Source organism: Phalacrocorax carbo, chromosome 17, assembly GCF_963921805.1.
Source record: "Phalacrocorax carbo chromosome 17, bPhaCar2.1, whole genome shotgun sequence".
Classification (NCBI taxonomy): domain Eukaryota; kingdom Metazoa; phylum Chordata; class Aves; order Suliformes; family Phalacrocoracidae; genus Phalacrocorax; species Phalacrocorax carbo.
The window spans coordinates 7509432-8616122 of record NC_087529.1 but is presented as its reverse complement, the minus strand read 5'-3'; the positions used below and the strand labels follow the sequence as shown (position 1 = coordinate 8616122).

At 47.9% G+C, this 1106691-nt stretch overlaps 32 protein-coding genes, 5 long non-coding RNA genes, 1 other non-coding gene and 1 pseudogene across 71 annotated transcripts; 22 read left to right on the top strand and 17 right to left on the bottom strand.

Annotated features, from left to right (window-relative positions):
• The first annotated feature begins 9232 nt into the window (after window positions 1-9232).
• On the top strand, window positions 9233-24056 carry SSC4D (scavenger receptor cysteine rich family member with 4 domains). Its single transcript, XM_064468219.1, has 9 exons — window positions 9233-9371; window positions 16741-16776; window positions 17583-17888; window positions 19957-20271; window positions 21208-21288; window positions 21396-21470; window positions 22236-22547; window positions 23030-23107; window positions 23740-24056. The coding sequence occupies exons 1-9, from the start codon at window positions 9233-9235 to the stop codon at window positions 24054-24056; spliced, it is 1659 nt and encodes a 552-aa protein (XP_064324289.1).
• Window positions 24057-35895: 11839 nt separating this feature from the next.
• On the top strand, window positions 35896-58749 carry YWHAG (tyrosine 3-monooxygenase/tryptophan 5-monooxygenase activation protein gamma). Its single transcript, XM_064467569.1, has 2 exons — window positions 35896-36148; window positions 55276-58749. Exons 1-2 carry the CDS (start codon window positions 36062-36064, stop codon window positions 55930-55932), a joined length of 744 nt encoding a protein of 247 aa, XP_064323639.1. The 5' UTR covers window positions 35896-36061; the 3' UTR covers window positions 55933-58749.
• Window positions 58750-61544: 2795 nt separating this feature from the next.
• On the bottom strand, window positions 61545-63761 carry HSPB1 (heat shock protein family B (small) member 1). The gene is made up of 3 exons (XM_064468347.1): window positions 63174-63761; window positions 62134-62197; window positions 61545-61891 (listed from the first exon to the last, which is right to left on the bottom strand). Exons 1-3 carry the CDS (start codon window positions 63532-63534, stop codon window positions 61732-61734), a joined length of 585 nt encoding a protein of 194 aa, XP_064324417.1. The 5' UTR covers window positions 63535-63761; the 3' UTR covers window positions 61545-61731.
• Window positions 63762-67552: 3791 nt separating this feature from the next.
• SRRM3 (serine/arginine repetitive matrix 3) lies at window positions 67553-87577 on the bottom strand. The gene is made up of 14 exons (XM_064467930.1): window positions 87328-87577; window positions 84054-84155; window positions 80148-80282; window positions 79910-79990; window positions 79472-79501; window positions 78996-79064; window positions 78665-78700; window positions 77824-77874; window positions 77615-77719; window positions 76840-77011; window positions 70791-71119; window positions 70043-70270; window positions 69654-69791; window positions 67553-67837 (listed from the first exon to the last, which is right to left on the bottom strand). Exons 1-14 carry the CDS (start codon window positions 87549-87551, stop codon window positions 67621-67623), a joined length of 1917 nt encoding a protein of 638 aa, XP_064324000.1. The 5' UTR covers window positions 87552-87577; the 3' UTR covers window positions 67553-67620.
• A 16673-nt stretch (window positions 87578-104250) lies between these two features.
• MDH2 (malate dehydrogenase 2) lies at window positions 104251-112793 on the bottom strand. Its single transcript, XM_064467683.1, has 9 exons — window positions 112648-112793; window positions 110780-110948; window positions 109909-109992; window positions 108807-108916; window positions 108163-108288; window positions 107414-107491; window positions 106165-106264; window positions 105568-105719; window positions 104251-104556 (listed from the first exon to the last, which is right to left on the bottom strand). The coding sequence occupies exons 1-9, from the start codon at window positions 112714-112716 to the stop codon at window positions 104425-104427; spliced, it is 1020 nt and encodes a 339-aa protein (XP_064323753.1). The 5' UTR covers window positions 112717-112793; the 3' UTR covers window positions 104251-104424.
• A 96-nt stretch (window positions 112794-112889) lies between these two features.
• Window positions 112890-126289, top strand: STYXL1 (serine/threonine/tyrosine interacting like 1). 2 transcript variants are annotated; one of them, XM_064468154.1, is made up of 9 exons: window positions 112890-113068; window positions 115639-115700; window positions 116583-116709; window positions 117042-117098; window positions 118008-118153; window positions 119541-119686; window positions 120778-120872; window positions 122956-123065; window positions 125178-126289. In XM_064468154.1, exons 1-9 carry the CDS (start codon window positions 112966-112968, stop codon window positions 125307-125309), a joined length of 978 nt encoding a protein of 325 aa, XP_064324224.1. In that variant the 5' UTR covers window positions 112890-112965; the 3' UTR covers window positions 125310-126289. The 2 variants fall into 2 exon arrangements, with proteins under 2 accessions (XP_064324224.1, XP_064324225.1); XM_064468155.1 differs by lacking the exon at window positions 117042-117098.
• Window positions 126290-126853: 564 nt separating this feature from the next.
• On the top strand, window positions 126854-136193 carry TMEM120A (transmembrane protein 120A). The gene is made up of 12 exons (XM_064468152.1): window positions 126854-127012; window positions 129330-129448; window positions 129968-130084; window positions 130572-130631; window positions 131360-131455; window positions 131757-131846; window positions 132250-132315; window positions 132717-132778; window positions 133037-133129; window positions 133836-133900; window positions 134512-134580; window positions 134669-136193. The coding sequence occupies exons 1-12, from the start codon at window positions 126938-126940 to the stop codon at window positions 134780-134782; spliced, it is 1026 nt and encodes a 341-aa protein (XP_064324222.1). The 5' UTR covers window positions 126854-126937; the 3' UTR covers window positions 134783-136193.
• Window positions 136068-166511, bottom strand: LOC104046690 (NADPH--cytochrome P450 reductase). 3 transcript variants are annotated; one of them, XM_064468149.1, is made up of 17 exons: window positions 166426-166511; window positions 164236-164369; window positions 153929-154121; window positions 146937-146985; window positions 145953-146081; window positions 145181-145330; window positions 144180-144304; window positions 143168-143257; window positions 142604-142702; window positions 141821-141937; window positions 140830-140948; window positions 139468-139649; window positions 139159-139308; window positions 138316-138583; window positions 137715-137860; window positions 137368-137453; window positions 136068-137118 (listed from the first exon to the last, which is right to left on the bottom strand). In XM_064468149.1, exons 3-17 carry the CDS (start codon window positions 154105-154107, stop codon window positions 136974-136976), a joined length of 2034 nt encoding a protein of 677 aa, XP_064324219.1. In that variant the 5' UTR covers window positions 154108-154121; window positions 164236-164369; window positions 166426-166511; the 3' UTR covers window positions 136068-136973. The 3 variants fall into 3 exon arrangements, with proteins under 3 accessions (XP_064324219.1, XP_064324220.1, XP_064324221.1); XM_064468150.1 differs by having other exon boundaries at window positions 164236-164366; window positions 166426-166484; XM_064468151.1 differs by lacking the exons at window positions 153929-154121; window positions 164236-164369; window positions 166426-166511 and adding an exon at window positions 149439-149630.
• A 3580-nt stretch (window positions 166512-170091) lies between these two features.
• RHBDD2 (rhomboid domain containing 2) lies at window positions 170092-177019 on the bottom strand. The gene is made up of 4 exons (XM_064467791.1): window positions 176825-177019; window positions 175301-175702; window positions 174759-174909; window positions 170092-172572 (listed from the first exon to the last, which is right to left on the bottom strand). Exons 1-4 carry the CDS (start codon window positions 176973-176975, stop codon window positions 172134-172136), a joined length of 1143 nt encoding a protein of 380 aa, XP_064323861.1. The 5' UTR covers window positions 176976-177019; the 3' UTR covers window positions 170092-172133.
• Window positions 177020-179358: 2339 nt separating this feature from the next.
• Window positions 179359-201683, top strand: TAF15 (TATA-box binding protein associated factor 15). Its single transcript, XM_064468335.1, has 16 exons — window positions 179359-179492; window positions 183253-183289; window positions 184412-184460; window positions 184657-184747; window positions 184826-184943; window positions 187657-187940; window positions 188749-188863; window positions 195762-195796; window positions 196383-196415; window positions 197005-197114; window positions 197649-197778; window positions 199091-199180; window positions 200536-200620; window positions 200710-200795; window positions 200900-201002; window positions 201313-201683. Exons 1-16 carry the CDS (start codon window positions 179483-179485, stop codon window positions 201350-201352), a joined length of 1416 nt encoding a protein of 471 aa, XP_064324405.1. The 5' UTR covers window positions 179359-179482; the 3' UTR covers window positions 201353-201683.
• A 6874-nt stretch (window positions 201684-208557) lies between these two features.
• On the top strand, window positions 208558-227494 carry MMP28 (matrix metallopeptidase 28). Its single transcript, XM_064467753.1, has 8 exons — window positions 208558-208787; window positions 216744-216823; window positions 217526-217689; window positions 221608-221829; window positions 222479-222724; window positions 223165-223314; window positions 223854-224021; window positions 225198-227494. Exons 1-8 carry the CDS (start codon window positions 208674-208676, stop codon window positions 225590-225592), a joined length of 1539 nt encoding a protein of 512 aa, XP_064323823.1. The 5' UTR covers window positions 208558-208673; the 3' UTR covers window positions 225593-227494.
• Window positions 227495-230158: 2664 nt separating this feature from the next.
• Window positions 230159-234577, top strand: GAS2L2 (growth arrest specific 2 like 2). The gene is made up of 6 exons (XM_064467667.1): window positions 230159-230516; window positions 231160-231398; window positions 231564-231671; window positions 232281-232377; window positions 232753-233026; window positions 233189-234577. The coding sequence occupies exons 1-6, from the start codon at window positions 230159-230161 to the stop codon at window positions 234405-234407; spliced, it is 2295 nt and encodes a 764-aa protein (XP_064323737.1). The 3' UTR covers window positions 234408-234577.
• Window positions 234578-235446: 869 nt separating this feature from the next.
• On the bottom strand, window positions 235447-244841 carry RASL10B (RAS like family 10 member B). 2 transcript variants are annotated; one of them, XM_064467668.1, is made up of 4 exons: window positions 244420-244841; window positions 241790-242122; window positions 238995-239039; window positions 235447-238587 (listed from the first exon to the last, which is right to left on the bottom strand). In XM_064467668.1, exons 2-4 carry the CDS (start codon window positions 242003-242005, stop codon window positions 238210-238212), a joined length of 639 nt encoding a protein of 212 aa, XP_064323738.1. In that variant the 5' UTR covers window positions 242006-242122; window positions 244420-244841; the 3' UTR covers window positions 235447-238209. The 2 variants fall into 2 exon arrangements, with proteins under 2 accessions (XP_064323738.1, XP_064323739.1); XM_064467669.1 differs by having other exon boundaries at window positions 238220-238587; window positions 238995-239119; window positions 244420-244821.
• A 3073-nt stretch (window positions 244842-247914) lies between these two features.
• On the bottom strand, window positions 247915-328554 carry AP2B1 (adaptor related protein complex 2 subunit beta 1). Of its 3 annotated transcripts, XM_064467974.1 has the most exons (23): window positions 328419-328554; window positions 326734-326826; window positions 324080-324137; window positions 321864-321969; window positions 320490-320625; window positions 318508-318753; window positions 305891-306081; window positions 303488-303709; window positions 302502-302622; window positions 300157-300252; window positions 295357-295472; window positions 294079-294244; window positions 293472-293570; window positions 290221-290480; window positions 285589-285781; window positions 275399-275440; window positions 273367-273513; window positions 271932-272077; window positions 269281-269410; window positions 260569-260653; window positions 259766-259852; window positions 251345-251499; window positions 247915-250251 (listed from the first exon to the last, which is right to left on the bottom strand). In XM_064467974.1, exons 3-23 carry the CDS (start codon window positions 324114-324116, stop codon window positions 250177-250179), a joined length of 2856 nt encoding a protein of 951 aa, XP_064324044.1. In that variant the 5' UTR covers window positions 324117-324137; window positions 326734-326826; window positions 328419-328554; the 3' UTR covers window positions 247915-250176. The 3 variants fall into 3 exon arrangements, with proteins under 3 accessions (XP_064324044.1, XP_064324042.1, XP_064324045.1); XM_064467972.1 differs by lacking the exon at window positions 326734-326826; XM_064467975.1 differs by lacking the exons at window positions 275399-275440; window positions 326734-326826.
• A 26-nt stretch (window positions 328555-328580) lies between these two features.
• Window positions 328581-334131, top strand: PEX12 (peroxisomal biogenesis factor 12). 2 transcript variants are annotated; one of them, XM_064467977.1, is made up of 3 exons: window positions 328581-328811; window positions 329898-330397; window positions 331071-334131. In XM_064467977.1, exons 1-3 carry the CDS (start codon window positions 328686-328688, stop codon window positions 331468-331470), a joined length of 1026 nt encoding a protein of 341 aa, XP_064324047.1. In that variant the 5' UTR covers window positions 328581-328685; the 3' UTR covers window positions 331471-334131. The 2 variants fall into 2 exon arrangements, with proteins under 2 accessions (XP_064324047.1, XP_064324046.1); XM_064467976.1 differs by having other exon boundaries at window positions 329853-330397.
• Window positions 334132-335056: 925 nt separating this feature from the next.
• Window positions 335057-335154, bottom strand: LOC135316157 (Z30 small nucleolar RNA). Its single transcript, XR_010375595.1, has one exon. It is a non-coding gene; the product is annotated as a Z30 small nucleolar RNA (small nucleolar RNA).
• A 3606-nt stretch (window positions 335155-338760) lies between these two features.
• LOC135316137 (schlafen family member 11-like) lies at window positions 338761-342039 on the top strand (annotated as a pseudogene).
• Window positions 342040-342324: 285 nt separating this feature from the next.
• UNC45B (unc-45 myosin chaperone B) lies at window positions 342325-357500 on the bottom strand. 4 transcript variants are annotated; one of them, XM_064467792.1, is made up of 23 exons: window positions 357190-357500; window positions 356208-356330; window positions 355379-355538; window positions 354428-354511; window positions 354123-354292; window positions 353349-353385; window positions 352831-353006; window positions 352181-352270; window positions 351510-351677; window positions 350188-350356; window positions 349740-349910; window positions 348728-348899; window positions 348074-348374; window positions 347581-347675; window positions 346773-346914; window positions 346187-346327; window positions 345875-346002; window positions 345367-345433; window positions 344862-344975; window positions 344624-344739; window positions 344179-344296; window positions 343916-344071; window positions 342325-343150 (listed from the first exon to the last, which is right to left on the bottom strand). In XM_064467792.1, exons 5-23 carry the CDS (start codon window positions 354282-354284, stop codon window positions 342884-342886), a joined length of 2790 nt encoding a protein of 929 aa, XP_064323862.1. In that variant the 5' UTR covers window positions 354285-354292; window positions 354428-354511; window positions 355379-355538; window positions 356208-356330; window positions 357190-357500; the 3' UTR covers window positions 342325-342883. The 4 variants fall into 4 exon arrangements, with proteins under 4 accessions (XP_064323862.1, XP_064323863.1, XP_064323864.1 ...); XM_064467793.1 differs by lacking the exon at window positions 356208-356330; XM_064467794.1 differs by lacking the exon at window positions 356208-356330 and having other exon boundaries at window positions 355459-355538.
• Window positions 357501-357579: 79 nt separating this feature from the next.
• RAD51D (RAD51 paralog D) lies at window positions 357580-364989 on the top strand. Of its 6 annotated transcripts, none has more exons than XM_064467756.1 (11): window positions 357580-357721; window positions 358071-358194; window positions 359420-359481; window positions 359640-359758; window positions 360571-360652; window positions 360767-360901; window positions 361345-361440; window positions 361627-361717; window positions 362572-362642; window positions 363552-363746; window positions 364457-364989. In XM_064467756.1, exons 1-11 carry the CDS (start codon window positions 357632-357634, stop codon window positions 364538-364540), a joined length of 1149 nt encoding a protein of 382 aa, XP_064323826.1. In that variant the 5' UTR covers window positions 357580-357631; the 3' UTR covers window positions 364541-364989. The 6 variants fall into 6 exon arrangements, with proteins under 6 accessions (XP_064323826.1, XP_064323824.1, XP_064323828.1 ...); XM_064467754.1 differs by having other exon boundaries at window positions 360767-360979; XM_064467757.1 differs by having other exon boundaries at window positions 357581-357721; window positions 363579-363746.
• Window positions 364990-368495: 3506 nt separating this feature from the next.
• On the top strand, window positions 368496-401480 carry RFFL (ring finger and FYVE like domain containing E3 ubiquitin protein ligase). 8 transcript variants are annotated; one of them, XM_064468036.1, is made up of 9 exons: window positions 368500-368649; window positions 372305-372383; window positions 374757-374848; window positions 388217-388407; window positions 393659-394063; window positions 396439-396522; window positions 396904-397111; window positions 398455-398478; window positions 398774-401480. In XM_064468036.1, the coding sequence occupies exons 2-9, from the start codon at window positions 372334-372336 to the stop codon at window positions 398953-398955; spliced, it is 1236 nt and encodes a 411-aa protein (XP_064324106.1). In that variant the 5' UTR covers window positions 368500-368649; window positions 372305-372333; the 3' UTR covers window positions 398956-401480. The 8 variants fall into 8 exon arrangements, with proteins under 8 accessions (XP_064324110.1, XP_064324106.1, XP_064324109.1 ...); XM_064468037.1 differs by having other exon boundaries at window positions 368506-368645; XM_064468039.1 differs by lacking the exon at window positions 374757-374848.
• An 831-nt stretch (window positions 401481-402311) lies between these two features.
• Window positions 402312-417752, bottom strand: LIG3 (DNA ligase 3). 2 transcript variants are annotated; one of them, XM_064468034.1, is made up of 20 exons: window positions 417596-417752; window positions 416654-417232; window positions 416029-416166; window positions 414895-415089; window positions 414340-414491; window positions 413378-413544; window positions 412642-412719; window positions 412358-412526; window positions 411522-411677; window positions 410917-411048; window positions 410057-410136; window positions 409511-409598; window positions 408454-408531; window positions 408060-408183; window positions 407522-407664; window positions 406607-406681; window positions 405866-406012; window positions 404626-404800; window positions 403680-403771; window positions 402312-402857 (listed from the first exon to the last, which is right to left on the bottom strand). In XM_064468034.1, exons 2-20 carry the CDS (start codon window positions 417210-417212, stop codon window positions 402624-402626), a joined length of 2982 nt encoding a protein of 993 aa, XP_064324104.1. In that variant the 5' UTR covers window positions 417213-417232; window positions 417596-417752; the 3' UTR covers window positions 402312-402623. The 2 variants fall into 2 exon arrangements, with proteins under 2 accessions (XP_064324104.1, XP_064324105.1); XM_064468035.1 differs by having other exon boundaries at window positions 416654-417028; window positions 417596-417750.
• Window positions 417753-417814: 62 nt separating this feature from the next.
• On the top strand, window positions 417815-699747 carry LOC135316119 (uncharacterized). The gene is made up of 5 exons (XR_010375570.1): window positions 417815-419373; window positions 652478-652582; window positions 682383-682446; window positions 696917-697147; window positions 699118-699747. It is a non-coding gene; the product is annotated as an uncharacterized LOC135316119 (long non-coding RNA).
• On the top strand, window positions 456025-603006 carry LOC135316044 (uncharacterized). The gene is made up of 3 exons (XR_010375500.1): window positions 456025-456168; window positions 595247-596864; window positions 601568-603006. It is a non-coding gene; the product is annotated as an uncharacterized LOC135316044 (long non-coding RNA).
• An 18300-nt stretch (window positions 699748-718047) lies between the features above and the next one.
• Window positions 718048-746773, bottom strand: TMEM132E (transmembrane protein 132E). Its single transcript, XM_064467687.1, has 9 exons — window positions 745636-746773; window positions 731903-732800; window positions 730828-730968; window positions 727353-727545; window positions 726965-727108; window positions 723015-723220; window positions 722165-722444; window positions 721889-722080; window positions 718048-721353 (listed from the first exon to the last, which is right to left on the bottom strand). The coding sequence occupies exons 1-9, from the start codon at window positions 745706-745708 to the stop codon at window positions 720325-720327; spliced, it is 3156 nt and encodes a 1051-aa protein (XP_064323757.1). The 5' UTR covers window positions 745709-746773; the 3' UTR covers window positions 718048-720324.
• Window positions 746774-766244: 19471 nt separating this feature from the next.
• On the bottom strand, window positions 766245-775340 carry LOC135316065 (uncharacterized). Its single transcript, XR_010375510.1, has 4 exons — window positions 773930-775340; window positions 769376-769542; window positions 767691-767788; window positions 766245-766438 (listed from the first exon to the last, which is right to left on the bottom strand). It is a non-coding gene; the product is annotated as an uncharacterized LOC135316065 (long non-coding RNA).
• On the top strand, window positions 770692-771888 carry LOC135316064 (C-C motif chemokine 13-like). The gene is made up of 3 exons (XM_064467740.1): window positions 770692-770885; window positions 771089-771203; window positions 771370-771888. The coding sequence occupies exons 1-3, from the start codon at window positions 770813-770815 to the stop codon at window positions 771473-771475; spliced, it is 294 nt and encodes a 97-aa protein (XP_064323810.1). The 5' UTR covers window positions 770692-770812; the 3' UTR covers window positions 771476-771888.
• LOC104050681 (regakine-1) lies at window positions 772609-773935 on the top strand. Its single transcript, XM_009511584.2, has 3 exons — window positions 772609-772847; window positions 773277-773394; window positions 773788-773935. Exons 1-3 carry the CDS (start codon window positions 772775-772777, stop codon window positions 773885-773887), a joined length of 291 nt encoding a protein of 96 aa, XP_009509879.1. The 5' UTR covers window positions 772609-772774; the 3' UTR covers window positions 773888-773935.
• On the top strand, window positions 775170-776277 carry LOC104050680 (C-C motif chemokine 3). Its single transcript, XM_009511583.2, has 3 exons — window positions 775170-775412; window positions 775731-775839; window positions 776015-776277. Exons 1-3 carry the CDS (start codon window positions 775340-775342, stop codon window positions 776103-776105), a joined length of 273 nt encoding a protein of 90 aa, XP_009509878.1. The 5' UTR covers window positions 775170-775339; the 3' UTR covers window positions 776106-776277.
• Window positions 776278-821350: 45073 nt separating this feature from the next.
• Window positions 821351-839979, top strand: SMTNL2 (smoothelin like 2). Its single transcript, XM_064467689.1, has 9 exons — window positions 821351-822096; window positions 828982-829069; window positions 829817-830050; window positions 830749-830802; window positions 832387-832462; window positions 833818-833988; window positions 834561-834678; window positions 836020-836171; window positions 838436-839979. Exons 1-9 carry the CDS (start codon window positions 821692-821694, stop codon window positions 838560-838562), a joined length of 1425 nt encoding a protein of 474 aa, XP_064323759.1. The 5' UTR covers window positions 821351-821691; the 3' UTR covers window positions 838563-839979.
• A 3097-nt stretch (window positions 839980-843076) lies between these two features.
• Window positions 843077-850205, top strand: TEKT1 (tektin 1). 2 transcript variants are annotated; one of them, XM_064468285.1, is made up of 9 exons: window positions 843077-843302; window positions 845003-845335; window positions 846113-846388; window positions 846779-846944; window positions 847228-847356; window positions 847793-847936; window positions 848509-848731; window positions 849358-849554; window positions 849825-850205. In XM_064468285.1, exons 3-9 carry the CDS (start codon window positions 846199-846201, stop codon window positions 849982-849984), a joined length of 1209 nt encoding a protein of 402 aa, XP_064324355.1. In that variant the 5' UTR covers window positions 843077-843302; window positions 845003-845335; window positions 846113-846198; the 3' UTR covers window positions 849985-850205. The 2 variants fall into 2 exon arrangements, with proteins under 2 accessions (XP_064324355.1, XP_009499356.2); XM_009501061.2 differs by lacking the exons at window positions 843077-843302; window positions 845003-845335 and having other exon boundaries at window positions 845369-846388.
• A 370-nt stretch (window positions 850206-850575) lies between these two features.
• FBXO39 (F-box protein 39) lies at window positions 850576-856953 on the bottom strand. Of its 3 annotated transcripts, XM_064468287.1 has the most exons (5): window positions 855879-856953; window positions 854531-854656; window positions 853002-854225; window positions 851738-851914; window positions 850936-851605 (listed from the first exon to the last, which is right to left on the bottom strand). In XM_064468287.1, the coding sequence occupies exons 3-5, from the start codon at window positions 854013-854015 to the stop codon at window positions 851387-851389; spliced, it is 1410 nt and encodes a 469-aa protein (XP_064324357.1). In that variant the 5' UTR covers window positions 854016-854225; window positions 854531-854656; window positions 855879-856953; the 3' UTR covers window positions 850936-851386. The 3 variants fall into 3 exon arrangements, with proteins under 3 accessions (XP_064324358.1, XP_064324357.1, XP_064324356.1); XM_064468288.1 differs by having other exon boundaries at window positions 850576-851025; window positions 854531-856953; XM_064468286.1 differs by having other exon boundaries at window positions 854531-856953.
• Window positions 856954-857016: 63 nt separating this feature from the next.
• On the top strand, window positions 857017-864764 carry PIMREG (PICALM interacting mitotic regulator). 2 transcript variants are annotated; one of them, XM_064468290.1, is made up of 6 exons: window positions 857017-857128; window positions 858530-858849; window positions 859717-860048; window positions 860875-860970; window positions 861801-861847; window positions 863179-863267. In XM_064468290.1, exons 1-5 carry the CDS (start codon window positions 857032-857034, stop codon window positions 861829-861831), a joined length of 876 nt encoding a protein of 291 aa, XP_064324360.1. In that variant the 5' UTR covers window positions 857017-857031; the 3' UTR covers window positions 861832-861847; window positions 863179-863267. The 2 variants fall into 2 exon arrangements, with proteins under 2 accessions (XP_064324360.1, XP_064324359.1); XM_064468289.1 differs by lacking the exon at window positions 861801-861847 and having other exon boundaries at window positions 863179-864764.
• A 2116-nt stretch (window positions 864765-866880) lies between these two features.
• PITPNM3 (PITPNM family member 3) lies at window positions 866881-1009942 on the bottom strand. Of its 3 annotated transcripts, XM_064468276.1 has the most exons (20): window positions 1009570-1009940; window positions 983228-983323; window positions 961519-961626; window positions 940512-940559; window positions 919585-919661; window positions 917189-917424; window positions 909323-909512; window positions 906357-906476; window positions 899493-899674; window positions 896681-896850; window positions 889271-889441; window positions 882890-883084; window positions 882100-882248; window positions 879329-879445; window positions 878526-878642; window positions 875610-875758; window positions 873446-873595; window positions 872403-872586; window positions 871875-872003; window positions 866881-871483 (listed from the first exon to the last, which is right to left on the bottom strand). In XM_064468276.1, exons 1-20 carry the CDS (start codon window positions 1009589-1009591, stop codon window positions 871175-871177), a joined length of 2919 nt encoding a protein of 972 aa, XP_064324346.1. In that variant the 5' UTR covers window positions 1009592-1009940; the 3' UTR covers window positions 866881-871174. The 3 variants fall into 3 exon arrangements, with proteins under 3 accessions (XP_064324346.1, XP_064324347.1, XP_064324348.1); XM_064468277.1 differs by lacking the exon at window positions 940512-940559 and having other exon boundaries at window positions 1009570-1009939; XM_064468278.1 differs by lacking the exons at window positions 899493-899674; window positions 909323-909512 and having other exon boundaries at window positions 1009570-1009942.
• Window positions 1009943-1034020: 24078 nt separating this feature from the next.
• On the bottom strand, window positions 1034021-1061978 carry KIAA0753 (KIAA0753 ortholog). 2 transcript variants are annotated; one of them, XM_064468279.1, is made up of 17 exons: window positions 1061859-1061978; window positions 1060040-1060183; window positions 1058128-1058740; window positions 1056719-1056825; window positions 1056362-1056424; window positions 1055310-1055525; window positions 1053917-1054127; window positions 1052314-1052513; window positions 1050667-1050836; window positions 1049794-1049883; window positions 1049543-1049630; window positions 1048035-1048208; window positions 1040531-1040612; window positions 1038457-1038577; window positions 1038061-1038285; window positions 1035392-1035774; window positions 1034021-1034127 (listed from the first exon to the last, which is right to left on the bottom strand). In XM_064468279.1, the coding sequence occupies exons 2-16, from the start codon at window positions 1060127-1060129 to the stop codon at window positions 1035657-1035659; spliced, it is 2568 nt and encodes an 855-aa protein (XP_064324349.1). In that variant the 5' UTR covers window positions 1060130-1060183; window positions 1061859-1061978; the 3' UTR covers window positions 1034021-1034127; window positions 1035392-1035656. The 2 variants fall into 2 exon arrangements, with proteins under 2 accessions (XP_064324349.1, XP_064324350.1); XM_064468280.1 differs by having other exon boundaries at window positions 1052314-1052510.
• LOC135316111 (uncharacterized) lies at window positions 1043977-1047403 on the top strand. Its single transcript, XR_010375559.1, has 2 exons — window positions 1043977-1044073; window positions 1047035-1047403. It is a non-coding gene; the product is annotated as an uncharacterized LOC135316111 (long non-coding RNA).
• A 16-nt stretch (window positions 1061979-1061994) lies between the features above and the next one.
• TXNDC17 (thioredoxin domain containing 17) lies at window positions 1061995-1064505 on the top strand. Of its 2 annotated transcripts, XM_064468292.1 has the most exons (4): window positions 1061995-1062136; window positions 1063117-1063198; window positions 1063517-1063592; window positions 1064223-1064505. In XM_064468292.1, the coding sequence occupies exons 1-4, from the start codon at window positions 1061995-1061997 to the stop codon at window positions 1064289-1064291; spliced, it is 369 nt and encodes a 122-aa protein (XP_064324362.1). In that variant the 3' UTR covers window positions 1064292-1064505. The 2 variants fall into 2 exon arrangements, with proteins under 2 accessions (XP_064324362.1, XP_064324364.1); XM_064468294.1 differs by lacking the exons at window positions 1063517-1063592; window positions 1064223-1064505 and adding an exon at window positions 1063347-1063505.
• A 1049-nt stretch (window positions 1064506-1065554) lies between these two features.
• Window positions 1065555-1070777, bottom strand: MED31 (mediator complex subunit 31). The gene is made up of 4 exons (XM_064468291.1): window positions 1070659-1070777; window positions 1067443-1067520; window positions 1066683-1066779; window positions 1065555-1065932 (listed from the first exon to the last, which is right to left on the bottom strand). Exons 1-4 carry the CDS (start codon window positions 1070666-1070668, stop codon window positions 1065740-1065742), a joined length of 378 nt encoding a protein of 125 aa, XP_064324361.1. The 5' UTR covers window positions 1070669-1070777; the 3' UTR covers window positions 1065555-1065739.
• A 149-nt stretch (window positions 1070778-1070926) lies between these two features.
• Window positions 1070927-1095880, top strand: LOC135316150 (uncharacterized). The gene is made up of 4 exons (XR_010375589.1): window positions 1070927-1071013; window positions 1075955-1076052; window positions 1094269-1094366; window positions 1095649-1095880. It is a non-coding gene; the product is annotated as an uncharacterized LOC135316150 (long non-coding RNA).
• Window positions 1087841-1105771, bottom strand: SLC13A5 (solute carrier family 13 member 5). Of its 3 annotated transcripts, none has more exons than XM_064468284.1 (13): window positions 1105670-1105771; window positions 1104091-1104198; window positions 1101170-1101298; window positions 1100164-1100300; window positions 1099520-1099734; window positions 1097365-1097536; window positions 1096633-1096755; window positions 1095877-1096089; window positions 1094982-1095103; window positions 1094586-1094704; window positions 1093063-1093224; window positions 1091740-1091877; window positions 1087841-1090402 (listed from the first exon to the last, which is right to left on the bottom strand). In XM_064468284.1, the coding sequence occupies exons 2-13, from the start codon at window positions 1104193-1104195 to the stop codon at window positions 1090274-1090276; spliced, it is 1764 nt and encodes a 587-aa protein (XP_064324354.1). In that variant the 5' UTR covers window positions 1104196-1104198; window positions 1105670-1105771; the 3' UTR covers window positions 1087841-1090273. The 3 variants fall into 3 exon arrangements, with proteins under 3 accessions (XP_064324354.1, XP_064324352.1, XP_064324353.1); XM_064468282.1 differs by lacking the exon at window positions 1105670-1105771 and adding an exon at window positions 1104711-1105080; XM_064468283.1 differs by lacking the exon at window positions 1105670-1105771 and adding an exon at window positions 1104711-1105080 and having other exon boundaries at window positions 1104091-1104195.
• Window positions 1105772-1106691: the final 920 nt, after the last annotated feature.

Here is a 1106691-nt window from a genome sequence, read left to right as displayed (position 1 = left end):
TGATGCTGCGCGTGAGAGCCGCTGCGTGTGTGCGAGCGTGAGCATCTGTGCGTGTGTGACAGGGGTTGTGTGAGATGCTGAGCGCATGTGTGATACTGTGAGTGCGTGCGCGTGCGGGCGCGTGCGGGGGCGCGATACTGGGCGTGTGACACTGTGCGAGCGTGACACCGTGTGAGCGCATGTGTGTGCGCGTGTGATACTGGGTGTGCGTGAGTGTGGTACTGTGAGTGAGGGCTACTGGGTGCGCGTGAGCACATGTGCATATTGTACTCTTGTGTGTGTGATACTCTTTTGAGTGTGTGCTGCCACGTGTGCAAGGTACTCTGTGCGTGTGATACCCTGTGTGTGTGATCCTGTGTGTGTATGATACTGCGCGTGCATGATTCTCTCTGGGTGTGTGTGTATGAGGTGCTGTATGTGTGTGACTGTGTGTGCTGAAGAGTGTGCGGGCGTGTGTGAGAGGCTGTGTGCTTATGTGTGAGAGGCTGTGTGCTTATGTGTGAGAGGCTGTGTGCTTATGTGTGAGAGCAGAAGCGTGTGTGAGACGGGGAGGGGGTGCATGTGAACCCCGTGAGCACGCCCCCGCTTCCCCCTGGAGCTGGGGGCAGAGCGGGGCCGGCTGTGCCCCTTGCACACCAAGTGTGCCCCCCACACACCGAGTGTGCCCCTGTGCGCCTCCCCATGCCCAGGGTGGGGTGGGTCAGAGCCGCTTTGCTTGGTGACACTGCGGGGACAGCATCACCCCTTGTCAGACAGACAGACAGACACCCCCGCCCTGGGTAGTCCCGGTGCCGTGGGGCCCGTCACCCCACGCCCTCGGGGGGACGCGTGGGTGCCCGTCACTCCTGTGTTGCCCTTCAAATCCTTAAATCCATGGCAGCCCGCCGGGCCCTGGCTGGAGGAGAAGCCTGGCTGCACAGGCAGTGCCCGGCGGCTGCCAGCCTGCCTGCGGGCGGTAGAGGCAGGGCTGGGAAAGCTGCGGACAAAGAATCGCCTGCTGGAATAAAGGACTTTAAAAACATATTTTTACTATAAAGGCGAGCAACAAAGATTTCTGGCTTTAAAAGGTCTGACAACAGGGAGAAGTGCAGGGAGGTTTTCATTTCTCGGCCAAAAATCCTGGGGCAACCTGAAGCACACACTGCAGCAATGACACAGGGTTAGAAGGAAAGAGCAGGAGCTAACATGGCCTTGCATTTCCCTGTTTCTGCAGCTTTGAAGATCTTTGTAACAAAAGGTAACAAAATCTTTTTTTTTTTTTTCTCACACCCAGTGAGGGAGAGGTGTTGGTGCTGGTGCTCAGTGACCGATACCCAGCCCCTGCTCTCCTCCATGCCCTGAACGGCTCTGATACCGCTCTGCTCCTGCTTTGGGTTTCTTCTGTCTTGCACTGCTCCTCTGCTGAGACTTTTGCACAGAGTGAGGCAGAGCAGAGCAGGGAGCAGCAAGCGTCCCCCTCTGGAGCAGAGTATGGGCCATGGGTTTCCCAGAACAGGTGGCACTGGGGTCTTCTCCTGCCACCGGTTCTGCAATATCTTGGGTCCAGGATACAGAATTTGCTCCTTGTACAGAAACATTAGACATATGTATGGTCCCAGTGACATTACCTCTATCCCTGCGGTTCACCAGAGCCTGTGACACCTACATCTCGTTAGAGGTGAGGCCTCTAACAAAGCTTAATGCTTCTGGACATCATCTGTGGGAGCTGCTTTCTAGACACTTACTCATCCTGTTGAAGGTAGCGTGTGACTCCTGGGGGAGCTGTGGCCACCTGGAGCCCGATTCAGCAGGAGACTGATCAGCTGCTCAGCTACGGCCTTGAGGAGAGTCATTTTCGGTTTCATTTACATTCATGTAAATCAGAAACAACTCCCTGGAGATTACTGCCGTATTCGTTGTTTGAGCACGGGATGAGGATCATTAAATATAAGGCATGCGTGCAGCAGATAACTCTGACAATAGACAACTGCTTCCTTCCAGCTGCCTCCTTCACCTCGATCAGACCGCTTGCAAGGTGTGTTTATTTAGAGATTACCTTAATTCTGGAACACCTTGCAGATAGGTGGATTGTTTCTTAATACAGTGTTAGAGGGAGGTCAGACCTCACCTGGGTTTCTCCCTCGATGGGAGCTTCAGCAGCAGAAGTCAAAACCACCACCAGATATTTCAAAATCAGGAAGCATTCACCAGTCCTTACCAAATGACTTTAAACTTCCCCGGACTTTACACCCAGCAGCACCGATTCACCTGTGATGTGCTGTGATACACCTGCTCAAGAGGTGCTCCAAAAGGCTTGTAATAATAAAGTATATTATTCTTGGAATCAATAATTATAGCAAAAATACCATATAGAACAACCATACACCACAGGCATGGAGGGGTATTATAAAACTCTGCTTCCTGGGCTAAAAACACGGGACTCATCTTTACAGAGCTTATATAGGGTCAGTCTTCTGCTTACAGAAAATGTATAGTGCCGAGCACATAACCATTGTGGCTGGGTAAAAATCCTCCGGAGCTGTATCTCCCTGCAGTTCAGCCTCGTATGCAAATGTCCATGGATTTATCTGTTCCAGGACGGATGAGACCGTCACATTCTCGAGTTCAAAATACTCACAAAGTACTAATAATTGCCAAATGTGATTGATAGCCTGCCTGTAATGTGTCCGTTTAAGCAATAAGTTTCACATTTACAACTTGGGTGCTTAGAATTCCCGTCTCCTGCGGCTGTAATAAGGAACCAAAGAGCAATGTGAAGATTTTTTTCCTTTCTACCTCGATACACACAAGCCTGAAAAATAGATAGGTATGCTTTATAAAGCAGTGATGGGTGCAGATTCTGATCTGTGTGGTTGTAACAGGTGGACAGGCATTAAATATCCTCTGATTCTAAACAGGAAAAGGTTTCAGAGAGAATCGAGGATGGTGAAGAATAGATTATATCGAGCCTGGCAGAGCTACATAGCATGGCTGGAAGATGAAGACATGCTGCAAGTGAGGACCAAGGACTCCTGGCTGATGAGGAAAGCCGGGCGAGGGCTTTGGATGATGCTACAGGGTCTGAAGGGCGTTTCAGGTAAGGGCTGCAGGGTGTCTACAGGGTTGTGGAAGAGCAGAGGTGCACTCGGTGTAGTTACCAGGGGAAGGGAAGGGCTGTACGACAGGGATAGACCATCCAGGTGGTGGCTGACTGTGGGAAGAATCTAGAAGTGCATTGCATTTACTTTCTTTTTATAGTTATATTTTATTATTTATTTTTGAGCAGGGATTAATGAACTGATCTGGTAGGACTTTTTGCATCAGGGTACATGGAAGGCTCTGCAAGGCACGGTAGATGGCTAAGGTATTTAATCTCAGGAATACAAGCGCTTTGCTGGGCCTCACTCATCCTCTTCTCATGCCTGTCCCTCATTTGTCCAAGCCACAGCTGTATGCCATGATGGTCCAACACCCTGCAAGGGGTTAGCAGAGCTGAGGCGCCACATACAACGTGAATCCTGAGCCTGATGAACAGCCGAGCCCACCAGACCCTGCTGCACAAATTCCTTCAACTATTTTGTGTGAGGACGGCTGCAAAGATGCTCAATGCTTTCTGAGCTTGAAAGGTGAATCTCAGTGTCCAGCTCTCCCTACAGACCCTGTTTACTATTTACAGGGATGCAGACCTCATAGTCCTCACTGCCTGCAAAAACATTTGGTATGATGCTTGATAGGATTTTTACTCTAATGATCCACAGAGTCTAACACAGTCATTTATGCTTTTCTTCAGCCGGATCCCTTATTTTCCACACTCACACACTGAAACAACCTTCTCTGCGTGCTCCCCAAATCAGTATGCAAGGCAGCGAGTCCTCCAACATGGGATCATCTTCTCTCTGAGCCATCCGCACACTGGGGTAACTAGCCAAATATTTGCCTTCTCCCTGTTTCTTGCCTTGCAGCGCGGCTGGAAGGCTGTCGAATTGATTTCCCCATGGCTGCTCCATCTCATGTTTTTGACTCAAGGTCCTACACTAGCGTATATAAAACCTGATGCTTGAGGCTCTGTTAAATTGCCAGGGTTAGCCTCGTGCTCTGGGGGATACCCTGGCCACTTAGAAAACTGTCTGTCCAAGCTATGCTGGGATTGCTGCAGCACTCTGAATTCACAGCCCACTTGATTTCAGATTAATTTCCCTGAGCAGACAAACCCAAAGTGTCAGGAATTAGGAAGAAATTCCTCTGCAGGCAGAGCATAATAGGTGAAATTTCATTTCATTTTCCTCTGCAGCAGCTGCTCCTGGTCCCTGCCAGGGACCAATTAGACAAAGCAGAGATGGGATCTGCTATGGCCATCGCACTCTTACTGGGTGACCTTGCTCTTTGACACCTGTACTTTGGCTGCTGAAGGGGACATGTCCCTGGTCCCTTGCTGGTGGTGGGAGATGCTCTGTGAACTCTGCTAACCTCCCTGTGCCCCACTGCCTGCCTTCTCCAGGGAAATCATGGAATCATGAGTGGTTTGCTTTGGAAGGGACCTTTGAAGACCATCTAGTCCAATCCCCAGTCACAGGCAGGGACATCTTCCACCAGGTCAGGTTGCTCAAGCCCCATCCAACCTGACCTTGAACATTTCCAGTGATGGGTCATCCACAGCTTCCCTGGATAACCCATTCCCATGTCTCACCACCCTTATTGTAAAATATTTCTTCCTTATGTCCACTCTAAATTCATACTCTCAGTTTAAAACCCTTCCCACTTGTACTGTCACTACAGACCCTGGTAAAAAGCCTCTTTCCATCCCTGCCTTTGCAAAATCCAGCCAAGAAACCACCGATGCTGAGTCCTCTGGGTCGTGTGCTCATCTCGCCTGCCCTGGCTGTCCTCGCCTCGCCATTAGTGCTAGTTATAGACCGCACTCTCCCTGCTCTGCCTTATTCCCGCTTTGCCCATTGTTCACCCCCCGGGAGCAGGCAGGTCCCTGGGGCTGGCACCTGCGGAGCTTTGCTCTCTGCCCAAACCCAACCCCTCTCTCAGCTGCCTCAAGCGTTTCTTCCTGAAAATGCGTGCCACCTAGTGCACACTCAGCCGTGTGGCAGCCGAAACTGTGATCCATCCCTCCGGAGGTCCTTCAGGTCGCCCCTGAAGCTGGAGGTTTTCTGGATCAGCCTGGAAGGAGCGTCAGGCTTGGACACGACATCTCCATCCCACACTGGTTCCTGCACTGGCAGGCAGCGACGTCCACCCCGTCTGCCTCCGCAGTCTGTCTGTCCCCATGCAGGGCACCACTTCTCGAACACACGCTTCAGCACGGTTCGAGCTAGCTGGCCTTTACTTAAAAGTGCTTAAGCTGAGGCTGCAGCAGTCCCACCTAACACCAGTAATGCTTCAGCAGAAGCAGGCTGCCTGTATTCCCCGGTGCTGGCAGACGCAGGCAGAGAAGCCACTGAGTGCTAGTCCCAAAGGACACATCATAGGTAAGCAGCTGTTATCCTGTCAGATCCCATTGCCAGGAGCCCAGTGTAGGGTGAGGTTTCACCCCACAGAGGTAACGTCATGAGAGGGGACACAGGAAAGGGAGGGAGTTACAGGTGTAGCCCAAAGTTAATGGTCCACAGCGAGTGCCTTTGCTGTGACCAACCGAAGGGACCCAGCTCCCTGTTTCCCATCCCCTTTTCCACCCCATGGTCCATGCCTGCTCCTCCGCAGCTCTGGATGCCGGTCCTAGTCCACGGCACAGACCGGCTGGCCCTCGCAGAGCCGCCTGTCAGCGCTGTGTCCTTGGGCTGCTCTTTCTCACCTGGCTGGGTGGTTTCTGCAGCACATTGGTCAGGAAGCAGATTACCAGGAAGAACAAAGGTGATTTTGTCCAGGGAGGGGATGGGTACCTCTCCCTCAGCTCCAGCTTGCCGTAGCCAACAGCAATGCTGAGCCTCTCTGGGGGCTGCAGCTGCCCTTTTCACAGCCCTGCCCTTCCTTCGGCACTTACCAGCTGCCATAAAATACATTAAAAGTAGCACTTGGGTTACCAAATAACATCGAGGTGTGCTAGGACCACAGCTCCAGCTGCATCGAGGCAGGGCTTGATGCCAGGACAGGGGAACCAAAATGTTCTCATACTGCACTTAAGTCTTTTCCTTCTCCTAAGGCTGCTGGACACTGGCTGGTTTGGGGTGTGAGAGCTCCTCTCCTGGGACCCCATGTTGCAGGGTCCCATCCACTGTCCATTCCCTGGAGTGGCAGGAGGAGCAGAGGAAGGCATGGAAGGAGGGGAGGCTCCATCCCACTGCAGGCACAGCATCCTTCATGCTCCCTAGAACGCAGGCAGCAGTGAGAAGGAAACCCGTAAATACCTGGCGATTTAGTTCAGCAATCAGCAGGGGAAACCTGTCATTTGTTATAAGCTGGCTAATGGATCACAACAGCAACTGGTGTCTTGAGGAACAGCTCAGCCCTGTCCTTTCCTCCTGTCAGCAAAAAGATGTCTTTTGTTTTAGCTTGTGGCTTTTTTATATTGCAGCAGGCTCTTCTTTTAAATCACCAATGTATTTCCTGACAATGGTGTAGTACGTACAAATGGGTTTCTCTCTCCTATCTGCATTTGCCCAGCTAATTGAAAAGGGAAGCCTTTTTTTTTTTTTTTTCCCTCCTTTTTCTGGAGGCTCTGTATTTTCTGCAGATTTGTGAGCCGCTATTTTTACCCAGCTTCCACCCATGACTGAGCTGCTTCCATAAAAGAGATTTGGTGACAAGTGCTGTAGATGCCATCTACCCCGCTGCCGTAGGAAGCTGTGGCAGATGCTGTTCATGGCACGTTTCAGATGCTGAGTGGACATAGGCATGGCCCTGCTCAGCCCTGGCCCCTCCAGAAGCTCCCATGAGCATCATGGATGTCCCTGAGTGACTGGGCAGCAGAACCATCACGAAGGACAAAAAGAGCTTTTTTTTTCCTGGCAAACAAGAGAACAGCCCTGCTGCCCCGTGGAATTTTATAATTAGCCTTTCTTACGTTGTGGCTGTGCCTTAAATAAGGCTGGCTGTGTTTTCTCTTCCTTGGAGCAGTGTAAGCCCGTAGCCTGATACTGCCAAGCCATCCAAAGAACATGCAGTAACAATGTAGACATGGAAAACGTCTGAGGTGCTGCTCAAATGGCCCGAGAAATCATGGACAGGGTGGAGAGCATTTTGGGGCTGCTGACCTTATCCCTGCATGTTTGCATTTAGGGAGGCTTATGTTCCTGGTGTTCAAAGTCTGGATGCAGACCGATGCCGAAGTTGATGATTTCCAGCCCCTGGGCCCTGGCAGCTAGCCAGGACAGCAGAGAGTTTGTCAAAGTTTAGGCAAAACAGACTTAAAAGGCACCTTTGAAACTCTCATTTGCAAGCTGGCTAATTAGAACTTTGCTGCTACTGGGAAATAAAAAGTAAATGCCTAATTGCTAATTACTGAATCCCTACAAGAAAGTAATGGCAGATGGGTAACCATGCAGTTAGGGACAGTTGCAGCCAGAGCCTGCTTTGTACTGAGTTAAAACACGAAGCCCAGGTGTTTAAGGGCATTTAAGGGTCTAGGCTTTATGTAGGAGCAAAGGAGTGATCCAGCAGCAAGAGCAATGAGGCAACTGCTGCCTACCGTGAAGGAGAGGGCAGGAATCCTGTTGATCATAAGATCAACTTATTCAAAGCCAAAAGCACTCCAGACTCCTAAAACTGTGGGGGACCTTAAGAATTCACAAGACTGGGAAATGCAGTACATATGGGGGTCCTCTTTCCATTGTATTCAAGGCTGCTGAGACCCAAGACTCTTGTATTGTTAGGCTTTTATTTGCAATTATGGTTAAAATGGTTAAAAGGCTAGAATGGTTAAAAATGGTTAATCACACACTTCCTTTTAAAACAGAGGTGCCCTGGTCAGGAGCTGAAGGAGGCAACATGAATGTGTAGCACACGAGGTGATGGAGGTGGATGGGAAACATTTCCCATGAAGGGAAGACTGGGGAACAACACAAATCTTTTGATTTTTGAGAGTCTGGAGAAGATCTCCTTGAGTTCACCGTTGGAAAGAGGAGCCCAGCTGCCATGGATGCCTTTAGTACCAGCTGACCTGCTGTACCAGCCAGGGACCTGCTGGCGATGCCCCAGCCCCAGGGTGTGAGCATCCTTCACTGGGGCTGAGATTGCTAGGAGGTGGCAGGTCTCTCATGTCCTCAGGAGAGCCGCCTTGGATGGCTGAGCAGGAAAAATCCTGAAAAAAAGCACTTCTGAAGGCAATTTCTTGCCCAGGAACAGTCAGGGAGGACCATGGTTTGCAGAAGGGGCAGGGCCCTGGCAAGTGGTCCCCAGGTCCCCTGGGCAGGGCAGGAAGCTTGAGACCATCCCCTCCTGCTGCAGCCCAGTGCTGGCTCAGGCATCGACAGAAATATTTCCAGCCAGGTGGTTATTGCTGGCTTCCTCTCCAGGTGGGCATTCAGAAACCCAAGGAGGGAGGTAGGAAGGAGCTGAAAAGCCCAAATCCTCCGAAATAGCTTCTCCCTTCCCCTGAGGCGTAACCCAGGCTCTGCCAGCACCCAATTTAAGGATGTGTCCCAGCCTGCCTTCCTGAAACCTGAGCCATTCCCTCCCCGCCATGTCTCCTTAGAGGTCTTCCCCCTCTTCCTCCCTCTCTCCTTCTTCCTCTTCTTATTCCCTCTCCTTCTCCTCCTCCCTCTCTTTCTCCTTTGCTTTTGGGGTGGTCTGACCCAGGATGGGATGCAGGGCTGCCGTCCTGCACTAGAGCTGTAACCCAGCTGACAGCAGCCACCTCCCGGCCCCAAAGGTGCAAAGAGATGACAGGCTGGAGCTGTTCAGTTGATGGATAAGATCCTTTTCCTCTTCTTTTTTTTTTTTTAATTTACTAAGCAAAGTCTCACCTAAAGAAAAATTCCTGCCTTTTCCCCATCACCTCTCTCCTGGGATAAGAGAGACTATTCATTTCAACAATATATTTTTTTAAAATTTTTAACTAATTAGCCAGCTTTTTTCTTTACTTCAAAAGAGAATATTTATTTCTTGGATTAAATATACCCATCTTTACACTGGAAGGAAAATACAGGTATGTGGATTTATGATGCTTTTTTTTAGGTCAGCGTGGTAATTACAAATAATGATCTGATGGGGTGGTGACGGCTGAAAGACTGCAATTTCTCATTAAGTTGTTTAAATAATTGAAAAATGGAAGAAGTGACAGATAGAGAGGAGGGGGGTCAGTCTAGCCATGGCGAAGGGGGACCAAAGGGCCCAAAGGCGTCCAAAGGACCTGCGGGGCCTCATGTCCACATTGGAGGAGGGAGTTTTCGCTGAGGACAAAGAGCTGCCTGGGCGCAATGTGTCTGCTGTGGTGTGTGTTATTTGGGGTAAAAGCAGGGACTTTCTGTGCCCTCCATTAAAGCCATGCTCCTACCCTGTATCTGTTGCATCGGACGTGGTGGCCAGTGCTTGTGCAGTGTCGAGGCTGAGACAGGGTACGCTGCTTCTCCCATCGGATGCATGGTTAGGGTTTGTTTTACAAGATACCTAATGCCTTGGAAGTCTTCAGTCTGAAGGCACTTTCAGAAACCTACATTCAGCAACCTTCTAAAAGGGATGCCGTGCTTTGCTATCACGCCACAATGACTTAGAAGCAGTTTTTAATCTATAGGCATTCCCAAAGGGCCCCCAACCTCCTGGGTGCAAGGAAAGGGGATTCAGTTTGCTGCCAAACCCCGGGGATTTGGATGAGGACAGAGAAGCAGGTGCAAAAGCACAGAATGAGAAGCAAAGCCGGGTTCTACCTTTTTGGGGTCAGCTACAGCACAGCATTGCAGTGGTTAATGCCTGCTGCCACCCTGCCAGGTGCTGGCTCCTGCACAAAAGTGGCCCATGATGACAACGTCCCCGAGAGCAGGACATGATGCAGGGGCTTGGCCAGGGCAGGGCAGCAGAGGGGCCGTCTGTCAGCCCTGCCCCACCAGAGAGCGGGGAGGGCCAGCGGCACAAAAGACGACATTATTTTGTGCTGCAGGAGGGATGAATGGAGTATTGAGAAACATCACCTTAGGGACTAGATTGATTTTCATCCCCCGGCAGTGAGCCGTCTGTCTGCTGGCGGGTCCCCTCCTGGGGCTTGGTCAGCAGGAAATGAGTGGTGAGAGCAGGGAGGTGTAATGGGGCCATACCCCATCCATGGTGGCTCCAACCTGCACCTCCAGCGCTGTGCTACCATCATCTCTTGCTGGGGCACACAAAAAGCTTTGGTCTACCATCACCTCTCGCTGCTGCAGGCAATGAAGCAAAAGGCTTGTTCTGGAGGCTTGGGAGCCCTCCCAACCTATGGTCTTGAGGGACCTTGGCTGGGTGGACATAGCACCGGCACATGGTCCCACCTGGGAGCTCTCCCCACCCCATGCCTCCATGTCATAAACCCAGGAATAACGAAAGGCTGGATGAGAGGTTTCCACAGGGTGGGTGTTTGGTCACCGATATGGTGGATTTCAACATCCTTTCCCAAGTTTCTAACCGTCAGTCGATGCTTCAAGCAGCAGCAGTCGGTGCTTATCCCTTCAGGAGATGTTGCACCCTGTGTAGGCTGGAGGGACTCATTTTGGGTTCCGCTAAGCTAAGACTTAACAGCGTGTGAAAGCATCCTCACGATGGCACTCCTCCACCAGCACACGCTGCTGTCCCAGTGCTGCTGTCAGGCCGACTGCTGGGACTGCTGGGGTGTTGCCATGGGTTCACAGAGGTGTAACGGAGCGCAGAATCAGCCCAAATCCCACTCCCCAACAGGGTGTGACTGAAACAGATCTAGAAATCCTCCACTTCGTCAGTAATTTCTGAAGGAAGCAGTAAATTAAGGGGAAATGGCATCTTATATTTAATCTTTTCCTTGGTTTCTGCCTGACGTTCCCCTGTTTGCTTTCCATCTCATCCCTGTCAAGTTTGTGTCTCCATCCCCCAGGTGAATGACGCTGTTGTATCAGACCCCAGAAATTTTGGTCTTCCCACAGAAATGCCTTTCCCTGCTTTTCCCATGGGATGATGAAGAGCAGAGACAATGGGGGCCAGTCGGTAAAGCCCCTGGGAACGTGCCAGCCGAGGTGGGGAGGTCTCATGTTGAGTGGTTAGCATGGATGTCTGAAGGGCCATCCCTGGCTAGGAATTAGAGCTGCACGGGAGACCTCTTGGTTGCATTAATTCATCACCGGGTGAAGAAGAAAGATGGGTGCAAGGCACCAGATGGGACGTTTTGGTAACTCAAGTGCCATATTTGACCACGTCGTGCCCTGCGGGACCCCATGGAGACCCCTGTGCAGTCTGGGTGCTGGGAAGGGCCCCTGGGAGTGGGAAGGCTGTGTCACCCACAGAACAGATCCCTTCTTCGTGTCAGGAGGAGGTGGGCATGGTCTCCAGGAGCCTGCTGGAGGAGAGCACCAGAGGGAGAGGAGCCAAGGCATAGCAGAAGGTTGGCCATGGCTGTGTCCAGGCGGGGCTTTAGCTGAGTGTTTGTCAGTGGCAGAGCCAGAGCAGCCTTGCAGGGGGAGACATGGGGCGGGCAGCCTAGCTGGGGGCAAAGTGAAGCACCATCCCTTTCCAAAGTGGGTTGTGTGACATGACTTGGTGGAGTAACAGGTACACTCCATGGTTTAGGAAGTGCCTTTCAGGCTTGTGTGGGTGGGGAGCTCCTTCCCAATTCTGCCTGGATTTAATGTGTGACTCAGTTTACCCATGTGTGGTATGGGATATATGGTATATATGTGCTATGGGGTTTGCTTGTAACCTCAAGTAGAAGTAAGAGAAGGGCAAGCTCCACGTGGATGCAAACAAGATGGTTCCCTGAATGTCTGGGGGCTGAAGACCCTGGGTGACAGCTCTGAGGCTCAGCATTCAGGTGTCCTGGTGGGTTTGAGGTCAATCCTTCTGTCTGTACAGCAGCTCAGCCCTGAGGCTCTCATTGCTTCCAGTTTTGTTTCACAGGTGGGATGTGGCCCTGTAGCTTCATCTTGTCACTCAAAAAAATATCTCTTGTTCTCAATAAATCCAACCTGAATTATTTTTCATGTGACTTCTGGTCACTGCTCTAGCAAGTGCCAGGGAGGGACTTGTTTGCAGATCTTGCATGGCCCTTGGTGGGGCAAAGGCTCTCCTGGCCATCACCGCTAACGCTGCTGTCTACAAGTTTCAGGGACAACCTCCTCTGGACGCCCATCTGTGGGAGGGCCACGGTGCAGCGATGAGACTTGGTCCCCAGCCAGCCAGCCAGCACAGCGTAGGGAAGCTGGACATTGGAGTGCTGCCTCCCTCCCTGATGCCAGCCGTGCTCCTCCTCCTCCTGCTTGTCCCCACCGGTGAGCTTCTGTGTGGTGCGGTGGGAGGGGGGGAGTTTGAGGCACCCACAATCTTCCTCCAGGCTTCAGCTTTGTGGGCAGGAGATTTTATTCATGGAGAACCATGAGCAGAAATATCATGATGTCCTCAATGGTGCTGAGCGCGCACAGGGATTGACGGAGCAAGTTCAGCTCTTATCTCCCACCATGACCTGTGTGATGGCAAGTTCAGCTTTCAGGACTCGCAAGCGGCTGGAGCAGGCAAGCGGCTGGAGCAGGCAGCTGCCAGCAACGGGGACGGTGCAGGTCTGAGCCCCAGCGCAGGCAGCGCCGCTGGGAGGATGTCAACAGCCAAGGGATGGGAGCTGTGGGACCTGTCCTGCCGAGGCAATGGGTAGGATGAGCACCCATCCCCTGAGGACAACGGTCCCGAGTCACTCCTGGCAGGCACTGTCCAGCCAGGCTGGGAAGCGTTCAAATCAAACTGGAAAAAGCCATTCCAGCTCCCGGAAGAGGGTCCGCAGAAGCACTGCAGCGGCGTAATTATCCTGGTGTGACTTTATCAGTGTAATTACAGCCAGGCGGTTGGTAACACCTTCCTGCCTCAACAAAGCCCTGCCAAGACAAAGCCAGCCAGCAAGCAGGCAATTAAGGTGTAGTCAGACACCATAATTGGATTAAATCAGGTTTTACAGTTTCCACCCCTTCAGCTGGAGCTTTCCGTTCCACCCCCCCACCACCACCCCCACCACCCCCCCACGCTCGAGCTGCTGGTGGCAACGCCTGCACCCACAGTCGGGGTGTGGGGACCCTGGGGGGACCCTGGTGGCTTTGCCGCTGTGTCCTGCACCGCCAGGCTCTCCCGGTTCTGTTCATTAATGGACACGGCTAAGTTGCTAATGAAGGGCGATTTGTCCTCCCATTTGGTGGTTTGATTTAGCACTGTGCCCTGAAAGGGACGGTGTTTACTTGAGCTAATCCCCCCTTTTCTTTTGGCTTTGTGAAGCTGGATCAGAGAAACGTGGAAAGTTCTCTCTCTTCTCAGAAAATACTTTTTTTCCCTCATTCCTCATTAATGTAGACATGCCAGGCATATTTTTTCAGGTCTCTCTTGACTTTGCTGGAGGATGCTCTTAAATGAGTATTTCAGAGCTTTGATTTTGACTTGAAGATGAATATTGAATATTTAACAGTGTCCTTTTTATCCACTGCTTTTTCAGCACTGGAGTGGACTAGGTGTTAAAAATCAATACAAATGAGGATCAAACACTCTTCTTAAAAAGCCTCACATCTCAACAGTTTCGGTGCAAAAATTACCTCTCTCCTGTTGTCCAGCCCATGGGGCTGCTGTGTCCTTCCCTGTCCTCCCTTTCGGCGAGCCAGCCTTTCTGCTCCCTGGGCCTCGCCTGTTTAATCCCCAGTTCTTGCTGCCGTTGCAGCATCACTTTCCAGCCTGCATGGGTCCGGCTGGGGTGGCTGGGAGGGCAGCAGCGCCCGACCGTGGCCGGAGCTCCCCGGCTGCTATTGTTCACCCCAGCCACGGGTGGTATCTCACTACTAGCTCCTGGGTGCTAAGTCATAGTTACAGCCAGACAGTTGCCTTACTCTCATTTTTCTTGGGAATTCTAGGTCTTTTTTTGACAGCCTTATTTTGTAGCTGACTTAACGGTCTCCTAGGCCGCGTCCTAGGAAGGCAAAAGGGAGGTGAGTTCATCTGCTTGACCGCCCCTCCAGGTTCATGCTGCTTCTCACGGCGGTGACATCTCTGGAGCAGCAGGAATTGATCTTCATGTTGTTGCTCATAGCCTGAGCATGAAGCAGGACAGGGCTGGTCCAAGGCAGGGGTAGAAAAAGAGGCCACAGAGCCACCATGGGCATTGATAAGCCCTTGGCTGCTGTAATGGGTGTGGAGGGATTATCTTTGCTTGCAAGGTGTCACTCGTGGGAGAGGGCTGTGCAGCCGGAGTCTCAGGCACGAGGTGCCCTGGATGCCCAAGGAGATCTGTGCTGCCCTTGCTGCAAGCTGGCCTCAAGCATCTGCCAAGGGTTTGCAAACTCCTGGTGCACTCGCAGGGGCAGTGACAGGGACATCCGTGAGGTCCAGCCACCTGTCCCCGTCCACCATCCCCTGGGGCATCATGATGATGTTGCAATGACCCCCTGGACAAGCCAGAGACCTCAGTGCCCCATGTTGGCAGCATCCTGGGGGACCCCACATCACTCTGAATTGGGGCTGACGGGGTTTTTGTACCCAAATAATGCCCAAACTGTGGGAGAAGGGCCCAGCCCAGCAGGAGGAGTGTGTTGCCGGGGGGGGGAGATTTGGCTCTGCCCATGGCCCCCCCGAGCATCCCTACCCCCAGGCGCAGGGCTGCTTGCAGGGTGCTTTCAGAGCCCTTATTTAAACCCAGCTGACTGGGATGGGGATGCATCGTGCAAGCATTCAGCTCCCTCCATTCACACTGGTCAGAGGGGGCTGAGACTTAAATAGGAATTAAAGCTGCACGGCAATACCATTTCTTGCATGGCTGGGCAGCTGAGCCCCAAGGCAGAAATCACCAGGGGTGCGTCTGTGCCCCCAGAGCTCTCACCCCATCACCCCCTTGGGTGGTGAATGACAGCCGGATTCCCTGAAGTGCTGAGGCTGGCTGGAAAACAGATGGAAAGAAATAGTATAAATGTAGGTACAGGACCAAAAGGAAAGCCCCAGCTATTGCATGACAGCACACTGCATATTACAAACCTGCTGCTGCCCTTCCGGAGCTGGCTGAAAGCAAAAGGCCCCATCCTGATTTTCCAACACCCCCAAATTACACCAGCCCTGGTGCTGCAGGAGACCAGCAGCTCTCCCCTGGATTTATCCCCACCACTACATGAAAGCAGTTTTTGTTTAATTGGGAAGGCAATGGAGGAGTCCCTCCTCTCCCAGCTCTTGCTCACTCTGCTCCACCAAGCTCCTTCCCAGCTGCAGGAGAACTTTTCTGCAGCAAACTCTTGTTAAGCCCTTGGCAGCATCTCCTGGGCTCCGGTTACTGGGAGGGCTTCGCTCCTGGCTGAGGAGCCGCGGCTGCAGCTGTGTTCCAGTCTCCTCTCCCTCTCCACTCCCTCCCAGTCTGTAATGCACCTTTTCTCCATGAGCAGTTGGTGCCACCAGCACCCAGTGCAAGGTGCCCCCAAAGGGTGGCAGGTGAGGGGACAGGCACCCACGCCTGTGTCCTCCCGCGCCAGTCCAGTGCAGCCAGACCCACTGGTGTTTTACGGGCTGCAGCCCCACACATGAGCTTCAGAGCAGAGCTCACCCTGGGCCCCATAGCAGTCAGGACATCACTGTGCCCACGCCAGAAGGGTTATCCTGCCTGGTGGCATGCAGCAGTGGCTGCCTGCAGTTCTCCTGTGCTGCCTGTTTCCACCCTGGAAGGTGGCTGTGCCCCATCAACAGGTGTGTAGGAACATGTGCATAAATATAGTGCTTGAAAAAGCAAACTTTATTGGGAAAAAAATATAAAAATCAATTAAAATGCACATAAGGATGCCCAATGCAGAGTTTTCCATCAGAAGATCTCCAGCAGGTTTCCCATGCCAGGAAGTATGGGCTTCCCTTGTTCCCACCTCACCCCCAGGTGTCCTGTGGGGAGATGGGGCATGGGCAAGAGGATGTGGGAGCTGCCCAGGGCCCCCAGCAAGTCAGCAACAGAGCCAGGGAGACACAAAGGTCCCTGAGACCTGACCCAAGGCATGACCCACCTGGGGCTGCTGCCAGCCACTGGCTTTGTCGGAGGAGCTGCTGGCCCAAGCCAAGGGGAAGGAAGGAGAGGGGGAAGGAAAGCAGCTCACTCTCAGGGAGCTGGTAATGGCAGCCCTTGGCAGCCCTTTGTCATGCATCATCTTGGGCAGTTGCACGAACCTGGATGACCCAGGACTTAGGGCAGGGGGACACACACATGTAACCCTGTGCTTAAAGCACTGTTCCACCACAGAGCCACATGCTGCTGCCTCAGTTTCCCCACCTGTGAAGCAGATGAAATGATGCCCTGGGCTAGGGTGTTTGTTTTTCCCCTACAAACCTCAGGTCTTTACAGAAAAGGGAAAGGACAAGTAATTTCTAGTAAAGTTTCAAGTTCTCAGAGCTCCCAGAATAAACCCAACTGTCCTTGCAAAAACCGTGGAGACAAGCCCTGCCCTGGCAGAGCGCACTGGCTCCAGCACTCCAGCTATTTAACTGGGTAGGGTGCGAGTGCTCCCAGGGCTGAGGGGGTGATTCCAGCAGAGCAGGTGGGGTGAGTCCGGGGGGCTGCTGGGTCCTGCCAGTCCCCACCATGCCCACCTGCATCCCTGCTGCCATCATCCTTTGAGCCACATCCCTCCTCTGCGCTCTGAGAGAACACTGGCGAGATGTGATTCCTTTTCTTTTCCCTTGCAGGCACCACCTCTGAGCCGGCGCTGTTGCCATTCCCAGGTGAGCTTCTTCTCTTAAAGTTGCTTTTCTCTAGAAGGTTTTGTAGTTGAAAATGGTTTGGTTTTTTATTTTTTTGTTAAAAATGGGGTTTGGGGAATTTCAAAGAGGAAGCACATCAGTTTGGAACAAAAAGTGGCAACAAAAAGCAAAACTTCTTTTACAGAAAGGAAATAGATATCCTTATTATCCCTATTCTGCTTATTATCCCAAGAGGGGAACTTTGCCACCTCCTGCTGAGTCCCTGTCCCTGTGCCATTCATCACACCCAAGCAAGGAATTCCCTTGATGTGGCAGGCCAGGGGCACCTACATGCCTGCTCCCCATCAGCAGCAGCTTGAGAGATTATCTCCATCCCACCAACTCCCACATGGGACCAGCTCCGGACGTGTTCATTGAGGCTAATAAGAATTTGCTAATCACATCTCATCATTTGTCAGCCATCATATGTCATGACATGATGTCATGTGTCCACTTTCCTCTTCTCCCATTGGGTTATTGCCAGGCCATTAGCAGGCAAGATGATGGGGTAATGATGCATCTCATTTGTGTATTGAGATGTATTGAGGCTTCATGTCTGCTGCTTCCAGCAGATGAAGAGAAACCCATGCCCCACCACCAGGTGGGCAGCAGCAAGCCAACAGCTGCTTTGTGCTACAGCGAAAGGTCACCATCTTCTTTAAGGGACAGAGATTTGGTGCAGAGAGGGCTCCTGCCCTTCCTGTGACACCCACTGAGTGTTTGCCACCTCCTGGCCCCAGGGTGGGCTCATTTCCTGCTGAGGGACCTCTCTCTGCCCATCCTTCCAGAGATACGGCTCGCCAATGGGCCCAGCCGGTGCCAGGGGCGAGTGGAGATCCTCTACAACGGTTCCTGGGGGACGGTCTGCGATGACGACTGGGACATTGTGGATGCCAACGTGGTGTGTCGCCAGCTGGGCTGCGGCTATGCCATCGTCCTCCCGGCCGCCATGACCTTCGGCCAAGGGAGCGGACCCATCTACCTGGACAACGTGGACTGCAAGGGCCAGGAGGCAGCCTTGAGTGAGTGCTGGAGCCATGGCTGGGGCATCCACAACTGCTACCACTATGAGGACGTGGCTGTCGTATGCAACGGTAATAAGGCTTGATTCCTTGGAGGCAAGGAGAGCAGGGAGGTGCCTGTGGTGCTGCAAGTCCTGGTGTCTGCAGACACCTTGGGGGAGCCCAAGAGTTGTATCTCAGAGCCTGTTCCTCTGAGCCTGGGTCAGCCAAACCTCCTCTGCATCCTTCCTCCACCCCTTTCTTCAATCCAGGTCATCTTCCAGCTCAGCATGCTGGTGCTCCATAGGGTGACCAGCCTGGTTTTTGTTCCCTGTCACTCCCAGCTCAGGGACTTTGCAACCTCTCCAGCACGATCCCTGGCAAAAGAGCACATGCCCACCCACGCTCCTGCCTCTGAGTCAGGCAGGACTCAGAAGTCCCCTTTTGACTTGCCCTTCTTTAAATTGCTGAGCTTTTCAGTAGGAAATGTTCCATAAATGTGAGAAAAGCAGTGGAAAATGTTTGAACTTGGCATGTGAAAGTGGAACGGCTCTGTGCTGACCCCTATATACCCTACACGTTCCTCCTGCATAGCTACGTAGGGTTTGCTCACCAGCCATGCACTAATGACCAGTAAACGCGAGGCTGTGCAGACCCAGAGCTCAGCCACAGATGCAACTGCTCAGTGAATCCATGTGTCCTGCAGAAGCAGGGTTTGGAACAGGGGGGCTGCTGGGCTGGCTGGTGGATTGGACCAGCAGCAACCAGAGAAAGGAGGTGTTGAACTGAGCAGGAACCCCAGTTCAAGGAGCTGCTGGAGAGGAGATGCAGGAGGACTGAAGGAGGAGGTTGGGAGATGGGTCTGAGGGCAGAGGAGGGACTTGAGCCCTCAGGTGTTTGTAGCTTAGTTGGCAAAGGAGAGCAGGAGATGCTCTGGGGTGGCCCCCAGATGAGATACAGGAGTTTGACCCAACCACTAGACCCCTAAGGAAGGTGCTCCTACCTGTGCTGTTTGGAAGCTTTCAAGAGCCAGCTTTCTGTTGGTTGTGGTTATGGAGGAAAGCATGGAGCCGGCCAGCTCTTCACCGTACCAGTGGGCTGGGTTTCCTGGGATGCTTCCCACAGCCCTCAGGCATGAGTGTGGCCAGCAATGAGACTGCTCGGCTCCTCTCCCATCCAGCTCCCTGCACAGCCCCAGATAATTTCACCAGCCCACTGAAGAGCTGGGACAAGATGGGCAATAGGGTAGCTTGAAAGAACATTATTAGCAAAAGAAATATAGGTAAAAACAGCAGGAAAATATTTTTTAAAATATATTTATGCCATGACATTGAATCCAAACCCCATCATCGGTGGGACCCTGATTCCCAACAGCTCAGTGCAGCATTATGATTTAGTCTGGGTCCACATGCCATTCTGCAGGGCACAACTTCCCACTGTGCCAGCGGCTGAGGTCCTGGCTCCATCCACCTCCCTGCATCTACAACCGGGCAGATAACTCTGGGCAGAGCAGTGCCTGCAAACCCATCTTTCTTTCCCCGTCAGGGCTGGTTTGGCGCAAACCCTCTTGCTTTCCGTGGCGTGTGTCTGCCAGGGTGTGTGTACGCTGGCGTCCGAGTTGGGGGAGCAGAGGGGTGGGCAGTGCGTAGGGGCACTGCTCACAGCCAGCTTCTGGATGGATTGCTGGGGCAGCGATGGATGCCATCTCTCCACTTCCCTTTTCAGAGCTCTCACCCACGCAAGCCAGCGAAGGACCGACGAGCAGGACCCTCACAGCCTCGGTACAGGATGGGGAAAGTAAGCTGCTCGGCCGTCACTTGCAGGGGCCCGTCCTGGCTTAGGGCTGCTAGGGAGCAGCGTCCCCCACCCGTCACCCACTGCCCCTCCATGAAGCACCCTGACTCTCTGGCTCCAAGGGGCAGAGCCCTGGGGACCCCGTTGTTGTGCCGGCCATGGCCAAACCCTATCCCAGAGGTTCACTGAGGCTCCCATCAGCCGGGCTGCCCTAAAGCATCGCCCCTTCTCCGCAGTTTCTCACCCAGTTTCTTTGCCATCATGGCCACTGCCAGATCCAGGTTTGGTGGCATTGCTGTGCCGTGGTGTGTGTGGTGACCTCCTGGGGAAAGCAATGTCCTTCTCACAGCGTGCTGCCACCCTCCAGGTGACGGCAGCATCCGTCTAGTGAGTGGGACCGACTCCTGCCAGGGCCGGGTGGAGATCTTCTACCGCGGGAACTGGGGCACCGTCTGTGATGACGACTGGGGCCTGAGCGATGCCAGCGTGGTGTGCAAGCAAGTGGGCTGCGGCCAAGCCCTGGATTACAAGAGCAATGCCTATTTTGGCTATGGCACGGGGCGCATCCTCCTGGACAATGTCAACTGCGATGGCAGCGAGCCCTTCCTCTCCGCCTGCTACAGCCTCGGCTGGGGCATCCATAACTGCGGCCACCACGAGGATGCAGGTGTCATCTGCACAGGTACCGGGGCAGAGCATCGCCTTCTGGGCTGTCCCCCGGGGTGGGGAAAAATCCAGGGACACCCTGGTCCCCAATGAGAAATGGCCTCAGGGAGATGCTGATGCGCCCAAGGTCAGGCAAGGACCTGGGCTCTGCGCTGCGGGAGCATCCTTTCTCCTTATCTGCTGTCATCCTGGCACTCCAGAGCAGGCAGTGACACCATGCAGAGCACCTGGGGCACAGCCTGAGCAGCAATTTGCAAGGGAAATGCATCTGCCTGCCTGCCATTTCTCTGCTCTGCCGGCTGGAAAACAAGCTGCCCGCGTCCGGAAGGAGCGAGTGGCTGCCAGGGGCCAGGCATGCCACCAGCCCCGGCCTGCCTCCTCTTCCCCTCCCTAAATGATGTATTTCTGCCATTCTTCACTGATTACCATTTATAATGTTAATAATCCCCCTGAATTCTCTCATTATCACAGCTAATGATGGGAGCACTGAGTGCCGGCGCTTCCCTTTCCCGCTATTACAGAACAAAGATGCTGATGCAGGAGAAGAGGGACAATTTTCTCTGGCTGGTCCTTTCCTCCCTAAATGTCCCCATCCCCTCTGGCACCTCGCCTGGGCACAGGGTGATGGCACCACCACACATGGCCCTTGCTCTCTGGGGCAGGGGAAAATGAAGCTTTAGAGCTAACGAACCCTGCCTGATAAACTTCCCGGGTATGTGGAGAAGCAAGGGACCCCTCGGCGCTGCAGGTGGGACCTTGGTGCTTGGGTTGGGGTGGAGAAGCACCATCTCCAGCACGTGGGCAGCAGGGCTGTGTGTGTGGACATGGGCCGTCTCCATGCCCATCACCCTGGAGCACCCAGATCAACCTGGGTCTGCCTCCCTGAGTCAGCAAGTTCATGGCTTTGCAGCTTCTCCCTGCATGTCACCTCTGTCCCTCTGTGTCACTGCAGGGCTGGACACGTCCACCATCACATCCTTCACCACTTCGGTGGCCCTGGACTACGAAGAGACGCTTACTGCCACGGCCACAGGTAGGAGGTTGGCAGCCACCCGGCTCACCCTTGTGCCGTAGCAGGGGCAGCGGGTGCTGGAGCTGGAGCCTCCCAATGCCCACGTGTCCCCACTCTTGTCCCAGCAGCGACAGACGGCAGGGACCAGCCCTCCCAGGCCACCAAGGTGGTCACCACTGCCCTCTTTACCGTCGAGCAGGAAAGTAAGTGTGCGGCCACTGCTAGTCCTGCACAGGGTCCAGCACATCCCCCCAAGCTCCATGTCCCTGCAGGGTTACCCCATATCCCCAGGGCTCACCCCACAGACCCAGGAGTTACCCCATGCTCCCAGGGGACCTTCCACATCCTCTGGGTTTACCTCGTTCTCCCAGGGCTCACCTCAAATTCCCAGGGGATCTCCAGCACCCCAGGGTTCACCCTATGCTCCCAGGGTTCACCCCATGGCACCAGGGAGTTGCCCCATGCCACCAGGATGTACCCTGCATCCCCAGGGCTCTCTTATGTCCCCTGAGTACCCCAGGACTCACCCTGCATGCTCAGGGCTCACCCCATGCCCCCAGGGCTCATTCCATATCCCCAGAGGTTACCCCACGTGCACAGTGCTCACCCCATGCCCCCAGGGAGTTACCCCACATCCCCAGGGCTCACCTTGTATCCCCAGGGTTCACTCCATGCCCCCCCAGGCATTCACCACACATCTTCAGGGATTAACCCATGCCCACAGTACTCACCCTGTGCTGCTTGGGAGTCACCTCATGTTCCCAGGGTCACCCCACATCTCCAGGACTCACCCTATGTCCCCAGAGGGTTGCTCCCACGCCCCCAGGGTTCATCCCATGCCTCCAGAGAGTTGCTCCCACACCCCCAGGGCTCATCCCATGCCCCTGGAGGGTCATCAGGGCACACCAGCCCCCTGGTGGAGGTCCAGCCCCCCTGGCAGCGTGCCTGTGCCCGGGTCCCCCATGCAGGTGGCGGCGTGCGGCTGGCAAACGGGAATGGGAGCTGCCGCGGGCGGGTGGAGGTGTGGCACCACGGCACCTGGGGCACCGTCTGCGACGACGACTGGGACTTCCTCGACGCCCAGGTGGTGTGCCGGCAGCTGGGCTGCGGTGCAGCCCTTGCCGCCACCATCCTCGGCTCCTTCGGCTACGGCAGTGGGCCCATCCTGCTGGATAACGTGGGCTGTGGCGGCGGCGAGGCTCGCCTGGCTGACTGCTTTCACCTGGGCTGGGGACAGCACAACTGCGGCCACCACGAGGATGCTGGGGTCATTTGCCGAGGTGAGAGCAGGAGTGAACCCCGTGGCCACCGGCTCCTGCCCAAGGGTCTTTCCTCACCAGCTGGGTGGGAGACAGGGGTGGGCGCAACTGCCTGGGGCTCCCCAGGTCTCTGCTGAAGCCCAGGTTTGTGCTGTGGAAATCCCATGAGATAACAGAATTTTAGCCACATGCATGCTGGCTGTGGGAAAGGGTGTCCCCAAAATGGGGTGATGGGTGAATGTAAGCCCCAAGACCCTGGGGTTCCTCCTGCCCACAGGGGGACAGCAGCAGCAGTCAGGTGCCACGGTGACTGGTGATGGCCCGAGTGTGGGTACCACCTCCAGTCTCCACTTGTGCACTTTCCTGGAAGTGCAGTGGCTGCACATCCCACCCCACATGTCCCTGCATCCATCCCCAGACATCCCCATGCTGCTGCTGGGGGGCTCTGACCCAGCCCTGGGGGGCACAGGGGTGCCCTGAGTCACTCTTCCCTGCTGCACCAGGTGCTGACGATGTTGGAGACCATTTCCAAGAAGCCACCACTAAAACCACCACATCGGCCCCGACTTATCCCAAGGATGGTAGGTATTGAGGTATCATGGCTCCTGGTGCTGGCCCTGGGGACGCTCCGCACCGGCAGAGGATGGAAACAGAGGCAGCTTTGGCAGATGCCTGAAGCACTGACCTGGAGCAGCCCACGGGAGGGGGAAAAGCCATGCTGGTGGCATGGTTAAACCGTGGCCTCTCCCAGTGCCCCCAAGGCTGGTCTGGGCAGAGGAGGTGATGGACCTCAGGTGATGGACCTTGGTGGGGGGGTGAGGCAATGGACCTCAGTGGGGAGATGTGATGGACCAATGGAGCTGAGCTGGGAAGAGAGATTATTGTCTGTTCCTTCAACCTGAACATCCACTGTGATGCTTTGGGGGTCAGCCCCAGCTCTGATGCTGGCAAGTGGTCACCCCCTCGTGCTCCTGCCTGTGCTGAGGCAGTGGTGGAGCTGTGGGGAGCAGCAAACATCTGCCCAGCCTTGGAGACACCAGGGTTCTTGCTCTGGGGCCACCTGGCTGGAAGGGCCTCTTCTCTGCCAGCCCTGGGGAGCCTGGCAGCTACCGCTGCCCCAGGGTGGTGGCAGGCAGGGATAGAGGGATGCAGTGCTGGTGGGGGCATGGGCAGGGGCTGCCCCTGGGGCTGCCTCACCCCATCCCCTCTGCAGGGTCCCTGCGCCTGGTGAACGGCAGCCACCGGTGTGAGGGGCGCGTGGAGATGTTCTACCTGTCCCAGTGGGGGACAGTGTGCGACGACGCCTGGGACCTGTGGGACGCCAAGGTGGTGTGCAGGCAGCTGGGCTGCGGGCATGCCACGGCAGCCTGGGGGGAGGCACGCTATGGCCAGGGCACTGGCTACATCTTCCTCGACAACCTCAAGTGCAAGGGCCATGAGCCCTCGCTGCTACGCTGCTCCCACATCCGCTGGGACGTCCACAACTGCGACCACTCCGAGGATGCTGGTGCTGCCTGCGGCATCCTATGACTGCCCACCCACCAGGATCCTCACGCAGGTATGGGGGGACAGGGATGGTGGCAATGCCCACGGAGAGGGGCTGAACCCTGGCTGCTGGTTGGGGACAGTCACTCTCTGCCTCAGTTTCCCCACGTGCACCACAGGGGCACTGGCTGGGCCACCCATGGGTGTTTGGGCTCTGAGGATGGGAAGGGCTGGGTGAAGACCCGGCTTTCCTCAGCTCCTAAGACACTGGCTGAAGCTTTCCTCCCCAAACTGCCCCTTGGAGAAACAAAACTGATTTTGGTGTTAAATCTGGTTGGTTTCAGCCATTTCATTTAAGAGTTGAAGAGAGAAAAATGGATTTTCTGCTTTGAAAATGACGTTAGATTATACTTGGAAAATGTAAAAAGGGCTGAAATCAAACCAGGATATTCCAGTGGCTCTGCAGTGAGTTGCTGCTGTTCTACAATTTGTTTTGCAATGCCCCCCACAATCTGAATACAAAGCTTTTCTTCCCATTTTGGCAGAAGAAATACCAAGTCCTCACCAATTTCCATGCAGCAGGAATGCAGGTGTTGGATCTCACACCATCTGCAACCCTGACCCCTTTCATGGCCACCCTGTACTTCTTCCCTGTGCCCACTTCACCTCCTGTTTCTTTCGCCAGTGCTGCTGGGTTTGTAGAGAGCTGAGCCAAGATTTCCCTTCCCTGGGGGCTTTGGCAGGGCCAGTCCCTGCCCATAAAAGCCCTTGGGGAGCGGGGAAGGACCAGGCTGCCTGCAGCCTCCCCATCCTTCCTCCATCCTGCGCGGCCCAGACCTGCTCTGGCTGCTCTTGTCCAGGAGGTCTGTGATGCTCTGTGCTCCGAGGTGTGCGAGGCAGGCAGGGAGCTGGCAGGCAGGGCAGGACCAGGTGGAAAACCATAGGGAAGACCCCAAATCCCTTCTCAGCGTGAGGGGAGGGTGGTGGCGCGGAAGCCGGGAGCCCAGTCACTCCCTGGTGCCATGCCTTTGGAGTAAAGGCTGTTTCCATCCCAGCTCAGGTGGAGGGACCCGTCCTGCAGCACCAGCCTTGGCCATCAACTGTTCTGATTTCTGACGGGACACCAGAAAAATGATCTTCGTGTTTTCATGGATGGGGTGCGAGGGTGGGGAAGGGCTTGTGCAGCGGCGCAGAGCACGTCCTACCTGCTCCCTCCGCTGCACTCGCTCCTCTATTTGTGCAATTTTTTGTTAATAATAGATTGTGCATATTCCTGTTTTTTCCCCATTTTTTCTTATAAGTGTTTGGGTTTGTTTTGTGAATAAATAAAAGCTCTTTGAAAGCGTGCTGAGACCTGACTTGCTTCCCTGCCACCCCCTCGAAGGCCAAGCAGGAGCAAACAGCTGGGGAACAGGCAATGCCCCAAGCCCAGAGGGAAGGGCTCAGCTCTTGCCGCCAAAAATTGGTGCAAATCCCTTGCTGGCCCCCAAGAAGCCCTCAGTTCCCACCCACCTAGAAGCCACACTCCAGGGGTACAGCCCTGACCCCCCACCAGGTTGGGTCCAATTCTGGGTTTGTTCCCAGTGGGATTTGGCAGCCCTGCGGGTTGTGGGGTCGCTGCTGAAGGGGGTGCGTTGCCATTGTGCAGCTGTACGGGCTCTGCAGTTCTGACAGCAGTAAATTTGGTGCTGCTTGCTAATGATGGAGGAGCAGATGGGAAGAGAGACTGTCCTGGGGGCTGCAGCTCCCGCTGCTGCCTGCTGCTGCCTGCAGGGAGAGGCTGTGACCACAGGTCTGGGGACTGGGAGAGAAGGGTCCCCAGTTTGGTGAGGCTTTTCCACACCCCAATTGCCAGTGGTGGTGGCCTGAGCAGCGGTGTGCCTTGGGACAGCACATCCCAGCCACCAGACCTCTGCAGACACCAGGGATGTGTCCCTGAGCAGCTCCCAGGCTGGTGCGGGTCCCCTCGGGTGGCCCTGGCCCTGTGCTCCTGCAGCCAGCATCAGGCTGACGTCGGCTGCCTCTCCTTCCCGTGGGCAGAGCTTTCCCTGCACTTTGTTCCCATTCCAGATTTCCACCAGTGGGGGAACTGAGGCATGAAACTATCTTCCATGGCAGCACATCTGGATGTGGGACCCTGTGAGAGGGCAAGGAGGTGGCGTGTGAATAAAGCCTCTCCTTTTACTGGGTCCCCAGGTCCTGCATGCTCGGCTGCCCACCCCACTGCCTCCTTGCTCCCCCACTGCCACCACCACCTCCCGTCTCGCCTCCTGCCTCAGGGGCAGCTGGGCGATGCCTGGGTCCTGCTGGGAACAGGTGGGGGACAGAGCTATCCCCAGCACCCCCCGCGCACCCACCGCAGCCCACGCCAGCTGGGGATGGGTCAGAGGGTGCTGTGGGCTCCACCAGCTTTGCCCCCCCCACCCCCCGCCATGGCTATGGGAGGTAGGGAGGGGGCTGGTGGCCAGGGGCTGCTCTGGAGGTTTCTGCCTCTTGGGGTGTCGCAGGGACGATGATGAGAAAGGCTGGCTGGGTTTTCTCTGTTTTCCCTGGGGACTGTTCCTTGAGCCGGCAAAGCCAGGCTGGTTTTTAGTGTTACCCTACACTCTACTCCTCTTCGCTTCGGGCTGGGAAGAGCAGGTCCTGCTCTCCATGGGCTCCTCCCTTCCACAACCTGCAATCCGGCAAGCAAAGGGTTTCCAGCCAGGAGAGACAGCAGCCTCCTCCCTTGTCTTCCAGCCTTTTCTCCCGCAGCCAGCTTGGGATGCGCTGGGATCCACAGGGATCCCCCCAGACACCCCATGCCAAAGCTGGGCATCATCTTCTTGGGGCAGGGGGTGACAGGCAGGGTGGGAGCAGGGGATGAGCACAGAGATGCTCCGGCCCTGGAGCAGGGGATGAGGACGGGGCGATGCCCTGGCCCTGAAGCACGGGACCAGCGTGGGGGGATGCCCTGGCTCTGGAGCAGGGGACCAGCATGGGGGGATGCCCTGGCTCTGGAGCAGGGGACCAGCATGGGTGGATGCTGGTGGCATGAGAGCTTCCCACCACAGGACCACAGCCAGGCCGCGGTGGTTGTGTGGGAGCTGGGAGAAGCTGCGGTGCCTGCCTGGCTCTTCTCTTGCCGATGTCAGCTGTTTCCCTGTGCCCAGAGCAGCTGTAGCTCCGCACCAGTCGATGCCATCGATTAGTTCCTCTCCCCGTCCCTGGAGAGGGGATGGTGTGGGGGGTGGCGGGGGGAGAGAATAAATATTTCAGCAGGTCCAGGCAAAAGCTGGGGTTATTTCGGGGCTGGGATTTATGGGCTATTAGGAATAAGGAATGAGTCTGTGCTGGGGAGAGGAGACCCATTAATCCAGGCTGAAGGAGCACAAATGAGCAAGGGGAAATGGAGGAGGCTTTAATTATTTCACCATGTTCCAGAATAATAAGCCGGCCCCCCGGCTGAGTGCTGGCATTGGGCTTGGGAGCTCTGCTTGCTGGGAACTGGGGCAGGTGAGGGGGCACTTGCAGTTAAATCCCCCCCAGCTGTGCTGGGAGGTATGGGGGTCTCATTCTGGGACCAGTATGAGACCAGCGTAAGTAGTGTTGCTGGCTGGGACATGGTATGGAGCATGCACTGCTTTTGGGGGGAGGCTGCAGAGAGCGGGGATGGCTGGAGGGGCCCGTGGGTTGGTGCCTGGTCCCAGGGATGCCCTTCCCAGGCTGGGCCAGCCCTGCCACCCAGCGTGCCCCATTAAGGCAATCCTGTCTGTGCCTGTAACCGGAGGAGCTGGACACTGGCGCAGGGGTGAGTCACTGCCGGAGGCAGCCCTGGCCTGGAGAGCATCCCTGGCTCTGCTGTGCCCAGCACCACCTGGGTGACCTTGGGCTGCGCTCTGCTCACTGGCTTGCTATACCCCCCCAGCTCTCCCTGCTGCCTCTGCAACCCCCTGTGTGCCTCAGTTTCCCCGGGGGCACCTGGGATGGTAGCCCTCGCTCTCCCCTTGGCACCCTCTGGGAGATGCAGAGACCTGGCTGCCCTGGCTGGGGGCACACCTTACCCCACGGGGGGCACCAAGGGGCAGATTTACCCCTGCTGGGGCAGCCTACCCCATCCCCTGCTGTAGGGGGTCCTGGGGATGTGGGCCGCCACGTGGTGGGGATGCAGGGCAGGGACAGCCTTGGACCACATTCTCCTCCGATGGGATGGAGCATCCCTGCTGCACAGCAAGTCTTGCTCCCTCAGGAGCACGGCCCAGGGTGCCGAGGTCACCCAACGGGGCCGCGGTGGGGTGCAGGAGCTGTCCACTGCGCCCCACACCAGGCAGCGTCCTCCTTCCCCGCTTCTGCCAGGCCTGCCGCCGCGGCTCCCACTGACGTCACCCCGCTGAAGCCAGGAGCTATTTTGGGAACTGCAAAGTCACTGGCGCAATTAGTCCGCTGGCAAAGGGAGCGGGGCGGCCGGGGGGGCCGCGGGGCTGGCTGCTCTCCACGCCGTGCCCCAGCCGTGCGGTGCCGGGGGGCTGCGTGGCCATGACCCATGGGCACCGACAGATCTGTGCCTGCAGGCTCAAGGGCTCCCTCCACCAGGGTAAACGGCCACGGCTGCAAATCCTCCCATCCATCATCTCCTCCTCTCTGCCTTCTTTTTTTTTTTTTCAAATTTTATTTCATTCCCCTGGCAGGAGCCGCCCCACGTGGGCTGCTGAATGCTGGCAAAAGCCAGCTCGCTGCCGCCTCGCTGCCATGGCTTGCATTTAGAGAGAGGCAGGAAAGCAATTAGCTGGCAGCGATGCCAGCAACCTGCTTCCCATGGCGATGCTGCCGGTGAGGGGCTGCCCTGCCGGGTGGGAGCGGGGATCCGGCTGTGCCTGGGCGCTCTCCCTCCGGCTATGCCTTTGGTTTAGTTCAGTCTGCATCTTCTCAGATGCAGCCATTGGTGTGCAGGATGGGTGCTCCTGGCTACATGGCCCTGACAGCCCCGTTGGCACCCGTCCCGGGGATGGGGACGCCCGTCCCCAGGGCATAGCTCAAGCAGACAGTGGGGTCCTGCCCTGCAAGTGCCTTCGTGCCTGGGGACATGGGGACAGTGAGAGGGGACAGTTAGGGTGCTCAACCCTCCTCCCCCAGTGCTGGCTGTTTCCTCTGGCCACCCTCCTCACCTCCTAGTAACCTCTGGGTCATGGCCAGAGGGGATGTGCGCGGAAATGCTGCGAGAAGCTGGCAGGCTCCGAACACCCTAAAAGTGGGGCTCAAAAAATCCCTTTGAAAATCCTGAGACTTTCCCATGTGACCCCAGTATCTCTTTCAGTCCCATTCCCCAGAAAAAAAGCCTTTATCCCAGTGCCTGGGGAGGGCCATAGAAGGAGCTGGTGTTCAGCTCCCCGAATCCTGAGCCAAGGCTTTGGGCAGGGGGACCCACAGGACTGGATTTGGCACACTACCCTGCCCGAGGGCATGGCAGAGATGCTTGGGTGCAGGCAGGCTGACACCCGCCGTTCCCCATCACTTGGAGCTCCAACTTGGCCCCGGAGGTGGGGGTCCCTGCCTACATTGGGGCTGGAGGAGCAGACGGTGGTCCTGGAGTGGGGATGGATGGGGCTGGGTGGGAACAGGGGTGTGTGGGGTGGCGCTGGGGGTGATGTGGCCATGGGATGGCAGTGGCAAGGTGGGGAGTGTGTGCCCCCCTCCATGGCTGGGGGAAGGGGCCGTGGCGGTGGGGTGGGAGCTGGGTGAGGCTGTGCTGAGTCACGCTGCAGAGCTGGCGAGCAGGACTGCAGCAAGCGGCTCGCTGCCGCCCGCCTGCAATGGGGACGATGTGACAGCCCCATCCTGCCTGCCTGCAGCATCCTCCAGCTCCTCACCTGCTCCTGGGGGTCCAGGATGCTGATGGGGGGTGATGCCTAGGCTGGGAGATCCCACTGCACTCCAAGTCGTGGCTGTCTCGGTGCTTCCAGCCCTTCTTGTGCCTTCCCAGCCCCCTCCCCTTCAGTAAGGATGGGGTGGCTCTGGGGAGGGGAACCCAGGGACCCCGGGCAGGGAGTAGGGAGGACTGAGCTCTCCTTGGAGAATGAGTGTCCCTGACCCCAGTGTGGGAGGGGTGTCCCCAGGTAGTAGTGACCGGGGGGGCAGCAGGGCTGTGGGGACACTCGCTGCCAGCACAGACACAGAAAGGCACTTGGCAGCCACTGGAACACAGGGTGGTTTTCCCTTTGGCACTGGGGAGGGGTTGGCAGAGACCCCCTCAGCTCCCACCCAGCACCACCAACCCAGGACACAGGGCTGAGCACCCAGCCCTGCACTGGGTCCCCAACACCCCTGCCACCACACTGGACAAAGGGCCGAGGCAGGTCCCTGCTGCAGAGGGAAACTGAGGCACAAGCGGGTACCCAGAGGATTGGTCCCAGATGCTTCCACCTCTCACGCTCAGAGCCCAGGGCAGCCCTGTCCCTGCAGGACGCTGGTGACCACCCTGCCTGGTGCTCCCCACTGGCCCTGCAGAGCTTGGAGCTGCTTCTGGAGGGGCTGAGACAGCCAGGGCTTTTTTTAGGTGCTCCATAAGTGCCGTCTGGGCGGTATTTATATCGGCTCCTTAAATAAGAGCTGCCATCTGAGCCCAACACGCCTGCTTAATTATTAATGCCCCATAGGGAGGCGGTGTGCCCAGCTGGCCCCAGCCCACCCTCCTGCCCTGTGTCCCCCCAGCTCCCCACCAGCACCTGGAGCAAGGGCTGACATCCTGGCCGTCCCAGGGCACCCTGGCTTGCCATGGGCATTCATCCTGCGTGGGTGCATCTTCCCTGGGGCTGGGAGGAAGGCTGGGGGCGGATTTTCAGAGTGGAGGGTGCCATGGCATTGGCATCGCTGCAGTTCTCAGCACCGTGGAGCTTGTGCAGGTATTAGGGTTAAGGGGAGGGTGGGAGGCACCACGCACTGCCCTCCCATCCTGTCTTGGTGGCTTGAGGTGGTCCCAGGGAAAATCATCCCTAGGAGCCCAGCTGTGTACCCTGAGGAGTACGGGCAACCCTGCTTCATGGCAGGGCTGATGCTAAACAGTGCAGGAGGGCAGCTGCTGCAGCAGAATTAATCTGGGCTTGGAAAGTGCTTTGAAACCCTGAGATGAAAGGCCAGGGCTGAGTACAAAGCACTGTGGCTCTGCAGACAAGGGGGAAGGAAGTTCCCTTCAAAGCACCAGTGGTCTGGAGGGCTTGTTGCCCACTGCCCCATCAGTCGTGGCCCCTCCATTGCCTCCTGCTGCAGGTGAGGCAGCATCCTGGCTCTGGGGCATTTTGGGGAGGGTTTGTGCACCCCTGAGATTACTCAGGTGTTGGGTGCAGGGTCCTTCCTCAGGGCTGGTGGGATCCCCCAGCTTTGGTGCATGGCAGGGTGGAGGGGTGCTGGGCTGGGACCAAGCCTGCACTGTGGCAGGCTGGGGAGTGCTGCTGGTGGGTGCGGGGGGAGAAGAGATGCCCTTGGCCTGGGGCAGTGAGGTGGAAAAGGGGCTGGGATGCTGGGGTGTTGGGGTATTGGGGTGCTGGGGCCAGGCAGTCTGGCCCAGCAAGGGCTCAGGAGGGAGGACATGAGGGCACTGCTGTCCTGCAGCCTGTGGGGAAGGGGACACAGAAGCCAGAGGTTTCCTCATCTTGTTTTTCACCAGCCCAACTACAAGAGCCGGAAAACTGCTCCCCTGGGCAGGCAGCACCTTCCTTGGGGCAACAGGAGCAGCAGCCATCCAAGCAGCAGGACTGGAGGGTGAGCACCCAGCCAGGGAGCCCCGGGACTGTGCAGAAGCCAGGGCAGCATCCCAGGAATGGGACCTATCCCAGCTCCATGCACCGGCCCCAGGGAATGCCACCTTGTGTCCCCTGCTCTGCCCGGCTTTGCCACCCACCAGCTGAAGACCCGCAGGACCCCAAGCACCGAGTCACTGCTCGCTGTTGATGTAAGGCGTCACAGGCGTGCCTGTGTACCAATGGTGACGACCCTTCCCTCGGCGTGGGGAGAGGCTGGGGCACCTGCTCCAAGCAAGCAAACACAGAGGGAGGGGGTGCACGACCACTGCTCTCCCGCAGCAGGCGAGGGGTGAGGATTTCTGGATCTGTTTTAGGAGCAGTCAGCAGCTAACCCAAGCAAACCTCCAAGTAAAAGAAAATTTACTGCCTTCCCTCATGGTGACACAAGGCAATGACAAGACGTAACAGGGAAGGCAAGAAAATGTGAAGAGAAGAACTCGTCCTCCAGGCCACAGGAATTAACAAAGTGGCACATTTGAACGTGCAGGAGTATTTTTAATACTGTAGGCAGAATCAGGGTTATTAGGTTTTTCTGGGACATCTGCAGAACAGACCCGCATCCTTTGGGTCTTAGTGATTTCCCAACCCAGCAGCCATCTGGGATCTTACTGAGGGTTGTCTACAGGTACCAGGCAGAGGTGGGAGAAGGGCATTTAATGACGCACCCAGATGACACCTCCAGCTGCCTGGGCTGCCCACCAGAAGCTTCTAACTCTGGTCAATCCTCCCACCGCTGCCCAGTCTCTATCACAGAAGAATTAAGTGGTGCAAGGGGAGTCGATTTATGCATCAAAGCCCAAAAAGGGGGCTGGATACACTGCAGATAAATATTATGGCCAGATAGCTACTGAAGAATTTATAGTGTTATGAATATCATGCTCTGACCCATGATGGGGAAGGAAATCATCTGCGCTGTGAAATGTATTCATTGCTATGGTCCTTTGACAGGAATAAATCAGTATTTGTTTGGTCTGGGACAAACACGCATCCACCGTAAATCGGCAGAGCTGCGGTGATTTGCACTAGCTGAGAACTCGCCATGTTTATGTAAATACTAGATAAGAGTCATAAGGTTTGTACAGAGAAGCAATATTTTTTATTAGGCCAATTGATATATTCAGAGAAACCAGATGAGCTTCCAGGCACTCAAGCACTTCTTCAGGTCCAGCCTTGTGTTCAATATGGCCCATGAGAATCCAGGAGTTGTACCCAAGCACTAGTATTATTTTTTCCAAGTTAGAGGAACCATACACCCAACCCAAACGTAGGAGCATCGGTCAAAAGGTGTCCAGGATGAGCAGGCAGCTCCGCTCTGGTCTGTACCCAGAGATCTGATAGTCCCGCTTGGTTTGGGAGATGCCCCATGGCAATTCTCCAGACTATTGACAAGAAATAGTAGCAACAGCTGAAAAAACAGTTTGAGACCCATGACCTACTTCAATATTCTCTTGCATTCTGCCCTTTTTTAATCAAATTCTCTCCCCAAAGCTGGTGTCATACAGAAAACAAGGCAAAAACCCGCTGCTGAGCTCTCCAGAGATGATGGCGAGCCTCCTCAGAAGAATGAATGTGCCATTATCAGAAAAGAAAGGAATAAACTGCCCTTGTCTATGGGCACTCTCCTTGGGATAGCCGTGGTGGTAAACAAAAGCCGGGCACAAAGGCTGTTCTCACACCAGAACCACGTGCGCCATGGGGTGTGAGGCCGGGGGTGCGAGAAAGGAGACAGTGTTTTACTTTATAGAGGAAATAAAGAGGATCTGGGCATATTTCTAATTCTATTTGTCAGAAGGCGGGATTTCTTCTGCTCTCAGAAGCTGTAAACAAGGAAGTATTTTGTGTAAAACAAATCCATTCAATACAATTCTCCATTATTTGTGAATCAGTGCTAAAACCACAATAAAGATGGAGATCTCACCCCAAAATGGTGTTGCTCATCATCATAAAGCACTGTCAACATTTCCAAAACAATTTGTCCCCATCTGCTCAGGTAAGACCATGGCCCATGGGCTTTAACAGGCTGTGGCCATGGTATCGCCCTGCAGAAGCCGGCATGTCCTGGTCCACCAAGGTTTCCTGCAGTGTTTCAGAAGAAAACCACAGAGCATGGGGATCGGCAAGCGGGACACCATGTCCTCTGAGATCATCCTCACACCTCCCAAGGCACCCATGTGGGACAGCGGCACCGGGAAGGGCCGGGGACGCGCGGCACCTGCACTGGGGCACAGCCAGCATGAGAGGGGGAGGATGGCGTTCGCCCACGCAGAGACATGTGTCAGCACCACGCGGCTCCCTCCGACCAGGGATAAAGCGTATCCGTCAGGATCAGCATGGCTCTGTTCATTAGACCCCTTTCCTTTCCCCCAGTGCAGCAGCATCCTCTCAGCACTGCTTTATCCATAGGCTTTTTAGGAAAACAGGATCTCTTATGACTCCTAATGGAGTTCCTAAAGTGCAGCAGAAGCTCTGCTAGGCCCAAGTGGATGTGCACTTTTATTCCATGTGTTATTGATGAGCACCATGCTCCCAATCTGGCCACTCATAAATTATCCAGCATCACTCCTTGGTGGGGCTGCTCTCCTCCGCAGGTGGACTGGGAGGACCCTGTCCCGTGGTGTGGGAGAGGGGTAACATCGGGGGTTGGCTGTTTGCCCCAAGCCGTGTCACTGCAGCCTGGCCCAGCACCATCACGGTGTCACGGACCCCACAGCCCTCCATGGGTGTGGAGGGTAATGTGGGCCCTGTGCACCACCTGCCCCGGGGTAGCCCCCCAGCACCAGGGGAGACCCCCAGCCACCCAGCAGCGTGACAGAGGCCACACCGGCAGGTGCCCTCTTGGTGAGGGCTGAGTGGGTCTGGGTTGTGAGAGTGCCTAGGCCATGAATGGGCCTGGGCTGTCAGTGGGTCTGCGTTCTGAGCGGGCCCAGGCTGCTAGTGGGTCCCAGCTGCAAATGGGTCTGGGCTGCGAGTGGGCCCGGGCTGTGTCAGAGCTGGGGCTGCAAGTGGGTCCCAGCTGCAAGTGGGCCTAGGTTGTGAGTGGGTCTGGGCTGTCAGTGGGTCTGGGCTACCAGTGCGTCTGGCTGTCAGTGGGTCTGGCTGTCAGTGTGTCTGGGCTGTCAGTGGGTCTGGGCTGTCAGTGGGTCTGGCTGTCAGTGGGTCTGGGCTGTCAGTGGGTCTGGCTGTCAGTGGGTCTGGGCTGTCAGTGGGTCTGGGCTGTCAGTGCGTCTGGCTGTCAGTGGGTCTGGCTGTCAGTGTGTCTGGGCTGTCAGTGTGTCTGGGCTGTCAGTGGGTCTGGGCTGTCAGTGCGTCTGGCTGTCAGTGGGTCTGGGCTGTCAGTGGGTCTGGGCTGTCAGTGCGTCTGGCTGTCAGTGGGTCTGGCTGTCAGTGTGTCTGGGCTGTCAGTGGGTCTGGCTGTCAGTGGGTCTGGGCTGTCAGTGCGTCTGGGCTGTCAGTGGGTCTGGGCTGTCAGTGGGTCTGGGCTACCAGTGCGTCTGGCTGTCAGTGTGTCTGGGCTGTCAGTGTGTCTGGGCTGTCGGTGCGTCTGGCTGTCAGTGGGTCTGGGCTGTCAGTGGGTCTGGCTGTCAGTGGGTCTGGGCTGTCAGTGGGTCTGGGTTGTGAGTCTAAGCCCATGCTGCGAGTAGGTCCCGGCTGCAAATGGGTCTGAGCTGGGAGTGGGCCCTGGCTGTGAGTGAGTCTGGGCTGTGAGTGGGCCCGTGTTTCGAGTGGGCCCAGGTCGCGCGTGACTCCCCGCGGCAGGAGCAACGGACCCACACGGATGCGGACAGCGGCCTCCCCCGCCGACCGAGGCCCACCCCGGGGAGGGGAGCCCCGTCCCCCCGCCCCCCAGGCCGCTCCCGGTGAATCAGCACCAGCGGCCGGCGGGACCCCGCGGGGCGGGGCGGGGCGGGGCGGGGCCGCCGGTCGGGGGCGGGGCCGGTCGGGTGCGGCGCGGCTCTGGAGCGCCGGGCACGACGGGAAATGGAGTCCTCGGAGGGGCGCGGCGGGAAGGGCCCCGCACCCCCGTGGACTCCATTTCCCATGGTGCCCCGCGCGCGGGGCGGTGAGCGGCGGGGTGGGGCGGGGGCGGGGCGTGCGCAGGGGGGTTGTGGTGGCCCGCGGCGCGCGCACAGCACCGGGTGCAGCCGCCGCCGCCGCCGCCGCCTCAGCCGCAGCAGCGCCAGGAGCCGCCGCCCGCCCTCCTCCTCCCGTCGCCGCCCTTCCTCATCCTCCTCCTCCTCCCGCAGCCTCCTTTACCCTTACCCCGGCCCCGCGAAGATGGTGGACCGCGAGCAGCTGGTGCAGAAGGCCCGGTTGGCCGAGCAAGCCGAGCGATACGACGACATGGCGGCCGCCATGAAGAACGTGAGTCCCGTCCCATGTCCCTCGTCCCTCGCCTTTCTCACCCCACCCCGTCGGGCTTGTGGGTGCGGGTCCGCGCTTCCCTTGCCCTTCCCGTGTTGCCCCCCTCGGTGGGCTCTGGGCTGGGGGGGCGGGGGCTGCGCCGCGGGGGTGTGCGGGCCCTCCGTGCGGCTCCGGTCCTTGTGCTGCCCCGACACCCCCCGCTGGGTCCCGCTCCCTTCGCTTTTCCCCGCCCCGGGATACCCTGCTCTCTCCCGACCCTCATCCCCTGCTCTAGAGCCCACCCACGCATCCTCTCCCCTCTTCTGGAGCCCCCACCAAGCCCCACGCATCTCTCTCCTCCGCCCTAGAGTCCCCCACCCTGCCCCACGCATCCTCTCCCTTTCCCTAGAGCCCCTGTGCATTGCCTCCCCTGTCCTGCTGCCCCCCACCCACCCTCTCCCCGCCCTGCTGCCCCCCACTCTGCCCCACGCGCCCCCTGCCCTGCCCCACGCATCACCTCCCCACCCCATCCCTTCTTTCCCCACACGCCAGGCCCCCCACGCATCCTCTGCTGCGCCCCCATCCCTGCCCTACCCTAGCGCAGGGGGCAGAGGAGCCAGCCTAGGGTGCGGTGCTCCCCAGGGAGGTCATGCCAGCTTCAGGGGGCTGCCAAGCCCTGTGGGGCGAGGCTGTGGGAAATCCTGCTTGGGGAGGGGGGGGCGTGGGGGTGCATGCACATCTCTCCCTGCTCTCGAAATATACCGCCATCGTTGCCGTGCATCCCTTCCTGCTCATGGTCAGTGAAGCTGGTGTGTGTTCGTGACCCCAAAGATCGGGAGCCCTTTTGCTGCCAAAGCTCTTACTTTTACTGCACTTGGTTGGAGATTTATGAATTGAGTCATGTTGTATTCATTTCACGCTCTTAAAATAAAGACTCTGCATATAGCAGGCTGATCTGATTTGTGACACCGAACGCTCCCCTTCAATACTGACATTTTGACAATATAAGAAGGGAAAAAAAAACATATCTCTGATCTGATCTTGCAAACAAAGCAATCGTGGGAGGCAGGATCAAGTCATTCCAGAAGATTCTGCATTTGTCATATTGCAGAGAGGCTAGACTGGGTGGAGGGAGGGAGGGGGTGCTTTAAAGGGGAAAACTGTGCTTTATGTTTGTCTTCTTAGTCAGGTCTGAACCTTTGCAAGGAGCTGGGGTGTCCTCCCTGGCTGATGAAAAGTGAATGCTGATCTAGGAATGTCGCAGTCTGCCGTGGGTGCAGCTCTGTTTGCCCATATTGCACCATTTTGTCAATAACCTTGCATTTATCAAACAGACAAAACTGTCACAGCCCGAGAATGGGGAGGGAGGAGATGTCTTATCAAGAAATGAAATACGGATAATTGGAACAAGATATTATCATATTAAACCAACCGGGCTATTCCTCTGCTGCACTATGGCTTTTATAGCATTTTCTGATAACGGCATCTATTCATTTTAAAGCAAAGCCTGCTGTGTGAGCAGATCCTACAGCTCATTTCCTACAGATAATACAGCCGCTATGACAAAGCCAACAGGGATATGCCTGGGGCACACAGCCGTGTTGCAGTATTCCGCCGGGTGAATTTCCCTAGTCTGCTTACCCAGGCTCGGTGTTTAAGCTGAAGGTGTTGTTAGAGATTATCTATACATTTTTTTCCTTTTAGTTCTTACTGGCCCTGGTGAAACAGTAACCCGGGCTAATGCTGCTTATCAGTTGCCGTGTAGTTTGGCTGTAAGAACATGATTCACAGCGGGAGCATTGACGCCTTCCGCGACAGCAAACAAAAGGCAGAGCTTTGTTCTTCATTTCTGCACGATGCTGCCCAAACTCCGGTGCGGCCGGTCCGGTGGTGATGGACATGTCACACTTGGTTATCCCTGTCACCGTCCTGTGTGCTGCCCATCCCCCAGCTCCGGTTGTGCGGGAGGCTGATGACCTCGCACTCATTTCCGTAGCAACGCCTAGTGATGTCATATGCGATGGTCCAAGCTGCAATGCACCCAGGTGGTAGCAGAGAGCATGCAGGCTGCGTCTAGCTAAGGTGATGCAGAAGCATTCCCGTGGTCGTTGCTGTTTTGTCTCCTGCCCTCTAAACCTAGCTGTCTCCTGGCTTCCTTAACACTGTGCTGAGAAATGCTGGACAGTTTCCCTTTAAAGCCTGGCGTGGTAATGATGTGCATAAAGGAGGTTCATTTTCTTGCAGCTTCATTTTGCTATTGCATTTTTTTTGGTGGTCGCCTCACGGGTGGCAGCAAGGCAGCTGGGCGCGTCGTTCAGCAAGCCTCAACCCTGCCTGGTTGAGAGCCTGCGCTGAATGGCAATTTTAATGGTTTAAAATGGAAATGGTGTACTGGGGTTCTTACTGTCTGCTGATTCACCCAGTGCTGTTTGCCACAGTGATGTACTGGATCACAATAGTTTCTTCCAAATAATATTGATATATATATATATATAAAATAAGTTATAGCTCCTTCCTTGCTGCAAGTGCCAGTAGCCAGTGCCCCTAGTTGGTATGTGTAGTCGCATTGTTGCTGCAGAAGCAGGACTGCTCCTTCAGCCCCGGAATGTGACATTTACCGGAGTGTCTTGGTAAAATGCAGTGGATGGTCCCCTCGCCTGCTGGAGGGAGCAGAAGGTGGTGCTGCAGCTGGGAAGGGTGATGGGGCTGGGCCCATTGGCCTGGGGAGTGGCTGTGTGACCTTGGTCATGTCCCTTGCCACCTCAACCATGCCTGGGGGTACAGTCAGCCCTATAGTGTGTTGCAGAGTAGGAAAGCTCCCCGCTTGTCCCCAGGGTGGTGGCTGTGCCTGCTGGCCATCGGGCAGGCATTAGCTTGGGCTTGCCCTCCTAAGCAGCATCAGTGGTTTCCTTCCTAGCGCCCTGCCCTCGCTGGAGTTTGCTGCCCGCAGTGCCTGCGGTTGAAGTGAGATGCCTTTTTGTCTGGTTCAGCTCCGTGAAGAGTTTACAGTCTGACCCAGCACCAGGGCTGTGGATCGATATCCATTAGCTGGGGTGCAGCAATGCTGCTAGAGGCTTTTTGGAGGTGGAGACCTGCTAAGCCCTCAGCAGGTGCTGCCTGGGGAGCAAAGCTCGTGCGTCCCTGTGGACCTTTTGGGGTGGGGGGGGGTGAGGAGTGCACAGGTGAACAAGCAAGATGATTGCAAGAACTTTGCAGAAAATAAGTTGCCCAAGAAGGGTGGGGGGAGGATTATTACATTGCATCTATGTATCATGTAGGTATGGGACCATATGGCAGAGTCCGTGAACTCACCTGAAGGTCCCCTGTGAGGGGAGCATCTGGCTACTTGACTTTGGGGACCCAACCTCTGCAGCAGGGCTGTGGCTGTGCCACACATGAGGACCATCAGCTGCAGTGCTGGTGGGTATGGAGGAGTGAACGTGGGCGATGCTGGAAAGCAGACGGCTGCTGCCCAAGCTTTAGACACAATTGGCTCTTGGTGCAGTAATGGCAGTTGTGGGTGGAGGAGAGCGAGCATGAGAACCGCAGGCCTTCCCTGGCACGGGGTTTGTGGGCTTCTGCCATGTTGCTCACCAGCCTGGCAGGCTATCATCCTCCATGTCTGGTGACCAGGGTTGTGCAGATAGTGAGGCTTCACGCAGCTAGCAGACTCACCCTTGGAAAGAGGGGGAGTAACGCAAGTTCCTCCTATCTGGAGAGTCCCAGGGGAGTGGAGCAGGGATGATTAGCTCCTTTCTGCTTCACAGCGTAGCCGAGACAAAAGGGTGAGGTGGAAAGGCTTCTCCAGGAAGAGTGCTGGGCAGGCCATCTGTGATGGCAGGAAGGGAACAAGGAGTGTGAGCTGCTGTAGTAGCACTTCCCAGGGGGCTGGGGAAGATTTTGAGAAACCATTTCCAGTGCCGAGGTGGAGAGGGTATGTTGGCATCTAATGACTGCATCAATGCTTTTGCCACCGCCCCTTGCGCAGGCGTCTTGAATGCTGCTCAGCCTTGTAGTGCCTTCTGGACCACTGCAGCACAGGGGCTGCATGGCTGCGTGCTTTCTGACCTGCTCTTACACACAGAGGAGCAGTCCCCTTGCCCTTTAGCAGCGATGGCTTGCTCAGACCTGAGTGATTGTGGTGGGGGTCTGAGACAGCGTGACTCAGAACAGGGAGCAGGGCTTCCTTCCCGGAGGTCTGCGGGGTCAGGGCAGGATGGCTGTGTCAGGAGCTGCCGTCCTGCCGTGCTTCCAACCTCGTAACGGTTCACGGTGTGGGTTGTCTCTGTGTAAATTGGCCTCAGGACCATACAGTGGTAGGCTGAGTCTCACATCTGTACTTAAGCCACAGACAGGTAGCAGCATGCCCTGTAGGTGAGTACAGTGGGCACTACACACATTAACTATATTGACTGGAGAGTCTTCAGCAGCCTATGCTCTTAAAAATTCCCCATTAAGCTCCTAGTAAGTCTTAATCTATGAACTTTAGGAAAAGCTACTGACTTGTGAGACCATGCTGGATTTCTCTCAGTTGGCCAAGTGTAACAGCCAGGTGTGGATTTGATTAGAAATAGTTCTTTTTGAACTAAATGAAAGTGATATTGAGACTGTGGTAGAGAATTTACTGTTGAATCCTCTGCAGATGTCTGGGGTACATAGAAACAGTCAAGCTCTTGGGCAAGGGCTCTCCAAGAGCCCTCAGATGTTTTGGGCTTAGCCAGTAGATCTTTTGGGTGGTGGCTAGCCCTGAAAGTGCAAAAAGGTTGGTGGGAGTTGTCTTGATTCCCTTCCACCCCTTCTTTCTTGCACTGCTGCTTGTGGTTAAAGATGGCTGGCTCACAGGAGACTTTTTTTTTCTTTTTGAACACCAAAAAAGCTTCATAATATGTATGGACAAGCTCTATCTGCCCAAGCTTTGTTCACCAGCTGATCCCAAAGTTGCTCTCTGGAATAGACTCTCTGGGCACTAGTGACATGAACTTGGGCTACAGGAACAGCAATTTAAGGGCAACCACAGAACTTCAGCTCCAAAAGTGTTTTCTGATTGAAAACTCATGCATCTCCTGAGCATATTCACTCTGTTCTTGGCTTGTCTTATTTGAACTAGTTGATGTCACTCAGCATCCTCTTAGCAGCTCTCATGATTGTGCTGGATGGTGCTTGCAAGAGAAGTGAGGGCTATCCATATAACTGTTGTATCGCTCTGCTTCCTACTGCTGGGTGATGGCTGGCGTAGTGGCTGTTTCCTGGGATCTGGATTGTGATAGGGGAGATAAGGAACATGTTTTTTCCTCACCTTCTGTTGCTGGTTGAAGGAAGTCTTTCCTTAATTTGAGGATCTCCGTCATATTTTTTTCCCTCTGCCCCATCTCTCCTTTACTGTGTATAATTGGACCATTTCATTTTAAGCTGTTTTCATTCTTGTGTCTGGGACAACAGCATTAGAGCTGGTCAGGAGCATGGTCAGCTTGGTTTTCTGGGTAGGAATATGAAGTCTCAGCCTTGTGGAACTTCAGATCAGGAAGTTGGAGTAAGTGTGACCCGGTGGTCCCCAGTAGCCCATGGGGAGGCCTGGGCTGGACTGGGGTTTTGTTCTCAGGCTGATGGGTGACCCCAAGCCCATTCACAATCATAAGTACAAGGATTTTCAGGGCCTGATATTTCACTGCACCACTCCATACTGAGTGTCGCATGCTTGGAAGAATCACAGTTAGAACTGAGATGGAGAAAGATGTCAGTGTGAACAGGATGGTGCATAGACAGAGGACTCCAGCTGTACCAGCAAGCTGCTCTTCTGCTTCCTGCTGAAATGCTGGGATGGGGTGGTTCTTGCCATTCAGGGTGGGTTTAAGCTGTGCTGATGAAAGGACTCTGCAAGGGCAAGATGTACGTGGTGGGAGTTTTGTCAGCTTGTGTGGTCAAAGGCCCCTGATATTGGTAAGCAGTCACTTAACCTTGGATGCAGTCTTCTGTCTTAAATCTCTAAATAATTTGTGCTCCCTTGGGTTCAGTAAATGCTCTGGGACAACATGAGTAAGCACAAGCCAGCCAGCCTGTCGGGTGTTGTGGAACCGCAGATTTGGGTAGGGTGAGGCATTGAGTGTGCGGATCTTTGCCTTATGAGGCATCAGAAAAGATGAGATGTGCTTGTCACATTTACTATTTTGATTGATGCATACCTGTAGTTAGGATCTACTAGTTGTGACTCTTGAGGATACACGGTGCAGCTGATGGAGCAGGGGCTGGAAGAGGAGAGTGGTAGCCGTGACTTTACATCTGGAGAAACCTCCCTGGATGGCGACACATCTGGCAGGGTATAATGCATGAACTCTTCAGCTTCTATTTTGAGCAGCTTCATGCCAAGTAAACCATGTGCAAATGAATGCATAGGAAGTTGTGTGCAAGGGTACATATTTAGGAAAAATACTATCCAAGCTTTTGTGTGTCCAACTGCCAATGCTTGAGAAAACGGCTTCTTGGGAGGTGGCTTTGTCTGGGCTTGGACATCTCCTTGGATGTGGAGCACTGCTGGACTGATTGGTACTGCTTCTCTCCCTTGGTAGAGGTGAGTAGAGCTCATATTGGGAGCTCAATACCAGTCTGGCAGGGAAGAGCAAAAAGGACTGTCAGACTAGAGCTAGCTGCTCAGTGTATCCCAGCCAGACATCTGGCTGTTCAGAGGCAGGTACAGGGGAAGAGGGGGCTGGAAAAAGCCTACAGTCTGACCCAGAGGAGCCTTTTCTCAGTAGGGTCAGTGTCCAGGACACTTAGGACTCTGCAGATCTGAAGCTGCCTTCTGCTTTTCCTGCCCAGCTTTACCTCCTGACCTGTGACTGACAGCGAAACATGAATGTATACTGGAATAGCTGCAGCGCAAAGCATGGTAAAACAGGATTTGCCTGGCTTCCCAAGCGTTTCTCCACTGACAGTCTTGATAGGTTACAGGCATCATCTTCCTCTTCACCGTGGCAAAACTGTGATATAGGGCTTCAGTTGTCTCTGGATAGCTGAGGCACCCTTGATGCTTCCAGGCATTTTTCTACACTTCAGTGCTCTGCAACTCAAGATAATTTTTTCCAAAGCTAATGTTGTTATGAGTATTTTTGTGCTAACTGGCTTGGAGCCAGCTTATACCTTCTTGCCTTTGTGGTCCAGGCCTTTATTATTTCTTTCTGGAAGGCTGAAAGCCTTAACCAGCCTCTGTTCTTTATTGGAAAGGTAACTGACCTAACTTGTCCTTGGCTGAAGTCTCCCTCCCTTCTATCATATTCACATGACTGAAGATAAATGGCAACCTGATGTCAGGAAACCAAAAATTTCATTAAAACAGTAGCAACTCTTTACTAGATTCGGTTCTGCAAGCGATGGTCACCACTGGAAAGCAGTAGCTTGGAAACCTGTTTTAGCATCTGCTGAAATGAAGGAGAAGTAGCTATGAATTTATCACTGTAATAGTGAAGATATGGTGGCTTTGTCTTTTGACTTCTGAAACCTTCGGCTTGACTTCAGGATGCAGTTCAGATAAATAGCCCCGGCTGGTTTAATGCTGGCAGTAGTTAGATAAAATGCACTGCCATGGCTGCCAGGCTCTGCCTGTGCTCCTGCCTTGTGCAGCTTTTGGTCTTTGCAGATGGGTGAACTCTTCTTCCCCCATAGAGACAAAATGGCTTTGTGGAAACCCAGCCCGCGGCTTGCACAGTGCTGTCTTAATGCACTGCATTTACACATGGGTGGTGGAGGACCCTGCAAGATGGGTAGGGCTGTGAGGGAGTGTGGCTGGGCTCTCCCGTGCAGGGTACAGGTGGTGCACTGGCATTGCTGAGGTCCCTCCTGGTTTCTGCCTCCTCCCACCTTCTTCCCTCCAAAGCAGAGCAACCTTTGAGCAGCTGGGGGGCACTTCACAAATCTGCACTCGGTCTGGAGCACTCAGGAAAGGGGAAGGATATGGACCCACAACCAGCTGGCTGTGGAGTTTGTGTAACTTGGTGGTGTGTCATCTCCTTGGCTGGGCACGGCCGGTGCTGTCATAGCCAGCTTTCTCTTGTTCATTCCCCTGGCTGCTTGATCTAACGAGAAGTCCCTCCTCCCACCCTAAAATGAAGGAAAATGGTGACAAAAGGACTTTCATTCTGCTCTTTAAATTTAATTTTTATTTTAAGTAAGAGGCCTGACTCCTCTCTCCAGAGTCCAGATGTCAAGATGTTGGATTCCTACCCATGGCTCTGGGTGGGGAGCCTGCCTTGGGGAGGAGCTCGGCAGTGGGATGGCTTTGTCTGGCCTCTCTGAGTATACAATGGCACCAAGCCTGAGCTGCTGTGAATTTCCAGTCCCTCCGGTGGGCCAGGGCCCTGGGAGCTGCTGGGGCTGGTGGAGCGCAGGGCTTGATGTTCAGCTGGGAGTCTCACCCTGGTTGCAGTGCTGGTTTGCTTGGTGGGGGCTGGAAACACTCAGGAATGGTAAAATTCTGGAAAAAGGAGCTGAAATGATGAGGCAGCAATCCTCGGGCTGCAGGAAATACTGATGAGACTGTCTCTCAAAAGCAATGCCCTCATGTAGCTGGTGAAACAAAAGCCTTTGTCTGCCTATTTAAGTACAAACTTCCCCCGGTCTCAGGTTTTTCTGTGCTAACCCAGATCTAGTCACGTCTCAGGAATGACCCAGCACATGCTCAATTTGGTATTAAACAAACCTGATTTTTGGCCCAAAACTAGTGATCTAGTGACCAAGGGCAGTGCATTAGTTAATAGCAGTAGGAGAACGTGTCACTGATGATGGCATGAGATTCCCTTAAAGTGATCCCCAGATTAGGGATTAGAGTACTTAATGTTTTTCTTCTATAAAGGCGATGTTAGAATTGAGTCAGTCTATGGGTGTTTTGAGGCAGCTGCACTTGGATGAACGCAGGTCTGCAGGGACTCAAGTAGAAAACATTCCTTAATTGTTTGCAAATTCTCTCTGATCTTACTGGACGGGTTGGCTTGCTTGGGATATATCTTTGCTTACGTACCCAGTATGCTTCTGATTCCTCTAAGATAGTTTCAGCAAGGGTGTAGAAAAACACCAGTGAGAAGTCTCAGCTTGAACATTAACAAGGCTGCTGATGGACACGTTGTTTGGACAGTTGTGGTTCTCTGCAGCGTAAAGTTTATTAATAGTAGTTGGAGAAGCTGTTGTTGTGCCTTATGCTAACAGATACACTCCAGAAGTGCTGTAGGAAATCTGCACTTGTAAAAGACTAATGCTCAGTATTCAGCAGTGAATGAGAACTTGGGGAAGATTAACAGCCTTTGATTTACACCCAGCCGAGGAAGGCACTGGAGCTTTGCCTGTTTATGCTGTTGAGCTTTATGTGGGATGAATATTTCATTACCTCAAAGTTGGGAGCTTGGCTTCTTGCATTTGTGGTGTCAAGACATCCCTGCCTGAGGGGCTCTGTCACCTGTGATGAACTGAGATCAAATCTGTGGAGGTAGTCCCTTGGGCTTCAAAAGAGGGTTGGGAGGAGATAGCTGGAGCCAGGCGAGGGTAGTTAAATCCACGGTTGGATCTAGAATAGTAAAGTGACCCTCCTTGTAATTCAAAATGGGCTGCAGTGCTCCAGAAAGCTGCCAGAGCAAAAACTTGACTTTCTGTTCTGTAAGTTCATTTAAGAAATGAAATAAAATTATCTGCTAGAGGTGTGTAAGATCAGCCCTGAAATCCCTGAAGCAGTGGGAGGGTAAAGTACATCTGGAGGGATAATCACCTTACTTCCTGATGCGGAAATTAAACCTGTCGTGGGGCTGGCATGCAGGAGTCCGCCTGGGTGTTCTGGAAAGTCTCTTGCTTAATCTGGTAAAACATATTACAGACACTGCAAGGAACTGCTGGTTCTGCACACCAGAAGACCTAGAGCAAAAATCTTGGGTTTGTTGTTTGGTTTTTTTTATTTCCAGAACCTTACTTTGATGTGAAACAAGCAGACTTTTCCAAAGCATTTGGGGTAATGACATGAAGCAGTTAAAAACTTATGTGCTAGCTGCAGGGAGTTGTTTGCATGGTTACAGCTTCTCCCGTTTCATCCTGCTGGAGCAGCAGCTTGCCAGCTGCCGTGGCAGCAATGGCTCTGCCGTGCAGGAGGAAGCCATGCAAGCAGCCAAGAATTGCCCAGTTCATCCTGCTCTGGCAGGCTTGCTCAGCAGCCAGAACTTGCTTTCAGCCTTTCCTGGGGTGCCTTGCCCATGGCACACTGTCTCTCCTCTCCCTACTCAGTTCAACTGAATACAGCTCATGGGTACAGCGTAACGCTGTCATTTTTTGAGCTGCTGATTAAGGACAAACATCTTGTGTTGGCCTGGCACTTGAAGCTCCAGGGAGGATTTGATGATCTGGTGGCAGGGTACTTGCCGCCCAGTAGTGGGGCTGGAGGTGAGCAGGAAAGCACTAATATCTGAGCCAGATTAGTACTCGTAGAAGCTGTGAGGTAAGTCTTTAAGCAGCTAATGCTCCCAGCAGCGCTAAGCACTCTCCCCACATGAAACTTGGTTCATCTTACATGCTAGAGTTCCTGAAGTCTGTCTAGCATGGTTTTGTTTTGCCATAAATAGGGGAAGACTGATGTTTTTTACTCCCTCCAATGTTGACTAAGTCTTAAGACTCTAGAAGTGATCTGTGGTCATCCCATGGATGGCTGCTTTGGCTAAACAGCCTGTGAGGGGATGGACTTCGCTGAAGAAGAATAATGCTTGAATGGGGGGCAGGGGGTGGAAATCAAGTCTTTAAACTTGTACAGAAATGCTGTTGAGGAAAGAGCTACCCTTCAAGAGCTTTTCAACTCGCACCTGGAGAAGTTCAGTTCAGCCCAGAAGAGCCTGTAGAAAACACTGAATTGTCATTTTCCTTTCAGAAGGATCTACTCTGAGCTTCTAAAACTCTTGGCATGCTCCAGGAGCGCATCTGAGCTCCTGTGGCAGTGGTGTGCTTTGGCACTGGTCTTCCATGCACTTCGCAGAAAGCTTGGAGAAGAGGCCTATCAGCAGAGAACAGACTGGATAATCCAAGGCAGGAGTGCTCCCCAGGCTGTTGGGTGACGGAGCCGGGTGCTGATCTTGGGCCGCTGTTAAGGCGCTTGCAGAAAGGCAAAAGTGGGCAGATGATGCTTCCCAGCTTGCCGCATCTCAGGGAAGGAATAGCTTGGCATCCCTTCTGTTGCTTTGTAGACAGCAGGCAAAGGTGCTGGTATCCCATCTGCCGGAGACTGTGTAATGAGCCCTGAGTGACAGTCCTCTTAAATGCTGGGACTGATGTGGTTTGACTTGCTGCTTTCTCCATCTGGTGGCAGGAAGGCACTAGACTGACAGAGATTGATTATTTTTCCCAAGAGTTTTTAATAGGTACAAGGCAGCTAGTAGCAGCAGGACAGTGAAACGAGTTGTCCTATGACCGGTTTTATCTTGTTTAATAGCCTGTCTTTTGGTAAGGCTAACAAGAATCAGGGTGTTAATAAGGAAGACAAGAACAACTTGGGCATAATTCCTTAATGGCTCAAAAAGCAGATACTAGCTATAGGAGCAGCTCCCTGCTACAAGACTGTGCAGTGCTAATTCAGAAATGGTTTGTATCTCTACACTGATGCACTTGAAGAGCATACACGATGCCCATGCTGGGGAGCTGGGATTGTTCCTCCCAGCTGGTTATTGTGACGTGTCTGGGTTGCCCTCTGTCAACTCCATAGCCATGGCACATTGCAAGGTCTATTAATGTGCCTGGAAGCCACGTATGGACAGCAGGCGGATGTTCCCTTGTGCTTGCCTTATCGCAAAAGCTGCAGAAGAAGCTGGTGAGACAAATCGATGGCACCCAGGTGTTCTGCAGCAGGAAGAACTTGGGCCGTTAGACCAAATGCTGGGGCTGCAGTGCTGCAGATAAGAGGTGGTACATGAACTGCTGCTACTAAATGCAGAATAGGAACAGCTCAGAGCTCTTCTGTTGTCGCTGCCTTTCTTGCCTTGGCTCCCTTATGACCTTTTACATGCAGGAATGACCCAAGTAGTTGAAACTTGCTTTTTCTCTAGGTGAAACTGATCAGAGCCAGACTGAAACTGGAATAGATCTGCAGGCTCCCAGGACTGATCAAACCTGTGTGTAGTATGATGAAATTCACTTTAGCTTAACTAGCTGTTAAGCTACAGAGGCCAATGAAATGAGTGCTTGGTTTTCACATCTCCCTTCCAGCTTGAAGGCTTTTGATTTGGGTGGTTCAAAGTTGCCTTAAACAATAAAGGCTACAGAGCGGGATGAAAGCAGCTGTTAAATATAGGACATGCAGAAATCTTGATCAGTGTATAGAGTGCCTAAGTAGCCTCTGAGGTCCAGTTACGCTACAAGCGATAAACAATCTTACTTTGCAGACACTGGTCCTTGATGCACTCAGAGCAATTTGAAACATAATGGCAGAGCCCATCCCATGTGCCTTCAGCCACTGCCCTGCAATGAGACCTGGCCTCACCAGCTTAAAAATGAGGAACTAGCATATGATTATTCATACTGAAACAGTCAAAGGAGACAGCAGTGGGGAACTAACTTCTGCCCACAGCCTGCTTGTGCTTTTTTGGTCTTGTCCGAGATGAGAGGAACGGCTCAACCTGTGGCCAGAAATCCCCCTGGCTATGCTGAGAGAAAACACAACCAGAGAGGACAGCAGAGGTCAGCAAGGAGAGAAGTATTAAAGGTATGACTTTTACTTTGGAAGTATGACGTGGGGGAGAAGGCTAGAGTACAAGGTGGAGGAAAGACCCAAACTGGTGAAATCTGGTAAGATTTTAGATTTAGGTCTAGCTTAACACACGCCTACTTTGTGTCGAAGTAGGACAGTGCTTAAGAAAAGCATCTTTCCAGCTGCTGCAATAGTGTCATAGGACAGCTCTCCCTGGAGCGCACAAGCAGAGGCTGTTCTTGACTAGCTTGTGAGACATCTAATCATGATTGTAATCAAGCCACCAGGTAAAGGTGACAATTTAATGTGCTTGAGGGCAGCCATTTCTTCAGAAGCTACATGTAGAGTGAGAAGGGGACAGAAAAACCAGGCAGTGTCTCTGGCATGTCACTTCCAAAATGACAGCTCTTGGGCTGCTGAAAGCGGTCTGGTGCTTGCAGACGGGTGATGGGGTCCCACCACAAGACAGCAGCTAGAGATGGGGGGAAGCTGGCATGGCTGCGGGTAGTTGTGAACATTTATCAGCTGCTTGAGCCTGAAGTGGTTGCGTGCTGGTTGCTCCCCTTGCCAGTGGCTTCAGACCAAGTCAGAATTTCAGTGGTGGGACTTCTGGCCAGAACATTCTTTCAAAAGCACATTTGCCTTTTAAAAATGAAACAAAAAAGGGGACCTTCAGGCCAGACCTCAGTGTGACTAACAAGCAGCATGAGAAGGAAAACAAAGCAATTGCTAGGGTTTCTGTTGAGAGATAATACTTAATTGCATGGTGCAGAAGCTGTAGATAAAACAGAGGAAACACAAGTGCTGAGGAGGAGCTGGCTGCTTTGTATCCTGATGGAAGAGGAGCCCTGGTGAAGTTCAAAAGCTGTTCTCGGTGCACAGTTTTTGGTTCTTGTGGTTCTCTCTCACTCTCTCTCCAGGAAAGCTTGGCTCCTTTGTAGATGTCTAGTGTCTTCAGGGACTGAGGATCTCCTCTAGGCAATCAGAAAAGCAAAAGTGTTGAGGCTTATAACATGGATTAAACTGTCAAATGTTGATGGTATTCCCCAGGGAAGAATCTCTCGGTCTGCTCAGCTTGCTCTGCTGTATGCTTTAAGATAAGACATCAAAGCTAGGTAGGAGCCATAAATGGGTGGGCACTTAGTTATAAAACTGAGTGAAAATCCATGTGTATAAGGGTAAACAGGTAAACCTAAGCCCTGTGGTGGACCTCCATTGCAGCTACTGAAGGGTTATTGAAAAAGATTTCATGATGTACTCAGAAATGATTAATTCAGACCTACTGATGCAAGGTGAGAAGTGGAGGATAAGAGTGCTGGAATAAGCCCCATCAGCAAACTTACCTGCTGCTGGCTGGGAGCAAACCTCCCCTGTAGCTCTCAAAAAGCCTGCTAATTAGGATGCTTCTGGAAAGAAGGTACAGTAGGACCAACCCTTGGGCTTTTGGAGGCCACAGACCCTGACATTAGGGGCAGGTAAAGTTTTGCATGCTCCTTGGCTCCTCTGCATGAGGCTGAACCTTCGCCTGGCTGCAATGTGATACTCGGGCATGCGAGGAGCCTGCCAGGTTTTGGACAGAGTGCTGAGTCAGAGCTCGCAGCTGTAGCAGAGAAATCGGGAGAACCTTCTCTGAGATTGTACTGCCTCTGAAGAGCTTTGTTGCAAATCAGAATGCTCTGATTTGTACAAACTTTTGGACTTTCAAGCAGTAGAAACCCTAAACTTCTGGTAGTTTTTGTTCAACGGGAATTATTGGACTGTTCCTGTGGCTTTAGGGCACTTGAGTCTTGTTGGTGCAGACACTGCACCCTCAAAGGCTGCAGGAACTGGTGAGACTGGAACTTGGCATCCTCAGGTTTGATGGAGCCCGCTTCCAAGCCAAAGCCTGTCAGTGTAGACTGCTCCATGCTCCCGGTATAGACCTGTACTCCCTGGCTAGGTGTCTTCTCCTCTGCTTCTGCCCTTAGGCAGGGCAGCTGCTGAGCACAGCTCTGCCTGCAGTGTGCAAAGGGTCTGGCTTCTGGCACATGTGTCATGTGCTGTGACAGGGCATGGGGGAAGCTCTTGAAAGTAAGACCATTGCCTGCAGACTAGCAGGGAAATAAGAGGCGCCACAGCTGAGGTCTCCTGCTGCTCTGCATCAATAAAGAACCAGTCTTGTGGCTGGGCTGGCAGGCTGGGCTTGTTTGGTGGGAGGAAGCAGAAAGGAAGGTGAAAAGCATGGTTAGTTTGTTGGTTTGGTTTTTTGTTGGTTTTTTTTTTTTCCAGAATAGCTAGAAGACTTGCATCTATCAAGTTTCCAGCTGCGTAAGCATGTGGACTGGCTCTCTGCTTGGCTGTTTGTGCCATATGCAAGGCTTGACTCCATTTCAGCCGCATGCGTCTCCTGCCCCCTGCCCCCTCTCTGACCTACAGGGGTACAAGGGTGAAACAAGGCTTGACAGTTACTGGGATTTGCAGTGGAAGTTCTGCTTTTCTCTGCTGTCGACCAGGGAAGTAAAACTCCAAAAATGGCTGAGCTTCCCAGAGAGGAGGTAGACTTCCAGCCAGAGGCTGATGGCTTTGTGTTCCTGCCAAGCCCTCTTAATGCCAAACGGAGGCTTTTCTTTGGATATTTGAAGTCTCTAACTCCATGTAACAGTGCTGGCAACGGTATCAGGTGACTGAATGCTCATAGGGTTGGTCTGTACGTGAGGGTGCTGCCCTTCTTAAGGGAGGTGAGACCACTCCAGGGTCCGAGTTAAGAAGTGGGAGGGTTCTAGTAATATCAATCTGGATGCTGGAAACAGACGTTTGCAAAAATTCTCCAAAAGGGCTTGTAACGTGACTGCTGCAGCCCAATCCAGGCCTGATGCAGGGTATTGCCTTATTGATGTTACATCAGAGGTGTTCAGTGCAATGCTATAAATTAAGTATATCAGAGCTTGCTGTTGAGGCTCAGGCTTGATAGAACTCACTCTGTGTTGGTATCCTGCAGTGTAAGGAAATATCAGCATTTGGTTAGCCAGCACAGGCTTACGGTGAAGGCACCGCATCCACCTGACAAGTTGCCGCAGCGGTTTCTGGATGGTCTGCTGGAGATGTTCACCCATACAGCGCTGCTGGCAAAAGCAGTGCGATGGTGACTGTGCGATCCCATGCTGCAGCGCCGCATGTATCGTGGCAGATAGTGCAAAGGCACCAGCCCATCCTCTGGTGCAGTGGGGCAGGCAAGCGGGCAGCAGCGTTTTAGCTGTAGTGCTGAGATGTGGCAGGCAGGTTCTGGGCAGACCAAGAGGCAGGGATGATGGCAGTTCTCAAAGGCAGCTTAACCTGGGATACGTCTTTTCCACCTTCCAGTGACTGATAAAGGCAGCTAAGCATACTCTTGCTGTCTGATATCTGGTGTCCTGGGCATCTTGCATTTTCTTCCTACTGGGAATGTCTAAGTGCCAGATGGTCTTGCTTTCTTCCTCTCTTGGCTCAGTTGCAAACTGGAATACGTGCAGGACTGCAGCCTCTTCCCTTCCCTCTCCTAGAGCTGAGGGATGCGGTCCCCGTCTCTGGCCGTGTTACACCTTTGCCATTGCTCTGCAATGCATCTCTGCAGTGCTCTACTTTACTGGGAGCCTGGGTACTGCTAGAAAGGAGTTACATAGTTAACGAGGTTCCCTTTCTGCTTTGATGAGTTCCCTGCCAGCTCCCTGGAGGAATCGGCTTTCTCTACAGATGTACCTTCCATCTGTCAGCAAGTTTATTGAGAGGATTTTGACAGGCAACTTTCTTCCATAATCCTTAATAGTTTTGAATTTAAAATGTTTGTGGCAAAGCTAATCCTACAAAACTTCCTGTAGTTTTAATAAATCTGTCTTCCAGCAAGACTCTTGGTGAGAGGAGGTAAATCCACTTTTCTGCAGTGATAAATATCTGCAGACTCAGCTGTGGGGCAGCTTTAAAATCACCTGCTTCGTCCACAATTAAAACTGGTATCTCTGCTCAGAAAGCGTCTCACTCATGTGATCATCAGCCCTTATAACTAGCGTCAGGACAGAAAACTGTTGGAATTGACGAGTCTCTTGTATGGCTGTTGATGCTGGACACGCCATTTACAGCTGGAAGGTAAGAGAGTAAGTCAGGCTGGGATTTCTGGATGCTTCTAGTCCCGGTTCCCTTACTCAAAGCAGGGCAACTTAGATGGGACAAGACCCTGAGTAACCTGATGAAGTTTTGAATATCTCCAAGGACAGACAACCCATAAGCTCTAGGGCAGGGAGACACCATCGTTGTGCTCTAGTATCTCAAAGCTGCCTTTAACCTTACCATGTCTTTAACTCATGTTTGTGCAGGTGTCACTCAGAGGGAAGAATGAATGGAGTAATCTCAAAAGTTGATAAGGCTTGTAAAAAATACAGAAAACTAGAGACCTCTGAACTTAGAGCACAAGTCAGCCTGGAAGCAGGCTTGTAGGGCTGAGGCTCTGCCCCAGCCTTTCTGTGGGAAGCAGCATATCACGCAAAACCCAGAGCCGTGTGGTTAATTAGCTGCCATTAGCCTGGCTGCGAGAGGTGGGACATGGATCAATCCCCGGGCATCACACACCCTACTTACCTTGAGGCGTGAAAGCTGGGAGCTGCCTTGGCATGCTGCCCTGTGCACCTTGTCCTGTATTGGTGGCGGCTGCTGATAGTCCCAGGAGACTCTGTCCTCTTTAACCCATTTCCCTGGTCCCTCAGCCATCTTTTGCCCTTGGCAGAGAAGGCAGTTGTGCCTGATTTACATAGTAAGACCCCCTTTGGTGTGGAGCTGGGCTGTTTGCTGCTTCCCCTGCCAGGCTGTAGAGCATCTCGTGGAGCAGCACAGATCCACATAGTAGTGGGAGCTGGGAGTGGAGGCTGCTCTTGCTGCCTCCGCCTTGAGGAAAGGAGTAGAGGGGGTCCGGATCAGAGACCAGAGTATTCTGTTTGCTGCGTGGGAAACTAAGGCTTAGCTGTAGCTTGATTTTTGGGAGAAGACATTAGCCAGACCGTGGCTGAACAGCTGTAAGGAGAGCTGCAGGCAGGAGTGGATGTTGCTGGAACGAACAGGTCAATATGGTATTAACAAGGGTGAGTCATTCTAGGCTGCTCAAATGAGATCCTGGGATAGACCATCCTACACCTTCCAGCATCAACCCTTGGCCTCCTGATCACCACCACAAATGTGGTTATCTAGGCCTAGAACAAACCTTGTCCTTGCAAACGCCTGTGAAAATGACTCAGTATTTGCACAGGCCTTTCACATCCAAACCATTACCTAATCCTTGTGAGAATGACTGCCGAGAGGGAGGCTTACAGGTTCCTGCTCTGCTGGCCTGCTTCCCACATGGCTGTACCTGGGGTGTGTATGTGGTGGGGTGGGGTGTGCCTGGGGGAAGGGGAGGCGACTGTGCAGGCTCACAGTGCCACTTGGCAGGTATAACTACCCCGGCTGAGCGGCTGTATGGAGCAGCCTGGCTGCCGCAGCATCCTGGGCTGCTGCACCCGCTCTGAGGGTGCAGAGACCCACGTATGCGGCAGAGCACGGAGACAAGGGGGATGTGAGCCCTTCCTGAGCCACCTGCTGCCCGTAAGGCAGGGCAGCTGGTGCAGCAGTTGGCTGGGTGCCTCGCTGTTGCCAGAGGTGCTGCCTGGGTGGCTTCAGCCAGCGATGGGGTTGCGGGAGCTGGAATGAGCTTGTTGCAATATCAAGCGTGGTGCTTCCCAGTAACTGAACCAGCCAAGGCAGCATTTGGCAGCCTGTTTGTGAGGTGGCTCTGTGCTCTATTGTCTCTTTAATCCCACTGTTGCCGCAACACGTGAGGCAGGTAGAAGTGATGCTGTGCATTAATGCTGTTATCCTCAATGAAGAAAATCCTGTGTGGGAAGAACATACTCTTACCATGTGAGCTTTTAAGGCCTTATCTGTGCAGCTGCCTTAGGCAGCTGCAATTTTAATATCTAACTTATTCTTTAGGCATCTCAGAAGCATGCCCTGTGTGTATGGGAATGGGAAAAGATGAACACCCTGTACCTATGGTATTGTTAATCTGTGCAGCTAGCTTGTAAACCTAGACCATCTCCACCCTCTTGCTTTGACTGTCCCTCTCGCCTGCATCACAAAGTCCAACTCTCATCCCTCAGGTGAAAGGTGTCTCTTTGCTAGAGGATTTTTCTCATTCTGGAAAACGATGATCTTCTAAGAAATGGAGAATACCTCGAATAAAACTCAGCCCACCCCTCTTGCTGGGAGACTGGACCATGGTGTGATTTCCCTGCCCCTCCCCTCCGCCCCCCATCGGCTCCCTCGGGGATGGAAGTGGATGCCACATGACTTGGCGAGCTGGCTGCCTTCTGCGGCTCACTAGAGATGTGCGGGAGCACCTGAACGTGTGATGGGAGTGTCAAGTGACTGGGGCTTAACCCAAGTATCTCTCTTCTCTCTCCCTCTCTCAATGCAGGTGACGGAGCTGAACGAGCCTCTGTCCAACGAAGAGAGGAACCTGTTGTCCGTTGCCTACAAAAACGTGGTGGGGGCGCGGCGCTCCTCTTGGCGAGTAATTAGCAGCATCGAGCAGAAGACCTCTGCTGATGGAAATGAGAAGAAGATAGAAATGGTCCGGGCCTACCGTGAGAAGATCGAGAAGGAGTTGGAAGCGGTGTGCCAGGATGTGCTGAGCCTGCTGGACAACTACCTGATCAAGAACTGCAGCGAGACGCAGTACGAGAGCAAAGTCTTCTACCTGAAGATGAAAGGGGACTATTACCGCTACCTGGCCGAAGTTGCCACTGGCGAGAAGAGGGCGACTGTGGTGGAGTCTTCGGAGAAAGCCTATAGCGAAGCCCATGAGATCAGCAAGGAGCACATGCAGCCGACCCATCCCATCCGGCTCGGTCTGGCGCTTAACTACTCAGTTTTCTACTACGAGATCCAGAACGCGCCGGAGCAGGCCTGCCACCTGGCCAAGACGGCCTTCGACGATGCCATTGCCGAGCTGGACACCCTCAACGAGGACTCCTACAAGGACTCAACGCTCATCATGCAGCTCCTCCGCGACAACCTAACGCTCTGGACGAGCGATCAGCAAGACGACGACGGCGGAGAAGGCAACAACTAGACCCCCCGATGGACTGGCAGCCGCACGCTGATGCTAACTACTGCAGTCTTTATTTTTTTCCCACGAGTGGGGGGGGGTCAGGGGTGGGGGAGGGAAAGGGAGGGGACACCTTCCCAGGGAGGCCCCCCACAACCTGTCTTTGATTGCCTCGTTGACATTTTTGCCAAAACACCACTAGTGGAAGTCAGGCTGGCTGTGCTGGTATGGAATAGCAGCCTCACTGGCATATGGACTGTTCTGTAGATTATTAATACAAGTGGAGCTGTCTTTAATTTAACTTTATCGCTAGAAATAAAAGGGTTTTAAGATGAATTCACGTGGATGGAATGGCCCTCATTTTTAAGGAAAGCAACGCAAAAAAAAAAGGGAGTTCTGTGGTTCCAGTAAGGCTTCATGCGTTTGTTTCTTCAGTCCAAGTGCCGTGTGTCCGTACCACGTCGCGGGGCGTCTCTCTGCAGCGCTCTGCCTGACAGGGCGTAGCTTAAAATCCCCAAATTGAAAAGGAATTAAAAAAAAAAAACAACTAAGGAATTTGGGGCTTGCAAAGCCCCAGGATTTAGGCCATCCAATCTTTTTTTTTTTTTTTTTGTTAAGATATTTATTAGGGTAGCTTACAGTATTAACACTAAATTGCAGTTTACAGTATTTCTACATTACAGCCATATGACATCAAGCCTTTGATTGTTTTTTCTTTTGCTAGTTCTTTTGGCTTGCCTTCCTGATCAGTCCTCGCCTGTGGACTGGCTTTAGCTATTCTGTGTCGCCCAAGGCAAGAAGACCGCCCGCCCGAGGAACATCAAAGCTGCTCTAGTTTTTTGGTCAACAGCTTAACAGGTGCTTGGCTAGCGGCTGTTTCAACTATTTTAAGTCCACAGCAAAAGGTTTAAGAGCTTAATTAGACAAGGGGGAAATGTTTAAACTTAAAATGCCACTTAAATAAAAAATTACAAAAAAAAAAAATAAAAAAAGAGCATTCAGGTCTGTATGTCATGTACTGTGTTTGGTATTTCAAAAGACCATCCTGATTTAAGGTGCCACAGCTGCTTCCTCAGGGATTGCACTGCCATTTCACTCTGCCTGACTTTCTCCCACTGTACCATGAGGTTTGTCAGCAGATCTCCAGCACCCAGGCTCCCTTGTTTGTCACCAGGGAAGCCCGGTGCATTTTCCTTTCTCCTGGGGAAGCTTGTGGTGTAATGAGTGAACTTCAGGAGTTTAGAAACTAATTTGGTAGAGAAATCCTCAAGGGAAGAGCTACAATCATAGACATTTCTATCAACCATCGGGAGCCCAGGAACTTAGTTCTCTTAGCAAAATCGTTTGAGTCTGTCTGATCTGGCTGGGGTGGGAGATGGGGCATCTGAGTTGCTTAGCAGGTAATATTTACCCCATTTTGAGTAAATTTATTATTCTTAATTTTTATTTTGACATCGTTGTTGGAAGTTCACTGCTGTTCTCTGGCTTGCAGAGTGCCGTGCCATGTAGCTTTTCACCTAAAGCTGCGCAGTAAGGAAAAACCGCACTCGTGCATTACTTTTTTTTTTTTCTTTTGGAAACAGGCTTTCGTTGTCCCTTTCGAGAGTCAGTCCGCAAACAGCGCGTCGTGGTGTTGCACACACGGTACAGCCGCTCCTGCTGCCGGGTTGCACGGGGAGGCATCGCTCCAGCTCCCTCCCCGCAGTCAAACGAAGCCGCTGCCCCGACTCCTCAGGGGGCGAGCGGAGCCAAGGCTGGTGCTCGGCCTCCAGATATTGCCCCGGCAATGCTGGCAAAGCTTTTTTTTCTTTTCCCTGACCGGGGTGCCTTCGCAGGCAGAGCCTCGCCCAGCCTCGCTGGGCAGCGAGTGGGCACATCCGCCGGTGTACGGTGTGCAGCACCCGCGGCGAGAGGCTCGCGCTGCCGCTACGTGCCGTGGACTGGGAGATCGCTTTAGGCTTCTTACCTTCCTTTGATTGACCCCCGTGTCCCATGAGCAGTGTTGTCCCAGCTGTATAATTTGGAAGTGATTTACTGGAATTACAAAACCTATCTTTTTTTCTTTTTTTTTTTTTCCTCTTCTTTTCGGCTTTTGCTCTGGCTGCTTTAGGAAACTTATGCAGGAGAGATGGCACAAGAGGGCTAAAAACGGGAGTGGGGGTCAGGGACTTGATTTTTAAGCAGCTTGAATCGTTTCTTTCTTTTTTTTTTTTAAGAGATGCACTTGCCTATGATACTGTCTCTCCAGTGAAATGATTACTGCTCCATTACTCTATTGATACAATATTGTGCATGCTAGTGTCGTATTTCTATACAGTAGCTTGAAATTTATTAACTTATACTGTAGATGTTATGTATTCCTATGACAAAATAGTCTTCAAAAATTTTTTAAAGTTTTTTAATTTATTTTTTTTTTCTTTTGGGGGTAAAGTTTGCTCTACCAAATAGTGATCGTAACAAACTGATCTGTTATGGATGTTGCTATAGTGACATGCAATTATATATGATTTTGTTTTTAAAAAGGAAAAAAAAGCAAAAGAAAACACCAGTGTTAGCTTAATCTTAATGTCTGGTGTTCGTCATGGTGAAATTATAACTATTACAGTGTAGGAGAACAATGACTGTGTTCTTTGAATGAGCCTTTGTTTGTGCTTTTTGTCATGTTATGCAGTGAACTATTTTTAAGGTCTAATCAGTGATTATTTTTCCAACTCCGTGTTTCTGTAAGGAATTATTTCACACACGGACCATTCTTAGCAGTTTTTCCTCAGTGATGGAATATCATGAATGTGAGTCATTATGTAGCCGTCGTACATTGAGCAAATAAACTTACAGATCTGACGTCAGCGCTGCTTAATTGTTATCGCCTGTGTCGAGTTTCTGGGGGGCTCTGTGGGATGGGGGGCTCCCCCTCGCCATCGGCGCTCGGGAGCCAGGGCAGGCAGCGGAGGCCAGGAGCGAACAGCCGTATTTCTGCTCCCCTGGGGCCCAGCTCCCTTCCGCCCGGGGAAGCCAAGACACCGTGCTCCGCATCCCTGCGGGTTAATGGTTCACCAGGCTCCCAGCCTTCCCGGGGCAGGGGTGAATGCGCTCCTGGGCCGGGGGAGCCATGGGGATGGTCCCCGGATGCTCCCACGGGACAAGGGGAGGGTGGGTGGGTGTCTGCCTGCCACCCTCCCCCATGCTTTTTCCACTCAAAGCCATGCGTGGTGACTCACGCTGTAAAAATACTCCCCTCCCTTGGAAACCATAAACCAAAAATGTGGCTTGACTCATGCACCCTGCAAGGGACCCCGGGGGGGTGCAGGACAGACACCCCCAGGGAAGGGGCTGGGAACAACCCCCAGGTGCTGGCAAAGAGGGGCTGGGGGCTCACTGAGCACCCCCGGGGGAGGGAAAGACACCCTGCAGGCAGCAGCCCACCCCAGCACCCTTGCACACTGACGGCCTCCTTGCTAAGGCTGGGGTGGCTTTTTGGGAGGTAAGAGCCACTGCAGGCTCTGCCCCGTGTGGCACCCGTGCCCACCCGCTCCGGCATGGCCATAGGAGAGGGGAGGGGGCCGGGGATGCCCCTCGGGGGACTTCTTCCCCTGGAGTCGCTTGGGCTGACAAATGCTGGCGATGGCCATTGTGCTGCCCGGGGACTGTTGTGGAAGCACGACCCGATCCAGCCCAGCTGAGCCTGGCCCAGCGCCCTCCTAAGCCCAGCTTAGCCACACACCTCCCATGTCCTGATCCCCTCCTCCCCTTGCTGTCAGGGCCTCAGTTCCCCTACCTGGAGAGGGAAATGGATCCCCTGGGCTGGAGCAGCACCCCTTGCCCATGTGGGTGGGAGTGTGGGTGTCAGTGTCCCCCAGAGATGCACCCGAGGGGCAGAGAGAGAGGGAAAGAGCATGAGCCGGCAGGCAGGAGTCTCCTCATGGCTTGCTGGGCAGGGTTTAGCCCTAAAACAGGGTGTTATGTGTGCCTGGGGCTGGGTCCTGCCTTGTGGTGTCTGGAGCAGCACAGCCAGAGGGGCTGGGGGGGCCCCGCCTGGAACCCCCAGTCGATCTCCTTCCCCTGCAGTCAGAGCGCCACATGGACCTCCCGCTTGCCCTGACGCTGGAGCCTGACGGATGGATGCCCGCAGGAGGCATGAGACCTGCCAAACTCATTGCACACACACCCCTCCAGGTGCTGCAGGGAGGTTGGTGTTCATCCCCCCCCACCCCCCCCACCCCCCCGCTCAGGCTGGGCTGCCAGTGGCTGCTGCTCACCGTGGCAACCATCTCCATCACTCTGGTTGCCATGGCCACCCGTCCCCAAAATGGCACACACATGGGGGGGCCCCAGGCCACCTGTCCCCAAAATGGCACACACATGGTGGGGGGGGTCCCCCCAAGCACATGCATTGCCCCCAGCAGCAAGAGCTGACACTGGCTCCATCCTGGACATCGCCCCTGAGACCTGCCAAATTCATTGCACCTGAGACTGCCAGGGCAGAGGGGTTGGGGTTCGGGTAGAGGGGGCAAGGGGGGCACACAGAGCCCCTCAGGCTCAGAGAGGAGCCTCGCAGCTGCAGGATTCCTCCCAGGTCACCGTCTGCCTCTGGGATGACTCAGGGGGGATTAGTGGGATTTGTCGGAGCGGGAACATCGCAGCCATGGCCCTGGCCTCGGCCATGTAGGGCTGGTCCTGCCCAGAGGCACGGAGGCACTGGGGGCACGGGGCCAGCTGGGGCCAACACGCATCGGGACAGCAACCCCTGCCAGGTCCAGCCCCCTGGCATGGCTGCAGCCCCTGGGCTGAACCCCCCAACCTGTCCAGTCCATTGCAATGGAGTGAAAAGACGGGTACGGTGGGGGGGCAGGTTGGGCCTGGAGGGGCACACTGCTGGGGATGGGGGTGTCTCCTGGCCAGAGCGTCTGCCCATGAAGCCCCTGTTTGCCCTTGGGCTCCCCTGCAACCCGGGGCGGGGGTCCTCTTGTTTTTCAGTGATGTAGAGACCCAGAGTATTGACACTGGGGAGCTGAGACCCAAAATATTCAGATCCAGGATGTTGAGACCCCGAGTTTTGGAGACCAGGGATGGTGAGACCCAGGGTGCTGAGATCTGGGGTTTTTAGAGACCTGGGTTATGGGAGACCCTGAATTTTGGAGAATGGATGCGTCAGAGACCCAAGACGTCAGACGCATGGGATGCTGGGGGCCTGGGATGTTGAGACCACCTGGGATGGCACAGACCTGGGATGTGGAAAACTGGGATGCTGAGCCCTGGATGATGGACACCTGGCATGTGGAGACCAGAGATTCTGGAGAACCAGAGATTTGCTGGAGGCTGAGATATGGAGACCTGAGATGTAGGAGACCTGGGATGTGGAATATCCAGGATGGGGAGACTCAGGATATGAAGACCCAGGATGTTGAGCAGGGTCTCTATGCTGAGCCTATGATGTGAAAACCTGGGAAGTGGGGCCCTGGGATGGTGCCCCCAGGCTGTTGAGCAGGGTTTGGTGGTCCTGCTGCTGGTCACGCTGGCCCCAGGCAGCCCGACCCCAGGCAGCCCTGCTGGAGCAGGTAGCGGTTCCCCCCGGCACACACAGCCGCGGTGCACCGGTGCCACCGGGGGTCCTGGGGGACAGACACAGAGCACGGGGACAGGTTTCTTTCACCGCTTTTTATTCCGGCTGATTCTATCAGTTCCTTCACATTTATTCAAGGCACTCGGTGACCTGGTGAGTACAAAATAGACAATAAAAAGGGGGCTGTGAGCAGGGGCGGCTGTGAGGATGCAGTGGGGACGGTGGCAGCTTCTCCTCCTCCTCCTCCTCCTCCTCGATGCCAACTACTTCTTGGCTGGCTCCTTGGCTTGGCTCTCGACGGTGACGGGGATGGTGATTTCGGCAGACTGGATGGCCGGCTTGGGCAGGGGCGCCTCCACCGTAAGCATGCCGTCGGGGGACAGCGAGGACCGCACGGCCGTGGCTTCAACACCGGGGGGGAGGCTGCAGGAAGAGAGGGGTGTCAGGGCCGCAGCACCCACCACCCGACCCTGCACCCCAGGGGGTGTCGTGCTGTGACCAGTGAGATGCTCAGCCCCAAATCACTGCCTCCCCCACTCCCAGTTTGGGCGAGAGACATCCCTAGTTTGGCCAGTGGGTACTGGAAGGGATGGTTGGGGGGGCAGAGGTCCCCAACAAGAGTGGGGTCTTCCAGGATCCCATCTCCCCTCCTCCCTGGTACTTACGTGTATTTTCGGGTGAAGCACCTGGAGATGAAGCCATGCTCATCCTGCTTCTCCTCGTGTTTGCCTGGAAGGAGAAAAACCCCAGGCTGGTTGGAAGGGGCCGGCTGGGTGGGCAGCGAGCCGGGAAGGTCTCTGTGTCCGGGGCATCGTCCGGTGCCAGGGAGGGACGGATCCTGCCTGACCTGGTTTTCTTTGCCTTAATATCAGCCTGGAGCAACCTGAGGGCACTGGGGGCACCGAGGGCCCCCTGGGAGCATCCCCCAAATTCAAGGAGAACAAAGTGTGGTGCCAGGAGCTGGTGGTGGCCAAGGGACCCAGCCACTGCCAGCTGGCCCCACAGCCTTCATTTTGGTTCCCCAGACCAGCAGGGCTGGAGACCAAGCACCTGCCTCTCCCTGGGGCTGCACCCCCAAATCCCGCTGGCTGGGGAATTGCCCCCACCCCGTGCACACACCCCTCGGTGGGCACGAATCATGCTGCTGGCCTTGTGCCACGGGGTCTGGGCTTCGTCACAGTGTCCCTGGCTGAGCTGCCAAGGGCACTGCAGGGCAGCACAGGGGGCTGCGGGGCTCAGGACACCCCGCTGCCACACCCCGGGTCCCTCTGTGGCTTGCAGCTGGGGGTGGGTCCCTCCCCCTCCCCGCGTCCTGGCTCCACCCTCCCCATGTCCTGGCTGGGACAGCAAGTGAGGCATCGATATATGGGGCTGGGGGATCTCTGAACCCTGTGCAACACCTGCAGGAGGAATGCACCCCCAAGGCTGAGCTTGTAATGCTGGGCCTTCCTCTTTGCCTTGATTTTCCTTTTCCCTTTTCCTTTGCAGTTTTCCTTTTCCCCTTTCCCCTTTCCTTTTTCCTCTCCTCTCCGCTCCTTCCCTCCCCTCCACCTCCTTTTGCTTTTTCTTCCCTTCCTTCCCATCACTTACTTTGCCCTCCTTTGCCTTTCTACCCCTTTTTTCTCCAGCGAGCTCCAGGCCAGCTGCCCCAGCCCGACACCCGGGGCGGGGGGGGAACCTACGGACCCCCACTCCCAGCACCCACCGGTTATCTCCACGATGTTATCCTTGGTCTTGACCACCAGCTCCTCGGGCGCGAAGTGGTTGACATCCAAGGTGACCTTCCAGCTGTCGGCGGTCTGGCGGATCTCGGAGATGCCGCTGCTGAGCTGCCGGCTCAGCGCCTGCCCGTAGGGCGAGCCAGGGGCCGGCACCAGCGCGCTCTCCCGGGGCAGCAGACGGAAATATCCTGGCCAGGCGCTGCCGCTCGGCCACTTGTACCAATCCTCGGGGATATGGGGCATCCCGAAGGACTGGTCGAAGAGGCGGCTGCCATGGTACCAGTCACGGAAGGGATCCCAGCTGGGGCTGCGCAGGAAGGTGAAGGGGACGCGGCGCTCAGCCATGGTGCGCAGGGCTGCCGGGGGGGGCCAGCAGCGACTTATGAAGAGGGCCGGTGGTTATTTTTAGCCGGGCGGTGCAGCTGGCTATTAATGGAAATTGCGGCAGGGCCCAGGGAAGGGACGAGAAACTTTCCCGGGGCCGAGGCGGCCGCACGCAGCCGCACTGGGTGGGCAGCACGGTGATGAGGCTGGCAGCTCCCCCAGTCCCTCCCGCCAGGGAAATGTCCGCCTGTCTCTCACCGCAGGAGGTTTGGCTGGTTGGGAGTGATGGATGGCCCTTGGAGCTGCTCCCAGCCTCACCCCCGCCTGCCTGCCTTTCTTTCCCGTAAAACCATCCCAGGGATGGGGAGGGGGCTGGGGCTGGGCCAGCGCCTCGTTGCAGAGGATGAGTCAGTGCAGGAGCCCGTGTGCAGCCCCACACCCGCTGTGTCACCGGCCATCCAGAAGCTTCTGGAGCACCCCAGGCCCCCAGCACCCCTGTGGCCCCCAGGGTCGATGTGGTGGTAGGGAACACCCAGCACCAAGTAGGGGTGAAGCTGCTCCAGCCCGAGGGTCCCTGGGGCCCGTGGGGCTGACAGGGCTCGTGGGTGCCAATGGGACCCATAGAGATTGATGGGGGCTTACAGGACATGGTTGGGGGCAACGGAGGCTGGTGGGGGCCAGGGGGGCTGATAGAGCTGATGGGCTTGGGGGTGCTAGAGGGGGCAGCACCCTCTCGGCTTGGGGGAAGGTGGTACCTTCCCTTAGTTCTTTGCCTTCACATCCAGATGCGTCTCTCCAGTGATGTCTTCCTAGCACCTGGGAAGGGATTCCCAGGCCCCCAGGCCCAAAGAAGGGCTGTTTTCCCAGCCCAGTGAGCCTGGCAGCCCGTGGGACCCCATCACCTCTGCCCCCTCCCAGCCCTGTGGAGTGGGACCAGCCAGTTTTGGGGGGACAGAGGCACCATGGTGAGATGTGCCTCCCAGGGCTGAGCTCTGCCTGCTTTGCTTTGAAGAAGTGTGTGACTGGCACCAGGAGACAGGTTGTAGCTGAGACCTGGCACACTCAGTGCAAGGATGTGTGACTCCAGGGAGCCCTCCCTATGGAGTGCAGGTAGCGGATGGGGACACAGTAAGGGGGGGGATGTTGCAGCAGGGGATTTGGGGGTGTCCTCCCACCCACAGCTGCAGTGGGTGCCAGCACCCCACCGGCCCCTGCCAAACCCCTTTGCCTGGGGCAGAGCCCAGCGTTGTCTCTGGGGCAGTGTGGGGCTGAAGGCAGCTGAGCCATGTGGGGCTGGAGGCGCGGGGCTGCATCCTGCGGGGGCTGGCACAGGCTGGAGGGGAGCCTGGGGGGACGGGGGGGGCCGAGGTGCTGCAGGACTGCAGAGGTGAGGGGGTGGGAGGGATGCAGGGAAATGGGAGGGATGCAGGGAGGGAGTGGAGAGAGGCAGGCGGGGATGCAGGGAAATGGGAGGGACGCAGGGATGCAGGGAAGGATGCAGGGAGGGATGGGAGGATGCTGGGAGAGGTGCAGGAGGGATGGGGTGGATGGGAGGGTTGCAGGAATATGGGAGGGATGCAGGAAAGGACGCAGGGAGCCAGAAGGGCTGCAGGGAGATGGGAAGGGTGCAAGAGGAGAACTCTGCCCAGCAGCGGGGCCTCCCCAGCGTGTTCCCCCACGCCACAGCAGGATGCTCTGGGGGATCAGACACACAACCAGTGCCCAGCACTGCTCTGCACGGAGCCAGAGGCCAGTGCGCCAGGGAAGAGTGAGCCATAGGTGGCCGCAGACAGGGAGCAGGGGAGGAGGATGGGAATGCAGGGAGCTGGACAAGACCGAGCCTGCACAGAGAGACCAGGTTAACCCCACTGTGCTGTCCCCCCTGTGAAGAAACCGCTCCATGCCCAGCAGGGTAATTTACAATATATACTGTATATTTTATTATAATTGAACCAGCTCACTGAATCTACAGCTGTACTCACAACCCAGAAAAAAAGAGAGAGCACACGTGCGAGAGGAAAATACTGAAGTATTTCTACAGAGTATTTGTTCCAGTTAGCTCCCTCCACGGCAGGAGACAGAGACTGTAAAAGAGGAAGACTGGAAATTTTCCCTGATGTGCTGGCTTGTCCGTGCCGGCGTTGCAGTCGGGTCTTGGGCTTTCGGGAGCCGCGGCTCAAGGAGGCTGCAGGGCTGGGGGCTGCAGCCACTGGTGAAATAACCCCTCACTGGTGGCTTGAATGCAGATGTTTTCAGGGGACACCCACCCTCATCCCAGTAGGGTTTTGGGGTGCCCACGGCCACTCTGAGCTTCCCCATGGGGTTATGGGGGACGGGGGCTGTGGGGTGACTGGGGGCTGCCATGGCAGTGGCTGGAGAGGAGTGGGATGGTTTTTGGAGCACATGGCTCAGGGGTTCATAGGGATCCTGGGGGCACTTGTGCCCTTCATCTCCCCAGGCTTGGGGGGACAGAACCCTTAGTCTCCTCCTCCTCCTCCTGCCAGACACATCCAGAGCTGCCACCATGCCTGGGGCTGGCACATGGGGACAAGCTGAGCCATGGGGAGCCGCGAGCGTGTCCCCTCCTTACCTGGTCACCCCATTTCTAACCGCTCCGCTTGCCCGGGCACCGCAGAGGGCAACTGGTGGCTTTGCCAGTGGAGCACGGGTGGGTGGCAAACCCAGGGGCTGGCACCCAACATGGCCCAGCTCCCAGAGATGGTTCTGCAAAGGCTGGTGAATCCTCAGCCTGCAGCTGAGCCTGGTTCCTTGACACGCCCAGTTTGGGAGACAACCCTGGAGCGTCCCTCCACTCGCAACGCTGCCCTCCCATAACTCTGGTTCATTACTGTCCGAGCTGGAGTCCAAAGGATCCCCCCTCCCTGATCCCAGCTGGCTGGAAACCAGTGTCAAGCGGGACTGCCAAAGCCCGGCTTTTCATCCAGGGGCAGCAGGTTAATCTGGGCAGCTGCTCTCCCACCCAGGGAGGCTCATCCCCATCGTCCCGCTCCAGCCGGCTGGAAAACATGGGGCCAGCGCAGATTAAACACCAACAGCCCCAGGGGGCCAGGACCGTCCTCAGTGTCTGGGGGGGCTTTTTTTTAGGAAATCAGTAAACTCCTGATTGCCTGCTGCCAGCAAAGCCCTGGACCCTCCTGACTCTCTCTTTGTGTAACTAAGTTTAAAAAGCTGCCGCTCAGCCCCAGAGTGGGAGGTGGCCGGGGGCTGCGAGCCCAAAGGTGGAGTCTGAAATGCCGAAGCCAGAGCATGGCTGGATGTGGCACCAGGGTTGGAAAATCCCCAGCCCAGCCCTCATCCCTGCATCTCCCTCCCCCTGGGGGTGACAGCTCACCCACCCCCAAAAGTGGGTGAGATGGATGGGTGCCGGGGCCAGCTCCTGAGCCGGGATGAGCAGCATTAACCCACAGAGGCGGCCCCCCCCCGCCCCGGAGCTCCCTGCTCGGGAAAGGATGTGCAGGGTGCTGCTGTGTGCTGGATTTTGTTCACCTGTGGCTCAGTGTGCGCTTGGGCTGGGGGGGCCCAAAATGGTTTGTGGTGCCCCTGTCCTCCAGGACACCGTGGGTACATGGTGATTCCTCCACCGGGGGAAAGCAGGGGCTTGCCTCTGCTGGCCAAGCCTGGGCTGGAGAAGCCCCCTCCAGTCCACTCGCCCCCCTCCCCAAGGATACACTTGTGCTAAAAAATGCCAAACCAACCCAAAAAAGCATGGGGGTGTCCCTGGGATCCCCAGCCACCCCTGCCCACTCACCGCAAGGTCTCTGCTGAGCAATTTGTTCCCTCGCTCTGTGCTCGCCCACCCCACCCCACCCCACCCCGGTGCTTGCAGAAATAAAAAGATATTCCCCCCACCCCACCCCGACACCCAAAACACCCCAGGGAGGGGAGAATCACCCCCTCCCAGGGCAATACAAGGACCCATTTGAGTTTTTGGCCCAATCTCCCCCGCCGCCAGGTCCATCCTTAGCAGCCCCCGGCTCTTTTCCGCCTCCCTGGTGGTCCCCGTTCCCCCCCGGGCGTGCAGGCGGCATCGGGGTGGGGGGGCATGGCCGGGATGGCAGGGGGCTGCGGCCGGGTGCCAGGGTGGGGTCAGAAGCCGGCACTCTCCGAGCTGCTGCGGCTGTTGTAGCTGGGGCTGCGGCTGGGGCTGCGGGAGCGGCTGTGGGGGCTGCGAGTCCGGCTGCGGCTGCGGCTGGTGCTGTAGCTGTCGTAGCTGCGGCTGCGGCTGCGGCTGTAGGAGTAGGTGCTCAGAGAGCTGGAGGATGAGGGGCTGGGGCGGTAGTAGGGGATGGGACGCTTGCGAGCACTGCAAATGGAAAAGGGAAACTGAGTCAGGACCCTGGTGGCAGCTCAGGGAGGGGGACCAGCACCAGCTCCCCGGCACGACTGAGCATCCCTGCAGGGCCGCCAGGCTTAGACCAACTGCATGGTGTCAGGATGTGGCCACCCAGCATCACCCCTCACCCTCCATCCCCTTCATCCTCCCCAGCCCCACCCCGGGGTGTTAGTCCTGGATTAGGCAGCACCGAGGGCAGAAAGTGAGCAGGTTAATGTGGCTTTTGTGTTTCCCAGACACCAAAGACTGAAAGCTGCTGAAAAAGAGATGTTCGGGATTAGTGGGAGGCGAGCACAGCCCGCCAGTGCCTGAGGATAAGGAGGGATGTGGGGAGCACGGGGGCAGCGGGTATGGGGGGGCATGGGGGGGGCAGCAACATCTGGAGCCGGTGTCAGAGCCGGCCCCTTTAACTCTTGCCCTGGCCCAGGGTTAGTGGGACCAAAGAGAGATATAGGCATGGCCCAGAGGCGGCTGGGTGCCGAAGGCATCCTAGGGTGTGAGGAGAGACAGAGGGGTCCAGGCGGAAGAGGAGGAGGAGGAAGGGGGGAGGTTACCCTGGGAGCCAGGCTGGCGGCGATGCTCTCCAAGAGGGACCTTCGGATGAAATGGAAAAGGAGAAGTTGGCATCACTGAGGCAGGACCACACGGTGACGGACCCCAGGGTGGTGGGGGGTGACGGGGACTGGGGACAGGGCAGGAGGGCAAGGAAAGGCCCTGCGGCTTCTCACTTGGCTACAGGGCAGGTGAGTGGGGCTGGGGGTGTTCCCTCCCCACAGCATCCTCCGAGTCTCACAGAAACAGCTCTTCTCCGAGCACGGCTGGGTCTGCCGTCCCCATCCATCCCAGGGCTGGGTGACAGGGATGGGGCACAGTCCCCACAGGGACCGTGGATTGTGTCCTCCAGCTGGGCCCTGCCACCTTCCTGGGGACATCCTGGCAAAATCCAGCTCAGGGATGGAGCAGGAGGGATGCAAAACCAGCCGGTGGTACCCAGGCTAGGAAACCTTCCTCTGGGCTGGGAGCAGCTTTCCCAGCCCATGTTCTTTATAGGACATCTATCAGGGAGGGCTGCAGGGAGCTCTAACCCACCATATGAGCAGTATTTCTCCTGTCCTCCCTCCTCACAACTTCAGTCCAGCCCAGACAAAACAAAACCCCCTCCCACAGTGAGCCAGAGCTGATTTCTGAAAATCCAGCCTCCTCCACTCCACGGTCCCAATCTCCCAGCTGATAACAGAAGAGACAAATAGGTCAGGAACGAGGTAATCTCAGCTCACCACTGGTACTGCGCCAGTGCTGCATGCTAACGAGGTACTATATATGCACACAGTGTTTCGTCTGGCACTAAATATTGCCTGTCTTACAGCCCAGGATCCTGAGTCAATAGGATGTCAAGGAGGAGAAACCGGCTTTTGGAGGGCAGGGGAGAGACACGCTCACGGCCGTATGTCTTGCTGGAATATACACAGGGAGATTAAAATGAATTCTTATTTTCATGCCTCAAAATAGGAAGAGATGAGAAGGTTGTAATATTGGAGGCAGTCTGGTTATCCATCTGTCTGGGCCAGCTGATTCACCCAGCTGGTCATCCTCACAGTTATCTATCCTCTGAGTTGCTCATCCGTCTGTCCATCCATCCATCCATCCATCCATCCATCCATCCATCCATCCATCCATCCATGTGGCCACGCAACCCACGCATCCCTTGGGGCTGGCTGGTGGCATTGCTCAGCCCCGGGCTGTGCCAGCGGCCACAGGAGAGGCTTTGCCCCATGCCGGGACCCACCTCGTGATCCTCCTGGGCTCCATGAAGCTGGGGGAGTCACGTCTCCTCTTCCTGATGGGGGAGTAGCTCCTGGAGCGGCGCCGGGCGCGGGCGGGATCGGGGTCACCGTGGCGTGTTCGAGGCTCGTTGTCCTTCTCTCTACACCACGAGCAGGAAGAGTGTCAGGGGTGCAGGCTGGGGGCCCGGGTGGGACGCAGGGACAGCCCACGCACAGCAGCTCCCCACAGGGGTGACACCCTCACCCGGAGATGGCACTTCCAGTGTCACTGGGGACAGCAACCCCCTCCTCACGCCCCGGGGGAGCTGGGACCACTCTGAGCCCCCGATGCTCTCTGAGCCCATCGCTGGTGCCTGCACCCCCCCACAATGAAGCCTCCCCAGGGTCTGACCTGCTGGCGGGTTTTTTCGGTGAGGGTGAGCGGGAGCGGCTGCGTCCCACTCTCTTTTCCCGGGAGCGGGAGCGGGACTTGGAGAGGGAGCCGCTGGAGCTCCAGGAGCTGCTGCGCTGGCCGGGGCTGGGTGACGGGCTCTTCCTCCGCTCTGAGGCGTGCCGGGAGTGCTTGGCCGACGACTCCGAGCTGCTGTTGGGCCGGCCCCGGTGGTGCCTCTCCTTCACCCTGCAAAGGCAGACCCCAGCACCTCCTCACATCTTGCCTGCCACAGCTGGCGGGGTGTCCCCACGGAAGCTGGGGACCCCAGGTTCCCATGGGGGAGCAGTGGGTGCACCTACATGACCCCAGTTTTTGGCTGGGCTGCGTCCCTCATTATAAAGCATGGGATGCTTGCCCGCTTGGGTTCCTGCACCCCGCAGGACACTGTAATCCCACGCAGCCGTTCAGGCACTGCCCTTTGTGCTGGGACAAGCCTTCACAGGGATCACCCTTCCCGCAGTGCCCCAGCATTGACCCACTGCAGCTCTTCCCCAACCCCAACCCCATCCTTGGTCCCTTCCCTATCCCCATCCCTATCCTTTGAGCATCCCAACCCCACCCTGCTCCCCAGCTTTGCCCCCAGAGCTTTGCATGGATGGAACTGGGGTGCCCGCATGGGGCTGCACCCCAAATATCAGAGGCCAGGCTTGGTCACCTCCCATGTCCCAGCAAGGACAGCATGACCCCATGCTGGGGACCCCCTTACTTCTTGGCATGGGCGCCATGGTTCCTGTCGGGGCCGAGCGGCGGGTGGTAGGGGTGGGAGCCCGCCGAGCCCTCCGAATCGCTGCTGTAGCCGGCGGGGCTGAGCAGCGGCGGCGGGGGCTCCCGAGGGGCCTGGGGCCATCCCTTGCTCTGGCCGCGGTGGCGGGGCGGCGGCGAGGCGCTGCGGGAGCGATGCCGGTGGCCGTGCTTGGCCCGCTCCGGCGTGGGCGACCGAGGGCTGCGGGCACCGTGTCGGCCCCCCCGGGCACGGGGGGACGGCGGCTCCGTCCTGCCGTGAGCCCGCGGAGAGGGTGACGCCGAGGCCGGCCTCTGGCAAGGGGGGAGAGAGAGAGAAGGGGGGAAAGGTGGAGTGGGGGGGAAGAAGAGAAGAAAGGAGAAAGGGGATTTTAATGGGGGGGCGCCGGGCCGGGGGCGCGGTTCACAACGTCAACGCACATCGCATAAGGCAGGCTACACAGACGCTACCCTGCACCTTCCTCTCGCCCTCAACAACGTGGGTCATGCAAACCTCCGCATGCAAAACGCCAAAAAAAAAATTAAATTAAAATTTTTAAAAAACCCAAAGGAAGGGGTGGGATGGGAGCAGAAGGAAAGAAAAAAAAAACAACCAAACAAGAAACCCCCGAGTCGTCAGGGAGGGAGAGCTCGAAGGAAAAGAAACAACCTCCCCCCAAAACACCTGGGAGTGGGGATAAAGCAAACCCCGGTGCCCCCCACCCCGCCTAAGAAAGGGGGAAGGAAAAGGGGGGGGGGGGTAAAACCCAAACGAAGGGAGGAAAATGGGGGGGGGAAAAGAAAAGATGAGAGGGGGGAAGGTGGGGAGGTGGGGAGGGTAAATCAGACTGAGCCGAGGAGAAGGAGTCAAACCAAAGAGGGCTGGAGGTGATGGGGGTGGGGGTGGGGTTCTGCTCACACAGAGGCATGCACATATAGAGAGAGATATATGTTCAGATATGTGTAGTTTTTATAGATAGTACAGCTTTCGGCTTAAAACAAATCAAGAAACGAGGAGGACGGCACAGAGCGACAATGGAGGGCAAGGCAGGGAGGTGGGGGGGGGCAGGGGCGAGAAGGCAAAAAGAAATCAAAAAAAGAAAGAAGAAAAACCATCCAAATAAAATAAAATAAAATTAAAAATACAAAGCAAAACTTCACAAATGTCCTCGTTACTGAGATAAACGAATGTCTCTGAGCTCTTCCTGGGACACGCATTGAGCTGTTAGCTGTGACTCTGCAGGGAACTGCTAAGTCCTCATCAGCACTCAACACAGACTTTGCTTTCTGCTTCCTTTTTTTTTTCCATTATATGCTTTTTTTTTTTTTTAAGTCCCTCTTGGTTAACATCCACTTACCAAAAAAGTGGCATTTCCTCCTTTAGTAGGTAAGGTATGAAGAGAAGGGAAAAGCGGGGCAATATAAGTGCATCATTAGATTCACAAAAATGCAAGAGAGAAAGAAAGAGCGAGAGAAGGAGGAGAGACAGAGACAGAGCCAGAGAGAAGAGAAATAAAACAAACCAACTCACTTCTCCTACGGGGGTGGGGGGCGACCCTGGGCCACCGCTGCAGCCAAGGCCCCATGCCGGGCTCTCACCGAGAGCCGGGGGGCTTTTGCCTGGCCCCGGGGTCCAGCATGCAGCGGCTTCCAAATATCTGCACTCTGAGCCACAGCCGCTCCCTGGGTTTTTCCCCCATCTTTACAAATACTACTGGACCAAAAAGATGGGTGGAAATGGCTCCTGCACCGCTGGCCACGACCAAGCCACCAAACCCCAGCTCGGGGGGCTTTGGGGGTCTCCTTCCCCCAGCTGCAGCCTTGCGTGGGTCCCTGAGCATCCCTGGAGGGGTAAATCCTGAGCAGGGCGGTGCTGAGCCCAGCCAAGGGGATCTAACAGGGTTCGGGGGGATTGGGGCACTGCCGGGATTGTGTCACCATGCCCAGGGCTAACCTGGGGGCTGGTGACCCCAATTCCCTGCCAGCCCATCACCCCAGATGCACCTCAGTTAATCCCGGAGGATGAGGTTCTCTCTGCCCACGTGCCATCTCCTAAATGCCACTTTTATCTCCCAAAAGAGAAGCCACCACAAAGGTGCTGCAAAAAGGACGCAAGGCCACCGCGTCCACGAGCATCCCGAGGCAGGGGGACCGCACACGCCGCTCCGCACCCAACCAGGGGCATGCTCCCCGTCACCTCCTTGTCCCCACGGATCAGCCAACCCCTCCAGCCGCGCACCAGCCTGCTGGAGCCAAAATAGGGGTATTTGGGGGTCTTTTTTTAACAGCCTGCTGCTGTTGCAATGGCTCCAGCGAGGGGGAGGCTGGCAGCGATGGCCAGTCCTGCCCATGGCACAAGCTGCCCCGCAGGCGCTGGGGGACACAGACCCCTCCAAGGGGACACAGCAGCCCTGGAAGTGGGGTTCAGCTGAGCCCATGCCCAGCCCCACATCCAGGAAGGGAAAAATAAAAGCAGAGATGAAGAGGAAGAAGAAGAAGAAGAAGAAGAAGAAGAGAGAGGGGTTTCCCCTTTCCCAGGGCAGCATTTCGGTGCCAGCTGGCCATGGCACGGGCTCAGGGTGCGGGGTTCCCACCCAAACCCTGGGGCAGGGGCGGAGGGGTCTCCTGCCCAGATGTGCAGGAAGGAAACAAAAGGAAAAGCATCCCAAATAAATCCAAATCAGCAAAGGCCCAGCCCAGAAGGGAAAACACACACTGGGGGCTTGCGGGGATGGGGCGGCCGGGGTTGGGACACTGTCCCCTGCCCCTCGGGGACCGTGACAGCCCGGACCTGCCTCTCTCCAGGGAGGCAGATTTCAAGCTTTCCCCATTGCAAGCCCCCAGTATTTTCCCGGGTTGGGCTTTTTTTCTCACCACCATGGCCGGAGGAGGGGCTAAACCCACACATCTCCCCAGATTTCTCATTTCTTGCCCCATCCATCCACCCTGAAACCCCCTGTGCCCAGGATCTGCTGCTGCTCCCACCCCTGGGCTCTGGCCACTGCCCCTATTTCTCACTAATTAATTATGTTCGCCTTCGTTACCCGGCCCTAAGGGGTGACTCAAATGGAGCAGCCGTGCTCGGCCCCTGGATGGAAACGAACACAAAGTTGGAGGGCTGAAAGACACAGAAATGCATTCTACCGACGGCACGAGGAGACGGGGAAGAGAAAAGGGGGGAAGAAAGAAAAAATATTACGTGGACAGGGCAAAAAAAAATAAATATAGAATGTAAGAGAAGAGCATGGCTTTGCAGCTAACTGGGGAAAACCATACAAATAAAAAAAATGATATATAGCCACCAAAAAGAGACAAAATGAAAGAGAGACAGAGAAGGAGAGCGAGAAAGAAAGAGAAAGAAAGTCAGAAAGAAAGAGAAAATAACATTAAATCAAGCTACGGTGCTTTTCAACAGGCTCATCTGCAGAAGTGAACGTGCAGAGGTGGACGAAATACCTACCTTCGCAATTGGCAGTGACAGGAATGCGATAATAAAAAAAGAAAACAATAATCTCCACATTTGGAGGGCAGAATGGGAAAAAGACAAGGACTCTTTAGTACGGCGATCCAGACCCCTCGGCTAATCCCGTTTGCTTTGCTTAGATTTTTCTTAATTATTTTAAAATTGGTCTCGTTAGCTTTTTTTTTTCTTTTTTAATTTTTCTTTTTTTAAATGGATAGGCTGTGGCCAGCCGCCGAGCGGGGCGGCCACGGGCAGGCTTTGCTGGCTGGTGTCTGTAACCCGGCTGCATTTCGGTCTTAAAAAGTCGCTATATAACATGGCAAAGTCCCGGATAACATGCAGGGAAGGCGATGGATGGAGGTGGGACACGGCGAGGGTTGTTGGGTTGTTTTGGCCCAAAGAGAATTGGAGAGAAAGAGGGGCCGGAGGGTGCGTGTGGGCGAGGAGGAGGCGAGACCTGGGAGGAAGGCTGGGGAAGGCAGCAGGGATGGATGGAGACAGGACCGGGTATTTAAAAGGGAAGGCAACGCCACGCAGCACCCTGGGGCACCCCTTCCTCCCTGCAGCTCTAGGGGTGCTGGGTGGGGGCACAGCTCACCCAGGGGATGGGCTAAGACCAGAGATTTTGGGGGGTCTGCAGGAGGCGGGGGGGGCGGGTACCAAGGATGCTCAGCAGCCACCCTGCCGGGATGCAGGAGGCGGGCACCCGGGTGCGGGATGGACACAAGGTGCTCGGTTCAGGGGGGTGGATCACCCAGCACCTGATGGCCTCATCCTGCACCGTGGAGGAGAACCACCCCCACAGCAGCAGGATCCGTCCGCCAGCCGAGGCAACGGGGCAGTAGCCAATTCAAGGAGGCAAAGGGCAATGTGCTCCACGATACGAAGTGAGCCTGCTACCTTTGCGGTGTAGAGCTGCTCGGGTATCTTCCCTTTTAAATTCCTTCTTCAAAATATAGAAAATGGAAATACAATGTTCAGCGGTTGTAAATATTTAGAAAACACATCTGCTTTTTTTTTTTTTCCTTCTCCACATTAACACACACAAAAGCAAAAAATTCTAGAACAACACGACGACGACGGGGTGGGGAAAAAAAGAGAAATATATATTGTTTGCATTTCTGTACATCACAAGGGAAAAGAAAAGAAATAATGAGAAAGGAAACCAAAACAAGGAGGGGGAAAAAAAGCACGTTTCATTGCCCTTCCCTCCCCCTCATCCCTGCTTCTGCTGAGCAAGAAATGGAAGTGTATATTACCGTTTGGGTTTTTTTCAAATGGGAGGCTAAAGAAAAACACAGATGGGATTAAAAAGAAAAAAAAATAAAAAATAGAAACCAGAGAGAGAAAGAAGAGAGAGAGAGAAAGAGAGAGAAAGTTGTCGGAGAAAAGTCCCACTGGTGCCGGGGAGCTGTGGGAGCTCGGCGGCCTGGGCGATGCTGGGTGCTGGGGGTGGTGGCAGGGGCAGAGCGGGGCAAGGCGGGTGCCTGGGTGGGTGCTCAGCACCCGAACCCCCCACGCCCCAGCTGAAACCACAGGAAAGAAGAAAGCAGAGAGTTGCCCCGAGAGGTGGGCAGGGTGCTGGGTGCTGCTGGGGGGTGCTGGGTTGGGGATGGGTAGCCAGGGAGGGCAAAGGGAACGTGAATATCAGGTGGGGGGCTCCTGGCCCCATTTCCTGGGGTCCCCCGGCCCTGCAAGTGCTGGGGTGGCAGCATTGGGTGCTGCCAGCCCGGGATCATCCCTGCAGCACCTTGCCCATGGGAATAAAGTCCCCTGGGGTGAGTGGGGACCTGTGTGCCTCTTAGCGGGGGGTCCCCCAGTGCGCTGCCTTTGCTCAGCCCTGTGTCCAACCCCTGCTAGCTGCAGCCGGCTCCTTGCCACCCTGGCACTGGTTAAACTGGGGCTGGCCCCCTGGTTCCACTGAATTAGAGCTTTGTCCCACTCAGTGTGGGAGCAGCCCCCCCAGGCTTCATCAGGACCCCGGGGATGCTGAGGCAGAGCTGGAGACACCTAGCTCTGATGTCACCCACTGTGGGGACCCTGAGTGCCTAAAGCCTGAGCACCCAGCACCAAACCCACTCCAAACCCTAGCCTAGACTAACCCCAGTCCCCAGACTGGGCACAAACTGGGTGCAGGGGTCCTGAGCGTTGGTGTCGGCACCTTGGCACTGGGGAGGGTTGGGGCTGGCATGGAAGCAAGAATTTTCCAGCTTTACCCATTTCTTGGCTGTTTGGGCTCAATCCTCTCCCAGGGAGGTGCTGAGCCCAGCAGTGATGCTGGCTTGCAGATTAATGTGTGGCTTTGCGGGGTGGGGGGGGGTGGCCCGTCGGCTGCCCCAATACCTGCCCCAAAGCGATGGGCTGGCTCCCCCAGGGAGAGTGCACACAGCCAGCAGAAGGCTGATGGGTGCTGGGGGATGCAGCCTGCACCCCACATCTCCCCGTGTGCCCCAGCTGGGCAAAGGGGCAGCCGAGTGAGTGGGGAAGGAGGGGAGAGGAGAGCCAGGGTGGGGGGTCCTGCAGAGGGAGGAGGGGAGGGAAGTGAACAGTGATCCAAGAAAAGCCTACGTACATCCGAGGGCTCCGGGAGCGGGGCGCCGTGGCTGTGGCGGCCATTCTGGGTGCTGCCCTTGTGCCCGTTCTGGTGCGGCGAGGCCGAGCGGCAGGGCGAGGGGGAGGACGGGCTGCGGCTGGAGCGGGCGCTGCTGCCCTTGGGGGCGTCCTGCCGGCGCTTGGGGCTTAGCCTGCGGGGCACCGCACCGTGAGCTGCTGGCATCCCCCTGTCCCAAGCCTGGCATGGCATTGCCCTTCGCCCAGCCTCAGCAGGGCTGCCGGCTGCAAGCCCGGGCTGAGATGGTGGGGCATGGTTTGCCAGCGCAGGGAACAGGGTGAAAATTGGTGTTTTGTGCTTTCTCTAGTTCAAAACTGAAAACCTGGCTGGGCACTGTGTTCCCAGTGCCCAGGAGCCACCACACCCAAGATGCTACAGCACCATCCTGCTCCCCTTCATCCCCCCCAAGGGTCCACATCCCAGGGACATCTCTGCCACCTGCCTCCCTCCCCTCCATTCCCAAGTGTTCCCCAACGTGTGGACAGCTCTGCCACCTACCTCCATGCCCTCCATCCCACAAGGGTCCCCATCCCAGGGACATCCCTGCCACCTGCCTCCCCACCTTCCACCCCCAAAGATCCCCATCATGGGGGACAGCTCTGCCACCCATCTCCCTGTCCTCCAGCCCATAAGGGTCCCCATCCCAGGGACATCTCTGCCACCTTCCTTCCTGCCCCCTGAAACGGAGGCTGGGGGGCTTCTGGCAGTGAGGGTAGGGGTCCCAGGCTGCTCCTACCTGCCAGGGGATTTTGAGCCACTGTCGTCGGAGGAGAGCGAGGCGCTGTGGGAGCTGCAGGAGCTGCGCCGGTGCGAGCGCCAGGCCGGGGACTCGCTGCGGGACCTGCAGAAAGGGTGACCAGGGGGCCGAGGGGCAGGCTGAGTGGCTGTGGGGATGCACACAGGGGGGCACACCACCCCACTTCCCCCACCATCCCAGCCCCTCACCTCTTGCGCTCTTTGTTTTTCTCCTTCCGTTTGTTCTTGGGGCTCCGAGACCTGCGGGAAGAGCCACAAGCTGAAGAGACTGGAGTGGGGGCAGTGCCTGGGGGGCGCTTCCCCGGCCCCTCCAGAGCCACCAAGGCTGCAGGAGGAGCAATGGGGAGGACCTGCCTGGAGCTGGGCTCCACCAAGCTTCAAACCACAGTGTGGGTCCTGGTTGGCTTTTGGGGGGACCGTGGGGGCCATGTGCTGGTCAGCAAGGCCAGGCGGGGTGGGTGGCAGTGGGAATGGGGGGGGGCCTGGGTCTGCTCAGCATCCACAGGGCTGGGGCCTGTTGTCACCCCTCCACTCGCCTCACCCTGCAATAGCCTCCTCTGAGCCCCTCTGCCTGCCTGGGCACCCTTTGCCTGTTTTTTGTTTCTTTCACCCTAAAATAGTGTTGCCAGCCAAGGGCATCCACAAAGCAGGGCACAGACAGGGCTTGCTTTGGCCATGGCTGCCTGGCATCACCCCTTCTCCCTCAGGGAACATTTGGGACTGTGTGGGACCCCGCAAGCGTCCAGAGTCGCCCTGTGCCACCTCCAAGAGTGGGAGATGCCCAGCGGTGCCCATCCATGGGACAAGGGGGACACTCACCAGGCGAGGGACGGATGGACAGACGGACGGACAGTGGGTGATGGCAGCCCATGCTCACACCCACCATGCCCGACAGGTCCAGCCCCTGCTCGGTGGCATGGGGTCCATCCCCATGGGCAGAGGGGACGGGGCAGCGGGAGGACAGGGGACAGGGGAAGCTGGCAGCCAGCGCTGGTGGCAGTGGGTGGCTCCCAGCAGCCGTCACTCTCACCTGTGTCTTCTCTTCTTCCGCGACCCTGACTCAGACCTGAGGGATGAAGAGGAGGCAGAGATGAAGGAGGCACGCTGAGCCAGCTGGCAGTGATGGCTGGGCAGCCCCAGGGGATGGGGACAAGGGCACAGGGGGCAGCCCCAAGATGGGCTGCTGGATGGTGCAGGCAACAGTGGCTGTCAGGAGGCAATGGCCCCATGAAGAGTCATCAGCATCCGTCCCTGTCCATGCCTCCATCCCGCCCCAGCCCAAGGGCCTGGGCAGCCCTCAACCAGCCTCACTGTCCCCAAACAGCCCCGCTGTCCCCAGCCCGATGTGGTGTCCATCCTACCTGTCACGTCTGTGTTTCTTTCCAGTCTTCTTTTTCTTCTCCTTACGGATGGGTGAAGAGCTATCACAGCTGGGGGGGGAAAGTGGGTGCCCTTGAGGGGGGAGCAAGGGATCTCCCAGCCCCATCCCTGTGGTCCAGGGGAGTCCCACCCTGCCGCCCCCCCAGCACCCTGCTTTCCCTGGACCACCCACGGCATCCACCAACATCGCACAGCAATTATTTCCTGGGTCACTTGGGTGCGGGATAGAAAGGGGCTATTAGCAGGAGGGCTCTGGCTGCCTTCGGTGCCAGAGTGCCCGAATCCGGCTGTGTCCCATTGCCACCTCGTGGGCTACACAGCCTCCAGCAGCAGACAGGGTAGCCAATTCCCACTGGGATTTCAGAGGGGGACAGTGGGTGGCAGAGGCCAGCCTGTGCCCAGTGGCCCTACATGCCTGGCGGGGCCCCGCAGCCCACCCAGCCCAGTGGGCACTCACCTGCGCTCCGAGCCAGGTTTCCTCTTTTTGCTGCCGTGGGAAAGGCAGAAAAGAAAGGGACATTAGGGACAGCATCCTGCCCAGCCAGCCAGCATTAACTGGGGAGGGGACCAGCGGGTGGACAGAGCCAGACCCTTCATGGAGCCAAATCCTGTTTGGTGCTGTGCCCTGCGGCAGCCAGCTCCTTCCCAGCACAGACCGGGCAAGGTCCCACCAGCGTGTGCGGCTGGGTGGGCTGACGGTGTGTCCCACGGTGCTGTGCGTGTGTGCACACACATGTGCATGTTGCACAGCTGGTGCGTGCAGATGCATTGCACCTCTTGAGGGCATGTTTGGGGGTGCACTGCCCCCAGAGTGGGGGGACTTGCCCCACCAGAGCCTTGGGAAGGGGTGAGACTCCTGGGAGAGGGGACAGTGCAGGGACAGCCAGGGACTCACCGGCTCCGGCGGTGACCCGATTTCTTTTTCTTTTTCTTCTTGGGCGGAGGAGAGGGGGAGCTGCTTGAGCGTCTTTTCAGCCTGCAAGGAGAAGGCAGACAGGGTCATGGGGAGAAGGGATGGTTGTCCAGGGTTCTCCTGGCCTCTGTGTCCCCCAGTGGAGACCTGGCAGGCAGGGAGACATCCCCTCCCTGTGCACACCCAACCCCCAAAATCCCTGCTGCAGTTCCGGCCGGACCTGTACTCGCGGTGGCCGCTGTCCTCGCGGTAGCACTCGGCCGAGCAGTCACACTGCAGCAGGCAGCCCTCGCCGTAGTCAGGGTACTCCACCACGTACTCCTCAGCATCTGCCCCATGATGGTTCTCTATCACGCTGTCAAAAGAGGCAGCACAGGATTAATTTGGGGCTTCCTGTTCCCCATTTCCCACTGGAGCTTCCTGGGGGAAGCCTGGGGTAGCCCCTGTGCGGCTGCAGGAGCTGGGGGACATCCCCTCCACCAAAGTATCCCCTGGGGACCTTGGTCACATCACCTGAGGTCCAAAAACCCCCGTGGTGTCACTGTATGGTGGGGGTCTTCTCAGGGTCTTCCTGGGGCTCCTGTCCCTGCAGTAAATCCCCGCCAGGCTGGCACTACCCAAGGGCCAGGGCTAAGCGAGGGGCTGGGGTCAGCCCAGGTAGGCGGCAGGGTGGGATTAGGGCACAAGGAGCTGGCAGGAGGCTCAGAGGATTATCCACCCACCAGCAGGAGCTGCCCAGGATGATCCGGGCTTTGAGGCTGGTGCTGCACTGTGCCGCTGGCTCGGCACCCGAGCTGCAGGCAGGTGATGGGTGATGTGCGCCCTGGACCAGCTAAGACAGAATGGGGGGACATCAGGCCTGAAGCCACTGGGGTCTCCTCTCCCTCCTGAGCGACTTTGTCAGCATTAATTTTTCCTGCTGCCATGGAAACCTGGCGGGAGGTTGCCATTGACTACCGGGGCTGCCAGCAGGGCTTGGCAGGGCCTGGCAGCTGGACCAGGAAGGCAGGAGGGACCCAGTAGCGGAGACTCTGCCCAGCCTCCCCCTGCCTCCCCCACCTCTCCAGTCCTCCTCGGCCATCAATCTCAGGAGCAGCATCAAACCCCCAGGGCCCTCTCATTTGTTCTTGGGGGATGTTGGACATCTCACCCCAGGAGGGACACGGCCATCCAGGTGATCTGGAGGGAACTGTAGCAGATGGGGCCATGCCTGGAGGGTGCCCAGCATCACACCAGCCCAGGTGCTTGCTTCCCAAGGGATATTTGCCTTTGGAAACCTGATGTGGGCTACTCCACCCTTCCTAGCCCAGAGGCATGAGGCCGGGGCTGCTCGTGAAGTGCAGCCCCCACAGCACTGGTCCCTTGACAGCCCTGTCAGCACCTCCGGCCAAGTGAAGGGATGCTCCCAGCCCCAGATAGCAGATCTGAGAGACGCATGTGCTGGCATTCTGAGCCACAGGCAGGCCCTGGGCTGTTTAACCCAATTAAAAATGGTTTGGACCAAAACTAGATGCAAGGCATCCTCCTCCTGACCATGGATGACCACTCAAGCGGATCATGGGCTCCTTTCTGCGCCGCAGCCATCGCTTTCTGGGTCCTCTCCAAGTGACTCCTGCCTTGGCCATGCCCCAAGGGCAGGAACGGCCTTTCAACCACCCACCCAACCATGGGAAGGGGGAGAAAGAGAAGAGAGGAGCGAGCAGGGATAATTCCCTGTTGGACTCTCTGCTCCACAAGAAGGCAGTGCTCCATGCCAGAGCCTGCTGCCAGCTTCTCACCCATTAGCTGTGCTCAGCGGCTCAAGACGGGCTTGTGCTGCTCCAATTATCCCTCCCTGTCCGGCACATGCTCACATTTGTTTTCAAACCCACCAGCCTGTCCATCAACCAGTTACTCCCTGGAGACCAGGCTGTATTGCTGGGTTTTGCATGCACAGAGACGGGAGCTGGAAGAGCACAGAGAGCGAGCCGGGGACTCAGGTGGTCACAGCTCTGCTTGGTGCCTCAGTTTCCCCTGGGGAGCTTTGCAGATGATGCTAAGCTTTTGCATCTGCTTTGAAATAAGAGCAGCTGGTTCAGATTCATAGTTCTGGCAGCAAAAGACAGAGCTGTAAAAGTCCAGAGAGGTGCTGGAGCAGGACCAACCCATGAGATGTTTCGCTTAGTATTCTCGCAGCCACTGCAAGGGCTGAGGCTCTTTATTTAAAGTTTATTTAACTCCCTTGTCCAGCCTCTTCAACCAGTGCAGACCTTTTGCACCCAGGACATCCTTTGGCAGGGACTTTGGCAGCTCAGGTTCCTGCTGCACAAGGAACCATGTCCTTTGGACCCAACTCCTACCAGCCTCCTCCAAGCACCTCAGGCTTTGCTATCCTCCAAGCAATGCTTTGCTTTGAGACTGGTCCTTCCAGCTCAGCACTATTATTTATAGTCCCTGGGCTAATCTTTAATGATTACCCTTCATATGGCAAAAACAAGCCCACAAAGGTGACAGCTAGGGCTGCTTGGGTAACCTTAACATACCTTTGTCTTCCCTATGTGCTTGTTACAGCACCATTCCTAACAAGCCTGCCTAGGAAGATGCCCTGGAGATGACTCGTGCCCCTATGGTCAAAGGCTACCTGTTAACATCTCGCCCTGATGCTCAGGGACCTGGGTATGCTGGGTTTTTTTCCCCCATGCTTTGTTTTTTCCTGCCTGGAGGACCCTGAATGCTCCGTGCTGCCCCAGGGCTGTGCGCCCCATCCCAGGCTGGGCACAGCCAAGCCACGTCCCTCCCTGCCCAGCATCGGCAGAGCGGTAGGAAGAAGGTTCTCCCCGCTGCTGTGGCTTCCCTGCCTCCCGCCTCGTCCTGATTTCCTGACCCTAATGAAGCATTAATATTCAGTGAACCTGCAGCATCTATTCCTGTCCCAAGTGACCTGGTTTCCAGGCTGATGGATGGTGTGCACTGGGCCAGCCATGCTGCCTGGGCCATTAAGCATCGCACAGATAAATCATCATTGAGCCAGGACAGGCCCTTGTGAGGCCAGGGACAGTCCTGCGTGGGGCAGAAGGAGGGAGTGGCATGTCCCCAGCAGGAGCTGGGCTGCCTTGGACAACTAACCTGAGCCCCAAGCCCTCCCAGGGCAGAAGCAGCCCCTGGGAACCAGGTAGCGTGAGGAGTGGTTAGGAGGCAGAGGCATGGGGCAGGAGCCCCTTGGAGAAGCTTCCTCCATGGGGCTCCTTGGGGTTATACCAGCCTGATGGAGATGCAAGCTCTGGGTCTACCCAGGTGAAAAGCAAGCTCGAGCCCTGCTTATGCAGCCTGGGCCCCTTGCAACACAACTTTTCATTACTATTATTAATGATGATTATTGCTAACACAAATATAACCAGGGTTACAGAACAGCAGCCAACCTCCCAAACTATCTCCAGCCAGGCTGAGTTAACCCAGCTTCACACCTGGAGACACAAGGACTATTCTGCACTATGGAGTTATGAGCAAGGACTGGAGATTGGTGCCCCTGCCTGGCTGGAGGCAGAAGCTGCAATTACAGCCCTAGTGAGAGCAGGAGAGGTGACCCAAAGAGGCAGGAGCAGGCAGAGGTGAGGCACAGCAAACATGCGGCTTGGTCACTGCCACGGGCTGGTGGGGTGAGTCAAGCATTGAGACCTTCTGTGCTTCAGTTTCACCATCTGTGACAGCAGCATTGCAATGCTGGCCTCTCTGTACAGTACGCTGAGGTCTCCAAAAGACCAGTGCAGGATAACCTCTAACCTCTCCAGAGGCAGGAACCTGCTTCAGTGAGGCAAACCCTGCCTCCAACCAACCAACCGACCAATGAATCAACCAACCAGCCATCCAACCAGCTGTCAACCAATCATCCAACCAACCACCCAACCAAACAACTAATGATCCACTCATCCATCCATCCATCCCTCTCTCAAACCCTATATAACCTCTCTATGTCCATCCATCTATCCAACCAACCATCCCTATATATACCCCTTCTCTGTATCAGTCCACCCACCCATTCACCCACCAACCCATCCATTGATACTCAGAGGCCATCTGGGATGTGCCTCTCTGGGATGAGGGGCAGACAGAATGCACAGACAGGCTGACTCGGAGCTGCCTCACTTACATTTGGCGCCCATGCTGGTCCTCCCTAGTGAGCACGCCTTCTTTCTCCATCAGCATTTGCCGAAAGGTCCCCACTTTCTGCCGGATCTCCTCTTCGGAGTACCTGAATGGGCAAAGACGCAGTCAGGGCTGCTGTGGCCAGAGACTGAGCTCCCCAGGGACCTGCTGAGGACCTCCATACCTTTGGGAGTGACATGTGGCCCCAGAGGCCGGTCAGAAGGAGAGGTGGCATGGTGACCATCATCAGGGCCTGGAGGAGAGCAGGTCCCTCCACTTGGACCCCTGCCACCACCCTCCATGCCCTCCTCTCTCCTGCCTGCCCCTTCCAGCAGTGCTTGGCAGAAAAATGGTCACCAGGAAGGGGTAAAGGAAGAGGATGACCATGAGGTTGCCATTCCCCCCCACTGCCTCAGGTTTTGGGGCACATTGCTGCCAAACCCCCTTGGCAGGGCAGCATGGCAGCTGGTGAGGCTGGGGTTCGTGCCGGGTGCCTCTGTCCCATTGCGAGCCTCCCTCACTTGTCCCTGCGCTGCGCTGGGGCCCCAGCAGCCAAGCCAGCTCTGCGCTAATGCCGAACGCTGACTCAGGCCACTGCAGGGTTATTAACGAGAGACACTAATCACTTTGTCCCTGGCATCTGAGAACAGCCGCGGCAAACCATAGCATACCAGCTGTCCCCGAAGCATCCCCGGGGAGGAATGGGTGACAGCCCTGTGCGGGCAGTCCTGTGCCGCATCCCGTGGCTGCACAAGGGCAGCTGATCATCCCCTTCGACTAAAAACATCAAAATGGAGGGATGCAGTGGAGGGACCCATGGTGATCTCTGCACCATCCCTGGGGACGCAGCAAAGGGAGAGAGACCCTGTGTCACCGCCACCCTGCTGCTCCAGGAAGGAAGGGGATGGGGTCCATGTGCATCCCTGTCCTCAGCCACATTGTCTACAGGGGCTGCTCGCAGCCCATCCTTGCCATCACGTCCCATCAGCATTGCCACTAATGAGCCCAGAAAACTGGGTGTCACAGCCTTTCTGAGCCCCACGGTACCTGAGGCTGGCACCTTGCAGAGCCTGTGTGGGGGATGGTGATGCCCTGCACAGCACCGTGGGTGCTCCTGGGTGCCCCTGGGTGCAGAGTGGCACGTGGCAGCACCCACATCCCCTGCAGTGCCCATGAAGGGGAGCAGCAAGAAGAGGGGTATTAATATTAACAAGCTCATTTGCACTGAAAGGCTCTCATTAGTTCCCCAGCCAGCCAGGGCTCCTGTGCAGGAGAAGGGCGGCTAACCGAGCGCAGAGGGAGCTCTGGCTGCTTCCCCCCTCACCTTGCACCCTGCCTGGGCACAGGAGGGCCCTGAAAACAGGGCAGCACCTCTAAATGCTGCTCTGCACCATACCCTCACCACCAGTGCAGCCAGCCAGGCAGAGCGTGGCCATCCCGTGAGGACAGAGCCGCTGGACCCAGCCACCCCATGGGCACCAGCCGGCCAGCAGCAGCAGGAAGATGTCCGCCCGAGGAGACAAGCATTTGATGCAGTGTATTACGGATGCAGCCGATGCTCTTGGAGAGGGGATGCAAGGCCAAACAGGAGGTGACAGATGGGCCACCGCAGCTGGGCTGTTAGCAAATCTGCGGGGAGCAAGGCCAACGTGAGGACCCCCCGCTTGCACATTGCGATCCTGTGATGGAGGCAGGAGCACCCCGCCAGCCCCTTCCCTCCTGCACCCCCAGCGTTGCTTATAACGCTGTTGGAGGGATTTTGGTTTTGCATTTAACACATAGAATGGGTTTGGGAAAGAAAGAACAATTGCTGACGCTTCTTTTCCGGAAAAGAAATCCAGGCTGCAGGCAGGGAATAACGGCACAGGCAGCCCTGAGCAAGCAGCAGCCGGGTACAGCGCAGGCGGGAGGAGCCATCCGCATTTAAGGAAGCAAGGGAGCACTTAAATCCCCGCAAAACCTCCTCTGCTGTCACACCCGTTCATCCCAGGGGCCCTGCCCTTGACAATAACTCTCCCCAGCCCAGGCAGGAACCTCAGGGGTGCAAAGCGCTTCTCATGCAACCCCGCCCCAGAGAGCCCTGTGCAGAGGGCAGGAGCAGGCAGAGGACTAACCAGGTTGACCAAGACTGTTACTGTAATTATATTATCATCTTGGTGTATCACCGTCATCATCGTTATTAATAGCCTTAATAATAGCAAAGGCAATTATAGCAATAACAACAATACCGATTGCAATATTGCTATTACCCATCGCAGTAATGATACTACTAGTAGTAAGATCCCTAGTAGGGCACGGGAACCCGACAGGAGGCTTTGGGTTCCCCAAGGCGCCAGGTCAGCCTTATTTATTTCCATAACGACAAATTAGGCACAATCATTATTCCAGTCTGTGTGAGACAATTTAATTCTAGGTCACGCTTGTGCTCTTAATGAAAGCCTTGGCGAAGCCTTCCCTCAATCCATTTTCCTTCTCCCCAGCTGATACCAGTCCCCGTCTACCCATGTGTGCCAAAGAATTTGCTCCATCCATCAGGTTTTAGCGAGCTGTCAGGGTGATCAGGCTGTTTGGCTGGTGCCAGAGCTATGGGGCAGCCGGCAGCAAGGCCACGGGTCCGGCAGGGATGGGGGTCTCCTCACTGGCCCCCCAGCCCTTCCTGCCAACTGGGGCAGGGATGGTCTCTGGCCCCTCAGGCTTTCCCCCAGCCCTTTTCCTCACCAGGGCAGAGCACACTTACCAGTACACAGCCAGGGGCATGGCATGATAGGGGGGATCCTCTCACCCCAAAACTGGGGGGAGAGAAGGAAGGCTGGACAAACTGAAGCACCAAAACAGCCTCACCTGGGACTAAACCCCAGCTCTCCTTCATCAACCAAACCTGAGAGACAGAGAAGGACCATCTGTCATCCCAGGCATGCAGGGCATGGGCCAGGCAGCGCTGATGGCTGCCTCATTCCTGCCTCCACTTTCTCGGCACAACAAGCTGGGACCCCGATTTCCGCATGGAGGGGCTGGAGCAAGCCTCCAACATGTGTGCAGATGCAGTCCTAGATCTGCATTTCTTGGAGGCGTTCAGCTTCACAAACCAACCCGCCAGTCCACCCCAAAGCTGTCTCATACACTCAAAAGTGGATTTACTTCCAACTGAGGACGTTTGTCATGTTAAGGGCAAATTTTTTTTAGGGAGGAAAAAGGGGGACAACGAGGGCCAAGTGGGTCAGAAGGATCCCAAGCCGCGAAGTCCATCTCCAGCCCAGCCCCAAGCCCCTGACACTCACCCCTGCTCCTCCATCATCTCCTGCAGCTCCATGCACTTCAGCTCCACCCGCCGCTTGCGCTCATGGTCCAGGATTTCCCGGTGAGCCTTCTTCACCAGGCTGGGCTCCACCAGCCGCACCTCCTCCTCGCCTTTGTGCCACGTACCTGAGGCACCAGGCTGCGAGAAGCCGTTGGAGGCTTCCTGGGGCGGAGGCACATCGGCCCCATTGTTGTAGAGAGCCATGCCAGCGTAGGTGGCCTCGCCGCCAGAGACACCTGTGAGAGAGAGAAAAAGTTGGGGATCAGTCCCTGCCCCAGCTTCTCTCTCACCCTGCGATGGTGAGGGAACCCCGCCAGGGCCTGAAGGCAAAATTTGTCTCAAAAGAGGTGCAGGCACACAGGTTGGTGAGGGCAGTGACTGAGATAGCTGGGTCTTCTGCCAGCGCCCCTCCTACCCCTTGCCTCATTTCCCCCATCTGCAAAGCAAGGCTGGGGCTATTCCCATTGCCATGCTGCGAGGGCTGGCTCATGGGAAGAGGAGGATGCTCTGCACCAGCCTCATACCGGGGAAAACCTGGCAAAGCACAGGTCTGTGGCACCCAGAGCCCTACAGTAACAGCAGGACAGATGGGCAGGGGTTCCTCCGAGCACCCCAGATCCCACTGTCAGCCAGTGCAGGTGCAGAGCTGGGACAGGCATCCACCCTCACAGCCCTCTGGGGACACCCCTGGGCACTGTCCCCAGCCAGCAAGGGGATGGACCCAAAGACCTTGGATACCCCACTGCACATGGACGTGGCCATGGGAGATCCCAATGTCCAGGCCAGCCAGCAAATGCCCACTGATGCCTTCCAGCAATGGCCTAGCACTGGCTGCAAGGGGAGGTGAGGCGCCCCACCAGCTGCTCCCCTGTCCAAGCAGCAGTGTTGCGCTGATGCCTGCCCGCCTTCTCCCTGCTCTTCACCTTCACATGTCCCTGCCTCCTTCCTCAGCCACCACAGTCAATGTGTCCTCACCTGGCTCCAAAAATAACCCCACGGAAGAGCACAACCATTGCCAAGCAGCACTGTCACGCTGAGGCTCTGGCTGATGGTCCCTGAGCCTGGGGGAGGAGGTGTTCCCAAATCTCCTGGATCAGCCAGACAGACACAACCCTGTCTCAGTGACCTCAGTGCACAGCTGAGCATTTGTTCCTTGGTCTCCCCATCCTGTGATGCTCCAGCTCCCCTGCCCAAAGCACCAGCCCTCTCCCCAGCACAAGATGCTCCCCCTGGAGATCCACTGCCTTAATTACCAGTGGCAGCCAGGCTGCCTGGGCTTTACTGGGAGCTCCTGCAAATGCTTCTCCTGCAAAGTCCTACACAAGGAGAAATGATCGGGGGTGAAGGCAGAGCACCCTCCTTTGCTCTCCAAGCTGGCTTTGGGCTCAGAGACGCAGCTTTTGTCAGCAGCCACTTTTCTGGGCTGTTCCCATCCTAGGTACCCTGCCGGAGAGGCTTTTCCAAGGATGGGTGTTGCCTGCACATCGTTGCCTATGTAGGAAGCAGTCAACCCTTGCCCGTGATGCCTGGGGTGTCTGACTTATGCTGCCCAAGGAGGACAGGGCCAAACACTGGCCCAGGGAAGGAGGGATCCCTCAGTCAAGCATGGGCATGAAAGCAGGGCAGACAGACCATGGACTAACACACCATTTCGAGCCCAGGGAGGGCTTGCCACTCCCATTGTGCCATTCCAGTGGGACACCAGGCAGTTCAGAGCTTTCCATGGCCATGCCAGGTGGGACAGAGCCAGGGTAGAGATTGCTCACAAGAGGCTTGAAGGGCATTTCTCTGCTGTTTGAGGAGAGGGAAAGCCTCAGATGGACCCCTCCCCAGGATGGTGGGGGTCCCAGCCTGGCAGGAAGGCATCTCCCGCCCTGCAGCATCCCCAAGGGACATTCCTGGCTTTCCCGCTGCCGCTGGCTGCCCCACGTACTCACTTATCTCCTGATGAGCCTGCCCGGGGACAACAGCAGCTGATTGCTTAATTACAAGGCTTTTTTTTTTCTTTTTCTTTTTTTTCCCCATTATTACCATGTAGAGAGAAGCCAGCAGCCTTTATTTCCCAGAGGCACACAGGAGCAGGCAGTGGGAGACGCTGCTGGAGCAGGACCCAGCTGGGGCTCTGCACCCCCTGGATACTCAGTCCTGTTAGAGCAACCGGAGGGTCCCTCAGTCTCCCCTTGCCTGCAGCAGGTTGGGCAGCACCCACATTTTGAGCCCCATGACACCCCAAAGCAATGAGCTGCCCTGCTCAGCCCTCCCTGACCGGAGGGGACCCTTGAGCCCAGCCCCCTCACCATGTCCCAGGGCCAGAGATGGGAGAGATGCTGCAGAAAAACCTGGTTTGGGTGCTCTTCTTCCTCTTTCTCCCATCAGGACATGGAACCAGAAACCAGGAAGGAAATTTGGGAATGGGGGAATCTCCCCATTGGGAAACCTTCACCCACCGAGAGGCTCCAGAAAGGAGAGGCTGCTTTCCACAGCAGCCTCTGCTTGCTTTTCCCCAGTGGGAATTAATTTTATCCTGAGCCTGGCAGTGGGTAAATTCATTGCTGTGAAACCTTGCAAGCATGGGGAATATACAGCCAGGCAGGTAGATGGAGGAACATGTGAGATTAACTGGCAGCTGGACGGTACCTGCAGGTAAGGGCTGCATGGTATGAGGGGCACGCAGATTCTGCCAGGAAACCCTCCATAAAAAGGATGAGGTTGGAGATGTCCCTCTTGCACCCAGGGCCAGGCAGGTGGAGCCGGCCTGGAGATGGACCCCACACTGCAACCTGATGTCCCCTCAGCCATCAGCAATATCCACCATGGGAGCTGATCCCAGCCACCCTGCCTCAGCCACAGCATGGGCAGGAAAACAAAGGAAGATAAAAAACACCCACAAATCCCCTCCCGCTATCCATAGGAAAGCCAGGCTACAGGCAAAAGCCTTGGGTGGAAAACGGAGCCAGTCGTACATCTCTGGTGACAATGGGGACAAGGCACTGGGACGGAAAGGGCCCACATCCCCCAGGCTGGGTCTGTGCCCTCCCTGTCCCCCAAGGAGACCCCCAGTGATGTCCTGCACAGGGGCAGCCCTGCACCAGCAAGGGACAGCTCAGGGACTGTGGCTGTCACCACCTCAACCTCCATCCATCAGCCACTACACAGGGACTGCTTGGCTCTGCCAGCTCATGCCAGGACCAAACCCACCAGCGAAGGCAGCATGGCCCTGCCCGAACGGCAGCAGCTTCCTGCCTGGCTCAGTGCTACCCCCGATAATAAAGATGATGGTTAAATATTTCATTATCTGCAGTAATTACCCACAAATCATCAAGCACTGGCAGCCCACCGCCCAGCCACCTCGCCAAGAGGGACGGGAGGTGACTTGGGGTGAGTGTTGTGCATTGTCACCACAGACTCCTAAAGGCTGCAGGATGAGGCCAGGGCCAGCTACTGGCATCTGTCCCCACCACCCTAATCCCCATAGTGCTACCCAGGAGGGTTTAAACTCCCCGGCACCAGGGCATGAGGGGTCCCCCTCCTGCTGGGGAAGTTCCTGAGCAAATCAGTCTCTTGCCATTTTGCCAAGCTATGATCCCAATCTCTCCTGCTGGTGCTCCACATGCCACCTTGGGGCTTGGGGAGGTCAAAACAGCTTTTTAGCTCGCATGTAGTTTCTGCTGCCTGGATTAGAGCTTTGGGAAATGTTCAGAGCTGTTCCATCCTCATTCTCCATCCCCATCTTCATTCTTACCCCCATCCTCCACATCCATCCTTCATACATATCTCCATGCTCCATCTCCATCCTCATCCCTACTCTCCATCCTCCATCCCCATCCATCTCCATCCTCTTCCTCATCCCCATCCATCTCCACCCTCATCCTCCACCTCCATCATCATCCCTATTCCCCATCCTCCATCTCCCCCCTCCATCCTCATCCTCCACCTCCACCCTCATCCTCTACCTCCATCCTCATCCAATCCTCCACTTCCATCCTCCATCCTCAGCCCCCTCCTCAACCCCATTCCCAATCTCCACCCTCCCCTTCCATCCCCATCCCGTGTTTTGCCTCAAGCCCAGGGACCAGCCCAGCATGCTGGGTCTCTCTCTCCCTTCCCAGCCATGCTGAAGCGCACCCAGGGTGTGGAGGACCCAGGCACCAGTGTTGCCAGGCCGATGGAGGCCAGGACAGACGGAAGGACAGACACACTGTGCTGTGGCCCCAACACACACCCAGGACAGGCCCTGCCAGCTCAGGGTGCAAGGACCAGCCTCGCCGTCCTGATGGGCTTTGGGGCTGCTGGTTTCCAGCCAAGCTTTGAACCGAGCTCCCTCCCTGCAGGCTAGACCCCTGGGTGCCTGGTGGGGTGGTCCCCAGACGCAGCTGTCCCCGTGTCCCAGCCTGGGGCTGTCCAGCCTGGGCTTTGAAGGGAAGCTCAGGGGTTTGGGAGCTCCAGCCCAACGGGAAGGAAGAAAACAAGGAAAATGAGCAAAAATAGTGTTATTTCACCAAACTGCTTTTACCCTTTTATTGTCCAGCACAGAAACAAACCCCTTACCAGCTGGATCTGTTCAAATGCCCCCGTGGGTGCCACTTGGCTCCCCGGCCATGCCCACAGCACCCCGGGCATGGGGCTGTGCTGGAGGCAGCTGCCCATCGCTCCTGCTCACTGCCGCCGCAGGGCCTTGCCACGCCGTAATGCGGATGAAGCCGCTTTCCCAGCGGGAGCGGGGACAGCAGCGGGGGGCTGGCCGTGCCTGGATGCTCTCCCGGCATCTCCCCCTTGGCAGGGAAAGGCAGCAGCGGTGCCTGGGTATCCTCCCCGCCCCGCCTCGGCGCTAATTAAAGCTGCCTCCGGCCGGTGCTCAATTAATTCTCGCCACATCCAGCTGCACCAGCCAGGGTGACGGCGAGCGGCCGCGTGCCGGGGATGAGGGCATGGGATGCAGGCGGCAAGCCCAGGGCACGGCTCCCTGGACCACTCATGCACTGAGTGTGCCAGAGCTCAGTCCCAAGAAGCACAGGACAAACCAACCGAGGCAGTGACCCTCCAGCCCCACCAGAGAGGGGTGACCCCCACTGTGGTTCCCCTGCCCGACTGGTTCTCATCAAGGCACACCACCACCTAGTGAAACCATAACCCTGTCCCCAAAGTGTTTACAGCCCCATCCCAGCTGCTCCCTGCCCACGCCATGGGGATGGACTGGGAGAAGGGCTCTTTTTGCTACACAAAAAATGCCAGAACATCACGGCAAGGCAGCTGGCCTCTTCTAAACACCTGGCCAGAATTACAAGGAGGAAAAGTCCATGGTTGCTGCTGTTAATTGGGCCAACCTTCTCCAAAGCTGCCTTTCACCAGCCCCTGTGTGCCAAAAATCATGAGTCAGACCTCCAAGAAGGAGAAAAAAAAGGCAAAATTGACTTTAAAAGTGTAGCTGGTCTGGGGCTTGTTAGCACTGCCTCCCAGCTCCGAGCCAGCAGGGATCCTGCCCATGGGAAAGGGCAGCAGGAAGGGGCTAGTTACACCCGTCCCAGCCCTTCCATCTGTATTTTCCCTACTCCAAGCCCAGAGCATCCTTTGCTCTAGCTGCCCAACCAAAATTTGATACCTCGCAGACTTTAAAGCAATTAATAAAGAATATAGAGATGCTTGCTTGGGGGGGGCCCTGAGCTGGGTGAGGGCTCGCTACTGCTTGTGCATACCTACATCTGTGCATATATATTTTTTTATTTATTTTTTTTTAAATAGATGAGGAGGCTGGTGGAGAAGCTAAAGAGTTGCTAAGCAACCAGGCTCCTTCCCAGCTTAGGGATGTAGGGATGGGGGAGCCAGGGGTGGGGATGGTTCCCCCCCACCAGACGGGCACTGTGCAGGGGTGTGGGCAGCAGAGATCCATCAGCTCCCCTGGGAGATGCTCTGGAGGAAAAGGGCCCAATGGAAGGTGAGGAGCTGGGCTTTGCTCCTGTCCCCAAAAGCCATGGCTGAAGCTCCCCCTGCCTGAAACCCATGGGCTGCCAGGGGGGGCCGAGCAATCCCAGTTCCCAGGTCTGGCTGGAGGAGAGCTGATGGGAAGGGGGTCACACCATGATGGGGAATCACCCCCAGGGGACCCCTGCAGTGATCCCATTCCAGAGCCAGGGATGAGGGAAATGAAGAGAAACACATCCAAGTGATGGCAGCAAACCCCCCTGTGCTGAGCAGAGAGGCAGAGGGTCCAGGCAATGGGTACCTCTATGGGACCCCCCAGCCCCACACCCCCCTGGCCATGGTCTCCCCAGCCCTTTGAGTCCACCGTGGCCACCAGCTGCTCCCTGCTGGTGGCCAGCAGGCCCACAGGCAACCCTGGCAGGCAGGGCTTGGGCACTTGCTGCCCTGCTAGACCTTGCCAAACCAGGGGGTGCTTAAATAATGTCATCTCCAGGTGAGGATGGAGTGGGGGAAAGAGCCAGCCCCCCAGCCTTTGCATCCTTGGAGCCATTTGCTTTGTTGGGCCAGGAGTCAGGCAGAGGCACAGGCAGCCCTGCAGCCCAACAACACTTCTGTAGCGGGGATAATAATAATAATAATAACAACAATAATAGTAAAGCAATTTTTGAGCCCATGGAGGTGTAGGGGGGATGACTGTCACAATGGGGTCACCTTCCCCTATGACAGAATCCCACTAAATGACCCCTGGGGCCAAGTGCTGCAGGTACGGGGGGTCATGGCTGGTGCAGGGGGAGCATCCAGCTGGGGATCCCCCCCCTGCACCCCCCGCCGTAGCTGGCTCGGTGGTTGTGTAACGGGAAGAGCTATTCCGGGGTTTGAGCACATTATATAACCCATGGGCCACCTGGCCGGGGAAAACGGGAGCTAGAAGACAAGAAGGAGGAGGAGGAGGAGGAAGGGCTTTTGGGATCAGGGAACCCCACAGCCGGCAGACCCCCATCAGCCAAGACTAAACACACAGGGTGACCTGCATCCCACAGACACCCCCTGCCCAGAGACATGGGATGGGCACCCTCTGCTCCCCACTCCAGCAGCCCCCGGGACCTGCTGCCACGCATCCACCTGCAGCTGGATCTGGTCCCCAAGGCAGGACATCCTTTGCCCAGGGAGAAAGCACCATTTCCTTGGCACCAGGGACAAAATCAACCAAGACCCCTGTGCCCCTCCACCTGCCTGGCAAAGCCCCTGCTCACCATCCCCTGCAGTGACCAAGGACCAAAGGCTCCCCTAAAAGCTGCTCAACTTGTGGCTCTGAAAGCCCCTGCCTCTCCCTGCACATGTTGCCAGGATGAGTCCCAGGGGCAGGGGGAGGCAGGTGGGATGCAGGGAGGGAGGCAAGCGGGATGCAGGGATGTCATTGCGTGGTGCCACACAGGCAGAGGGGGACAGAGCGAGGATGTTGCGTGTTTGGACACAAGTACCATGCACTTCTGTCCCCAAAATCCCCCCTGTTAGGGTGTCCCCATTCTCCTGCCAGAGATGAACCCACATGCCAGGGCAGGGAGACCAGCTGAGGCACAAGCGCCTGCACCCCATGAGATGGCCCTCAGCATTTACCATCAACCCCAAATTCTGTCAGCCCCCAAGTGACCCCCCCCTGCAGCATCAGGAGCACAGGCAAGCCAAGAAACATCTACAGCCTGAAATCTCTGCTCTGGAGGGAATGAATGAACACACATCCCCTGAAAGTTGCCTGCTCCCCCCAAGCCATGGCCCAACCACTTGCCACCAGCCCCCTACGTGGCACAGCCTGGGCATCCCTAGGGACAAACCTCCTAAACCTGGGAAGGAGAAGCACAAAATGCTCCCAAAAGACAAGCCAGAGAGCCACCCCTCAGCCTCCCCCGGCTGCCAAGCCTTGCCCCTCTCCTTTCCCCGCGCAACACCTGCAGGGTTTGAAATCTCATCAGCCAAAGCCAGAGCCGCAGAGCCCCCCTCCCTGGCACGGCCTGGGGGTCAGTGCAGCAGAGAGGCGCTTCAGGGCCGTTAGCTCGGCTTCATCTCCCACCTGCACCCCACAAGGCACCAGTGACTGCTGGGGGCTCATCACCATCCTGTCCTTCCCAGCCCCATGGTGGGAGCCGAAAAGGGGTGGCTCGCTGCCCCCATCCCAGCCAGTGTCCTCTCAGCACAGGGGAGAGGGACACAGGATGCACCCCTGCCAGCTCCCCCGCACTGGTGAGAACCTGACACATCCACGTCCCCACAGGGACCCCCTGAGCCCCAAAAAACATCTCACCTCCAGGCTCCTTGCCCCATCCACACCTCCAGGAGCATCAAACCCAGGGGATGCCCCTGCCACCCCTCACCACGTCCCCAAACGCCCCCAGCATCCACGAAGCGCTGCACCCCTCGCTCAGCCCTTTGGGGACCCCATTTCCCTGCCCCCCGAGGAGCCGCGGAACACCCCCTCACCCCCACCCCTTTAGAGTCCTCAGCCCTCTGTTCACCCAGGGAGCATCACAGCCTCCCCCGCCCCCGTCCCCCCTGGCCCTCGGGTGTCCCCAGCCCCCTTGTACCCCTGAGCCCCCACCACGGGTGTCCAGTGGGGACCCACCGCACCTCGAAACAACCTCTCCCCCTCCTTCCTGGGACCTGCCGCCCCCCCACCCCACCCCCCCGCCCGGTGCCGGCCCGCCAGCCAGGCCCGGGCTCGGCCGCGCCTCACCTCGCCCCGCCGGGCCCGGGCCGGCCCGGAGCCGTCGCCGCCGGCCGCTGCCTGCGCCGCCCCTCTAGGCCCGGCCCCGCTGGGCCCGGCTCGGCCCCGCTAGGCCTGGCTCGGCCCGGCCCGGCCTCTCCCGGAGCGGCTCCCGGCGCGGCGAGCGCGGCCCCTCCTGAAGTGCTGGACAGCTCCGCGACACAGAGCCGCCCGCTGTGCCAGCGCGCCGCCGCCCCCGCACAGCGCCTCCTGCCGGCCGGAGGGCGCGCCGGCACCCGCGGGGCCTCCAGCACCCCTCAGAGCCGCCCCGCACGCCCGACCCCCGCACTCCCCCGCATCCCCCAGAGACTCCCCACATCTCCCAGAGGCCCCCCCGCATCCCCCAGGCCCCCTCCACACCCCACAGACCCCACTCCTCAGAGCCCCCCACATCCCCAGGCAACACCCCCGCCACATCACCCCTGGGCCGTTGCCACCTACACCCCCCAACTCATAAAACAGCCCTCTGCCACCCACCTTCAGCACCTCGTAACTCTCCCCAGGGACCACCCCCTTCCTCCCCACATCTCAACATCCACCTGCAACCCAAAGCCCCCAAATCCCCCCAGCAGCCCACCCCCAGCCCCCAAAGCTTAACCTTGGGGTACAGTACCAAACAGCAGCCTCTGAGGCCCCTGCCCCGGCCAAACTGCCTACACCTGGGGGGTGCAATTGGCAGAAAATCCCCCACCCTGTACCCCATCCCGACACAGACCGTCCCACCCCATTCCATACCCCATCCCACACTTCACCGCCTCGCCATGATGCCCCACCTCACCCCCAGTGCCAGCTCAGCCCTGCCACACCCTCCCCATTCCCACCAGGTTTGCCAGTGCTGCCAGGCACCACGTGGGGCACACCCATCCTGGTGGGTGCAGGGGGATTTGGGCTGGCCAGGGGGGCTGGCGTAATATGGGATGGGCCAGCTCCCTGCCGGGGATAGTGCCCAGCACTGCAGCACAGGTGATAAGCCAGTGTTAATGAGTCCCCAATTAATTTGCATTTCCTCTGGTGATGCCAAGCACTTGTCCTCCTTGTGGGCCGGGAGCTGGTGAATCTGTGGGGGAAAGCTCCCAGTACAACAACTTCTGTTCCCAGTTAGCCTGGTGTGGTGTGGCAGCATGGCAGGATCAGGCCCAAGAAGGAGCATTCAGTCAGGATGGAGCAGGGGTGCCAGGAGGGAACGGGCTGACTGAAAAAAGAAGGTGCATTGATACTCCCTAAAAGGACCAAAAATAGAGAAAGCCCCTATGGCAGTGCTGAACCAGCCCTGCGAGGCTTGGGGTCATGCATCTGCTGTGCCTACAGCTCTCTACTCAATTTGGCTGCTCGTTTCCAAGCAGAGTGCTAACAAAGGCACCCTGGTGACACTTCACAGTGGGCTTGGCCTTGGAGCGGGGATTTGGGGAGGGAGCTGCAGCAGAGACGGGGATGGGGAGCCAGAGCTGGGGTCTAAGGGGAGCTTTTGGGAGCAGCCCAGACTGGAGAGACCTGTGCAGCTGCGGATGTCCTTGTGGGTGGCAGCTGGGTGATGCTCTGCTCCCTGCCATGCTCTGGGGAGGATCAGACCAGGGACCAAACCACTCCCTGCAGCACTGCTCATCTGCACCAGCCCAAAATCACTCACCATGGCCAGAGCTGCTGTCCCTCACCTTCCTCCCCATCAACATGCACAGGGAGTCCCCATAGGTCGAGGTGGCAGCAGGCCACAGGGAACGGGTCCGGCTGGGCGGGGAGACGGTGCCCAGTTACAACCGGGTGAAGGACACAAGCATCCTCTTTCCACAAGGATTAAACCCCCATTTGAGGTTGTTTCCTACTGGCTGCTCTGCAAAACCTGTGTCCCACATTCATTATCCGTCACCCTTTCCTGTAGTTAAACTTAGTGGCGTTACAAGGATAGACAAACAACCCATCTGCCGCGTGAGGAGGGGCTGGGCCAGCCTCCCCTAAATACCAGGGGGGTGGGACTGAGGTACAGCTCACCCCATATGCCCAGAGCCCCCACACCTCCCCAGCAGCACCACCCTGGACCAAGCAGCCTGCCTGGAGCAGAGTAGCAGGCAGATGGAAGCCACGGGTGGGTGAAAGCTATAAGTGGGAGCCCAGCCGAGGGTGGGGGGTTCTGCAGCCACAGCAGTGTTGGGCGAGCAGGGACACCCACCAGCAGCCAGTGCCCTGGGGACATGGAGACTTCTCAAAGAGCTGCTCCGCACCAGCACCAGCCATGTACCACCTGCAGCCACCCACAAGATGTCTGTGTCCTCCTGTGGCAGGGCTGCCTGAGCATGCACACACGCACACACACATGCATGCACCCGCTCAAGCAGATGCCACACACTGCTCTCCCCTCACCAGCTCCAGGGCAGCCTGCCCCTGCCTAAAACAGCTGCAGGAGCTAGGAAAGGGTATTTGCAGCTTGGCCATGCATTGGACTGGCTCTGTGAAACCCTGGCCAAGCAGCGGGGCTGGGTGTGGGAGCTGCGGTGCAGCCCCTGGAGCATCCTCAGGGCTGCTGCTCCCTCCCCCTGCTCCTGCCTTTGTCCCTGCCACACCCTCCTGGGGCAAGATCAGATACCACCTCCTAGGAGAAGCCTCCTGCGTGGTCAGGGCACCTCCTGGTTTAATGCTGGAGGGGGAAAACAGCCCTTGATGAGGAAAATCCAGCATCCCCAGGGTGAGCCCCTGCCCTTTGCACCGCCATTATCTTTCCAACACCTGCAGCATCCACAGCGCTGAATAATGCATCAGTCCCTGGGAAACAAAGAAGATGGGGGGATGTGGTCAGCCCCCCCTGCAGCACCAAAAGCAGCACAAGGAGACCCTGGCATGGCGGGCAGCAGCCCCATGGGGCTCCCCAGGCTTGGCTGGGCACTGCTGCGAGCCAGGGCTTTGCAGCAGGCCATGTCGGGCTTTGGGCAATAGCCTGGGAGACCAGCAATGGCAGAGCTAGTACAGCCCAGACCAGGGTGCAGAGATCTGGCACCAGTGGTAAACACAGCCAAAACCATGCCTGGAACAGGATGGAGAAAGGCAATAGCCATCCAGGGGAGAAAAATTGTGAAAAGCAGCAAGAAAAAGCTTCCAGGCAAGCACAGAGCTGGGGGTGCAGCTGGGAGAGATGAAGGGATGATCTGGTGGAGAAAAAAGGGGAGAGATGGAAAGACCGGGAGAAGGGACGGTAATTGCAAGCAAACAGGCAGAGCCAGCCGCGGCTAGGGGGAGAGGAAGAAAATAAGCACTTGAAAGAAACCGAGGATTTGGGAATGAGAAAAGAAAAAAAAAGAGAGCGATAAATAATTAAAGGAGATCAAACGAGGCAGGCAGCAGAACAGGGCTAATTGCAAGGATTCGTACTGAGGTTCGACATCTCCACCAGCCGCCTCCTGACGCAGAAGAAAGGGCAGCCGGGAGTGGCTCTGCTGCGGAGGGAGCGTGCTGTTGGCGCGGCACAGGCAATAGCCGCTGATCAAAGCCCGGCGCTCACTTTCTTGATGCTCAGCAACCCTGCCTGAGCTGGGGAGGGAGCAGGGAGGAAGGAAATGCCAGCAAACGGGGGGAACAAAGCAAAGACATGCAGGAAAAGGGGCTGCAGGGACCATTATCCTGTGAGAGCCTGGGATGTGATGGGGACCGGGCATCTGAACAGCTCTGTGTGTGCCCGGGGTGACCTTGGGCCATTCGATCATGGCCCGGCAGCTGGAGGCTCCCATCGATTTGGGCTTGACCCCATGGCCATGTGGCCCCACTTGGTGCTGGGGTGGGTTTGCTGGATCTTCTCCTGCTGCCCCATGGCTCCCTAAGCCTCCCTGCACTCAGCAGGGATTTTTCTTCCCCATGGATTTGTCCAGCCACTCTTTGAAGCCCTGGGAAACATTTTGTGCTCACACTGTGCCATGGCAAGGCAACCCCCACATCCTGGCATCCGCCTCTCCCAGCTCTTCCAGGAGCTACCGCATGCTGCTTTCCTTTGGCACCTCCTGACTTGGAGGACAAATGAGTATGGGAGGAAAAAAAGAGCCACCAGACCCCTTCCATCCTGAAAGGACCTCTAAGCCGTCACTTATCACTGGAGCCAGCCTTTGCTTTTACAAACGCAAAGTGCAGCCCTCCCAGAGCATCACCCAGCACAGGAGAAGCAGAGACCTGCTGCTGGCCACAAGTCCCCTGCTGCATCTTTCCCCATGACCAGCTCCCACAAACCTCCTCTGTGACACCATCTGATCTGTCCCAGGGTCCCCAAGGAGCCCCACAGGCAGCAGGTGCCAGAGACGGGCAGAGCAGTGGCAGAGCTCAGCTTGAGCACACTAACCTCTCCTAACAGGCAATCAAATCCCCGCCCCGGCAGGAGTCCCTGCATATTAATTGCACTGCGTTATCCAGCCATCTGTTCCCGCAGCCAGGAAAAGAGCAGTCCCTTTGGTCTCCTTTATTAACAGGTTTCCCTGTAAATGCAAACAAACCCTCCCGTCTCGGCGCCGCACTCCAGATCTGCTTTGAGGCACCCGGGAGGGAAGCAAGAGCTCACATGTATTTTAGTAAATCAAGAGCAGTGAATGCAAAGGTGGTGATTTAACACTGCCTGTGGCCAGGCAGGAGAGTGGGGGCTCGGGGGGAGAGGAGAGGCCTCTGCAAAGCTGAAACCACAGATCAGATTGTTTCTGATCCTCCTGGTCACATTAAAGCCTCTCGCCACGGCCCTGCAAAGGAAGGGGGAAGCTGAGCTGGCTGCAGGGGAGATCTGACCGTGCCCCCAGCTGTACCTGACCCACCTTGGGGGTGCATTTCCCCCTCTCCTTTCCCTATTCACCCATCATCTCCCTGGGCAGAGGATGCTCTGTGTACAGCACAGAGCCCAGGCTGGGCTGCTTCACTGCAGGGAGGTTTTACACCCCTCCAAGGGCTGACCCCGCCTGTAAGCCCCCGGAGAGGCTCTGCACAGCCAGACGTGGCGGGATGCCAGACCTGTCCTGGTGAAGCTGAGCGGGAGCTGGCTCTGCCAGCTGGCGAGGAACTCGCTACGCTTGCTGAGCAAAGCATGAAGCCTGCGAAAGGGTATCAGCCGCACAAAGCCTGCTGTGAACCACCAGCAAACTGAGGCTGAGCAGCAGTGACAGGGGGATACACACCAGCGTTTTTGTGAGGTACCTCCACAGCCCCTCGAGTTTTATTCCTTTCCTGGAGCTGGGAAGGCACAGCTTTGGCAAGGCAGAGGCTGCACTGAACTGCCATCTTCTCCTGCTTCTCCTAAATATCACCAAAATGCCAGTGATTGTCCCCAAGCCCAGCCACAAGTGCTGTAGGGGTACCAGCACTACCCAAAGGCAAGCTACTGCTGCCATCTCCCAGCTCCCACCAGCCCAAGCCCTCCTGGGGTGGCAGGTCTGTACCACCAACCCCAAAGCACCGACCCTTAAGCAGTCAGGAAAAGAAAACAGTTTTCCCAGGACTGAAAGACACCAGGCTGCCAGCCTGCACCCTGCTCCTGCGGTTATGCCACCTGAAGGTCTCCTGGGACACCAAGGTCATTCTGGATGGAAGACCTGAGCCATGATGTTCACCATTTGCTTTTCTCCTTGTTCTATCCTCTCCTGCACTTCATCATGTTGCCCCAGGAGCACAGGAGTGGCAGGTGGGATCAAGTGACCTGACATCTGGCCATCTGGAGTATCTTTATTTATTATTCTTAATACACATCTCCTCTGTGTCCTGGCACCTGGGCTCCAGCCCAGAGCTGGGCTGCCTGAGGAGGCGGTAGCTCTGTGCACATAAATGATGCTGCAATAGATGTCAGATGCTTAAAGACAAAAGTCTGCTCAGTAAACAGGATGAAACCCAAGAGCTCTGAGCAGGGCAGGCTTCTCACCTCCTCCAGACCTGGTCACAGCAGCCTCGTTACTCACCTCCACGGGAGGTAAAGATCAAAGGCTGCTGGCACAGAGCAAGCGCTGTGACTCAGCAAGGCAGCCATGACGCAGCAGCTCACAGGACAGAGGGTGAAGGTCGTGCATCTCAGAGACAGCACCAGGAAACAACTTCCAGGGCAAAGTGTCAGCTTATCTAGGCACACCCAGCTAATTCCTGCTTCTCCCAAGGAGGAGTATGCCCTGGTTCCTTTCCTCCTCTGGGGAACCTGTTCAGAGGGAAGGGAAGGGAAAGGGTGTCCCGCACTTACCTCTGCAAACCATCTTCAGCCTTCATAGCGAGTAGGTTATCCACCACAGCAGTGCACAGCCAGGGGGACAGCACTTTCAACCAAGCAAAGAACACCCACACATGCTCATTTTTCATCTTCATCCAAAGTCCTCCTGGTGCTGCAGAAAGCCACAAGGGTGTCTCATTTCCCTTCCCAAAAGGGGAGCAGATTTCCAGGCACAGGGAATGGCTGCAATTCCCAGCGTGAGGCATGGGAATAGGAAGAACAAACCCAAAAACCAAACAGTGCAGAAAGGGAATGGACGGAGTTATTATTCAGGGGAGATGACAGAGACCCTGAAGAATCTGCAAGTCAGCAGGTGCTGGGAAATAATCCTCTTCCACCTCAGCTTCGCTTACCCATCCTGTCCCTGAATCTCTACTGAGGGCTGAGAATAAGCGAAGCTTTCTGCTTATCCATGCAATTCCCCAGACTGTGCTGGACTGGGACTGCCAACACAAGAAAAAGACAGAACAATGTAAGCCACACTATGAACCTCAATTTCTAAAAATCTCCAACGCTCAGAAATGTGCTCTATCTGCTGCATTTAAAATAGCAGGACTAGAACAAGTGTACGTAATTTCCCTCCCAGTTGCAAGGCAAGGTCTTCCCTGCAGCCGTTACCTTCGTGCTGCAGTTCCCTGGACCACCTGGGCACACACGCCAGGGGTGCAGACCACTAGCTCTGGCAGATGGATAATACACCCTGGTTTTAAATAACCTGTGCTGCCTATTTCTGGATGCAAAATTGCTGGCAGGCCTGCAGGGCCCCTACGTCCAGCAGCCTCCTTCACTGCAGAGTCTGCCACGTGCTTTCCGTTTACTGTTTTGAACACAGTAACCAAGCTGCATTTGCTAGGCCTGGCCAGTCACTCCTCCTCTCAAGTGCCCCCAGTTCCAACATCCTCCCCTGCCCCACTCCAACATGATCTTTAATTCTTTCATCTTTAATTCTATTAATACCACCTAATAATTACTTTGTTCCAAGCCTGCTGAGTAATGACTGCTGACACGTCATTACTATTTCTGTGAAGAAACCAAGCTTTAATATATTGAATTTGTGCAGAGAGGAATGACAAGAACTGTACTTGCTGTCCTCTCTCTGCCTTCATGTTCCACAGGACAGTGAAAGAGCCAAGCACTTTATTCTCAAGGCATCTTCAGTGTCACAACTGTGATCCAGTTCAGAATGAACTAGGTTAAAACAAAAATAGATCAGAAGAAAGAATACAAGCAGTGGGAGGGGAAACAGCCAGTGACCAAAGAGCATCTACTACCTTTAGGTCTCTTCCTTAAGAGAAGCTTCTCCACTAGGTTCTCTCGCTCAAATACACCCCCCTCAATTCCTCCAGAGGTGCTGGGCTTTGGCATTTCCTTCATCTAATCAAAATAAAATCTGTTCAACTTAGAATTCAACTGACGTGGATTAAAGCAATTCAAAGCAGTAGGGTAAGCAGCCCACAGAGCACAGAGGAAGAGGGAATTAATAGCTTCCTCATTAAAGCTTACCTCTAAAGAAGTCAGCAACAGAACTCGTCATCACCATTTTCTTGCAGACATTTATTTTTATATTCAGAAGAGGATGAATGTAAATGAAATTTATGTAGATGCTAAATCAAGGCTTTTGTTCCTAACTAGGAAGAAGGCACTCTCAGCATTTTAATTATTGTCTTAGAGCAGGACTGATGTTTCAACCACTGCGCTCCTTGACTAACTCTTTTAAAATCAAATTACATACGAGATTAAGGCAACACAAGGTAATGCCGCCTCCTGAAAAAACATTTCTTGGATCACTTTACTCAGCTATCCCTTTCACAAACCTCTTCACCCCATCTTGATCTTATTTGACCACGCCTGGTCTCCCAGCTGCTGTGCTGAACAAGCAGCCCAAGCCAAAACCCAAGCAGCAGCAGAGTTGAGAGTAATCCACCCACTTTAAGAGACTTTCATCACTACAGAAACTGATAACCTTTCGGAGACCTACAGCTTCTACCTTCAAAAGACAAGCACATCAGGACAATTCCAGGTGGTACACTGAAAAAATGAGGCCGTTTTATTGATGATTAGATTCTGCACTGGCAACAATCATTAGGCTAATACAGACAGACTTCAATCAAAGCACGAGCTTTGAATGAGAAGTCGTAAAGTGACATGATGCCTTAATAAATTAAGGAAGTTGTTAATTCCTCTCCATCATCAACTCTTCACTTGAAGTTCTTCGCAAACTCCTCTCCTTTCTTAATAGAAGCCTTCAGCTCAGACATAGCCTCAGCAACCATCTTCTCTTCAAAGGGAGAGATCTTGCCAATGCCTAGGTTCTTCTCAATTCCATTTTTCTGAGGGAAAGAGGATTTAAGGATTAACCATTCATTGAATGACCTAGAGAGTAACTTAGCAGCTCTGCTTAAGCATTATCCAGCTGAGATGGAGACCCAGCCTGGGACCTCCGTCATCTCTAGTCTGCCAACCCTGTGCTTCCTGGCAAGGTTCACAAGTCTCTTATTATTTGTAGCAACTTCTACAGCCTTCACAAACTTTCATTCACTGTTCACAAGTGTGAAACTTGAAGCTAGCCCATCAGCTCCTTCAAGAGGAGACAGACACCAACTGTTCCTTCATGCCTCTTCCTATCTTCAAACCCACCATTTGGCAAGAGCATTTCTCTCTGGTGTGTGCCCCTCACTTGCCACTGGTTCGCAGTCTGAAATTGCTTCAGAGTTGCACTCCTAGGTTTTCAAGAGCTCCTGCCTACATCCAAACCCTTCCCCCTCAATGCCCCTCTACTTCCATTCCCTCCTCAGCCAGCACCTAAGAGAGCTTACACCATCCTTTGCATCCCAGCAGCTGCAACAGGGCTGCAGCATCCTTGTTTTTCACTCCACCCTGTACAGGGTAAGGGTGACAAAAGGGACACTTCTTTCAGAGTTCAGCAGAGGTCCTGAAAGTAATCTATTAATCCTAATCCATGCTGTAGTTCCCCATGCACCTCAATTTCTGAGGGATTTGCTTGTAGCAGATCAAGCTGAGGAGACAGGATTGCTGACTCTGGTTAATCACATGAAAGCCCTTCATAAACAGACACTGACTTGAGGCAAGCATGACCTTTTAAGACCAGTCTGAATCTCTGGTCACTCAGTGACCTGCAGTCTAAGAGTGCATAAAAACAGCATCATCTCTGTCAAGCATGAGGTATACGCCTAATACACAAATATTCAAGAACTCTTAAAAGTACACACAGCTGCTAACTTCAGCGATACCTAGCATTAGGCTAAATTGAAATCACTGAGTAAAAACCACAAAACAGTCAGTAGCTGCCATTTATAAGCCTCATCATTTATAGTACATACTCCGAGCAGCAGAGGTGTAGAGAAGTACGGGCTCTCTGTCTCTTCCGATCGAACGAAGGCACATTCAATAACCCCTTCCTTTCCATTCATTGCATCCACCAGAGAAAACACAAATCGAGCACCAGCATAGGCCATAGACAAGGTGGCAGATCCTGTAAAAGTTAAATCACTTTTAGAACAGAACCCATTGAAATTTGATGTCCTCTTTAGCATCAAAGGCTTCCACGCTGATATGTTTACAGAGCTGCAGTGTCATTGGCTTCAAGCTCACAGCCAGTTGGATAAAGCAGCAGCTTTTGGCCAGCTATGTGCTATTTAGTTGATCAGATTTTTAGGAAGAAACAGCTTAATATGACAGAGAATATTTTCTTTTAAAGCCATACATGGCATGGGACCAGTTAATGTTTAGTCTTACCTACATACTGAGCTGCTTCTAGTACCACAGTTCAAGCAGTCGCTGGCATGGCAGAGCAGCTAGATTTGTAATCAACAGTTCATAGTTCTGCACCACAGTTGTAAACAAGATTAAACCGAAAAGGACTGCATCCATTCAGCCGGCCAACAAGAATTACTTGGAAGCTGTAGTTAAGAACCAACCTGCTCCTGCTTTAGCTTTGACAACTTCAGTGCCAGCTTCTTGAATTCTCCCTGTAAGCTTTTCCAGCTGATCCTGAGGAAAGTCCACTTTTGGTGTGCACTAGATTAGAAAAAAAGAAGTTACTGTCAAACACCAGGACCCCTCCAGATTCAGCATACGGCCACCCACACAATGCTTTTTGTACCATTACAGTTGTTATTCACAGTTCTCAATTGGGAAAATCAGCTACCCCAGCTCGCAGATCGTGTGTCCCTGACCAGCTGCAAGCATTCACCAAGGCTACTGGTTATTGCACAGACTGTAACAGGAATGTAGCCATGCCTAGCTTGCTCAGCAGCTTGACAGCAAAACCAGGGCTTGCCATGGTTACTCACTACTGTGTAGTCCTTTGCACTAGACGGATGCCCTCCAAGCATGTAACAGGCCTTAGGAATTTCAAAAAGCCACCTTGTAAATATTTGGGTCACTGTGGCATTATAGAAGCCACGAGCTTTATGAAGGATCCAGTCTGCCAGCATTATTTAGGCAGTTACTGAACCTTCAGATACACCTAGGCAAGTATGTAAAGCACAGCTGCTGCCATCCCAGTGGACTGTCTAATGAAAGCACCCTCTCAGCATTCAGCTGCTCCAAAGCCCTTGCTCTTATTCCCTAAGAACATCCTTCTGTGAAGGATAGTTTATTCCCCTCTTAGAGCAAAGACTTTTCCCCTTTCTCACAGATTGCTCCTTGGTCAGACCCTAGCCATCTCCTCATGAAGCTGCAGCCTGCTTTAGAACTGCATTTCATTCTGGCTTAGATGCACAAAGGGAGGCTCTAGTCATGACTGAAGCAGGCCTCCCCACACAGCTTGAGCTATGCCTCCTCATTTCAATGCTGAGAGTTGAAGTGGTGTTTCTAGTCCACCACAGCAAAACCAATGAAATCCCCGTCACAAAAAATAAAAACCAAAACAGTGCCAAAACATCCGAACACCCACATCACCCCTCAGTTCTTATTCCCAAACTCCTTTAGAGGAAAAAGGCTGGAACTATTTAAACCACCCTTAGGAGTTTAGATTTAGCTCATTGCCTTCCAGTGTCTTGTACCTCATCTCAGAATGAAAGCAGCTGTAAGAGCAGGGAAGACTGTCTCTGCTCTAGTTTAGCACCTTACATGCCATCACAAAGGCACTTTACATCACCTCTAACGTATTGATGAGGAATACCATATAGTGTAATGCCACACATGTCAGTTACTGCAACTTACCTGAGAGATCAGAGGGATGATAGTCTTCCCAGCATGGCCACCAATAACTGGAACATTTACTCGAGCTGGATCTAAGCCCTAAGGGAAACATGAAACTTTCGAGTTTCTGAAGCATACGGGCAAGAAAATCCTTTAAAAATACTATGCTTCTTTTTCTGCCCTCAGTATCTGTACACATCTATAACCCAGCGCTACACAGGGCAGGAGCTTCAGAGGCAGCTATACTCCAGAGGCAAAGCCAGATCTACAGATTTGAACTCCAGGTTACTCCGAAAACTTCAGACAGTTACAGGATATTATTAATGCAAGTTCAGATAAATAGCAGCACAAGTACAAACTCTACCAGGGCTATTAAGAGCAGTAACCTGTTACACCTCCTGATACAAGATATTCTGCAAAGTAACACACAGCACAGATGGTTTGACTTGCAAATACATACTACAATTCTACTCTCCTCCAATTGCACCAGCAGGGATGAAAATGCCAACAGAATTAAGGCGAACACGTAGCTCACTCACAGGGGACAGCTATGAAAAGGAAAGGTCAAAGTCTCTTGAACCACATTTTGCAAGAAACCCAACCCCCAAGGCTCCTCTAGAGAATGGAAACAGGGAATCATTGCCTGCGCCTCTAGCTCCACAGAAGTCTGAGCTCCTTTGGCTCTCTGCGGTGATTTTAAAAGCATTTTTTATAGATCTGATGACCAAAGCACACCATATCCCTCCCCAGCATCTGTTACTATGACTTACCTTTAGTTCAGCCACAAACGTATTAGCTCTGACAATGTCCAATGTTGTAACGCCAAAGATTCTGTTGGGATTATACACACCATGCTTCTTGAAGACTTCTGAAGTTATTGGGATGGTTGAATTTACCTATAAGCAAGAATAGGCAAGCATTCACTAAAACCAGTATAATAATGAAGCTAATGCATGAACTGAAAAGGCCAGTAAACAACCCAAAGTGTACTTCCAACTTGAAGACAACTGTAGCCAATTACATTAATTCCTAAATTGAAGAGCAATTTACAGTCAGGCTGGAATCACCCATTTTAAACAACCGTTAGGCAATAAATTTGTTCATTCACATTACAAAGGCTCCTCCCTTAGTGAGCTAAGACTTCTATTCCAGCTAATACACCAGCATGTATTATAACCATAGTCATACAGAGGTCAAGATATTACGCACTTTTATATGTAATTTTTCTCTGACTTAAATATAGCCAAGAAAAATGGGTTAGTAGAACCAGGGTTTTAGCTCTTTTCTGCAAATACACTGCAGACCTTAATGACAGTGGTCAAAACTAATAGGAACTCAGATTACTCCAGTATTCCGAGTCTGGATTTTCCCCGCCGCCCCCTCTACATATTCAAGGTCTCCAGAAAATGCTTACCGGGTTAGAAATAATACAGATCATGGCTTCTGGACAGTGCTTTGCACAGGCAGATGTCAAAGTAGCGACAATGCTAGCATTGGTGTTGAACAGGTCATCACGGGTCATACCTAAAATGCATCCAGTACAATATTTTAAGGTACCCATACCCTACTCATTAATGGGCCAGCAACCCAATCAAAAAACAATATTCTACTCTGGACAGAGTTACCTCAACTTAGATCATGAGAAAACTCTGCAGGTACAGTAATGAATTGGCTCCAAAGGTAACTCCTCTGACTAATAAAAGATTCCTGTCCTGTCAGGTAGATCAGACCTTTTCAGGAGCAACCAGCCCAGCTGTCAAGTGTCAGAACATATTTCACCTGGGCAGCCTGAAGTACGGTGTGACCACACTGACCCACACCAGTAAATCAGTGGTGCTCAGAGCAGCGTAACTGCTCCAAAGATGAATTCTCCTCCCTCTCTGCAGTCACCTCCACAACTACAGTTCAAATGCCAACCGCTCTGTGCAAAACATTGCTAGTTGCATGACTGCCACCTCTCATTTCTGTTGCAGCAACTACTTGAACCATGAAAAATTAAGAATTAGGAAGAGCCAGGCATTAAAGTCTAGAGTTTTGTCACATTCCCAATAGGATACTGAAAAACAGAGTAAAAATGGAGCAGAGACATTCTAGTAAGGCTTAACAGCACTCATTCAGAGATGGTCCGAGAAGTTATCACACGATTAATGCAAAACAAACAGATTATTTCTATTCTGCTGAGAAATGAAACAAAGAGCCAGCTTTTTCACTGGAGCATTGCTCTGGGCAAGAAGCACTAAGGGAGGTTACGATCACTTGCATGAAAAGGCTTTGCACCTCACCCCTACACAGGAACTCCAGAAATCACTTCTGCCCGTTTCACAAGGAACAATCTAAGACAGGGGCTAAACAAGGTGCCTGATACCACAACAAGCTCTAGGTCAGTGTCATTAACAGATCACTCACATCCCAAGCCAACACTGCCATAAAGCACCAGATCCAGCTCTGTTTGAGTAACAGTACTGCAGAGATACACTTCAGTGAAGCCCTTGGGCTTTTCAACAAAGTGAACATACCTGGTTTTCTAGGGACTCCCGCAGGAATAACTACAACATCACAGCCCTTCAGACATTCTGGCAACTGCTCAGGTCCCAGGAAGCCTGAAATGGAAGACATTCAGGCATTATGTTTTCACCAGTTATTAAATATCTGACACCTGAAGTACAAAATTATACCCAGAGGTACCCAATTCCTTTTTTAATTTAACCTTCAATTCAGACTTATGCTGAAAAGCAATAAAATACAATTATGGATGGCTCCTATTTGATGTTTTTCCCTTGTTTCAAAACTTACAGAATGAGAGCGGTGGGAATCTCACATTCACCTGTTTTGAAAACCCTCAGTTCCTCCTGTTACATGTATTTATTCTCCCAAGGCACTAGCTGGGCCCTATAGTCGGTGCCCCTAAAGAACTGCAGATAGGCACATTCAAGTAAAATGTAGCCTCTTGGTGATCTTCAAAGAAAATGAAGATCAGCAGATTAGGTTTTGATTTCATTGGAACTTGACAGCTGTCTCTTCAGAAAAGAGGCACGCAGAATTCACACAGACACCCAGGGAGCGTTGAGTCTCTTTGTAGTCAAACTTTTTAATTCAACGCTCAAGCTTTTTTCCAAGATGATTTTACTGAGTGTTTCCTGCCAGTTATTACAAATTCCCCTTCAGCAGTGCAACCACAGACCATTCCCAGCTCCATACATATCAAATGTAATCAGCTAAACCTTAATTAGGTATGCACTGCTTGAGAAAAAGCTACTTAAACTGATATTGGGCTTCAGGGCCACGTGAAGATTCCCCTTCGCAAGTACAGTGACGGGCATCTCCAAGCGTCAGGCCCCCAAGAGGAGCCCCCTCAGAACACAGATTGTTTCCAGTGGCTCGCAGTACCTTTAACGTTCGCTCTTGTCTCGATGTGGCTGAGGTCAGCTGCAACACCTGGAGTGTGAGCGATATCGTAAAGGCTGAGCCTGCTCACCAGGGGGCTGTTCTTCAGGAGAAGGGAGAGAGGCTGGCCAATGCCTCCCGAGGCCCCCAGCACCGCTACCTTGGCATTGTTCTGAGGAAAAATAAAGACGACAAACACATCGAAGAGATGTTTTAGTAGTTACTGCAGCAGCGACCTTGGGGATTTCACCACACTTTCTTTACTTTTAGTTCTATTTCTCAACTTTTTTATCAAGCACTATGCAAACTTGATTGCCTAAGCCCACAGAAAGTGATCATCATGACAGCCTCCCAAAGATCTTGAGGTTTATTGTTAGGACAAGTCAAAGGAAAATCTTCATTTGCAATCTGAAGTTCAAAAGGGAAGTAAGGCCAGGCAAAGAAACCCAAAGGATCATCTTTCTTCAGATGGAAACATCTGCCTCAGGCTAATGCCTACTACCCTGTGGGCCTAGGTCTGACTTAGGGCAAAATCTATTATGCAGTTTTTCTAGTTTTCATTGACAGTACCAAAAAATATGCCTACCCGCTTGGCAAACCAATGCATTTAATGGACTACAGTAAAAGTAATAAACATTGTACCTACGTGAAGAAAATGCATATGCCTGGAATTCCAAATAGTACCTGCAGCTGCCTCAAGATTGAGGCCTGAGAACATTAAGTGACTATAATTTCCAGCTTTGATCAAATGTGCCTGAGAAGCAAGTAAAATCAACTCTGCTTTGTTGCCCTGGCAAACCAATTTTACTCTAACGTGCTGAATGGAAGAATATTATTTCTCTTTAAAATGTCTCTGCTCCTGTTTGTAGAGAAAGAGTCGCTAGATGAGAGAACAGCTAATTCAGAAGGCCAGAACAACCTTAAAATGCAAGGCTCTGCCACAGATATAGAGAACTAGAGCCTGCTGCAGAGGTGCAATGTGTTAATACAATTACCCCTGATAAGGATGTTCTCTATCACACTGTCTTACCAGACAAAGCCATAATAGCACAGGTCACTGCAAAAAGAGCTTAATTATTATACTATGTCTGGAAAGAATCTACCCAGAAGCTCAATCAGCCAAACCTCAGCTCTGTTTTCTTGCTACTGTAACAAGTGTAATTTAGCATAAAACCCTCCAAGAGGAAGCAAAGTCTAGCATTAGTCACTGTTATGACCCATATTTACAACTAAGCTGATACCATGAGGTCAAAACCTCATTGTAACTAATAAATATCATTCCTATCAAAACAATTACACAAACCTCTCTCATAAAGCATATCTTTATAGCTACAATAATCATACTGCTATATGCCACTGAGGACTACTTTCTTTAGAAGACGGGACTGTCTCTATCTACCCACCTCTCAAGAGTCCTCTCAAGAGTCCCACACAACGGATTTCAGCACGTTAAGGATTGCTGTTAAACCCCCGACCGCCAGCTTTAACTCTTCACAGATTTTGAAAGGAGAAGCATATATTTCAGTAGAGGAAGGAAGCAGGGAGCAAACTTGCATATCATCCACCGCACACCATCAGAAAGAGCCATTACTCTAGAACTAATTAGTTCTCCTGGAACTAACAGCCTCGGCCGGGAAGTTCACACCTGTCCGCAGAAAGGCACGAGCGCCCCCGCGGAGGGCCGCAGAGCGACGCCGAGGGGCAGGAACACAGCACCGACCCGCCGCCCCCAGAGCCGGCGCCCCCTCACAGCACCGCACCACCCCCCACCCCCCCCGCTGCCCCAGGGGGTGACAGCCCCGCCGCCCCCGGGAGGGCCGGGCCCCGCCGGCGGCCCCACAGGCCCCTCACGGAGGCGGACCGGGGCTCACCTGCGCGGTGGTGGCCAGGCCCCGGCGGAAGGCGGCGGCGGCGGCGGGACGGGCGAGGCGGGACAGCATGGCGCGGCGGCTCCGGTGACTCCAACGACCTCCACGGGCGACGCTTCTCGCGAGACTGCCGGCCGCCGGGGCGGGGAGTGCGGGGGGCGGGAGGTCTCGCGAGATCTGGAGGTGACGTCACCCCTAGTGACGGCCGGGCGCCCCTCCCTAGCAACCAACCGGGCCGCGCGCCGCCGTTGCCACGGTGACGGCGCGAGGCGGGTTGTAACGACAGTCGGCGACAATCGGCGAGTCGGGGGTTGTCGCGGGATGGCGGGGATGGCGCTCTGCGAGCCCCGCCACCTCTACAACATCCTCAACCAGCACCGGCGGTTCCCCCGGCTGGCGGAGCCCAACTACCTGTGCCTGCTCGGTGAGCCGGCGGCCCAGGGCCTGACCCTGCCTGCTGCCTGCCTGCACCCTGCGCCCTGCCTGCACCCTGCGCCCTGCCTGCTGCCTGCCTGCACCCTGCGCCCTGCCTGCCTGCGCCCTGCGCCCTGCCTGCTGCCTGCCTGCACCCTGCGCCCTGCCTGCTGCCTGCCTGCACCCTGCGCCCTGCCTGCCTGCGCCCTGCGCCCTGCCTGCTGCCTGCCTGCACCCTGCGCCCTGCCTGCTGCCTGCCTGCGCCCTGCCTGCTGCCTGCCTGCACCCTGCGCCCTGCCTGCTGCCTGCCTGCGCCCTGCCTGCTGCCTGCACCCTGCACCCTGCCTGCACCCTGCGCCCTGCCTGCTGCCTGCCTGCACCCTGCACCCTGCCTGCTGCCTGCCTGCGCCCTGCGCCCTGCCTGCTGCCTGCCTGCACCCTGCGCCCTGCCTGCTGCCTGCCTGCGCCCTGCCTGCTGCCTGCCTGCACCCTGCGCCCTGCCTGCTGCCTGCCTGCACCCTGCACCCTGCCTGCTGCCTGCCTGCGCCCTGCACCCTGCCTGCACCCTGCGCCCTGCCTGCACCCTGCGCCCTGCCTGCTGCCTGCCTGCGCCCTGCACCCTGCCTGCACCCTGCACCCTGCCTGTGCCCTGCCTGCACCCTGCGCCCTGCCTGCTGCCTGCCTGCGCCCTGCACCCTGCCTGCACCCTGCGCCCTGCCTGCACCCTGCACCCTGCCTGCTGCCTGCCTGCACCCTGCGCCCTGCCTGCTGCCTGCCTGCGCCCTGCGCCCTGCCTGCACCCTGCACCCTGCCTGCGCCCTGCCTGCACCCTGCACCCTGCCTGCACCCTGCGCCCTGCCTGTGCCCTGCCTGCACCCTGCACCCTGCCTGCTGCCTGCCTGCGCCCTGCACCCTGCCTGCTGCCTGCCTGCGCCCTGCGCCCTGCCTGCTGCCTGCCTGCGCCCTGCACCCTGCCTGCACCCTGCGCCCTGCCTGTGCCCTGCCTGCACCCTGCACCCTGCCTGCGCCCTGCCTGCACCCTGCACCCTGCCTGCTGCCTGCGCCCTGCCTGCTGCCTGCCTGCGCCCTGCACCCTGCCTGCTGCCTGCCTGCACCCTGCGCCCTGCCTGCTGCCTGCCTGCGCCCTGCGCCCTGCCTGCTGCCTGCCTGCACCCTGCGCCCTGCCTGCACCCTGCGCCCTGCCTGCTGCCTGCCTGCGCCCTGCACCCTGCCTGCACCCTGCACCCTGCCTGTGCCCTGCCTGCACCCTGCGCCCTGCCTGCTGCCTGCCTGCGCCCTGCACCCTGCCTGCACCCTGCACCCTGCCTGTGCCCTGCCTGACCCGCCTGCACCCTACCTGCCTGCACCCTGCGCCCTGCACCCTGCCTGCTGCCTGACCCGCCTGCACCCTGTCTGCACCCTGCACCCTGCACCCTGCCTGCCTGCACCCTGCCTGCCTGTGCCCTGCACCCTGCACCCTGCCTGCGGCCTGACCCGCCTGCACCCTGTCTGCGCCCTGCCTGCGCCCTGCACCCTGCCTGCACCCTTCCTGCTGCCTGCCTGCACTCTGCCTGACCCGCCTGCGCCCTGCCTGCGCCCTGCCTGCGCCCTGCCTGCTGCCTGACCCGCCTGCACCCTGCCTGCGTCCTGCCTGCTGCCTGACCCGCCTGCACCCTGCCTGCGTCCTGCCTGCTGCCTGATCCGCCTGCACCCTGCCTGCACCCTGCCTGCATCCTGCACCCTGCCTGCATCCTGCCTGCACACTGCCTGCACACTGCCTGCTGCCTACCTGCACCCTGCCTGTGGCCTGGCACTTCGTGCCATCCTGGGCAGGCTTCCTGGGGAAATGGGGTTTGCGGGCTCCACGCACAGGAAACAGCACACATTACTTCTTGTAATTACTGGGGCCTCACTCTTGGGGTGTTTCTCCCATCCCATTTCAGGTGCCATGACCCGGTACTGCTCCGGCTTTCATCACATCCAGCTCTTCCTTCTCTGATCTGTCCAGGGATACACACTCTCCCCTGCTGCTCCCGGAGATTTCAGAGGTGGACAAGATTTCTTGACCATTGCACAAAGATTGCTGATAAGCAATTGCATCTTGTGTAGTGGTAATACATAAAAAAATAGATGCCAGATATTGTGATACTGTTAAGTGTTTTGGCGAGGGAGTCAGCCAGTTTGGAGTGGGGTTGGGGTCTCTCCAGTGTCCCTCTCCCCATCTCTGGAGCAGCACGGAGGCAGAGGTGCTGGATGTCGGGAGGTCAGAGCAGTCCCAGCGAGTGCAGCCAGGCCAGGTCAGAGGGCAGAGCAGAACAGAGCACGGGACTGGCGCTGTGAGCGCTGCAGTACCACACCTGAGTCAGGTCTAAGGCTGCTGGCATCACTTGGTGTTACACATAGACTGATGTCAAGCACTGGGGCTCATTACAGTCACATCAGAAAGTCTCGGTTTCTAAGAAACTGAGTCTCTGTCTCTGGTTGACGTCGGTGCCTGAACTCCCACTGACTGAATTATGAACAGGAATCTACTTTTAAAGCATCAGATGAGCCATTGCTCTGTCTTGGTTGTTTTTTCAGATGCCCGTACCCAGCGTGAGTACGACGAAAGCCATATTATTACCGCACGCAGGATTGAACAGGTGAGGGGGGGTTACCGTTTGTGTGAACCATTCCTGAATTTAGCAATGAGCAGTAAGACAAAATGGGCTTAAAACCCAAGGGAATTGTCCCAGCCTCTCCCCTGCCTGTTCCAGCCATGTTCCGTTTCTGCCACTGGGGGGGTGTATTCTGTCACAAAGCAAAGGTGGCTTCAGTAGCCTGAAGGACTGGCACAGAGGAGCTGTGTATCAGGAATAATATTACACAAGAACTAACATATGGCAGACTTGCTCACAAAGGTCGGGGTTGGCACCTGAAGCAGCCTGGTGTAGTTTGTGTCATTTCTGAAATCTAACTGGATCTTTCAGAGTCACAGAATCACAGAAAGGCAGGAGTTGGAAGGGCCCTCTGGAGATCATCCCATCCAACCCCCTGCCTGAGCAGGGGGCACAGGACCACGTCCAGGCGGGGTGTGAATGTCCAGGGAAGGGACCCCACAGCCTCTCTGGGCAGCCTGTGCCCCTGCTCTGGCACCCACACAGGGAAGAAGTTTTTTCTCATATTTAGCTGGAACTTGCCGTGTTCCAGCTTGTGCCCATTGCCCCTTGGCCTGTCATTGGGCACCACTGAAAAGAGCCCAGGCCCATCCTCCTGACACCCACCCTTCAGATACTTATAAATATTGATGAGATCCCCCCTCAGTCTTCTCTTCTCCAGACTGAACAAACCCAGGTCTCTCAGCCTTTCCTCATCCCTGATCATCTTGGTAGCTCTCCGCTGGACTTGCTCAAGTCCAGTACAGACATAGCCCCAAACCCACCATGTAGCTATAGAGTAGTAACTTGCAAGATGTCGGTAGCACTGATGCCACAGGAGAAGTGTGGAGCTGTGCTCCTGATAGAATTCCTCTGTGATTTTTGTAGAGTCCTACAGGGGAGTACCTGGTACCAGACTCTGAGGAGTTGGGGTATGTCAGATACTGCGTGGTGTATGACTGCGAGACCAGCTCTTTGGACTGCTGTGACTATGAGGAAGAGGAGAAAGAAAAAGGTACCTGTGACTCACATCAGTCAAGACCTCACTGCAGAATAGATGTTCTTCCCATTCCTCTATTAATTTTATGAGCTTATTGGAAGATATGCAAATTTACCCAGTTTTATTTGAAAAGCTAACATCTGTGCTATGCCTCTCGTTTTTCACTGAGTTGCGTATGTTCTTAGGCTTCAAAAATCCAGATTTTATTTTAAAGCTTCCTGGCAGGTCTGGTTTCCTATCTGTGGACTGATCCTTCTGAAGTTCCTTGTTGCATGTGAGGAATGGATTTATTTTTTTTTTCTTCCACATTTCACTGAGATTGGGCTTGTTCAACAATTGCCTTTTAGGGAGCAGTGCTTCTTCAGGAATTGAAAACACTGACTCAGGTTCCATATGTTCACAGAGTGAGTACTTCCTTCTTTGGGGGTTATAAAAGGCTTTCACATTACCATATTTACAAAGACTTAGCTTTAATGGGGTTGATGAATTGATGGAGTTCACCGAGAAATGTGAGGAGCTGGAAACTTTTCCGTGTAATTGTTCAGTCTTCCTTGAACCATGAAAATGTTTAGCTTTCACGCATCCTTTGGCAAGGAGTTCTGCTGTATGCAGAACCGCTTCTGTATGTTTGTTTGGCTCCCATTACCTTTATAAAGGCTACTGTAGTTTTAGGAAAGATTTACATCATTTCTCTAAGAAAAGAATCTGGGAGCGTAAGGGGAATGAATAAAGCAAGCATGTTCATAAATGCAAGCAAGGGAAGGTGTGAAGAACCAGAAGCGGGTTTCTATTGTGCTGATCTGTTTCTCAGCTAAAGGCAAGTGGATGGGTGCCTCCGGAGAAGGAGAGGGAGCAGCCATCTCACATAATCTGCTTCACTGAGGGGAGTGTTTAAAACACTTGTGAAGAATTTATTCAAGATACCTCCCCCTTTGCCTAAAGCAGACTAAAGAAAAGAGCCTCCATAAAACATAAGATTATTGGAGTTAAATTAATAATACTTCCCTATTATGGTAACTTACTACAAGCATTTCCCAAAGAATAATGGGGAGGGAAAAAACACTTTACCTAGACCTAAAAAAGAAACCGGGAGAGGAATAAAAGATCAGGACGAGAGGTGGAAAGCAGCATGCCTTGTTACTGACCTGCAGCAACCATTAAAGAATGAGTCTAGCTTTTAACAAGGGTTTCTGCAGACCATTAGATGAAATGAAAAGGAGTTTGCTGGTGGTGTCAGTGGGCCAGGTTTATCCCCCGGTGCTGATGGAGGCACTCTAAACCTGCCCTGGCAAATAGCTTTTTGATCTCATTAGATGCTGAGGAAGGAACAGCCGTCCAACATGCCAGCCGCTTAGAGCAGTTCACCCGCCATCCTGTGCTCATCCTGAGGGGAGGATACAAGTGTTTTTCAGCTTGCTATCATTTTCTGAGGACTCAGAAGATATTGTGGATGCCTCAGGTGAGATGGCACTAATTTGCAAGTAGAAGACATTGGCATTCATATTCAGCTGATGATGGCTAATGAATTCAAGTGAAATGGTGTTGTAAACCTGGTATCAGAGTAATTTCAAAGGAATTAAATGTAATTTGAGTGACTGTGCTTGCCCTGAGTTTCACCACTAATTCTTTTACAGCCACGCTTTACCTTTTTTTTGACTTCTGCTATTGCATGAAAGAAAGCTCGTGAAAACCACTTGGGAGTGTTTCTCTGATAACCCTGAAACTGGCCTACTGGAGAGTACAGATAACTGAACAAACAGTAGCAAATGATGAAAGAAGCAGGTTCCTCTTTGACACGTGGTTACCTGGGATGTTACACAGTAAATGTTTTCAGACAGAAGTACAGTTCCTATCGAGCCTTGTGTTCCATGTCTATAAAGCTTTTCATCGGGAAGGATCACAGAGAAAGTGCTGCTGCATTGTTTCAACAGGCCCAGAAAGAAAAGAGCCATCCACTGGAACACTGGTATTTGTTTGGTTTCACCAACAAACATTGATCTGTTTAGCTTACGAGAAACAGTTACCCTTTTTTCACATCTAGGACAGGACCTGAGGCAGGGCAGGTTTAGAGGGCACTGGACAACAGAGAGCATCTCATTGCAACACGTCTTTTGTTTCTCTTGTTCCTGTTCACTTGTGATCCACATGAAATAGCCTGTGACATGGTGCTAACCTGTGGGATGCTACAGTGCAGGAGAGAAAATCAATTCACTTTGTGCTGCTTTGTGAAGGGTAGCAAACTGCTGAAATTCCCCATCAGATTCAACCGGAGACAGAGTACCTCCTTGCCTCTCAGTTTAAGCTGTTGTTCTCTGTTGCTTTGAATTGCTAGGCTGCTGCTTTGTTCTGCTGAGCATTAGCCGAGTATCGGTGCGGGACGTAGAGGCATGGTTGGCTGTTTGTGCATTTTTGTGCCCAGCCTTCACGCTGCAGACACCGAAGCGGCTGCGGACTCGTGTTGTGCCGCTACGTGGCACCTGGGGCCCTGCAGGTGGCAGATGATTTCATCTGGCCTCGCAAACAGTAACCGGGGAAAACATCGGATGAGTCTGTTATGCTGCAGTCCCTCCAGACAACGTTAAGAATACATGCCGCCTCCTGTTGAGTTAGGATTTGTTTCAAGTAACTCCATGATGACAGCGATGCTGTGAATTATTCTCACTAAATCTAGCAGACTTCAATATACAGAAAGTCCAGGTGACTGAATGAATCATTACACTAGAATGTGTCATGGGCTGTTGACTAAGCATGTGTTCAATTCTTCACATGGCTTCTGTTTAAGAACTTACCAAACTAATAGGAGCAAATATACTCTCTAAACTGAGCCTGTGGTTTCTCTCTGGCAGGAACTAGACAACTTCCAGCCGTACCCTGTAGAAATACTGCCTGCAAAGTTATATATGGGCAATTTCAAGCAGGCCTGTGACCGACAAATTCAGAAAGATCTGAAGATCAAAGCACAAGTCAACATCTCTGAACAACCTGTCACACTGTAAGTTAAATAGTTCAAGGTGTACCCTCAACAATGTCTGTGCCTCTGGAAAAAGTGCGGTGGCACAGACCAGAGCCCATTCGCAGAGGACTCAGCGCCTGTGAACATACAAGGAAACCTCTGGTTGGAGAAAAACTCGTGGAATTTGAGTGCTGTTTCATGCTCATTTTCCTGATCTCTACTCCAGGGTTAGCAGAGCAGCACAGCAGCCCTGCAGCCCCCCACCATGACATGGGTGTACTGGGTGAGAGGAGTACTGGGAGGCCCTTGGCATTTCCAGTCTGTCACATACCACCATCCTTTGGGAAGATCCCACATCTCTGAATAGCTTTCAGAGCAAAATCTTACAAATGCGTCAGTGTAAAAGTTGCACCACTGATGTTTCACATTGTTGGCCTTCCCTCCTCACCTACATCTGTCTGTGACCATTCGGCTCCGTCTGTAGGACCAAACGCTGGAAATGCCATTTCACACAGTGAAATATCCGGTGGCTTTTCTCAAGGTGGTGACCAAAACAAAGTAAGTAACAAAACCAGTTACCTACCCCAGTGCATGTATACCAGCAGACATTTCTCACGCCTTTGGCTCCAGTGGAACATATTCAAAGGTCTCTATACCACGGGTAATCTTCCCATGCCCTCTGCATGGCGTGCTTTCACATTTCAGAAATTCCTCACCAACATTTTGCTCCAGTAATTCTCCAAGTTGAGTCCTCTCAGCTTGTAGAAGGAGGAGGATGCTGTCATAGAAAATCGCATGAAGTTCACAAAACTGCCGGTGTGCACGCTGTGAAGGCACCCTTGCGTTCAGTTCATCTGTTTTCATTTAGCTCTCAGATAAAGGGGGCTGCAGGTTACGTTAAGACATCAATGCTGATACCATGTGGAATGGAAAATCAGTAAATAAACTGGTTCTATGTTACAAGCACCTCGGTGTCTTACCCTAACAAATCACTTATCATAATGTTAATGATGACAATGATGAAGAACGCACACACGTAACAGCAAACAAAATGATCAGCCTGCCTCCAACAAACACATTTTTCAAAGCTGCTTCTCTGGTCCACGTCACGCTGTGTGCTCTTTTTCCAGGTTTGCAGAAGGCGGCAAAAATCTCCACATATCTGTTCCAGATTCACTCGAAGCAAATCTTTTTTCTACCTTTGCCACAATTTGTCATTTTATAGGTGAGTTGTTCCTAATTTGGAATTCCGGAGATCTTGCTCACTCTATGATATTAGATGGGAGTGGCTGCGATTCACTTCAAACAGGAAGCTCAGACAGGAGGGTCATAATCTTCCAAGATCAGGATACTCCCAAGCAAGCCCACACCCTAATGGATACCAGAGCTGGCTTCCTAACCATCCTGATGGACAGAGAGGAGATTTTACAGGGCATCTCACTCTGACCTTCCTACTCATTTTGAAGAATACCTCGCGCTCTGATAATAGTGAGCTTTCCACCCAATCTGAAAAGGCTTTGCTGCAGTATGTCTACCAGGGCTTCATAGGATCCCCTCCTATTCCTTTATTCTTAAATACAACCCTTTGACTCTTACCAGCCCAAATCTTCAACAGGCAGGGCTGTATTTGAACAAGTGTGACACACATTGGAGAATTTACCACAAGACGCTGCTGATCTTTGTGATTTGCAGTGCACCCACCGTAGGACCTGGGAAGAGTTTCAGGTTGGACAGCACAAACCTGCCTTTAGCTGATTACATCAGAGAGGGCAAGAAAAAACATACTCTGCAGCTCAGTGCCTGCAGCAGCACAGCAGACGTAGCTCCTGCAGCTCCATCCTATGATGGCATCCAACCATGTCACCATCTTTTATCACACTTATGAAATAACGCCTGCCACAGACAAAGGCCCTGCTGAGCTGAGTGTTTACAGAACCAGAAGCAAAAGACCATCCTGTCCCCACAGACCTTATAATCCAAGCACAAAATAAGAAATGACAACTGGACACAAAGAAACAAGGAAACAATATTTGAGGATGTAATTTTGTAGTCCTGAACGGAATGTCATGATTTGCATGCATTGAAACCCAAGTATTGAAATCCAGTTACTTGCCTTTCATTTTGCCCCAGGTTTTTTCACAGTAGTATTTCAGAAGAAAGTTTCTTTCTCACATCAGTTTCTGGAACTTTCCAGAACAGACTGTAATAATCGATTAGCTGTAACTCTTGCAGAAGTGTATACTGTTTACTTGATAGTATAACTATTTACTTGATAGCCTAACTGTTTACTTGACAGTCCAGAGTAGATTTGTTAAACTGGAACAGTTCAGTGTTCTAGTGAACACTAGACTAAAGCTCTCCACGTACGCTGAGGAGTGTGAGTGACCTCTTGCCAGGCGTATGTTGAAGTGAGGCCATTTCTACCCAGGTCTTACTTAGAACAGAACTAGCATCTCATGATAAAAATAAGTCTGTTTTAGAGCTTGAATTAAAAAAACACAACCCCCCACAACCTCTCAACAGCATTAAAAAAAAGAGGCTTTGCCCTACGAGTTTTAGATTTTAGTTGTCGATATTCCAGAAACATGTCATGCTGTCTGCTCTGGAGAGGGAAGGAAAGAATTCAAAAAGTTATTAATAAAATATAGAACCTTTCAGGCATAGGTAGCAGAGTTGATGTGGTTAGGAGAGAGTGCCAGCATCACCAAGTGGGCTTAGCTTTTGTAGAAAACTAGTTTGATGTTAGCAATTTTCGCTGCAAAGTATCCATCCTGAAAACATCATAAAGCCAGTGCCTGAGCTGGCACGTACCTGCTTGCTGCTGGTGATCCCCATGGAGGGGTAAGGGATTTGAAGTCTAAGTCCCTCCAGTTTGAGAGCTAATTCCTCCAGCTTCAGTGGAGAACAGTTAGGCTTGCGTTCATCAGAAATCTCAGTACCTTTAAACCTTTCTGGGAAGAGTGTGAGTAGCTGATGTGATGCTGACCACAGCTGATCGGTCACGGTAGGCCACTTTTTCTTCAGTTATCTGATGTAAAGGCCACACTAATCTGTAATGAGGCATTGACCAGTCATTGTCATTCAGTTCTGGTCTTCAAAGCCACATTTTAACTCACTGGATTTTTAAGAAAGGCAAATGCTTTCAGAAATGGGGGCTGGCAGTGCCCATCTGCTGCTGTCAGGGTTTGTGAGAGTTCCTGTCGCTCAGGCTGCTTGCCAGTCAGCTGTCACTGAATTAGAGCTTGACTGTGCAATTGGAAGCTTGATTTCCCAGATCACTAATTTGTGATTGGCATTTCCTTACTCAGACACTCAGCTGGATCACGGAGCAGTGCTGGTGTTCTCCAGCCTGGGGATAAGCCGGAGCAGCACAGTAACCATGGCCTATCTTATGCATTCCTGCCAGTTTTCCCTGAAGGTACGTCACTGTCGTATTTCCCCCAGATACTGACTGGGTCTGCAGCTTATTTCTGTTTCTGAAGCCTCATTACTGTAGTAATGAGAAAGACACTATCTGTGCGTTCAGGCAGACTATCCACCTGATAAAGTAACAGATTCCGTTACAGCAGATTGTGTCTTCTTTATACCATTAAGGAGTGGCTTAGGGGTGATTTTGGATCTGTGAGTCCTTACCCATGGCACCTGTGATATCATATTCTTGCATTTCCCTACATAACTATGGGGCTATAAAAATAAAGCTTTGATTACAGAACTTAGTATTTCTGCTCTCCTGGATCTGGGAAAGAGAGTATCTGGACGCTACTGGAGTTAATCCCATCTCTTAATACCATGGGGTTACAGGGAAATTCAGAATTCAGTACTTGCGGGCATCTGATTTACCACTCGGCTCAGCAGCACTGGCTTCTTCCAAAATCTTGTTTTATTTCTCCAGAAGCAATCCCTTCCCACAGGTTGTGCTGTAGAGGAATCTGGAATGGGATAATACTAACCCAGGAGAGATGTCCAGGTTAAATGGCCAGTACACGCTCTTCTGTAGCTCTGAATAACTTAAGAAAAATCATAAATAATGGCTGAGAATGACCCGGTTGTGCAACAGCCTGGTTGCCTCTCCCCAGGTGCCAGAGCCTTCTTCCCTCTGCATACAGCTCACGGGCATCATGCTGAAAAATCCTGCCCTTGCTTGGAAAGTGTTTCCTCCTTTGGGAGCTTGAAAGGATTGATCCAAGCTTCACTGAAGCTGGGCCTGTATCTAATCATTTAATTGATTTTGTGCAAACATTTGCAAAATAAGAGGAAATCTCTTACCATTGCTGTGTGCCAACAGGTAATTTCAGGTTGAGTGTGCCAACAGGGCTGCAGAAACTGCTTTGTCTCTGCTACTAACACGGGTGTGATTGCTCCTGCATGCTGATAACCATTCCCTTGCACACTAAATTACAGGAGGTGCTTGCAATGGCAGTGCAAAAGTCAAAGGCTGATCCTTGCAGTTTCTCTCAGTTGGTATCAATGTGCTGGTCTCAGCATTTTACTAAGGGCTAAAAAAAAAAGAAGAAAAGGCTGACACGGCAGTGGTGTGCTGCGGCTGGCCTGAGCGGTGCTTTGGCCAGGCAAAGCTTTCCTGGGGGATTATCCTGGCAGACTCGCTTGTTTCTTGTAGACGAAAGCAGTGCAACAGAGTCCTGTGTGATCCTTCACCCAGTATAGGCAAAGATCTTTGTAAGCTTCGAAAGACATGGTATTGCAAAAGAAAGGCAGACGTGGGATGTACTAGTAATTGGTACGTGAGTAGATCTGTTGAGTTCAGGGGAACTGCAGACATCCACACCATGGGCCCAGAGGAGTAAATATTGGAAGATCAGCCTTGGAGCCGGCAGAATCACTGAGATTAGAAAAACAAACCAATGGAGCACTATCTTCTAACCCTGGGTCTCGCTACGCTTAAGCAATCCTCTGAATGCGGGGGGCAAGTCTATTTTAAAAGTGGGAAGATAAGCACTGCTGGATGCAGCTGGAGTAAAGCAGAGTAATGCCAGTGGATCCGCCCTCTGTGTGGCAGACTTCCTAGCTGATTACATGGAACTAACAAATAATTAAGATGGCTGTAATTAATGCAGTGGGATAACTGGAGCTTCATAGCTGCTCTGCCACAACAGGTCACACCAATCCAGAAACATGATAACCTTTGCTGCTTACCTGTGAATAGCTGATACATCACTGCTTCGCTTATCATCCGTGGAAGAATCAGCATTTTAGGGTAGGAAATCCAGGACTGCATTGCTCCACCGGTGTAAAATAATGCGAAATACCTGCTAGGTAGTGAAACCAGCCTGAGCTGTCCTTGTATCCAGGAGAGAAGAGTATGAAGGCAACAGACTTCTCTGAAGTTCACATCTTCACCCAGTTTGTCCCTGCTTTGGTAGCCAAAGTCTTATCTGCAGGTTCTTGCTGTCCAACACAGGGAGTAAATACAAAGCTGTGTCGTTCACAAGTGTAGCTGCTTCATGTAAATACCCGAGATTCACTTTCAGTTCAAATTCCCAACACTCCTTTGCTTTCCTTCTGTTTACAGAGAGCTTGGGACTACGTTCTGAAATGCAAAATGAACATGAGACCACACCGGGGCTTTGTGAAACAGCTCTCGGACTGGGAGACCCGAATCTACAGCACCACAATCACAGACATCTCTGAACCAAGTTACTGACAGGGAGCAAAGCGAGCACCCAGCGGGGAGAGGCGCTTCCCTGCCCATACCACTGTATCAGTAGAAAGTTACATGAACACTGTTCGGAAAAATATCTTAATGTAACAGAAAGGCTTTCCTCTTTAGCTCCATATTATTTGGGATCAAGTTTTGCAGCCATTAGGGGAATTCACCTGTGCTGTAGAAGGTGGCAGTTTGGGGAATGCAAGTCCTGCAGGATGGGCCTATCACACGCTGCTTGTCTCTTGTAAGTGAAGGGGTTTATAACCACCTCGTCAGGCATGCTCATTACCCCAGGTATGGGGAAGTCATCAGGGTTATCTCTGAAAATGTTCCTCAGTCCATAGCCTGGGATGGTAAATTTAGAGTTTGACTGTACCCGCTTCCAGCCCGGAGAGGCGACGACAGAATGTCCCCATTTCAGAAGCTCCTTCGCCTTGCATGTGCCTTCTTGGCTCCCCACAGGCACTGACACAGCCTCTTGCAGGCTCCCTGGTGCGATTGCCTAGCAAGACCACACTTCCCACTTGCCACCTTCTAATACAACAACCTAACCTCTTGGCATGGCTGCCGGCTTTGGAGCATTGATCCCGTTATGTGAAACCTAAACTCCGTAGTGTCCACTGTCTCACTGTAAATTCTTTCACAGAATCACAGAACGGCTTGGGTTGGAGGGACCTTTAGAGGGCATCTAGTCCAACCCCCCTGCAGTGAGCAGGGACATCTTCAGCTAGGTGAGGTTGCTCAGAGCCCCGTCCAACCTGACTTTGGATGTTTCCAGGGATGGGACCTCCACAACCTCTCGGGGCAACCTCTGCCAGGGTTTGACCACCGTCATCGTAAAAAATTCTTTCCTTCTATCCAGTCTAAATCCACCCTCCTTTAGTTTAAAACCATCACCCCTTGTCCTGTCACAGCAGGCCTTGCTAGAGATTGCCCCCATCCTTCCTATAGTCCCCCTTTAAGCACTGAAAGTCTCCCCGAAGCCTTCTCTTCTCCAGGCTGAACAACCCCCAGTCTCTCAGCCTGGCCTCGTAGGAGAGGTGCTCCAGCCCCGGCTCCCTTTTGTGGCCTCCTGTGCTGGGGGCTCCAGAGCTGGACGCAGCACTGCAGGTGGGGTCTCACCAGAGCAGTAAATCACTGTAAATTCTTTGCATTGACATCACAAAATAAGACATTACAGAGAACGCTGTGGGCTTTCCTTGCACTCTGTGCTGAGGATTTATGGGGGTTTTTCATTTTAGATCATCCCTTTTGGTTTGTAATTCAAATCCGGGCGGGCGCTCGCCAGCCCTCACCGTGCGCTGGCGGAGTTACACCAAGAACCGCCTGAGCTGGCGGCAGGGAGAGCCCTTTCAGCCTCCCGGAGCCCTGCGCGCCGGGGAAGGGCCGGCCGGTTTCCCTCCCTCCTCTTGCCCGGCCGGTACTTGCGAGGGAAAACAAGAGTACACATGGCCCCGCCCCCTTGTCCCCGCCCCACCATTGACCACGCCCCCCCGCCACGCCCCACCATTGGTCATACCCCTTTGGCCCCGCCCCCTTGGCCCCGCCCCCGAGGGGCGTGTCCGGAAGCGGGGCGGACGCCCAGCGCCGCGGGCCGGGGCCGCGCTCCCGCCGCCATCGCCGCCATGGCCTGCGGCGCCTCGGCTGCCGAGTGCCTGCGGGAGTGGGAGGAGCTGCAGGACGGCTACCAGAGCATCCAGGTACCGCCGCCGCCCCCAGCACACCCCGGCCCGGGGACGGCCACCTCGGGCACCCGCGGGGCGACCACCGGGGCTGGGAGGGACCGCCGTTACCTCAGGACTCGCCTCACCCACCAGGCGCCGGGGTCGATCGTTACCCGATGCCGGGCCTTGGGCGAGGGACCCCTCCCGCCCAGTCGGGGCACCCGCGGTAGCTGTTACCGGGGGCGGGGACGACGGATGCCCCGGCGGCATCCCCGAGGGGGGCCGGGGTCTCCCCGGTTTGGCTCCCGGCCGCCCTTCCCCGGCCGCCCCTGCCTCAGCCCTCGGCCGTGACTCACGAAGCAGCCCTTCTGCTGACGGGAAAAGGGTTCCCGGGGGGGGCTGGGCTGCGCCGGGGCACCTCCAAGGCCTGCCTAAAGCCTGGCCTGGACACGGGGTTTGGCGAGAGCGGGGCTTTGCCAAGGCTGGGCCGTCTCATTACCCAGCCCGCGATGGACGCGGCGCAGGGACGCGGGATCTCCGGGCTCCCAAAGGCTGGGAGCGCAGCGCGGCTGCGGACGAGGCGCGCAGATGCTGTTTCACGCTCCTCATTGCTCCTCCAAGCCCGGCTCCCAGGCCCGAAGCCAGCCTCGCAGCGGGGCAGAGGCAGGCAGGAGCCCAGTCCCCGCGCTGGGCACCCTCCCTCCGGCGCCCTGGCACCCGCCGGGGCTGGCCAGGGCTCTGTGCCAGGAAGGTGACTGCTGTCAGAGACGTTTCCACCTGCTTTGTGTAATCCCCAGGGCGCTCGCTGCCCCGGGAAGGAGTGGGCAGGGTTCAGCTCAGACAGGGGTCACCCAAGGAAAAAGTTGGCTAACTGTCCTCTGCTGCAGTTCAGGTCAATCAGCTGCATCTGCACCAGTTCCCTTTCCCCCTCCTTCCCCCCCGGGAGCGGGGCAAAGCAGATGTTGCAGACACACTGCAGCTGTGCCCAGATCTGGGGAAAGAGAGACTTTGAGAAACCTCCTCTTGCTCCATAGGGGTTGCGTGGATGTCCCGGGTCACCCGCTTTGAACCCTGCGCGCAGCCGCGCACTGCCAGCCCTCGCGGCATGATGGCCCTTTCCTTTGGAAACTCTCTCCTGGGGTGGCTCCTGATCCGGGCTGTGACTGAGCGTGGTGCTTGGATGGCGTACGGAGCAGCGAGACCCAGGCTGGCACCGCTAAAAGAGCTGTGACAAAAGCCACTTGCTCTCGGCTCCAGAGCAAGAGAAGGAGCTGACTCCAGACAGGAGCAGGACAGCCTGATGATAGAGCAGGGAATGCCCCGGGAGAGATCAAGGCCATAAATCACTGCTGGGGGAGCTGGAGCTGGGATCTGTTCCCACCCTAGCGCTGCTTGTCACCGGAGGGAGAAAGAGTTGTTTCCCGCCTCTGCGTCTCAGTTTCACCTTTCTGCTTTGGGAACAGCTTTGAGATCTGCTGATAAAGTGCTTGATAAGAGTTGCAGAGGCTAAAATGTGTCTGTGTCAAGGTCTAGTCCAAGGGTCGCCACAAGCGGCATTTAATTCCCTGGTGGAGGTGGCGTTGAGGCTGCCCATGGTTGAGGTGAGGCTGTTTTACAGCTGACCTGGACAAGAAGGAGCATTGATCCAGCAACACTCTCTTCTTTCCTTTCTAAATATAGCGGAAGAATGGCATCTAGCCTTACCCAGGTGCGGTTGGGTTACCGCTGCACGAGGAGCCGGGCAGCTGGCTGCAGCCCTGCTTCAAGTCCGTCCCCTTTGTCCGGCTCCTTCCAGCGTCCCTGGGGGGTGCTCGGGATGGAGCCCCAGAGCCAGGAGTCAGGGCAGCGGCAGGTGCAGCACGAGCCTCCAGGCAGCGAGAGCCGCTCACGGGTGGCTGTGGCCTCGGTTGCAGCCCTGGCCCCAGCAGTGTTTTTTCCCCTGAGCGTTTCTGATCCCCCATGCCACAATCAATGATTTCCCAACCACGGGAGCATCCCTGGAGTGAGGCAGTGTTGCCAGCTGGGCTTTCACAGCCCACAGCTGGAGCGGGGCCGGATGCAAGCTGCATGCAAGGGCAGGACCAGGCTGTGCCGTGGGGTGTGCACGCACCTGTAGATAACTTCTGTGGGATGTTCCCAGCGGGTGCTTCTGCCCCTACAGAAGCAGGGACGGCTGCAGGCTGTCCTCAAACATGCCTGGCCTTCTGCAACTACCTCGTCTGACCCAGCCTGCTGTGCAGGTGAAGTTAGGGACAATTTTTAACAGATATGTCAACAGATGCCCCCACAGGGGACCCAAGGACAGGGATGGCTGGGCAGGCAGCGGTAATGCATGCCGGTCTCTCCTTCCCAGGATAATCACAAGCTGTACAAGCAGAAACTTGAGGAGCTAACCAAGCTCCAGGATGGGATCTCCAGCTCCATCGCACGGCAGAAGAAGCGGCTGAAGGAGCTGTCATTGTCCCTCAAAAAGTAAGTTGGTGTCCTGCGATGGCATGGGGCCAGGCAGGAGAGGAGAGCAGCAAGGACAGGGCTGTTGAACTCATCTCATGGCTCTGTCTCCAACACAAACGTTACTGCAGCCTCACTGATAGCAAAGTTCTGTGGAGGTCTGGACTCACCCATGCAGATCTTCCACAGCTTCCCCTTCCTCTGCCCCAGTTTGAGCCTTGTTTGCAGTTCAGAGCTTGCAGGGGTTTTGCAGATAACTTGAACTGCCCCCCGTCCCGCACAAAGCGCTCTCCATCCTTCCTTGAGGTGAAGACCCATCTGGCCTCACCTCACCTCACACTCATTCTTGTTTCCTTTTCTTGAGCAACATCCCAGCCTGACAGAGGAGTTCACCCTGCAGATGGAATTGTGGACTTGCCTCCGCTCCATCTTCCCTGTCCTTGGGGTGTCCTTGTCTGAGACAGTCCCTATCAAGTGCCAGCACATGCTGATTGTGTTACGGGGGCTATCCTGATCCCAGCACCTGTGTTTCCTCCCCAGATGCAAAGCCTACATGAGTCCCGAACAGGAGGAGTCCATCCAAGAGACCCAGAGCCTAATAAAAGAGAGGCAGAATGTTTTCTTTGAGATGGAGGCCTATCTGCCAAAGAAGAACGGGTAAGAGGTGCCTGGGTGAAACACCAGGTCCTCCCTTCAGCTGTAGCGCTGCAAGGCACAAACCCGCTGTCACCCTGTTCCCAGTGGTGCCACAGCCACAGTGCCCTGCTCGGGCTCCCCAGAGGACGCCCTGGGCAGGAGCCAGGCTGAGCTTCAGCAGCACTGCCCTCATCCCCTCTGGTCTGCCTGCTTGTGCCCTTCACCCGCCCTTGAATGGTGGCCAGGTGCCGGGGAGAGCCCCAGCAAACACCCCGCTGCCTGCAGGAGGTGGGGTGTGTGCTCGGCCGCCTGTCCCCTGCCCTTGGGAGGAGATGCCAGAGCGTTTGTGCCAGTCACGCCGACTGGCAGCTCTGAGTGGAAAACAGCTGGGGCTGTTCCTGGCCCTGCAGCCTCAGCGGTGGCACAAGAGGGGATGTGCCTCACCTCCACAGCAGTGCTGCCAGCTCCCAGGCGGGCACCCGTCCTAACGCCTCTGCTCTCTCCCCAGGTTGTACCTGAGTCTGGTGCTCGGGAACGTGAACGTCACGCTGCTCAGCAAGCAGGCCAAGTACGGCCCTCTCGTCACTGCTGCCCTGTGCTTTGACTTGGGATCCCTTTGTCACCAGGAAACAACTCCTCCCGAGCTGAGCTGCCGCATGTGCAGACATGTGGCTGGCTTGATCCACCTGGTGCAGATTCCCTTCCTGGGCTGTCCCCTGCATCCTTTCCCAGAATCAGCTGAGTCCTTGACTCCCCCTTATGCTCCTGCCGCTGGGCTGGGCTGGACTGTTAGCTCTGACAAGCTAAATAAGATCCTCCAGCAAAGCTGCGTCCTGGTTTTCCCTGTGTTAAGGACTTCCAGGACAGACAGATTTGTACAGCCACTGGCAAGCCCTGTCCTCTTCCCTTGGGAATCACCAATGGCCGATTTTGGCCCACAAGAGCCCCACACGCTGGGACACTAATTCCAAAGGTGCCCAGCCAGGATCCCGTTCCCTCCTCAGTTCTCCAGGCTCCCCTTGAAAAGCTGAGCAGACACCAACCTGCCCAGCTTCCCAGAGCCCTCTGGGCCACCTGCCAGGTTGGCATGGTTGGGGGGTGACTTGAAGCTGTCCCACCTGTGTGAAAGCAGCCTGGTGTGCTCTCCTCTCAGAAATACCCAGGGGATGAGGTTTTTCCTGAGCATGTGCCACAGGTTCCCAACAGAGCATCACTTTTGTCCAGCCAGGTGGGATGGGAGGATGGAGACTTCCAGCAGCCCCCTTGCTCCAAGTCTGTCCTTGTGCTTCCCTGCAGGTTCGCATATAAAGATGAGTATGAGAAGTTCAAGCTCTACCTCACCATCATCTTACTCATCGTGTCCTTCTCCTGTCGGTTCCTCCTCAACTCCAGGTGAGTCTGGCTTGGATACTGGGCAGAGATGCCCTCCCAGGGCTCCTGTGTCCTCCTCTCCCATCCTGAAAGTCCGGAGCCGAACAGGAGATCCTGACAAAGGATCTGACAGCTGCCCTGGAGGTGGGGTGGCTTTTGTGGCTGCTGCGGTCTCTGGCCATGTTGGGTGGTGGAGAAGCAGGTCTCCCTGCCACCAGGGTGGGAGGGCATCCTGCACTGATGGCTGTCTCGGTGCCCGTGCCCCCAATGCACGGGCAGTGGCTCTGCTGCTGCCTTTACATCCTGCTTTGTTTCCCACCAGGGTGACCGACGCTGTCTTTAACTTCCTCCTGGTGTGGTATTACTGCACCCTCACCATCCGGGAGAGCATCTTGATCAACAATGGATCCAAGTGAGTCCCTTGGACGTGGGGAGGGGGGCATGCAGCAAGTCAGTCCTCCTCTGCAAGGCCTGGGAGTTTGGAAACACCTTCCCAAGGGAGCAGCTCCCTCCTACTCAGGGTGTGTAGCAAACCCTGGCAATGAGCTGTAGAAGCGGGGCAGGAGGAACTCCCCATGCAGAGGCGGTGTGGGAAGGTGGAGCCGTGGTTGGAGCGGCCCTGACCCCTGGGTGCAGCCTGGACCAGAGGCACTGGGTCCTGCTCCACGTGTGGCCTTTTGTAACCAGCCGGCTCCTCACCTTGCCCTGGGAGCTGGAGGGCGGCTGGCGCTGGGCTGCTGCTGCTGTCCTAGTATGTGTTTGGGCCTTGATTTGTGCTCAAGACCTGACACCCCTTCTCTGTGTCTGCCTTCCAGAATCAAAGGCTGGTGGGTTTTCCATCACTACATCTCCACCTTCCTCTCAGGTGTCATGCTGACGTGGTAAGTCTGCATCCCTCCCGTCCCATGGCAGTAGAGACCCTGGCCTGCTTGGGCTGCAGGCAGCTCAGATGAAGGGGCCTTCGCTGCCCTAACCTGTGGCTCTAGTCCTGCTCTGTGGATGTTGTGGTCTAGCAGTCAACTCGCATGTTCCTCTCCAGGCCTGAGCACCCTAAACAAAAGCAGCTGTCAGCACCTTTCTGCAACAGGCAGCACAGGCAGGGTCCCTGGGCTGGGAAACATGATCCCCTGCATTTTAATTCTTGTGGAAGGGCTATTGCAAACCCCTGTTTTGGTGGGAGCCGGGTCGAGTCAGGGTGCCGTTACCCCGGCTGTGTGGCTGGCAGGGCTGGCCGTGTCCGCTCGTAGCCCCACGTCCCCCAGCCACCATCATCTCTCCACAGGCCAGATGGGCTCATGTACCAGATGTTCAGGAATCAGTTCCTCTCCTTCTCCATGTACCAGAGTAAGTGCTGCCACATGTGCTGGGACAGGGCTGGGACCGCGGCTGGCCTCAGGTGCTGAGCATGTCTGCTGGGCTCTGCAACACATGGAGGCCCGGCTGTAGCTGCTCACAGCTCTCAGCTCACCTGGGTTTTCCCTTGGCCTCTTTCCACCATGCTGGCCAGTCTTTGTGCACAGCGTCATCTCGGAGCTGGGCTGATGTGGGGGCCAGGGAATGACACCTGGGCACCTGCTGATGGGAGCCATGCTCTCCTTGCAGGCTTTGTGCAGTTCCTCCAGTACTACTATCAGAGCGGGTGCTTGTACCGGCTGCGAGCACTGGGTGAGAGGCACAACATGGATCTGACTGTGGGTAAGCTGCACTCTTCCCTTACCAATTGTCCCAGTCCAACTGGACCTGCCGTTGCCGCAGGGCCCATGGCTGCTAGCAGCCTCCCTCCCAGCTCCAGACTGGTGCTCAGCTGTGGTTTCCGCTGGGAGCTGTGGTCTCTGTTAAAGGCAGTGGTGACAGTTATTCTTGTTTTGAGGTTAGTTTGACTGCCTTTTATCAGTGGTAGAAACAGTCAAAGCTACAAATACAGCCAAAGCTTTGAAAGCAGCATCTCCTGCGAGGCAGCAGTGTCCCACAGGCTGGATGCCCTACTCCTCCTGCTCTCCTGGGACCGCCGGCCCACAGCTGACTCCCTTGGGATGCAAGTTAGCAGCGGATGCGGCTCCTAGCATCTGAGCCTCCCCCAGGAAGCTATTTCACAGAGAGAACCTCCCTTCAACACCCCGCATACCCGTGGGCTGTGGCCTCCCGGGCCCTGTGACACTGAGTGCTCGGGCTGTGGGTGAGGGCAGCTCTATGAGAGCGGCTTCCTCCAGTGAGGCCCACGTTAGCCTAAGGCTAGGAATCCCTGCCATAGTCCTCCCTGCGAGTACGAGCGCCCGCAGCAAGGCTGCATCAGCCTGGCAGGACCTTCTCTGCCGGGTGTGGGGTGGCCACTGCACCTCCCTGCCCACAACCTCGGAGCTGGGCTCTGTTGGGTCCCCATGCAAACCTTCATCCTTTGCAGAGGGCTTCCAGTCCTGGATGTGGAGAGGCCTCACGTTCCTGCTTCCCTTCCTCTTCTTTGGACAGGTGAGTGTGCACCGATCCTTGCAGGGACTTGCCTTGTGTGGGAGCGGATCATGCCGCGTTCCCCGCTGTGCTTAGCAGACTGGACATCACGCAGCTCCCCGCAGGCTACTGCAGCCATGCAATACTGATGCCAGGGACAAGGAAAAACCCTTCAACAAATGTTGAGCCTTTTCTTTTCCTCCAAAGCACCCACCGCCTCCACAGCTTGGCTACTGAGATGGGGAGGACCTGGGATGGTTCTGCCAAGTGCTCAAGTGATGTGCAAAACACAGTAGAGGGGCTAGCTCTGAGAACCCTTCCAAAACATTTCTGAGCTTCAGCTCTGAGCTGCTGCTGCTAGTCCAGTTCCAGCTCAGTCAGATCATTCAAGCTGACAGCCAAAAGCAGTAGCAGGCTGGCCTGAGGCTTCCTCCTGGCCATTGGCCTCAAGGAAGTGACAAGAAAGGGGGAGATGTCCCAGCTGGGGTCCTCTGGGGATGAGCCCTAGATGGGGTTTCACTGCATGCTGGGGCAGGCTGGCCTCACGTGAGGTCTGCATGGGGTGTGTGCCCAGAAGAAGCAGCTGGATGAGCCTCTGAAAGCAGAAACTCCCCTACATCTCTCTCCTGCAGTTCTGGCAGCTCTACAATGCTGTCACCCTCTTCCGCATGCTCCAGCACCCAGAATGCAAGGAGTGGCAGGTAAGGGAGCCCCTGGGGAGCTGCCCTGGGGAGGGGGATGCCCCAGGCAGGTCCCTTGTGCTGACTTGTGCCTCTGTGGCTCCTGCAGGTCCTCATGTGTGGCCTCCCCTTCTTCATCCTCTTCCTGGGGAACTTTTTCACCACCCTCCGTGTTGTCCACCAGAAGTTTCAGAACAAGAACAAAGACAGGAAGCGGAATTGAAGGGGGGCAGCATGGGGGCCAGGACTGTTTCCCCCGACCGGCTCTGCTTCCCATCCCCATCTCCTCAATGCCGTCCGGACTCTGGTGTCGCACTGTTCCTTGGAAGCCTGGGTGTGGGACAGAGCTTGGGACCTGCACACAAATATACCATGTGCTGGATCTGTGCCCGAGTCACTCAGCTGGAGTGAGGAGCACCCTGGAACTCCAGTCCCCTCTGCCTTCATCCTCCAGGAGAGCAGGGTGCCTGGGGCAGCTGCTCCCCTTGCCTCTGCCCTGAAGACATTTACCAGGATGGTTCTCTGGGGTCAAGCCCAGCTCTGCCCCACTGTGGGCAGGGGCAGCCTGGGGTGCCTGGTTTGCATCACCTCCCTTGGGCCAAGGCAGGTTCCAGGGCTGATGGCTGTCTCTTACACAGCGCCTGGGGGGGGGTCAACACTCTTCCCTCATTCCTCCCCAGCCCTACAGCCAGGGCAGCCCCTGTGTGTTGAAGGCAGAGGTAAAGGGGCCCTCGCATTTCATAGTCGGGAAGCGATTGCTTCCCTGGCTGCCCTCTTTACTTTCAAGGGCAGCTGGAGGCCGTGCACAAGCACTGGCTTCTGGCATACTGTACGCAGTTCCTCCTTCACCTTCAAGGCACAGGGCTGAGGTGGAGGAGCTGTGGCCCTGGGGGGGGGCAGGAGCACCACAGGCCTGAACCAGGCTTCACACCAGAGCAGTGCAGACAGTACCCTGGTCTTGCATCTCTAGAGGATGCACATATGAAAATAAAGAGAAGGTGCTGCCAGGGTGGTATCAGAACAGCTTGCATGCTCTGCTCTGTGGTTTTGGCTCATCTGGTAGTAAGTCGTTGACACAAGGTGTTGGGAGAAGAAAAAAAGCCGCCTCCAAATGTCCCCACAGCAGCCCATGTGCAGTGGGAAGAGGACAGCAAGTGCTGTGAGCTCCCTGCCATGGTCCCCCCTGTCCTGCACAGCCCCATGCCACAGGCTCCGGCCAGAGCTTTGGCCACCCAACGAGCCAAGTGTCGCTGCAGGCTGGGGGAAGAGAAGCTGTACTACCACCAGGCACTCCTGAAGTGTCGGGAACCAAACGGCACATCCAGCACAGCCGTGCCTCAGAGATGAGCCATTTGTGCCCCGCTCAGCACCCCGGGGCAGGGTCTGCCCCAGCTCAGCCTAAACCCAGAGCTGGTGCCTGTTCTCCAGGTTTCCTCCTGGTTAGGAGCCATTGCTCCTCCTGCCTCCCTCTTCCCTCTGGCTGGGCAGAGAGAGGGCAGGAAGCAAACTACAGAAACAGTGTTTTTATTCCAAGGGCAAATGTATTTAAATAATTTACAGTCATTGGACAGCCTGAAAGTTTTTTCATGATTACATCACAAAGATGTTAAAGTAAAAACTATTTTAAAAATGACCATACACAGTGTGAGGGAGGGGCTGGGCACAGGGGAGCTGCAGGACCCCAGGGAGCAAGCAGGGCCCCTGTGGACTGAGAACCCCCAAGACCGGGTCTCTTCTAGAGGGGAGAGGAGCCAACCCCACCCCGCTGCATGGTGGAGCGAAGGCAAGCAGCGGGGGAAAGGAGCATGGTGCTGGTGGGGTCCTGGTGGCATGGGGCAGCTCTGTGCCCAGAGCCGGCTGCCAGCCCCACATCCTAGAGATGGCCAAAGGCAGCGGGAGGGAGGTGAGGACAGATCAGTGCCCCATGCCATGCCCCCACACCAAACCCGCAGTGCAGGGGGCTGCCGGCTCCCCCACCCCTCTGCCATCCCCAGGCTGCCTGTGCCAGCAGGTCAGGGTAGGCTCCAGCCCCAGGGGATAAGGCAAAACCTCATGATCAGGGAAAGACCCCTGAGCTCCCCTGGCACTGCCCGTCCCACATCAGCTGTTCCTGGCCTCAGAGCAAACGCTGGTGCCATGAGGTGCTCCCTGGGGTGCTGGGGGCACCACAGCTGCTAGACAACAGCCTGAGCTACCACCCCTTCCCCTCTCAACCCCTTCTACGCCCCACCCAGGGTACACAGCCTGCCCGGGGGGCTGCTGTGGCCCAGGAGGGGTTGGGAGTGACTCTGGGGTAGCTGTGGGCTGGGGACGACGCTGTCACCCACAGCAGCAGTGGGCAAGCAGGCACTTTCCACCTCCCGCAGGCCCACGCCTGGAGACCCATTCTCTCCCCGGCCCCGCCAGCCCTGCTCTTAGCTCCAGACATCCAAAGAGTACCGGCCCTTCGTCATCAGTTTCTTTACATAGTCCACAGCCTGGGGCTGGCTCATGTTCCCGTACTCGGCCACGATCTCGTAGAAGGTGTTCTGCACATCCCGGGCCATGTTGCGAGCATCGCTGGAAACAAGGGGACCATGAGCGAGGTAGTAATGCATCAGAGCCACAGAGCCCTGGTCACCTCTCAACCCCCACACACAGATCATCTGCTCACACCAGCCCATCGACCTGCCCGATTGCCCTCCCTGGGAACAAGGACAGCGTAACCCTCCCAGGGCTCGTAACACACAAGTGGGTAAATAGAGTCACACTCGTTTCCCTGAGAACTGGAATGTTTTCCCAAAGTCCCTTCCCTGCCACCAGACCTACCCGCACACGTAGATATGAGCGTTCCCCTCATTAATCAGCTTCCAGACATTCTCCTTGTTCTTCTTCAGTAAGTGCTGAACATAAACCTGACAGGAAACAAGGTGGGAGTAAGGCGAGAGGAGCAGAGCCCCCATGCCACAGGCCATGGCGAGGAAGGGGAAGCCAAGCCTATGCTCATGGCTCCCCAAGACCATGCTGGGTCCTCCTATAACTGCCATGGGCCTTCCCTAGCAGTGAGGCTCCAGGCTGCAAATCTCCAAGCCTTCAGGGCCTTTTCTTCCCCTGCTGCCACGGCCAGGAGCGATGATGGGCAGCATGAGCACATGGCTGGGGGACTAGAGCAGTACCTTCTCAGCCTGGTCCCTGGAGAAGGCGACGTTGAGCTGGGTGAGGACTCCCTCCTGATGGAAGTGGGCCAGCTCCTCACGGTACAGGTAGTCCTCACGCTCACGGCGGCAGCCGTAGTAAAGCACTGTCTCGCCCACCTCTTTGCCTGCAGAGTCACACAGCACCCATCAGCTGGCTCCCTGTGGCCCCCAACCCTGTCCTCCCCACCTCCCCTTGTCCTGCCAACCTGGGTGGGGAGCAAGGCCATGCAACTGCTTGTTTATAAGGGGAAGCGAGACTCATTCCCTGAAGTACCCATATGCTTTAGAAATGAGTCTAAGTGACTTGACTGTGGTTATTCAGAGACATGGTGGCAAGAGGTTGGAGAACTGGCTCAGGTCTATCTGCCCCCCAAGCATCCTCTGGCCAAGAGGAGGACACAGCATCTTTGTGCCAGGCAAAAACATTTAGCTGCTGTTCAACCTGCTCCACCGCCTCTGCTTCTTGCTAGACCTGTCAGCAATGTGAGCAGCATAAGCTGCACCTTGGAGGCACCAACCAGCCCCACAGAGCACCGTCCTGCAGCAGCTCCAGTCCCCACAGAAGTTTCTGGGTGCTCACCTTGCTGCTTCAGCCAGGCCCGCTCCTGAATGAAGCCAATGAAGGGGGCTATGCCAGTCCCTGGTCCGATCATGATGACAGGCGTGCTGGGTTTGAAGGGCAGGCGAAACTGCGACTTCCTGACATACATAGGCACCAGGGAGTTGCTCCCATTCTTGTCAGGCACCTTGTTCTTGAGCCAGCTGGTGGCCACACCTTTGTTCAGGCGTCCAGTCTTGGTCTCATACTCCACCGTCACGGCACAGATGTGGATGGCGTTGGGGTGAACCTGCAGGGGAGGGATGTCAGCGCCAGGCAGAGAGGGAGCCCCAGCAACCCACAGCTCAGGCCCTTGTGCTCAGGGATGGAGAGAAGATTAATCTAATGTTAACATTGGGACAGCTATTTCTCCCCTGGCAGATCAAACCTAGCATGGCCCCCATGGGGCTTCTGTCCTGCACCTGGAGCACCACCTGGTCTCACCTCAGGACCACTGAGCTTCCCTCAGTACTGCCAACAACCTCAGTGTTTCAGGCACAAAGAGTAAATTTTGACCACCCCTAAAGTGCCACCTCACTTCCAAGCCCTGAAAGCAAGGCCTACGGGCAAAGAGGAACAGGGCTGCAGGGAGGGTGGTGGTATCGGGGCGCAGCTGGCGGCAGTGTGGGACCCTCTGCAGACCCTGTGGAAGTTGGGATAACCCCCTTTTCTCATGCAGAGATAACTAAAGCTGCCCCCTCACAGAAAGTGTCACCAGGGCGAGTTCCCCACGCCCAGTCCCCAGCTGAGAGGGGTACCGTGGCACTGTGGAGCTGCAGTCGTAGGTGTCTCAGCAGCTTCAGTCCCTGCTGGAAGCATGCTCACCTTGGAGGAGGAGGCGATGGAGTAGTAGCGGGCCTGCAGGCGGGGCAAGAGCTCACACAAGTGGTCGATGGGGGGGCGCAGCGAGGGCATATCCTGCAGGATGGCCAGGATGTTCCTCCGAGCCTCCACCACCCAGCTGAGGTAGAGAGCCTGCGGGCAAGGAGGGCACACGTGTGACGGCTCCGCTACGTGTCTGGCAAACTCCCTCAGCTCTCTGCACATGGTGCCCAACAGCCCTGGATCCTTTTTGGGGATCCCCCAGCACCCAGTTCAACCCAGCAGCTTTCCTGGGAAGGCCACGGCTCCCACCTTCCCCTCAGCAGCAGACGATGCCATTTTGCGGAGGCGCTCCTGCTCGCCAGCATCCGTGGCGTACTGGGCCAGCTCGTAGAGGACATTGGTGCGGGGTGGGTTGGTGATGTCCAGGTAGTACGTCAGGGCTGTACGGTAGGATGTGGGGCAGGGGAAGGGATGTTTCTTATTGGATTCCTCTGGAGAAAAAGAGAAAATAGGAAATAAAAATCAGCGACCACATGCTGTTATGTTTAAGATTTTGTGCCAGCAGCTACATGCAGTGTATGAGAGCTGGAGACAGATCCGGGGAACAGGCTTCAGAGAGGAGAGAGCAGCCCTGGGGTTGAATCAGCCTGTTGGCCAAAGCCCCAGTCCCACACTGAAGCAGCTCCAGCACAAAGCTGCCTGGAGAGAAAGCTGCCACGTCTCTCAGTAGCCCATTTTGTGTCTCACAGATGCTGCCTAAACCCTCGTGCTCCCCAGTGAGGCTCTCTGCCCCAAGATATCCATGCACAGAGGCATCCAGCAAACTCCCAGACCAAGCAGGAGGGCTGATCTCCACAGCTAATTTGGCCTCATGTGCTTACACTTCCTTCAGATCTGGCCTCAGAAGTGTCCCTGGTCTCCCTCAGCCATGGGCAGTTGTGCTCAGAGCCCTCTTAGGAAAGGCAAGCACCAGCAGTCAAGGCTGGAGCCATTCAGTTCAGCCAACTGAGAGGTCCGTATGGGACAGGAATGACAGCGCGAGGTCGGACAACGTGGGACGCTGCACAGGGGACCACAGGCTCCAGCTGTGAGTTAAAGCCACTTGTCCTCTTGAAACCACAAGCTCTCTCAGGCTTGTGGGCCAGCACATCTGATGCCTCAGGTCAGGCGGCACTGCTTCAGGAGCTGCCATCTCCCTCCTGCCAGAGGCCAGCTCTGCTGGGAACACTGCCCAAGAATTCTTTATATTAGCACAAGTGCTCCCTCCTGGCAGTTCAATCCCCAAGCCCGTGCCTCCTCCAAGGACTGAATAACAGCATCTCAGACACTAAGGCCCCTGTTGAGCTCCAGGGCTTCTGCGGCAGAGGGATGCTCTGGCAGAGGGATGCTCTGGCGGGCTGGTGCTCTGTAATTAGGAGTGTGCTGTTACACAATTTCTTGTTGAATGGGCACACTTAAGTACGTTTCACAACTGACCCACTTCAGCTGGCTCTCAGCAAGTGGGCTCTGAGCCACTGCTAAAATGGCACAGCATTCGGAGCTGCCACAGGATCTCTGTCTGTCTGAGGTGCCCTACAGGACCTGAAGGTGATCTGGCTCCTGCTCTGGTGGGAAGGACAGAGGCTGTAGCCAAAGGAGAACTGCTGATGCTCAGGGGTGATCCATACTCACCATCCAAATTGTTTAGGGACATGATTGTGTCCAGATCTGTGCCCAGGATCTCGCCAATCTGATTCACCAGTGAAGAGTCGTTGGCTGGGTATACTGCCACGTGGTCCCCAGACTCATACCTGGCACGAGAGCAGGAGAGCAGATGAAACAGCAGCACCGCTTCTTGTCCACCCCAAGCCTGAGACGCTCAACTAGAAGACATGCGGGCTGGTGCAAGGGGCAGGAGGACAACACCAAGATCTGAACTGCTACGCAGTGCCTGTACAATTAGCAAGCCTGAAGAGCTGGCAGTAACATCAGAAAGGACCACTGTGGAACAAGGGTTTTAAGAACAAGGTTTTGGGTCATTTCTTTGGGTTTTGGGGTTTTTTTGTTTTTGGTTTTTTTTTTAACAAGGGACCTCCAAGATAACAGCAGTTTTTCCAGAGACTTCAACAAGGCCAGACTTCCAGCAAGGACAGGCCAACCCCCTGACAGGCAAGGAGCAAAGCTGCTCAAAATCTTTGTAGTATTTTGTTATGTTAAGCCACCTGGATTCGTGGCTTTCTCACAAGCGCACACAGAGAAATACCCTCTTGCTGGCTTAAATTCAAGAACAGGGCTTTATTCCCGCTATGTTGTACACCTAAGCCAGGCAAACCCAGGCATAAGCCATCCCCAGCTCTCCCCTCTCTCATAGCCCATCTGCCCCCTCGGTTTTTTAATGACTCCTAGAGAATTCCTGCAGCTGGGACTGTTCAGGTAGGGCAGGTATGCGCAGCCAGCTCCGGAGGGGCACGGGGCAGCCAGCTGGTACAGCCAGGCACAGTGCAAGAGCTGGGACAAAGTTCTGATGTGGTACAGAAGCCCAGAGGGGAAGCATTAAGTAATTATGAGAACAAGGTCCACTTCTGAAGTGCTGCATAAGGCCAGTGTGCCATATCCTTGTTCTCTGCTCCTGATGCAGACTGCTCCAGCCAAAATAGCGGAGCAGGCTCCCATGGGAAACTACCTGATTTTGGAATTGGAGATATCCAGCTCCAAGTGCATAAGGTGTCGCTCTCCACCCTCATTCAGCTTGCGGTTCTCTGTAACCTGGGCCAGGAAGGGGTTCTTGGCATCAAACGGTCTGGAAGGAAAGACAAGGATCCTCTGGGTTATTCTCCTGCACGCTCACAGTGCTGCTTGTATCCAGGCATGTTCCCTCTGCCTCCAAGGCAGGCTCCCATGATTTGAGCATGGGGCTGTCCTGGCTCATGTTTCAAAGCACACCACAGCACAAACCAAATTTTGATCCTGCTGCTACCCACACTGGCAGACAAAACCAATCATTTTCCTTCTAAACACAGGCCAGCAGTCAACAGCTTCTGTCCCATTAAGGACAAGTGATGCAAAAGTAGACTGGAGGTGATGTCACATCTCAAAGAGATATTTGAGTTCTGAAATAATTTATAAAGCCAATCTCCCCAAAGCAAAACTGCAAGCAACCATCAAGCATTAGTCACCATGGGTGAGGAAAGGCTCTGAGTGACCTCAAGAGAGATGCTGCAAAAGTACCAGCCAAACAGCATATGTGAACACAGCCACCTTCTCACATACTAATGATTCATTAACCAGGGAATCCCTGAGAGTCCCAGTGAAGACCCGAGCCCGTTTCTCTTGGGCAGACATCTGCCACACAGCTGTGTTGCAGAAATGACACTGCCTGCATAGAACGTCTTGTTAGAAACATCAAGGAGTCCGTCGGCTGCAGCCTGGCCCACCTACACCCTGCCTGGGGCGGTTTGGCACTTACGGCTTCTGGTTCTCGTAGCTCTTGAGACGACCCATCTCACCAGTGTAGACTTTGTTCATGTTCACATCTGTGTGCACCACCAACTCGTACTGGCGGATGCTGGCGGAAGAAGCAGGACAGAAAAGAGAAAAAAGTAAAATTGAAAAAAATCACAAGGTACAGTTGGAACCATCATCTGCTTTGCTGGACTTGCTACAGTTCAAAAACAAATGCAACTTCCACCCCTTTGCCCATCTCTGCCCATGGCAGACCATGCAGAAAGCCCAAACCAAGAGGAAACACCGGCTTCACTGGGAGCATTACAAGCCAGTAAAGCCACCCACAAAGGAACCAAACCCATCACATCCCCATTCAGAACCAAAATCCAGAGCTGGGTTCAAACTCGCACCAGGGCAGGCTCAGTCCAAACAGCCCCACTCATAGATCTACTTCGCATGTGCCCTCATATCTAGAAGGGGAGGCAGTGCACAGAAAAGGGGACAGCAGCTCAGGGCTGATGGCACAGCCACCAGCCAGAGGTGGCCACTCTCTCTGGCACCCAGAACCACCTGCTCCCACACCCACCTGGACTCTTCTCCTGTAGCCTCCACCCCAAAGTGCTCGCACACCGCTGGCCAGAACTGCTCTCTCCAGGTGATGAAGTCTTCTTCCAAGCTAGCCAGGGCAAAAGAGAGATTCAATAACCCTGTCCAAAGGGGAGCAAAGTGGTATTCCCAGAGAAACCATCTGAGATCCCTATGGACTTCCTCCTTCACCACAGGAAAAGACATTCGCCCTTGGGTCCAAGCAGTTTTAGTATGTCCACATGGCCATAGATCACCAGAAGCGCATCTTCAGATCACTAAGTGGGTGGGAGGGAAGTGTTGCTATACCAGCCACCCCTCCCTTCATCAGGTCTGCCATGGAAGGCTTTGTTATTCAGACTCAGTCTTTAACCAACTCATCTCCCCCTTGCCCACTCCTAGCATTAGGTCATCTTCCTAAAAGGCAGATTCCACCATGGCAATGCTTATTTTTCTGGGCTCAGATCCTCCCACACACAGCACATCCCTCTCGTCAGACCCTGCAGCCTTTAGAGGTAAAGCCAGGTTGATGTAACTTCCCAGGTTAAGCTGTGACCCACAGGGCACTTAGGTAGGCAGAGAGAGGTCCAAACAAAAAAAAAAAAAGTTGGAAAATTGCTGCCACCCACCATAAAACAAACAGTCCACAAGAAGACGGAGTTTGCCTCCTCCACAGGGATGGGTGAGTTTATCTATACAGACTGCGTAAGCAATGGAGCTGCAGCAGGGCAAAGGCAGAGGAGGCTGCAAAGCCTCCTCAAGTATATAACTATTGTCATTTAAAGTTGATGTGGGACTTCCCAGGGACAGGATCCCCTAGGACACTCTAAGGGTACTGGGATCTGATTGTGGGATCAGGAAGGAGCAAACAGGCACACACTCAAACACATGTCAGCTCCCACAGCTCCCTGTGGAGTTTATTTCTGTCTGAGTAGTAGGGCCAAACCCCTGCCAAGGTCTCTTCCATGATGCTTTAACCAGCTTTGACCAGCCCCTCAAGCCAAGCTACTCACTTGCCATCATCATCTCCCAGCCCAAGTTCAAAGACACGTTGGGCTCCAAGCTCCTCCAGTCTCTTGTCCACATACTTTCCCATGGCATTGAAGTGCTCATAAGTCTTGTTCCCCAGCCCAAAGACCTGGAAGGGAATGCTGATGAGTATGGAGAAGCAGGGGCTGGACTTCTCCCATCCAGTTGGCATCATCTGGCCAATATCACCCAGCAAAGGATGCTGAAGAAACGGAGCAAGACCTTCCCCAGCTCCCCATCAGCTATTTGTGGACCTCGAGTAAGAATCTACCACTGGAGCATGTCTGGTCAGTAGGCACCACTCCCTCCCCTGAGCCACGCCTCAGGCATGTCAAGAGGATGCACACACCAGAGCTGCTGTGCCATCTCCTCGAGGGACCAGTAAGAGCCTGGACTACCTAGAGACCAATTGCTGTCCCTCGCCTGCCACGAACAGCTCAGCACATGTTTGCTCACCGCTTTATACAGAGCAGCTTAGCATCCCTAGCAGTGAATTTTTTCCTCATTTGCAATTATTATGCTGCCTAAGGAATCTGGCCAGGGTTCAGGTGAGGTGGCTGTATCTCAGCCAGTTATGCAGTTCAGCACAGGAAGAGAGCTATGCGCTCCTCCAAGTGATTTAATTTGTGGGAGAAGAACTGGCCCAGGGCTGCTCAATTAGCTTCTGAACAGCAGCAGCAGACTAACTTATTTACAGATCTTTTATTCAATGCCTGCTGGGCTGTTTGTGGCAAGACATTCCCAGCAAACCCTTGCAGTTTAGTGACTGGAAAGAGTACTCTGACATCTGCATTTAAAGCCCCCAGGTATATGTTTGCAAGTATCCACAAAGCTGGGAGAGGAAGACAATAAGGACCACATCCAACACAGGCGTGCAAGGCACAGACATCACGTTGTGCCTTTACCCAAGCCATGTGCAGGCAACAGTGGAGGACTTTTGACTTCCCTGCCCAAATGCATCATAAACTGGAATTGAGCCACTTACTGCAAATCGGAGACCTGACAAGTCAGTGTCAGCCTCCTGCAGCCAGTCGTAGAAGTCTTGGGCATTGTCCGTGGGATCACCCTCACCGTAAGTGGCCATGCAGAACACAGCTAAGGACTTGTCGATCTCAGAGAGGCGACTCAGGTCCGACTACAACCAAAGGAAAGAACAAACCCTTAAGGATACCACAATGTGGTTATTGGGCAAGCCTATTCCTACAATACAGCTACCTCTGGTGTGCAGAACAGCACCACGTAATGTCAAACAGCTCATTACAAAAGGGGTTGGGGAAGGCCAAACACACCCAAAATGGCAGGGGAAATAAAGCTAACCACCCTCACTGGACTGCAAGTCAATAATTCTACCCTGCCAGAAAAGCAATGGGATTTTCTATATAAGGCTTTAAGAGACCAGGATTGTTGTTCACTCTGGAGAACAACACAACGTCAATGCCTCTGTCCAAGTCTGCAGCAGTATGGGACCAACACTAACCACAAAGGGAATACTGGGCAAGTTTAATGCTGCCAATGGATGACTCGCAACTCCCAAACACTCCAGGCTACCTTCCTCTTTCACTCATGTTGCAGTGTTCACTCCAAATCTGTAGAATGGCAAGGACCAAGTCCATCTCTGCATCTCTCAGGCTGACCTTTTCCTCCCCTAAATGACACTACTAAAAGGGCAAATGTCCCTTGGCCAGGCTCCTTCTGGGGTTTTTTAGGGGACGCTAAAAGGATGCTTCCTATCCTGAGGCTGTTCATGGCTAAATTACCAAGTCATACTCCTCTGGATCTGCTGCCATGCCCCGGAGGCCGTAGCGATGAGCATCTTTGGAGAGACGATTAGCAAACTCCTCTGCTGTACCCGTCTGGGAACCGTAGAAAACCACTATGTTTCGCCCCTGGAGAGAAAAAGAAATCCTGTTAAATGGTGGTTACTCATTTGGCAAATGCATGGATGAAGCCCATCTTGTCAGAAACAAAGGAAACGCCTGGGATCAGGAGCCCTGGACTGCAACCTAAAAGCAACTAGGAGTCTGCACTGGTACAGGACTCCATGCCATGTTTGCAGCAGAAGACTCAAGGCTAAGCTGTTAATAAGAACATGACACTTGTCAATCTCAGAAGGATGACTCAGATCAGACTAAGACCCAAAGCAAAGAGTAAAACCCATAAGATTTTTTCTCAGCCCCAAGGCTGCAGCGTGTCTGCTGGAAACCAGGAACTCCCTGGATGAGAAAGCAGACTTGCCTAAGCTTTGGGAAAGTGCCTAAGCACCAGGGCTCCTGCTCTGCCGCAAGCCAGCTACTCTGAAGTAAAACGGAAAATATATCCAGCCCTTGCTTCTTCCTCTGCTTCCTCTTGTGTCCAGTCCAGCGGAGTCAAAAGCCGCCAGCTCTGTGTACAACAGTTCCCATTCCAGAGTGAGCCAGTTTGGGAAACAACCACGCAGATAAACAACTGCCAGCCAATGACTTTAAAGCCTCTGCCATTTCCCTCCTGACTTTGATCTCATATTACACTTTTTTTTTCCCCTCACCAAATTTTGACTTCAATTTTTTCTAAGAACAACTCTCAAGCATAGACTGAGAGCTGCCCACACAGCCTTCCTCTGGATGCTCTTTGCAGCAGATATGTGCCTGTATCCAAACCAGTCCCCGCTGCTGACACAGCTAGACAGTCTCCAGAGAAAACTGGGACGGACACGAGCTCCCCCACCTTCCCAGCACCCCCAGCAGCAAGAGCAAGAAGCTTACCGTCTTCTTCATCTTCTCAATGAAGCTGCTGTCTCTCACTGGAGCTGCTCTGAAAGACAGGAAGAACCTCCTTTCAGATGGGCATGTTCATTCTTTAAGGTCAGGAATAAGCAAGTGGGGAAAAAATGGCCCCCAAACCACACCAGCTCTCAGAAAGCCACCCAAAGTGGTGAGTCCCCATCAACCACTCTTATTTACCCTGTCACAAGGATACCCATTCTTATCACGTCACAGGCAAAGCCCAGGAAGTCACCCCTGGGTGTCAGGAAACCTTCACTCTATCAATTGCTCCAAGAGGTTTCAGAGCTGAGCAGGCTACAAGGATCTCATAGAGTTATGATGCAAGAGTAAGCCTCCAGAAAAATCTCAAAGGCCAAGCCACAGTGGGAGAAAAGAGAACAGAGAGCTTCCTGCTTCCCCACCACAGTGGACAAGCAGTGGATTGGTCCTGAGCCATGACCCCCAGGGCAGATTCCCCAAGCCTGAAGTCAGACAGGGCTAAAACCCAGCTGTTCTGGCCTCAGAACAGCATGCCAGACAGAAGTCCCAGAGCTGGAGAGCCCTGCAGAGCAGAGGCAGCTGATCAGACCTACAGAGCCTCTGGCAAGACGACTGCTGCCTGATGAGGTCCTGCAGGGCTCGTGGCTCGTTCCCACGCTGGGGTTTCCATCCCCAGTGTGGATGTCCAGCACAGAGGGAGTTTGTGTTATCACAGGGAGGTGGCTTTCTCTCTCAAAAGAGGGAGAAACTGCAGCATCAGAAACATCAAGGCAGAGATTCACACCACTATGGCTACCCTATTAGGTAGGGAGCCAGAAGAGCTTTGCTATCCCTAAGCACACCTCTGGACTTCCAGTGTCACAGGGTAAAAATAACCCAGCCCTGGGGACCCTGGGAGCCTCACAAGCAGAGGTAGCTCTAGGTACAGATAGATTAGGTCCTGGAGTCTTTTCAAGGCAGGAGGACAAGTGCCAGGAGCACACTTTCTGTCTTCCCCACTGGGGCTTCAGTAGTGGGGAGGAGGAACATGAGACCCATTCCTGTTTCTCCTTCACAATGGAAGAATGCAAGGCTGGGTCTCCTGTGGGAAGAGAGAAGCCTCCAGGCAAAAAACAAATGGTTTTGGCTCCGGCCCATGTAAGAATGTGCAGAGCTCACTAACAGTTTCCTAAACTCTGTAGTCCGGAGGGAGGGATCTCTGCGGATGTGCTGTGACATTTGCAGAGCACACACACAGAGTGGCAGGGTGAGGGACATTCAGCAAAGCATGCCTTCAAGCACCCCTTTCTACTCACAGGTATCAAGGAGCTCCGCAACCTGGCCTGACAGCTCCAAGCACTGACACAGCCCCACACAGCATGCACTGAAGACGAGAGAACCCTACCCAAAAAAGGTACCCAAGGAGGCTGTGCTCCCAGGAGAGACCTGCTTTGCATCCCCGACTTTGCTCTCTCAGCAGTTAACAGTCTCCCCACGTTGTCATTTGTGCTTCGCTGGGAACAGGGATATCACAAGCATCTTAGAGAGCCCAGCTGGCTCACAAGACTCAGCTCCCACTTAGCTTTTGGCTCCCTGGTGTACCTCGTTGGTTACTGCCCTCTGCAGATGAGATCCAATTAAAATAGCTGTTGGGTCAACTGCTAAACAAAACGCTTTTACAGGAGAAAAAAAAAAGTTTAGATCCTTTCAGCAAGCTTCCTTTGGAAGAGAAAAGGGTGCAGCACATGGAGGTTGTCTAGTTTCAACGGAGGCAACCCTGCACTTAAGTGTTGTGGTGGAGAACAGTCTCTGGCTCAGACACAGAAGAAATAATTAGTCTGGCTTTTGAAAAAGGGCTACACAACGCCCTGAAATTGCTTCATCAGGGTGACTTGAAAATCTGAGCTGCAAAAACACACAGACGCTGAAAACTTAAATGACACTAATTTTTACCATTCAGCCAGGAAAACTTAGAAGAGAAAGCGTGTTTTCAGCAACGACTGCTCTTACAGCTTAAAGTCACTGCCCTGAGTTATCTAAGAGAGGTATAAGAGGTGACAGGTGGAGGAAAGGGGATTAACTCCATTGTTGGAGCAAATCTTTAGCTTGTACAGATTGCCCACCATTGGTGAGAGCCCACAGCGCAAGCGACTCCCAGGGCTGTCACTTTGATTTTAGGAGAAAGAAAGGAGGGGGGAGGAAGCTCCGGACAGCTCAGCAATGATACTGAAGTCCCCGTTCCAGCTAAACACCTCTCTTTTTCTGAAAGCTCCCATGCCTGTGGCTTTCCTCCTGAAAGCACATGCCCATCCAGAAGTGAGACCACAGCCTGGATGTTGCAGAGAAACTGAACACCAACAGCAGGGTCTCCTCTGGAGCAGCCTGCCTCCAAGCAGAGCCTCTCCCCTTCCTTCTCCTCCTGCCCCAGCAGGGAGAGGCACCCCACTCCACCCAGCTTGGGGGTGGCAGGAGCAACCCTCTAAGTCAGAGCGATCCCGCCTGCCCGTCGGCAGATTAACTCACCTCGCCACGGCCACCTCTTCTCGTGGGGCCGAGTACACGCAGCCCATGGTCGGGGCAGGGAAGAGGCAGACAAAGAGTCGCAGGGCAGCCGTGTCTGTCTGCAAGGGGAGGTGGGGGGGGACGGATCTAACTTAGCTCTGGAGCAACATGCACAGAGGCCTTTCCATTCTGCTCCTCCTGGGCATTAAAGCCAAGTGTCAGCCTTTTGTTAAGGAGAAGAGAGCCGGCACAAAAGGTCCGGGCACAGGTCATAGCAGGAGTGGTCCTGTCCGCTCAGATCCTCATGGCGGGGCTTTGGAAGTTACTGAGTGGATCCGCGCAGTCCTGAGAAACTGCAACATCTGGCAGCAGTGGCAGAAAGGAATTAGGAGTGGAGAATGAAGCCTCCCAGGATCCTCCGCAGCACACATCCCTCTCCCATCCGCGTGGAGCAGGGGGACGGGACACAAAACCCTCCCCCAGCCTTGTTACCTTGGAAACTGTTTATATCACAGCTGCTTTTATACATATTCTTTAAAAAAAGAAGTCGACACTGCAGCTGAATGAAATGATTCCAGACACTGCATGAGCAACGCTACGGGTAACTATGGCAGTGCCATTACGGAGGCAGCTGAAAGGAGTTTGTTCTCTTCAGGATCCTATTAAATTAAATTAGAGGTGGTCTCTCTCACACACACACACACACACACACGCAGGCGGCAAAGAGAGCTAATCAGGCTAAGGAGCTGGAGAAATTCCTGCCACAGGAAGCCCTACAAGCACCAGGGAATGGATTTCTCTATAGCTGCAAAATAGAGATAAGCCAATTTCTGCCCCAAACAATGTTAAAGATAGGGGAAGAAGGGAGGGGGTGACACCCAGTGTACCAATCAATGTCTCGCCTGCATCTCCCAGGGCAAAGGTCTGCACAACTCCAGAGCAGGGACACGAGAAAGGAAAGAAATCTGCGACTGTGAAATGAGCAGAGGAGGCGCAGCCGAAGAGTAAAAATAAATTAGCGCGTTCCCCAGCAATGCCACTGCAAGGAAGTGCGGTGGCCACGTCTGCGTGGCGATCGAGAGCCGTTCTCCCTAATGACATCTGCAGAGCAGGCCGTGGGGAAGGCTGCTCCAGTGGTTTCAATTAAGTCTGAAAACGGTCAAAACGCAAGCAATCCTCAGTCGGCGGTACGCTGGCCTGCCCAAAGCATGGGTGTTACACCACACAGGTACAGGGTGTCTTGTATGCAGCAAGCCTCTGCCCCTTCTCTGGGGGCTTCGGGCAGAACAGCTCTGCTTGGCTGTGAGGGTAAGGGATCAGCAAGCGCCTGAGTTGTAGCTGAACCCAAAGACGCATTGTCAGGGCAAGATTGTGACTGTTCCCAGGCCACGTGGGCTGATGGAGACACGCAGAGTGAACCCTGCCCAGATGCCATCCAGGGTGTTTTCACCATGCATCCATTCTTCCACAACCAAGGGCAGTTGCTGCAGCAGCAGCATTTCCTTTGGAGACCCTGCTGAGGTGACGTGGCTCAATCACAGCGTGCCGCTCAGCGGTGGCTCCCAAAAGCCCCAGGAGGGCACCAAGGTGCTGAACGCTGTGTCCAGGTTGGAGACTGTGCTTGCACTCTCCCACATTGCAGGTAAACCCAGTAAAGCAGCAGCCATCGTGATGCGTCTGAGTTGCTGTTCAGCACTTTCATCCTTCAGTCTTCCAAGGCTGAAGCTGAAGTTGGGGGCCAAAGTGACACAACAGAAACCATCACCCGGCACCATCAGATAAAGAAAATTCGGTGAGTCAAGGCAGAACTGCAGAGAATGTGCTGAAGAAAAGCAACAGCTCTTAAGGTCAAGGCTCTCCACTTCAACCAGAGACAGCCCCACTGAGGGCTCTCTGCCTTCACGGGTCCGAGACAGCTTCCCTGCCTGCAGACAGGCCTGCTCCTGCCTGCCCAGGGACCAGCTTGCTATCCAGCCTGCCACAGGCAGCAGCTGACAGGGTGATCCTGCGTCTCGCCGATTTGCTTGTTCATCAGAAAGGAAACTCCACCCCAGAATCAAGAATGACAGGAGGGAAGGAAACCCGAGGTTGAGCAAGCTTGTTTTCCCCACTCATTTCCCTCCAGGTTTCAAGTGTCCCATAAAATAATGCAGTGCAGGAAGTGGCTGTCTCTGTCCCAGAGGATGGATGTGCCACCAGCCACATCCTTGGCTTACGGGTCCATGCTGCCCTCAGACCAGCTTGCTGCAACGACCGCAGCAGGGCTCCAGCAGGCAATGGCAGGGTCAGGCTTAACGTACAGAAAAACTGCTTTAAAGCCTCGCCTTGTGCTTTTCATCTGCCTGGCTGTCACTTTTCCAAAACAAATTGTGTCAGACAAGGTCCGGAGCAACCTCACCCCTCCCTGGTTATCAGCAACAGGAGGTGCAATTGCACGCAGTGCTCCCTGCCAGCCATCCCCCGTGCAGACAGAGAAGGGAGCATGGATCCCACACAAGAAACACAGGCAAAATACCTGTGAGTCAGCTCAAAGCCAAAACCTCCAGCCAGTCTCAGACAGAAGCCCACAAGCTGAGTCCTGCAGCAGGACCAGGTGGTAACCCACACCCAGGGTGGCGAGCAAGTCCCTCTGCAGCGTGACTTCTCTACAGGGTCACGGCAGCCTCTGAAAGGGCTGCATGTGATGGGTGGTGGGTGGAAACAGTCACAAGGACTGCGAGCACAGGAGCTCTCCAAGTCAATCTGCGCCATGTCAGGATCTAATTTCAGATTGATAGTGCCATTTCTCCAGCCAGCTTAGCTCTCATCACAACGCAGCCATTCCTGTTACAATCTCCAGAGGCAACCGCATGTGCTGATACATGCAGCCCTCTTGCAGGCACGAGAGGGAAAGCATCCAACCAATCCAAGAAAATAAATTCCCAGGGTAAGGCTGAGCAGGCACAGATAGCTGGGCTGCTACCAGCCTTGCACATGCCTGTCTGCACAAGGTACTGCAGCCAGGGATATTTCTTCCTTTCAAACCCTTCCCAGCCATAAAAGACACTTTCCATCCTCCTGCAACATCAGTGCAGGTAGCCTGCCTTCAGGTTTGCTCTGAGCTGTGTGCTACTCTTCCCATTACCTGGGGATTTCACAACAGACCTGGCATCCCAGGCTTGCTTTCAGAGGGCTCTGCCACCAGAGGAGAGGATCATGATCTGACCAAAGCGGAAACGGTAAGACCAAACCTGCTCCTTTTCAATTATGACCTGAACTACAACACAAACACTGGATGACGAACCCTGAAAACTGAAAGTAGCATAACCTACTAAGGTAGACATGCAGATCTCATAACAGACCCACAACTGCTTGCTGTCTTTGATTTAGCTTTTAAACACAGGGTAACAGGAACATCATTCCCCTGCTGAAAAGCCTTCACTTGCCACCAAAGATCCTCATCTGAGCAGCCTACAGACAGGTCCTGCCACAGCTTCTTTCCACACCAGGCTGTAACACTTTGAAATGAAGGACTGACAAGTATTTCTTGCCAGAGAAACACTCACTAAGTGCCATGGGGAGAAACCCACTTCATGCAGGACACCGTGCTGGTGCAACTGTACGCGTTAAATCTCAAACTACTGCGAGCAGCCAGCCGTTGCTTTTCCCCTCCTCATGGCATGGCCTTGCAACCAACCACTCAGGACTGGGGAAGCCTACAGTGAATTTGCAGCCATCATTACAAACCCAGAGGATTCACCTGTGTTGTGTGGTCACCTTCTGCAAAGGCCTAATACTGGAAAGCACAGAGCTGGGCTAAGGCTGAGATAAAAAAACCCATTAGAAAACCGATGCTAAGTTTGGTATGTGACTCAGACAAGGAACTAAATGCACCCAGATCTCCACCAATGCAGCTCGCTCTTGGCCCTAAGCCCCTTGCAGAAGACAGGGTGGAACAAGGACCTCTCCCTCTCCAAATCCAGCCTCCTACTGCTGCCATAACCTGACCTCAAAGCCAAGCAAGCTTCACAAGAGCTGCCAAGCAGCTCATGCCCAGGAACTATCTCGCAGTTCCCCAAGACTATTTTTTCTCTTCAGAGCTAAGGGTAGATAAGATTTCTGATACAAAACCTGCTTAAGAGCAAGGGCACCTTTCTCCAGATTATCTAAATATGACTTTTATCAGAAAACACAGGGAATAGCCAAAGCAACCTTTAAGAGTTCTGAAGCACAGCCAGTGGCTTTTCTGCCTTGCCTTTTCTTGCCCTGCTTGGGAAAGGCAAATTACCGATTTAGGCCACACGGTGGGGTAAGGAAGAATTGCAGCCTGGCTCTTTCACGGGGATTTCCGCATTGCGAGGTGAACAGCTCAGAAAAAACTCCAGGGCAGAGAAATATACTTCAGGACTAAGTCCCCTCGCCTGGGGACCTCCCAGAATCCAGCTGAACTTCCCACACAGCCTCCAAGGACCAACTATAAGCAAGACTGAAAGCTACACTCAACCCCATGCTGCCTGAGAATTGTTACTTACACTGGTTGCATTTTGGGGAGGTCTGGGACTTCTTGCTTTTTCTTGCGAAAGAAGAACCAGTAAGTAAAAAGCCCGGTGATGAGCGAGATGAGAAACACATCCATCATGCTGAAAAGAGAGTCTTGCTGTGCAGCATTGTCAGCAGGGGAGATGTTCGGTTCCATGCCGGCATTCCCCATGACGGTCAGAGGCACTGTCAGCAAGGAAAAACAAACGAACATCAGTAGTCACACAGTGCCACAGGAGCATTAAGAGACCTTCAGAGCGTGCTTTTCCATTACACATTTATTCCTAGAAGCAAAAGGCAGCCCAACAACTCTCTGGAGAGAGGCTTTGCACCAAAATACTGCGAGATCATTTTACATCCCAAGGTATCTCACTGCCCCACCAAGTTTCTCCCTTCCCGTTGCATCCATGCTGATCCACCAGAAGTGATTTCTGCTCCCCCTCCACCAGCACCACCGGAGCAGCCCCACATTCCAGCCCAGGACCCCAACCTGGCTCCCACTAACACCCCAGCAAAACACAACAGGGACTCGTGGCCAGCCTTTACTAAAGCCCTTACTCACCACAGAGCCCATGGGGTGTTAGTGGGGGAAGACCCCACTCTTCCAGTCACCCCACAGATCTGGGGCTTTCTCCCTTCTTTGCACAAGGTGATACAATGTCCCAGACCTACTGCTGTGCTTATAAACCGCAGAGCAGGACTGTGGCATGGTGCTTCTGTGAGCATCCCCACGTTAGGCCGTTCCAACACAAATGACGAATACTTCTGATTTCCTATCCACCTCTGCATGCAGATTGGATTTACTATTAACCTATTTTGGGGCCTCTGGCTTCCCAGTTCCCTCCACTATCTTCCCCAGTTTAACTTCCACTTCCTTGAATTATGCCTTTCCCCTTGCCAAGGCAGAGTGTAAGTGACCCATGGCCATGCCCAGAGACCGCAGGAGTGCAAGGATGAGCACTCAGTCCTTAAGGCCCCGACTAGCCCTACAGCCCCTGTCCTCCTCCTGGGGAGCGACGCATTCCTCCCTTCCTCCCGCTGACCCTAGTCTAGATTGCAAGGTTACTCTCCCAACACAAGGACGTACTCTGTCCAAGCTAACAGATAATTAACTCAAAACTTGATTTGTAAGGGCAAAGTAACGCTCTTCTTGTACTTGGGCATCCTGCCAACCCAGGAGACCATGGACATTTCAACTTTCACACAGAAAAGTGACTCAGAGCCATGTGGGTGCTACCTGAGAGAAAGGACATTTCTCCATGAGGGGAGAGTTAACCTATTCTGCAAACCTGTGCCTGCCAGAGAAAAGATCCCAGACAGCTTTCCTTGGGGCTGAAAGAGAACAGCAAACTCCAGGTTGTGTCTGGGCTGAGAAATAAAACTGACTGAAGTTTAAGGTTACGTTAATGCATTCAGGAGCTGGAAAGAAAAGGGAAGGTGATGCTCAGGGAGCACTACCGAGGGAGACCAGGTAAGGTCTTCAGCAAATAAGAATGCCTTGTTCTTGCCCCACCAAGGAAAGGTCCAGCTCTGGAGAGCACAAAGCACTCTGCCACAGGCCACCAGCTATAAAAGGCAGCCCTGTGGAGTGCAGGGAGAAGTCCACGGCCACCTGGCAGTGATCATGGGTGGGCTCCTGGGTAGTTCTGCAGTCCAGCCAGCTCTCAGCCCCACAAGAAGTTTAATTCAGCGGAGAACTTGGCAAGTGACTGTAATATGAAGGTCACTAAAACACCACTGCAAAGCTTCCCGTTAGGTTCTCAGAGATGACACTAAGCAGGGGGGTGGAAGAAAAATGTTAGTCATGCAACTGCAGACAAGCAAATTGCCCATTCCTCTCTATCAGGCAGGTCACGCTGTCCTCCCTACCCCGCAGGCAGGCTTTCCATCACTGGATCTCAGAGCCAAACAAGAGCTGAGTGTTATTTCTGTACAACTGTAGACTAAACTGTTAAGTTAAAGCCTCCACAACCGGAGCTTAGCTGCCAACAAGGCACAGCTCCTGGCAGGGTCCCTCTCCTCTTCTGTGTTGGGTTCCAGTAAATCAGTGAGGAGCAGGTCCAGCAACTAACACCAAGGGAACACGCTGGTGAGGGGAAAACCGTTGCTGGTTTATTGCCTTCACAAGTCCTTTCCTATGGCACGTAAGGCAATAACAAACTTTTGCTCAAAGGAAGCCATGAAAAAAACCCAAGGCTGATGGAGACCACACTAAGCTAGTTTTGGGCAGGAGCTCCACCCTTGCCCTTCTGAGCACTAAAGCCAGCACTCGCAGCAGCCAAGCCCTAAGAAAGCCTCCTTGCACAGAGCACTGCAGCATCCCTCGTAACAAACCACACGTAGGGGCGAGTTTCAAGCTAGACATGTCTTTGGTGAGCGGCAGCCAGCAGGGGCAGAACGCACACAGGCTGCATACGCCTGGCCCCACAGCAACTTCCCTCCCAGCCCCAGATAGCTCAGATGCGGACATTCGCCAGCTGCCCTTACAGAGGGTGACAGAATGAGTTCCTGGGCTAATAAGCAAGGTGAGGGCTATGCCTCCAGCAGCAATTCATTGCTATGCCCAAAAATATCCAGCAGAGGATCTGGCCTCCCAGAGCAAAAGGGACAAGCAGCAGCCACGAGGGGTTTTGCTTTTTCAAGCCTCCGTAGGTGGTCTGCTCGCCCAAGCAGCAATGCCTTGGAGGAGGTGTCCTCAGGAGGGAAGCTCCTGCGAATGCAGGGTGGACAGATGCACGGGAGGAAGCCGTACTACCTCCTGGCCTACGCCACACTGCAGCTCTCCAGCACTTCACAGGGGAACCCTCCGGCTGCAGCTGGACCACCCACTCACTCCCCACACCCACAGCCAGAGGGAAAAGCACCATTTCTGGAGGCTTATGGGTCTGGTGCGTGGATGAGAGTCTTGGTTTGGTCTCTTTTCATTCACAAGTCTCCGCAGCATAAAAGTTATACACTGACCTCTAACCCTGGACGGAAACACAGTCATTCTCCAGTGATGGAACCAGAGACACAAGAACTGCTTTAGTTTTGATGACGGGCTCCATCTGGCCCTGGACATTTAGTTATTCAAGTCCTATATCCTAGCTACAGGTCTTTCTTTTTGCTCTCACTTCACCATCCCGACCCTTAGGAAAAGCTTTACTTAGATGTAGCAAGAGAAAGGCAAAGGATGTGGAATTAGACCTCACACTACTTTTTTTTTTAAAGGCTTGTCATAACTCGGGAACTATTTATTTAACTCACTTCACCGAGCACAGGAAGATGATTCCTAAATTTATCTCAGTCCTACATAGTAAGCTGTAGCAATTACTTTCCAGAAATTCACAGCAATTGATTTTCAAATATATGTCCTTTTCTAACTTCCAGTGAAAAGAAACATGACTCTTACGTGAAATTTAGCTGTCCTGGAAATCCTGCAGCCTCTGGAAGGAACCTGATAGAATCAGACAGTTCTTTAAAGGGAGCGGCATAGGGGAGGAATTTATGGTGCAGAAGTAAAAGCTCCCCTGACACCAGTTTCAAAGGCAGTTATTTTATCCCCAATGTTTATTATACCTTCAATCAAAACAGAACAGGCTTCCTTTTTTTTTTTAATGATGGCTCCTTTTCCTGATCCTTGTTTATGCACACAGTATCTGGTGTAAAGCAACCAGTCTCAGCCGAGATGTGAGGCATCTACATCGCACAGAAAAGTCACAACATTTTGAAAGACTGCAATCAAGCAATGCTATATTTTAGCACAGTTTTTAGCACAGCTTCTGAATGCAGCTTCCAAACCTGGGAATTTGCTTGCTACACAGCAGCTCACAATCATTCAAATCACCAGGGAACCCCTTTGCGCACCTCCATCCTGCCAAACAGATGCACTTCCTCCTCATATTAAAAAGGTGCATGGGTATTAGGAATACACACCTTTGAAGCAAAGGACTGGAAGCACTGTCAGTGCCAGGCATCTCCAAATCCCCCACAATTTCCACGTGGACTAAAGGTGCTATAATGTCACAGGATTAAAAACATTAAAATAAAAATAGCATTACAACAAACAAGATGGGATGGGGAATGCCCTAAAAGCCAAACAGTCAGCAACCCAAAGACATCTGTTCTTGCCCTGCTCTTGCACAGAGCCGATGGCAGCCTTAGGACGGGGTACAGCAGAAGTCCCCAAAAGCACGCTGGAGCCCCCCAATCCAACTGGCACGCACAGCATCGTGGTTGCGAAACACGGCTGGGAGGTCTCCCTTTCTGCCAAAAGGATGTTTCTGCAAGTCACACTGTATATCTTCTAGAGACCAAAAGGCCTCGTCTCTGAAGCTAAGCTATCAATTTGGGCAGGAAGTTGGCTCTTTGAGTTGAAGTAGCCTTTTATTTATATAATGGTTGTTATGACTTTCAGGTATCTCAGGACAATTTGGCTTCCCAGTCCCAGACTGCAGCCTGCAACTCTTACTCCAAAAATGAGTGGCCAAACTCTGTGCTTCACTCTCCTCTGACCTGTGCCATCATAACCACGCTGTGACCTGCAGCATCAGCTCTGCTCACATGAGAGGGAAAGGAGAAGGAAGACTGCTGACCAAGCACAGACCCAGGCTGCTCACCACTCCCACCCCTGATAACTGATCCCCAGGCTCCAGCTGGCCACCTGATCACAGCCTGTAGCACTAAGAAGCTCCTGAGTTCAGCATAACACAGCAGAGAGGGCTCCCCATGCCTATGCAGCAATAGACACGAGTCCTGCTCTGTCCTACGGACTCTGCCTGCCCTGGCACAGGGCAGCACCGAGGCTACACCCTCATCTCCCATGCCCCTGAGCTGATTGAAACAGCCAGAGTTTTCCCAATGGGAACCAAGGGGTATCAGTGTCCTTCGGACACCTGCAGATAAGCACAGGAGCTGCAGGCAGAAGCTCTATTTTGAAATATGCGCACGCTAAAATCTATGACAACCAAGGTAAAGGAGGAATTGAGTGACATAAATGCATGCAATGCCACCAGTCACCCTCCGCCCGACATTCACACCGCTGCCAGGCACCATTCAAAGGTTGCTCAGCAGGGCTTAGGCAGCCAAGCCTTCCCCAGCCTGCAGCAAGGTCTAGGCTGTCTCAGCTAATTGCTAGCAGGGACACCAGGTAACCAATTAAGTTAAATCACACCTGTAGGAAAGAGCTCGCCACATACCTCGCAGTAATACCATCACACTGCCAACATAAGCCCTGGAGCGAGGACACTTACCAAAGGACTACTTTCCGGTTTCTTGTAAACCAGAACCCATGCAAGCCACCACTCCCCTACCAGCAACACACACTCAAAAAGCCAACGGTTCTTCAGGCTTCTTGCTTTCTCCAGGTCAGACTTGCAGTAAAAACCCCACACAGCCACACCAGGGAAGGGGACAAAGGGGCACTGCTGGTAGAGCTGACTTGGTAGAGCACTTTTCTTGCTCTCTGCAGCCACATGATGACCACCCTCGTGTCACTGACTCAGCACATGCAATGCATTAGTGAACAAAGCAGAAGCACAGCTGTCACGATTCCTAGTGCTGAAATGCCAGCATTACCATGAGATCTGCAAGAGCCACCCTTCTCATCGAGGACCAACCCGAACTCCCTAGGTGCATGTCGGTGTGCGTGACCAGACGCTCCTCCCCACCATGTGCCTGGCGTGTCCCAGGGATCGCCCTTTCTCTTGTGCTGACCATTCTTGCATGGGACCAAGGCACAACACAGATCAGGGATGCGATCAGCCTCAAGAAGCAGCCCTAAACCCCACAATTTTAAACCAGAGATCAGTTATTTCCACTGGCATCATGGCACAGCCCCAAATGACAGCTTCAGGGCAGAGGGGAGGCACAGCATGGAACCGAGCAGCCAAAGGGAACGGGAACCCCTTCTCTTTGTACAGAGCTAATCTGCAGCCTGAGCTTTAGAAACAACAGCAAAATAAATACAAGCTAACTAAAAACCAACTAAAACACCTGGGAGGGGAAAAAGAAAACCACCCAGTGGCCCTCTCACAGGTCTCTATTCCCACGGCATCTGCAAAGCTTGTCAAGAGCTTGCACAGACAGCAGCAACAGGAGGAAGCTGTGGCGAGCCCACATCACTCCACACAGTGGTGGCGGTGGAGAAGGAAAAGAGTTGCTTACGACAGGAATGCAGTCTTGTGACCAATGGGTTTTCTTCTTTCACCCACTAAAGATGCAAGGCAGGCGCATTACTGATGTGTGTCCGAAAGAGGAGCCCTACAGACGTGAGCTCATGAGGAAGGAGGGGAGGCAGCAGCAGCAGAAAGAGAGCAGAGCTGTGGTGGAAATGGCATTTCTGCCCATAAACCCGTGCCTGGTCTCTTCTGAATTGCACTGCAGTGAAGACTTTCTGGCGTGCTAGTCTGTGGTATTAGGCCAGGAGACCCTTGGGGCAAAAATCCTCTCTCATTCCTCTTCAGGTATGAATGTAACCAATTAGAATAAGAAACTCTGTTTACACCAGCCTGTGCCAGTCTCAGCAACTCTCAAATTAGCTCTTTTTCCCATCCTTTTTAGTAAAGGGAGACCTGGCAAGAAAAGCAGTCCTTTCCAAAACAATAGCGGACCATTGAAGTTGGCGCTCGGATCCAAGTTATTTAACATTGCTTTCAACAGCCCTTGGATTAGCCTCTTCTCTGTAGCTCTGCCGCACAGAGATTGCATTTCACCTCAGTAAGTGGCCTTTGGTCTGGCCAGATGAGTGGCCGTGCCTGGCCTGGTCTGCACAGGCTCCCTGCTTTGGGAGGGCTCACCCTGCAGGTGAGTGCAGCCTCCGGGAGCCCAGGAATTTCGGAAAGAAGGCACGGTGGGAAACCTCACAGCTGCCTCACTCCATCAGCCTCAGCTTGAGCACCCGCGCTGGTGCTCGCTGTGAAACAGGGCAGCCCCGGCAAGCGGTGAGCCAAAGGTGTGCTTTCCTCATCACAGCAATAACGAGCAGTGAGCCAGGGCTGTCCTTCACCACTGCTGCCACAACGAGGTCTGGCCGCCACACACCTCCACTTCTGTATCACTTTCTTCCCACGTATTTAAAGAGAATCCCAACACATCCCACCACTTCCCATTAACCACCACCAGCTGAATAAAGAAGGGTGGAAAGCAGCAGAGCCTCTCTCACACAATACTAGGGAAAGTGACTCTCCATGGGCCTCTTGGCACTGCGTGCAACTCAGACACCCCAATCTAAACGGAGGACTTGGCTGCAGGAACACCTCCAGTATGGGCAAGATATATATCCAACTCAAAAGCAACAGAACAAATTACTCTCGCTGTGCAAGGTCTCTTCTAAGCAAACCTTGACACACTGGCTCAGACACCAGCAGAACTTCTATTTTAGTCATGAGACAGATGTGAAGCGTGCATCAGTCAGTCTGGAGCTTGAAATACTGCATATCTGAACTTTCACTGTCACACTTGGACTTTTTTTCTGGCCTGTAAGTCTTATTCAAGGACAGCAGAGCAGCTGTAAAAGCAAGAAAGAGAACAACAAGAGCTGTTTTACTGGGGCAGAAAGCAACTCTACACTACAGATATATCAAGGTGGGGCTATGCAGTAAGCCCAGTACACTGAACCAAACAACTTAGGGCATTATCCAACACCAAAACTAATTCAAACTTGCCAACCTGCCTCAAAAGAAAGCCCAGAATTACTGTGTTTGCACACTTCCTTTCACCAGGTAAAAGCCTGTTTCTCAACCTATAAACAAGGATGTAGGGCATCTCACCAGCTTAGGCACCTGAACACCTTCCTTCACGCAGATTAACATGAGCCAGCACTCAAAAACAAGTGTCGAGGATTACAGGTTAAACAAAACCTGAGAACAGCAGGTAAACCAAACCTCCCTGCTAACTAATACTGTTCCCCAGGCTCCCTTCCCAGGGAGGGACAAAAGCAGTGCATTGCGCTTCTGGCATTGTTTGAAAGCGGAATAGGGGTCTCAACACCACCAATATTCAGGAGCTGGGACAAGACTGCAGGTGTTTTAGACCACCCTTTTGCCAACTACCACAGCACTACTCAGTCAAACCAATTGCTCAGAGGGCTATGCTGCAAAACCTCAGGAGTGACCCATTCAGGCATGTATTTTGCATGGTTCAGGTCCTGCTGAAGATCTTTTTTTTTGAAGATCAAGAGGGGTATACAGTATTTTTTCAGCAGCTTTTTCTGCAAGTGTTGTACCCAATGCTGCCACAGGTGGAAGTTCAGTGAAAACCATTCTCCTCCAAACCAGCTGTTTGCCGACCCCCTGCCTGCCTTTGTTGAAGGTTCCTGTGAGCAGCTCTGATTTCGCCTGCAGCCACTACGGGGAGGGGAACACTACGGACTGGGTTGGGAGCCACAGACTTCGACCTCTTACCCCAGGAAGAGTTTGAACTGCAAAGCCTTCTAATACCGTTCTCATTTGGGAGGTTTCCTTTGAAACGAACAGCTGGAAAAGCAGAGGTTCATGGTTAAACAGATCCTGCAAAGGTTTAAGAACTGTAAAGACCTCTGGTTGAAACAGTATGCTTTGCAGATTTATTTATTTAAAGAACACCAAGCACTGTTTTTATGTATTTATAAGGCAGCTTTCCTCTGAGGATGTGAGACCTTTCCAGACATTACATGCCTGACTCCTATGTTGCCGTAAGGGAAGGAGGTGTTACTGCACAATCCTTACATCCCATGATAACCCAGCAAGAGAGCTGTCCTCCTGGTCCCAGACCCAGGCTTCACATCTGGCTGCTCTATTAGAAAGGTGTGCAGTCGCCCTATGAACACCTCTGTGCCTGCTGTGGGTAAGGCAATCTGAGCTGTATTTTACTTTTTTGAACACTTGTGAAATACAGACAACTACCCAGCCCAGTCCCCCGCAATCACGCACAACCACATGCACCAGCAGAACCCAGAACATCAATCCTGTACCCAAAGCGTGTATCCCTGTGCTGAGAAGGGACACAAGGCCACAGGACAGCAGACGAGTCAGGCAGGGAATAAGTAGCGCCACAGGCTGAAAGGGTGATCCCAGGTTACAAAATCTGCAGCTCTCCAACTCCACACTCCTGGTATGGTCAATATAAACAGAAGATACTTGACACAGGATTTTTCTCCCCCTTCCTAACACAAGCTGCTCCTCCTACCTCCAGCGGTTATGCATACAGCCCTGTTACACAACCAGGGCTTGCACAATCCTTGCAGGCATTTTATCAGCTTGCTCCTTCAAAGCTTGGAGCTTGCTAGAACCAAGAGATGCTAGCAAAGACCCGTAAAAGCAAGTCAATAGACGCATTTCACAGGCAACCACACAGCAAGACCCAGTGTACTTGCCAGCACCGCAAAGAAAGACCTACCAACTCCCTAAGCTGGTTACTAAACCTTTCCCAGCAGACTTGCACATGCACTTGCAGAGCCCCATCTTTAACCCCAAACCTCCCCATCTCCTACCCCACACCGCAAGAACGGAAAGGAAAATTTGTCAATAATCCCACGTAATCCTTGCAAAGGAATAACTGGAGGCCCAGAAGCGGCTGATAACTAAGCAAGAATACTATAATAATCCGCCACCACATGTCAATCTCAGCCTCTCTTTGGACTTGTGGCCCTAGAGAAGCCATCAGAGGTACAAATGCTCCTCTTCTGCTCTTTCTGAATTCCATGAGCAATCAGCAGCACACAATTGACTTGAGTGTTTACTTGGGGAGAAGCAGCAAGAGACTATAAGCAGCCTGTAATTATTTGTTCCGATATATAACATTTCAGACTCTATTAAAAAAACAATCTTGGCAGAGGTACACCTGTCATTGCAGGGCTCGTGACTCACTCTCAGCAACAGCGTGTATAAAGTAATCTCACTGCTCGGATCAAATGATCACATTGGGAAAGCAACTTATGCAAGTTCTACGAATTGTGTTTTTAGAGGTAGGAGAGCCCATGTCAGCAAATAGAACAAAGTTCAGTGTCAGCGGAGGAAACTGTTGGGTGGCTTTCTTTTATACCAGAGGAAAGGGATGGGGAAGAGATGGCAGGAACACAGACTTCAGCAGGGAAGCCTTCTTCCTAGTCCCTCAGGACTGATAAAGCACGGTATTTTGGCTGCGTCACAACAGCCAAAGGTGAGAGTAAAGATCAAACAAGATTTCAGTCCAGACAGTTCCACGTGCCGCTTCTGCGGCAAGTGAACTGGGTAAAGAAACCATCGCTCCCGGCCTGTCAGGTCTCACTGCCAGCTGACCTCCCCAAAGCCAGCTGTGCCCACAGACGCTCCACAACCTGGAATGCTCAAAAGAAAGAGGTTACCTTGCACCAACGGCTCTGCAATCAAGCGCTGATGGGGCCTGTGAGCCCCGGCACAGAGGGCAGCGAGCAGCAAAGAAAGCCTCCCTTGAGACAAGGAGTTTTGATCGTGTGGCCCCGTCGAGCTCGTCCACCTGCTTTGGAAGAAACAAAACAAAAGTTGCAGAAGGCACTTACTTGCTCAACCCTGGCTACCCAGAAGGCACCACCCCAGAGATTATTGACTGAACAAAAGGCAACTGCAAACCAATGACAAAGCAAGAGGTTTTACTCTGTCACAATTAGAACAGGACTAATTAATAGACAGTTAAGCTAGCTGTGTGACACTACCTCCTCCTTCCTGCCCACTCTTCACCTTACTCTCCAGGGCTTTTACACTAGATTAAAAGGGAAATGCTCAGTTGTGTCAGGTTTTTTTTTTTTCTTCCCTGTAGCACCAATATTCCTCCTGCTTCTTCCCCACTTTATGGGCAAGTGTTTTGCAAATATAGTTCTCATGCACCATCACATCCACGTGCAACACAGAGGACTCTCCGGATCCGGACACTCTACCATGTACATCCTCCTTCAGAGCAATCAACCATCATAAGATGCATCTGAAGGAAAACCCAAGAGCTGCACTGGGGCAAGTTCAGGTTCTCCACGAGGGGCCTGGCTCACCAGCCCTTCCTCAACAAAACACAGATTTCCTCACCTGCAGCAGATTAATCCGCAAGTTTGCTTTGCATGTACACAACAGCTCATCAGGATTTCTCAGAGAACTACAGAAATACCGAAAGAAAGCACATTCCCTTCTATCTAGCAAAGGGATGCATGCATCAGTGCATACCACTAAGCACAGCTCTGCCGGCTAACAACAAAATTAAATCCCATATCTCGTCACTACGGTCCACACGAAGCATAAAGCCCTACTGAAGGAGAGACGGCCCCACCAACACTGTTTCAGAATTTAGAAACAGAGACCTGATCCTTCCTTGTACTCTTCCAGCTTCTCAACCAGATATACATTTCTGCTTTTAAGAAAGAGCTGTAAAAGTACAAACCTATTTCAGTTCTCCAAATCTGTTCAGATTAGGCAGAAAACCTCAGCGATCCCTCTTCTCTACATGCATTCCACCAGGTATTACTATTCCTTTTCACGCTCTGAAAGCTAACCCATGGTCTAAACACTGGCAGACCAAAGCTTGCTCCAAGCTACGCCAGCTGTGCTTACTCCTGCAAATAAGATGACTTCCTAAGAATCAGTTCCACTTTGATGACTAACTCCCAACACCATGATCCAGGTGTCTTCACCCCCTCCAGCTTTAACATTTCCAAACAAGAGGTTTTCCATTGTTTCATTTGACAAGTACATTCCCTACAGGGATAACTTCACTCTCCAAAGCAGTTCCATCAGGAAAAGAGCGGGATAAAGAGTATTCCAACACCACAAAAGTTTATAAAGAGAACAGGCAGAACAGCAGCAAATCAGCCCAGCGTGCAGCAAAGGTGTCAGATGCCAGGAACAACTTTCTGCAGAGAAGGGCCAGAAAAATAAGTTCACTGAAGGCTTTTAACCAGCAACCACCCAGGGTGGGGTAAGCACAAGCGACCCTTCAGGGTGTGGCGGCGGCGAGGCGGGCGGACGCGGCCCTGCAGCAGCCCGGCTGCCGGCCCAGGGCTCGGCGGGGAGCAGCCTGCGGGGCCGGCAGGGCCCCGAGCACTGGCTCCCCCCGTGCCGTGCGCCCCCTCCTCAGCCCCACGGCACGGGCCCCACAGCCCCCGGGGAGCCAGGCATGATAGGGGCACCCCCTGCCCCCCAAATAATAGGGGGGCCCAGTCACACCAGACCCCCCAGCAACAGGGGGCTCTAGTCATCCCAGTCCCCCCATTTGGGGAGGGGTCAAGTCACATCAACCTCCCATAAATTAACAGGGGGACCATTCATACCACCCCCCACACCGGGGACCCTAGTCACCCCAGTCCTCCCAGTAACAGGTGGCCCCACACCACTCCCCCCATATAACGGGGGCGCACTCATCCCAGTCCCGTCCCGTCCCCCCCCAGTCAGGGGATGCCGGCCCCCCACTGTCCGTCACAGAGAACCCAGGGGGCCGAGCCCGGCCCACCCTCAGCCGCAGGGGACCGACCCAGGGCCGCAGCTGCCCCGGGAGCCGCCCGCGCTCCCCAGCCCCGGCCCCCCGCAGCACCCACCACGCCGGCCGTCGGACGCTGGCGGCGGCGCCCCGCAGTCCCGGCGCGGCCGGCACGTAGGGCGGATCGCACCATTCAGGCACACGCTCGGGGGGGAAGGGGGGAACACGCTCCGCCCCCACCGCCCGCCAATGGACTGCGGGCGCGCCCGCCGGATGAGATCCCCCCCTCTGCGGCGGCGCGGTTGGTACGACCCGTCCGCGACCGGCGTACGGGGGGGTCTTAAAGGGACAGGAGGAACTGGGGAGGGCGCGGGGTCGGGGTTAGGGGCAGGGTGCTGGGATCAAAGGTCAAAGCGGAGGTCAGGCAGCGTGCTCAGTAAGCGGTGAAGGGTGCCAAGGGTCAGAGGTTAGGGTGGGCTGGGGATGCAGGGGAGGAGACAAGGATTAAGGTACAATGCAGTAAAGGGTGGGGGTCAGGGTGCAGAGGGCTAGGGGTCAGAGGTCACAGTGGGGTGTAAGCAACAGGTCAAGGGTCAAAGTAGGAGGCAGGGTTGGGTCAAGGTGTGGGGTCAAGGTTGGGAAGTTAGGGTTGGGGCGGGTCAGGGTTAGGGCCAGCATTGGGGTCAAGGTGGGGCCAGGGGTTGGGGTCAGGGCTGCAAAACACCCCAGCCCCGGTTTGCTGGTTCCCCACTTGCCCCCAGATGTCCCAACTGCCCATTGCACCCCAGGTGGAGGCTGGCACCCAGCAGCAGGTGACCCCTCCCTGGGAAACGAGGGGCTGCTCTGCCTGGCCAGCTCACAGCCAGAGCAAGCAGATGCCCCTGATTTAACCACAAACCAGATAATGTGGATGTTTTGGGGAGGCCCTTCTCGTAACACTCGCACTGCCACCCACGGCGAGTTGCACAAGCAGCTCCGGAAACATCCCCAGCAGTCCCAGCAGGAAAGATTTTGCAACCCAGACCCCCAGACCCCGGCTCCCACAGGCAGAGGGACTGGTGCTCTCCGCAATCCTTTTTTTGTGATGCTGAGTCACGACTCTGCTAAGCCCAGTGCAGCCAAAGCCAGGAATGCAGCTTGCCCAACCTCCACCGAGCAGTCCAATGGCCATGCCCTGGCCCCTGGCATCATGTGTGGGGTCACCCCAGGGCTAGCTCCGCTCCCTCGGCCAGGCACTGGCACATCTGACGTCATGGTCCTGCTGCTATCACTGTGTTGATGCTCGCTTAGAGTCAATAAAACCCTAGGAGAAGGTGCAAAGTCCCCACCAGCTAAGCCAGCAGGCACCCAGAGGGCTGGGAGAGGTGGAAGGAAGGGGCACCAACGCAAGAAGCACCAGCTTTGGGGCAGTGATGCCCTGTGCTGCAGGGACACCCCCTTTCATGCCAGCATCCTAGCAGAGGGCTCAGGGGTGTGGGGCCCGCTAGGCACCACTGCTGCCCACAGCAGCTCTGGCATCAGCCCCGCAGAAGCTCCCCAGGGTGACTCTAGTCCATGACTGTCCCCCACAGGGTGAACAGCTGTGGGTTAAAGATTGCAGTGGCTGGAACACACCTGCATGGCCCAAGGGGATAGCAGGACAGGGCTGGTCCTTGGCTTGGGCCCGCTGGGTGCCTGGAGCAGGGACAGGCATTATGGCACAGCCCATCGCAGTCTGTTCCTGGCAGGGAAGGAGCTGGGCTCTCATCACACCCAACCCAAACCCCCTGGGGTGGATGAGTAAGCCCAGCCTGGCCAGCCCACAGGGTCCTGTTCAGTTGGTGCTTTTCCTCCACATGTATTTCTCCTACCTGCTGCAGGGTGTGTACGAGCTCACGCCTCCCCAGCTCTCCTCCATCCCCAGCACAGGCTGAGGCTTAACGTTTGGCCACAGAGCCTCCATGGTGCCGGCAGACAAGCTGGGACCCAGCAGGACAGCCACGCCGGTGGGGTTTGGTGGTGCCTTGCCCCAGCACAGCTACTGGGCCCCCAGTGCAGGATAACTGTCAGCACGTGTGTGCTTTGCCCCAAACGAATGGGCAACAGGAAAGCAAAGAAATACAGACCCGTATTTCTTTTGACATCGGTGTCTCTTGCCAGGCCTCCCCACACTGCAGGACCCCACTTGCTCCCGGCCAGGGTGGTAATGTAGGTCTGAGTCGGTTCTGCTTTCCTCATATACCCCCAACTACTTTTCTCTTGCACCACGGTGGGTGCAGAAGAGCAGTGGGGATGGAGCTGGGCTCTCCCAGAGCATCCTTCCTGCAGCAGAACCACTGCCCCGAGCACAGGGGAATGGCCGGCTCAGCTCCCAGAGCTTGTCCCCAGACTCCTGTAACCCTGCAGTGACCCCCTGAGGGCACAGGGGCAAGCCGAGGGGCTTTCTGGACTCACTGTGCACCCCGCCTCCAGGGCAGATGCCAGACTAACATTGAAAGAAGCAGCAGTTTTACTGGGAATGTACCAGAGGCACAAAATAACAAATCTTCAGGGACAGCATGTTCCCCAGGGACAGCTATCCCAGGATGAACTGGTTTTTGATTTACTAATTATTTTTTTTGCCCCACCCTCCCCACCCTGCTTTAGCAACTTCAATTCTCTGTCTCCCCTCCAAGGAAAAGATCTGGTACTGCAACGTGTGATCAGTAACCTTGCTGTGAGCTTAGGCAAATGCCAAAGCCCAACAAGCTGATGATTTTTTACCTCCTTCATACAAATTTAATATCTCCTTTCAGCGTTCAGACATGTTTGTAAACATCTCATCCTGACCCCTTCCTTCTCTCCCAGCAATCCGCCTTCCCTGAGTGAGGAGTTCCAAGTTTGCCACCAGCCCTGGGGACATGGGACTTGCTTGGACTCCGCTGCTAGAAAAGCAGAAGGTCCTCAGCTGATTTGTACAACAGCATTTCACTGTGAAACAGCTGCCCTCGGGAAAAACAGAGAACAGACACTTAACTGAAAAAAATAAAATCTTTGCAACCATCCATCTGAAAGACACTGACCACAGATACAACACATTGTAAGTGACAGGTAGGTGTCGTGGCAGTTGTACAGCTGGACTCGGAACAGCCCTGGGGACACGCTGGAAGCTGTAGAGATCAGAGAGACCAACTGAACTGCCAGGGTCATCAGGAAGCTCACAAAAGAGCTGGGAGCAGAAGGAAAAAACCCCTAACTGTGGTTTTGTGCCCATTCTGCTATGTCCCATCCCCAGGGCTCACCCATGGCCATTGCCTCGTCCCAGCAAGGAAAGGGTAGTTGTTGGTACCTGCTCCCTTGCACACGGGCAAGTCCCCCCGCTGCCGGCGCCAAGGGGCCCACTGTACCTCCTGGAAGGAGGGTTGCTGTCTGTTCCCCACACCGGCCAGGCTTGGGGCTGTTGTCGCTGCCAGCAGTGACGCTACAGTGACTCTTACAGGCCAGGCCTTTCTCTACCACTGTAAAGCCACGAAATTACTCACTTGAAACACACCATCCCTTTGAAAGCTCTGCAGGGAGAATGAATCTTTAGCAGATCAACTGATATGAGTCAGAAAGAGAAAATAACCAGTTTCCAGCCCCACGAGCGTTTTCTGATCTGCAGCACTGCCCATCCCCAGTGCACGTCCTTCGTCATTGGCCAGACCTGCAGCTAGCACCCATCAGACACCCACAGCCTGCCCCACAGTCCCCATCGCACCTGGCCCACCACCCAGAGGGGCACGTTCCAGCTCCCCACTTGAAAGCAAACCCAGAGATGCAGCAGTTTGTCTTTCAGATTGTGTTTAAAACTTACAATTTGAAGGTATACAATATTTGCAATTGCTACCAGTCATCATCACCCTTCTGCACGCTTCTGGAAAAATCAGTGATAAAATTCCTAGGCTTACAGGCAAGGATCTCACAGGGAGGAAAAACAAGGCACTAGCGAGAGTGCAGTATCAACATTTCCATGTTATCTCTAGTATTTCTTTCCTGGTATTAAAAACAGGTTTCTAAGTTCCAAACAAGCACCTTATCCTGTTCTTGCTCCACACTAAGCATGTAACAATGCAATTGCTGTCAGCAGGAAAAACAGGACTGTGAAGTCAAGTCCATTTGTGATCCCATGGAGCACTGAAGCAATCAGGGATGAGAGGGAGCTGGTCACCAACTCCAGGCTGGTTCCCAAATTGCTGCATCCACCTGCAGAAAGCCCCCATGCAGGAGTGCCCACCTTTGCGAGCAGAGCTTCTTACTAATGCGCAACTGAGGTCTAAGTCCTCAGCATTCACTTTGGTCTTCCCCCAGAGCAAGCCCCTGCGAGGCCACACATAACTGTGGCAGTCATCCCAGAAGGGCTGCTGGAGAAGTAAGCGGCTCTACGGCAACACCGGGCTTCTTCAGACACTGAGGAGGAGAAAAAAGGAAGAGGCACGTACGTGCTCTGGAGCATGCAGCTGCCGACGCTGCCTACGACCTTGGCTCGCTGATAGCACGGAGGAGCCCCGAGGCTGTTGCGGTTTCAGAGGGACAGGTTAGGCACTGCAAGAACATCTCCAAGTAATGGCACTTTGTGCTTCACGAAGCACTAGTTTTTGGGTTTGGGGTTTTTGTGTTTGGTTTGGGTTTTTTTTTTTTTTGAGCACAACAAAACTCTAAGCCAAGAGTCAAAGACAATAGTTGAGATCACGGATTTACAGAGACAGCAGATTCCTCCTGGCACAGTAAAGCAGCTACAGAGCTGGAAATAAGGCTCAAGTCCCACCAACTCGACCGAACTCCCACAGGCACCAAACACTGCATCCAGCTCTGAATCCCTTGCTGAAAACTCCCCTCTCCCACAGCCCTTTCCACCAGCTCTGAAGAAAACAGAGAGAGATTGTGGTAATATTGGTGGGTGAGACATCTAAAGCTGAGCAGTGTGAACACCCCCAATGGAATTGCTACATTCCAGTTAATTCTTCTAAACCACTGTTAAGGTCCTGCCCAGCTCCTTGGCTTTATATACATTTGCTCCATAAATGCGCAAAATCCTTTACTGAAAAGTCTTCCACTGCTTTGCACGCATCTGAGGTTGCCTTACCAATAAGGGCTGGCAACACAGGCTCAGCTAGAGCAGTGCTATCCGATAACGAAGGTAACATGTTGATATGTGCACAGACTGCAGCTAAGAAGGACCTTCAGCATTTTAGAGCTGTGTTTTGGGGGGCAGAAAAGGGTCTTCTGTATTCTATCCTCTTGCCTCAGCCCTGGTTTAACAAGCCTCCTTCAAGCCACACTCTTAGTGGAGAAGTCACTGGTAGCAGAGACATTTGTCCTCCTCCACTGAAATATTAAGTTATAAACTAAGGTTTTCATGATTTCTACCTCTTTTGGGTCCTAGTTACATCACACCTGTAAACAAGATAGGAGGCTAAAAGCCTCTGTGTAGCCCCTATGTGCTTATTGCTGCGGCCTGGTTAAAGCCCAGATTAGTCCAGTGTTTTGACAATTAGGTTCCTAGCTTGAGGTGCGGAGCTGATACACCATAACTCTAGTGGCAGTGTGGAAAAAGGCAGCTGTTAAATATGGCAATGAAAAGACTCCGAAAGGATGAGAAGTGCAGAGGCAATACAGTCCACATCCCCCAGCAATATAAAAAAGTAAAAAAAAAGTTATAAAAGGAAATATAATTAAAATAGTTTGTGCCAGGGAGCAGGGGAATGGCCTACAGTGGAGCTACCAACCCATTCCCCAGATACAGCAAAGCTGCCAGCAACGCACTGCTGTGTGAGCATCACACCATGGTCCTGCCACAGTATGAGCGTCCTGCTGCTTTCTGGAGGATCAGTACACCTGGACTTTCAAAAGTTCAGCTGAAACAGGAGCCACTGTGGCTGCTGGGTACCCTGACACTTGCTGAACCCCAGCCAGGGGGCCCACGCCTGTGGGTGTCTGTGGATCAGTCAGGCACGCATGCTGTGGGGGAGAGAACTTGCCCAGCTGGCAGCACTGTCCGGACGAGGCTCCAGCACCAGTGTGGGCCTGCACGTAACACTCTCCAAAGGCACCTCTGGCTTGGTAGGGGGAAAAAGGGAAGCTGTGTCCTGCAGCATGGCTGTGCTGAGAGTCCTTGTGTCCCAGAGTGTGGCCACATCCTGGAGCACAGCTGTGTTGAAACCCCTGGCTCTGAGCATTGGGGTGCTGCATCTGGAAAGCGGGAAGAGCTGGAGGCGAAGAGCAGTAGTAGCTTTGGGTGGGGTATGCGCCTGGTGCAGGGTTAATCCTGGGCGGGAAGAAAACAGAAGGTTATGCTGTGTTCAGAACTGGCATTGCCTAATTAGAGCTGGAAGTGTCCTGGGGGTAGATTTTCTCCTGACCAGTGCTCAGAAAGGTCACTGCAATCCATCAGAGAGATTCACTACAACAACAGAAGCTCGTATGATAAGCAGCACCTGAGTAAAAATAGGTTTACTGGCCTCCCAGGACAGATGTTCCCACTGCCAACCCACACCAATTCCACAGCCACTGAACGAGCGCGGTTCTTGCCCCCGAGTCTCTTTGTGCATAGAACACACAAGCCAAACTGCAATGTGCTTTAAGATTTCCATATGCATCCTCCCTGCCTTCCACTGAATGACACATCTGCTAGGTTATTAATCAGGATAAGTCACAGCTGCCAAGAGTTATTATCAAGAAGCCATAAAGGCCTTTGGTGTGAGGAAGAGCCCAGGGTATAGAGAGAAAAGGGAAGGAGGAGAGAGTTACAAATAAAATTAATCATTCAGAAGCAAGGTCTAGAAGCAGCCTTTGCCAACAGAAGGCATGACTCATCCCGCTGAAACGTATCAAGTGAGGCAATCTGCCTAGAAGCCAAAGCCTCTGGGACTTCAGGAGTACTGCTCAGCCCACGCACAACACTAAGATGTGTGCTGAGAATCAAGACAGTATTCACGAAGACTGTGATGCCCAGATTCCCAGCAAGAATAAGAGACTGGCTCATGCTGGGGTTTTGGGCTTGGACTTTTTTTTTTTAATATGGGGTGTGGTTTTGGTTTTGGTTTGTTTTATTTGTGGACTCAAACATGATGTCAAAGCCTCAGCCTTCTAGAAATGTCTCCTTTCTGGTGGCAAGTTGATGCCACAAGTCTTATGAAAAAAAAAATAAATAAACAAAGCACAAAAAAATCCCAACCAACCCAAAACCCCAACCATCAAGAGCATGTACTTGGGAATAAGAATCAAAATACTAAAAATTAAGCCCCAGAAGCACACATACAACTTGTGTCTAAGACACAGAGACATGCAAATTTAGCTGCTGAAATGGAAACATCCTAGAAACACCTTCCCACACTTTGCTTGATAGTCACATGTTCATGTAAATACCTTTGAGCCAGAACAGTCTAGTTATGTTAACTTTACCTAAAGAAAGCAGGTTTAGACACAGAGCTTAGATGATGTGCACAACAGTTATTAGCAGAAGCATTAGGCCGATGCAGATACAGGCTCAGTATGCAGCAAGACAGTCCCTCCTCCCAAAAGCAGCACTTGCACAGAAGGAAGAGAGTAAGAAAACGAATGCTACTGGATCTGCCTGGCCTCCCCTGCAAGCACTCACATGTTTGAGTGCCCTAATGGATCTGAGGTACACTCCTGCTGCAGGCAAGGGCTTCCTTTACTGTTTCCCTGGGGGTGAAGGTAGATGCAAACACTTGGGAATGTTTCCACTTCAAAGAATGCTTTACAGTGAGCTGATGGCTTAAATACATAGAATTTAACCCTTAATAGAAAACCATCCTTCCTCTGCGAAACGGAAATGACATCTTAGAACAGGGAAAAATTTGACCTAGATTTCCAAGCTTTTTAGAATGCAAGTGAGTTCTCATGGCTTGTAACATACACAAACTTAAAACCATTCCTGAACATCAGCCACAGGCCCCAAGGTTTCTTTTTGGTAAAGCAACCTTGCCTTCACACTGAAAACATGCATTGAAAGGTCCACATTGAACTTTGTAAGTGACGCCTTTAATTTATAATGCTCCTACATAAATTTGGACACAACTCACTTCACAGCATTCCTGGGAGGCAAGGTGGGGCAAAGAAATGTAAAGATCACACCCCAGGGAGCAATACAGCCACGAACAAACGCTGTAAGTCCTAATGTTAGGGCAGAACAGCATGATTTAGCCTTCAAGTCTGACAAGCTGCAAATGTACACACACTTGGAGCAAATGAGAGGTCTTTCACTTCGATTTAGCTTTCACTGAAAGACCTGGTTGAGTTAATGTGTGATAATGTATTAGTCATAGTCACGTCACCAGCGTAACATCAATGGGTCAGTACGTTCCCTTTCACACCCAGGATATGAACACGACAAGCACGATACGGCTTTTAAAATCTATTTAGTGCCTCCACTTATGTCTCCAAATTCCCCTATATCATAAGACCTTTCACAGGAAATCCTGTACTTACTTGCAACTTTCGGAGGCTCTTCTCTCTGCTAAGGACCCTGGGATATATTTCAGCCCTGGTATCCTCTTTAGCAGTCTGAAAGGGAAGACCCGGTCCAGTTTAGAGCTCACCGACTCTGGAAAATCCAAGCAGAAACAGTAGCCAAGACCATCTGAAGTCATCAGCGTGTTAAGGAGGACTGCAGACAAAACGCCCTTATTTCTAACACAGCCACACACAATCCTGCTCCACCCACAAACTACTTTCCCTAGAGAATTCTCCCAAGTCCTACCCAATGCCACCTTCGCAGACCATCACCCTTCCCAGCTCCATGTTCTCTGTGTGCATTAAAGACACAGGGGAAGCAGAAGCACAAGGTGAAAAATAAATGCAGAACCGGGTGTGATGAGGACTGGCAAAGCCAGCAAGAGTTTAATGCAGAGCAAGAGCCCAAGAAACACCATAAAGCCAGCGCACCTCGCCAATGAGAACCACAGCAGGTTCTCCGCCTCATGAACAAGCGATCCCGCTCCGTTTCAGCGCTTTGCACTTGGAAAGGATACAGGCTTCTCCAGCTAGGAGCCCACACAGGTTACTCAAGAGAGAAGAGTGGGGGATAAACCATGCTATGCAGAGCATAAACCATGGCACCAGTACCACTGGAACTCTAATGCCAAAAACCAGCGTCCTCTTCATCCGTGAGCGGGTAGTGGACACACCCAACGTAGCAAAAGCTACTGGCATGAATCCTTTGGCATCTTCCACCTCTGACACCTTTGAGACAACGGTCTCGAGTAAGAGGTACAGGAGGGCGGAGACGACGGCAAACATGACAGTGAGGAAGCAGTGCTTCACAGTGCCAACATTCTTCTCAAAGCTGCCAGCAAAATACCAGATGATAATGGCACCGCAGGTCAAGGATATGAGGTCTTCGTAGACAAAGATGTAGGTAACTAACCTGTGAACTGAGCACACCAGCACATTAGAAAGGCAGAGGCAGCAATAACTTTATTTTAAACCACTACAATGACATGCTTAAGCAGACAGAGAGTGAGACAACAGGATTAATTACTAGCTTTTGTTTCTGTTCTGGTGTAGAAGAAAAGGAACTTGAGGCCTTTAAAACCAAGCGTAAATAAGCAAATAGAGTTAAAACAAGTGCTATCTTGGGTATCGCTGACATATGGAGTGACTCTTGCTGCTTCCTGGGAAGCTGCCTGGAAAAAAGCAGCAGTATCTGTAGTAAATTTCAGTCTCATTAAAAGAGAAGACAGGAGACATAAAAATGACTGTTACAGTAACTATGATTTTGCTTAACAGATAAACACTTCTTGAACTGTTAGAAGGCTCATTTTTCTCACAAAAAATGCCTGGAGGTTATCAGGCCTCAGAAGTGCTCCTAGGCCCTCCAATCAACTGTTCTTCTAGGCACTCAGTGAGGACTGAGGCAAAGAGTTCTCCACCTCCCTCCCATCAGCCTAACCTATAGCAAGAAACACAGCAGTCGAGAGTATAACCTGATGCAACCTGACCGCCCCCCTGGAGTCAAGTGAGGAGATGGCTGAATTCATCCATGAGAGCACTGCATTGCTAAAACAAATCACTGCATGCTGGTAGCTAGAGACACAGTAATTAATAGCGCAATAAAAACAGTTGTGTGACCACCACAGGGGCTGAGGAAGCAAATCCCCTGAGCTCCTAGCAGCATGCTCCCACTCTGCAAGGGCCAGAGATGGGGGTGGAGGGGGAGCAGCCTGATAACGGGGGGCTGAGATGGATGCCTAGCAGGCTCGGTGCAGAGCTAGGGAAGAGCCTGGAGACCGAGGAGCGAGGAAGAGCAAGGGGGAGGGCCCCGAGAGGCGGGCCCCGGAGGGAGTCGCAGGCTCGGTGAAGGGTTCGAGGAAGTGCCTAGAAATGGGAGCTGAGGGGGGGTCCAAGGGGTCAAGGGGAGGATACAGGGAAGGCCCGGAGAAGACGGAAGCGAAGGCTTAGTGGGGGATTTGGGGAAGGCCTAGAACGGGGGACCGACGGGGGGGACGGAGCGGCGAGGAGGCAGCGGGTACTCCGCCCGGGCGGCCCCCGCTCACCTTCCCCCGCACGCAGGGCGGCGGGCCGCAGCGAGGCGGCGGAGCGGGCGGCGGCGGGGGTTCCCCGCAGCAGCCCAGGCGCGGAGGCACCGAGTGACAGCAGCAGCGTAACGGCGGCAGCGACCGACGGGCGCTCCCACCCCGCCGCCATACTGCTGCCCGCCGCCCCGCTTCCGGCCGCCGCCGGAAGGCCTGCACCGTTGCCCTGGCAACGCGAGGCGCTGAGGCGCCCCGTTACCATGGAGACAGGCGGGCGGGGTTTGGGGTTTTTTTGCTCCTCCTTCTTAGATATTTTTTATTATTTTTTTTCCGTTTTCCAGAAGGGAAAAACATCCCCGGGGAGAGGCGTGAGCTATTGCTGGAAGCCCTCCCTAGACTGGGGTCGTGCCGGCTCCCTGCCCACGCAGCAACCCCGGAGGTGGGGGTCCCTGCAGTCCCCCAAGCCAGGAAGGCCCTGGCTGTCGGCTATCTGCTGCCCTGTGGCGGGGTCAGGCTGCTTGGGAGGGCCAAGTGTTTCCCTTTAGGTGCGACGGACGGAGGTGGAGAGGAGGGTCTGGACCAGAACCGTATCTTCCCGTGCCACCTGCGCTAGCACCAATGGAGGGGTTGCCCAAAAACAGGCCTCCTCCATGTCAGTGTGTTACAAACCAGGCTAAACCTGCTGAAACAGCGTCAACTTCATTGTTTGTCTGCAGTGCTGTGCACGCACTGGCTGAACACACCACAGCCTGAAGGGAAGTAGCAGATGGAGTGGTGCTCTGGAGCGGGAGCCCCTCACCCTAAGAAGCCCCTGTGTGAGGAGAGGGACATGCAGGAAAAAAGGGAGAGACAGGGAGAAAGAGAGGCTTTGCTCCAAGGAGGGTGGGAGGCGCCCAGCAGTGAGCAAAGGATGTGGCTCCCACTGCCCAGTTCCTGGTGCTTGGACCTGCATCCGCTCACCACGAACAGCAACGTGGCAGAAACGCTTCCCCACACCAGTTCCTCCTCCAGACAAGACCCCAGTTGCTGGCTCAGGTCTAACAAGAGACCCATGAGGTCTCATCTACATGGGAAGGATCAGAAGAAACACACCTTCCCCCACTCCCTCTGATTTTGCAAAGCGGGAAAAGCATTTGAAGCAGCTGGAATCTCTTCCAGCTGAGGGGGTTGAGAGGCCGACATCTTTTCCCCACCCCAGCTTCAAGATTTTTTGAAAGCAATGGGAGCGCAGCACAGAGTTGTCAGCAGGCACACAGACACGTGAGCTTGTTGCTCTGTCTCAATTAATGCCATTTTCCACTTATGAGAATCCTTCAGTCTCTGAGGAACGTAAAGGCACGGAGAGCCTCTACACATTGTTTGGGATCTGCCCTAATCCCAACGGTGCATTGCAAAGGCAGCCTTTGTGAGAGGTCGTGAGAAGTTCCAGGTCGTCGCAGACAGAGGAAGGCTAATGGTACAGAAGAACTTGCAGCTGGAGGACATGAAGTTTTTCAAGGACAAACGAAATGATGGGGAGAGAGCTCAACCCCTTTTTTTTAAATTAATCATTCTAGTCACTGCTTGTTTTTCAGAAACTTATTTTAGGCTGTGGCAGTGGGATTTGCCTCCCGCTGCTACGCTTGGGGGAAAGAGACAGCCCAACTTGTTTGCAAATCTGCTTAATCCATTCAGCTTGAAATCAGAGAATACTCTTCACTGCCTTTAAAAACAAACAAAAAAAAAACCAACGGTAAAACCTTGCAGCGCTCACTGTTTCCCCAGCTGATGCACGCCTAGACTGTCACTAGTCAGAAGGCATGTAACTGTTAACCTTCCCCCTCCAACTCTTGCAGAAAGATAGCTTGACACCAAACAAGAAATAAGACTGCTAAAAAACAATCAGATTAAATAATCAGTGTTGCTTTTGCCGTCGTTTCAGTTTGTTCCTCGTTAACCTTCCCTTCTGAAGCAACATACCCTGTTTCATATATGTGCCTCTCAAAATCACTGTCTCTTTTTTCAGAAGACCATTCTGCAAGTCAATATTTGGCTTTTTAAGAGTCAGGCACTCTAGCAAACCTGTTTTCTTTATTCAGTGGGGCCTAGATTTTGGATGTTTTCTTTTAACTCCAGCTTCTTTTCTTGGACGTGCATGCCCAAAGCATACCGAGGACTTCCCCCCTAGGTGGCTGCTGTCAAATTTGGCATGGGGAATTCTTTTTTGGAAGGCTTTAAACATCCTCCGGCACAAATGGCGATGCACAGTCGGGGTGCTGGGAGAGAAATCGAGGGGGCTGCTGGTGCAGAAAGCCGGGCAGACGCACCAGAAGCCCCCTCCCCCGCCCCGTTTCCGTCCCTGCACCCCGACCATGCCCTGCGTGTTCATTAATTAAACTAATTTAATCTTTTAAACGATTCCCTGCACGGCCTCGTCCCACCCCGCACGCCCTTACAGCGCCGAGCACCCACCGCCCCCTCCCCCAGTACAACCCCCCCCTCCGGCCGCCGTCACTTGGTACGGCCCGCTCCCCCCCCACATCCCCACGCGGGTGGTAGGCGCCGCGGGCGCCGATTGGCTGCCCGGCCCCGCAGTCCGCGCGAGCTGCGGGTGCCTCAGTGTGCGCGCGGCCGGCGCGGCGCTCGGTGTCTCTGTCTCTCTCCCCCCCTTTCCCTCAGCCCGCTGAAGCCGCCGCCGCCATGGCTTCGGGTAGGTGCTTCCAGCCCCGCCGGGCTGAGGGGGCCTTGGTGGCGGCTCTGCTTCCCGTCGCCATCCGCGGGTGCGGCGGGGCGCGCGAGGGTGGGCGAGCGAGCGAGCGAGCGCCATGTGGCGCAGGTGGAAAAGGCCGCGGCCGTGTTATGGGGGAGGTGCGGCCCCTTCCCCCCACCACCACCCCCTCCCCCCATTATCGCCCGCTCCGCGCGCTCTGCCGATGGGGGGGAGGGAGCCACGCCCCCGTGGGCTACGCCCCCTTTTGATCGAGGCCACGCCCCTCCACTGGGACCCCGCCCCTTTACTGCCGGGGCGTGGTCAGTCCGGCCACGCCCCCCGGTGTCGCGATGGGGTGGGGGCAGGCTCCCATCGGGGCCGCCCCTCCCCATTTTGGGTCGAGGCCCCTCTTTGGGTTATGTTACACCCCCCCCCGGTGTGAGATGTGGGCCCACTCTTGGTTATTGTCCCCACCCCCCGCATGGGGCCCCCTAGGGGTTGTGTCCCCCCCTGGTGTGAGATGTAACCCCTCCTTTTGCCCTGGGTCATGCCTTTGGCATGGGACATGCCTTCCTGCCCCCCAGCATGGGACCCACCTTCCCATCCCAGTATCTGCTGCATCTGCTCTGCATTCTGCTCTAGGAGCCTCCCCGAGGGTGCCAGCATGGGGAAATGCTTCACAGCCCCCCTGATGGTGGCTTAAAAATGTCCTGGTTGTAATTCTTTTCCTAGTGGAGGCCTTTAGTTGAGTACGGAGACAGTGCGTCTGCTGTTCCAGATGACTTGACAGAGCCCAGCTTCTCCTGGGGCTTCTGCAAGCATGTCGTGTTGCTGTTTTCTCATGCCATTTGAAAATGGGATCCGTCCTACCGGCAGTGATGCCCCTGTGAAGCTGCGGATAGGTAGCGTACCCCAGAATGGGAGAAGGAATTCCAAGGCTATAAGTGCTTTGTGGAGTGAGCCATGTTTTGTTAGGGTTGAGCCATTTTAGTGTTGTCTCATGTTACATATAGGAATGTTAGAGAATACAAGCGAGGTATGTTAAAGGAATTCATTAATGTAAGGAACAGTTCTTTACTATGAGAAGAAAACATACCCAAAGGTACTGTAAAATGAGTTCAGAGCATGAATTCTTCTACTAAATGAGTGAAGTTTGGCAGCAAACTAAAACCACTTTTCTTCCCAGACCTCAAGTACTTACCCGTCAAGCAGCTGAGTATCTCCTCTGTTTTTACTCTATGGTGGTGCTCAAACATGAGATTCTTTTTCTGTTGAGAATACTACAGACGCAGTGCCGCTTCTTTATATGAATTACTTCATATGAGATCTTCAGTTTTCAAATATACATGGTAGATTCTTCTGTCTTAAGAGGAATATACTTCCTGAGCAGTGCAAGGTGACTAGTCTGCTGTGCCCCACTTCATTCACAGGAAAATTTTCCATAAACTTTTTAAATATTCAGAAAAAAAGTCTCTGTATCCAAGAATCTCCAGAATGAACTGTTATTTCCCAAAGTACTTACAGACTCTTGTCCCCACTGAGCCCACCAAAAGAAATCAATCAGAAGTCTGTAGACTGAGGTCCAAGAGGATGCAGAAAATTATATAAATAAAGGAAATTCCTCTGATTCTGTGTATTCATATTTTATGGGCTCCTTATCTGGTTGCTTTCAAACTTTTTCCAAAATTTTGTGGTTTGGCAGAAGCTTGTAAGGGAGAAACTAAGGAGATTAAATGTAGTCCTTCAATTTATAGCTCACTGCATCCTTAGTCAAGAATTCTTTCCGATAGAACCATTAATATTTGCTTTAATTAGCAGCATTAATGGCATATAAATTTTAGAGTTGAAGCATAGTATTAAAATGTGGTTCCCTTTGTAATAGTAATCTTTGTGATCATTTAAACTGAAATAATGTAAAAATTTTATCTTCATCTCATTAAAAATAATAAACATGTTTGAGTTGCACTTCTACATTGTTGTTTTTAGTTGCTTTTCATTATGAAAAGGCAATGAAATATTGGTGTAGCAGTGCAAAAGGAGAATATTTCACATCTGAGTGAAACTGCTTTATAGGATGGGTGAGATGAAATATTACTTCATCTCAGCTTTTGGTAAATGATTCTTTTATAGAATATGAAATTTGATGCTTTGTGTTGCTTTGAGGAGATACTTTACCAATAAAAATGTTGGTTTATGTCTGAATAGCTTAGGTGGTAGCCTCGTCTTGGAAGTATATGTGCTTGTGTTTAAGTATATGTGTAAGTACTGGCAGGATTGGATTTATAATGAGATGAGAGAGGTATAATGAACAGACTTTGAGCAATTTGATGTGTTTTATTCAGAAAATGATTATAGCTGTTGATAGTTTATGACATTTACCCTCATTGTAATTCACTCTCAGTTCCAGCTTTTTAGCCAGTTCTAGGTGTAGAGGTTAGAGAGAGTGAGTGGGGGAAAGACTGAAATCAGCAACAAAAACAGAGGGGTTCTGAATAGTTTTTATTAGACCACGTTACCACAATATTTGTACTAGTCCTTGAAGTGATTTGAAAGGAACAGGAAAATTGCAGGGCTGTTACCCAGAGTGACAGTACTTGGTGAGGCTGGTAGAGAAAGGAAGCAAACGTCTGGTTTTTGACAAGAAGATGGGAATTTCATGCAAAAAATGTCAAGAGGAATTGAGACTCCTGCATAGAAAAGCGAGGACGACAGAGTTCGTGCAGTTAGAAGGTGTTTGGGCATAGAGCAGCTTGCGGAGTGTGGGTGTCTCTGAAGAGGTGAAGCCTGCTTGTGTCCACCTGAATTCTGAAGGGTCTGAGGTTGATGGAGCAATGCGTGTTCTGTGTGTCTGCATCTGTTGCAGGCAGCTGGCTTGGGAAACGAAATCTTTCTCCTATATAGCAAGAGCTTTTAATACATAAAAATTTGTAATTTTGAAGAAGACAAGGAAATCCATCATTATGCAATTAACAAGATAAAATAATGTGATAAGCTAATTCAGGAAAGGCAAAGCACTCTAAGAACTCAATTCCAGCTAGCAGGTAGTAGCATTTCTCGTAATGTTGATAGCTTTTACAGATTAGATGCTCTACTTTAAATATAAGTGAATAATTCTTTTTTTAACTTGAGGTCATATTTTGAAATTCGCATTCTTCCAGGGTGTTTCACAGACTCAGTTTCTGTGATAACTGAGGTTTATGGCTTGAGCTATCAGTAATGTTTTTCTTTTTGCAATATGGGAGAAGAAGGGAGATGTCATGGTTTCTCCATCGCTGATTTTACACCTCCAGTTTCTGCCTCTGTCTGTGCCCTTTTGCTAGGCAGAGCTTTCTTTCATCTTAAAAAGGGATTCAGTAGGACTGACCTCCTTAGCTTCGCTCGAGTAATTAAGCTGCTGCATTCTGTTCATTGATAATGGGATGGGACTCTATTCAGTAGCCACTGGGGGGGGTGTGCAGTCCCGAATATTTGAAGAGGTGCCTCAAAAATGGAATTCAGATCCTTCAAAAGGGAAGTTCAAAGTGGCTACGCTTGTGTCTTGTGCCCTGCACCCTATGCACGTGAGCTCCTCTTCTCCCCAGTCTTAGCAGTCTCTGTTTTTGTTAATAAAGAGGAAGGCGTCTCATTCGATGGGGAAGGCAGCTGCATTATCCAGTGTACTTGAACCTTTCTCCGTCTCCCCAGATTTCTTCCTCTTATAGTAGGTAGAGGAATAAAATGTTAATTGGAAGTTCTCAACATGACTTACTTCTTTTTCTAGATTCTGGAAGTTACAGTCAGTCTGGGGGCCAGCAGAGGTATGTGTGGGGTTTTTTTGCTGTTAGCAATTAAATCTGCAAAATAAAAGACCGTTTAGGATTCCCAGCATGGTGTTTGAATCGTTGGGCATGATACAGTGTTGATACATTTTTGGAGTTACAGGTGCAGACAGCTTGGTGTGCCCTGGGCCTTTATTATGATGTCTTATAAAATGGGAAAAAAATGTATATTCCTGAAGGGAAGACAATAAGCAGGTTTAAATTGGAATTACATATTTTCAAAAGTTCTTACTATTAAATGTTATGAAAATAGAGAATTTTTTTCCTATGACTGCATTTAGCTGTTCATTAAGATTTTAGTCAAAAGTTATACAAGTATAAAGGTGATGGGCCTTATAGATGTAAAATTGTATTTTTCCATTTTATTTTCCCATTGGAAGGAAATTTTTGTTAAAACAACCCTCTGATAACTGTTCATAATTGTGAAATTTAAAAGACAGTTAATAAGATAGCTGCAAGTTTGGGAGGGGGATATTTTAATCAGTGAAACAAAAGTGGTTTTATGGAAGTATGAAAATCATGGCTAATACTGCTAATGAAAGTCACAAGGTTCTATGCACGTGGGACTGCATGAGTTTGAGTTTGTATCTGAGTATGACATGAGTTTCAGCACATGGGTCTTCTGTCAGTTCATGAAGTCTAAAAGTGGCAGAGTAACAAGTAAGTATAATCTAAAGCTAGTGTGTTTTTTTGATTATAATGTAATTGTTGAATAGTCCAACAAATACCAAATTGACAGTAATTGATTAAAATTAACTTTGTAAGAATTTACTGAAAAACTTAAAATGCCTTGGTTTCATGTGATAAAGTTTTCTGTGATTCTGAAGAATCCGTCAAATTACAGTAAGCCTAACTTTCATGTACTTAAATTTATACTTGAAACAGAGCAGAAATTAAAATAAGCTCTTCCAGCTTCTGACAGTCAACTACGGTAATCATTAGTTTATTGATGCAGTTCTAATATGCCCACAACTGCAGTACTTGGTTTAAACACCTACTTTGGAATGAAAAGAAACTTAAAATAACACCAGAAATACCTTTACTTTCCAACTCCTGTGGAGGGCGCTGTAAGCATTTACTAAATGCATTTTTCTCTTACAGCTATTCGTCCTATGGCAATCAGAGCAGTCAAAATTATGGACAAGCACAGGTAGGTTGAAAGCAACATTGTGTCTTTCAAAGCAGATGTTACTTGAGTAAAAATAATTGTTCCTGGGTGACCATATCTGGGCCAGGAAGCAGTCCATTCTCAGCTGTGCTTGGTGTCTGCAGTTGTCTAGTGAGGGAAAGCTGTAATTACCTGCTGTGGAAGTGAGCCTTGCTTGAGTATGTTCTTTAAATTACAGGGATATTCTGGTTATGGGCAGAGTGGAGACAATTCCTCCTATGGACAGAACTATGGAAGCTATCATGGGAACTATGGACAAAATCAAACAGGTTTGGCTAGCTTGTTACATTCATTAGCAGTAATTAAAATGTGAATATTTACTAAAAATTTTCTTCCTCAATTTCCAGGTTATGGACAAGATTCCCAGGGATACGATGATGAATCCAGTTATGAAAATCAGAATCAGAGCTCATACAACCAGCAGTCTTATGGCAGTCAGGGGCAGCAGAAAGGGTCATCTAGAGGGTAAGGAAGCTGAGATTAACAGTATCTATTTAAAGTACTGTCTAGTAGTTGTACATTCTTAGCTAAAGCTATAACAAATTTCCTGCTATCATTGCCAAAAAAAGGACAAACATCTGAAAATCCACATTTTTAAGATGTTTTGAATGCCTGAAAGAACAGGAGGTAAGGGAACAATATTTCTTTGTGTGAGAAGGATGGATACAGTTATTTTGAAGTCAAGCTGTAGGGGGAGATACACTCTTAAGTCTTTGGGTAGTGACTACAATGAAGAGTGGACTTGGTAGAGAGTATTTTTGATTAAGAAAAAGATCGAGTACCTCTGCAGTCACATTCTTTTGTATAAACTTACACTACTCTTTACTGACTTCAAATAAGCTGTTAGCAAGGGAATTCGTAGTCATTCTTACATTTGTAGACTTCTTACCTGACTTAGAATGCCTTTTTGTGGTAAAAGAAAAGGATTCAGAAAAGTTGTTTAAGTATCTCTTCTTTTTCCAAGTAAGTAGGATTCTCAAAACATCATGCTTTTATATCCTGATCAGTAACTGAAGTGCGCATGTGCATACTGCAATCTGATTCAGTACTTTACACTATTACACATGTATTTTACGTGTTCAGTGATGTTGTACTCAAATCAGTTTGAGTGGGTTTAATGATACAACTTTGAAAGTATGTCGGAAAATTTTAGCCAACTTACTGTAATGACTTTATGATCTAATTTAGAAGCTTCATGTACACACCCCAAGGTTACTGCACGCATTAGATCTTTATTGAAGATCGTGTGATCTCTTTAAAATACACCATCATGCACTAAACTTCATTCTTGTGTCCAAGGTCCAAATATTTTTTGTATTTTTTTGCAAGCTGATAGAAGAATCTGGACTTCAGCAAACCCGTACTTGGTTTCTGTTTTTACAGTTATTATTACAAAACATCTTCATATTAACAAGCAAGGTCTTAATCTGTCAGTGGTAGGTTGGTAGGTGCTGTCACTCACGAGTATCTTTTTGGTATCCCTAAAGAAGGCAGGAATGTGATTAAGTTTTGTTTTGCTTGCCTTTGTTTTCTGAGCATTTATTAGAGCGGTACAAAGTCATGGGACTAGGCAATAATGTAACTTCTTAACTCTCTAGGCATCTAGTGGGAAAAAACACAGTAGAGCATAGATTCTCCAACAAGCTGGTTTTGACCAAGAAAATGGGAAAAAAAAGATGTTGTAGGGATTTCAGTGTATGATTGTAACAAATAAGGAGAAATTGAGAAATTAAATTATAGCAACTTTGAAGAGGATGGCCACAAAATTGTATCTCTCACATCCTAAAGGAGGGAAGGGAGGAAAACCAGCAAATAGGGGATGCTGTCAACAATGCTTCTTTCGCTGGCGATGGTGCAAAGGCTAAAGTGGAGCTGACTTTTTTTGAAGTGAAGATATTAACAAAAATCTTCACAATCTGTTTGCCACTGGGATTATGTTAAAGCTAAGGTCTAGGCTAGAACTGGGATTGAGCAGGTCAGACAGTATTTACATGGATGGGATATTTTGAGATTGGTTGGACCCAATGGACTTCATCTTCAAGGGCTTTGAAAAAGCTGGTGGAAAGTTTCTGTAGGCTCTTAGATTTTTTTGTTTGTTTTTCTGAGGCATTTTGGCTAGCAAGTAAGATTGCCAAAGACTGAAGAGTGGCAAATACAGTGCCTCATCTCTTTAAAAAAGGGGTAGAAGCAGGGAGGAAGAAGAGAAGAAAAGGTGGCAGAGGTCAGCGATGAATTTCAATTACTGAAAGAATAATGCAGTTAAGCCGCAACTAGAAGTACCATGGGGAAAAACAAAGGTATGAGTAAGAGCCAGTGTTTCCTGGGTGCAATTTGTTTCTCATAAATCTATGTAATGTCTTGCTATGAAAGGGTAACCCAACTGGAACTATTCTCTCACATACCTAGATTTTTCATAATCCTTTGGATGCTGAAGTAGCCTAGGGAAGTACGGTGTAGGTGAGATTTCCTTGTGGTTGCTATAAAGTTGTTATTAGTCAGAGAAGAGTTATGACTCCCTCTTAGAACGAATCGCCACATTTTGTGTTGGAGTATCCTAGATGTGGTATTGGTCAATGTTCCTGGTGAAGTTGGTGGGATAGGATATGTAGATGGCACTAACATGGGAAGAACTGCAAGTATGTCAGAGAACATCACAGAGTTAGAAAAGTTCTTGGCCAAATGGTAGAACGCCCAGAAAAAGACAGATTGCAATTCAGTGAAAGCAGAATTTGGGGATTTTTTTTTTTTGTAGGTGGCAAGTATCAGCTGCACAATACAACATGAGCAGTGGCTATCTTCCTTTGCAGTTCTGTAGGGAAGGATTTGGTGTTAGCAGGTCACAGCCTATGCATCAGCTATTGTCATGCTACTGGGGAGCGGGGAGAAAGCAAGCATTGTACTGGGATATGTAAGGCATGTGATGCTCTTAAGTGACATTTGCAGTGGAAACTGAAGATGTCTTGGAAGCAATGGTAACACAGTTTTTTGCCTTGCTTTTCTTGGAAACCAGATGTATCCCAACAGAGATGAAACAGAGTATTTTCATATCCGTATGCTGGTAATGACTGGGAGGTAACTGGGACTAGGAAATTTTAGCCATGTCCTGAATTTTCAGCTATTGTTTTGCTCTCTGTTCTGCAAATATTTAGCTGTTAATACAAAGTCTGTTTATTTTAAGTGGAAGAGGCTCTTATGAACAAAAGTCAAACTATGGTCAGCACCAAAGCTCTTACGACCAGCAGTCAAGCTATGGACAAAACCAAGACTCCTACGACCAGCAGTCAAGCTCCTATGACCAGCAGTCGGGCTATGGCCACCAGGGCTCCTATGACCAGCAGTCGGGCTATGGCCACCAGAGCTCATATGACCAAAAGTCAAGCTACAACCAGCACCAAAGCTCATATGGCCATTCTCAGCAATCCTACCAGTCCCAGAAGGGAAGCTATAGCCACAACAGCCAAGGTAAAATTCACAGGTTGAGTTCAATATTGGCTAAGAAGATTGTGAAATAGTTGGATTTCCTTCCACAGACAGTTGATTTGAGGATTCCTCAAATAAAATAAAGCTCTTTGCCATGTTGGTATTCTTGGGGAATGTTTTATTTGTTAAGGCTTTCAAAACATTATGCAGAGATGAAAATCTGTCAGGGCCCCAGAATTGTTGCACTTGCATTTGTTGGAGGCAGCTTTGCAGAGTCCGTGTCCTTGAATTCTGCAAATTCTAGATAGAATTTTCTTCTAAGCTATTTTGAACCTTCTTCCCACATGAGGGTGACATGTCTTGATCAGTCATGAAGAGCTCTTGCATGTCGCATTCCAGCTTTATGCTGTGTAGGTGAATTCTGAGAAGGAAATTAAGTTTAAGATCAACCCTTTTTTCTCAGTAACTTCAAACAAGCATCACAGCCCACACTATCCTTGTTATGTCTTCAGCGATGTCTTTTGCAAACTGGGAAGGCTATATGGAAGTAGAATGAAAAGTACATTTTAGAAAATATATATTTAATGTTTGGAAAATAGAGTGTAATTAAGGTACAGAGTGTTTACATTCTGAGATACTTTGTGGCCCTGGAAGCCAAGAGAGGTAACTGGAACAAAGTCAAACTTCGCTTTGTTACTTTGTGGCATAGATAATGTAAGAGAGATTTAGGAGTTGATGCTTTCCAAATTTAAATGGCAGGCTTGAGGGGGGAAAAATAAACGTAGGGTGGAATTTTCACTGCACTGCAGTTTGCACTGCAATTTACTCATGTTTTTACTCATTCCTCCAGATGATCGTCGTGAAAAGAGTAGGTATGGAGAAGATAATAGAGGATATGGCGGGTCACAGGGAGGAGGTAGAGGGGGATATGACATGGATGGAAGAGGTCATATGTCTGGATATAGGTAAGTGATCTCATTTCAGTGCCTGCAGTTCCTTACCCTGGTTTTAGTTTTTGTTTACTATATGTCTATTCCTAACATGGTTCAGATTTAGGTTTCCAAAAATGGGAAGGTTTCTAAAATTAAACCTTTCTGCACTGCACAGAAATGCATTTTGCATTTGCCAAATTGTTAGGTTCAGATAGATTGAGACCAAGCATTTGATTGTTAGGATGGATAGCTGCATTTTATTTACATGAGTTAAAATACAAAAACTGCCTGAGCCCTTCCCTTGAAATAAGACATTTTAAAACCTGTAAAAGCTTGTTTTCAGTTACAGGAAAACCAATGGCCAGGGACTGAGAGAATTTTCTAAAATTCATAGCTAAGGTAGCTAACATTTTAGCAAGGAATTATTTTGACTTTACAGTAACAGGTAATTACACTGAAGTTGGTTAATTGTCTTTCTGCTTTCTAAATAATTTAAGAGTAATTTAGTAATAACATTCCTTGTTCTTTACCATTTCTTGCAGTTTTAATCTTCCATTATAATACAGTTTTTATTACTGGTTTAGCTGTCAGTCTAAACGTGTTTATTTTACGTAGATTTTAAATACTAACAATACTGTTACCCCTTCTGCCATTGCCTTAGGCCCTGTTCCTGTCAAGAAAATTTATGCACATATTTGATTTTGTGCTGGCAGATGATTTCATGCATAGGTCTGAGAGGTTGGGACCTTTGCTTTAAATCCATTGAATTAGGCCAGATGACATTATTATTTCGTAATAAACTATGACAATTGGCTACCTTTTGTGTACCTCCGTGAAATGGTTGTAGGGTGCTCACTGATGCAAACTAAGAACGTTGAAGCTTCCAGTGAGCTGTGGAGTGTTGCTTGCCAGCGCCACTTACCCTTAACAGGCTGCACGGTTCTGGGTTATTGCTAGAACTCCAGATGAAGAACTGTAATTATGCAGCACTGTTTGTTTGAACTGATCTAATTTAAATAAAATAATCCAACAGTGTGTTAAGACTGGGTGATTTTAAAAAGTATTTATTTTTAAACCATATTTAAAATTAGCCTGCTCCCCTAAGGAGGTCCCAAATTGTACTTCATGGCTTGCTCTTTTGATGACATAGGTGGACCCTATCTCTCCTAATTAGGTGTGGTGGCACAATTACAAAGCGTATTAATAGTTATTTTATGTTACAGTTTGCTGGGGATTTATATAATATAAACTTAACCAGAGAAGTGATTTCTAAGTTCATTTTCCATTAAAACAGAACAATTTTAAATTAGCTTTTTCTGTGTGGATGAGGGTTTTCCATTTCCTATGAGAAAATCTGGGTTTTAAAAAAATTTTTTATAGCTGAGCCTTTTCCAATAAGAGGAATGAATGTGAGCTTCAAAAAACATACTTTTGGTAGATTTTATCACTTTGAAACAATCTTCCATCTTTGCAAGATAAAGTAAGATAAATTAATGTCTGTGAAAATAAAGCCTCTTCCCATATTTTTCCAAAATGTAAGAAAAATTTTGTTCACACATCCCTGTAGATAATAGTGCGTCAGTGGACGTGAAAGGCAGAAGAAGAAAAAGAGTGGAGGTGAATGGGGAAGTGGGGGTAAATACATCAAAGTGGGAAGGCATTTGTTAGGAAGTCTGTCACTTCTGTTAAGCGATGCAGTCTTTAATGCTATTGGCAGTGAAATTTTTCTGAAACTACAGTGTCATACATGTTTATTCAGTCATTCTGCATAACTATGATGGAGGATTCCCCTTCTGACATATATATATTTTACCAAAGTCATGCTTATTAGAAAAGTGTAAACAGTTAAATTAAATAAAGTATATAATCAAGGGGAAAATTTCTTCTAATAAGGTAAGAAATCATGTTTAGCCCTGTGAAAATGGGGGGGGGGGGGGGGGGGGGGGCGGGTTTCAGGGTAGTGTTTTGGTTTTGTTTCCTTGGGTTTCTTTTTTTGCTGTTGTGTTTTTTTCCTAAAAGCAGCTTGCGTAGGAATGTCAAGTCTATCTCCAGTAACTAGTTACCATTTTCAGATTTTAAGACTTAACATTAAATTGTGGAAATTCCATAGCCATCAGGAAATAATCTGTCTAAAAATCTTGTCTATGCAGGTATTTGTAGTGCTGTAATAATGTAGGCTTTGATTTTTATAGTGGTTAGAAATATTGTGTAAATGAGTTCTATCAACACACGCACGAAAAATTGTTCCTTGACAGTAACAAAAAAATCAATAGCTAGCTTGGCACCACAGCGAATTAGTCTCTGCTGTGTCTTGACTGGCATTTAAAAGCGGGGAGAACTTGTTGCAGCTTGTTCATCGGTAAGAGCTTTACCCAGTCGTTGGTGTTCTTACAGCTGTGTTGCCTACTGTGCTCTCTAGTGCTGGGCTGCCAGTGCATCCTGTTCACAAGCATCATTGCTGGCTCGCTCCTGCCCTGTACTTGTGATACAGTGACTTTAGCTGCAACATCAGTTCTCCCGCAAGATCCTTGCAAGTTGCACTGGCCTGTATAAACTTACCCTGCATGTAAGACCTCTCAGAGCAGCCTGCAGTGCGAAAAATTATTCTGGAATACTTGGGGCAAAATCAAACTAGCGTTTTTAAATTTTGAGAGCTTTCATTTCTTTGAATAACCTTTATAAAAGTACTTCAAATCCTAGTTGGTAATGTTATGGTATGAACTGTTATTCTGAAAATTAGAATGACTTGAATATGTACTGTAAGAAATGCTTTCAAGCACTCATCTTTTGTGCCTGTGCAGAGTCATGCAGCACTGAGAAGAAGATATCTTTAGAGAAATTACTGTTCAGATTCCCTAGCTGATACTATTACGATAGGGAACAATCATTTTTTTATGCGTCAGGTGTTCCCTTTTTAATCTTAGTACCTTAGGGTTTCAGAATTATTCTTCAGATATTTTTTTAATGGTCTCGAATTACATCTTTTGGGATTTTAGTATAATTTTTCCACCCTTTCATTTTGAAGCTTGAAAAATTCATCTCACTAATTTGGATTCTGGCTAAGAAGCAAAATATCTTCATTTTTTAAAACGTGTAGTAGAAGAGTCTCATCTTCAAGCACTTTTGGTTAGAAAGCAGGTACACTAGGTCTTGAGAATGCAGTTTTACTCTAAGTTAGTCTTCAAGTTTCCTTGTAGAGTATTCACCTTTTTGTTAGAGCCTTCAGCCAACAAATAAGGAATTAATTGCTCATTGTCATTGTGGGACTGAATTGTTTTGGTTAAGTACGTAAGTGGGAAATACAGTAGCAATACAAAGCAGGTTTGTTTTCTTCTGTCTTGGGAGAGCCATTCAGGCAGTTGGGTAGCCATACCTGTGACACTGCCCTTCTTCAGAGTCTGGGGATTAAGTGGGAATAGCTTTGCCTTGGCATCTGCTCACGCAGTCTCTGTTGGTGGAACTATGTAGATGCAGTTTAGAAAAGGATTTACTATTGGGTTAGGATTTGTCATAGAAATCCTAACTTCACTCAGCTTAGATTGCTTCCCCCCCCACCCACTCCTCTTGTGCAGATTTGATGTTGATGTACTATATCAAGAGTTACCCATGCAGCTTAGTTGCTGTATTAGCTGTTATGAGTGGGAATTAGCTTATTGCGATATAAAGAAGCAACAGCTTAGTGCAAATGTTTTTTACAACAGTGCGGTTTGTGTTCAGAATTAATATTTTGACTTGTAATGTATATGCTTGAGCTTAGCCTTTATATAGACTTTGGAAAAACATGAACAGAGGCAATAAATATAGTCAGCAAAAAAAAAAGGGCAATCTGTCAGTGACTTTATTGGTGCACTAAGCATTCCTTTCTTGTTTTTAAAAATACATTCTTACATGTAACTCCCACAGGCTTGGCAAGACGTAGATGCATGTTGGAGGCTGAAACTTGGTTCCTGAATTCTTAGTGCTACCTCTCCCAATATCTGATCACTTGTTTTAAGTATATTTCTTGTATCTGTGACGTTCAGCTCTGCATGTAACTGTGCCTTTATATTAAAGAGTTATTCCCAGCTGAAGTAAGCAATGGTCAGATGAACTCTATTTACACACAAGTAGGTGACGTTTAAACATGTTATTGAGTATGGGGAGAAAAGAACATCTAAAGATGTTTCTTTCATAGCAGTAAGTTTTTGTCACTATGTTACCACGTACACGTTCTGGCTGCTTGCAGTTCAGTCTCATTTTATTATCTTTGTTGGTGGCATTGCTGAATTTTAGCTACCTGTTCGTGAGTCTAACACAGGATGTTAAAACCCCAAACTCCACCTGGTCACCCACCTATTTGGTTTGTGTGCAAGGCTGGTAAAGCAGTAGACTCTGAAACACTGCAATTATCTTTCCCACATGTTCTATGACAGTAGTGTGGGAACTGATTCAGTTGCAGAGATTGAGACTTACGTTTCGTGTCTCGGCAAGGGGTACGTCTGAGACTGTGCCATCAGCTGCTTGCAGCCAGTTTGTGTTTGACTTCACTTGCTGCAGCACATCTACGTGCCTCAGGGGATCTTGGGTAGCTTCGCCAGCAATCTCAGGAAGGTAACACACTGCAGCTTTATAAACCACATACGAAATGGGACTTAAAAATGGAGGAGAGCATTAATCTGTCATCAAAGGTATCTGTCACTGAATTGATGCAGGTTTTGGTTGGGTTGGTCATGTGAGACTAAGCAGAAGATAACATGCTGAAGCATACTTGGGCAAAAACATATTTCTACAGACATTAATTGAAAAAACTAAAAATTGTGGATTGCACTTCTTAGTGCGGGGTGCAAAATTACTGTATCACAAAGCTAGAAATCAGGCATTTGACTATGACTCCCTTTACGTTTTCTGTATCCAACTCTATCACTTTTCAGAATCATGGTGCACACATTTTACCCCAGCATCTTGGCAAAATCCTCACGTCCTGTAAAATCCGGGCTGGGTTGATGACAGACTTACTTTCTGTATGTTTTTAGATCCCTGGGTTTTCTAATTTATGTCTCTGCTGCTGTTTCAAATCAGAAAACATATATGTGCTGGATAATGCTGCCCTGACCAACTGGGACCATAATCTGGGGTTGGAAAACTGATATGGTTGGTGTATTCACTCTTGTTATTTATGAGTTAAAGTCCTAAAAGAGCAGGTATCCTACTGAAAATTGTTGTGTCATAATGAAGGGGTTTTTTAGCTGAAGTGAATTGGAGGTGGCAGGAAGATATTTACAGTAAATTTTATGATGGCCATTGTGTTTTTCTCATCAGACCTTGAAAATAGCCAGCCTTGAATAAAGACCGGCTCTGATGTTGCATGTAAAACTCATTCATTTTACCCCTTTAACGAGCAGAATGAATTACTTATGAGTAAATGACACTGCAGTTTAGCATTCGGATTTTTTTCTGTAGAGAAGTAATTTAAAATCTGCAGCAAACAATTATTTTAAGAAAAGTCCCAGTAAAAGTGATAGTTTGTTGTGACAAACATCTAATACTCTTTACATGTACTGTCACAGAACGTCAGTCACCCTTCAAAGAATGTCTCTCTTAGCCCAGTTTTTATAATGTCTGTTGGAACGGTATTTCTTTTTTGTCCCTCACTTTGGGCAGATTTTAGCTCATAAATGTTAACAGTACCTCCCATTCATGGCTTCGCACTTGCTGTAACAGAAAACAAATATACAGAGTGCCAAAGAAGTTACTCCCTAATTTTATTTCATTGCCTTTTGCTGGGGTGCTTGTGTCCCATGTTGAACTCTGATGTGTTGGCAGATATATTAAATTAACACCTGGACTGATGTCCAGTTGTAAAGCGCATTGGTGAAGAGGCTGCTCGTACTAGTACAGTAGTTCCAGAGCCTGGAGATAGCTCTCTGCATCAGGGTTTGAATTTATGCTGGCTTTATCTTAGCTGCCGAGTGTGAAAGCTACCAGGATTAGGTGAACCTGGCTAATTTTCAGGTGGCAGCTGTGTCCCCTACGCAAAGGAGGGCAAGCAGGCAGCTTTACATGGCAGTATGAGACAGTCCTCCTGACACGTGGTTATTGACTTCCTAAAAAATCCAGTGCTTGTATTTTTCCTGCAGGCTTTGAGTATTGATTATATTGTGTTCATAACATGGATGCAATTTAAAATGCTGTTGTGAAAAATCCTACTAGTGCGAACATTTACACAGAAAAGTGAGGGTTTATTTTCATGTACATAATTGGAGGCGTAACGTCCTGTTTAAAATCCCCTTCTAACCTTTGAAGATTAATGTGTGTGATCTCTTAACTTGGTCTACATTTTGTGCCACAGGTTTCAGAATGAATGAAATAAAACTTCACGGCCTCTGCTTTTGAAGCTCACATACACACGCCTTCTCTGTAATGTCAAGTGCTAATAGTGCAGTAGGTCCCCACAGACCCTTCCTCAGAGAATGGCTGATACTGCTAATTAGTCCCCCGTGTATAAATGCATAACGATGGAGGTTAATTAACTTTAGCTCTTCTTACTTCTAGGAAAGTACTAAAGTACTAATTATTCCAAAGTAGCAATTACGTCTGTAATTAAAGCCCATTAACCTTCATGAAAATAATGTTTCTGTTTTTAAACCCAGTTTTTAATAGCAGTCATGTTGGCTTATGGGATGGGAGAAAGTATTGAAACAACGACATGTGGATGGGTTAGTTTAAAATACTCTTTAGGGCTTCTCTTCTCCAGTGCAGCACCCTCTGCGATTATTCGCTTTCATGTAGTTTAATCTTTGAACATGAATGAGTAGTGAGGAGAACATAGAGATGGTGCTTTAGCTGCCAGACAGTAACTCTCAACTTGTGATCAGTTAACTGTAGATTGAGCCTTGGGCTCAGCACATAGAGACTTAAGGAAGAAATCATTTCTTCAATTTTTCCTCTGCAGTGGTGGTGACCGTGGTGGCTTCAAAAATTACGGTGGTAAGTGCCGAGTATCCAAAAATGTTTCAGTGGAAATTCTTTATAAATCTAAAAGCCACCAATATCTTGTTACTCTCTAGTAGAAGCATTATAGCGTTCTGGTGAGGCTGGTGTATTCATGAGTTTTAATAGCCAAACTTGTAACAATAAACTGGATTTCTACCTTGTCAAATTGCATGAAAGAATTTGTGGAGACAGTGACGTTCACTGGAATTTTTTTTTTTCCTTATTTTAAATTTTTGTTACAAATGCTTCTTAGAAAGGTACGAGAGGTTAAAAAAAAAAAAGTGGTAAACTGCTTGGTGATCTGACAACCAGCATTTGCAAGATAACACCAGCATAGCATCAGTGTGGTAACTGCCACATGCTGCAAGTTAAAGAACACGTTAACGTCCTACAGACACCTTCTGTTGAACGTTTTAATCTAAATATTCTCTAAATCTCTGGTTAATGTTTTAGATCATAGATGCATTACATACTTTAAATATTTTATTGTCTCTAAAAAAGTCACTTGAAAATGTTTTGCTAAAAATAGTATTTTTCTTTTTTTTTTATTTGTCTTTTTTTTTTTAAACCCGTTTCTTAGGTCAAAGGGATTATGGACCGAGATCAGATGCTGGTAAGAAATCAAGCAGTGGGTGGGAGTGGATTGTAGCGCTTAGGTCATTGCTTTTAAAATGTCTATCTAGAAAGATGGATGTGGCTGCAATTCCCGTGGCTCAAAAGAAATTCAGCTAAAGCTTGTCTTCCTTGAAAGCAATGGGTTTTACTAAAGTGCATGTGAATTTTTGGATGTCTTTTCATGCAGCAAGTAAGAATTTGCTGATAAACTTTGAATCTGCTTGAGCCAAGCAGCTGCTTTCACTCCTTAACACTTCTGCTAAACTTGTGTTACTTAAAACATTTATATGCTACTTGGATGGGTTTGGATGTCCTAGCTGCATGGATGAGTTGAGTGTGTGGCAGGCAGCTGGTCAACTGTTGAATGTATTTGGTCTCTGATGTACTGCAGCATCTGAAGGTGCTGCGCATACATTTTTGACATTGACGGTATTAACTTAAAAATTATGCTCTCTGCTCATCTCTTTTTTCATGCAAGATGTCTGGGGTTTAAGGGTCTGCTACCAGGCAGTATAGACCTGAGCTTAAAACGTTGCTTCTATTGCTACCACAAAAATGCATAGTAAATGTAGCTTATTTTTTCATAGATTCAGAGTCTGACAACTCTGATAACAACACTATCTTCGTGCAAGGACTTGGAGAGGATGTTTCAACAGATCAAGTGGCAGATTATTTCAAACAAATTGGTATTATAAAGGTATGTGAAATGAGAAATCGTTGGAAAGAAGGAAGAGAACTTGCAAAGCTAGCGTATTGGAAATGTACTGGTATCATTCAAGGCAGATGCTCTCTCCCCAGCAGCTGTACATAATATTTTTATCTGGGTTCCCAGATGACAGCTCATTTATAAGCTGGTGGCACTATCAGCTTTTTTCTAGTGACATTTAGATTGCTTCGCATCTCTTCTTTAGTCTTTATAACCCCTAACGCCGACACTCTGTCTGTTGTACTGCCCTCATGCTTTAGCAAGTATGCTTCTGTGTTCTATGGCTGTTTCTTCTGTTTCTGCAATTCTAAATTAGGGCACTTGACCTCCTTTTTTGTTAAAATTGGGCCCATCATTACTTCATGGAGAACAGCCAATCAGTATCCTTCAGTCAAAAGCAGCTGTTTCTGCAGGCTAGCCCCAAGAGAATCTTCTCTCTAATGATACTTTGCTGTTAACAGTTTATGCTCTGAACTGGCTTTATTACTATTCCTCCTATGCCAAGTGTACAACCTTTCTTTTCAGACGAACAAAAAGACTGGCAAACCTATGATAAATCTTTACACAGATAAGGATACTGGCAAACCAAAGGGAGAAGCAACGGTATCTTTTGATGACCCTCCTTCTGCTAAAGCAGCAATTGACTGGTTTGACGGTGGGTGAGAGTACCTGTTCTTTTGCTTATTTATGAATCTAACAAGAGTGGAGGAAGCAAATCAGTATCCTCACTGGGGACCCCGTGCTATGTCTTGTTTGGCTTTTGTTTTCTGGTTTGTGGTTTTTTTTTTACAAAGACCTCTGTTTCATGGTATTTTGTGTGTGCTGGCTTTCTCTCTCATTTGGTGAAAGAGTGGCTAGTGATTAAGACCAAAAATATGTAATGAAGCTGTTGGGGTTTGCTGCTGTACCTCAGTCATCCTGCACAAAGTATGAGGGATGGTGTTCATGTCACTCGGGAGAGTGTAACTCCTTGTTCAGACCAATGGAGCTGTAACCTGTGTTAGCAGCTGGAGGGATTACTTGCAGTGTTAGTGCTCATATTATTAGTGCTGTGGTAGCATTTTTGGAGTCCTGCAATGGTTATGGCAATCTTGTGCCAAGTGCTTTGGCACTACATATGCAGTGAAGAACGCGGGTTTTTTAAATTATGGGTTCAGTGGAGGAAGGGAGCAGATCCCTGAAATACATGGAAATAAAACTCTTCAGACTTGATGCAAGAAAGGCAGTGATACTCTTTTGTAGTAGTAAACTTGGGGGTGGGGGGGATATGCAGGGAGGGAAGTGCCTGCTCCTGTGACCTTGTGCATTCACAGGATTTTAATAATATTGGGCAGAAACAAAAGGACATGCTCTGCATCTGGTGTGAAATGATAGTGCGTAAAAAATCTGGCATGGCATGCTATTTGATGGTTTATATTTTGCTGATAAAATGCAAATCAACTTTTGTTCAGGAGAGTAAAGCAAATATGACTGCATTAGGCACACACAGAGTCCTGTTTGTTCTGTATTAAACCTTGTATCTATAAAGAACTGAGACTTTGTATTTAAAAAGTTAATGTTTTTCACTTATCTGGGAGTATTTAATTTTTGTGCTGGCTGTTGAATTGTACAAAAGCCTTGTTGCCTGACTTGGGGGAACAGAGTTCTAACATCCAAACTACTTATGCATGAAGGTGTCCAGATATCATTAAAATGTTTTTATGAGACTAGTTAAATTGCAACTTACAGATTGCATTTAAGGTAAGAGGAATGTCTGTGGATTTGTGAAGAACCTAGCAAGTACTTCAGTGTTTGGCATCTCACATTTGGACCAGTGTTTTCAAAAATAAGAGATTTACTCCTTACTCCTGGTGTCTTAAGAGCTTTGTATTCAGTCTGTACGTGCAAATCACTTCTGTTCTTTTGAACTCGCTGCTGTGTTGTTAGGAGCTGCGTTGACCGTTCTCACACTTTCCGTCTTTCCACAGGAAAAGAATTCAATGGCAATGTTATCAAAGTTTCATTTGCAACTAGAAGGCCCGAATTCATGAGAGGAGGTGGAGGTGGCGGGCGTCGAGGTAGGACTAAAATCTGTAGAATCCTTGTTTTTGCATAATGAAATGCTTTTTAACTATTATTGGTTTATAAAAGAGAAGTTGACTTTGAAGCAGCGATTCACCAAAGTATATGGGCCTTTGGGATTCTGCCATGAAAGGGAGTATTAAGGATTGAACTGAGTTAAGTAAACTGAAATCAGTAATCTCTTTTGCACAGCGTAGAATTTATGCTTTCCTTTTGAACTGGAAAGACTCCAAATCATGTCTCAGCATTGCTTTTAAAGAGGTAGTATAATAATGATGCTGAGGCTGTACAGGTTCCACGTAGATAGGTGTGAACTCCCAGTGAGTATTGGCTTATTACAGCAAAGCCTTGAGATACTCTGACGTTTCCAGATGGTATTGAGCAGGGTAAATTATTCAACTGCTACTGACTTAGAGCAGCATTTGGATGTCTGACTCTAATTAAATAGATGTTAATCTCCCTGATTCTCTGCATAATACAGTTTTGTCAGTAGTCCACTGAATCTTAATTACCATTTTACAGGAAGCATGCTTTGTGCATTGGCTGTCAACAAATTTTAGTTCTTAAATCAGTCAGTTTTGTAAGCTGATTAAAAAATGATACTTCACAAACTTCAATTGGATAAAAGTTCTTAATCTTGTTGATGCAGAAAGCAAGAACTGCGTTGTCCCTGTGTTTGTGTCAGATGCATCCTGGCATTAATCCAGACAGATTTTGTTGTTGTTGTTAAATTTTTGTTCTGTGACTAGGTCTGGCCTTATGTGATTGATATTATACATTGTTAAATCTTTATGAAGTTTTATTAGTGCACATAGTGGGTTTATATTTACCTGTTGGCAATTCAAGTGAATCAAGTTTCCTTTTACTCCTGAAAATGAATTTATAAAAAATATGTGGTGGAGCACATTTTTCTGGCCATCATGTGCTATCCTTGCTGCTTCTTTTTCCCCATCTGCCCAAGCTATAAATCTGCCCATATGAACACGTGTATGTCAGCTATGCAGATACATTACCTTCAGACCATCAAATGCTGTTGAGATTTGGCAGTGGCTGAAACTTCTGTTGTTATTTGCCCAAGCCTCGCAGCTAGTAGTAAATCAGCCAGTAGATGCTGAATTCTACAGTGGTACAATTTTTTGTCGTTGGCACTCCCTGCTTCTCTCAGAGTTCCTAATGTGGTTTCAGAGGCTTGCCTAGTGGGGGTATATTTACATTGAACAGTTACTCTTTCTTCCACACGAGAAGTCTGTCACCTGGGTTCTAAAGCCAGTGACAATCCTTAGTAAATGTTTCTCATGTATAGGTGATAGACACTTCCCCTCCTTTATTCTGATTATAATTTTGTCTACAGGTTCACGAGGTGGATATGGAAGAGGTGGGGGCTTCCAGGGTAGAAGTGGGGAACCCAAAAATGGTGATTGGGTTTGTCCTAACCCGTAAGTGTCATTTTAATTGGCAGTGGTGTTTCATGTATGCTCTCTGAGCTTCTTAGTAGCTAAGTCTGGGGAATCCTTGTCTTTTCTAGGGCCTGTGGTAATATGAACTTCGCTCGCAGGAATTCCTGCAACCAGTGTGGTGAGCCCAGACCAGAAGATTCACGTCCATCAGGAGGTGTGTAAAATCAGCTGCGTCTCTTCTGAAGTGTTAGAGGTGTTAATGGCATCTGCAGCTTTTTGAAAAACCTGGCTGATGTGTCGGTTTGCATTTTCCTCTAGATTTTCGTGGGAGAGGTGGCTATGGAGGAGAAAGAGGATATCGAGGGCGTGGTGGCAGAGGCGGTGATCGGGGAGGTGGCTATGGTGGTAAAATGGGAGGAAGGTAAGCAGTTTCTTTGTCCTTGCTAGGTTGCGTAGCATACAGACTGTGGAACTGATACGGAGTGTGGGAAAAGAGTGATGTTTATGTGTCCACGCACAACTGTGCTATGAAAACATTAACTACAGATAGGAGCTTCTGGAGAAAACAAGTCAGTTTGCCTGTTGAGTCTGTTTTGTGAGCATTTTTGGATGAGGCTGTCTAAACATAGAAAATTAAAGAATACACAGAAGTTGGTGTAGAGATGTTTGACTGAAGGGACTATTTGTTATTTACTTAAAGGATTCCTTGTAACTTCTTGTTTCCCTTCCAGAAATGATTTCAGAAATGATCAACGCAACAGACCATACTGAAGACCACTGTGAATGTTTTGTTTGTCTTGATGCGTTTGATAGTGAAATTGCCAGAGTTTTGCCTGCCGCTTCACCCATGGCCTCTTTGGATAGTGGAATTGAGTGAAACTAGATTTTTATTTTGGTTGGGAGGGACTGGGGCGGTTTGGGAGGATTTTTTTTAAGCAAGACATTGAAATTTAATCTTGGTTTCAACATTCCCCTCTTTTCTTCCCCACCCCCATACCTTTTCAACAGGCCCTAAGAAGGAGAAGGATAAACTGTAAAATATTGCCAAAATATGAAGTGTTTTGTAATACAACAATAAATGCTGATTGTTTTATTTGTGAAATCTTACTGTTTCACAGTAACTTCAGTTACGTGCGTTTCCTTACGTATTCCCTGTCTTCCTGTGGTATGACCTCAGTAGAAAATAGGGTCTTGCATGAAACAGCACTGCTGCTCTGACCCTAGGTCTGTGCTGTTTGCAAATATCTGCAGTTAAGTCAGCAGCGAGCCTGCTCGCTATCCATGCCTTATCTCAGACTTGCAGACTTGTCCCCTGCTCCTCCCTTATTTCCCTCTGAGACTGAAGCCCTGTGTTGCCCGTGTTTCCTGCTACGCGTGCTTTGGTGTGCAGCCTTCGTGAGGAGCAGGCAGATGGCAGTGTGTTCTCGTGCTGCCAAGGAGCGCATTGTGTCCAGGCCAGGGTAACTCAAACAAGATGGGATGGCTTCAAAAAAAAAAAGTAATTTGCTACATATCGCTGTACCTTTTAACTGCTGCTTTTGAAGTGTGGGTGATAGCAAACAAGCGTGTGCAGCCATTTCATCTTCGAGTTAAGATGCAGGCGAGGTTCAGCAGATGCATTGTAAGCATTTGGGATTCAGCACTGAAGCTGAGGTTTGAAGAAACAAGGGAGGTTAATTATCACTCCTCCTCAGACTAGGTCACTGCACGCTGCAGAGGGTTGGGGGGAACCTGTGAGAAGCCCGCGCTGCCAGTCAGCTTGTGTCCAGTGCTACCTTCTCATCACAAACCCGTAACAGAACGTCCGGTCGTCCAATACTCTGGTGGGCAGAATACTACAAATGCAAGTTCTCAGAGTCTGTAGTTAAAATCTTGATAATTGGACACACAGCTGCACGATATCCATGGGCTCTCACAAAGAAATGCACAAAAATAGCTATCGTTAATGTTTGTAAGCCAACTCCCTGGCTTGGTGTACATTCATGGTCATGGTAACAGTGACTTCAAATCGGCCATTACTCGCGGCTGTAAATGTAATGACTACGCTGTGCCTTTTTAAGATTTCTGCTGGAAAGCATGGGTATTCGTCACTGCTCTGTCAGAAAAAGCATTTGTCACAAATTCTGGGTAGCTTGTTCCTCTCAAAACAGTGGCATTTTAGGTATGTGTGTATTAGTGACATAAAATGTAATGTATGGGTGAGGCTTTAGAAAGGCAAACAGTAGACAAATAAATTATCTGTTGTTTTGCTTAAGATTTGAGATCTGAAGCCCGATACTCCTAACTTGGTTCTGTCAAAAACGAGCCAGGCTAGAAAAGTTTGAGTGTTTACTGTTTTTAAGCTGGTGTGATTATTCTGAGTGAAGCAGGCTAGAGGGTGCTCTTGCACATAGCTGCGTTGGCAGGTCTGAGGGAGAGGTGGCTGCTGGATGGGGTGAAAGAGGAAAGCAGTGATAAGCAGCTGAGAACAGAACGGGATGTGTCACTGCCTGAGGTTTCTTCCCCGGCACGGCTGCATCGGCACGTTGCTCTGCACAAACACCTCCTCGGAGTTGCGCCTTGAGCCCTCGAAGCTGTGCGAGGAGAGGTAGGAATGGCTGAGCCGAGCAAAACCCGGCTGCACGGAGGCAGGCGCAGTGTCGCCTGTCTGGTCCCACGGGTTCCTGGTGGGGCTCTTGCCTCTTAGACCCTCCTGGGGAAAAAAATGGTGGTCGAAAAAGCTGGCACTTCCAATATTGGGAGCAACAGTTCTAGCTCCCTTTAATGTTGACTCAACTTCCAACCCCGCTTTCTCCCCCAGGCTAAGAGCGCTTATGTCTTTAAACAGTCACTACTCAGCAGGATTAGTAAGTGGGCCAGTATTCAAGTCAGCCACAAAACTGCCGGAGCTGTCACCACCTTCGCAGCTTTTCCAGCCTGGCAACGATGCTAAACGTTTGTTTTGTTTATGCTCTACTCTGTATCGGGGCAATGTTCTTACATGTTTTTTAAGATGGTGAAGACATCTTCACCAGCTGTTTTGTCTTATAGAAAACTCGCAGGTCAGACGGAGGAAGGGTGGTACTTGTTTGATGGCACATAGGTTTTTTAGTTGCTTTTGGTGTTGAGAGGGTTAAATTCATTTAGAGAGGCCTGGGAAGTGATGTTTTGTAAAAGATGTAAACCCAAATGACAGTTTAACTGTGTCATTGCCCTCTAACTGTTTCTGGTAAGTCCTTTAGCACTGCAGTTTTTCTTAGCAACTGCCTGAAGTTCAGAAGGGTAAGCTTTAATGAGGTTAAGAGAAAAGTAAAAAGCTTCAGAGAAAAGAATTGGTAACTAGTATGTTAAGGACTGAATGAATTTTAGCTCTCTCTGACATGGTAACATTTGCTGTTAACTCCTCACACGCCGGTTAAGCAGGCTGCTCTAGGAAATAGAGGGCCTTGCGGTCGTGCTAGGAATATTCCTGCATTTAGTTAGGTGAACTGAGCAGGCTTCGTATTTAAGACAGCACTGCCGGCACTGCGAGTAAGCTGCTCCTGTTTCTAGGGATGTACTTGTAGTGCTGTGCAAATAAAGTGCTTTACTAATGGTCAGCACTGTTCATAAGAAGACTCAGGGTTTTACAGATACTAGAATTGCTGCTTTTTATTTTTTTCAACAGGTGAGGAAGGTGTCTGTCGGCAAGTAATCATTTACTTCTAACAGACCAACGGCTGAATCAAAAATAAAAGGCACATCTCATGGGTCCTGCTTTTACTTTATCTTCAGTAGGTGCTCTGTGAGAATTTGGTAGGGCTTCATATAATAAAATTGCAAACTAAGGAGAGACAGGACTGCAGATCTGTTAGGAGGCAGAAAACCAAGAGAGGCTATCCCAGCAGAAGGGACGCATTCAGGTTGTCGGAGCTGGGAGCAGCTATGCTCTGCTTCCTTCATCTCTTTTTATGATCTGTCCTCCAACACATTTTCTAAGTGGCAAGGTTTTAGTTTTGGAAATCAGTCCTGTATGGAATGCTGGTGGTTTATTTATAAAAACATATGTAGCACTTGCCAAGCTCAACAGTGACTTTAGGGAGAAAAGTGTAACAGAGGGATGCCGATATAGAAGAGGCATATGATCATTACAGAGCTGAAATGCGACAAAAATAGCTAAACAATTTAAGAGACAGCCAAATAATTTCTGGACTGGCTCTATACAGCCAAACCCACCTCACCCTAAGAAGTAATGCAGCTTAACAAGTTGCTCAAATACCACAGTCCTAGAGAGAAATATGGAAGCTGTGACTGAAGCCAATAGCACGAGTCTTTAGGGTTTTGAGGCCAGGATTCAGCCAGTGTGGCTTTGCCTTATCTAGAAATTATAATTCCCATTTCCAGGGTAACAAAGAGCTTGTGTGACGTTGCCCCAGCAGATGGTGATGTTAATGCTGCTGTAGAAATTCCTTGTAAAGCTGTCATAATAAAACACAGCTGTCAGAACGCACCCAAACTTGCAGAAGGGCTTAAAAGTCCACTTTTCCTACTAACATGATGATGTCTGCTGGAACTCAGGTGGCACCCTGGTCCTAGGAGGGGAGAGGCATGGGTTTAGCCGTCCTCTGAGCAAACACCGGGGAGATTCACTCAAACTGCTCCAGCAAATGCAGCACAATGTGTATTTGCAGAAGGGCTCATGAACTGGATGCAGCCTCTCTTGACCTCACTGACTTCCCGTGAACTCGGCACAAAAGGAAAAGCCAAGGAAAGTATGTACGGCTTCTGCATTTTCTTTTTCCCCCTTAAACACCTTTGTGATAAGTACCTGTTCCTGGCTCTGTTGAAGGCAGGCTACTGGACTAGACTTACCTAACACAGTAAGGACATGGGGAAGTCTGTTGACTTGTCAGAACTCACCGTGTATGGATGAAGTACACAAGAAAACAGAAGTCTAAGCAGAAAAGCTTTACCCTTGTGACAACTAGAGCCAGGGGACCGTAAGCTTCTCGTGCTGTTTTAAAGAATTTGACTCTTGCAGGCCAGGGCTGCTGCCCGTACTGGAGGGCAGGAGGGTCGGCTGGGTCTGTGACGGCGCCCGTCTGATCTGAACCGAAGTGGTGCCAGATCTGGGCACCTTTGAGCAGCAGGATGAGGATTTTTGGCATTGCCTGACATGGCACCCAGCGAGCCGTTCTCCTGCTCCCCAGCTGCTGCAACTGTTGTTGAGCAGCAAACATCTGAAGAATGACTGTTCTCCAGAGGCGGTGTCTCAAGTGGATGAAATGGAACAACTTGAACGTGTTCTTAGTGCAAAGCATTAGAAGATTTTAACTGGAAGTTCTTGTACATCACATCCGTCCTCAGTACAAACTGCCACAGAGGAGTAATGGCATTGCTATTTGCTTATCAGTTGTGGTAAACATTGAAAGCTGCTGCAAGAAATTTCATGTCACTAAAGCACTGTTTCATCATGTTGGTTTATAAACCCCTCTTGGAGCTCACCTCTGCCGGAAGCAGGCGGTGATTCACTGGCGTTCAGCTGTTTGCTCTGCAATGCTCAACTGCTCCCCGCTGCACCCCCATCAGCGAACACGGCTCTCTGATTCCAGGCTCCGCATCTGGGATAACAGCTTTTAGTTGTCCGCGACGTTTTCAGGTTGATATGTTAATGTTATTAAATTAGGAACTCTCTGGGTCTCCAAGATGTGGAGGCAGCTTAGGAAAGGGTTTTGAAACCAAGGTAGCTGACTGCATTGAGACCTTTTGCGTTAAATTTGGGGGAGATGGGATCTATGTATAGAAACCCGAGAAATCAGGAATGTTTAGGCAACCAGAACTCGTACAGTTCTATTTATCATGCTCTTCTGAGAACGTTGGGTTTTTTTTTAGTAAAACCTTTTCACCTATTTGCCATAGGCTTAGCTTCACAGGTTTCAGTTTTGGGGTAGAAGTTACAAGTATTCAAACTCTTTCTTCTCCCCCACTTCTGAGTTTTACCTAACGCTGAAAGAGTTGGAAATCTGTTCACGTTTCCGCAAGATAGCTTTTCTGTACCTGATACCATTCTGATTACAGCAGCTGTATAAGCTTCTTTATACTCCAAGCCAAAAGTCTGCAGGCCACTATGATTTGGCATCTCCAGGGCTGGACTGGATTCTCCATCTGAACGCCAAAAACCCCAAGGACTAATGCAGCAGCCCTGGGAAGCGCCAGGTCAGAAAGCTGGCTGCTCCGGGGGCTGCAGGTGCCCTCCCAGACGCTTCCCTGCATTACAATGAGCAGAAGAGGGAGTTTCCTGCTCCTGCTGGAGCCAAGCCAGTCACTTTCTCATCATCCATATTCTTAAGTGGAAGAGCAGATGGATCAGTTGCTTCCTAGATACTAACCAAACACGGATGCGTTTGCAGACAGAGCTCCTCTTGTTTTGAAAGGAAGCATTGGGCTGACCTGCCGAGGAGCAGCCAGCCCTTGCACCTCTGTAGTGAGGCCAAGTATTCCCCTCGCACCAGCCCCTTGCGGTGTGCCAGTTGCCCGCTCTCCTCCCCCGGCAGCCCATCGTTCAGTGCTTACAGGCCCAGCCGTGACCTTCTTCATTTCTCCCATCTGTATTTTTCTCCCCGTGGCTCAGCGACTTCCTTATTTTGCCATGGTATGCGGATCCCTTTCTCTTGCCTTCGAATCCCACTTGCCTTCCCTAAATGCTAATCCCTGTCCAGCTGAAAAGCAATGTGTTACAGGATCCCTATGGGTCTCTTCAAGCTGCGCTCAACAGATGCTCCTGTAACTTCAGATTTTGGCATGATTAAAAAGAAAAGGAAGAGCCCTGTGAGCTTTAAAATAGGTGTGTGGTTGAAGCTGGCACAAAAACAAAAGCAGATATAAGTCACATCCTATTTTTTTCCCCTGAACCAAAGCAGAATCAAAACATCCTTTTGCTTTAGTCAAATTAAAACAAAATAGTCAAACAAAATACTGCAGGGAGTAAACAGAGCTGTTAACTTGTCACCGGTAACCGCAATATCATCATCTGCGTATGAGCCGCAGGAGAGCTGCGATGCCGACATGCGTGCATCCTGTTGCTTTGGGGTGGTAAACAGCCCCTCGCTGTCCAGGGGTGACCAAGACCCGCGCCTAGGGAGGAAATTTAAGCATAGACAGCGCAAACTAACAACCCTGAGTGGGGGGTTATTTTGTAAAGGCCGAGCGTGCTGTTCCTACGTGTGGGGTCGTTTTTACCAGACCCCTGACAAGGGGTAGCATTGCTCATCCAGCCTCCTGCTCGTGTCGTGGCTGGTGCTGGCCACTGTCAGAGGGGGACCCCGGGGTCTGAGCCCTTGTCAGCTCTGCATCCGCGTGGTCTGGACCAACGGTGAACGCAGGGTTAGGAAAAGCTGGTCTGTCTTTCTCCTTGTCTTTCCCCCTGCTTCAACCGGGGCAGAGCTCAAGCCCTGCTGCCACAGCTGGCAGGAGGCTTCTCCCAGCACCCTCACCTGCCCGTGCCCCGCTCCCCAGCCAGCCCGGCGAGCTGGCACCCGCAGCGGGAGGCACCCTGACACGGCCACCGTGCGTGTCCCGCTCTGCAGTAGGTGGGGTGGGCTGGCGGTGCCCCGCAGGCCTGAGAGCGGAGCAGGGACGCTGCACGGGGGACGCCCGGAAGGATCCGCGCCCGGTGCTACGCTGGGGCGAGCCGGGTGCAGGCTGAGTCCCCGGGGCAGCTCTCCCGGCCTCCCCCCGAGGCGTGCAGCGGAGATGTGCTGCCGTGGCCAGATGCCAAGGGGAGTTTGTCCCCGTGGCACAGCTGCTCGCTTGCCCTAAGCTCAGCCGCCCCCTCGTTCCCAAGCTGTCCGTGTGTGCGTGGCGGAGGGGGATGCGGGGGGAAGGGGCACGGCCCTGCTGGGCAGGGGGACGGACACCGCGCCAGGGACGAGCTCCCCCGCGCAAGGCAGGGAGGGGGCGGCCCCGGGGCTGTGCGAGCGCAGGGCGGGTGCGCGGCAGCCCTCCGTGCGGGGGGGAGCCCAGCCCTCGGCCGGGCTGGGGCGGGCCGGGGCCGCCCCCCGGGGCCGGGGAGGGGCGAGCCGGGGCCGCGGCGGCCGGTGCCGGTCGGTGCGGAGCGGAGCGGAGCGGAGCCGGGATGGGAGCGGGAGCGGGAGCGGGGCCGGGAGGGGCGCTGCGGGCCGCCCTGGCGCTGGGGCTGCTGGCGGCGGCGCAGCCCGCACCGGCCGCTCGCCTGCGGCGGGAGGCGGAGGTAGGAACGGGACCGGGACTGGGATCGGGGCTGGGGCTGGGGGGCCGGGCGGGGTGTAGGAACGGGACCGGGGCTGGGGGGGGGGGGGGGGGGGGGGGGGCCGGGAGCTGCCACCCGCCCTCCTGGGCCCCGCTGTCGAGGGGTGTGTGTGTCCCGAGTGTGCCCGTGCTATAGGGGTGCCCGTGCTATAGGGGTGCCCGTGCCATAGGGGTGCCTGTGCCATAGGGGTGCCTGTGCCATAGGGGTGCCTGTGCCATAGGGGTGTGCCCGTGCCATAGGGGTGCCCATGCCATAGGGGTGTGCATGTCCTAGGGGTGCCTGTGCCATAGGGGTGTGCGTGCCATAGGGGTGTGCGTGCCATAGGGGTGTGCGTGCCATAGGGGTGTGCGTGCCATAGGGGTGCCTGTGCCATAGGGGTGCCCGTGCCATAGGGGTGCCCGTGCCATAGGGGTGTGCCCGTGCCATAGGGGTGCCCATGCCATAGGGGTGTGCATGTCCTAGGGGTGTCCGTGCCATAGGGGTGCCTGTGCCATAGGGGTGCCCGTGCCATAGGGGTGTGCATGTCCTAGGGGTGTCCGTGCCATAGGGGTGCCTGTGCCATAGGGGTGTGCCCGTGCCATAGGGGTGCCCATGCCATAGGGGTGTGCATGTCCTAGGGGTGTCCGTGCCATAGGGGTGTGCGTGCCATAGGGGTGTGCCCGTGCCATAGGGGTGTGCATGTCCTAGGGGTGTCCGTGCCATAGGGGTGCCTGTGCCATAGGGGTGTGCCCGTGCCATAGGGGTGTGTGTGCCATAGGGGTGCCCATGCCATAGGGGTGTGCCCGTGCTATAGGGGTGTGCATGCTATAGAGGTGTGCGTGCCATAGGGGTGCCCATGCCATAGGGGTGTGAGTGCTATAGGGGTGCGCATGCCACAGGTGTGTGTGTGCCCCATGTGTGCCCGTGCGATAGGGGTGTGTGTGCGTGTCCGAGGTGTGTTCACACCATAGGTGCACGCCCTTGAGTGCCCGACGCGTGCATCCATGCTACAGCTCTACTCCATGGATGCCCGACGCGTGCGCACGGCACAGGTGTGCGCCCATGGATGGCGAGGGTGAGCCCTGTGCGTGTGCGCCCCACCACGGCTTTGTGCCCGTGTGCGCTGGTGGGGTGTCCGTGCCAGAGGTGTGCGTGCGTGGCGCGGGCGTACGGCCGTGTCTGCTGGAGATGGGCTGTGCTATAGGTTTGCGCTTGGAGTGCCAGGGTATGTGCCCACGCACGCTGTATATGGCGGTGTGTCCCCACAGGTGATGTACATCTGCAAACCCCTCTCCCATATAGCTCTGACAACAAAGGAAGTTTTGCTCTAGGAAACCTTCCCATCTCCTGCAAATCAGCATGGGACAAAAGCCAGTCTTTCCCCTGCCCTGCCTCCCGCCAGGGCTGTCCCCGTCACCTCTGTTTGGTTTTCTTCTGTTTGTCCCCATATCATCGTCACACCATGCCACCATCCATTCCTGTTTGTTTTGGGAGGACGAGGTATGAGATTTGGCTGGTGAAGAAAGGTTAATGTTGGAGATTCTCTTTTCTTGTTCAGGCATCGATCCAGTGTACGTTTGCACAGATGCTTGATATTAAAACCTCAGCAAGTCTTGTTGGATTAATCGGGATTTCTCACATGCTCTAAGATGAAAAGTGCACATAAATGCTTGGAGCCTTGTTTTAATATGCAGGTTTCTCATTCTGGGACATGCTGTTTCAAAGATTTATATGTGTGCTTGTCCCAGTGCGCACAAACCTCAACCCGGCCCCTCATGCCACCTGGAGAAGAATAAATCTGAAAAGTTCTCAATGCTTAGAAAATCAATAATTTAAAATTCACTTAAAAAGCAAGAGATTTAAAAGGCCTAATCTGCCTTTGATTCCTCACTGGTGACTTCTGCGAACTTTTCCCTTGAAGCCTCAGAGGTCTCAGGGTCGTGGCAGATCCCAGGCGAGGGGTGCTGGGTAAGTGACTTTCCTGCCTCCCTGCGCCACCTTTCCCCAGTGCGATGAGCTGTGCTGGCCAGGGACCTTGGGACAATGTACACAATGGAAATGTATAGAGTCTGGGGCGAGAAAGTGTGTCTAACTAAACTGAGCAGTTAATTTTGCTTTTAAGAGGAAGCTGAAATTCTCACATAATATCAAATAGTTCTAGTTACTTGTGGCTTTCAGACCACGGCCAGGCTTTGCTTCTAGAACTTTTTTTATTGCTTTTAAAATACCCAAAGTTAGCAACAATGGTTTGTGTAAACTTAGATGCAAAAGTCTGAGAAAATGTCCAGTTGTGTTATTTTCCTGGCTTGTGCCCTTGTTTTTACTGCATTTGTATCAACTGCAGCTCCAAAAAAAAAAAAAAAAAAGAAAGTTAGTTTGGAATTTAATTTGAAACACTTGTATGTTAAATCATCTTCTTATCTGCAGGCCCCAGGTAGGAGAAGGTCCGACGCTAGATAGCACGTAGTTTGGCAGATGTGGTTTCTGGCTGGGTTGTGCTTAGGACAGCGGCTGGGTGTGTGGTGATGCCCGAGTCTCCCTGGTCCTGGGGGAATTGTGTAAAATACATGGCACATGAGAGCTCACCCCGTGTTGGGAGTGAGGAGCGTGGCCGCGTGCTGCCGGTGACGAGGACAAAGGACAATAAAGCCCCTGTAGTGATTTGCGTGAGAAGCTACATGTCTGTTGTGATGGGAAGAAAAAATTGGTTAGAAATTTGAGAAAAGCAGGGAATGGAAATGGAGAGCGAGACTAAGGGACCGAGACATTCTTATTTCAGATTTTTTTTTTAACTTTCTTTTTTCCATCCTGCCCTTTCTCTCCCTCTTGCAGTGGCATTTGGCCTCTGACTTTTCCCCCTCAGCAACCCAAGGACTCGCATGTAGCGTAGGCTCTGAGCTGTATTTGTGCTGAGAAATGCTCCCGTGTCTGGGTGAGCTCCTTTACGGAGCGGGCAGCCAGCTGGGACACTGAGCGCAGCATGGCCGGGGCGAGGGTCTCTGGGTACCACCCAGCATGTGGTGGGGCTCAGCATTTGGCTGGGACACCCGAAGGGGAAAGGGGCACCTCCACATTTTCCCTCTGAAATAAGGGGAAGAAAACCTTCCCAGGGAAAATTCCTGCGGTTCAGCCTCAGCAGGGCAATGCGAGGGGCAGAGAGGAGGAAGAATTACTCAGGTGCCGTCACCTCTGTGAGGCTCTGCTGGGCTCTGTGTGGCTGGGGAGACCCTGTAGAACCCATGAGATGATGGCTCGGGGTCGCTGCTGCTAGCGGGGATGTGGCAAGCGGTTCCAAGGCACCCAGCGGTCCCCCCGGTGTGATTAACAGCCCCGTGAGTCACCGCAGCGTGAACAGCCCCACTTTCTTCCCGGCTCTCCCCCGAACAATCCCTGCTTGTTAGGGCGAATAACGCCCGCCAGGCAAGGGGCCGGTGGCTGCTGGGAGCGGCGCGCTGCCTTCCCCCCGGTTCCCATCCTGATGGAGGGCGAAGCCCGAGTGTCTTGTTTCCTTTCTCTCCTTAGACATGAAAGCACAACCAGCCTGCGTGACCAAACTGGTTTGTCAGCTGCTCTGGTATTTTCAGGGGAAGGTTTGGCCAAGCACGGTGTTTTCCCCAAGTGCTTTGGGTCTCATTGGGGATAACTTCGGTGCTGCCAGAGCCGTGGCTGGGTGGTGCAGCCCGGCGCTACCCAGGGCGTGGGGTGCCTGGGGAGCCGGGGCAAAGCCGTGAGCTGGTTTCAAATGCAGGGGTGAATTGTAGTAAATGCTGATGCGATATTCCTGTATTTAACACACAAGCAAGCAGAGCAATCTGCCAGCCCCGCAGGCAGGTAACACCAAGCTCAGTGCATTTCATAGCATTTTGTTTCCTTTCAAACAATGCGATATTTATTGTTCCTGTCCCATAGCATCCCTCCTGTCCAGGCAGACAGGGAGGCAGGGAGCTTTCTCTGGTTCAGCATCCCGAAGATCTGGGTTACTGAAGCCAGGAGGGGTTTTAGTTAGACATGCTGCAGTCCTGGCATGCTGCTCCAGCTTCTCAGCTCCAGAAGATCAAGTGTGAAAACTAAAGGAGCTAAAAAGATGCCGGGCACAGTATTTCCCCAGCGCCATGTCTTCAGTGGCAAGTAGATCATTTGTTGCTAAAGTAGATTTTCAGGAGGGGTAGATGGGAGAGGAGATTGCTTCAGGATGGGATTAGGCACAGCGGGGGAGCATCAGAGCAATGAGATGGGGCTTGGGGGTTTAATCAGCCTCCATCATTAACATGCAGAATTAGCTGACGTTTCGCTGTCTTTTCAGCAGGACAACCAAGCTCTGTACTTGCTAATCTCCCCTCTTGTGTGTCTATATATAATATTTATGTAGATACTTATACACACACTTAAACAAAAGAGGCACAAGGACTCTGCCTAAGGGTTTGCAATTGCAGGCAGGAACGTGGCTTGGGTGAGCAGAAAGAAATGAATGGGCTTAAATGCTTTGACACCTTCCAAAAGCAGCGCTCCAACAGGCAGCGACCCGATGGGCAGGAGGAGCCGTTGCTCCTTCTGCGGCCGTGCCAAAATGTGCTTGTCCTGGGGGTCAGCTCTCCTTGTGTCTGTGCTGTGGGGAGAAACTGAGGCTGCAAAGCGGGAGCTGCGGCTTCCCCTGTGCCTGTCTCAGTGGTGAAAAGATGTGGGATGGAGCCTGGGGCTGCTGGCCAGCGGGGCTGAGGACACACCTGGGCTGGCTTGCCGGGCTGCTGTCGTCTCCCGCTTAAAAACAAAAAGACCTTGGAGGTGCAGCTCGTGGCTGGCATCTTCTGTAACTGTGGCACAAAACGCCTGCCCGCCCTTGGGCAGGATGGGATCACTTCCCTCTGCTGCCAGGGGACGGAGGGGAGGGATGGGGTTTGTGTCCAGGCAGAGCAGAAGGGACCGTGGTCAACGGGAGCCCAGCGTCAGGCTTCTCTGATACTTAACTGATGGAAGCGTGCCAGAAGCTGGGTGTCTGGAGGGGAGGGCAGGCAGGACCAGAGCCTGCTGTCTCTGCACTCTCGTTACCCTGGTTTCCAGGGAGGGAGGTCTGATTGTATTTGCTGTTGGCTGTCTTCCACCTGGGATGCCTGCGGTCGAGGGCAAGGTGTTTCCTTGGCTTTAGTTCTCTGCAGAGATGATTTCCAGCATTGTAACCAGCTCCCCATCAGAGCCTTGAGATGGAAGGGCCCATCCATCTCCCCCAAACTATCCTCCTGCTGTACCCCTGCTGCAGCCCTGAAGGCTTTTCTGCCCCAGCGCTCGCTCCCGGGCAGCCGGACCTTTCCTCTTCTCCCTCCCTCGTGTGGAGGGGGAGCCAGACATATTTCATATTAATTCTCAGCTCTTGGTTTCCTGCTGTTTTTCTTTTCCCATTGTATGGAAGAGAGCATTTCCCCATCTGGGGCAGGAGGGAGGGGGTTTTCCCAGCACAGCCAGGCTTTGTATTGCAGCCTCTGGAGAGGTTTAACAGGCTGGTGCCAGTTTCCACACAGACCTTCCAGAGCCTGGCTGGTCTCTGGGGATGTGCAGGGCATGGGCAGTGCTGGAGGGGGTCCTGAGCGTGGGTTGGGCACGGGACGCTGTGGCACGGGGCTCTTGGGTTCCTCTGTCTCCCTGAAAAGTCCCTGTTCCAGGGGATTTGATATGCTCTGCTGTCTAATATGCACAGTGGAGGGTCAGCACATCCCTCTCCTATAGCTCTGTGTTTCCAGGACTAACATCACCCAGAGCTCACCATAACCGCATCTACCAAATGTCATAAAATTTCTCCTGATGGTTTTGCAGCCCGAGAGCTGGTGCCTGTGTGCGAGAACCTCAGCATGACACAGGTCAGAAACTACAGGGAAAGTGCGGCTTTGGTTGGGCTTTCAAAGGTCAAGGAGATCTGGGCAGGAATAATAAAGCCAGTGGCCTGTGTACATTTTGGTGCCGTTCAAGAGCAGCTGCTGTGATAGCTGTTGCTTTTTTTGCCATTCACCCTGATTTGTCCAGATGGGGTTTCAAGCATTCGTGAGATCATGGTGGGGAAAAACCATTTTCATGCTTTAAGAATGGGATTGCATTAGGTTACAGGAGAAAAAAAAATAGCTTCAAGTTGTTTTAGATGCTAAGTGAAAGCAAAAATTGCGGTAGAGAAGGTTTAGACTGCGCCATGCTTTTGAGACACAGGACTTTCTGTCTCGGTGCTTTGTAGCTCACATTTATCTGTGGTGATGTAAGCACTGGGGATGTTGTGGCTTCACCTGGCAGAGACACAGATGCTCTCTCCTGCCGGTGTGGCTCTTACTCACACCTGATTTATTCTGACTCACTGGGATTGGGTCCACCGTGTCTGGGTAACTCTGGCCACGCTCAGGCTTTTACTGCTGCAGCCTGATGCTGCTACAAGATGCTGCTGCCTCCTGCTGAGGGTAGGCAGCTGGTAAATGTGTTCGGTGGGAAACGGGACAGATTTTTTGGCTGGGGCTGGGTGAAGCCATGTCCTGGCAGGAAGCTGTGCTGGTCCTTGCTGCTCCGCAGCCGAGGGGGATCCTCCATGTAGGGAGGGTGTAAAGGAGGAGATCAGTTTGGTGGCTGGAGGAGATGAGGGTGGGGAAGGAGGTAGGGAGGGCTTCCAAAGGGGTGAGCAGCAGGCAGAGAGCACATGGAAGGTGCCTGCCCTGCTTGCAGGGATTCGGCAGGCTTAGAGGATGATGTGTTTGGGGATGACGTGAAGATGACTGTTAATGGCAAGCGGAGGGTTTGGGCAGGAGGAGGAAGGGGAGAGGCCCTGGTGCACCCTGGGGCTGCCATATCCAGCAACTGTTCCCGCTGCCCATCAGGCAACCGGCAAGGTGCTGCCGGCTCGGTGCTGCTCGTGCCCAGGAGGGAAGCTGCCGCCTCCGCGGGGCGCGGTGGGGGATTGAATTGCCCGCCGGAGGTGGACAGTCAGGAGTAGCATCGAGTGCAGGTTAACATCGGCCCCCTTCTTCCCTCTGTCCTCTCACCCATCAGTAACCCCCCAGATGAGCAGGGAGGGAAGTGGCTTTAAAGGCACAAGGCTCTGCAGCGGGCAGCAGCCGTGCTGTCCCGGGGCAGTCCATGGTGGTCCTGCTGCTTGGCCCACCTCTCCTTCGGGATGGGGGAAACAAAGCATCCACTTTCACTTTTTATTCCTCATTACTTTAACTACGATTCCGTTGCACTAACAGGATGCTGGGCGGCTTGTTTGTCTCCTGCAGACATCCCCGGCGGCGGGGAAGGCGGGTGTGGAGCATTCCTGCGACGATGGCTATTAACTTCTCCGAAAGCTGTTGGTGCAGGCTGGGCAGAGGGAAGCTGTTTATTTTCTTTAACATGCAATTTATGTGCTGGAGCAAGTTCAGAGCGACAATATCTGTCCATGTAAATGGCCGATAAGAAGAAGAATGGTTTGGCAGAGCAGATTGCCCCTGGAGTAGCTCCACTTTACAGCAGGACCTCCTGTGTGGGGATGGGGGGAGGCTGCAGCCTGACCCCATCTCACCCCACCCTACTCATGTCCACAGCGCTGTAGCCCTTATTTTAACCACTGAATTGAGCCAAGGTGATTAGAGCTGTGGGTTTGGTAGCCTCTGGCTGCAGATACGCGGCAGCAGGGGTTTTTTGATCTGTTGATAGCAGTGTTTCCTCCTACGCCTCCATCATGTCATGGCCAAAAACCCAAGAGCCATCAAGAATGATGGGGAGGAGACACACACAAACCTGTATGAGTGCAGGAGGTGCAGCTGCTTGGGGTGCAGAGGTCTCAGGAAAAAAATAACTAGGCATTTCTGCACAGCCCTGGGTTTGCTGTACTGTTTCCCGTTGTGTCTCCTTCTTCCCCCCTGCTCTGAAGCCAACATGTGCAAACACCTGCCCGTGCTCTGAGCTGCGCCTCTCCCATGTCTCTTCTTGCAGCTGTTCCTGGAGAAATACGGCTACTTTGGCGAGCCAGGGGCCAGCACGCACAGCCCAGCTGAGTTCAAGGAGGCAGTGAGGTATGAACCTGTTATTTAAAACCACAGCAGAAATGCAGCAACTCCAGCTGCTTGGGAGCTGCCAGTGTTCGGGGGCCTTTTCACATCTGGGGGGGTCTTTTTGCAGCCAGGGGGACTTTTTGCAGCCAGGGGCTCTCTCTTGCACGGTCTGATAATAAAGCACAACTGGTCCTTTTTGGAAACGCCGATCCGTATCCAGCTCCCGCAGCTGGCTGCTGGCAGCCCAGCGCCTTGCTGCACTGCTTTATTTGCCTTTTATGGCCCGGTGCTCCCCTTACAATAATATGTGCGGTGAGGCCGAAGTTGGGGATGGCTGGGAGATGTCAGGGGGCTGAGCTGACAGCCCCTGCTTGGACTTCTCCTATCAAGATCACATTGGCTCTGGGAGCATCCCTGGCCTGACCCTGGGCAAAGTCAAGTACAAACTCAAACAACTGGGGTTAAAAACTGGGAAAGGCATTTTTAGGCTCCCCTGTCTAGTTCTGCCCTGCTAGGAGGTGGCTCACTGGTCAGCTGTGGTTGCAGAGGCAGATTCTTCTTGTTTTATCACCTGGATACGTTCCTGATGGCAGGACACAAAGGTCGCTGGGTGGAAGCCCTGGCTCAGGTCAAACACCTGGCACAAACACAACGGAAACCCCCTGGGGGGGGGGGGGCGGGCGGGTCCGGGCCTGGGTGTTGACATCTCCCTCCCTTTTCCAGGGACTTCCAGAGGGTTACCCACCTCCCGCTCAGCGGGGTCCTGGATGCCCCCACGCTCCATCAGATGGCTCTGCCACGGTGCGGCACGGGCGATGGGGAGAGCCGCGCTGCCTGGGCACGCCAGGCATCTGCCGCCCGGCGCCACAGGCGCACCACGCAGCCCGGTGAGTGTCTGCGCCAGGTGCCCTGGTGGGGTTTGGGTTTCTAGCGTGCTGGGAGTCCAACCCTTCCATCCTGGCTCCTGGAGATGCTGCCGTGGATGAGAGGTGCAGCCCTGCCGGCACAGCGTCCATCCCAGGACCCACCTGTGCTTTGCACCACTTTATTTTTAAATTTCTTTTTTTTTCTTTTATTTTCAGTTGTTCTGTATGGTTTAGTGTCAGCAATGATTAGAGAGATGCAACTCCCGCTTGTGGGGAAATTCAGCTCTCTGGGTTAGTTCTACTGCTGTCGAGGGAGCTGGGTCATCTCCCAAGGAGTTATCAGGTCACTATGGCCCTGGGCACAGCCGTGGTGGCATGACTGGGAGGGCAGAGGCTGGCACACAGTGAAGCTCCCTCCAGGCTCTGCTGAGCTTTGAGACTTCTAATGTGCGTTAGTCACCCAGCAGTAACCACAAAACCTGCTGGTGCTGGGCTGCCTGGCCACGGCGGGTTGTTTCACCCACATTAAGGCATTTAACTCTGCTCCAAGCAACCTCTCTTGCTCCTGGGTGTCCAGGATTGGGCCTCTTTTCTCTCATTAGCTGCCTTCTCGGCGTGTGGATGAGTAACTGGATTCCTAGAGAGCCAGAGTGCTGGGACCAGCTGTGCTTAGGACATGGGAAAAATGAAGGCGAGATTAAGAAAGGGCTCTGTGCCGTGTCAGACTGTCTCTGCATCTCATGATGGATGGCCCCAGGAGACAGCCCCATCATCCTCCTCCTGCCTCTGGCTTTCTTTCTGAAGCCCTGACATGCAGCATCGCCCTTGCAGGCTCCATTTCGGGCAGAGGGTCTGCTGTACCCCAGGCAGGAGGGCAACGAGGCAAAGCCGTGAAGGGCATGCAGCAGGAGATGGGCAAACAGAAGCAGCCTGTGCCCTGTGGCTCATGGGGCTCCTTTTTGGGAGCTGTGGATGGCAAGAGACACCCGGCAGCTCTGACCCCAGGTGGGATGGGGCTCTGTGTGCCACCGGTTATTGCTCCGGCGGCTTGGTGTTGGCAGATCCCCCGTGGCAGCAAGCTGGGGCGCAGCTGGCAGCAGCACCAGCAGGCAGCGGGGATGGGAACAGCGCTGTATCGGGGCCCACAGGCTGGAGGGGAGGGAGGGGGTGCCTGCATGGCTGGCGACACCATCCAGGAAGGCCGGAGGCTTTGTGCGAGGTTGGCTGTTTATCCTACTTGAGGCAGGAAGCTGCTGCAGCTGAGCCCACAAAGTGCTTTGTTATCCACCCGTCTCCCAGCAGGAGCTTCGCCGGGCAGCCTCCGTATCCGTCATCCCACTGGCTCCGGGCAATGCTTGCACCCCAGTGTGTGGGCAAACGCCAACGCCTTTGGCTTCCAGCCGGGTTAGCCTGGCAGCAGTGGCCAGCACGGGGCTGGGGAGGGCATCCATCCCTCCCACTGCTCCCGGGCTCCGTCCCAGCCCAGCAGTGGAGATTGGCTCCCTGTGCGGAATGGGGTCCAGCGCGTCCACCCCTCTGTGCTCCTCTAAACAAAACCCCCCCTCTGCAGTTGAAGCCCAAAGCTTTCTGCTCTTTGGGAAGGTTTGGGGACAGGTCCTGTTTGCTTCCATAAAGCGACTGGGTTTGAAATAGGGGTCTGCAGTGGAGGGTGCTGGGAAGAGGACTTTCTCTAGGTACCTTTTGCTGGGCTTTACCAGCCACTGGAGCTGGCCAGGAGCTCTGCTGACCAGCAGGCCCTTGGCCAGATGGCATGTTGGGCAGCGGTGTCCTGGATTTCCCCTCAGGAATCCTAGACTTCCCCTCCTTGCCTGTGATTGTCCCGGGCTCAATGGCTGCGTGCAGCACCCAGTCCTCCTCTTCCCAAGAGCCATTTGCCTTTGCCTCTCCCAGCCCTGCCCCTGGTGCCATCCATCCTTCTGCAATGGGGAGATGCTCTGCCTCTGTGGAGGGAAGGGCAGGATGCCGAGGCTTTATCTCAGGGCTGCAGCCATCCAGGCACATATTTAGTCTTTGCCACACAGGGTTTGCCCTGGGCACTGGAAAGCGCAGTTGTGTCCCATTTGAGTTAGAGGCTGTTGTGCACTGATGAGCAGCGGGGGCCAGTTCTGCCCCTGGGAAGGTAACCAACTGGCCCAGGGCCTCCCCTGTTGTGTGCTGCTCAGAAACCAGGGGGAAGGAAGCAGAGCTGGTGGGGCTTGTTGCCATGGCTGGGGTGGGTGAGCAGGATGGGACGTCTGCCAGCTTTGCTGAGCAGCTTGGCTCAGACCCACGACAGCGAGCCCCGGCGTGCTGCTGCCTCCGTTCCCCCTGTTTCCGCACACATCTGGAGCAGGCACGGTTGCTGGAGGTCTGTCGCTGCTCCCACGCCTCGGCACCAGCTCTGGCACCCTCATCTTTCTAGCACAGCCCCATGAATTTTCTCGCAGTCCCAGATGGCCCTGGCCAGGCATAATCACAGGGCTCTGGGGTCTCTGCAGCTGCCAAGGGCTGCTGGAGGAGGAGGAGGGGGCTGTGATGCTGTGCGGTGGCTCCACGAACACATATCTTTGCACCCCTGTGTGGTGGGAGGAGGGTGGGGATCTCATGGGCTTGTCCTCTTCATCGTCATCGTCACCATCTACCCCAGTAGCATCAGGGCTGTGTCTCCCCTGAAAGGACAGAGCTTTCAAGGAAGCCACGGGCAATAAGATCCTTGGCGATGGTAAAATGGTGCTTTCTAAAATGAATGGTGAACAGTGGTTTGTTCCCTCTGAGATATTCTCGGCTGGGCTTCCAGACAGCATCTTCTGCAGGTAGAAATGGTCAGGGTGCCCTCAAAAGCAGTAAAAACACAGCCCTGACCACTGGGGAGCTGGCCTCCTTTTCCTTGCCTTGGCTCAGTATGTACAAGGGATCGGAGGTGGGGAAGAAAATAGATCCCCTATTTAAAACACACAAGGCTAGGATTCAGGGAGGGAGTTCAGGGGAGAAAGGGAGGAGCCCCCTCTTGCCAAGGGAGCTTTGGGGGCTGGAGAGCCCCAGCCCCCCACACAACCCCCAGTTTCAGTGTCCCTGCAGCATCTGGGCCTGTTGCAGAGGGTGCAGAGGCACTGCAGGGACCAGCCGCAGGGACCAGCTGCAGGGCTCTGCTGCAGCTCCCCCTGGTAGAAACAGGCACTTTCCCTCCCCTCCTGTGCTCACTGGCCAGCTGGATGAAACTCTGGACATCTATGGGGCCTCTGGGCATGTGACAGAGATCAGCATCATGGTGGTAGGTGCTGTTTCTTCCTGGTGATGTGTTTCAAACCTGACTGCTTCTCCCCTTGAGGATCGGTTCTTTTTCCCCCCTGGCTGGTGCCCAGCAGTTGGCAAATCTGCCTTAACCTGGCTGCAATCTGCATCCCCATCCCTGCAGTACCATCATGCCCCAAAGGGACTGCTGAGAGCCCTTCCCATGCCTTTTGCCTTTGGGCCACTTGTTTTTGGAGGCGTCTTTGCTTTCTCTGAAAGCTAGTCCTTGGGCTGCATCTTCTTCTGGGCGTGAAGCTGGCTTCAGGCAGGAGACCTGCAGGTCAGGGACCCGTGCTGGACTTGGCCCTGGAAAGCATGACAAGGCAAGGTGGGAGTTCAAACTGGGTGCCATAGTTTCTCCTCTCCTTAGACAGGTTTTGGCCACACTCTTAGGGTTTGGTTGCAGCTCCAGCCTTGGAACCTTTGGGGTGGGATCTAGCAGTGGCACATTCAGAGGGATTTCATGGGTCCTGCTGCTGGTGCAGGGTGCCGAGGCTGCTGATGGGACACCTGGGTTGACTTTCAGCTTCAGCTTGGGAAAGCCATGGCTTTTCCCAGCACTGGGAAGCTTTCCTTCACCCAAGCAGCCCCCAGGCAGAAGGACAAGTCCAAGTCCCCATTGTCATGCTGAGCTTGCCCTTCTTGCAGGTGGGAGGTGGTACAAGCGGCACCTCACATACCGGGTGGTGAACTGGCCCTCCTACCTGCCACAGCACGAGGTGCGCCTGGCCGTGAAAGCTGCCTTCGAGCTCTGGAGCAATGTGTCCTCGCTGGTGTTTTGGGAGGCGCGGGACGGTCCGGCTGACATCCGCCTGACCTTCTTCCATGGGGACCACAATGATGGACTCAACAATGCCTTCGATGGACCAGGTGCTGGTTGCTTCCCCCTCGTAAGCTTCTCTTTTACAAGGTGGGCTCTTCCCCAGCAGGGAGGAGGTCTGGGGCAGCGATGGGCTGGGGGTAATGAAGACGAGGCTCTGCCCAGGCAGTCCCTCTAACCAAGAATACCTCCCAGTTTGCACCAGTTTGCTTTCTGATTTGGTGTCCTTGCTCTCAACTCTGCAGCTGGGGTCTGCCAGAGAGGCAGCTGAGATGCTCATTGTAGGCTCATGCTGATGGCCTTTGAGGAGCCCTCCCAACCTTGACAGCATCCTCCAAACCTCAGCTCGTTTCCTTCCAGCTGAGCCTTTCTGCGTGGCACTATCAGACACGCTCAGGTTTTCTCTCTTCTTGAGCTTTTGCCTGGCATGGGTCACTGTGGTGGCATCAGGCCAGGGCACGAAACCAAACTCATAAACCACAGAGCACACAAACGCCCCTTGTGCTCAGGAGCAGAAGGCAGAACTGGTTTGGGCTGCACCTGCTGTGGGAAGCTGCTGTTCTTTCTCAGCAGACCTCCCAAAGAGCTAAAATTGATGCATATTTAAGCAAACCAGAGCTGCATGTGTTCCCCTGCCCCTCCACTTGTGGCTGAGGTCCTTTCCTGCCCCGCGGCCCCTGATGGCTCTTGTGTCCCCAGGAGGTGCCCTGGCTCACGCCTTCTTCCCCCGGCGCGGAGAAGCCCACTTCGACAGCGCCGAGCGCTGGTCCCTGCACAGCGGCAAAGGGCGCAACCTCTTCGTTGTGGTGGCACACGAGGTCGGCCACACGCTGGGGCTGGAGCACTCCCCTGTCAAGAGTGCCCTGATGTCTCCCTACTACAAGAAGCTCAGCAAAGATTTTGTCCTCAGCTGGGATGACATCTTGGCCATCCAGAACCTGTATGGTGAGCCTGGCTTCCCCAAGCATCCCTCAGTTCCTGCAGGGCTGTTCCCTGGGATGGAGAGCGAGAAGCAGGGATAGGAGCAGGTATCTGCAAGGGCAGAGGACTACATGCAAGGGTCGTGGTGGGGATGGGCCCCATCCCTTTGCGGCTGGGGAGGAAGGTGTGGTAGAGCATGTGCACTGGGTACCAGGTCCTCCAGGGCAGGGAAGGCTGGATTTGCTTCCCACTTGTTTGCAACCAGGGAAACATTGGTGCATGTCTTTTGGGGGTACCAAGGGGTCTTTGACACCACCATATAGAGAGGGACAGGGGCCAGACAGTGGGACAAGGAGTGTTTGGAGCCATAGGGCAGATCCCCAGCTCTGTGCTCAGGCAGTGCTCTGGGAAATGCCGTTTCCCTTCCCCTTTTCTGTAACTCACCGCTCCCTGCTCCATCCCAGGGAAGCCGTCCAAGGGCTTGGCCGTCCAGCTGCCGGGAAAGGTCTTCACTCACTTCCAGGACTGGAGCGTGGACCTTTACGGCAGGGACCGGCATCAGGGGAGCCTCAGCGCCTATTACTGCCACTCCTTCTTCGACGCCATAACCGCTGGTGGGTGTTGGTCAGTGCAGCCCTCTCCCAAAACATGCACCCCTACACCTTGTCCCAGCACTGCAGCAGCCTGTTTCTGCCCTGATAAGCTCCAGCCATGGGAAAGGTGGGTTTGGCTTGTCCACAGCCCCATATGTGCTCCTGGGGCTGGTGGCATCTCTGACGCATGTTGCTGCCGCAGGGTGGAACATCTTGAGGACACAGCAATGGCTTGGTGTACCTGGGAGAGGGGAAGACATCCTAAAACTTGGCCCACGGCAAAGCTTATTTGCTGCAGGAGCTCAACTGTGAAAGACAAGCCTTAAGAGGGAGCTGTGGTCAGCTTTTATCCTCTCCAGGCTGGAGTGGAGGCAATGAATTATGAAAGCTGAGGGGGTGGCTGGAAAGGCAGAAGGGAGTCTCCGAAACCCAAGCATATCCCTGAAGCACCGCAGAGCTGCATGGGGAGGAGAGGGGAACTGGGGAGCGGTGGCTAGGAGGTGGGATGAGGCTTCTCACCTCTCACCCAGGACCCCCTTAATCCTCCCTCTGCCCCACAGATGCAGATCACAACCTCTACATCTTCAAAGGCAGCCACTACTGGGTGGTGTCGGCGAGCGGCAATGCCAGTGACCCGCAGCCCCTGCACACGCGCTGGCCTGGCCTCCCGACTGGCGTCGATGCCTGCGCCTGGTCCCAGCTCAGCGGCAAGTTTTACTTCTTCAAAGGTATGTGAGGCATGGGCAGGAGAGCTCCCCTTGGGGCTACCACCGCTCCTGCCTGCTGGTCTGGCTGTCCAGGTCTGGCTGGAGCATCCTCTTCTGCCCATGTCCCCTGTCCCCTCCTGCTGGTCCTGTTCTAGGGCTGAGCTGGGCCATTGAGGGATCCCACATGTGCAAAACCCCACAGGAGCTGTGGGCTTGATGCTTCCCATGGATTAACTGTATGGCCTTGGGTGTATTGCCCTGGCAGCCCGCATCACCCCCTCGTGCCTCAGTTTCCCCATTAGCCCATTCAGGAGAGCAGTGCTCACCTGTGTTTGAAAATGAAACCAGATGCATCAAACCCTTTGGGGTCCCTGGGAGAAAACACTCCCCGAAGACGTGTGGCCATAAGGGAGCTGATGAACGCAGCATTTTCATGGTGCATGTGGTTTCCTGCACCGTGCCAGGGGCTAGCTGCCAAGGGGAGCTGAAATGCCATCCACAAGCTGCCCGGCAGCATGCCGCAGCCGGAGGGGTAGGGGAAGGTCAAACCAGGCAGCCTGGCTGCCAGGGTCAGCCCCAATTTTTAATGGAAACCCAGTCACTGGCTCTCCAGAAAGGGGGCTTTGTTGCTCCAGCTGGGTGAAAGCCAAAAGCCCCTCTCCCTCCCCAGCCCTCAGGCACTCCCTCCCTCCCCAGGGCTGGGTCAGGCCAAGCAGAAAGGGGCTTTTGTCTGCCTGCTTTGTGGGGACAGGGTGCGGCAGGGACACGGCTCTGCGGGGACAGGGCTCTGCAGGGGTGGCCGAGCACTCGGTCCTGATTGCAATTCCTGCTGCTGCAGTGCTGGCCCCAGTTGTCCCACTCCAGAGGGGTCTGGGTCCATCTGGCCCATTCCGTCTACAGGAACAGGAGGGAGGTTTGCAAGGAAGCAGCATGGGCTGGTGGCCATGGATGATGTGGTGGCCTTACTCTGTCCATGGCAGTCCCTTTCCATGCCTTCAAGTCCCTGAGCTACTGTGCCTCAGTTTCCTCCCAGACTGGTCCATGGGGCAGCCCTGTGGTGGTGCCAGTTAGGTCACCAGTGGGATGAACGGCTGGCTGGCTGGCTCTGTGGCCAAGTCCTTCCACGTCTCCAGGAGGTAGTCCTGTCATGGACCCTGTTGGGGGTGGGCTCTAACCCCTCTCCCCGGCTTTTCCCAGGTGGCCGGTGCTGGCGCTACAGGGACTCCACCTTAGAAGCAGGTTTCCCCCAGAAATGCAGCGCCCGCGGCCTCCCACGGCACCCCGACACTGCACTCTACTTCCAGCAGCTCCGGCGCCTTGTCCTCTTCAAAGGACCCAAGTACTTCGTGGTGAGCGAGGAGACCCTCGGCGTGGAGCCCTACTACCCCCGCAGCCTGCAGGACTGGGAGGGCTTGCCTCCCGGCACGGCGGGTGCCCTCACCCACCACGATGGCTTCATCTATTTCTTTCGGGATGATCAGTACTGGCAATTCGACCGGGCGAAGCTGCAAGTGGTGGCCACCGGCAAATGGGCCACCCAGCTGCCCTGGATGGGCTGCTGGGATGCAAACAGTGGGCAGGTCCTCTTCTGAGCGGAGTGTGCCGGGATGAAATGGGGCGGGGGGGGGGGGGGCTAAACCCCACCTCGCTCACCGCTGCCCGGATCCCACTTTTTTTGACTCTGGATTCCTGTCTGGGGATGGTTCGGCAGGGACCAGCAGGCCAGGGCTGCCCACGGACGGCTGGAGCCGTGGTTCGGTGGAGCGGTGCCCCGGCGCAGCAGGGATGCAGCCGGGACAGGGCAGCCATCAGCTCAGGAGGGGCTGCCACGGCCAGGTGGGCTGGAAGCTTTGGGAGATAATACTTTTTTTTTAAAGACAACAGAAAAAGGTATAAGCCATGGAGACGGCAAACACACCCATTTCTGCAAACTTTCAGACTATCGTTACGCATTTCTCTCAAACCGGGACTGGGGTTTGTTGATACTTCAGCTGCTGTTTTCCCGCTCTCTGGCAGAGAATTGCCTCACCATTGCTGGGGCTCAGGTGGTTTTAGGGTATTTTGTGGTTAAAACAAAAAGAAAAGGGACATTTGGACAAAAATATAGGTCAATGTTGAGCTTTGCCCCTGCTGCATGTGCAGGGCCCCCTCCCCTGCATCCTCCTCTCCCTTGCCCCTGGGGTGGAGGGTCAGCACCTGGAGGACGAGCGGGTGCTTTGCTGGGCTGCGTTCACATCCCAGTTCTGTGGTGAGGCGCCAGCTGGAGACACCAGCACCGTGGGCTTTTTGGGGAGAAAGCAGAGGGTTTTGGTGTAGGAGCCTCTTTGGTGTGAAGAGGGAGGAGAGGTACAGCTGAGCTACTGACTGCGCTGCTGTACAGCTCAAAGGCAGCAGGAGCATTGCAGCTTGGCTTTCTGATGGCTTTGGGATTGCTGGGTGGATTCTCCATTGTCTAATATGGGTTGTGCTCACCTGGCAGTCTTTCTTGTGTGCAGAGAAAGTGTCTGTTCTCTGCTCTGTCTCCATAAGAGATGGGATCAACAGACTTTTGAGTCCTGCGCCCCTCTGCCACAGTTGGATGAACCGGGCTGAAAAATTACCGGGGGGAGGAGGGGAAAAGAAGAGGGTGAGCAGGACAGACGGACATGTCCATGCATGCAGGCTCATGAGGACAGCTCGGCTGCATATTCCTCATTCCTTTCCCAAAGCAGGCTCCCCACCTGGAAACGCCGCTGGCTCCTGTGCACCGAGACACCGGTCATGTCTGCAAAGCGCGATTATCTCCCGCAGCCGGTGGGGGAGCGTCGGGTCCCCGAGGCTTGAATTCAGTGGCAGCAAATGCCGGCGTCGGTGCTGACCGGGACAGGCTGCAACCTTCTTAAAATGTCCTTTCATTTGAGAGACTTGAGAATTTTCACCATGCTGGGGTCATACACGGGTCGGCTGCTGCTTTGCTGATGGTTCTCCCAGGACTCAGACCCTGGTGCTGGGTACCCTGCTTCAGGTCGGTGGCTTCAGCACCGGGCTGCAGCCGGTCGTGCCGAGCCGGGGTGCTGTGCCAGGGTGCTCTCCTGGTGCCGGCAGCCTCAAGGACGCTTGCCTATAACACAGCATCCTCCACTCACCCTCGCCCACCCTAGACCTTCCCTGCAGAGAAGGCAGGAGCCGGGCTTGCCCCAGGCAGGGTGCCAGGGCTGGTGCTTCCTGAGGGCTTTCAATGGTGCCAGATGCGACATGGATTTGGCAGGAGGGAAAGCCAACACGAGTGGTTTCTGTCCATTTTCCATGATATTTGTCAGTGAGCCCTTCCTGCGCAGACAAGGACTTGGGGGCTTCATCAGCTCATGGTCTAAAATCTCAGGGGATTTTCAACATTGCCAAAGAGACAGGGCCACAATATTTTTGCTTTGAATTAAGTGATAATAAGGTGACTTCGCTTGCAGGGAATCCCAAGGGCTTGGAGTCCTGAAGGCAAATAAAATTAACTTCTTGGATGTGCTGTGTTGGGATTTCTGCTTGTTTTTATGTCACACTTCTGTATTTTTTTTAAAGCCAATCTCCTGTTTCCTGAAAGGGCTCTATTTAAGATGCACGTGTGTGTTTGGGGCTGGAGTGGGTATTGCTGAATTTGGCTTCAGCTTTTGTACTTGCTGGATCAAACAAGGGATGGAGCCCACTGCAAACTTGCTGTATGAAGTACATGATACTAATGCAAACTCTCTTCCCTGCGTCATCGCAAATTACTGAGGATTTCTCCACACCTTGGGATGTGTTAATAGATTTTTTTCCCCAGTATGGAGGACAAATTCGTGTTGATGGGGGCCTTCGAGGTCTCCATCTTTGCCCCAGCCTATCATGGTGTGTGAATGCGGGTCCTTGCTTCCTGTGGGACAGGGAGCACTCTGAAACCTTCCTCGCTGCTCCTGTTTGCTTTGCTTCATGCTGCGCCACACCGGCGTGGCCTGCCTGCGTTGCCTGTGGAGTGGGCAGCATTTTGCCTGCTGGGGAGGGACCCGCCAGCCAGCGCAGGTGGCGTCACAGTGTTTGCAGAGATGGTCCTGCCCCTGTCCCTGCTCATGTCTCCTGCCCGGAGCTGTGTCTCTCCAGCCCCCTCGGCTGCCACCAGCCATGGGATCTGCAGCGTGATGGGGAGATCAATGGGGCTGATGAGGGGATTGATGGGGTTGGTGGGGGGATCGATGGGGGAGGCTGGCACTGGATGAGGTCTTGCTGTCGAGACATGCGCTGGGCTTCAAGAAGGGTCGGAAGAGCAGTGTGACTTCTCCATGTACAGCATTTTGGAGATGGGAGGATTTATGGGTCCCTCTGCACCCCAGGGGTACTCCACACCTGCAGCTCTGCAAAGAAGCAACAGACCGTTATCCCCTTTCACATCCCCTTAGGAAAGAGCCAAGCACCCCTTCTGCCATGGGAACAGAGTCCAAGGATGAGACAACCTTGAATCCTCTCCTGGTTTTGGTGTTTCCTTTTCCTCCTTTGCTTGCTGCTGTGTGTTTGCTGGGGCTGTGTGCTGTCAGGATGCCTTGGGGTCATGAGCGATGCTGCCAGGGCTGGGGCTGAGCGCAGCATTGCTGATAGAGATGGGGTGATTGTGCTGCATCACCTGCACCTCACAAGTTTGCGGGGGGTGTGTCTAGGGGAGGTGGACCCACACCCTGAGCCATGCAATTGGCCCCACTGGGTGTCCCGGCTGAAAATCTTGCATCACAAGGGTCCTTTTCTCCTGCTGGGCTCCCTGGCAGGGCATGCCAGGCACAGACTCCTCCAGCCAGCCTGCCACACATTCCCCAGCCTGGGGGAATAGCTGGGATTCTTGCATTTCCTCCCCCAAAATGACACTGGCTGATCTAGCTGTGATCTGCAGTGAGCATCAGCAGTTGGCTTCAGGGAGAGGATGGGGACCCCTGACACAGCAAGAAGCCCCCCAAGCTCGCAGGAGGCTCCGTTTCAGTCCCAGGGTGCAAGCATGTCCCTGGTAGATTGACTTTTTGCAGAAGTACCTGGGTGCTGGGGCAGCTCTGAAAGCCCTGGGTTAGGGAGGGAGTCTCTGACATTCTCAGCAATGCCCACTCACCCATGTAGTTGTTTTCTTAAAGCCCCAGCTCCTGGAGTCACGCCATCCCTGGGGGAGCTAGACTTCTGCTGAAGACCTAGCTGTCGTGGGCAGGTTGGGAAGAAGTTTGCAAGGGGGCATAGTGTAAAGACAACCCAAAGGTGGGCATGCAACTAAAACCCCCTCATGCTTTCTTTTTTTCTTTTTTTTTTTTCCCAGAAAGAGTTTTGGAGGAGAGGATTGATGGATTTGTGCTGTGATTTGCAGGTAGAGCTACTGCATTTCCTTGGAGCTTGGGCTGAGCCCTGACACACTGTACATTGCAGGGCTCCCCAGCTCCCACTGAGGGGTGGCATGAGCCCCCGAGCGAAGGGGGCGCCCAGGGAGGGTGGTCCTTGTGGGGACCTGCTCTGGCCCCCAACCTTTGCAGGTGACAAGACCCATCTGTTCCTAACAGCACACGATGGCATCTCAGCAGAGTGTCTGATCCTGTAAAATGGGAGCAAAAATGTGGTTGCCTCAGGGCTATCAATTCAGGTGTACCAAGCCCTGAAGATGATCTTGTAGGGCTCCCAGGTCACTCCAACTGCAGTGGAGGTGGGTGCAGGGGTGGTGGGGAGGGGGCAAATAGCCCCTCTTTTGGGACTGTGAGCAACTTGGGGTGCTGAAGAGCTGCTTTCTAACTCCCTCCTGCCCCTAGAGCCAGGGACCTTGGTGGAAAATCCACCCCTGGATCAGCTGCCGAAGAAGGAGACAGGCTCCTGGTGGAGGAGCAGGCATTGAACGGTTAATGGGGAGTGTTTGCAGCCAGTCCCTTGTCACCAAGGAGAAGGGTACAGCACTTGGGAAGGAAACAAAACACCCACTGCCCAGGAGGGTGATTTCCTTTCCCCAGCTGCATCACAGCTCTTGGACCCCGAGAAGGGCTCCCGGCACTGGGAGGACGGCGTCACCATCCCGTGTGGCAGAGAGCAAGTGGTACCGGGTGAGTGTGGCTGCTGGGGAGGTGGGCTGGGGACACCGGGGCAGCTCCCCATGTCCCCATCACCCCTTTCCCTTGGTGTTCTCTCAGTTTTATGGCAAAATGTGGGGGATGCCGGGTGCCGCGGTGCGGAGTATCCGCCCCTACAAGTCCAGCGAGCAGTACCTCTACGCTATGAAGGAGGACTTGGCTGAGTGGCTGAAGGAGTTGTACAACCTAGACATCGAGGTGGGCACCTTCGTGGAGGTGCTGGAAACAGGGGCTGTGCTCTGCTCCCACGCCAACAACATCACCCATGTGGCCAGGGAGTTCGCCCGTGCCTGCCCTGGCACGGCCTGCCACCTCCGCCTCCCCACCACTGGTGTCGCCTGCAACCTCACGGCACAGCCGGGCACCTTCCAGGCCAGGGACAATGTCTCCAACTTCATCCAGTGGTGCAGGAAGGAAATGGATATCAAAGGTAGGAAGCTCGTCACCAGCCACCCCATGTCCCTGTGTGCAATTCCCCTCCAGCTGCTCCCGGCAGCACCCCAGGTGCTCTCCCATGTGACCCCCCCCCAAGCTGCTGCCACCCTGGCATCGGGCAGCACCACAAACACAAGAAATCCCTGATCTGGGATTTCCTGCACAAGCTCCTCCAGGTTCAGCAGCAGCTTTGCAGGGTGCTGGCACAAGGCAGGTGTGTGTTCTTGGCTGCAGATACACACTGGGGGGGTGGCAATGGAAAGGGCATTCAATTGAAAGACATCAGGAGTGGTCTTGGCTCTGAGCAAAGGGTCTGTCACCCCATCCCCACCAGCAGCAGGTGCCTGGGAAGGGCATGGGATTGGAGTGACATGTCCCTAGAACGCCCAGCCTCTGAGTTTTGTGGCTTTGGGATGCCATGAACCAGCCGTAGTGCCTTTGCATGTACATGCCCAAAGGGAAGGCTCCTCCTCGTTAATTTATCCCAACTCTTGTTGGACCCAGCTATATTCCTAGTACAATGGCTCCAGGGAATAACATCCGTTTGGGTGGATTTTGACTCCACCTGTGCCCCCCATCCCCTTTGTCCCCATCCCTACATGCCTGCCCTGGCTCAGCCCAGCCCTGCCCTGTCCCAGATGTCCTCATGTTCGAGACAGAGGACCTGGTGCTGAGGAAGAATGAGAAGAACTTCGTGCTGTGCCTGCTGGAGCTGGCGCGCCATGCCGCCCGCTTTGGCATGCACGCCCCAACCCTCGTGCAGATGGAAGAGGAGATCGAGGAGGAGCTGCGCCAGGAGCTGGACCTGCCACCCGCAGACACCCCCTTGCCCCGGCCCCCCAGGAAACCACGGGACCTCCACAACCTTGACCAGATGGTATGGAGGGGCATGGAGTGGGACTGGGATGGGGATGGGGATGAGGATGGAGTTGGGATTGGGGCTGGGGATGGCGGTAGAGTGGGGATGGAGATGGAGGTGGGGATGGCCACCCCAGGATCTTTCCCAGGAGCCCTGGCGAGGACCCATCCCTGCTGCCTGCAGGTCCAGCACCTGGTGAGCCGCTGTACCTGCCCTGTCCAGTTTCCCATGATCAAGATATCTGAAGGGAAATACCGCGTGGGTGATTCTGACACCCTCATCTTTGTCCGGGTGAGTCTGCTTTGCCCCACGCTTTTGGGGCACAGGCACCAGGAATCCTGCCCTGCTGACATGAAGCTTCTTCCATAATCCATCCCCCAAATGGGGCCAATGTGGGATTTTTGACTGTTATCCCCAAAGCAGGGCGGCAGGGAAGCTTAGTCCTGCAGTATGTGATTGCGTGGCTGTAACATCCATGTGTATGGGCCAAAACCTGCCATCCCACGCCAAGTCAGAGCCAGGTCTTAACCAGCAATGGGAACACCGGAGTGCTTGGTCCCTGCCTGGATCCATCCCTAAGCCTGGTCTCCCCAAAGGGCTCAGCACATGATGGTGGAGAGGAGTTTTCCAAAGGCTCCCCAGGGTGATGAAATGTGCCTGTTGGGATGCCAGCAGGAGCTGAGATCCTCCTTGCCTCAGTGGTGCTCAGCTGGGGATGATGCTGTCCTTTGGGAGACCTGGTGGCACTCAGGGCAAGCCCACAGGTCTCAAGCTCCAGAGGACGAAGCCTGGATGAGTATGTCACCCCAGGCTGCCTGAAAAGGGGTGGGGGTGGGGTGGACAGGTCCTGGGTTCATCACACACCCCTCCAGGCCTCATGGCGTGTGGCATCCTGTGCAGATCCTGCGGGAGCACGTCATGGTGCGGGTCGGGGGCGGCTGGGACACACTGGAGCACTACCTGGACAAGCACGACCCGTGCCGCTGCACCTCGCTCTGTGAGTCCCCACATCCCCAAAACCCATGGCTCTGCCCCATGGCTGGAGTGGGGGCGGGGGGTGTCTGTCCTGGGTCTTGCTGCTTCTGGGGCCATTTGCAGGAGCCGGAGGCCTCCTTGCTGCGATGCCTCAGTGCTCTGCTGGGGAGTGTTTGGGTTTGGGGACTCTCTTTGGCTTTGGTGGCCACTAGAGGTCACGGCAGACTTTCGGATGGAGCCGGACCCCAAAAGCCCGTTTGCAGGGAGTGCAGATTTGCACCAGCGTCCCCAGGGTGGGCCTGGATGCTGAGCAACGACTGGGTGGGCTGCACCCGGGTGTAGGTGCAATGGGCAGGGGTGCTGAGCCGCGCCCCCCCCCCCCCCATTTTCCCTGCAGCTCACAAACAAGCCTGGAAAACCAGGAGCCCCCAGCAGCAAGTACAGCATGAGATCTGGCTGTGCCCAGCCTCGAAGGCAGCTGCCCGCAGCCAGCCCCAGCCCACGCTGCTGGTCAACCGCTCGCAGAGCCCCCTGCCCCCCGTCGCCTGGGGGTCCCGTGCTCCCCCCAGCCCCCGGCCTCCTGCCACCCCCTTGCCGGATGGCTCGGGTCGCCCGCTGGGTGTCAGCCCTTGCCGGGAGCCGGCACAGCCCCAGAGGGTCCCTTCAGGCAGGTAAGCAGTGCAGAGATGCTTCGTGCCCCAAACCACCTGGTTTCAGAGCAGTTTTTCCCACATATCTGAATTCATTTTCCCTCCCTTCCAGAATTGCCCAGCACCAGGCTGGATTGAGGGGGAAGCAGCAGCTCCCTGCCCCTCTCCTCTCTCTCCTTGCAGGACGCGGGAGCCACCGGCTGCCCCTTTGGGGAGGCAGCTGCCACCGTCCAGGTCACCCGCTCGACTCAGCTCCCCTGGGCATGGGGTGATGTGCCGGGCACCCACCCCTTCCCAGCTGGTCCCCGGCACACAGGACAGAGTGGGGGTCTCCAAGGAGCTGCGTGGGAGCACTCCAGGGAAAATCCCTGCAGCACCAGCACGGGGCAGGTCCACAGCACCCAGCACCCGGGTGACACCAGCACCTCGAAAAAGCACCCAGCAAAGAGGCAAATCATCTGTAGAGGCTGTCAGGCCACAAGAAGGGGGGGTCCCCACCAAGGTGACACCCCGTGGCCCCAGCCCCATCAAAGTCTGTGCTACTTCCCCACACCAGGATAGCCGGAGAGACTCACAGAACCAGAAAACCCCACGGGAAGGCAGCCGGGGAGCCCTTGGCCGGGGTCAACCGCCATCACCCCGAAATTCCTCCAGCCAGCCTCCAAAACAGGACTGCAGTGTTAAACCCTCCACCAAACCCAGCCCGGCCATCTGCCAGCCCCCCACTCCTCTGGCCCATTTTGCAGATGGGTGCAAGGTCTGTGCTGCTGGGGGAGATCCCCAGGGGACCCGGCAGTGCCATCCAGACACAAGCCCAAGGGCTGTGGGTGCTGAGGGCCCCGGAGTGCCGGCAGATGAGCTGGTGGGAGCCTGTGGCCCTGGTGGGGGGTGCAAGGAGCTCCAGGATTGCTGGGGGCACGGGCAGCCCCCCGGCTACAGCAGGGTGGTGGAGGAGCTCTCCCATGGGTGGCAGCCCCTGCGCCCCATGGGGCTGGGGAGCTGGGTCCCCAAAATGCACCCACGAGCCGCCCCGCAGCCCACCGCCCTCCTGACTGGTGGGGAGGTGGAGGGGCTGGAAGCAGGTGGCCAGACCCCACAGGGTCCCAGGGCCAGCAATGTCCCCAAGCCCCGGCGGTGCCTGAAGAAACCTGAGCGCGTGCCCTCCATCTACAAGCTGAAGCTGCGGCCCAAGGTGCGCCCCCGGAGGGACCACAGACCAGGCAAGCGCCCCTCGCGCATCCCCACCCCGCTGGGGCAGCGCCCACCCGCCCCCCGGAGCCAGCATCGCCCACCGGGGCCGCCCCAGCACCCCCAGCCCGGCAGCACCCGCCCGGGGGCCAAGCCCTTGCCAGCCGACAGCAGTGCCTGGCTGACCGAGGACGATGAGGAGGCATGGGTCTGACCCCCCCCCCCATCCTGAGCTTCAGTGGGGATGCACCCCTCACTCATTTGAAGGTGGGAGCGATGCTGAAGCTGGAGCCTGAGGTTGGCACGGGTAGTGCGATAGATTTGCTCCACGGCAACCCGGGGGCATCCCCCCATTGCTCTGTGGAGCTGCATGCCCTCCTTCCCCGTGAGGCTTTTTTTTTTTGGACTGGTAATTCTCCTCCTAAACAGGCACTTTTATACTGGTTTGGGTGGAAAAATCCAGCCCCAAATTGAGAAAACGGGGCACTTTCTGTAGGAAAGAGGGGTGTAGCCCGTCCCTATGGTGTCCCCCGAAAGCAGGGACACTCCGCACCTGGTATCCAAGTATCAAAACCATCTCATACCTCCATCTTCCCCGTCTGCACAACGGGATTAATGATCCTCATGTCTTACAGCACCGAGAGCCTTAATGAGTGTTTGAGTCACTCAGGTCGGGTCGGGGGGGTCACAGGAGATGACCCTTGCTGAGCCCCATGGGCTTTCTTAGGGGCGAAGGTGGGAGACCCAGGGCAGGGGGGCGGTGATGCTCAGGGTGATGGCTGTCACCAAGGCTCACTGCAGGCACCATCACTCTCCTGAGCCTGCAGCCATGGACCCGGCGATATTGTTTGTGCAATAGAGATATACCAAAGCTCTTCTGTTTCAGCATCTTTTCTGCGTGGGTGGGGAGGGAGAGAGGATAATCCTGTTGGAGGGGTCATGGCTGGTGAAGAGAATTCATGCTGCCAGTCTGCTGTCTGTGTGCACGGCAAACACCCCTCCCAAGAGCCCCCCAGGGACCAGGAGAGCCCACCTTCCAAGAGAGGTTGAAGCCGGACCCGTACCCCTGCAGAGGAGCAGCAAGGGAGAGAGCTGGGGCCCTGTGGATGCAAAACCTGCTTGCAGAAATACCCTTTTTGCAGGGGAGAAACAAATTCCCCCAGTCTGGATCATTAGCTCCTGCGGAAAGGCTGCGAGAGTGGCAGTGGGGCGGCGAACAATCTGGTGCCATGGGCAAAGAGCAGCGAGGCAGGTACAGAACAAGGGGGGACAGACCTGATTTTTAATTCAATTTCAAAGAAGGGGGTGCAGGGTATTACAGGTGGTGTAGACACCTCATGAGTCTCCAACAAGAAGTCCGGGGGGAAAGGAAAGCCAAGTCAAGGCAACCAGGACACTCACCGGGGCAGGAGGAGGAGAGGGAAGCATCCTCGCTAGGGCTGGACAGAACCCAGGCATCGCCTCCTGCGGCACCGTGCACAGGGGCAGAGACCCAGCACTGCCCTGGGGACAGCAGTGGGGACATCCTCAGCCTCTCCCAGGCTCAGGAGCAGGTTATCTTTAGCAGGACCAGGGTGGCATTGGGCGAGCGGTAACACTTTGTACTGAAGTTACGAGTAGGGGCAAGGCGTGGGTTGGATGTAGCTGCTGCTGTGCTCCTGGCTGCTCTGTTCCCCGCGAGTCTGGCCACGCACCGGACTCCCCTGCCCCAGTTTCCCTGCCTGTAACCAGCAGGTACCACCGCCTACCCCCTCCTGAGCTCTTGGGAAAGTAGCTTTTTGTAGCCCTCTTTTTTCTTGGGAGCTGGGAAAAGCTGTCGAAGCAGTGAGAGTTCTTATTACTAATATAACTTTCTCTGTCTATAAAGTACAATAGAATATAACAATATTTATAACATTTTTTTTTCCAAAATACTAAATAGATGCTATAAAAACCTGTAACTAATTGTGCTATAAACTGCAGGCTACAGGGTTATAACAAACAATGTATTGGCTTAGTTGTTGATATGTGTACATTGGAGCACTTTATAAATGCTTTATTGTTAGCATTTACCAAGGAGTTTCCTTCTCAAACAATTTGGAGGGATAAAGCTAGCCAGAGACCGATAACATGGACTTAAACGTGTTAATAAATCCTGATGAGATGGGGTTTGGGGCGGTGGGGCCGGTGGCAAAGCCCAGTAGGTTTGCCATGAAGGCCAGAGGTGGAGATGAGTGCCGCTGCCCTTCCCTGCCCAGGGCTCTTGCAGCCACCTGAGACAGACCCGTGTCCCCCCCCCACCTTTTCTCTTTTTTTCCTTCCCCCCCCCCCCCCCCCGTTGGGAGCAAGGGGAATGGGGCTTGGCTCCCAAAGCGGCTGCTGGGGGTGGGGGTGGAGGAGCAGGGTGACCCCCAGCCCCACGGCATTGGGGCTGCAGGGCAGCGCGTGGCCTGGCAGCGGGGACGGGGCAGCGGCACACACTGTGCCGGAGTTCAGCTGGACCTACTCTTAACAGAAAGTGTCACCAAGAGCACAGCGGTGCTTCTGTCAGATGGAAACCTGACCGCGGGGAAAGAGATGGGGCCGGCACCCTTTGCTTTATTGCCCAGAGCGGCGCTGAATACCTGCAACCCCTTGTTACACCAGAAATCACTGAGATGGTTTTGCTGGAGGATGGGCCAGCCTCAGATCCTGCCTTGGGGGGCAAAGACAGCCTTTCCCCGTGTCTCACAGGGAGCAGCCAAGAAGGAGGGAACCATGACCCCCCTCGGCCTCTTGCTCACCCTTTGCCGGCACACCACCCCAACGCCGTTCGCAATGCAGGCTGTGCTTTGCCACCCGCCCTGCAGGACAAGACACAGCTGAGCTGCAAGTCTGGTGCAAAAACAAGACCAAAGATCAAAAAAGAATTAAAAAAAAAAAGTGGGGGTCTCACTTTCCTATTAGGGATGTGCACAGAATTAAGAAAGAAACCGAATGCAACTGGAAATGCAACTCCAGCTCCTTGTTGCTTCAGAGGCTGTCTTCGCACCGTCACCATTTCACATGGATGGAGGCGAGCATCGCATGGGAAAGCCCAGGGCGGGTCAGACCTGCCCCACGGCTCCGCTGGCAGGGCGCAATGGCACGGGGGGGCTGCCTGCCTGCGGGATGCCAGAGGTTTGGGTCGGAGCCGTGCAAAGCTGGTCGCCCGCTGAGCCTAGGACAAGAGGTAGCAGAGGGGTGACCTGCCCGGCAAGGAGTGTTTTGCGATTATTTGGTGGTCAACAGGCTGGTGGGGGAGGACAAGCCTTCCTTGGCTGAACTGGAGCAGAACAGGGACTCAAAGCCCCGGGGAAGCAGCACCCAGCACCCCGTGGGGGGATGTAAGGGGCAGGATGAGAGCTTTGTTATTTTTTTTTTCCCCTTTCTTACTTTCATCCAGAAATTCTGCCTGGAAATCTGACCCAACCAAGCCAAAAGAAAGCCCGTGTAACCTGGCCTTTTGCCAGAGGCTGCTCTGCCCTCTGAGGGGAGAAGCCTCCGCTCTGTGGGGAAGAAAATGGGACATCTGGCTCCACCATGCCCCAGAGATGGAGCCACCCCCGGCACATCGGGCCACAGGCGCTGGGCAATTTTCTACCAGGGGGCAGGTGATGCCAGGCAGCAGCAAGCATTGCCCCTACGATGCCAGGGCAGGAGCTGGCAAGGATGGACCCGACAGCCAACCTCTGGGCATCATCTGAAGCATCTCCTCCACCCTCCCGGTGCCACACAGCCTTCCAGGAGTGGCAGAGACACCAACGCCCATGGACAGCTTTGGCCCTGAGCACCGGAGGCTTGGGGAGTGCTTGGGGGTTTAGCAGAGGTCCTCCCTCACCCCTCGCTACCTCCAGGCAGCCTGGCCGCCCGGCCACCCACTCTGAGCCACCGGTGGCCACTGCGTCACCCTGCCCAGCACCGCTCAAGGTGCAACGTCCCCACACCTCACCACAGGGTGCCAGCGCCGGTGGGGAAGCAAACCCCGAGGTGCCTCTGGCACAACTCCCTCCGCAGCATCACCTCCTCAGAAAGCGGTGACGCCAGCGCTCGCCGGGGAGCTGCAGTCCCCGAGGGTGGGTGGCCACGGGGACATGGCCGGGGGGGGTCTGTCGGGGCGGGGGGCTCACATGATGGTGCATCGGTTCCTGCGCAGGGCGCCCTGGAAGCGGATGGTGGTGTGGACGTGCTTGCAGCGGGCGCAGCCCACGCTCTTCAGGAGCTCGCTGAAGAGCAGCAGGATGTGCCAGTTGTACTTGGCCGAGCACTCGATGTAGCCACACTTCCACGTCTTCTTCACCAGGTTGGAAACGTTCCAGCGTGGGATCACCCGGCCCCGCTGCAGGTCCCGCTTGTTGCCCACGATGATGATGGGCGTCTCTGAAGTGCCGATGACCCTGATGAGGGCAGGCGGTGAGGGAGGACAGAAGGGGATGGGGCACAGCATGATGATGGACTGACCCACAGACACCAACCCATCCCAAACCAGCAGCTGGCTTTGGCTTGCCAAGAGGGACGTGCCTCCTCTTGGTCTGTCCCCTCGTCCCTCTTTGTGCCCAGCCACCTGGCTTGCCAGCCCGTTGCTTTCCCAGGGATGGCTGCCCTCCCCTACAGGGGTCCTGCTCCTTTCCCTGCCCTTGGGTCCAGTTTTGCTTTTGTTTATGGCTCCCAGCCATGCAAAGGGGCTTTGCCCCAGTCTCTAATGTCTCATCTCTGATATCAAGAGCAGGGGAGTGCTGGGGAGAGCCGTACCACCCCGCCAGGAGCTGTGGGGAGATGCATCCACTAGCAAAGTAGTCCCTACCTCGTTTCCAGGATCTGCTGGCGGATGGTTTTGATGTACTCGAAGCTGTCAAAGCAACAGATGTCATAGACCAGGATGTAGGCATGGACGCTCCGGAGCCCCCTGCAACACACGTCCGCCCACTCCTGCAAGGTGCACAGAGGGATCAATCCTGGCTCAGTCCCATCGCCATGCCCGGGGGATGCCCTGCACTGCTTTGGGTCCAGGCACACCAAGGAGACTGCATAGCAGCCGTGTAGCAAGGGGGCTGCATGCTCTCCCGTCCTGCCACCCAGCACCCAGCTCACCTCTGCTCTGCCCCGACCCATCCCTGCGATGGCTGCATCAAGCCCCCTGTAGCCCTTCAGCATTCCCCTCGAGTCTCTGGAGATCCCTTATCCCCCTTGTTAATCAAGAGGAGAGATAATGGGATCTGTCAGCCCCAGTTCCACTCTTGAGCAAGGATTACAGCCTGCCTAACATCTGTCTAATGCATGGTGATCTAGAGGTGAGCTAGGAGCAGGGCTGAATGCAGCCACCTGCCCTGGATTTAAAAGCTTCACCCTCCAGAGCTGCTAACTAGGTGTGTTAATTAGTGATGCACCCTGGTTTTCAGGCAGGGTGGGTGAGGAGGATGCTGAGGGTTGAGTAGAGCTGCCCCTGCCCCTGCCCCTGCCCCTGCCCCTGCCCCTGCCCGGGATGATGAACCAGCAGCAATGTGGGTCAGAGGGGGAAGGTGGTGGGGAGGACATGGGGATAAGAAAGGAGCAGTGGCTGTTTGGGAGAGGGGGGCTGCAAGAGTAAGACTGGGAGCTGAGTCAGAGGCTATCCAGGGTGGCCTCTCCACAGTCCAACCTTGGAGCTGTAAGGAATACATGTTGTTTGGAAAACTTTGGATTTCCAGGAATAACAGGAATTTTATTCCATCCTATAGAAGTGAATCTGCCCCACTTCCAGACACTTTCCCAGTCCTGCAGTGATACCAAGGCTGCAGTGACACTGGGGAATGGCAGCCCACGCAGGCAACACTGCAAACCCTCCTGAGAGCAACTGGAGAGGAGAAAGATGCACCAAAGAGGAAAGGCACCACTCCTCCCCGAGGAAAACTCTTCAGTACTGTGAATCATCCCTTTCTGAGTTTATCATCTGAATGAGGCAAAATGAGGAGACCTAGGACCAAAGGAAAATGGGAAAAGGAAAGTTTTGGGCGCGGGTTGGTCTCCGTTGTGGGCTGCAGCACAGGAAGGAGCTGGGAGCAAGCGGCATGACATAGCCCCTCTCCCGTCCTCGGAGGGGAGGTGATGATTTGTAGCTCTGCAGTATCGGGGAGATGCAGGTGGATGAAGCGGCAGTGTCTCAGGTTACTTTGAGTCCTGATACACCTGGGAGATCAATAAATTGCAGCTCTGTCACCATGCTGGGGTGCAGCTTGCTCTGGCACCGTGATGTCGGGATGGTTTTCCCTGCGTGGGGCAGGTTTCCCGGGATGCTTGGGGCTGGAGGAGGGCTGCATTGTGCATCCCGCCTGGCCCCATGTAGGAGTGGGACACCAGGGAGCCGCCAGCCCCAGCTCCTCTCCCAGGACATTGCCACAGGTGTGCTGCTCCCAGGCACGGAGCAGAGCCCAGTGATGCTTCCCAGCAGACAGAGTCGTATCCCCCACTGTGGTCCTCTCCGTTCCCCTCGGAGCCATCCCTCTGACCATCCTCTCTTCCCTGGAAACATCCATCTGTTCCCACTGGCCGCCTCCTCTTGAGCACAGCAAGGCAGGGAGTTAATCGAGTGTTAGCGGTGGCTACCGTGTCAGTAAATTACCCTTTGCTATTTTGGGCTGTCTCTCATGCCGACCTTTCGTTCCCTGCACACACAGATTAATTTTTAAACCTCCTCCTCACCCCCAGAGTGCTCGCTTCGCCTCCTGCCCAACAGCAACAGGGGAAACTTGGAGCACTACAAGGTCCCCGTCGGGCATGGGAGCAATATAAGTATATGATTAAAAATACAACAGAGCCTGGCTCCTGCGGAGGTGCCCCCAGCGGTGGCATTGCCCTCTGGCTGGCCTGTGCCCATGGCTGGGCACCTCCAGCTCCTTCCCCTGCAGCTGTGGCACAATTTGTGGCCCTGGGACGGGGTTACGGCATGAGCTTAAAATCCCCTCTTTCCCCATTAAACCTCCCCAGAGCAGTTGGCACTGGTGGCAATGCTTTCCAACCCCACACTGCCTTTTGGGGCTGTTTTGGTGGCACTTGAGAGGGCTGGGGGTTGAGGAAGAGCTGGTGGGCTCAGCACTCTGGGGACAAGCCCAGGCAATGCTGGAGGGGTGATGGCTACCCCAGGAGGGAATGAGCAGCCCTACACCTGCCTCAGGCAGTGGGTGCAGGTGGTCTGGCCCTCCAGGAACCCCTGTTTTTCACCTGAATGCTCTGGCCGTGCTCCCCCAGCCCTTTGCTGGCGCTGGCTCTGACAGCCATGGAACAGGGCCCCAGCGCTCTGGGATCCACCACCCAGCTGGGTGGGATTGTGGGCACCACCAAAGCCACGGTCCTCGGAGTGGGATGCCGTTCCTCCATCATTTGCTATCATTTTATGTGAAAAAGCTTTAAAAGACACTTTATCCTGGGCCCGCTCAGCCAGTAGCCATGAGGATGCAATCCCTGGCACTGGCTTTTAGCAAGCAAACCCTGACATGGAGGGAGAAGCATCCCCTGAAGAGGAGGAACCAGGACCCCACATGGTTTCACAGTTAAACACCACTGAGGTCACTGGAGACCCCACAATGTGGGGGTCCCATCGTACCAAGCCAGGTGCACCCCTACCTGCAGGGTGTTGACAGGGAAGGCAGTGATGGGGGGAAAGTCCATGATCTGCAGGTCGTGGACGTGGCCGTTCATGACGACAGCGGGCAGGTAGACGCGGCGGGCCGTGGTGGGCACGCAGACCTCGCTGAACTCGTTGTAGAGGAACTGCCGGACTATGGCACTCTTGCCCACGCCCTGGGCTCCCAGTACGGCGATCTTGAACGTTGCCACCATGCCGCCGTGCGCCGGCCACTGCCCTGGTACTGCCCCTGCGGTGCCGAGGCTGCATATTCCCGCGCAGGGGGCCTCAGCCCCATTCAGGATGCATTTCCCCTCTGGGACAGCCCGTCACTGCAAGGCCAAGGAGAAGCTAGTCAGATCCCGGAGACACCCAGGCAGACCCCACTTATTGCTTCAGACAATATTTTCCCAAGTAGAAGACCAGGGAAATGGGTTATGTCTGTCCTTGGGGAGCAGGAACAGCCCCCGGGGCTGGGTGATACCTCCAGCAGCAGCCTCAGCACTACGAGACCCCAGTGTCCCCCTCAGAGGCTCCACCCTGCAGAGCCAAGGAGAGCCAGGATTTGAGTGAACTTTGTCCCAGGAAGGTTCTTACAGGCACATTCAGCCCTTTTGGTACCAGAGCAAGGAATCCTCCAGGAAAGGGGCTGTCTGCAGCTCAGGGTTTGCCCAGCCCTGGCAGCACCGGGGTCCTGGGCTGTGCTGGGGACTTTTCCCATAGCACCCACAGGGACCGCCACCAGCTGCTGCATCCCAGCACTGCCCCAAGCCAGGGAATCCATCTTCCCTCCGCTTGGACAGCCAGAATTGCCTTTTGCTGGGGCGAGGGGGAGATTGCTCTGCGCCTGTGAGCGACAGCTTTAATGTTTAATTTCAGGCTTTGAGCGTTTTGGCAATTAACTTGATGGAGGCTAATTTCCGAGCCAGCTGACAGGGTGAGCCCACAAGCCGCTGGCACACGTGCTGAGGCTGGAGGGGCCTTGGGGCAGGGCCACATGTGTGGCGGAACATGGGGTGATAAACCATGCACGAGGTTGCAAGAGCTGAGACCGCAGAGTCCAAATGCCTGCTGGCACCAGGTTCCTGACCAGGAGCTGCAATGGAAACAGCAAGGGTGAGGGGCTGGGTCCCACTTCTGCTCGCTCCCGTCACTAGGAAGCTGCTTGTGCTTCATCCCAAAGCGCAGATGCTTTTACCAATTTGTGATGTTCTCGTCCATTTTGCTGAAAAACCATCCCCAAAGCACAGGGCAGCAGTCCCTGAGCTGGCAGAAAGCAGCAGATTCAAACCACCGTCCTGCATGTTTGATGGAGGTTATTTGCCCCAGGGAGAGCCCAGCTGTGGAGGTCCCCACTGCTGAGTGCCGGGGAGGCCCGGCTTCCCATGGTCCCTCAAGCGGAGCCGTAGCTTACACCATCCTCACCCTCCTCAGCACGGGGCTGGGGGCTGGCAGGGCCTGATCCAGCCCCAGGGCAGCAGGCGGGTTTGTGTCCCGGACTGGGGACCATGACACGCTATGCTGCTGGGACCATCCCCTGGGGTGCCGACTGCCCTCGGGGACCTGCTCGCCGCAGCCCCGGCAGCGGGAGCGTTTCTGTGCCACATGCGGGGAAATGGGGGGGTGCAGGACCCCCCACACGCGGCCCTGCCATGGCCTTTCTCGACCAGCAGAAAGCACTGTCATTGCAAGCCCTGGGGGGGCCACTCTGCCGCAGGGACAACCCTGTCCCCACAAACTCTTCCTCCTCGCAGAAGCAACCCCAGCTCCTCTGCGGGGCTGGAGGGTGATGGAGCAACACAGCCAGAGACCCAGCACCTGCAGGGCTGCCCTGACCTGCAGAGGGCTGAGCCCTGCTGTGCCACCCCAAAAACCCCGTCCCCCTCCCAGCTGGCACACAGGGACCGTGCATGGGGAAAGCTAGCTCATGGGCCCCAGAAAGCAGGCTTGCACCCTAAAGTGTCAGAGGCCGACCTGATGGCTCCCGGCCCCATGAGCATCTCACCCCAGCGTGCCACCGTGGGAAAGTGAGGCATGGAGGGGGGAATGCAGCAGGGCGGCCCCGCGGTGGAGTGGCAGAGTGGGGACCAGCCGGGGGGGGCCCCAGGAGCTCAGCACAAGGCCGAGCTTAGCGGGTTGCAGGGCCGGGTGGAGGCTGGCAGGGTCCCCCGGGAAGGATGCCCCGGGCCCCGGCGCGACCTTGGGCACCCCGCCGCCACCCGCAGCCGCCACCCCGCGACTCCGGGGGCAGCCGGGGAAGCAAGGCCTGACCCCCCGCCGCCCCCACCCCCCGCTGGGCGGGAGCAGCATCCCGCATCCCGGCATCCCGCATCCCTCCCCGATCCTCCCGGGGGGATGCTCTCGCCACGGCGGGCAGCGCAACATCCCCGGCACCGGCCCGCGGGGGGGTGCTGGGGCTGGACGAGGTCGGGGGGAGCCGGGGGGCAACGACACGCACCCCCCAGGCCGGCGGGGGGGTGGGGGGGTGGAGAGAGAAGCACCGGCGCTCAACTTTCGCTGGGGATCCCCCCCCCCCTGCCCCGTTGTCCCGGGGTGTGTGTCCCCAACCCGGCCCTGCCCAGCGGCAACTTTGCCCCCCGTCCCCCCCTTCCCGGCGAGGCCCCCCTACCTTGCAGCGGCGGCCCGGGCCGGCTGCGCCCCGGCGGGCGGCGGAGCCATGCGGCGAGCCCGGTGCGGGGCGGGCGGCCCCGCTGCAGAGCCCCGGCCCGGCCCGGCCCGGCCCCCGCCCGGCGCGGCGCTACCGAGGGGCCGGGCGGCGGCGGGGGGCGCCGGGCGGGGGGAGCCGGGCCGGGGCGCGGGGCGGGCGGTGGCCGGGAGTGACGGAGGCAGGCGGTGGCGGGGAGGGATGGAGGCAGGCACTGCTCAGGCAGGGAGGCAGCGCCCGCGGGGGGGAATGGAGGCAGTGCCCGGGGAGGGATGCAGGGAATGCCCGGGCGGGGAGGCAGGCAGCGCCTGGGGAGGGAGGCAGGCGCTGCTCAGGCAGGGAGGCAGGCAGTGGTGCCCGGGGAGGGATGCAGGCAGCGCCAGGGAGGGAAGCAGGCTCTGCCCGGGCGTGGATGCAGGGGATGCCCGGGGAGGGATGCACGCAGTGCCCGGGAGAGAAGGAGGCAGCGCTCGGGAAAGGAGGCAGGGAATGCCCAGACCGAGTCGCGGGAAGCCATGAGGGACACCGGCTTCTCTCGGGGCTCGAGGGGGTGGGGGGTGCCGATGGGAAAAGACCCTCCCATGTCCCCCCTGCAGTGTGCTGGGTGCAACACCGTCACCCCTTCCCTCCCCGCAGCCCAGCAGCGTCTGCGCCCTCATGCCCACCCCGTGGGAGCCCCATGAGGCCAGACGCCTTTAGGGAGGAGGGTAGAACCCCCCGAGGGAGCTTTTCCCTCCTCTGACACTGCTGCTCGGTATGCTCTCGGGCACATCACTTCACCTCCCTGCTGTGCCAGCCCCCTGGTCCAGCTGGCAGGGCTGGAGGTTTCTCAGTGCCCACTCTCAGTCCAGCGCGGTGCCAGGCCCCACCAAGGGAGGGACACTTCTGTTGCAGTGTCTGCGTTTTTGGGACACCCTGCACTGAGCATTTCCCCACACAGCAGATAGTGAAGATGCTGGTTGCACCGCCAGCGAGCGTGGTCCAGGCCTCTGTGACACACTGCCAAAGGACTCCCTGTTCCTCGAAGCAGACCCCGAACCCTGTTCCAGCTCACAGTGACTCCAGTGAGCACTGGGGGGTCTCTGTGGGTCTGGCTGCAATCACGCAGGCTTGACTGAGCCTGAACACTGGCCCCAGCCCAGCCAGGCTCCCCCAGCCTCGTCAGCACCTTTGGCTGAGAAAAACATAATCTCTGGGGACCCCTCTCCAGGGTGAGGAGTGGGTACAGGTGGAAACACATTGCCATATCCTTCCTGGGGGAAAAGGGGATGGCAGACACAAGCCCATGGCTCAGGGGGACACGGGCAGCTGGCAAAATATGGGACAGCCTTTGTGCCACTCTGCGCCAAGGCTGGGGCTGAGATCAGCACCAGGCAAAGGGACCAGAGCCCCTTTTCGGCGTCTCACATTACACCCAGGCTTTCAGAGGTTTGGGGCTTATTTCCCTGCAGAGCTGCCTGATGCTCGCAGCTAGGGAAATATTTAGGTGTCCCTGGGGGTTATTACCAGCCCTAAATGCTGCTCGTCTTCCACAGCCCCCCACCTCCCCTTCCCCACATCGCTATAAAGCAGCCCTGAGCCTTGGAATATTTCTGGGAGAGGGCAGGGACCGCGGTAGCACATGAACTCTCCCGAACAATTCAGGCTCCTGCCTCGGGGCTATTTTTAGCAGTTCCCTCTGAGATAAAACTTGCAGTTTTATTTGTGAAATTTAATATACGAGGGAAGGGGGAGGGGAGCTGGGCTGGATTCTGGCGCGTCCCCGCTGGCTGGGAGGCTTATCCCAGCCTCAGCAGCAGGAGACTGACACAAACCTAAAATCATCCATCCAAGAGCTCCTATGTCCTGGCACACAGTCGGCAGCAGGGGACGGGCAGAGCTGATGGCCCGGGTGGCTGCGGTGAGCCTCCACCTCTGCCACAGCCTCCAAAATCCTCAGGCGAGTCCCTGCCTCTCCCCATGCTGCACCGTGAGCTCAGAGACCCGCTCTCACCCGCTGCTGGCCCTTAGCACACGCACTAGCCCGTAGCAGGATGCGTGCGAGGCTGGCAGGAGCAGCAGGGATTTTGGGGAGCCCACCCAGCACAGCAGGGCTGGCCCCATCCCGAGCCAGAGCAACAAGGAGCAACCCGGGAGGCCCCTGCCCCACGGCCTGGCCCTCGGGAACAGGGGATGCTGTGGGGACCATCCACCCCCATGACAACTCCCAGCCCAGGGAGCATCACCCACGTCCCCTGAGCTCCCAGCACCAGAAGCTAATGATGCTAATGAAGCAAACCCAGTTTGCAAAGTACAGCATGGCCCAGGATTAGTGTGTCCCCGTTTATGAGCACGACTGTGCCTGCAAATCCAGAGCAGGAGGAAAGACCAATTTCTCCCCAAGGGAGCCCGGGCAGAACGGGGAGGGAGGGATAAACCTTTCCCTTTGCCACAGGGCATGAAGAGGACGGCAGCTGACACGGCAGAGCGCTAAGCATCTTGCAGCAGCTTTTGTTCCTGTTGGGCCAAATGCTGCCCCAGGCTTACCTGCAGCACCACGGCAGGAGCAGACCCACAGCAGGGAACGACCACCCCAGGGCATGCAGCCCATCCCAGGCACGCTGGGGATGCATGATGCGACGTGACAGCAACCTCAGTGACCCCAAACCAGTCTGTCACTGCTGCTGCTTGACACACACATCAGCTTCTAACGCAAAAACATCCCGGTGCAGAGCACTGTGGGCTGATACGGTACCTGCCAGCCCAGGTCCTCGGAGGGTGGAAGTTACCTAATGTCCAAGTTAAGACAAGGCTGGGCAGGGGCAAGGGAAGGAGTTGCTCTGCTTGAGAGCAGCACCTCCCAAACCTGCTTCTTGTCTTGTTGCATTGCTGGCCACTCCCAGGGCTGTGTTTTGGGCTGCCTGAGCTTGGCTCTGGCCTGGTACAGAGGTTTTGCAGCCCAAACCATCCTGCCCAAGACAGGACCAGCAACAGCAAAGCCCTCTGGAAAATGCCAGCACTGGCCCAGAGCAATACAAATGCATCACCAATGCACAGGAGTTTATCATTACACCACAGGGAAAGCATGTCACGTTACACGCAGCCCATCTGGGGCCCAGGAAGGGCTAAATAGGTACATCCATCTTCTGCTCCTCATCAGAGGCTGGCCATGCCGAGGTGCCGCTGCCCCCTGCAAGCCAGGGCCCTTTTCCTGCTGCCCTTTGAGATGAGAAGAAAGCAGTAGCCAGAGACAGAGGACCAAGGACTTGCTATCTCCTTGCCCTACAAGCCCTTATTTTGGAGAGGGGTCTCTGCTGTAGAAGAGAAGTGGCTGGTGAAGAGGACAAAAGGCTCCCAGTGAGCAAACAGCCTCCTTCCTACAAAATCCAGCCTTCAGCTCTGCCTGCTCCCATGGGCAGGGCCGAAAGCAGGGGAATGGGACCATCTCCCCAGCCCCACAGAGCCACACACAGCCACAGCATCGTGGAAATGAATTTATTGACACGGATGGCAGGTAAAGCCTGAAGAGCAACACAACTACGTGGCAAACACTCCAATGAGCGGCGTGGCGGGAGAGGAGGGTGAAACACCACCGACTGAGCCCAGGCTCTGCCCTGCAGCACAGACACACCCACGCACCCAAAAAACTGAGAAGAAATTTGGCAAGAGAAGGGGTGCTCAGCAACCCCTCCCCGTCTGAGCTAAACCAGCTGTTTAGCAAAGGAGGCTTAAGTGCTTGTTCCGGATCCTCTACCATCTCCTCCCTGCCCTGACACAGCATCGCATTCAGAGGCACTGGTGCTTCCTTAATTGCTCTATTAATGATTTTTGCAGTGCACCCGCAGGGCTTGGAGCAAATCACCTCCCAGCACACATGGGCAGGGCTCAAGGGCTGGATTGCTCCAGCTCTGCCCCACTTTTTCCCCAGCCAGAGCACAGAGGTTGCTACACAGGGACACCACCTCACTCGGGATCCTGCAGCTCCTGTGCCCTGCTGGAGCCTCTGCCAGGGCGTTGTGACCTTTTCCCAGCACTGGCTTCTTGGTTGCAGACAGCGCCAAAGCCCTGATGAACCATCTCCCACCGTAAAATATTTATCGACTTTGAATGTGGCATCTAAAAAGGCAAGATGTGGGTTGCTATGCACAAGAGCTTTGCTCGCTGGGGAGGAGATGGCGTCCAAGCATGCTGGGGAGGGCGAAGCCGTTCTGGTTAGCGGCTTGGTTTAAGCAGGACAAGCTATGGATGGAGCAAGGACATGCAAGAGGCTTTGCTTTCACTGCTGTTGCCGCAGTACTTAGTGGTTGCAATGTGGTGAGTCCACAGCCATGGACTGGAAACGGAAGCGGTCCTGGCCTTAGGGACAAGCCAGAAAAGAGGAGCCAGGGCATGGGGCTGCTCGGGATAGGGGGTGAGAGCAGAAAGCCGACTGGCCCTTGGTACTGTGTGCCTCTGGGCACAAAGAGCCAAGCTGCAAGCGGAAGAAATGCTTCCACAATCTGCTCAACTCAACCCAGCCGGGACGTGAAGCCCCCTGGCAGGCAGGGTGCAAACACCGCCAAGCCCAAACCATCTCCCATCACGCCACAGCCTGGGGTTTGGGGGATAGCACAGGAACAGGGAGAGCTGCTCCACTCCCCGCGTCACCCCGGGACACTGCCAGCAGCCGCCCGTCGCCGCAGGGGTACGGCTGAGGCCCGCAGCCCAGCGGGGAAGCGGCAATGCCATGTTTGGATTTACCACCATGAGCCTTGGGGATTGCCGGGGGGTAGCGCAGCACTGGGTGAAGGTGGCACAGCTCAGGGGATGGCTGGGAAGGCAGTTCGGCGATAGCAGGCATGGAAAGAACAAGAAGAGGGGCTGCAGATGGGTGAGGATGCAGAGACCATACCTGCAGCTCTGGCAAGAGCCTCTTGCTCTACGAGCGGGCTTGTTTCCTTCATTTTATCCACCGCTGTCCCGTTATCAATCTAGGTCTGCAGCTCCTCCCCACGCAAAAGCAGCCTCCCTTCTCAAATCAGCAGCTAATGAGCCAGGGAGATGGTTGGAGTGAAAACACACCATCAAAAGCAGAGCTGAGTCTGCCAGCACAAGTGTAATAAAAATCCCCCCTCCCTTTAGGGCTCCATCCGCCTCCACAGACCGAACTGATGGCTCTGTTCCTAGTTCCCCGAGGCCGTGCTCACCCTGCTAGAGCCCGACGTCCCTGCAGGGCTCCCAATACTTCCTTGGAATCGCCTTCCCTTTAGGCCAATTACAATAGAAAAACTCAAAAAAAAAAAAGGTATAAAAATATAAAGTGCAGTGTTACGTTTTTGACACTTTTGCCTTGTTTTAATGAGCTGACATGTGGTTTTTGCTTGTTTTTCTTCAATGAGCAGTAGTTTACAAAATCATAATTACGCCTAAAGCCATTTAGAAAACACTGAACATTGGCACAAAATGGAGAAGCCCACGAGAACGGACAACGAGAGAGGGGGCAAGGGGGACGTGGGAGTAGTCGAAGCAGTGGTTACAAACTCCATGGACGCTAAAAATATCAAAGGGGTTTGTTCCCTATCATCATTAGCACGTGGACACTAATTGCTACCTTGTTTAATCAGTGCCTTTGACTGAAATCCTACACATGAATACAGCTGCTTCCAGTTAAGAGTGCTCTTCCCCGTGCCAGTGGTGAAGGAGTATCTGGGGACCCCTTTCTTCCCCCTCCTTCTGCAGGGTGGGGCACAGGCTGATCTCCTGTTAGTTTTTCAAGATGGCATCGTAGGCCTGGTAGATGTACTGGGACACTTCAGGAGCTCGGCATTTCAGGGAGAGCTGCGGAGAGGAGAGGAGACGTTAGCGGTGGTGCAAAGGAAGGCAGGAGCTTTCTACCATCTCCACAAAGGCAACTGGAAATGTCTGACCTACAGCACAGGTTGGGCAGATCATGGACGTGGATGATGACAGTCACCCAGAGTATTTCTCCTGGGTACCATTTTCTTCGTCAGCAGCACCAAACCACCTTTTCAGATCTCGCTACAAGCAGGAGTCAGTGCATGAAAGCAAACTCCCACTGTGGGGTTCCCAAATTCCTTAACAAGTGTAGGTGCCTCTGCAGGCATGAAGGAAGGGGACGTTGCTCCGAACTCTGAGGCAAGGGACTTGCCCTCATGTTGTAAATCACAGCACTGAACCTGGGGGCCTCAAATGATTTTGCTGCTCAGCCCTGATGGACACAAACTTGGCTGTCACCCCTCTCTATAGGGAGGACTGGGCTGAGACCAGGCTTGTGGTGTCAACCATCGTGGAAACACTTTAAGTTACCTTCCAACGCTCCCTTTCACCCCATGGGTCCCCAGACAAGGGATTTTTCCTGAAACTCCTGGAACGGCTTCCAACAGATCATCAACCCTCTAATACCAGGATGCTCAGACACACAGGTCCTCAGAAGGGGAGCAAAGTCCAAGAGAATAGCTATAGGAGTGCCTGATGCAGGACAGAGTGCACCTTCCCACCAGCCACAGGCTGATGCCAGCACAAGGCCAAAGAGTCTCTGACATCCAGACAGCCAGTCTCTGCTGCAGGAGCGTGGCGGGGCATAAATTTGTCCTTGTTTATGAGAGGGGGAAGGGCATTCTGGCGATGCTTTCTCACTAATGTCTCTTGGCTTTATCTCTGGGTAACCTTGGCAAGTAACTGCTCATTGCTGAGTGGGCATTTTCCCAGCTCACTGGTAACAGAGCGGTAAAATTCTGTTGTTTCTCTCTTTCTTCCTGTTCAGTGGGCATTCCTAACCCCCCAGCCAAATTAGCAGGATCTCCCCCAAAACAAGCATGTTAGACAAAGCCAGGATAAATGGCTCTGCACGCAAGGCGAGTTAGAAGGCACCCAGCCTGCGCCACGTGCCCTCCACAGTACGACACCTCACCGTGTAGTTCGGGTTCCCCGGCTGAATGCGAAGCTCAGCCAAGATCCAGATGCCATTGGTGAGTTTCAGAGACTGGTAGAGCATGTCCTGGCCCTCCACGTTCCTCTTTGCAATGGTGTAGACATTGTTGTTCTGCAGTTTGCTGGAAACAGTGTCTTTGGAGAGAAGGAAGAAAAACACATCTGTTAATTCAGATTCATCATCTGCGGAGACAGGAGAGCCCAGAGGAGCATTCCCAGGATGCAAGCGCACAAGGAAATGCTGACTTCTGTCCCAGAGTTTTCCCTGGTGACAGGAGCAGACATGACACAAGGAGAAAAAAAATTCCAATTTGCTTCCATGGACCCACCTCGTTCCTTTCAGGCTCTGATCGCCTATGAAGTATTTGCCCATCTTGCAGGGCTTTCACTTACTGCTCATTGCCCTGGGTCACTCAGGACTTGCTGCCTTTATCAAGAGCCTGCAGTTCAGAGGGTAAGAGGACTCTATAACCCCAACCAAGCCTCAGGCAGGCTAACTGGGAGGCAGCCAAAAGTCAGAAGGTGAAGGCAGGGAAGAACTCATCCCTGCGTGAGGCTCGCTCAAGTGCCTGGTTCCGAGGTCCCATCCCAACAATGACAGCTCCCGGCTGCTTCCCCGCCTCACGTACAGACAGCTCTGGTCAAACCAGTGTCCCACAAGGTAGTAAAAATCCTTTCTTTTTTTTTTTTCCTTTTAAAGCAATCACTTGAAAGGGTAAAAACCCAGACATCTGACTCTAGACACCATAGGGCTGTGATACAGTTTTAACACACTCTATGACCTCAGCACTTGCAGAAGATGTGTGATTTCACCTGGAGACCTGTATGGATGCAACCATGACACATGTTAATTCTAAGAGACCTTTCAAAGAAACAAGAACAGAGACAAATACGCGGAACACTAAGACCCAAACCAGCGGCCTCTGGATGCCAAGGGGTTTCTCAGCACAGCACAGAGCAGAGCACATCTCAGTCTTTGGATGACAGTAAAACAGGTAAATTCACACTTCAGGTGGAAGGCTCAGGGATGACCACTCCACACCTGATAAAATCACTGGCAAATTCCCATTCCTGGTACCCAACAGGAGAAATTTAACTTGTTCAAGCTCTCTGCCAGGGCAGGGTGGAACACCCTCTCTACGGTGGTCCATTAGCAGCAGACTAAGCCAGGGAGAGAGGTGGCCTTAAACCAATTTGCGCTGAAAGCCAAGAGACTGGAAACGTGGGATCCATTTCAAGGAGCACAAGGAGCAGGACAGCAGTAGAGAAGCAGCACAAGGAGACCGTGCAACTCTAATCCATCCCTGCACCTACAAACACCGAGACCTGCCGGCACCAGCGCTGGATTTGAGAATGGACACAAGTCTGTGCTGGTGGTGCAGGGAGGGATTAGAGAGGGGACAGAGTCTGTTCATCCACCAGGGAATGGCAGAAGCAGGAAAGAAAGAGCCCCACACGAATCCATACGCTGATGCAGATGCTTGGACCCGCTGTCCCTCCCCAGGGCAGCATTGACAACCAAAGCCACGGAGCAGCTCCATGGGCAGCCTGGACCCTTCGCCTGTGGCTGGGCTGAACCCCTTCGCTCCCCAGGCGTCAGAGCAGCTGTGTGCAGGTTGGGGAGGGTTCAGGCATCCAGCTACCCAGACACACTCAGATTTAGGTTTCCTCTTTTCCCCAGTTACTATGGAAACTGGCAGATATAAGTAACTAATGAGATCCTTTGCTTAAAAACACTCATTCCCTCCGTCTCCTCCTCCCACCTCTACTCCTCCTTTACACAACAAACTCATCCAGATCAGGGAAATGGGCAGTGCAGAGCAGTCCCCTGCTCACACAGAGTGCTGCTGGGAGAGACCCACACTGGAGGGACATCACCCACTAGGGATGAAGCCCAAACCCCCACCTCCTTGTGCCCCCCCAGCCAGTGAGAGCAGCCTCTAGGGCTTTGGGAAGGCATGCTGTTCAACACAAGCACCAGCTCAGAGAGCGCATCCGTGTTTGCAAGGGATGTTGGTATTAAATGGGATTTTGTTTGCCCAGTTTTAACAGGCTATGGTTAAACCTCACCAGTCTGAAGCCCCTCTGGACATGTATCCTGGAAGTGGAACTGCTGGCAAGGGTTCGAGACTTTCTCCAGCACTCTTTATACCTGCCGGCAGCAGTCTCCCCCTCTGCCGGGGGATGCTGTCAGAGCAAAGACATTCCCTGGGGAGCGTGGGTGCAGGGTCAGAAGCAAGGCTGGAGGCAGGAAGCTGTAGTTTTGGCAGCTGTGGGGCTGCGCTCCCATCACGTGGTGTGACAGCAGAGGAGGGGAGCACTCCTGCTGCCCGGGGAGCTGCGCTTTGGGGGCAGAGCAGGCGAGATGGGGCTGCAGAGCAGCTGCTCTTACACCAAAGCCTTGAACTGTGCAATAGCACCTCTTGCAATTTAAACAGCCACTGCTTCTGCTGGGGGACAGGTTTCTGAGCAGGGAGGTGCTTGTTGGGGGGTACAGGGAGGGAAACTGAGGCAGGGCAACTCCTAGGAAAGCCTGTTTTCTGCCCCCTGTCTGACCTCAGTTACCCTCTGAAGAGTGCAAGAAGCCCTACCAAAACATACCCTGCCTCGGCCAGACACCCAGAGCAATCATGAGTAGGCTGGAGTGCTGATGCTTGGCTTGTCTGCCTCCTCCTGCCCCTCTCTCAGCACAGGTTTGGGGACTGGTGAAACCTACTCCCTCTCCCCCCAGGTAGCAGCTCCCATCCCTCCTGTGCTCCCCAGTGTCAGGATTTTAGAGATCGGGCAGAGTTGCTAAGCAACAGTGCCAGGCTGTGGCTGGCTGAAGGCAGGACCGCTAATGCCATGTGACAGCACAGCCTCTTAAAAAAAAAAATAAATTAAAAAAAGGCAGATATTTGCTGGGAGCAGAGAGCTGAGCCCAGCTCTGAACAGGGATGCTGGTTTCCGACCGAGAGCGCAGCACCCACCGAAGCCCTGGTTAGTGCCCAGCACAGGCAGGAGGAGGGCTGAGCCGTGCTGCCTGGGCACGCATCTCCCCGCACACGTGGGGTCTGGTGACTCTGCAAAGTCCTTCTGCAAGACAGCACAGTCTGCATCTGACCTTGCTAAGCAACTTTCTGCAGGGCTTTTTCTTTTGGTTCAATGCTTATTCTCAAAACCCTCTTGAAGCACAATGTAAGGATACAGAAAGATTTCCCCACCACCAAGGCCAGCACCATCAATCCATCTTTCAGGGTTGGGGTTTTTTTTTTGTTGCTGTTGTTTGTGGAGGTTTTTTTGTTTCTTTTCTTTTGTTTTTTAAACAGAATTCTTTGCCTCAGTCCAACAACTAAATAGCACATGTGGAAGGACAGGCATGCAAGAAAGAACAGCTGGACAAGGTCTCCTCCCTTGCACTGAAGTAATCCAATTCTTTTCAACAGCACTTCCCTTCTTGGTAAAGCAAAGAACATGCCTAAATCTTCTACCCATACAGCTTAAGAACTTCACTCTAAACTCGAACACCCGAGACGAGCGATTGACAGCAATGGGAGTTTTCACAAAGGACACACACAACTCAGAATCAACATAGAAAATATACCTTTTTTTGAACTTGGACCTTCGTGGCAGTTTGCAACAAGCACCGGGTATCAGGAGGTAAAATTTAATGACTACATTTTATGCTGTGGTAACTGAAAACATCCCCAAGCCATTTCTAGCAACACCGGAATGGTTCTGAGCATCCAGCCAAGAACTGCCTTCAAATACCAAACATCTGCAGACTGATCCAGCGGGGAGGCACTTTGGTCAATATTATGACATTCATTTCCAAGACATGTAACATGCATGGGTTCTATAATTTATTAAATGATCAGGTTACTAGATTTGCACATACAGGAAAAAAACCAACAACACACTAGGGAAGCTTGCATGTGATTGTCCCCAGGTTGTTCCAGCAAGAAAATCCAATTTCTTTTTGTTCTGCCATTAGCAAATTACTCAGCAGGGAAAAACAAAGTGACCACTGCATACCAATAAAGCCATATCCAACTCCCAACACTAAAGCTGTTGTTTCACACCAGATTGTGGGCCAGTAATAAGCAAGCAAAACCAAAGTTCCTAGAACTGCTGAACAGCACAGCAACTAATTGCCTCCTGTTTAATGGCATTCAATCTCCGTGTGCAAGTCAGCTTGTCTTCTTTCACTCTGTGAGTTTGGGTAAGCAGGATTTAAAAAAAGAAAAACATTTAGCTAATCTGATTTGCATATCTTAGCTTAATGTAGTGGTCCTTTAAAATTTAATCAAAACTTAGCATGTCAAAAAAGTGTGCAAAAGCTCAGTTTGCCTTGTTTACATGCTCAGTTGCAGGGGAAACCTCGGTTGGTATAGTTGCACCAACAGTACCCAGATTGAGCTCTAACAGCCTAGGAATCTATTTTCATGCACTAAATTCTTATATTTTCATTTAAAAAGCCCAATTCAATTAATTTAGCACTGGATTAATAAGAGATGAGAATGCTGGGGTATAATCATGACCTTGTGTTTTCATTACAAGTTGTATTTCTGAATATGGTTTTCTCCATGGAACTATCATAACCTCTTCCTAAGAGGCAGATGCATAAAATGACTCCAATGAATTCAAGATGTGCGGTGCATCCTAAGTACACCCTGGCCCCACGACATAACTCCAGAGAGACTCGCTCTTCCACGGCCATACGGCTCTGGCCCTAAAGAACGGCCTCAGGCCGGTGCCAGCTCTCACCGCCGGGAACCTGAGCCCCAAACCTCTCATCCAGAATTAAGCACTCATCTCTCACCAAGTCACTGGGAACTGTGGGAATACCTTCAAGGGTCCAGGATTTGCCTTTTTTTGGCATCAGAGTGATCATTTAAGGGTATCTGCTCCTCACCCCACAGCCTGGCACCTTATCCTAGGCTTCAGCTTGCGGTGCTGTGGGCTACCTGCAGCAGCCAAGATTTTCTGATTGTTCTGTGCCCTGTTATAGGGTGAGCTGCCAGGGACGGGAGCTTTTTCTGCCGTCCCCCTTGCAAACCTTCAAAGCTGAGTCAATCCTATTTGGCTTGCCTCATGGGCACAGGATGCATCTTTTACCTATGAAGGCCTGGGAGCACAGACTCACATAAAAACATCTCCACTAATGGACTGTGTTTATCTCCTTTTTGTTTGAAAGAACAAAAGAAATAACCCGGGGAAAAGCCTGCCGTTTATGCAGGAGGTGCTGTAAGGTGACTGTTGCACAGTGACAGACAGACAGCCCTGGAAGTACAAGAAATGCACAAGCTGCTTTCTTGACAGATAAAATTCCAGCCTCCTAAAAATCCTTGTACCAAGTCCATTTCACTTCGGTTTAAAGAAAAAGAAATTCAAACTACAGTTTCTCCATTGAAGAAAATCTGCATCCCTTGTTTAGCTGCTGGGTAGGGCCTCCTGCATGTCTGCACATGACTTCACCCCCACTTCTGACACGGTGCAGAAACAGTGCAGATCTGAGCGCTCACGAAAGCAAAGGCTCTTTCCAGCTAGAAGAAAATCCAGACACCGAGGGTGCAGGGACCACACTTCTGATCAGCCCTCTGCCCAGCAGCAGCCACACGCCATTCGGCATGCTCTGCTCCATCTGTCTGACGCCTGCTGCAGCCACACGGCTCTATTTAAGTGGCTGGTAGTGCTGCGATTAGGGCACATCAGCTGGGAGCAGAGGTATTTTTAGCTCACAGCTAAATTTGCATCACTGGGCTGGAATCGGTTAGACCAAAGCATGAATGGTGTGGTGCGTCCCTGAGCCTCAACGGCAACTCGCCACCAAGTGGGTGGCTCACGCTAGGCATGAATTACTTATCTGAGCAGATGCGAGAGGAGGGGTAACGATCCACATGGCGGCCGCACACCTCTGCGGAGCTGGTGGCGCTTAGAAGCTTTTCACCTGTGCTGAAGGGTTGCAAAACCCCAGCACCTCCTAAATTTTAGTTAGGAGCAGTTGAAATCTGCAGACTTTGCTCTGCACAGCTCTGCCACGGCAGCCATTGCGTACCTTATTTCATGCAGTGACATGAGAGCTGCACATGGCAGTATTTCATCGGTGAACAATAGAATCGCCAACAGCCCAAGTTGAAAGCTTTATTCCAGTTAGGCATCTCCTACAAGAGAGTCTTTTGAACACAAACCAGTCTTTCTTCCATAAGAACCAAGTTCCTAAAGATTTTATACCCAGAGCTGCTTTTTTTGGAAGAAAGGAGGTGTCTTAAAACGAGGCTATTTTCACTGGACTTAAATGATCAAGACTCTGAATCCTGAAAGACTCTCACCCTACTGCAGCACATGGCCAGACACACACCCTTGCTCTGGTATAAATTAGTAGCGAGATGGATTCAGCCGTCATCAGAGCTCACTCTGTTTATTCTGCCTCTGCCCCAGTGTGCACCACCAGCCACTTGCCACACTGTGAGAAGCCTCCATCCCTGAGGCTGCTGGAAACCCAGCCTTCCCTGGGGTGTGGGGCCCCGCTGATCCTTGTACAGACAGGTTTGATGCTCTTACAATGCTCTGTACTAGAGACGGCTGCTGCTTAGATGAAATCAAGGTGAGCAGCACACTGAGTCAGGGTTGCATTGCTAGTTAAAATACAAGGGACTAAGACAAGCACACAAGATTTCCCTAGTTTTCTCTTCTGCAAGCTATTGGCCTGCTCCTTGCCAAAGCCCAGGTGGTCACGGAAGGAAATGGCCGGTATAGTTGCAAGAGGGAGGAGGTGTCGGCAGCAGAAATAGAAAAACGGAAGCTTCCGTGGATGGAAGTGTTTGAAATCTGTCTATGAGACATGACCCACTTTCTCCCATACTTAAGCCAAAGAAGCTGGCAGGTCCTGCACACGCCTGAGCACCCCAAGTGGCAGATCGTGCTCGGGAGAGGCACTGCTTCCAGGGCTCTTGCTAAACCACCGAGAGAAGCCTCTTCTCATTTGAGCCCTGGCAATGGCTGTGGATACCACTTCAGAGAAACCGCCCGGCATTCCCATGCTCTCCCTGCGAGCTAGTAACATGTTCACTGAGCATCACCAGTTCGGGCAGGCCTGGGCAAGCAGTCTGGTGCAGGATAGCAAACCACTCCTGAATGAGGAGCATTGCCTGCCACTCCACTTTTTGTTCTGGAGGAAGCAGGGAGCACAGGCCAGTCTGCAGGGTCGCCAGTGCTCATCTTCCCAGCCACGCACACCCCCTCTCTCCCTCCTGACTACATCCTCTGCTAACCAGCGCCACAACACCCCAGCGCCAAACAGGAGAGCTTACCAACATTTCTGATTTGAGATGGAAAGAGCTCTGGACAGCATGGTTTTACTGGCAGCAGCACTGCAGTGCAGGGGGAGAGGCTATGCCAAGCTCGGTTGGGAGCAGAGGGAGGACTGGGGGAGGCGCAGAGGTTGTTCTCGTTTGAAACCCCAGAGTGAAATCGAGTCATAAGGTCCAACAGCTGCTATTTTTTCCCCTCTTGCGTGCTCCATCTTTTATATTCCAAAATAGTAATAATTACGAGTACAAAGAGACCCATGGTTTCTGTCAGCAATTGAAGCAAGAGGGTGTTCATTGTGTAAGAGCAGACATGAAAGAATAAAAAGGTTACAAGATTTGTAATCGATAGGAACACTTTTTTCCTCTAAGAAACATAGCAGCTTTCAGTAGAATCACTTGGCTCCTGCCCAGAACCTCTTGAACAGGAGCAAAGCTGCTATGCTGGCCCCATTCCACTTTTTTTGCACTCCCTTATCCTTCAGCAGTAGTAAGGTCATATGTACAAGTAGGATGTTTACAGAGGCAACTAGACGGCTAAACACAGAGCTGAGCAGGACAGAGTATGATCAAAATGCATCAATATAGCACTAACAACAGCAGTCCAAAACTCCTCTCACATGGCCTGTCTTCCATAGATGTCAAAACATTTTATAGTGGTGTGTAGGGTTACTCTTTCACAACAGAAAAAAAGAAAGCAGATGCTGAAAGGTGAAGTGACTGGCCCAGGATTATGCGGTAGGTTAAAGTCAAGGCTGGAACACCTTGCCTTAAACACACAGTAGCAGGATAGAATTGCTGAACAGCCCCAACACTGATTTCACCTCCACTTAAAAGAGCAGCTTTGCAGAGGAGCAAAGCATAAAAGAGAAAACAAGAATACAAGGTCCAGAATGAAAGGAAGAAACAGATAGGTAGAATCTAAGATCTAGGATTTTAGATGGGGACCCAGCTAAAGTTTTTGACTGAAGGAAGGCCTAGGATCCGAGGCTGTTCTGTTCATAAGCGCAATACCCATCTACCCACTAGCCATAGATAATACTATTACCAAGGTGATGCCTAGTGACCATACATCAGAAGTGGTCTCAGCATGGTAGAAATAAGCTACTCACCAGCATTCAGGTGACAGTCTTTAATCTGGAACTGAAGCTCATTTTCGTTTGGAATATCCTTCCATGTTGCAAGGAAGACCTGGCGCTCTAGAAACAAGACAGACAATCAGCACTCCTGGGTCCTCGCAGGACCGTAGCATTAATTAATTCACCGCAGAATGTGGCAAGGTAGACACACAAAACATCTTTTGGTCACATTTTGCCCTGCCGTGGACAGATCCAGGATTTGCTCCTATCACAACCTCAGTCTCGCTGTAAAAGCAGCAAAGCTTTGATGGATTCTGGAACCCCCAAACCAGAGAGAGTCTTTACCGTATGAGCTGTTTATAAACCAAGAACAGGTGGGATTTGACAAAAAGGAAGGAGATTGACACATTTAGCATTATGTTAGTGAAAGCTGCTTTTCAAGCAACTTCCCAGACAATTCAAACAAAAACTTAAGAAACATGACCAGGAATAAACAAATTACAGTAAGTGGTATGGGGGCAAATCCTAGACCCATTTGAGTGAACCAAACCCTCCAAAAACCCACCCCAAAATCAGCTTCAGAGAAAACAGATCCACCCCTTGTCTGGCAGAGTGAATCAGAGCAGAATACTTGGGTTCTGGTAACTACTGGAGTTGCAGGACAACAGGGACAGACTATCAAACCACTACAGGTCAATTCAGGCTGCTGAGATGCACTGGCATGAAGATCGTGGCCAAATCCATGTGAATCTCAGCCGTGGCACAAGTGCACCCAGCTGGGCGCTGTGAGCACAGGCAGGCTGAGGAAGGCTGACCACAGACCTAAAAGCACTCACCCATTTTGCCATCCTCTACGAAAAGCACGTTGAGAGGAATTAGGCAGCTGAAGTAAAAGACATCAATGTTGTTTTTCACAGCCACCTGTTACAGAAGAAACAGGGGTGGTTAAACTTTCTCTATGAGCTGGAAGTCCAGAGGGATCCCAAGACTTTGCAGTCTCTTCACCTGCCCGCACACCCTGGAGTGCTCTCTCCGAGCAGAGGCCAGCTCTGAACATGAGACTACCTGGAGAGATGCTGCTGAGCTTCTAGGTGGTTTCAGGCAAGGATCAGTCCCACCCCTCTGTGCTCACTCCATTTTTCACTAAAAGCTGCTCAATCTTCTCCTATAAGCATTTCACCATGCTGCTTCGGAGCCAGCGTCCTTGCTCTGTTCTGCTCTCATTCAGCCTCTCTCTCTCATCACTTCTTCCACCTCCAATGCACATTCAACCCTCTTGGCTGTGCACAGCTACCGTCACGTCTGTCCTATTGCACATGAGCTGCTTCATTCGCCCTCTTTACCATCTCGCTCTTGTAATTCCCCACCTCCAAACCCCTGTGTATTCTTTATTTTCATTCCCCGCTCTCAGTCACATCTGAACACAGACTCCTTGAGTAGTCATATCTCAGCCCAGATACATTCTAGAAAGCCTGAAGCTGGTCCACTGCCTGCACCTTCCTTGCAGCTTCTCCCAACTTTCCTGCCTTTACCTCTGTGAAAGCTAAATAGTGAACATGTGCCGGGTGTTGGTTCCTGGAAGAACAAAGCCCTGGTACACAGCAATCAGGGCAGGTATAAAAGAAGATCACTTGACAAGAGACTTAATTCTCAGTGTCATTAAACTCTGCCAGCCAGCACTGGATTGCCTTTTATCACACACACTTGCCACATTACCAGCTAATCTGTGCTAACAGTCAGCAATGTTGCTTTCAGGTTTCCCCAGGCTGAGAGCTGATGGTACAGCAGGAGAAAACTGGAGGTCTGAGAAAGTGCACTGTCATAATATAGCACAGAAAAAGGTAGCTCTGGGCTTTATTGCTTTATTTCTATGCCTCTCATGCTTTCCTCGTATCATCCCAAATAGCAATAGCCTGTCATGGGAGTACAGTTCAGACGACACCTGCCATTGCTTGCAATGAAGAAAACTTAGCCTGTAAGAGAGACCTAGAATTGAGGTTGTGTGGGGAACCCTGAATTTCAGAGCTGTTTGAGCTCCTACTTCCTTTGATAAATCCCAGGAGTCCTCCAATTTGTCACCCAGCTGAAACACAAACCAGACGATGCTAAATGCTGAGCCAAAGAAATAAATTTGCTGCTACAAAGATTTATGCCAAGACAAACTCCATTCACATTAATAATTACATACATTAAGTGTTCCACTGAGAAAATCTATTGTCCCATAGCGGCAGGTTTAGAAAGACACCCCCAAATGTCAGTAAAAACAGCTGCGGATAGACAAGGGAGGGGAATAAACCAGGGAATTCAAACATAAGTCAGCTGATTAGACATGCAGGCAAGCCAGAGGACAAGTGGTAGGAGATCAAGCTCCCAAATGAACTCTTCTAACAATTGGGAAGAAATGCACTGAGCAGCACAAAGGTAGATGTGACAGCCTGTGGGGTTTCTATTTTCAGCCATCACTAAAAGGTAGCAGCTTATATTTAATTCCCACAGTGCAAACCAGCTTAAGAAGGGATTAGTTCAAAGCTCACTAAAACCATGCAAATGATGGTGCAACCTAGAAAAAAAGAAGGAAATGGTACTCTGTAATAGGGGGCTGTCACATGCTTCTATTGCCAGCGTCATACTCGGGAGTTGGGGGTGCCTAGCATTTCAGCTGGAGGCACCAAAGCCAGAGGAGCAAAAGCAGATTAGTGGATGGACCTAAGTGATGCACGTCTGCAAAATCTGGTTGAACAGACAGTGTGAGCAGCCAAAAATGTACCTCTGAATCTGGGAGGGCTGGGGAAAGGACAGCAGTGTAGCCATTCCAGATGCTACGCTTGGATGTAAGTCATGGAAATGAGCCAAAAGAGGGAAAATTTAGGCTAAACAGGAATACTTGATAGTAAGAATTACTAAGCAGCACAAAATTCTCCTGAGGAAGAGAGAAGCTCCAGTGCTTGGAGTACTTAAAATCAGCCTTGACAGTGCTCTCAATAAGAGGGACTGTAGCAAAACAACAAAGCATAGCAGGGACTACTCTGTGTGACCTAAGATCTTTCCCAACTCTGATTTAATGATTAATTGCCTTGCCTTAGAACAACAGCGATTACTTAGCTTTTGTAGCTAATTGTTGTTGCCATACAACAGCAGTTTCTTACAAGAGGGGCTGGAAAGCAGCGCCTTTTCTCCAGTCACGGTTCTAGAGGCACGCTCCAAATTAATATGCTAACCCTGTCCCCGCAGTTATAAGAATGCTATAAAAAGGTATCTGCTGACCTGCTTCTCAACTCTGCAGAAACATACTGAGTAAGCTGCTTTGGCTATACTCTGGAGATCTACCCAATTAAGATGCTCTGAAGTGCAATTTCTTCCCAGCAAAGAAAAAAGCAAGCCACATGCCAGCCTTCCTCCTGAACTGCATCACGGGGTTCAGTAATGACATCACGTGTCACCTTGCAAGTATCTGTAATGACGCAGAAGCCTGCTGTTACAAATAACTTTTGCGAACAGGAAAGGAAAAAGCTACAGTCTCCTTAAACCTATAGCAATAGGACAAGACTGGTAAGCTTTTCAAGAGTAGATTCCACCGTTCAACACCACAAACTTGCCCCGAACAGCCAGGCATGCGCTGTTAGTGCTACGGTCCCCAAGATCTGGTCCATGAAAAGGCACCTGCAGATACCTAGATGGGGAAACTCACACCAAGAAGAGGCTGAAGCTGTACCAGTTGATAACAGCTTTCCAAGGTTTTTTTTTTCAGCCTTTACACTGCCACACCAGGAGCATCCAATGCCATCTGACAGGCTACAAAAGCCACCACAGGCAGAAAGCAGATCCACAGCAGCGCCTGTGAGAAGCTGAGCAGCTAATAACAGCGACTTGTGAAAAAAATCCAGTGCTCCTCAGGTGGGAACATCAGCCTGAGACAATCAATGACATCTAAAGGGATATCAGTAGCTGAGAAGTCTCTCCAGGTTTGACATGCTTGAAAGACACCTCCACTTGCATTCAGTAAATCCTCCAGTCCAGACTATGCCTGTGGCTCTGCAGCTTTAACCTGCTGACCTGGACATGAACTATTACATCTTTAACAAGACCTTCAGCTTCAGACATTTGAGAGTTGAAACAGAAGCATTTTAAATAAAAATGGCTTTCCATCTATGACCTTTTTGAAAGGAGGAAAAAAAAATATTACTACCATGTGAATTTAGTCAAGCAGACTACAAAGCTTCGGAGGGATAAAAGTCAAAATGTGCCAGATTTTCATGTGATGCTTCACTACTGAAAAGGTGTGAGCCCACTAAAAATTGGCACAGGGTTCCCAATCACATCTTGTTCATGATCTGACTAGCAGAAGCAGCACCTCTAGCAATAACCCCTCGCAGCATGAGCGCCCTTCTGACATCCCTTCTTGCAGTGCAACCCTCTGATAGCCAACACGTGGTATTCGGGGGAAGAGACACCTCGTAAGAACAATGCTAAGTTATTTTCTTGAATAGTGTAGATTTCTGATGCTTTAAATCCCAGACTTGAGCATAAGAACCGACTTTCAAAGTCAAGTCTGAAAGCAACACAGATGCTTTCCATCAGCAGCAAGTACACAACATACCCACTTGGAATCCCATTAGCACCTACACTAAATTAAGGATTTACTTCAAGTTGGGTTTTGCTTTAGAGCCTGGTAACAGCCGAACTGTTAAGGAGAGAACTCTCCTCTGCAGAGTCTTTTTTACCTCTGCCAGCACAAGGTCATGGTTTATTCTGTGACAGTCTGCTGCTCTGGCTGTCAGATGCCCTCAGGGAGCACTAGCTACTTCACTTCATTTTGTTTGACAGGTAGGGTTCTCAGGATCCTACGGGCACTTGGCAGCCGCTGCCAGCCGGATGCTCTACCTACAGGCACAAGCCTCGAGCCCGGGCAGCGGAGTTGTGTGCAGACAGCGAGGCTGGGTGCTGCGCCCCTGGCTGCGGCTGTCATCTCCAGGCACGCCACTTACGTCAATGGTCAGGGAACAGCGAGTTACTGGGAGGGTTATGCTCCCATGTGCGCCTGGCTGTACTTGAAGTTCAAAATGTACATTTTATCAAATGTGCTGTACCATGTGGCAGACCTGCCCTTAACCAGCACGCCAACAGCTTTCCACAGCTGAGCTAGGAACCGGTCACAGATGCCAAGCTGTGATCTGAGTCCTTAACTCAGGCAGCTCCCAGGAGGGTTCTCTGCTAGAATAAGACCCTCACTAATAGATGCTGTTAAAAAAAATAACCTAGGCAACAGACCTGAGAAATCACCTTCTACATCTAGCCATGCAAGGCTGTTCTGTGGTGGCTGGTCCAGTAATTCTGACGCAGCTCACATGCAGGCAGATATGGTGCCCTTTATCAAGCAGGCTCTGAAGGGAGAACATCTGCTGGCTGGTCTTGCTGCTCACGTCGATTCTCAGCCTTGTTTTTATGGAGGGGTGAACGTGTGAAATCTGTTTCCAAGTACCAAGAGCTCTGCATTTGTGACCCGAGATATATTAACACTTCTGATGAACAAGAGCTCCAGTAGTTCTGCATTGCAAGCAAGACACTGAAGAGTGGAGGAGCGTAGGTGATGAGTTACAGCAGAACTGAGCATGAAAGGATAAGTATGATCTAGTGCATTAGCAAGACCGATGTTCTCTCAATGAAGCTGCACCTTCATCTGCCTTTATAGAAATGTTTTGCCAAACTCATTGGAAGAAACAGAAATGTTCTGCACCTCACGCTGCTTAGCAGCAAGGGAGAGGTCGGTGTTTCCAAGTGTCACTTTTCAGGAAGAAATGCAGCTGGCAGATCCTTCCCTTTCAATACTCGCCAGATCATTTTACAGGCGTTTTTGAAAACTGAAGCTATGCTTCTTTCAGTTGCACGCTCAGTAGCTGCAACAAACAGCCCTGGCAGTCGACAGCAGGTAATGCAAGACAGTGATTGTCAATTTTGAATGTGGATCCCAAGAGAATGGCAACGCTCCACACTCAGGCAGACTCGCTATTGCTCCGGGAGTCCCTGCAGCTTGTTTTTGATTGTATTGTCACCGGTAAGTGGTTACCATCTCACAGAGGAGATTACCATATTCGTGTCATGACATGCCAGGCCTGAGCTCAAACTCTTGAAGCAGGCTGGATCCACTTCACCTGTTTCCAGGGTTAGGGGAGCAATTCTCACGTATCCAAACAAAAAAAAAAATCTAGTATTCTGATTTCACAGCATTTCAAGCCCTTGAAAGGCCATTTATTAGGAAGAATGGGTCTTTCTAGCACAGAAGGGCTCTTAGCTCAGGCATTTTCTTATTCCAAATTTGACTTGAAGCCACAGAAGTGTCTGGAAAGATCATTCCCCACCACTGCAAATCCTTATTTCAGAACCTATTTTCCTCTTTGAGAGCTCAAGGTCTCACACGTGGTGGCAAAGATACCCCATCCACTCAAGCTCTTTTAGCAGATATGACTCTGACAGCCTACATGTCATCAGAGGGGTTTCACTGCTTTGACTGTGAAAAGGTAACTACAGGACCCAAACAAGCCACCTCCCTGGTTGGCAAACGAGCCATGGCTATCAAATACTTGTGAAGCTCAACGCAGCCTCTCACGCACCTTTGGCCAAGAGCCTGTGATGGCTTCGGAGTGCCGTGCTCTGCAGAGGCAGCTCTGCGCAGGGGAACCACAGCGCCCACGAGGGCCAGGTAGCCTCTGAAAAGCTGACAAGGCACTGCAAGACTGTCCCCCAGCAGAAGTTAGCAGCGCACAAGTACCTAAGTCAGATTTTCTTTAGCAACAGGCACACTCCAAAGACATCCTGACAGCAGCTTTTTAATCTTTAAGAAGTAAAAAAGATGAAGCAGAGAGCAGGGATTGGAGTCTGTTCAGCCCTACAGTGCCCAGTCTAACTTTGGCTTTATCCTTTGAATAAATCACTGCTTGACCGGGGGTTGAATCCGAGTCAACAGGTCAAGAAAATTATCATCACTACTTTGGGACGGGATGGAGAAGCCTGTTATTCATTACCACAAGATGCAAGGTGACTGGCAAACAGAAGGCTGCAGTTGGGAACTATAGTTATATTTTACTTAAGTAAGCCTCTGAAAATATTTTAGTCTTCCTCATCTTCCCGTAAAAATGGCTTTTTTGTTAACCTGTCAATATTTTCATTTCTTTCCATGATTACAAATGTTAAGATTAAACCAGCTGTATTGGGCAAACGATTAGAAACGGTAATAAAAAATAACCTGAACAAGACTTAATTCATTACTTCTGAAATAGTTGCCTCAGGAATGTACAACTGGTCTTTGAAGTTTCTAATTAACATGACAAAAAGTTGAAAGCTACCAGTTTGGTTACTTCAGGACCTATTTTTCTTATTACTAAAACAAAAAAACCCCACCAGCATAGATGAACACAAGGTCCTCAGGTTCAAACCAGCCCTGCATCTACTTCAATGTTCCCCAGCTCAGCAAAACCGCATTAAGCAAATTCAACTTGATGAGTGTTTTGGTTCTTCAATGAATACAGGAATATTTGTATTCTCTACTCCTATATTGTGCTATAAATTGCTCCCTAAGTAGGTCACCAAAACGATTTCTGAATGTTTCAAGACAGATAATTTCGACATGAACTCACAAAACAAAACCAGAGCCTTGGCTGTCAGGGCAATGACAGATCTCCATCAAACCCACTGCTGTCAAAAAAGTAAGGAGAGTGCTCTTTTTAACTTGGCATCTGCTATCATGATTCAACTCTTTGCAGAGAAATATACTATTACTCCATATGGCAGCTTCCCCAATTGTAAAAGGGCAGCCAACTTCTATGGCAATGAGAGAGCTAGCAAATTAGCAGCTAAGTCTGGCGCTAATGAATGCTCCGCTGTCTCAGTATAAGGTAGCTGGAGGTTTCCTCGCATGTTTTCTCTTTGCTTTGTTCTAGCAGAAGATGCTATACGAAACAAACTGTGTTCCGATTCCTTTAGAGATTTAATAACCCAAATACTTCAGTTCCTTCCTGATCAAAGGAAGCAGCTACTTGAGGACGCCTCATTGAGAGAGTCCCCAGTGTTACGGAGGCAGATCAGGACTGTCACCTCCGAGGGGCTTCCAAATTTGCTTCAGAGCAGGAGGTTGCTTTTACCAGAGCTGACCCAAACGCAGTGATGCAACCACATCCTTGTGACCTGGATGCAGAGGGAATCCAGCTTTTCCTAAACTGGAAGGGCCCTCTGTGGAAGACAGGCACATGTAATTCATTCACTGTCCACATGCTCCCCCATCGCATGACTGAGCTCAGAGCTGGAGTGTAGGACTGCTCGTTTGAGCGCCAGAGAAGCTATTTCAAGCTGTTTGCCCAAAGACTCATCAATAAGTCATAAGCCCCAGAATGGAAGTCAAAAGAAGGGAAAAAACAGTTGCTCAGGCAGAATAAATAGTAACTTTCATTGCATTCTCTTAATCTAAAAAGAGAATGAGCTGCTTTAAAATATTCCCTCTATGGGCTGCTACGCTACACGAACCCAACCTAGTTCTATCTCCTGGAGACTTGAGGAAAGTGAGACACGCTACAGTACAAGTTAACTGCACTTTTGGGATACTGGGTAAACCACCCTGGAGGACCCAGCTACACAGAACAGAGAGGGGTCACTCACCGAGCTGCGCTCCACAGGGTAGCTGCACATGGCAGCGATAGGGTAGAGCCTCCTTCCAGAGAGAACTCTGCCTGATGAGCACTTCAAGACCAACGCCCCTCAGGCATGCCACGACCGATGGAGACAGTCTCTGGTCCAAACCATAGGGGAATGTCTGCCCAGCGCTGTCGTGCCTTTATCAGATTGGCAGCTCGATCTGATAAAAAGCCTCTTCTAGGGAGTGCTGTTCCCGACACGCACCAACAGCCTCGTTAAAGAAACATTGGCTACTTACGTCACTTCTCCCCTGCCTTTCCTGGAACACATCATCTTTGCGTTGGATTAAGCTATCTGGGACAGGGGTGTGACAATGCCTTTGTAAAGCACCCTGGAAGTTGAGAGCTCTAGAGAAATATTAATCACTCAGCAATTGCCATCTTTCCTGCAATTCATTTAATTGTCTCAATTCTTGCTGACAGCTCTCGCTGCCTGCTCCACCACAGGCGTGCACTTTCTCTGTTCAGACCAGCTCCAGTTCATAAGCACAACCAAACCTCGAGCCGAGCTTACAGAAGAGTGTTACCGGAGCAAAGACCTTAATCTACACAGATGCAAGCAGTGGGTTTGAGGTGTTTGAAAAGGCAAACTTACAAAATTCAAGAAATGTCTGCTTCAGTCCTCCTGGAAGAGACTAGAAAAGGGAATAGGAAGTGTTGGCCAGACTCATGGCCCACATCCATGAAGTCAGCCTGCTTACCCTATACACACGGTTTTGTCTTAGAATCATTAAGGTTGGAAAAGACTTCTAGGATCATGAAGTCCAACCATCAACTTACTGGAGTCTTACCACATTGTGCTGAGCCAACCAAACCGGGCTGAGCACCTGCTGATTTCCCTGCTGCCCAGAACAAGACCATCGTTACCTGAAGGTTGTTCAGAGGCTCCATTTTCATGACTGGTCCCAGAGTGTTGAGGGGCAGGGAGACATCAATACTTTGGTTTGGCATCAGAGGCGTGTGAATGGCCAGTGGGGTGCTCGGGATGACCCCAAAGCTGGGCAAGAGAAAAACAGAGGTGATGAGAGCAACACTGCATTGCCCAACACCTGTTCCCTTTTTGCCCAGCGTGAGCTGGCTCATCTTCCCATTACTCCCAGTCTGCCCCTTCTGTTACTCCAGGGGAGGAACACAGCTCAAAACGTGCACCATGGCAAAGACTCAGGGCAGGACAGGGCACAGGAAGCTATCATGTTGGTCTCCCTGACAACATGCACTACCCTGCCCAGGGGACCAGCATCTGGGAACTCTTCCGTTACCTGCACGGCACTGGTCTACGTGCTGAGCAGCAGCCTGTCCAGTGAGAAGGGGCACCTGGACTCAGGCCTGCGGGCTCTCTCTTACAGAGCTGCAGAGCACTAGGAGTATGTCGCACACTGTGTGTCTGTTATATCATTGAGGGCCATGGAAGAAGGAAGTGGAGCCAACACAGAACAAATACATAGCCAAGGAGGAGTACATGGTTTGCAATAGAGCACTGCAGAACAAATGAATCAACGCAGCCAGCTGTCTGGTCCCGAATGACAGCGTCTGGCTTTGTTCCTTGGTTTGAGGCTTCTTCAGCTGGGGACGTATACCACCACAGCAAAGCAAATGTTTACTTGCCCCTTCAGTCCAAGAGGCATTCAATTCCACAGGCACCTCTACTTAATGTGGAGAAGAGGAAAAGCAGCTAACATGTAACGTGACACTTCTGTACTATGCACCAGCTTCTTTTGGAAAGCAGGTGGAAGTTCAGATGCATAAGATAGTTTTGGTGTCTACTTGTGACTGCATTTCTCTTTAGTGCAATTCACATTAGCTCAGAGGTGATAGAGCACTTAGAGAAACAGGGATGTATGGTGTGTATTTTTATTTTATGCACTAAAAACCTGATACTGTCTCTGTACAGAGTCAGCCACGTGTACTGGGTATGTCACTCTTTCAGAAACCAGCAGATGCCCCATTCTTTGTTCTCCATAGTTTTCAGCTCTAGGGAACTGAACTAAGCATATTCTCAGCAAGGACCTAGCCATGTGATTTGCCTTCTGCAGCCATTTCACCTTGGGGAACATAAGCTGTAGTGTTTTCCCTTAGACTCATAGGGAAAAGAAAGTTGCATTTTGCTACTAAGTGGCTGTGGTATTACAGCACGCTAGAGCCCTAGCTTTCTTTTATTTTTTTTTTTCAATGCTTTATCCCAAAACTGCAGTGAATGAGATCAGTAGCAGCTGGAGAGGGGAGAAAGCAATAGAAACTTCCCAGTCACAAGCCTTAATATTTAAAGCTAAAGAGCCAGCCCAGTGCAGCTCTTTCCAACGCACCAGCCACAGTGGAAAGTGGTGACAGGAGAACAGTATTTGTACAAGAGTAAATAATAGTAGATTGAATATGGAGCACATGCTGACACACTGCAAAAGGAGAAACTGCTGTTCTGCTGTACAGTATTTAAACTTCTTACATCCTTGAGAAGTACCATGTAGGTTTGGCCTAAACACAGCTTGATGCATGGGGGGAAAAAGCATATGCAAACCAGCTTTTTTTCAGGCCAATTTGCATGAAAAATTTGCATACAGCAGCTTAGCAAAACTCTCCAGAAAGTATAACAGTCCAGAGAGAACATTTAAGACTTACTTAGCATAACGTCTTTTGTAAGTAAATATTATTTGTCCCAAGAAATCCCAAATTTGCAAGGATAACAGTGATATTAAAGAGATGGTTTCAGTAGATCTTTAGTATAGAGAATCCTTTTCCAGTGAAAGGATATTAAGAATATGGGGAACATTTCAGTCACAAGATATTATTTACAGTCTTGATAAAAACTAGCCCATTCCTTACTCAAGATAACACACAGCAAACCACACGATAAGCTCTCTGAGAAGGGTATTTGTAGGAAGGCACTGTGGCTGTACTGCCATGTCATGACTTTTGGCTGAGATGAGTTTCTAAGAACAACCTGCATGCTCTATATTCAAGTGGCCGCTCCTTCTGACAGAATTGTTCTGCTGCCAATTACAGGGAAAACATATGCCATAGGCTCTTACCTTGCAACTTCTTCACTGACAAATAGCTTTATTAATGAGACCCATACTTCCAGACAGTCTGAGGGGCAGCACAGCAATTAAGTCAGAAGGTAGAGGCATTACAGATTGATACTTGGGAAGCTCAAATGCTTGCCTGTTTATGCTCTTGCTTTCCTCAGGGCACTCACTGGCTATAAAACTACTAACCTGCCTAACAACTCATGTGGCTGCTTTAAAACTCTGCAGAGATGAAATGGGGCAGATGCTGTTTCAGAGCTAGGAGAACAACAGGCCTGTCTGCTGCCTGTTTCCTCACAGATTTATCAGTCTGTATTTTCAACCCTTTCACATAACTGGGGTGTGATGGAGAATTCAGGCTGTATCATCCAGCTGTTTCCATGACTGCATTATATACCTACGTAAAAGTCCTCCCTATAGCTAGCACTGTAGACAGACTCCTTTCATAAGAGCACACAATCTTTTTAACATGGTGGACAAAGTGTATTGATTTCTCACCTGTTCTTATTGAACTGAATGGCAAAGTCGGTCATGTGCTGCAAAGCCTTATTGGTAAAGTTCATCTCCATGTAGATGTGTCCCTGTCTGTGACTGAACGTGCCCGAGATCTCCAATCCTTTAGCCTTCACTGCAGGCAACCAAACCTTGAACACAAGAGGTGTCATTCAGCATGAGAAATCTGGCCTGAAGATAACAAAAAAGCGCAGTTGTCCAAACAACGGGAAAGTCTTGAGTTTGGAAACCCAGCTACATTGGCATATTAAGCCCACAAACACGAAAGAAATGCTAGAGGGAAGATACAACATGGGGTGTGGAAAGGATCAAGCTCACCAATGAGAAATAAGCTTGCTGCTCCTAATCCATATTTGCTCACAGCACTCACATAAGAATTCAAATATATGATAACATTAGTGTACGCAAGAAACAGTGAAACCTCGTGTCCATCACACTAACGCGAGACTTACCAAATCTGCTGATGGAAAGGCTTCTCCAGGGATTTGTTGGGCTATTAGAGGCAGGACAATACTAAAGTTTGAACCAAATAAAATCACAGGGCTGATACTATTAGCTGTTTGGGTTCTGGATTCCCAAATCATCTTTGTGGGAAAAACCAAGACTCAAATTTGAGGCGTGCAAAATGAAGTACTTGGCTCAGAATTACTGGGTTCTTTTGTACTTGGTCTTATGCACGGTGTAATACTTGCAAGCAGCTAAGGACCAAAAGCTGTGAGTATGCTCTGCAGTTCCTTGAGATCCTAGATTTCATAGGATGACTTTAGTTTATTCATCCCTTGACTATTTAACAAGAGTGGTAATTTTTGTTTATTCCCTTTCGGGCAAGAAAAACTAACCCTTAGCTCCCTGTGGCTGGTCCACAGCCTGTTACCAGACCCATGTGCTGCATCTCAAGAACCCTTCAGACTAAGCATGTTTCAGTCAGTGCTGTGATCTGTCACTAACAGAGCATTTATCCGCATTACGCTGCAGCATGCTCATCTCAATCAAGTGATTTTGTCTTCACTGTCACGTTTGATTCCTCCAAATACTTGAATCTTCTATGAAAGTTGTAGCAAATTGTATCCTGCCCTCAGTTTCCTGGGGAAACTTGCTAAGAAATAGGTCTCCAGAAAAGCTGCTCTGACAAAATTGAAACTCTCACCTCTTATATAAGCCATTCTTTAGAGTAATACTCTTACAGGCAAAATGAGGGAACTGCTAAAAAAACAGAAGTCTGTAACTAACAACTGACGTGGTCTCCAACACACTGTTACTCTGCCTGAGAAAAACCCAGAACATCCCTAATGGGACTGAGTTGAATTAAGGTGCCCTGATAGCTCCAGAGCCCAGCAATAAAGGGGACAAGTGAGCAATCTTAGACTTCTGTAGCCTAAGGTAAGGCAACATGTTGAGGACGTTCTTTTTCCTTACGTACAGACTTCGGAGCCACATATCCTCCAGGAGCCATGCCTATACCAGATGAGAGCTCGAAGAGATCGTTGAGTCCACTGCTCACCACCGCTGGGGTGGGTGAAGGGGCAAAGGTGGCTGGCACGGAAGAGGGAATGTAGGTCTGCCCCACCTGGAGGAGTTAGAAAGAACAGGCGCCGCTTAACGTCACATACGAAGAACACTACTTATTTAATAAAGCATGAACTCAGGCAATATCTTAAATAATTTAAAGCCATTTGCAGCTTCCCCGTGAATTATCAATAGTGCTAAATAATGCATCTGAATTCCAAAGCTCTTGGCAACTAATCCCTACACTCGGCTGTCGCCTCAACCATGCAATAGCTTTCACGTATTTTTTTTTTATAGCTCCAGTTATCTGTTCCCACTGTAGAGCAACCCCTCTTCTCCATCCCACCTTCTCATAAAGACAATATGCTTTGTGGATCTACACCACATAAACCCAGGGAAAAGAAAAACTGCTTCAAATCTTCCCCCAACTCTGACAGTCTCCAGGAATCTGCAACATTTTGCACATCCAGAGATAGCAGGGGAGTCCTGACCGTATTGCATACTCCCACCCAAAGCTAGAGCTCTGCATTCTCAGCACCGTGGCCCAAAAGGTTCATTACGTGAAGCAGAACTAGTTGTCTCTGCCTGCCAGAGGACAACCTTTCTGCAAGAAGGGCAATCCTTCCCTCTCAGGACTTAAATGAGGGCACCAAACCTAGAATATTAACTTTTAGGTGCCCAGCTCCAGGTGGGACAGTCACACTCGAGTTAGACTCCCAAGTTCTCTTCTTTACTGTAAGCAAGATGAACTACATGCTTGAGAACAGGATTCACCAGTCAGCAGCCCAGAAACAGGCAGAATGACTAAGGCAGGCAATAGGAAATATTGATGACAGGTCTGGGTGTGAAGTCTCACTGCTGTTCTGTGTTCAGGAACCCACCTGAACAGGGTGTTTCAATCAACTCTTTGGCCAGGGAAGACTAGTGGTTTTATGGGACTACTTGGTGGATTTATGCTGGCCCAGGAAGGCAGAGGCCTGGCTTTGTAGGTATGATCTCTACAGAGTAAGTATCTCCCATGTCCTGGTGTGTACTGCCTGGGGGCTACAGGTATACTGTACCACCAGCTCTCCTCTGCCCTCATGCTGAAGTTAGAAAGGAATGCAAGATTCACAGGGAAAGGAGGAGAGAGAATGACTGCAGCCAGAACAAGGGTTTCTGAAAAGCCCTCACTCCAGAACTGAGATACACGGTCCTGGGAAGAGGGACTGGAGCTTTCTCCAGAAGACTGCTTTTGGCTGTGGGTTGGAGGCACACTCCCTCCTGCCCACCACGTCTCCAAGTCATCTTGCATTCTTTCCCCATGCTTTCCTGGAAGAAGCTAGTATGCATTTGAAGCCAAGGGTGCTTTGGAAGCAGCCTGAAAGTCTCCCATGTCCTGGCAAGTGCTCTAGGTGCTAGGACACTCACAAAGCACAGGCACAGAGAAGGAGGCCAGTGGCACGCAGAGTTCAGCACCAACCACATGTAGTAGGAAAGCTCAGAGCACTTGATCCTGATGTCCAGGAAAAATCTCGTGTGGCATTTGGGAGGAGAAAAGCACTGAGTGCAGACAAGCCCATGGTGACACTGGGTTAGGATTACAACAGAACGGGCTTTTTGAGTAGAGAGGTAAGCATCCTTGGCCTTTCAGCTGCCAAAGCAGCTGTGCAAGGACTGGGGTACTGCCAGTGTTAACGCTGGTGCTCAAACTAAAAGCTCTGAGAAAGAAGAGCTAAGCAGATAGAGTCAACAGCTCTGGCCCTGGCAGCTCTTAGGAAAGCCCAGGTGACAGCTGGACTCAAAGCAACATAGGAGGGGACCTGTGTGTTTCAGCTGCAGTTGTCCATTTTCAAGCATCTTCAGGGATTTAAGCATCTTCCAGCACATAATGGGTGAGGCTGTATTTAAAAACCCAGAGCTCTGAGCAGCTTTTTAAATTGGGGAAAAAATGGAATGGCACTTACTGCCGGGCTTCCTCCAATGCCCCCGCCAAGGTCACTGCCAAGCTGAAAGAGAGAATGAGAGAGAGGAGAGAAAGACCGAGTTCATTTAAGCCAAGTGTCAGATAGCCGGAGCAGAGCTCAGTTGACTGCGCTTCTGCGAGCACGTCTCACCCGCTTGCTGCGCACAGGACAGACAGAAACGCAATGATGGGAAAGCACAGGGAACAGAGGGGCTTTTTTGCTGTTGCGTGTGAGCAGAGCTATTCGGAGAGCTACCCCACACACCTACTGCGGACAGGAGCGTTTTGCAGGTTAATAAGAAAACCTCATCTCCTCTTGCTCCTGTCATCTGTACCATAAACTCTGCACAATTCTTCATGTTTCATGCATCAGTGCTTTCCCTTCAACCCACCATGCTGGCTGCCAGCAGTCCTGAGCAGCTCCATAAAACCCAGTGGGGTAACTGTGAAATGGAATAAAAATAAAACTGACAGGAAGCTTGCTTTCTGAAAGCTTTAGTTTTCTAGGGAACAGGTACGAACTACAGGAAAACACAATACATCTTGGCTACATTCCTCTGACATGCAGCTCTTTTCAATAACCAGGAAGAAAGAGAATGGGATGTGTGCTGGCTATTACAACAGCTCAGATAGGTGGGTTTTGTCTTCCCTTTGAAGATGTCCCTCCCTTAGAGATGACAAAACCAGTTTAATGATCTAATGGGCCACTCAAATAGTAAAGAGCCCTTACAGCGTGCTAGGGTATTTCAGTAATGATCTTTGCCAAGCTACACAGCTACAGTTTGAAGTGACCGAAATAGCCATGGTATACCACCTTCACAACCTTCCATAGACACTAAATCCTCCCTGAAGCCCCTTTGTCAAACCATCCTGCAGCCCACCTAGGAACTGTCCTACCATGAACTCCCTTTACAAAGCACCCAGACCACTTTCTCTGTGATAAAGTGCCTTTTTTTTTTTTCTTTTCTTTTTTTGAAATATCGACACCATTCTACATGCTTGAGAGAATTCCGTGATCAGGACAGACTCCAAAGCTGGCTAGAAGTGCTCTTTGTGAGTACATCGTCACTCCTGTGAATATTTATACAGCATTTGACAGATGACTGATAGCCGGGAGGAAACAAGCACAGATCTGCAGCCGTTATTCACTACAGACACATCTCTAGGCTTATCTGTGTCCCAGGCCTTTGTTCAGAAGACCAGGGTAGTTTGCCTAGTGCAGGATTTTTATGTGTCACATTCAGACAAGGATCGTCCCCACCAATGCGCATGGAGGATGAAGCAAGTGTAATGGTGAGGTAGGAGCCAGCCCCATGAGGAAAAGGCTGGACCGGCAGACCAGAACAGCAGAGTTTGCCTCGTAGATGGCATTGCTCTTCCATTTCATCATGGTTTGGGGGGGGTGGGGGTGGTGTTTTTGCTTTAAAAGACCATTTGACAAACTGGGTTGACAAAGGCTCTAGGTAAGTTATTCAAACATATGCTGATGTGATAAGATATCAAAAAACCCACACCATATAGCTAAAGCAGAAGCTTCCAGGAGCGCATATGCTTAAAGCGAAAAAGGCTCCAAGCCTTTGCCTCTCACAGAAGACCTGGAAATTCAACTTTGTTCTGGTCCCCGCTAGCCTGCTCTCTGGGAGATCTCATGGCAATTGTATTTTACACTGGTCAAGAGGTTCCATAAAGCTTCATACTCCTCTCCCTCAGAGCACAGATAAAAAGGATAAAATGCCTTAGAAACAGCAGCAAAGTTGCAAGAGAGTGACTTACTAGATGATAACTAGCCTCCCAAAAACCTAAAATTTGACAAATCCCTGCGCTGTTCTGGATCCCCCTTCTATCCCCTGCCATCTCTCCCTCCCCTAGCACCCACAGGAGCCACCTGATGCAATATTAGCTACCATAAGTAGGTGTTAGAGGAGTACAAATCACACACAATTTGCCTTTTGTTAAGAAGCCTTAAGAGCTTTTTTCCCTGTGTGAGCCTCAGTTTATCCCTACTTAAAGTCATGGCAGAAATTTATAGGATGTCCCTCATCATCTGCAACAGTCACCTCTTCATACAGCAACCCATCCTCTTGCTGCCTACGGCAGGGCAGTGCACAAGTCCAGTTTTTCTTAGCTTACTTAAGAGAGAACAGATAGCGAGCGATTCCGAAGTCAAAAGAAGGATCAGTCACAGACCAAAGGGAGCCAGCCAGAGGATGAAAATCCAATTAATATTGAGCTTATAAAATAGGACTTATTACACTGTCAGCTCTCCCCCACTGAAACAGCCTGGCAGAGGAGAGGTTTGTTATACAGACTGCTTTTTAAGCCAAGCCATGTTTTAGATTAATGTATCAGATCATTTACAACTTGTTACTGGCTCACTGAGGAGTAATAAATGCAACTGTTACACCTCATCCCTATTCATAGCCTTGCAGGCAGATGAACTTCACACTTTATACTGACAGGAAGTGAAGTCCAGAGGAAAAGAGGAAAAGGTAAAGAATCCAGTTCATTTTGATATTGTATGCACAGAGGATTTCCGGTACTGTTGTCTGAAGCAGAAGAAAGAATGATTTATCAAGCAGCAAGCATTTTACAAAGGGTATTATGGAAATGACTGAATAATTCTGCATAATCAAGCCAGATGTTAACTATTCTACCATTTCCTACTACTCATCAGAAGAGGATGCAGGCTAGGAATCCAACCTCGAAGAAACCCGTACACTGGTATCTGCATACAGGCACTGTGAAGGAGAGAATGAATGATATACTGGGGTTCCTCAAGCTATCTGCAAGTCTTCCATTTTCCCTAGCTGTCAGGCCTTGGGGGAAAAGCAGAATTTAAATTTACTGCTTGTCTTGAGTTGAGACTCCAGCTCTCACCCGCCCCAAGCCAGAGGGGAAAAAAAAAAAATCTCACTGGCTCAGAGAATCCTCACATTTCTAGATTGCACCCAACAACTCCGCTCTGTGGTAGAAAAGATCTCTTTCTAATGCCAGGAGGCTCTAACTTGCCCCTCCTGAAGCCCCAGTTTACTCACAGGAGGGGTCTGCACACAGCAGCCTGCCAATCTCTTGGCTGCTATGCTTGGGACCATGCACTGCAGACGGGTACTGCAAAGCCACAGAGCAAGCTCCAAGGAGCTGGCAGCTTCACCAGGCCCCTACAGGCAGGGCTGGCTCTACCTATATAGTGAAGAGAGAAGTTGCAACATATGTACTTCAACAGAAATTAATGGGGAGAAAAGTTAATAAAGTACTAAGACAATGAGTTCCACATCAGACCTGGGGTGCGCTACCCATTGTAGCAGCACAGTAGTCCCGTACCACCAACGCTTTCTCCAATCAGAAACTACAGGTCTGGTTTACCCAATCCTCCGGCAAGATGCCCAAGATCTAACTTTATTCCAAACTCAAATTATGGAAGAGACCGTAACAGCGATGTGAGTAAGAGGGGAGGAGGAAGACAGAGGGAACAGGAACCAATTACCCACAAAGTCTCCTCTCCCATCTGGAGTGACAGGCAGAGTGCAGAAGGAAAGAAGCAGCTATTAGTCAGGCCTGAAGTGCCGCTGAAACAATTCCCCAGGGCTGGCAGCTCTAGTTAACCATTTCCATCTATCTCATGGGCGAGAAGAGACTCCTATCCGCAGGACAACATGAACCTGCCTTACATGGGAGCAGGCGACAGCCCCGCGGAGGAATGGATCATGATAACACAGCTGCCAGCCCTTCCCAGCTGAACTGCTCACTATGAAGGTGGGGTGGATGAGGGCTGCCACTTGGTCTCAGGACGGCCAAGGAGAACTTTTGGCTGGGAACTTGCGGCGCTGCAAAGCCCTGATCCTGAGCCCAAAGCTGGCAGGCTTGCCTCTTGCTGAACAGCGTGGAGCCTCTGTCCGGGACGAAGAGCTGCCAGCTTCAGGAGATGAGCAGGGGATCGACAGGGAGCCTTGGCCACCACACACACAGTTCTTCAAACAGGAATTTTCTTTACTCCCTCCAAACCCATCCTCCCAGAACAGCACTCAAGCAGCCACATGGGTTTAAAGAAGAGGCTGGGCTCAACCCTCTATCAACAAAAACAGTACTAACACATCTTCCTGAGCTGCATCAGCATCTTCACTTTGTATTAGTTGGCTCAGATGGCATTGCAGCTGCTCTGCAGTTGAAGAGCATTTGCCCTGTAATTTCAGCTCCGCGTAAGCAGTTATGCTGACTTATGAAGTGCAGCAGTGCTGGAGTTACTGCATTAGGAGGGTTTATTTGCATCTTAACAGCAGCTTGTAATGAAGTGACTCTGCTGAAGTGTTCATGTGATCCGGAGGTGTTACAATCTCTTCTGCAACATGACGTGAGGCATTTGGAGCTCCAAAAAAAACAACAGGGAGGGTGGAGCCAGGGACAGAAGCTGCAACAACCAGCTGCCCAGCAACTGCTTTGCCTAGTGCCCATAGCATAGCCAGGGCTTTCAGAGCAGCTATGCATTTCATGGGTTAACAGGGGACAATTGCTGACTCCTCCCTCCCTTGTACACCCCACACCAAGAATTAAGCATCACTGCTCAAGGAGCCAGATGAAAGCATGCACTGAGTAACACAGCAGCAAGGAACACAAGGCATTTGCCCAACAAGAATCAGGCTACGGGACTGACTGAAATGCTGAGAGCTCAGTTGCTAGCAGGCTACTTGATCTGGGCTAATCCTGTTAGAGACATCTTAACTGCAGAGCAGATCATGCATGGTCTGCATCTTCTGACCTCCTGATGGGCTGCAGATATCTCACTGCAGACTCCGCTGTGGCTCACACAGAGGCATTTTCAGTACCTCGTTTGCTGCCTGGTTTATGTGTCTGTTTTCATGCCACCAAGCCAGGCTTGCATAGCAGAAGGGCTACTATCCAAACCAAGGACAGCTGTGGCAAAGGTGGAGGAGAACAGGATTGCCAATACTACAGCCACCAGTTTCAGTAGCACTTACTGCTAATGCTTCACCTTGCTGAATAATTTCCATCAGCAAACGAAACTAAGTACTATCCATTTTCATTTTCTGAAGTGTAAAAAAGCAGCTCTACAAAGCTCTTAGCAGTCCCATTACTGTTACAGCAACAAGAGCCTTAAATGAGACATGAATGAATGACACACCAGAAGAGCTCCTTTTCCTTATCAGTACTGCTCCAGCAATGGACATGTGCCCTTCGTCAGAAATCCTAGCAGATGTCCTTTGTAGCATAAACCTGAACAGCCTAGCTGAAAGGAGATGCTCAGCTCCTTGTTGGAAGCTGGAGGAGCACCCTGGGGAAGCATCACATCCCCTGTAGAAATGGATGTTGGGGCTGACCTAGCATAGCCACTCTCACGCTGTAGTTCCAGGAAAAAGGCAATGAAGTAGCCTGTATCAGGCAGGCACTCAGGGCTGCTGGAGCAGGGATTTCCTCCCAGGCTGCCAAGCCTACAGGCACCCAGAGCCCAGGCCACCCCTCAGGAAAGGATGAGCCAGTGCTCAGGTCTCAGCCCTCCATCACACGTCAGAGCAAGCACAGTAGTGGGACAGCCCTGGACCAGGCAGGAGAGACCCCCCCTACATCCAACCTGATTACATAGAGGGGCAACAGCTCTACCTAGAACAGCCCAAACCAGTCCAGGTGTTACAGAAAACTGCCAATATCCAGTGTTCATCAAACAGCTTTACAATGCAGGACATAAATCAGGCTGACCAGCTGCCAGCCTTGAATCAATAATAATCTTGTAGATGAGTGGCTACAGTATTAAATAAAATCCTTACATAACAGACAATCCAAACCTGTCCATTCCTACAGATTTACTGCTCTGCCCCCAGGTTTAAAGCCAGCCTCCTTGGCTCCCGGCCACAGCGCCCTGCTCCCATTAATCGCACAGGCTCACAGTGAGCCGTACGATGAGCCAGGCAACACAGCGCTCTCGTGCCCAATGGATTTTCAGAGCAAATGAACACACAAACGGGTTTAAAGACAAAATTACCCTGGCTCATTACAGCATGGATAGACATCCTACGAAGTGCTGCATCAACAGTAAACCAAGAGTTTGAGGGCTGCCTCTAATCTGCATGAAGTTTAGCCACTTAAGAGCCGGATTTAAGGGGATAAAGCATCAAACTCCAGCTCTCAGCACGCACAACCCTGCGTCCGGCAGTGTGCTGTCCAAGCAAGTTTTGCTTCTCCCACATTAGTGACTGATATCACTACTTTACACTGTGGAGCTGGAGATTTCAGACAGCTTTGTAACAGTAGGCTTGGTCACCACTTTACAGAAGAGAAAGCAAAGCAGAGAAGAACAAGATCTGTCCAGAGTGGCAAACAGGGGCACAACCCAGAGCAGACTCAGTGCTGGCTCTGTTCACTAGAGAACAGCGCTCTGTAAGTCATACAGCCAGTCTGCTCTGGTTAAAAGCAAAGCGTATCTTGTTCTTATACTAAAGGCCCTTTTAATCTTTTTTTTCTTCAATTTTTAACGCACGCCCAGCATCTGTGCATGCAAAATATGCATATTACATTTAATACCAATTACAGGACGTGCTATGGAGATAAAATAAGAGTTACTCACTAAAGAAATTAACTTATCAAGCAGCTGGAGCCTCACTAGTCATGGGGATAAATATGTAGCAATGCTGAGCAAAATTCAAATGAACAATATTAATTTGGTGTTTATCCAGTTTTATACCATGCAGTCTCTATTTAAATACCTGGAATAAAAAAACCCCGCAGTTTAAGAAATGCAAGCGCAGAATGACATTTGCTGTGGAAGTCAATGCTGCTGTTGACTTTTCTGGGGTAGTCCTGTTGGGATTTTCACTGCAAGAGCATCCCTCTGAAGGCAGGCGCCCCCTCCAAAGAGGAGGCATTATCAAATACACAAGAGCTACAAGAAGTGTCTAAGGGGATCAACATGTGACAAACAGGCTGAGATCCTGCCAGCAGCCTTTTCCAGACCTTCAGCTGCCTTTGAGACACTCACAGTACTGACGCAATCTCACCATCACAGCAAGAGACCGTGATTTCACACGTCAACTCAAGCACATCCCAAACCATTTTCTTCCACTGTGAGAAAGGCTTATTTAGGCTTTTTTACATATCAAACAGTTGCCTAGAAAATGGAGTGTGGTTTGGGGTTGCTCTACTCTGACAGTAGAGCAACTTAGGTCCCTGCTTAGGCCAAGAGATAATGCCAGATGCAAAATGAGGATAACATGCTGCATTCAAATATCTCCTGTTCCCCTGCCTCCTCTCAGGTCACCCAAGATCCAGAAAAGATCTGCTAGTGATGTGCAGAAAACATGAATCAACAGTAGAGGTGGTACAAACTCCATCACTGGGAGCCTTAAAAAATTATACTAGACAAACTCCCGTTGGGAAAATGCATATTCAATCCTTCCTCAGATCAGACTCCAGCCACGCTTGGTTCCAGTACTCCCACTTAGACTCTTAAGACAACAGGAGGGATGGGAAAAGGAAAATCAAAGTGGCACACAGGAGTAAGACAACTGCCTCAGTGTTCACAACTAAACAGGGCTACTTTCTGGTAGCGCAAGGGCCCAAAGTGAAGTAAACCCTGCCTGGTTTGAGGAGGAGACAGGAACTGCTCACACCACTCCATGCTTCATGCAAGAGTACGGGAGCCTCAGTCTTCCCAACAAAGCAGGGGAAGAAAAGCATTAAAAAAGACTTTAGGAGTAATTGATAGGGAAACTTCAGAGAGGAATGAATCAGGCAGCAATATAACATAAAGAAAGTGTGTCTATAAGTTATCTGGAGGAGAAAGAGGAAGGGATTGCTACACCAACAGCTAGAATGCCTACTGATACACCGATAGGCAGACCACTGATAAGGACAGAGGAAGAAGATTTTATTGTAGTCTCCAACCCCACGAATTGACTGCACGAGCAGCCCAAGAGACCACCATCCCTGGGTCCCAGCTGGTTTTGATCCCTGGTGAAGGTGAAGAGCTCAGCCCTTCTTCAAGGGCACACCTTGGGACGCATCTCACCCCCTTACCATGTACAGAAATAAGGCATGTGCATACCTGCAGTTTGAGACTGTATTTCTGGCACTGCACAAATGTGGTTTAATATTAGCCCAAGATCCAAACACCAATCCCCTTGGCTAGCCATGCACCCAAGAGACTCTGCCTAGCAATTTAGCTAATACCAGGTTAGGGTTAACTCAGCTTGATACTTGTTAAACACATGCCCACAACAATAAACAAAGACACAGATCACATTTACTCACACACTAATTAGACTTATTAGGGAAGGAAAAGCCAGAGAAACAGAGATTTACCAGGAAAATATTCACTTATACATGGAGGGGTCAGAAGACAGGACATTTCAACAGCACTTCAATAGAAAGCATTCCAGGGGCAAAAAAAACCCCACCACTATTCAGATATTAGTGCTCACCTCATCTAGTAACTCAGCTAAGACAGTGCTGGCCCACACAGCCCGAGGCACAGCTACTCCCCATCCTGACATGTTTACTTTGTTAGATCACACTCCACAACCCCATGGATTTACTGAAGGCTTGAGAAAAATACTAAGTAAAAGCCTAGTACCATTTCAACTAACAGCTCTACTGCCAATGCGGGTCACTAAATTAAGCCCATTAATGCCAACTGTGAGACAACTCTTTACTAAGTTTTAGTCCTCCTGCTGTGTCCATTTATTTGTCTCTGACACTAATGAGAAACAAAGGGTTACTACAAGCGGCCTGGAAGACAGTATAGACAGGGGAATTTAACTCCTAGCCATTTTGAGCTGCCACAGATATCACCATTTTCTGCAATGCCTTACCACAATTAAAAATCCATTTCTTAGTGGCACGTCTTGCAATGCAGGACAAAGGCCACTGCTCTGGGCCCACTGTCTGCTTTCTCAGCGACTCCATCTTAAAGCACTTCCCTAATCCTCTATCTCCTCAGCATAAAAAGCAAGTCTCCCTGCTAAATAAGCAAACTGCTGTTTAGATGGCACAAAGGCTAAAGCACATCTGACCTCTGTGAACACCAATGCCATTAAGGGTTAGGTTGTTTCCAGTTCATTAGCTCACGAAGCACTGGAGCTGGAAATGTGTTTAATGTCTGCTTTAATAAGATTATGGCAGCTTAAAAAAAAACATCTTTGACAAATAAGGATTTGTTGCATTGGGGTTCATCCAGCTGCCTCCTACCTCTGTTATTCAGAGCTTGACTCAGAACTGAAAGCGCACCTAAACCAGGGCCACAGATAACCCAATCCAGCTCACTACAAGCCAAACATCGTACCAAAGCAAGACAAATCCACTCTAGGTCTGAAAAACACCCAACTATGTTCACTGGGGTAGTCTTACTTGGGTTACATGGTGCAAATATACCTAGACTGCTGCTTACCCCTGTAGGCAAGTCATCAGGGTGTTAGGGATCTGTGTGCTGTGCTCCACCCCAGGGGAACAACTCCCAGGCTGATGATTACGTTCACCATTTCTCCATGCCTGGCTGCCACCAGCGCAAGGCCACAGCACTGAGCTCTTCTCCAGTGCCACGGTCTCCGTGCTAAGTGATTCCCTCGATGCAACTTATTCCCAGCTCAGATCCCAGAGCAGAAGCAATGTGTGATTACTCATACTCTGGAGCCTGACCCTGTTAGTAGTAGATTACCTCCTCATGAGCAGCTGTGGCATGGAGAGGACTACAGAGTGCTTCCCTCTTGACCTAACTGCAATTAAAATGTCACTGATGTTAAGCCATGACATACTCTGGAGAACATACAAATGGGATGACACGGGGCTGTGGCCTGCAGCCCTGAGAGTTTTGCACTGAAATTCAGTAGGGTTGGGAATCGGGTGGAACAAACGCCCTCTTGAAAGGGAACCGGAATCAATTAAAGCAGTGGGACACTTTATATCCTTAAAACAAGTTTTTGATTTTCTTCTACAGACATAAAAACCATGGAACAAATATATCCATTAACCATGGGGATTCTACAGCATGCAGCAACATTCCTTTTATAGCAGGAAAAACCTGCTGAAAGTTGGTACAATAGCACTGGTTAAATCATGTTGGAGTTTTAGTACTCAACACTGGGAGCTCAGTGATCCAAGCATTACAAGCACAAACGATCAAGGCTTTGCAAAGATAAGCACAGCTCCAATTATTTTGCATCAGCTGAAGCTAAAGAGGATGCTGCTTACCAAGCTGTCCAGCCCTCCTCCCAGGAGGTCCACAGCACCCATCTGCATGGAGGACACTTGGGGAACATTCACTGGGGGTCCCAGGTCCAGGTTGAGAAGGTCACCCAGAAGGTCACCCTGCGATGGAATGACCTGTGGCTGCTCCAGGTTTGTAGTGGCCGTTGTGCCCACGGGGCTATCACCTGCATCAGTGCTATGGGTGGGAGGAACAAGAAGCAGAAGAGAGAAACATTAGTCACCTTCGGTCTCCAGCTTCAGATTCCCAGCATGGGGAAGCACAGCAAGAGGTGGCTCACGAGCAGAAGCCAGCTGAAAGCTTATCCTAGCAGCTGATCTGACCACTGCTGCGTACAAGGTGGAGTGTTACAGCAGGTGGTTCTTCAACACATGCTTTGAGCACAAAGACTTTCCATGCATCATGCATGGTTTTCAGCTCAGAAAAGGGAATCTTCATGTGTGAAAATCTGCCCACCTTGAGAACTGCAGACCCCTTCAAAACCATAAGCCATCAGTACTACATGGACTACAGCAATGAAAATAATTATTTCCCAGCCCAGAAGAAACCTATAGAGATGATTTTCAGGCCACTGGGCCTGGAGAACTACATGTAAACATGGAGAGAAAAAAAAAAACAACAAAAAACCCCCATCAGATTTCCTCAGAGACCTGACACTGATAAAACCCTTGAGCTCTCACTCTAACCAGTACAAACTCAACCACTCCCCACAGATCTGGATTAACCACCTGCTACTGACCAGCACCAAGCTCCACAACTCTTTTCTAATTAAAGACCTCAATCTAAAATTGATTTCTGCCTTCTTTCAATAATTTCCTTTTCTCTGAGTTACCAGGCATGCTAGTTACTAGTCTAGAAATGCTCATTATACAGCTTCCAAAATTTCTCATCATACGCAGTCTGGCTACCTTTTATATTCACTTGCCACTGAATTTTACAAGTGGGGGGAGGAGTAAGGCTGTAGCTCCTGGAGATCTCATTACAATGTATTTATTCTTTAAATCCAGAGATGCCAATACTTTAGATAACTTAAAATCTATTCTGTATGCTGTTGCCAGCAGTAACTGACAAAATTATTTCTATCTCATATTACTGCAGATGCAGCCAACAGGTAACTGCACACAAATGCCATGGGAATTAGCGCCCTGACAAGGTATTTAACACTGGGGCTCTTCTGTAAGGATTGCAGCTCCTGATTTTGAGTAGCCACGATTCTCTCCCTTGTCCTTACTCAGTTACCGAGGGGAAAGCTTTAGCAACAGAATATAAGCTGCTCCCAACTTCAGTGCCAAGAGGAGAAGTAGCAGCATAAGGACTGCAGAATGAATTAGTTACCAGGCAGCGACAAAAAGGGTTGAAAGCTTCTTTGCATTAAAAGCTTTAGACCCCTGATAGTACTAATATTAGTTGTCCTTTCTGCTTCTGCCTTCGGCAGGGAGACTTCTGAGTATGCCAAACAGCTAACTAAAACATTTTTGAAGAGCAAGTGGTTACCGTGATCTGCTCCCACCCCCAACCTGAGAACGGGGAAGAACAGCCTGTCTGAGCAGAGGCACATTACAAGCCGGTAGTGCACACACTTGGTTCGTTCCCAGTATATAATCCCTTTAACACTACACCTCTTCAGCACTTACTCATCCTTCTGATGGAGATGAAGCAATCCTTTGAGGTCTTGTGTAACTGCAGTTGCCCCAAAGCCCAAAAAGAAATTAGGAAAGGACAAAACTAAGTCAGTTTGTATGAAAGAACAGAAGACCAAGCCTTCCATTTCCTGCACAGAAAGGGCCTCTTTAAAGGGATTTGTATAAACAACTTTGCATTTTCTTTGAAAACAAAAACTTAATAAAGAACATGTGGGTTTTAAAGGGCAAAAAGACTTGATATAAGCTTTCTCCCTTCTAGTCTTGGGCGGCAGCTAGCAGCTGGGTTTGCCCATGTGAGCTGGAGATTTGGGCCTCCTCTGAGTTCAGCCTAGTTCAGCCTCCAGAATTTTCCCAGATGTTGGATGTCACAAGGGATGCACTGCCTGAAGCGGAATAAAAAATTTCCTGCAGCCACCTGTGTGGGAATGGGGACTCCTGCCAGAGTCTAACCAGACTCCTCCTCTCCCAGGAGCCCTGTAAACATCTCCCCAAATTTTCCAGCTGCATTATAGCTGAGCAGGAATGGTGAGAGCCACCACATGAGGAAACACTGCCAAGCAATCAGGAGATTTCTCCCCCACCTTTAGGATTCATCTGCAACTCTACGACACTTGGGCTCATTGAAGAGGCTGGAACATCTCACCATCTGTGAGCTGTTCAAATGGGTCTTCCTATAAGCCAAGAGCTGAAAGGAACCTGTCCTACACTGCTTTGAATGAAAATGAAATGAATCAAAATGCAATGCAGTGTATGTGTATTCTGCCAACCATAACTAACTCCTCCTAGGTTTATACCCAGGAAAGCACCACTCATCTAGCTACTTCTGCCCATCTACTCAAGGCAATGCTATCTTGACTCTCAAGCTACATTCATTGTGGACATCTCCACGCTTCTATGCTTCCACCTCTATCTCACTGTGCAATCTGAAAGAAAACCTCAGTGTCTAGCAGACACTCAGCCACCAGAATGGCAATTGCTTGAGTGCAGAAGTAATGAAGATAACTCCAGATAGCTAGGCAAGGAGGTTATCTTTCACTGGACACCCTTAACTTGCCTTAAACTGACCAATTTTCATATATCTTTTCATGCAGATTAGTACTAGAAAGAGGCAAGCCATTTTCTTAGTAATCAGTAAAATCATACTGGATGCACAAATTCAGGCTCCCCACAACCATGCTCCTGCAGAGCTGCTCACTGCCATTCTCACAGCTGAAAGCGGCAATTTGGAGTGCCGCGATATGGTACAAGGAGGCCTTGGCATCAGCTTGTAAAGTTTTACTGTTCTTTTGCTAACAATAAAGCAGAAAACCACAATATGGGGCCTCTTTATGAGCTGAGCTCACATCGGAGAAGCCTGGTGTGCCATTAAATAACACCACTTTTTTTTTTATTTTACCAGAGTAGAGTACTGCGTCACTCTGCAGCGTGCCCTGCCCAGCACCCTTCAGACATTTTCCCAGCTGTGGCTTCCTCAGCTTGCCACTGCCGATTGAGGCCTGAAGGTTTGATGTTGAAGTAATGGGTAATTTAGTCGTAAACACCACCAGGGCAACGTACAACACTGCTACAGTCAGAAAAGATTTGAGGTCAGCAGACTGTCTGAGCATGAGCTATGCGAGTCAGGCCACAAAGACAGTACACAAAAGGAGCTAATAAAAAGACCACTGAATTCCTTGAGCTGGCTAAAACCCCCTAAAATGTTAACTTCTGTAGTGACCTGAAATAACAGTGCATGGGAAGGCTGGTAACACTGGACACCAAAGCTACTCCCACCCCAGCTCATTTTGCTATTGAGGCAAATCTTTGACTAGGAGAGGTAGCTGCGGAAAGCGGCCACTGCTTTTCTTGTCCACCTGGTTTACTTGTGCTTGCTGGCCCTGGGTCAGTGCAGCCAGACTTGATTTCATAGGCAGGGAAAAAACAACTCGGTTCCCCAAAGCCAGTCATTACAGGAATAGCTTTAGTTGCTAAGAATAGCAGAGAAGTGGTGTCAGAAAATAGAAAAGGAGCAGCATCACACACTGATTTATCAGTGCAACAGCAAAAAAATAGCACTCCAAATGTCACTTTGGGAATATTATTAAGAGGTAAGCCCGGATACTCTGCCTCCTCTGTAAAGCACACATACATTTGTAATTAATATCATTAGTGCAAATAGCGCTGCTTACCTGAATGAGGAACCATAGGAACAGGCTCAACAACACTGCCACAGCCCAGGACTGCTGTACTGCCTGCTCTTGCAGATCTAACCCACTTCCAGAACTGTGATCATGGGGAAGCATTAAAGCTCCAGACAATAAGCCAAAGCATTTTTCCCCCACCTCCTAAAGGTTAGACAGAACCATGTCAGTCTAGCCATCTTCTCTTAAGCCCAGTCTTCATTGATGGGGCTTAGATGGCTTTTACATTCCACTTGCTTTATACACACCAAGCGAGAAAGGTAGTTTTACCAGTTCTTCCCCATTTCATATTCCAGCAGCAAAGGATCCCAGTACTTGCCAGTTTCCAGGAAACTGGTATTATTATACAAAAACAAGGCCTGTAAAGCTGTGCTGTTGCTGAAGCAAAAGCTCTTACAAAATCAAAGTGTATCCTTCTGTAAGATGCTTGGTTTTTACCACAGTTGTCCTCCTCCTGGAAGTATGCCCTTGTACCAGTTACCCAAAGCTTCTGCTTCTTTATTCAGACTCTCATGTCAAGAGGGCTTATAGCCAGTGTCTTTCCAAAAAACATTATAGCTTCTCTTCACACAAGAACTTTGATACTTCCTCTGTCTTCTGGCCCAGGATCTCAGAAACTACATACCCAGGATTAAATCCTACAATGAAATTGCTCCCTGAATGACTTGCAAGCCCCTACACAATTGATAAAAAAAACCCCTAGAGTGTTTTAAGAGATCCGTGCATCTTTTGTACTGTTTGCTAGAAAGAAATAGCCAATCCTGCCATTCTTACCACAGCTGCCTCAGCTTACCTTCCATGGTGAATTGGCAAGTGTTTGCGGTGGATCCCATGGCTCCCCTCCACAAAAGCGTTGGGTGGTTTGTGGTACACAGAAGCCAGAGACCCAATATGGCAGATCAGCTCATCTAGCAGAGTCGGCTCAATCAGATCGGTCTCTTCAGAAATAAGTGGCTTTTCTGAGAGGACCACTTCTTTGGCAGTCACTGGATCCGTGGAAAGAAGGCGCCAGTAGATATAGCCACGATCCCGCAGGTCTGGGTTGTCAGAATCCTGAGACACAGGTGTGTAAATCAGTCACAGGTTTGAAGGGGACCAACACCTGTAATCACTTAATTTTTCTAGCAGTGATTCTGCTGGTTTATAAAACCCCAACCATCCAGTAGCGACAGTCACCAATTTCAGAATGAGGTTTCAAACTGCTTTTTGTGATGAACATCCCAAAATCAAAGATGAGAACGGAAGTATTAACGCCTAGCTTCATGCCCAGCTGGTCAGGGAGCAAAAAGCCCAGGAATTTCATCCCACAATTGCCCCAACCTACAGAGCTATCAGCTGCTTTCCAAACTCTCCTGCCATTTAACATAACAGAAAGTGTAAGGAGAACTCCAAAGGGGTGTAGACGGGAGAAAAGAATGTGAGTCAGAATGACTGTCACATACTAAGAACAGACGTGCAGTACTGCATATTGTAACACAACGATCCAAGATTCCTGGAAATACATGACTTACCCAAGGGCACTGCTGGACAAAAAGACCCTGCAGAGCTACAGGGTGGATCTTAATAGGCCGTATTCTTCATACCAGGAGAGATCTTATTTATCCTGCCTTTTAGTTATCTAATGAAGTATGGAAAGATCCTAATGATACACAGTTGGGATACTTCATCAGTTCTCCAGCTGTCAATACCACCCTTGTTTTACTGCAGATACTTCTGCCTCTGCATGAAGCGCTAATTATTTCTCTCCTTTTTGAACAGCTCTGCCCAGAGCAGCAAAGGGAGTTGTGACAGTTTGCGGCTAATGTTCTAAGGAGAGGGAGGTGGTGTGGTTTTATTTTTCAGTGCAACATGTTTGAACTGTTCATGGAAACAAGAGCTGGGGTTTTTAATCCCCAGGGTAAATGTTTCTGAGGTTCCCCACCCCCAGTAAAATTCTGGCAACATATTATACACCTCATTAGCCTTCCTCCCTGGCATTTTTTTCCCCCCTCTTCTCTGATCTCATTCACACTGCTGCTGACCTGCTATAACCTGCCTCTCTGCCCTCTGTCTCAAGACATTCTCAGGCACACAGCAAAACATCTACCTGTAATGAGACAAAGCACGCTAAGCTCATTTTGCTTGTAAGGACCTAGATACAACGTCTAGGTCAACTGAGAGATTTCTCTGCAGTGCTGTTTTTCAGTTTGATGGTGGAGTCGTGAACTCTTTACACTCTTCACCCTTAACAATTCCTTCAAATATCTCCACATCCTGCCTGCAGCAGGCAGTTCAAGGTCAGGCAGGGCTTCTGCAAGGGCAGACATGAAAGACCACATGCTCCTATCTACTTGGAGGCACATACAGATTCAATACTGACTGCTTCTTTGCACAGCCAAATAAGCAGACTTGAAACTTTAGTAAATTTGGAACAAGAATTGGGACAAGATATCCCAGATCTTCCCTTTCCACATTTCTCCCAATTCTCCTCTCTCCAGGGTCTGCGTGCATTCCTGTGGTACATACCACTGAACCCATGCTAGCCTAGTCACCCACCATGCCAGACAGACAACAGCAATGGAGATGTAGAGGCTCAGTGCCGTCCACTAGGTTACGGGCTTGCCAGGGACCTTGATCACTGCTACACATCTGTGTCCCTCTCATCCCCAGCTGCTTCACTGCTATTTTTACCAGTGTTGGCTGGATTAAGCTGGCTCCTGCTACAATCACACCTGCAGTTCGCTGTGCAGATGTACCCTAAGAGACACTCGAAGCGCAACAATATCTAAGCTGGGGAAAGAAACACACGTGTAATTATTCTCCCACTCAAGAGGAAAACAGTGTTTCTACCTAGGAATCAGTCCTTGAAGCATAAGGCTTTTTAGTGTTTTACAGCCAGTTATCCTACATTGACTTATTATTCATATAAAATACAAGAAGCCAGACTGAATCAACATTTGTGACAAACAAAGAAAAAACAGACGCCTATTATATTCCTAGGGTGCCATTAAGTGTTTTATGACTCAGCATAGTGGGTTTTAACACTTAATACCTTTCTTCTGTTGACTTAGACAAATGATATAGCATGCCCTTGCCCACCCCTCTCTAAAGAGGAGCTTGGAGCCTGCCTAATAGCAGGCTTTGAAGCAAGAAAAACAGGCCACAGATTTCTTGCCACTGACCAATGCAACACCCCGAAAAGGATGAATAAAAGTTTTAAGTACTAAGTCATCCACAGCCATGACTTCTTGCAGCAGAGAGGACCAAAAAGGCCAACTGATGATTGACTCCAGGTTTTCTGCTCAGAAACAATCACAGCCCATTCACAACAGCTGCGAGACTATTTTCATCACTTGACACAGCAGGCCTGGCAAAGAGCTGCTCTTTTTGGACTACACCATCACACATTTACCCCAGTCATTACATCCAGGGAGTGTAGGAGGATTGGCTGAGGTCTTACCCACTCCTGCCACCAGGACATCTCCACTTCTGTCCTCCAAAACTACAGCACTTCTGTCTGTCAGCTCAAGCCCAGCCTGCAGTGATCTGAGCTCGTAACTCAGCACCTCATGCATAATGAAACTGGGATCTTAACCCACTGTTACAGCCTCCAGCAAAGCTGCCACACTGGTTGACAGCATCCAAGTACAAAGGAGGGAAAGAAAAAAAAAAACCCTCAGTTCTTATTTTTCATAGCATTGCTTAATCTTTGCTGTTCGCAGAATGAAGTCTTTGCCAGGCCCTTTTCCTCTCATAGGTCCCGACGTTTGAACTGCAAGCCACCTTCAAGGAGAAAGTATTTTGGTTTCTTCATAACTGTACCCTTTCCCTAACTTTTCATTTGGTGGGGGAATGGGGAAGGAATTCGGATGAAGCAAAAGCCAAGAAGGAGAGAGCAGATGCCAGATGGCATGGTACAGACACAGAGAAGCTCTTAAATGGAGTCTCTCTGGGAAGGAAGAGAACATGCTTGAATCCTATCTGCTGCAAAACTGGCAGCACACCACACAGCAGGCCAGCACAGTGCCTGGAAGGCTCCGGTTCACTCTGGATATCCTGGCTTACCTGTGTGGCCAGGCTGAGGACCTGCTGAACCAGCTCCTGTGTCTCCGAAGGCTTTTTTAAGAACAGCTTCACGATAGCAGTCAGTAGGGTGAGCTGCACCTAAGAGAAAGGGACACAGCAGAGATTAGAAAATTCATCCATGCTTTAGCAATGTCTCCCAAGTCTCAACATCCTTTCCTGATAGGAAACCCAAGTCCTATGCTTTGTAACAGCATTACACTATTCTTTGCCAGTGAAACTCAGTACAATGAGACTCAGACTCTTGCCTGTTGCAAAACACTTTTGCAGACAAGTCCCTGGTCGCACACCAAGATTTATGTCATCCTTTTGCGCATCTCATCACTATTCTTCTGTATGTTCTGGCTCCTAGTAGGGCTATTACCCAAGAAGTATGTAACATCTAGAGACCCCTCCTGTTCTGTCTTATCCTTCCAAGAAGAGAAGTTTGAGAAATACAGACAACAGGGCAAGTCTCCCAAGAGTTTTATTTTAGCCAAATATTGACATTTTCATTGGGAGGTATTTTCTGACCGCTGCACTATTTACTGTCTGTCCCATACATACATTGTATGAAACACTACAGATAAGATCCACAACACAATTTTACCTGAGTACTTTCGTCATGGAATCCCTCCAGAAAACTCTCCAACAGTTCATCTGCATTGTCAATTCTTTCTGCATATTCACCCACTATCCAGATCATGGCAGCTCTGGCATCTGGTTCATCCAGGGAATCCAGGTTCTCGCACAGGGTGGCAATGATGCTTTCATACCTGATTTGTCAGAGTACAGCTGGATTACTGGGGAGAACTCAACTTTTGTTACTCCATCTCTGCCCACATCATTCTGCAGAGAATCCTGCAGTGAATTACAATGTCTTGTATTTCTACATAACAAGCAGCATTTTTTACTCAACTATAGAAGATATTCCTAGGTATTTTCTTTTTCCAAGCTGAGCACTAAGATCTCACAGGGTCTTCAAGAGCTTTGCAGTTTCATTAATCAGCAAGACCACTCAGATGTGGAATTTGAGACAAAGCTGCCTCCTTCTCTGTTTTGTAAAGAGAACATTTGATCCAACAGTTCAAACCATGAGTGTATCAGATCCTGCAGCCTCGCTGGCATCTCCAGACTGGTAACTCTAAACTGGATATTACACTTCCCCAAAGGCTTTGCTGTAAAACAGACAATACCCCACACTAATTATTTAGCTTCCCCTATTCCCATGCGTGGGTATGCCTGTCATAAGGCGGCAATCTTTCTTGTAACTGACAACAGAAATTGCCAGAGAGACCTGCAGATGTCCCATATTACTTTTTAGGTGATCATGAAGTCTCTGCTGAAAGACATTGCTACTGTTCTGTAGCTGAAGAGACAAAACCTTATTGCAGAAACAGCTTAAAAGAAGGTGAGTACTGCCCAAGCCAGAGAGAACACGCAATAGAGAAAAAAGCAGTGTTTTGTTCAGCACGATTTGACTGGGATCTCAGACCACAAAGGCCATGAACTTTCATGGCCTTATATATGAACATTCCAGAAGAGGCAAGCAAAAGCAGAAGCCTGATGCTGTAAACTTGGTCGAATTTTCCTTCTGGCATTCTCTGTAAGAGCTTTACTAGCTTTTGATTAAGACTTGTATTCAGCATCAATATGGAGCAGTGGGGAAGGAAAAGCTTTCGATTCAAACTAATAATGTGTCAGGATGATACCTCACCTAAGGCCAACATCAGAATCCTACCATACTAGGAGCTAGAATCAGAATGGACATCAGAATGGCCACCTGCGCAGCAGAGCCCTGGTAAGATTTACTGAGTGAGTTTTACATTGCTCTATTCTGATTCTAACAGACAACGGCTTCCAAAAACCTTATACTACTCTCACATACTTGTTGGGGTACTTGCGAAAGATGTCTCTGATGACAACAATGGCTTCCTGGACCACATAGTTGACCTTGGTCTGGATGAGGTCTAGCAGCGTGCTCACGCAGCGCTCCGCAGATTGCTAGAGAGAAGAACAGAACAATACAATTAAAACAAGCTGAAGAAACACTCCTTCCCAGCCCACAGCACACGCTGAGGAACAAGGCACGCCTACGAGAAAAGGCCCAGAGGGGGAAAACAAAAGGAGGACAGCTACCAAGTCAGTATGTGTGTCCAAAAAAAACCACCTACAGGTTGACAAGTGCTTGTGTATTACAGTGGAAATACCAGCTGACTCCAGCTCCTGCAAGAGGTAACGGTTGAAGCAACCACGCCAGCTGGATCACCACATAACAGACCTTAAGAACATTATCTGCATTACTACTTAAATCACCCTCTTGCTGGCTAGCAGTTGAAACAGGCCACCGAATGACCTCTCTTGGACTTGCCCAAGCTGTGGCAACCAGAACTGGGAGAGTTTTGACAGGGACTGCTGAAGGTGTCTGGGGAATCTAGAAGGCAGGAGACCACCATGCTGTCAGTCATGCTGCAAGAACAGCAGCAAAAAGCAGCTCTCACCAGCAAGAGGTTCAGTATTTTTGGAGTGAGGTCACTAGCAACCTGTGAAGATACAGCTATAAACAGAAATCCAGCTGTTGCTAATGCAGATTTCACATTAATTAGTTCAAAATTCCCAGCCGCAGGCACTGTAAGATAACAAGGACTGGACACTGGCATGCTCCAGGAACCAGAACTGGAGTTAGAGGCAAACAGTTCAGGAAGGTCTATTCCCAAATAGCACGGTGAGGCAGGACATCACAGGAGCAACCAGCTAGTCTCAAATAAGGACAGTGATTTGGCTATTAGCAGAGCACATATGAAGCCTCATTACACAGCTGGTGATTAATGTGAGAAGCAGACTGCTCACGACACTGCCTAGGCAGTCACCATCAGAACACTCATAAAGCATTCACGATCAAGACAAACATCGTAGGGCACAAATAATAGTGTAGGTGGATTTTTCAATTCAAGTGAGATAATAGTCCCCTTCGCTTTCAGAGCACTTGAAGGCTGGGCAGAAGGAGGAGGAATGAAATGGCATTTAAGTCACAGGAACCCGTTTTTTGAGAATGGGCAAAAATCTCAAGGACAAACCTCAAGACATAGAGCTGAATTTGGGACAAGCAGAGACTAAAACCTCTTGGTGATTTCTTGCCCTCATGACTCTAGCTGTGGTATCTTACAAACACAGCCTACAAGTGCAAACAGTGGCAATGCTGGTCAGGATCAGCCAAGAGAGGAGACACTATAAACCAGCATTTGCTCTGTCTTTGCAAACCGGCACTAGAGGCCATGACTTTCCCCTGAAATACACACCAAACAAAGAAATCCAATACAAGTGGTATCAGAGTAAGGAGAGGTATCATATAAAATTATGTGATTGGTATATTTTTTTATGATACCTCTCCCTCCTCAGCACATCTTTACAGGTACTATGCCACTACAGAGGCAGTGAAATGGCTCTGATCTCTTCTCCTGCTCAGGAAGGTATTTGAGGCCTGTGACCCAGAAGAATCTTCCATTTCGTGGAGACTGGCCATGGACCTGGCTCCACAGACTGGCATCGCTCACAGTCAGAACCCCACTCAGTCCTTGCAAGACAGACGCTTCAGAACTTGCAATTTCATCTCTTACCAGCTTCTCGACAACTTTCACTAGACATTTTAACAAGTGGCCTTACGGGGCGCTTGGGGTAAATCTGCCTTAAGCCAACCCTACTTTATAGGACCTACAGCATCAGTCACTGTCTGCAACAAGCAGTCCAGACCTGTCAGAGTCTACAACTAGCAAAGCTTTAAGAGCTGCAGAATTCAAGGAAAAGCAAATTAAGGTTTATTTTTCTTTTCTTTAGACACTTCAAAGTGTGATTTCTCTGGGAAGAGCAAGACATCGGCTTTGAAATATGCAGTATTGATTTTTAGCCCAAGAGTCCCTTGGAAAGTGAGCAGTCACATGGGCACACGCACAGCAGAGCAGTCCCTCTAACAAAATTTCCCTGTAACAAAATACATCTCAGCTCACCCCACCCCTTGTAAACACATTGCTATTTGAAGGTGGACGTCCCTGGGGACTGCAGTGCTCTGCACACCGATGAAAGAGTGCCCCATCCAGAACAGCTCTCAAGTTGGAGTGAGGGAGGACAACCAACCAACATCAAAATTGCTTTGTTTTTCTGTAGAAACCAAATGAAAGTCTGCAAGATTACTGAAGTAGCACATACCACGCTCACAGCCATAAGCCTCACTGATTTCTAAGAACTGGGCTGCTGGCAGAATCTCCTGGAACAGAGACAAATCCCCCTCTAATATGTCTCCTTCTGTTTCTCCTTTGCTCCAGAGGAATCACTATTCTTACTGCATCCACTTCATTTCCTTTTCCCATAGGGGTGATGCTTTGCTTCCTTACAATCAAAGCATCAGATGACTTCTTCATCTAGTGCTGTCAATGGAGCAAACCTACGCACAAACCAGATACCTTCACCACATGCTGTCAAGTCTAGCTACACCACACGGTTCGCTCAGCTAACTCTTGAGCCCAGCTTGTCTATCCATGCAAAATGATGATGTTCTGACATCCCCCAGATCAAGACTACTTAAGCCTGGGCAAAATCCATCAGCCTTGCTATTCAGCAGGGGTATGGCTTACATTTCCAAAATGAGCGCTACCTCTGCCGTTAGCACCATGCACTGCTGCTCAGCGATGATAATGCCGCACTTGCTCTACAGCGCATGTCACAGCAGACAAATTTATTTACTGTCTTACTCTAGTAGAAGAGACAATTAGACAAAAGGGAGGATCCTTGAAGGCAGTGCTGAGGTTCCCTGTGAATACTCATTCATCAACAGCTCCCACCAGCTGTGCCCTATGTCAAAAAGCAGATTTCTAAGCCTTGGGAACTTGGACACTGATGGCTGAGAGAATGCTCTTGCATTAATCATAGCTCACAGTGCAAACAGCCTCTAGTAAACACAGAGGCACTGGGGACAGGGATTAACCTGGAGATGAGGGCACTGTAATGAGTTGTTCTATGTTTGCCCTCTTTAAATCTAGCTCTTGTCAGAGGAGTAAAGAGACCTCATCTTTAGCAGCAGTGTCTTCAAAGGAGCATTGCTAAAAATCAAGGTTAACGCTACTTATTGAAAGACACGCAATTACACAGTTAGAGGGTCACTGCAAATTTGCTGGGATATTATTATTAGTCTTTGCATGCTGAATATAACTGTCATGGTATCAGAGTTGGGAAGAAAGAATGTAGGGGATGAGGGTAAAAATTTCTAAAAACACCTTGGTACTGTAGGAATACACCACCTTTCATGTGAAACTAGGACAGACACACGGCCAAATCCTAGTGAGAAAGTCCCTACCGAGAACTAAAGCAAACTCCCACTCCCCGGCAGAAGCACTGCTACAAACAGGGCTGCCACCACCTTCTTTTAACTTCTCAGTAGCCCTCTTCTATGCTCAAGAGCATTTTCTACTGTCACTGCAGTGGTTCCCTCCAGACAGCCTCCCGCCTGCGCACGACATGGAAGGAGCACTCCGGTGTTTTGAACTGCAGACATGAAATAGAGGCAGCGATCACCCGCTCTACTGGGCTACACTTAAAAGAAAGCCCATGGCAGGGATAAGCCTTTAAGAGCTGAAGGAAGGAAGAGAAGGCTGCATGGGCAGTCGATTCACTCAAGAGGACAGAAGTGGGTGTCCTCTTTACACAGACTTACAGTAGTTTAGCTGAAACAAGGGAAACCTGTGCACTGACACTATAACTCAGCCAGGCATGATGAGGTTTTTATTTAAATCTGCTGTCAGGCAATGCTCATGGGAACACACTTTCGCAAAAGCTAAATGAGCTCAGCTGAAATTAGACCACTTATGTGACATTTTGCACCTGGTTATCAGTTTACTGAAAAGCACCAACATCACAGCATAAGTCGTCTCTCTCTCTTCACAGGCTTTCTGAGCTCCTGTCAGGCATACCAGATTCATTTACAGAGAAACTAACAGGGACATCAGTAAAACAAAATATTCTATTACGAGCATTTTGGTGGATGTTCAACCGACAGAGGACATTACAGATTGTTGCTAGGGACAACTGCAGAGGTTCTTGGGAACTTATTTGCGTAAGCATCTAGGCTAAAGAGAGCACACTCCAAATGAAGCTACAGGCTTTACCGACCTTTAACACTAGATAAGCAGATAGGGTCACTCTATGTTTGTGCAAATTGCACTTAAGTGCCCCAGATCTCTGTAATTCTATGCATGTGTTCTATTCAGCTGAAACAGGGTGAGGAGGGGGTGGGATGACAAAACATTTCATAATACTGAGTTCCTCTGCACCACCTCTTCTCTGTTCCCCCTTCAAAAGGTCAGGCCACAACTATTAAAGGAGGTCCTCGTGGACAAGTGGTCATTGTTCCGTTGGAGCCAGTACAGTAAAATATTCCATCAAGGACGATTTAGCTGCCTGCTCTGCCTGAACGCTGAGGTCTGAGAGGAGCACACCACCGTCCTGTGATGTATTCAGCTAGAGCTCACAAGCCCTTCTGTTCAGCTGGGACTTTGCCCATGCACGTGATGTAACCAGGCCACCCAACTGCCAACACGAGAGCAAAGAAAATTTGTGCAACATGGGAATGAGATGGCAAAGCCCATCATGGTTTTTGAAGACAGAGAGCCACAGAAAACCTCAAGTTTCAGATACTTGCCTCAACTTTGATGGCACAGCGCCCAATTGCTCGGACAGCCTTGCGCACAAAGTCAACATCCACCTCAGTAGCGTATTCCTTGAGCTCTGCCAGGACCTGCAGAGAAAGCACACCAACGTGAGTCCCTGGGATCACACAGAGAGGACATCCCACTCTGACAAGTGATGCTACTTGAATACCAGAACACCAGCAGGACGTATTCTTCCACACCTCGCCACACATTCAGAGCTAACACAGTCAAACTCTGCAATCAATCTCTGTCTCTGAAACCCACTTGATTTAGGCTGGCCAAAGCTAAAAGATGGCTCAGTCTAGATTATTTTCAAATCCCGTTGAATAAAAGCTGGGGGCAAAACCAGACCTGCCAAACTTAAGTGTTACTATTCCTTCTTACACTGAAAATACAGTGAAGTAGGGGTCACATACATAAACACAGATTTTATGTATGGTTTATTGTACTTATTGTTCTACATTCACTGTATGCAAAGCTCTCAGCAACCACCATTTTTGATCTCTCCTTTTCTGTGCTGAGATGAACCTCTGGGTCCCTACCGGATCCAAAAAGAAGATGCAGAGAATATCTGAGGACACCCTGGAACACCTATACAGATATTAAGATGTGACGATACTTCCCCTCTTAGGAATATGATCTACTATTTTGTCTCAGTTTTTTGCTAATGGAAACCGAACAGGGCCTTAAACCAGGACCTGCTGGGATCTTACACACCACTAACTAAAAAGCTACTTTATCTTAAACAAATCACTTAGCTTAGAAAAAATTATTTAAAAAAAAAAGACACTATGCAATTTATATTCCCTCAAAAGCTCATTTGTTTCAGTTTCTCATGTCAAACATGACATCAGGGATTTCATCACGATATCACAAATAGATTGCAAGGGAGAGGTGAACAGCACAAAGCGAGACAGTTGTTTGAAAAATCTCTAATCAATGCCAATTTGCTGAGAACAATGAGAAGATAAAGAGGCCTTGAAGGGCCAGACTGCAGACAAATAAATCTGCAAGGAGTAGATAGGACATCTGTGTTTTGAAGCTTTATTATTTCCTTGGATGATCTATGATGCACAGTACTTAGAGCACTCGGGTTTAGTAGCTTTTGCTTTTCAAATACTGCCCGAGTCTGAGTGCCTTAGATTCAACTAGTCTGCTGCCTTGGTCTAGAACAGGCATGGAGATGAAGAGTCCCAACAAGCTGCACAGGGAGGATGTGGATGGAAGCCTGCTCTCGCTGGGTCTCATTTCAGGATGTATTTCTGACAAAGCCTGGGTTGTTTTTAGGAATGCCTCTTTAGAACCAGGAAGAGATTCATTAGTCTGCAGATGCCAGTCCCAGACTCTGCCCTCCAGACATCACTGCCTTTCATCCAAACAACCTGCATTATCTAAACATTATGCATTAAAATTGGTATGGAGCCTACCCAGAGTAAATAGAAAATGCTGAATACATTCTCATGGAAACTGATTTTTAAAATGTTTTTCATGTCCCCAGCAGAAAAAGGGCATGAGTTACCTTGCTCCATTCCAAAAAAAAAAAAACAACCCAAAAAACAAAAACAACAACAAGAAAAAAACCAACAGGGAAAGAGCTGAAGAGAGCTCCTTAAAAATGTCATATTAAATGAAATTGCTTTGTCACAATTAGGATAGGACAATAATAGCACTAACCAGAGGCATTAATCATTCTGCAGTAGTGTCAGGTCTTGTGGCCAGGGTGGCACGTGAGAACACTTCCTTTAAGACAGGAATTTGCAATAAAACTTCATCAAATCCAAGGAGAATTTACATTGTAAAGTAGTCTCAATTCAGTTTAGCTTTAGCTTTGTGCAATTTCCACTCTAGAAGCAGGTTAAGGAAGTTTATTTTAGCTCTGAAGAGTGCCTGTGCAAGAGTTTAACAATTCAACTAATATACTTGAAATTCACACTTCAGTAATGTTCGGCCTTTCTGAATGCCTCCATTACAGGCACACCTCTCTCACTTGAAACAAGCCTCTTATTCCAACCTCAGCACTAGCAATGACTCATTTGACAGGAGATATCAGTTCTCTTCCTGGAACTGTAATCTGTAAAACAAGACCTACCTAATGGTCACAATACAAGACATACCATGCTATTAACATTTAAGTTAATATGTGATTCTGTGAAGTTATGGAGGAAACTCCAACACCTCCCATTAAGTAGCTGCAAAGAGCACTATACCAGGGACAGTGATGCCTAAAAGCCAGGACAACACCAGCAGTGGTAGCGGACATCCTCATGCAGGGACCATGAAAGGGTTTTCCATCCCCTGAACACATGCAGAACACATCAGAAGTTCCTCAGCTGACCTGGGCAATGTTTGCTTGAGAAGCTAGGCGAATCATGATGTCCAGTTTCTCCAGTTTGACATAGATGGGGTCGTTGTACTTCACAAAGAACACCTTGATTTCCTGCTTCAGGATTTCAGGCCTGGAGGGAACATAACAAAAGACACCTTCGGTTAGGATAGACCCATTGTTTTTACCAGTCTTGAGTGAAACAATGTTTAGAAATCTACCCAAACATTCACTGAGAAACAGAATGGTGTCATTTTGTGTCCAGGACATGCAAACAAGCATAAGAGAACAATTTTAATAAAGTTAGAAGGCTGGAGAAAAAGATTGTTTGAATACAAGATGCAGAATTCAAGTCTATGTCTACATCTCTACGTCCTCCATTTGAGCTGCTGAGCCAACCACTGCAGACAGTCAGTGGATGTCAGTGTTTTTAGTGAAAGAATAACATCCTCATCTCAATGCAAAAACCCACCTACAAACTCATTTTCTGCTTTCACTTGCAAGATGCCAGTGCACAGTAACTCTGCCCTGAACACAATCACAAAGTGCTACCCAACCTATCCCACCTTTCCAGCAAGGAAAAACAGTATTGGAACATGCACGTGGGAGTAAACTAGTGAAAAAAACAACCCACTGTACATCAATATGTCACCAGCCTGGTTCTCCTATGCTGAAGAGAATAGCATAGGCACATCGAGTTGCTACAGGTCACGATGAACTGTACAGTTACACCCTCCTTCCTGTTTGCAATCTGATTTACGGTCTAATGGGAATGCAGTTCTTACTGCTCTTAAAAAGGCTGTGATATACTGGTGATACTGGTATCACAAGTATGCCGTAAAGAAAATTAATTCAGGCTACCAGAGTCATGAGACTGTTTAATTCATCCCTCAAGGGATCTGAAGCTGGATTAAATGAAGCATGTGGAAATATCTGAAGGTCTGAGATAATCAGATGCCCTTTGGCAACCCAGGAATAACACCCCCCTGAGGCTTTACCTCTTCTGCACAATCAAGTTGATGTTCCTCAGGGCAACATACTGAACTTCAGGCTCTCCAGACAGCAGGGTCACCAGCGGAGGGGCAAGTTTCTTCAGCAGCATGTTGTAATAGTCAGACTCCTTAGGAAGAAGCTCCAGGAACTTCATCAAGACCTTCACTGCTGACAGGACCACTGCCGAGTTGGCATGAGACAGCCGAGGGGTCACCCGTTCACAAATACTGGAGACAGAGGAGCAAGAAAGGGTTCACATTTATTTCAGAATGTCAAATATTTCAGGTCTTATCTGAATTTAGGAGATTTAGCTGAAAACATCTTCCTCAGACACTTCTTTGATTTGGTTTTGTTCACAAAGAACAGGCAAAGTCCTGCTTTCCTGAACACAGCAGGAAGCAAACAAGAACGACTTCTCTCGCAGCTTCAAGTTTCTCTCCTGCCACAGTTAGCTCAGGAACTCTTCCAGCTCTCAGCATTACAGTCCCAATGCATGCTCAGTTATTAGCTTTTCCTGCCTTTGCCTGGTGGTATTCTCTATTTCTGTGATCTTGTCTGTCACTTACAAACACAACTTTAACAAAACAGCTATCAGAAAAACACCTTAGCCCCCATATAATCATTCAGAGGCGATACACGCTTCTGGCTTGCTTGGTGGGGGTTGCTGCCGTTTCAGCCATTTGTTTCTGGAAGAAAAAAGGTTTCTGCTACTCTGAAGATATAGGGAAAGAGTGACCTAAATACCCTCCCAAGTCACAGCTTCCCCGCTTCCCTCAGTGGATCCTATAATCAACAGCATCCTAAACAACCCATCCCAAGCAGAAAGGAAGTTTGGGTTCATATGGTCTTTCCTACAGCATCTGTCAAGTTTCTTCCCACCTCCTCCTGCATATTGCTAACCCAGAACAATCTTATTCCCATCTGTGCCTCAAAGTTTCTTTCCCTGAAAGATTTGCTGTCAGCCACGCCGGAAAGGAAGCAGCACGGCTAAGCGAAGAGCAGAGGAGTCTGTAAGTCAAAGCCAGGGGCAGTTCCCAGCTGCTGCTGCCCAAGGTCACCCAGCATGCCAAAGTGGTTTCATCCCTCCGTGCCTCAGCTTCTCCATGCACAGGGGTAACGACACCAGACTTGTGGTGAAGGAGAACACTATATAAAACTAGGTGCTGTCATTCTAGGTGCTGTCGTTCTCCTATCTGAAATAAGGCAGACTCTGAGAGTTAAACTCCACAAAAAGGAGCAAAAGTAGTTACTGCCCATCCGGTTTTACACACCACTCTTCAGAGGAATTATGGATGAGGAACTGGGACATGTTCACGGTTGTTCAAACTAGCAGTCCCTTTCTGACAAAGCTAGGATAATATTGGCCTAACGCCCTGGAGATCTCTGCAGGTTTCCAGCACTCATTAATAGCTGTTTCTGGCACAGAAACAGAGCACAAGGGGGAAGGAGGGACAAAAAAGAAAATAAGTCAGCCAGACTACTGGCAGGCTTTTTTAAAAAAGTGAATTATCTGTTGTGCCTCACAAAATAGTCACTGAAGAAACCCATCAAATTCAAAAAGGTCTGCCCAGGATTTTGCATGTGGGCTTGTGCCCCTTCCTCCCCCCTCCACCCCTCCCCGCCATCACCTACATTAAATAGAGCAAGTCTGAGAATTCCCCTGTTGCAAGTAATTTTCCTTGACGGTTCCTTGTTCTCTTGGGTACAGAATGAGACTTTTTGTGATTCTGGACACAGATGAGGAAAAGGCTTGAAGCGCACAAATAAACACCCCACTACCTAAACCCTACGGCCTTTGTATTTAGGTTTAATCATTGCAGCTGAAGGTAAAAGCACAAGGGTCAATTTGGAGCGATAAGAAAAGTAATTTCTTACCCTTATTTTCAGTTCTGTCATATCACAGACTAGTTTTTAGTTGGAAAAAATATTCCAGTCTCAGATCTGCAGTGCTTTGGAAGCCCCAAACCTATAAGGGCGTTTTGCTTCTCAAAGTAGCAAAACCAGATCCGAAAGCTCTGCTTTAAAACAGAAAATCCTCCAAACAATGCTCGCAGATAGATCAGCCACTGTTACAGGTTTGGTCTTGGGTTGATCCCTTCTCAGTAGTGCCAATTCCCATAAGAACTAGCCTTTTAAACAGAAAAAAGTGAAAAAGAAAAAAACGCTAACGATAAACAGAAAGTTCTGCTAAGGGCAGGGGCGGGTTTCCAGCATCAGCTCAGACCATCAAGAGTTGCCTCCCTTTCAAACCTCTTTATTCAGGTCTGTAACATCACATGTAAGACTTGAAGTAAGAGACCGCTGCTATTACAAGCCCTTTTGAGAGCTGCAACACTGCCAGAAGCCTGCAAGTGCCCGGCTACCGAACAACCTCAAACAGCCCGTGCAAAGAGGAGGAACAAGCATACCTCTGAGCTTCGCGATCATCCTTGGGGTTGTAGTTGGACAGACAGTCCAGGATGAAGATCTGGCCCCACTCCGTGCACTCATTTAAAGCTGTCAGCAGCTTGTTAATGTTCTGAGGGTTCAAATCCAGCAGGTTGCTGTTGGGATGCGATTCACTGATTTCCGACAAGGCAGCCACAGCATTTGCTACCACCTGGGAGAAGAGACAAGAAGATGTGCTCTTTGCTAGCGTGCCATCAGTGGCTTGGCAGGGATTAACTTGGGCTTAGCATGGGTTACACAGGGGAAACACACACAGAGATCCTGGTGTGTGCTCTCAGAGGCTCGGCAGCAGTCACCATATCAGTCATCTGAGCCTTCAGGGATGCAGCACCACCTCACAAACAACGTGGAGAGCCCAAAGCTTGACTGTAACCTTGCTCTTTGCCAAGATTTGGACAGTCTCTTGGGGAGGAAGTGAAAGAACAGCAGTACATGAGGGGGCTGCTGACACACACAGGAAACACGAAAAGACAGCATGGGTGCAAAGAGCATTTTGCTACAGAAATTACAACTTGAAAGTATTTTTGTTGAAGATAAACAAAAGTTAAAGTCACCTCTGGTCAGAATGGGGCCCTGGGACCAGGACCTCACAAGACAGTTTACTCTGGAGGGAGCTAGAGGTGGCATCAGAGAGTATCCACATGAAACAAGAACATTTTGCCTTCCTGCAGGCTCAGCTGCCACCGTGGCTTGCTTCAAGTAGGCATCACTTCCCCCCACTTCCAGGAGACGCTCAACTGATATAGTCAAGGTCTCAAAACCTCTAATCACCCTGCTCACTCAGGAATGGATGCCTCTTGCCTAACTTCCCCTTGGCAGTCCTGTGGCACATTGCTTAACGCAATCCAAGAAATGAGAACCACCGCCTTCTCGGGAAGAGGAGCTGTCAGGTGCCAGGCAGCCTTCAGTTCTGCAGCAATTCCGTCAGGTCACCCAGTTTGAAAGCAAACACACAATTTCCCTAGAATGGACAACTCCTACTAAATTTTTAATAACACATATTTCAATCCCAAATAGACAAATGGATGCTTGTGGAGACTGCTTTACAGAGTCCCCTTAAAGCAAGCACTCCAGTGCAACTCATCACTGAAAATATTCTTGCTGCATTTAAGGCTATATCAGGTCTTCTCTTTTCTAAGCATGGATGAAAGGGAAGAGAGAGGAGGTCCAGGGTCCAGCTTGACAAGGGCGAGAAGTGGGAGTACAACACAAATTTCTAATTCTTAGCTCCATACTCAAGTTCAACAGCTACTCTAACAGATGCCATGTGAAGATTTTTAAAATAGAAGGGTTGCAGAATATATAGACAAAAATAGAAAATTTGCAGACGAAGACAAAAGTCTTATTTTTAACTAGAAAAGGGATTTAAGCCTGAGTTTGACACACAAAACTGATACACCATATGAAAAGGCGTTTTCAGGATATTTTACAGTGTATATCATGTCCAGCCCACCCAACTCACAATTCCTACCTGCTAAAAATGAAGATTTATAGCATTGTATGGGATTAGGGCAAAGAAACATCTTATCTAAAATCATCTGATTCTTTGGATGACTAAAAGATGCTTTTGATGCAGTATACTGAAAACAAGAACAGCACGACCAGAAAATTCTCTGCATTGTTCCCATCACTGCTCGTCATTAAGCCAATATATTCCGAAGTCATTGCACAAGCACAGTAATGTTGATTGTTTTGCATTTCACACCTAGAGGTCAGAGATAGGATTTTGATCCAAGATTTTATGAATTTCATTAGTTGAATGAGCCTTCTGTCACCAAAATCATTAGCAATCAGAACTGCTGTCTTCTTGCACTGTAACGTACTAAACGAGTAACATATTAAGATGTGCTGCTTATTCTTCCCATTATTTAATTTGCCTAATTCCTGAATGGTTAATGTGACACAGCACAAAACAGAAGTAAAATACAGTTTTAATTTAATTATATTTTGGAAGTTTACAAGTGAAGACAAATCATAAAGGCAACTGAAAAGTTCAAAACCATTCTGAAAAAGCACTTATAAAATGAAATGAGGACTTCAGAAAAAAAATTGAAGTAATAAAAAAAGTGACAGAGCCAAAGCATCGCAGAAAGGTACCTGTCAGTTGTACTAAGGAACAGGGCTGAGCTTTGGCAAATGCACTCACGCTGCCAAGCACTGCCTTCATTGCAGTAATTGGGCCACGTGGACATCCTAAACCCTGGGGCAAGTACCAGTCAAAGCAGCTGGGCTTCTTCCCTTGCTGAGTAAGTAAAGTCTATCACTTCGAGTTTGCCACAGGCAAGGGACACACAGAAATGCTGTTACCACGGGCCGCCTGGTACACAATAGCTCCAACCCAGAGACCTGACTGTGAACGGGGTGTTCCTTTTAGAATCTTTTTATGCTCTTTTCAGGAACTAGCATGGCAACATAAATGCAAGTGTCCAAATCAAAGCTGAGGACAGGACACTACGCCGCAACCCACTAGATGTCAGGTTTCCAGTATGGGCTGTGGTCTCCTTAGGGGTTACAAAAGAAGGACTGTCAGGGGCTGTGAAACATTGGGTGGCAGCTCAGTTCTGCCAGACAGGCTGGGAGATACAATCGCATATTCCACAATTAGGGCTGGCCCTCACCTTCTACTTTAGCAGAACAGTGCTGCTGTCAACTTGGTGACAAGATGATAAATGAAGCAAAGGGGACAAGGGAAGGGATGGGGAATATCTTCAAACTTTAAGTAACATTTATTAAAAAAAAGTGCTTGCTGGCGATTCGCACTGAACATATTGATATGTTACGGTATGCCAACAAAAATAATTAGCATCTTCAAGGCTTTTTACACAGCCGCAGCACAGTTGAAATGAAAACAGATTTCAGGAACCAATCCAACATAAACACTGGTTCAAGTATGCACGCTCACCTCTCTTCATTGGCACTGCCATTGGCTTCATTACGAGACAGGAACATAGAGCAATACAAGCCAGCTCCGCATGGTTTCATTCCAGTACAAAGCAACTCCTACTTTGCTGACAGCTCTCACTAAGTGATAGCTCAGGCAACATGTAAACAAAGACTGACACGTTGTCCACAGTTTGGGATACTAACAGTTATCACTCAGGTACGGAAGAAGAGTCCATTAAGAAGCAGTCAACACCAATTCATGTATTACATCACCCGGTAACCTAGTATATCCTTTGGCAGTCACATAAGTGTCATTGGAAATATTTAGAAAGATGCTTTGGCCAAAGAAAATCTACAACATCAAAACTGGACCTTAAGACTTCAACTCCGTTGATACTTCTTCCTTAACAGAGCAACACAAGACAGTGAAGTCCAACTTCAACAGCAAGTACAAGGTACAAAGCAATAAAATAAGTTATACAACAGGTTAGGATTTTTACCTTGAAAATAAATAGCAATGATGATGTAATTGCTGGGGGACATATTAAAAGTAAAAGCTAAAGCTTTACAAGTGGTATAGGACAAAGTGCTCCATGGAACTGGAGAAGTTTCACAGCCAATGCCATACCTTGGGTGAGGGGAAAAAGCTGTAAGCTGCTTTAGCAAAGTATTCTCTGCTTTTCAAAACATGCAATAAGTTCATTTTGATGAGAAACCAACCACGAGTTGGATAACTTCTTTCAGAGGTTGGAAGAAGGAGGCTAAACGGACAAGAAATTAACATCTGTATAGTCTTTAGTTCTCAAAAATAATGAAAAAACTGAGGTCAACCCACTAGCCAAAGATATGCGAGCCCAAACAATTACTGAACAGGAAAAGCTTTTAAAAGCTTAAACTTATAAGTTAACTGCATGGCAAAATGCCTCACCTGACTCACAATTAAGACTATCATCTTTAAGCTAAGAGCTACCAATAAGAATCAGCCTAAAAAACACCTAGAGAGTATAAATGCAGAGCAGATTGAAGATTTAATAATAATAATAACAATAATAATAGGTCTGTGGCTTGCTGATTTAAATCAGTTCACCCTGGGTACACTTCAAGATTATTCAAATGCAGCCACAGCAACATCCCTTTAGAGCACAGTAGAGCCAAATGACAATAAACTTGCTTTTTGGCTGGAATTTCCCACCAAATATAGACTCTGAGAAGTGTCATTGGGATGAGGATAACTAAATCTCACTGGCTCTTATTAAAAAAAAAAAATAAACCCTGCACTTAAAACTACATTACAGAGTTAACAAGAACCCAACATTTTTAAAACCACCTACAGACAAACCCCCTCTGCAGCCAGAGAGACCAGATCCGACCTCCCAGAGAACTACAGTGGTAGGAACACTGATTTGCCAGTTATTCCTTCTGGCAGCTCAAACCTTTAGCTCAGAGCAAATGGTATAAAATACATCAACAAGGAGGAAAGGGGGTGGGTGAAAACCTGAGTGTCTGCCTATCAACCCACACGGAAACGCTTTGCAAGGGATGGGGGGGCAGTAGGGAAGCTAGGCAGATCTAGAACACCGAAGACTCAAATCTATCAGATTATTTTGCTAGCATCCCAGGCTAATTGGAAATTAAACCAAGTGTGCAATGGAGTTAATGAATTACAACTTTCTGCTGCTTAAAATAGGAACGTCTGGCTTACCATCCCATTAAAATGAGGAGAAAGTGAAGAAAAGGAGGAAAAATTAAGAGGCTCTGAAAAGACACTGAGGAAAGGCAGCCTTCCCCACATAGCTTGGAGGCTCCTACCCTCAAGAGAGCCAGGCTCCACGTGATGTTTTTGAGAACAGAGAGGTGCTGACATTTTCGAAGAGCATGCTGAGCTTGCATGGTATGTTCCTGTCATTAAGCACAGACTCCCAGATGGGATATCAGGGGCATCCGCATGGATGCGTGTTTCACAGGACCACTTGTTTTCACAGCTACAGACGATGCTGTGTGCCTGAAAGGTCCCCAACAAATACCAACACAGACAAGCTCTCTCTCCTCAGTACAGGACCCTACTTCCGCTCATGTTAATTATTTCCTTCATCTACAAGCCCCCTTTAATTTCCTTCCCTAGAAATGGTCTATGACAGCCCAAGCAGGCAAGTCAGAGAGCCTATACGAACCTCTCACACCATTAACGCGTGTAGTGTGTACGGCTTTAAATTAAAAGTCTGGGAGACTAACACATCCCCAGTCTAAGAATAGACTTGGAAGGTAACAGCTCACCTGTTCAGCCTTAAATGTGACAGATTTCCAGGGCTCTGGGCAAGTCATTCATCTTCCACTAATTCCACTGCAGGAGGTTGTGCTTTAGTGCCTAGAAGCCTGGAACCACACTGCTGGATAGGTGATCGGTTCCTCACCACGTCCCGAAAATTGCCTGGGTGGGGAAGACCTCCTGCTTGCTTTTTGCAAGTGGGATGAATTTTTCTGGAGGTGGCAATGGAAGGGAAGTCAGTGTTATGCTTCCTACGGCGTGCTTGCCCTAACTGGTTTTTGCACTTCCCTGCTCCTACTATGCACTGCAGAAAATGCCACTTTGTGGCAGACTAAAACATGACTCCTGCTCTCATGTCCTTGCAAAATCAGAATGTATTAGTAGTAATACAGGAAACCAGACTTCCCCCAACTGTTGAACCTCTTGCGGTAGGTGGGCAAGAAGCTGTTCAGGGATGGCTCCAACACTACAGGTTTCTCCTTAGTATGGCTGAGTCCCCCAGTGCAGGAAACTAAGCTCTATGATAAGCCACTGAGGGTCTGCAACCCCCTATGCTTCTTCCAGAAAGCACAGTGGTCTGATCCCAGCCTGGATCAGACACCTATCACACACCAGGAAGGTTTCTTTTGTGGGTTATTTTGTAAGGCCCTTTGCCTCCTTGCAGAGGTTCTCACTGGCACCGTCCAGTGGCAAACAGGGCTGTCTGTCATCCAAGCAGCTATTTAGAAGAGAGGCACCAACTAAGCATCAACAAAAACCTTATGTAGCTCTAAAAAGGGTGGGGGTGTGTGAAGTTACAAAACATCATATCCACAGCGTTTTGTGACAAATGGTGCTTGTCAATAGCTAGAAGTGTCTGTTCCAATTGAAAATGTAACATCTAGACATATGTCAACAAAATTCTCCAGTACTCCGATGAGTAGAGACCCTGGAATGATCTATTCGGCGAGACTAACGCTCTGGGAATTAGACACACATACAGTAATGGGACAGTAATTGGAAAGAGACAGGTCTCTGATGGATGAATTTGTCAACTAAGCTTTATAAATGAGCAGTCTGGGAGGACAGACTCTGTGGAGTCATGAAAATTCATGCATTATCATACAAACCCATTGCATCTCTCTGCCAGAATGCTAGTACTCAAAAGGCAGGGAGAAGTACAGCTTCTATGGAAAGTGCTTAAGACCAGCATCCCTCATCCACAACCATACAAAACCCAAACCAAAAAAGCAAGTCCCACATACAGGCTTGAAATTCCCTCAGACCTCTTTAGGATGACAACCTGGAGAAAAACAGCTACTCAGTAAGTCAGACTGCACCTTCCTCTGGAGAAGCAGCTGCAGGAGCTCAGCCCAAAGCCTAGACTGGGTTTCCACAGGCAGAGCAAGCAGAGTCACAGGGGCTAACCAGAAGCCACGCTTACAGATGGCAGCTCTCCTTTCTCCCCCAGTTTAAATCTTTGCAGCCTAACTGCTGCAACACAGACACACAAGCTGGCTTCCGAACTCCCCTGGTAATCTCCCACACTAACTCTTTCAAGCATTCCACCACATACCTTAACATAGCCACCGTATACAGTCTCCTCTGCAACATCTACCTATTTCATTTCCAGCTCGCTACTGTTAGCTTACTCTGCAAAAAATGTTGCTCTCCCTCCTGGGCAGCCTCATGTAAACAGCAGGAATGCCCTATAAAGAGCCCCAAAATGAAACCACCACTCTGCATCAGCCCCTAAGCAACAGTCTCATTCACTGTAACACATCCAACACTGGGTAAGTTCCCCCTGCTGATGCCTACAAATGCCATCAAGTACCTCCCAGAAGGAAATATTATCTCCACGTCCAGCACAAACAGATTAAAAAAAAAAAACCACACACAGGACCAACACAGACATGGTTGGGGGACTTCAAGATATAGCCTTCATTCTGCAACACCTAGACTGAAAAGGAGGAGGACATTTTATGGCTGGGAGGCAGCCAGAGTATCTCAGAGGCAGCCCCCAGCATGCTGCAGAGGCACTGCCCACAGCTCCCAGCAACATTCAGCTCCATACTAGGATGTGAATTTTCAAGTCCTTACAGCCTTCATGAACAGGAGTCATGAACTCACCCACCAGTGGTGGTTCACTCCTTGCACTAGATAAAACAACAGCTGCAGAGGGGAAAAACCACAGCTGTGAGAAGTCCAGGTTTCCCCATGAGGAACAAGTCCTTTCCCATGTCTATGAAGAAGCTGATGTTACACTCCCTGATGTATAAGAGAAGTCCCATGTCCCAGACTGCCTCCCACAAAGTCCTTTTGGGACTCAGAGGACCGCCAACAGTCTCTCAGCAAGGGGCTCATCTCTTGGCTTTATTATACAAACCAAGAGGGATACAATTCCTGCAAAGCGTGCAGCATAGGGCAGCCCAGGAGGCAAAAGCTTATGTCTCTAACAGGCTCATTCCTCGGGACATGGTCTCCAAACAACTTACTGCTTGCCAGCTAGTAGGGAAAAGAATAAAATGAGGACCTTCTTCCTCCATAAGGTCACCCAGGGAGCCCAAACCTACACCCTGAAGTTCTGGCTGGCAGAAAAGGAGCCTACACGGCTTGCAGGCACAGCAGGAGAGACAAGAAAGCATTGTGATTTATCTCAATAGCTTTTTAGTCTAGTCTGTGAACTATAGAAACTCAATACTGCTAGAGGGAATTCTGATTAGATCAAGATGGACCTTGCCACCTCTAGTTGTCAAAGCACAACAGATTCCCTTCTTAGGGCAGGTTATTAAATGCTAAAGAAAAAAAACCCAACCATCAAGAACCAGGCACAGCAAAAGAGTTTAATTATATTCCACATACTTAGTGCATTTACTCATCCACTTATTATGTGATCTCAGTTTATTCTGTATTGATTCACAACACTTTCTCCCAATAAACTGTGATGTGTAGATGGTATAAAATATGGCATATTTTTGGACAGCACATAAGTTCTGTGCCTATACAGCCCACAAAAACATGAGAGCAGAACAGCCACACCTGTGAAGGCTTTGATCCAGCCCATCTCAGTGACAACGAACAATGAGGAAGAAAAAATGCCACAAGAAAGAATTAAAAACCCAACAGCACCTAGAAAAGAACTGGGAGAAGGTGACATCAACCCAACTTAATCCATGTGGATAACAGGTAGATTGACATGAAAACTACCCCATGGGTTAAAGGTTACCCTAGAAGGTCAATCATTGAAAATATTTTGAGAGAAAAGTTGTGTTTTCCATTCAAATATTAGAAGACCAGTAAGGCTTACAATGGATTTCCTCTTATGTTTCTCTGCTAATATTTAAATTCCTGAAGAAAACCAGGAAGCGCAATGATAAAAGGCAGAAAGGAACTAGTTACAAAAATAAGGTGTCTAACCAGCAACAGCTTTGGTTTTGCTTTAAACTGCTGCCATCTCGTGGTCTTGCTCTGTGTCACCAGGGCTCAGCGACAAGCGCCCAGTCACGAGGTCTGATTCACAAATGTCAGAACAAGACAGTATTAAGGAAAAAAAAGTTTGCCCAAGATTTCAGAGAGCCTCTGGCCATCAGTAGGGGTATAACAGACCTAGCCCTCTCACCCCACTTATCTACTGCTGTTGCTGGGTGTGAATGGTGCTCTGCAGTGATCTGCCATCCCACGTACAAGTACACAAATATCCTGGGATGCCATACTGAAACCGTATTTTTTTAGAACATGAGGATTATGGGAGGACATGCTTTCCAAGTTGTGCTCTACCAAAGTTACTAGCAAGAAAGGCCCTTAGGACTGAATAAGTCCAGCAGCACACTGACAGCCCAAAGCAGCCAAGCCCCGGCTTTACATTGAGACCTGGTTCTGCTGAGCCTCATGTAGGGAAATGAACAGCAAAAAGGAGAAGGATTTGCCTTAAGACAGCTCTGGAAAGAAAAGAGAGTCTCCTTGATGGAGGGAAGCTCTTCAGCAGGATCCCAAGTCACAAAGGGCAGCCACAAGCACATTAGGCCCATCTGTAAAATGAGATTAAAGATTCCATCCACAATCAAACTTCTGCAGTGTAACAACCCGTAACTGAACCATGCCCCTGTATGCGTTATTGGCCCGTTGCCTGTGCAAGGCAACACATCTCAGATAACTCAGCTGAAAGGTAGCAAGCCACCAACCCATCTGATAACCTGCCATATATATCCATAACAATATATATGCAATTAGAAGTTTGAATTAATTCATCCAGGAGAAACTGCAAAGCTACCACAGAAATTTTTCTAGAAAAAGCTAGTGAACTACCAGACTCAGGTGTCAATCCTTTAATTACCACTACAGCCAGCTCATCTGGAAGGATGCAATCCTACACCTGTTCCAAAGATCACTGTATTATCGTATTCGAACGAAGGCCAGATCCTGACAACAAAAAGCCCAGGTAAATGGAGAAAGCACCTTGGCTGTGCACCTACAGCACCTCAACAGGACTTCAAAGCAATGCCCTGAACATCCCCAATTTCTGTTTGCATGATTCTATGATAATAAACTAATAGTCTAAAAATATAAAAAAGCCAAACCCAAAACATTTCTGACAAGGTCACCTCCAACTTAATCAGACATCATTATGATGAGGGTGATTTGAGCTGATAGAAACATGCACCCTGATCCCCGCACAATTACAAGGCAATTAGCAGGCCACAGATGGAGTTGTTACTCTACCCAGCACCCAGTTAGAATGCTTAGTGCTTGCTCATGTGCTAGAGGCAGCCAATTACAAAAACATAATAAAACCCTTGTTGAAGACTATTTTTCAACAGGAGTTTTTATCTCCTGCTCAAAATCCTCATTTTGCAGAAGAGAGAACAAGTGGGGATTTCCTGTCTACAAAATTCTGCTTCATTGAGTATTTAATGTTGCCTATTTCCACAAGTCATCAAAAGAGAAGAAACATTTATAATATAAATGTGAAGGAGCTTAGATACCAGGTTGCAATGATTGAGATGCACCATTTACAGAGGAACAGGCCATAAGGCTGGATCCATCTGTACCATTCTTTTCAGCAATCTTTCTTTTGATAGCCAATAGCAATACACACATTTTCCTTAAAAAGAGCTTCCAGGCAGGGCTGCATTCCACCTGATCATGCAGAAATACCTTAATAAATATCAGCTTGCACACAAATATAACTTATCTGGTAAACACAACTCCTGGTCATCAGGAACCCCCACTGGAGTTTCACATGGAGAAAGCAGCAATGAGCTGGACGCTTTGACTAGGAAGATGATCCTTAATTAGGGGTGGATAGCTCCTGTACTTTTGAGGGAATGCCTGTGCCACAAAGGCATGAATTTCAAAGGGGACCAAAGCCTCAAACTTAACTAGAAGGAATGTCTGTATCTACTAAAAATTGTAACCAGATTAAATATTGTATTAAGGCAGCAGTGGTAAGAGCCCCAAGCCTGATAAAAGCTCTCCCCATGCACCCTTAAAAAGCAAGAATGAAATGCCTTGTCTACAGTACAGCCTGGGAAACCAGTATACTGAATACCAGCCACAGGATCCTCTCAAAGCCTGCAGATCTGAAAACACACCACAGGCCTCTCCTCTTCATCGCTATCACTCCTCCAAATTGCATTCTCCTGCTGTGAATCCTCAGCTTGGGGAAGAGCAGGTGAGCACAACATGAGGCAGGTACTATGATCCTGCACAGCTTCAGCAGCTGTAGAGCTGCAATCAATTGCAGCAGCAGCTGCAAGGGTTTTGCTGTCCCAGCCCACCCTCATTACCACCAAGGAGCTCATCAGTTGTACTGATGTTTTATTAGGAATCCCTATGCTACTTTTGCTGGCTTATTTAGCAAATGGAGCATGCGCTGCCCTTTGGTATTTCTCCTCTCCATTCATTTAAGTCACTATTAAGTTAATGTACTTTTGAAATAGATACCAGTGCTCTCATAACAGCCAATGGTTCATTTACCAAAACAGTTTATTCCATAGAGATCAATGAGCAGAAAGGGCAAGCAAAACCTTATTAGTTTCTCCTGAAGTACCACATCTTTTCAGCCTGAGCTCCTCAACTCATATCCACGTGCCTGTAATCAGCAGAAGAAAATTAAAGAGTTGGAACCCAAGCCAGGAGAAGAGTAAGTTATACCCCTTTCCACAGCACACTCCATTGCTGCCTGTGAGCTAGTGAATGCCAGGGGCCAGCATTTAAATGAAACTAAAGCAGCCCAGTCAAGTACTTTCAAGGCAGCAAGACACAACCTCAACATTAAATAAAAAAAAGCAGGTGCTCCCATATATGCCCCAAAATTTCCTAGACACAGAGCACATTTTCAAGTAGTCAACATCCATGCAGAAGACTGGCATGAAAAAACAAATCAGGGAGGCATACAAAGAGAATAGGTTGTAAAAGAGCTGGATGCCAGAGGCAATAGTTGCCTCTCTCCTCTGATAGGCACCACCACTCACAGACTTGTGCCTATGAAAGCCAGACGCCTTTAATTTTACTGTCTTTAGAAAGCCATAAGAAATGCAATCTGCAGCCCTAACTGTCCTGCTAAATGGGATGCTACCTTACCAACCGCACTTGACTTACCCAGAGCTGCCCAAAGACAGCTATAACAAGTCAGCAATTTGCTTTATGTGGTTTCATTCATGCATCATAGAAAGAGCTGTTAGTCCTGCCCTTACAATGTGAAACTATGTCTTTAAGAAGACTCAATCAGATTCATGCTCTGAGAGAGCTAAAAAAGTAGCAGTTACATCCTTAAACTGAGTTAAATCAAGGTGCAGAAGTTTTCTTTCCTGACAGGAGTTACAATGATATCTGTATGCTCACTGGATTCTGGTGATTGCAGGAAAAAACACTGAATGAAAGGACTGTGCAATGGAGCACTTTAATCCATTGTCTACCACATTTTAATTACAAAGTAACAGTGGAAGAGGCCTGCTGTGGAAACGGACCCTTCATTAACCATGATGACATACTGGTTTAGTGGCAATTTACTCCTGTGAAATTCTTGATCTCCACCTCTGCTCTGGTGACTCATTTAGCTGTAGTAAAAACATAAGCATAGATTTTCCCCATTCATTACAGACCAGTGGATTTATCTACATTAGTGAACGAATGAATCCAACCTCTTACTCCAAGAGCGGCCAAAGCCTGTAGGAAGGCAACAGCTACAAGCTGTCACCAAGGTGGCAGCACCAAGTATTTCTTGCTCTTCTGACTTATCTGACCAGGAAGTCACACTTTTGCTACAGCACTCAAGACAGACAAAACCACAAACAGACCTAAGAATAGAAGGTATTTCCTATTTTCTGAGGCAACAAGTGTGCTATAACCAACGCATTCATCACGGTGCATCAATTGCAATTAAAAAGCCTTCATATTTCTGATTATCTGCATATTACAAACTCAAGCAACGCACTGAAAGAACATTACCATGGGATTGGAGTCTGCAATCAGGTCACGCAGAGAATCCAGAAATCCTTGGTCCTCCACCATCTGGGCATTGATGTCATGCAGCTTCGCCACACAGACAGCTGCGGTCTTTCGTACATAAGGGTCTTCATCCTTCAGACACTTGCGAAGAGGCTCACACAAATACTCTGTGATCTTGTCCACCCTGATGCATCCCATTGTACGGACAGCAAGAGCACGGATGAGAGGGTTTGGGTCTTCACAGTCCTGCAATGGGACAGAAAGTGCAGTAAACAAATCTGTATCTCTAGCCACTGCTATCTTCAGGCTGTTCTTATTTCAAACATTCTGATTACATGCTAAAAGGCAATTATTTCAGATCAGGGATAAAAGGTGGAACTTACTGATTCACAGAAACATTCTATACCATCTCAAGATGTTTTCAGGCTAGGACAGCTCGTAAAACAGTAAAACTGTGATCTCGGTGTCCCTTGGTTCTCTCCAGGCAAAGCTTCTTTCAGCATAATATAGCAGCTAAATCCAAAGTACAGCTAAGCTAGCTAGAGAGGCAGCTCTCACCACCCAAAAACGAGCCACAGGCAACTTTCAGAGAGAGTAAAACATTGGTTTCCAGCCTTACTGGTTTAAAGGAGAAAGAGAATATAATGGGAGTAGTCAACTATTAAACACAGTACAAAAGACATCAAGGGCTATTTCTCACAGGCCATCAGTTCTAGACACAAGCATCCCTTAAGTTTGCAGCTTATGAAACACTAGGCAAAGGCTACTCTTGAGCTGCTTTTTCTGATGAGGGGAAAAAAACCAAACAAACCAGAAGGGAGCCTAACACTTTATAGTTCAAGCCTACATAATTTTCCATACATCCAATCCATCTACATCGAGCAACACTCCTCCAAAATCAGCCTACAAAAGGATGGATGCAGGGTGACCTACAAAAGCATAAGGTACATTTACCTTTCACTGTTTAAATTTCCTACAGCTGAAAAAACACCTGAATGCATCACTTCTAACACACACAAGTGACATATCTCGCCAGTGCATTCAACACCTTGAACTGTGAACTGCGTGTGAAGTGCTGAGCTAGTGCAGACTAGCGTCAACACTTTCCCTTTACTAACACTTGTCCCTCAACTTGCCAAAAGGGACATCAAACATTACTTCCTTACATGGAAAAGCATGAAGTTGGAAAATATGATGTTTGTTAGTCCATTCTAACAGAATTCTTCTTTGGAGACATGACAGACAACAGTATTCTTTACAGAGAGGGAGGTAGAGACATCTCTGGCCAGAAGAGCAGACCTGCTCTCAGCCTAAGTCCTCTTACTTTTTCCAGCCTCAGGCACCATTCTGGAAACTTAAAACATGATCAGATTCCCCAGTGCCTCAGATTTTATAATGCTCTAGGAGAAATCTTAAACTTTAACCTATATAACAAGGGACTGAAATAACATTTCCTAGATAAGGAAAGGCAACCTGACAACAGAATTAAAGGCAATACAGCAATCAGACTGTTATTTTTCCAGTGAACCATCTTTCAGTTCCATCAGAGATAAAGGTTTTCCACAAAAAGACAGCTGAAACATTCAAACAAGAAGTAGATCTCTGTATGATGGAGGTACTAGAAAGGCTGGAAGATGAAAAATATGAATTCTGTTATCCTGTACCGGAAGTTGGTCTTTAATGACGATTAGTAAAATGACAGAAGCAGCTTTTTGTGGAGCAGGCTCTCTCATGACCTCTTACAGGGGCACTTAAGTCATCTCCTCTACAATAGCTCGCAGCAGCAAGTGAGAAAGGACCCAGACCTGTTGGATTCAGCGTGCCAACTCTTTATTTTCCTCTCGTCTACAAGCACCCCCAGCCCAGAGATTCAAGTACAAAAGCAGAGATAGACAACAGCTCAGAAAGGCTGACAGACAAAGGAGACATGGTGACAGCCATGGCGCTGAACTATTTTCTGATGAGCTGTGGGAGCAAGTTACCTTCACAAAGCTGTTGACAGCCATAATGGCCATATCTGGCTGACTTTTGGCATAGTTCATCAGGTACAGGTAGACCAGCTTCTTCAACTCCAAGTTGTCAGTCTGCATGCAGTTCACAACATCAGGAAAGAGTGAGCTGGACAGGCAACAGTGAGCAAGGAGAGAGAAAAAGCAGTGAGATAACCTGGTATGCAAAGGGGAGAGTAATAATATCAAGGAAGCCGGGAAAACTGGAGTTTCACTTTAAATACCCTGCTGCCTAAGGAGAGGTCAGCTTCCGTCCCAAAACAGTTTGCAATGGCTTTTTTAATAGCTTTATCATTTAAACTTTTCTAGGGCTTTGACATCAGTCAGTTCTGGAACAGGTGAAAGCTAATGCAATTTCCTAAAAGTGTTTTAATTGGGGATTTCACTGAACAAGAAAACTGCCATACCAGGCCTGGAAAATGAACCCAGAAGGAAAAAAGCTGCTTAAAAGCATTTTGGTAATGCAGGACATTTGCAAAGAACCTGCCAAATTTCAGACTAGTAAACTCTAGAGTCATTAGGAGCTTAAATGCTGACAAGCTGAGTTTCACTCAAATATCAAGTGGCAATCTGCAAACAGCACTGCAGTTGAACACAGGAAGTTACATGAGGGTATCTGCAGCTCTCAAGTACGTTGTAGAGATCTAAAGGTGAAGGGCACGTGCTGTTGGCCAAAAAGATTATTTTTTTCTTCCTTCCAGTTTATCTATTCCTTCATTCTACAATGAAGTCATGATGCTAAATTTGCAACCTTATATTAATTTCCGTGGCAACAGACCACACTGCCCTGAATCCAGGGCTACTGCGACTTTATGGTAGACTCTAGTAACAGGATTTGTTGGAAGAGAGAAAGCATTCACTCGAGCAAGTTTTTCTGGTTGCCTCAAAGACACAAAAAAATTATCGGGGCCTTACTATGAGGCAAAGGTTCAGTTTAAAAACCACCCATTTTGAAGTGTAGCTTAAATTTATGCTATGACAGTAAGGCTAAGAAAAACACTTGGAAATACCCTCCTAACACTAAAACCCAGGCTAGCAAGCAGTGAGAAAGCATAATCTAAAAACAACATATTAAATGGTTGTATTCTGGATGGATTTTTAAATAAAAAGAGCTAACAGGCACCTTGCTAAATGGGCACTAAAAAATGTTGTTTCTTCTGCTTCCAGTAACAGGAAGGAGCTTGAGAAACCTGTGACTCAGGCATAGCCTAGGCAAAGACACAGCCAGCCTCGCTGCCCAACCAAGACAACAAACTTGGAGCTGTTCCAGGGAGATGAGTGCCACTACACCCGACAGAGTCCCAGGAGAACCAGAGCTGCTACAGGTGCAAGAAAAGTTGCTTTTACCTGACATCCTTCCCCACGGTCATGGCTGCAATAACCTTCTTTACAGCTTCTTTCCTCTTCTCTTTCTTTTCATTATTGAGTTCAGCCTTCAGTTCAAAAATCTCTCCTGGCAGAGGACAAAACAGATTGAGCCTCTCGGGAGAAGAAAAGCATCTTGCTTTCAGGATAGTTTAAAAGTGACTAAGCAACTTTTTACTTTCCCGGCCTGTTGTTCCCATAAAACTGGTACAGCAACATGTGGAAGCTGACAGACCTTATGGAGAACATGGCTCAATGAGAAGCAAAGCTGCAACACTCTGAGAACGATATGGGCTATAACTCGCTAACGAAAAAGCAGTTAACAAGAACCACGCTGCATGTTGCAGCTCTCCCACTTCTAGAGCATTAAACCACATCACTGTAGCGTCTGTTTCTCAAAGGCAACTATTATATAACCAGGATGAAAAAGATATTTGGAGACACCAGATTAGTGCCTCCAAGAAAAAACTAACTTAGCTAGGAATTTTGCCCAGACTTTTTAACTTTTGCTCATCATCGCCTGCTTCCTGCGAACGCAATGAGAAAACAGCAGACTGCAGCGTAGCCAAAATGCATGATACTGATACACAGTGGCAGAAACAGGAAAGCACAAATTTAGTCCAGTGGAATCTATTCCTTCCAAGCTAGAAAGACAGAGCTACTACTAACAAACACAGCAAGTAACACAGCTCGCCTGGATTCTGAGGTTCCCGAAGCAGCCTTTTCCATGACACTGATTCTTCCAGATATTACTGCATGGAAAGTCGGTTCAGACTGGATCACAAAAGTGGTAAAGCAAGTTTGCAAAATAAAGCAACACATGCAAAAGACAGCTTATCAGGCCTGCTCCAGACAGAGCAAGTGCTGTGAGAAGGATAATTCTTCTGACTGACTGACAGCTTCCCCAGGAAGGAGAGCGAGCAATATTCCTACTGGAAGCCACAGGCTGAGGACACATTATAAATATCAAAATCTCTCTGACAAAATACCTTCTAGCCCCTAACCTTCAAGCCCCACACACCAACACCGCTTTGCCAGATCAGCAGCACTAATTACTGAAGAGCTTGGCAGAAAAAGACTAACAGGTACTTCAAAAAAAAGAAGAGAAGTTACTGTTCTGAAGAACGCAGTGCAGTCACCACTTGTAACGTGTCCTGCCTGAGAAGGAGACGCTCACACTACTCGCTCCGAGATGGAGCCCCGGCGCAGAGCTGAGCCAGCAGCAGCGTGCTCACTAGAGCGCAGACAGCGCAGGCTGGCCTCTCGCAGCCATCCCAGGAAAACCTGCCTGATACTTTAGGACTGAACTTACAGATACAGTTGTTTGTTAGAAAGATGCAAACTACCTTTGCTTAATTTATGAGCTCATTCTGAAGCTTAACAAAACATAAATAGATCAACACTATAGTTTTTTCACCGGTAAGCATTTATCAGAAACATTCAGCCATTCTGAAAAGGAGGGGTTAAAGCAAACCATTTTCCACATTTACTAAAGAGAGATGAGCGATATCAGGCTTAAACTGCAGCCTGCAAGAGTTGGGATAAACACTGTTTTGTTGAAGAACAGGTTAGAAAGATGAATCTGCCTGGGACAGTTTCAGCAGAACGTGTCCTCCACTGAAACAGATGAACAGGTAAAACGTCCCCAAAGATCCTGTTTTGCCTTTTTTTAACGGCAGCAGTTTTTCCTGAAGTGAGGTGACCACCACACCTACGGTAAAGCCACAGGGAGGTCCAACAGAGCACTGCCGCTTTGAAGGAAGCAGCAACAGGAAATACCATCATCTTTGCAACAGCTTGATGTAGAGGTAGACATTTATACCTTAAATATTAAATATCTCTCAATCAACTTAATCCTATGATGCCCAACGGAACAACCATCCTCAGTCTTGAACTTGCTAGTCCATAATTAAAACTTCATCTCTGACCAGATCTGCACTCAAATCCCGATGTTCTGTTCTCTGATCCTTGACACAGCAGCAATTTGGGTCATTTTGTGCATCACAAAACCATATAATACACCAGTTTTGTCTTTTGTCACCATGTGACCTACTTTACAAGTTTCTCCCTAGACGATTAAGACAAGAAACAGGGACAGAGCTAACAGCAAAGCACAAGTTCTTCTGTGTGCAGTTAAAAAAGCTGTGTAAAAATAGCCACCCACCACCTCCAATCCACTGCACCAGCTTAACACTAACCTTTTTTATTGGTCGTGAAGTATTTGGAGTCCGTCATGGTTCCAGTTCCTTAAAACACCTGAGAATAATAATAAAAAAAAGAACAAGAGATCAAACAGCATTTGGAGCTGACAACACCCAGTTTGCAAGGCAGGAACTCAGAGAACGGACAGTTGGCAAGTGCATAACACTGGGGAAGAAGCAAATGCTTTATGTCCACAGGCACAAGTTTCACAATCTTCATTCTGCACCTGCTGCTGATGTTACTTGGCAAACCCAGGCATTTAAAGGGCTCAGATGAACAATGTTGGTGAAAACACAACAGCCCAAGACAGACAGGCTAGGCAAGCAGTGGTGCTCAGCCCAGCTTCTTAAACTCTCAGTCTCAGAAGAGAAAAGGCAGGTTTTAACTCCTTATAATCAGCAGGTCTTGACATGCTCTGCAGCCATCTTTCCCCTGGGTACACAATTTCATTTTCCAAATAAAGCACCGCACATTTAATATCTCGACTGGAAACAAGAAGTCCATGTTTCATACAAAGGAAACTGTCAGCTCCCCCTAATGATACCTTCCTGTGTTGCATCTTGATGGAAGGAACAATTAACCCCACTTGCAATACCCACCCCGAGGCCCATTCATTTCTTTCCCTTCTTTTGTTCCCGGCAGATGCAAAGCAGCGTTTTTTGAAAAGAAAAGCCATTACTTTTCAGTTCTCTCAAGCTCAATATTGAAATATTTCTCTGCCAAGATCTGACATCCCACCTCTGACACACACACAAGCTTATTGTTTCAGCGCTACACTGCATTTTTTTATGGACAGGACTGAAAACCACTGCTGGGCCAGCAAGTGCTTAGCAGAGCCAAGAGAACGGTCTCACCAGCACTCTTCTTGCTCCACGGAACCAAATTATTAATACCTTAGAATATAGGGATTGCCCAAACATATGTGGATATCCATCATTTTATTCTTACAATTGCTAGCTCTGATGAACATGACCCAAACAATTTTCAAGTACTGGCTGAAAATCAAGCATAAGAGTGGGCAGTTTTACCGGTTTTGATTAAACAGACATCAGTGCTAAGAACCCATGACCCTAAAACCATCCCAAAAAAAGGGTTTTCCTACCCTTCCTCCTTTTTCTATTTTTTTTCCTCAATTCCCATTCTCTTATACATATTTCCATGACCTTAAATGCTACCAGCAAAGTACTAAGTCATCTGTTCCCTAAACACTGCCTGTTTTGCCTCTAAATCTCACAGGTCTTGCTGGCTCAGCAACAAAAGGGCAAGCTTAGCTTTGAACTTCAAGACGCTGCCCAGCAGCGCAGCCAGCTTGCTGTTTCTTAACACTTTCCTTCCTCATCCCTTAACCAACCCCAATCCCACTATCCACCTTGACTAATTTAATACATCAGCAGTTGAATTCCCAGCAGCAGCAGCTGAGGGGTAATGCCACAATTTCTACCCCCTTCGATGTGCTCTACAGCATAGCAATGCGGAGCAGTTGTAATCTTGTCCAACTGCCAAGCAACCAGATGAGAAACAACCTGTTGCTTAGCCCAGTTCCCTGGAGCTCCTGCCTGCCCTGTGCCTGCACGGTTACTGTCTCATCCCAGTTAGGTGGTATTACTGAGTTTGGTTTGATTTCTCTCCCCTACTGCTCCTGCCAAGCTGGAGAGCAAACTATACCTGGGGACAGCCCTGGAAGGATGTTCCTCCTGCAGGAGACGTTTGCCCTCCTTCCAAAACAGAGGCTGGGTTGGGAAAGCCACAGGAGCCACATTGCAATCGTTCCAGCAAAAAAATCCCAGCATCACAGAAGAAGCTGTGGGTCTGAGCATGTGAGGCCATGCTCAGCTGCAATGTTATTGCTGACAGTCCTTCAGATTTAAGCCTAGCTTAAAAGATGGCTTAAATGTTTTCCTCTATGAGAGTGTTTTGGCATTGTGCCACGCAAAAGGCATTGAACATAGCCTTGCTGTTCTTTGTTTGCATTATATGTGGATTTATCAGCCTGGGTCACACCTCCCAGCTGAGCTAGTCTGATATTGTTTTAACGGTGGCCAGAGCAGCAGATTATAGAGAAAATCCAGGAGAAAAAACCCCATGATGCACATTATCCCAGTTGCAGAAAGCTACACAGAGGAAGAAACCCTGATGAATTTCAGAGATGATATTTAAACCCAAAAGCAGGATATTTTGCTGTTTTTCTAACTTCAGATCACATACTTGAAAACACGAAGGATCCTAGAAACACTCAGATTCAGATAAGGCTAAGCACAGCACATGTATTTACAACCTGTTTTGATAGATGTAAACAAGACCTGACTTAGGTCAAAAGGCAAACTACCATTTCCCAAGTGCAACACAGGAGAAAGCTCTTTTTCTCATGACCACACAGATTTTTTGCTTCACGTATGCCACAGCTTGCTCTGCACATTGTTCAGAAGCAGCTTGCTAGCAGTACTGAGTATTATCTCATCCACTACGCAAACTCAGCACGGTTTATAGCAAGTCCCAGATGAAGGCCAAAAACAAAATAGCCCAGATATACAAATAGCAATGTTTTAAATAACTCAGGAAAATGCCAGCATCTTTACACAAATCTAAACTGAACACAGCCCAGATAAATTACCACATCACAAACATCCTTGAATTTTAGAAGATTATCTACCTCAGATTGCCCCCTTCTTACTATCGTTCTTCGTCCAGCAGTTGCTAATATGGAGACAGGTAAGAGGTGTTCAAGCTACACAGCAAAAGGCTCCTGTTCCAACCCCAGCAAACAAGAAGAGACAAAACAGAGGAATTTCTCCAGAAGCTCTGGCAATGTTTAATGCTATAAGCATTGGCTTGACATTTAAATGTAGACTAAAGCAAAAATATGATTAAATTAAAAGACTAAGGAAGCATCATAACCAGAAAGATAAGCCTCCTCAGCCCAAAACCCCACAGAAAACTGGATCCCGTGTCTGACCAACACCCGCTTTGCCCCACGCACAGCTCCAATGACAGCCTGACCAGCTCCTCACCACTGATTTCACATAGGGGTAAACAGGAAGGTGGCAGGTTTAAGGCCTCAGTATTGATCCAAGCTCCCTAGCATTGAAACAACCCAGCGCTGCACCCCTACATCTCTGAAGTGATCCGCAGTTTGACCTAGCTTACACCCCAGCTGGTGCTACCACCTCTTATCTGCACCCGTTCCACCCACAAAGCCTCTTGAGCAGCTGCACAATAGCCCAAGCATGGTTCAGGGCTGCTGGAGCATCAGGGAACTAAACAGAGTGGCCAAACACAGGATGGCAAAGGGAAAGCAGCATTGCAGCTTCAGAAACCCGCAGCCCTAACAGCACATGCAGGTAATCCGTTTCCATCCTGGGGAGCAAACAGCCCTTTTGGTGCTCCCCACCCCATTCCCAAATGCTTCTTATCACCTCCTCACTCCTCAGACGCCTGTCCCAGCTTTGCCACCAGCCCCTGACACACCACCTGTCCCCAACCCCCAGCAGGACTTGCAGCCCCTCCACCACCCGCAGCACCCACCCACTCTCCTTCCCAGCATCCCCAGCCCTCTCAAACCCCTCGCCCACCAGCCCTTCCCCCTCAGCAGCATCTTCCAGACCTCCCCCAGTATCCTCCAGTTGCAGGAGCATCCCCCACCAGTCCCATCATCCCTTTCCAGCATTCCCATCTCCAGCAGCTCCCCCAGTCCCTCTCAGCGCCCCAGCCCTCATCCCTGCCCAGTCCCACCAGTATCCCAGTAGCTTGCTCTGCATATTTCCATCCCACCTCCGTCCCCAGTCCCACCAAGCCCCAGCCCAGCCCACGTCCCAGCACCCCCGACCAGTGCCTTATCCCAGGGCCCAGCACTCACCCCGCCAGTGCCCGGTGACCCCACGGCCCAGTCCCACCTCGTCCCTCCAGTACCCCTCCCAGTACCTCTGTACCCACCTGCCCAGTCCTCCCAGTGACTCTCCACCCCCTCCCAGCGCCCCAGGAGCGCCCCTCCCCACCCTAACCCAGTTCCGCCCCCAGTGCCCCTCCCCACCCTATCCCAATCCCCCCCCGGTCTCCCTCCCAGCGCCCCACCAGCGACCGTCCCCACCCTATCCCTGCCCCACCCCTAGTGCCTCACCAGTGCCCCTCACGTCCTCCCACTGCCCTCCCAGGCCGCCACCAGTGACCCTCCCCACCCTATCCCAGTCCCCCCCCAGTACCTCACCAGCGCCCCTCACCTCCTCCCAGTGCCCTCCCAGTTCCCCTCCCCACCCTATCCCAGTGCCCCCTCCCAGGCCCCCGCCAGTGCCTCCCCCCTCCCAGTGACACACATCCCCCCGGGACCCCGGCCCCACTCACGGCGGCGGGACGGACAGACCGCTGTGGGACGGACACACCGCTGCGGGGGCGGCAGCGGAACCGGAAGCAGAACGGAGGGACCGGGAGGACTCGCGAGGAGCGAGAACAATCCCCCTCCCCCGCCTAGAGCGGCCGCGCCCCTGCCACCATTGAGGAGCGCGGGGGGAGACAGAGTGCCGCCCGCGCCGCGCTTCCGGGGGGCGGGGCAGGCGGGTGCCCTGAGGGGCGGTGGCTCCCCCTAGCGGCGGCTTGGGGCGCACCGGCGCCATGGCGGAGCTGGGAGCCCACCTTACGACAGCCTCCGCCGGCGACGACCGGCCCTCCATCTTCGAGGTGGTGGCCCAGGACAGCCTCATGGCCGCCGTGAGACCCGCCCTGCGGCACCTAGTCAAGGTAAGGGCGAGGCAGGCTGCAGGCCTGGGACGAGTGCGGGGTGCGGCGGAGTCCTCCCCGCTGCGGGCCGGGGGGCAGAGGGGCTGTGGGGAGCAGGGCTGTGGGGTGAACAGTGTCCTCAGGGCGGGGGGTCTGTGAGGAGCAGGGCTGTGGGGTGAACAGTGTCCTCAGGGCGGGGGCGGGGTCTGTGAGGAGCAGGGCTGTGGGGTGAACAGTGTCCTCAGGGCGGGAGGTCTGTGGGGTGAACAATGTCCTCAGGGCGGGGGCGGGGTGTCTGTGAGGAGCAGAGCTATGGGGTGAACAATGTCCTCAGGGCCGGGGGGTCTGTGAGGAGCAGGGCTGTGGGGTGAACAGTGTCCTCAGGGCCGGGGGGTCTGTGAGGAGCAGGGCTGTGGGGTGAACAGTGTCCTCAGGGCGGGAGGTCTGTGGGGTGAACAATGTCCTCAGGGCGGGGGGGCGGTCTGTGAGGAGCAGAGCTGTGGGGTGAACAGTGTCCTCAGGGTCGGGGGGTCTGTGAGGAGCAGGGCTGTGGGGTGAACAGTGTCCTCAGGGCCGGGGGGGGGTCTGTGGGGAGCAGGGCTGTGGGGTGAACAGTGTCCTCAGGGCCGGGGGTGGGGTCTGTGAGGAGCAGGGCTGTGGGGTGAACAGTGTCCTCAGGGCCGGGGGGTCTGTGAGGAGCAGGGCTGTGGGGTGAACAGTGTCCTCAGGGCCGGGGGGGGTGTCTGTGGGGAGCAGAGCTATGGGGTGAACAGTGTCCTCAGGGCCGGGGGGTCTGTGGGGAGCAGAGCTATGGGGTGAACAGTGTGCTCGGGGCAGGGGGATCTGTGGGGATAGTGCTGCAGAGAGGGACCCCGGAGAGGCCGCACACCTCTGTGCTGAGCCATTCATCCCCAGGGTTTACCTCTGGCCACACTCACAAGCAGCCAGAACAGTTTTGACCCACCCAGCTCGGTCTGTGAACTGGAAGCATAATTTATAGCTGCTGTAATGTAGCATGTTACTCCGCTTCCAGTTCCTTCCATTTGGTGTCCCTTTCAATAGGTCCTTGCTGAGTCTAATCCTGGCCGATATGGCTTCCTCTGGCAGTGGTTTGATGAAATCTATGTCCTTCTGGATCTTCTGCTCCAGCAGCACTATCTGGCCAGGTGCAGCGCCTCCTTTTCTGAAAACTTCTATAGCTTAAAGAGGATACCGATAGGAGATTGCCGACAGCAACCTCTGGCCACTGCTGGCCTGCCAAAGAGGCAGCACTGGAAGTCTCTCCTCTTGCTGGTTCTTGTTCCTTACCTAAAAGGAAAGCTGGAGAAATTGGTGTCCAGCCTGAGGGAAGAGGATGAGTATTCCATCCACCCTCCATCGTCATCCTGGAAGCGCTTTTACAGAGCCTTTCTAGCTGCCTACCCCTTTGTAAACATGACCTGGGAGGGCTGGTTTCTTATCCAGCAACTGTGCTATATCCTCGGGAAAGCTCAGCATCATTCACCCATCCTGCGGCTGGCTGGTGTTCGCCTGGTCAGACTGACCCTGGAGGATATCGAGGCCCTGGAGAAGAAATCGGCTGGAGCCATCTCAAGTCAGACACACAGGTATGTCAGAACACGGCTCAGCTGCTGCTCTCTAGGGGTCTGCAGGTGTGTTAATCTAGAGCTGATGCTGCAAGTAGAACTGTCTTGTTCCCCAGAAATTCTTCAGGATGAAGTTTACCTCTGAAAAAATGTGCTCCAAAAGGGTATATAGTTAGTATAAATAAGGACGAAGGCAGCAGGGATTAGCTTCACAGGATTTTGTGGTAATAAAATTGCTATGTTTGGGGATATTTTTGGCACTCCAGCCTTTATCATGTTCAGTCTTCACCTGCGCTTTTCTAACAGGGAAGTAGGCTGCAACAATATTGCTAAAAGGACTGAAACTCCGCTCTTCGGTTTTTCTGAGCAGAAGCTAGTCATCCCCATGCTTCATGTCCTGTAAAATGATGATCCATGAGTGAAACACTCTGTGGTCCAGGTCCCCTCAATCCAAATTCTTCAGTTTAGACTTCTGAACAAAACAGGACTTTAAGCTTTGTTAAAATACAAAGAATCTGGAAGAAACGTCCTAGCAGATGCCTCATTACAAACAAGGGATACGTTGACCAACTTTCTTAGCATTAAGCAGCTTTATAAAGCACTGACTTACTCCCCATGTCCTTTTTGCCATGGTTTGCAGACGGACAAATGGGCAGTAGTAACAATTTCTCCATACCTTCTCTCCCTGCTACAGCATTAAAGCACAAGTGCAGTCAGCAGTGAGGAAAGCTTTGGGTGGCATTGCTTTCTCCCTGTCCACCGGGCTGTCCATCAGCGTGTTCTTCCTCCAGTTCCTGGACTGGTGGTACTCCTCAGAAAACCAGGAGACCATCAAATCTCTGACAGCGCTCCCTACTCCTCCACCCCCCGTGCACCTCGACCACGGGGCTGGCTCAGTACTCTTACCCAAACTGAAGACCGTGTGCCCTCTGTGCCGCCGAATCCGCGTCAATGCCACGGCCCTCTCCACGTCTGGCTTTGTGTTTTGCTACCGCTGTGCGTACAGTTATGTCAAGACTCACCAGCGCTGCCCAATCACAGGCTACGCCACGGAGCTGCAGCACCTCGTCAAACTGTACTCTCCTGAGAGCTGAAAGGCCTGTGCTTTCGGGGAGATACGTCTCTGAGGCTAGCAGCTAGGCAGCAGGGAGCCTAAATTCACTCCTTACTTCCCATAGAAGACTTCTGACCACTACAGCTCATCAGTGAGCTCTAAATCTCCTTTGAACTTGGTGGTACATCAGAGCTTTGCTGCCATTGTGCATTCTGGTACGGCTCTCCCCTTCTGTTTCTTAGCTCTTCAAACACCCTGTGACAGTTTCAGAGGGATTGGACAGCCACAATCTGTCAGCCAGCACAGAAATACCTTCAAAGACCAACCGAAAGGGAAGAAACATCGATTTGGATAAGAAGAATGCAGATGTGAGGATCAAAGAGCATCCCTGGTAAAAGTCCTGCTCGAGGGCATGAGCCAGCAAATTAAAGAGATAGTGAAAATTCTCTAGGCAGCTTCCCAGGCACTCGTGCTGCCCGGGCCGAGCTCTGGCGCTAGTGCTCATCAAAGAGGTAGAGACAGGCTTAAACCTCTGCTCTGATCATGCTATTCTTAAAGAGTCTCCCTGTGTTTTCAGGCTAGTCACCTTTGACTTGAGAACATCACACCCCTAATTCCCATCAATTGTTCTAAATTAAGACGTTTGATTCTTTAAAGGAACAAGGGGCAATCTGTACAAGCAAGGATACAAGAGGGGGATTACATCTTCTGCACAAGAGAGAAATACAACAAACCAGATGAAAGAGCAACGGTGCCAAGTGATAAGAGTTGGTTTATGTTAAGTAAGTCTTTGAATCTATCATTATCTGCTTTTATAAAGCAAAATTCTTTCTCGATTGAGAATCTAACGTACTACTACTCTGAGGACTGGAAAAACAGGGCTTGCTCCTCCAGGGGCTCTATTTACGTAAGGTAGACTAGACCAAAGCTGCTTTCATCTTTGCAGACGTGTTTTGTAGGCTGGGAATCTTTAATGTCTATGTTTGAGTATTACATTGCAATTATTCCAGTCCCAGACACGTAGCACATTCATATCATAAGACAGCATCCTTTTGTTGAACGGAGGAGAAAAGAAAATGCGTGTGATGTTATGGCTGGTTCTTGCTTGACACCTGATTTTTCATGATGGAAGTTGTTCCCTGACTCGGCTCCAGGGAGCAGCAGTCAGCTACTCCAGCCATCATGGTGACTTTGCTTAGAGAATGTGAAGAGCAAAGTTTGCTGCACAAAGTACAAGATCTTTTTGGATTTAGAGATATGTTCTAACATTTAAGCCACTGAACCAGTCATCTCATTTTCCCCCCACTTTAGCTCTGCTTCAGAAGATAAAAATCTCTAATATCCTCCCTTACCTGCCAGCAAGATAGCAAGGTTATTGAATAACATGGAAGAATACAGTAATTTCCATCCTACCAAAGGTGCTCTGGAAAACACCCATTGTAACAAAGGAGATTTGTCCCCGGTGCTTGTCTTATTACCTCTATACAACCTCCAGACCCTTCTCCCTGTGCCACTATGGAATAATAGTAAAAAGAAACCCTCTCCTTTCTCTGGTAGTTATAGGATCCGTAGAGATACCTGTCTTCCTTTAGAAAGCCAGTAAGAGCACACACATCTTACTGGAAAAGAAATCACATCAAGGCACAAGATTTTTCCTGAGATTTCAAATCACTTCTAACATAGCTGGCTTTGGGCTGGCTATTAATTCACATTACTTGCTTCATCACATCAGTTTTGCTTCATACACAGAGATCATCATCTCTGTGAAAACCCCGCATCCAAGACACTTGTTCCACTGGTGCTGCACTGTCTTACCCAAACCTGCCTGGTTAGTCAGGCAGGGGCCCGATTGTCCTGTTGACTCTAGTGCAACCGCTCGTTTGAATAAGGGCTGAAGGATTTGACCGACGATTCAGTTTTAGCATAGGTTGATTTTCCTTTTATCCTTCTTATACTTTCCCAAATGATCCACCTGCTGCTCAGTGAGAAGCTGGGCAGACCTGGGACAGAAGGCCTGACTGATGCCAACTCACCCGCTGGCACTGCAGAGCTCCTGGGCAAGTTCCGCACCACCCTCCCCAGAATCCAGGATTCTCTAACTGCTGAACAGCACAAGTATGTCGCCTGCAGGCATGCTGCTCCAGGGCCTCTCGCCGCCTTCTCCCAGGGTTAATCTCCCTTCCTCTCTCCAGAGCAGCCACCAGATGCCCACCTGCCCACACCACGCAACACCCTGTCCCAGCCAGACTTAGATTTGGCCAACTCCGGGGCAGCTCCCAGACCTGCACAGAACCACCCACATCTAAGCCTCACCGTTCTGAACAGCTGTAGTTACTCTGTTGAACGTTAAAGTGCTCTTTAATGCCTAGCTGACTAACAGGCATTAAGCCCACAGTGGTGACAGGCTCAGCAGTTACCCAGATTTCAGTAGTGTTCCTGCAGATGGCTGTGGAATACCAACTTGGATTTGACCACTTCTTCTAACCCTCCTGCCCTTAGTACCCAAACACATGCCCATTTATTGGGTTTACTGCTCTAAAACAAAGATATGAAACTGATTCAGGTTATACAAATGTCCCCGTTTATCTGCTTCTTAACTGTCACAGTGTTATTAAAGCCACAATGGTCTAAAGATAGACAAGAGGTTTGTTTTTTTTTTTCAAGAAACACCAACTTTATTAAATCAACCTTTGGACTTACATACTAATTTGTGACTTCTATACAGTCATGCATCATATATGCATTCAGGGTGTTCATTCTGTTGCTTAATACAATTACATCAACATTAACAGCAGCTCTAGAGTTGCCTGGTACATTACTGTCAGGACTTTACTTTGCGAGTCTTTTAAAAAATGCTTTGTGAACCTAAGCCACGTTCCCCGCTCATCTAGACACTCTTAAGAGATTAGTCTATTAGCAACTGAGTTGCTTTCCCTACTTCCTTAACAGAAACCACGTGGCTTCTCCTGTTAAGAGAAAACTGCCATAACAGTACTCCCAGGTACATATTCCCCACAGAAGCTTCCTTCTCCACAGGAAGAGAGGAATGAATGTAAAGCTGTCACCAAGACCTGGAAGAGAATAAGAGCTAGATTAGAGAATAGCTCCATCCTTTCCTGTACTTGCTTGAGTAGCCCAGCCTTCCCCACCCACCCCTGAGAGGGCTGCACGTCATCCGGAGCAGAGCACCAGAGCCAAGCCCAACATCACAACTCGCTTCCAAAAATACTCCTGCCTTGGTGCTGGCAACCCTAGAAGATAATATAGCTGAACCAACAGCTCATGAAGCCTCTACACGACAGACAGCCCAAACTCCACTTTATGGAGCCCATGTTGCATTTACAAAGGGCAAAGATACCATAGCAGAATATCAGGAGTTTTGTAAGCCTCACATAGGAGGAAAAAAAAAAGAACCCCACCTCGCTGCAGGCTCAGTATTAAACCCAGCGTTGCAGCAAGAAACCCAAATCTAAACAAGTATTTGCACTACTCACTTTTCAAATCAAGGCTTTGTTTTTCTGATGATAAAAGAAATTGCTAAAAATTCTTAATTTTTCAATATTTTAAGGTGCATTAGAAAATTTCAAGAAGCAAAGCTGTTTACTCTAGATGAGCTTAGCCTAAATAAGCTCAGAGAGAAGATTACGTGATCATGCCCTGGTCAGAGCAAAGACACAAGGTCTCAGCAATACCAGTTCAGAGTATACTTCGCTCATCATTGCTTTGTACAAATTTATTTCCATTCAATACAGAGCTTGCTCCCAGGTCAGGAACTAGAACAGAACTAGGTTTTTATCTACAGGAAAAAGCAAACACACCCCCACCCCCAACAAACAAAGATTAACTTGGGTTCTGCGTTAATTCATTAATTCTTTTCAGGATTACAGGGTTTTCTTTTAGATTAGGAATTTCTACACGACAGTTTGCAGCTAGTTAACACTGACCCTTGAAAGATGAGATGGGAGTGACTGTTACAAGCCTGAAAAACCAAGCTCTGAGCTGCTATTTCTACCTTCCTGTACCCACCTCTGTCACACAGCAGTGCAGAGGAGGTGCTACTTTGCACCATCAGTACAGACGTAGTCTCTCCACACAGAGTTTTTGTTCAGCTGTGTGTATGACAAAGCCATGTTGGTAGAATAACACAGGCAAAACCTTTCCATTACCCCTTCCCAAACACCACTAGCTAAGCCAGCAAACCCCCTCTTTTTCCTCCTGACACACCTACACACATTGGTCCCTTTTACTGCCACTTCACAAGGCAGAAAAGACTCCAAATGGGCATTAAGGCTTTGGCTGATCTGCAAGCATGCGACAGATAAAGGGAGCTGATGCAAGTTTTACATTCATCCACGAACTAAGAGTTTGTTTTTCCTCCTTATCATCTCCTACTGTTACAGATAACAAGGGGATGAAGCACATTTAGCAGGGGAGCAAACGAAGGGAGGAGAGTGACATCTCTGATAGAACCAAGCTGGAGGTGGGGAAGATAAGTTGGGATTCCAAGGCCAAGGAGAGCCAGTACCAGGCAAAGCCGAGAGGAAAAAACCCGTCATACCTTAAATATTGCTTAAGTCCGTGGCTTTCCAAGGGTGCAGAGGCCTATTTTGATCAAGACCTTCCCTCGTGCCACCCGTTTGCACCCTATTTCTCCGATTCCTCCCCCGAGCCCCTTGCAGTCCCCAAACCCCTGTCCGCCCAACCCCCCTCAGCACCCAATGCCCTGCCCTGCTCAGCCCCCAGACATCCGCCGCGGCCTGCGCATCGCCTCCACACGCCTTCAGCCCCTGATGCCCCGCCTCAGCCAACCCCTCCGCACCCTTCAGCCTCTCTAGCCCTGGCCCCCCCGCGCCCTCAGCCGCCCTACCCTGGTCCCCTCCGGACCCTCCATCCCCTCAGCCGCCCCTCGGGGGCCTCCATCCCCTCAGCCCACCGCGCTCCCGCTCACACAGGGCCAGCTACGCTGGGGCGGAACTACCCGCCTTTGTCCCACCCCCGGTGGCCAACAGCCAATGGCAGCGCGCGGCACTGCCGGCTAGCCTGGGTGGGCGCCAATAGGAATGCGCTTTAGCGGAGCTCGGCGCGGCGTGAGCTGTTTCCGCTCTGAGGCGGCCTGAGGGGGCGGGAAGGCCCAGCCCGGCCCGGCCCGGCCCGGCCCGGCCCGGCCCGGCCCAGCCCAGCCCAGCCCAGCCCAGCCCCGCCCCAGCGGTAGGCCGCTGTCCTCCTGCGGCAGCCGGCGGCGGAGCTGCTTCGCTTTCTCTCTAACTTCTCTTCAGCCGCAGCCGCACGACTTGCTGGGCCGAGGCAGAGGGCAGTGATAAGTCAGTGCCTCAAACACCGTCCGGTCTCGAGGGCTCGCCAGCTCTCCCTGCTGTGGGTTGTGTGGTATCACCATGAAACCAACTAAGGCGGGGCGGAAAGAAGGAAGAAATGAAAAAAAATTGTGGGAGAAGTAAAAATATTCCAACAATTGAACAGAAAAGGTGCTTTGGAAGGAAAAGTATCATGATTTAATATAGAAGTTAAAATAAAATGCTTGGCTTTTTTGGTCACAAGTTGGGATTCCAACACCTGCCTGTTTTTTTGTAAGGCCAGATGGGTAAATACACCCTGTTATAAAGCAGTAAATCAGTTGCTGCTGATGGGCAGCCGTTTGCAAGAAATTCGCGCTTAACACACATGCCTGTTCAGATGTATTTCACGTGGTTTTCCTAGGGTTTCTGACCCTGCTGGGGCCCTGCCTCTGTGGGATCAAGAGGAAGATCTAATCTGAGGGGCAAAGACAGCCCCATGACACAGTAAGTACATAGGGAGACTCAGAGTTCAAGAAATAAAAGCTTTTTTAATGCACCCATAGACCTGTGGGTTTCATCCTGACTGCTCAGCCCACAGAGTGGAAGTCTGCAAGGAAGGTAAGGAAGTCTTCCTTAGCTGGTGGTGGGCACCATGAAAAATTCAACTGGGAAAAACTGCTTTGTAAGGAATAAAGAGAAGCCCCAGGCACCAGGATGGAGTCTAGAGGGAGTTGAAGAGGAAGGAGAAGACAAGGGGCAAAGCAAGGAAAGGGGTTATTACACCGGCTCCTGCCAAGGGGGTTAAGCAGAACACTCTCTTTTACATATTATGGAATCAAAAGCAAAAAGCATTTTCATTTAGTACATGAAGCTGTAATCCTGCCCACAATCAGAATATGTTTCTATTTCCTTCCTGTTCTGCAAGCAAGTTTCTGCAGTCTAGCACTAGCTTGCTCTTTTTCCACACTATTTCATCTTCTCTCATCTCCTTTCAAAAAAATACACAAGTTTGTTGAGCCAATACCCAGGGCACACTCATCCACTGCTGCGCAAGGCTTCTCAAGGCTTTGCAGTCAAGCACACAACCTTCCCTGTTCTCAGGCCTCTCACTATTGCCCCAATCTCAATGCCTTCGCTGGAATTTTTCCTCAAGGAGGGAGGTGACACTGAGGATGCTCCAAAGTTGCCCCCTGCATGGATCATTTTCACAAGGAAACCTTATGAGACAATTTTAATCCATAACTCTGATTATTTCAGCTGAAAGTTGTATGTGGGCATGATTTCAGTATAAAATTATAAGCTTTAGTGTGCTTTGTTGGTAAAAAAAGTTAGGAAAATTGAATCTCATATTGCAAATGTTGTAAAAGAAGATACATTGACTGCCTCTTCCACACGGGACTTTGATTTTGCAGCTCTGAAAGTTTAACGGAACACCAACTTTTCAGGCTGAACAAGCAATGCTGTATGTAAATGCCATAAGTTGTGGGATTTCTTCTAAAACTATTTTTTGTAATTGTCTCTTTCCTCTGATAGGCTTTGGCCACTGCAAAAGTGCCAGATGGAGGGAAGTAATAGCTCCGGAAGGCTGGGATCCTGGCAAAAGATGATTTTGAACTTCAGATAGAGCTAGAAAGATCCAGTGAAGTCTGTGGACACTGGTGCTTCATCCAGGGAACAGAGAAGAAGAAAACAAAACTGGCAGAGAAGTACAACCAGCAACAAAGTACGTTTCCTTTCTTGTATGTTTTTTTCCTTCTTGTCTTGTTGTTTTTTATAAAGAAGGTGGGAGAAGAAGGTCACTTGGAATCACCCGATGTAAATACATAAAGTGACTGGGGCTGGGACCAGAGCAGAGAGTCTGCTGCCAGTTACAGCCCGACGTTTCTGTGGCATGGCAAGATCAGCCAGGTGTCCAGGGGCTTTTGTATTGAGCTGTTTCTGTTTCTTTGTTTACTTACCAGCTCTTCTAAACAAGGCTGGCAACAGCTGGTCCTGTGTTGGCATTTTTAGCAAAGGGACTGAGACCTGGGTAGAAGATGAGGATTGAGTTCCCTGAGGAAGTAGTCCTTTCAAAAGAATGTGGAAACATAGAGTGGTTAGGGGAAATTCTGAAGAAGCAAAAGGGTATTTCAGGCAGCTGTGGTCTGCATTTTAGCCTTTCACCAATATTAATTCCCACAGGATCATTTCCGAGTGCTGGATTTGCATATCTTACACTAACACTAACCGGTTCGTCTTCTTTGCCTTGTTAGTGAGATCCCACAGCATAATGTATAGTCCAGACAAACTCATTAAGATCTCCTCCAAGAGCATCCAGGGTTGGGTATTCTAATGGAAGAACAATTGAAGCAGCTTTCTGAGGGAGTTCTGATATTTTCCAGAAGCTGGGCTGTTGAGGTCAGCCTGCCGGAAGACCAAGACATAGTTTGTGATGTTCTCCTAATAGCCAAGGATAGGTCACCTATCCTCTATATGATCTGAAAGCATAATATCTCAAAGGATTTGTTTGAATGCTCAGGACACATAGCCTGAAGGCTGAAGATGAAATTGGTCAACACTAGGGGCTATATTCACAAATTTTGTGTAATATCAAAGCTACTGACTTTGCCTCCCAAAAATAGCTGTGGAAAAGAACGGGATCTGAATATTCAAGAAATGTATCCCCAAAACTACAGCCTAATCCACAGTGACAGCTTGAAGGCCCTCTTGCGTGCTCTTGCAGTAGCCCTGCTGACTTTCCAGTCCTTTTTAAGATGTTGGTTCTGAGTTTTTGAACCTCTTGACCATCAAACAACACCAGCTGCTGTCAGAAAATCTTCACAAAAGTAAGAAGCTGTAGGTTTATGCTCTACCAGGAACAGGAAAAACTATAGTGGCCCTGAAGATCACAGAGAAAATAAGAATTATGCTGCAGTGCACACAAGAAGTTGTTCTTTGTGTGTGTGAGAACCAGCCTCTTGAGAGATTTTGTGTGGTATTTCCTGCAATTACTCATTTCAACATTATGTTATTTCACCAGTATTTTTAAATAGCTGAGTACTGATTAGTATACTTGGTATGCTATTTGGTCCATCACCATTGGAGTGTTTGAAGTATGTAGTTGGGATACATTTTTAGTAAGGCTCAAATTCTTTTCTTAACATCCTGAGCATCTACTAATAAATATTAATTCAGTATCATGGGCACTCACTTGGTTCTGATCAAGTATAACCAGTAGTTTGCAATGCAGAAATTGTTTTTAATCCACTTGTATCTCTTCTCTAGGCAGAAAAACATTTGCCAAGCTGTGACAAGGGTAGCCTTTTTGAAGGCAAGCTTTGATGATGTGAAGCACATAACAACTGATGAAGCACAGAATTTCCAAGATGGGGAAGGTGACTGGTATAATGAAGCCTTGACTCTAACCGCATCACCAGATCTTCCTGAGCCCAGCTTTTTCTGGATTTTCATGGACTCCTTAGAGACAAGTCATTGCTTCTCAACTGCCCTCCCAGAAGCAACATGGCATGATCCCATCCAGCCACTAGCCAGCGGTTCCTGATGCTAACAGTGCCTATAGCTATCTAAAGGAAAATATGGAAATGATTGTAAAGTACCCTACCCTAAATATTCCCAACTGATATTTGGAAAACTTATTATGTAGAGTCACATGTGCTCATGCTGTGCAAGGCCGGATTGAAATAGAACACAACCTAGACAGAAATGGAATAGCAAAGTCTGTAGCAGAACATTGTCATACGTATCTTAAAAAGGGTAGCTCTGAGAAAGAGATTGCTATTCTGTGCTACAGTGATGAAGAAGCAAAAGCACACTTTAGCATACTAACATCATAAATTAAGAAGTCCAAGTCAAATATATCATTAAAAAAGTGGAGGGAGGGCTAGAGGAGCAAGCTATTCTTGACAGTATCCGTCGTCTCTCTGGCTTAGAAAGAAGTATTGGTTTTGGTGTTATTCCTCAATCCTTTCTGTTTCAGAAAGAAGATGTAAGAACTATATTGGTCTGTGTAGCAAACAGAGCTAGTTTAAATCTACACCTGTTATGTGCTAAGTGAGAACAGGTACCCACACAGGATCCCAGCAAGGCCCTGATAGGTCAATGGTTATGCACGTTTGAAATGTTTTTGCTCTGAAGTAGGAGGATTTCCTTTGTAATGGCTGGCCCTCTCTAAAAGCCCAGATGTTCTTGGGAAGCCTCTACAGTCTGTTTTAAATCAAATGTAAGGTTTCAATAAGGCAGAGAGAAGAGACACTTTGAATATCAGTAGAATTACATCATTCCCTGAAGGCTCCTTTCAAGGACTTGCAAAACCTGACGCCCAGCCTCTGGCTGCACGCAGGTGCATTGCCCAGTGAAAGCCACTCTGCCAAGGCGGGATTTTAGAAGACTTTCTGGATTTCACCAGCTCACTCCCATACTCACGGTACTGCTTAGAAAAGTTACCAGCCAGCATAGGCATCCAGTGTTAAAAGACATTTTTTAAAAGACAGCCTCTATTCAGATATCTAGGAATGTAAAAATGAGGCTTTCTGCCCGTGTTTTAGCTAATGGCTTTTACAGAAGTAGTTTCCCCACTCAATTTCAGCAACAGTCAGTATGGGTTAGAACCACCCAGCTTCTGCAGAGAGGAGCTTTAGCAGGAGAAGGAAAACTTTGCATAACCACCCTTAGATACCAACAGCATTTTTTGTCTTGGTTTCAGACATGCTGGTTAGATGAAACTCTCTGTATAGAGTTAGATGCAAAGTACTTTTAAAAGACAGATCCGAACCATATTGTTCCCCACCACAGAAGGGCCTGCAGTTCATTTGGTTTGGAAGAACAGTCTGATATCCTCCTAGCATGATTATAAAGCACCAGTGATTTAACTGGATGTGGTTACAAGAAGAAGACATTGTACACAGCTGGAATCACCCTCCAAATAGATTTGCCTTTTAGCTTAAAAATTCTTGCATTTCTAACTTCAGGGAGCTAGAGGCACTTTTCATTTTTTTTTTTCTCCTTAATCAACATACAAGGAAAGACTATCCCCATGGTTCCTTTTGTAACCCCCAAACCTCAACAATTCGGCATGGCATGATGATCATGTGAGGATCACTGACATTCAGTATCATCAGAACTATTCTAATGCACTTGAATTCACATTTAAATCATTGCTGAGTAAGATTATATTTACTATATGCTTGTATTTTCTTCCTTTTTTTCCCCCACAGGGACTAAAGCAAGGGTCTGATTTTGTGTGTTGTCCATAGCACATATAAAGAATCTGTGCTTGAATGTAAGCATTTATATCATAAAGACTAATGTGATGGCCAGCTGGTGTTCTTATTCTGCTTCTTCCATAAATGAGGTATTTTCAACATTCCCTGATGAACCAAACACAGTGCCCTGGTGCGAACCTCAGCTTATTCACTAGTGCCGCCTCCTCGTACAGCCTTTCACGGTGACTTTGCACGTTTGTTTGAGCAGCAGCAGATAGTTTGCAAGGGGTGAAAATCGAACCTGTGCTACAGATTACTCCAGCTTCCTGGGTATGATCCCAGGCTGCAACTGGGAGTTGCCTTAGATCCTCTAATTGCTTAATAAAAGCAGAACAGGAATTCCACATGGAACAAAGTAGTGAATTTATTAAGAGTTCATTCACCATCCTCACACTTTGGCACACCACTTAAGGCTGTTTAAAATTACCACAAATGGACAAAAAAGCACAGCTAAAACCCAGCCTATTTGGGTGGGACTACAGGACAGAAGGCATTTAACCCTCCCTGTTCCACCACTGTTAGAAATTCCAGAAGTACCAGGGGCTGTAGATGGCTGCAGAATAGATTTCAGCTCAGCTGAGTTTCTTTCCGACAGCCCCCAGCACATTGCCAACACAACTGACTCTCACAGCTGGGCCTTGAAGCTTTCATCGTTATCAGCTGAATGGGGGCAAAGAAAGGATATACACCGTCTGGGAATTACTCAGACAGGCACTTGCCAAATTTCCCAGGTAAATGTCCCCCTTTTACTCATCCAGTTTCTGATCCTCCAAAGTTGTCCCCAAACTATTCCGTGCCTTGACAATGGCACTAGATTTTTCTCATGGCTCTCACTTTTCCACATTTCTCCATAGCTTTTTTCCCCCACATTCAGCCTTTTTTGGTGCTTCTCATTTCCTCATGCCTGAGAGAGAGGTTTGATCAGACCATAATCCATGCACCTTGTGAGGCAATCACGTGCTACATTAATGACGTGCTGCTTCTTGGGGTCATCTTCTTGCTTGCCAATGTATGTCAGGATCTCCAGGAGCTCTGACTCCACCAGCTTCTTCGCTAGCTCTTTTTCAGCACTGATTAAGTTGAAAGCTATGACCAGTCCTCGGTGCTGCACTTCCATGTTATCATGCAAGCAGAGCCTCTGAAGGATTTCAAGCCACTGGGTGGTCTTCAAGGGAAAGAGAGATGATTAGTATGGATCTGAAGAATACCTCAACCAAGAATGCGAGTTTGGCAAGGCATTTCTCAGCAGGAGGAAGCACAGGGACTCACCTCTCATGCCAGGTGAGGCTATTTGATTCTTTAACTCAGTAAACTTGAGCTCCAAACTTTTGAACCCAGTATTTGTTACACTAAAGTCAGACACTTTCATGGCACTGGCACCACATGAAACACGTTTCATGTTTAGGCTGCTGCACAATCTCTGTGCAAAGAATCTGGTCAGAGTATTGACACAGCTGAGATGACCACAGGCAGACCACCCACTTTTCTTCTAACAAGCCCCAGTGTCTAACATCAGCATGTATGCAACACAACAGGGTTCCTGAGTTCTCAGCGACAGCTCTTCACAGATATTCTCATTTCTGAGTGGAACAAGATTTGGTTTTCAGGTTATTTATCAAAAGCTTTAAGGGACTCTAGAATAATATTCTGCATTCCTCACCTTGCTTGAGCGTTAGCATTTTGGACTTAGCTCGAGGAATAGCTATATAAAAATGTTTTGGCTCTGAGATTAAGTCTAGTATAATGCAGGCTGGTTTACTTTGTGGAGGGGTGGACTAGGAACATGCACACCCAGGTGTCAGCTTCACCACCAAGTTCCTCACTATCAAACTGGTGGACTACATGTTCCTTCTGAGAGGCATTTTTATGCCCGAGCCAGGCTCCTTTGAGGGTACGTCTACACCGCCAGTAATCAGACTTATGGTCTTACCACTTCAGTCATCTTAGAGCAGAGTTTCTTTTGTGCTGCTGTTAGCATAGCCAGGGCTCCTGCTGCTGCAACCTGGACTTTCTCATCATCCTCACCACATAGCAACACCACCAACTTCAGCCGGTCATTTCCATCAGCCACAAACCGCTCTTGAACCTAAAAAACACCCCACAACGTTCAGAGATAACACATTTAGGGATGCCTCGTCACAGTGGCTCACAAACTAGTGCATGCAGTCAGGTCTGAGTTGCCCTGTGAGTTACCTCCTTGTTGACCACCAGGTTGCACATGCACTCTGTGGCTGCCTGTCGAAGTTGGTCGTGATTCTCAAACATATAGTTTTCAATATCTGGCAGGGCCCTCTCTTTGACTATCTTCATCCTGTGTTGAAAAGCAGTCAAATAAAATACGTCACGGGACAAGCAATAACCAATTATAAAATATTGACTGCAGACAAGAGAAGGCCTTGAAACAAATCAGTGTCCACAGCTCTGGAGCTCATGACGTGGTTCATTCTCTGTCTAATGCAGATTAAGTTCATCTCTCTCCTGTTCCTGGCTATATTATTAATCTTTTAGTTCTGAGACTGTAGCTCTGCCAAAAGTAGCTCGAACTGACTAATCTTCATAATCCTACAAGAAAAGTATTGAACTAAAATTCACATTTGCTCCTGTGGAGGAAAGCAAGTCAAAAAGCAGTTAAACTCACCTAAGTTTATCACTTCTTCCTGAAAAGTTAGTGAGACCTAACAAAGCCTCATAATTCTGGAGGCCATCTCTCTCTGTGTTCAGCAGGCTGACAAGGGGCCTCACCACCTCGTACACCTAAGAAGAGAAGGCATGTCACTGCTTTTCCAGCTCAAGGATCTTGGCAATTTGCATTTGCTAAAGGAATTATCAAGATTTTTTTAAAAAAATGGGTTGGTTTTTTTTTTTTTTAAGCTTACCCTCTCCCCCGGGAATGCCATGTCTGGATTGGAGATAGCAGCAATTTTTGCCAGAGCATGAGAAGCTTTTATCTTGCCAACTTCTGTGCCTTCCATAGCCAGAGGTATCAGGGCCTAGTGACACACAGGAAAGCATTCAGTGCCTCTGAGAAGATTTACAGGATGGCCTTAATATAAGTTATATGACTAAATATGGCTAAAATAAGTTAAAAATATTCTAAAGATGCGTCTGTTGAAGAAATGGATCTGGACTGTAGTCCACCATGATGTCTTATTTCTGTTCTCAAATAGGCACCACACCAGAGCTTGTAGCTCACACACAGTTGTTTCAAGAAGATTGCTTCACTGGAGGCTTGCAGACATAGGACTGGAGTGTCAGTCTGGGCCGCAGGGGCTACCAAGACAGCTCATACATTTATGCCACATTACCTCACTGTAGACACTTTGCAGGCTCCCAACAGACATTAACTGCACGACAGGTTGGGCTGCAAACAAAAGTAATTACCTTTCCACCTCCTTGAGCGACAATGGTCCCGCGATCCTTGGGGTCTTCACACAAGGCAAGAAACACCCTGCAGAAGCACAGCATCACTTAGTGAAACAGCCACGTGGGAAGGCAACAACCCATGTCCCTCATGGGAAGGGAGCAAAAGCTTTCAAGGGGTGCCAGATCCACCAGGTCAATTCCAGTGCCTACAGCACTGTAGGAGGCAGCAACAACTGGCCTAGGAAGAAGTTTCCTGGCCTGTAAGATGAACTCTTCCAGCAAAAACCTGTACAGAGGACTAGAAATTCAAAATGCACCCTAGCAAGGCAGCCCTGTAAGCCAGCTTCAAGGTCAGAATATGGATTTTTATGACATTGCTTAAGAAACACTTTGGTTTTAAATCCTTTCTCCCGTTCATCTCACCCCCGCAGGCAGAATGCACCACCCCACAAAGCAAGGAGCCAGCCCAGGCGCCCAGCTCAGTCGTGGCCAGCACTCCCAGCTCCTGTGACAGCAATGAAGGCACCTGGCAATGAGCTCCTTGCTCTGGTCCGTCAGTATGGCACTGTCCGCCTTCACCATGCAGGCCAAGGCAGAGACGACGCCTGCTTTCAGCAACCGCTTCACCCGCTTCACCACAAAGTCCTTCTTGTCCTGAGGGGGAACATTGGGCAGGGATTAGCCCCTTAGCAGATGCCATGCTGCTGACTACAGCCAAGCCTGGCTGGAGAGCAAACCAGTTAAAGCCTCAGAGACAGAAAACCTGAGGTCTGTGACAATGGATACACCAAGGAATCTTAGATCCAAGTCTTTGGCTCCCTGGCTGTAGACAACCTACCTTTGGATGCTCCTCAGGCACGTGCTGCTTGGAGAATTTTGCCAGTTGCACCAGCTCTGGGACCAGCTCCTTGGTATCATAGCTGTTGGTACAGTTCACCAGTGCAGAAGCCACAGAATACAAGATAGTCTTGTCACTTGTCTGCACAGAAAAAGAAAAGCTGACGTGAGGTGAGGAGGACACAGCAAGGGAACAGGTCCCTTAGGGCTGCCATTGTGGTGATTTGCATTAGCTGAAGCGTTCACAGGCTCGCCCCCAGCTTTATAGCCCAGGGCAGGGAACAACAAAAGTTTTTAAGGTCAAACAGGCTGTTTGACATCATCAGATGCCGTCAACACCTTGACAACGCCTTTGGTTTTCATGGAGTTGCTGACAGTAAAGGTAAGAGCAGTCTTCCTCAGCCCAGGGAGAAGAGCAGGATAACTTTGAGGTGTCTCTGTGGCACAGGGAAAACCAACATTTTGCTAAATTACAGGTGAGGGGTTGGGGTCACAGCTCCTCCTGCCTGGGAAGACAGTGTTGGGCTAGAGAACTGTGAGAACTTGATGCTACCAGAGGAACAAGGGAACAAGGTAAGGAGACAGACCTTGGCTAATTCAAACATAGCTTGCAGGGCTGGCTCATCTTCAACAAAGTCATCTTTCACATCTGCATCAAGGGTTAGATATGCCAGCCCTTCCACAGCCCATTTCCTGGTGCGGGCATCAATGCTGGTATTACACAACCATCTGGAAGAGAAAAAACAACATCCACATTTGTATCTCGGGAGCCAGGACTAATTTATCTGGGAGAAGAGGGAGAAAAAACAAGATATTGAGACGATTTCAGGCCTGAACATGCACTCAAGTTCTGCTGCAGCTCCTAAAGACTGTGGATGCTTCCCTTGAGACATGGCCTTCCTCCCATGGCCCAACTCAAGGGATCTAAATGCTGCAGGGAAAGACAGCCCAACTACTCAGCACTGCTTTGCCTTCACCATCACATGAAACACGTGATGCCCTGCTATCCAGTGCCAGCAGCAATGGTCACCCACTCAGCCACTTCCTAACTTCACCCCACCTCCTTGGTTAGTCCACCTGGTAAATTCACCTTCAAAAGGCACTTGTGCATATTCTAGATAGCACTTGATTAGGCTGTGCCATTCTGGCAAAGAGGGAGGCACCATGTTTGGTGTCTCTCATGGGAAATGAGCGAGGCAGAAGGCTTTTCTGGATATTGAGGCAGGAGGAACATATGGTTGTTTGAGGCACAGAAGAGCTCCAGGTGCCAGTGCAATGTTGCTGTCAGGCAGCAACAGTAAATGAAGGCAATGTGCGGGCAGGATCTTTGGGGAAAAGTCCATATTCTATTTTGCAAAGTATGGAACAATGAAACTAAAAAGTAAAATCACTCACTTTCGGCACTGCTTGGCCAACTTCTCAGTGGACCCCTCAGCAAACTGCCGTAGTCCATAATCTGTACCTCCTGCTGAGCCCAGCTTGCAGAGACCCTGAGGAGGATGAAGGGGATACACTGGTGAGAAAGGTCCATTAATCCCCTGGTATTGCTGACCCAAATCAGCCTAATTCCATATCTAAAGTTTGAGCAAAGAAGCAGAATTATAATACCCAGTAGATCATTCACCTTGTAGCACAGCAAAGTAAGGTTTCGTGCTCTTATTGGATGTCTTCAATGGAAGATTAACCAGTTTTGCCTTCTGAGTTACCAACAATCCATATGCTCTCCTGATCTGCCGTCTCCCCCTTCCTTGTAGGGGGAAGCACCATAAACCATTCCCTGGCTGAGGTGAGTGAACCCAACATGTTTCCAGGACCCTCCCCCTCTCCCAAGGCTGGGGTTAAGCTGGTGAGCATGGCAGGCGACAGAGAGAGGGGCTGCCATCCTTACCACCAGGGCTCGGATTTTTATCTTCTCATTCTTGGTCTTCTTGTAGATCTCCTTCAGGAGTGTCACCCCATTGGAGATGATGAAGGTAGCCCGGCTCAGCTTGGTGGAGGCATGGATGAGGGCTTCCACAGCCACCAGCTGGTCAATCTCCCTCTCGGACCCACACAGGGCAACCATCATCTCCATGATTCCCTTCATGCCAAGCAGCTTGTTGCCTAAGTCAAAGGGCCCTTGCAGTACTCCAGACACCATCTGGATGGCATGGAGTGTCTTATCCATGTCCTGTGGGTCGATTTTGCTCCTGCATGGGATAGAGGGAGTCAGCATGTGGAACAGTAGTTGCTTACAGTTCTCATTCCCTTGGGCAGGCAACGTTCTCCCTCAGATCAGGAACTGAGCTCTGCTGCTGAAATATATAGGTATTTGGGACACAGCTGAGCCCAAATTCATGGAGAGGCTGTGATCCAGCAGGTAGGAGTACAATGCAGGGATCTGAAGATCCCAGCTGAAGGATCCATCAGGATCTTATGCAAATCATATCCCCCAGGGCCTTATTTTGGCATCTAAGTGGATTTCAAGTGCCTCATCTCAGCCTTAAGACCTGTTCCTGTGCCTCTGAGCCAGCTCAGCCCCAGTAAGCCAGCCCCGACTCACTTGATATACTCCTCGCAGATCACCCGGTAGTTGTCACGCTCCGGGTCGCAGCGCAGGTCATCGTAGAGTTTATTTAGGAGGACTGAGGCAGTCAGCTGGGTGTTCTCTGTCAGCGGCAGGCAGTCAGGCATCTCAGGAATCTGGCCCGCCACTTTCAGTATCTTTTTTAAGCCTGGAAACAAAGGAGAGGTATGGCTGTTAGAGGGGAGAGGGTCAATACAAGACTCAAGATACTATTTGTTGGCTTTTTACAGTGAAATGGCCAGCTTGGATGGTTTTCAATTACTTTGCAGCATAATCACATAAGCCTTGAACAAAGAGGGCATTCAGATATTTACTGGGGAGGAGTTTCTGCTGGTGAGATTACAGGTTTGCAGCATCAGGCTTTTATCCAGCTCTGAGTGAGAGGAGGAAAACTATGCATTTGTTCCTTGGCTGGATCAGTTATTTTTGCCAGGAGGCATTAAATCTACTGACCTCCAAGGCTGGAGGCTCTGACTGAGGGAAAGTCAGCAACTTTCAAGTGATTTTGGATGTCTTAACCTTCCTTTTGCTGAAGTGTTATTAAATAGCTTCCACCAAAATGGTAACAAACATATGCATTGGAATTAGTATAAAACCACACCCCACACAAATTCCTCACCCCCTTCCAGTTTGACAAATGACCAGTTTAAGGATCCATCAAGCTCAGCAGGTGTTCATCATCCTGTCTAAGCTAGACAATTTATCCAAGCCAAATCCTCCTAACGTTAGGAAATTCATTGGAATAAACTAACCAAAGAAGTTAAGTCAGCCCTTCAGAAACTGAAAAATTCTTGTGCTTATACACAGGTTTTTTTCTTTTAATCTTAATACTGTTTCCTGCTAATAAGTTTAACTTTGCTTCCAGCTTGCATGCACCAAAAAAACCCAGAGAGGATTTATTTTAGAGGATCAGTTCTAGAGGTATTCAGGCAAGAATGCACAGCTCCGCATCTCCCAAGCCAAAACAGGGTGGAGGGAAAGGACTCACCATTGTCGATGACAAAGATGGTCCTGCTGTTGTCATGGTCTTTCAGGTCCTTCCTCGGTATATTCTTGTTGAGCAGGTTGAGAGCTCGGTCTCGCCCTTGCCCAGATACCTTCTTACTGACCAGCATATCCAGCAAACACATCGTGATCATCTTCAAATCTTTCTTAGTATCTACACAGAAGCCAGACAGTAGCAACCTGTTATAAAAAATCATCTCTGAAAGCAGGTGAACCCAGTGAAAACCATTCAAAGCCACTGTGTGGCTGGAACATCGGTATTTAACACCATGAGGATAAGAGCCACGTGCAGGTTGTGATCCTGGACAGCTGAAGGGTAAAGTCCCCACTTCACTAAGGAATAAGGGGGACATCCCAGGAGCAGAGCCCTCCCTGCTTACCCCGCTTCTCCTCCAGCAAGACTGAAGGACCACCAGGTCGTGCACCGTTACCTAGCACTACAGCCTCCGCCTTCCCGTGATGCTCCTCTTTCCCCTGGCCCAGCAAGCAGTCAGTGATGGCCTGCAGGAGGTTGCAGACAGCCAGGGAGATTTCTTCATTGTCTACTGACATCCACATACAGATGTTGTCAATGCCCAGGTAATGGAGAATGGCAGTGGCCTGGCCCCAGAAAGGAGAGAGCAGGGCCGATGTTAGCAAAGGGTACGAGCCTTTCCTTCCTGCATGTTTCACAACAGTCACGCTCAGCTTGTACAAATAAAGTATTTATCTGGATCTCGAGTCAATACAGGGCAGAGTTTTGCTTTTCATCCTTTTTTTCATTTGCAGTAAGACAACTCGAAAAAAAATCTCGAGTTGCCAGTAATGCAACAGACTATTTCCAACGAGGATGTTGAGATGAGCGTGGCTGGGTCTGGAAGAGGCCCTCACACAAGGTTGTTAACAGAGAGCCTGTTGGGCGCACAAACCCCACCCTGGCTGTGAGCAAGCCCAGTGCCATCCCACAGCCTGTCCCCATGCATGGTGGCACATCAGTAATCCACGAGAGGCATGTTCAGAAACACGTTGACCTGGTGAGCTTTGCAGAACGGCCTTCTTGCATATGACAACAATTAATGCTTCAGAAAAAGAAAACAGGTCTCCACTCCACTGGATTTTTATTCAGTAGAGGTTTTTTTTGTTGTGTTGTGGTTCCCCCTGCTCCTTTGCTCATTTACACTGACGTGCATATTAATTTTGTACATGTCCATCTCCTGCTTCCAACCACATAACACAGACAGGGCTTCTTAGGAGCCATTTTACACAACATACAAACTCTCTTGGTGTAGGGTAAGATATTAGCTGGCTCAGAGACCCCTTGGACTTGCCTTGGGACCCGTCCCAGGAATAGTAACATTCTTGTAGGTCCTCCCTGCTTTACTTCATCTAAGCCTTGGACAAAACTTTCCCAAAGTTGGTTATTTTTTCCTTTTCTGAGACCTGTGATGGAGGGTGTGGGTTTGACCCAGCCATGCTCACCACAACTTGTGTAATAACAACTCATTTTAAGTTTTACTTCACCAGCACACGCGAAGGCACCATAATGAACACATGGTTTGGATCCCGGAGATGAGGAGCACAGTAACAGGGGCGGTTTCAATAGTCTGTGCTAATCCCACTTGTTTATTTGTATTTTTTTTCCCCAGAATTAAAAATTTTATTTGTAGGATATTATTTTTTCCCACTGCTCACAAATATCATGGATTACTGCAATTTTCCACTCCCTCAGGTGCAAGGTGATAGCAGGGGAAGTCTCGAGCACCCCATTACTTACCCGAGCCTTATGTCCTGTGCACATGCCCGAAAGCGTCCTCACGGCTGCCAGGATTAGCTCAGCATTTTTGGTTTCAATCAGCTGCAGCAGCAAGCTGACCCCGTTGTTCTGGAAAATCCTCTCAGCACCTGCTTCCTCCCGTCCCAGGACTATGAGGTTGTTTGCAGCCTGGGTGGGAGACAGAAGAACCAGGGGTCAGCAGCATGGAGCCCCCGCTGGCAGCCTCTGAAACACCTCTGTTCAGCTCTGGGATGTCCCCGTGGGAGCTGTGGGGTGGCCACCTCCTGAGGGGCACAGTGGACCAGCTCTGACCCCACCAGGCAGTTTCTCCAGGTGCATCTGGGGACTGGCTTTGCTCTGCCCAAGAAAAGTGGGTCACTGCTTGGAGGGAAACATGGGAAGGTAGCAGAGAGGGGCCTGAGCAGAAGTCCAGTCTGATCCCACCTTTGGAATTTTGGGAGGTTCATCCACCTTCCCACAGCACAAGGGTGATGCCTCTTTGGGGCATTTGCCCTCTCCGTTGTCCCTCTGAGTGCGGTTCATCTCCCCGCTCCTTACCTTGTCCTCCATCTGAGGGAGGTGGGGAAGGGAATGCAGCCTTCTGCTCCTCAGTGCTGCCTCTGACATTAAGCAGCAGCAATTTGTCCTGTCAAGTCCAGGACAGTTCTCACCTTTTCTCGCTTTTCTTTCTCACTATTCTCATCCAGCAGGATTTCAAACATCTTCTGCACCCTCAAGTCCGTGGAGAACTGAATGCGCAGCTGTGCCAACAGAGAGCGCATGGAGCGTCAGAGGGAGAAAATCAAAGAGCAATTTTCCTTTATTGCTTTAAGACCGCAGAGCCTCAAACCACAGACAATCTAAGCTGAATAACAAAATAGGTGTCACTTCTCAGACAGCACCAACTGCCCATCTCAGGCTCATCAGTGTGGGCAGAGCCAGCCCTGGGCCATCATCTCTGAGACTTCACGGTACCTAGTAATGAAGGGACTTCTCCACAGCACCCATGTAAAGGTAAAACTAAGTCGATGTGGTGACTGCCAGACCCTGTCCGAAGCTGGTCCAGTTCCTTGCGAAAACCTTACCAAGACGTTCAGGACCAGGCCAGCCTCAGGAGTGAGCTGCCACACTTTTTAATTTAACCATTCAATCTGATCCTCAAATTCACATGTATCAAGTGTGAACTTCCAGTTAATGGACCCTATTTATCCCCCCATGTTGTTACAAGTTTCCAGTATGACCAACAATCCATCAGTGTAACCCAAAGCGGGGACTTCCCACACATGGTCTGTGAACCTGGGGCTGCTCCCCTGGCATTCACCTTCTCCTGGATGTCAGTCCCCAGTCGCCTCAGGGTCTCCTGGAAGTTTTTGTTGCGGGGTTCGATGGTGGCACATTTCTGAGCATCTTTGAATGCCTGGTCCAATTTCCCCAATTTTTCCAGAGCTTGGCTGCGCCGGTACAAGGCTTTGATATCCGAAGCATTGATGTCAATAGCTGGGAAAGTCATCAAAAACACCAGGCATCAGAGTTTGCTTTCTGGAAATCCTCTGCATAAACTGTGATTTGCTTTACAGTGACCATAGCTCCTACAATTACAGACGTAGTTGTTACATTGTGGGTGAATTGGTACCTGGTCAGCATCGATTACACTGACGCACCAAATTGGTGCACCTTCTTTTGTACCTTCTCCATTAACTCCCTTGTGGCCTCAGCACTTGGGTGTTAGGGGGTATCCAGGAATAAGACCACAGTGCCCCAAAAGCAGATGTGAGAGCAGGCTGGAGCAAGCACACCCAGCAACTCAGCTCTCCTTTCTCAAAACAGCCCCCTCCTTACCTCTAGACGCATCTGAGGCTGCCTTGGCGTATTCCTCCTGTTAAACCAGAAGGGAGTGATTCGTTAGCAGCGGAATAGCAGGGCACGTCCCCATTGCTGGTGCACACTGCGACCTCTCCGCTCCCACTAACTAACAAGACACCCCAGTAAAATCAGCATCCTACAGAAGGAAAGATGGGGGTTTAGGTACCTTTTCATCACTGACAGGGGGGAGGGGAAAAGGTCTGTGATGCAGGTGAGACAACACACGCTGATGACGATGCAGCGGCAGACTGCGGGCAGCGCTGGAAGAGGGGATACTCACAACAGCCTGTCTGCATTTTGTTCTGGGTTGGTGTCACTTCTTCTGGATTAGTGAAAATTCAGGAACATGCAAGCAATCTGCTAAAATCCCACAGCAGGTCGTTACAAGCTGACTGCACGGAGCTGAGACAATTTTGGTACAAAACCCAATAACTTTTTGTTTTGCTAAATACCTACGTCTGCTTCTCTCATGGTGGGACAGACAGCAGCTGCCAAAAGCTTTTGCTTCAAAGTGATCAAGCGGGACCACCTCCAGGCTGAGCAGGCACACTCAGCCCCACCAGGATTAAAGCAGGGGGGCAGCTTTACAGCCCCAGGACAAGGCCAGAACAAATAATTTCGGGCCAGTTTGCAAACACCCTATTCAATAAATGGACAAACCACACAGTCCATGGCTGGTGAGCACCCCTGACTGCCTCCTTGCTCTTCTCACCTTGAGCACTGCCATGGCAAGCCAGGAACTTTTCTCACCTTTTTGAGGAAACACGCTGCCCTGTTCCTGTACAGCACCGCCTGCAGCGCCTTGTCCTTGTTGAGCTTTATGGCTTGAGTGTAGCTGTGAACAGCTTTCTCGTAGTCGCTGGCCTGAAAATATTTATTGCCTTCCTCTTTAAGCTGGATGGGATCCTCCATCTGAAGAGCTTTAAAGAAAAACACCAATTTGTGTCCCATTTTCAGCTGCCTGTATCACCAGGGTCACCTGTCTACTCCACCAAGCTGAGCTTCACCATGAGACCGACATATAATTAACACACACATTAATAAAAGCAGCTTACCAGGCTGAAGAGTTTGGAAAACACAGACCTAAATTGCTTGTCAAGGCTGTGGCTCCTCAGAAGCTTTTCCCACAGCTGTAGATCCTTAGGAGTCAATAAAAGAAAGAAAAACAACCAAAAAAAAAAGAATTAAAGAAGTTCACTGGCACCACAAAGGGTCTGTGTGGCTCGGGAAAGAGCTCGCCTCCCGCTCCAAGTTTGGGCAGGACCTGGCAGCTCCTGCTGCCTGTCAGCATCACCTGTCACCACAGCCTGGCCCCCTCCTCGTCCCCCGCCCCGTGCTATATAGTGCCTGGGGAGGGCTGTGAGCCAGGGCCCCCGCAGCCAGCCCAGCTCAGGGGGGCACATGCATGCAAGTGGGCAGCACCTCTGCAGCAAGAGGGGATCCTCTCCCACCTGCTGGGGCAAATCCCAGCTTCCTTCTACCTGCAGAGCTGCACTGGGTGTGGGGAGCAAGAACAGGGAGATTTCATGCCAAAAAAAGCCCACAGCTGGGATGGCTGACCCCCATCACAGTGCTCAGACCCTGTTCCCTTTCTATTTAGGGAAGCATGAGACAGCTGAGCCTCAGGCACAAGCGGCCCCATGCCAGCAGCTGCAGCAGCACCCAGCACCTTCCAGAACGTCCTGGGACAGATAAGCCAACTCGCACCCAGCACCGCCTCCTCCTTGCAGGGCCTTTGGGAGCCCACCCCACGTGCCTGCCGCTGCCACCTCCCCTCATTTGGCAGCCTGCACTAACACAGATGTCTGTACTGGAGAATACTGGCCCGTTGCTGTGATGAGAGTCTCAGGTCTCGACTCAAGTGACACCAGTAGACAAAGCAGCACCAAGCTCCAAAAGAGCTGAGCCTTTCAAACCCCCCTATTTCCCAGGGGTCACAGTCATTCAGGAATTCTGCTTTGCAACTTATCTCCCCCAAAACACAGGCCTTGCCTTCCTGAGCGTACCTACAAGCATCCCAGCTGTAAAGCAAATGGGGGAACTGGCAGTAGGGATAGGAAAATGACCGAGGACAGCACGGGCTGACCGGTATCAGCGCAGTTGCTCCAATCAGGCTTATGCTGCAGGACTGAGCTACGGCAGACAATGCACTTCAACACCGAGTCACTGCCAAGAAAAAAAAAAAAAGATGAGTTTTCTGATACTGGTGACCTGTGTTGTGGGTCTTATGCAGCAAAAATTGGCACAAGACTGCCCTGTGCAGGTCTCCTATTTCATTCACCCTGCACTAACAGCGCTGTTCAGTCCCTGGTATCTGGGCAGGAGGTGATTGCAAAGCAGTTTGGAGATCCCTTTGCAGCACATCACCTGCACAGCACTTGCAGGCAGCTCAAACACATTCACCTGTTTGGGGGTAGGTCCAAGGCACAAGGACCACATCTGTGGAGGGTGTAAGAGGCCATCTCTGTCTTAGATAGACTCAGTACAGTGGCTTTCCTAGGACTCACATGCCAGAAACCCCTTCCCACTTTGCTTTAGGTACAGGGGAAGGGTCAGCTTGCTTCATTTCAGTACTTGTGGTGTACATAGCACAGCCTTCCTCAAGTGATCCAGAATAAAGTCTTCATTTTCACAAGCAGCAACGCTGCAGGTACTTCAGGTAAACTAAGTTACAAAATAAAATGGTGTTTGATGCTGCTAATGTTCAAGGTAGAGCTAAGAGCGACCTGAGCTCCCCTTGGTCTGTGTTTTTGGGACAGGGTATCAGTGATTACACTACAGCAGCCGGGAAGAGGAGCAGCTGCCCAGGACAGCTGTGCCAGCCCCGGGAGCTACCTTATCCCTGTCCCTTCCTGCAGCTGGAGCAGGTGTGTTAATGCACTCCGGGATAGTCCCCAGAGGGGGTGGCAGAGCGGGCAGTCCCAGCAGCGAGTGCGGGGGGCCCTCTTCAGGCCTCAGCTGAGAAAGCAGAGAAAAAAAAAAGCTTTTTCTGGGGAAATTGCCCCTTTTGGGGACAAAGCTTTCCCTGCCTGCAGGGCGGCAAAGAGACACACACACCCCCACACCCCCACCCCCAATGCACCTCCATTTTCCACCTTGCAACCCCAACTGCAAGCACTGGCTGATGAGTCTGGCCAAACCCAGGCCTGGGATCCCACCTTACCTTGCAGCTCCAAACCACCTTCTAATTCAGGACCTTGCAGAGAGCTGACAAGGTCTATAGTGAAATTACCCTCCAGAAAGTCCAGGATGAGCTCCATTAGCTCTAGAGCAGCAGCAAGGTTGCGGAGGTAGCTGTGCTCAGCACCCAGGGCTTGGGCTTTTCTCTAACACTGCATTAGAGACCTTCTCCTTGGGGTAAAGCTGTATGCAATCCCTTTTAGTGCCACCCCCCAAACCCCTAATGCAAGTTTAGGGCAGCTAAAGCGTGTGCATAGAGCTCAGGTTCATCTCTGAAATAACTTCAGAGGTTATAATTAAAGGTTTTTTCCTATTCACATCAGCTGCTCTCCCAGCAAGCACGCAGACCCCACCAGCCCTGCAGAGGACCACGGGTCTGCCCAGCCACAGCAGAGCCCAGCTCTGAACACAAGCTATGCTTGCAGAAGTGAAGCAAGCCCTACTCTGAAACACGCAGAGCTCCAGAAGGAAAGACTGGAGCAGCCTCACCTATACCCCTTCAGTCGGTCCCTATTTTAAAGCCAGCTTGCTTTATTACCCCAGCATTCCCCAACAGCAGCACGTCCCCCCACAAACCAGTCAGCCTAGCCTCTGGTTCTGTTATTCATAGAGCCCAGAGCCGCAGCGTTGCTGGCACCTGTGCGAACTGTCACTTGAAGACAGCTGGGGCGGGGGGCTGTTACCGCCGATACGGGGGGAGCTCCCGTTTGTTTCCTTTGCCGCAGCTCCGGAGCGGGCCCTGGTCCTGCCCGGTGCTTCCCCCCGTGTCCCTGCCGGTATCGGGCTGTGCTGTGAGCTGACACCCCTCCATTTGCCAGCCTGCGCTCCCAAAAGCACCCTCGGGTGTCGGCAGCTGCAGAAGGTTTTGCCTCGCTGGGGCCGGCGAGGAGGGAGCGGCGCCGGAGGGGCGTCTGCAGGCGGGGGCTGGCCCGCTGCCCCCGGCAGGGCCCGGCGGAGGGGCCGGGGGGGGGGGGGGGTGGCAAAGCCCGGGCCGGGGAGGGGGGCAAAGCCCGGGCCGGGGGGGGGGGGGCAAAGCCCGGGCCGGGGGGCCGCGGGGCCGCCGCTGGTGGCGGCCGCCGATGCGGGCCCTGCCCGGCTCTTCCGCTGCCCGCAGGAAGCAGGAAGGGGAGCGGGCGGGGGGACGGGACCCCGGGGCTCCCCGGCCTCGGGTGCATTTGGGGTGCAAAGGCAGGGCGGTGAGGGTGGGGTGGAAAGCTCGGGGTGGGGCTTTCTGCGTCCGCAGGGGTGAGCGTGCCCCGAAGGGCTCTGCTGAAGGCGGCCGCCGCGGGGATGCGCCGCTCCGTGCGCTGGGGCTGCCGGCTGAGGCACGGCGATGCCCGGGGCCAGCCGCTCCGCGGGGTTTGGGGCTGTTTGGGAGACTAACGTTCACCGTAACCGCCCCTCCCGGGCGCAGCCGCCGTGCCCGCAGCTCCGGGGACCGGCTGCGGCTTTGCCGCACGTGTGGGGTGCGGGCCGTGCCAGGACGGAGCCAAATCCGCTCTCCCGTCTCCTCCGCAGGTTTCCTCTCCTCTCCCGGCCCTGCGGTGGGTGGCCGGGGCCATGGTGGTCCTGCGGGCTGGGCTGTGCCCTGGGCTCACCGAAGAGATGATCCAGCTTCTCAGGGCGAACGGCATCAGGACGGGTAACGGGGCGGCGGTGGGGTCTCGGGGTGGGGAGTGTCATTCCCTGCACGTTTGGGCTGGCATCGTGTTCTCCTCCCGGGCAGGACCTATCTGCCAGGCTGGGCCTGGGTGGTCTGGGCTGCGGGGCAGCCCCTGGAATACACCTCCTGCCTCTGTGGCTTTGGCTGGCGGCCCAGGAGCTGCAGCCGGGAGTTTTCTTAGAACCCCATGGTGGAAAGGAAGGTGGGCACAGGTTGTCTGCCATGAGCACATCAGGCATCCCCTGCAGGAGCCTGGAGGGCTGCAGCTCCAGTCCCTGTGCCCGCATCATCCTGCACCCTGGAAGGGTGATGGTGCAACATCCCTCCCGTATCCTCCTTGCCGGATGTCTTCTGGGTCCCCCGGGGTGGATGTGATGAGTCAAGACTTCTCCATAGGAGCAGGAGAGCGTTAGGACATGGTAGCGGTCTCCACAGAGGCCTTTTGTGGGATGATCAATTACGGCTTTTAGAAAGTATTTCAGGACGGTTTGTGCATTTTTCCTTCTGAAAAATGCCTGTGCTCCTGGCACACTGCACCCTGGGCGAGGCCTGCTCTTTGGGGGGAAGGAAAAGACTTCAGGTGGATTCTTTACTTGCTCTGAGAAACTGGATTAGAACTGAGAGAAACACTATTCTAGTTAAATGAGATCTGTGAGATCCTGCGTGTGCTGGAGCCGTGAATATTGTAATCCTCGTCTTCCCTGTAAGAACTGCTTTTTACCACTTTTTTTTAACCAATAACATGCGCATCTATCTGAAAAAATGAATCTTGGAGCGGTTCCTGGGAGCAGAGACGGGGCCACTAGTTTTTCTGATTTCTGTGGCTTTAGCCCTTCCTGGCATGCCCAGTGCTGGCGTTCTGGGTCAGCTGCTGACAGAAGAGGACTCTCTTGGCTGGCCCAGCTTCCAACGGCCCCGGGCAGCTCTTGAGCAAACGGAGAGAATTTTTACCAGTTTCTCTCCCTGATCTGTTTTGCAAGAAACAATTTGTTTTGCAAAGGGCGGAAGGGCCATCTCAGAGGAAAAGCTCCAGTACTCTGTTTTGCGGGGCACCCTGCTCACCCACTGGAAGCGTTGGCAGAGGGGACAGACATTTTGCCTGTTGATGCCCACAGGCAGGTTCTGTCTAAGCTGGTCATCTCTCTGGTGTTCATGGCCTGTCCAGGTTTGGCTTCCAAATTCTTGTCCCTCCTGTTTTTTGCAGTGGTGGACTTTGTGTCATCAGACCTGGAGGATGTTTCCCAGAAGTGTTCCCTATCTTACAAGGTAAAGGGTGACTCCAAAGCCCTGGTACATTTATCAGGGAGCTCAGAAGCTGTTCAGCTCACAGCTTGGATAGGCTTGCCTGGGGGGACCTTCTGCAGTGGATGCTGTTGGCCCTGGCCTTCCTCAGTCCTGTTTCCAGATGTGTCTCTTCCCACCAGGCGCTCGTTGCAGTGAGACGTGTGCTCCTGGCCCAGTTCTCCGCCTTCCCTGCCAACGGCGCAGACCTCTATGAGGAGCTCAAGAGCTCCACGGCCATCCTGCCCACTGGGAACCGAAGGTGGGTACATCGCGTGGCAAACCAGCAGGTCTGCCCAGGGCTGGACGTGTGGCAAAAGGCTGTGGTTGCCCAACGCAGGCTTTGGTTTTCAATGTGGTGATGGCTTGAGCAGGGTCAGTGCTGTCCAAAACATCCCCAGCAGCGGTTTTAAAAACTTCCAGCCACAGCCTGTCCCTGCTTTTGGGAGCAGAGGTGATTCTTCCTCCTGTCCTGTAGCTGCAAAGCCAGACGGTCTGTGTCCCTTGAGGGAATGACATTGCCCTTGTCCTGGTGAGAGCCTGCACACCTTTTGGGAAGTGATTGTGTCTCACTTCTAGACCAGACAACATGCTGCCTCCAGCCTTTCCCTTGAGGGCTCCAGAGGAGAGGGTTATGGATCTGGGAGGGCTGTTCAGTGATGGTGGTCCAAACTGTCTAGATCAGGCATGGAAATGAGTTACCCTATGGCACGTCCTTATTTCTTCCCTTCCCCTGTCTCCTTGCTGAGTTGTTACAGTGGCTGTGCAGAGAAACGCTTGGTATTCAAACCTTGCTCCCAGGATCAAAGCTCTTCTCCAGCTCAGGACTGTCCTCTTAGGATCATAGTATTGTTAAGGTTGGAAAGGACCCTTAAGATCATAGAGTCCAACTGCTGTTGGATGCCCCCACACTGCAGATCTGCTGTTGCCCCCTATGTGGAGAGGGAAGATGGGAGGGAAGGAGCAGAGCCTGAGGCACTTGCGTGGACAGATGCTGGGGACTGCTGCTTTCTGATGCCCCTGCCATTCTGGCTGAAGGGGTGTTGATAATCCCACCTCCTGTTCAATCCATAGCCTGGACCAGCTGCTGGACTCTGGGCTGTACACGGGGGAAGTGACGGAGCTCATGGGAGCGCCGGGCAGTGGGAAGACACAGGTGAGTGGGATGGAGGAGAGGGTCGAGGACAGGTAGGGTGAAGGTGATGCCCTCAGGCATGTGAAGCAGAAGGACATGGGAGGGCTGGCTGATGCCTGGTCCCTGCCTCTCCAGGTGTGCCTGGGCATTGCAGCCAGTGTGTCTCTCAGCCTCCAGCAGCATGTTCTGTTCCTCGACTCCACGGGGGGGTTCACTGCCTCCCGTGTTTACCAGATGCTTCAAGGCCAGGCAAAAGACAAGGAAGAGCAGGCAAGTTCCCCTGGAGCTGGTCCCTCCACTAGCACTAAAACTGCCTTGGCTCTTGGCTGCAGACAACTCCCAGAGATGGTTTGTCTCTCCAGCTCTGCCTTTATTCCTGTGGGCTTTTTTGGGGTCCAAACTCTTCCTCCTGTGGCTGGGTGGGTGGTGTGCTCAGGGACAGACACTGCACTTCGGTTTTTTTTCTTGGAGAGAAGGGGAAGGCTTGCAGTAATTGCTCACACTTTTGCTCCCTGAGCTCAATCCGCATTGCTTCTTCCATCTGTGCAATGGAGACAACAGTGTTCATGGGGTGGAGGCAAATGTGCAAGAAGTAAGGGTCCCTGGCTCCATGGCATGGTGTGCATGCAAAGAGCGTGTAGCAGCTGGGGCAGGAGGAATATAATGAGTCCTAGAGGGGGTGAGGCTGTTGGTGATGCCACTTTGTGCTGCAGCTGGAGGCTTTGCAGCGGATCCAGGTGGTCCGTGTGTTTGACATCTATGAAATGCTGAGAGCCTTGCAGGAGCTGCGGGACCGCCTCTCCCAGCAGGTAGGAGCAAGGGTTGGAGCCCCTCTCCCTTCCCCAGAGCTGCAAGGAGGGCAGCAGGGCTTGTGTGCTTGACTAGTGACACCAGATCACCCTGTTCTGGGGACATTTGAGCCCCCGTGCAGCTCACGACCTCCAAAACTGCTGGATTTGTTACTGTACATTGCACATGGTGCCTCCTTCTTTCAGGTCGTGAGCTCCATGGGACCTCTGAAGATCGTGGTGATCGACTCTGTCTCGGCTGTGATTTACCCGCTGCTGGGCGGCAAGCAGTCAGAGGGTGAGCTGATTTGTTAGGATGCGCAATGAAGTTGCAGACCTCTCTGCTCATCCTGAAGAGCGTCTTCCTCCCATGGGTGCTGTGCCTGGATCTGGGGCAGGACGAATGTGGGTGCGACTGCCCCCAGCTCTTCCTTTGCAGCTGGATAAAGGGGGAGTCTGTTTGCAGTGTTATGGGCAAACGTTCCAGCTGCTGAGGCTGCGCAAGCCCATGCCAGTGGTCTGAAACTTGGCCAGGGGACAGAGGAGGCACTGAACTGTTTGACCACAGATTAAAACCTCTCCTCACAGTGTCACAGATACGTTGTGGTTGCTAGCACAGTTTGCAAAGCTCTCCTGAGGCTCCTCCTGCTAGAAAGGACCATAAATCAGGAGTGAGGGGCTTTCTGCTGGCTGAGATGCCAAGGAGGCCCCTCAAACACTTTCCAGAGGGTCTTGCACACCTGGGTGGCAGCCAGTGCTACCACAGGAGGTCCCCTTGCAGCCATGGGCTGTAGGAAATGAAGCTGTGAGCTGGGGAGAGGGGTCCTGCACCTGTTAAATCAACATGGCCAGCTTTGGCTGGAGCGCCTGGTGCTTCTGTAGGGTTTTTTGGCCTTAGGGCTTCTAAGATGGGAAAGGAGGGGGTGGAACAATTTAGGGATTGGTCTGTCCATGCCACATCCATTCGGCTGAAGTGCCCTGGAGTGTACAGGTGCAGTGGGTACATTGGGGTGCTGGTGATGGAAATAGGTTGGGGGTGTTCCTGAACACCAGCACCAAATCTAGTGTTCATGCAAATCTAGGTGTCACCTGCCTCCAAGATGCACTTCAGGGGTTGATCCCTGGACACCCATATGCTTTGTCCTCCCTCAGGTTTGGCCATCATGATGCAGCTAGCCAGGGAGCTGAAGACACTGGCCAGGGAGTTCAGCCTTGCTGTTGTGGTGAGTGTTGCTTCATCTTGTCCTTTGTGTGCTGGCGTGCACCATGGTGAGGAGCTGTGGAGGGGCTCTGGAGCTCCTGGGCGGGGGGACCCGACTCCCAGCTAAGCAGGAGCAAGAGGCCTGTATCCCATGTTGCTCTGCTCCCCAACATAACTCTGCTTCTCTGCAGCCTGCAGATGTCTTGTTCTAGTGAGTGTGGAGCAAGAACAGGGCTGAATTGCTGCCCCCATTTATTGCTGCCCTCAGCCAACACGGCATTCACTTGATTGAGCAAGGTAGAGTTAAGTACAGACAGATTGAAAGGTTGTTTGTATTTATTTCTGATATAACACCATTCATTTAAGGGGCTGGCCAGCATACTGAGTAACCTCTTGCTTAGTTACCTCGGGGGAACTGCAGGGCATTGCATCATCCAGAAGGAGCTGGGGACTGGAAGAGGCCCTGCTCCAGTCTTCCCCAGCTCTTGGCCAAGCAATTGCATTTGCTTCAATGCACCCAGACGGGTTGCTGGGACCACAATTAGTGTGTTTGAATTGGGAAGCCCACAACAGAAAATAGTGGTCTGCTGAACCCGGCACTGGAAGATGTCGAGACAGACCTGCCCTTTTCTCTGATTAGTGATAAAGTGACGCAGACAGAGTGCCTGGAAGGACGCTTGGAGGCTCCGAGTTAAAGTTCGCAGATGGCTTCAGCACCAGGAGTCACTGCAGCTTGCAGACAGGAGCGAGCTCCTGTCTGAGTACATATCTGGGACAGCTGTGTGGGCTGTGCTTAGAGGGGATGCCCTGGAGGTGCCACAAAGGAGGGCTTGGGATGGAGAAGAATAAACTTCATAGAAGTGGCAGACTGGCCATTATCTCCTGGTGATCTCGGCTGTTTCATTACACCAAGTGGCACTGCTTTTCCCAGAGACTGATAAGCCTGTTCGTGCTGCAGGTGACTAACCAGGTGACAAGGGACAGCAGCACTGGTCCACTGAAGCCAGCCCTTGGCCGCTCCTGGAGTTTTGTGCCCAGCACCCGGGTGCTGCTGGAGAGCAAAGAAGCCACCTGGGAGAAAGCCACCACGCAGCGTGTTGCTTCCTTGGCAAAGTCACCCCGACAGGTGAGGCTCCCTGGGCCAGTCCCTCTGGTGATGGAGAAGCAGCTATGTGATGTGGCCCTGGCTTCGGAGCAGAGGGAGGCTCCTTCTGAGGGTAGGGCAGGATCGGGCCTCACTGGGTGACCCACAGCGATGGGAGAGGAGCAAATGCAACCTGGTTGTGTGCTGTGGAAGAGAAGAGCATCTGTTCCCAACAGCCTGAGCTTGTATTTATAGGCACGTTAAATGAGCGGCGCCGCTTCCAATCCAGGTCGTCGTGTTCCTTGTGCTTGTCTCGCTCTCCTGATTGCGTGTGGGTAGTGAGGATCCCATGGAGCTGGCTCCAGCACCTGCAGAGGTGACTTTGGCTTTAATCCTGCCTATGTACAGGGCAGCACTGCCTGACCCTGCTGGCTCTGAGCCCACGCCGTGGCCTGATCCAAATGGGTTTGGATGTGGTGGCATGCTGGGCAGTGAAACACCTCCTGGATGTGCTAAATAATAGTGTGTCTGGGGATATCTCAGAGCAAGATGTTCTTTCTTTACTAAATTGCATTCTCTATTTGTATCTCTGTATTCAGCAGACCCAGTTAAAATGAGGGCACTAGCAGGAAGAAATCCTCAAGGGGATGTAATTGGGGATTTTTGGCTCTGGAGCAGGTGCAGTGATGTACAGGTTTGCCCTTAGAGTCCCAGCAGTGTAAGGTTAAGCTCCTCTCTGTTTCTTCTTGCAGCCGACGGGGATACAGGTAGAGCTGGATACTGGAAATGGTGTTGTGCAAGAGCTGAGCCCAGCAGCACCCACACAGGGGCTCTGATGCGGGTGGAAAAGCAAAAGTCAAGGTCCAAGAGAGCTGCAAAAAAAGCAGGCAAGCACACTGACAGTTTTACAGACTGCCTCTGAGTCCTGCAGCCCTGGGAAGGACCAACATGAAGCTCTTGTTTTTCTGCGCTGGGAAGAAAATGAGCATGAGGTTCCCTGGAGTTCTCCTTGCCTCAGCAGATGCTGCCTGCAGTGGCTGGGCTGTGTGGGCAGCATGACAACCAGGTCCTCTCCTCTGCTGCAGGCTTGTCTTCAACTGGCAGAGCCAGTCCTGTCCTCAGGTGTTGGCTTGGGACCAGCTGGCTTGTCCCTGCACAAACACATGACTCCTTGTGGTGGTTTTGTTCCCCCCATAACTCGCTGCCCTCTGGTCCTGGAGCTCTGATCATACTTGGGCAGCCCACAGTGGTCTTGGGTCAGAAATAAAAAAGATGTTGCACACTGCTGTGGTTCTTGAGAGCTAGAATTCAATTAATGGTAACTGCTGTTAATTAAAATTTTGATGTTTAGCCCCGAGCAGGGCTGGGGTGGGACAGGCTGTTGAGGAGCAGGGACATATAATCAGATGCTTAATCTGACCTTCTCCCTGGGGTAACACCCCTACCCTGTAGGGAGCTGCTGGTATCTTTGGGGCATGACTGTGCATAAGGAATTGCTGTTCCTTGATGAAGGTTAAGATCTGGATCAGCTGGGATGGATGAGTCCTGTCTGACACCAGCTGGGCCTGGATGGTGCTTAAAGACCTACTGCATTGCATGTGGTAAAGTTTAGAATACTCTCTCCTTGCTCCAGTGCTTTCCAGCTGCTCTCGCCTGCTCTGGGCAACCTCCTGGGGGCTCATGTGATGCTGGGGAGGAGATGGGAGGCTGGGATGCAGTGTGGCTGCTCCTCTTCATCACAGATGCCTTAGACACCCTCACCCTCTGCTTAATAAGAAACCTCCTTGGCAGAAGAGCTGAGCTGTGGCTTGCACTTCCAAGGCTGCTGATAACAGATTGTGGAGGCTGGGACTCATCAGGGCATGCTTGTTAAACTAACAACAGCAGTACGGCTTCTGGAGCCTTCCTAGGCTCTGCTGGGCAAAGAGAAGTCTGATTTAGCCAGAATTTGGGTGCTAATTTCTCCAGAGCAGGCATAACACTGTACAGCCTTTTATGCCTGAGAAAATAGCTGCTCTAGGGAAGGGGCAGCTAAAAGGGGTGTGTGAACACCTATTCTGCTTTCCCAAGAGGCAGTGCCAGGTGTCAGCACAGATTCTTGTTTTGCACATCTCTTAGAGCCATGCTTCCTGTGAAACCTAGCTCCTGGGGCTGTGATTTATGGGGCAGGTCCCACCTCCATCGTGGCCACCCCACCACTGCAGCCCCGAGCCCAAGGCTGTGGGAAAGGCCGTGCTCCCAGCAGGTCCTGCCCGAGAAGGGGAACGTGCCAAAGCAACCTGAGCCGTACATTAAACGCTTCTCAGTAAAAATAAATGTATCTTAAATTTGTGTATTTATTTGCATTTCTGGACTTTCCAAATGGGAGGGGAGGTTCGGCCGCAGGGATTGCAGCCCGGCTGGCTGGGGTGAGGAGGAGCATGGTTCTTCTGTCTGCTGGAGACCTGTGCTGATGTGGCTGGTCCTTACAAGCAGAAAATTTAGCTTGTTATGTGTCCTGAAGCTGTGAATAAAGAGCTGGTTGTATTGGATTTATGTTGCAAGGTTTTGATAGTGGGGGGTACGGGGTGGCATCTGTGAGAAGCTTCTAGAAGCCTCCCCCATGTCTGACAAAGCCAATGCCAGCTGGCTCCAAGACAGACCTGCTGCTGGCCAAGGCCGAGCCCATCAATGACAGTGGTAGCGCACTGGGATAATGTATTTAAGAAGACAGAAAAAACCCTGTGTAACAGCAATTGCAGCTGGAGAGAGGAGTGAGGATGTGTGAGAGGAGCAGCCCTGCAGGCACCGAGGCCAGTGAAGGAGGAGGGGAGGAGGTGCTCCAGGCACCAGAGCAGAGATTCCCCTGCAGCCCGTGGTGAAGACCATGGTGAGGCAGGCTGAGCCCCTGCAGCCCACGGAGGTTAGCGGTGCAGCAGATACCCACCTGCAGCCCGTGGAGGATCCCATGCCGGAGCAGGTGGATGCCCAAAGGAAGCGGTGACCCTGTAGGAAGCCTGCGCTGGAGCAGGCTCGTGGCAGGACCTCTGGGCCCGTGGAGAGGGGAGCCCACGCTGGAGCAGGTTTGCTGGCAGGACTGGTGACCCCGCGGGGGACCCACGCTGGAGCAGCCTGTTCCTGAAGGACTGCACCCCCTGGGAGGGACCCACACTGGAGCAAGTCCATGGAAGCCTGTCTCCTGTGGGAGGGACCCCACGCTGGAGCAGGGGAAGAGTGTGAGGAGTCCTCCCCCTGAGGAGGAAGGAGTGGCAGAGACAACGTGTGATGGACTGACCACAACCCCACTTCCCTGTCCCCCTGCCCCACTGAAGGGGGATTTTCTCTCCTCTGTACAGCTGAGGAGGGGAGCAATAGAGCAGCTTTGGGAGGCACCCGGTGTCCATCCAGGGTCAACCCACCCCTGGCTTGGTACCCCTGGTACACACAACTTTCAACCAAAACTGTGCGCTACTGTTTTATCTCTCTGCTGGAGGTTCTGTAGGGGAAGCAAAGCTCTCACAGGGGAGTGTGGAGCAGGGAAAGAGCCAAACAGAAACCTCTGGTTATAGATGAACCAATGGGGCTTTCTTACTGTCTCCTTGCCCTAACTAGCAGGAGGATAAGAAGGGGAATAGCTGGCTTTGAACCCTGCAGCAGCCTCAGCATGAGACCAGCCACGCACCCAGCGTACATCTTTGCCACGGCCCCCGGGAAATGACAGAAGAAACTCTGCTTTTGTACTTAGTCACTGGGGAACAGTCATGGGACGGTGATTCAACAGGGATGGGGCCAGTTGGTCAGGAAGAGACTGGGAAAAGGGAACGACACATGGGCTGCGCTCCTCCAGAGCTACCTACCCCAGGCTTTTGGGCATAGCTGTGACCTGGGAATATTTTCTCTCCTTGGCAATCAGCTAATTGCAGCTGTGAGAATTTTATGCCCTCTTGGGAAACAGCTGGATAGGTTGGGGAGGATGGTGTGATTTGGGGCATGGCTGAGCTTCGGCTGGCAGCTCCTCCGCTCCCGGGTTCACTGCCGAGGTAGGTAGCGTGTGTGTGAGGTGATGGCGATGTCCTGATTTTCTGGCTGCGTCACCCAGGGAAGGTGTTGCTGTGGGTGCTGGTTATTGCTTGGTCTGGGACAGCAGAAGGGTTCAGGCTACAGGAATCTATTACCCGTTCTGGAAAAACTTGACTTCTTACTCAAGCTGATTTGCCCTGAATTTGCATAGATAAATTAGGCTGAAAAGAGTTTCTGACCTAAATATCCTAATTCAGCCTTTCTCCGCTGCGCTCAGTCAGGCACTTCTGCAACCCTGTAAGACAGGGCCTGGCTGTGCCAGCACGCGTGGGGACGTTCCCTCTCCCTGCTCCTTCTCCTTGCCTAAATCAGCCGGAGGGGCCCGGAGCAGGGTGATAAAACCCATCCCAGGGCAGAGAGGGCACCCCTCACCCCAAGCAGCAGGGATGTCTTTTGGCACTGAGGGCTTGTTTACCCTTGATATGTGTAAAATACATCCGTGTGTGTGTGTTTATAGGCATTGTGTGCATATATGTATGTATGGGGATGTGTGTACATACCTATATACGGCTCTAGCTGTATGTATAGGCATGCGTCCCCTGCACGCAGCAGAACCTCTGGAGCACACAGGACCCCCACCTATGCCCCCCCTCCACGCTGCCCGGGCCGGGACTCGAACCCTCAGCCCTTGGAGCCGCCGCGCCCCATGGGCGGCGCTGCCCTCTCGGCCTCCTGAGGGCGCCAGAGAATCCTCTGCGCCGGCGGGGGCGGGCCGCCCGGTAGCGCCTATCTCGCTGCTCTGTGGCAGCCGCTCTGGCCGGTCTCTCTGTGACTGGCCGCCGCGGTGCGCAGTTGCCATAGCGCCGCCGCCGCCGAGCGGGGGCTCGGGCCGACCCGCAGCCCGGCCCCGCCGCCCTCTGCGAGACGGGGCCGCAGAAGGAGGCGGGTGAGGGGCTTGCGAGGGGCTACCGGGGCTTGGGGGTATAGGGGCATGGGGCTGGGGTGGAGGCTGCCGGGGGGGGGCCTTCGGGGGACTGCCGGGGGTGGTGTGAGGCAGGGAGGGGGCTGCCGCTTTGGGCGGGCTGAGGCTTTCGGGGGGTCTGACAGAGTAGGGAGGGTGCATGGGGTAAGGAGGGCGACAGGTAAATGTGGGGGCTGTGAGGAAGTGGAGTTGCTGTTGGGGGTTATGAAGGGGCTGTGGGGTGGGGGAACCGCTGTGGGTGGGGGGTATTGTTAATTGTGGGGGGACGTGGGGCAGGAGGGGGCTGCAGGGCTTGGGGGGCGCTGGGCAGCGAGGCTGGGGCTGCTGGGAGCAGGGCTGGATTCCAGGGACGGGCTGGATGGGGGCTGCGAGCACCAAGATTTTAGTTCTGGGGAGATGGGGTGAGGGGGATCCCCACAGGAAGCACTTGCAGGGCTGCCCTGGCAGGGCGAGTGGGACTCGGGGACAGCCTCCTTGCTCCTGGTTAGAACGCGGTGGTCAGAAACTCTTCCCTTCTCCACGTTCTGCTCCCAAAGGCGACCTGAGGTTCAGTGGGTTATTCTGCTCAAAATGCTCTGAGAACCGAGGCATTCTGGATAAGCGCCAGCCTTCAGTACAGCTCTTCGCTTAGATTGCTGTCTCTCTGCATTTTATCGTGTCCAAGTACTAACGTGTTGGGATGGTGGCAGCGCGCTTGGGGCGGGTGGTGCTTCCTTGGTGGCCAGGACCCAAGTTATTTTCTTAATAAGGAGCTCTGCCCCACTTCTGCTCCAAATAGGGGGTGTATGGCTAAGTGAAAGCTGTGAAGGTCTTTCCTTTGCCACAGAAGGCAAAAGGAGTTCAGAAAATTTAAGTCCTCGGTGTTCTTCAGAACAGTTTGTTCCTGTAAAGTGGTCAAGGTGTTTCCTGTGGAGAAAGTGTTGACGTATCGTCAAATCGGTTTCTTACCAGTGTCTCAGCATGTGATTGCAGGTTTATAAATGTAAATTCTCTGCAGTGAGGACGTGCACGCAGTCCAGTCTGAGCCTTTACAGATCAGGGACTCGGCAAAACAGCTAAGGATGAATGCTCTCAATGTTATGACTGTGTGATAAACAAGCTCTTACACTTGATCGTTTCACGTGTTTTCAAACACTGCAAGGATGGCCAGGCTTACTTAGATAGTGTAGAGGTAGTTATCATATTAAAGCATAGACAGGAATGTTGTAGTTTATTGGTTCTTTGATTAAGATATGTTCAGGGTAATGTTTAATTTGCTGAGACATAAACTGGTTTTGTTTATGTGTTTTCTTTGAGCTCGCTTCCTCCTCTCACACAGGACGTATCTTCCGTGGGTAGCGCAGGAGGAGGTCTCTGACATTGCTTTTGGAGAACTGTTTCAGGGCAGTGTAGGAACTTGTGGCAGTTTCCTGTTCTTTCCAACCTGATTATGGGAATTGTAAAGAACTTACTGGATTTCCAAAATGCTTTTTTAGTTCTCCATTTCATTGAGATGGTAAATGACAGGTGTGTTACAAGTTGGTGTTTTTGGTGTGTTTACATTGTAGTGGGTTGTCTTTCAAAAATTTGAAGCTCATATTTTAAGATAGATGTTCATTAAGGCAGACACATGATTACATCAAACAAACAGAGGATTTACCCTTTGTGATCATTTCCAGTGTTACCTTGTTTTTCCAGAGCCAAGAAGCAGAACACAAAGCTATGAGCTTCAAATGTTGTTTCTTATGTATTCCATGTCCCTGCATTTACGTACAGCCGCCCGTCAACTACTGTTCTCTTTAACACATTTTGTGTTCACAACCGTGGGGAGGGGGATCTTGTGTTCATTCTTTGTAAACAATTGCTTTTGGTGGAACAATTGGGTCTAATGAAAAAAAAAACCAATTTACTGGGCTATTGCTGTGTCTTCCATTAGGGGCAATTCTCTCTGCCTGTGTGAATCCTAGTGCAGAGTTACCTGGCTGCAGCGCTCTGTGGTTTGCGTGTCCCCTCAGCTGCTAGCAATTGAACACCAATGTCAAGGCAATCAGCTTTTAATTAGGTGATCATGGGTTAATGCTTAATTGCTCAAGTTTTTCCTGAATTTGATTAGTTTTAAAGCCATCATTTAAATGTTGTGTTTAATTGTAGGGTAGAAGAAGTAGGCTGACTTTCAGTGAGTCTCAGTCTTTCTCATTGGCAGGTACGTGTGACTGGGCTCTTGGGAGTCACCTTAAAATGAGAGCTGAATGCAATACTCTTACAATAAGAGTACAGAGCAATAATATATATATATGAATTATATTTTGGGGTTGGTTGGTGGTTACTAGTTTAGTTTTTGACTGAAGTCTGTCTAGCTTTTCTCCAGGACTTCAGTTTTTTCTTTATTGTGGTTGACTTCAGTATGGTTTTGTGTTGGGTTTTTTGTTTTGGTTTTTTTTAATTGTGTAATTTTCACTTGTTGTTATGCAGCTTTGTGCCATGGTTTGTTGTTTATAACAACTTAGACTGGAAATTCTTCAGTCTGGCTGGAGCACGATTTGAGTTGAATCTCCAGTGCTATATATAGGATTTTTAAAACTTGTGCTATAGACTTTGAACCAGCTTTTGCATGGTGGAAGGGGGTAAGCAGATTTTCACTCAGTCATCTGCTGTGGTGTTCCTATATCTGTGTGCCTGCCTCTGACTCCCTTAGACCTGCGTTGGAGGCAGGCTATAGAGCTAGACAGGCTGTGTGTCAGACCCAGGACTGCAGCTTTGTGTCCTCCCGTCTAGCCAGGTAAAATGCTGTCTTCATCTAGTGTGTGTTGGTTTCGCTGTAATACACATAGGAAAAGTTGTGTTTAATTTGTTTAGGCTACCCTCCCATCCCGTATAGGAAGGGTGCGTTTTCACATGTAGATAGGATATATCGGAGTGTCTCTTCTCGGAAGCCTTTGACTGGTCCTGAGGGATATAAAGCCTGATCCAAAGATGAGAAAATAGAAAGTATGTTGAACCAAGTATTTGGTGCTTAATAAAACACTTTGCTGGCAGAAGGATAACGTGAGATGCAGTTAATTATGTGCACCAGTCCCTTTTTTGGACACAACTGCACGTGAACTGCTGCTGATGGGGCAAAGAGGACCTGTTGGTCCATGGTACCGAAAACTGAGGGAACTCCGTACTTCTCTACAGTCTGAGCTCCACCAACAAGCACCACATGGCTTTAAATTACCTGAATATGCCCAGCAGTCCGGTGTGGGCTAAACACTTGAGTATTGATCTAACCTCTCGGGGAAGAGTTACGGTCAGTGCTGTGGGAAGGTCTGCGCTGCTGTGGTGGCGCAGCTGTTTACCTGCCAGTGCTTTGTGCTCTGCACTTGAACGTATTCACGTGATGCAAATGTTTTTCCAGCTCTCCCCTGATCGCCTGCTTCCATTGCAAAAGCCCAGCCAGGCCCTGCTCCCCGAAGTAATTCCAGTCATTAGTTTTGATAGTACCTATCTGCATCTCCCTGTATCACACCTGTTTTACTCTGCTTCCCAGGGATGGTCATGGCAAGAAGCCAGAAATGAGTACTTGCAACTCGCACCAACCAGCATTCAGGGAGCGTGGAACACTTTGCAGGGGTTAATAAGTGTAGTCTCTGTTTTACAGGTGGGGACAATTGCAGCACTGCTAAATTGATGTTAGAGACAGAACTTGTCTGCATGCCAAGTCTTCGAACCGCCTCATGGTATGTCCCTCTGAAGTCAGTTACTTGGTCTTCAAAGAACATTGCAAAAATTGCAGTTTTCTTTAAGAAACAGTATGACCATCAGATCCAGAATTCAAATTCTGTATTAGTTTCTCCCTTCTTTCTCAGCTGGTTTCATCAGAACTCAGAGATGGCTTATTCTAACCTCTGAGAGCCTTCTTTGGCTTTTAAAATTTACATTCCCATAAGGGGCTTTCTTTAAAAAGAATTGTGGCTTCCTGACACACTGTTTATTCTTCTCAGTGTCTCTAAAATCGACAAATTTTCTTCACATGAATTGCTCTTGAGGTTTTCACTTTACTCCGAAATATTAATTAGGCTTTTGTCCAATGCCCTCTGGCTTCTGTGCCAAATAGTCTCTGAATAGGAATTTTCACACTGTGCTTCAGTGTAGACTAAAATATTGAACATCAGCTTTCTTTTTTTTACGCTGCCACCTTTTTATTTATATTTGGAAGGTTGTGGGATGTACTTGTAAGAATATGTTCAAGCAGCATATGCTTTGAATCTTTGTTTAGCCTCTAGACTGATGTTAAGTGCGATTTTAGACAGGCAAATTTAAAATACTCTCTTTTGGGAGTAGCTTGTTGCATGGTTACCTCTGCTGCAGAAGGGTAGTTCCTTTGGGCATTATATAGTCTATATATACACGGATAACTTCAAATTGCAATGTCACAAGTGGCATCATTAAGTCAACGCCACTTACTATGCGCATGAGCTTGTACTGGTTTGGCTTGCTCCCCAAATGAGTCAGAGACCATAATACCGTATCCCTGGAAGTCCAGTCTGAAACTGGTGTGATGCTGCTTTTTGTTGATGTCAAAATACCTTGCTCAGGAAGCAGTGGCATCAGTGAATGCCTTCCACGTTTCATTCACCCAGCTACTTTGAGCTGTTAGAAACACTCAGATGAGTAATTTCTCCAGTGTTGTGTTTGGGGACATACTCCACGAGGTTGCATCATGTGTTGATAAATTTTGTTCTGTGAATGCGTTGGTGCTTCTTAGGGCTTTGCCTGAGCCACAGTTATTTGGAAACCTGCTAAGCAGTGGCGTTCCGGGGCTGGGAGGTTTGGTGAGCAGCAGGTTAATAATCTGCTGTAGTCTGATGTTACAGATGTAGTTTGGTGGGCTGGAACTGCAGCTGGTACTGCTGCTCTGTTGTGGTGAGGAATCCCTTCTCTGTAAGATTGCCTTTGAACATTTTATGCGTATTTTAAAATGGAGCTTTTATTCATCTGGTGGAATAGATTTCTTTATAGACACTTGGATTTGAGAATATGGAAGACAAGCAGGCCTGTGGTTTCCTGAATAGGTTTTCAAAATGGCAAATTAATCATTAAAAGAAGGGAAATATTTCTCTGTTTAGATTAACAAAATGACTTACTGAATCCTTGAACCTCTTCCTATATATGCCCTGTATTCTGGGCAAGCAGCAGAGACGGGTAAAATGTCAAGCTTGATAGATTGTTGGAGCTGTTTTTTGGTAGTTAAACAATAATGAAACTGTTACATGCTTGCAGGGAAACACTGCTCTCTGTGTGCGGACTTTGTCCTGGAGAAAGTTTCAATTGTTCCAAAGAAGGGCGATTTCTAAAATGCAGCTTCTGTGGCTGGTTGCACAGCTGTCTAAATTACTGGCTGTCTTGAGGCCATTACACAAGCATTACAAAATAGTTTGGAAACAGTTTATTTTTCAGATTCCAAATAAAGTGTAGATTTCAAAGTCCCTTTTGACTATATAATCAAAAAAGTAGAAATTGAAGCTGGTGTTTATATAGAGCGTCATTTGTGCTCTTGGAGCTTAGAACACAGATTTCTTCCATCAGAGGCTCATACTTGCATAATTCATACCTTATGTTTCTTGGATTGAAAGACTTATCAGTTGTTGCATGTGATCTTGTGTTACCTTGTTGGCTTAGTCAAATCTAGTCTTGTCGTGCTTTTTTTTTTTCCTGCAAAGGGCTCTTGGGTAAGAGGAGTAAGATCTTGTCTCATGCAGAAGAGAAGCGAGAGGGAGTTGATGCAGGCATTTAATAAAGTCTAAAACCTAACCTCCTTTTTGACAAACTTACTCTGTTTTTATTTATACTTCTTGCTTCTCTGACTTGAAAACAGATCACAATCGAAATAACTAAATAAAGAATGTAATTCTGAGTGAAGTAAGGAATTCCTGAAAATAATTGAAATATGTTGTTTAGCTTGCTGCTGGAGCTTTAGAAGTGAATTGCAATGCCTACAAAATGTGCATAGAGAATGCAGTTGGAATTCAAAGCACCAGTAAATGACTACTTGTATATAGCAAAGTAATGCACTTAAATGCTGCAAGTACTTTTTCTTTTTATCTGCCAAGGTCTACCTTCAGAGACATCTTAAACCTGCAGATAGCTGTGTCTGATAGTCATGAGTGGTGCTGTGGTGCTGATACTATCTCTGAACTCTTCTGTGGGTGAAAACTTAAAGATTTTCAAAATGTGTACGTTTTAGAGATAATACATAGCACTTTTAATACAGTTTTACGATATTAGTTTGTTCACCTTTTGCTGTGTTATGCCATTTGTATCACACTATTCAAACAATATGTTCAACTGCATATAATGAAGCCTTTTCATACAACAGAATATAGGCCAAACCCAAGTCTAACTCATGAAAAGCTTGACTTTGTCTAAGTGAAGTAAAATGATCGTTCTCAGAATGAGTCCTGTCTTTTTCGTCAGTGTTCTGCTCAAAACCTATGTAACTTGGTAAGATACTGCTACGGAGGCCTAGGCTTGTTTTTTTCTTACTTCTGGATGTGGCTCTTAATAACACAAGCTAAGTTTTTTTTTTGCTCTGCCTGGAATAACAGATGCAAGCTTGACATTAAATCTGGAATACGTGGTAGTATTTCCTAAAAACTCTCCTAATAAAAACAAATGTGAAGAAAAGGATATAAACTCTTACTGACTACTGTATACTTGACTGATCAGATTTAATCCTTGATTATGGAGGAAACAGTGTAAAAATATTTATTGAACCTTCTGAACTTTTAAATAAAAAGGAATTTTTACAACATCCACGAAAGATTTGAAATCTAAAATCCTAGATGTTTTTCTTAATGGCAATTTGATAGTGTGCTGCCTCCTTCTGATGCTATTCGAGGAATGTCTGGTTTTTTTGACAAAGCCACATTTATCAGTGAGACTTTTTTTTTTAAGTTAAAATGCCCCATTAAGTAAAAACAAACTTTCTGAGCAATACTTTATTCTGCACGTTACCATAATTTTCACTGTGAACTGGTAGAGTGAAAACAAACTCCAGGAAAAGAGACCAAAAAACTAACTGGACTTGGATTGTCTTCGCGCTTGTGTGAAACAAAGTTGGTCACCAAATCGTCTTTTTTTTTTAAAAAATATTTGTGTGGTGTTCTGATGTTAAATTGTTAGGATGCTCTGCAAAAGTGCAAGGAGGTTGTTCACTATAAGCATTTCTTCCCAGAATTGCCTTACTTCTGTGAGCTGTGATAGTTATTTATATCATATTAAATATTATGTTAAATATTTAACTCCATTATGAATACAGTCCTACTTTGAAGAAATTAAATAACTTGATTCCTTTTCCTGATGAGGTATTATCTGTATTTTATGTATGGGAAACTGAGGCACATAGAACGGAAGAGGCCCAGATGCACAGCGCGTCTGTAACAGCTACACCAAAAATCCTCAGCCCCAGTTGTTTCATAATAATTTGTCCCACTACTAATCTGAATGTAATTACCCAGTGGAATTTGTTGAACTTCAGGTTGGGTTTTTTTGTGGTGTGTGTTTTTTTTTTTAAATAGGAGTAAGTGGTATGTGATTTTGTGCGGGTAATCAAAAATGGGTCAGTTTCTGCTAAACTACTGAGCTGAGACATGTAGAACTCAAAATGGAAGAAGGTTCATGTTGAAGTTATCAGGTTATTGGTGGAAAAAAATTGTGTCGCAGGGAGCCTCTTAGCAGCAGAAGTCATGTTTGCTTGTGCTGAAATGCCAGATAAATTGCTATTTGTTTGGGATCCGAGAACAGAAGTGAAGATGTTTTGAGGTCTTATTTTAAAAATAAGTGTTCTTTGTTGTTCAAGGGCTGTGAAAGTACAAGACAGCATAGTATCTGTTCCCAACTTCCATGATAGTTGGTATGTTGGGGTTTTTTTCCCCTCAATGACCCAGTGCCAGGATTTAGTCCAATACAAAAATCTTGTCTGTCATTTTACAAAGCAAACAAACCCAGAATGGAAAAAAGTGCTTCTCCCACTGACAGAGAAGCAAAATTTAAATGTGTTGATGTCTGTGTGCTGCAAAGCTTGGGAAAAACCCCAACAAACCCAAGGCAAATTGGAAAAAAAAAAAAATTTATTGGTTTACAAAACCCAATGATTTCTGGAGCACTGACTCATGATGTCTGAATGCTTGGGCTTGCCAAAAGCCATGAACTGAAATGTGACCCTAGTCTGCTGGTCGGCTTGGGCCATATATGGGAAATTTCCTCTTCATGACAAAGGTAGGGCATCCAGAAGATGCAGGTCCTTAAAGGCCCTTTGAGGCTTTGATTACCTTGTATCCTCTCAGTCTCTGAGCCTCCTAGGGATGTTACCTTTCAACTCAGTAACCAAAAATACAGGACAAGATGGTTGTTGGGTTGATTGATGTTTCAGTTTGAATAAAGGCCAGTTTTCAGTCTGCATTGTTTTGGGGTTACTAGTCCGTAACGTTCTGCAGAGTCTGGGGCTGGAAGAAGAGGATAAGCTGGCAATTGAGCAAGGGCAGTGGTAAAGCAGCCAATTTAGAATCTTTCAGCTCTAGAAAAACACACTGTATATGGTTGGAAATGGACTTTTTCACAACTGTCCCATGAACGTTACAAGTAGTTCATGCCACTCCTACTGACAGACACTGGATGGTAAGGCCTAAACTCTCCCTCAGTTTTCAGGCTCTCAACCCGGGCTGCATGGAAGCGATTTTGAATTTCAAACCCTTCAGTTCTAAATGGAGATTGGCACAAAAATAATAATTAATATTCATGGAAATGCTTTAAGAGTGCAACTTCAAAGTATCTCTCCAACTTTCACCTTTACTTACTTCAAATGAGGGTGGGGTATTTTTCCTCATCCACAGATAAGGTAATTAAGCCATAAATAAACTTTTTTATCCCGATATCTTTTGTTGTCTCAGTAATAAAACTAGTATTCAGGTTTGTTGCTTTTTGGTGCTGTATTCAATATCCTGGACCTTCCTGACAAGTTTCTGACAAACTTGTAAGTATTTTTGCAGCCTGGGAGAAGAGAGCTTTCCACACCGTTTCAGATGTGATGTATGTGCTGGTATTTGTACATGTCTAGTGAAAGAGATGATACGCAGTTGCATTTTATTCTATTTCAGCACCTAGTTTGGATTTGAATTGAGATTAATTTGGAATAGGCATAGCTAAGAAATGAGTCTGCAGTGGTTTGTGCTTGTTATGATGTGCCTCAATTATATACATTCAGATCTTTTACAGTCTAGCCAAAATCCAATGATCTCTTTTCAGACTACAGTTAAATAGGTTAGAGGTTGCCTACCCGTCTACACAAATCTCTGTTGAGTGCAATTTTAGTGCAGCCTCATCGACCTGAACATGCACTTTCCACATGTATGAATTCCATGTGGTTTAGCTTGATTTTCTGCTAACATGTCCTGAAAAAGGATGGGGTGGGGGGGAAGAGTAGGCTTGGTGTGTGAGGAATTTTGAGGTTATCTTTTGGGTGGGGGTGGAAGATTTAGATATTTACTGTTTAAAAAAAAATAAACGTGAAGCTTGGCATGAACAGTAATTTATGGGATTTCCAACTGGTGTTATAGCTTATTGGCAAACGCTCTTGATTCTGGGTGCCTGAAAAATAGCACAGAGCCTTTAGAGCATTAGTGCCAACTGCAATCCCAACTTCAGACAAATTTAATGTAATTCTGACTGCTGATACTGCACCACCTCCAACCCAAGCTCAGCTGTTGGATGAACAACACTGCAAGACTTACGACTGTACTTAAAACTGTCTTCTATTTTGGGAAAAGCTGCTTTAGCGTACTTCATCTCTCTGAATCTTTGTATACCAGGTGGGATAGGGAGTTTCTGTGCACATCACTGCAGTTTGTGGTGAGACACCTCCTACCTTCTGTGTCCCTACCCTGCCTCTGTGGATGGTGGGTAAGGGTTTTATAAGCTGGAGGAGCTGTATCTGGGACACTGCCTCTCTTTTTCCTCTGTTCAACTGCCCCCGTATGCTTGTGCTTCATTCCAAAGATGAACTATGAATTTGTAGTTTATCCAGTTGGAGAGAAACCTCCTGTCACAATGAACCAGGACGTGCAGCTGTCGTTGTAGGCCTCTTGGGCCAAGGATTTCAACGGAAGGAGCTTGATCTCTTTTTATCTTAAGTGGGAACTCTAGTGGTATGATGAAAATACAACTTGACATCCTTTCTCCTCCCCTAGATTGTCCAGCTCCCTGCATGCTCACCTTTCAGAATAGTATCACTGAAGCCATCCAACAGTGGTTACCTTATTCCACGGTGAAAGCTGAGGTGATTTAAAGCTGTTCCCCTGATGTCCCTGGTTAAACTGTGGAATTGCTCCTGCTTCTTTGCAATATCTGAATGCTGAAGTCATTTAGTTCATACCAGTTTTCTGCAGCACAGCAGAAACTTTGAGTAACTTTCCCTTCTGGGCAATGTAAAATTTGCAAAGAGAGCAAGGTATTTGTAGGAATATGAGGAGGAAGCCTCCCTGAAAAGCTTACGTTGTGCCTTTGGAGACTGTTTCTGGCTTTCAGGGGGGCACAGGTCCAGCTAACCTTTCCAGCTATTGCTGCATGGCTGTCATAGCAGAGGGGTCAAGGTGGGATTTGAGATGAAGTCTGGAGAGCATGGAATGATTACCTCCCTTGAATAGAGCTGGTTAAGGAAGGTACACAGTTATTTAAATGTTCATGTTTTCATTTAGCGATTTATTGCTACATATTGCAATTACAATTTTAGCAGCAACCCTCTGCTTGGGGAAAAAAAACCAGCTGGCTGAAACTAAATCCAAGGAAGACTTGTGATGATGTGTATGAACAAAGAAAAAAAATTAAAAAATTCAGTGCCTGAGCCAGCATTGACCTTTTTCCCTGTAATGAAAAGGACTGATTGAAATGGTATGTGATGGTCTAGGATTCCTGGACTGCTCGTTGCTGAAGTTTTGACAGAGAGCTTCCACTTTGCCACTTCTGTGTGTGGGACAAGGGATAAAGACACGTGTACACCCATGCGGGAGGCTAGGAGGGAATGGTAATGAAATGGAGTAGTCTGTAATCTTCTAAGTTTTCTTTCTTTTCTTTCTGACTTGGTTCATGTTGTATGTTACAACTGACTTAATTTTGTCTTGCTGATGGACACCATACTAGTGTGAAAGAGTGCGCGGGATTTTTAAAATTGTTTTTCAGCATAGCAGAGTGGAAGGGAGGTAGTCTATTTGAAGTCAAAGGACGTTGCTTGGGAAGAGGTGTGGGACTAAGGAATTAAGATAGGCTGGGTAAGAGAAATACTTTTCTAAAACTAGGCCCACGATTGCATTAATCACTTTGTTTTGTGTTAACTTGCTGGAATAATTTCACTGATTTGCAAAGGAAAAAGGCTGTTGTTGAATTTCCATCCTGGCAGATGTCTAGAGACCTAATTACAGTTAATAGCAAGAAGAACTTTTTATCTAAATATTTTTCAATACATAAAATGCAATTTTGGGTCAAAATAAACTGTTTATATTGAAGTAATACACACCCCAGGTACCCAGATCTTTTTAAAACAAAACAGGATTTCCAGGCATCTCATGTTAAAATTGGGGAAAATAGTTTGGTTTTACTTGTTCTACAGAGGAGAGGGAACGTGGGCGAGTGGTGAGTTTGCAATTCGGGTGCAAGGCTGGGAGTCAAGTGAGAGGGTTTCTGTTTCTGCCTTTGGAATTAGCTTCCTGTGTAATGCTTTATAAATCACACAGCTTTCTAAAACCATTTTCTCAATTTTAAAATAAAAATTGCAGCTCTTCAATTTCGAATAGGTGCTTGAAGCTTAGATCCTCTGTGCTTCTGACAGTATCGGTGGGATTTGCTGATGGGTAAAGGCAATTTCCCTGAGGATCTGTAAATCTTCCAGCAAGCAACATCAGCAAGTGTCGCTGAGAGTAAGGTTGCAAATTACTTGTCATGTAGCATGCTTATAAACACTGATAAAGCTGCAAAATGTTCTTAGAATAGCCACTGTGGTTTTTTTCATGTATTTGAGAACTCTAATTCTTAATTTTCCTCTCTTTTAAGCAAATTTTCTAAGGGCTTACCTTGCAAACAATTCACTCCCCTGTAAACCAGGTTATAAGAGTATAAAAGGATATTTGTCTGTGTGACGGTTGCTCTGTACCATATAACTAGGAAGTTACCTTGGTACTTCTCGGAATCAGCAATAGTTTAAGGTGATAGCATTTCATTGCAGTTGTGTGTGGCTGTCTCTCTGCTGAACTACTGTGGCCCCGTTCCAGCTTTTTCCTGCGCTGCTTTGCACCCTGCCCCAATGGGCTGCGCTGTTTATGTTCTGCTCGGTGGTAAATGGATGTCACTTCCTTGATTAAAATGCTGGTGCACAGCCAAATCCTCTTCCTTTGGGTTCGCATGCTTGGAGAAGCAGCGCACCTAGTAAGCACGCACGCTGTTGAATCCCATTGTGTGCCACGCTGCTGGCTGGACGCGTTGGGATGTGCTGCATCTCCTGCCTTCTGAGACACCTGGCACCCACATGAAGAGGCTTTTGAAGGCACCTCTGAGGTGGAGAAGCACAGATGCAGCTGTGTCATGCTGTATTAAAGAGGGTCTGAAGATGGATTACCAGGAGGCACAAGCTGAACTACCAGCTGTGCACTGTCCACATCCAACCGGGAAAGTCTAGACAGTGTATGGGCATGGGTTGCCAGCATCAGCCTGCTCTGTCGAAAGCAGCCAGTGGATGTGAGCATGCAGATCTTGTTCAAGTGCAACTGCTAGCCCTGATGTGCCCAACAGCATAGGCACTCTCGGATGCACAGAAGCCTGTCCAAGGCATCACAGAAGGTAACCTGGATGCCCAGTTCTGACCATGCTCAGCACAGCTTGACCCAAATGCTCTGTCCTCTGCCTTTGTAGCTAGCTGGTTTCTCACCTGAAAAATTTTAGACTGACATCAAAGTTGCTGATCAGACTGGTGAGTGATCCTGTATTTGTCTTTCCAAAGATTATTGGTGTTGCATACTTGGATGACTAGGGATGTGAAGTGTCTTCAGACATTTTGAAGGCACAGAACAAACTGGACAAACATCTCCTCCCTCCATACCAAAATTTCAGTCTCTCTTCCCTCTGAACACCCGTGTTTCTAGCTGTACTGGTATTTACTTATGTATCTTTGCAAGATGTGCATGCTGTCACTTTAGGCACATGGGGACTAGTACCTTTACTCACAAATATATTTTTTTTTCTATCCCTAGGTGAAACTCTAATGTGTTCAAACCAGTCATTGTATATAGCGAATTAGATTTACATGCTTTGCGATAGCCGGGGCTGGTCCCCACCCTTCATTTTCTTATGCTTTGTACTGGTTAAGACACCACCTCTGTAAATGTCATGCAACCTGCCTCCTTCCCTTGTGCCTCCTCTGAATGACTAATAGTGGATAATAATTTGCTGACTCTTCCACGTGTCCCAACATATGGTTGCTCCCATTTATGATAATTCAGGTCTGTGCCTGTGACACAGGCTGATAAAAATATTTAATGCATAAATGTCACTTGAGCAGATTTTTCTATAGCTCTATTATCAAGTAAATACTAATTTTTGACCAAGCAAGCTGTGACTTCATTTGTAAGTGGTAGGCTATTAGTGAAACTATTTTAGCAAGGCATGCCGTATCAGTGCAGGTTTACTGAAGGGAAAAAGTAAATTGTGAAAGTGAGCAACTGTGCAATGCTAATAATGAAACACCAAGATAGTTAACTCATTAAATACTGAAATCACTGTAAAACAGCATTCATGAAAGTGGGATCTGATTAATTTTTCAGGGGATACAGCATGGAATAATAATGCAAAAATAATAAATTTAAATGTGCTTTAGCAAGACATTGGTATTTTAAAGCCACACTGCCCTGTTCTGGCTTCCTGAACAGATTTCAGTGATCTTGAAGCTACTAGAAATGGCAGAAACTCCTGCTTCTGTGAATAACATTAATCCCAGCCTTGGTGTGTTGCCTTGAAAGTGGTGTCTTGCCAGTGAATGTGGTTTTGCTGTTGTAGAGGCCACATGATGGACAACAGGTGGGATATGTGGTGATGTATAGCATCTGTAGTCTTTACTGGATTCTGCAGTTTGGCAGTTACCTGGTGTTTGGCAAAGAGGAGGTGAAGGTGGAGAGAGAAGACTGAGACACTCTGCAGTTAATCTGCTGGAAACTGCTGAGGAACAGGAAACGAGTTTGGGATCGTAGGGGGTTCTGAAAGGTAGTAAGAACGTAGCCAAGGAGAATGGCCTCCGATGAATGAGATGGAAAGAAGATTATGATGGTCCAGGGAGCTAATAGAAAAGAAGCTCATTGCGGTGAACAGTCTTCCTCTAATATAAACAGTATATAAACAGTGATCCCTGATACTCCAGCCAGCAAGGTTATGGCATTAATATTGCATATATAGTGAGAACCTGTGTTCAAACTTCAGTTTTTAATGAAGGTGGAATTGAAAACCCCGGCTTGCATTATGGATACGATCTTCAACAGTGTATGGGAGGAAAACTTTGACATCACTGGCATTTCCTTCAGAATTAAATCATGCTTGCAAATTTATACAAAACTCATGGTGATGTATAGAACACGTTAATGAACAGGTGGTGAAATGAATTTCACTCTTCTGCTTAAAATCAAAGGGAATCACAGCATTCACAGCTTCATACTGGCAGTCTGTCAGGGTGCGGTAGTGTGCTAGCACCGCTTTGCCCACAGACCATGGCAAGCAACTCCCTGCCTCGTCCAATATTTTTTGGATTTCTTATGTCTTTTCCTTAAAGAAACTCAAGAAAGAAGATAAAACAATCCCCCTTCCTAAAAACAGATGCAGCGTGATGATTGCCATGTGGTGGATGTGTTTGCAGGGCCAGGATAGAGCATTTAATCTTGCATCTCCACCCTTGGTGAAGCTCCTTCTTGCCTCGCCCTTGCAGATGCTCCAAGCACAACATGCAGTTAGGAGGTAGGGCAGGTACTTGTTGGCTGCCGGCAGCCATCTGTTGAGTGCCTGCCATATGGGTGTCAGTTCCCCCAAAATGCGCTCAGCTGTATAGTTAAAACATTTGTTTTCTGTGGCTCCCATTGGAGCATCATGTCCAAGAATAATGAGGACTGCTGATATGGGTAATGCCTGTAACATTAGTCATGCCAGTAAGTCAACATCTTTTATTCAAGAAGTTGCTTGACAATTCCTGAAATCTATGGTGCTGTTAACTTTTCCAAACTGACATGTTAATACTAGTCAGGTTACTAAGTGTTTACCAAGCCCTGGAGCACACCAAAGAAGTAGCTCTTTCTGCTGGTAAATTTTGTGGCTGGGCATTTATTTAGCACTTTGGTGTGACTGGGGACCTCCTTGCATGCAGAACAGCTGTTGATCTGCAAAAGATTGACGGGCTTTTCACAGAACAGTGCTTTCTAGTTATGATGCTCAAACTCTGCCACATCTGCGCCAACCACCCATCTGCAAAGCATTGCTTATGGAAATTACCAGTTTCTGGATGGTGCCGACCACGTTCCTCTAAATGGGTAACAAAATATAGAAGGGAATAATTAGGCTGTAGCAAATATTGTGGAGATCCCTAGGAGTTTGCCATCCTGAAGTTTCACCGTGAAATTCTGCTTGCTGCTACCAGTCGTCTCCCACTGGCAGTGCTTATTTCCTCAGGTCTAAAACTGATGCTGTACAGAGCAAAGGAGGAATCCCTCTTGAAGCAGTTGCTGAATCTTACCTGCATTTCTTCTTGTTGGAGTGCAGCTGTAGGCAGGTACTGAGATGTTTTAGCATCTTAAGCCTCAGTCATATCTGCTTGGTAGCGTAGCTGCCAGTTAGCAAAGCTTTGCCTAACTCGTGGCACCATTTTAAGCTCCTGTGTAGCATCTACTGCATGTTCCAGGTATCAACGGTGCAATTCTTGCTTTTCAGCCATTGTGTTCTCCTGGGGATTTGGAAATGGTAGCAGATATCTACAAAATTAGTTGGGTCAGTGTTGACTGAGATGCAGAGCGTGATGGCCACTGTATGGGCAGTGGTGGAAATGTTTGAGAGCTCCTTTTCTTGCACTTGGAGCGGTCTGTGCTGCAGCTGGAGCAGGATCCGGCATCGTCTGGGTGCTCTCCCTGACCTGTATGCTGTCTTGAGAGGTGATGGTTGCTGGCTGGCATCTCTGGGATGATCTGGATGAAAGACGTACCTCTCAGTGTGACTGAAGGAGAATCCTGCTTTGGGAAAGAGCTGGGTAGTGGTGCAAAAGAATCGTGGGACACCTGCTTTCAGTGCAGACCACGTGTGCGGCAGGAACCCACCAGCTCCCCGAAATGCCGATAGCGAAGGGAGGGCTGTCCGTTTCTGTGTGGCTATCTACCATCAGCACAAGGTGGTTTTCAGTGAAGCATCTTTGTCAATGTAAATGCTGCATGTAGACAAACCCTAACTTAAACTTACACCTACACATAGAGGTCCTTATATAATTAAAACCTGATGTACAGTGGTGCAGGCTGCAGTGCTGTGCCTGAGTTGTATGAATGGCTGTTGTGTTCCCATGTGCTCCTTTCTCTTAAAGATGGGAGATACCTTTGGAAAAATGTTACAGACCCAGAGGATGATCCTGGTGATTAGTTGTTTGTTTATGGACGTTTCCCTTCCCTGCTTTTGTAGTTGGGTGGGATTAAGGTTCTTCTAAAGCAACATCCGAGCCTTTTGTCAGCCTTTTCATTTCCTGGCAATTACACAAAACTACAGCTCCAGCTGAATGCTGAGTTCTGCCTTATTTTATCTCGGTTTCTGCGCTCCCTTGTGTTTTTCTTCCCAATGCTGGACATGTTGCAATGTTCCAGAGTGAACGAGTGGGCTGTCTTTTTATTTTTTTTATTCTTTTTTTGGAAAACAATGTTTTTGGGGCAGGCAGTAGTCCAATTGTGGGTGGCCTTCAGTTTGCAGGGGTCCTTGAATCAGGAAGGAAACTTGACTATAGACGCAGTTTTTCCGCTGCTGTGGAGGTTGTGAATACTCGTTTGTGCAGCTTTTGTGGTGTTTAGATTTGCAGTTCCTAGGAACAAATTAAACCTCCAAACAGCATAGTTCAGAACAGAAAATCTGTATTTTTGCAATAGAAAGGATGTGTTAACTTTGGAGTGGGACCAATAGCTTGAAAATTAATGTGCAGGAAGAAGGAGTCATTGTTCCTTTTATGTATGATATCTAAAGTATGTGCTTTGATTGCAGTGCAGAACTAATACGAGTGCATGATATGTTATTTCTGTTTGTGGAATGCTTCTCTCCATGTATTTATTGAGTGATAATTACCCCTGCTTATATGGGATGAGTGCCTTGGCATGTGAAACTAATCATTAGGCTAAGACACTGCAGTTATGCCATTAATGTTTTCAGGCTTCAGATCCCTGTGTGTCAGTAAGAACTCGCACTGTTTTTTGTTTATTCTTGTTTATGCTTATAAATAATAACTGTGTTCAAGCATATTATTTTCTGACACCAGGTTTTGTACACGGGGATGTAACAGGAATCAAAGCTGTTGGTGGCCTGTAGGATCTCATTTTGCTGCGTGGTGACTATCCCAAGTGATTTCTGTGCAGAACACACACGTTCCTGCCCGAGGTAGTTTGCTGTTCGAGGCTGCTGGGAGGCACGGCAGCTTGCTTGCTCTGAGAACAGCTCCAAATGATGTGGGAGGAGGATGGTCAAGGCACCTCCACAATTTTATGTCAGCACTCAGTGAGAGGGTTGTAGGGAATGGAGAACACACTGATGCCGCTTTAGCATTGTGATTTTTAGCATTGTGATTTTCAGCATTTGGTAGAATCAGCATTTGATGGCTTTGCTATCACAAGTATCTGCAGTAATAGTCTTGTGCCCTGTGTGTCTCTGCCATGCCTTTGGTCACCGCAGTCCTTCCAGCAACCAGCTGGGGCTCCTTTCTGTCGGTTACTGTTCTTTTATTAGAGACCTATTTGCAATTTACACTACAGCATTGTGCACATCAGTTAAACTAAGAATTGTTTCTGTCACGAATCTGTAGATTTTCACTTAAACATGATAATCTGCTGAGCCTGCAGGGTAGAGTTCATTGGTAAGCTCACCATTGTGGATTTTGAAAGGCATATGTCCACTGCAGTGACAGCGGTAACTTTGACGAGCCAAATTCAGCTAGATTTTGAAAAGATGAAAGATGCCGCTAAAGCTACAGATACTGGAACAGCACCAAGCTGCAAAAGCTTCCTGATTCAAGTACATCAACCCAAAAGACTTAACACAGCTTAAAAAAAAAAAATTAAACTGAACACTGTTAGTATATTATGCTAAATAACTTTTAGGACTCGCACCAGCCTCCTTCCCTTGGGAATCTGGAGTTTTACAGTGGCAATACTTACTGAGGCGAAACAAAGGAATTGGCCGTAGAACTGAGAGATGTCTTATTATTTCCCGAAGTTTATGAAATTGAGCAGTCCAACACTATCGGTGATGGGCCTGATTTTTAAGTCATAAAAGAAACACAGTCCAGGAACTACAGTGTGAATACAGAAATGCAGAGGAGGCAATTTGTATTCTGTTTACCAGTAAGTGATGACACATGGTGTATGCTCTAGAAACTGAATGCCCAGATGAATTCAGATTTCTTTGTAAACTCCCAAAAGCAAGTTTATAGCAGTGTGTTTCTGGAATCCTTCTGCATGGGTGGTCTTAGACTCCAAAACTGTGCATTTTGCACTGGACTGTTAAGATTTTAGGTAAGAGTGTGTGTGTATATATAAAATTAATTGGCTTGCAAAAAAAATAAACAAGCAATTATGTGTCTCAGATGCAATTGTTTTCCCAAGTAAGTTACTGGAAGCTAATGTTTGATTTTTTGTAAGTTACTGACATTTACTTGCTGTGTGATGATTTAGCCTTGTAATGCTGCAAATTCAGTTGAGAACTGGCATATGTTAAATCAGTGCCTCCGCTGTCCTTGTCTTTTATTTTGTCTGTTTAGATTTGTAGCTGTAAATCTGTAGAGGGATTTAGAATAAAAACAAAGAATAGTCATCCCTGATCTTGCTGCTGATTTTATTTAAATAATGTATGAGAACTTGAGCTTCTGTTTGCTTTTCCCAATGCACAAAAACCCAAAGTCTGTGTGTTACGGCTTACATGGAATAGAGACAGCCTGTTAGAGCAAACGTGATCAGAGAGTCTCGTACAGCCAACTGGAACATAAAACTTATCTTATCTTTGCTCTAATCTCTTAACTCTAAGGAATTCCAGTAATAAATATCCTGAACTTTAGTTGTCCTTTCTCACCAAAGGCGTACCATGCCGGACTGGGTGTGTGGTTTTCGCACGTGCTTGGAAGCTAGAGGAAAGAGCAAAACTTAAACACATTGTCAAAAATGAATCGCTGGTGGGAAATTTAAATATGCATTTTATGCTTTGTTCTCACTTTAGCTGACAGATTGCTTCCCGTGCCATTTCTAACGTGTATCTTCTCCGCTTTCAGTTACTATGTGGGCAAGCTGTTGTAATTGGCTTTGTCTGGATGGCTCATCTGAAGAGATGCAGCCGCAGCCGCAGCAGGGAGCCAGAGCCCAAGCCTATTCCAACCCTGGGTACAGCTCCTACCCGTCTCCCACGGCTTCTGAACAGAGCTGCAAAGCCTGTGGGGTGCGCTTCGACAGCTCCTCGAGGAAGGTGAGTCGCAAACATCATCTCTGGTGCTGCTGACTTAGGGGAGCGTTCAGTTTGACTGCAGTATGCCATCTGACTTCCATTTGATTACAAAAAGCCAATTTGAAGAGAAATGGGTGTGCATTAGAGGCCTTTGATTTGAGGACGTATCATATGGGAAAAGACAGCTTGCATTTGCTTCTGTGTCTTTAGTCATTCGTTCGCAATTAGCAGACGTAGTTAAAGATGACTGGAAATGTGGTAGTTAACCCTCAGTAGACTTGGCTTTCGCAGGCACTGCAAGAAGGCAGCCAAGCTGCTTATAGTCATTTAAAGGAGCATTAACTTGAACATGAGTTTTCAAATTTGTTATTTTAAAATGCTAATGCCCTTTTAAAAAAAAAAAAGCTGTGGCAAGAAGTTTAGTAATCTGCTTGTGCTCTCAGTAAAGGAAGATTTACACATCTCTTTTCCAAATGATTGTTGCTCCAATGGAAAAGCCATGTAAGTTTATTAAGGGTGTGTGTTAAATTGCTGAAGCTCAGTGCCAAAAAATAGAACACCTAAGCCATTTTATCTTGTTTGTAAACTTCATTTGTGACCGCATAGATGCCAAACTAATTGTTGCCACAAGGTTTTTAGTTAAACGGCAAACCCTGTCTGGGACACTATTTGGGCATGGTGGTTTCTATAATGCTGCTTGAAAAATGTTTTGGTAAGGAAAGTTGTTCAGAGTCCAAACTCTGTGGCTTGAGAATTGTCTTACATATAGCATGATGCTGAACTTAATAATGTGAGAACTTAAAAATTGCAGAGAATTTTGGCCACAGCCCTTTTAGATTAGATGGGGAAATACTAAATTAGTCTTTCCTGAAGCTTTTTATTCATGCATGCTGGCAGATACCAGAGAGGTGGTTGCTTGGCAGAGCTGTTGCTTTCTACTCAGAACAGGGATGTTTATGCATATTTGCACAGAGAAGTGTTACTGCTCCAGAAATCACTACAAATTTAAATTTTGGTAATATATTTTGGGGGTTGGATATATATATATTTAAGTATTTTGGGTACGTAAGTATGCTTAGACTTTTTCTGACAGTAGGCAGATTCTGGGTCAGGTGAGAATGGCGCAGTCACTCCATATGACTCAGCACAGTGTTGTCTTTAGCATTGTCCTCGTTAATGTGATGTATCTTTGCAAACACTTGTGCAAAGAATAATTCTGAATTCAGTGCTTATTCTTCTGCGTAGTGGCAGAGAGTGGATGTAGATATTTCAGCTCTTGAAATGCAAACAATTCATGCAGTTAAGTATGGATAATAACAGTAGCAGTGCTAAACCGTGGTCCCATTTTTCCTGGTATCTTCTAAAACATATGTTCTACTATAAACTGTTTTTACAGCAGTCTCTGGTGTAAGAGCCATCAGTACGGCTCCAGACAGCGGCAGCACACTGACTGATTGGGGCTGGGTAAAGCGCTGGTGTGCACGTTGTAGAGGGTCTGCTCAAGCAGTTTAAGGCCCATCTGCCCCCAGCAGACTTCCTGGGTTTTCTGCTGGGGCTGGCTGTCAGTGTCACCGGGGCAGCAGAGCACAAGGTGTGCTTGTGTCTCAGCTGCTCCTGTTCAGTGCAGACAATCAGTGAAAATGAGTTTGAGGTTTATATTCTGTATTGCGGATGGGGGGTCCTAAACCTTCCTTCCGCCCTCCTCCCGCCACCACAACTACTGAGCAGTAATCACTGGGACTGACTTGAGCTAGATGGCTGCAGGTGGCAAAGCTGCATCACCTGCAGGAAGGTCTGCTAGAACATCCAGCAGCCCTTGGTCTCGGTCTCCAGAAGAGAATTTGAGAAAAGGAACTGAGTACATAACTTGTAAAACACTGACATGTTTGTAAGCCATGTTAATTCTTTAATTCTGTTGATATGGACCAAGAAGTGTATGAAATCTCACTTGGCTGCAACGAGAGCACCAAAACCTCTGCGTTTTGTCCCAAGAGAGGCAGTACCTTTGAACTCTAGCAGTTAATGTTTACACTGAAGTACAACAGGTAAAAATTAATTCCTTCCACACTGACCATGAGATAACCTATACTGATTTCAAAAAAACCCAACCAACCAACTGATAACACCACCCCCACCACCCCACAAAACAAAAGCAGAACGATGATATGATGGTACCTTAGGTACTTCTATCATCATTGTATTTTAACTTTCATATAAGATTGCACCTACTCACAGGATTAGGGTAAGGGAAGGTTTGAATGGAGCATATATTTATAAGATGCTTTTAACTGTTGGAGCATCTTTGAAGGATGTGAAACTTAATCATGGTAGCAGAAATCTCTGAGATTTTTGGTGTTTTCCTTCTCTTAGATGACTTTTTTGATCTTTGTTTTCTGTAGCAAACTGATTCCACAAAATCTTTTAAATTTAAAACAAGCATTTTTCGTTTCCTTCTCTGCCAATAGAAAGCTGTGGTAGGCATTCTTGGTGGATGGGTCAGATTGTTATTCCTTCCACCCCCCTCTTGTGATTTTGGTGCCTTAAATTGGCTGACATTTTCAGGAAGACGCTTTTCTTTGCATGCTTACAGAAAAAGCTCCTGGCAAGCGAGAGTGTAAGATAAAAAAACCCAACTCCGAACAACAGTAGCCGTAGTGAAAGCTTGAATGTTGGTATTTCTTCATTTTATCCTGCATACAGGGAAGAGCCAAGTGTATCAAAGCCCCATCCTGGTATCTCTGGTAGACTTTGCTGTTAGAGCAAACAACCAGGAACAGCTTCCATTCTGGACAAGCTTCTGATTTAAAGTATTTCACTTCTGTTTGACCATCCTGTGATTGTGCTGCCAGTTCGTAAGCAGCATTCAGGAGTGGTCTGACCTTTTAGTGACAGGATTTAATTTACAACATCATTTGAAACTAATCTGAAGAGAACAGTGTATTCAATCATTGCCCTTTCAGTCCAAGGTCAACAAATATATCAAAGCTGTAAAAGCTGCTTAATACTGAGTTGCAGCAAACAGCTTCTGTGCGTGTTTAAATACTTGATGCTCAGAGACTTGATGTCTCTGCTCAGAGGCAGGCTGGGGAATTTTTTTTTGCTCTGGAGATGAATCCTAGTGGTGAACTGATAAGCCAGAGACATGCCTGGTTTTATTTTGACTTCTCAAATGTATCATTTGATAACTAAGGCAGACTTGTGTTATTACTGTTAATTGCTTGCAAAAAACATGTTGGATAATGCAGCCCTTGTACTGTGCCCGCTTACGTGGTACCTAAACACATAAGTACTCCAGTGAGGGTTTTCTGGCTGGAAGGCCCTTGGCCTTACAGCGATTCCCTTTGGAGCCAGTTTGGCGGTCTGCAGAGCATGGGGAGGCTTCCCCCTGCAGAGGAAAGCAGGGCTGTTTGGGGTTTCGTTTTTGGTTGGCTTTTTTCGCCTCAGTGCTTCTGATTACTCCCGTCAGAGACGGGTGATTGAGAGAGGGAGAGCGTTGTCAGCGGGGTTATTTTCCATTACTTGGCCTTTGTGGAGTGTTTGTTCCCCCACTCTAGGCACATGCACAACCAGTAGTTCCTGTCTCTGCCCTGAAAATTTCCCAAGAAACTGGATTGCTCCTGCAATTGTAGGGTCAAAAGCAGTCAGTTACATGCTAATGTATTTTATAGTGACCAAGTTAAGGAAATCTTCTCAGAACTGGATGGTATGTGGAGATTGCCCTTCCTGTCTTGCTTTGCGGTTGATGAAAGTCACTTTTCCTTGGCAGGCGCCCAAACAGCAATTTTCAGATGAGGTTTCATTTTTGCATGACCAGAGACTGACTCTGTGGTAGAAACTTCCATATCTTAAAATGCTTGGGCAGGAAATTGGGATTCTTTCCACTAATTGTCATTATAAGTCTATTACAGGGTCTAAATGAGAAGTCTGTCAGTTATAATTGTAAGGGGGTGTGTGGGGCAAGGAGGCTGCCAGGCTGTGAAGGGGATCAGAAGCAGCTTATATAAGCAAGTTATGTATTTACACCTTTTAAAACATGAGAAACATCTGCTTTCTTTGAACTGTGGAGTTAAAAAATGTACTTTAATCACTAGAAGCAATTAATGAAACAAATTTTTTTGTCTGAGTTTGTATTTGTTGCTTCTCCAACTCTGCATGTGTGTTTGTCCTTGCATAGCTCTGATGGGTCAGGATGTCAGGATTTCATAGAGATGCTTGTCTTCTCTGAGACTGTGAATTAGCATTTTTAACCAGCACTGAAACCAGTTCTTTCTTCCCTCAGGACTTTTTAAAAGGAGCATAATGTGGCTGTTCTGCTGCTATTCCTATTGGAAAATGTAGAATTTGACTTTCCAAAGTGTTGAACAGTCAAGTTTCTGCAGAAGTCAACATGGACTGTGAGTGCTTGGAACTTCTGAAAATCGAGCCCTGAGTGATGAGACCAGAACAGTATAAAATATAAATATTAAACAACATAATTTAATCTGTAAAGTTTTTAAACATCTGGGGCCTAATATTTCTGAAACTTCCAACACTTTCTGTCTAGCACCTACTGGCACACAGTGTGCGTATTATTTTCAAAATAAGCTGGCTATTTTTGTTGCATAAATAAACGTTGAATTCTTTGTCTGTCAGACACTGTAAACCATGCTGTTTCCTTTTCCTCGTATAGTGGAGAAAAAAAAAGATTCATTTAGTGATTGCAGCAGATTGGAAGGGAAAAAAAAAGAGGGGAGGGGAAGGTCACTCATAGCAAGCATTAAATATATGAAATACAGAAATATTTTGAAGTAGTTCCCTCCAGTGCTAGAGCTTTCTTAAGGCACAGAGGAATATTTCATTGTTTTATAAAGCAATGCACAATGAACTGTAATTTATTTGAAAGTCTGCTGCCTCATCGATATCTCCTGATTTCATCTGTGGCTTAAATTGGATTCACAGGTCCAGAATAAGGTGCGGAAAACTCCTGTCATTTGAGGGAGTTTTCTAAGAATACAATATTTCATTCTGGGTAAATGCAGTGTAAATAGTGCTTTTTCTAAGAACTGTGAGGAATCTAGGGATCTGCTCATGGGATCAATCCTTTTCCTCATCTAGGAACATGAGTAACATACTTGGCACCTTTTCATAAATTAGAAGGTTTTGACTATGCTTTAACACAGGCTACTACTTACTTTGGCTTCCAGGTGGTAGGGGAGCGCTGCCTGCGGTCGCTGTGCGCCTCAGTTGCAGGTCATGGTGGATCAGTTTGATTCTGTTCACTTCTCTTTACCAGCACATCTGCTTGGACTGTAAGAAGAATTTTTGTACGTCCTGCTCAAACCAGCCCGAAGGCGGTCCCCGTCTCTGCCATCTATGCCAGCGTTTCCGAGCCACAGCTTTTCAGCGGGAAGAATTGATAAAGATGAAAGTGAAGGATTTGCGAGACTATTTGGCACTCCGTGAGATTTCCACAGAGTTGTGTCGTGAAAAGGAGGACCTGGTATTTCTGATTCTTGGCCAGCAGCCTGTAATTACCCAGGAAGATCAGATAAGAACAAGTCCATTCCATACTAGTGCCTCTGGACAGCAAGACTTTGTGATTCTCCCACCAACCAGCATAGCATCTTCTACCTCACACGATGCGTCTCCCATGTCTGCAGATCCCATCTCAAGTTCATCAGCTCAGGAACATCAACAGGTACAGTCTCTAGCCAGAAGCGTCTTTGGCAAACTCAGACATCTCTAATTTTGGACTAACTACTAAGCCGTTGCCCGAGGTTTTCCAAGTAGGTCATGTGCCAAAGTAGTTTTACCCTAAAGATGCCTGCTTAAAAAGCAAGGAGGGCTTCTGTTTGGAACAGATGAAAAAATATTTCAGCTGCGTTTTATGCATGTCCTCAGGTTTGTTTTTAATTTTGAAGTGAGGACCTCACACTTTCTTACAGAACAATTAGGAAAGTAAGATGAGTTATTTTACACTGCCTTGCTGTGTAAAACTGTGACACTGTCACCAACTTTGATGTGCTATTCCTTTTCTGCACTAGTGGAATTTAATTTGGTGGGGAGTGCTGAATATATTGAGCGTTCACTCTGAGAACATCAGTTTTGTGATGCATTTTCTCTGGTGCTCTGGTCCACGCTTGCCTTTGCCACTAGATACTCCTGTGACTGGTTCCTTTGGTACTTGATGCCTGTTGGTGCCCAGATCTCTGTGTGTGTTCGTGTTGACAACTTCCTGCCCTAGTGAGACCTCATTTGGAGTGCTGTGTCCAGTTTGGGGGCCCGCAGTTTAAGAAGGATGTGGTACTGCTGGAGCAAGCCCAGCGCAGAGCTGCCAAGATGGTCAGGGACTGGAGCATCTCCCTTATGAGGAAAGGCTGAGAGACCTGGGTTTGTTCAGCCTGGAGAAGAGAAGGCTGAGGGGGGACTTCATAAATACCTATAAATATGTAAAGGGTGGGTGTCAGGATGATGGGCCTGGGCTCTTTTCAATAGTGCCCAATGACAGGCCAAGGGGCAACAGGCATAAACTGAAACACAGGAAGTTCCAGCTAAACATGAGAAAAAAATCTTCTTCCTTGTTTGGGTGCCAGAGCAGGGGCACAGGCTGCCCAGAGAGGCTGTGGGGTCCCTTCCCTGGAGACATTCAAAACCTGCATTCCTGTGCCCCCTGCTCTGGGTGTGCCTGCTCAAGCAGGGGGTTGGATGAGATGATCTCTGGAGGGCCCTTCCAACCCCTACCAAAAAAAAAAAAGAAAAGATGTAGGTGTTAGATGAAACAGTTATTATCGTTCTTTAATTCGTGCACAAGGCAGCAAGCACAGTTTAAAGTAATTTTGGAACTGAAACTGATGAGAGAGATGATTGTGAGATGGGTGAGGTTTTTGGTGTCTTTGCACTCAGGTCCATAGAAGACAAAACCTAAGTATGTTGTCTTCTGTTTATGATGAACCCTGCAGTTCTGATGAACCTTGGCAGGGATGTTTGAGCTTAATTTTTTTATTGACTTTGTTTTGTTTGTCTTTCTGCTATCTGGTATGGGAGGTTTACTCAGTGTTTGACATCTGCTCCTAGTCCTATTGTGAAGTTAACAGGTGTATGGACCAGAGCTGTGAAAGTGTGTGTGCCTTCTACTTCCTCAGCACATATATCTGGTACAAAAGGAGGTTTCCTGGGAGGACATTTTTTGCAGATCATTCTAAGTCCTTTTCTTTCTCTAGTTTTCTGGATATTGCCATTCCAATTGTTACCAGCAAATTCAGCCCTGCTGTCTTCCCTTACTGCCCCATGTCTCTATTTGTGTGACATCCTGCTACAGTTCAGGCTCTCTCATCGTTGTGCTTTGTGAATATTAACAAGTCACTGCTTAGATAAGTAGGATCATAACATTACAGTCTCCTTTGTCAGCAGGGAAACCACAGGGCACCAATAGCTGCTGAGGGCAACATGGCTAGAATTACACTGCAGTTCCTTTCATTTTATTAAGTGCTCAAAGCAACCACCCCTTCTCACTCTCCAGCTTTGTTGCTGCTGGTCCCTCGCTTAGTATCTCCTGTTTGTCCAGTCTGGAACCCACCTGAGGAGGTGTTTCTCTGTGGTTACTTTAAAGGTGATCTGTCAACTTTGAGCTGTGTTACAGATGAGTCTCATACAGAGCCTTGCACTGACAGCCAATGTGCCATCAGAGCTGCGGTGTCACACTGCAGCACTTCAGTGAAGCATTGCATATATATACGTATATATACACACGTACACACGTGTAGATTTGGTTGCCTGCTCGTCCATCCTCACAAGAACATCATGTGGGATCTTACTGTACAAGTACGCTACCAGGGTTTTGATAAAGTGGGTTTTAAAGGGTCAGATGCCGCACTTCACTTCCAAAAAGTTTAACTTGTTTGTTTCTGTAAGTGCTGCACAGGAAATACCTCCTGAGAGTGCGCTTCGCTTTTACCTTGTGCTGCAGTTTACCCTTCCAGTGGGCAGGGTTTGCAGTCATGCTGAACTATTGCGCTTATTTCCCTTTGGACACACAGAGATACACTGTGGTGAAAGCTTTGTTTCCTCTTCTAGGCAAATGGGTATGTGCCTCCAAGCCAAGTCGGTGTTGCAGGAGTTGAGAATGCAGCAGAAGCACCAACAGAGGAGGAGACACAGGTTTGTGTGTCCCGGAATTAGATGACAAAGAATACCAGGTTTTCTAGGCCGTATTTGACACCACAGAATCATTACTGCAGAAATGGGTGGCTAAACAGTAATTCAGACTGACCCCTGGCAGACCAAATCAGCCCCTTTCTTCAGCATCATCTTGTCCTCCACATACAGAAAGAGCTGGTGTCACGTGGACACTATAATAATAGAAATTAGTTAGTTCCATCCTAGGATTTGTGTTTCTGATAAATGAAGGAATTTACAAAGTAATCAGAGTTATATGTACATCCAAACAAGAATTCCTGCTAGTGTGCGTGCTGGAAGTTGATTTAAATTGTAGTGTTAGGTGTTGAGGGCAAGGCTCATTCCATCTTTGTTCACTTTCAGTCTACTGACTCAGAAGATAACCTGGTGCAGGGGAGGAAGGCTTCTCTCTCTGATCTAACAAGCATTGGAGACATCAATGCACTCTCTGTGCGACAGCTGAAGGAAATTCTTGCCCGCAACTTCGTCAACTACAAAGGCTGCTGTGAAAAGTGGGAGCTGCTAGAGAGGGTGACTCGTCTGTATAAAGAGAAAGACCTTCAACATCTAGGTAAGAAATGTAGCATGTGCCTGTTGTCCGGGTTTTCCCATTCTATGGACAGTTGCAGAAGGGACTAGAACTAATGTTACATTTCTGTTTTGTGCAAGTGGGGAGAATGGAGGGAGCGTTTCTGACAGGCACATTAGAGGGGAAGTAGCTAAACTCTGTTCACCACTACTAGTATTTGTTTAAGAGGAGTGTTACGGTAGCTCTGGAGAGTGACTTCCGTGTAGTAGCAACAACCATAGGCTGTGCACCCCTCATCTTGGGACTGTGTAGCTGCGGCAGATCGCGCTGGTTGCTGCGTCACCCAGAGCAGCTGACACACGACTGTAAGTGCTGGGGTGAGCCCTTATCTATTGACTCATGGTAGGTGGCAAAGCCAGCAGGAAAATGCCACCAAAAAGCAGCCAGGCAATTCAGAGCGGGCATGTGCTCGCTGACAGTGGCTCCAGCTGCTGAGCAGTTGTGGTTATGTGTGGTTTGACTCTGCCCTCTTGATCATGAGGGTTCCCCCGTGCACTGCCTGCTCCTGCTAGGCCTGTGCACCTGAGTGACGAGGGGATCGTGGTGTGATAGAAGTGCATAGGGAAGGTATCCAGCTTGACTTTCAGGTGCCAGTTTGCAACTGTAGGTGATTAGTTAAATACACATGCTTGTAAATTATTTACAAGATAAACGTATTTCAACACTTTGATTTCATAGATAGGTTTGTTTCTCAGTGTTGTCCAAAGTAATGTTGTTTTCTTAAACACATCTAAGATTTCACAGAATCACAGAATCCCAGGTTGGGAGGGACCTCAGGGATCATCTAGTCCAACCTTTCTGGGAAGAGCAGAGTCTAAACAAGATGGCCCAGCACCCTGTCAGATTTAAGACAACCGCTTTAGTTTTATATTCTTCTTTCATTGTATCTTGTGCTTTTGACAGAATTTATCCTTTTCTCTTAATCGCTGTTGCCCATGCATGTGTCCCAGCTGCGTTTAACAGTATGGGGGAGATTGTGTAACACCAAAGACACTGGCACAAGAGCCTACTGGAAGTGCAGTTCTAGGAAGCCAAACACTGCAAATTCTAAGACTGTCTTAAAAATCAAGAAATCACTTTAGTCGCTTATTTTTGTGAAGCATTAGCTATTGTGTAAGCTCAGTTAGAGTTTCTTGCTAGTGGAACAATGTATCCTAATGACAGGTTCAGCATGAGCCTCGGCATGGGGGTCAGCAAAAGCAGGTTTGCTTTAGTAGTCTCCTTTCAAGGCCTTCATCTCCTGCTTAATAGTACGGCTTGAGTAAATTTTTTTTTCCCCAGCTTCTCTTATTTTCACCAAATAACTTTCTTTTCTTATGTTGCAGTTTCCGACACTGATGATCAAACCGGTAAGTGACATTTTTAACATTGCTTCATTCGCCCCATTGCGATGAATCCCAGTGGTATTTGTTTTCATTATACAAAAAATACTGTGTAAAAGCTAGAACTTTCTGCTCCTTGCTGGCCGAGGGAGCAGAGGGATCCTGCCCACATCAATGTAGACGCAAGGGGAACTTTTTTTTTTCAGACCTTCGGTGTCTTAAAAGTACATTGGAAGCCCTTCGCTAAAGCCAACTCACACATTACACACACGTGACGTATCTTTCTTTGTCTCATGCAAACCGTGGTCTCTCGTTCACTCAGGTGGTGCTGGGCTCCCTGGCACAGAGGACAACCTCTGCAAAATCTGCATGGATGCGCCCATTGACTGCGTCCTGCTGGAATGCGGCCACATGGTCACTTGCACCAAGTGCGGGAAGCGGATGAGCGAATGTCCCATATGCAGGCAGTATGTGATAAGGGCCGTCCATGTCTTTAAGTCCTAAGTGCGTGTAGGGAAGAGTGGTGATGCCTTAAAGCCTCATCTATCGTTAGAGGAATGGTCAAAATTGCTACAAATAGTTAGGTTGGACATTATCATATGGACCCCTTCGATAGCTGGAAGTGATGGAAGGATGAAGCCTGGGGGAAAAATGCTCTTGCTCAAAGCCGTGCCTGGCTGTGCTCTTCCCACTATAGTGCTTTACACCACAGTGCCTGGACTCCTCGGAACTCCTTGCCAGCAGCAGACACAGAAATCATTAACCACCTCTGTTCTAGAATAACTTGACCCACGGGTTTTGGGGGCAGATGGATGCTTGGCTTTCCACCACAAAGATGAGACTGGGAGGCTTCGTATTTTCCCTTGAATAATAAACAAAAGTGGACCGGGATCTCAGAAAGTGACATTTGTTTTGCTGCTTAGGCTATACACCCAGCAACAACTTTATTTTCAAAGATTAAAAATGTTACTGTGCTCATTAGTTTTTTTTTTTTAATTTAATGTTAAATTCATATGCTTGCAGGACAGGCAGACTGCCTTAATTTTTTTCTATGTTCAGAGTAAGCATAATTCTAGCCTAGTGCAATTGTGGGGAAATGTATAATTTTATTTAAAGATGGACTTTGTGTTATTGAAAAATGTAAGGGGAGTGAGACTCCGAAACATACAGCCTTACCTTGTGTGGTGGTGGTTTTCTGTTTACATGCCAGTGATCCTAGTTTGACTGTTGTTGATTCCTTTGACTTCACAGGCTTCCTTACAGTATGCCAGCAATCGCTTTAAAACTAAACTGACTTCACTTGATTAAGGAGCTACAAATCTAAGGCTTGAGACCTTTAGAGGGTTTAGCAGGGAAAACACACAGCTGAAGAGCAGTAAGGACTCTGTTGCCACACAATCATACTTAAGTACAGGTGACTTTCTTTTTACAGGGGAGATGTGAAAGCAAGCAAACTTTATCTCCCTTGAATCAGTACGATGAGCAATCATCACTGCAGATGCTTGTTTACTAGCCAGCTTCTTCCCTCTCCTGCCCTTTGCTCCGTTTTACAGTCATGTCCAGACTGCTTATCAAAAGCAATTCATTTGGTTCTTTCTGCTTGTGAGGGTTCCGTGCTCTGATACGTGACAATTGTAAGCCCTTACGCTATCCTCACCAACAGCAGGTGCATTTGGAAGCCTTGCTGGAGAAAATTGTAACTGGTATACTTTTCCCCTCAGTGGCCTGCAAGCGTTCAGTCCGTTCGGCTGGTAACTCAGCTACGTTTCAGAATCTTGATGCCTTAAGTTTCCAGCCATGGTGGGATTGCGTATTCATTTCAAGTCATTTGTGAAGTTGAGTACATTCTGCTGCAGGTTTTTCTTGTCTAGTGTTCCCCTTTATGGGGGGGGCAGTGGGTGACTACAGTGTTCAAACTGAATCTGCACAGCTGCCAACAGCAGAACAGCATAAAAACCCAAGTGTCTGCTTACAGCTTCTGGAGCAGTGGAAGTGCAGTTACAGAACTGACCACCAAAGCCATCTACTTTTGCAATAAGTGGTAGTGTATGTTAACAGCAAATTAGGCTTGTGTAATCTTGAACATGGAATATTGCACGAGTGTCAACTCGCTTCTCTACTGGTGTGGAGTGTCTCTGCTCTGCAAGCTGGAATCAAAAAAGCACTTAAGAAATCTGTCACCCAGTAGGTAGCAGAGCCTTTGTGCTCCTGAGGTGGACTCTGAACTCCACAAAAATGCAACAGCTGCTGAGGTTTATTGAACTAAAAATGCTGAGATTTACCTTGTTCCCTGTTCAGGTTGTTCTCTAATCTTTGGCTTATGGTTTAACAGCTTCCAGCATGAGAGCACTGGTGCAAGTCAATGCATCGTATTAAAAAAAAAAAACCAAAACAAAACCTGCAGGTAAGCAGTAACTGTATTTACTCTTCCAGAGGTTCCCTGGGACCTCTCTGAGAGGTACAGGAATACAGAGTGTTCAACAGCCTCACTTAGTAAATTCACTGTGAAAATTCATGTTATCATTTTTCAATAAACTCAGGGCTGGGGGAATTTAGCAGGAAGATTATTCCCCTGTGGACAGATGTACTTTTACTTGTAGAGGGTAGGCTTATTTTCTACAGCAGCTAAACCAAGTTGATCAATGCCTGAAATTTTAGGAGTGAGATGATATACCCACCCTATGACTCTGAAACGGGCTTTCTGAAGGGACAACTCTCTTTTCCTGACTACAGTGTTTCTCTTGCAAAAGTGGATTCTCTAGTATGGATAAGATCAAGTTGTTTTTTGAAGGAGAAAACTGATTAATGATCCAAAGGAATATAATGATCTGAACTAATAAAATGGAAATATTTATGTGCTTTATGTACACTGTACATAGTTTAAATATTTTAAAAAGTTAATATTCTACTTGAAATGGCATGTTATTCGCTATTAAATCCTCTTGGTACTATGATGGTTAAACTTACTAGTTTTGGTACAGAACTTTGGTTTATAATTTTATAATAAAGTTGAAATATCAATTAGGTAACCTTGTTTTCTGGCTCTTAGCCTGTTAGCAACAGAGAAAGAGATCCTGCAGCTACTGCTGAACTTCAACCAGAAAAGGCTTAAATATCATTAGAGAGTGGGGTCCAAGTACAAAAAGAGGTGGAGGAAAAAAGTGAACTGAAAGCACTAAGTCTTCAGCAGTACAATCATAACTTTGTGAAGATTACAAAGGGGAGAGGATGCTCTGTACCCTTGAGACTAAGGGAACCAGTAAACCAGTCAATGTGCTTTTCCTTTCATAATGTACACATGCACGCTGAGCCTACGCCTTCAGGGATCACATGCAGCTTTAGTCAGCAAATGACAATGGCCATTTGCAAAACAGTTATGTCTTAGAAATAGGGGTTTATCTTCCCTATTTCTAAGACCTATCTCATTAATATTCAAGTACTTGCAACGTAGTTTTGAGCAGCTTCAAGGAAGGAAGTCGCTCAACTATCCTAGAAGATCGAGATGGTAGCGTTCCTTTCACAGCTTTTACTTGTTGAAACACGAATAGCAGAATATGAGCAACACACTCCTGAAAACAAACACCCCAGGAGGATGCCTGGATAATGCTACAGTGGCTGCTGTAAGGGAAGCTTAGTTGGCGTCCTTGTTTTATTATGAAGAGCTGTAAACTGCTACTGGATGCTGACTGTTCAAAGACAGGAAAGAAAAGTCAAACCAGGAGAACACGTGTCCATCGTGTAAGTTGTAGCCATGCAGCAAAATTAACCTGGCAATACAGCCAATAGTTTCACATATTGGATGGTCTTGTTTCCTGTCCAGGCCGAGAATAACCCTTGGAAAATAAGTCCTGACAGCAAAGGAGAAACTGCTTCAGTTTTATTTATCTATAAAAATACCCAAACTTTAAAAACCCAAGGAAGCTAAACCAGCACCTAGATAAGCGCATTGTTCTACATTATGGGCAGAAAAATGGATTCAGCAGTGATGTTTTTTCAGAGAGGTGTTTTAATTAATTCCATATGGTTGCTATGGATCTTAATAACTACCTCTGATGTACTTGGGGCATCTTATTGCTGTCCATGTCTCCACAGAGGAATCTCTCTGTTTCTTCCACCTACCTAGTTCTCAGCTGTTCCCCTCAGGCAATTCTTGTGGCAGCTGCCCCACACTGCTAGCATGGGGCTACCAGTCTCCGTTTCCGGATGCATTCCCAGATCCAGTTGGGAGACACGCGCTTAGCACCAGGATTCTCATCAATGTCCCCTATAACATGCGTTGCTGAGGCTGTGTCAAACTCCGCGACAAGATCCCCATCATACGCTATAAAGTACCGCCGGATTTTGTCGAAGTCCTTCACAGAGGGCGATAGGTACAGCTTCACACCAGTGAATATGTCTAGCAGTGTCTGCACATCGTGGAAGAGGATGAGAAGCACAGGTTGGTAAAAACATCAGATTGCTCTGGAAATTACACTAAATTCTTTGAGGCATGAACGAGTCCATTCACAGTTCCTGAGGTTATCATTCTAATCCCATGCCTAATAACTGTAAATTGCTCTTTGGACTGCCATTAAATCATACACAAGAGCAACACCCGCACAGTTCCTCTGAAAGCCAGATGTTACAGCTGAACACTGCTTCCCTGGCTAAGGGGAATTATTACCCCGTTAATTCCCCTTAGTGATGATGTGGCTGTGGTCCAGTAAACATGATCTTAATGTCTTTGTCTTTACAAGCTGATGCTTCAGTTAAACTAGGAGAACATAGCTGCACCGGGAGGGGACTTGCTTTTTACATCAAAATAGCTGCTCCAGGCTTATCAGGAAATTATAGCTCAGTGGTTCTCAATCCACTCCTACAGTTTGCTGCACAATGGGCTAGAAAGGTCAGTTCTCCCCTTTAACAGCTCCCAACTCTTTATGTGCTGCTGCTCAGCAATCACAGCGCTTTGTGGGGCAGGACATTGTGGTGGTTGAACCGGGTATTGGCCTTTAGCATGACAGACCCAGTTACGGCAGCTCTGCAGACCGGAAAGAGCTGCAGCCACCCGCTTCCTTTACAAGGGGGCTTGTGGCTGCTATTTCTGCCTTTACATTTCATTTTAACTTAGGGTGCTGCCGTAGGAAGATTTCAAAGGCTTTTCCAGGTGGAAGGCAAAAGTGAACAGACAACTGAAACCCCCTCTGCTTCCTCCCGCCCCAAAGTGCTTGCTGTCCAGCTGTCCGTACCTTTTTTCCATTGTCTTCCATCTCGGAGGCTTTTCGCTTCTCCCCTCGTTTCTCCTCTGATTTTTGAGGGGATCCAACGATAGCTTTGCTTTCTAAAAAAACCAAGAAACTTGTCTTATTTGTGCTGTTCCCCCACCCCCTTTCCAGAAAATCCATGAATTAGAATGTAACGAGTAAGATACATTTTTCTACCGCAAATAGTGCAGGCCTCCTCCCTGCCCTCATCTCCAGGATGCTGCTGTTCAACTTCCCCCCTTGCGACACCACGCTGCCTTTTCGAGACTGCTCAGAAACTTGCTTCAAGTTACTCCCCAGTGAAAAAGCGCTAGTGAAGCAAACTCATTTCACAGCTTTGCAGTTTAGTACCTGGAAATCCCCTCCATCCAGGTGGCCTATTATATGCATGAATTTCATCCAAATAAAATCAAATACTGGTTCATGGCCAAAAATGTCTAACCAAAGGGCACATGATCTGCAGGAACAGGAGCAGCAGGTTTGCACCTCTGACCAGTCTTACGCAGTCTGCTAAGCATATTTGTCTAATAAGATTAAAAGGGACTGCAGTCCCACAGAAATCCCTCCCAAGTAGTTTTGGTACTAACTATATGTGAGACTCTGCTAGGTTCAAGATACCTGTTCTACGCAGCCTATAATCTCAGAGAGCTTTTATTATCTAAATGAGCTGCCTAAGCACCAACATCATCAGCACTGTTTCCATCTTCTCTCAATCCCAGCACACCTCAGAGCTGTGGCTATTCAATCCATGCTGTGAACAATACAGGCCAAACCCAGGCTCTGAACGGCTTTGCCCATTAACCCTGATGTGCACATGAAAGCTGCCATGGGAAGTTCAAGCATCTGATGGAAGGCAAAGATCCAACACCAACCTGCCCCAAATGCTGTGAAGGCACCCTGAGGCTCCTCTCCCTGGAAAGCACCATCTTACCTTCTGGCTTCTGGGCTTTTACAGGTGACTTGCTTGGGGGAGTTTTGATAGTGCTGTGCGGTGTGGAAGACCTGGAATTTCCCTCATTCTCTCCACTGCTGCCAGCCGTGGACTCATCTTCCTCCCCAGCAACAACACTGAAATCGGCCTTTTCTTTGGAGAGCTGGTACAGCTCCTGTCCCAACAGAAACAAAGCACTGCCTTCAGCCGCAGTGGACCTGCAGACACTAGACACGAGCATAATGCACATGCTCCTCCTTTGTTCCCCCGCCGCCCCAAAGTGTTCCCTCAAATGGTTTTTCTTCCTGCATCTCTTTGTAGCCATTTTCCTGTCAACTTTGTTCAAGCTCCGTGTTCCACCCAGCTGCTTGATGTGAAGGGAAGCCACACCAGGAGGTACCAAAAGCCGTACTCACACGATCTGCTACAGAGCAAGACAGACTAACTCTTCAGAGCCTGGCTCCCTAGCCTGAAAGATGAACAACACCCATCGCTCACTCAGGGAAGGGTCTGTCTGAAGAGGGTATTTTACCTGTCTCTCCCCTACCTGCACAGAGAGCCAGGAAGACTGCTGAGCAGCAGGTGGACCGAATCACTCCTTGCTTCACTGGCATGACAAGCAGTTACATCTGCTGCCAGTATCCCTGTAGGCAGTGCGAAGACAGCCCAGACAACTACTAGACTGAGAACAGAGCTCAGCAACAGCTGACTTAAGCTGACTGCTGGGGATGGCAGCGAGCCAACCGGTTTTATCAGAAGCCGCGTGGGGTGGGTGTAGCCCAGGGGTCCTGGCAGGCCGCCATTTGGCCCCTGTGCCCTGGAACTGGGCCAGGCTGCCCTCAGCCACTTCCCAGATGCCTCCCCCAGTCTCAGCAATTAGCAGGAGATGGAATGACTGTAAACACTTAAGAAAATAAAGGTCACCTCTTTCAGGAAGGAAATTCCTCACCATGAAGGCTGTTACAAGAGCTGATACAACTAGCTGCCAGCACAGACTTCCCTGGAACTGCACAACAGCTCAAGAGGCTCTAGAGGCCCCGTGAAAGAATAAGATTTGCATCAAAATAATCCAGCAAGGAGCCTGAGCCTAGAATAAATGGAAAATGTAACACGCCATCATAGGTACCAGTCAGCAGATATCATTGCTACATACCCTGCTATCCAAATTTGTCTTTTTTTAATATAGATGGTTGTCAGAACTTATTCTGGAACGTGCTGCTGATGTGCTGTGTTAACTCACCTTAAGCTGCTGGAGGTTGGTGGCTGTCTTCCAGTCTTTGTCATCTCGAATGCGGGTGCAGCGAGGAAAGCGAATGGAGATCCCATCTGCAGTGTGGGCTTCAGCTTTAGAGAATTCAGCCCCTGTGATCTCCCACACTGGGGCTTTCTAAACACAGGAGTGAGAAAGTCGTATCACATTCCCGTGTTCTCTCATGAACCACCTCTAACCCATCTGTGCTCCTCTACCTCTGCAACAACACCCTGCCCCAGCACACAGAGTTCCGTACACACAAACTGACCTTCTTGGTCACCTTAGTTAGAAAAACTTCCATTTTTTTCAGCAAGTCAGAGGTCCTCAACTAACATATAATGCCAATCTCTAATAACACCTTTTCTATCAGACATACATGGCACACAAAGCATACTGATAGATTTCACAAAACAATAGCAACTTTTGGGTTATGGTTGTGCTTCAACCATTTAAAGTCAGATTTTTCATGCCTCAAATGTAAAGTAAGTTCACTTTAAGGGATTTAATACACAAGAGTATTTCCCAGAAGTGTTGCAGGTATGATTTCTTCATGAAGCTCTTAGGCTCAAATGCACCTGCAAGATTCAGAGATAAAAACCTGCGCTTAATTTCCTGTTGCAAGTATGAAGATTAATTTTGTAACAGACACAGCTTGTATACTTAAATGAAGTACAGTAGGATTGCTGTAACAGGGCTGGAAAACAGTGAAATGACTAGGACAGCACTTACCTTTGGATCTGGGACAATGAAGTCTGGGTAGTAGATTTTGTTAATTTTTAGCCACCTTGGAATTTTACTAGGATCCTATTAATTAAAAGCACAAAACCATAAATGATAGCACTTATGATCATATATGAACCTATTTCTACAGAAGAAGTTGCTGAAAGATAACCTACAAGTAGCTTAGCCTATAGGCATGACGTTGCCTTTGCATAGATAAAACTTGCTTTAGCCTGCACTACAAGGTGCACTGATCTGCAGCGGTTTCTCTTAGCTAAAGAATCACAAAAATTATCTGTAACACAGTTCTCAATTACTGTCATTCTATATGTAGAACAATAATACTGTTGCTCTGATTGTGACTCATATAAAACTAGACATTTTTAAAGATTCTATAACCTTGATGCAAACAGCCTTCAGGATATTGAGTAAATATTAAAATTCAGTTGTCTGTTTATATGTCAAGTCCTGAAAAATAAGATTTCTCACCTAAATAAGTCACTCACAAGAAGTCTTAACTCCAACACATCAGGTTATCTAGCCACAAGAAAATGGCATTTCTCACTTGCAGCCCCATCTAGTGACTGCCTGCTCCAACTGCAATATGCCCAAAAAATGATACTTCTGGGCCCTTCCCAATAAAACTTTGTCTTAGCAGGAAACAGACGGTGCCTGGCTTCCCAGTGTCTGAGCACCCATCCCAGGCAGCGACTAATCTTGGGAGCTGCTGGCTCCACCTACATCTCATTTGTGTCAGAGCCATTTATCTGCTTTAACTCCAGTTGAGCCTCTATTGATTCCCAGCAGAGCACTTAAGTTCTGCATTTAGCCACCACCTCAACTGCAGCTCAGCAGGAAGGCGGCTTTCACCAAGCCCTTCGCTGAGCATTCCTTTGCTCGCCTCCACGCCAGAACCCCTCTCACCTTGCTGATCTTCACCATGTCCAGCTCTGTTTGCAGACGCGCCAGGGTGGCATCATCATGGCCACCGGAACACTTGGTCACAGTGCACCACTTCTCACTCTTGGGGTCATAGCAGCCCATGAGGAAGATGGACATCATCCCACCTGCAGGAGGGGAGAGCAGGGTGGTTCACATCTTCTACAGGACAAGCCACAGCTTTTCAAAAAGCAAAGTAACAAACCAAAGCCCTTCTCCACCTTCAGGAGTCAAAGGGCCTCAGGCTTGTGATGGCTTCACAGCATCAGCTCCCACATACAAAGTGGACAGAGAGCCTCTACGCTGCACGAGAGCTCAGCCCAAGACCTAAGGCTTTGCTGTGCCAGCTAACCCACAGCAAACGCACAGCCTGGCACGTGATGGGCTGCAGTGCAGAGTCACTGGCTGCTGAGCCGGTCTCATTCTGGTAGGGGACCAAATGCTACAGGAGGCCTGGAACAGGTTAAAAACTTAGTTTTCTGAACTGACACACCCCTGACTTAAGCCAACTCCAGAGGCTTACCTTTACTGCCTTGTCCATAGAAAGCTCCCAGCACCACCAGGTCTGCTGTGTCAGCCATCGCACCCTGATTTAGGTAGTCCTTTTTCACTTTCAGCCAGTGTCGTTTTCCTGGTTCATAATTACTCTGTGCAAAACAGGGTAAGAACCTCCAGTCAGAAAGATCACCTGGTGGACAGTGATCTTCTCAAACAGCCCCTGCTTTTATCCAGCTTCGTGGTACAAAAGCACAGCAGTACTCAGATATGTTAGGAGCAGCTTGGGGTGGATTGTCAGCATGGACAAGAACCCAGAGATGTTTCAAGGATGCTCAGCCTTGTGTGCTTCATCCACAGACCTGTCTATTGTTGTTCCCCAACTCCCAGCATACACCAGTGAAGAGTGAATGTGAACTTGCCTTTATATCTTTCAACACCAGTCCTTCCAGCCCCTCACGGATGACTCGGGTGATCATATCTGCCAGATCTGAAGCTTTCTGAAAAGGAAAGGAATCATGGTTAGTTCAAGACTGTCAAAGCACTGTGGTCTTCAAGCTTTCTATTTGGAGCAGTGGTGCACTAAAACCAAAGCAACTGCAGAGATGAATGGGTTATTTCATAAAATAGTTTTCCAAGGAGAGTCCCATACACCTGTTCTCTTGGCTGCACATCCAGTGACTAAAAGCTGGGAATATAACCCAAGAAGTGTTCGTTAGTTAAAAATTACTCCTCAGAGATGAGGTAGCCACACTGATTGTGGCCTGAGTATGTCCTGTACCTACAAGATCAGCTTTTCCTCAGCCAGCAGTGCCTGCTTACTTCTCTATACAACTGCCTTGGGACCTATGCTCTTTTCTTCTTCCCAGAATGCTTTCTCTGCCCCAAATGTCCAAGTGTTCCCCACCAAAACAAGGTGCTATGGAAATCAGTAGCAGTGGGTAAAAATAATGGCACACAGGGCTTGTGCATAACAATGAAGGAAAAACTGAGCATGCTGCTGTCTAAACGCAGTTTTTAGCACTCAGGATGCTTCTGGGCTGCGTGGCACTTGAAGTTGCCAGTTTGGGAACTGGAAGCAGCCTCGCCTCCTTCAGTCGTACTTCAGTCTTCTCTACTACACAGCGCAGCATTGCACAGTACAGACTAAGCTGCAACAGGCTTTAGCTCCTCTTAATGATGTCAAAGTTACAACAGCTACAAAATCATTAAGGAGCAAAAAAAAAAAAGATGTGCTAGTTAAGACTATACTGAAGTGGCTGTAGCTGAGACAAGATGGGAGCACAGGCATGGCCCTCTTGAACAACGCCAGCTCAAGAAGTCTTGCACACAGACCAGAAGTAGAACCATTTAGACAGGCAGGGAATTGCTGGAATTACAGCCTTAATCATAAATAAGGCCATGAGGTAAAGGAAGAGTGAAGTGTCCAGAGCGCAATCTATGAGATCACCACACAAGGTATTTTAACACTGAACTCACTGTGACATGCTTCATCTCCGAGAACAGGATCCGGTTGGGGATTTCAACCATGTTATCGTGGAGAAACTTTCGACGTTCACACAGAGGCCTAAACCAGAGCACGGATAATTGAGGGCAGACAAGCAATTTCAGCATGAAGTACCAGTCACATGAACATTGAGAAAAGGTGTTTAAATAAACAATTTATCCTACGGAGTTCCAGAAAGGACAATAAATTCTTATTCCCTCCAGGAAGTTATAAATACAAGTCTTGGGTTAAAAATGCATTTAATTTCAGAGGACATAAGATGAGCTGGGTACTGAACCACACTGAGTTCAGCTGAAATGCAGTTAATCCTGACATTTTGGAACCGCAGAGCAAGATGGAGCTCTGTAGTGAAACTCCTTAGCACAGCAAGGATTGTCCCATGATGCCTGGATTTTACAGCAGTAAATGGCCAATCTTAACAGCCAACGTGAAATGCTCCCTCTGCAGCAGTAGTGTGTTCCGGAAAGCGCACGCTGGAAAACCTGTCAGGCTACTCTGACACTGTGCCAGATACATACCTGTCCATCAGGTTGATGTCATTGAAATAGATGCAGTCAAACACAAACAAGCAAACATTGGCGTCTTGGAAAGCAGCTTTCTGAGGGACAATTAAAATATCTGCTGTCATAGCAAGCAGCAACATGGAGTTTTAGAAAAATAACAGAAACAAAAGGATGTACTTTTATCTCCATTATCTTTTAGTTACAATAAGCTCAGACGTCTCGTAAAAGACAGAAACACCCCGAGAATTAAGATTTAAACTGAATGTGTCAAGGCACAACCTAAGAAAATAAAACATGCTAATTTCCTAGTGACAGGGAAATAAAGTGAAATAATGCCACAAATATTAATGACTTTGGGCAATGTAACATCCATCACTACTGCTGCAACAAAAAACCAAGTATTCCAGAGGCTTCAGACTAATGGCTACTTTAAGTTAAAACACTTACAATTTAATTTTTGTTTTACTGGCCTCTTCCTCACCACCATTTAGTCTAGACATAAGCACTACATAATATTTGCACGGACTAAATGCTCTCTGCATCATTCTGCTCTTCCAACCTGGCCTACACTGCTACAAGTGATGGTAAGCAGTGACAGAATTGCAAGATTTTCCAAGGCTTTTTAAAATATTTATCTTGAGCTGAAGTTTTCTTACTGTCCTGCTAGTGATCAGGTTGATATCAAACCTACTGTATTACAGCAGTACCTTTTCATTAAGATCGGCCTTCTCAGGGATCTTATTTTTTTCCCCAAATGCTCTAGGAAGCACCAGATCTCCTAAATTATCCTGTGGTAACCAATCACAGGCTACTGCGTTCATGTCAGCATACAAACAGCCTCCAAGCACAATAAAGGATCTGTTTTTTTTTTTTACCTTGTGCACACCAAGAGTCCCAAAAGGAAGTGGCTTGCCGGTTTTGTTGTCAATCAGAAGAACTTCTGAATCCAGGATCATACTCTGCCCACCAGGGAAAGCTTGGGGGATGAAGTCCTTAAAATGGGCTACCTTGGGAAAAAAAGAAAAGAAAAATATATGTCTACTGGCTGAAGAGATGGACTCAGTCCAATGCAGATATTTTCTCCAGAAGCGTGTCTGAGGGACGTGTAGGCATATCTACGCTAGCTTTATTTCCTACTGCGGTATAGACAGCACAGTCTGCAAATAGAAAAATGAGTCTTGACCAAATACAACCAAGTCATCCAACTGGCATCAAGCCTCCCCAAATGCTGTGCATAAAGAGGACTCCAAGAGAGACGGGTTAACCGTAGTTTCAAGCTCCTAATGTCCAGCAAAAGTAATTGACTACAAATCTATTAAGCATTGCTTTTCCAGACTCTGACTAGCTACACACATTAGACAAAAGTCTACAACAGATGGTATCCGCCCTGCGTACATAAACTGGTGTGGAATTCAGTCGTGTTTATAGAGGAGGAAGGTAAACGCTGGTGCAACAGACAAGACAGTTTATAGGTGCTTACTTTGTGAGGAAGGACAGGTTTGAGGCTTCTGCTGAAGTAGCTGAAATGATCTCCATTTTTATGGACCTGCACCCGCTCGCCATCATACTTGATCTCTGCATACATGCCATTCGGGCACTTCTTCATGGCATACTCAATTGACTTGCAGGCTTCGGCCTTAGAAAGGTGGAGAGAGAAGTTCCAAACAAACACAGTTGATATATTTAAAAATAAAGCTACTCTTACCTACTTTCATGAATTGACTATCAATTCCTTTTTAGATCTTTCTGTCCAGGGTCTCTAATACCCAGTCCAAGATTTTTTTCTTCTTAATTAGTTATCTACTTAGAATCATCTGCATATGCCCACATAATTATAGCTTTCCAGTGTTTCTCTCCTCCAAATACTTGAAGATGTATGTACCGTGCCTTTTGTAGGAGTGCACTCAGCCCATAATATTTAACTCTGATTTGTTCAAACAAAACCCCAATCTTATGTGAATCTCTAATTCAATGAAAAGCTTATGCTATTTCCAGACAAAGGATAAACTTCTGGAATGACAGCAAACAAACAAAACAGAAAGTCACTTCTGGATGGAAAGCAAGTCAAGATTTTAGCTTGTGCAGTGTCACTGAAGCTGCAAGCACTGAGTACATTGAATACTGGCCTCTTGGTATAAGACACCTTATAAGATGGCATTAAACTTAAAAATCAGCACTGCATGGTCTATTAGCTCATACTACATGCAGTCACTTACACATCTACTGATTCTTGAAGGTGAGGGTCCCTGACAGTACACATGAGGACTCCATCTCTTGCTTAGTTGAAGGTTACCATAGCAGCGGAGCAAACCTTACCAGCATGGGCTGCACCGGGGTCATCAGAGAGGCCTGCACACTGAGGGTTCGCTTCACACCTGGCACCTTCTCAGCCTCCTGCTGGTTCTCCAGGACTCGCTCTACCACATCATGGAGGTTGCGTGATGCTTTGAATGCCTCATAAGCATTGGGATCCAAAGCATCCAACCTTTAACGAATTGAGGAGAGGAGGGAAACATGGATCAACCTCAGGTCTGCTGCTCCTGACTTATGAGGCTAATGCCCACTTCTAGTTTTATCTCATAATGAAAGGTAAGACTTACACATGCTTTGCTCCAGCGTTCATTTTCAGGTCATGCTTAATCAGCCGGATAATGCATTTCAGGTCGTTGCCCGTACATCTGAAGTGCGAGAGAAGATTCAGATATGGTAGACATTTGACTGAACTACACTCCAGCTGAAAAAAAGAAACTGATACAGGCCTCTGTAAAAAACAGGTCCTCCCCTTCTGTCACGTTTAAACTCAAATGAGGACACGTTACTAGTGACATCGCAGGGGCACAAGAGAACACCCAAAAGGCTTTTTAAGCGTCTTTATGTTTGAATGCCAATATTAATTCTGCCTCAGTGTTGACATACCTTCCAAAATTCACTTACTGCATCAAGAGTAAATGATAGCAACATCCTCAGCCTTAGATCAACCCAAACTGAGCCAGACCAAGAATCTTCAACATGTCTAAATGGCTTGAAGGCTTTTCCCAACATACCTACGAATTAACAGCTAAGTACCATTAAGGTAGTTCTGCAAGCCACTTGTTTAGTACTGACTGAACAGTGTCTTGACAGGCAAGGATGAAATTCTCTGGTGTGAACAGGGGCCAAAAATCTTCTCCATTGCTGGTCAGCAGTCAAGATGTCTTAAACCACTAATTGTGCCTTACAGATGTTATGTTCAGGCTCTGTGGCTTACGCTTAGTCTTTCACCTATGCCAGCTTGTGATATATAGATAACCACTCCTAGTTTAGGGTAACCCTTCAGAAGCCGATTACTTTCCTTACCTGCGAGTGATGTGTTGCAGCACACTCTGCTGGTCATCCTCCTTAGTAAGCTTTGATAGCTGGATTAGGAATTCATCTACCTCTTGGATGGTCAGGAGACTTTTGGCTGCTGGAGGACAAGACTTGCTCTGTTCAAAGAAGAGGCGTATGGTCTCGGAAACATCTCCCTGTCTCCAAAAACAAAATGAGGGTTTGGGTCAGAGCTATGGCTGTAAAATGGGTGAGATGCCACTGGAGATTCAACATGGTTCCAATAAGCAGGCGAGAGCACAGGAATAATGCTGGGATTGCATGAAGAAATTGGAACCAAATATTAGAAAAAAGCTGCCACGACACAGAATTAATCTTTTCAGCTGTTTCATTTGCAAAAAAGGTAAAGAGTGCCACTATCATCTCATTGCTCTGTTTTTCACTGCTGTGGCATCACGGACCCTTTATTTCCTCAGGATGAATCCACTTGTAAATTCAAGGGTCTCAAACAGTCTAGTGATGTCACTAGAAGGCAGTATATACCAAGGCAATAAACAGAGGTGAAAGAATTAGCTTTGTTATCTAATTAACCCATTTTCTCCATCCTGCAATGAATCAGAAGCGTGCATAGTTGATGACCAACTCCCATGCACAGGAATTAAACGCACACATGTGAGCACTTGCATTTGTACGAGTGTCACTTAATTGTATGAACCAACTTAAGCTCACAGTAACAGACCTGTTAATTGAATCAGTTTTTGATATGTGATGCTACAAAAACTAATATACATCAGTTCCATAGGAATACGACAGACAAAGCGCTTTAGACAAAGCTGACGCAGCCCAACTTGCCTATTTTAATCTTGCTTTCTAAAGTTTTGCAGGTGAGTTCACAACTTGCTTTCAAATGGGATTTAAAAAAAATAAATCACAGAATACTCATACTAAAGGACTGAACAGCAGAAATTAAGAGAACTGCTGTCTGTACTCACCTGTTCCAGGTCCCGGACCATTTCTTCTTGGCTGCAGTTAAAAATCCTACTAAACAGCTTTACAATCTGCTTATCATTCAAGTTATAAACAATTTTAATGACTCCCGGTAACAGCAACTTAATGGTCAGGTATACGTCACCATGAAAACCATCTGGAAAAAAAAAATGCAGACCATTAGAAACTGTCACAATTTATTTTCACATCCAGGCTCTGGTTGTTTGGGGCTTCCTCTTTCCACCATGCTGCTCCGCTTTACATGAAACTAGATTTCTTGGGCGAAACAACCACAGTTGTCCTCCAAATCTGATCTCAGCACTACGTTTAGCAGCACAAGCAAACATTCTCCGCCATCGTTGCCTAAGACACCCTTACCTGAATTTGTTATTTAGAAGACAGTTCACGTTGCAGACATTATCTCCATAGTTCAGAAATCATCACAGCACACAACTTTGGGCTAGACAGCCATCACTTAATTTCACCCTTGCTTTTGAAATACTTCGAAGTTGATTTTGAGAGGGGTTTCATATGCTGAGAATGCCAAGCAGCAATCATACCTCCTTCGGATCCCTTCTTCAGAAAATCCTGGATGATCTGCGTTTTCACGTTATAGCTAGGCTTTTCAGCAACCATGGCACAGAGCTTCCTGAACTGTCGCAGCAAGCAGTCTTTGTGCTTCGGATCACATTTTTTTGCAGATAGGCTAGACTTGTGGGAAGAGTTTGCAGAGACATCTGAATTCTTTGGCTTGGCTGCATTAAAGACAGAAGTTGCTTTTTTAACAAGTACAATATGGCGCAAACTTTGCAGTTGAGGCCACCTCTGCTTGGCAAGCTGAAAAGAACAATCCTAGTATGCTGGCGAAGCTTCAGAATGAATAATGATGTGTGCTACACTGAAACTTGTGACTTCAGATTTTATTTACCATTAAAAAACCCAATTTTTTCATTAGCTTTGTTCTTCACAGTATAGAATTTTAATTTAGTTCTGCCAAACAAATATGGTTAAACCTTGGTGAAAATGAATCCCTGCTGGCAGATGCTTCTGCTTTATTTCTACTTTATAGGCCTTCGCCCTTCTTTGCAACATGTTTTTCCTAAGATAATTTCTAAAATGGGGGAAAACCACCCCCATCCTCTCTTGTCTCATAATACCAACAGCCCTACTCATCTCTTTGGCTGTGCATGTGGCAACACATGCTCTGGGTAGTTCGCAGCTACAGGTCTGTGTCAGGTCAGTCAGCGCTCACGCTGTCCTGCTGGCAGCTGCTTCTCAGGACAAGCTGCTGAGGACAATCTCAGGACAACCATTCTCCCTTCCATGAACACAGCAACCGGGAATCCCTCACATTTTTTTACAGATTTTGAGCTCAACATGGGATATTGCTACTCTACACCTTCACAGCTTGACTGAAATTGGCCAGCGGACTAAGGCAGTAGTGTAGTCAGTCTGACAATGGGGGTTACTGCATAAACCTTATTTCTTTGGGAATATTAGAAACTCAAACATCAGTTCTTTCAAAATTGACAGCCTAAGAAAGCAGTAACAATTTTTGGCAAATCAGATTTAAAAAAGTAATGAAAACTAAACCATCTTCTACAGATAAAAAGCTATTGATCGGAGCCAAGATAAAACACCTCTGATGCCGATATTAGGAGAGAATTATTTCCCAGAGTCAGTTTAAGTCCTACCTGTAAAGCCAGAGAACTTCTTTGGTGATGGAGAGGTGAGAGCCAGTGGATCTTTTGTGGTTAGTTGTCCTGTGGCAGTGAGCTTAGCTTGGACTATCACTTTTTTCTTCGGTGTACTTGCAGCCTTGGAATTAGCTTCTGTAAAACAGCGAGGTTCAAACCATCAGTCAGAAACAAACTCACACACCACCCAACATATTATGTAAGATACGGCAGCAAACAAGTCTTACAAGATCTGGGGATAGACAGGAAAAATGAAGGAACATTTTTCAGACAGCAGAAGTTAAATGACTACACAATTTACTAAAGATCATGAAAAAAGCTGAAAATGGAAAACAACTGATGCTTCCTCCTGGGATTTATCGGCACATGAATTAAACCACCTAGATATTCTCCACAGTCACGTTGTGACAAATGAAGTCAGAAGTGCTACTGTAGAAGTGACTTCTTCCCTTCCCTATAGGGCTGAGGCACAGATTTGAGCAGCACTACCCACTTTGTCACCAGGTCATATTAATACATCAGTGACGATTTTGCCACAAAGGCACAGCCGTGTGGCAATCAGTGGCATACCTTGAAAATTAATAAAGTAGAAAAGCGACCAAGGTGCTGCCTTGTGCCTCACCTGAGATGTGCTTGTTGATTAATTCTTTCTCCCCATCTTGTAGCTCTTCCCACCCTTCCAACTCAGTGATGTCTTCAATTTTCTTGGTGGTAGCCCGGGCCTTCTCTAGCTTCTCAAACATGCACTTTACATGGTACCACTCCTTCATGTCCCCACCAGACTCCGTGAAAGGATTGGGAACAATCTTTCCAATGCGCACCATTCCTTTCACGATCTTCTCCTTGCACTTCTTGCAGCCTGCCGTGCCACGCTTGGCGTAGTCTACGCAGTAGCGCTGCTCTGCCATGTCCCCTGCAGCTGTGCAGACTCGGCGAAGCCACGTGTGCAGGAGCAGGGAAAAATGGAAAGCCCCAGCACCACCACCCTGGTTTCTGCCTGCGGACCGGAGAGACACACTCCTTAACAGCAGCTGGCACCAGTAACCGGGGCCGGCCCCGGGGAGGCCAACAGAGCAAAGGAAGTGTCCTGGCAAGGAGACCCGTGTACGGGGAGAGAAGAGTCCTGCGCCCCAGCCGAGCACCCGGGCGGCCTGTGACAGTGCCCTGCTGCCTGCGGGCATCCAGCCTGCGCCGCTGCGTGCTGTAACCGAGAGAGGAGACACTAAGCCGGCCCCTGCCCGCCTGCGGGCCCGGTGGGGGCCCCTCGGAGCCCCTCGAGCCTTTCCCCCAGACCCCTCCCACCCGGGGCGCGCTCCCCACCCCTCTCAAGAGCCTCCACGGCCCCTCAAGCCCGCCCCGCGGGCCCCGATACTCCACACGCCGCACCACAGCCCACTCCCTCCACCTCAGGGCCCCCAACCCCTTCTCCCCTCACAGAGGAGCCCCCGTCCGTCCCACGGCCGCCTTCCCGCGCTGCCCGTCCCGGCCCAACCGCAGCCTCTCGCCGCTGCAGGTCCCAGCACCCCGCCGCGCCCATCGCCGACCGCCGAGGCGAAGGGCTCACCGAGCTCCTCACAGCGCGGCCGCCGCCATCTCTCCCTCACCCCCGGCCGGCAGCCGCGACACTCCCCCGGCCCTCGCTTTAGGCCGGAGCCGCCGCCGCCGCCGTGCCTTTAAACGCGGCTCGCAGGCTTCCGTAGAGCAGGGCGCATGCGCGCGGCGTCGCGCCCCACCTCTTCCGCCCGAAAGTGGCGCCCAGGCGGCGCGCATGCGTGAAGCGGCCGTCACGGCAGGTGGCCCCGCTCATGCGGCACTGGCCTCGCCCCCGAGCGCAGGCCCCGCCTCGCCACGCGCCGGTACTGAGGGATGGCGTTCCCGCCTCGGGCGCGGCTGAGGCGATGGTGGGGCTGAGGGGATGTTCCTGCTCCCGGCCGTGAGGGGATGGCCCGCCCTTGGGCCTGAGGCGGTGTCCTGCTGTGAGCTTCCACAACTGGCCCTCTGAGAGCACTGCACTGTGTTGGGACAGGTCTGAGGCAATGCCCCTATCCCCGGCTTTACCAAATCGGCCCTCCAGGGGTGCCACGCAGTGTTTGTGCAGGTCCGAGTCGCATTCCTATCCATGTATCCATGCAGTCCGTGAAATTTGCCCTCTTGAGAGTGCTACGCTGTGTTTGCACGGGCCTGGGGTGCTGCCATGTCACCTGGCCTTCCGAAGGGACACTTAGGGAGTGCTATGCCATGTTCATGCAGGCCTAAGGTGGTGCCGTGTCACTGGGCCTTCAAAAGGGTCTTCCAAGAGTGCTAGACTACACCTGCACTGATGCCTGAAGTGCTGCTCTATCACCCAACCTCCTGAAATGATCCCTACAAGAGCACTACACCGTGTTTGTGTGACCTTGAGGTGCTGCCCTATGTTTGGCCTCCCCACACAGGCCCTTCAAGAGCCCTCTTGGGTGTTTGTACAAGCCCTGAGGTGCTGCTGTATCAGCCCATCCCCTTGAAAACATCCCTTGATCCCAGTACAGATGGGCACATGCCTGCAGCCCAGCTGTTGGCTCTGTGGTGGTGGCAGCTGTCCCAGTTTCTCTGCTGGAAGCGCTGTTGCACTGTGCCAGGAGGCTGCTGAGGAGGCCGGAGTGGATGCCATACACACTACCAACAGGATGCCTGCCTTCACCCTGAAAAAGGATGCTGTGTACGTTATTGCTGCTGGGCTGTCCCTGACCTGCTTTGCTATACGTCAAAGGCAGAGTAGGAGGTGTAAGGTGCAGAATTTGCTTCACCAGACACCTGTCACGTCTTTTTACTGGCCTCCAGCTAGTTGCAAGGTGAGCTACAGGCAGTCTTCCTGTTTTTCTCAGTGCACCAAACTTCAGCTACCCAAACTGCACTGTTTGGCGCTGTGGATGAGCATAACAACTACGTCTGGTCACAGAACTGGGATGAAGTCCATGAGATAAGCATTTCTGATCAATAGGATCTGGCTATAAAGCAGTCTGCATTACTTCGTAGTACTTTACATTGCAATACTTCGCTCTTGGACAACGTGTTCAATCCGTGATCTCAGAAAAGAAACACACCCTCCTAACCCTTATGGGCCAGAAGTGGTGGAAACCCCAAAACAAAAGAACGAAACAAGCTCCCCTAACCAAATTCAACATGGGCTTTGAGTCACAGAAGAGGAATTGCAGAAGGATTCAGGGAGTTCACGAAGGACTTCTTGACTGGTATTGACTTTGCGTGGAAGGCATCCAGACTAGCACTATGCTCCAGTTTTAAAATGCTGAACCAAAAGGCTGTATGCATTCAGCTCCAAGACCACTTGACAGACTTGGATTAAATGTATGTGTATGAGTTTAATGTTACATCATTAATTGTTCAAATTGCTTTGAAAAAGATGTACCATTGAGAAATTACTTGCAGAACCAGCAGCGACTGGTGCAACAGTTTGCATTAACACCGACCTCTTAGAGAGGAAGAAAATGATAAAACTTAGGAAAAGATGTGGTGGGTACAGTGTTCAGAGTAAGCTTACAGAGAGCACAGAGCACAGCACAGTGTTCACAGCATCCCCGCTGGTGAGACCTCTTATTCATTGTGTGTTTGAGCTTGGTAAAAGAGGTGGAAAGATAAGACTCAAGGGCTGACAGTCACTGCAGTGCGTCATTATTGGATTTAAATAAGGCAGCTGAGCAATGTCTCAGCAGTAGGATTCGCTTCCCTAACTTTTGCTGTCCATAAGTCAGCAACTAGCCTTTGTTTATAATCGGTAGAGGAACCTGCAGAGGGCATTTCAGAGGCTTGAGTTAGGGTGAGATGAATTGCTTTCTGGCTCTTTTCAGTCTGGAGGGTGTTTAGATGGCAGCATGGACAGGTAAGTGAAGTAGGAGAGCTCCCCTCCAGAGAGCAGTGCTGAGAGTGGAGATGGATGACCTGACCCATGATGAAATGCAGTATGCACAGGCAGGTGGCAGAATGCTGCTGGGAGAAAGCATGAGTTTCAGATTAATTTCTTCAGTGGGAAACAGACTGATGTTTGGTTGCTTTTGAAAGGCCTGGGAATAAGAACAGCAAAGCTGGGGCACTCTTAATTCCAGCACTCTTTCTTTTGAGCAATGTAGCTGAAGACTCCAGAGCCTGGAGCATTAATTTTGCTGTTCTTCCACTGTGGCCACAAGGGAATGTGTGGAAAGTTGAAACTATGCATCTTCTGAGCTTTCTGTGGCTAACAGGTCTGAGATGACATTAGGAAGCAATAGGAAAGTTTCAACTGGCATGGGAGTGAAGGCCCCTGGTTTTGGCCACTGCTCATAAGTTTTCCACATAAGCACTTTCTTCCCCTGAAGTTGCAGTGTGCATCTACTGCTCTTACTCTGAGTGGGAAAGTATGTTTGCACAGAGAGGAATTAAAGTTACTTTGGGATTTACAGTCTTATTTGAATAAACTCCTCCAACTCCCACTTTGGCCAAGATGTACCTTTAAACAGCTGTGACTAGAGCAATATATCCAGTGAGCGTCTTTCCACAAAACTACAGGACACTGAGTTAGTTCACAGAAAGCTGAGAGAAAACTAGGAGACAAATCACTGCTGTTTCTCAAAGGATCAGCGACGAATCACTGCTGGTGTCTCTCTTGGTAGCTAATACTGGAATTGCTGAGATGAGCCTCTTAACATAATACTCTCTCTGTGTAAAAGTCATCAATGGCAGACTAGTAGAGAGACCCCTCGGAAAGTAGAACTCTGTTTTAAATAGTTTATTCCATTAATACAGGGAAGATAAAGCCCCAAAAGTCAGATTTAAAGGTTTAAATATGTCCTTGCTTAAGCAAAGTGGCCAGCAGGAGTCCTGTCAGGAATTAAAATATGCACAAAAGTGAAATAATGGTCTCAGGTTTTGTTTGTGGGTTTTTTCTCACTGTTAAGTAGCAAAAAACAATTTTAGTTTCATCTTAAACTAGTGTTGAAAACAGTTCATAAAAAAAGGTTTACCTTGTCCAAATCTTCTGGGAATACCTTAAATTGATGCGGTTTTGAACTGAAATGAAAGTTTTGATGCAAGACTTCTTTCCGAGTTAATTCCAATGAATCCAATCTTCTAGGTATTGAGAAAATGTCCAGAATCTCACTAAAATCAAATAAAGGGAGGGAGATGTTTAGAATTTTAATAACTGCAATGAACAAATATATCTCCCTCTCTGGCTGCTAAAGAAGATACTGAATCTGGACATGTGGTTTATTAAAATACAAGAGATAAGAGAAATGGAGATTATAGAAAACAGACATATATACATGAAATACTTTTGGAAAAAAAAGGGGGGAAGTGACGTCAGTTAAATAACAGATCAAGAAGCCATGTAAGGGAGTTACAAAGCTTAATATTACTCACTTATTTGCATATATATTTGTTGGTAAGACTTTGTTGGGGCTTTGAAAGGAAAAGCTACTAGAGGCTTAATGGTGAAATCAAACAGAGTGGTAGATGGCAGTTCAGTCTGAAAGGATTCACAGTGCTTTTGGTTTGAGAAGTGGCTTACAAGGCTTGCTGGCTTCTAAGGGTGTGAGCAGTTGAAGCTGGATATCACAGGAATGAAACCTTTCATAAGCCTTTTTCTGGCCCCCAGTTTGGTGGGGAAAGGGGAGAATATAATCAATGGTCACTTATTATGAATGAGTTTGCTTTTCTTCAGTTCACATTTTCTTCTTACGGACAGGAAGGATGTTTCCTGTGGGACTAAATATGATCTAAGGTGTAACGCTAAAAATTTGGATCTCAGAAGAATAGCCATTCCCTCTGTAGGACATGTTATCAGGTGTACCGTCGGTAGTTTGTAGTTCACCTTTCCTTTCCCTCCACGTTAGCGCTCTCCAAGGCGGTGCTTGTGATTCAGTGCATACAACACATGCAGCCATGTAACTCCTCTGCATCCCTCTTCCCATCGCAGTGACATGCCTGCCTAGGGCGGTGACAAAAAGATGACAATGAACGTGGTATTATCCTGAAATTGGGAGACAGTTTTGGAATGTGAACTTTGTCCTTTAATGCAAACACAGCAAAAGTCTGTCTCCCCTCTCCCTCTTACCACATCTCAGCTGTCTTTTTGAGGGAAGATCTTGACATTTGGTACATGGACATTGTGGATATCTGAGTACAGGGAAACACATGTGAAATTTGTCATTCCCAGTGCAGGTTGCCCAAAGAATCATTTAACAGCCACAAAAAATGTGCCAGAGATTTCTAAAGGTGTTTAGGAGATGCTCATGCCCGTTTGCTGTTAATACTAATGAGAAGTGAGTGTCCAAATCACTTGGATGGGTTTTGGGAAGGCTCAGCTAAATTCATGTCTTCCTGGAGGAAATTATATTTGACAGGAGGCTTCTGATGCAGAGAGAATAAGGGCATTGGAGGCCACCATTTGAATTTGTTGTATTTCAGTTCAGAAATCTGCCAAATGTGCAATATATACAGATGCTGATATCTACACCTCTATTCTGCTGTCAACTAATATAATATCCTTTATTTTTCTGCTTACTGCATATGCTGTTAAATTAGGTAGACGTATTTGCAAGGTGAATGACAAGTGTAATTGGCTATAAATGCTCCATTTAGAGAGATTGCAAACTATGTTTAAGTTACACCCAAGTGCACCTGTACTTGAGATGCAAAGTCATTCAGCTCCCACAGCACCTTCATTATAACCATACTTCATCCTCCCACACAAATAGATTCTGAGGAAAATAATTTCTCCCCAAATGTACATCTGCTGCAAATTATACCAGCATCATTACACATGCAAGTATAGTGAACACAAATCTCATACTATATGTTGGTGCTGATTGAAAGATGACACCTACTTCTGGAAAACAAAGGAAAGCTAAAACAAAAGCTTGACAATTTTTTTGTTTGTTTGTTTCAAAGCATTTCCCAAATTCATTTGTCATTTCTGCATCCTTGGAGAAGATTTCTTCATAATTTTAATTGAAAGTTTTAGCTTTGAATACTTCAGAATGGGATTGAAACCATGGCTGAAATTTTTTTAAATTGACCTTGTTAGGGAATCCCTGTTGCTAAAACCTAGAGATCATTTTGACACCATTCCTTGAGACATCTAAAATTAATTTCAGAAAAACATGAATATTTTCAAGACAGGCTATAAAAGTTTAAACTTTGTTGTCTTTTTTCGTTTGGGGAGTCTTTAAGGCTTCTGACAAAATGGCTATTTTGGAATGCAAACAGCTTGTTATTGAAACGCTTCTGACTAGTTCTCCTGTGAAGTAACACTTGTGACCAGAAAGAAAATGGTGCAATTTAATCGGTGCCTACCTTTCATTGTCCCCGTCAGATCTGCGGTTGGTTGTGTTAAAAGCATATGCGTGCAAAGCACTGCTTATTATCTTAACAGCCAGGAATCTTGCAGGTTTCAAATTCCCAATTTCTCTTCTCTGTTTCTTCATTATACTAAGTGGCAGTTGTATACCAATATAGGACAGGGCTGAGGCAGTTTTAACTTCTTGTGTCGCAGGTAATCTGTGTTCTCTGCTTTAATACAAAGTAGTCCCAAGGCTGCTGCGCACTTTCCTATGTTCTTTCAAGCCACATCTGTCAAATCTGTACTCAACAGCTGGTCCGTATGGGTTTCACACATTCAAAGTGAAGACAGTTGAATGAAAGAAACTCCTAAACAAATTCAATATAGATTGTGCCCTGCTGCCTTTGATGTGGGACTGAGGTATGCCTGGTTGCAGGTCTAATCTCACTCTGATGCCTGAGCAGCAATGACAGTCGCTCCATTTTGTCCTGCCCAGGGAGGCTGTGGGTGAGCTTTAGCTATATGAAGTACTAGCACTCTTTAGGCTTTCCACAGCCAAGACCATGTTTCAGAAGGCAGATGGAAATTCAGGTACAAGATGACTTCTGGAGGCCCCAGCTCCTGGCCTCTGCTGTTCAGCAAGCGTAGGAGTTGTTACCTCTGGGCTTTAGCACAGCCTCAGGATGCCACCTGCTAAGGAGGCATAGACAAACCTCTGCTTAGAGGGAAATTCTGCTGTTTAATGTTACAGGGAACGTTCTTACTTTAGTGCTAAACTACATTATTTCTCTTTGAATCTCTCCCCAAGTAGTATGCAGCATTACACATTGCTGTGCTAAGGGTTGTACGTGTAATTAGTGACTTGTATGACTCCCAAAAGCTGCAGTCTGAACCTTAAACCAACCTTGGTGTTGATCACTGTGCCACATCTCTTGAAAGCATTTTATGATCAGGGGACTGCAATTCTTAGAGCCAATTCCACATTGGAGATGACTTTTATTAGGGAGACAGGATGTTAAAAAAATATTAAACTGATCCTCATTAGAAACTGGAGACATAAAAGTCTCCGGAGCCAGATTGTGGCTGCCACTGCAGAGCTGTTTATGCAGCTGTTTATACAGAGAATAGCTCTCCAGGGATGGGCTATTTGCCGCTGCTTCTGCTCCAGAGACCCTGCATGTAGATTCCAGTGGTAGAACGAGGAGGTTTGGGATCCTGCCTGGACAGTGTGAGTTGTAATGATTGCTAAGTGCCTCGTTCCTCCCTCTGGAGAGTGGATGGGTTGTCACAATACCTCTGTCTCACTTGCAGTGCCCTGGGCCATGGGAATGGGATAAAAACAAAGCCAAAGTAAATGCAAAACCTCTGACTTATTGCAAATGTTGCTTTTGGGGCTATTAGTTTCTGTGTATCTTCAGAATATGTTCGGGGATGCCGGTTTATTGCTGCCTGGGATATCTTATTGCTTTGTTTTCAATGAAATGCAACTCCTTTTTCTATCTTCAGGGTTTTACAAATGACTTAATATGAATGGAGGAGCTGCCATTTGCTTCTGTGTACCTCCAGCCAAATAACTACACATTCATTTTGTTGCAGCCAGAACCACCAGGCCTTTCTCTGCCGGGCTGCTGCCCGAAAAATCGGGTCCCAGCCTGCACTTATGCATGGAGACTAAGCTGTCGCAGGTAGGGGAGCTTTGCTAAATTCTTAAGGCTCCTATTGGCCCCTTTCTCCAAACTGTTGAGGCCCCTCAGTCAAAGTCCGGGCTTGGCCTTTCCCTCGGTCTTCTCAACCCGTTCCTTCCTGGCTCCCGGTTTTCCCCCTTCATTATTCCAAATCTGGAATCTCATGGAAATAAACATGGGTGAGTGAAAACAACTGCACACTGAAGCAAACACATTTAAAACAACGTTAAAAAAACCCTTTTCCAGTCTTGGTTATCATATGTTGTTGGTATTTTGGAGAAAGCCAGTCTGCTTGCAGTTACACTATTACCTTTACACACAAGGTCACATTAACTGAGCAGATGCCAATGGTGTTGGAAACACCCACCTGCTGCAGATGAAACCCAATTAACTGGACTCGTGCTGTTACAAAAACCCCGAGCAGCGACTCTGCTGGTTCTTTGCCTGGGGAGAGAGGTGTGTGGGCTGTGTTCAAGCTCAGAACTAGGAGTTTTACTCTCTTCTGCTTTTCTGAAGACTCCTTCCTCTTATGATAGGAGATGCTGTGCTGAATAACACTATTTGAGAATGGTGCCTGTCTGATCAGTGAATTTTATTTAAACTGGTTCTAATTGTCTTATCTAGATGAGTGTGTTTTTCTCCTTACTTTCAGGGGTATTATTAGACTAGTCAGTAAGTCTGTGATATGACAGGACCTCTTAAAAGCTCTGGGTATCTTGGCTTGTAGAGTCTAAAAGGAAGTGGTATAGCATTTGCCTTGTATGGAGGCTGACAGCTATTCTTAAGGTGTTTAGATCTAATCCATACTAATGAGATAGCTTCTTATCTAACTGAACTGCAACATTTCTTAACCGCTTTCTGTCTCCTTTTGAAAACCGGTGTATTAAATAACTATGAGACAATAGTTTCTAAAAAGCATTCTTCTAACCTTAGTTTTTTTACTAAATTGAATGAATCTAGTGAAGTGTCTCTTAGAAACAAATCTTTTTTAAACCTGCACTCTATTCTTCTTAACCTTTCTGCCCTAAACAATTTCTGAGACAAGATGAATACCAGCCTGTGAAGATCACAGCTACATATATTCTACTTAAGCATTGACTTGGCTGATAGCCTGGAATAAGTCACTTTTGAGGGTTAAACAACTTCTGGGGCTGTAGATGGCACCTCATTATACAATGTGTGAGTAGAGTTATTACCGCAGGCTAGTCGCTGAGGTATAGTTGCTATGTTCACTACACAGAAAGTACAGGCACTGGGGTTACCGTGGTGTTGAAACCTCTTGGCTGAAATCTGAAACAAGTGGGTTAACATCTCTCCTGTGGGAACCTTCTGTGCTTTGCCCTGTTTTTCCTAATTTGGAGTTTTACCATTTTGCTGGTAGAAAATGTAGGAAAGGAAGGTTTCCACTCCCTCTAAGGCTTATGTCCTTGCTTTGCGATGCTTCAAATTGCTAAGGGTAGCTGAAATATGGCCTGGGTTAATACCACTGCTGGGAAGCAGACCAAGTCACTGACAGAACTTTGAAATCAGCAGCTTCCAACTTGAATGTCAGATGTCGCCTGGGCTCTTGAGCACAGAAAGACAGTACGCCTAAACACGAGGTGAATGGTCCTGCCATTGTACTTCAGTGGGATAACCAGGGCGATCATTTCTCTAGTTGTGTGCTGCTTAGAGTGATCTCCACCTGCCAGTGTACTATCCCATTCCCTGGTACAGATGAACCAGGCTGGGGAATTTTCTCCTCCTTTAGGAGCACACTGATCCGAAACTTGGTTTGGATTCTTCTTAAAGCCAAATCACTGTTATGATCTGTCAACAAAGGCTTATTTGAAAAGCGCTGGGAAATAGTAGGACCAGGAAAATGAAACAAAAGCAGTTGTTATCTTCATTAATTAAATAATCTTACTAGCTTTTTTTTTTCTGATAGAAAGTTACCTTCTAAAGGCAGGTGAAAGGGGGTGCTAGCTAGATTTATCCTCAAATGGGACCCAAAGAGAAATCTGTATTGTTGGTTTGGACTTGCATAGTGAGGGGGAATTGCTTTGTCATATTGAAAGAACCACCAAAGTATTAAAGGTTCCAAACTTTCATGCTGCAGCCTTAAATGTCCATGTCCTAGAAAAATCACTAAACCAGTAACTGCTTTTTGGACCCGTCTGAAATGCTTAAGATTACAGGCTGAATTTTGAAATCCCAGTGAAATGCATAAAGTCATCTTAGATTAAGAGTTTAACTCACCTGTACTGCATGCTTAGAGTCAGATGGGATGAATAATGACATGATCTGGATCACTCTTCCCACACAACAAATGACACTCATATGTATCTGGTTGAAATTCAGAGTGGAATAGGATACCCTATGTGTAGCTTTTTTAGCTGAGCATTGGTCTCCTCTGACTGACTGCATTTCCATGTGAGCTGTGTACCTCCCCCTGAATTAATGTGAATTCTGAGTAGATCTTCAAACTGGCATGACTGCTGCATCCTGTGCCTGCTTTCAAATACCCCCATCCTTTTGGGGAACCCATGCTCTGGTTAATGGGGTGGGACATTCCTTCGTCCTCTGCACGTGGAACGGACACCAAAAAATCATTGACCAGCTACAAATGGATCAAAATTCTCTAAGCACTAACAAGAAATCATCTGGAAATAGTGCCAACTGCAAGTAAAAGTGTCCAAATTTTGTACATTTCATCTATATGAAACTGCTTAGAAAGAGTTATTTCAGAAAGAACATGAGGTTTATGCTTTTATCTAGATATCACAAAGACGTACAGGATTATGAGGTTGCTAGAAAGAGTAATTAATGTACGAGGTCTTTCAGTAATGCCATTTCCTCTCTGTTGAGCAATACAGTGCTTAAACTTTATTTTTTATTTTTTAGTAGATCTGTGTTTCCATGCTAAAGCACTGCATATAATTTTGGGGTATACTTTTTAAAATGCAAAAAAATTCCCTGCTAGTCTTCTTCCTCTATAGACCACCAAAGAAACTACTAATGCAATTTTAATTCATAGCTCTGCTTTTTTCTCAAGCTCTGGGACAAAGATTCCCTAAAGTGCTTTAGAACAGAGGTCAGACTGCATTTTTTAAAAAGCTGTGAGAAGTCTCTGATCTGTAATATAAACCCCATGCTATCTAGCTCCGCAGCCTAATCAAGCTTGGAAGCTGCTGATTTGGTAGGAGGGTAACTGCATGCAGCGGCTGTGTAGATCATGTCGCACCTTCATAAGGCAGTTAGATGCTATGGGAGGCCAAATTTCCAGTTTTCCCTCTATTACTGTACCTTCCTTTTCCTCAATCATAGGAGGTGTCTTAAACAACCAATGCCAACCGCACCTGCCGAGGATCATGAGTGACTTCACTGCTAGTGCTGCACTCCACCTTGAAACTGTTACAGCCTCTCTGGATCCATTAAGAGCTGCAGCCTTGCCAAACGCGCTTCCCAGAGCTCTGGCTTTTGGCTTGACATGTTTGTCCATTTCTTTGTTAGCACACGTAGCAGAGAAGCCCTTATCCAGCTTTGTCTGTTTGCTCTGGCTTTCTAGTACAAATACCAAGTGACTTGGAGCCATCTATCGTTTAAGGGTAAAACCAGCATGGAAATCAAGTTCAGTGGGTTTTGGATCTGGGCAACTTCCAGAGTATGAGCTTCTAAATTTCTGTGCTGTGAGGCAGATGCTTTTAAAGTCTTTTTGCTTATCTGATGACCAAATCTCCAGGTAGTTAAGTGATAAATACGTGCCAGTCCTACATCTATCATCCAAAATATGCTTGGATTGCTTGCTACTTGTACAGATGGAGTGTCTTAGGGGTCTGCGTTTGGTTGGGGCCACGTTACATGTCTGATACTTATATTCTATGCAAAGGAATGAGAGTTGAACAATTTGTATTCCCATGGTACTTTTTCCCCCTTTTCTTTCTTTTCCTTCCTCTTTTCTTTCCAAGATGCATGACCTCTATATACTCTCATTTTCCCTCTGTTTTCACCCCGTGTCACCAAAGGTGCACCACCTGTGCAGGCAAACTCTTCTCTGAGGACAGAAAAGTAAGGTTCTGTAATTCCAAGTTTTAAATAAGTTTCAGTTCAGTGTCTGTAGAATCACCTAGTGAATCGTCTTTCTTCAGATGAATTAAGATGAACCTACTTTTTAGCAAACAGTCTGGGATATATCTGCTCTCACCTAGTGAGGCCAAGTTTTACAGTAGAACAAATATTTTTAAACTGAATGTACAAGTAGTGAGACAATACTGGGAATTTTTGAACTGGCAGTAACAAAAAGTGTGACTTTGTTACTGGGTCTGTTGTTTCAAAATTCACCAAAAATCTTTTCTAGGTCCTAAATGAGTTTGGTATTTTAAACTTACACCATCCCTCCCCTGCTGAATTTACAAACAATCTTATGATTAACCTGCCTCTTTCAGGCAAAACACTGGTATGTAAAGCTGAGAAACATGCAACAGGTGTGTATCATATCTAGGACTGATACTCTAAAATCTGTTGGGGCAGGAAACCCTGTTGCAGCATAAACAGATTGTTAAGCTTTTCCAAAGGAAGACTAGATGGGAATTTCTGTAATACAAAGAAGAATTAATTTTAGAGGTTCTCCCTTACAAAAAAAGGGAGTTCACTGAGATTTATCAAATGTCAGGCGAGTAATTAGACTTGGAAAAGCTGGTTCAGCAGGCTTCAACTCTGAAATGGTGAGTCAGTCTGCAGAACACAACTCTGCTGGGAGATTTCAGTGACCCTGCCTGAAACTTCAGGTAATGGTGGCCACTGAAGTAAGAGGCACAGTCTGCCTGCACAGGAGCTTTGCAGCGTGGCAAGGAAAACCCACTTCATAAAAGCTCCACCACCAGGCACCTACTTTTATTTTCCACTGCTACAACTCTCCTGGAGCGGTTTTCACTAGAGCAGTGTAACAGGATTGTACACACAGCATCATGTAACCGTTGTCTTTTCCCAGCTGCAAGCCTCTTTTTTGCACCCCCTCGTGGCATCAGGATTCACTCTGCGAGGGCAGACACTGAGCCTCAGTCACGTACCTGTCTGAACTAGGCAGCTCCTGAAAAGCAGTTCTCATTAGGGCCAACTGGCAAAATAGAGCCCACTTTAATATCTCAGCTGACTTATTAAATACAAGGTGGTGTTGGGGCTGCCGTGGTGTTGTCAGTCTTGTTTGAAGCAAAGCATGAAAAACGTGCTTTGCCTTGCTGCTGACAGGGTTGCTGGATAGCAGGAGGTGATTTAGTGGCTTGGCTCCCTACCTTCCACGTGTGATCTGCCACTTGAAAAGCTGCTGATAGTGCCAGGGTGGTGCTAAGCCATAGTAGGTAATTTTTCTTCCTTGTGCAGTTGGTAGGAGAAGCTTTTTGCACAGAAACTGCCACTTTGACCTTCAATTTGCAAGAACAGAAATATTAGCCTTTATGTAGGGAGGGAAGTGAAGGGAACCTACACTTATCTTTTGATGGGAGAAATCTGCACCTCCAGCAGGCTTGTCTGGGCTCATGTAAGAAGAAAATTATTTAAATGCTGTACTGTATTTGTGGCCGCTTGTGGTCTCTTCAGATTGTCTTATCTTTTCCTTCCTTTTTTTTTTATTTTTTCCTATCACTTTAACACATTAGAAAACATTCTCATTTCTTTCTGAGAATGGAGAATGGCAAACAAGTTAGTAGTAGAGCAGAAAACATGGCTGTGGTCACGTCTTCCATCAGATCAGTTTCAGGTGCTAAGCAATAATGTGGTGTCAAAATAGTAAGCAGTGAAACACTAGGATGATGCATCTCAAATTGTTTCAGTCCTCTGGAACCCACAAGGAAATCCCCTACTACTTCAGATCCCATCATGAAATAATGGCGTTCCTCCTCTTCTGCCTCCCTCCCTGCTCCCCTGGGGAGCCATTTTAGATAACCAGTCTTCATTCATGTGGATAATGACATTATAGGAGAGAAGATGTTTAAAAACAAGCAACAAACAGGCCTGGAATCAGAGTCTCAGCCCACTCTCCTTGTGGTTGATGGGAGGGGGAATAAGGTGGGTTTTTTTGAGAGCTGCTCCCCATGCTATTTTTGCTGCCTTCCCTACTAACTTCCGTTCCTTCATGGGCCATGCTGTCCAGTTTCTCACACACCCTCTGGTTCCTGGCATCAAATGCCAACCCAGTAAGCAATGACTTCTGCAAGACTGAAAAGTGATGGAAGAGAGGGGGAACGATGGCACGATCAAGTGACCTAACAGGCTTCCAGCAGGTGCAGCTCTCTGAGTGCCCAGAGCTCCATTCCTCATTGTGACTGTTTCTTGCTGGACTCTTCCACTTGCTGACCTATCACAGGCAGTAGGTCAGCTTGTTCTCCGTCCTGCTTCCCATAAAGAGACCTGTCGTCCTGTGATGTGGCCAGGCAAAGAGAAACAGGCTCTCTGGGTTTTTTTCAGGATGGCAGATGAGCAGTCTGTAGCCTGTAGTGCTCTGGGCAAGAACAAGTTGTGTTTGATTAAAGCTGTGGTGTATTGGTAAACTGGCAGTGTATGAGGGACGGCTTGAAATGTTCAGATCCTCCAGGACTAGATAAGCATAACTGCATATTTGGAATTAGCAAAACTGCAAGGATCAAAGCAATCTCCTGGATGGATGACTAGATCAAAGGAGAGACTTTAAAAGGAGAAAACATGGATGTTAAGTTCTGCATCTACACTCTATAAATACAAGATGCCAGTGGTAAATAGGATATAGGAATAAAGGGAGCTTTTGCACATTTCTCAGCGGGAAATAATTTGGTGTCTGACTAGTTTGATTTTAAATTATGATAAAATAACACGCACAAAACTCCAGCACAAACAGGGTTCTGCTTTTAAAACCAGAGTTTGAGTCCTTATTAGGATATAGGATAAAATCATAACTTCTTCCATAAATTTACATGAAGGAGCAGTATTGAGTTCCCTTGCATGAAGAACAGATGCTACCTGACTAAATAGCAAACTGCAACATATCCAAAAATCTATCAAGAAAAGCCTGTTACTTGGTCTCACTTTAAATCACTCCCTGACATTCAGATAGAATCAGAGAATACAGATCTCTTCGAGCGCAAAGGGCCCAGCAAAGCTCATGGCAGATTAGAAACGTGACTGCTGCTTGTTGTGCATGTGGCTATTAAAAGCATATGGTATTCTGGATGAAAAATAGTCATGGTAATCTGCTCAGGCTTGCCTTATCTTTTGAAAGGGGAGATGCTTGTTTTTAATATTGGTCAGTCTTATCTCGAACAGCCTGCAGATGTGGTAGTCCTGCTTGCAGATTGACTGTGATAATTTGACCTGCGCGGAGGTGGCAGCCAGTGGAACTGGGGTGAGAGCTGAGCTGCAAACTCAGAACAGAAGCATCTCTGGAGTCCGTGTTTTGCGGTATGAATTGTCTTGTCATATCCTGGGGGATTGAACTCCCACGCTGACATGTGCATCCTGCTGCAAGTAACGCTAATGAACAAATACTCCTTCGGTTAAATGAGATGTTTCAGAGGGTTATAAAAGCAGCTTTCTGGGAGTCAGAAAATAAGCTGAGCAGCATTTTATGTAAGAAGAAAGTTCAAATTGTAAATGTCTGTATGCTCAGCCTGTTGCCCTTACCTCACTCCATGTTTGTGGATCTGGAGGTGTTTAAAGGTTTAGGCAGGCACCTCTGAGGATCTCAGTGTTGAACTGGATTGGATTTTGTTCACTGAAGTCCTTTTGTGAATCTGGCCCCTCAGACCTGTCTCATAGCTTGGCAGTAAAAATATGGAAGCCTGGAGAAAAATATCCAGGTCTTAGGAATAAGATTGACAACTTTTGTGAAGGGGTATTTAGAACATGGCAACATTAACATTACCTCTTGCTACAACTGGGTTTTCTGCCTGAGGCTTTCCTTAATTACATTTGGAGGGGAGACAGGAAAGAGAAGCATCCAAAAGAACAGCCAGCACTGCCATGCCTGGCTCCTCTTCTTTTCTGAGCAGATAAAGCTGAGAGGAAAGAAAACATCTTTCATTATACACTGGTGTTTTTCCAAATTCTGAGATCAGTTAACTGTCAAGCACTTTCTAATCCAACCAAATCAATTTGCAAACTTTCATTAATACTATCAGGTAATCTGCAAGCTGTTTACCCCCTGCCTTATTGGAAGGTCCATTAATACACGGGATAATGGATACCTCAGGGAAGACAGACATTAAGTTAATAATTAATGATTACAGAGGCCTTGAGGCAACCAAACGCATTTACCTCTGTGAGGATATTGAAATTGCATTACTCTAATTTCAGCTATCTCCCTGCAGTTGGTACTCAGAGCTGGCTTGGAGCCTGGCTCCAGACTAGATGTTCTCACCCTGGATTGCAACGTATGAAGTCTTCTTGAGAACTGCTGGGCTTGTCCATGCTGTCCTGTTAGCTTGTGCTAGTGCTGGGGGTGATGTATGGGGCTAATTCCTCCTGTCAGGCTCCCGTGGTGCTCTGCTTGTACCGTGGGAGCCTGCTGCACACACGTTGTGGGTGCTGACTGCAGGATGGGTGGAACTGATGGCTGATGCCTCTACTGTCTTCTGAGGACGCTTCAGAATAGTTGTACAACCTCAGAAGAGGCTCTGTGAGTGGGAGGCATGGTGCAGGGTAGATCCCATGAGGGACATGCAGCCCAAATACCAGCCCTGGTCTTCAGCTAGCCAGAAAGGTGGTATTCACTGAAGAAGCCTCTCACAGAAATGGTAACAGAGAATCCAGCATAGCCTTAATCCAAAGATCAGGATCAGGATCCAGATCAGCATATGGATGGATCAGGCTCTATCCATAAGCCTGAGAAACTGGGATTTTGGTTGGCAGGTCTTAGGGTGTGGTATGCATGCTTTACCTCTGCAGTTCACTTCTTGCACAGTCTGCATAATTTAACGGCGTCTGCTCATTTAAGAATCTCAGTTTTTCATAGATTCATCTCTAACTTTTCTTCCCTTCTTTGTGCACCATCCAGAGTTTGCTACATTACCTCCAAAAGTCCTGGCTCCAGTTTGACTGGTACTCAGCATACATTCCCTCTTCTCTCAGCCCGTGTGTCTGCTGCCCCCGAAGTTTCCTCTCCGTTTGCTACGCTGTGCTGATTTTGCCCAGTTTCCCTCAGAGTCTGTTCTCCTGTAGCAGTGTTGCCTGTTCCAGGGCCAAACTAAGTCTGTTTAGGGTCAGTGTGCTGGGCTGTGGCTGCCCTTGCTACTGCCTTCAGGACAACACTGAGCACATGCCACATGCCTGTGCTGGGACAGTCACAGGCATTTCAGCAGAAAGACTTCAGCACAGGCATCCACAGATGTGAGGCGAAACTGAGCTGGGTGTAAGACACCTGGACTTGTGGCCCTTTGGGTGACTTTCACAATGCAAGCACAGTACCAAGATCCCCACTCCCATGTTTGGATGAATGTTTGCCAAGTACTGGAATGACTAAAAAAGCATTTGGCAGATCTCTCCCTCAATTTATAACCCTTCAGTTCTGAAGAATCTGGTTGGAAAGTGTGTTTAATTCTTACACCCATTGTTTTCCACTCAGAGCCTCTTCACTTTAGATGTGAGAACAGCTACTCTGGGCTCTTGGCTTTCATCCAGTCTCCTGGAGATAGGTCTTATCTGGCTCTGAGGTGTAATTTGTTTGAAGCTGTCCTTCCTTACTCATCAATTTCAACGTGGTGCTTAAGCTAGTTCTTTTATTAAGTTTCAGGGGTTTTGTATTCCACAATCCAATTTTGCATTATTGATAAAGTCTTGAGCAGGGGGATTACTTGAGACATGAGCTTTCTGGCGCATTAGTCATACCTGAGTTGTATTTTTCAGAGGAAGCTGGTCTCCTATTTAGGCCAGTTACTTGCCTGTCTGGCTGCTTCTGTTCCTCTGTAGCGCTGGCATTACTGACTCCAGGCATAACTGCAGGCTCATGTTGTCAGGGAGCAGCAAGGGAGAACGTGCAGGGAGCCAAGGGTGACAGCAGGGCAAGCAGAGGCTCGGCCTTGCCAGCAAGCGGTGCAGTCCCACAGTACCCCAGCAAGAAGAGCAGAACAGGTCCAGTGATAGCAACCAGGGTCAGCCACAGCCCAGAAATCACTAGCCAAGTCCACAGTGCCAAGGTAGGTGCGAGGTCAAACTGGGAAGTTAAGCCAGCAGGTCAGGATTAGGAAGGTACAAGGCCGGGCACAGACACTTGCTGAAAAGCGTGTGCAATGCTGTCCTTGGGGAAGTCAGGTGCTATGTCTTCTGGTGGCTGGCTGTGGGTCTGTCATGGCATTAGGGGAGGACATGTGCTCACAGCAGTCCCTCTGGATGCCAAGCTGTTTGTCGCAGTACAGGCAGTCTTCCTGGTTGTGCAGGCTGGGGGAGGTGGTGCCAGTTCAGTGCTATGCCAGCAGCGGGATGTTTGCAGTACCTGGAGAACTTCTGCAGAGAGCTCATCCCTTTTCCATGGCTAAAATAAAGTGGCTTGGAGAAAGGAGAGCCAGGGGCCACAAGCTGTGTCTGTAGGCTGGCCACAGTCTCTGCCAAGGTTTGGAGATCCGTCTTGGGCTGTGGGAGAGTCCTATACATATGTGCGGGAAAGACATGTTGCTCCTAAATTACATATATTTCTCTATGGATGGGTATGCTTTGTAGCCTTGGAACCACAATGATTTTCATGTACCCTTATTTATAAGTCTAAGAAAATGTTAAAACAGATTCCCTGCCCCCCCACCCCCCCAGACTTCAGCAAGATAATCTTAAAGACATTGAAACTAGTGACAGCCTTACTTAATCTGTAGACTTGCATGTGTTGGTAAAAAAAACAGTCTATGTTTTTTAGTTTTAAGTTTTTAGTTTCTTATGTAAAGGAACAGCCTTCCACCTTCACAGCAGGGCAAGATATATCCTTCTTGAATCATAAGCACAAAGCACAGATCTGCCATTACAGACTTGCTTACAGAACAGCATCACCCAGAAAATGTGAATCAGATTAAAGCACTTGTTCTATTTGTTGCAAAAGGAAGGAGATGCTTCTGCAACAAATTTATGCCTTGGGTTTTCCATGGCTAATTTATGTAGTTTTTAAACCACTGTAGAACTGCCAGAAACAAGGTATTGACAACCCCAGTGTTCAACTCAAAATAGGCTTGAAACTAGTTGTGCAATGGTTCTTTCCTCTGAGGGTTTTTTTAGTGCAGTTTGCAGAACTGTGCAGTGAAGTGTGACTTGTATGCAGTCTGGTTTTGCTTTGCTTGACTTATGTATTATCACTTGGATAGGACAGCGATGATGGAGCGACGGTACTCAAAGGACATGCTCCTGCAGATGATGTTACGTGCATATTTCAGAATTGGTGTGCCCCATCCTGTTCATGTTCTTTATGACACACTCATTGCTGCTATATCACATTGCCTTCATGATACACCATAAAGGCTAGAATAAAAATGTCCCCTCTGTTTTTCCTTCAGTCTCTCTCCTGTTATGGGGGTGGAGGGGGAAAGAGGAAATAAAAAAGCCTTAAAATTACATTCCTCTGTGAAATGTCTTGATGGCTAGGATAAAGGCACACAGCTTCCTTTTAAAAATCATGGGGAAGTCTGGTGGTGGCGAGACAGGAGACCTTCACCTTCCACTTGGAGGGGAGTCTTCTGAGCTGATCCACCAAATATGCGCCCTATGGGCTGAGAGTGTGTCCTGCACATGTGGCCCTGAGCCAGGCAGTGGAATGTCACAGAGCTGAGAGTGGTGCCTGGTCCCACATCAGATCCTGCCCTGACTGCCCAGTCTGGGTGCTGAATCCCAGCTGCTCTACCTGTTCCCCAGGAAGGCCTGCACTTGAAGCTACTGCACATCCCCGCTGAGCTTCCTCAAGCCTCTGTTAGCTGAAGATTTGACAGGCTTACATTTCTGTTACAATTCACATGCTTAAAGGCCTTTTACTCCCACCCCGCCCCAGCCTCTATTATAGAGGGCTAGTTTTATAAGCCTTATTAGAGTCTCATCTTGCAAAGCTCTTGGGGGCTATTTGGCTTGATAAAACACCATATAAATTGGAGTGGCTGTTGATTTTAGAGCCTTTCTTAGGAGACAATTGTGTTTCCAATTAGGGATTTCCTTCTCTTACATGCATAACATGTTTTTTTTCTTTGCTAGATGGCTTAAAATGCCTGCCATGTGCTGATAAGCTCTGTGCTAGACCTTTTGTTTTCTCCTGGTGCATGTGTACAGAACAAGTGAACAATGGAATAATGGATACAACTCCCCAAATCCATTGCCAGTCATATAAAGGGTGGTACAAGACAGTGTTCATTCTCCCCAGCAGCTGTGGGGATGTACAGTAAAATTCAGTAATGAAGGTAGATGCTGGTTGCACACTGCCAAATGTGGAATTATTTGGTTTATAAGACAGCCTCATAAGGCTGAAAAGCTAGATTAGCAGGGCAGGAGTGCTGGCAAGTGCTGATACCAGCTGGCTGTTTGTGGGCACGGCATCTCCTTGGTAAGAGGCTTGGCCACAGGGAAGGGTGCTCCCATGGGGTCCCACAGAGCCAGGCGCTCCTTCATTTGAGGAACAGGAAGCAGGGTGAGGGAGCACGGGCCATTTCAAGATTCACAGGCCAGTATTGCCCAGGTCGGAAATAAGCGAAGGATCACAATATTTTTGTTAAACCTTTCTTTACTTCTGCTTGCCTATTCAAAAGGAATTCCATTATGAATTAGACTTGATTTTAGTGGGTTTGCAGATTTCCCCCCATCCCCTCACCCCAAAGGGTTACAAGATAAAGAAGAAAGACAGGCTTATTAGAGGATATTATCTATTAGGATAACATGGGTTTGATTTGGGGGCCCAAAGTGATCTTTTATCTCTTAAAAGATGACCAGCTAAAAAGGCTTTGCTGATGCATGCAGATTTTTAAGGGTGGGGGAGAGGTGGTAATTCTCTCATACTTCTTTAAAAATTTGGTCTGGAGTCCGTAACATGCTCCAGCACACTTGTCCTCTGGTAGTGGCCTGTGCTAAAAGCACATCAATAAAATTGCTGATGCTGCTGTTAAGTAACAAGGTAATTATAAAGGATGGGGAGGGGGACATAACTAAAAATCTGAAATAGTAGTTAGTGCTGTTCCCATTAAGTTACCAGCCTTAAATACATGGCTTACTGCATCTCTAACTTTTAGTGCTATAAAATGGTACAAATTGCAGACTTAAGAGATCATTAGAATAATACACAATGGATTTATCTTCATGAATAAAAATGAGGCAACACAGAGCTTTTTCTTTTGTGGATAAGCAGATACAAGTCAAGCCAAGAAAGGCTGTGTTCCCAGATAGTGTTTCTTAAGAACAGCAAATCTAATTGTGCTCCAAAGGTTATGCTGTGTATGGTTACGGCTGTGTCCTAACCTCCTTGATGTAAATAGTTCTTAAGATAAAAGATTAAGCTCTTCCGAGAATATTTTGCCATTCCCTGGTGACAAGTCAAGAAAATGTTTTGTGCTGATTAAGTCACTGTCAGAAGGTCAGCCATCTCAGTGAACTGATTTAGAAGCCTCTTAAATAAATCACCCCTTCTTCTGCCCCGTCCATTACTCATTCAGCTCTGTACCTGCCCTGGAGATGCGGATGGGGCATTGTGTGCTGTAACCTCAGCTGTGACGCTCCCCTCACCTCTGTGGAAGCTTGAGCAGCAGAAACTTCATATGCTGGTGTCTACCAGCTCCATTGCAGACCAGCTCCTGTTGTGTCCCATGTTTCCCTACACAATGAAAAGGGAAGACAATGTGTTCCCATAGTGAAGGTTAGGTTTTGTCAGCCCTTGAGCTGGTTATGTTAATTGTGGCTATTCAGGTTTTAGACTGCATCCAGCTTTGAGATGTAGTGAAACTGTGCAGGTTGTCATTCCAGCATGGCTGGAAAAGTACCCTAATAATCCCAGAGTGTTTTGTTATCCCAAGTGAGACTAGAAACAATGTGCCTCTGTTCTCTGCTTCATTTCATATCTGGTAGTGAGAGAATGCGTATGCACCCTACTTCTGCTTAGCTAAGTTGCCTAGAGGACAGGTCTTTCAGGTTGTAATTTCACGAGGTACTCTGGATCTGACTACAAATAAAGCAGTTGCACAGCCAAGTCAGCAAGGCGGTGCAGTAGTGACTTTGTGCTGATGCGAGCCTTTGGCATGCTGCCTGGCGTCTCACTCTGTCTTGTATCATACTGGATACCTCTGCACAGTAGGGCTTCTTGGGACATATCTGCTGGTCCTGCCTCTCCCAGTCAGTTGTGACTCCTTGTGACTGCTCTGTTGGAGACAGAGTGCATTGCTCTGGCATTGTCAAGTGCCTTCTGGGAATCCCTGGCCCTCAGATGAGCCCTCTTCAGAGCCTCAGCACAGCACTGCACAAGATCCTTGTGGTACCAGCATGGGATGGTCCGTTCTGCAGTGCTGTGGTGCATCATGGTGGTCGGTACTGGGCTGCTGCACTGTCTGCTCTCTTTTTCCCTGGAGCTCCAGCAAGTCAAGCACTGGCACCCCAATCTGCTTGGATTTGTGCTATGACCTGCAGATGGTTGCGGCTCTCAGACCCTGCTTGCCTTCCTGCCATTGCATGTCAGGTAAAGCAAGCATTTTTTCAGGAGTGCTTAGCAGTAAAGCAGCACTGGCTCCTGCCAAAGGATACTCAGTGCATCAGTCTTAAGGCTAAGGGGGCCATGCAGTCAAGTGCAGTGACCTCAAACACCACCAGGAGAGGGGAGGCTGCAAAAAAGGACTATTGCGGAGGCCTGTGGATTTTATTACGAGACATTAACCAAGCATAAATTCTGTTATCATCATTAACACTTCCAATACAAAGCTGAACAGATCCAGGAGCTTTAGAGCAGATCAGGGCTTTGTATCGTCCGGCCGTTACAGCTTTTGATACCAAGCCAACTTGAGCCTCTCACGAATCAGAGCTTTGGCTAGCAAGAATCTGAAAAGCTTTTGCTCTGTTTTCTAAGTGGAAGAGATGTATCACCAGTGCTCCAGCTTCCCTTTTCCCTCATTTCCTAAACCAATAAATATTTCTCATATATGGACCTAATGGTTTAAGCAGAACCTGGCAGTTCATGAAATATTACCTTGCTTTAATCAGAATCCTGAAGCAAACAAGAAGGGAAATAAAAAGCCAATAATATGCTTGGTTGTGTGCACAAAAGTAGAATGAAATATATGGAGCTGGTAATGGCTCTGCTGTCACATCTTAAAAACATTTGCTTTGACTTGCCTAAGTGTCAATTCAGCTTGCACTTGATACATTACACCATGGATAAAGCTGCTGGCTTTTAAAATCAAGTCTCTTACTCAACGAATGTAGAGATACTCTAAGTAGCTACTCTGTATTGTTGGGTAATGATGTATATAGCAGAGAAAGCTTTTTTTCTTTAAAAGCTCAACTTTTAGGCTGCATTTTTTTCTGCTATGTCTCTGCATTAGGGAAGGAGCCCAGAAGCTTAGCCAGAAAGCATGATTAAAGCCAGATCTCTCTTGCTGAGGTTACAGCAAGTTCAACCTCTTGGCCATTTGCTGGGGACGTGTGTTAAGCCAGGCCTCATGCTGTGCCAGTGCAGCTTTCCAGCCCCTGGGCAGCTCGGCTGGGAAGAGAGCAGAGGTGCTGCGGGCTCTGTGTGCAGCTACCTGGAAATATTGCAAATCTCAACCTCCATTTGTTAAATCTCTGTTCTCTTGAACATCCTTCTGGTGGTGGTGGTCCTCTATGCCTATGTGTTGTGGCTTTGAACAGGACTATGGGAGATGAGATTTTTCTGCTGCTCTTTCTCTGTTGGAAATGCCTCACCTCCCTCAGACTTGTGCCTCTAACAGTCACAGCATTTAGCTGGTCTTGGAAGGACTGAGACTCCAAACTTGTCTAGATGCTCCATTATTTGCAGGCAGTGAACTCATGACAAAAACTCCTCTGTTCTAGGCTGTTTGATCTTATTTCTGTGTCTAGGGTGTTCAAGGTCACCCAGTTATTTCTGCCCTCTTTGTGTTATCATGACAACTGAAATGCAACACATCTGGCACCACAGAACAATCTTTTTTGGGTTTTTTTAGACCATGTGAATCACAGGACTCCTGGCAGAAGTCCACCAGTTGCCTGCCTCTAGCCTGGCCACTCCCCTCACAGCACTGCACACCTTGTAGTCTTTTTGTTGTGGTTCCTTGCCTACACTTAACTTCTCATCTTTTATCCTCTCCATCTTAATCCAAGAGTGCTGTACAGAATAGCAGGTTAGATCTCCTGAAGAGCAAATTTCATTCCCTGTCCCCAGCCCAAGATCATGGGATTCTGGCACTCTTAACCAGGAATACCTGGTAGTTTCTCATTTGGGATTCAGAATTGACCAGCAGCCTCCTCTACTCAGAGAACTTTCTTAATTCTTTCCCCAGGATGACACTGAGCCAAACTAAAGTCTCCTTTACTCATCTTCTGTGCTGTCTACCATCTTCACCATACTCACACCTTTGCCCCTTTTGTTCCTGAGCATACCACATGTAGTTCCTATGATCAAACCTGATGGATCTTTTCCTTTTCTCATGTTGAGGTCACATCTGCCATATGCTTGTTCATATTTTTGTCCCAGCCCTTTCTTTCTGTTTATCATGAGAGCTTCTGCATTAGTGTAGTAGCCTAAGGTCCCTGTTTAAATGCAGCACTAGCACTTCATTAGCTTTGTTGCTCATTTCCTTCATGCTCATTTCCTTCATACTTTCATGTCATTTGCCCTCCTGTTGCAAGTTGTGCCTTTATCCCTTCCTAGAACCTTGTAGTCCTGTTCCCATTTTATTTGTGCTGTATAACAAGACCTTGTCTCTGTGCTATTGTTCTCCCTCTCTTTCTGCGCTTGTAGGTTTTCGCATTGCTCCTCCACCCGCCTGGAGTCCCTCCTGCACAAACAGCCCTCTTTCCAGAGGCACATCCCACCAGCTAAGCATCTCTCTAGACCTTCATTGCAGCACTCATCTCTGAGCCATCTCTGCTTTCCTTCTCTCTGGGCTGGAGAAATCCCACTGACACACTCAAGTGCTCTGCCCTTTGACCATCCACCTGTCAGGGTAGCAGTATCCACTTTGACTTGTTCAGCTGTGTGTCTTACTGGAGTGTCCTGGAGAGTGGCTAGGTCTTCTGAGCAAAACTCTAGGCATGGAGAAATCACTTAGAAGGGGCTGTAAGTTAATGCACCTTGCACCAGGCAAGACAGTTTACCTCACAACTGCTTCTGAAGACTTTACAGCCTCTAATTTTCTTGTCATACTGCCTTGAACTTTATTTACTTTGGAGACAATTGAGGAGATGGCTTTGAGTGTTTCTCAAACAACTCTGGATTGGGATGTGTGAATTGCTGAGAGCTTTAAGTGACAGCTGCTGTACTTGTGACTCTTGGGTGAGGAAATTAGAGGCTATGAAACCTCTAGAAAGGCTTTCCACCACTTTATTTACTTTGCCCAAGGTCCCTAAGGCTCACTCAGAAATGTGCTTCTGAGGACTGTTAATGCTCACATGTTTACAGTGCAATGGAGTTAAAAGCACTTGGGATTTGCCTTGCTGCTGGAAAAGCTGGGTGGGAATCCAGGCTGCCTTGAAGGCTTTTTAAAAGGATTAAAGCTTTCCTTACTCTGAGGATACGAACAGGAAGGCCTTTGCCGCAGTTTTTTTATCAGTGGGAAGGGAGATACATACCTAGGATTAGCTGTTGTCCTGCTTGAGGGGCAGGGCAGCCTCATGTTGTGTGGGAGGATAAATGTATCTGGACTTTTCCAATCCCATTTTTCTCTGCAGGCAGTTTTAGGATTTCCACACTGAGCCCTCTTGATTTTTTTTGCTCTGTCAGAGAAGGCAGCAGTCCCTAGATAAAAAAGAGGGACCTAGTTCAGAGAGGCAGTCAGGATATCAGATGTTTGCTCTAGCAGGATTTTTGTCTTCATAACACTAGTCCCCATCTTGGAGGAGGGCTGCAGCCCTCAAGGTAACCTTTCTCATTCACCATGTGGATGATGGGAAGCAGGAGCATTGCAAAAGTGCTTCACCACATCCTTTGCAGAGGTCCTTACTCCATTTCTGCTTTGGTATTTGGGATCTAGCTAGCCAGATCTTTTCCCTCAGTATTGGTTTTGAGGGGGATTCGCCCCCTCCTGCCCTCAGCCCAAGGATGTCGACCTCTGGTGCAATAAACAGTGTTGATGTGGATCCTTATAGACATGTTCATTCCACCAGCTAATGTGGTTCTCATTAGAAATATAGCTGAGCCCCTCCATAACTCAGGAAGTGGGCGGCAGAGCGCTACATGAGAGCAATTGAACTGTCTATGATACGCTGCTGGAGCCCATGGTGTTTTAAGGAGACAAGGCCATGAAGAATGATTGCAAAGGATGTGTCATATTTCTGAATCTGCACATTGTCCATCCCCCTGGATGCTGCTCAAGTGTGTCTAAAAACTTAGTTTAAAAGCAGCTTTCTCCAACTGCTGTCTCTGGAATACAGGGAGGGGAATACCCCCTTTATCACAAGGTGAACCTGGAAACAACAGTCATTGTAGGCTTGGAAGATAGTTCACTTCCCTGTCAGAAACCATGGGGAGGTTCTTCCTTTCCTCCATCATGAGAAATCTCTTTGCGGCGCTCAGCAGTGGAGGTACTGATGGCAGTGAAATGCTGCATTCCGGTGCTTGTGCCGGCCTCCTTGTGAGGCACCTTCCTTGGGGAATGTGCTGACAACTAAATTCCAAGGTCAAAGCCCTTGAAGAAAAAGAATCTGGCCACTGCCAGACTTATAAGGCTAAAATCTGGGAGGTGGAGTCTGATTCCCTGCCCTGCCAGTGACTCCATGACCTTGGATAAGTCCTGCTTGTGACGGCAGTAGATGAGATGAGAGCTTGAGATGTTTATGTCAACAAAAAAATGCTTATGTAGGCATAAGAAAAAGAAATAAATAATCCAGGAAATTTTGTAATTTTTTTATCTATCAGTACCTGGGAAGAAAAATAAAGAAAACTTGGCTGGAGTCCCTATTCATTTAATCCTTTTCTCCTTGACAAATGCTGTGAATTCTCTATGCTGGGGCATATTCTTCAAGAGAAGTCTGGCTGTTAGTACATTAAGAGGCAATTTAATATTGAATGCACACTGAAGAAGCAGAGTTCTGGACTAGAAAGCAAACAGGACCAGAAAGGGGAAACAAATAAATAAAGCAAGCGCTAACCTTTTCCCAAGTCTCACCTTAAATTCCCTTTGAAAAAAAAGGTAAAGCTGATACCACCATTTCCTGCTTGAGGAACTCCTGCTACTTAATCACTGTATAAATGCAAAACAAGCCAAGCAATAAAACAGTCCTCTGGTGATCAGTTGTGTTGCTGACAGCCCTGTGGCTGCGGGTCCTTCTCTGCAAGCACCGTTTCGGCTTTTTTTTTTTTTTTTTTTGCTGTCCTGCAAAGCCAAATGCCTCAGGCAGGTTTTACCCACAATTTCCTGCTGCCTATTTCATACAAATAATACATCGATAGCTTGTTTTTGTTGTTTTACTCTAGAACATCCATTTTCTGTGAGAAACAGAACAGGCTGGGGTGGGGGTAGAGTCTTTGCAGCACGATACGGAAGACAAATGTTAAAGCTCCATCCTCACTGTGACAGCTTTAGAGATAATGGAACATCTTTGCATGTTGACATCGCTGAGCATTGCCTGTTCCACCCTGTGCCCCTTAGTTACTTGTCATATCTGCAGGTAACAGCTGGGTGAATAAAGCTTATATGCTAATGGTAGGATTACCATCTTATTATGCTCTGCTCTCAGCAACATGAGTTGAAATCATAGCCGTTCCCTTTTCAAGGCTGGAGATGCACTCAGTTCAACAAGTAATGGAAAGCTGAAAACTTGTGGTATAAAAACTTTCAGGTGTCTGGGAAAAATTCTACATTTCAATGCTCATTACAGTTCTTGCCTCTGTCCTGGCAGCTATACTAAAGCTGCCCACAAAATTTCATCATCTCTCCAGTGGACAGATACAGTACTATGACACCCAGCACTGATGTCAGTACTGTTGATTTTAGTGGAGTCTGGTTTATATGGTGGCCCCTGGGTGAGTTGGCTGGTTTACCCAAAGATGCGCTGATTCAGTGGTGAAACTTCACTCTCCCAGCCCCTAGCCCAGCATCTCACACCCAAGACTCACCTTTCCATCCTTTTGCAAACATCTTTTTGCAAAACCTGTCCATATTCAGAGGCATCCAGTGCTGTTCTGACATCCTTTCTCCCTGTCTGAAGCAATGTTCCTTAAGCAGCCCCTTCACAGAGCAGGCAATTCCCTACAAATGGTTGCAGCCATGGCTATGCCAGAGCAGTGTCTGGGCTTCCTAGAGACCTGGAGAGGGGCTCGCTCTGGCTTGCGTTTGACACTATTGAGCCTCCCTGAAGTGAAGGAGAATTGTTGCCTGTTTTGTCCTAAGGATGTGTTTCACCACTGTGGAGTTTGAGGGAACAGTGCAACTTGTGCTAATGCAGCAGTTTAATGTCATGGGGTTAGGGCTGTGTTCAGGTTTTGGCTTCTCAGCCGGAGACACAGTGCGACTCTGTGTCATGCTCTCTGCAATTGCAGCTGCCTCAAGCTTCTCCATCTGTTCCCTGTCCCCCTTTATTTTTGTCCTCTAACAGAGAGAGGACTGAAAAGCTTGTGGAGACTGAATCAACCTCTGCTTGTGGTGGGGACAGGTAGAGAAATGGGCTCTGTCATGGTTTAACCCCAGCTGGCAACTAAGCACCATGCAGCCGCTTGCTTACTCTCCCCCTGCCCTGGTGGGATGGGAGAGAGAATAGGAAAAAAAAAGTAAAACCCATGGGTTGAGGTAAAGACAGTTTAATAGGACAGCAGAGGAAGAAATAATAATAACAATAACAACAACAATGATAATAATGTTAAAAAATATACAAAGCAAGTGATGCACAATGCAATTACACACCACCCGCCAACCAACGCCCAGCCCGTCCCCGAGCCGTGGTCAATTCTCCCTGGCAAAATCCCCCCAGTTTATACGCTGAGCATGACGCCATATGGTATGGAATATCCCTCTGGCCAGTTGGGGTCAGCTATCCCATCTGTGCCCCCTCCCAGCTTCTTATCCATTTCCATCCTTCTCAGTCAGTAGAGCCTGAGAAGCTGAAAAGTCCTTGACTAGTGTAAGCACCACTTAGCCACAACTAAAACATCAGTGTGTTATCAGCATTATTTTCATACTAAATCCAAAACACAGCCCTGTACCTGCTACTAGGAAGAAAATTAACTCTATCCCAGCTGAAACCAGGACAGGCTCTCAGCCCCTGGGCCTAGCCGAGGCAGAATCCCGTTAGTGCCAGAAAACTCCTCTGAAGACAATGCTTTTCCCTCCCTCCTCCTGTCTATGGGCAGATACAAATTGTCCCACCATGCTCTGTGGGTTTAACTTCATTACAAAAAGTGTCCCTGCTGAAAGCCAATGCCCTTCACAGGTGCTAAAGGAGAAAAATGTGTCTGAAATAGCCCATCTGGTACGTGTATTTTGATTACTTCCCCCCTTCCATCTCACTGCCCTCATTACTAAGAAATGCCCAAATGCTGTTAACAGTCCATTCCCCTAATAACGGTGCTGCTTCATCAAGTGCAGCCTCCATTAAAGGAGAAAGCGAAGAAGCTTTTTTCTTCTTGTGATGGGGAAGGAGGAAATCGCGTTGGGAAATCGTGTTTGGACCCAGAGGAGGGTAGGGATGGGAAGAACAGCCCCAGGGCAGTGGATAGCAGAGTTGCTGTTCTGTCAGTGCGATGGACCAGCAGGTTTAGAGCAGGCAGGGCAAAAATGCTGAGATAACACATACTGGGTTTGGTTGTTCACATGCCACAGGCATGTTGCGCTATGCAGCAGCAATTTCCTCTGCTCTTACAGGACTGTAAAACTACCCTGTTGTTTTGGGAGCACACACGATCTCTCCCTCAATAAAATGTAGTGCTGCGCTTAAGAAAAAACACTTATGTTTGTATCTGGAACTGTAGATGTTTGAATGCCAGTTAGATGGGCCAGTGATTTTGTAACTAGCAGAAGAAAAGATATCACTAAGAGTTAGAGCTAGCTAAATGAGGAAATTAGTTGCTTATGTAGTCCAAAGCCCTGCAAAACATTTGTGCTACCAAATCAGATGTCAATTTAGTCGCTGCCTTGTCTGGTTGTGTTCCAAAGTTTCTGTTTCTTCCTGCTCATTCCTCATGCTCCCAATATGACCATATCATAACCCTTTGTCTTGGCAGTTAAAAAAAAATCTAGGTGTAGCGACCTATCATCTCTGGCCTCTGTCTTGAAACAATAAATTGCACTGTCTGGACATCTGTGCTGAGCAATAAATTTGCCTCTCGGGTTAAGCAGAACTGCAGTTTTGGGGGAAGGGGGGAAGGAAACAGTGAGTGTGTGAGTTTGTGAACTGTGGGGAGATCTTTCTATTTATCTCCTCCTGATTTGCTGCTCTTTTCTACATCTCCCTGCCTGGCTTTTGGGTTGTCACTGGACAGCTTAGCCTCTTCTTCCCTGTGTGAATTACCAATAAACCAAAAGTGACTTTTTCCTGTGTCCTGACTGTCTGGAGGTGGCTGTAGCCAGCACCTGATGCTTGGGAGGGGAAAGATGTGACTGTGTTTCAGTCTCTGTACTACATTTGCTCATGCCATACACACACATCTGGTATGTACCTTCCACACCTGCGTGTGCTTTCCATCGGCACAGAGCAACAGGCTGCCCATTAACTGTGGGTTTCCCACATGAAGTGTGGCCCTGCAGCCTCTGCAGAAGTTAGAGAAGCATTTTCCTAACTGGGCACTGAGCAGATCTTTCTACCAGCCATATCAGGCCTTAGTGTTAGCCAGTAATAAAGCTGGTGAAAAATATCATATAGCTGTGGCTGAATGGAAGTTGGGACTGTACTAGGTCTGTGTCCCATAAGGCATACATCCTTGTTCTGTAGGTTGCATGTCTTGGTTGCTTTTGTTAAATGTTTTGGTATTTCCGTAGCATCTTCTGTTCTTACTCCATAGCAGAAGTGAGCCTCTTTCAGGACCTTGTTTCTCTTACAGGAAAGTTCGGTTACACTTGCATCGAAAGCAGCCAGCAGCATGAACAATGGCATCATATTGTTGTAAATAACTAAAGGGTTAAACTTGCAGCTTGAGCCATTATTAACCTAAACCCACATCCTGAGAAATACAAATGACTCAATGACCCAACTTGTGAAAGGAATTCATGGTTCACAAGCTGAGAAACTCCAAGGACTGATAACAGAAGGAAACATTCTCCTGCAAGGATGATTGAGGAATGGCACAACCATGAAACAATGAAACCAGTGAGAGTCACAGTAACTGAGGGAAAGGTAGTTCTGCAGGGGGAGATTGTGACCACTGACTCCATTGAGGGACGAAAGGACTAGCCCCCCCACTCCTTTTGAGCATGCACAGTGAATTAAAATCACACTGTAGCTCTAAATTTAAGCGCAGAAGATACAGACCAGTGGAAGAAAGGGCTGCTCAGTCAGGTCAAGAATTACGTATTAGATAGGCGTGGTGTGTTAACTTTCATGTATAAATGTCAAAAAGGAGTTATAGTACGTGTGCATGCTAGCAGGAGAGATCCCCATGCACCCAGCGCCGAATAAAGTAATGCCTGCTCTTTAGTACATCCAGTGTTAAGGAGTTTTATTCCTGGTTTTTGGTGACAATATCATTAGTTGGAAAAGAAGCTTCAACATTTGATTTAATGCCTTTATGGAGGAAGAGACAGAACTAGTGTGGTGCGGGACCATTGGAGTCAACTTGCACTTGTCAGGAAAACATGCTAAATTTCTCTCCCCGTGTCATAATTTTTTTGTGTATTAAAAGCATTCTGAGTTCGTTCTCTCTTGCCTGGCTAGCAGGAATCCTCATTTCACCTTTTTCCTGGTTCTCCCCCTTTGGTGTTAATGCTCTGCAACCTCCTTTAGGACTGCGTGCCCCCTCACACTTTGACTTCAGCACAGACTTTGTTTTTCAGCTCTATCTGCCAGATGTGGCACACAGAGCTGGACTGTAGGTGCTGTGCTGCCTTGGAAATAGTGCAAAGCTACAGTTACCTCTGACAGCCCTCTCATTCTTCATTCCCTTACAGCAAAAGGATTCTCAGTTCAGCCTGGACAGCCCAAGTGTGGGTAGCCACCTCCCCACTTCAGACCTCTCACTCAACTGCAATGCAAGAAGCCTAAGGTATCTGGTTGTTTTGCTCACAAACCCACCAGGAGCCATCCTCAAAGTCTAGGTCCTGCTTTGGATGCCCAGACTTCTGGGCAGTCCACCACCATCTGCTGTTGTCTTCATCACTGTTGCTGCTGTTTCATTCATTGGGCCTGATGAACCTTCTTCCAAACAGACTTTAGGAGCTAGCAGTTTCCACTTGAGATGCAAGGACCATTACGCAACACAAGCACTTTTTACATGGAGGATTAGTGCCTATTAGGCAGTGCTGGAAGAGGAGCAGCTATCCATCTCAGTAAATGTCCAGCTGATGATGCAGAGCCCGGCCCTGGCACAGGCAATGCCATTCTGCAGGGGACAGCTTGGTTACTGCTGCCTGTGTGCTGCTGCCAGAAAATGGTTTGCCTCTACTTTCAGCCTGTGCTGTAGATTACATGCTCTCCGTATTCCCCCAGCCAGGCAAAGGCAGGTCCGAGAAGAGGTGTTTGTTGGTGTGGATGAGGAAGGACAACGAAGTTGGAGGGGAAGATGCTGTGATGCACTTGATACAACTCCTGGCATATTCAGCTCTTTACTATTCACAGAACAGGCAGGATGAAGGTACAACACCAGGAATACCACTGGCAGGTCTCTTGATGCATTCAGGGACACTGTCAGGGGGATTTCCTGCACTTCTTGCAGATGGGAATCATTTCGGGTGTTCTCTTCATGGGCATTGCTAGGCTGAGCCAGATGCACAGACAGCAAGAGGAAATCTCATATTTCGAAGTGGTGTGATACCATTACACAGTGAGTAGGTCAGCAGGCAAATGATGGCTGTGGACAGCAGCCTAGATGTAGTGGAAAGGAGAGCAGAGCAAATATTTGAGAGATTTGTGCCCTAACACAGCTTTTCAGGGCCAGGGTCGGCACTTACATTGGGTACAGTGGGGTTCATCCCCAAAGAGCTTTATAAAGCTCCCTGAAATCTTTGTAATTCTGTCTTAATAGTGATGTGCACTAGTGGCATGATGGAGGTTATTGTACAAAACAAGAATTAGCAGAGTTTATTCATTATCAAGATAATATGACCAAGATGAGACTAGCCAGGACACGTGAAAATAGAAAAATTAGCCATTATCTTCTAAACAACCCTGTAAACTTGTTACATGCATACCAAAATATTCTGCTGAGATCTTTACCAGCTAAAAACCAGTAGAGCCACCACTTACCAGGGTAGAAAACTTTATCTGATTCCTGCTCTGCTTCCCACAAGTCCTGCTGTCCTGTAGCCAACCAGTGACAAAAGCCGGGTCCTAGCCTGCCTGGTGGGCTGATGAGCCTAGCACCAGGCCACCTCCCATAGTAAGCATCTGAGTCCACATAATGTGTCTTGGTGCTTCGGTCACCCCAGTAGCTCCTGGCTACTCTGTGAGAGGTTGGTGGGGATGGAGGGAAGGAATACAGCAAAAGAAGTTGAGGCAAAGGAGCTTGTCTTCTTAGAGTTGTAGAACTGACAGGAACCACCAGAAAGTCCCAGATTCCTCCAAGTTAGCTCTTGCCCAGCCACCTTGGAGCTCTGCTCACTGCCCCTAACACTCCTCTGCCCTCCCCAAGCACAGCTCAGGGGTTTCCCATGGGGGTGCTGCTCAGAAGGGACTTGGAGCATGACCTCCCTGTTCAGTGTGCTGTCACTGTGCCACTGCAGTGAAACTAATATCCTTGTTTCAGTTCCCTGACCTTCACCAGCCAAATCATTTACTGTCATTTCCTATTCTCCCCTCTTCTCTACCCTGGCAATAATGGTGTGTGCACATAAAAGCTTAGTGAATGCTGATCAGGAAGAATGTAACAGCATTTCTAGCCCTGTGAACACGTTTTATGACTATTGTGGGCTTTGGGGTTTTTTGTGTGTTTTTTTTTCTTTTGTTTTGTTAAAAAAAATCACACATTTTTTGTTAACATAATTCTGTTAAGCAAATTTGAAATATTTGAAAACTTTTAAGTGCCTGTTACATATACATCCAAGGTTCGTCTTGGAACATGCTAGGTTGCAACAGACATTTTCCAATTAAGTGAAACAGCAGTGAGGATAATGGGTTTATGGAAATGGAAGAGCCATGCTGGAGGGAGTTGGAGAGCCAAAAAGCATTAATCTTAATAGGATCCTTTTTCTTTTTCTTCTTCTTTTTTTAGCTTTGCTTTTCCTTTAAACTTTTTAAAATTTTCCCTAGGCGTGTCCCTGTTTCTGCAGTGGCATGTTTGGTATCTAAAGAATCTCTTCCCTTTTTTTCCTTCATTTACATCAGATTTCTCTCTTTTTTTTTTTTAACTTCTCATTTCTCTCTAAGACATCATCTGCACTATCCTTTCCACAGTGATGGAGGCTCGTGCACACATACAGTCATCTGTCACTTTAACTGAGCGTGCAGTGTGGGAAATGGGGAATTCACAGCCTTCTGCTCTGGAAGGCAGAGTAACCCTCCAGAGAGCTAAACTCCCCCTCCCTCTGCCTCTGGTAGAGGAATACCTCTGGGAGAGGTCTGGGCTCTGGTCCAGTTCTGCAGCCCAGTCACCTTGGGCCAGGCTCCTCCCTTCTGCTCGCTCGGTGAGTAAATATCTTTTCCAGGATGCTTCCCAGTGAATGAAGCAGAATCCAGGGTGGAATCAGTGCCTAGGAGTGGCATCTTTTTATGCTACTATGATTTTCATGTTGTGCCCTGCTGGGTCAGTGCTTTGCTGAGAAGTCTCTGTGGACTGAAGCAGCCAGGTGGGTAGCGAGTCTGGCCTAGGAAGGTAGCAGTGAGCTCTGCTGTGGGGGGGCATTGTCTTTGGGAGGAGGCTTTTTGAGGTCAAGGTGGGACCAAAGGGGAATTTGATACAACCAGAAATTGGGACTCTGAGGCCTTGGCCAAATTTCCTAGGAGTAACTGGAGCTTGAAGAAAGTAGGGAACTTGTGGGTTGCACATGACTATGCAGAGGGAGCACTGTGCCATCTCCCAGAGGGGATGCTGGGCTTAACCCACCGCTTTCCTCTACCTGTCACCTCTTCCACCATTTCTAAATTGATCTGCAAAGCATTCCCACTCCCAACTCTCATGCCTGCTTTACCTTGATTGTGTGACTACCAGCACGGATTTCCGTCAGATGCTTAACTGACCTGCATCTCTATAGAAAAGATCACCTTGAGCCTGGCATGGACTTTTTCAGTTTCCTTCCTATCCCTGGCTGTAAAAGTGGATTGTGTTTCTTTAAATCCACTCACTTCTTTACAGTTACTGTTTTGCAGGAAACAGTGCATAGATCTTTAATCTGAAAACAAAACAGCTCAGAATCCCTGACTGTATTTATCTTTGCCCAAATCAGAAGGGCTGGAGGCTTAGACACCAGGAACCTCTCCCTGGAGGTAGGTGCATTTCACCAGTGGATGAAGGGATCTATATATAACATTCAGGTTAGATAGGCTTTTGCATGTGAAGGGCCCCGAAGGTACTACATAATTCCACTCTATTGAGGTTCTAATACTGCACCTGTCACTGCGGTGTCAGTGTGATATTAGAGCAAGTCACTGGGGAGAGCATATTGATCCCATCTGTATACAGTTTACAGCATCCTTTGCATCCTTTATGTCCAATGCATCAGTCCTTGCCCAGTTCTCCCCCTCCTCTAACAGCAAAATCTTTCAGCCATGAGCCAAAGCAAAACGCCTTCACCGGCTCTGATGTCCTCAGGAAACGTGTTGGGCTTCTGCCACGAGTACAGAGACTACTTCCACACCCAGAAGCTTTCAAGCAGTAAGCAGGATTAAGACACACAGCCGTAGGCTTTTCTGTGACCTTTGGGTATTTAAACAATCTTGGCTTGGCTTCATGAATATGAGTAGACTTCTATCTGGTTTCCAACCCAGCGCTCTCCCTGCACGGAAATACTTGAAAAAGCTGTTTTGACTATGTTTTTAGATGGCTTTCTTGGCAAAGTAAAATACAACACTGTAAGTGATAACCAGACTTTATACCTTTACTTCCCCATGATGTTTCCCTCTGTTTTCAAACCTATTCTGTTTGTCTTATGCTCACTCTCAGTGCATTTTTTTTGAGATTGAAAATCCTGCATTTGTGTGTGTATGTAATGATTTTAAAGGCTTTCTCCAAGCTATTCTCCCACTAGAGGGTACTCCTGCTACATCAGAAATAGTCATTGAGGGCTGGACTTAGTTCGCAATGCGTCCCTCTTCTTTCGGAGCAGGCTGTTCATTGACAGCCCAACCTGGATGTGTTCTGTTGTGCTGCTTCCCTGCTTCAGCAGCCGTGGAGCTGCCTTGTTGCTGGTTGTGCAGGAGCCCAGAAATGCTGCAGGCCCACTTTGGCCTTTCCTGTTTCCACCCTGTTGGCTACACAACACTGCTCCCCTGTCAGCAGAGGCAGTTTGTCTGACCCACTGGCCCTCAGGCTGGGGGCCTGAGGTTAGTGCCAGCTCCAGCGAGCATGTGGAGAGCCCCGTAACTCACACCACCAGGTTCTGAGTTGAAAATGCTCTAATGGCTACGTGGTCTTGCAGAGGCAGGGCTGCTGCTGAGCTGAGGGGTAGGGTTTGGGTGCTCTTGATTTTGGGGCATGTTACTGAGGTCAGGAAACAGAAATTTTGCTGGCCACCCTTTTTTAGACAGGAGATCAGACCACATGGTCTATGCGGGCCTTGAACTCTGTGCTCTGTTGGCTGTGGTTGGATGGGAGGTTCCCTTAGGAGCAGATTTATTTGGCTTTCATGTTGCAAGACTGCAAAAGTAGCTTTGGGAATGGCTGGACCCCATCCTTTCTCCTCCATGCCTGATCGACCCTACTGTTTATGGCAGGCAGGCTGCCTGTGGACAGGCTGGCAGGACACGGCACATGCTGTGGTTTATGCTACTCTGGGGGCTGTTCTTTCGTTGCAGCACAGTTTCAGCCTCTGAAACCACACAGCTAGTGGAGGTGATTTTTGGTTTTCAGCTCTCATCCAAGGAAAAGCCCCAGGTTTCTTCCCTGTGGTCCTTCATATCCTGCCAGTATCTCCCCTTGATACCTCCCTGGTCAGTAGAGCTTCTGGGATTTCCACCACTGCCTGCTGCTTTTTCATTTGAGCATGCTCATGCTTCTGTCTGTTCACGCTCATTTAATGAGTAGGCAGGAATTACAGTCAACCATCTATCACCAGAGCCAGTGTTTCCTTGACCCAGTCAAGATGAAAGAGGTCAAAATCCTTCTTTCCCAAGCTCTTGCTAGCAGCGAGATAGCCAGCTATGGTTTTCTGGCAGTGCAAATCTGAGACTATGCTGGGGGTGGTTCTCCATCCTAAAAGAAGCCCAAGTGGGCTCTGTCACCAGCTACACAAAGTGATACCTTTAGAACATCATCTTTTGCAAAAGAGAGGGCCTGTGGCATATGCTGGCATTTGGAGCAGTAAATCCCAAAGGTGGACCATGAAAGGGAATGACACTGTCTCATCAAGTCTATCTTAGGCCTCTCCAGAGCAGCTCTTATTTATACGTGCTGCCTATAGGTGGGTCTTCTAAGGGTGTGCTGTCAAACACAGGTGAGAAGATAATCCAAGACACTAAATGCTCTGCCTGAGTATTTGGTCTTCTTTGGCTGAATCCATAGGCCGTGGGATCTCGCAAGAAGCCTAGTGGTGGCTGGGATGTAGTTGTTCCTGGAAGCGTCAGTAGAGCTGGCTCCTCTTCCGATATCTGTGTAGCTGCCAGAGTAGGGGTAAGGAATGACATTGATGAAGCTGGAGAGTAAGTTATACTCTGAAAACCAGCAAAGCCTTCTCTCTTCCTGGAGACTGAGCACTGAGGTAGCAGAGGCCATGCTGGGAGGCTGGAATAGCACTCTTTGCTCCCCAGGACTGGAAAGGAAGTCGGGGTGACAATCAGGAAGGGGAAAAATGGAAAACAGAGCCTATAAAGGGGAGTAACTCACCACTGTGACTAACTATTTCTCTTGGAAAACCTGAAGAAAGTAATCTAGCAGCTCAGAATTACAGTAAATTACAGACCTGGCTTAGTCTGTCTGCTGAGTGCTCTCAGCCTCTATTGATTTCAGAACCAGGCTATGAATTGCTGCCAGGTAATGAGCTGGCTGGTGCCTGAACTCTTATATACTCCCCTGGACCCAGTTCTTCTCTTTGTCCTAGTTCCTATCAGTGGCTGTAGATGCTATCAGTCAGTCCAGCTGAGTGGAGTATCTACTCCATTTTATCCCCATGTAAATCCAGAGGAATTTCACAGATGCTGTAACAGCCCTTTCAAGCTTGCATCAGTGTAACGGAGCCCCTTTCTCTCTTGAGTACATCTGATTTCTGGTCATTATCCAATATGCTCCTGAAGACAGCAGGACATCTTGAAGCTCTGTTGGAAGGAGGAGTCTCTATTTCTTTCTGCCACCCCCAGCCACACACACTGAGGGCAGCCTGCTGAGCGTCTCCATACCGTGCGCTTCTGATTCCTTCCCAGCTGAGACAATCAGTCTGGGAGGTGGAGAAGAACATCTCACCCCACCTTGTGCACACAGAACTGCCAAGGCTGCTCTGGAGAGTTGTCCAAACAAACGTCTCTTTGTGCAACCCATAGCAATTATGACATGCTGAACTCTGTATTTTTTGAAGCAGGGGCATGCTGCTTCTGAGGACAGAGGACCATTTGAAACATCCCCAGCTGGGGGACATGAGTCAGCTCCCGCTGGCCGGCCTCATCTGTTGGTGCTGACAGGTCTCTGACAAGCTGCTGCTTCTCAGACAAAGGGGGAGTCTATTGAGCCAGAGCTCCCTAATGGAGATGTTGCAAGAGGGTGGATGAGACTTGCTAATCAGGAGGTGTCTGGTGCCCTGTGTTGGGACAGCTTTATTTATAATGGTGAGTCATGCATGCTCAGGTTAGCAGCCTTTGGGGTAGGCAGATGTAAACAGAGGGAAGACTTTCCCTTAATAAGAGCTGCAGCCCTATAATTGAGGCAGCTCCAGTCCACAAGATGTTCCCAGCCTCCAGCTGCACTTTGTTCAGCTAAAAATCTGCTGGATTTGGTCTGTTCTCCAGCTTTTCTTCTCTTATTCTCTTCTGACCTTTTCACATCATGCTGTGGCATGCAGCTCTTCCTCTCCCCTGTTTTATGTGCCGTTGCTTAATCTGTGATGCCTATTTTGAGGCTTTTGGTGTGGTGATCTCCGAGTTGGGAGGCATGTTGCTCTGTGTTTCAAAGTAAATGATAAAATACATGGTGAGGTACAGAGCAAAACTAGCAGGGAACCTTTGTGAAAGAGCTGCTCTCTTGGGTGATCAGACAGTGAGGGATTCAGGATGTGTTCTCCAGGGCTCAGAAGCTTGGAGACCATGGGTGGCTGGGCTTTGCTGGAGGTCTGTACGAGCTGTGTTGGAGGTCTGGAGTGGGAACAAGGCTGGTGTTATGGCTGGGGAGTGGGGCTGGCAAGGAGAGATGGGAGGAGGGAGAGAGGCAGAATAAAGCCAAGCTGCTGCTCCATTGAGGTTGGCCCATGAAGCTTTGGAGGGGGGACATCGAAGAAGTCTATGGCTAGGGGAGAAGTGTGGAAGAGCACCGTTTTGGGGTCTAAATCTAAATTGCAGAGGATGGACCAGCATGTGAACACATCGCATGAGGAAATCCTCAGTACCAGCCTACAGTGTGTGGGGGAAGGGGAGGCGAAACTAATGAAGATAGATGTTGTACCTGGAGGGATGTTTGCTCTCACTTCCATTAGGTACTCAGACATATGAGAAGAGTGAAGAGCCTCAAAGACCCAGAATAACCTTGGGAGCTTTATCAGGACCTGTGCCTGTGGTTCCCTCCCTATGGGCTGACACAAATGAAGTGACTAATGATGGTTACCCCTAATTACCACAAAACAGCTTAAAAATTGAGCACCTTTAAAAAATGGAGCTATGTCAAATCCTTACTCCAGCATGTGCTGTCTGTTGCTGTGCCTGCTGAGCTGTTTGTTTGTCTGATGAAGGGGGAAAAATAACATGAAGCTGGAGACAACCAGGCTGAGAAAAGGGGTTTTTTTGTTTGCAGTCTCAGCCTTTCCAGGAGGGTTCCAGTAGGTGCCAGTCTCACCTTGTGGAGCAGGAGAGAATGGAAACTGCTAGCAATTCTTCACAGAAATATGAAAAAATACAGCACAAGAGGGGGTAGGAGAAAAATGAAAGCCTATAGGAAAGAGCTCTGTTCTCTGGGATGCTCACTTCATTACTTTTTCCCTGCTCAGCAAAGTTTGTCTAGGGCTCGGCAGCACAGACCAGTCCCCTCCCCACTCTTTAATTAGTGTGTAGTAAAGGAAGAAGGCATTGGGGGAAGGAAAGGGAAATGGGATATTGGGTTTTGATGCCCCAATGGGTAGAAAAATGCATGATTTCCAAATATGATAGTTAATACTTAATCTGAAAGACTGTCTCTTATCAACAGGCTGTATGTGACACCCCATTACGTGATAATGGAATCCTATATGGAGACCACAGGAGACCCAGTTCCATTCAATTAACTTAGAAAACAGCAAACCTCTGAAAGTATCTTTGTCTTCTCTTTTCCCCACCTTTCTCTCGGTTTTTTTACCCTGAGAAAATGAGAGAGTGAATATTTCTATTTTGTTTTGCAGAGGATTAGTACCAACTAATAGGATTAATATCCTGAGTTGTGTGGCAAATGGAACATTGTTAATAGGGTGATTATTAGAGAATTATATGGAGGGGCAAAAAATTTATAACAGTTGAAATGAAAGCATCACTATGTTGGAGAGACTGCCATTTCTGTGCAATATCCCAGCTGCTGGCCTGCCTGTTCTGGCTCATACTTCTTTGTTTCTCAGGCTTGCTTTGCCTCTGGGATTGACTTCAACATCAACACAGGGCAGGAAGCAATTTCAGAGGCTGGAAGTGCTGGATGCAGAGAGCTGGCATCTCCTCCAGGGCTAGCTACCAGGACCCTAAAAGTAAAAGGAAGGTAAAGGATTTACAAGTACCAGATAGTCAAAATTCCAGCTGGCATCCCAGGGAAGCCGTCCAGCTGTCAGGTGGACTTATGATGAATAGCTCCCATCTCTCCCTCCTGCTTCCTTCCTTTCTGGTCGGTGTGGCTTTGCCCATGGGTTCTGACTGCAGGCAGGCAGCAGCGAGAATCGCAGGGTGTCTCTGTGCCCATGTCCTCTGGGAATGTTTAGCACTTGAACACTGGTGGCTGCATAACACATGCAGGAGAACTTTACTCTGTATGAGTTTGCAGGGCCAAATACAGCTGGCAAACATTTTGTAGTGGTTGTGTGCCATTTCCAGCAGGTGTAAATAGGCAACTTCTGCAAACCAGTGGGTAGAAAGGCCTGGAGCCCTGGTTCACAGCTGGGAAGGCATATAGCTACATTCTGCTCAGAGCTTCCATAGTCCTTAGCAAATTAAAGGACACTTAGTTGTTTCCCAAAGTCCATATGTGTGTGTGGGTCACATTTCCCTAAAAGAACGTGTGAGTGTGAGGTCCTCAGGGTGGGACTTCGGGGAGGGAGGTTTCAGCAGCAGCTGACCAGAGTTGATGCATGGAGATTTTTTCTGACATCTGTCTGGGAGTGTCCTGATGCACTGCATAAATCCTTCTGTCCCAGGCCACAAACCAAAGCCGTCCACAGCAGTGGATGGTTAGTAGACAGGGGACTGGCACAAAGGGCTTTCTGCCTGAGAGGTATTATCCCAACCTCTGTATTTCCAGATTCCTAGAGGCCTGCACCATTCAGAGGTGTTTGGTGTAGAGGGCTTTGCCTGAGCAACTGTTAGGGAATTGTTTCCCTGAACTGGATCCCCATTACACCATGAGTCACTACTATTTATATCAGCTTATATCTCTCCCAGTGGCAGCTATTTCTGGCTACCTGCCTTGTATTCAGCAGAGATTTAGCACTTTTTTTTAAATTGAACCTCCTTTTAATTCTTTTCCAAACATTTCTTATGTTAGATTGTTTTTCAGCAGCTGACGAGCTGTCTGGAGTTGAGTTGCCCTCACCTGCTGCATGTTGTTCTGCTGAAAATGGGATATCCAGTGCTACTTTTCAGCAGATTCAGCTTTGTCTAAAAGAGTACTTTGCCACAGAGTAAGACTGTCATGCCATCTAGAAATGAAAGGCTACAATAAGAAACAAAGCACTTTGCATCAAACATGCATTTTAAACACTGTAGAACTGCAATCCAAAGTAGAAGGTTTGCTTTGTTTATGGCTCTTGTTACCCAAGGAACTCTGCAAGGAAACAGTAAATAATCGATTCTTGCAAATAGATAAAAAAAGACCGACCCAGTTTATTGAAAAGAGAAAAGAAATGGGCCATGTGAAGGGCTATGTCTCAGCCATACTGAGGAAAGTATGTAGCAGAGCTGAGGGTCTGACCAAAATCTCCTGAGGTCCATTTGGATGCTCTGCCCGTGAGGCTGTGCTTTCTGCTGTGGTCTGGTTTCCCTCCCTGACCTTCCTGTGCATACTGAGAATTTCCAACCTATCATCATCGGTTAATAAAGCACAGTCATTCTCCTGTCTTTTATCAGGACCAGGATTTTCCTTTTACTCCCCACATCCCAGTCAACCAAGGGATCTCCTGCCTGCCTTGGGCTCTCCCTGTAGCAGAGCAAAGACCTAAGCTGGAAGAAATTGTGTAGGATCTGTGTGCACTTCCAAGAAGGAGGAGGTCCTCTGGGACCTGCTGGGACACTTCTATAGCATAGCTGATTTTCTGTGTTGTGTGAGGCAGGGGCACAGTTGTTGTGGCACCTGGCCACACCTGCAGACTCAGTGTGAGTGGTGCGTTACCCATTTTACAGCTAGGTCAGTTGAGGGCAGGTAAGGCAGGAGTGTCCTGAGGAGCTCAGACTGTTGGATCATGTACCCTGACCCTCTTGCAGAGAGGTCTGAGGAGCCATCTCTGCTCACGCATGTAGCCAGCTGCTCTAAGGCAGGACATGTAGGAGCAGCAGGATGGTGTTCTACCTTCACCTCCGTGGAAGGTAAAAGTCTGCGTAATTTAAAGATGAGTTCCCTTATGCCAGGCTATGAAAAGAGTCTTCAGAACACCCCCAAGGTTTCCATTTAATTACCAATTGCAGCTGATTTCACAGAGCAATTTCTAAGCCTCCAGCAAGGCCTTGTGGCAGTTCTTTCATCTCTCAGGCTTATTGGGAAAAGCTGTATTAAATGTCTTTTAATCCTGCCTTGGATACACTACCTTTGATCACCTACAATTTTATACATCTGTGCTCAGGCTCACGTTCCTACATACGTGCTTCCCCATCCAAAATGCTTTAAACTGTGTCCGTTGATTAGAAAGTCTCTCCTGACTGATATAAAGCATCCTGCAAACTTGACTGAAATACCCTGATAGCTAATGATGATCCAGGGGGTCTGGGCAATCCAACCATAAGTTTTGGCGTTGCTGGGTAGGCTGATGAATGTCCATTCCTCATTTGTGTTTTATTCCATGTTTTCTTCGTAGAGAACAAGTTTCTGCAGGGAGAAAAAACACAGTAAAGGTCCTTTCATGAAAAGAGTGAGCTTTAGTTGGATCTGGGATGAGACACTTTTATGTGTTAATGTAACTTCAGTCTCAGTTGAATGTGGGACGTGAGAAGGTAGGATGGTCCCAGAGATGATGCAGAAGTCTATACCCTAAAAACCTAGGGTGCTCCAGTTCATTGAGGACAAGGTCAGTGTGAGGAGCTGGAGCTCTGAGCTCCTAGTCTCATGTTCAGGGTACAGGACACTGTGCCCCTTATGATGCTTCCTGTCTGAGGAGAACCTGATCTCTTTTTCGGGAGGATCATAGTGGTAACAATAAGGGATTGTATTTGGGATCCAGCTGGACTCCCAGTGCTCCTGAGCCCTGCAGATGTGCCATGGGAGTTGTGCCACTTCACATCAGCTGGAAGGCTCTCCCTTGTGCATGTCATGGGGGCCTCTGTGAGAGCACTGTCATTCGGAAGAGTCCCAGTGTCCATCAGGGAAGGAAAAGAAAAGCCAGGAAAAGGTGTTCTGGGGAGGATACAGGCAAAAGTTCCGTGATATACAGACAAGCTCTATATCACAGCCATGAGAGCAGCCAGAAATCCACACGAAGCACTGATGGGATTACCTGTCTGAAAAAGGCAAAGAAGCCATGCCCTAAAACTGCTGTTATATAAATGGGGACATCTGCCTACACCAGCAGCTCTGTGTGACCACCTGGACTTAGACTTGCATCAGTGCTGTTGGAACATATGTTTATTTCAACTACGACAAGAAAACTGAGTGTGGGGTCATGTTGTGGAGGCCTTGGGTTTGTGTACTGGAACAGGAACAATCTTTTTCCCAGAAAGTCATTATCTTGATACTCAAAGAGAGAACAGCCGGAGAGGTTTGTGATCTAAACAGCCAATCTGAAAATAGCTTAGCTCTCTAGGAAACGCAAGGTCAACTGCCAGATGGGTCAACTCCAACCCTGAGCTCTGCCAAGACCAGTATGTTTTGCACTCTGCAGCTTTTACATGGGATCTTCAGGATGTGACATTACCAGGCAGAGGCCCTTCTACTGTGGTGTGCCCACTAGAACCCTAAGAGCCTGCCTGTTTATAAGCATCATGCTTATAAAGAAAACATGATATGTTTTCTTCTCTGCGTGTGACTCTGCTTTTTGTACAGTGGGAATGTCATGAGATCCTCCATAAACTTCTCTTTCTACACAGCAGACGAACCTGTGGTTTTGGCTGGGGCGGGTAGGGGATAAACTAGGCTAATTTCCTTTTGCTTGCTCTATCAGACAAGAGAGTGAATCCTAAAGGAGTCTGATCCAAGAGTTAGATGTGAAGATCCAGCACGGGCACGCTTGCCAGGTCTGATACAACTGTGATCTGATGTGTCAAATGCATTTTAGGGTCTCAGCTATGTGACAGCTTGCTAATGACTCTGAGCTTCAGGAAGCTTTGACTGATCCCGCTGGGAGCTGGCAGAAAAAACTGTGGGAAAACTTTTTTTTTCCCTAAAACATTTTTGTCAAAATCAAAACATTGAATGGAAGCATGTCTCTTCCAGCATCATTTTAAACTGGAATGTGTCAAAACAAATGCTTTTATTTTGATATGAGTGAGACACAATTTTTACTTTACATTGCAATAAGGAAACAACACATTTACCATATTTTTATTTATATCTCTGCTTTTTGGATAATTATCAGAAATGAGGAACTACATGCTTCCGAAGTGAATTCTTGGCATTTCTATTCAGAGATTTTCAATTTTTTGTTCATGATGAGAGCAGACAAAGATGTTCAGCCAGTACTACCTACAGGTGGGAATGCCCTTTCAGACTCTCACCTCTGGCCGTGATGTTTTTTCTTTAGCTGCAGTCTCATTGTGCAGACATTTGAAGGGGTCATCTTACAATCTGGGTTCTCTGGGTATTTAATGGTGGTGCAATTGAAACCAAAAGCCAAAATTCACTTCATAATAAGTGGAGAGTATTTGGTAATATTTAAGTGTGCTCTGGGCAACCAAATACCAAGCTGAAGGCATAAGTGACGATCAAAATAGAAGGCAGAGGGATGCACTTCTGCCTTCAAAAAAGAGTCAGGCAATGACCCTGGAATCTCGGTGTAGCACATTAATCCTCTGGTTCCACCTCGAGCTGTCTCTTTCCTTGAGACAGGAGGAAGACTTTTCCTTCTCTTCTGCCTGCCAGCCCTACAAGGGCTGGTTTAAGTTGCAGTCAAACATGGCTGCAGAATATAATCATAACCTTAACCACCGTTTTAATTTCTTTCCAGCCAAGCATAGCAGCTGCTGTGAAAATACTGCTGAAATTAATGTAGGACATTGTACTTTGCTGTTCCTTTTGCTGCTGGTTTGCTAGGTGAGTCTGGGTGGGTGGTGCAACGGCTGTACCTCAGTTTCCCTTTGTGTCTGGTGGTCTGCAATCTCATGCTGTAAAATGGGTAACGCACCACTCATGTGTACTGTCTCTGTCTAAAAGAGATTCCTGTCCATACAGTTTGGGAGTGCAGCTCCAGCAGCTGAAGTAGTTTTGGTGCAAAAGCTTGGAGTGAGATAAGCTGTACCAGCTGAAGGATCTTTTTCTTCTTTTTTTGTGAACAGAAGGGTGCTTACCCCACTGGCCTTCTGTTTGAACACCCAGGCTGTGAACTGGTGCTCAGGACTGTTTGGATGGGTGGATGATGGGGAGCTGAGACAGGTCACTTGGGAAATCTCTCTTTCCAGACTGGTCTGACAATTTTTCTGCCTACTTTGAAGTTCCCACCTGGAGGAAAAAGAGCAGCAAAGGTGAAAGGGTGTGAGGGGAAAGCAGGAAAGACATGAAAGGAAACAAAAATATTATCTTCTTTCCACCTGCTAAACAGCCCTTGGGCAAAGGGGGCAATCAGCATGGTGCTTGCCCTGTTGCTTGGGTCCCTGCTGATGGAAGCAGTATCATCTGTGAAGATCCATTCCTATTTCTGGACTGGAGCCACAGAAAAGCCTTCCTTGGCCCCACTGAGACAGGGCTGACATGCCCATCCCTTCCTGGTAGATGAATCAGGGAGCTGGAGACATCCAATGAGCCTGGTAGAGGAAGGATGCCCTGCCGCTTGCCTGCTTGTTTCATGCAACCTGTTCTCTGAATTCAGTTGTTTTAGGCCCCAGAATTTCAAAACTGTGTAAATAAATCATGGTCCTGTCACACATCGAACTGAGCTGCCCACAGATAGCAGAGCATGACTGAGCTTGATCAGAAAAAGCCAGTCCGTGTTCGCTTTCCTGTGCGTTGAACAGCTCTGCTTTGGAGGGCAGACTCAGCCTGGGCTTCGAGGCGGAGGATGCTCTGGTAGCCATGCTGACCACAGGGCTTGGGGTGGCATTGCCCCCAATTTTCTTGCCTGCAGGCTGAAAACAGCTTGTGGGTTTTTTTTCATGCATTTGCCCCTAGGCTAATGGTGATTCTTGTCTTGTCTTAATTGCTTTTTAAAGCATGCAAAGCTCAGTGTCTACCTCAGATAGTACTGAGCTCTGTGATGCACTTTTCATTTTCCCAAATACCTTTTTAATTAAATTGGAGCAGAACACTCCATTTTCTAGAGCTATCCGTCTTGGCACGTTTCTTGTTTCTGCTGGGCAGGCATTATCCTGTTTATCACTGGCAAAATCTGGTGAGTTTTTCATAGGCTTTGGGATTTGCAAGGAAATTTTCCTGCGGTAAGCAGATAGCTGCTCACACAAAAGTTACTCTGGCTGGCTGATGTGGGTTAAGCATGTGCTGCATCAGTCCAGGGAGGGTTTGTTGTAGGGCTTAGCAAGAAAAATGTGGTGCCTGTGATACAAAGGAACAAGGTTTTGCACTACATTACGCCTTCTCTGTCCCTGAACTCTGCAAATCTGTGTAGGACAAAAAAAGACATTTTTTTTCTGGCAAAGATAACGGCTTGGAATTTGGTTAAAAGGATAAACCCAACCCTGTGACTTTGGGAAACAGGCAGCTATTCTGCTCCATCACAGGCACCTGCAATACTGGTGACCTCTTCTACTCAACATGGAAAATTTGTTCTCTGCAGCACGTATTGGCTTGACAGACCCTTTGTTGCACTATGCCATTTCAGATCTCCCTCCTTGCTCTGGGATTCAATGGTCGAGCACCTGTCCTGCCCCAGCACACGCAGCATCGCTTTAAAAACCCAAACCCAGATCACACTGTTGGAGAGATGAAGGTCAGCAGAGTGACTCTGTAGAAATGACCCTTTCTTCCTCTGAAAGCAAACAGCGAGCATCTGAGTCACATTTGCTTTTCTGGAGGAAAAAAATAGAGGCTCTTTTCACTATCTTTACCACTGTTATCCCCGCAGAATCAGCTCTGCAGTGGGAGAGCACAGCAGTCTTCTCTGCCTTGTGAACCAACAGAATTACGAACTTTCGTCCAAATGAAGGCTGTCTACATACCCTGATTGACTTTGTGCCTATGCCTTGAGCTACAGCTGTGCTATCCTTTTATGGGAAAGGGGTTGTGGAGGTGTCTGACATGGCCCAGGGAATCTTTTTATGGCTGGTGATGATGACTGAGCCGAAGAGAAAATTATTTGATCTCCCCAGCTGAGTTCATGAGCATTTTCTCTTGGCAGAGGGGTTTGAGGAGTCATTTTTAACATGTGAATTGAGCAGATTTGTTGCTGACCTTGAGAAAATGCAGGTGGTGCCCCACAGTGAAGCTTTGGAATCACAGCCTTTAGAAACTCCAACACTGTGTGAGAGCTCTGGATTTTCCTCTGATGAATTAATTTCATTTGATAGAGACAATGCAGCTGTTTACTTAGCTGGGCACTCCTCACTTCGAGTTGAAGTGATCAGGTGGGAACTGAGAGTTAGTGCCTGGCAAGGGCTAACACTGCCAGCATGAGAGCAGACAGGAACCCAGAGATTTAAGTGCAAGTTGCTCCAACACCCATGGAAGGAGCTGTAACACCAAATCCTGCATCAGTGTGGAACAGAGAGGTCAGTGCACACCTCCAGAGAGGGACACTGACACGGTGTCACTGTTCTTGTTCCTGCATTTTAAGGTTGGAACTTGGAATCTCCTCTGTTAAAGTGGGGAAGTTGCTGTAAGAACTGCAGTCTCGGGAAGTCTCTGCTTGGCTCTGAACATATTTGAATATATCTCTGGCCTCTGGGGTTCAGGTTGTTTTCATTTCTCTTTTGTGGTTACCTAAGAGGAACTTACATGCTCAACCTTGATGTGTCGTACTGATGTTCTGGGACTCACCCAAAGAAAGGTTTTGCATCTTTGAGACATCTCTTTTGTCAAAGACAATTGGATCAGAGATGTTCAGGTTTGAGTTTTGGTTTGGATTTTTTTTTTTGTCACAATAGTTTTGTCTTGAAAAATGTCATTTTGATGAAACAGAAATTGCTCAGGAAATCTTACTGATTTTGACAATTCTGCTTGGAAGGGAGCTGGGGAGGAATATCTTGAAAGTGCTGGAGCTCCCAGTTATGACATTTTCTGAATGGAAAGAAGTTTTGATTTATTTCTTTTTCTCTTTTCAAAATGTTTCAAAAATACTGTTTTGTGGGGGGAAAAAAAAAGCTGAGCCTGAATGAAGTACCTGAAAAAAAGAAATCAAATATTTTGACTGATCCAAGACAGTTCTTCAGCATTTCGTTTTGCAGCTTCGTTGGCTTTTTGGACAACATAGGTTGATTTAAAAATTGTTGGTTGTTAAGCTCTGCTATCCATACTCACAGATGTGTTTCTAGGTTGAGCCAGTGATGTATGAACGTGCTTCTTTTTGTGGTGATAAATTACCTGGTTTCATAGCTGAAAAAAACTGTTTTAATCCATTAACTATAGAGAACAAAATACGCCAAGACTCTCGATTCATGGAACCATGCAAGGATCTTCCACTTTATGAATTATTCAGGAGCAGTGGTGAAAATGAAGTACCCATTACATTTACAAATATTCCACAAAGAGTTCAAGGCTGAGCAGGAATAGATCAGACAGCATTTATTGTAAAGCCTTGCTGAGTATTACAGTAGATGTAATTTCCCGTAGTAATTAACGCAGGATCTGCAATCCAGCTTTGAAAAGGCGATTGAACCTTTCCCTGTGAATTTAGGAATCATCTGCATTATTACACGGTATAGGTGACTTGGAGCGTTGAGCCTTTGTCTAAAATTAGTCCTCAGTGTGGTGGATGATTAAAGAGGGATTGTTCCTTCGGGCTACTTGGGATTGATGTTTTCTATTAAAAAATGCATTGCTAAGGATTTGTGAAATATAGAGAGCTCCTCTGGTTGCGTGTAACTTATGCAGATATGCTTAAGCTATCAGATAAATGATAAATGATTTCTATAAGTTGGATGGGTAGCATGACCCAAGGGTAGGGTTTTTTTTTTATTATTTTTCTTCCACTCTAAGAATCGGAGAGCACCATTTGTCAAGGCAACCAAGTGAGGTGCCCGGAGATTGTATGTCAAAGACTGTTCTGTCTGGAGTGGGCACAACAGGAGTTAATAAAGTTGCACCTCCTCAGACCTCTTCATTTCTACTAAATTTCCCTGCCCTTTTCCTTGTTTTTGAACTGTGCTTTCTTCTGGTTTCTGATGGTGTGACTGCCTCTGAGTGCTGCCTGCTGGGAAACTTGCCAGCAGCACTGGAAATGAGCAAAAGCACCATCTAATGGTGTCTGAACGACCTCCTCTCTGCCCCCGAACCAAAGCTGAGCTGACAACAACTGGGAACTAGGAGACAAAGTAATCCCTTCATCTCCCATTCCTCTGAGAGCAGTCAGTGCTTTCTTCTTGATCATCTGTCTCTCTCATGTGTGTCCTAAGCACCTTTCCAACCTGAGGAAACAGCTGCTTAACAGGACCTGGTTAAATAAAAGCCTCCAGAAGGCTGGCGGCTGTCCTGCCTTGAGCACAGCACCTTCCATTTCCACCTGGGAGCACAGGTTGTGTTTCAACTGATGCAAGACCCTCTCTGAAGGGGGAAGCCAGAGGAGTGGGGTGGGTGGAACATGGAAACAGCAACGTGCTGTGTGGGTCTCGTGTTGGAGATAAGTGTAGATCTTTGTGATTTGCATTTAACTTCCTTCTCCACAGCTGCAGAAAGTAGGGGGCTAACAGTGCCCTTAGGCAGAATTAAGGCTGTTTGGGATGTGTTAGGTTGTGTTAGCTGTATCATTGGATGGTTTGTGGGGTTTGGATTTGGTTTGTGTTTGTTTTTTTTTTTTTTTTTAATACTAAGAGAGTCATTGACCTTGGGTTGGAGAAAACTTATTGTGTTGGAGTATTTTTGGAGGAATGAGACTCAGAGTTTGTTCTTGATGGAGTTCAAACATCTCTAGCACCACACAATCCTAAATCAGGATTTTAAAAAACAAGACTTTTTCTAATTACTTCCAGAACATTAATTCACTGTTGGAAATTGGGATTCTGTTGTGTATAAGTCCGTACATAGACTATAAGAGTCACTGGCTTGAAGAATTATCTACTTAACAAAATAGAGTAGGGGAAAAGTTATTAAAACTGCTCCCAGCTTTGAAATATGTGAAAACTTTTAAAAATCAAAATTTTAGTGGAAGAAAGGCTAAATCGTTTGGAAAGGCAGTTCTTACCTTTCAGTTACCTTGGACTCTTCTTATCTCATTGGTGAAAAGATTGACAAGAGATAGTGAGTTCTGAAGGAATGTGGAATTTCTCAATGGAGAAAAATGACAGTTCTGCAAAAATGACCCTTTTCTCTAGTTATCTATTCAACTGGATGTTTCGCTGGTCTCTTTCATGTTGGAAAAATAATAGTTAAATCACTTCCCAATAGTTTTACTCTTTGAAAATTGGTGTTCTTTTGCAAACTTGAAATATCTTAAGCCAGTTCAACAAACAATTTAGCAGTATTTCCTCAGTAGTAGAATACTTTATAGGAGCTATTTGGGCCTTTCCTTTACTGTTGCTGGCTAGACCCCTCTGCAGGACTTTAAATCATAGGCCTTCCAGTCAAGCTGCACCATGTCTCATCAAAGAGAGGATTAGAAGGCCTAAGAGACATCTGTGTCATTAGGGCAAGGGATGTCTTACTCCACATTTTTATAGCACCTAGCACAACAGGGCTGTGATCAGGGCCAGGGGACACTGATACTACTATAAAACTTCTTATTTGTGTTTTTAACCTAATCTTGGAATTATGGTACAGTTTAATTTTATTTGGCTTTCCCAAGAACATTTTCTTTTCCTAAACAAAATGTAAATAGCCCAGGATATGCTAAGAAGAGAAGGTCTGGGGATTTGAACAAATTGTGCTGGATTTGGGTAGTAGGAGATAATCCCCACTCCGTACAAAGCACCTTTCATCTTGTTGTATTAGTCTTGTAGACAGCAATCACTTGACTCTAGACTGAATTGTATGGGACAGCAGCTCTGTACCTTGCTACCTACTCCAGCAAAGAGTGTGGCAGGCTTTTTAATTACTGTAATCCACTGTGCGTGATACTGGTGTGATACAGTGATGACTGCATCCAAAGGGTAAAGCATCTTGGGAGGGGAGTGAGCAACAGGCACTGATAAGCTCTGCAGAAGTTCAGACACTGCCCACCCTGAAACTGCACTGACTTCAGGAGCAGTTCAGCTCCCTTCTCAGGGGGCTTCGTTGCTTTCTGTTCTCCAGGGACATCAGCTGCTTTTCTTGGCGTCAGCTGCTTCAGAGCTTCCCTTGCTAACGCTGAAGGACAAGGGAGACTCTGCTGCCAGGGCTGATATAAATATGTAATAACTTGTTTTCAATCACTAATAACAGTGCTGGGATTACAAAGTCAGATCTACTCATATCACAGTATTGGGGTAACAAGAAACAGTCAGTGGCATGTTGGTTGAGTTCCTTCTTTCTAACAAAGCATATAGATAAGTTGAGTATAGATCATAAATGCAAAATCAAAGACAGTGTGCACAGCTTCTTTGGGAAACTCCTATTCCAACATCTTTGTCAACAGTGTGAGTTTAATTGTACACACAAGTCTCTGAAGGCTCAGAGAGCCCAGCATTTAATTTGTTTGCAAAGGAAACTTTGGGCTTGTGTGTGTTGAAAATTTGCCTTCATTAAAAGAAAAAAAAGCATCTAATAAAACAAAGCAACGTATTGTTTTCTTAACTCTGGCAGGTACCTATCTGATTGCACAGGTGGACTCGGTGTTGCTGTTTATCCCTTAATGGCTTTGACAAGTTTCCAAATCAAATCAGGATGGACAGGAATGCACAAAGATGCCTTTTGCATTTGTGCTTCCTTCCCCGCTTCAGGCGCAGCAGTGAGGCATTCTGCAAGGGAGCTCCAGCCTTGCTCCTGAGCACAGATTCCTGCGTGGTTTCCAGGTACTCTTGCTATGAGTTTAGTAGTTTGGTGCCCATCTTCTGGCTGTAACTCCTATTTTGACTGTGATTTTGTCTTTTTTGCTAATTTATTTCTTTTTTTTGGGGTGGGAGGAAGTGGATGGGTGACCTAACTGCACATCCATTGCCAATATCTTCTTCCTGCTGAGACACCCTGAAACCTGAGTGTCTGTAAATGCTGGCAGCCAAAGTGTGGTGCAACTGCTGGCTGAGTGGAGCTGGTTGACCATTTGCTGCTTCATCATTATAGTCCAGAGCATCCACGTACTGAGTGAGGCAGTGTGTAATGGGGGGGACAGGAAACCTGCAGCCCTTTCTCCCATGCTTTCCACTCTTTGATTACCTCTACAGCTGGAGCCAGCAGGGACATGCAATTTGTTGGCCATCACAAAGATGGGTCTTGCTCAAAATCACGTGAGGCCTGTTACTAAGCACACAAAGTAGAGGGAGCTAAAGAAAACCCCTTGTAGGTACCTCAAGCCCCTTTCTTCTTCCGCGAAGGCTGCTCTGCCTATTGTTTCTCTGCAGAAGTGTGTGATGGGCACAGATTTCCCTGCATGCACGTCTTCCTGGTCACGCTCAGCAGCTGGGGCTCTGGCTGCACTCTTCAATAAATGGAATTAAATTAATAGTTTTGAGGGCCAGGGAAGGAGCTTGGGCTCCAAGCATTTGGCCTTTGAAAACCTTTCTTCAATGTCTGTTCCATTATCCACAAAACAAAAGCGAATCAGCTGAGGAACCCTGGCCAACAGTCCCTGCAGCGCCTCTGCACGCCCCGCTGTTTGTAGCAGTGCCCTCCGTGGGGTCAGCACTGTGGCCCAGCCAGGTTTCCCTGCAGGGTTCAGGGCTGGTTACTGCAAGGGGGGGCTGCAGCAGGCTTCTCCAAGGTATGAGTCTCACTTTTACCTGTGGACTTGCTGAGCAGCTGGGAAGGAGCAGCTGAAGCAGGGCTGCAATTTCTCCCCTTGTGTCCTCTCAGAGCTTGTACCTTCCTAGCTTGGTTTAGTAGCCATCTATCTCAGGATCTGCTTCTTTTAAAATTATGAGTGCTTCAGGCTGGGCAAGGGCCTGTGGCATGCTGAGTGTGGACTAGGTCTCCATTCCCTTCCTTCACTTTCCCTGCATTCATTGCTATTTAGAGAAACTGGCCTGTCTTCGTCTCTTGCCCTGACAGTGGGTAACTTTTCAGTGGTTTCTGCTCCACTGTTGGACGAACAGGGAGAGTGAACAGGCTCTCATGTTCAGGGGCCTCACAGATTACACTGTAAAAATATCCTTGTTGAAGAAATCCTGTCTTTCCACATGTCTCTACATTTTTAGAATTTCACAGGCTGCTTTTCTTCTTTTACTGCTAAATTTTGCTTGGCTTTAGCTAAGTTCTTTTATTCTTTTACAAAAATAATTATTTTCTTCCTGGGACTTGTCTGTCTTTCTTTGGGAAAAATTCCTTATCTTCAGAAATAACCAAACAGGATTTTTTTTAAAAAGCTGGGCCCACACTGTCTCCCAGGAATGGTGACCCCATGGTGCCATGGGAGGGGTTGGCTGCAGCCATGTGGGGCTGCTGCTCTTTGGACCATGCGTGGCGCCAGCACTGTGTCTCCTGTCCTGGGCACCAGATTGGGCTCATCGCAAACAGCTCTGGGCCCAGCCGCTCTGCCCTCTTTACTTAATAAGTAGCAAGACATCTCAGCAAGGCATTGAAATCTGCGCTGTGTGTTCAGACTTCAAATCCCTGCCAATAATGCAGAGTTAAAGAAGGGGATTATAATGGTGCATGACAAATAACAAATGTTGACACCATCTTTGGAACACTGTACTCACAAAAAGAGGGATTGTTTGGATGGTGAAGCCCGCAGGTGTTAAGAAAGTCTTTTATTTCATGTACTCTGCTGTGTGATATAGGTTGTTATCATGAGCTTATCCTGAACTTATGCATTCCTCTTGCTCTAATACATGTGGCTGTGGTCACTTTCTGCTTCCTTCAAAGCTGCTCAGTCTTATTCAGGAGCAAAAATAAGAAGAACAAGCAGATACCATGGGCGAAAGGCAATGTGGAAATCTGCCCTTCCTGACCTTCTTCCCATCCTTTTTCCCTTGGTTCATGCCCAAGCAGATGGACTTTCAGCAGAGCTCACCTCTTCTGGTTTGCATCTCCCTCACAGCATGTGTGAACTGCTTTCCACCGAGCCCATCCTGCCTCGACTGAGGCAGTAGATCCCAAATGACCTGTCTGTGGTGAGCTGCTCTATGCAGGACCTCGGGGCTCTTTGAAAAGCCTGGGAGCCATGCACACTTGTGTCTCTTCATGCGGGGGAAGGCCTGAGTGATTTAAATCTCAGTGTAAAACAAGACTGTCACATGGGAGACAGAAGTGAGGGTGTCAGAACATGTTAGTGCTGCTTTGAGCATCTGCCTACCTTGTAAATCCCCTCTTCTGAAATCCCACACAGACGTTGGTTTGTACAAAGGGAACTGGCAACTGCAGATGCTTGTTTGTTTTGTGTTGAACAAAGCTGCTTTTTCCCCCTCATCTTTTTGAGTAGTTGCCACATGTGGCAAGAGAAGATGGGGAGGAGGAACCTTGTTTCTGAAATAAGAAAACCATCTTAAAAAGCAAAAAATGTGTAGATCTGAGGCGTATAAGAGAAGTGTTTATTTAAGCCAGTGTGTGGTTTGCTTTGTGTGTTCCCTCTTTACAATGCTGAAACATCTGGATTTTTCTCATTTGCCAAATTAGAATGGCAGGCAGCAGAGGTGACAGGGATTATATACAGGCTTAAAGTAAACAAGCAAAACAAACCAGTTGCTATTTAAGTGCTATTTCAAAGCCAAAGGTATCCCTGCCTTAACCACCCATTACTGTGGCGCAGACTCTGATACTAGCTCTCTTCTGGTATAAATCAAACATTGCTCTCCTGCAGTTTATGTGGATCTTTTTTGATGGAATCTGACTTTTCCTTGCTGGCTTCAAAGAGAAGTGATTCCCCTCCCCAACCCAGTACTAAATTAACTCCTGCAGGTTGATCTCTTCCTATTTTTAGGGGCATGTACACTGAGGTCTAGGTTGGCTCCTCTATCATACGTTGCATGTGCCTACTAGTTCTGCTGGGTGCCGCATTATAGTGGTACCCACCCACTGGTACGCCGTAACCGTGACGCTATCCCAGAGGCGCCCAATTATGGATGAAAGTGGTCCAGCTGCCTGCATAGATTAGACAGAAGAAAACGCGATTTGCCATCCTTGTAGATCTTCTGACACGCAGTGTTCACAAAGGGCAGGGTGTTGAAATGCTTTGACTTGGAATAAAGGAAGAAAAAAGCAAGAAAATGGGCCATAATGAAAAGAATTAGGTTGGAGAGGGAAAATGCATTAGAGATGCTGCAAAGTTCTGTGCTGCTCTGCTGCTTATTAGCTTGTCTTGTGGAAATTGGGAAGTTTTTGAACACTCTTAAATACCCAGAAGGGCAACTTTTTTGTATAATTCTACCTCTTGAAGTGTGTATATTTCCACTGAGCGTGGAAATAATTTTTTGTGCCCTGCACAGGATGTCTCAGAGGGAAATTCCCAAGTAGATGTGTATGCAAGTTTATTGGTAGCAGGACTCAAACTTGCCTTCCTAAGTCCATAACATCTTTCCATCCTGAAGAAGTGCAGAATACATCACTTACTATATATGCACAGAATACAGTTGAAAACCAGCTAGATCTGTGAAGAAGATGGCACAATCCTTTGTATGTTGAAGGTTTTCACTGGAGAAAGAGGCTAAACAAGGCACAGCCCTCCCAGGGCTTCTTGGGACTCCACGCAGCACGGAAAAAAGTTCAGGGACTTGGGAAACCCTGGGAAGTGCTTTATGTATGCCTCATAAGCTCAGACACATGCAGCATAAGGCATTTCCAAGACTTATCCAGATTGTGTGACCACTTGGCCCCAAAGATGGAGATGCAGGATGAACTGAACTATAATCAATAAAGGGCACACTGAGTACCCATGTCCTCCTTTCTCTCTATGTCTCTCACTGTGTATAGTGCTGACAGGCTTCTTAGTAGCTTCCAGGCATTAGGATGCCAACTAACGTTGCCCAGAGAAGCAGCTGCAGTGGTTGTTTTTGTGTGTTGCTGTTGAATGGCCCACATGCTGGTCTCTAGCAGGCTCTGTAGGGGAGGGGAGGAAAGACTCCCTCACCTATTTCTCCAGCTTCTTTACTCCCAGCCTTCCTTCCTGTTTAGGCTTCTCTTTTTACTCTAAAGCTGTCCTTTTTCTTGCAGAAAAGCCGTTCAGCTGGCAGGAGATCTCTCCAGGCATTTTGAGGATTGTCATCACTCTGTGTTCAACCCAGGGAGCTTTTGGCCATTGTTAGCTAGAATCATAGTTCAGCTCATTTTCATCTTCATCCAAAATAGGGAGCTAAATACAGAAGTGCAGCTCCTCTATTAATATCCTCTGCGTTATGGTAGGACGAAGCTGCCAGGTGCTGTTCTTTGTGCATAGGGAGGGAGACTATTGTTCCATTGAGCTTGAAGCAAAAGCACAGAGAGAAGCCAGATTACTCAGGAGAGCTGAAAAATCAGCTTTGGTTTCCTAAGCCTCAATCCAATCTTTGATCCATCAGGCTATGCTGTGTGTTATTTTGAAATTCCTCACTTCCATGAAGGCTGAATCTGCCCCCCTGCAATAAAATGTGAAGCTCTTGATGTCTGACTCCAAACTTTCACTGCCTCAGGCCTCTCCTGAGGGTGCTTTCTATTCTAGCAGCCCAGAGCCACTAGTTTTTAATTTTTTGCACACATTTTATACATGTCAGAGCATCTACTTGACTGTATGCGCTCAGATTCATGATCCAAGGGCAAATATCCTAATTACTGTCAGGCTTCATGGAAGGGTAGGACTTCATGGAAGTGTCTAAATCACAGATTGATTTCCTGATTACGTGACCAATCCCCTTCCTTACCCCTAGTGTTTGTATCTTACTGGATTTGGGTTGGTTTAAATTTGGTGGCATTGTTATATTCCATGAAAAGGCAGCTGATAGGCAGCAAGTTCTCACCTGGCATGAATCACACTAGACGTGGGCCCGGCTTGCTCCGGTGGCGAATGGCCACAAATTTCCTGACTAATTCCTGAAACAGAGAACCTCTTAGAGATGCACAACATACCCATAATGCCCTTGGCAACCTCTCTTGCCATGATCTTCTCGTGGGCTCCCAGTTTGTGGTGTTGTAGGCTGGACTATATAGTCTTACCAGTTGCACTTTCCTGTACGTCCCCAGGCGACACCTGGACCCTGTCTTCTGATATTGTTAATTGATGCTTCAGACGGAATGGGTTTCCTCCACTAGCAGCAATTTCAGTCTGTTGATTGCAGCTCACAAAGGTGTCTGAGAGGGATTAAAGAAGGTATCACTCAGAAAAGAGACCAGACTCGGTCCTTTAAGGAAGGGTGAGGGTGATGTAGGCATCAGAACAGCTCCTGATGGCCTACCAGCTGCACAGTTTTGCTGGCTGAAAAATTACCTTTTCCCTTGATAAGGTTAGAAACAAACAAACAGAAAAACACCCCAAGCATTAACAGTCATAATCCTGAATTCACTCTGAGAGCACACTCAGATTTGAACACACTGGAATATTTCTAGAACTTTTTAAGGTTAATAATTGTGTGTTTTTAATTAGAAATTGCTGTTGCATCTGCATGGAGTTCTAGCACATTGCATCTTATTAAAGCTGTAATTGGAATGTGTTATTTATTTGTTTCTTTTGTCAATGTTCATATTCCTGGCTCCTCAGGTCACTAGAGCTGCAAAATAAGCTTGTTTAAAATGAAATGCACCAAACTCCCAACAGTAAATGTTCCTATATGATAGTAATTGTTCCTGTTTCTCCATGTTCTGGCTTGGTACTTTGAGATGCAGGAGATAGTTATGTGGTGTCTCTGCTTGTGGCTGAGGGTCTAATACGGCATAGATTCAGCTGCTCACTAGGTGCTCACTATGTACTTCATGAGTCCATGGTTAACCCCTGGTTCTCTCCCATGGACAACTGAGCAGGCTCTGCTGTACCTGGCTTTCAGACAGCAATATAGACATAAGCCAGATGATGACTATGTTGCCAGGATGGAAGTATTTCAAGCACTCCCAGAAGCCATTCTGATAGCTGGGAGTGCCGCTGAATGGGTCTGAGTTCAGCCCTGTCCCCACTTCCAGGTGAGAGATGTGTAGATCTTACTCATTCCTGTAAACCCGGTAGGAAGATTTCTTGTGCTCATCAGCTCCACTGTTCCTTCTGGCCCTTCTGCATCCTCTCCTCTTATTTCAGTTACTGGAGGCAAGCCCGGATGAAGAGCAGAGACTCATTGCTGGGAAAGCTCTGCTTCACGTCCAGTCCAGGCAATCTGGAAAGCTCTTGTGCTGGCTGCAGGGAATTGAATAGGCTGGGAAGAACGGCTGGTGTGGCTCAAAGCAACTGCTGAGGTCAGACCTAAATAGCAGGTAGATACAGCATGACAACTATGCTAAGGAACAAAGCTGGAGACCTGCATAGGCTTTGTAAAACTGTAAAGAAGTAAATCAGCATAAGCATAGCCGGAGCAGTCACAGCCGAGCAGAAGGGAAAGAGAAAACTTCCTAAAAATTCCTAAAAATTGCTTCCTAAAAATGGCACAAGCGGTCAGTGGTAGAGCTGGCATTACAGCCACTGCCCCCCAAGGCCACTTGGCCTTTCTGGATATCACGCGACAGGATGCAGCTGAGAAGTGTTGAGACCTCTCAAGTTTTCAGCAACACAACTAGAAGTCCTGTTTTCCCTTGTGACTGCAGGGCAATGTATCCCAGGTACGAGTCCTTGCAGCTCGGTGCTGAGCAGAGCCAATATGACAGGCCTTCCCCGGTGGAGGTGAATTCCAGCTGGCAAGCCTTTACATTCGTTTCACACGGTGCCTTGGATCAGCTGCCAAGAGCAACACGAAGTCTGAGATGGCGAAGTCCACAGCATGTTGCCTGTCTGACTATTAAATCCCTCTGGGATTTAGTGCCCAAATGAGACTGTGGCCCTGTCGCAGGTGAGGGTGGACGTGAATGGTGTGATGGTGAGAATCCAGAGCAGGGCTCTGGGAAGGTCTCAATGAGGGGGAGCACAGTCCTCCAGGGAGTGATGTGCTGGAAACTCCTTTGGGTCAGTCCAGTAAAGGCCTGTGGAAGAAATAACAGAGATCATAAGAAAGAACAGGTGCTCTTTCAGTTACAAACAAAATTACATTTTGTTCCACTTATTCCATTTGTTTCATTATCCGCTGAGAGAATTGACTCAGAAATCCTATGTTGTGTAAGAGAGAAATGAGATAATCTAAGGACCCGTTGTAGCCTTCTAAGCAAAAGTGTGTGTGAAAGCTGACACCTAAAACCTGCCTTCATTAAGACAGTTGAGAGATTACGAGTTGCAGGCCACCCAATTTGCCTGTAAATATTCAAGAAGTTGAAGTAAACTCCGCAGATGTGAAAAGCCAGCATGTCAAAGCAACAGCAAAACCTTTGGCACGCGTTCAAATAATCTTTCGAACACCAGGATTTGGGTTGATTAGAAGAGAAAACCAAAGCAATTTTAGGAAGGGTTCGGGGCGGGGGGGAGAAAGAAGTAAATTTAGACAAGAAAAAGCAATTACAGGCTTAAAAGGAATAATAAGCATCAATTAGCAGCAAGTATCTCTGCCTACAATGAAAGCATTTTCAAGTACATACACGGTGGAATAGAGAAAGTGAAAAGACGGCTCTGTCAATGAATTGCAGCAGGGATTCCAAGATAAAGGGGAGCAAATGCTGCGGAGATATGAGACAATTACTTAGCATTAGCCTTTTAGAAATTAAAAAGGTGGAGGTTGCCCTGAGTTGAGGAGCTTTCCAAAGAGACTAGATAAGACTGTGGATGTCAGCTGATAATGCCGCGTGGCTGATTCGCTTCCAAGGGCTTCCTGCGTTTGGCCAAACACCAGCTTTCCACAAAGCACCGCGGAGGCGGTACGGCGATAGCTGAAGATGGTGGGCTACACAGGAGATGGGTAACGAAGTGCCTGCTTTGCACTGGTGTTGCTGGCCACCTGTCAGGATGTGTGCAATTGCCTCCTGTGGAAAGGGGTTGGGGGAAAGGTTTGGGTTTGTCCATCTGCTTCTTGCTGCTTGTGGTCCTTGGTGAATGACTGCTTCCCATGCCCCTAGCCAGGATTTTACGCTCAGTTGTGCCTGGTGGGGAGCTAAGCGACGGACAGCTGTGCTGAGGAGTCCAGGCTTGGCATCTGTTATGAAAGGAGAGCGATGACAGGATTCAATTGGCTTCACTTCTCCTTTGCTGTGGCCATGTTCCTAGAACAGGCCACTAATTGGATCACACCAGTTACTCTGTGGAGCATAGCTAATCCTTTTCTGTCTCTCTCCTTCTCTCCTGCCCTAAAATAATGGAGGCTGGGGGTGGACCCAAGATTGCAGGGAGGTGTTTTGTGTCTGGGGCACTGACTTTTTAGCCTTTGCTTAGGAAGATCTTGCTCAGCCCCTTTTTCTGTATAGCAACAATTGCAGAGATCAAATGTCTTCTACTTTCCACCCTTCTCTTCTTAGCAAAGACGCATCAGGAGCTGTATCACTGCCCTAGAAATAATCACAGTATACAACAGGGATGTGGGAACTACTGCCAAGTGAGTTAATTTTGGCAGCCCACCGGCATCGTGCATTTCTGGTCTTCTCATTTCATAAAGGATCTAGGAAAACTGGGAGAGGTTCAGAGGACGGTGACAAAAGCGATCAGCAGTCTGTAATAGCCTCTGTGCAAGGGGTGAGCCGGTAGCTCTGACAACTCCAATTGAAAGAGGACTGGTTGCAGGTGTGTATGAGAAAGGTCTACGGGGTCGTGAGTGGTCTGCAGGGGTTGGTTGTGCACTATGGCTTCCAGCACAAGAACTAGAAAGGACCAGGTGAAGCATCCCATTGTAGGTGGCAGGATCAGAAGAAACAACAGGTAGTTGGTGCATGCAGCGGTGGTTTCGCTGAGGAACTCCTTGCTGCAGGATGGTTTATACAATATCAAGGGGGCGCTAGCCTGATTAATGGAAATCTGCTCGGGCGTACTATGTGCAGGGAAGCACTGTCCAACTATGAATGTCCCTGAGACACAAAGGAGACTGTTTGGGGTAAGACTATATGTTTGCTATTCATTCTTGTGCTTTTCCCAGGTGTCTATTTCTGGCCACTGTCAGAGATAGCTACACAGATGTTTGGGCTGACCCAACTGCTCTTTATGCTGTATGTTTTTCTGTTCCTCTGTTCTAGTGGTAATAGTCTCACTGCAGCAGCAGCAGGATTACAGAGCTGTTTGGAAAAGCAAGATCAGTTTTAGACTGTGTGGCTTTCTCTGCTGCTGCAGCTGGGATGGTACAGGTACACATGACAGACAATAAAAGCCACCATGGATCTTCCTTTCCAACACACTGCAGTCATTTCTGTGACCTCAGTGCAAGCATGATCCTGCTAAGCATTAAATGGAGCTGAAAAATATTGGTAATACTCCTAAACAGTAGCTATTTCAAGAGTGAAACAAGTGAAGGAAATCACTGATGCTTCAGTTGGTAAATGAGCAGTGTAACCCTTTGTTCCCTCCTTCCCCAAGATCCAGTGGGTCTCTACAGCAATCCAGAATTAGGCAAAGAAAGCAATTAGTAATGTAGACTCTTTCTGCATTTTTCTGTAACTACCTGGAAAATTTAAAAAATCGTGAGATGACTCATTCTAATGTGATCGGGGAGCAACTCCCTTGACATCAGTAGCATTACCCAGATTTGTGCCAGTTTCATTTGCAGCTACTGGCATCTCGGCTTGCACATGTTTTCATGAGGCATTTGCACTCTCCCTTCTGCAAACAGTCTCTGCAGCAATGCTTAAGGCCATGTCAAGAGTAGGTGTGAAACTGGGTCTCATTAGGATCTTAGCAAATGCCAAGTGAGCCATCTTGACAATGATTTCTTTCCTTTTCTCCCAGTCATCTAAAAGGCTGTACCAGGGCAGAATGGGTAGTGGAAACAGAAAGGCTCATACCTCCTCTTAAAATTGTTCATCTGCAAAATATAAAGGGTCTGATCCTGTCTAATCCTGCAGAGGTGAGAATGCCTTAAAAGCATGAAGTGCTCATTTCGTTGCATGTTGAACGTATTTACTCAAACGCACTACAGCTCCCACTCCCTCTGGGACAATACCTGGGGCAGGTTCATAGCCAAAGCAGGGTTTCTCTGGGAGGGACCAGTGTGACACACCTGTGTGCTGAGAGGATCTGCTTGGAAGTCAGTCAGCAGCTGACATCCCGGGCAAATCTGGATCAACTTTTCCATGCTGAAGGCTTGCTATTGTGATGGCAGTGTGCTGAGATGGCAGAAGGATCCTGCAGGATTACTGTGGGAGGAGCTCTCTGGAGGGAGAGGAAGATGGGGAAAGGAATGCTTCAGTGAACTAATTCAAAGCTGGTTTTTAATTAAAAAAAAAAAGGAGTGAAGACAGAATGAGATAAAAGTCAAAGACAAGAAAAATCTGCTTAAGGCTGGACAGAGCTATCATGCAAATAAGGACTTTAAGTGGAAAATTAAAAACAAAATAGCAATAAAGAGAAGAGGAGCAAAAAAGTAGCCAGCATAAAAATTAAATTGCTGAGTCAGTTCTGGAAAGAGTTCAGAAGAGAGGGCTTTTTTTTTTTCCCAGATTGATCTTTTCCTGTAAATAATAGATGAAATAGGAACCAATAACACAAAAGCACTGGAGTTTGTGAATGCTGTGCGTGCTTTCCCTCACTAAACCTGATTTTTTTAAAAGACATTTATGGGGGACCTACCCTGTCCCAGCAGCTGGCAAGTTCTAGAGCACCTTGCAGCCACCTGTGGCCCAAGGGTTTGCTGAGCTCTCTTTGCTTTCTCAAGTTAGTGATTATGAGGCGTAAGGGAGAGGGATGGAACCAGTAGGGATGAAGTTCTCATGCCCTTTGGCTGTCAAAGCCAATGCGCTAGGTGTATTAAAGCATCATCTCAGTGAGACATGGAGTGGGACTGATCTGTAGCATCAATCCCAACTAAGCCAAGGAAACACTGAGAAAAGTCTAGTCTCCCAGTTGGAGTTGTAAGTCTGAGTTTGGCAGCGAACAGCTTGGAGAGTTGCCACTTAGTTGTGTCTGTACAGCTCCATGAGGGGTCCAACCCCTATCCACGGCTGCTGGGTACTATCGCCGACAAGCAACGTAACCCAGCAGTGGTTCAGCTGAGAGAGCCCGGACCCCACTCCATCCTGAGGGTCGGGCAGGAGACAAACTTTGCTACATTTCCTCAAGGTTGACTTCTTCCATGCAGAAGCACTGTCCCCCAGCGCTTCTCTTTTCAGCCAAGAGTGTATTGGCTCTGGGCTAAGGAGATGTGGCAGGCTTTGGTCATAGGTGTGATGTGTCCCCGGGGAGAATTGCCCTGTGAGGCACCATGGAGACTGGGGTGGTGGTGTGGTCCATCAGTCCATAATCTCTTGCTTCTGATGGCAGAGAACTGAAGCTGCTGTGTAAACAGGGAAACAGCTTAGCCTGATTCTACCTTTCGTCTTCCTCCTGGAAGTCTCCAGTAGCAATCCTAAAAGCTGTTAGCCTTTCACAAAGCATCCACTGCAGGAGATAAGCAAATCTTCTGAGAAGCCAGTCTGGCAGCAGCATTAATAACCAGCTGCGTATAGGTACTAAGCAAGTGGAAGAAGCCTTGCAGATTCACAGCTTGCTGTGCCAATAGAAATGTCACATAAAACCACCCTACCATCTGGCCAGTGCTGCCTTTATCACACCTCTTCTCCTACCATCATCTCTGTCCTGTCTCCAGGTGTGATAACCAGGGTGCCAAGGATTGAACTTGTGATCTTCAGCACTGAAAAAGATGTAATATTGCTAAATCCTGCTCTGAAGCCATCTAGCAGAGCAACTATAACCAACTCGTGTTTGTGATTGGGTTTGGTGCCATCTGAAGACTCACTGTATTGTGTCCAGTTGGCTGGGAGATTCTGCTCCAGCCTGCCAGATGATGACCTGACCTTGGTTATTGGTGTCTTTGTCCCGTTTGGGCTGAGCAGTGCAGTGATGTTCCTGGGCATGGAGCCCTTCATAATTTTGGAAATTCCAAGTAAAGGATGCTGTAATGTGTCTCCTTAGCAACACAGGCTACTCGGAGTTCATTGGCTCTGTAGCTTTCTCTCCCTCTACTTCCCAGGATGACTTCCCATGTGATTTGAATTAAGCTCATGTTAGTCCTGATCTTCTTGCTGTTGTCTGAGCTCACATCTGGGGTATCTAGGACACATCTAACACTTTCAGGAAGACCCTGAGAAGTGGCTGTGGTCCTCTGGCACCAGAGGAGTCTGTGCAATAGATTCACCCTGTCTATAGTTTATACTCATGCTAAGCAGGTTTTAGCTTTTAAGAACCTACTGATGAGACAGGCTGAAGTGCCTGTCCCCTCAGTGTCCAAATAATACGTGTGTTAACATCCAGGTTTTCTATTTCACACTGCACTACAGATGTCCCTCTGTCTGCCGTGCCAGTACAGGCTGTAGTCTGCTGTTCTCTTGTACTTTCAAAATATGGGTATGTGTCACTTCTCCCTATGTCCTGCTGTTTGATCTTGTGTATCCCCAAAGTGACATTGCTCCCTTCATGGAAAACATTTTCTGACTCTTCAACATCCCAGACTGGCCTTGGGTTGAGGCTGCCCAGAAGGTTTGTTTGGGCTTTGCATTTCCTTGTGCTTGCTGTGGTCACTGGGAAAAGGACAAATCATCCTTTTCCAGTTACGTTCTTCTCTGCAATACTGGGACTACAGCAAGAGAGAAGACACAAGGCCAAGAAAAGCAACTGGCAATAAATCTATTTCCTAGAAGCTGATATGAAGGTCTGATTTTCTTTCTGTTTTCCTAAAAGTTACCTAGGCTGAGGACTCAGTTCAGAGAGTGATCCCCTGACAGCACCGTGCCATAGGGGAGGGGCTCATCCTGGGACATCTGTCCCTTGCTTGAGCTTGGTGGTTTGTTTGTTGTTAGTGTCAACACACAGCTATTCCTGAGTACCCCCACATTCCTCTGCTGGCTTTGCAAGCCATGTTGTGGTGTCACCTTATGGTAACTGTGAAGATCCTCAGGGAGAGATTTAAAGAATTTCACCTCTCCCCTCTGGCAGGGTGAGTGGATTGTAGCTATAATTATGTGATTATTAGAATGCATTGCAAGTCACGTACCAGCAAATGTCTGTTTCTTGCAAACGTACAGCAATTTCAAATGTCCTTTACTTCTTAGTAGCCATTTTACGAAGACATGCAGGATGTGTTAATGTGCACATTAAGGTCACAGTGTCACATGCAGTGCTGGCCTTGGGGTGAAACTTCTTGTAGTTCATGTCATAAGATGGGATTTATGATGAACTCCCCCATGACCAAAAGATTGATGTAAACTTTTCCCCCTTCTGGGCTGAGTGGTGGGAGTGTCTCTTGGATCTCATCAGATATACGTGCCAAAAAAAAAATCACTGTCATAAAATAAATGCACAGATCACCTATTTTTCCCACTGGGAAAAGAACCAGAGGCTTAACAACCTTTGTAATGGTGGCCATCTAGATGGAAGGGGTTTTGGATTTCAGGGGACTCAGGCAAACCATGAAGTCTCTGCCCTGTATTGTCAAGGATTATGGACTCTCAGAACCTCCTGAGATTGTCTTGGATGGTGCAGAAAGTGTAGTTGAGATCAACTTATGGTCTGGAGCATCCTTATAGGTAGTACGTGGCTACTGGGATTCTATTAACAAGATAGGGGAAACAGAGGGAACGCATGTAGAGCTAAAGACAAGGAAGTTGATTTCTGTTCCTCCACGTCTGTATTTTAACTTTCTGAAGTAGGTGATGGGGAGAGGAATTTTGTTTACTGTGTACGCGGGCCACTTGCCTGACAGGATAATGGAAGCATATGTGAACCCCAAAGTGCCTCCCTCATGCTGGGGTGGCCTGGGAGTCGCTCTGGGTACCTGCCATACTACAGGACTGATGGGAGCTAGAGCAGCCATAATGCCTTAACCAACACCAGTGCTTGATCATGTCCCTGGGTGTACAACTGTAAAAAGAAACTAGTGCCCTTCCAGACTTTTCTCCCTAATATAAATCACGTATTTTTAATTTAAATGAAAAAAGCATCCCAGAATATTATATTTTAACCGTTTTCCTGTTGGGAGACAAATCTGAGTGGAAAGCAATCCATTGAGTTGTAACATGAGCTATACTGCAGAAGCAGGCCGTCTGGGACTGTTTGTTATCCCAGGGTGTCCTGTTTGTGTCCAAATACCATGAGTTAGTGGTGTACCACTGGGATGCAGGGGGTAAATCCATTGCTGAAGACACAACAAATGTAATTTTCTTCTTCCCCCTGTCTGTGCATTAAAGGCAACTCACTTTAATATTTTTTTTCCAAGCACAAATTAATCTTCTAGTGACAATATTTGGCCTGGCATGGTGGGTGGTTACTCATGCAAATGAGATGTGTCTCCCTTCTCCCTTTCTTCCATCAACAGAGGACAGGACTGAGCCCCGCCATCTCAGACCACAGGCCAGTGTCAAGACAATGACACAAAGGAACTGACTTTGCCTTGTGCGGAGACACTGTTGGACAGGTCTGAGACCAAAAGCTTAATTCCAGATGACTGGGCAATTAGTAGACCGTTTTGTTGCAGCACTAACATCAGCTGCAGACTATCTGCTTTGATAAAATCCTTAGCATTAGAAAACCTTAAACCCAAAGAAGCAAAGATGGAAGCAATAAAGTGAGAGTTAGGTACTGCTCGGTTAATGAAGTGAGTTTCAGTAAGAAGAAATGTGTGTCAGGTCAGAGGCCCTCAGAGAGGAGCAACAGAGTTCCCTGTGAAGAAGCGGGCGGCGGAGTCCAAGACCTAAGGATTTGGTAATTGAGTGAGTGTCATACTGCCAGGGGAACTAGCTGCAAATACAGGCATCCACCCTGGCAGCTGAGGAGGAAAAATAGCTGAGCAAGATGTTGACTTATCCCTGAAAGAACAGAATTAGTTGTCTGGGAAGGCAGAGCATATTAGAGGGGGGTGAAAGGTCGGTGAACACTGCCCTTTCTCTTCACTTAAATTCCTCCCCTATCACTGCAGCGTTTGGATGTAAGATTAGACCATTCCTATTCAGGCCTTACCCACTCTATTATAAAGTTAAGCACTACCATATATCCTCTCCCAGGCCAATGCTCGTGGCCACAATTAGAGAGCAGGATCCAGAGCTGGCCAGACCTGTCGGAGCCATTGCTGTGCTTCTCTCCTTATGGCTTCGTTGCAGATAAATTGAAGCTAATCAGCTCCATCACCGTGTAGGGCCTCGGGCTTATAGGTCCGAGGGCAAGGAAGGCCACCCTGGTTGTCTCAGGGGCTGTAAGAGTGTGGTCAGAGATGTCTGACTCCTGCTGTTTAACGTGGGCTTGCAGCTCTTCCAGTCAGGAGTTTGGTGGGCAGGGGGAGGCTGCACTGGCGCTGTGCCCAACTGGCCGTGCTCCAGCGGCAGGAAAGCTGGGTGGCTGCTGAGCTGGTCAAGCCTCCTGCAACAGCATAAAATGTCATCCTGGCAGCTGCATCTCTTTCACGAGGATGTCCAGCCTTGATTTAAAGGCTGCAGGGAATGGCAAAACTAGCTCGTGCTGATGGTAACCTTCACTGGTTAACATTTTTCACTATTTCTCAGTGAACGTGCCCAGCTTCCACCCACTAGTTCCTGCCCTATTCTGCTTTCTCAGCCTGAGCAACTTGAACCTGTTGCCAGCAGCCCACAAGACCTTGGCTCCCTTGGTCTTCTCTCAGAGGCAGCTACTCTTCTTGCTCCAGGGAGTGCTTTTTTAAATGCTTCTGTCTTTTCTGCATCAATTGTGGGGCTGGATGAAGCTTTTTCACTTCTTCTGTGCTCTGATATTAACAATACTTTTTACAATGACTCCCTGGTTTGCTGCCCTAGCTCCCAGTATATGCCAGTGGCCTTCCATCCAGATCATTTAGTGGGCACAGGATGATCTAGTGGGATCAGACGTATTCAGTCTGTAAGGGTATTGCATACTCACTGCCCATAAACCTGTTGAATGCCATCCCCATTAAGCCTTGGCTTCAACATGGAAAAAGCTGTGATATAGTTCCACTCTGTAACAAGTGGCTAGTTCTAAATTAGGATAATCATTTAGTTAACAAACACCCATTAAAGGTTAGATTAAACTATGATTTCTTCCTTTCCTGATCTGTCATTGTTTCTTATTTAGTAGCTGCATTCAGGAATATTCACACATGACTGCTTATGATGTTTTAATTGTCTTTGAAATGTTGTTTCACAGCTTAGGTTGAAACCTGGGTAAAGTGATGCACACAGTGATCCTGAAAAGCAATGCGTCTAATTGGTATCTGGCTGCTTAACAGTGATGCAGGGTTATCTTTTCTTCCTTTTGACCATTTAATTGCTGGTAGTAGTCAAACTTAGTTTTCTGCTTGCTGAGACTGGAGTCCTTCATCTTGTTAGGAGCAATGAGGAATCACCAGGAAAAAGCTCTGCCGTTAATATCCAAGGAATATGGCTAACCAGCTGCTATTAATCTTAATGCAAACCAGACATTCAGGCTTAAATCATATCATCCTTAATGGAGTGATGCAGTCAAAGCAAGCATCAAGTGGCCTCGGGGCAAAGATGTTTTGGTTTCATTGAGCTTTTTTTTGATCTGGCAAGGGACAAGTCTTTGGTTTGATAATTTTGAGTCCTACAGAAAGTGATGCTACAGGCAAACATCGAGGAGGGGATGGGGTTGCACGTGTGTGCGGGTTACAAATGGCTTGTGTGACCTTGGGGGAGGGAGACGGCTGGACTTCGCATAAAGCTCCCCAGAGCACCTGAGGAGTTCTCCCATTGCTGGATCAGTATTTCTGCTCTCTTGGGCCCTTCCTCTTGCTCTGCGTGGAGGCCGTCTTGGAGAGAGTAGCAAAAGTGACAGTTTCATGTGGTTCCTCATAGTCACTGTCAAGCAGGGGGGAGTTTCTAGCCTTGATGCTTTGATGAAGGGACTCGGCATCACCATTTTGCTCAGAACAGCTTGTCTGGCATTCCTAGTGCAAACAGGGCCCCTTCTCCCTGCAGGACGATTATAACTAACTAGGGAAACAAGGGATCCCTCTGAGCAGCCCTGACTGCACTGGGGAAAGAAAAATCAATCTGTGAAAAACCCAGCTGAAGCATGGAAGAGAGTATCTAAATTTAGCTACAGCCTGGCTGGGGCTCCCGAGGTTTGTGACTGCTGGGGCAGTTGCTCACAGAATTGTGCAGCTTACAAGCTGAGTCTGCATCCAAAGGCTGCAGGCAACACAGGAGAGCAACACACTTGCTCTGTTGTATTTCCAGGTACCTCTCTTTAAGTCTTTGGGGCTCACGGATTCATGTGGTGCATTTGGTGTTTTTTTTTTTTAAAAAAAAAGGTGTTCTACATACGTGGGAAGAGTGAGAGTCTGTGCTCCACAGGGCTTGCAGTCTGTACAGGAAAGTTGAACAAGGGCCTAGATGAACAAAGCTCTTCATAGCCTTGCTTCACAGCTGGGTAACTGGAGTTTGGTGAGATGAAGTGATTTGCCTGTGGTTGTATGGGAAGTGGGGAGGCTGAGTATGGAGCTGGGTCTCAGGAGATCTGAGTTCTTTCTGTAGCTTCAGATAAACCAGGTGATTTTTCAGTGACCTGTTATTTTGCCCTTGGCATTCCCCAGCAAAAGAATCAGTGGGTTAGCATCTCTGTGAAAACCAGATGCAGTACAGCCACTGCTTGTGACTGAGAAATGTTGGGTCTTTTTAAGTAAAAAAATAAAAATAAAATCCACACTTCCTTTAGACATTGCTCGTTACCTTTTCTCAATACACAATTTGTAGATGTCACATTTAGGCCTGGAAGCTAAAGGCTAGGAAACTAGAAACTATCATATGTCTCACAACTGCAAATTATAGGAGAATATACTTACTGTGGCTGATAAAAGCTTACTTGGACTCACTTTTTTGAAAGCCAGCAGCACTGAAAATTGAATTCCTGGAGAAAAGAAACCAAGTAGTTGTGACCAGAGAAAATTGCTACTGCTGGGTGAAGATGGAACAGCTATTGCTGTGAAAATGTAACCCTAGATTTGGCGGGATCCGTGCCAAAACCAACACGTTGCTCCCAGCATTAGGACCAAACTCCTGCATATTTTGTTCAGTGAGTGCAGCGGTTGCATGATGCAAAGCAATCATACCCTCAGTGCTCACAGAGTGGTGCAAAGGACTGCTAAATGAATGAGAGGCAGAAATGAAAAGTACTTTGAGTGATCTACTTGCCTGTTAAATGTTCTCTGGAAGGGGTCGTTGTTAATGGTGCTGCTTCCCACCTAAACAGAAACACACTGCCTCCTTGACAGGGAATTTAGCAGAAGCTGAAGGGATTACTGGGTGTTACAATATCTCACTTCTAAAAAGTTAATGTATTAGTAACGTGTGAGTCTAGACACGTATTGCAAGACTGATTTAGGATCTTAAAGAGGATTCTGCCTTTCATTCTGGCTTTTATTAAAAGCTTTGTAGTACATCTTTAAAGAGCCACTAAAGCCACACTGAAAACATAAAGGAGGAAAGAATAGAAGCAGAAAGGTTTTAAAATTTATTTCTTCCCCTATTTTCTCTCTTACCCCTACCCAAAGTTTAAGGCTATTTGCATAAAAACCTGATGTTCATTTTTTTCCCTCTAAAAATACAGCTACACTTCTTCTTCACTTTCTTCCCCTGAAAGCTGTGGGCCAGTGTGTAAGACTAATGGCAGACTGTGGAGGAGCAGAATGCCTCAGATCCGGAAGTTCATCCAGACTTCATCTAACTGCAGACTGGTTGAGATAGGAGCAAGCGTGATTACACTACTGGTGGCATTTGGGACAGGGTAACTGGTCCTCAGTAGGAGTTGGAGTAGCTTCAAAGAAATTGGGAAAGAGGTGATGGACAAGGGAGCTATATAGATTTATGGAAGATGTGGGTTTTACTGCATATGCCTGTATGAATGTACTGCTTTCTGCAAAACCTTGGGGAATATAGTAGTTTGTATGGGCAGATCCTGCTGAGTTCCTGCTGTATTTCACCTCTAATTTTGGAGAGAAGAATAGTGTGGCACACTGTTGTTGGGATACTTGAGGCCGCCTTCTGCAGGGAACCATCCTGACCTGGCTGTGGGATGGAAGAACATCCACCGTTCACTTTTGCTTTATTTTTTTTCTCCCAGTCTCTTAGGTCCTTTCAACTCACAGGCACCCCAAACACTGCAAGTGGGACTGCCTGCCTTCAGGTGAGGAGGGAACAGCAGGAACAGATGGATTCCTCAGCACCAGAGGCTGGTTTCCATGCAAATACAGCCTGATGGCAAAGAACAAGGAGGCAAACTCCTGCTGACAAAGGGTGTAGGAGCTGATGTCTGAAAGTTTTCCTGAGGCTCTGGTGATTCTGTAACAGGTGGTAGCCAAATGGAGCTGCTTTCTAATCAGAAGGGATTTTTTTTTTTTTAAGTACAGCCTAAGTCACTGAACAAAGCAGAGAGAAGTTCCTAACAGCTTCTGGTGGAATGCAAATCCACTGCTGTTATCGTGCACGTTATAGCCAGCTCACCTGCCCTCAAAGAGGAGGAAGGAGGCTCCCACAGTTTGCCTATAGATAAGGTCAGATTGTGTTCCTCTGTAGGCTTTAAGGTGAGTTTATTATCCTGTTTGTTCTTTGCAAAGCTGTTCACCCCATCACCCCACTCCAACCTGCTCCTGACAACCCAGTTGTCCTTGGCTGGTGAAAAATTTGCCCAGAAGGTCTAACACGTGGCAATCTGCCCAGCATCCTGCCATGCCTCTCAACTTTGGCTCTAAGGAGAAATGGGGAAAGAGGCCCTGGAGCCTGTGGTTCAGCTCTGGACCTCAGCCACACCAGGGAGCTGTAACAATGCTTAACTATTAGGGTTAGGGCAGAGAAGGAAACTGAGGCACAGCGTGAAAGAAAAGGTGGCTAAGTTCGAAGAGTGGAAGCAGGACCGACACCCACCTTTTGATGCAGAGAAGCTGGTCCTTACTTTCACTGTGGAAAACTTGCTTTACTGAACCGCAGTTGGAGGCCGTGCAACCGCAGAGTCTGAATCAAATGTCTTCTTTCTTCATTCCTCAGTAGATCTGTACTAGCTCTGATGACTTTGAAATTACTCTGACTTCACATCAGCAGAATCAGGCCTAGTGCGTGGCACAGGATAAAACGCTAGTGAGTGAAGGTTTTATGTTGTTTGACCCTCTGAAGGGGGTCTAGGAGCCAGCTGGATCAGGTGGGAACAGGTCTGCTAAAAGCTAGTTAAAAGACTTCGAGTGGTTTTCTGTCTCGCTTTCTCTTTGGAACAATCACTGAGCCATATCAAAATGCTCTGCCACAGCATTTCAGAGCATTTAGTGTTCAGAAATTACAGGTGACTGTGCTTTGCTCTAATAAATGCAGTAGGAGTGGGGGTATCCCTCCCCCCATTATTTATAATAAAAGGTAGCTTGAAGCCAAACCTCAAAGTTCCCAGATTTGTTTTGATTTTTACAAAATGCCTCCATTCAGCAGACTTCTCTTAAAACATGGAATTTTTATCAAAATCAAGTTGACATTTTCTGTTGTAAAAAGTGTAGTAGGGAAATTTAACTATAGCTAACGCAACAGAAGCACTCACAGACACAGTAGGATTAGAACAAAAATGTATAGAATGAGGGGAAATGCATTCAAATCCGCCTGCTGGTGGCTACTAAACCTTTTCAACAGACTTTGTGGCCCTCTAATTCACACCAAATGCTCTACCTGCAGCAAGCTACGTACATACCAGTACAGCATCTCTGTATCCTAGCTAGCACTGGGGAACGCCTGGCGTTAGACTGAAATAAAACTGTGCTTGCAAAGTGTCTGCTCTTTTTAATAAAATACAGGCGTTCATTTTAACAAGTGCTAAGTATTGTAAACAGTTTTCAGCAAGACATTTCAGGTGCTAAAAACTGACTACTTCAGGTAGCTGCAGTTGATAAAAAACAAATGTAAAAGCAGAAGCCTTCTCACTGAGGTCAGTGAAGGCAATATTCCGCTTTCTGTGGAGTTTTCTGCTCAGATACCTCTGGCTGACCACAGTCAGCTGTGTGACTGGTGACTCCAGCTCATCATCTGTCCGTGAGTTATGTCTAAAGTTAACAGCTGTCTTTTGAGCGTTCAGTCCTAGGCATGGGGTCTCTTTGTTTAGCCCGCTTTGTTGGCAGTCTGGGCTTCGATGAATTTCTGCTGTTCATTGAGGAGTAACAAGAGTTTGTTCCGTGTTTGCCATGGACTAGGAGCATTTCTGTAGATGATTAGTGTGCCTGGGATAATGCAGGGTAACTGATTGGTTAAGTTTCCACAGCTTGCGCGTCTGACCCCCACAGTGTAACACTTCAACGTATTTAATTTTCCACACCTTTAAAAGGAGGAGATTAATTTCTGTTCACAGAGTCACAGAATCACAGAATGGTGGGGGTTGGAAGGGACCTCTGGAGATCATCCCATCCAACCCCCTGCTTGAGCAGGCACACCCAGAGCAGGGGGCACAGGACCGTGTTGTCATGGTTTAGCCATACCAGTACAGCATCTCTGTATCCTAGCTAGCACTGGGGAGCGCCTGGCGTTAGACTGAATTAAAATTGTGCTTGCAAAGTGTTTGCTCTTTTTAATAAAATACAGGCTGGGCTTTATATACTGAGCATGACGCCATATGGTATGGGATATCCCGTGGGTCAGTTTGGGTCAGCTGTCCTGGCTGTGTCCCCTCCCAGCTTCTTGTGTACCTGCAGAGCACGGGGAGCAGAAAAAGTCCTTGACCAGTGTAAGCGCTACTTAGCAACAACTAAAACATCTCCACATTATCACCGCTGTTTCCAGCAAAAATCTAAAACATAGCCCCATACTAGCTACTACTCTACCCCAGCTGAAACCAGGACACATGTCCAGATGGGTTTTGAATGTCTCCAGGGAAGGGACCCCACAGCATCTCTGGGCAGCCTGTGCCCCTGCTCTGGCACCCACACAGGAAAGAAGTTTTTTCTCATGTTCAGCTGGAACTTCCCGTGTTCCAACTTGTGCCCGTTTCCCCTTGGCCTGGCGTTGGGCACTATTGAAAATAGTCCCATCCTCCTGATACCGGCCCTTCAGATATTTATAGGTATTGATGAAATCCCCCCTCAGTCTTCTCCAGGCTGAACAAACCCAGCTCTCTCAGCCTTTCCTCATAAGGGAGATGCTCCAGTCCCCTGATCTTCTTGGTAGCTCTCCGCTGAACTTGCTCCAGCAGTTCCCTGTCCTTAAAGTGGGGGGCCCAGAACTGGACACAGTACTCCAAATGTAGTCTCACTCTACACTGGCTCCTGTTCTTCCTTTTATTGAAACGGTATGTAGCGCAGAGGGAAAATATCAGGGACTGACCTAGGACTAGCTGTTCTGGCTGCAGCAGGTATTTGCTATACAGCTATTTGATGTACAATTTGGGCGGTTGATATGAAGCAATGACCACCGTTGCCCTTAATTTCACTGTATGACCAGATTCCTAAAGTGTTAATCCTTTGAATGCTAAGGTCAAATGGGTGACTGAAAGACAACAGGGTGTGTCAGAGAAGAATCCAGATTTTCACAAAGTCTCAGCACTAAATTAGTGTTTGTTCTTGCTCACGTCTGCTCTCGTGGGACTGGCTGGGGCAGGGTAAGTGTGCACGGTCTTGCACCTTTCATTTATGTGCTGGAAGTGGGAAGCTCAGAAGGGCAACAAAGGTTACGATCATGGTCATATGAGCAGGATCACTTGTGGCAAATCAGGCCACCCCGAATTCCAGCAATAGCTGAAATTTCAGCAATAGCTGAAAGAGAGTTCAGCTACTTTAACCAAGGGAACCCCTGCATTCACAGCTGGTTAAATTCAGAACATACTTTCAATCATGGGGCCAAGCTGCTTTAGAGCAATTTTACTCCAGGTTTATGCTTAAACTTGTCCCCCCCCCCACCCCGTTGTACTGCTACTGGCCAAAGAGGTGAATGCAACACAACTGCCAAGGCCTCTGAGGTGCTGACATTGATGTTCTGTTGGGAGTTGTTCTGTACAAACTGCTTAAGGTCTCCCATCCTCATGATCTCCTGGGTTGTGCTAGCCACAAAGAGAGATCCCAGCTAGGCATGAGTGACTTGGCTCAGCATGTTTTAGGGGCTCTCTTGCAATTAGATGCAAGGCAGAGCAGAGCATGGGCTTGAAGACAGTCCTTCCCTGGGTGGCAGGGGTGCTGGGGCTCGCAGATGCTTTTCTTCACTGCTGTTTGTTACCCTCCTCACCTAATCGTCATGCCATTATCTCCTGTTCTGTCCATCTGTTTGACATATTTGCCAGCTTTTTCCTTACAGGCTCGAAGTGCAACAGAGACAGGGGTTGTCCTGCTGGACTTGTGCAGAGGCAGCTTCAGATACACAGGGAAGCATCAAGTGAAAAGAGGTGATGGCAGGTTCAAACCAAGCAAAAGGAAATACTTCTTAGGCAACATTTAATTTAAGCTGTGGTACTCCTGGCTGTCAGGGCACTGTGGTACAAAAAAGCCTATGTGGATTTGAGGAGGGATTGGACACAGTCAAGGAATAAAGATCTCTTGAGGGCTATTAAAGACAGACACAAAGCTCTCACATGGAAAGTTCCTGTGAGGCAAATTGCTGGGAGCAGGGGCAGTACTCTGGGGAAGGGTTACTATGTGTTTGTCCTGTTCTAATGTTGTTTCTTGGGTATCTGTTATTAGACATTGAATAGTGGACTGGCTTGATCTGCGGTCTGGCCAGCTGCTTCACTCCTGTGCTGTGAGACCCCCAGACCGTCGTCTTTCCAGTGATCAGAATTCAGTAATGCCTCTGTTCCTTGCTTGTTTCTGCCCTCTGGGTCCTTTCAAACATCATCTTCCACCTAATGAGAACAAGAGGAAATTGAGCTTACTTGTCCAGTCCTGTGGAAGTGACCAGGCTGAGAGGCTGCCCTAAAACACACCCCTGGGTGACGTACTGTGAGGGCACAACCAGAGCGTGGGAGTGAAGTGGTTAAACAGAGAGGGTTCTACCAGGCAGTGAGTAAAACGTGGCTGATTCTCGCCCTAAAGTTGAAGTGCTAAAACTACCCGCAAATACTTCAATAAATAGCAAGCTCATAAATAACTTGCAACATTGCACTTCATAATAAACCAGTGACAAATGTTACATCTTTCTACAACGTGGATTAATGGTAATGGGGGTGGGAAGAAGGAGTGATGTCTGTGAGGTGGTATTAAAAATCACTTACATTTCACAGGTTCCCATAAAAGGGAGACTTGTGCAAAATAATTAATCATGCATTATAAATGCAGCTTTTATTAAAGACAAGCAAAAGCATAAATACAGCCAAGCCCTTAAGCACTTGTTCTTTGCAATGGTTAGAAAGTGTTTGGAAATATGAGCCATCACTTGGGATCCAGTTTAGCTCTGTTGCTGGTGCTGGAAGAAAAAGCTGAGATGCAGAGGTGGCTTTGCTGCCTTATTCTTGTCTTTCTTACATTCTGAAATGGACTACACTGGATATCCACAGATTTTCCTATACCTTGCAGTATGTGAGGTCTAGGAGCAGCCCAGAAAGATCCTTCCAAGGACTTGTCCTGGACGTGAGCTCTGCAGAGCACTGTCACACAGCTGTCTATGCTGCCCTTGTGCTGGCTGGAGATTCCTCCAGTCACAGAAGACTAAAACCTTTGCCAAAGCCAGTGCAAAATAACCCCAGAGTGTCCCACCAAAGCAGCAGAGAGTATTAGGAGGAGGAGAGGGAGTTGTTTCCCCTAAATGTTCCCCGTGGAGAGCTGTCACAGAAGTTTCCCCATTGCATTAGGAAAGATGAGTTTGTTGATTAGAGTTGTGGTGCTATTTTGCTCCTCCAAATCCTGGACCTGAGGAATGGAAACTTTGGGGGATGTTTTTTATTCTCCTTGGGTTAGATCTGCTCTTTCAAGTTAAGTCTAAGCTTTGAAAGAGAAAAGGTGGCAGAACTAGAAGGTGATGCAAGAAGAATATTAAGGGGAAGGGGGATTTTATGACAGCACAGTAAGAGAGATGATTTATTTTGTCCTTCAAGCACTTTCTCTTGAAGGCTGCTAAAGCCCATTAAAACTTCTCTCTGAAGCTATGGTGAGATTCACTCCCTGGAAAGGACAGAGGTTTTACCATGGGGAGCCAAAAGTGGTGATGGCTCTGATTTCATTAGCAGAGCAGTTATCTGAGCTAAAAAGGTTTCTGCTAAATTAGCAGGGGCCCTTGTTGCAATTAAAGTGCTACTGTTTTGTTACCAAAGTCACTGTCGTTTGTTCGATTTTTGAGGGTGAGCCAGAAGACCATATTCAGAGTCACAGAGCTGTCAAACAGCAGGTACCAAAGGGATTTCAGGACATCATCATATTCACAAATCCTCCCCAGCTCCACCTGTGCTAGTCCTTTCCTTGGACTTCTCTGATATTCAGCACCCCAAGGTTCAATGTCTAAGGTTCAACACCAGACATATCCAGCCTACAGAGTGCATATGGTGCAGCGTTAGGATGCAGTGTATAAACAAGACCATTCCTTGCACGTACAAAGCAGAGTATTTTCTTGCTTGTTCAATGCAGCATTTCTTTGTGTGTGAGTCGGGAGTTAGTCACCATGCTAGCTCTTCTGTGTGACTTGCAGCCTCTGAGTTGTTTCTCATGGCCCTGAGCTCTCATGGTACAGGACTGTATGGAGACATACACAATGGAATAAACACTGGGTAAGTCTTGCAAGAACCCCCTTTGTAAAGTGGTGTCTTCCCAGAAAATATTGTACATTCTGGAAAAGCACGAATCCTGGTGTTAAAATCCTCCCCTTCTGCTCAGATCCATCCTTTTGGCTGCCAGGTCCTGGTTCCTCCAACTGTAGAGCCTGTGGCTCCAGTTCTTCTCTGGACATCAGCCAAGGATACTGCTAACTCTCACCATTGCTGCATTCCTGTGTCTGCTGACTGCTCCGAGGTATGTGGGGGCCTTTCAGGACCGTTTTGACACAGCAGCTGTCCTGAGCTGTCACATAGGCTATTAAATATTTAATTCATCCATGACTTGAGGACCAGCATGATCAAAGGGACAAAGTAGCTGCTGTTCAGTAATGCTTGGTAATCACGGCAGTTCTGATGAGCAGCTCTGACAAGATCTTGAGAGTATTTTTTTAAATTTCCATTGGGGTCCTTGGATCTGTCACCCTGGGAAGAGGATACCTGTCAGCTCAGAGCTGAGCAGAGCGTCCTCCTCTTCATCCAAGTCCCTAAAGACCAGATCTCATCTGGCCTAACAGTGGGGATGCCACATATATCATGCCTTTTGTCTGGCTACCAGAACTGTTGCTAAGCTTTGAAGAATGGGTCAACTTTGAACGATTCTGGTGAAGACGAGTTGACAAGAAACTCCTGCATCACCCAAGCCTAAACTTGATGTTCCCCCTTTCATTTGGAGACAAGCCATGATGTGGAGTAAAACCACAACTCATGCTCTGCTTTCACTTAATGTTCAAGTAAAGTGAATTTTCAGCAACTTGTGAAATGGGATATTAGTTTTCCTGTTGTTCTCACTAAATATGGGGTACCACAGAACCACTCTCTCTCCGTGTCTTATCTGTGGCCTTGGATCTGCAGTCAATTCTCAACTGTCCCATGTCTTTCTTCCCCTTCAATCTGAAAACTGGTTTCTCCATCCATACTGGACTATCTCCAAACATTGCCACTGCCTGAAGGGTCTCCAGGCTCCAGCATCAAATCCAGCTCTAATTGCCTTTTCCTGGTCTTCATCACCTTGGAATGACAGAGGTCCGAAATGCTTCCCTGCCCATCTGTTTCCTCCAGCCCCTGGATGAAGCTGTCTTCTTTGTCACTGCACGGTTTGACATGAGTAAGGCTACGAGCATATGCATGGAATACAAGTCACTGAAGTTACAGCACCTGGGGCACACAGGGAAGAGCAGGAATGGTGCAGAAATCCCTCGTTCTCAATCTTTTTAGGTGGTGACAGATCTTACAGCTGTCACCTCTTTTATTTCTTGCCATAAATGATGTCTAGGCTTCTCTTGCCTGTCAAGTTGCTTTGCCAACATTGTAAATACTTTCCATTACCCATTCAAACACCATTCAGCCAGCTGTTTCTTGTATCTCTCTTGCTTACAAATCCTACCCTTAGTTCATATATTTATTTAGGGCAATTAGTTCTACAGCTCCAAACACTGCTTCCTAGGTCAGCCTGAGTTAACAGTGCTTTTCATTCTCTTTCCCCCTTCTTTTCTTTTTGCATTCCCTCTCCATGCTGTCTTGCCCGATTTTCTTTCTGGGCTGTTTTACTGTTGCTAAATTCAGAATCCTCTTTTTCCTACACCTCAGTTTCTCTTTGAAATGCCACCTCCGCTCACCAGCCCACCTTGAACCCTAGATGTTAGCTAGCTTGTTTGCTCGTGGGTAAGATGGCCACCAAAACCAGAGCCTGTCGAATACAAACCATCCCCTTTCCTTGCTAGATGTGCTGCGTGTCCCCAGACCTCCGCACTGCCTGGCCTCCAGCTTCCTTTGTGAGCATCTTGTGCATTTGAGTTCTAAAAAGCCTTATGCCCGTGACGAGCGGAGGCTCCCAGTTTGACTGTTGTCCTTTATACCTCTGGATCTTTTCCAGGTCCTGGAACACCATCCCATAAGCTTCTAATTAAAATCTTCAAAGAAGCAGAGAGGACGTATGGGGAGCTGAGAACAGCCGAGTGAACTCTGGACGCCTATTCCCTGCTGCCTTCTTTGTCCTTAGCTTCTGTGGGCTGGGGTGTTTGCTAGATAGTCAGTTCTGATCACAGGAAGAACATTTTATACAACCACCGCTATTAGTGATAATGAGAATAAATGATACAATAATGAAATCTTATAATACACTTTTCGATGAGGGCCTTTCATGTGAAAGACTTCCAAGTGCTTTACAGGCTACTGAACATAGAAATCATTTTACTCACCAGGGAAATTCAGCCAGTGCAGGAATGGTAAGTGGGGAACTGTTGGAAAACATACACTGAGCACGCAGGACAGTTCAGTAGGGGGAGCAAACATACTGGATTCAAACAGAATTGCTGCCTAAAATTAGGGGAAGAAGCAGGCTAGAATGCCTTTTACATGGAGGATTAAACAGCTACCCCTTGGCTAATACTTGTCGTTGGAGTGAGACAGATATGAGATTTTATGATCAAGGCTGGTATTTTCTTAAAGGAACTCAAATGCTTGACTGTAATTTAATTCTAGTTCGTAACTCCCTTTGGATCATTCAAAGATGCTAGCCTACCCCAGTTTTACATTCCGTAGTGGGAAGGAACCTTCTGCAGCTGTGATTGCCTTTTAAACCCTGCCTGCAATGGGGATTTAGGGCTGGCTCAGAAGAGCATTACTCCCTAAAAAAGCCAAGTCACAAGTATTTCTCTTCCTCCTCTGCTGTGGATTTTGTTTTCCCTTAAGACTTCCCAACCAAGTACTGACCAATGCTTGACCCTGCTTAGTTTATGAGAGGTCAACAAGATGAAAATCCATAGCAGAAAATTTCCTGAGCATGTTTATCTTTTGTAAAGGGGAAAAAAATCAACACAACCCCCTAACCTCTAAAGACACCAGCTACCTCCTGCTTATTAAATGGTCCTTGTTTCTGTTTACAGAAGTAGATTGAACAGGGCTAGCCTCGGTGCTCCCTGTGAATGGGAGCTGTGTGCATTCCCCTGTGATATATGAGGTTAATAATATTCGCAGTACAAGCATTATGCAAAGCAGGACATCCGTTCTGCTGGTTGGCAACCAAGGAGCGGTAGGCAAAGGCGACAATGCAATCAATCTCCAGGCTCTCTGCACTCCGTAGCTGCCTGGGCTGACACTGGCCCTGCTGAACACTGGAGTGTGGCTGAGCACGCTAGCCATCTCCTGGGACTCTGTGCATGTGTTGAAAGCTGGATCTGTCATTGGGAACCCAGTATCTTGAGCTCAATGTTGCAGACAGTTGGCGTTGGTGAAAAGATGGGCCTGCTAATAACGCATGAACCTCTTGCAAAACCTGTTGCATCATGGGGCTGGGTGTGAAGCCTTTGGAAGGAGGAGAGAAAGGAATTCCCTGCCTTTGCTGCTTTGATGGTCTGAAGAGGAACATAATGGTCTCTCCAGGGCTCTATAAAAGCCCTGAAAGTCTGGAGGGAAACAGAAGTGGGTATTTGGGATGCAGTCTATGATGCCCCGTGGTGGACATGGTTGGCCTGTGAGAGCTCTTAACCTGGAGGAAATCACAGAGGGAGCAGCATTTGCAGACAGTTTGAGTATGGCCTTTCCTGACACACCAGAGGACTGAAAACCCCATCATGGATTGACTCATTCAGCAGGAAAAACACCGTTAGTCTTACAGGACTCTGGCAGCAGGTGACCATATGAACGACAGGAAGAGGGTACGTAATGGCAGTGTAGCAGCTCTGTCACCAGAGGTATTTAAGAACAGATTAGACAGCTCTGACAAATGTGTGAGGTGTTAAGACTCCTGCCTTAGAGCAAGTGGAATGGACAAGAGGTCTCTCAAGTCCTTCCCAGCCCTGCCTGCTACTGCCTGTGATCGACGCTGGAGGAGTGGACACTTACACACCAAGGCCCTTACTCATCCTGCTGGAGAGCAGGATTCATCTGGGGCAATAAATTATTCAGGGTAATTTGTCTGCCTGGAGAGAGCAGAGCCTAGCTCCGTATACTGATGGCTGTCTGAGGGTGAACCCACATCCACTGAGGGGATGTGAGCTGCTCTGCTGGCTATTTCAGAGGCAGAGGTGGGTAAGGAGCTGCTGAAGCCATTATATGAGCTGTTTGGAACTGCCATCTGCTTTCAGAGAGTCAAGTTTGAACCCGTGATTCAGAGCAGGGACTGGTTACACACAGAGCTCCCTCCCTTTTCTCCACAGAGGCTGTGATGGGGAGAGCTGGCAGTATGGATAATTAACAGCAGTTGTTGTTGGGGAGAAGTATTTGGGGAGCATTTGAGTCAGGGGTCATTCTGAGGAGTTCCTGCCTTTAAACAGCCAAGGGCAAGAGGGAAAAGGAGCCATGAGAAACTATCATGAAAATTACGTCTTGACCAAATTTCATCTAGGATCAGTGCTGAGCTATCTGAGGGAGCAGTTAGTTGTGTTAGGAGTCAGGAGACTTATAAACAAGCAAAGGTGAGTTTTAAGAAACGAACGCATCTGGTCTGGATTTTCTGGCAGCTGTTGCAGGAGTGGGGCTCATCAGCAACCCAGTTCCACTACACTTGGAGGACTATAGCGTTTCCAAACCCTTTATTCCTGTGATGAATCTCAGAAAAATCGGCCAGGAGATTCAGGAGCTATTAGGAGGAAATGACTAATGCAGAGCAATAACAGCCCTTTTTTTTCTTTTCCTTGGGAAACCTAGGCTAAAAAGAAGCATGAATAAATGCACATAGTAGATTATTTACTGTAAGCTATTCACCTACCTCAACTTTAAACTAACTAGTTGAATGACTTGCCTGTGCTTAAAATAAATGTTTATTTTAACCTAAGCACATTGTAGAAAGCCTCAAACCCCCAGTGCTGCTATCGGCTAAATATATTTTCTCAGAGTATATACAAGACTCTAATTAAGGTTTTGTCAGACATTCCATTATATGTCTCTCATCTCCATCTCTTAATATTTATCACCCATTTTCACATCACTACAGCCTTACTCTAGGCAATCATTCAGACCTGGCATGATATTGCCCCCTGAAATGGATTTAATCCACCAGTGATGGTTTCAGACCTTCAGAGCATGAGTAAAGGTTGTTTCCAGTTGGCTTTAAAACAGCTCTTCAGCCGTCGGCTGCCTGCTGCCTGCCCCTGCCACATGCAGTTTGCTGTGGGCTGGGCTCATTTCCCAGCATGGGGTCTCTCATTTGTCTCCAGCCATGCAGGGACAGGAGGGAGTGCTTCCCATCACACCCTTGCCCACGGTGCCTACACAGAGATGGTCTTGGGATGGAGCCGTTGCTGACAGAGGTTGCGTGTCACATCTTGGCCCCAGTGTTCGTCAAAAGTGTCTGCCCCATTGCAGCTACAGCTGAGTCCATGTTGACTGGAGCCGGTTTCCATCACAAAATAGCAGTGTTTCCATGCTAACCTTCATGGCAGGTGCTGGTTTGGGTTTCCTAGGATAAACCTGGCTTCCCATAACTCTCCTGCTACAGCCCAAGGTCTTGAATGTCCTTCCAGCTCGCGTCAGGGCTGCAGTTTGTCTGTGATTGGTGTGAAGGACTCCCTGTGAGTTGCGTGAGGGTGACTGCTCCATGACTGTACATTCACCATTCTCTGGGCTGTCTTGGACCTGTGTATTGTGGTACCAAGTGAGTGGCTCATCCTCATATCTTGGATCTTGCAAAGTAGGGTGCTGGTGAGACATTTCTGTCTGGGCTCTGAAACACCCTAGTGGGGCTCAGAAATGCTGTTTCCAGTTCGGTTGCTCACCTGCCAGCTCCCGTCCTCAGGGAGGAAATGGTGATTAGCATCTCTCATGGAGGTGGCAGGAAAGAAGGCTTCAGAGAGCAAAGAGCAGAGTAATCTGTGGGCATTGGTATGTAAGCGTGCTGTGTCGACTATGCTAATTCATTTTAGCTGAATGGGAAGCATTTATTATATGGCAGGGGGAGTGTGATGAATGGGAAGTCAGGTTTTCCCCTGTATTATTTCAGCTCTCTGGTCTGTGGGTGATTTATTCAGTAGCGTTTATGGTGTTACTAGTCTAAAACCAAAGGGGAAATTTATTCAACCCTTTCCTGCCTTTCTTTTTTTTCCCCTTTCTGTTTTATTACATTTCTGCCCTTTTTTTTCTTTTTTCTTTTTTTTTTTCCCCTCTGGTTTAAAGTCTTCCTTGCTTTTTGGGTAGATGGATCACACTCCTACACCAGGCAGCTTGCTTTTCTGCTGTTCAGCTCTCCCAGACAAGTGCAGCTTTTCCAGGGACTTCAATGCCCAGCTTGGGTGATGGGCTCTTTCGGGAAGTCCCATGTGTCACCAGAGGAGCCGCTGTGCATCAAGCTTTTCTGGAAGGCTTTCCCCGGTGGTGAGTGGCTGAGCTTTTAAAAAACAAACCATATGCTCTTTGAAAATAAAACAAATACTGTAGCCTTTGTCGCATAAAATCTGATCATGAAGCAGATGGGATAGTTTGGGGCAATTGGCTTGCCCCTGTGTTTTGTGTTTTAATCTTGTTTGACAGGAAAAAAACACTTCTAAATATCTTAAAATAAAAATTACTGTGTTCAACCACAGACCTATGTATGGGGAAGCTGGAAAGGCTCAGGAGATTTTGGGTACCTTTTCCCCTTACTGTTCAGAGATCAGTGCATATTGCAGGACCTGCCTGTATTTGCACGCTAGCTTAAAGCAGCATGCAAATCAGTTCAGCTCCTCCAATTTAATCACAAATGAAGGACGAAACCTTTATCTATAAGGCTGCAAACCACACCGGCATTCTTCACGTCCCTCAGGCACAGCAGCCTCTGAACGTGCCCACTGAATCAAATCACGGAGTGATGCAACACCCATTTACCGCATTGATACCAATGTCTCTTTCTATCTACAGAAAACCTGCTTCCCTTCATGCATAGCCTATAGGGAAGCATCATTCATGTCTTGCAGTTTATAAATTGTGCATGCTGGGTTCGATCTTCTTCTGGTGTAATTGTACTTGGTTTAGTGTGGCTGCCCGGGAGACAGCAGTGGAGGGTGAGACCCTATCCCGGGACCAGTAACCCCCCTGTCTCTGGGGGTACTGGCAGGGTGTGTGGGTAGCACTCGCTAGTCACACTGAGACACGATTCTTTTGCTTTTGAGTCAGAGCACACAGAAACTTGTTGAAGGAAGTTTGCTGCTAGTAATAGGTTGGTTTTAAGTGGCACATAAACCTGCCGGCTCTTTATGGAGGCTGTCGGGCAATAAGGACACGGGGAATTATGACAGTGGAGGCATCGTACGATAGTGCTTTGCAGATGATGTCTCACAGGGGATGTGCTATTTATTTGTCTAAAGGAGCAGGTTTGCAGTGCTTTTTCAGAAGAACGGCTTCCAGGCCAGGATGTCTCAGTGCCTGTACCCACTTCTTCATGTTAGCTTTGACAGGCTCTAAATCTGGGGCAAAGAGGGGTTGGAGGGGCAAGGGAGCACCCCAGGAGAGCTCAGAGTGATGTCGAGGGGAGCAATTTCTCGCTGGAGACCTGTGGCATTTTGCAAATAAATCTGGGCTGCTTTTGCTGAGGGCTGCATTTTTTTGTTGCTATTGTTTACAATCCAAGCCGTTCATTTAGGAGTGAAACATTTAATTGCAATTGGCTTTTCTCAGTCTTGTAGAGTCTTGTGCTGGCCAGGGGAGGAGGGGAGAGGATGAGAGGCTGTAAAAAAAGAGAAAAATTAGTTTCTGTCTGGCTTTAACAATTGCAAAGGACTTTTACTGCCGCTGCAGCAGGAGACGGTTTCTTTCCTCACGTCTGTCCTGAGCTCGGATGTGGTGTGGCTCTGCCTTGTTGAGCAGCTGCAGTGGTCCCCTTCGGAGACTGCTGCATGTCAGCAGTAGTGAGCAGATTCCTGCCTGCAGTGAGGAGGGCAGGACTGGGGGTGGACACGAGGATGGCACTGGTCCTGTGCACGTGCAGGGCCTCTGTGCTGCCCTGTAATGCTGACACAGCTGGGCAGGGGCTGAAGTCTCACCCGTTTCAGGGGACTTGCCTTTAATTGTAATTGCTAGACCCCTATAGTGCTTGTAAAGAAAAATCTCGGTCCAAGCTGGCAACACTGATTCTTGTTTCCTACTGGATGGTGTGCCTGCTTTCATAGCTTTTGTCTTGGAAAAAATCATCCTTTTGTGCTCCCGAGTGGGAGTTGGTGAAACCCATCCAATCTGCCATGCAGTGTGGGTCTGCAAAATAGCTCTGCATTTCTACGTGGCGTTCTCCTTCCATCTGAAACAGGGCCGCAGATGGGTGGCACATAGAGGGAAGGGGTGTTTGTACCACTTACCAGAGGTGTTTGACATCCTGGACTAGAAGGAGAGAGGTTTCTTCAGAGAATGATGCAAAGCTCCTAAATTCAGCTCCTGCTGATCAATCTAATGGATTAAAAGGAGCCTAGAGCAAACCCCCACCCTTTTCATGGCAAGTTTTGCAGCGTGAATACCACTCTGCACTGGCTTTTGCAGGGCAGAACACCCTCTGTACAGGGTGGGGTATAAAAGCATGGACTGAAACCAATTCCACTAACATGATGCAGGATAGATTTTCCATAACATCCCTGTAAAGCAGGAGAATTACCATTCCCCTTCCTTTACTGAGGAGGAAACAGAGGCCCAGAGGAATGGCCTTTACCAGGTTCTCTGGTGAGAGGTGAGATGCGCTTGAGTTGTCTTCCTTCCTTCACTTCTCCCTTGTTATATGCTGCATTTGACCCATGACAATCTGATCTGCCTCCTATCTCCTCTATCTCCTTGACTTCTGGGTAGTGGCTCATCCTAGACTCCTCTCCACCTGGTCCCACAGGCACAGCCTCTTAGCTGTCTCCTTTGAGAAGCTCTTTCTGCACACCGAGCGGGCTGCAGGGATTTTTGTCCACACAGAAGAGCTGGCTCTGGTTCTGCAGGCAAAGATGAGCCAGTCTGCAGTCCCTGCCTGCTCCTAATGCTCCATTTACAGCTGCTGCTTTCTAACAGAGATTCAGTACAACCTTTTAAGATGGACACGAAAGAGTAGCGCTGCAGTGCATAAAAGCCAAAGAAGGACAAAGTAACAAGTCAGGATGTGACCAGTTCCTCAAATAGCTCATGTTATTGCTTTGTCTTTCTGTGTTTCTCAAGTGAATAAACTGAGGTCATGATCATAAAAAGAACAAATAAATTAAATCCCAGGATCCTGAAGGCTGCCGAGGTGGGTTGGTTTAACTGACTCCCGTGTGAGGGCTCTGTCACCCTTCCCTAGGGGTGCAGGACCTCCAGCATTAGGCTAGGGGCTGGCTCCAGAAGTGCAGCAAGTGGAGGGCAATGAAGAGGGGACGGTTACAGCAGAAGGAGTTATGTGTAGGGAGGCAGTGAAATTTCAGCCCTTCTGAGATCAGTGATGCTATTTGTTATCCACCTGGCTTGAGAGCTCAGCTGGTGTCCCTCATTGCATGCACAACTTGCAGTGGAGGCCAATGAGCCAAGTTTCCACCAAAGCTTGGTCTCTGGTTTTGTTTGTGTTTTTGCAATAGGATTTGAAGGTACTTTAGGAGTCAGACAAAAAAACCCAAGGAACAGGCTCTTCTTAGAGCCAAGAAGAGCAAAGCTTTTTTCTTGGGGTGCAAGCCAAAAACCTTTCATTTGAATCAAAATTGAAAACTGGAAAAATTTTGCTCCATGCAACTTTCCTTCGGCCATTCAGTAAACCTGAAAATGGCAGCCTCGAAGTGAAGTGCTGAATCGCTCTTAGGAACTGTTGCAATAAAATGGTTTGGTATTTCTGAAACAAAATAAAAGACCTTTCCCACATCTGGGAGAGGAATAGTACCCCAAAAAAGCTGTCATTCAACATATTTGTTCTTTTTCTGAAAAATATGGTCTGTTTCTGCTTTCTACTTGCTGAGATCTGATTAAAGGCCCTTCACATCCCTCTGTCAGACCCTGCATTGAGTCCTAATGCTTCCTCAGCACCAGGCGGACCTTTGTGAAATTATGATGTCCTCAGGTCACTAAAATGTGCATGATTTCCAGCCTCTGCAGTCAAGATGCAATGGCTGCTCATGTCCCATTGCAAATCCCGGGCACTGGGGTCTTTAGGCTCCTTCCTACTGAGTTCATTTGGGTCTTTCCTGGCTGGTATCTGCCAGCTTTGGCCCCAAGGCACATGTGGATGGTACTTACAATAAACTGCTGCTCAGTGTCCTCATAGCAGGGAATGCCAAGGAAATGTAGGAATATGAATCTAGGGAAGATGCACAATGTGGGAGGCAGGAGCCTTGCATGTGGGACAGGTCTCCTCAGCTGCCCCTGGAGTCAGCAGGCAAGGCAGAAGGGATGTTTGGCACACAGCGTTGGGCTGTGGGATGGTCTGGAACGCTGGAGGAGGGAAATTCTTTTTCCATCCCACAAAACAGCTGAGATTTTTAGGGTTGATCTCCATATGGCTGTAACTATGATACTGTGATAGCTTTTGTAAAAATGAGAGACAGCAAGCCTGGGAGATCCTGGGTAAGAAATTGTGGCATGGAGGAGGGGGAAGGCTCTTAAATCGCTCCTTAGCTTTTCTCCTACCTGAAAGGGAGTAGGCAAATATCCTTATGACAGGATTGCTGACTATGCTAGAGCCTCATCTTTCCTGCAAAATAAATAGAAAAATGAAATTAAGCTGCGAGGGATTGGCATATTTTGTAATAATGATTTAGAGGCAAATCCTTTTAGCTAGGCATTTCTAATTGTCTCCTTTCTGTGTACAGCTGCGTTACCTTGCTGCTGAGCAATTCTCTTGCAGATAGGCAGGGGCGTGTGTCTGTGTCTGTGTACATGGCTGGGGGATCCTGGCATCCCCTTCCCAGGGTAACGCTTGTGTGAGGGGCAGGCACAGAGGGCTGCCTCATGCATCCAGTACATTGGGATGCTCATCCAGCCTGTCTGCAGCAGTCCATATCAGGCATTGGAACAGGCTGCCCAGAGAGGTGGTGGAGTCACCATCCCTGGAGGTATTTAAAAGATGTGTAGACATGGCACTTCAGGGCATGGTTTAGGAGGCCTGGGAGTGTTGGGTTGACAGTTGGACTTGATGATCCTAGAGGTCTTTTCCAACCTTAATGATTCTATGATTCTACCTCTCCTAGAAAGGTTGGACTGGATGATCTCTGAGGTCCCTTCCAACCTGTGATTCTGTAGCAGAGGTGGTGGAACAAGACATGTGTCCCCTCCTGAGCTGTTGCAGGTCACCGTTCAGGAGATGGGGAGGAGATGAGCAGAGCTCTGTGTCATGTGCACCTTCAGGCAGGCTGGTACTTGGCATGCTTCATTCACCCTGGTAGGAGTTTCCAGCCACAGCGAGCACAAGGGCTGCTCTCCATTAGCATTGCTTCTCTGGCATGGAGAAGACTCACCCTACACCTCTGCAGAGAAGTCTCACAGGTGCAAAGCAAGGTAAGAAGTCTCATCCCAAGTTCATGTAGGCAAGAGACCTTAGAGCTCATTGCAAGGGTTGAAAGACAAATACACTCACCACCTCCCTCATCAGGCCCATCCTGTGTATAATTTACAATACATCGTGTTACATTTTTATTACTACACCATTTCTCAGGCTCCTGGCTGGCATGATTCCCAGAAGGCAATGCAGGAAGGCTTTTGTGTTGAGACCTTAAACAGGAGGAGCGATACTTCGTGAGTCTTTGTATCTATATGTGGATTTAACACGCAGTTCCTAAAATAAGCTTTAATAAAATGTGGTTTTGTGTGTTAATAATTTCCAAGACTTTTTTTTTTCAATGGAATTGATACCAGAAAAAAAGGCTTAGAAGAAATCATAGAGGAAATGAGAGTCACCCCAGTCATCTGTGTATAATCGCTTCCAGTATAGATTGCAATTGTGTTTGAATTATAGGGCAATTAGTCTGTCAGGCTGGTAAGTATTATACAAGACCCCTGGAATTTCCTTGGAAGCTCTCAGTACCTCTTAGCCTTGAAATCTAGAGAGGTTTTAATATGAAAAGATGTGGTACTGGGCTGTGCTAATGCTGTGTATTGATTTACTACCCATAGCAGATGTTACAGGGCAGCTGACAAATTGGTGACATATAAATATTGAGGCCCCTGAAACACGGCTGTGAAGTGAGACTTGTGCAGGTGACAGAAATAGTCCTTCTCAGGAACAGGAGCTTCCCTCGCAGTAGCACATGCTGTGTACATGTGCGTGCAGGAAACTTCCCCTTGCTTCGGAGGCAGGAGTCTGGTGGCAGTGCAGGGCTGAGACATTTGCTCTTGAGTGCTCCCCTAAGTGTGGTACGCATCACACTAGAATGCCTAAATTAACAAAATCTGGGAAGTTTTGGTGGAAAGTTATATTTGATGTCTGGCCTCATTCTGACATGAACGATAACATAAGTGCCAAGGCAGGTTAAAAATAGGCTGCATCTCCAGCAAAGTTCAGGAGACCTGGAGCTGCAGGAAGAAAAATCCAGCACAGAAACAGACTCTGAGGACAGGGACTGAGTTGATTTCTTCTCAAAAATTATATTTTGCATCTTCTAACACCTCTGTCTCAAAGGTCATCTAGTGAGTTAATAGCAATTGATGAGTTTCTTCTTAAAGGTTTCTGTTCCTGGTAATGGGCTAGCTTAAATCCTGCTTGGGCTTGTGAGTAACCCTGTGTGCCTGGCTGTAGTGGATCATTCAGAGGCTTGTGATACACTTTGCAGCGCCTAAGTGACCTTCCTGATTTCTGTGGTTTCCTATTGCTTGTCCCCCTGCCCTGTCTCAACTGTTTTGATTGCAAGCTCTTCGGAGCAGAGCTTGCCCTTTTTACAGCTCCTAGCACAGTGGAAGTGCCTTCACTTCAGCCGGGTTATTTCTAAGACACACACTTTATTTGCTTCTGGAGCTCCTGTTCCCTGTCCTTTGCTTTATCAAACTTAATGTCCCGCTCTAAGTGGGATTCAAACTTTGCTCTGTGTCTGAGTCCTTAGCAGGACTGTGGAAGGCTCATTCCCCCCAGCCTGAACAAAGGTTTTGGGAGGCTTCATGTGAGCCAACATAAATAGCCAATTCTCCCTCTTTACCTCTCTCTCCTGCTGTCCTTGGGAAAAGACCTCCTAAAAGCAAGGCAGAGAGAAGCGGGTTCTCTGCTCTCAAGCAACAATCACACTCGCAAAGGGAGGAGAAGTGAAACATCCAGCCAGGATCTCAAGGAAAGCCTGCCCCATGTGCTAGCAGGCTCCCAGAGATTTGTCTCTGCTTCCTCCAAGATATGGACATGAGGGATCTTTAATAAGAGTCTTGTTGCTGGCAATGTTCCCTATTCATTTTCTGCTCTAGGATTCACAAGGTGCTGGGCTCTGCACAACATGAAGAGCTTTAGAGATAAGGGTAGGAGGGACAGGAGAGAGAAATTCTGCTGTAGCCTTGAAACCCACCATTGATGCTGAAATATCTCTGGGTTTCTCTTTGCCTCCGTTGGCATTTCTCAGAAGGATGTTGCCAACCTTGACTCCTAGGGAGGGAGATGCAAACTCTGAAAAAATCCACGTTAATGTGAGACACAGAAATATTTGGTAGATAAAGGGCTGTGGTTGTTCCTCACTTTCCTCTCTCTGTCTGGAATTGAAGGATCTCCCTCTCTGCTGTGAACCAGTCTGAGCTTTCACATTGCTCCTGTATGGATGGATCCCCTGTTTCTTCACACGGAAGTTCATCTAAGGTACTGCCTTCCCAATTTTGACTGGCCTGCAGGCAGTGAATCTAAGGAATGTATGCACTGTGGGTTGTAGTTCATGTCCTTGTTCCTCATCAAAGTGAAAAACACAAAACAAAGCAAAATAAAGGGCTGTGAGCAACAGCAGGGCTGTTGGGGAGCCAGGATCTTGGAACATCTGCAGTGAATCTGCATGGATTTGTAGCATCTCCTGCTTTCCTGGATCGGTTTTCATAGGGTACCAGTGTGCACCTCACTCTGCAGCAGATGATCACACACATGAAGCTATGTGTTTAGTTTGACTCATGATGTTGTCCTAAATCTACTTCTCCCTTCTGTCCTGACACTAAATAGACTTTTCTCTGCTCTCCCTACCTAGCTCCCAAACTCTCCCCAGATTTCATGGCAGGTATGAAGAAAACACCTTCTCCACAACCTAGTGCTCTGTTTGCATGGTTATTCCAATCCAGATTGTGAATGAAAAATCGTATTGCGTTTGAGGGTGTGCTTGTAGCTGGTAATTAACAGCCGGCACACTCTGCCAATGCATCTCATACTTGCTTTACAGAAACCTAGTGCTGGAACAGAAGCCACCCGGAAAAACAATGTCTGCCAATTGAGTTAAACCTTAAGTAAAATCCCCAGCCAAATGTCTGCAAAGTAAATCTGGTAAGTATGTTGGCTCTTGCACTGAGCTCAGGAGGTGTTTTCCAACTACAGGGCCCAGGAGATAACGAACATTAAGTGCTAATGGGACTTATGCAGATGTATCTCCCCCTCTTGTATGCTGTGTTCCAGCTGGGAGCGGATGCTTTATGGCGAGTTAACTCCTTGAAACTTGTAGTGGAAGTGCTGACAGAGCTGAGTTTTAAATGCTGTTAATGGAAATGTTTTCTTTCCAGATGAACCTGGGGACAGGGGTTAGACACAGTATACACAAAGGCAGAGAGTAAGTCCTGTACTAACAAATTAAGTTTGCAGCTTTCAACTGAAGAACTAATCTGTACATTAAATACGCCTGCCGGCCATGTGGCCTGGCTCCAGCATTATGGTTGCTCTCACCCACATGCTTTTTCTCCCTCTTTGTCATCCTTTCTGAACATGAGCTTAACAGAAAGGCTAAAACCCTTGTCCAAATGCCTCCCTAGCAAACATGCCTAAACCTGAGCCAAAGTGGCTGTCAGAGTCGAGAGTGTAAATTTTCACTGCCCTGAACTCCCTATACTTTTTGGCATGTACAGAGCTGGGGGAGAGGAGTTAAATGGAGTTGATATCATGGAGAGCAGCCTTGTCCCCAGTGGCCAGATTGCCCTGCGCTTCTCTGATGTGACACCGCTTCCACTAAGGATGTGATCTCCAAATGTGTGGGATTTCTGGCAGCTATAAATTAAATGCCTGTCTGCAAGGGAATTGAGCAGCTGGTTCATTAACCCCTTCTGACAGCCACCGTCCTTACTGTGGGTTGTGTGTGGGGGTTTGTTTCTCCCAGTTCAGGGCTGAAGAGGTTACAGGCTGGTTTGCCTCCCCTCTATCTGCTTGCACTTCTGTGTGACTTTAGCTCCTGAGAAGTGTCTGCTGGCCAAGAGCACTCAATAACCCTTCTAGATAGTCAGCAACCGCCAGGCCATCAGCATGGCTGTGCCCAGCTCCTGACTGCTGCCAGGCAGGAACAGGCAAGGCCCCATGTGGACTGGGTGCAAAGTGGGAAGAGAATCGGATCCACAGTTTTGTAGCTAAAATGCAATATTGCACCTGCAGTAGGAATCTGCAAGGTGGCCACAGGCCTGAGACCTCCTGGGAGACAGCTTTTCATTTTAGACCTCTGTAGCTCTTTGGTTACTTGTGCTGTACCGCAAGCCAGCAATGTGCATGTGCGTGCATACACAGACACTTATGTTTATATAGACAGTTATAGTAAGAGACAATTCGCTGCCCTGAAGAGTCTAAGGGCCAGATTTGGAAAGGCATTTGGATGCCCAAGGCTGCACTGAAATGGGACAAGACCCAAGTGAGTTAGGCACATAATTGCTTAGAACAATGTTAAATACTTCTGGGCACACATGCAACTCAGGGGTCTATGTTGTCTTACAAAACCTGGTCCTTAAGCAGTAAGCAGCAGGGAGAGACACAGGAAGACCGCAATGCTCATTTGCCACATGGGAATTTTGGCATAGGAAGTACGTGTGACTTTCCCAAGGTTATATGAGAAGGCAGTGGCAGAACCTCCTCTTTCTTCCATTACGCTCCTCCCCAGCGCCAGCTCTTCCCTCTCCTGTTAGCACCAGGGCTGAAAGACATGAGACACACTCATGCAGCTCCCCAGCTCTCTCCTTCCTGTTCATTGCTGCTGGGTCTGCCTATAGCCACCATATGTGAACCTCAGACCAGCTCAAATAAGTTTATCAGGAATCCTTGAGCTCTCAGAAGGGGCAGGTACAGTTGCAGGCTGTGAGTTTGCTTATATTCTCCAGTTTGGTCCCCTCCATCCCTCCTTCCATCTCCCCTCTTTGTTTGTCTGCTATTTTCGTTTGATTTGCAGCTTTACCGAGCACTGAGTTTGCAGCAGCATGTGATTACCCTGTATGGAGCCTTTCCCACTGACAGCATGATGAGCGGAGACAGTGTTCGGTGTGTATACAATTTAAGCCAAGCAGGAGGCTAGTCCAACACCTCACTTGCCAATTAACTGAGTCGATATTGTGCACAGGATAATGTTTGTTGTTTGCCTCTGTTGCTAAAACACTTCCAGAGTGTTCAGAGCAATATAGCAATATCCTCACTTCCCCCCTGTAGGGATGAGCTCTTCAGCTAAACCAGGACGCTGTCGCTCTGAGAGGAACAGCTGGGGATGGGAAGAGGGAACCAGGGACCTCCACGACTCTGTGGTCCATCAGGGTTTTGTGTGAATACATCAGCAGCTGCTACAGGCTTCTTCAGGGTGTGGGAAGATGAGTCTTTTCCATTGATCAGCTGATAAAGTTTGTAGATGCCATGAACTGAAAAGGAAATTGCATCTATGTAGATAAAAAGGCCTTCAAGAAGATGTGAGGCAGTGGATAGACTGTCTGCAAAGCAACCACATAAAAGCACCACAGGCAAATCTAGTTCCCACCAGTATCCCTTGCTCTATATGTCATAGTAAACCATGCCTCACTGTCCGATTTACAAAGGCTGGTGTCTGTGCTGTTTCCACTGACAGCTCAAGGCAAAGGGAACCCAACAGAGAGAAACTACAAGTGGATGCAGGCTTCTCCCATGTACCAAGCACCTGTCCTGAGAGCAAACCTTCCGGCAGCCCCGCGGCACGTGGGCGGCGTGGGAGCTCACCTCAGAGGCGGCTGCAAGCCGGGGGAGCCAGGCTGCGAGCAAACAGCTCCTGCCAGAGATACTTGCTGGCTTACTTCCCATTCCCTGAGGGTGAGCTTCCACTTCTTTCTGGGGCTAGGTGGGATTTGGAGGCACCAGGATCTGATCCCTGCCCAGATCTCAGGTTGCATATCAGCGGGAATTGCTTATGCCTGCAGGGGAAGCAGAGACATGTTCTTGGCAAGGCTAGCCCGTCTGCTGGAGGACTTTGAGAGATGCCCCAGGCAAATTGCCGTTGGTTCTCTCGGGGCAAGTTTCTGCCTCAGGTTTATTTCCTTTCCCGAAGAACACAGACAACATTTTTCTGCCTCTCTACAGCGACATGATGATGTATGTCCATGGGGCACTTCCATCCATACCCAAGCAGAGGTGGCTGCAGCAGTAGGTTTGCACACAGGGCCATCAGCACGCGGACTGTGGGATGCACCAGCCCTCCATGTGTGGTGGCAGCAGGGTCATGGCAGCACAAGAGAGGAGGAAGCACCACATACTATTTTGCTTTGGTATTTGCACCCTTCATCCATCATTATCAGTATTATACAACGTCAGTGTGCACAGGGGCCTTGCCTGAGCTCAGAAGGGACCTCTTTATAATGGTTACGGACAAAAAAAATCCCTGACTGGAGGGAGAAGCTGAGGCCTCATCACTCCATTCCTCTAACAGGTCCCAGGCCTGTGTTTTCTGGTTGGTCTCACCATCCTTCACCATGTGCCATGTTCTCTGAAAGTACCTGGTGACCACAAGCATGGGATGTCCCCCACCCTCCTTCTCTTTCTCTTTCCTGGGCTGCACCAGGAAGTATTTATTAAGTGTCAGAGTGATAAATGAAAAGTCATATTTTATTGTGAATTATTCCAGCCCTGCAGTGGAGCCCAGATCTATAGCCTCAGAGAGTTATTAACTGCTTTCCACAGAGAGCTATAAAATCCTCATCATTTTCACCAGTCTGTGCTCTGTCAGGGTGAAGGAAAGAGAGCTGGATTATCACACAAGATTTTTGGGAAGCTGCTTCCAAAATTCCCCTTTGATTGGAGCCCAGTGGAATGATTTAATTAAAGCAAGACAGGTCTCTTGAGAAACACCTTTGCTGGGGTTGGTTCTTTCCGGCTCACTCTTCTCCTTTTCAGGTTGCACCACTCAAACTTCTTATGAGACAGCCCTTGGGAATCTCTCTCTGGAAGTGCTCAGTGGTGGTTGTATTTCTTCCCATGGTCGTTTTTATTTAGAGGCACAAAAGTAAATAAATGCCACTTAAAGGTGTAGTCAGTGATGTCTTTTGAATTTCTCTCATTGTCTTTCTCCAAAGACACTCCAAAGCTTTCCAAATAGGTCATGGTATTTGCACGTCCTTCACTGCTGCACTTGGGACTTAAATATGTCCGTCTGCTCCTTGCCCAGGCTGCAAAGCAAATTCCTGGTGCAGTTTCACCACTTCAAATGCCTGAATAGGAGCTGAATTCCTGTTGACACCAATTGAATTAGGAACATGCTCTTCCCTTCTTTTTCTTGATGAGAAATGATCTTGGGTCCTTGTGTCCTCCAGTCATCTCAGAACAAAGACTCTTCTGGGTTTTTCCATAGCCTGACTGCTGCCATTTCCCATCGGAGTTGCCTCAGCACTTTTGAGCCCTGTGCTGGCACGTGTTGGTTCCTAGGCAGCTGTAGACAGCTGAGTTGTGTTGGCTTCTCTGCCCAGAGAGAAACTGGGTCCCAGGGCCTGGCTGGCACAACAGCCTGGTGATGAATATATTCCTTCTAACACTTACCAGTGGTGCTGCCGAAAGGACTCGCTGTTGTTTCCCTGGTGGTGCCAGAGTCATTGCTGCTCTCGTCCCAGTGGCCAGCCAGGGCTCACATCTCAGTCATCGTAGGGCTTGTCACTGGCTCCTGCAGCAGAAAGGCCAAAGACTGACTACACACAAAAGGCTCCTGAGGCCTTTCACTATGCCCTGGTGATGCAGGGCTGCGTACAGGGTGGTGCAGTGTGAAAGAAATATACGCTGACTAGGCTGGTTTGTTGTCACCTTTCTCACAGGTACTTTTTTTCTTTTCTGCTTTGGATTTTGCTCCTGCACTGTGGTAATGACTTCTTTTTGTAGTGCTGATAGTCCAGAAAAGATTGGCTTTAGAATCTACCAGGACATTAAAGGTTTAGGTTGATCAAGAGATGAAGACTGCACTCCATCTTTCTAAAGACATTTTACAGCTAAATTCGTAGGCACCCTGAATCTTCTCCAGAATTTGTTTGCTACTGGAGGATTGTCAAGAGGCAGAACAAACCTCTCAACAGAGTAAATATAACAAAGACTGGACCATCTTCTATGCCTTCATCTACAGGGGACTCTTCTCTACTGCCATATTCAATTCTACTTGAATTTGTGATGTGGAAGGGAGTAAAAGTGCATGAACTGAGTGTGCATTGGGTTTGGGCAGGCTTGCTTGGAAAAGGGAGGGATCTTAATATGGGAATAGTTGAAAGCCAGCATATTCAATCCATTGGCCTGTAAGGTCTGTTGCTGTCTTGTAAGATCTGTAATCATGTAAGATCATGTAAGATAGGCATAACGATGAGCTAAATTAAAGTTTAGAGCTTTACTTCTTAGCTGGAGATGCAACATCCGAAGCAAAATCATCAGCATCATCTAGGTCATCCTCAGTACAACAGGCATTTTATGTGCTCCAAAACAGCAGCAGCAGCAGAGGGGAGTGCGGAGGAATCATAGCTTGCAGCTTGGTGGACTCTTGGGGCGCTTGACATGTTGCTGCCTCCATTAAATGAAACTCCACTTCTAATTATATCCCATAATTATAGCCTTCAACCAATGTGATTTGTAAAGAGAGGGGTCACAGATACTGAGATCACTCTGTGATTGACTGTGCAGTGGATATCAGTAAACATCCTTGACTGCCTACCAGAGTCTGACAGAGATGTAAAGGACTAATGCAATAAGGCAGGGCACGCAGCTGGATTGATAGAAGCAGTGGTGTGGCCTCTGGCCCCTGAAGATATTACGTGACAAGGCAGTGAAAGCTGCAAACACGAGGGCAAAACATCTATTCAGCGTGACAGTATTAGACAGAGGTTAAGAATCTTGTGGACTGCTATCAACATGGATGAATGGTCTCCAGCAGGGATCTACATTAACACATTGAGTGCCAGGCTCCCTTGTGTGCACAGCAGCTGTGTGAGACCAAACATCCCCATGTCAGAGACAGAGCCCGTCGCCCTGAGACTGCGGCCAGGGCAGCAGGGCTTCTGTGTCCCTGGAAGTGGGCTTCCCATCTGAGGAGGCAGCTTGGGGAAGCTGGGCAGCCTGCGGAAGTTGGGCAGCCTGCGGGGGGATTCAGTTGCAGATGACTCGAGGGAATGGCAGGGAGATGTGCCAGGGGAGGTTTAGGTTGGGTATTAGGAAAATGTTCTTCCCCCAGAGGGTGGTGGAGCCCTGGAACAGCTCCCCAGGGAGGCATCACGGCACCAAGCCTGACGCTATTCAAGAAGCACTTGGACAAGGCCTTCAGAGACATGGTGTGAATTTGGGGCTGTCCTGTGCAGGGACAGGAGTTGGACTTGATGATCCTTGTGGGTCCCTTCCAGCTCAGGGCATTCTGTGATTCTATGACATTCTATGAACTCTTTGAGAGAACGGGATGACAAAGAGATTTTTTTTGTTATCTAGAAAACCCTGCGGTCAGACTGGTTGTGTAGCCATGAATGATGCAGTTTTGGCTTGAAATCCTAGTCATGAGTCTCATGCTTTTTTACTGTGTATTTCTTTAGTTGCCTCCATCAGTGGTGCAAGTTAATCTCCCACGGTTGGTACTAGTGCAACAGAGACTCTGTGCGTAAGAGTCAGTCGTCTAGGTCATCCGGTCAAGAAGGATGTGTGTGTTGCTCTGCTTTGGCCTCTGGCACCCATGAGGCTCAGAAAAGCTCAATGACTGACCTCTGCACTGAGTCTAGTAAGTTGTGGTTCCTCCTGTGCTCTTCTGGTTTGGATCTAAGTGATGGAGAATTAGCAATGCTCTTTGGTCATCTCTTCCAGGAAATAGTTACTCTCCCTGTTACTGTTTGTGTTTCAGATGCCATTTAAATATTTCAGTCTCCACTTGCAGTCACTGCGTCCTCGGTGTGTTAAGACAGCTAAGGTGATGGAGACAATGAAAATCAAAACCAGATTGTATTCTCATGTGCCTGGTGATGCAATTCCCCTTAGACTTAAACTGTATGGGAAAGGAGACAGGACTGTTTAGAGGACATAAACCGATCTGCTGATTGAGATGGCAGAGTTGGTTTGGCTTTGCTCCAGCCGGCTTGATTTTGAGTTTGTTTTCCCTGGAAATAGGTTGTGCAGCTGCATGTCCTTTGACTCACCAACTTCTGCACATCCCAGCATTTTCAGCCCTGTTGGATGGAGGGGTAATGGTCTTAAAAGGGATGATGCCCATGCAAGTTTCACAGAAGTGGGGTAAGGAAGAGGAAAGGGATTTTGTAAGGCTCAAAGGCCCTAGCTTCAATTTCATCAGTGTGTCTCATGGGAAAAAGAGGTCCAGAATATCTCCCCAGTTGAAAAAGCTTCAGTAAGAGCTCACATGTAGTTAACAGTGAAACACAAAATCATTTAGAAATTGGATTTAACTGTTCTGGTGTTCAAGAATTTCTTCTTTATTTACCTTCATAGAAATGTGAGATTCTCTTGGCTAGGAAGTGGGCAGACATATAATGAGAGGCCATCTCTGACCCCACCCTCCCATAGACTAAACGGATAAGGTGGCCAAGAGCCATTTCAGGGATGGGGAACTGAAGCAAAGAGAGATTAAATTGTGTTCTCAAAGTCCTGCAAAGCGTCTGGTTGACTGTCAGCCAGTTCTCTCTTCCTTTCTTGTCTCTAATTCGATTCTTTGATCAGAGGGTTTGGCTTTTGTTTCTAAAACTCTTCCAACCTTCTTCTTGTTTTCCAGAAGCCTCGTTACAGATTTTAGCAGGCTCTGTTGCGCTGGCACAAGCATTGTTCTTCTCTGCAGGGTGGGATGTACGTCTGAGTCATTCTTTGCATGAGTTGTCTTTCTTTCAGAGACGTTTCTCTGGTTTCTGTGATACAGAATAAATTGCAGTACATAACTTCTTAGAAAAACGACAAAAAATCCCCAAACAAACCTTCAAAATCAAGGTGGTTCAAAGAAGCAAGCAGTGAAGCCCAACATAAACAAGCTGTAGGAATACAATTAGAAACTCTCCAACTCGTTTCCAGGATAGACTTACCAACAGCCTCTGCTTCCTAGGTCATCAAATGCTGAAGTCTGGGTTTACATTCACGTTTTCACACTCTGAATCAAGTAGCAAAGGACATCTTGTCCTGCAAGGTAGAATCTGGGTGGGAATGCTCAGCTTGTAAGATGCTTCCCACGGGTGCCTGTGGCAAAATCCGGGCCAGCCGCCTTCCTCTTGCGGAGAGAAAACCAGTGTACAGATGCTTCTCTAGGAGACCAGCAGATCCCCTGGAGCTTGCACACTGACAGGGCTTACGTGTAGAGGCCTCTGTTGCATTAATGCAGCCAAGGCAAGACGTTTGGAAAGCAGGACCTGGGTGCTGCACCAGTGTTAAAGCAGCCTGGCTTGAGCTACAGCTGTGAGCGGGTCAGACTCCTCAGCACAGAGCGATGAAACTCAGTGCTGCCGTTAAGAGAAGTTCAGGCAAACTCAGAAGTATGTTCTGGAAAGATTCCCCTGCTTCTGGTGCTTCTCACTGCACGCTGCTGCCTCCGAACACCGTGGGGGTTTGACAACCCGTGGGAAGATATTCCAGACCAGGAGACTTCCCATCTCTTGACACCTGAAGCGGAAAGCACTTCTCTCTGTGCCATGCTCTTTCTTAATTTTTGGAAAAAAACAGCTTCCCCCCCTCTGCACCTCTTAGCGATGCAGCTAAAATCTTTCCCAGCTAAAAATCAGATTTACCAAGAATGTCTTTATTGATTTACAGGGTTCACCTTTATGAACAACTCCAGTATTTCTCTTTGGACAAAATGAAGCAATATTAAACATTGTAACAATAAATCCAGGGGACCCTCTTCTCTCCAGGGTGTAAGGTTATCCAAATGTATGCTCTTGTATTTATCATTTACCAACAGAGCTATTTAAACTACAATATTTGACAGGATTGGTTGTGTCAGGTGTGATGGAGTGTGTGTTATAAAAGGCCAGTAAGAGAGTCTTTGCATTTGTCCTTCAAACACAAAGTCGATTTTTGCATGACTGGTACTTCAAAGATCATCTTCAGCACAAGATTAACTGGGGACAATATTCAATGAAGTCAGGTGACTGAGACCCAGTGGCTTTCGCTGTGTGCTGCAGTCTCCCGGAGGGCTGTGTACTTCTGCAGCGTACATGAAAGGTGCTTCAGAAGAGCAAGTTCGCCTGTGCTGTACTGCAACCTCCAGATGAGACATTTTCAGAAGAGTTCACGCCCTTCCTGGAAGATTTTGAGTTGGGGGCAAAAAGTTTAACTCCACCAGGAAATCATGCTTTTAATACATTCTGCAGGAGTGACCAGGGTCTGTAAACAGGTCCAAATCTGGCTAGTTTGAATTCTGCTTTCAGTCTGAGAGTTACTCTGGTGAGCACACATGTCTGCTTCGGTCCCGGGAGCCCTTCGGGGCACCACCCCTAGACAGCGGTGTTAATGCCTCATCACATGGCGGGTGGCTGAGGTCAGATGGGTCAGGAACTGACCCTTGCAGAAAGTATGATTGATAAGGATTTCCTCCTGAGTTGGAGAAAAGATGTAGGGAAACTGTAGGGAAACCATAGGGAAACCGTAAGCTCAGCGTGAGGTACAAGGTATCAGACATGCACAGTTCACCAGTCTCTGCAGCATGCGGAGGCGTAACCTCTGACTGAGCACAGGACATGTGGAAAATACCCCCTGGATACAGTGCAGAGAATAAGGAAAATATGGTGTGATACTGGCTGGCAGAAGGGCAATGAAAAATGTTTCCATAGAGAGGCTTTTGCTAGAAACTTACAATTTCATTTGAAGAAATGGGGGAAAATGTAGCCCCTGGATAAACTGGTGTGGGCTTATACATGTCCACCCGGTTGTCACAACTTGCTCCGTATTTTGCACTTCTGGTTTTTGTCCTGGAAGAGAGACTGTCTGGCCAGAGAGGTGCACCCTGGCTGCTGAGCTGACAGATGATGTGCTGAGCCTGGAGCCAGGGAGCCATGGGCTGTAGCTAATTACTAGCATGCTTGCAGCTGCAGGCACCTTTTGACAGTGCTTTACCCCCTGCACTACATGTTGTACAAACAGAGAGCGAGAGCTCCGGGGTGCTACGCAGCTAGGCAGACACAGTTAAGTGTTTTTCTCAAGTCTGGCAAGGCAACTGGTGGCAGAGGCAGGAATAGACAAGGTCTTCTCTGTTATTCTCCTGCAGGTTCCTTGCAGCTATACGGAAGAAGGTGCAGTTCCAGGCTATAGGTAGGGTGGAGAGACAGAAATATTTAAAATCAAGACTGGAAAAAAGGAACAGTGCACTCAGGTGTTTCATTATTCCTTGGGTAACTCTGAGCTAAAGTGCCTAGATCATAGCAGGAAGAAGGTGTGTTTTGTAAGCCCCTGTTTGCAAAAATGCGAGCCTCTCTGTATGCTCAGCTGTTGAGCTGGGATCTTAAATGACTCTCATAATGTATTTACCAGAGCTGTGAAGTTCACCCTTTTATACTAGATTATGGTAATAATGGTATTGTGCAGCAGATGAAATTAGTTTTTCTACACAGTTTTGTTTCATCTCAGTGGCTAAATGTGTGAAATAAAAGGTGCAATTGGCAATATTTTCGTGGGTAAGCCGGTTTCCTCCCACACCCACCCTACAAACACAGATGCTTCCTTGTATCCTGGGGACAAGCTGACTGCCAAGCAATGCATGAAAGGACTGTGAGAAGCAAGGGCTTTTTAAAGACTTATTGCCATTAGGATAATTTTGGAGATTTATGAATTTTCAGACGACTAGGGACCATTAAGTGCATCTCACATGGGCTGGCATCTATCATGGACTGTAGCAGCCCCCAAGGGATACTGATATCACGATCGCTTTCTTTCCCGCTTGGACACACCAGCAAAAAGTGCCCCACATAGACACAAAGACTTGTATGTAGCACAGGAGACTCTGCTTTACCTCTGCATCCTCTTTAAATGAGCTCTGGGTGGTCGCAGCAAGCTAGTTGCCTCAGAGTGGAACATGGGCAACCCTGCAGTGCGAACAGCACTCCTAAAACCTTCCCCAGGCATGGGCTCAAAACACTGAGGGAGCAGCACGCTGTGCGGGAGAGCGGCACATGTCCAGTGCTGGCCTGTGCACCAATGTGCGAGACTTCAACCAGGAACGTGACGGATGGATGAGGAGGAGCACCGGAACAGTCTCAAGCATCTTGGGCCCCATTATATCAACAGTTGCACTATGTGAATGTTTAAGGGACTCACCTGTTGATTTCTCAACTCAAAGCCCTTTGTCCTGTGGGAAGTGTTTGCAGGAACCCTCTAGTAAGAAAACTGACCTCTTTCCCCATCAGTTTCTGAACCTGAGGTTTGCTGTGAGAAGATGTCAAAAAACATCAAGAGGGAGGATATCCCTCAGCAAAAGTTCACATCTTGGTTCCAAAAACCAACTGAAACAAACCTGACCATGTGCCCATAATTTTGTTTGGGAAATATCAGTTTCCACTGGTTGGTCACATTGAGTCGATGCACCAGAGAGAATTAAGACTCCTGCCATGCAAACTTTACCTCCTGTGATGCATTTTGGTAACTTCCTGAGCTGCTAGAGTAGGTAAAAATTTAGGCTGTGTGTTTTTAGCATACATCCCAGATTTGCCTGGCTGAACATCCAAGGCAGGAGTCAGCTTAAAATTTCCTAAGAAGGTTTTGTTGTTTTCATGTTCTAAGATACAAGGAAGCTTTAACTTATATTTTGCACGGAGTGGTCCAGTCCCGGCACCCCACCTTAATCAGGGATATCTACAATCACCAGTGTCCCAACAATGAGACCAAGGTAGAGCAAAGTCTTTTCTTAGCTTCACTAGCAAGTTCTTTAAGTTTAATCTGAAGAAGCTTCATATCAGGAAACCAAGAGAGATGGAAAGGAAGTGCTGCTGCTCATTTTGGAGGGGGGGAGAAAGTAGGTGAAACAGAATTCTGTATTATTATTACCAATTCGTTGCATGTCCTCCAGTAAAAAAGCTAGGCTTCACTGTGCTGAGTACTACTTGCACTTGTGAACATTTCACAGTAAAAAGCCTTCAGAACTACACAAGCGAGTCCAGCCTGAGCTGAAACGCAGCCACCTCGAGGGCTGAACACAAAGGTGCTTTAACAGCTGAGCGCTGACCATTGGTGACCAAAGAGGTGGATGTAGCCTTAAAATAACGGGTTGGGAAGAAGTGAGTCTGAATATCTTACGCACACAGTGGCCTTAGAAGCCCCTTCCAGCACCCCTGTGAAGAGTGCTTATGAATTTCATCAGAGGAGCTGATACAGCTGTGAGAAGCAGCAGGCTCATTTCTCCATATCTGCCTCACGTGCCTGTAAGCTTGTTAGCTTTCTCACTAGGTTAATGAAAGATAACTGCTTCGCTCACCAGTCCTTGCCTTGCTGATACCCTCAGCCCCCCGCAGCACTGAGCCTGTAATGAGCTGATGCAGTCTGGCCTTGTTTTTTTGGTTTCCACTGAAAAGTAGCACCTGCAACAACACGCACGCCCTAACAGCGCACAGGGGAGCTACTTCATCACAGCCTGGAAGGGAAGAGGGACACCCGCTGTGCTGCCAGTGCTGCACAGAGAGTTGGATAAACCATGTTTAACTTGTGAGATGTGACAAGATTATTACTCTGTGGTGATGGTGGGGAAGGAACCAGCTGCAGCGTGACAAACAACTTCTTTCACACCCTCATTGACAAGCTCACCCCATCATGTGTGAAGAGGGTGCATGAGTCCAGCCCAGGGATAAACACAGGACACTCAGCTGCCTGGTACAGTATGAACCCACCTCCACTTGTATTCAGAGCTGTTGGTGGGTTTCAGATCAACCTTGGTGTTCAAACAGGATGGGGAGGTGTGTACATGTTTGTTTTCTTTCAATCTAATTTTTGGCAATAATCATACATAATTTTCATGCACTGCCTTGCATCTCAGCTTCATTCATCACCAAATGATGGCCAATTAGTCATCTCTCACTATTAAGCAGTGCTAACAGCTACTTTAAATGCAAGCAGAGCCTTAATCTAGTTCTAACTCAGATGGACGGTGATACTTGTAATTAGGACATCAAACAGAGGAGAAATGTGATATGTTTATCACTGAGGGAACTTTTGCATTGAACAATTTCAGCAATAATTATGTATTATCTTTATTAACATGGCCCGAGTTAGTAAATAATGGGTCATGCTTTTGCATTTGGGGTGTTAAAGATATATATTTTAGATTCAGGCTCAATTCCAGATTTCAGTGCTGTCTGATTTGCTGTGAGATGCTGCCTTGCCAGAGCATCCATTACAGGTGCAGGTTTAGTAGGAAAGGGGTGTCAGGGCTTCCCCATGCCCCACCCTGGTGGGTACAGTTGCTAGGGCATACGATGTAGTTGTGTGTTTCCTTTCCACATGCTCTAGCCCTTTCTGGTGCATCTTCCCAATGCAGCTGATCTGATCATGCCTTGATGTCTCATGCCAGGGGATGTTTGGATGCTGCATGCCAGATGCACACCGCTACCTGTTAAGACGTGGTACCATTTGCAGATGGCAAGTTAACAAGTGCAGCACCAATCTCCCATTGGGGTATGTGTGTGTGTTTCTGTCTGAGAGATACAGATGCAGGGCAAAGTAATGGCATTTGTAGTTTTGCAGTGCGCCTCTCCAGCAACAAATAGAAACTACATTCCCCTCTGTTTTTCCTTTGCCCAAGAGCCTACATGACCCTGCATCAGTGTTCAAGTGCTGCCCTTTGGGGAGCTGCCTGGCACATCCTCTCCTTCTGCTTTGGGCCTGGCTGGAAGCACCAGACTTGCTTCGCCAGCACCGCTCCTTTGCGGCACCAAACTGGGATGCTCCCAGTCAGGTACTAGGTACCTCGGGTGTTTGGTGCCATGGGGTCCCTCTCAGCTCCCTTGTAGCCAGTTCCTATTACACGTCTGTGCTACTCTGATTTGAACCTGGGGTTGATACAGTGCTTTCAATGCGGGGTGAAGCTGAATAAAGTTATTCCAGAGAGAAGAGCAAAGTAATAAAGGGTGAGAAAGCCATTACAATAAACATATATTGATATACACCATGAATATGCCTCCTCAGATATGCTTTGGGCTAAGTAGTGTGTGTGACAAAACCCAGATAAACACCTACCAGGTTTTGGTGAGAAAATTAAAACTGAACATTTCCCTCACTGGAGGAGCTGAGAACTTGCATACTCCCTTGTTCTGAGATTAATAAAAAGGAGAGGGGGAAAATGGAGAGAAGGCAGAAAGTTTCTATTTAAAGCAATAAATAGGAAAAGGCAAAAAGATCAGTGTCAAAATTCATTGGGTTGCAAAAAAAATAGGGAAATGAATTTAAACAAAATGTATTTCTTTCTCTGGAGATGGTTCTCTGTTTTTCTGTAGCCTTATTTATCAGCCTGTTCCTCTCCCTCCTTTTAAAAGAGGTAAGGGAGAACAGAAACCTGGTGCGTGAGAATGTGAGAATGACGCTAGAGGACCACTTTGCACATATATTTATAACAGTAGTATTGCAGTTCTTTGATTCCAGCTTTAATCGACCTTCTTTTCTTCTAATGAGCCACTCAGAGAGATGTTTCCCTCTTGCAGTGAAGTGTTATACTCTCCTTCTCTTTCTGCCACTGGAAATCCACATTTAGGATCTCACTGAAAGAATCCCTTATCCCCTCAGTTCTCACATCTGGGCTGACGTACCCAGGAGACTCTTTGCTGAACGAAGAAGAGCCTTGGCTGTGCTGGGCATAAGAATTCTTTGAGAAACACAATCAATTCAATGCAATGGCCTCCGTCAGGGTCCTGAAATCTCAGGACAGCATCAGCCACATGGCCTCCACTCCATCCTTGAAGCCAGACCAGAGACACCAGGCTAATGGTACCAAATTCCCTGATGCTCATTCATACATCTTCTGTTTGGCGTTCGATGTGAGACTCCATGTTTTCAGGGTTACCTCAGATGACTACCTCTCCAAAGGAAATCCTTCAGTGGTGCATGTAGCAAATCAATAATGACTTCGGTGCGGTGCTCTCTCTGTTGGAAGGCACTAATAAGCCATCAGGTGGAAGGCCCGTCTGATGTTCATTAAACCCAGGAAATGCCCTGCAGCACAGTAACAATTGCAACAGTAAAATAGAAGTGGAAAGACAAGGCCGGGTATCCATTCACTGGGCGAACTGTGCTTCCAGCCAGCATATTCTGGCCTCTGTTCAGAAGCATTGCCAATCAAGGGCAGCATCTGGGCTGCAGGCGGCTTTTAGGGGTTTGGGAAAACATGGGTGAACTGTCTCCCTCTTCAAGTCCTGGACTAGACTCCTCTAAAGTGATGGAGAGGTTTTTCAGGGCCAATCAGTTTGTCGAAAGACAAAATAGGCAGAAGAAATTAAAGTTGATCTAACGGTCGACTTAGGTTGCCATCTTAGGTCCTCTTAGGTCAACTCCTAGTTGGAGCCAGCTCCATGGTTTCACTCAGAAGTATGATATATAGACTGAGGGCTGTTATGGGTCCATGTCACGTACAGCAGCTTTGCTGTGACATCTGAAGTCTTGTCCTACACCGTTCAGCCATCCCTCAAGTTCTGTCCATGCTGCATTAAGATCCATGTTGGATCCATGACCATATCGGGCTAAGATCCATCTAAGTTGCCCTCAGGTCTGATGCAGTATTTCAGCAGAGCAACTGGTTTATCCTGGTTGACAATTTGGACCATGCTGTTTCTCAGCTCAGGCCATTTCAGCAGGTAGAAGGTCTGCTTGCATGAGTGATGTGCAAGGCGCTGCTTTCCAGATGTGGCTGAACTCTCTTGTCATACCCTGTGTCCACTGCATATAAATTAAAGAGAACGATTTCCACTCTCCCTCAACCAAAGAAGGAAGCAAAAAGCATCCAATAAACTGTAATGGGACTTTCACAAGCATATTTCCTCAATGCACGTAAACTGCTGCTGAATTTTATTGCGTATCAGTGATCACATGGACAAAGGCAGTTACCACTGTGAAGCAGACTTTGAAGGACTAAGTGCTCTTAGAGTCTAAGTGCATCATCTTCACTTTAAAGAAATCAAAGAATTGAAAGACAAGGTGACAGAGAAGGCAGATTTTCAAACAAGCGTTTGCTGGGTGTCAGAGGCACCAGTAGTAAAACCAGAGCCACATTTTCAGCCTCCCATATTAACATTTTGATCAGAGCTATATTTTATGGTGTCCTCAGCAGCTCCTTGTGGGATGGTTGAAGATCAGCCACTGCAATGATCCCAGTTGAATGGGTTGTATGGGTCCAATGCATGGATCTGTGGGTTGTACAGATAGTTGCTTCACCGAAGACCATCCATGAGACTGGGGATTGTTGCCAGTGTCTGTACAGCACTGCACTGGAAAGGAGCACCTGAACTACTGGATCTGCCCGTTTCTGTCCTAGGGAGCCTGTCAGACAAGGCTGCATCGCTGACAGATGGACCCCAGACTCAGCAGCTGTATCCCACCTGATGGCTGCTGATGTGGTGGTTGCTCTTTGCCTGGGTGGGTGCACAAGGACCTGAGATGTAGGAGGTCAGGCTGTTCTCTCCCCAGCCAGGCATCCCCTCCTCCTCCTGCCTCTGTGCTCTTTTTCAAACACAGATCCACTCTCCTGGGCTCTTAAGACAATTATCTTGTCTGTAAAGAAGAAACCTTCTCCCTTCTTATGTTCGACACAGCAGAGCTGTGTATTTTGGATTATTTGGGTTCTGCCTTTCATCCTGATCTCATTGCATTTGCTTTTACCTTTTCAGGAATGAATATCACATTTATCTCCATCTCCTCTTTTACTTATTATTTCTTCTTCTGTACTTTCTTTTATTCTGTTCCTCACTTCTCTTTCTGTTTACCAGCCCCTCCCCACCTTCTTTTCTATGTATCTTACAGGGCTGCTTTATCACAGCTTTCCAGTTTAGTGGATTAACTTTATTAGTTTCTTTTGTATGTGTCTAATTGACATGCAGTCTCAAAATCTATTTAATTTCAGAAGAACTGACCTTTATTCCCTTGCAGGCAGACTTTTTTTTTCTCCAGCTAATACCTTTGCTATGTTGCTGAGGAGCACAGAGAGGTGCAGCACTGTTTTGCTCAGAGGGAGCGGAGAGTTTAGGGCAGCAGCAGGAATCACGCAGCAATTGGACTGGAGAATAGATCTGAGCTTTCTACCCCACATAACCATAAATGAGTGAGCTTAAGGGGTTTTATTTTTCTTTTCACTTTTGTTTCTAACAAAATCTCTTTCCTCCCCTGAGAATGGCTTGCTGCAGAAGGAACACAGGGATGTATGGGAGCACCTGAGCCTGGGCCCGGCGGTACAAGCTGTCTCTGACAACAGGAAGAGCAATTTGTTTCAAAGAAAAGTGCAAAACCTTCCTAAATGAGGCTTTAGGGATACTCCTTGCTTCCAGTTCCCTGTCTGCCAGGGCTTGTGCTTGTTCTCCAGCACAAAATTTTCTCCCTTCCCTGAAACCCCAGGGTGCTGCAGTTCCAGCGCACACTGCCATCGCTTCAAGCCTCGCTGGGGCTTTGCAGGAGGGAAATCCAAGCAGAAATTGCCTGCTTGTTTCTGCTGTCTGGCTGGTCAGAAGGATGTGAGACCAAACGTGAATGTAGGACAATGCTCCTTTTTTGTCTTAGCTCATTTGAAAGACCTGAAATAGGCATTTTGATGGAAAAAAATCGGTCAGCCCCCAGCAGCCCTTTAGCTCCCCCCGAGAGAGGCTCCTGTTCCAGAGCACCTGGCAGACAGATCCCGTTTGCTGTCCCTGCTCAGAGATGATGCATTTCTCTCTCCTCCTTATTTCCCCACCCAGCAGAGCAGAAATGGCAGTTGACAGCCTTTTTTATAATATGTTTTCATTGTAATTTTAATGGGCTAATTTCTTTCCCTGAATTGCCATAATTCAGATTTAATGAAACATGTCTTATAAAATTAAAAAAAAAATACAATAATAAAGTGGAACGCCCCATTAAGCTGAAGAACAAGGAAATAACATATGTAGAGATCTGATCACACTGACCCTGCCATCCCAGCAATGCTAGCAGCCAACATGCACGTGCTTTACATCAACCCATATAACTGCTTCCCACCAGGAGAAAATATATAACAAAATAATATTAAATAAATGGAACTGGGAGGGGAACTGGCACCTCCTTTCTTTGTGCCCCTGCTCAAGAGCACTGTTTGGTCATTAGTCATTGCTACATAGCAGCACTGTCTAAATGGTCTCTTCCTTCTGTCTTCTGTGCATCCTGCTCTGAGATCACACATTTCTGTGTTCCAGGTGACCAGTGATCTCCACTGCAAGCAGCCCCCGGTGGGCACTGATCCTGCTGCCTGCAGTGCTCACTCCCAATGGCTCCTCTGGGCAGCAGAGCCCTGGGGGTGCTGCACGTCAGCAGCACGTGCCCAAGTTGTGAGATGACCCGAAAGGGGGTTTAGGCAGATCTTCCTCTTGTTGCTTGACACCTGCTAAGAATGATCTTCTGCCTTTGGCCTCCTTAAGATCCGCACGGGTAGAGAGGTGGTTTTTAAGGCAGATGTTATATGGTATTTGATGGTTTATTCTGAATCCCATTAACCGGGACCTCAGCGTGGCATGGGTGAGGAAGGCTGGGATGCTTATGAGACTGCTCTATCTGTGATGGCTCCGGAATGCCTCACGCTGCATTAAGAGGGGAGAGCTGCAGCATTCGGCAATCCCTCAGAGCCGGGAGCCGGGAGAGGCCTGGCTGGGTCCATGCCCGAGTTGCACCTGCCCAGCAATGCCATGTGTGAGCCTCGCGTTTTGCAGCAGCCAGTTTCAGATAGCTTGTGGCAAAGATGCTTAAAAGAATAGCTCCTTGTAAAGACAGACATAATAATGAGGAATTTGGGATTTGCAGCCTCGGTTTGTGGAAGGCTTGCTCCGGACCCTGTGGGATGTCTCCCAAGTGTCTCTGCACTGGTATGGGAAAAAGTCTTGCACTACCAGGCAGGATACAGGTTTGGGCAGTGGTATGTTAGTGCTCTCGTACCAGTACAATGTCTTTTTTTGGGAGAATGCTGAAAATGCTGACCTCCAGCCAAGAGCAAAAGCAATCAGGGGATGAAATTTATTGTGATACTGAGGTAACATGAGAGATTAATGCTTCCCTTTCATCTCACGACCCTTCAGCTGTGTGTTTCAAATCAGGTACCGTGTAAAATATAGCTCCTAGCACGCTACCTGTGGAAAAAAAATATCAACGAAAATAACCTGTCTGCAAGTGAAGGGCTGCACACTGGATCAGCTTGGGGAGAGTTATTAATTTTCCCTCCGTCCTTTGTAGTTGCATGGGCGGTCATGCCAGGGTGGCCTAGAGTTACATCCGAGAGCAGTGCAGTTCAGAGAAGGGATGTATCAGCTGATGGAGATACAGCTCGGCTCCTGAGCGTCTGTGCTTCTGTAAGGGCGAAGGGGGTCCTTTGCTACTGAAAAAGCTCAAACATGCAATTGGGAAAGATCCAATGAAAGAAGGGAGGGATATTTTCAGATTTCTAACATGCTCAACCAAATCAGACTCTCAGAGGGCAGACAGCGAGCTGGAAAGAAACCTCCTGTTTCTGTGCAATTAATACCTCTTGCAGCTGAATTCAGCTGATCCGGGAAGGAGGTAGTTGTGAGTCTATCCAGCAGGTGAGTGAGGCATAGACACAAATTTAGACCAGCACGCCTTTTCTTCAGCTGCTGGAAAGCTTCCATTGCCCCATGAGCAAACTGGTGTCTGTTAGCCACGGAGGGAGAGGTATTCTTATGTATGACCATGTCCATACAGTTCATGTGGGAAGGCAACATGCTTTGGCCCTACAGATTTCTGAGACACTGTGAAAAGCAAAATGGAAACAGATAAGTTAGAAATTTCTTTAAAAATAAAGCCAAAGAAGGGAGAAGGAATCTTTATTCAAGCTTTAATGAGGTAGTTATTGCTGAGTAATTACGTACTAGCAACTTATTTACAGGAGAGGAAGGCTGCTAAAGTTCAGTTTACTTGTCTTGGTTAATTAGGTCCCATTCCTTGGGGATGAGCTAATTGGATGGTGACATTCAGTGAGATAATGAAATAAATGTCATGTCATATAAAGAGTTAATTAATGATAAAGAAATGTTCACCCTTGTAGAGGCGCAGAGCTGGAGTTGATGCAATATTTTGGATGCAGTGCTTTTCTGTTGAGACACACTGCTTGGCATAAGTGTGACTTGGCATAAATGTTTGTGGGAGCACATCTATTTGGATGGAAATTTTGCCAGGAAGATTTATGAGGTCAGAGAACAAGAAAGAAGAATGCAGGCTGTTACCTGGGCTGTAGGATGCTGTTTTTCAAATACTGGTTTAGGAGATGGCAGCACTCCCACTGCAAATGAAGACCTTGAACAGTAAAAGTGTTTTCATCCCTGGTAGTTGCTGGTTCCTATGTCCATTGCAGCCAAGTTGGGTGATGTGATTAAAACATCATTACCTTGTGTCCATGAACAGATAGGTTGCCCATGCAAGACTGAAAGGTCAACAATGTGGTGCCAGCTGACTCTTCCATTTTCCTTTATGAGTGCCATAGAAAACTTGCAGGAAAATGCTCAGGTGGCCCATGTAGAAGAATATAATTTCTGGACAGATGCAGTAGGACAAAAACTTGCAAATCCACTGAGAAATTAATGGTAAGACTTGCATCTGATTGAAAGAGTGTTGCTTATTTGTGGTCCTTATGCTGGGAATTGTGGAGGAAAAATCTATCACTGGAAAGCCTCTTGTCCATCTGCTTGTTCCTCTTGAGGGACAAATGGACTCTGGAAAGCCCAGCAGCAGTGTTGGAGATGCTGACCGCTCAGCTGGGAGGCACGGTGTCTGTCTGGGCAGAGGCTAGTGTCAGTGAGGGGGCGAATGGGACATGCACCTTGTGTAGATGTGTCTGGAAGGCAAATCTTGCTGAGCACATCTGCTAGCACAGTGTTTATGGGTGAGAGCTCTGGCTTTACTATTGAAATGAAGCTAGGTCGTTCCTAGTGAGTTCTTATTTCCTCAGCCTCATTGCATGAGCCACTGTTTTCTGCTGGAGCGAGGCTCTCATAAAGGTGTTTGCTGCATGGGGTCTGGTGCTAACTCATCAGCTAGTGAGGTTATTTTAATGGGCATATTACTGTATTTCTGGCACCATCTGCTCCTCTCTCTGATTACTGATGCAAGGAGGGATTAAGAGAAAGTCTTTTCCCTCTTTCAGCAGGAAGGGAGTTATTAGTGCTTTAAACACACGCATCGAATCTGTTCTGCGTGCCCAGCAGCATCTGGCATTTCCTCTTTGTCTTTCCCCGTACAAATTGGTGGGGGAAATCTAATTGGTGAGTGGAGACCTCTGGCTGAGAGCTGAGTTGCTGTTTGCTTTTGTTTTCCCCGGGAGCATGTTATGTGTCCCAGATCCAAGGTTATATCACTGGTCAACAGAGCTGACCCTGCCTCTGCATGTGCATTCCATGCTGCAAATGGTGTGGGAGCCATACACTGATGGGCAGAGTGGAGAGGAGGAGGCAGAGGGGGTGTCTCTCTAAGTTCATATCCACCCTTTGTGGAAATCAGCTTGCTCTCAGGAGAGCCTCCTAACCCTGTGTAATTGTTATTCCATCCCACATGGGGAAGGTCAGGACTAACCGTGAGAGGGAAGCTGCGTGAGATCGCTCATGGGCTAAGGGGTGCCTGGCATAACGATGAGATGGCACAGCATCCATCAGCGCCAGCAAGGAGGAGATGCTGACACTCATCAATAAAACATTATCTGCGACAAATTGCAGGGAACAGCAACAGGTGTCTGGGAAGCCACGAAGAGGTCATATGGGCAAATGGGGGAGCCATCTCCCCAAGGCTAATCCTCAGCTTTGGTCCTGTTTTCTGTTTTCCAGCCTACCTGATTGCACAAGGCATAGAAATTAGCGTGCACAACTGGGAAAAAAAGACTAACTAGAGTTTTGAAAAGCTGCAGCAAAATTCAGTGCCAATTCTACTCTGAGTGGGCTTGTTTTAATTGTGGATGCCAAGCCCACTGCAGAGGGAACAGGCGTGGATAGAAATGACACCTGGTATATAGCATGGCATGGGTATAACACAACACATGGCATATCATGCAGGTCTGGAAGAGACCTGCAGGTGTCCTGGGGTGGACTGTGACTCTGTAGCGAGGATAGATCCTGTTATAATGACTCCCACATGGGAGAATTGTCTAAAGCTCTCAAAGTACAAGAGTTGGGAAAATGTGTTCTGCAAAGTTCTCTCCTCTGTGATGCTCTGGAATTTGTGTTGGTCCTTATTAACCTAATTCTCTGCTGCATTGATGGGAAAATGCAATGAAGATTTTGGGCAGCCGTTGAAGGTTTTTCCAGGAAAGAGAGTAGAGGCCTGGACCTTATGGCAAGTCTTGGACAGCTACATGATGTCGAGTGACATTGGACAATACAGATGGGGTCTCCTGGGGGTTTCATGCTGCTAGTGGCTGTTCTGCACTGTTCACCACTGTGGTGGAACTGGTGACAGTTGTGACAAGAGTCTATTCAGAAAGTCGCTGCATCAGGGCTGGACAAACCCCTGAAGTCCAACATGAAAGAGAAGTATAAGAAATGGCAGGTCATTGCATATGCAGGGCTGGACTCAAGATGCAGTCTGAAGGACTTTGGGGTAATAGGAAATGCAGGGCTGACTGTAGCTTGTTTAATATTCGAGAGGCTGGCTGGTATTTACTAGCATGCATATTGTCTGAAAGGTCAGTACACAATCTTACGGTTTCTCTGCACGTTTTCTTTGGGCCTGGAATGAGCAGTTGTGCTCACTCACCCATGGCAAGCAGAGAAACCATTTATCAGCAGTAAGCAGTTAAAACAAATATGCTGAGCTGGTTGGAGGACTAAACCCAGACAGTAGAGGTGCGATCAAAGGAGCTACTTCTGGTTTTGTACCTGGCTTGAAATCGGCTTTTCCCTTGAGGGTTCAGCAGAAAATGGAGTGAAGATAACCCACCACTCAACACTGTAAGCATATGTCTCTAGTGGGGCTTAGTTAGGGGAAAGGGGGGCAAAGAAGGGAAGAAAGGACTTGCAGAGACCTGAGAGAGATAAAGAACAGGAAGAAGGAACACAGACCTGGGATTTTACTTGCCCATAGCTTCTTTTGCATAACCTTAGCTCTCTAATTCTTCCTCTTGTCCATCATTTCCTTGTTGACTGTCCTGGTAATGTAAGAGCAAACTTGTCAGACTTCTAGGATACATGGGACTCCTTTGACTTGGCTGGAGCTGGGTCAGCCCTCATGGTACTTTATCTAATCCGGGTAGGGATGATCCCTATGTCTAGAGGCTTTGTGCAGCTCTCCACATTGCTCGTTTCCTAAAGCCAGCACTAAGCTGGTTACACGTGCCTTCCCTGTCCCAGGGTGTGAGGAGCGTTTCGTCCAGAGGAGCTTCTCTGCATTGCTGCTGCGCTGGTGCTGGCGCCCGATCCTAGCCTGAGAGATCCCCTGTATTTCATGGAGGGATCCTGAACTCTTCCCAGAACTGCACAAGGTTTGAGGGCTGCATGGAACAATGTTCATTTTATACAGTTGGTGTGCCTGAAACCTGCCCTCATGGTGTTTGAACACAGTGTGTGGGGGCTAGGGAACAGTTCTGAGACTTGTGCTTTACACAAAAAAAGGGAAGAAGGAAAGGGGCTGGGCGTGGGGAGAGATGGGTGTAGTTCTGAGGAGGCAGGCACAGATCACTGGGTGAACCAGGGGATCTGCATGGCAGAGCATGAGAAGGGACCTACTGAGTCCCACCACATGCTCTTCCTGCCCGTGGCCAGCAGCAGCCGCTCTGGGGAGAGCACAGAAGGGAGCAGTCCGCCCAGGAGGCTCTCCCAGGCTCCAGTGATTTGCAGGACATGCTGAGATGGAGATGCTGCCCCAGTTCTTGGTATCCCAAAACGGATTTTGTCTTCCAAGGCTATGTCCAGTTGCTTTTTGACAAGTTGCTGGTGGCAGACAGGACACTAGAGATGGGAGTAGATAAGGGCAGAAGGTGGGATATATCACACATAACCTCAGACCCTTGCAGTGTCAGCATCTCCCTCTGATCCATCTGCTCACACTGCCTGGGTACTCTGAAGAGAAAAATGGGCACTTTGAGGGTCTGATTCATGTGCCTAGCTGCAGATGCCCACTTTAAAGGAGAGCAATCACTCTCCTGTCCCCGCTAGCAATGACAGGCGCTTTGTGACTCCCAAGGTGACTCAAGCAGGGTAAACATTTACCCTGTAGAAACCTGTGTTTAGCCTGATAACTCCCATCCAGCTGGGAGAAGAGATGGATGGTTGAAGGGACAGGGAGATGTCACAGATGGAAATTCTTTGTATTTCCTTATAAACTGTGTCCTGCAGCACAGATAGATGGTGTGTCTGTGTATCTGACAGAGCACTGTAAGACAAAAAGTGAGAGATCTAGAGAGCCACTTACCCAACCGTGACGTGTAAGCTGTGGTGAGCTGCAGGAAGCCAGCTGGACAGCGTGTCCCTCACGGTGGATGGCTTGTCCCTGGCAGAGCCAGCTCTGTGTGAGCAACACACATCCAGCCCAACAGCAGCCCTGTTCAGCTGGTGTCTGCTTTCCCCTGGCTCCCTCGAGTGGGGCAGCTGGGTGCACCGTCATCCCTTTGAGGCAAGTCTTCATTGCTGCGTGGATATTTTTTAGCAGGCAGTTAGGGGAGGATGGGGCAATCTGCGCCTAGCTCCTGTGAATGAGATGAGAGGCAAACTCAGCCTGAGCAGAGCTTTGCTCAGAGACAGAGAGACCTCAGCTCACTGTGCTGCAATGTGATGTCTCAGCTGCCTAATGGAAAGAAGATGGAGTGAGGTCAGCTGAAGCCCAGCACTCACCATGATCTGCACAGGCATGGGGCTGGCTTGAGGGTGTCTGGAGCTCAGTTTTGACCTTTCAAGTGTCCCATTCTGGTGGAGACCTCAGCCTACAGCACCCTCGCGGCCCTCAGCAGCAGGGATCACCCCTGAGCTTCCCAATGGAGATCTGAGCAGCTGATCTTTGCCAGCAGGCAGCCAGTACTACTAACCAGGCTGGTGGGCTGTGACATCCGCATACCAACCATCCTCTTAACTCTGCCTGGCTTGGCTGCCTGGCATTTGGATGACTACTCTACCAGCACTGTGCTGCGAATCGGCTAAGGGAGCCATGCTCGTTAAATGATCTCCAGGGCAAAAGAGACAAGTCAGCTCAGGAGGTGATTAATTAGGAGCAGCAGAACTCTCTTACATCTAGGTGTCTGATTTGAATCAGGCAAAGCTGAACAGAGGCTGGAAGCAATGCTAGAAGAGCAGGGAAGGCAGGACCAAAGTGTGTGAGTTATTTCTCACAAATAATTATCAGCTGTGATTTTTCTCTGCCTGACAAGGTTCTTGTGACCTCTAGGGAAGGCTGTCCCTGAGATGCCTCCCTGGTCCCCACACCACCGGGAGTCTGCAGACAGCACAGAACTGCTGAAATCTGCCTTGGAAACCACCTCTCAACTTTGTGCTCCCTTTGGGGCTGGGCATTGATGTGAGGAGCTGAGCCATTCCCAATTGCTGTGGATCTTTGTCTGGATGTCTAAAATGGAGATCACCGCACATGCTCGTCTCAAGCAAGGTAGCTAAGAGCTGAGTGAAGTTTTCATTCAAAAGTTTCTTAAACTGAAAATTGCAAGCTGCTGCCCAATAAAGAACATAGGAAAAAAAGTATCAGAGAGATTTTCCCCTTGATTTCCACCTACCAGCCTCCCAGTTTTGAAATTTGATCAAAATACTGAAAGTTGAGAAAAATGCCATCACATAGGGACTTCAGTAAAATGTTTGATTCCATGCTGAATCATTCTTTTCAGAGTGTCGTGGAAATGAAACATGAGACAAAAATCAAAGCATCTGATATTTGTGAAGTGAAACATTTCCACTCATCAGTTTGGAACAACATTTGTATTTGAAGGCTTGCTAAGTTTCCCATTAAGAAAACCACACCCACATCTTAAAATATATCACTCAGAAATAATAACCACTTTCATTCTGGGTCAAAGAAATGTCTCAGTAAGAAAACACAGAGGCAAAATGCTTTAATTTTATTAGCAGAAAAGTCTTAGTCCAGCTATCAAAACATTTCTTCCAACGGCTTGTTTGAAACCCTTGCTTGTGGGTGCCAGAGCAGGGGCACAGGCTGCCCAGAGAGGCTGTGGGGTCCCTTCCCTGGGGACATTCACCCCCCGCCTGGACGCGGCCCTGTGCCCCTGCTCTGGGGGTGCCTGCTCAAGCAGGGGGTGGGACGGGATGAGCTCCAGAGGGCCCTGCCAACCCCTACAAATCTGTGATCGGGTGATTCTGTGATTCTGTGAAACCCTGACTGCACAGGTCTGCCTCTAAAATCACCTTTTTCCCCAGCTTTTAAACCCAGCTGAGGCAGCCTTGGTTCCTGCTGCGCCTCCAGACAACTGTCAGTGAGGTGACACATCTCTGGGTAAGACTGACAGCGAGCTCAAGTTGGTGGTTTGATTTACGGAAATAGTTTCAAATCAATTGTTCTGCTATTCAACTAATTCTTGATTGCAGTGTTACATGGATAAGAAAGGCCCAGAATAAATTATGAGCTTTGCTACATGTTCCAGGTGCTCCATTTCAGTAATCACATTGCAGCTGGCCACACATCATATAAGAGTGAAGATCAAACAATGATACTGGACGCGAAATATCATCTCACATTTAATACCATAATTGCTCTGGTTTTGGAGCCTGAAATGCCTCTTTGGTGGGCAGATCCGCATCATCTGCCCCTGGGTGTTGGTAGCTTGATACATTTCAGCAGTACTTTTGAAGAAAAGATCAATTTAAAAGGGATATTGTAACCTGGGAAGCAGCCAAGATACTTCTTCTAACTGTGATTGTGCTTGACACTCGTAATGAAACAAAATTCAGATCACCGCAATAAATTTCCAAACTGTGAGTCTTCCAAAAAAAATGCTTAGCATTTCCCACAAGGCCCTACAAATTCAATCTGCATAAGCTCCAAAATAAGTGTATTTTCTACCTTAAACTAATACTTGGCAGCAACTTTCAATTGGCTCATTTAATTAAGTTGGTGTGCAGATCCTATTTTAATGTTTTTAGTGCCACTAAATGACAGGCATACTGATCAAGGGGATTGTATTTTATTATTTTTATTTTTTTTTTCATTTAGACTCACTCAGATTTCTTTTCCTCCTCACAGTACTTGCTGCTGCAAGCACATGCCTCCGGTAGGTGACACAGCAGATCACCCAAAGCCAACCTGGGGGATAGAAAGGAGCAGGGCATGAAGCGAGGGAATAAAATTAATTCCAGTTAATCAGAGCATTTCATATCACAAGGATCTTCTGGATCAGGAAGGAGCAGCACACGATGACACTTACTTAATGAACCTTCTCTGCTGCTCCGCAAGAAATAAGGGGATTTGCGAGCGTTGGCCTAAAAGTAAGACAGCCCCCGGAGCCTGTGGGCGGGCTGTAGGTTTTGCCCAAAGGAAAAGAGGGTTTAAAATCAACTTTGTGTGCATGTGTTTCTGCTTGGCACACTCCTGGTATACAAATTTTTAGAACCTGCTGGTTTTCAAACAAATTTGAAAAGCGCTGGAGAGCTCAGAGAGGTGAAATTCCTACACATTTGGTGAAAATGGGCAGGGGGGAAAGGTCTAAATTAGTGTCCTGTTGAAGAAAAGGCAGTCTTTGGCGCTAAACCACATTATTAGATTCTGGAAAATTTGCACATGGGGAGCATGTGAAAGCAGGTGCAATGCTTTCTCCTACCCCTCAGTTGCTTTTTCTGTGTCACTGCCTTTCCTGAGGCTTCTTCAGTACTCCAGTTGCACTGAGCAGTCCCAGCTTGGTTTGGTTGTGCGGCGCTAGGTGCTGTACAAAGATGTAACAAGAAACAGCCAAGAGGTGATAGCTGGCTGCAGGCAGACAGGCAAAAAGAGGCCAGACACAGCAGTCCTACAGCCCAGGTGTTGCTTAAAGCCTTATCACTGGGGCTATTTGGATAAATTACCTGATTCTACCTGCAGCCACTGGCTCTGTCCCCTCTGGACTACCTCCACAGGCGTGGGGTGGGAGAAGGATTTCCACAGCGTGGTTGTGAGCAGGTGGTGAGATAGTTGAGGTGAATCCTGTTGTAACACATTGTGTAGAGGTTTGCACTGGAAGTGGTTAAAAATGGGTTGTTGTAAGTAATTGCAGTTGTAAGTAATTGGAAAGAGAGTTTAATGGCAGCCTCTAGCTGTCAGCTCTGGGGATCTGGTGACGAAGCAGAGGCAGCTTCTCGTAGCTCCAACTAACCTGGTATGATCTTGTGAATACATATATATTTTTATACAAATTGGTCCTATCTGAGGGGAGAAATCTGTGACTGTTGCGTTACCAGTTCTATTGCTCATACTTGCTTTGTGTCAGAGCATCTTTTGATTTTACTGTGATTACTTGGAATGATTTTCAGTTATTTTCACCTACCTGTGGTCCATTTGCTTCAATCCTCTGTCCTTACAGATACGCTATTTTTTTCCTTTCCTTGCTTTAAGCCTTGAAGTTAATACCTCCCTCTCTCTCTGTGAGGATTTTCTTCCTGAAGCTTTTGTGTGCGTGACTATTTCATCTTTTCTGAACACCACTTTGACATCATCTGAACCGCAAAGCTATCAGCTGGCCTTGCCATTCCCGCTGTCCTCTCAGATCCCGCAGAAGGTGGCAAATTACCCGTAGCCCAGCAGTGCTGCAAAGACTTAGTTTTTGGCTCAGATCATGTCTCTTCTTGACTAATACTTCCCTAAACCCCCAGAAAGTGTGACACTCGTGGACCGCAGAAGGAAAAGGATCTCATGGTTTGTATTATGCTTTCATTTGCAAGTGGCTTATAAAAGATTAATAAATGATTAATAGGCATTATAGACATGAGTAGCATAATTTAGCAGGTGATTATAAGCATGTCAGGAGAAGGTATTACAGAATATTATAAGCAACCTATTGACTGTTTGGGCTTTATAGTAATCTGTAAGCATTGATTAGTCGTTCATTAAAACACCTATTAATCATTTACGAACCCTCTATCACCTGTTTTGTGAATACTTGACAGAAACCACAAGCAGAAATAGTCCTGTAAAAAGTGTTTTCTTCCATAGTAAGTCCTGAGAGATTCCAGAGCCAGAAGTGCCAAAATACAACCCTAATCCTGACAAGACCACTGCAGACACCTCGCTATTCTGCACGATGGCAGTAAGTTATGCGTAGGCAGAATCAGGGTCCCCGCAAACCTGCCATTTTATTCACACGAGAGATGCTGGTTCTGCACATCTACATGGGACAGAGGGCAGTGGGAGCTGACTCTCAGTCTGTTTTGCACTTTTCAGATAATTTTATATTGAAAATAAACAAGTGATAAAGGATTTTTTTTTCCTTAGGCCCATGACTGTAATCTGGCCCAGGCCTTCAGCTGTAAACCAAGCCAGTGTTACCTGTGGACCCATGGAGACAGATGAAGCCACTTTCCAGAGTGCAGCTTTCTCATCTCTGTCCCATCTTATTCAAAAGTTTGTCCACTGAGGTTAGTTGGAAGCAGTCAGGAGCTGCTTTTAATGAACCTTCCCCCCTGACTCACATGGGGTTTTTTTAGTAATGCATTTTTAAAAACTGGATTTGGCCATTTCAGATGCTTTTTTCCTCTCCTGGTCTGAGTTTTCATTTCTCTTCTAAAAAGAGGGAAATATAAAAACAGGGACAAGTGATTTGTTTGCTTTTCCTGGGGGAAGAAATCAGAAATACCTTGGTGCAAGAGAAACATGCAGAATTTCAGTGACAATCTCTATCTGATGCTTTCGGAGGCCTTGTGTGCTGTCTGTTTCCCTCTGGACCTACTTTCATCCTGGCCACAATTTTGCATTCTGCATTCTGTTTGTGCCAGCGTCCCTCCCTTGTCTGCAGAGAGTTCGTGTGCTGTGTTTCCTTGCCGCACCCTGGGGACACGAACCCTCCTCCTCTACCACATTTTGAACATAAAGACAGTTTCCATCCCAAAGAGCTTAGTTTGAGATGACAGGCAAGTCAACACAAAGAACACATGGACTTGCACGTGGGAACAGTGATACCCAATATCTGATTACTGTGATAAGCTTTGGTCCTGCAGCACTAGCTGCCTAGGCTCTGTCAGTGTTTTATAGGCATTGCAGTAGCAGTGATTTTTAAGGAGGGATGTGAAGAATGATAAGGGAGGCTTCATAGGTTTGTGCAGAGGATTAGCATAGGAGAAACTTTTCTCTCCATGGTCTCTTCTGGCCTCTGACCGAAGGAAACATGTCAGCCGCATGCTTACTTTCCAGCATGCATTTTGAGTGCTTTTCTCTGTTGGGACTTGCGTGGACCAATTACCGGCACCATCCCTGTGGAATGCTGCCCCTTTACATTTCCCACTTAATCGATTTGGATAAAATCTCCCTGAAAATCCTGTTTTCTTGCTGTTTTTTTTTCCCCTAATGCAGTCTGCTCTAATACCTCAACAATCCTCGTTCAGATCCCTGTGTAGCCCATTAGTGTGTTTGTACTGTAAGATTTTCTTCCCCTCCCATAATGCAGAGGAAATAATGTTTTCCCCTTTCTGAATATTGACATAGATGCTGCTGAAAGTGTCTCTCTCTGTTCCTGCTTGTACCCATTCACACTTGAGCTCACACTTTTGTTATTTGGCGCTTAATGGTTCCTCTCTTCCTCGGATGAGTGCTAATTGGCTAAAATTAAGCAGAGAGAGGTGAAATATTCTTCACACCCCATACTCATGCCCCCTTCCCAGCTTTTCAGCCTGCTGGTGCTTCAATTAATCCTGTTCAACATGCTACATGGCTCCGCATCACTCCTGACCCCATCTGCAGTGTTCCAGGCTCTCAGAGATGTGCTTTAGCAACCCCCTGTCATTTTTATTTATTCAATAGTCCCTAAATGCTGCCACTTCTTTCTGGTCCTGGGGTGAAGTGATTTGATCCTTGCTCCTCTGTTCTGGTTGCTCCTGTTCAGGGCTGGGTGAGCTGCTGCATTTGGAGGTCAACCTGCATCCTGCAGCCAGCTGCTGTCTGCCCTAACATGAAACCTGCTCTGATGCACAGTACAAATTTGAAGCCTCTCCTGTGATTTCCTGGCTGTTTTCAGCAGGCCCCACAGGTGCTCAGGGGATATCCAGGGACTTGGCTGGAGCTGAGATGCTAATCTAGTATGTGTGGCTGGAAAAGCTCAAGGTGTCCATTCATTTGGTGACCGTACTCACTGTCCCACAGGGATGTTGTTTCCCAGGGCTGAGCACAGCCCACATGGTGTCCCTCAGTGAGAGGCGGCACAGCTGAATGCCTATAGGTATCTGCTGGCTGACAGCCCTATAAGGTGGGAACAGGGCACCTGTGTCCCATTAGCTCCCAGCTGACCCAGGCCTATCTACATAGCTGAGGATGAATCAACTACTTTCCTCCATCCGCTCCCTACCGTCCCATCCCTCAGCAAGAAGTGTGGCTCTGTGGTTGGCTGGGCTGCCAGGCTGATGGGGAGGGCAGGCTGAAAGAGAGCTAGAGAGGCTGGAGGGTCTGAAAGCTTGCTGGATGCTGGATCTGCTGCCTGACAGGTTGTTGCAGTTGACATTGCTTGATGTGGAGGAGGTGAAATGCACCAACTTCCCAATTAGTGTTTTGGGGGAGACATCATAGTAAGAGACATCTTCCTGGCTTTTGAGTCTCCAAGTGCAATGTGGATTGCGGGGCTTGATGCTACCTGTACCCTTGTACCTGATGTTCCCTTATGCAGACCTTACCTCCCCAAATTTCACTGTGTGCATGAGCCTCCTCCAGGGATGTGTTTGCAGGTAAACTCTTGCTGCCTGAGCTTTGCATCTAAATTTCTTCCTCTCTTACAGAAGGACTCTAAGCAAATAATCTGTGTGCAAAATGTGATCATGGGGGAATGCGGAGTTAGCTGCACTGAGTGATTTGGACAGTAAAGAGCCATAACCAAAGATGATTTCGTGCCCTGACCTAGATTCCTCTGGGAACCATGTCTACATCCAGTAGGTTCCCAACATTAAACAGGCAAAAGAGCACTGAGGATATATTCACTGCAGAGTATCAGCCATTCGGAGACCACAGTGATTCACGAGTGCCGTGTAAGTCAGACATGCACTGTATTTAGAGTCAAACTGAAGAGAAACACCACCCTGCCTCCTTTGTAGTTCCGCATTGGCTCAGACCAGCAGTCTCCACACTGATGGGACTGTTCTGAGAGATGGGGACTCTGATCCTGAATGTAACAGGGGAGTTATGTGGGAGTGTCCCCTGATTCTCTGCACAGCACAGCTCGCTTCAGGCTTATCTGAAAGCAGATCTCATCTTTTTTCATACGTATTACGAGTGGTTTGTCCAGCAGGGAGGACCATTCCTCACGCAGATGATGGCACTGTCAGACATGCCACAGAGTGCTCCCTGTCTCATATTTCACTTCTCTTGTTTGGCTGCGTTGCATCAGGAAGAGTTGCTCTCTAAGCCAGGCTGCTGGGAAGCCTTTTTTTGCCTCTGTTGAGCAGTCAATAATCTACTAAAATCAAAACTATCCATTTGCCTTGTTCCTATCAATATAACTCTCTGCTTTTATTGAATGTCTCTGTTGAGCTAGCTGGTGATTTGATCTTTGTCACTGTAGCATCTGACTGTCGCACAAATATATATGGAGGACGTGGTCTCCTTGGCTTGAGAGATTTATCTGTCTTTGTTGGGCTGGTCAGTAGAGGTAAAAAAAAGGAAGGCAGAAAGGAAAGAGACAGATGGTATGAGATAAAGAGAAACTGAAAAGTCAGATCAAAGATTGATGGGGAAGAAAGGAGGAGGAGAAGAAGGACTGAGCAAGGAAAGCAGCTGGAGGGAAAACTGGTCTCGGGAATAATGGGGTCGGAGAGGCAGAAGGACTGATGCCACGGCAGTGACAGAATGCCCTGGTCAGGGTTAGGTCCTGCAGAGCTGGGCACTGTGCGGTGGTAAGGAGGGCCTTGCCCTGCCCTACCCTGAAAAGCTTGTTTACAGGAGGAAGGAAAAGAGGAATTTAAGACGCCGTCAGATGGTGTCTAAGGGGACCGCTAATGAGATCACATGGGGTCAGAGAGAGTGCGAGTGGTTTAAGGCAGCAGCTCCTTCCTAGGAAGCTGTTTAATCAAAAATATTGTATCTTGTCAGGAGTCAATGAAGCAAAGTTAAAATAGGCACGTTATTATGTAAATCCCTTCACAGCCTGCTGGGAGAAGACAGGCCTAAGAAAACCCAGGCTGGGGCTGCCGCTGTGCTCGCTGACAAACACAAGAAGCCGCACTATCATTACCCCATTCTCCAGTGCAGCAAGAGCAAAAAGCGTTGTGCAGCCCCTTGCTGCTCTGAGATCATTGAGCTTCCCACAGCACTAATCCTTCACCTTGCAGACCTCCAGCCCTTTGACAAGCAGGCAGTGAATTGCCTTTTTGTCTCCCTCAAAGCCAGCCTTGCTTGGCTGTGCAGGAGCTGGGAAGGCTTGGGAGTTCCTGGGGGAAGGATGTTCTCCTACCTTCTGCTGTTAGTGTGTGGGAGGTTCTGCTAAGCCATCTCCTCCCATCTGAGGTGGATTTGTCCTGTGGTAGTATCAGCATCCCTATTCTACAAGCAGAACATGGGTTGTGCCAGGAGTTGAACTCAGAGGTTTATGTCCCATGTGAGAAGCTGAGCCTCTGGATTATTCCTGCTTTCTCATCTCTCAGCGTCTTTTGCTTCTGACATGCCCTTACATCTCTTTTCTTCCTTGATTTGGGGGAAATCCTCAGAAATAGGCTTCTTTTCCCCTTCCAAATGACTGAAGATGTGTTAGGGAATTTATGGGTCAGAGGGTTTTTTTTAGGCTTAAGCTTTTTTTAGTCTGTCACTTTTCAGGCCCTGCTATCCTATGGAAAAGCAGCATGCACACAATTAGCAGGCACATCTCAGCCTTTGTCACCTGCTCCGAGTCCTCTTGCTTAGCTGAGCTGCTGAGATAAAACGTTGTCAGCTCAGGTGGTGGGATTCAGCCTCTAAGAAGTCTCAGCATAAAGCATCCACAGCAGGGATGAGAGACAGCATCATCAGAAGGATGTAAATGACAGGGGAAGCCAGTCAGCCCAAGCTTCAGTGCTTTTTACCCAATTCTAGAACTCCAAAGCTGTTCTAATAGAAGAATTTCCAGACCACTCCTAATCCTTTTACAGCCTCTGTCTGCTCTTAGCGAGAGGGAGCTCCAGTCCTGGTGGCCTTTGTCAGACCAGTTGGGGGAGAGGTGGAGAGGGGCACATGTGGGTCAAAATTTTCTCAGCAGATGCCAACAGCCTCCTAATAGGGAATCACAGCCAGATCTTATTCAGCTGAAATCTCACTCACTGTCTCAATCCAGAGGTTTCACATCAGGTTTGGTGGTTCTTGGCCCAAGCCTGCTCCTATGTAGAGCAGTGGGCAGATTTTGCCCCATGACAGCAAGAGGTTAACCCAGGCAGCAGTTATGGAGCAGCTGGGAAGGACCAAGGAAAAGCTATTTGTAGAGGCAGTTTGAGAGAGAGGGGAGCTGAGGAGCCTGTTTTTCAAAGGATACAGCTTTGGAAAGTCTAGGAGATTAGGCAGGACAGGTTTCCAGAAACAAATTCTCAGCAGGGAGCAAACTGAACTACTTTCTCAGGCAATGCCAATGCAATAGCGCACAGAGGAGTTAAACTTGCATACAAAATCTCTGCGTGCCTTTCATTTCCTATCCTTGTATATCCCTTCTTCTGCCAACTGGGTTCTCAGTTAATAACTTGATCTGTGTGATGAGTGGTAGGAGGGAGGTAGCAGGGCACTGAGCTGGCAGAAAAGATCTCTGTCATCTTCAGCAGAGCCTTGGAGGACTTCAGAGCCAGAAGATGATCAGAAGGGATCTGGGGATTGTAGAGGGGAAAAGATTAGATGTGCTACGGCTGCAGAGAAAGACTGATGGCACTACATGCATAGAGGCAGGGGTCACACTCCCTTTCTGTGAGAGACAGTTGTAATATTGCATTCAGTTCTGCACACCTCATTATGAGATGGGTATTGACAAACTTGGGAAGTTCAAAAAAGAGCAACAAAATTATTGGGGGTAGGGGGAGTGCAAAGGGTCTGATTAATAAGGAAAGATTAAAAAAATCTAATTATGTACAGCTCGGCAAAGTGACAACTAGGAGGGACATGATAAGCGTCTGTGTCTTGAAATAGAATAAATACCACAGATGGGTAATATTAATGCTCAGTGACCTAAGGGAAAGTCTTAATAAGAGGAGGAATCTCTGTGGTTATCAGGAAAATATTCTTACATCTGTTTCATTAGGCAGTAGGGTAGTTTACTATGGGGAGAGGTGAAATCAGATGGGAATTGTAGATCTGGCAAAGCTGCAGCAGTATAAAATATAACGAGGGAAACCATCCTGCGGTGGCCTGCTAGAGAACAAGGTGATGTGTATGTTCTCCTCCATCACTGTGACAGTGTGATTCTTTTGCCATTTCGGTTCAATTTCAGTAACACAATCTGTGTGACAGGGGAGTTGGCTTCATGTCAGATTTCCACTGGATGTCAAACAATTCCATAGATTTATGCCAGTCAAGTATTTGTTCCTGTTCCTCCAACTTTTCTCCCTCAAATCCCCGAGTGGATCCATCATTAAAATCATTCTAGTGTATTCTGTGTTCTAGCAAGCTGGGAGGTTCAATGGAGGTCCAGACTTTAACATAAGAGCACGGTTTAATGAATCCCAGTGCTAGAAATAGCCTGGGACATTTTTCAAAGGTCTAGGCTCTCCAGGTATAGAAGAGCTTTCAAAGGGGACTTGCATGAGACTTGTCCCGTGGGCACTTGGCCAAGCCGTGCATAATTGCAGTCAGTTTGAGATTGTGGCAAGACCATGAGTGGTCTGTGTAATGTGGAGGCCATTAAGACTGCTGGTCCCTTTCTCCGCTGAGCTGTGGAATGTATGATCTCTAATGGCCTCTGTTCTTCCCCTTCCTGCAAAGGAGGTTGATATTTTAGCTCCTGCTGGAGCACTCTGTGCCCTTAGTGGTAGAAGCCTCAGGCCTGGCTAAGATGACATCCATCGCACTTAGAAAGGAAGAGAATACTGGGGCAACCGTATCATGGCTTTTCAGCTCCTTTAAAGAAGGCTGGACAGCTGGAAGTGCAGAAGAAAAGTCACATGAGCGGCAAGTGCTCCGTGGAGCAGAGCAGGTCTGCGGACCAGAATTTAGCACCAGCTGGTATGAGAAGCTATGAACTACACGCTTTTGTTCTGCATTGCATGGAAATTGGCAGCGGTGAATTTGGATTTCTAGCCCTCAACCACAGTGCGAGGAGTCTGTAGCACATATTAAAACTAATTGGGGGGGGAGGGGGGGATATCAAATCAGGGCCTTATCAGCATGAAAGAACATGGAATACAAAGATACAAAGTTAAACTTAAAGACTAAGGGGCTGATTCTAATTCATCAAATATCCCCACTGCTCACAGTCCCTAATGAAAACATGTGTAACAAGCCTGCAGGGTTAATTTTACAGGGGAAAAAATTCCAATAAAGCTCCATGAGATTTTCACATTAAATTAACGTAACGGATGCTTAAAAGCCTTTCTAATTAGGCATTGTTATTAACAGGAATGTCAGGTGAATGAAATCAACCCCTGAGCTGACATTTCACTCATGTGAACTTCGAAGTTGGTGTTTAATCTGTAGCACATTGCAGCTGCATTATAATATGATCACAAGTTCAGCACCGTAGCTGCAAAGCGCGGGTGTTTCTAAGACACTCGAGTGTTTTGTAGTCTTTTGCCGTACCATCCCTCCCTGCCACGAAGCATTCGCTGTTCTGTCAACCTGTTGAGGGAAAAATGGTGTAAATAAAGTAAAGCAAAAAAGAAAAAAAAAAAGGGAGAGAAGTGGTGACCCTGGGAGCTGAGATGAGCAGCTGTGTGATTCTTTTTCTGGAGGTGTGTCCTCAAGGGCCTGCCACAAGACGTCAGCTGTGCAGCCTTGTGGTGGGTGGAATCGGTCTGGCTTCAGCTAGATGTGTCTTCCAGAGGAAGCAGGATTGCAGCTAATCGTGAATCAACACAGTTCCACGCAAGCTGGGTTTTCTGTCAGAAAAGCACTCACCCACATGAATGTTATAGGGAGGCAGAGACAAAATCTCTACCCTCCTGTGTCTTTGCAGCAGGTGGAGCAATAAATTTGACGCCAGAAATCTTTCAGGTGTAGTAAGCCCTGTTTGCCTCAGCATAGGGTCCGGAGGCTTCCTGGCACTGTGCATATACCAACTAAGAGACAAAGAATATTTGGTATGAAAGAAGATTAATAGGACGAAGGGTAGGAGAAGGGCACTTTTATTTCCTTAGGAAAGGAAACTAGGGCAAACAACTTACCCCAAGTCCTTCGTTCTACCTGGCAACTATGGGAGAATCAGGAGGCTGCTCAGGATGTGCTGATCCCCGAGCTCATACCTTAATCACAAGGTTATTCCTCCTCTCATGTCTCTCTGGCTGTGTGGCCGTGGGGTAGCACTGCCTTGAGATGTCCTCAGGTCTGTGGGACATCTGCTCCGCGCTTGGCCAACTATGCACAAAGCACGCACTGGTTCCTTACAGCCAATTTTATAAGCAGGTGAGAATTCGTAACCAGAGATTTGTTCTCCTTTCTCCTGAGCTCTGCACACACAGAGCTGTGTGACCAATCTCAGCAGGTTCCTGTTCTTATGTTTCAGCTATAATCACACCATGTTTGTGCCTTCATCCATCTCTTCCCCAAAAGGAGCTGCGTACCAGGAGATGGTTTGCTGAACTCTTTTGTCTTGGGAATCTCATACCCTGGCCACTGAAATCTTTAGGATTTCACCGCATTTTCTACATTCACATGTTTATAGGCTGCCCAGAGTGGTCAGCTGCTTCTCGTCTTTCTTCATTACTGTTTCACCACCACCAGATTCATCCCAATATGATTTTTGTTTCAGTTAGTTTGTTGCCCTTATCCTTTCATGATGTGTTTCCACATCTCCCATCTGCATCTCACACCTTACACCCACAAGCTTTTTTCCCCCCCCAGCACTTATTTGGAGCTAAACATTCTCTGAAGAAGAAAAACAACAGTTATTTCTGCTCAGTGTTTGGGCCTTAATTTCTCTCCTCATCAAACTTCTTTTAATTAATGCCTGCAGGAATTTAATCTGTCTACCTTGTTGATACCTCTGGCTATCAGCTGCTGAAAGAAGTGTTCAGAATCTTATCGGCTCACAAACATGCATTTGGCTTTATTTTGGCTGGTCTTCACATCTGTATTTTCCTAATGGCTTCTTTTAAGATTTCAGACCTTATTCCTTATCTCTTTCCATAGCTGGTTCATTGGCAAATTAAGCAATGTTGGTACAGGCCACTTCAATTTCCTTTAGTTATAGGTAAATTATCTAAGCTAACCAGAGAGCATGCCCTGCTCCTGGAGCCTCTTCCCCCTTGTTCCCAGGAAAGCATTTATGCTGCTGACCCACAGGCCAGATCTCACATCAACCCGTGGTATGACCAGAGAGTTTCTGCTGTTTCTCCTGCAAATTCCTCAAGGAGTATCTGCAGACTCCCAGGGTGCCGGTCCCCGTCAGCCCCTTGCAGAAGCCTGAGACAAAGGGCAGAGCCGGGGTGGGAGGATGCTATATTGTTTCACAGTTGTTGGGAGGGGAGAGCGCACGGGCATGAATTACTATTTCATTCCTGGAGGAAGCTAGAGCATGTTGTCAGGGAGAAGGGGGAGGCAGAAATGCCAAATTAATTTTCTAGAGAAAGAAGGTAGATAAATCTGCCCTCATGGAGGAGTCCGACATGAAAACTTTGTATCACTTGTTTAATCTCTCATTTTTCTCTCCCACACCTGTACATCTATCTTTTTTCCCCCTGTGTACACCTCAGGGTCCCTTTGCACCATCCCATCACACCAATTGTTTTTCCTTCATGCATCTGCCAGTCTCAATTCAGCATTTCTCCAAGGAACTGCTGAATCCAAGAGAGGAGCATGGAATTCCCAATGCTGGATGATTTGGCATTGGTAAAGATTTTACCAGTAGCAAGACAATGCTGTGTGGCTTTTGAACTGGAGGCTTTGAAAAGCACCCCTGTCCTCATGCAGAGTGCCAGGTAGGGTCCAGGGACTCCTGAGGTGGTTTTGGCTTAACCCAGCGCTATAGGGAGGTGGGCTCCCTGGTAAGATGGGCTGTACGCTAAGATGAATGTGATCTGATGTCGTTCCTGCAGTATCTCCAGGTACACACTGATTTACACCAGCTGATGATGAGGCTCATATCTCCCACATCTTCACTGAGTCATTAGCAGTGGAAAAGGCCTATTAATTTGGATCTACTCCCCTTGGGGCACAAGGGCAGGAGAATTCCCTGCCTAGGCCTGTCTACTTATTTTCTCATTTCATTTTTTGATGAGGTCTGCATGAGAAAACGGTTTTCAGAGCCAGCTGGCTTGTTGCTATGCACAAGGTATCGTATTGCTCAGAATCCGATTGCTTTTCTTATTGAAGGTGTTCTGTGAAGCTGTCGGCACACACCTAATAAAGTTCATTGCCATTCTTAAATACAGCTTTTGAATAAGATACTGCTCTGTGCTGGGTCCAAAGGAAATTCAAGGCAAACATTTCACAGATCATCGACACTGAAAATCTCCCCTGACTAAGAAATAGTATTAGTTCCCCAAGTGGCCTCCTGCTTATGACTAACCATGGGTGGATTGTTAAATCTCTTTCTGCCCAAGTTTTCCAGCTTGAGAGGTGGGAAAATTTCTCCTCCCACCTTCACAGGGGTGTCAGGAAAACAAAAAATGTGATGCATTCAGATGCTTCCAGCAAGGGGCACAGCCGCCCATTTGTGCTCAGCTTGGGCTGTATGGTCACTGCTGCTGGTCTATCTTTTTATGTGCACATGAGAAAACTCACAGAGGAGGAAGTGGCTTCTATTAGATCAGCCAGCAGGTCCAAGCACAACAAATAAGCAGTTGAGCCCTACGTGCTTCTTCAGAGCTTGGAGTTAGCAGAGTCTGTTCCATCCAAGCTGCTCCTTTTTAAGTGTATGTTATGAACTGGACAGTGCAGCAGAAGGGCACTTGGCATTTTTAGAGCAGAGGAGGTTACAAACAAGGGGACAGACAATATGTGACCTCAGCCTTCATTCACCTGGAGTCTGATGTTCCTGTTCCTAATGCAAAGATTTGTATAATAAAAGATGATTCTTCCTTTGCCTTACCCATATCCATAGAGGCTCTCAGCTGCAGCTGTTCTGCTGCTACCTGTTGTACGTAGAAATGTGAAACCATTAGGAGAAGTATCAGCAGACAGGCTGGCAGGTAACCCACTCAGCAGATCCTGACTGTTGGTTTAGGAGTCCATTTGAGCGGCTGTTTCCTAAGTCTTTGGTTGAGTTTTGAAGTCTTTGCTTTTGCTTGCAGTGCTCATAGGTTTTGGTACCTCGGCCAAGCTGGACAGGGATGTTGCAATACCATGCAAGGACTTAGTATGGACTGAGGTTTGCATGCAGAGAGAGCAGCCCAAGCAGTGGTTCTGCAACCATAGCAGTATGTTTCCTGGTGTTCAGTACATTGTTTGCATATGTGCATGCTTCAAAGAAGCAGCCTGTGTCTCAGCTTGTGAAAATGTCCCTCACAGGGGCCACATTTTGCTTTTAAGTGTGGCAGAGCAAGGTGAGACAGAAATAGATCCAAGGGAAACATTCAACCTGGCAAGGTTCAAGCCGAAATTCAGGGCCATCTTACTACACTCCATGTTTTCCAAGGGACCTTAGCAATCTCTCTATTTCTCTCAAAATGATTTTGACAAATGGGAGAAATAGTTTGGAAGAAAGAGAATGCAATTTAATAGAGGTAACTACTGGATTCTACATCTGGGCAGGAATAATGAACTGTTCACATGCAGGGTGCAGAAATACAGAGTTGACTAGGCAGCAATCCTGCAGAAAAGGCTGGGGCTCATATTTGATCACTCTGTCAGTCAGAGATGTCAAGTTGCTGTGAAAAATGACAAACAGGAGAGTCTAGACAGAATTATCACTGGCAAGACACACAAAATAGTGTTCCTGCTCTGCCCAGCATTACAGAGATCGCAGCAGGATGCCTGGGTCCAGTTTTGGGCACAACTGATCCAGAAAGATGCAAAGCAACAGAAGAGAGTCCAGAGCAAGGAGGACTGACTGAAGACTAGCAGACCTGATCTGCAAAGAAAGGGTGAGTAAATTGGGATGGTTTAGTCCAAAGAAGAGGAATGCAGGCAAGACAGGAGTAGTTCTTAAATGTGAAAGAGGCTGATGCAAACAGAATGGGAATAATCACTTTTCCATGTCCACGGGGAGCAGCACAGCTAGTGCTGTGCAACTGCAGTCCCAATGAAACACTTAGAGAAGCCTTCCTGAGCATAAAGAAAGCAAAATGTCAGACATAATGTCTCAGGAGGGGCACAGCTTCCATTGGTGCAGACCATCAAGAATGGCCTAGAGAGACAGCAGATAAAATTATGCAGTTGCATCCATCCTGTACGGAGGCAACAGGCTGGGTGATGTGACTTCTTGAGTTCCTTTCCAGCCCTGTAATTCCAGGACCCTCAAAGTGCTGCCATGTAGATAGTGGCATCACTTCATGCTTATTCAGCATCTGAGTTTTGCAGCAAGCAATACCATTGAGTTGGCTTGCAAAGATGTCACCATCAATTTGGAGCACCGCTGCTCTTCTCTTGACCTCCCTCTCTAGCCTATGAGCCCAGGAAAGCAGTTTTTTTGAGTGACCACAAAACATCCAGCAGCCAGGAGACTTTGCCATAAATAGCAGTATCTGTTTTGGCTTTATTGTATCATGGCTGGTGGTGTGAGCCTTGCTCCCAACTCCTGGGTTGTAGACCCTCTTAGAACTTTCTGTCAACCCTCTTAGAACTTTCCCTCCAGTCCAGTGGCTACTCACCGCAGCCATCAGCTTGTGTTTTGCAACATGTGATGATGATTTTCTTCAGCAACGTGTAATGTGTTCTTGCAAGGCCTTGCATTAGTGGCTTGAATTTAAACTCTCCTTTTCCCCACTGTATTAGCTGAAATTGAATAATCCAATGCAACCCTTGAAGAAACAGTGCTGCAAATGGAGAATGTTACTGCATCTGCTCCAAGAACAACCTTCTCTGCATCTTCCCTTTAAATGCTTGCTTTCCCCTGTTTAACAGAACGAGTAATTAACAATGTTAATTTTAATCTCATTTGCTAATGAAGGCAGCCTAATTGCACAATAATTGGCAGCAGCTATAGCAGAAAACAGAAAGTAAACCCTGCATATGTAATTCACTCTAACTTCTTTCTAATTGCCTCTCCAGTGGTTCTCCATCATCAATGGTGTCTTCGGGGGGTTTTGGTAATGAAGAGAAGCATGGGAGACAGAAGGAGATATTGCCACTAAAAGGAAGGAGCTGGCATGGCAGGCCAGTACCTGCCTTTTCCCAGCTGTCTAAGCTGGGAGGTGATGAATTTCTCGATGAGCCAGATAGAGAGCCAAGTCATGGCTGGATTCAATCACGGTAGTTCCCATGAACTGGGAGGGCTATGGTTTGGCCAAAAACTCACCTAAAGGATCTCTCAGGCTCCTTATCCTTCTCCCAGCTGTCTGTTCCCCTGCATACCTTCCCAGGGTCCCAAACAGCACTTTGCAAGGAGACTTGTTCTTCTGGAGCCCCTTTTGTCTCAACATCTCAAGATGTTTCTGAGTCCGTCACTGATCATTCCTGAACACAAGCAGAAATGGAATTTGATTTTTACAGAAGGTGGAAACTCAGGCCCGAAGGGCATCAGCAGCTTGCCCTGGAGTTCCGAGGGCACCTGGCTAGAAAGGCAGGCACAACCAAGAGATGGGTGGCAAGCCTTGCTTCACTGTAAGGGTTAAGAGATGATTTACAAACTGTTAGCTCACGTACATCTTTGCTTTTCCTCTCCTCACTGTGGGGTTTTGCTGGTGCCACATGTCACTAACCTGCACTCCAAGGAATTGCTCAGTGTTGCTTTTTTAAAACCTGATGCTACACTCTACATCTCCCCCATTGTCCTGTCACATGCTGCAGAAATCCAGGTGTCTGGGGCATTAGCAGCACATGATCCAGAACAGCTTTTTTCTTTCTTTTATTTTTTTTAATACAATCCTGCTTCTTTGTTTGATGTTCTCTTAAAAACAGTTTTCCTGTGTACCATGGGAACTTCCCACAGACACACAAGCACCAGAGGAAGTTAGGTTTCCCATTGAAATTGTGGTGAGCTGTTTCTTAACTTTCTAGCAATGCTGGCAGGTGCACCTGGCAGTTAGGTGCTCCTTATCTTCATTTAAGGATTATGTTGTATTTGTGATTGAAAAGATGTGGCTCAAGGCCAGTTTAGCCAGCAGGAGCGGGACAGCATTTAGCCAGTCAGCCATAGCCTCTGTTAGCACAAACTGCAGTCAGAGATATCTGGGTTATCTGCAGATCTCATCTGCAACACAATGGATCGAAGGCTCGGGAGATCTCCATTTATCTATTATAGAGCAGGAGCTGGTGCAGCACAGCTCTACAGCTCTGCCCAGAGCAGGTCAAGCCTTGGTCTTCTGGGAAAGCTGTAAAAATGTCTCTGCAAAAAAGGGCCCACCAGCCTGGTCATGGCTTCTCCAAGGCAGTACAGGCTCCGTTCCAGTGCGGGTGAAGTGATGCAGCTGGGTGGCGCAGGCCACATGGCAGGATCTGAACCAGCACTGCAGTCTAGGCATCTCTCCACTGGCAGCATGCGGAGTGCATGAGTCCTGGTGGCTCCGGGCCAGCTTGAGTCAGCCACCAGCCATGTACTGTGCTTTCCTCGTCATTCACCACATGGTCCATGTATTTGCTGCTCCTTTCAAGACTGATTTCCATTCCCTTCTCTACCATCCACTGTCTCCTTTCCCAGTTCCACCTCAGTTAATCTGCTTCCATCGTCTTCCTCTAATTAGCTCCTTCCCCGAGTTGTTTTTCATCTGTGCAATTGAATAACAGTTGAAGCAAACATATGAAGAGGGAACAAAAGAAGGACGTTCATTTAATTGGAAGCAGCTATCATTTCATCCCTCAGAGAGGCCTGCTGGAGAACGGAGGGAATGGGGGTCTGTCTGGCAAGCTGGAGACCTTCCTGTCCATTTCTGGCCAAGGTCTCATTCTGGGGAGAGAGGTGGGAGAGGAGACATTAGCTACAAGACTCGTCAGTGGGCAGCTTGGAGGAATTAGGCTGGCTGGAAATCCCAGCAGATGCTTCACAAAGGTTCCCCTGATTCACATCTCTTTTAGCCTGCTGGCCTTTGAATTAAAACAATCTAATTAGTGGAGCTCATTATAATCAGCGTCTCAGGCTGCTGAAGATCTGGAACAGAGGCACATTCCTGAGCTTCCTAACAAGGGGTCTGAATTCAGATGGTGTTAGCGGGGTTTCTGGAGATCTCTGAGGACACAGGATGCTTTGTTGTCATTACAGTGTCACCCTGCTTGGACAGTCTCCCTTGGAAAGGCAGGCTTCCTCAGAAGGGATGCCATTGACTCAGCCTGGCTGTGAAATGGGGGATTCAGAGGAAGCCCCTTGGCTTTGAGACAGCTTAAGGATCAGTTGTCCACCCATCACAGATCCTCCATCCTAGGGAGCAGGGCTCTTTGGACTAAGCCAGGAGGGGAGGCTGGTTTTGACTTCTGTTTCGGTAGAGGAAAGGCAGAGTTTGTGCATACCCTGCTCAGAAGGCATATGATGTCTTCTCCTCCTTGAACCTGCTGGAAAGGATTGCTAAATCGCTCATCTTCTCCCACCACTCCCTGCAGGATCTGCCCCAGCAGCTCTCTGTTGCTCCAGAAAGCCAAGCCTGCAAGGAACATGGTTATAGCATCGCTGTTGCCATCAGTGATTATCGCTGCACTCCCCCTTGCTGGCAGTGATTCCTGACAGCCTGCTAAGCACAACAAAACTCAAGACTTGCCGGCTGAGCTGATCCAAACCCAGCCTGCAGGATCAACACCTTCCTGCAGGAGGCCTGTGAATTGGGAAATCTACCGCTGACAGCTTCTGTGCTTGGCTTCGGGGTCCTCAGCTTGCCGCTCAAGCCAGAAGCAGCATCCATCCCTCCATCACCACCCACCTGCCCCAGGATGAGCAGAGCTCAAAAGGGGAGCGCAGGGGCTCCAGCGTTGGCTGATGCTGGATAGCACGGGTGGCAGCTTCGCATCAGGCATCAACTCCTACATAATTTAGCAAAAGCACAGGGCCTGATGCAAGCGCATCTGAAATGCCAAGCCCCCTCCGAGCAGTAGGATCTATTCGTTTTCTGACAGGCCTGTAACACTCGCTAACGTTTGTGGCTGACATGTGAGAAGGAAGGCCAAGCAGCAGGCAGCATAGGCAGATGCAAACTGGGAATGCCCTGAGGCTTGGGGTTTTTTTTGTTCTCAAGGGATTCTTCAGCCTGCCAGCTTGCAGGCAGGACAGGATGTGGGGACACAGGCTGGGATTGTTTGTCATTATCAGAAGGGGTCACTGCTGACAGATGTCCTCAGAGCTTTTAGAGCCGGCAAAGCTGCTAAACACTAATTTTTTAAATGAAGTTGTCAACTGATCTGTGATTTCATTGCGCAATTGCAGCGTTCAGGATAAACCATGCAGAAAATCATCTAATTAAACTAATAAGGAGTCCAAGGTGGGAGATGTTCTCCGATTGTTGCCTTGGTCACAGGAGGAGGAGAAAAGGCCCTTTTGGACAATTTTTCTTTCAAGGCAGGGATCGAAATGAGAGTAATATGTAATTTCACCTGGACCTTCCTGCAGCATGGGAGCTCCTGGACGCTGTGGTATACATGGATCCTTGCAGCAGTGCAGCTAGTGCAGAAACTTGGCTCCCCATCTCTCATCACTGGGTACCTCACATACCGAGGCCAGGTCAGGGTGTGGGTAAGGGCAGGGAACGTTATTTCAAGGGCTTGCCTGCCCTGCTGACCTGCTGTGATCAAGGAAATACCATCCTCTGCATTTTCACCGTCTTGTATCATGGCCATTTTCCACTGTGTTTTCCCTGGCAGGAATGTCTCTGTAGCTAGGTGAGGGATGGTGTGGGGCAACTTGTTCCATGTACTCAGCCACCCCTGCTCTCCTCCTTAGAAGATGGCAGGAGCCGTATGTATTGATATGCGAGGTTCTGAAGCAGGATTTAGGCAGCAGCTGATTACCCCAACCCAGAATATGGACAGGATGGCAGTTCTAGCACTTTGACTCCTGTAAAAACGCAGCAGGAGCTTTACTGACAACAGCTCCTTGGGACCTGGCTTTTAAGTCATACATGAAAAAAAGGCACCCAGGAGCCCTGTGTTATCCATGTTCAGTGCTCATGAAGAGAAACACCATTACTTTCCCCAGCTGCTAATTGCCCATTCCCAGGAGTGGGGGTTAATAGGTTCCCAGTGCTGAACATCACCTCCTGAATTACCATGTAGCCCCCTGGCACAATGGCACCAGCTATATATGTTGGTTTTTGAGCTCCCCTGGAGCAGTCTAGAAATGCAAGGGGTATTCAAGGCAGCTCGTAACTGTTTCATTCTCATCCTACCCTCTGAGGGTCATGCATTTCCATAACTGCTGGGAAATACAGGGACACATCTGGAGGCGCCCTCAAAACATCTGGAGATTCACCAGTCTTCCCAGATGTTTTGTCTCTTTTTAAACGACCCATATGCTGAGAGTTGATCACTTTGGGGTTTTATTTTTAAATTTGCTGGAAAGTGCGTTTTCATAGCTGTGGGATGGACTGACCCAGTTTGGGTTCAGTTCAGCAAGTGCAATAGTTTTCGCTCAGGAGCAGAAGGGGATGGGGAAGTGAAGCAGCGAGCTGAACAGCTTGTGCCACTGTTACACAAATCTGATGTTTCATTCTGAAGTAACACCTTTCCTCCACTGCTGCTTTTAACACACAAATAAAAATAAAGGAGTGGGAGTCAGCAGCTGTTAAATCGCCCCAAATGAAAAAGATAATATTTTGATTTTGCCTTACATAAAGCATGTAGGGTGGCCTGTAGCACATTTCTTTTCTCTCTTTTTCTCATCTTTCTTGATTATTTTTGGTTTGGTCACTGAACTGAAAAATCCATCCTTTGCACTGCTTTAAGTAGAATTCCATGTCAAAGATTTTCTCAAGTAACGGCAGCAGCGGGGATGTTGGCGGAAAAGGCGGCAAGAACAGCGTTAATATGAGCTCCGTGCTTTGGGCCTAAGAGAGCTGTTAACTCACAATAACACCTTGGGGTATTATTGATTTTCAAAGCGACTGTCTTATTTTTGACAGCATAATTTTGTCACTCCCTGGGTCATTTTACTTTCTAATGGGAAAAAAGTCAGAGGATCAGACTGCTCTTTGATGGAAAAATAACATCCTGGTTATCCGGCTATTTTGTGACACTGGGAAAGAGGTGTACTTACGAAAGTTGGGAAGTTGGTTGAAAGTCATTTGTTATTTGTTTCCCACTTGTGCCAAACAGGCTTGGGTAAAGCTGAATCTTTCTACTAGAAAACTTTATAATTGTCAGTGTCCTCTGAAACTACATGGACTCTCCACTGAAATATCCAAAATGTACTTAATGGCAGTGGGAGGTAGGTAAATGCCTGCCTGGAAGGCGAGGAAAATCTTTTTCTCCACTGTGGCCTAGCTTTTCAGCTCTCCACTGGGAAATCAAGGAAAGCAGAATACTCTTGCAAAACTGTCCATTAGTTCTTCTCATCAAGGAAAGGGTCTGACCCATTTGTGTGCTGGGAGGGGTCTCCCCGGGCTGGCAGAGAGAACAGGGTAAGCCAGCATCGCTGGCGTCTGCATCTCTTCCCTCTTGGTCCATCTGACCTCTGTGCTGCTCCACGTGTTTTATCCAGCTCTACCAGCGTGTGTATGAAGGGAATGCGCAGAGCAGCCCCCCTCACCCACACATACCCATCGATACATGAATGTGTCTCCACTCCTGCACCCATTCGTTTCTCTGGCATTGGGGCCTGGCATGGTGAGGAGCTGGAGAGTGAGGGATATCCCCTGCTCTTGGGCATATGCCGCTTATTGGGAAGATCACCTCCCTTTCTCATTATCACCCCTAGTAAGGCTCAAACTGTATCTAATCTCTTGTGAAGCAGATTGGCTTCTCATGTTACTGATGCCTTCAGCTGAGTGAAGGTAATCATCTCGGGAGCCTCTCCAGGGGAACGGCTGCTCAGGCCTGGTGTAGAGAATTCAAGTATTCCCCATGCAATGCTACAGGCTTGGGGAAGAGTGGCTGGAGAGCTGCCTGGCAAAAAAAGGTCCTGGGGGTGCTGGTCAACAGCCGGCTGAACATGAGCCAGCAGTGTGCCCTGGTAGCCAAGGGGGCCAACAGCATCCTGGCTTGTGTCAGCAATAGTGTGGCCAGCAGGAGCAGGGTAGGGATGGGGCCCCTGTGCTCGGCACTGGTGAGGCCACACCTCGAGTACTGTGTTCAGTTTTGGGCCCCTCAGGACAAGAAGGACCTTGAGGGGCTTGAGCGTGTCCAGAGAAGGGCAGCGGGGCTGGGGCAGGGTCTGGAGCACAAGTGTGCTGGGGGGCGGCTGGGGGAGCTGGGGGATTTAGCCTGGAGAAGGGGAGGCTGAGGGGACCCCTTCTCGCTCTCTGCAGCTGCCTGAAAAGAGGTTGTAGTGAGGTGGGTGCTGGTCTCTCCTCCCATGTAACGACTGATAAGATGAGAGGAAATGGCCTCAAGCTGCATCATAGGAGATTTAGACTGGGTATTAGGAAATATTACTCCACTGAAAGGGTTGCCAAGCACTCGAACAGTCTGCCCAGGGAAGGGGTTTAGTCACCATCCCTGGAGGTATTTAAAAGATGGTTGGATGTGGTGCTCAGGGACATGGTTTAGTGGTGGACTGGCAGTGTTAGGTTTTACAGTTGGACTCAATGGTCTTAAAGGACTTCCCAACCTATATGATTCTATGTATCTTTGTATCAGTTTTAGTAACCTAAACATTGTTCTGTGTAAGTACTCACTGGTCCAGCTTCAAAATACACCTTCCTTCCTAAGAACCCCATCAGAGGATATTTCTTCACTTCTGTTTGACTTTGGCTACTACCAGAGTTCAAGACCCTGGACTGAGAAGCAACAAGGTCCTTTTTAATTTAGTTTAAGCATATAGTGTCAGTTTGACCTTCAGGTTGACTTTATTTGTTGGTTTAATTTGCCTGTAGGCATTTCCTACTGACCACTTCAAAGTCAGATCTATCGGCATATTTTTTGTTCAAATCCAGCTAACAATCTCCATTGGAAGAACAATTTACACTGCAGGAGCTTCTTCAGGGTTTGTAGCTGTGCATCTTTGCCCATGCTGCATGGGGAAACCAGGAGGAAAATATGTACATGTAGACTTTTCCAGCAGTGCACGATGACTGGTCCTTTTACTCTGCTGCTTCTCCACCCCTTCATCTGCGACTTCCAAGTATTGCAGAAACCTCTAATTTATCTAGCCTGTTATCTGAGCATGTGTGGCAGAAGGAAATACTCCACCCAGATTGGGGATCTTATCTAATCCAGTAACAGCAATGCCAGGGAGTTGCTTGGGACTGCTAGAGGATGCTCCTACGGATAATGGCACTTCATCACCACTCAGATGTGTGGGATGGGAGTCTGGGCCAGCTGAATGGAGAGACACCGTCTTCAGGCATGGGGTTAGGTTCTTATGGCTAACAGAAAATGTGCCTCTACCAAAGCGGCCCTGTGAGAATGAGAAGGGATTTGTCACATTTGTATTGCCGAATTGCTGAAAGGCAACCCAGTTACCACAGATGCTGTGCAATTGCAGGCTGCATCATAAACAGGTGCCCTGGTGGGGTCATCCAGGCAGAATCCCTGTCTCTGAACTTGCTGGTGGGATCCTCTGCCCTGATGTTAAATCTGGCAGCAGGAACATACCTGGGGCCCTTGCTGATGCCCAGGGAGGTTTTGCTGCTGTGCCCCACGGTGACCAGAGTCTCACGCAGCTCATGAAAGAAGCCTTTTCCTGTGGCTCAGCTCCCAAACCAGGGAAGCAGAGATCCTGCATGATGATATGAGTTTGCCCATTTTCCATGGAAATGGAGATGGAGGCATCTCTCCATCCTGCTCTGCAGGGCATGAAGATGCTCACGAGGGCTGAAAAACCTTTTGTGCCTTCTCAGTACAGCTCCCCCACAGTGGAGGAGTTGTTTAGAAATGTTGGCCTGAGTTACTGTCCCTTTTAAGGACTTAAACCATAACTCTCGAGTTATCAACTTGCCTAGCGTTTACTTGAGGATCCCGGAGGGGAAAGGGGATAGGTGTGGCTGGGGAGAGACCTTTGGCAGATAAGTTTCCAGCAGCTCATTATCTGTTGGTGAGATTTCAATGCCTGTGAAATATGAAGCTGCTAATTTGTATTTTAATATTCCTCTTGTGTCCCATCATCTGTATAAATTAAGTAAATTCAATCAAAGGCTATCCCTTATCTATTGCATGCGCATGCCTTGCTGGGGAGCCGGATCGGTTACAAAGTGAGAGAGGACAGGAATAGAAATCTGAGATCTCTCCTGATATATCAAAGTCAGACAGAGGGAGAGCATTGATCGCAAGCAGCTAGACAACAGCCTGTGCAATAAAAAAAAAAAAAAAAAAGAAAAAAAGAGGAGGAAGAAGAAGCAGGCAGAACAATCTCTCTTTTCTCTTCCCTATCAGCATCCTGAGCTTTGAATTACAAGTGAATGAGAGCTGACTTATTCCTTTTTTGAGGGAGAAACGCACGCACAGGAGTCAGGGTAGCTAGAATTATGGCTCCCCTGGCCATCGTAGATTGGCCCCCTTGTGTGCGTGTAGTATTTTGTATTACTGTTTATGGGGCTAACTTTAATGTCTTAATATATATGTGCAGTGTGCCAGAATTACAGCTGGAGGGGGAACCATAACTTTGAACTTCCTGACTTTTGTGCGTGTAAAACCTCAGCTGTAGTGTTAATTTACTTGGAGATTTTTGGTTGTTGTTGTTGGTCGTTCCCTGCCCCATTTCTTTATAGATACAAGAAGGATGAGAAAGGAAAGTGGCAGTGTGCTTATTTGATGCTGCAAATGATAAATTAGCTCTGGGAATTCCCAGGCAGGCTCTGGCTTTTCGTGCTGCTGGTGGGGAGGTGGAAGTTCAAAGGCTATGCTGTGGCTCAGAGGAAGAAAAGCGAGGCCCGGAGCTATTGCAATAGCAAGGTGTAACAGTGCTTGTGGGGGCAGGAGCAGGACAGCTTAGGAGGGTTTGGTGTTGCTGTAACACTCACGTATATGTAAGGATGTGGGAAACAGCACTGTAAAGCTGAGGGGCAGCTCATCTTCCTTGAGGGACCAGAAAGGCAGAGCCAGGGAGGCAAGCCCAAGGGTGGCAGATCTTGTGCTAGTCTTAATATTAAAATATGGAGCGCCTGACTTTATTTACCAGCACAGTTTTATGGCTCCACATTGGTTAGTCTGGAGTAGTCCGAGCCTTCTTGCTAAAGGCAGGGGTACCAACAGTACATGGATGGTGAGGATGGTGAGGGCTTCCCCAGCTAACCAGAGATGGGCTGTTTGTCCAGGAGTGCAAAGCTTTGTTTAGTTTTCAGGTTGCGTAACTTTTTAAAGGCTTTTCTCTTCCTTTTCTTCATGAAAAAGCTTAGAAAGCCATCAAGTTGTAAGTGAAGAAATTGTTCTGTTGAATGATGTGTCCAGTTCCCTGCATCTCTAGCCCATGCTGGTTCCCTAATGACTTGATCAGAGAAGGCACATGGGGAGTGGCTCTCCTCCCCTCAGCTGTGTCTCTTCACCTCACTCTTTGGCACCTCTGAGTTTTAAGGTCCCTAATTCTGTGTTGCATGCACTTGAAATCAGCTCAAAAGCTTCGAGGGAGGAAGGGCAGACAGACTGACAGATGGACGGACTTACACACTGAAACAGTTTGATTGCTCCAGTGTTATTTCCATCAGCAACTTGATTGGAAAATAAATTAAGGCAAATATGATTTTGAAGGGGGAAGAACCTATAAATTCTAGTTTAAGGAAAGTTGAAGTGAAAAATTTCAGCCCTCCTGAAAACACATTGTTCCTTCAGGTGCCAGAACCTGTCTCAGTTGGAGACTCTCATGTAGGCAGACCATGGAGGAGGCACGGAAAGAGTGGGTGCATGGCAGGTCTAACTGGGCTAGCTGTGGGTGGTTTCTTCTGGGTGTCTGGTGCAAGAGCTGTGCTTTCATTGCCTGCCAGGCACAGCCTGTGCTGTCAAACCAGGAGAATCTAACCCTCAAAGCAGGTCACTCGAGTGCTGCTGCAGGGCCATCATGCTGAAGAGCCTACAAGAACATTGTTTCTCTCCCTTTCCTCCTAAAAGTACCCCCTTTGCCATCCCTGCCCAAATCCCTCCCCTAAATAACCAAGAGCTCCAAAGTCCTGATAACCTCCTCAGGTGGAAATCTTGAAAGCAACAGAGGTAGCCCAAGAGATTCTTTGGCCCTGATACAACCAGAAATGCAGAGAGAAGGAAACCCCAGGAAAACCATGCTGTCTGCCAGGAAAAAAAGCCATGCTCCCTCTGTCTCCACTCCCCTCTCCAAACTGCTTAGCAATGCTGAGTGTTTGCTGGCTGCTTCTGACTCCCCCTCTAGATAAAGCTGCAGGATAATGAGACATAGAAGGAGCGAGCCGCTTGCCTAGAGACACTTCTTTCCTCCCCTTCTCACTGTGCAAGGAGGGGGAAGGCTCAGAGGCGCCTGCACTGTCCCAGAGCCTTTCGCTTAAGCAGCGTGCAGCAAACACTGCGCAGCCCTCCCAAGGATTTCAGCTCATTTTCCCCAAGGCTGGTGTAGCATTAAGTTCTTATATCCGAAAACAGCCTTTCAAACTGCTGCCTGGTGTGTTACATAAATCCTCACCGGGATCCTCAGAGACTGCAAGCAATTACACTAGGTGCTGAAGAAGCAAGCGAAAGCTCAAAGAAAGGTTAAAAGAAGGAGAAAAAAAAAAGAAACAACAAAGATCCCAGCCCTGGTAGCAGCTTGGAGTGGGAGGGAAGCCCACATGCTCAAGACAAGGCTGTGTGACTTGTGTGGAAATTGGTACATCTTGGCCCATTCCAGCCAGGGCCCAAGGAAATTTCACCCATTTCTTCACTGTGACACTATTTAGTAAAGGTCTGGAACATTCATTTAGGCCCTAAAAGAGGAGAAACAGTTGTCAGCAGAGCCCTGAGAATCTGTAGATGGTTCCTTGAATTCCATGCTTATGTAGGCATTAACTGGGTGCTCTCCAGTCAAGGACATTCACCTCTGTACAGACCTCCCCGTCTCCTCTACCCACTCAGCTGGACATGCACAGGTGCTCTGGGAAGGGGTGTTCACACCATCTGACCTTGCTCTTCAACAATAAATGGCAAAGAGCTGAAGTCTGTCTCCTTACAGCCAGCAGAAAGCGTGAGAGGTTTCTCTGGAGACCAGTTCAAAGCTGAGAGTGGCTTGTGCCAGGCACACGTTGGAGGCCTTCCAAGGTCTGCCTGCAGCCTGAGATCAAGAGAGGAACCAGAACCCAGAAACCAAGCTTAAAGACCTGGAATTCGCCAGGGCAGGTCCATAGTGCAGCTGACGTCTCCAGTCATGGGCTGAGGTCCCCTGTGATCTGAGCAGGCTTCTCAGCTCTGCCAACACAGCAACTCCACTTTGGGTCTGGCTCAGTCAGAGCCAACTTGGGACTCTCCTCCGGTGCCTTAAAATCAGCTGCAAATTTAAGCTGTTACGTTCCTTGCCTTCCCATTTCCCCTCAGGGCAATAATCTCCATCAGCAAACATCTCCAAAGTGCTTCCAGATCAGTGTGTGGAGCCTGATGTCTCAAAAGGTTCCCCCGCGCTTGATGCAGAAGTGCTGTTTTCCCAGAGCTGCCCTGTGCCTAATGCAAGCAGTGTGAAGCAAGCCTGCTTTCCCTGGTGTTTTGCTCTCTGTTAGCCCCATAATGTTGTTATCCTTCATGACCTGACAGCTCTAGTGCCTGGCCGATAGCTAACTTTTGGGGAAAGGCGGGGTTAGGGTTGAAGTGAGTACATCAAATAGATTTAACAGGGGTGCCTGAATTCATGGTGCTCATAACACATGCATTTCCCTAATAGACATAGGCATGGATTTAACTGTCAGACAGTTGCATTAAGAGAATGGATAGCAGATCCTGGAGACATCTGAGCTCTGGGTGGAGAGGAGGTTTAATCCAGGTACACTGTTCTGGCAAATGTGTCACTGACTGGTTGGAGGATTCAATAATAACTATCGTTTTTAGCTGTTCCCTGGTGGCAAGGCAGATCCTGTTAACCTGCATTTATCAGAGGTGAAAGCAAAGCGCAGAGAAGCTAGAACAGTAAGTCGGTAGCAAGAAAGGAGCCCACATGCTAACCCACTGGAGTGCTCACGCAAGCCTGCTGTACAGTCGTGGACTCTGAGTGATCTTTGGGAGGGAGCACAGTCTATGGACTGTTGTCCATGGACAACTGAACGAGCAAAATGTCCAGACTTCTTCAGGAGGGGTGCTAGGGAGCTGCAAGACAAGTTGGTGATGCATAGCCATCTGTCAGTCCAGAGAGGGTGGCTGATGCTCCCCAAAGCATCCCACGGAGCAGCACTGATCAGCACTGGGTTGGCGCTTTGTTCTCTCTCCAGGTGAAACATGGCCTCAACTGGGCAAAAGCCCTGTCTTGGGACTGCCAGGCCACAGCACAGCCTCATGCTCGTGGGCTGTGTCCCCAGGCCAGCAGTGCTTGACTAAGGACCGTCACTTCCATGATGTTTCAGTTGTTTCCCATTTGGTATCAGGTCCTTTCCCTGTTTCTTTCCCAGGTGGGTGTAGTGTGCAGAACTGCCTTGCTTCTCCTCAGCACAAGCTGACAGAGACAAGGAGCTGAAGGGGCTAAAGAAAATCTAAGAAAAGTAGGAGGAAAAAGAGGATCTGTGGGCCACTGACATCTTCCCTGGTATCTCGAAGCATCTTTGAAAGACTTGTCTATTCCTTTGACAGAGCCAGCTAGCCCTTCATCTGGGAACTGCACGAGTCTCAGACAGCTTCAAAGCAGGATGGCCGCATTCGCATTCACATTCCCAGCTGCAGGGACTTTCAGAGTCTATATTTAGGTTTTTCTATAGGATAAGGGACAGACAGCATGGTTTCTGCTGAAGAAAATTCTGTTTCTCCAACCCGCTTAAATCCTTTGGATGAGTTAAGAGACCAGTGGATAAAAGAGAATGAGAGAGTATATATACACACACTCCTCCTTTTGAATTTCAAAAGATAAAGATAAAGACCCTGACGGAGAGCCATCAAGGCATGATGGTGACCAGGGGGTGCAAGTTAAAATCCCTGTGGTAGATTAATGCTGTTGGAGAGAATAAGAAGAAATGGGCAATTCTCAGCAGGGGAAATTGTGATTGTCAAGGGGTTCTTGCAGGTCAGCATTGGATGGGAATATTGCTCAGTCTATTTACTAATGGCTGTGGCCAGGGCTGACTAGAGAGGTAGGTAAGTTTGCTGATGGCACGTTTTTGTATTTGTTTTCAAGACTAAAAGGGAGTGGAGAGTAGCTTTAACAGAGCTGGCAGTCTGGTGTCCTGATTTCCACCTCTGACTTAAGCTGGCCCAGCTCTGCTGCCAAGAAGTGCCTCTGGTTTGCACTCAAGGCCCTTTTGTTTGCAGGCGGCAAGGGAAGCAGACTGGAGAGGGCTTGTGACTGAGCTGGACTGCTCATTCCCAGCTGCCAGCATTTTCTGACAAGCCATGCTGCTTTGTCTGGCACATTCAGCTGCCATATGTCCCCAATCGGAGGGCTGAGGCCATGAATGCCCAAGTCAGGATAGCTTCCCAGCATAGGAGCGGGGTTTCTAATTAGTCTGCAACCCTGCCAGGATGTTGTGAGAAGGAAGTTAATTAGCAGAATCCGTTTGGGCAGCTTGCCATGGAGGTCGGACTTGCACTTCACCTCTTACAATTTCTCTGTTCCTCTGTCCACCCTACCCATGCACATCAGTCAGTCAGCCCCTCTGCATCGCTATCTGCCTGTTAACTGTTCATCCAACCATCCATCATCATTGTCCTTCTCTTCATCTCTTGTACTTAGATCTTACTGCTCCTCCCATGGGAGCACTGCTTAGGATCACACTTTTCCCTGCTAGCCAAGTCCTGCTTCTCAGGCTCTGGGAATTGTAGCTAAATTGGAGTAATTAAAAAAGAAGGGAAGTTAATTGAGATGAAAGGAGATGACATCAACCAACGAACTCTGGTTAATACGTGTTGGTGAAGCCCAGGCAAGTGTTGCAGTGTTTGCAGTGGTCATCGAAAACCTCTGACGCCTTATTTGTAGACCGTGTGTCATACAGTGCTCTGTATTTGGGGATGGGGAGGGATCCTCCTTTCTGGAAGGGACTGTTGGTATTGAATTATCTTGTAATTTTTCTTCCCAAAATATTCTTTGCACCATGTTGATAATTACGCAATTTACATCTACACTGTGTGAATTCTAATTGGACAAGTTGTTTTGGCTTGATGGGCTCCGAACACTACCATAAACTCAAACATATGGGTGCTGTGCTGGTTTGAGAAGGCCTTGTGGAGCTGTTCCCTTTCCCTGTAAACAAGGATGTTAACCTCACCTCCCATCGCAGCTTCAAGACCCTCTGACATTTTGATCTGCTCCAGGATTTATGTGAGGGAAGATTTTGTCTCATCTGTTAAATGAAGTGCCTCAGATAAGGCATTCCTATTTATTAAGACAGTTATTATATAATAATTAAGCACCAGTTGCTGACAGAAAACATATTTATGGAGGTTTAACAATGCAGCCTGTGAGAGATAAATAGTTGCTGTGGAAGTGATTGGGGTTTCACACATTGCAGCTATCCATTAAATGTCAGAGAGGCAGAACATAATACTTAGGACCCTTTCATGACCAACAGTTGGATGAGAGCTGTTGAAAATGGAAATATTTTTCTGGAAGAGGAACTAGAGCTGCTCTGTTGAGAAAAGGCACTTTCCAAAGCCGGGGGAACCTTGTTCATGAGGGGTCACACTGAGAGTCAGGTGCCCTCTGCACCCCCCTGCTCCTGCTGAGAGCCTCGAGGTCCTGGGTGGTGTTAGCAGCTGGGCTGCATGATGGAAAGCTTCACATCTTCTTCCAAGAGTCATGCTGGGCATGAAGCGCAGGATCCCTGGAGCAGACCAGCTGCAGACACCGGTGTCATCTTTTGCTTCCACCATCCCCATGGCAGCCTACTCCTCCTGCCCATCAAAAAAATTTGCCCCAACCTTGTGCATGCATTGCTCCCCGTGATCACCAGTGTCAGCATGCCAGGGCAGGGAGTCCAGCATGCCACAGCAAGGACTCCTACTGGTGGGAGAGGAAGGAGGCTGCATTTCAGAATAGCTGGTTTTCATACAGGAGATTTTGGAAGGCATCTCAATTTCAGTGCCTGCTTGGCCTAATCTCAGTGCTCACAGGCTGAGATGTGCTCCTGGAGAGGGAAGAGGACAGTAAAGGGTGCAGGATCTCTCTAAAAGCTCCTTTAATTAAGATTTGCTACTCTTTATACATGTTAGAAAATATGCTGCAAGCAAGGAGATGAAGAACAACTCACTGCCTTCCACGAGATCTCAGGAGCCTGAACTCAGGTGGCCTGAGTTTCTCTGCATGACCCTGGCAAAAACCTTTGCTTTCAGTATGGCATGAGCAACCCCCAAAGATGCACACTGCAGCCCCTCCTAATCTGGAACCAGCAACATCTGACACTACCAGATACCAAGGTGATGCCGTGATGCAGTGTGTAGAAATACCTGCCCTTCCTTCAAGCCGTCATTGGTGACTCTTCGCAGGGCTGCATGGCTGCGCTGGCGTTCACTTCTCTGACAGCCCAGCTCTGCTGCAGCAGCCGAAAGGGAGGGGGGTAAAGGGGAGCATGGGGAAATCAGGGGAAATGTGAAAAAGAAAGCCCTCTGAAGCTTGGTATTAGACGGGGATTTGGGAAGGTTGGGAAGATATAAAAAGAACTTGAGGGTTGCGTTTTTTCTGGGATTAAGACCACAGAGTCCATCTCACTGTGGCTTTTAGCTGCCTTGAGGCTGTGTAACACAGCAGCTTCAAAGAGGAAATCTAGAGAAACAGAAAATTAATGGTTTCCTCTCCCTTTGCCCCACCTGTCCTGCTGCCCTCAAAAGGGCGAACTTTGTAAAAACTAGGATGAGCAACTAATTTTAGGGATGTGGTCCTGTTTGGAGGTCACAGGGAGCTTCACTCCTATTGGCATGTTTGGGCACAAGCTCCCTGTACATCCATTACATGTTCAACCAGACAAGCTTTCACGTGTTCCCTCCCATCCACATGCATCACCCAGGCATCCCCCCATGTCTGCCCGCCTGTGTGCAAATAGGAGGGTATAAGACCTTGCACACACACTCAGAGCATCTTTTCTCCTTCTCCCTTTCTTGGCATGTCATTGCTGCAGCATCTCCTTTTTTTTAGAACGTAGTTAAACGCAATAAAATAATCATTATTGCTGCAATTATTTTCAAACAGATTAAATATCTGCCATGCTCCCAGTTACAGTATAAAACAGGAGGAACCATAAACCATCTCAGTGCATAAAAATGGGGAGGGGAGAAGGGAGGGATGACATTTCATCTGGCTTCCTCACAGGCCTGTGTAGTTACTGGGAACATTTGCATATTTTTAATGCAGTGCCTCTTTAATAAATTCCTCCCTCCAGACACATTAAAAATGGTGCGCTTGCCTGAACATCACTGAAGGGTAGGGAGTGTTAGCGATTCAGACTCTTATTTTAGCCACAGAACAAACAAGAAGGGGTATGTGAGTGGTATTTGATGGTAGAGGAGGAGTGTAGGTATGGAAAAGGAAGGCAGATCACTTTTTATTTTGTACACACCATCAGAGACCGCCATCTGTTTAATTTTTGACCTTTTTGTTGTCTGACCTCCTTTGAACTTCACCAGAATTCTCCAGGGTAATATATTTTCTTTGCGTTCAGGGGCAGGATTATTTGCTATTAAATTGGAATTCAGGAAAGAAGGAGACTTAAATTCTTCTCCTGACCTGTTAATCTTCTGCGGAGTAAAAATATTGCCTGTAATTACAGGGTTTGCTTTATTTTCTTTTTGGCTTGAGTTCAGGCCAGACCCCAAACTTCCACTTTAAGCCTCTTAAGGCAAAGACCTCTTTTCCGAGAACAGGCTGTGCTGTTACATTCCCCTATCAGCTAGATATCTCAGCACAGAGGCACCGTGTCCTGTCCACTGTCACCAGCAATGCTGCTCTCTGCCTGCAGCTGTGGGCCCAGCAGCGAATATGAAGAGAAAGAGGCAAACCATCACTAGGCTTAAATGTGCTCTGGGAACCAGAGCTTGACAGCGACTGCCACACAAGCCCAAGAAGGTTGGAATAATCCAAGTCCATCAGGATGGTGTTTGAGGGATTCACACGTGTAGTAATGATGAGTAGACAAGATCCTTTGTCCTGCTGCTGGCTCCCACTTTGACTTCAATAGGACCTCCTCATCTTATCTGTTTCCCTGGTGTCACAGATGCCTCTTTTCTTCTACCTTTTCACTCTCTTGTTCACTTCTGCTCACCCCGGTGGGGCTGCCTGGGGAGAGGTTTATGTCGGTATGAGGGTGGGATGGCAGATGTGGTCTATAGCAGTAACTCTGGCCAATGCAGAGGGTGCTCCTCTGCAGTTCCTAATTGATGAGGATGGTTCATCTAAAACTTTTGGTGATTTTTTTTCTCAGAAATAGCTCATTTCCTGAACATTGTCATCTCTCCCCAGAAAAGTTGCTTTCACTTTTCTCCCAGGACACCCGAAAAGTGGAAGATGTCCAGTCCACAACTGCTGTAATTCCGGCAAAATGGAACAATGTCTATCTAGGTGGACTGGCATGATGCTGGGCAAGACCTGTAATTTGGAGGCAGTTGATTCTTCATGTCCCCTTTGGGCTCCCAAGTAGACGGCAATCTCAAATGATGCATTGCAGCTGCCATTTCTATTCCACTCCTGGCTACTGAGTGGGCTCCAAAGAGAGGGTGTCCACAGTGAACTCCACCTCTCATGGAGTGTTACAGCAGCCTCATGAAATTTAAGCGCCTTGAGGTTGCTTGAAAACCCAGCATTCTCACTGAGTTTCTTTCCCCACCCTCCTGTTGCCCGTGGTCCCTGGTCAGCTTAAATGCCACTATCAGACAGATGTTAATAAATCAAGAGAGCTACATTCTAGAGTCCTTTCTGCACTGTACACATACCGGGTCTAATTCTGCCTGGCAGGCCAAAGGCACACAGAATGCGTATCAAATCAAGAATAAGAAGAGTTTTAGTTAATGCACTCCAGGAAGTTGCTTTCCACAGCACCTCGACTGACTATTTTATCAGCAGAACAGAGCACAAGAGAAATTGTAGATGAAACAAATACAGAAAGTACATTAAGAGAGTAAGTAATGAGATCTGGGTGAAATTGCATCTTATGAAAAAGTAATCTGCAGCTTAGTGTGCAAGGAGGAGGAATTTGATGGAATAGAGGGACTCTCAAGAAAGGAATGAAGGAGCACATTACAAACAGACAAAGACAGCCAGGTGTGTCGTGCAACACGGGGAAGTAGTTAAATTAGGATGTAATGGAAAAGGTTATTTTAATATTCTCCTTTATGGATATTGGTGTCAATATTATCTCAGGGAAGGAGAGAGTGAGGGAGGAGGAAAGGGGTGTGTATTTGTAAAAAAGGCAAATAAATTGCATCATGTGCAAATTCAAAAGTCCTTTCATCAGGAAGAACAAAGATGCAAGCGGCAGATATTGCTGGTGGTATCGTGGTAATACGCAGAGGTCGCAGGGTTTGCAGCACTACCGTGCTCACAGCAGCACAGCCACAAACACACGCATTTCCCTGCACACACATGATGGGGTGGCAGCTCCTGCTTAGGAAGGTAGAGCCTGAGCTTCCCAAATCCAGGGCTTTTGTCTGGCTGTGATGGGAGGAAAGTGACCCCACATAGAACAGCGTGGTTTAGAGATGTCCCATGGCACAGCAATACCTTCTTACTGCTTCAGTCTGTGGTTTGGTTATTTAACCTTTCCCTGCAGCAGGATTTCTGTGTGTTTATCCCAGTGCCACACAATAGGGTGGGAGAAGGGGAGGGCAAGGGCTGTGGGATGCAGAGACCTGCTCTTAAAAGAGATTTTCCCACTCAAGGCTGCTGTATGGAAGGGCTTAGCTGGAAGTGCTTTTTCTTTAACCATCCCAATCTCAAATACAAGGTAGCCCCCCTGGGCTTCCTCTGCAGGCAGTGGAGAGGCAGAAGCAGCTTCCCCAGACATTTTTTCACCCCCTTCATCTATAGCAAATGTCCACTGCGAGCAAGTGTCTCTGCTTTAGCTGCAGAGGGAGCCCATATGCATGGATTTTGGGCCGAGAGGTGGGTCTGTCCTTAAACAACAGTTCCTGGGCACAAAGGAAATGGATCCATGGCACGGAGCAGTTCTTGAGGCAGAGGCAGCCAAAATTCAACCTTGTACCTCCTACCTTTTCCTCCTTCTTTCCTCCCGCTTGCATCCCTCAGCCTCCAACGCAAGTGCAACCTCTCCCATCCTGTGGCAGAGGCCTTCCACTAGCTGGTGACACTTCATATACCTGGGACTTATTAGCCTCTCCCTGAGACAGCTGTAATTATGTAGTTGACTCATTAGACAGACAAGCTGAGTTCATGTTGACTTACCAAGGTCAGTCAGGCATATCTGTGAACTGTACCTTTTGTTTATTCCTCCCCTCTTCTTCCAGAAACCTGGAGGTGCTAATAAAAAGGAGCAGAGCTGTTTAGGACACTCAGTGGTTAAGAGGTGCCACTTGTGTTTCTCATTAATGAGCCCAGGATTTGAGCTGAAGTCTGGTGCATGCATGATTTGTTGGGGGGATTTGTCATTCCTGTGTATTGAGCTCATCCCCCTCCTCCAAAAACCTTGGAGGGGGAGTATCTCCTGCTATTGGGGATCTCTGGTGCAACAAGGAGTCCCAGGTTCAAGCCTTCCAGCTGGCAGACAAGGCACTCTGCTCAGAGCTGTTGTTCTCAGGGTTGCCCCTGCTCTCAGCTGACTACAGGAAGAGTCAAGACTGGATTCATTTAGTCCAGAGTGGAATTTTTTCTAAGTAAAGTTTGATGAGCTCATTTACTACCTGCATTGCAATCTGGCTCTAACACCCTCCGTTTCCAAACAAGCCGGGAAACGAATTCATTTCAGACCAAGCCAGAGTGGGTAGTTTTCTTTTGCAGTTTTGAATTTTTAGTGGATGGAGAAATCAGCAATGATTTCATTTGGGACTAAAGGAAATGCTTTGTTCAACCCCAAATGAGAAGTGGGAGGGTTTTACCCTTTCAAGTATGGTCAAATATAATGGGAGTCTGTGTGAAAAGAGAATGAGCCCTGTGTGCTGAGAAATTAGAGTGGTCCCTATGAAAAATGTCACAGTAAAGTATTTCAGACTTGGGGTGGAGGGGAATGTTGCTTTCTGCTTTGGCTTTTTCAGTTGACTATTGCCAATGCAGATAAATCTGATTTTTTTAAAATCCCAGCCAACATGCAGATGTCACCCAGCTCTGGTGGGGCCAAAGGACTGAATCACAGGCCCCTGACTCAAGCACCCTTGACTCAACCCAGACAGGGGGTTTGTGCACACTCCTGTTGGTGTCTGCTCCTCCGAAAGCACAGCCTCCTGCTCTGCTTTAGCCATCATCTCCAAACCTTCAGCTGGGAGGCAAGACACCCTACTGAGCTGTACCAGTTTGTTCTCTCACCTGGTCTTTGCACAGCTTCATCCTCAACAGCTCCGCCTATTTCTTACCTGAAATGAACCCCACTGCATCCTCTCCACACTGCTGAAACAAAAGACAAAGATAAATTAAAAGGAAGCCTTTTAAAAAAGGCTTCTCACATGGGCACCTTTGTTCCTGTCTCAGTGAAAAAGAGAACAGTGTTTTCATAGTCAGGGCTGCTGAAATGAATGTATATGAAAAGGTACGGTGTATTTAATTAAATTATCTCCAAGACCTGAGGAGTATTGCCAAGGTACAGAAGACATAATTGGGTACACAGTGTCTGAATAGATCATTACACACACGTACACATGTGTAGACTGTGTGCCAAGTCCAGCCACTGCAGTCTGAAAGATTACAGATAGACAGTGCTGTAAAACTACTCCAAGCAGTGTCAGTGAGAGCCCAAGGCAGGGATGCCTTCTCTGGGATTTCCCCAAGGGAAGGGTGTCCTACACAACATACCACTCATGCTGTGAACCTGGTACTTCTAGAAATCACAAGATCTGCTGCACGTGGAACACATACTTTATGGGACGCTTTCAGATGTGCCAGACTTTACTGTACCTGCATGAATCAACCTGCAGCAGCTCATGCAAGAGTATTCTTTGCTAGTTTTGGAGTCGTTTCTCTCTGTGGTGATAGTAATACATATCAAAGCAGAGTTATTTCTTATTTTTCCTTCTTTCTTTTATTTTTTAACTCCTTCTGGGTTAGAAGGAATTTAGTGTAGGCAGGACAGTGAAGTCAGCAGTCTGAAGGACTAAGCAGTCTCAGCCTGCTTAGTTCTGCATGCCGTGGTTTGGGCTGATATCAAGTTCTGGCTTCTCAGGGAGTTTGACCCAAAACCTGCTGCCACTAAAAGATGTGTTGGCTGATTTAATTGAATTTTAGACAGGGCCATGCAGAGTCAAGGCAGATCACAAAAAGCAGAGTTGCGAGGGAGGAGAGCCAGGGATTCACAAAGAAAAGGTTCTTTAAACATTCAAGAAGAAAAGTGGTCAAGAAAAATGATTTTAAAGCTCACTGCATGAAACTGTGTTAAGGAAAGAACACAATGCGCAACATGTCTTGCACCATAAAAGATGCTCTGTGAGAAAGCAGAATGAACTACCTAGTGATTAAACTTTCCAAATGAGCCACTGTTGGAGGAGCAAACAATAACTGGAAATAAATCGGTATCAAATTTCCTTTTTTCCTTTCTTGCCACAGGGAAGAAGGAAAATAACTTGCCATTAGCAGCTGCGGGAGCTCTGCGGAGAGCTCGGTGTTGCAGTGCACTGCGATGGGCAGAGGCATGAGGTGGAGGCCATGAAGACGAGGGGAGGAGAAGAAAGAGCAGGGTTAGGGCCACAGCACAGTGAAGGAAAGGGGCAAGGCTGGAAGAGAAGAGAGACCAGAAGCTGGTAATGAAGCACAGCAGCAATGCTCGTTCATAACCCTGAATCCTGCATGGCTATTGTCCTGGTTAGATGTCAATTCACTTGCAGAGGATGCTGGTGCCCTTTGCTCCCTTTACGCATAGGGAAACAGAGGCACGGAAAGGCCAGGCGCCTGCCTGCTGCACGGATGGCTCTGCCGAGGTCTGGCCTCAGAGGGAGCACCTGGAGGAGCACAGCTTCTGCCCTGCCTGCTGTGTGGATCCTGGCCTGGGAGGCCGACGCTGGGGTGAGCTGCCAGCAAGCAGAGTCCCCATGGACTGAAGCACCTAAGGCAGCTGTTCAGGCCGGAAAAGTCAACAGGACAGTCCTGTTGTGCACTGCTGTTGGGGAGTTCCTTACAGCTACCAGCAGCCCAGATTTGCAAAGGTATTTTTTTTCAGGGAGTTTTTGCTTGGCAGGTATGAGTGCAGCTTATGAGAGACCCTGGTGTTCAGTAAGTGCCCTCCTCCTACCTGCATTCCCAGGGCATGCTTTGATCTGCCATGTGGACAGTTGGGTTGTATGTCTGGACAGTTTTTGTGCCTCTCTGTCCCTCCACACCTCAGCCTTGGGTGTTCCTATCCTGATGACAAATTCACTGATCTTATTTAAAAGGTGCTTTTGGGATGCTGGAAAACACTGCCCAAGGCAGGCTTGATTTCAGCCAAGTCAGAATCACCCTGAGTACATCACTCCAGGGTGGGCTGCCACCTCTCAGAAATGCTGCAGCAGTTGGTCTTGCCCACATCCCAAGGCAGGTCTCTAGAGGGTTTCCAACCCTCTTCAGATGAGGTGCCAGGATCTGTAAATCTGGGCTTGATGGCAGCGAGGGGACAGGAATGACCCATGTGGCGATTCACCAGCACACAGCCTCCAAGGCCACGTGGTTAGAAAAACCCAGCTGTTTTGTAGGCCTGATCTAGGAAGCTTTGAAAGGACATGCTTTTCAAAGACATTTCCTGAAAACCAGGTCCCTGAGGAGTACCACTCAATAAGACAACCCTCATGGCAACTTCTGCTTTGGGAAAAGTTGGCTTTTCTTCCTCTCCCACCTGTTCTGTGACCCTCTCCTTTCCCTGACCCTCACCTTTCTCCTGCTGTCCAGTGATTCAGTTCCTTCAGTACCATCTCCAAGGTACTGTGTGCATGTCACAAAATCCACAAGATTTGAAGAGGGGGAGGAAGGGGAAAAATACAACTTTATAGCACAGGCAGTAAGAACCCAGTTTATTATTTATAATGCTCAGCTGTAAGCAATAAACACAGGCACCAAATGTAAATTCTGCCACTTCCCTTACCCTCTCTGTATAATTCCCCGGTAAATTCACATCACTCACTGTCGGCGTTAATGTGCTTCTATTTGTCTGAGCTACAGATTTCTCTGTGTGATTTTTTTTCTGATGAAATAATATCTCCATGGATAGTTCTCTTCCTCTCTCCTTAGTCTTGTAAATTAAATTCATTTAAAATTCAAAGGGATAATACTCTGCTAAAATGATCTGCTGTATCAATGCAGGTCATGGTGTTGGACTGTAAAATAAAAGCCTGTTTATAACCTATCATTTACAAGGCTTTCTTCTGCCAGAAGCTAGCAATGCAGTGGGTAGAGCCATCTGAGGAGTTAGATAGATGCCCGTTTTCTGTATAACCAGAGGGACGTGGTCACATATCCTGGGCCTTTGGCATCCAGAAGATTATCTAAGTGGACTTTTAAAATCCAAGGCACTGTTTTTTCAGCATCACCCTCTCCAAGGCCTTAACTTTGCTCTTTAGTATGGTGCTTTGGGGAGTTCAAGGAAATCCAACAGTGAGAATCCCACTGTTCCTTTCCCCTCAGTTTTCTTCACTTGAACGCTGTGGTCCCAAATGGAGGCAAAGCCAGGAGGAAAGACAAAACATCCCATTTTCATATTAGGGATCTACTCCTCAATACACCTCATTTCAGGAGGGCAAAATTTGAATATTTTTGGATGGGGGAAGAAAAGTTGTTATTTCAAATTTCCTCACATCTCAGAAACAGCGAAAAAATTCTGTCAGAATTATCCAAGATAATTTTCTTCAATATTTCATTTTCCTGTTATATATCAGAATGAAGTGAAAAGAAAAGATTGAGGAGAACAACTTCACTTAGGTTTGTAATGAGCTAGAAATTTTACTGCTGTCAAAAACGACTCCACTCCCACAAAATCTGTTCAGCTAGCAATACAAAGGAGTCTTTAGTTACTGCGGCTCTAGAAACACAAAAGCTTCTGCAAAATGTTTCTGGACTTTCCCATCCTTAGCATTGGGCAGTTTAGTAAACCTGAGTGAGTGACACAGAAGTGCCACCTCCTTTTGATGGAGAGATTATGGAGAAAAGTCTCGGTTTTGCCACCCTCTCCCACGCCCAAGCCACATTTGTAGCTACCGCTCCAGTGGTGCAATTTTTTCCTGCTGAAGTACCCTTACCCCCAGTATCAAGAAATGGAATCGGCAGCCATTCCAGGCGCTGCGGATGCTGCGTTCCTCAGCGAGACAAGGCCAGTTCCAGCCTCCCTCTCTCAGCTGTGAACAGGAGCGTGGCCGAACAGCAGCAAAACATGTCTCATTAGTGATGCAGTGTGACTGACTTTAAGGTTTCTTCACAGCGCGACCAAACCCCATAATGGTTTTCTTTCAGTCGCTTAATGAAGACTGTTCGCTCACACTCCTCATACATCATATTTGCAATGGTTCCTTCGGTGTGGTTGGTGCTTCAGTGGTAGTTTTGTAATTTATGAGACTCTTAGTGGCTTAATTATGCCGTCAGCTCCATCTGTCACTTAACTGATATGAGGAATGATGGGATGCCATTAGCCAGCTAATAGTTGCTGTAAAGAGTATTGTTTTATGCCATTAAATAGCAAGAACATAAACAGTTTTTGCTCCCCGATATCCATGCTTGCTTTGGTAATGATATTTAAGAGGCTGGTCTTGACATCTGTCCTTCTGCCTGAAAATGTGCTGGAGGAAATAAAAGGAAACTATGAGCAACAAGTCTAATTATATTTACCATCAAGATGACAATCATTTGGCTTAATTTTTTTCCATGCTGATGCAACTTCTTATTTGAATCTTGGGGCCTTCCTTGCTTCTTATCTTGATCTCTCGTGATCAAGGCAAGAATGTGGTGTCTTCATCCCCATGAGGTAATCACTGGGCTTGCAAAATTTGCATCCAAGCCCCTAAGCTTCTTCAGCATCTGCCCTCTTTGCATGTCTGTGAAGTATAATTCATTTAATAGATGAGGAGCTGAAGTACAGGAGACTATGAATTAGATCTGCTGGAGGACAGAGGCGCTTGGTTTCCATTTTAGATGGAAATGTTGAGAATTTAAAGCCTATAAGCACCTTTCAATTATTGTTAAACCCTCGAGCTACCTAAAATCTAGTTCTCAGCATTAAAGCTTCCCAGGCACCAACATTCCTGCTTCTGAGCTCACCAAAGATGGTTTCCACCTTGGCAGGACTTTGCAGCTCTGAGCCTTGCCTGAACCCCTGCACAGCTGGAAATTTTTGGCAAGGAGTTTCGCTGCCAATCTCGGTGCTGTTCAGTGGTGGGCATTTGTGGAGGATGAGGGCATGGTAACTGGGAGGGAACTGGAACCACAGAAGCGTGTGCAGCTTTCTCAGTTCTATTTTAATTCCAGGCAGAGCCGTCTCACCCACCCTTGTTCTTCTGCTCCTGCTCATCCCATGTTTGACTTGGTTTCTGCAAACCACCTGACAGCACCCAACCTGACAGCAACTGCTGCACCAAGCCAGGAGAAATCCTAGTGGTTCAGCCATGCAGTGTTTTCAGCTTTTTCATTTCCAGAAGGTGCATGTGGAATGCCCAGTGTGAGGTGTGAAACCCAGCACCCGATGGGTTAAGGAGGCAGCGCCCTGCCTGCAACAAGTCTGTAAGCCCCATTCCCAGCATACATCAGGTCCTGAAAAGAGGCAAATTGCTGAGAACACACCGTTCCAGTCCTCTTGGACAGTGCCCAGATTTCCATTAAACTGCTGTGACTCCTTGACGTGACCTACATCCTCGTAAGCGAGGGGTTAATGCACGTTGGCTGCTGGTCACTCTCCCGCTCAGATAAGTAGCCATCAATCAGCAGGCGATCTGCTGTAGTCACACAGTAATAAAACTGGAGAGATTATTTGCTACTGTGTCATTCATAATAAATGGATCCCAAAGTGCTTTGTAGAATTAATTAATAGACAAAGAGAGAGAAATTAAGAGCTGAAGGCTAGGAATAAAAGCTAAGGCTTTAAATGAGCTGTGGAAGGATCTTCTGGAGCAAATGGCTACGGTGGGGCAGCAGCAGTGCCAGGGAGGGGGTGGTGCTCAGGGACACTATACCACCGGGTGGCAAGGTGGAGAAAAGCAGATGCAGATTTGGCCCATAAAATGTGTCACCCCCCACGTTGCTGACGGCAGTTGAGGTTGCAGGTCAATACAGGATCTTAGAGCAGGATGTGGGTCCTCCTGCCAGCCCCTTTCCTGGCTGGCTGTGCATCCTTCATGGAGCTGCATTTCCTCCATGCCTCAGTTTTCTCCATAACAGGCAGAGACTGCTGTATTTTGCAGGACACTGCACAGCTTCATTCATCAGTGGCTATAAAGTACACGGCAGCGTCTCAGTGAAAGGCACTCCATAAATCCCAGATTTTATGGCTTATTATTATTTATGGGAATATGACACTTAGGGCCTCCCTTTCCATAAAAATGGTGTAACGCATCAGGGTCAGCCCAAGAACACAGGAAAAGCTTCCTGTTTTTCTAATGAGCACCTGTTTGCTTGCAGTCCCCTCCCACACAGTGCTGAGCACCGTGGCAGGTCACTACCATTTTCAGATTCTGCACAATTCGTGGAAGGAGGTGGAGGAGAATGTGGGCGGCTGTGTTAGTACTGCTGCTGAAGAACAGGCTGCAGGCGTGCTCAACCTTTATCAGACACTGAAGAACCCACTTGGGAGCAAGACATTTGATTGCCCTAAGTGGTAGAAAAGGCTCAGTCAGCATTTCCACCTTGCTGGGGCCAGGCAGTGGGAAAATCACCTCCACCAGCGTTACCACTCACCAAATGAGTTACTGTAGGATGTGACATGCCTCACCCCAGGGGAAGGCACAGGTTTTGGTTAGTGGGACAGACTGAGAGCTGCTGTTCATCAGCAGAGCGGTGGGTTGGGACGCTGCTGCAAAGCCTTGAGCTGCTGCTGAGCCTGTGCTGGAGATAACCTTTGTGCCCACAGCATGACCTTCGTCCCCGGAGTCCTGGTGGATACTGGTCTCCAAAGTCAGGGGACGTTGCTTGGGGCTGGGAACAGGCCAAGTCTCACACAGCCCTGCTGAGCAGCCATGTGAGGAGACATGGGTCCTGCAGCCCTCATTCCCATTCGTTAAATTGCAGTGCTATAAAACAAAATGTCAATTTTCTTTTTAAACGTCTTTTATGGCATATTTGATGCGGCTTGGCAGATTGATAGCCCGGTGACTGACGGCTCCCATTTATCCTCACCACACAGGCGTCAGGCGTGCAGGATTCCCTGGCACAGGCAGCCCTGATGAGGAAGGAGCACTGTGAGAGGGCAGCGGGCCGAGGAGGTGGTCATGGCCCTCTCAGTCAGTCCAGATACTGTCTGCATTACCAGGCTGCTGGGCCAGTTCATGGTGTCTGCTTGCTATCAGGCTGAATTATCCAATGCAGCGTTAGAGCCGTCCTTTGCAGTCGGGAGAACGCACTGAATGAACCCATGCTACCATGGCAGAGGGGAGAAGCTGGGAAAATTAACAAGGCCGCTAACGAATGTTGGAAGTGGGCTGTGTCTGAGATCATCCTTCTCGTAGACCCCCTGAGCCCTGTCCTAACCCCTGTCCTTCTCTTTGTGAAAGCTTCCATGCCTGCAGACTCCCCCTGATCTGATGGAGTTATGTCCCCCCGATGAGATCCATCTAGCTTCCCCAGCAGCTAAATGCTGCTGGGCTTTGGGTGAGCAGCCAGAAATGTCTCACTGCATGGGGCAGGAGGGTGGTGCGCAGAGCTGCACAAGCACATCCATTTCCACCCAGATGCTCTGCTGTGGGTTGTTATGGAGCATTTTCTGTGTTTGTGTGGAGGATTTCTGTGCAAGTGGGGGATTTCATCCTTCTACAACCTCATACAGCCCTGTGGAGTTGATAGCCCAAACAGACCCCGCACCCTGCCAGATGACGCATGGGGTGCATGTCCTCCCGTTCCAACCCATCAAGCCAGGAGATCAGTCAACGCTGCCTGTAGGGACTGGGCAATGCTGCAGCACCAGAGCTACCTCCCAGCCTTCCCTGCCATGTGTGCGCCTTCCTTTGAACTCCTCCTTTCATTTTTCCCCGCATTGGTTCAAAGGGAGAAGAAGAAAGAGGGAAGCTGCAATACCAGACAAAAAGTCCCTGCAGTCGCAGGCTGTGCGGGTAGAGATTGCCCCGTCTGTTCTGCTGACTCAGTGCTTCCACTCAAGTCAGAAGGCGCTGTCAGGAGCGGGTGGTGGGAAGGGTGGGAACGGTTACGCCGTTACGCCGTTTGTGCTGACAAGAGCAATATTAGCATAACAAAGGCTAAATTTTTCAGTATCCAGTAGATAAGCGAAGAGATGCAGAAACAGCAAAAGCAGCCCCAAGTAAATAGACTCTTTTCTTCCTGTCCTCATCTGTTCTTTCCCTCCCTCACTTGATCGCCAGACTTCATCGCACCTCCAACACACTCCAGCTGCCAGCAGTATCCAAAATAATCCAAGCAAGTTTATCTGAGCTGCTGTGTTTCCCCCTCACCGAGAGGATGGTCATGGAAAGGCAGAGCTCCTCCGAGCGAGAGTGCCAGCTGGAGAGCAGAAACGCACCGTATGGTGCGAACGCTCCCAGCACCAGCACTCGGGTGAAGGAGAGGGGGGAAGGTGGACGCGTAAGGGCTAGTGAGGATGGGACAAAGGCCGTCTTGGCAAGGGAGCCCAGGGTGTTGGCCAAATTGGCCCACTCTTTGACTGATGCAGCACAGTTGGAGTCAAGGATGTGATGACACCAAGACAACCTGCCAGCAGATCGCTCTACACAAGGTTCGCCAGCCCATGGAGATATTGCTTCAAACTAGGGAATTCTGCACCCAGCAGCTCCTCTTGCCATCTGCCTTGGCTGTCTTTTATCGTGGTGCTTCGCTCAGAGGGTGTGCTGTATACAAGAGGTGAGATTCTGCTCCTTGCTGCAGAAAACACAGCCGTGTCAATTATTCATTTAACACGTTCTTTGGCGTCTGTTGCTCAATTCACTGTGAAACTGGGTGAGATTGCAGAAAACAAAGGACCTATTGTATAATTGAACTGCATCTCTTCAGTAGAACAGGCTTTAAAAATGGCTGAGAAAATTCTAACAGGATTATTTTTTCAAACAGCCTAATTAAAAAAAATTAAAACCTCAGCATCTTTCATTAAACACTTATCAGCGGTAAACCCTCAAGTTTTCATTTCTTGGCTTAAAAGCTTTTCTTGGGTGACTGAATGTGGTCAGTGTTTGACGTCAGACATCTCAGTCAAAATGTTCTCCAGGCTTTGGACCACAAGTCAACATCTCCCAGGTTTGCAGACACTGTGAAAAGTTTGGTTTCATCTGCAGCCTTTCTACTAAAAAGCTCTCTCATTAGGATAGTGTCACCCATCCTTCCATATTAATACTAGAGGCTCTCAGGGTTAATTTTAGCAGCCTGCATAGTCGGGGGAATCAGCAGAGGTGGTGTGTGGTGTCTGTACCAAATGAACTCCATTGGTTTTGGTCTTTCTTCTTTTCTAAAACAAAGTATAAATACCTACAACCACTGCCTCTTCAAAGGGGAGAAGGACAGGGTTGCCAGGTGAGCAAAACTACAGAAATATTCTATTCCTTGTTGGGCCTGTAATGAAGCATTTACAAGATCAAACAGGAAGAGGTGCCCTCCCACAGCCTTCTTAAAGCTGTAATTAATTGCAAAGTAACTAGCATATAATTGCTTTCCCAAGAGCACCCCAGAGAGCAGGGCAATACCTTGACAAGGGTGCTAGAGCAAGCGAAAGTTAATTAACATTAAGAATTAAGTGGCTAATTGCATTGTTCTGACAGTGCAGCTCACCCTCCCAGCGAGGTGGTGTTCGGAGAATGTTTCATCCCAGCAGCAACCAGGGGCTGTTCCTGGCTGCGTCCTTCCACGTGGGCTGAACCCATACAGGCGTGCAATGTCAGGAGATGCTGGAGGTGTCTCAGCGTTTGCAGTGACCCAACGGACCATCTTCCAAATGAGATTCTGCTGCGGCGGACAGGCTTGGCCTCTCGTGTCCCGCTGGATTTTGGTGGGTCGGTGCCAGCTCTTGGCCCCACGCTGGCTCCACAGGGGACACGGCAGAGCAGATGCTGTGGCTGCTTCTCAACCAGCAGCAATGTTAATGCGAAGCAATAGCGGTGAAAGTGAAGAGCAGAGGGCACACCAGACACCCCACACACCCCTTGCGTTACTAGAGTTTCCCCATTTCCTTGTAAGCTTTCACCTATTCTAGCTGAATTCAATGAGCCAGAGGGATCAGGAGCTCCAAACTATTAAAGGATTCAGCTGCCTGTTTTTAACGTGGTAGAGCTACTTTAGTCTCCCCATCATTGGGATGATGAGAACTCATGTGTGAGGACCCAGTTAAGATCCCAGGGCTGGGACCATTACAGGGAGGTGGCTATCACTGCTATACTACGATGAGCTATGGGGGTGCTCAGACCTAGAAGCAGCCCTTGAGTTCCAGAAAACATCTGCGTAGCCTTTGGAGAAGGGGCGAGTGAGCCCCTTCACGTAACAACAGCTCCCAGCACGGGCCCCCTGCGTGTGGCTGCCCGCCCCGCGGGGCAGTGAGCCACTGTGTGAAAGATGCAGAGTCTGGAGGAGGGAGAGCAAGGCCCCTCTCCAGGATGTGCTTTTCCCTCTGGCCTCGCCAAGCCACCCACCACAAACTTAATCGGTCATTTCTATTCCACCAGGCTGCGGCTGGCACAGAGGGGCCTGGGGAGAAACAGGCAACAAGTGAGAATGAAATTGCTTATGTGTGGGCATGAAAATGTTGGAAAGGCCATCCTACTGAGGGTACCAGCAGATATTGCTTGTGCTGCCTTGTTCCAACCCTGTCACAGGCTCTGTGGTGGATGCAAAAAAGCAAAAGGGCTTGTGGGTCAGGGAGTCCCAAGGTGGGCATGGTCTGGGACCATGGCTGGGATTATCATCTACAGTTCTTGGGGAGGGTGAGAAGAGGCTGCTGAGAGAGGCTATAAGGGAGCGAGTGCTTGGAATGGTCTTCTCTCTTCCAAGTGGGACATGCCTCAACCTCCCATCTTCAGATCAGTCTGTGCCATTGTAGATTGGTACCGCAATATCTGGAAATGGTTTTTCTGCTCTACCCCCACCATGGGGTCAGATCCCTCTTGGTGGAAGGAGGTCAGTGAGTAATTTAGTCCATAGCTCTTTGCAGGGGGACCCGTGTGGATATGGACACGGTGCCAGGGCCAATCTGTTTGCTACAGGGCTCGTGTGAATGCCCTGGCTAGGAGGAAGGTTTCAGTTTCCCTGAACTGAGATACTCTCATCTGACAGCTCCTTCCTCGGAGGCACTTTAAAAGTAAATTGAAAACCTCCATATTTGCAGAGGATTAGCGCAGCACGGCCCTGAGCTGATTGGCTGTGGGAGCTGTACTGCGGAGGTGGCAAGCGTTTTGCTTTGCAGTTTTTTGTGAAATGTGTTAAGTGAGAGGCAGTTTGGAAGTGGTGTACCCTTTGGGGATGGACAGGAGCTAGGTACACCTGTGTCACTTCTGGCCTGTGCTGGGGTACATTGCCGGGAGACCTGGGGGATGCAGAGTGGGCTGGGCTGAAATGTGGTCTTTGGTTGATCAAGGAGGAGCATGTGTTTTGGCTGAGGATATGTTGCCTGCTTCCTCCCCTGCTAGTCCATTCAGCAGAATTTGCATGGAGCAACTCCATGTGCATGGTGTTGTCACTTGGTTTTCTAGATAAAACAAAAGCTTGAGCTAGAAGATACCTGTGCAGGTGAGAAGCTCTTGGTTGGGAGATGTTGAAAAGGAAATTCATTCTGGTACCAAATGCAAATGACAGCTCAATCAGCTCAGCACTGCAGACTACTTTCTACTGTTTGTTGTATGTAAAGATGTGGCGAGACACCCCGCAGCTCCCTTCCAGTCTGTTTCATTCCCGTTTGTATTCAGGTCCCTTTGGAAGCAACAGTACACTGAGCCCTGGTGCTTTTTATAGCTTGGACTTGCATTCCTGCTGCTGCAGGGAGCCCACGAAGGCCTAAGCACAGTGCTTCACACTAACAGTACTGTGATTGCACAGCATGGCTCATAGCCCTCTCACAGCATCGCAGGGTCATGAACTGTAAAGGAGAGACTGTGAAGACTTCGTGGCTTTCCTCCCAGCTGTGAAAGGCCAAGGCAGCACTGGCTGCACAGGATCCTGGAAAACGGCAGCCGGATGGCTCTGAGAGCCTCTGAGAGCCTCGGAGTTTTTTCCACCTAAAATGGGTGTGTAGCTGTCAAGCAGCACACTCAACCTGTGCTGCTTCTAAAGCCCTCTCAAAAATAAGTGGAGGTGCCTTGCTGGCCACCAGAAAGCTCTTCATCCAAAGCTTGGAGACTTGATAGCTCCAGATCTGTGAACAACACTGGGTTTATTTTATTTAAGATGTTGTATGCTTGACTGAGCTTATCCTGCCCTCTCTCTATGCTCCTGCCGCTCCCCACCAGACAGATCCCTCTCTGGAGGGCATATCATGCCTCAGACAGCAAAAATGAAGGTTTTTCCAGTATCATCTTCCTGAGCTGTTCAGTTCTGCATCCTTTGTCTTCAGTTTGACCCTTTCTGCTTTCCTGCAGTGTGTCCCCTGCACTTAGGTGCCTTCTGGATTGGGTGACACATCCCTCAGCTCAGAGATTCAGCCTTTAGTCTGATGAGCTCTCTCCTGTCTGGCCCGTAAATCACCCCAGTCTTTAATGTTTCTTGCTGCGAGTTTATAATCTGGTGCTGGATGCTAACGAATTTCCTCTTCTCCCTGTGTCTGGGCCACCTGAAATCCCTAACCTGGAGCACGGCTTGTTAAGTACTGTACGCACACAAAGACTGCTCAAGACTTCAAGGACTTAATGTTAAGTCTCTCTGGGAGTGCTCTTCATGGGACTAGACATATATTCATTGAACATTAGCATCCATGAAGGCAAAGGTGATCAGGGAAGAAGCCTGGTTCTCCCCTGGTGCCTTGCACCCAGCCTGCTGTGTGTTCAGGGGCTGCAGCAGAGATGAGAAGCCACAGTTCCCCTCTCGGGTACCAGGAGGGGTGCTGCCATCTAAGCACAAGCCATTTTCAGTGAAGAGGGTTTATGATCCTATTTCTTAGATAACAGCACTTGCCTTAACCTCTCCCCTGGCTCTTCTCCCTCTGTTATGTTGCTGTTAATTCTGGGGATATTTCTTCATCTCCTGACAGTCCAAATGCAGCAGCGAAGGTAATAAACAGAACATTAGCTGTGCTTTGTCAGAGTGAACGAGGCTTCCCTGATAAAGAGTCGCTGGAGCCCGACAAGAGGAGTTGCTCTCCCGGGCAACATCTTCATTGTGTATGGCTCCGAGTCATTTCCTCCCGCTCAGGAGCCACAGTCGCCTCCCCAACTCTGGGTGAAATAGTGGTGGCCCCATTCCTCTGGCTTGCCACGGCAGAGGAAGAACAGTCCAATGCTGTGGCAGAGGCCCTGTCTGAGTCTGGGAGAGGAGGAGAAGGAGGAGATGGGGGAGGAAGAAGAAGAGGAGAAATTGGGTGTGATTCCCAGCGAGCCCCAGTGGGCATGTGGAGTTCAGTTCCCACTGGATGGCTTTGGAGAGTTCTCTTTAGCCAGGTACCCAAAAAGGAAGAGTTGGGTCTGTGCTGAGCCATGGTATCTCCCCGCACTGACAAACCCTCCACCACATGGTGCCCTGACCCTGAGACGGGTACAATGGGGGGCTTAGGGGGATAGCGGGGCATTAAGATTTGACTCACTGGTGGGAGAGCAAAATCTTGAAGCCCATGTCCAAGTTTCGCTCAGCTGCACCTATAAATTTACACATACTTGTCTGAGCTGGGGAGACGGGGTGGCTGGATAGAATGGCAGCAGCTGTGCTCCTCGCTGTGCCCTCGGAGGTAGAAAGCAGCGGATGGGTGTTGCAAAAAAATCTCCATGTGGAACGATTCTGCTTGTGCTGCCAGAAACCATCTGCCTGCCCTCAGACTGAGACAAATTCCCCATCTCCCTGCCTTTCCTCTTCCTAAACATCCTCTCTGAGCATCCTTCTGCTCTTGCTGTCTCTCAGCTGCGTCTTACCTGCCACCAGCGAGTTAATACTGAAATGAGGATAATAAAGAGCATCAGGCAGGGAAGGGAGAGGAGGCTGCTCATTCCTTTGGCCTCTCACATTCCTGTTTGTGTTTGGGTGTATGTGAAATATCTGCCCGAAGGAGCCTAATGTAGCAGAACACTGGAAATGCTTTCAGGCTGTTAGGTAGCTGCCCGACATGGCATTACCCCAACACCTAATTAAACTGGTGCCCGTCCCAAAGTGATGAGTTTGCAGGGAGGCTGCGAATCTGAGAGAGACTGATGTTGCATGGCTTATCAATTTTCAATCTCAACACAGCGAGATATTTATCAGGCTGCAGAGAACAAACACTTGTAATATTTAAAGGGGGAAGACTTTAATGGAATCCATTGCAGATCACCAATTTCTCTTCCCCTGGGCTCATTCCTTTCCTCTTCTTTCAGTCTTTTTTTTTTAAATCTTATTTTCATTTTTTTAGCATACAATACTCAATGAGGGAAGGAGGTTTTCATTTAAAATGCTGGTTCCCTTCATCTCCACCACCCTCTTTCCCTTCCTAAAGGTTTATGCATTTATTTGGATAAAAGGTTTTAAACAATAAAGAACTGTCTGCAGTAATTTGTGAAGATAATAGATTATCCTGGGAGGAGGCCTAGGTTGAAAAATTTCCTACTGCAGAATTCAGTCTTGTCATTTAGTTATTTTATTAGGAAAGAAAAAGGAGGGCAAGAGAGTAGGAGAGAGAAGAATACAATTACTGGGCTGAATTATTTGTTAGAGTAAATCGTCCTGTTTTTATTGAGCAGAATCTGAATCTGGTCTTTTCATACACTCGCTCTCAGGTCAGGGCCATGCAATCTCACTGAGGGCTGCCAGGTAATTTTACCAAAGTCACCTCAATGGGAAATAGCATGATGGCACCATCCCTGGGAAGTCAATTGGATATGGTCCTGGATGAAAAATACTCTACAGCTTTCTCTGAGGAGGCCTAGAGAAAAATTGCCTGATCTCCAGGAGCAACCCCTGGCGTGGGATCAAGGCAAGGTCAAGCTAAAATTTGGAGTTGGACCCAAGTTTGCCATTTAAGAACTCAGCTTTAGATTACAAGTCTATTCACAAGTGCTCATTAGTACACCACGAAGAGATATTGTAATGAATATGGGCTGGCTAAATCACTAATCAATAGCTGAAGGTTTTAGCTGATTCTTTTCAGCCACAGCTTATAACTGCCTTCAACACCTTTCACTGACGGTTTTAATAAACACATGCTGCTCCTGTCTAGGACATGCGTCTAAGATTGACTAATCACTTATAAACAACTTGTAAATGGATGGTTAATGAGAACTGCATGAATAATTGCCTTTTCATTTTACTGCCTAACCAGAAAAAATGCAAAATGAGATTTCTTTTTCAGAGTGGCCCAAAATAGAAAGTTTTTCAGCTTTGCTATAAAGCAGCTCATGCATGCGAGCCCTCTCCACCTTCACAAAGCCTTTGAGAAGAAACGGAAGAGTCTGTGTAATCCAAAGTAAAACAGATTTCTGTTTCTTTTGTTTTACACTCATTTTCCTTACTTTTGAAAGTATTTAAAAAATTAAGTTGAGGCAAATGTAATCTTACAGTAGTGTTTTGAATGGAAATGGCTTTATTTTCCTGTTCTGGGAATAAATGATCTTTTTGAAACCCGATGTTAAAATCTTCTGGCACAGAGGGAAGAAGGCCCTTCCTATCATTTATTAAAGATGGCTGAAAGAATCTCAGATCACTGCATTCTTCAAACACTCCTGTCATTCCTCCTGCAGCTCTGTCACTAGAAAGATGATATGATTGTAACCCGCATATAAAGACTGACCTCCAGGAATATATACTTGTGGACAATTTGACATTTCCATGGGCTTTCTCGATTTATCGGGTTGGTGGCTGTCTCCTTCCACACATAGTTCCACCTTGGGAACTTGGAAAGTGGCACGGACTGAATGCAAATAGGATCTGGATCCAATTTATTTGCACTCGCTCAAACTTCTGTGAGGGTGTTTTATTCTTTTTTAATGGTAAATTTGTGTTTGGATTATAAAACCAGTCCCTAATTGAGCAAAAGAAATTCAAGAAGCTTCAAATACTCTAAAACAGACTAGTCCGCACCAGGTTATAAGCCCATTTTGCATTAAATCAGGTTTTCTCCATAAATGAGACCTTCACTATAATTGCTCTGGAGCAGCTTATTCTGATTTCTTTGCCTCTTTGGTTCTGGTAATTTGCCTTCAGCAAAACACTCGGGACAGACAAACTGCAGAGGAAGGCAGGCAATGCTCAATAGTAGAAGTCTCACCGGCACAAGCTTTTCCTCTCCTACTCCCATCTTACACCTGACCAGCTCCTCACCTAAGTCAGGAGGACCCTATGTGGGAAGACTGAGCCCAGCCCAGTATCTCCGATGAGTCATGAGATCTGCGTCTCAGTTTCAGGTGCCGGTTCTCTGGGCGGGGGCTCGCGCAGGGTGTCTGTGAGCCTGGTGAACTGCATGTCTCAACTGCTGGCCCTTGTCGGGGTGATGGCAATCGGGTAAAGGGCAGAAGGCTGGGCTAATGGGGTTGAAAAATGAGTGCTTTCTGATTACAGTAGATGGAAAAGTCCTGCCTTATTAACACAGTGGATTTTGCACAGCCAGACAAACCCAGTCTCACGTTACATACTGGGAATGGGTTGGCACGGCTCTTTACCCACAGTGAGGCAGCCCCACAGAGTCTCTCGCGCGCACTCCAGCCCTTCCTCTGTGTAGCCAAATGCATCCCACTGTGCTGGAGCACAGGGAGGAACCCAGCTCTGCTCACCCGGACACATCTGGGCACAGGCACATCTGGGTGGCCATATCCCACTCTTGCTCTCACACCCTCCTGCCAGCCCAAAGTCAGAGCACCGCCGGGACACGAGCCAGGCTGTGCGTTCTCACGCCGTCTGCATCTATTGCCGTACAACCATGACAACTGCAGGGGGGGAGAGATTAAACACAGTAGCTGCTGGAGGTATTCCCTGTTGCAAGGATAAGAAGAAAAGCAAATACTGGAGACAGAGTAATCCGTGTGGTAAACATGACCAGTAAACATCCTCAGCAAGGATGCACTGGCAGGGTTTCCATGACCAGGCTGTGAATGGTGCCTCTGTAACTGGACTTGGGGTGATGGCCGTGGTTACTCTTGTACCTGCACCCTGGTACAGACATCCAGGTGATCTGGTGGGTGCAATCTGTAATAATCTAGGGCGGCAAACCTCCTGGAGGCAGATAAATAAATAAGCCAGTGCAGCAACATCCACCACGGTTTAGTGAGCACAGCTGGTCTCTCAGAAGGAGTTCAGAGATAATTCCACCTCTGCATTGAAGACTTTCGATGACTGTTAATGAATTTAAATGATGGGGATTTTCTTTTCATGCTTCATTGCATATGCTCCTCACATTAAGATGCTAATTAAGAATACATCAGCCCAAGCTGGGAATGATGCGGACACTCAACAAAGTGGAACTGAGAGAGTGTCTTAGGGGGTATTCAGTGGGACCTTTTATTGGAGTCTGACAAATTATTTCCTTCTGCAGGTCTGCTAGGTGCAGGTCCCAGAGAGAGTTAAGATTTGCTGTGGCTCCCGTGTCATGACATCTGGTTTGATCCCACTGGGATATCTGTGGGTGGTGAGGGGGGCTCAGGCAGTGAGGGATGCTCGAGCAGCTGGGCTGTCAGCGCTAAGCATAGACGTGTGCGTGAGGAGGGCAGTCGTTCTGGGGCCCTCTGTAGCTAGGGCACAGCTGGGTCATGGGCACAGAGGACAAATCGCACAAGGGCTAATGAATAAAAACTCGCCATCGCTGACTCAGGAAGTCCCTGAGCTGCAAACTGTTGGAATTTGTGAGGTATTCTGGATAACACCACAGCACATTCACACTTTTCTGCTGGTTTTCCTAGGCAGCCAACTTTAGAGACAGCCAGTCTGGCCAGTGGTGGTGATACTCTGATTTCAGGTGACTCAAAGCAAGGCCTTGACTTCTTGTGCTGGGTTTTGTTTGCTGGAAATGGCACACATTTGCAGTCTGGACAGTGCTTCCTAGAAGGCACTAGCCAGGGACTAACACATCTCACCATCAAGCGTCCTGTTTGTAAGAAGGGTTTGGTGTGGGATGTCTTGATGTTCTGGGTAGGAAATTTCCCCCTCTAATGTACCAAACCCTGCCAGAATATCTCAACAACTGTGATGACTGAGAAATTATTTCTAAAACCTGGACTGAGCTAAAGTCTGTGATTGCTTCTTAAAGTCAAGGGGAGGGTGAGAGAGAAGAAAAGGTTTATAAATCATGAAACCTATTAATCTAATCCTAGAACAAATTTACAAATTCTAAAATGGATTTGCAGAGCCGATGGAAAAAAAATGGATTTTGCAAATCTTAACAATTACTCCTTCCTAAAGAGCTTTTTGCTTTCCAGAGCCGCTTTGTGTTTGGGACAGTTTAGTGCGAGATTGTTCCGGCAGACTGCCCATGGCCTCTCATTACGAGAGGGATTGCAAATGCTAATTCTTGCTCTGAAACTCTGTGCTCCATCCAGGGAAGCTCTGTTGGCTGTGTGAGGAGACAATTTCTTACCCTTAACCACATAGCTGCTGCTCTACTTTCTAAAGATATCATGACAGAAAATACCTGTAATTGCAAATGATTTTTGAAACAGTGGCAACAATCTTAATGGTGCTAATTGGCTTCCAAGCTTCACAGCACTGGGGCTCTATCCACATGCACAGCAAGACTGTGGCTGAAAGAGGCAAAGAGATGGATTGCCTGAAAATGTGCAGGATTGAAAACTTGGCTTTCATGCCTGTTAGGAAAGGGCACAGGGGAGCGGGGTTCATGCAGCTTGGGAGAGCCATGAGATGTGCACGGTCACCAGCCCAGCCATGAACATACACCCATTGAGCAGGGCAGAAAACATTTAATGTCTCCTGAAGGATTCAGGGCAATGCAATCACTGAGTCACTGGGAAGAGGAATGAAGACCCCTTAATGTGGAGGGAGCAAACTAGGAGATGGAGAAGCAAGGAGGAGCGCAGCTGAGATCTCAGATTTGGCCCAAGTGATCCCCGAGCCTCAGGAGGATACCAGACGAAAACACCACGCTCCCCAATTTATATCCAAATGTTGGGCATATTTGCAGTCTCATGCACACTCCTATAAAAGAGAAAAGGCTTGGTTGTGCTGCAGTCACTTAAGAGTAGTTTAAGGTTTTCACAACATGATCACTATTTTTGTGTCATCCATCCAAAAACAGGAATAGCAGAAAAAAAGGCTGGCCAGAGGAGCGACAGGCATGTTTTGCAGTGGAGACTCTTGGCTTATTAAGCTTAGCAAAACAGAAGTTGAGTGGGAACAGGATCACTCTCTCTGTATATATCACACTGAATAGCACCATGGAGGGAGAAGGATACAGATGCTTAAATAGAAAATTTCCATGGGAGAAATTGACATAAATACATTTAGGATGGAAATTTAAAAAAGATTTTACCGACAGAGGAGAAAGGTGGTTGTCTCTGGCCATGATGACCCACAAGAGAGATGCAATATCAGTTCTGAGCTCCTGAGCAACGTGTGGTACCGTATGGTGGCAGAAACTGGATATGGATGGAAGGAAACACACAGTACAGCAATATCGGCTTCTGCTGAGGAAGTTGTTTATCTCTGCAGTGGTGGAAAATCCGGGACCTGGTTGGTGGGGGAGATGTGGAGAGACTGTATGCGTGCAGTTGTGCATATGACAAATCAAAAGGGACACGATAAATTAGGAAAGGGAAACGTTTATTTTCTAGCTTTTGAATGCGTGTCGCACCCAGTTGAGAATAAAATTAATTCATTCATTAAATCCACTCGCTGTGTCAGATGAAGCGGCGGCACCAGATTACGGGTGGCTGCTGCTTCACCGGGGGAGGCTGACAGCCTGGTGGGGAGTGGAGCGGGCCCTCGGCGGTGGGGACGGCCTGGCCCTGCCATGGGATGAAAGCGTGGGGGAAGCTCAGCTGGGAGATGCTCCTGCTGAGGAACCCCAAGAGGGAATTTTGTCTAAATCAAAGGGAAGTTTACACTGGGGTTTTTTTCCCCCTTTGCTACACAGCTGTATGTGTTATCTCAGATTTGTGGCTCCTGTGATGTCTGTAGCAGCTTCCACCTTTCCCTTCCTATTTTCAGGCTCAGAGAGAGACCACGCAGCATGCTGACTGCTCGTGCCTGGGGGTTATTCCCTCTTCAAGGGAGGCTCTTCTAGTTGTGCTGACGCAGCCAAGAGAACTGCTTTCCTAGGGGTTTTCAAACAACGGAGGTGCAAACTGTTTGGCCCGTCAAAGTGGCTGAGTCAGTGTGAGAAGCCCTGCCAGCTACCCAGGCTCAAAGCAGGCCGTGTCCCCGTGCACCCCATTCAGGAGTGCAGGGTAGGCACTGTGGCACTGGTACAGCCCGTCTTGCATCAGCAGAAAATACCATGCCTCGGTGCGCTTTCAGCACTGTAATGTATGCACTGGGGTTCTGAGCACACCCCTCGCAGCCTGAAATAGGTGGTGCTCAGCAGCCCTGCCAGCTACCACGCGTCCCTCCTGCAGCCCCGCTCCCAGCACAGGCGGGTCCCACGTCCATGTCTGGGTCCATGTGCCACAGCATTGCCCACCTGGTGCTTGCTGTGATCTCAGGGCAATCCAAGCTCAGTAGTGGATACTGGCATCTTATTGGTTTTTACAGCTTTCTGGAGGTGAGGGATTGGGATTTGCTGGTGCACAGATTGCCCCAGGGTGTGATGCATATTGTGTTTATTTGGAGGGTAATGAACTGCACAGATGCCTGAAAACTGGTATCTCAAATGTTATTCAAAGGCCAGCTACAAGCTCGTCTGACTGCAGCCAATATCCCAGCCCTCTCAGCAGCTGGATCTGGGCCAGAGCATGAGCTGAAGCGGCCCGAGTGCCACCAGTGGATCCTCTCTTGCTGTCAGGAGGTGGCAGGTGCTCGTGTGCATCCTTGTGCATTGGTCTGCACTGGGCAGGACGGTGGTGCCTCACCTGGGAGCAGTGGCACCAGGCCAGGGCAACACGCTGGACAGGGCCAGCTCTCTGTGGTGACATGCATGTTGAGGAGTACACCTCCATCGCCAGCCCTTTGCCCCTACCTGCAGGCATGGCACAAGCTGCTCTGGCAGCGCAGCCTTGGGGTTAGCGGGATGAGAAGGTGGCACAGCTCCCTGCTAGCTAGAGACACCCACTCCTGGATGGATGACAGCTGTCTGGAGCTGAGCAGGGGGGCTGGATCTGTACAACACAGGGAAAAAAGCATTTTGGAGAGTTTGGAGCTTCCCCTGAGGAAGTCCCTTCTTGGTCTGAAGTTCACATCTACAAATGGTGACCTGTTTTTAGCTGTGCTTCTGGATTCCTCTCAGATGAAAACAGCCATGAATGATGTTTTCTGTCATCCCTAACTGGCAAGGAGATTCTACCTCATCCTGGCAGATAACGACCTGGCTTAAGTTATTCATGACTTCATCACCCCTTGGCCAGACTACAGCAATGCGGTCTCCTGGGCACAGTGCCCCGAGCCAGCCCCATGCTGTGCGTCAGCACTGAGCCCGGCAGCTGCTTCTGCCCTTCAGGTGTCCAGATCTACACAGGACACCTCTGTCCCCAGGGCTCCACATGCTGTGTGCACCCACGAGGGGACAGTCCCTGTGCTGGATGGGAGCCAGGCTGAGGGAATAAATAAGGACTCCGTAGCTGTTTAGAGCAATGTGGAGACTTTGGTTGTGTCTGCACTGGGGTTTGAAGCTGACCTTGAGTTTTCCCATAGCAAGAGTCCAGGACCCACATGTAGAGGCTGATGCATAAGGCCTTTTACCTTTGTCCATATGTCTTGTAGGGAGAGCACCATCCCAGAGCCACTGTCGACAGCCAGGTATCTCCAGGACCTTCTTCACTCCCATCTTGCTGCCACAGCTCCTTTGTGAATCTCCTCGCTTTGCACCCAGACACTCATCACTGCCGGCAGGCAGAGAAGTGGGAGCAGAGAGCAGGGGACTGAGCACTCCTTCTCCCCGGCACCACTTGCTTATTCATTGCTGCCTCTCCCACGGCTCCGCAGGACATTTCACCTCTAAAGCAGGAGAGTCATTCCACACTACAGCCTCGAAATGATCCTCAGCCACGCTGTAAAGCAGCCGCTGCTGGTTGTTTTGTTCCCAGCATTGAATGTGCACTTGGAGAGAGGGAAAGTGGATGATCTGAGATGAGAAAGGGGCTGTGATTCTTCCACTCTTCCTTCACCACTCTCCAGACAACGTATAAGAGAAAACCAATTTGTGCAGAAGAAACAGGAGCAAAGAGTTTCGACGCGCTTGCAGGGAACAAAACAAACTGAAGAAAATAAGGCTATTGAAGAAGTGTCAAGTTGGGAAGAGTGGGAAGATGGGGCAGAGCTATCTATTAATGCACGGAGCCGGAGACTGCAGAAGGTAGACAGGGCCCGCTGAAAGGTCAGTTCAGGATCTTTATGTTTTAATCCTTTAGGTGCAAGATGTTTACTGAGTCAGGCTAGGGAAGCATGGATGGGATGTGATGACAGCTGGGCAATAGAGGGGTTTCCTCCTCACCAGCGGGGTACAGTCAGTGTGCTCAGGCATTGCTGAGGGTGGGAGATGCACACTTCTTGGGCCCTGAAGAGGTCTACCTTCTGCCAAGGGACAGCTAAAGTCCTGCCATGAAGAAGACTCCTCTGATCAGGTCCCTACTGCTGACACACAAGCAGTCATACTTCTGGGGATGAAAAGTGGAGCCACACTTCCTTCCCTTCTCCATTTGGTCTGCAGTCCAGGAGCGAGGCACCCTGCACGCACAGGTCCCAGGAGATGGGGGAGGAGGCATCGCTGGAATGTCTGACACCTGATTTTGCCTTATTGAGTAGACATCGATCAGCTGTCTCTGCCCATAATAATGATAATAGAGTCAATGCTAATCGGTCCGTTTGTTTCCAGAGCTGGATGTGTGTGCATGTGAGTGTATGCCAACAAGGCTCATTTGGACTGAGAAATTACAGATGCAAATGATGCATTAATTCAGCCAGCACATTCCTTTGCACTCCTTGGACACCCCAGAATCATCCCCCAGGTCGTGGCACATGGAGCATGATAAGGGGAGGCAACAAAGGCCTGGAAATAGGATACAGATATGAATTTCCAGACTTTGCCTGCTGTCCCTATTTGTAGCCCACATTTGGTGCTTTATCTTCAACCTGTGTTTCCTGATCCTGTAAGCAGAGAGCCACCAGCCCTCTCTGGAGGAGTACAAACAAAATCTGTGCGCTGTGCACAAAATCTGTGTACCATGTGCTGTGGCCACAATGATTTTCATTTATTGGTTCTGTTTCTTTTTTTCCACCCACAATTTGATTTATACACTTGCAGAGGAAGCATCCCTTCTTGCTCTGATCCCACAGGGATGATGGCTGGTCCACTATGAGACTCTGAGATAATCTTCCTTAGGTAAGTCACTGCCTTTATGCAGTTGGTGCCTGCTCACACAGTCCCTGGCCGAAAGAGTTGTCTCTCTCCTGCGCTTAGTGCAATGGGCTTCTATTATCAGCAACTTCTGTCTGCAAATCAATTGATAATAACAAATAATTAAAAATGCATTTGTTTCAGCAGCCTCTGGGTGCTCTCCCTAGGTAGAACAAGAGCTTGTCACTGTGAAGGGCCATAGGAAAGCGTGTTTTTCTCAGCTGTGAAGTGTTGCTCTTGAACCCTTTTTTATTCCATTCTGTGTCCATCTTATTTGCTGCTGTCTTCAGGTCAGAGGCTGTATCTTCTCTGGTTTTGCATTGTGGGGTGCCAAATGCAGGCAGTTTGTTATTATTTTTCCGTGCTGTTTCCTTGCTTGTTTGATTTTGGGGCTGGAATGATATGTGGAGTGGATTGAAAAGCTCTGTTGCTGCTCTTAAATAAGTCCCTGTGTAGATGGCCTTCTTCTGGAATGCAAACAGGGTTTCCTGATTTAGCTTAATCCACTTCCAATTCTAACCTGCTTCTTTGCTTGAGTCAAAATGTTTGTGAAGGGAGCTATCACAGGACAGCTCACCGCAGCAGCTGGCCCTTGGAGCTCCATCCTAAAATCCCAGCCTCCACCCCTGCAGTGTTTATGGTCTGCAGAGGTTGAATCTGACCACCCAGAGCTGGCAGGGAAATCTGGGGAGCAGCAACCAGAATGCCTCAGAGGAAACTAATGCCAGCCTCTGTCCTCCTCCCACCCTCCAGCATTTCTGTGGCAATTTAGGGCATTTGTTTATCTGGCATATATAAGCTTTTAGAATAAAATAACATAGCAATTTGCAGAGGTGAATGTGGCTGTGATGTGGGTAAGGAGGCTGCACAGCATCTTCCTGGGCATGTGATATGAGGCAGACATTGCTGAGCTAAACATGGGGCCACAACCCTCCGGGGTGCACCTGCTTCCCCCCTGTGTCCCATTTGCCACCCTGCAAAATCATGTTGCCAGGGTCTCTCTGCCAGCCATGCCACAAGCACATGGTGACCCAGGGGCTCCAACCCCTACCTCCACAGACAAGTCCCCAAAGATACAGGTCCCCCCAGAAGGCCATGCCCCAGCTGTGGGGAGAGCATGGACACATCTCCACCAGTGAAGAAACCAGTCCCTGTCTGCAGGATGCAGGGAGCCACTGGGTGTCAGTAGCATCCCACTTCCCGGCTGCTCCTGGAGTGGAGGCAGGAGGTTGAGCCTTCCTCCATGGAGAGCAGAGCGCTCCCCAAACACCGGCTCCGGAGAGCAGGTCACGCTGCACACCCACTCGAGAAAGGCAGCTCGCTCCTCTGTTCAGGGGAGGGTGGTACCAGACCCATCCCCGCAGAACTGCTGGTTGTTGGTTGTGTTTTCCCACCCCATGGAGCTACAAGGAGGGATGCTGCTGCTCCAGGAGGCGGCGTGAACTCTGAGCAGTGGGATACCCTGTGCAGACTCCACTCCTTGTCAAGTATTGTTTGCTTTGGCCAAGGTGGCTGGTTTTTCGCAAGCAGACTCAGAGCACAGGATTTTCTCCCCCTTCCCCCTGCAGCTCCTGGAGCCACCCAGTTCCAGCTGTCCTGATCATGACCCTACACTGTGTCACCCCGACCAGCCCCCATACTCCTTCTCGCCCATTGCCCCAGTCTGCGGCCCTGTGAGATGGTGCTGGCTGGTGATTTTCTAATCATATGGGGTTTTCTCCCCAGCCTTTAACAATTTACTAAACTGAAGAATTTTGCAGGGACTTCTCACATTTCTGGCCCAAAACAGAAGAAGCAAGAAGTCCTGTGCTCCAGGGCAGCCAGTAAATACATAATCTCAGCACCCACTTGAGCAGTAGTGTAGTTGCAGGACCATCCTCCTTCACAGGTAGGATCTGTGCCGCTGTCTTCCACGTAACCTGTGAAGACATGACTAAAGAGCTTTCCCCCGAGGTAGGGTAGAGTCCTCGCAGTTTCTCCTGGTGGAGATGTTCTGGCTGCTGTTAATAATTCAGCCTTCCTTAGGTTAAAGTGAGGCTGTCTCCGCAGCCTGCTGGTCTGGCTTTCATTGTCAAGATAAGATACACTTGTTCATGCTTTCCTCATCTCCCCACACAGCCCCATGAATCTCACATTCTGGTTGCATTCACCAGGCTGGCTGGGGACAAGAGATGTCTCTTCTGGGTCTACAAAATCCCTGAAGACCCCTCAGTTCTCTAAAAGAGAGAGGAAAACTTCCAAGGTCTCAGAAATGATGCTGGTGTGGGATGCCTGCCCATTCCTGGCCAACTGGCTGGCTGCAGGTTCTGCAGCCTGTTGGGTTCATTGACTTGCCTGGTCACGGACGGTGTGATTTTCCCCAGACCTTTCACTCCCTGGGGTGCATTTTCTTCATCAGACCCAGACAGGCTGTAACTTGCCCAAAATCATGCAGGGAAGTAGTGTTCATACCCAGCCCTCCACCCATGCACATGGGAGAGCAATGCCCACCCCCCATCTCCTCCTCCTGTTGGCAGGTCCTTGGTTTCCCCGGTGCACCTTGGGGTGAAAATGCCTATTTCTGCGACCCGCTGCTTCCCAGTGATCACTCTGTAATGCACTTTCCAGGACCATTATTTCTTGGCTGCTGATACCAGCCTGGGCCCTCAGCTTGGGGAGTTAATGGTGTAATCGGAGCCGTGGTGTGAGGCCATGAGGGAGACAAGCTCCATCAATCCTTTTCCGTGTACACAAGCCCTTGATTAAAGGTTATGGGGTTAACTCGCTCCCGCTCACTGTGCCGAGGCAGGGGAAGGGGAAGGTGGGAGGAAGGGAACTGGCTAAAAGCCCTGTTTTGAGATGACTGCTGGGCTGTAGGCACTCAGGCCTGACACGCAGCTGTTATCTGCCATCCCACTCGCCCTCCAAAACCCTCTTCACCTAATGAGAGCTGTTTGTACCTCTCCATGCTGGGAGGAAAGGAGCTTTGTGAGAAGTCAGGGTAGCAGCGGAGGAAGAGGCGGACTTCTCCCTTGCAGCTCCCTCTCCCTGCTCCTTCTTTCCCCCTGCACCCTGAATGAAAGGTGAGTCCTCATCAGCTTGTCCCTCCTGCATGGGGTCCCTGCCAGCCCCTCCATGCTGGATTACCTACCCTTAGGAGAGGGGTTGCCCCCCCCAGGTCCCAGAATGGGATGGAGGAAAGGCAGGTGTGTCCAGTTCAGGAGGGGACACAGCTGATGTCACCCTGTGTGGGAAGGGGAGAGGATAAGTCAGCACAGCCCCAAGGCTGTTCTAGGTGATGCTGAGCCCTGGGCACACACTGAGTGGTCCCAAGCTTCAGTCCCATCCATGTCCTCCGTCTCTTTGCTTGCGTGCTGTAACAAAGCCTGGGCCAGTGGTTCAGGCTCAGCATGTGCCCTGTGAAGCCCAGGCTCGGCTGCAGCCCGCAGGACTTCATAAGTGCCTGGGTGACCTGTCAGGCACCGATAATCCCAGAGATGCAAAGCAGAGCTCCCATTTTATTTGATATCAGGTGGCAAACAAGGCTTACCCTGCACAGATAAGGACTGATTTGCTTTCACTTAGGCTTGATTGATAGCTGTCTTGTGTGGTTATCAGCAAGGAGATCTGTCATCCCCTGCCCAAAGGCTGAAGGTTTCATCACTGGAGGATTTGATTTAAGATGGGCACACTCAGCCTCAGGTCTGGCCAATGCATTGTGGCACTGGGGGCTGTGGGGTCAGCCAGCTCCTGACTTGCTGCTGACAGCTGAGGCCACCTTCACACCTTCCTGGCCCCGTCCTGCCTCATCTGGAGATGAGCAGTGCAAACCAGGGATTGCTTTTAGCCTGGCAAATGTAAGGCATTGACCTGCTGGGAACATGCATCCCTGCGTGTCTCTGCATGTGTGTGCCTTTCTGCCTGCCAAGTCAGAGAGTGGAGGGGAAGAAAACAGGAGGAGCAGTGTCCCAGGACAGGGAAAACCTTTAGCTCTTTCACTTCAGAAACTTTATCTTTCCTCTAGATGACAGGCTTCCGTACAAGAATTTTCATATTTGGGGTTATCTGGTAGCAGCAAAGTTGTGTTAAGATTAGAGAGGACTTAAGTGCTCTCCAGTTATGGCCAAAGGCTCATCGATTATGCAGCCTGGAAGCAATTTGATGGGAAGTGTGCTGAGGCGACACAATATCAGTTCATGTACTGAGCTTGGGAATGATGCGTTGTTCAGAGAGATAGAGCCGTGGTTTGATGCCACTGCATCCCACGCCATCCTGGTGGAGGACACCATAGGGAGCAAACTGTTGCTGAAAGAAGAGCTCTCTGCATCGCTCATCTCCTTATTTTTGTGCTTTGTACTTTCCTTTTGTTTCTTTGTTTTCTTTACTTAAGCAGCTTCAACAACCAGAATTGTTAACTCTTGGTGTTTTTTTTTTTCTTTTCTTTTCTTCCTTCTGGCCCAGAATATTTCAAACTTTATTGTTTTTCTGGAAATAGCTATTTATTTTCCTCTGCTGTTGCTTTCTGCTTTCATCTCTCTTCTGTTCAAGTCAGTAGCCCCCCTTCTTGTGAATCTGTTTTCCCCTGAGACATTCCGGATTTTTTATCCCCTTTTCCATACCGTCTCCTGTCAGCTCAATAGTTTCTCAGCCTTTCTCTCCTCATTTCCAGCCCTTTACATTTATTTTTCATTACGTCCTCTCTCTTAAAGCTCCCCCTCATCACCACAAAGCCTTCTGCAAAGCAGCCCTCCAGCCTGGAGAAGAGCAGGGAGCATCTGATGGAGGGCAGAGCCCAGAGCCAAGAGCAACAGCTTCTGCTCTACCTTTCCAGCTTTCGGCAGATACCCCTGTAACAGAGTCCCGCATGAGCCCCAGAGCCCTGTGTGTTTTCGAAGGAGCAAACACAGAAAGGTTTGTAGTTGATGCTTGGCCTGGAAATGTGTGTAGCTCCTGCAAAATCTAAAGAGCAACCAGGGTGTTTCTGTGTCACCGTGTCCCAGCCTGTCCCTGTCACTGTGCTGCAGATGGTTTCTCCTGATACGTGTGGCAAGGTGTTACAAGGGTATGCAGATCCCCATATGCTTTGGAAGATGTGCTTGAGTCCCTGCTTTCAGGCTTGCTGTCTCTATAGCTGCAGAGCCTGGTTCTGAAGATGACCCTGATGCCATCCTCCATGGCCCTTTTGGATATAACCTTGGTGTGCCTGAGGATGAAGGCTGTACTGGGGGGACTGGTGGTCTTCTGGGGCCTGTGTTGGGACAACTGGGTCATTGCTGCAAGTGGAGCTCTCTCTGTTGCATGGGAACACGCTCACAGCCCTGTTTCCGCACAGCCCTGCATGTCCCAGGATGGCATTTTAAATAGGCTGCTCTGGGCTCCTCTCTACCCTGCCCATCTCCCCACAGCCTTGGGGCTCTGCTTTCTGGCGTTGGTGGCCCTCACACCTCTCAGGGCCCCTGCCATCTCTCAGAGCCCAACCTCTCCCATGCATCAGCGGTGGTGGTGGTTCCTGCAACTCTCAGCAGTGTGTTGGACCTCTGGCTGAGGTGTTGCCCGGCATTAACCCCATCCTTGTCTTGGCACAGGCATAAGATAGGGCACAAGGCAGGACCTGCCCACCGCATGGCCCATGAGGGTGGCTCAGCCAACAGCAGGCATGATGGAGGGATGGAGTCACCTGGGATGGAGTCACCCATCAGGCCACATGGGTTCTCAAGGAGGATTTAATCACTGTCCTCCTGGATCTTAAGTCTCTGGGTGGTAAAGCCATCCCCTTGAGCTCTTTTAAGTGTTTGCTTTTTCTTTTCTTTTCTCTCCTCTGATTTTTATTTGTGAACCCCATTTCGGTGATTAACCTCAGGGCCGGCATGTCTCCTAAGAAAGATGCTCCCACTTCATTAAGAGATAATGGAAGCTGTCAGAGATTTGAAGGATTGCACTCATGATGGGAGCAGGAGGGGGAAGAAATATATTCACAGCAAAGTTACATTTTCATGTAAATTGTTTAAGGATTTAAATGGTTTCTATTAGGAAGGGTCACTGGGGCTGCACAGAGGGCTAAATTAGTCCTTCTGTGCAGAAGCATAATATTGTCTATAAATGAAAAGGAATAAAGCAAGCTGTTAATTTTTTTTTTCACTCATTTCATCTCATGCTCTCTCCCTCTGCCTGTCCAGGAGCCTTCCCCTTGCCTTTCTTTGGTTCTTGGGCCTTGCTCCTAGTCTGTTGTCATCTACAGACTATACTTGGCAAGTTTGATTTGGCCTGGCCCTGCCCAATGCTGACTTCTGGCCAGCCAGCCCCAGCCTGCTACCGATGCACTGATTTGTTGGCCCCATAAACCTCTGTTGCAAATGCAAATCTGCTGCTTTGGGTTTCAAGGCACACAGAGCCCCCACAGGGAGGGGGAGACCCGGGTGATCAGTTAATTTGTTAATGACTATCCCAAGTGGGTTGTTGGTTTGCTGGCTGACATGTTAGGTGGAGTCACTGCTCCACTTCTCTGCTCCAGGCTTGTTGGTAATTCATCCACAAATACATCTTCATATAAATAATCACAAGACAGTAATTTGCTCTGGTATTCACAGATGAACATGTTTTTGCACACACCATCGCCTCTCTAAATGTGATAGTACCTGTGGGAAATAGGTCTCCTCTCCCCGTATGGATCCCAGCCCTGCTCGGGATCCTGCCTGCTTGCATGTGGATGCTGTTGAATAGGGAGAAGGTCATTTCCCTTTCCCTGGGAGCACTTGGCTGCTTGGGCATCCTGATAAAACACCTTCCGATATTCATACCCAGATGTCTGTGTCATGTTCACAGGTGAGACCACCTTTTCAGGACCATTTAGAGGCAAAACCACAGTCCCACATGTATGTACAAGCCAGCAGAGATTTGCAAAAGTGGCCCCTTGCTATCTATGCTCATTCTTGAAACTTTGTGGTTCACTGCAAAGGCTCAGGGGCCTTCCCTGTTCATGGCTGTGTGTCTGCACTGGTGTGTCAATGAAATGGTTAAACTGCACTGCAAAGACCAGTCCTGCACTGCGCACCAATGCCTTGCTGGCATTCACGTCATTGACAAAGGCTAGAGGAATCAAATAGCTTTAGAGCAATCAGTGGTTTTCATTTACAAGATGCTGGCCAGACATCCCCCCTTGGAGGGCGGGAGCAGAGCATGAGGTGCGAAGTGCAGACACCAAGGGAGAAGTGTGTGCCTGTGTCCTACACTGTCCCTGGTAGGATGTCCTGATCTCCATGGTGTGCTGTAAAGCCTCCTAAACACCAAAGCACATTGCATTCAGCAGAATTCAGCCCCCTGGCTCATTCCTCACATGCAGAACAGCAGAGATCAAATTCATCTCTCAGCTCTGGAGGCTCAGCTCCAATTATTGGAGGTGAGGCACTGATTGCTCTTCACACACATGCATAAGGCACCTGTGGAGACCTTGGGAGCGGGAGGTGTTTGGGGAACAGCAGGAGGTAGAGGGCTTTGCATGCTGATGACCGGGAAGGGAGGAAAAGCAGAGGAAAAGAGGAAGACCTGCATGAGAAGAGCAGAGGCTAAAAAGCTGTGACTGGGAGGGAGAGACTGGGCTAGGTTCTGAAGGATTTTGGCAGCAAACAATTAAAACGGGGGGATTTCTTGGCAGATGCGGAAAGCTAGGCTTTTAGTTCCTTCATAGAGAGCAGAGGAGAAAACTCACTGTAGGTTGGGAGGTCTGCTGGGGGAGCAGGTTTGTGTGCCCAGACGCATGTGCATGTGCCCAGCAGAGAACAGGAGCAGAAATGCCCTCTGTTTCTTTGCCTTTCAAGGACCAGATTTTAACTGGAAACACAGGGATGGTGCGGTCACTTGATACCACACCATGTAAAGCTGTGCAGCATGTATTTGTACCACCTAAACTTGCGGCGGGGGGATCATCTCTCTGTGCTCCTTCTACAGCTGAGAAAAGATTGGCAGCTCCAGAAGGAAACTCTTGTCCCCTAAATGAAGCTGTGAAGTGTGAGCAGGTCTCTGTCATTCATTTGTTTGGGGAAGGCTAACACTTCATGGAAGAGGCAATGCTAGGCTAGCCAGCTGGTGGAGAAACAGATCTCTGGTTTTGATCTTGGGAAAGAAAGAGATGTCTTTGCTCCTCCAGTTTGCACGATCTCAGGAACAGTCCTGCCTTTCAGGATGAGAAAATCTACAATACTGAGCAAATTTCAAACCAGTCAGTAGAGCACAGAGGGAGGCACACACCCAAATATATACACCAACATGATAGCATTACAAAACAACATGATAGCAAAAAAAAAAAAAAGGGATCTTGTGACTGGCAAGGGGTAGAGAGATTGTGTGCTGATCAGGACCTCCTGATCATCAAGCTGAAATTTCCCCCAATGAGAGATACCAGCTACATCCTCCCCTTCGTAAACATATCTACGTTCTTGCTCAGTTTCTTACCCCCTGCTCCTCTGAATTGGAGGGTGTCCCACAGCTTTGCTCCTTTCGTGGTGAAGGATCCTCTAATTCCAGCTGAAACATGTCCTTGGGCTTTTTATCCCCATCTCTTCTAATGCCAACCTCAAATAACTCTTCACCCTGTCCCCACAAATGTTCCTCTCTCAGCTATTTGTTCAGGCAGCAGCTGCATCCCCTCCCTTTGCAGTCCACCTTTTGCCAGGCTGAATGAGCCAAACTCTTGCAAGTCCTCAAGGAAGGATCTTCATCCCACCCATTCTCCCACCTGTTCTGGTTTCAATTAATCTCTGTTGGACATGGTTGATTGGGAGTCATAACAGGACTCCAAACAAGGCCTCCTCAGGGCTTTGTGCAACGACAGAAGCGGTCTCCTTTCTCTAAAGGAGAAAGGTGCCCTGACACCTTCTACTATCATATTTGCCTTTTTTCAGAGCCACATTACATCAGAGATTTATCATCACCCTGTGATGGACAAGTTCATCTCTGCCTTTGTCCCGGTTGCATGTTTCCAGTGGATGAGTTCCTATCTTAGAGCAGAAGCTTCTTTTACAGGAGATTTTGTGCAATTACTGTTCCTCAAGGTCACCTAATTTCTCCCACAGGAGAAAAAGATTCCTTCCAGCTTTGGGGGATCAGCAATATCTTCCTAAATCCGATATGTCTCTCTGTGCCAAATCCATCAATGGAAATGCCAAGGAGATGAGTCCCTTGGCCATTGTTTCAAGAACTCCACTTGTTCTCATTGAATCCATCTCCTGCACTGCAGAGCCAGCACAGATGCCCACATGGATTAGAAGTACCAGGTTTTTCATGCCTAAAAGAATTGGTCCTCTTTTCAAAGACGGGTGCCAGTTAGTGTCAGGCCACTAGATTTGAACTGATGTCCTCATGGGTCAGCTCAAGGTCTGCCTTGAGAATGAGAGAAATCTCATTTTCATCACAGGAGTAGCCACCCTGAGTGCCTGTCTGCCAAGGGCATGCTGCCCACCTCTGTGAAGGTCGTTTTTGCCCCTTGGCTGCTCAGAGGAGAAAATTTTGGCTGTTGATTCAGGCCCTATCTAATTTTTGGCTTGTTATTGGGATCCTGTTTGCAGAGCATGGCCTTGGGTGTGGGTTGTGGCCATTGGGTGACGTGTTTGCACAGCCAACATGGCATGACCTATCTTCCATAAAAGCATATTACATTGGATCCTGTTCTCTACTCACCTTCAAAATTGGCTAGAAATTGAAGCATACTATTGAGGTCAGAGTAAAGGCTCTTTAGCTGTCACGATTACTCTTGCCCCATTTCCTCAAGCGTGGGTGCTGTGTTTGGTAAACTCCAGGCATATGGTTCCACTCCCAGTTTGTTACATGCAGTAAAATTCTTTGTTGCCATGTTGGTAATTTCGTATGCTAATTTATTGCAAATAGCCTCAGCTACTGACCTGTTTTAATATCTCCTTCCATTTAACTTAAATGGCATCAACTTCTGAGCGCTGGACTCATGTTTATTTTCTAGGTCAGCCTCTTCTGTAATGTCTTCATATTCAGTGAAATACTACTAAAATAGCCTTGTGTCTTCCTGGATCAGTAACCATTTGGAGACAAAGTCTGTTTATTATCATGCTCAGGAATAAGTGGTGCCTGCAATAAGCAACATTTGCTCTGCAATCTGTGCCTCAAAAATTAAAGCCTCCGTGATGACTCAGTCCCATTCTGACTGGGGAGATCTAAACTCAGTCTCCAGCACGACCTACAAACTCACTGCAGAGTCCTTCTCCCAGACAACTTTTATTTTCATCAGTCTAGCCCATCCTTGTCCTTTGGTCTATCCTTGCTAGTCTGATTCCACTCCCCATGTTGTGGAGGTAGGTATGGCGATTTTGTGATTCTCCTGTCTCTGGGACCCTCTGTTTCTTACAGTGCTCTTCTGAGATTTGTCAGCCTTAATCTCAGCACGCCACACCCAAACCTAGCTGGGGGAATTTACTCTCTGGAAATAATTCTACTCCCTTGAGTAGCTCAGCATGCTCAAATCTTTCTCATGGCCTCAGCATTTGGTGGTCCTGCTGGACTGCATCCTCTTGGTGTGCTTGGCTAACTGCAAGAACAACCTCTGACGATCACTCAAGCCTCTGTTTTTTGAACACCTTCCAGTTTGGTGCTGACATCTGCAATAAATTCCTGTGGGATTCTGCCACTGTTACTGGCCCAAGGCAAAGGACCATCAATAGGTTTTAACTTAAGCCTATAATACCTTTCTTTTTTTATCTTTTTGCCCTTGGGAGACACCACAGCCTTCTGTTCTTTGGTCCCAAATAAGTGCTAGGCTCATAATTTCTTCCTAACAAGTCCCCATTCACAGATACCTGCTTGTTTCCAAGCTTGAGCAGGTCTGCTTCTTCCTCCATCTGGTCTTCCTCCTCTTTTCTGATTGTCCTGTTTTCCCTGAAGTCCTCTGAGTAGCATCCTGTCCCTCCTTAGGCTTCAAACCATTGCAGTCTCCATTGTCTCTTCGTTTTTTCTGCTGAGACTGGTTTCACATGTCCATTCAGAAAGGCCCTGCTGGTCTGGGATCTTCCAGACATAAACAGTTTCTTTCAGAAACACATCTAAGCGTGACACATATCCCCAAACTCCTGAATCCAGTTATGCTTATTACCTCTTTCTTTGTGGGGTGTTTCTTCTAATTGTCACCATCTTCCCAATATGTAGACTTAAACACTGAAAATCTCTCACATTCCCTCCTAGACACTCTTGCATGAGATTTCTTGTTTGCTTTCTTCTCCCTTTCATGTGTTTTGTTTTCCCATGTAGTGTTTGGTACTTGCTCTGCCACAGCCTGTATTCAATGCTTTATTCAATGCATTTTTCTACAGAGGAGCAGCTGGAGAGGATTCTTGGTGAAGGGGCTGTGGGTGTCAGTATAGGAGATGTTGCTGGGTTTTCAGGATGTAGAGAAGGAGGGTTTTCTTTATTTCTATCATGCTGGGGGGACTGAGTGAAAGGGATGGAGTTGGATGGCCATCTTTGTACAAACTGCCAGTCTGTTTGACTGGCAGTCTGCCATGGCACCCAGAAGAGTGGAAGTGGTATCCCAGATAGATGATATCATACCTTTCCTTCCTCACATTTTACCATCCCTCACCTGTCAGTGAATCTGAGCTCGCACCATGTCTCCACTGACCTCCTGGTAACGTAAGGACAGGAATAATCCTATAATTTATTCAGAAGCTATCTTTTGAGTCAGTTCATTCCTCGGCGCAAGGGGAGCACCCCGCTGCCTGCCTCATCCTCCAGCCTTTTGTGTCCTCCCTCAATGCTTTGGTGTCAGGCAGCTCCTTCAGCTCTTGGCTTGAGTTTTGAAGATGCATGTCTCCAAGGGCCACGGCTGGCACAGCCTCCCCACACAGCTGCTGAAACACCAGCAGCCTTTTCCCTGAGGCAAGGAAGTGCTCCAAACCCTTGGCTTGCTTCTCCAGGTGCATGGGGAAAGTGGAAAAGTTGGGGAGATACTTGGGGAGGGCGAGGCAGGAGTCTGCAGCTGTGCTGGGGATGTGTTTCACCTTGGGGTGGGAGGAGACAGATCCTTTGTAGACCTTGTGGGTGCCTGCAGCGGCCAGGGCGTGAGATGCAGTGATGTTCTTGCAGCCGTTGAGGAAGACATATTTGATGACCCTGGGGGTGTGGGAGACCGTGTGCTTGGGCAAGGGGGCGAGGCTCTGAGCTGCACACTTGGGAGCTGGTGCTGACATTGTTGCTGGCCTTGCCTAGGGACAAATCACATGATTAGCAAGGTGATGGACGTGGTCAGGAATTCTCTAAAGAAATGTTTTTCCCCTCTGAAAAATCTCAGTCTCCTGAATCCTCTTTTCCCCTTCAGTCTCCAAACAGACCAACTTCGACAAAACTTACCTCCAGAACAGTAACACAGCTCCAGCATAGACTTTCCTGTCGAAATCAGAAGTAGGTATCCACCAAAATTAAGATTTTGCTGTGTTCATGATAAAGAAAAGTCTTGAATCTTAAGCTCCAGTTCATAGATGGCTACAGTTACCACCAGCCTGGGTGTGGGAGTGTGTTGTCAGAGACAGACAACTCTCTGTCATTCTTGGAGCTATTACTCTTTACAGGGAAGAATAACCTCTGAATGGATTTAGGATCTGCAACTGCATCTTTGGGGAAAGGCTGCCCCTGTGCACTCTGAAACAGCCTTCTGTGTTCTTCCATCAGGACCCACTGAATATTTAAGCCCTCTCCCAGGTTTTGTACATCACTGTGTAAAATGCAGGTTCTTTGGGGGAAAAGAAACAACTGATGAGGCCTACTCTGTGCTTTGATACCTGGCAGAAACCTACAAAGTTGACAGAGAGAGAAGGCGACCAACCCAGTTCATGGATAATTCATCTCATGCATAACTTATGCCCACACGTTTCATGGATAATTTAGGATAAGGGCTTAAAGGATCAGGATCTCACATGGAAGTGAAGGGTCTCTCATGAACAAAGCTGATGGGAAACTCTAGCTGTGGGACAGAGAGTTTCTGATTGTGGCGACATTCCAATGGCTGGGAGAGCAGAAAATGGTGTGGTTCCTTGAATGTTGGTATCTCCCAACATGGCCAAACTCAAAATACGTTTGGCACAGTCTCCTGTGTCTGAGAATGGCCAAAACCAGAGCAGTCAACGGAGATGCTTCCACTGTGTGGAAGCAGGAGGTCTAATATCTCGGGGCTTGCCCGGAAATCCAGAAAAAGCACCTTCCTCTGCAGTCCAAATGCCCAGCTATAGCAAACAGAGATTACACTGCCAAAGGGACTGGACCTTCTCCCAGCAGATTACCACAGCAGCTGGGATGTTACCTTAGATGAAGCTCAGGGCCAATGCAGAAGCAGCAGTCGCTCAGTGGGATCACTGCACTGGGAGGACCTGCTCGCAGACTCCAATATGCCTTCTGCTACCCCAGAGCTGCTCAGACAGACCAGCATCCTCAGCTACAGCATGGTTTGATTGCAGCTGGTGGAGACTCACCCAAGGCCCCAGCAGCCCTTTCTGTGCCAGTGTGCTCGTGATTGTTGCCTGGTTTCCATCCATTTTGCTACAGCAAGATGGTTGCTATCTCTAATATAAGCAGGATGTAATTAAGCATTTTTATCCTTGTTCATCATTGCTACTTTTTCCTTTTTCTTCTCTTCAAAGTGCAAACCAGAATGGGATGGTTGATATTTATCCCATGGTGAGAGAGCACCAGATTTTCATGCAGTGAAGGAAGAAATCTGCGCTCTTACTTAGGCTTGCACCATACCATAGTAACATGTTTAAATCACGATGAGGATGGCAGGCAGCACCCAACCGGAGTCCAACTCCTTGGATTCATAGGAAGACGGATCTTAAAGCTCAACTCGCAGGCATCAAACATTTAAACAGACCAGTTGAAGACTGAATTATTAAAATCACCCTACGTGAAACGCTTCTCTGCAAGAAGATGAGCACTCTCCTTCCCTGGCCCATTGTCTCTGCAGGGTGTCAGAAATAGTAAGGCTCATTCTGCCCTTCCCATCCCCCTTGAGATACTTGGAACAACTGAAGCACTCCCAGCTGCCAAGAAACATTGAATATTTATGAATCCCCTTAATCACAGAAGCAGGGACCATTCCAGCCAGCCTAGTTTGGCATGCTTTTGGCCTTGCCTCCTACAGAGGATCAGAACTTGGTCCCAGTAGGTTTTTTCACCACCCTGGAGCTGATCAACAGTCTGTTCAGTTTAGGTGGCAACCTCTAGCACTGATTTCAGGGACAGAGGTGCCTCATCCCTGCTCCTGCACCTCCTTTTGGGGTAAGAAATGCAGATGAAATTGCCTCAGGTTGTGCCTCCACAGCTTCAACCTTGCAAGCAGAGAAGCAGCAAAGCACATGGAGTCTCCTGACTTCCTTACCATTTTCTCACTACTGCTATCCCATTATTGCAGTGCATATGGTGTTTGCTTCCACCTCCATAGGAAATACAAGACCAGTACAGCCATCAAAGCGAAACAAACAGTGATTTTTTTTCTTGCTCGTTCTTCTATATTTTCCATTTCCCTAGCTAACAGTAACAGAGGGAATAGGGAGAATTAATCATGAGAAAAGAGGTTGTTCTTTGGTCAAAATTAAATCCAACTGGGAAGTGCAGGGTTTTTCTCTTTTATCTTCTTGTTTGTGTTCCAGCATGCACAGAAATAATTTTTGAAATTCTTCATAAGGATTTGGTATGAAAGGAAAAGTCCTTGGGTTTTTTTATTTGGGGGGGGATGGGGTGGGGTTGTGTGTATTATTTTTTGTTAAACATGCTTGTTACCTTTTTTCAACTGGCTCTATCACGTAGTACGTTCAGAGACTCTGGTCTAAGAAAGCTTCTGAAACTGCATGTCTTTGGCTGAGCAAGGCACTTGTGTAAACTCTTTGTGGGTGCTTGCAGCCTTCACAGATAAGAGATTCATCAGGGTAGAAGGCAAGTAATTTCTAGTTGTGTTCACCAAGAAAACATCTGGCTCTTAAACAAATTTCCAGGTAGAAAACAGGACGTGAGGCTTGTGCTATGGTGGAAGGCTGTAGGACGGCTTCTGGCTGACCTTGTGAGCAGAAGAGGAGTGCAGTAGGGTTTCATTGCTGCCAGGTAGGCTTGGCAGCAAAGCAAAGCACCATGCATGTCTGTGAGTTATTTCCAGTGCTCACCAGCATGGACCCAAACCCAAGATCTTTTGAACCCAAAATGCTTTAAGAAAAGCTACAGTGAGAGTGGTTCAGATCAAGCAGCAACCTGGAAAACTCTCGGCAAGGAATCTGTGTGCAGGGAAGCCTACATGGGTCGATGACAGCTGACTAATGCAAGTCAGCTCTCTCACTGCTCTCACTCCTGAGGTCGTCTGGTTTTATGGAGATTTCTCTGCACTCAGCATTGGCCTCCCTGGACTCATCAGGAGTGGAAACACTGCTCAAATGTTTATTAAAGCATCTTGTGTCCTTGGAAGACTCACCGAAATCCTAGGTACTTTTCTGATGGTCCTCTCTGACAACGTCTTCAAAACACTTCTGCAAGGGGCTGGATGCCACTACTCTGGCTTTGGGGATTCTGGCAGGGGCTGTGCGTTGCCATTGTGACATCCTGTCAGAATTCTGAGCTCTGGATCATGAGAGACGGAGCTCTGACCTCATGTGGCACCAGTGCGAATGCAACATGCCTCCATCTCTCGAGATGTGCACAACTGGAGCAACCCAGGACCGTATATATCGTGTGACTTCCCACCACCTGACTGGAGGTGTCACTATTCTCTGATTAAGACATGGGATTTGCAGGTCCCTTGGAGAACACATGCCTCATCAGATGTTGGAGGACACCTGTGTTGTGGTCACAGGATGGATGTAGCCCTGCTCACACCAAAGTTGTGATAGCTGCTGTCAGCACGTGTCGTGGTTCTCTCTGTCACATGGCCAGACATGCAACCATCACCCAAAGGACACCTGCATTTTGGTGGCATGATATATCTGCTACATGTGGCTGTAGGACACTTGTAAATGTGGGACTTGGGGGGATTTTTTGTGACTCTCTGGGTTTTTCAGTTCCCCTGAGTGGAGGTTGCTTGTCCTGTTGATAGCTCATGAGTGAGTGAGGATCTTTGTGATGACTTCACATGGTATGGTAATGCTCCTACCAGGCTGAGTGAAAAAAAATCTGGTACCTCATGTTGTGTCAGAGCTACATAACTCTCCAGGCTTGCTGAAGATATAGCAGAGCCTGGTACACTTCTGTAGGGCTCAGGTTTCCTGTCCTAAAACATTTTTTGCAGCTGTTAAACAGCTTGCTGCACTAAAACCCATGAATGAATTGAAGCCATTCTTGTAAAGAAATAGGTTGCAGGATTTTTAGCACTCTGGGAATTGGGAGCAACACTGCTTTGTAAATTAGATCTATTAAATACTTAGTAATATCAAAATTTCATGCGGTACTTTTCTTCAAAGAAGTCTGAGGTGGCTCTGTTCATCAAGCAATTTTCCCTTAGTCTGACCTGGCCTTTCAGAATCACCTGGGAGGTCATATTTGATCCCAAGTTAATTCCTAATGAGATTTCCTATTACCCCAAGGCATTCTACTGACATATATGAAAAGACAGACCAGAGCAGAGCCTTTTATCCACACATTTCTCAGATTTGAAGAAGTTTCTGCAATACCAAGCATTGCCAATCACATGTCTTTAACAGGTCAGAACGGAGTAGTTCTGGTCCTTGGGAACCATAAGCCTGGATCTGAGGGAGATAGTTCATTCCTGCAGGGGGTGATCCCCACTGTTGAGTGTATTTTATTGAAGAGGAGGCTGGGTAGTCCCGCTGATATTTGGCTTTGTGCAATGCTTGGATGGTGGTGACTTCAGACCTCCAGCTGTGACTAACAGGCCCTGGAATACCCAAGTAACACCAGGAAAGGGTAACCTTGCAATCAGCACATCCTTGTAATAAATGAGCCAATGATCCTCTGAATGTGAGTGCTTCTGGTGGTGCCAATCGTGTTTGCTGGTATTATCAGTTCATCCCAGGGTTGCTTAAGGCTGCCGTTAGCTGCAGATCTCATGCGGTACAGCACACAAATCACCCTAGCCCCTGTAAAACACATCTTCTGTGGGACAGAGCTTTAGGAAATATTTAGCAGTGCACAATAGATTTATGAAACAGGCAGCCCAGATGCTGGACTGCTGGAGATTCAGTTTTGAAATCTCTCCAAACTGGAGATCGGCTAGTGGAGAGAGAATCCCTCCCACCTGGAGCTTATCTCACACACACCGAACCCACCAAAACCCTATAGCTGACAAACAGAGCCCTCCTCTTGCAGTCAGATCATTTCATAAGGTGCTTTTATTCCTCTGCATTCATTCACCTTGTTTATTCCTGCCACGCGTTGATACAACAGGTCATACGTTCGGAAGAGGCTGCCAAAGATAATATACATCCTGTCATAGTAACAAGATCATCAGAAGGAAAACTGAAGAGATAATAAACTGGCAGGAAAGCTGAAGAGTGAGAAACAAAAGAGGAACAGAGAAGAAGTGACAATGTTATCTTTGTTTAACGTTCCTCTGAGTCACCGTTAGTTATTTAAGATATTCATCTGCTAGCTCCCAGCCCTGTCAAATTAAAAGATCCAAGGGGTGGTGGTTTTTTTCCATTGCCAGACAAGTTGCTTTGGTCCAAAGGGAGAGGGAGCTTCCATGAATGATGGATGCATTTTGTTGCAGCTCACTTTGGAGGCTAGAAGGAGACTGTTTACCATTGCACAGGGCCGTATGATGGCACATGGGCATTCTTCTGGGTATTAATGGTTCTGTGGTGGCTGGTCCACGGATGCCATAATGCAGAGACAGTAAGGATAAGGAGGACATTAAGGATAAGGAGGACAGCAACACCTTGGAGATAAAGCGCCAGACCATTCCTACAGCTGGAAACCAGATGCTGCATGGATGAGGCGTGGCACTGGGAGCAGCCTGGGACACCTGTCCTTTGGAGAGGGGCTGTCAAATGGGGGAAGATAGCCCCAGATCAGCTGCTGCAGTTGTCCAGGGAGAATGAGTGTAATAAGCCCATCGTAGGGTGACCACAGGCATCCAGGAGAGACAATGCTGTGGGAACTAAGTGGGTGACCAAGATGTTTTCAGAGAGAGCACCAAACCTGAACCCCAGCCCCTCCAGACACCTGGACGAGGTGACACCTCTGAGTCATCATTTCTGCCATCTCTCTTCTCCTTTGCTCCCAAAGACAGATCTCCAAGTCAAGTGGAGAGACCAGGAGCCATCTGTCCTGCTGCCAGGTGAGGCTGTGGTGTGCAGGAGCACGCGTGCACCCACATGTGCCTCTGTGTTTGGGGAAGCGCCTCTTCCCTCTGCCTTTTGCCCCTGGCAGTTAACCCAGGATCCAGGAGAGTAGCAAGAACATTATTTAACATACAGGCTCAAAATAGTCAAGACAGCCTTCCCCTGAGGGCTTTGCAGAGGGAAAGGAGGAACCTGGCAGGGACAAGTGGTGAAAAGGGAAGGAAAGAACATAAACATGACTGGCTGCAGGCTGCCCAGCTTCCCTTGATTCATGTCTAGGGCAGAGGAGAGGGCAAAAAGGGTGATAGGAGGGATGGAGAGCACAGGCTGGGTGACTTCTCTTGCAGTGGGGCAGCTCTACGGAGCACGTTGGACAGGCCTTGGAGCAGCATCTCCCTCCCAAGCCCTGCCGCAGAAAACCAAAGGCCTGCAAACTGGCGAGGCGTGGGATTAAATAAATTAATGATCTGAGGAAGGTGGATAGGAATCGTAGTCTTGCTGGTAAAAAGAAAAAAAAACACAAGAATTGAGGATTTATGGCATGGGTCAAAGGCTCACAGTCCCCTCTGGATCCAGGCAGAAATCTTCATGGGGTCCTTCATCCCTGAGCAGCTGCACATTTGTTGCCAGCAGGAAGGGGCAGGACAAAAATTATCACGACCAAATAATTAGTAGCACAGCAGCCGGGAGGGCTGCATAGACAGATAATGTTGCAAAACTGTTAAACAGCAGATTTGAGCGTTGTCAGGGGTTTCCTGCTAAAGCCAAAATGAGCAGGGGGAGATCTGAGGCATTAGATGGGGGAATTCTCCATATAGCCCAGTTGTCAGTGACTGATTTGGACCCTGTGTAACTCCTTTTGCACACTATGCCTGCTATATAATCTGCTGTATGAGACAATTTTGGCATAATCCTAGCAGAAACTTGCCTACCCTCTTCTTTAAAACCTCTGATAATGGAGGCTAAAAACCACCCTGGTCCTCACAGCAGCCAGCGTTACTCTGAGCAGGTTTCCTTGTGCTGACTTGTGCAAATCCCTGCGGACCCTGAGCACAAGATATGCCACCAAATAACGGAGCTGCCAAGTGGCACCTCTTACCGGAGTGGGAAAAAAGATGTGAGAGCTGAACTGTCCCTTCTGTGGAGAGGATTTTGTTGATGCCAGGAGAGGCACCATTGCTTGTCCCCAGTGTGGGCTCGGCACAGTGCCAGGCAGCCGTCCTTGCCCACTTGGCTGATGGGGTTAACAGGGTCTGCCCGCATGGATGCTGATTTGCACCACGGCCACCTGCACACCGGAGCTGGCCCAAACCCCCCCAGCCCATTTCACATATGCTATCAAACATCTGCTCGGCCATAATGACTCTCCGTCACTGCCGACCAGGGCTGTATTCGAGGCAGTGACCTCAGGCTGGAAAGCACCGGAGCCCATCGCCAATCTGCCGGACCAGCTGTCGGCCACGTTAGCGAGCTGCCGCGGGCAGAGCGAGGCCAGCCAAAGCCTTCCTCCCGCCGCACACGAGGCTCAAACCGAGGGCCGGTGCGCCGGGAGCAACACGGGCTCTTGCGGCTCCAAACACCATCAATATGAGCCAACGGCTGCCAGGGGGGCCTTTGGAAAAGGTACTAAAGACCTCGATGCTCTTACCTAGCAAAGCCCCAACCTTGTGTATGGTGAAAAGAACCAAACATAAAAACTGCAATGTCCTCTGCTTTTATTTTATGTGTTTATTTTATTTTGTGTGTTTATTTTCAAGGGGATTACCAATAAATTTAATTTCAATACGGTTAATCCACATATATATTTACTGAGGGCAATTAGCTGGCATTTATATTAAATATACACAATAGAGAGTTGAATATACAGTTTATATAGTATAATTAGATATATATACACATATAAATAGATGCATAACTCTGTCTGCAGTGTGTATTGGTGAGGAAGGACCAGGGTAATGTGCCGTGACAATATTTATCTCATACCATATTTATACCCTGATAACTGGAGAAGTACAGTGGGGCTCTGCAGGAGCGGTTCGGGGAGCAGCCACCATCGGAGAGAGTGCTGTGAGGCAGGTAGACAGACAGACAGGTGCAGAGCTAGGGCAATTCTGGGGCAATGAAGGGGTTTGGGGACTGGGGAGGCAGCAGCAAGGGAAGACTGAGCAGAGTAAAAGACCCAGCCCTGAGCGAAGGAGCTGCTAACCCAGAGCAGAGGCTGAAGAACTGCCCTGAAGCAAAGTGCACAAGAGGTGGTTTGGGTGCATCTCCTCACTGTGTTTCTGTGTGTTTTCGGGACAGACATATTCTAAGTCCTGCGTGTGAGCACTGTAGCTAGCACAGCACGGAGGAAGGCCTCCTGCCACTAGGCTGGTGCTGGGGCATCACTTTGCTGCAGTGTCAGCCCTGTGTAGCGAACAGGAGGAGCGGGTTCACTTCTGCACCAGGACAGGCTGCCCAAGCCCCAGCCTGGCTCCAGGTGTGGGAGCAGATGTTGGAGGGAATGCCGATCTCTGAAACATGAAGGCTGCCAATCTTCTTTGGCTTTTTCTCCAGTATTTTTTCCTGAGGTGAAACTCTTCCTCGTTCCAGATGGAGCCTCGCTGGTTGGGACACAGTGGTGGGGAACCGGCTGGATGGTATCCCTTTCCAACTTGGCAGCGGGGCTCTGCTTGGAGGGTCCACCAGCCTTCCTGGCGCAGAGAGGATGAGGGAGACCTGGTACACCACAGTCCTGCAGCGGTTGGCTCATCTTGAAGAGCCAGACAGCAGCTGAGAGGGGCAGCTGGGTTAGAGGACTGGGGAGATCTGCCTTTATTTCCTACCCCTCATTAAGAAGTTCCGTGTGAGCTGGAGTCAGACGCCATCTGTAGACCTCATTCCACCGGGAAGAGAAAGGACTTTGGAGTTGCTTGGAGACACAGATGATTTATACCCAGAAAATCTGACCCCTGTGGTAAACTTCATGCACTTACCCTAGCATTAGAGCCAGGTACAAGTGTTTTACCAATGTGCCTCTTCCAAAAAGGCCATCAGTTATCCGGATATAGCAAAGCCTTGTACTGTGCAAACTTGCAAAAGCATGCAAGATTTGCTAAACATGCAAATCAGTAATTTATCACTAACAGTAATAAAAACTAACACTGCAGTTTTCCCTGTTCAATCATTCCCACTCCTGCTGCAACAGCACATCTGAGCGATGGGAGCTGCTCATGCACGTGCCTTCAACTGCATCATCCCAAACCCCTGCAAGAGCAAACAGCCTCCCTCTTTCTGCATCCAAAAGCTGTGGACCATCCTCATTTAGACCATCCCAGAGCTCAGTGCATGGTTGAGTCAGTCTCAAGTCTAAACCCTTGTTTACTTAAAAAAAAAAGTCAATTTACTTCTTTGTATGCCTTCCACCTGTTCCTATTTGGCTGGCACCAGCCTGTTTTTTAATCATACACAGCTTTCACTCTGGATTGCACAGGCAGTGTTAAAATCCTGCATGCAGCTAAATGTGGTGTGAAGCTGTGCTGCCTTTGGAAGACTCTCAAAGTTCCCAACATCCCTCCTTACCTATGGGCTCCTCCAGCCTTGGCCCAAAAATAAAGGACCAGCTGAATTCTTGAAGTGCGTTGCCTCTCGCCTCCCCTCAGCTCTGTCCTGCTCCTCCAGGGCAAAGTAAGCCGGACGACGGCATAATTAAACCTTCTCCTCACTTAAAGTACTGTTCAGGGAATTTGATTCCCAACCGCTATTTATGGCTATTGATTTCTGCACTTCTTATTACCGCGGTAAGTGACCTGTAACCAGAGCGGCAACTGGCGGGTTTATCAATCTCTTTCAGATAATTAGTAACACAGGAAGTCGGAGAAGGAAATAAATGGTGCAGTTGAGAAAAGTTCGCTTACCACCCAACAGGGGCTACCAGAGCCAGCAGAAGAGGCAATGCAGACCTGCATTTCATCATGCCCAGCCTGGAGGTGCCAGCCTTGGATGTAGCTCCTGGTGCCTGGTCATGACCTGCGCAGTGGAGGGGACAATATATGTCCTGGACTCTTGTCCCATCAGGAGCAGATGTGAACTCCTGCCTTACAAATGTCTCCTTGTCTTGGGTGAACCCACCCTCTGATGAAAAGCCCTGTGCACAGGAGCCCAGCTTGGGGATGGAAGGGTTGGATGAGCGGAGCAAACACCAGCATCTCCGTGACCATTGGTGGGGCCAAAACACAGTAAAGCCCTTTCAGGGAGATCCTGTGAGTTATTCCCTGGAAACCAAATGAGCCCAGTCCCCAGCGGCCTCCCAAGGTGAGGGCTGGTTGGTATGCTCAGAACCAGGGCGAGAGGGATAATTATCTTTTTGGCCTCTTTCCTGTTGAAACATTTCCTGCAATTAACTCCTATCGGAGCAGCCAGACAGATCGTGACCCTTGTTCAGTGCCAGGTGAACCAACCCACAGAGCAGGACTGGGTGCAGGGGTTTCCTGGGATCATCCAAGAGGCTGCCGATGAGCAAGTGCCCAGGGTTCGTTACACTGATCTCACACTATTTGTCATTAAATTGCTGTAAGCAAACTTGGCAGTCTGAAGACGATTAAATGAACTAGTCCTGCCAGAACAAATGCAGAGCTTTTATTAGCAAGATGGGAGCAGGAAGTTATCTGCAGGTATGTTTAAAGCCCTTGTGATGCCCCTGCACCCTTCTGCACTGGGCACTGCCCCCAAACATTAGAGCTGGAAACAAAGAGGTTTCAAGGGTACAGAGGGTGGCTGGAAATTGAGAGTTAAAGATGAGAATTAAGCCCATGTCTCCTCAAGGCTGGGACAGGGCCTACCCCCAAATAATCGCTTTGTTGCTCCTAGCTGACCTCTTTCCCATGCAAATAGCTTTTCAGTGGAAGGCTAATTCATTCTCACAGCTAAAAATGATCATTGCTGTGAGAAAGTGTTCTGGGCATGAATCCTTTCTGCAGCAAATAGCAGCATTAACAGGTTCATTTTCTCCCAGAAATGCTATCAAAATCTCTTTAAGCTGCTTCCAGAGCACACCACAGATGCACTAAACGAAGCCTGCAAAATGGGTGGGAGATGTGATTGCAGTCAGACCTCCTGCCTCAGCCTCAAAACCCAACTCAACCCCGTGCCGAGCAACATCTATATGTGACGGCTGCAAGAGTCCATGTTCCCTCCTGAGGTGCCCCAGGAGCATGACCTAGAGATGGCTCCACTTCTAAGGACATGAGCCTTTATCTCCTGGAGTTTTCCCAGAAACTGAAGGAAGAAGTAGTTAAAGCCGTGAAAGCATTGGGTGGATCATTGCCAAAAACAGGAAAGAAACATGAGCTGCTGATCCTCTGCTTTATCCGTCAAGCAAAGTGCGGCTCACTGCCGCAGTGACAGGCTTGCAGGTGTAGTGCTCCGGCTCAGTTACAGGTTTAGGAGCCATGTTATAGGCTGTTACTGACTTGATTTGGGGCAAATTCCAGCAGCTTATTAGACTTCTTGTCCAAAAGGGACGTTATTCCAGGGGATCGGTGACTTTTTTGCAATGCCAAGCGCTAGCCCCAGCTCTTGAGGATGGCAAGTTAGAGGTTTCTTCCAGCTCTGGAAGAAGCATGGAGATGCAGATCTGATAGTCAGGTTTTGAAGTGAGAGAGAAGACAGGGCTGAGCAGCATTTCACTCAAAGCAGCCACAGCCGCGAGGCTGTGGATTCACAAAGCCCAGGGATGTGCTGAATGCAGCAGCTGGCTCTGAGCAAACGCTATCCAAAGGTCATCAGCGATGCTCCCTTTGCAAAAAAGCCCACACGCCTTCCCCATGACAACCTGTTACATGCTCCAAAGAAAAACAATATTGCTCTTTTTTTATTATTTACTTTGAGAATGAATTGCCTCTCTCATCCAGTGAAGCTGCTGCTTCTACCTCGTAAATCCAAATCATGACTTTCTGGGGTGATGCAAGACAATCCCTGCGTGGGCTGAACGGGTCATTTTTGTTGACCCTGAGGTGCTCTGCCAACATACACTGGGGAGAGCTGGCTGAGTTTCCTTGGCATTGCTGGGGACGACCAGCAATGGGGAAAATGGAAAGGCTGGGACCAGATAACCCTTCTCTTGCTCCAGTGTCATATCCCAGTGATGCAAACCTCGACTAATATGGCAAGGAAGCAGGAGCTGCAATTCTACATCCATGGGGAAAAAGAGTAAAAGAAGGTGGGGATCCCTTCTCTGGAAAAGTATAGCACTCAGGGACCTTCCAGGGAGCCCTGGAAATTACTGTGTTTTGCCATGGCTATGCTTTCCTTCATCCATCTCTTTCCTTCTGCACTCCGTAGGACTTGGCTCCTTTGCCCTGCTCTGCTCTGAAGGGCACCCAAATAAAAAGTAAATGCCCCCAGGTTGGTCTTGCTAAGCACTCTGTTCACTTGATAAACGGCTCTGCCCCTATCCTTCCTCCAAGGTGGCTGAGATGTCGCTGCTCGGCAGGGTCCAGAAATGTGTGAATCACTCCCTGGAGTCGAGCACACCGGGTGCTCGATGGTGCTGTGGCAGGAGCTGTGCGAGCCCCCGGGCTGCGGCAGGGGCAGGCAGGGGCAGACTTGAAACTCCCAGGAAATTCAGGATAACTCACAGTGACCGTGAAAAGGCAGGATCTGAGCCAGAATTGTGGCACAAACACTTTGAAGCGGAGCTTGATAGAGATGTCACTCTGTCTTTAACAGTGTCCACCTGGCATGAAAAGCAGCTCCGAGGCAGAGGGCAGGAGCTCGAGCACCGACCTGGAGCTGCTGTGTGGGACAGCCAGTGCCCAGACCACTCCAGCACTGAACATGGCCCCTGGGGCCGAGGGGACATTTAATTGCCCTGATTTTAGGGTAAACCCGACTCAGAGTGTGCCAAGGAAGGGGGTAAACTAGAGACCCAGGTCATTCCTGAATACATCACATGCCCCCTCAACTCCCTTGGGCGAACTGCTCTCTTGGTAGCAAAATAGCATTAACATTACTGTCCTACTTTGCAGTGATGTTTTGAAGACAAATTTGTGTTTCCCTGGGGAGAGGGACTAGAGGAAAACCTGTTCACTAACCAAAACAGGGTTTAGCCACACAGTCTTTAAATGACATGCTAGGGACCCTGAAACCCCTCTCTCCGGGGAGAAGCTGGCTTTTTTTTCCTCCTTTTTTTCCCATGGAGGAAAAACCATCACGATAAATTGATGGATATAAAATCAAAAGATCTTTCGTAACCTCTTTGACTATTAAAGTAAAATAACGATAATAATGAGGACTGCAGTTTCACTCATCTCAGAAGATAAAAAAAAAAAATCAGGCCAATTTCTCTTTACTTGCTAGCAGATAAGAGCCTGACCCAGATTGGTGGAGCTCAGCTTCCTCTGCAGCTTTGATTTTTCTTGGGGGAGGCTTAGTTCTGGTGGTCAGACCCTGAAGCCCGAGGTTGCAAACCACAAGCAGAGCCGCCAGTGACTTACATGTCCCGGTGGGCTGGTGGTGTGGAAGGGGTGGAGGGCTTTCGGTCAGGTTTTCGATGGGGAGCACGACGCTTTGCTCTCCTGCTTTCGATGCAGCTGAATTTTTCTGCTAATCTGCCCATCAGGCTCACAATGAGAGCTGCTGGTTTCTGAACGCACAATCTGGCAATTTATTCAGGTGACTAAATAAAAGGGAGGGAAAAAAAAAATACCCTGTTCCAAGATGTGAGCGCTGAGCCCTTGGGAATCGCAGCCCGAGGTATAGAGAAATAGCAAATAAATGCTGTGAAGAGGACGATGTTTGTGCTGTCCCTCCTGCAGACATAATGCCTTTACATTAATTATCTTTAGAAGTAATTTCTGCCAAGCCTTATAGTTTAGTATTATAAAAAGTTCCTTTTGTCACTTTTTCCCCTTTTTTTTGCACCACTGTGAAATGGCAAGTTAGATGGAATAGGCTAAAATAATGCGATCTGATTGAATGATGAATAAAGATTAATGAATTTTTGCTAATGTAAATTATTTCATGGTAATTGCTTTAATAATATAAAATTATTTTCTGCTGCAAAATATGATTAATGATACCAACTGAGCATTTGAATTGTGTACCTTGTTTTTTGTAAGTTCAGTGATTAAATAACTAATATAATAGTTTACTCTTAATTTTTCTATAGGCAGCGACCCTTGGCTGATTGATTTGGACACAAGGATTGAGCAAACCTATGGTTTTATGTATTACAACTCTTAGTCACTTCTTGACTCCTCAACAACAAAATTAAAATGAGCAATATCTTCTTCTCCACATCATGAACTTGTTCATTAGTTATATTTTAAGGGGAGTGGGTTATTGGTGTCATGTGCAGTGGTCCTCACAGAGACCAGGGCCATGTGCTGGGAGCAGAGCAGGGATCTGATACGAGGGGGAGATGGAGAAAGGCTGAGCAGGGTCCTGTCTCAAAGCCGCAGGGCTAAGGAAGGAAAGAAGGAAAAAGGGATTTCCCCCCCCCCCCCATTTTGAGGGGAAACAGTCCTATTTTGCAGATGTTCCATGCTCATGAGACCTTCCAGGACAATGGGACCTCACCACCCTGCACCCCAGTTTGCACCCCGCTTTTGGCAACCATTTTGACATCTCTGAACTATTTGTCTCTTTGGTGACAGAGATAAATAAGCCGTGGCCTCCCCTCCTTTGCAGGATGTTAATGAAGTGTTTAATCATTTGGTGTTTCTTTTGCTTTGGCTTCTTTTTATTTTCGTTTGCAGGAATCAGAGAAACACTCGAGCGTGGAAAAAGGCGGCTATTGAACGTCTGTATCTGTTGTTTGCCCCCATGATGGCGAATTAATTGCCTTTTGATTAATGAGCCCTTCAGAGTTGTGGCTGAGCTGGGACTGAGGGAAAGGAGGAGAGAGAAGCAGGGGAGAAAATCAGCTGCTCTGATCTAACCTTGATGTTTTCTGGGATGCCAAGAAAGGGTTAAAGAGCCAAAAGCTGGTGGTGCCTTGGAGTGGTAGCGGTGGTGGGAAGGCAGACGGGAAATCATAGTCTTGGTGTGTGTCAGAGGGGGGAGAGAGAGAGAGAGAAATTCAAGCAGCAGTTTAATTTTATGAGTGCTTTCACGCCCCTTGAATGGAGAAGGGGAAAATGATTTAATTAAAAATATATTTACTTTTAATGCAACCATCAATATTTCCATCCGTGCTGATTGTTAAGAGGGTTTGTGTGTTTGCATGTTTAAACACTTCCAGGCTCTGCCTCTCACTTCCTCCGTCTCCACCAGCAGCTACTCGTGCACACTCACCCGGATGCCCATGCACACTCACTGTGCCCCTGTGCGCACTCATCCAGCCCCCCGTGCCTTCCCAGGTTTGCGGCTTGGGTAGTTTTTGGTGATACCCCAAAAGGGCAATATTAGCAGTCTCCCACCCTCCAGAGCTCCGACAGCTCTGGATTTCAGGCCCCCTGTGTCCTTTCCCCTGTGATCAGTGAGTTTTGCTGTGCAAGACCTTGCTGGGTTTCCCTTGGAGGTGCCAGCCAACCCCAGGGTCCTCAGCGCAGCCCAAACCCCAGCCCCACTGTGCTCATGGGCTGGGAGGGATATCTGCAGCAGAAGGGGGCTGCGGGGCTGGCTGGGTCCGCTGCCCTGCCAAGTGAAGGTGCTTCAGGTGCAGAGACTGGGTGAGCAGGTAGGTATGAGCATCCCTAAATACGGGAGCTGGGAGCTGCCCCTGCTGCTATTTCCTAGATAATTTAGTCAATTGAAAATGGCAGGATTCAGGGATTTTGGTAACAACATGCAAAGAGTTGTACAGTAAAGCTCCAGCAACCCTTCTGATTTGTATTCCTTCCCAGCATCAAAATGCTTCCCAGTTACCCATTTGCCTTTCTTGTTCCTATACTACACCGATGGATTTAAAGGATTTCTCCACAATAGCCTTTAAATCTTCTTACCAGGTGCTGGCTGAATGGCGGCACAGTTTGATGTGCCTCTGCTGTCTCGGTCCTCCCCACGTTGCTTTGCAGCAGACTGCACGAGGACAGCAGCTTTGTGTGAAATACAGCTGGAGGAAGGTGCATTCAGGAAACAAGAAGTTTGGCTTTAGAGTGAAACAAATAGCCTTTGTCAGTCTGACCTTGAAGCTCAGCCACCACACCACTGGAAATGGCAATGCTTACTTGGTTATCATCTTTCTTTCTCTCTCCAGAGAAGCCCTTGTCTCCCAAGACTAGCAGCATCGTTCCTTATTTCTAAGGCTTAGACTGTATGCTGGGTTTGGTGGGTCTTATTTTGTTGTTTGTTGGCTTTTTAATATTTGCAAAGCCCCCAGGACCAAGCCCTACTTTCCACAAGGCTGAGTAGGATGCTCTGACCATTTTCAGCCCTGTCTTTCCTTTTTCATGGTTGTTGCAGCCCGGGACAAGGCTCTGGGTGGAGTTTGCCAGGGGTAAGATCATTTTAGGTCCAAGCTATGGCAGGGGGTCCTGCAGGACCCACCCAGGTGATACTGGAGGGCTCTGAGCTCCTGTGCCCACTGGTGCTGCAGAGCTGAAGGCAAAGCAGCAGCTCTGCCTCTCTTTATTGATGCAGCTCACAGCTTCATTTCCGCTCTCATATTTCAAGTGGAAAATTTGGTGAAAACAAAAAATTAGCAGGACATTCTTAGTAGAGTAGCAACAAGCAGTACAATCTATTAGCAACAGCCTTTTTTGTGCATGCACAGTTATTGCTCGGCGTATGCTTACAGCAGAGTTGCTAAAGGATAGAGCCGTCACTGAGATCTGAGAGACTGTGAATCTTCCTCCTCCTGGCAGGTTTCTGGTCGCAGCCTGTCAGAGTACCCCATTACTCCACGTCTCCCCAAAGGAGAAGGCTGCGCTGGAGCCTGTATCCTCCAGTGAGACACAAATGCAATTTGCTGATTTTTCTGAAAATGGTGTTGAAACGATATTAATCCCTGGCTCCACATGAAAGATCAAGAGCCAGAGAGGCAGTGTCGGGCACGGAATGGAAATCATGCTCTGCAGAAATAAGAGAGAGAATTGGAAACTTCCTGGAGGAAATACCCGTGTATTTAAACAAAAGCCAGTGGTGGCCAAAGCTGCCTTTGCTGGACCCAAACCATTGAACAGAAATGAGGACAGAAGGCCCCAGAGGGCTTCTGTATTTCACTCCCCTGTCCAGAGAAGGCTCTTCCTGAGCCATTTCTAAGACAATGCTGCAGTCAACTCTTTGCCTTTTATTGCCACAGTCTGTTCAACTTCTCCTCAAATACAGCCCTGGATCTTTTTCTGCCAAGCTGCTGCCCAGCCCATTGTAACCCATCTGGTGTTTGTGTGACAACTCGCCGTTGAGCCGCACGCTGGTTCTCCCTGAATTTCATCAGCTTTATAGGATATCTCAGGCCCTTTCTCCAATTTCCTGTCATTGGGTCTCAGGTCTGGACTGAATTTGGTTTCGTGTCCTCCGAAGTTCCAGTAGCCTTTCCTGGGGTGAGCCCTCTGCAGATCTAATAAACACCTCCCCTCTTCCATCATCTGGGAGGTTAATTGAAATATCGAATCGTACCAGATCAAGAGAGAACCCTGCTACATGCATCCCTCCTTTCTGACAGGCAACCATTGATAATCCCTCTCTAGGTACAGCCAAATTGCAATATAGAGCCGATTTCCACTGTGCTGATGAGAATGTCATGGGAGACAGCTTGAAAAGCCTTCCTGAAGTAAAGATAGATGACATCTCCCGCATCTTCCCCCAGCACCAGCCATGCCACCCTGTCATGGGAGGAAATTAGATTGGTTTGACCCAATTTGGTCTTTACAAATTCATGTTGGCTGCTATGCATTTTCCTGCGTTCTTCCAGGTGCTCATGTAGGCTTTGTTTGCTGTCAGTATGCTTCTGAAAATTAGAGGTAAACTCATTTGCCTCCCTCCCCTTTTGAAAAGGCAGGTGTTGCATCTGCCCTTTTCTACATTTTTGCATCGTCATCTTCTCAAATATCGACATGTTGGCTCCGAAATCACGGTTGGTGGTTCTCGGTGCGCCTGGGGATGGAGCTGGCATGGTGCAGCTGATTCGAAAACGCCTGCCTTAACTAAGTACACTCAAAACTCTTCTGTCCCTTCCTAGCCTGATATCTTACTCCTCGGTGTTAATTGTGTCAGACACCAACTCACAGTTGATCTGTTTAGTAAAGACTAAACTGAAAGAGGCTTTAGCCTTCTCAGCATTGTCTGTCGATAGCTCTCCCTCTTCATCCACACTGACATTTTCAAATGGGATTTTTTTTAAATTCAAAGTGACTTTTTCTGCTGTTTTAAAATGTAAATCAATTTCTTTAAAAAATAGAAGCATTTTAATAACAAGGCTGCAAAGGTTGAAAAATAATGCTTTGAAATAGCTAAAACAAAATGTTCCTTGCTACTTGAGATGAATTCTCTTTGGAATAACTATTAATGGTTGGGCCAGAAATTGGATTTTTGTCCCCATTTAAGAAAAGGAAAAGATTCAGTTCCTCCCCTTCCCCCTGCCCCGTTTTGTTTCTCAGTAATCAGAAACACCATACTCGCTCTGCCATGCATTGGCTCAACCAGAGCACTCCGTACTTGCTGCAGCTATTTCCCTGTAAGATTTCTCTGGGCCAGAAAACTCTGGATTCTCACGCAACTCCATCTGTATCGGTAGCAATTGGTGCCGCCAGCCTGAATCCGCAACAGGGAAAATTGGACGGGTATTGAGCAGAAATGTGTCTTGTCCCACGCGCAGCATCTGAAAGCTAGTTTTAAATGCAAATAAGATGGGAAAGTCTATGGAAATTCAATAGCGAATGTTCTTTAAGTTTCTTTCCATACAGCACGGATCATTAGGTAGAGCTCTAGCTGCCCAGAGACTTCTGGCATGAAACAGAAATGTGAAACCAGATCTTTCTGCTTTGCTCAGGTTGAAGTCAGCACCATCACGTGTGATACTACATGAACTTACTCACCTGGTTCAGCTCCATCTTAGAAAAGGGTGATATTTCTTATCCCCTGATCGCATCAGAAGATCATTCCAGGAGCCCGCCGCTCCGGTTAAAACCTTCTCCTGACTTCCAGTGTGAATTGATTTGTGGCCTAGCTCCTCTTATGCAAACATTGTCCTTTAACTTAAGTAGCTCTTCTTTCCTTGTGTCTGGGTGATGGATTGAGCGAGAGCGTGTTTGCCATTTCAGCTGTCTCCCACAACAGCTGCTGCTTCAAGTGAGAGAAGGATGGCGGTTATCTATATAAACAGCTTTCTCTAAAAAGTGATTGTTTCCAAAAAGCAACGATCAACTTTCTAAAATCAATGCTTGAGCACTTTTGGTGGGTTGGAGGTTTTCATTGGAGAACTGGGTCAGGGGATTCAGTGCAAAGAAAATCATAGCTTTTCTTCCAGAAGTCAAAGTTTCCATTTTTTACCCTTGAGCTTTGGCTGAAAAGCCATCTGAAATAGGAAAAAACCCAATTGTTTCATAGGAGAAATCTCCAGGCTGTGCAGCCCAGCTGGGATATAAAACTCTGACTCAGGGTCTCAGGGTCAATTCCTGCACCTACCACTGGTTTTCGATGGATGATGCTGAGGAAATCCTTTGCCCCCTGCCTACGTTTTCCCATCTGTAAAGCAGGAAAAGGGAATTCACCCAGTTCAGGAGAAGCTGACTAGAAGAGACTGTGGGGTTGTTTGAACAGCCATCGGAAAGCCAAAGAGGTGGGAGTGACAGCCATGAGAAATCCTGTGCAGAGGAGAGGGACAAAGATGGGGTAGAAGAGCCCCAGCACCGTTCAGGACAGGGGATGGGAAGTTGCAGGGACCATTGAACCTGGTTGTCCTGGCCCACCATCTTGCTGGACTCAAATTTCACTGCAACGGTTGTTGGGGCAGGTGAAAGTGGAGCATTGCACTGGCAAACACAGCCATGGGGGCTCATTTTCATGACTCTTTGGCTGACACTGTTCCCCCCACAGCTCTGCTTTATCCACAGAAAGGGCACAGCACTGTTTCAGAGGTGACCAGTACCCTGCTGCTGCATTGTGCTGATGTGCCAGAGAGGGAGAAGAGCAGGGGAAGGACGTGCTTTGCCTCGACAACTGCAGCGTAGCCATTTCCAAAGAGCATCAAGAGAGCAAAGTCTGTTGTGGAGAGTACTTAAATGACTAATTAAAGCTGTTACCCTCTGGATGACACTAGTACAGCCTCTTCTGAGCCTGCTTGGAGGCTAGCAGGGTGGAAGAAGTGCATCATCATTTTGTTTTTCTGTTCTGCATCTTTCCCTTTGCTTTTTACCCATTGTCCATGCTGCCTGGGATTCGCTCCTTTATCCTTACACACGTCTTGCCTAACTCCCATGGTTTAAAATTAATATAATATTGATTGGAAGGGTTTGGAGGGATTGCAGGTCATTTGCATTCTCCCGTCCCTCTTCATTTTTTCGCCCAAGCCCGTCTGGGTGAAGTTTGGCGGCTGGAGCAAAGGAGGTCTGGTTGCTATAGCTACCAGTGCTGCCTTCCTCCTGGCGAGGAGGAGGAAGAGACTGCAGGACTTCAGAGCAAAGCCATTTTGCACAAACTTCTGCCTTTGAAAGTCATCAAGCGGCCCTGCGGCACCCATGGGTCACCCTTCTCCTTGGCACTCCCCTGCGGTGGCAGCGCAGTGCCGGGGAGGCGGAACCACTGCCCGCTCCTCATGGGCACGGAGGTGTTGGCTGCAAAGCTGGGGATGGGCAGCATCTCTGAAAAAATCCTGCCTGTCCTGTCTTGGACTGGGCACCTAATTCAGAAGCCATGTACAGCCTCCTGGAGGATGTATGTACCGTGCTGGAGAAGGACATGAGGGATAGTTCATAGGTACCTACATCCCTCTGGGACCCCGCAGGGTATTGCAGTCACCTTCCCAGGGCTGGCAGGTATGACCCAGCTCTCTGGGGTGGCCAGGGATGCCAGGGGAGCTGTGCAACATCTCAGATGGCATTAAACCATGTGGGGGGCTGATCCCATTTTTCGGCTTTTCCTGTTGCATTCCCCAAATCAGTACAATGGACTGAGCACTGCACTAACTTCCCTGTGCCCCAGCAGCTGGGGTTTCATCTCCCATTCCACTGTGGAGGGTACGGGGCACGTGAGGAGGAATAGACTGAGTAGGTCTTGTATAACACGGACTCCCTTTGTTTCCGGGTTACTCTGGATTGTCTGTAATTATGTCTAGGGATGCATGCCATGATAATTGTTGATTATTTGCAGCTCCTGTGGGACTGCTTCCTTGTGAAAGAAAGGCAAAGAGCCTGCACGTAGCATAGACAAGAAATTCAGATCAGCAGCATATTTCTGGAACGGGCTCAAGAACTGAATAAATACATGAATAAATTAAATAAATAAAAGGTGTGGGGGAACGAGTGAGATGGCCTTGCCGTGTCAAGATAACCGTACCTTGTCTCCCTGCTCTGCAAACTCTGTTGAGCAGATTTATTAGTTTTAATTAACAGGAGGGGAAAAAAAAAGGAGCTGGGAATACATCCAAATTCCAACTCACAAAATCACTGCTCCTTCCTCAAGATTGAGAGAGAAAGAGGGTGAATGACCAGAATAATAATCAGAAAAGAGATCTGGATGCCAAGAAAGCCATTTCTCTGCCCAGCCTTTGCGCTGGCTCCTAGGATGAGGAGGAACTTGTTCAAAGCTGAATGGGAAGTCCCAGCAGGGTCAGAGTTTAGGGCTGGAGCCTGGATAAAGTTTGGAGTGGGGCAGATGAAACCTCCTATCAAAACTGAGAAAATGAGAGCTGGATTTAAGCTTATGGCTGCATGTAAAGGACTGTTTTTCACAGAAAATGTGATTGTTTTTCATTGTAAGTCCCCTCCCCAAGAATGAGTGGTTTGTGGTCAGCCAGTTGCTGCCGGACCCTCAGTGGGCAGGGCAGCGTCCCTGGGCAGTGATGCTGCGCACATGCATGACTCCTCTGGACCAGGCTCCTTCAACAAGTGCCAGTGTGAAGGGCATGACAAGGGGAGACCATAGTGATGTAGTGACATTCTGTGGCATTTCAGAACAGTGATATTTCCCTTTTTCCATTCTCCAGTCCTGGTTTACAGGCAAACCCTAGAGCTTGGGAAGGTTTGGGAGACTGTTGTGGAGGCCCAGCCTGGCTGAGGACTCCGCATTCCTGCTGGAGGCACTGCACATGGCTGGCTCTCCAAGGACTGACTGCAGGTGCCCATGGGGAGGATCTGGCTGCACAACATCCTGCTCTGTTGCAGAGATTAGTGTTGCTGGTGGCTCCTCTGCCCCTTGCCATGGTATCCCGGTGACACCACGGCCAGCCCCCATCACAGGGACATGTCCCCATACTGCCCTGGGCACAGGGGGATGTGATTTTCATGCCCAAACAATATCAAGCCTGCTACCCATGGGGTGCACTCATGGATGTTGGTAGAATGGTGTTTAACTGGGCTGTTGCTTAGTCCCAGGAACAGAAGAGAGTTAAACAAATAATGATAAGTCAACTTTCAGCCCAGAAAACATTGGCAGTTCAAACTATCAGAAAGAAGACGGTGCTTCCTTTTATTTATTAGGGTTTTTTTCCTGTTGGCATCAAGCTGACATTTCCTGCCAAGGATTTGATGAGGATGAAATACATCTTCTCCCTGTCAAAATGGTCTGTGAGGGAGCCCTGTAAGCATCTCCCTCCCTCCCACAAGGTGCAGCACAGGGAAGAGCCCCCTGAGCAACTGCTCGCTCCAGGACCAGCAAGAGTGCAGCCTCGTTAGCCCAGCTCATATTAGCTCATTAGCCTGGATGAGCAACCGAGAGCTAAGCTGCCCCTGGCCTTCTGCAGATAGTATTGCTTCATGGCATGGTAGGTCCTGATCCAGGGAACTTGCCTCTTGCCTGGTGTAGAAATTACCTTTACAGCCTCTGCACCATCAGCTTGTCCCTCCAATGAGGCTGAACCTCTTCATGTGGCCCTGTGAAGGTCCTGAGATCTGCAGGGAGCTGGAAGACAGCCACAATGCATAGAGTGGGAAGGAAAACAGGCTTTGTTTTTTCTCCCACATTGAAGTTGTTCCCTTTCAAGTTTTCTTTCAGCCCATTAGGAACCATTTTGGAAGAAGATCTGGAAAGAATGGACTTGGATTTGGCTGCCAACATCTCTGGGGTTCAGAGGTACTTGGACCACAGATTGTGCCTTGGTCACATCTCTGCCCTTTGCAGGTGTTCATTAAAGGACTTTCATGAGAAAACAGCATCGCGCTCCAGGAAACAGCAGCTAGAACATTTTATCTTTGACTTTTGCAACTTCAACAAGTCCCTCGGGGAAGAGCACAAGCAAGTTTTATTAAAAATAAAAAACCCTCATGGAGAGGACTAATGCTTTGTCTTCAGACAGGCTCTTGGGGCAGAGCAGGACATGAATAAACTGTCCTAATAAAGGCTGGAGCAACCCAGCACGGTGATGAACGCACAGGGGCCCTAAGGCCACAGCCAGGTTTGATCCATCTTGTGGCCAAAGCACTGGGAACAGAAAGAGTTCCCAGGGGAGACACAGCACGATGTAGGATCACTGTGAAATCCGGCCCCATGGTGCCACTGTCAAAAAAACCAACTGAAAACCCAACAGAGACCTGCGTTCTGGCCCTGGGATGAAGATCGATCACTTGCTTTATCCTCATTTCATTGAGTTTTCAAGGCTGCTCTGGCAGACGACACACGTGGCAAGCTACCATGGGAAGTGCTGTCCTCAGGGTGACTCCACGGGCATGACAGGCAGATGACTTCAGATGAGTCAGGAGAAAAGTGTTGCTCCTGCTCAAAGTACATCTCAACTCCATTGGTTGACATGCAGACCAGAAAGGTGCAGAGTCCAACTGATACATGCCTGGCACCTGGGAAATATTAAGGGCTTTCATCCACCTGAGATTCTTTTGTGTCTAATAAGAGCCAAACCCCTGCTGCCTACCAACTTTTCTTCAGTTAGAAAACCAAATATAATTGAATCTGGACTGCAATTTTTGAGAAGTTTGTCACAACCCAATTAGCTTCAAGATCTCGTCCCATCTGGGCTTGAAATCTGCCCAGGTATGGGAAAGTTTGATGGTGGAAAGGTGACAAATAGACACAGAGAAGGTGTGATTTCACAGCCTCGTTTCCCCAGGGAAGCAGTCCAACAAGGGCTGCTGGAAGAGGTCAGATCTTGGGTCTGATGGCATATGTTCAGATTACTTCATCAGAGGCCTATCTGAAACATTTCCATGGATGCTGCTGGCAGAAAATTGGTCTTTTTTTTTTTTTAAACTAAACTATGTTGGTTTTTTCCCACTTGAGAAATGTTGATGCTGTGTCAAAAAAAGACCCTAACCAAAAATACAGGCCAAAAATCAAAATAGATCTGTGGAAAACAGAAATATTTTCATACTAACAGTGCTGCTTGCAACTTACGCTCACTTCAGTTGCTAATTACACAGCCAATCCACTGGCAGAAACTTGACAGGTAGCTTTGGACGAAACCTCAAATGAGCAGCTAAATCACATCACTGGCTTTGGGCTCCCTCCGCTTGTGGCCTCTAGGTTTGCTTCATTGCTGCAGAAAGTGGTTGCTGTGCTGCATTCAGGAATATGGCTGATTTTCTGGACACCAAATTTACCCTTTATTTTAGAGCAGTGATTTAATGACTGCATTAGAGGACAATCTTCAGAGTCAAGGAGGTGCCAGCGCTGAGCCTGATGTTCATGTTGCTCCTCTTCATTGTCCAGCTCTGAAAGTCGTGGTGGCCCCACAGCTGCTCAGTGACTGGAGGGGATACACGTGCTTATATGTGTTACCCAATCTGTTGTGATACATACTGGTTTAGGAGGAGCAGGACTCCTGCTTCCACGTTTGGGGTCGGCCTGAGCTGGCAAGCTCAGCACCATGAGGCTCTTCCCCTCCCTTTTCTCCTTGTCATCACGTTTTGGCAAACAGGGTTCTGGGGTGAGCAGGCAAAGGATGGAAATCCCTGCTCTGCCAGGAGTGCTGGGGCAGCGGGGTCTCACTGGCTCCAAAGCCTTCTGCACCCAGTGCACCGAGGCAGTCAGGAGAGAGCTGAATTGTTTACACATAAACATCCTGGCATGAAGCCACCTCCACAAGGGAAAAGGGGGGAAAAAATCAAAACAGAAAGAACAAGAAAAATTAGCAGGGTTTTAGACTATTACATTTTCCAGGACTTGCTGGATTGAGGCTTTCAATCCTCAATCAATCACATTTCAATTGGACTGATTAATTTTCCAAAATACTTCTTTGGCTGGCTTGGACAAGCGCTCCACTTCTGCCTCTGGGGCGCAAAGCCAAGCCTGGGGCTGGCGGTGGGGTGCTCGTCCCGGGAGCCAGGCTGCCCGCCTGCATTGACACCCACCCCTTGCAGTGCAGCTTCCCACATTGCAACCCTCAGTTTCTGCATTTTTCTCCAGGATGGGGATAAGTCCCGAGATGCATTAACGCTGCTGCAGCCGGCTCTGCCCGGTGCGTGCTCAGCTCCCGCTTGCTCCACTCGCGTGTGCCAGTGGCCGCTGCTCCCAGCCCTTCCCTGCAGCTCCCTACTTCTGCCTTGGCCTGATTGCCCTGGCCTCCACGGATGGCCCGGGGTTAAGGAGAGCACTTTATTGTGCCTAACGAGGCGCTTTGCCCATCCAGCTAGAGAGCAGCCAGCTCAGCCGTGGATTGTCTTTCGCTTTTTATTGCCCAGCGGGAGGAGCACGGGGAAGGTCTTTATGTGATTTTAGAGAAAGACAAAATGCCTTAATAGCAGCCAGCGCTGCCTCTCTGGGACCCAGGGGACCCTGCAGCAGCCCGTAATAATCATCGTAAATAAAAGGGGACGTATCTAGTGTGCAGGATGGGCTGTTAAAACAAGCCCTAGGGTGGAAGGGATGTCTTAAAAACAAGCTTTAGAGGATGTTTCTCTCCGTTTCTCTCCTCATTGCCCCTCTAATTCTCCTTCCCTGCATGGCAGAGCAGTGGAAGGCTGGCACAGCTCTCCTTTCTCCCAGCCTCGATTAGCTTGACAAGCGCATATATATATATGTATCTTTATCTTTACTTTTCTGCTCATGTGGCCTTAGAGAGGGGAATTCCACATACTTAGGCTCATGCCTGGCTTTCTGGCCTAGGAAAAATGAGTAAAGGGTGTGCTTAGGCTTCTCAGTCCTCCTCCACTGAAGACTCCAATGTTGTCTCCTCTGGCAACTTTACCACAAATCTTCTTGTAGCTTGGTTGTCCCAGGTGCACTTCTCTGGGAGTCGTGGGTCTCTGCAGGCATCCCTGCCTTGGGTGGGATGAGAAATCTGGATTTCTAGCCCTGTGGTCTAGGCTGAAAGGTAGAAAACACCAACTTTCACAAGAAAGAAAAGAAGAGGTAAATAGAGAGGGATGGAGATTTTACTAACCGGGAGGATGCAGGCCCTTTTGCAGCCACATCGCTCCCAGCACTGAGCGAGCAGGTAGCATTTAAGTCAAAAACAAGTTTTTGCAAAGCAGCCCCTCTGGCTTTAATAGCCCTGGGAGCAATGCTGGATGGGGAACAGTGTGGCATCGGAGCAGAGCTCCTCGGGAGAGTAGCCACTACCTGAGCCTGCAGGGAGCAAGGGACTGTGGCTTCAATAATCCAGGAAAAACTTCCAGGAGAGAGGAGGGCTGAGCCAGATTTTCAGGAGCACGTGGGGAGTCTGGGATGAGTCTGGTGTGGGCTGAAACTGCTTTCTTTAATGGCTCAGAGCATGTTGGGGACATGGGAGGTCTCAGGAAGGAAGGGGCCTAAAAAGACTTTTTAGCATAGACGATGCATGAAATCCTTTTCCTTTTTTATAATATACACTCATCACTCTCAGGGTGCTTTTCATGGCTTTGCAAGCAACAGATTGGCAGCTAAAACTTTTTTTCTCTCTTTCGTTTCTTTTTCCCTCTGCAAATGTTTGGCAGAAAGGAGAACCTGCAATAATAAAAAAAAAAAAGTTGATTAAAAGCCCTGAGCCCTCGCTGCGAAAATGTTTTGAAGCAACTGTAACTACCTTTATTTTCTACATAATTCTTTCGTTCCATTGCATTCACACCCTTCACAGTTTCCTCACGGTATAACTCTGCTGTTGAGCTATCAGCGGCCAGAGGAGTTTTTCTTGCACATGCAGGGAACCACTGTGCCGCACTCTCCTTCAAAGCCCCCAGACTGTTAATGGCTGCAGGAGATCTTTGAGAAGCATCTGGGAAGAGCTCACGGGGGTTTTGCCACATGGGGAAGTGATCTGGGGTGCTCCCCATCCATCGACCTTCCAGCCAGCTGGGGTTGAGATGTCCCTGCCTGTGCTGATGGGGCTGATGTGAAGCCAGGGAGGGCTGCAAAGGTGGCGGCAGCTTTGGGGAGGGCTGACCACAATCCCAGTCGCCGTGGTGTTGTTCTCCATCCCGCATCCTGCTGCCTGGGCATGCCCTGCCAAATTTAGCTTTATGGGGTGTGTGCTCCATCTCAGGCTCCCCCTCCTCTTACACTGTGTGTGTTAAGCTTTCTCTTCTTCCTGCATCCAACAGGGCATCACCTTGCACAAAACCTAATAGAATTGCTTGTGTTATCCTAATCAGGATTGGTTTGTGCTCCCGTAGCCCCTATGGGGCTGCAGCACAGAAAAAGGGAATCATAGAATCACAGAATCACAGAACGGCTTGGGTTGGAGGGACCTTTAGAGGGCATCTAGTCCAACCCCCCTGCAGTGAGCAGGGACATCTTCAGCTAGGTGAGGTTGCTCAGAGCCCCGTCCAGCCTGACCTTGGATGTTTCCAGGGATGGGGCCTCCACAACCTTTCTGGGCAACCTCTGCCAGTGTTTGACCAGCTTCATTGTAAAAGACTTTTTCCTTCTATCCAGTCTAAATCTACCCTCCTTTAGTTTAAAACCATCACCCCTTGTCCTGTCACAGCAGGCCTTGCTAAAGAGATTGCTCCCATCCTTCCTATAGTCCCCTATTGTATTTACAGTTATGTTCTTTCTAAGTGAGAGGCAAGGCAGAGATTAATTTTGTGATAATCATGTGTCACTTGTGTATTAATCATGTGAAGGAGGAGCTCAGCCCTGCTTGCCACTGCTCAGCCAACACAAGGTAACTCCCATCTGAGTCATCATGGTATGAGGGTAAACCATGAGCAAACCTGAGGTGTTTGGCTCTTGCATGAAGGGCTGACATAGGTAACTACAATATTTTGATGTGCAGGCAAGAGGCCTTATGTGTTTGTGTCCCCGCCAATGTCTCCTCCACAACGCAGACTGTGTGGGGACAAACACATCTCCAGAACGTGGCTGCTTCCCAGCCACGCTGCACGACAAGAGTTCATCAAGCAATTAACATCCTTTGCAATAAAAGCACTTTACTTCCTCCTGCCACCTCTCCTATTAAGTCCTTCCCTCCCCCTGCATGGAACATTTTGACTTTGGAAACATGGCCTCTTCGGGAGAGCTTTAATGAGGGCCGGAGGATGCGGCTGAGCCCAGCCTCACAGACCATCTGCCCAGCTAGCTGGAGGCAAAGCCAGAATGTCCTGCTCTTGGGGGAGTTGTATGCTGACTGTATCCAGTAAATATACTCCCAAATCACACACCAGAAACTGCATTTAGTATTTGTGCTGGTCTGTGAGCCCGTGCAGAGGGTGTGTGAGGAAAGGCAGGGCTGGGCAGGAGAGGGCTGTCAGCCTTCGCAGAATGAATGAAAGGCTTTTCTACTGCACCTAAACAGCCCTGGAAAGGTGAAGAGAGCAGGAACCACGTCCCAGCTCCCTCCTCAAGCAGGATGGGATGGCCCGTATTTACTTGTGCCAATAAATGGAAAGACAAAAGGATGGAAAGGAAGGGAAAAGGAAGCATTTAAATGAGCTGTGGATTCAGGAGGGGGTCCTGCGGGCACCTCCAGACCAGCAAGAGCCGATGAGATGGAGCTGGCAGTGGTGGTAGAGCAGGGTTTCTTCCCTGCTTGCCTTTATTAGCTCCCCAGGATTTAGGGTCCCATGCTCCCCTCCTCCTCTTCTTCTTCCTTCACATGATTAATCTCCGCTTTGCCTCTCACTTAGAAAAAGCATAACTATAAATGCAATCATACGCTTTATGGGCTGTGTAGATCTGCTGTGTCAGCTAAATCAATAAGGCACTTAGGGCATCAATGGCCTTTTTCCCTCTCATGTTCCTCTTGTGTCATGCATCAGTGGAATGAGTTGCATGTTCTCAGCTGCCAACAGCTTGATCCTCTCTGCTACCAAATTCAGGTCTCCACACCTTGCAGGTGCCTCAGAGGATGGTGACTGCCCAAAAATGTGGGATGCAGACGTGAGCATGAGGTGGGTGATCATCCACCAGTGCCCTCCCCAGCCCTCCTGAACTGCTGAGCTCAGCCCTGGCTTAGTTTGGGGAAGGGGAGATGACCAGGTTGAATTCTACCTGGTTTTAGTGACACAAAGTGCACAGAAAGCTTTCCCAGCCCTTGCTCAGCCTTGCAGGGCCCTGGCCGGTCCCTGTGCTCCTGCCTGTGTAATTCAGTGACATGCAACAGCCACCATCTGGGAAACAGGATGGGACTGACCCTGGACCTGCGGCGCTGAACAGAACAAGCTATTCCCAGTGAGCCTGGAGACCTGGAGCTGCCACGGGGTGACTGCGATGGATGTACATGGCACCGGGGCTTGCACACAAGCTGAGTTTTCCGCCTCCTGCAACATCTGGTTGTTTCCAATGTTAAAATCGGCTTAACAGAAATTTCCAGTCTTGGGGCAGAACAAAAGCCTCCCCTTGCGACTGCAAACAAACCAGCTATTTGCATTGATTCGCACAGTACGTTGCATTTATAAATGGAAACACAGTGTTTCAGCTTTGGCTGGGGGAAGGTTTTTTTTTCTAAAGCCTGAAATTCATCCTGTGTGGCCATAGCCAGCCTTGCCTTCACATCAGCACTGCCACACTCCCCTGGCTTTGCTTCCTTTGGAGCCAGATTTCTTGGGATGTGGCATGTCATAAGGAAGGAGGGGAAGTCCAGGATCAGTCCCCTGCTTTACTCCACCTGATGCAAAGCAAACCAGCCGAGAGCAATCCTTTTCATGGATTTATGGATATTTTGTACCATCAGAGCAGCCAGGGGCCAGTAATGAATCTGGTCCCTTAACAATCTCATCCAGAGCTGGAGCCACATGTCCAAGATGTGTGTTGCTCAGCACAGCCGTCGGCTGCCTGGTAATGCGGTGGCACTGGCATGGCTGAGGTGAGCTGTCTCCCGGCGTGTGCCGCCAGTCCTGTCCCAGCCCGGGCATCCAAACCTGGCTGGGGGGAGTGGGGCTGCCCCGTGCCCAGCTGCCTCCAGCACCCTCCGTCCTGCCGCTGGCTGTAGGTAACTCATGTGGCTCATCAGTGACGTGCTGCCCCAGGCTGCCACGCTTGCTTCTTCTGCCCACATCAAGGAGCATGCTGTTTATAAGTTATGTATTGTCTGGGGGCACTGCTCTTCCCCTCTGAGAGGTTTCCTGGAAATTCACTTCATATCCTGCAGCTAGAATGAAATAATTTTAATGCCGCTGTAGCTCACCATGCTCTGCCTTGGTTCAAGAGGCCAGCCCTGACTGCTCTGGGCTGTATTGCTGCGCTGGGCCATGGGGGTGGGAAAAACATTCCTCAGGATGGGAAATGCAATCCTCTTCCTCCTGGACAGCTACTCCAGGGCCTGGTGCCCATCCTGCAGGCACTGCTAAGGCCACAAAGGGCCAGAGCCGGGGGTGATAGGCTTGGTGATTGATCCCCTTGGGCTTTGCCTCCCTCTGGGGAGGGCTCATCCCTCGGTCAGCTGCAGTGGTGGACGTGTCCCCATCTGGTCTGAGCGGAAATCCTGCCCCCCCAGGCCAGGTTTCCCAGCAACTCGTGTTTGTGAATGTCTTTGCCTGCAGCAAGAGGGGACAGGACTGGGTAGTGCAGGAGATCTTCTCTGCTCCTCTGCACTGTAGGTGGTTGTGTTATTTAAAATAAATGCAGCCAAGGGGGGAAGGTGTCATGCGATGGGGGATGGCACTTTGCTGTATGGTATCACACACTGCCCTAGCAATTCCTTAGAGAAAATGGAGGCAAAATGAACACATTTCCCCATGACTTTTACAGCAGCTTTTTAGCCTTGGCTTGCCAGGGAACACTCGCTGCCTCCTTAAGATACACTCAGGCATCCAGCTCCTTAGCTGATAGACCAGGCTTGGGGTTAAAACACCTCTCTCTGCTGGCTGGAGGCCTGGGACATCGCAGCTCCCATCGCAGTCTCCAGCAGGACCTGGCTGTCCCCAGGGACGCACTGCACCAAAGCTACAAGGGGACTGACCATAGAGCCCTTTAAATGGCGCTGCAGCCGCAAGAGGTCGAGGCAGAGGCATGGCAAGCTTTGCAGAGAGAGGCAAGGCTTTTATCAGACCAAATGATGCATTATCATGGATTAGAGAGAGATATAAAAGGCCAGTGGTCACAGCAGAGGAAGCCTGGCCTGGGAACTGGACACACAGAAGAAAATGTGGTTATCAGGTGCAAACAGCAACACCCGTGGGGCACTGCAGTGGTCCAAGATGGAGAAAAAGCTACACAAGCCATTTTTGTTTCAGTTTATAGCACTGAGTCAAATATTTTGACTCAGGGAAGAGTTTTTATATTTTTTCTGTTAATGTATTTTAGATTTTTTTTCTTTATCCCTTCCACAGAAAGTGGAAAATTTTTGCAAAAGGCTTTCTTTGTTAAAATCTCCAATTTTCAATTGAAAAACAACTTTTTTTTTTCCCCTTTTTTCTGGGGTACATCTGGAGTTTGTAATGAGCACTAAGGAACTGCACTGATGCTTGTGCTCAGAATTCCCTGGGCTGCTACTCTGCTCCCAGCCACTGGTGTGCAGCTCGGGCCCCATGTGCTGGATGAGCCACATTTTCCTACAGCAGCAGGTTAAAGGGGATTTACAGGGAGACACCTCACTCGCTCCCACCTCCAGAGGATTCCCCACATCCCCCAGGAGCCGTGGAAATGGTCTACACCACTAAACTGCTGTGGGTCCCAGCACCCCAGCACAGTTTCTGTGTGTTTAAGCCTGCTCTTAATCTCCCAGCCTAAATATCTCCCCCTTCAGCAGGGTGCAACCCAGAGGTTTTTCAGCTGCTCTTTGCTGTCTGAAAAATTTTGTGAGGTCAGCGGAGGAGGGGGTTCATGGGCCGGTGTCAGGGTGCAGGGGCGAGCACCCGGCAGCAGCCACTAAAAGGGGCAGAGTCTGGCCACAGCCACCTTATAAAGTGGGCATGGAGAGTGAGGAGGCTCCAGATCCTAAAATAAATCCTGTTTTAAAAAAACCCTAATGCTGAAACAGGATTTATTTTAGGATTTGCACCTGGAGATACCTCCCTCTCTCTGCTGGTGGAGAGCCAGCGCTGAATAGAGGTTTTAATGGCAAAGTTCAGCTTTGTGCATCCTTAGAGCTGTGTTTTGGGAACGGATGCTGGGCTGTTCTGGGACAAGGGCTGTGCAGGGCAGGGACTTGGTAAGGGGATGGAGACAGGGCATTTCAGGGCACTCCGTCAGTAGAAGCCTCCCCCATGAATTTGGCTCCAATGAGCTTATTCCCAAAGCAGTTTTTGCTTGGCAGGAATATTCAGAGGATGACTGCAAATTAAAAACAAACAGAAGAGAGCCAAGAATCATTTATTTAGAGAACATTTTGCAGGTTTTGTTTAGGGTCTGGTTTTAGCCTGGCACTTGTTGATTGTATTTGCACTGGAAATAAGATAAATGTGACACCTGCTCCATTTAATCTTTCTCTCTCTTTCCCTCTCTCCTCTCCCCCCTCCTTTTAAGAATTCGCCAAAAGAGATAGAGAAGGAGCGAGAGAAGTTAGATCATGTGCCTGATTAATGGTTCTCTGGGGGGAAAAGATCATTTAACCACAATATAGAGCACTTTTGATTGAAAAGAACTTTAAATTCCATGTTTAAGCCAGGAGCAAAAACTGGAATAACAAACTAAGGAAAGCTCGTGTCCACTGAGTTTATCACCACTGGCCCAGGGGGCTTTGTATTACTATTAAAACAAGCAATCAAATGAGTAAATATGCAAAGAGGCTTCCAAATAAAAAAGCAAAAAGGGAGATGATGAAGAGCCGCTAATGAAGGGAGGATTCAAGGAGTGAAAGCACTTGAAGGTTGGATTTAGTTTGGCACGAGGATGTCTTGGTCTCTGTTGCGTTGTGCTTCTTTTAAGCATGCTGCTGGCTCAGGCTCACCCCAAATCATCCCTCCCTGTCAGCACTGCAGGGTGCACCCCACATGCCTTGGAGCTGCCGGCCCCACCAACACCCCCTGCACCCAGGGAAATCCCGCTTCTCTGCCTCCTTTGCAGAGGTGGGGGATGCAATGCCGGCCAGGAGCGTTTTCTCTGGGGGAGAAGGGAGAACTGTGGGTGTGGGCAGCGAGGCTGGGCTGGGGGGATGCAGGTTAGGAAAAGAGGTTGGCCTTGAGCAAAGAGCCCAACGCAGGACCGAGCCCTGCCGGTGCCATGCCCCACTGGCCGGGGACAACTCTAATGGATGTATCGTGTTCCTCCCATCACTCGTTATTTACTGGTATTAAAACCAGTAATGCAAAACTGTAGATTATTTTTCCTCCATCTTTTCACATGATCTTTTAACATCCAAGGAAACAAATCAGCAATTTTCAGTTTCCTCCAAATAATCCATAGAGAATGAGTGAAGAAAATCCATCAGATTTCTGGAGAAGGGCTCCTGTTTGTCACCAAATGGAGTGACCGCTGCTACCCCGGTGGTGAGCATGAAGAAGGGGTGGCCTCACGTCCCTGTGTTTTGGACCAATCCTCTCCCCATAATCAGCACCTTTTTTGTCCATTTTCTGCCTTTCTTTTGTAAAGGCAAAGGCAGGAACTGGCGGCAGAGGGAGGCATCAGCTGGGGTCCCCATGGCTGGACCGGAGACTGCTGGGATTTGGGATTTGGGATTGGAGATTTGGGTTTGAGGGCAGTCTCTGTCCACGCACAGGGACGAGAGCTTCCCCATCACTTCTGCTGACAAAGCCAAAGGGAAGTACCCCTCAGATGCACACTGACAAACTCCCTTGCGATAGGGAGCAGAACAGTCATAATTTCATCCACTTTTCAGGGCAGCTTAAACCATTACATGAAGGAGCTGACTTATACAACACAAACTGGAGATTTTTCCCAAACCCAGTAATTTGTGTTGGGCTATTGCACCTCATTACTAGTACTATATTATATCAACCAGCAAATAACTCATCCATGTGCTCCCAGCCGAGCAGAGCGATGGGGTGGACTTGGTGCTGCTGGGCTGGCAATGAGGACGTTCTCTTTCCCTGCAGACGGCCCCAGCCACCCCCTTGGCTCCGTGCTCTGGCGCTTGTGGGGAAAATCCTGTCAAGGGCTGCAGGGCTCCAGGGTCTCCCAGAGTCATGCACACTGGAGCAGTCCTTACTCTAATCTCTATTAAAATCCTGTGCTGGCAGCTTCTGACCTGCAGCGTCCAGACTAAATTTTCAGGTCATAGCTTTGTTTAGTCCCATTTCTATGAGATTTAATAAACCCTTTAATATTTCCTCCTGGTGAGGGTATTTGGCACTTTAACTTACAACTGTTGATGTCTTTGATAAATCAAGCAGGTCAAATCCCTTTGGTCTGTCACTTCACAGCATTTTCTCCAGGTTTGTTCCTGTAACTTGTTCCTGAATCCTCGGTAGCTTCAGACCTCTAAGACAGGCTAGACATAAAGGTGCCCCAGCAGCCTCAGCAAAGCAATTCATTAGAAATGTTCTTTATTAAAAAAGTAAAACACCCACTGATCATTTTGCCATATTCATGTTTTATTTTTCCATTCCTTGTTATGCTAAGAACAGAAAATAAATGATGCCATATACATACATCAGACTTATAACAAGCACTAATGATTCTACAATAAAAGCAGAATGATAACTGGTAAGGCAGAGATTAAGAAAAATAAGATAAATGCATGTGGTAAAATATTTTAAAAACATACCCCTAATTTCAGAGCATCAAGGCATGATCACAGCTAAAAATATGACCATACATCAAAATCCTGTCACATGGAGAGTTTGGGACTCATTTTAGACAATGAAGAGCTAAAAGAAATGCCGAGTTTCTCACAATATTAATACATAACTAAGCAATCCAAGAGGAGGATATTACATTAATGGCATAAATGGATCATAATAAAAGACTGTTCTGACATATCAATACTCTTACTCAGTTGTATTAGAGAAATCAGAAATGGAAAAGGCCTTTTAATAAGGGCTGGCGCCTGCATCCGTGATGAACCCCCCAGCAGCGCCCAGCCCAGGGAGCGGATCCAGCCGCCAAGGTGCGGGGCTGCGGGGGGAGCATCACAGTTCAGCTCCCAGCTCTGTCTCAGGTTATTTTAACCTGAGCTCTGCCTCTGTTTACCTCCCAGATCAAAATTGCCTTTTCCTTGTCTGCCTGCCCCCATGTGCTTGCCATGCTGTTGGGGGATGCAACCCTCAGTAGGACCAGGGGATGCCGTGCGACCAACACTACCCCGGCTGGGTGTTGGGAGCCCGACCTCCACCAGTGCCGGCACGCGAGCTTCCCCGACAGCCACTTGCTGGTGCCGCTTCCCCAAATCCAGTGCATCGCCTGCTTCTTTTGCTTGAATAATTGGTTATCTGAGCACCGAAGATTAATTACTGGCATTTGATCTCCTCAGAGAGCACTTAGCAACCATCACGCATTAGTCTGGCTTCTGCGGCAAGACTAATGCTGGGTGTCCCGCTCAGCCACAACAGCCCCTGCTCCCTGCGTTGGGGGCTGCTGCGTTCGGGGTGCCTTTGCACGGTGCTGCTGGGGTACGGCCACATCAGCGCCCGCACCACGACTGCACCAGCTCAGCATCCAGGCGTCACAGCAAAGCCCCGACACCACAAACCATTGCTCTGCCACATCGCAGAGCACCGCATCTCACCCCAGCACCTCACTCCCGTGCCAGGCAGCGGGGACCGGCTGCTGGGGAAGGAAATGGGCTCTTCTGAGGGGAGAGTGCAGTGCCGTTTCTCTACAGCTCCCCTTGTATGTTATTATTATTGCCCACTCCACAATCAGTTTGTATTGTTTCTAGAAACGCGGTGTGAGCAATGCAGATTTGGGGAGAGGAAGGGATGCTTTATGTGCCAGGCTGGACGGTTTTCAACAGTGTTTTTTTGCTTTTGTTCAGTTTTGGGCAAAAGCTGTCTCTTTCAAGTGACGGGAACTGTTTTTTTAATGAATTGGAGATTTGAAAGTTTGGGGAACGGGAGCCAAGGGGAAATGAGAAAATGTGGTATGGAGCTAATCCTGCTGCTTTGAATTTTCTGATCATTTCATGAAATGAATCCAACCCTAAACTGTATCTTGAGTCTCCTCAAAAGAGAGAAGGACCAATTTGCTTCAAGCTGAATGGGACTGAAGGGCTTTTCCCTCTTCCTTTAATTAAAAGGGATTCCCATTTAAAATAAAATAAAACCAAATAGAGAAGCCAAATAGAGAAGTCTCCTATGGAGGGCAAGAAAAAATAAAAGAATATATTACAAAAACTGGAACCAGATAGAAAATGTTCGTTTGGGGGAACATTTTGACATAGAGAAAGGTATTTTTCTTGTTTTCCAGCCAGGCTTAGCGGACAGAAGGAAAAGTAGAGGAGAGAAACAAATGCCCCAGGGCATTTTCTGGGGTGGCTGAGGGTCCCAGAAGACCAGGAGAGGGGGCTGTGGGCAGGGAGAATGTTGCTGTCTTCTCCTAAAATCCCCACGGCCTCTTGCCAAGGACTAGCTGGGCAAGGTGCCGGCGAAAGGGGCCGTAGGGGCTGCCAAGGGGTTTGGCCGTGGCTGTTTTACCCAGACAAATGCCACCATGCACAGGCTGTGCTAGCAGTGGGGCACAAGTCGGGGGCAGATGCTTTGGGTACTATCGCTGTTGTTTCCAGAGTGAAAACACTCCAAGGCAGGACGGAGTCCAGCTTGGGCTCTGCCATCCACGGAGGAGTGAGCCACAAGCAGGAATCTCCTCCAACAAAACTCAGAGCACATCCAGCAGTTGACAACCAATCTCCTCTTGGAAATGTCACCCATTAGCTCATGTCACAGTCCTCTTCAGGTGCCAGCAGCCCACTGGGGACTCAGACTGCGGAGCCACGGGTCTCCTCTCCCAGGGAGTCCGTTGGAGCCCCGTCATGGGCTGGTTCCATCCCATCCCCAGCCCCTTCCCTCCGGCCTCCCAGAGGGTGTCAAACTCCATCTCCATCGATCTAAGGCTGCTGGCTCCTCTGTGCTCTCCCCACACCCAGGGCAGAGGAACCTGGGGTCACCATCATGGCTGGGTGGCTGCCAGGTTGGGAGGGTGATGGCATGGGGGTGACAGCGCTGCCACCCTCAACCTGGGATGCATCACCTGAATGTGAACCATGGCTTTTCGCCTCTGTGGAGTGGAGGCATGGGGAGGGCTGAGAGCCCAGGAGGGGCTGGGGGAGCATTGGGGGGGTGGCTGAGCATCACACCAGGGCAAAGGTGTGCCACAGCCTCCCAGGTCCCCCCTCCACTCCCCTGCAGGCACTCTGTTGGGTATGAGGCAGCTGAGAGATGGTGCCCTGTGTTGAGACCTGACTGCCCCCCTGACATCCAACCTCTTTTTCCCTTTTATTTTCCAAGACCCATCAATACTGTCCATCGGAGAGTTCCCAAAGCACCAAGCAGCTCACCTCACAGTGCTGCAAGCAAGGAAGATCAAGGGGGGATGTTTTCACCAACGTTAAGAAGGAGAGAGGAAGCAAAGGTGAGGGGCATAAAAGGACTGTGAGAATTTCTCTGACCCTGAAAAACCCCTGTCATTTGTAGCCATTTCCCTGAAGGACAGGACGACTCTGCTAGAAAATGTTTAATAACTTGAGTTTGTGGAACTGCAGCATTTCTAAAGAGAGAAGGTGTTTGTATTGTAGTGTCCTCAATCAACAATTGTTTCTTACTGCAAATTCAGTACAGTACGTGCCCCAGCTGCACTAGCAGCCATGCTAAGCTCTGTAAGTGGTATCAGAAAGCAGGTCCTGCTCATAAGCATCACCAACACCATGCAATAGCTCCTCTTCAGTGTTCACACCACAGCCCTCCTCTGTTTTCCAGGAAATCTGCCTAGAGCATTTCTGTATCCCAGCCCAGCCTTGTTGTCAGCGGGTTTGTTCTCCTTGACTAAAGATTAGCTCAGAGGGATCCTGCCAGTTCAAATCACACTATGGACTAGACTCTGTGTCTGGGCAAAAACCACCCCCTTCTTAGCTGTGCTACTTCCCGCACCCGAGCACGTTGTGACTTCCACCAGATTCACCTCCTGGCACAGATGTCATCCATGCACTGTGTAATGTAAGTGGGTTCAAAAGGTGATTAGGCAAATTAACTGAGGACAGGGTTATTGTGGGTGGGTAAGTCCCAGAATAATGAGATGACTTCTGAGTCAGGAGTTTTTTAACCCCTGAAAGCAAGAGAAGTAGGACTGGATGCCTCCCTCTCCTTGTGATCAGTCTCCAGGCACCTGCTCTTGGCCACTGTCGCAGCCAGGATGCAAAGGATGATGGATTGGAGTGACCCAAATACAGCCCCTGCCTGCACAGCTGCCTGCTCGGGGACTCCCCACCTTCCCCACAAACCAGAGCATGGGCACAGTGGAGAATACATGGTTCTAGATTTTATACTTACTGACCCAAGCTCTTTCCCAGATTTCACTCCCTGTTTGAGAAATGGAAACATAAATGATCTGAGCAACTTCAGGCACATTAGTCCGGCCTCCAGAGTATACAAGGCTTTAGTACAAATTTGGAGGGAAAGAGTCATTAAAAACGCAGAGCTAAATAGAAGATGACATGAAATGCTGTACAGGAGATGTCGGGCTCATCTCACGTTAGGTGCCGGACGGAGTAAATGCTGTAGATCTCTTCTCTCCATGCTCCAGTAAGGTGTCTGATACAGTGCCTTGTGGGAAATTATTAATGAGGACAGGGATTAATGGGAGAGTGGAAAGTGTGCGAGGAACTTGCTAAAGAGGAGCTGACAGCTTGGTGTGCTGCACGCAGTGGTGTCTGGCTTACAGGAGATCGGCCCTGAGGACAATTGAGTAATTTGGTTCCTGACCTCAGCACAAATATTAGGAATGCATGAGTGACAGCGCAGGGAAACGCCATCAGTGTAGAGAAGGGAGGACGAATGCCTCTGATTGAATCACTGGTGGGATTTATCTGCAATACTCTTTACTCTTCCAGTCTTCTCCTGAAGGCAAATTCAATCAGGGAAAGGGCAGGAGAGGACTCTGCTGCTGCTGTAGGGAGTGGAGCACCCATTTGTTGAGGGGAGACACAGAAAATGGCTTCCTTGGCCTGTTAAAAAGGAGGTTAAGAATACGTCAGGGAAGGAGAAGAGCTCTTTAGGTGGAAAACTCTGTAGAAGCTAGGCAGTAATATATTTAAGCTCAAAATTAGATGTAAAAAAGGTTTAGGAACTAAAGAGGAAAGCAGCCTACAGTTTTAAGACAGATGCTGATAATGTTAATGTAAGAGATGACCTTGTTGCCTTCAGCAGCAGGCAATTGGATTGATCCAGGACATCCTTTCCAGAGATGAATGTAATTGATCCCCTTTATGGTCCCTTTGCCTCCATGGGATAGTCTCACAGGGGACCAAGCCAGTTTGCAATTCAGTTTTGTTGCATGATGCTCCAGGAACAACTCTCCAGCCACTTGCCCTGCTCTCCAACATGACCTCTGGCCACGGGGTGCCTTGCTACGATCAGCCAAGCAAGATGCACCTTCCAGTCATGTAGAAGAAAACACATCCTCCTGGCGTGTTCCCAGCAAGAGCCCCTGGCAGGGTCCATCCACCCCGCAGCAGCCTCATATGTGTCAGGCTCAGGCATATGAATAAAATGTCTTCCCAAGAACCTCAATTTTCCACTGGCTGAGCCTAACCTTTGATAGCTGTCACCAGTTTCCCTCTCATATGCTCAGCAAACTCAGAGTTGGAAACATGAAGCAGATCAAGGCTGAAGACACCATTAAGGAAAGGAAACAAAGCCAGGAGAGAGGAAGAAAGCTCATATCTCCATCCCCAACTTTCTCCTCTTCCTTTTACTTGGGTTTCTGTTCCTGCTGAGGAATTTATACTCAGGCTCCTGTGGTCTGGCTGCTCCTTAGATAAAACAAACTACCATATCCCAGTGGCCTCTTGGTGGTGTGCAAAACAAATAAGTAAAGCTTTTGACATCAGGGAAAGTTGGGGAGCTCAGCAGCCCTCTTTGCACAGCATTGAAGTGAGGCAAGGCTTCTGCCGAGGTGGTTGGGCAGAAGATGCTGCTGGTAGGAGGAGAGAGGAGCCAAGCTCAGTGCGCAAACAGGAGCTTGATGGGTTGGGAGCGACTGGGGTGGAAAGGAGTCTCAGTGTTGTGTCTTGTCCCCCTTGATACCCGGAACTGGGGAGAGCAGGAGTAGAGGCTGGGATGGTAGCAGGGACTTGGCAGGGAGCTGGGGATTGTCCTGAGCATGGGAAGGTGCCTCTGCCTGTACCCTCCATCCTCACAACAGTTGTGATCCCTTGAGGTGCTTTCCAGACCCTCCTGGTGTCATTCCTGGTAAGGAGTGACAAAAGCTGAAGTGAGGTTCATGCACGCACGGAATGCAGGGATGCAGAAGGGTGGGCTTGCTGGAGTGTGATTGATATTAGGGATAGAGCTATAGATCCCATAGCAAAAGATGAGGGAGAAAGAAGAAACAAAAGGGAAGGGCAAGTCCACTCCCAGGTCCCAGCCTAGCTTGCGGTCTCCCACTTGACTTTGGGTCCCCTTTCTCACGCCATAGGGAGAAATCACCATCTAGTTTCCATTCTGCTGAGGGTGCTGCCTCTCTCCAGGCCAGGTCAGGGATGGCAGCGTATGGGACCTCCCGTCAGGTCCCACCCCCCCCACTCAGTGAGGGGTAACAGGTCTGTGACTGTGGTTGTGAGGACTGCTTGCAAGGAGAGTTTAGGGGATCCACACACATCCTAAATGATCACTGCCTCCCTCAACGCCGTGAGCTACTGTGGAGGTCAGGCTGTATGGAAATGCACTGTCAGCTGATCCTGTCATCCCTGGGAAAGCCAAAATATATTAGGAAAGACTAAAAAAGCCATTTACACACAGGTAAGCAGGCATGATGTGGAAGGGAACAGAGCAGAGGAGGTGCACGTGGCAGCAGCTGCCGTTTGGCTTAGCTTCCCATCACTGGATGTGGCAGCACCTCTTTATCATGTTTTCCAGCTCCTGAGTGTGTCACTCAGTGTTTGACACCCCTACGTATTGCTCCGGCGCATAAACTGCTGACTAGGAGCCAGCCCAGGGAGGGAGCTGCAGCCCAGAACTGAGCTGGTTTTAGTTGCTTAGTAGTTGTCTGGGTTCTGAACCACGTCCTTGCTGAAAAGCAAAGCTTCAGCTGCTCCTAAGTGTGGGTTGAAGGGAGTGATGGCTTTCTGCTGGGTATTAATCCTCATGGCAGTAGCAGTATTCCCTCCACAGCTCTACCCATCATGCTGTTTGCTCAGATGCCTGCTGGGGAAGGGGAGATATAAGCGCAGATCTGGCTGCCAGGAAAACCTCTGGAGGGGAGACCAGCATAGGCACCCGCCTCGAGGGCAGCTGGGGGAGGTCTTCCAGCTGTGGCCACAGGTGGGTCCCCACAGTCTCCTTTGAAGCTGCTCCACTTAGTTTGAACAGCTAAGTTTTGCTAGAGTTGGGATTTGAACCCAAATATATCTAGAGCCGGGGAACTTTTCCTCACCACTCCTCTTTTTGATCCGTGTTGTTTATATCTATACATATCTCCCGCAGGAAAGCCTGAGGCAGGGAGGGACCCCGAGAGCCCATCAGCCTTCCTTCTCCCTCCATTACACAACTTCTCTCAAGAAGCTGTTGCTAAATGTATTTGGAGCTCAGCCTTTCCGGGAAGGTCCCGCTCAGGCTGAGGCAGAGCAGAGCCAATTCACATTGCACTTTTGTTTGTATCCCAGTGGTTTCAGATTGATCACTAAAGAGTGCTATTTTTTGGCCATTTTTTTGGTTTCTTTCCAGGATGCTGCCTACCATCCCCCTCCATTTGCTATAGCTTTCGTAACCTTGAGATATGAGGAGATAAAACCACTCCTACCCTGGCACTGGAGTGAGGACATGGCGGAGAAGGTGCTGCTCGTGCCTGCAGCCATGGTACCACAGCTGGATGCTGCTGCCCAAAATATGGGTATGGGCAAGAAACATTTGCACAGGTGCGACTGTAATGCAAGCAGGCCTGCAGGGTCAAATCCAACCTTCTGCTTGATGCAAATGCAGTGCTTGCTGATCCCTTCTTCTGCTGGGCTTTATGAGGGCTGTGTGCTGCCAATCTCAGAGGGAGGAGAAGGAAGCCACCCTTCCACCCTGGCCATGTTTTGCACCCCCCCAGCTCACAGAAGCAAGCTTTGACCTCAGACCAGTCAGTGACAGGGCAGCGGGACCAATGACACCACTGCAAAGCCAGTGCCGTCAAAAGACCTCAAAGATGACCATCAACAGCACCATGATGATGGCCATGAGGGTCACCAATGTCCCATGGAGCCACCACAGATTGACCCAGCAGCAAACTTAGTGCTAGAACCTCTTGCAAAATGGGGCAGGACAAAGGTTTGGATAAATCTGGGCCTCACCTCATCCTTCAGATGGTTTTGCATTAGACTGGGACACTAATGGATGGAGAACAGCTTTTGGTGACATGCGCCAAGGCACCCTCAGCCACCAGCACCACAACAAGGGTGGCAAAAGGGCTGTGGAGATACTACAGCCTAGTGCCAGGGAAGGGAGCCCATTGGTCCTACCCGCTGTCAATCAGCCAGATGATCCACCTTCCTTGCAGTGGCTGCGGGGTGGGTGGGTAGCTATAAAAGCCAAGGGAGGTCCTGGGTGGTGTGTCTCTGCTCCTGGCCTTCTGGAGAGGAAAGGTTTGCAAAGATTTGTATTTTTTTGGGGGGTGGGAAGTTATTGCTTGGGTTTTTTAACCTTTCCTTCACAGATTTAGGGTAGTTTTGGGGGCAGTTTTGTTTAACTGGGTTTCTCTAGGGTGGCTGCTGGGGGGTATCTGCTGATGCAATGCTTCTGACAGTGGGAAAAGCTGCATCTTGTGCTATAGGGGAGTTTTTACCTCATGGTTGGCTTTGGTGCTTGCTCCTGCCAGAGCCACTTCACTGAAAAAGCTGTGTGATGTTTTTTCTTGCAGAGATCCCAATGCTGGGTGTGATGTGCTGCAGCCCATGGTGGCTGGTATGTGGATGCTGCATGAAGGACTTAAGAGGTGTCTCAGGAGCCACCTCCATCCTACCCGGTAAGGAGTACATCTGGACCTGCCTAAACTTGAGTGCTGTGGTATGGCAGGGGTGAAAAGTAGCAGTTCTGGAGGACTTTGATCCCCAGAGAACTGCAGAGAGGATTTAATTGCCCTAAACACCTGATTCAAATCTGCTACAGCTGGATGATGGATGGGTGGTGCAGGAGACATGTTCCTGAGTCTGAGGTCCCCTCTTCCATGGTTTGGTTGGTTCTGCCTCACAAGGCATTGCTTTCACTGGAGGGCTTGTAAGAGGGAGAGTGGCAGAGCTTGCAGCTTTAGCACAGGCTATGCACAGCAAGGCAGTCACAAAATTGCCTCTGGTTTCGGCTGAAGAATTAATGCCAAGAATTGAGTTGCAGCCCTGCGTCTCCTTCTGAAGTGTGAAGTCTGAAATCACCCAAGGGCAGTTACAAAGTCAGGCTCGGCCCCTGTGGGAGACCAAAAACTGTGTGAGCGGGGGAAATATCAGCATCCCTGGCACATGTGCCTGGTGGTGTCCGAGCGGCAGTCAGGGGGCTGGACAGCTGTTCAATATCTTCTCTGTGGTCTTTTCATGCAATAAAACCCTAAAGTGATTGTAGATCATAGCAACATTATGCAAACCTCCATTTGCATAATCATTATGCAAATCGAGATGGATAACCAGCTTTAACCAGACTCAAGTTGCTTTCAAGTGCCTCTTTCTCAGCTGGTACTTCAATCACTTAAACGACGAAAGAACCCCCACCAAAACTGCTAACTTTCTTCTCTTTGTTAAGCGCTATGCTGGGGCAGGGAGGGAGAGGAGGTGGTGTGTGCAGGCACTGCAGTACCCAAGTGGCCTGGAGGGGTCACTGGTGGCTTTCACATCCAGAATCCCCAGAAGGGCTGTCCAGAGCTCAAAGCCCTGGGCTTGAAACTGGAGATGCCCAATGCATGCTCTGCTGCATCCCAGATTTCTTGAAGTCTTTGGAAAGTCTTTTGGGCCACCTGTGGCGCTGAGGAAGCTGCATAGGAAATGATGGAATATTCAGGTACTTTATTGGTAGTTAAGCTGCTCCTGTTGCATCTGAGGGGTTAAGAAGTTTAACTGTCTCCTGCCAGAAAAGGTATTTAAGGTATCTAAGTATAAAATATAACTGCACAGAGGAAAGTGAGATAAGTACCCTGCTCATGCCATCCCTGCCTTCCTGGTATGGAGGGATGAGTCCCAGAGCATCCCATCCCTTGTGCTGTGGGGGGTGAGGGAGCTGGCCTGGGGTGCGTTCATGCCTTCCAGAAGGGCTGGCAGGGGCGAGCACAAGCAATGCACGCTTCCAACTTCAGCAGTACTCTTTCCCTGTCTCTGTGAAGTGCTTTCAGTGCAGTAACAGTTCAGTGGCTGGTGCTGACAGCCCCTTCCTGGGGAGATGGGTAATGTTAATTCATCACTGGCCCTTGCTGCTGGAATGCTGCTACAGTGTGAGCCTGCATCTGTTATGGGATGTTGCTGCTCACGCTTGCCTTCCCTGCCAGCCCTGCACCACTGCGGCTGCCCCTTGCTGCTCACAACTGTCTGCTTTCTCTCTGGTTCTGCCTCCTGCCAGCCCTGGCTTTCCCCTGCCTGGGATGTCTTCTGCATGTGTGGCTGCTTTCCAGCTCTCGCAGCCTCTGTAATAAGAGATGGGGGCATTAACTGTTAGATGCTTCTCATCTTGCTCTCTGCAAGGAAACTCAGTCATGGTCCTTGCAGACCAGCTCTTGTGTGTCCTATTTGTGTTGGGTTTGTGCTAGGCTGGGTCAGGAGTGTGCGTGGCTTCTTGGTGATCTGCAGATGCCTGTGTGATGCAGCCATGCAAAACCTCAGCTCTTCTCCCTCTCCAGACTCTGGGAGTCCTTGGGCAGTTTCTAACTAAGCAATTGCTCTTATCTGCTATGTGATTAAGGGATATCACTGAATGTCCCCAGAGAAAATAGATTAAGAAGAGCACAGGGTGACTCAGACAAGGATTTTTATCAGATGGAGAGGTGCCAATACATCATGGGGGACATGAAGATGTCATGCATAGACGTCATTAGTGACAGCTGTCCAGGGCTTGGTGCAAACCTGCCTGACCCACCCTGGATGTGTTTGCATCTCCCAACGTGGCTGACACAGTCACTCAGGTTTCCTGCAAACTCTCTGGCCCCATGGCAGGGAAATGGGGGCCAAAAGGGCTGTAGGGTCCCCCAAGAGCAGGGTTGGAGCTGTAATGGTGGAGGAATTGACCTGTGGCCCTCAGCTTGGGGGGGATATATGTGGGGCTTGAATGAGTAGTGCAGGCACATGCCTCTGCAGGGCAGTGCTGGAGAGTAAATAGTGTGACAGTCCTCTTCGTGGGTCCTGCACCTTATACCTCTTCCCTGCTGTAGGTACCAGCTCCAGTTTGCTGCTTCTCTTGGCCTCCATCCTGCAGAAGTGTTAACCTCTGAGTTGACTAAAGGAGGAGTTTGTACTAAGCAGGTCAATTGATAGGCAGGTTATGTGAGCCCTTCTCAAGGGACTGGACTCAAACCAGAAGGGAGCACCTAAGGAGAACTTCAGTTTGCCTAAACACAAGGACCAAGGTAATAGGCTGTCTGTAGCCCTTCGTGCCTGGCTGTGAGGAGAAGTGCTGATGGGTTAGAATTGGCTGAATGTCTCCTGTGGTTATCAGTGTGTTAAAAGGAAGGGCTAAAACACCTCCTGAGGCAGCAAAGCTGGAGGGAGTTGGCAAGGGGCAAGACCTTGGTAGGTCCACAGAAGCACAGACAATGCTGACCTACAGGAGCCTGAGGATCTAAAAAGTTGGGGAGTTGGTGACAGCCTGCTTAAACACTATAAGGTTTTACTGGCAAAGAGGATAAATTGCTGAACCATCTGTTTCCGAGCTCTAGGGAGATGATTCAAGAGTCGGGGGTAGAAAGAAGGGTGACTTCAAGAACACTTTGTGTCTGGAAGAACAAAACTGAACCAAACTGAAATAATGGATGACTTCATAGTGCAGTGCTGGCACCCACCGCAGCCCAACTTGCTAGCAAGCCTCACCCCCACTGACAGAGGAACATTAATTGCTGGCGGGGGGGGGGGGTGTGTGTGTGTGTGTGATAAAAAGAAAGCCCATGGTTGCCTGAAGTAGGAGTGAAAGTAACTTGATTACAGCCCCTGCCTACTGTGTGGGTCTGCCAGGATGGCAGGACAAGGCAGTAAGCAATATGTTATACTCCAAGTGTTGTGAAACTGAGCTTTTTTTTCTTGTTGCACCCTCAAAGTGCACAGGTGTAGGGAGGAGGGAGAAAGCAGACAAATGTGTTGGTGAATGCTAAAAAAAGGAATGTTATGTAAAAATACAGGTAGCAGTTGGAAGAAATCAAAGAAACTAATGGACTATGAATGACCAGAAGGGTCAAAGACAATAAGAAAGCACTTAAATAGAGCAGGGAATTTATTTCTGTGTCCAAAATGGCTCTGTTGGAGACAGATGGTAAAATTGTAAATAGAGTGGAAAAGGTAGGAATGCTCCATAGATATTCCAAATACAGAGGAAAGGAGGCAGGAGGATGTATTTGCCACAAACAGTGCTGTGGCTGGCATATAAAACCTGCTGTTCGTAACGCAGGAGGCTGTGCGGCAGCCTGGAGAGAATCTAATGTTTGTCATCCCATGTGTGGAGCCCTAAAGGAGACAGCCAGGCAGTTCACCAAACTGCTGCTTCTTCCACCCAGATCTTCAAAAGTTGGGAGGTTCCTGGGGGCTGGAGGGCTCCCAGCATCATTGCAACTACTTGTGAAGAAATGGAGTCACCCTGAAGCAAAGTCACAGGAAAATCCATTAGAAATGTTATCGGTGAAGGAGCAGGCCCTGGGGATACCTTTTTCAAGTCAGCATGGCTTGGTGAAGGGTAGAACTGTGATCTTTATAGCAGGTCTCTGTCCTGGAAGTATCCACCTGGCTTTGGGGCATCAAGACCTTTGGGGTAGTAACATGGCCTCTTGTTTCCTTCAGGTGTGTTGTGGAGAATTAAGAGGGTCCTTATCTGCTGGGTGGGTCATTAATGGCCTTCCAAATGCAGGAATTAATGGAGGGATCAATGAATGTTTCCAGCAGAATCTCCCATGGATCTTTTCTTGGTTCAGTGTCATTTAATAACTTGATGAGGAAAAGTTAAAATTGCTGGTGTGCTGCGAAGGAGGCATGGTGAGGGAGAGTAAATATTGAGCAGGAGAGGCCCCAGTGGCAGCAATGGGATGAAATGATTCCACCATTTCATCAGACAGGGCTACACAAAGCTGCTGTTATAAGCTGCTGGGAACCAAGAAAAGCCAGTTTATTTATATGTACATGCACAGGGCAAAAGATCATCCTTTAAAATGGTGAGTAATCAAAGGGCTCTGCTGTCAGCACAGATAACTGCCCCAGGGGCTCCTCTCAACACTGAGCAACAAAAGGACTGCTGGGGTCCCAGCTGACCCCTTTCCAAATCATCAGTGCCCTGGGTCCAAGCTGTGGGGTGGGGGGGGCCTTCCATGATAAGCCTGTCTGTTAGCTGCAATCAGCATTATCTGTAATAACCATCATTATCAGTGTGGCTAATGGCTCGTTATCCTGTGCAGAAGTGGGTCAAGTGAGTTGTTCCAACAAGCTGTGAGGTCAGGAACAAGGTGTGAAAAGCAAGAGGTGAGAACAAGGGGGATGGATTGGCTGGTTCTGTTGTGTGATGTGTAAATGTGGGATTTAGGGAATATTTAGGGTGGCTTCAGGAGGAAGGCTGGCCCGGAGGATTGCCCTGACATGGCTGCAGAAAACTTGCTCCATCAGCATCCTTGTTTGGGTCCAAGGTGATACATGGGTTTAGTGCCGGCTCACTCTGGGTAACACTTCATACTGGGAGGAGACTAATCATTGAAAGAACCTGTTCCCATTCCCCTGGGATGCAAAGGGGCTGGTCCCCGAGCCACCCATTTCTCATCACAGCTGTGATTCAGGGGGCTGGGTGGGGTGCTTACATGCATTATTCTTTTTTAAGATGAAAATAAATAACACTCAGAGCCCCCTGCTCCCTCACTGGAATCACAACTGCCCATGAATAATTTATCCTCAAATAATTAATTATTCAGCTTATTTCTTCATTAGCTAAAGAACCTGAGCTCAATTAGCTGCTTACCTCCACAAAAAAACCCCACCCTTTTTCTGAAGCAAATAAATAAAATATGAGCAGCTTTTCACAAAAAAAAAAAACCCCTCACCCACTGGTCACCCTTTATACCAGGTTCCCCAAAGACCTTTCTTGAGTGCGGTATTGCCATACTACCTCTCACCCATGGTGGTTGAATTGGATCAAGGTCACTCCATGCTCCCCTGGAGACAGTCCCTAAAAAGCTGGTCTAAGCCAACTGGGATGGGGTTGACAGATCACTGTGGAATCCGGTTAACCTCCCCCAGCCTGGCATCCAGACCTGCTCTGTTTAAACTGCTGTAATATCACGTGGGGGGATGCTGCTTTCACATGTCTTTAAATATTGTAATATTGTGATTGTGTATCTTTGCCTCTTAAAATTTATTCTTTGGGGTGAGACTTGCTCCTGTGCTGTGGGCTGTAGATGCAAACCCTGCTGGGGATCTGCCCGCCTGGTCCCGCCTTCATGGCTGTGTTGGCAGGGCTGGGCAAGATGGGCACCTCTGCTGGCACTGGGAAAACTGCCCCGCTCCCTTAGCTGGCATTTCTTATCCACCAGGGATTAATGGGGTGGCTTTTAAGGACAAAAAAAGCGCTATGAATTGGCAACTATTGCTGCTCTCCTTTCCTTGCCTGTTGTGCCTGATGTAGCCTGTTCTGCTGGTTTGCTCTGTGTGCCTGTAGCCACCCAGCTAGTGTGGAAGGGGAGTCTCCTGGGAAAAGTTTCTCATGGAAAACCAGAGAGCTGCTATGCAGCCACTTAATTTTGCTGGCAGCTTATAGCCGGCAGCAGTAACACCTTGGCCAGGGCCTTCACTGAGTGAATCTGCAGAACTGGTGTGTTTACTTGCCTTGGTTCCTCACTGCCTGGCCATTAGCCGGTCTGTTTGAGCTCGTCCAGTGGCCTGTGAGTAACACAGATGCTCTGCGCTATGCATCTTCTGCACTGGTGTCTGCTTGCCGGAATTAGTTCATCAGTAATGTTGCGCCTGGAGAGCAATGTCATGATGTGACTCATCGTGGTGCTGGCTAGTGTGAGCTCCGGTTGAAGTCATTTGGGGAAAAAAATGATGGTAATAATCAGCTGTGCATGGGTCATGGTTTCCTCTGTGTTGAAGCAGTTCATCTGTCTGCTGTGGGCTGGCCCTTCTGGGTGGGTTACAGATGAGCAGAGGGTCACAGCTCTTTTCTCTGGTGCTTCATGCTTATGTGGCCATCTCAATCCTATCTACCTACGCTTTCATTTTAAGGGGTGGTAACCTCTCTGCCATAACACACCATGCTGAAAGTCTCTGCTGGTGTTTTATAACTCCCAATACTCAGCTGTGTTGGCTTTGGCGTTGCTCTTTATTTCCTCCTCTGCTCAATATCAGTCCAGGTTCTGGGGTCAATGCTTTTTTCCCCCCTTTGTTCCACTGTCCCTCACAGCTGGGGCAGCCTGTTGTTTGGGTTGCACAATTCATCCTGATTGCTTTCTCTAAAGAAGTCTCAGTGTAATTTGATGCAGAGCTGGAGCATGCTTCTGCCTTCTCCCCACCTCCAATTGCTCAGAGGCCTCTGCTCCAAGAGTTTCTGCACCAGCTTTTAAGATCAGCTGTGGCAGACTTGGCAAGGAAGAAGCTGGAGATGCTGGGGATGCTTCCCTGGGCGCAGTGATCTCTGATTTCACATCTGTGTGTGCATCTGGGGTGAGGTTGGCCAAGAGCAGCTCCAGGCTGTGCGGAGGTGTTGGGTGAGGGCAGGCAGCTGGATGTGTCTTGTCTTCCTGTGGAAGGAGGAGATTGAAAGAGCCAGAGCTGGGACAAGCTTGCCAGTTGTCTGGCCAGTAATTCCTCATCCCAGCAAATCTGGAAATGCTCAGCAGTCCATGGCTTGCAATATAGCAGCTTCTCTCTGGCAGCCTGCAGGCTAGCTTAGGAGAGCCAGCCTTTTGGTAGCAGCAGGAAACAGCCCAGTTTCAGTGACTTGTGGACTCTGGCCATAGCAAGCTGCTGCAGCTCAGCCTTGACAGTGCAGGGTGCTGCGGGATGCCCTTGGCCATAGGGCAGTGCTCCCATGCACCTGCTGAGTCCCTGTGTGCTGGAGTTCCCCCATGTGCCAGCCATACCTGCTCCTTGGCACTCATATTGCTGGGTCAGAAATTAGGTGGCTTAAACTGACTTCTTGTTTGACTTATTTCTTTAGACACACTATGCCTCCAATCAGTCTCTTATTTTCTTCCACTGCAAGATGTGTGTTTATGGTTTCCCTGCTGCCATCAGGGTTTGAGTCCACTGAAGTGATCCTGAAACTTGCCAACACAATGTTTTGGTTGTGCTGGTGTGCATAGTGCCATATCAAACCTCCCATCCCCTGGTCACCAGCATTTAATCCTGCTTTCACCTCCGACTGCCTGTGATGGCAGCTCCTCTTTTTTTTTTCTCTCCATGTTCTGTCTGAGATGCAGTTTTGCCTGAGCCTGCTTTGTCAGCTCTGCATTTCCCTGCGTTTCTGCTGACCCTGGTAAGTTATGCATGCTTTATCATACTGCCTTTTTTATTTATTTGTATTCTTTTGCCTTGTACCAGAGCCAAAAGGGCCTCAGAGTTGATGTTGCGAAGTTCTGCAGCTGCATGCTCTCTACACCCTGTACCTCTGTGCATGTTCATGCAAAATTACTTTGTCCTACTCCAGGCAATATCCCTGGCCGTCACCTACCTTTGTATGATGCAACCCACACCTATTGCAAAGCCTTTGCTAGAGGCTGTGTGTGTATGTGTGTCACTACCTGCTGGCCGTATCTTTGTTTTTCACATGCACACATTGGTGGGTTGTAATGACTGCTTTTATCTGTTCTCTTGGCAATCTTGGATAGTCCAGTTCTTGAGATAGCTTTTGCAAATGCTAACTTTTTTCTTACCTTAGTGATCTTCCTTCTTGTATTTCATCTAGTGGAGATTAGACTGTGCTGAAGGATACGCATCTTGCAATTGCCTTCATTATCAGCTTTAATGGTGTTGCTCACTGCTTGGTATTTCCAGGGCCCTGCTTTTTCTCACAAAACTTTTCTGTGCCTAGTGGACATGAGGACTGGGAGAGGAGGGCTATGCTTTTGAGATCAGGGAAGGAGGAGGCAGAGAGAATGCTGTGGTATACCCTGTGTCTAGCTGCCTGGGAAGCAAACAAAACCTGAAGCAGGATCTGTGTAGGGGGCTGTTGAAGTCATTACCTGACTGTGCATTGATGCAACACCTGCCCCCCACCCACTGGAGGAGCAGCTTCTGGCCTGGGGAGGAATCGGTGCCACTCCTGGAGGGATGGGGCATCCCTGGAGAGATGCCACTGCAGCACCAGTGGAGGCCACTTACTCCATCACCTCCCAGGGGCCGGGATCATTCTCCCACCATCCCCTTCCTTGCTTCAGCCCCTTCACGGGGGGAGCATCACTGTGAGCACTAAATGCCCTCCAGGGTCCATGTACCTGGGGTCAGCAGCGAGTCCAGCTGGGTGTTCATGTTGCCAAGTAACCTGCCTCCCACCACTGGGTTTCCATGGTGACAGAGCAGGGGAGTGGAGGGGGGGTAGAAGCTGAGCAGATGCTGCTTTTCAGAGCTACACCCCTGCCCAAAAAGCTTTGCAGGGGCCTGTGGTGCAGGGGTGCAAAGGGTGCAGGAGCTCGTTCCTCAGAGGGCGTGGGGAGGGGGCAGAGGTGCAGGTGGGTGCACAGGGGAAAGTGAGAAGCAGGTGACCTCAGCAGACCATCAGGCCTGTGCAAGAGGTGTTCAGGAAAGCCATCTTGAAGGCTCAGTGCCTTATTGGTGCCACATTGGCACTGTATTGGGTGCCTTTGAGCATGTAGCAGGGAGTCATTGAAGGCTAAGACAGCAGAAGTGGGGCAGGGAAACGACTGTGTGAGCCTGTGTTTGATTGCTGCCTCTTCTGAGCACAGACTGCTCAGGCTTCCCCATTCTCTGATGCCAGTCTGTCTCATTCATAATTACTGGCCTGCTTGGCACAGTGTCCCCCTCCTCTGACCAGTGGATGCACAGTGAGCACTGGTCAGCATGGGGGAGAAACCCCTCCTTCCACTTGGCTGAAATCTCAGTGTCAGCACCCTATTTCTAGAGAGCTTTCTCAGCTATGGATGTGTTCCTTGGCATCCTCTGCCACCAGGTAACCCTGGCCACAGGGCACCACTGAAAATTGCTCAGCATTTTTGGGTGCTTTGCCCACTCTTTGGCTGCTCTGAAGACAGCTTTTTCTCAGACCATGAAATCCATTTTGGTGCAGGGCTGTTGGCAATGTGGTGCTTTAAGGATCAGATTGGAGCAGGTGCAAGGAAAGATGAGGTCCCTCATGGGTAGTAGGGATTAGAGCAGGAGAGAAAGGAGGAACTTGTGCTCATGCCCCATGCCAGGAGTACTCGGCCTTGTTCAAGAACAATCCCTGCTCTTTCTGGTCCCAGAAATGCTGGGTTTACACTTCTAATCCCATTAGGAACATCAGGGACTGGAGGTATGAGTGTACATGGCAGCTTCCCTGCTGGATCAGGGCTGGGAGCTTAGGGCCCATGTGCCAGAGGGGGACTGGGGAGACTTTGTGTGACAACCAGCTGTTCTTGCTGCCATTCTCTCCTCTTTGCTTTGGGGAGAGCATCTGCTGCCCTAAACCTCAGTGGCTGCTGACCCCTACCCTGCCTGTCCCATCTTTTCACTCTTTAATAAAGTGCACAAAAATCTCTCCAGAAAGCAGATGATCAGGTTAGGTTTTGTGTGCAGACCACCTGTGGACAAGGCTTCCAGTATTAAATGGTAACAGGTCTTCCTCCACCCAGAGAAGACCAAGGTGTGTTATAGAAGAAACCCTAGAAAGCTTCCTGTAGATAAGAGGTCCTGAGCAATGAGACTGGAGAGGAGCCTGGGACATCTGTTTTGGTCCTCTGCTGTCATGGATGTGATATCTTGGAGCCCCTTTCATGGGCTGGCTCCTCAGGCAAAGCCACTGCTGTAGCAAAGCCTATGCTGGATCAGGGGAACAGCTGGACACTTCCTTCTACAGTTATTCACAGCCAGATTCTGACCGTTTGTCCTCGTGCCAACATTGTCCTCTGGCTTCAACAGCTTTTCTCCCTTCTGTGTGTTTAGAACCCGATGTATTTATAACCGACAGTGATATTCCCTCTTGGCTTTTGTTTTGCTGTCAGAGGCTGCCTCCTCACAATTTCCCCCTCTCCCGCACACTGGTGGCCAGGCCCCAGGTCGTGTCTCTTCCCTACAGAAGCATTACCCCTTACCCTACAGTGGGATGCACTTCCCCCCTGTGTGTATCCAGGCTATGTTAGTCTCATTCACAGCCATGTGGCAGAGTTGTCTCATAATCCTCCTTCGATCAACCTGGCTCTCTTTCTGAGGGACTGGCAAAAATGCAGAGAAGAGTAATTTTAATCCAAGTACCTGGCCTTGCACCTCACGCTGTTATACTACAATTTCATTCCACTTCTAGGGTACTCAAATCTTGCAGTACAACATCTCGTTGTCTTATTTTGCAACCAATCTCATCTGAATTTTCCCCTGGGGAACAAGAGCTCTGTTCAAAGTGCTAAGCAGGCTTGGTCTCACTGTATGCCTTAGGCAGATTAAGAGAATTTTATTTTAATGATCAAATAAAAGGAGGATTTCTACATGGAGGCAATGCATCTCTGGTGCTGCACTGGTCATGGGGTGGTTACCCTCCGCAGATGTTCTGAAGTCATCTCTGAGATGTGGTGTCTGATGTCAGGTTGGTGAAGCTTCTCATCTTTCCTCCCTCAGTGTTATTACCTCCCCGTCTTTCCTCTGTCCCGGCCCGTTCAATGTTGCTTCTGTGTATTCCTATAGCCTTCATATTCAGTTGCTTTAGTTTTGTCCAGGTGGATGAGAACAGTTGATCCTGCAGACAAAGGGGATGTGGTAATCCACCTAGTGTGGTGGGATCTCCCCTTGCTAAACCCTCAGTGTTGTTTACTTACTTTCAATTAGCCTTGCTGTCTGAATCTGCTGTGAAGCCTCATCCTCTACGAGACCAGATTAATGGGCTTGTGTCTGATATTTAAATACAACCCCCACATGTGCTGTATGCCAAACCAATAATACTTTATCTTGATGTAATAAAAATAATTGCCAGCAGAAATGCTTTCCCTTATGCCTATTCTTCACCACTCTAGAGAATTGCTTGCTCCTGTCTCCTGCTTTCCCATTTTACTTCCTCATATGTCTCTTACCCCCTTGGGCAACCTCACCCTGGTTGAAAACAGAGGCCAAGTAGTGCTGGGATGTGCCCTGAGTTATCCTTTAACCTTTTCCCTATTCTCAATAACAACCCTTGTTCATTCTCTTTAAGCCAGAAAGGTTCTGAGGCTCTATAACTAGCTATTTGTTTCAATACCTTTTTTGCAAGGTCTAACTCTGTCCAGCTTGATGCAATTTTCACTTTGTTGAAAACTTGGTGGCCCCCATGACCTCCATTCCAGGACTTCTCTCCCAATCTGTGCAGGGTCCTTGCTTCTTCCTAACACCTTTCTTCAAGTGACTGCTCAGACCATTACCTTACAAGCTCTTCTTTGCAAGCTTTTATTTTTAGTTTCTCTTCCTTCTGCTCAGGATTTCTTGCTCCAACACCTTTTGACCTGATGCAATTCCAGACATCCTGCATATTTGTGTCTGTGACCTCTCTCCAGCTGATTTCGCTAACCAATTCCTTCTGTTTCTCAATGTCCACTCTGCTTGAAATAAAGATCCTCAGTTGCAGGGTTATTTTCATTTTTTCATTCACTTAATCACAACCTGATTTAGGTCAAGGTATTAAATTCAGGGCTCATTTCTGCAATCAGCCCTTCCATAATACCTCCCTTTCTCACCCAAACTAAGTCTAAATAATCATTGCCTCACGGGTTCAGGTGAACATAAACCTGCCAGCTCTCACATCCAGCTTTGCCTGTTCTATGGCTGCAAGCAGTGTTTGCTTTCCAGACTCCCCTATAGACCACAGCTATTGAAGTGGTTTCCACAGGGTGAATGATTAAAGTGCCCCAGCAAGAACTGCTTCACCTCCCATGAGCAAGGTTTGCTGTATGAAGAGGTCACAGCTTGGTCCCCATATTCCCAGAAGTTCCTATAAGGAGGATTATGCCAAGCTGGTTCTTCAAACCACTTTTTCCTTCCTCTCACCTCTTTGGTTATTCACCTGTCCCTTACATGTGTCTCCTCCATAGCACTGGTCTCCAATGGGTCTTTGGAGAAGACCATCACTGCTTGCATTGCACTGCAACCCAGAGTCACTGCATGTGCACAACCAACAGCTAAAGGGGTTGATCCTTAAGACTTGCCCCAAGCTGAACAACCCCACATCTCCCCATCCAACCCCTGTCTACTTGTGCAGGGTCCCTTTGCCAAAGCTGAGGCTGGCCTTGGGAAGGCAATGTAAGTTCCTTTAATTTTCAGGGCTGTTTATCTCAGCTGGTGGTGGGCAGGTGGCCAGTAGGCACAGCCCAGGCAGGGGACTGGAATTAGGCAGCATTCTTCAATACAACAGGGGTGCCTCGGTTCAGTGTGGGGTGGTGGAAGTGGCTGGGCTGGACTCTGCAGATGGAAGCACCAGGCTGCTGACTCTTAGGACACTTGATTGTTTTCTGACACAGCCTTTTTCCCCCTGCCCAAGGAAACACTGGTATAATGAAATACGTATCTTGGGGAACTTGTCCAGCAGGCTCAGGCTCTCGCAAGTCTTGGTTGACTGGATCAATCTGACCTCCTGGGTCAGTGCGACATATGATAGAAATGGCCAAAAGAGCAAAATTGAGCTGGGAAGGTTGTCAAGAAGGCTAGAAAGGAAATCTTCTTGTGCTCAGCTTTTGGTTTCTTGTGAGATAAAGATAAATTTTCAGCAGCTCAGGGCAAAATGTAATTTTCTGGTTGGCTTTACTTGCAGTCCACCTGACTGCTCTTTCCCCACTTGCTGCTCTGCGTCTGAGACATCCGCATCCCTGCTTCCATCCTGCACTCCAGCTGCTGTCCCAGGCCCTTGGAGGATCAGACCTGAGCCTGACAAGCAATTACTATTCCACCATAGGACTAGACACAACTGGGACCCAGCCACTGATTGCCCTGGGAGCTGCCAGAGCCGTCTGTGCCAGCATGTGGCATGATGGGGACTGCTGGGGAGGTGGGTGGAAAGGAGGGGCGAGGAAATAATGGCAAATAGGAGCTGACTATCCAATAATTGTGGACAACAAGGCTTTTCAGCAGGGCTATAAATCAATGGCAGATGGAGACAAAATGGGTGGTAGTTATTGATTTCTTTTTTTTGTTCCTCCCATTTGCTGCCTGGCAGGATGGAAAGGCTCTGGAGGCAGCACTGCAGGGGCTCTCTATCTGCTCAGCAGCTTACTCTCCTTCCCTCCCCACTCCTGGCTACTGTGTGGGAGAGCAGTGCTCATGGGTGGCCAGCATCAATAACATCCATCCATGGAGCCTCCTGCCTGGCTATGTTGCTGTGCCTGGGCCTGGCTCGGCATCCCTGGAGCTGCCTTTGAGCCTTCAGGGGAAATCGAGGCTGGAGGCAGAGGTAGGGATAGGGCTAAAAAAAGGTGGACCACAGCTCTGGACAAAGTCCCATCTTGGCATCTCCAGCAAGCCACCTCCACCCTGCCACCATCCCTGTCACCCAGCCAGTGGCTTTCTCATTCCCCTGATGTTCATCTGACTTGTCATCTTCTGATGAATGCATCAGTCCCTGTTTCTTCTTCTCATCTCTCCCTCTACCACTTGCAGGTCTCAGATGTGATTTAAGGAACCTGCCAGGTCTCTCTGCTCTGAAGGGGACAGCTATGGGGAAAGGCACAAACCTTGCACTATCTGAGGGGTGATCCAAGGGATGCCCTCCACCCTCACAGTTACTAGTGGTGCTAGGGGAAGGATTGGGTGTCCCATGGACAAAAATAAGGCTGCTAAAGGAAATCTAGCTCACAGGAATGGGCAAAGCCAGGGGTTCATGGCTGGACCAAAGTGCTAAGAAATTGGGCTTTTCTCATTGCTTAACCTTTTCTTCAGACCTTCCATCCGCCTCCCATGCTCTTGGGTGGCTCAGCTCTTCAGGGAAGGTCTTTGTGCGATGTCTGCGTGGCAGTTTGGCTAACAAGGGGTTCCTGTGCCCTGAGCTTAGTCAGTACTTCTGGGCACTAGGGTAACAGTGAGGGTGTTGCTGTCCTCTGGCTTGTGAAAGCAATGTTATCTGCATGGGGGAGAGGGGATATCATTTCAGTAATGGCTTTCTTTCCAGGATGAAAAGAACTGCCATTGGAGATGGCCTGGGCAGTATTTTTTCCCCTTCCCTTTTGTTCCAGGCTGCACAGAGCACTTTGGAATTCATAAACTGGTAATTTATTGAACAAGCCTTTGGAGAAGGGAAGTAATGAAAACTGCCATATAAATTACAGGAGCACTTGGGATCCTATTGCTGGCGGGAGCATGGCAGCTCTGTGGCCTCTAATGGAGCTGGCGTCTGCGTTGAGGCACCCACCAAGGAGCAGACGCCTTGCAAAGCCATGCCAGAGGTGGGTGGAAATGGGAGGGCTGCCAAAAGCAAACCAGTAGCCATGTCCTTGGGAGATGAAGCCATGCTCACTGTGGAGTGGAGCAAGCATCTCCTGCAGAAACACTGTTTGGCTGTCCTGTAAGAGGTGGAGGGATTTACTGGGGCCCCGTGGCCCACACAGCCCCTATGTGCCAAGGGCTGCTGATGCTATTTTGTTAAACCAGGCTTTCCACACATGCACCCCCCGCCTCTTCCTGGCTGGATCCCTCCCAGTGCATAGTCTGCAGTGATGGAGCATGCTGGCTGCCATGCTCTCAAACCAAGGAGGAATTACAGAGCTTTTACACACATGGGAATCAGCAGGTATAATGTGATATCCTGCTCCCAGCCTGCAGCACATGAGCTGGATTCGAACCTCCCTGGAGCTCTGGGTTCAAAATCCCAGCCTGAGGCCGTGGGCAATGCACAGATACATGGTGCTGGCAGGAGGCAGTGCTCCCTCTGTGGGGCACAGTCACCAGCTGTGACCTCGCTGCTGCTCTCTGTGTCTGTCTAGTGAGATGAGGGGGTGATGGCCACACGTGGCAACCTGTCCGTGCACTCCCAGGCTGGGAGCAAATCCTTGCAATGCACCACTGCAGCTCACCCTACTGAGTCAGCCCAAAGGAAGGTGGTAGGATGTTTTGGTGATAGAAGAGTTGTGCTTGGCTTCTGAAAGCCTGATCCTGCTAAACCCTCTCTGCACACATGCTGTGGAGTAGAAACCTTTATCAGAGGTGCTTTGGGAGGAGCTGGGATGCAAGAAGTGAAGCACTGGTGTTGCAGCTCTGCAAGGGGCTGTGGAAAGCGAGGGGTGTGTGTGGGAAGGCAGGTGGGGGCTGATTCACATGCAAGCTGGGGCCAGGGGCACCTGGGAGAGGTAAAATTAGTGCAAGCCGCAGCATTTTCTGTGTCTCTGGTTAATCAGGGTAATGGGCTGTTCACCTCCAGGTCTTGGCTCCTGTTCAGTGTTCTGTCCTTGCAAGGCTATCAGGGAACAGGGTCGAAGGGAACAGCCCTTGCTGGTGGGGTGGCAGTGTGGGCACAGCCTGTGGGCGCTCCTTGGCTGCAGGGGTGAGGCGGTTCTCACGGGCAGTAGTACTTTGGTTGAGTGTGTTTATACTTACTAGAAACTCCTGTATAGTTCCTGTAGCCCAAAGTACTCCATGGCCATGGATGCATGGGCTTGCTCCCTGTCAGCAGGGAGATCCTTAGTGAGAGGGAGCTGAAACATTAATAAAGGGTTGCTGTGGTTTTTTCCTGCTGTGCAAAGGCAAAAGCCTGTTTTCTGGATCATCTGATCTGGAGTGCTGTTAGGCCTGACAGATGTGCCTTCTTCCCCATGGCCGTCAGAGGAGGTCACTGCTAAGCCCACCGTACATCTTTTACATCTGCATGTGTCTCTGGTTCCTGGGAAGGAGAGAGGTTTGAGTGCTTCCAAGCCAGAGCTCCTGGAGGGCCCTGCATGATGCTGAGTAAAATGCTGGCAGGGGAATGCGCCCTGCCGCAGCCCCTGGGACCATGTGGAAACTGGTTGTGGGTTAAAAACAGTGTCTTGGTGAATCCTGGGAAAGGAGATGCAAAGTTTGTACCTGAGCAGCATAAATAAATGAATTAATGAACGGATTAAATGTAAATTGTGGCAGCTTTAAAATGAAAGTCATAGTTTCTAAAAGTGCTTTTAACCAGTACTTATTTCTACAGCAATATAACTGCCAGCAAGAGCTTAATGCATTGTCACCAGAACAAAATGAAGACCCTGTAAATTTGAAGTCCAATTTAATTTCCCCAGAAAGAGCTTTTTTTTTCATCTTTCTTTCCCTGTCCTCTCTCTCTGCTGAAGGAGGGAGGATTTCCATCGTCTAGAGATGTTCTGCACCTCCTTGCAAATGGGATTTTCTCGGCCTACCCAGCTGTGGGTACCCAGTGAGGTTGTGGCCAGTGGTGGGCCCATATACTGGGGCTTTGTGCTGCACACTGGTCCTGCAAAAGGTCAGTGTTGCTCTGGAGAGTTCAGCCTGTAAATCAGTAGTGGATGGGGGGGGGAGTGGTGGCTCAGAGGGAAAAAGCAAATTATGCTGGGTTGTCTTGGGCAAAAGAGAAGCAAGGAGCTGAGTGTCCAAGTCCTAACCTACTGCCCAACCCTATGGCCATCAGTGTAACCCCAAAAGGGTTTGCAGGGGACATTGGTTGCTCTTGAGGCAAAATCATCTGGGTTTGGGGACCTGCTTCTGGGAAGATCATGGCTTGTTCGTGAGTACCCCAGGGAAGGCAGAGATCTGGCAGGGATGGAGGTGACCGTGGGCCAGCCCCAGTGGTGGAGCTGGGTCTGCTGCTGGCCTTCCTGGGCAAAGTGGCTGCCAGAGGCAGCTGAACCCATCCCTCCCCAGGGGCCTCTGTCTATACACAGCCCCTGACTCTCCATGCCCTCCCCTCCATCCTGCTGCTGCCTTCTCAGCTTTCCTGCCAAGGAGAGGAGCAAGAGGGGTAACTTGGTTCTCACAGCTCTGTTAACAGCGCAGATGGCCTGTACACAGGGCTGGGGGGTGTGTGCATGTGTGCGTGCATGCATATGCCTGCTTCCAGAGCTCTAGAAAACCAGTAATAGCATGTTTCTGTCCTAAAATGTAAGACAGAGATAGAGCAAATGGGGGAAGGGGCCTGATGCAGCGGAAAGAGCATGATGAAGCCTCTGGTCTCCATGGAGTCTTTGTTTATACTCTTCTCATTTCCCCATTGTCTTTCTTTTTCTTGTTCTATTTTTTAAAGGGAGTATTTTTAGCCTGTAAGAGACCAGCACACTAGTTCGCTAGATGCAGGGCAGTCAGGAGCAGATGGCGTACAAGCTTCTCACACTGCACTCCCTGTAAAAACACCTGTCTTGAATCACCTCGAGGTTACTGGGGGCCTGGCCCCCCGTCCTCCTCCTTTGCAGCCAGACCTTCCCTGGCTCACTGCCCTCATCCTTGGCTCCCGGGGCAGGTCTCGGCAGGGGCTGGACAGCAGCCTGAGGCTGATGATGGTACACGAACCAGCACCTTGTGCAGGTTGCGTTAGATGAGCAAAGATGCATTTGGAGGAGCAAAGGATGGAGCTGGTGTGCAGGAGAGATGTGGAGGCTCCTGGCCACCACTGTCCCCTTGCTTTTGCAGCTCTGTCCCCTCCCTGCACCCAAAAACCTTGCAGCATGGTGTGGTTTATCTGCATTTATACCAGGGTGCCCTGCTGAGGCCAAATACACTCTGACCATCACCTTGTTTCACCACCACAGTGGTGGCTCCCATCTTGGTGCTGCACCAGCAAACCTCCTCGCTCACTCCCCAACCCCTGGCAGCAAAGGAAATCCCTCCGGTGTCTGAACAGAGCTGTCTCTGCTTAGCTCCTCGGCATGCTCTTGTTAGACCATCCCTGTTGCATTTAATTATAGATATTACACTCTATTCTCCTGCAAAGAATGACTTGCAGGGTGCTCCTGGAGTTCATATGAAACATGAAATTACTGGTGCAGCTTTCATATGGGAAGAATCGCTGCTGTGACCTGCGGGTAATTGATGAGACAGTGCGTGGCCAGAAGCCCCAAGGTAATTAGCAGCAGCAATAGGAGTGTTCTCTGTAGAGCCCCACTCGCAGAGGTGTGTGTTTCTCTGCCACAAAGGCAGCCCTGTTGCAGTGCTGAGGCTGGATGAGCCTGTGGGGGCATTGTGTTGTTGAAAAAACATGTCTGTGGGACTTGAGATGGCTGCATGAGAGTCTCCAAGGTGAAAGCTTGATGCAGGAGCCCCAGGGAACCACAGACCCGCTGTTCTCCAGCCCTGCATATAAAAATGCAGAAAGGAGGAGGAAAAGCATGAATGAAACGGAGGCTGTCAGGGAGTTGCACCTATGGATCATATTTGCTGGGGTCTGCCCAGCATGGTCATGGTTGAAACGTTCCCTTCCATCACTGGCTATTCCCCCTGAAAATCAAATAATTAGTATAAAATTTAAATATAATTAATGTAATTTTAGCTTTTATACTATAGTAAAATGTTAATTTTCAGATAGTATAAAGGTTGAGACTGCATCTATGAAAAACAAAGGATAAAGCTTGATATAAAACTTCTCCCCTGTATGACACTGGATGTTGGAGAGGTAAAACAAGGGTGTGAAAGTGATTCACTGCAGTTTGCTTCTTGCAGCTTTGGCCCCTCCACCAGATAGCAAAGGAACGGCACAGCGGAGCTCCTTGTGTGGCAAGGCAGGAGAATGAGGCCCCTTGGGAGGCACCTGGATGTTCCCAGTGCCAGGATAGAACCTCAGCAGCTCTGGAAACTCACTGGGAAAAGAGAGCTCCTTTCTCTTTAGCATGACCGCCTCACGTGCAAACAAAGCTGGAAACAATCTAGCTTTCATCCATGCTCAAAATAAAACCAGCTTGAAATAATGTACCTTGCAAACCAGTGTAGAGGAGACATTCCATGCTTTCATACCCCCCAGGCTAGAAAAAACCCTGGTTGGATTTTGGGGTCCTTCAGGAGGAAGATGGGGGTGTAGCAGAGTTGCTCCAGTAGCAGAAGGTTCTCCTGGTAGCCCTCCTCTGCGGGAGCCTGCCTCCATCTCTGCATGAAGAGGTGGTTTTGGTCTCCATCCTACACAGCCAAGCCAGGGGGATTTGAGCCTGGGTCTCTCCCATCCCAGAGGATCGCCATAGCCTGGGCATACGGGCTGCCCAGGAAGAGTTATTCCCATGCAATGCTTGAGCTGGACATTGGTGAGGGAGGGAGCTGGGAGAGAGGACATGAGGCAGAGTGTCCTGGATCTCTGCTGCCTTAACTGGGATGTGTCACTGTTCCCCTTCACTATCTCCAGCCATGGCCCAGTGCCACAAAGGGGATTTACTGTGGGTGTTTGGCCTATTGATTCCCATGGCCAGTGCAGGCTCACAGGGGCTTGAAAAGTGAGGGCTTGATTTAGCCCCAGACCCATCCCAGCACCTGCCCTGATGGCCAGTCCCCGGCTCGGGCGCAGTGGTGTGGGTGTGATTTAGGCAAGTTGGGAACAGAGGGCCACCGGCTGTCCCCCACAGCCCATGGTATGAACTCTCGCTGGAAGATTTACATGGGGGCACAGTCCTCTAGTGTGGCTCACAACTCCAAAAGCACTTGGTGGAGGGAAACGGAGAGGGAAGAGTAATGATTTCAGCCCAAAGGGCAGCACAAGCTATCTCTGGACTGAACCTGGGACAATTAATACCTCCAAGATGGGCTTAATGGATTGTTTGAGATTTGGGACTGAGAAGTACAATCGAAAGCAAAGTGTTTGACTATTGTTATAATTGTTAACAGGCTCCTTTTGAAGCCCTGTGCAAAGAAATGGATAGACTTCAGCCATCAATAATATCGCTGGAGGAGAAAATTGAAGGGATATCTGCCCAATTAAATAACCTACAGGGCTGGAATTGAGAATCAATGTGGCATGAACGATGAGGTATGGACTACTGACGCTGAACACTAAATCCACCGCAGCCTCTGATTTAACAAGGAGAGAGGGATGGGGAGGAATACTGCAGCTGTGGTTTCCTAGGCTGCGCACACCGGCCTTGGCATGGCTGCTGCAAGAGGCAGGAGGTGGCCAGGGAACGGCTCGGCATCGCTGTCCCGTGGGCTGGGACACAGTGAAGGCATGAAGATCTCCAGAGATCTTTGCTGCTCAGGTGGGAGCATGGGCAGAGGCAGGGCTGGCGGTGTGGGGGGATGCATGCGGGGATGGATCCATGTCCCTAGTGAGCACCCAGGAGCTGCCTGCGGATGGTAAATGGGGACTGCTGGGAAGCCGATATGTTGTTTTCTGGATATCTTCCTCCTTCCACTTTTGAGTGACCTGGGGAAGCGGAAGCAATTTTGCTGAGACAGCTTTGAGTGTCTAAAGAGGACTTGTTGAAAATAAGCAGGGTGGTGAGGAGGAGAGAAAGGCAGGTGGCCTCAGGGATGGGGCGGGACGTCTGCTGAGGACATGGGTCTGTGGCAGAAGAACACCATGTCCTATTTGCCATGAAAAGGTGGAGAACAGTAATAGGGTTTTGGGGAAGAACCATGGATCTTCCCCCCCGCCCCCCGAGGAAAACCTAGTCTTGATGACTGGCGTCTCTGCATTTTGCAGGGCATATCACTCACTGGCAACACTGGGATAACCTTGCCCAAATGTCACCGGAGACACCAAGGTAGAGTGGGCCCTCTGTCTCTGTGGAAGTACAATCCCATCATCTGGGTCCCTTTCCAGCAGGGATTAAGGGTAAGAATCATCTGCGCTGTGTGGCTCCTTCCTCCTCCTCCCATCTTCATCAAGACGTGCCCCACTATGGCACGGGCTTTGAGCTCCTCCTGCAGTGGGATGGTGGGTGGGGCCATGGCCGAATCTACACTCTACCCCTTTAATTTTTTTGAAAGGAGAAATTAATTTTGTCTTTGCCGAAGTACCTGTCACTTTAAATTAACGTCTGTGATAGTGAAAATGACAAAGCAGCCAGGCCATTAGGCAAATTTTAATTAAAGGCTCAGATGGCCTTTACTAATAAGATGCTACAGTTCTTTCCTGGTGTTCTTGCTTTCCATCCACGGGCTCTTTCCAAGCCCACCTGAGGATGTGTTTCCATAGCATTCCTCTTCTCAGCACCCATGTGCTCCTCTGCATGGGCATCCAGCATTGAGTCAGAGCTTGGGATAAGACAGGGGACATCGCTCAGTGCAAGGGATGCAGGAGACCCCATTTCCCTGGGATGCCCATTGCATCGGCTCTGCTGTACCAGGAGCTGGTGTTTGCAGCAGCACATACAGCGGTTGCAGTAGTTTAGGTGATGTTGAGGCACGGCAGCATCTCTCTTGGTGCTGTGGGAGAGGTTTTCCCTCCCTGGCAGCCCCTGGGGAGTCCCAGCTGTGGTGGCTGGGAACCACCTCGATGATGGGCTGGCTTTATTTATCATTGCAATGAGCCCGCGTGCTGCATGCTACCTTGGGAGCCTTTGCCAAGAGCAGGGAGAAGTTTGTAAGGCCAGTGCATTATGAAAGATTATTAAGACTTTATGCAGAGAGTAAAGCTGCTCCCCCATATGCATACCTTTCCTCTATCCATTTTCAGTTGTTAAAAGGAGTAAGAAATTACCTAATGAACTGTCACCCCCCACATTTTCTCTGTCCAAATAGATGTGGGTTGGATCTAAAGAGAGCATCCCTGGGCTGGCTGTAAACCCAGCCTCCAGCCTAGCATAATAAAAGGCTCAATCCATTCCTGGGTGAGTGAGGCTGGTCTCCTGCTTCTTTATGGCACAGCCAGGGAGGAGAGATACAGCCAGCAAGCTCTCCCCAGGCCTGCACACAGAGAGGGGGGAAAACAGGAGGGAGGAAGAGAAGAACAGGCTCTTTTCTTCCATTCTTCACTGATGACATGATCAAACCTCCTCTCCTTGTGGTGTGACCAAGCCTCTTTGCCCTGCAGGTACACGGTTTTTGCGCTGGGTAATAACACAAGTGAGATCCATCCATTAAGCTGCTGATTCCAGTCACTCTACCTAGTGCAAAATAACTGATAAATGGGGCTCTGACCTACTACCCCCCACCCCGTTGGTGCAACGTGGATGGGGCCAGGCAGGGAGCAAGGTGGGGATGCAGGAAGGTGGCTACAGCGAGTCTGTGCCTGGATTCTGCTTCTGTGGGATGGAGATGATGGGGTGACTGGGATGCCTCTTGCTGCAGCTGATCCCACACTGCCTGCACAGTTACAAGCAGCTGCTCTGCAATTCCTTCACCCCCACCAAAATGCTGCAGAGGGGGAACATGCTCCAGGAAGGGAGTTGTTCCAGGACGAAAGCAAGAAAAATCATCTGCTTTCATGGTAGAACTTGCCATGTCCAGTCTAGAGGTGAATAATTTCCTGCAGCAGGGAGAGCATCCCCTTCAGCTGTTGTCATGGTTTAACCCCCATCTGGCAACTCAACCCCCCACAGCCACTCCCTCGCTCCCCCCTGGTGGGACGGGGGAGAGAATCAGAAGAGTCAAAGTGAGAAAACTTGTGTGTTGAGATAAGGACAGCAAAAGCTGTGCACAAGCAAAGCAAACCAAGGAATTCATTCACTCCTTCCCAGGGGCAGGCAGGTGTTCAGCCATCCCCAGGAAAGCAGGGCTCCATCACATGTAACAGTTACTTGGGAAGACAGACTTCCAAGTTTAATGGTTTCTTTGCCTCAGTCTTCTATGCTGATGATGGGCTCAGGGACCCCAGAGCCCTGGGCTAGAGAATCACGACTGGGAATGATAAACTCCCAATAAACCATGAACTTGTGCAGGACTTGCTGGACATTCTATGAAATGCCATCACTCTAAATGTGTCCTCCCCTTCCTTGATCTTTCCCCAGCTTTAGATGTTGAGCATGATGCCATATGGTGTGGGACATCCCTGGGGTCAGTCAGGGTCAGCTGTCCCAGCCATGTCCCCTCCCAGCTCCTTGTGCACCCCCAGGCACTCACTGGTGGGGTGGGATGAGGAGCAGAAGAGAGGCCTTGACTCTGTGTCAGCACTGCTCAGCAGGAACTAAAACACCTGTGTTATCAACACTGTTTCCAGTACAAATCCAAACTCTAGCCCCATGCCAGCTACTATGAAGAAAATTAGCTTTATCCCAGCCAAAACCAGCACAGCCATGTATCCTGAGGCTGGTCTGGGTCCTGCCAGTTGCTGTACTGGGCTCTCCAGTAACCACGGTCGAGCCCAGGGACACAGGTTTGTCGCCATGTGTGCTTCTGCCATGCCGACTTTGTTATTCCCAGTACTTGGCCACTCCCATGGATTTGCATGCTGCTTGGAAATTCTCAGCAGGAGTAGTTTTATTGACAGGAAAGGTGGTTTTCTCAAAATGGAAACTTTCCACAAGGAAGTGGTGCTTTCAATCAAATGTTGGTTGGGAGGGTGAAGGGAAGGGAAAGTATGTCACAGTGTGTTTTGGTAAAGTGAAAACATTCTTGTTTTCTACGTGTTTGGAAGGGAAAACTTCGTTTTTTCACCCCCAGATGATTTTCATGCTGATGTTTCTTTTATTCTACATACTGGGCAGCTCTAAATATTGGAGTCTTGTTGCCAGAAGGAAATAGTTTGATCGGTGTCTTCCTGCCTTTCCCACCTTCCCTTCCCTTTCCTCCCATTAGGCATTTGGAAATAGTGGAATTTCTCTTGAGCACTAGAAATTTCGCTGCCTCCTTGCCTCTGGCACAGGCTGAGGGTGTTTTAAGGTTCCTTGCACCCCAAAGAGCCACAAAACCTCGTCCCTTACCCCACTCCTCCCTGCCTTGTGAGCACCAGAGCAGAAGTTGCTCTGAGCTGAATCCAGCTCTTGCCCCTTTTGAAGTGCCAGCGTGTGTGCATGTTCAGCGTCTGGAGTCTTGGTGGTGGTGACCAGTAAAGAGGGGAAAGAAGATTTATAAAGAAGATTATGCAAAAGTAGTAGTGGCCCTTTTTTTCCCCTTTCTCCTTATCTTGTGCAAATTACCCTATTATTCTGCTCCCTTAGGATGCCTGAGTGTCCTTATTTCTTCTTTTGAGCTAAAGTCATCCATGCATTAAATTAGTTCTCTGCCTAGAAATAGCTTGATTGCTTTCTCCAAGCTGCAGTTAATGTGAGGTTCCCTGAGAGTTTCAAAAATAAAAGCGGGGCAAAAAGGGAAGAAAGGAGTGAAAGGGAGGAGCAGGGGCAGCATGTGGCCTCCTTGAGCTGGTAGAAGATCGATTTGCCTCGAATGTGAGGCACTGTGGTGTGGGAGAGGGAGCAGTGGCTGTCACCTGTGTGGTGTGACTGGAGGGGTCGGTCCCGTCCCCTGGGAGCAGTGACCTTTCATGAGGGCATGAGCATGACCTTTCACTGAGGATGAGTCAGTTGATAAAACTGCCAGAGCTCAGGAAGACCCAGGATCCCTCAAGACCCCGGGTTTTCTTCCCTACCGTAAGTTGACCCCTGGTGGAAGGCTCACCGGCTCCCAAGGCGGGAGTCCACTGCACAGGACAGCATGTTTGAATAGTAAAATCTCACTTCTCTTAATGCATTTGTTGTAATAGCACCCTGCAGGAGCAGGGACACATCCCCACCCTGGCCAGGAGCAGCTCTTTACCCCAGGGTGTAGGACCACAAAATGCACTTCTGCCTCCCCAAGCTCTTCTCCTCCTCCTTGCTGCACCTCTGAGCCTGTTCCCTCATTGCTGGGGACAGCCAAGCTCCTCATCCCTCCTCCACCTTCAAACCACAGCAAATTATCACATCCTTTTTTTCAGTCTGTAACCAGCAGAAGGCAAACGCTCAGCTCGGCTCCCCTCTGAGCTCCCCATCCCTAGTGCTGCCAGGCTGGCATGGCACAACGCCTGCTGCTCACACGGACTCCGGGCTTCCCGCTGGGTGTCAAGATCATCTCTGACTCTCACTCCCCACTGAAACGCACTCTTTGTTCCCCAATTAACCATGGGCATTTTTCTTCTCTTCACCCTTGTTTCCTTTCTGCAGAGCTTCTCCAAGGAGGCAGCCGGGGCCAAGCCCATTGCCTAAGAGGTGCTGTGAATCTCAGATAATGGCCTTAGAAAATGTCATGTGCTATTTTGTGCTCTCTCCTTTGTATTGCCTTGACATTTGTGCTAGGTTTTGGGTGGGGGGTATTATTTTTCCATTTATTCCCCTGACCTTTGGGCAGGTGTCTGCTCTCAGCTGTTTGCAGGAGCCCCAAGACCTGTTGCCTGAACATCAGCCACTAATTCAGGGCCAATTATCCCTCCTTTCCCACTGCGTGTTGCTGTATCTTTTACAAAACTACATCTGCAGATGTGGGGTTTCATTCCTTTTTTTCTCTTTCCCAGTTGCTTTGCTTCTCAGAGTCTCCTCCAAAACCCCCTTCACCGCTTTTACCAGCTGCTGGAGGTAATTTGAGGAGCATGAGCAAATCCACAGCGAAGGTGTGTGGCTGCCGTCCTCTCCCAAGATGTGCATCGCATCCCATTGATGCTCCTTCTGCTCCTCCTCTCTGGGAGCAGATCAGTTCTCCCAGTAGCTGGGGAGTCACTGGAGGGATCCCAGTGTGCAACTCTCCCGCGTACAGCAGCTAAAGGAATAATTTGCAATTACCCAGAGCCCAGGCTGCCTGCCCAGCCCGGCCAGCATCCAAGCAATCAATTCCCATTCAGCGCGGTGGCTTCCCTTTCTGCTCTCACAAACAATGACAAATGGAGCACCGCATCGACTTGGACGGAGCAGCAAGCATCGGCAGGAGGAATAATTACACATTTACCAGATGAGATAGGACGTGCGGTTTTCCTGCACCGCCTTCCCGGGAGCTGGGCAGCTCGCAGCGGTTGAGCGCAGAGGCAGGGAGAGGGTCCCCACTGCAGCCACGGAGCAGATCCTGGTGGAGACGTGTCAGCAAGCAATGCTCTGGGTGTCCCCAAGGCTGGCACGTCTCCAGTGTAGCCGGGGGAAAGGCTTCCCAGCCAGCAGTGGGGACAACATAGCATTGCTGGGGTCCAAACCGTGGCTGTGCTATTTCTTCAGCGTCCAGGGCAGAGGTGGGATGAGCTTCTACAAAGCTCTCTAGATGTGTGGAGGGGACCAGGTGAACCTGAGGCCTTCTCCATGGTCTCTGTGGGAGAAGAGCCACATCTGGAGCGGGTTTTGCGCCATCCAGCCTGCCTTTTCCATGTGAATTCACACTCAGAACATGTCTCTCCTGGAGTTAAAATTTACTCCCTGGCTCACTGACCAAGGCACAGAAGAGCTCCTTGCCATGGATGAGAAGGTGGGAGGATGAAGTCTCCGAACTGGGGTACACCAGCACAGAAAATATCCATGGGCCAGTCCCAGCCCCTTTCTCAATTGCCAGAAGACAGATAAACTGCTTCAGGAAAATCCTGTCCGTGCTGAGAGGTGGAATGATGCCTGCGTGTCACTACAGCTTTCCTCATTTCTTCCTTTAATTAAAAAAAAAAAGTCTCCCTCCAAAGTCATTAATTACTAATGACACAATTAGAACCAGTAAAGAGGGATAGGAAGAATAAGATTAAAAAGAAAAAGAAGAGGGGGGAAAAAAGGCAAAACAAAACCAAAAGCCAAAAAACCCTCTGGCAAATTGAGACATTTAAAGCTTGAGAGAAATTAAGCAAATAATTGCTTGATTTAAACTTTATTCTCATTCCTGCTGGGCCCACACAGGATGGGCAGCACCTTTCCAGTGCTCCTCCCTTCCATCAGAGGAAGGAAGTAAGCCTCTCTATCTCATGTAATCTCATTTTCCTGCTTGGAGCCAGACCCTGAGGCAGCATTTCACATCAGGGTCTTTTTCTGCAATCTGCCAACTTTCTGTGAAGGAAACCTGGATTTAGCATTGTAATCTCCATAGTCACATTTTTCCACATCTACCTTGCCAGCACTGGCATCTCTCATGGCCTCACCCCTACTCTCTCTCTCTCCCCAGCCATCCCATCTCCCTGGACAAGAAATCACAGCTCTTCCCTCCTGCCCCATCCCCTATTCTGCTGGTGACCAGGGATGGAGCAGAGCTGTGAGCCAAGGACAAGCAGGGGCAACTCTCGATGTCCAAGTTTAAAGCTCCTTGGCTTTGAAAGGCTGGCTTAAATTGCTTGAAGACTCTCTGAAAAATAGATTAAGGGCGTGGGAAGAGGGAAGCCCAGCAGAGCTGCTGGCTGCCTGCTGAGTGCTTATTATTTCTGTCAGCTGAGTGTTTTAACTCGATAATCTCAGATTGAAATGGGTTTTGGGAGGGGAGGGAGCAGTGGGAGGCAAGGCGGCTGCTCCCGCAGGAGTCTGAATTAGGCAAAGAGCGAGTTTTAGCCTCTCTTTCAACGCTAAAAAGCAATCTCTGACCTGGAGGTGGGACGGGGCCGCAGCCCTGGGTTTGGCAGAGGAACAGGTGAAGGAGGTCACCTTGTGATGGACCCCCAGGCTCCCCACCTCCTTCTCGGTCCCGGCCATCCCTGGTCCTCAGGAAGTGAAGGTACCCAAAGCTGGGCTTCCTGCCCCCTGGTAGGCACGAGGACCACGGCAGTCCCTCTCCTTTGGGGCCCATGAGGGACAAGGATATTTCTGTAGGCCCTGCACTAAATCCCCTGGCAGCGGTGGTTTAAGCTGTGTCCCAGGTGGGAGGCTTTTCTGCTTGCTAAGGGCTCTGGCACAAGCATGCCTGTGTGGTCTCAAAGGTGGTTATTTTTCTTGATGAATATGCAAGAAGGGGTGACCTCGCTTTTCCATGCACAGCAAGGGACTGTGTCCTGACACCAGGCCAGTTTTTCTCTTCCCATTTCAGGGCAGAGCAGTTTCTAGGCAGGACACGCTGGAAAAGATCCTGGAGGGAGGATTTGGGCATGTTCACCTTGCTTACAACTCCGACCTCTTAGCAAGAGCAGGTCTCCTGCAATGCACAGGGGGAGAGGGATCCCACCCACACGCTTCATCTCTTCTTACCACCTCTCACACACCAAGATGTCACAGCTCCAATGCCCAAGATGCCACCTGGTAATGAAGGAAGAAGGTTCATCCTTGCTGGTCTCCAGGTGACCTGTCTTGCAGGCCACCAAACCATGGTGGGCAGCCATGCCTCTCATCAGGAGGCTGCAAAGGTGTCACCCTAGTCCTGCTCCAGGTTGCAGCAGTCTTAGGGTAAAGCCAAGCCCTTCCCTCTGTGCAACATGACTCTCAGATAGCAAACCTTGAAAGTTCTTATTGACTGCTTGGTCCCTCCAGAGGCCGTGGCAAGTGGGGATGGGGAGGGAGAAAAGCTACTAATACATCGTTTTGTCTTCAAGCAATTATGTGAAAATGAATTAATCACAGGGTCACAGAAGCCATAACCATTAATTAATCCCCAGCATGAGCCGAAAAGATGTATTTCCTGCAGTAAACAAACGTGAGTAACAAGCTCCTGCTGGATTATCACAGCCCGCACCAGCAGCTCCACCAGAGCTCCATGGGACAGCTGGTTTGCATCCCTGAACTGCAGATCAGTCGCTTGCATCCCTGCCAAGCCTCAGCCCTTGAGGGTGAAAGCTTTCCTGCCAAATCACTGCCTTAGGGCGGCTGTGAGGCAGTGAGCAGAGGAATTGCCACAAATATAGATGTTCAGTCACTCCTGCAAATGGAAGAAGGTAAAGGCACGTGGTTCCGCTCCCTCCTGGTGCTGTGAGCAGGGCTGGCGTCCCTGCCGTTTGGAGCAGGGATAGGAAGATGGGCAGGCAACAATGTGGAGTGCCGGGGGTTATTTGAATCCATCTGGATTACGCTTGGTTATAAACTGATAAAACTCTCTACTGGATCATCTCAGCAGCTTCCAGGTGGGAAAGGCTGTGAAGGTGTCACCTGCCGCCTGTGGGTCTCTGCCCTCCGGTGCCACGCCAGTGGGGTACGCTGCCTGTGGGCTCTGCTCCTGCACTGCTATAATGATAGCGGGACAAAGAGGGCATGGAGGGCTGGATGGGAGGATCTACAGTATCTATTTAATATCCATTTTCACATTATTGCCATTTTAATAACTGTCTGCTCTTGTATTTTGAACCTTTTCATAAAGATTTGGTTAAATCCCAAATGCATGTCTCCTAGTGAAATGGCTCTAAAGCCAGGACAAGTGAAACTTTGCTGTAAATCCAGGTGTCTCCTTGAAAACTGGCCTTTGGTTTTGGTTTGGGTTGTTTTTTTGGTACTTCCCCTCATTTCCCCACATGAAGCAGTTGGTCACTGGCCCTTTTGGAAAGGGTAGGAAACCCTCTGAAAATTCATCTTGTAGCAAACTCTTCCCCTGAACTCAAACCACACCAGTTCAATAAAAATCATGATTTGCTTCAGGCTCTGCAAGTTGGCTGCGTGCACACGATTAAATTAGTTTAAACCCAGCCTCTATTTATTTAACTAAATGGAATAGGAATAATGCTAAAACCAAACTGAAATGATCCAAATTCCTCCTGGGCTGTCAGAGATTGTTCAGGGCAGGCATGAAGCTCTCCTCGCTGTGTCTCATCGCCGCTCTGGTTTGCATTTCTTTATTAAGGCCCTGCTCCCCCTGGTGCTGTGGTCAGCTCATCCCAAGAGAGACAGACCCTCAAAGCCCAATGGTGAGTACACCCACAGCATCATGGCTGCAATCCAGTCCAGCAATCGAAGCCAGGAAGGCCGTTGCCTTTCAGAGCACTGAGAGGGCTTCATGTGCTCCTGTCCAGTGGGAACTTTACCCAAACTGTGCAGGTGAGGACCAGCCACTGGAGATGCTCCTTGGAATGGTAAACCTGCATGACTTCCCTGGTGGCATCTCGCAGGTCCAGGTGACATCCAACTGCTGCCTTAGAGGCTGCTGCAGCCTGAGCCTGGGTTGCGGCCCTGTCCCAGGCTGGATCACCAGGACAAAGTCTGATTCTAGTCCCTTGGCCACTTCTTGCTGCAGACCCTCCTGCTTCATCCTCCTCTTGCCCTCCCCTCCTCTCTTCAGGTTGCTGTAGGAGTAAGGCCGAGCTCAGCTGATCTGTGTTATTTGGCTGGTGTAAACCCGAAAGAGCAATTCTTCCAAGGTGTGGGGTGTCGGAGAGCAAGTGAAAGGTGAAGGTTGTCCTGTGCAGAGACTGGAGCTGGACTTGATGATCCTTGCAGGTCCCTTCCAACTCAGGGCATTCTGTGATTTTTATGACTCTGAAAAAACCCCAAATATATCGCTGCAGATTGGTGGGGAAGGGGTTTTTTTACACACTCCCCCCAGTAAACATAATTTTAGGGCCTATCTACCTTTTTTTTTCTTTAAAATCAGACAATTTTAAAAAAATATATCCATTAAGAAGAGGTCAAAATATTTCACTTAAAAATGATGCAAAGGGAGCTGAGTGTCCTGAAGTGAAATACCTTTTGTTGAAAGCATCAGAATGAAACATTTCAGCTCCTTCCAGACACATTTCTGGGTGTCTCCAGCCAGATCTGCGTGCCCAAGCGAACTCCCCTGGTTGTGCCTTTCCTGGGTATCCACCAGTTAATGCTGTTTAATACTGGAATAAGTGACTTCCCCATTGACCCAAGTGGTTGCACTCATTTAACTGTTGCTGGTTAACTACAAATCGTTGCTGCTGTTGCCTCCTGAATGAGCTGTGCAGGAATAAACGTGAAGTCTGTACAACAATGCCTGGCTGTTGGCAAAGCCTGAGACTCAAGGCGTATGCTCGAAGCCCCACCGGCATGTTCATATTCAGAGGGCAAAACTTAACTCCAGACACCGACAGACGTAAGATAAGGGACCCCATTATAGCAGCCATCAAGCCTTGTGCTCAATCAGACATTCCCAGGAAGCAGGGGCATTTTGCTGAAATTTCTCATCTCCTCTCATTTATTTGATAACTGACCTTTACGAAATTTGCCAAATCTCACATGGCCCGAGTACCACTTGGCAGTGTTTATTCTCCCACAGCCGGCTCCCTGCTCCTAAAGATCAGCATCTTCACAGCCATGCTAACCTTTGACAAGAGCACTTCATGAGACTTATTAGCTGCTGGGAAGTTGTTCGATGGCCCTATAAGTAAATGGAGGGACCAGGATGAGAAATTTCTCTGTGGAGTGTTTTGCATAAGAGCTGGATGTGGTGGTGGCTGAGATGTGAAAAGTTGGGTTGGAAGAAGCAGGGTAGTGTGGCCATGCTGGGGAAGGTACTGCTGGCTGGTGGCTTTTTGGTGGCTCACACGAAGGGAGATAAATGAGCCTTAAGCCAAATGAAATCATGCTCCCAACCCCATCGACCCCAGTGGTCAGAGCACGAAGGCTGGTGGTGCCATGGGGAATGAAATTTCTCCCTTGCTTGGGTCAGGGGTGAGGACAAGGATGTCTCTTCCTCAGGACTATTGGGGTGGTACCTGGGAAACTGTGTGGGGTGATTTTGGGGAGCAATGGTTGCATGCCTCGCAGCTCATGGGAAGGTTTGCACACCCTGGTCATCCTGAATCGCTGCAAAGCTGAGTCTCGTCCTCTGCTCTGAGTGTGCCTGGGGACTAACCCGGATTCACCCAGGCTGAAACCCCAGCGAGAGCCTAATAAACCTATCAAGGCTCCAGGATGGCTCCAGGTCTGCCTGGGGCTGCAGCACCCAGGAGCAGTGGGGTGGAGAAGTCCTTGGGCCACAGGGAGATCGTGGGGCTTTCGGGCAAGAGGGGTCAACCAAACAAGGTGCCGGTCCTGCATCAAGCAATAATCCCCTGCTGAAAAAGGGGAAAAGGCTGGGATGTGTAAATGCTGCCGGCAGGAGAGCAGAAGGGAAGCCAGACAGCTCCCCACTTTAAAAGACAGAAAGAGAGAAAATGAGCCTTTGCGATATCCTCACCCATTTACACACATAAAACTTTCTAAATGCTAAGCCAAATAAAGTCGTCTTATCGGCGTATTACCACTTAAGGCTCTTTCAGGCAGATTTAGAATGAATTAGTGCTTTTTTTAACTACAAATAGGAGCAAAGTGAAATTTCTTACTCCATCAGCCTATGCAGCTCCTGCCTTAACCCTTGGAGGGGAGAGTGGCTCCCCAGGCGGGCAAGGACCATGTGGGGGCTGGGCTGAGGTGCCTCCGTGTACTGAGGCTTGGTGCGAAAGCTGCTGCCTCCCACGGATCCTGGAGATTCTGGGCCAGGTTTTGCTAAGGTGAATCAACTCCATCCCATCCTGATATCTCCCTTATCATGCTGAGTTATGCAGATTTTTGGAGCACGAGGTGGGGGGGGGGTCTTCTCTATCCTGCCTTGCCATCACCAGGAGACTCGTTCCCATGGTGGGAGAATACCGCCATGGCTTGTTATAATGGTAAAATTGGCCACTTGGTCAGGATGGTGCTGGGTGCTGTGCTCATCCTGTGAGCCCCAGCCTGTGCCCAGGGCCAGTGTGGCCCCTGTGGCTGCATCCTGGGGGGTGACTTGGGGACCCGGAGCAGATCCATGTCCTGTCTTCCTCCTTCCCCACCTGGGAAGTGCTATTAGCATGAGTTGTTTTGATCTGTGCATGGAGACAAGAGCTGTAACTCAAACACGGCACCTCTCTTCGGGTCACAGCCTGGACAAGAGGAATGATGGAGCTGGGCAAAGGCAGCTGGGAAGTGATAGGGTGATGTGTCTCTTCTCCCTGTCCCCTCGCCGCAGGTGATAATTGCAGCTCTGTGCACATGGGCATGCATGGCTTGGCTGGTGTGTATTTGTGGGTGCTTTGTGTCCCCTCTGGTTTGGGAACTCAAGGGCCCAAGTTTGCATCTGAGCTCTGGAAAGCTGGAGTACGTCCATCGTGCCTGCACAGGACTGATGTGGTTGGGTCTCCTGGCAACTGTCCCCACCATGTCCAGATAGGACCCCTTGCTGAACCCTCGGGTGATCCTGGGGCAGAGCCAGGGGCTCTCCCAGCCCCAGTTGTGCCAGACCTCCTCCCACATAGGGCAGAAAATCCCTGGGGCTGAATTGGGCACCTCCGGAGGAGCCACCCAGCCCCATCAGCCTGTGGCTTGCCTGCCAAACAGCTTGCTGGCCACGCTCCTCCCGCACACAGGGCTCCCATCACCCATCGGAGACACACTACTTGTTAGCAATTAGTTGCCTGACTTAATTGCTCTCCAGCCCTCTGGTCTTGGTCAGGCTTTTCTGCTGTTTCAGGAACACTAATATTTTACAAAGCTTTTTTTTTCCTTTTTGCAGGGAGGAGGGAAAACAGCCATTGGAGGCTTCATGGCTAAAATTATTTATAGAGACTAATGGCTGTGGCTTTTGGTGCCTCCAGGAACAGAGTCACCATATGTTAGCACTTCTCAGTGAGACACATGTTCTTCACGCGCACACACACCTACACACGGCTCTGCTCCTTGGTGCCGGTCTGTGGTGAGGCTGCTCGTGGAGGCAGTTTAGGGTGGCCAGCGAGGGCTCAGCGTGGCTGAGCAAGGAGAGGGGGAGTGCAGGCGCTCCAGGGGGGACCCCAGCACATGGAGAAGCTGCCTGGAGGAAAGGGGCTCCCTCTGGGCTGCTCCAACTGCTATGGCTTCCTGGGGACAGGACTCTACCCTGGTCCAGGCTAGTGGTACCCACTCTGGGGATGCTGTTACATCTCACCCTGCCTGCCAGGGCTGGCTTGTAGGAGGGGTGACTGAGTCCCTGATGTTGGCCCAGCTGCCCTTCCATCCCCCCCGCCCCACCAGCCAGTCCTGTGAGCCTTGGGAATGTCCTCCTAACCACATTCCAAAACCACCCATGGATCCCCAAAATCCTGTGCTTGCAGAACGCCAGTGCTGGAGATACCGTACACATCATTCCTTGAGAGCAAGGCTGGGCTTTTTTAGAACTTTGCAGTCCCCTCTCCCAATCCTCAACCCAGCACTGGTTGAGGACCAGTGCTATGGGAGCAGGTCACTATGGGGTGGCTTCCCACGCCTCCTTCTCTGAATACAGGGCAGCGATGAGCCTGGGCTGCCCAGGGTTTGCTGGGCACAGCACTGGTGCTCGAGGCTTTCAGTCGGGATCTTCAGAGATCAGCTGAGAACCAAAGCTTTGTGAGTGGTTGTTTTGACCACTCCGAGATGGTTTCTCTTTGTCCTGTCCTGGACACAGCCAGTGCTGCTTTCACTAGGACCCACGTGACTCCTGGACAGGAAAACCATTCCCCTTCCCAGCCCCTGCCTGTACAGCTCTGTGAGCAAAGGAGGAGCTGCCCAGGGAGAGAAGGGTTTTTTACAAGCTGGGCCATGAACCAAGAGCTCAGGGAAGCAAACAGTCCCAGGAGTTTGCATCCCATGCTGTCTTACAGCGAGTGATGTGGGATGGTGGTGTGGAAGGAGAAGATACCAAGATGTTACTTCTCTTGGAGGCCAGCCTTCTTCAGGCTGGCTTCAGTTGATGTGGGATGTTGGCACCCAGGATAAACGAGGCCTGGAAAGGCTGGGAAATGGCACAGCTGGTGGCTGTTAACAGCCAGCCATTCCGCACACATTCAACAATGCTGCCCAAACCATTGCTGCTGGTGGTGGAGGTGGTCTGGGCTGTTTGCGAAGGCAAAGATCTGAAGCCAAATCCATCCCTGACAGGTTCACCTTCAAGAGAGGCATCACTGGTGCCCTTCCAGAGTCCTGCTATTAATAAGGAGTCATTAGCAGAGCAGCTGTTAGAAAGGGCCTCCTGGGACCCAGCATGCGAGAGCCATATGGTGCAGGACGAATGGGTGGAAGAGTGATGTCAGAAGCCTGCTGGCATCTGCCAAGCTGGGGCGATCTGGGAGGCATCTTCTGCCACATACCATGTGATAAATGGTGCTAGGAGCAGGGCTGAGATCTCCATTTGCTCCTCTTTGTTGTGTAGCTCTAGGAAATCTTCATGCATTGGGTTGTGGCCATGAGTCTCTCCCACGTGTGTACTCTGATGTCTCATGGAACTGGTGGGAAGTTTGCCATGAACTGTTCCTTTGATTTGGGATTTTCAAGTTGCTCTTTTGCACCATGTTAATCTTCCACACTCTTGAGCAGACTCCAGTTCCCAGTGCTGACTGAAATGAGAGTTTTCCCCTTGGTGAGGAATCAGTTTCTTCCCGATTCCTTTTCGGTACCTGCCAGGATGAGAGGAAAAAATCAAAATATGCTAAACCTCCAGCTGGGTATGAAAGACCCTTCACAACCCACTTTGCTGTCTGTTAACACCAACTCCACTATCTTATTCTCATTGATTTGTGAGAGCTCCTGGGCCATCCTACAAAATTCAGAAGCTGTCCGGGTGTCTTTTTTAATTATTTTTTTTTTTAAAGCAGCACTTTCTTCTCAAGGCAAAAGCTGAGTCTTGGAGTGTGTCCTTTTCACACAAAGCAAATGGAGCTCACTTTGAGAAAACCCACAAAGGCAGGAGTGAATCCCACAGCCCTCGGTCCCAGCCTTCCTCGGCTGCACCAAAGCAAATTAAAAACCAATTGGCAAGTCCTCATTCACAATGGTCCAACAAGGGGAAAGGATGAGGGCTGAGTTCCGGTTCACTCGCTCCTTGATGGGAGAGGGAAGTGGCACGTGGCTTTTGTTTGTCTTCAGCCTCTGTTCAAATTAACAAAGCATTGGACATTGCTGCTGCTGGTGGAATTCCATCAGAAATAAGAAAGCAGTGGTGGCAAGAGACCAGCTGGAACACTTTTTGTGCCCATCAGATGTAGATTGGGGTGTCTTAGCATCACCTTCATCTCGTTGTCCTCTCCCGTGGCCCCTCCCAGCATCATGCCCATTGGAGATGGGGATGTCTCATGCCTGAGCTCTGAGCTGAGACGTGGCTATTGTAACCTGCCCCAAACCACTCAATGACACATGAGCTCCATTTTCTCTCAGAAGGGACAAACTCCAAAACAAATTTTTTGTGAAACAAGAATCTTTTTTCCCTCCTAATTACAGCCACAAAGTCAGCTTTTATTGGTGAGTTTGGGGAGGTTTTCTGTGGAAAAGGTGTGAATGGAGACCTTTACTTGCCTCCCACTTCCATCCCTATTTTTCTGTCTTTAAAAAAAATTCTGGTCTCCATGAAAACCTCATCCTACCTAACGACATCACATTGCTGCTAATGAGAGAATTCAGCTATTGTCATTTTGCCCTGGGATGGCTTCCTTGGGCTCAGCATGATGTCACAGGCAAGGAACAGAGAGGCTCACGGGAAATGAGAGATGTGCGGAGGATGGAGAGGAGATTAAATTAAGCAAACATCCAACCCCGCTCAGTCCCTCCACAGCTTGGACCATCTCAGGGGTAGCAGTGTCCTCTTGCTGGTGCTTCAAGGTAGGGCTGGACCTGCCTTCCTGAGAGACGGTGCTCCAAGGAGATGCAGTCTCTGAGATACATCATTAGGCTCATCCCCTGAGCATGCAAACAAAGGGCGTAATTAGGTGCATCAAGGTGCAAACCAAAGGGACTCAGGCCATGGATGGCTGCCTCCCTCCATAGACATGGGACATAGCTTCACGTTCCCAAAGCTTCACGTTCCCAAAAAGCCCAAACTCTTGAGGTGACTTAGTGTCTGGGGAGTGGATCAGCTCCCAGACCATCCAGATGACCTTGTGCCTTGTCCTAACGCTCCAAACTGTCTGCACTCAAGGTCTGCAGCGTCCCAGCTCTCAATTTCCTTTAAGCTGTCCCAACCAAGTTCTCAGCTGCTCTCTGCTCTCCCACCCCAGGCCAGCTCTAGCCCCGCCGCAGCCCCATGACAGCGTGCTCCAGGGGACACTCACCACCCCGCAATGACCCTTTCTCCATCAATCACCATCACATTTCCCGCTCCCCTTTTCACCTCTCCCCAGATCTGAGCCATCAGGACAATTTTTCTGTGCTTTCTTTGCAGCCCCAGAAGGCAAAACGTATTAAAAACCATGACTGTACATCTGAACTGTTGTGTTTCTCACTGTTGTTTTGAGGGAAAAGGGCTGGAGCTTGTAACTGTGGTGAGTAAGCAGCAGTGAAAGAACGAAGTTAATAAATATGAGCAAAAAGGGGGGAGATGGATCAAGACTTTGCCTTGTCAGACTACACACACAAAGTCTCCAACAAGTACTGTGTGCCACGGTACTGCAGGAGATGTGACTTTATTGCCCAAACCTCTTACAGAGAGCTAGTTTTTCTCAGAAAAAAACTCCTTTTTGCGCAGCTCAGAGAAGAAACAGTAGATTCACATCAGTCTAACCCGCTGATTTTTTCCCCATCTCCAATATATTATTTCTTCTGAAAAGTTATAATTTTTCCACTTAATCCACCAAGCTCTTTGTACAGTATTACGATGTGATAGTACATCCAAGGCCCATTTACAACATCACTTCTGACAGCACAGACACCAGGGCTCTGTGTTTAGGAAGCTTTCCTTAGCTGAAAATCTGTTCTGGTTGGATGGCTTCTGTCGAGAGAGACCAGTTGTCTTGGTCTCTCACCCTCCCTTACATCTTCCAAGACACTTCAAGTGAACGCTCAAGGCCTCACAGATTCACAGATTTGTAGGGGTTGGAAGGGCCCTCGGGAGCTCACCCCGTCCCACCCCCTGCATGAGCAGGCACCCCCAGAGCAGGGGCACAGGGCCGCGTCCAGGCGGGGGGTGGATGTCTCCAGGGAAGGGACCCCACAGCCTCTCTGGGCAGCCTGTGCCCCTGCTCTGGCACCCGCACAGGGAAGGGGTTTGTCCTCATGTTCAGGTGGAGCTTCCCGTGTTCCAGCTTGTGCCCGTGGCCCCTTGGCCTGTCATTGGGCACCACTGAAAAGAGCCCAGGCCCATCCTCCTGACATCCACCCTTCAGATACTTATAAATATTGATGAGCTCCCCCCTCAGTCTTCTCTTCTCCAGGCTGAACAAACCCAAGTCTCTCAGCCTTTCCTCACAAGGGAGATGTTCCAGCCCCCTGATGATCTTTGTAGCTCTCCGCTGGACTTGCTTAAGCAGTTCCCTGTCCTTCTCAAGCTAGGGAGCCCAAAACTGGATGCAGCTCTCCAGATGTGGCCTCACTAGGGCAGAGCAGAGGGGGAGGAGAACCTCCCTCGCCCTGCTGGCCACACTCCTTTTCATGCACCTCAGGGCACCATTGGCCTTCTTGGCCCCAAGGGCCCGGTACTGGCTCAGGGTCACCTCGCTGCCCACCAGCACCCCCAGGGCCTCTCAGCAGAGCTGCTTTCCAGGATAAAGTCCAGAAAGTCCAGCAGGGAGGACTGCACCCCTTCCCAGGATGAAGTGATGCAGCACCTTCCTCAGACAAAAGCCAAGCCAGTAACTGGCTGACACTCTGTTTTGCCTACATGGGTTGTATGGCTGAAATGGCAAAGACCTTCCCCCCACCCCAGTGCATGGAGCAGGCTGAGTCCATCTACATCTGTTCAAGTCCAGTCGAGAAGGTTGGACAGGCAGGATTTTGATTTCTGACTCTGTAGCCCATTGAGTTTTCCCCCTAAAGCACCACACTGAAGCTGCTACCAGTAGCCACATGCCCAGGAGCCAGCCCTCTTTATGGTCAACTGCCCAGATTTAAGTCAAAAGTACCTTTGGCTCCTTTGAATGTCAACCCTTTAGCTCAGCATCTCCATGCGTTATGCTGAGGCAGGACTCTCCCCTTGACATACAAAGCCTCTTCCAGGCCAGCCCTAATATTATGTCCTCTGACAAGTCACTCACAGTACCAAGATTTTACTTGCTGAGTCCCTTAATTTTTGCTTTTTAGCCAATTTCTCCTGTTTGACTTGAGCACAGAATTTTTAGCTCATTGGGCAATGGCATGTGGTACCAGACACCAATCTGTGCTTGCATGGCTCATGGCCAGCAGCTCTCTTCTTCGCCAAGGGTTGCATCTGCATTCAAGGAATCGCACCCCCGGATGATGGCTTGGGATCCTCTTTGCTTCCTGGAGTCTTGCACAGCATAGAGATTGGTACTGGGAACAAGGTGTAATGAGAACAGTCACCCAGCAATTGTTCTGGGAGATGTGGTGTCCTTCTTTTTACTCTTTGTATCGAGCTCGTAGCTGCAGATGAGCCCAGCTCAGACAATGGATGGCCTCACAGCTCCATGGCAGAGCCATCATGAACTCAGTACCCAACCTTCCCAGACAGACCAGAACATCTTCCCCTCAAAGTTTTTGCATTACTAGAACTGATACAACCCAGGCTGTCTTTCCTGGGTCACCATTCACATCTTCTTATGGTCCTAATTCTGTATCACCATGTGATGCAAGGTGATCTCTTCCTCTGGTCACTGAATGCCTGGGAAGCAGATCTGGTGGGAGATGAACAGTTTTCTGGCCAGAAACCCCACATACCTCATAGCTCATTGCAGGAATGAGCCTCCGCTCACCTCCCTGCTGGACTTCCTGGCCGGTGCAATAGCAGAAGACCTGCCCTGACTGCCAGCAGCCTGGGACCTCAGCTGGACAGCTGGGGACCAGCTCAGCCGGGGAGGGCTGGCCCTGGGCTCCCGTGGCTGAAATCAGAGTCCTCCTCTGCTTCTCTCCCATGCACATCCTGGGGAGTGTCTTTGCTTGTCTCACCTTGAAACTGGACTAGCAGAAATTGGGTGCCCCAATCTAGGAGCAGTCTCTTGCAGGAGCCCAGGGCAAGAGAGTGAGCCCACCACAGTGGGAGAGGGTGGGTGAAATACTCAGGGTGCATCAGAAGCCTTTTTCCCTTTTCTTTGCCCTAAAACCCAGGCGGGGTCATTGCAAGATTTATTAAAGATCCCAGTGATCTCCTCCAGCTTTTTCGTCCCTGGCTGGGCTGAGCAGGTGGGTGGTAACTGGAGCAGATGCTCCGGAGTCGAGGATATTTCTGTCTCATCTTGATTGCTCAGAAAGCCCTTCAGAAACCCTTCCCCTGATTTATTGCCCTGCTGTCACTGCTTGTCCCACTCCTCCAGGAAGAGATCAGAGGCTGAAGCCAGAGACCATCGGTTCCTCCCCAAATGGGGCTTCATTTCCCCCAGACCAGGGAGGATTTCTTCTCTCCCCAAGACCACTGCAAAGCCAGGACATGCCATAATTTAAGGGAAAAAACAAAGGTTTAAATCACTGCATTCATGAGGGAAACTGGTCCTTTAAGTGCAAGGCTGGGCTGAGCCTCACCTGCAGCCTCCCAGGTGATGGGCTGGGGCAGGATCAGGTGCTCCTGGGCTGGCTGGGAGCTCTCTATAAAAGGGGTCCCTGGACTCTTAAAAGGGTTTTGTCTTCTGGGTGGTGGTGAGTACATTTGGTGCTGCAGTAACAGAGACCTATTTTTGTCAGCCTTCTGGTACTGCGAAGGGGACAGGCTTTTTTTGGGGATGCTGGTGATGCTTTGCTCTCATTTCAGATGAAGGGGGGGGCTGTCAATTGCATGACTCAGGGTGGTTTAAGGAAAAGTGCAATGAAAATATGAGGGTGTTGGCTCCCACGTCCTGTCTGTCCTGCTGTCAGGGTTCATACAGCTGTTTCCTTTAGCTCAAAAGTTGATGCTGAAAATACTTATGAAAATTTGGGGGCGCTAGCATCCCATATTGCCTTATTTTGAGCTTTTCTTCTGTGCCTTGTTTTTTGCTTGTTTCTTTCTCCCTGAGCAAAGAGGCTGCCAGGTGCTCCCCTGCTCTGTAACAGGGATTTCCAGCACCGGGGTTTGGGACATGCTATTTGCTCCCTGTGGGAGGTGTAGGGAAGCGGGCCTGAGGAGGATGAGGCTAGCAGGGATGAGCAGACCCTGCCTGAGTCAGAGCTGGGAAAGTGACCCCTGGGAGCAGGCAGATTTACATTGGCCCCAGGCTGTTCTGGGTCTGGCAGAGAGAAATAGTCCTCTTTTCCCACCCACCGCCTTCTCTCTGCTGGCTGTGATGCAGGAGCCACCCTGGTCTCCAGCCTAGAGCTGCTGATGGGAGGCTTTTTGCTCTGGGCAGCTGAGGCATCCCTTGTCCTGGTCCCTGAGATACGATCCTGGGCAGGGGGGAGAGGAGTTGGGGGAGCAGCATGATGCTCTCAAGCTGCATTTATCCTTCTTGCTGCTGTGCACAGAAAGAGGCCAGGTCTGGAAAAAGGCTGGATTTTGGGCTGGACCTGGTACAGTTGTTGTGGATCACCAGCCCATACAGAGCAAGAGTAAAAAGCAGCAGGAATGTGGTGGTCTCCCCTCCATGCCATCCCTGGGGAAACTGAAGCAGCAGACAGATGCCTGTGTGGTCATGTGCTGCATCGTCTCCTGCTGCTCCCTGTTGCTTCCCACACTGAAAAGAGAGGGTCCAGGTGGCTGTAATGCAGAGGAAAAAAAAAACATCAGGAAAATCCACCCTGGGGATTTTGTTCTTTTTTTTTCCCTGCCTGTTCTTCCCCATCCCTGGTGCTATTCCCTGTGGCACAGCGGACACTGAGTCCTCGTTGGACTCTTCAGAGCAGCCCCCATGACTGTGATTTAAATGCTTTCTGGATGCCGAGAGATCCAGGTGCTATTGGACTTTATCTATAATGACCCTCAGGGCTGCCAATCCCCAGCTGAGCAGAGAATTACTCCGAGCAATGTTTCCTTTCAGATATTCAATTTTAACTTCCTCTTTCTTAATTTAATTCCATCGTTCCTTCATTTCACCCCCTGGGAAGCGATATCACATCCTGATATCCAGAGAGAATTTGCTTTGCAGTCTTTAATTTGGCTCTGCTATTAAAAGGCAAAGAAGAGGCAACACTCCAATTTGTCTGACGGGATCTTTGTTAACCTCTCTTGTTTCACCCCCCTTCCATTCTTCCCAAAGCCCCAAGTCCATGCTGGTGGCAGATTTAGGAGCTCCTGGTGCTGTGTCAGGAGGGGGCAGGATGCGGCCCCATGTCCTGGTCCCCATCCATCCTGCTTGGTCCCTGGCGCAGGGTCAGCCCCTCCATCAGCTAATCCCTTAATGCAGTCTGCCACAGCGCTTCTGCCACGCTCCTGTTTCCGGAGTGTTTCTCTTCCCCCTGGAGCTATTTTTATGAGGCCTTTGTTACTTCCTAATTGTCCAAACCAATCTTCCACATTTCTCTTGATAAAGGCAGATTTTTAAAAGCAGTTCAGCATCTCAGCCATTTTAGAGTCATCATCTGCTTCATCCCTTTTATTGTTTAGCAAATGGCCTACTTTCACTCAAACATTTTTATTCCCCACCCCCCCACCCCCCAAGAGAGGGTTGATTTTTTTTCCCCCCCTTTTTTAACAGCTTTCTTCTACCTCTTAAATAATTCCTCTTACATTGGCTCTTTCTACCTTTATTATTTTATTCCCACCCATTTCTCTGCTGGGCCAGTCTCTGCAGGCTCTGCCTCTCTCCCAGTGCTGGGACTTGGGTTTGTTTATTTCATTTCCTTTTCCTTGCAAACCTCTTGGGTTTGGGGGTTTGTTGCATTTATTGAAGAAGGGGAAGCACCAGCACTGGGTTTCATCCATCCATGACGATGTTCTGGGAAGTGCAGGGGGGCGGTTGATGTTACAGTGGTCATACAAAGCAGGATTTGGATTTTTTACTTTTCCAGCCTTTTTTAGCCAAAACATGTCACATATATCCACTGTTCATGCACAGCTGCAGCCCTTCTCTGGTATTTCCGAAAGAACCAGTTGTTGGAGGAAAATTCCAACCACCCCCCCAGTCCTTTACCCAAGTAAAGAGGGAATTTGGCCCTAAAATAGAGCCTTTGGAGCTGCCTGGGGATGACTGTCAGCCTCAGAAGATTATTTCCTATCAGAGGGAAAGAAACAGAAAGGAGAAAAAAAATATATTACTGCAAAACAGTTTTGTTTCCAAATACTGAAATATGGGGCATGACGGGAAAGGGAACTTTTAATCTTGGAGGCAAACAAACCCTTTCCCTCCAGCTGATGCAGATGAGATTGCAGGAGGCAGGTAGCAGATAGGACAACTTGTAACTATTTTTTAAGTGCTTTTTAACTCCTCACCAGCCCTGCTGGGTCCCAGGGCAGCTTCCTTTAAGTTGTAAGGATACAGAGAGCCAAAAAAAAAAGCCACCCCCAAACCCCAGTGGTGATGCTGAATCCCACCCTGATCCAGCTGAGCCCTGGATTGATGGTCTGGGGGGGGACCCACTTTGCTATAAACTTGACAGAAACAGGAGCTTTTGCATTTGCTCTTTAAGACAATTTTTTTTATAAGGGAAAAAAATGTCAGGAAGATTAAAGTTTAGGTTTGAAGCAAGCCTTTCTGTTAAACCTCCTGAGGATTCAAACTGGTGTTTCCATCACAAGGTTTGAGCAAAGTCCTTGGCTGCAGTAGCAACATTCAGTTGGATTCCAGGTGTAACAAGTGATATTTTAAGATTAAAGATATGTGCAGCACATCCCTGTGCCCATGCAGAGCTAAGTGGAAATGGCAGGACAAGCACGTCGGTCCTCCAAGCACATGTAGGCGGTCTCTGTGCTGGGGAAATGTAGGGCAGCATGTCCTGTGATGCCTCAGTGGAGGGTGAAGATGGAGGGAGGGATCCAGCTGGTGAGGACCATGTGTGCCCATGGGCTCCTTGTGCCTGGCTGAAGCCTCTTCCTCCTTCTGGCCACGAGCGTGGGACAGGAGGTGACTGGGTGGGTGAGAAGGCTGCAGAGTGGTGCAGCTGTGTACTAGTCAACAGAGAATCCACACAGGAGAGCAGTGCTGTGATGTCCCAAAGAAGGGGAAGTTTCCTCTACCAGACTTGCCCCAGAAGACCCCAGAGTACCCACTGCCAGCTGGAGTTTCCTTACTGGTGGCTTCTCCACTGGCTAACGCAAATGCTGACCAAGGCTTTCCCCTCTGGGACTGCTCTTAATTGCCTGTAGATTCTCTGACAGAGGAGGAGAACACGCTCAACGAAGCCTTTTCCTCAGCAGGACCATTAATTATGTCTTTCACTCCTCTGCCAGGCTGCGGATCCTCACCAAGCTTGTCGGAACATAATTCTCTTCAGATTCCTATTATTACTGTCAAATTTGGTTCAAATTGCCTCGTAAGGTATAAAAAGACAAGGGAAGATGCGCCGGCTGTCTCAGGCACAGGGAGAGTGATTGCATAAACCTCTTTTCCTCAGGAAACCAGGCTTATGGAAACCAAAATACCCTTGTTTGTTTGTTTCTCTGGTGCTCAGCATGTTCATCCTGGCATTGCTGAGGGACGGCAGCAATGCAGCCACCACGGCAGCTCTCCAGCAGGCAACAGCATCCAGGGACCCTCCTTCCGGGGATGCGCTCCCGTGGTCTCGGAGTGCTGCCAAAAACCCCTCCCATCAGAAGTCCATGATGAATGACCTGTCCTTGAGTCACAGAAAAGCTCCTGACCAAACCAAGCCCTGAATTTTTTGCTGAGCTGGAAGGACATGGTGAGTATCCCAGTGGGAGATGCCCTCTGCCTCCGTTTCACACCAGGGGATTAAATGGATTTTAGCTATAGGATAATTTCTTCTTCCCCACCAAAATAACTTCTGTGGGGTGCAGAGCTTGGTGCTTTCAGGGACCAGGTGCAGCTTTATTTTGAGGGCTCACAAACCAGTTAATTGGGCATCTCCATACCTTCCCTGGGATGCACTGAAGTCTCTGCTCATATGCAGTGTGACACTTGCCATCTGCAGAAAAAAAGAAGAAAAAGTCCTTTATAAGGTTAACCTCGGGGGAACAGTGTCCATCCTTTGTCACCTCCCTGTCTCTGTAAGACTGCCGAGGAGGGTGGGAGCAGCCGGCTGGGGCTGAAAGAGGGATCCTGAGTGGCAAGATCCATCTCAACTCTGCAACAAACTAGAATAAAAGATTAAATGTTTTCTCTCCCTTTTTAGCATGCCTTATGCCTTATTTATGACTCTTATTGAAGGCGGGGAGTGAGCACAGGGACGTGGGCAGAATAATGCACTGGCTAAAGGTGGGGGAGAGGAATTATGGGTGAGAATAACTATTTGCAGTGAAGCCAGGGCTCTGCTGGGTGGTGTGGTGCAGGGACAGGGACCTGCCTGGATGGGGAGCATCCAGGCTCATGGTGAATCATGGCTCAGGACTTACAATATGAAAGGTTTGAAGAGAAAACAGGGATTTGGTGGTGGGTGAGGGCTGGGAGTTGGGTGCAGGCTGAAAAGGAGGCAGGGCAGGAACCTGAGGGCAGCTGAGCTGACATGACCTTGGCCAGGCTGTGCCTGGGGATGAAAGCATGTGCTGGAACATCCTGCAGAGTACTGGGGCACCCAAGGGAAGGTGAAGGATGAAGAACGATAAGTGCTTACCAATCTGGGAGGACACCTTGTATGGGCTGCTTGGCCCCTGCAGAGGGACTGACAAAGCAACTGCAAGGAAAACCCCCTGAGCACTTAGAGGCTTTGCTTTTCTCAGCCCATCCTTGCTGTCTGGGTTGCAAGGCTGAAGCTGAGTGAATGGAGAAGGGAGATGGTTGGGATGATGGTGCTGAGCTCCCCTCTGCTGCCTCAGGATCCAGCCCTGAACCCAGTGTGCAGCTAATCTAAACCCTTTTCAGAGGAAAAAAACAGAAGCATCTCTTCCTTTTGGAGTGCTTCACAGCTTGCAGAAGTTGTTTGTGCTGCTTCCCCCCGACATGGAAAGGCATGCATGCAAACATGAGCCCTCGCTTCCTCTGGTGTAAAGTAACCTCCCTCTCCCAGGGAAAGAAAGCAATGAAATAAAATTGTCATCCTCCACAAAACACCAGAATACCCAAACCAGCCAAGATCCAGCTCAGAAATAGATCACTGGGCTGTTAGGTGGTTTGATATCGCTCTCTGTGTGTGGCTGTACACAGGGGAAGGCAAGGCACGGTAGCTTTGTGTGCATGAGTAGTTGGATGTGCCCACGTGCCCTTTGTAATTGTGGGTGAGTGCTGGCCTTGCTGTAAATCCATGGTAAGGGACTATGCTCCACTTTAACGTGCCAAGAGGTTGGAAGTCTAGAAATGCTGGAAACTGGGATACCAAGGTGCAGTTCACGCAGCTGCTCCGTATGGAAGCCTAGCAGACTGAGCCTAATGCTTCTGAGCAGATGTTGCTCATTCCACTACACCAGAGCTCACCTGCCTCACAGATGTCGCTGCTTAGTGAGCAGCTACTTTGCACTTATTCCCCTTGCGCTGTGGGTCATCCTGGGCCTGAATGATTCAAAAATATTCATGGACTGTGTAGCCCAACATAAGTCAAAGGGTTTTGCTCTGCCACGTGGCATTGGGGAGCCCTGGTCCAGCAATTGACTGAGAGGTGGGTTTTGGGGTCTTTTAAAGTCCCTTTTAAACCTGGGATGAAGCAGCAGGATTGGTATATTCCTCAGTTTTCCTCCACCAAACTCTGTCTCGGGGCTTTAGATGCTGCAGCCACGAGATTCACCCACCGTGTCGGAGGATCCATGCAGGATGCAGTCTGAGAGCCCCCAAACTCACTGCACACAGGATGCTTCAGTGCCAACAGCTGGTCTTTTTCAGATGCGGGACTTTGGAAAGGAAGGAGCATCCTACCTCTGACATCTCCACTGAGCCGTATTATTAGTTTTGGCGATTAAATAGAAACCCGTTTGCAGGTGACAATGCTGTAAAAATAAGTAGGTACCAGAGCCGACATTGTGAAAATAAGGCAGGAGAACAGAGCTCAGGCAGCATACATAATCTGTGGGGAAATAAGTGTGTGAATAATGAATGTGCACTGGAAAAATAAAATACATTATTGTGGTAAAGATAAGTCTATTAAAGTCTTGCTGCAGTGCCTGCGCTGGGACACCTGATAGATTACTGAGTTCTCCACCTCAAGGTGCAGCTCTCTACTCGGCTGCGTGCCCCTACCTAGGCATCCACCTGGTGTGGGCTTGCCAGACTCCCCCGACTCACCTGAGAGGGACACCTTGGACCTTCTTGACCACTTTTCCTGCTCACTGTAAGTGTTCTGCAGCGTCTTTTAGCTGAGTTAAGGGAATCGCCTACCAGGATGGGAGTTGGGTGCAGCCGGGAACGCTGGACCCCAGGTGCCCCCCTCCCAGTGCTGCAGGGCTCAGTCCCTGAGTGCTGGTGGGATTTCTGTCTAATCCCACTGCAGGCTTTACCCGCACACATGCTCAGCCGCCCAGCATGGGGACGGTGTTGCACCAGGTTTGCTTTTGAAGCGGAAAAGCTTTCTGCTTGCCAAATCCAGAATTACCGTGCTCGGCTGTGAAAGGCAATGGGACTGCCAGAGCTCGGCGATCACCCCAGCATCTCCACAGCCAACTCCCTCTCTATTTTTTTCTCTCCTAAAGCCACCCATTGTACCTTCATCTAGGACTGAACTGACGTGAGATGACCAGAGCCCAGCAAGAGGAGGTGGTGAGGGCTTGAGGGTCCTGGCGGGCTTCATTCCTTCATCACCATCCTCTGCACACACCTGGGCAGGGAGTCCCTGGGGTGGACACTCATGTCCCGTGGGATGCCCACAGCCATCTCACATGCTGCCCTGTGTTGAGTCCTTCTTGTAGAGAGACCCTAGTATTACAAACTCTTTTCCTGCCCCAGCAGCCCCACAGGTGGTGGCAAAGGGAAGGACATGTGTGTAGCTGTCACTGCTCTTCTGGAGGATAAGAGCAACCCCTTGCTCACTGTCTAGGCTTTCTTCAAGCTCCAAAGCCACCCGAGCTTAAAAGCTGGGGTGATATTGGTAGCAAAAGCTGCTTCTCTGCTCCGTCAATCACAAAGCAGCGGCAGCCAAGGGCATGGTGTGCCCAGACCTCATGGGTGGCATGTGTGGGTAGGGACATTTCCACACCTCGGGGCAGGCAGGCAGCTGGCTCAGCCCCATCCCCAGGCTCAGCCCTGCAGTAAGCTGAGCCCAGCTTTGCAGCACAGGCAGGCTGCCCTAATTAAAAACACCCAAATTAACTGATGCAGTGCTTTTCTATCATGGCCTCTCCAGCTCCAAGAAGAGAGTGTGTTGTTCTGCACTGACCTGAAATGATTTGTCGGTGGCCAGTTCAGCTGTGACAGGGACTGGTGTCCGCTCCCATTATGGCTTTCCCTTCTGATCTGAGCTTGGTTTCCCTGTTTTTTCCCAAAGAAAAGGGTGTTTGTTCATGCTTCTCTGTCAGCAGGAGGAAATTTCCAAAGGAGCAGTCACTTTGAATCAAAATCTTTCCCTTCTGAATGGGCCGGTGTGGTTTGGGTAGATTTTGACCATTTCTCTTTTAACTTACTTCTCCCAGATGCAGCTTGGGCAAAGTGGAGTGAAACAAACAGGGTGTGGGGCCACCCTTGGGTGCCCTCCCACTGTGGCAGGTGGGACCCTGGGATAGCAGTGGCTCTGGGCTTTGAGGAAGGTATAGGTCTCTGTTTGACATTCAAAGAGCAAGAATTGCTTCGTTTTAAATGCAAATGCTTTCCCTAGCCAATGGAGACCTGAGGATTCATCGCCTTGCCGTGTCCAAACCCAGGCAGGATGTCAGTGCTGAAACAATACAAGCGACACCCAGACCTGGGGTTCATGGTCACTTTAGTCTTGGAAAACTACTTCAGATCTTGGTTCATACGGATGCCCTGGTGAACTCAGCCCCTAAATTAGCCACACAGCTCCATCGCCCACTGAGAGGAGGGTGGTCACAGCTTCAGGAGGGTTGATGGACCACCAAAGCGCCCCAAGTTGGTTTTTTGCCATGTGCGTGAGCTGGTGATGTGCATGTGCTGGCTGGCAACGGAAGCGCTGCTTTTGTAGGCATTGCCTGAAAATGAGGAGGGAAAAAAAAAAAACACTAACAGGGTGGTGGGGAATAGGTATGAATTGCACACAGAGAACTTCACAGGAAAGGCGCAAAGTGTAAGGATTTACAGGGGAGGAGAGTGTGGAAAGGTGCCCTTGACGCCTTTGGCTTTGAAGATGGGATTGGAGACTTGAAGATTTATAGATGGTTCAGTTTGCTTTGGCTTGTTTTTTCTTATTGATAGGTTTTTTTTTTCTTCCTTTCAGTAGAATATTTTTAACCTGGATTCTCTTTTTCAAAGAAGGTGACAGTTGGGAACATTTTATTTTTTTCTCCAAATCCTTTTGGAGGAAACGGAAAGGAAGGCAGTGCCTGGGGCTGGGGCAGCTCTGGCATGAAGGATGCCAGCTTGGACGGGTGGGTGTTTCTGAACTTCCTGAAGAGCCTGTTGGTGAAAATCTGGGCAACTGGGCTCTTAAAAGTCAGATGCAGGGAGGTAGGTAGAGATTTCCAAGCAGAAAAAACCTCCCATCTGTAGAGCCATTTATCTAGCCATGAATTTCCACTTCCATTTTCTCCTCCCCAGCCTTTGCATTAAGCAAATGTCTATAAATCTGAATGCCTAAAACCCTGAGGCTTTTGGAAAAAAAATCCAAGATCTAGTCACCTCTCCCACTGGAGCCAGCCAGCTCGCTGCTGCCAGCACCCCCAGCCCACCCGACTGGTGCAAATCCGCATCGTGCCCGGGTAGCATCACCCATGGTGAGGCCAGCTAGGGGTCCGTGTTGTGCCTGTGCTTTGTCCCCTCCAGCCCTTCTCCCCAGCGCTGAACTTGCTCCCTACAACAAATGTGGAGAGTTTTACTAGCAGCACTTGCTCCTGCTGGGAACAGGTGTGAGCCCTCCCAGCGTGACCCCCCCCTTCAGCTCTGCTCTGCGGGAGAGCAGGGGCAGATGTGAGAGGACAAGCTGCTGCTTGATGTTGATAGCCCGTTAGCTAAACTCCTGCCTTGTGACAGATCAAGGGAAGTGGCTTTGGGGTCTTTTTCCCCACACTTCAGTCTGGAGCCATGACAGCTCAGGCTACAGCTGAGTGTTTATCACCACAAATAGGGCAGCCGGAGCTGGGAGGCTCTTTATGCTCTCAGCTGAGGCTCAGTACTGGGCTCTGATGGGGAGACTGGGAGGACCACGGCACCGATGCCCCAGCGAGGCGCTGCGGGGCTACAGCTAAGTGGGGTTGCTGCAATCGATGTACGCATGCAAGCGTGCATGGAGGAGCAGCTGAAAGCAGGGCAGGGAAATCCTGCTCCCATCTCGGCCACGTTGCTGCTGGGGCTGCTGCACGGGAGGGCTGTCAGCTGGGAGCCACTGCAGAGCACGTGTCTGCTTTGACGATGAAAGGTAGGACTGGTGAACTCTCTGCCATCATTGGAGAGGGAAATCTTTCAAGCTGGGCTGTGTAGATAGCTGCCCACCCCCAGAAAACACCATGTACCCATTCCTATATATGGTTCCTGGACTCCTACAGACAAACAGCCATCCCTCTGTCCGTGCAGCTGCTCTCACTGGCAATGAGGCTGTGAATAGGGCACAGACTGACACTGAGCAGAGGCGGGATCTTAGCCTGATCCTGGGACTGTCACTGTCCTTCAGTGGTTTGTAGTGGGAAACTGCACCAACATGATTATCGTTCTGCTGAAAGGCAGAAAAAGAGAGAGATCTGGATTGGGATGGTCGCGCAACCTTCAGGAAAGGGCAAGATAGCCCTTACTGGGCATGTGAGCTCTGCTGAGCATGGTTTCCTTGCTCTGAGCTGAATCAAAGGAGCTCAGGGATGTTTTTTTAAAGCAATTTGGAGTATTGCACCTGATCAAAGCACTCACTGCTGGTGCTGTGCCCAGAGGGGAGCCCAGGTTTGCTCCATCCCAGGTTGATGCTCGTGGTCTTGATGGCAGAGCCACAGTTTGTCTTTCTCTTCTGTGAGCTGCTCTCCTCCTGGGAAGGTGCTGGGAAGGCTTCTGTGGCAGAGAGGAAGCACCAGCGCTGGTTTGGTGGTTGAAGAATGAGTTTGATGCACATTGTGGGATTTGGGGAATTGCAGGGTGGGGAGGGGTGGTGGAGGAAATAGCAGCTAGGAATATTGGGGGTAAAATAACATCAATAACAAAAAGAGAGCAAGAAGGAAATCAGCCAGGGCTGCCCGTCAGCTTGCTGATTTAAGATTCACTTTGAAAACCTATTCCCCTTCAGGGGAAACACGTGCCTGCCCAGCTGGCAGCTGACTCCGGCACACTGCTCTGCGAGAGGCAGTGTCCTGCTCCCTGGAGGAGGCGTTTGGGCAGGGAAGTAAGTGATTTCAAGAGCTGCCGGTGTGTCACAGCAAAGCGGAGTTTTGCAGTGCTGAATCACTCGGGGAGAAGAGCTGGGCTGGCAATTCCAGCTCCAGCAGCCCCATCGCACCTTGACAATGGGGTGCGGGGCTATGGTTGCTCAGGGCTTTGTGCTGGGAGTGCAGCCAGGGCTTCAGCTTGGGGTGGTCACGGGGAAGGTGCCGCAGCAAGTCCTGGGGTGAGGTCTGACCTCAGTGCAGGAATCCAGGAACATCTCCCCAGGAAGAACTTCAAAGGCTCGCCCTCCTTAAATACCTTTCCTCCTTATAGCCTCTGCTTTGCATTTGTGTTTTTCAAACACCTCATAATCACACTAATTAATACATTCTGGGATAATTCTTCCTGTCTTCCATCAAATTTAAATTAGTATTTATTAGCATATTGCCATGTCTGTGTTGTTTGCTGAAGTCCAGCATAACCTTGTACTTCATTACGAAGCAGGAACTATTTCAGAAATGAGCTGTGGCACTGGAGAGCAGCGAGCTGCACAGGATGCCTGCCTTTATTTTCCTCACAGATCATTAGACCCCTTCTGGGTACCAGAGTGGCATCTTTCTAGCACCATGCCCAGAGTGAAATTCAGCTGCAGCCAGCCAAGTCATAGTCTGCATTTTCCCCCAGGCATTTGGGAAAGCTTGAAATCACGGTGGTGAGGCCAACGTGGTCTCGTGCATCTGGTTAACCCAACCAGCTTTCCCTGGGGATGCTTTGCGCTGTCTCCCCAGAGTGAGCAGGACATGGCATTATCCCGCACTGGTGCCAAGTCCAGGCTCCCCTTCCCTGGCCACGTCCTTCTCCCTGGGAGGTGACACCGTGAGGTAAGTAGGGACCAGCTAATGTTGTTTGAAATCTCTCCCTGCTGCCAAGAGGGTTGATTTTGCACTTTGCTCCTCTCCTCTTCTTGCTTTCCCTTCCCTTGTGCCAGCAGCAGTGATGGGGTAGCTGGGATCAGGGGGACAGGACGGGCACTCAGGTGGCACTTGGACTCCCCAAGCCCATCTGTCAGAGCCAGGCACAAAGCAGCTCAAACACCCTCTTGCTTGGTCCTTGTGAAGGCCCAGGAAGAAGGAGGGTCTCTGGAGGGGGTCGGGTCATGGCAGGCTCTGTCCTGGGGAAGGGGTTTGGCACACGAGTCCATCAAACATGGGGGAGGTGGATGTTTAATCTCTTTGACAGCCAGATTTCTGTGGCTGGGGGGGTGAGAGGGTTTGGAAGCTTTATGACACATTACTGAAGATTTTGGCCTTTAGGTTTGGGGGTCAAAAGCCCCCCTGCCTTGCCACCTCCCTGCCACCCTCAGCAAGTGCAGAGAAGGTGCAACAGGGGTAGTTGAAAAGGCTTAAGGATCTTTTTGGCACATTTACTCGTGTCCCCTGGGGAAATTCCCACTGCAGAGCAAAGCCAGACCTCCCTCCCCTCCCCTCTCGCTTTCCTGCTCCCAGCAATAGCAATAGCTGCAGCTGCCGTGATCGATTCTTGGTGTCAGCGCCGGCCCCCAGGCGCCGGGGCAGGTCAGGCAGCCGTGCCCCCAGCGCTGGCCGGGGTGTGGAATAAAAGTCAACCAGATAACCGTCAAAACCATTAATCATAATTAGAGGTGCCAGGGCAGGTCAGAGCAAATATACCCAATCTCATCTCGGCTGTCGAATCAAGGTCTTGCAGGGCTGAGCCCCTCCGTGCCCCGGGTCAGGCTGCTCTGCACAGGCTGGGGGGACATGACATAGCCCCCGGGAAGGGGCAGAGAGAAGGTAGGGAGGCTGGAAATTAGTGGGGAGGAAGTGTGCAGAAGTATTTTTTAAAATAAAAAAAAAAAAGAAAAGAAAACACATATATTTGAGCCATACCCTTGGTGGGACTGTCACTGTCTCCACCTACCTTTCTGTCCCAACAGCAGCAGCTCCAGGATCACCATCACCTTGCACAACCTGATGCAGAAGTCCCTGAATGGGCCAGAAAACAGCACAGGTTACCGCATCGCACTGAGATTAACACTATCCCTATTATTTTCCAAGCAACGGTTGTTTGCACGAAAAAATCTCAGATACTTTTGCCTCTGGCTGATCCATTCCCCCATTGCTGCACTTCTCTCCTGAAAACATTCCCAAAATATTCGTGGGGCTTTTTTCCAGCTGTCTGGATGGTTAGAAGGGCAAAAAAATGATAAAACAACTCCACCAGCTGCTTGGAGCACGAGCGCTCTGCTGCTGCTTTAGCTGTATCAGCTTGGAAAAATGTAACCTTCAATCAGTTTAAGCCCCTAGGCTTGATGTAATTTTATTGCTGCCTTCTCTCTAAGGTACTTTTACGGCTGCTATCTCTAAGTATTTACAGAGGGGGAGAGCAGAAAAGTGAGAAGAGACTTTGCTCAGTTTGTCCCCAACATGGGCAACAGCGTGAGTGTTGGCAGATGGGGCTGTTCCCCTTGTGCTTCGGTGGGACCCGTCCTGCCCACTGTCATGGGCAAGGAGCCTGCTTCCGCGTCAGCAAAACCTCCAGCCTCAGCAGGGGGCTGGTCCGTAAACCTCGCTGTCCTGGATCTCCCCTTGGGGTGGAAACTGAATTTGCTGTGGGTGCAGCACCTCGCAAGGATTCTCTCTGATCTCTGCTACCCCTTCCATCCCTCCACTCTCCTCTTTAAGGCCCAGCATCAGGATCCGGGGCGGGGGGGGCGGGGGCGGTGGTCCACACTGGGGACGAGCAAAACTGCAAACTGGGTTGTGATGCTGCATGAGGAGTCATGTGTGTCCCCACGCTGAGCTCTCCACATGCTGCCAGCCCATGAAAACCGCAGAGCTGACGGCTGTCTAATGTCAGTTTATAACTGAGTTAGACTTTGCCTCCGTCTCTGTTCATAAAAATTAGTCTTGGACAGGTCTCTGAAGCTTAAACTGTCAGAAGTGCTACATTACGTTTTAAAATAAATCAGTCAATAAATCAAGTGCAGAATAAAGAACAGAGTTAGGCGTACGCTTAATCTGGAGTCAGTGAGACAAAAGGACCTGCTTAAAGTTAAGCATGCGCTTAGCTGCTGTTTGGGGTGGGCCAAGTCTGCTGAATCCAGCCCTGCAGAGAGCTTTTTAAATATAGCTAATTGCACATTGTGTGTAATGGGCAAGTTCTCACCTCCAAACTAACCAACAATTCAGTATTAGGAATGTTCTTTAGCAGTTGATGCAGTTGACACCGATGGTGCTCCGGGGTGGTGCCCGTTCCAGCTGTATTTGCAAGGTCGGTAGGATTTTGCTCACTCTATACATAATAAGTGGTCTACTAAAGCAGAATGGCGGCTGCATTTCAGACACCTCATTTAGAGCAGGGATAAGCCATCTCCCAGTGGGATGTGTCAGAGTGGGACCCACATGGCAGCCAGAAACCCAGCGGGGACCAGAGCAGGGAGGGTAGAAGTGATGGGACCCCTTGTCATGAGCATCACTGGCCTGCAGCTCTCCCTGTTTATCCTACACCCTGCAAACGAGGTGGTTTCTGCGCTGTTTCTGCTTGCCTCCTGCTTCTCCCTAAGTGCAGTGCACGCTTGGGGGGAATCCCTCCTGCCCCTGCTCTGTCGGCACCCGGGCAGAATCGTCATCACCCCCTCTCCTCCTCCACTTCTCATGCACTCCTGGGCTACTCAGGCTGATAACTCCGGCAGTGTCCCACGTCTGAGGGCAGTGCTGTAGTGGTGTCTGGGGATGCTCAGGCGGGAGGGGTGTAGCAGAGCCAAAGTGTCCCACCTGGGGGCTGCAGTGACAGCCTCAGCCTTGACTCTTGGGGATATTCATCCCCACTTGCTTTTAACCTGAACCCCATGAAACAGCTCATCCCAGAGCCAAGGGGCTTCAACTCCATTCAGCTTCCCTTCCCTTGGGTAAAACCCGGCTCAAACCCACCCTGTGCACATGCAAGACTCTGACTGTCTAAATGCTTTTTGTAACATACTTTTTACCCCAGCCTGCAGCTAATTGAAGTTAATTTACCCACATAGCCTCAGATCTACCACATCCTTCTCCAGAGCCTGTTCTTTCCCCCTTCCAGTCATTTTACAATAGCCTTTTATGGACTGAAATGCTCCAGATTTGAGTGGCAGAGATAGGAAATGACCACAAAGTGACAGAAAACTTGTCCTGTGATTTCGTAGGTCTCCTTTCATTCCATCCCTGAAAGGCACGAGGGTTGCCCACCAAACTGATGTGTTTTCTGCCAGGTGAGTCGTGAGCAGCGCTGTGTGTACAGAAAGCCCATCTGCCCACCCCTCTGTCCAGCCCTCCACCCATTGCATCTGTCTGGCCTGTGCAGAGGCAGGGCCACATCTCGCCTTGACCATGCAGATGAAGGTATGGTTGTTAATGCAGTAAATTAAATTCATTAATCAAGGGGGAGGGGAAAAAACCTGAAGGGAAGAGAATTCATTCGTCCACTTACTGACATGTCTAATGATGCTTTTGTTTGCCTGCATCTTCATTTTTGTCTTGCCTTACAGACACACACAGAGGAATTTCAGGATGGAGCTGAGTTGGAAATTCCAGCAGAAGAAAGACAAAAATCCCCATCGCTGCCTCCTTTTGCATCCTCCAAACTGGGGAGGTTGCTAAGTGACAGCATTTCTGCTCTCACTAACTCACTGCAAGAACCTGAGCACTTAAAAGCAAGAAAATGGCTATTTAAGGACATGATAACTCATGTTCTTCAGTAGCGACCCACAAACAGTTTGTTCTGAGATGACTGGGGATATTTTCACCCAGAAATTAAACATGGAGGGGATGAGTAACAGCTTCAGTGGGAACTTGGCTTTGTCTATACCTTGTCTGCAAACACGTGCTGGGATGTAGACTGTGCGCAGGGACTTGCACCACACATATGTGGAGGGATTTTAACCCAATTTGTGGCCACTGACCCCAATGGGCAGAGTCCGGGAGGGGCCACGCACTCATGCAAGGAAGTGCAGGACCTTGCTTGGGGACAGTTGTGCGCCATGTCTGGGAGTCCAGTGCCCTGGGTCCTGTCCCAGGCGTGATGCTGAAGAGCCGATCCCAATTTTACTTGCAACACCCAAAACAAAGGAGCAAGGGGAGCTTGCTCAAACTTTTGCAAGCTTGCCGCTCGCTTGGCTTTACCCAGGCAAGCGCCTAAGCAGGTTGGCCGGATTCTGTCTCCTGTATCCCACGCTGGCGGCCCCGGTGCCCATCACCGGCAGCAGAGCCTGAATGCAATCAGCCCGGCCGCTTCACCTCTCCTCGCTGTCAACCAGCTCCATTTATTTTTTTTATTCCGCTGCTGTTGGGATTGCTATTCTGTGATCCCATTTAAAATCATTGATTTACCACAGAGTCCTCAATAAGCAATTTGGAGCAATTGAAGCTGTTATCTTGCTATAGATCACATGGTGCTGGGAGTGGGGGGAAGGGGGAAGGAGAGGAAAAATAAGAAAGAAAAATGGCTGGAGCTCCCCACAGCCAGCCTGTATCTGTCCCACATCGCATTACACATCTCTGAGCCCATGGAGGTCAGGTGGTGGTTTGTGCGTCATGGTCCAGGAGGGGGAAGAGGGTCTTTGCTCCCTTTATTATTATTATTATTATTATTATTATTATTATTATTATTATTATTATTATTATTATTATTATTATTATTATTATTATTATTATTGTGTAACCCAGATTTACCAGCGCAGGGAGCATGAGCTCGGGCTGGGACCCAGGGGCTTTGCAGGGCGGGCAGGCATGGCGTCTGCAGAGCCTGTGGGACAGGGGAGACCCCCAAGGTGGGTCCTGAGCGTCAGAAACGGGGAAGGAGCTGGGTTTTTCCACTATTGATGGGCAATGACCACAATCACGGATGTGAGCACTCATGAAAAGTGTAGCACAGCCCCATGCACCAGCGGTTTCATTTCTTCCTCAGTTTGGGTTCAAATGTTTCTCCTCTCTCTGCTGGGAGGAAGGTTTGTAGCCCAGGATGCCCCCTCCTCTCCTGGCTGCCTTTGCCTCCTGTGTCTTCTGCCATGCACTTTGATAAAACACCTTTTTTTGAACCACCAAGTTTTTTTGGGGGGGGAAGAAAAAAGAAATTGCAGCTTGATTACAGGGGAAATTTTCCAGCTCTGCATCAGTGAGCTGGGAAACAAAACATTCCCTGACTACATTAGGCAAATAGCAATTTGCAGGGCCATCAAGGAGAGGATAAAGCATCCAGGCACTGCATGCTGGGGGCTGTAGTTTTTAGCAATAGGTTTCTGATAACTTCATAAACCTCCAGAAAGGAGTTCAGGTCTTCAGAGTTAGCGATGACCCAGTCCCAAAAGCACAAGGAGGACAAGATTTAAGATACCTGTATCTTCTCAAACACAGTCATTAGCCATAAGAGCCTAGCGAAACTGCCCCAGAGATATTTTTCTTCCATGGTAATGGATGGAGAGCTCTCTCCTGGTCATAATCCACAATGCAAAGCCTAAATACAATATCAGGTAATAGAGAGAGGACCTGGCAAATGTGTGCACTGCAGTGATTTGAAACATATTGTGAACATTTTGAGTGCGGAGAGAAAATAAACCGGTTATAAAACAGCTACCTGAGAGCCACAGTAAAGATGGCTTTAAAAACACACTAATGAAATGATTCAACTGCTTTCAAGAGGGTTTGGGAGCTCCTGTATGGGGGAGAGACGTGCAGGAGGGTGCTTGTGCCCTGGCTGCATTCAGTGTGCGGACACTTCATCTAGGCAAGGCGATGCCATCAGGTATGGTGAGACCAGAAATGATGGTTCTTGGTGAAATGGCACTGAACTTGTTGCTGCCAGTCCCAGAAAGCCCTGGTTTGTCTCTCTCACACCTCCAATGCTTTCCAAGCCCGTAACTTCTGCTTAGCCTAGCTGAAACGGAGATGAGCTATGATGCTTCTCTTGTGGATTCATACCCAAGAAAATACTGTCTGGGTTGTTACCCCACGCAGTGTCTCACGTGATCCCAGCCAGCCGAGAGGGCTGGGGGACACCCAAAAGCCAGCAAAGTACCAGAAGGAAATAACTCAGTAAAAAATAAGCTTGCAAGTTATAAAGATCCTCAAAGGTCCTTTTTTTATCTGGGGGTAAGAGGGAGAACTCAATGGCAGTGTCAGTATTCGATGAGCTGGGGCAGGCAGCTTTCCCTGTGTTGTAGGACCCACTGCCTTTCCACCTCTCAGAGCCTGGATGGGAGACTGATTCCTTGAAATCTCCCCCAAATGGGATCATTTCCATGCTGGAGGGCCTCATTTTGGCTTCAGGAATGCTCCTCCATCCTCAGGCCCTGCTCCTGCACCCTCCCCAGCTCCCCTCCAGTTTTTGTTGGAGGCACTTTGGCATCTCTAGCTGTTGGTAGAGCTGAGCCAAGGCCAACCCTCCTCCCCGGAGACCTCCACATGCTCAGTATCTCTTTCTCAGTTGTGCCAACAATAGCTTTATCTTGGGTTTTTCTTCTTCCCAGTTCTGGAGCAGTTCAGAAAAAATAAATCACTTTCCAGAGACATCATCTGTGCTCCTACTCTGTTCCAGTCAAAATCAAAAGGGCTTGGGTTGATAGCCAGCTTTTTAAGACAAAAAATAAATAAATGCAATCAAAGGACATGTCAGGGGGGAAGAAACTTCAGATCAAAAGATCGAAGTGGCTTATTACAAGCCAAGAAAACATGTCAAAAGGAAATTTTTTTTTTTAATGTGTTTTTTCTGTTCTTTTTCTCCTGGAGCGTCTTGGTGTTTTAGCCATGAGTGATTAGGTGAAGCAGGAACAAATCTGAAGGACTTGGAGCAAACTCCTGGGGTGCAAAATGCCCATTGCTCCCAAAACAGCCAAGGACATGCTTTCCCCAGCTCCCAGCAGAACCTCTGCCATTGGCTGGTCCGACCTCTTTATCTAAGGCTACAAGATGTGTCCTGTGAAGCTGAAATCACACAGCAGGCTGGGCACACTACTGACAAGCCTTGCTGCAGCTGGTGATTTGGCTGGGGCAGGCTCAGCCTCAAGCCCCTCTACTGAGCCTGGGGCACTCGGGGTGACACCACCATGGTCCCAGGTCCCTTTTGCACTCCAAGGAGCATTTGCTTGGGCAGCTTTGGGCTTCACATGACTCCAGACTGGTTTTGTGCATGCCTTTCTCCATTAGGAAGCAGTCACCCTTTGGGGTTTGAACATTACCGAGGTGAGCCGCATCCAGCGATCGATGGGGAGTAGTGAGGAGCCCTTCCTGTGCTGTAGAAAGACTCTGTGAGACACTGGGACCGAGGACCCGGCTGGGGCAGGCATCTCTACCACCATCACCTCTGCCTGCACTTGCATTTTGGTTTTTTTTTTAATTGGTTGATTGGTGTGTCCTTGTCGTTTGTGTGTGTGTGTGTGTGTGTCCAGCTTATTTATCTGACAGTGTTTACTGAGCCTCATCCCAACAAGCAGCAGTGTTCAGCAGGTCCCTGTAGGCATCTGGGTCAGGGAGAGGTAATTTAGGCGAAAGCAGCCATTCCCCATGGATCTGCCTCTGCTTTTAGATGTTTCTGAACCTCCTAGTCAGTGCCTAGAGTGGCTGGGAGGAATCAAGATCAGCAATTTGGGGCAGGGGCGATGGGTGGGCACATGGAGAAGAGGCACAACCCACATGGAGCAGAGGCATGACCCTCAGCAGCCACTGGAGAATCCACGGTGGAACTCAGACCAGCTCATGGATCTTGCAGAGGTGATGATGGGTGCAGGTGAGCTGGGGCCAGCTCTCGACGGGTGCTTCTTCTTGTGTCCCCCCTCATGTCCCCTCTCTTGAGCTCCCTGAAGGACTTGGGCTCCATAACCCAGTGGTTGGATTATACCAGTCTAGAAACGCATTTTTTTTCCGTCCACTACAGATACAACTCAGAGAATCCTCCGCATTCACTAAGTAATCCCAGGACCATTTGATAGCAGCCGCCAGCAGGAATGAGCGGCAATTATTCCTCATTTTGTTTAACTGTGTGTGCAGGAGAGCCAGGAAAGGCAGTGTCTCTACACACATCCCCCACAGACCTAAACTGGGCCGATGTTTATTAATCTGCTCAGCGGGGTCCTGCCGGGCAAAATGTATTTCTCCGTTGAAACAGAAAGAAATAGGCTCCCAAGAACAAGCAATATTGTTTACATGGCATTGATCAGTGCAGAGCTTTTGCTGGCTCAGCAGTTTGAACCCCTGGTTTTCATCAGCGGAGTGCTTAACCCCTGGCTAATTGGATTTACCGTCGTTAGTGTGATCTATGCTGCCTCCAATTACTCTTTGCACCACCCCGGCTGGGGACCCACCACTTTTGACAGGGAACCAAAAGTCCTGAACCCCTGCAAGGTTGTGGTGAGCAAAAGTGTCCTGGTGTGTTGAGACAGCAGCTCCCTGGTAACCAACGGTGACAAAGCTGGAGCTGGGTGGAAGTTTGGGCTGAGGAAGGTTTTTATTTGCGCTAAGTTGGGTGTAATTTTAACTGTCCTAAAGGGCATCTTGCAAAGGACAGAATTAGACCCTATAACTCCAGGAGGGGGACAGAGAGGGTGTGAAAATTGGCTGTGATTAACTACATAGAAGTGAATTATTATTGCATTAATTAGGCTGCATCTGAGACTGCATCCCTGAGCCTGCGTAGTCACAGGCTCCCCAGTGGGGTAAGGATATAGTAGCGTCAAGGTAAACTGAAGCAGAGATGGATGAAGCCATTTCCCAGGGTCACCCAGAGGAGCTTTGAGGGACCAGGGCTCTGTGCCCTGTCCCTATCATGCAGGATTGTGACAGAGATGCTGGTCTTCCCAGTTGCATCCCAGTTTGATCCATTTTTTTCCCTCGAGGCTGAGCTGGTTTCCCCCACCACCGAGGTCCCTGTCATGCAGAGCAGTTCTTTTTTTGGGGGGGGGCAATGAAGAAACAGTGACAACAGAAAAAGCCATAAACCAGCTAATTTGCAAGGAATGAGGAGCCATGATTTTTTTCCTGCATGGCCAAAGGGCTTCATTTTCCCTGGACAGGTACCAAAAACCACTCAGTGTTTTGGCCCCAGAAGTGCAGAGACCCCAGGTGCTCGGCTCTCCCTCAAAAGCCAAACATCTGGGAGGTGCTCTCTCCCACAGTGGGCAGCCTCTCATGGGCAAGACGAAAGGCCCCAGCCATGCGCAGGCCCTCACAGCCTTGTTTTCAGTCATGGCCAAGAGAAACCCTTTAATCAGACGTATCGCAGAGCCTCAACAGACAGGTAACTGGGTGCCATTCACTGAGCCGTGTTGTGGAGGGGAGTCAGATAAGATGCTCTTTCATGACCTTTAGATCCATGAACTAACAAAACTGGGGCCTTTCTTTGGCCACACTGCTGGGACCACCAGCAGCATCTGCTGCCTGCGCTGCCTGGCCCTGCTGTGCGGGCAGGGACCGGCCAGAAATAGCTGTATTTAGCAAAGCACCAGCTGGGCACTCGCTGCGCCCCTCTGTGGGGAGTGATCCCCCTCCATCACCGTGGGCAAGCGCTCCTCGCCTGCTCCAGCACAAAGTCCTCCCGCTTCACCAGGCTGGCGAGGGGATGTGGCTTTGCTGGGCACAGTGGTCCCACGTGGCTGTGCCAGTGGTGCCCGTGGTTCAGCCAGCGCCGGAGCCCCACAAGGACACCTGGGTCACCGCACCGGTGCTGCCCCATGCCAGGCACGATCCCAATGGCAGGGTGGGAGCAAACTGCGGGAAATTACTCCCCCCGGTGCTGAGTCAGTGAAATGAAAATGAGTGGCTTCCCTTACGGGAAACAGTGAAGCTTATTTAAAATGCAATGGTGATTAAAAGGGATCTGCCTCTCCTAATGCCATCTTGATAATATCTTCACTGAGGCGCTTGAATGAAAGCCCAGAGCAGGTCTGGGGAAGCAGCCGCAGCAGCTGGGAGCATGTCTCTCTGTGCCAAATGTGGGGCCTGGCACCGTAGGGGACCTGGCCGTGGTGGAGCACCCCTTGGGTGACGGAAGGATGGAGCTCGTGATTGCCCATGTGGCTCTGTCCATGAGCTCCATCCTCCCATTGCCCAGAGGTGTTTTGATTTTATTTACAGGGAATTTCTGGACGACAGGGAAACTGAGGCATTCCTGGAAAATCAAACCCTCTTTCCCTCTTTCTTCCAGCCCAGGCACTGTGGTATTTCAAAGCCGAACTGACCCAGCTATTGATTCCCTGAAGCTGTTATCCACAGTATACAGCCAAGGGTTTGGAAACAAGCTCTGGATCCAGGAATTTATAAGTCATCTCAGGAAATTCCTGGAAAGGGCAGGGAAACCCTGGAAAGGCCCTGGAGTTCCCGGCAAGCCAAGGGGAGTCCTGGAGAACAGCAAAAGTCCCCAGCAAGCCCTGAAAACCTCCTAGATGGGCTCCAGTCTCAGCATCCCTGGAAAGTGTTAAGGAATTTCTAGAAAACACAGAGAAGTTCATAGCAAGATCCTCAACCCAGGAACTGCTGTTTCCTGGGTGTTTCTGGTTTTCATGGACCTAAAACCTTGCGGAGACTCCCCAGTGCTCCCAAGCGTTTCGAGGATCTGCAGCCTGCTCCCCACCCCAGGGCTGCCCTCTGTGGGGCCGGATCCAGATCCAGCTCCTCTCCCTGCATGAGCAGCCCTTGCCCAGGGGAATATTTTGGCAGCACAGAGGGACCCACAGTGGCAGGAAGGGAACAGCTTCGCAGCACAGAGGAGGAACCCCAAAAAGTTTGAGACCTGATGGGCTTTCCTATTCCCGCTCCCTGGAGCCACTGGAGAAGCCCGTCCTCAGCTCCAGCTGGTCTTGGGAAGAGAGCATCCCTCCTCTTTCCCCAGGGAGATATCTTCACTGAGCCAGGCTAAATGCAGCCGAGAACCCCCAGAAATAATAGTGCAATTACCAAAGTAATTATCCCGGCCGCTGTGCAAATCCTGCCCAGTTAATGTCAGCAGCGGGGGGAGGGCAGCGCGCAGATCCTGCCTTAATTAAACTTCCTCCGGCCAGTCAGAGGAGATGGCTGTGGAAAAGCGCTTGTTAACACCTGTATTCCTGGGAAATAAATCTCTCCCACTGTCAGGAATATCGCTCCATCCCCTGCGATGTGGGGCAGCTCCGCATGCAGGTCCACAGAGGGTGGAGAGGGCATCATGGGGCAAGAGCGGGGATGGAAGACCAGCACAGCCCCTTGGGTTTTGTGGTCCCTGCCGAAAAGTCCCATCACGGGGACAGAGCTGCAGGTGGAGGGGATGTGGCTGAAGGCATCTCAAGGGGACTACAACAGGGGTGTCCTGGGTAGGGAATGGAAAAGGGGCCCTGAGAGCTGTTGCCAGTTGAGAGAAAATCCAAGCCATGAGAAAATGATGGGGGAGATGATTGGGAGGTGGGTGGATGGGGGAGAAGCAGGGGGTGACTGGGGCATGGCTGGGGCTGACCTCAGTGGAGGAAAATCCCTATTTTTTCACCCTCATTCCCTGCTCATTCTGTTGTATGAAGGGGTTGGATGCTTTATGAGGTCTGATTTTTTTAAAAAATGTATCAAGTTTTTAAGGGGAATATTAGGTTCTTGGGAAGATTACAAGATCGGCGGTGGGGGGGGGGGCCAAGCGTCTGTTGGGGTGCAGGGGTGCCTGTCCCCAGCTCTGCCTCCTCCTCACAGGTGGTTTCTGCAGGCTCACAATGCTGCATTAAAATGCAAATTTGTCCCTGCCTGCTGGGAGCAGATAGTAAAACGCTAAACAGGAAAGAGGCAGCAGAGAATAAACAGAGGGCAGCACAAGAGGGGAGCTGGAATAGAGGCTTCTTTTTAATTATTTTTCCTCTTTCTTTTTCCTTCAGTGAGATTTGGCTGTTTGGTGGGGGTTCAGATGAGATCTGAAGCAATAAGGGAGGAAGGTGCTTCTTTCAGACTAGCTGAGTGCTGGGGCGCAGTGCTGGTGGGTGCCACCAGCCCCTGGCGCAGGGTGGTCCGCAGCCTAAATCACTCCATCGCCAACTGCTCTCTTGGGTAACTTTTTTTTTTTTTTTTTTTTTTTTTAATACCATGGCCCAGCTGGTCATTCCTAAATCATGGTAGTGGGAGTGAAAAGGACCAGCTGGGCAAGGGTCCAGGCACCGTCAGACTCCACCAGAACCTTCAGTGGTCCCATTTTCCTGGGGTTTGTCCCCAGTGGTTTGCCCGTTGCCTCCTGCTGCATTTGCAGCAATTCCAGGCCGTGAATTGGTTGTGCTACCCCTTCAAGGGCATCATCAGCCCAAATAAATTGGGTGATTGGAGCCCAAAAGTGGTTGGTGAGCTGCTTCCTTCCTGCTCCTAATGTCCAGGGGGAGCTTTTGAGGGCTGGGATGATGGGGGATGGTCAGGGCCGCACATGTATGTGTTTCGATAGGTGTAGGTATGTGCACCCTTGCACCTGAGCCAAGCCCTCTGCATCATCTGTACAGGGACTACACACATACATACATACTTTTATGTATAATTATATATATGTGTGTGTATATATAAAAAAAATATATGCAGAAACATATTATATATTCATATATATGTATGAAGTATAAATATATACATATGTATGAAGTATACATATATACATATTTATATATCAATAAATAGATAGGTATACAGCTATCCAGACATTTTTGCTCTCTCATTCAAAAGTGAAGCCACCTTGAGCAGGTCTCTCACCCTCCCTGCTGCCCCTCACCCAGCACCCACCATCTCCACCAGCTGCAGGGAGGCAGTGATGCTGGTGGGGGTGAAGTGCCTGGGTGGGAAGAGCCGCCAGCAGGGCACGAGCTGGGGGAGTGCTCGGACATGAACATATCATCAGCCCCTGCAAACAACTCGGACGCCCCTGGTCCATAGGTGCTGCCTTCCCAAGGGCTCTTGGAGACCCGAGCTAGCTCCATCAGCTGAAACGGGAAGTGATGGACTGGAAAACTGCCGCTGATGCTTGGTGTCAGACCTTGGGCCCGGCTACAGCCGCCAAGTGCTGGGAGGAGGAGTAGGCGAGCAGCCAGCGCTGCTCAGGGAGGGCTGGAGGAAAGCAGCCAGAAGAAGGGGGCAAAACCTGGTGGACACACAGCCGTGGGTATGCCCCACACTGAGCCTGGACGAGCTACCTCAACCCTGACCCCTGTGGGTCTGTGTACCCCCATCACCTTCCACCTTTGCAGCCCCCGCCCCAGGGTGTGCTCATGGACCAGGAGGAGGGCGCTGCCAAGTCTTATTACAATTATAAAATTTTATTATAGACTTTTCTTACCTTCCCCCCCTTCCTTTTTTTTTTTTTTTTTAACAAATATTCATACATGTTAATTTAACGAGGAGGTTTGGCAGTTTGAAGCAGGGAAGTTGACTGTATTAATTTTACTGCTCAGAGCCACTATCAGCTCAGCAGCTTGTTCAGCCAGACCTGGGTCCTTTAGATAACAGAGCACAGTAAAACCTAACTGCATCATCTGTCTGGCCTTTGAGCGCATCTCAATTCTCCCATATATATATATATAAAAAAAAATCAGCATAGAGCTATCAAGTAAGTTTTAAGGCCACTCGGGGGAGAAATTTTCATAGGCCAAAATTGATAAACTCTTTAAAGAGGCTTTCAAAACACTTCGCACCACCACGGCCTGCTGCTTGCCTGCCAGGGAAACTGAGGCGCGCGAGCCGGTCAGGATGGGGCCGCAGCAGTGCCTGGTCCCTGACCACTGGCCTGCGATCAGGCTGCCCAGGAGGGGCGGATTCTAGAGGGAGGAGCCCCAGATCCACGGCTTTGATACCAAAGTGCTCAGAGCTTAGGTGAGGGTCAAAGCTGAGCTATGCCCCAGGACCCTGGCAGCATGTCCTCCCCCACCTCAGCAGACCCCACGGCCACCAGGGCTAAACCCCAAACCGCTGGAAGCACCCAACCCCGGTACCGCGGCAGAGATACGGCCCATCACAGTGCTTCAAAGCCTTTTGGTTTCGGCTTTTTGTTCGGTTGTTTTTTCTTTTCTGGTCTTTTATTTAAGAAAAAAAAAATAAAAGAGACACAGTGGTGGGTAACTTCCAATCCAGAAAAATAATCCACTGCCAGCCTCTGCCTCCTGCCTCCACCAGGTGATGCTGGGGGGGATGGGGGGGGGGGGCGGGTTCCCATGGACTCGGTACCCACGGGTACAACGGCACAGCCTGGGACCCCCAGCCTGCCAGCCCTGGTACCTGGATGTCCCCACAGGGTTAACCTGGTTGAGGATGCTGAGTTTGGGGCCGGCAGATGGGGTGGCCCTGGGCTGGGGGGCCCTATTGGGTATGCCAGAGTTGCTGGGAGCTGCCGCCAGCACAGGGTGACCAGGGAGGCATTGAGTTATGGCAGTCAGAAGGCACCACGGAGGCTGAGCCTGGCTCTGGGCATCCCTGCTGGGCTGGCACTCAGGGAACAGGGCTGGCACTGGGAGACCTGGACCAGGTCCGGTTGTGGGTGTCCCCACCCAGGCTTGGGCCCCTGCCACCACCTCTCAGCCCCAGAGCAGCATCCAGGCACTGGGGGGATGGAAACCAGGGATGGCCCTGAAGGTCCCAGCAGTGCTGCTGAGGGTGGGGGGGGCCCAGTGCTGGCCCCACAGCTGGGAATAGGGGGATTCAAGGGCAGGCTTGCTGGCACCTCCAAACTGACCCTGCCTGGGGGCCACAGCTCTTTCCAAGCAGTGGGGAGAGGGGGCAGAGGCAGATGCCGTGGTCCCCAAGCGATGCTCCTGTGGCAAACTTTACTGTTGCAATCCTGCAGGACCCACGCCAAACAGAGCGGGGCGAGACCAGCACTGGGGGCTGGGACACAGTGGGTGATGGGGACAGCGGTGCCCCGGAGCTGTAGCTGTGGGTCTGCAGCCCCCCCCTCCTCTCCTGCCTCACCCAGCATCACCCACAGTGTGGGGCAGCAGGCTCCGGCTAGGGGAGCTCCCCAATACCCCAACACCCATGAGGCAGTGAATCCCTGAACCAGCACTCACCTCCAAAATTGTGCAACCGAGTGCAGTGAAGGCAGCGGGGGTTGTCTTCGGGAAGCCCCCACCTGCCACCTCCCCACTGGGCTCCTGCGGGGGGCCTGGGACATCTCTTTTCCTCCCTCTGCACAGCAGGACCCACAGCATCGTCCTGCGCTGTTTGCCATTGGACACACACACGCACACCAAGGTTTTGACCCCATCCATCTCCTTGCCCACCAGCTCGCCTCCGTTGCTGCCCCCTCACCACAGGCCAGCAGGCTGGGGGGGCTGCTCATGTGCTGATGCCTCCCCTGGGAAAACCATATGCTAATGGGCAAGAAAAGAAAAAGGCCCCCGGGGTGCCTTCCAAGGGGGTGAGGAGGACGTGAGATGTGCAGAAGAGGGAATGCACAAGAAAGAACCAAATTTGGATCTCCAGCCCCGGGGAAGCAGCCGGCATGGTGTGGCATGGCGTGGCGTGGCGTGGCACGGCGTGGCAGCTCCCTCCCTCCCGCCCCATCCCCTCTGCCCCTGCATTAAGCGATCTCTTTGATTCTGCGGATGTAGTTGTGAAGCTCTTCGGGATCTTGCAGCCCCATGTCCTGGCAGACCCACTCCAAGTCCTCCTCATCAGCGATGGGGATGGAGTTGTAGGCCAGCTCATCAGAGGGCAGCGTGGCAAAGGTGGTGAACTTCACCCGCTTCCGTTTGGAGGTGGGCGAGTTGAGTGGGTCCTCGCTCTGGTCCCGCGTGGACCCCCCCGAGGAACCGTCCCCGCGACCATGGACCTGGCTTTGCACACTGGTCTGTGAGCTCCCACTGCTGTGGTGGTCCCCATGGCAGCAGGTCTGGACATTTTCCAGGGGGTTCCCAGGGCTCTCAGGCTGGGGGGAGAGGTCATTGTGAGCCCGCAAGGGCTGCCCATTGCCCAAGAAGACCCAGTGGTGGGAATGGTCCATGTTGGTCTGGCCTTCAGGTGGGATGCGTTTGTGCCGGTATTTCAGCACAAAGACAATGCAGTTGATGAGGAAGACCAAGATGGCCAGACAGAAGACCCCCAGGAGGGCGTACATGCCTATCTCCAGGTCCGTCAGCCCCCTGGTCACCTGGACAAAGCCAGTGGGGATAGTGGGGAAGTCCTCAGTGGGGTGAGATGCACTGGACATCCTACTGTCCTCACTTGGCTCTGCTTTCCTCTCCACCTCTGCCCGCAGGGTGGTGCTCGCCCCTGTCTCTGCCAGCCCCAGCTTGCTGGACACATGGTCGTAGTCATAGGTGGGGTCCTCTTCAGACCCAAAGTGGACCCGCACACTAGCCAAGGCTGTGAAGAGTACACTCTTGCGCTTGGTCTTCTGGCAGCTCTCGCAGATGACCAGCTCGGCCCGCAGCAGCTCCCCCGCGCCCTCGCTCTCTGCCACCACCAAGGGGAAGGCTCGATCCTGGGTCACCGAGACCACCTTCTCGTCCAGGCTGCTCACCACCAGGTTGTAGTCCTTGGGGTCATAGAGCGAGAGGGGGGCCGTGGTGCCATCACTGTAGGAAATCCACAGGCTCAGGAGCGCTTCCTGTGGGACCAACACAGGCACCGGTTGCCCAGCACGATGCCAGTCCCACTTGCACCTGTTTGCCCATCCCCTCATCCACCCCTCCTCCTTTGCATCCTTCTCTCCGTCCAATTCACCCTTTAACCCTCCATCACCCATTTTGCTCCTTCCAACCATCACCTAGTTTTTCCCTTTTGCCTGTTCTTCCCTCAATTTTCCCCATGCTTGCCAAGGCTCACCGCAAATCCCAGCCCCAGAGGTGCCAGATGTGGCTACCAGAGCTGAGCTGAGCATAGGATTTCTTCCAGACCCCTTTGTCCCCATGGTTGCATCCTGCCCCCAGGGTGGGCAGGGTTGGTTCACAGGTCTGTGTGGAGGTTTCTGGGGTGCTTTGGGCATCACGAGGGTGCCTGGAGGACAGCGGGTGCTGTGGGAGGCATAGGATGACTGTGGACAGGATTTGGGAAGTGGGGATTGCAGATGGAGCCCTCGCCCCACCCCAAGACCCCCACCGGGCCCCCCAAGCCTGAGTTCACCCCCCACCCCCCGACCTCACCTGCTTGAGGAAGCTGAGGGTTTGCTGCACGGATGTCCGGGCAATGATGGTGTGGCTGTTGCCGGGGCTGGGGTGGAGGGACAGCGAGAGGCTGGAGACCACCTGGGCCTTCAGGTCTGTGATGCTGACCTTCTCCTCTGCCACTGTCACCAGTGTCTCCCCCAGCACCGCCTCCATGAGCGGGGACACGACCTGCAGGGGACGAGGGTGCCCATCACTGCCTGCCACCCCCAGCCAAACCAGCAGAGGAGGGCAAAGGGGTGGCCAAGAGGGTACCTTGAAGAGTGTGGTGCCCGGCTCCCTCCCAGCCAGCGTGAAGCTGTCCACCATGTGGGCCACCCGCGGGTCGTCCACGCGCATGAAGTCGCTGACCAGGTCGGTGACCTCCACCAGCCAGTCGGGCCCCAGCATGGTGACCACCTGCCCCGTGCCCTCCGCTGCCGTGGTGTGGAACTGGGTGAAGACCTGCAGCGTGGTGTGCTGGTACTGCAGGGCACAGCCCCGGCTCTGCTTCCGCTCCTCTTCATCCTCCTCGTGCTCGCTGTCCCGCACCGACCTGTGGGATGGAGCAGTGGGTGGGCAGCACCACCAAGCTTCCCCCTGCCATGGCTCTTCAGCCCCATCCCAGGAAAGCATAGGGGTGGCCAGGGAGAGAGAAATGCAGTGTCTCCCCAACTATGGGAAAAAATTGATGGCTCCTGGCCAAAAAGATGCCTGTTGCCCATGAGGTCTCTGACAGCTTTAGCAGCACCTGGCAAGGGGGGGTCACCAGCATTTCTGTCCCTCTAACCAGCTGAGAGGACAAAAGGTTGGGATGGACACCTGGAGGTCTCTCGACCTCAAAGCAGAGCTAACTTTGGAGGTTTGACCATTGCCAAGGATAGACGTTTCCCACCAGTTCCAGAGTCTGACCACCCTCACTGTGAAATTTTCCTCCTTCCTGTGCAATCTGTGTCCATGACTGCTCAACTTTTCACTGGGGACCCCTGAGATGACTCTGGCTCCACCATCTTTAAAAACACCTCACTAGGTAGCTGAACAAGGCAAATAGACCCTCACCACCAACTTCACCTGGCCTTCCCCTGGCTGGACAGACCCCCAAGTGCAGTGGCCCCAAAGCACCCACCTCCTGTCCGGCAGGATTGGCACCCTCCAGCCCTTCACTTGGCTCAGCCGGGCATCTGAGAGCTCGATGTGCAGTGGCAGTTTTGGCACCCACACTGTCATCTCCAGTGGGGCAGAGAGGTGCTCGTAGGTGAAGGTGACACGGGCGCTCATGGAGCCCCATGACTCCTTCCCGCTGACGAAGACGTAGTCGCAGCTGCTGGAGACCTGGGGAATAAGGGAGGATGGGGTGTTGCAGTGCTCCTGCAGACACACCAGGGATCCTGGCAGGAGGCTGCTAGAGGATGGGAAGTGCCAGAGGAGCAGAATTTCACCTGACATGTGCCGGGTTAAAGGCGGCCCCAGGAATAGGGATGCTCTCTCCTCCCTGACATCCCTGTTCAGAGGCGTGGACCCACGTCTGCAGCATGTATTTCCCCCTGACCCAGCTCCTCTGCCAGCTCTTGCAGGCACCTTCTTTTGGTGTTTCAGCTTCTTTGGCCCCTGCACCGAATTGTACCCTATTACCACACTCAAGCTAGAAGCTTCCACGGGTGCTTCAGAGCTTGTAAACTGCTCATCCTGGACATTTGCCCCAAAATCTCCTCCACCCACACCCAGAGGGCACAGGCAGTGAGCACGGACCAGCCGCATGCCTGTGTGTGGGTACCCACTGGTGCCTCGTCCCCATCCTCCCTGCTAACCCCAGGAAAAGCTGCCCAGAGTCCATCTGAATCCTCACGTTCATCTTCTCTCTCTTTAATTCTCATTTATGCAAATGTCATTAGTTAAATTTGCTATAAACCAAATACATCCTGTGGGGGCCACTTATTACCAACTGATCTGAGCTAATTAAGGAGCTAAGAGGATGCCACGGCAGCACCACCAGTGTTTCAGCTCAGGCCATCAGAGTCAACAGCAGTTTCTCCTTCCCAGCAAGGGTGGGAGGAGACAACCAGGCTGGGGAGGCTCCAAGCCCTCATCTGCAGCGGCCCCATGGCCCAACCTGACCCCCTTCCCCCCACCGTCAGGAATTGCATCAGGGTGGTTTGCTGCTGGGATAAAATAAAACCCTTTTGCTCAGTCGGCAGCACAGTCACTCTGTCAGATGTGCTGAGCATCTCAACAGCACAGAAGGGCTTATTTCCAAGAAGCTGCTGTCCCACATGGATGATAGTGTAGGTGATAGCATCACTGTTTCTCTCCCCACTTTATCTTTGGGCACCTGTGGTCATTCAGCTGCAGGAACATAGTATTTTGGAGCCCATGAGCAGGGCCTGACTTCTACAAGAACTCCATGTTCCAGCTGTGAGAGCCCATCACAAGATGCCCAAGGTCCCTGGGGCTGGTGGAGGAGGCAGAGCCCAGGACCTGGGCTCCTTGGGAACTCCCCGCTCCCTGGGCACGGGAGGGAAGTGCAGTGCAGGAGGGTTTGTTCCTTGGCTTCCTATCAGGGATACCAGCTCAGCACATCAGAAAAGACAATCTCATATCTGGTGGGGCGGCGTCTGAATAAAGATGAGCTCCTGGGTGAATCCTCCAGCAAAGAAGTGCTCTGGATGTTGTGCCATTTATCACAATAAATATGATGGGCTGCTGCTTGCATTAGCTTAGCTAATAAATCCCCCCAGCATCTTCTTCTGGGGACCACTTGCTTTGCAAGTGGGGGGTTGAAAGTATGACAACAAAAAATCCCAGCTCATCAGGCCTGTCCTGATGATGGAGTGACCGCAGATTAGCTTTTAAATGAAGTGCACGCTTGTTCAGAGAAACTTCCCGGATTCACAGCAGGGTGTTGGGAAGCAAGAGGCTGAGGTCTGCCTGGGCTCCAAGCCAAGGTACTGCTGGCTCCTCTTCTGCAGCCAGGAGCTCCCCCCTTGATAGCACCTCAAGCTTGGGATCAGGGGAACACAGCTTCTCCAAGGCCCTCGGGAGTGGGAAGAGCCACTGTGGCTGGTGGGGCCCCATGTTGGCCATCCAGGGGTCCCAGTGGTGGCTGTGGGTGACCAGGGTTCCCAAGGCTCAGCCCCACTGACCTGACTCACTCCTGGTGAGTCCTCAAGCAGATGTGGATGATGGGCTCCTAAGAAAGGTGAGGTTGAGCATCGCTGGCAGCAGATGTGGCCTGTCCACTCTCTGGCATCCCTCAACACGTATGCGGTCCCTGAGGCCACAACGCAGGCAGTGAAGGGGGATTATTTGTATGCTACCTTGGGTGATGAGGTCCTTCTCTCTGGGCTGAGCATGGGCAGTCACCCTGAGTCACTGCAGAAGGGATGAGGGTGACAACTCCCCCCTGTGCTCTCCCACCATCTTTCACAGGTGGCCCTAGCACCTTCACAGCCACGTGTCCACCAGGTCCAGGACATGTTCCCTCCACATGACACATGAGTGCAACCATCACTGACCACAGGCGGTGTGGGGAGAGGCAGCTCCCCAGCCCTCCTTCCTGTTAAATTATTTACAGTAACAGATAGTGCATCCCACTATGTGAGCTTTGATTTATGTAACAGGTTTATAGCCCTGACACTGTAATCACACTCCCCAATCTCAGCAGGTAACCGAGAGCTCCCTCGGAAACGAAGCTCTGGCACAAACGCAAAATAACTCAGCAAGAAATTGCACGGGACTCTGAGCGGTGAGCGGGATGCGAACGGGAGGCGAGCTGGGGCCGGAGGGCTGCTCCATGCATTATTCATCCCAGCTTGTGTGCATGTGTCTGCTCCCCCCCAGGTCTGGGGACGGCATGTAAATAGATTTATGAGTAGAAAGGCAGCACATTAAATAGTTTAAGTGTCTTGGAGTCCATCCTGAAGTGTATTATTGCTCCAGTGTTTTATCATGCTGCAGAGGACCGGTCTCCATAAATTAGGCCCGGCACTGTAAATCGCACAGATCGGAGTTTTAGTCAAGAACTTGGGTAAACAGCTTGTGACAGCAGCTGTCACCCACCCGCGCACCCACGGACCTCCAGGGAAAGCAAGTCCCAATGTGTCTGGGTCACAGGGCAGCTGGGACGGGGCTCTGCCCATTACCCTGGCTCGCTGGGAGAGCGGCCAGTGGAGAAGGAGCCATGCCACCTGGCCTGGGGGACCCAGAAGAGCCCAGACCCCACTGTGGCTCCCTGCCTCTTCCCAATGAGCAGGGACAGGGAGAGGGTGGGCTGCCTGGGTGCGTGCAGGGAGAGGAGCGGGTGGTGTTTGGGAGAAGGTAATAATGTCTAGGGGTGGGTGGATGGATGGATGGAAATGGTGATAGAATAATATGGAGAGGTGGGTAGATGGATATATACTGATTGAAAAATGTATATGGATGAATGGGTCTGGTGATGGAAAAATCATGTCTGGATTTGAAGACTGGCTGATGCCTCGGTGGCTGGGGTGGGTGTGTGGGCAATTGGTGCTGCTGCAACAGCGAGCCTTTTGCATTTGCCTTATCAGATTCTGTCCCATGCAGCCCAACTTGCTTCTCTCCCTCAGCCCCCCTTTTTCCCTCCATTATCCACAACTGCCCAGCTTGTCCTCCCACGCCTCACTGGGGCCAGCCCCCAGCCCGAGCTCAGCCCAACACGTCACCTGGCAGCACGTCCAAAGCCACTGATGGAAACATGCAGCTTACACTACGAGGTGATAATATTTCACTATTTCACCTTATCAGCACTAAGTGCCATGATAACCTATAGCTATTGCTGCTGCCTGGTGCCAGCCTGCGCAGCACCACAGCATCCCACGGCCTCTCCAGGGACAGTGACAAAGTGTCTTGTCCTTCTCCTGACAGATCTCAGGGAAAGGCACACGTGGACTGAAGCCACCAAGGGGATGATGCTTGGGATGGGGTGGGCTTGTGCGGCACATCAGCTCAGCCACCTGCCCCAGCTCATCCAGCTCCAGCCTGCACCGCTGTTGGGGTCAGCACCCCTGGGGAAAGCTCAGCCCCTCGCGAGCGACACAAGAGGCCCCTCCCCACACCCACCTTGATGATGTCTTCGTTGTTGGACTTGCATTCGACCATAGCTGAGACATCCACGATGATGCCGCTAAGCTCAATGGCGATGACCTTCACAGGAATAGCCACTGTCCGCCCTGTCAGGATGGCCGTGTTGATGATTTCTGTGTCCTGGAGATAGGGCACAAAGGGGATTGTCACATTAGAGGGCAGCCTGTCCCTGATGCTGGCTGTCCCCTCTCCTGCTCCAGTCCTGGGGCAGGGACCCATGCATGGGTGCGTGGGATGTATGGATGTATAGGGACTATGGGGCAGATGGGCTGGTGGGACATCCCTCGGGGCGACCCAACTCAGCCCCAACATCAAACCAGATAAGCTAAGCAGAGGACAGGGATACGACTCCAAACCCGCTCACCATGGCCAGGGGCACGATGGCCCGGATGTCCCTCTGGATGACTGTCAGCTCCGTCACCACCTTCTCCAGGTCGGGCGGGGGGTTGCGGCCCCGGTAGTCGATGTGCCACATGATGCGGCGCGTTACTGACTGGCTGGTGAAGTTCTCCATCTCGAAATCCAGCTGCATGATCTCAGAGGAGGAGTCACCATCCCTGGGCAGGTGGACAGGAGGGGGATTCAGTGAGCTGGTTGTCCTGAGTCCCACAGACACCTCAGGATTAGCATCAGACAGTCCCCTCTAGTGATGTAGAGTATCCCCAGCACGTCCCTTCTCAGGGTCCCCATGCCTGCCAGGGGGACTGTGCCATGGGTGCCACCAAGATGCTTGTTCCCAAACACAGCCGTCCTGATCCCCCCCTCCGCCAGCGCCTGCTCCAGTGGGAACCTGCAGATTCCCACAGGAATCTTCCCAGTGGGAGAGAGAAATGTATTTCACTGCCTCTCCCCAATGGAGGAAAAATCTTGGTGGCTCAAGCAGGTTCTCTCCCAAGGTTGCTGGATGATATATTATCACAGGGTGAGTGTGTGGCCACGGTCCCAGGGGACAGCAGGTGGCTGCAAGCACTGCCCTCATCTCCCTGGCTCCATGTTCCCAGCAGTGTGGCTGGATTTACCGCTCCAGTCTGCTCCCACCCGCATGCTTGTCTCCCACAGGTCAAAGCCCAGTGTCCCACACCCAGGAGGGCAGCGCACTTGGGGACAGCAAGTAAGTGCCTATACAAGAGCCTAGTTCAAGCTGTTGACTTTACAGCCCCTTCCAAGGGGATCACATGGGGAAACTGAAGCACAGGAGAAAGCAGCTCAACCACAGGCAGCAGATGGGACAACACTGGGCTGGGACTTGGGGCAGGGCTGTCCTTTAGCCTGCACAGGCAGCCATGGGGATGCGTGGGGTAGATGGGGAGGTAGACAGGACCGGCAGGGGATAATGACTCCAAGACCATGAGATCATCAAAACCCCACTCATTTAATGCCACTGCTGAGGACAGTGGGACCCAGAGCTAATGGACAGGGAGCAAACCCTGGGGTGTCCCTGAGGTGGGATAGGGTAGAAAGGCAGAGCACTGCCAAACCCAGCACATACTGCCAGTCTAAGGGGACAAGGGGACTCAGCAGCTGGTGTCCCTTGTCCTCTGCATCATGACTTGAACATGGTCAGACAGCAGCAGTGTATATCACTCTTATACCCCACCTCCATGGGCAAACCTCTCCAGATGCCTTGGGGGGACTCAGGGTTCTACTGCCCCCAAGTCAAACTTCTCCCATCCCCAGGGGACACCCCAGAGCCCCTGTAAACCGCAACACTGGCAAAAGCACCCCCCAGAACAGGAGGAAATGTGAAATCCCTGCAGGAGGGGAAGTTGGGACTGGCCCTGCTATCATCACGCCATGTAACTGCCATCAAGAAGGTCCCATCCATCTGGGTGTGCGGGATGCAGTTGGGATTCTCTCTGATAAATATCTAGTGAGTGAAAGCGAGCAGAGAAAAGGGAGAGCAAGCCAGGGCTGCTCCAGACCATGGCAAGCCCTGCTCCTGCGGCAGGGACGATGGACTTAGCAGTGGAGCTGGCACACAAGGGCTAGTGGGGTCCTGCTGGAACTTTGTGCCCCCAAGGCAGCTACGGGTGTGCAAGGGCCAAAGGCCACCCGGTCTGAAGAAGGGGATTTGGCTGCTCACTGCCTCTTCCAAGACAGAAGTATTAAATACAGCCAGGAAGAGCCAGGTTCAAAGGCAAACAAGAGCTGCGGCTTCATGCCAGAGGTAGTTTTGTGCCAGGTCTCCTCACCATGGGGTGCCCCTAGGCATCCCAGGGGCCCTGCCAAGGACCAGCCATCATCTTTGGCCCTCCCCGAGCACCATCTGCTCTCAGCCACAGCAGAGAGAAGAGCTGGGCTGCCCAGGCTGGAGGAATAACTTAGGATGCAGATGCTGGAGTGCAAAACATCCAAAATTGGACATTATCACTCCAAAGCTTAGGTCCCTCACACCCTCCCCATGCAGATGGCACTGCCAAAATCCCCCAGAGCCCTGGCGGAGCAAACTCCTCCAGGTGCACAGCCTGGAGGGCAACACAGCTTTGAGTCATTCATACTTTCCATTCCGTTAATATTTGATGGAGTTGTTTGTCTAAGAGGTGATTGTAATCACTTTAAATTCATCTTCCGTCTCTAACCTTTCCAGGCTGATTTGAAGCAGCGGTGGCAGACAGGGAGAGGGGGAAGGGGAAGGGGAAGAGGAGAGGATCTCGCTGCTGGTAGGTCTGACAGCCACATCTCCAAAGATTCGGTGACTGAGATGCCATAGCCAGGGACCAGTTGCGTTCCAGCACTTCAAAGTCTTTCCTGCTAGTGATCTTGAACCTGTGCCCATCCCCTGCCCTTGTTTGCTGTGTCCTGCCCACATGGCTATAAGGGACAAAGCTGCCCTCGCCCTTACAGCCTCTGTGCATTTGCAGGCCAGTCCACATCTCCCCATCTCCAGGCTGAGCCGCCTCTGGGTTTTCAACTTGGTTTTGTGTGTCCTCACTCCTTCAGATCATTCTCATTTCTACCACTGGACTTTCCTCACCTGACCCAAGCCTTTCCCAGAGCCCCAGGAACAGGCATCATCCTTGTGTTGAGCAGGGCAGAACTGGCTCTGCCCATTTCGGGTGCTGCCTTGGTTTGCACTCCCCATCCGACGCTCATCCATCACCTTGGGGTCCAGATGGGAGCTCGCCTGGGGACTGCTCCCCTTCCTTCCCAGAGGAGATACCAGGATAGTCAGCAAAGAGCTGCTGCCTCTCATGGTATTAAAACATCTTAAAAAATTAAAATACTCCCACCCCAAACTGGGGCATCCTCCATGGCTTCAAAATCCAGCCCCAAAATCCACCACATGTGTACATTAGCATCCAACATGGCCAGGTGATCCCAGCTCAGAACAAGGGATGCAGCTGCTAAATGGTACCGATGACTTCCAAGCACATTGCTTGAGCCCCAGCTTGGTCATCTGTGTTGACCCGGAGCAGATCCCGCCTGAACGCACCACCTCACACAGCCTGTGGGCAGCTGCCTGCCTGACCATGGACCTGCCCACCTCAGGCCAAGAAACCCACCTTCACCCACCCTTTAGCCAGCGACACAGTGCCAGCTGAGGTTAAAAACCACACCCAAAATTAAGCCCCTTCCCATGTCAGGGCAGGACCTACCCCAACCTCAGCCATGGGGTTCACCACAAAATTGCTCATCCCCCTTCAGTGCCTCTAAGTCTCACAGTCCAGGCCACGCACTGCTGTGCCTCAGTTTCCCCCACCAGCACCCATGTGGCACGGCAGCCAACCAGACACCCAGGGTGGGGCAAAGGGAGAACCACTCCAGGCCAAACCCCACTAATTTCCCCACCCATCCCAGTGCTGGGGTGGGGGAGGGGTACAGGTGGAGGTGTCCCTTACCTGGTCCCGGCACTGTCTGCCCTGGCCACATCAACAGTGGCGGTGGAGTGCTTGCCGCCCGTCAGCAGCTCAGAGCTCACCAGCCACTGCCCACTCCTCGACTTGGTGCTGAGCAGGTTGACACCTTTCTTGGCCTTCACCCTGCAGACAGTGACAGTCAGGGCTGGACCCTCACCCCGGGGCACCCCTGGATCCTCCAGGCACCCTGTTGCAGGCGCAGGGGGATTTTTTTGCCCCTGAACCCTCCTGGCTGCTGGAAACATCATCCAGGCTGGCAGCAACAGCCATGGGACTGATCCCACAGAAGCCCCTCTTTTTCATAGGATTTGTCCCCTCCAGCAGGGGTTTGGTCCCCCAGCCCCAGTGCTGCCCCCCAGGACAGTAATGCCCCTGTGGGGCTGGGCATCCCTGGGGTGAAGGACAGGAGAGCCTGGAGTGCCGTGTCCCCCATGCCAGGGGCTTTCTGCTGGCCTAGTGGCCACAGGGACACTTGTAAATGCCCTTTGAAGAGACGTGGGTAGGGCTTGTGCCCCCATCCTTAGCAACAAGCAGCAAGTGGGTTCCCCCCATGCACCTCACCATACTGGGGTGCACAGCACTAGGAGGTGGGTGCAGGGCCAGGATCGGGAGGGGCACAGGGAGCCCCTGCTCACTCTGCAGCAGCCCCATGGCCATATTGCACCTTGTCCCCAAAGTGGTAGTGAGCAAACCCACATCTGCTGGCAGGGCCCTAATCCCAGTGCAACTGGGAGCACTGGGAGGGCAAAGGCAGCAGTCCATAGCGGCAATGCAGAGATGTAAACCCTAGGTGGGCAGCCCTACCCTTTGTTGCAAGAAGCTTCCACTGCAAAGCCCCAAAACATTGCCAAAAACACGTGCTGGCTGCGCCTCTGGCCTCCCTCACCCTCCCAAAGTCCTGCCAGACCCAGTCCAGCCCCTGGCAGGTCCCATAAATGCAAGACACCATCCCCATCCTCTCCCTCCTGCCTGCAGCTTACTTCACACAGCCCAGCCAAAACAACGACCCCCTTTCAAGGAGGCTGCTCCAGGAATGTGAGCAGCCCCAGGACCTTACCTGAGTGTGAAGTGCTCCACCGTGGAGTTGGACATCAGGTAAAGGAGGATGCTCAGCACCTCGCCTGGCTTGAGGGGCTTGTCAGGCAGGCGGATGAAGACGTTGCTGTCCAGCCGATGCTCCTGCATGGGCTGCCCAGGAGGGGGCTGCAGGAGGCTGACGCTGCCAATACGCAGCAGCGGGTGCTGCGTGGGACCCTCAGTCCTGGCCCCCCCGGCCCCGCGGCGGGGCGCTGTCTCCCCAAGGCACTGGCCGGCCCCATCAGGGGCATGCAGGGTGTAGTACAGCTCGGCTTGCTGGCTTTCGCCCGGCACCTCCAGGCTCTCAGGGCTCTTCCGCCTGCCCAGCGGCACGGCCGGGGGGCTGAACCAGGCGTGGGGCAGCTCTGCCTGCACCAGGCATGTGGCCAAGCTGCCCCGCAGGCGACACGAGCTCTTGATCTCACGGGCGTCACGGAAAGCGTGGAGCTGCACACAGGGGAGCCGGTCGGTGACGTCGAAGTCATCCCAGTCCCGGCCGGCTATATAGAAGAGCACTTGGACCACAGGCTGGTTGGCCACCAGCCGGGGCTGGATGATGAAGGCGCGCACCTTCCAGTTGACGGTGAGGCGGTCGGGGACCTCCAGGGTGCTGGAGGGCTGCAGCTGCTCTTTGGGCAGCACCAGCCCTGTGCTGAAGGGCCCCAGGGTGACATTGAGGACAGGCAGCTCCTTGGTCTGGAAGACAACGAAGGGCTCGGCGCGTTGTAGTGGGGCACTGCCGTTGCCCACCGGGCTGGCTCCCACCTCCTTGAGGAAGAAGGCCAAGCGGGTGTTGGACAGACGATAGCTCACAGGCAGCATGACGGCACCAGGGGGCTCGGCGGGCTTGGAGCTGGGGGCTGGCCCCTTGGCGTGGGCTGCAAAGGGAAAGGAGAGTGCAGGTTAGTGTAGGGCATCCTTCCCCAGAGCATATTCCCAAGCCTCAGAGCAGTGAGAGGAGAGCCAGGTGGAGTGGTCCAGCCCTGCAGTGAGAAGAAGCTGATACTGCAGCCCCCAGACCCCTCACAAGGGCATCAAGAGCCTGGCTGGGTTTCTCTCCTGCAAGAAAATTGTGAGACCCCCCGCCCAGGGACCTCGGGCATCATTGTGCTTCCTTGTGGGTGGCTCCAGCCTCACCAAACCTGCCCTTGGCATGGGATGGGGCATACAATAAGGAGGAATGCTCAGGGGCTGCCCAGTGCTGGGCCAGGGTGTGTTGAAGCCACATCCAACATTGGCATTGCCCCTGGGTACCCTGAAGTGCCAGTGACCCACGCCAAGGCACCAGCTGGAATAGCATGGACACCCTCGTAGAAATAGGGCATAACTGGCTACATCCCTACTTCCAAATGTGCAGAGAAAAGGATGCTGAGCTTCTCCAGAGGCTTGTTACCAAAAATTAAGTACGTCCAGGCTAATTTTTGGCTGGCAGATCCCACCAAATATCCATGATCAAGGCTTTCCTCCCACTTTTAGCTCCCAGATCACATGGGGGAGGCAGCTAAATCATCTCCTTCGGCCCAGACCCACTGCATCCCCGCAGGTTGCCTGCTGGCTGTCATAGCCAGCCTGTCACCCATCACCCACCCAGGGGTGCCACCCATGCAGTGCTGCCCCTGTGCACTGAAGCTGGCCCGGCCTCAATGTTTCCAAGCATTGACGCGGCCCAGTGGAAAAGCAATGAAGATGATGTTGGTGCCACCTTGTGCAAACCCCAGCAGTGCCCAGGTCCGACAGCCCTTAGGAAATGCCTTTTGTCCTTCATTTTGACCATTTTGCCTTAAAAAAATGAATAAAGACCATACAAGCAGAGCAGGCAGCCCCTGCGCAAGCAGCATGCAGTGCCTGCCGGCCACACACTCCCAGGGGCCAGAGCTGCCCAAGGCCTTCGGATGGAGCCTGCTACCCTGCTGCTGCAGCCGGCAAGCAGAAAGAAAACCTATGAAAATCTTTCTGCTAAAGCAGATACTGCAAAAGGCGGTCGGTGCAGAGATGGGCCAACGGCACGCGCTGTGCCGGCAGCTGCGGGAACCTGGAAGACATCTCAAGGTCTTCGCATCCGCCAGCGGCTGCCAGCAATTCCCAGGAGGCCTGGGTCCCCCCCACCCCCCTCAGCTCTCTGCCAGCTCTCCCCTAACCCCCCGTTCCTGGTGCTGATTGCAACCGCTCCCAAGCGGCTCCCGAGCAGGAGAGCCCAAATTACCCGTGTCAAGTGATGGTGAAAGGCGCGGATGTGACAGCTCAGCTCCCAGGAACAGCTCGGCCCCCTCACCGGTGGGGGCTTCAGAGCATGCCAGGACCCTGGGGCTTTCCCCAGCCAGGAGCATGGCCTTAGCTGGGCCCCTCCTGGGGCTGAAGGGGAAGCGGGACCTCGCAGCCCACCCAGGGAACTCTGTGCTGCGGGGCACAGGGGAGTTAAGCAGCTTAGAAGACTCATAAAGGGATTAGCACGTGATATGGGAATGGGCAGCATCGACAGCTACACCGCCTGGCATGAAACTTGTCCAAGAACGAGGCAGTGCATTCCTCAGGGCCAGGCAGATGCTGGGGACACGCTGCTGGCATCACTGGCGAGGCCACTGTGCCGGCACTGCCGTGGGCACAGCTCTGGTGCCTGCCAAATTAACCCTGCTCGCCAGGGGCTGCTGAGACCATCCTTCTCACCCACTCTGTTTTCCCACCTCCTGGAGAGCCAGGAGCTGCAGGAGAGGTGCTGAGCACCCCAAAGCTTAGAAATAACCAGCAGCGAGGGGCTTTCTGCTCCTTTGGCCCATGGAGGTTGCTTTCTGTTGCGAAATATGAAGGTTTGCATCCTTCCTGCATCCCAGTTGACACAGCCATGGCTGCTCCTCCAATCCCCAGCAACTAGAAAAGGGGATTTTTTCCAAGGAATGAAATTATTTGCAGAAGAGGATCCACCAGCTGGAGCGACATGAGCCTGACCACTTTGGTGAGGCACTGGCAGGACTGAAGGAGGCATGGGCAGCCAGGAAAACAGGATATGTTTAACTGACTCTGAAATAGCATCAGTTTTTATCCCTTAAAAATCTCTGGGGTTTGGGGAAGGATCAGGTCATTTCAGGAAGAAAACCTACCCAAAATACACCTGACTCAATGCACAGTGCAGCCCTGAGAGAAACACACCTTTGGGATGGTGCAAAAAGCCTGGTGTCACTGCCTGTCCCTCGGGTGGGGGGACAGGAGAGCCTCTGTGCCACCCCGTGAGCACCCAGCCCCCAGCCGGTGAGGGGCACCCACTGCGACCCACTGTGCTGGGAGGGCAAAAGCACCCATATTTTTTTTGTCTGCAGTTTGGCACCCAGCCCTGGCTCATGGCAGAGACCCCCAGCCCAAACCCTCAGCAACCATGGGGATTCTCTAATGGCAAATAAGGGTTATGTACTGGCAGGGGCAAGGAAAGCCCTTCTCCTTTCTGCAGCCAGGCAGGGCGCTCAGACGTGTGCTGGGGACTCTGCACAACTCAGACAAGGCACTGCAGTGCCAAGCCCTGCTGTGGTGGGGACACCCAGGGTGGCCCTGGCACCATGCCCACGAACGGGCCTGCACCCCAGCCATGCTGGATGGGGGAAGGGAGCAAGGACAAGCTGGAATGGAGATTAATGCAACGGTCACGATTAGTTCGGCGCAGGCGGATTGCCGGCACCCAGAGAAGCTATTTACTTCCACAGACCAAATGCATTTAAATGATGCTATAATCTGTCGCCGTGAGGGGGACGGGACCAGCGCCTATGTTTGTTGGCCATAAACTAATCCTGCCGGGATAGGGTCTAGCCTAGCTGCATCCAGCCCGGATTAGGTGCCAGGAGGGTGGATCACAACCCAGCCCGGCATGAGTGTCTGCAGCATGGAGGGACAGAGGGTGGGGATGGAAGAAGGAGGGAGGAAGGACATGCATGGATGTACAGATATATGGCTGTTGGCCAGGTAGCAAGGAAGAAAATGTGGATAAGGTGACCCAACAGAGGGAACGGAGGGTGCATGGATGGATGGATGGAAGAAGACAGGCAGATCAGAAATGGCTGGACAGCAGGAGGATAACTCTAGGAAGAGGGAGAAGAGACAACAGATAGAAGGAAGGTTGGAAGGAAGGATGGACAGCACAACAGCTGAGGAGATGGAAGGAAGGAAGGAAGCAAGCAAGCATGGAAGATAGGATGGAAAGAAGGAAGGAAGGATGGATGGAAAAAAGGATGGATGGAAGGAAGGAAGGACAGCACAACAACTCAGGAGATCAAGGAAGATGGATGGGAGGAGAAAGGGTGGATGGAAGGATGGACAGACAAGCAAAACAGCTCAGGAAACTCCAGTCCCCACACCATTTTCCCCAGCCCCTGCCCTTGTTTCCAGCAGTCCCTGGGAGGGAAGGCGGCTTTTGTGCCCCCACCTCTGGCTGGGTTTGGGGGGACAGAAGGGTTAAGTCCTGACCACTGGCTCTGCTCTGCGGCTGCTGCAGTTAACGGGATTTGCAGTGCCTGACCTGCATTCCCGGGTTTATTAGGCCGACGCAGAGGGGACCATATGGTCCTTCCAACCTTGCAGCTCAGCACCAAAAAAAGCGGATCTCCATGCCTGCCCAGGCTCCGACCAGTCTGGGGGCTGCCTGGACCCACCCCAGGCTGAGGAGCTGCCCCAGCCCCACAGCAGGAGGGGACAGGACTCCTGTGTGTCCCCTCCTTCCCACCCCATGGCAGCCTGTGGGAAGCCAGGGTAACCTGTGACCCATGGCAGAGAGAGGAGGGAAACGAGGGAGATGGAAACACACAACTGTTGGCAACCCCCTCACTGAATCCCCACATCTGTCCAGACAGATGTGTCCCACACCAGCCACAGCCGTGTGGCCAGATGGGCTGAGCCACTCCCCCACCCGCAAGGGCATGCAGGGACAGCAGCAGCACCCTCTAGCCATGCCTTAAAATCGAGAAGACACACCAGGCCAAGGGGTCTTGCTTCTGCAAAAAGCAGCACCAAAAGCCCCAGCCCGTCCCTACCTCGGTGAGGGCCCCACTGTGGGGTTTCAGTCCCCAATGGCCGCCCTTCTGCTCCATCCCCCCTGCTTGGGGGTGCTGGGGTCAGACAGACTTACAGACACATGGGAAAAGGGGCTGGCGGGACAGGCTGGACATAGCTATGGCTGGCAGGGGACACCAGCTTGTTTGCCTTCCCTTCTTCCCTGGAATCCCCAGCAAACAGGGCATGGGGGGAGCATGGCTCAGCCCCTGCGTCCTGCACCTGCTGCAGCCTCACCAGCCCCATCTCTGCTCCCATCCACTGTCCCGAGGCCAAAGATCCTGCTCTCCTTATCCAGCACTGATAGCCAATGCTGAGCCTCAGCTTAGCCCCAGCCCCAGCTGTCTGCCATAGGGATCACTTTAGCCATGCTCTGGGGGGAATCTTTATCCCAGCTTATCTCATGGGATGCAGCAGGAGGCTCCCAGCGTGTATATCCCCACTTAGCAGGGGAAGAGCGTATAGGAAAAAGCCCTGGAGAAGAGGGAGGGGAGTTTTGAGGTCATGCCAGGAGGGTTAGAACCTTGCATGGTCATAACGGGCAGCGCTGGGGACTTTGTGCATCAATGGGCCAAACACAGCTCTGAGGGAGATGCTGAAAACACCAGTGAGGTAAGACACCAGCCACAGCTGCCCGGTCTCCTGCCGGGCCGCCATCATGCACCATGGCTATGGCCCACACCAACCCATCATGGCTGGGCTCCCATGGTGGTCCTGCCTCGGAGCAAGCTGGGAAAGCAATGACTTGAGCTGACACAATGATAAAAACCCTCTATAAACACATGGAAAGGGCTGTGGGGAGGGACGGCGGGGCCATGACAGGGAGCTGTGTTACTATCTGTAGCAGAGGGCTTCACACTGGCTTCAAGCCTGGCTTGGGACTCCTGTGGAAGGGTTTCAGCACTCGCCATTCACTAGGATTCCTGGCCATGGGATGAAAAGGCAGCAGGATTTCATCAGTGGCCAAAGATGCCAGACACAGGCCCTGGGACCCTGCCAACTGCAGCAGCCCAGGGCACAGCTATCACCTCCGGCGCTCTGCAAATGGAAGCAGGGCATGCTTCAACTCCTGGCCATGCAGCAGTGTCCCTCCCACAGAGGTGCACGGATCACAGCAATGCCAGCACCACTAGCGCTCCCATTCTCCCCAGATCCTGCCCCATATTGGGGCGACAAGGTGATGATCCCACCCCTGAATCAGGAAGATGAGAGCAGGACACGCTTCTGCCTCAGTTTCCCCATGTAGGTCAGCACCCAGATGAGACAACGGGGTGACAGGTCCACCCAAAACACCGACACTCAGGGGACCATGATAAAACCCTGCAGACCCCAAGGAAGAAGCCCAGCATGGGCGTTTCCCACCAGGACACCAGCACGGATGTCCCAGCTGCTGTTGCGTTTCAAGCCAGCATAAAGCCACCCCACTCCCCCGAGCATCCTGCAGATCCCCAGCTGAGGCTTCAGAGCCCCAAAATCTGGTGGTCCAAGTTTTGCCCCCACAGCCATCAGGGCCAAGCACAAAGGGGAAACACGAGCAGAAATGGCCCCAAATGCCAGGTATGTCCCACACCTGGAGCTCCCACGTCTGGATGCTCCAGCTAGCGGCAGCTCTGGCTCCCAGGGAAGGGCTGGGCTCACACACTGTTTCCCCACCCATCCCAGGAATGGGCACTGCACCCATCCCTTTCCCTCTCCATCCTGCAGCACCGACCCCCACCATGTTACACCCCTGCCCAAGTGGAATCAGCACCTCCAAACACCGTAAAAACACAACAAAAAAGGGAAACAGAGGCTTCCACCTCCACCCAAAACTCAGCCAGCCCCAACAGAAGCCTTCTCTGTGCTTCCACGCAGCCAGGGTTTAAAAAAAAAAAAAAAAGCCAGTAATTAAACACAAGCCAAAATTAGAAAACACAGGCAAGGCCCTCGTGGAAACACCCGAAATGTTTCCCAGCAGCCGGAGCCTTGAAAATTGTTTTCAGTGACATAAAAGACAACAAGCTCTCCCTTCCCTCCAACGCGCCAAGAGCCTCCATCTCCAGGCCCAGATAATTGGAACTCAATTAAGTGAATAATTGTTACAAATGTAAAATTACCTTCCCTCGGTGCGCAGCTGTGAGACACCCTTGGTGTGGCCGCAGGGAAGGGAGGGACAAGGGGATGCTCCCGGCCCCCAGCTCTGCCCAAGGCCGTGGCAGTGATGGGGTGGCAGGGCTGGGAAGCCCCACAGTACCAAGGACTGCAACTCCTAGCCTGGGAGGTTAAAATGGTCTAGGCTTCCCCAAACCAGCCTGGGGTAGGAACTGGGCAGATGCTGGCCAGGAAAAGTGAATCAAGCCCTACTGTGAGAAGCAGCACTGGCTCTGAGTGGATTCTCTAGTGTGTAATACAGGGTTGTGCTTATGCCTGGTGGACACTGCTATACCCTCCTTTCTTTTAGGTTCTTGAGACTGCTCCCACTCCAAAAGGTCCAGCCCAGCTCCATCAGCAGAAACAATAAAATAAGAAATGCTGTTGGGACCCAGCCCCAGGTCAGCACACAGACCGTATTTTGAGGCTGGCAGCACTAAGCAAAAGGGAACCACCCCAACATCCCACCAGGCTGGTGGTGCTGAGCTCTGCATTTCTCCCAGGAAATTATTAAAGGGGGGGGGAGCAAGGAACCTAAAGGAATAAATAAATATGGCCTAAATGGGATGTGCCGTGCAGAGGCGCAGCCTGCCATAAATTCTTGGCGCAGGCAAGGCTTTTACGCGGCAGCTACTTTAAAGCAATTTCCACAAATCACAGCAAGGGACAGGCCGAGGGACAGGAGGAGAGGGCCTTTATGGAGGAGGAAGAAAAATGAAGAAATGAATTAAAAGGGCGGGGGGGATGAGGAAGTGCCTGACCATGAACGTCCACAGGGATGCCTTGGGGCTCCAAAAGGCTGTGGGGAAGGGAGCAACCCCAGGATGAAGCCGGCAGCCCTGAGACCTCAGCACGTACTGCGGTGGGACCAAGCTGGGTCCCTCCCGCCATGTTGTGTTCCCCCCATGCCAGGAGCTGGGAGCAGCCCCCCAGCAGCAGGCAGGCACAGATGGCTTCCCCAAATAGCCCCTCCCTGGGGAGCCAGAAGTGGGAGGACAGGCAGCAGGGGAGAGTCCTGAGGGGTGGCTTGGGGAAGCAGAGACATGGACAGCAGCTCCCAAGGGAGAAGCCCCCAGCACCACAGCGTTGGGGTGGAGGCGATGCAACGACCCCCAACAAAGCCATATGTCCTGCTCAGGTCCCCCCCGTCCCCTCTCCATCCTCTCCCACCATGGCCAGGAGCAGGACCATCCTCCCAGCATCCTCCAAATCTGAACACCAGATACGTCCCCTGGGCTGCCCCTCCCCGCTGCCGCCGCCAGCCCAGGCTGTGCCGAGTGACACGTTTCAGACTGATTAGATGCCGATTAATTTTACCCCCTGGTGACGTGTGTCAGACTGCGTTCAGAGCTGGAGCAGTATTCAGTTCCAGAGACACCCAAGAAGCACGAAGAACCTCAGATAATCCCAGTCCATAGCCAGGGCTGGGGTCCCACATCAGCCCTAGGCCCCACCTGATGTCCCCAAAAGAAGGGTCAGGGACAGGCACCAGGCTGGGGACTTCCCCACCTCAGCACTTTGCCACCCAGCAAAGCAGCCACAGCACCAAGCACGCACAGCTTGAATACATTCCCTTTCTTTTTTTAATTTAGCTGATACCCGGAAAGAAACACATCCAGCAGCCACACCAAGCTGGCAGCGGCAGGTATTGCATTTTCTACCTTATTTATCTTCAAGTGGGAAAACATAGCTTTTCCTTTAATAATTAAAAAAATATGTCTCAACTTTTGCCCCCAGCCTGGCCCAGTCAAGCCCATTTAACCATGGCAAAACCTGCTGGGAGGCAACAGTGCCTGAGAGCAGGGGCAAAGCCACCCCAGCAGTATCTGCTTGGGCTTTTAGCAGAGCTATTGAAAAAATCAAGGACAGCAAACGTTGTCCAAGCAATGGGAAAATGCTCGCCAGCAGGAGACGGTGGTTTCATCAGAAAACTGCAAATTGCTTTGATTACGGTATCCTCCTGGGAGGCAAGACCAGCAAGCGAGGGGCGCAGCACCCAGCTGGTGGCAAGGGACATGAGCCCAGCAGGGAACAGCATTGAGTCGGGCAACAACTTAAGAAAAATGATGGGAGCGGTCCCCAGGAGAGCCACATCCCAAGGAGCAGCCTCTGCATCCCAAACCCAGGACGTCTTGGGGAGAGGTGACAGCCTATAAATCCCCCAGCCTGCCTGGTGCATCCCCCACGGTGGAGATCGCTGTGCCACCATCAAATGTGGCTGGAGGACCCCGTTTCTCCCAATTTTCAGGGAAATGGTGAGCTCCAACCTCCTCTCCCATTGGCGAGGAACACCAGGACCTGCCACACTTTCCACCATTGAACCATTTCTCATCCTGACATTGCACATGGACAAACTCCCCAGGAGGGACCTCATCCCCAAAGGCACTTCTGGGGTCCCCCAGCCCCATAACAGCATGTCCCACCCCAGGAGCAGCCACCTCCCTCCTTCCCCAGGGGGCTGCTTGTTAACAGAGCCATGTATTTAATAACAAAAGACTCTGATTAGATTAACGAGAGTGACCTTTTCCAGATGGATTGGATGCTCATACAGGAGCCGCAACGGGCGCCGCACAGGAGGGGAACACACACGGCAGCTCGCAGATTCCTCCACACACCCATCACAAGCTATTTCAGCCAGACAATTTCAGGACCCAAATAAAAAAAATCAGGTTATGCCATGTAAGCACCCCTTCCCTCACCCATCATCTCCCCACATCTCCCAGGATGAGGCCGCATACTGCCACCCACCTCCCTGTTAGAGCCTGGGGGGCTATGGGAGGGGATGGAGCTGGGATGCGCTGGTGCATCATCAGGAATGTTTTGCAGGGACCCGGCTGGGTTGGTTTTTCCTTTCCTCCTCTTTTTAGGATGCAGAGGTGCTAGGCAAGACCTCAGCAGCTGGTCATGGTGGGGTGAATTAAATAGTAACACTGAAAAAAAAAAAAAAAAAAAGCTAGTTTTCCAAAACTTGCTGCGCAGTCCCCAGCTGGGGGGGCTGCTGCCACCTGATGCCCTGCCTCAGTTTCCCCCAGTGATGCAGCAGGGCTGAGCCCAGGGTGCAACATTGTGCACACACAGACACAAGCACACACGAGAGGATGTCTGTGGATGTGGGTATTGAGGCACCTAACGCGTCTCGAAATCCCCAGGGCCAAAGGCTGCAACTGATGTTCACCAAAATAATTGCTCAGAGGATTTCCATCATGCCACCAATAGCATCCCTCATCCTTTTCTCTTTCCTACACAACACCAAGAAGGCAAAAGGGGGAAAAAAAAGGCAATTTCCTCGTGGGGTGTCCAACTTCATACCCCCATGTCCCACCACAAGAATCCTGCTGGGATTCAAGATATTGGGGTTGGGGGGAGAGGGAGCGGGCCCTGGGGTCATGCAAGAACACCCCAGACCTGAAAGTCTTTTGGCCTTTGGCTCTGGGGTGCCCTTGCGTGACCCCCTTTTCTCTGGCACCAAAGGTAAAACTTGTGCCGGGTTTAACCCTGCTCAGAGGCCGGATCCTGTCCTCTCACCTGCCTGCCAGGATGAGGAAAGATCCTATTGCCCCTTCTCTGCTCCTAGCTGGAGCTAAGGATGATCAGCCACTCTGACCCCATTGGCATGGCCGGGATGGGGGCTGTTAAATAAGCAAATGCTGGGTGTACGTTCCTGGTTCGGGTGTTAAATGAGCAAACGCTGGGTGTACGTTCCCGGTTCGGCAGCGAGTTATTGCACATCTCCACCTGCTGGTCTGAAAATTCCTGAGCCAGGAGATGCTCTGAGCCAAAACAGAGATGGGTGGTGGTCTGTACGCCCCAACCCCAGTGGGGGCCACGCTGCCTGAAGCCCCCACCAGGGCTGGAGCCACAGGCCACAGCATTGTCCTTCCCCCCCAGCGCCAAGCCTGGGACCTGCCCATGGTGGGAATAACCAGGGGGAGATATGGGGAGAGCAGCACGGCCCCATCACCATCGGCAGTGGGATGGAGGCACCAGGGCTGTAGGAGCTAGCACAGGACCCCAAGCCTGCCTTGCATGCCAGAACATATGCTGAATAACCCCAGCACCCCTGGACCACTGCCTCTGGGCAAATGTTGCCTCTGGGAGAGGGGAATCCGAGGCACGCTGCAGGGATGAGGCTCAGCAGGCAGCAGAAAGAAGACGCAGGAGTCCAAGCTCAACCCAATGGACAGCACAAGTTATTTTGCAAACCAGTGGTTAAATCCCCTCCACCTGTGCCGCATCCCGTGCTTTGCAGCACAACTGCACTGAGCGCACACCACCAGCATCCCCCACCACGCCGCAGCCCCTGCATCCGTCCATCCCTCTTGCGAGCCCTGGGGCCATCCCATCCCAGAGGTGCCAAAAAACACCCTTTCTGGAAGCAACAGATCTGGGGCCAGCGGCCAGGCAGCTCCTGGGGCTCCCAGTGCTGGCAGGGGAGCACAGGGGGGACGATGCTGGTGCTGAGGGTTGCTCTTAAATAAAAAACAAGGGAAAAGGGAATAAAAAACCCTGGACAGGAAAACAAGGTGCCGCTTTGCTGCTGGCTGACCCCCATGGCCAGCCAGGTAATTTGTAAGAAAGGCTGGGAAAATTAGGAGCGCTCAGCCTCTTTTTCCGGCTCCCTCCGAGACCTTTATTTGTCCAGGAAAGGCCGAAGCGGCAGCGAGGGCAGCTGCGTATCCTGAAAAGAGCGTAAAAACTCCTGGCAGAGGCTTCTCTCCCTGCCGGCACAGGCATCCTCCCGCAGCAGTGCGGCGAGCCTGGGCCCCGCATCCAGCACAGGCCACCCTCGCCTGCTTCATGCTGGCATCACTGCTGTGGGGACCCCCCACCCATTGCATCCCCCAGCCCAGGGGCCAGATCCTGCACTGGGATAAACCAGAGGCCTGACCCACAGGGCTGTTAGTGTTCCAGCAGCAACAGGGGGGCTCGGAAATGCCCAGGAGGGGATGAGGAGCATGGGACCACATCCAGTCCCTGCACGGGAGGTGATTCCTGATGGACTGCTTCCACAGGGATATTTCCCATCACCTGCCAGCAAAGCCAACAGCTGCCTTTGGCAGTGCACCCGCCATGGGGAAGCACCGACCTAGACAGCTGAATCTCATCCAGGCAAATCGAGGAGCAGAATGAGGTCTCCTGGTGGTCCCAAAGAGGAGAGTGCTGCCAGCAAACCCTGCTTGGGCAGCACCCCAGGAAACACCGAGTATCAGGGTACAGGGGGGTAGGATCTGCCACCCCAAAGAATGCTATGTAAAGTTGCCGTGCTCACTAGCCTGGATCATCTCTGCTCCTGCTCCTCTGTTGGGGTCAGAGTTTTTTCCTGCCAGCTCCCCGTAACGCTCCCAATGTCCCCCTTCCTCCTTTTTTCACCACTGGGTGAGCAGCTCCCCAGCCTCCTCAAAGAACCTCATGGGGCTGCAGATGCCTGAGAAAGCCCTGTCTGAGCCCCAGAAGTGCCTTGGCCATGGGCTGCAGGTGCATAATGGAGCCAGGCACAGTCCAGAGACCCCTCCAGCTCCTGGGGGTTTCTCATTTGAGCTGGGCAGTGCAGCCCCCAGCCCCCGGCACATTCCGAGCCCACAGTCAGAGCCAGGCTGGCAGGAGGGGTCTGGGTGGCTCCCCCTAAACTGCAAGCAGCTCCCCACTTTCTGCTCTGCCAAGCCAGCTAGCTGCTGGTTAAAGTGGCTTTGGCTGGGGCATCTGTGGGGCTTGGGTTTACACAGAAACCACCCAAAAAAAAAACCCCACAGAAACCAGCCCCTTACCCCCCAGGGTGTGTGACCCCTCTTCAGCCTTGCTCGCCAAAAAGAGCCCCGAGCAGCAGGTGCTGGCATCCCCAGAGCTGTCACCAGGGCCGGCTGGGATGTCACCATGGCTTGGCCATGGCATGACAGTGATTTGGATACAACTCAGGGCAAGTGAGTGCAGGCAGCGGGGGCCCCCCTGCCCAGGTTGCAGGCAGGGGCAGCACCGCCAGCCCCAAAACCCTTGCCCAAAAAACCCAGGGTGGGGCTGATCAGAAACAGAGGCATGGCAGGGTCTGCACCCCCATCCCCACACCCCAAAATGATGCCATCTCAGCAGTGCTTGTCCTGTAACTCAATATAGGCTGGGAAAGTGCCTGGGTACGGGTCTGGGGGATAAGCGAGTGGATAATAGCAGATAAAGCCCCTGATCCTCCTGCTAAAGCAGCTCTGCATTAAGGAGACAAGGGACAGGGGGGGCTGGAGGGGGACTGAAGCCCTATCACCCCATGTCCCCCCCTTCCACCCAGCTCCCTGCCCGGGGAAACAGCCCGCTGCAACCACAAGCTGTCATTTTATTAAGCCAGGAATAAACTAATCTTTACCCATTTCGCTGAGGGCGGGCATAGAGGACCAGAGGAGGTGGTGGCTGCGGGAGTGGGGGGATCCCAGCTGGTACGGTGGGGCAGGGGCTGCCCCTGGGGCGGCAGACGGGGCTGGAGAGGGCAGATGGGTGCAGACCCCTCCCGTATTGCAGACACACACGTAACATGTAGATCCCCCCACCCCGCCCGGTGCCAGCAGCTCTTACCGGGGAGCAGCAGGGAGCAGAGGCAGCAGAGCAGGGCGGCCGGCCCGGGGTGCATCTTCTCCGGAGAGGCCATTGCAAGGTGGGGGGCAGCCGGAAAACCGGGGAAACCCCGAGCCACCCCCGTAGCAAAAAAAAAAAAAAAAAAAAAGGAATCCAAACCAAGCACCAAAAAAACCGCAGAAATCCCCTAAATCCAACCACGTGCGAGCCGGGAGCAGCACCCAACGCTGGAATTTGGGGAGGGGGGGGGCCCAGCTCAGGTTAGCGGGGGCTCGGCTTTGCGCCCCCCAGCTCAGGGAGCACAGCACCCCATCTCCGGCCCCCCACCCCTCCCCACCCGCACCCCAAACCTGCCGCAACCCCCCCCCCCCCCCCCCAGTGCCTGCAGGGCGACCGGGGGAGCGCCCAGCCGGCGGGGGCGGGTTCCCCTCCTCTTCTTCCTCCTCCTCCTCCTCTTCCTCCTCAGCAGCCGGGAGTGGGGGGGGAGAAGAGAAGAGCACGTGTAACCCCCTCCCGGAAGAAAAAAAATCTAAGAGATGTGCTGATGAAGGATGATGCTGCAGGGCTAGCAGGTTGCCAGCCCCCCCCCGTGCACAAGAATGAAAATAAGATCTCCAAGATCTTAAAAAAAAAAAAAAACAAAAACAAAAAAAGCTGAATTAAAGCGCTCCCCCCAGGAAAAAACCCAATGGTAAGAAAAAAACACAACCCAAAGCAGGCGGGTGAATAATTAATCCCAGGCAGATACAATTAATCAGCGGCAGGAGCAGCTCGGCGGCGGAGTCCCCGCATCCGAAGGCAAAGTTTGGGGGGAGCGGGGCCGGGGGGGCGGCCAGGGCTCACCCGCTGCCCCCCTGCGGGGGCTGTGAGACGGGGGACCCGGCCATGAGCATGCAAAGAGGAGTCCCCGCCTCCTCTGTTCCCCCACGCCCCGGACTAAAGACGGGAGGTGCACCCCCTCGTGCTCGCAAATAAAATTAAAGAAGGGGTGCAGAAGCCTTGGGGAAAGAGGCAAGTTTGGGGGGTTCTGCCCCTCGTCCCCCTTCGGGCCCCCCTTCCCCCGCCGCCGGGCGCTCCCGTGGCCGCTCGCCCGGCCGGAGCCGCATCGGGCTCCGGTGGGTGCCAGCGAGGGGAGGGCGGCAGGGGGAGGCGCCTTCCTCCTCTTCTTCCTCCTCCCCCTCCTCTTCGGGCGAGGAGGTGGTAGCCGAGCGGAGCCCCGTTCCCCGCCGGTGCAGTGCGATGCGATACAGCCCCCACCCCGCGCTTCCCGACAATCCCCCCCCCCAAGGGGGTTCCTAGCTGACCCCCTCGCCCCAGCACCCCGGGGTGCGGCGAAGTGGGGGCTGCACGGCCGGGCCTGCCCTCCGCTGCGTGCCCTGCACCGCTACCGCTGCAATGTAAGAGATAACAACAAAAACTGGGATTTGGGGACATCCCCCCCCAGGGGCAGGAGTTGGGGGGGGGAGCAGAGAGGGGGCACATGCCTCATGACCCCTGGATGGAGAGGGCCAGCTGGGTTTGGTTGCTCCTCTCCACTCTGGAGGCGTTTGGGCCCCCTCCCCATCCCTGCTGTGGCCAGGGTGTCCCCTGCCTCCCCGGCCCCCTCTGCTAGTGCCCCCCAGGGGGGATCAGCCTTGTCACCGCACTCTGTTCAGCACTGTGCACGCAGGCAGGGCCCGGCTGCAGCCCCCACGTGTGGCCGCAGGTGGCTGGGGACACCCTGTGCCCCCCTGGGGATGGGGGATCAGCCACGGCCTCGCCCCAGTCCCTGGTGGGCTGCCTAGTCCCCTCCACAACGTACACCCAGGGACCCTCTCCTGCAGGGCCCGGAGGTACTCACATCGTGGCTGGGGAGGGGTTCTCCTCGTCCCGGCTTGCTGCTGCCGGTATGGAGCCATGGCAGAGATGGATTTTCGGGGTGCATCGCTGCCTTCGCACCCTGGGAATGCCATGCTCCCCTCAGCTGCGTGGCGCCCAGTGGGGATGCTGGTGTTTGGGGACCGAGTCCTCACCATAGCCATTCCTACATGGTTCACGTGTCCCCTCCCCACATCCACACACTACATGCAGTGCAGCCGCTCCAGCCCGAGGGTGGGTTTTCCTGGCTCCACCTGCCCTGTGAGCACCCCAGGTGCCTTCACGCTCCCTGCTCTGCTGCCGTATATTTCCCCATCTCCCTTCACCAGGAAATATTGGCCAGCGCATTCCTCCTGGCAGCCTCATTTACAGTGGAAGTGCATAAGACATCTCCATTAATGCCAAAATAATTCACAGCAATTAATGGGATTGACCTTGAGCAGTGACAGAAGCTGAAGATGCCCCCAAGAAGCAGCAGCCCAGGAGCACTGAGGGAAGGACATTCCCTGGGCCACCCTGGAACCTTTGGGTGCCTCTGGGAGGTCTTTGGAAATACTGCTGGGGGATGGCAGAGGGACCAGAGCAAAGAAGAGGAGGGAGATGGGGTCTGCCCTGAAACCCACTCCCAGGAGCCCCGCAGGAAGGACAGAGCATCATTTTTGGTGACCAAAAAAGGTCCAGCTGCTGCAACAAGCAGCCCCATGCCACCACCCAGGCAACCATCGCTTGTTTTCATAAAAATCTCATGATTTATAAGCCAATCTCCCGATTGCTTTGGGCAGGGGAGGGCTGACTCATGGGCCTGAATCCCCAGGGATGGCAAAGCAGGAGACAGGGCCAAGCAGTGGCTGGGCCGTGATTCATCTCTCCTCAGCCTGTCCAGAGGGCGATGGGGCATAGTCTCAGTTTCCCCACTCCAAAACAGGCCCTAGGGTTGGGAAATTAGGGACGATGATGGGACCACACTGCATCCTGCATCCCATCGTGAGAACCTTTCCCACTGATGGATGAGTGCTTTTAAAGCAGGGTGTTTGGGTGCCATCCCTCCCGCCTTCCCGTGGCGCCTCTGGCAGGTTCTTGGCACAGCCACTGGGATGTGTTTCAGCTGTTACAGAAGTATTTTTACCCTGGTTAGATTTTATTTATGGCTCCAGCTGTGTCAGGCGGGGAAGCTGGGGTGAGTAAGAGCAGGCGGTTGTGATCTCTTCGCTGAATGAGGACCAAAGCCGGCATGCCGGCAGGGTTGCCACTTGTGCCAGGGAGGTGCCAGAGACAAATCCCATTATTTTAGCAGGAGCCAAGGCAGGGAAGGTCAAAATGCAACACCAGCGCCGGGTCCCATTCATCTTCATGGGGACCCACCTGAGCATCTCCTGCTCTTTCAGACATCTGACAGACTGGAAAGCCCAAGGATGGATTTCCCAAGGAGTTACCGCAAAAAACATTGAGGGCTGTCCAGGCAGGGCTGGGTCTGGCTTCCCCCATCACCCCCAGGCAGTTGCAGACACCAGCTGGCACCGGTGACCTTTCACCCCAGTGGCATTGGCTTCACTCCTGATGGCATCGCACCCACCCCAATCACAACAGCCCCTTGAGCCCAACATAGGGAAGGATTTTGGGGTGCAAACCCTATGGGCTGGAGGCACTTTGGAGCCACTGACCTCCATGAGGCTAAATGCCGGCTGCGGAAGCAAACCCCAAGCAAGAACGTTTGTGCCAGGTCAGGCAGAAAGCATCCACAGTGCCGGCACAGCCCAGCCTCTCTCTGGTAATCCCTGGCCTGCATTTCACCTGCCTGTAATCCCAGGGCAGCACTAATCACTGGGATAACAGTGCCCAGCAGGCACTAATCGCCGAGTCCGGCCCTAATCCCTGTGGGAGCCACCGCAGAGGTGTTGCGGCGGAGCCGTGTCGCGGAGGCAGGCGGGCAGTGGGCGCAGGGGATGCTGCAAAGGGCCCAAGGGTGATGGGTGCAGGGTCTGGGGAGGGACATCCCTTTCCCTTTGCATGGGGAAACTGAGGCACCCACAGGAACAATGCCCCCCAGGGCACATCCAAACTTTCCCCAGCTCTGCTGGTAATGCAAGGATAGGGCTGTAAAAGGTGGCGGGGAGGGCTCACGGCGTGCGACTGCCCCCCAGATGCAGCAGCATGGGTAGATGCAAGCACTGAACCCCACCTTTTTTTGGGGGGGTTAAACAAAAGCCCAAAAGCCAGGACTGGGGGTTTTTGCCTGGGGAGACACGCTGGGCTGTTATTTTTCATGCCATGACCCCAAGGACCCTCCAAAGAAGATAAATCACCTATAAACCAGAAAGAATTAAAAAAAAAAAAATCCCTGGGAATGCCTCAGGGCAGTGAAACCCTCAGCCCAAGCCTCCAGCTTCCCCATTATTTTCCAATAAAGATTAATGCAGGCAGGGAAGTTCCTCGCCTGCAAGAAGATCTCTTTGACAGTGGCTGCCTTGTTAGAAGCTGGAGCACTCGCACCCTGGTCTGCTAAGCTAATTCTGTGCGGGAGTTGAATGGCTGATCCTGGAACATGATTAAAAATATATATCAATTCCCTCCCTTTCAAAGTAGCACCCGAAATATATTTATATCATCCGCCTTTCCTTATATAGTTCTGATAATGACATAAATATAGAAATCCCGTAATTGCCATAAACTAATTTTATATTATTATTTCTAAGGCAAGGGGAAAAAAAAGCCTTTTATTGTAATTAATTGTCCAGCTAGTTTCCTAGCAGGGTTTGTGGCTTATTACATGGGTCCATGACTCCATCCTGCTCTTCCCCCTCCTCTGCCAGTTGGGGACTGACCCCATCACTGGTCCCCAGGGCCACCCCAGGTCTCCTTCCTCCCAGGGTGATGCTGGCAGAGGAAAACAGGTGAGAGAAGCAAGAAACAGGCTGAGATATTTCACCACTGAGATGCTGCAGGTCCTGAGCACACCCCATGGTACTCACGGCCAGCAAATTGTTTTGACTTTCAGGTGCCCCAAACAATGTAACGGCACATTGGATATTGAATGCAATATTTATAATATTAAAATTAATATTTTAATAGCGTATAAAAGTAATGGAAGGGTGAATCAAAGCAGTAGCGCCAAGCCCTTTCCTTCTTGAGAGATAAAAATGTTTCATTTCAATTTTACTGTTTGGATTCATCTTTGCCTTGACTTTTACGTTCTATTAAAATATTAATTTCAGGCTATATCATAGGCCTTTAATATTTTATCTGATATAACAAGTCAACATTATCAAAGTTGTTGGGGCTCAGCATGGGGGAATGAAACGGCCCCGCGAGTAGGAAACCCTGCGGACTCAGCAGTTCAGAGGGGAACATCTCAATAGACCAGCAGTGGTTTTTTTTTTCCTCTTTCCTTCCAAAAATTTTTACACCATAGGGAAATTTCTCCATTTCCATTTTTTTGCTGTATCTCCAAGGAAAAAAAGAAGCAAATGCCAAAGCTTGGGTGTCCCTCTCAGGGCAGGGCCGAAGGTGTAAATCCCTGTGGCCAGGTGCTGAGCTGTGCTTCACGTGCATGTAAGACCATCCATCGCATGCTGAAACACCCCATATTAAAACAGAGCATCCTGGCACCCTCACAGAAAAATTGATGAACACCACGTCTCTCCAGCGCCTGGGAGTCAAGGCACCTAATTACAGGAGCTCATTAGGAGGGGGTGGTTATCTTGGCAGCCAGGGAGGCCAACAATAATGTTTCTTTTCTTGCCTTGCTGTTTGGTTCCCCCCCCACCCCCCGCAAATAAAAAAGCCTGTGGAGATTCGGGGGAGGATTTAGCCACTTGGATGAGTTCAAAAGCAGCTCCCCTGAAAAGGCAGTGGGCTGGTGGCAGCGCTGAGGCTGCAAGCACCTGGTCCTGGGTGTTGTTAGACGCAGGGAGCAACAAGGTGAGGACCAACCCATCATTTTTTTCTTATTTTAGAGGGGTTGAAGGGATTTGCAGCACCTAAATCAAATACCAAGCCCTTGAGGCAAGCAAGGCATCATCAGACACCAGGAAACCAAAGGCAACAGGTTGTGCCTTAAGCAAAAGCATGTTTTGCATCCCAACTGCAGGATTTCAGCGACAGCCAGATCCTGACCTGCCAATTGCCAAAGTCCCTGCAGTGCCTGGGGGTGCAGGAGGGCTGACGGGAAAACTCAGAGCACCAGTGGGACACAGATCCTATAGCCCCTGTGGGTACACACCCGCCTGGAGCAGGGCGCATGGCAGGGCAGGCAGCAGGCTGGCAGGCAGGAGCAGGCAGGGTGAGCCTTGCCCCTGCCCTGCTCCCTTTCGCAAGGCTGATGAGTTTGCAGCTGGTTTCTCCTTCGAGCCCGAAGGGATGGCCAGGGTCTCGCAGGGGGCGAGGAGGGATGTTCATCATCTTCAAATGGCTCTGGAGCTGCAATCATTTATTTCTAGACCTTGAGCGGGCTGGAGGGCAGTAAGGAGGCAGGGAGGAGGCAGGGAGGAGGCTGGGGGGCTGTCTGCAAGCCCCTGCCTGCAAAGGGACCCTGCTCTTGGGGTATTTACTGACACCTTCCACCCAGACTCCACCAACACCTATGCATATATATAAAACATATAAAAAATGCAGAACCCCTTCTTTTCCAGCCTCTCCCCCCCATACCACGCTGTCTGCAACCTTGCAGGGGTGCAGGAGAGTGTGTGGTGGCTGTATCTCCAGGATGGGCCCCCATCGGCTTCCCAGTGATCTCACCAGGGACACCCAACTGCCCTGACTTGCCTCTGCATCCCTGCCTCCCTCCCCCTTCCCTGCCTCCCTGGCCAAGACGGAAAGACAGACAGGGAAAAGCACTTAAGAGGAGGAGAAAAGCCCATTTGCTTTGGTTTCCCAGTCGCCCCCTCGCTTGGCTCAGCTCAGGCAGTTTGATTTTCTGGAGGCTTTTAGGCCTCCCCCGGTCCCTAATCAGATAAGGGGCCATGGGGGGTGGGGTTGAGGGGATGGGGGAGGATTTGGGACTGCACAGCCCTTAATGGCACTGCAGGGATGAGCTCACTGCGGGGTGCAGCCTTCCCACAGCCCCAGCGTGGCCCTGGTGCCCACTCCATCATGCCAAAAAACTCCTGGACAAGCCACCCCCAGTGCATGCATGCCCAGTGGGGCAGAATCCGACTGCTTTCTCCCCACACCTCCGTCTCCCCAGCTGGGATGCTCTGGGCTTGAGGAGATCCTGGGCAGTTTGTGGGCAATGGAGAGGTTGGGCTGGAGCTGGGGTGATTTGCAGGGTGAGGGATAGGACATGGGAACATCCCGGGTGGCCCCATATCAGGCAAGATGTGCTTGTTGATGTGTTCTGACCTGTGGGTCCTCAGCATCCTGCCACTCCGCAGCTCCCTCCCAGGGACATTGGCTGTCCTCAGGGTGGGTTCAGCTGGGAATTACGTGGAAAAGGCTACTTGGCCAGTTGCCCCACTCCTGGGATGCTTAGCCCTGCACCCACCGCACTCCCCCGCTCACCCCTCACCGTGTCCATCCGCCCCCAGCAATCCCTTCTGGGGAAGTACATCCACCCAACACCAGCTGATGAACACTCCAACCCCTGCAAAATGGGTCCCGGTGGGATGTGGGGAAGTCTGGCACTGTGCGATTATCCCCATAATGGGTTTTCACTGTAAGCTGGGGAGAAGGCAGCAGAAAACTGACAAAGCCATGTGCACATCTCAGCCTCAGAAGGTCCCTTTTGGCACAAGGAGATCCAGGGGGAGATACAGGGTGGGAGAAGTGTGGCAAGAGAGGCTTCTCCACTGGTCCAGCCCTGGCATCGGAGGTGTGCATGCTCCATGGGAATGGAAAGAAAAACTGGCCCTTCAGAGAGGGCAGGGGGCAGGGGACCTGCTTGTGCCTGGCCGTGGGCTGTCCCCTGAGGGTTGGGGACCTCTCTGCCTTGCAAGGGACTGCCCCGAGCATGGGATTAGTAAGTGCCGGGGCTCGCGGTTGGCCTAAGGTTGACAGCCTGGCAGTAGCCAAGTGGGATGACATCCCACCAGCTCTCTGAGGCTAGGGTACTTACCAGGGGAGCATGAAAATGGCCAGTTCAGGTGAAAGCAAAGGTTCATCTAACTCTGGATTTGGCCAGCATTCCCTGTATACCCTTGTTGTGTCCCTCCATTTACCTACCCATCCATCCCTATGTACCCTCTGTCTTCCCATCCATCCATCTATCCATCCATCCATCCATCCATCCATCCATCCATCCATCCCTCTATACCCTCTCCCTGCCCATCCACCCCTATCCCTCTATCCCTTACCCATTCCTCTATCCCTCCAACCCTTCCCCCACATCTCTCCCTCCCTCCCTCCCTGCCTCCCCCCATCCCACACTCCCTCTCTCTGCCTCCCCCCAAGATGCTCCTCATCTTGGATCCCCTCTCCCCCCACGGCCACCATGACCTTTCCAGGTGAGGACCCTTGTACCGGAGGCTCCACATCCCTTGCAGCAGGGTCCCTCCGCCACCTGCCCCGGTACCGCCTGGCTGGGGCCAAGGACCGTTGCCAGCTGAGCAGTGAGAGGCCCTGGCAGTGAGCAGGGCCTCCCTTTCCCCTTCGCTGGACCTGTCACAACAGCACTTGTCGGGATGGAGATGGGGGCAGGGGGAGGTGCTGGGAGAAGGGCTGAGACTGGCTGAGCATCCCTCAGCCTGCCTTGTTTTCAGAGGCACCGTGGTGCATTGGGCTGAGTTTGCTCCTGGGCACAGGGCGGTGGCAGCTCCAGGGTCCCACCACGAGCACCTCCTACAAGACACCCATTGCAAAGTGGCCCCAAGCTGGGCACCCCTCTGCACCCCAAAAAGCACCCAATCATTTCCAAAATGCCAGGCTTCAGCAACAGGATGGGGGTTTCCCCGGTGCCCCCTCCGTGCCTCCTCCCGTAGGACACGGTTCAACACCAGCAGATACCTCCCCAGGGGATCTCCCTCCCAGGCTGGCAACAGAGTGCTGGAGCAGCTAATTGCAAGTGAGGAGTCATCAAACACAGCCCTAATTCCCCCCAGGGGCTCCTGAGTAGTTGTTGGGGTTCTACTGTGGGTAGATTCATCACCTGCCCACCCTGGCAAGCAGAAACCTCCCCTGCTGGCTGGCCTCGGGAGGCGAAACCAGCGCCCAGCTTTTATCCTGGAGTTTGGAGCCCCATCCCCAGCGCTTGCCCGGCTGGTGTGGCCAGCAGGATAATGATGGAGCAGCTGCTAATTCATCTGGGTCAGCCCCAGCACTGTCTAATGGCCACCCCGGTAATGGCCAGGGTGTCCCGGGGGTGTGCGGTCCCATCTGGAGCTGGGCCCAGCAAAGCCCTTTCCTTCCTGCCATTAGTAGCTCCCAGCTGGGATTTCCCACTCCTTGGGGGTAAGAACCCCCTGGAAGACCATTTAGGGCCATGAATTTTTCAGGAGCTCATTTAGCAGCAAACATTTTCCCATCTGTTTTTGCACAAAGTGGATTAACCCCTTCAGCAGGCCCGGGGGGATGGAGGAGCCAGACCTGAGTGGGAGAGAGCTGCTGTGATTTTGGAGGGGGGGGAGGTTGCAGGGGGAAGGCAGAGGTAGGAGCAGGGGCTGGGTTCAGGTCCTTGCTTTGCTCTCTGGAGCTGACAGCAACCTGCTGCCTGCACCAGAAGGACCAGTGTTGTGGCCAGTGCAGGCTCAAGCTGGCAGGGAGCAGTCAGCAGCAACCCCAGAAGCAGCAGAAATTAAGCCTCACCCAAAACATGCCTGAAAACAGCAGGAAACCCCCTCATTTTGCACCTGGGAATTCACAGGATGCAAAAACCTGCCTGGAAACCCATGCAGAGGGGGTTGCCTGCATCCCCATCACCTGTGCTGAGCCTCTGAGACTGCAGGCAATCCTGTATCCGACAGAAAGGAGCCACCACACAGGGCTGGGAGGCGTCTGGGAAAAGAGCATTTGAACCACATTCATTGCTGGAGTGTGGAATAATTATAACGCTGGGGTCAAAAGAGCCTCCTTCAACGTCATTTTTCTGCTCAATATGCAGCAGCCATTTAAAATAAAATAAAGCCCCTAGTAAGTCCAGACGTGGAAGGAAATAATGGGGAATGGTCAAGAGAGGGAGGATTTTTCCAGCGGGAGAGCTGCTGGGCTGTCTCGGGGTCAAGCAGGGAAAGGACTGCAATTTTGTGGCAAAAGCCGGTGCTTAAGGCTTCTAGCAACAATTTCTATCAGAGCTCAGCAGTTTTTTGAACGAAACATTCCTGACCTTGACGGTATCTGGCCAAAGATGATTCAGTATTTGGCTACAGGTGGTCACATCTCAATTAAAGCCCCTGACGTCTTCAGTGATGTGTCTGATGCATCCTTTAGATTGACCCTGCTAACGGAGCTGGACACGGGGATGGTTTTTCTGATGTCTGCAGCCCTTTTTGGACCTTCCTGGTGCAATTTAATGGATGATAGCATCCTTCCTCAGCCTCATCTTCCTCTCCCAGAGCTGGGCGTGGAGGGGCTAGGGTCCCCCATTTGCTGTGGGGCGGTCATGGCACAGGCTGCATTTCCCCAGCCTGGGATTATGCTTTTCAAAGCCAAAGACCTTTGAGGGCTCTGCAAGAGGTGAGCAGAAGGGCTGAGCCCCTGCCACTGACTTGCAGGGTGTCCTTTGTCACCTCCCTTTGCCTTGATCCCGCTTGCCCCTGTGCACAGGTCAGAATGGGTTTGCATTTCAGTCATTTCCAGAAGGCCAGAAAAAGGCAGCAAAGTGGGGGACTGAGCCCTGCCACTGCATTCCACAGCTGGGGATCCCACCACAGCCCCCCACCAGTTCCCCTGCCTGTGGGGATTCCCCCCTCCCACTTCCCCACTCCCTCCTCCCAGCCCTGCCCAAAGGTGAATTTTGGGGGAGCACCACTGATTTAGGGTTTCATCAGAGCCAGGACCCCACAAATCACTGGGATTTATTACAAACTGCCCTGATCAACATGTACCCTCTGAGAGACCCCCCTGAGCAATGAGGCTGTTTGCTCCCATGGGAAAGCACTTCCCCATCCTCTCCGAGGGTGGATGCCCAAGTCGCCCAGAATGATGGAGCACAGACAGCATGAGGGTCTGAACTCCCTTTGCAGGCTTCTCACTGCCCTTCCGCTGGCATCCCACATGGTTTTGGCCCTATCCCCATCTCTGCAAGTGGGTGATTTAATTTTATCATCACAACATCCTTTTAATGCAGATCTGAGCCCTTGGGAGAGCTCTGCTCATCTTCTGAAGGGTGCCTGTAGGCTGCAGCACAGAGGGACCCCGGGCTGGCCCATGGGATGCCATGGTATTGACGCTGTACAAGTTTCCTCTCTGTATCATCAGGCATCATCCTGGCACACACAAAACTCTCCCAAAAGAACCAGGCAGCAAAAAAAATAGGAGTATGCAAAGGCCAGGCAAGGGAAGACAATGAGTTTCTGCTTGGCTGCGTAGGGAGGGGTCTGTGGTGCACAAACAGTGTCCGCTCCCATCTCTTCATACCAGTGACATTGAAGAGAGTCACAAAAAAAAAAACCATTTTCCTCATCCAGAATAATAATAAAAAAAAGACATTTGCAGCCTTGAAAGATTTATGTAGCCCCTCCAGAAGCTGGCGAGACCACGCGGGCTCTGTGGAGGTGCTCAGTGCCAGGGCTGGCCCCAAATGGCCCTCCCAGGGCGGGGGGAAGCATTGATTCTCCCCAGCGGGGTGATGCCCATGGGAAAAGCTGGGCTGGTGAGAGTGTGAGCACCTGCCCAGCCCTGCTCCATCCATTGGTGATCTTAATTAATTATCCCCTTCTTGCAGTACACGCTCTTGGTTATATGCCTCTGAGACACCTGGGCAGCAGCAAGGGCTGCAGCTGAGCAGAGGGACCCCAAAACAAGCAGAGGGACCCCACAATGAGCAGAGGGACCCTAAAACAAGCAGAGAGACCCCACAACAAGCCTCTTCCCAGTGCAGAGCCATGATTTGAGCACTGGGTCCCTACAGTTGTGCCAGTCCTGGGTAAACCCACAGTAAAATCCTTCTCACCCACAAAGCAGAGCCCAGCAAGAGCAGAAAGGACCAGACCAGCCCCACCAGACCCCATCCTCCTTATGGGCTATAGCCCCCCCAGACTGGGAGTAGCCCAACCCAAGCTGTGTGAGCAGCTCCCCGAGGCCCTGCATCTCTAATAGCAATTAACATTGGCCCCTGATTGATGCTGGTCTTGGGCCCGAGGTTCACCTCTACGCCGCAGTGAGCCCTGCTCCCCCTGGGACCACGGGGCTCACTGTCTCCCTGTCTGCCTCCCCAGAGCTCTCTGGAAAGAGATGTGGAAACCACACTGGCGCCGGTGTTATCAGCCCGGCTGCAAGCCAGATCTGCCAGAGCGTTAGTGCTGTCCCAGGAGCCCGCCGTCTATTTTTAATCCCACTAAAAAGCAGGCAATTTGTCACTTAAGTCTCCATCCTGGACTCCCACTTACCCAGGCAGGAAGTGAGCGGCAGCTCCAGCAGCATCCCTTGCACAAGCAGCCCCAAAACCTGGCTACAAGGAGGATGGTTTTCTGTTCAGGGTCTGCGGCAGCAGCGTGGTCCCTGTCCTTGGGGCTGGGATCGGAGTCTGGGGCCAGGAATGGATGCTGTCCTAGTCCTTATTCGTCATTCCTTACTCCTTGCACCTTATGCCTTATTCCTTATTCGTTATTCTTCATTCCTTATTTCTTTATTCCTTATGCCTTCTTCTGTATTCTTTTCCTTATTCGTCCAGGTTTCCATCTGACCATAATTTGGGGAGAGGGCAGAAGCAGTAGTTTCCAACCATCCCAAAGCAGATATCTTCTCTCCCCTTTCTAAAACTGCCAGAAACACGGGGAAAAAAACCCAGTTCCCATCGCTCTGCCACCAGCCCATCTCAGGTGTGCAACATGGCACCCCCAAATCTCCTGTTCTTTGCAGCAGTGTTTGAACCCCGGTGCACACACTGGGGCTCTGCAATTTATCTGTCGGCAGATGATTTTGCTATTAATAAAATATCCATGTGTGGGGTTTTTTATGGGATGGGGGGGCGGTGGGAGTCCCAGCTCACACCTTTAGCCCCACAGTGTCACCCGGGTCTCCCCATCTGCCCCTCAATGAGGGTCCAACAGCTCTGGCACACCAAAACCTAAATCCTGCAGATTAGAAATCAAACACCCTCCCTCCAAATGGCAAACCCAAGCTGATTGCGGCACAACCTGCCCAGGTGGGTGATGGCAGATAAGGGCTGGGTGCCACAGAAAAGGGAATGCTCTCCAGGAGGAATATTAAACCTCACGGTGGATGGATTGGAGGTTTATTAGCGGCTTTTGATGGTAATAGATTTTTGTAATAACCCGAGTTTATTACTGGAAACAATGTGAGGATGTGAAGTGGCTTTGAGGCTTGTTAAAAGCATTTTCCAGCCACTTTAACTCCCTTCTCCCATTGCTGATGCTTCACCTGGGGATGCTGAAGGGACTGGGCAGGGGATGGGGAGGTGAAGAAATACTGGCCCAGCCCAGTAAAACCACTTGATGCTTTCCTAGAACCAAGGTCACATCTCAGAGCAGGCGCAGCTCAGCAGGGAGGGACGTGCTGGTGAAGACGTGTCCCTGAGGAACGGGCTCGCATTTGGGTGGCACAGGGATGGGATAGGCGCATCCCACCAGGGCAGCTTTCGGACCCTGCCCTCACCAGCCACTGCAAGAGGTGGGAAATATACCCTGACAAATAATTGAATTCCCTTTCCCCTTGGCTGAATCCCAGGTTACCTGCTTAAGAGGTGATATTTATACCTCTTTTAGTAAATGAACTGCAGCGCTCACATTAAATCAACATTTCAGATCAGCCCTCCAGCTGTCCCTGAGGGATGCTCAATCCCGCAGAACCCTCAGACCCTCCTCATCCTTACGACAGTGCAGGGAAGAGGACCAAGAGCATCACTGCAGAGTGGCACAAAAGCCAAAATGCTGGAAACTGGGGATGAGGCTAGAGAAAGGGACAGAAAAATCAGGCAAGGGCTGAGCCAGGGCCATGGGGAGCAGTCAGCATGGGGCAGCATGGCTGCGGCTGGCTTCTGGCTCTGGGTTTGGGCAAAGAGCTGAAAGAAAATCCCCCTCTGGGACTGTGAGGTCTGATGCTTTGATTCATCCATATGGGTTATTTTTTTGGTTTTTTGGCCAAAGCCACTGGAGCTTGACCTTGAACTGGTGTCTTGTTTCCCCCTGCCAACCCAAAACTGCCGTTTTTTCAGCAAAATAAAAATAGTAGCTGGATAAGCACTGTTCTTCTCCAGCACTGCAACCAAAGGCAGTTTTACTGGCACCCCAAACACCCTGAACCATCTCCATGGCCCTGCCACCACTGCAGGGTGACAGCTGGACTAGAAGGGGCAGATTTGCAGGTGCTATTTGGGGACACCAACATCTGGCTGGGGTCACCCGGGAGTGGTGGATGGGGAGCCTGGGGAAGAAAGCGAAGCGCCCAGACCCTTTCCATCGCCATTACTCACCCAAATCTATCCCTTTAACACCACCAACACCCTGTTTGGAGCCCACTCACGGAGAGGGTGGAATCAAGGACCCCCTTTGGTGTGTCCTGGGCAGCTCCTTGTGCCACAGGGAGCCGTGATCCAAGCCTGGCTCCGACATAGCAGCATCACATAAATAATATTGAATTATTTCCCCGCTGTTTCTGGGAATTGCCAGTTAAGGCTCTTAGATGGCATGCACTTACAGCTCCTAATCGTATTCACCTGCCATTTACCCTGGGAGCAGAGCATGATGCCGCCAGCCTTTCTAGGAGCTTACAGATATGGGGTCTTACATTGTTAATAAGAGGGAATAATTAATATTAATCAGAGGTGCCGCAAATTGCACACCAGGGCCCTTCAGGCATGCAGAGTCAGGGTCCAGCAAAGGGAAAAATGGGTCTTTGCACCCCAAAATATCTCATGGGAGGAAAAGGAAGGGGAAAAGCCGAGCCAAACTTTGTTGTGCACAGGGATTAATTTGGTGCCTAGCTTATCAACCTCATTCCCCAGATACGCATCTAAGCAGCAATATACCTGCCTGGCACCTGAGAGTCACTGTGTCTCCAGGAGATAACATTGGGAATGTAATGTTCTCCCGTTCCCCAGGATTTCTGAGCCCAAAAGATCTGGTGACACCGAAAAGATCTCCAAACCTTATTGAACTTTGCCAAGTAGCTCATGAAAGTAAATTAGAAGGGAGGAAATCTGAAGATTTGGGTTTTTCATCAGCAGAGAGAGATGCTCAGCTTCGCAATCACTTCTCTTTGAAGTGGCCTTCAGGGATGCTGGAAATACCCTGAAATCCAAGCAGCCCCCACCAAAGGATTTCCTTTCAGCACCCCAAAAGTTATCATTTAATTAAATCCAAACCAAAACGCTTTGATTAGAGCCCAAGACAGAAGCATCTCTTTTTTAAAAACCTTCCTATTAACAAAAAGCCCCAAAAGCTGCGAGGGGGTGGGAGTTCCCACCAGGTTTCAGGGAGAACAGTGATGAAACAGCATCAGGGATGGATGCAGTACCCAGCCAGGCATCATCACCCAGAGGGAGATTGAGGAGGGGTCTGTAGGCAAAATCCTCTTTGCCACATTATACATTTGGCTAAATTTCAATTATTTTTTTGGCTGGAAAGTTCAAAAAGAAAGACCTAGGTCTTACCACACCCATCCGTCTCCCCCCCAGTGGGGTCGGCAACCTGCTGCTGGCAGAGCCCTGCTCACGCTGCCAGCAAACCAGGGCTGCAGCTCCCTGCTGAAAATAACGGGGAGAGTGCAGACACCTGCTTTGCAACTTCTCCTGACCTCAGCTCCTTTTTTTCCTATTGATATGATTTTCTTTTCCTGGCCCATTTCAAGCCTGAGTTCCCCAGATGCTCCCTGACATCTGCTAATATCCCTGAAACCAGAGCCCAAAAGGGCTTGGAGGGCCTGAAACCACAAACGATGCTGTTTTCAGGCCATGATAGGATCAGGAGGGGTTTTCCCCATCCTAGGCTTGATGCCTCCTAGTAGGGTGCTTGCAGCAGCCCTGGGGGATCCGAGACATCATCCAGGTGAGTTTTCCACCAGCTTTTTTGTACAGGGACAGCATAGCTCCATCATGGGCTGTGGCTTGGGGCTGGCAGGAGCCTCTCCAAACCATGATGGATGTACCCGATGAACCTGGGCTTGCATTCACAAGCAGGAGAGAAGCTCCTGAAAGAGGGGTTGTGGGTGAAACCCAAATTGCCCCAAATAGCTGGGGCATCCAGGAGAGGACTGGCAGCCAGGTCTCTCTATGCCTCGGGAGCCAGAGATGCAGCCATGGCGGGGAAGATGAGGTGTTGGCAGCCGGCACATATCGCCATGCCCAGCCCACAGCCCTGCCACCTTCTCCACTTGCCTTCCCATCCTGCTCATTTCAACCACAGAAAACTCCATCTGGGTAAAATAGAAAGCCAGCATTTTTTTTCCTTTTCCTTTTTTTTTGTGCATATTGAGTGTGTAGTGGATGTAAACTGTGTTATCTGGATGGCTTGCTGGCTTAGCACAGCCTCCGTTTTACCATACTAATGACTTTTTACACTCCAGGTAAAATCAGAACAAGACAAGAAGGTTTTAGAAAGCTCGTTCTGACAAATTCCTCACTGTAATTACTGGAGCAGAAAGAACTCATCAGCAGTACATGCCGTTGCTCCGGGCGCTAAAAGTCTCGAGTGGTGAATGGCCCAGATATGGAAACTGCAGCCGCCGCTGCCACATCGCCGTGCGGCACAGGGCCTGCCCGGCAGGTCTCTATGCCAAGGCAGTGAGCAGAGGCCATCGTGGGCTCCTCGTTGGATGGGGAGCAATTTTATACACTAGTGATCTGGCATAATCCCTGTCCTCCTGGGGCCAGGGACTGCCGCGGGGACACAGCACTGCTGCGGGGTGTGCAGGGCTGTTTGGTCCTGTGCTGGCTGGGCTCAGCTTTGCTGCTGATTAAAGACACCAAGCTGGGCTTTGGGAGGCTGATTTTATTCTCCGGGTACCCCTCAGGTTCTGCCTCGCTGAGGAGGATGGAGGGCAGGGAACCCCCGGGCCCACTCCCAGCCCAGCCGGCTCCTGATACTTGCCCAGGCTCCAGCTCTGCTACTGCAGTGGGGAGAAAAGTCATCAAGGTCTTTTGCTTTAAATACATAGAAAACAAGACTGGAAAATAAACCTCCTCTCTGGCTGATGGGAAAGCATCTGGTGAAGCGATTTGCTGGCTGTATGCTGCCAGCAGCCATCAGTAGGCGTGAAATAACCCCCTGTTTCACAGCATCCACCAATGTAGAAGATGCCCAAGGACCAGGTCAGCCACAAAACCCGAGCTAGGAGATAAAGCCACCAGGATGTCCCCAGCTGCAAGGGGACATGGCAGCACGGCTCACCAGCCAGCTGGCATGGGCTGTAGGGCCCAGCGTTGGGATAGAGAGGGAGGATGAGGCAGTGTGTGGGGTCCCTGCACTCTCCCAACCCCAGCTACCAGGCCCACATGCTCACCTCCGAGACCGGGTCTGGACCTAATGGCCCGATACAGACACCCTCACAGTTGCACCCACGAGGTACTTTGCTTGCACAAGAAATAGTTTGGCTAGGAAGGGGCTGGGAAAAGCTTTTTAGGCATTTGGGATCTGCAAATATGCCTGTCCCGCATCCCCCAGGTCCTGCCTGTGCCTGGCTCAGCAGGCAAGGAAAACCCATCACGGCTTGGCTTTTACTGCCCTCTCCAGTCCCCCTCCAGATAAGGCAGCTCCCAGAGAGGGAAATAACCTCAAAGCATGGGGGGGGGGCGGCAAGGCTCAGGTCTGAGCCGTGGTGGGACCCCCCAGCTCTCCCCCCAGCCCCAGGGATCGCCAGTGCGAGCCCTCCCCATCCTCGACCCTCTCCTAGAGCCCACCCCCATGCTGGGGATGGCGGTGGCCCAGGACAAGCCTCCCACGAAGGGTAGGAGCCGTGTGGTTGGGCTGGAAGCTGGGGACTACTGAGATGTCCCCCAACACAGGGGACATGGTCTAAGAGGGGACCACAGTGGCACGCGGAGTACCCATCCCTCGCCTCCTGCCACCCCCAGCCATTGCTGTCACCTAAAAGGATTAGTCATCAAGGATTAATAGTGGATTAGACACTCAGGCACATGTGGCTTAGACACTGAGGGCGAAGCATTAGCGCACATCCGAGCGGTGTGGGCAAGGGAGGGATGGCTTAGGAGGCAGCCTGGGGGGCAGGCAGGCACCTTTCTGCCTCACTGGCTGTGGCCGAGAGGCAGAGGGTTTTACAGGCACCAGGGCAGGAGGGGGATTTCAAGCCCAGAGGAGGGTGAGCACAAACCAAAGCTGGGTGGACGCAGGGCAGGGGGGAGAGGTCACCTCCAGCATCTTCCCGCAGGGCCAGCCTCTGTGCCCTGGCCCTGCAGAGCACCCCAGGCTGAGCAGCCCCCAGCAGCACTGTGCTCCCCAAAAGCTCCCCCAGCTTGGCTCTGTATGTCCCCTGGGAAAGCTCGGATCCTGACCCACTCTCTGCAGAAGCTCCCCAGCTCTGTTGGCTGTCCTCGGTGCCCAATTCATCAGAACGTGGAGGGCCCCGTGATGTCTGTGGGCAAAGATACTCTTTTTGAAGCCTCCTGAGTCTCCAAAACAACTTTTTTTTGTATGTTTTTGTTGGATGGCTGTTTCAGACATGCCGTGCCCAGGTCACACGTGAGTTATCCCTCTCTTCTCCCAACCAGCCCTGCAGTGGGGGGGCTAGGAAAGCAGAGCCTTTCCTTCTGGAGGGCTCCTTCCCTTTCTTCAGGGTCCCTGTGCCCTGACCTTGGCACCAAGCCTGGCTGCAGGCAATGCCATGCCCCCCGCCGCCGCTACGAACTCCCACGTGCCCACAGAGCAGGGCTGGAGCAAATGCGGAGGATGGATTCCTTTGCTCTTAATCTCTCTCTATCTGCTAATTAAATATTGATGGTAGTTAAATATTCATAGAACATTTTGGCTCAGAGTTTTTATCTGTCTTCAGGCATATGTGAGGTCTTTGATGTGTTATTTTTCTGGTCCCAGAAGCCTCCAGACTTGTCAACACTCTTTGGAGGGTTCCCCCCACCCCCACCCCCACCCCTTTCCACATGCGGTTTGTAGAGGGTTTTGGTTCTTTCATTCCCAGCTTCTTTTCACTCTGTATCCCCTTCCCTATTTTTTTTTCTGCAGCATGGAGCATCTCCCCTCCCCCTGAGGGATGCTGGCCCCAGGAGAGCTGCTCTCTATCCCCTGCACACCACAGGGAAGGGGGGCACAGCCAGTGGCAGCGATGGCAGTGCCATGGCATGTGGGGATGGTGCTGGTCCCCCTCCACCTTCCTCTTCCAGGCTCCTGGATTTCTCCCCAGAGGATTCCTCTGGGGCTGGGGTTGTCTGAGAGCCTCGTGGTATCCCTAAAGGAGAAGGACCTAAGGTCATGGGGCTGGTTGAGACCTGTTGCTCTCGGTGCATCTCCGCCGGTCGGGAGAAGCCCCGGAGGGTCCCTGCTGGCGGGGGGACCACGTCCGGGCCCCGGGAGCACGCCGCGCTGGGGACCCCAAGGCGATGAAGAAGCAGCACCATGACCCGGCCAGGCCATGCAGTGGGAGAGCACCGCCAGCCGTTCCTTGAGCAGCACTGACATCTTGTGCCAGATGGAGGAATAACAGCGGCCAAGCTTGGAGAGATGCAGAAACCCCACCACTGCTGCTGTGCCCCAGGCTGGCACCCCAACCCCTGCTCTCGCCGCCCCATGCCCGGCCTGGCAGAGCCAGGGCAGCCATCCAGCAGGACCAAAGAGCTTCCACGGACTGGCTCCTCGCCCTGCTCATGGTCTGGCCACTGCTGTGAGCCATGAGCAAGCCCCAGGGTCCCAAACCAGCAAGGGCTGGGGGGACTCACTCCTCACCCCAGCCTGGCAGAGCCAGTGCTCCTCCCCATCACTGGTGCCACATCCAATACTATTTGCTTTTCAGTTTCCTAACAGCAAATTCAGCAGGACAACAGGGAGGAAGGTCTTTCCCATGGCTGACCTGGCAAATATTTGCATAAGTATTTTAGGAAAATTTCCAAAAGTGACTGATGCCAAGGGGAAAAGGGCAGCTGCACCAGGACTGCTGCACGGCCACACTGGTCCCCACTCCCCCAGCTTGGAGCAGTGCTGGGGAAAGAATACACAAGGCAAATACCCTGGGGTGGTGCCGGGCTAAATGAATGAATCTTCTGCTGAGTGTCTTTTCCTCCCTGGACAGGTGGTTTCCAAAAATAGGTGTGAAAACTAACAGTCACTAACACCGCAAAAGCAGATTGTAGCTGCTGACAGATGCAGCCTGGGGAAAAAAACCACAGGGACTTGGGGCTGGGCCACAGGCAGATTTGGGGTGGCGTAGCAGAGGCCCCCACACCCCAGCGATGCTGATTCCCTTTGCCCATCACCACCTCCCTGCAGGATGCCTGCACTACCCTGCCTTGGGTCCTGTCCCTGGAGAAAATCCAGAGAGCTCAGCAAGCTTCTAGTGTGATTTTTGGTTTTTTATTTTTGACCCCAGCTCCTGGGCACAGAGAATTTTATGAGCATCTTACTTGCTCTTTTGGGGTTTCTTCTTTTTTTTCCCACCATTAAATGATACTTTTTGCCATTCAGGTTGTTGGGAAATCGTGAGGCATGTGCAACTTGCAGAAATCAGGGTGCAGATAAGGAGGCATATAGTGCTTTGGGTTTATTTTAGTTTTAAACTCTGGGTTTTCAAAGTCCAAAGCCCGTTGGGGGCGGGGGGAAGAGATCACTCAACTCGAGCAGCGCAGCCCTGATTGTAATCTCAAGCAGAGGAGTTTGGTGTTCACTTGGTGTTCGGGTTTTCAGCCAGGGCCCGTCCCTGTGCGGAGGCAGCCAGCATACTGGGGGCCAAAGGACATGGGAAATGAGTCAGGCAGCACACGGCGGGGGATGCTGAGGAAAGGGGAAAGTTCAGCCTGGGACAGCTGAGAGAGGATGAAACACCAGGGGCTGAGCTGCCTGAACAGCACAACACGGGTACTGCAAAGCCCCGTCCCCTGGGTGGTGTGGGGAGGGACAATCATCCCGGAGGAAAGCTTTTTACCTTTGGGATCAGCTCTGCCAGTGGCACCCTGAGCCACCCACCCACCGCTTTGAGTTGAAAACCATTCTCTTTGGGGCTGCTTTTCCCATTATGGGGCTGGCGGGATGTAGGGCGATCCGCATTCCACTGCCTGGCACCAGCAGCTAGGGAAGAGGGGGCTGCCCCACCACAGCTGCCAGCCAGGAGCAGGGCATGGTCTCCAAAATCAAGATAGCGCTCCAAAACTCCAGAGATCTACATCAAAGCCACGCGGTGTAATTCGTTTCACTGGGTTCCTGGTTCCTGCAGCCAGGGAGCATCGCTGCTGGCCTTTCCCTGTGCCCAGGTTAGGCAGGTGAGACAGGCTGCTCTGAGCCTGGCACACGGCTGTAGCTTCTTCCAGCAATGCCTGCAGCATGTTCACCATTGCTCCCGTGTGATGAACATGTCTAAAATCAGGGCTTGGCCATGACTTTCCTGGTGAAATCTCCCCTGGCCAGGGATGGCAGCATCTGTTCCCTCTTATTTCTATACATTTGTATCTTCTGACAGCAGGAGATGGGTCTGTCCCCACAGCCTCATGGTGGCCGGGTACAGGGCGGTGCCTCAGAGGCTGCACAACCTAGTCCCATGCTGGCTGGCAGCTTCGGGGGTGAGGTGCAGATCCCCACCAGCTTTTCCGGCCTTGGACAAAAAAAAAAAAAAAAAAAAACCAAAAAAAACCCCTGCTGCTTTTTGGGGAAAGTGATAGCATCTGGGCAGGAGCCAGCCAGGCTCCTCAGGAGCGTGGGTGGTGGTGGGGGCATGGACTATGAGCCACCTCTTCCTGCGGACAGGCGAGGGTGGACCCATCTCAATATAAACCATCTCTGCAAGCAGCTGGGGAAGTCCCGGGTGGCTGGAGCTGGGCAAGGACCTTAAAAATGGAAACAGCCCATGCAGGGTGTACATTTAGTGGTTATCTCACCATCAGCCCCGGCAAGGTAATGGAAAAGCTGATCCAACTGAAACAGAAATTTAAAAGGGAGAAGAATAAATCAAACAAATCCTTTATAGAAAACAGACCTGACCTGTCAAAGCTGCTTTGATCACGTTCATTACTTTGGCTGCCTCAGCTACAGCAGCCATCCTGTCCTGTCGATCTTCCTCCCCTGGGGTTATTGATCGGCTGAAATGAGGAGAAGCACAGTAGCATCAATAAAACAGCTGCAAACGTGGCTGGAAAAGCAACTCTCACCCAAGGGTGAGCGGCATTTCCAGGGCGCTGTGCTGCTGAGCAGATGTCCCAGCATGGCCGGCAGCACCCGGCAGCTCGCTCTGGCAGCCCCAGCAGTGCGCAGTGTTCTGCAAGACAAGGCTGTGGCTGGTTCTCAGCACGGAGAGTGACTAAGCACCGCCACGCTCCTGGTGGAGGCAGTGGTTTGCCCAGGAGCTGCTTTGCTTTCTGTTCGGGGTACAGAGAAGCCTTGGGGAGCAACGCCTGTATGGGGCAGCCATGGGGTGGCTGTGGGGTGGCCAGGGCTGCAGCATCCACAGCTGCCCCCGGGCCTTGTGGGACTGGGACCTCCTTGCCCCCCGCCCCCCAGCAGTGAGAGATTTGGAGTCCCTGCAAATTTTTTGGAGGGGTCAATGACAGCTCAGCTCCCAGCAGAGTCCCAAATACCTCTGCCAGCCCCCAGATTTTCTACCTTCCCCTGTGCTTCTTGGCAGCAGGGGCAGGATCTGTCCTATGTGCGTTGCAGGTGCCAACACCTCCCACCCGCATGGTGGGGCTCAGCCCTTCTCCCCACTGATGGTCCCACCGTACCGGGGTGGTAGGAGGCATGTAGGGATGAGGCAGCATTTCTTGGGTCCCCCACCTGTATCCTCTGCATTTGCTAGAGGGATTTCCCAGCCATGGGATTTCCCAGTGAGCAAGAGTAATAAAAAACAGGGCCAGCAGGGTCCCAGGACCCCACGCTGCAGCCCTGGGAGAGGGGGCAGGCAGAGATGGAGGCTGGTGGCCTGTCTCCAGCAACTGCTCCTCGCCACACTCTGCAGCTAAGCCCGGAGGCAGAGCTGTGAGTCCTGGCAAGGACCCTACCATGAAACGGGGTAAGAAAAAGAGGAAAAGGATGTTTTTCAGCCCAGACCACATGCAGGACCAGAGGACCTGCAGGGTCATACCAGAGCTGAGACTGGATCAACTCATCACAGCACTGGGTCTGTCCATGTCCTGTGCCCCTCTCTGCATCAAACATGGGAGGGCTGATGGGGTGGAGGGGGGGTGAAGATCAGTTTCTCCTAAATTCAGCAAGAGCTACAGGAGCACCTTGTTTTGCCTCTGGTCCCTCTGAGCCCCCATGGGCATCCCCAGCTCTGGTGCCAGGTCTGTGTAAACCAGTAAAGCCCTGTCCTGGCCAACGTGGGGAAGGGAAAGGGGAATATTCCTCCTGGAACACAGGTGAGCCCCAGGGACCTGGGGGTACTCAGGGGCTGCCAGCTCCAGGGGCCCAACCAGGACCGAAAATCCCCCATGCTCTAAAATCCACCATCCACAGAGGCCCCTCGCCCCCTGGGGCAGGCGCAAGCACTGGGGCTTGGGATGGAGGGATACTGCAGGTGGTGGGTATGTCATCCCTGGAATTTCCCGGCCTGATGTATTCCAACATTTTGCATGGGAGTTTTTAAAACAGGCCTTTCCCAGTCCAATAAACCCTCTTTTGTTTTCCTTGTACTTCTGTTTCATTTTCTTATTGCAGGGAATATTTCCTACCCTTAGGAGGCCACTTTTACCACAGCTGGGCCAGGAGGTCCTCGGTGCCTGGGGCTGAGAAGGCAGATAAGTGGGAAAGGATGGCTCCAGGAATGGAAAGGCGAGCCAGGCAGCTGCGCTGGACCAGGACCAGAGGCATTCACTTTCCTCTGCTCCCCGGGGCCTCCCTGAGGAGAGATTAAATGGGAGGTGGGGTGATGATGGGAAACTGCTCTGCCAGCCAGGCACAAAACCATGAACACCCCCTTGTCTGCACCCGCCAGCCCTGGGGCATCACCCAGCCCCACTTGCTGCACCCTGCTGTTACCCAGCATGTTCACCCCCCAAAAAAATGAGGCTGATTTCTGGGAAATTACATTGGATAAGAACAAATGGAGGGACACATCTGGTCCCACAAAGGAGGTGGCCCCCATTCCCATTGGGGCAGGTCCCTGCCTGGACCAGCACTTCATGCCCTCCCCAGCCAGGTCTTCATGGTGGGGCTGCACTGCAACGCCTGCAGCATGCCATCAGCACCCCCAGCCCCACACGGCAGGAACACGGCTGCCCTCACAGCCAGGCTGCCAGGGATTCATGTCTGCATCTCCCCACTGCTTCCCACTGTCCTCCAGCTGCTGGCAGCTGGGATGTATCCTGGGATTTGCTGGGGCTGGGGGGAGAGGGGGCTTTTTGGACAGCTGCAGCCAGGCAAAATCCACTGGGAAGCCCCAGACTGGCCTCTGCCTTTCCCAGCTCAGCATGGCCAACAACATGAGCTGCTCCTTCAGTGCAGGGGGGAAGGAAGCGGATACACCTGCCCAGCCTCTCCTGGGCCTCATGGGCCCCAGCGAGCCCCCAAAACCAGCACATAGCTGTCTACATGCCTGGTGCAATCAAACAGAAGCTGTTTCTCTATGGTTTTCTTTTGATGGGGGCTGTGGTATTTGGCTGTTTGTCCCCTGGGCCTGGATGCAAAGTGAGAGGATGCAAAGATTTGTGGTGCAGGGGGAGCACATGGACTGTTGGGAGCATGTGCGGTGACTGCAGGGTGCTGAGCCCTGCTCTGGTCCCAGCCAAGGGAGATCCCCATGCCCTTTCGCCAGCCCTGGAAGTCCTGTCGTGGCATACAGCCTGCCCGAGGGACAGGGATGTAGAGTCAAACTTCGGGAGCAACCTGGCCACCGGCCCTAATACTGGAGGCAGGAGCTCAGGAAAAATCCCATGCCCATTGAAGGCCAAAGGCACAGCCCAGGATCACATTTTTCCCTTCCTGGAACTGTGCTGGGAGGGGATAAGTATTGCATGTGGCAGGAGACCAGGACCTCCCCCTGTCCACGCAACTACTGTCCCTGGGGGGAAGCCAGCCCTGCTCTCTCCATAAAAGCAGCCCAGCTGCCTTGACCCTGGCAGACGGCAGCTCTGCTCTGGTGCCACCGAGCAGCCCTCCCACAGCCCGGCATGGCAAAGGCAGCCGAGGTGGTCTGCGCCCTCCTCCTCCTTGCTGTGCTGTGCTGCCAGAGCCTGGCTCAGAGTGAGAACCACCACCCACTCTGCCCCCACGGGTTGGGGGAATGGGGACAGCCCCCCCAGGGCCATGGGGATGGGTTTGTTTCATGCATGGGGTGCATGGGGGGGGGGGGGGGTCGCCTCAAAGAGCTGCCATGCCCACAGCAGGAGGGCTGAGATGGGAGGTGGGGGTCTCCAGGCTAAACAGAGTTTGCAATTTCCCCCCAGGAGCCCCGGCTGTGCCAGACAAGTGCTGCTTCAACTTCCAGACAAGAAGGATCAAGAGAGACAACATCATCTCCTGCTACCCCACCAGCCCTGAGTGCCCACACCAGGCTGTGATGTGAGTACCCTAAACCTGGGGGTAAAGCCTATCTAGAACCTGCCAGACCCTGTGCCTTGCTGTGGTCAGTCTAGTCATGATCCTCTGTGCTTCCAAGCCCCTCGGAAACTCAGCACTGGGGTCCCTGTACAACCACCCTACTAACCCCATCTTCTCTCTGCCCCAGCTTCAAGGTGAGGAGCGGGAAGGAGATCTGCGCCCAGGCAAGCAGGGGCTGGGTGAAGAGGTACCAGCAGAGCTTCCAAGTCAGCTCCTTCTCCATCCCCAGCTAGTGGGGTGGCCAGAGGCACCACAGGGAGTCCCCTCCATGAGGGATGGGACACCACAAAGGCGACCCATTTGCAGAGGTGGCTGTGGGGACACCGCATGTGGATATAGCAGCTCATCTGGGACATCCTGCCCACCAAGCTGTTACGACCCTCACCACCTCCTCGAAGGCAAAGGGCCTTTGCCATTGCTGGCATCCCACCAGGATGGGTTGTGCTGACCCCGCGGGGCCCTGGGGTCCACACCTGCTGCCAGCCCCCATGCTCTCAGCCCTGCTTTACTCACAGGCAACAACAGCATGTCAGTGAGGCTGCACTTGCTGGCCTGGCAGCAGCAGAGGGGTTAAGGGGGAGCTGCTCCATGGTTATTTTTTGTACAACATACTGAACAGAATTAAACCTGATCTCACACATGCAAACATCTGGCTCTGCAAGTGCCTTGGGAGCGAGCAGATCCTGCTACTGGCTTTCCCACCCGGGTGTTAAACCACCTCTGTAAGTGCTGGGGTCAGTAAGGAAGTCAGGAAGAGGCAAAACCCCAACCATGTCTCTGTGAGGGGGTCTGGGGGTGCACGGGGCCAAACTATGTCCATGCGGGCTTTGGGAAAGCCACCAGTGAGAGAGACAAGAGGCAGGCACAGCCTGCGAGAAGGGGGCTTCACATGCTCCTCATCAGCCATCCTAATGAGTGGAGACCCCGGCTCAAATTCGATCGGAGCTACCACTCGGAGATGCCTGGTCAGTCCCCAGTGGCAGCCTGTGCTCATGGGATGCCACGAGGAGACATGATGGGCACTGCCACTGTGATGGGCAGCCAGCAATTGGTATTAGGGTGGGCTGGGGCAAGCTCAGACACGACCAAGCCACTTGCCCCTGTGCAAAGCTGCAAGAGAGACATTGCAGCTGAGATGACAATGGGTGGTTTTTGAAAATAAAGTCACCCAGGGCTCTGGCAAGCATGAGCATCATCCTGTGTGGTTTGCCGGCAGCAACAACCAAACCCAAAATAGACTGCTGGCCCCGGCACATCATCAGTGGTGCAGAGCTGCTGGCTGCTTACCACACTTTCCAGCAGCTCTCGGGTACCACGAGGGTCGGAGGGGCTGGGAGAGGAATTTCCATTCACTGGTTGCCCTTTATTGGTGGCTCTGGGTGGTACTTTCCCTGGGGATAGCCCAGAGCTGTCATGGAAAGCCTGGCCAGCGGGTATATCATGCCAAGGTGCAGGCAGGACAGGCAGGTAGCTCTCAGTGGCCCCAAGTCAGCAAGAACTGCTGCTGGCACTGACCGAGCCCCTGATTGGACATGAAGGTCTTCCCCTTGGCTCTGCTCACCCTGCTGCTGGTGGCTCTCTGGACTGGAAGCCAAGGCGCCTCCTGTAAGTACTGATGCCAAGCCTTTTCCCAGAGTTGCCTCAGCACCATCCCTGGCTCTTCTGGCTACCAGGATTTTCGGGGGACAAGAGCTTCAGTTCCTGCTTCTGCCATGGGTTTGGGGGGCTGGGGTCATCACGAGCTGCCTCAGCAAGGGACTGTCCTAGTCTTGTTCAAAATGAGCAAAATTAGGCTTGGGGATGGCTTCAGCCCTGGCACCCTGGCCGGGGAGCTCAGTAATAGCCCTCTGCGGGCAGGGAAATAGGGGGGGTCCTACCGTGGGGCAAAGCAGCACTGCCAGGGACATGAGAGGGGACCCCTTGTAGGGGGAGGGAGAAGGAGAGTCCCTGGGAAGCACCCACAGCCCTCAGGGGAGCACCCACACCCCTCATGCCAGGCGTGGGAAAGCACCAACCCCTCTTGCCTCCTCTCAGTACGCAGCTCCTACAGCATGTGTTGCTACAAGAATATGTTAATCCGGGAGAAAATCCCTGCGTCCCGTATCAAGAAGTACCAGGAGACACCTTCCCACTGCTCCCGCAAGGCCATGATGTGAGTACACCCAACCCCCACCCAGCCTTCCTCCCTGGCACCCCGCTCCTCACCCTCGCTCACCCACATTCCCTACTGGTTGTTCTGCCTTTGGGGATCCCCCAAAACAAGCCACCTCTAAAGGTTGCTGTGGGTTGGGGTGCCCTGCCCTGGGTCCTCACATGCACCTTGCTCCTCATTGCTTTATCCCAAATAGCCCCAAAATCCCCTATTTCATCTGCCAGCCTGAAAAACGGGAAGGAAGCCGAGGTTTCAGAGATTGTTAAAAGTCAGCACTTTCAGGGGATGTGGGAGCACAGGATGCTGCAGGCATGCCCAGGCTGGCGGGGGAACCCCCGGGCACAGCCGGATCCCGCATCCCCCCAGCTAACGCAGCCCTTCTCTCCCCCACAGAGTGGAGGTCCGGAATGGGAGGAAGTTCTGCGTGGACCCGAAGGAGGGCTGGTTCCAGGAGTACCTGCAGCAGAAGAAATCAACCACCACCTCCATGTGAAGCTGCCTTCCATATAAGCTCTATTTATTTGCATCCAATTACCTGTACATTCTCATCTCGTTAAGTTATGGAGCTGGCTCCGTCCCCTCCCCTGCCGTCGTCTGTCCACAGTCCTCTATGTCCCTTGATGGGTTTAATAAAACATCTCTTGTTGACCTGCAGCTGGAGTGAGATGACATAAATCCTGTGTGAGAAAAGAGGGGTCACATCAGGACTCAGTATCCTTGTGGGGACACAGGAATAGTCTTGGAATGCCCTGGGAGTGCAGTGAAACCTGAAAGGCTAAGGCTGAACCCCTCAGCTCCCCCGCAAGACGAAGCAGCTCCTGCTTGTGCATGGGATGAGGATTGAGGCAGGGATAAAGGCAGGTGCAGGCCTACAATGGGTGAAGGTTGGGTTTGGGTGGGGTTTGGGGGTTGGTTTGTTTTTCTCCCAGATGGATCAAGGGATTAAACAGGATGGCTTCAGAAGGGGAGGTGCCTGGAGGTTTAGCACTGTCCTTCAGACCCAGCCAGAACCTGGAGATGGGCACCGATGGGGGTGGCCCTGCTCATGTTGTGGGACTCCAGGTCCCTGGGAATCACCTCATCTCATGGGGAAAATCCTCCTGCAGCTTCTAGAGCCTGTCCACCCACTGTGGTGGCAAATGGAGGAAACTGAGCCACAACAGGCTTCTCCCTGATATCAATAATTTCCTTAAAAATAACAATTTGAAAATGCGGGTGCTTTTGGGCTGGTCTCCAGTGGGCACAGGGAATCTGGAGCAGCCTTCATCTGCCTGGTTCCCATCAGGGCTCCAGCCACGGAGCTTTGGAGCTAACGCTGTATCCCTGCTTTGACCAGTGGAGCAGGGTGAGGACTGGCATTTGTGGCAAAACTGGGGATAAGCTGGGATTTGACACCTGCCACTGGTTTTCTGCCAGCAATAGTGGCAGTGGCTGGGGGTGTCCATGCCATGGCATGCGAGCTGGGCTGGGCAGCTCCGCACCCCCCCGACACAGTGGTACTGCTGGGGCTGTTGCAAAGCAAAACCCTGCCTGGAGCTTGCTGGTGTTGCTTTACAGCTGCCTGCTTGGGATTGCTGTCGGGGCTCTGGCCACCGAGCTTCACACTCCAGCCTGGCTCATGGCCGGTGAGGTCATTGCAGCAGCAGCAGGGTCAGTGGCGTGGGGGTTAGGGCTCTGGCTAGTCCCTGCCAGGCACCCAAATGGAATCTGAAAGCTGCAGCCTCTTGGCCAGCACTTCTCTTCCTGTGGTTTCCTTTCCTTCTCCAGCTCAGCAAAACTAGGAGATTCTGATGTAATTTCCCTGATATGATGCATTCATTTTCTTTCCTTGAAATCCTGCTCCCACACAGTGCTTGCGGATAAAAGGAGGGCAGCACCACAGGGATGCTCATGCAGAGGAGAGCCCTGGAGTCCCACTCGTGGTTCCCACGGCCCACGCAGCACCATGAAGGTCCCCACAGCTGTCCTGATCGCTCTCCTACTCATGGCGACCTGCACCCCATCCAAGGCCCATCTCGGTGAGTCCAGCATTGCTGCATCCTACCCAGGGCTGGGTGTGCCATTGCTCCACGGGAACTGCTGGGGCAGCTGAAAAACCCCATCCTCATCAGCGGGGATCCTCGTGGCTGTGGGAAGGGCTGGGCTGGAGAGCACTGCCAATGCTGGGACTCCAGCTTGCAGCCAGGGGTCTCCTGGGGGGGCCACCACCAGGGAATATGACACAAGGGTGGGGATGGGTGATGGCAAATCGCTGGGAAACCCCAAGTGTCAGTGAGGCCAAAGCCTCTACTGTAACCTGGGGTCTCACCAGGCTGGCTGTCTCTCTGCCCTCACAGACGGCGTTCCCACCTCCTGCTGCTTCAGCTACCAGCAACGCCCTGTCCCACAGAGTCTCATCACCTCTGTCTACATCACCAGCAGCAGATGCACTCAGCCAGGAGTGATGTGAGTACCCACTGCTTCTGGGGGCTCAGGGTGTGATGGTCAGGGCAGTGCCCCAAGGGTGGCTAGGAAGGGGACAGGGACACAGCTGGGGCCACCTGCAGCACTTCTGGTGGGACCCAACACAGGCACCCCAGTGCCCTGGCTGAGCACCCTGACATGGGTTTTCTCCTGGCAGCCTGGTCACTAAGAAGAAGGAGCTGTGCGCGGACCCCCGAGCACCCTGGGTGCAGGCGCAACTGAAGCACTTCCAGACCCTGAAGAACTGACCCTTGACTGCTGCCACCCACGATGCCCCCAGTGCTAAATCCCAGCAGGCTTCCAGCCCCAGGCCTGCAAGAGCATACTTGAACTGTAGTCTTCTCCAACAGGAAAATTTATTTTATTTAACTTATTTAAGTTAAACTAAATATTTTTTGCTAAGAAAAGGGAAAACACAAAAATAAACTTGTATTAGGGAGGATGTGCAGGTTTATTGAACATGGGCTACGGGGTCAGTTGGGTGTTGGGGTGTCCTTTGAGGATCCTGGCCTCTTCAAGAGTGCCAAAGTGCCAGGAGCTGGGGCACTGTGTGAGGGTCCCTGTGCCAGGGGCCTGGAGTCTGGACCGGCTGCAACTGGGGGCACTGCAAGGGACAGGGAGATGATGAGCACAACAAGCCCATGCCACGCTCCCTCCCTCCCCGCATTACAGCCCTGCCCCTGTCCCCAGGTCACAGATGGCTGTGGTGGCCACGTGGCCCTGGGGACCCTGTCCCCCCAGCTACACCCCTCACCAGTGCCTGCGTCACCTCAGCTGATGCACCCCCAGGAGTCAGCATCTCCTCCCATGGCAGAGCAGTGCTGGTGGGTCCTTTGGGAGCCACAGGAGCTGCAGAGCAGAAGACTCCAGAGTCTCGGGGAGCCATGGGACCCACTGCCACCAAAGGCCCCTGAGCTGTGGGCTGTCAGCCCCCGTGCTGCACCTCCACCCTGCTCCCCTCCTGCTGCCGGAGCTGAGCCACTGGCACGCACCCTGCACCATGCCTGGCTCAACATCCCAGGAAACCTCCATCCCTGCCCAAAAGCATCATCACCTCTCTGGGGCTCTGGGGACCAGGGACCAGCATTCACCCCTTCTCCTCTGCCTCCTCCTGTCCTGCCGGGCACAGGCACTGGCTGGCATCGCAGGACCTGTGCCGGCCCGGTGCTCCGCCCAGGCAGCACCCCTGCGGGAGCCTGGGACCACTCAGCCCCAGGGGTGTGGGGGACCCCCACCAGCACCCGGGGAGGCAGGAGGGGACCAGCCAGAGCATCCTGGAGGAGGGAGGCAGAGGGGCGGGTACCAACCTGCTGGGGATTTCAATGCCCAGATGAAACATCTCCCAGAAGGCATCCAAGCCCTGGCAGAACGCAGCAGAAGTGGTGCAGGGCAGAGCATAGCGCCTGGCCCTGGGGCAGAGCTGGCATCAGCAGTGGGGGGAGGGTCCCGCTCACCCCCCTGGAGCTGGGCAACGGGGCAACCACGTCTGGGGGTGATGCCACCCACCTGGCTGCAGCAGCGGTGGAACCGGGCGCTGGCGGGACAGAGCAGCGTGTGGCAGCAGTGCCACCCCGCCACCGCCTCCTGGCAGGCGAGGCAGGGGTTCCGGTCCTGCTGCACCGGCTGGGGCTTCCAGCAGAAGGACCTAAGGGACAGGGGTGACGGTTCAGCCCCAGCCCAGCCGCGCTCACTTCAGTTCCCCGAACAACTGGGAGTTGCAGCCCTGCTCGTTGCCGTGGGGGAAGTGGAAGCTCTGCAGGCAGTGAACTAAAATGGAGACTAATAAAGTAAATTTTAAAACCAATAGGGTACATGACAGACAAGAAAATTAAAAAATAGGGATGGGAGCTTGATATAAGTAGATATAGAATGAAAATTTTAAAAGCAATGGCACTAAGTCAAGAAATAATTAAAAAATAAAAGACAGTGAGTGGGATAAAAGTAGAAATTATGTTTTAAAATGTCATTCTAAAAAGGATTAAGAAAATAGAGGAATAAAATTAAAAATAAAGGACAGCAAACCAAAACTCAGACATAGAAAGCAAATTTAAAAAGCAAAGGTGTAAAGGAAAGACAAGAAAAAAAAATAAAGACATTGAACTGGATAAAAGGCGATATATAAAATGTAAAAAGTGACAGGGATTAGGGAAATAAAGGAAAAAAATAAAAACAAGGACAGCAAACTAAATAAATGGAAACAGAAAGTAAACTTTAAAAGTAATGGGAATTAAGAGAGGAAAAGATTAAAAATATACAGACAGGGAACAGTCAAAGTAGACGTTAAAAAAGTTAAAATCCAAGGGATTAAGAGAGGAAAGAATTAAAATATAGGGACAGGAAACTAAATAAATGAAGACAGAAACAGAAATTTTAAAAAGTGAGGGCACTAAGGAAAGACAATAAATACTTAAAATAGAATAAAGGGGAAAAAAGTAGGCATAGAAGAACATTTAAAAACGGCAGGGAGTCGGAGAGTAAGGGAAAAAAATAAGAAATAGGGACAACAGACTAAATCAATGGAGACATCGAAAGAAAATTTAAAAAGCAACAGCATAAAAGAACAGAGAGGAACTGTTACGAAGTAGGGAGAAAAAACAATAAAAGTTGACAGAAAGAATATTTTAAAAGTGAAGGGATTAAAAGAGTGAAAAAATAAATAGGGTCAGCAAAGTAAATAAATTAAGACATAGAAACAAAATTTAACAAGTGATGAAGTAGAGGACAGGCAGGAAGAATTAAAAGACACCGAAAGGGAAGTGGATAAATGTAGACATGGAGGGAAAATTTAGAAAGCAACAGGGTACTGGCCATACGGGTGAGAAGTGAAATAGCAGGAGAGGGAACCAGCCAGCCACAGGGAAAGGACATGGGAAGAGCAACGGCTCGTCCCGCGCGGAGCAGAGGGAGTCACTGAAAACAGCGACAGGTTGCTGGGCAGAGGGAGCCCTCAAAATGCAATTTTCACAAGTGCTGGGGAAGAAGGCAGTGTGGGAAGAATGAAATAACAGTGGGTGGGGAGCTGGAAAGGAAGAGGCATAGAAAAGAAATGTAGAAGTCAACAGGATATAGGGCAGCATTGGCAAAAAAGCAGAAAGCTTCAGGGAGCTGTAAAGGTAAAACCACAGGGTGGCCAGTGATGTCTATCGACTATATCCTCTTTCTTGAGCCATTACTCCTAATGGCTGAGATCCTGGTCCATACAGGTGGGGAGTAGGACATATCTTCTGTGAGTTGCTGGACCTTCTGGGACAGTTTCTGCACAGCTGAGACATAGGAGGAAGAGAGACTTCCTTCGGATTGCCAGAGCTGGCCAGCCAATTCATCCCCCACTGGTTCCTCTCCATCTTTCCAGGTCATTACTGCCAATGAGCTGGCATGCAACGCTGGTGTGCTCTCTACAAACTTCCACCACATGGGGCGTGTGCACTGGGCTTCATCTGGATCTTTGGTCGTTGTTCTGCTCATCATAAATCACCTCCAGCACAGCTAGTTCCCTCAGGTGCTGGACACCTCTCTCCATGATGGTCCACTCACCTGGGTGACAGAGAACATCTTCCTCAAAGGGATACCTTTCCTTCGCGCCTGATGGGAGTCACCTCCAGAGGCTGATTACCTTGTGCTCCATTTCCAATTGCTTTGTCAATGCCCCCTTCCCTAGCAAGGGACCTCAGCTACTTGGCTTCCCCACCCTCTAATTCCAGGCTACTGGCCCCATCATCCCAGCATCAGAGCAGACAGGTGACAATGTGCTCACCTGGATGACGACTGAAATCATCTCACATATCTCACAGCTCACTCAGGGATAGGGTGGTTACCATCTCATTTATGGGTTCTGCCTCCTCCACCTCTCGTGATGGACCTGGTTCATCTTCATCCCTTACTGAATGAGCCGATTTTCTTGTGTACTTCTCCTTACGTGCAGGGGCAGCTGGTAGCAGCACGGGTTGGTTCACTGGTTGAGCTGCAGTACCCGTCACAGTGGTTGGAGTAGCCGCAATGCCTGTCATTTTGTCAAAGCCAGAGACTTTCTCTTCCCTTTTAGGGTTCTGACTAATGTTGAACTGGGCTCGGTAGGCACGGGCCAGGACCCAACACGTTGCAGTGATCTATATCTCTCTACAGTTGTGACAACATACTTTTTCCAAATACTTTCCTAGTTTTTCAGGATTCTGCACTTTTTCAGAGGTGAAATTCCAAAACACTGGAGGTGCCCACTCTCCTAGGTACTAATGCTATCCCACACACCCTGCCACCCATAACCATCCAGCCTTGGGGCAGATCTCTGGATTATATTAAACTGCTTATTAACCTTAGACAAAACCAAAACAATACTGCCAAGAAATACCAATAGAAGTATCTTAACTACCCAAGGACATTCAAGATGCTGAAAAGTTGTTGTAATGAAGGAGGAAACATCCTATCAGGCAGCAGCAAAGGTGCCATTCTACATTTCCTCCATTAAAAAACCTCTCTGAGGAAGAGGTATAATTGCTAGTTGTTTCCATGAGGTGGTACCTGAAGTACAGTAACAGCTTTGGTACAAAGCCCAAACACCAGACTAAGCTCAAGGCCAGGGTTTTAATAACAAATCTCCCAGGCAAAATACCACTAATCACTGCAGAGCACAGCAAACTGAGAAAACCAATACCAATCTTTAATACATAGAGCAAAAAAAAAATTAGCATGCTGCAGATCAGATGAACTAATATTGAGAACAGATGAAATCAATATTGTGACCAGCAACTGTTAACCGATATAAATTCCTTAACACACTCTGGTTAATCTGTTGTCTCAAATCCTTTGTGCCCCACATTGGGTGCCAAAAATGACTGCCATGGTTTAACCCCAGCCAGCAACTGAGCCCCTCCCAGCTGCTCGCTCGCTCCCCACCAGTGGGATGGGAGAGAGAACCAGAAGAGTAGAAGTGAGAAGACTCATGGGTTGAGATAAAAACAGTTTAATAATTGAAATAAAATACAGTAAAATGATAATAACAGAATATACAAGGCAGGTGATGCACAATGCAATTGCTCACCACCCACCGACCTATGCCCAGCCTGTCCCCGAGCAGTGGTCACTGCTTCCCCTCCACCAGCTCTTGGAAAATCCCTGGGAGCTGCCCTGATGGGGCCTGACTCTAACCGACCATCAACCTGTCATTTGGAAACATCCTTGCAGCTCCTCTGCAGGCTCAGGCAGGCAAGCCCCAGCAGCACCATCCCCTGGGGCTGCAGCCTTCTTACACAAAGGGGCCATCACCATCAGCCTCACCGCCCCCCGGCCCTCCTCCAGCCCCAGCCCACAGCTGCAGCCATGGTCCCTCACACCCACCACCAACCTGCTCCCCGGACTCTCTGACAGCCACTCACCAAGCGCAAAGGACTACGAACACAGCTGTGGGTGCAAAGGAGGCAGCAAGCGTTTATTCGTCAACGTGTGTAAGTCCTGGCCAGGAGTGAGTCTGCCCGGAGGCTCAGTCCCTTCGCCTGGGGCAATTCAGCAGTTGTTACTGGAGCAGCAGATACACAGAACAAAAATACAGCAATTAGGAGGAGGACAGAGGAACAGAAAGAAAAATACAATGAGGGAGGAAGACTGAGGAACAGAGAAACAAAGGTATAGGGAAAAGGACACCGAGATGGAGAAACCAACAAAAAAAGGGATGAGGACCCCTGCAGGGACATGGCAGAAGAAAAACAGGGTCAGGGAGCACGACAGATGGCAAGAGAGAGAAAATGATGAGCAGGGAGCAGAACGGATGGATGAAATTAAATAAGAGGGATAAGGGGAGAGGGAGAGAAGAGGATAGGGAATGAGAGGGATTCACAGGGAAAAAAAAGAGAAACACACAGATCAGGACAAAGAGATGGAGAAGGAAAAACCAGCACTGGGCTGGAGGATGAGAAAAAAGGCCCAGGAGCAGGACAGAGGGGAATAATGGAACAGTGAGTTGGACAAGGGGATATAGCAAGAATCGGTGGGACGGGCAGACGTATGGAGATATACAGACAAAAAGTTAGAGGGAGGATGGAGGACAGAGTAAGAGAAAAGGGACAGGGAGCAGGGCAGAGATGGAGAAAGAAACATCAGAGATAGAGAAAGAAGGAGAGTGGCAGGACCAAGGCAGAGAGATGGAGAAAGAAAAAAAAAACGATAGTGATGGGTAGCAGGCCAGAGGGACAAGGAAAGACAGGAGGAAGGGCAGAGGGATATAGAAAACAGGTCAGGGAGCCAGAAAATGGGATACTGTGAAAGAGAGAGGGACAGGGAGCAGGATGCTGAGATAGAGAGCCAACGAGAGCAACAGAGAGAGTGACAGAGAGGTGGAGCACAAGAAAAAACAGGGACAAAGAGTGGTGCAGTTGAAGCAATAAATAATAGGGACAGGGTCAGAAAGATTAAGGGATAAACAGGAAGGAGGCCAGGGACAGTGAGATACAGAATTTTTTTTAAAAACACAGTGACAGTAAACAAGACAAAGGGATGAAGAGAGAATGAAAAGGAAGGAAGGAGAGAGATACGAAGGCAGGGACTTGGAGCCGTATGTACAGGCTCAGAGGGGAAAAGGGAGCCAGGGAAGAGACCAGAGAAATTGAGGGGGCAGGGAAGAGACAGATTTAGAGCAGGACAAAGAGATGGAAAAGGAAAAAAACAGCGGTGGGCTATAGGACAGAAACAAAGGATGGAAAAAAAAAGGAGGGAGAGGGAGCAGGAAAAAAGCACAGAGAGAAAAAGGTAGCGGTAGAGGAAGAGAGAGTAGGTAAGAAGACTAGAGAAGGAAGCAAAAAAAAAAATTGCAGCAGCCTGGGAAAAAGAGGGGGCCAGGGGAGGGACAGGATGCACAAGAGGGGCGATAGGGACAGTCAAGGCCAGGACTCACCGCAGCTCTCGCCCTCAGTGCTGCCAAGAGAATTTGACAGTTCAGACTTTTCTTTCACCTTCTCTCCTCCCTCCCTCTTTTGTAACTCCTGTCACTTGGCTGTCCTCCTAGGAGGGTACGTGGGTGTCTCACCGCTCGCACAAGGCGAGGCTTCCCAGGCGCGCGGCCTCGCTCGTTTGTGCGCCGCACGGCCGTGCCGCGCTGCCGGCGCTGCGCCCGGACCCCGCCGCGCGCGCCGGCGGCCCGGCCTGCGGCGGCCTGTGGAGAGAGCGCCTCCGCCGCCTGGAGAGGCGGGCTCTCCTGCCTGCCGCGGGAGGCAGCTGCCGGGCGGGTGGCCTTCCATTCCCTCGTATGGACCTTTCTCTGGCCCCTCCAGCTTCAGCCGCGGAGCTCCTGTCCGCAGCCAGTAGGTCTCCGGCTGTGCATTTCTGCCAGTGCCACTAGAACGAGGCCAAAGGCGATCCACCCAGCATCATCCCTGGAGAGGAACCGACAGCCGAGTCCTCAGCACCGCCTCCGGGAGAGGGAACGAGCAAGTGGTGGCTGTGGCTCTTCTCAGGCAGGAGCTCCTCTTTCTGCAGGAGCTTCGGAGGCACCGCTCTTTCCCCGAACTGATGCTAACGGCACCCGCATTTCTGGTGCAATAAAACATATTCAAGGGCCGGCTTGCTGCCGTGAGGACAGGGTTTGGGCGTGACCCGGGGATACGGGAAGGGCTTCAGGAGAGGTGCTGAGCAGAGGGGGGCCGTGCGGACTCAGAGGGAGCCGGAAGGCACCCGGGGGGTGTCCGCCTCCTTCCCCTCTCCCCAGCCCTCGGGTAACTCCCTGGGGCTGCCCCGACCGCAGCGGGCCGTTTGAAGCTTCCCGTCCCGCCGGCCCCCCCCGGTGCCCTCAGCCCGCGCGGCCGCCCTCCCTCAGCGGGAGGCAGCTCGGCGCGCGGCGGCCCCGCCCCGCCGGCAGCCCGCGCATGCGCGGCTCCCCGGCGGCAGGAGCCGGGCTCGGTCGCCGAGCGGCAGCAGCGCATCGGCGATCCTCGTTCGGGGCGTCCCGAAAGTGCGCAACGACTGACGTCTCAGCCCAGTTTATACCGTCCAAAGGCGGTAACCGGGTGCCGGTACCGGCGGGTACAAGGCTTAAATTCCCCCGCCCTTCCCCTGGCAGCCCAGGCAGTGACTTTCATTGCCTCTGCGCCAAGCGGCATCCATCTGGCGCCAGCGTGGCGGTCCGTTGCATGTGGATGCTTTAAAAGTCTGGTAGTTGTTTCTGCCCATGCACCGCGTTCCGCAGGGAGGAGAAGCAGCACAGGGAACCTGTGCAACAGGTTTCTTCCCCCCTCTTCCCCCTCAGAGTAAGCCCCAGGGACTGCTGTATCAGTCTGCATGTAGCATCAGGGTTGTGGGAGCAACAGCAGTGAGCCAACAGATGCTGGAGGGAGATTTCATAGAAACATAGAACCATTAAAGTTGGAAAAGACCTCCAAGATCGTCAACCATGTCCCAAAGTGCCACATCTACATGTTTTTTGAACACCCCCAGGGATGGTGACCCCTCCACCTCTCTGGGCAGCCTGTTCCAATGACGGACCACTCTTTCAGTAAAGACATTCTTCCTAATATCCAATCTCAGCCTCCCCCGACACAACTTGAGGCCATTTCCTCTCATCCCATCGCTAGTAACTTGGGAGAAGAGACCAACCCCCACCTCACTACAACCTCCTTTCAGTTGTAGAGACCTGTAACTGCAGAGAGCGATAAGGTACCCCCTCAGCCTCCTCTGCTCCAGACTAAACACCCCCAGCTCCCTCAGCCGCTCCTAATCGGACTTGTTCTCCAGATCCTTCACCAGCTTCATTGCCCTTCTCTGGACACACTCCACAGTCAAGAAGGGACTGAAAGCTGCTTTGTGTGAGAGGGCAAGCTGTGTTTAGCAGGAAACAGCACATCCAAGCAGACCAGATGCAAGAGGCTCATGTGCAGCTGGTGATTCTTGGGCTTTGTTGTGTTGTTTGCACCTTTCCTCACCTCTGTGCTATCAGTGATCTGCTCTCCTAATCCTGCATACACACAAGGCTTCCTGTGCAAACCTTGTCACTTAGATAAGAGACACTGCACGATGTTACTTACCACCCTGCCCTCCAACATTCAAAGTAATTAGACATGAAACAGGGAAAGCAAAAGGCATGTTGGATGTCCTTAGCAGATGACTGGAGAGCCCTGGAGGTTCGGTCTTTGCTCTGTACAGGAGCGTAGCTCTGCACTCCCTGCCACTCCTGCCAGCGAGCATCACAGTTGCACTTTGCTGCCTGCAACACAAAATACGTAGTGGGCTGCTCTGCCACTATGTCGTGTGAGCTGCTCAGTTCCTTTGGCTACCTAATTCAGATCCTTAAAACAACCACTTCACTCAGTTTCTTTAATTCAGACGCCTCTAAATATCTCCTGGCCTGCAAGCTGTTTTCAGCTAGCAACACAGCTGAAATACAGCATGGGTAGAAATCTATCTGTCATCTTGCTTTGATGTCAAAAAGGTCTTGTAACATGGACCCCTGATTGTTTTGGTATCAAGGCTGCAAAGCAAGAAATACACCTCCACTTGAGCAAGCAAGACACCTGCCAAATAGCTGCACACAGTAATACATGGCTGCCTGTGACCGACACCTTCTTCTGCTAAAATCAGAGCACAGTTCCCTTGTGAAGGGCCGTTGGCAGTGCAGAATGTACCTCAGCTTTCCCTGCACCAGGTCCCCAGAGAGCAGCCTCTTAGCCTGACTGGAGGGTGCAGCAGCCTGTTGTCATCCCAGCTCCTTGACCTTGAGAAAGTGGCTGCCTGTAGCAGCAGCAGAACTGTTGTAAATAACTAAAGGGTTAAACTTGCAGCTTGAACCATTATTAACCTAAACCCACATCCTGAGAAATACAAATGACTCAATGAGCCAACTTGTGAAAGGAATTCAAGGTTCACAAGCTGAGAAACTTCAAGGACCAATAACGAAAAGAAACATTCTCCTGCAAGGAAGATGGAGAGATGAAACAATGAAACCAGTGAGAGTCACAGTAACTGGGGGAAGAGTAATTCCAGCGGCAGGAGATTGTGACCACTGACTCAACTGAGGGACGAAAGGACTAGCCCCCCCACTCCTTTTGAGCATGCACAGTGAATTAAAATCACACTGTAGCTCTAAATTTAAGCACAGAAGATACAGACCAGTGGAAGAAAGGGATGCTCAGTCAGGTCAATAATTACGTATTATATAGGCGTGGTGTGTTAACTTTCACGTATAAATGTCAAAAATGAACTCCACTAGGTGTGCATGCTAGGTGGAAAGATTCCCCACGTACCCGGCACTGAATAAAGTAATGCCTGCTCTTTAATCCACCTAGTATTAAGGGGTTTTATTCCCAGTTTTCAGTGACAGAATCACTGCAGCCTAAAGAGGAAAGGAATGACTGGGTGTAAAACTCTCCAGGCTGCCTGTGTCCCGAGCAAAGCAGACGACCTCAGCAGCCAAGGCCCAGGGCAAAGCTAACAACCTGAGGAGGAGTCACAGGGTGTAGCAGTTGCTGCTGCAACAACCATACTTTCTGGCCTAGCTGGGTAGAGTAAAAGGCAAGAGAAAGGGGCCTGCTGGGTGCCTTGAGAGGCAGAACTGCTGTAGATTGTGTTGTGGCTGTTTCGCTCTTTGTCTTTGGCAGAGTTACTTCCCAGAGGGCAGGAGACGGGTATGTTGCACAGCACGAGAACTGCTGCTTACAGAGCAAAAGGCACTATAAAGCAGCAGTGAAGAACAAGGATGGCCTATGAAGATGGTATGAACAACATGGAGAGCCTAAAGCATTAGCCAGGCAGGGCTTGCACCTAACCTTGTGTTATGGTTTAATCCCAGGCAGCAACTAAGCACCACACAACTGCTCACTCACCCCCCACTCGCAGTGAGATGGGGGGAGAGTGGGAAAAGTGGAAGTGAGAGAACTCATGGGTTGAGATAAAAATATTTTAATAATTCAAAAGAAACAGCAACGTGTAAGGAAAAAGAGGGTAAAAAATAACAGAGAAAATTAAAAAAAAAAAAAGAAAAAAAAAGGACCTCAGAGTCAGCCCTGTAAAGATGAGGAATCCTGACGCTACCTCCCCAGATGCCCCAGATGCATTGTGGGAAAACGCTGGTGAGGATACCTGGCACAGAAAAGAGGAAAGAGCCACTGGGAACCTTGGTATCAAAAGACCACCTGACTTTACCTGCAGGAATAAATAGAAGAAACCCTGTCATCCCCCCCCTCAAAAAATATAGAAGCTAAAAAACAGAAAAAATGAAAAGCCCAGAACACTCAAAAAGAGAGGACACTGCACCATGCAGCAACTGAGGCTGTCTGAGGGATGAAGCTGGAAGGACAAGGTACCTGCTGCAATAGTGGTGTGAGACACTGAAGCCAGGTTAGTACGAGGCCCCTTAGGGAATTACAGAGGCAGTCAGCCAACTGAAAAACCACAATGGCATGACATGGTGATTCAAAGATCTAAAATGGGCACCGTAAGACTACAGAAACTGCTGCTAAAAATCACAGAACATAACTGCCATGACTGATACTAGACCAAATTTCACTCAACACTTCAGGAAAAAAGCAAAACTGAAATAATAGAAAAAGCTTGCTTGCCCAGGACGGCAATAAAGGAAAGATCCCTGGCTGGAGATTGTTACAAGGACAAATAATAAACATCCTCTTCTCCAAGAAATTCCAGGGAAGACAGTGACACAGGCCTGTGCTGGAAATATGTGCCTAGCCAAGGCCTCCAAGTAACAATGACCATGACATCTGGATGGACAGTGAAGGGATGAATGCAAAAATTATGGCAGGGAATGAAGTAAATAAAAGGCACTGAGGAGCAGAGATCTGAGTGCTGGGGGTGTGTCTGGGGCGGGGGGGAGGGGGGGGGGCAGCAGGGCCTGAGGGAAAGCCTACAATTACAAGAATTATTGCTAAATCAGTGAAGGGAAAATGATGACATGGAAACAAACTGCCATGGCTGAAACCAGAGCAAAGCACATGTGACAGTGATGGAAAACACACTCAGCTGGGAGAGCAGGACACACATGCCAGGAGGCTACAAAAAAAACCCACCCACAAAACAACCCACAACCCTGGTCTGAGACATTTATGGGCATGAATAAAACAGATCCTCCAAGAAATGCCACGGAAGACCATGATGGAGATACATGCTCATTGGATGCCTAAAAGAAGCAATGCCTGTGATGTTTAGGTGGATGACTTTGGGACAGATATTATAAGAAAGTCATGGAGAGCCATGGCTATGGTAAAAAAAAGGAATGGAGGCATCAGGGTTTGGATTGTATATGATAATGTACATGACACAGACCAAATGAACAAGGCATACAATTTGCTCGCTGGCCCACTTTGTGTGGCGTATCCTACTTATTTGGCCCATGAGATTTTTCCAACCTAGCATTCCCACAATATTTCCAATATTTGCACCTAACCCACCCTATCTCCCTATTAAGCTAACCTCAAACCACCCTCTCCTCCCTTCATTCCCACTTAACTATGGACCACTGGTCACCCACATGGACCCAATTATCAACAAAATCCATGCTGCGTGGCCTCCCACCTGGACATTTTCTGAGGGGCATAATGCAGCCACCATCCAACCACATGGATGGTGGCATCAACAGCAAAGTGCCTTATGCTGTATTTCTTGTAACTTTATCCTCCCTCCCTTTAGCTGTGGTATGAAAAGAACAAAAGGCACCTCATCGTGACCCAAATCAGAATGCAAAACCAGCCTAAAGATGCTGATGAACCCACCTTCCTTTCCCAGCCATCCCCTAATAACAAAAGTTAAGAAACACTAACTCTTCTGGGGCTGTCAGGGACAGATTCACATTCCTGCCCAACAACACTTTTCATGTCTGTGCCCCCAAAGCCACTGTGCCATATGGCTCAGAAAATCAGCTCCCAAAGAGCATATCTTCTCTTCTCATACAGAGCCCAGGCTCCTCTGCACGTGCATGTATTAGGTGAATTCTACACAGTTCTTACCTAAAAAGGGTGCAGCTCCCAAAGGCTTTAGGGACAGAAATGCTTGCAAGCAAGCTGGAAAGATGCTTAGCCATCCTGTGCCCTGAAAATACAGTGCTTCGCAGGCATCCACCACTTCCATAGCATACAAAGGGACTCTGAATGCAAGTGTGGAGTACATACTTGCACTGACACCCGCTACATCCTCTCACTGTAAATCCTGTAGAAGATGACGATCCCTGCTTTCACCAGGGCGACAACAGGATCAGTGAGAAAACAACATTCCTTCTACAGTTACCTCTGAAGTTAAAAAAAAATCATTTACCTTTGCCAAAAAAAAAGTAGCTGTAGCGGCTTCCACCCCAAACACCCCTTATTCACTTATTGACCTGAGAAAACAATGCATCTGATAAACACCCTTTGTGCTACACCTGCAGCTCAACTTGACATGCTCTGTTGCTCTTACATCAAATATGACCTTTTGCTTCCCTGAGCTGTGGAAAATACACCTTCCCAGATATTTTGACTACCTCAAAGAACAAATGGAGTATTTGCAGTGCAACCCAGGGGCTGACACGCAAACGGATGACTCTAGGAGCACAGAAAGGCAAAAGACTAGCCCAGTGGCATGCCAAAAGGAAATGTGAAAACCCTGAAGCACACCAGAAAATGTCTGCAAATGTCTGAGACAGAGAAGAAGGATAAACAGAAAACTCTGTCACACCTTGCATGACAAATGGCAGGCCTTGGTGCACATCAAAACGCTCCTAATGCGTGCAGTGGGGCTGGCGGGAAGTCACCTGTCCCTGGGGACATTTCCCTTTAGACATTCCAACTCCCACCCTGCCACCGAAGGCCCCAGCCCTTGGTGCCAGACACACCAGGGATGTCTCAGGGTGCCGACAGGTAATGCAGGAGTGTTTTTCAGGACCTTGCACAGCACTGGATGGACCCTGGCTGCCCCCAGGATTATGCAAACAGTTCCCAACAGCCAAATGTCTGTGGCAATGTGAGAGAAATTCCCTGCTGCCCTGTGAACAGCACAGGGGTTGCTCTAGAACTTTAATGAACTTTAAAATGGTCCAAGAGCCCTTAGGACTGGTCCCCATCTCCTCAGACACAATGTTTAACGTCCTCCCTGGAGCTCTGTGTTGAGACACTTTTTACTGATTGCAGAGGGACATGGATTTGAGTGGCCCCTGTGGGAAGCTGCTGCTGGGCACAGCCTCAGGGGCACAGCCAAGCCTGCAGGAGCTCCACTTGTGGATGATGACGTGGCATGTCTGTCAGAGACTGGGGGTACTGGGGCCACGGGAAGCCAGGTGCATCCCCCACAGGGTGGTCGTAATGCTGGGCAGCCTGCAAGTCCAGCCCCACAGAAGGGAGGCAGGTGGCTCACGTCTCGCTCACTGGGATGCACTACAGCCATGCCTTCAGAGCGCCTCTGGGGAAGCATCCTTGCTGAGGGCTATTTGTGCCATCTGAGAAAGGCACAATGAGATCTAGTGCTTGGAAGCAGAAATGAAGCAAATTCAGACTGTAGAAACAAGTTTGTTTGTTTGTTTGCTTGATTTTCCTCTGTGGAAGGAATCAACTGTGAGAACAACTTGTACAAGGAGGTACTGGATTTGCTAGTGCTTGCAGCTTTCCGATCAAGGTTATATATCTGTATAAAATCAAAGTGCTATATATTATGGCAATGAAGCAGTTTAGCCACTATTTTGTCCTAAGTTTAGTTAGCTGAACGTACTCAAGGGTAGTAGGAGTTTACCTCTTTCCAGTACGGGTGATCCAGAGTTTCTGTTTCATCAGCTACCTGGGAGTGACAGACACGTGGGACAACTGAAAATTTGTCTGGAGGAGTTAAGTCAGTGTCACAGACCTTCAGCCAGCAAAGGGTATTTGTGGGAGCATGTCACTACAATCTTAGCTCTATGCTATTAGCTAACAAGCCCTGCCTGGAGGTGGAAATAGTCCCAGTGCCCGTTTCTCTTAGGACAGGACTGATCCGTTTTCTCTGGTGGGAGAGTTCCTGCCCTCGGCTGCTTGCACTTGCCCTCGCTCTGCAATTAATTCAGTGCCTCCCTAGTTTGGTAATTTGGGTGTCAGTGAGGCTGTGCTGTGACACCATAGTTCTAGCTTGCTTTCTTTAAACAAACAAACAAAAAACCCCTCCGTCCTGGGGATTATCTCCATTATCTAGTTTATGCTGTGACTGCTAAGACATTTATAGCAGCTCTGTAAAAAGAAAGGTGGATGGGTCAGTGAGACGGTACTGCTTATCCTGGCTTCACTGCTTCAGCAAGCCTGACTCTGTATTTCACTCTGAGGCCAGAAAGAGAGAAGTGATTTGCCCAGTGTGGCTGAGCCAGCCTTTGTCAATGCTAAGTTAGCACTTGTCCATAGCTGGCTTCTGGCCTGCAGGCAAAACGCCAGTACCCTGGCTCAGTTTGTATGCATCTGCAAAGTATAACACAGAATATCCACTACTTCTCTGTTCCTGCACCCAAAGTAAGGGAGTAAGAACATGACAAGCAACTGAGAGCACTTTGCAGATTGATGGTGCTAGGGGAGTTTTACTCATGCTGTTGGGGGGTTCAGAGAGTTGTTTTGAGAGATTCAGAAGTTGTGATGAAGTTACAATGGCTGTGTGTGAGGCCAGAGTCACACAATATCGTTTTAGCTGTGTTCCTCAGCCTCCTTCTTTGGCTTGTCTCGTAGGTAACGATTACAGTTATTTTGTGGGTGGTAGGTCTGGATTAAGAGGCTCTGACCCGCCTTGGGAGGCATTAATGTCCCTTCCATACTTCTGTGGGGGGCAGGTAAAGTGGTTGAGTTGTAAAACAAAACACTTAGGGAGGAGATTTTTCTTTTAAAACCAAATAACACTGTAGATGTGCTTTAGCTGGCAGCCCCACAGAGCTCCGTGGCTATGGTAACCTTTGCTCCGAGGGGAGAGAAGTGAACAAAAGGAGGTGGCGCTGGTGTGGAAGTGCCCTTAGGAGCCACTGCTGAAGGAGGTACTGCTCATTCAGGTCCTCGCAGCCTGACACATGCTGCTTGCCTTCCCTCTGTGCTGTGTCTTGACCGAGCTGAGAGTCCTCAATCTACGTTCAGTAGTATTTACCTTGCGCTGTCTCTTGGACACTGGAAGGGATTTGCAGACTCTTGCTTGCTGTCTGTTTAGCTGTCACTGGCCTTTCTGGGTATGAGACACCCACAGTGGGGCCTACAAACCCAGCTTTTCCAAGAGCTGTTTCACTGTAGCTTCCCCTGTCTTGACTGCCAGAGTCACACAAGAGACGGGCCTGCTCTACTTCGTTGCATGGGCAAGGGATCTTTCCCACAGAGTCTCTCCTGTGCACATTTACTTAGCCAGTCTCCTCTCTGGAGAGAAAGAAGGGCTTCTTGACTGCTAATAACCTTCATTTGGAGCCAGTTGTTGCCTTTCTTAGGAAAATTGCGACATGGTCGATGGCTGAGCCTACCCTTAGAAACACAGCATGACTGACGAGGCGATCTGTGGAGCGTGTGCCATCTCCAGAGAGGATTCAGTGACAGTTACTTGGGCTGTAGGAAGACAGCTGGTGACAGCTGGCGAGTTTATCCCTTTATCGTCGTGGCTGTCAATGCTGCTGTTCTTCCCGTAGCTCCATTTCCATGCATGTCAGTGCTGCAGCTGTGCTGGTTAAGTGCAGAGGATGAACTCAGTCGTTATTTCAGCCTGTTATAGATCCAGATCCCATTAATGGATCTACCTGGCAGAAACAAGAGGAGAGTTTGTTAGGGTTTGTTTTATCTTCTCCCCCCACACCCCGAAGCTATAACAACATGCTTAGCAGTGAAAGTTGCAAGTGAGCGAATACACATTGTATTCAGCTCTGAGGATTAGTTTCCCATCTGTCCATCTGCATCGTGGCACAAAATTAGAAAGCAGTCCTTCCGACATGCAACTGTTGCCCTGCATTTCCCCCGACCAAGTTATTCAATCCCCAAATTGTCAATTTTGTCATCTTCTCAACTCTTCTTCCCAACCAGCGAAATACACGTGAAAAGGAACTGCCTGCAGGCTATAAAAGTATAACTGCAAGTACTGAATGAAAGCTGAGCTGAGCTTCCTGGTCTTTTCACAGCTTACTTGCCAAACTCTTTGGCCTCACTGGCTCTCTGCAAAAACTGCATGGAAACATTAGCTGGCAAGGGCAGAGCAGCCTTCCATCCCCTCAGCTGTAGGTTTTGTTACCCCCTCGTTGGCAGCCACAGTGGCGTACTGAGCTGAGTCAGGGCTGAGAAGGGTGGGAGAGAAGTTAAGTCTAAGGACTGGAGTCACAGGTGGCGACAGCAGCCTTTGTACACCGGGCCTTTTTTTGTTGCCTCTTTTTTGAGGCCTTGGGTGAGCAAAGCCCCCCATGATTTCGGGGAAAAAAACTCCTCTTCCTTCCAGCCTCGCCTGCCTCTGTGGCACACTGAGCGGACAGGCTGTGGCTGTCTAGGGGCACTTGGCCCAGCAGGGACCCTGTTTTGATCAAGTCATGACTGTGTTTGTAAAGTTACCCCAAACACTGAAGTGGAGGAAAGCACCACCTTCTCCCTGAGGGCTGCTGAGTAGCTGTAGGCCAGTCTTCCTCCTGAGCCACTTACTAATGCAGCTTGCAGAGTTTTGGTGATGAGGTAGGGAGGGGACCCAGACAGAACGCTGCTCCTCCTCCTCCTGCACTCATACGTCCTGGTCTTTTGCAGCCCAAAACAATACATAGCCTGGTCAGTCTTCATGTGAAGTGCTGTAGCACGGGCTATGATTTTCACAGGTCTCTGCTGATGAAGTGTTTTGGTTGTGTTAACCCATGAATCTGAGCCACTTCTTAGAGTTGTTCTGATGAAGCACAGACCTTTTAGAAGTCAGCCCACCTGTGGCTTTCTCATTGCCCTGCCAAAACAGACTCTGGTATGATCTTTTATTTCCAGTTTGCAGATTCTGAAATGTAAAACCCTCTTTCCCCCTTGTTCCCTGCCCTCTACACTTACCCCACGTCAGCTCTCACCTTACACCATCAGAATGCTCTTGAGGACTGGGACAGACTTGGCACACTCTGTACTGCCTCAAGTATGACGGAGACCTAATTCTTTATTGAATTTCCTCACTGACTGGATAAATTCCATAGCTTGTGTATGTAGGAGGTCAGCCTGGAACAGGCATTCCCAGATGTTTTGGTTCATGAGTGAATGTACTTTCTTGTAAACAGCCAGCCACTGTTCCCTTTCAATTTGGAACGAGAACTGTATGCAATGATACTGTTTCGTGGGCCTGCTGTGAACCACTTACCTGCACCCTTCTGACTGCCAGTGGGCTGCAGAGCGTGGTTGGGAATGCCAGTGAGATGGCAGGGCATGATACCAGAGAGGAGCATGATACCAGAGAGGAGCATGATACCAGATTAATCGTTGCTTGCTGCAGAGTTTGACTTATATTTTTCATGTTGGCTCGGCTTGGTTTGGCTTGCGTTTTCGTTGTTACACTGATTACATTCCCAGTTGGATCAGTAGGTACTGTTGGAAAGGAGTAATTTCCATTCTTCACCATGGCATAATTTACAGATTCCTGACTCTCAGGGTGTACACTTGTGTGCGAGATAAGGAGTAGGGGAGGAGGAGGGCATGGAAGATCACTTCATTGGGCTTTAATTCTCTCCTTCCCAAGATGCAGGCTTTGCTTCTAACAGCGTGTTGGCTTCTGCAGAGCTGCGCAAGGGAGGCGACCAGATGTCTGCGTTTTGCCCCTACTTTCTGGAACACAGGATGGTACCCAGTGTCCTGTTGAACATCTCTAGGAGGTGATTTTTTTCCTGAATTTTATTTGGGACACAAGACTTTCCTGGTCTCTCCCTTTCAGTGATATCTAGCACCAAGGTAGAGCCTTAGTAGGCTGGGAGCAATCCTGCACCACTGACGCCTAAAACGGATGTGCCACCGTAGTCTGCGGGATGTTTCTTCTGTTACAAGCTCCTTAGAGAAACCTAAGCAGTGAGGTTTCTCAAGGGGAATATTTTCCATAAGTGAATAACACAGCCTAACTGTGCTCTGTCTGACATTTTAAATATCTAGTTCCTGGAGTTCATCTTCCTTCTCATTGAGCTATTCACTATGTGAGAGATGCCCCCTACTCGTATTAGACAGCGCTATAAAGAGCCTGATATCCTTGAACTAAAATCTCACCCACCAAAGGCTGAAAAACTGTTAATTACGGCTGCTCTCCTGAGAAATGGCTTCTCTCTCTCCCCTCCCTTCTCTCTTCTTTTTTAAACTAGGCAGTGTGGTTGCAATTCTTGCATTTAGCTGGTTGATTGTAACTCAGATGGTGGATTTTAATTCTCTCTGCTTTACTCTGAGTGCTAGAGATATGCCATGTCTTACTCTGAGATGCTAAGCTCTCAGGCATTTGCATTCCATTCTGTTCTCCAGAGATGCTTATGCCGTGCACCCCATCATACTGGGTGCCGTCCAGCGGTGCACCAAGTGAGGTGGCTAACATCTGTCACTCTTTCTTTTTGAACTCCTCACCTTCCCTGGGGGAGAAGTGTGCCATGGAAGTTCTGCTTTGGTAGAAGGTTTTGGCTCTGGACTTTTTCTTGGGAAGATCTGGGGTTATTTATTTTGGTGTGTTTTTTTCTTTTTCTACAGCTCTAACTTAGGGGAGACACATTCAAAAGAATGCAACTTATTCTTGGAAGGGCAGGAGAAGAGATGAGTGGTGGTCCTAGTTTCTGGAGTGTGATCGAGAGCATTGGGAAGGTTTGTTTCATAGATTTGGATCAGCCTGTAAGACGGGCTGATTTTCAAAGCAAGAAAACAGTCTACCGGTCATCTTGGCGATTCACAGTACTCAGAAAATGTAATGCCTCAGATGTGACGAACGGTAAGTGCTATACAGCCTCTGGAGTGGATTGGGAGGTTAAAATTAGCGACGGCTTTGAATGTGTGGGTTCAGAGTGCTGAGGAGAGACAGAGAGAGGGGTCAGTTTGATCTGTGGGGAAAGCAGGAGTTGCTTCCAAAATCTGAGTGTGGGTCAGGGCATACATTTGAAGGTTGAGCTGCGTAGTGTTCTGTCTGATCCTCCTAGATTACAATAACAAAGACAGTGAATGCAATATGAATCTTGAAAAATATTTAATATGCAATGATGTTTTGATTACGTGGAGGAGCTTTTCGGCACATGCATGCACGGAGGGTGTGGATGTAGTCAGTATCTACCTTCCCAGGCTTTGTATGGTCCCCTTGATGTAGCTGGAAATGGCAATATTCATATTTCAGTCTCGGGTGCATCATTTAAAAGTCTACATCTCCCTAGGTCTCTCTATCCTGTTGACGGAGTGAGAGGTTCCTCCAGAGAGCCATTCAGAGTACCTAGACTGACCCCAAATCTAGCCACCTTAAATGCCTTTGTAGGTGCTGTGTGACTATAATTCACAGGCCTTTGGCTTTACCTTATGCTGTTACTGAAGCCAACCCTCTGCATTCAGGTTTCTCATGGGTTCTCTGGGTTTAAGGGTTTAGAAGGCATCTCATTCAGCCCTCTGCTCAAGGCAGTACCATGCAACTTGGAAAGGCATTCATGCCATAGATTTCAGTTTTTCCTTTGACTTGGAGAATGGAGCAAGTCCAGAATGCCTCCTGAAAATGTTTCAGAGTCGATTTGGTTTTGGTAGGATTCTATTGAAAGTGCTAAATGTGACCTAAATTGCTAGGGATGGACCATAGGTGCAGAATTGGATGGACAGTACCTCTAGCAGGGAAATGAGGAAGCAGCGGATGAACAGGAGCAACGCGTTCAATGAGAGTTTGAATGACTTTACCGACGTCACACACCAAACCCACAGCAGAGTTGAAACAAGAATCAAAGCAACAAATTTCTTCTGCAACTTCATCTTGGGACCTTCAGCCATTCATTTCAACACTCTAGTGAGGTCCTATGGAGTTCAGAAGTGGGGGTGAAGAGACTGGGTTAATTACTTGTTTACCAGAATCTCTTTGCTTAGGCACATCCATTCAAAGTGAACCCTTCTAATCACTGGCTCTCTGATCTCAGTGTTTCTCACTGATCGTTGTCAAACGCATGCACAGTGATACTGTGGTTCTAAGTTGCAGTGGGCATCTTGTTACAAAGCTCGCTGCTTTGTCAGGACACGGAATCATCGTGCCAGTAATAGCATCGTCCGTCCATTTCCCACCCCCTTCCCCCCCTCCTTCTTGGTTGTTTGTTTGTATTTGGCGAAAATAATATCCCTTTGCCATAAACAGCGCAATGTCCAAGCTGCGACTCGCGTTACCGCCTTCTATTTGCTCCTGCTGTCACACAGCCCCTGCAGGTCATAATTCACTGTGGGTGTCATCACAGAACAACCTTGCTGGCCTTGTTATTGGGTCCAGAAAGATGAGTTGCTGACCTTTCCCAAGCGCTATTTCTGTTGACTACAAAAAACCTTCAGAACAAAGTTGCGTGTTTCTTAGTGGCGCGAGCCAGTCCCTTCACCTGCCTGCGAGCTTTCTGAATAGCGCATCTGTGAAGATAGCTCCAGCTATTTCAAAGGAGAGCCTAGTTTAATCTGCGTATACTCTGAGGAAGGGTAAGCTTCAGGCCTTCACTACTGGTGAACTAAATACTACTGGTTAACCACATTCATGTAGCTTCCAGTTTGCTTGTAACAGGAGGGTGAGCTCACCTCTGCTTGCGAGCTCCCATGTAGCAGGCGTACTGCTGACCACCACACAGACTGCCTACTGTTGGTGCGGGCAGCCCAGTGCTGGTCTACGCTGCAAGGAGCTCATTAGGATACAGTAGCAGAGCTGGAAAAAAGATGATGTGTATTCCACTGGCTTCAGCATAACAGTTGTTAAATGCCTACTGTTCTTCTCTGCATCTCAACTCTCTTGGTTATTACTTACAATGCTAATTTGGAGCAAAGCTCCCAAGCTCTACCAAGCCATACAAAGTATAGGTAAAGAAACTGCCAGTTCCACAATCCTACAGATTACGGAAGAAGGCCCCACCTTTCTGAAATCATCATGGGAGATGAGGGTGGGGAATTTCTGGAAAGATTTGATGTTGATGTTCATGGGAAAGTTTAAAACCAGAAGCATATGAAAGGTCCCCATATTTTACCTGATTTTAGGGTGAAGGATGAGGAAGTTGTATTAGTTTAATTCCATTGGGGAATTCTTAAATATTTCTTTGCCGAGGGACATGCTTTAGGGCAGCAAGAAAGAGACAGATGGATAGGTGCACGCCCCGGGTGCCTCCTTTCACAGCTGTCAGGGCATGTGCTGAAGCAGCAGGCAGGCAAGCTCAGGCCTGATACTGGACAACTAAATGGGAACAGCACAAAGCTGAGCTCTTGTCCAGCAGCTTAACCACTGGTGCTGTAGGCAGTGGAAGATTGCTTCAGAAAACGCCTTCATTTCTGTCCTGTCTGTAAAACAAGGATAAAAATCTTGGCTTTCTCAAAGGACTTAGTGATCTACTCACAGGAAGAGGTATATGTATCTAAGGAATCAGGGATTAGTTTGGTTCTATATAAACTGTGTTGAAGCAAGGTCACTGGCGAGCACGCTGGCGCTCTCTGCATCTCAGTGTTCATTGCTGGGATGTTAATGCCTCACCGGAGCCCAGCTAGCCTGTCCAGTGCTTCTAGAATAGTGCCTTTCAGTTGCTTGCACTGGCACTTGCATAGTGCCTAGGAAATGCTTAGCAATAGTTGGGATCAAAGGTTTTTGATGAAGCAAAACACAAATGAGAAGAGAATGCTTTTCTCTGCCTCTTTTTGTGATTGTTCTTGTAAGCCTAGATAAAGAACACCTTCCTGTTACTTATTTATTGGCCCATATGAGAGGATAACAATCCTCTATTATAGAATTGTTTGATGATTTTTTTTTTCACTCCCGTGCAAGGCTCGTGACAGCACTGAAGGTCACGAGTTTAACCACCTTGATGACCTATAGGGGAACCATTATGCTGAGGAAAAACGTGATTACTCATCAGTGTGAAATGCTCAGATAAGGTGTCCAAATAGTTGATAAAATCATGGGAACTGTTATTCAAATAACTGCCTGAGGAAGAGGGACACAGTTTCTAGTTGCTTCCATTTTTGGATGTTGAATTCTGTGCACTCCCAGATAAATCAGCATCCAGTGTCACACAGGCCTCAGCTTTTGAATGCCAGCCCTCATGGAGGACCAAACTCTGTATGTGCCCAGCCAGGTAACTCAAGGCACAGTGACGGGTATACAGCGGCCATGGCATGTCCATTTTCTCTCTATACAAATGCGTCCTCCCACTGCCAGATAACTTCCCACTTAGTTTGGTCTGTCAGTTAACCAGCCAGCATTCCCAGTAGCTGGATGAAGGCTATCTGGACACTGGTTGCCTCTCCATGTTCCAGATCATAATCTGTGAAGTGTCCAGTATTTATGGTACTGTAACCAAAGCACTGATGTGGAAGCTCTCTCAGAGTTACCTGTCTCATTATACCACCACCATACTATAACTTATTATACTACAGATGCCTGGGGGAGTGACTCTGCACTGAATGTAAATAGTTTTAGTAACCTCAGATAGTCTAGGACAGTTGGTGCTGGCTAGAGATTAGCTCTCACTTCTTTATGTATGCTTGACCTACACTAAAGTCAAGGTCTTATGATTCATCCAAATACCACTGGCATCAATGGGAGTCAGTCCTTTATTTTGTCTGTATTTAAACAATGCACTTAAACAGAGGAATGGATGGATGATTCCCAATGTTGGAGAAGCAGAACTTTTTTGAAGGTCTGGATTTAACTGTTGCACGTGAGAGGTGAAACAAGGAATGCTTCGGTTCATTTGTACTGCTTTAAGTAGCAGGAAACTGTCTCATTCTTAACAGCGCGTTTGCATTAAATAGGTGTATTGTCAGAAGAAGTCTTTAGCGTTGTTTTACTTCACCGAATATAGAGTTTAAGAATTTAGGAGAGGGTAATCACCTTGAGGTTTTATCTCACCACTGCCCCCCTTTTATTATTTGAACAGCTGGTTCCTGGGAATATATTGAATTGGCCTTTAAGTTTAACATATGCCATAAGGTTTTACATGTTTTCAGTGCCAGAGTTTGTATGTCCAAATGATGCTCTGGTATCCCTGTTATTATAGTGGCTTGCTACAGCTGGAATGTAGTCTCCCTGCATGGTCCTTACTAGCTCCATGACTGCAAATTTATAAGTAGCTGAAGTAGCTTCCTTTTTAGCTCAGAACTCCCTGAACAGCAATAAAGGGAGAACAGAGCTAGTGAATTAGAGCATGTTTAGCTATTTATGAAGGATCACTTATGAAGCCAGAGCTGGAGGTGATGGCTTGGTGGAAACAAAATGTGTCTCCATTGAGGTCAAAGCAGTTACATCAGGATTCATCTGTAGATCCCATTTATTTTTAGTTCCCATGTTAACATTCCTTCTTATGTACTTATAGCATGCCCCTCCCAATATTCTCCTCACCCACTCAGCTTCCCTGTCCTTTCTCATGACAAAGTGTTGGGGCTCTAGTTTAACTTGTGGTCAGATATCTGAAGAAAAACCAAACAAACAAAACCACACACACCCCCCAAACCAAAAGACATCTAACTGCCATTGCTGTCAGTGGAAGTTGGCTGTGAAAATGTCCTAATAAAGCCAGTACTTAGTATGTGCCATCTTCAGAATCAAGACCAAGGCCTGCATTCTGATTTTAGAGACACAACTATAAACCTCAAGTAACTGCAGGAATTCATAGAATAACTCCACATTTACCCTAGCATTATAGCTAAGGCTGGAGTTTGCCTTATTATCTTTTAAATTACCAGCATAGCATATACATATTTACCTTGATTAGGAGCTTCAGATCATTCCTTCCATTATATTAAAGGCAAATATGCAAGGTCTGGGTTCTGTCTTTCATAGAAGTCTTTCCCAACCTTTCAGAAATCATACTGCAAACATTACATGGCTGTCCTTGGTAAATGTCTGACTCTATTGCCAATTCCTGGCACAGTCAGTCATTTAATGAACATTAACCGTGTCACCTATGCCACACAGGCCGAAACGCCACAGCAGCCAAGGGCTAAAGTTCTGCTGTTGAAGGAAGAGAGCTGATCACTCTCTCTTCGGCACTGTATCAAATTTGTACAGGTTTTCCATAGCCTGTGAGCATGTTCTAACACTCGCACTCGCCCTTCAAAAGGAGACATAATGAAACTGGTTCGCTGTAGAACAAGAAAGAGGGGGACAGTCGTAGCAAGCCAGGAAGGATTGCAAGACAGAAAAGCAGAGCATTCAAGAAAAAGGGAACCTCAGTCACAAAAAGAGACAAGCCGACATAGTGGTCAGGCCACTATCCAAGTGGTGGGAATTTTATGTGGTACACAGGAATGTGTTGGAGGCTTTGTGAAGGATGCTTGAAGAGCTCATCAACCAGCATTATCAGACAGGAAAGCTGCTATCAAACCCTGGCCTGATAACTGGTCAGAGAGCCCTGAGAATTCTGTAATGGAAGCTGGAGTAGTTTATGAAGTGTTTGGGGAATTCAGAGTGAGATAGTGGGGTACCTAGTAGCAGATTATACCCGAGGCATGAGCAAGAACAGCATGCTACGGGTCTCTTGACATTCCTGAAACTCTCCAGATGCTTGGCAAAGGTGTTTCTTAGAATGAAGACAAAAGCAGACTGCAGTCAAAGCACTGGCCATTTTAGCTGGAGTTTTGCGTGTCTTTTGGCCACTCCACAGGGGGAGCTCCCCAGCCGTGGAAGCATGCAGCCAGCCGTGTCCCAGCCTGATGGGATGTCAGGTTGCTAACCACGGAGCTGTCCCTTCCCATAGTGTTGGGTGACCCTCCTCCTTTCAAGTACAAAAGCCAAAGGTCAGTTACTACAGTAGCAAGTTTTTATCCTTCCTTCCAGGGATTTTCTTATGAGACCCTCAGCCTGGGTCACTCCCACAGCACACCAGAGTAAGGCTCGTGGTTACCCACCTCTGCCCCAGTCTCAGAATTTCCATTGGTGTCACCTCTGGCCCCCAGACTGGGCAAGCTGAGTGCTGTGGAAAATAATGGCTAATAATAAGCGACATTGCAAGATGCTGTGCATGAGGAAGCAGGTGCTAAGAAGGAGGTGTGATTAAGGAACTGGTTTTGGTGAAGTGACCATAGATTTTTTCCACTTCTTCTGTAACAGAGCACTTTGAGACAGGTGCTGACAAAAAATGTCCCATCTCTGAGGCCTTCCCCTGGGCTGGCAGTGCTGTGTAGGCTGGAGCTAGGCCAGGGTATCAGCTTGCCTTCTGCCATGAAAAGCTAGAACTCTGATCTGGAAAGAATTGGAACAGCCCATGGAACTCTGTCAGACACACGATCGGGCAGCAATTTGCTGAGAAGAGGATGACCGGGCCTCAGTGTTATCCGAGATCAGTATTGAGAAAACAAAATTTGCAGCCATGGCAACAACTGCTGCCTTGTAAATGTTACCCTTTTCAGGGCTCGGCACCCTGAAGTGTAACAGAGACTGTCAGTACCTCTCACGGTGTGTGAACGGGGCCGAAGGAGCTGAAAGACCTTGCGCAAATCGGGGAATAGCTGCTCCTTTTGCTGCCTGTGGATATATGTGATTGCACATACTTCTGTGGGCGCACGCCTTGTGTGTGTGCTCTGTTACCTCCTGCCATCATCATTTCAGTGCTGTGATAATTCCCGGTGCCAAGCAAGGATGACACAGGAAAGTTGCCTGTCAGTTACGTTGAACAACCGAGGACTCTTGGCTTTTAGCCCTCACGGAGTGATTGTTAGCTTCAGCTGTTTTCAAATAAGCTTTGCAGATTAGAACTAATGACCAAGATAAGTCATTAAGAACATAAGTGATTTTTAATATTTAGAAAGTTTATGCTCCTTTAGTTACTAAAATCTTGTAATTTCACATGCCATCAGGCTGTGAAACCTCATCCGAGCAGCAATTGTTCACATGCGCCCAACTCATCCCGTTTTAGAATTTGCTTGTTATTGAAACTATCCAGAATCTTTCTACACCTAAGGCGCTTCTTTAAGTCCCTGTTGCATAAATTCTGATGGATTACTTTGCTTTTAGATTAGTCCATTTTAGTAGGTTGTGTTTTTTCACAGTCTGAAATGAATATGACTTAAGACAGTTCAGGTAAGGATTTCCCAGGTCATGCTTCAGCTCACAGATGCACATAGGCACACCCACGCATGTTATATGGGCAGACGGTGCCGGTCCCACATGCTCCTGTCAGTCTGTAAGATGCAGTGAATGTTGACCAAATTTGCCATATAGTTCTGTTTATTCCATCACACTCATGTGATGTAATTTAGGTTTCTTTTCTTACCTTTCCAGATCTCCCACCTTCTCACTTCCCCAGATCCTCTGTGTGGGAACTTGATGTTAAAACACTACTGGAAGAAGTTGCATGAAAGGCAGCTCTCCTGTAGTCCCGAATAACAAGACTGTAGTGGGAAAAACGATGGCTAGTGGGGCAAGAGAGATTTTATAAGGTAATAGAGAAAAAGGCGTGGAGAAGATTGAGAAAAGCTATAGGTGAAAGAAGGGGAGAGAAAAGCCAAGCTATTGAAACAAGCAAGGGAAAATGGTATTTTCTATAGCTTGCCCAATGATTGCTGGAAAGTCAGTGGCAGAGGGAAGACCAGAGCCCAGTTGCTAGTCCTTGCTCTGACTAGACTGCTAACGCAAATGAAGAGAGACCCAAGGAACTAAAACAGTTCATAAAATAAAACAAACTTACACATAACGTGCAAAGGGGAACAAATCTGAAGTAAGGAAATCCAACAGCGAAGCACTTCTCATATGCAGCTGTAGTGCACAACTGATTTTAAGGGCTCCGGAATTACGACCGCAGCATGCTGTGTCGACCGGCACGCAACACACTGGCAACTCACACAAGGGCACTAGCAATCTTTTCGCATGTGCACTTGCCTGCTTGTAATAATCATGTTTCACACAGTAAGTGCAAAGCTCTCATCTCTTGCATGTGCGTTGCTGTCGTTTGCATTTGCTTTGGCGCTGCACGTCTATGTCTCTTGTGTCACACTGAAGTACAGCAAAACACTCAGGAGTATCTGTCTTTAAGAACAAAGCCAATCAGATGCAAATTTGGACACAGGCGTAGGCATCTTTCACAGAGTTCAAGTGGACACGTATGCATTTCAGTGATGCAGTCATTCCCTCCGCTTTGCCTGATGCTGTGAAGCTGCCCGCTTAATCCAGCACTTTTAGAAATGGTATTTTTCGGCTCCGCTTTGACACTGTCAGTCATTATAGTATGTTTTAAACATGTATGCTGATTAATCCAAGCTGTGTTGTTGGCAGCAACCTAGAACTTTGAATCTTGTTCTCTAGTTTGATCTCCTCATTGGTTAGAGGATTAATTTTAGAATACAAATGACAGCAAGCAGGAATGAGCCGCAGAAGATGCCAGGCACCGCTTGCTGGCATAGGGAACGGTCTCCCTATGGAAGGCTTGAGCTGTCTTGCAGGTTGCTGCTTAAACTCTGGTAGCCTGGAACCTGTCAGAGGACAGGGAAAGAAGCAATGTAGGCTGGCAAAAAAGTGACGCCCTAACAGCTGGACATGTATCCTGGCGGTTGGTCATAGTCATCAAGATTCCAAGCCTAAACCTGTGAATGTGCCGAGAGCTGATGGGTTAAGCTGGTGGTTAGGATGGCATGCTGCCTTATGAATGGTGCCAGTGTTACAAGTACTTCTTCTATTATAGGAGTGCTGAGAGCTCCCAGTTATGCTGGATGCTGCCCGGTAATTCACAGGGCAAAAATAGTCCGTGACCAAAGCAGCTGACCACCATATTCGGCAAGACAGTCAACAGAAGGTGCTTTACCTGAGGGGATGCTATTAGCTGTATTCTGCATACCTCAGGGGAACTGAAGTAGAGGCGGGATGAAGACGACTAGAGTAGGGAGGATGTCTCTGACGGAGTGGTTGAAGCGACTCAAGATACCGCATTAAGCAGTTACGCCTGTAGTTTTAGAAGAAAAATAAGAAAACTGTTGTCTTGAAAATAAATAAGAAAGAAACATTTCCCACCCTTAATCTGTGGTCCTGTCTGTACAGCACATTTCAGACTCCCATGGAACCAAATCTTCGTGGCGGTTGCTGTTAGCATGAAAGGGTGCCTTCTGTAATAAATGCCAAGGCTGCTTCTTGCAGGAAAAGCCTGATGTGGCATCCCATACATCACTGGCAAATCTCCTACTGACTTGGCCAGCAGGATCTCACCCATGCCATCTTTGCAAAGCACACCATCTGGCAATGAGCAGATGCTGGTTGATTGTCTTCTTTTTTGAGCCTGTTTCCCAGTACAGAGGGGAGAAAGGCCAACCCCATCAGAATCAGCAGAGGACAAGGGGATGTTAGGATGGGGCTTGGCAAAGAACAAATGGGCAAAAGTGAAGATACTGCCACGTGACCTACTTCTTGCAGGGAAAATTGGTTCTGTACCTTCCCAGGGCACTCCCAGCTGGAATGCCAGGGAGAGGAACAGCAAGGTTTTTGGCATGTAAGTTGCAGTCAGGACTAGGATAAGCTGAGGAAGGACAGGCATAATTTGAAGAGTGCGTGTTTTCTTAGTCAGAGGAATATAAACAATAATGTCCTTCCATTGCAAATCCAGTGCAGACTTGCTGCAAAATTGGCTGGCTCGTGAACAAACTGGCCCCACAAGGCAGTAACCTCTTACTTGTCAGTATGAAGTGCACACCCATGCACGTGCTTGGTTTAAACACTAGAAAAACCTTTTGCTGAGGACCAATTGCCAGAAGGGACAGAATTTGTGGCATCCTTTCTCTGGCCTTAAACTCTTAAACAATAAACATTCATGCAGCAAGCCTTTCTATGGGAGTCTTCTCCAAAAGAAGGCATTTTGCAGGTCACTGGGAAATGGAGACTCAGCAGGAGGATGAGCAGATGCCTGCTGGGATAAAAAGCCTGGCACATTTTTCCTCTGAAACTTTCAAGTGTTCCTGTGTGCTTGCCACCTGGCTGTGTTTGAAGGTCATCTCTTTGCAGGGAGACAGCAGGTTCTGTGCAAATCAGGTATGTGCCGGCTCCTCATTTAGCTCCTCCATTTGCCAGTCCTTGTCAGCCCACCGTTTGCTAAGGTGAAATGTCCGTACCTGCAAACTCAGTCATTAACGTTGCCCTGAACTGAGTTCTCTTTGAGGTCAGCCACTGTGCTTCTGCTCTGCCCCAGCAACGGCAGGAAAACAAAAATACTCTGAGGAGTTCCCTCGCCAGAGGGAGGCAACACAGACTGACCTGTTAGTCTGTGCAGAAAAACCGGAGACCGCTTTACCTTCAGCTTTTAGCTAGAGATAGCACTTCCTTTCCAAGCAGAGAAGGCACAGTATGGAAATGGTTAAGCATCTGTGGGCAACACTAAAATTATTCTTACAGCCCAGTTTAAGAATAAGTGGTGTAGATGGGATAGACCCACGTGTACGGAAACTCTAGGTGCTTATACAGCACCACCACACATCCCACACATCCATTTCTTATCGTACTGCCTGCTCTTCAGCGCTTTGTTTTAGCTTCCGTTCACACTTCTTTACTCCTTTGTTGCTTTCAGTACTGACACCCTGAGCATCCTGCTTTATCCTCTCTGCTCTTTTGGCAGTGGCGGTGGAGAGCAGTGTGGAGAGATATAGTCTTAGTCTCTTCACAAGCAGAATTTTGGCTGGCAGCAGTACAGAGGTCTCCAGTACCAGGACTGCCCAGCATCTGTCACAGCAAGCCCTTTAAACTCTTTTGGTGGCAGAGAACAATGCCTCCTGTTACCTTCCAGAACTTAAGGTATGGTTTTCAAGCTGTTGAGGAGAGGGAAAGAGAGAAGGGGGAAGGGAGACGGAGAGGCTGACTTGCCCTGGGAAGCAACATACCACAGGAGATAAATGGCTCCTGCTCCAGCCAGATAAAGGGCGCAAGTAACTATGTGAGAACAAAAGTTAGAAAGAGACATGGAAAACATGAGTGTGGCCAGGGCTGGTGACAGCATTGTTCTCTGACACCTTGCTGAAAGCAGCATTCCCGCAGAGAAAACATTTTCCACCCCAGTGGATAGCTGTGAGAGAACACAGCAGTTGTGTCTCACCGCCTTTCTGGAAGGAAAGCATCTCTTCTTTGATTATTTTTTTTTTCAAGGCAGGGACAGCTTCCCTGCTGGCATTGATCCCTGCCACCCTATTGGTTTATGAAGCTTTGGCAGCATGGAGAGAGCTGTGTCTGCTGTTGGAAGTTACCGGGAAATGAGGTACGATATAAATTTGCTGTGTGCTAATTAATCAGCATGCTTTGTGCAGAGAGAGACCCAGGAACTGACTCCATTCAAGGGCAGCCCTACTGCATGCTAAGAACCAGACCAGCTGCTCACCGCTGCCCAGTGCAAGTCATCTTCTTCCTTCCCTGGTTGCTGCTCTGAGTGCTACCCAGTTCCTTCCTTCTCCTTCCACTGGCTCCCGGGCTCTTCAGACTATTCTGGGCTGACTCAGCTTTCTAGCCCAGAAGAGAGCAAATCCATTTCTTTTTTACTTGAACTGGTTTTCTGCTGAGTTGAATGATTGAATTGGCTCATGAACTGTTGTGATGAACCAGGAGCGGGCGCAACACAAACAGTGGGAGTGAGGGTGGTAACAGGGGAATTGCCTGTCCCTCTCAGCCACAGTGTACCGTTAGATCGGATCAGCTGTATCATCTCCCTTAACCCCATGAGTGTCTAGATAAGGAATAGGTGTAGGATAGACCATGTGCTGCACATTCGTAACCTCCCTCACTCTGAATGAAATTCTTTTTAGATCAGAGTTCCTTCCTTTGAAAAGAGTGTGCTTTTCTGGTCAAACTGCAGAGGAGGATCTTTTCTTGATTACTCCTAGGTATGTTCACGTCAAATGTCTTTATTTTTCATTGTCTCCTCTGCATTGTCATGTATTTCAAAAGGGATGGAGGAGAAAGGCTGCTGTATTGTGTCAATTCTGCAGAGGTATAAGATCCATCTACCCTTTTCTCACCTGTGTTGGCAACTACCCAGAGTCTTAGTCTCCTGAAAACACAGAAAAGTGTATGTGAATTTTATGCTGGTCCCTAAAGGCCAAGGGAGTGTGTGCTTTAGAAGCCTGCTCTTAACAAACCTGTAAGTAGAGGAATTTGACTTCATTGACAGTAATAGGGTCATCAGCAGAGATAAAGCTCTATCAGTAAATGATACTATAACCTAGGAGAACTTTCCAGTTGCTCCAGAGTTTGTCAAGGCCTCTAACCTTAACGTCCACTTTGCCTGTTTAATCCCTGAAAGTGAAGGAAAAAAAATTGGCCAGCTTTACACTGGAACTGGAGAAACAAACGGAACTATGTTGCCTCATGTGTGATGGAAGTAAGTGATGAGGAAATTATCGAAATGTATCTTTTCGCTGAGGAAAGAGGTTTTGCACTCTTACAGTATGGCTTTCCAAGTGTCCCTGTCTTGCAGACCCATCTTTCCATTTCACATATCTCACGTGGTCTCTTTCCTCATGCCTGAGAGCATTGCTCTAAGCTCCTTATTTCAAAGGCATTTGATGACAAAAAAGGACATGGAAGATGCATGTGGGCCAGGAGCACTTGGAATCCTTGAATCAATATATCGTGTCTCATTGTTTTCATTACTGTCTCAATTTTGCTTTCCCAATTGGGAAGGAAGCCAAAATGGAAAGGTAAAAATAGAATGTGTGTTGGGAAAGGGAGATGTCGATCCCGTGGGTTACTTACAATGCACAGCTTTGCCCTACCCCTGCTTGTTATCTGGGCCGCAGGCCAAATGTTTGACTGATACAAATCTGCATAGTTCCAAAACACTGTGTTAATTTACATGCTTTATTACAACACCATTGAATAAGAGCATATTTCTCTTTAGTAAACATCTGATAGCATGATAAATCCATTTTTTCAGAGAAGCTACCCTAGCTCCAGCCACGATATTTATCAGAGCAAGTAAGAACAGCCACACAATTTTACATGTCTGGCTTTCTTCTTGAGCCTGTCTCCTATTTGGGTCAAATCACATCATACCCAGGAAGGTTTGGATGCATATCAAAAAATAACACGATATCAGAGTAGTAATTCCAATTTAGTATCCTGTGGCAAATAAGGGGAGGAAATGAACGGTTCCGCAGTTATTTTCAGTACTCATACGTAAGTCTATGGAACCTGATGAGATGCATCCCAGAGTCCAGAGGGAGCTGGCTGATGTAGTTGCCAAGCCACTCTCCATGATATTTGAAAAGTCATGGCAGTCAGGCCAAGTCCCTGGTGACTGGATAAAGGGAAACATTGCACCCATTTTTAAAAAGGGTAGAAAGGAGGACCCTGGGAACTACCAACCTGTCAGCCTCACCTCTGTGCCTGGGAAGATCATGGAACAGATCCTCCTGGAAGCTACGCTAAGGCACATGGAGGACAGGGAGGTGATTTGAGACAGCCAGCATGGCTTTACCAAGCGCAGGTCCTGCCTGACCAACCTAGTGGCCTTCTGTGATGGAGTGACTACATCAGTGGACAAGGGAAGAGCTACAGGTGTTGTCTGTCTGGACTTCTGTAAGGCCTCTGATGTGGTTCCCCCCAACAGCCTTCTCTCTAAATTGGAGAGATATGGATTTGATGGGTGGACTGTTTGGTGGATAAGGAATTGTTTGGATGGTTGAACCCAGAGAGCAGTGGTCAACGGCTCAATGTCCAGATAGAGACTGGTGACAAGTGGTGTCCCTCAGGGGTCCATACTGGGACCAGTACTGTTTGATATCTTGATCAGTGACAGACAGTGGGATCAAGTGCACCTTGAGCAAGTTTGCAGAGGACACCAAGCTGAGCGGTGCAGTTGACATGTCTGAGGGAAGTGATGCCATCCAGAGGGACCTGGACATGCTTGAGAAGTGGGCCCATGTGAACCTCATGATGTTCAACAAGGCCAAGTGCAAGGTCCTGCACCTGGGTCGGGGCAACCCCCAGTATTAATACAGGCTGGGAGATGAAGGGAATGAGATCAGCCCTGCAGAGGACTTGGAAGTCCTGGTGGATGAAAAGCTGGACATGAACAGACAATATGTGCTGGCAGCCCAGAAGGCCAACCATATCCTGGGCTGCATCAAAAGAAGTATGGCCAGCAGGTCGAGGGAGGTGATTCTGCCACTCAGCTCTGGGGTCCTGAGCACAGGAAAAACATGGACCTGTTGGAGTGGGTGCAGATAAGGGCCACAAAGATGATCAGAGGGATGGAACACCTCTCCTATGGAGACAGGCTGAGAGAGTTATTTATGGAACGAGCTTTCTTGTTAGCCCTGAATACGGCCCTGCACCATCCCTAGTCCCAGCGACTCCGATAACAAACCTGCCCAGTAGAAGACGGGATAAGCAGCAACATTCTTGTATCTAAAAGTCTTGATCCTCCCCCTCTCTGTTTTGTTTGAAGTGAGGAGATTCTTTATTGTGGGAGACCAGGCTCTTTCTGGCTTGAACAGCAGGCTCAATTCTGGTTGCTTACATGCTGCAGTGGAGTTATCTGGAACATCACTGCTAGCAATGAGAAGGAGAGAAGGCAGCCAAATTTAGGAAATTTTCATTAGATGGGGTGTTTTATGGACAAGGACTCTGGTCTCCCTCCATTAAGATCCTCATTCATGAAAGATGCTGGAGAAAAAGCTGTTGATGATACCTGTATGCACTGGTATGTGGGGACTTGTGTTACCACACAAATGAACAGAGCTGGCACGGGAGCGGAGGGGCTCGTCATGTCAATACGTATCTTGTCCCACCAAAGAACGTTTTGGGACAGCCAGCTTCTGCTGCTGAGGTCCCTCAGCCTCACAGTTTCTAGGGACAGTATCGGTTGTCCGTGTCCTTTTGCCAATGCTGCCTGGCGATGTGGCCTGTCTCTCCTTATGTTATTTTTACTTTGGCTTACCCATCCATCTGTGGTAAATGTGCGGATGAAAAAACACTTCAGTCACCAAAGCAGCGGTAGCCACCCACCTGGCTAGGACATAGTGCACAGCACGTTGATGTCATGGCTTGTTAGTGAGGATTGAATAAATGACGCTGTTTTTTCCTGGGGAAGGACAGTTCTCCAGTGACATGATGTATTACAGCCAACAAAATTGGCAATCTGGCTTCTGCCTCTCCTGGAAAATTTTACTGCCCTTAAGGTGCTGATGCGTATAACGATGAGGAGGGCAATTCTGCCTGGGATTCAACTGCCTTACAGGTTTGCAGGGTTTTCGAGTCCAACAAAGCTCGTGACCTCACTGTTTTCATAATTAATCTCTCATATATTGTAAAATACATTGTAAAATGCACAGTGACTCAGTACTGTAAGTACTTAGTTGTCATTGTCTTGTCTGCACTGATTTGACCGTTATCAAAAAAATGATGAAAGGCTTGCTATAAAACCCTGGAAGCCAGAATATCTGACTATAATTGCATATGCCTTGCTAAATCCCTAACAGTTGCTCGCTGGAGTAATTCCGAATTGAAGCCAATTCTGCAATGGCAGCTTTATGCTCTTACTTACAAGGTCTTTCTGAGGCTACCTGGGGAAGGAAACTGAAGCTTAGAAATAATCTTTTCTTTGGGCCCAGTAGTAGAGTTGCAAGTCCAGATATAGAAATGGGTTATTTCAGTGTTTAAAGAAGGTCTGATGTTGGGATTGCTTTAAGCCCCTCTCAGGTTCTCTACCCTGATGAGACTGTGTCAGGTGTGTGCTCAATGGTGTAAAGACTCTTCTGACTGTGTTGTAAGTAGGTAAAAAATGGTAGAAACTAAGATCTGCCTTGTCTCGCCAGGGTTTTTTTAAAGCTTTGTTGTGAATTTGAGGCTGGGGAAGGTGTCTAGTTACCAGCTTCAGACACATGGGTCTTCTATCCACATACCAGCTACAACCTGAACAGCCTAGCCTTGAAGCTGGCAGGCTGTGGCTTTCCTACCTTAAAAAGTTACACCATTTTATGTGCAGTGGCATATGGCACACTCTGGGGGTGCTATCTGAACTCAAAAAAAAGCAACAGAAACATATTACATTGTTATACTTCACTCCAAAGCATAAAGGAGTTCAGAGAGAAGTGTATTGCAGGAGTAAAAAATAGGAAGACAAAAAAGCCAGTGACGGTGTTCTTCCATTTCAAACTTTCTCTGATTAAGGAGTATGCAAGAGGTCACGTTTCTGTTCCGTGCTTCACTGAATAAGCAAGGAATGAATTCTTTCCTGCGAGAACCAGACTGGCTGATTATCTCTTAAGTTCAGAGCACTGCTTTTGAAAAATAAAGATCTAATATAGAAAAGCAGCAGCATGTGCTTTTGCCCTTTTGGGTCCTGCTGCAGGACCCAGCTGACACAGACTGGCACAAGGACTTACTCTGGGGACTGTTCTTCCGAAGACAGCATGGGGGCCTCGTGTGCCGGCGGCACTTGTGGAACAGGCTATGCCATTTGCAAATTCGACGCTTTTCAGAAAGTCAGGAGGTACCACGCACGCAGATGTTTACCTGCTCAGTGTGTAGGAATGCAGAACTTTCCATCAGCCAGTCAAGGAGGAAGCGGCCTCTTCACTACTGGAAAAAACTGAAAGTTCTGAGTGTAAGGATATTGTGGTAGTTTGTAGGATGCCACCTCCCATGAACTGAGCTGGCCTGGAAAGAATGTTAACTGTGCCCGACGAGAAGCTCTGCTCAGCTATCCTGAGCTTCAGGGTGAGCTGAGCCTCCTAGCAACTGTTACTGTCATTTAGTGGTGGGCCCTACCAAAGCCAATGGAAAATGATGCTGCTGTGCCAATTTGCTCGGAGAAGGGAAAGGCAGTGAAGCATCTCAGCTGCAATGGTGGTGCCCGGAGTAGAATTCACATGATCTTGCGTATCTGTGATAGCGATGGACACCTTTTACTGGCCCTATGCAGACCATGCATAGCATCTGGGTGAATGACTCTGCTCTTCACATGGTGTATGACAGCATTTTTGAGATGAGATTTGGCAGGGCTGAGTTCACAGAACAACACTATTTGTGTGCATCTCCATTTGTCTGTTGCATATATTTATATCATACAGGGAATAGCCTGTTGTTCGCGCTTTGTTTAGCACTAACACAAACGGAGTTCTGGCATGACTGAGTTTCCCCTGTGCTATCTTCATACAAATAAGTAAATAGTAACATTAAAAAAAAAGGGGGACAAATGTGTTTTCTTGAGCAGAGCAGGATGGGTATTCCAGCATGTTTCGGGCCATGCTCAGCACCTTGTGGGATTTGGCCTTGCATGTTTTGGTGTCTGCTTAATTTTTTTGCCTTTGGGAGGGGGATAAGAAGCTTTCATTGCTGGGCCAAAGCATCTAAATCAAGTATTTTTATATTCTACAGGACTAGAGGTTTCAGGAGGCTGCCAAGCATTTTCTGATTAAGGGAAGTACAGTAGGGATTTCTGTAAAAATTCCACGAAGAGAGCATTTTGCTGTAGGGACATTGTAGAATTCTGCCTGCAGGACAAACTAACTTTAAACTTTCTATGTATGTAATTAAGGTATCACATGCTCGTGGTGACGGTGTCAGCAGCCGTAAATCCCAGGCATGGTTTCTGTTGTTGGAGTTGTGAGAGTGGTTCAATCGACTGTCTTGGGTTTTAGTGCAAAATGGAAGGGCCTCTAAATGGTGTTTCTGTCATAGGGGTTGAATCCTATTTGGTAAAAGGAATAAGCTCTACCCTAATGAGTAACGTGAATGGTAATGTAACTACAGTAATGCTAGGTGTTGTCTAAATATTCCAGTTTAGGAAAATTATACTCTTAATTTCCATTATGTAATGTCATTACCAAAATTCAGGGTTTTCTAAGAACTGAAAGATGGAATCCAGCTCATACTGTGTTTAGGTGTTTTTCCGCTCTTACACTTGCAAAGCATTTGATCTCTGAAGCCTTACAGGCCTTCAGTTGCAGCTGTCCAGGTGAAAAACAACTGCAGTGACCCACCAGTTTTATAAAAACATGGAAGGTAGAGGCTCTTAGTATGACAGCCCTCTGCTTCTTTCCTTTCCTTTGTAATATTTCAGAAAGGCAGAAACTATATTTGGCTTGAATTTTACTGAGTAGCTGCCTTGTGTTACACTTTATCACATCGGGGTTTTTGTAAGACACTGGCCACTGTCAGAAGAGTCTCTGTGTAAACCAATTGCAGAACAAGCCATTATCTTTACTGTGCTACAGAATTAAGTTACGGAGCCCATGTCAAAGAGAATTAAATATCTACTGAGTGGAATAAATCCTCACTCTGATATAATTCACAGCAAAATGCACAAAAAAAATATTTAACTCCGTATATGCCACTGGTTAGTATGCTGGTGTAAACAGGTATTTCCTGAGAGGATGTTGTAGTGAGGTGGGGGTCAGTCTCTTCTCCCAAGTAATAAGCGATAGGATGAGAGGAAATGGCCTCAAGTTGCACCAGGGGCGCTTTAGATAAGATATTAGGAAAAGTTTCTTCACTGAAAAGGTTGTCAGGCATTGGAACAGGCTGCCCAGGGAAGTGGTGGAGTCACCATCCCTGGAGGTATTTAGAAGACATGTAGATGTGGTGCTTAGGGACATGGTTTAGTGGTGGATTTGGCAGTGTTAGGGTAATGGTTGGACTTGATCTTCAAAGTCCTTTCCAACCTAAATTATTCTATGATTCCTCATTTTCCCTGTTAATTAAGGAACACTTTCAAGTATTGGTAAATGCCAAAATGGTGTCAAAAACCTAAGTTAACAGAAGGGGAAAATGAAGCATGAAGTAAAATGATTTCCTCAAAGCCATGCAAAGAAAATGTGCCAGAGAGGACCAGTTCTGTCTCCAAGTCATATTTTCAGGCCATGAACGGACCTCCCTTCTTCACATATGGTTAAAGTATAATGGCAGAGTCTCTCTCCTAGGTAGTGGAAAGACTTCTTTCTCCACACTTCTGTTTGCCGGATTGTTGCAGGTGATTGATGAAAAGTTAGAGGTGATATCCCCTACCACTGAAAGAGCAGAATCCTGTCCACCACCTTCAATACCTGCACGCTGATTCTCTTCTCATTCAGCTTTATACAACCTTAATTCCACTGAGCACATAGAATTAGTCTAGATTTACACCAGAGGTAAACAGAATCTGAATCTGGGTCAGACCTTTAGAACTAACTAGACCGGTAGCAGGCATAAGAACCCATGACTTTAAGTCGTCCATATTACTGTGCTAAAACAGATCACCCTCTAGTTCAGTAGTCACCGTGGACAGAGTTGTAATTTATATCCTTAAAGATTATGTTAGGAGGAGGAGGCAGCAAGAGCCATGCTTCATCTCAGGGGCAACTTGCAATGACCTGAGTAAATGGGAGTCATCGGAGTTACTCCAGCTGTAATCACAGTGGTGCACCTGCCCAGAGAATGTGGCCCATGATGGAAGTAACGAACTAGCTTTGCACAAATCCTTCTGCAACTAGAGGGGAGAATCAAGAGAAAATCACAGGCAGTTGCTGTGTGCAGCGTTGCCATAGTCTTCTTATGGGGAGCTCCATGGAGGTATGCTAGCATCTGTGTGCCTAGAGCCCCCTGGAGAAAAGGCAAACAGCTCAGGCATTTCTGGGTCCTATCCTATGAGATGCTACATGTCAGACTGTGTAACAGGGCCACGCATGCGTATGCCAATGTCTTGCAGCAGGGAATGGCCGATGGCTGCATCCAGAGACAGGATGCCTTCCAGTGGGGCTCCTCTGAATTAAAGACCTGTTTGAAAGGCTTGCTCTCTCTGGCTACTGCTCATTGCAGATGCAGTTACACCTGTGTCCTTTCAACTATGCTGGCCTACGATGCTGAGTGTGTAACTCACTGCAGGCCACTGCTCTTCTCTCCTCAGCTGGCCTGGGCTTTAACTGCAGAGTGTTGTGTGGAAGAAGAAATCTCAGAAGGTTTCATAAGACATTGTCTGCAAGGTGGGGATTGAAGTCTATGGCTGACGCTGACAACAGCTGAGGTGCCACGGAACAGAACTGGAAAGGACTGCAGCAAATGCTGATTCTGGAGGTCAAAAGGAAGGAGTGGAGGAAGGCTCTGTGTGGAACCTCAGCCTGTTCCAAGGGAGATAAGTAGTATGATGTCAGTGCTCACACCAATGTAAATCTTGTGAGAAAAGACAGACCCATAGCCTGAGAAGATCTGTGACAAGAACTGAAAGCCTCATTTTGAACTCTTCATCATCCTGCTCTGCTCACAGTGAAAACAAAGACAGCAGTTGCTGAGTCTGAGCTTTTAGTCTGTGTCCAGCCCTGTGCCTTGCAGGGGAGAACTGAAAGGAAATTCCATCCCATCCCATTGAGCTTCCCAGTTCCTAAGAACAGTAACAGAGAGGTGGGTAGGAAGCAGAGGCTAACGAGACAGGAAGGATGTCAGATTTTAAAAGCCTTAAAACTTTCAAAAACCTTGAAAGAGGTAGCTGGAGACTCCGCTCCAACCAACATAAAACAGAAGTATCTTCCAGATATTTACACCAAGTGAATGTCTAGATCAGATCCAGTGTTAAAAAATTCCCTCAGTGATTTACAGACATGTAGTGAGAACCTCCTCCAATTTAGCTCATCCTCCTTCCACTGAATTTAATGGAGCTTTTACCACTTCATGCATATTTAAGAAGTGACTTAAGTGATCTCCAAAGAAAGCACCCCCAAAGTGCGTGGCCGTTATACTCTTGTCACCATTTGCCATTGAAATATGTATTTCAGCATAGTCCTCAAACGCATTCTCGCAAAATGATACTATAGTTACGCATGTATTTGTAACACCACAGTGCTATTAAAATATCATGAAAAGCAGAGCACTATGCAGTGGAAGTCATCTGTTAACACCCAAGACTAAAAGAAAACACTGTTTTCTTTCACAAATCTGAAGCTCAAACATACATGTTAAAGGAACCTCTGGGTCACGCAGAATTTGCCAACCAATACTGACTTATATCTTTTTTAGGTCCATTTTAAGCCAGTGATTGAGTAGTCACCTGGTTTATCTGATAGCATATGTAGAACATGATAATCCAGGACAATGTAAATCCCAATGCTTGGATATAAGTGTGTTACTGTGTTTACAGGAATGGTTCAATTGTTTGGATTAAGTTTAATTTGGATGGCCTTGTAGCCTGTTTGATGTGCCAAATTTTCACTCCCAAACCACAGGGAAAATAATTTAGAGCTTAGCACTGCAAATTAAACTATTTTAGTCTAGTATCATACTAGAGCACTGTGTTAATGTCAGAGATTTGAATCACTGCGAAAAAAAAAATTATGGCAATGGATCAGTGCAGATCTGCCAGAACAGCTACATGGGTTTTTACAAAAACACACACACATATAAAACCATTGGCATTGAGCTTTAACGTGAAATAAAGGTTGGAACATTTAATAGATTATGTAATACAGTGTTATTTCCTGTCCCCCAGTCAAATGAGACAGATTTCTTTCTTCCCATTTCCCTTTCCCATCTTTGCAGGAATCTTAATAGACTTGTGGAAGTGTTTCTATTCTCTGCTTCGAAAGGCAAATACGACAAACTTCCCCGAGCAATGCTGGCAAAATGATGGTGCAACTGTTGCATACCCTTGCTGTTCTACTGGGCACAGATCAGTTTTCAAAAGGATTATTCATACCTGCATGAGGATCAGTGACTCATATTGCTCTAGTCCATAGTTCCTGGCCAGGACCACTGAAGGCACTGGATTTACACAGAAGACAAAACAGGTATCTTGTAGCCTGTTGTACATAATCACTCCTGGTGGGGCACCAGATGGAAAGAACTCAAATTTGCTTATCAAAGCAAGTGGTGAGCATGTTGGACTGGTATTTATTTCAAGACAAACTCTAAACTCCTCTATATGTAAATTGAGCATATTTTGTTCCAGACTGAAACATTTTTGGTTTTTCCCTAGTTTAGTGCCTGGCTGTACCATTTTTCAATGACAGTTTTCCAAGCAGAACCTTACCATAAGACAGCTAAACTGGCTATTTGAGATGGGCTGTGGGATGCAATGTGTTCCATGGATGCTGGTTTGCTTGCAGGGTAGATTAGGTACTCTAGAAATGCCATAAGGGCCTTAAAAAAACACATGATACTGCTACAGAAATTGTTCAAACTATTGTATTATTGTAGGCTGTAGTATTTGGACCATTGCTAACAGAATATTGACAGGGTTATCATAAGTCAGGTTTTCCTGGGTGTTTCCTCTTCTCCTGCCAGGAGATTTTGCCAAATGAGATACTGAGGATTTTGTAGTTCTGGTCTAGGTTTCTGATGTGCCAAATATCTCCAGTCAGGCTGACCTTCCTCTAGAAATCATGGATGTAACCACAGCATTTTTAATATTATTTGTTCCCCCGCATGACACCCAGCCAAGCCGCGCTACCAGCTGATTTAGCTGGAACTGTGTGTTCTTCAGGGTTCTAAACTGTGTCTGAAGACATGATAACTGGGACCTCTTCCTTGCTGGCAGAAGAGAGGTTATTTCATCATAGTAGACAAATGTCAAGAAGCCTCCTTTGGAGAAATGGAGGAAAGCAAACAGTTTGTTTTCATGAAATGGTATGTTGCTGCTGTTCTAGGACAGTTTTTTCTTTCTTTCTAGTGCTCTGGATTGATTCTAAAAAGGGGTAAACAGGAGCGCTCAGGGAACTGTTGAGATCCCATGAGCAGAAAATCACCCATTGATCTTGGTCTTTGGGCTGTGGCTCAGACCTGAAAAGAGATTCTTAATTGCTTGTACTTCAGAAGAAATCTTACTTCCTGATAGGGTTTTATTGAAGAAAAAGAGCATCAGATACTGAGACAGAGAGGGGGAAGGGGAGCTGAACATCAAATTCCTACTGTGAGTTGGGCATCAAAATCTCTTCGGTAAATTTAAGCTCTGAGAATCTGAGTGTTGTCTTTCCATCTTTGAATCGTATAATTTGGTTTGGGCTTCACTTCTGGTGTTTACATACAATACTATCTGTTTTGAGAGGCTTTTGGAGAGTGCCCAGCTGCAAGAGCTCAAAAGGAGGAGATTTCAACGGGAACAGAAAGGTGGGCGTGGTTTTAGACTGCTGAGGTATCAAGCTAATTCCTCGTCTGTGGCAGGGCAGAGAGACAGAGTGAAAGTTGTACTTAAATTTGCTGTGAGATTAGGAAGTATTTGAACTGTTGATATCCTAACCTGTACTGTAAGTTGTTCTAAATGCATAAATGAGAGGCGGTTTTAAAAATACTAGCTTTTTATGATTATTCTATGGTTGCTTAGCCTGAAAACTATAAAAATTTTGTATTTTCTTGGCTCTGCTACACCCTGCCGAGAGTGGGTTTAAAATTTTCTTTGGAAACACCTTTTGTCTGAAAACTGAACTTTCAACTCGATTGATATTCTGTGAAAAAGTATAAGCTTTCCTTAGTAATGAAAAATGTTGTAAAAATTGGAATATTTACCATGGAAGAAGGAATATTTTCCAAAGAATTACATTATTAGTACCATTAGCTGATAGCTGTGAGCTGTGTCAACTTTAATATTCGCACACACACACACATACTAACATATTAACATATACAACTATGTTGTACATGTTAAAAAATTACCTACGAGCAAGTGGTAATTGACTTCTGTTGTTATTGCTCTGGGGTTTTTACACATATTCACTTAAACCCTTTGCAACCTGGAGGTGAGGTTAAAAGTCGAGGCGGAATTTCTCCAACTTTCCCTGTTCATTCTATATATACAGGCTCAGCTATTCACTGCTGTGTGTTACGAGATCAACTGTTGACAACTGTTAATTGATGACTCCTTTCTGTAAGAAAGCAGTCACTATCTTGTAAGACACTGGCATTTTTCTACAGCAGTGTTTTGGTGCTGTAAAATAGGTCCCACAAAGGAGCCTGGGGTAAGAGAAGGGGAGGGCAGGGAAAAGGAATGCATACAGTGATACTGGAAAAAAGGAAGTGATAGGTTGGTGTTTAAAGTTATCAGTAGCTTAGATAAATGGGTAAATATTACATAAAAATACACACACGTACACATGTTCACAGAGGAGCGTAAGTTTGTACATACAAAAATTATCAATTGCAAAAAACTTTAAATTACAGTGTGCATCTTTGTCCTGCTTCACTCCTGGAGGGTTCTGACACAGACCCGCAGCAATTATCTCTGTAGTGTTCTGCAAAGATCAGGTAAGTCTAGGCATGCTCGTAAATGAGTGTGTAAGTGAATTAGTTTTGCATGTGAATACAGTATTCCTGAGAGAAAGAGGCAACGCATTGGTAATATGGTAAATCTTGTATGGTACCAAGAAAATTGTAGCTACCTGAGAAAGTGCTGAACACTTGTAGGCTAAACCTGATGGTGTACGTTTGCTTAAAATACCTTCCAGATTTCCCTTTCCTGTGAGGCTTTATGCATGATGCATTGCCTTGCTCCGCAATAGGCAATACAGAATAAACCTGAGTGCATTCCCCATCATGGCTCTGGCTAGTTTGACAGAAACGTGTGCCTCTTCCCTCGTGCACACACATTGGATCCGCTGGATGATTTGGGCCCTTAGTATTAACACACACTGAATTGCAGCCCACAGCGGGAAACTCTTGAGCATGAGGGTGAGTATGGTGGATCTGTGTACAAGTTTGTGTGCCTCAAGGGACACGTGAGCCTTCAGCATGTGTTTCTAAAGGCGCATGCGTGTGCATTTCTGTCTCTGTGCTCCCAGAGACAATTGTCCTCTCTCTTTGCCTCAGTGTTCTCCTTGGAAGAGATAAGCTGTGCTTACTTTGGCATCATCATCATCATCCAAGCAACCTGGGAAAGAGCAGATATTCACCCCTCCTCTCACAGAATCATTAAGGTTGGAGAAGACCTCGAATATCATCAAGTTCAACCATCAACCCAACACCCCCAGGCCTCCTAAGCCATGTCCCAAAGTGCCATGTCTACACATTTTTTTAACACCCCCAGGGACGGTGACTCCACCACCCCTCTGGGCAGCTGTTCCAATGCCTGACCACTCTTTTAGTGAAGAAATTTCTCCTAATATCCAATATAAACCTCCCCTGATGCAACTCAAGGCCATTTCCTCTTGTCCTATTCACTTGTTATTTGGAAGGAGAGACCAACACCTGCCTCAGTACAGCCCCTTTCAGGTAGTTGTAGAGAACGATAAGGTCTCCCCTCAGCCTCCTCTTCTCCAGGCTAAACCCCCCCAGCTCCCTCAGATGCTCCTCATCAGACCTGCTCTCCAGACCCTTCCCCAGGTCTGTTGCCCTTCTCTGGACACGCTCCAGCAGCTCAGGCCCCTGTAGTGAGGGGCCCAAACCTGAACACAGTACTCGAGGTGCGGCCTCTCCTCACCCCGTCTCTCCCCTGCTCCTCCCCGAACCCATCTACCTCCTCGTCCTCACCCTTTCCCACGCGGGGCTCCCGGGGCCCCGCCCGCAGCCCACCGCACCCGGCCCTCTCAGGGGCTCACCGAGGGAAGCCCCCCCGCCCTTTCTCCCGCCCTCTCCCACCGTTGCCGCCTCATTACACCTCTCCCCGCGGGGCAGCGGAGGCTGAGGGGCGGCCCGGCCCGGCCAGCCGCCGCGCTCCCGCTCCCTCCGTGCCCCCCCCGGCGCCCCCCGCCGGGCGCGGCCTCAGCGGGGCTCTCCCTTCGCGCCATGAGAGCGGGCCCTGGCCCGGCGGCGGCGGGGGCCGGCCAGCGCGGGGGCCGGGCTTAGGGCCGCCGGGAGGGGACGAGGGGCGGCGGCGGGAAGGGGAGAGGGAGACGGCCGGGCGTCTGCCGCTAGCGGCTGCCGAGCCCCCCGCCTCCCCGCGGCACCATGGCCAGCGAGATCGAGGATCTGAACAGCCGGGAGGCGCAGACCGTCTGCGAGGCCCTGGGGCGCTACGAGGACACGCTGCGAGGCGCCGTCCGGGAGATCCATGTGGACATCCAGGTGTTCAAGCAAGGGGTAGGGCGGCAGGTGGAGGAGGTGCTGCGCCTCGCCAGCCCCCTGGCACAGACCGTCTCGGAGCTGCAGCAGGAGAACCGGCGGCTGCGGGCGCAGCTGGAGCGCCTGTCCCGGCAGGTGGAAGCCCTCGGCCGGTCGGCGGGGCTGCCGCAGGAGTGGGCGGACGAGGCGGCGGGGAGCCCCCCGGCCGCGGGGCCCGGCTCTCCGGGGCAGGGCCCGGCCGGCGGCAGGTTCTCCAGCCATGCCAAGCTAGCGGTCACCGGCCGGAGCCAAGTAAGTGCTGGCGGCGGAGGGAGTGTGCCTGAGCGGGAGCCCCACGGGTGTCGCCAGGCTCCGCGCTGGCCTGGGGGAGCGTGTGGGGACACGGGGCTCCTCTGTGGCAGCGCAGGGTCAGTGGGCTTTCGGGAGCTGCTCTGAGAAACAGTCTCGGCCCCGATACCACCTGGAGACGTTGTGATTATGGCACTGCTTGGTCAAACTGGGATCTTGGTTAGAGTGGAAGCAACCTGTCAGTTCTGTGTGGTTAGGAGTAAGAAGAGAGGCTGAGGCAGTCTCAGCTATCAATACACATATGCATGTGAATATCTGTGTATCCTTTCTGGACTCGGTTCAGGGGGCTCTGTGTGCCAGCAGTGCTGTTTGCCAGTTGGCAAGCTCACAAAGGAGAACAGCTCAGCATATAGCAGGCAGTAACATGTTTTCCTAAGATAGTGACTTAGCATCCTGCAGTGAGGCAGTTTTGCTGCACAACCACTGTCCCACACTGCTGCCGCTCGTCCTGCAGAGGTGGGCCTCACACAAGCTGTCATCGTCTCCATGACTTAAACTAGTACGAACACACACATTCCTCCCAGTGATAAAACACTTTCTGCAGCGTAGTGGAGCCTTGTAACTTGGTGCATGGAAACCCCAGTTAGTGGGAAGCTCATCTGGCATCGAGACTTTTTGTGTAATACTTTTTCTATGTGTCTAGCTCTATGGAAAGAGTTGAGAGCTCCTGTACAATCCTTGACACCAGGAGGTAGCAGCCAGACAGTACACCATGATTCAGTCACATAAAACTGTGCAATACCGGAGACTTGGCTTTCACAGATGACAGCCTGTTTCATGTAATCCTGACTAAGCCATGTCTTAAGGGGTCTTTAAGACCGCTGGAGCATGAAAAGCTGGTCTGTGGTCTATCCAGGCTTTGGGGATGGAAAATAAAAGCTTGGAAATGAAATTTACTCAAAGGTAAATTGGTGGGAATGAGCAGAGAGCCTGTATTGCATTCCAGCCCTTGTCGTCCCTACTGACTCCAGAATGGGGGTGTAGTGCTTCCCATCGCTGGGCAAGTGAAAAGGTAAAGCTGCTGCTTGGCGCATTGTTCCAACACAGTTGTGGCAACCGCTGCCTTTCCCCCCACGTGACAAAGGTAAGCAGCATACACACAACTTTCAGGTCATTCCTTTTTGTTCGAGAGCGCCATCCACACTTGTCTGTATTGCAAGGAACAGAAGTGAGCTGAGTGATATGGAAGGGGCAAGGGGCTGTGGTCCCTCACACCATCTCACCTGCTCCATCACCACTGCCTACGCTGTAGTGTGTTCTTCACACTCTGTGAAAAGTCTTGCATCGAGGTTATGGCAATATCTAGCTTTAGGTATTGATCTGTCTTAAAGCACAGAATGAGCTTTTGTTTGGATTGGAACCTTCCTGCTTTGTGTTGAGGGTTCAGAGAAGATCACTTAAGCACTGATAGTTCTTCAGTGCCCTCCCAGCAATTTTCCCCAGAAGGCTGGACAACTTCCCGTGTTAGCATAGTTGACCGAAAAGGAATTTCAGTACTGAGAACCATGGGAGATGCAGCTAGAGCTCCACACACCAAATGCATGCAGTGAAAACTTGATTTTGTGGGTAAGGGTCTGTTGTGGCTGTGCTCAAATGGCTAAAGAGCAAGCCTTGGTCGCTGTGCTGGTCACCCAGATTCTCTGTAATGAAGTGTTCCCTCAGTTGCTTGCGATTTCTGGTTGTGTGACCAATGCACTTGAAACAGAGTACCATAAATGACACTGTCTGTGTTTTCAGATAAATGAGTAGCTGTGATAAAATTGGTGACATTTCTAGCCTTGGTAAATCTTCTGTGAGATACGAGGAGCGAATAACACTGACCTGGAAATAGTAGCAAATCAAGATGTGCTGTCTTTCTCTTGCAAAGGTTTATTGTTTGAGTTCCTTTTTACTGTGTGGTCAATGCAGTGTTTATCCCAACAAAAGGCTGGGTTATGTTGCCTTCATTTCTAGCCAGATACTTGGGATACAAGTTAAGACTATCCTTTGCAGATTGCAGATTGGAAACTAGAGATTCTGAGCATCGTCAGTGTCTGAACCATTATTTTCTAATATTGCTAGACTTTTTTGCAAGGTAATTTGATTGAAAAAAGTGAAGCCAGGGAGTTCCAAGCACGGTTCAGAAGTAAGGACACAAATCTCCTTTTAATTCTAATCTTTTGGCAATTTCTGCTATGCTGTCCTTAAAATCTGGTATACAACAGTCTAAGTGCTGATTTAGGTGGAATTTTAAACATCCATTAGCCACTATGATTCAGAGGTGAGTCTTTTTGGTATTTTGATGGCAAACTTTAATTTGGCTCTCTAACCAGGCCAGAACCCGAGAGCTGCTTTTGCAAAGGTGGAAGATGGGATATGTTTGAAGAATTAATTTTAAAGCAGGATCCTGGAGCCAAAGCTGCACTACTGAAGATTTATCCATTGCTGAGCAATTTGTTGCTGTTTGTCATCCTTTGCAGTCACTGAGGTCTCTCTCCTACCCACCTGTGATTGTTAGAAAGGAGGAGTTTTGACTGTTTTTGTTGATCAGATCTCACATTTTGGCAAGAGCTTTATCACTTCTTATCTTTCCATAGTGTTTGTGGTTGAGCATGATGCCTTTGTGAACGGGGGGGACTAAAAATACTGTAAGGGCGTTCTGTTTTCATACTGTCAGAAGAGTTTCTGTACGATGTGAATAGACTGCTGGACAGACTGCTGCAGAGAACCTGCCTGCAGCGGTCAAAGCAGCAGAGAGACAAATAGCTGGCTATGACCATCTGGGAAGATCTAAATAAGTATTACCCAATGGTATCTCTCTGTGGTGACCTGAAGGCACCCAACAGTTAGTCAGCCTGGGAGTAACTACATGAGATGTAATGACCTGGGGTATATAGGCAGGGAGATTAAGTGATCTAGCAGTCACCTGGCATTACATACTATGATTCTAAACCATCTCAACTCTGATATTTGATAAAGGAAGTCTGGTAGTTCCAGTTCCTTTTTATTATTATTTCCTCTTACACTTCCTTTTGGAATGGTGGCATTCCAAGGTTGCCTTGATCCTTATCTAGATTATTTTTGTTGTGGTTTGGTTTGGTTAGGTTTAATTTGCTGTGACATAGCTGTGGGCACCTGCTGAAGCTGCCAAGGTAGAATTGTTCCCTGCTGTCCATTTTTATCCAGCCTTGCTTCAAAAAAGTTTTTGTGAAATGTGCTTCTACTGGTTTTCTTCAGTGATTACTCCATGTGCAAAAGCTTTCCTAATTTGCTTATGGTATTCAAGGCTTTTTCTTCAAGCTGCAGGGTCAGTTACGGATAGCGAATACTTGTGTTAGCTGACAGACAATGGTGGGCAGATGGCTTTCTGGTAGAAGAATTAAGGGGTAAATGTGGTACAGTTCTGGCTGTTGTGTAGCAGCCTTGTTTGCATTTTCTCACGCATTTAATCATTCCCCTTTTCTGATGTATCAGAAAGGAACAGAGTGTCAAATCTTGCCTTACAGAAGTCAGTGATGGTTTTGCTGTTCACCAAAGTGAAGCATCAGTTTTATCAGGCTGGATCGATGGGCTGAGGGCAATTGTAGGAGGTTTAACAAGGCCAAGTGCTGGGTCCTGCACTTTGGTCACAAAAACCCCATGCAACGCTACAGGCTTGGGGAAGAGTGGCTGGAGAGCTGCCTGGCGAAAAAGGCCCTGGGGGTGCTGGTCAACAGCCAGCTGACCATGAGTCAGCAGTGTGCCCAGGTGGCCAAGAAGGCCAACAGCATCCTCCTGGCTTGTATCAGCAGTAGTGTGGCCAGCAGGAGCAGGGCAGTGATCGTGCCCCTGTACTTGGCACTGCTGAGGCTGCACCTCAAATACTGTCTCAGTTTTGGGCCCCTGTCGTGGTTTCCCCAGCTGGCAACTAAGCCCTGTACAACCACTCGCTCACTCCCCCCCAGTCGAACAGGGGAGAAAATTGGAAGGGTGAAAGTGAGAAAACTTGTGGGTTGAGATAAACACAGTTTAACAGGTAAAGCAAAAGCTGTGCACAAGCAAAGCAAACCAAGGAATTCATTTACTCCTTCCCATGGGCAGGCAGGTGTTCAGCCATCTCCAGGAAAGCAGGGCTCCATCATGCATAACAGTGACTTGAGAAGGCAAATGCAATCTCACCAAATGTCACCTCCTTCCTTCTTCTTCCCCCACTTTTACTTACTGAGCATGACGTCATATGGTGTGGGATACCCCTTGGGTCAGTTGGGGTCAGCTGTCCCAGCCGTGTCCCCTCCCAGCTCCTTGTGCCCCCCCAGCCACTTGCTGGTGGGGTGGGGTGGGGTGAGGAGCAGAAGAGGCCTTGACTCTGTGTCAGCACTGCTCAGCAGGAACTAAAACACCCCTGTATTATCAATACTGTTTTCAGCACAAATCCAAAACATAGCCCCATGCCAGCTACTGTGAAGAAAATTAACTCTATCCCAGCCAAAACCAGCACAGCCCCTCACTATAAGAAAGACATTGAGGTGCTGGAGTATGTCCAAAGAAGGGCAGATGAAGCTGGTGAAGGGTCTAGAGAAGAAGTGTCATGAGGAACAGCTGAGGGAACTTGGGTTGTTTAGCCTGGAGAAAAGGAGGCTCAGGGGAGAGAGACCTTATTGCTCTGAAAGGAGGTTGTAGTGAAGTGGGTGTCGGTATCTTCTCCCAAGTTAAAAGACAAGTTGCACCAGGAGAGGTTTGGGTTGGTTATTAGAAAAAGGTCCTTTCCACCCTAAATGATTCTATGATTTGCCTGTTTTATAGCAGCTTCCAGTTATGGATATCCAAGGTCTAACTTCTTTACAGTGAAGGAGGAATTCCAGCAGCTCTACAACTATGGAAAGTATTATCACCCTACATTACATGGAGACTTCTGAGCTACAGTGAGATTAGTTCTTACAGCAAGCCTGAGTAAGACACACAAATCATTAGCATCAACTTTCTTTTCTTCAGCTTCACCAGTTCCTCATCACGTTGTTGTTACGAGTTGTACAGATGAGTACTTCTCATTATTAAACACAGATACAGGTACCTGCCCCTCTGCTATTTACAATCTAGGTAGCCAGCATTGACAGAGGAAGTATTGTTACACTCACGGGTTTGTCAGAAGCTTGGCATCGCCAAACAAAGTGGATTTTAAAATACTTTAGCCTGACACTACTAAATGCCCGGTAGAATCTGATCCCAGATCCTCCCAGTGTTTTGTCAGCGCATTGGCCTTCCCCATCCTCCAGCCTGGTATCTGTTTCTTCCCCAGCACTGTTAGCCAAAATGTGGTAATCAGGTTCACATAAAATAAATTAACGCAGCACCTGTCACTGCATTAGGAAGCCAGTTCACTGTGTGGGATGCTACATGATCCCTCCAAGGACCACCTCATTTGACTGTTTTGCTCGCCCCCACCCCTTACAATCTAAAGGAGATTCATGTTTACAGTCTATGCAGGCATTTGGCAGAGTCGGGTCATAACGGCTGCCATGTATGGCTAAACAGTTCTAACTGTATGCCATGGGTACATTCTAGGGAGCTGCATTAGCTGTGCTTTACATTTCAGTTCTGGTTATGGGCAATATTTGTTGACTAGGATCTCAGTTACACTAAGTATAGCAATAAAAGTTCTGAACACCTGATTCTGTGTGGTTTGTGTAATAATATTTGGAGTGCTTTTCTCAAGTTAATCCTGGCAGCTAGTGATAACTGAATCTACTCATGCATAGTACCTTCCTCTTGACAAATATAAAAATTTCAAAATAATTTTATTTTCACAAATTAAAAGATCTGGATACAATGACATGGATCCAGTTTAGCAGCAGTAAGTCAGACTGCGTGTGCGTATGGAAGCATTCTCTGTGGGGGTAGCAGGTGGTATAAAAAAGAAAAATATTTTTGATTATCAGGAGAGACAAATGTTATTTTAAATAAGTCATTCTTCTGGTGATGTGTTGTGAAAAAAATTTGCAGACTAGCTTTGCAAAAGAACTCAACGCTCCTCTTGGGTCTAAGCTAAGGAACTGTCTAAAGAGTGCAGCTTTGTTGGATGTGAGCTCTTCATTACAGACAGGTTTTCAGAAACCTCTAAGTGGGAGAGATCCCACAAAATCAGTGGAGCCTAGATAGCTGAACTGTAGTGCTTTTGCTTGTAAAAAAGTTTTAGATGCTGGGAAAGAGTGAGAAGTTCTGAATGTTCCATCTTCCCCAAACTAGTTTATTTTTCTTTCTTTTTAAACAAGAAAGAGGAAAATCAAAACAAAGCAAAAGTTCTCCGTGTTCAGATTGATGTACTGACCTTTGCTGCGGATTTGATTTGCAGAGCTTGCAGTGTATCTTAAGGCAGGGTGACCTAGTTGTGGAATGGACATTCTAACTCCCAGCCTTCATTGGGCATCAGCAGAAATCTGTCAGTCTTGCTAACGGGGCTATAAGCAACATTCTGTTAAAATATGGTGTCATGTGTGGTTGGTTGGTTGAGTGGTGGTTGGTTTTGGCTTTTGGTGGTTTGTTTTTTTTTTTAAGCAGCCTTTTTTTGCATTTCAGTGGTAAACAGACTAAGGAATGTCTTGGGTCATCATGTAATCTCTGCGCTCTTACCTAGCAGAGCACATAAGTGCATATAACCCCAGGAAGATCACTTACTTAGAAGCTAGTCAAGAGAACTAAATGGAACTTCTGGCTGAGAAACCTTTAAAGCCTTCTTTTCTGAGAGTACATCTTCCACATTTTTGGGAAGTCAGCAGTCCTCTTCTGAACTTTGTATTGTTTTGTTTGAAAATCATATCCAGGTGATTCTGCTGCTGTTTGAAATTTAGCTGTTGTGTCTGTTTGTTCTGACAGAGTGTAGACCTGGATGACCACCACAAACCTGAGTTTAGAAGAGTTTTTAGTTCTTCCATCATTGAAAATGGTCATCAGCCTTCATCAGGTAGGACCAGGGTGTGAAATGAAGTAGCATTACTTGTAAAATACCTGATCCTGGCAATCACAGAGCAGCTCTCACATGTTGGAAGCATTAGAATCTGCTGTGGTTTTAGCATGGATATTGTACTGTGGCACTGATACTGTTTAACTTTACTTCCTGATTAGGAGTTTAACTTTTAAACTTTATTGTTAAGCATGCACTATGATGTTTCATAAATTAGAGACTATTACTGTCACGTTATCTTGGGGCACTAGTGACAATAAGGCCACCTATTCTAGGTGCCCTTGTAGCCTTGCATCCCAAAACATTTTGCAAATTACCTGTCCGCTTCCATCATCCTTCAGTGGAGGAAGGACTTACTGTCTTCATTCTATAGAAAACTGAGGCACACAGTATTTCATAAGACCATGAAAAGAACAAAAATGCTGACTCCTAACCCACGGCAGGGGATTTGGGGCGGTGGATGCACAGAGGAAGAGGAGGAGCTTACCAAATGAGATGCTAGTGGATTAATGATATGAAGAAGTAGTTCTTGCTGAGGTTCATGTAGGACAGGTATGATTGCTGCAAGGATCACTTACACTAGGGTTGTTTCTGCAGTGTGTTGTAAATGGTATAATGTCCCACAGGGAGAACTAGGTGGGATAATTCCAATGAGTTGTAAAATAAAGTTGTTGCATGGAAATTGGTTTGTAACGTTGTTACAAATCTGCAAATAAATTAACTTCCTCTCTTCTTTTTATTCACTAGCTCAGGCAAAAGGCTCCCAAGAACCTTTCCACATGTCAGATGCTTCCCCTGAAGCCCATGCCCCAGCAGTCACCTTACAGATGCCCCACCTTCCCGTTACTGCAGTAACCAGGATATCAGAGAAGTTTTCAGGAGAGACTACCTGTTCAACAGGAACAACTAATGCGCCTACTGGCCTGCTGGGACAGAGCAAGAGCAAAAATGCAACAGCAGTAAAAACTTCTGACCAGTCAGGTAAAAGAGACAAAAATTTGCTGATGCTGGGTCCCATTTCTTTACCCTGACGCTGTGGGGATTGTCCTGTGACCTAGTGGTAGTTGTGAAACCTCGCTTCTATGGCTACATATCCCATGGTGGGACACTCTGATTTAGAATACTGTGAGTCCTAGGTGGAGCTTTCGCTATAATGTCACATGTGCTGAGAATTTTTGCTGCCTAATATAGTTGAGTTCGTAGTGCAGCCTGTCTTCTAGCACAGTTACTGCATAAGTATCTCTTCATCATAGCCAGCTATTTTAATGAAGTTTTCAGGAGTTTTTAGTGCTTTGAGACCTGAGGCCCCTTGAGGAGTTAGGCAGGTATTTGGCTAATGAGTTCGACAGTCACTTGGAGGGAGGGATGACTGGCGGCAGACTGACACATATACACAAGTCAGAGTGACTGCAGAATCTTATATATAAATTGAATTTTAAAAAAAAATCTCATTTCATTCATATTGAAATCTTTCAATCTTGAGCTGTATCTCGTATGCATTTAGTGATAGTGACACTTACAGATCACACTGTATACATGGCTCAGAAATTACAGAGAGAGACCAGATGGAATTCCCAGCAAGAGACAGGGAATATTTGCAGATTATTCTTTCAACTTTTATCTTATTAAAGCTAAGAATGTAGCAAAGCCTTCCTTTGTCTTTTTTTCTGCTGTTTCAGTGAAGGCCTGGAATTCAAGTACGGTGAGAACAATGGGTTCATCTGCCACTGGAGGTGAGTGTTCCTATCAGCACGTCCTTACGCAACACAAATTGAGAGGGATTCCGTGCTCCTTGTCTGGGGGGTTCACATATGAGCATGTAGTTCCGATTAGTAGGTACATGGTAATATTAAAATTGCCAACAGGACTGCATGCAGATTCAGTGTTCCAGGTATCACGGAAACTTGTTCCGCAGTATCAGATTCTCAATCAGTTCAAAGCAAGGGGTTCCTTATTTGCACAGTGGTGTACATGTGTACTGTTAGGCAATCTCTACAGTGGAGACAATAGGTTCCAGAAAAGTGTGGCAGAACAGGCAGTTTGAGCGGTGAAGATTTCAGCTGACCAGGTAAAAACTGTGACTGAACACAAGGTAATGACAGTTGGAGAGTGGTGGGCCCACCCTATGGATGCTGATGCAAATTCCTTCGAGCAGAATAGCAGTAAGTAGTCTCCTTCATATATGAATGTATCAAAGGACAAAACGCTGTAAGGATTTTTGATTGCAGTCAAAATAGATGAGTTGAGCTCTATCCAAAAGTACTTCTGATTGACGTCACTGAGCTGTTTCTGTCTGTACAACATGCTGGCATTTCACAGTGGTCTCCAGTGTCAGTTTAGCAAAGATGTACCTCATCCAGAATAGGGATCACGCTCCTCCTCAGCTTAAAACCCCTGAGATTTGCATAAATATCTGTCAATTGTTTGTGGTCCCAAATTTGTCACGTCTGTGTGCTGGCATTTACCAGGGTGTTTTACATCAGAAATCTAGTTGATCTGGGTCCCTTCTATAAGCAGTGGGGAGAGTTCAGCATTTTCAGAGAGCAATTTAGACAGTGCTCAGGTTGAATTGCTTCTAACATGCGAGCCTTTCTTCTTGTGTGTAGAAGGAGCCTTCAATAAATGAGTCATTGGCTTATGCAACAAGTTTTGGCTTTAGTGTGTTAAAACTGGGCAAGCTACTCCGTTTTCTACATTTACAGAGCATAGCTAATGTCCAGAGCTGGGCTCTAAAAGGCAAAGCAAAAAAGGTAGAACCTCAGGGGTGGGGGGAGGAAGATGCAAAGTTGGTTTAAAGCCACCTTTGCAACCTTTGGAGTCTGTTCTACTTTGCAAACTAAAACGTGTCCTGGTGGAAATTAGGTAACTTAAATTATGCTCTCAATCATGGCAGACTTCCCAGGACTCCTTATCTCTGCCAGAATGACTGTTGCAAGCTGAGCTGTAGCACCATTTCTTTCTTTCACTGAAATGTCCATGGCAGCGTGCCCTCCTCTGAGGTTTGCACAGCGGCCTGAAATGATCCAACCTTCCCAATGCAGTTTTATCAAAGGCATCCTCTCATAGCCCTTTCTGGTATGTTTATACCATCTTTGCTGCAGAACAACAGTTTTGCAGGGGGATCGAACCCCTGGGGAAAATTCCTCCCCAACTTGTTAGCTCATACTGGAAATCAGACAGAGGCCTGCAGTTTTTCACTGTGGTGAGTAAAAGTCACTGCATGGCTACCTATCAGGAAATGGTTTGAAAATGTACCATGAAAGGAGACAAAAGAAGTTTCTGCCCTGATGCATCTTGTTTTTCCTGCTTTTATACAGAGAATACCACTTCTGTCACTAAGTCTGCCTCAGCTGTGAGCTATGGGATGAGTAGTGGAACCAAAACTGGTGAAAGGTACGCATCTTTCTTGACATTTTCTTAGGCCACTGTTGTCAGTATATTCTCAAGGGACAGGTGTTCTGCTAGCCTGGAGAACAGGTGAGTCCCAGGCACCGTATTTTAAGCCTGTTAAAGGTTGTGAGCTTTCCTGAGGGCTAAGGGGAACAGAGATGGGAAGGGGTAAAAATCTTTCATAGACCAGTTTAAATCAGACCTAATTGTGGGTTTCAGCATTGTTGCAGTGTTAGTCAGTAAAACTCTCAGTGCCAGCAGTGGATTTTTGTTAGGAGGAGCAAGTTGTCAGGCCCTTTGAAAACACTTTTAAAAATACTCAGCTGTGTTGAAATTTGTGCTTTGGGCTTATTTTTGGAAAACAACATATGACTGCTGTCAAACATCCTTAGTTTGGCTAGCCTAGAGTTTAGTTTGTAGATAAATGCCTTAGCTGAGGACTGAGGACTACTACACATTCTTGATGAATTCAGGGTTGCAGTTGCTTAGTATAGGATTACACGGTATCACAATTACTACTGGCATATCCAGGCATCCTCAGCATGCAAAATATCCATCAAGAAAAATGGGAGGACAGCCAGTTTAAATCTCTTAAAGTGGGCTTGCATCTGCCTTGAAAATTATCCCAGATTTGGCATTACATTTCTTCTGAGTTAGTTCCAACATCAGCGCTTCAATATTTGAGCCATGATACACTGAGCACCCTAGAGAACTTTGTCAGATCTGTACCAGAAATTAATATGTGGCTCTGATGTCATTGCTCTTTGCCTCAGTTTCCCCATTTCTGTCATGGGGAACACTTGCAAATGTGATGTGTGGCTTACTTCATGAATGCTGATGAAGTGGTTTATGGCTCAAATACAAATTAGAATGTAATCCTATATTTCTTGATCAACTTACCAGCTTGCGCTCAGTGAAGCAACACTGACAAGAGCTCAGGATTCTGTGTACTATAAGTAAAAATTTCAAAAGTACTTCCTGTATTACTCTTCAAGTTCTATTTTTAAAATGTGCCTTGCCCTCCAGGAACCTAAAAGTTGGAGATTAAAGGGGTTTAGTGCTTCTCTGTGGCCACAACTTTTTTTTTCTTTTGTTGCTCTACTCAGTGTGATAAAGCACTTGTGACTTGTCCAGCTATGTCTCATCTGTAAAAACACCTTAGAATCTTCCGTACTTAAGTGCTGTTGTCTGTCAATAAAACTTTCACTTAAATTGCTTTTGACTCATTCAGGTCGTCTTGAAACAGCTGTTTTGGGAGGTTTAGAGTAGGCAACAGTTGGACCTTTTTGCTGACTCTTGGCACTGCAGAGAGTTACTTTTTTGTTTAACCACATACTTTCCATGTTCTCTTTCTCCAGTGCCGCTGACAGTTACTGTGATGTGACCCCCAGCTCTCACTCCTCTCCTCCCACTGTACCTCGCCAAGTTGAAAGGAGGCGAGAACTGGTGCGGTCTCAGACACTCCCACGGATTACAGGAACACAGGCCAGGAAAGCGCTTTTTGAGAAATTTGAACATGATGGCGGAAAGTACGTCACACCCCTTGTCTCCAGAATGGGTTTGTTAATGGGAAACTAATTTGTCAATTATTACCAGCAGAAGACAGCTGGGTGGGAGGACTGTATCAATGTAGGATTTTGAGCTAAGGGACAATATGAAGTCACATATAGCTTCCCCGACTTCACAGACTGAGCCCTGGAAATTCACAGTGACAGACTCCTCTGGCTTTGGAGTTGTTCTGCTGAAGAAGCAGGTGCCTTTTATCAGGAAAGAGTGCTGTGAAAGCTGCCTTCTCCGTCATTATAAGAGGCTGGGAATAGAGTGACTTTCTGTTGCCATTCATTAAGGACCGAAAGTATGGACTGTTCTTTATGCACCATGATGGGACTATGATTTAAATAGAAGAGGGCTTGGAACCCTGGCTTTAATGAAATGAAAATGAGTTTTTCTTGCAGGACCACCAAGTTGAATTTTCAGCAATGTGTTTCTCAAATATCACCTGGGCAGGGGCTGACCTGGGCAAGGTTGCATAGATGTTGCTGACAAGTAGGTTTCAGTTTTTCTAGAGTGTAATTTAACCTGGTCTCTGTTAATTTTCCAGAGGAAAAGGCGAATCCAGAGCTAAGCTGAAGAGGTCGCAGAGTTTTGGGGTTGCCAGCGCTAGCAGCATTAAACAAATTCTGTTAGACTGGTGTCGCTCAAAAACCATAGGATACAAGGTGAAGACATGGTAGCACTTTCAGCTCTCTTTTTCAGGAGAATTGCCAAAAAAGTATACTCAAAAATTGAATGTAAAACATGCTAGACAATGAGTTAACTTCCTCAAGGTCATCAAGTTTTGTGCGGGTAATGCAAACATCACGATTTGCATGGGCAGCACTTCAAGACGGTCAGTGACTGCATGAGCGACATTCTGTATGTCGATCAAAGCAATGATTAGTGTTTGTCTGAAAGCCTACATTTTTGTGCTTACGGATATAGACTCAGTACACACTCACTTCTTTTTTCCTTAGTCGCAGGCTGTGATTTTTGCATGCTTATTATATATGGCAAGATCTGAATAACATTCTGCCTGTACGTGGAGCCTATGGCCCTTTTGCTACACAGCAGACCAGCGTACTCTCTACTGGTATTAGACAAGTGAATTTGTAGTAAATGGCTAAGGCTGAATCACACAGGGTTAGTGAGCTAATTTCTATGAGGTAACATCAGTGTAGCTAAAAGAATTCAGCAGTTGAGTGTTTAGTGATTTTACCTGGCCTTTAACTGCAATTGCCAAAGCAATTTCCAGGACACAGAAAATTTTTTCTGAGGGTTACTTTGTATAATGTTTTCCAACATTACTGTAAAATGTGCATTATTATTGCTGAACTCTAAATTATAGTATACATAAGCAGAACTAGTGAAAATTACTGCTAGTTGCTTGCCAGAGAAGCCGGGGCTTGAATTTTGTATGATGGGAAATCAGCATGAGACAAGAGCCCAAGCATGTTTCTTTTCACTGTGGCAGTTGAAAGTAGCAATAAGCATTTGTTCTAAGAATCAGGTTCTTCCTATATTTCTTCTATGTTTCTACTTATCTGTGTGTAAACAGGCATTGAATTGGGCCTTACTGAAAAGCAAAGCAAGCAGCATAGTCTTTATCTAGTGTTACAGCCACAAAATGAACCATTCTTAAATTATGAAACACTTCACAGGGGTAAGCAGTGTCCTTAGTTTCCACAGATACTGAGCTGGTGCATTTGGCCTGCTCCAGAGTTCACTGATGCTGACAAGATTCTTCTCAGTATTTTCAGTGGGCTTTGGATCAGGGGCCTTGACTGTGTTTGTTTTGTGTCTGGGCATTTCGGACAAAAGGCTTTCCTTGCTGAGCATGCCATTTTTTCTCAGAATACAAATAATGCAATGAATATACAAAGAGGGGAAGAAAAACATAAAGCCTGTGTTCTGTTGCTTTGGTTAGTGGGAGAGGAGGACAGAGAACTGCAGTGAGCAAAAGCAGCTGCTCTTCCCTGTTCCCCCATGCTGCATTAACATGCGTGTTTTTTTCACCATGACAGCACATTGATCTCCAGAACTTCTCCTCAAGCTGGAATGATGGGATGGCATTCTGTGCTCTCGTGCATTCTTTCTTTCCTGAAGCTTTCGACTACAATAAGCTTGACCCAGCTAATCGCAAGCAGAACTTTGAGCTGGCCTTCACCATGGCTGAGTGAGTATCACATTAGATCTCTGTGAAGTGCTTCCAGTTCAGGTCTAATCCAACTGGGCAGCAGCTAAGAGTTATAACCATGCTTCTTGTAGATCCTATATCACCAGCTTACATGTGTCATGCCAGAAAAGATAATGAAGCTCTGCATAGAGAATGCCTAGAACAGGTGACTCGCCAGTCTAAAATCAGAAGTGCTTTCACCAGGCACAGGATAGTTCCCTGGAGTCCTATGTTCAGGTCTTTCATTGTCTTCAGGCAGTACCTGAGCTCTGCTTTCTCACCTCTGTGATTCTCACCAGCCTTACACTGACACACTAAACTTGAGAAATCGGCCTCATGAGTTATGCTTGGACAAAAGAAGGAAAAAACCTACTTCTCTCTGTGTTTGTTTTTTGGGTTTTTAAAATTATTTTGTTCTTGAAGAAATGAATTGGTCTTAATGAATTTGCCGATATCAATCATAAAAAAGAAATTTGAGTTCACAGAGCACAAGGCATCCAGTGTTCACTGACAGTCCATAGGAACTGGACATACAACTTGTAGTTTCTTAGCCAATCCCACCTGTTTGATACCTGATTTGGATTTGAGGTGTGTTAATATATCCATCCAGCCTCTCTGGAAAAACCGTAACCCCTGAACGCAGGGAGCAAGTAGCTTAACTTTTGGAACTGGGTTTTGTGGGAGGGTTCACCTCTGTCTGTACGTTGCTTTGGTTGAACAAGAAAGAAGGTTGAATTCAGTGCAAGTAGAGTTAGATCAAGGCTGAGAGCTTCTCAATATCTCAACCTGGTAACTGCATTTTTGTAAAACGGACAGAGCTAATACCCTCAGTCACACTGTCCTGATCTTTTCTGATGCAGTACACTAGGCAATTAAATGATAACTACTCTGTTAAAGTCATTATGAGTATGAACTTGTCAGCCAGAAATAGTAACTTTTTTGACCTAGTATCAACACGATTCTTGCTGTTTTGTTTGACTTGTGGAGCAGCAAGAACTCTCCATGCGGTATGCAGCTGGGTTCGGTATACTCTTTCTGAATACTAATAGGGTGTGGGAATACATGGAAAAGCTTCCTGCAGCTTCTGATACAGCCTCAAACACTGATAGCACCACACTGAAGGTCCGGGGTTCTTCCAGAGCGCCTTTTTTTTTTTTTTTTTAATTGAAGCAATAACTTAGAGAACTGGATTTGCCATTTGCCATTCCAGAGAAAAGCTCTGAAAATTCTTAGCGTAATTTTGGTTCTCCTTATTACTGCCCTTAGCAAAGGAATCCATTTGGGAATTACAAGGTTGTTATACACACACACACATATATATGTATATATAAAAAACTTGTGTTGCTTGTCAGTGGGTTGAAAGAGATTCTGCAACACTTTTAGGTGGTTGATCTCTAAGGTAAAACTATCTACAACTCTTAAAGGAAAGTTGCAGTGTTTTTTCTGTCTCAGTTTATGTATAACCGTAACTGTAGGGGAGAACAGAAGACAGTATGCACATAACATGTAAGAAACATTAGGTAAGAGTTGTCTATGGAAATGACTCCTTCATAGCTGTGATTGCCTTTAAACTAACTGTTCTTGTCTAGTGCCAGAAAAGGCTCTTCTCTCACTTACTGCAGTTCACCCCAGTACGAGCTTTGCTGATCAAATCGTTTCCTGCCCTTGTGATTTTTGAACCTAGGCCTCAGCAGATCTGTTCCTTTCTGCTGGTCCAGATCTCAGTCAGGCTTCTGCTCATCTGAGATTGTTGTCCAAGTCACTCACACCTTGAAGATATGGGGGTGGTGAACAAACAATGCCCAGCCACATGGGCCTTCATTGGCACATCTGATCTCTTCTCACGTTTTCCCATTCTTTTGGAGCTTCCTATATCATAACCAGAAAAACTAAGGATTTGCAAACTCTCATGACCCTGCTGATTGGGACTTGGGCAGAGGGATGTGAGATTGGGCTACATGCTACAGATGTCAGGGATGTGAATGGCGGTCAGTGGAAAAACAAACCAACATTATAGGGCTTTGGATCAGCTCCCAGTATAGAGGAAGAGAGGGAAAGAACAGGAATATTCCATGGTCACAGAAATCACAATCTCCGACCTGAGCCTGACCGTTTCATTGTGACATGGAATGTTGCTGGTAAACCTCAGGATTTCTTAAATGCCTCAGTGATGCCCAAATCAGAGCAGCAAATGAATCTTGGAAGTAGTTACAGGCCTTAGAGTTAATTCTTGATTCGCTCTATCTGTTTTATTATTACTACAGGAAAATGGCTCACTGTGATCGTCTCATAGAAGTGGATGACATGATGGTGATGGGTCGCAAGCCAGATCCCATGTGTGTCTTCACCTATGTCCAGTCTCTATACAATCATCTACGTCGCTTTGAATAAAACCATCGACACCTCTCCAGCCAGAAGGGTCAAGTACAGTATGCTAATAGGAAGAGTGACATTTTACAAATGGAACGCAGTGTTATTTCTTGCTTTTTACTGTCCCTTTGCTTATACTCAGCTGCGTGGCTGGGCTGACTGAAGTGTTGCTGAGCAGCGCCCTAAAGTGTTGATCACATCAGCATGTCAGTAATAAAGAAATAGGTTTGAAAAAAAGACAAAAAAAAAAAGCCATAGGGAAAGGCAAATGCTGTCATTTTGGTGCTAGTAGTAGATTGGATTTTTAATATTCTTGTGTTTAAAGATCACAGGAAGCTAATTTGCTGCTCCTGTCTCTATTAGGCTGGGGACACAGTTTTATGCAGTGACAGGTAACTCTGCTACAAAGGTGTTCCCTCTTAAAATGCAGGTAAAACTCCATAAGATAGCACCTTCAATTCCACTTCTCTGGTGAGCATAGCACAAAAGGAATAGCAGTTGGACAAGGAAAATTCCATTTAGCGAATGGAATAACCTAGAGTACGCAACCACTGGGACACTATTGCCTCTCCTCCAACCATACCCCCCACTCCAGCATCCACGCCTGCGCTCATACACATCGAACAGGCATCGTTCTGTTCTCTTAAAGCAGAAAGACAACATCGCCTCTTACCCGCTGACTGGGGTGATAGGTAACTACCATGTTACACAAGAGCGTGTGTCTGTAATGGCCAAATCTAAAGTGATTTGCTTACAGGCTTGCCAAAGCCTCTACTGGCTGTCCTGGATTAATTTCTTGATCATGAAGAATAGCAACAGCTGGGGCTGTTCTGTGTACAAGACTCTGTGTTTGCCTGATTTAGGATTACAGGAAAGGGGGGAACTAGCAAGGTACAAAATCCTCTGAACAGCTGTAATAGAAGCAAGACTGTAGCACGCTTTGACCTGGACTCTGGAGGGGAGCAACTCACCAGTGTGGACAGGAATGAAGTCTTTACGACTTGCTCAGTCCTCATGCTGACTCTGAGCTGGACAGCCGATATGCCAGAAACGTATGAAAGATGTGGGAGTTCCGAAATGCCTTGGGCTAGTTTCTGTTTTCAGTTAAATTAGCGGGGGATTATTTCCAGATTTACTGGACAAAAAGGTCGTGTGTCACCCTTTCTGGTTTTCTCTTTGATAAATGAAGAGAGCTTTGTTTTCACAGTGAATGTTAAAACCCAAACCACTAAAAAGCATACTTCAAAAAAAAAGAAGCCTTTTGAAATTATTTCTTCTGTGAGAACAGGCTCATAGAAAGTGAAAACTGAAAGCCACGAGCCCTCTGCTCATGCTAGAGAATGTTTTTTAACCTGCATTTGTGCTTTTTTGTAGATATTTATAAAGATGACTTTGGTTCTGTATTGATGACCATTTATAATAAAATATGTCAAATGCTCTTCAGATTTACCGCTTCTCTTTAGAATGAAGTGACTGATAACAAAGTAAAATCAGTGAAAAGAACCCAAAGCTTTTGCTTAGATGATTTTTGTTCTAGTCGTGATGTTTAAAGAAGTTTAAAGAAGTACAGAAGTTCAGTGGCATTTGGAATAGGATTTCAGTTCAGCCTCCCTTTCCAGTGAAGTTTACTTAAGAAACCATTAATGAAGCAACCACTTTGTTAGCAGTCTCAGAAAAAAAAAAGGCCCAAACACCAGAAGTGTAGAAAGCTGAAGTATAAGTTACAGTATAAGTAAAAGTATAAGCTGAAGGTCTGGATCATCAGGTTCTGTTTGAAGTGTAGCTAGGCTGTTGCTACGACACTGTGGAAACAGTTTGAAAGATTTCTAAATACAGATGTGTACATAAGTATCTGAAAGACACTTGGTCAAACTAGCAGGATCCTTGGCATTGCTAATCTCACAGCTTTAATGCAAGTGGACAGAGGCTGGGTGGGCTGTTTGCATTTGTCACAGGAGTGCCGTTGTCTTCAGTTTTTGACTTTGTCTTGAATGACCATAATTCTGAGGAGCATGTGTGCATGTGTTGCTCCACCAACTGTAGGGATAAACACACTGTTCTGTGGTTTTGGAGAAGTGATTAGGGTAAGCATGATGAGAAATCTGTCCACAACTGGCACACGCGATAGACACATTTACGTTCTTGCAGCAGAATACCTTTCATTGCCTAGCAGAGTCATGTTCCATTGCAGCTACGAGAGGGGCAATACTGGCCTTACAGATCACATTCCTTCACAGTCCCCGGTCGTGGATGATTTTCCTGGGTGGTGTGAGTGCTAACGATCCAGGTAAGTGCTTGGCCAATTTAGGCCTAGTAGCAAATAATTATATAAAGGAAGTTTTAGTCAGTAAAATTATTGCCAATTCACCTGGGGGAGTTTACATCCTTTCTATAATTTAGCTTGTTTTCACAGCTACCCAGAAGCTATTTGTACAGGTTAGCTAAAGTCTTCCCACTTCAGAGAGGTGATGGTAAAGATATCTGGTACTTGGCAGCAATCTGATTGCAGGGGAGGTGGAAGACTGTGAGCTGATTTTAACTGCTGGAGGTTTGCGTGTAAGAAGACAAGGGAGGTAGTGCTATGACAATTTCAGAAAAACCTACAGCTTTGTACGTTATGAGAAGTCTGATCTATATGAATAACCCTATTAGATTGTATGATTAACCCGAAATTAAAGTATGTAATGGATGCCCCCTGCTGGACTTTTCAGTATTCTTAGTTAAAAAAAAATGCAGCGTGTGTGTACATATGACAGTAAATGCATTTAGCATGAGTGATAAAGAGAACAATATATTAAGTCGGCATAGTGTATGTTTTACACAGATGGACTATTTCCTGGCTTTTCTAATGTTTCTGCACTGTATCTATAATTCAGTACTATCTAAGGTGGTTTATTGGCAACTTGTTCCTACTTTTAAAGGCTAAATCAATTCATTCTGTGCAAGATTTTCAAAAATAGTCTCAGCAGAGACATCACCTGCTTTTTAAAATTATGTTTGCATATAGCTTCCTGTAGCAGGGAAGTCCTCCTCCTTGCAAGTACAATACTTGGATGGATGCCTTTCATCACTTCTCCCTTTGTGTGACATTTCCAATAAAGCGTTTAATCTACACATAGACTCAAACCAGTGCAAACTCTTGGATGCATGTTATTAGGTATAAAACTAGCCCACATGGTTCAAGCTGTGTTGTTAATTTAAACCTGGCCTTGCTTACAGAGATAGTTTTAAAGTGTCCAGAATAAAAGTTGGCATTGCTTTAGGTAAGGTGCATTTAAAAGCTACTTTTGGTTATGATAAAGTAGCTCTATGTCTAGATAAAGCCTCAGTGGAGTTAACATAGGATCACAGAATGGCGTGGGTTGGAAGGGACGTTTAGAAGCCATCTAGTCCAACCCCCTGCAGTGAGCAGGGACATCTTCAACTAGATCCCATTGCTCAGAGCCCCGTCCAGCCTGACCTTGAACGTTTCCAAGGATGGGGCACCGACCACCTCTCTGGGCAACCTCTGCCAGGGTCTCACCACCCTCACTGTAAAAAATGTCTTGCTTAGCTCTAGTCTGCATCTACCCTCTTCTCGTTTAAAACCATCACCCCTTGTCCTATTGCAACAGGCCTTGCTAAAAAGTTTGTCCCCATCTCTCCTATAAGCCCCCTTTAAGTACTGGAAGGCCGCAGTAAGGTCTCCCTGAAGCCTTCTCTTCTCCAGGCTGAACAACCCCAACCCTCTCAGCATTTCTTCATGGCAGATTATTCTGGGCACTAGTGGAACACCAGAATGCTGACCTGCTGTTAGTCTATTTTGCAATTTCAGCAACATTGAAAGCAAGCAGTTAATGGTGCTGCAGTATCAGCGCAACCTAGAGAATTTTCCCACTTCAACGTACCATCACAGCAGTTCAGAAGACAGTTTAATCCTCTGATGAATGAGACTATCGATCTGTGGTATTTTTAATGCATCCAATAAGGAATGTGGCAACACATTTCATTTAGATCTAGTCTCATTCATGCTGGTTATTTGAACTCCTCCATAGAAAACATTTTTCCAGACTCTGAGGACTTTGGCTACTTCATAACTACTGAACCCAGTTTCTACACCCAGGCACAATTCAGCAAGGGGAGGAACTGCTCTTTTGCAAAATCCTTTATAAAGGCATTAGTATGGCATGGGGCAGGTGACACCAGTTCCACAGCACGTTAGCTGCTGTTGGCTTACCGGCACATCTACACCGAGGGTTTGATTTTCCATCCAACTGCACCTGCGCTTTACACGTTGCGCGGGAAAAGCGCTGCAGCTCCCACAGCACCGCCCGCGCGGAACCATCGAGAACGCTCGGCCCTCACGCCACGCGCCCGGCCTGCCGCCCTTCGCGAGGAGAGCGCGGGCGGGGGGCGGCTGCGGAGGAAGCTGATTGGCTGCGGGCGGCCGGGGGCGGGGGGAGCGGCTGCAGAGGAAGCTGATTGGCTGTGGGCGGCCGGGGGCGGGGCGAGGGGAGATGGGGTAGGAAATGGCGGGCGGGGTGAGAGGGAAGAAGAGGTGAGGGAAAATGGGGAGACGACGAAGGATGGGTGAGATGGCAGACGGTGGAGATGGGGCCTTGTAAATTGCTGGAGGCTTTGAGGAATTCACAAACCTTTTCATTTTCATTCCTTTCTATACCGTCCTAATTGCTGGGCTGATGTTATCCCTCTTATTCTGTACCAGGCACCTTTTCAGCCTCAGGACATCTACAATTATTTAACCCCTGAAAACCGCCTGAGGTAACCATAAAACTTTCTTACATCATATACTTCATACTGAAGGATTGGTTGTAAATTTCATATTAACAGTTTAAAAGGAAATAATCTTTTACAGCAAGCTAACAATGAAGAACAGATTTAGGGTTGATAACTACAAGTGAATTACTTTACGGTGGTTGGGTCGGGCCAGCATCAGAACTGGGTCTCTGGAACAAAACTGCATGAAGGCCCATGGGTCTCACAACGACGCCTGGGAGGACTTGGAGGACCAGTGCTCGGGGACTCAGCTTTCAAAGCGGCTGAGCACATTTTCAGAAATATCAGACACCCGTTGTTCTCAACTGCCTTCAGATTCCTCAGCATTTCAGTTTATTATGAATCATTTTGTCATCCCTTGTTAATTTGCTTGTATTTCTAAAGGCCTTGGAATGTTACTGCTGGTATAGATAATAAAAATTTGTGGAAAACAATTAATATGCAGCCTGACGTAATCTGTGACTCACGCTGGCTGAAGTAAACCTTTGTTTAAACTAGCGTTTGAGTTCAGATCTATTTAAGTCATTGGAAATCTTTCAGTTATGGATATGGTTCCTGCTACAGCTGTTAATGTGACAAAAAATACTGCTTTCAACTAACTCATTTTAGCATGTTATATTAAGAGTCTGATAAAAATTTATTCATTGGGTGGGTGGGGAATTATCTAGACCAAGGGGGCCCTGAATGTACAAATGAAGGGACAGCCCATAGAGGCATTGCTCTCTTGTACAAATAATAGCAGCACCTGATAAATTGATTTACAGGTCTGCACAGTAGTGCTCTATGTAATTGCTTCTGATCAGTGGTCAGCCTAGTCATAATTTTGCTTTGCCCCGTGAATCAGGAGCATTCTGTGTGTCTGTGACCACAGCTTTCCACCCTCCTGCATCAGTTAGTCTACATTGTTTGCATGCCTCGCACCCCATTCTCTGCTGCTTCTTGAATTTCTAGGTCCTTCTCCTCTCAGGCCAACGGCTTCAGTTCTAATGTCAACCCTGTCTTCTGAAGCCTGTATTTTACTTCAGCTAACTCTGAAATACCTGCATTTTTCCATAAGACAGTGTTTCTTCAGCTGAAACCCCTTTTTTGCTCCTCTGGAGTATGTGCAGATTTCTGTTTACCAGCAGCTGGCATGAGAGGTGCTACAGTTACCAGTTTTAATAATCACTGAGGGAATTTAGCTGCTGTTTGAAATTAAAGATCATTAGCAGCTTCCTAGCTGTCACTGCGCTGTATTTGCAGCCAACAATTGCAGTTGCTTCCCAATTTTCTGTCCTGGACCAGCTCACCTTCTTTCGACCAATGCTACTTGCTTCTTTATCACTTTGCAATCTCTTCGAACCTTGTTGGGCACTCCGAGAAACCCTGCTCTGATCTAAACTACACCAGGGCTATACAAAGGGGCCATAACTGTACCATCTGATGTAATGCTCTTTTGTCTCCTTCATTTCTTCTGTCTGGCTTCCAATCTCTTTTGTCCCAGGAAAGAATATAGTTGCTGCAAAGCTGGAGCACACTGCTAAGGATGTTTTATGACAGACATTTTAAACAGCTAGGTACTTCACGTGCCTTTCATTTGCTTTCACAGTCTTGATGCATTTCTGCGAGAAATCAATCAAAAATTGCAGTCCAAAGCTGTGGGAACTATCTCAATTAATGTACAAAGAACACGTTTTTATTTCCAGGCAGATCTTAACGGGGAGCGGGTGAAAGGAAGCACCACTGGCTGAGCTGTGCTGTGCCGCTTCCACCTGGTGCAACAGCAGGAGGTTGCTAGTGGCAGTGTTACTGTTCCCATACCAACTGGTTTGTTTACCTTCCGCGCTGTTCGGAGCCTCTGCCTGGAATATTTAGTCGCATGTTTAAAAAGAAACCACGCGCTGCTGCTGCGGAGATTGAGGCTGGAAGACAGTTGGGAGCAAACCGCCCCCCCGCCGTGAAGGGGAACTGAGGATGTGGCACTTAGCCAGGGTGTGACCTCGGGAGCAGCCCAGGCTAGCAGCAGTATCGCCCAAGAGGTGTGTGAGGGAGAAGGGGGATTGTTTTAAGGGTACCTGTGCTGGAGTGTGGGCAAAGCTATGTGTATTTGGGGTGAGGAGTTGTCTCGGGAACGCTGGATGAGCACAGTGCAAGGATAGGAAAAAGGATTATCAGACTCCTGTGACTGTATATATTTTGGGCATTGGTTTCACCCTACATTAAACCAGTGTCCCCACTATGCTCTGTTCTGTGTTCTGCTTTAGCCCTTCCTAGGCTTTTCCATTTCCTCATCTACCTGCTGCATTTCCTCCTTCAGCTTTCCAGGTCCTCTTTTCTCTCTGGTGTTTGGTTTTTTTTTTTCCTCCTAATGACCATTTCATTTCTTTTTTACAACGTAGAGTTCATCCACCTCTCCAGCCATATCCTTAAAAGGTGTTTACTTCTCCAACCTGTGAGAGACTACTTGTCTTCTATATTTGGTCACTTTTTCTCAGTTTGTTGTGATTATCCACATAGTCATTCTGTCCTTCCTCACAGGACTCCTTTTCTTTCCTTTCTCCCTCCTATTGCAAACAGCCCATCTTTTCCTCTCAGTTCCACTTTCAAGCCCCTTACTCTCCTCCTTGCTTCCGTTCCCAAATTCTTCTGCTTCTTCATTCTCCCACTCCAAAATCTCTCCCCTACACTTCACCAAAGTCTTGGGGAGCCTCGAGTAAGAAGTCTTTTCTTTTCATACCTGTGTCATTTTGCAGGTAAAAGGGGCAAGAATTTTTCTCACCCTCATGGCCCTGTCTTCTCCCCTTCTTTCTTTGCAGCCAACTGTGAAAATGCTATTCCTGTTTCCAGGTTCCCCATTCCAAGAACTGACCCACGTTATATCCAGAAACTTCCCCCCCAAAAAATGGCCAGACTGTTGCAAGCTCCACCCAAGTTTCATCCCTCAGAATGGGACATCGCAAACAAGATGCAGCGTGCCAGTGCAGAGTCTCAGAAATCCAGGTCAGAGCGCATGATAGCCGAGAGCCAGAGGCTGCTGGATGAAATAGAAAAGACAACTCAGAAAACCCGCAGTGATGTCAACAAGAAAATAGGTAATCCCATGTCGTCTCCAAGTTTCAAGATGTGGTGTTTCAGCTGTATGTTTAAAATGGACTTAGAAAATTAGTTGATAGCAAATAGCAATATGTCAATGCCGTCCTCTCTGATCTCATGGAAACATTCAAAATATTTTTTAAAATACTTTGAGACAGATTCTTTATTTTATAACAAATAAATTACTTCTCCAGAACACACAGAAAGCTATTCCAGCCAAACCTCCTGACACGGGATTGCAAACCTGTCTCCACACATCAGCCTCCAGCACTACGTGCACTCCACAATGGAATAAGTCTATTTTTAGCCATATCTAAGATCTGACCCACAGTGCTCTGGCATGTAAGATGGGCTGGTATTAATACCTGCTTGCAATTTTCATTCTGCAGAACAGAGACGGGAAGAAATAAAATTCTGGAAGCATGAATTAGATAACAAACTTGAACAAATTGTTCATGAGACGGAGGTACTGTTGACTTTCAAGACCAGGCTGGAGAAATCTTTGGAAAGCTGCAAAGAGCCCCTCATCATTGCCCAAAAGTGTCTCCTGAATAGGTGAGATGATTAAGAAGAAAAGCATTCAGGGAGAGAGAAAAAATTCTAGGTAATGAAGCTTTAACAAACAATAAAAAAGGCTGCAAACTAAGGGCCTGCCTCTCTTTGCAGAGGAGTCACAGTCTGGTTTAGGTGTTAAAACACTGGGGAACCACAGCTGTAAAGGAAAAACTTCCTGTGTGGCAAGGAAAAGCCTTCAATTTGGAAAGCTGGGCTTGATCATCTTCTGTCAGCTGCAGGCATTTGAACAATGTGGCTGACAGCTTTTCCTCTCTTTGTTTAGGCAGAGGCGAGCTGGGATTGACTTGGTGCAGGATGAAGTGGAACAGGAACTGGTGAAGGAAGCTGAAGTCCTCCAGGGGGTTATTGCTTTGCTTGGACGTACATTGGAACAAACCAATGAGCAAATCAGGTGCAGAAGCAAGGAGGGTAACTGACTATTGAGCAGCTGAACAGTAGGACAGCCGTAATCCTGAGAAGTTGTAGGGTCACAGGCTGAGCACAGGACCGAAGTTACCTTTGGTGCTAAACAGTTACAGGAGATCAGTCCTAATTCATACCATTTGCTGGGTAATGGTGAGAAGTTCTGTTTGTTAGAACTCAAAAGTACGTGCACATGATCCCCAGTCTTCTTATGGTCCAGTCCTGTGCCTTTAATCCAATGGGAGTTGTACCATCAATTTATATGGAGGCAGCTTCATGCTCTAGATTTTGGGACTTTGCCACTAACAGTTCATACTTTTAAGAATTCCGTGATGGCATTTGTATTGCCTAATGCATATATGCATGTTAGGGACACCTGTGAGTGCCTTCCCTTTGGCTTAGGGTCTGGTTGTTTCTCCTCCTAGACTAAACCGTTCAGCAAAATACAACCTGGAAATGGACCTGAAGGATAAATTCACAGCTTTGATGATCGATGATTACTGTGCCAGCCTGACAAACAACACTCCTGATAGCAGATATGCTGATAATGCAGTGAAAACAGAAGGAAAGTAAGTGGTTATTTAGTTCAGCGAACATATGATAATCATACAGGTAGTATGAGCTGTTCCAGTAATAGCAAGGTTAAAGTAATTTTGTGTAAAAACAGACTATATCTGTCCATCATCTGTCTGTTGTAGATTATTTTTTATACTTCTGTCCATCACTTCCATAAGTGAATGTGTTCTGTGAATTAACTGTGTGCTATTAATAGTAACAGCTGAATTATGTTAGTAATAACAGCTTAATTAATGAAAGGTGTTCTAAGAAATATTGGTTATTATCTATGTTTCTCCCACAACAACTTAATCTTTTATCAGGGAAAGGCAACTTACGACAAAGTTGCTCTGTGACTTCAGCAAATTAGTTTCCAACCTACCCTTGTCTACTTCATCATGAAATGTTTGCGACAGACAGGGTCTTTGTTTTGTATCTGTAGAATTCCCAGCACAACTGGTGCTCACTGGGATGTGCAGTATTTGTACTGCTTTGTTCTCTGTTTTGTGGAGTACTTCCAGATTTATGAAGTCACAGAGGGCCTGATGCTGCCAGTCAATGACCTTTTATTTTGAATCTCTCTCAGTTTTGTCAGCCCTGAAGACTGGAGGGATTTCTCAAACATAAACGTTGAAAAGGCTGAGAAGCAGAGAAACAATTCTTTGGCACTGAGGGCACTGATTGATGGCATCCTCTCACAGACAGCGAGTGACCTGCACAAGCAACGTGAGGTGGTGAATGCCGCATTTAGAAATAGGGTGAAGGAAGTCAAGGATGCCAAGCACAAGCTGGAGACACTCCTTGCAATGGTAAGTGGAAGGGGACAGTCAGCGAACAAGTGGGAACAATGGGCTTGGGTTATCTGCCAGCGTCCTCAACCCAGTGGCTTGAGCTACTTTGCTTTAAGAATTTTACCTTTGCCATATTGGCACCCCCTGCCACATTTTCCTTTTTTTTTACCTGCCATAAAAGTTGTCTTAGGTTTTATTTTCTCAGCGCTGTGTGCACTGCTACAGAGGTGAATTACTGGAATCACTCACTCGATGTAAGCGTGGCTGTAGACATCAGTAAAGTCAGGATTTTCCTTGTGATTTTTAGTTAATCGGGGCTCCTGTAGAATTTTCACAATTGTGATATAAGAACCTAATAACTTATAAAATCAGGGTCAACGTGCTTGAAATTTGATACATGAAAAATAAGTGTTAATGTTAAAAATTAATTGCTGACCGTAAATCTCCAGTTTCACTCAGGACAGTGTCACCTGCTTTCAAGTGATGGAATCATAATCCTGGCTGGCCTTTGTCAAATATCCTCTGGTGAAATAACATTGTAACATAATGAGGTTGTTATTACTATAACCATTAAAGATGATGTTGATGATTTCACCCATTGTAAGAGAAGGTGGGCAGCACTTCCTTCTGTTGGATTTGTTAAGGTGATGGATGAGACTGCCTCGCAGGAGAAGAATGTTGCAGCCTTAAAGAAAGCAATTGCTGATAAAGAAGGACCTGTTAAAGTGGCTCAGACCCGCTTGGAAGCAAGAAACCATCGCCCCAATGTGGAACTGTGTTATGACACAGTGCAACACAGGCTGATGAGTGAAGTCCAAGAGATTACAAAAAATATTCAAAGGCAAGTGGAAATGATGAAAGAGGGGAAAATCTGTGGTATGGATTACTGGGTTAATTTAATGAGTCAAAGCAATGCTGACTCCCAGCTATTCTCCCTGAAAGGTTGGGAATTGCTTTTCCCTTAAGGGCAGGACACTTCAAGGGAAGCTGCGTGGACATTGTCTCTCTGTGAATCCCCTTCCATCTTCCTTTTCACTCAGAATTCTTATTCCCGTATGAAAAAAACCTCCATGTGTTTTCAACTAATGCCTGTCTGTATGTTCCCTGTTAGGTTAAAGGACACCCTGGCACAGGCTGAGGCAGAGCTGAAAGGTCTGAGCCGCAGACAGCTTTCCTTGGAGGAGGAGATCCAGGTCAAGGAGAATACACTGTACATTGATGAAGTGCTCTGCATGCAAATGAGAGAGTCTGTTTACATTAACAACTTCTGAAGCCCTCATACTGGGAGACTGCGTGTGCTCCAGAGGCCAGCTCCTGAGGAAATTTTATTGACAAACCTCTGGATTTATTGGTCTGGCTCAGTGCCATCCTGGTTCTAGTTGTGCAAGGTATTTAAAACAAACAGATCTAGTACTTACAGCTATCTGTTTTACAGCTATCTATGCTCTAGAACACCTGATGAAATCTCCCACTTGGCAATACAATTCCAGAATAAATATCTCTTCTTCCACATTATCTCATGTGCAACCAGTGATATCTTTTGCCATTGAAAGGTCTAGAAGCTGTGGAAGCTAGAGCAGGAGTCTCCTCCTAAGTCTGTTGTTGGAAAGCTGGGTATGTGGGAGGCGTGACTCTCAGGACTAACCATGGTGTTTTGTTCTTAACACCCTCTGTTCAGAACTAGGCACAGACTCTGTATCAAACTTACCAGGAGGCAGGGACTGGTGAGACACTGGAGAGTGCATCTGCCTCCATCTGCGTCAGGATCCAGCCAAGGCTGACTTTGGCCTAATCACTTCCTTGCCCCATGCTTCATTTTCCCTGTTTGTAAAATGGGCTTCACTGCGAAGGTCTTTGGAGCTCTACAGTGAGACGTGGTGAAAAAAGAGGAGGGCCTTATTTTTATTAGAGATGTCTGTAAGGGTGCAAAGGGCTCACTGCTTCCTTTGGTTCTGGTGAGGAGAAGCAAAGCAAGGGCAACAATAAATAATGCTGGGGACATAGCAGGCCGGTTCCCGAGTCCAACACTTTAATGCATGGAGTGTAAAGTTGTCCCTTGCCTCTCTCTTGCTGTAACAGTATCAGAGGCACTGCTGTCAAGATTCAAATCCCTACTAATGCCCTCCAAAGGATCTGTTCGTTGCTTGCAGATGTCACCGGGTGCTCTTCTCGCTCCCTGTGGTTTACACCATCGACCAGGTGATGACTGAATAATAAAGCTCTGAGTCAATCAGGTGTTGGAACTTCCTGTAAATAGTGCACAACAGCTGATCCTCCTCACTGGTCTCTCGTTGGGCTGTGTAAATCCTGACCTGTACGCACGAATGACAGTCATCTCTCAGGTACACAGAACATGCTCAGCCCATTAAAGCTCATGACAACAAGAAGCCCCTGTGACTAATGAGGAATCTAAGGAAGCCAAATTTCTTGAGGTTTTACTCTGTTTTTACTCCGAACCGACTGAAAACATCATCTCCTGCCAAAGGATTTTTGGGTTCCTTTTACCCCCAGAACTGATGCATCCCTGGGATCTACACAGATTGGGGAGGACCTACTGAACTCAGAATCTAGCATCCAAAGTAGCGTGGCAGCATGGTTTGCAGCAGCTACAGTTGTGGTCTGGCCCCAGTTTAACAAAGCATCCCTAAAGAATGAGATGCGGTTTAGTGGGCTTCATCCCACGTGCCTCAATTCAAGCACAGATGTAAGCACTGGGCCTGGGAGGTGACCGAGGATCCCTGGCTTGAGGTAGAGGTGGCAGAGGGAATCCCAGTCTAGGAAGGACTCATGGCATTGTTTGGGCTTGTTATTAAACTTGTATAGCATTCTGTCCGTGGCTAAGCAGGCTGGAAAGCCCCATTTCTGCATGTGGTTCTCAGGCTCCTTATAACGCTGAAACATAATAGAGGGAAGGTAGTTATGTTAACGTCTCCGTAAGTGACCTTTCTGTGGGCGGGGGGACATCACCTTTCCCTGGTATTGGAGCGAGGAAGGGCGTGGGAGTTCTGAAGCACAAACTCTTACCTCTATGGTAGTCAAAATGCATCTCCCTTCTGCGCGGTGTTGTAGCAGCCTCTCCATAAAGGTGACACTTAGAAATGCCCAGACTTTCAGAAATAACAGCCTCTTGCACGATAAGATGAGTTGTAGCAGCTCATTGTCCAGCAGTTCATGGTCATTGTTAAACTCAAGTGTTAATTTCTTGAAAAAAATGAACATCGTTAGTACTGAACAGAGCTCGTCAGCGCAGCAACCAGAATTCAGTAAACAAGTTTCCCAGTTTTACCAACGGAAGTGACTGTCAGCAGATCAGTTCTGTACCTTGACGTGAGCAGAGAACCAGTTCTGAATTATGACAACAGCATAGGCCACAGTAATCTCCGCTCTCCCAGCCCGTGTCCCCTCTGCACTACACACCCTCCTAACAGACAGATGATTTCTATTGCCATTAGAAGCTGCTACACCTGCAGGTCATGCCATCATCTTATTTGACATCTTGGAAATGATCCCAGACACAAGAGTAGATCCACAGACCATTTCTATAAAGCTTTACAGATCTCTGGTGTTTATTGGAAACTGCAGTGCAACAGAACTTAAAGAAAGCTGTAGGCAACCGTCAGGTATGAGGCCATGTGCTTCCCTCCGGCATGCAAAGCCCTGATTTACGTGGGCCAGCTGTTGCACGCCTTTGGTGACACACGCTTGGTGACACCAAAGTGCTTTGACATGGGCACCAGTTAATTTACAGGTGATGTAAGACATTTGTGCATCGCCAAAATGGAGCAAATGCAGCAGCAGCTGTGCAGGCAGCAGCACTGTAAGCAAACAAGGTGTACAGACTCTTTTCCTCACATGCAGATTTCCCTGCAAAAGGGTGAGGTTTGGAAAACTCTGAAAGGATAAGGAAGTTATCGGCTACTAAACGTGAAGTTGTCTACCCAGAATAAACCTAAAGTTTTCTTTAAAAATGACATTTTCCTGCCTGAAAGGTTCTTTTTGCTCACAGCTGACATTACAACCACCAGTATTTTGGGTGTTTTAGCTTTTTATGAGGGAAACCTGACACGAGCCTGACTAGCATAATGGGGATTGTAACTGGACAAGGATAATTACCCGAACTAGACTGTAGCTGGAACACCGGAATGGCTCACTTATGAAAATTACCCTCTGAACATAAACCTGGAGCGGTCAGGAATTCCTGTCGCTGACTGCTGCTGCACAGAGGCCTCTGTGGTAACTCTGCTTAGCTTCGTGACACTGCCTGAGACGCTGCCATCGTCACCCTTACCTGCAGAACGTGGCTGTAGGCTGGGAGGAGGTTGGTGAGGGTAGGTCTCACTGTCCAGTCTGGGTCACTGAAATAGCAGCTCCGTAGACTGATGCTCCTGACTGGGATCTCCGCCAGCAGGATCCTAGCTAGGTGATCATGCTTCATGACTCTTTCAAAGAAGAAGTTCACCATCAGTTTTGGGGCGCTCTTGGCCAGCTTTGCCCACGACATTCCCCAGACCATGTGCCTGTGAGGTTCACGGAAATGGCATTTGATATTCAAGGTGCACAGGGAATGAGCGCAATGCTCCCGCAGGATGTCCAGCAGTTCATCACAGATGCAGCTATAATTGAAAGTCAGGATGACCAGGCTGTGGAACTTGGACATAGTTTGGTGGAACAAGGTGCTGCTGTATACAGGAAGGTGGAGACTGAAGAAATCCTCAATATTGATTTCAGATATAAAGCTTTTACCTGTCAAGCAGCTGAGAGAATCCAGAAGCGCACAGCCGTCTTCCAAGGTTACTCTTGCTCCTTTTAAGTTGACAGAATTAAGGTGTTTGCTCATTCTTTTCAGGAAGGTAGCTAAGTTCTTAATAAACCAAGTCTTGGTCACATTTTTCCAGATCGAGTGGTCAAATTGCAGGTACTTGATACTCAGGGATACAAGGCGACTGTTGCACTTACCCAGGTGTGAAAGAAGACCTCTCATAGTAATTTGAAATTTTTGGGCAAAGGCAGCATTGTAAGGATTTGGTAACTTGATCTCAAGGTGTTCCAAATACTTGCTAAATTTCCTGACGTACCACAGTGCACTTTGAATCTCCAACGTGTGTGCCCTTGAAGGTCGGCTATAGAATGTGATGGTTCTTCTTTTCCAGAGGGATCCCGAGTGCATGGCCCAGTTCCATTTCTTACAGACCAAGGCAGCCCGAGACCGGTCCCTGTCGTCTAGGCAATGGAAGACATGCCTCAGACAGACGTCAGGTAGATTAGCAAAGGAGTTCTGCTCAGGTTCACTGTCATCTTCCATTGAGAAGGCAGTTTTCCACTTCTCTTTTGTGTGTTGAGCCAAACCTAGATGAAGAAAGCTGCAGGTAGATTTCTTGCCATTCCCAGTGGAACAAGCTTCCAAGCAAATAGATGAAAATTGGCTTCTTCAAAAAACAAAAAAACCTTTCTTTGCCACTGTACTCAAGGTGTCAGGGTCAAACAAGTTCTTGTGTCTAAACCGTAGTTTAACCTAAATGAAAAGAAAAAAAAAATGAGTGAAGAACAATCACAGTACGAGCACAGGACACATCTTTTGACTTCTTGGCCCTCAGTCTAGCTAAACACCGAAATGGTACCCAGTGCTGACAGAGCAGCCACAGCCTCTAGAAACATTTGATTGGCATCACCTGCAATTGGCAATGGCTTGTGGCCTGATGCCTGGTGTCAACAAGTATCTGGTGCTTTGGGCTGTACACATTTGAACAGGACTGTCAGCGTAAAACTAGTGCAGATGACCCTCCTTCTCCTTCTGGGGTACTGTTCCATGACAATCACCTGAGGTAGTACCCTGCCATAGATTAAGGTACAATCCCTGTTGAGAGTAATAAGCAATATCAGCTGTTCCATCACTCGGTTCAAGCAGGATGTTCAGTCATTGAGCTCCAGTGGGCAGGGAGAAGCCTGGCGAGTCGGGAGCCCAACCGGGGGGTGGTAAAACACATAAGTAAGTAAATAACCACAATGCAAGAAGTTACCAGTTCCACTCCCAAGGCTGGCCTGTGTAAGCATTCAGCTCCCTGAGCACCTCTCCAGGTCTTGTGGTCTCCCTCCTGAGCTCAAGATTTGTTCTCTCTGCCCCCCGACCCGGCCCCCCACAAAGTTCAGGCATTGCCATGGAGCAAAGAGAACTCAAACCTTTGTGATGTCATGACAACAGAGCTTATGCAAGGGCAAATAGGGAGCAAAGCCGCCTTGAGCCAAGTCATTTGGGCTAAGGTGGAGACAGTGAAAAGGAAAAGCAGACTTGTTTGGTAGTCCCTTAGGACGTGAGAAATACAGGCCACAAGCTACAAGGCAGGCACAGGCTGTACGTCTTGTCACTTTTCACTGACCAGATAAATGAAGTGATGATCCTCTATCTTTTCAGCTCTGAATTGCAAACTTCAGCTGTGAATTGCGACCTACACCCCACTGGCCTGTTAGGTGCTGGTTTTCATGAGGCTTTTTACAAATCAGGCTATTCGTTGGCTCTGCAAACAGCCAAAGGGCACGGGAAGCTAGTGGTTGGTTAGTACCTCTGCAGAGAGGCAAAAATTCAGAATGTATTTACATCCCACCTCTACAGTGCACGTGTCTTATCATGTCCTCTTGGTAAATCACTCCTTAGCTCTTGGGGGTGAAAGTGGAAAAATATCTAGCAACACCTTCTTATGGTCTACACCAAAACCAGGGCTTGTTGGCTGACAGGACTACAGGAAGATGCAACTCAGAAGAACGTGACGCCAATCCCCAAACAACCTACCTTCCCTCCTTTGCACACGCTATTCTGTTGGGTAACAAAGTTGAAATGGATGGAAACAACAGGGGTGCTATAAGAAGATGAAGAAAACACGCAGCTCCCCCAGAGTCTGTTTACAACTGCAAAGGCTCAGACATTTCTGTTTTAATTTTATAGAGAGAGGTGAAAGACCAGGCTGACTGCCCGGTGCAGCTTCAGCTCGCTGCTTCCCTTTTGGCCCACAGTTCTTCTGTCACGCATTACCTCTCTGCCTGTTCAGTTAGCACCACGTCTATTCTTAGGGATTCCCCATCCCTCCCTTCCCATCCAAAATGCCAATCCAAACCCTCAGCCCTCAACAGAGAACCCTTAGAAACTGTGGATCTGATTACGACCCGAATCTACCTCTTGTATTTAGCACCATCTCCCCCCAAGAGCTCTTTGCTTTGCAGAACTGTCAGTCATTCAGGTGGGTTTTAGATGAAGGACCCTGTCTTGCCCGTCCAAAGATCCCGGTCAAGTCTTAAAACATGGTGGCTCAAGCTGCAGTTGCTAGTGAGAGGAGCCTGAAACCCTCCCGATGGAGCTGTCGGGGGAGAAGAGACATAACACATCTGTAACCATCTGGAAGCCATGAAGCCAGCGGGCACCGGAAAGCTGAACAGCATATGAGGCTGTAATACAGAGGCCACATGTCTATTAATAAGGGATATTTATTGAGCTATACTCACCCATATGATATTGCACGAATACAAAGGGGTGCGATTACCACCACGTGGAACTTTTTTAAGCCAGCTTTTAGGAACTAACATGATGTTTGTAAGCCAATGGTGGGGACTCAGGAGGTATCGTGCAGTGTTACCGGGCTGGCTTCGACACGGCTCTAAGCCAAGCCTTAGCTATGGAGGTGTCTCTAGCTGTCAGCTCCGAGTTTAACTTGGGGGCAGGGGTTGGAAATCAAACCAAACCTTTGGAAAAAACCAGGATCTGCTACAGCCCTTTCCAGAGCAATTTTTCACGTAGGAGTATTTCAAAAGTAAATGCTTTGCATTGTTTTCCTCTAGGATAGGATTAAAAAGACAACAAAATACAACTGAACAGCCCCAACCCCGGTCCCAACCCCCATTCTCTGCACTCGGCCTTTCTGCGCTGCCTGGTTTGCCACAGGCCGCCCCGGACACCGCGCAGGCCCACCGGCTGCCGCCTCCAGCAGAGCTGCGCAAGCCGGTGGAAACGACCAATGACCAGAGGCAGGAGCCGCGGCCCGGACACCCCACGGCCATCCCGCCCTCCGGGCCCTCTCCCGGTCCCGCTGAGGCGGGTCTCCAGGCGCAGGCCCGAAGGGCACGGCACACAGGGGGGAGGCGCGGGGGCGTCCAGCGGAGCTGCCGTGCCTCAGCACCGCCGCCATCGCTGTCGCCACCTCCCGCGCCTCCCCCGCGACACGCCGCCGCCCGGAACGGCCGCAGCTGGTGCGCAGGCGCCGAGCCCTGTAACGGCCGCGGCGCGAGCTCAGGGCGCAGCCAATGGGAGCCAACAGACGGCGGCGGCGGCACCAATGGGGGCAGGCGGGGTGGGCGGTGCCGCCGTTCAAACGCAGCGGCGGCAGCAGCGCGAGGAGACTCCTGTGGGGAGGCGGCCGCTCCGCTCCCGCCGTGAGTAGCGCCCCGAGCAGCGGCCGCAGCCCCCGGCCGTGCGAGCGGCCCGAGCCGCCCTCGGTACCGCCCTTTGCGCTCGCTTCAGCCGCCCCGGGCGGGCGGGGGGACTAACGGGGGCGGCGAGGCTCTCCCTGTGCCCCCGCGGCGCGGGCCCCGCTCCGTCAGCCGGTAGCGAGCGCCGGGACCGCGGCCGCGGGAGCCCCGTCCCGCCCTGCCCGCCCAGCGGGGCCGGTTCCCTGGCGCCGGAGCTGCCCCGGCCCTGCCGCGGGCTCTGCATGAACCGGAGCCGCCGCCTCGTGTTGCGCGATGCCGGTCCGACACCGGGTCGCCGTAACCCGGGGCGGCAGCTAGGCCCCTCGGGGCGCTTCACCCCAGTAGAATTTTTCTAGCATGAACTAATCCACAGTAATTAAGTTTGTGGAAAGGCAGCGGGATAAGCCGTGAGCTAGTAAGAGAACTGACTGGTTGCCCGATTACCAGCCTTCCCCTGCTGCCACACGCAGGAAGGCATTAAAGGCGTTGATGTCCCAAACACCTTCAGAATTAAAAAATTTCAATAAGCCTTATTGCTTTCTGACACAAGTAAGGATACTTGTGAGAGATGGAGACAATTTGGGAGAGCAGAGGTAGTGAGGAACATGAGTAGGCCACCTAATAGGGGGTATAATGATGGTAGGGACACCCCCAGCTTTTTTTAACAGTCATCTGCAACAAAATATTGGCAAAATTAATTCACTCTCAGTTCGGATTGCTAAAATACATTTGCATTTCAATTGGTTTTTAGAAGTAGTGCTAGCATTATCCTAGCTTGATAGCTAGTGAAAAAGAAGAATTTAAACTATGTATATATATAGGTTTAAATTGTCACATATCATACAGAGAGCAGACATTTTAGCCCTTCCCACCAACATCTTCCAGTAACAATCCTGTCTGTTTCAGGACTTCAGGACTGTGACTTCTGTGTGAGCCTTTAGCCAGCAACTCAGGCCGGAGAAAATAGCAGTGGTGTAAACTTGTCTGGCAGTGGAAGGCTGTTTTGATTAATGAAGGGAAAAATTTGGGATATAAGACCTTAGTTGGAGACACCAACTAGAAACTTGCAGGTACAGAGCATTCCACCTTGCAAGGTGGAGTCTTGCAGCTTACCAGGGTCTGATGTCCAGTGCTGGAAATGCAGTACAAGACTTCATGGATATGTGCAGACCTAAATAGCTGTAGAAATCAATGCTGTCTCCTTCAAGCCTCCAAGTAAAAGTCTGCTCAGCTCTGACTCTGGTTTCAAGCAATTGTAACTGAATATACTGTGTCACAATTTCCATTTCTTGTTTTTTTGTTTTTTTTTTTTTTTTTGCACTGCTCTGTACCTTGTCTAATTCTTGCTCGTTCTGATTGTTTTAGAAATAAGGTGGACTAAGAACTGGAACAAGATGGCGTCTGTACTCCAAAATGTCAAGGCAACAATGGCCTGGCGGAAACACCAGCTCCTAGCTGACTTTGATGAGAACGAGAGCCCTGTACCCGACAAATTCAAGAGAAGGGCTTCTTTGAGTTCTCTCAATACCATCCGCATGTCTCTAAGGAAGCGAGTACCCTTAAAGCAAGTACAGCTGAATTTTCATAAGACCCCAACTTGGGAAAGTCTGGAAGCAAGACAAAAGTGCCAAACTCTTCAGAATATTAAAAGAACAGCAAAAAATGCTTTTGGAACAGTGTCTCAGGTACTTTGCCTTTGCGGTGGAGTGTGGAGAAAGTTTAGGTTTTTTGCTTCAACTTCAGTACTAAGATTTCTGGACTCTGTAGGGAATGCCCTATTCCAGAGAGCCTGTCCCACACACTTGCGCGCCGTAGTGGTCGTCTCATAGCTACTGACTAGTAAAATCCATAATATCCTTGCATGTATATAACAATGCATGTATAGTAATTTGCACGTATAGACATGGAAACTATGGATCTGGCAGAACAGGGAGGAAGGTGAGAAGAAGAAAGATAAGATGTAGTTTCATAAAAACTTTTATTACTAAATAAATGCTTTCCCCCTACTGTATTTCATCATGTACGGCAGAGCAGCCTTCACAAGGAGGAAGGTGGGTAGAGACTGCTGTTGCTTGCAAAGAATTGTTTCTGAGAAATGTCTAACGCTTTGGATTTTTTATTTTTACTCCTTTTCCTGTACCTGTACTATTTATCGGCATGTGTTTCATTATAGTCAGTCTAAATTTTGACTGACAAAAACCACTAGAGGGCAGTAGGGCAGCGAACAGGAGCTTGTGCTTCTCTTTGGTGGAGGCCTCTGATTTTAACTGCATCAATCACGTTAGGGAGCCCAGCTCTTTCCTGCGTTAAGAGCAGCAGGAGCTCTGTTCCAATGCCTGCCAAAGTCCTGGATGAGCTCCACGGACTAGGGGAGCAAATGATTCTTCCAAAGCAAATGGGTACAGGGCACTGAGAAGCATTCATGCTAGACTAAACCTGATATGAGAATGAAAGCTAGGGATTCAGCTCAAACATTCCTTGTCTTTCTGATTCCAAACTCTAGGCTAATTGAGTTCATTTAGCATAACGCATCTGTCTAATGGTTCTTTCAGAAAATACAGAAGTCTTGCCAAAGCCCAGTACACTCGATGGTTACCTGTCCAGCTGAATCCGTCAGCAGAAGCTGTGCAACCAGTTCTACCAAGCAAAGAAGTACCACACCTCGAACCCCTCGCCACAAGAGTGTTACTCCAGCAGCCAGTTCCAAAGGCACGCCAAGGTCGAGCAAAAGAGCCTTGCTTGGGCCAAGAAGGGTGTCAGAACACAGAGAATGGAGGGGTTTCTCATCCTGGCTTGGTAAAGATGCTGTCTCTCTCCGGAGATCAAGAAGAGCAGCAGCACTGAAGAGCCCTTATTCATCACCCACTCCTGCCAGCAGAAAGATGTAAGCCATGGTCTTTTGTAAACCTTATTCCTTTTTTTTTTCAATTATTATTACTGTGATTAGAGCATCTTGTAAGGTGAAAGACGAGGTATGACGGTTGCTATCCTATTCCCCAAAAGGCTGTGCTGTTTGAATAGTTAAGAAAGACGCCAGAGGTCCCTGTATAGACAGGGACTGAGCACTGCATGAAGCTGAAATGTGAAACTTAATTTTGTGCTGTGACAAGAACTTTTGAAAAATCACTGTCCCACTGGGTGAGTTTACACCATGTTTCTCAGCACCAGTTCCCATCTGACACTAGAGGCATACCCGAGTTCTTTGCTGATGCTGTTCTGGTAAAGAAAAAGGCTCTTAATGCATCTCACCTCTACTTAGCTCTAACTTTTCCAAAGTTGCTATTTGTATTGCAAAGATCCCTGGAATAGCTCCGCTTATGCTGAGACCTTTATAGAGAGTAGAGGGATTCTTGCCTCAAAGATTTCACGCAAATTAGATACAGGGTTGTGAGCTGGGGAAATATTTCATAGCGCATGCATAGGTTTTTGTTTTGGTCAAAGTCACACAAGAAATGTCAAAGCTAGGAGCTGAATCCAAGCCTCGTTGAATCTGAACCCAGTGTCTGAATTGGAAGATAGCTGTCTTGGGGATGAATGGAGATGTGAAACAGTTGGTCAGTGGAATTAAGAGCATGATTGTTACAGCCCTAAACTTCTCTGGGTGAAGTCTGGAGGTAACTAGAGTTGTTACTGCAGGGATAGAGGCTTGCGTAGTGTCACCAGTTCAGACTGTCCTGTCTGATCTTTAGTAATGACCATTCTGTTTGCAGAGAGTTTGACCGTGAGTTGGAGCTGGTCTCCTCAGGGATTTGCCAATTGAAGGATATCTCCCAGACATTTGATGATGCCATTGTGCAAGAGGAGAGGTAAATATCACTAACTGTCCCTCAACTTCTAGCAACAGGTTACCTCCAATTGCAGGCTAAGTGATCCCTGTAACTCAGCATGAGGAATAGCTGCAGAACTTTCTTGGCTATAATGTAGCAGAGCCTTTCTTCAAGACACCTGTGCAGATCAAATCTGCGGTTGGACTTGCAGCTTCTAAAACCTGTTAAATGCTCTCCTTGTCTTCAGGTTTCTTGCTGTGGAAGTCAGATTTTTCCCAGGAAGAGCCTACCTTTGACCTTGTGTGTGAACAGCACTCCCTGCCTCTGTCTAAAAGCAGGAAGGAATCCTATTGCGCTGACTCAATAGGACGCATTGGTGCCTGCACAATTTTAAGAAAATCCTTTTACTAGGTAGTGTTGTGTTCACAAGTAGTCCATGGTACCCGTAACTCAAATTCAGAGGATGCAAAAGCCTCTTACACAACACCTTGGTTAATCCATGAGGTTGTAGGCTGCTGTGCTGGTAAAGGTTATGTCATTCTGAATTAGACTTATTAAGACAGTAAAAACTAAAGGCCAGAAGTCTTGTCACAGGGCAATTCCCTAGACCCTTCCCTCTCTTAGAACACTCGATGTCAAGCATTCAATAATTAAATGTCAAGCACCCAAAATCCTCTAGAGAGGGCTTAGCATTAACTACTTTTATGTACAAAGAGGTAAGGGCTTAAAATCCTACATAATTCTAAAGCTTCAATTTTTACCAATGGGACCATTTCTAGATAACCATAGGTTAAATCCTGTATTAAGTTAATGATCATATCCATTGAAAGTTCACTAAATCTCACTCCTAATATTCTCCCATCTGTTAGTGATATGACAGTTTCTCTCATTCGTAACTGAAGATAGTATCAACCAGGTAAAGTAGTTGTTCACTTACCTTATCTTATACCTGCATGCATCTGTGGGGAGAAAACCTGCTGTTTGGAGAGAGGAAGGCTTATTAACTCATGCTTCTTTCAAGTATTACTATGCGGAACCACAGGGTTCTTCCCTCACGTTCACCGTGGCTGTCTGCTACAGCACATCATCGTGCAGTTGTAAAACTTCACCTCTACATTGTGGATTAGTGAAACCTTGTGGGTTCGCAATGAACCATAAGTTGGGCTTCCATGCAAACAGCAGCTTTTCTGACCCCAGACCAGAAAACTACTGGTACTAATGTCTTTGTCACTCGACCTCAGTTCTCACCGGTTACTAATGAAGATCACAAAGCATGACAGAACAAACTATTACCCTGAGCTAATTTTACAGCCTTTCTTTCCATCCCTAGCACTGTCTTAGCAGTTAAGACGATGCTATCACAATAACAGCAGTTGATACCTGTATTGCTGGCATTTTTAAACACAGCAATTGTACCTAAATGGATGGGAACAGGAATTCTTTGTTGTAAGTTTCTAAACATCACTTCTAGTGTCAATTCATTGAACCATTACCAGGTAAATGCCTCTATTACCTTCACTGAGATCTGTACTGTGACATAATATCTTAATCCACTGTGCTGGAAGTGTTCCTTTTGTTAAAGTTACATCCTGAATACTATGTCCTATTTTAGCAACAAAGATAGGTGTAAGAAGTTGATTGCTGTAACATTTCAGGAAAAATGAGAGCGGTCGCAAATGCTTGACTGAAGCTTTAAACAGTGGTGCGTTCCGCTTCCACTAAGCGGTTTGGTCCAGTGCTCCTGCACGTGTAGATGCGTACAGTGTGCCCTGTCACTGGCTGGTTCGCAGGTCACCTACTGGAATAATTGTGAAACAAACTTTTTTGGAGGTGCCCTTACAGTGTTGTACATGACTTTCTGTTCTGGTATCCAACTGCCACAAGTTCTAGTGTTGCAGCTCCCTTGTCGTCTTTTCCATGGTGAAGCAAACCTTGATCTCACACTGTTTATAGCTGCCAACACCATGTATTGTTCTAATGTTTTTCATTTCAATGAATTAGATTCTATTACAAGAACTGCTTCTGTTCCCAGTTGAAGTATTGCAGTACTTAAGTTGCGTATTGCCGTTTATGCTCGCTGAAGGTAACGTTTTCTTGCTAGCATTTAGAACTGTTGCACAGTAGAAGTGTACAGATCCCAGACCTCTTCCTTGCTCCCATCTCATAGTTTTCCAGCAATTTGCGTGACAACCGGTTAGTTAACCTTACTGACTTCATGCTGCTAATGGCAGTCTTGTTCTCCTGCAGGCAACACGCAATATCGAACTACTACTATCTAATGGCACAAAACTTACAGTCTGCGCGTCGATCTCGGAAACTTTCTCAAGCTATTGGAAGGAGAGCAAAGAAACTCCATCGAGTACTTGGTACCTAGAGAGAGATGGCTGTAACTATTGTTAGTTTATGAGCATATATAAAGGAGAGCTCTGTGTAGCACTTGAAAGAGTGCACTCTGGACGTGGAACAAGCCATTATGTTTTATGATCTTTCTTGACAAAGCAGCTCAGGACTTCCCTTCCCTTGCTTTCTCTTTTCAAACAAACAAGAGAATCAAAATTGGACCATCTTGAATGTGGCTTTCGTAGGGCAGTAAGTACTTTCAAACTTCTGTTGATCTGACCAGTAGGAAGGGCTTATGGTGGGTGATCATGGGTCATAGTAGTATTTAGACTGGTATCCAATTGCCATGAGTTTTAGTATGAGTCCTTTGCATACTAAAAGTACTGGTCCATTATTTTGAAAGCCTAACATTTTTTTTCTGCATATGAACAAACCCAAAGTTAAGCATCATGTTTAACTGGAAGTTAATGAAGTGGCTTGTTGAATTCTGACCACAACTGACATTCCAAGGCAATGGGTTGCTGTGGAGTCACGCACTAGAGAGGAGCCACATTAGGTCCCTAATTCATGGCCTTAAGGATTGCTATTAGATTAGCCTAACTAATCCTATCTTAAGTGTCCGGGTTCCAGACAAAACAGAGCAACTTTATGTAATTTCTTGCTGCTGCTTTAAATAGCAACTTGGTGATTGAGTTAAGCATTACTTTTGTACTACAACATCTGTCTTTTACTTATACACAGACTACAAATTACTTTTTACAGCCATAACACTGGTTACTACAGTTAATGTAAACTCTTACAACTACTCTTATTAGCTAATACCACAGTGCAAGTATTTTATTTGAAGTATACTAAGCATTTCATACCTGTATTTTGCTACTAATAACTTTTTTTAAAAAGTAACAATCATTTGACAAGCCTTTTTTGGTAGGTGATGCAGTTCAACAAAGTTTAGTCCTTCAAACTAAAGAAAAGATTTCTCAGGCTCTAGAGTTCAACACCAGGGCTGTTTTCCAGCTGGTAGCAGCTTTGTGCAGGCTTCTCAGATTACATTCACTCCAAAATGAACCTTCAAAGAAAAGATTTGGGAAACTTTGCGCTGCTTGGTAATTTCTAAGATGCACATGTAATTTAGTAAAACTGGAACTACTAAAATTTTAATAGTATTAAGTATAAATATGGGCAGCAGTCATGTTCAATTCTGATTTATGTGTAAGTACTGATTTTAAACTTGCTTCTGATTTTTCTTTTTTCCTGTCAAACTAGACTGTTTTGAAATATTGAAACAGTTAGTGAGGCCTGGAAACATGAAAACAACCCTGACCTCTAGGCTTTCAGATGACTGAGAGCTTTAGCTTGTGTTATTTCTTGATGTAGTTTTTGTATGGTGTGTCTCGTTTGTTCTTTTTTGAAACTCCCGTTCTGTATGTAACACTAGCTTGAAGTTATTCTTTGCATGTACTGAAAATACTTCTATAAAGCTTTCACAAAGATGATGTCTCATACTGAATTATTTTCTTATATGACTTCAAAAGGAAGGAGGGTTGGAGTTTTGTGAAAAGTCAACCTGCAATTTAAGTATTATTTCAGATAGTCAGGTGTATTAAACAGCCTCTACTTATAGTATTTCCACTGGCTACTAGGACAGGTGCAATGGTGATCTAACACTTCCCGCTTCACTGGTAAGAATAATCAGTGACACTGTTTGCTTAAAGCAAGGAAGGTTTTATTTAAGTGACTGATCTGTTATAAGATTTTAAAAACCAGCTCACATCAAAATCTATACCAGTTGTAGAAATCTTACTCCTTATTTCATATTAAGAAATTCATTATTGTACATTTTTGAATCTTTACAAGGCAGCCATAAGAAATATAAACATTTGTCACCAGATAGAACCTTCTCACTGACAAACAATATTTAAAAGTATGCACTTAATAAAACTATAGACTGAAAGAACATGTACAATTTCAAGTTTATAGAATCATAGGATGGTTTGGGTTGGAAGGGACCTTAAAGATCATCTAGTAAGCTTCCTTGTATGAATTCAGTTGTAAGTGGACTGCCCCCTTCCCTCCCCCCAAAGAGAAAAATAAGTTATGCAGAAGGCTTGGGGTTCTGAGACAGGACTGCCATTCTGGGCCCTACCCCAGTCCTCCCAGAATAACCTCGTCTTTAAAGCTTGCAATCTGCAAACGGTGTTTCAATGTTGTACTCTCCGGTATACCATCTCCCAGCACGTCACACTAAACCTGCCCCCCTCTCTCTCTCCCCCACCTAAGGTCTGTACATCCTTACAAATGAGAATGAACTGTCAAATTTGTTTCATGTTCCCCCACAATTATACCCCGTTTCAAAGGTAGCTTATTGAGATAAATACAAATAGAGGTGAACTGTAATCCCCTTACCTTGGGCTTGAACTAAAATGAGGGAAAGAGGAAATACCAACACCCGACTCCAATTCCAGAGTCCATGGCACAGGATTCTAGCTGCTCCAGGCCATTTCTTATTTCTGAAAAAAAGAGCTCTTTTCATCCAGAAAAAGGTGTTTTTACCTCATTTTTTTATGAGGGACTGAATTTAGGATCATCTGTAGGAACCTATATTTATACTTGGGTGATTAAACGTCATGGAAGTCAAATTACCTTGTTAAACCCACAATTTCTGCTGAAGCTACGAACACGGACCGTGAGGAATCACTGCTCTTAGAGAAGCTGGGGAGGTTAGTTGGGAAGTTTTGTGTTTGTGGGAATTCTATCCTGTACCAGCTCCAGATGAGGATGGAAAGTGCCCCTTCCCCTCCTGCATGCCTGAAATGAACAATTCAGTGCAGAAATCCTGAGTTCAGATCCCACGTTTCAAGCTCTAATCAGAAAAACTATGAAACTGCAGTGTACAACCTCCTCTTCTCTCCATTATTAAGCCAATGAGCTTATTAAAAGGTGCCCATTCTCCAATCATCTAGTACTTTTATGATTACTCACCTTCTGTGGCTTACATGCAAGATGGGGGAAAAAAACGTGGGGAAAGTCCTGTCTGTTCAGTAACAATTGTTGCACTTATAAATTTTAAAAACTGAAAAACCTACTGATTTCAGGTACTATTAAAATTCTTATAAACAAAGTTTTTAGCAAATTGAAGCCAGGAAACAGTATAGAAAGAAGGAAAAATTTCTTTTTTTCCCCTTCTAAATTTATTCTGTGAAGTACCTGATGATACTATAGATCAAAGTATTGAGGATTTGCTTAAACACACATCAGTAGTGGCCCAGCCTAAAACCTGCAATGTATAAACGGGACAACTCGTTCACTACTAATGGCAAACTAAGGCCATTTTGCAGAAGGGTGGAGCTTCCAGGTAAGGGGTCATTGTTCTGCTTATTTTAATAGTAGACTAAGGTGTGTGGTTTTTTTTTTTTTCCTCCTCTGGTTTACTGGTAGTTCCATTTCTGCATAACCAGTGAAAGTTTTAACTCTATTTAGAAGCGACTTCCCTAGGTACTAGAGGAACAGGTCAAGTAATCTGTAAGAATTAAGACTCTATTTTCATGTAAACAAATCAAAATGGCAGCTCTCATGAACCCCAATGAACAAGAATAATTATCAATGCCATGTCCTTTTTACACATAACAAAATTTTATGCTGAACAGATATAAAACATGCCACAAAACTAAACAGGAGTACTTTGGTCAAGCAAGAATCTGTTCCAAGAGCACTAGTGTATGCAAACACTTTAAAAAAAAAAAATAGTTATCCAAAATAAGCAGATTTGGATCAATATCACTATTCAGGTCTGTGGAATATTCTGCACTCTTTGTACAACAATATCTTTTTTCAAACTTACCTAACTAGACAACAAAATTGAATAAATGTGATTTATTTTTTTTTAAAAAAAGGTATATTGGTTACAAGTTTGCTGTGAAAGCAGAACCGGAACTTCACTTAAGGTATCTTCCAGTAGCTACACACACATACACACACACACACAAAACACCACAGTTGTGAAGGTGTGCTTTCACAATATCTCAGATAAGTCTACCACTGCTATTAATCACAGCCATTTTTTTTTACAGAAATTTAAAACTGGATCCATGTCAACAGGGCAAAAAAGTAAATGCTCCCAGCTGCGGCCTGCTTTGCACTGACGTGTACGGCTGCCTTCGCACCCACTGGATAACAGTTCTGTGTGTTAGCTTCACTTATGCTCCCTCCATTCTGCAGGTTTAAGGAATGTGCTTTTCTGTAACAGACTGGAGGCACTGAAGGTGCTGTAGCTACTGACGAGTCGAACCCGCGCTCCTTGGGCGCCCACCATTCCCGCCCGACTACTCTGTCCCTTTCCCTTCTGCGGACGCTTTAACGCTTCCGAAGCCTGTAAAGTTTCTGTAAGTGCCGACCGCGCAGAGGCTGCAGCGCTGAGGGCTTGCAACCCGAGAACACCACGACTGTAGGATCAAGCTTATCCTCAGCAAATGGCCTGCTTAGGAGGACTGATAATCCTTCCGTGAACTCCAGCTGCAGACTGAATGCCCGTGAACCACTGCATGTGGTTTCATGTGGACAAAGTGTATAACTAAAATTCTGACTAGAAGGAAATGTTTTAAGAGAAAATGCAATTGAGAAATTAAGCTATAAAACTAGTGATTCATCACGGCAAACCTCAGGGATCACCCCAACCGTAGCTGGTGGGGTGGGGTGGGATGCAAGGAGAAAAGTCTAGTGGTTCAGCGTAGATGAGGTCCCCAGCTATTGCCACGGAATATTTGTTGAGCTGCCAGCCCAGCTGTGAGATGTCTAAAATCACACTTGTCTTGTTCACACTCTCAGTTCCTACGGAAGCTCTACCGTTTTAGAGGCAACTGGCTAGTGCTTTCCAAACAAATGCCTCTGATGTTTCAGATCAACTCCTAATTAACCCAAAGCCTTAACCTCCAAGCTAATACCTGTATCACTCTTTGGCAAAGCGCTCAGCTGGAGGCATGTGATCAGGAGATAAGCCATTCTATCCCTGAGCAATTAGTAGTGTTGGAATTCTGCAAAGGCCATGTGAGCTCTCATATATTGTAGGAAACAAAGTTAGGGAAAAATATTCTCAGCTTGATTTCAATACCATGTGTAGAAACTTGGAAATTGTTACCACCCTAAATCATGCACACACACACACTTGTTTTACTACAATTAGCTCATAAAATTCTTAAGAGAAGCCAGCACAGTGACTACTGTAAAGGTGACCCAGTTATTAATAGAAATACACAAAATCAGTTTTCATGACATGGTACCCTGCAAAATGACACTGTGTCAGCAAGAGTAAAAGACAGGCCTTAACAACCTCGGAGGTTTCTCTAACCTCGTGCTCAGAAGCTGGTTCCTTTAATACAGTCACAGAATTACACACGGATCCCTCTTTTGAAAGGGAGCAGGCCTTTCTACTACAGCAACTTAAAGTGAAAAATAGATTTTGGAGTCTCTTGGATGACAGAGGTAGATGGCTAAAGCAACATCAGCTTTGAACTGTACAGCAGGAACAGTGACTACCCTCAGGAGACATGCTACACAACACCCAGTGCTTAAGAACAACTTTGCAATCCATGTTGCTTTTAGGTCCCCTCAGCTGATTTAAAATTTGCCTAGTGAGTTCCTCCCTCACAAGCCCTGGATTCCCACGCCTGTTTAAAACTAACAAGCAGCAGCATGCCAACAGCGAAGTGACGGGAGGGAGCTGGAGTCCGGCGTACCTGTGCAATCTCCTCCTAGCTGCGGAGGACAGGAGAAATGAATTACGTGACTGGAGTTCTGCCAAGGCAGAAAACAGAATAATTCCTCCAAGCTTGTGGGTTAAAGAACTAGGTGTGATACTACTGGGAAAGCATTTGTAAACCTTAAGACTGCTTCAATGTAGTTTGTGGCTATCTTTCAATTAGGTTTTGTAGCTGGCGGACTTGGTGACGGCATAAAAGCCCAGGCCCCTGTAATGTAGTTACCTCCTCCCAATTAGCGTGAGCTACCAAGCTTTTAATATCTTTCCTAAATCTTCAGCAAAGATTACCTCCTCCCTTAAAGGAGGAGTTATAAAGAACAAACTACTGATGTGCCAGAGATCTTCCAGGAAGTTTGAAATAGGTAACTGACGATCTTGCCAAGTAATGTCTAAAAAAATAAATCTAAGATCTCCATTTATAAGCTGCTTTGCTGCCTTTTAAGGCAAAAGCCACATTACTATGCCCTTCAAAAAGCACACTGAAACTTTTGGGTGAATAGGGAGTATAGACGTAGGTTTACTTTTTCACTGCTTAGTAGTTTTCCATTGCATTTCTTGTTTGCTTTACATGTCAACTTTCAAAATCATTAACCAACAGACTCACTGAGAGACTGTTTCTGGCCTAGCTACAGGCTAGGAAAACCTGGAAGTAAGGGGGTGTGTGGGGGATGGACCAGGAAGGCACACCGCCCTCTCCACCCCGCTCCCTGAAATTAAAAGCAAACAATCAAACAAACCAACTTGAAAAAGAAATCTATTGGCTTCAAGCTTTCTCAGGGTCAATAGCCTGGTTTTAACTTTTAAAGAAAAGGTTTTTTATGTGCACTCGAAACTTCGTTGCAGGATTTAAAACACGCTACAGTTCAGTCACGAAAGTTCTGGGTGAATTTAGTGCAGTGGAAGCATCTGCAAACTGCTACTACGTTAAACCAACTACAACACTTTGGAAATATTTCCACTTAGGGGAAATTTCACACATTTCACTTCCTGTAGGTTCACTGCGAGATCCGAGAGAAATTTAGATCAATAGGAAAAAATCTATTTGGCACCTGTAATTTGGCACGTCCATTCTTTGAAGCTTAAATGCTGTCGTTCTGAATGCTACAGATTGTCTTTAACACAGCAGGTGCCATAAAGCATGAGAAGGTAAACAATTTACCCATAGGAATTCCATTACTTTTTTCCTCCTCCAGTTTAAAGATTCTAGTTAGAATAACGAAAAAAGTGATTGCTCTGAAGTTTGCAGATCCCTTAGCAAAAAGGGCCCCCTTTAGCTTACCACCCTTAGGATCTGTCTCTTGGACTGAGATGATCAGAGCCATCTCCTTACTCGGAGTAGTCCACACATTTTGCACAGTCACCAAGTTCCACAAAACAACATGTTCTTTGTACACTTGCACATTACCTTGTATACAGCAACACTGACTGCTTCAAACTGTGGCAGACACGTTTATTCTAACATGAAGTTTTTATGATTTGGTTCATCAGTGGAGTTCTCCCATTCACTTGATGTCCAGCACCTCACACAAACACGAGTGCCCATGTTGGGGTCTGCTGACCAACACTGTAAGCTGAAAGGAAATCTTGGGTTTAAGGCACCCAAAAACATCTTGCTGTACACATCCTGACCACCCGTTATTGTAGTTCCCACCTCTGCTTCCCTTGCAAGTGTATCGCTTTATCAAAAGTGAAGTGGAAACAGATACACAGATACAACTATTTAACCTTTAACGTGTAAACCTTCTCTGTAACCTATGGGACCTTTCATACTGTTTATACTGGTTTGGGTGCAGCTAATTAGCCGATACCACAATCCTCCTTCTGGGTAAAATCACCCTGTTACAGCTTCTTCTCTTATTGCACATTTTATTACATCTGTTGTAGAAAATAACCAAAGATATTTCCTTTTGCTTTGATGTTATAAGCACTTGCGATAGTTTTAGATTGTTTTAAAATTTCCCAATAAACGTGTCAAGAGGAACAAACTGCAAGTTCCCCAGTTGGTGTAAGAAGGCAGATTCCAGGGCAGGGAAGACTCCGAGGTACAGGTTCCCCTCTACATCTTAGTTTGAAGCTGCCTAAATATTACCTTTGAGGCATGCCTACAAGTTTAATGGGGTGCACCCAAGATCTATATTCCCAAGCTTCCTAGGGGACAGATTCAAATTTGTGAACTCCACCTCGGACCCAAGCAATGGAGGGCAAATGCCTGTCATGATCTTTGTCTGATTCGGGCTGGCTCTGGGCACGCTCTGGTTTGGGGTTCGACGAAGGTGGGTCAGGTTGCTGCACAGACATAGTCCTGCGGAGGTGGTTTCTCTTGCGCAAAAACTCAGGTTGGGAGTGGAGGCCAAAGCTGCCTTTTCTCAAGATCATCCGAGAGTTGTTCTTTTTGGGTCGTGAGTGGAGACTGAACTCCAGCGAGGCCAAGTGGGCTGCATAACCTTCACTGAGGAACTGAAACAGGAAGGAAAGAAAGGGAGTGACAAATTACTGCTGTCTCAACCTACGAGCCCTATGAGGAAATAAGCTCTGATATTTGGCATCCCAGTTAGATACCTACAGAGTACTAATACTCCTCTTCCCTCACTTTTTTTCAGCGACATGTTCCATTTTGTCATTCAGCAATATGTGATGCAATCACTTGCAGATACAACCTATGACCACTCCATTCTCTTTACTATTCACCCTGCCAGAAAATGCCGTATCTGAAACCAGAACTGCCCTTCTTTCTCTGAAAGAGTCTCTGCTCTTTATATTTATATGTGTGTGTTTGCCCATGCATTCACACGCGTGTGTTTCCTTGTTCCCCCTGGGACTTCCTGATTGAGCAGCAAGAGTTACTTACCTGACACTGTGCCTGGTATTTCTTTGTTGGTCGTCCAACTATGTAGATCTGGGATGGCGACAGAGCCAAGACATTGTACACAGAAATATCCTTCATGGAACCGTATGCAGCACAGATTTTGATGTGGCACTGAAACAAACATTACTTCCAAAGTGACCGCTCTATTGAACACCATGCACTACAAGGATGGCACTTGTTTTGCAATGAAGCAGCAGATGAGTTCATTGTTAACAACCTCACTCTGTAACCACAGAAAGCTAAATCTGTCTGCCTGCATGCCAGCGAAGACTACAGATACGTACACAGGAAAGAACAAGCAGTTCATTTATTTATTTGTCATACCAGGAGGCCCCTTTGGATGTTTTATCAGCCTTCCTTGCTCTTTAAAAAGTGAGAAATGAAATGAGGAATGGCAAAAAGACTGTGATGGCCAGTGAGATTTACTGTTCAAGGACGGGAGATCTCTAACTTCACTGAATGACATCCTCTGGAAAAAGGATTTTAAGGCTATAGACAGGGGTCTAGTACCTCTTGCATGAGATTCCGGAGAAAAATGGTCTTTTGTCGCAGTGGGTCATGAACAAGTCCATCTGAGAAGAAGATCATCCCTTGTGGGAAGTTGTGTTGAGACAACCATGAAACCACACGCTGTTTTTGCATATCTGGACGGCCAGTAATATAGATAATCAGATATCCCAGGTCCTGCCAATGCCTGTCAGAAACAGCAGATAAATTACCTAGGTGCCGAAAGAGAAACAATACCCACAGGTCAGGTCAGCATTTCTTTGCTCTGCACAGACCCAGTTAGAAGTTGGACATTATCCTTCAACAACTGGAAACCAGCAACCTCTGTCTCTGATCCTATCAAGAAATGAAGTAATAATGTCTACATCTTGAGGGAGACGGAGGGAAGCAAGAGAGATTCTTATACAATGCATTATATAAAATGAGAGCTATTTAAAAATGTATTTTCAATAGACCTTGCTACACATCAAGTCCTGCTACCTTTGAAACCTTTAAGGAGATTTCCCACCATTTCAGCTGTAAGGAGTGGAAAGCCTTGAAAACTGACATCCCTCCATTGCCATTCAAGTTCCAAAAGAAGAGCTGTCCAGTGCAACATTAACAGACTTGCAAGAATGTATAAGAAGGCCTTTTAATTTTTCCTCCTAAAACCACTCTTGCATTCATGGCGCTTGATACTTTTGATGGAGACGTAATTCCTTATTTGAAGTTAGTGAAACATGAAATTCACTTTGCTAATCACAGTAACACATGGAATCATTATTAATTCACTGCACACACTTTAAGGCCATATTCCCAAGAAGCAACTTTTAACCTTCAGGCAACTTAAACTACAAATCTGGGAGCAAACCATAGCGCTCTAAGATTCCTCTGAAATTAGGCAGACCTGATGTCCAAGCAAATACAGAAATATATCTGCAAAGAATCCTGGCCTTTAAAGAATTGTTTATTTAGGAAAAACCCCGCTATTCTGCTCTGTTCCTTCCTATTGTGTTCAAATAGGAAAGTTTGAGATCTAAAAAGTGAAGTGTGCAAACCTCACTTACCTGACGACATCAACGGCGCCAGCTCGGACTTTGGGGTCGCTTCCCATAATTGAAACACTTGCTGCAAATGAACCATCAATGCTGAACACAACACATTCCATTCCTCGGGGAAGCACAGTCAGGTAACTTGCCGCACTGCTCTGGTCCCCTCTGGAGTGTCAAAGCAATACATGCATTTTAAAACCAAAATATCAGAATGTATTTTGTGCATGCTCTAGTTAAGACCTGAAATTAGATCTGTCTGGATCTAGAGCTTTAAAAATCATTGTCAAGTAGGGCTTCTGATTTCAGTCCTACGTAGGGCAATTAAAACTTACACTCTTAGGAAATAGCTTTCCAAAGAGAAATTTGGAAGCTGACTTTAATAAGAAATCACATGCGTATAAGCACCTAAAAGAATTAGGAAAAAAACCCAAACCAGCCTGAAGTACTCAGACTACTACTCAAACATGCTACCTGTCTATACATGTCTCTATATAGCTATATATGTACTCACATAAGACATGAACGCTATATATATGCACACATACCTGTACATACACGCATAGCACACAGACATTAGCTACATTTTATTTCTGGCAGTCTACAGTTACTGGCAAACGATCAGCTATGACAAGGGAAGAGTTGATACACATCTTTTACTGGCATGTTCTTACACAAATCAGTTCTCCATTAGATAAACATTTGGTCATACTACCATTACCCATCCCTCCACCCTTACAAATTACAATGGGAATGCCAATCCAGAAAAGCCAAGACAAAAAAAAAAAGGCCACCCCAAACCAAACCTAAACCAAAAGAGAAACGCGATCACAGATGGCTTTTCTCATGGAAAGGCAAGTGAAATGCAACCTTCTCCTCATGATGCGTTTTCCCTGAGAAAGATGCTAATAAAGCACAAAGTGATGCAAAGCTCTTGCCATCTCATGACCTCACGTTCCCTAAAAAAATAATGTAATCTGAAGACCACATCTCCTTTTCTCTAGAAAGATATTTACTGTATGATCTAGAAATTTTTATCTGGTGATGAAGAGTCTTACAATACGTGTGCAGAGCTTAATGAGCACAGACAGGACAATTTATTTCATTCCTATTTGCAACTTACTCCTGCAGTCTAAAAGCCCATGGGAGCTTAGCTTCCGAGTACACCTTAATTCGCTTTTAAGTAACTCTCTTTTCTTGAATTGTCTGTTCCATTACACTGAGGTAAAACATTTCTTCCTCCTCAGTCAGCACTACGTAAGATTGTAAATTGACTTTGGACTTGGTTAAATGGCAGGTAACAACACATTCTGTTTCTGCTAAATTCATCCCACTGATTTAGCCTCCGAAGCAGGAATCCAAAGGAAGCTGTAAAGCTACTTCCTAAGTGGGTAGGCAATTTAATTCTACATGCAGTATTAAAGTAAAACTCTGCATTAAATCAAACTTGGCTATTATTAAACATAAGATTTTTTACAAGCACAGCTACCCAGTCCTGCACCCAGGCCAACAAATTTTATTTCACACATCCTCATCCTTCATGCTTTGCATAGCACAGAGATATTTAAGAAATACTGGAGAGCAGGAGAGCTGATGGATTTTACTTCAATGAACTGTTATTTTCAGGTGCTGGGGTTTTTTGTGGGGTTTGTTTTTGGGTTTTCTGTTGTGGTTTTTTTGTGGTTTTTTAAAATTTTGTTTTGGTTTTTTCTCCCCTTTCTTTTCCCCATTTAGGATAAGCATGGTCTTGTACAGAATTAAGGTAACTCTTTTAATCAGCCTGACATCAGATAAACAGGTGGCTGAGAGCAAGGCAGTATATCCTCTGCTATTAATTTCCATAAGAAAAGCTTATTATCAGTCTGAAGAACACAAAGCTATACCCTTCAGCAGTCTTTTCCCCAATGAACAGGCTGCAAAATATGCCAGGTCATACATTCTTCCACAAGAAGACAGATTACAGTCATCCAGTCCCCATATTTTGCAAGACCAAGTGCTCCAAACTGGCCAGTAAACAGATGATCACTGCTTCAAACCTAAGCTGACACCACAGTGACAAGACCAAGAAAAGATAACTACCTGACCAAAATCTCCCTCCACACCTGCTTCAATCTTACACACCTCAGTGTCTTCCTGATCACAACCTCCCATCACAGCTGTAGTTCCAGCTTGGAGCTATTACCTGACCACCATTTTGATGGGATACACACCAACCCTCAGTCTCTTCTGTTTGGGTATGTTGTAGGATATCCGGCCACTGCTGTTGGATATCTCCGTGTCAAAGTACACCCACCTACCCGAAGATGGCTCCGTCATTATGAAGATATCAACCTGCAAACCCAACAAAACAGTCAGCTAGTGTGGTGGTAGGCAACACCTCCATATTTACAAGGCTGCCAAGCCTAGATCACATTGGTATCTCCAACTATAGCTCGTACTAAAAGCTTACAAGGAAGATTGAAGTAACTTCAAAACTCAGTAAAGGCTTCACAGAGTGTCCTCTCAATTAGAAAATCCTTCCTAACACACAGCACAAGAGTTCTTTGCCTTCACCATTTAAAGCACCCATCTTAGCACTGCAGGTGTCAAATGAGGCTCAGAAATTTGGCAGGCACCTTAAACTAGAAAAAATGATCATTTCAGCTTGCAGTGTATATTACATTTTTGCATACTAAACCTACAAAATGGAAAATTCCATCCGGTTATTAGCAAAATGAAATCTTTCTCACATCGTAACCTTGCCTACAAATGCAAAACCTAAACACTTCAAATTAGCAAGATTTTTTTCCAAAAGGTTTCATCAATATCATTTTCTTAAATGAAATATTTCATCAAAATTAACATAAAGTATATGAAATACTTTGTTTGACTTGAAGTGGCACTTTGTAGCAATAAGTACACCAGTAAATCTGAGGGAGGTATCTGCAGAGCTCTCCTCCTGTACTCATTTTTTACAGAACTTAGGCATACAAGGTTATGTGGACTTCTTCAGTGATCAACATGCAGCCAGATGCTCTATGAGACTGGCCAGCAGCTTACGAGCTCACGCTGTTTGTGTGGATATCCTTGCTAACTGCAGATACACAATATTTCTTGGACATAATGACGTTACCTGACATTGGGATGTAACTATAACTAGTGCTGAATTTATTCTGAACTGATGAATTTCAGAACTGAATTTTTCTGAGGGATGAGCTTTGCTGCAAGGGAAGAAATGACAGGTATTGCTGAATGAAAAGTGTTACCAGGATCGAACAATGGATTCACTCCTTTCTTCTGCTTTTTGACTGCAAAGTAAATTCACAGTTTGAATACAGATGTGTACCAACTGTCTCTTTAAAGTCTCCGACGGTTTAAGTAGGAGAAAGCTTCACTTTGTACCCTAACAGATTCTGAATTTCCAACTTCCAAATGCACCATTAGCGAAGAGAGGGCCAAGGAAAACATTTTTATGATTTGCTAGGGAAAACCCAACTTCCTTCCTACCTGCAAAGGAATATAAGATCTAGCAAGAAACAGAAACATTTTATTTTGAGAATCATACTTCTGACTTCATTTTATTCAGCCATGCTGTTCTTACCTTCTATTCTTCCCCTTTAACAAATTTTCTCAAGTCGAGCCATTAAAGACGGGCGCAGGGTGTGTGTGTGCATGTGTGTTTGTGTAGGTGTGGTTCAGAGAAACTGTTCTGAAGTTTGCATTGGATGTTCTGAAAAATCTGCACAACTACAAGCCCTTTCAGATTAACATTTTCCAACATCAATGAGAAAGCTACTAGAACAGCATTCTGCTGACTGTGGTCACTGAACTGTTCTGGCTCAGGTTTCCCTCTCCACATCAAAAGATTATGAAATATAGCCCTTCAGAAGTTGCTTCAGATCCTTGGAGGGACAACATACAAGTGTAAAAAAAACACAGATAGCATTTCTGTTAGCTTTAAACCCCACAAAATTAAAATGAAAACCTTCAGTAACTCATCACTGAGTGTGGAATTCTCCCCAGTGCAATAATCAGTAACAACCTTAATGTTTTTACTTAGCAATTTCTTTCAAGAGGTTTTAATGACAGGATTCTATTCAGTACCCAAGCAAAATATGAATCTGTTTTACCACTGTAGAAACACAGCTTATTGTTCATCCCTACCCTTCTGAAATGGGAATATGACTTCAAGGCAACCAGCTAGCACAGAATAGTCAGTGTAGGGAGAAAAAAATATTAGACTATAATGCCCGGAAAATAATGGGCTAAGTAAAATCCCAGAGACACACGTCTGGCCTCAGGAAAAGCACTGAAATGCTGAAATGTATCTTCAGCCTAGTTTGCATTTGCACACTAAAATGAATCCAGTCTACAAACCTGTAGAAACCCCAACAAGCCCATTTTAGGAATTATTGGGAAAACACGGGCAGACTCCAGGACTGATCCTTGTCTCAGTGAAAACTGGCATGTCAGCATTTCAGTTCTACCCTCCAGCTCAGCAGCACGGCTCTGTTAATTTCCACACAAATTCTTACGCTCTCAGTGAATATGAACAAATGTGTTCACTTAATGCTTGGCTTTGTTAGCTGTAACCCTGGCTACTGCAGACAGCTTTAGGAATGACAGTTCCAATCGTGTCACATTACTACTTAATTCTAAACCTAATCTTTACTCTTCCATGTATAAGAGAAACAGCAGCCGCCTAGCCTTTAGAATCCCTATTCCTTTATCTAGTTGTCTTACCTCGATAGGACGATATACATTTTTCTTTTAGTGATTTGCCAACCATTATAAAATTCTTTTTCCTCCTTGCACAGAAAGTTAATTTTCTCCAGTAGGTGGTACAATCGGATGGCAGGTTCAGAGATCACTGCGCAGCACACTCCTCATTAGCCAGAGGAGATGGGCAGCGTCATGTAAGGAGGATGAGAGCTGGGAAAAAGGCAAGCTATCAGGAAAGCCCACTTACAGCATAGTTTTGCTGAAGTGGTGGGGGCTAGTGACATACCTCCCCTCACTGTAAGGCTTTCTCTGGTACTATACACATGTGCTACATTCAACAACTGTTTCAGTAAAAGCTGGTTCAAAAAAATAAGGAAACTGATTACTCAGACTTTACCTTTTCACCTGTTAAAGCTACCATGTCCAGAGGTCCATACATAAAGCGCCCGACTAGTACCTGAGGACCATCTTCTGCCGCAATGACGTCATTAGCTCGGTGGTTGGCAGTCACGTTCTGAAATAAGAGCAGAAGGTGGGAAGGGTGGCGTTTGCTTTTGTAACGAGGCTACTGTCTCCATTATGTTATTATGGACAGTGACACAGAAACACAGTCCTGGACAGTGTGTCTGAGGTACGTCACAGCGCACCTTAGAGTGCCTCGCAAACCCGTGTTCCTATTTCAGCTGGAGCCTGGTTTCCAGGAACGGTGGGTTCCTGAAGAGACTGTCTAGTGAGAGGGCTCAAGATGACCAAGTAAGAGGCCATTTAGGGGAATGCCAATTAGCTTTCACTTCAAGTGGTGCCATAGAGTCACACAACTGTACGCAAGAAAGACACACGCCTCTTAATTGACATTAACTGAAGTAGCATCTGAAGAATGAAGAAAATATTTTTTCTTGAGTTATGGATTCATCTAGCATAGAAGAAAATAGAAGAACAACCTCTTTGCTTAACTGAAACTTAAGGCCCCTCTGTTATTTAAAGAAAGAAATATACTTTCTCCCAAATTGTAGTGGTAAGCCAAGAATAAATTGTTCCTATTCCCTAACTGTTAATTTGTTTGTCTCTGGATTACATTAGCAGATTTCAGCTCTTTAGTAATATTCAGCTATGTAAACCCAGGCTTTGGGAGATCAAACTCCATTTAAATTCCCACCAAACCCAAGTTTGGCTGCCATAGATATTCAGATTTATACTTACTCTCAATTTCACATGTGTCCTTTTGCGCAGCCATTTTTCTCGGGGATTGGAAGGACTTAGTGTTGCTGGATCCAGGTTGTCATTTTCCTTGAAATTTACGTTTTCATACCTCATCACCTGAAATTATATTAGTATTTCAATAAACAGTGTGGGGCTTGAGAAGTCCTGGTACTTGGCAAAGGAAGGGAAGGTACACTGCTGCCCCAACACTGCCGAGCCAAAAGCACAGTGAGTAGAAAGAGGTATAGGCCATATATTCACCTTAGTTGTACAGACAAATAAGCTGCTTTCACTCTGTTGGCCAACACAATCTCAAGTACTTAATGAACAGCTTTTCCATTCACAACAGAGCTTAGGATGGTATCAAGTGACAGTCACATTGTCTGCTCATGGTCTGCAAAGTCAACAAAGCAGCTTAAGACCACAAAAGTATTTTTGATGTCCTTTATGGGGCAGAGATCAGATTCCTGACTCCATTCATATTGATTTGTTATACATATACCCAGACAGAATGGTTCTTATCACCTTTTGGATATTACTCACAACTGCAGTAGGTGACAGGCTTGGGATTTGGCTTGTGGCTAGTAACATCTGAAGATAAGAGGACTGTAATTTGTGAGCATATGTCATACAAGCTAGGCATTCTTACAACCTAAATATCACACGCTTACCAGGAAACATGCATGTCCAACCCAGATTTCAGGACACAACGCACAGATTTCAGAATCTGTGGGTTATGCCCTGTTTCAATTGAAACCACAAGCCCTGTCTTACTGAAATCTGTGGGTTGCACCCTGGGATCATGGATAGCTGAATGAGAAGCAGCTTAGTCTGTCTCTTTTACAAGCTAGCAGAGAAAAGTTGAACAGTTGGTTTTCCTTGCTGAAGCTTTCCGCCCTGGGTGCCCTCTCTGGAAGAGTGGCCTAGAATCCCTTTGAAAGATGTCTCATATGAAGTTCCTTGAGTACAATCCTGCTGCATTCAGCCTTAGCAAAGTGGTTCGCTTGCAACAAATCATAGTAATGCTGAGAGGTCAGTTTGTTTTTTTAAGAAATTGGCATAAATTCTATTCACTGGAGGTCATGTGCAGGGAATACAGGCGACCACAGTGCATTCAAGAGCCAATAGCTTTAACCTTAACCCCCAGCAAGGGCAGAATGCCCAGGATATGCTGGAACTAACCAGTCCTTTACGTAGTGCTGTAAGCTCACATATTGCTTTACAGGCACGTTGCAAATGCTTGAAGGGCTAATTAAATTCTAAAAGCTGTAATGCACATACAAGGCTAGGTAAGACACAACAATGCAACTTGATATGAATGCAGAGAGATAACAAGTAGAATAAAGCAGGAATGATTGCTAACAGACAACTGGGCTCAGGGATGCATTTGAAAGGAAAGATGGGAGAATGTTCTGAGGGATTCAAGATAAAACACATCCTAAGAGAGAAGATGAGATGACAAGAATTAGAAGAGAGCTGCAAAAGAGAGGAGAAACATCTGTGTACAATTATCTAGGGCCCCTGAACAGAAAAAAAACAGGGATGTGCATCCTGTCACTTCCAGTAGGAACATCTCCACTTTGGGATGAGCACCAAATAAGATTCCTGTTCTGGAGATTGTTCTCATTCATGGAAAAACTCGTCAGCAACTTTGGCTTTGCCTTTATTAGTGATGCTAGAGATAGTTTTTTAAATTAGCTTTTAAGATTCTGCATTTCTTAATGATATATTTCGACTGGAATCAGATCTACTAAAGGATGCTGTGAAAGGAAGGCAAGAGGTTGAAGGACTCATAGAATTTCATCAATTAAAAACAGCAATCAAAAACTCCACAAGTAGTGTGGTCACCAGCCAGATCGGCCGCTGCACACTCCCCTCACAGGCTGCCATACGAAGACGGGGACTTGGTACAGTTGCGCAGTACGACTCAGCAGCAGTTCTGGACTGGAGGGAACTCAGCCACTGAGCTTCCATTCCCAGGAGCTACCAGGTGAGCCCTCAGGGAAGCAACATCTCTGACACCAGCACTGGGAGTGCAGTTTTCTGCATTACTGTCTCTGCTGGTTGCCTGGCAGCAGCTGTTTCATCATTCACTGGATGTAAAAAACCACCCTGATTCCTGGGTTAATCCAAATTAAACTGATGGTGACTGGTTTTTGGGTGAGGGTCACTTATCCTGCTGGTTTCGCATTATCCTGAAGTCACTGCAAACTGCTGTCTCATTACTGACACAGTAGGAACCAAGAGACCCATCACATGACTCAGAAAAAAATTCTGAGACAGAGCACGCAATGCCTCAAAATACCCTAGTATTGCTACAGGAGAGACTTGATTTTCTTATGGGAGCAGTACTTTCAAACCGCTGGTTTATTAGCAAATGTATGCTAATAATTTGATCTTTAGTAGGGAAATACATAATTAAGTAAGGCTGGAGATGGCATATTCCTTCAAAACCAGGAGAAAATTAATACATAATAGGGGGTTATACTGATCTGGGCATGGGAGGGGTGAGTAAGGTGTGCGTGACAGTGCATTGTCCCAGTCACACAGTCAGTAGTAAGACCACCAGCCCGCAGTGCTAATGGGGGGCTCACTGTCCCCTTCACCTCTCCAAGAAATCCTTGTGTCATTCCTTCATCCAGCGGCACGTGATGCAACCTCAGTTCGCCATCTAACTGAAGTTACAGATTAAAAGACTGATCGCCCTTGGAAGACGCAATCGACAATCACAAGGTTATTTGTTGCAGAGGAAAAATAAAGAGATCGATGACCTGTCTTAAAATGAAGGCCACAACGTCCGTTGATTCCCAGTAGCTGGCATGGAAGAGATGCGGCAGGGCCACAGTTGGAAAGGCTGTCAGCACATCTGGACAATACAAGGCATAATCTATTCGTTTTGTTCCCCACCACTTTGCAGTAACTACGAGAAACCCAAACAAAAGAGCATCACATTTCTATAGGGTATCTTCATAATTTAGAGTCTGTTAAAGGCATCTCTCAGACATAAAAGTACTGTTTTCACTGGCTGCATCATCACTTAAATGTCTGCAATCTAAACAGTTCTATTGGGTCCAAGTTTTGGGAAGCAGAAATCATCTCAGCGTGATTCCCATTGCTTCCCAGTGCACGGAAAACGTACAGTGAGAGACTAGTACTTTCATTGTCACGTTATAGAGTAAGATTGGCAAATGGTTCCCAAATAGTGAACAGAATATTGATATATGACTACAGTCTGTAACAGGACAAGATAATGATTTATGGCACTTTTGATTATGGGTAACAAATCTTATTTATCTATATTTCTTCATGCCTGGAACATGCTTCTAAACCCATTAGTATGACGCCCTTAATGACTATTTATGAGTGGCACCTTAATATAAAGCTGTGACTTCACTTCTATTACTTTATCTACTTAATTACAAACAGAAGAGGAAGCTAAATTGTGTTATTTAAAATTGCAGCAACTCAGGCTGTTCTCATTCACCCCAAATTTCCAAGCAGGTAATTTTCCTTTTCATAATAGGGAAGAGTTGTTGCCATACAGCACCAGGCTTCACTCACTGTTGGTGAGGTATGCTGATGGCAAGCTTTCTGTCGACCCTGAGTTTTCACTGTTTGTGCTGGCCAAGCTCAACTTTCTTGTTTGTCCTTGTGGTTGATCAGCTGTGTTTGGAGATCCAGGACTCTCCTGAGAGAAAGGGATGTTCAAAGAACTGTTCTCAAGGAAGAGAGCACTGTGGTTGTGGATAGCATCACCTGCAGGACACAGAAATTAAAATAATAATAATAAAAAACCCCAATGGGATTAACAACATGGCTTTGAAACTTGTGTATTTTTTTAATAGAGAGCTAATGAGCATTTTCCTGAATAATAGCAGATTTAATGACCATGGATGAAACTCACTCTGAGGGAGGACAGCATGAGACAGCATGACTAAATAAAGGAAGCACATCCTACTGCCATCAAAATGCAATAGCAGCTGGGTGCGTTTGGCCAAGATCTTCCAAACTGGGTAGTGATGCTGGAAGGCTATTTTACTTCACACTCAACCCCATCTATTTTAAAGTCATTCTCTGAGCAAAGGTACACAGCTCTGAGAGTCTGTGATACTTCTCTTGTCCTCTTCCCAACATGAGCAAAATGACTTTAGAAAGAGAGCCTTCAGCAAGGCTATCTACTGGTTTGCATGTTTCCAAATGGAACAGAACTCATTTATTCATGCCACCCTGACAGATGAGCTATGGGCCGTGGCTAATGCCTCTACTGAATGAAACAAAGCACAGCCTTCCTCCTGAGGTGTTCTGAAACATGTAAGAACAGACATGCATTTAAATAAAAGCATTAGTGACAATTTTGCTTGAAGCAGCCAGCATATCCCTCCTGTACCTAGGAAAGGCAGAACCTCAACTGAGAGACAGGATGTACAACAAAGTGCACATCAAAAGCAACTGGCTCCTCAATGCTGTTTTTCAGAGAACAAACCTCTTGGAGAGATTAAAACAGTGAACAAAAAAAAAAAGGATAGCCATCAACGCACATAACACAAAAGAAAGCAGAGGACGCTTGATGATGTATTGCTCTATTTCCAAGTGTATTTCAGACCCACTCAGACAAATTACTGTAATCGTGGTGTGCTCATCTTTCACATGGCCTTGGGTTGGGGACCAGGTCATATGATTCTTTATGTAGTGGAGGCCTGGAGTAAGTTTCTCTTCAACTTCTCAAGTCTTACCACTCTCAATGCAAGAATACCTCAATGGTGCATACGGAGAACAACAACAAGAAGTTGCTGCTTTTAAAGACACAATTCCTTTAAAAAACCAAACCTGGAATCATTAAGTGTTTACAGATTATCAGAACTGGTAAAACATGTCACCATTAAATGAAAAGGAACAGCAGCATAGCTCCCTACAACCTCCTCCCTTCCAAAATGCAGGCATGGCTAGAAAGATTCTGGCTTGTTTTGACATAAGCCTGAATATCTCAACTGCATGAGACAACACAAGGGGCTGCCCTGCGACTGAATCAGAGAAACAATTAAATCCTAACATTTTGTGATGGGTATGCAGTTTGGACAGAATATGTTCAATTGTAGTTTCCATGGGAACATGTGCTTTGAGTTTTCATTAAAGAAGCTGCAATGTACTCTTCTTTCAAAGGAATCTTGTTGGTGCCATACAGTAGGGAAAGCTATGTGTGTCTGTAGAAAAGCTTGATGGAGGTGAAAAGAATGGAAGGATAATTTTACTACTTCCCCCGTCTCAGGCAAACTGTACAGACTCCAACACAGACAACTGAGAAGAAAACACAATGCTGCTTTCTTATTACTTACATCATAAAATGAGCAAGTATTATACACTTTTTGTAGTGAAAGAAGCAGCACAAAGAAGTAAAAAGTCTGTGTGTCATACTAAATACTGAACAGCAAGGCACCTGGTCCTTCTGACATAAAGCCCAAATCATGTGGCTTAAAATATCACAGCACATCACCGAAGAGAGTAGCAGAATCCATGGAGATAAGCAGCCAGGAACAGGGAAGCTGCCAAATTGCACCCCATTAGGGGTCTCTCTGAAGCAGTACCTCGATCCAAACATCAACCAACAGGAAATTTCACAGAGGAAGATGCAATGAATCCCATATATGAGACCTATATCTCCATGAAATGCTCCCGATTGGCAGTGTTCTGATGAATACTTTCTGCTTCCCCTTCCAAAAGATTTACTGAAATTAAAAAGGTTGTGCTTTTAAAAGAAATTTTCTGCTTCTGACTTGTTGTTGCTCTGCTGAAACAGTTGTAAACTGAGCCTCATCTAATCCTTCCTTCCCCGTTATAATTTTGTACGAGTTTTGGTTTTTCATTCCCACTGAAATGGAGATGGAGAGAGAAGTAAAAATAGTAACTTTGCACAGAATGGAAAACATGTTGTCAGCCAACACATCTGTTAGCCTTTTCCATATTCCTGACTAGTTTAAGACCAGCTTGGCAAGGGGTCTAGTGCCTTGAAACCTGTTGTTTATTTTGTAATACTGTTATTCTAAGCTGAGTAACCCTTCCCCCTACGAAGAGATCAAATCAATAAAATGGAGAGCATTTCTGGCAGTTTTTTCTCCTGTTTCCTGAATTACCTTTACTTTAAACAGGTAGGGCAGCCTGCCTTCATCTCTGTAGGTCAGGTCTTTGTTGAATTGTAAAGGAGGACAGAGAGTACTGGATAGAGACTAATAAAGTACATGTAATACTTTTTTTTCCTAAAAGCTCTGTGCTCAAATTTAGACTAGGACAGTCTACTTGCATAATTCTTCTATTTAAATAACTGAAATGGATACTTCCAACCCAAGACAACCTTTCCCGTGGCTCTGAGGGTCAGTAAAGGTTTTTACCATTTAGCCTACTAATCTAAATTTACTATCATGCTTGATAAGAAAAAGAATAAAGGCAGATTGTTTTACAGGATCTCATCTTGGATAATTATCATAGTTACAGCCAATAAAAAGAGGCAAAGCAAATTCCTCAAGGCCACACAGGAACCATCTCCAGGGAAAATTAACAATCATTTATTTTATGCTTATACCATTCAAGAAGTACTGGGCTTTTAGACCTTAATTTCTATCTATCCATAACGAAGCAGACCAGTTGGATCAGCCACAATCTGGACTGGCACCCCTGCACATTCCATATAAATAAAACTTTGAAAAAAAAAATTTTTTTTTGCAATTATTTCAATTGTGCTGCAAAGTAAACTGAGAGGTAGAGGCTCAAACAGTGAAGAGGATTATTATCATCTACGTTCTGCTATGTCAAATGTCTAAAAAGCAGGACAGGTTGAAACCACATATTTTGAATTAATATGCAACAACCATATTTTTAACCCCCAAGCAGATAAAATGCATCATGTCATAAGCAGTAAAGTGAAAAAAAGAATGCATTAAATCCTCCACGTTATTAAGTGTCAAAAGACGTGACTGGTGGTAGGTCAGAGACCTGTCACAAAGCGAAGGCTCAATTATAATAGCTACAAAATCACTTTGATTATGAAATGTCAAGTAGGCAGAAGCTGAGAAAGCTGCTGTTTAATGAAAGATCAAGACAGCATGGCTTTCTGTGGGCTGTGACATAACCTGAACTTCGTACCTTGCCCCTATAGCAAAAAACCCCCACTAATTACTAAATCGCATTTTTGTCTCCATGTAACATGCCATGTTTGTACCGATCCAGTGAATAGGTCAAAGATATCTCAGATATTAAACTTAATCTTTGCGAATTTTTCCTTCTCTTTGCATATAACATGCTGACTCTCCTATACGTTCAGAAAACTCAATTTAAAACAGGTCTCAAATAATTTAAATTTATTAAGCTATTTCATCACTAGCCCAATAATGTCATCGCATCCACATTAGGAATCGTATCAACGCAAGATACAGTTGCAACTGGCCAAGTAATTGGCAGAAAGAGGAATAATTCTCTGGGCTAGTCAAGTCTCCGTGATTGCCAAAACCAAGCCTGATAAGAGTCAGCTTTCATCATTATTAAGCTCTTATCAATCCATCACACACAAACAGTACCACATTACTGCAAACAGAGTGACCCTGGGGGCAGACTCAGTGATAAGTATTGATGCCTGCTGGATGCAAAAGGCAATTGTCCAGATAAAGTGTGCCCTGCTCTTTAAGCTCTGCCATTTAAGTCTTAGATGTTTCCTGAATCTCAATGGAAAAAGTAAATTTGATAAACCAAAAGCTTCAAGATAAACCCTATGCACAGAGCAGGTGGCTCCAAAAGCTTCATTTGATTGGCAAGAACTGAAAAACAGATATTGAACCTGCCCTGCCCCAAGTTTTCATCGTGCTCTCCATGGGTTGTCGCTGAACTGTCCCTATGAATCGTGTGACGAATGGTGAAATTCTCTTCTAGAAATAATTTTTTTTTCATGTGGCTTCCAGATCATAATTTTTTTCCCCACAGAGGCACCTATCAGGAGCGTCAGGCAGACAACAGAGTCATTTTAATCATCAGTTCTTACAAGAAAAGGAACAGGGAATGAGATTGTTTAATGACATGAAAGATTATCAGAAAAGGCTGGTTTGGGCAGTGCATAATAATAATAATCAGAGTTTGGTGTAACTAGGTCTCATCATAACTGATTAGTAAACTACCATTACAGTTGACACCATGAAGTCTTTCATTTTAAGAAATACTTTCACAAGCCCAGGTATCACAGGAATTAAAAAAACCCCTCTACAGTCACTAGAATTAATCCTTTGTGAATGAAGAACCTTAAATTCCAGAAGCATCTCAAAGCACTTGCACTTAAATGGGAGTATTCCACGTCCACTGAAATATAACGCAGCTTGGGTGTAAAGTACGGCTGTGATTTAACTCTGCACGGAGATTTAAATACTAAACCACACCATGGAATATTTGCTGATCATTACCACTCAGGCATTTTTATCTTATAATACACCCAACAGACAGGGTTTCCAGATTTACATGATCTGTAGGGAAATCTTCTGACCCTGTGCCTTAGATGAATTCCAAAAGAACACCAGTTGTTCCCAAATCACTTACAAAGTCTCTGCTTCAAGAAGCACTGTATCTGAAGGGTTTACTTTTACACACCAAAACTGGTAAAACGTACCAACACAAGGTTTTCAATTGGAAAAGCAGCCTAAGGGAACTATTCTTCCTATGACAGCTATTTAAAGGAGGGTTCAACTTTTCAAGGCAGCCTTAGATATATCTCAGCGACAAAATTTGTGCCTAACTAACCAACCAGCAGGATCTCCAGGTACACAGTCAGGCTTTATAATAACTCAGAATGCAAGGCAGGGTATATATTTCCATCGAAAAAAATCTCAGAAACAGGGGTGAGGAGAGAGCCCATGTTTCCTAGTTGGACTGTCCCTCACCCTAGCTATTCCTTAAGTCAATTCCTGAGGAACAGCCAAATTTCCATATGCTTCAGTGAAGCCAACACCTAGAAACCAACCTTCTACAACTCAAGATCAACCGCTGCTTTTCAAACATTGATTTAATCAGATTCAAACTAATTTGCATCCAATGTATACCATATTTGAGTAAATAAAACAAAGGAGTTGGGTGTGCCCTACTGCACAGAACAGGTTCCCAATGATAGGAGTCTTCCAGCTCCAACAAATAGAAAACACTGCCATTTTACTGTATTAGCCTCCAACCTAAAGCTCTGAATCCTGAAAAGCCTTTTGAAATACCCTGCTGAGGCTTAATGTCTGAAACTGTAGCAAAAAGGATAAATCTGACGTGCGTGCATGTAAAGATACACACTGATCAATTCCTTTTTTGCATGATAAGACAAGTCTAGATACTTTGCACCCGTATGATTTTATCTCATTTTCTATAAAGTCAAAACAGCACAATTCCTTCTACTAGCACCTTGCTCATCCATGTCTTCCTCTTTCCTCCCCACAGATCAGTCTATTCCTGTTTCTTCCTGGATTCAAACATTTATTACCCAGCATAACTATTGTTTAGTAGCCTACCTAGGAAAAGAGTAATCAAAAGACAATTTGCCCAGTGCTCTAATTTGTCCTAGTAGATACCTGCCATAAAGCAATGACAAGTGACCAAGAAAAACAACATGTGAAGATTTAGCCAAAGGTCAACTAATAATAAATTATTTCAAATGATAGTCAAAGACATGGAAATTTGCAAGTGACATTTCAAGTAAAGCAGTGGCATCGCTACCAAACCCTCTTTAACACAACTAGTATCACGAAGCTCGTATGTAAAAAACATCTTGGTAATCTCTGGTTCCGCACTTGCTAAATATGTCTGTGCCACTGTCCCAGGTGACTTGTTTTTAGCATGTTAGCACATTGGTATTTCAAATCCTCTTGAGCTGTGTAAGGAGAGAAAGCCTAAGAGAACAACAGGTAAGGAGAGTTATGAAAACGGGCACTGTACCTAACTGGTGAGATCTTCCATCCCCAAGTGGGTATCTCTGGTACCGTGGGACACTGAACGGAGGCAGGAGATGGAATCTTTTCTCCAGCAGCGGTTCAAGTCTGCAGGCAGAGGGGTCAGCAGAATGAAAGAAACTGTACACTTGGCTGCAAGCTGGGCGGACCTGGCACACTTGGATGAGAAGGAGACAGTTTAGTATTGCCCCTTTACAAATTTCAAAGAGTCTATACAGAAACATGGTTAATATGGTCTTTTGCAAACTCCAGACTAGCATGTATCTGGCCGCAAGAAATTTAACTAAATTGTCTGCTATTTCTTATGTAAAGAACACTTCACTGCAAAGGAGTTTACAGAGACATCACAATCTGAGACGCAGACGCAGGGCGTAGCAGATGTGAAGACCAGCCAGGAAATAGACAGTCATATCTTCTCAAAAAGAAGTTTAAAAATCTTGTAAATATATTATTGACTGTTACAGCTATGATGCTCAGCACTTCAAATATTTAGCAGCAAAATGGTTTGATGGGCCTATTACATCCAGAGGACTTAAATCTAGGTGACAGCAGGATCAGGTAGGTGACAGAAAGCACTGCAGTTTCTGAAGTCACCTTATGGAAGCTAACGTACAGAAATGAGGCCGGTCGTACTATAACAGCAAAGCAATGTTTATGCTTCTTGCTGAAGGTGTACAGCTCCTGAGGTTTTGGGCTGTAACTGTGAATACAAATCTGAAAATCACTTACTCTGCTAATAAGGCATTCTTTTGGCTAAATACACAGCACCCAAGCAGAACTTGTACTCAGATGGGCGATCACACAAGGCTGCCATGGTCTGTAAAACGGTTGGTGTAGTCACTTCTCACCACACAATTCAATCACACTGAATCTTGACAGCGTGAGCAAACCGACTCATCATAGGCTCATTAAACTCAGTACAGTTTGGTTAGCACTGCATTACACATTACAACAGTCAGTTTATTAACTACAAGAGTAAAGGAATGACTAAAGTATTTATAAAACATGTTTTGGAACATTACGTCGGCTCCCCAGGAGCTCCATGCAAGCAAGACATGTCTTCAAACCTGCTGTGCTATACAATAAACTCTAAATGTTCTTTTGATAGAATTTCTATTTCCTTGAGGTGACAACAAAAACCTGGTAACATGCATGATGTTTTTCCTCAGAAGACATGTTTGGTCCAGCATTATTCCCATGCACAAGACAAACACATGCTTAACTGGAAACCATGAAGAAAGATGTTAGAGTTTTAATATAAGGTGTCATGGAGTATTAGATCTAATGGAGTCTATCTTAAGTGACGTCTCTCACCAGAGACCCATCATGAAACTAAGAAAACAATCAAAAACACACTGCTTAAGTTCCTTCTCATTTTCAAAAGCAACAGTCAAGGTATTTGTATAGAAGCAAAACTACAATGAGCAAACTTGATGCGGTACGTCTTCCTCTGCTGCAGTCACAGAGAGTCACTAAGAGCTACATCAGAAAACACTACACTCTTACAGATTTTCTCAAGCGCTTTTTCATGTGGCTGGAAGGACTCTAAAAATTCATATTCTGCTGCTTGCTGCTATTAATACGGACAAATCTTGATATAGACTATGTCAATGTTACCAAGTTCTAAGCTTAGAAGACTGATACTAAGTTGTGATACCAGCATTGCCCTTAGCAGGTCAGAACACTGCTTTGTTCTGTTCTATACGAATGTTTGCTCTCTAAAGGCTACAGCACAGGCACACCATGGTTTTTTCTCACACTAGTAAGACAATTAACCTTTTATTGATCATAAAAAAAACCTTCTCAAGATACTTGAACATTGAGGCTCCAGTTCAGGAAAACATTAATTCTAAAGATCAGGCACACATTTATGTACCTTTTTGAACGGGGTCAGAAGCAGGACTCTCTGAAAAGATTCAAGTTCAGTTGCCCAGAAAAGTGCTAGAATGGGCTCATGAACAGGACACAGTGCAAGACCCTGAGGAATTTGTGATGTGGGAAAGAAAGAAGTCCCTCTAATTTAATATTCTACCCGCTTCTCCAAATAATCCTGCTGGTAGACTGCCAAATCACACCCAGCCCAGGTAGCTGTTGAAATACGGTATTGGCAGATACCCAAAATGCATTCAACCTCAGAAACCACATGTGTACCCAGCCCACATCTGTACAGGCAGGCACCTTGTCAGCTCTGGTTAAACCTATAACGCAGGGAGAAGGGCACAGCCGTTCAGAGAGCAGCTAAAAACAATCCATTGGCAAAGATGAAGGCTAGACCGCTCCTCACATGGCGCCTGGGTTCACTGCCTAAGGTAGGTGTGATGAATCACATCCGTGGGGCCACTTTATTGCATGTGCTCTGTGCTAAACCACCTAGGAGACTTATCTTCATGTCATGAAGTTGTCAATACTCACAGCCTCTCAAGAAATGCTCTGGGACAAATCTTCCAGTAAGAAGACACCTATATACGATCCAGTTCTGCCAAACCATGAACTTTTTTCCTTTTTGGACATGCCCTGTGCATTGTATTTTGCATTCACTGACTCACTCGGAGGATGGTGCAACATCTCTAATTCTGCAGGATTTTTGTCACACAAAGTGACCAATGTGGGAGTCTTTGGGGGCACTAAGTGAAGCTTTATGGGCTGTTTTTTTCACCCCAAGCTCTCTTTGTAAAATGCTTTAAGGATTGTTATAATGGTAATTAGCAGGTTTCCAGCTGCAGGATAACCAAAACCTACTTTTGATGACTGTTGTATGTTGATTTTTCTAGAAAGGATGGCTCTGTGCATCAATCAGCACGTCTGGTAGCAGATGAAAAGAAAGTAGGACACAATAAGACTGTTTGTTGAGGACACTATAGAATCTTTTCCTTTCCCACTACCAAGTAGATAGGAGCTTCAGGCCACCTTTGTCCCTTTCCCACCATTAAGCCAGACTTATGCAAAAACTATGGCCTGTGAGATTCTTCTGTGAAGTACCTTTCCACAGTTCTCCAGGAACCACTATCAAGTACCCTTTTTTTCTTAACATACTCTCCCAAGTAGGGTACAAAATGTGCCCATCAGTTTATTGTGCTGTGAGAACTGAGTAAATTCTCCCATGTATTCCAGTTAATTGCATCACAAGAGACGCAGAAGTGAAACACCAGCAAGACTGCAAAGATCCAAGACTACTTTTGATGGCTTTCTTCAAGCTGTATTTTGTTCTTAGTATTTGCCAGAAAAAATGGAAACAGGTCACCTATGTGAGAGCATTTAAGCACAGCAGAAATTAATTCTTTGCAAGGAAAGAATATCTCTCGCAGAGCCCAAACAGTGCGAAATAAATTCTGTGAGGTAAAGAATTGTACTGCATTATAATTAAAACCGTATTTTGCCAAGCCTATAACTTTGACGTACGTATGTAGGGATCTAGTGCTTATAAATTAGAGCAGTAAACTCATTATACTATCCTACAAAACCAGAGCTTCCTTCCCTAGTGGGGTAGTATATTGGTTTATTCTTTCTTTCTTGTCATGCTTAATATTAAATGTCAGAGCCAAACATAAAGGAAGTACTCAATGTAATTAAATCAGTTGCCTAATTGCACCTTCTAATACTTCTTGTACAGGAACTTTTTCTGTGTATGTCTGCCTTCTGTATATACACAGAGGGCAGAGACAAAGAATGCCAGGAATGCAAACAGCAGTGTTATCAAAGTTGTCAGCATAGGGCAAATCATGATATTTACTGGCAACAAGAAAGCACGTCATCTGAGATATCAACTGTTTTCATGCCCCTCTTCCAACTTGGCAAAGGAATATAGCATGTCACGTTCCAAAGGAGATCACTTCCTACTACTGTGGCATTCAGCAGTATTAAGTTCCCAGCCTGATCACTGAGGGCAAGTGCAAAACACCCTACCACTACCACCGTCCTAAGGTAGAACAGTGCTGCTTTGTGGATGTAACTGAATGCTCGTTATATATTCAGAATTCTGAAAAACACTGACATTTTCATAGGGCAGCAAGTCTCTTCCAAGGATGATCAGCACAGAGTGGAAGAATCTGGCAGAGCACACAAATGATCAGTACTCTAGAAAATAAGAATGAGACTAGATAGCGGGAGGACCACAGAAGAGAGTGCTAGAAGGTAACCAGAAGAACTGTCAAGGAAGCACTAAGGGACCAACAGAATATTCGACAGGAGAAGAAAAAGACATTTGACAGGGAAATAAAAAATTGGCATGAAAGTTTGGTTTTAGCCACCCTCTTATTACTGTAAAGATAAATAAATATTCAGGAAGTAAGACACAACAAAATGCATCTGTTCTGCAGCCAGAACAGGCAAACCTCTGGATAGAATTTTCTTCTCTTTTATTTTAAAAACTGACTCTAACAAAATGAATAAATAAAAACATCCTGAACTTTACTTCTCACATTTCCAGGTAGCTTTCTACCTTTCATTTCAGTAAAAAGGGCACCTGACTCTTCTCACCTAACTTCCAACTGTCTGCATGACAGGCTTCAATTTGTCTGTTTCCCTCTCAGCTGCACCATAATTATCACTTTAAAATGGGATTCTCTTACCATACGTACCTCTAAAGACTAATTATGCTTCACATAGCCTCTGCTCACCTTGGAATGTGTTTGAAATGCCAGTCAGTTGAGTTGCTTTCAAAACGTGCTCCCTGCAGGATACCAGAGGGAGGATGGAAGTGAGAGCTAATTTGAAGAAAATAGTTTAAAATACTAGTGATTAATGTGAAATTTTCCTGTTAGAGTGTCTGGAGGTACCAGAGCTGAGATTGGGGAAAGACAGACTATTGGCTAGAGAGTTTAGAAACACACAATCTCAGTCCAGTGAATTATTTAAGCATTGAAATCTGCCACCCACCTCTGCCTAATCCCAGTTCTTTGCAGTTATCACACTTATCCACTATAAATTTAAATATAGATGAGAAGGGAACTTTGACCTGTGCACAGAGCTGCTACCAAAATACAATAGAAGGACTCAGAAGTTGCATTTGCTTTTTGCTTTCTGGTATCTAAAGGTAAGAAGGTAATTGTACAGTACATCAATTTATTCCAAACTGGCAACAAAAACACTTGCTGTGCAGCAGAGCTTGCTTTAGATTCCTGTAGCAAGTGGAAAACTGTGGAATAGACACATTATATCTTGCCCCAATCTTATCAGTTTCACTGTCCATGAGCCATGTCTCAGACACCTTGCTGAAGGAAACTATCAGAACTTAAAGGCATTGTGTTTTCTCTTCAATAAATGGCAAGCAGATACAGTAATCAGAGCTGTGGTAACCTTCAGAAATTCCCTTCTTACCAGTCAGGGTAAAGCTGTCTCTTTTCTTGTCTTGCCTTGCAGCCTTTCCCAGTAACACAGGCGAGTTTCAAGTTCAAAACAGCATTATGGCCTCACACAAAATATAGTCAAAATATGGTAAGTCACTTTGTTGTTAAAATTACGACCTGAGACAAATCCCAGTAGCCTCATTTTTACCTTGTTCATGCATTGTCTGGATTTCAGACAGTGAAAGGTTACGATAAACTCGCAGAGCTTCCCCTGTCCCAGTGATCCTGCTGCACGATAAAAGGTTTCAGGAAGGCAGCGCTCATCTCTGTGAATCCAGTTACTTCTAAAGGGCATGTTTATATGGACAAAAATGAGTTTTTAGCATAACTGTCTCATTCTTGAACACACAGACGCCTTCAATTGCAGCACAGCATTCAAGGGAAGACTTTCAGATTGCACAGAGAATTGGACACAAAAACTGTATCACCTCAGAGCAACCCCTCTTGCAAAAAGCCACAATTCCATTAGATTTTCATGTATTTTCAATACATTCATACATTCCCTTGAAGTGAAACGTGGATTTCGTTTGTGCTCATCAGGACTGACTGATGGGAGGGCTTAAACGCACAGGCAACTGCTGACAGCCACCACAAGGATGTGTCAACGTCTGCCGCTGAGGTACTCTCATATCAAACACTGCCAGTATTTTCTACTTACTGTGCAGTAACTGGCATCTGCTCACCAGTATTTGTCCTCAAAGACTCTAAAAAGGTATCTAATGAAGCAGATGCATCGTCTATTTCATGTGTGATTCCAGAGTAAATGTGTCCACCCTGATTCATTAAATGGAAACCACAACACCTTGCAAAAATACGAATTCTAGCTCAAAGAATTTGAACCCACGCACGCAAATTAATACTGACAGGTTTTCCACGTGAAGTCGTACAACCCCCCCCCCCCGAAAAACCCCCACCACCTTCAGAGGGAAGTGTTGCTAACCTTGTAAAGAAATCCTTAAGACAGAAGAAAAAATTGCAGTGCAGTTTTCAAAGCCAGCCATCGCCTATGTAACTTTGGTTCATTACCCCAACAGCTCTTTCACAGAAGCAAAAAGCCTTAGTTTGTGGTAAAATATATATGAATTCCCATTCTCTTTAGCCGAGCTTTGTGGGGGTTTTTTTTGTTGATTTTTTTTTTAATTTGAACAAAACTCTGTACTGCAAATATGAGGAGTGAAATGCAGATTTAATTATGCTCTCTTTTAAGTCCATGGAACTTGCTAAACAAATCTTACCAGATTTCTAAAGGCTCTGAAAGATAGGGGTTTGGTAATTTTTTTTTTAAATTACGGCAGGTAAAATAATTTTCAGTTTATATTACATTCCACTTTTTTCCCCACAATTAAATGTGACTTTGAAGGCTCAGTCAAATGACACTGCTCAAAAGTCTATAAATTGAGAAGGAAAAATATTGGGAGTCTTGAATTGTCTCTTCTCACTGCTGCAACTGATTTTTCTCCCTCACCTGATAAATGAACAAATAATTTCCTATGAAATGCTGTGCTATTCAAACCTCATACAATGCAAAGAGGCAAATCACACACTGAGTTTTGAAAAGTAAGCTCATACTTTGACTGAAAAATTGAAAAAATCCAGATGTGTTTAGAAATGAAACAAAAAAATCCTGTATGTGTCTGATGACTAGGCTCTGTCACCAGAGAGGAAAAAATGTCTCACAACCAACACACCCCAGGCCAAATTTACCCACAAAGCCCGACATGAACAAGATGCAATGCTAAACCAAGCACAGATGTTATTTTTGGTATCTTTTACAAGGACCAGCCCTTGGTGAGGTGTAAGCTTCATGTTGTATGACATGGAATAGATGATTAACAGCAGAGCAAAAGACACGCTACTGTAAATGCGTGAGCAGTGACACCCCTGGAACACCTTGGGACCTACGTACACTAACACTTCCATCTTTTAAAGGAAGAAACTTACCTCACTCCTCAGTCTTTCACTAGGCTCTTTTATTTACCTCCTTTCATATGAGTCTCTTTGTTTACAAAGATCATTAAGCAGCCTGTATTCTAACCCCAGAAAGAGCTTACCATCCAGGCTGGGCAGCACAGTACTCCTCATGGCCAGCACCAAGCCAAGCGGTGATCCAAAGAGGAAGAAATCAGACACCTCGAATTCAAATCGGCCCAGGTTTACTTCTGAGAGACTGGAATTCACAGGAGGAAAGTCTGCACCATCTTTCAACACACTTGAGTGGATGCTGAGCAAAGAAAATGCACTGATTCAACAATAACGAAGAGGGCATCCAGAGAAAAAAATCCATTCCCAAAACAGGCTGCTGAGAAAGCTCTAGCATCTGTACCTAGACCCAAGCAACACGCCTTAAACTGTAGATAGATATTGCAGAGTAGCAGCCACTTACCATGACTTCCAGTGTGGCTGTTCAGTAAATTTACTACCTTCAACATGCAAGAGTTTTCTACAGTTATTCTACAGAATACTTATTGGTAAGTTACGCAAGGCCTCTGAAGATTGAAGTTTACCTCCCTCCCCTTTTAGCAGTACAGATGTACATAAGCTTATTCTGAAGCTTCTGCTACAAATACTAACCTACTCAAGTTGTATAAGGACAATGATATTAAAAGGTTACAGTCATACAGTATGTTACGAGGGTACATAAAAAACATTGTTTTAATCTGCTCCTTGAGCTATAAACTAGAATTTCACTACTTTTCAACTCTTTATTACAGATTAAAATTAGTAATGCTTATAGACAGCTTTAAATCCTTTAAGTGATTAAACACTTTCATTTACTTTGTATGCCATATATGCGTGAAGTAAACACAGATCACCTATCCCTCATTGACAGAGAAAAGACTCGTCACTCATTTAGTTCTGCTGGAGATGAAATGACTCCATCCAGAAGCAGAAAAGTAGCATATGCACCTGCTGTCCAGACACGAGACAGAGCAGAACATGCCTCCAGAGCGCGCAGAATCTGACTGAGAGGTGCTGACTGTGCCGGCTTCAACCAGAGCTGTAACTGAAGCCCTCATGAGGGCTCTGCACACTACGCTACATCAGCGGCCAAGCATGGATCAGAATCCAGAAATCCTGAAGACTGGTCCCAAATCAGGCCAAGACACCAGGCCTCTCTTTCACTCTGAGAACGTAGTGACATTCTCAGTTTGTAACCTGATGCTATTAACTGAAACTCTGGGGACCCAGCTTAGGGCCCCTTTAGGGTAGAAACAAAGAAAGCCAATAATTAAACCCATCTCCAGCACAGCAGTTAGGAGTTACCTCTCTACACCAAAAGCACTGGGACAAAAAGCACAAGCTGACACACTGAAACACAATCACAGTGTGTAGGACAGGACATTTCTGGGAAAGGGCAATCTTTGTAACCTCGTTACTCACACTGACACACCACCTCTAAATGGCAGTAAACGAGCTCAGGGGGAAAAAGTCTTAATGATCTCACGCAAGTGTCTCAGGCAGGAGATGAAAGGTTTGGAATCTCTCTCAATGTACAGGGCGGTCAGAGGATGACATGGTTTGGTTTGTGGGTTTTTTCCCCTCTCTTTACTTTAGCAAGGAATTTTTTCTGACATCTATCTGCTGATCTGCCATTCCCTCATCATTTTCCCCAACTATTCCTCAATAAGTTAGCAACAACAAAAAGTTTGAGGAGTTCAAAATGTGAACGGAAGATAACACTTTTCTATCTGCCTATTTAAGTACAGCTGCATGTAAAGCTTTCAGTTTAAAATCAGAGATACACAGGAAATGAAAAAAGGCTTGGAAGAAAACTGTTATCTTTGTCTTTTAATTATCCTGCTATCCTCCAAGTCTGAAGGACTTTATACAAGCCAATGCTGTGCTTTAAACACAGTAACACAGTACTCCTATACAAGAACCTGAAAGTGACTGACAAAAAAAAAAATAATCATGTTTTCAGTCATGGACAAGCAAAAACCAACCAATCTGCCTCAGAGGGAAGATACTTCACAATATATCAATATCCAGAAAACCCAATGGTTTGAAAATAAAAGTAGAATAGTTAACAAAAGCAAAGCAAAGTACAGTCAAAGCGAGAAAATCACCTTAAAATGGTACTAACAAAACTGCCAGATTTGAAGTAAAGCACAGTAGTAAGTCTGCACTATACTCGGCTCTAGCAGAACTGAAACTTCAACACACAAGACTGCTCCCTCCGCATCACTCCCAATGGAATAAAGGAAATAAGATGATGGACAGAGGGGAAAAAAAAAAAGCACACAAAGAATTCAGGTAAGTAAAAACCAAATAGCCTAGCACAGGCAGAAACAATGAGACATAGGGAATTCTTATCTTCTCATCAAATCTGTGTTTTAAAGGTTTCTTAGGATCCAGGAAAGCTAATTAAGTTAATTCTCCTCCCATAACCTCCTCCTCATTTAAGCCAAATGTTTATGCAGGTTTTTTTTGTTTTAAAGCTAACCTGGATAGCTCATAGACCACTGGGAGCACCTTAAGCAATTATCTCACTTTTACAGAATAATATAAGCCTGTAAGAAGGATCTTTTGAAAGAGAAACATAACAGAAATTTAGAATTATAAAGAATTGCTCCATCTTGATTTGCGCAGACTGCAGCAAAGCAATGGAACTACTTGCTTTCGGTTTTGCATATTCAAATTCCTCACAACTGAATAAATATTAAATAAAACACTCTCCATGTGTGATTAAGTTCATACTAGACCCACTACATCTATGGTTTTCTCTAAGGGGTACACACGGACTTTACGCAAACCTCCAGAAACACGCCACAAACAATAAAAATGATTGTGTTGCTCTGGTGCTGACCAGCTCTGTTCAATGGCAAGCCTATTTCTTTTACTCAGTCATCAAACACTAGTTACCTAGACAGGAAAGCATGATGTTGGGTTATAGTATCACAGTCATAGGTGGATGAGTCACTCTGTTTCCTAGGCAACGGCTGCCTTGGCTTCTCATCCTCCATGATTCCCGAGATGTCAATATTGCTTTTGCTCAGGCGTTTGCTGCCACCCAGACTGGAGTCCTCTGCTAAGAGGGGATTATCCTTCAGAGAATGAACAGAGCAAAAGGAAGATTTAGACAGTGACCAAAATACGACAGAGCTTATATGAAATGGCTGCATTTATACATTTGACCTTACTTTATCTAAAAAAGGGTGGAAGGGGTTAGACTTTCTCTCTGCAGTAGAAGATAAGGAAAGAGGTGAAGACTAAATTCCCCTGTAAGATGTATAGCCTAAAAGCAGAATCAGGAATTATAGTGGGGCAGGGAGGAGGAGTAACACAAAAGCTTTGTCCCTCATGACTGCATCATTCTTAGAGAACTATAAATATCATAAGGTAATCAAAGGGTCTTACCTGAGTGCACAAAATGCCCATTAAAATATTAATGGTCTTGCTCATCATGTTCTATGGATGCAGGACCTGATTTTTTAAGAATGTGAACTTCTGCGGGTTGCAAGAGGAGACCAGTGGTACCATATATTTAAGGTACCCCTTAAAATAGGAAATAGGTTTATTTATTGTTCACTTCCTCCAGCACTTCTGCTGCTTGCAGCATCCTCCTCCATGACATATCCCTGTCATCCCCAGACTTTCATTCCTGCATCCATTTCAGTAGCCAATGCAAGCGCTGCTTTTCAAAACAAACGCCATTGGACTGAATCCGCCATTCATGCATGAGATCTGGGTGCCTAAGACATGCAAGATCTGGTTCTTTCTAACTGTGTAATCCAATTCTGTGTAAATCATCTTCTCTTCAAATCAACGGAACAAGAAAGTGTGAAAATGCCTGATGTCTGCTTTTCAAAGATACGAACACCAACACGGCACACTGGGAGCACAGATACTGTTAAACCCCTTTTAATTGCGTAATTATTGGTTTTCATCCATATTCTACTCTTACAATGCAGTACTAGAATTCATGGGATGATATGATATAGCTAGGATTAGTATCTTAATGACTTGCAGAAGATTAGTTTAGGACCAGCATGTTCACAGACAATTATTTCTGTGACGGCACAATGAAACACTTAACATGCGTGTAGGAATCTCTTTCTGCGTTTCATAGTAATGCAGCAAAATTCACACCATGCCAACTTTAATATGAAAGTTGTGCAAGATTTGGGACCTTGCTTGCCATAACACTAATGCATCTACAGTGCTAAAACTAAGCCTCACTTCTTGCCGTTGTCACTGTTAATGAGCGCAGAGAACCATTTTGCAGGGCCGGGTGGGAGGTGAGGGCTCCTGCTGTGTGTTGGCAGCTGACTGCCGCCATGGTTTTGTGTGTTGACGTGGTGTAAAACCAAAATAAAGTCTCCACCTAAAATATGTGCTTCCACTGAGTTCAAGCCAGAACCAACTACAGGCCCTACTTGTATTTTTTCATGTAACCAGTAACCTTTTTTTCAGCCTGACACTGACTCTATGTGGCTTGATTTGCCCTGCAGTTTACAACCTTATATCGAAGCTGTGTTGTAACATCAGTCCTTTTTAGCACCACTATCTATTCTCCAGAACACCAGGGACCTTTCAAAGCCAAAATTCCTATAACCAAAGTGCTCCTGACAGACTTTCTTACAGGACAACTCTTTATAGGTGAATTCTGAAGAACATAAGTGAACAACTTTTCTTTATCTGCTCATGTCTCATGATTATCTCAAACTGATTCAGCAAAGGTATTTATCACCTCTTAGCCTTCATCACGAGTTCCAATCTCTAGCTTGTTCCCAAGCAACAGTGCCATGAAAATGCAATATAGTTATGATTTTAAATTGTAACTTGCATGCTACAAATATTCTGCAACCTTTGCCTAAAATTCCAATCTGGTGGTTTTACCTTGAATAAATTTATTAGAATGCATAAGAATATTCACAACGGCACACAAAACCGAGGTGAATCCACATACACATAGCTGAAAGGTAGTTTTTAGATTGAACCAAAGCCCATGAAATGCATTGACAAATCCACTGATCTAAATGGGCGGTAGATCAAGCTCTTAAACATCATACCATCAGTGACTTCTGAAAAACATCTTGGTGCTGCCAAGGCTCAGAGGTTTGATCAAAACCCTGGTGACGTTTTAAGGCTCTCTCCATTAAAAATCACACGGCAGATATGTCAGCATCTCGGCTCCCATTGCTTTTTTTAAAAAGGAATTCTTGTCAATGGTCTGAGAAAAATGGGAATCCCCTGAGGGTGCCAGAAGAAAGCAGATGCAAGGAACTCAATGTGATTAAATCTTTTTGCTTAGGTCTCTTGATTTCTTCTTGGTCTCAGGAAGGTTGGCTGTTGGAAAGGCACAGAGTTGACAACAATGTAACACCAAATGCTCTTCTTTTAGTCACACATATTTCTCAACGGTGTTTAAAAACTAGTTTGTGTCACCACAGAACTAGCTAAGAAGTCTTTTTAGTAATGGAAGCTAATATCTTCATCCTTGAAAGCTGGCAACAATCCACCTTTGTCCTCTAAGCTTCAGGTTCTCCTTGCAGAGGGCGTGTTACTCTCTTGAGTCACAAGACAATCTCAGACAGGTCAAGTTTCACAGGAGCTTGACAGTCTCAGAACAATATTGTGTGGGAAAAGCATCAAGCTCCCTCTTCTGCATCGCTATCATTAAGGTTAACCTAGCATACCTCGCATTTCAGCTGTGCATGTTGATTTACTGGGCACGATGTTTCTGTCAGAGTCACAGTAGAACGCTAGCTGCTTTTTCTTCTTTTTTTCTCTAGAATAATACCCGTCACCTAGAGCGAGTTAACAGGACATGGCATGCTATTACTGCACTGCAGAAAGTCTTTGTTTTCTTTGGTCAAAATCAACACATTTAAAACTTGTTTTTCTATGGGTAAGACCCAGGTCTTCCAAAGCATACCTGCCACAGACAGTTCAATGAGCAAAGAAAAAAGTAGTTTCAGAAGGATAAGGCACTAGATCCCTGTGAGATAACCCTAGCGAAGGTCACTGGGAAATTGTCTAGGCATTGTACGAGAGCGCAGGATTCAAAGTTGTTCTTTTCCTTGTTGTATATAACTCTCTCCCCATGCTCATTTACATTTTCTCCACCACTGCTCCCTGCACCTGTCTTCTTGGACATAGCATTAAGCCACTGCATTACAGTGTTAAAGCGTCATTGAAACACTCTTTGCAGTTCATAAGAGCAAATGCCCCAAGTGAAAACAGCCCTTACCATGCTCAGTACTTCTAAGCGACTTGCAGAGTGTGTAAAATCCAACGAGACAAAACAGAGGATGTGAGAAAGAGTGCAAGGCAGGCAGGTGAGGACTGGGGCATGATAGATCAAGAGATTTGACCAAAGTCATGCAGACAGACTATGGAAAACCTGCTAACTGAATCTATTTCTCTGAAGCTACAGAAAGGACAAGTTCACAGTACAGGTACTTCCCATAACCTCACTCAGCACTGATGCACATTAGCAGCCCTGTGCACAGGGGGTGAGATTTCATCTCACGAAGAGATGTTGAAGAACCTAATCTGTTCTCCAGAATTACACAGGTGACTTGCAGGAAAATGAAACCAAGACAGCAGCAGTATATGATCTATGAGATGAACCTTCCCACACTGTTCCACCTATAGCCTTCGACAGCCAAAAGGACCTCCTGGCTTCCGTGACAAGTGAGTAGTCTTACTCCTGAAAACAGGGAACCCAGTTAGTGCCAGTTCTGGAGCTGGCTTTTATCCCATAAACAATCCGTTCATGTGATAGTCCCTTGGGGACTAAACTGGGACCAAATTCATTTTACACGTTACTAAATAGCCATTCAATAGGGAAAGCCTGACAACCATTTCACAGAGACAAAAGGTTATTTGGTGAGAAGAACTATCACTGAGAAATTAACTTCTCTAAGCCATCTGGGCCTTCTCTGCATCTGAAAGGTGAAAAGTATATCAGATGCTAAGTGTATGTCAAAATGTCAGCAAACTGTGGTGTGATGGTAAAGAGAAACTGCTCAAATTTCCAGTAGTCCAATACTTTAAAAAAAAAAGAAAGCCTTGTTAAAAAATCCCGTATTCAAACCTATTCAAAAAGCCTGGCCAGATTTTCATCTCACTGGTTTGAGCATTTAGGTTCACCTTCATGACAGTCTTTCATGTATACTGCAAAAGACACTGAGCCAATTCAGCATTTATATTAGCCAAATCAGGGAGTTAGGAATAGTTCTGAAAAATATACTAAACCTTTTAAAAAGACATTATGCAACACATTAGAAGAAGGTTGAGGTGATCAGCATAGGAGCTATTTGCTGCATTTTCAACATTTAAAAAGCTTGTTTTCAATTGCTACAAGCTCTTTCAGCTCCCCCACATGCCACAATTAAAACCCCATCTGCAGTAAATTGGTATCAATACTGGGATCTGAATCAGTCACCCACAGGTGGCTTTTATTTATCCTTGATCCATGTGAAGCAAATTGTCATCTTTCTCCATTCGCCCTTACGAAGCGCTGTCTAGCTCTAAATTATGAGTATTTTAGCTGTTGCAACAAAAGAGAATCGTCTTTCTCTTCTAAGAGACAGCGTTACCAACCAAGGACACTGATTGCTAATGTAAGACTTTGCATTTCCACTTCTGACAATGGACCAAGTTCACTTCATCCTTCTGTCCTTTAATAACCCAAGGAGTGATATGATGACGACAATAACAACGCTGGCTTTCTTTGTTAAGGATTTTGACATTTACAAATGTAACTGATTTTTAAAGAGCAAGAGTTATTAGTCTGGTCTGAGCAGAGTGATATTCGCTCTACTACAGACTCTTTTATTCAACGTGCAGGTAGATTTTTCAAATACTGCCCTGTACAAGCATGTACCCGCAACAATCATCATGATCTCAGTAATCGTTCACATTTCTGCCTATACTAGAGAAGTCACTACCTATTATGGTTAATCCTGACTTGATTATTTAGTGTATATAGGAAACTAAAATACAGGAAACAGACTACGACACACAAACCAACAAATACTCACCTGGGGTAGCAGAAGACTGTACCATTTTAATTCCTTAAATTGCCTCATTAAAAATTAACAGATCCTCTCTCTCCAAAAGGAAGTTTCTAGTGCCTAAAACTGTGAACTATTCAGAGAAGATAATGGTCACTGCATCACCAATCTAGATTATTATAGATCACTTTGCAATAAACAGAGTAAGAAGGGAACTACATAAACCTAATTTACTCTATTTTCACTGTTTATAACCAGAACGTAAAATGCAATGGCTGATCTCAGTCTCATCCTGATTTCCAACTAGTTTCATTTCACAAACGCCCCTGACACTTGTGAAATGATAAAGTGAACAACTCTCATATTTCTGCATCTCAAATTCTTCCAATGAAATCCATTTCTACTGGAGACACCACGGAAAGTAGAAAGCCCCAGTAAAAGAAAAGTTCTCCTGAATGTGTTTCATAGGAGCAAGCTGCGAACAGTGGACAGAAAGACAAAATAAGGAAGGAAAGGAATACCTAGTTCTTCTGAACACACAGAGGAGTAGAGATGAAGATGGGAGGAAAAAAAGACGGAGAGAGGAATGGAAAGAGAAGCTCTGTGGTATCAGCAAAGAAAGGAATACAGGAAAGTTGAAACTATAAGCAAGAGCAGGGAAGTCAAAAGACCCCTTACTCCCTTAAAGCCTGATCCCCATTCTCAGATTCATCAGCCCTTTGCACGATCAGCCCCACTGTAGGACTGGGATCCAATGCACTGTCCTCAGAGCTGGTACCATCAAAGCCTGGCTGCTGAGAATCCAGAGCCATGTTATTAATGGTCAGTAATTCTCCCTCCTGGAAATATTTAGAGGATGTCTCTTTGCTCAAGAGTACTCCCATCACACATAGCTCTCAACTGAACCAAGCAGGTTAGTATCACTGAGCCCGTTTTTGGGGAAAGAGGTAACTACAGAGTCAAGAGATGAAACAGTTTGGCCAGGGTCACAAAACCACCAAAGAACAGAGCGTGGGCACCTCACCCAGTGTCAGCTCTAATACACCACGCCCCCTCCCCATATCCACTTGAATCTGACATATATAAGAAAGAAAACCGAAGTTCAACTAATCTTAAGTGTTGAACACAAAAATGAAGCTTACATGCTAGCATTACTTTAAAAAAATTGTGCTTTTACTATTTAAAAAAAAAATCTTTCCTGGATCACAGTTAGAATTAATCCTCCCTTGTCTCCACATGTAGCACTCATACAGTCACTATTATGCTCAGTGGTCCATTCACAGATCCTCAGGTGATCGCATTCCTTATCAGGAAGGAGGCATTCGTTCACCAGTCACTACAACTTATTGATGAACACATCTTAATGCTAGCCTACCCCCAGGCAGTAGCATAACGAATTCCAGATCCTATGTGAACAAATAAAAAAATTATAGAAAGATAAAAGGTTTTGGCAAAAACAGGAGCCTACCAGAGATTAATGAGGAGGACACGTTTGCATCTACAGTCAGGAATACAATAAAGGGCACTTGGTAACTCTACTTTGAAGATTTACAGATAAAGCGTTCACTAGTGATTTTTGTATATCATAAAACTGAAGCTGCAGACTTAATTTTCAGACAGCAGTTTTTTAATATATAAGCAAAATCCCATGCTATCATGGCAATTTACCAAATCCTTAAATTTTCTCTGGTTTATATGGAGCTGATCTCCTCCAGGGAATGAATATATAAGGTTTCAGCTGTGTGGATTTTTTTCTCTTCACCTGGATGCTGCCGATGCTTCCTCTCCTGCTACTGTTCCGACTCTCATCAGCTGTATTAGAATTATAGCAGATGGCGTCAAAGCCCAAAATTCCTCCAATGCAGTCACCAATGAGACACACCTGAGGAAATAAAAAGATTTTTGGGGGAGGTATAGCAAATGTATTAAAAGAAACAAAAAGCATCACAGCACTGCAGAAGAGTTGCTGCCTTACTTTGCACCTTGGTTCTTGTTGCAGCTGAAAACCTGTAGCTACTTTCTCCCACTTCCTTTCGTCTCCAGACATACACCCTATTCCAAGAATATCTATCCCAGGGGCTATTTTGACCAGCTGGGAGTTCTGCCAAACGGGCCAAACTCTCCCAGCCGCTTGTGGCCAGATTCCAGCTCAAAAAGTCCAGATCCAGGACAACCAGTCTCACACAGATTTCAAGCCACATAACATTTCCTTCAAAGTCATATAGGGAAGAGGATTTCAACAGATTAAAACCAGACTGGTACTCCCCTGTCAGGACAAGGGAATGGAACTTCTAAATGAGGCATTAAGGAGAGAGATTCACTCTTGCTTCACCTTTAATATATACATGCTACCTTCGAAGTATAGACCTGGGAATTACAATACATAGAGTACTAAAATTGGGAATTCAATAGTTGGAGTCATTTTTGGAGTCATTTTATGGCACACTAGAATATACCTCACAAGCCAATTCCACTGAATCGGAGACGATTCTTTCTCCCTGTCCTCCTGCCTGTGTCTGAGGACGAGTAATAGCTGTATTACCTTTCTCCCCGATAGCAACCCCCACGGTTCCAGAGGTTCCAGCAACCCTTTCTCTCCAATTCTCAAACTGAAGCAAACTTCTAGTCTGTTGTCTCAACTCCAGCTAGTTTAACAGAAGACATTACCTCTCCTTACAAATCTTAACTTGCTTCTAGCCTTAGCTCAGCTTGGCTACAACACTAAACTACAAGTTTCGGGTAACAGGATGTTGTGCTTGATTTCTTCAAAGTGAAGCACTCGCTTTTCCTAACACGCTTCAAGATGCAGGTAAGGAAAAACCTCAAACTTCTCTTAGTGCATCTCCACATACCACATACTCTTAATTGAGTACTTTTCTTGGGATAACAACTTTTAAAAAATAAAATATCAAAATACATGAAGGCAATGTCTATCCTAAGACAATTCTGGTTCTAAAGTTGTATACAACTGAACATCCTGCTGATTTACTCTCTGATTTTCAACTTCCTAGGCCACACAATGAAGTCAAAGAACCAAAAATTACATGATACAGGAAACCTTCATAAAATTAACAGCATGTTTTGTGGGGTAGTAATAGCATCTCCTTCAATTTACCATTCCATTTCTAATCCTCATTAATATTGGCATTAAGATAATGGAGTTAACTTGTTCCAGACACTGTATAAAACCAAAAAGGCACTCTCCAATCTAATGAACTTGCAATATAAATGGACATAAGAGACCAAAATATGAAGGGAAAGATACACACAGGGTAGAGGTCAGGTTATATGGTACATTTTCTAGAAGTACAGGACCTATTCAGAGGTAGAGTTAAGATTTCTATCTAAGGACCAAAGCAAAGCACTGTAGACAGCACAGAGAAGTCACATCCATTCTAACAACGCCAGTAAGAGTTGATGGTCAAAATTCTGTGGACCATATAGAGGTCATGCAGACTTTTCCATGTGAAATATTAATATATATAGTTTGTAAAACACACCAAGGAGACTTTGTAGTTTTGACAAAGACAAAATCCCATTAACACTCAATTTCTATCGAGGGAATTGTTTTTACAATTATTTCTGTAACTTTTTAAAAAAACCATATTCTTACAATTCTTTTTTACATAATCTCACCTTTCGTAATGTTAGGTCACTGCAGCTGGGCTGTTTTTATGCTTCAAGCAATAACAGATTACCATGGATATTAAAACTGGCTTCAAACCAGATTTTAGTCTAAAAATACTGATATGCCACAGCATAATCTTATTACTGCTATGGAAAAGAATTTGTTTCTGTAATGACACACGTGCTTTCCTTCAAAGATTTCACTGTACTCTACATTACTTTTTTTTTCTTTTTTTTCTGAAGTCTGGAGGTCACTGTACTTTAAGGAAGTGCATGTTTCCAGCTACGTAGAGGGCCCCATCACAAAATAATTTCAGTAACTCACACAGGGTAGCAGTATCGTATTTATTCTGTGTGAAGCAGGAAAGTACTGGTTTGTGTAGTCTAAAGGTGGAGAGGCAGGGACAATAACTGTGACACATCAGCCAGAAGTCTGCAGGTGACTTTACTGGGGAGTGGGTCACACCAGAAAAACTGCATGACTCTCCCAAAGTTACACAGGAAATCTGCAACACTGCTGGCAACTGAGTATTTGTCTTCTACGTTTCTTTACTGTCAATTGTTTTATTACTACTGTGATAAAGGCACAGTAGTAACACTGGCAAAAATACTGAGGCAAAAAGAAATAGCAATAGTTAAATGTTGGATTCCTTATGCTCTTAGTCACAGATGTCCCAACTTTTCCATCAGCTATAGCAGGTGTGTGAGGAACTCAGCAACGCAGATGATCATCTGCCTTGGGCCGGCATGCTCCTTCACTGGTTAGCGTAGCACACTTACCACGCAGCTAAGGCTCTCATACGTTACCAAAGTCCATAACAATACTTAGTAAGAGCTTAGGGGTCAAAATGCTTCTGGGAGAAGGTGTAGTATCTTCTACCAACTAAGTCCAGGTTAGATACTGCACAGGATTCCAGAAGTGTCCTTCTCATGCTGGGCCCTGAGAAAGCATTGTGTGTAGATAATCCCGTGCTAACATTCATTCATCATATTTGCAGTATTGTCCCAGACTCAAAACTCAAAGCCCTCAACACAATGGCTTAAAAAGTAACAGCCTTGCTCCAAAGAATTTTACTTTGATATAAGAGAAAATAGTCCTACCTGTCCATTAAAACCAGCCCCATCTGTAGATTTGAGAAATTCATTGTAAACTTGATTGGCTCTACTGATCACCATGGCAACTGCATCCTGGTACTGTGGGGATGAAACAGCCAGCAAGGGCAAGGCAGCCAGTGGGATATGGTCTTCACTGCTGCTGAGACAGCTCTCATCATAGCTGTAGGGATTTAGGCTAGAGAAGGACATGCTATCGTCAGGAAAAATATAAGAGGCAGCACAAAGCATTAGAGAATGAACAGTTAGTTATTAACAGAAGTGGGCTGGGCTACTGCAGTTCACAATGAGAGAATACAGGAATGACCACTCCCTCACAGAATTCAACTCCTTAAAAAAATGAAGTAGTTACTGCTTATGTGAATGAGACCATGCTAGAAGGCATTTCTGTAGTTCAACATACTTGGTGCAATTTTTCCACATAGAAGTAGACGTAAATTAGAACACAAAAGAGATTATTCTGTTTCAAACTTTCCCCCCTCCCCCCCGCCCCATAACAACTTACTACATCAAAGAACAGGATCCAATCATCACAATGGGACACTGTTTCCTAGAACACAGGTGTGACAGATGTATGGTTCAAAAGCATATAAAAACATTTTTCCCAGTGTGCCATCCTTTCAAAAAGGGGGAACAAAGCTGCACACATTCTGAAATCATACATAAATGTTTGCACAGTAACATTTTGCAAAACGAGGTGACTTGACTGAAAACACAAGCTTAAATTTGGTAGGATGTCAGTTTTATTTTAGCTTGGATGTGCACCCTGCAGGTTTCTCTGTAAATCTGCCAATCATGCCTTGACTGATTTTTATTGATGAGTGGGGAAAACAACTCAGAGAGCCAAAGACGCAAGGCATGTTAGTGTGTGCCAGATTCTCTTACAGTAAGTTGACTGTCCTTCAGAGATCAAAGAAAAGTCAGAAGCATTTTGGATAATTCAGCTCATCCAAAGTTCACCCAAAGCCGCAGGCAGGCAACAGCAACACTATTCTGTATTCGCTTTCTTTAGGAACTTTGTGGGCTATCACAATATTGAAAAGCAAGTTGCCTGAAATGGAATTAGAGCCTGTCTTTGCCAAAACCTGCATCCTTGAGACTATTGCTAGGGTAACAGAAGAAGAACAGACAACTTGCAGTGCTCAAGTATGGAAGTTGGTCTGTGTTCATGTTCTGAGCCTCACTGGACATTTCCACACCCGCCTCTTGCTGAAGCACTCCAATGATTTGGTATTTTTCATCCAAAGTAGTATAACGGTTCCTATGTCCTGGAGCTGACCTCAGCTGGTCAGCCAAGCTGTGTCGATTTACCAATTAACACAGCTTCGTTTTGCCAGCTGATTAGATCATCCAAATGAACAGCAGACATACAGTTATGAATACTAACTTCCAAAAATGAAAAATGAACCTTAAAAACCTACATAAAAAGGCCTTATTTACTATAACAATTGGCAGATAACACCTCAGAAAGGGAAAGGGAAAAACACAGGAGGAAAAAAAATTATGAAGTGAATGTTTGAAAAGGAAAAAAATACCTGCATGTTTTTGTAATACAAGTATCATGCAAACAATATTCACAAGAGAAATACATGAAACAGAGCCAATGGAAAAATGCACAGCTGGTAATATTTTTTTGTGGCTAAGGGAATATTGATAAAACTGAAATTGAGCAACTATTGTCTAGACAATTAATCAGAATTAACTGTCTTAGAAATGAGGTTTTGGGTGTTTTTAATTCCAGTTTATTTTCTTGTAAAGGTTGCGGCCACAGAGGCCTCTGTTGCTGTCGTAACCACACACAAAGGGAAGAAAGATCCGGACCACTGGAATAATGTATGGAAGAGATGAAGTTGTTTATCACAGGGAACATGCTAAGTATTAGTACTGAAGCTGAGACAAACAGGTAAAATATCAGCACTGGAGCTGAAAGGAGCACAAGTCTTGGTATCTCAATGCATTGGCAGGACACTGCAGGAGGTCATTCCAAAGCACCAGCTTGGAAACATCACACTTGCACAAAGGCTGGAGAAGGAGAGGGAAATCACAAGGAAGCAGCTGAAATCACTAAGTGTAAAAGCCAGATAAAGTCCCCCGTGTTAGAACCTGAGTTCTCCCTGATAAAAGGCAGCAAATGACTAGGCTGCAAGACAGAACTGGTCTTCCATGGTGGGTGATGGTACACCTGGCTCCCAGGGGAGAGCGATTGATGGCACAGTGATATCTGCCAGCAGGGATAATAGACTGCACCGTGGAGATGGGTGAGGGGTTACTGAACCTGGGGAGGGGTGGGAGGAAAGGAAGAACAAGGGAATAAAAGCTTATTCTGAATGCAAAAAGCATCTGGCTAGATGCAGACCAAGACAAAACACTGGTCCCTCCTCAAAACTTCCTCAGGTCAGCAGTCCTAGACCATGGCAGAGGTGAGAGGAGAAAGCAGAGGCAGAAATCACCCATATGGTAACACTTGTTTGGATAACTGTCACACAACAGTTTTTTGACATTTATGGTTTGGCTGTCGGCACTCTGTGCTGACAGTCCTAGGGACTCACTACTGCTGTTTCTAAATGCCAGAATATGCTTTTACTTCCTCCACTTTAAAGAAAAACAAGGAATAGAAAGTACTCAAATCATAATGACCAGACTTCTCCATACACTTTCTAATTAAATTCTAAAACTATTTTAAAAAATTGATTGGGAAAATGCAACAGCACGAGCTTACATTGCAGGACCCACCACTGTGCTGGGAGCATGCAAGGGGCTGAGCACTCCAAAACTCATCCAACAAAACGCTGTCATCTCATTTGATTATTCATATGCTTCCTAACTATAACTTCTGTTTTGGCCTTGTTTTCCTTCTCTCTCTCCCCACCAGATTTGCAATTACTACTCTCCAGTTTGGCTAATACTGTAATTTAGGAGCTCTAGTCTGAGGTGTGAATCAATGTATGCTCATCAATTTGTGTGCTATAAAAAGCACAATAGTTGATCCTCTCTGGCATAGTTTTCTCCCTGAAAAGGGAAGAGATGGCTCTCCAGTCATCTAGATGAAAGAAATATGTGACTTAGTTTTAACTCTTAACTGTCTTTAGCAGCAAAGATGGAGCTAAGTGTCACGGGAGATCAGTCATGCATTATAAATTTACACAGGTTACATAAACAGTGTCTTTCTGATTTATATGAGAGAGACAGAAAACTGAAGGTAATGGGAGTAGATGGGAGCATACCAGATTAAACAATCTGAAACGTTTACTAGATGGAGTGATTTTGCCCTGAAAGATGCCTTGCCTTTAAGCTACTGTTTGTAAGGCAGGGAGGGCTGCATAGGTGCATTCAGATGAAAAGTCCCAGCGGAATCCCTCTGAACCCAGGCACTCCGCACACAGACACAGCATAATTCAAAACCTGTGCCAAGGTGAACAGAGGGTTGTGCTACCTTGGCACACGCTATGCCTGCACATTCAGAAAATGGAGGATACATTCAAACCAAACAAGAAACCTTGTGCTGCTGCTTAGTCAGTCATCTGGCTCACCCTTGATGAAACATTACAGTAATTAAAAACACACTTCCTCCCCCACAGTTTGCTAAATGGAATGTTTACCACAAGTTTATGTTCCACAACTGCATCCTGGAGTTCTGGCTGTGAAAGCTGCTGGCATGAAGCTGCAGAAATGTGAGAGCAGGGAATCATCTCTCCTTTTGTCAGCCCCAGATGGGCACATCACAAGCAGCTCCACAAAAGAACATACCAAGGCAACACCAATCTTATGTCAGTGCTGGGAATGATTCTATAGGACATTCAAACATCCAGCTTGGCCATTTTCAGTCTGACTGAATACCATGCGCTGCAACAAAAGGGGATCAAGAAACAGAGAAAGAAAGTGGGACCTCTGTTCGTTTGGGCTGCCAGCACATACTCTTCCTTCCACTCTACCAGCTCTTCTTCCAGATGGCTGAGACCTGCAGGCACTGCATTATGGCTTACCTAAGAGACACTACTGAGCCCTGTGTCAATCAATGGCCCAAATGGGCAAGGATGATCTCCCAAGCATTTTTTGATGCTTCACCTCCTCTTCTACTATCAGTCCTCCTGCTTTACAGGGCAGCAACTTGGACATGCGCACGCTTTTCTTCTCTTGGTTGTTTCAGTGTATTCCCCCTTGGTATGAAGTCAGGCACACCTTCCACCAGCCTGGTCTGCACCCTGCCACCTCTTCCTCCTATTGCCTGTCACAGCTTTAAGCCCAGCTAGCATTTCAGAACTTTAATGCATTCCTCGTCTCTCCTCTCTAACTCCGCCATCTGGACAGCAGGCATCACCATTCCCTCGCCTTACGGTCCAAAATGTGGCTGTAGACCTCCTCAACTCCTCGGCAGAGTTTTCTGCTCTACATGAGGTTCATATGTATCCTTGGGCACTACACTGTAGCAAAAAGACTATAAAAGCGACCAGTGCTTACGGGGAGCCCCAGACAAAACCAAGAGAAGTTTCCCTTTGCTTAGAAAAGAAGAAATCAAGCAGGTCTGATTCTCTCCTCCCCACCACTGCAGAGTTCACTAGTTATTCCTGGTTTACACTTGTAGGAGAGTTGAAGCAGGCCCAAGAGCCTGTGTTTCTTTCTCCTTTCTCCATCATGCCATTTAAAATATTTATGTCAAGGAAAATATCACTAAGGAAAGAAATGTTAACTGAAAAGGTTCTCTCATTTAATGAGTGAACTTCAAGACTGAAAAAGCAGGCGAGGAAGAGCAGCTACTGAAGTGGATACATCCAATGGAAAATTCCATGTGTTATTTCTAAATTCATTTCACTAGAGCCATGGGGACAAACAACAACATCAAAAACATTTTAAGATTTTAATTCTTTCCCTTACAGAATATTCTGTATCTCCTCAGCTACCCTCTAGAACACTGCTTGGGCTAGTACCCGAACTAGAGTGCGATCAGAACTACACTACCAGAATGACAGAATATAATTCGTTATCATTATGACGCTGTGGAAGCCAATCGTACAGCGCTCAGTGGGAAGCCTGCTCACCACCTGCTAGAACTTTCACTCATTTATTGTGCAAGTAACGCTGCATGGAAAAGTTGTTTCAGTGGAGGGAAAAAATGTAAAAATAAGTTGGTTACACTATTGCTCCTACAGGTCCTTGTTTCTGCATGAACCTTGTAAGCCTACCTGGCCATTTAATAGGCTTGGAATGAAAGTGTAACATCTCCTCAGTCATACAGGCTAAGATCAGCTTTTGTTCCTTGGTGTTAATAATCTGACAAACAAACACCCAGATCACTCTCCTTCCCTCACAAATCATCTCCTTTCATACTTAACAAGGTACCAGTTGTCAAAGTAAAGTCTCAGCATCGCAGTTTCCTTTCTAGCTTTCAGGGCACATGCCTTAACCACAGTACTCCCCTACTCCTACATCCCTTAAGCTTTCCTCATATATCCTAGGCTAGAGGCACAATCCAGGCAGCAGAAATCCTCCTGTTTCTTTCTCAGGCTTTATGTTAGGCCTTTGGTTAATAACAGAAAAATTCCTCCTTCTATCATTTTAGCCTTGTTTCTGTTCAACAAATTTGAGAAGTGACGCACCGACAGACTGATGTTCTCATTTAAGGTCAACCAGGAAATCTGTTACAGACACAGGAATAGTATCCGCATCTCCTGATCCCCAAGTGGACACTGAAACCAGAGTCATATTTCCTCTCCCGAAGGAGTTGCTACATGTCATTTTTCACATCCCATAGCATTGTCAAAAAGAGCACATACCTGAAATTGTTACCGCCGTACACATAACAATTGTTAATTTTAACAGTAGTGGTTTTGCAAGGCAACGGTACCTTTCACACAAGCATGCACACGTAACTTCAGAAGGTACCGTTGTTGATGCACAGTTAGCAGCTCAGAGTTATGTTCTTGCTCTGAGGACAGAAGTGTTGGAGTCACCACCCCCGGAGGTATTTGAGAGACATGTGGTGCTCAGGGACGTGGTTTAGTGGTGGGCTTGGCAGTGCTGGGTTTATGGTTGGACTCAATGACCTTAAACATCTTTGCCAACTGAAATGATTCTATGATTCTACGAAATACTAGACTAAGCAGGTCTCTGAGGTGCAGTTGCTAACTACTCTGACAGTTGCATTTAGTATTTCATAGTGACTTGGTTTTGTATTGAAATATTATCACAGCTTTTTACACAACAATAATTTTCACATGCAGAAGTGACTCCCAGGAATCTCAGAAAGCCACTAGACTTAATGCCAATGTGATCCGATGAACTGTATCTTTAAGCTAGACACTAAGAGACATGTACTAAAACATTTTTGTGAAAATTTTCTTAATCCTCCCTGCAAAAAACAACCTCCTCCAAAAAATTCCAACACCCCCAAAATTCTCCCCAAATCCCAAACCCACCAAACTATTATTTTTTCCGTTAATAAGCAACTTCCTAAAATGAAATCATTATCTCTGCTTCATATAGCAACTTGTAAGTGTTTCCTAGCAGATCCTGTCTCAGACAGAAACAGGACCTGACAGAAATCTAAGTGTGAATGTCTTGTAGCATAACCATACAACAGCTCAGTGTCATCTAAGTTTGCAGAGTTATGCTAGTTGAGAAATTTACTGATTTTATCAATGACAAGGTGATTGAGATATTCTTGCCTAGCACTCTTCATTAGTGAAGAGCTGATCCAGTGTCCACTGTAACACACGGCACTCTCTCCCAGTTGCTCTCTAGAAGCCCCAGAACTGGGGTCTCTACCTTTATGCAAGTGAATTATCGAATTCCTTAAAAGCAAACCACCCATCTGCCATGTTAGTAAGGGCAACCTCGTGGGTGCCATCTCCATTTACGTCAGTTAACAAATGGATCTGCTCAGACAGGAAAATCCATCAAAGCTAATGGAAGCCTCTCTGCACGCAGCCAAATTGTAGTTGTACTGCCAGCTGAAGCCTTCAGGAGCCAAATGCACTGCTTCCTAGAGATGCACCCTTCGTAGCCCATTCAAGACAGCTCTGTATGTGTCATTCTTATAGGTTAATGACAATAAATGAGTGGCCTACCACAAAACACTACAGGACCTCAAGGAGCAGTAGCTGCTATCGGGAGTGAACAGCTACTAAAGTTTTGTCATCTTAAAATGTAAAAAACCTGTTCATATGTAAATTCTCTCTAAGATGTGTTAAATCACTCTTGTTTTAGATATTTATTTCTGCTCTCAATTTCCAGTGCAAAGCGGCATTTACTTAAATTGGTCTAGGTTTCTCAGCAACACTTCACAATCTCTACTTTATTCTTAAACCAATGTTAGCAATATGCCATTTTTGTTTCTAAAACAGGAAACATTAAAACTGTTGGGAAGGTTTTCTGTAACATCCTGCTCCTACAATGCCAAATAATGAACAGATAAGTAAGTCAGACAAACGTCAGTTGACATGTCCGCAGGCAGATCTAGCTATGTTTCAATTTTAAAATAAGATAAAAGTTGACTACTGATTTTTTGGGGTCAGATTTGGGGGTGGGAGGAAGTCAGCAGTTTTCACTGTTTTCTTCTGTCCAGATTTCTTCTTGATTTTTTTTTTCTTTTGGATGCATGTGGACAATAGGCTGTAGTCCACCATGGGGTTTGGGGTTTTTTTTGGCTTTGGTGGGTTTTTTTGTGTTTTTTGTTTTGGTTTGGTTTTTAAAAACAAATAAATCCACTTTGAAAAGGTTGAAAGATCCTTCCAAGTCTTGCAGTAAGCAGAAGATTAAGAAGGATTCACAACATTTCATCATGAAAAAGACAGGTCACAGAAAGCTATTCAAAAACACGCTGCAGAGCCAAACATTAGAAAATCCAAATCAACTTACTTGGAAACAAGAGAGAAAGCTGCTGAACAGATTGTTGGGCAGGGAACAAGTCTGATTAAGATGTGGCCCAAAGCGGCAGGGAAATGGGCTCGGGTCACTTTCTCAAACACAGAGCTGAAGGTGTTGATGTCTGCCAGCTTGCTGCTGTGGTCCCCACCTCCAGTGTCTAAGATGTTCCCCCCATGTAGGATCAAAATTAGCACATGAGTTTTGCAGTTCTGGTGTTGAACTCCTTCCTGTGAGAAAAACAGGGAACAAGAGGGAGGAAGCGTTTTTATGGGCAGTGCTGGAATACTCGGTGTCAACGTTCACAAGCAGTTAGCAATGATTTTTTTTCTCCCACCCCCACCATGATCTTTTTGTGATATTTGCCTTCACTGGGGGGGCGGTGGGTGGGTGTGCCTTGTGTTCCACTTAATTCAAGTACGTCTGAACCAGGTAGGGCACACTATGCTCTGCCAGAAAACCCTTGCAGCACAGATGTAGGTTTCAGATTAACAAAGATTATAAACAGCTTTGTGTACATCAAAAGCTATTTTAAATATATTGAGACTGGAGAAGAATTCCAACATCCACAGACAGCCTAAGCGAACGTCTAAGTATCATGAACAAGGCTGCTGCGTTTACTGGAAAGGTTCTAACTCAAATTGTCACAGGTTCTGAAAAGACAAATTTCTCTGCCAATAAATACATCCAGCAAAAGCAGCTGATACAGTTAACTCAGCATTTTGAGACTGGCAACTTCTTACTGAAATTAAAAATGGGGCTAATTTGCTTAGACATTTTCTGAAAGAGTAAAAAAATGTATCATTGCCAATATTCATAAACCTCACAAATACCTTTGTGAATATGTGCACACACAGACAATAATCAGTGCACGCCATAGATTGAGACTGGAAAAACATTTTGAATGTCGAATGTCTCACAACTCCACTTTTTTTTCTTCTTTACCCCTTGAGAGTTATGTGCACTCAAAGAACTCAGTAATACATTAAAAGATTAGGAGATTTTTGTTTTAAAATCTTGATTGCCGTTTTCTTCTTTGCTTTAGATCACATGATTCCTGGAGACTTCTAGTTCCTGACCAAATATGAACACACAATAAACACACAGTAATATTTCTTGCATTTGTCTGAGGATTGTTAATTGCTAGATTGTGCGGTTTAGTGAGAATCAGGCAATATTCTGGACACTTTATTCTTAAGGTCTGGAACGAAAGCTACAATCTTCAATGGTAAATAAAAATGAGAAAAATTGCTCCGAGTTTGACAATAACAACATCAATCAGAAAAGCTGACAAGTAAACCCACCCCCCCACGCGCACATACATTTCAGTTTAGTGAGGGAATGTTTTGACATGGGTAAGACAAAGAAATTGGTAACTTTAGCACCTGTATAAAGGTGACTGAGAAATGGCTGAAAATGAGAGAATTATAAGTTGTTCCATAAAGCCACTCTCTCTGTTAAGCCCATGATTTTTAGTATCCAGCAGCAGTATTCATTGTGAAGGCATTTTGCTGACCTGCCTTGTATCTGCTTAAGAACTGGATCTTATAAGACTTTTTAAGGTTCTACTTTTCCTTGCTCTAACTTACCATTTCCCTCTCCATATTGTCCCATTCCAGTTATTCAGAAGAGGAATTTAATTCCCTTTAAAAGCTAAGAATAGCTCCTTCCACAGCCAATGCCAGCTTGTAAATAAGTGGCAGTGCTGATGGTTTGATAGAACTGAAAGCTTCAAAACAGAGGGGAAAAATTCAAGCAGGTCAACATTGCTAAAGTCGCTGTTACAAAAAGTCTCTCAGCTGGATTTGACTGGTATCCGTCGCAAGAGGCCTCAAAGGGAATGAAATTAATTTGCCTCTCAGCAGTTGTTCAGCCATGACTGAGACAAGGGGCTCCAGGGCTAATCAAAAGGACATCTGAACTCAGACTGTCATCATTTTCAGGGGGCTGTAGGACTGGAGTTCTTCAAAAATAGAGAAGTAGATATTTCCATTGCCTGTCCTATGTGTGGACAGAGGATCTTTATCAGTTAACTGGAAGGAACACAACTTGCTTAGCTTCTTTGCTGCTTTAAAAAAAAACCAAACCAATTCTGTTACTACCAATTTCACAACTGCTGAATCTCCTTCACAAAACCTGCATTTCCACTGAAGCACTACGTAGGCATAACAATTCCTCTTCAGAGAACTGGTCATATTTCCACCTAAGTAATTATGCAATGCTTAAAAAAGCTTGTGATGATTTTCAGTGATTGCATGTGCAATTACTGAACGAGGGAAAGACACACTAAGCCACCAAATGGGTTTGTAATTCCATAATACAATATGAGAGCATTTCCACGTGTCTACTCCTTGGAAATCAGCACAGCTTGTTTTGGGAAACAATCTCACCTCATTGTCCTCGTGTATTTCAATACTGCCTTGTGCCGGGAACTTTTGTTTTCTTGAAGAGGTTCTATATAATTCACCTGAAAGGAAAAGAGACATAATTGATCATATAAATATTTGGCTGCCTCAGCTTTTACAGACATCTAGGAAGGTAAGGCACATTCCTAGTTTCAAGACAGAAAGATCTGTTCACAAGAAATCCTGTGGACAAACAGAGCAATACAGATGGTTTCTTGCAGCCCTGCATATTAGAGGTTCTTCTACTCATAACAGCAACATTTAGAACAGGCTCAGGTGCTTATACAGAGGTGTGTAGTACCGGTACAGCTGCTGTTGGTCACCTGTGCCTTTCTGGAGCAGAAGTAGAAGAGGTCACCCGAGGTTCTGTGTCATTTCTGCTTATCCCATACAGATATCTTAGATGCTCTGGTATATCTTTAATGGCGCTAAGCACCTATATATAGGCAAGTGAATTAAGCCTTTAAGGTTTTCCAAAGACCTTCAGGATCCAGGTCTTCCACAAACCTCTGTGACTACCTGGGAAACTCCCAGAAATAACTGCAGCATTCCATTATCAGAATGCAAAATAGGTGTAAAAGACTGTAGAGTAAAAGACCATTTTTCCTCAAAAAACCTTGTAACCTGAAAAATAGGAAGTGGCATCGCAGAGGAACACAGAGCTTGGCTAAATACCTTTTCACAACAGGATCCTGCGTGCAGTATCCTCTGTTATAAACACAACAATGAAAGGCTCTGCATCGACTTTGGGTTTGGTCATGCGCCGAAGACTCACTTGTGACTACTTCTTAGGCAGCAACCTGCTGTAAGCGGTGGAACATTCACGACACTCAGCACTTAGTCCCACTCTACTCAGCGCTTGTCAGGCCACACTTGGAGCACTGTGTACAGTTCTGGTCCCAGCTATACAAAAAGGATGTGGACAGGCTGGAAGGGGTCCAGAGAAGGACCACCAAGGTGGTCAAAGGACTGGGAAGCTGCCATACAAGGATAGGCTGGGAGAGCTGGGTTTGTTCAGCCTTGAGAAAAGGAGGCTCAGAGGGGATCTCATCCCCATGTACCAGTACCTAAGGGGCAGCTACAGAGAAGATGGAGACTCCCTTTTTAAGAGGAGTCCCATGGAGAGGACAAGGGGGATGGACACAAGTTGCTCTTGGGGAGATTCCGATTGGACACAACAGGGAAATTTTTCACTGGAATAATCTCCCCAGGGAAGGGGCTGACTCGGCCACGTTGGACACCTTCAAGAGTCGGCTGGACAGGGTGCTGGGCCGTCTTGTCTAGGCTGGGCTCTTCCCAGAAAGGTTGGACTAGATGATCCTTGAGGTCCCTTCCAACCTGGGATTCTGTGATATCAGCTTTAAGACCATGACACTGTCCACTGCCTGCCTTAGGAGGCAAAATTTACAAAGCATTTCTTTGCAGAGAGAATGGTCAAACACTGGAACAGGTTTCCTAGAGAGGTGGTCGATGCCCCATGCCTGTCAGCATTTAAGAGGCATTTGGACAAGGTGCTTAATAATATGCTTTAACTTTTGGTCAGGTATGAAGTGGTCAGGCAGTTGGACTATAAAATCATTTTATGTCTCCTCCAACGGAAAATATTCTATTTTATAAAACTTCTACAGCTGGATATGAAAAGACTTGCCCTCTGAACAAACATTCTCTGTCCTTGAGGACAAAGAAGAAGATGATATAGCATTATCCACTCCCCCCCACCCCCCGCTGTGTTTCTTCAGTCATTGAAGAGAATTGCTACAGGATCATTCTGGTCTCTTCGTAATGCAGTCTTTTTTTCTACAGCTGCATGTGTAGTTACCTAGGAAACAGCTGGAGGATGAAATTTGATTAGCATTGTTGTCAGCTTCATTGTCATGTTTATACATAGGGCCAATCTCTTCCTTACAAATTAAAGGTATGTTCCACACTCCTGTCTCTTACAGCACTTAGGAGACATCTACATCAGAAGTTAGCAAAGCTTTGCAAAAAACACACTGAAGCCCACTTACTCACATTTTAGCTTACAGGGTTCTGCAATCAGATCCTGGAATGCTGATTTCTCATGTAAAGAAAGAGGAGGCAAGAAGAAAACATCAAACTTCTGATTTGCTGCTGTCTCTACGAGGTATCCTACTGGCCATTGTGCTTCATTTCCAAACGTAAGGACAAGAAAGTGACTGCTGGTAGTTAGCAGGGATTCACAAAGGGAAAGTCACGCCTTACCAACCGGATAGCCTTCTGTGATGAGATGACTGGCTGGGTGGATGAAGGAAGAGCACTGGATGTTGTTTCTCTCAACTTTAGTAGGTCTGTCAGACACTGTCTCTCACAGCAGCCTCACAGAGAAACTGAGAAAGTGCAGGCTACATCCGAAGACAGCGAGACAGACTGAAAACTGGCTGAACTGCTAGGTTTAACGGGTTGTGATCAGCAGCACGAAGTCCAGCTGGAAGCCAATGACTAGTGGTATACCTCAAGGGTCCACTACTGGGTCCAGTCCTGTTTAGTATCTTAATTAATGACCTACATGATGGGACAGAGTGTACTCTCAGCAAGCTTGCAGACAATACAAAACTGGGGGGAGCAGCTGAAACACCAGATGGTTGTGCTGCCATTCAGAAGGATCTCAACAAGCTGGAGAAGTGGGTCAAAAGGAATCTCATGAAGTTCAGCCAACTGAAATGAAGTCCTGCATCTGGGGAGGAATAAGCCCACTTAGCAGTACAGGCTGGGGACCAACCATTTGGAAAGCAGCTTTGTGGACAAGGACCTGAGGACAGTGGGTCCTCAGTGTGGGGGAAATCTTATCAATGTGTACACATGATGCGAGGAAGTAACGAAGATGGAGCCAAGTCCTCTTCATGAGGGTCCGTGAAGACAAGAGGCAATGGGCACAAAGTGAAATACAGGAAATTCCATTTAAATATAGGAAAGAACTTTTTTAGTGCGAGGGTGGTCAAGCACTGGAATGGGTCACCCAGATGAGTTATGGAGTCTCCATCCTTGGAGATATTCAAAACCTGACTGGACATACCCCTAAGCAATCTGCTCTAAATGGACTTACTTTGAGCACAGGAGTTGGGCTATAAAATCTCTAGATGTCCCTTCCGATCTCAGTCATTCTCTGAATTAGAAGACACTGGAACGCAATAATTAGGTTTTTATGGCCTTCAGAACATAGGAGTTCTTTAAAAATTAGTACCTGATGGCCACTATAACCCACAAACCAGATATTTGGTAGGATACTCCCTTTGAATTTCTAGCAGTATTATGAAAACTTCAGTTTTACAGCAATCAGCTGGCTTTTTTAAAAAGGCCCTAGAAAGAGTAAGAAAACTGAAACCTGATGTTTTTCCATTTAGAATTTAAAACATCTTCAATGTGATTGCTTCTGCTACCATCTCAGTTTCCTAACAGTAACTTTTTACTTAAGATAGGAAACATAGAACATATACAAGTAAACCTGAGAGGAAGACTTTAACATCTAAAACATTGTCAGGTTGAGTTTATTTGTTTAATCTGCTAGCAGTCTATGAACCAGCCAATATTGACCTAGGAACAACAAATCAGTTCCCTTTGAAATACAAACTCTAGTGATACCTATAGTAGTAGAGATGTTTTCTGCTTTATCTGTTAAATTCATGACTTCTCCTATGCATTTCGCAACGTTTCCCTCTTTACCTTATGTCATTGCTCTCCAGAATATTAAGATACAGAATTTAAAAAGCTACAAATTATTTGCCTTTTATTAAAACATGCCAAAATGGCAAAATTGCCATGATTTACTGATTTACTGCTAAGCCCAGCATCTCAACCTCTCCCTAAACATAACCGCTCTCACATAGTGAGGAGCAGCAGTGACCAGGAAGTTCTTTATGAGACCTAGGGCATGGCCAAACTATGGCGTGGCCAAACTATGCCAGTTTTTGTTTAAAAGAAAACAATTAAGAACTGAAAGTGCCAGGCTGATTGAGATAACACCTTTTATTCCTATACCTCAGTGGACTTAAACAGAGAAATTAAATATTGCAACATGTCACCGAAGGGGAATTACTTCAGCTGAAGTCATGGGGGTCAGTTCTTTGGAGCGGACAAACATGCTTCTCCCTTCTATACTCAGCACTGAAAATTCCAGACAAGATGTGAATCCTCCTGTCTCTGTAACACCTCCTCCTCCCTCTCATGGGGGGAGGAGGCGGCTTTGAAACCCTTCTGAATGTCAATACCAGAAATTTGTAATTTAAAACTTTGGCTGACTGCAGTGGTGCAGCCTTAAAATTCTACTCATCTCACAGAGGTTAGCTGTTCCAAGAAAAACTGGGAGGCCTTCCTCCCTCCATGACAGATGCAAGTTTTGGGAGTTAATGAGAGAAGATTGTACTAAATAATAATACCAAAGTAGTTCACTAACAGCGTCCTGGATTTAAACACATTTTTCCTCTGTTTCTTCCAGCACGTCGGAAGAAAATAAATGCATCGCATAAAGCTGCAGATGACTCAGTTTACGCTTTTTTTGGCGTTCTGAGTTCACACCCTGTTTGTAGTTCCACTCCATTTGACGTACAGTTATAGGCAGCCTGCCAGACCCTAAGAGAGCGGACTGTAATTTTCACCTCACCAAGAACACTGATTAAGCAGGGTCTGGGCAGGTTATTCTAAAAGCACTGAATTTAGTCCAAAACACATTTTGAACACTCTCTACTCTTCTGCATTAGGATTAAGTGCTAATTCTACAGCGGACTCTACCACTAGCTTTCCTTATAGTCACTAGAAATTTATTTAACGTCTGTGGCTATGTTTCTCCATATTTAAAAACAAGGTAATTATTCTTGTCTTTCTGGCAGGCAAGGATTTAAAGGATTAGTCATTTAATACTTCTATTAAACAAAACAATACAACAACAAAACCCAATACACCAGAAAATAAACCCTACAGCAACAACACATACTCTTGTATTTGCATTTGGTGGAAGCAGAGACACCTGGAAAGGAATTGCATTTGGTGGAAGCTTTCCTTTCCAAATGCAACTCCTTTCCAGGTGTCTCTGCAATTTAAAGCTGCTTCTAATTAAAACTATTGTTTCCAAAAGCCTGTCCAGAAGACTCACTTTTTTCTGAAGGTCATCATATGAAAAAGTGTCAGTTTTTTAACATGTAAGCTCACAACAGAACCATTAGTTTTGTGTCATGCAAAAAGGATTATTCAGGGCCATGAGACATCACCTTATTCTGAAACACAATGTTTATCTTCAAAGGAATGGTGAAACAGGAAACCCAGGACTCCTCAACAACATGCTCATGAACCTCTTTGGTTATCTATATGGTGCAAGGCACTAGGCGAATTCTTCCTCGGATTACTTGTGTTCCTTTTACTGTTCCTTCGAAAATCTTGTTCTAGAGAGATGCTTTTAGAAAGCAGAAAGGGTGGTTTGCTTTTTCCCTAATGCATCAAATGTCAGGTTGCAGGATAGTTCCTGGCTTCACACACAGAAAAATATCATAGGTAACTGGACATTAGGATTCTAGGCATTGTTTTAATCACAATTGCTATTCTGTCATTAAAGTAGCCCTCTATCATAAAATTGGGCTTCATTCAAAACTGCTTTCTCACTTCAACTGAGAAGAAGAAAGAAAAAAGCATTATATCAACGGTATTAGAGATTACAGAAACAATGACGCATAGATCAGTCTGTGGAAGCATGCGAGGTATTCTTTTCTTTCAGACATGCCAACACGCACAGTGCAACTGCCTTCAGAACACCGCTGCTCTGCCAAAAAATTCAGGCTGCAGTAATGTTAGAAAGTATCCTGTCTTGTTTTGAAAATCTGCACCCAGAAGAACAGTTTTAACATAAGAACAAGGAGATTTAAAAAAAAAGAAAAAAAGAGCAAAGGCAAAAGGGAAGCCAGGTGTTTTTGCTGATTTGCAGCACAAGTCAGGAATGCCAATGGACAGACCTTCGGCATTGCGCTGCCCAAAGGAACAAACTCGCCTGAAGTCAAAGGAGTCCCACAGTGGGGTGGCAGGGGGCTGTGTGTCACGCGTGTGGCATGTGTAAGGGGATCAGCACATGCCTTTATTTCAAGAGATTTGCCAATTACATACTTTGGAAGATAATCAGATTTTGGGTCTACATCAGTTCAGCTTTGTTTAGGTTAAATACCAGAGACTTAAGTGGGAAGCCTTCTCTGTCCTGATGACAATATAAAAGGTAAGACTATTCAGCAGCTAAAGCTCTGCAGGAGACAGAGACAGACAGCATGACCTACTAAAGGAAATGACACAAATTTAATTAGGCACTGAAATGAAACGGATTACAGAGAAATTATGTGTTTTACTGTTTACTGGAAGGGCTTTAATGAGCTAAAATAATAATACCATTTTGCTGGATCGAACCTCTCTGATGACATTATCAACATATTACAGATTTTTCCAGCTGTCTTGATTCATACCTTCATTATACCAATTTATGCTAACTGTATCATTATGTAAATTACAGTAACAAAAAGGGTACTCAAATCCCATACAGAGTCAGAAACCAGTGGGTTGTAATAGCTTAAATTGTAACAGCTAGTGATGCAGTCAGGAATGGTCAGGGTGGGATAGGATTAAAAACTTTCTGTTCATTTGTTTTGTCTTGTTTTCTAATTAACCTGCAAAACCCACCAGCCTCAGAGTCCACGAGGCTTCTCAAATCTTGCACAAAGAGAGGAGACACAGGACGGCAGAACATGCTGAAATCTTGTTCCTCAAGAAGGTCAGCTTCTCTGCAGGCACCCAAACTAACTGATCGGTAGTGGGTAGCTGGTAGTGCCTAGTTCCAACTGTTGTCCTAACGTACAAAAGCAACCAGGTCTCCAAGCACACTGAGACCCTTCAAAAACTCAGCCTTTGTTTTAATGCTTTCCTGGGAGCAAAACACTTGAAAATCTCAATCTAGGCAGAGCTGCTGAGCCACCCTACACTGCTCTGGCTCACATTACTGAGCAGAGCGAATTCTTCGGACTGTTGAGTGAACTTGGCCTCGTATCACATTTTTGCTTCAGTGTATGCTGATTCTGTGGTACCTAAGTGTGGTGAATTGACCTTAGTGGGACGCCAGGCACCTGCCTGCTGCTCTTATCACTCCCCTCCTCAACTGGACAGCAGCGAGACACTATAACAAAAGGCTCATGGGTCAAGATAAGGACAGGGAGAGACCACTCAGCAATTACCGTGATGGGCAAAACAGACTCACCTTGGGGAAATTTATTACCAATCAGAGTAGGATGATGAGAAACAAAAACAAATCTTAACACACCTTCCTCCCAAGATCAACTTCACTCCCAAATTCTCTACCTCCTCCCCCTGAGTGGCACAGGGGGACAGGGAATGGAGGCTGCAGTCAGCTCGTCACACGTCGTCTCCGCCGTTCCTCCCTCCTGATGCAGCCCAGGATGCGGTTCGCCCTCTTGGCTGCCAGGGCACACTGCTGGCTCCTATCGAGCCTGCTGTCAACACACACCCCCAGGCCCCTTTCTGCAGGGCTGCTCTCCAGCCACTCCTATCCCAGTTTATACTTGTGTCTAGCACTGCTCTGTCCCAGGTGTAGAATCTGGCTTTTGTTTTGTTAAATTTCATGCCATTGATGATTGCCCAATGTTCCAATCTATCTGGGTCCCTCTGCAAGGCCTCTTGTCCCTCAAGAGAGTCAACAGCACCTCCCAGGTTGGTATCATCAGCAACTATATTGCAGGTCACACAGGTAACGCATAATAAATTTCTAAATCTGGAGAACTAACACAAGAACAAGCTTAATGCAGCACAGAAAAAAACGTCTGGACACATATAATCTTGTAACAGTAACTCCATTAACAGTTTACAATAACGCTTCATACTGCCCAGCAAACCCCTCCAGAACACTCCCTGCTTCCTCTCACTACGTACTACAGTGTTTCGCACTTTTGCCTTTTCTGCTAATAAGGGCTGTTGCTCCCTTTAGATACTGGAAGAGAGAGACAAAACAGTCTGAGTATAACATATAGTCTGTAAAACATTACAGCGGTGTTCTGAAGTTTAAGACAGCCACCAGACCTCTTATTCTGTCTATGCATCAAGTAATCTCTGTCCACTGCAAACAGGCAGTGTGAGAGCAGCACACTTCCACCAACCTTTCTTTGCTACTCTCAAGCTTTGCTACCCCCATTTTCAGCCTCACTTCCTGATCAGATCAGAATATATCACTATTCCCTGCTTCCTGAGTTCCATGAGAATTAATAAGTTAATAAAAGAAGTAAAATAACAATGAGCTCAGTTCTAAACTAATATGCCTCTTCTCAGAGAACCAGATTATCCATAAAGTTAGTCTAATACTCTATCACACAGGTATTTACTCCACATTTAACACTAACTCTGCTCCAGTTTCGTCTCCTCCACACAGAACACAGATGAAAAAATAGTGAGAGGTTTTAATTCTCTGCATCACTAATTCACTTACAGCAGTGAAAAACTAGCCATGCTGTGAACCAGGAATACCAAGATCTGCACATATTTCTGGATTAGGCATCACTCAGAAATTTTGCCCAGTAAGACTTTAATAGTAGCTGGAAGGTCTAGTATTTTCAAATAAGGCTGAGATAACATAGAAATCAGAGGGCAGAGTACAAAGTACTCCTCACCCCCCTCCCTGGAACATTCTCGTATATCAGAATAATTTACTCAGTTCCTTTACAAAAATCTAACAAAAGACCTTTCTTGACCAGCCTTGTCTGTTCAGTCCCTATAGTCAGGCTCCAAATCCAAGAGTCGGGCCAGAGATTTATACTCTTATGCTATTCATGTTTTGACGGCATACATTCAGACATCAGGGTTCTACAGAGCTGGTTGTCGGACAGACAGGAAACACAGTGAGAATCTTCTAAGGGAAAGGTTCTGAAAATATTATTGCTGATTAGAAGCAAATCCTACCCTTTGAAGACAAGGATGCCTTTTTAAAAGCGTTGCCATCTCTTCAGGTGCCACACCTCGACTGCAGTGTCATTCCTTGGCTCTTCAAGAACAACAGCTACTACAGTCCACGTAAGTGGGAATAATCCATGCTCATTAAAAGCAGGCTCACCTGGAGCTCTTCATGGCTGTTTTCGCTTGGTTAGTTACACAGCAGATCTATGTGGTGTGAGGTGAGAGTGAGCATGCCTGTGGGAGGGGGAGAGGAGGACCCGTTCAATCCCAGTAGCTTTTGTACTGTAGCAAACTCAGCGGAGGAGCCTTTCATTACACTCCCCAAAATTTAGTGACACAAAGCAGCACTTACTCCTTCTCAGAGCAGAACCACCCAAATCACAGGAAACAGGATTGTCACTAACCCTGATCAATCTACATCCAGAAAAAACACCACTTTGTACTGATATGAGCTTGACACTTTGCGTGGGCTAAGGAGAGACAGACCACATTTAGGAGACAGAGGAGTATTTTTCTAAATGATTTAATGATGAAGTTTTGCTTGAAGTTGTTTATGTGCTTCAAAGGTCAGGAAAAAACCAGAGGGAGAGATTATCAAGCAGAAGACTGCAAAGACAAAAATATGTCAGCAACTACCATGCTGCTTGGCTATTTATCACACAGACCCACTGACCTGTGACCCTACCACTCCTCTGATGGCTATGATGTGTCTGTCAGACATGCATGGATTTTGGGTATCCAACATCACCCTTGGAACAATATTCTCTGTGAAACACCATAGAAAACCATTCACATCCTAGAAATATCCTGTCTTTATTTACCTCTCCGTAAATGACCAAAATGAAACTGCCTGTAAAAAAAAACCAAACCAAAACAGTAGGGCAATACAACGCGTGGAATCTCTCTGGGATGTAAAATGTCTACCAGGCCTCAGTTTATTTACGTGTTTCAGTTTCTGCGCTGTGACAGGTCTCTCACCCGTGCAAACAGCACAGTATTTGCTTGCAGTGCTGCAAGGCAGAATGTAAAAAGTTCCTGTTGGCTGTAATGAATAAATTGCATAGAGCAATACCACTGTGGCTCGTGATCGCAAGCCTGAGAGAATGAAATGAAGGGTGGTGTGTTTTATGTAAGAACATGAATGAATGCATCCCTTCCAATCACTCAGTTCAGAGTAGTCAGAACCACTCCGGTGACAGCAATGCGTGCAACTCAGCTCTATGGTTTGAAATCTTCCTGTGACTCTTGTCCTCTTCCACTAAATCTGCTGTTGCAGGTTTTGCAAAGCTAGAATTGTTAGGAAGCCTGATGCAGAAAAGATAAAACTGACTTTGCAGAAGAGAAGAAGGGAAAAGGTTTTATTCATCATAACACAGTCAAAGACACATGGCGCAGGAAACACACTCTTATTCGGCCAGGAAATTCTAGCTCTATTTGGCAGGAACATGCATACAGAAACACTAACCCACACATCTGCAGACACCTATCTAACCAGATGTTTGTGTGCACGCAAGTTCTCAAGTAGCAGAGCTGCCCCCAGTGCAGACGCACAGGGCTGTTCTATAAGGAGGTGGTACCACAACACTAGAACAGCTCTAGTGATCTCAGTGCTGTCGTGTTAAGTTCATCCCTCCTCTCCAGGTGACATCCAGACCAGGAGACAAAATGGAACTGTAATAAAAACTGGCCCCTGAAATGGGGTCTAGCTGCCTTCCAAAATACTATGGAAACATCTCCTATTTCACAGCACCTGCTAGCTTGAAATGCAAGAATCTCTAGTAACCCTGTTTTATTTAAAATTTAAAAAATAAAATCTATTGGTTGTAAAATGCTACGACAAATCGGGATTACCCCAGAAGTTATCTGGGCTGCTTTGGACTATTCAGAACTGCTTCAAACACAGTCGTTATCTACCGGCTCCTACCTCTTTGCCAGCCTCCACATCCAAAGACAACAGGAGCTCTTCCTCCTTTCAGTTCACCCAAGGGTGGACACAAAGTCCTCCCCTGCACACCACCCCACATCCCCTGGCTTTGTTGGCAGTAGGGTCTGCAAGGAGCCCTCACAGAGACACTGTAGATGGACACTTTAACAATCTGCCACTCACACCACAGATGAAGACTCAGCAGTCCTGCCAGGCACATTACCAGCCGTTACATTCATGTCCTGAGCAGCCACAGCTCATGACTCCTGCAAGCTCTGGGAGACCTGCATTATACGGAAGGGTAGCTCAAGCACAAGTTTCCTATAGTATCAGACTTGGCTCCATGCCTCAGCATGTACTGCATCACCCCTCTCTTTGGCTGCAGTTCTATCACAATAACCCAGAGGAGAGGGGAAGAAGAGTGGCAGGTCCCTGACTCCATAATTGTGTACCTCCCAGCTCAATCTCAGTTTGGTATGCACCAGGAGCTCACTGTAAATAAACCTCTGGAGAGGCTGTGGAGTTTATGTATCAAGTGTTTTTTGCAAGGAAAGAAAGATCTCGGCATTTAGACAACTTTCACACAAGGGCTTTAGAGTCCCTGTAGAAAAAAAACCCCAAAAACTTAGTAATGTTTTTTTACAGGAAGAAGGGTTGACCTCAAACATCCCTGCTGAACCCTCCCTGGACAATACACTGCAGGCACAGGTACAATCCTTCCAGAAGCCAGCAGAGCAGGTAACTCCACTGCAATAAATTAATGGAGAAATTAGATGAATGTCCATAATTAATATTAGCATTTGTTTCTTTTATTATCAAAAACATGACACTAAATAAGCATTTTTCAGTGTTTCTACCTGAGTAACATCTCACCTCTGACACTGTTGTACTGTCTCTATGTTTCACACACATAAGTCATCCACAGCATGCTGTGCCCAGTATAAAGAATATACAAGGGTGGAAGCCCATGAAGACCACTGGCCCTCATCATTTTGAATTACCTGCAAACAGGACAACCACTCTTGTCAATTGAGTGAGCCCAGTGTGGAAAGCGCAGTCATCCTGGAGAAATAAATCAGATGCTTTAACCATTTTAATGCTTCTCTTTAATCATGTGCAGTTTCAAATTCCATTGGACTATATGATCTTGAAAGGTGCCTTCCAACCCACACCATTCTATCATTCTATGAACTCAGAGAAAAGGATGCAGATATAACTGTTAGCCTCCAGTGACTAGATCAACATTCTTCTGAGTAAATAATTTCTTCTCTTCCCTCCCTCTCTTGTTATATTCCATGTGCTATAAAGGAAACAGCAACCAAATTTATCCAGAGATCTCCTAAGAGTAAGACTTTACAAAAGCCACCAGGTCCTGTTTCCTAATGTCTCTGTCTCCTCAGTACCTTCCTCACACAAAATTCTGCTGGGTTCAGATTATGTTACTGTGGAAGAGTGCACTCCTGATTAAAGCACAGCGCAAGAAATTACATAGGAATGCAAGCAGATAGGTTCAGCTAGGCAGCATTCAACTGCTGAGAATCCATCTGAAACAATTCAGGCTGACAGTAGCAGAAACACTGGTTTAGGTTTGTCTCAGGTGCTCCATTGCCTAACACGCAAATCTGCCTTCCCTGAACAGCATTTATTTCCAGGTGAGACACCATCACCTAGTCTATCACAACTGGACTGTAGTGTGAAATGGCACTCATAAACCTTTCCCAGGTACCACAATAACTATATCTGGCTGCTAAAGGTCAACAGCTACGTGAGTATTACCAGTCATCTGGGGAGTGCTTATGATTCAGAACTGGCTTGCAAAGATGTGGCATCTACAGTTTAAAAAGAGACGGGGAATGTCTCCTAACCTATTCTTGTCAAGTCACCTTTCAGGCAACTTAAAATAACAAAGCAAAACAAATCAGACCAAAACTAATCCTGGGTTGCCAAGTTTTCTAACTCTTTTGTGCAAGAGAGATATACACCAACAGTGAGCACAACTCCTGCTCCTCAATACACTTTTTGGTCTGCACGATTAGATGTAGGTCTTGGTGGGTGAGGGTGAAGGTTAGGGGTGGAAGAAAGTCAAGGAGAATGACACTAAATACTGTTAGTCACACTGGCATCTCTAAAGAAATGAGACAGCCAATCCAGGGGGCACGACACCTGAGCATCTGACACAATCTTCCATTGCAGGGTTAAAAAAAAGTTAATTTATAGAAGTTGCAGAAGAAAGCGGCTATTTTCTGATAAGTTATCTGAAAAGCTAGAAGGAATTTTTTAAGCACTCTTGTCATACCTCAGGCAAAATTCTGGGATGTTTTCCCAGCAAGTTTTGTCAGTTACGTATTTGTTCTCTCCCTCCCAATTAATTGAAAGAATCTCTTTTGTTATAACAAGGCAGTTTGGATAGGGAAAAGTCAGGTGCAAGAAGCACAGAAACTAAGAATGAGTTACACAAACTCACCTCTTTGCACTGCTGCACTACAAGAATCTGAAAAAAAAATTTAATAAAGAGACTACCAGTGCCATGAAAACAGCTCCTGTGTAACTGAAATTCAGGCTTTCTTAATGCAGAGAGATATAAAGAAACCATGTTAATAAAAATATAAATTAAATTGAAATCCTGTATCAAACATGCCTTTTTTAACCCTAGTCTAGGAGCCAAAGTGCAAGCCTAGAAAGTTAGCCATGCCCCCTTCAAACAACTACACAACATGCATCAGTTGCTCCCTCAAACCTCACCGAACCCTTCCCTGATACCACCAGCACAACAAGCTTCACTTCACTTCTCTCCAAAGAATCGGGAAGATTAAGGGAAATTCCATGCAAGCCTTCAGCTGAGTTAATGTAGGTCTAATTCAGACAGCATAAATTCTGTCCCGGAGTTTGAACCAAGTATTTCTAAGTTGCCTCTTAGTGGCTTCTTGCTCATTAAAGCTTCTCAACTGCTCTCTACAAGCCCTTAATCTCTCAGTCATGTAAGAACAGAAATTCAGGGTAGTTGAATGTGGCTCGCTGTGCTTCACTTGCTAATGCTTTGTTCCTTGGGGAATTCCACCGACAGTTTCAAACTGGCACAGAACATTAAAGCCTGTGACTGCGATTCCTTTTCATTGAATGAACAGACAAGTTAAAATATATTTTTATATGTACGCATCACCATATTTAAAGAGAGTTGACAGAACACTGTATCCATTGCATCTGCTGTACTTCTATGTACTCTATTTCCAGAGGTGAGTCAGTTAACGATCCACAGCTCAGAAAAACACAGTAATATAAGTCAGTTATATACAGATACCTCCCCCTTCAAATATATCCCTTAGAATAGCAGGAAGGGAAAAAAGGGTATTACCCGACTTTCCATGAAAACTCCAGAAGTTATTGTTAGAATATGTTCAAGTGTCAGGCCACACCTGGAAGCACTGTGTACAGTTCTGGTCCCAGCTATACAAAAAGGATGTGGACAGGCTGGAAGGGGTCCAGAGAAGGGCTACCAAGGTGGTCAAAGGACTGGGAAGCTGCCATACGAGGTTAGGCTGGGAGAGCTGGGTTTGTTCAGCCTTGAGAAAAGGAGGCTCAGAGGGGACCTCACCCCCGTGTACCAGTACTTAAGGGGCAGCTACAGAGAAGATGGAGACTCCCTTTTTAAGAGGAGTCCCATGGAGAGGACAAGGGAGATGGACACAAGTTGCTCTTGGGGAGATTCCGATTGGACACAAGAAGGAAATTTTTCACAGTGAGGACAGTCACCGTTGGAATAATCTCCCCAGGGAAGGGGCTGACTCGGCCACATTGGACACCTTCAAGAGTCGTCTGGACAGGGTGCTGGGCCGTCTTGTCTAGGCTGGGCTCTTCCTAGAAAGGTTGGACTAGATGATCCCCGAGGTCCCTTCCCACCTGGGATTCTGCGATTCTGTGATTCTGTGAAGTGTTGAGTAAATGCTTCAGTGTTCTTACCTTACGATTAACTATATAAGAGCATTACAATCTACCAGCTGGAAATACATACTGCCTTAGATTTTGATCACAGATGAGAACACACAAGCAAGCACACATGCAGAAAGCAAACTGTATTTCAACAGCATCCAAACAAGTTCAAATAAAGTCACCATATGGTTGAAATGTTTAAAATAGCTGCTAACAGCACAGGGAAGGCAGATGATTTGTTCTCTAAGCAGTGCTAAACCTCTTGGACTCTTTATAAACAGACCTGAAATTCCCTTGGGATTCAAAGGATACAGGACTACGTTAAAACAGCTGCACACCATAATGGAAAAAAATGTGTAAGACCAACCCCCAAAACTTTACTCATACATACTCAAGCACACAACTTGGCCAGTTTGGGACTGTAGTAACTGCAGTAAGACAGTACAACAATCTAAAAACAGAAACGAGAACTCTGAAACAGATCAGATCACATGAGTTCAGACAGTTTTGCCCACGTCAGGTTCTTCATCTTCAAAGCAGGACAGTTAAGGCACTTTTGATAAAGATAATAGGCCATCTATAACAGAATAACCGGAAAAGTGTAAGGTCTCATAGCCTCAGCCCTTCAACTAATCTGTAACTTACAATAATGAGAATGAGTGAACAAATTGAGCAGGGATCTCCTGAATGAAGATGAAGTTGGTAATCCAGAACAGCAGACTTAATTTTGAATTCCAAAAGAACAGTGTCAAATGGGCTTCAATACACCAACAGAGAAAATCGGTGTCGGCTTCATTTCATCAGACGTGACACACATTACCACTATATACTTCATGATGTTTATGTCAAAGACAGCAGCTCTTCCTTTTAACCTCTCATCACTCAGAAAGATGCCGTGCTGCATTACACCACACAAAGCTCTGCTTTAGAAACACACGCACTAAAGTATCTCCACAGGAAGCCACTCCGCAGACCAGGAGCAGGTCAAGGCACTATGCACAACGACAATTAAAGAGAGAGAGAGAGAGTGTGTGGGGAGAGGTTGCAGGAACAACCCCCGTCTGTGTCACAGACTACTGAAATTTTAGCCAAATTCTAATAGTTGAAGGTAACAGTTAAAGTAACTTTACAGATTTTACAAGGTTGCCCCAAACAAAATATTTGTAACAAGCAACACAGAAAGCCACTCACTAGCAGTAATTTAACAATGACCAAAATATATATGGAACCAGAGAATCAATTCTAATGCCAATATAGATTCTTGCCTGAAACCTGGGCTGGTAAAATCCAGCTCTGCTTCTCATGCATGGCAGAGAGATTTGTCATGATCAGACTACAACATCGCTTTAAAGAAGCTATCTGCCAGCTGAAACTTGTAAACGCCTTGCTGTCATAACAATCCATCAGAAACAAAAATACTTTGCAGAAATGTTAGCGTTTCCATTAAGTCATTTCTCATAGAAGTAATTTTAGTATATTTCACATTTCAAACTTTCCCACCCTGACAAAACTGTGGATAGGAAAACGTCAGTTTTCAGCAACTAACATTTTATTTTCAAAACCCTGAAACCATGTCAACCAGTGTAAAAGCCAACGTATTTTCAGATTTTGATAAAAACCAGAAGGTCTTCTGCAAAGTTTTTTGTAGATTAGGAAATCTTTTCCTGGAGGAAAGCAAAGCAAAACAAAACAAAACAAAACCCACAAACCATAAAGCAACACTCATTCTTTATCACAGTACAACAGTCAAACACATCGGTGTTCCTGGTGAACTAGTGTCACGGGATCCATGCTATTTCAATAGCTGCTAATGAATGTCCATCATAAAAGACACTGTAAGTAGCATTTCTGTGTCAATGAGGAATGCTGTCAAAATGCCTGGGTCCAAGTGGAACATATTTAGAAATAAAGCATCTCAAAATGCCTTTTTTGAATGGTCGTTTTCTGCCACTGGATTTTTTTTGCAATTATCTTGGCCTGTAAACATCACTTTCTCTTTTTCTGGTTTTATTTGTAAGTTCAAACTGAACCAGAAACTAATTATTATACTTTCTCTTTGATGCCATTTAAGTATACATTAGTGAAGATGATATTTAGCAATTTTCTCATCATTTCTTCATTTCCTAAAGTCAGAGACACTCTTCTTATTTTACTCCTATAGATGGACTTTTCTTGGAAACCTCTATGTTACTGAGGAAGAGAAACTCTGCCGACCAATTCTGTTTTCCAGAGCAGCAACAGAGCACTGTTTCTTACACAAAATGAAATGAAGAAGGGATTTCATCATTACAGAAGTAGAGAGCTCTCATGGATTTTCACCAGTTCTAAGCCACATCAGTGAACCTACACAGTACAAATCACACAAGACTCCTGGATTATCACTAATGGTGCATTGCACATTGTCAAAGCACATCATATGTCACAAGAGACCTGTATAGCCTTCCTGTCTTACATGGATGCCAGGGTACTCTCACACTTCACTTGCAGTCTGGGTGAATTGTATGACACGAGAGAGACCTTCAGTCTAGTTTCTGTCCTGGTCAGCAAGACCCATAGCAGGAGCTCTTGACCCCCTCTGTAATCATTATGCCTCCCTCCTTTCATTGCCCCATATTGCTACATACAGTACTCAGAAGATGGGATCTGACCAGTCTGCATGGAGCCATGTATTCTACGATTTCATTTGCCAGAGAAGAAAAAAAAAAAACCAGGAAATGCACCCAGAACTCGCTGTCTACTTGAATATCTATCTCAAGTAGAATAAGGGTTCTTGTAGGGTGAAACAATTTTAAAACGCAGAAAATCAATACACAAAACCAACAAGCAGGAATACAAGCATACAGAAACACAGATACAGGTTTTGCGTATCATCAGAATGCTCTTACACATTGCAGAAGCTAACCTCAGCACCCAGTAACTCTCCCACGCTACAAGAATGATGCTGACAAATGCTAAGAAAGTAATTACTGTCTAGCTATTCAAAACCTCACTAGTCTGCTAAATAACAAATATATGGTCAAAAAGTAATTGTTAGAAGCACAACACTGCCTGTTCTTTACCCAGCAATATGCAGGTATTATTAGCTCTCAAATCTTTATTGCTTCTTCAGTAGCAGAAAGTTTCAAAACCACACGCTGAATGCAAGGAGAGTAATTCTGGTATCCCCGCCTCAGGTACAGCTTCTCCCAGGTCTTTGGCTTACGCGTTCGTGTAATTGCACCAGCTGAAGTGATTACAGGGAAGCGGCACTGCCACTCCACACTAAGCAACAGCCTCCAAGATACCTCTGGACAGCTGAGCTGAGTAGTATAAGCACAGGGTGGGATAATTCAGCATTCTGGAACAGCAACAGCTGAAATATGGAAAGGGGAAGGAACACTTTCATTAAAAGAACAATAATTTTTAAATTGTTCAATTTCCCATTTCCTCCCCAAGGAAATTTCTTGATGTTTTAATACAAACTCTGCTCAGAAGTTGTAATCCAGGCTCTGACAAACGCCTTTTGTAACTTCCCACAGGTTTGTAGTCTGATACCAGAAACAGAGGTATCAGGGATGGAAAGAACAAAATTAGTGCTATTATATCCCAACTGCCACAAGTCAAATTAAAAGAATAAATGTCTCCCATTCTCTTGTGGGGGGGAGAAAGTGAGAGAGTGAGCCTGAAGCCTTGGAGAAAGAGTAAACCCTCTCAACCCAATCTGAAAACTGCAAACAGAAAATCACGCGTCTGCGTGAAGATCTGAGACAAAATAGCACCCGGGAGATACATCCTGTAATCTGGGGCTAACTCAGCCAACCTGGAATACCTGGTAACCTTAATTAAAACAGGTGGCCAAATATAAGTACTGTAAATGATTTGATTTGGCTGAGTTCATAGTAGGTGCTCAACTATCACATGGGAACGGTGACCTCACGATGAAACAACTGTGTCAAGAGTATGAAATGTAGAAGTTCCATCTTTTGGGAGGTCATCAACTGATACCATTTAAAACATAAAGCTGCATTATAAAAACCAGCAGGAACTATTAAGCATTTTTTGTGAGGACAGCCACTGGACCATATATCAGCTCATAGAGAACTACTACTATTGAGTAGTTAAATGGCTCTTAGAAGTATGTTGTACCAAAGCAAATTAAAGTGAAGGAGGTGAGTAAAAACAGTAACTGACACTTAGCTACTGCTGATCAGATACTGAACTATAAGGAAAACAGCTCACAGTCCTAAATTAAATGCAACTACAATACAGAAATTATACTGCTTTTCAGTCTAGCAGTCAATACCCAGGAACAGTGTCTGTCATCCGAGCCAACTGATTTAATGACTAGGGAAGAGATTTACCAAGTGTTTCAGGAGACAGAAACATACACTGCTACCACAGATACCAATGAGCCAGCGTCTCTGGCATGGATTGTTTTGGACTCGAATTCCCACTGGAATTGTTATATATAATATAAGTTGCGTAAGTTCATCAGTGACTTACAGAGACATCAAGCAAGCTGTGTATCTATAGCCTTCCCTGAAATAACCCCCTGCCCAAAGTCTCTTCACATGGAGTACATCAGATCTCAAGATCAGCCATGAGCATGAGAGGAGAGCCAGGTGAAAGGAAAAGCTCAGAAAGCGATTCAACACCTCAAATCCACCATGAAAAGCATCAGTTCAATCCCCGACAAAAAAAGAGTACTCTGAACCTAGGAGAAAAGAATTTGCATGATCATTCCCAAACTTCTGAGAACATGAGGTGCAATTCAAACCTGTACTAAGAATCAAGCCAGGACCATCTTTAATATTTTGGCATGTTAATTAGGGAGGAACTCAGAGATAAAACAAGAGAACTTGCTTTAGGTACAAAACATAACATGGTGATAGTCTCCAAAGAAAACTGTTATTTCCATTATCGCACTCCTATGAGAAATTACGCCGCTTCTTGCCATCTGCTGTGCTATTACTAGTCATTTATAATGACAAATCCATCATGAGAAATATGTTCACATGAAGGCTGGAACATATGTTTTCTATTAACAAATGATAAAGAATATTGTAATACACTGCAGATGCAGTTTCGCAAACTGCACTGTTTGGAGGAAAATAATGGCATGCATCACTGAGCCCAATCCTGTTCTGTAAGCCACAACATGAGATAGTATCTGTGTCAACTTCCACACTGTTTCTTCATTGAATGAGCCTTACTCACACACGCTGCCAGATCTTGTACGTGACTACTATGGAAGTTCTACTCCAGTAGTCATGGAGTAGAATACACAGGGTTTAAGCGCGGATCTAGACTGACTCTGTGTGCTCCTCAGCTCCAGCTCTCAGACCAGGCCAGACATAGGCAACGGACAAAGCATGATTTCCAAGGGGAAGGGGTTAGCACAGAGTGACAGTGTGTGCTTCTGAGCACAGCTGCAGGAATAGCAAACGTTTCACTGCAAACTCAATGAGGGCAACCGGCAATCGTTCTCAGAGAGAACTGTGACGAAAGAAAATACCCTCATTAACACCACTCTTTCCTATAAGCCATTTTGCTCTCTTTAGCAGGCAATGCAAAAGCATAGAGAGATCAACAGCACAGTGACACGCGAATACACTCACTCCTCAAAGTGGGGCACCAGTAGCAAAGGAACACTACCAATGTCAGGCATTTGTACTACTTTTCATTCCTGCAGCACTCAGAAACTTCAACAGCAATACCTCTTGCACCTCTTTAAGCAGAGATGGGAGAAGGAAGTCCAGAGCACAGAGCACTGAAGGCTTCTATACTCCAAATTGAGCCACGTTGTACTGTCCTGTACGAGCTATTACGTATACCAGCAGCTTCACCCCCCAAACCTTTACCTCTGCCACTATAGCCAACGCTATAAGGCACTATCTAATATTACATAACGTTACAAGCATTTTATTGGTATGTTTTCATGATCCATATTAAAAATAAATACATTTAACACAAAACTCAAAAGAACCCTAACCCTGGTCCCTCCACACCCATCTCCCTTCTCAACCTACCACCAGACCTGTGCTGGTTAACATTTCCTTTCTATTATTATCTCTAGTTGTTGAGCAGCCCCCGTACCAAAAAAAAAAAAAACCAACAAAAAAACCCCAAAACTTCAACTCACGTTGTTTTTCCTGTAGAAAGGCATATGAGCAAAACGTAGATTCTTCACCTGCAGAAGGAAGAACCCACAATGTGACACGGGATTGCTTTACGTGGACATCAAGCTCTTTGCTTTTCCTATTGTATTGTCCTAAGTATTTTACAATTGACCACTGTAGTTATTTCTAGAACTCCCATTGGCTTCAGTGGGAATAGCTTGGCATATGTACTTGAAAACTGCTCTAATCTGTTCATCCAAATGGTCAGTCTAGAAGCCAGATTTTACTCTTCATTTCAGGAAGGGCATCATAAGCAATGAAACTGTAGCTAGGAATCTGTTTGATTACCTGTATCATTAGCCACTGAATCTCTAAACATCTAAGAATTACCATTACTTATCCAGCATCACAAACCAGATTCTTATTCTAAATATTTAATTAGCAGTATTTTTAAGAATGTCTCTGTCCTTCCACTCCCTCCCACAGTCCACCTGTCCAAGGAAAGCTGCAAGTACAAAGGCATTTTCTCAGATCTAAATACAAAACCTTAAAATACAGAGACACACGGATACAGGAATAGAAGGGCTTTTCATTTAGTTTATGCATATAAAGGCCTCCTACGGGACTCAGGAGAGTAAACACCTTTGCCATTATTCTACCAGTACAGAAATGGAAGCCCAATGGTACCAGCCCACAGCTACCATCAGAGCTGGGATGGGAACACAGGTCTCTCAATCCCTTCTCTAGATTCCTTCTTCAGAGGTCTAGGCAAAATTTACTGGTTTTCCTGGAGCCTACCTACTGTTTGGGTATACTCAAACAAGCAACAGAGATGGCATTCTTCTGCTGAGACACGGTCTGAATAAACAACACACAACATTATGTTCTCTGTATTTGGAAACAAGCCCCAGACTGGTCAGGTGACAAGGACCAGGGAAGCTGGTGCCATTCCACTACGTGGAATAAAACAGTGCACGTGGTGTAGTCACCTGCCTGCCTGCTTTCTTGTGTTCAGTGAAAGCTTCTGCTCGGTGCCCTAAAACAACTATAGAACTTGTATGCACTGTCTCAGATCCCATGGATTAAAAATGCTGTTACATTAAAGCCCACTAGGGTTACTATATCATGAATAATAATAATTTTTAACTCCTCTGATGGATGCAGCACTACAGAATAAGAGCTCTGCCACAGTTCTCTTCCTTCAGTTGCCCCAGCTATCACAACTGACAGCTTGGCTTTTAAAGGGAGTAAAAGGCAAAGAAAAAATGACAGGCTCTTCAATATACAGCATCAGAATCTGCTCTTCTCCATTCTTTGTGCTGGAACCGCAAGCAAAGAGACCACCTGGGTACCTGACTTTTGAGGAATGAAAGATATTTTAATTAACCACTTTCCAAACTTCACGTACAATCTCTTTCATTTTCAGTTCTTCACCAGGACAATTCAGAGACTGTTGTTCTGCCGAAGAGCTTGGGTCACAACTGTTCCCTGCTTTCAGCTTATTAGGGGAGAAGTATTATCTGCAGTAGCTCACAGGGAGAGTAATTGTTGAGGCAAAGCAAGTGTTTGCCTTGGGAAGAACCTGTGAGGCTCTCATGAATGTGAGAGGTGAAAGCAAAACCACGCCTCCCTGTCAAGAGCACAGACCAGCCTTCTGAAGTGCCTGCATACACAGCTCTTAATTGCAACATGGCTGGAAAGCAACAGGATTCACGAAGAAAACTCCTTCCAGTGACAGCTTTAAATGGCTCTGCAGATAGAAATTCTGCATCTCAGACAAAGAGCTCTTGACAGAAAGTGAAGCCGCTTTCACTACAGAATTGAAATTAGTTTTTATTTGGTAGGTTTCAAAACCAGACAATTAGGTTTTTTAAAGCTTTACAAATGAATTTCAACTTTGCATATAAGTTTTTAACATTTAGATTTAGGTCTTTCAGTATGCATTACTGTGCCTGTCCCACATTTTTCACCATTTAAAGGAGAAATAGAAGAGGTCAGGGAGAAAAAATAAACAAAAACATGAAGGTAAAACAAAAACACCAGAAAGAAACACTTGTTTTCAGATGCTAAGCAGTATATGAAAGTCAATAAATTTAATCTGCCCCATGTTTTCATGCATGTTTTCTAGTTCTTTTTCTGTAAAAATCTCCCATCACATTTGTGCCACTGCCTTGCGCAGGATATGGTGGATGACAACCACTTTGCTGGCACAGCACGTGCTGTTAAAGAGCAAGTGCAGCAAGGAAATGCGATAGAGGGGATACAGGTATTTCTCAAGGTTCTTATCCTACCCAGAACCACTGCAATTTTAGAGTAAAATTTCTTCATAGTAGCTTGTATGGGGCTATGTTTTGGATTTGTGATGATAAGTGTTGATAGCACAGGGATGGTTTAGTTATTGCTGAACAGCACTTGCATGGCATCAAGGCTTTTCCTGCTCCTCACGCTGCCGCACCAGCGAGTGGGCTGGGGGTGGGCAAGAAGATGGGAGGGGACACAGCCAGGACAGCTGATCCCAGCTGAGGGAAGAGATATTCCATACCATATGACATCACGTTCAGCAATGAAAGCTGGGGAGAAGGAAGAAAGGGGGGACCTTCAGTTTTAACATTTGTCTTCCCAAGTCACCATTACACGCGATAAAGCCCTGCTTTCCTGGAAATGGCTGAACATCTGCCTGTGGGTGGGAAGTAGTGAATTACTTCCATGTTTTGCTTTGCTTGCACATGGAGATTTTGCTTTATCTATTAAACTGTCTTTATTGCAACCCATGAGTTTTCTTACTTTTACCCTTCTGATTCTCTTCCCTGCCCCACTGGGGAGGAACAAGCGAGCGGCTGGCCGGGGCTGAGATGCTGGCCGGAGTTAAACCACAACTGTCACGAAATGTGATAGAGGGGACACAAATATTCCTCAAGTGTTTTTAAATCTAAGCTTAGACTTCTGATTCTACAAAATCTCTTTGCTTTTTTTCAGACTCAGTACCTTGCCTCAAACTCATGTATGATCTGCAAGATGAATGCTGAAGAGTTGTGACAGTCATACCCATCTGCCCCTCAAAAACTAACTGCCAGCGTTAGTACGACTCCAGATAAAACCTTGCTGTTTAATGCTTTCATGATGGTGGCAGGGGGGAGAAGGAAGAGTTATTTATGACAAGTTTTTCAAAATTTGACCCAGTGTGTGAACTTTCAGTACACTCTTTTACTCAGGTTTTTCTCAGCACTGTTGCAAGCCGCTCTACAAAATACTGAAATATTTATGGAATCCCATACTACCATTGAAGCAATCTGCAAAAAAATATGAAATACCTCCACACAGTCGGGTTTTAATTTCTTTCCTACAAACTTGTGTTATTTCTAATGTATAAGCATTGCCTTCATTTGTTCTCTGTTGATGTTAATGGTAATAGCCAAAACTAAGAGCACCGTGCCACTTCAAGTCACAGACTTTTACCTGTCTTGACAAACAGGCAACAGGGTTGATAAGCACTAGTCCCCAGCAATATTGAAGGCAATATTTTCATGACATTTGTCAGACTGGTGTTGGATAGTCGTTTCTTTTTCATTCTCCTTTTACATATTCCTTGATCTTGCACTGAAGTTTCATAGGGATTCCATGAAGATGTGAGAATATTGCCCCGTTTCATACACTTTGAGGAACAGAGGCCACCTTAGCAGAGTTCTACCACAACAGGGATTGTTCAAATATAGTAAATTACCTGCTACAAATTCCTTTCCAGCTTAGAGATAAGGCCTCAAAAGGTCAGCAGAAATCAGCAGAGCTGAGTGGAATGTGTGAAAAGTGACAAAACAAACAGGTGATGCACAATCATTAGCCAGCTGGGAGCAGAGTCATGGTGGAGCACTTCTGTGAATGCTGTTATCCTCACATTCAAAGCTACTTTGAAATCCCCACATTCAGCAGCTACAGTGCTACTGCCAGGAGATACGGGATCTGCCTGCCCTGCCTCAGTAATGAAGGTGAGTGAAAGCTCTGTTGAGCTTCCATTCAACCCTAATTTCTGAGTCTGTGCCGAGCCTTGCCTGTGTTATCCTACTTGGCAGTAATCTCCTGTCATCTCTAGTCCCTCAGTCCTCCAGAGAATTCATCACCTCCATGCTGCTGCAGTATTGTGCGTGTATGTAAGAAAAAGGTCCCTTTACTGAGAGAATTCGAATACCTGCTGAGCAGATTAATGCAAATTGCATTCAGCTGCATATCATCTCCTTTCATTTCACAGCCTCTGATCAGTGAAGATCTACATAATTTATAAACCTCATTTTTAAACATTTACAATTACGTACAAATCATCAGGAGAACAGGCTTGGTTGTTAGAGAGATAAAGTTGGACTAATTTAACTTTCAGGCTGATTGGATTGGTTTAAAAATTCTAAAAGCTCACATTGCTCCTAAAATTCCTGCTTACCTCCTCTACCCTCTCAGCCTTCTGGCAAAATAGGCATAAAGCACGTAACTGGCTACGCACAAAGCAGTGTGTTCCTGGGAAACGCAGAGAGGGAAAAATGGTCACAGTTAACAATACATTTATTCAAGGGAAGCTAAATCCTTGTTAGTGGGGATGTAAGTACAGAACGCCAGGTTTATGACACTAAGCACGAACGCACTAAATCAGCATTACTAGGTAATCCCCGCATTCAGAACCTTCCAAAGGGGCCGCAGAGCGTTTTTGGCTGCAACTCAGCAAGTGACATGCTGCTTTCACAGCTCATCACCCACTCTGCCCTGGGCTTCCTTTTAAGCACCAAATATTCTGAAAATTTGTCTCTTTTTTTTTTTTTTTGATGTTAAACTCTTGGCGGGGGGGGAAGGAATAAAAGAATCTTTCTTTTTGCCATTTTGAAGACCTGTTCTGGGAGCTTATGGGCTCAATCCACCAATCTAATGTAGTAAATATAATTATTGGCTTTGGAACAGGGCATATTCCCTTAAAATTTAAAAAGCACTTGAAATTATTAGGTGCAAAATACATCCAACTTGTCACAATCAGTTATTTCACAGCACATTATATTTTAAGCACATGTGTTCTCTTTATTGCTAACAAAATAAGCAAGGGCAGCCACGAATTTCTGGATTTCTAAAGAAATTTAGAGATCTCAAAACCATCTTAAACTATGCTTAGATTGTGAGCTTTGATAGCTTTGAAATTTCAGATACCACAGTTAAACATCTTGTAAAATCTTGCCCCTAAAAACTTATTGACACAAAGTTCTTTCCAGCACATAATTAAAATTTGATGTTATCCACTTTCAGAAACATTCACAAAAGGTGGTTCCTAAGAAGGTAGATCCAGAGAAGTAGGTTCATTAATGGCTTTCAGCCACAGGTTCTAGACTTAAGTTATCTTCTCACTTCCTCCTCCTTCTCATGAGTTAAATGTTCTCCAGCTTCAGGACACATGCCACAGCATGGGCTACAGCACAAGTCTAAAGGCCCCCTAAATCACATTAAGTTTCTCTTCACATAATCACCCCTCAAGAGGTCCATGGAAGATGAACTTAGCTTGAAATGCCAACCTGGCATATTATAAATAACCCTTCTGAAGACATTTACTCTGATAGGATGGGAAAAACTTGGCGGAAAAAAACTTGATGGGAAAATGTGGTGCCTGATTAACCACTTGAGGGCATTCTACTTCATCTGTGTAACCATGCTCCTTGAAAATGCAACTACTAAAAGGGCTGAGCTCTTAGTCCTACATTTAGAGACAAATTAACCAAGACAGTTTAGTTTATGAGGAGTCTCACCAAATTCAAAGAACCTGATCAAACAAAATCATGCTAGTGAAATTAAGGCAGTAGGAAGTCTATGCTGTAATGGAGTGTTAACTATGCTCTCATCAGAGGGGTCCAGATATTTTCATCACACAGGAATTTCCACAGAATCTGCAAAAACCTGCCACTTCTCTACCTTGGAATTAAGAAGTGATCTGCAATTACTCTAGTTGCCTGCTACCAGCTATTGCAATGCTGAAAAACAAAACAAACCAAAAAACCAACAAGTGAGCGAGCAGTTTTTTGGGCAGTGTTGAAACCAGAACAGAACGCACCTTACTTTCCTGCAAAGGATTGGTAACACCAGTAGAAATAAACCTATCTATTCACCAGAGAAAGTAGTTGCTGGTAAAAACAAGATTCACAGAGTTACCTTTGGCGTCATGCTCTGTTACGCAGTCATTACACATACATGTACCTCTGCAGACCTGTGCTCCTGAGCTGTCAGAGGGCATTTTATACAACTCCTGTCTCTTGTTTTGTGCTCCGCCGGGATTACATTGCTAATGGGATCAGCATCAGAGACAGCGCAGCAGAACAGAGTTGCATGCCTCAGCACCAGGGAGATACTAAGGGGGTTCCTTCTTTGCCTTCTTCCCCCCACATCCAGTCGTGCAACGTTAGCTACTAGAGTGCCAGTGGGCTTTACGGCGTACATTACTTTCTCTGCTCTAATCTGAATTCATCTAACATCATAACCATACCACTGGAACAAACAATGTTCATGCTCCACTTTAGAACGTGGCTTTCGCCCCAGCAAGAATAGTGTGAAATTTAACCTCTGAACAGACAAATCAGTTTTGTTAGTATTTTTTTAATACCATGGCAAATATAATACTGGTGTGAGCACAATTTTGTCAAACTTGGGAAAGTAGGGGGGAAGAAAGGAGGTAATACCTACAGATGGTACGACCCTCTGGATGGGAATGGCAGCCAGGGAAACTCTAGGCCCAGTGAAACTGATACAAGAACACATGCTGATTTCAGCATGTAGACCGGATCTTAATAAAGGTCGAAAACGGAAAAAGGAACCTGTGGATGGGCTGCAAGAAAAGTAGGACTCTGCAGCAGGACTCAGCTCTTAGCTAGAATCTCTCTTAGCACTTAGTTTAAGCTTCCTCTATCTTGCAGGCATTTGCTGAGCTGTATTCTAGAACATACAGCATCACAAAATTAAATGACGGCAGTTGCAGAACACTGGTAACCTGCCCTAGTATAAACTGCTACCATGGATGATTTGCAGGAACCTAAGTCACTGTTTCTCTCTAAAACTTGCTGCTAGGAGTAAAATCTGTTCTTTACACGAGCCATCTGATGTGTCTTGGAACACTGTTGGCTATTCTAGTTTCCATCCTTCCCTTCCACTATTCTTTCCACTAAGCCAAATTTTCTGTTTGCCGTTCTTCACATTATTAGTCAGTGACAGATGCTATTGCAATAAATTTAACAGCAGTGTAAACACTACAGTCAGCTATGTACAAACACCCTTTAATTAATTATACAATTCTAGGAGGACATGACAAGGAGGGGGAGATCACACGCTACTGGGGGGAAGGAAGAGAGCAGTTTGTTTACGGAGAACATTCACTGTGGCAAAAAGGGGAGAGAGGGAGAGCACAAGAGCGAGCGAGCGAAACACTAGTACAAGGTCACCATACTGAAAGCAGAATCATGAGGGTGTAGAGATTCTTCTGTTATATTGGGTATTTTGACCATTGTGTAAATGATAACCTCTGAGATGCATGGCAGACATAGCAAAGGAGACTATATCAGTGAGCCAATGAGAAATGTGACCAGATGAAGACCTCGCTAAAAACATCTTAGAGCGCAGCCAGTCTTGCACAGAAACACTAGTTTCTTATAGGAGTTTAATGGATACAACTCAACATAGCTCAATTTCAGATACCGTGGGTTAGCATCCGCATCACAGCTGACACGCATCTTAATAAAAAGTCCAAACCATTCAATGCAAAAAAATTAACCATTCCCATTTTAGTGGAAAAAGCTAATTCCCAGCCAAGTTGGCATATCTGCAATATTTTCTTTGTTCTCTTGACCTAATCATAGAATCTAACTTTCTTTTTAAACATTAGAAATGCAAAATTCAACAAAACAATTAAGACCCACATATAGTTAGGCTGAAAAGAAATCCGTTGACTCCATCCCTACAGATTTTATACACAGGAAACAACTGAGTGAGGAGGAAATATATATGTTTCACATTATAATATAAGTATACAAATATACAAATTATGCAAGGAAAGAAAGCAAGAGAGAAAAAATAATACACCCCCGTCTTGCCTGAAAAAATAAAAAAGACCTTAAAAATCAAATTAACAGCTGCCTTCCCACCATACTCTGCAGTTAACTCGGCGCTGATTGCTGGCACCTTGGTGGTTTTCCTTGCCAAAGGTGTATTTAACTACTGCACAGGGAGCTGCAGGCTCTGCTTTACTCCTAACCAAGCACCATATGTACAGATTTAAACACTATACGAGCTTTACAATTGACTTAAACTGAGATTAATTTCATTTTACGAGAAGCAATAGATGGTTTCCAGACTACAAAGTCTTTCTCCTTCTGCAGAAACATCAATCTGGAGAGCAATGTAGCTAAACTCTCCTCTTACACTTAGGGTTTGTATGTGTTTAGCAACAACCCAGTTGAAAGTTTGAAGACGACAAATCTCCTGAAGTTGATTAATTACTTCTCTCTCATGTAAATGTTTCTCCATAACACATGACCGGTTAGACTCTTAATTTGATTGAAAGATAAAGCAATACTGTTCCACAGCCAAGTGAAGAACTGCTTATGCCCTATTAAGTAATAAAATATTAATTACTTTCTCATTCACGTCCCTATCTCTCTCTACCTTCCACTACAGGGTGATATTAGGGTAAATTTTTGTAGCAGCTGTCAGCGTATCCTACCCCTCTGTCTGGTGTTGTCTTAGCTGGTGCTGCATCACGTTAGTCTAACCAGAGATTCAAGAGGTCTGGGACAAGGACAAAGGCATTTTCCTAAGTGCTTAATGCTCTTGAATGCCCAATACGATTTATGGAGCTCAGTGCACTCTGAAAAGCTGGCCCTTGTGAACAGCCCACTCAAAACCAAATCAAACCAAACTTTCTCAAAACAGAAAATGACTCACCGTCATCGGGTTAAGTTTTTACAGCAGCCTTGTGCACACAAGACAACAGAAAAGATGAATTCCAATTAGTGCAACAAAAGCTGTCATGAATTCTAGGACTTTAGAATTGCAATGGAAGCACCAAACACGAGGGTGCCCAATGTGCTATTGTGGAAGCAGCCAGCGACTGACCATCCCTCCCGTGCACTAAGTTTCTGCCAAAAGCTGCTAGGATAGATTCTGCTCTCCATGTTACTGCTGTAAGCCCAGGCTTTTCAGCAGGGTAACTCTCTAGCAGTAATCTTTGCAAAGAATCAAAAGGTACTTGCATCTAAAGGTACTGCAATTGAGAGATGACTGCTGCACATTTTCTGGAAGCATAAATATGCTGTAGTAATGCTTGCTTCCAATTAGCGTAAAATACAATAGTATAATTGGACGATGCTCTTAGTCATATGGTTTAGCTGTAGGTAGTCCTGCGAGGAGCAGGGAGTTGGGTTTGATGATCCTTATGGGTCCCTTCCAACTTTAGATATTCTATGATTCTATGAATTAGCTTACTCCACAGATGTATGTTCAACTTAGTCTTAACCAAAAACATTATCCTAATCTTTCAGTTCTGTTCAGTGCCTTGTGGACATTAGGACAGGAGAAGAGAGATAGCCACTGAGGGAATTGACAGGAAATTGATCATCATCTCAGAAATGTGCTGCTTCACATATAATACAAGCTCTTTTTTCCCCCTTTACGCTAGAGAGAAAAAGATGAGATCCAAAAGGTATGATTTCAGAGGGTAAAAAAAGTCACCACTCAGTGATGTATCTACTGTACGTAAGATCTCAGGAATTTTTTTTTTATTTTTTTTTTTTAAAGGGGAGTCACACAGAATAGCTGGAGTGGTGGGGAGTCAGTACATGCTGTGAATTCAACAGAATTTTATGGTCCACCATTCATAAGCCACAGACTTTGGAGAACAATTATTTTTAAGTTTTAAGGTGAGAAGCACAGCATTTGTCTTTTTAAAAAATCAGTAGGAATTACACAGCTCAGTCCTAGGTGGTGCAGAAAGGGCAGGAATCACAGGCTTCCATACACAGACCTAACGCAACTTGCCCAACAGCACCACCTCCCAGCTCCAAAACGCTATCTTGTAATGGGCTGCATGTGAAAAATAAAAGTTTAATCTAAAACAACAATTCAAATGATGCGTCCCAGAAAGAGGGCAATATTACTGTAAGCACTGTTTTCCAGAGAGACAGTCAATGCATTAAAAGATTAAAAGATCTGAATAACCTGATCTTGTGCAGTGGGACCAAGAAAGGCCTTTCACTCACCTGATGTAAAAATTTCCAGTTGTGAAAGCTGATCATGTCCATCTGTTTTGCTGGTTAGCAGTAAAGCAATCCATCAGTCTGTATGTGTGGCATATGGAGCACAGGAAAAGTGAATTTCACACAGGCATTTTACAGTCAGTTATGTTTTAAACAACTAAAAATTAAATTGCATTTCGTCAATTGCCTACCTGACAATTCATCCTCATTTGAAGCATTTTAATTCAATTAGCTGAATTTGCAGAGTAAAATAGTAGCATATTGCTGACAAACTCAACTAATGGCTCTTAAAATTTAATTAGGGTATATTAAATCAATAGTCATCCTTTGCAGCAAGCTGTATTACAGAAATTACACTGTTATTTGTTTGCTTGCTTGTTTACTTTATATTCTACAAAAATACCACTAATGTTGTTCAAGATCTTTATATTGCAGAAATAAGGCTGCAAGCCCAGGCAGGGTATCCAGCAGATTTTAGAATGTCTTCTTGGTTTCAGTCAATGAGAAACATATTGACAATTCCAATCTTTCCAATTTAAGGATGCTGCGATTGGGGAACTAAAGATGACTGCCTTAAGCCTGTTGTAAAAATTCAGTTTCAAAGAAGAAACAGTCAAGGTTTGTTGGGGTTTCGCCTGTTTCACTTTTTATTTTTGTGTGCATTTTTGGTGGTTTAATGTTTACATTTTTGTAAATGCAAGTGTATTGAAACCAAAACTATCCACAGAAATATGACCTTTTTTTGCCCACAAAGACTTCAACAAAGACAAACATGCTGCAAAACAGTGTTTATGGAACCCTTCTGAAAGCAGCCCAAGTTCAAGCCCCTGCTACAAATCTGGTAGAACTGGCATTTAAACCTTTTCACAGAAAAGTTAAGTAATTGTATTGGGTTCAGGTAGCAAGGTCTTGGTAGTGGGAGGCTACGGGGTGGCTTCTATGAGAAGACAAAAGGAGCTGCCCTCATGTCCAACAGAGCCAGCTCCAGCCAGCTCCGGGACCGACCCGCTGCTGCCCAAAGCTGAGCCCATCAGCGACGTCGGTAGCACCTCTGTGATAAAGTATTTAAGGAGGAGTTAACAGCACTGTGCAAAAGCTGTGAGTGAGAGAAATGAGAAAATGTGAGAGAAACAACTATGCAGACACCAAAGTCAGTGAAGGAGGAGGAGGAGGAAGTGCTCCAGGCACTGGAGCAGGGATTGCCCTGCAGCCCATGGAGGAGAATGTGGTGACACAGGTTGTCCCCCTGTAGCCCACAGAGGAACATGGTGGAAAAGATATCAACCCTTCAGCCTGGGGAGAGCCCCACGCTGGAGCAGGTGGATGTGCCCTGAAGGAAGCTGCAACCCATGGAGAACCCACATCAGAGCAGGCTCCTGGCAGGACCTGAGGCCCATGGGGGACCCACGCTGGAGCAGTTCTTGAGGAACTGCAGCCTGTGGGAAGGACCCACATTGAAAAAGTATTTGAAGGATTGTATCCCATGGGAGGGACCCCAGGCTGGCGCAGGAGAAGAGCATGAGGAGGAAGGAGTGGCAGAGACGAAGCGTTAAGAACTGACCACAACCCCTGCTCCCCATCCCTTTGCATTGCTGTGGGAGGGGGGAGAAGAGTTGGGAATGAAGTTGAGCCTTGGAAGAAGGGGAGAGTGAGGGGGAAGGTGGTTTTAGTTTTGTTTTATTTCTCACTAGTCTACTCTGTTACAATTAATTGTCAATAAATTAAATTAATTTCCCCAAGTCAAGCCTGTTTTTCCTGTGATAGTGATTGGTAAGTAACCTCCCTGCCCTCATCTCAACCCATGAACTTTTAATTGTATTTTATCCCCCTGTTCTGCTGAGAAGGGGAAAATGATAAAGAGATTTAGTGGAACCAAAAAAAGTTGTCTTTAAGAAAATCTCTTGCAGAGATTCCGATTGGACACGAGAGGGAAATTTTTCACACTGAGGACAGTCACCACTGGAATAATCTCCCCAGGGAAGGGGTTGACTCGGCCACGTTGGGCACCTTCAAGAGTCGCCTGGACAGGGTGCTGGGCCGTCTTGTCTAGGCTGGTCTCTTCCTAGAAAGGTTGGACTAGATGATCCCTGAGGTCCCTTCCAGCCTGGGATTCTGCGATTCTGTGATATAAATGTACTTTCCATAGCAAAGGGTGGAATGATGAATCAAGAGAGAATAGTAAAATTTGTAAAAATCCCACATTAATTTATAATTATTATTTCAGAATATGGGATCTGAAATTTTTTTTTTTTTTTTTTTTTTTTTTTTTTTACAATGAGGGTGGTTATAATGAAAAAATTTTTTACAACGAGGGTGGTGAAACATTGGCACAGGTTACTCAGAGAGGTGGTCGATGCTCCATCCCTGGAAACATTCAAGGTCAGGCTGGATGGGGCTCTGAGCAACCTGACCTAGCTGAAGATGTCCCTGCTCGCTGCAGAGGGGTTGGACTAGGTGGCCTCTAAAGGTCCCTTCCAACCCAAACCATATTGTGATTCTATGAAACCAAATCCCCTTCAACCAGCTGAAGGCAACAGAGCCTGTTATCACTCATCTCTTTGGAACAGTTTTCACCTGTCACTATGGGCCAACTGACCCTGCAGAGCTTCCTTTCATATGGTACACTTCAGTCTTGGAAGCTCTTGTTTGACTACTCTGGATAACATCCTGGTTGATATTTCTCTTCAATGGTCCAGACAACCACTTTACACACTCATGAACAAAACGCTGTGTGACTACAATCTTCTAATTCTCCGTGGTCTTTTTGTGATGTGGCAGTCATCCTAGATACCAAGATTTTCTGAATTCTGTACATGCAAAAAAAGTGACTGAGATGAACAAAGTCTTCCAATTCATTCAGAAGGTATGACCTACTTGAAAGGAAATTGCTATCCTCTTAGGTGTACCCTTGCACTAGAATCATCAATAATATGACCATCTTATGATAAGGACATGCACAGTTACAATTAATACTCCCAGATTCCAGCCTCCAGGACCAGCTCCAATAGTTCTTCTGTGCTACCAGGACACCTTGGTCTTAAAAGAGCACTGCATATCCCAATGAACCAACCCAAGTTATAAGTTTACACAAACGTATCCTCATAGTTGGGGGAGACAAAAAAACCATATCCTCATAGTTGGGGGAGACAAAAAAAACATATCCTCATAGTTGGGGGAGACAAAAAAAACCATATCCTCATAGTTGGGGGAGACAAAAAGTTAAAAAAAACCCTGTATTTTCAAAAGTGATCTATAGTAGGTAACTCAATAAAGTATATGTCCAATATGTTTGAGTATGAGCTGCATGGAAGACCACAGAGTGTCAGAAGGGATGAAAGAAAAGAATGAAGACTACCAAACTTCTTTACTACCAAACTCCTGCCCAGGACACAAATCTACTCTGCACCAAGTGTAGGTACATTAATTTCACTTACGTTGGACCAACCTTAAAGTAGAGGAGCTTCAGGCACCTGAACAGGAATGAAACAAATCAAACAGAAGGTAATACGTGATTGAAACCACTGCATTTCGGCAGGAACTGCTTAAAAATACACACATGCAAAATCAGTTGTCAGAAGAAGTATTAGTCACTCTGATTTTCATCAGCTTTTCAGTTAGACTATTTTAAAAGGCAACAGAGCGCTCACTACATTCTCGCTAGTGTAAAAAATATTATGTGAGGTACGCCAAGCATTGACTCTACAGTTAGAAAACAAGGGTCTAATTATAGAGGAGCCACTATTCAGTCATGAACCATTTTTCTTTTACTGCAATTAATTACAATAATGCCTGTCAGGATTACAAGTGTTTCACCAATAAGGACCCAAATTTTATGTTTTGCCTTATGTGCAATATACACCACAGTCCCTTTACTCGGACTCCAAGCACAAAATTTGGCTCTTTAACAGAGTTGTCTCTGGAATAGAAATCTGCAGAATGATACTGTTGTAACCAGGGCCTTCAATAAATACACCAACTCTCAAACACAAGGTAAGCATCTTTCCCTTGCTTCAACAATAGCCATACCTATCAAAGCAGATTTACTTCCATAAACATGATATTTCAGACTCTGTAGACGCTGAAGCGCATCAGCTCCTTGCTGGAATGTCCAGCTAAGTGGTAGTCAGTGTCAAAAAGCATTAATTATTTGGGGCTGGACAAGGAGCGTGGGCCCACGGCAGGGAGGGAAGTGTAAGCATTAGCAATGAGAATGCCTCTGTTTGTTTCTTAGAGGTCACAAAATGACCTCAGATGGTTATAACTGTTGTCACTCACGCAGCTAAAATTCTAACTGTTGTTCTAGATGCTCAGTTCTCTGCATGGCTTGGCCAGGCCCCAGACCTGGCTAAACGCCTTAAGGAAACATTACAGTCATTCTCATCAGAGCCTGCAGCAAATGTGCATGAGCAAACAGACACTTCCATGCATCTCCAATAAATCCTTTATGAACCAGAAGAGCAATGAAACTTGACTGCTTTCCAAATGCGCTCTTAATCGTCATCTGTTACTTAAAACACTGGAGGTCAACACACATCCTATCATACAACATGGTCTTTTTAGAGACAAAGGCAGACAGATTTATTTTTGCTTTTTGTACTGAGGTCAAGGTTCCCTTATCTGTCTTAAGTCATTTCATAGCTTTACTGCAATATAACTTTGAGAAGGTTCAGAACAAGAGAAATCACCTATTGCCATTTGAATGAGCATTCAAACTTTATCCCCAACTGTATCTGCCCTCAGGTATTATGTACATCCTCTGGTGAAAGCCAAAAATTGCGAGCTGCTGAGAAGCACAAGTTGTGCAAGAGGAGACAGTCAAAAGAATCAGAAATTGCACACAGTGATTTTCACATATTATCTAATTCTATCACATCTTATGAAGATGTATATTTCATTTCCTTAGAAGAAATAAGGATCAAACAAGAACATGACAATTACCTATTATCCCACAACTACACCACAAATTCACATTACTCCAAATGTCCTGCTATTGCAATTTTAATACATAATCTAAAATAAACCATTTCAACCTTCCTACTCACACATCCATCTGCCTTTCTGGAGATCATCTTCACATCTCTCTAAATTTCTAAGGGAAGGTTTCATACGAAAAAGCTATTCACATACAAGAAAGCTACACAAGCACTTTCCATTCACTGCTAGACAAACTTTCCTTCAGGAACTCTCCCACCATCGCTAAAGACAAGAGCTCTCCTTCCACCCATGCCAAGGTCAGTAAGCAAACCTGTTACATGTACAACGCATTCCTTTCGCATGACTGAATAATTAAAAGGAGTATGACAGGGCAAATAGACAAAGGAGAGCCGTAAAGACTGCATTCAGAGCTCAAGCTTGGCATCTGCTAAACTCTGAAATCTTGACTTTTGCAAATTTAGTTCTAGGATACTTGGCAACTGTAATGAAATATAGCCTTTCCTGACCTGCTGGTGCGTTGGGCTCCTGTCACCGTTGCGCAGGGCTGAAAACGAGATCTGCTACGTCAGCCACCCAGCTGAGGAGATACACTGTTTTCACATCTAAACTGCTTTGCAGCAGCCCAGGGACAGCACAGTCCTAAAACTCACTTGAATCATAAAAGCTACCAATGAGCTTAGAAATCCACTGCTCTTATGGTTTCTAAGGATTGTTTTTGTTTTATAAAAAGCACAGAGCTAAACAACAGACAATGAAAAATTAAGCCCCTGGGCAAGAGGAAAAGAGACCGATGTCTGTCAAAAGGCAAGTCGCTCACCTTTTGTTCAAAAGGGAACCAGTTGTGTTAAAAAATGCCACTGACAGGAAAAACAGATGGAAGAAATAACAGAAAGGAATGGTGAGTAGCAGCACAAGCAACAAGAGCCCACAGTCCTTACTGAACAGAGAGTTTGGATGCCTTCAGCAGTCTCCAGACAAATGTTTTTCTGCAAAGCAATTTTTAAATTGTATACACTCACACTGTTCTTGCTTGCTTTTCTTGCAGAAGAGAGACAGTCAGCAGTTAGAGGGTAGCAGAGAGCTCAGCAAATAAAAATCCCTACCAATTAACTGCAACACGTAGCGATGACGACTGCACCGAGAGACAGCAGTACCTCAATGCTAGAGCCATTCAGAGGCTTGAACAAAACTCTTTTTTTGTTTCTCCAAACAAAATTCGGAGAAAACAAACAGTAAATAGGAAATGTTAAACAGGCCACTCCATTTCAGCACAGCTGCCTTTCCCATCTTGCCACGACCAGTCAGCCCTGGTTGGAGTATTTCACTGTACCAAGAAATAGCAGCAGGAGTACAGCCTGCAGCGAAAGGAACGTTACTGTGGTCGTGAAAAGGATGCATACCTTCGTTGGTCAGCTCCACCGCTTGTACGATCATCATGCAAGCACCTAGGCCATTGTGAAAATTTTCCACAATTGTACCAAGGTCAGCTATAGGTGGAATAAGAGAATTCCTTGCTGCACGACACCTGCAGTATATAGTACAGAAGACCTTTCTCCTTTCCAGACAACTTCTACATCATCTCTCAGTGAAAGAAGGCAGTGCAAGAAAAGCAAAGTCTTGCAACTTTTGCCTAGCAGAAACCTCTCTGGCATTTCTGGCATGATGGCCAGAAATCAGAGTTGTCCAGCAGTGGTTGCTGGCTCACTGAGGGCAGGCACAAAACCAGGGAGCCACAGACAAAAGCTCAGGACAGGCAATCTGATCTACCAAAGCTGCAGAACAACACAACCTTTTTCTCACTGCAGTTCAATGTTATTAGAGCTGATTCACGTTCATGGATGGGTGATGCTGGCCAGCTGGCAAAGCCCATATTGGCACTGAACTGCATTGCCTATTCCCTGACAGCTGCAAGTTTCTTCTACTCTTTAGAAAAAGAAGATGGACAGGGGGACAGGGGGAAAGGAGGTGATAAAATGAAGGGTGAAGAGCAATAAAGCCTGCTGTTTGTGTATGGAGACTAAATCATAGCAGGACTGCTGATCTCCAACTGCGACAGCAAGCACTTATCTCCCTGTGGAGCTCAGGTTCTTCACCCATTTCAGATGCTTCTGGATTCTCTCATACTTTGTGTGTGTGAGAGAAGAGAAAAAAGAAATGGTATGTTAAACTCTTACAACACTTTCCAGCTTTCAAGTCCACATTTCAAAAAGGGCAAATACAACAAAAGATGGGCAACTGAGGGAGAGAGGACAACCCTACTATTCATGTGACCTTAGTTTAAGTTTTATGCAGGTTTGGTCTCAAACAAACATGTTTTGACCTCACAGGTAATGTCTAATCCAGCTATGGCATTTTTTCCACCAGGATTTCACCCTTTGAAATGCTGACAGAGGTTTAAATGTACATGTCAATGACTAGCTTGGATTGAATTACATTTTTTTCTGTGACAAGGATTTGCCTGGTTTGCCAGTTAAAATGTATAGTAGCCTCATCTCCCGCTATAACGAAACTCAAATAACAAAACATAAATAGTCTTTGCTGTATTTGCAAAGACGTCTTCACTTTCACTGTGCTGTGTCAAGCGTACAAAAACAAACCAACAACCTCAACCTTACAATATGAACTCAAGGTAGCTGGAGGAAATGCAAGACACTGAAATCCAACAGGCTGAGTTTATTCCTAGTGCTCAGTACATGCAATTTTCCTTAACGTAAGGGACTGATACTTTGCACCAGAAGTGAATTTAAATGCATGACCACAATGTGTGAAAATGCTTTTGTTCCACAACAGGGAAGGCATCTGCATCAACATAATTTATGCAGCCGTATGAGTTTCTAATTCAGCTTGATTGCTGTTTGTGTTATTTTCTGTAATGAAAACTTAATAAATTTAAATGCTGCTGCAAGTTTTCCCCCAAAGACTTATTGCTACCTCTGATGAGAAAGGTTGTTCTGGTCAAGTGCTCTCAGTTGTACTTAACTGAGAATCAGTGATTGAGTTAAATTATATACTTGCCATTTATGAAGTTGCTGAGGACCTTGTCTGTCTCACAACAGAACTGTAGCATTACTTAAGTAGCATCCAGTTGGTCTTCAGCTCTGCCCAGAGCATGCTGTATCTTCTCATACATCTTCATTTTTTGGAAGAGCCCATAATTATGTGCCTTATTAATCAATTTATTAAACCATGAAAAAGAATGAGCGGTCTGCTCTCTGCACAGGCACCTGGGAAAACTACTGGCCCTAGAGAGCGACTGAATTGTAACAAAGCTCTCTGCAATCAAAGCCAATGAAGTCCCCATTCTCAGAGTAGTAAGTAAATCCAGTGTTGGTGGTGGGGAGTTTCCCTGAATCAGCAGAACATAATCCTCACATCTTTCCATTGAACAGCTGAAGCACCCTGGGAAAGAAGCCATAAAGGACATCTTTCTCTTTTCTACATAATGTTTTTAAAAGAGAGAATCCAGCTTTACCTATCTTTTGACTATAAACAATTGGGCTAAGGCTGAAATATCTTTCTACTGTGGCACAAAAGACAACGTAAGCCTTCCTTCAAACATCCTCCTCCCCCTTCCCTCTTTGCCTTTATCATTTGTATCTTGTGGTTGCTAATCACAGACTTTTCTAAAATTGCTGAATCAGTAACACTATTCAGTCTTGTTAAGCTGTAACAAAAGCACTGTACAGTTATCTGCACTAACACCACCGCAATACAACCTATCAGCATTTGGCAGATAATTCCATGAAGATAAGATACAGATGAGCACATGTAAGGTTAAAAAGGAAAAAACAATTTAAAAAAACCCACCAAGTATCTAACCAATAGGACTAAATCTGAGAGTATAAAGGTGGCAGAAGAAATAAGGAAATGCATGTAATAGCCTCACCTATTCAGAAATCTGATGTGTTTAGTAGGGGTGCATCAGGGAAAATGTCTAACTGGCAGTGCACATTGCAGCCAGAAATCCACTTTGTGTTACTGAGGCAGTGAAATCACACTCTGGCATAACGAGATATGGTACACGTAATACTGGCTCAGACTTGTGCTAGGCCAGTTCTTAACAGCCTCAGTCCTTGCCGGACATTTCTATCCAAGAACAGTCAGAATCAGCACAATGAACCACTACCTAAAAGCCACAGTTCTCTTCCAGCGTACATGAAGCAATAACAGAATGTAGATGCAACTTACATACAGGCCAATTCATCAAATGCCTTGAGTGAGGTACACTGGCTCTAACGCCTCTTCTAACAGCTGTGTTTGAACAGGAATTAAGTAAAAGAAGAGAATGTTTCTTTTATAAAACATCAGAGAATTAGATTAAATGAAAATAGAAACCCTTTGTATGAAAAAGGATGGACTAACTTAGGGGACTGCTTCATTTGTTTCTGCACAGATCTTCCATGCAATCCTGGGTCTCACATTCTCTTTGCTGCAGCTATTCAACTGCATAATGCAAACAATCTTTTTACCAGCCTTGTTTCTTAACAGCAGAAACGCTTAAAAACAGTCTCTTACAACTATTCCCTTAGTGCCCAAGACAAAGGGTGCTACGAAAAGAACCAACCAAAACCATCCTCATATTACGGGTGCTAAAAGGGGAATAAGCATTCTAAGTCTTCACCAGCCCTGGAAGAAAGAGAAATATCTGCAAGAATGCAAGAAGAGCTGGTTCTTGGCAAGTCATTTAGAAGACTAACTCATATTTGATACAATACTGCATTAATTAAATCTTTGTAGAACAGAAAATAGCATATTTACAACACATACAGTATCTCTTGCAAATTGCTGTTGAATCTCTGACTCCAAATGAAGTTACCAAGCAACGTGAGGCCTTGATAAGGCCTTGCTTGTAAAGAGCAAATGCAAAACAGAAAAGTTCTTTCTTCTCTAATTACCTATTTAACAAGTGTAAATACACTGTGTGTATTGTGTCTACCTGTCACTTAAATACTATCAAAATAAATCATTCTCATGGTAGGTAATCCAGAAGTTTGTGACTCAGATAAAGGTTACTTTTATATACCTGTACACTAAAATAGACCTGTTCACAGCTATCTTCAGGATTGACTACATGTAGCAAATCCATAAAGAAAAGCATTGTGAAAAGGCTCTTACAATGGACAAATCCAAAAAATTCTTTAAAAAGCTGGATTAATTAAAAAGCACCATTATACGCGAGCCTGATACCATTGATGGGTAAGGAAGTTCGGTCCTTCTCTCTCCCTAAAGTCAATGAGGTAATTTTAACCTTCAAACAACCAGGCAATTTAGGAGCCAAAGTAACAATTAAAGGAAGACTGCTTAGGCTTTTGTCCTAGGTCCTAGATTTTTATTGGTGTACCAGTGCCCATTTCCCACTCATTTCAGTGGCACACAGTTAACCTAAATGTGTACCTAAAACTGGCCTCAGGTACTCCTGAAAGTATGTGTCCCCTTGAAAATTCCAGAGAATGTTTTGCTGACTTTAAGGATCAAAATAACCCAATGACAATGACCAACAAGTCTCTCATATATGTTGATTACAGGAAACACTTAAAACATAAGTTGTGGTCTTGTAATCTATCTCATAGTTGTCGAGCTGAGCCCAACACTGACTTCCCACTGAAGTCAATAAATTTCTATTACCTGGCCTGCCAGAGAAGTAGTTTCCTCCTGAAAGAGATCACTGCAATTAACTTCCCAACAGTAAAATACTTACATGTCTATGTAAATCTTAACTATGGATGCTGTAAATTATATTTCTGTTGAGTATTTACACAATATCTGACAACTAATTGCTTCAGTACTCAGATTTTCTTGGTAACTTTAAATAAATAAGTAAAGGCAAGCTAAACATTACCTTGATTTTCTTCCAGCTTCCCAATCGTCTCTATCTGCTCAACAAGGTCGTTTGAGTTCCACTGGCTCATGCCTATGAGAATGGCACTTTTTCCTTCCACCACTTCTTCTGTAGGAGGAAAAAGGAGAAGAGAATAAAGTGCAGTGATGAGCAAGAGAAAAAAGACAGGGTGAGAACCAGTAATTGAGAGAGAAATAATCACTCATCACAGTCCCTAATGGGAATATGTAACAGGTTAGCATATGCAGGACCCTCCAGGAAAGCTTCTTGCTTACTGACAGGCCCTAGAGCATACCTACATGCATCATTTATTGTATGCAGGAAAACCATGGAAAACAAGAGGACTGCCTGAATTTTTGCTCTTACCTTGAGCAGCCACTTAAAGTTTATGATATTAAACGCTCAAAGTGATTCATTAAGTAACAGAATGAGTCAAAATTGTTTTCTCCCCCCCGCCTTGGAAAAAAATTTTTTTTTTTACTTGTTTTGCGAGCATTGCAGAATGAAGATCAAAACCCCCTAAAATAATTATGCACATCTGTGGTTTTTCCCTAACAGCTGACAAAAACTCCACTTAACCTACCAGTTTTGCCCAACCCACAATTATCTTTCTTCAGTTTCTAAAAACTGAAAATACTTTCAGTATTAAAGCACCAGCCTGTAATTATTTTTTTTCCACAAAACTGACATGTCATGAAGGCTGACAATAGCCTAGAACTATTTTCTGACCAGAATTCACGTAAATATTTTTATTTAATATTTACACCAGCCCTGTGAAGCAATTTAGTAGGCTGGAAGCCTAGGGATACTCTCTTATGGGACTGGATGGAGCAGAAATGCTTCAGAAGTACATGCACTAAAAAAGACAAAAGCTTGCTAGTGTCAGTATGACTGTGAGCTTCTTGAAAAACAAACAGCCTGTTCTAAAAGCATCACACCTGATACAGGAATACAAACACTGCACTTCCACAGATATAGTTCAGTCACTGCTAACCCTGCCTCCATAATCCAGTAGCAACCTGAACAAAAAAACCCTGGTTTTCTGTGGGTGATATGTCAAATGCTGTAATAATACTGTTGAACTAGGAACTCTATCTAGCACTGATGTAATTATAAAATATATATTATATACTTACACTATCGAGTAATCAAAACAGTCCACAACAGTCAAACTATGAGCTGCTCAGAACATGAATACAACACTTCCCAAGATGCAAGGGAAACCTCAGACAACATACTGGGACTTCTATCAGTCGTACATCGGCAATTCAACATTCATTTTGGCCTCAAAATAGAGCTATAAATGTGGCTATAACTAAAAGCATTTTGAAAAGTTTGCTATATACACAATTGTAACCTGTAATCAAAAGAAGTACTTTCCTACTCTAGACTAGCCTGAAGTGAGAATCTCTCTGTAAAAGTCAACATTTAACCAATATTAGCCAGTAGATTTCAATATCCTAAAATTCTGACTTCAGAACGTTCAAAAGGCAGAGCAGGGGGAAGAATGGACACACAGACCAGTTTAAGGATTTTCAGGCATGTTTTTCTCCCTTTTTGTCAAGGCCACCTGTGCTACACAAAGCTTTACATTTTCATCCAGGGACACAGAATCGTAATGGAATGGCGCCGAGCCCACAGCACAGCAAACCAGCTCTTTTAGTGGGATCCCATCCAGGGAGGGGTATGGGAAGAGCTGAAAGCACAAAAACACAAACAGTAGATATCCTCTTTCTTAAAAAAACAAACAAACAAAAAAAAACCAACCAGGCCTAGAAGCTGCAGGAAAACATTTTCCTTCAATTTAACAGATGTTTGGCAAGAAGGGTGCATTAGTCCTTTCCAAATAAATTTACTAAAAGCATTTCAGCCTGGCTGTATACAGCCCAGAATGGTATTGGTACCTAGGGCGAGTACACAGTAAAAAACTGAAATTAATAACCACGGTTCTTTACTTGTTAAAGGAAGATTCAGAGAATGGGTCAAATTCTGTCCTCTCTTACTGCCTTTTGTAGAGAGAAGGGCTCTATTACGGGAGTAAACACAGAAGAATTTGGCCAGAACATTTCTGGCTAAAATGATGCACATTTGCAAACAAAAAAGGAAACGTGAGTTTGTTGCCAACCAGGCCTTGCAGTGGGCCTCTAAGTGATATTTTAAAATGTATGTTCTTTCATGGTCTCTCATATGTACCCCTCTCATTTAGAGAGATCTTGGTAATGGAGAGGATGACAGTGGATCTGTATAAAGGCTTTAAAATCAGTTCATAGTCATCACCACGTCGTTGTCGTCGTCCCCCCCCCCAAGTCCTACACACACTAATAAAGGTCATTTGTCTGATTTATCAGAGAAGCTGGATCCAGCAGAGTCCCTGCTGGACTTGATGCAAACTCAGCTGCTCTCTGAGGCAAAGAAAATCAACCACTTGGAATAGCATTTTGCTCCAGTTTTTGCCACTTTCTCTCATAAAGGCTGATTTATTTGAAGTTCTGTAAAGAGGGAGTGAACATGGGGCAGCTCTGGAGCACCCCGACGGGCTGGCTGAAGGCAGCTTGACGGCACTGCAGATGGACTGAGCTGCCCCAAGGACATCCTATGCCTCCTGTGACCAAGCCAGCAACCGAAACCTTCGCCTAAAGCTCAGGGGCAGCTTGTCTGCTGTGTGACGAGCTGCTTCTGCATTAACTGTTACCATGAAGTGAAATGAGGGAAGGCGAGACCAGGCCATTGAGCTCCTGCATGTCAGCGTGGAGGGGGCAGCTCTAGCCTTCTTCGTGCAGTGTGCCTCCCAAGAGACCTGCCTCACCCGGCAGGAAAAGGCTGGGCAGCCTTTTAGTTGTATTTTAGACAGCTGGCTTTGGGGTGAGGATCTGCCCCGGTGCTGGCTTTAGCACTTAGGAATTGTATCACGAGGATGCTGAAGAACTGCCTGTTGCAGAGAAGCAGGGCTCCGAAATTGTTTGAGCATTTAGATCTAGCATTTCCTTATCACTTTCGCTGATATGTCATTTACCAAGCCAGGCGTTCCAGATGGCCTTACTGTTTAGCAGAACGTTGAAATAAGATTAGAGGTAAGGCTCTGTTTCTCATTTCTATTGTATTTCTGAGTTGGATAGAAACATTAAATGTGGTCTGGCATACAAAGGTATTTAGTCCCAGGTACCAGGGCCTCATCCACTCCAGACCCTGGCCCTATGCCCATTCAGAAGGGAGGCTGTGGATCACCCTCCAGCCTTTCCATCAGTTTTAGGACACCTTTTCCTCTCCCAGCCTAAAGCTTTTGCTCCCTCTACTTAGAGAGCTTATTAACTATCCAGCCATGAAATTCCTCTATAAATACACATGTGTGCTTTTCAAACTGGAGTTCTGCCACGCCTCTTTCCCCAGACTAAATAATAGGCTCTTAAGGACAAGCATGAGAAATTAACCACGCGCAACCGCACAACACTACAGAATATCCACACTCAAACGCTTGTGGCCTGGTGGACAGCTATGATGTTCATCAGTATCAACTGCTCCCACAAGCATTAACATTAACCACCTCTGAACACTTCGTCTCACCTCATCATCTCCTGGCCCTCTGAATTGGGTGAGCCTGCAGGTCTTCAAGGTGCACTGTTCCCAGTTGTTTCAAAGCAGATGAACGAGGATAAATGTGTAAGCCACTCTGTAAATGTCTGCGCATACATTCTGTGTGTTGGCAACCCAAAAAACGGCCAGACAATAAAGCCAAAATCACATGGTAGTGCAACTAAGTCAGCAAGGCAGTTTCTCAACTGGAATAAACTGATGCATAGAATTGACTAAACAAGGTATCTGGACCTGTGACTTTTCAAAGCAATTTTATGACTTGTGGACCACTACACAAAAGGATATAAACATTCACGTCTGCCTTGTGAAATAACGTTTCAAAGCAAATCCACTTAAATGTACACAGAAGGAAGGGAAAGGGGAGAAACAATTCACTCTGAATTTTCTTATGACTTTCAACCTCAAGCAAGCATCAATGAAAGGGAAAAGAAAAAAATATTACATATAAAAGGTATTCCATCTCCTTACCAGGCTTCCTACAAAAACGTCAAGTCTCCACTTCTTTGCCTGTTTTATAAGTCTGATAAAATGGCCAAATGGGAACTTGCAGGCTGCTTTGAGCAGCTTCAGAAATCTGAGAAGAAATGCTAAACAGTGCAATTTCATACTCTGACCATTTTGTGAAGACGTATTCAGCTGTAACTTTTACCTTCTGTGATCGAACAGGGTATGTTCCAGTTAAGTGCAAAACAAACATTTAAATCTCCTGTAGGTTAGGATGTGATTAAAGCAGGCTCTGGTCTTCAGTGTTGCTCCTGCAGAACTGTTCAGGTCTGCAAACAGTTTTGGAATGTATTTGGGGAGGGAATGGTGTAGCCTAAAGATGCCGACTACTTTTTAATCACCCCTGTTTACTCTCAGCCCCAAGACTTTTAGAAGAGCAACAAAACAGTTTCTTCGAGCTGAGAAGGAGCAGATACAGACCTGGATGAAGAACTAGCAGGGACTACACTGCCCACCAGCTTCCCTCCACGGAAACTCGAGGAAGGAGTTTTACAGCACTGTATCTTCCCTGATTGCTAGGAAATGTATGCCAATTCAGTGGCTGTTAAATCAGACTTCAACAACAAAAAGACTTAACATTCTCCACATGGCTATCAACATGAAAAGACCAGAAAAAAACCTGTGATACACAACACATTCCGCATGCTTTGCCAGCACGTGCAAGAAGAGTAACACTTGAGCGCAGCCTCAGTAGTCTGTTTTCTGCCTCCACTTCCAGCTCCCAGAGCAGTTACAAGAAGGGCACGGCTGGAAGGGCAAGCGGAGACTTCAATGCATTTCCTCTTGCTTTTGTGGTAAACCAGTTTTCATATCGGCATGAAAAATTTCAAAGCAGAAATATTTCTGATTCTAGTGCGTTCACGAGGAGCATAAACTATTAAGGTGCCTTTGGTTAAAGAAACAAGTCTCAGGCAACCTGTTCAGTCAAACCAACACTATGTGGTTGTCACGGCAAATATTAAAAGGGTTACAGAGAAGGTTAGGGGACAAGATAGAGCTAAAGGACACTCAGCAAGAGAAATTAAACAAAACAGATGCACCCACAACAAATTCTGCAATAAGAATAAAAATCAAGCTTAAAAATGTGGATTTTACTCGAACTACAGTGATTTATATGTATTGTAACTGAAATGGACTTTGAACTGCATTAAGTTAGAAAGCCAGCTAACTTACATCACTACTGCTGCTCTGGGGGCAATGAAGGTTTTTGTAGATGAAAACCAGGACAGCCTGAGTACATCCATGACTACCAACAGGTTGCTATACTTGGAAAAGAACATGTACCTGAAATTCTTCGTTCAAGTGTAGTTTGTCTTCAAGCAGAGCAAGATATATATTGTTTTTCACACTCAGGATATAAATATATACTCCCTCCTAAGCCTAACTCACCAACATTTTGCAGAAAGTATCATGAGTTTGTGCCTCCTGTGATTATCGAGGATGATTTTTATCTTCTATTTAAATGCTTCAAGGAGAAGATGGAAAAAAACACAAACCTTTAAGTTGAATTCAAATGTTAATATGAATAACACTGTTTACAGCGGGGAGATTCTTCTCTGCTCACTGTAAACAAAGATCGATGTTGAAGAGCTCAGTATAGCATAGGCAGTTAGGGTAAAAGATACTTTCAAAGAGGAGGAACAAAGACAAGAACTGCTGAAAGGCCTTCACATTTATCCTGAGCAGTCTTCATGTCACACAGTTCTCTGAAGTCAAGAGTAGCCCTCTACTTTGAGCAAGGGCTGGCACCTTATTCCTGGGCCCTTCCACTTTAAAACTCTCCTAACAAGCAAAGGGCTTCTGAGCGCACAAATTTGAGCTTGAGGTTTTGTCCCCATTTAAACTTTTAGCATGCCACAGTGTTTCTGAAACAAAGCTTGTCTGAGAAGAATGTAACTATATCTGCCTAAGCAAAAGATTCCCCCCCCTCTCCTCACCTGTTTGCTCATCCCCACACCTCCACTGCTGAGGTGACGGCAGCAGACGGCTCAAAGTCTGAAGGACGCAGAGGGTGCTAGCACATCTAAAGGCAGCTGGCTCTTACTCAGAAGACCTGGACCGTCTCTTTGGCTGTCGCAGACCTGGAGTCCTGCCTGACCCTGGGAAAGCTGTCCAATTTTTCCTTGCCTCCAGCGCCTTGCCAGCAACCACAGGATGACCCTGCATCTTTCCTTCCATCCCTTGCCTGGTCAAACTGCGAAAAGCTTTCTACCTTGTTCACACACAGCTGGAAGTTCACAGTGGTGGGACATTTGATACACAGAGAAAATATTTTTAGTGATCATCATTTACTTGAGGAAAATCTGCTCGCACCAAGGCAAAAAAAGTCTAAGCCTACCATTTCCAACATGGAAGCATAACACAGTCCTGCTATGAAATCAGAACCTTCTGCCTAACTTACTGCATGCCACATGGAAAGCAAGAAGCAAAGGAAAGTTGGGCAAAAGAAAACTGTAAAATATTACTTCTCCCTTTGGCTGTGAATTTCATTAAATTAAGTGGATAAGTCAAAACATGTACAGCTGCTCCATCTCAAACACAGGTGCTTGATCCTCTGTTTACAGGGCTCTCAGCCAGAAATCTCTTTGTTCAAGGAACTGGGGTTTGACCCCAGCTGTTTTTCAGAACACGAAAGCAGCTCACTGATGTCATGTTTTAACTGTGCCCACTGCTGTGCCCTCTGCCTCCTATTTCAGGCTGTCTATGAAGTGCAAATTAGACATGGGTAGATGTAGAGTCTGGGATAGCTTCCAAATTCTCCCATAAAGAAATATAGTATTCAACTTCAGCTGCACTGTGCAGAAAGTCCTTTCAGCTGCAAGAATATCAAGCACTGATGAAGCACTCTAAGTAACAGAATAGGTGAGAAATACAGGTAAAAAACATTGCAGGAAACATAATGCTGGAGGCAGAATAAGGGTACCAAGCTACTTCATTTCAAGGAGGTGAAAGCTGCAGCCTCTCTCCTAGACTGGTTCTGCAGATTCTCCTCACTCCAGCACAAACTCCTGCTTTCTCTGGTGCTATGTTTAATCCACTGATAATGCCAGTTACTTTAGCCCACACATAGCCTTTCCTCTACCAAAGATAAAAGCTCCTTCATCACCCAGAGAGCTTCTGAGCATAGAAACTCCTTCTGCCTCTTTTGCTAGTATCCATGGTTTTGTGCACATTTATCTTCCCGACATTTAAACACGTCATTATTCCTGAAAGACTGTTTGGGAGAAAGCAGAGTTGATACTAAAATAGGAGGAGCTGTGGAGAGGCCTTACAGAGAGATGTGGACAGACTAGAGAGCTGGGAGCTGGATTCTCCACCTGGAACAGGGTAATCCTGGTTATACATACAAACTGGGGGACAAGAGGCTGCAGAGCAGCCCTGCAGAAAGAGATCTGGGGGTTTGGGTTGTTGGCAAGTTGAATATGAGTCAACAGTGTGCCCTGGCAGCCAAGATAGCCAACTGTGTCCTGGGGTGAATCAAGCACAGCATCGCTAGCTGGTCAAGGAAGATGACTGTCCCACTGCTGCACCCCACCTTGAGTCCTGTGTGCAGTTTTGGGCACCTCAACATAAACTCAGCATCAAGCAATAGGAGTGTGTCCAGATGAGGATGACCAAGATGGTGAAAGGTCTCAAGGGTAAAATTTACAAGGAGCAGCTGAGGTCAATTGGCTTGTTCAGCTTGCGGAAGAGAAGGCTGAGGGGTGAGCTCATCGCAGTCAACATCTTCCTCAAGGGGGGCAGCAGAGAGGGAGGTGCTGATCTCCTGTCTCTGGTGACCAGCGATGGGACATGAGGAAATGGGATGACTGCAGCATCAGGTTGGACGTTAGGAAAAGGTTCTTCATTGAGAGGGTGGTCGGTCAATGGGACAGGCTCCCCGGGGAAGTAGTCACAGCACCAAGCCTGTCAGAGCTCAAGGAGCATCTGGATGACGCTGTTAGTCATGTGATTTAGCTTTAGGGAGTTCTGCAAGGAGCAGGGAATTGGACTCAATGATCCTTATGGGTCCCTTCCAACTTGAGATATTCTATGATTCTATGGAAGAGTACAGGCACAAGAGTGACAGAACACCAAATCCTCCTTTCCTTTCTTTACCTCTCATAGATTCCCTATTTTTACTTACTTTTTTCTTTTCTTTGTTAATTGCTGATGCTAATCAGGAGACAGATGCCGGAGACTCTCTCTTAAAATGGACAGCTCACTCCCACCCCATGTTTCTAAGAGCTGGTACACCATTTCTGCTTTTTTTTTTTTTTTCAGAAGCATAAAAAACAGCAAAAGGCTTATATCAGAATTCTCTTCTTCCAACTTATAAATCTATTGGAACAAGCAGATATCAACTTCTGAACAGAAAGTAATAACATCTTTCTTGCACACTTTTCAAAATTGGTTATACTTTTCCTTCAAGACTCATTAATAAGAGATGCAAGGTTCTAACGGCTGGGATCTGTTGATAAACACATATCTGACCGCTTAGGCTAAAACGTCACCTTGGTGCTGTACAGACACACCAAAGCCGAACTCCTGCATGTGTCTTTGCCAAAGCACATGCAAGGGAGTCAGGACTAGTACAGTGCTGGGAAAACCTCTACATTTGCTTCATTGAGGCCAGTGATGGACACCAGTATGGAAACGGGACTGTTTGATTCTTTTTTTCTTCCTTTTCTTCCTTACATACTTAAACTTAGAGAAATGCCCTTACAATGCCCAGCTCCCAGCATTAAAAAAAAAAAAAAAAGAGAAAAACTGAAATCTCAACCTTCTCAAACAGGAATTTCCCATAAAATGATACCCTTTTCCATCTACTCCTCTGCAAATGCATGAACATCAGGAGTTCTGAATACCTATGCAAGAGGTACAGGAGAGCAGCAGCTACCAAATCAACTTTAGAAGTACCTAGAGTGGGAGCTTGACTATCACAACAACAGTTTGGGTAGTGAAGGAAGGGGATACACCATGCACTCCCTAGCACGTAGTCCATTTCCTGAGGGAAGGGTCAGCTTCACCCTTGCTGTTGGACATGTTACCTTCAAGTAATGACAAAGAGAGGCGCGGCAGCAGGACCCATTGCTCAGGTGATGGTGTCCATTTGGAGGCCCCAAAGGGTATGATGATTTCTTCAGCCTGTCTCCACCCACCTACTCAGAGCAAAAGGTGACAAAGACAAGGCTGCAAAAGACATCCCTTATGCATTCACAGAGAGTTTAGTATAATAAGGCTTTTGTACTGGCCAAAAGCTATATGTGATCATTATAACATACTACACAAACAACCTTATCTTTGGTTGCTTAGTAGACCAATGACACTCTAGAAATGAAGGAGTCCATTTCCCCTACCACATATTTCTTCTGGAAATCTATCTGAACAGAACTTGATTTGAAGGGCATTTTTACAAACTAACTGATCAAATCAAAACTTGGAAGCACTTATGTCAAACTCTCTTGGTACAGTGGGCAATCACCATTTATCATTTTAGCCTCTTGCAAAATGTATTTTAAAGTCTGTTCTATGGCTTAGCTTAAGTAAGGACTATGTTCAGCAAATGCCAGTGAATTTTTTTTCTCGTTAGTTTATGATCCATGTCTCAGCAACTCCAAAAATGCAGTCGTTACACTGACCTTCAAAGTATTCTTGAACAATGGATGTTGACAATTCAAAAGAACATTCCGTCAAGCATAGTAAGCAATCAGATTCCCAAAGACAGAACCAATAACATATTTTGCATCAAAGAAACTACCTCCTCTAAAATGTCTGAATCATTTTAGTTCTTTTTTTAGAAAAAAATCTGAAGTATGAGTTGTGCTCAAAGTTACAATTCCAGTTTCACATGGAATTTGGAAATATCGCTGAAACCCTCAAGACAGCTGTTTTAAGCACATGGTACGAGATCACTGAAAAGCATTAAGGCAGCATGGAGAAAATCAGCAGAGGCTATTTTTCTTTTCTATTTCCAACTCTTCCATTCACTAAAGCATAAGATTTCAATGCAGCTTATACAATTTAGGTATCCTATTCTCATTGAACACCCAGTGGGAAAAGAGCACCATCTCTCATTCTCTTCATGCTTAGATGTCTCCTATACACATTTACTTTTGATCCACATAAGCAGTTTATCACATATTAAATTATTATCTCGCACTAAAAGTCTATTATTAGAGGATTAACAACTCAGTAACAGATGTCGTTCATTATCTGTACATAGCAGTTGCTTTTTATTTCAAGTAACAACTATAAAAAGGATAGCTACTGTCTTTACAAGCACTTCAGACTACATAGACTGCTCCTGACATTAAAAAGTTAAGTAGTTAATGAAAGCTATATTACATACTAATTCATTATCCTTTACACACAGCGTTCTGTGCTCAAAAACTAGGAGTATTGTGACATTTCTCCCAAATATATTTAAAATTTAATATGTAAAATATTACACATACACACTTACCCTCTTGCTTCCAAACTTTGGAAATCATCCTGCCATGAGACAGCGGACAGCATTAGAAATGGAAAATTATTGCACAGACATTCTGCTTTTAAAGTACTCAATGTCAAAAAAAAGAGGGATTAAGAGGATGGAGGCAGTGGACTGGGACAAGGAATATTTGAGACTGCCTCCATTCAAAAATCCAACGCATGATATACAAAATGTTCTTGCTAAAGTTTGCCACTGCAGTAGCCACACAGCTAAAGAGCACTGGCTAGCACGTGGAATACAGCATGCTGGGTCCTAAACTGTTACTGACAAAAAAATTCCCCATTTCAGTTGGGCCTGAGCAACTCGTGCTACCTCCTATTCCAGCCAAATGCAGAGCGAGCAGGGTTTTGGGAGGAAAGGTTGCATAAGCCTTTGAATCACTTCAGTCTGACAGAAATGTAGAGAATATTCTCAAGCATAAAGAGGAAGAGGGGCTTGATGGAAGCATGGGACGCTTTTCAAAAATGAAGATTAAGACTTCTTCTTTCGTTTTTCCAAATCTTTCCAATTTGGGGGTTCTCAAATTAAGTAACTTTCAGTATTCTTGATTTTCAGAACCTGGGTACTCCGAAAAAATAGACTTTAAAAACCCCGTCAAACTAGACACCTCAAATTTATAGTACTTAAGCTGTCAGCATAGCCTTGGTTTTTAATTTCATTTTGCTTTTTCACCCAAAAAAGCTCTAGACCAACTTCAGTGAACTATGAGGTTTTTTTAACATGCATGAACTCCAGGAAAACAGTATCTTTCCTCACATTTCTGAAGTGTTGTGTGAATCTGGTGCAGTAATAAATTGCTGCTCATCTGCCCTAAACAAAATGGGAAACGTACCACATGTTACAAGAAGTGATGACTCTGGATAAAGTCAGCACCTTCGCACGATCAACAATAAACGTATTTTAAATAAATATTGGAAGCATCAAAATATCAAAACTGATATGACAATGTCTGCTCTGGAACAACTTAATTCCAGTATCAAATCTGCCATGTGACAAAAGACACCACACTGGCTTTAAATTACACAGCTAAGTACCTGTAACCAAGAACAGACACTAGCTATCTGTTTCAGGCAACAGCTAAAAAAGATTTATGAACAGGGAGCTTTAGAAGACTGTTGCATACAGTTTGCACAGAAATATCTGGAAACATTAATCCCTATATTTGTCTCTAGGAAAGTCCTGTAAATAGAGAAGGTGATGGAAGACTGAGTGGAGTCCATAGATATACTAGAAACACCAAAGACAAAGAGCTACTCTAATGCGCAGATGCAGGAGTAGCACTAGCAACACCAAGCACCTGGGTCTCTTCCAAATGGACAGTAAACCACTATCATCAGCAATGAATAGAAAATAAAACATGTACAGAAGTGCCTTAGATTGATGTTTAAACTCAGACAGGAGAAGGGAAATGACACCCACTAAAAACAGAGGCAGGAAAAGATAGATATCTTGACATTAAGACATTCACAAGCCATCTTTATAACACAGCTTTTTCTTAAAATTCAGGCACTTTAGTGAAAGACAGTCAGCATCCTCACACCTTGAGAGGCTTTTTGCTAAGCACAATAGAATTTTACATCACGCTGCATTAGAGCACAAACACACTGAGGACCGTTTAGACCTCCCAAACTTCCACTTTAGCTCATTGGCAGCATTTCCAAATCATACTCAAGCTACTCAGCCGAGCATTTCAAAATTAAATAAATGAGATCGGTGGATCTATTTTCGGAAGAGGAAGGTGCTGCAAATTAAGAGCATCTCTTAATTAGCAGAGAGCTACCATAGTGTCTTTCATGAATAAGAATCTTGAGAAAGCACACACAGAGCCTGGCCTGAAGTATACACCATGTATCTATTGGCTTCACCTTTATATGAACATAGTAATACAGAAGACAGTGCCCATAAGACTCATTTTAAGAAGGCAACACTAATGACAAAAGTTTTTATTCAGACTAAACAAACTCAGCTGGAGAAAATGAGGCAGCTGTATTCCAGGCCACCTCTTCAGTCATTAGCAAAGCTGTCAGCAGGCTTTTGACTACAACATCTGCTACAGTTACACACTTAAGGAAGCAAGAAAAAAAAATGCCCTCACATTCTAAATTGGAAGCCTAATGCACAGAGAAATAAATGATGAAGGTGGTGTATTTCTGATAGGTCAGATTCTCATCTGCTGGACTAGTTTAAATCCAGAATAACTGCTGAAGTCAGATTTCATTTGAATTTAAAGTAGCTCAGAAAGTGGCTACAGGTTCCCCTGCAAACAGCAATACTACTATTTGCACCTCACCCAGTCACAAACATGGTATCAACTGTTACCTTTGCTGCTTCTGAGGGAGTCCAAAAGCGCCTGAAATCACCTCCCTGGTACTTAAATCATAACCATCATCAACAGCTTCCTCTTAAATACCACGTTAATTTCCAGCCACCTGCCAAAAAAGATTTCTCATACTTTACAATTGGAAAAACACAAACCTAGAAATAAAATTAATAGTTTTAAATGACTCAGAAAATCAGCGCCCTAAAAGAGACCGCATGTTCCCACAGCCCATCTTTTTTATCCACTTCTTCCTGCTGCCTCCTATAAGGAGTCCACTGCCAATGGGACCCAGACTATCACACCTTTCTGTCATATGGTGTGATCCAACATGATCAGTTTTGCCATGTCTTCTCCATATTATTCCTGAGCCACGTCTTCAAAGTCTTTCTACTCCTGGAGGGGAGATCATGCTAACTTTGTGAGGCAGTACAAGGAAAGCATTTGCTGAATGAGAACTTGTACCAGAGCTCAAATGCTGCAGGGAACATTTCTGTCAGTCCACAGGGCATGGATAAAAGGCTCATAGCAAGTATGTAGGTGGGAGCTTAGATACACTGGCTTTATTTTCATTTCCAAATGTATGGATTGCTACTTGTGCTCTGCTCTGCCAGCTGCTCCAGCCAGTAGGCTCCATGTTGAAATTAGAGTTGCAAGTTGCTAGACTTGTCAACAGCACATAAACTCCCCCAAAAGGGCAAGGAAATAAGTAGAGCAAATTTTTAGCACAAAATCAAGATACCAAGAGCAAAACTGAACAAGGTAACAGGGCTGGAACAAGAAGAAAAACCTTAAGTTTGCCTTCATACTAGTGGTTGGAGTCTAGGTTATAAAAAAGAACTGGAATTGTTCACTTAGGAGTGTGAACACAACCTAACTTGCAGTACATGGGCTCAATGAGAAGAGTTACACAGCAACTGGTAAAATAAATGCTCATAGCCTGTGTAGGAAGCAGTACACTGACCAAGGGAGGGGAGAGGGATGCAGTGTGTCAAGAACACTCTTCCCTGCTTCTGCATCACCACATGATACCAAACCTAACTGAAATGCTCACCAGCAATGCTCCAAGACACCCCCCCCCAGACACATACCCACCACCCACCAAAACACACAACAGTTTCTGTTCTTAACGCACATGCATCCTGCTTCTACACTTCTACATTTAGTCACTGTCTTCAGGAAAAAATAGCACTTCCACAACTAGCTGCTTTCGATATGAACCCAGCCTGAGACTACCTTTGGCCAGTTTCCTACTCTCATTTTGCTCTTAGATCTCCTGTTGCTAAAGCCAAATTACGCTTCTCTCATGACTAAATCTGGCTGCTATTTACAATGCCAGGGATCTGGAGTGGTAAACATGCCACGTTTTAGCGGCCTGACTAGCAAAGACAGTCTCACCGCAATGTCAGTACATGCTGCCGAGTTCTCTCCTTATTATCAACTTTTGCTTCATGCTCTCAAGTGTCAGCCATCAGGGAGTATCAGCTAAAAGGGAGGTTAGAGGGTTTTATTATTGTTTATTCACACACTGGAATAATGATGCCTCCCTCAGCTTTGCCCTTCGACCTAATTTTCTGAAAAAGTTATAGTCCTAGAAACATAATGAAATTACAACAATTTCACATTATGGACCCCCTTCAGAGCAGCACCCTGTACAAAAGTTTACAGGCCATTCCTTCTCAAGAAAGCACAAAACCTCCCATATCAACAGCCTGTAAGAACTTCCAAGTCCTTCTTTCATTGTCCACCTGACAGCAGCTGGCAGGTGATCACTGCTCTTGACAGCTTGTGGCAGTACACAGAGCCACGGCCCCTTCAGAAGTCCAAAGTAGTCTATTTGCAACTCGACGCAGCATTTACCTAAATTATAAATACCCAGTAAACTACTGGCTACATAGCACACAGTTCCCCTGCCCAAAGACAAAAAAAAAAAAAAAACCAACAAAAAAACCTCAAATGAACAAAAAAAACCACAACAGAAGACCAAAAATCCCAACAAAACAACCCACGCTGAACAGCCTTGTATTTTATGCTTCATTGTCATGCTGTGCAGCAACTGTCCACCTGCCTTTTGGTGTAAATTCAGCAACAATTTTCAGTAGTTGAAGCTCTCTTCCCACCTTCCAGCCAAGAGGCATAGCAACATTAACCGCAAGTTCTCAGACCATGAAGCATGTAGTATCGAGCAAAGCAGAGCCATTTACCTCAGCAGGACTCAATGCACATGGGGCAGCAATACCAGAGTAGCAAAGTGCCAAGAAAAAAAATGAAAAAGTTTAAAACAGTGGCAAATTCTGAATGGCAAATAAACTATAATGTCCTGGTGATTCCTTTCAGCTATTGTTACTGCCTGGAATTTGATACTGTCCACAATTATCTTACCATCATTAGTTCACTACACGTCTTTCATGAAATCTAGCCATAAGCAGCCCCATGGAAAGAACAGAGACTTATATTTCCTTGGTAAAAACCCTGGAGGACGTTATTTCTTCTTGCCTACTCCTCACTGCCAGGATCTGTGATCCCTTTAAGGCATTTTCTGCTCCACAGTAACATCTCCCACTTAGCGTCTTCTCCAGACTAGAGCTTGGATACAGGCAATATAGGTTCTACTTCAAAATGTAAGCAAGATGGCAGACACCGCATCAAAAAGATGAAAATTAAAAAGAAACCCTACCAACCTGAAAACAGTGATACCAAAATGACTCATGTAATGACAGGCTTGAGGAAAATGACCCAGCCATAAGCAATGTCCCTGGGAACATGGACAGTACAGACCAAAGATCGGAGAATCTCCGCTTCTACCTGTTATCTTAATCCAAAGGCAGCCACTTCCCCTAAAATTTCCACTCATTTTTTCATGCAGCAAACAGTTCAGTCAGCAACACCAAAATTATACCCTGACTCTGACAGAACGGGCACGAGCTCCTGCACCCCTGCTCTGAGGGGAGTAAAGAACCACATCTGCAAATTAGGTGTAGCCAAGTTGCTTGAGGAAATGGCAGCAAGACTTCTGCACTGGGGTCACACTCAGCAGTTGAAAGCCAACATGGGGCAAGCAGGAATCCCCATTTAGGGCTATATGAAGGAAAGAATTTAAGAAAACTCATCAGATTAGACTGTACTGGACTCCTCTGGCAGTCCCTCATCTTCTACACACACATCTATTCTTGCATGTCATAGCTTTTAAAAATACAAGTAAAACTGAAATCAGTCTTTCACATGCAAATATATTTGCTGGGAAGAGACTTCATTTCAGCAGTGATGCAGCTTTTCCAGTTTCTCTAACTTAACTGACAGTCCAAACAGATTAGAATTCCGGATGCCCTTGCTCTCCCTTGCTTTAAATGGTTCTGAGTGAAAACATTCATGTTACTCATTTTAAACACAGAAATCCAAGGTCTGAGTCTTCTGTCAGTCGCACTAATTTGTTTCCCTTGGTTCTTCTCCATTTCTGTCAGTACAAAGTACAAAGGAGGAGGGAGCCACCTGTTTGACAATTGTACATAGGATTAGTTTTTGTCAGGTTTTTTCTTTCCTTTTTGACGAATTAAACAGCAGGCTGAATTGGTGCACGTCCACTCATTTCCTCCTTTCCATTTCCAGCTCTCCTGATGCACGGCACGTATTGGCCCTGCCTGCACCTCTTCCTACAACTCTAACAAATAGCTCTTTCTTTGTGGATATGTATTTCAGAAACGAGAAGGTGCACCTCAAACACTGATTTAAGACATCACATTTTTATTTTTCCAGTTTTCCTATGGAATAAGATTTGGAAATCTGTACTAGAAATTATTTCTTCTCAAAATCAATCCAGACAGGCTGCTTTTCATAAGCTACTCACCTAGACAGCCTGCAGCACCTTTTTATAACCACAGTCTAACCCACATGTCAGTCCCAGAAACCCAGGACACATTTCGTCCAGGGAACCACACATCGCTGTTACAGCAGTGGCCTTGTTTCCGTATCACTGTGGCTAGAATCCTTCTCTCCTTATTGCTTAGAAAAATTGAACACGTTTCTCGAAGGCTGTAGAATTTACCCTTCCCAAATAGCACTACAATCTGTCATCCTTCAAGGGTCAAATATTCAACGACAGTTCTCAGACAAGTTGTGGTAGCAAACTCACAATCAGGCCAAGTTGGCTGAAGTTTTCCAAGTGAGAACACAAAGATTACAACATCTGAAATTATGGTCATAAGCAATCAGTGAAAGTGATTATTTATGGACTGCGAGGATGAAGTGAAACTCTCCAAATAAGGCTTAGAGTACTTGTATGTGCAAATGTTTGCAAATTTGGCCCTAGCCCGTCAAGTAACAATATTCAACCCCAAAGTCTTGGTGCTATAGTCAATCCTGTGGACTAGGCACTAGGACAGATGCAGAAAGTCAAACTTCAGCAGAGTGGTCATCATCTTATTTAATATTGTGCTTTCTCCCTACAGTGACAGTTTTTCACAGTGCCAAACTACATCAGCAATGCAGAACAGCATCTTTAGCACCAATTTTCACGTGTGTCACAGAGTATTGCTTCTACCACATTACACTTCCGTTACTTAGAAGCATGCAATTCTGCCGTAGCTAAAGCCCTTCCCAAAAAAGCAGACTTCCTCCTGACTGGCAAAGCGAAACCAAGCTTGGAGACCAGATCAACATCAATGTAGAAAGTTTTTCTGTACTGGTGAATTAGTTTATTGCTTATTAGTTCTTTCAGTGCAAAGAGACTTCCATAGACTGCAATGGATTTCAAGGACATGGATTTTCATGAGACATGACACAAATACCTTGAGATTTTGGGTTTGACCCCAAACCACAAGACTACTAGCCACCATTCTTACAATTAAAAAAGCAAATAAAACACACGTCTACACACTTATGCCACACACAGCCTCTCCCGCAAAACCTCAGCTACACATCCACATCAGCTTTGTACCTATGACAATTTACAGCACTCATAGCCTGATGTTAAGTTCCCATAATAATGAAGCATCCATCTATGGGAAGAAAAAAAAAAATAATCTAAGTTCAAGGAGCATCTGAGTACCAGCTGCAGTGTCTGTGTGCCTAACCACTGACAACAAAGATTACAAGGGACAAATCAGCTTATAACATCCATATTTCTTTCCTCTCCCTGTGAGGACAGCTGGAACATCCCTGTGCTAAAAGTCTCTTTCAGATAAGATAGTCGTGTGGTTCAGAACAAAGAGAAAATAATCAGTATTCAGCAATGTATTTTCTGAAACGTGCACTCGTGTGTATGCACACACACAGAGCTCAGAGCGCTTCACTCAGAGCTCTCAGATCCCTCTTCAAATAGAGATGGGTTGCCAAATCCCAGCTCAGAAGTGCAGATCTGAGCTGATTTCAGGCTGGGCATGAGCTGGGATTGTGACATCAGATAACATATAGTCAGACTTTGTGCCTCAGCCTACCTATAAATTTTTTTAAAACCCTCTCATTTATTTACCTTTCTGGGCCACTTATTCCTTTACTCTTCTGTGGACTGCTTCTTGATTCTCAGATATAGAACCTTCTACACCAGCCTAGCAAGCCTAGCTGTACAGAAACAGGAAAGAAAACTGGTATTTGATGCAGATCTCATGTCTCAGACTTCGAAAAGGCTCTGAACTGAATATACACCTTGTTAATACAGGCAACAAATGGGGGGATTTTATTTCCCAGAAGGTACTTAAGAGTGGGTTGGGTTTTTCTAACCAACCAACCAAACGAAAAAACCCACAAAACACTAACCTACCATAGGACATTCTTTCAAATTAACATCTGCGTCTCTTTCTGCACAGTGGCTGTTGCATGCTTGTACTCATTTCTAGCTGTGGTAAAACAAGAGGATGCAAGCACATTTCTGAAAGAACATGAAGTCCACAGTCAATTTCACATATTCCAGCCATAGAAGGAGCCATCAAATCATGTCACCAGACTTCCTGAACAAACCACATCAAATAGCTTCATCCTGCTATACCTGCTCAACCAAACACAAATTATTTGACTTTCATAAAAACATTATTCCAATATCCAGCTCCATTTTGAACTGCCTGGTTTCAATGGACAGTTGTAGTGTGCTAGGAGAGGCCAGAGTTTTGTGCCAAGTTTTCAAATTCCATTTTACTCTGAAAACTTTTCCCCTGTTTGATTGAGGCGTGTGTGTGTGTGTGAGAGAGAGAGATAAAAGAAAATCTCACTCTCATGTAAGCAGCTTGTCTTGCAAGTTTAAAGTTGTCAGATTTTATAGCTATAGTAGGCAATTTACAGAAAGGAAAATGGAAAATAAGTGCTTCACCATCAGATAAAGTCACCATCATTGTCTGGACAACTGACAGATGAACTGAAGTTGAGGCATCCTGGATCCAAACCTGTACTTTGAATAATACACAGTAATAATCTTATTAATGTTAATTATGCCTCTGCAAAACCAGCTTGTTTAGGAAAATAATATTGCAAATTCAGCCTCACAGAAATAAATCAGTGAGTTATCAGTGAAGCTGCTTCAGAGCTTCCAAACCATTCAGAGCACAGAGCCAATGCCCCCCCAAAAGCTGTTTAATTTTCACTGCCTGCCTCCTACCCTCTGCATTTTTAAGGCAACTGAAAAGCTCTTGACGTAACAACTCCTTCATGCTGAATTTCAACTCAAGCTTATGCCAGCATGAAAACACAGGGGTCGGTCGCCAACCCTTCCTGCAACAATTCCACCCACAAATAAAATTAAAATATGCTGAAATATGAAGTTCACTGCAAGACAGCAGACGTTTAATGCCAAATACTGCCTTAAAAACACCAACTGCCATTTGCAATACCATGGTGCATCTCCAGACATCAAATCAGCACACAGCAATGAGACTAAAGCCAATGCAACCCTATAAAAGAAAATTAATTTGCTCAGAAACAGGCCTTATTGAAGAAGAACAGAATGCTGGGAAGGGAGGGGATTTTCTCTCTGTGCCATAAATATCAACAGAAGGAGAAAATGAGTGACTATCTTAGCCATGCAAATGTTTTTGCACTTAGACACCAGCAGAATGCCTGCTGAGCGTGCTGTTAATGAAGCAAGCAAACTAAAAATAAAAAGCACATCCAAACCCAAGCCAAGTTTCCCATGGGACAGTTGAGTTTTCCACTTTGGTTTAGGTTTACTTTAAACTAGAAGTCTCAACAAAGATCTGGGGGGAGGGGAATCCCTCTCCTTTTCATAGACTCATAGAAGCATTTGGGCTGTAAGAGACCTTTAAAAGATCATCTAGTCCAACCCCTCCTGCCATGGGCAGGGACATCTTTCACTAGATCAGATTGCTGAAAGCCATAGGGATTGCTCTGTACTTAATAAATCCAGGTCGCTACAAAAGCCAAAGGACATTCAACATGTTTATTCCATCTCGCTTCACTCCTGACTTCCAGGTAACACGAGGACATAAGGGCAGCTCAATCTGACCTCAACAGCTTACATTATGAAAGAACCTACAGTTGGATTTCACAGTAATAGCAGAATTAATCCTCCCTTGCTGGTTATTCTCTTCAGAAAAGCAAAATGAAACATGTCAGAAAAGCATTATATTTGGCTCCTGCAAACAAAACCAAAAACAGAGCCCCCATCTCCCACTGTAGGCAAGACGCTGTCTGCATACAACCTACAAACTTAGAATCATAGAATGATTTGAGTTGGAAGAGACCTTAAAGATCACCCAGTTGCAACCCCCAGCCATGGGCAGAGACACCTACCAGCCCAGGTTGCTCAAAGCCCCATTGAACCTGGCCTTGAACAGTTCTAGGGATGGGGCATCCACAAGGTCTCTGGACAACCTTTTCCAGTGCCTCACCCCCCTCACAGTAAGAATTTCTTCCTTATATTTAACCTAAATCTACCCTGTTTCAGATTGAAGCCATTACCCTTTGTCCTATCACCACACGCCTTTGTATAAAGTCCCTCTCCAGCTTTCTTGTAAGCCCCCTTCAGTTCCTGGAAGGCTGCTGTAAGGTCTCCCTGGAGCCTTCTCTTCTCCAGGCTGAATAACCCCAACTCTTTTAGCCTGTCTTCATAGGAGACCTACTCCAGCCCTCTGATCATCTTTGTGGCCCTCCTCTGGACTTGCTCCAGCAGGTCCACGTCCTTCTTGTGTTGGGAGCCCCAGAACTGAATGCAGCACTCCCAGTGGGATCTCACAAGAGTGTAGTAGAGGACCCCACCTGAACTACTGCATTCAGCTCTGGGGACCCCAACAAAATAAGGACGTGGACCTTCTGAGCAAAACTCAGCATGTTAAAGGGCATGACAATATTCAGGGTCTCATCAGATATTGCAGGGAGCATTGCATTCTGGATTCATCTCATTAAACCCACAAGAATTCGAATATTGCTGCTTCTTGAACAAGCAGAGGTCCCAGTCACTTCAGTGAAAGTTTTGCCAGAGCGGAAAACCTAGGCCGCTGGTTTTGAAAGTTGGCCATCAGTAACACAGACACTCATGGCTTTCACCAGGAACTGGTGACAGTTAGAGTGCTCTTGCACATCATAAACTACCTAACCTGTAAACAAGCTGGGCCCAAGAGACCCCATGACACTGTACTCTTGTAGTCAGGCTGCTTCTGATGCCACATCCAGTTCACAGCAGCTTGCTCATCCACCCCAGCACTTCACCCATCTCCCATAAATTTAGGCCCATTCAGAAATCTTTGAGGGAAGATCTGATGGGTTTTTTCAGATCTCAGTCTGATGAGGACAATGTTGTCAGCTCCCTCCCAAAGGAGTTTAGTTACTTGCTACAAAACTGGGGAAAGAATGGGGAAGGGACGATGAAAACATGTACTGACCTCGTGCATCAAAGTATTCATCATCGGAGCTCTCCACAGAGTCTTTGAGGACGTTCTGCGTGTGCCACTGAGCACCACTGAATCGGCGCGGGCCAGCTGGAAATACAGAGATACACATATTAACCAGAAGGAATGCTCACCTCTGTGTCAGGCTTAAAGGAAAAAAATACATTATTAAACAGTTTGTGTAGATGGCTCAGGAGGAACATTCTGGTTGAGATTAAAGTATGTGCACTGACAACAAACAGTCTGCCAGAGTTCTCAGGATGGCACAAAAAATTATACCTCTCGCTTCCACCCAACAAAAACGATTAAAACAAGTTCTCTTCAAGATAAGCCTGCATCACTTTCAGCTAATGTAGTGACCTGAAAAGGTAAGTTCTTCCCTGTTGAATTGACTAGGCTGTCCAATTCCAACACCCAAACTGTACATTGTTTCTAAGACAGGAAGCAGCGTTTCCCCAGGACATGGCAGTAGCTCCCATTTAAATTCCATTTCACTTTTAAAAGAAGTGCCATCCTATTTGGCTCACAGATTTACAAAGTACTGAATTCTCACTGAGCTGTTTTTATCAGACAGCTTTGTTTTGCTGGAGCCTGGGGCTTTCATTTGAAGCTTGCCATTTGAAGACAGGAAGGCAAAACCACATTAGAATCAGTACAGTAACAGATAGAGTCATGGCAGCTTAGATGGTCCCAATGGATTATCACACTGAAGCTGATTTGTAATTAGTAAACCAGACCTGCCTAACTATATCAGTTCTCCTTACATCTACAGCAATCCAAGACTAGAAAGTAGTAGTGGAACATATTGCCTTATATTAACAATAAATTCTCCCCCAAATCAGTGGGGAACCAGGAGTCAAATCCACCATACCCATAACAACACTACTGCTGTTGTAGAAAGGATCCTCATGACCAACCAGAAGAGTGTCCTTGGTTTTAGTCATTTCTCCAAATGATGACATCAGACCTGAAATCTAACATCCTGAGGCCCTGTCCACAAAAGCATTCTCCTCCCAGTAGTAAAAAACCCAACTCAAGCAGGAAAACATGCCACAAGGTCACAGCCCTTTTGTTCTACTTTTACTCCATCTATAGCTGAACTAATCAGACATATAAATGAAAGGTACTAGGAGGAAGCAGATTTTAGCTGGCCAAGGAGAGACAAAAAATAATAATCAGTTAATAACATTTTAATAGCTTAAAAAAAACAATACAAAACCAAAAACATTCAAAATAATTGGTGATTAAGTAGTCAGTGTTGATTACCGGAGTACAGTGTGTATTGGGAGGGCGTCCAGTGATATTTGGCAGCTACCAGAGAATGCATACAGATCATTACATTTACTGTTACAGATTTCTGGAACCTTTTGCTAACGATAAAGAACAGCAAACTAACTTATTCCTTTCCAAACAACAACTTGCTGTCCCTCCATTCAAATAGATATATCCTGAAACTTATCACTACAGTCATCAAAACAGCTGCAGCAAGAACACTATTCTGAACTCCTAATGAAGAAAAGTCTGCATTTGGTCAATGCTTGGAAAAGCAGGAATGCCAAAACTTCACAGCACAAGAACGGGAAGCACCACAGAAATTACAAAGTGACAGATGGGAAAGGGAGAATTTGCAAAAATTCAGTCTTTGGATAAGAGCCCATACACTACACAAAAGAGCGGAAGGAAGGAATAATCTGCCTCACCTTTGGAGATGCTAGATCTGAAAAACAAAATATAATGCTATTATTAGTCTCAGTAGAGAAATTCTTCAGTTAACTCCTCTTTTTCAACGTTCTGTAGAATATTAGATTCCTGATCACAGGCCTTAAGATCTATGAGCAGCCAGAAGGAAGGCAGTAAAGTAGGAAATTTATGAAGAACCTATAAGTGAGAGGCAAGTCTACAGAACATGAGAACAAAAGTGGGACAGAAAGAATGATGAGAAGGCAGAAGACTGCCTCAAATCCCAAAGCGTTCAGAATTTTCCTCCACAAGAAAGCAGCTCTTTGCTCAGCTGCCCTGGTCAATCAAGCACCTGTAACTGAAGCTGAATTTCTGTGCTATAGGTGTTTATTATGCCATAAGAATATCCAAACTAAGACTGATAAGACTTCATTGGTAACATACAGTTAGTGCCTTTTGGGGTCCTGTAGATGCAGCCATTCCTATACTGAACATAAATTTCCCACTGAGAAAATTGTGCTCAGATTTTTCAGACCAGATGTCTGTATTGATGATAGTTCTTCCAAGGCTAAAAACTGAGGAGTCTGATTTTCATATATTTTGAGCATTCCATGACTCCACAAGAAGCTGGAGGGCTACATTTGCAGAAACAAACAAAAATGCCGCAACAAAAATACCCTCTTATGGCAGCAGATAACTTATTTTGAGGAGACATTTAGGTGCATGACTTTTAGAAGTCAGCTTCTCTGCACTTAAAGCTGTATAACTGTAGGCCTCTACTCAGGCACCAGAAATGCAGGTATCCAAAGCCAGCAAACACTGGGAAAAAAGAACAAACAAACAAAAACAAAACAGAAGAAACAAGTATTTGGCATTTTGAATAATTATATTTTCAGGATTTGCCTTATCATGATTTTAAAATTCTCCAATTTTTTATTATGTCAGTCAGCTATATTTCCCATGGATTGGTGAAATCCCATTCAATGTGGTCTTGGACTTCAATAATTTCTTGGACTTTTGCAAGAGAATTAAAACCAGAAGGGTCCACTCGTTCTTCCTTTTCTTCTTTGCCTTTCCTGTCCCCTTGCAAAATCCACCTTCAAAAGGACAAATACTAGAAGTTGCAGGATTAATCCAACACCTGCAACACATGGGCCAGTTCCCTCCATTTCATGGTGTATGCCTTCTCACCTCAGTTTTGGTTTGGTTCCTCTGCTGAAGACAGCTAGTTCTTCTGGAAAGAAGCAGTCTGCTCCTGCTTGTTTTTATTTAACAGATTTTGAGATATTACTATGACAAAGACAGCAAATGACAAAAAAATACTGAAGAGTAAGGTAGTTTAAGCATCTGGATGATTCACTGATTCATATATGATAATAACAAATGCATTTTTAGCATGGTTTTCTTAATCAAATAAAAAATCATTCAGATCAAGACATACCTGACTGTGCTCCACTTCTGCATACCAGAACTGAACTAGAATTTTGAATTAAAGGATTCAGAACACAAGCTATTTATCAAGGAAGTCTCCTGGCACACAGGAAAATTTTTTTTTTTTAAAAAAATTGCTTTTTCATTGCAGAAATTTTCAACTGCATTGTGAAAATAATCTGTTCTGCATTTGACTGGAGGGAATAAAGCACTGTTACAAAAAAAAAAATCTCAAGAGAACAACAAAAGAAATCCCAGTGAACTCAGCCATGGGACAAAACTTCTTAAGGACTGTATTCATTATGTGACCTTTTGGCTGTCAAACACTGATCAATTTGGAGCACAAAAAAAAACCCCAAGAAGTCAGACCTCAGTCTCTCAAGAAACCAAGTATCTTCAGCTCCCGTGCAATAGGACCCACAGCCTTCACATACCACTGGAAAGGCTAGAGCCAAGCTCCATGGATTGCCCATCTCATCCCCAATCCTGGGTTACAAGAAAAGCAATAGGACACATCTCTATGGGTGCTTGCTAATCTTTAACAGTTCTGTGAAGCAACGGGGTTTTCAGCTGTCAGTAAGTGTTAGCAAGTCATTACCACATTTACTGTGGACTTTGTTTTCACAATGCCCTCAAGAACCCAAACATTTGCTCCCCATTATATCAGAAATGACAGCCACACCTTGGCAGTTTCCACATTTAAAACACCTACAATTACATGTTACATATTATTATCAACCACAGTAACTTGTCATTCAGACTCCCTCATATTGCCACCACCACTCCCATGCATGTTAATTTATGGTGTCTCCAGTGGAACTTCAAGGTCTAATTTGCATGCTGAGGTAGTAATTTCCTAGGGAGCAAAAACAAAAAACCAGTTCTCTGGATACATTGTTCTACGACAGATGCTATTCACAAATTTTACTTTCAGCTCACCTTGCCGAAGTTCCCATTTATCCCTGGGATAAAAGTAGACTTTGGACATTGTCATCAACAACTTACTTGAATCTCTTGATGGAATGTAGGATAGCAATCCTGAAACTGCAGGTAATGGAAGAGGGCAAGATTTTTGGTAGTCATACTCGAGTTCCACATATTCTTAAAACAAAAAAAACCACCCCATCCAATTCTAACTTTTGCTTCTTAATCCATTTTTTTTCTTCTAAATGAAATTAAATCCAAGAAAAGTCAGTCCAGAAAGCACATTTATTACCTGTACAACCTCCAGTGGTATAGCTTCTATACATCTCATAAGCACAAATGCACTTCCCCATAGAGCAATCCTATCAAGTCGGGTGCTGCTTTCTCTCCCATTCACCATGTAGGGAAAAAATGCATTCCTAAGCTTACGATAGTTAAATTCGTACAGTCTCTCACATAGACAAGACCTCAGGATCCCTACAGACACCTCGGCATTATTTCACTTGGGCTCCGATTTTTAAGCGCATAAGCTTTCATGCAAGGACCTAATTTTGAACTTGCATTTAACTTCAGTTTCAAGTCCAAATTCTCTTTTGGGTTAATAATGTCATCGGGCAAAAGCTGCATTGGCCTAATGAGAACAAAATAATTGCTCAGATGCTTCTAAACCTGTTGTAATCAGTATGTCTAAATGCCTTTGAGATACCACCTGAATTGTTTTTCAGCAAAAGGAGGTAAAACCAAAAAAAGTAGGTTTACAGAAACACAGAATGGTTGAGTTGGGAACGGACTTGTGGAGTTCATCTGGTCCAACCACCCTGCTTAAGCAGGTCACCTACAGCAGCTTGCCCAGGACCATGTGCGGACACCTCCTGAATATCTCCAAGCAGGGGGACTCCATGGGAAACCTGTGCTAGTGCTCAGTCACCCTCACAATAAAAAAAAAAAGTGATTCTTGATGTTCAGAGGGAACGTCCTGCGTTTCAGTTCGTGCTCATTGCTTCTTGTCCTGTCACTGGGCACCACTGAGAAGCTGCTGGCTCCACCTTCTCTACAGCTCCCCTTCAGATACTTGTTTGGCTGGTGATAGCAATACAAGACCACTGACCAAACACCTCAGATACAACAGAAGAAATCAATGAGTACTTGCTGTCACCTCACCTCTCTAATTCCAAGACCATCTTCCCAGTCCACTACACTAAAAACCAATACACTTTCAACTTCTACAGACTACCATTAAGTAAAGGTACCATGGCTGATGCCTGTTGTTATATTTCCTAGCTGCTGCAAAGCGTATTCGTCCCAGCAAAGCAGAGAACATTCTCCCTCCTCAGTGATGCATATCTTCCCAAGGCCAGCCCAAGTAACAGTAATTACAGAATACAGTTCACTGCATTTAAATCCCTACAGGGTGCAGAAAACTGTTTGCTATTGAAGCCATGTTTGACCGCCTCATTAGAAAGAGAATGCTAAACAAAAGCTTAAAAACTGTTTCTTCTAACTGAAGCAGTGGTACTAATAAGTGCTTATTCCACATTTTCACCTTTTTTTTTTTAACCTGTTTTTGTTTAAGCTCTGTAGCAATATACAATGTTTTTAAAGGCTGCAATTTTTTAAATCAACACACCAATACAGACTAGTTATTTCAAGCTTTTAGTTAACACAGTAATGTGCATATTGAAATTGTTTATTAAAAATACCACTGCAAAAGCCTCACACAATACAGCAGGATCACACTTGGTACTGTATTTTTTTCTGTCAAGCATCCACTTGAAAAACTCCAATTATGCATTCACCTGATACACTAAGTATGATTCATTGAAGACTCATTCCTCATTATTCTGCATCTATTATTATTCACTGATACAGTAGAGTGACTGCTTAAAGACTTGGTAGCAGCCACTACTTTTCCTCAACTCTCAGTTCCCTTAAAAACATAGATAACTCATTTCAAGAAAAAAAAAGAAAAAGATGATTCTCACCCGAGCTGTTGCCAGACCAAAATAAGGAACAATAAAGCCAAGACAGACAATTGTGCACACACAGGTGTTTGCAAGCACGCAGATAAGAAGCCTTGTGACATGAAGTGTCCTAGGGAGACAGTTCTTATCTGTGTGCCTCAAGCTCACGCTGCTTAATTGCATAAATGGCACAAAAGGGCATAGAACTTTATTGGAAAGGGAGCAACCTACAAACTCCATAATGGCAATGGTGATGGGGGAAGCTTAAGCAAGAGAAGATATGCTGGTAGGGAAAAAAGGCGCTGGAGATGAAGGAAAGTGAGGACAAGTACAGACCTGTGTATGAAAAGCTCTGTGTGCTTTGGCTAGGTCAGACAGTGTAGCCCAGTAGCAACTTCGTGGGCAGACCTGAGATTTACAAAGCAGGACTCTGCCCAAGCAGGCAGACAGGGCTCCTCAAACACCCTTCATTTAAGAACCTCTCAGTTAAATCTTTCCTCATCACCTTGATGTCCAGCGGGTCAGATCTTTAGCCCATATACACTAGCAACCCCAAGAAATCAATGTGTCTATGTTAATTTGTCCATTTGAATATGGAAAAGGCGTCACACAAAGTTGAAAAACCCCCTTCATTCTAGGAAAAAACATAAAGCTGCATATGACAGAAAAAGTTTTAAATATAATAATGAAAAAATAGCCTACTGCAGTAGCCCCTGCAGATTTTTCACACTGCACTTAACTTTGTCTTTTAGTGTTTACTATGAACAAAGAGTTCTGAGATTAGAATCATAGAATGGTTTGCGTGGGAAGGGACCTTAAAGATCACCTAGTTCCAACCCCCCTGCTATGGGTAGGGACACCTTCCACCTGACCAGGTTGCTCAAAGCTCCATCCAACCTGGTCTAGAGGATTCTAAAACTCCAACAAGTTTTATAGAAGTTTTATCTTTTTTAAAATCAAAATGCTGAAATAGGACACAACTGCTTTGTGTTTAGAGGACTTTGATTTGAAAATATTGAAAAGTTCATCTTCCTAAGATTCTAATCACATCCTCCCAGTTAATAGCAGTTTTACACGCTTACAAGAAATGGAAGTAGTGGCAGGTCTATTTTACAGACAGGCGCTCCCAGGCACACACAAATGAAGCCGATGGATCCAAGTCTCATTTTTGTCAAGTAACTTCCTTCCTATACAGTTGCCTGATGATGAAAGGCTAAGGGAACAGGGCTTGCTCAACCTGGAAATGAGGCGGCTTCAGAGGGAGCAGACAGCAGCCTGCCAGTGCCTGTGAAGAATGTGTTGAGGAGACACAGCAAGGCTCTTCAAAGTGGTGCAGGATGGGAGAACAGGAGATGCTGGGTGTAAGCAGAAACTAGTTTTATGTTGGGTTTTTCCTTAAACATTTTCCCCAGAACAGATGTCATTCTTTGGAAACAGCTGCCCAGAGTTGCACAATCTTCATCCTTTGAAATTTCCGAGGCTCAGCTGGATAAAGCCCTGAACAACCTGATCCGCTCACACAGCTGACCCTGCTTTGAGCAGGGGGTTGGACTCGAAACCTCCTCAGGTCCCTTCTAATCTGAACTGTCCTATAATCCTAAATCAGAAGGGGGGGGGGGGGGGGGGAGAAGGGATCTGCTGGGGTAACAGGAAGTAACAGAAACATCTGTAGATGCACTGAAAAAAATTTATGGCAGAGACCACATTCATTCACACATTACTGGCTGGAAATGTTTCTGCTCAAAGAGTAAACAGGAGGTAGTATGAAAAATTGGCCTTGGTCAAACTACTGGTGCACTAGGGCAACCTCCAAGGTGAGATATACAGATATTGGGACTAGGGAGCGTACTTAAAACCAGGCTGGCTCTATTACTTCGTAGGTTCAGAGCAACCAGCCAAGATTGTTCCAGGCACTGCAAAAACACAGAGCAGACGACATACTGTTACCCTGCAGAACACACAATTTAAACGCTTAATTCAGAAGAGAAGCATATTTCCCCAGCATTCAGAATTCAGTAGGGAAGGTCTGATTGTTTGGTTCAGGCCTATTGTTTCAAGTGTATTTATTTATGTATTTTTAAACACAGTTATCTATTCTGAACATATGATTCATTTTGAAAACGATCAGGCATGATTCTGGGAAACAAGAACTGGATTCCATTCTCGCCCAACTCCAGACTCCATTTTCATCTCACGCAAAACCAAGGTTAATATTTCCAGAAGAAGCACTAATACCTATACAGTAGAAGCACAATGGAAAAGTGCAATTGTCAGACCTTGGTATTACATTTTAACTTTATAATCCATTTTAAAAGTCAGCTAACAGTATATTCTGTTAAAGCATTTTCTTCCCTCCCTTCTAAAGATAATGGAAATTAACAGGTTTCTAAGCATTAAATATGTTACAATCAAATTCTCAGCCAGTTTTTCATTTCGGTGTTTTCACTGAAGAGTACAGATTTATCTGCTGCGTGTTTAAGCACATCAGAAGCACTTTGTCTTCACTGTGCTGAGGCCCTTAGGACACAAAGCTATTTTCTAGGCCACGCAAAGATCATGAGACAGGTTCTTCTGTTTGATTGTTTTGGAGTTTGTTGTTTTGTTTTTACCAGTCAGGTTTAAAGTGGGTTCTCTGAAACACAGGTAACAGCTACCTGGATCAGGAGTACTACACTACAACTACTCCCACTTTCTGTTCCACTTTCAGACAGGGCTACGCTGCATTAGAAGACACAGAGACAAAAACAGAAATGAAAGAAAACTTGGTACCACACTCAAAAGTGACAATTACTGTTTCAGGTACATCTCAACATGGGCAGGCAGCAGACTATTATGGCTTATCCTGTAGATAAATACATAACTAATAAATGTTTAATAAATTCCTAAACTAGTTTAGTTCTACCAGCCTTATTTCACCTTTTCAAGCTGCCTAGGCTATATAAGGCTTCATCATATACACAGAAAAAGCTTTCAGCTGCATTATTACAGCTATCCAGCCTCCTAAGATACTCATTACTTGATTCATTAGAAGAGTAAAGAAGTTAAAATACAGAGGTGAGGAAGGTACAACAGGGATACATTGTACAATGGAGGTAGGGGACAGCGTGCCCAAACAGAGCAATCATTTTTAGATCACACAGTTGATGTCTCCACCCTTTTATAATAACTAAGGTGAATATAAACCAGATTTTAACACAGACTTTGAAAACTGAAGTTGGAAAACCTGCAAGCAGCTTCTGTTTTTTTCCCTCCAGGGGTCCTTGTGAGAGGACCAGCATTTTCTTCAGTAATCTTACTGATAATGTTTTAAAGCTAACATTTTGGTTTGGTTTTCAGTGACAAGTGCCTTCCCCTCAAGTCCATTTTCCATAATGGACTAAGAGTTACTCTATAAAATATCCAGTCTTTGATCTCCAGCCAAACAAACTACTACTATAGCTAACAATGTTAGTGCATAATAAGCACTGAACATTATTTAAAAGCTCCTAAAATTTTAAAAAGCTGCAAAAACAGTTTGAAAAAGATATAGTCTACTGTTTGGGCTTTTCTCTCTACTTCTGTCCTATGGAAATTCAAAATTGGGCTGATAGCTGCCACATTGCAAACCAAGCTCTTACAGACACATGCCTGAGGAGAACGGATGCTCTTTGCATGGAGTTAAGAGTTGAAATGCAGCCATGTTATATGAAAGACAGATAGAACACACTAAATCAGGATCCAACTGTTCTGAAGATTGTACAAAGACTCAAGCAAAAGCTCTACTGCTACTGGTAACAGACCCCAACATAGGTGACAAACACCTTATGCCCAACACAACCTTATGCCTTTCCAAGGAGGGGAAAAGATCATCACACGCTTCAGTTCCAAGACAGTGGTGGGATTAGTCTTCACAACCAAAATCCTAAAAAAAGTCTTGCCTTTAAATAGTAAGCTAAATACAGCTGTAGACTTACACCTTACAAATGCAGCGGGAAACAACTGCAACTCCTCCCCGTTCCAGTGCTCTGCCTTTTTCCATCTATTTATTATCCACGTATGACAAAGGCAAATACGTGCAGTATTAAATGAGGCTAACAGCATCAAATCTGACTTCTGGCATAATTTCACAGAGGTCAACAGTTATCTAAGCAGGGACCCATCCTGTACAAATGAAGTCAGCATATCAAGTGAGCTCAGCAACCATAATGAAGCCATAGCTCTGTATCAGCCTCCTGTAAATAACTCTGTCCATTCACGCAGGTGTTTAAACAACTGATGCAGAAATCTGCCTACAGCATCACTTCACAGGAAAATCCCTCGGGCAAACTCAGATTAGAAGAAATCTGTGGATAGCCTCAGAATATATGCAGTGATTCCATATAATTCTACTTCATGTCCTGTTACTCATCATCTTAGCGTGCAACAGGACAAGCTTGCTTTCCTGCAAACCAGACCAGCAAGAATCTGGGTCTCCTTAAAACTTGCACAAAGGAAAACTGATGTGGAATAACATAATCATTAACCAATATTAAACACGTATCTGAAGCACTCCAGAAACTTAAAAAAAAAAAAAAACCAACAAAAAACCAAAAACCAAAACCAAAAATAAACCAACCATATCTTCATGGCAGGTTTATGTTCACTGCATAAGGCTAGACAGATATTCCATGGAAACAGAAGTAGTACTAGTACAGTAAATCATAATTACATCTCACGAAGGGTGGGGGGGAACTAGATGAGCACACATTAACTTTTTCCAATCAGGTGAAGACATAAAAGCTGCAAAGCCCCTCCACGTAACATTTTCATTTATTTACTGCCAATCAAATTTTACCATGTAGGTCACAATACAGGAAGCAATTAAAATAATCGATCCATCTCCTTTTTTTTTTTCCCCTCCTAGCAGCAGCTTTTTGTTCTGCTTTTGTCTGTAGAGCAAATATATCTTAAATCAGATTGGTACCCAGAAAGTTGGCAGAGGTGGGGAGGGAGAACATTTAAGCACATGTATGCACACGCACAAGTGCGCAGGTAAATGGGGTTGTGGTGTAATCCCTCCAACTTCAAAGATAAAAATACTCCCTGCGATGACACATAGCACACAATGATCGGAGGGAACACGTAGAAGAGAATGCCAATAAGCTCCTATTGCCGCAACTACACCGACTGCATTTCTGAGCAGGCCAAGCTTCTGCACGTTGTGAGTACCTCATTTACGGGCAGTTCTGCAACACTCTGCCCCACCACAGAAAGGGACTGGTTCAGTCATTTCTAGAAAAGGTCACCAGAGGCTGAAGCCCACTGTACACAAAGCAACCAGAGCAAAAACCTGCAAGGTAAAAACATGACTTTCTTTTCTGGGGAGAAGAATTAAACATCCATAACCCTGTTACAGATTTAAGGACGCATGTATGTCAAAGGGATCCTTGGACTCCTGAACGAAAGGGTGTGCTGCCCAGCAACAACAAAAAGAATAGTTGGAAGAGCAACAATCTACAGTAAAAACTTTGTTCATACGTAAAGAAAAAGTCTCATGTATGACCCGAGAAGATCTTTGTAGCTAAGGACGGTGGTGGAAGGCAGGGAAGAAAAGCAGACACCCTTCCTGAAGTGAGTTAAAGGAATTAAGAGAGATTGTGCAAGAATCCACGGAGGAGCAAATCCATTTCAAAACCAATGGTATGACAATGAATTGAAAAAAGGATGGCAGCTCAAAGCTGAAGCTAATTGAAGCATTAACATTCATTGCATCTATTTCCATTCTTCATTTTTACTTCCTCTTTGAATATGCTAACAAAAAATATACCGGGACCCTGTCCAGTTCCTGGTGGCACCTGCTGGCTTTCAGACAGCTGACATAGCACGTGACATGCAGGTCTGTTAAGACACAGAACTTGCCCAGATATCCTTCAAACCTGGTATGTTGTACATGGAGGCAGAGCAAAGAGGATGCCAATAGCTCTATGCAGGCTGCTAACTGCACCGCTAGTGCATTGTCTGGAAAGTCACAGGCACAAAGAGGCACCACGATCAATGCTGCATCCCCAAATGCCATCCTAAATGCTTAAATACAGCAGAGAACAACTGGAGTCATGTGTTCTGCCCATTGCATGGGAAACTTAGCCAGCAGCTCCCACTGACAGCCACAGATGCAGTTCTCCGTATCTCCAAGTACAAGACCAAAAAAGTCCCATCAGTCCTTCTGTGGAGCCACTTTTATGTTCTTCTGACTGACTAGCTTAGAAACAAAATGTATGTCTGTCTCCCCCCCCGCCCCAGGCAGATCACAGCCTTGTGCAAACCCACTGCGTCTCTGGCAAGCAGGAGATGAAGCACAAAGAGGAAGGAATGGATGCACAGGGTACTTAAGTGACCCTGTTACACAACAAATCACTGCAGCACTCAGCACAGAGCCACCAACTTGAAAGATAAATGCAAGAGAAAAAGGACAAGTCTATAGGTGGTTTGAATACAGATGAAGAAGAGAGAAAGTCTCATGTTTGCTCATGGCCTCTGCTATAAACTCAGCGGGGCAAGTCACCTGCAGCAGGATTTCTTCAACAGTAGCTAGTGATGACCCACAGCTGATCAGAGTCAGACTGCAGCTCAAGCCTGTAACCTGGTTTCCCCAAATTGAAACAAAGGTGCTACAGCCACGTGACTCTGGTGTAGTGTAACCTCATAATACAAGTTCCCATCTGTCAAAAACATTCTGGAGGATTAACTTTGGTACCAGACAGCTTCATGACTTATCAGGCATTCTCTGCCTACAGTCAGAGCAGAAACATAAAGCTAGCATAAGCACTGTGTCATGTGCTTCAGCTGGTTTGATGGAAATGTGATGGTGTACCCCACCTGACCCAAACAGATGCTATGCTGCAGGGTGACAACACACAAATCCATGACGTCCACGACTGACCAGTTTTCAGAAGTGCTATGTTTGTTGTCTATCTCTCTCCGCAGTCCTTAGCAATGAGACAAGGAGAAGACTTGATCACGTCTTCACTCTGTCATCTATTTTTACTGGTCTCTTTCCCCGAAGAGCCAACACTGTCCAGTGGGTGCCCAGACCTATCAGAATTGGATCCCAACCTCCTTTGCAACCTCTGCAGAGTACACCAGTATCACCCTTATGATAAAAAAAAAAAAAAAAAGAAGTACTGCAATTTACTAACAAAGTCCTTGGCTAATTTCTTTTTTAAATCTGGAATATAGCTGCAGTAAAATTGTTACTTGTAATGAAAACAGAACGCTAATAGTGCATTTGTATTAGAAAGGAAGTTATATGCTAACATTTTTTTTCCAGCTCTATGTACGTTAAGACTCAGTTTCTATCATTTACTCCCTCCAACTGTTCAAAATTCATTGCTTCATCCTGAAATATCCAGGTTATCAGTCTGCAGGGAATTCATACTTCATAAGGCCTCTTCCTAAGGACAACGTACCAAGGCTATCAGGTCTACTTCAAAGACATAGGAGTAAAAAGGCCATTAAAGAACATCCTTTCCTGGCTACAGGATTGGACTTCACTCCAATCTCATAATTGCCATTGATTTGCTGGATGACATTGACTGTATTTTCTCTTTCTCCTGTCCTTTACCTGTCTCATTCACTTGAAGTTCTGACTGAAGGGTTTCTTACAGAGCTGAGTCCAGTAGCCCCAAGGCTTGCCTGGATCCTGTCAACGTTGGAGAAAAAAAATAATTACCTAGTCTTGTGCAGAATGACTGCTACCACAGCCACAGCATTACTGGATTCCCATTCCTGGTTTAGCTTGGAAGAGTTGAGAGGGTACATCACAAGGAAGCCCTGATAACTCACTGAGGTCAGCAAAATATGGTGCCCTGCTGACCCCACCTGGCATCAAGGTCATACATGTGAGCTGGAGATGATAAAGCTGCTTTTTTGATGTTCACAAAGACATGTCACCTGCAGGCTGTTCATTATAATGGAATTCACTCTTTGAGGAGCTGTGATGCCACAACCTCAGCAGAAGAGGAAAGGAATTAGCCAAGGAAGTGCACCAACTGTAAGCAGAAGGGGCAACATGCAGAAGAGCTAGAGAAGCTGACTACAGACAGCTGGGCAACAGCAAGCTTGCCACCGACTGTCACAAAACAAGCCTGCAATCCTCAGAGCAGTCCTGCTGGCCTGAGAAACCTTCTGTACCCTAGCAGCAAGCACAGAACAGTATGGCATAAGGATGCTTGGGCAACATTAACTCCTTTGACATGCCATTTCCAAAACTGATTTGAGTCAAGCTGGCCTTTGCCTTAATGATATACAAGGTAGAAAACACAGCAAAGCTGCACTAACAGACATTCTCTGCAGTGCAGGTCAAGAAAGCCAAGAAGCAAGCTAAAAACCTCATAACCTTCTGGGAAGAGCCAACTGTACAAGCTGGTCCCATTAGACACCTCTTGGAAAAGATCTTATTAATTCTCATTCTCCTGTCTCAGAGACAAAACTCATCTTCATGCCCTTCTACTGTCAAGGCATGTCAAGTATCATGCACGTGCCTGAAGAGGCAAAAGGCCTTCCTTTTAGTGAGTCATGCTGAGAGAAGTTTCCAAAGTCATCACCTTAGGCTTGAAAAAGCACCAAAGGAAAATAAAATACTTTGAACTCTTGTTTCTTACTCATCAGAGGGGCAATTAAAAAAAAGAAGTAGAAAACAAAAACAAAAAACCCTCATCACATTCACAGTCATTCGGCAGTACAGGTTCTAACACAATGTTTATAAAAATGCTGTCTCCATAAAATGGAAAAGAATTACCTTGGAACAGCAGGAAAACAAAAGCATGAGCATCAAGAAATTGAAAGGGAAGATGTTCCAGGGAATAATTTTTCTTTTTCCTGTAATGCTATCAGCGGTTTAAGCCAGGCTATTCTCCAGAAAATAAAACTGCTTTCCATGTTTCAAAACATGCAGAAAAGCACAAAGTATGGGGCAACCCCAGCTTTACTGTAACACCAAGGGCCTAGTTCTCATACAGAGAGATGGCCTCACTGCACCAAGTGTCATGAAATGAGTATAAAGATCTATCTGCACTCTGAAAGCTTTTTTTTTTTTTTTGAGCAGCTTAATGTTCTCATTCTTGGTAACACAAGCATCCTGCCAGCTTCTGCTCTATAAAAAGTGTGCTTATGCAGAGTAATTCAAGTGACAAATCTATTTCTGTATCTCTAGACAGGCAGATATCCATTCACATATGACAACGCTTTCCACCTGTATATGCCCTCTGGTTCATTATACTGACTATTACCAGGGCTCTTGGGACAGGGTTTGGGTTTAGCTCACATTTTCATATCCACATTAGAGAAGCTTAAGCTCTTGACCTTTCTTAGTAATTAGGTCTAAGTTATATTGATAAGACCATAAAATCTGAGCTGGAAGGCTCTCCTTAGCTTCCCTCAGTTCAGGTTACCATCGCACAGGTATCAAAAGCAGGATTGGAACTTGGAAAGACAAAATCTGACTCGGATGAAAACAGCAGCCCTCTAGACATAGTTGTGCACACTCAAAACACACTGAGCCTACTGTGTTACTGCAACTACTTAACTCTCTTGTTTCTCCACTCATTCAGCTGTTCAGCAAACAGGCTCTGGGGAGGGAACAGAAGCAAATGAACTTTGAAACTTACCAGTTCTTTGACAGGGAGCCCATATTCCTACATCTAAGGGAAGGAAAACAAACCTTAAAGAATTTCATTCCCACTGAAGAACAGTTCCGTAAAAGACATTTGCCCAATATGTTTGTGATGTACTTTGGAAGCAGCCAGCCAGCACACAAGGTGTAATAAAGACAAAAAGGAGTGAAACCAAGAGTTTGCTGGTTTTGTTATGGTTTTCTTTCTTCTCTGCAAAAAATTACTGGAAAATTTTGAGTAACAAAGACAGCCAAGAACTCAAGGTGCAAGCAAAGTGGATTCGGATAAGTCAATGCACACCCGACAGCCACAATGCACTCAGAAAAGCTCACTGATAACTGCATAAATTCATTGCCTTGGCTTAAAATTGATCCATACCTATCAATAAGCAGCTATGCATGATGCCTGTGCATCATCTGCTCATATTAATAGCTGTTCTTTCCTGTACATTTCTTACCACAATCTATCCAATTTGCTTTGGTTTTGCTCTCCTCCTGACCCCCAAGTTCTTTTGTTTTCTCTTGGTTTTTAATTTTCTTTACTCTTTTGCAGTAGGGGAGAATATCTTCTAATTTGTTCATTTTTAGGCTAAGAGGTTGTTTTGGTTTTTCAAGGCAGGGAAAGGCAGAGAACAGCTGACTTCGAGCATGGCAATTTTAAAATGTTTCTACGAAACAGTCCTGTTTCTCAGTAATAACCTTAAAATAAACCCCTCCAGCCAGGAAAAATGTGAATCTTGAAGCACAGCAACATAATGCAGCAATGAGCACATGCAGGTTTTCACATAATCTGTACAAGCCCCAAATATAGACAAGTGAAAAACTGTACCTCAGTCCCTAATCAAAGCCCTTAAAAAGATGCCTAAGCACTTAAGCACCCTGAAGTCCTAACAAAGGTCACTACTTGCTTACTCCGATCATCAGCAGAGTCCTGCTCTGTCCTGCAGCTCAGCCAAATCTCGTTGGCAGCAACTTAACGGGATGCAGAAGATGCCCGAGTTATGCAGCGTTTACCAGAATCAAAAGCTGTTCTCTGTAAGTTTTTCCTACTCTGGTGATGGTAGTAACTGCTCTCAGTACTCCTGCCCTTTATGTCAACTGTCTAAGCTCTGATTTCAAGACCAAGGTCAAAGAGTTTATCTACATTTACACCAGAGACAGCTGTGAAGTTGTATTGGGTTTACGTGGCAAGGTTTTGGTAGCGGGGGACTACAGAGAGCTAATCCACATCCTGTTGGTCACACACTATCAAGCTCCCAAGTCTTGAGGGAACCGTATCATCTGCACAGCAACGGCATGGAAGTCTTGACATCTGCCTACAGAGGCTTTTGTGAAAGCACACAGTACGGATTAAAAAAAGAAGAAAGTTTTAGAAGTCTAAAAACACTTCAACATGGGAAGAGATAAACCTAGCAGTACTGAATTCCAGTGCCAGCACTGCAGTGCTGCGAGATGCGTGACCCACGGATAAAACAGCTCTAAGGTGTTTCAGGTCATTTGCTTTATCTAATCATTCCCATTCTGGAGGCATCAAGATATTCAAGCCTTCTCTTCAAATCTATTCACTTCTGAATTTCACTATTTATGTTTCATTCTGTAATTTATATTTCACGATGTAATTTATTTATTAAAAGCCGCAGTACAACATGGAAAGCTGTTCATTTCCCAGGTTTGTACTTCCCCAGTGTTGGAAGCAGTGGCTTTCAGGAATGTTTTACACATGGAAGTAAAGGCTTGTCCAAAAGTGGAAACTGCTATTTCCCTCAGCCACAGAGCCAACGCTGACATGCCAGCTTTAAGGTGTTCACCTAAAGCACAGCGTGCTGCCCATGGAAAATGGAAGTACACAGAAATGCACCTCCCACGAGGGGGAAAAAAAAAAGGCAGTGGTTGCACTAACACTTTCAACTTAAATTCAAAAGACCACGAGCACGTCCCTAACCAACACCATGCTAGTGTTACTTAATCTGGATTAAGTATCTCCTGATGAATAACGTAAAGTTGAAGGAACTTCTGGCTGAAGAAAAGCCTAAAAGGACTTGCAGGGATTGCTGGTTTTTTTGCCAGCTTTCCATTTTAGCCACAAGATTTTGCTGGGAAGGAAGGAAGGGAGAATGCTATATAAATATAAAATTGTAAAGACTTCACAAGTACTCCGAAGGAAACAGCAGTTCCCTGGAGAAGAACTGCTGCTAGCCTGGCTGGAAATCAGTAAAAGTACTGGCCCCACAAAGAAAACTCATGCTTCCAGTGACCTTGGATTTTTGATGCAAAATGTGAAGGGAGGGCAGAGAGAAGTGTCACGAATCTCCAGGCATAAATTCTGGCTACGAGAAAAGCCCTCAGGAGCATCAGTTTTACTGTATTGCACTAGGAAAGCATCTAGATTTAGAAGCAGTTTAGGCATAGCCACAGTCAGCAGCACAAGTCTGTGTAAGCTCACTGCAGCAGTTCTTCACATCTACTTCTATATGCTGGCTGGACTGCATTGCATCGCCCTAATACATTAGCCTTATTGAGTCTGCTTCCTTCTCTGCCAACAGATTAGCATCAGCCACCTTAACAGGACTCTATTAATGTTTCTTGATTGCATTAGACACCGGCACTGCCTGGATTCACTGATTTGATTTACTGTGTCAACTGCTGCATATTTTATTTCATTATTTTTTTTCAGAGAACGAAAAGACCAGCACTACTTCAAAATACAGGCTAACTCCTCCGTAATGACACTTGATGTTTCAATGTCAGCGAACTTTCTCTTCATCAGTTTTGTTGACTGATTCTTAGCAGCCAGATTTCAGCAATTTTTGCAAGCACAGTAGCAATTTACATTTCATTTCAGTTGTTCAGTATCACAGTTTCTGAGGATAGAAGTGGAAACCATGTAAAAACGCAATGCCTTTAACAGAAACCCACTACATCGCTAATTCACCAGTCACAATAGTTGACGTAGAAGCACACGCAGTAGTTCCCATGGACTGTTGGGGCAACAAAACAGACTGACAGTAGGATACAAGAGGAACACTTCCTAGTGGCACAAGGAGAGTTCACAGAAATGCACAGGTGCTCATCTTCTAGGAGAAGCAGAGGCCAGGTTTCCTATCTAAACTGATTTATTTTGCATCGTACGGCAGGTTGCTTCACCCGCCTGTTACAGAGGGAGCTGCCAGAGGGCCTGCCCTGAGTGCACAGCCACATTAAAAGCAGGGGAGAAGACAAAAGCAGAGCCATCTTGCCGCACCATGCACAGATGATTAATCCTCTAGTTAGGCTAGTGTTAATTTTAATTACTTGTAATTACGATTACAATCAGTAATTTTCTTCTGTAAAAAAGTCTCACTTTTTTTCTTCAACAAAGAACAGCTGGAATTCCATTGGTACTTCGCTGCATCTGTGATCTGGTGACATGAGATGAACTGATGTGATGCATGAGTAAAAATGCAACTTCAAAAAGCCCTCTCAACTCACCCTGCACTAAATCACTTCACATTTTAATTTTTCTGTGGCTGATGCTATCACATATCTGCATGAAGACAACTCTTGCAGGACCTACAGAAAACAGTTTTCCACCTCATGGATATATCAGATCTGGGTTTATGATTCATCATACACCCCAACCTCACAGTAGCTCTCATTATATAAATTTCTAATTAAAAGCAAAGTTGCTTCCGAATGTTGTTGAAAAAGAATCAGTTAAAGTAAGATTTTTGGGTTTATAATATGCTTATTAGCCAATTTACCCACATTAGAGACTGATTTCCTTAGCACTAAGATGTATATATGAGGATCACAACTGACACCTATCTCCTGTAAAGCAGTAGCTTCCATAGGGGCGAGTGCAGCAGATACAATTAGTTGCATCCTCTTGTGATAGGCATTAAAATAGCCAACCGACCCCACGCATGAATGAGTGCCTAAGCGCATCCCTGAAGAATGCTCAGCTGCTCTGACCCTCATTTACAGAAAAAAAAAAATCCTCTTCCCAGGAAAATCCAGGATCTTACTTGACTAAGAATTGCTACAGAAATAGTTCCACGTCCTATTATGCGACGCTCGTACTTCTGTTTGAGGACAAGAGACTCTCTACCTGTCATCCAAATTTAGGTGTGAGGCAAATATCATCCTTTATGTTTAGTGACTGAACATAGTTCCAGCAACCTGCAGAAGAAACAGCTCCCACTTGTGCATCAGCACTTCTAATGCTATCCATCCACAGAAAAGACCCACTATGATCGTGCAACCTCTGATACGTTCCACAAATAGACCTAAGAAGCAGGACACCCACGGGAAAGGCCAGTTCCACTTTCACCCACAAACACCAGCAGAGCTCATTTTCTCATAGTACCATGAGCAAATTATCCTGCTGAAATCAACAGTAGTTGAAGAATGTATATATGAGAAGGATCAGGTCTGGTTTCCCCCTGGTCAGGAGGCACAAACCCAAATTCTTTCCAAAGGCAATTTTTATTTATTTCTTTTAAGAAACATGGCAAACTGGCAGTGTTATAACAATTAAGCAGTGCATGAGTGCACTTCATGCCATGTGATCTGAGGGTGTTTCTAGAAGAGAGAAAGAAAAAAAACAAGAGGAATTAGGGTGACCCAACTGGTTTGTAGCCAACATTCTCAGAACTAAGGAAATGGAAGCAGAAACACAGACATGAAGTGAAATAAGGCCTAAAGAGGCTCTGAAAAGCACTTTAAAAGAAACAAAGGTCTTCCTCTGAAAATTGAATAGTTAATGCTGCTGATTTCTGATTTTAAAATGATATAGGAGAATGGTTAAGTTAAAAGGCCCGTGCTCAAAACCCACTCATCCTGTAAGTCCCAAGCATACTAAGACAGAACAGCTCACCGTCACTCAATAATTCCACACACTCTGCTCCCAGTACCAAAAATGCTGTTTCAATATTAGTTGTTATGCAAAGATCATATTTAAAATGCCTATCAAGTCAAGAGAAACAAAAGGCATCTACTTGTTCCATTCCAGGAACTGGCATTACCTCTGACTTAGAATAAACCAATACCGCACACAGTAGGCTGCAGTTCTTCAGGTGCAATACATGTGGTGATGAAATGTGTGCAAAGCACAGTAATACCTTCTGGAAAATGGAAGGAAGGTTTTTCTGTGGAAATTATGTCCTCCAGTGGACAGAACACTACCAAGATACAGGGATCTGCCATTGGATCTAATGAGTTGAAAAGTCATTTTACAAATGCACCAGGAAGTAAGCCTATCCCTGCTGTGAAACCACAGACGTGTTACCTTTCTTCGCAGGTTCTGCCTTCTCCTCAGCTTGAGTTAGCTTTTACAAACAGTGACTGTGGCTGAAAAAGAAAACCATGACTCGAGTCGTCACTGTTTACAGCAGAATTACACCAGCAGGATGAGCACAAACACTTTTGGAATGAAATAGCAATGAATTTATACCTGAAGCTTATTTGTGAGAGGGTAGAGTAGCAGAACAGTAGGCACAGTCCAGAAGCATCAGTTTAAGAATCACTCCAGCATCCCCTAAAGGCCCTCTTCTCCTTAATGACACAGGGGTCAATGGTCACCTTGTCAGACAAACAGGACGGATGGAAAGGAAAGCAGACTGATCTGAATGCCAATCGTACCAGCCCCTCAGGTGCACTGGCAGTGCCACTCGTGTACCAGGCTGGTCCAACAGACCATCCCGGCTCAGGTGGGCTTGTACCAGACCTTCCAGCAAGATGCGTTCAAGCAGCCTGGGATAAGAACAGCAGTTTTCATTGGCTGTGACTACACCAGCAGGCTCTCCTGTAAAACTAATTCACGTCACTGTCATAATATTACAGATTTCAAGCTCTGCAGCACGCCCAGCAGTTTGCTACGTCTTTTGCTTGGTAAGAAGAATTTGCCAATCAAGCTTAGATGTAAGCACATGCCACAGACAGGCAACCATAAAAAAAGTGCTCTTGAATACTTCTACCACACCAACCTAGCTAGCAAACACAAAACAGCACGCAATGTTCTCATAGCTACTGAAAACTCAGTAGCAAAATATTGAAGACCGAATTAATCTCAATAAAAAAAGATAATAAAAAATAGACTCTGCTGCACAGATTAAAACATTTCTACTTGTCAAAAATTGTTTTAGAACTGTGCCCATTTTCAATTCAGGGAAGGGTTTCCTAATAAAATTTAAAAAGTACAAATCATTTTTCCATTTGGAAAGAGGTGCTGGGTAGAAGGAATGACCTTTGCTGTTACCATTGACTGCTGTTGCACAATAATACTTCTTTCTGTTCTGCTGGGTTCAGATGCTTCCTGCCTACCCATTAAGTGATTTAACTGAGCTACCCACCCGGTGTTACCTAGTGACTATGCAGTTAAGACTTACTGGAGGCCAAAATTACCCACTGTTATTTTCTAGTTATGTTTTATTTCTTCTTTGGCAAACGTAAAACTGAAGATGTACATTAAAAAGATGTGAATTTAACTACTTGAGGCACTCCTCAGACTCAGGAGCTCAGGTAAGACAAAGGGAGATGCTGATCCTCCCTCCAGTTATTCCAGGGTGAAAACTAAAGTACACTCAGAGTAAGCCCTCACCTGTGCACAGATCACCAGAAAAGGACCATATATGTTGTTATTGTTAGCAGGACCACACAAAATTAGTCTAAAGTCACACAATGAATCTGTAGCAGAGGCTGGAACTGAAATAAAACCAGTTGAAATTGAAATGAAATGTGGAAGTGGTTGGGAGCAGTGGGAGGCTTACAGAAGTATGAAGCCAAAGGGAAAGAGGAAGAGGCCAGAGGGAGAAAAATAAAAGTGGGAGGTGAGTGGGAGGTTGGGGAGAGAGAGCACAAAAGGCCAAGGGGGATAGGGAAGAAAAAAGTGGAAGACCAAGGGGGACAGCGCTTAGAGGGGAAAGTGAGAGGCCAGACAGGTGGAGGAGAAGAGGAGGAAAATAAAAAAAAAAAAAAAGAAAACCTGATGGGAGAGAGAGAGAGTGAGAGGAAGCAGGAGGGGTGGGCTGAGGGGAGACAGCAGGAGGCCAAAGCCCGAGGGGGAGAGCACTGCAGAAGGCCAACAGGACAGGAGTGGCCGGAGTGGGAGCAGGTGGCTGGCTGGCGGGGCAGGTGGAAGGGGAACAGGAGGCCAAGACAGAGAGTGTGCAAGGCGGGAGGAAGATGGGGAGCCAGACTGAGGAAGGGGGACCCCCAAAGAGGAGAGGGGGAGGAAGAGAAAAAAAGAGTAGCAGGCCAAGGGGGTGGGGAAGGAAAACAGGGAGCTAGAGAGGGCAGGCAAATGAAGGAGTGGGAGGCCAACGGAGGCAGGGAGAGGCATCCAGCCAACCAAACTGGTGGCTGCTTGTACGGGATGTGATCCCATTTCCTTCTTCCCACCTGGCAGGGCAGTCACCTGAGCCTGTAAAGACTGTAAAACCAGCAGAAAAGAAATGTTCTAAAAATTTAAGATAACAAAGAGTTTTCCACCTGTTGGTTCCCAGAACTAGACTTCAGAAGACCTGAGGAAGCTTGGGAGCTGGCATGGGAAAGAGGTGGAAGTACACAAGATTTCTCTTACTGTTGGCAGTGAGCCACCAGCTCGTCAAACCATACCTTCCATTCATGAGCCTGCAGCACCCTAACTACAGGCTGAGTCCTGCCCTGCTGAAATCTGTATACGCTTACAGTCTTGCGAATTGCAGACTTAAAAGCATTACTGGCACTTCAGGAAGAGGACAGAAGAGGACAAATTAAAAGGGAAAGAAGTGGGAGCTTTGAGGACAAGTGCTAGGAGGGAGTTCCTGGTTAAGAGGCAGCAAGATGAAAGGCAAGAAGTCAGGAGCATATAAGTGGAAGCAAAGGAGAAGAAAGGTAATCCTGAAAGGGCAAAAAAGTAAGCAGTGTCTTAGAGTGAACAAAGTCACAAAGTTTATCAGGGAAGCTGTAGCCCAAGGAAGAGATGTTACAGCACTCCCTCCGAGAGCAGTCCCAAGCTGACAGTGTACTGAGACAAGATTTTTAAGAGGTGGGAAAAGGGTTGACAGGTGCAAAGGAAAAATTGAGAGGTGAAGGGAAGCATTAAGGGAAGACTAAATTAGTCAGTTTGGAAGGAAAGCAGCTTGGGATGGGGAGCTGAGAGAAGCAGCACCTTGAAGACAGCAAGATTGAGCAGACACCAGGTAAGGCTAGAAAGGTGAAAGGGTCCGGAGCTCCCTTTATTCTCATTGTGGCTACATCAGTCCCTAAATAAAAATCAAACAGAGAGCAAAGAGCACAGCTGACAGAGCCAGAGACATAGTTGAAGTCCCCACAAAATGTAGATTCCTTTGTCAAGAAGTCAAGTGAAGGAGCTAACCGAAAGAACAGCCCAGACACCACTGTGCTCAGGAGTACCCAATACAACCAGCTACTCTCTCCCATTCCTCATTCAGTGTTTTTCATCTCACAGCAATTCAGCAACGTCAAGTCTCTGGCTACCTACTCTGTACATCCTTCAACTGGCAGTTCTGCAGCAGATGGTAAGGACAGGCATATATTTGCTTATTGAGAACAGGAAGCAAATCAAGAAACTAAGCCATGCAGGCCTTCAAGCCCCTATTTTAAGGCATCAGTGACATTTCCAGTCTTGCACCTTATGGGATTACTGGTGAGATGGAGGAAGAAAGAGAGGAGGTTTATCATGGCTGTCCAGACTCCAGATCCTAGATTGAGCTTTCCTGTACATGTGGTACATCTCTCAGAGCCATCTCTTGATGCTTCAGATGCTAACTTCCCCACATAGAAATTAACTTCACCCTCCTTCTCAGCAGTATCATCACCTCCTCCAAACTCCCCAAAACCAGAGAAGATATGAATATCCTCTAACCTTTTCCTGCAATCACTGTAGGTGGACTGCCTGCATCACATCTCAAAGACTCTACTTTCACAATGCAGAGATTTTGGCTTTCTGAGGCGGATCTGGCATTTTTGAGTCACTGCTGCCTGTTAAAAGTGAAGTAGGAAAAGAAGAGCAGATACCACACCACCCCCACAGGGACGTGATCTGCAGTTGCCACTACATGGTTTTGCACCCTACAATCCTGCAAATGTCCAAGTATTTCTGCCCAGGGACTACTCCAATCGCTGAAGATCTGGAGTCTATTAGGTGAGATCTGGCTACTTAAACGAGTCAAGTCGACCGCCTCTAAAAGCCCTTCATAGGCACATGTGTCATTCAGCAGTGATCAAGCAGCAGATTTCACGGCTACTAGAATATTGGTCTTTCTTTGTATTTGTGATACGGCTACAGCAGTGGCAGGGGCTGCAAGGCAGGGTACATACAAGCAAAACAGCCACGACATTTCCATATTTGTGCATATTCCAGCTCACGTTGACAACTCAGTTTAAAAAAGCAGCATATTTCCCCTGCTCTTAACCCAGGCATGTTCTGCCAGAGCTCCTCTATAAATGGTCTATTCTTGATTTTCTCTGTAATACGAAGTAATGACAACATTGTGAAGCTGGCATCTAAAGTCATATTTTGTCTACCAGAGTGAGTGGAATCACATCCAAGAGAAGTACCATACTTGAAAAATCCTGTGCAAAGTCGGGTTTGAACAAGCAAGCTATGTTTGCAGGCTACATTACCCAGGTACCACCAAAAGAGAAAGCAACGCTCCCTTATTTTCCTATCAAAGGACTGCAAACCAATGCCAAAGGAAAAACCAGTGAGACTTTTTCCCATTTGAATACTTCTTCATTTCCAAAGATAGAAAACATCCATTTAGTTCAATACTATATTTGCATCTTCTGAAATTATCGATGCTCACATGTTTCTGAGCACTATGTCTCCAGGCTACCACCAATCCACACCTATTTTGGGAGAATATTTTAAAAAAATAAACACCATTAGGGAAAAAATTTGGGGTTTAGCTTGAATATTACCATGCTGCTGTAAAGCTCTGCCAAGGACCGGCACCAAACACCAGTCAAGTTTCAGTCACAGCTAGGCCTTCCTTCACCTTCAAAAGCAAGGGGCTCTGTGTGCAACCTAGAAGAAAACCACTTCTGCAACAGCAAGAGGCTTCTCACCTGTTCTGCTCGCTGGCACCCGTCATTCACGCACGCAGAGCACATGCCACCTGCTGCAGGGCTGCTGCTGCCACCAGGCACGGGGCACCAGGGCTTTGCTGCTGAGCGTCCCCAGGCCCTCTGGCCCCAGCCCCAGCCCACCGGCCCCCAAACTGCTGAGTCTGGAGGAGGCATGAGGAAAAGACGTGTGAAGGCACACGAGAGGCAGCATCTGCCTCTTCCTTGGAGCAACTCCCACCCAACAAGCGCACCTGTACTGTATTAGGAGCCCAGGGCTGCTGCGCCCCAGCCTGGTTCTCCCGAGCAGGCGGCAGCGAGCACCGGCTCCACAAGGCGGCAGCCACAGAGCTCCTCCAGAGCGGGGAGAGACCTGTGAGCAGAGAGCGGGAGGAGCCGGACTGCGGCGGCCGGGGTGGGCACCCACGGTGCCCCCGTAGCTCCGCACGGCGACCCCCCGGGCACCGGCCGACGTGGGGACAGACGGCGGAGCGGACCCCGCTTGGAAAAGACGAGGAAGGCGAACGCACCTGCGTCTCCTTCGCAAAAGTTGGTATTTACCGTTGCGGCGGGCCGGCGGACAGGGAGCCGGGACTGCCCGGGAGGCCGCCGGAGCCTCGCCTCCCGCCGCCCCGCGCTCCCCTCAGGGCGGCCCCGGCACTCACCTGGGCGCGGAGCTTTCGCCATCTCAGCGCTCCCCGCTCGCAGCCAAGCCGTCGCTCGGCCGCGTCAGGTAGTCGCCCGCGGGGCCCTCCCGGCACCCCGCGCTCCGCCACCCCATCTGCTCCCGGCGGAGGGCCCGCACCGCCCACTCGCCTGCGGCGCTGAAAGAGGCGGCTGGGAGACGCCGCGCAACCCGCCCGCCGCGGCGCAGCCGCCGTCGTTAAAGGCGCAGCGAGCGGCTCTGCCGGAGAGCCGGGGCCGGCCCGTGTGGGGCTGCGGCTGCTCGTACGGGGGCTGGAGAAGCGGCTGCCGAGGGCCGAGCAGCCCTCCGGTCCGGTCTGGGGCGGGGAGGGGCGGGGCACAGCAGCGGGCTCCCCCCGCCCTCCCGCAGGGCTCGGCGCCCCGGTGCGGGCAGGGCCCCCCGCCGGTGCGAGGCACGGGCCGAGACCGCCCACTCCCGCCGGCGGCGGGGCCCGGAGCAGAGGCTCTCCGGGGCCGTGTCCCTCTCGCCCTGCCCGGTAGCCCCCCCCCCACGAGTCGGTCGGGGCTCCCGTGCCGTTGGGGTGGTCAGAGGAGGAAAGGGGACGGGGTCTGTCACCCCGCTGCGCCCCGCACCGCGCTCGGGTCCCGTCCCCAGCAGCCCCGGGCGCGCGTTACCACTGCGCCGGCCTAGCCCGGGCTGGCGGGGGGCCCGCCGGGGGCCCGCGGGTCAGTCGCTGCTGCAGCGCTACCGCCGCGAACCGCTCCTGCCAGTGGTTGCTCTGGACTTGAAGGGCAAAAAATCCATTGGGTGCTGGGAGGTCCTGTGTCAAGGCAGCGGCTGAACTGCTGCAACGCGCTGCCCCTTAACTCGCCGTCGGCAAGCAGCTTGCAGTCTGCCGAGAGAGCTGAACTAGGGAACTCCGAGGGCAAGACTTCCCTCTGTCACTAGAGGCATTTTTCGAACACCATCAGGAAAAAAAAGTAGAGCAGCAGCTTCTCCAGATCTCCCGACAAGTGGGAGAAACTCACCTTAAGAAATATCTTAAATGGCAGCTCCGCTTGTTACAAATCTGTAACCTCATCTACACAGTGTAGGTGGGCAGGCACTTCTTTATTGCAGCGCTGGGGACACGGGATAACTGCCAAACACGTGCCCACCGCTGCATTAAAACTCACCAGTTTGTATACACTTTCTTCTGTCAAGTCACTATTACATGAATTGTTTAACGTAAAAATGCATACTCTATTCGCTATTAAATCTCACCTTTACATTGATTGGTTTCTTTGATTATGTAACTTCTGCAATATTCACATCCCAAAGTAATCATTGGTCACCTCTACTAACGCCCAACAATTGGAATTCTTGATATTCAAATCAAGACGGGAAGGGTAAGGGGATTTCCAAGCAGCATCACTGGTGCATAACGGGTTTCTATAGCAAGTTTCCTTGGTTTCTCAAGACTTAACAAATGCAATAACTAACAAGCACCGTTCCTAGAATTACAGGATTGAAATGAAACTCCTCTGTTCAATTCTTCATTGTTTCATCCAGTTTCTATTAGTTTCTTAATACAAAACCATATCAACCTAGTGAGGCTTTTATGGTTATGAGTTTTGAAACACACAATATCCTAACATTCTGTTTCTACTATAATCAAATCTGGTGATTTTTTGCAACATTTCCCCCCTTTGAAAGTTTTGAAAATAATTTCAATACTTTCATTCTAACAAAATTTTATGTGTCATCCATTATTTCCTGTATGATGGTGGGAGACTTGTGACTAAATAGCTTGGATCTTATTGTCTAGCTACTGCCTGAATGATCATTCAATTAAAAGCAGTTTTGATGGTGATTTCTTTCTTTAAACCACAATAAATAAGTAATAAAATAAAAAAAAGTGACTAATAACCATAATACAGTACCAATTAACTACTTTATCCACAAACTCAGATTCTATCCTAACCTGCTGAAAATTTTGTCAAGCCAACTCTTTTGCATATCTCATTGAATCTCTTGAGTGTCCTTATCTATTTGGCCTAATAAATCCAAATAATGCTCAATGTCCCAAGTCATGTTTGGGATATGTATGCAGCAATGGTCTATCCTATCCTTCAAATATCCACAAACTCCATGTTCTTTCAATAAGAGCATATCTAAGGCCATCCTATTCTGCAGAGTCATTTTTGAGGTTGCTTGTGACTGCAAATTCCGTTCTTTGAAACCTCCTTTGTTACATTAGCCCATCTTTCTACCTGACCCCTCAACCTATATAACCAGCCCCTATTCCTGTATGTTGGGAAGGGAGTCAATAGATACTCCAGGGCCCTTCCAGTTTTACTCCTGTTGAAGGTTCATTCCATTCCACATTAGCATCAATTGGTGATCTTTTTATTTGTTCCAATTTCAAATTTTCCAATTTCCCTTTAAAGTATGTTTCCCATTATGTTCCAATTTGGACATAATGTCGGTATTCCCAAAGCAATTTGTTTCACTTTCCCATCCATTGATAAATGGGTGGTCCAAGTTCCATCACTCATTGCCCAAACTAAGTGTCTCGGGCTTTGAATTTCAGATTTCCTACAACTAAATATTGTCCCTCTCTCGGGCTTATATGTGTCAGTCAATTGTAGGTCATTTCTAAGTCCTCTACACCAACATCCATATTTCAGTGCAGCTGCGAGAGGGAACATCCTGAATTGCTTTACTAACTGTACTGCAGTTATATATCTTTTTACAACTCCACCAAGATACTATGTTTTCTTTTTCCCGGATGTACTTCCTTTGTCATCGACTGATGGGAAAACTGCGAAGGCCATTCCATCCCAAGTAAAACACCAGGAGGCACTGGCCATGTACTGAAATTGGGATAAAGTGGTCATAGGCCATACTGAATCCCATGCAACCGCTTTCTCTTGCTTAGTTTGATTGGTCTTTCCACATTTCTATTCCATGATCATTCAATTAACTTCTTTCTTGATTTGTTCGTCAGAAGAGCACCAGCCTACTCTGTGAAACCTCCCTATTTTGATGAAGACATAATTTAATAGTTTTTCACAATCCACTCTATTCCTGAGGGTTTTTCATTGCTTCCAGACATGATACATTTGTTCCTGCCATCCAACAACAGGACCTTGCTCACAATAGGTACTATCATTGCTGGATTTTTCACTATTCAAATTTGTTGTCAGAATTCCCCATGGAATTGATTCACCTACGGCTCTTGGAATTGGGAGACATGCAGTAATTTGGGTTACGTTTTGCAAGTTAGCGAACTCTTTTATCAGCCCAACCATCAAATTCTCTTCTGAAGTCTTTCTTGGGAGGTATATGAACTGGTCCACTTCTACTGACAGCGGACCTCCATACCTTACCATTACTTCTAATCTAGTCATCTTTACCTCAAACCATGCTCCCACCATCATCCAGATCAAAATCCATTCTCCCACCACTTCAAGACTATACACAAGGTTAGACATATTTTAAAGTCAACTTTGCAGTTTCAGGATCTCTGCTGACAATTTTCCAAGAAGAAGCAGCCACCTTAGCTCTGGTGTAGTGTATCCATGCATCCGATTCTGCAATTTGATTGCAGTAAAAGTTGTCAGAAGTACTTGAGAAGGTCCTTTCCAGCGTTCTTGCAAAGGTTCAGAGGTCCGTGTCTTTATGAGGACACGATCTCCAGGTTGAAAATCGTACCAGATTTTCCAAGGACAGAGGCCTATTTCAAACAATCATGCTCTGAAGTGCAGTCAATGTTTTTCCGTCGGTGTACAACTCCCAGTCAGGGTCATCCCATGGTGTATCTTTCAGGTCTTCTTGACTGGAATACACCTGTTTGATAGTAGCTAAACAGTCATGTTCCAATTGTCCTTCTTCCTGTACAGAATTCAGAAAAACTGCAGGATTGACAAGGTTAGTCATTTTCAGTATCACATCATCCTGTTCTGTCAATATTACTTGATACTTTATCATCCTGCCTGCTGGGAGAAAGCCAATGACCCCCCTTTTGTTCCAAGACCGTTATCACCATATATGGTACGTATACCACTATCATTTGTCCCAAAGTTAATTTTTGGGCTTCTTGTATGAGCATTACCATAGCAGCAACCACGCAAAGACAAGTAGACCATCCTTTGCTTTCTGTGTCCAGTTGTTTGGAAACGTATCTCACCGGTCCCTCTCAACTTCCCATCCATTGAGCACTCCTAGTCCCAAATGCTGTCACTCATGAATAAACAACTGGAAATCCTTAGTCAAATCCGGAAGTCCCAAAGCAGGAACAGTCATCAGGGCCTGTTTCAATTTTTTAAAGGCCCTTTGTTGTTCCGGGCCCCACTCAAAGAGAGGCGACCCCTTTTGGGCCTCATACAGTGATTTAGCTATTAGACCGTAGTTCTTGATCCGTAGCCTACACCACCCAGCCATTCCCAAGAAGGCCATCACCTCATGAATATTTGTTGGCTCTGGGATACTACAAATGGCTTCTTTACGTTCTGTTCCCAGTTGTTGTTGTCCCTTCGAAATTTCAAAGCCCAAGTATATTACAACTTGGTTTGCTACTTGAGCCTTGTTTATGGATCCTTTATACCCATTAAGTCCAAGAAAGTCGAAAAGGTTTATCGTTACCTTTATGCAGGTTTCTCTCTTCTCAGTGGCAATCAATATATCATCCACATATTGCAGCAGTAGATAGCCAGGCAACTCTGAATCATTTTTTCCACACCTCAAGTTCTTTTGCCAGTTGGTTACCAAAGATTGTCGGGCTATTCTTAAATCCTTGTGGTAGTCTCGTCCATGTTAATTATGTTCTTCGTCCTGTTTGTGGACTCTCCCACTCAAAGGCAAACAAGTTTGACTTTCCTTTTCTAGAGGCATGCAAAAGAAAGCATCTTTTAAATTAAGCACTGTAAACCACTGATGGCTTTCCCTCAAGGTTGTTAAAAGGGTATATGGATTCACAACTGCAGGATAAATGTCTTCTACTGTCTGATTTATTGCTCTTAAATCCTGAGCTAACCTATACTCACCTGAGGGCCTCTTAACTGGTAAGATTGGAGTATTATATTCAGATTCACACTCTTGAAGAATTCCATATTCCAAAAATTTATCAATCGATTTCTTAACTCCTTGTCTAGCTTCAGATCTTATTGGATATTGTTTTATTCTTACTGGTTTCGCATGCTCTTTTAATTCATTTTTTTACAGGATGGGCTACCTTCAATCTTCCGGGTATTTCTGTGTTCCAGGCTGTAGGTATCACAGCCTCATCTACTTCTTGTGGTATCCCTTGTACTTTTACATTTTCTTGCACCATTAATATTTCTCCTGTCTTAGATTCAGGTCTCTTCAAAAGAATATCCCCTTCCTCAAAAACTATTTCTGCATTTAATTTGGATAATAAGTCCTGTCCCATCAAGGGTATTGGACATTCTGGCATATACAAAAAATCATGTGTAATAATCTTATTTCCAAATTTCAAATCTAGGGGTTGAAGGAATGGCCTATTTTCTGGTTCCTGGTCACTCCAATTATGTTAGCAGTTTTATCTCCCAACCTTCCTTTACAGGTATTTAAAACTGAATACATTGCCCTGGTATCTACTAAAAATTCAACTTTAGAATCTCCCAGCCTAATTGTAACCAGAGGCTCAGCTGGGTTCCCCTCTGGTCCCCCTTTATTCATCTAAGGTCGTCATTCTTTCAGCTTCCTACTGGTTTGTTTTTAATTTGGGGCAATCCTTTTTCCACTGTCCCTCTTCCCTGCAATATGCACACTGATTTATTCCCCATGGCATATTGAGTTCTCTTTCTCTGAAATTTCTTAAACCTCCTCTTCCCCAGGCTTGTCCTCTTCCTTTTCCCTGCACAGAATTTCCCTTTGAAACAGCTTATCCTATTTTCTCTGACTTTTGCTTTCTTTTCCTTTTTCTGTTCTTCTTCCCTTTCCCGATTATTATAGACTTTCCATGCCACTTCAAACATCTTATTTAGGTTCCTCAAATCTTCCCCTTCTAATTTTTGAAGTTTTCTCCTAATTTCTGCCTCTGACTGTCCCATAAAGATTCAGGCTAAGTGTTGCTCTTCTGCTTCCATTTCCAATTTCATATTGGTGTACTTTCGGGCTGTTTTAATCTTTCTAGGAACATGGAGGGGGATTAATTTTTATCCTGTCTCACTTCATATAATTGTGACCAATTCATAGCTTTTGGCATTGCATGTTTGACTCCGTAAAATACCCATCTTTGATAACAAGTCAATTTCTACCTGTGATCTACAATGTTGGGATCCCACTGGGGATCCCCTGAAGGGAATTTTGTTCTATAGCCCCTGTAAGTACATCACTTGCACCTGCTGCCTCTGCCCGTGCTTTTGCCACTTTTAACACCATCTGTTTCTTGGTGCTATCCAATAAGTTATCCAATACTACTTGCAAATCATTCCAGTCGGGATCCTGAGCCCTAATAATTGTTTCCACAACTCTAGCTACTCTCTCTGGATCTTCCCTGTACACTCCTGCTGCCTGTTTCCATGCCATTAAATCAGTAACAGAAAACGGAACTGTCACATCAACCAGCCCCTGTTGTCCTACCCCTTCTCCTGGTGTAATATCTCCCTCTTGCGACTGATGCGGGGAAGGAGCTCGTTCGGGTGGCAGTGGGGCTGTAACTCCATTTCATCCTCCTTTGGGGTCCTACATTTCATACATCTTTTTCCAATATCACAAGCTGAACAACACCTTTTAGATTTCCTGTTTTCAGAAGTTAAAGCCATCAATAAATTATCTCGACTTACGAATTTGCACTCCTTCTGCCAGTCAGTTTGCTGTCTCAGATTTGCATAGAGTACTTCATTCCATTTTCCTTCCCTTCTACAGAACGTTAATTGCAAGATAGTAATATAGCTCGAAGTCCCATTTTTTGGTCATTTTTGCTGGTCTTCTAAAACATATAAAGGCCACCAGTGATTACAATATTCATTCACCTTTTACGTAAATCATCATGCAACTCATTCCAATGTGTCAATAAACATCCCAAGGGTGATGTCTTTGGTATCTTCTCATCAGTAGTTAAATTCCCTGCACTCTTAAACAATTTCGTTAATTGCATTATGCTTATATATATAATGCTTATATATGTATTATGCCTTTATATATATTCAAATAATAAATATTAAACAAATGCAAATATTCAAATAACAAATACCAAACAAATGCAAACGACAATTACCTCAAATACACAAAGCCCAGCAATAGCTTTCACTTATGACTTACAGGCAGGTGCCTAGGTTTCTAATGCAAACAGGTACCCTCAAAGCCCCAACCCTGCGAAGCTTTTGCCGCTCCTTATGGGCAGGCTACCCAAAGAAATTCCAAAGAAGTGCCTTACCCTTTTCCAGGAAACATTGCAAGGAGCTTGTATGAGTCGAGGGCGATGGTCCTCCCTGAGAATCCCTCGGTTCCAGCTGGAGTCTGATCAACACGCAATCCCTTCCAGTCTCACTCACAAGGTCCGATCTGCGTCACCAAAACTGTTACAAATCTGTAAGAAAAAAACTCATCTACACAGTGTAGGTGGGCAGGCACTTCTTTATTGCAGCGCTGGGGACACGGGATAACTGCCAAACACGTGCCCACCGCTGCATTAAAACTCACCAGTTTGTATACACTTTCTTCTGTCAAGTCACTATTACATGAATTGTTTAACGTAAAAATGCATACTCTATTCGCTATTAAATCTCACCTTTACATTGATTGGTTTCTTTGATTACGTAACTTCTGCAATATTCACATCCCAAAGTAATCATTGGTCACCTCTACTAACGCCCAACAATTGGAATTCTTGATATTCAAATCAAGACGGGAAGGGTAAGGGGATTTCCAAGCAGCATCACTGGTGCATAACGGGTTTCTATAGCAAGTTTCCTTGGTTTCTCAAGACTTAACAAATGCAATAACTAACAAGCACCGTTCCTAGAATTACAGGATTGAAATGAAACTCCTCTGTTCAATTCTTCATTGTTTCATCCAGTTTCTATTAGTTTCTTAATACAAAACCATATCAACCTAGTGAGGCTTTTATGGTTACGAGTTTTGAAACACACAATATCCTAACATTCTGTTTCTACTATAATCAAATCTGGTGATTTTTTGCAACACTTTTGTGGGAACAATGAGAAGAGGCCAGCAGAGAGCCTATGAGGGCTTGTGTTTTATTTACAGCATGTCAGAACATCGCCAAGTAAAGCGCAGTAAACAAAAGGTTTGCCCAAGGAAGCGTACAATTAAAAAGCCAAGCAAACACAATGCATCCAAGTCCTGAAGCGAGTTACAGGGTCTGTGCCAATACCAACTGGGTATGTATAAAAGTAAATACATGATTTGCTCTGGGTGTTGCTAAGCAGTTCATTCAAGGAGCCACAGCAAATACCACTGAGAAGAGAGTGAGTTAAGTGGTTTTGTTTGAGGCTTAAGTGGAATAGCCACAACTCCCAGCAATTCTCACCCCCAGAGCCAGCTGCAAGCAAACTACTGTAGTTCACCTTCCCCCATCTATGGGTGACACAGCTACATGCTGGGAAGTTTGGCCTTGAGCCACATTGCCTCTGCTGTTTCACTTGAAGTCCCATTTAAAAGAATTGACCACATGATTGCTTTCCCAAAGATGCTATAGTGTCACTAGTCACCAAATAAAACAGTCCTAGAGGAAGGCTGTGGGTATATTCACAGATCTGGTGGCAGTACTGGCTCAGGGGAAAATGTCTGAAAGGCAGAGAGGTGTTTGGACAAGACTAGTGAGTTCCCTACTCTCTGCTGCTTCTGACTGTGAAAGTTGCAGTACTTTCCGAACAGCTTCTGTCTTGGACAGGGGTGACGTGCCACCTTCACTTCTGGAAAGGAGCAGGTTGGTAATCCGTGGGATAAACCCACCTATTTTAATTGGATGTTAACTGAGTAGAGTTGGAGTAGGGACCGGAACAAAAGACAGACGATGGGTCTGAAACGTAGTTTTGCCAGGTAGTTAGAAATGCATGAGTACCCACAGCCAGCAGACGTGCGACAAGCCCATTTGCAGTTTATCATACAGGCTATCATGACAACAGCATGTAAAGAAGTGATGGACAAACAGTTGTCTTCTCCCTGCCATTCACCATGGACAGATGTGCATTAAGCTTTGCTTTCTGTTACGCCAGTGCAACATCTCTGAAATCTACAAAGCTGGCACAGACAAAGGCATAATTTAATCTCTTATTGCCAAAGCTGATGCTGTCACCTATGCAGAAGGCCAGCACAAGACTTACACCTCACATCAGCATTATTTCAAGAAACCTACCCATACTGAAGGCACATGCTGGCAAAAGTCTGTCGGTGATGCACATCCAAGAAAATAAACATCACAGACCAGACACCGATCTACTTGCACTGTAGCCTTTGGAAAAGTCTTCATCCTTCCTATATTTGATTTCAGTCTGGGCATACAAAAGCATGAGCAACAAGAAGCTGTTCCTAGGCTGAATTCACCCAATCCTAACTGCTGTTAGTCTCATAAAGGTAACTAAAGTGAACCACAGTAACTTTTGAGAAGTGTCGGGCTAACAGTCTCCATGTCAGCTACCATGTGGAAGACACACCAAAACAGATCCTTACCATCATCTGAACAGATCTTTGAATGAGAATTTTTCCCAGGGCTTGGAAGAACTTTGTTTCCAGGTAGGAAACAATCAGGGAGACTCCCATGAGACATTTACCTGTCTTAATATCTCTGCCCTTCAGTAACTGCACTCGGTTTAATAGCCAGACCAAGATGAAAATGAAAGTGATTTTTTTTCCATGGTCCCCAAATCTTCACTGGGAGAGAAAGAGAGAGAACCTGCCTGGAATAGCTCTTCTGCTTAGAGATGTGAAGCAGTTCACACAGACACAAAACAATGCAGACAGTTACATAAAATGTCTGTACAATGTATCCAAAATTGTTTCATCACTAATATTTCTGCATAAAGTTGTATTCTGGGTAAATACAAATACTGAACTAAGTCAATTCAGTCTCTTCCTCAAGCAGAAAACACAAGATGTGACAATTCAGGCATTAATATCTATATGAGATTCAATCTCTGCAAACTGTTTCCAGAACCACCATATCCTATGCTCCAAAAAGACTTGGCTAAATTCACTGGAAGAATAAATTTTCTTCTGAAATGCCTTGAAAAGTGGAACCGTGTGGAGAACACGAACAATACTGTACTCAGATACGATAAATATTAATTTCCTCTCTCCTTCTCTGTCCTCTACCCCCTTTTGCTGACAGGGAAAGCAAAGTACAGAGGTCAGAGGCTGAAGCGGAATCTGGGTGTACATTCCCAGAGCTCTGCCCACCACGCTCAGAGGTTCTTCATTAAACAACTCCTTTCAACTTACGTCACAAAGAGCAAATTTGCACCTTGCAGTGATGACACACTACAAGATAGATCCCAAGCTACTATATTTGCATAACATGGTAGTAGGCAATGGCTGGAACTTGGGTCAGAAGGCACTACTACCATCTCAGTTTGATAAACACTGGTTTTTCTTGTCAGCTCAGCTATTTCTTCCCTGCACTCCTTTGCTCAGAGGAAGTAGACCCTGAATAACATGTAAGAGTAATCTTTGCCTTTAATCAAAGTTAAATCAGTGCCTCTCTGAAAACATGTTTTAAAATCAGATTCTGACTCAGCCATTGAAAGAAGACTGGATTAGCATTTGATACCAGCTTAATAGGATTGGTTTGTAATCTGAACATAAACTGGCATTACCATCAACAGGTGCCCCATCCATTGTTCAACAATGTTATGGAAGTCACACCTGCAAACTGTACTGGAAGAATCTGCTTTACAAAGCAGCTCTTCCATTTCCCCTGCCACAGTTCGTATCATCTAGGAGTCATTGGTGATGTGCTGCCTCCCCACCCACCATCCTCCCCAAGGAGGTGGGAAGAAATTAGACCTTTGCGCAGTGGCTCTGGATGTAAGAAAGCATAAGCTTCGTTGTTGCTCACACACACCACCACAATTATTCCAACACATATTCATCCCTAACGGCTCTTTTGCACTGGGCTAGATGCAGTGACTGGAAAAAAAAAAGCCTTTCCATTGGCACGGCTGCCTGAGCAGGCAGTTAGCTGCAGCCTTTGAAGGCAGTAAGAACCACAATGCTTCCCTCGAGGGGAAAGGATTAATTTACATTGTCCTGAATACTGAAAGGAGACAACTACCAACCCTTAACAACATAAACTTCCAGAAGTTTTTCCTTTGTCCTGAAGACTTGCAAAAGCTTCAGAGATTACAGCTAAATCCTTTGGGTACATAAAGGCACACAGTTTTTTTCATGCGTTACAGAGGACATGTAGAACCTCTACAAGAGTCATAGCCAAATAATAATGTAAAAAAAATATCCTAAGCCAGGCAATGGCCTGAGCTGGAATGCCTTTAAAGATATTTATACGTCCAAGTACCTGTTGAGAAAAGAATCTAATTCCAAACATATTTACTCGTAATTCCCAACACATTCTGTTTTACTGGTGACCCAAGCTCTTTTCCTTACAATAGAACAGAGAAACTCCTCTCAACAAAGCCTCTGTCAAAGGATGCTCACCATCATTATTAGGCTTTTTGGTGTTGCAAGATGTCTAATTATAGAGATCAAACCTTGTACAAAACATGGTTTGCATGCTAATTCATGCAGAAAAAGATCAACACAATAGGCAGCGCCATGTGTCAGACGCAATGCAGAGCCACCTGAGGGTGGGAGCTCAGAGAAGAATGCTACCTACTGACACTGTTGCCCCCCTGAAAATATCTTCCCACCTGCTCAAACTGGGCAGGAAAAATTGCTCCAGCTGCCACTTAAGGGCCAAGGCAGCAATGCTGAAGGTTGCTTAGTTGGTTAGTATCTCCAAGACTGAATTCAAGCCTGGTTTCTATAGAGTTGTGCCTGACGCCAGGTTCAATCTGCTTTAAGCTGCCTTTGGAGCCAAACCAGAAGACTGCTGAGGAAGTAAGAGAAATGAGAGATCTGTCCTCCAGAGCCAACATCGTTTGTCCAAAGTCAGAAGATAATTGCTTATTTCAAGAAGGGGTGCTGCTGAGTGCAGTTCCATCAGCAGTTCCGGGCTTATAGGCAGCGTGAGGCTCAAGGAAAGCAGGCAGTGAGGAGGGTGCAATGAAGGTGAGGAGAACTCTTCCAGCTCAGTTCCTATATCCTCTCTGAAGTCACTGTAGAATTTGAGAGGCAGCCCCAGGAGCAGACACCACACTGAGTGAGAGAAAACACCAGGTGGTAGAGCAGCTCACAGCCATGTTGCACGTCAGCCACCCACTAGAAATGGGCTGCACTGCTCTGTTTTACTTGGAAGGACTGAGAAATTCTCTGGCAGCAGATACACCTGCTTTGTGGCTGCTCGTGCCAGTGAAACAGCCAAAGAAGCTGTCCAGGATCCAAGAACAAGCCTTGAGATGGCAACTCTTGGCAACGTAACTTCAAATAGTTTGAGAGGCCTCTCCACACTGTTTATATGTCACCCACAGCCAAAATGGAAAAGAGACAGGATATGTCAGAGCCCAGCACTTTAGAGGAGAGCAGCATTCTGCCAAAAAGCAAAGGGAACAAAACCATAATCCACAGAGGCATAACAGAAGACAGCAGTGGATGGGCAACCGGACCCAGCAAAGACTTTATGTTTCTCCGAGGTACAGGGAATTGTCTAGCAGGAAGGTACGTGGCTTGGTGAGGAGGCTGTGATGTCGCCAGGTTGCTGCTAGCTCTAGTTAATCCCAGACACCAGAAAGGCCTCATACAGCCCTTATTACTAAGGCTGCACTGCCTGACACCAGGATTCCTCAGCTTTGGAGCTGAAGCTGGATCCGTGGCTGTAAGAAGTCCACAACAGACACAAGGCAGCCAGACAAACGCCTGGCGATGAAAATTTTCCTAACGATACCATAGGCCTTGCTCTGCAGAGAAGCAGGGTCTAGCTAATGGCCAAGCCAGCTGTCAGTAGCTGCAGAAGCAAGAGCTGAGGGAGGCTCAGTCCTGAACTAGTCAGCCCCCACATCTGTTACTTCTTCATTGGCTCTGAACTGAAAGATGCTCTTTCTCCCGCCTCAAGTCTTCTCAGTAGCCAGAGCGTATCCAATTAAAGTTCTACCAGAGCAGGAGCAGGCTTGTACTGATCAATAATGTCATGGCTGAGGCCTTCTTAAATGCAGGCAAGGAAAAATGGTACTTGCTGTTTTAACTCAAGTGCTCTCCAGTATTGGTAGCTACATGAGGAGGGAGGCATAAGGTGTGAAAGCAGATGGAAAGAAAGTTGGTAAGAATTAAAATCACAAGATTCAAGCAGGATTTCATAAGTAATTAATTCATATCTAGTATTTGTTACCACACTGCAGAATCACTACTTTAATCAAGATTGTCTGTTTTCTCTGCACTGTTTACAATTCTTTAATAAAAGGGAGAGATTTGCTGAGCACAAGGCAAACAGCTTCCAGTTCCAGATGGGAGACAGAAATACAGCTCACAAAAACTCCTTGGGTATGAATGAGAGCTCATGGAATATGTGCTCCAGACCCTACAGAAAAGCTCCCACATTCAAATATGCCCATATAGTCATGACTTTTCATAGCTGGTAGTGCTGCAGAAAAAGCTACTTAGAAGAAGCACCCCTCCCTGTCCACTCCAAATAGCACATCAAGGACAGCCATCCTAGCAGATTTTCAGAAGACCAGCTCCACAGATTAAAAAACCCCAAGTGTCCAGAAGTTCATGAATCAGAACTTAAAGGAACAGTATGAAATTGTAGCAGCTGCAGACTTTTATGCTGTAACTTTAGGGCAATTTTGTGAGCTTTTTTTGTCAAGTTTTGACATGGGGAAGGGAGGAGGCTGGAGGCTGGAAAAGGAGGGCAATGTCTAAATCTTCAAAACGTTAGAATACAGGTCACATTTGTTGAGCTTTCCACTCTCAAAAAATCAGGACAGGACATTGACAAAACACCACATTGAGAGGGAAAGGAGGAAGAAGCAAGTAAACCTAAAGGTATGATTTTTATCTAGATTGCTGCAGACACAGAGAAAAGCCCAAGTTAATCAGCATCTACTGATTGAAAACAAAAGCTAAAACCTGCCACGCCTACATACTGGTTTGCTCATACTATAATCTTACTTGTTCAATATCTCATTCTTTCAATATGGACTAGCTCAGATTTTGTCCTCTCTTTCCTCCGCAATCTAACCCACACTCTCCAATCTCCAATATTACTGATATTTGCTCTATTTTACTGAGCCCTTTCTGATTCTTTCCATTAAAAAAACAGGAAGACAGCGATAAAATTGCAGGGTCTCTCCATTTCAGTGGATAAGCACAGGGCATCTATTCTTTCCATGTGGAAAAGTCTTTATCAGTTTCCCAATGTTATTTTTCATAAAGGCAGCCTGATTTTCTTAAAAAAACATTGTTGTAGTGGCTTAATGCGTTGCTAGGAAGCCTTCTTCCCAGAGCCTGATTGCTGGTCCATAGCAGAGCAGAATGTTAGGAAAGATCAGCAGGAGGAAGGGTTACGATAAATGCAAGAAGATTTGTTGATGAATATCAGCTTGATCCTAAATCCATCTTTTTTTCACTAAATTAAAAAAAAAAAAAAACAGAAAAACAAATCCAAACCAACCCTGAGCACATTCAGGAGAACAAAAATTAAATGCTAAAAGCACAGCACAGCTCTCTTGGTGCTTTAGAGAGCAGGCTATTTTTAGTCATCTGTTTCCTCACTGAAATGCTGAGGGGGAGAGACCGTGATACCAGGATTTTTAGAAGCATCTGTGGAGCATTCCTATTCTGCAGAGTAGCAGCTGTGTGGCCAGACATAACCAACCTCCATTTCCACTGGCTTTCTTAGGCACAGACCAACCTCAGCTAAGGCAAGCTGCTCATCCTGCTTCTGGGAGCAACACTGCAAAGTGGCCGAACTCTGCCGCGGGTCCCCAGCCCAGGGCACCCAGCCAGGCCTGTGCATGGCGAGCTGCATGATGGACATGTCACTGACGGACAAGACAGACAAACCCGCGCGAACCGTGCTCACGCTCCGGTCATACTTTGAGCAAGGTAAGGTGGAAGAGCCCAAGGAATCAGGGAATCATCCGGCCGTGCCACCCATGTCACTTTGGCTGCGGTTAGACCTGCCCTGTCACAGCTGAGAAAGTCAGAGTGGCACAGCTAAGGCTGGCCTTAAATTGTCACTGTCAGATACCAATAGCTGCAGTATCAAACGGCTTATCTGAAGCTGCAAAGCATCTGCAGGAGGCAAGGGTGTTACTTGTGTAGTTAGCTCCGCCGAGTTCTCCGCACCATAGATGTATTTGCAGCCAATAACCAAGTAAGACCATCAGCTATAAACAGCCATTATAGCTTGACAAAAGCATACGCGTTTCTTTATACCATGTTTAGAGAGTTAACAGTTTAGAAAATCCCATCATAGGTGAACTGGAAATGCACAAATAACTCCTAAAAAAGCATTTTTCTCCCAGAACTTGCACCTTGGTTTTTGCTGGTACACAAGTTATTCAGAACCAGCTACAAAAAACATTCATGGGTAAAGATATTCAGTTTCTTTTAATTTGCTGCATATTTGGAAGGTACAAATGCTCTCCGTTCACTCAGTGCTGGTTCCTCCTCCAAATTCAGCTACAAAAATAATAATTTGATAAAAAGATGTACGGTGGGTGGGGGAAGCCCCCCAACGCATATTTTTCTATCCATCAACCCACAAAGGCCCAGACTGAGCCAGGAGACTCACTCCGCAGCCTGCCGTGCATATGCTGGGTGACTCCACGCACATCACTTCATTTCCCTGCACCCCATTTCCTCCTGTCTGTAAAGAGAGGCAGGTGATGCATTTCCTTCCCTGTAACGCAATTCTAGATCTATTAATATTTCTGGTAAAGATTTCTCTTGAAGCAAGCACGACTCACCTACCATAACTCCCAAACTGCTGGCTGCTTCTTTAGGAGGTACCTGACGTTCCCTTTACATTTTGAGGGAACAGCCTCCTAAGGTATTCACAGCTTCCCTCCGACAATGATCGTTGTCCTGCCGATACACAGAGCGACGCGTACTAGGCATTGGCTATTTCAAAACCAACTTTGTCTCTAGTAAGAGGAGTGAAAAAAAAGTCTCTACCTGTAGGCAAAGCCACAGAACGCCGTGCAAAGGAGAGGGGAAAATATCAACATTGATTAGGAACTTCCCTAGAAGTCACAGACTGGGGGGGACTGGACAGTGCCGACACTCCAGTGGCAGAACTCCAGCTAAGTAAGGGTGCTCTAATTCGTGAAGTAGATTGTCTCAAGGGTCCGTTTAAACAAATTAATGCAATAATGCAGCTGAGGTGCAGCGAAAGCACAACTTCCTCTGGAGGTACTACAAGTAATAGCCTTACTAGGTACCAGCAGTGATATGATTTAGTTTTCTTCAACGTGGTAAGAAGGTGTGGATTGAAGAAGTGACACGTGCCCTTCGATCCTGCTGAGATGGATGAGATCCAGTTAGGTTACTGTCTCAGCAAAAGCTACCACAGTGCTATTAAGAAGATGAAAAAAAACATTTTCCATTGTTAGAGTGTTTCCAAATAAAGCAAGAAAGTACACACCTTGGATACACCAACCCATCCGCTTCCCTAAACGTCTGTCAAAATGGAGAGGTAAACATATTTATTATCTAAGTCAAAAAACGCTGACACGGTGCATTGGAAAGACAATGCTACTTGGTACTCTGGAGATTTTACGCTGCTCTGTGGGCATCCAGCAGCCTTCAGCAAGCTTTCCTCCCTTGCCTGTATGTGGAGCTTTGTTCAGCTCACACAATTGCTATTCAACAGATAAATCTTCCCTGGCTCAGCTTTGCTGCCTAGAACCACAAATGAAGCTGATGCAGCTGGGTGCTCAGTTCCAAAACCCAGCCTCCACGTAAGCCAGGGCAATGCCCTCAGCGTCACGCAGAAGAGCAAGTGAGTAACGCACGAGTGGAGACGCGCTGAAGAGACCCGTGCCTTCAAGAGGATGAAATTCTGTGCACTCCCTGCCTCCCATTCCCATTGCTATTAATAAGTTCTCGTTAAGGAAGTCTTCATGCTGATGTTAAATGTCACTCTACACCCCCTGCCCAGACTAATAACTTACAGAACATTTGTCCTCGGTGGCACTCATGGCCCTCTGATTTATCCGTACCACGTAAGGCTGTGGAACCATCTGTGTAATGCACAGGGAGAAATAATATCAAGCACACAGAAACTCTGCTTCCAAGGCTGACATTTTCAACTCTCTCATGACCCTTCAAGCTCGGCTACCCCAGGTTAGAGTCATCCTTTCCCTTTCTCTGACAAAAGGGGATTTTGATAAACTTTGGAAACTGAGTCTTCATCCTGGGGCCATACTACCTGGTGAGTTTTCAAAGAACATTACTGGACTGCAGATATTTTTTCCCCCTGCTTCCTTGCTACAACCCGATTCGAGGTACCTTGTGGAACAAGCCAGGTGCGTTAAGCAGACATTCATGGTTTTCAGATGTTTTGGCAAAGATTCAGCCTGGCAGCAAGGTTATAGCGGAGACAGATTTGCCTCTTCCACTTGTTCTGCTTCTGCATAACTCGCTGCCTAAAGGGTCAGTGTCACGTTGCCCACAGGACTAAACATGCAATGGGTTTATTTTGCCTTGTGTATCTTTCCCACGGCACTGACGCTCACTGATCCAGAGCCCTGCCCTGTCTGGGACTGGGCGGCAGGACTCTGCTGGTCTTAGACCGGTAACAACGCTGAACCCCTTCTTAGTAAAAGCCACAAGGCGCAACACGTCACCGACTTTCACCCCAGCCGCGGGGAGTTCTGGCTGTGCCCGCAGGTAAAGTCCAAGCCTGCAAATGTTTCCAGTCTGTTCTTCAGGTTCTGGGAATGGATTGAAATCTGGATTAGAAGACGAGTTAGGTTTAGACAGGCTTAGATTCAGAGACACAATGTGCCATCAACAGCTTTTTCACAAAGCGGAAAAGCAAAGCTCCTGGACCTCAGGGGCATGTATTTTAGAGCCAGCACACCGCCACCTCACCCTCCAAACCCCAAGGCTAAGGAGGGCTGTCAGAGAAGCAAAGGGTGATGTTACAGAAAGGGAACAAACGTGCTAGTTGCTGACTTCTCTTTGATGGGCTGTATTCTCTGGGCAGCCTTCACCTTACGCAGCTGGGTCTGTTTTGGACGATTTCAGGACACTGGAAGAGCCAGCTTAAGGAGCTGTCCATATGGAATGGCCCAGCTTGATCTCCCTTGAGTATCTCAGTTTGGGTGCATTTGAACATTGCTATTCATGTTTCATTAATACTGTGGACTTCTTGTTCTGTGCCAGCTCAGAAAGGGACAGAAATTGCTACAGTGAGTTAAAAAAAGAAAGAGGAAGAAGAATGAGAAAGAGTGTATGTGCATTTTAAGAGGTTTATTAATAACTGACACCAAAGGTGCCACCTCCTGCTGATACAATCATTGTTAAGCACGTACGCCCGAGGTGGTTAGAAATCCACGCTGGCAGTCTTGACAACAGAAGCAACCTCTTTCTTTCTTCGCCTTTTACAGAAGTTTACTTGTTCTCTGCCTCCTTCCCGCCCTCCCGGTTCTGTCTGGCTGCTTTTTCCTCAGCCTAAATGGGCAGACCGGTTGCAGAAGCAGGAGAGGAAAGCCAGAGGGATGGGGGTTGAGGCGGGGAGAAGACAGCAGCAGCACCTTTAGTTTAATTGGTGCTACTTGGTGTTACATTCAGACCAAGCTTCTTTTCCCAACTGAAGGACAACAGACAATTATAGAGTGTAACCTTTCATCTGAATTTCAGCCACATTTACAAACCTCACAGATGAATTAAAGTTTCAGTGAAACCACTTTGGCAGTGAATTGGCTTTCATTCAGCTGCCTGCACTGGTGTAGCCCGTGGAATTCACAATGTGAAGACCAGGTTCTTTGCAGATTGCCCCAAACTGAAGGCCAAATGCCTGACAATTGCTGAGCACCAAACTCCAGCTGAAATTGCAGGAACTTGTTCCTACCAAGAACTCAGTGGAACAACTAAAGACCGACTCCCCAGACATGAACCTTCATAACACTCACTGAAGGAAAGGAATAGCAAACATAAAAAATTAAATCAGTGCAATAAATAAATGAGACTCAGATGCCCAAGAGAGGTTAAAGCCTGCAGAAATTTGGGATTGCTTAATTTCTATTAGGCAGATGCAAGTAAGATGTCTCAAGCTTTTGTCCTGCCCATTAGAAGCCTGAGCAAAACCTCCCTGAAGACAAAGGGGTTTGTAGCAGAAAAAGAATTGCAATTTAGTTTCAAAAAAAATCAGCATTTTCTGCCCATGACTTCAGCAACACTGATTGTTCTCTTGCTCTGCATTTGGTTTGGTCAGGATAACTTCACTGACTGCCACCAGAGACAAGTGCATTACAGAATCAGAATTCAGACTGCTGTAACTAAGGGGTGACTGATTAGCACTGCTTGCATTCCAATGAGGGAGTAAACTTCAAAGGCATCTTGAATAGCTTGAGTAAAATATTTTCTATCAGTATCAATCAAGATCTAATGAACAACAATATGAAAAAGAAATCAGCCTAACAGAGTTAGGACACATTACCAGAAACAACTAGTTTACCTTTCAGCCATCAGCAGGCAGGACAGACTAATGAGACACTGGTTTTCCTTGTCAAGCTCACTACAATTTCCACCCCTCTCCCTTTTTCATTACACTTCAAATATTTTAAAATAATCTGCCCACACACAGACACACTGTGTGGTACGTCAGGTATAACTAGAGGAGACAACATGTGCCCCGAGAGTTCGCTGAGCAGAACGCGAGACACCAGTCTGTTCCAGGTCCCTCACAGGGTTTACTGCACAAAGAGTCGCTGGTGCCAGATGGGCAGTGCCACGTTGTTGGTGGCCTCACAGCAGTCTTCAGCTGGGCCAGAAGACCAGCCTTTGCTATGTTAGCCCACAGACCTGCGAAGCCCAAAGCTGCCGCGGCAGAGCGCAGGGGACGGGGCTGACACCTTTCCTCCAGCCACGGCACCTTAAAACACCGGCCACAAAATAGCAGTTCTCTATTGCTGTCGTTTGATTTCCAGTTCAAACACAGCCCATAGAGAGACTCTGCAGTTACTAATCCCACACAGGCCCCTGCTGAAGGACTTCTCCAGCTACAGGGATAATGAAGGGCTGTTGACTGGTAGAATGGGGAATCTATTGACAGCCATTTCACTCATAAAAAGATCTAAGTTATAGCCTTTCCTCCAAGCCTATTAGATCTTATTATTTCCTAACCTCTGACACATGCTCAGAAAGCCAAAACCTTTCTTAAAAGAGGCAACAACAAAGAAATTCTAATCAGTTAACAAGGACCAGAGTAAGTCTTTCTGCAGAAAAACTTCTTTATAGGACACCTGTGCTTCCTCCCTCTCCCAGCTCCTGCCTAAATCTTCCACAAGTAATAAGCCCAACTTACATTACACAGTGACCAGGCTGGGATAACCAAAGGGCTTGGCAGGCTGGAGCATCCCTCAGCCCTCGGTCCTGCAGGTTGACTCCTCAACAACAGGGTGCTGCTGTTGATCCAGCCCGTTTGGATCAGGGCTGCATCCGCTCCCAACTGTGTAGGCTGGCTCAAGGTCAGGTCTATGTAATAGGGTTAGAAAAAACAACACTGAAACAGATCCTTAAGGGAAATGGATTAAGACACCAGAGACATTCAGTCCCTACTGATTTTAGTGGGAGTCCAAAGGATTAGCAAGCAGCTTCAAAAGTTGCCGCAGTGAGCCAGGTTCTGGCTCCACAGAGGTTTCAGGTACCAAACAGAGGGTGGAGGACAAGTGGTTTGTGCCTAAGGAAAGGTTACAATTCTCAGTATGTGCAAAGTACTATAAAAAAAAATATCTGTATTATCTAAGTCCTGAGAAAACATTTCTCCCTATATTTAACAGCTAACTGAGCATGACTGAGAGCTACTCAGACATAATTCATTCTCTGTCTTTATTCCCATCCCTTCCTCCCCCAGTTTGCACACTAATCCAATGGTCTGGTGCACCATGTGTTCCCCATGGGCAGCCTACCTACAGGGCTGCTCCAGAAACCTGAGCTCAGAGCAGGGACCAGTCTCACTCCCCCAGCTGGCACTCAGGCAGCTTTCCCAGCCCCGGAAGGAAACGCACAAAGTATTCCAGCAATGCCTTCAACAGAGAGAGGCGGAAACAGCAAGCACATAGCCCCACGCTGTCCCAAGCTGCAGCATTTTCACCCTGGTTACCCTCTCACACAGGCTAAGACCAGTAACGCCAGAGTCACTGCAGCTGTGGCCAGCCTGGCCCACCCAGCTCCTTTGCTCCTGCACAGAACTGCAGGCTCCTGCCTTCTCCTGGCCACTACACGATTGCCTCAGCTTGGTCCCCTGAGCCCCCACCCACAGCAACAGCACCCTCCCAGGCATCGCGCTCGGCACGTACTCCACTTTGTCAGGGTGACCCTGTCTTTTGTGTGTGTGCCTCTGGCACACATAGACTGGAAACACAGATATCCGCTGAGGGAAAACGGGGCAAAAGGAAAGCACAGATTACAACCTTGATGCTGTGGGATGATGTTCTGTGGTTTTTTCAAAGCTGGAATCTATAGCGAGTTTCACATGCATATATGTGGTACAGTAGGAATTTGATTGAAGGAAAACTCATGCAGCTCATGAATTAGCTTTGAATTCAGCAATTTTTAATTGCTTTAAAAGTTATGCATGTCCAAAAGCATCTTGGCAAATCAGGGAACTGCTTAAAAGAACATTTAAAACCAAAAAGTAAATATATTAAAAATCAGTCCTTGAAAAATACCACTCAGCAGCAGTGACTGAATTTATTCCATGAAAAGAGAAATCTTCCTACAGCAAACAGAATAATGAGAACCAATAAAGACAAAGACGTTGCCTCCACTAACTGAGTAGAAGTAAGGACTGAACTTTGGACACAGGGTTACATTTCCTTCAATGCAGGATAATTCCTGCAATTTAAAATGAAACCCTGCTTTGCATTTATTTCAGTTGTTCTCAATGAAATACTTCAGAAGGCAGGTTCTGCCAGCCAGATTTCTGTTCCCCATTACTGTTGCAGCAGAGCCCAGGAGCGCCAGTGGTCAGGCGCTTCCCTCCACGTGCCAGGAGCTGCGTGAACCGAGGCAGCCCTTTGACCAACACGTTGCAACCTCTGTTATGTACACGGCAACAGGCAGACACAAACACGCAGGGGAAGCGCAAGGGAACAGATGATGAATGACCGGTTGGGACCACTGTCCTTCAACCTGCTTTTCTCTCAGACCAGGCTACCAGCCTAAAACCTAAGCGCGATCTAGTGCTTCAGGCGTGCTGCAAGAGAGAATGGGGGTCTCCAGGACACATCTTCAGCAGATATACTGAAGCAGTTCACAGAATCCCAGAATCCCAGGTGGGAAGGGACCTCAGGGATCATCTAGTCCAACCTTTCTAGGAAGAGCACGGTCTAAACAAGATGGCCCAGCACCCTGTCCAGGCGACTCTTGAAGGTGTCAGTTCTTCTACTTATTTGGCTGATAATTGACTGACATGTACATCATGAACAGAGCCCCTTTTCCTATTGCTGGTGAAAAAGTTCTCCAAAAAAACCCAAGCCAAAAAAACCCACCTCTTTTTTTAGTGGAAGGAAAGCAGTCCATAGAGAAGCAGGATGCGCAGAAAGTTAGCCCCCAGGAGTAACCCAGAGACAAAGCAAGCCAAAGAGAAGAAAGGAGTTCAATTATGCTCTTACATTGACATTAATGGAAGTTGAATTGGGTCCAGCGTTAGTAGAAAAAAGTGGCTCTCCAAAGCACTGGTAGAGCAAACACTGTTGCCATAACTACCTCACTCCCAGAAGCACGCCGATTTAATTTCTACAGTTAAATATTTACAGAGTAGATTGCTTGTTTTCAGGAGTAGCAGGAGCTGCTCGTAGAACTCAAATGCACAGTCTGGTCTTCAGGGTCCTCACAGAGGGCTCCCAGAGTCACCCCTCACCCCCTTGCTTCATCGCTCCCTACACACCTCGCTATCTGTGGGGAAGGGGGAGCACGGCTGCCCCAGGAGGGAGGGCAAGCCAGGAGCCGAGGGTACCCGCAGCACGGGCTGGGAAGGGATTGCACCAGCAGGACACGGCCCCACAGCCTGAGCAAGGCAGGGTGGGAGCAGCCACCGGTCCCGCTGGCAGCCCAGGCACCACCAGACCACGCAAGGTAACGAGTCAGAGTGAAGGTCAATGAGTTTGGCCGAGCAGCGGGGGGACACGGCTGTACCCGTGGCACAGCTCCGGCAAGGAGCGGTGACACGCCTGGCTACAAGGGTGCTCTTGGCCGCGGGCAGATGTCGCGGGCAGGCTAGTCAGGGCAATTAGTGCCTGTTGGTGCACCCAGGATACGGCTCTGCCCTTGCACCAAACCGCTCTGACACGCTTCTACCAGCCATCACCTAACTCACCCGAACCACTCTGACAGCTTTAACTCGACTTCAGCTATATGACTGCAGCAACTGATATTTATTGTTGTCCAAACGTCTATAGAACCACTGAATTCTTTCATCCTGTTTTTGCTTCATCCCTCTCACAGCTCTGACACTGAAGAAATGTGCACGTAAAGAATCAAAGAAACTCCAGGCCTGCAAAGATTGAACAACAAAATCTAGTCCAGACCCGTGGAAGTAGATCCTCTGCAACACCTGTTCCTAACCTGTTCCTAAACACTCTCAGCAGTAGAAACAGCACAGTCTCCAAAAAAATACTTTTTAAAATCTTTAAAATACTTTTTAAATCTGAAACTGCCTCTGCTACTCCCCCATGACTTAGCTTTAAAGAAGTATGGATACAGATGCATGACGCTGCTTTAAATAAGTGCATGGCCAGTTAATGCGGCTCATTAGATGCATAATTAACAATGGCAGTGATATTATGGTTGTACATTTCAGCTCCACATATAGCCTCTATCAACATACTGTGACAAGAGTTATGCACGTCTATGTTCATCCAGCATGATGCCGATTATTCCCTTAGGAATAATGACATGCAGAGTCACTTTAAGATGAAGCCCTATAATCATGACATTTTTTGGGGTAGAAACTTCGTAACTGTCTAGCTTGCGTGTGTAAGTCCTTTAGTTAAGTTCCTTAGGAAGGACTGAAGCACATGAAGTCTGGGGTCCTGCCTAAAGCCTTCACTCTCCACGCATTTCTGCTCCAAGAAGGCACCCAAACGCCACAAAATTGACACCCAGAATTAAGGTTCACTTCGGCATCATCAGTCAGAGGACAGCACTCACGGCACCGTGGGATTTAAGAAAATAAGTTTACCTTGACAGATGACCACATTACTTCGAGGCATACGGTAGTTTGACTCTTGTACTGTTGCCAGGTGCTCCCTTGCATGTGGGGTGCTGACTATTCCAAGTGGGTTCAGATGGAAGTTATCTTAAATTAAAACTATGTCCAGTCCTAAGAAACAAGTGTTGTTTATTAAAAAATAAAATACATTGAAAATACTTTCACAAGAATATATACACATACATAGAGATACCATGGCTTTGATCTTTTGGACTTAAAAACAGGCTTACCTCTATAATCTTAGAAATAAAAAAAAAAGGGTAGTGTTTTAATTACAGAAACCACACATCAGCAAAGTCCCACATCAGCAGTAACATTTACGTCATTACAGTTGGTGTAAATTTCAAGACAAAACAGTAAACAAGGCTTCAATAAAAACAAAATTATTTTTTTAACTTATGTTCTAATTAGAGGAAATAAAGAATAAAATTAGAAGGTTAAAAATGATTCTGTTATAGGTTGAACAGTATTGGAGAAAAGAAATTTGACAAAGGGAACAGACTGTCATATTGGTTTTTGGGTTACCTCAGGGGTTGAATTTGCAACTGATTATTACTCGTTGCTTGCTCCAGACTTGACCCAAACTAGGACATTGATTACTTGAAACGAACAAGTTAATTCAATACTGCAGAAATGCCAATTGTTAATTTAATTTGTTGTTCTTGATTTCAATGGGATTCTTAAGGGTAAGGAACGTGGGGCTGGATCACAAAATGCTGATAAAATTATACTTTAGACTAGTTTAAGAAAAAAAGGAAGAAAATCTCCATCGTGTGCTTCTACTGAAAGCTCTTGTTTGTCTGTGCATAATACACTAGTGATATTCAGAAACCAACAGAAGCGGTCCTATATTCAGAAGCTGACTGCCAGAGTCCAAGCAGGCTGTTGGCCAATGAGTACAGCCAGTGCTAAGTGTTTCATCTACTTAATGCTGCGCTATGAGAATCCTTCCTTTGGGCAGCCACATCCCCAGAAGAACTAAGCCTGGTACATAGGCTAAGCATGGTGGTCAGACAACATCTTTCTGACAAGATACTGAAAGCCCTGAACAGCAAACCGAACTGCTTTTACTCTGGGCTGTTCCATCTGGGCTTTAGAAATACAACAGTGCTTCATTCTTCTGACACAACTATCAGATATATTCAATGCATTTTACTGAGGAGAATAAACTAAACCCCACAGCTCCCTTATGAGGTAGGTACGTCAGATTCTCTCTGTTTCAAAGCAGAAAATTGAGGCACAGTGCAGCTAAGTCTGTGACACTGCTTGAACCCAGTCCTCCTCCCAATAATTTACTCTAACAAGAATAAAAATGGATTAAGTAATACAGATATACAAATGGATCAGTAGTCCTATCAAAACATATAAACTTTACCTGTAACAGTTTACTTCATTCTATTGAAATACTGGCTAAAAAAACCCAAAGCGGTCCTGATAAATGCACTATAATAAAGTCTGAAAAGGAAAAGTTTATGATAACGGTTTTATAAAAATCTGAGATGAATCCTTGATGGACTTAATTCATTTGGTGGACAGAATCTCAGAGTTTAAAAAAAAAAAAAAGAAAAATGAGATCATCTGATAAGACTGTTAGACGGAGGCTGACGTTGCATTTGATAACGGGGCAGATTTGGAAGCATTTACTGCGCTGGCTGCAAAAACTCTGACGTGAACACAGCTTCTGCATAATCCTCACACACATCCTGCAGCTCTGCGGCCACATCGCAAAGGGCTTCTTCTGTGAGTTGCTCTGCAAGACTGAGGAAGAGGGAGGGAAAAAGAAACGGAAAAGGTTCAGAAACTCAGATTTCAAATTCTAGTCATTCACTCCATTCGTATCAATGCTCTGATTTTAAAAGGCAAATACTCATGTTTTTTTCGTTCTTTCTACTGCTCAGCCCAAGAAAAGATCTGATATGTATTCTGATGTGTCGTATAAGGTGTCAGAAATTCCTTACTTCAGGATTAAATGTGTTGAGAGATCTCAGTTGCTTCCTCTTCTCAAACTCTTAGACAATAAACCTGCCTTGGGAAGAAGAGTTAACATACTGTGGTGCTCACCCAAAGGCCACTGAAGTAAATGGGAAGCTTCTTACTGATTTTAGCTGCCACTGAACCAGGCCTTACTGAGAGTAATAAAGCTTAAGCAAAAGCGAGGTGAGACATTTCCATTTTCAGTGATCTCTGGACCACAGCAAATGTTACAGAAGGGAAAACTATTTTAGTGTAAGAACACAATTGTTTACTGGCCTCTTGAAAAATTCTCTTCAGAGTTTTGCATATATTCTAAATTATCATAAAGTTAGTCTTTCTAAGACCTTCTGAGCATAGCATGGGAGTGTTTCTTTTAAACATTGTGCAAGACTATTTTATATAAAAAAGATGTATAATGCCCTCTGGTGGTAAGAATAAGCCCATGAAGCATGCTGGCTATCGGACTGCATTTGCCGTTTGATTTCAAGCTACAACACGTATCAGGCAAATGGCAGCAGTGGAATTCAGCCGTCAGCAGGAGTGATTCGCTGCCATTTAATCCATCTGCCAACGCCAAGAAGGTGCCAGTCCTTGAACTGCCCAGCCTCACGCCAATTAGGAAAAGGAGTACAGTTCAGAAGGCAGCGTGACGGTACTGAGAACTGACAAGGCATACTTCGGTAAATTCAAATAGAGTGGTCTAACCACAGTGATTAAAACATTTGCCTGCTTATCCGCAGTTGGGCAAACCACCAACACACATGCAAATCATCCCAAGTATTGCAGGACCCGTTCCTGGAAACACTAACGCAGATGCCAGATGTTACTCAAATGAGCTGTATCACTGATTTCAATGCTACTACATTAAAAACGTGCGCAGAAGCTGAAAAACTCTTGGCAATTAAGCCAACCTGCCAATACAGACAATTATGGCAAACCACTCCATCTACAACCACTGAAGTGAGATTTTGTAATTCTTTCTTAATATTCCAGAGTTTTCTTCTCTCATTTCTCTCCTCTCGTAGTCAGAAGTGTTCTGATTTCCACTCTCAGGGAGCTAACGGCCCCTCTCTTCCAACTGATGTTGTGCCAGTATTTCTTCAGTTCTGAAAGAACAGGACTAGCGAGGTTCAAGGTCACCCTGTATTTCCATGCTTTTTTTGGGTTGGGACTTTACAAGACCAATAGGTGATATCTGAAATATTTCACACATACCGAGAACAATCTCTAGGCAATTGCAGGCGATCACTCAAGAGAAGCGCAAGGAAATGATAACCAGTGATATCACTTAGTCGCTATTCCTGTTACTGAGCAATCACAACACTTATTCGCGCTTCAGTGCAAGGTGGGTATTTCAGCTTGCATCGCCCTGCTCGCTCAGCAGATGTTTAGTGTGGTAACAGTTTCTCTTTGCCAAGAAATGAAGAGCAGAGAGACTGTTACTTACTGCGTCATCTGTTTGTATGTGTATTGTCTTCTATTTGGACTATTTGGACTAAGGGATGGTGAGCCACCTGTGTCACACTTCCCCCAGTGAACTCTGTGAAGCAGGGAGACTTGGGGAAGAGGAAGCACTGAAATCTGTGCTAAGGCCAGCGGTCTCTTTTTAAAGTATTTACTGTTGTTCCTTGAAACATCAACTTCATGATCCCCTACCACAAAGATTAAAATTTGCACACTTAATTACAGTGCTTTCTTTTTCACTCCGAAAAGAAAAGTTAGTTTTGTTTTCCTTCAATTTAGCTGTTACAGATGGTCTTCTGAAAATAATTTAAGTTACCCTATATTTCACACAGTTGTTTTCATGGTAGCACCATAGAAAGATGTGAAAAATAGTAACTTCTTCAGGACATTCTACTCCCATATCCTTTCGTTTTATCCAACTACCTTAAAAATCCATGAACATCAAGTACCAGTAGAGAAACAGTCCAATAGGAGACTGCTTCTACCTCCCAAATCTGGCTTTGGAATTTAAATGGCCCCCTCTCCACTCCTTTCCTGAATAAGGACAGAAAAACCTGATCATCAGCTGGTACATTCCTTTCCAAAACACAAAGACAATTCATATACCTCTCAGCAATCTGCCATGGATTGAAACTCCCTACTGCCTCATGGGAAATAAGCTTTAAGTGATGCTCGTATCTGCTGTTATAATCCAAGATGCTCTGGAGCATATGCTTTGGCACAGAGAGAGACACACAGCACTCCTTCTGTAGAGAATTCCGAGTCAAGGGCTGCAGAACGTCATTTCCAGTCTGCAGTTCCTCCTCTGCTTCTTTGTTTTCATCGATATCACTGGAAATACGAAACAGTCATTAAGCCAGAACTAGATTTTTAAGAATCTTTTCGAAGGATCAGAAAATCTTTTCAAACAGTAACCATAATTTTCTGTAATGAAAACTTCATCATGAAGACACACGGCTCATACGCACGACAGCTTAGCGTAGGGCCGACTGTTCTACTTACTTGCCATCAAAAAGTTTTTCAGGTAAAATGTCCATTTCTGGCTCTGTGCGTCCAATTAATTTGGTTATCTGAATCGGATGAGGAGATGTAGGTCTTTTAGCTATTGGTGCCATGTATTGTTCTAGAAGGAAGAAAATAACATTTTAAATTGTTTCATTGGAAGAGAAAAACTACATTTACTGCAGGTAAGTCCTCACAAAGACTTTTGCTTCTTTTAAGGAGAAATCCTTCAGGTAAGTATTGAAGGTGACAAGCCCCTAAAATGTAAATTAAAGACAGAATTTCCAAGAGCTCAGTCTATTAAAGCTGAGCATTTTAGAAATCCTACCTTTAGTATAAATAGTTTGTTGTGACAGTGAATACTTCTAGAGGAAAGATAGAAAATACTGCTCTCAAACTAGTGTCGTCTATTAAGCTTGGCGGTAAATCCAAGACATGGGGGAAAAAAAAATCCAACAAGATTTGGGCTCAGTCTGCCCCAGCCTTATTGTGAGGTTCTTCAATTGGCGTAAAACAACACAGTTCCATTAAAGTCAGTATGTGATCAGATACTCAGCTTGGAAAAAATCAGTGTAGCTTCCCTGCTGTACTCAATCAAATAGTAGGATAAAGAACAGAGCAGGGGAATGGGAAAAACAACGGGCATAAGTCCTCCTTATTAGCATGCCACTGTGGCAAACAATATTAAAGTACCTACATGTATGTATAGGAAACATCAAACTATTGTTTAGAATCCTACCTTTCATCAGTGAACACTGTCCTGCTGCTATTACTTAGGTCCCTCTCAATTAAAAATTTAATCTGATGTGAAAAGTTAGTTACATCTTTCATCTGAAGGACTTTACATTCTTTCATTTATTATTCAATATCCAATTTATCCAATAAAAACAAGCAGGGAAAGTGTGAATAATGTCAACTGGAAGCATTTAAACTCTGTTTTTTTCAAGGATTAAATACTTTTTGCTGAAGCACATTGGATAATGAATTCTGTACAGAAAAATCCAGATTTTCTGAGGCTGTGAAAATTAAACTTGCATGTATGCTGCAAGATCTAAGACCAATATCACCATCACTTGAAAAGAATAAGGAAAAATATTCTAAGCTTAAGTAATTTAATATTATCTTCTGTGTACTGCCAGAAGAACCTCAAACTGTCATGGATTGACTGCTACACTAGTATTTACCTAACATTCGCTCTTGAACTCTAAGCCATTTAAACTGATAGTTTATTAAAACAAAGGAAAGGAACCGGGAGAAGCAAACTAGAAGACAAATATCTGCTGGCTCCTGCCTAAGTAAATCAATAGCAGGAACAGACAGACTGTTTCACTATACCTTATCTCAGCCAGTGAACTCTTAAGAAGAGTTTTGAATTCATCAGCGTGAAAATGATTCCTGCTAAGTAATTAATGGTGTTGCAAAGGAATCAAGTCAAATGAGAACTCACTAAACACTCTTTCCAGGATTAGGATTTACAGATTTGCCAGTCCTTTTCTCAAAACTGAAGACAGGCAAGTCATGAAATGCTTAACAAGAAAACAAGTGAAGTGGCTTTAGGATACGTCAGGCTTAGAAAGTAAACTAGCCGTCTTCTGGAGTAAATTCAAGTAGCTTCCAGATGAATTGGAGTGTGTGTACTTATGGAGCGTCCTCTTCACTGCACAAAAGCCATTACTCACGTTTTGGTCAAAAAGAACATATCTAAGCTAAGGAATGACAAATGCCTAGAAAAGGAACAACAACATTCAAACTTAACATTTGATGACTGGAAGTATGTGTGAAAGACTCCTATTCTTCAGCTAAATTCCACTAGCAGTGCTTTCCATCCAAACGCAGCCCCAGCAAAGGCAAGTAGAAAATGACAGCCTGTCCTCAGATGAGATCCTTCCTCTTTAAAATATTGATTTTAGAACTGTATTTTAGAAACAGTCCGCTGAAAGGAGTACCTACAATAAGAAACATGTCGGGATGGTGCTATTTGATCACACATAATCCAACGATTTTGATTGCCAAACATCTGAATTTAAAGATACACATTACAGGAAAAAACAAGCTGCATTAAAAAGGCACTTACCCTTTTTGTCTTCCTGGACCCAGAACTCCGAATCACTGTACACAATCTGGGTGAACCTCCTGCGTACAGCCTCCTGGTATCTCTGGTTTTGAACACACAGATTAATCAATCAACACATAGTTAGCAGTTCAGCTGTACTAGTTATCACCCGATAGGAAAGCAGGTCATGATCCTCCTCAGTCAAAGTAGGCTTACTTTGCCTAGTTATAACAAGAACAGGCGTTGGGGGGTGAAATCACAGATAATCATCTCGTTCAAAATGCCATACTTGAAGACTCAACTAGTTGCCAATACCGTGACAACCCCCATTTCAGACCAGCAGCAGTTAGCCACACAACTGAAGGGCCCTCACGCTGTTCCTGCCTTACCAACAGTGGATTCAAACGTACGCTTAAATGCCTCATATGGGTAAGGACAGTCCGCAGTGTAAGCTTCACAAAGTTAGGATAAATTTCACTGATGTGAGAAACTGAACTAAGGTATTGTTTATTAAGACTTATGTTAAGCTCGGTGTAAAGCATGCGAAAAATACCTCCCAGGCGTGCTTATGCAAGATAACCATCAGATGTCCAAACTTATCGACAGAGATAAGACAAGCAACCCCATATCACCAGGAAGCAGGAAACGACCCCCTAACAACAACTGAAGCATGCGAAGAATACCTCCCAGGCGTGCTTATGCAAGATAACCATCAGATGTCCAAACTTATCGACAGAGATAAGACAAGCAACCCCATATCACCAGGAAGCAGGAAACGACCCCCTAACAACAACTGAAGCATGCGAAAAGTACCTCCACTATCTCATTGAACATGGAAGTAAAGATGTATAAAGAGAGACTGTTTGAACTGCTCAGTACGGCAGTTGGCGGAGCGCAGACTCCCCTGCCGTCCAGCGCTGTATTTGCTCATATTCTACTTGCTACAATTAATAAAATTCTAATTGGATTATGATCCATTGTGGTCTCATTTATGACAATTTGGTGCCGTGACTCGGATAAGGAACGGTGAGCTTCTGTCCTCCGGGGAGGCGCCCCGCGGCAATCCGCGGCCCCGCGACCGACAGCTTACCTCAACCTTACCGACGAACCTAAATTCTAGAATGATGAGCAAAGGAGAAACCGGTAAAATCCCATAAAAATTCTGTGCACGGGAGTCCGGACGAAGACGCAGGGCGCGTAAGTATATGGCGAATTTGTTCGCGGGTTTACCGTTCGGGCGGGATTGGGTTTCCTGGAATATAACGAGTGAGAGGTTCGCTATATTGAACCAGGCGAGTGCGGACCCTTAAGTACTGCGTTTCCCATCTCCCGCGAGGGACTGGGCCAGGAACAAGGGGAACGAGTGAGTGCACGCTTGTGGATATTCCAGAAGATGGGGGCGAAGGGCAGCAAGCCTTCGACTCCCATGGGAAGGGTACCCACTGTACCTAAGAATACCCCTCTGGCATATATCCTAGACAATTGGAGATATTTCCCTGGAACCCTAGGGAAAGATAAACAGAAAATGATAAAATATTGTACTAGGATATGGGGAGGGAAGAAGATTTCTAAAGATGTCGTTTGGCCAGTCTATGGGTCAGAAGAGGATTGGGTCAGACAACAATTAAACCTCTGGGTTAACAATAAAAAAACCCCTTAACCCAGAAGAGAGTCAGTATGCGGAAGTGTGGCTAGAAAGACCGAGAGCTAGACTTTATCCACTGAATGAAGTAAAAACTGAACAAAAGAAAAAGAAGGAAGAGTTAGACGAAACCCTTCTAACCCCCCCTCCTTATATTTCTCCTCCTGCTCCCGCAGCCCCTTCAGAGGTCCCCAGAGTGCCCACTCCCCCACCAGAATCGGAACAAGGGTCTCCCCCTCCTCCTAGACGCGTAACTAGGAGTCAAAAAGGGGCAGCTCAGATGTATCCTTTAAGGGAAATGCCCATGGGGGGACCCCAACCTGTGATTGGATATATTTTTGTGCCCCTAAGTTCGGCTGACCTACGAGATTTTAAAAGAACCGAGATGGGAAACCTAATTGAAGACCCACTCGGAGTGGCAGAAAGATTAGATCAATTTTTGGGACCAAACCTTTATACTTGAGATGAGATGCAATCTATCCTTGGTCAATTATTTACTACCGAGGAAAGAGATATGATTAGACGAGCAGGAATGAGACTGTGGAATGCTCAGCATGCCCAGGGACCCCAAGCAGATATTAAATGGCCACTCCAAAGACCTAATTGGGATAATCAGGATCCGGTGCATAGAACTCATATGCAGGACCTGAGAACTATAGTAATTCAAGGGATTAGAGAAGCAGTACCCCGTGGCCAGAATATCAATAAAGCATTTAATGAAATACAAAAGAAAAATGAGAGCCCTACTGAGTGGCTGGAACGACTGAGGAAAGCCCTTCAGCTGTATTCTGGGGTAAATCCAGACGACCCTTTAGGGCAAGCGCTCCTCAAAACTCAGTTTGTGGCAAAATCATGGGAAGATATCAGAAAGAAGATTGAAAAGTTAGAGGATTGGCAGAATAGAGGGTTGGATGAATTATTGAGGGAAGCTCAGAAAGTCTACGTAAAGCGGGAAGAAGAGAGCAGCAAGCGACAAGTAAAAATGATGGTAGCAGCAGTCAGAGAGGATCGCAAAGGGCGGACTGGTGAACACAGATCTGCTGGAACGAAACAAGGGAACGTGGTAGTAAAGAAGGAACAGAGATGTTGTTTTTACTGTGGAAAGAAGGGACATATAAAGACGAATTGCAGAGAAAGGATCAGGGATGAGGAAATATTAAAAACGGAATAGGAGAGTCAGGGGCTCTATATCTTAGGGGACCGGAGTCATCATGAGCCCTTGATAAAATTAAAAATAGGTCCCCATAAACAAGAGTTCACCTTTTTAGTAGACACTGGGGCTGAGAAATCGACTATTAGGCAAATACCTGAGGGATGTAAAGTTTCCCCTGAAAAAGTACAAGTAATTGGGGCAAAAGGAGAATTTAAGACAATAGAATCGGGCCCCCTGAGTGCCAGCTGGTCGGCTCAAGCCTGTGAGCTGTACGCATTGTGGAAAGCCTTAGTGTCACTGAAGGGAAAGGATGGAACTATATATACAGACTCACGCTATGCGTTCGGAGTAGTACATACCTTTGGGAAAATATGGGAGGAGAGAGGATTTGTTAACTCACAGGGAAAAGAACTGATACACCCAGAATTAATTCGGCGAGTTCTGGGGGCATTGAAAATACCAAATAAAATAGCAGTTGTACATATAAAGGGACACCAGCGAGGCACGAGTTATCAAGTTAGAGGAAATAATGCAGCTGATACAGAAGCAAAACGAGTAGCAGGCAATTATAGTACGATTTTGACTATGCAACAAGTACCTGTTAGTAATAATTTGAGTTTTGAGTCTGCAGAAAAGGAAAAACTAGAACAAATGGGAGCTAAGGAACAAGATGAAACAGCTGTCCGGACTGCTGAGCGTGGATGGACTCATGCTAGTCGCATTAAAGGCCCAGTGACGAGACCCCACTGGAAAGTAATCAGTACTCCAGGTGACACCAAGATAACTCTGAAAAGATAACGTAATGATAAGAACTTTAGTTGATTATTTTGCCGCATTACCTTTTGGTATAAAGTGTATATTGCTGTTTATATTTGCTATAATTATCTTTTTTTAATCTATTATATATGGAAGCGTACAAAGTGTGTTGAAGGAAATTGCTAAACTTATGTAGTAACACAATATTGAATATAGAGGAAAAGCTAATAAGCACTTTAGATATACAAATTAGATGCAATCATTTGAACTGCGATTGTTATCCATTTGCTCGTTGCAAGTGTAAGGTATGCCAGGATAAATGGTGGACACACTGTGAATATGAATACCCTCCGATAGGAGTTTGCACACAGTGTTGGAAAACCCAAAGAACTCTCACTGAGTGGAAATTAAAAACAATTAGAGTCGGAACAAGAAATTATTCGAGGATCCCATGAATGGTGGAAAGTTTTGCCAAAGGAATAAACCCTTAGTATTATTGTTACCATTCCAACGAATCAATCCCCTTTGTGGTTGAAATTTTGGCTACAAAGTGCAGAAGGGAAGTACTAGCTGTGTCTTGCTTAGTCCCATTAGTTAAAGCTGCAAAGTGGGAGGCCTATATAAACAGGCAGAAAGCCCGAAACAGCTGTTCTCCTGAAGATTTCCCTTGCTGCCGAGAAGATGGTACACCCCGTGGCTCGAAGCAACCGAGTCGACGGGCGAGGCAGAGGAGGAACAAACTGTGGAGAAAAGAACCAGAACAATGAGGCGCAAGAGCAGCTATGGTCGAACTTCCCCAAGACTGGTAAAAGTGTACTTAAATTGGAAAAATTGACAGACACCCTTTTTCCTGGTATATCGTTAGTTTTATTATCGATAATAGCCCAAACAAATGGAAAAGGAAACCCTCATGAACCCATGAATTGGACAATAACAAACATACAATATCCAAATAAGCCAATCCAAGCACAAATTATGGAGGGGGGAACAGTTAGTTTCAATATAAGTTTGCGTTACTTAATCGATGGAGAAATGGATAAGAATTGCAAGCCAATTTATATATGCCCAGCATCGAACCCTGGTAAATCATACTGTAATCGTCCAGACCATTATTATTGTGCATACTGGGGATGCGAAACATGGGCCTCTGAATGGTCTGCATCTGGAGATCAAAATCTAGAAATCAAATGGTCACCACAAATATGTCAAAAGAGAAATTGGAGCTACACAGATAGTTACTATAATGGTACATGTAATCATAAAGATATTGGATGTACAGGCATTAATATAACCATAAAAGATCCTAGTCAGGACTTCTGGCTTGTAGGAAAATTTTGGGGAATTAGATATTACGAACAAGGTGTAGATAGAGGGGGTATTTTTCAAATTATGAAGAAACCGATGCCCCACGATCCTTTGCCAATAGGACCAAATCTGGTCCTGAATCCGCTCACTTCCTCTGAAGAAAAGATGGCCCCCGTAATTGTCATAACCCCTTCCTCAGGCTCTCCTTCGAAAACAACTAATGATGCTGTGACTGAATTCTCTTTATCCAGAGATCTAGAGTTGTCAGAACCCAAGGACCCCTTATGGAATCTAATGCAAGCCTCTTATCGTGCCCTTAATGAAAGCAAACCAAATTTAACTGAAGAATGCTGGTTATGTTATAATATTAGACCACCATATTTTGAGGCAGTTGGAAAACCAGGTATGATTCGATGGTCTAATGGTTTAAACCCACAAGAATGTCAATGGGATGACCAGAAGAATCATACGCAAGGAATTACTATTCAATTAGTAACGGGTCAGGGAAAATGTATAGGCACAGTGCCCGAAAAGTATCAGCCTTTGTGCAGCCGAACAGTCACTAACACCAATATAGAGAAACACAAAAATAAAAAGGACAAATGGGCTATCCCGACACCAGGAGCTAAATGGGTTTGTTCAGACATCGGAATAACGCCTTGCCTATCCTTGAACGTGTTTAATGAATCTCAGTTTTGCATACAGGTGATTATTGTTCCTCGCCTAATCTATCACACCTCTGAGGAGGTGCTACGCCACTTTGAAGGAAACCTGAATAGACAAAAACGAGAGCCAATTACGGCAGTAACCCTAGCTACACTGCTGATAGCGGGTGGAGTTGGAGCAAGTACAGGCATAGCCTCCCTGGTAAAAGGTCAGGAGTTGCAAAATTTGCAGATGGCTGTAGATGAGGATTTAGCAAAAATAGAGCAATCTATTCAAAATTTAGCCACTTCAGTAAAATCTTTATCAGAAGTGGTGCTGCAAAATAGGAGAGGATTAGACCTATTGTTCTTAAAGGAAGGAGGGTTATGCGTAGCTCTCAATGAAGAATGTTGTTCGTTTGCTGACCATACGGGAGTAGTCCAAGACACCATGTCTGAACTCCGGAAAAGGTTAGAACAACGTAAAAAAGATCGTGAAGCGGGCAAGTTATGGTATGAAAGCTGGTTTAATGTTTCACCTTGGCTAACCACTTTGTTGTCTGCTTTAGCAGGACCGCTTATTATGTTGATTCTGGGACTTATATTTGGACCTTGTATATTACGCTGTATTTTACATTTTATTAAAGAACGGTTTGACCCAGCTAAATTGCTTATTTTGACTACAAGGTCTGAAGCAAAATATAAGAGTGTATCTATTAATGAAGATGACGATTGTTGTGAATGCATTATGCCACATAAGAACTATGATTGTAATTGTGAGATATTACCTTGTGAGTGTTATGATAAATGTCGGAATTGTGGAAGAAGATTTGCCTGCAGTGCCGAAAATGAAAGTAGTGTCTAATAAACAATAATAGGATAAAAAGAAAAAGGGGGGATTGTGAGAAACTGAACTAAGGTATTGTTTATTAAGACTTATGTTAAGCTCGGTGTAAAGCATGCGAAAAATACCTCCCAGGCGTGCTTATGCAAGATAACCATCAGATGTCCAAACTTATCGACAGAGATAAGACAAGCAACCCCATATCACCAGGAAGCAGGAAACGACCCCCTAACAACAACTGAAGCATGCGAAGAATACCTCCCAGGCGTGCTTATGCAAGATAACCATCAGATGTCCAAACTTATCGACAGAGATAAGACAAGCAACCCCATATCACCAGGAAGCAGGAAACGACCCCCTAACAACAACTGAAGCATGCGAAAAGTACCTCCACTATCTCATTGAACATGGAAGTAAAGATGTATAAAGAGAGACTGTTTGAACTGCTCAGTACGGCAGTTGGCGGAGCGCAGACTCCCCTGCCGTCCAGCGCTGTATTTGCTCATATTCTACTTGCTACAATTAATAAAATTCTAATTGGATTATGATCCATTGTGGTCTCATTTATGACACTGACCAGAAAGGTTGAAATAAGACTTGAATCAAAAGCTATGGAAAAGCTGTTCAAAGACAAATTTTTAAGAAAACAATATATGAGAAAGTTCAAGTCAGGTAAATGATAACTTCATGAATAGAAAGATGGATAAATAAGGGCACAGATAACCATGTATTTGTCTGACTTCCCCATGTTGCTCTGTAAAATATTTTGGATTGCCAAAGCATATTTCCTTGAGATGCTCATGCTACTAGAACATTAAAAAATGAGGAAAAGAAATTCCATAAATATTCAAATACTTTCCAATCTGTGAGACCACCAACATAATCACCATACTGACTCTCCCATTCGCATATGATGATCTAAGCCATGAAGCCTTGAGGTGGGGAGCAAACTCAGGTCTACCAACTCTAAAGCTAGCAATAAAACCATTAGGGCAAATGTTCTTCTGTTCTTACACTACTTTTTGCTGGAAGTGCAAACTCCTTCCAAGTCTTTCATCTAATACACTGATCCAGTCAGAGCTTGCTTCATTTAAGAGCATGGATACTTAGAGATATTACAATTTATGTACAGTAAACAAGAAATTGTTACTATTGAGACCAACCAAAAGAGAAAATCTTACTTCAATTTCTTCCATTCTTTGCAACATTGACTCCAGACTGTGAGTGTCAGCCATAGGCAGAGCCTCGGTCTGGAGTCTCTCATGCTGCTCCATACTCCACAGTTCCTGAGCAGTATCTTCCAAAAGATCATCCAATAGCTTTTCACTCAGAATATCTGCGTTTGCTGCAACCTGCTATTTTAAAAAACAAACAAACAAGCAAACAAAAAAAAACCCCACATAACCAATGCAAGAAAGAAAGAAAAGAAAACCCAAAACAGCTGGGGGCAAAGAATGCTTACAAATCAAGCATTTCTTACAGCAGCTCACGGAAATAATCCAATTGGCATTTCAACTTCCCCTTTCAATGAAAATCCAAATAAATTCCCGTTTTTCTTCCACCTACACAATAAGCCCAATCAATAAAAACAGCTTACTATGTTCCTACCAATAAAATCAATGAATATGGAAAAAGCTTGCTACACAGCTATGTTCCCAAATTGAAGATGAAACTGTCACCGATTCAGGGATCACCCAGGAATTCAAGAAAGTGATGTGAAGGCCCTCATCTTACAAAAACTATACACGTTTAACTTATCATACAGGAACTGTTTCACAGCAGCTCCAGGAGGCAATGAGGAAGCCGTAGGTTTCAGTTGTGTCCAGTATTACCAGTTAGCCATGGTACAATATCACTATTCATTTATCTGTATTATTTTATATGAAAACATTTTTCCCTCTAAGCAACTTTATGCATTCAAGGTCACATCAAGCAAAAAATGTAGAAAAGAGATGATGTTAGAAGGAGCTTTCTTGTTGTTTCCTATTGTACACAGTTACAAAGCAATACTTTAGAAGGCATGCCTGCCCATGTGCTGACACAGTTTTAAAGATGTCGCTTATGTAAGTTGAAATTCCTAAGTTTGGGAAATCAGCATTAATTTTCCAGATGCACTCTGCTATATGCAAAAGATAAAAATTAACCTTAAATGTCAAGCAGCTTTGCTCTGTGACATACAGATAGAATATACCTTCTCAGCCGCCTGCGTTAAAAGGTGGTTTATAAATGAAGAATCTTTCAAATGACAGTTTGTTTCCAAGGACTGATCTTCTAAATAAAATGTAAATCCTCTCATGATAATCAAGCTTTCTGTATTACTAGTCATTAATATTACTAGTCCAAATTTATTTAGTCATTAAATACGATATTATAAGAATTATTAAAATAATCTTATGAAGTCCAGTCATGTTCAGCGTGGAACTATTATGACCATTCAAAAACAACTTGGAAATGCATCTACTTGACCAGAAGCTACCAAAATATTTAATGCAGCTTTGCCAAACTTCATTACAGCAATTCAAGACCCACATACTGAAATGGAAACTCATTCTCCAAATGTCCAAAATGGTGTTGACTAAATAAATACAGGTTGCATTAAGTTGAAAAGAAACAGTGTGTTGCCGCTTTATAAACATTTTACAGCTCTAAAGGCATCCTTCGAACAATGGCATGAGCTTGACTGTATTACCTGTGTCCTATCTAATAGAGGTTCTAAGCGCTCCTGTTCTGCCTTCCCAACTTTGCCTGCACACTGGGTCGGAGAAGCACTTTGCGACCTACACAAAAAAGAACAAATGACAGTGCCATTCTGGAACTCGGTATGACAACAATAATTTTAAAAACCCGAACACATAAATGTCCTTTTTGGGGGACTGGTGGGAGTGGGGAGACCATATCAGATCTGACACCATTTATTAGCTCTTCAAAGTAAGTCATTACCTTAACTTTTGGATTTTTTTCATTTCTCCTCTGCTACGGTCAGTTAGAACCTTCGTTCTTCTTGAATCTTCTGCTTCAAGCCATGCTAGTCTTCAGAAACAAAACAGTAACATAGAGGGTTACATAACACACATTCTAACAACTGAGGAATGAAATCATGTGATTCTGAGTATTAGTTTAGAAAACTTGCAAAAAACTTTAGAGAGAAAATGAATACTGACTTTAAGACCATATACACCAGGCAATTCTGCTGAGAACAAGGGATCTTCAATTATGTTTCTGGTACTGGCAAACAGGCAATTTCATGGCTATCCACAAATACTGCCCGGAGAGACAAGCTCCTTATCTGGCCATGCACACAGCTGGATCAGCAGTTGGATCTCCTGCTTCAACTGCCACAAACAGCAGTCCCCAGGCAACTAAATTCGGGGAGCCCTGGTCTACGGGATGCTGAATGTAGTTTAAAACAAACAAACCTGCACTCTATCACTGGCTAGGACAAAGATATATATTTTGTCCTTCCGGAACAGGGAGATAATATTTACCTTCTTAATACAGTGCTGTGCATATCCATTCTGCATACCGTGCATTGTCAGCGCCCTGCCTAGCACAGTTCGGCCTGTGACTCCCAGACAATACTTGGACCTGATCCAGGGAAAAGCACAAAGCAACGGCTCTTCCCAGGCTGTATCAACGAGGTCACTTTGTGCCGAGTGGGAAGAGAATGCGACTGTCCGGCGGCAAGCTGTGCTGCGCCACTTGCCTTCATGGCCTGACAGCCGGGCCAAATCCACCTGATTTACTAGCACAGACGCAGCAGCTCCTCCCCAGGCAAGCAGGGTAAAGACGGGTTCCACGAGGCTGTGAACGTACCGCTCAGGTGAAACAGGCGGAGACGCGGGGCTTGCAGGCACGCAGGCAGTTCCGCTCTCCTTAACAAGCCGTTTGTTCTCTTTTAGCTGGAAAGCTATAGTTGCCTCCTGAAATCGGGCATGCTTTCCTTGGGGCTGCACCCGTCTTGATTTTAGAGATTTCGGCATTCCCTTAAAATTAACACCATTACATTAAAAACATATATTCCAGTTGTTGAATTTTTAAAGTATTTTGCATTCTGCTTCAGAATTTGTCTTGAAGTCATGCCCGCTGGCTTTGTTGCACAGTTGACATATGTGGAGGTTTTACAACTGATTTAAAGGGAAGTACAACTGTGCCTGAACAGAACATATGCTTAATCCTGCACCTATTATTTCTGCAAACAGTTCCAATTTTTCCAATGTTGCTCTTCACGGGGAAAAGCTTCTTTTGAAATTTTCAGAATTATACTCTGTGTTAACTCTTAATAAATCCTAATAAAAGGTTTCCAAGGTAACATTTTATTCAGCCATGAAACTATAATATTGCCATATTTGTATTTGCTACAAGGACACTTAGACTAGTCCCCTCAGTATGAATTATTGAGACGCTTAACCTTCCTGCTCACAATCCTCACCGATAGATATGGAAAGCAGGAACAGTTACATATGCATACATCTATGTTACTGTATCAGATCTGATTTTTCAAGCTGAAGGTGATACTCTGAGGAAGGAAAAAAAAAGCATTTAATAAAAAAACCCAACTATTTGCAAAATTTAGTACTCCGAAATATGCTTTAAAGAACTCATTTGTTTGCATTACAGAAGCCTCTTGCTGGCTGCAAGAAGGACTTACCAGAAACCAGAATTTGTATTGTGAAGTTTTATAATTTCTGTAATGAATTAAGCAAATCTGCCTAAGTTATATCCTCCTACTAACACTAGCATTAGCACAACATTACTGCTGAGTGCATTTTTCATGATGGAGGATGACCAATAAGAGGACAATATTTCAGCTTTAATTTCAAGTTGAAAAATAACCATGCTAATCTGAAACATGAAACTAGTTCCGGTGAAAGTTTTCCTTGCTAATTCTGATGATCCAAGGACTGGGAAGCTGCCATACGAGGACAGGCTGGAAGAACTGGGTTTGTTCAGCCTTGAGAAAAGGAGGCTCAGAGGGGATCTCACCCCCATGTACCAGTACTTAAGGGGCAGCTACAAAGAAGATGGAGACTCCCTTTTTACACGGAGTCCCATGGAGAGGACAAGGGAGATGGACACAAGCTGCTCTTGGGGAGATTCCGATTGGACACGAGAGGGAAATTTTTCACAGTGAGGACAGTCACCACTGGAATAATCTCCCCAGGGAAGGGGCTGACTCAGCCACGTTGGGCACCTTCAAGAGTCGCCTGGACAGGGTGCTGGGCCGTCTTGCCTAGGCTGGGCTCTGCCTAGAAAGGTTGGACTAGATGATCCCTGAGGTCCCTTCGCACCTGGGATTCTGCGATTCATTGTTTCTAGTTGTACAGTGCATTTCCAAGGAATACTACTACTTTAAAAAGAAATTTGATGAAATAGTTATAACCGCTTGACAGTGTCTTACATTATATAACAAATCCCAAGGACAGGTAGAAGAAAGCATAAATTCTTCCATCACTTCCATACCTGTGATTTTGCAGGTAATAACACGCCTTTCTTCTTCAAAGGGCCACTTTCAAGGATGGGATTTTTTTTTACAGCTCTAGCTCTCACCAAAGCATCTGTGCTTCCTTGTAAAGTGGTATTTCTCTTTGGAGTACGTGAGTCATTTTCTTCTCGGAATTTATTGTGCAATATATGAGCACAACTGTTTGCCTTCTGAACTGCTGAAATATTTGCAATATGTCAATGTTTATCTGCATCAAAAATAATAAACAAACTTTCAACTCTAAGTTGAAAGGGGCAAGAATCATCTTTATTTCTACATTTGATACTTCTGTTATGCTAGGTATACCTGATCATGAGCTTCTAAGCTCCACCATAACTAAAAAAACAAAAAGAAAAAAAAGGAAAAAAAAACCCCTTGTGTTTCCTGACAAGTATTAAATACATAATTTTTCTTACACTGTTTCAATGAACAGGACATTTTTGGGTTTGTGTGCATATACACATCTGTATACATACAGATATTTGAAAATGCACATATCTATGAAAATCATGGGAAAGTCTTTTGATAGTAATTGCCGTACGGGGTCTAGGGAGTGATAAAAAAACATTCTTTTTTAGGCAGCAAGACGTGGAAACCATTAGATGCCTGTCAATATTCTGTCTCTCTGGACTACCACAGATGAATTCCTCTCATAGAATTCTTCTCGCCCTTACCTAGGGGTAGAAAGGAATACTTACTGTTCTGGTAAAAAGCAGTATGAGGTATGAGAAAGACACCCCAAAGAAGAAAAACAATTAATATATATAATATATATATAATTAATATAGGTTATATAATAATGTAATAAGCTATAACGGCTTTCATGAGATGTCAAAATACTTCAGGTGGTAAATTTCTCTCACAACACTTTAAGAAAGAATTAAGCACACTTCCTTTCGTATATGAAGTAAAAGAAAATAAAGCAAAGCAATTCCCAAAGGTTGCACGGTGAACTAGTAGGGAAGAAAACCAAAGTCTTCAGCTTAACTATCAGTTAACATGTCTCTAGGTACTGAAACTGTGATTACCATGCAGCAGTTAACATTACTGAACTGGCAAGAATAAAAGACAGCCACCCCTATCAAAAGTAGATAAAGTGCACAAACCAAGGAAATTCTGAGCCAAGGTTTCAGTGTATCTTTTCACCGTAAACAGTTAAACAACAATAGCTTTGTTGGAGAATTGCTAACAGTCGGTGACTTTGCATTCCAAAATAATATATTTATATGGTATCATCTAGGTGGATACTCGGAATATTCTGTATGCACCATTAATGTCAACTTGTAAACTGCCATTTAGGTGTACCCTGCCGAAAACCAGTCCAAGTGTAGCCCACGGTAAAAGAAATGGACAAAAATAGGAAGAACACGATGATAATAATAATATAGTTATTAAGGGGCATATAAACCTGCAGGTCTCAGGGGAACAGCTGAAAAAAGTGCAATACAAGGCTATGTGAATCTGATAGCTACATATTGGCTGTTACATGCTTCTGACTGACAACACGTAACATACTACAAAACTGAACTGCACACAATGAGTTAACTGATAAAAATGTATTTAATAATTAAAAATACAAACCAGTCAAGAGACTCCTGGCAGCTGGAGGTTTTCTAGGTTCCTGTCCATGCTGTCCCTTTAAAATGAGAGGTTTGTTTTCTCCTTTTGGAGAGGTAAGCTGCTTTCTGGCTGGAAACGTCTCAGTGTTCCTTGGAGATTTGCCCTGAGATGCTGAAATACATTTCTTCACTTTTTTGGGTGTTTGTTTCTTTTCCAGTAGTGAATCCAGATCCTGCACCAAATATTTAGAATTTTAATTACTCTCTCAGTAAACGATGTAATAAAGAGAAGCAAATTCACAAGATTCTAAGTAGTTGGGGCTTTTTGGTATGGTTTTGGTTTTTGTGGCAGTGATTACTCCTGATAGCTTGTTCATGCAGAAGCTTCTTTATATCTCAAATCTTCTAACTTAAATCTTACGAAAAGGCTTGCATTTTTGTATTTACAATTGACTCCAGCAAATAATCTGCTTACAGCATGTTCAAAAAGAAATGGACACAAAGGCTGCAGGCAAAAAAAAATGCCCACGTGACTATGAGAAGACGACAGACACCTCTTCCAATGCTGAGTCCAAACGTAAACAATTCTACCTCCTTTCCTCTTCCCAGGCAGTTATAGCACTGTTACGGTTCTCACATGCAGTTCAGAACAGTAAAAATGAAACCGCAGCTCTTCCAGTTCACAGCTCTTCCAGTTAGAACAATATTTTAATGAAAATAAAATATCTTATGGCTATTGTATCAGTTGCTTTTATGCAATTTCATTAAATAATGGCTTCATAATAGTTCAGGTTACACAGGTTCTTACTTTAAAAAAAAATAACCTTGCAGGTAGGAAGTGCAGCAGGAAATGTGAATCAGAACTTTTCTATTCCACCAACAAGTTTTAAGACATGAGATGTCACTAACAAAAGTCATTTGAAAGGCATAGAGCTTAAATAACTCTTGTAGCTGCAACTTTATCTTCTGCCTGGACAATTCTGCACCCAACACCATGTGTAAAGCTCAGATGCTCATCACTAATCCTGATGACAAAAGCATGCATTGCAAAACAATAAACATGTAACTCATACCACTGTATAAAACGCAATTCTCTCAGTCCTGAAAATGGCAAATGAATCAGAAACTGGTGTTTTATTACCACTATCTCTACCCGTCCTCATTCTACCAGGAAAGCCAATAAGGACTGGAACAGCATCATCAACAACAGCAGCAGATAGGTTCCGTGTTAAGGATGCAACTCTGTTTTACACCACCATTATTTAGGAACCTCAGAAACAAATACAGCCTTTAAAAAAACAACAAACCCGCAACAGTAAGATATTCTGCCACTTCATGAACATACGATATAGTTTGCAGTCTCATATTTCACTATGTCTTTTCTGCCTTAGCAAAACTAAAATGTTTTTTCCTACCTCAACTTGCAGCAAAATATCTATGATAATGTCAGAAATGGAAGAATCCAATTCTAGTTTGGCAGAACAGAGAGACAGTTGTCGAATGAGACTGCCCAATTCCTTGTAGTGGGTAGGAATCTCCTGCTCTGTTTGATCTTTAAACTGATTGGCAAATGCCTGCAAGGCTCGTACAGCTCCTCTGTGTGCTGCCGCCAATCTGGATACTGCTTGAGACTGGAAAAATGAAAAACAAATGCTTTAATAGCTACAGTTTCTATGAACACTGACACTATTCAAAGAATTGTTGCCAGAATTTCTAGGAGAAACACTCAGGCTTGGGATAATTCTGCAGGATATGAGGCCATTTGTGAGACAAAACAAAACAGGCATTTAAGTAATCTACTAAAGGTACTACACAACAGTGCTCATATCAAGTATCATGCTAGCTTCAGATCAAACAGCCTGGTTATAACATATTCTGATGTTTCTACCACCACTGTGCCAACAGAGTACTGTAGTCACAGGCCTGACCCTAACGAGCAACAATCGCCCAAACGTAGAACATTCTCCGTCCTGCAGTTCTTGTTACAGAAGAAAATACAAGGGATGGAAAAGCACAAGAGAACAACAGGACAATACTGGCCAAACAGCAGGCATGATCTCAGTACTGCCCTCCTGCAAGATGCTGCGCAGAGAAGGAAATCAGAAGGGAGGCTGGTAAGACTGCGTGACATCAACAGGAAGTTAAAAAAAGTAGTCAAGAGTAGAACGCTGTGTTATTCAGCAAAGGAAGCAGAATGAAGAAGGAATTAGAAGCCACAGAGAAGTGGAAGACCAACAACTTTCCTCTCCAGCTTACTGCAGACAGATAAGAACTGAGGAGAAGCGGGAAGCAGCAAGGGCAGCATCAGACCAAGTGAGACACACTGTGAGAATGAGATGAAAGGTGCATGACTCAAAAAAATCTCCCTTCTGGAGGGTGCTTAGGGACCCCAGGCAGTCAAACTCAGTTAGCCAGAAAACGTTCTGTCGATAAGTTACTCTCAGCCTGAAGGATAATTACATCTTACCTTTTTAGTATGTCTGATTCTATGAGGACTCAGTTTCTCCAAATCATCCTGAATTTCTTTTACCTGTTTATCAAGAAAGGAGGAGGGGGGAAAGTCAGTCCGAATTCATTTCATGTCTATAAATAAACAATTACTCTTCACTGTAATGTCTGACTGAAACTCCTATTTTTTGAACTGTGATGCACGTCCCTCTGTCCAGTCATGAGAGAAATTAGTCGCACCGTTCAGACTTAAACTAGAACGCCACAGAAGGTCAGAGATAGCTCGACCAAATTTCTCTTGTTTCAGTTTATTTCTGCCAAATTCATCACAACCAACTAGCTCCCTTACGTCCCAATTTAAAACGCTGGTTTCTACCTGTTGCTGGAGCACATACAGCATCCGAGCTGACCGTGCAGCTTGTTTCTGTCTCCTCCTGCGAACTTGTTGCTCTTCATCAGGATCTAAAACTTCTCTTTCTCTCCCTAAAAATCATGAAATGTAAAGTTTTATGTCTCAAGTGAACCTGTGAAAATCCCTATTAAGTCATGATAACAAATATAGTTTAGCAATAAGCCTCTCTCATGCAGAACCAATGTACATCGTATCTTATACTTTGCAGGGCTCCCTTGAGCAGTAATGCAAGCTAGTTATTTTAACTCTAGGTCATGTTTTTATTTAGAATTTGACTAAACATTCTTATACAACATAGCTTACAAAAATCACGTGACCCCTTAGTTTTATGACAAAGTTGCAGGTAGAGCACTCAAAGTTAGGAACAGTTAAACCTCTGGCTAGTTATTACAAAAGAACCAATGCAGCGTATACTGGGGCTGGCTGGGAGGGAGTTAGTTTTCTTCACAGTCACCAGTATGGCGCTTTTTTTGGATTTAGACTAAACCAGTGTTGATAACACTTCAGTATTTTGGCTATTGCTGAGCAGTACTTCCACAGCACTAAGGCCTTCTTTTTTTTCAACTATGCCCTGCCAGCGAGTGGGCTGGGGGTGGGCAAGAAGCTGGGAGGGGACACAGCCAGGACAGCTGATCCCAGCTCACCAAAGGGATATTCCACGCCATGCTCAGCATTTAAAAAAATCAAATTATTTTTGGGGAAGGTAGCCATTGCTCACGCGTTGGCTGGGCATTGGGTCTACTTGTGGGAGGTAGTGAGTGATAGCCTTTGCATCACTTGCTTTGTTTTTTTTCTTTCTTCTTTCTCTTTCCTTCCCTTGCTAAACTATCCTGACCTCAACCCGTAAGCTTTCTTGCTTTTAGTCCTTCTATTCTCTCCCCCGTCCCACTGGGGGGAAATGAGCACAAGCGTGTGGCGCTGACCAGAGCCCACAACAGTGTCAGAAAGCACATTAATCCTGCTACTGCACAGCCGTAAATTAGGTGAGTCAGACTTGTGAAATTTTACCAACTCTCACCCCCTCTCTCATCACTGATAAGAATGTGGTTAATTATGATACTGGCTTTTGCACTCTGTAGTCAATAGGCCTACAGACACCAATGTTTGTTCACCCACGTTATTAGATAGCCTACCACACCTTTACTGTCACTGTAGTTTGGATTGTGGGGAGAACCACAAAAATTCAGAGGTATTAAACCCCACTATTGCTTAAACTGGCTTGCCATTCTAGCTTTTATCTCCTTTTGAAAAAAGTAGATGGCTCTAAAAAATCCAGAACTAAATATGGATTCTAATCCAAGCCAGAAAACAGAGAAAAACAAATCAACAAACTCTGTACATTTATATGACATAATTATTATTCAGTCTTACACCTTTTTTAGTCAGTTCTTCAATTTTCTGGACATAGCTCCTCAATTCCTTTTGCAGCCGCCGGACTTCCTGCATGTTTTTATCTCCTTTTTTGTTTACATTTCGCTTGGGGTCTGGCCCTGTGTCATGGGTTGGTGGAGAGCCCAAAGCAGCTGGTATTAGCTTGCTCTCATTTGGTGTGTAGAGATAAACTTTAGCACCAGAGGTGGTAGTCTCCACTTTGGAAGGCTGACCAAGTTTCTGCTGATATTTGAAGCGAGTTTGAGACCTCAGTGCATTTTTATTTTCTGGACTTTCAAATACTTCAGTCTTCTGCTGTTGTGACTTCTGGGCCAACAATGGTTTATTGACAGCATCTCCAAACACTTGCTGTTTCACTTGCTCTTCAAGATGCCTTCGCTTTATGTCCCTTTTGGCTAGCTGAATAGCCAATTTTAGTCTCTCTTCAGATACTACTGAAAACATGCCAGGGCTTCTTATGCCAGAGTCCTCACCTCCAGCTGGATTTCTCTGGTCGTTGGATGCCTTCAGTTTTTCTATTATAATTGGGCGAGGGTTAGAGAATCTGAGAGCCAAGTTCTCTGGAACTGCAGGAACGTTTCTATTAAACTGGAGCTGGTCCAAAGAGTAAAAAAAAGCTGACGTTACACAGAACGCTTTACACAGGTGATGTACCTCTAGAGTATAACAGGAAGGAAGATGGATCTTCTTTCATATTAGAACACATTCTGTCATGACGGTATTTCTTGAATGCACGCAAGGCATTCCGTCCACTCGGACAAATGCCAGAATTCAAAGTTATTTTGAATTAAGCATTTAGAACATCTTGCAAATAACATTAGGCACTGATCTGCAACTTAGGGTGGGCACTTCAGGGAGGGTACACATGTTGAAACGTCTGCTCCAAAGTGACTGGGCAAAGGACACTGAATGCCCTTATAAAGATTTTCAGTTCTGATCATGAAATTACTGAGTTATAACAACAATTAACGTTAGTAATATAAATAGATATTATTACATCATAGTCATTTAGTAAGGCAGCACTAAATTTACAAAGGTAAGAGAGGGAGATGTATGTTGAAGGAGAAATGGAAAGCTGAAACATGGTACCAGAATAAAGTTTCTACGTTCCGTTTCCATTCAGTAAAGCAAGAGGTTAAGATAGTGTATTGGTTTAGACTGGGGTAGAGTTAATTTGCTTCATAGTAGCTAGTATGGGGCTGTTTTGGATTTGTGCTGAAATCAGAGTTGATAGCTGCCGAGCAGTGCTTACACAAAGGCAAGGCCTTTTCTGCCTCTCACCCCACCCCAGCGAGTGGGCTGGGGGTGCACAAGGAAGACAGCTGACCCCAACTGACCCAAGGGATGTCCCACACCATATGACGTCATGCTCAGCAGTAAAATCTGTGGGGAAGGACGAGGAAGGAGGGGATGTTTGGAGTTACGGCGTTTTGTCTTTCCAAGTCACCGTTACACATGGTGAAGCTGCAGAAATGGCTGAACAGCTGCCTGCTAATGGGATGTAGTGAAGGAATTGCTTATTCTGCCTTGCTCGTGTGCACAGCTTTCGCTTTACCTGTTAAACTGTCTTTTTCTCAACCCGCGAATTTTCACACTTTTCCCCATCTGTTCTCTTCCCCATCCCATTGGGGGAGAGTGAGTGAATGGCTGTGTGTTTAGCTGCCTACTAGGATTAAACCACAACAGACAGGTGAATAATGCTTACAGGTGTCGTTTCTGATCTATACGCTTAACAAAGGACAGTGTCAAGATTACGTACGACAGCATCATGAAAGCAAGTATGAAAATTTGACACTCACTAGTGGGCTACCTCAGGAAATGGGTCATAATCATATTTTTGTAACGATCACAAATGAAAACCAATTCAGCATCACTGCAGAAGTCAAGTAATACCTGTGTTTGTAAAGCCTTTGCTTCATTCCTGTGTAGCTGGGTAGTGAATGCAAATGTAGCATCAGACGTAGCTGGCTTACTTGGTCCCATCGCATGGGCTTGATGCTGAAAATCCAGTTGTTTGTCCTTTCCTTACAATTACAGCTACAAATGTAAGAAGAATCATACATTAGATTAGATTAGACCTAGAGAAGCTGAAGAGGTGGGCCTGTGAGAACCTCATGAGGTTCAACATGGCCAAGCACAAGGTCCTGCACCTGGGTCGGGCAACCCCCAGTATCAATAGAGGCTGGGAGATGAAGAGAATGAGATCAGCCCTGCAAAGAAGGACTTGGGGGTACTGGTAAACGAAAGGCTAGACATGAGCCAACAAAGTGCACTCGCAGCCCAGAAGGCCAACTGTATCCTGGGCTGCATGCCCAGCAGCACGGGCAGCGGGGCAAGGGAGGGGATTCTGCCCCTCTGCTCCGCTCTGGTGAGACCCCCCTGCAGCGCCGTGTGACCTGTTGGAGCGGGTCCAGAGGAGGCCACAAAAATGCTCCGAGGGCTGGAGTGCCTCTGCTACAAAGCCAGGCTGAGAGACTTGGGGTTGTTCAGCCTGGAGAAGAGAAGGCTGCGGGGAGACTTACTGCAGCCTTTCAGTACTTAAAAGGAGACTATAGGAAGGATGGGGGCAACCTCTTTGGCAAGGCCTGCTGTGACAGGACAAGGGGTGATGGTTTTAAACTAAAGGAGGGTAGATTTAGACTGGATAGAAGGAAAGAATTTTTTACTATGAGTGTGGTGAAACACTGGCAGAGGTTGCCCCGAGAGGTGGTCGGTGCCCCGTCCCTGGAAACATTCAAGGTCCGGCTGGACAGGGCTCTGAGGAACCTGATTTGGTTGGGGATGTCCCTGCTCGCTGCAGGGGGGTTGGACTAGATGCCCTCTAAAGGTCCCTCCAACCCAAACCCTTCTGTGATTCTGTGATTATTTCAGCCTCTCAGAAATAATCCCAGGTCTGACATGAATAACAGATAGAGAACCAACCTGAGGAGGCATGTAGAAATGGAAAACCTATCGTGTGCTCATACAGGTGGCACACAAAATGGAGAGTGCAATCCTGGCGGTTAAGACAAAAATTTACAGTTTATTCTTTTATACACCCCCACGGAGAGACTTTGAGGCTCACACTATGAACCATAAGGAGACTGCTGTAGAACTTTTATAGCTATTACTTAGCTAAAAGGGAAATCATATATGGCAGGAAGAAGAAAACAGACTAGCCAGACAGCCTGAGGCAATGCTCAAGGCAGCCGGGTCTGTGCAAAAAATATTAGTGTCAAAGGAAAACAGATCAAGGGCATGCTCACACCTAACCCTCCTCCCAGAGAAGGATTTAAAGTAAAAGCCATGTGTGGAGACAGCCCAAAACGTACGCCTCCTCCATCTTTCTCTGGGCGTTTTAAAATGAGCAGGATCCAATGCCGCGTTATGCTGTTAAAACTTTCTACCGCGACTGCCTTCCCGGCTTTGTCTCCTCTGCCCGCAACCCCCCCGCACGCACCCCCCCGCGGCCCGGGCGCCCGCTGCGAGGGGCTCCGCTGCGCTGCGGCTCCCTCCAGCCGCCCGCGGGTGGGGGCCCGCCGGCCCACCTGCCTCGCGCCCCAGCCCTGTCGGCGACAGTCCGCCCCGGCCGCCGCTCCCGCCCCCCGCCTCACGGCCTCCCGCGCGGGCGGGACCGGGAGCGGGACTAGCAGGCCGCCGCGCCCGCTGCCGCTGCCGCTGGGGGAGGAAGGAAAGGAAAGGCGGGGCGCGCCGGGGCCGGGCCGGGACCTACCGGGACGCTCTTCAAACCCGCTCCGGGCAACCGCCGCCGCAGAGGCCGCCGGGAAGCGGCGGGGCGGGCGGAGCGGCGCGGAACTACGGTGCGCGACGCGGCCCGGGGACGGAGCCCGGCCCTTCTCGCCGCCGCCATGGGCTGGGAGGAGAAGCAGGTTCGCGGGTACCCCGAGTTCGTGCAGACGGCGCAGCGCTACCACGGCCGGCCCATCTTCGCGCTCTTCTGCGGCGACAAGGATGCCGAGGGCCGGAGCTGGTGCCCGGACTGCGTGACGGGTGAGGCCCGCGGGGCGGGCGGGACGCCCCGCTCCCCGCCCAGGCGGCCGGCGGCGCCCCGGGCGGCGGGGAAGCGCCCTTCTCCCTCGGCCGTCGCAGGGCCCCCGGCAGAGCGGAGCGGCCCCGGTGGTGGGCCGCCCTGGGCGCTCAGCCGCGCGGGGACGGCGCTGGCCGCTCCCCTCTCGGGCCGGCGGCGTGCCCCGGCCCGCCGGGACGCGCCGCCTCTCTCGCGTCTGCCCGAGGAAGCCGGAGAGGCCCCGGGTGCCCGTCCTGGAACGCGTAGGGCCGGCCACCAGCAGCTCCCGGTGCAGAGCGGCCTCACGACATCCCGCCGCCGCTATCGAGGATCGCGAGTGGACCGGGCGAGGTTGGGGTTTCAAGCTCTGGCTGCAGTTGCCAAGCTCGTGAATCTAACCGGCAGCCTAGGCTGCGCCTCGGAGCTGCCCCAGCTGCTGCCTCACTAACAAGCTGTCCGTGCTGCCCTCGGGTTTGCTAGCCCCATTGTGCTGAATGGCCGGTATCGTAGCATGTTGTTCAGAGCAGACTGGTACAAAGGGCGAGCAAACAGATGTGAATTGTATGATGTTAATTCAAATTACCTCTGCTTTGTGTGTCGCGAGGCAGAAGTGACCTACCAGTCTGGCAGCAGAATATAAACGCAGTTCCTCAGAAAGCACTGCACTGAACTTTCTAGATTATACACGCCCGAGTACATTCGGCAACTGCTTGCCGCTGTTCTGATGGGCTTTCATACAGATGGGAGGCAACCATTATTTTTCTTAATTGTTAAAGCAGAAATTGGCCTTTACTCAAAGAACAGTCCCTTCAACGTTGAGCATGTAAATTCTGAAAAGCTTGTGCATAATCAGACAAAATACAGATCTCTACCTGAAGCAGCCTTGCTGGTGAAGTAGATCCATGCAGTTCTGTAGCACAGTAAAAGTATTAACTACTAATAGATTTTAAAAATTACTCCCTAGCTGAACCAGTTGTGAGGAAGGAGCTTCATAACATGCCTGAGGAGTCTGTATTCATCTACTGCCTAGTAGGAGACAGAGCCTAGTAAGTAACTGTTTCAGGGCCAGCAACTGATGTAATTTTGCTGTTCGTGGACTGGAGGTTAACTAACCAGTTGGAACAACTGACTGAACTGCCCTTTTCTGCAACAAATGAAGGTGGTTTGTTTTTTCTTTTGTTTGCTTTTTTTAAGTTTTGAGGTCAACACCATCCCTAATGGGAACAATCTGCATGCTTGTTCTGAGCAGTGGGTTGGGGAGGCGTGAGGCAAAGACCTTTGAATCATCCTCTTGAAGGCATTTTAACAGGCTAACTTCAAACTGCACCTCTGCAAGCTGTGCTTAACCCCTTCTTCCTGAACAGCTGGAAAGATCCCAACAATGAATTCAGGAAGAATCTGAAACTAACGGGAGTGCCTACACTACTTAAATATGGAACAGTAAGTGACTTACTGTATGTTCTGGACCTACAGGCATTCAGATGGGAAACGGGCAGGTGCTTACGGCTGTAAATGACTTAGCCACGTATGTTTTCTGATACTCTCTTGTTTAAAAAGAGCAGTTAGGAACAGCTCCTCTGCTCCCAGGCATGCACTCTTCCTGGCTCAAACAGTACCTCAAGAAAGAACTACTCTGCTTTCTGTATAATGTTGTCTATAATGAACGTATAGTAAAGAAAATACGTATGCTTCGTGTGTAGTGGTTGAGGGGTACAGAAAATTCTTAGCCAACGTATTGTTAGCTTCCTGACTTGCAGCTCCTCAAATTTTAAAAAATCCAAATGCTGAATTATGGGAGTGAAACCAGGTTATGTGCAGTATAGTCTTGCTTCAGACAGACTACAGCTCAAGTTTTAACTTGTGCATATTATTTAAATTAGCAGCTACTTTCTTAGAAATGCCTCTTCCAAGGCCAGAAAACCCTCAGGCTCTTACCTTACTCGCTCCATTCCCCACCCCACCCTGGAAGAAAAAAACTGCTGGAGTATGCCTAATGTTTGTATGTACAAATGGCTCTAGTCTAGAACAGGCTTTTGAATTGCCTCTAAAACATCTCAACTTCTCTTTCAGCCTCAGAAGCTGGTTGAAGAAGAATGTTTTAAAGCGGAGCTTGTGCGTATGTTGTTCACTGAAGACTAAATCCTCCAGCAGTCAATCATTAATGAAGATGTTAATCTCAAGTTATTTGCAGTGTCCTTTCAAGGAATCCTTAACCTTTCTTAAAACTTCATGATTCATTACTTCAGACTAGTCAAGATAAATGTATTAAATTCCAAGTCCAAACCTTCCACTAAAATCCTGCAACAAAAAACGCTGTATCCTTCCTGTTCAAATAAACTTGAGTTTGCAAACACTTCATTTTCAAAGGAGCTGGGCTGATGTTACAAACAGCAGGCACCTACAGTTACTGAAGAGTACAGCTTAACTGCCAAGTTACACCTGTAACTGTGAATAAGGGGGGGGGAGGGGCAGAGGGGGACGAGAAACAGAAAAACCTGCTTATTCTTCCTACATCTGACTTCAGGAATGTAGTAACTATTCAGGTAGTAACTGAAAGTGTTAAGATACATTTTCAGTGCCAGAGATGTTTAATGGCTTATCTGTTCAGTCCAAGTATGATATGCTGAAGGTTGACTGCCCTGGTGTCACTGATCATGTTAAGGGTTAACAGTTGCAGCACCTCCTCCTACAAGGATATGGAATATAACATGAACGTAGCACAAAAACAATCTAAAGTATGAAAATAAAATCCCTGACAGCTGCCAAGATCTGTGTTCTTATTAAAAAAAACTACAGGTATACATGGCAAATGCTTCTCCAATACTGCAAGTATTTGCACCTTTTTTTGTAACACAAATTGTTCTCACTACACGTACTGTAGCAAAGTGTAAGAGCAGCCAGGATTTCACTGGCAGAAAACCAGGGCTGAAGCTGACTTTAATGGAATAGATACAGCTACAGCGTATTCCTTCTGTAGAGTATCAAGGTTTATTATTACCTATCTCTCCTCCACTCCTGCACCTCTCCTGTCACACTTTGATTTCTATCTCTAAAACATGCTGTAAGGAAAACTCTGTAAGACCCCCAGCAACAATGACTGCCAGGTAAACAAATCACAATACCTCAGCTCGGTTTCAAGGCAAAAATCCACAATTTAGATTTTGTACAATATCACTTCAACTTTGCACTTGTAAGAAGTAGTACATCAGGGTGTTTTTAGCCACACTTTGAGACGCAGCGTTATTCTCCATGGAAAATGCCTCCTAAGAACAGACTTCTACACTTTGTATTAGATACTTAAATGTCGGTGCCCTCAGAACTACGTTTTGTTTTCAAAATGAAGAGGAGTCAGTAACTTCAGTAAGTAATGCTCTTACAAAATTGTCCATGCTGCAAAATAAATTGCTGAAGGAGGTGTTTATCAGTCTTGTATCTTTAAAAAAGTTGAAAGAAAAGTCACTTGATAAATCAAAAATTAAATGTACACACACACAGAGCCAAACCTACAAAAGGTTGTAAATACTCCTCTCTTGTAAATACTTCAGCTGACGCAAAGTACGCCTTATCATCCCTCCGCCAAGCGTTTTTCATTTTACAGAGGTGTTGTTTTGCTGCTGCTGCTCTGCAAGTGCTTGCTGGAGGCGCATTCTTTTCCGTGAATAGTGCTGCCAGTGAAGAATCTGTTGCTCATCAATAAATTTAGCACACTGAGCATTTACCAGTTCTTTGCGGAAATGTTCATATTGGAGCAGCTCTAACATATGCAAACACTGAGGATACCTGGATTAAAAATAAAATACACTTAAATACAAGTTGTTACAAGGTACGCTAAAACTGGAGTCTCTGATAACTCTGCAGTTCGTTATTTTAGTTTTATTATGTATGTGCTTTACTGAAGTATTGAACCACTTAAGACCGTACATATTCCATGCACTGTAACTTAGTAACTCGGTATTAGGCTAGGAAACAAGGAGTCCTCTAGCAGTTTATAAATGGATATAGGTGCTTGCTTACAGTAGCTTTTCTAGTGGCTAGATTTTACTAAACAAATACAATATCTCTTTCCAGAGCTCGTTTAAAGAACATAACCAAGAACCATTCTCCCAAAATTTGAAGGATTTTGGACACTCACAAAAATGCAAAGTCATCCTTGGTTTTGTGTAAGCATCAACAATGCAAAATCACGCTTAAAATGTACTTACTGGGCCTAACTGAAGTAGTTTTCTACCATAATTTTCAATAGTTTTATTTTAAGCAAGCGGTGAAGTGCAAATACAGGCTGCAAAGGAAAGATTCCATGCACGACTCATGGAAGACAAGTTTTATAATTTTGTCTATTCTTGCTACATCTGGACTATTGGAGGCAGGACAATTTGCATATAAACAACAAAGGGAGGGGAGGACACATGGGGAGGACAAAGGTAGGGTTACAGGCAGACACCAAAGGCTGGGACACTGCTGTACAGGACGTAATAGAAGGTAAACATCAAATCATTAAGATGAAGAAACCTAAGTAATTTTAACACTTACTTCAGATACTTCGCATATTCAGGTTCTTTCCAATAAAGTAAGTATTTAAGATAATTTACAAAAGCTTTATCTTTGAAGTAGCCTCTTTGTGCAAGAACTGAAATGAGAAATAAGCAGTTGTCAGTTATGGATATGTGAAAAAAAGCTGCCAAACTTGAAGAATATGTATTCACAAAACTATACAAAGAGGGACTTTAGCCAAAACGTCATCATTACAATCAAATTTTGACAATTCAAGATGGAAAAAAAATACCACAGAGGGGAAAAAGGTATTTTCTGTCAACATACAGGGCATAATAAACTTGTCTCATCTCCCCTACAGTTTGTGCCTTTCATACAACAGCAAGGAAGAGAACAGCTTTTTGAAACACAAAATTTTGACTGTAGCATCAAAACTGGCAGGGGATTCAAGGGAATTCAGTACAGTACCTGAAACTATTATTGTTAATAAAAAATCTGTTTTAAGGTAAAGGTATACTGTTAACGTGACATTACTTCTTAACTATAGACTTGACCTTTTTTTTTCCTCTACTGGACAGATGCATTTTTTTTTTCAACCAGTAAAACATTTTGCATTTTAAAAAACCCACCCATTGGAAATCCAAATTAAATTATTTACAGACTACTTTTGTTCTGTGAAAGACCCATTCCCTTTTCTTTTTTAGCCCTCTTTCTCCCTGTTTAACATTACCAGTAATAATAAACACCATTAAACTACATTCATTCCTCAGGATCCTGATATTTGCTTTTAAGTACTCACAGTTGAGGTAATTCGGATTTGCCAGACATTGAACAAACTCTAACTCCAGCTGGAACCGAAGTCGGTTCCCTGTATCATCTGATACATGAGAAAAACAGTAAGAATTAGACCCACACAATAGATTTGAAAGTAATTGTCACAGTTTGAGCCATACAAATAGCAATAACATGTTTAAACAGGAGAAAAAGCAGTAACTCTCCGTAACAAATACTGATTCATTTAGCAAAGCCTTCATTACATGAATCAGTGTTGGGCCTGCATTAATCCACATGCTGGGGTTTAGTTTGGGTGGGGTTTTGTTGGTTGGGTGGGGGTTTTTTTGGTGTTTTTAACAGCCAAGCAAGTGCAAAAAATGGAGGAATGTCTGCTGACAAATTAGAGTGAAAGAAACAGAAAGAGCAAGAATTTTTGTACAGGGAAAATTAAGAAGGTAAGAATAGGGAACTGCAAACAGCCCACTAAAATCCTGGTTGTAGGTATTTTTGAAAGTGGTGCAAGGCAGCATTTTTTTTTCTCAGATACCTTGACACAGTACAGTAGTGAGAATACTACAATGCTCTCAACAGTACAATGTGCACCCATCACTAGTGCTATACTACTGGGGTTGATGCAGGATCCAGCACCATTTGATATCTTTATTAATAACCTAGATGCGACAGGCTGCACATGCAGAACTTTGTAGATTACATAAAACTGGGGGGGAGTGGCTGAAACACAGGAGGGTTGTGCCATTCAGAGGGACCACAACAGGCTGGAGGAATGGGCCAGAAGGAATCTCAGAAGTTCAAAAACAGTGACATGCAAAGCCCTGCACCTGGGGAAGAATAACCCTGTGCAACAGTACAGGCTGGGGGCCAGCCTTCTGAAAAGCAGCTTTGCAGAAAAGGACTTGAGGTGCTGGTGGACATGTTGAGCAAAACCGGCAATAAGCTGCTGCAGCAAAGGAGCTCAACAGCACCCTGGGCTGCGTTAGGAAAAGCACTGCCAGCAGGTCAAGGGCGGTGGTCCTTCTCCTCTGCTCTGCAATGGTGGGACCTCGTCTTGTGTGCTGCATCCAGTTATCAGCTCCCCAGGACAAGAAAAACATGGATATACAGAAGCAAGTCCAGCAAAGGGACACAAAGATAATTAAGGGACTGGGGCTTCTGACATACGAAGAGAGGCTGAGAGAGCTGGGAGTGTTCAGCTTCAAGAACAAAAGGCTTGGGGATGATTGTATCAATGCATATAAATATGTGATGTGAGGGAATGAAGACAGAATCAAACTCCTCTCAGTGGTGCCCAGAGAAAAGACAACAGACACTAACTGAAATACAGTACATTTCTCTTAAACATGAGTTTGGAGTTTTGGGAGCAGGGTAGAGTTTTTGTTTGTTTGGAGTTTTCTTGGGGGCTGCCTTTTTTTTTTTTTTTTTTTTAAATCTGTGAAGGTAATTGATTGTAGGAGCATGTTGCCCAGAGAGGCTGTGGACTCTCCACCCCTGGAGATACTAAAGACCTGACTAGACAAGGTCCTGAGCACTCCAGCCTAGTTGACCCTGCTTTGTGCAGGGGATTGGACTAGACGATCTCCAGAGGTTCCTTTGAACATGAACTATTTTGAAATTCTGCCAAACAGTCCCATCTTGAAAGGTAAAACATGGAAGAACAGCCTACCTACTTGAACCCAATACCAAATCAAAGCTGGGTACTGAGAGTTTTTGCCTGTTTAGCAGTGGACATAAGCAATTCACTTAATTTCTGCATTTATGCTCATGACTATACAAGCTGGGGGCTACCATACCAAAAGGGATGAATAAAGAATCAACTGACTTTCTTATTTTCAGAATCACTCCACCAAAGTATCTTCACTTTAAATTTTTTTCAGTGTCACTGTACTCTAGAAAAACATCTCTCCCCTAATGGCATAGGCGATGTTATTTGATCCAGGTTCGTTATTACAGATTTTTCCCTCACCAATTTTCACCATATCACCTATATTTCTTTTAAAACTATTAAACATTCCATTGAGAACAAAAGCTTGAGGGAATCCTGATGGGGGAAATCCATGTAACTAATGATTCTACATTTAAAAATATTTTTTACAGACTACTGAACAATCATTTTTAAATCCGTTTAAAATGGCCCATACTGCCTTCAGTTCTTTTTTTGTAGCACCAACGAAGACTAAATAAAATACTTTAGGCAGGAATAATTTTTTCTGTAATACATACAAAACCTAACATGAAAGTTAGGTGCTAGTAATTTGATAAATTCTGTTTGCCATTATAGTTTAGTGACAAGTCTCTAATTCCCTAGTGACTCCATCTCGTGCCTCAGAGCATTGCCATACCGCAGAGAAAGGGCTATGTCCTTAAAAAAAAAAAACAAAACAAAACTTGACCAGAGAATACAACTGCAGTACAATGAAAGTTGAAAACACGGGTAACGATAAGGAGAACGCCTAAGTCTCAACCAGCATGAAGACACAGCAAACCCTTATTGCTGGAAGCCGGGCTCTCGGTTCTCAGAGGTCTGCTGTTACCACTAGAGATCACTCATTCACAGGACTGTGAGGCCAAATTTCAGCTCCCAGCTGCAGCCATCGGCAGACCTGGACACCAGGATATACACGCTTCTGAAAAAGCTGCATCTAAACGCGCCTTCCTTTTTTTTCTGAAAAAAAAAAAAAAAGCCATCCAGGCATGGCAACGAGCCCAGGACTCGTGGAGAACTGTGAAACCCAATGCTTTCCACAGAAATAAAGATGAAGGGCTGACGAGGACTGACTGAAGGCCTTGTGCTCCCAGATTTGCAGCTCTGATTCTTGAATCGAGGGCGAACGTTAAAAATGAGGTCGGGGTGTCATCCGTGGCTTAAGCCATTGAAGGGTTTTGGGAAAGCGGGATTTAGCTCCACGACACTCTGATGCCCCCATGCCACCTCCCCTCCACGGCCTCTGGCAGATGAGGGCCGCGGGTACTTCCAGGAGCCCTTACGGACGGCGGCAACGGAGCAAACGGGGTACCGGAGCCGGGCTGACCGGGACAGATGAGGGCCCGCGGGGCAGCAGGAGCTCGCCACAAGCCCCCTTCTCCGAGGACGCGGCCTCAGCACCCGCCCAGCACCTGCCGCCCCCAGGGCTCCGGCTCCCGTGCGGCAGGACCGCAGGCGCTCGGCCCGCCCGCCCCTCGCCACGCTGCCCCGCCGGACCCAGCGGCGGCCGCCACCCCTCACCTGTCTCCATGTCGGCCCGCCGGGCTGCGCAGCTCGCCCAGGCACAAGATGGCGCCGGGGACGGCCGCCGGCGGCGGAAAGGAGCGCTGAGGCAGGCTGGGAAGGCGGCGGCGGTTGCCCGGTAACGGGCCGGGCCCCGGCTCCTCGCTCGGTGCCACCGCTGGCGGGGCGGCCTGTGGGCCCGGGGCCGGCCGCGGGCGGGGGTCTCCGGTCGCTACCTTTGCGGTAGCCCGGCAGGAGTAGCGGCCGGTCGGGAGCGGGCTGCGGGGCCACGGACACCGTGAGCAGGGAGCGGGGAGAGGAGGAACGATCGATCCGGTGCTGCCGCCTCCTCACGCACCGCCGTTTTCCCATGGTAAAGAGAGTTCCCCGTGAAATTTTTTATTCATCAAACGCACGATGACAGAATTCCTCATTCTGCATTCGCTTTTAGATACTGATATAACATCTCTTGGACAAGTGCCGATTACTTTAAATTTTAGGTTTCCTAAAAATTTAGTTCCACCAGTTTCATGAGGGAAACATACGCTGCTCGGAGGGAATATTTTCCCCATAACGACATTACACGGAAACACCTAGATGAGATACACAGGAATTCGGATTTCGACTGTAACACGCATCATCCATTTACCACTGTAGGTAAGGGAATACCTCCTGTTGGTTTTAAAGTAGCAGGGCAAATGTATCTGTAGTCTGAAAGAATATTCAGAGATTTCAACATCCAAATAAAAACCCAGACTGAACTGGAATAATTCCTCCTTTTTCAAGTTGCTCTGCTGCCTGCAGCTCACTTCAAACTTTAAAGCAGCAGAAGTCAAAAAATCCAAGTACTCAGAAATCAAAGTACAAACTTCAGTCTATTTTTTAAACAACTAAAGTTCAGTTTTATACCAGTCACTTCACTCTGAAAACTTTGCAAGCAAAACAAATAAGCCTCTGAAAACCTTACTTACCACCTTTATGGGGCAGTCGCCAAGAATGCGCAAGCTTTCACCATCTGGAGAAAAAAAAAAAGAGTCACATATGCAATGCTAGTTCCAACGGGATCCAGTGTAGCCATAAAGATAACATCCATACTACTCCATTTTATAGGCTTGTTTTGTAACAAAAAAAAAAAAAAATTCCTTCTATAAGCAATATGGCTGGAAAGGTTAGCATTTTCTCAATGTTACCCAGGTATTTTACAGCAGCCATATGACCTATCCTCCGGTAGATGAGTAAGGACATTTTAAGAGCGCATTTCTCAGATTTCCGTACTGCCCCGAAGCAGCAGCAACAGAATTTCTGGAGGAGATAGGTAGCTTAAACGTAACTCATCTTCCAGAAACAATGGACTTGTTATAAAATGGGTGAAGAAGTCTTTTCCAAAAGTGGAATCAGTTTGGACCAAGGCATTGCAAAGTTTGTTGGAGGAAAAGCCTTAAGAACTACTCATTTCAGTATGCAATTTGGTGCTTATGATGTAAAACAAGTGCTTTGTACTTAAAAAAATATCAAGCAGAAGTTATTATTTGATATTTTGATCTCTTCATGATCTGTATTAAGAGGTTACTGCTTTTCTAACTGTACAAAATACTTAAGTTAGAATTCAATATAAGTTATTTTAAAAATCATTTTATTAGAGCTAGGGTGCGCCAACAGAAATTAAAGTGAGCCAAGTAAATTCGTGAACAGCAGAACTTATGAAATCTGTTTTTCTGCAGCTTTTTTTTCTGTGGAGGTTTTATAATGTCTAAAACTCTCGCTGAGGTCATGTTAGAGTCCCCTCTCAGTGGAGCTGTAGGAGAGTTTGGCTCTAGGCAGAGTCTTTACCTGGAGAGCAGTCTGCCTTAAACCCACCATGAATATCTTAAGGCTAGAATTTTTCATTCCACTTACCTGGCAGTGTATTTGCTCTTCTGGGAGGCAGTGACATGGCTTGAAGGGCTCAGTTTTGCCATGGATCTTCGCATTTATTTTTTTATCACTGCTGCCATTAGTGAGTCATCAATCCTTCAGGTTTCTCAAGAAGACCTCATGTGTCAGATCTGAACTGTTCATGCTCTAACATCACAGGTTTTATGATATATAATCTGAGTAAACAACTTTCTGGAGAACATTAATGTTGGAGTAATGATTTATTCTGTCATTTAAGGGAGCTTTTACCATAGAGGCAATTGAGTTCCGATTCCATTAGAAGGTAGCTTTGGGGGTCAATGTTCTAGTCATGTTTCTTTCCCCAGGTAGATAGATAAATGCTTGAGCAAAAGAGAGGATGATCTTGTGTTTGTATTTGCAGAACATTCATTTTAACTTTGTACTAGACAAGCCATTGTTGATCACTTCCAGAGCACAGGGAAATGGAAAGGAGAAACTCAACTCTAAAATACTAAACTATGTTTTGTTTTCTTTCTGCGTATTGGACAGAGATTTGAGCTTGGACTTTGTTTTGTGTTTCATAGCAACTTTACAATGAGCCAAGTAGATTTCAGTCAACTTCTGTACTTAATTCTTCATTCATTAAAAAAAAAAAAAGAAGTTGTATGAGTGAAACCAGTTAATAAACAAATACTCCGAGAGTGCCGAGCAGAGCTGCGCTGTTGCATCAGCACCCTGGAGAGGAGCCCAGCTCCTGGGGTTGTGAGTGTGTTCCAGAAGTTGCGGTTCTGCCTGGTGTTACATGCTAAATTTTCAGAACTTGGCTGAGACAAAAGTCCCAATGTTTTAGCACCGTCAAGCTGGCTTAGGTTCACTGCTATGAAAATTGTATTATTAGGCATTCGTGCAACAGTACACTGTATACAGACTTGCCTAAAACCTCACGGATTCCCCCCCCGCCCCCTTTTTTTTTTTTTTTTTAAGTGATTTGCTATTTTCATTTGTTGAACTATTTTCAGTATCTTAGTTAGCAATTTTCTATAATACTATCTTTTCCTGTGCAGTATGATTTTTTTTCCCTGGGAATTGGGTTACAAAAACCATCTAAGAGGGATTTATGCATAGTTTTTCTTAATAAAATAGGGTTGCTTTTTTTATACAAGGTTTTAGTGGTTGTGGAATACTACCATTACTATATCAAAACATAACAAGTCACTCCCCAGTAAACACAGACTTTGGGCTAAAAGCAGAGATCAAACAGATCCCACGTGTCTGCATTGCTATTCTGGAATGTGATTTCTCTCCCAAGACTGACTTCAGAGGAGAGAATCCTAAAAAAGAATTCATCACAGGAATAAATTACCATGTAGGTTTGCCAGAGTTAAGTCAAACGTCTCAATTCTTGGCCACCAAAACTAGGAATAAAATTGAAAGTCAGGATCATGGTATAATAACTAAAAACATTCTCTAGGAAAAGTTGGAATTTTTTTCTTCTGTTAAATATCAGTTGAGTCGAACTTTCAGGGTATAACTCTCAAGATATATGACTCTGAGCCAGGAATTTTCCATATTCTTGTGAAACGGGGGCAACATCACTGCCTCAGTTTCTCCATTTATAGGGACAAGACTGCCGTTGCTGTTGTTGTCTAAAAACTGTTCTGGAACATTATTTTTTTCCTGAAACATTTTGACAGAGTATGCTGTGGATTTATATACATATATTATCTAATAAACAGAAATAGATTAAAGAATGTTTTCTACCTTAAGGAAATCAAGCTGTTGAAACTTGAAAACTGCATTCAGAAAATGACATATGGCTGTAGTAGTAGTTGCAGATAGTAGCTAAGTGATGATAAAATCAAATTTGTGACGTGTCTTTGTAAATGCTATATTTAGGAAAGCCACAGATGGCAGGATACCTAAATGCCTTTCTAGGTCCATGAAATAACATAATATTTCTACTGTCATCAATTGTTTGATCTCAATGTCTGGACTTCAACCTCTTTTTCCAAATGCCACACAGAACTTTGCACTAATTTTAATACTAAATGAAGTATCCCCCATCTTGCCTAAGAAAGGTCTCTCCTTTAATATTTGAGATATTAGGGCACTGGATTATTTGGAGGACTCGGAGATTCCATTTCAAATCAATTTAAAAAAATATATCTCCTGTAGATAAGGATCTCGCATGTTCACGTCTATGACTTAAATCGGAATTGCTTCTGAGGGCTTAAGGGTGGAAACCGTTATCTTTTAATTAAAAGTCATCTATGCCAGTCACCTGTAGCGTTTTGCACAGTGGGTACTTGTAACTGACAAAATTATAATTTCTAGCTGGATATGCCTTCTGCTTAGTTAAATTTTACACTCATAGGTTTTAGATAATATTACAAGCTATAGGCTAGGTTCTGGCATTTTTAGTCATGTTGATTATTACTGCACCAGCAATAATGCTTTTTAGAAAACTGAATGATTTATGGTAAGGACAATATAACATCATTAGAATTGGCATAGAGACACAGCCATTAAATGGAGCTACTTCTGGGGTGTGAAAGCACCAGGGCTCCATTAGGCACTGGAGAAAATAGAGTCTTGTCTGAAGTGCTATTAGATCTTGAAGACAGACACTGAGGAAGTGAGGTGTTGCAAAGGGTTTGTCTATGACACCATAGTATAGTGTATTTGCAACAGAAAGAAAAGAAGATCCAGCAAGGCTTAATGATTGAAAACCAATCAACTGGAACAGTAACTGTTTCATACCCAATGCTTGGAACCCAAGACATCCCCTTTTGTTCATACATTTCCCATCTGCTTTAGCATAGAGTGCTAACTTGCATTGACATGGATTGACATGGATAATGACATCTTAAAGGATTTTACTCATAGGATGCAAGACAGAATTCTGCAGACTGGAGAGTATCCTGCTTCAAATATGGTTAAATAACAGAGAACAGAGTAGGCATTATGTTATATTTATAACAAGCCAGTACAAAGTCTGCAATTTTTCTACTCCAATGTTATAATTGTAATTCAATAGAAACAAGATGATAGTTATCAGTGACTGAAACAATTGTCAGAACATATTTAATTAAAGGCTTAACTTTTCACTGAGCTCTATTTTTTGAGGTCAAGAAACTGGCAGGTAATGTGCATTGCAAAAGCGAGCCTATGACAATCATGGTAGAACAATCTTCAGCTGAAGACTGTTAAACACCATTCAATAGAGCTGTAAATTTGGTGAAATGGTGTAAGAAGACTTAAAAGTCTGTGGCTTATTGCAGATGCTGGAATGTGTACTTATGTGACTATGGTACTCCTCTAGCTTCAGACAACCGTTAGAAAGCAAACATAAATTAAAGATAAAATGTCAAGTGTCAGAAAGTATTTTATGTTTTTCTTTAATAAGTTGGTTAAAAAAAAATCACTCTTCTATTCTTAGGACATCTGGAAGGCAGATGAATTTGAGGTCAGCCATTTGCCAGGAGCAATATGCATTGAACCTCAGAACAATGGTCTACAAGGAGGATCTTCACAAAGGTATTGCTTGCTCTTTGAAGCCCTTTTTAAGGTGCTCTAAGGAAAGAATTCTGCAGTGAGCCAGGATATATGGGGCCTGATCTAAAGGAATTCTTACCCTGTTGAATGCCAAACAGGCCAGAAAAACTCATTTCCCAGTAGTGAGGGAATGTAAAACTTCTAGTCTGAGATCCATAGGCAAGCTTGCAAAATAATAAAATGAATGTTACCTATTTTATAATGGTTGCAAATATGAATAATTTAACTTATTTTCCACTATATTTTGGATTACCATTACAGTTATTTAATTTTCCAATAATAATGTGGTTTGTTTGATCCACTTGCTATGCTACTTCATTCATGGCTTAAAGGACACATGAGGTTCAACAAGGCCAAGTGCCAGGTCCTGCATTTGGGTCACAACAACCCCAAGCAGCACAACAGGGTTAGGGAAGAGCTCCTGGAAAGCTGCCTGGTGGAGGACCTGGGGATTTTGGCTGATAGCCGGCTGAACATGAGCCAGCAGTGCGCCCAGGGGGCCAACAGCATCCCGGCTTATATCAGCAATAGCGTGGCCAGCAGGAGCAGGGCAGGGATGGGACCCCTGTGCTCAGCACTGGTGAGGCTGCACCTCAAATCCCGGGTTCAGTTTTGAGCCACTCAGGACAAGGAGGACATCGAGGTGCTGGAGCGTGTCCAGGGAAGGGCAACGGAGCTGGGGAAGGGTCTGGAGCACAAGTGTGCTGGGGACCGGCTGAGGTTTAGGGCGGGGTTAGCCTGGAGAAGAGGAGGCCGAGGGGAGATCTTAATGCTCTCTACAACTACCTGAAAGGAGGCTGTAGTGAGGTGGGGGTTGGTCTCTTCTCCCAGGTAACTAGTGATAGGACAAGAAGAAATGGCCTTGAGTTGCATCAGGGAAGGTTTAGATTGGATATTAGGAAAAATGTGTTCACTGAAAGAGTGGTCAGGCATTGGCCCAGAGAGGTGGTGGAGTCACCAACCCTGAGGGTGTTCAAAAAAATGTGTAGAAATGGCACTTCACGGCATGGTTTAGGAGGCCTAGTAGTGTTGGGTTGACGGTTGGACTTGATGATCCTAGAGACATCTTTTCCAACCTTAAAGATTCTACGATTCTATGATTTTTAGGCTCTTCTACTGTGGCACTGAGCAGAAAGGTGTAGAGAAAACACCAAGAGGAATTATGTATTAAACTAAGGAGATCATTGGTATGAATTTGGAATTAATGAAAAAATGTATCCCCTTTATAATATATTTTGACTGTGTTCAGCAAGTAAGAAACAAATAGTTAATTTGGTGCTGAAACTAATAGGTGTGCTCACATAGGCTACAGGTGAGGGCATTTTTCTTAATAATCACAAGATTAAACCAACAGCTCTGCCAACTGGTGTGGCAACATATTCCTTACATGGGAATGTATTTTTTTAATTAAAAAAAAAAAGAAGTCTTCTGGCACTACAAGCTGAGAACAGAGGCTTGAGAATGCAGCTTCTTCCCCCAACGTAGCCTGAAAGCTAAATAGCCAGATGAGCTATACAGAGAGGTACTATGAGTAAATGTAAATTTTGGATGTCTAGGTTTGATTTGTTTGGATTTATCTATACCAGACTAGCAGGTAGGGTTTTATTTTGTAGATTTTGTAACTGGAACAAATGTTAATGCTGCACTATTTTCCTATTTCCAAACACGAACAACAGAAATGAACAGGGGGCTATTGCACCAAGTTTCTCTGACAGCTCAGAGACTGAGTTCCTGACTTCCTTTGTAGTGAATGAGATCAAAACCTCAAGTCTTACCAGAAGTTTTGAAAAGGGCAAGCTGGTGTATGGTCTAGAGAAAGAAAGCTGGTGGTAGACAAGCAAGGGCATTCAACTTGCTCATCGCTAAAATGCTGAATGGGCCAAATGCTGGAACCTGAGCTGCAAGCTCAGATCTGAAGAGCTTTAGACCTACCTGGGGCCTTGGCAAATCAGAGTTCTCAATACCAAGTAATATAATTATGTGAAGAGCAGACTTAGAAATGTTGGCTTGTAGGTGCTACTTTAATGCTAGTGATAAAAGAGCATGAAAATAGATAGTGAGGCGCAGTACTGAATCAGACTCAAGACTAACTTTCCCCAGGCATAAACTGGGTGAGCAGCTGAAGTTTATACAAACCTGCCAGTTCATGTCAGCTAAGGTTCAAAGCTATGAAATCCCAGGAATTAAAATTCTGATAAAAATTAGTAATGTTAATTAATTAATTGGGACTAAATAAAAAACTGAACAATTTCTTTCTAGTTTTTATGTCTCTATCTCAACTGCCTGACTTAAGAGAATCAGGAGAACAAAAGACCCAACCAAGCCAAATCAGAACAACAACAACAAAAATCACATTCTCCTAATCTTGCACAGGATCACCTAACTATACTAGAAATAGCACTGCAGTTACTTTTATAGATAAAGAAAAGAGAGCTGGAAATGCATGGTCTCCAATAATGAAAATATGATTAGTGGGATTCCTTTCTACTGGCAAGTAGAACTCTAAATACTCTGTACACTCACCCACAAACTCACCCACTCACGATGAAAATAACTTTTAATTCTTGGTCATTGCAAAAGGTACTGCACAAATAGTTACAGTTTCAAGGATGCCTATATAAATATTTGGCAAGAATATAAACCCTCTCTTTAGCTGCATGCTAGCCAACCTGCCAGTGCTTATAGTCAAGATTATACAGCATTCAGGCAAACGAAAGTGCTGAATTCCTTAGGGAGCAAATCTAAATATACCTTTTGTAGGCAAGGCCCATAACCTTCGAATGCCAGGCCTACAGTAGAGTATGTTTGAATTATGACTAACATGTAAACTTAAGTAATATGAAGTAACCTAGAGCTTATGAATGATTACACAGCAGTAGAAAGCACACCTTGACATGTTACTTGTATTACATTCAGGTTGGGGTTTTTTTTTGCATTGCAAAATTAAAATTTTAATTAAAACATTGAGATTAATTGCCATAAGCACACAGTTTCTGTTATGGTTTCTTGAAGCACTCTTGGTTCCTTTCTCATATCTTACAATTAATGATATATCTATTCATTAGCTGTTTTTCCTAGCTCAGTGAAAACAGCCTATTTTTTTTTTCAATCTATTCCTTTTCTGAGGTCACTTTATGTACTAAAAAACAACCACCCCCAAACAAAAAAACTCCAACAAACAAAAAACCCAAGTTGTTTTTAAATGTACAGTTTTATATAGAACACTACAACTAAGAAAAATGTGAAACTCTAACTCTCACTATAATTATAATTTCTGAGGTGCCTGATCTTGCAGTCCTCTAGTTTAACCATTGCAAAAAGAAAAGGGAAAAAAAGAAAGTCTCAGGATCTGATCCTAGGTTATTTTTGCTTTCTCATGAGCATATTAAGAACAGTATAATACTTTCCATTTCCTTAACTGGGCTTTGGGTCAGTCATCATCCCATCTATCAGGTTTGCTTTGGAAATTCAAGAGGGAAAAGCTGAAAATTGTAGTGCAAAATGAGCATCCTGGTATGATCACCGAGATCTTTCCAAACAGAAAGATATGCACATACTAGCTGAAAAGAAGAGTGTCTCCACTGGTTTCAGTGCTGTCACGGGCATGAAGATCTGGTGTTGCCGGAAACAAAATCTAGCCAAATAATTCTGAACATATCAATCAGCTTCATCCTTTTCCACCAGGAGGCTGGGGTAGTTTTAAAGAGGAAAGGGAACAGGGGTACACGTTGGATAAGTGCTCAGCTGGCATCCAGAGTCACCCTTTTCAGACCGTGCAATGGATTCATCATATGGCTGAATCTGTTCAGCGCTGCTTTTTTCAATCTCTGAGTAGGTGAACAATTACTACATTATTACTAGAAGATGCTGTGTTGATGCAGTGTGAACATTAAAGCTAGCAAGAGAAAAAAAGAAGAGAGGCTCTTAACATAAGCACTATTTGACCCTAAGCAGCAATGTTCTCCATAACAAACACCCTGTGATGGATATTAATAGACACCTACTCACAAACACTGTTCATTTCACTGGAGACATACCTCCGGACTTTACACCCACCTGAATATCTTGGCAATCTTGCCAAGTATTGCTTACTTTTGTCCTTATCCCCACACAAGGGAAACACATTCCCCCCTAAGATACATCAGTATTATAGCTCCTGCTTTTCTAGGCATGTCTCCCTAGCCATCCCGTGTCTTCACAGCATTTTTTCTAGATGCTTTGCAACAGTATCATCTGTGCATCTTCTCCAAAGACTAGTATTTTGACCAGTAAATAGCAATAATTTTATTTGAAGTGTCATTCTGGGAGCACTAGAACTAAAGAAGCAGATTTTCTATATGCAAAATTTCTAGTGGTGATTTCTGTGTAATCAAAATTCTGTTGTGGAGTTTCTCTGTAACTTTTCCCATCGTTAGGGTGTAACAAGGTCTCTTTCTTCTCACCACATACATGTTACCCTGAGACTCTACACACACACACACACACCCCCATCCAGAAAACTGCCCTGAAATCAGCCAGTAGATTCTGGAAATATTTGGACACATACATTAGCAGCATAACTGCAAAAAGCTGTGTTTCCACTGGTCTGCTGTAGGGACCAGAGTGGGATGTAACTCTGATCATGGGCTGGATGCTGCCTTTTTATTGCTCTCTCTGGATTCCTCTCTGTCAAGGGACCAAGCCTGGACTACACCTCCCCATGATCACAGCCTGGGCTGAGACCAAATCCCTGTTAAACTCACCACGAGGCAAATACCTTGATTTTGCACTGGTAGAGACTCAGAAACTGGCTATAGAACACACTCATTTAGAGACCAAGTCAGAAGTGCTGATTTGCCACAAAACTCCAGTTTAGTGAATCTAATACATCAAGTTATAAATATTTTAGCTTTTGCCAGAGTCAAAGCCAGGCTCTGAGACACCCTTGTCTTCATTCCTGGTCCTCTAGCTCCAAGGCACAGGAGACTGGAAGAACCTTAAAAATACTCAAAGAACTAGTTGATTACCCTCAGATGATCTAATCTATTGGCCATGGTGACACAGACCATTGTACGTGACTTTTGACACCTTGACTTAGTCATCTGATAGAGACCATCACATGAAACTTTATTTTTTTTCCTTTTACAGCTGTTCAGAGTGTCACCTCATGTATCTGTGGGCCCACCTCTATCTCCAAACAAATTGTGTCCTTTGTAAATGATCTTCAATGGCACTCTCATCATAAGGACTTGGAGCTCAAATTCCACAAAGGGGACGCCCCCGCCCCCATAATTTTGCTTTCTATCTTAAAACTGTGTAAGAGGGGAGGTGCAGCCCCATACCCCCTCCTCCTCAACCTGAACGTTCAGCAGCTGAGCTGCTCCTCAGCAGCATTTACCAAATTATCTAGAGACCTAGCTTGAATCTCCTCCAAGGATTCACCTCTGAAGCCCATGGCGATTCCTCAGTTCATAGAATCATTAGGGTTGGAAAAGACCTCTAGGATCATCAAGTCCAACCATCAGCCCATCACCACCATGTCTCCTAAACCATGTCCCAAAGTGCCACGTATACACATTTTTTTAAACACACCCAGGGTTGGCGACTCCCCCACCACTCTGGGCAGCCTGTTCCAATGCCTGACCACTCTTTCAGTAAAGACACTTTTCCTAATATCCAATCTCAGCCTCCCCTGACACAACTTGAGATGCTAGGTTTCCTGAGTGGAAGAGTCTTCCCTGCTTCCCTATGGGTAAACAGTACAGAATAAGGCCACATTGCTGGAACAATATTCAAAGATACCATTTTGTTTTACTGGAAGTGCCAACATCATCTTAATTCCTTGGACAGGAAGGGTCATTTGAGCATTTTGGAAGAGAGAGAGGAAGATTAAGAAATCATTGCCATGCTTTTTTGTCTTAAATCACAGCAAACTCATGGCAGCTGCTCTGCAGTTCTGCATGGTATCATAGCTGTTCAGGAACAGTTTTTCCTGTTGTCTTTCACCTACAGTTATCTTAATGAGTGCCATCAAATGGTTCAACTGAATCTTTAATAGCTCCTGGACAGAACAGTTTAGTAGAGGGAAAATGTTATTCACAGATTTTTCTTTCCAGTAAGGGAACAGGCACCTCCTATATCAGGAACACTCAGAAGTGACAATAAAGGAGAGGAACATGGGTCCTGCCCACACTTTAGACAGCAGCATTCCTGGAATCTATTCCCATTTCTGGAAGAATATTCAAAGCAGTCTTTATTCCTAAAATTGCTTGCCACCACATTCTGAGTGCAAGAATTGCAGTAGTACTTATTAGCACAGCTGTGCAGACATCATGTACATCTTTGGTTAATCTCTTAGTTAAGAGGTTTCCAGATTCCAGTATTACAGGCTCTTTCTGGTGGAGCTTTACTGCAACAGCTCCAGCACTCTCACTGCTAGCGGTTTTTATAGTGTGCAGTCTACTATTTACAGAGTGACCCTGCTACACAGGCTTTATAAATGCTTCACAAAGTGTATGAACTTGGAACTCTCACCTGCATAACATCGATAAGCATAGGCATTCATGCCTCCTAGTGTTTATAAGGACCTTTTTTCCGATCTTTTAACTTCTGCCATTACTGGGCATCAAGCTACAGCAGAAAAAAACCAAACCCCAGAGTACTCACCCTTTGCAATTTCCATTCCTTAAATGTTCCTCAGGAGGCAGAGAATCATGACCTTCTCCCTGACCTTAATTTATTGTGCAGACTTTAACCCACTGATGGGTCAGTTCAAGTGCAGCACAGCAGAGTGGAAGAACTCCACATAACTAGAACAGCTGCTGCAGGGAGACATATAAATTAGCAAGGAACTGAGAGATGTTCCTTGAAGGACACCTGCACCTAATTAACTCCCAGAATGTTGGTCATCATCCATTTAAGTGTCCTCAAAATAAAAAAAAATAAAACCAACAAACCAAAACTAAAAACCTGAAGAGCTGGGCCAAGATCACCTGCCAAAAAATCAAGATATATTTGACCACCCTTCAAACAAGGGTGAAGTTATTCCCCAATATGAGCCTTCAGAGGGTTGATTTTAACTTGTGTATTTTCAGTATCCTGGGGTGATATATTCAGATTCGCTCTGTATTGATCTGACTTACATCTGTAGACAAATATGAATGAAAACAGTCAAAGGTCAGCTTTGAAATGAGGCATCATAAGGCAATTGTGTGTGTGTGGAGGATACTCCCAGGAAAGCTTATGTTGGTTTTTTCCCAGCTTCTGTTATTCAAAGAGGAGCTAAAATGGCCTTAAGTGGCCTAAAGGCTAAAGCCCCCCTTCCCCTCCCCTCTTTTTCAGAGGAAATTCTGTTTTCCCCAGTTGAAGGGCAACTGTTCTTAGTGACATGCACAAAAAAAAAATCCTGGTTTTCTGATTTTTGACTGTATAGCCAAGACAAAATATTGAAGTAAAATAGATACTTGCTCCAGAAACAATAATTATTTAATTGAAAGGTTTTGTTAACTTTATTTCTGGTGGAAAATTTGATCTTCAACTGGCTTGCTAAAATATTTGCTAAGACCCAACCCATGTTATTGTTCACAAAGAATAGTTCACAAACGAAACTACAACAAACTAGATTTAGTATCTGGAACATTCAGTTCTTTCAAGAGTATGGTTTGTCTATAAAAATAATGTTTTATGAACACTGTAATGAGGCTCACATTCTGACCTGGAACAGTTTATGAAAACTTAGTGAAGAACTGTGTGCCAAATAAGGCTAGCGAGTAATTTCACGTGGGTAAATAAAGTACTGAAGTAAACATGGGAAGGATAACACCTTTTTTCTTACAGAAGAAATGGTCTGTTTCTTATGACCAGAATCTACAGTCCACATTTACACCATAATGAATGGGCAACTATTGACTTAGTGCTCCAGAAAAACCTAAATGGGCAAAAAATAGTTTCAGTATAGTCAGCTCTATTTTTAAAGAGCTACCAAACATCTTGTTGAGCAGTCCCTAATCACCTCAGAGCAGCACGTTGTGCCTACCTTTTACCCTGTGGCTCTGAATGATGAGGGCTGTACTTACCTCTATCCCATATAGGACACAGAAATTCCTTAGAATTTTCCTCTGGAAGAAGCAGGTTCTCCTTCACCATGAAAAGCTACAGGTGTTAACTTGCCTTGCAAAAGCATGGGATAAATAAATATATTACTTTCAGCATATCGAGTTTACAGTTACTACACTGGAATGCTAAACCACAGATAAAATAACAAAGCATTTGAGAGAAATCTACTACAAAGAGATGAAGGAACTGTCTGTTGATAAATATAGTTCACTTTTTAGGCTTATATTCATGTACAAGTACAACAAATGGCACAGGGATTTAACAACAAGGGGAAAACCATGAAACAATGGACATAATAGACAAGAAATGCCACATTCTATCAGCATGGACTCAGTATTGCTTCGCACCGCAAATTGCTACACAAAATCACAAGCCAAGGCCTCAAAATTGCAAGTCTGCATTTAAATCTAAGTAATTCAAAACTGAAACATTGCGTTCCTATTACTTCTGGGTTTTTTGAGGCTTTAGAGCTGATACTCAAAGACTTTTCTCCCATGCTGTCACAGTCTTAGGCTTACTTATTGCTTCCAAGACAAGTCGGGATTCTTACATGACTCAAAGAGGTAGAACTTCAAGAGTCACAGCAAATTTCATACAATTTGATTGAACTCACAGGCTTTGGCAACCGAGTTTATTCATTAGTCAGGAGGGTTTCAATAGACATCAGTCTGAAAAATGAAGGGGACGGCTGACCATTAAACCAAGACAGTTATGGGCACAAACAAACAAAAAGAAACTCTCATAAAGCATGCCTTCCTGTGAAACAACCTATAGCACCAGAGTGCAGTAAAGGGTCATTTCATGTTGTCATTTATTAGCTACAAGACAGTAGTGTATAATGCTGAGTCCAGAAAGTCTTTAAGCAATCTTTAGGTAACGACTATCTAGATATAAGTCTTCAAAATATGCTCATCAACCTTCTAGGAACTTTCTTTTTTCTTCCTTGAGCGTTCTGCTGATAGCAGAAGCTGGATTTTAACAGCTGTCCAGATGAATGTCCATGAAAAAGCCTCCTGCCAGTTTTGCAGGTGAAAAATCTTGGCAGGATATAAAGTAAGACCAGAGGTATAAAATCTATCCCTAATGACTCTAACTGGACAGCAACAGAGTTATACAGGAAAGGTTAGAATCAAAATCTTAGTAGAGATTGAATCTTAATAAAGAAAAAAACAGTAGAATCACAGAATCATTAAGTTTGGAAAAGGCCTCTAAGATCAAGTCCAACCATCAGCCCAACACGCCTAGGCCTCCTAAATCATGTCCTGAAGTGCCATGTCTACACGTTTTTTGAACACCTCCAGGGATGGTGACTCCACCACCCTGTAAAATGAGCCCCCTTCTCCACAATACCAATTTTTGATGTATTTCTCCCCTTTTCTTTGATGGTTATTTAAATGAAGCTCTGTTATGGGACTAGGTTTCCTAAGAAACTGTTTTTAGGCTTTGGATAACAACACCGTTCATTGTGCTGGTTTTGTCATTAATATTCACCAGTAGCAATTGGCACTATCAAGTTGCGGTAATCTGCAAATACTTCTGTGGAGTTGACAACTGTGTAAGATCATCAGGCCCAGGGAGATTCTGCTCAAAGGCAGGAACATCTTCAGTCATATCTTGCAAAGCAGATGCAGTCTGTAGCGCATGGCAGAGTCCGATTTATACCACAGACTTCACAAAAGGGCCCGCAAAGGTACCAGAAGTGAAGGTCTGATCTGATGCAGAAGAGCTGCTGCTGGGATGGTTCTTCTGGACAGAGGGAAACCAGCGTCCTGCCATTAAATCAGGCAGACAAGAGCCAAGCCTAGCAAGTGTCCAGTAATGGGCTGCCGGGATTGTGCTGCAATGCACAAATGTGTGGGAGACCTCACAGTGACACAACCAGGCTGAGCACTATAAAGTCACAAGTTTATTCACCCACACTGGGAAAACATTGTGAAAGCTATCTGTCACTTGATCCAAGTGTTCAGGATTCATTACCACCCACTTCTTTCCGTATTTAGCACAAACATTTAGGAAAAAGAAGGTGTGAATTATGTAAAAACATATACGATATGTCATTACTGAAAAGGAAGAGGAGCTTTTGTGTTAAGGAATCACTGCTGGATTCTGGCTAGGACTAATTCAGTGATCTATTTTTTTTCTGGGCTGATTTTCACCAACTGTCCAATTCCAACACATTGTCATCAAATATTTTTTTGGCTACAACCAGGTTATTGCTCTTTCAAGTGGTAACACACCTGAGCTGGAAAACAAAGTCTGAACAAACCAAAGACTGGGTTAAAGTGAGATCAGAACTCAGCTGGAATGAACCATCCTCTACTCTGAATTCAGCAGATGACACCAACCAAAGAGGTGACCTGCATATCATAGCCCTGTTTCAAACTTAGGGCTCAGACAGATCTCTTCAGGAGGCCAGAGAGCATACTTGTACTTAAGAGAAGGGGAATGACTTTTGCATCCATGTTAAGCTTGACTCTGTTTCTGTCTGGGTGCTTGGTGACTTCTAGATCATATAGAGAATGCTGAAAGGTTTTTCTTCTCCATTCCACAGATCTAGATGTTCAACACACAATCAGGAAATACCTTTGTCCTCCCCTTGTATGTTTTCCTGTAGTTTGGTCATTTGTGAACTCATGCACGCATATGTAACCATTCCCAAACCGCCAGTACTTTGTGGGAATAAGTCTGCACACCGATACATGAACTATCAGGAACAAACCCTGTATAGCAACAGCCCATATCAAGATTCTGCAGCTTTGAGACATTCAACCTTTGCAGAAACAGGATTAGCAACTTGGTATTCTGAGAGAATAAAGGAAAAGTCAAGGACTTTCTATAGAGAGTGAGCAGAAAACAGGAAAGCATTAATTTAGCTCCTTATAGGGAGCACTGCGGGCTGTTATGCCAGCTGGACAGCTGACATACCCCTTAACCACTAGGAACCACACTCTGCCCACATGTGATAAAACAGGAACTGTCCGCGCGTTCACTGTGGCTGACCAACCCGTCCTGACAAAGCCTGCGCTGAAGATCCTCCCATGGTCTCTGTTGGCTTTGGTGGGGCATGTTTTGAAGTGGGGGTCAAAGGGATTCCTTTATGCCGCTACCATGGGACCATCACTTTTGCACCTACAACGAAAACCCTTTGATGAGAAATGCAAGACGAGTATCTATCCTGCAATGCTGGATGGGGACGTAACCTAGCTCCAGTAACAAAGCAATCGTCCTTGCATTATCCACTGTAAATAACACATATATTTACTTAGGGCACTGGGACAGGATGACGTGCATGCTTGATGCTGAAAAAAAGCCTGTTTGTGCCTGTTATACTGGAGAGTCCATACAAAATTAATTCTTAAAAACTAGTTGTGTTTCTTAGATTCTTAGAATATTTTACTCTGAAATGAATGAGACAGTTCTAGGATATGCCACCTGATTTGGTCCCACCTGAGCATTTTCAAAGATGGAAGCTTGAGTTATCACTAGCTGAGGAAAGAGGAGGAACCACTGACATATAGGTCTGATGGTACATAAAGTGGTATCCAAATCTTTGCTTTGCACTGATTCCTACGGTATGTACCCTCTTATGTCTCGCCACACTACAGTAGAAACTAATGTAGAAAAATATGGTCCACTGAGTTACACAGGAAACAATCCATGCCAGAGAGGGGACAGTTCTAGTGATTTTTTTATTTGCCAGGCTCTAATTCTGCAACTCACCCAATTAAATTAAATACAAATCAGTCACAGCATGTCATAAAAGTGTCTCATAAAGAAGCATTTGCTATTAAGAGGACAGAGAGGTGACACATCAAATAAACCACAGTTATAATAAACGCAGTATTCTTTATTACCCCATAGGCACATTCCCCTGGCCCCGGCACTCCTGTCAATAAATGACCCTGTGTGATCACTGATGAAAATGACATTTGTTTTCTACTTGCACAGCAACAGAGGGAAACTCTTCCGTAGCTGAGATGAGGGCACTTTTTCAGAACATTCCTTTCTGCAAATGGGACAGGGAAGTATCTGTCCTACAGCTTTTAGCTGAAAACCAGTTTTAGAGGAGTTTTGATCTGCATGAATTGCGACAGGCAAGCCCAGTGTACCCATGCAAGCTCCGGTGTACGTTACTTGCACTAGGGAAGAGCTCGTACCATGAAGTACCTGGCAGTGGTAAAACATCCTCATACTGTGAAGTCCATCAGAAGGCAGAAAAAGTCCCTTTCTCAAATGCATTTACATACCTAACGGATGTAAATCATCATTAAGTGGTGACCACCAAAGCACAGAAGGTGCTTAACTGTTCCTGGCTTCAATTTCTTCAAACAAATATTGTGATAAGCTTCATGAGGTGACAAATGTCTGTGACCAAGCTGCTTCTTGGCACTAGAACTGGCCTCTTCTTTAGATAAGGCTCTGCAAGTGGAACAGTGTTTATCCACATGCCCCACAGTTCCATGCAGGAAGCATGAGGCTGCAGTCAGTGGAGAGCTTATGGTGCCCAGCACCTTGAAAGAGCACAGAAGATAAAGGCACAAAAATCAAATCATTCTTGAAGCAGTCATCTGCTCAGAAAAGCACCTGGTCATTTTGTGGATAAATACTTTCCTCTCTTTTAAAGGCAAAAATGTGAATATTTTTCCAGTTCTATAAAGAACTTTCACGTTAATAACAAAACTGATAAATATCCTACACATACTACTATGCTACAGGACAGATGATCTGCCCAGAATTCTCTGGCCAGATTTCTATGACTTCTACTTTGCACCTCTTATTATGAGGTGGGGAATCACAACGGATGTGGAATTTGACCCTTATGTCCTCACAACACCCTTGTGAGGTAGATAGGTACCATGACCTCTTCTTCAGGAGGGGGAACTGGGGAGAAAAGAGGTGAACCGACTTGCATGAGGCTGCACAGCAAGTGTGGGAGCAGAACTCAGGTCATGCCCACAGAGCTCTCCCCTGTAACACGCTGCCTTACCTCCCACCCAACTTCACTCCCAGGGCTGAATGAAAAGCATCTACGTACCACTGACAAAATACATGTAGTCCAACACCAATCTTTCTGTAGACTACTTCTGCTTCAGAAATGACATAAACAGGTGCTACGAAACACTTTTCTTACAGGACTTGAATTCCAAAGTACACAAGACAACTCCCATTGCTGTCAGCCAGCACAAGCCCTAATATCTAGGCCTCTACATTTTTACAAGGGCTTCAATTAAAGCCTTTCTCATGCCTTGTCTCCACTCCAAAATTCCAGAGTTAATTAATAAGGCACATCAGGGGCTAATCCAGGAACTTTCACAATAGGCCACTGGTCATTTCCAGGCTGGCACTAACAAAACACTGATTGGCATGTGAAACCACGTCCTGTGGCTGAGAGAGGGAAAGGTTCCTGGCCCTGCCAGTGCCACAGTGCAAGAAACACAAAGCCAGCCTTAACCCATCATTGCCCAAGACATCAGCGGAATCACGACCAGCATGGAATTACACTAAGGGTGTCCAAATGCTGTGAGATTTGGGAGTGAAAACAAGGCAATGGAAAATGTGTTGGATACTTGGAAGGATTCTACCACATGGCTGAGGCCTGACTGAAAACATAACATAACATAACATATCCCTTCTTTCATTAGACAAGTGACAACACGGATTTCTCTGTACGGCTGCTAACTTGTGGATATAAGTAACAGTTAATGAATTTTCAGCCACTGCCTGAGTGCAGTGTTCAATGCTAACGATTTACAAGCACATATCAGTGATACCATAGTTCAAACCATTTGATACAACAGCCTGCCCTCTCTTTATTTAAAGTTCGATAAATTCTAAATCTTGACCTTGATTGGAGGTACAACGGATCACTTGATCATACTTATGATCCATACAATGATCCTTAGGGCTGTGAATTAAACAGTACTTTTGGCTCCAGCACAACTGGAATAAATTTGAGTTGGTTCATGCCAGAACTGACGTGTGACTCCCGGAAGGTAGCAAACACTTGACACTCATTCTGAAGTGGTGATGAGACTCTATATAGGGCTTCGGGCAATAGGGAGTAGTATTAAGGGTCTTTTCCTTGTTTAACACCTGAATTCTTCACTGCTCACTGGTTAGTTGTGCTGTTTGCCCACGTTGGGAATGTGTCCAGCTCAAACATAGGTCTTCCCCATGTGTTGATGGCCAGTGTGACACAGAAGACTCCAATGATGTTCATCACTATTCCAGATCTAACCTGTGAGGACAAAAGTCCAAACCAACATCAATAACCAAACACCAGCACAGCAAATTGCAGCAAGGCCTATTTGTACACACACAAGAAAGACATATGGTCAAATAAATCACAGAAAAAGCCATTGTACCCACTGCCCTGTGTTCTTGCGTAGGTGCAAATACCAGGGAACACATTGTGCAAAGCCTTTGAACACTTTTCTGTATAACTAGTCTAGGAGCTTTAAGGCGTGTACAACAAGTTACTCTTACTAGTTAAAAACCAGCTTCTGCCCCCTTCACATCTCCTGTTAGAAAACCAATAATGTTTGGGTGTTTGGCACAAAACCTGTGTCCTGGTTTTGGCCGGGATAGAGTTAATTTGCTTTGTAGTAGCTAGTTTGGGGCTATGTTTTGTATTTGTGCTGAAAACAATGTTTATAATGTGGAGATGCTTTAGTTGTTGCTAAGTAGTGCTGAACACTAGTCAAGGACTTTTTCAGCTCCCCACGCTCTGCCAGGTACACAAGGGTTTAGGAGGGGACATGGTCAGGACAGCTGACCCCAGCTGACCCCAGGGATGTCCCACACCATATGATGTCATGCTCAGCATATAGAGCTGGGGGAGGAGGAAGAAGGGGGGCACGTTTGGGGTGATGGTGTTTGTCTTCCCAAGTCACCATTACGCGTGATGGAGCCCTGCTTTCCTGGAGATGGCTGAACACCTGCCTGCCCGTGGGAAGAAGTGAATGAATTCCTTGTTTTGCTTTGCTTGTGTGCATGGCTTTTGCTTTACCTATTAAACTGTCTTTATCTCAACCCACAATTTTTCTCACTTTTACTCTTCCGATTCCCTCCCGTGTCCCACTAGCGGGGAGTGAGTGAGTGGCTGCATGGGGCTTAGTTACTGACTGGGGTTAAACCACGACAACCTGGCACTGTGTGGTCTGGCAGGCAATCAGAGGACCAGAGCTTAGGGCAACTGATTGTTACCTTCTGCTTTCAGCTCCAGTGGAAACAAGGCTTCAGCTACACTCGCCAAAGCCCCAGAAGACAGGAAAGCACTGACTGCATTTTAACCCTTCAGTGTTTAAGAGACTTATGACTTGTCAGTTTTTAATTTCAATTGGGCTGGGCTGTGTGTCTGCCAAAGCCTGTGAGAAAGGTATTGTTACTTCAGAGACACAAATCTTTATTGCGATATTAACACCGCAAAAGAGAGGGGCACAGGGTGGTAGTTACATCCCATAAGAACTTCCTGGTACTTTGGAAATGCTCGGCTAAGAAAATGAAACTCTCATCAGATTCAGGATAAAGGCAATGGAGAACTTCAGATAAGAGACCAGGCAATTATCATCTTACCATATCCAAAACACGGATGTGGCCATAGGAAAACACTATCGCGTTTGGTGGTGTTGCAACAGGTAGCATGAAGGCAAAGGAAGCACTGAGAGTACCAGGCAGCATAACATACAAAGGATGGATCTTGACAGATGCAGCCTGCGAAGAAATGGAGGTGATCCAAAAGAAAAGCATAAAAAACATTTTCCAGACCGCTGAGAAACAGGCTCATTTCATTTCCTGGTGTCATATCACCAGCGTAATTTGCAGGCATTTTATTCTGAAATCCACATGTGCTTAAAGATAACTTCACTCTCGTTTCCTGTCCCACAATACTTAAAAACAACCCGATTCTTTCTTGTTGTTTGTTTTGCTCTATGGTATAATTTGGAGTTCTGGTCAGATTTATCCAATGATCTTTTCTTTGGCCTTGGACCACGCTTTTGCCAGAGTAATGCAGGGACGGGATTATAATTACTAGGCATGTGGAGTAACACTCTTAGATGTTACATAAACTCTGTGGGACTCGGAACTTAAGTGCCAATTTAAGTCACTAATAGCCCAGCACCTTCATTGGGATAATTTTACTTTGGTGAAATGGTCTAGAATAAAGCTGTTGTGCTTTTCCAATTAAAGAACAAAGTAACCTATTTTTGCCTTTATGCTACAATTGCAATTCTGCTCAGAAAAGGCAGCAAAACTTACCAGGTTTTCCTCTGTAAGTTTTAAAGTTGTTCTGACTTCCTATGGAAAATGACACATTTCTAATAATCAGTCCTACCACTTGCTATATTCTAGCATAAAACCATGAAGATGAAGGAACCATTCAGAGGGATGAATAAAAAGTGCTGGATTTAGTTTTGGTTTGGGATTTTTGTGAGTTTTTCCAGTTCTGAGTTGGTGGTTCAAATACAAAATGACCAGAAGTAACTGATGTTTGTTGATCTGTATTTAAAAAGTGACTTTTGCTCCACTTTCTCCAGGGCCAGGGGACACACCTTACAGGAATTGGCTTCCTTTTCAGTGAGGGTGCCGAGGTGCAGGCATCCTGAATGAGCTTCTTCCCCCAAGAGGCTGGTTCTCAGGGTTCAGGTGTATAGGTCGGGAGAAAGTTTGCATTCCCACTTTCTATCTACATCTGATGCTATAAACATAGCAGTGAACACCAGCTAAAATGATTCTCCATTATGGTATGCTCTCAGATGGACTGTTTCATTACTGGCTCTCAGATTAACATTTGAACAAAGTTCAAGACAATAAATACGATATTGCTTTGCCACTAGAGACTGTCAGTTTAACTCTGATCTCTCAGCTGATAGGATAAGAGGAAGGAAGTAATCTTACCATGGATGAAAAGACAGGTAGGAAGAGGGTGGCTGTGGCAACGTTACTGGTGCATTCAGTGAAGACAGCTATAATAAGCGACAGAACTGTTGCAATGGCCCACGGTGGGATAGATCCTAGTGGAGTCATTTGATGACCCAGCCAAGCTGAGAGCCCAGAGTTCTGACAAGAAAATAGTGTTTTTCAGTGAGGCTTAGAACCCCTAGCTCATGACCAGTGAACTCATGTTACGTGTAACATTTCTACCAAATAATGCTCAATGACTCCAGAATTATACAAACACCATCTGGGAAGGTAGGATAATCTGTCACAAACACTGAAAAAATTCCTTGCCAACTAGACATTATACCGAGCCCCACTTTCCTATTTTTTCTGGAACCCAAATACTTGCTTACACTTTGGTTACAAAATCATAGGTTTTTGCTGAACAGAAACAATTATTGCTGAGACTTTTGCAAATACTTAATGTATCCCTCAGAAGTTTCCTGGCCTGTTTTTCTAAGGTTTCTGAAGATCCTGATGCCGTATGAATGCTCTATTGTAGGAACATAGGCAGCGATTGACTCAAAGAGTTTACAAAATCTTTGACCTGATGGCTTCTAATGTTACGGAGCTTTCATAATGTGTGTATGATGTTTATAGATGAATGCAAGGCTCCAGAGCTTTAATTTGCCCCATGGTTTAAAACTACCTAGCCACAAAACTTAGACCTGAATATGAATTTCCCCAAAGCATGGCACTGTTAATAGCTAAGGTTTGCTTTGATTTAGATGCCTCTTAGCAGTGATGAAGGAAACAATACGGTTCACCTCAAGATTGTTTCCTGTTTTGGGAAATCAGCTGCCTTTTCTGTGAATTTATGAACATAGAATCAAACCATGGCCTTACGGAATGCCGCATGTTGCCTGGCAACAGCCACTGACAAGAAGTTCAAGAAACCCCACTGTACACAATTGTGGAAAATATCTACCCATAATGATTTTCTTCCTGACCACTTCAGTAGTGGTTTGGTTTAAATCTGAAGATATATATCCTTTTAACAAATCTCAAATGTTTCTGAAAACCTTACAATTGTTATCTACAAGTGCTGTGGAAGGTGTCCCTGCCCATGTCAGGGGGGTTGGAACTAGGTGATCTTTAAGGTCCCTTCCCACCCAAACTATTCTGTGATTCTATGGTTCTATGATCTATACTTCTATTTTCTAGCCAGGGCTGGGATCAGGATGATAACAGAAATAAGAAGGGCTGCTTTTCTGGTCTGTCCAGTCAGTGAAGATCTCAAACTACTCAGCAGCCTCCAAGAGGTAAGACAAATCGAAGAAACTTGGTCAGACCACACAAATTCCTGATAAAGAGGCACAAACATTCACCTCTCTTCCCAATTCTTGCTAATTTGGATCTGCCTCCAGATCTGAACATCTCTACTGGGTTTGGCTTTGGGTGCATGCCCAGTAATACAGGACTAGATAACAAACCAGGGAAGTTCGCCTTTGAGTCAGAGAAAAACAGATGTCAGGACATACTGCGCTTGCATCAGCCAAAGCAAAACCTCCTCCCAGCAGCAGCACAATGCTCCAGGGCATCTTCCTCTGAACCACATTCCAGTCTAGCAGCGGGGCTGATAAAAATGGCTTTTTTATATCTGAAGTGAGAAACGAAAAGCAGAACATGTTTTAGGAGAGTGAAGACATTTTGTCTCCTGTTCTATAACATACTAGGGAAAGACCCAACAGGCAGATGCATATTACTGAGAAGCCTGCACAGGGTAAAGGTAATACGCGTGAGCAGGGACCGTGCCCCAGCCCAAGAAGTGAGGGAGGTGAGCTACCCTGAATAACTGCATGCAAATCCAATATATGTTTCTGCCACATTAGCTGGAGCTGGCTGTTTCATAATGTTACAATTCCTCTTTTAAATACCTTCTTCAGTCTGTTCAGGGTCAGACATGCTTGGATTCCAGCCTATGAATTTGGGTTTATTAGCAGGAAGGATAAACAGTAGCAGGGCAATAAACACAGCAGGAGCAGAATCAGTGATATACCTAAAGAAGAAAAGAGAATATAGCTTAGAAAATAGACATCTTTCTCCTAGAAGATGGCTGCCTTCCAGCATTGCAGTCACTGCTCTTTATCATCCTGTCTGGGGCTTGTACATTAACAAAATGGGTCATTAGTTCATGACCGAGGTCTCTCAGACCTGCCACAACACAAACACAGTGATAAAAGAAACTAGCTACAATACACATTAATAGTCAGAATCACAGATGACAACGGCTCCTGGGAGCAGGGTTCCTTCTCTGTGGCGAAGCCAAGATTCAACAGTTGTATCTCAAAGAAAGATGTGTAAAGAAATGGCCTGAAGGATAATCCCATTGTGAATTTTATGTTCTTAATATCCCACAGACATTATGCGAAGAAGCTGTTCAAAGCACCAAAGCAATTTCCCAGTGAGTTCTAAGCTATTGTTCAGAGGTGATATTACCAAATATATTCAAATGACACCACAACTGATTGGAGCTTGAACAAAAAAATCACGTGTACATCAGTGTGACTGAGATCAGCATTACAGAATTGTCTCTTCCTTTAGCAGGTTCAGCTTGCTCCATGTCCCAGTCTCCAGCCTTCGATCCAGTACAAACTGTCAAACAACAGATCAACTGGTGATTCCACACACAAGCGATAGGATCAAGCCCAGAGAACATGAATTCAGATAAGGTTGGAATGAATGACCCTGCACTCAAATTGGAATGTAAGAGCAAGGGAATCTGACTCACAACCAAGAAGGTAGAGGATGAAAAAGATTCTAAAAACTTACTTTTCTCCTTCTGGGAAGAGGCTGGTGGCCCAGCCTTTTACAAAGCCTGGGTGTCGTGAAAACCACAAGAGAACCAGCAAAACAAACATTAGGAGGACATTGAATTCAGCATAAGAAATAGGGCCTAATTTCTTCATTTCTGCCTTCAGCACGTTGTATGCAGCTTTTTCTTTAGCAGTTCTCTCTGTCCCACAGCCCCAGCTTTTTTTAAAGCTTTAAGAAAAAGGGAGAAGAAAATACTGTAAATATTAACATACTAGAGGGATTTAACATGCTTGCCGCTCTGAAGCTGTCACTCTTGGGGACAGACACAACCTACAGCAGAGGCCAGGAACGAAGAAATGACAACAGTGTCAAAGTATTTCATGGGGACGTGCCACTTCTCACAGAAGAATGGGGTCTATGATTGGATGTAAGTCTCTGTCCAGTTTGGAGAAACCTGGATGAAAAACTCAGTTTTGAATCAAGGGTAGCAAAACAGGTATGCTAGCTCCCCTAGGGCTGAAATTCTCAGATGTGAAATTGAAAAATAAAAAGGCAATTCTGTCTGAACATTAAGAATGTATAGAGCTTTTGCCTTAGTGTAAGTCCCATGAACACGAAAGGTTTCCAGACTTCAAAAGTTGCTGTGAAATGGAACTGCTCTGTGCTACAAACTTAATAACTTGTCAGTGCATTTGTTTTATCCAGATTTCTCAGTAAGCTGATCTGCATTAGCTGAGGGGTTTACATAATATCACGTAGTTAAATACTCACTTGAGTCCCATGAAGGAGCACTGTAGCCAAAGCCAAGCTAGTACCAACATCAGAATCATGTTTGGGAATGCAAACCCAAACCAGGAAGCAAAATTCACAATATCATTATTGTTGGGGTATAACCTGAAAAGAAAAGAAAAATGCTTGCTGTATGAATATTAAAACATTTAGTAATCTACTCTCCCTTTAGTAAGTGCTAGTGACAGTTATACATGTAAATTTAGGACAACCATTACAAGTAATCACAGGCAACATCCATAGCCTAACTGAAGTCAATAGGAAGGCAGCCTGGATTTCAGAGCAGAATTTAAACGGTCGTCAGTTTTCCCTGTATTTTACTTCAATGCATATAGAAGCCTATGTTGATATTCTAGGTCTCAGTAAGACAAGTGCTGCTGAAAGTTCTCCCACACATTCTACATATCTTTCACTTCCAACATGCCTGCTTTTTTATCCCAAGACAGGATGTTCTTTCTTCCTCCCCATTCATTCGTCTGATGATTACCAGCAAGTATTTCTAAGTTTCTCAGGAGACCTATAATACCAGCACATAGCTGCCTAAAGAAGGCTGAAGCAGAAAAACGAGGCCCATCACTTCATACACATTCCTCACTCTCAGTTCATCAACTGGTTATTGCTTAGAGTTTGCAACAGAAACTGTCAACTAAGACTAGTCAGTTGGTCACAGAAACAATAAGATAGTAAGGAAAAGAAACAGCAAGAATGACTTACTGATTCATCTGGCCTTTCAATACCATGTTTGGTCCTGTTCCAGTGAGCGTTGCAGTTCCTCCAATGCTGGCAGCATAGCATACACAAAGTGTCATTCCCTTACATATACGCTTCCTCATTTTCTTTTCCTCAGAAGATCTGGGGTCATCAAGGACTTGTCCATTGCTTATGACTAGACACAAAGAACACAACTTGCCTTAGGTAAAATTAGGGAGGCAGAAAGTTCAGTACAGGATCTGCAGGCGCAGTGTTTCCAGTTTGTGTACATGATTTATTTTAATTCAAAACCCAACAGATATGGGTTTGAGTCCTAAATATTTTGGACTCATGTTCATGAGGAGCTGAAGAGACGTTGACAATCTGGGTCTACATGATCCAAGGATGCTGTTGGCCATATCGGTGCCACTGTCTCTCAGCAGTGCTTTCTGTTTCACAGAGAGGCTTACCTCCAGCCAGATAGCATAGTCACTGGAACCAATCCAATACCACAGTAAGAACCCAACTAGCCTTAACAGCTGGGAATACGCACAGAAAAAAAACCCCACCCAAAACCAAATTCTTGCCTGGCATAACTGTTAAGATCAATATGTTATGTCAGTTTACATCAACTGTGAAATTTTGCTGCTGTGTTCATTGTTCTCTGCGGTTAAGTCTAATCTTGAAGTCTGACTGGACCAATGGAGCAGGACAATGAATTTATAGCAATTACAACCAACTCAACAATACCAAAGGGTATTTTTTTGCACACAGTTATTTCCTTCACTACATGTTAAAATAAATTAGTCAGCCAAGCCAAGCAGATCCTTCTAAGCAGACAGAAAACCAGCGAAATTATTATTACTGGTCTTAGAGCAGAAGCCTGGTTTCGGGAGTCAAGAATCAACAATAAAAGGAGCATTTGCAAATATGAAAACTTATCTTTAATACAACTGTTTGGAAGCTAGAAATGAGCAACCTTACAGAGCACTCTGTGACCAAAATTGTGTTCTTGTGGGCTTGCACATCTTACATAAACATGGTGTCTGAGCTTTGCACCATCACAGCGCATTCTCCTTTCACAAGGGAGGTAAGAAATGAAGCAACCAAAAAGCAGAGATCACGGTTGTATCTAAACTATGCCTCCAAGGTCCAAACAAATATGGCAATTATGAGTCAATCTCATAACAGAGCAATGTCTGGAACATGTGAACACTCTTCTACACTGTGTCTTCCATGGACAAGTTAGCCAGAAAATTGGCATGGTGCATCCCAGGCAGAAGGCTTGAAATGTGGGGCACAGTATGCACTACCAACATTTGCACTCGTTCTTGCACACAGTCGCACAGGGAATCGTGGCAGATGAACTTGCTAACTCAGTGAAATCACATCTCCATGAAAATCCCCAAGACAATCCTTCCTCCTCTGAAAGAGAAAGGCACCATGGCTCTGATCTTTAATGGTATTTAATAATGTAGCCCTCTGTAACAGCACAGCAGAGCAGTAAAATCAGAGGGACTGAGTTTGTGCACATGGTTCAAATCAAGTGAAGCCTACTGCAGAACCACAGCATTGACAGAGGACCTTGTGGAGCTGAGGATCAGGGTAAGATCACACTTTAAAGTGTGCCAAAGAGTATTTGTCTACTGTGTGTCAAATGACACCAGCTCCTCTCTTTCATGTAGCTTGTAAAGTATTCCTCTTCTCCCCACCTCCCCATACAATTTGGTCAATAGAGGTATTTATTACCCCAGAACCAAAATAGGTTGTGTTTGCACAAAATTTTTCAAACATTTCTACATGACTTAGGAACTGAATCCTCACTGATAATCACAAGATTTAGAAAGTGGGATGCTGGGGGGTTGGATGATATTTCCCACAGGATACGCTTTTCACTTCCCTGAGCAGGCAGTTGAGTCTAGGGAATCTATGGGAGCATGACCCCAGCTTGAAGGAAAGAACATAACAATCTGCATGGGATCTTGCACTAAGCATAACAAAATGGCAGCCACCAAAATTGGAAGCCATTTTGTAAAACCTAAATACCATGTATGTAGGGATTTTCAGTCGGGTTACCATCCTCTTTCCTTGGAAAAGGTACAGAGAACTCCTCCTAGGTCAGGGAGCTCTAAGCATAGCAAGTTCAGTAGAATCAACTCACTGCTGAGTAGGCCCTTACCATGCACTGAGGTGGGATCTGACACATTCTTTTCCTCCAGCTCAATCACTGTATTTGTTTGCCCAGTTGGTTGTTCCATCATGGTCACATCATACTCTGTGTTGTCCATTTGATCCAGGACAGCCTGGACAATGGGAACCATCATAGCAGTGGTGGCTGTGTTACTTATCCACATGGACAGGAAGGCAGTGACTATCATAAATCCCAGCATGAGGCTGAAAAGAGAGAAACAGGCAGAGGAGAAAGGAGGAAAGAAAACAGAGAATGCTAGGCTTTGTAGTCACTGTCATTTAGAGAGTGAAGCCCAGACAGGGATGTGTGTAGTGTCCAATAATACAAAGATAGGACAGCTCTGCCACCATCACTGAAGGAATCCCAGAGAGCAATTTAGCTCCTTAGTATGCGCGTGATTAAGTCTGTCATCATTTTGTCCCCAATGGCAGGCCTCTAGAATTTAGCCAGATGTTGGATTGGGCTGAAGGACAGGTAAACTGTTCCTGCTGCCAGACTTCACCTGTGGAACCTCTGTAGAAGTGCAGCTAAAGAGGTTCCTGAAGGTTCCCTTCTTGGTCAACTTTTAAACACCATCCCTAGGCCTCTGCTAAATTGACACAGGCAAGGAAGAAGTAATGTAATACTCTTACAGTGCAGGTTTCACCCCGAGAATTAGCAGGACCCTCAGCGCAATCCTTTTGTGAAGATTCCACTGTTCAACAGAAATTGCAACAATCAGCCCTCCAACGAAGAGCATGTTTGTGTCATTTAGGTACTGCAAACACACCTGAAAGACAGAGAAGGTAGGTCAGGGCCCCAGATATTGTCTCTTGCTAGCTTCACTAGTACATTTTGCCTCCGATCCTCTCAAAGCCATTTACTGCACCAGGCCCCATCCCAACGTTGGCAGAAGGGGCAGTTGCAGCCTCAGCTACCTTGAGTTTCCTGAGCCCTTGATCCCCTGTTTGAGTGCTGAACTGCCTAGTGGAGGGGCCATTTGTGCATCATGAAACTTCTTTTTGGATCATCAGGAGTTGATAAAGCACAAAATGACAGGAGTTTCCTAAAACATTTTTAGGGGCTCAAAATATTGAGAAATGCTGGGCTCCAAACCAGATTTCTCAGCACCTTTAGCAACCACACCTGCCCATACCAGCTTGTTGGCCAGTAGTGAGCCTGGGCTACAGTACCTAAATACAGCCTCTCTCCCTTGGACTAAAGCACTAGCACAAACAGCCAAAATGAACTTTGGAGGGGACACGGTGTACTTCCTGGCATCATGCTGTCTACCCTGTCAGAGGAAGTTTGTCCCATGCATTTTGAAATCTCCCAGAGGATATGTCAGCACTGCTGTCTCATGGGATGGGCTATGAACACACAAACTGCTGCCGCTAGTGGGATGCTCTCCAGCAGGATCCACGCCCAGAAACGGACCTTCCCCTCTGCCACCTCAAGCCCCACACCCTTGACATTTTGGGCAAATGTGTATTTAGTTCAGCATCTTCCCATACAGAAACCCTGAAGACTGCTCAGCATGTTCAAATACAGCACAACAGAACTGGAGCGCTTTCCTATCAGGCTTGTTTACTATATACCGATGGGGGATGAAAGCAATGGCTATCCCTGTATCAGATCTGAACTGAGCGAGTTCCTTACCAATTTAGAGCTCTGAACTCCAAGCAGAGGGAAGAATACCACAGGCATGAGGGAGGTAACAGCCAGTGGGATCACTTCAGTGCACCAGTACACAGCCATGATGATGATGATATATGCACACTTGGCCTCCTGCAACACAATGGATGACACATTTAAGCATAGAAAACTGTTCTTACAGATAAGAAACACATTGGTAGCTCTTAGAAGGGGCCCAAACACTCCATTGCCTGTAGCTTAACAAGTTATGCTGAAATAGGTAGCAGAGACATGACAATTTAAACTTGTACTTTTAAACCTTCTTCTGAAGACACTTGCATAAAAAGATCTTTTTGACCACAGTGTTTGTTCTGATGCACCCACACAAAATGTAGGGTGTGAGAAAAAATCCACCTTCCACAACTAGGTAAGTACACGGTTTGCAGTGTGCAGTTACCTCTTGGCAATTGAGGTAAGCAGATTTCATGTCTAGGAGCCAAGAATTTTTAATAGCGTTTGTAGCTTTCAGCATTTCTATTCCAAGTTAATTATTTTTAAATGGATGGCCAAATTTCCCAGTGTGGAAATTAGCATGTCTGAACTTCACAAGTCTTAGAGATGTGTCCAGTAACACACCTGAGCCCAGAAACTGTATCAGTGAATAATTTAAAAGGTCTTAACTTTTTAAAGTAACTCTTAAAACAAAACTGTTTTACCTTTTTTTTTTTTTGTGACTAAGCACATTAGGGGTATTTAATTACTTTCACAAATCATACTGTGCTTACCTACTAGGGGGATTCCCTAGATTAGAAATGCTGTAATGTGTCTTGTTATACTGTTGATCCCGCATTTCTATAACCTAGCCTTCCTTGGTTTGTACTTTCAAAATTGTTAGGAGAAGGAAGCATTCATTAGCCAAGAGTAAACAGTGTTTTAAAGCTTAAGTCAGTGTTCTCTAGTTCAGAATTTGCTCATATTTAGCGTACATGTTTATAGGATTTTATTCTAATACAACAAATGGGACTTTATTGCAAAAATAAATGGTGTTAAAGTGACATTTAAAAATTGCTGCAAGGTGATATTTATAAATACGGGTGTGTTTCCCTTCATTTTGGTGAGAAACTTAAGAACCAGAAAACAGCCTTGGTAAGTAATTAGAATTTTTTTTCTTCAGGTTTCCAGGAGATTAATTACAGCACAAGTTTTGAAAAAAATATTTCTTCAGAGACCAATAGATATCAGAGAAATCCTATTTAACTCTCTTCCCTTAATAAATATGAGGTGAGCTCATGATACAATTTATGCTCTACCACAGTAACTAAGTGCTAGAACTTACTGTGGTTAATCTGTTGCCAGTATGAAAGACAGATAAACAACTCTAAGTGAATAAAATTCACTATACAGAAGAAACACTGATTTTGTAGAGTGGAGAGTAAATAATTTATGTGAAGTTCAAAAATACAACCATGCTTATAAATTAACTCCAACAACCATAGCCAATTCAAACAACCAAAGATCTGGTATTAAATATATGTCTGTGTCTATACCTATACCTATCTGTGATTTATGGGAACAGTCACAGAATGTTTCTTTGGTGTCTCTGTACAGTTCACGGGAAACACAGTGATCTGCCTTCTCACTGGGAGCCAAAAAAGCAGTCACTGACAGAAATGTTCCTCTCCCATTGTGAAATACTGTAATTTCCCAGATTAGACTGATGACACAATATTCCTACAAATACTGGAAAACTGAAGACGTACTTATTTTTTTAGGGAAATTATCTTTCCAAGTATTGGTCAATGTAGTGCCTAACAGTTGGGAATTCCTCTTTCTATAAAGCACCAGCATTCCACTGAAAGGCAGGGCTGATATTACTTTGACAGGTAAACCTGGATGGCTGGCAATTTTGTTTAGAAATATGCGTGACATTTTCCTGCACTTTAAAATACACTGAGCAATCAGGTCACTCAGAAGAAAGACTGGGGTTTTTTTCTTATTTTTAATTTTGTTAATTTATTCATTAGAAGAGACTCTAAAGCTCTGCTAAGCTAAAATACTTTCACATTTTGCCAAGCAGGCTACAAGACATTACAGATCAAACTCTTCACTGGGTCATTCCAATCTTATGCTGGTATAACTCTACTGAAAGCAAAGGAGTTGTGCCATCGCCATGACTGGAGTGAGATGGATGTGAACTGGAGGATAACGATCACTGCATAACACAACGCACAGCTCCCGACCGCACCACTGATGAAGAACGCCACTCAGCAACACTCCTGAAAGCATCTCAGAGCCTCAGCAGCAGAATCAGCTGGAGAACCCAGAAGTCCCGTCTTTCAGTCCACTGCCATCATTACTAGATAATGCAAGACACAATTCTGAATGTGCGGGCCAGTTATGGATATATTGATCTTTGGCCCAAAAAGACTTGCATCTGATTTGCAAGACAGGTTGGTTCCGTGGGAGCCCCGGGTCCTGGCAGCGGCACAACCCTTAGGATGAATAGAGATTGGCACAGAGCTCCTTCTGCAAGTGCAGCTGCCAGTGCCTGGAGATCATCTGGGGGTGAAACCTGCAACACACGTCCCTGCGATGTGGGACTGAGCAGCCAGCAGAGCTGCACCGAAACGCCTCAGGGACGAGGTGGCAGGGCTGCTCCGGTCCGCTGCGGGGAAGCAGACCTGCCTCGGCAGGGAGCGGGCGCTGCCTGCCCGGGTGCCAGAGATGCTGTGGCGAGGCCGGACGGGGCGGCCGGTGCTGCAGAGGGGGCCTGGGGCTCGGCCCCACACGGGGCGGGCGAGCGCCGGGTGCCCAGAGGCTGGCTGGGAGAGGGGCTCTCGGGCAGCCGGGCCCTGACCTGGGGGGCAGAGGGGTGGGCTCCCGTGGGGTGGCAGGGGCCGGACCTGGGGGGCTCTGTTCCCCGCGTGGGCCCCGCAGGCACTTACCCGCGTCGGCACAGCGACCGGCAGCGGCAGCAGCAGCAGCGGTGTGAGGAAGAGGATGGCGAAGGACCGGTACCTCAGCAGGGGCCGCAGGCACGTCGGGGCCATCTTCTGTGGGGATACACGGTCAGGGCGCCAGCGGGAGCGGCGCCCGCCGCCGCCGCCTTAAGTACGGGGTGGCGGGGCCGCGGCGGGAGGGACATAGCGGGGGGCGACACGACCCGCCCGCGCCCTGACGGGACACCGGCCCGCCCGCGCCCTGACGGGGGCCGGCCGCTCCCGCCCTGACGGGACACCGGGCTAGCTCCCGCCCTGGCGGGGGCCGGGCCACCGCGTAGCGGTGCGGACAGGGGCCGGGGGGAGCGAGAGGCAGGAGGGCCCCGGCCTGCCGGCAGCCCCGCGCCCGGCCCTGCGACCCACCGACCTCCCTCCCTCCTCACGGCCGGCGGCGGCGGCCCTGGAGGACGCGGTGCCCGCAGCCCCTCCCTCACACCTGAGGGATCTCCTCAGCGAGGAGAGACCTCTCCTCTGATCACCCAGACCAAGGCAGAATCCGCCGGCCCGCTCCATCACAGGGGCGCCCGCACGTAGCATGGGGCGTTTGCCGTTTCCCCGCTCCTTACGTCCACCTCTGTGCTCGTGCTTCTGCGGAGCCTCCATGAACAAGGAAAGCTTGGCTGTGTTTCAAGCCATCACACCAGTTGTGAGAATGTTTTAAGAAAAATATCCCGGCTCATAGTGCCTGTGGAAAGTTGCCAGCAAGCACAGATCCCCCTAACACATGTTCTGTGCAGGGACCGCTGTGCTGACGCACGCCTTCGCTCGGCTGCTGGACCCTCAGGAGGTGCAGATGATGCCAAGGGAGGGTCATCTCTCACTCATTTACACAGTGGTGAGGAAGGGCTGAGCGCCTTCAGGGAAACGGAGAGTTAAAACCACAGTGGGGCTCTCCCCAAAACAAAGGTCTGCGCAGGCATGCATGGCTGTGTTTCACTGCCTATTGTTTTGGGAGGGATTGTGTGTCTGTGACCTGGGTTAAAAATAACCCAGAAAGGTTAACTTGAAAGGTTGCTTTTAATGTCATTCATTTCAGTGATTTGGTCTACAGCGAAGCCACAAAATCGCAAGTGAAGGCACTACTGAAAGGGTGGCAAGCACTATCCAAATGGCAGAAGGGAGCAACTGGAGGGACTGGAGACTGGACTGAAGACAAATAATTTTTTGATGGTTTATTTTCTGTTTCTGGGATGTCAACAGCCACCTGAAATTGAAGGCAGCAGAAATCATATCTTGACAATTTGATCCTGCAGTCTCTTAGTACAGTTGTACCAAGCGGTTACTCACAGAAATAACGAATTTCAGATTCCACAGCAAATAATGAGGGAGCTCTGACTACAGCTTGCACTATTTGTCCTCTGCTGACCAGAGGAACTTGAGTGACAGAAGTTCAAAACAAGACACTCCAATGTTACTGTTCTGTTTGTAAAAGCAGTGAATGTCCACTGAGGAAAATAGTAGCCAACCGGATCTGTACAGATTCCAAATCTTCAAACATTTAGCAGCAGTCCCTCTGGTAACTTACCAACACAGAGGAAACTTCACACCAGCGCAAAGCCTAGCAGAAAGTGAGGAATTGGCCAAAACTTGCATTCCTGTGGACCGTCTCCAATGAAAAAATGGTCCCTAGTCAACAAAGAAAAAGGACTACAAGCACTTAAATAAGAAAATGCAAGGAGTTAACTCTAAAGGAGTTGTACTAAGGTTCACTTTGATACACCAGTGCAAATATGATTTGCTGTCCTTTTGTTTAAATGAGATGCAGTGCAGAAAGGAGAAAATAAAGGGAAAGGACATGAATGTGTTGATACCTTTAGATGGACTAATCCCGTGAAAGGAGACTTCCTTGCTATACCTAGGAATGAGGTCAGGGACTCCTGTGGGCAGTTCAGTTAACCAGTCCATGCCTCAGTGTCCTCTTTTGTGAAATACAGAGAAGGGAATCAATGTTTCCTTACTGTGCAGAATTATTGCAAACTTGCCCTCAGTGTGCCATGCAAAGTACATCTTCGATATAGAACGAAACAAAAAAAGAATTCACAAAAAAGAACAAGCATCTCAGTAATAGGAAATCAGATTGAAAGATACTGGAGTACCCTCTTCTGCTGTTCATATGGCAACTGTCAAGCAGAAGGGTGGACCTTTGGGAGGAGAAGAGGAGGGGTGCGAGAAACACAATGTTCCCTAGGGTTCTTAGGAACAGCTGGCTTGGGACAGGGATGAGAAGATGGTGCAGGCCTCCCAAGAGATTATAGAGCAGAAGGAAAGTAGTAAAGGAAGAAAACAGGGAGGTGTCAATCAGGACCAGCAAGTACCTGACCCTTAGAGACAAATACCCACTTCTCACTTCTTCCAGTGCAGCTGCCTGGTCAATACCCATTTAATGAGAAAGGGAGATCTAGGAACAACATTGAGCCCAGATTTGAAAGAAATATCCTTTACCTGAGTGTGTTTTTACCTGACATTTATGTTTTTTACATTACAGTTTACATTTACTTGTCTAAATATCCTTTACCTGAGCATCTGAGACCCAGGTCTGAAACTAAG

What these genes read in the sequence shown, in the direction of transcription:
- RASL10B (XM_064467668.1), bottom strand. Translation starts at nt 242,005, where the DNA reads ATGGTGGCAACGTTCAAGATCGCCGTACTGGGAGCCCAGGGCGTGGGC. An exon ending in TCCCTGTCAACACCCTGCAG is followed by an intron (nt 239,040 to 241,789) that starts GTAGGGGTGCAC and finishes TTGCTTTGACAG; the next exon opens with CTTCGAGTACATCAAAACCA. An exon ending in CAGCAGATCCTGGAAACGAG is followed by an intron (nt 238,588 to 238,994) that starts GTAGGGACTACT and finishes TGCCCTCATCAG; the next exon opens with GGTCATCGGCACTTCAGAGA.
- MMP28 (XM_064467753.1), top strand. Translation starts at nt 208,674, where the DNA reads ATGGGAGCGGGAGCGGGAGCGGGGCCGGGAGGGGCGCTGCGGGCCGCC. An exon ending in GCCTGCGGCGGGAGGCGGAG is followed by an intron (nt 208,788 to 216,743) that starts GTAGGAACGGGA and finishes CTCTTCTTGCAG; the next exon opens with CTGTTCCTGGAGAAATACGG. An exon ending in CTTCGACGCCATAACCGCTG is followed by an intron (nt 223,315 to 223,853) that starts GTGGGTGTTGGT and finishes TCTGCCCCACAG; the next exon opens with ATGCAGATCACAACCTCTAC.
- TXNDC17 (XM_064468292.1), top strand. Translation starts at nt 1,061,995, where the DNA reads ATGGGCTGGGAGGAGAAGCAGGTTCGCGGGTACCCCGAGTTCGTGCAG. An exon ending in GTGCCCGGACTGCGTGACGG is followed by an intron (nt 1,062,137 to 1,063,116) that starts GTGAGGCCCGCG and finishes ATTACTCCCTAG; the next exon opens with CTGAACCAGTTGTGAGGAAG. An exon ending in CTAGTAGGAGACAGAGCCTA is followed by an intron (nt 1,063,199 to 1,063,516) that starts GTAAGTAACTGT and finishes CTTCCTGAACAG; the next exon opens with CTGGAAAGATCCCAACAATG.
- PITPNM3 (XM_064468276.1), bottom strand. Translation starts at nt 1,009,591, where the DNA reads ATGGCGAAAGCTCCGCGCCCAG. An exon ending in GAAGCTGGAAGAAAATCAAG is followed by an intron (nt 940,560 to 961,518) that starts GTAATGTTTAGC and finishes TTCCTTCTGCAG; the next exon opens with GTGAAGAATCTACGTTTTGC. An exon ending in TCCGGAATCTCATGCAAGAG is followed by an intron (nt 872,004 to 872,402) that starts GTACTAGACCCC and finishes TGTTTGTTTCAG; the next exon opens with TGCCACATCAAAATCTGTGC.
- MED31 (XM_064468291.1), bottom strand. An exon ending in AAATCCGAATTACCTCAACT is followed by an intron (nt 1,066,780 to 1,067,442) that starts GTGAGTACTTAA and finishes TTCTCATTTCAG; the next exon opens with TTCTTGCACAAAGAGGCTAC. An exon ending in GAATATGCGAAGTATCTGAA is followed by an intron (nt 1,065,933 to 1,066,682) that starts GTAAGTGTTAAA and finishes TTTTTAATCCAG; the next exon opens with GTATCCTCAGTGTTTGCATA.
- GAS2L2 (XM_064467667.1), top strand. Translation starts at nt 230,159, where the DNA reads ATGTGGGGGATGCCGGGTGCCGCGGTGCGGAGTATCCGCCCCTACAAG. An exon ending in GAAGGAAATGGATATCAAAG is followed by an intron (nt 230,517 to 231,159) that starts GTAGGAAGCTCG and finishes GCCCTGTCCCAG; the next exon opens with ATGTCCTCATGTTCGAGACA. An exon ending in GTGCCGCTGCACCTCGCTCT is followed by an intron (nt 232,378 to 232,752) that starts GTGAGTCCCCAC and finishes TTTTCCCTGCAG; the next exon opens with CTCACAAACAAGCCTGGAAA.
- TAF15 (XM_064468335.1), top strand. An exon ending in CAGAAAGGGTCATCTAGAGG is followed by an intron (nt 184,944 to 187,656) that starts GTAAGGAAGCTG and finishes GTTTATTTTAAG; the next exon opens with TGGAAGAGGCTCTTATGAAC. An exon ending in TGGACCGAGATCAGATGCTG is followed by an intron (nt 196,416 to 197,004) that starts GTAAGAAATCAA and finishes ATTTTTTCATAG; the next exon opens with ATTCAGAGTCTGACAACTCT.
- RHBDD2 (XM_064467791.1), bottom strand. Translation starts at nt 176,975, where the DNA reads ATGGCGGCGGGGTGGGAGCGCCCGTCGGTCGCTGCCGCCGTTACGCTG. An exon ending in CGCCCTGCGTGCGGGGGAAG is followed by an intron (nt 175,703 to 176,824) that starts GTGAGCGGGGGC and finishes TGGTGTGCTCAG; the next exon opens with TTCACAGGTTAGTTACCTAC. An exon ending in AGAGCCTCCGAAAGTTGCAA is followed by an intron (nt 172,573 to 174,758) that starts GTAAGTACAGGA and finishes CTTCCCGCCCAG; the next exon opens with GATTAACCCTGCACCAGGCG.
- SSC4D (XM_064468219.1), top strand. Translation starts at nt 9,233, where the DNA reads ATGGCGAAGGGGGACCAAAGGGCCCAAAGGCGTCCAAAGGACCTGCGG. An exon ending in CTTTACCGTCGAGCAGGAAA is followed by an intron (nt 21,471 to 22,235) that starts GTAAGTGTGCGG and finishes TCCCCCATGCAG; the next exon opens with GTGGCGGCGTGCGGCTGGCA. An exon ending in TGCTGGGGTCATTTGCCGAG is followed by an intron (nt 22,548 to 23,029) that starts GTGAGAGCAGGA and finishes CTGCTGCACCAG; the next exon opens with GTGCTGACGATGTTGGAGAC.
- HSPB1 (XM_064468347.1), bottom strand. Translation starts at nt 63,534, where the DNA reads ATGGCTGAGCGCCGCGTCCCCTTCACCTTCCTGCGCAGCCCCAGCTGG. An exon ending in TAACATCGTGGAGATAACCG is followed by an intron (nt 62,198 to 63,173) that starts GTGGGTGCTGGG and finishes TTCTCCTTCCAG; the next exon opens with GCAAACACGAGGAGAAGCAG. An exon ending in TGCTTCACCCGAAAATACAC is followed by an intron (nt 61,892 to 62,133) that starts GTAAGTACCAGG and finishes CTCTTCCTGCAG; the next exon opens with CCTCCCCCCCGGTGTTGAAG.
- FBXO39 (XM_064468286.1), bottom strand. Translation starts at nt 854,015, where the DNA reads ATGGAAGATGACAGTGAACCTGAGCAGAACTCCTTTGCTAATCTACCT. An exon ending in CCTACAGCCACGTTCTGCAG is followed by an intron (nt 851,915 to 853,001) that starts GTAAGGGTGACG and finishes ATTTTTTTCAAG; the next exon opens with AAATTAACACTTGAGTTTAA. An exon ending in GCATTTTGACTACCATAGAG is followed by an intron (nt 851,606 to 851,737) that starts GTAAGAGTTTGT and finishes ATTATGTTTCAG; the next exon opens with CGTTATAAGGAGCCTGAGAA.
- LOC104050681 (XM_009511584.2), top strand. Translation starts at nt 772,775, where the DNA reads ATGAAGGTCTTCCCCTTGGCTCTGCTCACCCTGCTGCTGGTGGCTCTC. An exon ending in TGGAAGCCAAGGCGCCTCCT is followed by an intron (nt 772,848 to 773,276) that starts GTAAGTACTGAT and finishes GCCTCCTCTCAG; the next exon opens with TACGCAGCTCCTACAGCATG. An exon ending in TGCTCCCGCAAGGCCATGAT is followed by an intron (nt 773,395 to 773,787) that starts GTGAGTACACCC and finishes TCTCCCCCACAG; the next exon opens with AGTGGAGGTCCGGAATGGGA.
- RFFL (XM_064468036.1), top strand. Translation starts at nt 372,334, where the DNA reads ATGTTAGAGACAGAACTTGTCTGCATGCCAAGTCTTCGAACCGCCTCA. An exon ending in TACTATCTCTGAACTCTTCT is followed by an intron (nt 374,849 to 388,216) that starts GTGGGTGAAAAC and finishes CTCCGCTTTCAG; the next exon opens with TTACTATGTGGGCAAGCTGT. An exon ending in CAGCTCAGGAACATCAACAG is followed by an intron (nt 394,064 to 396,438) that starts GTACAGTCTCTA and finishes TTCCTCTTCTAG; the next exon opens with GCAAATGGGTATGTGCCTCC.
- STYXL1 (XM_064468154.1), top strand. Translation starts at nt 112,966, where the DNA reads ATGGCGGGGATGGCGCTCTGCGAGCCCCGCCACCTCTACAACATCCTC. An exon ending in CAACTACCTGTGCCTGCTCG is followed by an intron (nt 113,069 to 115,638) that starts GTGAGCCGGCGG and finishes TTGTTTTTTCAG; the next exon opens with ATGCCCGTACCCAGCGTGAG. An exon ending in AGATATTGTGGATGCCTCAG is followed by an intron (nt 118,154 to 119,540) that starts GTGAGATGGCAC and finishes TCTCTCTGGCAG; the next exon opens with GAACTAGACAACTTCCAGCC.
- LOC104046690 (XM_064468149.1), bottom strand. Translation starts at nt 154,107, where the DNA reads ATGGGGAATGCCGGCATGGAACCGAACATCTCCCCTGCTGACAATGCT. An exon ending in ATCCAGAGGAGTATGACTTG is followed by an intron (nt 145,331 to 145,952) that starts GTAATTTAGCCA and finishes CTTTGGTTGTAG; the next exon opens with TCGGACCTGAGTCGCCTCTC. An exon ending in GGCCTGGCTGAAGCAGCAAG is followed by an intron (nt 137,861 to 138,315) that starts GTGAGCACCCAG and finishes GTGACTCTGCAG; the next exon opens with GCAAAGAGGTGGGCGAGACA.
- AP2B1 (XM_064467974.1), bottom strand. Translation starts at nt 324,116, where the DNA reads ATGACGGACTCCAAATACTTCACGACCAATAAAAAAG. An exon ending in CTGTCAACAGCTTTGTGAAG is followed by an intron (nt 318,754 to 320,489) that starts GTAACTTGCTCC and finishes GTCCCATTGCAG; the next exon opens with GACTGTGAAGACCCAAACCC. An exon ending in GCTGTGCCATCAAAGTTGAG is followed by an intron (nt 295,473 to 300,156) that starts GCAAGTATCTGA and finishes TCTTCTCTCTAG; the next exon opens with CAATCTGCGGAGCGCTGCGT.
- TMEM132E (XM_064467687.1), bottom strand. Translation starts at nt 745,708, where the DNA reads ATGGCCTCTCCGGAGAAGATGCACCCCGGGCCGGCCGCCCTGCTCTGC. An exon ending in CTGCTCCCTGCTGCTCCCCG is followed by an intron (nt 732,801 to 745,635) that starts GTAAGAGCTGCT and finishes TTCCCTTTGCAG; the next exon opens with CCCACGCCAAGGGGCCAGCC. An exon ending in CCCTCAGCTTCCTCAAGCAG is followed by an intron (nt 721,354 to 721,888) that starts GTGAGGTCGGGG and finishes TTGGTCCCACAG; the next exon opens with GAAGCGCTCCTGAGCCTGTG.
- TMEM120A (XM_064468152.1), top strand. Translation starts at nt 126,938, where the DNA reads ATGGCCTGCGGCGCCTCGGCTGCCGAGTGCCTGCGGGAGTGGGAGGAG. An exon ending in TCAGGTGTCATGCTGACGTG is followed by an intron (nt 132,316 to 132,716) that starts GTAAGTCTGCAT and finishes ATCTCTCCACAG; the next exon opens with GCCAGATGGGCTCATGTACC. An exon ending in CCTTCCTCTTCTTTGGACAG is followed by an intron (nt 133,901 to 134,511) that starts GTGAGTGTGCAC and finishes TCTCTCCTGCAG; the next exon opens with TTCTGGCAGCTCTACAATGC.
- SRRM3 (XM_064467930.1), bottom strand. Translation starts at nt 87,551, where the DNA reads ATGGCTCTCTACAACAATGGGGCCGATGTGCCTCCGCCCCAGGAAGCC. An exon ending in AAGAAACACAGACGTGACAG is followed by an intron (nt 78,701 to 78,995) that starts GTAGGATGGACA and finishes TTCATCCCTCAG; the next exon opens with GTCTGAGTCAGGGTCGCGGA. An exon ending in GAGCCCAGGAGGATCACGAG is followed by an intron (nt 67,838 to 69,653) that starts GTGGGTCCCGGC and finishes TTCCATTTGCAG; the next exon opens with TGCTCGCAAGCGTCCCATCC.
- LOC135316064 (XM_064467740.1), top strand. Translation starts at nt 770,813, where the DNA reads ATGGCAAAGGCAGCCGAGGTGGTCTGCGCCCTCCTCCTCCTTGCTGTG. An exon ending in CTGCCAGAGCCTGGCTCAGA is followed by an intron (nt 770,886 to 771,088) that starts GTGAGAACCACC and finishes ATTTCCCCCCAG; the next exon opens with GAGCCCCGGCTGTGCCAGAC. An exon ending in TGCCCACACCAGGCTGTGAT is followed by an intron (nt 771,204 to 771,369) that starts GTGAGTACCCTA and finishes TCTCTGCCCCAG; the next exon opens with CTTCAAGGTGAGGAGCGGGA.
- SLC13A5 (XM_064468284.1), bottom strand. Translation starts at nt 1,104,195, where the DNA reads ATGGCCCCGACGTGCCTGCGGCCCCTGCTGAGGTACCGGTCCTTCGCC. An exon ending in GAGTTCAGAGCTCTAAATTG is followed by an intron (nt 1,100,301 to 1,101,169) that starts GTAAGGAACTCG and finishes TCTGTCTTTCAG; the next exon opens with GTGTGTTTGCAGTACCTAAA. An exon ending in AGATCCCACCTCAGTGCATG is followed by an intron (nt 1,097,537 to 1,099,519) that starts GTAAGGGCCTAC and finishes CTTTGTGTCTAG; the next exon opens with TCATAAGCAATGGACAAGTC.
- UNC45B (XM_064467792.1), bottom strand. Translation starts at nt 354,284, where the DNA reads ATGGAGGATCCCATCCAGCTTAAAGAGGAAGGCAATAAATATTTTCAG. An exon ending in GGCGGAGGCTGTAGTGCTAG is followed by an intron (nt 349,911 to 350,187) that starts GTAACGGTGCAC and finishes GCTTCTGTGTAG; the next exon opens with ATACTAAGAAAGATTTGAAG. An exon ending in CATCTTTGTCATCGACAATG is followed by an intron (nt 348,900 to 349,739) that starts GTGAGTCCTTTC and finishes CTTTGTTTCCAG; the next exon opens with GCTTAAAAAAGATACTGAAA.
- YWHAG (XM_064467569.1), top strand. Translation starts at nt 36,062, where the DNA reads ATGGTGGACCGCGAGCAGCTGGTGCAGAAGGCCCGGTTGGCCGAGCAA. An exon ending in TGGCGGCCGCCATGAAGAAC is followed by an intron (nt 36,149 to 55,275) that starts GTGAGTCCCGTC and finishes CTCTCAATGCAG; the next exon opens with GTGACGGAGCTGAACGAGCC.
- MDH2 (XM_064467683.1), bottom strand. Translation starts at nt 112,716, where the DNA reads ATGCTGTCCCGCCTCGCCCGTCCCGCCGCCGCCGCCGCCTTCCGCCGG. An exon ending in TCTGTATTATTTCTAACCCG is followed by an intron (nt 108,289 to 108,806) that starts GTAAGCATTTTC and finishes TCTTGCTTATAG; the next exon opens with GTAAATTCAACCATCCCAAT. An exon ending in CAAAGCTAAAGCAGGAGCAG is followed by an intron (nt 105,720 to 106,164) that starts GTTGGTTCTTAA and finishes TAACTTTTACAG; the next exon opens with GATCTGCCACCTTGTCTATG.
- PIMREG (XM_064468289.1), top strand. Translation starts at nt 857,032, where the DNA reads ATGGGGGCAGGCGGGGTGGGCGGTGCCGCCGTTCAAACGCAGCGGCGG. An exon ending in CTTTTGGAACAGTGTCTCAG is followed by an intron (nt 858,850 to 859,716) that starts GTACTTTGCCTT and finishes TGGTTCTTTCAG; the next exon opens with AAAATACAGAAGTCTTGCCA. An exon ending in GCCATTGTGCAAGAGGAGAG is followed by an intron (nt 860,971 to 863,178) that starts GTAAATATCACT and finishes GTTCTCCTGCAG; the next exon opens with GCAACACGCAATATCGAACT.
- LOC104050680 (XM_009511583.2), top strand. Translation starts at nt 775,340, where the DNA reads ATGAAGGTCCCCACAGCTGTCCTGATCGCTCTCCTACTCATGGCGACC. An exon ending in CCCATCCAAGGCCCATCTCG is followed by an intron (nt 775,413 to 775,730) that starts GTGAGTCCAGCA and finishes CTGCCCTCACAG; the next exon opens with ACGGCGTTCCCACCTCCTGC. An exon ending in TGCACTCAGCCAGGAGTGAT is followed by an intron (nt 775,840 to 776,014) that starts GTGAGTACCCAC and finishes TTCTCCTGGCAG; the next exon opens with CCTGGTCACTAAGAAGAAGG.
- SMTNL2 (XM_064467689.1), top strand. Translation starts at nt 821,692, where the DNA reads ATGGCCAGCGAGATCGAGGATCTGAACAGCCGGGAGGCGCAGACCGTC. An exon ending in GGGTTCATCTGCCACTGGAG is followed by an intron (nt 830,803 to 832,386) that starts GTGAGTGTTCCT and finishes GCTTTTATACAG; the next exon opens with AGAATACCACTTCTGTCACT. An exon ending in GGAACCAAAACTGGTGAAAG is followed by an intron (nt 832,463 to 833,817) that starts GTACGCATCTTT and finishes CTCTTTCTCCAG; the next exon opens with TGCCGCTGACAGTTACTGTG.
- TEKT1 (XM_009501061.2), top strand. Translation starts at nt 845,665, where the DNA reads ATGACCATTTCATTTCTTTTTTACAACGTAGAGTTCATCCACCTCTCC. An exon ending in TGATGTCAACAAGAAAATAG is followed by an intron (nt 846,389 to 846,778) that starts GTAATCCCATGT and finishes TTCATTCTGCAG; the next exon opens with AACAGAGACGGGAAGAAATA. An exon ending in TGGAGACACTCCTTGCAATG is followed by an intron (nt 848,732 to 849,357) that starts GTAAGTGGAAGG and finishes GGATTTGTTAAG; the next exon opens with GTGATGGATGAGACTGCCTC.
- KIAA0753 (XM_064468279.1), bottom strand. Translation starts at nt 1,060,129, where the DNA reads ATGGGACCAAGTAAGCCAGCTACGTCTGATGCTACATTTGCATTCACT. An exon ending in CCGCCTGTTTCACCTGAGCG is followed by an intron (nt 1,049,884 to 1,050,666) that starts GTACGTTCACAG and finishes TTGTTTCTGAAG; the next exon opens with ACTAGCATGGCTTGAAGCAG. An exon ending in CTCTATTAGATAGGACACAG is followed by an intron (nt 1,048,209 to 1,049,542) that starts GTAATACAGTCA and finishes TTTTTAAAATAG; the next exon opens with CAGGTTGCAGCAAACGCAGA.
- PEX12 (XM_064467976.1), top strand. Translation starts at nt 328,686, where the DNA reads ATGGCGGAGCTGGGAGCCCACCTTACGACAGCCTCCGCCGGCGACGAC. An exon ending in CCCTGCGGCACCTAGTCAAG is followed by an intron (nt 328,812 to 329,852) that starts GTAAGGGCGAGG and finishes CCCTTTCAATAG; the next exon opens with GTCCTTGCTGAGTCTAATCC. An exon ending in ATCTCAAGTCAGACACACAG is followed by an intron (nt 330,398 to 331,070) that starts GTATGTCAGAAC and finishes TCCCTGCTACAG; the next exon opens with CATTAAAGCACAAGTGCAGT.
- LIG3 (XM_064468034.1), bottom strand. Translation starts at nt 417,212, where the DNA reads ATGCCCGCAGGCAGCAGGGCACTGTCACAGGCCGCCCGGGTGCTCGGC. An exon ending in GAAGAAGGGATCCGAAGGAG is followed by an intron (nt 414,492 to 414,894) that starts GTATGATTGCTG and finishes TTTTTTTTCCAG; the next exon opens with ATGGTTTTCATGGTGACGTA. An exon ending in AACCTGTCCTTCCTCACAAA is followed by an intron (nt 411,049 to 411,521) that starts GTAAGCACCTAT and finishes TTTTTTCCCAAG; the next exon opens with GTAGCCCATTTTAAGGACTT.
- RAD51D (XM_064467754.1), top strand. Translation starts at nt 357,632, where the DNA reads ATGCGGGCCCTGCCCGGCTCTTCCGCTGCCCGCAGGAAGCAGGAAGGG. An exon ending in AGTGTTCCCTATCTTACAAG is followed by an intron (nt 359,482 to 359,639) that starts GTAAAGGGTGAC and finishes TCTTCCCACCAG; the next exon opens with GCGCTCGTTGCAGTGAGACG. An exon ending in GGGACCGCCTCTCCCAGCAG is followed by an intron (nt 361,441 to 361,626) that starts GTAGGAGCAAGG and finishes TCCTTCTTTCAG; the next exon opens with GTCGTGAGCTCCATGGGACC.